This window comes from Pseudopipra pipra, chromosome 7 (assembly GCF_036250125.1).
Source record: "Pseudopipra pipra isolate bDixPip1 chromosome 7, bDixPip1.hap1, whole genome shotgun sequence".
NCBI classification, from domain to species: Eukaryota; Metazoa; Chordata; class Aves; order Passeriformes; family Pipridae; genus Pseudopipra; species Pseudopipra pipra.
In genome coordinates, this window is record NC_087555.1 from 6318200 (window position 1) to 7197531 (window position 879332).

The window sequence follows — 879332 nt, forward strand, 5'->3', positions numbered from 1 at the left end:
GAAAAACACCTTCAGTTCTTTACTTCATGTCCCCGAAATGTATGCATTGGGTTTTGCAGCCTCCTCATCCTGCTCAAGCCCTTGTGGATCTCATCAACACGAAGGAGCTCTCCTCCTGCCTTTCCAGCTAGTCTACACAATACTTCCTGGAGCGACTTCCCACTGATGCTGACAGCTTTCCCCGGCACCCTGGAGCAGATTAAGTGGAAGAGTGCAGCAGTGATTGTCTTTCCTTCAGCCAGCTCCAATGGAACAATTTTCCCATAGGAATTAAGCTCATAGGAGGAGTAACCCCAGCCCCTCCAGCCAGATTGCCTCCTTTCCAATGAAGCCAGAGTCTTGCTTGTCTTTAAAAAAAAATAAAAAAAAAATCTCCAAATCAAGACAGTATTTCAAGTCGGATTACGACTTTCTCCAAAGAGCTGAAAGTTTGAGCTGGAAAGAATTAGCTGGGCTCTGCAGAAAGGAGGCTGTAAAGGAGGAGGTTTTACTGCTCTCGGTGCTGCATCCCACTGCCCCATGACAGCTCTTTGTACATCAGCAGTGGCAAAGGGGCAATTCACCAGCAGGCAGAGCCAGGTGAAAGAAAAAGCAATGGGGAAACAGAGCCCTGATGTGCAGGGTCTTCAGCATCTTTCTTAGGGTTTTCCCTGAAAAGAAAAGGGTGAGGCCAACAGGAGGGGCCAGGAGCCAGCCTGTGTCCTTGCCAAGGGGATTAGCAACAATGCTAATCATCCCTGCTCATCACCCCCAGGAAAGAAGCATAATTCCTGCCTGTCGCAGAAATGGATCCAATGGGAGGCTGCGAGACGAAACTCACTCAAATATTGAACTAGAAAAATTTTGCTCTATCTGCCTCTCAGTAAACAGTGACTAATTGCTCTGGCTGGAGCTGCTGTACCTTCAAGATTGGAAGGTGCAGATGGAGCAACGATAGTGAAGGCTCCTTACCTAACGCTGGCTGTACATTAATCACAAATGTTTGCTATGCAAATCTTGTCATACAAAGCAATTATTGCTGTTCCCATACTGACCTCATGTTTATTTATTACATGAGCTCTTTATTTGAACCTTGTCTGGTCTCTCTTCCCATATAAGCGTATTAGCGTGAGGCTTCCAAAGGCACCCAGCTGAGAAATTGTAGATTTATTTGTGGCGTGGAGGGACAGCACACGACACGCTGACTGCAATGCAGAACCAAGAGGCTCAGCTCTTACACCGGTGGCTCTTCATGCAAAATATTCTCACCCCAAGGTCTCTTGGTGGGATGAAGGACGCTTTCTAACAGCACAGGGCCGTGACTCCGGGCTTGCTCTAACGCTGCAGTATTAACCGATGGTTAATGGAGACTGTCAGCCTGAGGAGCCGCGCAATAAAACTCCGGTTGGGCTCGCTTAGGGCCCGCCTAGTACAAGTAAAATTTTACACAGTCCTTTGTCCTTGGCTTTGCCACCTTTGCCTACCTCTGGGATGACAAGCTGCAAAAAGATTTAACTGTGCCACCAAATAAGTTGCAAGCACGTTGCTGAAAGGGGAGGTGTTTGGGTGGCTGGAGCAATGAGTGTCTTTAAGCATCAAATAATCTCTTGCCACAGGAGTTTTCTCCATGTGATTTAATGTTGAGCAACACTGGCATCCGGTGGGCAGAGAGTTTCCTCCCTGACAGCTCGTGGCACCTCACTCCCTTGGCTTCGTCCTAGGGCTTCTCAAGATCATCATTAAACGCAATTTCTAAGTTAATCTGGATTTAAGGCTATGGTTTTCCCTCTTCCTCCAGTTGGGCTTCACAGCAGGCAGAGCAATGTATTAACTTTTTACAGATTTCTTTTAAACACGCTAGATTATGCACTGCTATATAATCTAGGGGCTCCTGAAATCAGCTGCCCCTCCAAGCTCATCAGTTTTGTTGTACAGGAACCCTGCTTGCCTGATATCACAGGCAAGTCTCCCTCCCTCCCTTGAGGCTGGTGGGAAGGGTCCCCATGGTGTTTGCTTCAAACCAGACCCTCCTGTCTGACCTCTCATGGGCCCCCTCCACGTCCACAAACACTATCGGTGCTCTTTTACCAGGAGAAAACTGTGGGAAAGCCCCCAGAGTCTGAATCAAATCAAATCCCTCTATTACACCCCTCAGCCCTCCTCGCATCTCTCACTGCTCTTTCTTCTGCTCTCACCACTGCTTTCAGCTCTTCCCAACGTAGTTTCGTTTTCCAGTGCAATTAGCATAACACTTCCCACTGCTTCCAAATAATGAATAAAGTCAGTAATTAACAGCAGGCCTGATGATGAACCCAGCAATGCTACACTCTGTACTTTCTCCTGCCTGAATTGCTCCTTTCCAGTGTCACCCTTTCCTTAGGATCACAGCTGGCCTTCCATCCACCTGACAACTTGCATGCCCACATTGATTTGAAACATTCCTTCCCCCACCAAGCATTTATCTTTTATGGTGCAGCTGTAGTTTTTGCTAATTTTTCATTAAACGCCTTCTTTTTTTCCTGAAGTAATATTTTTCTTGAGAGGTTGAATTAAAAAGAGACCATAAATGACTAATTGTAACTAATAAAAATTAAGAAATAATTGGGCAATATCTTTAAACATATATGCCTGGAGTCAAAACTCCTAAATCCCTCTTTCAGTTAGAGCAGACTGGGGGTTTTATTCTCCCCTGAAGGAGCAGCAGTTCCCATGACTGTCAGGGAATGCTCTGAGTGATGGAATAACCCCCTGACAACCCCAGAAAGCTGAGGGCTGGGAGAATACAGCAGAACACAGCTTGCTGCTGCCCTCCTTCCCTCACTGACAGAAGGAGGAGCGGCCACACCAGGGCAAGTGGGGCTTTGGGGACCTGGTGGACAACTTGATCCTCTTGAAAAACAGCACCTTTAACCTGCGGAGAGCCCTACCACTTCCACGGGACTGTTAGAAAGGGATTAGACATTTAAGGCCAAGACAGTTACATTAAAAAAAAAAAGCAATAAAAGGCGTTTGTTGTTCAGAGCAAAAATCAGCCTTTTAACTGCTTCCCCTTGCAGGGACTGCAGCCGCGAACTCAGGGATTTTTATATCCAGTTGTAAAATATCTGGGGGAAAGCAGTGCCAGGGACTGGGCACAGGACCGTGTGCCTGAGTCAGCACTGCCCATCCAAGGATGCTGCAGCATCCCCGTGGTTTTGGGAGGAAGGCTGAGTGTGATGGTGCAGGACTGAGCATATGATTGTATGACTTGGATGTGCAGGGAGACGGTTTTGACAGCTGCAGCACCCCATTCCCCTCTCTTGATGATAATTTACCGTTGGTGTTCTTCCTTTGCCAGCGCAGACCAGCAGTAACTCGGATCCACTGCCCAGATCTAAACTCAAGCTCATTAAAAGGTCATGTTTTACAAAGTAGCGCAGCCACCCTAACCAAATGAGTGCCTGGCTAATTGCCTTCCAAGGAAAAACTGGGCTTGTGGTTTCTGTGGGATCAAGCCTAGTTTCCTCCTCTCCTCCCCCAACTCTTTGGTTGTGTTCCCAGTCACTGAAGAACCTTTGATTTGCAGAAAATACTGCATTTTGCAGCCACAAACATGCTTTCCAAACCCCTGGATTTGCTTATGCCCGACATGGTACAGAGGTAGGAGGGTTGGAGAAGCTACAATGGAGCAGAGCAAAAAATGCCACGCAGGGCTAAACCCCAGCAGGCAGTTTGAGAGCTGTCACACAGGGCAGGTTGGAATCTTACATGTAGGGCATTTGATCAGTGCATCACCTTGCCTCCACTGCTTTTCCTGTGTCAGATGGGACAGAGCTGGCTAGGCTGGCACACACATAACCAACTCCAGGTCCCTCTGGCTTGCTGGGCTAAAGAAGGATATATAAAGCACAGTAGTAAATTGTTTAGCTGAAAGTGTGGGAGAACTTGTGCCTTGCACAGCAGAATCTTATGTCATTTAACAAAGCAAGCATGTGTCAGCTGTGGTGACAGAGATGCTCCTTGTCAGCTGTGCTGAACAAGAAGCCTTGGTCCATTAGGCAACACGTGCCAGAGTGCATAAAGCTGGAAGCAGCCACCTCTGCACAGAGTGGGTCAGCAAAGAGTTGCAAGCAGCCCTGAAACAAGTACAAACACTTCGGGTGAGAGAAGTATTCACTTGGGTATCCTCTTGTCTACCAGCACAGCCTCACTTACGCATGATGAGCAGCCAAAAGCTCAAGCAAGAAGAAAGCTTGTGCAAGAAGAAGATGACTTCTCACCTCCAGACAGCGGGGACCCTGGGAAATGCCAACTAGCCCACCTCAAACTGATGTCAAGACAATTACGGAAGTTTCTTTATAAGTGTAGGATTTTCCCTTCACACATGGAAAAACAGGACAATAAATACAGGATCTCTACGGACACACCCAGGTGAGCAGTGCTTTGCCTTCGTGGATAACTGTGAAAAACATCTGTGGGGAGAAAAAGAGTGGCCCGGATGAATCCCCACCTCCTGCAGAGAAGATGCTCTGCCGCTTGGCCGAGATCCCCATCCCCACGTTTAGAGAAGTGGGACCCACAATGGGAGCAGTGTGGAGCTCAGCTGTGTTTGCAGGACCTCAGAGATGATATCATAACCCCAGAGGCAGAGCAGAGCAGAGCTCCAGGCGGGAGGAGAGATGTGAGCTCGGCCATTCACCGGGGACACTTAATCTGGCATCAACAGTGGGCCCATTGTGGGGTGATGCAATGCACTAGTTTGCCCTTTTTTTTGTGGGTTTGTTTTTTCAGAATTATTGTCTGGGGAGTAACAAAAATTCCCCTGGAGCACAAAGAGTACTCTGGGAACCTGAAAGAGGCCAGACAATTAGATCACAAAAAAAAAAATCTTATAAAGACAAAATTTCTGCAGTACCCAACACAACACAGACCTCATAACCATGTTTTCTGAAACTAAAGTCTGATCTCAAGAAAACATTTTAGACTGTACTCGTTTTTTAGCAAAAGGATTTAAGTACACTCTTGGTTTAAGAAGGCTTAAACCAGGTCTATGAGGTCCACTCTGAATTAGGACATCATATTGTTCCTTTTTTTTTCAGTCCTCCTGTATATATCAAGCTCCTTGGTAACCTGCTTTTCCAAGGGCCTCACATTTCATAGTATCACGGAACAATTTGGGTTGGATTTAAAGGTCCTTTCAACCCTCCTGCAATAAGCAGGGACATCTTCAATTAGATCAGATTGCTAAGAGCCCCATCCAACCTGACCTTGAACATTTCCAGGGATGGGACACCCACCACCTCTCTGGGCAACCTGTGCCAGTGCCTCACCACTCTCATTCATCCCAGTAGAAGCTGGGTTCATCCTTGTGCAAAATGTGGGCATGTTTTTTTTTCCTCCCAGTGGAGTCGTATATGATATCCAAATACAGCATACTCCTGCCTAGACCTCTCCCCCTACCTTCTTCATGATCCTGGTGGTGTGTCTCCCATCTGCAGCCAAACTGCTCTCAGCTCAATGATTTCCTGCCATATTTCACATCTTCCTTCCTTTTAAAAATAAAGGAGCTTCCTCCCAAGTGGCATTGAGCAGAGTGTAGTGAAGACGATAGAGTGTTCATCCAACTTGATACCAGAAGAGTTCCTGCTTCTTTCTTCTTGCAGTTGGTGGATCATAATTCAGTCTGGTCCTCGTACATCACTTCTCAAGCCCCACAAGCACATCAACATACTAATAATATTTGCATTTGCTTATGGGTGACTCAACTTTGCAAGATGACAGGTGATACAAGCCATGGTTCGATATTTTACAAACCCAGTGCTAAAGACTGACAATAATGGGGCTGAGATTTCTCCCCTGGGGTCAAAGTACCCAAGTGCTTTCAACACGTTCAGAGTTGCATCTGACAAACTTTAAGAGGGACTAAAGGATATGCACCCATTCCCCAAAGCACACTTGAAACTCCCAGTCACAATTATTTTCAAAGCAGTTTCTGAAGCCTCTTTTTACATAAAGTTTTCCTATGAAAAATTCATTTATACAGCACAAAATGTGTCTATAAATAATAGACCCTCCAGCTCACCTGCCTCCTTATATTTCTATAGGCAAAGCAAGGTCTACTTATAACAAAATAGAGAAAATTAATGCCGCTGCTTTATCAGCACACATCCCTGGTCTGGCACAATTTGCCAGATGGTCCCGTCTGCCTGATAATTCATTGTTTCTATAGCAATCCCAATGAGAAGAGTTTCCCATTGTGCTTGAGGAAAAGGGCACTCCCAGGACCACAGTAGCTTTATTAGCTCCAAATACCTTACAAATTGAGTCTGGTTATCAAAATCAGTTTCAGAAAGTCACTGTTATTCAAGCTTTGCAGTTAACGTGCCCAGGACAAGCTTGCAGGGGACCAGCCCGTTCGCTTATAAGCGTGTGCTGAGTTGATTTGTAGGAACAACTGCACAGTCAGATCCTTTCAGGTTGTTGTTCCTGTGTTAAATAGTTCTATTAATTCTTAATTTTCTGTGTAGCTGTAGGAGTCATGAAGCTGTGGATGTAAGCAGAAGCATTCGACTTAGCAAACTGCACCAAAGGGGATTTAGGTGTTGTTACAAATTTAGGGACTGAAATCCCTTGCCCTCATCCAAGCAGCAAAAGCGGAGGCAATGGGGCTGTGCCACTGGCACTGAGGTGGTACCTGGGGGTCCGGGCACTGCCTGGCAGGTGGCTCACATGTGGGTGGTTTCCCATGCAGGGCACCCCCACCTGCCTCCCCCTGGAGCCGGAGCCCACTGGGAACCGCAGCACAAAGACGAGCAGGATTTCAGGGTGCTGCTGCCAAGGCAAGGGCAAAGCTTCCGCTGGCAGGCCAGGAGCAGGCAGCAGGCCAGCTGCTTGCCTTGTCTGCGGGCAGCCATGTAAATCTCCGCCCAATTTTTCCCTTTTTTGCCCTTTTTTTTTTTCTCTTTTTTTCCTGGAATCCAGCCATTTGCGAGGTGAATGCTCTCTTCCTGCGCTACTTTTTCTTTGTTTTTATTTTTTTTAAGAGCATGCACTAGAAAAATAAATTTTCAGCAAGTACTAGTACTATATAAGTCTTGTTATTTAATTTTGAAATTGATTTTCATAATTATTTTTAACCCCTGTTACTGCTTTTCTGGATATTTTGCAGTCAGGAAAAAAAGAGTGCTACTTCAAATTATGACAAAGGTCTCACCACCCTGACAACACAGAACAAGAGAACAGATTTGGCATGAGCAGTCACAGGAATTCATTCTGCTGCTTCTTTGCCCTTATTCCATGTGCAGAGAGTCTGGCACATTCCTCAGAAAGATGCCACTTGATAGCTCTTATCAAGGAAAAAGGGGAAAGGAAGGTGTAGGAGAAATCACAGCACCTTCACATTTCTCCACAACTTCCCAGGTCAGAGAAGTGCTTGCAGAAGGAAACCTAAGGTTCTGTTTTATTTGATTTTTCCCCCCCCCATTTTTTTCTCTCTACCATCTCTAGTTTAGAAATTTATCTCAACTTCTACAGTATCTCAATAGACTAAAACTGATCCCAATTCAGAAATTGTCCCTTTTTCAGGTAAAAGTTACAACGCTGTTGTTGGAAGATCACCCAAAGGAAAAAAACAAATGATTCTCAAACAGCCCACCCTGATTTGGAATAACCCTCATAGGAAGGGAAAGCTCTTGTATTTCAACCCCCCGAGCCTTCCAGCCCTCCCATATCACTCTGTTAAATTCCTAATCGATGAATCACAGAACAAGTTGGGTTGGAAGGGACCTGAAAGACCATCTCATTCCAGTCCCCTGCCATGGGCAGGGACACCTTCTACTAGAGCAGGTTGTCCAAAGCCCCATTCAACCAGGCCAGGTTTGATCATGTAAGAGGTGACTCAAGTCCACATCCTGTCCCACTATCCATGACACAACCACTTGACCACTTACTGCCTTCAGCACAGTTTTTCTGAGCTTTCCTAATTTCAGTAGTTCCTCTCTTCTGCCATAAAAGCCTGCCACAAATTACATCTGTCCTTACAAGCAAGCCTCCCTCCTAAGGTTTGAATTACGACTTAATGAAGACTCAGAATTTAAGATTAAATGTTCAGCCCCTAGCTAATTAAGTTTGTAAGGTTCAATTTGCTTGACAAGCATCAGAGTTAGGAAAAAAAAAACAAAACAAGCCCCAAACAATACTTAGACGTTTGAGAGCACAGCAAATCCTTCCCTGAAATGGCATAAGAAATCATCATAGAGCTCTAGTACACTTTCAGCTGGCCTCCTTTTCCTGAAAAAAATTTTCTGAAAAAAACCAAAAACAAACAAAAAGCAAGTTCACGACCTTGTGATTTAAAAAACAGTGAAATATATCAAATATTTGTGCTTGTTTGTTTTGGCTGCTCAGTGTGTATTACAGTTACTTATGCATATAGCTATACTTCTATTCCACACCTCTGCATGGGTGAGGATCTGAAGTACAGATCCCCCTTTGCAGCTGTTATGCATCACTTTTCAAGAACTGGATTTAAAGAATCACATTAAGCTGCTGTTTACCTTCGACTTAGGTCTTTCGTTACAATTCCAGCCATTGGTTGGATCAAGTTTTCACTTTTATAATATTTTTTCCTCTCTGTAGCAACGCCTCATGAACAGCCTGCTCATGTATGACAATGAACGAGACGGAAAAGCTGGGAATATCTTGTGGTATTAAGAAAAAAATTGCTGTGTTTACTGCCTTATACAATGCACTTGACAAATCTGAATAATCTAAACTTTTATTGCAGCAGTCTTTAAAACAAAGAGCTCCAATTTCCTTTTTTTTTGTGAGTGTGTGTGTTTTAAATAATGCACCGAAATCTTAATAAACAATTTAGTCTGAACCACGGGGAGAAATGAAAGGCTGTTGTATGCAGTGACTCACCAAGTTATTGAAAACAACTATGTGGCTGCAACTGCTTTGACTTCCCAATATATCTTTTCCCTCTGTTTTTAATAATGGGATCACCGTTGTGCTTTGATGAAAAATGAAATTTCCTTCTTTCCCAATGGACAGAAATATTTAGGTGGTTTGGAGAACTGCATCTAAAATGACAAGACCTTTAACACAGCTAAAGTCTACCAGGCACAGATTTTTACATATATGAGTTGTAGAAATCTGTCTGCCCATCTTAATTCTTGCAATTTATCCTCTCATGTGCTTTTTCCCCTTTGTGGATTGGATGATCAATTCTTTGTTATGAATAAGCCTCCCTCAGAAATGAAACACAAGGCTTTACTATCTGGGGGAATCGTTTCCTCCAGTGCTTATAAAAGAGATGTGAATTGAAAGGGTGTTCTGCTGTGGGACATTAAGTAGATGATGCCTCCCACTATGCCAAAAAGTGCTGTTGAGAACATTAAACTGACTTGTTAATAGTCAGTTAGCATTTTTTTCTTTTCCTTTTCAAGTTAACCACAAGAAACAAACAAACAAACAAACAAACAATTAAACAACAAAACAGTGCCAAGAAGAGTTTCCCTCTTAATTGGTGGCCCCTCCCAGGTAGATGCTCTGAGCTTTTTGTCTCTCCATAGGTATGCAGAATCGTGGCTGTCTTAACCCATCTCCAATACCACTACTGACACTACAGGATGTTTAAATAAATGAATGATTTGCTGTGGGATTCAGAAGGAGACTGTGTGTTTTGGTAGTGCTTGACACGATGACAAGCAAGTGAAAAATGTTGCCCTGTAAACACAGATGTCTCTGTTGATAGAGAGATGTGTTAGGGAAAGGTATTAAGTCACTGTAAACCCCGTGATACCCAGAAAAGATGGATTTCAATAAAAACAGAGAGCCATTAAAATAGCCCATCCTCTCTTCACAGTCTCAGGGGTAAAGAGGAATGTTACATACACACTTCTGTTGATCTCTATGCTTAACACAGCCATGAGCACATGGAGCAAGTAGCATTTCTGATACAACTGCATTCCTTTTAACTACCCTGGAAAACCTACCCAGGGTTGAGCCCCTCTCCCACTGAAATACCAGTTTAGCATTACTGATGCAGATAGACAAGCAGAGATTCCCTGCACCATGTTTTGGGGTGGACCTTTTTTTTTTTTTTTTTTTTTTACTATACAGAACAGGTGAACCACTTTCTTCTTAAAGGTTTGCTAGACTTAATAAAGATCAAAGCAACCAAGCTACCAGGTAAAACAAACGGCACCTGCCAGCCAGTTGGACTGCTGGAAAACTCAGTGCTGGAAGGGGCTTTTTTTCACCACAGCTTCTTGATTTTCACAAAGTAGCATGTTAGTCTTCCTGATGACCTCCCAGCACTGAGCTTCCTCACAGGAGCAGAGCTGGGGGAGCCATCAAGGAAAGGTGATGGTACAAATGTCACTGCCTTTGCAGATGAATTATCTCCAACAACACAGGGCTGCTGCTGGTTGGTTTTCTGGTATCTCCTCCTGTTGAGGGTGCAAAGGGAGTGGGGCCTGCAGTGCATCAAATAGCTCAGAAGCAGGATTCAGTTCCAAAGATAATCATTATCCTCTCAAAACCTTAACCTAAAGGAACACAAGAGGGGGGAATAACCTTGTGTTGGTCATTCACTTTTCTTAGCCTGAAAAACATCACAGAAAGAATGCCCCTCAGCAGGCATGCTTTAGATAAGGAATAACTCCTGATCCAGACATTGCTGGGGCTGTTTAGTCCTTCAGATTTTTGACATATTGAGGAAAGCCCCCACAATACAGACAACTGCAGTGAAATAAGAGGTTGGTTTGAACGGTAAGGACCCGTTTAAGCTATTTGAGCACAGGAGATGATCATATTGTCTGCCTTGGCAAGACCTGGCCTCCCACCCTGCTTTGTAGATATCCCTTCAATAACTGCAAGGGGCAGAGCTGGTCCCTCCAAACTTTGTCCTTCCCTCCCACTCTTATTTTTGTCATAGAGAATAGGAATCAAAAATGAGCTCCTGGCTTTGCTACCATAGCACAAGAAAAATCATAATCTCCTTGTTGACCTGGTGAAAGAAAGGTGAAGTACCTGAACTTCTGGTTTCCCATCTCCAGATACCATTTATATTGATAGGTAAATTTTCACAGAAGAAAGATAATTACCTGCAAGTGCTCTGCTGTATCATGGATTCATTTGTCCAAGAGCAGCAGACAAAGGTGAAGGCAGCTCACCATCACATGTGCTCAGGTGCAATAGTTTGCACCTATAGAAAGCTTTGGGTTCCAGGAAATGAAAGGAAAACAAATAAGATAATTTGCAACCTCTTAATAATCGAAAATGATATAAACCAAAGCAGGGTAGGGAAAGGGGCAGCTTTGCACTGCACAAGACAAAACAACATGGCACATTTTCACCTGTTTCAGTTGCTGTGACCAATGTGGCATTTTATTCTCTTAAATGAGGGAAAACCTTCCGTGTAACCCTACTCTAGGGCTTGACAGCCAGAGGGTAACCTCATTGGGCATGCAGCAGAGGTGGCTGTGATGCTGAAGTTTGGCTGGTAAACAGCTCAGGAACACATGGGATGTGGTGGGGCATGAGGGATATCTTGGCTGGGCCACGTGTGAGCCACTGATTCTAGGGATGTTCAGCTGACAAAGAGTCACCCTCCAGCCCTCGGATGCTCCATAAACACTGCTGGAAGGTCTGGGCACTACCTCAAAAGAAAAGGAGAAATGAGGAGGGGGAAAAAAAAGAAGAAATAAGAAAAAAATAAAAAGAAAATAAAAAGGAGAAAGACAGGAGGGAAAAGAATGTCTATTACAACTAATCTCAGTCGCAAAGTACCAAGGCTTGACACTCCAAAACACAGTCAAGACGCTCCGGGAGTCCGCCGGGTCTCGGTGCTGCTCCCGCAGTACAACACTGCCCTCTCACGGCTCCTCTACTGCCCAAATCTAACGTTTACGGGCCACAAACGCAGCCTGAAAAACAGGTTACTCCTCTCAATAGCTCTGGCACCGCTGGGATGTGCACCCTGTTTTCTATGGGAGCAGAGCACTGCGGGGATCCAGCCCCTCGCGTCCCTCAGTCATCCCCCGGCTGGAGGCGGGATGGGTGGGTTTGATTCCTGCCCTGCAGCCACTCATCGCTGATACAGGCGGCCATGGAACCAAAGAGAGAGGCAATTACCCATCCCTGGCACGGTCCTACACTCTGCTTCCATGCCACCTTCACCCCAGGTTTACACTCACAAGAAAAACCCGGAGAGCCCATCACAACATTGAGTGCTGCTGACACACATTCTCCTTGCTTTGACTTTGTCATGTCAACTGAAAAGAGACTGTTTTCCTTCTCAACATGGAAAAATTTCCTTGGTAGCATAAAGTCAGCACTAAGCCCAAGTAAAACAGATGTTTGCTCAGAGGTGGTGTCCTTGATGGATAACAAGGTAGCAGGATTTGCTGCTGCAGATACTTGGGAAAGCTGAGCTGGGTGCTGCCCCAGGCCCCTGGAGAACAGCTCAGGGTGCATGGGCAGCAGACATAGCTGGGATGGAGGGAAATAAAGCAGTGCACAATATTACTAAAAATGGACCATACAGCCATTCCTGTTGCACAGCTCAGGTTCTTGAGCTGCAAATAAAACAGGCAGGTAAAAGTGCAAGCTACACTTGGATGCTGGCAGCCTAACTGACAAGAATGTTTCAGTCTCTCCACTCAGGATTTTTCCTGATCTGCAACTCAATGAACAACTTTGGCCCTCAACTTCTACCTTCCTCTTGCAGACTTGTGGCCTTCCAGCCCCATGTTCCTCTGCTCCTCAGCCGCTGTCGCTGCCCTGCTGCACAGTGGCTCTGACTGAACAGTGCTTAAACCACGGTCTCAACAGAGCATCACCAGTGAGCTGAGGACCAAGGCCTGCCAGAGCAGGAAAAATAACTGGTTTGCTGAGAGACTGAGATTTCCAGGACTTATCCCTGCTAAGTATATAAATGGCACGTGAAGAAGTCAGAAGGTGATGCTGCACCACACAGAGTTTTGTTCAGCACTGGCTGCAATGCTACTGCACAATGTGCTGGCAATGGCAGGTAAGTAGATTATGAACTAAACTATATACAACAGATAGTCCATTACTGAATAAATAGTTTTCAAATTAATCACTGACACAAGCTAATGACGTAGTCTCAAGCCAAGAGGCTTGAAATGGTTTTACAGAGGTAACCAATCTTGATCTCCGCTTCTTCATACTTCGCAGAGTCCTTCCACTCTTTTTTCTTCCAATAAAACCTATTTTCCAGGTGCAATTATTCAGTGGCTGGGCTTAACCCAATGCTCTGAAGGATGAAGGTAAGGTAATCAACTATATTCATCTTAGTATTTCTTTTGCATGCTCTGGGATTATAAATACAAGATAAAATACTGTTGCAGGAGGCCAATATTTAACAAGGTGTCTGCCAAGGGGACAGGATTTTAAACATATAGGGATGCTATGCTGAGAGTGGGACTCTTGGGGAGTCCCAGATAAGATGCTAGCTCAGGCATATCAAGGTTAGTAGTAGGTGATTTCATAATCTCTACCAAAATGTGCAACATCCCTGGCTATCAACGTCATTCCCAGCATCATAGGGTTTTCCCCTCACCTGGGGGCTGCTAATGAGAGGGCTCACAAGTCCAGTGGGAATATAGATAGTACCTGCAGGCTGGGATGCAGCTAACCTGGGATGAGCTTGTGCATCCTTACTGCAGGACTTCAGAGGATTTGTCTTCAGGCCCAAAATTCCCTTTTGTCATTGAGAATGGTGGTTTGAAGAGCAGCATCCCGAGGGATGGTTTGTCTCCTGGCCCCCAGTGACAAGCAGGCACTGCAGCCCCCTCAAATGAGCCCCCCTTTATTAGTCACACTGCCCCAAATCATCCCTCAGCCTGAATTCAGCTGCCTGCCCTGCTGCTTACCTTCTGTGTTTGATATTGCCCTTTGCCTCCTGCACAAACATGGCCAGGCAAGGTTTGTGTCTCGTGGCTCCCAGACTAATTACACAGTGACGAGGGGCTGCATCCCACGGGGTGGTTCAGGACACAGTGCTGGCCCTGAGCTCCGTGGGGACCAGCAGAACAAATGTCAGCACACAGACAGAAGGCTGGCATGGAAATCAAACATTCATAGGGGTGGGAGAAAGTCTACAGATGCAATATCTGCATTCATTGTAGGCATCATCTGTCCCTCTATGTAATGTTGAATCTGACCTGAAGAAAAAAAAGATAAAATTGCTCATTTTGGAGAAAACTGCTGATCTCCAAAACAGCTTTAGGTCAGAAAGGGAAGGTTCTGCAAACTGTAAGGATTTTCACCAAGCCTCACCTGAGGTGCCCTGGGAGCCAGGGCACCCATCCCCGGGGCAGCAGGGAAGCAGTCTGGGGGATAGATGGCAATGCTGGACTTTCCCACTAGCAGGGGAAATTTGCCACACCCCTGGGAGATCTCCCGTAGGGAAAGGAAGGGTTACAAATGCTTTAGAAGTACAAAAAGGGATTACAGTGTGCAATCCCTGCATTCAATGTAAGTACCTCTTCAATTTATACTCATTGCCCACTCTGTAAAATTCTTGTAAAATATCCAGTGTCTTCTTTTTCCTACAGCTCCATTCAAAACCCATAAAAAGCTTCAAGGCATTTCTAAAGCAAGAGATACCAGACCACGCTGCCTCACTGACACCAATCAAGTGCTATGCTCCAAAGTTTCCTCAGCAGCTTCTCTCCTGGCAGACAAATCTCAGTCTTCAGTCAACCCAGAGAAAGGTCAGCCAAGCCATCAAACGTTTCAAAGCACAATTAAGACCCCAAATGAGCAAAGTTCAAGTTTAATGCTGAAACTTCACTGCCAGTTGATGCTCACCAATTACATGGGTCACTTCAAACACCATCAGCAGAACCACTGCGTGTGTCAGAAACCTGTATCTGCTGATGGGCATTAGCAAATTTTTTGGCAAGGCAAACAACCTTGCTATAATATGACTGCTGCTTCTGAAAGAAAGAAAGAAAACATAAAAGTGATTCAGGGTGTAGCTGACAGAGAGAAGCTGCTTTGAGTCTGAAGAACCTGAAGTTGATGTGTTTGAATGCCCTTAAAACAATTCAGTTTTCATACTGGTGTGGTGGTCCAGAAGAGGTCATAAATTAACTTTCCATCCCAAGAATATAGCATTTAAGGACAAATCAAAGACCCAAAGGAAAAAAAAAGGCCATAAAATAGTCTTATTCAAAACCACCAAATAATGTCTAATAAAGCTGAAATTTCATACAGATAATCCTATTTCCCTATTTTATGAAGTCTTCAGTGCAACATCCTATACTTAAGGTTTAAACAAAAAGAAGCACAAAGTCAAAACTAAATTAAAGAGAGTTCAAGTGAAGCATTTCAACCGCAGAATTAACAGGTTAATAAAGATTTAATATATGACATTATTCTGCCCGCTGCTGATTACATCTGACATGTACATTACATCTACATCCCTTCATTGTGTTTTATTTGAAAAAAGCCCGTCTTTTCCAACAGCAAAACGTTTCATGGGAAACTCTTCACTGCCATCCTACCCACGTCTGGCCAGGCTTTATTCCAGAGGAATGACACTGAATATTGTGGTATGAGGAAGGGTGGAAAAGTAAAGGGTGAAGGGAGACTTTAAACAAGGGACTATCAGTTTGAGAACGGGACAAACCCAACTTCAGGCTTTTCGCCTCCTGTCTAAAGTAACAGAATGAGGAAAATCACCGGCAACCATGCCAAAAAAACTCTCTAAAAAACCAACAGTGAAGCCAAAAGGAAATCTGAGATTTATTAACACTGTTATTGATAGAAAATGGGTAAAACGCCATTGAAGACAACTGAGTTTTGCCCCTTTTTGGCAAGACAAAAATCTGGCCAACTTATTTCTTGTTCTTATATTTGTATTTAAAAATTATAATTCTCAGCTCAAATGCCACCTTGACACATTAGCTATCTGGTTTCATTATATTCATCTTCATTTTTGGTGTAGGTTATGAATGTATAATTTAAGTCATAACAAAGGTTTCTCTGTGGTAGTAAGAGGTAACATTATAAGACATTACATGGCAGTTTATAATGCCAGTGCAGTAATTTTACAGCAAGGGTTACAACGAAATTCTTGATAGAGAAAGATGTTATGGGAAGTAATTACTTTCCTCCCTCCACTAGCTATTAAACTTTAATAACTCAGATATTATTTCAGGTTTCCTAAAAGACAGGCTAGCATAGAAAGCTTCTGTAGTTCCTACTTTTAGTGGCCAGAAAAAAACAAAAGTATCCAGAAGATACTTACTCTTTAATTTAGACAAGAGATGCAAAACAAATACAAAATGGGTTATTCATGCCGGATTGAAGGAAATCCTTGCTCCTGAGTTTAGATCCCAGGTACCAAATCTCATCAGCCTGTCTGCTGGCTAATCCCATAAATATAGTTATTTAGACTAGAAACTGCAAATGACATATAACAGCAGAGATAGGAAGATAAATACAGGATCTACTTAATGGATTATATAAAAATGAGCGAGAAATGCCCTATAATTATTCCAGGCTGTTGAGCTGGTTTCCTAGCTGATTTAAAGGCTTAACTACCTCCTCTTGAGAAGTAAGTATAGCCAACTATTGGTGTATTATGTGATTTCATAGCCCACTCACTGTGGCTCCCAGCTCATGCTATGGGCTTGCTTTTCTGCTTCTGTCATCCCCTCAGCACAGTATAGCAGGAACAAGGTGAAGGATCCCTGGAACATTGCATCCATGAAGTCGGATAAACGATTTTTAGGAAAGCAGTCTACACAAAAGCAACTTGGCTTCATTCATTTTTCTACCTGGAACACCAGAGTCACCTGTAGAAATAACACACCAGTTAATATTTGCCTTGCTGGTTTCTGCAGATGGAAATTCCTGACAAATGATTTTTGTTTGGAATGTTTCCTTTGTTTTCAAGGACATTTAAGTTGGTACATTATCAGCCTGAAGATGAATTTCAGAAGCTTTTTTCATGATCTGGGGTCTTGCAGGGGCACAATAACATGTTTTTAAGCGGTCCAGACACTAAACCCTGAACTACAGAAAAAACTGCAAACCAGTTGCTGTTAGCTGTGCATGTCTGCACTACTCCTCTTGCAGAATGACTGAAAAAGAATCTCATTAAGCATACAAAAAAAGGGGGAAGGGGTAAGAGAATGAGGGGCAGCAGTAATAAAGCAAACAAGAGCTTTCTTCTGCCATTTTCACAACAGCTTTGAAATTACTGTTCAAAATAATAATAATTTTTAAATGCCAGTTAAAAACCAGTAGGCAGTCCTGGCTTAAGAAGAAAGTAATAATAAGAAGCACAAGAAACAGGAAAGTAAGGAGTTCTAACAATTCACTTGGCAAGAAAAGCATTTTAACAAGACTTTGCATAGGCTTCTTCATAATGGGAAAAAAAATGATCAAATCTAGGGGTAGAAACATAGTTTATGGGGTCTGTTTGTTTTGCTGTAGCTTTTGTGGGTTTTTTTGGTTGGGTTTTTGGTCGGTTGGTTGGTTTTTTTGTTTGCTTGTTTTTTGTATGTTGAAGGGCAGCTTAAAGAATGACGCTGGAGAGACAAGTCCTGCTGCCAGGATTGTTAATTCCTGAGAGTTTTGATCCCTGGCACTGTGGGTCTTTGAGATTCTTTGGAAGCATTTGCTAGAAGCCATCATTGAAATATATCATCATTTACAGAAGGAAATAAACAGTTCTAAGGACCTGTGTAATAATGAAGGCAAAAAAAGGTTAAGTAATATATTTTGCAGCTCTGCTGCAGGAGTCCATCAGCTGGAAACTGAGAATAGGAAACCTCTGATGGCTCATCAGGAGATCTCTAGGCTGCCTCTGGACCACCAGCATGAGACTGCTACAGAAAGAGAAAAGCAACTCCAAAAGAGATCAGGAGACCCTTTTTTGGAGGAGATGGCAAAGCATCTGGTGAGATAGGTCACTTAAAGGACTTGCTCCTGTCACCTGGTGTTTAGCAGGGTTTCTCCTTCTGTCTGGAAAAAGGCATGATTAGCAACGGCACAAGAGCATGTCACTCTAGATGGCCATAAATATGTCAAGTTTGAACTTGGAAACAGATTAGAGAGCCATCATTAGAATGGAATTCTGGAATTATGGAACAGCTCCCAAGAGGCAAAATTCAGGCCAGAAGACAGAGCCGCTTCTTATGTGGAGCTTGGCACAGCTAAACAGGATGGAGACCAACTGCAAGGTCCTCAGCTCAGAGGAGGAGTTGTGTCCTCCGAGGCTGATCAGTACCTTGTTTGCTTATTCAGAATCTAGCAGGACTCCAAGGGACGTGCTAATCTTTACAACAGACTCTTTGACAAACCCAGATTTTTTTCCCTTGTTATATTCTGTATTTAAATGTGTTTCATTACTATTTAATAACACAAGGAATTTCAAAGGTAATATATCTTTAAAAGCAATAAGACATAAGGCACAGGTTTGTTTTTGCTGGTGTTTGGCTCCCCTCACTCCAGCACCACAGTAGACAGAGACCTTCATCTCCCACTCTCTCTCCCCAGGCACCCTCCAGCTGCATGTTCTGATATCAAGTGCACAAAGCAATGGGCTTCCTTTTACTGATCCAGAGCTAAACATTAATATAATATCCATAATATATTCTGGTCCATAATACTAGTGGGCAGTTAGCACCCTGCCCAGCAGGCCCAAAGCTGGAGTCTCGGATCATGTTTGGATGCTTTGTTTTAGGCACTAGATGTCAGTGTTTTACCTACACTTGTAGAAATTTCCAGTCTCGGGGATGAAGAGTTATCAATAAATAAATAAATAGGAAATGTAAAAGTATCTTCAGTACCAAGGCCCCACTCAAACAAACAGAAATCTCTCCTTCTCTCAGGTGGCCAAAAGATTTCCAAAAAAAGTTGAACTTTCCCTTCTTCCCAGTTTGTTTATGCTCGGTAGTTTAAAGAAGAGCTGAGTCAAGTTTAAAGAAGAGCTGAGATGTACAATATCAAAAGTACCTGTCAATATTATCAACAGTAATGAAATATTCCTATGTTTGCTAAGAGCTGCTCAACAGACCTAGGCAAGAAGTTTTAATACAAGGAAAGGAACATACCCATTTCTTTGAAATCTTTTTTTCTACACTGCATAACATTCATCAAGGTTTTGACTTGGAAAAAGAAATTGGATCTTTTTTAACTATTAGAAAAAGTTTCATAATGTTGTCAGTAGCAACTTTACTGAGATCTTAAACTGGGTTTTAGTTCAAGTAACAAAACAGATTCAAACATATTGACAACATGAACTGAAGCTGGTATCTTAAACATTTGGATCATGAAACAGGGACAGCCACCTTCATTCCAGTTTGAACTAAAAAATCAAAAATTTCTCAAATCAAGCAATTAAAAAAAATTGCCTGCAGGGATATTGTATTCAATGGTCATCTCAGCCTCAGATTACCAATGTTACATGGTTTAAAATATAGTCCTACCCCTTCTCCTTGTGCACACACAATCTCTTTGTACAAAGGACTTCTAAACAAACTTGGATTTTAAAAATCTAGGGGAAAGGAAAATAGATCATAAATAAGCCTTTTGCTTCTGTCCAAACACATAAGAAAATGCTCTGAACCTTCACTGCTAACTCAAAAACTAATGACTTCTTACACTACTGTCTCCCAGGTACCCATCGTCCCATCTTCGCTTGGCCAAGGTGCCAGCCAAGATTTACAGCAATACCAACAGGAGAGGGACTGCATTAACCCTGCTGCCTGCCTGCCCAAAACCCTGGGGAAAGGACACATCTCCTCTAGTTTTCCAGAAGTTCAGGCAGGGTTCTGAAGCTGATGTGAACTTCTGTTCACAGATAAAGCAGTAGTCTGTGCGACTGTGAGCCATGCAGAGCTGGGATGTGGATCTACCCAGACTTTTTCCCACATGGTGAAGACCCCAGGGAGGCTTTCAGAGCCATGTGCTTTCTGAATGTGTTGCTGTTAGCCAGCTTCAGAAATGATACCTCAGGTCCCAAAAGCAGGATGCCTGCATACATTTGGATGATGGGGTTTTTTTAAGCCCAAAGTTGAAAAATCTTATTATAAGGAAACTGTTGTCTACTAATGCACAGGCAGTGTGGGGTTATTACTGAATTACAGCTTCCTGACAGATTATCCCATGGTGGCTGCCTTATACCAGTTAAATTTATATCTCCCTGAAATCAAGTTTTCCAACCCTTGAAGAGCAGCATTTCTGAAATAAAGGCTGTAGCAAATTGCCATGAGCACTACTGGTTTGACTGAGGCTGGACTGCAGCACAAATACAGTTTAAATTAACCCATGCAAATTCCTGAGATATCCTAATTCTGCAGTTATGGGTATCTTCTTGCCTTTCAGGTCGTCCTGTCTCTGATATATCACATTTCTGCTTCTCTCCCCAAGTCCCCTTTCCTCACAGTCTTTCCTCAACACAGGGCTGAAGGAGAGAGACCTCTCAACTCCCTCTTTGACCACCAAAGGTGCTCCACGCTTGACAACTGCAACAGATTCTTTTGCCATTCAGAGTACTCATATATTAGAAAAAGTGAAGTAACTATAACAACAAACAAAACAAACAAACAAAAAAAAAGAGTGAAAGAAAGATAAACACCATCTTCAATTTTTAAAGGTAGTTTCTCTGTTATCTTAATTCAGCAATAACCCCGCAGTGACTGTCCATTAATTTATGTATGCTCTATCTTACTTTGCATGTGTTCATTGCATGAGAAATTGGGCTCCACAAAACAAATAAATTCTCCCTTTTTTTTTTTTTTAACCAGGCTACCTATGCATTATGTTTAATATGGAATTTCAAGTATGAGGTGCTAGTTGTACTCAACAGCAGCCTACGGGCCTTGGGGGAGTGGTAGGGGGGGTACCTTTGCTACAGAAAGGTCAGTGCTAATCTTGTTATGTCACTGTTCATAAATGAAGTGTTGCAAAGGTTGTACAGATTCCAAGCAAGTATGGAAAACTGGAAAACTTCACTGAAAAGATGAGAACATACTCATATTTGAAATTAAATCCCAGGCTAAGCTGCCCTCTACAAAAATATATCAAGGACCACCTTTGGACTTCAGATAATAATACAGCCAAATACAATGCTACATTTAAGGCTTATTTTTTAGACAAAGCCTGAGAAAAATGAAAAAAAAAAAATCCAGTTTTCTGGTCTACTTTATGAAGAGTAAGGAAAAAACCAAACCAAAATGAAACTATCAGTGACTGTCTAAATGATCCATCCCATTCCAAATGCTGAAAATCCCTTAGTGTTCTCTCAGCCTGGAGAATCCCAGTATTGAATCAGTGTGGAATGAACAAGTCAAAACAAATTTAATTGCTATGGGCTACATTACATCCCAAGATGTGCTGAGGAAGATTGGCATCTGCTACTCATGCTTAGCAGAGAGGTTTTCAGGGAGGAAAGGGTATGTCAGGCTGACCCAGAACCAGCAGGATGGAGTGTAAGCAAGGAAAAAGGAATTTCTTCCCTTTTTAACATGGAGTGCGACTTTTTATTTAAAAACTTTTTGACACACTGAAGTGGTTTCTCCAAAGAAATAGATGGAGAGCATACTGGATCGTGGCTTTAAGAGTCCCTGCTCTCTCAGCAGGTGACCAGAGATCTCCCCCAGATGCCTTTTGTTCTGCTGCTTTAACAGAGGCTCAAAGGGTCACTATTAACAAAGGTTTGAAGGAAAGACAATATAAATTGATATTTCAGCTGTTGACTGGCTGGAAGTAATGAATCAAGCAATCAACCACAATTCAACTTTGTATCATATGACAAAATTTCAATTTGTTGTAGTGAAATCCAGTCTCTATTTAAAAGCCAAGTCAGCTAAGCAGGAACAAAAGCAGAGCCAGCAGACAGACACTGCAAGAGTTTAGCAATCCACAACAAGCTTATTTTTAAAGTGTGTCAGGAACCACTTGTCAGCACCTGGTGTGTGGTTTGCTACGGCCACAGCTCCCACCAGCATCAAATAACACCTGATCACAACAAAGTGTTGCTGAAGGAAAACTGTGGCTGTGTCAGCCTTTCCCTTTTGAAAGCTCTCCTGTCTCATGAATAAGCAACCAGCCATGAACCTTTGGTTTGCAGTCACTTCTACCAGGCTATGCAGAACGAATCCACGTGCTGCAGGCTACTCACTCCTCATAAGCTTTTCCTTATAATCAGGCTAGTTTGGACAAGACAAAACTAAGAGCCTTCAGCTATCCTACTATTGTCTAAAGACATCGGTCATAAAAAGGTCTCCTGGTTTGGAGACCACTAAAGCACAGAAGAAATATGAGCTGGCAAGGTCTCCTATCAGAGGCAGGAAGAAATCCAAACTGTCCTGCACAATTCAAGGTAGGCTTCCATAGAAACACATGTAGATCCACCCCATGTTTTATTCCCTCCTTTTAAAGTGTTGCTCATGATTCGGCTACAGTCTCCAGCAAAGGAGACTCCAACCAAGCATTGTTACCTGGTCTCCAGGAAATCAGTGAGAGAACAATCACAGTGAGACCTACAGGGCTGGTTAAGCAAGGGGTTCCCAATAATTTAATATATAAGGTCATTAACATCTGTAATTTCAGCCAATTGCCACAGATGTGCAAGTGGTTTATGTTTATATTTTAACTTCAAAGGTTTTTTCCCTTTCTATCACATTCAACAGTATCTCTCCTTATGGCAGTACTGCAGAAAAGGGCCACTTGCCACTGATCCACGTCCAATTAACACTGGATGAGCAGCCAGTTTTCCATCTGCACAATAGCAAAAGGAATAAATCCTCCTGTCATGAAACCTTTCTGCTGAAGCACCTCCCACCAATAGCACAGAGAAGACAACAGAGGTAAAGGCTGCTGAGTCAAAAATAGCAGTGTGGCCTTAAAATGGGGTGGGAATGGGGCAGTTTTCAAGGCTGAGATAGAAGTCAGTATTTGGAAGGATTTTTTTTTTACTTCATATTCAGTTAGAAATTGACTGCAAGGGTCTGAAACTTTCCTAGTGTTTGGATTGGGTGAGCTGGCAGGATTTCTGCTCACTCTTTTCTCACTCATCCAGCTATTGGACCTTTAGCCATTTGTTTTATAACTTACATTTTAAGACTTCTTGAACATAAATAATTTCACACTGAAGCAGTTCCATGTTTAGGCAAATTTTCAACTATTTGAATGGGACAAAATGAGGATGCAGACACAAAACCCTGTTCCACATGTGCAGCAATATCTTTGTTCCATTCTCACATCTGTATGCCCAAAGCAGCACACAACTCAGCCACCCAGCTTTTCTCCCTGGGAAGAATTAAATCAACTCCTTAGAGCATCATATCAATTTACTACCAACTATCATCTATCATCTCTAAGAGAGCCATGAAGTTTCTCATTTCCAATGTCATTGGCACTTTCAGAGAGGAAATTCAGTATTTTCTAGGTTCTCTATCTGGATCTATAACTCTTCTGTGGAGCAGGGAGCAGCCTTTGGTCCCTTTTGGTGTCAGGGGCAAATAATCTGCTAACAGTCTTCAGAGCTACACATCAGAGTCCTACAGTGAAGGCAATTGTTTTTGGGTTTCTTGTGTGGGCAACCCTGACAGGGTTTTGTCAGCCATAGTAGACTGTATTGTGAAGTACAATTAACTTTGAAGAAAACAGAATGGATAATTTCATGCCCCGTTAAACTTATAATTTCTTTCTGCATTGCTGAATTGGGCAACATTGTTCTCTTCCCCACTCAGCTTTCCACAGCCTCGTCCCCTTTACTGTAGGGCAGCATTAATTAAATAAACACATTCTCCTTGTCAAAGCGCTGACTAAGGTATGTCAAATCCTGTCTCCTCAGATGCCATAAAGGGACCAGTAAGTTACTTCCAGAAGGCATAGCAACGCAGCACAAAGCACAGCAGTATGAACAGGCACTCAAGGTGCTCCATCCAGAAGTTCCCAGGGCTGGTGGAAGCTTGGTACCTAGATAACATCTGATTTTGGCTTGCTCCCCCAAACAGAACCAAGTCACAATACGCTATTTCTGCCCACCTTTGAGGCTGACAAGAAGTAGAAGAGAAGCCTATATCTCTCTAGCTTAAGAAAGACTTTGTACCAGGTCAGATGATGTTTCCTCTTCCATAGCTGCTGAGCAGGCTGCTGGGAAAAACCAGGTCCACATCACCTCTGCTGAAGGTGCCCCTATGAGGGGGCAGAAATCTTTTAAGAGGTGAAGGACAGATATTTCAGAAGGTACCTCTTCAGAAGGTGAAGAGGTACATATCCTTCTGAAGATATGTATCCTTCTTTGAGGATCACATACAAAGAGACAGGAAGCCTTAGGTCACAGCCAAGAAAAGAGACACAGTCAGGTCCCCCACCTTAAAACTCATACAGGCAATCAAGAATAAACACCCCCACCTGCTCATTTTAGCCACACGTGATCTCTCCCATTATACAATTTTCAAATCACTTCCACTTGCAAGCAGCCCCCAGTCAGCAGTCCTGGCCTCTCCTCCTCTTCTCCTATCACAGGTGTCACATCATCTCAGAATCACAGGACCGTGTAGGTCAGAAGAGACCCTTGAGATCACTGAGTCCAAGTGTTAACACAGCACTGACAAGTCCACCACTAAACCATGTCCCCAAGTACTACATCTACACATCCTGTAGCATGGCAGGGCAGTAAGGACCATGTGAAGTTTCCTAAAGCCAGGGACACACCACTGAAGCTTCCATGGTCTTCTTGCTGCAACTTGGAGATAATGGCACTCCAGGAGATTTAATAGGGCAAAGAAAGTATCTCTGAGAGGGTAAGAAAAATGCTATTAAAAGAGAAGTTCAAAAGAAGAAATGCCTGAGAATGTCCTTCATTGAAATGGCAGAGTTGATTAACTGCAAATCCAGCTTCATCATCATGAGAAGTTTCAGTGCTCTAAGAAGCTCTCCAATAGTTTTTGTTGGCAGGAGGATTGTCCGGCTTTGCACTCAGCTCTCTTGGAAAACAGGAGTAAGGTATCTAAAGTGAGTTTACAGTTTCTCCCACAGTTGCCCCTTTCACTTTGTACAAACAGCTTAAAACATGTTTCTGAGCATCTTTATAAGAACAGACATCACACTTCCTGAGAGCAAAACCAGTTCCTAAGGTTTTCTGTTCAATAATGATGGCAGTAGCTCCCCTGCCAAAAGTCACTAGCCAGTTTTTTGCTACTTCATGCCAACCTTTATCTTCTTTTACCCCTCATGTAGTTGAGCATGTTTTTAAGTGCGTGTTTACACACTTGGGAAGCACATCATGGTGTTTCTCCTGTCATTCATAATTGAGTTAGTTTTCAGTTGAAAATAATCAAAAAATACTTCCTCACTACAGCCATGTATTTTCACAACTGAATAGCCAGCATCATGCCTGAAAGTTTTTTCAAGTCTACTTTTAATTTCCTAGAGTGACTAGAAATATTTCCCTTCTTAGAAGATTTTAAATGGAAATGTTTTTAAATGTTCCTGGTGTGATAGATAGGTCAGGTCAGTAGCCATGCCAGCAGAGCAGGGAGGAAGCACTGACTCTTTGCTCTCCTTGGCTTCCTCCAGCCACTGCATCCTGTTGGAATCTCCTTTCCCTTCTCCTGCTCCTCCAGTACAGCAACAGGTGGGGATAAGCCACCCTCATCTCCCCTCCACACCCCACCACAACACGCCAGCAGCTCTAATTTTCCTTGTTATAAGGCTTCTCTTTGTCCTTCCAGCCTGTATTTCCTGCCCTCCTGGAAGCTACAAATGTAAGCTTGCCTGTCTCATCTCCTTGGGTCCAACCAGAATTTCAAGTCTGAACAATGACAGTCAAATTTTTCCATCTGAATGTCCTCTTTCCATTCCCAAAATCAGTGTAGCCCTGCGAAACCTCACATGAGCAAAGCTGGCTTGTGCACAGTCCTGAAATGCTCCGGAAAGAGCTTCCAGAGGCAGAGGGAGCAACTCAGAATTCTTGTTTGAGAGCCTCTCCCTCCATGCAAAATGGATAACCTATCTTGCCAGAACTGGAGGACAAACATTTTCCCCCAAGAGCATGGACATTCATTGCTGGTAACAAATATATGAATCTTCTGGCAGGCAACTGTATAAATGACTACTGTAGCAGCATCCCATACATACCTTGTAATAGAGGCTCTCAAAAAGGCTTTGTTTTCTACATCATTTCACACCATCTGACATAAGAGACATTCCTGGTGCTATTTTTAGTAAACTAATCTGTGTTTGGAGGCAGTTCTTCTCCTCAAATATTTCTGGGTGTTTGATAACCAACACAGTCCCCACAAGCCAATCATTTGTCATCTTCACCAGAGAAGGTCATTTATGACCATTTTAGCACCTCCCAGTACTTACTGTCACGAAGAAGCGATGGTCCTTATAGAAGTTCAGCAAAGAAGTTGGAATTAAGTTTCCAAGACAAATTATTCCAGGCTATTAGTTTCATATCAGATCACAGGAAAGCTCCTGCTTGGATTTAGGAGCATGCTGATGTTCCAAGGTGGAGGATAAGCCTGCAGGAAACCAGTTTCTCCTGGATCCATGGCAGATAGAGCCATATAGTTCATCTGCTACAGTCTTTGTCAGACCACTAGGAATCATGCCTTGGAATATTCTCTATTTTCTGTGAGTACTACAGATAACAAAAACAGGAATGTAGGAATTCAGCAGTACCTGATTTACATCAAGGAAACAGGGCATGGCTGGGTTGGGTCCATGTTTGTCCTCTCATCCAAAGTGTCACACTCTTAGAGGAGAATTTCTTGCTTCACATCACTCACATTTGAAAAAGCGCTAGAAAAGTTCCCAAAAACATTGGCTGTGGCCTCTATAAACATCTGTCCCTCAGGAGCAGAGTTCCTCCATTAGGTCATTACGTGGCACTAACTCTCAGGAGTGTAAGGGTTTCTCTACATGCCAAGTCTTGCAGGGACCAGGAGGAGCTCCTCTCGGGGGAGATTTGGTACTCCGCGTGTTCAGGAGGTTTCCTGTGTTATAGGTTAAATGTGTGAGAAGGGCAAAGTCTTCCTGGAGTACAGAAGTAGCTGGTCACCAGAGGTCAATGTGTCCCCAAGAGGACTCTGGTAGAGAGCCTATTCTCTTCCACAGAAACCAGAGCCTATCACAATCCTGACTCTGGAGGTTTGTGTAAAAGCAAACACAATCGGGCAACATAGTGGAGGAAAATGCACTGATGTAGTTGGAGAGCAAGGGCAGCTCACTCGGGGTAAGATGTCTCTAGAGCTGGACAAATTTCACACTGCTACCGAGAGTCTTAGAGCTGCTTTGAGACATATCTAGTCCTGGAAAGACATAATGTAGATGGAGGATCTGGAAGTATCTGCAACAGAAGTGTATGACACAAAAGGTGCATCTGCTGAGGCGGATACCAATGGGTGTGGATCCAACACCTGCCCGGATGGACATTGCATACAGTAGGTGGCACGTTCCTGTCCACTGCATCAGCACAGCTCTGCAGTCACAGCTCTGCCATCTGATTTTAAAAAGCAATAATTTAAAGCTCTCTAAAGCTCATACCATTGTACTCCAGCCTGTCATGGTAACTGGAAAAAGCTCCTAAATTATAGCTCAGCTCCCTCAAAGTGATGGCATAGCCCACCTTGATTTACAGCCCTGGAGTGAACCTGAAAGGTTTGATATTCTTGCAGTCCTTCAAACACTCACCATTAGAGCCTCCATCCCATTTATCCTCTGAGTTTGTCTGGCAACTGGAAGAAATACTTGTACTATTTCTGAGCATTATTTCATGTGGTGCTAGAGATACTGGTCCCATAGTGATAATAAAATTACTTTTTCCCAAGCACCGTCTGTAAAACCCCTATGACGCTTATTATTGCTAAGAGTATTCCTAAGAGATGGCCATTTTACTTTTTATGCAGCATCCAAAAACACTGATCATTTTAAATCTCCACATTTAATTTTATACATATTTTTTCAGGATTTTAATAGGATTTCTCATCATCTGTAAAGCACCATGAAATATAGTATTTCCCCCAGAATGGAGTGTGAAATTTGTCTACCTTATCAGCAATTTCTGTAGAACTTGCTTCTTGGATTAAGTGTTTGCCTCATTGAATGCTTCCTTCCCACAGTCAACTGTATCGAATTGGCATGTTAGAAAGTACATGGTTCATCTTCTTTTTTCTTTTTCTAATGGTAGTTGTAGCCCCAGAAGTGATACATGGCATTTGATTGTACATGTAGATGTCTGTGCTTAATTGCTGGAGCTTAAGGAAGACCATTATGCCTAATTCCATGCCTGAGTGGATTTATGGCACTTGAGGCACAGGCACATGGCTACAATACTGAGGAGTCTGGAAACCCTGCTTATTGCTCAAGATCCTGAAGATATACAAACCCAGGGAAGAAATGGTCCCTGCTCAAGGACTTCATGAACAAAACAAAAAATAAAGCCAGTGACTGGCACAGAGTAGAAGTCCCTAAAAGAATAGTGTCAGTATTTGTGACCAGCAGCAATGTCAGAGCACCACTGACCTACAAATAAGATATTTTCCCCACCCAGAAGACCCCCAAATGCAAAATACTAGGTTATTTCTAGATTTGAGGCTTATTCTTCTTCTGAAACCTCCAGGGGAAAAAAAAAGTGTTCTGATGATTGCCCCAGACTATAATTTAGTCTTGTACCTGCAAGTTTCAGGTTTTGTTCAAGTACATAATGGTGCAGTGGAATGCTTCCCAGCAGTCCTTCAATACACGCTCCTTAATAACAGAGAGATCATTTATTGGAGAGAATGAGCAGATTCTTGCATAAGCCTCTTTTGTATGAGGAGTTTCAAGGATATGAAAGCAGCAATTATCCTCACCTTTGCTAATACAATTAAGAAATTCTGAAGTACTGAGAAAACTCTGGAGCAATTAGACTTTGAAAATCACCTAACTATGAATTGTCATTTGCCAGGGAGCTATAGTTAGATCAAATTAAATCGTTGATGAGGGGAATGATCTGAAAGCAATCAGAGGCATTAGGGTAGGATTTCCACTGCAGTTTGTTATGGAGCTGGATCTGAACCCTCTGTCTGCCATGACCATGAGTTATAGGCACTTGGGAGTTTTTAGGGGACTAATCAGGCATTTTTTCCTAACTTAGGCAGAAAAATTACATTCTTTTTGTGATAAATGCAGAACTAATTCTACCCCCAGTCCAAAGCAAAAATATCTTACGTAATAGGAAAAATGCTGCTTAACTTCAATCTCTCATGCTGACTCCAGCTTTTGTGAAAGAGGTAGGCTGGTCCTAACACATGGATAAAAATTTGAAAAATTTGCCCTTGATATGAGGTAGAAGAAGCTCTTGCAGGATTATTGCAGGTTAAATATCATCATTAAGAAGCAAAGCAGTCCTTGGATAAGCACTGCATTGACTTTAAGACAAAGACACAGACTGAAGAAGAGCACAGGCAGGAGCACATGTCCAGAAAATACAGTCCAGGAGAAAATAGTGGAAGATCAGGTCTGAAGAAGAGGATACAATATAATAATCACTGCTGTTAACAGGAAGGAAATGATTTCTTCAAGATGCTCATGAATGGTGGAAGTATGGAGAGGTTTAAACATACAATAAGGAGATGGATGATGATGAGAGTGAGAAACACCAGGTGGCTAGGGAGGGTGAGGAGCCATCATCAGATCCATTCCTGGTAGATGCTTTATTGGACTCATTTTGCCTCTGCAGAGAGGGAGTGGGTGACCCAGAAAAGGCTGTGATTTCAGCATCCCGTTTCTTCTCGGTGGGCATTTTAGCTGTGGATGAGGCTGTTACAGCAGCATTCATGCCACCAAAGAGGAGACATGCTAATATCAGCATCAAGCTCCAACTCTGACTAAGGTTTGCTTCAGCTTTATTCTTCTAAACTAGACTACGAGTCCCAAATTATTGCTTCTCCTTGGTATTTAACCTTTTTGCTTCCAAAAAAGTAAAGGTAATGGAAGGGCATAGGAAAAACTAATGCCACATTTCAACCTGATGCATCCACGAAGCTGATGCTTTCTGATACTACGTTAGTGCTTCTGAAAACAGATTTAAGCAATAGACACACCCCTTATTTGTCTGAACAGGTAGGCTGACAATAACTTTGTAAATAATTTTCTAAGCTGTGTGTCCATCAATATTATCTCTCAGAAGCAGGACATGCTACTAAAACTGAAGAGCATTGCATGGGTTTAGACTCAGTCCCTGAATCTTGCAGTCCTCTTGTGACCCTCGTCCCTTTTGCTTTCCCATAAAGTGGGGCAATATTTTTATCTCCCCACCTTTGAAAGTTTTTGCAAAAGGAAAAATGTACCTGACTTGTGTATCAACAGAAAGAAAGGCTCAGAGCCTGGAGTGCAGAATGGCTTTGCTCAGCATGCAGGAAAGCCCAGGAGTCTGGTTTAGTCATATGAATCTAAGGCTGGATGTAATGTCTGGGGCAGCAGCGTTCAGCAGGATGCACCGTGGAGGTTCACAGTGCCACAAACCCACATGTTCACCCACAACAATGGTGAACAAACCCCGTTTGTTAAATCAACCAGAGGATAAGAAACCCACTGAAATCCAGAGTTGAACTTCCAACAGCTCTTCAGCACCAGGTGACTAAATATCTCTTAAAACTGAGCCCTGAGACATGTACAAAGCAGTAAGATCTTATGGGATGTCAGGGATTTCCTCACTTTTGTAAATCCTGAGGGGTTGTTGCCAAACACCAGATCAGCACCCAAATGAACTATCTCTTCCCACAGGAAGGATAAGCTGCCTCCATAACGAACACCAGGGCAACAACTTTTATATTTCCAACCTTGTTCATAGTCTTGATAATCTACGAGCCACTCAATGCCTTTGGAAACATTTTAGTCCAAATATCTGCCTGGAGACAACCTTACACACCCACCAAGACATGAGACAAGCAGTTTATAAGCCAGATTGAAAGGAAAACACCAATTTTACCAACACTGCCCAAGAACTGGAAAAAGTATAATCTTAAATTATCTTTAATTATTCCTTATTATTAATTATTATACTAATTATAACTATATATAGACATACATATAACTAATCTATATATATTTTTATATATAGATATATAGATATGAATACTTAATTATCTTTAATTATACTTGAAGTATCTTTAATTAACAATAAGATCTTCAGGTTACATGGCTTTAAGAGAACATATAACATCAACTTTAAATCTAGTTTCTAGAGAGTAAGGTTCTGTTTCATTGTGGCGGGAAGTGCTGCCCTTAGAAAGGTTTCTGCATCCCTGGTCTAGTTGAAGGTGTTCGTACTAGATGGTCTTCAAAGTCCCCTTCCAACCCACAGTCTATGACAGCCAATTTGAATCATGGTAGGCCAGGAGAGCTGTGGCTGGAGGAATAAAACAAGAACCTCTTTCTTCCACAAACCCTGCTAGTTGCAGTCATCTTCTGTTATCTTTGTTAGGACCCTGTTAATACCTGACCAGTCAGAATCATAGAATAAAAGAATGATTTGGGTTGGAAGGGACATTAAAAATCATCTAGTTCCAAGCCCCTGCCTTAGGCAGGGACACCTTCCACTAGACCAGGTTGCTCAAAGCCCCATCCAACCTTCAGTGACTCCTGCAATTGGCACTGGACAATCCTGCACTCAGCAGTCTGAACAGCTCAACTCTTTCTCTTCTCAATAATAAGTTTGCCATCTCTTACCCCTCCTGTCTTACAGCCAAGCCTTCTCGGAGGATAAACCACAGGGACAAACTCTCACCACGCTTCAATCACTTTGAAAGAGAATTTATACCCACTGTGTAAAACAAACAGTATTTCAAACTCATTTTGAAAGACAACTCAGTGAAAAACTGGATGAATCCTGTGTTTCTGTTGGCTTTGTTATAACTGATTACATTTGCTATAGCATGCAAGTAATTTCATATTTCACCTGGGAGGTTAACAAACAAAAAGCTCACCTTGCAGGCTCACTTAGTGCAGTCCATCAAAGGACACCCTGTCCTGAGCTCCAGCTCTGCTGCTGGCAGAGCCCAGCCAGGGGATGCTCCTGCTGGCTCAGGATAGCTGTCTGTCCACCTCTTCCAAGGTTTGCCTGCATTGACAACTTGATCCCATACTAATCTTAATCTTCTTTTGAATGGAACCTTCCTTTTGTTCATGGAGAACTCATACTGGGGGATATCAGTGGGGGTATCACTTCATCCAGACCCCTCACAACGAGAGCAGCTGACACTGTGCTCCTTTCCCAGCTTCCCTGGGGTCTCTGTGGTAAAATCTTGTGAAGGACATTAATTCATCATTAGTAAGAGAGACCCAAGAGGTCTGCAAGTTTGTCCTGGATAATGTTCCTCATTATTAACAGCAGACTCAAGCAGGTATCGGTGATTCAAGTGTAGTTACAAGGGTAAACTGCTTAATTTACAACAAGGAATTTATCTGGGAAAGAAGGAAAATAATTTCATGCCTCTTTGTTTTTCTATGATCCCATTACATCAATGGATGACACTTCCTTTATAACAGTCAAATATGAAATAGGAACTGAGGATCAGAGAAGGGATTGCTTTGAACTCCTGTCCAGGGAAGGATGGAGGATCTGGCCCAAGCTTAGTTTCAGTGTTAAATATCTTCTTCCTTTCCCCAGAAATCTGATGATCTACAGGTTATAGTCACTGCACCTGACAAGCCTGTAGTGCCCAAGCAAAATAAGGGCCTCTCAAGCACCTCCTCAGTCCTGTATCACTGGAAGTGAGGGCTCCAGACGCATCCAGGGGGTCCACCTCCACCGTGGGAGAGATGTGCGTGGGTGAGTGGGCAGGACCTGAGCAGCACAGAAGACAAAGGAAAGGCACTTCAGTAGCCTGAGGACTACCCACCTGCTAAAGCATGAAAGGCACACTGCAGAGTGGAGGTGTGAGAGCTTTTCACAGGAGAAGTTGTCAAGATCTTTTCATAGGCAGCAGTCAGCACAGAGAGGGTTTGGGCGGGTTTTTCCTCCTGCTCAGTTATACAAATAGTTCTCTACAAATAGTTGAGAGGAAGAGTCAGTTCCATGAGCAGCAAAATGACTGAAGCCTCCTCTGGTTTGAATTTGTCGGAAACTAATAAAAGGTGTATGTGCACCAGGAGCCAGTTCCTCCCTGTGGGGAGAGCTGCTTCACACAACTTCCCATAAGGCCTGGAGAAGCCACGAGATGGGGCAGAAATCAGGCAAAGAGTTCAGGTCTGCCCAAGGAATGACCAAGTGGTTTCATATGGGCACAAGACTTCTTTTTGTTTTCACAATTCATAGAATCAGATGTTGCCCAAGCACCGTAGCTTAAGGGATGATCTCTCCTTGATGGTGGCTGACATATTTTATATTAATACAGCACCATTGGTGCAGCGATCAACAGCACGCAGGTATCTATTCTAAGAGATAAAAAATCCACCAGGGGTTTCACACTTCAGTTATCTTTGTAAGACGAACAATGCCACAACCTTAAAATACTTCACGAGCACTTTTTCCACTGCACCCAGATAGGCATCTCCTCAACAGTGTGCCAGGGTCAGCTAAGCCCTGTTTTGTTCCACGATGCCTTGTGCACTTTTTCACCGCTTTTCTTGTGGCTCTCCTGTTTTTATTCATTTATTTCTGCTGCCCTCACAGTCCCAAGGGCAAGCCTCAGCACCTGTGGACCTCTGAGCACTGTTCTGAGGTGGCCCTTTGTGTGAGCAACAACACCGCAGACACTTCACTCTGTAGGTGTAAGGGAAAAAGAAAAATCATTAAAATATAGAATCATAACTGTCACCCATCCTCAAACCCATCCACACAGGCATTGGAGACAACTAAGAACAATCCAACTGTCCTTCCCAATTTCAGTGAAAAGGTTTTAGTCTTCAGTGTGGGCACTGTTAAGACACAGTACCAGCTTCTTCTCAGTGCAAAGCTAAACTCCACTATGAATCACTGCTTCCTGATTTATCAGCAGCTGTATGCAGAGATTAAAAAGAGAAGGTGACACAACTAACCTTTGACATGCTGCATCCCCAGTATGATTTTACCTAGGCCACTTTCTGGAGTGAGCAAAGAATCACAACCCTTCGTTTCAAACCTGCCTGTGGAGCTATGTAGGCAGCTAAGGTTTTTGTTGAGGTTTTTCTGTGAAATTTCAGCAGAACTGAGACATGTTGTCACAATACTGCAAAGGGCCTGTGAGTACTGAGCATTCCCATCAGGTCCACAGGACAGGAACAACTGTGCCTTCTTTCTGGTGGGAGTCCAGCACCAAAGTCCAACACCACAACAAAATAGAGGGATCTGATAGCCCCACTGGCAAGGTGCTGTGCAAGCGTCCAGATGAAAACACCAGCCTCTGCCTATGATGTTTTGAGCTGTTTTTCAGACAAAACTAGCAACTTTTCTGCAAAATACTTTTATCACCCCTCACCTAGTACCTTCAGTCCTCTGTTGTTCCCTGCAGACCATGTTTTACCTGATTGACCTACAGACCAAGATCATTTAATCTGCCCCTGAAGCAAAACCTTGGCCAAGGCAGGCAATGAGCTGCTTCTGAGCAGAGGAGTTTGGAAAACCCAATGACAAAGATAAAACCTTGCAGCTGTTTCACTACCTGCAACTAATTTCAGAAGTTGCTCCAAAGTGAACTGATAGGTCAGATAGGAACTTGTCAGGTTTTTAACTCATTTATGGGGGGTACATCTTCCTGGTTATCTGTGAAGAACATGGGAAGGACTGATATTCCCCAAAAACCCCAGAAACTAAAGTCAGTGAGGAAACCCTCACAGGCACATAGCGGCATGATGGGTCTGTAGGCAGGTGGCCTTGTTACAATCCCTGCTGGCATTCTTTTTTCTCATCAGTCTGAGTGCAACAGGCACCTCAATTTCCATAGGAAAGAGAGGAGCTGGCATCACAAAACAGACAAAACCACAGCTGGTCTTGTTTTCCCTGCAGAGGTGCCTTGCCAGTATCACAGTTTCCCAGCTGGAGGTGACCTGGGTTATGATGACCACAGCTCAATCAACTGTATTTTTTTCCCCAAAAGCTTATGTTCAGTTCTTGTGGTGGAGGAGCACTGTCCGAGCTGTAGCAGGCAGACCTGTCCCTCCAGGATGGGGAATGGGACACTGAAGTTGAAGGCAGGAGCCGCTACTCCTGAGCCCTGCCAACCTTTCAATCCAGGCTGCATAGGCGGGATCCTAAAGAGGACAGGAACGTAATCCTGGGCTCTATCAACTAATACACCTAAGCCGTAGGAATTAACTATAATTTACAAGTCTTTAAAGAAACCCACAAGAGAACAAGCCTTTCAAAAGCACCTAAGGCTGTTCTGAACAAAGTTTCATCGACTTTCAGCAGCACTTCTGCTGGTACGTGCTGCAGGAGTCTCTAAAAATCCTACCCTGAGATGTAATGCAGCAAGGGTCAGACAGGAGCTGCTCTCTGCTCGTGATGGCCTAAAGCACAGCAGCCGAATGCTGCAGGACTTCATGCAAAGGCTTTCCTTGAATTCTGACACATCTCACAGCATGACCTCCATCTGACAAGCTCTTAAAGGAACCACTGGTGTGAACAAAGACTAAGCCTCGAAAAGAAACTCATCCACCAGCAAGTTCCAAAACATGCTGATTTGGCATTAGTTCAGTATAAAAGTGGTCATAATTCAACTAAGGGTCTCGAAGAACTGTCTACCTGGTGGGCGGGGCTGGCACTTTACAGAGGCTGCTCTTCAGCAGCTGGGCAGCAGTGAGGCACCAACCCAACCTGCTTTCAGACTTTGCTGCTGCCTTTTCACTAGAAATTTTGAATTTTGAATCCCAGAATGCAAGTCTGGAGTAATTTCGGTGCAATCAAAGCGGGAAGGAATGAGTACTACTGCGCTTGTTTCGGATACAGTGGAGGTCTGCATCTTCAAAGTGATCCTCGGCCACAGTGATCCCCAGACACAAGACATAAAATTTGCACTAACCTACTTCTTGAAAAAAAAAAAAAAAAGAAATGTTCCTTGTGTACCTGATATCTGTAGATATCTGCAATGGGTTAAGTGCAGGCTTCAACAGAGCACCTGGGAGACTCCACTGCTTTGCAGCAATGACATACTGAAAGAAAAATGGAAAAAGAGATTGCAGGACTCTCCTCTGTAGCCTTTTCACTCCCACCCCTGCTCTGCTGTTGCTAAAATCCTACTTTGGCTCTGGCTGGGGACAACACTCCTCCCTGTCTATCAGCTCCACCCTCCCTGCCCTTCCAGCAAGAAGACCACTGAGTGCTCCAGCTGGGCAGCCGGACAAGGGGCTTCCCAGCAGCAGGCACATGCAGCCATCACTGTGCATCACAAGATGTCGTTGCTGTGCTGCTTTTGTCCCTTCTGCCTACTGCTTCCCTCACAGGGAAACGCACTGCCTTTCCCACCCAAACCCCAACTCGTGCGCTCCAGGCATTCCCTCGGGAGCACCCCACACCTCTACTGACAGTTTGGGGCAGGTTTCCCACAGTACCCGCTTGTCTCTTGCTAAAACACCAGTCTGAGGGAGAGGTACCAACACTTTGCTCCAGCCACTCATCCCAGTGTGTGAGCAGGTGTACATGGGGCCTCCCATGCCATGGCCACAGTGTGGACATGCAGGACTTGCAGCAGCACCTTGAGACACAAGCTGGGCTGTGTGAGGACTTTGTCCTGCCTGGACCTTAAGAGCAGGGCTGCCCCACACAAAGACTGCTTGGATGGGACTGCCGGGATGCTGTTTTATAGGGAAAGAAGGGTTTAGGAATGAAAAAACACCTCTCTCATTGCTGTAGCTGGAAGCCCATGCTTGTGCAGCACCCATGGAGAAGGGAACATGAATGCTCTTCCCAACGCCACGCTGGGAATGGAGATTTTTAGAGCTGTGGCTAATTCTTCCCTTTATCAGCCACTGAACTTCACTGAGCCAGGAGGAAAAGCAGAAGAAGTGTCTGCAAAGCTCAGCAGCTGACCCAAACCCACAGAAGAGAAAATAGGATTGCTACATGGGCTTCAGCCTGTATCTGCCACAAGACCTTTTGCATCCTACCTCTGGATAAAATGTCCAGTCTTTTTCCACACTGTAAATTTAAGACATGGAAGTTGTGTTTGGCAATTCCTACTTTAGTGCAAGGTCTTTGGAGATGTAGTGCTGTGGTGTAAATCAAGACGGGTTCAGGCACCCCCAGTAACCAGACACAGTTTTCTTGCTTGTTTGGCAGTGACCATCCTTTCAAAATCTACTTGACTCTTGGAGCATTTTGCACACTCCAGAACAAAAATTGCCCTGCTAACACCACTGCAGATCTGACAATATTTGGGATATCTATTGCTCAGACTGATGTAATATCCATAACATTCAACGTTCAACTTCTTTGCAAGAAGCACCTGACCAATGGCATTATTTACTTTTAAAAGAACTTGTGCAGCAGGTACAGTAAAGCCCCAAAAGAATTTCCCCCAAAATGGATTTATTACAGAAACCCCATTTCCTTGTGAGGTCAGGGAAGTTTTCCTGCATGGATCTAATCCACAGCCCTTCAACTCCAGCCCAAGGAGCTCGTGTTGGACTTGCACTAAATTCACACCAAGAGCTTTAAAGAGTTTTTTAAAAACTAACTGCTACTCCTAGGATGGGGGTACAGAGCCTTCCCTGAAGGCTTTCATGGTGGACAAGCCCAAAGGGCCAATACAGGATTTGGTTTGTCTTTACATACTACCTTGAAAAATAAATTCAGCTATATTGGAGTTAGGCTAGTCCTTTGACTATATCAACTACTGTTTAGTGAACTCCCTTTCAAACTTTTAGTGGTGCCACAGATCACTTATTTGTAAATCTTGTTTACACCTGGTGAACTAAAGAGTGAAACTTTAGCACATTCACTTCTGAAAACCCAGAAATCCTTTACACAGCAGGAGGAAGATCCGTACCTTCCTCGTTCCTCTAAATCCCCACTCAAAGGAAATAAGCAGCAATTCATCATCCTTTTTAACAACCCACCAGAATCCCAGAGGCACTTTACATCCTTGGTCCAAACCCTTGGGCAAACAGCACGAAATAAAACAGCTCGTAATCCCAGCCATGGCCCAGCGTGACAAGAAAGCCAGAGTCCCTCGCAGGTTCAGTGCTGCACTGCTGGCAGCAGAACCATCTCTGAAAGCTTTTTTGGAAAGAAATGAGATTCCTTCACTTGCTTTGCCAGAAGCAAGAGGTTTGAGGCATCGAACAGCAGAAGCACCTCTGCAAAGCCACCTGAGTCTGCCCAGTGACACTCAGAGGATCCTGTGGCTGTCCTCAAGGGGTTTTTTCATTAAAATCTCACACAGAAATATGAAATCACCCAGTGCATGTGTTACCACCTCCAGACCAGAGGAGAGCATGTAACAAATACTGTCAGTGCCTATTAAGGGGTTTCACTTTACTGGATCTGGCAAACACAAATAAGCATTTGAGAGTTGAACTAGCTCGCAGAGGTTTAGCCTTTGGATTACTTACTAATGAACTCCCCACAGTCCAGACATTTAATTTCATTAAATTGCCAAGATGGTTCCAGTTAAAGGCCTGGGTCAAGTGACACACTGCTGCTTTGCAGAGACCTCATCGGGAAAAAGCACATTCCTCTGTTTAAATAGATACCATTTTATAAAAATCTGCATTGTGCAATTAACCTAAATTAACTGTTTTTCCCCAGTGTACCACTGGAAAACCCAGCAGGACTCACAAGCAAGGATCATGCTTTTGGCTTTTGGAATTTTCTGCTTCTTAGGCCAGAAGGTCCCCTCAGGGCCTGCTGACACAGCAGTACTCTCCCAGCCTCAGTTAACTGCTCACATTTTGCTCTCCCTTTCCCAGATTCCCAGGGACCTCAGCTCACAGATGTAGGCTATTGTAACTGGGATTTCCACCAGGTTCAAGGAGGGATGCTTCACCCTACAGCTGATCGCAGTCCCCTCCCCCTGCTTTCAACAAGATTCTTTGATCTCTTCAGTCCATTAGTTCAGTCCTTGGTGAGAGGTCTCACGCTGGGGTAGAGAAGGGAAGCGTGGTAGGCTCCAGGGAAATACTGCCTGTCCTGTCCTGCTCAAGTAGTGGGACAGCAGGATCGGTTCCTGCATCCCACAACATCCAGTGGTTTACAGGCTAACCTGCAGCCCTCCAGCAGCAGAGGAAGGCTCCCAGTTCCATCCCACCCCTTCTGCCCACAGCTGGAGACATGCGAGCTGAAACCCACCCCTGGAGCACCCAGCTCCCTCCCTGGGCTGCTGGAGCCTCTCTCGCTGATCTCACAGGTTTTGGACTCAGCCCACAATAATCTGTGAGATCAGAAATCCTTTGGCAAGTGAGCAGGGCCCTGAGCCGAGAACAACCGAGGGAGTGAAATTTAATTTCCAGAATGGATGGCTGTCGGTGCCTCATTCTCCCGGCTGCATCCGCGTGGGACTGCGGAACGCTGCGCTCCAGGCGAGAGGCTGCCACAGCGCCGGGAGGCCCCAGTCGGGCACGCAGCCCCAAATCCACTTACTCTTAATACTGCTGATTTGTCTCTTCTCAACTCCAGCTTTAGGACTTTTCCTTCAAAAGGATTAATTTCTTCCTGACCTACTTTGTCGACCACCATTGAATGGCACTGCCATTCAGAGAGGTGAGGAGGTAACAATTTGGCACAGCCAGTTTGTCCCTCAAATTCCCCCTTGGCCAGCAGGGACCTTTGCACCACACTGCCTAGAAGGTGCAAGCTCATCGTGCTTGGATGCTATTTTCCACTGGCAGCTCTCACTGCAGCAGCCAGCATGACTCCTAGAGACTGAATCCAGCAGGAATTGCCCTGATAAAAGGAGCATGGTTGATGTTGCCACTCTCCCTCTCATAGGGTTGAGACACTGTGGAGTATCACTACACATGGATAATACACAGCAGAGAAGCATTTATCCCCACACAGTAAGGGAACTGCTAAAAGACATGGTTTAATAAAAGAAAAAGTACAGGTGTGTTTCCCCAAGAGATTATTTTCACGCTGGGACCTGTAGATCTCATATCAGCCCCACCAGAGAGTCAAAGAGACTCAAAAGAGAGTCAAAGAGAGCAAAACCAACAACAGCCAGACCTAACTACTGATCCATTGAGTTAGACACCCGAGTTCTCTTGCTTCATTGGATTGGATTTTCATTCAGAACCAGGGCATCACTCTCAGAGAGCTCTTTGCTAATCATTCTCAGTGCAGTTATTCTTGTGCAGATTGCCCTGAATTGTGGAAATGCAGAGAAAATAAGGGGTGGTCAAGAACAGATGACAGCGAGATCCAGAGTGTCTTTCTCAAAGATATGCCCTAGTTCAGCCACAAGTTATTTGGCTCTGTGCAGGGATCACTGAGTAAGCCTTTATGTCCTTTATGCAGGGAGTGAAAGGACCTGGGCACGGGGTTTCCTTCTGCCCTGACAAGGTAGAGTCTCTGTACCAGCATGAGGCTGCTGCCAGCAGTGGGAGAAGCCCTGTACAGCCACTGTCAGGTGTCCCAGATGGAGATCTGTCCCTTTCAATTACAAATTTAGTGAAAAAGGAGAAATAAAATAAAATTTAAAAAAGAAAAATCACAGCTGTTGGAGACACCTCTTGAAAGTGAAAAATCAATATATGGCTTTAAAAAAACAAATAGAGGTGAGATAGAGAAGCTGCTGCTGTTGCATCCAGCTTCCAATCCCAGCTCCATTGTAGGGATACTCACTGCTGTGGAGAGCTGCCAGTGATTTCAGCAAAACTTCTTGAAAAGCATGGTTTTGGGCAAAGAGGACCAGACAAGTCCCAGCACAGGGAATAGCCTGGACTGATCATTCATTCAATATTTATCGTATAAGGGTGTTTGGGATGAAAGTATTTTTCAATCACACTGAGGTGTGTGTCTGCATTGCCTTCTTATTTACACCTTTCAAATATTCATCAGAAAAGTGCAAGTATTTGATGTCTGAAGATGACCTTCTATATGCATGTCATGTTTGCATAAAAAAAAATTATTGAAGCTCTTGTGCAAATTACACCAACACTCCATATAATAAGTTTTGGTCAGCAAAACTTGGAAGGAGAACAGTAGGAAAAGAAGTTTAGAGACTGCAAACAATAATTATTTGGAGAAGCAGAGACTTCCATACAGAGACATAGTAAGGATCTCTTTCAGTGCAGTTAGAGATTAATAGCCTCAGAAGGATATAATAAATGATCAATACACTGGAACTTGGCTACTTGGACCAAAGGAAAAAATACCTACTGTGCTTTTCTTTTCCTTCTTTCTCTCCATTTTCTCCCTTCAAACAAGGCAGCGTTTTAAGGAGGTGCATCCTGCGCTCTGTGCAGCATCCTGGGGTGCCTGTAGCCTAAGGATGAAGGGAAAAGCCTGTCTTTGCCACCCCAGATTAAAAGAGCTGTTTAACCAAGGACTAAAGAGATTTTCCTCTGACACATTCCTCTACAGCAGGCAACTCTTGTCCAGAGCTACAAAAGGTCCCCCGTCTATGGTTCACAAATCTGGGGCTGGATTTACTTCATTAAAAATAGTTCATGGAATGTTAATGGCACTTAATTGTATTCATTGCACTAATTTTGCCAAGATTTTTTTTCTCCCTTGATTCCCAAAGATGGAACAAAGTGCTAATGTATTGCAGGCTGCCGAAACTTATAACCTGTGGTCATGATTTTAAACACATGTAGAGGTGCTAATTGCATTCAGTTTACACAACTGTAGATGGGAAGAACATTTTTCACACCTTATCAGTGCTGGGGAGGCGATAACTGCATTTAGAAGACACCACTGCTGTTTAAAAGGTAATTTCTTGCACTTCATCGGAGCTTAACACATGCTCAGCAATGCAGCCAGCCAAAAATACCCCACCATTGGAGTTAATGAGGTGCTTGCACGTTTTTTAACAAATGGGAATTGTAAAAATTTCCCCTTTTCTTTTTAATAAAGAGTAACCAATTCCTGCAGGTGCTATGTTGCTGGAGTTGGTGGCTGCCTACCTCAATGGAATTTCTGAGCATGGTGCCTGTCCTCTCTGCTGGATGGATGCCAACCCTGACCGTGTGAGCTGTGTGCCCCTGAACAGCAAAGTCCCCTCCCAGAGCAGAGCAGGCAGCACAGCCCCTCTCTGGCTTCACAGCCTGTGAGGGCAGAGACCCCGAGGCATCAGAAAACACCTCGGGGCTTCCTTGAAAGCAGAGATTCAGCAAAACTACTTTGCTTACCTTGTGTAGTTCTCTGGATAATCCCTGAGGTCTGGGCCATCCAAGCAGTACATTTTGGCTAATGTTCTCCTGCAGCTCTCCTGCTTCCCTGCCACCACAACCATCAGGGTGCCAGGCAGCCAGCCTGGTGCTAAGACCAAGTAGAGCTCTGATGCTTTGCAGTCTGAGGAAGGGCAACCCAGTACCCTCTTGGCTTCACCTCGGTGTACCAAGAAAATGTGTGTGATGTTCAGAATCACCTCTATGACAGTAGTCCACTATGGCCTACTCTATGGCAATAGCCCACTCCTCATCTCTTCTTCTGCTGCTTTACTAGCTCTTGTCCATCTCCAGGAAGTGTTGCCTGTGAAAAAACTGAAGCCTTTTGCCGTGTAGCCAAAGATAGTTTTGCGATCAGATGTCACAATTTTGTGCAATTTCAGTGTATTTGACTACAATGTAAATGGTTCTCTTTCCCTCCTCCTGTGCTTTGAGGACCCTTTGACTCTTCCCTGAATCTGCCTGTGATCTTTGACAGAAAGTCCCCTTTACAAGGTGCAACATGCTAAGGATGTTAGTCTGTCCCAGGTACTTTGGACATGCAGCAGAAGTGAGACAGGGCTGGTCTGAGGCAAACATTCCTACTGAAAGGAGTTTCCCTTTTCTTTAAATAAAGAAATCTAGGATAAACCATTTTTCTGGGAATAAAACTGGTTGGTAGGGGACCATTACAAGGCTCCTCTGGCAAAGGCAAGCAACTAAATAGCTAAATAACTTTAAGAGAAACTATTTCAAAGCAAAGAAAAAACCCTGCATTTCTAATCCCCAGTATAACCACTCTGGATGCTTGTATTGAATGACATGCTGGTATGATGTTAAAAAGAAGCAGAGATTTTTAACTAATAGAAGCATGAATATTCCTCCACATTACCTCCAAAATCCTTGAGCTAATAAAGCTAATCCAGAGACACAAAGGTAGATTTGCAAAGCAAATTTGCCCCGGTAATACCCACATGACACTCCCGGGGAGATGTGGGCAATCACCCCAAGCAGACACTGCAGCTCAACAGCATTGAACTGGGAGAACAATCACAGCCTCCAACCTATGCCTTGTTGTTTTTTTTTTTTTATATGTCTTTTTATTTATTATTAAAGTAAGACTTTCTCTCTCTGCAGAGTTGATCAGCATGTGATCTCTCATTGCTTTCTATTTTCTTTCTTTTTTTCCCCCCCCATTTTTAAAAGCTCTTTTCTTTGCAGAAAGAATCATAGCTTTTTGTTAACATAATAAAATGAACATCACTGGTTGCACATTAAATACTGGCTGCCCAACAGGTTTTTATAGCTGCCCTACTGCAGCTACCCTAACTAGAGGGTTGAGCCCCAATTCACACTGACAGCAGTGGGAAATGGGATGACTTTCTTGCTCACAGTGGCAACTTCACGCCAGTTCCTTTCCCCAACAAAGTTCCCATTTGTCCTGAGTCCTCCCAAAAGACATCTTTGTGAAGCGCTGGTCCATTTCTCCAGCCAGTTTGGAGTAAGTTTTCCTCCAAACAGCAAAATAAGAAAGAATCAAAAAAAAAAAGCCCCTATTGTTCAAGCAGATTCCTTTTATCTTTATAGATGATGAGTTCCCAGCAGAGCAGGAGTAAGTAGATGACCCCAGCAATTTTGGTGTTTAGGAGAAGCTCACCCCCATACACCTTTTTTTGCTCTCCTGAGAGTCCCTGCACACCCTGGAACGTTGCAGCTTGCAGTAGCCAGAACATCTCTGCCATGCATCCTTCTTTGCTTTTCCATCTCCAGCATATTATTTGAATTGTATGTAATAGACAGCAAACAGTACAAAGATACAGATATTTGAATGTGGCCATGTTTTGCTTTTGTGGTGCATGAAGCAGATAGAAGTGATTTGCTCTGTAGCATAAATTAACATGATCTTAAGGCAGCATTTGTTTGCATTCAATGAAACACCTTCTTAGGGAAACACTTTTCATATTAAGCATGTTTTGGGTGGCAAAGCTTGACTAGCACTGCATTCATGACTCTCCAATTCAGATGCAGATGGAAAGATGCCATCATCCCAGGAAGGAGCCGGGAAACTCGTCACTGAGCCTACCCACAGTGAGACACGTCTTGCGGCTGCTCATTTATCAGCACGGTAGGAGAGATCACACTTATGTGGAACCTGTGAGCAAGTGGCTTCGATGGCTGGAGGGGTTTCCTCATCTTCCAAAATGAAAGGTCCTTTTTTGTTGGATAGCTTTCACCCCTGTCAGCCCAGAGCCTGGGAGGATCCCTCGCCTCTTCCCTTTGCTATGCTCATGTGTGACACTGCATTGGTCACCCAAGTGCAAAGAGCTTCCCTTCCCTGCCTGAGGGCTCTCTGCAGGTCACTGCCTTCCCCTGCAATAACCTTGGGAGAAAAGGTGTCTTCTGTGCCGGAGTTTGGGAATTACAAGTTTAACTCCCTCCTCTAACAGGACCTGGGCTCTGGTTTTGGGACATTTACACCATTTGAACTATGATTCTTTCCTCAGCTGTAAATGAGAAGAGATCTACTTCTTTCCTCTCTTATCTTTAACCACATCTTTATATCTATTCCTTATCTATTTACAGTTCAAACCAGAAAGCAGGATTGTTTCTAAAGCACCTGCAGGCTGTCTGGGCAGTCCAACCTCTTTAGGATAATTAACAAGGCCACTGCAGAGATGTCCATGTCGATGGCTTTACTCAGGATCTGCCAGAATTTCCTTGGCACCAGTAGGAACTAATAATGTGGGGGGAGCTGAGGACTTTTCCTCCAGGGGAAGAAGCATAACCCAGCTGACTGCAAGATGAAAATTTACTACAATATGAAGGGATCACCATGGAAACCTCTTTATTTTATTTCAGCCAATCTTTCTGCGCTGTCAGTAGCAATATCACCTTTCACTAGCCATAAAGAAAAGGTTCCTAGAGAGGTTTGTAATCCTTGCTGGCTGGCCAAGCCATCTGCCAGGAAGACATGTTTTCTCCAGGAAAACTGTTTTCTTGATGGTTCTTCTCACCATGTGTGACTCTACTGGTAAAGGATAAGGCACTGCTCTGGTCCTGCATTGGTCCTCCTGTGAGGATGCTAGATTTTAACTTTGAGAATAAGAACAGGTACAAGCAGGAAAACCTGCTATGTCACTGCCACCATTTTTGGCTGTTCCCATACCTCCATGTTTTGCCATGTGTCTGCCCTGGAGCATCAGCCCTTGAGGAACTGCATCGATCAGCCACACCCTAGTGCTGAACCAATGACCTTTGTGCAAGCAGGGAAGCAGGATAAAAACAGCAGCTTCTCTATGGAAAACCTTAAATGAGATCATTTGGAGAAGTCCTACCAAACGAAGCTCCACTTGAATCTTCTTTGCAGGAACATAATACTTGAAAAAAATAAAATATTCCATTTTGGCTTCCAGCTGTGGTGATAAAGGTGAGGAAGGGTACTGCTGTCTCTTTGAATAAACTACATTCCCTACAAATACTTCACAGAAAACAAGGTTTTTGCGTGGCAGACCCATCCTAGTCCTGTGGCTGTAGTAGTTTCAAACTCCACATGTCAGAGTGAGAAGAGCTTCAGTTTTGGAAGATCACCATGATTTAAACTGCAGAGGGAGCTAAAAAAGTCGGGCTTTTCAGACATTTAGTGCATTGCATCTGAGCTTTACTTAGACCTGATACAAAGAAAATCTCAATTCACATTTACACTCCTGAGTAAAAAGATTCAAAGCCACCACCTTGTTTATTCAGAGGTGTTTCTAAAATGCTGACTGGTTTGAGGAACGCTGGCATTGTCCGTGGGATATGTGACAGCCTCACGTAGTTCGGCTTCCCCTCTGCAGGAGCTGTTGTGAAAGTTCACCTCCCTTCAAGCAGAGCACAAACTCTGCTGGCAAAACCTCTCATTCTGGAGAAGATATTGCCCATTCCCTCTCCATGCCTGGATGAGCACAAGCATCTATTTGCAAATGAACACCCTGCCAGAGCAACTCCCATCTCCAAAATCTGCCAGGTGGGCAGGTAATGACCGCCTGCCCCTCTCAGGGTGCCAACATTTACCCACAGTGAGCACCGTCCTGACGAGCTGTCTCCTGTAGCTCCAGCTGATTGCATTAGCCACGAGGAAGCATGGGGGTCTTGGTGACCTGATTTGCCCCAGAAAACACAATTGCCTCCAGCAAGGAGGGGTTTGTCAGCAAGCACAGCACTGAGCAGGGAGAAGGCTGTGATTAGCGAGCACCCCCATGCCTTCCGCCGTAAAACTGCTTTGCCTCTAATCATGTCATGCCAAGAAATAGCCTCTGATATATACCAGGAAGCAGAATCCCAAAGAGAGTTTGCTGGATGACAAAGCCCTCAGATCAGTTCAAAGACCAGCAGCTGCTAAAGAAGCATCACCTTGTCTTTTAGGCAAGGAAATATTATTTGCAAACTCTACATAACCTCCAGTAAATAAATGGCAGGGACTCTACAGCTGTGATATCACCCAGGGCAAAAGAAACCAAAGCCCAGAGCAGTTGCATGGAGTAGCACATGCAGCTTGAAAAGAGCACTAAGAAGGAAATTAGAAACTTATCCCAGTGCTTTGGAAAATCTGCACATTTTCAGTTAATCAGGGTTTTTTTCTACACTGAATAAATAAATTGCAATAGACACATTTAAATAAAATGAACCTGCAAGCCAGTTTCCTCTCTGAGCTTCAGGGTAGATGACCTCCTAAAGGACCAGTCTCACTAGCAATGCCTATGAAGAGGTAACTAAAGCCATCACACAAGGTGGGCCAGCTAGACCCCCAGGCCTTGCAGAGAGGCATCATTTCAGATGTACAAGAGGTGTTTCAGCTGGTATTTGCTATATAGCAATATGATAGCCCAGCTCTTTATGATGGATCAGTCATCATGGTTTGCAAGACAGGAATGTCCACCCACTGACTGAATAAATTTAGTCATCCTCATTCCCTATCAGCTCATATTCAGCTAAGTTACAAGGTACAACCTGGGACATTTCTAGGGCTTCTTCCTTAATGAGCTCATTTCTCAGTACAACCACTGAAGCAAAGTAGGAATTTTCTGCCTCTTGTCACCAGGAGAACATCCCAGGCCCATCGCCAGCCAGAGAGGAAGGATGGAGAGGAGAGATGAATGAGCAGAAAATGGTGGATTCTCTGTAAAATGGCTCAGGTTTGCCACTTGTATTCCATCCCTTCCGTGTGGCAGTTTTAGGCTGCTCCATTTGTTGCCTTCTCTTTGCCTGTCTCGTTTCCCTCAAGTGTTAGTTCTTCAGAGCAAAGACCATCTCCCACTGTAACTTGGTACTCTCTGAGGCTCGAACAGTCTGTTCTCAGGCAAGGCCATTCAGTACTTCAGTAATATAAATAACAAGATCTCATGTCTATTTTTGACGTGATGTTTTTGTGAAGGAAGCCGAAGAATCATTTTTCCCCATGAACTGCAGTTAAATTCCTTTGAGAAAACGTTATAATATCACTCACAGTAAACATCTGGTGGAAGAGTTCCTGCCTTAAGAATTTGGCAGGCACAGGCTTGTTGTAAGATCAGGTGAATGACCTCCCCCAAAACCAATTTTTTCCAATAAAATAAACCTTTCGGGGATAAAAAACCTAACAAATCATTTTTTAACAAAGAAGCACAAACAAGCCTTTACAAATCTGACATTTTGCACAAACTGCAAATTTCCCTTTCTGTTTTGTTTCAGAAATTTGTGGAATTTTGCATTTTGGCACCCATGTATAAGTTAGACTTTACTGCCATGTCACGTAGGAACTTTTGCAGTGAAAAACACGGACCAATGTAACCTTTCAGGAGATTCTGACATAAATTTGGATCAATGTATCTTGGAAAACTTTAAAATAATATTTTGACTCCCCACTTTAATATGTGCTAAATGGTTTCCATATACATCAATCACTGTGCTACAGAGACTTCAGAAAGAGAAATCGGTAGAAAGAAATAGAACCATATTATTCATTTACTTACTACTGTGCTTACACCGTGGATTTATAGTGCTGTTACTATAAGCTTATTTTGCCACAGGTTTCTTTCTGCATTAGAGAGTGTATAAGTTCATTTGGAAACAACCTGAGGACAAAATCTACAATAAAGCAATCCATAATAATAATAAAATATTCAAAAGCATGCTTTAAAATCAGAAAAGATTGCATATATGCATGAGGCCTTCACACTTCTTTTTCTTAAGATGGAAAAATGGTGGAAATGTTATTTGTTAAATGTTTTATTTTAAAAATATTTGCTAAATTATGCCATCACAGTTAAACTATCATTAGCAATCTGGATGCTATAAATATTAATAATTATCCTTCAATAAGTGAATTAGTAATTCAATAATTAATGGGAACCTGAATATGTATTAATATTTTCATCATTTTTGCCCATTTTTCCATCTGTCTTGCTGTCCTGCACAAGCAGCTGAAGAAGAGCCTGAAGTGAATCATTTTGTGAGGGCAGGTGCAGAGCACATGGTCTCAAATCTACTCCAAGGTCCTAACACACTGAAGCATTCAACTGTGCTTTTGACTTTAAGAGCAGCAGAGCTGCCCGTGTGCTTTTGGAAGGACTCCTTCTGCTTTCTTAACAAGAAAAATTTGTCTGAAAAACCCTTTTTTTGAGTACAAGGGTCACAACCTTGTACAAGAGCTTGTTCAGAATTGTGGAGGGCAGTCACAATTTTAGTCCTGTCTTTGCTGTCTTCATCTCCCCCTTGCAGAGCCACTCCTGAGACAATGCAGCTGAAAGCTCTCCAAAGGGCTCTTGGGTGAAGTGCTTGCTAAAGGGACCTGTCACAGAAGGTGTTCCAATATTTGCCCACTTCTCCTTTTTCTGTCTCCTTGCACATTCCAAACACCACAGCGAAGATCAAAGCCTGCAGATGGGTTGCTTTCCCCCAGAAAGCAACCCCATCGATTTGGTTTCCTGGCTAAATTTATCTCAGGTAGTTATGAGGGGAGATGTGAACTACGGGGGGGGAAATTTGGCAGCCTTCTCAGAAAAGAAAAAAAAAATAGACAAGAAGATCACCAAGCAGCAGGAAGAATGTAAGAAAAGTAAACTCATTCTCACCATTTTTCCATCACTGTCCCTTCCCAGCCTCCAAACAGCTAAGCTTCATGAGGAGCAGGTGAAGCAGTCCAACATCTGCCAAGTGCATCTAGACATCATCTGGGAAACACTTGTAACATCTATTAATGGCAAAAAAACGTACAAAGTTGTCTGCACTACAGATTGCTGGTACCTCTCAGGAGACAGCCACCTCTCTCATATCACCAGTAAACCCTCTCCTGTACTTGTGGCCATCTCATTTTCTCTCAGCTAATCTAACTAGACATGGAGGAACAGCACTCAACTTGCATTTAAACATTGAAAGGGGCAGGTTTAATAACAAGCTGTTTCTGATCTGTGCTTATGTGACCTGAGGTATCTCTTTTTCCTCCTGAAAACAGGAGGTAGCCTGTTCAACACCATACTTGGTCCTTGCAGACCTCGTTTCACCCATATCTTTAAACCAGCACAGTCACAGCACTATCATGAAGACTCCTGCCTTGAAGTTAGAGAGGTGCCATTTCTAAAGCATCACCCCTCAGGCATCTCCATATACCATAGGGTATCCTAAATACCAGAATGGCCAAGTCACTGCTGAGACCTACCTTTGAAGGGCTTTGGAGCCACCTTGCACCGTGGTTCAACCTGTCTACAGCTCCCATCTATTCTTGCAGTTTGCCATGTCTTCTCTGGGAAGGGCCAAGAACACGTTTCCTGTCAAAGTCAGTCTTTTTTCCACAGAGACATGTGGACCAGAGAAAGGCAGCCAGACACAGAGCACTGGGGAAAGACAGACAGGAAAAAAAAAAAGAAAAATTATCAATGTGCAACTAGGCAGGAGACACTCAAAGGATATTAAAAACACTAGAGACGAGAGATGTCATCTCATCATATTCAGCCACACAAAAGCTGTCTGCCTGGTGAACACTGATCAGTCACAGACCACTGCAGAGTGCTGTCTACAGCCAAAGACAAGCAAGAAGCCTCCATAGGAGGAGAATCACAACATCTTAGGACAAGGTAGAGTAAATCATCCTTACTAGATGTCTCTGCATTGCCCACAGGAGCTGGAGGACTGTGCTTAACAACTTTGTGTATCTGCCATTCCTAACGCAAGAGGAAGCCCATCTGTTAGGGGTTTGGGTTAGATAAGAGTCCTCCAGCTCACATATGAAGGCAATATTGAGTTATTTGTAACTATTATCTCCCTCCTTATCCAAGGTTGATGTGCCAGACAGACAACCCAGGAGCTCTCTCCTTCTGGAAAGAGCTTACTGGCCCCTGCCACGGGTCAGCTGGAGTCACCAGAAGATGAGACAGACAACCAAATTTATTACCAGGTGCTTGCTTGGCACCAAGAGTGACTCATTTTTAAGTACCATAAACCATTCCACTTGCACCAGGCCAGGCTGAATCAACCCAACACAGATGTCAGCACAGCATTTCCCTCTGTGTCACCAGGTAAAGTATTTCTCTTTGAAACTCATCCCAAGCATTTAATTGCAAGATGAAAACTTGAAGCAAAGCTATGCCTTGCCCTACAAGAGACACACAGGTTAAAGGTGATGCAGCATTGCCCCAAGCAGTGAGAGGAGAGCAGCCACTCTGGGTGCAGTGAACACAGGGCAGGGGAAGGAGTAGAATGACCTGCAATGATCAGAACTTGGTTTCTTGCAAATCAGTAGGAGGTGGCCACTAAGCTCCCTGTAGAGCAAATTTTCTCCAGGCTTTAACCCTCTATTGCCAAAAACCATGTGAAGCCTGCACAGCTGAAGCTAGAGGACTGGAAATGCAAGAATTATGAGTCATCTGATAAATTCATTAAAGTGTACCCACCTCACTCACAATTTAATGAACAGATTATGCATTGGTTGGACATATAAATGGTAGCTGTGGAGAAACAGTCCCATCTCTCTCCAGAATAAACAACATTTCACAGTTTTAATTGTGCCCTGATGTTATAATGATCACAACTGAACTGGGTAATCATTCATTAAACATGAGCTAATTCCATGTCCTGCTATAATTATTATAGTTTCCTGAAAATACAACGTGTAGTAAAGTACAATAAGTGCAAACTGAAATATTGCTTTTGGAAGTTTATTTATTACTACCTTCAGCTGTAAACATTTATAACTGAAATTTATTGGTCCGTGGTCTCTTCATATAAATATTTTATGATAAGCCTCAGGGATCTGCATCTTCTCGTTTAAATGTCTCAGTCCTGGTGTCTGCACCAGCAAAATAATCTCAGGAGAGAAAGTTTGCTGTCCTGTATTATTTGGACATCCTGCTGTTAACATAAGGCAGCATCAGGAGTGCTACATGTTACCTGTCCAAAGGTGCATACAGAGGTGAGGTAGCAGCACACTTGTTGCATTACTCTGGCTTATAAATTTGTTCCTGTAGCACATGTAGTGTTCCTACATGCAACAGGCCAGCACAGTGTCAATGCTTCTTTTATTGTAATAGTTCTGCTAAGATTCTTCTATTGAGCTGAAGAAAATGTCTGAGGCAACTGGAAGAAAGTCTGTGAACATCAGTGAGGAGGGAGTGTTCACTGAGAACTCTGTTCTCTATTTCCATGCCAATACACAGCAAGAAGTGCCCAAAGGCAAAGAAGGAAGAGTTGTTTAGAAAATGGGTAACAAGTTTAAGACCTGGTTTTATATGTCAGACCCTACCATTCCTTCTGCCCGGGTGTCAGGGCTGGCCTGCTCTGTGCCATGCCCAGAGCTGATGGAGCTGTACAGATAGCAATAAAGAGGTGCTTGTTCAATCCCAACCACTGAATTATAATAAATCATTTAGGTTTCCATGGCATCCATCCAGAAAAGTTGAAGGAACTGAGAGTGAAGGAGTTGAACTGCTAACAAAAAAAATGTGTGCTTTTCAATGATAAATTACAATTTCTACAGTGGAGAGACTGGAAGAAGGCCAGGTTCATATCAATCCTTTCAAAATGAACTGATGGTTCTCCCAGGACTCCCAGTCCCTCCTCGCACTACCAGGAAAAATAGCAGCAAAGATCCTTAGGGAAAGCAGTAGAGCCTCTTGATGAATATAATATGCAAAGGGTGAGCCAGCATGAGTTTGCCAGGGAAAAAGCAACACTCTGTCCTAAATAATAAGGATTTACTGAAAGGAGAAACAAAGTAATGGCTGAGGGATAGGCAGGAGATATCATATGGATCTCAAAGGAACTTTTTGTTATGTGCCCCAGAAGACTATTAACCCTTGGAGCATGAAAGAGGAGTGTGCATTTGCAGCGCTCACTTTCAATTACCTGCACCGAGGGACTGCTGAGCCTGTTTGCCTCTGGATTCCCCATTTTCATAAATGGATAAACACACACGTGGGTGCCTCTCTCCCCGGCGTCTCTTCTCATCTCTGCCCGCTCACAAGCTTTCCATCTGATATTGTTTTCCCTGCAAGCCATATAAATCAGGAATAAAACTTGAGGAAAACCTGCCTGGAAGATTATCATCAGCCCCCAGCTCTGCAGGTAAATCCCCCGTGCACCAAAAGGGGACTAAGTCCCTAAAACCACTGTCTTTGATTTCTGAGCAGTCCTTTATGACAGAATTTTTAACAACCCTGCAGTACTTGGTGCTACATCACTTACAGTATGTAAGGGGTATTGATCTCTTCAAGTTTATTCTTTTAAATGGTTCCCATCAAGTGCCGGGAAGTCAACCAGTTTGAGCTGTGTAGCTCATCTGCAAAACTCAGGATGAGATGATTGAGTCTACTCAGAAAACGGGCGTTTATTTGTTTTCTTTCCCAGAGGGACCTCGAGTGTGTGTAATGCCGTTAACACACCGTGTTTGCCCTTAAAAATAATTTTATAGCCATGCTGAGTATCTCCAAACATAAAATATGCTTTATAAGTAGTTGACTAACTACCTGGGTGTGCTGTAAATGCAGTAGTAAATAAAATAGTAAGACACTAAATATCAGCTGTATTTCATAGTCAGGGGTACTTTTTCAGCCACAAAACAGTTCCCAGTGTTAAAACCCTTGATTTTTGCTTACATGCTATACTGTGACTAGAATTCCACCTAATCTCCTAAAGTCATGCTAAATACCTCTCACCTGGTAATCTGATTATCCTCCCACAAAGAGTGAACATGATTTATATTGAGCAGGTAGAAATATTTTCTGAGGCTGGAAATTTGCTTCCCAGGCTTCTAGATGCAGTAATATTGTTAAAGCTGATGCTACTTGGTTTATGTCCAGCTATCACCAAACTTTTCCTGCATGGAGACAATTTTCCTGGTAAACTCACCTCACCTGGCTGGAGAAATCTGTGCTTTGTAATCAGTATGAAGGGCATCTGCAAGAAGAAGAGAAACTGGTGAAATGCTAAGGGCAGCTGCTCAGATTAACCCTTCCTAAAAATTTCTGTTTGTGACACAGAGGTTGAAAACAGAGCCATGTCCTTCACTCCAAATCCACACCTCTGACATCTCTTGGCTTAAAACAAGTGTCCACAAGGAGTGGGAAGAAGAGAGGCAGTACAGAAAAGAGAATGAAAGAGAAAATCACCTATGAGATAGTGTTTTGGTTTTTTTTTTTAATTTTCTGTAAGTATTTCAGTATTTTCCTTTTTATTACCAAGGATGGGAGGGATAGGATGGGATGTTGGAAGAGGAAAGGCACATGCTTCAGGAGTGAAGGCTCTACTTCTGCCCAGCCTTACAGTGCCCATCCTGTGGAGCAGGACACCCAAATGGACCAAACTCATTAGCAGCAGGTACCAGGAGGAGCCTTTCTGCCTCCCCACACCCACCCTGAGTACTGTACCCCTTCTTCAGCCATCACAGAGACCTGGTAGTGACAGAACCCAGCCCTGCCCTGAAGGAATCCCAACCCAACTGAGCAAAACAACTCAAAATCCTGAAGTAACCTTGGCAATCCTTCTACAGACAATTTTCCTTTAAATTGTAGAATTGTTAAGGTTGGAAAGGACCTCTAAGATCATCAAGTCCAACTGTTAACCCGGCACTGTTCACCACTAACCCACATCCCCAAGTGCCACATCCACACCACACATCTTCCAAATCCCTCCAGGGATGGTGACTCCACCACTTCCCTGGGCAGCCTGTTACAATGCTCAATAACCCTCTGGGTGAAGAAATATTTCCTAATATCCAATATAAACCTCCCTTGGTGCAACTTGGGGCCATTTCCTCTTGTCTTGTTGCTTGTTACCTAGGAGAAGAGACCAAAACCCATCTCACTACAATCTCCTTTCAGGGAGCTGTAGAAGGATGTAGATCCCCCCCAACCCTCCTTTTTTCCTTGATGAACAATTGCAGCTGCTTCAGCTGCTTCTCATCAGACTTGTCCTCCAGACCCCTCCCCATCTATCAACTGGCTGTCAACTATTTCTGCATCTTCCAATATCAAATGCATTCTTGCCTTCCCAGCAATCCAGAATTTAGTTCATTTTACATTGCTGTGCAGACAAAAACGTTGCTCAGATGAACATTTACTGGAAGCCCGAGAGGGTGAGCTGGGGCAGGACAGCAGTAGATGACACCTGGCCATCAAAGCACTCGCTGAACATGACACAGGGCCGGCTCAGTCCATTAAAACATGCCGGCTCTGCTGTACGGGTGAGCTCTGTGCTCTCGGGATGGGCACTCGCACGGTGCTGCTGAGCTGCCCTGCCATGGAGCTCTGCTGTTGCTAAACCCAATCCATAAATCAAGATGGGAAGATATAAACCAGGACGGAGACATGACTGCAGAGATTTGAGATCAATATTCATTTTACAAACCTCTCCAGAAAAGTTCCTTAATTAATTGTTGGAATTAAAGTCAAAATTGACCCCTCAATTTGCTCCTGTGGCCTTTAGATCAATTTTCTTTTCTTTACAAATCATCATTTTTGGACTGGAGAATGCAATAACACTTTTTTTTATTTTATTTTTATTAAATATAAAAAACCAGTACTCACACTGAATATATTCTAAACAGGACTCACGGGGCATGAAGCCAGTGCCCCCCACTTCAAACTAAAAGGGGGGAAATATTTTCCCAATTAAGCCAATACAAAGACTTTACCCAGCTCAGCCTGCATCCCCACATGAACACAGCACTTGCCCTTCCTCCCCACCAGAAGAAAGCTGGTCCCCAAGGCCCCATTTCTCAGCCCATTTATTCAGTTGTGTCACCAGCACAGCAGGGAGCTCTGAGTGCAAGATGCACAAATGCCTGTGCACCACCACATCCACAGCTGTCTTTATTTTTCCTTTCTTTACCAAATCTTAAATGGCAGCAGAACCACATCACAGGTTACCAAGTGGAAAGAGTCTCTTGTTTTATGCAGCTGTGTACCTGCCATACCTTCACACTTTCACAGAATTTATCCTCACGCTGCGATCCGCAAGGTGAGGAAGAGAGAAAATAGGATTACAGAGATGAGAGGGTTTCCTTAATGTCACTGACCTCCCACTTTGTGCAGGCTACAATTTCCCAGGCTCTCAGTGCAAGTATCGTAATCCATCTGCTACCTTCTGCATATTGTCCTGGATTCCCTTACGTCCATTATTTTGCTTTCAAAGGATTGATAAAAATCCCAAATTAGATAAAGCTGGGTTGTTGTCCTTAGAGCTGACACACTGAGTGAACCTACCAGTATTTTAGAGCTTAGTCCTTACTTAACATGTTTCCTTGGGAGTGCAGGCAGCTCCCACCGACCAGCTGGGAATGCTTTCCCATTGACTATGCTCTATCTTGCAGACCCAAGACTAGATTAAACCCTGTTATTTCCTACCCACTGACCCCCAGCCAAGGGAATTACCTGATGAGCCCAACTCAGAGTGACCAGGATGGGTCTGTAGAGTGGTCCTGACAGCAAAAGGATCCTCCACTGGATCACAGATTGATGGATCACACATTGATGGCAACATGAGACTTCACTCCTGACCTTCAGAACCACGGCTAGGTGGATCACAGGCTGCCTCTTCATCCACAGAGCCAACACAGCCAAAAGCCCTCTAAAACCTAGGATGAAAGGTATATGAGCTCGACACAAAGCATTTTTCTCTGCAGGAGTGTCACAGCACAAAGATCATTGTAAATCAGTGTCTCTTGGATTTTAAAAATATTATTCAGAATACGCTTACTTAGTTGTACTTTCTTGCTATAATTAAGAGAATTAGTTAGTAAATAGACACATAACCCATGAGTCAAGTTTCCAAGGCTGCAGTGGAGATACTAAGTGGACTCTGAGGCATCTAGAGATGCTGGCAGGTGGAACCAAGTCACCTCGTACCTGCCCAGGCACCACAAAGATGGGCAGTGAAACTGGGCAGATATTTTGTCTGCATTTTAATGGCACGCTCCTGTGCAATTTTTTTAAATTGATAGCTTTGCACAGCATTCACAGATGAATACCATCTGGTGTGGTGATTTATTGCCCCTGAATTTCTCAAGTTACTTTTTTTCTTTTTTCCCTTTTCTCATCTTACCTTTTCCTTATATCTTCTCTCTACAAAAACATTTTCCATAGAAATGCAGTTGAGAGAGGCATTTCCCTAACATGCTATTTTATCATAAGATAAACAGCGGCCTGTCACTAGACAGACCAACAAACAACTGATGTATGGGGTCTATTTAATATCTCTGCAACTCCAGAGCCCTCCTGGTCATATATACTGCTCTTTTCCAATATTGTAAGAGATGCTTATAATAGGTCATATAGAAAAATATGATATATATGATACAATGATATTTTTATTAAAGAAAATGCAAATTTGTGTTTTAATGCACATACACAAGGAGAAAGAAAATAGGTTATGCATACAAGGTTCCTCCTAACTGTTAAATGACTGTCCTGGAAGAACACAGTAAATTTATTTTGTGACTTTGTTCATTGTGGCTTTTACTGTAATTTCAGTGTAACCTTCCTAACTTTGCTTTACACTTGATTTCCAGCTCACATCTTTCAGTGCACATGATGTCCATTCCTACAGCTGCCAAGTTCTCTGTAATCCTTAATACATCCAGCTTTTTAGCACTGGCTTTGCCCTCGGACCAGGACTGAGCAGTAGGAACACAGGCCGGGGGGGCCAAGATGCTGCCAAGAATTGGCAGGACCAGGAAGACAAGCCTGTATTTTGGAAAAGAAAAGGGTCTTCCAGGTGAGGTAGTGAAGCTTACTGCCCTCACAGAAAGGCTTTGGGAACTCAGGCATGTGGGGACCAAATGATTTCTTAATTTTTAAATTCTGAATTAAAAGACTTTTTTTTTTGTTTGTTTTTCCACCCTGAAATCATACGAAGAGCAAACTCTGAACTATCTGTGGGGTTTTTTTAAACATCTCTTTAAGCATATATTTAAACCCCATTAGACATCCAAATCACTCGCCAGGAGGAAAAGTTTCCCTTGTTGTTTAAATAAGTTTGATTGAATGGAAACCAGACTGCAGATTGTCTGTCCTTTTACTCCTATGAAAGTATAATTAAAAGTCATGTTAAAGTTAGGAGATCAAGAGGGTTTGTGATAGATAACAAGCTAGAAACTGTCAAAGCTGTCAGGCCATTAAGAAACGAAATAATTCACACCCCAGTAATTGCTTTTATGTGCATTTTCCTATAAAATCTGGGAGACATGAGTCACAGGGCCTTGTTTATCAGCCTCCAATACACTATATTGTGATCTTACTTTCAAGGAGTGTTTGACACAGGTATCGTCCTCTGGAGATTTAAAGACAGTGAATGCAGTGCTCGGTGTCACTGCAGTGTCCCCCTCACACCCCTGAGGCTGGGGATGGCCACAGGCACTGCTGGGCCCGGCTCTCCACGGGCATCTCACTGACAGCAACAGCACAGTTGGTCCCAGTCACCTGTATCATAGTTTTTCTTCCTCCCTATCACTATTCTGTGATTTCCTTGGTCTTTTTAAGCTGAGATATGGCTGAGCTAAATAAATCACTCAACCAAAAATTTTGGGGCAGTAGTAGGCTTCCTCCAAAGTGATGTTTGTGTCCAGGCTTCCTGGCAGTAGCTCCTCAGAGCACATGGAGGAGCCACAGCAACGTGTGCAGGGATGTCACTGCCATTAAGCCTTAGTGCCACACCTTCAGCTGAAGGAGGATTAAAGCCACCTGCAAAATTGTGCTTCTTACCCTAAACAGGTATTTTGGGAAGACCTGGGGGGGATAGCAAGAGGATACCTTTTACATCAGATAACTGGCAGTGTTAATGATCTCCAGGTGCTGATTGTAGGTCAGTAAGCTGCGTAAGGAGGAGAGGGCTGATATCAGAGGAGGGTAAGGGAATCCCTGTATGGCCCTGATCACTCCTGCAGCATTCAGCCACTAGATGCCCCTGCAAGCCACACAGTCTGCCGGGCACTGCCGCTGCCACAGGCAGGAGACACAAAGCTGAGGCAAAAGCCAGGGAAAAAACCAGCAAAAGCTGTTACCTCTGTAACGAGCCTTGTTATAACAAGGGACATGGGCTGGCCCAGAGAGGGATAGGTTACTCAGAGAGGTGGTGGATGCCTCATCCCTGAAAACATTCACGGTCAGATTGTGATTGGACGGGGCTCTGAGCAACCTGATCTAGTTGAAGATGGTGTTGGACTTTAAAGGTCCCTTCCAACCCAAACTATTCCAAGATTCTATGTGCGTGCAAAGGGACTTCAGAACCAACCCAAAACCTTAATGGCCTCTGTGCTGTTGAACAAGGGAAAGCACATCTCCTTTTCCAAGGCCTGCCAGCCTGACCTCAGTGCCTGGCAATGTTACGGAGCAGATCATCCTAAGTGCAACCACGCAGCACCTACAAGATGGACAAGGGATCAGACTCAGTCAGCCTGACCAACCTGATCTCCTTTTATGATCAGGTGACCCACCTGCTGGATGAGGGGACGGCTGTGGATGTGTCTACCTGGACTTCAGCAAAGCCTTTGACATTGTCTCCCACAGCAAACTCCTGGAAAAGCTGCAGCCCACAGCTTGGACAGGGGCACTCTGTGCTGGGTTAGGAACTGGCTGGAGGGCTGGGCCCAGAGGGTGGTGATGAATGGTGCTTCATCCAGCTGGTGTCTGGTCATCAGTGGTGTCCCCAGGGATTAGTGTTGGGCCCAGTCCTGTTTAACATCTCTTTTGACGATCTGGATGAGGGGATTGAGTGTACCATCAGCACATTTGCAGATGACACCAAGCTGGGCAGGAGTGTTGATCTGCTGGAAGGCAGGAGGGCTCTTCAGAAGGACCTGAACAAGCTGGAGAGATGGTCTGATTCCAACGGGATGAGGTTCAACACGGCCAAGTGCCAGGTCCTGCACTTTGGCCACAACAACCCCCAGAAGCACCACGGGCTGGGGACAGAGTGGCTGGAGAGCAGCCAGACAGAGAGGGACCTGGGAGTGTGGACTGACAGGAAGCTGAACAGGAGCCAGCAGTGTGCCCAGGTGGCCAAGAAGGCCAATGGCATCCTGGCCTGGATCAGGAACAGTGTGGCAGCAGGATCAGGGAAGTGATTCTTCCCCTGTACTCAGCACTGGTGAGGCCACACCTGGAGTACTGTGTCCAGTTCTGGGCCCCTCAGTTCAGGAAGGACATTGAGGTGCTGGAGCAGGTCCAGAGAAGAGCAACCAGGCTGGGGAAGGGACTGGAGCACAAGTCTTATGAGGAGAGGCTGAGGAAGCTGGGGTTGTTCAGCCTGGAGAAGAGGAGGCTCAGGGGAGATCTCATCACTCTACAACTCCCTGACAGGAGGTTGTAGCCAGGTGGGGGTTGGTCTCTTCTCCCAGGCAACCAGCAGTAGGACAAGAGGGTATGGTCTTAAGCTTTAACCAGGAGAGGTTTAAGTTGAATATTAGGAAAAAAATTTTTACAGAGAGAGTAATCAGCCATTGGAATGGGCTGCCCAGGGAGGTGGTGGATTCACCATCCCTGGAGGTTTTTAAGATGAGACTGGATGTGGCATCAGTGCCATGGTCTGGTAACCACAGCAGTGTTGGATCAAGGGTTGGACTTGATGATCTCAGAAGTCTTTTCCAACCCAGTTGATTCTATGATTCCACTGGCCAGCTTGCACAATGAGGAAGAGCAATAGAGGGAGATGTAAAAAGCCAACAAATGCCGCGAAAGGCTCCAGCTGTCATTTACTTACTGTAATGGACTATAGAACATCAACTCATTTCCACAGATGCTCTTGATGCTGCCTGTCCAGGGAGTGGGATGTTATCACTGAGGCTGATTATTGCTTCCAGCTCAATGCTTCTCAGGTCCCCATTTATTTTACACACTGGCAGGGTAACAAAGCTTCTTGAGCTTTCACATTCACCTTTCCTTCATAAGGAATGACTGGCTGCATGGCTGCAGAGGGAAAAGAAAGAAAAAGTAAGCTTACAGCTGTATGCACAGGCATTCATGGCCCTAGGTGCTGTCATCTTTAGAAGTGAGGCACCGAAGTTTGGTGCATCTGTGGCCATGACCAAGGGCAAATCAAAAGCAGGGACAGGACTCATTACTTGCCCAAATCTTGGTTTTGGGGCTTTGGGGTGGGGGTTTTATTAGTGGTGGTGTGTCCCTTTTCAATTCCTTTGAAGATCTCTATGTTCTTTGCAGAGATTGCCCAAACCTCATGTGCGCTGTGGGTGGGGTGAGCACAGGTTTCGATATGAATTTCAGTTCCAAAACTGGCTACACAGATCTGAGCCCTCAGATAAATGGAGCTCTGGGGGCTGGACCTGCAGCCCGATCTGTACCAACATGCACCTCCCGTGGATAGAGGGGCTGGGCAGGAAGTGCCTCATGATTCACTTTGGCTCCTGCTGGTCTGTCCAAGACACTGCTGGCAGGATCATCTCTCGCTGGTTGCTCAAGCTTTTCCCACAGTCCCACACTTGGAGTTGCTCTGTCCAAACTTGGTGGCACCATGCGTGCATTGTGTCCTTGTCCCTAGCGCCCAGGCCTCCTCCTCTGCTTCCCTCTGGAACCTGTGGAAGCACAGCCAGGTCACCCCAACACAGGAGGGCGACAGGGGACATATACTGCAGGGACCCCATGGCCACACTATAACCCCTGTCCCGTCCCTGCCAGGACTTTCTCCTCAGCGCGGGCCCCTGCCACCCGCCCTGGCTCACTGCCTCTTCTGCAAAGCAGCCTCTCGTAAATATTTGCCAAAAAAAGATCCTCGCTGATAAGAGAGCTGGAGGCTTCTCCGGGTGACCGCAGAGGGAGGATTAGGGCTGTCTGGGCAGGGATGGGCGCTACGGGAGGCTGTTTCCATGGGGAGCAGGAATCCAGCTTCGCTGGTGGCCGTCCTGCCTCACAGAGCCTGAGGGATCCTGCTCAAAGAGACACGTATTCACCTCTGTGATTCACCCCATCCCCGCTCCCAGGGTTTGGCCAGACCTGTAAGCAGAGCAGGAGCCTTGGCCCCCAGGATGCCACCTCCAAACACAGTCCTTCACGCTAAGTCAGTGCTTTCAGGGCAAGGGACAACCCCTGCCCATGTTCTTGCCCAGCACCTTCCACAACATCCCCTGAAAGAAGATTGCCAGGGTGTGTTTGGAAGAGATATTTCCCTTCCTGCTGCCCTGCACCAAGGATGGACACAGAAAACACCTTTGGAAGAAGAAAACATAACTATCATTCCTTCCCCCACCCTTTTTCCTTTGTTTTTGTTATTTATTCTTTTTTTAATCCCACTCCCTGGCAGGACCTACCCTTTCCCATCTTCACGACCCGCCTTGTCCCCGGGCTGGCGTTGATGGCTACAGGGAACAATGTGGCTTTGAGGCTCCTGGTGTGTGCAGGGGAGGGGACGGGATGCCGAGCTCTGAGGCGGCTGTAATCCCCCTTTAATTGCTGGATAAACACAACCAGTGATTTCCATGGATTGGCATAGCTGAACGCGTTGTTTTCTGACTCCAAGAAGAACTTTGTAATTGAAAAAAGCCCATTTTTTCCTCAGATGGGACTAGCATACACTCAGTTCTCAGTATGTCAGCAGAGTTGCTATAATTCACAAAATCAGTTAATACCAGAAAATCACTACTGTGGAGACAGCTAAATTTAAAAAAAAAAAAAATTAAAAAAGTTAAACTTAAAAAAAAAAAAAGGCACAAAAAAACCACTAAAGTACTATCCCTTCAGGGAAAACAAACATACCTCTGTAAAAAGTTTCAGCCACATCATACCGCTTTCCCTGTGTTGATAAAAGAAAGCAGCAGAAGCTGGGGTGCATGGAGGAGCCCCCAGTTTTGGTGACTGTACATGGGGCAAACTGAGCTCGAACCACCACGCAACACTCGCCCCACGCTGTAAATCACTGCAGCACCCCAGTCAGTGGAGTTGCACTGATTCCAGCCAGCTACACATCCGACACAGCGATTCTGCAGGCAAACTTTTCAGGTATCAAAATACTTCCCCAGCTTTCAGGACGCTGGACAAACGTTATGAAACTCAATACAGCTTTTCTATGAAACACTTTGAAGGTTTCTGATACATTTGGCTGGGTTGTTAAAATCCCACATAAGCCAACTACAGTGGAAACCTCTTTCTTTTTATAGGAATAGACTGGATGAAAATAGGAAGAAAAGGTATTTTCCTCCAGAAAGTGTTGATGTGCAATTCTGGTTTTATCAGAATTTTACACAGGAGAAAAATACTTTTCAGTGAAATGTCATGACTCAAATATGTGTCACTGGGCTTCAGTTTTTGTCCCTGAGGTTTTTATTTTTTCCAATTTTTATTTTGTAGCCTAAGTTTTTTCACCCAAATTCATAAGACCTCAAAAGTTAATGACTTTCCTAGCTTAGCACACCCACTCTTTCTGTCTGGGAAAGCTGGGAGCACATCCCGGGAGCTGCAGGTTGCAATAAAATTTGGTCCAGAAAGGAGAATGGAAGCAGAAGGTAGAGAAAACCACAGTTCCCATGGGACAAACTAATGTTATTTTGCACAAAAATTCTTTGGTTTTCAGCCAGAGCAGCTTGGTTGTCAGTAGTGTGATATATAAATACCAAGATTTGGGGTGGAAAGCAGATGTGCACATGAAAAGGTAATTTTTAGTGGAAAAACCCTACAACTTTGCACCAAAGGAAAAGAGGAAGCTGCACCATAAATCTGACAAGCTGTATTTCAGTTGCTTTCAAAGTTACTAAGATTTTCTGACTGATTACTGTGAGGGTTGGTAGTGGTCCAGGCTATGTACCTGCTGTAGCAGCTCAAGGATTTTCTCCAAGAGAACTTCATCTTGGTTACAAAATTAAGGCATTATAGGAAATGGCATAGAAAAGCTGAGTAAAACTCTCATCAGGTTTGCACAGGTAAAGAATTCAAAGGATAAAGATTTGAAGCCCAGGGATACACATCCCTCGCAATCCATTCTAAAACACAAAATGACCAAACACTGCTTCCCATAAAACTTAACCCTGTTTGAACAACTCCCCATGCAACTTTGTGCCCAGAATCTCTCTACGGTAGGACTAAAACTCTGGGTCTCCACCAGTGCTCTGGCAAGACCAGTAAAAGTACACAAGGCAAGGTATAAGGCGTTCCCATTCCATTTGAGTTATTCCAGTTAAGTGCTCCAAAAGAAATTGAGGGCACACCTATTTTCATGAGTCACTATGAGGAAAAGCCATTGCATGTATGGTCCGTATGGCACCGGCGTGAGCTGATCCAAGGTTTGGCCCTCAGACCGGGCAGCAGCATTGGCTTCTGAACAGTCAGGAAGGTGGATACAACGTACCAGAGATGGGACATTAGTTACCAAGAGGAAGTCTTACAGGATCTCTGGGAGATAAGTATGCAGCCAGCATGTTATCAAACGACAGATTTTGGCTACCTTGTAGAAAGTTAAAAAAAAAAGTTGTCCTAGTTTTCCTGTTGTTGCACTGAAGTTTCACTGAAACACTTATTCTGAAAGGCTGAAAGGCATTGCTGGTAAAAACCCTGATGATTTCCTATTTGTGTTTATGCATTTCATATGCACACAAAATCTGTCAGAATCTCCAATATCATTGGAGAAGCAGGTAATGACCTACTGGGGGCTCACACCTTGGCCTTGCCATGCCTTAGGAGACAGCTCTGGGGTCAGGCTTTGCCCTACAGGCTACAAACATACAGCTGCTGTACTGTAAAACTTACTGTGCTCAAAGCTGAAAGCAAAATGCATTTACTGTCATCCCTGCATTTCATGGAAAACCGTAAAAGTGAGAAGTATTAAATCATTATGTATCATTAAACAGTAATCAAACCAAAACCATTAAGCCATCAAATTTGGAGGGGTAAAGGCCTCCTCTCTCTGAAATACTTGGAGGACTGTACATGTAGGCACAGCCCTCGAGCACTGTGGCCATGGGAAGAACAGCATTGATCCCCATCGTGTGCTCCATGGAGCCGAGAGTGGGCAGAGGGAATCTGTGTAGGGAATAGCAGTGTGCCTTTTCCTGTCCTCCAGGAGATGTGCTGTTTTGAAACATGGGGCACGTGCTGCTCTCAAGGAACCAGACATGATGGGATCTGGACTGTCTGTATCTTCCACAGCCATTGAGGACTGTTCTGGTGGGCTTGCTCCCTTCCCTTTTCTCGGGAGACCAGGCTTTCAGGGAACAGCTGGAGGCTGCACTGATACAGGCTTCCTCTGTACATTTCCATCCATAAGCCACTAAGCTGGTAATTTCATAAGCCATAATTAGACACTTTCTGACACCTAATCTTCTCCTGTGTCTGTTTTAGTTCTCCCCATCGAACGTGCCGAGGTAGACAACAGCCCAACAATGCTCCCCTTATCCACTGCTCGCCAGCCTGGGCACAGAGGGCTCTGGAGGCTGTGATTGCAGGTTTCTGAGCTCAGGGAAGGGAGACACCAGAGCTCTGGGAAAAGAGATGAGCAATGGGTGTCACAAGCCCAGGGCTTGAGCCTTCCCTGCGCTCCCTGCACAGGCACACAGCCAGCCACCCCCAGCTTACTCCAGTCTAAGCAGGAACTGGAGAGAACTCTGCTGTACAGTGCAAATTGCTGGCCATGAGCAAGAAGCAAATGCTGGGGAAAACCAAACAAAGTGAGCATTTCTGGGCTGCACTGCTCTCATGGCACAGGAATGCAGGAACTCTGGAAACTTCTCCTTTCCAGCAGGTTCCTTCTTTTTTTCCTTTCCTCATTTTTTTTTCCAGCAAGCCCAAGCTTACAGTATGTGCCTTACTGAACTCAATCAGATTTTGTGGCATTTGCCTCTTGGAGGCTTTGCTCCTTAGCATTCCCACAGTCTCATTAAGCCCACGGACTCCCCTCTGTGTGCTGTGCTCCTAGTCCATCCCAGCAACCAGGGCACATCCTTAACCACAGAGGCATTGCCCCAGACACTGACAGCACATGTCCCAGCCTTGGGATGGTTCAGGACTGTGCAAGGTAAATAAATCTGACAGTGTAATTGATGTGGGTTTTCTCCAAGCAAGTCGAGAGAGTTTTGTTTGTCTGAGTTTGAATGTCAGATCTCTGCAGCTCATTTCATCGCTGCATTATCAAATTCCTTGCTTTCAGGTGAGAGGGTGCAACTAAATCAGGGCTAAGAGGATTAATGAAGATGTGTGGCACCAAGCCTGAATTAAGTTCAGGTGGGAGCAAACAAAATTCATAATCTAATGACCAGATATCCACAAAGGGCTCACTCTTTCCAGAAGAACAGCCAAAATGCAGTGTCAGATGCCACAAGCAGCCCATATGAATCATCCCTGTGGTGAAGATGTGGAACAAGATGCTGGTTTGCTATGTTCTTGCTTGATAAATCACAACCTTACAAATCCAGGGAAAACATCAAGATTTCTTAACACAAGGACTGGAGTCTGCCACATGGACCGTGTGTTTCTCAAAGATCCAAGTGGAAAGGATGGGTCTGTGAGTCCAGTCTCACCCGCAAACTATCACCTAACATGGAAAATTGACTTCTTTTAGCCTGTTCCTGCAAAAATGGAAGCAAATTCTCCAATATTTCAATGATTAATGCCTAATACTGACCACAGGGAGCCTTGGTACCATGGTGATGCATCTGTACAAAATACAGGATGGAAGAAAGATGCCAAATAAAGAGATGAAGGATTCATCCCAAAGAGAAACAGAGTTATGGAAAACATTGAGGGAGGTAATTGAAGAAGATGCAAAACTGTCAAGTAATCTAAGCCAGTGGCAATGAGGGTACTCTTGCTGGCTGCTAGGCAGGCACCTTGACCCATGGATTAGATAGCCATATGTGGAACCAGGAAAAGAGAAAACATCTGGATTTTAAGAGGGTGAGACCCTTGTTCCCATGAAGCACTACCTTTGCAAACAAGGAGGCAGATGGGCCAAAGGCACCTGGGATTGGCACTTGCATTTAGTGTGATCAGAAAGGCAGAGAGCTGTGGATGAGGAAGGAGATGTTAATTTACTCTGAGACTAGCTGGGACCCACCCACAAAGTATCAGGTTGGTTTTCTGAAGGGATTAAGGAGTCCTCACCCTTTTGGGAATTCTCTGCACTGTTTTTGTTGCTGTCATCCAACAAAGGTGCGGCATTGGAGAGGTCACAGGAGAGGTGAGCAACATGTTGAGTGCTCTGCTTCCCCCAGAATGGAGCAAGACATAGCAACCAGACCAGGTGAGTCAGAAGAAGGGTAAAATAATAGGAAAGACTGGGAATGTGCATCAGAGCTTCCCAATCAGAGATCAGTCCCTTATAATCCTTTATACTGATAATTGATGTTAATAACTTCTGAATTCTCTCTCTTCAATTTTGGTAGAATAAGCCACAGAAGAAAGGAAGTAAACCCTTCTTCAAAGAAACAGTTTTCCCTATGGACTTGGCATGGGTTGGACATTCCCACCCTTCCTGCAGGGCTTGGATCTGGTACAGCTCTTCCACAGCTGGGGAGGTCATGGCCACAAAAAACCCCTTTCTCCTCCAGTAGCAATGCCAAGGAGTACAAAGAATCATTCCTGAACACAAAAACAATAGAAAAGAAAAATTGGAATCACCTTCTAGAGGCTCCTGCCCCCAGGGTTTGGAGTTGTGAGTCCTGAGGTCTGTTCCCACCATCAATTCTATGAGACCCTGGGGTAATTGAGGAAAAAAGGAATAAAGCAGAAGTGGCATAAAAAGAATAATCCTTCCAATTTTGAAGTCTCTTGTTATTTTTGCAAGTCACCAAATAGGTATTTTCATGCAAATGAGGACACTGCCACACACCAGTGGGTAAGCAGAGCATGGGCTGCCAGTTCTCTTGCATCCCCCATCCCCTATTAGGAAGCAATGGGGGGCAACTCTTCCCCAGACCTTCCCAGCAGGCAGAGGGCTCTCCTTTGCCAAGTAGGTTGTGTTTTCTGGAGAACTGCTGGAAGAGACTGAGGGCTGAGCTGTACAGGTAGCCTATTTTCACTGCTGATGGGTCAGAGAATTGGGTGTTGTGATTCTCAGGTGGTATCCTTTTTTTGACAGCCTACAGGGAGCCTTTTAATGTGGCACTCACTGACAGAGGTCTCACCAGAAAACTGGGAACAAGTTGCTTAGAAGCACAAGATGACAACCTGGTTTCCACCACCCTGCTGCTCCCATGGTGATCCTCCAGATAACACCACTTTGTCATTTCTAAACATGCTCTTGTGTTGATGCCACCAAAAAGCCACACTGGAAGCCTCCACATGACAGGAAAAGAATGGTTTCGATATGAGAAAACTAATACATGCAGCAACTAGTGACTGGGCACACACTCAGCTGTTAGCAGCTCTGCGGATGCCACTGGAAATGACTGTGGGATTTTTTAAGGACACATCAAATTGACTTGGATCTGTTAAAACCTAACGCCTTGATCTCCATCTGTGTTTCGAGTGTCCCTGCTGGAGGAGCAGAGGGAAGAACAAACACAAGCAGAGAACAGGATTTTCCTTGCCTCATCCCCACCAAGTATGTTTGTTTAAACAAGATGGGTGGAACCGAAGCCATGCATGGGTGAAACTAAAAGGAGTCAATCTCTGTGCCTGAATACTTCATACCAGCCCATTTGCTCAAGTATATTTCCTTGCAATGCAAAAGCCAATGGAGTCCTCACAGCTCACCCAAGGCAACACCTTCTTCCCTCTGAAAAATTTTGCTTACCACCCAGGCCTTTAAATTTACCCTTTTTTCCCCTGCTGCTGGTTTACTTCTCTTTGCCTCTGGTATTCCAGGGAGCAGGTTTACCTTGCTCACATCACACACCACCTTTAAAAACAGATGGGATGGGGTGGGGATCATACTCTGTGTCAGCACTCACAGGTAACACCCCAACCCCAGCCTGATTTCCTAGCCCTTCCTTAGTGCTCTCTCCACAAAAGAGGACAAACAGGTCTGCAGCTCATCCCTTTCCAATCCATTATTCCACCACTTTCACAAATTCAGTCCAGTAAATGGGTTGGATGGGTAGAAACCTTTACACATCATTAGTGTACCTATTTTCAGCAGTAAAGTAATTCTGCAGGAATTCAGCCATGCACAAAAAATCCTTTCCATCCCTTTGTTGTCTATGAGCAGATCTCTGGACCACATTAGGCACCTGCTTCACTCATTCTGGACTGAAGTCTGGGAAACATGCCTAGTGCCCCTTGCAAAGAGCACCACAGACATGTTATTTACAATAAGGGAGAATGTCTTCAGTGTTGCTGGATTGCAGCACTGTTAGACACAAGTTATTTAAGATCTTTGAGGTCACTGAACCCAAGCCATGCCCATCAGACTTCAGGTAAAGGAGCTGCTACACTAAACCAAGGCAGACAGATGTACCTAGCCCGGAGCAAGTCCCCTGGAATAGTTTGCTAGTAAATGGGTGACACATGGCCATCAGGAGTCTGATAGCATTGCTCCAACATGACTCAAAAACACTCCAGCACTTGCATGTGCCTCCACAGTATGTCCTACCCCACTTCTGAGGAGCCTTGCTCCCACCAACAGCACCACGCAGAGCTTCACAGTGATACACAGTGACATCTCAGAAAAACCAGGACTAGCGTGGATGAAGAGTTTGGAAACATGTCCTTGGTGAGTAAACACTCTTTGCCTTAAAACAAAACCAAACCCAAAACAACAATAAAACAATTTATTCACACTCTTCAGAAGATGCTAATTAAAGTTTACTTTAAAATACTAGCAGACATGAGTGTGGGCTGTAACAGGAACATACTGTGAAGTGACAGGTCTGCAATAATCCCATCCCTCAGCCAAGTCTAATTCATTCTGATCACACACAGGTCCGAAATCCAGGGAGCTCTTGGAGCACAAGCATGTGCACTTGTGGGAGGTGCAAGAAGTGGCTCTGGAGCGCCGGAGGTGCGAGAACAAGAACAGGTGTGAGAGCAAGGGTTAATAAATGGGGGGTGCCAAAGAGCCCAGCTCTGTAGCAAGCACAAGCAAAGCTCTCCCTGCTTTACTACGGCAGTTTTGCAGAGCTATCCCTCACTCGCTGTCTCCTTCTTCCAAAGTTTGCTTTAGTCTAGAGCAAATTGGCCACAGAGAACTGGAAAAAGAGATAGAAAAGGCTGAATGTGGCTTGGTACGGGAGGATGAGATGCCACGACTGCTTTGCCTCTAAGAAGATGGGCACAGACCATCATTGCACCAATTGGAATAACTCCCTTAGCCTTTAAGAGCTGACAAACCACCTGCTCATCAGTGAATCCCAACACTGCCTCGAAACTCATGAACCAGGGAACAAAGTTTATTTGTCTTGTGCTTTATCAAGGTTTTACTCATGCCAAGTGATGATGCAGCCACCTGAGCAAGCTCAGGTTTTCCAACAGCAGCAGAAGTCCTCCATGCTCCATCAGTTATCTGAAGCGAGGTGTTAGGTGAAACACCAGGCACTGACAGAGCAGGAAAGAAACCTGTGAGGGCAATACTGAAATAGAAATTGGTTTGTTCTACTGATACATGCTACAACCAACACCCTATTGCAACACCTCAGCACATGGGACCAGATAGGTAAAGGGTGTTGAGGAAAAGGCTGATGGAGACAACTTTCATGTCCCCAAGTATGGCTCCACACCATGTGTTTCACTGCTCCTTTAAACTCATATAATGTCTTTCAGTTTGAGTAGGAAAAGCAACAGATTGGGATGCATACAATTTTCAAGTTGCTACTTCCTAACATACTTAAGTCTATTTCTAAAGGACTAAGGTGTTGCCTTAATTTTGAGGTTCTTCAGTAAAAGAGGTCAAGAAGACCAATACTGCAGCTCCTTGAGCAGACAGGTGACCTTGCCCTAAGCACAGGTAGTGATGTCAGCACAGCCTCCAGCAATAGATTTCAGTGGACATGACCTGATGCTACTCAGTGCCTGACAGCTGACCCAGGTTGCACAGTGTGCACCACAACTGCTGTCAGGTTTAAAGCTGGTCCCAATGGCATCCAGAGCTGCCTTCCCTCCTAAGGAAGGCACCTGGCTTTGCAATTCCCACACATGCCCCAAATGTGCACAGAGGGACATGCCCTCCCCATTCCTGCACGGGGAAGGATCAGCATCAACACATCTGACATCGGGGTGTGTTTTAACCTGCCGAATTCCAACATCAGGGTAAAGTGCCACAGAGATCTCCTCCATTGGCACAGGACTGACCAAGCTTACTGAGGTCACAAGGATATACCTGAAAGGCTATCAATGGCAGGGCAAGAGGCAAACAGCTACATGGGGCCTCTGTGGGGTAGAAGGATGGCAAAAACCCATTTCGTGTTTGCCAGCTCTGAGTGCGGCTTGGGCATCACCTCGTGAGTGCAGCACTGCCCCACTCTATTCACTGTGAAGGCAATGTGCAGAATTAAGCTCGGTGTATTAGGAAATCATTTCACCCATTTCCTGCAGCCAGTGTTATTTATTTTTATTCCATATTTCTTTCCCCTGGTCTGCACATGCCCTGGGAAGGCACTTCAGGTGTAGGATTTCACTGGGATCCCACCTGCACTTGCCGCAGCACTTTTCTCCCAGGCAGACTTTAATTAGAGGGAGCCAATAAACCATATGTCAGTTGGGTGATTTCACTTTTAATTACATTTTCCAAAAGGTATTAAATAGTTCCATTAAAGTGCACACAAACCACCAGGCACTCGCTCATCAAGCCTGGTGTCACCTCACCTCTCACAAGAAGCTGCACTTAGTGCCACACTGAATTTGGGAGCCCAGGTTGCTCCTCACAGCCCTGTGCCCAGCCAATCCCATCGGGACCTGGCTCACACCCCCCAGGTGGCTGTGGGCATGTGGCACTCTGATGTGGTGGGTGCTCCTGCTTTAACCCACTGGAAGCTTTACTGGGCACTGAAAAGGAAAAGTGGGAAACATATCCCTTTAAGTCATCATAGGATTTAAAGTGGAAATGATGAGTCTCTCAAATGCTTGGGAAAATCGTACCCTTTATCCAGGCTTAGGGCTTGCTCTCACTGGTTCCACCATCAGGTTCCTTTCTGCCTGTTGTCCTCTCAGCTGCTCCGGATGATCACAACCATATACGATGTCTTTAGGAAACTATTGTCACAGACACCAAAGGGAGAGGTCATCTCACCTCTCTTTCCTCACGCAGCCCTAAGGCTTTGATTTCTTTGCACATCAACCTGAGGTCCCACTTCACACATACCCCCCCATCCATGCTCTGGACACAGCAGTGACAGGTTACATGGTACAGCACCAAACCAGCATGAGCTGGCTCACTTCCCAGCAACCCCTTGACCTGTCACTGAGTCCGTGTCCCTCTGATACATGGAGGTGCTCTTAGACACTTCACTGATAAAGTTTCCTTCACATGTTTCCTCGCCTGTGAAATCCCCAGTGCTCCCTGAGAGATGAATACATATAGATCCTAAAAACTAACCAGACAGATGGGAAGCAATATAATGAAGGCGCCTTACTTCTTACAGAACCTCCAGCTTTCTCCTTGGGCCTCTGAAGAGTTGGAAAACAAGGTCAGTATAAATACTTCTACATCCCAAAGCTGTTTAATAAAAACATCCCTATGTTTACCAGACTGCTGCTTAGCTGTGTGCTCACTGACATCTCCCTAATTGGAGAGCAGGAACTTCAGGGTAGCTACTTCACTCTGATCAGAGTTTCTGGCCAGAAATCTGGGTCAGATCCAGTGTTGTATTCACTTTTTCCATATTAAGAGTCTCCTCTTTGAGCTTGATACATTGCATTTGAAAATAAATATTAGTAAGCAACATCAAGTGTGAACTGCAAGCCTCCAGGGGATTCTCCTTAAAAGTGTGGCTAGATCTGCATCGAAGAAACACTCCTGCACATGCCTTGTGGTCTTTGGGTAACAGGGACTGTCACAAACAAAACCCAAATGAGCCTAATTCATCTCTTCCATGAAATAGTGACACTCAGGGACAAACACTGTGGCCACTCAGTCCAGCACAGCCAGACCATACAGCACAGCCAGACCATACAGCCTGATTGTACTGATCTTGCAAAAAAGAAACAGCATTTGCACCATGATCCCTGAGCAATGTGAGTCAGACCTAAAAAGCTCGAGAAAAACTCAATCTTTGAGTTTAACAAACAGATGTAATGTCTAGAAACTGAACAAGAATGTCTGCATCCTATGAACAGATAGCAGAGAGAGCTGTGATCAGCATCCATGGATGCTTCCCACTAAAATACCTTTAAATAGCTTCTATTCAGTATCCTAGAGAAAAAAACAGAGCTAAAATATCTTAATATAAGGGGATTTTGTTTTGATGGAAACATCTTAATCTCAGATATAGCAGGAGGCAAGCTGTGTGTCAGATACCGCCCAGACAAAACCTGTCTTAGTTTAGAGTTGACAAAATGTGACTTTTAACCTCAGGAAAACCGAAATCTTCTCAGTTCCTGCCAATTTTCATCTTCAGGATCAACGGTAAGCACCTGAGAGGGTCCATGAAGGACCTGTGCTTGCACACCTGTAGCTAGGGGCTCAGAAGAGGATGCTGTGTCTACCTGGACTGTGTTTTTAAGGACGTTGATGGGTTAAAAGCGGGAAGAGATAACTGGACAGTCTGTGTGTCTCTCCCAGCAGAAGTTTTTCTGATATAAAATAACAAAATAAACAATGACTGTGTCTACGATGGCTTCCCCGGCTGCTTTCAGGCTGCCAGAGAGCAAGGGAACCATTCCCAGCCTCGGGAGAGATGGCTTGCACATACCCAGGAGTTATGTTTTCAGATCTGCTCTGGAGCCCTGTGGCACTCACTGTGCAGCAAGAACAGCATTTTTGTGACTCATTTATCATCTGTCCCCTCCTCCCTGCCAGCCAGCACAGTGGGGCGTCCTGGGGAGACTACAGGTTTGCCAGACAGCTGAATTTGACCCATGCTGTCTGGATGCCACAGGGGGCACGAGCTCACTCTCCCTCTGCCAATGTCGGTGCCACCTTCAGGTTCAGACTGGGACAAATCCACCACAGTGAAGGAGGGGAGGGAGAAAAGAGACTTACATGTCAAACCTGAACCCCCTTGGAAAGGTGTCGAGGAAGGAAAAGCAAGGGGCTGGGAAGTAACAGAGCTGCATGCCTAGTGTGGGGCAGGTGAGTGGAGCACAAGGAATTTTGGAGGGAAAGGAGCATGGGACTGAGGGATTTTGCTGTGGAGAAGGGAAGAAAACATCTCCATCCACACACTAAACACTGGCTGTAAAGTTACAGAAATTACTGGCCGAGGCAGGATAGTCTTGAAAGGGGGTCATTATCCCAACTTACACATCTTGTCCCCCTCCCTCTTTGCCCAGAGACAGAGTTGTCAGCAGCTGATGAACAAACCCATTACTCTTCTCCTTAAAAATGAAAACCAGCAACCCCCACACTCTGCACTGACTTTAAAAATTCACTCCAAAGCAGACACAAATCTTCAAATACCAGCAAAAGGCTTGGACCCCTGCTAGAGCTGGACACTACCCTGAGGCCATGGCAGCAGCACCCCGAGGACCCCCCAGCCTTAAACCCAGAGGGGACTTCTCTTCCACTTCCATTTTCCCCTCCAGCACATCTGTGTGTAACAGGGGAGACGTGTTCCTGAGCATGGACTCCTCCCTCTGCCCAAGCCCTCCTGAAACTTTTAATCATTTCCACCCTACTTTTAGAGTATCCAAGTAGTTTATAGCTACTTATAACTACATATAGCTTATAATTGCATAGCTTATGACTATAAGGACAGTTACTACATGCACCTTCAGGCACTTCTAGCAATGAGGAGGATTTCAAAGCAAGGCAAGTTTCCCTAAGCAATATTATTGCACTTCAGTGTGGAAATTTTGAGTCTTAGTGAAGAAACACATGAAGAAATGCCTTTGGGTACAGAAGTACTGAGTTACACACCTGCATAGATTTCTGAAAGACAGACATCACCATTCCAGGATTTTAAAGGCCACAGCATTCAGATCAAGATCAAATTCCTCAAGTGGGGCAAAAAGCCCTCATCCTCTCCTTTAAAACCATAGACTGAATGCTCAAAGTTTCAAAATAAGCCTTCACATAATGGTAGGGTCCTGGAAATTCACAGGACAGAGCAAAAGCTGCAGCTGAGAAAGTATTTGAACTGAACTGCTCCAAATTGTGTCTTTCTTCAGCATCTTTACCCTCAAGCAATGACCTGAAACTCCCTCCAATTTCATAACTATTAGTTACATATGTGACTAGCTTCAAATATACAACATTGTTCAAAATCCAATTGTTTTACATATTAGAAGAAAAAACCCCTTGTTTACAACTCAGATTATGCATGAAAACTCATAGCCAAAACTAATCTCTTAGCAGGTTTAAACAGCCTGATGGGGAAACAAGGAAAAAAGTAGACATTTTGACTAGGGGGTAAATATTTTTAGCCAACTTTCAACCATTTGTTTCCAGGTTTTGTTAAAAGACTGTGAAAGTGCCCAAATTCACAAAGTTTGTATTTTCCAGTTAGAATGCCATATTTTTCATTCTTGTTTTATACATCACCTTATCTTTCTGGTCATCCAAATAGCTAAGTGTCCTTTACCTCTCTGGCAAGGTGTTCCTCCCAGAACAAGAGGAAAAGCTCCATAAAAATCCAGTTGCATTGGTACAGCATACACACAAACCTCACCATAAACAGTTGCATTTTCAGTGCCAGAAAATCCTCAAAGCTCAGGTTCTGGGTTTATTTCAGACCACAGTCCTGTAGTCTAAGAGTACACATTTTCTAGCACTCACCCAGTCCACACGTACCAATTTCCCCAGCACAGGTTTTTCCTGCCAAGGTGTGGTGAAGGCTTACCTGGCCTCTCACTGTCTTCTTCAGGGAGAAGGGAAGAAAAGAGTTGGTCTGGTAATTCCACTTGCTGCAGTCAGGAGCAGGAGACAAGACTTCTTCAGTTACTTCAACAGCAGACCTTTTTCCTCAAAAATGCCTTCCTGACTATCATCTCTGATGTGTTGCTGATATCTGCTGGCATACTCTGAACCTTAGAGGCTGAACCTCTTTCCATCCCACGTGTCCTCCATGCTCAGTACCCAGCATTCCTTGTTGGAGATGCAGAGGATGGCAGAGGAGAGAGTTCACTTTCCAGGGCTCTCCATTATCCTACAAAGAAAGCACAGTCAATGCTTAGGAATAAAAACTGCTCTTGGAGGAACATTCTGTCCTCACTTCCATCAGAAAGGACTGAGTGAGCAGGGTTTGACAGAGCAAGAAGAAATTCAGGATCATCCGAGTTAGACAGGACTGTTGGCAGCTATTTTCTTCCTACTTTTGATGGCTCTCAGCTATTGTCATACCTGGAACCAAGTCAAAAGCATGCTTATCTTGCTGTGCAAAGCTATTTCTTTCAGCTTCTATAATAAATCAGGTTCATTAGCAAACTCTTACACAGGTCACAAAAAAGAACCATCCCATATTTAAAACGCACCAACTTCCAGCTGAGATCAATCGTGTTTCCCTTTAGCTTCCACTGCTTAATTTTAAGCCAGCTAAACTCTCCCCTTTTCCAAGATTTCTCATGCCAAATACTGAATTCCCCAATCACCTTCTGGCCTCAGCAGGATGGAGAGACCTCCATAAGCACCAAGCCCTCAGTGGAAACCACCTGAGCATCTGCTTTACAGGGAACTGGTCTCACTTGGGGGTCTTGATGCATGGCAGAGTTTTCACAGCAATGCCACAATGCTCCTCACCATAACACCAGAGAGAAATTTGGACAGGAGCAGCATGTAAAAGGTACAGGTAGCAAATCTTCCTGCCTGTTAATGGGGCCTCCGTGAAGTGCTGTGCTTCATTTTTATACATATTTGAAACAATATTTCAAACAAACTTCCAGCCAAAACAGCTGTTTATATGTGTTTATATCTCCCTACAAGTCATACATTCTGGAGGTAAAATAGTTCATCAGGTCTTTCATTTAGGACAGTTTGGAAATTTTGAGCAAAACCTTTGAGGAAGGCATGAGATTAACTAGTTCTGCACAAATTGAAACAAGTCAGAGGGAAAAAAACCCCCAACCAAAACAAACCTAAACAAACAAACAAAACCCCTGAAGTTTGTAATTTTTGTGATGGATGAAAACATTTCTTTGGTGATCTAACACCAGCTACAAACATTCAAGAAAATACCGAGGAATTCTGAAAAATGGTGGCGGATACACCTTTGACTGACGCTACAAGAGGATGATGAACACTTCAGGATGATGGCAACCACCCTATATTATTGCTCAGACCGGAGTATTTTAAGTGAGTAGAGGAATCTAATGCTAGAAATAAAATTAGACATGAATGGCTGGGGAGAGTTTTGACCTTTTTATGTCCGTTTTTCTGTGAAATTTGTAAACTTTACTGGAGGCCACTTCCTGCGTTCACAGAAAGCTACTTTTCTTTCTTAATACCCCAATAAGTCTGTAGAACAATGTCAGAGCCAGAGCTGCTAAAGAACCCACTTTTAACTGTTTCCTTTCAGATAAATGTCATCATCTGCTCAAAGGCAGTTATCAGAAATCAGCTGAAATCTTTTGCCATCTCTTTGAGGGCTTTTTCTCCCCCTGAGGAACAGTACGATGAACAGTCACGTAACCAACTGCTGACAGTACGAGATGAGAACTTTGAATAGATTGACTGTGTCATTCCAAGTCCTAGCTCCATAGCACTAACTTTAATTGCCAGATAATTTCCACCTGCTCCTCTAAAATTTTGTATGAATATACAGGAGATTTCCGCTATGAAGTAGCTTTCAACACCATATGGGAGACTAAGTTATTCCCATTTCAAAGATGAGTTTGTGAGACCAAGAAAAACAGCTTGTTGACACTTGAAAATTGACTAGAAGAGCTTTTCTGGATGCTCTTAAGCTAGAATAAGAAAATGTATTAAGTCCAGATAAAATAAAACAACTCTTATTCCAGAATGAGTGCTATTATAGTTTGCATTCAGTACATGAATCTTATGGATATGCTTCTAGATATATGTGAGTCCAAAGGCTCTCAGAGGTAGTGGTTACATCTTAATTTACTTTACTAGATCAAGCTCTTGGAAAGGGGTTGAAGGGCTGCAGCTTTGAGACTTGCCAGAGGCTGGTCCCCGTAGCAGAAACCTGTGGAGTGGATAGAGGTGTTCCCTGCACTGTGAACAGGCAGGAAGACCTGCACATCTCAAGACAAGATCCTTTCAAGCATCACAACAAGGGGCAGTTGCCCCAGCTCAACAAAAGGACTAGGAAACCTTCACTGAATGATGAGGATGGAGATGTCTTACCTCCCTATAACTCTGCAGTCCAGGGATTTCATCATGCTTAAGATTCACTCCTCAGTGCAGCACTTCGATCTTTCAGATTAAGAATTTGAGCATTGAAGGATTTCTCCATCTAAAAGGAAAAAAAAGAGAAGGAAAGAGCAAAAAGCTTTCATTCAGTATCTCATTGGTTAAAGTATATTTACCAAACATAAGACCTAATTTCAGCCTTTTGTCTGGAGATGCATCTTTTCTGCAGAGTGAAAAAGTGAAATTGTCACTTGAGACTACCTCATTGAGGAGGAAAGGCAACTTTTATTATGGAGCCATCATCCCTTGATGAGACTTACCTAATGACCTGATGAGAGTTACCTAATGACAGTAACTTGAACATAATCACTCCTCATCTAGACAAATGATGGTAATGTTTGCAGAAGGCTGAGAAGCCCAAAGCTGTCAGACAAAATGAGTGAGACTGGTGCCCAAGTTCCTCAGACACTCTTGTACATCCCTGCCACAGCTTCTCAGAGAAACACTCTGAAGATGCTGTAATGTAAATACCCTATGGATGCTGTAAGCACTGCCTAGCTTTTCTAGTATGAACACTCTCCGTTTTAACCAACTGCTGAACCATAATCTTTGAGGACAATCCTCTCCGGACCTCATTTTTGCTTTCTTTAACCACCCAGCAGAGTCTGTACTGATGGACTTGAGATCTTCCCCTTTCTATAAGAGAAAAATGCAATGGATTTTATCCCAAGAGACTTAAAGCCAGATGCTTCACATATGGCAGAATCCCAAATCACACCCACCAAGACCTATTAGCTTTTCTTTAGCTTTTTGGGGTTTGGGTTTTTTTTGTTTTGTTTTTTTTTTTTACCAGCATGACAAGTGGGGTTTTCTGCACATGCCTGGACTAAAGCTTGGCCTCTTTGGAATAGTCATGGCAGCTTCCCCGCCACATCCACATCCTCTGTCCCCAGCCCAATCCTCAGCACCCAAAACCTCAGTCAAGATTCCCCTCAGCTCTTCTCCTCCGAAGGGATCTTGGAGAAAGCTCTCCCTTGCTTCAAAGTGATGCACAGCGCCTCAAGCCCTCTCTCCACTGACATGGTACCCTGCTGCCAGCCCCTGTCCAGGCTCTTCTGTGTCATGTCCCCCAGCATCCCTTGGGAAGTCTCCAGCCTCATCAGAGAGCATCACACTACATTTTACCTTCAAAGCCAGACCCCAGCCTTGGCCACACACACACCTGCCATAACTGCTGTCACAAGACAAGACTTCTCTGAATCTTACCAAGCCTGAACAAGATGACAAACAAAAAGAAGAGACTGAGGGGAGACCTCACTGCAATTACAACTTCCTCATGAGGGGAAGAGGAGGGGGCAGGCACTGATCTCTTCTCTGTGGTGATCAGTGACAGGACCTGAGGGAATGACCTGAAGTTGTGTCAGGGGAGGTTTTGGTTGGATATTAGGAAGAGGTTCCTCACCCAGAGGGTGGTTGGGCAGTGGTCACAGCACCAAGCCTGCCAGAGTTCAAGAAGCTTTACGTGGTATATGGTGTGACTCTTGGGGATGGTCCTGTGCGGGGCTACGAGTTGGACTTGATCATCCCTGTGAGTCCCTTCCAGCTTGGCATATCCTGTGATTCTGTGTGACCCCAGTAAAACGCTAACATTAGAAACGAGTGACTCTGACTGGAGCCTGGCCTGATAACCACATAACACATTGGCTCCCTTGCAGTGTCTGTTCTGCATTTCACCCACCCAGTGCAGCTGACAAGGTGGTTTCATAGCTGTCAGAGCTGGGATCCGATGCCTTCAATAAGGCACATCCCCTGGGCATTGTCTCTGCGGACACCTCCGATCACAGCCGTTCCCATGCTTGCTGACAGATATGGGCCAGCTCAGCAGACACCCCACTTCACAGGTACAATTCTGGGGGGGGGGGGAACCTGTTCTGGGCACCTAAATTTTGTTTATCCCTGCGAATCAAACTTCGGAAGTGCTTCTCATCTTTTTCCCCAACTGAATCTTTTCTCTAAGCGCATGAGATGCAAACAAGTTGGGGAAATCCACATTGCCTCCAGTGCTATGCCAGATTTTCAGCCTTGGCTTGTCTCTCCTGCCTGGAGAGAGCAGTGAGTTATCAGCACCCTGATCTCCCTCTGACCTGTCAGTCTGGTGATATTTTCTCATAGTTTAGCACTACACCACCGCTGACATATTTCACATGACACTCTCTACAGTCAGATGCCTCAGTTTCCCATTTGCTGTCACACATAGATAATCCCCCGAATGCAAAAGAAGAAGATGGGGGAGAAATTAGCCAGCAAAGCCTGAAGAAAATGGAGTGGAGGATGCCTGGGAGGAGCAGCAGACAGCAGAGGGGACCATGGCTTGGAAAAATGGAGGAAACCCAGGTGGAGCAGGACTGCTGGGATGGCTCCATCACTATCCCTTGTACGGCAGCAGCCCACCCAGTCATCAGTGCCTTTTTGAGCAGGGAGAGGCCATTCCTAAAGCCATCCCAGCCCCCGGCACAAGCTCCCACAGCCAAGAGGAGCAGCAGGGGTGCCGCAGGTTAGGCGCCGCCCGCGCCTGCCAAATCAAGCTGGGGAAATTCATACAACAAGTGCCTTCCACTTTGCCTGGCTCCAGGCAGTGCTATTAGTCTCCCTGCTTAATGAGCATTAACCACCGGCACACAAACAAACACGCCAGGCGTTTCCATACGCCGGGAGTCTGATGGAGCAATAAACAGATGAGCTAAGCTGCTCTTTACATAAGGATACGTTTCACGCACCGGCGCAGGAGGGAATGCGATTTTTCTGCCACAAAGCATATTCTGTGAGAAATTACAGGTGTGTTTCTCATGCTCAGAGAGAATAATAACAATTTTAGAGTTCCTGAATTAGGCCCATCATTCATCCATGGGGGGGAGGGGGGAGCGGAAATTAAAAGAAAAAAAAAAAATCCTGCCTGACAAGCTGCCACCTGAAAACAGAGGCAGGTTCTTGACCTAAAACCAGCCCTTGTCAGAAAGGCATCTGAAGGAGGTAAAAGGAAGCTCTTTGTTTCTTGAAAGATGACTATTTTTTTAAAAAAGATAAATCACATGGATCTTTAAACCAGCTGTGTGATGGGTAGGGCAGCATTAAGTAAGGGGTTCCCATAGTACAGCCAGAAAATGATCATGTCTTTGCTATCTACACACACAGTTTCTGTCCCAGCGTGCTTGCAGGAGGGTTAGAGCATTATTTGGAAGCCTGAAACTGAAACATCTCAGGGTTGGATTTAAGTCTTACCTTTTCATCTCCAAACAGCAACATGTATTTGGAAACTCTGCATCACCAGAGTTTTCACTTCCTATTTTGCTTCTTCAGAGGCATCTCCAAAGGCAAGGAAAACACTAGGTAGCAAGCTACAAGGAGAAATAAAAGCATGGAAGGAAGCAAAGCAACAGCCATTGATTAGACTTTTGTTCGGATTTTTTTTTTCTTCCTTCTGTGGTGAATGGGAAAAAACCAAAACTCATATATCAACATTTTTAAAAAGTCCAGCCCTTTAAAACTGCTGCATGTTCCTGTATCTGCAAAATAAAGCACCAGTTCAAGCCAACCGCAAACTTTCTGATACAATCTGCACAATTATTTTTCTCCTTGTCTTGATGAGCGTTGACTAATTAGCAAAACAGCACCTGAAAGTACCTGTTCCTGTTATCCCAGTCCTTGTGCAGCCTGGCTCTAACACAGACCTCTCCTGGGGTCCAGGTGGGTGATTCCCCCCTCTTGCCCTGCAGCAGTGACCTTTGCTGGGGCACGAGGGGGGGAACACAAAGCAGGGGAGCAGAGCACCTGTCAGGGTTCTGGGGTGATGAACCACACAGTGACAGGGTTTACTGTCTCCACCTCTGAAGGTGGCCTGAGCCAGGTCAGGGCCTCAGCCCCTTTGCACGGTAAATCTCCCCTGCAGATGATCTGCATGAAGGCTTGAATAAATATTACTCTTATTTAATTTTTTTTTGTTGTGACAGTTAAACTTGTCTCTTTGTGGTGTTCTTAGACTGCTTGATCTTCTTACAGTCCACTTCAGCTCTATGTTTCTGTGCTTCTAACCTATGTTTGGAGCCAGATAAAAACTTGTGTGGGGAGTGAAGGTGGTGGAGTGACTTTTTTCACCTTTTTTTTTTGTCAGTCAAGTTTTAGAGCGACCTTGTACATGTCAAAAACTCCCCTAAGTTAACGTGGGTTCCTGGCTGGTGCCTGCATCTCTGTGCACGCAGCAGCACTTTCCAAATGCCATAGATGAGGTGATGCCTCTCCTCTCTGGGCACAGAGAAGGTTTTTCCCCTCATTCCTTGCTGTCCCCAACGCCTTTCATGACACATACCTATGCCATCACCTCTCCCAATCCCCCAGCGAGATTGCATGCATGGGTGAATCAGCAAACCCCACCCAGTCTGCCTGAGCAGCTCTCAGCTATTAATCACGCATGGCTGTTCCCTGAGCTGAAATTTGACTGCTTTCCTCCTCTCCTCAATTCTCTTTTTTGTGTCCTACATAGGGGATAAAACCAAGAACCCCCAAAGTCCCCACTGCTGCTGTGCAATTTGGCAGGGCTGCAAAACCCCACCAGCAAACCCAACATCTGGTGGCATGGGGAAGACCTGCTTGTAGCCTGCTGAGTGTCCTCATCAGAGAAGGAGATTCAGTCGTACCCAGTCACCTGCCCAGGGCCAGTCTGAGGCAGGGGATGTGAAGAGTTGTGCTCTCTCACTGCATCCTCTGAGACTTGGCACGTGTACCTTACTGGATGAGCTACAGCGACAGGACAGATGGACACGGCTGAACATCTATCCCCCTCCCCTTCTTCATCGGGTTTACCTGCAGGTAAAAGCAGAGTAATGATTCAGAGACACAAAAAACAAGCCTTCACAGTGGAAGGACACAGCAGATTGTACTGAGTGACAGGAATAATTACTTATTTCTTTATATTTGAGGTCACTTAATCAACTTTTGCTCATCCCTTAGAGCCTGAGACTCAATATTGCAAACCTTCTCAAGCTGTACAACGACAACAGAAGCTTCAAAACCCTTACAGTTTTTCACAAGAGCTTAAACAGGGTCTTTGTTTGTAGTCCTACTTGTCACTAGCAACTGGGTACCTGTTTGGTGCCAAAATAGGATGGTGAGACCCATTGCAGGCCTCAGAAAACAGGTGTCTGAGTTACACACGAGGTACAGTCCAGAGAAGGTGATCTTGGAGAGACGAGGCACTGACTACTTCCAGGCCATGTCCAAAGTGCAGTGGGAGCTAGAGGAATAGAGGATGCTTTATTGGTATTGGGTCACTTCAGCCTCAGATGCCTATCTATAACTATAAAAAGAAAGGTTCCCATTCCCCTGATAAAATAAGAAAAAAGTTTAATTATTTCTGAGTTTAACCAAATCCCAGCATATTTCAGCCAAAGCCCTGAGCACGCTGCCTGATGGGGAGGAGGAGGAGGAGGGCCACGTCCTGTAACAGGAATCACCACACGTTCTCCACTTCCTCCACTCTTCTCTGCTCACCAGATCTTTATCAGGAGAGATGGCTCATGCTGTGCTGTTTCGTCTTCTTGTTACAATCTCCTGCATAACAGGGACTTCCCAGAATTTTAATGCTTAATAAATGTATTTGACCTTTTCATTAGTCCAGCTTTTGGTTGGCTTTCACGTTAACTTCATCTTCTTTAGGTGGCACGCAATGCAAAGTGAGCAGAAACATGCACCAACACCAGTTCGTGTTAGAAAACACCTCAAAACCAGATGAACGTACTCTGCAATTAGGTTTCAAAGAACTCAGGAGTCATTACAGTACGGGTAACAATACAACCCTTTTCAAAACAGAAGTGGTTCCAGGTGTGCCAGAGATGACTAAGTTCTGAAGGAAAACAAGAGTAAGTTCTAATGTATTGGTAAAATTCACAAAATTAAATAAAATAGTATTATTTGGTACCGCTGGAGACTGAGCTCTTTCTCTCACTGCTGCAGCAGCACAGGGCAAACAGCAGCAATACAAATACTAATGGGTGTTGGGATTCAAACACCACCACTGCTCAAGTCACCCTTTTTGACATCTCCCAAGAAATCTGCACTAAGTTTCTTTGCTTTTACATCTCTGCTGCCTTTTTTCATTCTGTGATATAATACCCTTATCCAGGATAATCTGCATTTATCTGACAGCAGTATTTCATGCATTGGCGTATCAAAATACTTTCTGAGAGCCTTCTGAAAATAGATGTTAAACTAGAACAAAGTGCCATACATTTATTGATGCCATTTGTATTGATTCATACCAATTCAGGTGCTTATTTGGGAGTAAAGTGAATCAATTTCATTTGGAATTCTGCAGCTTTTTATACGATCTCATTCCACCCGTGGGGGATTTTCTGGCTTCCCTTCTTCCAGTTCTCCATAGAGATTAAACACTTGGTCCCTTATTCCAGTGAGGACAGCAGTGACAGCTGTCAATCACCTGACCACTCACTAGATCAACCCAACTTGCCACCTGAACAACCCCTCCTGAACCACACTTCGCCTCTTCTTGGCACCTTCCAACACCCACATTTTTCTGGAACTTCTCTGTAAGCATAATGCATCCTGGGAGCAGGGAGAGGTATTTTGGTACAAAGGTATTTGGCTTGAGGTCACATGTTAAATGAGCCCAACAAAGCCCTGGGCTCTGAGTGGGAATTCTTCTGTGCATTTTCACGGTTGTGTTTCCTCAAATTCTGCATCAAAACCTGCCATTTAGCATATCCCACTCTTCTGTGTGTGCATACAGACCCCCTACATATACATACATTAAAAAATAGGTGTATGTATACATTACATCAGGAAACAAAATTAGTGAGGTGAGTTGAGAAAGAGAAATGTCCCCATTCCTTCCCATCCTGAAATAAAGGGATTAAAATTCATTGCTGTTGCACTACTAAACAGGTACAAAGGGTGAGCTGGGTGCCTTTATCTTGTCATCACTGGTTTACAGCTACAAGGGCCTGTTATTCCCCCACGATGTTTCCTCTGGGGTGACAAAAATCTCTTTCAAAATGTTCCCAGCCGCGGTTTGAGGCTTCCTCGCTCAGGGCTGGTAGATAAGGCAGCTCCCCATCACTACACGTGCTGCGGGCCGGGAGCGGAGCCCAGCCACTGGCGCCAACCGAAAAGAGGAGCTCTGCCCTGATCTTATCCGCCCGGCACGCGCAACACTCCGCCTTGCTCCACGCGGGCATCCTGTTTCCCAACACCGCCGTCGTCTTTGCACAAGAAAAACATGTTTGCAGCCCTGAGGGGGGTCGAACACCACCATGGCTTGCTCAGGGAGGATGCAGCGACTCCATGCCTGGAGACACTCAGAACCCTGGGCAACCTGCTCTAGGCGGCCCTGCTCGAGGAGGGGGTTGGCCCAGGTGATCTTTTGAGGTCTCTGCCAACCTCAAATATTCCGTGACTCAGAGAACTCCAGCCTGACTCAGAGCACAGCTATAAAAAGGAGGGAGAGTGACTTTTTACAAGTGAGAGGACAAGGGGAATGGTTTTAAACAAAGAAAGATTTAGATTAGCTGTTAAGAAGAAATTAATCCCTGAGAGGGTGGTGAGAAGCTGTGGCTGTCCCATCCCTGGCAGTGTTCAAGGCCAGGTTGGACAGGGCTTGGAGCAACCTGGGATAGTGGCAGGTGTCCCTGCCCATGGCAACAGATTGGAATGAGATGATCTCTAAGGTCCCTTCCAACCCAAGCCAGTCTGTGATTCTACCAAAAGTGACTTTGGCAATGGCACAGAGAAGATGATCACTCTTCAATACACGTATGATTTGCATGGTGTTACTACCAAATTTCCCCAGTCAAACACCAAGAGCTGGGAGGGCTAGACCCCATCAAAATTCCAAAAGGAAAATTTGACTCCTTTCCTTTTTCTGCTCCCTTGCATAGACAAAACTGCACTACAATATCTGGAGAAGCAATGCTCTGACCAAAGAGCCTTATTCATACTGTTTAAATTAAATTTTGCATATGGGATATATTAATTCCATTGGTTCACAGCACAATTGTCAGGTTTTGTTTTTCCCTCTCTCCATTCTCCCCAAATGAAGGTGGTGCCTTGCAAGCAGAAGAATATGGGTATTGTCTGGGTGGAGTAAGTGATTAGCAATGAATTAATTTTGAAGTGACAGGGAATAGTGAGAACATGGGAGATGACAAGCAAAAGATCTGTGACACATGGCTGCAACTCAATATGCCAGCACAGTGAAATCATAGCTCCATGCTGGCTAAGCAACATAGGTTTCACTCTTCCTCTCCACCTATGAATGAATGCATGAAAAAAATAAAATAAAATCAAAGGTGATGTAGTGAAATTGTCCTTGGGAAGCAGTGGGTGACATTTCACAAGGTTAATGGAAGCAATGAAGGCAAATGCAAGAACATGAAAGGCTGTGTGCCATGTGAAAAGTTTCATTAACTGATTTGCTTGCTTGTTTTGCCATTTCCCAGAAGAACCCAGTGACAACCCTGAGGAGTTGATGTGCACATGGGTACACCCCTTTCTTCCTTTCCTTGGAGCTGAAACTATGAAGTCAACCGAGCGTCTGGTCAGCTGCACCTTGGCAGCCCCCTAACCAGTCCCTTGGACTGCTCTGGGGAGGAAGGGCAAACCCCTTATGTTAGTCCCACTTCCTAATCCAGTCCACAACTGCAATGTTCATGGCTTCCTCTCCAGAACTCTATCCTGGAAGGTCAGAGTCCCCCCACTTAACAATCTTACAACTGCCAGAATTTTTATCCTTCCTTGTTTCACCAGATCGTCCAGTGGCAATGAATGAACAGGATTGTTCACACCGTTGGATTTCTTCACACACAAATTCAGGGGGAAGAGCATTGCCTGAGCCATACTGTGCCACACTGCATAGAATAGAGGCAACCATAAAAATTAATATCCAGAAAGGAAGCCAGACTGAATTCTGCTTAACTGTACACCTGGTGGCTCTCCAAAAAACTACATGAATTAATACTAGTCAGTTCCAGCTGATAAAAACATTTTTAGAGATAATCATTCACTAGGAAATGGCTCAAAGTATCCACTTCATTCCAAATAAATTAACAAACAAGCTTGCCTTGGCTATACCTGCTGCTGGGTTGAAACTGAAATGTGAGAGACAACACATTCACTGCCTTGACTACATATATTCCGTCCTTATCTATTTTTGACACTCAAAAGGCAAGCACAAGTAGATTGCTATGCTCGCTAAAATATTGATTTCATAGAAAATACTTTGGATATGGAAAAGAGATAACACAGTTTTGGTTTGTTTTTTAAGCAGGCAAAGAAAACAAGGTGAGAAGTGTCAAATGATATCATTAAAATCCTTTGTCAGGAGATTCTTAAAAATGCTTAAAACCCAATAACTTATATGAAGCAAACCCACCTGAAATACATTCTTAAAGGTTTGCCTGTAGATATTATCAGCTGATTCAGAATCCAGATTTCTCTCCTAATTAGTTGAAGAGTATTTCATATTAAAAGAAAGCAAATATTACTCATTAACTGAGTCTCCCTGCCCCCACCCCAACTCTTCTGAAAGCACAAAGTTAAGTGGGTCAGGAGAAGGGTTACGAGGGATTCTGCAAGACCAAAGATAAGCCATCAGGCAGTTGGAGGGGAAAGCATTTTATCTAGAAGAACAGGCCTGACTTTCGTTCCATCGAGATAAGCACTCGAGCTTCTCAATGTGGGGAAACAGCCCAAAATAGCTGTTGTGGAATACTCCTGCCTAAATACCTCCCGAGACAGACTCACGGTGCCTTGCACTAAACCCTCTGTTTGGGGATAAGCCAAGTGGTGCAAAGGCTCTGAGAATAATGAATTAGAAGGTATCCTGTCAGGGCAGAAGTGGGAGGACTATTGTGCAGTAAAAATCGTCATTTGGCTTATTCTGCCATCTTTTTCCCCTAAAAAGAAACTTCAGGATGGGGGTTCTGGCTGTGTGTAAGCTTGGTAGTGGAATGGGGCAAATGACTAAAGACGTAACTACATTGAGGCCATCTGTGGCTTATTCAGCCTAGCTCAGATGTGCACAGATCAGCCTGCAATAACAGCAAAGGGTCTCCAAGAAGTCTTGGCAAGGCAGCAGTACATACCAGGAAATGAAGTGTGTGGGCAGTACTGCAGTGATCTGAACTTGGCAGGACAGGTGAGCCAGAGGTCACTGAAGTATCGGTGATTTCACGTGAAGCTGAATGAACCGGCTAGTGAGGCTATCTTCAAAACCTCTTCTTCCTTGAGAGCTTAAGATTTCCTTTATAACTGAGCCTATACCAAACCCAAAAAGTCCTTTACATTTCCTCTGTTACACAGAATTGACTTCTAAGAGCAGCTGAAGTGTCTTGTACAGGGTGCATCACACCGTCTCCAGCTCAAAAACTTCCTTTCCAACAGATATGACCAATGTAAAACTGTTATCCTATTGATACTGCTACCAGTTTGCCTCTCTCTGGAGAAAACAAACCACCCGTGCTCACAAATTAAAGGGATCACAGCCCACCTATGTCCCGGTTTTCAGTAGAAACTCCGAGTTGGACAACATCCAGCTGCAGTGTTTTGAGCAACGTAGATCTGGTTCAGACCCAGATAATTTAATATCTTATCAAAAGATCTAACAAAAAACCCCCAGAGAAGTGAACGGTAACGTTCGCAGATGAGGCAGATGTGTGGGACACGATACAGATCAGGATGTCGGTTATCCCAAGCCACCCGGATCTGTTGGGCAGCTGGACTGGTTTGACCAACACGTGTTTCAGGACATCTCAGCTCCAGATCAGGCATCCAAGGCCCAGTGATGCTGGTCCCATTTATAGGTGGGGGGTTGCATTCTGGCAGCAGTGATTCAGCCAAGGCTCAGAGCTGGCCCAGGGTAACGGGCAGGGTAACACTGCAGAGCACAGCTCGCTGCCCCACAAACACTGAACAGCCACTCAAGGGGACACAAAGAGAACTACCTCTGTATACCCACATGTAAGGACAGAGGGAATAGTCTCTAGAAGCAGCAAGATGTTAGAGGAACAGTTACTGGAATTCTGTCTCCAAGTCTGGTATCCAGGCTTGGACAAATAAAGGAGAGAAGCATTACAGAAAGATCTTTGGACTTTTAAAAATGAGAAGAAACTGGGTTTCTTTTTATAATTAGATGCTAAACTCATTAGTGTTAGCTAGGATTTGTTTTTGCTCAGTGCTAGGACACCACCTAGCTCTGAAGGTCTTCTAGGAACTAACATAATGCAAATAATCAATATCAACCTGTATTGATTTAAATCTTGCTGTGTTCTAATGTCTAGTGACAACTTCTTGTTTTCTTACTGGAAGAAAGGGGAGGAAAGTTGAAGGCAAATAAAGAGAACATTAATTTTTAAAAAGAACTCCCAGGAAAAAGCACTTTAAATGCCTCCTCACGGCCACACAGCAGCAGCATAGCACTCGGTATGTACTGCAGGCATCCCAACTATGCATTCACCGCTGAGGAAACGCAGCCGGTGCCCAAACACTACACATTTACACCACTCCGGGAAAAGGAGAAGCTTTTCAAGTCACTATGAGGTGGGTTGTTTTCAGGTCAGCCTTTGAAACACCTCTTTGATAGATAACAATATACAGAGGTATCCAAGGACAACTGTATTCCATGCTCTTCACAGTACACCGGCCAGAACGGGCAAGTGTGGCCATCAGTTCTGAGCACATAGCATGTGATGCCTAAACTTTAGTTTTCATGGAGACCAATGACTGTAACCAGCCAAAACTTCAGGCACAAGGATGCTACAGGCCTAAAGCTAACCATAAAAAATAAAAATTAAAAAAAAAAAAATCTGCAGTGACTGTGCTTCCAGATGTCTGGATTTATCCAAAAAGGAGGTACAGACAGAACTGACAACTAAAAAACAAGCTGCACTAACACAAGCAGATGCTATAACAATGGTTATGGTTATAATGGCTACCACCAGAACAGGTCCCTGGGAGAGGACAGGCACAGATGAGAGCATATCCCTAGGAGCACACACAACAGCCCAGAGAGCTCAGAGCAGCCCTCACATCTCAGTGATGCTCAGCTCCTGCCAGGCTGCTCAGGATGCACAGATTTGTACTGGTGAAGGATCTGGGCCCGTAGGTGATGTACCCCCTTGTGCCTTGTACAGCAGCTCAACCTTCTTAAGGTAGAACCTGTTTGGAAGAGGGTTTGGAGAGCAGGAGCATCTGCCAGGAGGACGCCAAAAGCCCTCTTCACAGCTCTGGGGAAAACAGAGCTGTGTTTCAGGCACATCTGCTACGGCTCGTGTGGAACTGAGAACAGCTTGACAACTTTTCTTGAGTCCAACAGCAACTGCAGAGCTCCCTGTTGTAGGTTAGTTGTGTTTCTCCACCATCCTGAATCACACTCAGAGGCAAACCTTTAAATTTGTTCTTTTGTAGTCAGTTCTCAAGAGACAGCCAGTGGCAGGTTATCACGGGAGATGGATTTGGAAAGAGAGGCTGGTCGGATTTTGCAACTAACTGATAAATCAACCACAGAAACAAATTCCTCAACTCATTTCAAAGAGGGGAGGGGAAAAAAGTTTCAAGGAAAATCTCTTTTTTCCCATCTTGGAAATTTCTGGGAGTGCTTTGAATGCTTTATTTTAGCAAGGAATAAATGTCCCTGCTCCTGACAGATTGCAGCCTTCTCCGCCCTGAAGACAGATCAATATTACAGATTGCAAATAAATAGTCAGAAGAATTGAAAACAGGATTTACAACTGAATAGCTACCACACCTACGTGAAAATAATAATTTACATTCCTCACCACACCCTATCAACTGCACACAGGCAGCCTGAAACAGGAAAAGTAACAAAAATAATGGGAAAGAGCAGCAAAGGGTGTCTTGACATTATTTGAACTGATATGAAAACAGGAGTTGAGGGCAGGGAAGTATTTCCTCTTTAAACCAAACAAAATAACCCAGAAACTTTCCAAGGGTTTAGAGTTTCAGGCTTTCTTATTGAGGAAAAAAATCCCCAAATCCTCCCAAATCTATGAAAAGCAGACACTTTCCATAGAGAATAGGTTCATTGAAAAGCAATTTTCTGTTAAAAATCAGTTTTGACAAGGTAGTTTCATCCAGGCTCGGATGTTGGATACCACAGGAGCATTTGCCAGGAATAAAAATAGGCATTTAGCTCTGAAGGGCTGGGTTGCTGGGTTTAAAGATAACTTCTTGCCTAGGGTAGAGGTGCCTCTGTCGCAGGGATGGCCAGTGACAGATCAGAAGGGATAGAGGTTCACGATTTGTGTGGGAGTCTTGAATAATCTGTTCCTATTTTAATGTGAACATGGGTGGTAACATGGAATTACAGCATGTGGAGGCGGGCTGGTGTGCACGGATTAATGAAAAATAATGAGATAATATTGAGCATTTATATAGTCTCATTAGAAGGGCTCAGTTTCTCCACTGACAGAAATCCCTGGAAAATGTCATACTCTGGGTCTCCATCTCTGTACCAGGTATTAACAGGAAACACAAAGGCTATTTCACAAGTATATTCCTTTGAAAAGAGCTTTCATTCCTTGTCTTAAATTTTAAGCAACTCTGTACTTACACAGTAATCCTTTCAACTCATATTTCTTTGAATCCAGAAGTCACTGTGTCTCCTGAGGTACTCTGCTGCGAAAAAAAAACAAACCAACAAACAACAAACACTTATAATTGCATGCTGGAAATTATGACATGTTTATACGATGCACCAAGAAGAGACAAAAATAAGCACTGAAGGGCAGAAGGGTAAAGCTGGGTTTATTGAGGGCTAACTACATTAGGATTGACTAAAAAGAAAAGAAAAAACAACCCAAGCATGTTCAAACTGCAATCCAAGCAAAATTTATTTTTAGTCCCTCGATTATTGCGAGTTTCATAATGGGATTTTGAGGCCCTGCCGTTGTCTCCCATTAGCACGGGCTCTGTTATATATTCTGCAGTGTCGTGGTGGGAAATGATTCATGGCAGGGCTGGGATCTGACATTCGAGCACAAAGATGGGGGAAAAAAAAATGTACTTTGATTCACCATGTTTCAAAACCAAAACTCACCCTCAGATGAAACTTAAGTTCTTGAAAGTACTGCATAAAAACAGAAGCCATAGAAGCCAAAGCCAGGGACCAACACTTAACTTTTATTAACTGGGAAAATTATATTGGTATTGGTAAAGCACCAGAAGGCCCTTGTCAGAATGCACTGCTCAAAATTCACCTGCGCTGCCCCTGCCTGTCTGTGACAAGGGGGATTGCAGCTCAAACGGTGCTGGACCGGCAGGTCAGAAATATGGCACTTACCTGGCTACGAGATTGATCCAGTCAACCAATGTGAAGGGTGATGCTGCAGCTGAAAGACCCACTGTAATTACATCACTTGATCCAGTAATAAAGACAATGATGAAATATTTTGAAACCAGTTGCCTCCCATAGACCAAAGAAAGACTCGGCGATGAGTGTTACGCAGACAATGGTCACTGGAGTAACTTTTAAGTGTCTGTTGCTATAAAGCAGGAAAAGGTTATTTTTCATACAGTAGGATTTCCCACCAAAAGCGCTGCAGAGGAGGGATCAGACACGATTCCCTGTTGCCCAGATAAGAGTTGAATGGGTAAAGTCAACCTGCCCTTTGCAGCTACTGACAGGGTGATTTAGAGGAAAAGGCAATGGCACCCCATGGTGTGACTCTTACTGAGACACAAGCACAACATGCTGGCCCTGAATCACGGCCAGGAGATTTTCAAGACTCGCTTCCTTAATAACATGAGGCCATGCACAGAGTCTCACCCCTGCAAATGGCTCAACAGCATTAAGGATTATCAAGTCATTCAGTTCCTGCCTATGAGCTCTGCCCTCAGCCTCTCAGACCTTATCTGAAGTCAACTGAAAGAGCGTCACCATCTCCAGTAAGTCTTGGGGCAAGACTGTCAAGCCAGTCATTTCTGTTCTACAACAGCACAGCATGATTTCTCACCCATGCACTAAAGATTGGACTGTCCCATGAGCTGATCTTGAGTCTGCTTGAAGAAAAACCAGTAATACAGCAATCCTGAGTGAGAGAAATCCAGGGAAATTCTGCTCCTTGAACAGAAGCATTCCTTGGAGACAACATACATAAAACATGACTTAAAGGAAGATTAACTTTTATTCAGATGATCTCTTAAGAAGTTTCCATTCTCATGTGAAGGATGAACACTTTTATTATGGGGAGAGGCTGGCTAATCTTTAACCAGGAATTTACAAGAGATTCTTAAAACAGACAACAAACAGTTTACGAAGCTTCATAAGATCTTTTTATTCTGAAGAGTTTGTACCGTGAATGCTACCAGATTGATAGCTGCATTATGAAAGAAAGAACAACTTAGGCGATGTGAAATGCCCAATAAATCCTGACTGGGAAGATCACCTCTGGCTACAAGAGAGGGAACTCAGCCAAAAACCCATGCTGAGGGAAGGGTTCAAAGGAATTGTGTATGCAGTCCAAGTGTTTTCCAGAAAAAGTTGGACCTTGGGCTAGTAACTGAGTTCAAAGCCATGACAAAGTGAGTGGCAGGTGACTGATGCCACCATTTTACATAGTCATACGTCTCTAGCTGATGCTGGAGCTGATGAAAAGAATGTCTTTAGCTTCAATGAATATTAAAAGCAGATCTGTGCCCAATTCACCAGTCTCATAACCCATACTCAGAAAACCCCAACTCAATCTCTCTAGTTAATTAACACGATTTGTTATCAGGTAGAAATGTGATTCCTGGGAGGTGCATAATCACCACATGTGTTTCCTGCTGCAAGAAAGAAAAGTGTATGCATACCCCAATGTCTCCAGAAAGCTTGAATGGAAAAACCCTTTCGTGTCAGAAGTTTATTTTTATTGGTAAAATATTAAATAATATACAGAATTAAAAACTGCACTTACACTTCTGAGAAGAAATAATTCTTGGACAAATTATATGCTTGTTCCTGAGATTCCCTACATTTATTCCAGTAGCTGTGCACTCAAGACAGTACAAACCTTTATAATATAATCCTTTTCACAAAGTATTACAAAGTTTCTGCAGCTTCTTTATTTATACACACATACAGACTCCCACTCTCACATGGCTGTACAACACTCACACAGGTACAGAGTACACACATACAGATGTGCAACCATATGTATGCATGTATACTAAGAGGAAAATAAAAATAACAACAAGTCCCATAGTTCAGTCTATAACGGCAAAACATTTTTAGCAGAGAGATACAGGTTTACATTAGGGTTGCTCACATGCACCACTGTCATAGGGATTGTTTCTGAACTCCTTTTATAAGAGCATGTTCCAATGAGCACATAAAGAAATGGGACGATTCCCAGCGTCTTCACTGCCTTTTGGAAAGAACTCTGATTTCATATTTTTAGTTGTTATTTTTTTTTAATTTAAAAGATTCCTCGATCTGAGCTCAGAACATCTATCACAGAACGAGAAAATCGTAACCTGGGAGAGAAGGGGTTATTTGCCAGATTACTCACCCGGCTTTCTTTAGGAAAACAGCACTAAAATGGGCAGTGTATGAGCCAGGGAAGATGCAAACAGATCAGACCCACAGCCTGAGCCTACGTTCCCTAAACGGTGCTGCCTTGCTCTGATCCCACTGCCCCAGTGTGGTCCCCGTTTGCAGGAGGACCCAAACCACCCCCAGAGGGGTTCTAGAATTTGGCCCAAGGACCATGACCCCGTGGGCACCACGGCAGTCACCCACCCAGTGCGTGTTTCTTCTTGACCTCAAACACAAGGGTCTGGGAGATTATTTTGGCAATCGATCAGAAGGGGATACAGTCTCTTCACCTTTGCTATTATTAAAAAGAAATCTCTTAAATACAAATTTAAAAGACAAAAGTGGCTACTGTGCATGCGCAGTAACTGCCTTTCGAAGAAATCTCAAGGGGATTTTATTATTTTTTTTTTATTATGTACCTAAATACATATTTACAGAACGGCGGCTTCGGTCTACTGGGGGGGGGGAAAAAGGCATTAAAAATACACTATATATAAATATGTATGATATGTAAAACAAGTCCCATCTAAACTTATATAAGACAAGGACAACTCTAAAGAAGCTTTTCTGGTCTCTCAGGTAGATAAAGGACATGAGTCCTGAAATTCTTACACAGGCAAATCTCTCCCATTACAGTAAATGGCAGTTTTGCCCTAGCTAAGAGATTAGGCCTAATCCAAAATCCATCATCAAAGTCAACAGAAGTCTCCACTGACTGGGTTTTGGATCAGACCAAAAGATCTTTTTATTTTTTTTTTGTTTTTAATAAACATCAATATTAAGTGCTTTTCTTAAAAAGAAAGCTGCAATTAGAAAAGAAGAGGAAGGAAGAGGCAAGAACAAGTATGTCCTTAATTCTGGATGTGGATGTGTTTCAATGCCAAATAAAAGCAGGAGGTAAGTTATGGGCTTTAGCCTAAATTTACAGTTCCTCATGTTTTGTCAGTCACGATATGAATTTACTCGAACCATACCTCTGAATGCATTTAAGACAGAGCATTTTGTTTCACTGATTTGTGTGGACTGAGGAAGGAACACAGAAACCACTGTACACTAATAAGATGTCAGGGAAAATATTGCACTTGAACAGAAAATTTGCCCAAAAAGGTGGTTTTCTTGGTGATTTTTGTTTTTAAAACTAATATAAGCAAATCATCCATGTCTGCAATGAGCACGTTTAGAAAGCAGGATCCAAGAATGAAGCATAAGAAGCAAATTTGGGGTTGGTAACCCCCACCCTGGAATACAACAGTAGTAAAACTTTTTTTAAAGCATTTTCTTCCAACAGGAAAAAAAAATTATGACCTTTTTTTTTTTTTACTTTACAGTTTTAAATTTTTCTAAACATTTGCATTAAAAGTTTCCAGTTTCTCATAAAAAGATACACATTTTAGGAAAAAAAAACAAACAGAAAATAAAACCAACTAAAAAGGAAGGCAAATATACAGTATTATAATTACATCACTGTGGAGTCATCTTGAAGGTACCCTAGGTCTTTAAAGTGTTACAAAGAGTATGTACCTTATTTTTTTTCTCAAATCAACTAGTTTTTTTTTCTTTTTCCTGTTTTTAATAAAAAACTACACTTGAGTACAAAAATATGTAAACAGACTGTACAGCCAATGAACAAAAAACCCCCCCAAAAAACAACCCCCCCAAGCCCCTAGACAGCCCAAAGCTACAGGAGATAAGAGCAGGCCCAGACTTAAAGCTCCAAGAAGGAAAAGGGGGAAAGAGAAAAGCATGGAAAGCCAGAGGAGACTGCTACATGGCGGAGGAAGTGAACGTGTTCAAGCTCTGAGGACACTTGACAATTCGTCAAATAATTGATCACAGTTTCAGAATCCAAACGACTACAAAAATAACCAAAGAAGTCCTTCCCTTGTTACAGTGTGTTCAGGAACGAACATCCATTTCCAGTAAGCAACGTCAAATCCCAGTAAGTGCATAGTAGGGATTCAGTGACCTCTACCCCTGCAAGAAGCTTTTCGTGTTCGATGTCACTTGAGGTAAAATTAAATGGCCCGATTTACTGCAAACTGGCTCCGCTGTGCCCATAACAGAGTCATGCTCCCCACCACGCCTTGTGGGAGGCATCCATATTTTATCCATGACTGGTAGTACAGACCAGAGACTGCCGGTACCCACGTACCGCCGAGTGCCAGGGATTAAGGCTGCTACACAAAAGTAAGGGAATGGGGAATGCACCTTCAACGCTGACAACAGAGACCTGCCCAGAGCTGCTGTGCTGCACCCACTGCCCTGATCTCACAAACCACGGTAATGGTTAAACACAGTTAACTGCAAGGCTCCTGTGCACTTCCAGATCTCACCGAGGGGATGGCAGGATCGTGCTCAAATGTTTTCCTGGGCGGCAGTGCAGTTGCCTAAATCAACATTGCCAGAGGAAGGAAGCATCAGGCCCAGCTTTGGGTCAGGCTGCTCCCTTTCTCCCACAGTGTCCACATGATACAAGCCCCTCTGAAGACATGATCTGATGAACTTCATTGTCATTCACTCTTGAAATACTTCACATACTGCCAGTAAATACATCACAGTATTTTTATTTTTTTTGCAACTGTAAATAATATTGGGTTTTACTACAGCTTTGTTAAAATGGTCATTTCTGTCCACTAATTACTTAGGTCCCAAGATTTGTATGAAAAGGAGAAGTTTTTACAGAAGGAGAGAGACAGCTGAGGATCCAAGTGAGCATAACGATAACCACCTTTCCAAAGGCTGGAAGTGAACAGCAACTGGGAATGCTTGCCTGCATGATCAACTTGGAAGCTAGGTGAACTAAACAGAGACCATATTTACTGTTTTCCTGGCCTGTTAAGTATGCAGCATGGCAAAGCCTTAGCACACCCCTCCTTCTGACTATCCTCTGGTCAATTCAGACCCTTGTGGAGAACACAAGCAGCCCCTTCAGGCGTGGTTGTAGGAGGTCAAATTAGAAACCCATGATGTTCTCCTTTGCTTATACCTCAGAACACATCAGTGGGATACAAGGGAATCTATTTACTATGAAGCAAGTCCTGCCTCCTTTCTAACTTATTCCTCCCCTCCCCTTCCCTGTGAGTGCCTCAGGCCCAGACCCCCCAGAGCAGTGCTAAGGAGCTGGCACTGGGCTGCCACCAGGCTCAGGCTCTCACCAAAAACATGCTGGCCCAGCCACCTTCCCCACGGCAGGCTCCACACCTCGGCTGTGCCAGCACTCAGACACTGCATCTATGCAGGGTGAATAATTAGACCTGAAACTAGGTCACCAACCTGCCGTGTACTGAAACACCGCGCTCGTCACTGCAGCGATGAATGAATCCAGCGGACGAACCCCTTAACAACTTCTACTGATGGGCTTCTCTCATCTCTACACCAATTACTGGGGTGGCAGCAGCCTGACAGGCAACCTTGCAAACCACTTCCAATGGGCTCACCGCATTTCTTTTTCCAGGTTGAAGCAAGTAGCAGGTGCTTATAAGTCTGCTCCTGTTCCTAAGTGGGAACTTTAAAGGAGAGAAAAGTCCATTTCCAAGTGTGCTTCATTTAAAGCTCTGAGGGGGAGAAAACAGGAGACGTTGCCCCGGCGCTCCACAGCACACGGTGCAGCCGGGGGCTCCCACGGCAGGTCTTGGCATCGCGCTGGGGATGCTGTGCCGGCTGGGACCAGCTCCCAGACCAGCTCTGGCTGGACAGCTGGAATGCAGTTAGCTAGAGTAGTTTTCAGCCCTTCCCTCTCCTAAAAGCCAGCTGACTCCAGGAAATCTCACAGCAAAGTACCAACTCCTCTCTCTGGGTCAAGCTGCCAAGGAGGGTGCAGAGCAGGAGAAGGGATGTTTCCTTTGGGTTGGTTTTTGCCGTGCATTCTGAAAGGGTATGGGAGGATATCATGAACAACATCATGATCTCCCAAAATGCATTTGGAAAAGGCACATATACAATAAAGCATATATCTAACTATACAATACCATATATATATATATATTTATATATTTATAAATATACTTTCTCAAGCTCTCCAGCTGCCCCAGACCATAGGCCATTCCTACCATCCATTTTTGTTTTTAAAAGCTTGTGAGCCAAGCTAAGACTTCTAGTGGCAAATTTCTAGTGGCAAAGCCAATTCCATCACACTTTTCCTGAAATCCCACTCTGACTTTAGGTGATTCTGGTATCAGTGCAGCTTCCTTTCTCCCTCCTCATTACATTATAATCACAGCAAGAGTTAAAGAAAGGAATTTATCCAGCAAAGGAACTGTATTATTGTAGCTCCTGTCCTTGGCTGAAATAAGCACCTTTGCCTCAATTATCTCCAAAGTTTCTTTCTGGAAGAAGGAGTGTCTGTTGTCTGGCTTCTTTCAAATCTGAGCAAGTGAGCTCAGGTCCTGGACAACAGCAATAATGTCCCATTAAAGGCCAGTTTTGAAGGGTTTGATTTAATTACTGACCTCCTGCCTGACAACACAAATTTAGGAATGCCCTTGTAAACAGAAGGAAATTTGGAAACTCTTACAATTGAGAATTTCTTCACCTTGTAGTAAACATACTTTAGGTCCACATAGATATTTTGTGAGCTGGGTCCTCGCATTGCAGAAACTCGCCCCATTAAAAACCAGGCCAATTAGCCAATTTAGATTCTTTCTCCCTAATACAGACTGATACAGGTTGATGCCTAGACACCTTCACATCACAGCATGGATGACAGCAATTTTTAAGGAGATTAAAATTGTTTTAATCTCACAAGTTACTGAGCAAAGAGCTGGCTTTACTGAAAAATGCTATATATTTTGATGTGCACTCCTAACCGATTGCAAAGAGAGGTGGCTGTAAAATTCATCGGCCATAACTGCAGATATATAGATAATGCCCTTTGCTCCAAGGATATGGATCACACTAGGAACAGAACAAGCAGTCACACTTCAATTATTAGGCTTGTAATCCTCTAAACTGAGGCAGAACCTTGCCATTTTTGATGTAAAAGAAGCAGAAGGGTTTACTGGCAGGGATGTGCACAGAAATGACCTTTTTTAATAATTATTTTTAATGAAAATGAGGAATGCTCACAGGAAGGCAAGTCTAGATTTGCAAATGCGTGTTTTTAACTGGAAACTTGATTCCAAGAATTTCAGAAGAGTCCGATAAAAACCAGTCAGGTTCGATTTCCAACACCAAATACTCAGAACAAATGGATGTGCAGGCCAAAGATTAGCTACTGAAATTCCGAGTACACTGTGAATGACTAACGAACTTGTCAAAAGTCAAGAGCTTTTCTTAGAAGTCTGCAGTGAGCAAGCAAGAGAAAAACCCAAAGAAATCTCTGCAACCCCATTCTGCACACTTCTGTGAAGGGACAAACTGTGTTACATAAAACTCTCCAATAATTTTCGGCAGGAATTAAATTCTTAAGTACATGTTAATCCAAAATTTTGTTCAAAATTTGAACTAGAATTCAAACTTTCTCCTTTCCCTAGCTCTAGGATGAAAATCTTTAATGAACATTCAGAAAAGGACACTGATAATAAAAATGAACATAAAATTCTCCAAAAAACGTAGGTTTTGGAAGATAACTCCCCAGTGCCTCCCCAGTTCACTATGCCCGTGACACCAGGACATACAGATCTCACTTGTTACCCTTAGAACAAGAAGCTGGGCTTAGCTGAACCAGCGAGCCTCCCCATCTGATCCCTTAAACATCTCCAGAATACATCCTACAGGAGGTATCAATGAGTCATCAATGAACCAAAGTGCACACTAACTGCAGATACAATTACAGCCAACTTCTTTGTGGATACACAAGAGATTTTCTGCCTTTCCCGTATTCCGGTGCTTTACCAAGCAAAGGCAGAAATTTTTAACACTTTTTCCCTAGCGCTAACTATTCCAAGAAACCATAGCCCATGTTTTTTCACTGACCACAGAGGGGAAAATGGAGTGTTGCCCCCAGAGAATGAAAGGAATTGCTGGCAACCCTTTTCTCTGGCTTGGGCATGTGTCCTTCTGGAGGCCCAGACAAGCCCAGCAACCTTGAGGCCCAGCACCTTCCTCTTTGCGCCTTGTTCTTAAAAGACCTTTCCTGTCTCAGCAAATCACAATCACTTTTTTCTTTCTTTTCAGAATTTCCAGGCAAATCCTGATGCAAAACACGGTCAGCCACCTCCTAAGCCAACCTTCCTAGCTGCAGAGAATCAGCCATACAGAATAAAAGTGATGCCCTCCAGCATTTCTCTGCTTTTCTCCTGCACAAACTCCTTTCACTACACCAGGCACAAGACAATGAGAATGGTCTGGAGGATGGCAGTGGTTCATTTGCCTGAGTTTCCTCTACATTAGGATGAAGAAGGAAGGAGGGGGAGGAACCCAACGACACTAAGAACAATGTTGGGAATAGATCTTTAAATCTGTCTCTCCAAAGCCTGTATATTCCCAGCCTTGATAGCTCTCACATTACACAAGATGACATTTCTCTCCATATTCTAATTAATAGGCTACTGCAAGACTTTACCAGCTAATACTTAATAGCATTGCAGTGCTGGGAAGCAGTCATCAGGTAATCTGGCCATGATCTACTGTATCCTTTCTAAACACAGGTTCTAGCTGCCAAGAATGTCACCATAAAAAGATTTCAATCAATACCACTCAGCTCCTACTTTCAAATGCTCCAGGTCTAGGAAGAAAAGAAGAAAAAAAACCTGGTACCCTCAAAACGAACAGCAAACTGGCATATGCATGGAGTGCACAGATTGAAGGGAGCAGATGGAAATTCATTATGGCCTGATCTTGCTCTCTCTTCTATACTTTAGTAACTTTATACTTTGGAAAAGGTCTCCCCAGGCGCATGGAGACCGTGTGCACAGAGGGGGTTAAACCCATGCAGATCTTTCCATTCTCAAGCTGTGCTCTTGTTGCCAAACAACAACATTTCAATTGTGATTGGTACAAACAGTTGGGTTTCAATGGCAATCTGTCCTGTAGGTTTAAGCCCAGCTTTTACTGATGCAACTTGCTGGGTGGTTGCTGGCTTTGTTATTTACAGGGAGAGAAAGAAAGGAAACAAAACAGATCGGTGGACTTTTTTTTCTTGTCCAGTCTGTGGGTCAAGGACTTGCTCTGGAGTGTGTTTCTCCATTTGTTTTCCCCACAGTGAAATTAATATATTAGGAATAAAAATGAAATCTGCAAATCCAAATCAACGCACGGCACCTGCATCTCCACTTATCACTTTCTGAAAAAGTAGGGAAGGTCATATGCATCCTGTTGATGTGAAAGGCTTCTGTGCTCTCCAGCAAAATCTGCTGACACTTGCACCCCTAAATTAAAGCACAGTTGATGACTTAGAAACAAAAGGAAATCACCGGTTCAGCAAATTAGCAAATGTCAAATGTCAAAAGGAGAAAAACTGGTCAAGGCTCAGATCCTGATGTAGCTGAAGGAGTTGGGGCAGTTCCATTGAATTCAATGGAGCTAAGAGGATTAATGCTGGCCAAGGATCTGGCTCCCATCACTTTCCCAGCTGCAAGTCTTAGTTTAGGCTGTTTCCAAGAGGTTAATACTGTGATAATAGAATGAGAAAGTATTTACATAATTATATATCTATATATACCTATATTTAAAGAACATGTTTTTACTAGTACTTTTGTCATTTTAATATCCATCATTTTAAACCGAAATTATTTCAGAAGAGCAGCAGAACCTCTTGAGTAAACTACAGACTCTCACCCACTCCTAGGCCACTTACTGTCCTAAAAGCAAGTTTAAATGTTATTCCTAAATGCTCTCTCTTAAAAGTTAGGTCTCTTAGAAGCCAGTGAGACAACACATAGGCATGGAGTAACAGAATACAAACAATCCTAAAAAAGGTGCTTCATAAGTTAAGGAAAATAATAATACAAAGCCTCAGACTCACCACAGAAGGCCCTCAGACTTATGAAACTAAACTGCTGTAATGTGGTACAGTGTTAAGACATACATTTCCTTTTTTTTTTCTTTTTTTTATAATTTATTTACATTCTAGAGGGGCAATACACACTGAACCCAGGAAAACAGCTCTCCCTTGAAAGTAACTTTGATTCATGCTCCTAACTCCCTAACAGTTTTGCTTTAAAAATAATTGTTCATTCCGCAGAATAAAGTTCCCCCCCTCTTCTCCAGCCACCAAGACCCCGCACAGTAACTACACCTTAGAAAAACACTCTCCTCTGAAATGTTTCTACCTATTCCTCTGAAATTGTAAATGAGTGGCATCTTGTTGGGACTTGAAAGCACCTAGAAGGGTTGAGTGATATCCCAAAATAGGACATGGTGTACAACTGACTGAGACAGACACGGACTGCCTTCCAATTCCCACAGAAAGCGACGCAGGTCACTCCCCAGAAAGTGATGGCAACAACAAACCCCTCTTTTATCCCTTCCCTTCCTTCTTTCTATTCTTAAGCTGGGCAGAGCAAATGAGGTTGGGTCCACAAAAAATAAGGTTAATAATAATAATTAAACAACAGCAACAACAACAACAGCAACAACAACAAAATAGGCGTTTCAATGTCCGAGGAAAAGTGGGATTGTAAGTGCAGTATTTCTTCATGTGCAGTTCTTCTACTTCACACGAGTCCCCTTTGGATGAGAAGGCCTAGCGGAATGTGTGCTCCCCTCGGACTATGTGCGACGAGAACTCATAGCGGTCCTGGCTCCGGTAGCCACAGATGTTGCACTCTAGAGGGTCCCGGTAGCCGTGGCAGCCCATGTGGATGGTGTACATGACATGGTCCAGGAAAAGGACCCGACAGTGCTCGCACTTGAAAGCCCTAATCTGCTCCCCTTCTCCGTTGATCACCTTGTAGATATCCTTTAAAGAGCCCTTAGAAGCTTTTGTGACATCCAAAGCCTTGGTGTCCTCCTTCATATAAGCCGGGCTTGGCTTTCTCTTGGGATTTAAGGCAGAGTTTCCTTGGTAGGACTGGCGGTCATCGTGGCTGCTCTCTGAGTCAGTAGAATCCAGGCAGCTATTGCTGGGGGAGCCCTCTCTATCCTGGGTTCGACTCTTTGGTCTGATGAGGGAGATCGGGCCATCCATGTTGTTGTCGTGACTGTCGGCTGTTTCCCTGCTGATGGGCCTTTCTATCCTGTTGGGATGATAGACCTGAGCGTAAGCTGAGCTGATGACCGGCGCCACCTCTGCAATTGTGCTTGGTGTGTGCTGCATCAGGGGGTGAAGTGCCTCAGCTCCAAGGTAGGTGATTGCATTGTTGATGGCTTGGTCCATCATGTGAGACTGCATCAGCTCAGCCTCCTTCTCATAGGTTAGGTTCATATCAAAGGGGATGTCTGGATAGCCAAATCTCATGAGCTTTTCACCTACGAGATAAGAGAAATGCATGAGGAAAATCAATGTAATCCCTCCAACACATCACTTAAAAGGGGTAGAGAGGGACAGAAAACCCCTGACCTGGGGTGAAATTATTCCAGAGTCTAAACTTAATCTTCTGCTTGTTTACTAACCTCCTGCAAAGCTCCTGTCCTGGGATGGGTAAAACAGCAACCTCACCAACAGCTTTTTTTTTGTTTTATTCCAGGTGATGCATGCAGCTGCAGTGACTTCCAGAGCAATTCCAAACCTTTCACTGTGCCTGACTGCGCTCGTGCTTTAAGTTGGGAAACACAAGTTTACTGGTAGATAATGGGACTGAAATACTGAGGTCAATAAGGTCTGACAGTTGATGCCATTAGACATACTCTCCCCAAAATTCAAGGGAGCAGTACCACACACCTCCTACAGTCCAAGGTGCATCATACCTACCGTACAACAGGGCTGCCTAGTGAGAAACCAAAACAACAGGTACAGGGGGCTGTTATGGTGCTTCCTTTAGACCCACAATATGTAAATCCTTTAGCCAGTGGAAAAAAATGTAAAATGACTGCAGGCAGCCAAGGACGGAGCAAGTTACAGGAGCACTGGAGGCTGATCTTTCTAGTTTCCCCCCCTTCAAATAAAGATTCTATCCTTTTTGGACTGAGCAAAACACACACACACACACAGAGACTTCCCTTCCCAGTGTCTATTTAGGCAAGAAAACAAATAGAGAAACCACATGTATAGCTTTTGGTAAAAGGCAAAAGCACCGTTCACTGACACAGGCTAAATAAGTACATAACGATGCTGAAGCTGGCTGATTCTTCACTGTGTGAATCCAAATTCACATCCTTGTAACCTTTTTACATCAATGGCATTACAGATGTGTGAAACCAGAACCACATGCTGGTACATTATGGCAGTCACAGGGCAGCATGTTACATCTCACAGCTCTCCTTGTAAGAAGCTCTCCACTACTTACATCAGGGCTCAGCACAATTGCTTTTCCAGTGATGGCTTTGGAGTGGCTGTACAAGGAAAGTTTCATGTAATAACTTCTTTTTAAATAGAAAAGGTTATATGTATGTGATACAAGATGTGCATGCTCATGGGTGTTCACACATACAAAGATTAGCTGGTTGTTCACAGTTAACTTTTAAAGGTGATTTTATGAAGTCTGATAAATTTTGGTTGGTTTCTATTGTCTTTGTTACTTCATTGCCTCGGTACATAGAACCAGATTCTTTTTCAATAGTGTAAGTTAATAAATTCAAGGAGTTGCTACTTACAACTGGTGTGGCTATCCAAGAATTAAATTACTCAAGAATATTCTATCACCTTTTGCCAAAATTGCTTGGAACGCAACGTGTATAAAACACCATAAGAAACAGAACTGTAATCCAAAATCTCTTCCAAACTGCATTAGTACATTTCGACATAGCTATCACTCCACATTTCATTTTTGACTGTAATAATTCAGTCCACTCAGTGTGACTTATTCTAAAGTGATGCATATAGAACAGCCATGTAATCCTTAGAGATGATGCATCACTTCTGCTTGGGAACTTAGCCCTGATTAGCAAGGTAATTAAATATAAGGCTAAAATGAAGCACATTAATATTCTTACTCTCTTCAGCAGTACTGTTCACATGCTTTCAAGTGGACCAACCGTTCCAATTGTGTACCTCAAAACATTTCCCTGCTACAACGATGGTCTAGGTAATCTAATGTGACCTGTGGATGATTCTTGCCATCACACCTCTTTTCATGTTTCTGCTGTGCTCTGGCAGTCTGTGATGGCTGTCCTGCTGCAGATGGGATGGGCAGCTCTGAAACAGGACAAGGCTCCAGCCTCCCAGGAAACAGTGCAGCTCCTTCCCAAGTGGGGCCAAAGTGGGACTGGAGGACAGCTCCAGGAGGCATTTGGTGTCTTTGTCACAGTGGAAGAAAGCAATGAAAATGGAAATGGTCCCTGTCACCTGCTGTGGCCATTCCCGTACTTGAATAAAGAAATGGATCTGCTGAGGGTCTGATTCAGCCAAGAAAGACACTGTCAGTTCTTTGTAGGCTGTAGAGATCAAGAAATATTATCTATCCTTTACTTGGATAAACGATGCAAACCTTATTTTGATTCCTTTTATCATCCATGTTTAGTTACTCCAGCACAGACAGCAGAGAAAGCTGTAAATTGCCAGTGACCTGAATTATTTATTCCTTTAATTATGATCCAGTTCCAAATATCTCAGAGCCTTAGAAATGGAGCATGACATAAAAAAGTAAAATAAATGATAACATTGGAAGGAACCAACAAATATGAGCTCAGAAGCTGGACAAACAGTCCAACAAACCACTACAGTGTGGTTTCCAAATTAAATTCCTCTTTAGCCAAATCTACACTTAAAAATAACTAATTGGACTAATTATTCTGAATTTTCATGTAAAACTATGTTCAAATTCTATTTATTCTTGCCCTACATTAGTGAAGTAGATGAAGAAACAGTCTCTCATGTCAGTCTCTCATATGACATTCAAATAACCCTCAAAGCAGGTATTTGAAGCCAGATCAAAGCACACAGACATAGCTGCCCTGTGATACCTGCAGTCCATCTCATCAAGTAGCTAAAGCCGCTGCAGCACTGGACACTTGGGAGAAAGCTGCAAAAAATCCTGGAGAAAGCCATTACAGAATTAACCCCTGGCTAAATTTCTCCCTGACTCCCATTAAGTGGAAGCTGACTGTAATTTTGATGTTGGTTGATCTTCATCTGTTCTGAGATACCTGTGTATTTTTAATTTTTACTCTAACAACCATAGTCTTATCGTAAGCCACATAAATGTCTTGTTTTGCATCCTGCCAGTTCTTAACCTCAGTGACTCTCTGTGAGAGCAAGCACCACATTCAAACTGAAAATACATGAATCTGCTCCACACGATCAGCCTGAAGATGTCTGCTTTTAATTTAACTGGTGTCTGCCTCTCCCTCATTGAATGAGAGGCAAAAAGAAGTACTCAGACTCCTGCACTTCATAAGTTATACTTTCTGCCTCCACGATTTCAACAGGTTTGGTAAGACTACTACCTCAACAGCAGATACATAACCACATCTCTCACACAGAAATTAATTCTATTTGCTGTATGCTGTTTCCTTTCCTCCTCAAAATTAGCCAGAGTAGAGACTGTGGTCCATAACCACGGTCCCTTGGAGATTGCTGATCAGAAAGAGCAGTAAAGTATTGATAGATGTAGCATGCAAAGATTTTAGCTTATGCTTACATGACCTTCTCATAAACACCATTAAGTTGTTTTGGACAAGTGCCATACTTGCAGTATGCACAGGAAAATTTCCTGCAAGCAAGAGAACCATTAACAAGTTCTTCCTGATGGAGTTGAACAATATTTCATTGGGGAGAAAAAGGGAAGAAAAGTGAGGTCATGGTGGAAAAAAAAAAAAAGGCAGCAAAGTGAAGACTGCTGTTATTCAACTCAAACACTGTGATGTCATTAAAGATCAGAAAAGGCAGAAAAATATGATCTAGTAAGTATGACAGAGGAAACTTTTTCTCCTACAACTAGATCTGGATAAAAAACTGAAACCTGGAATTCCTAGTTCCAGAAAAATGGAATACCAAAATAATCTGTTAGACCTATAGACAAAACATGTTTATCTAACAAGATAGTATAACCTGCTGAAGAGAATAATAATGTGCATCTCTCAGGCAAGGATTTCCCATCAGTAAATTTACCTCTGAAGACAACAACAACAGATGGTCAATGGTGCATGAGTGGACAAGCAAAATAACTTTTCTGGTCTGAAAAAAACCTACCATCTACAGCTTCCAAAAACTGATTCAATTTATACCATCCAAACAGTGGCTTGCCTCAGTTGTGAGGTATCCTGGTCATGAGCAAGCTGCACTGCTTATGGGAGCAGTGTATGCTGGGTATGCCAGGATTTTAGGGAGGGCAGTAAGATCTCTAGCCCTCCCGGATCCGGTCTCCAGCCCTGCACAGATAACCTCTGTGAGGCACTGCAAACACAGCTCTGCTCCGTGGACAAGCTGGGAGAAAAAAAGAGTGAGAGGTGTGAACTGCCCTTCTTCCTTTTGAGGCTGTAAGGTCTCCGAGGTTCAGAAGCACCAGCTGAAGTGTCAGCGTGTTTAACTCCTGCCCCTGGTGATCCCAGCCCGCAGGAACCCATAGAGCTTGCTGAGACACCACCAGGGAAACCTGCTGTGGTGGGGCCAAGTTTACCAGCTCATAAAGCTGTATGTGGCTTGTCAGTAGAGCAGTGCTCCCATTTCCACCCTCTTCAACCCCAGCTGTTGTCAGAGCAGTAAATTAAATGAGAGTATAAATCCTGCAGTTCTTATCAGCTATACAGCACTTCATTTCAGACCACTTTTAAAGACAACAGTCCAAGAAATAAGCTTTCCTCTCAGAAGAACTAACAACATAGGAAACACTGATGTCTCCCAGCATTCCTCATGTAGGTTGGATCATTCCTGACCTAACCTCAGCTCAGCACTGATATTTGGGCATGGTCAGCTGACCGAGAGCAGCCAGGTCAGTGTGTCAGCCCCGCAGGTGAGCTGCTGCATGCTGTTGGCCCCCTACTATTCCAAACCCTGTAGGTTAGTTACAACCACCATCAGTGGTGATTTAACAAATCCATCTGAATCTGCATTTAGCTGAGGGGCAAAAACTTCTCTAAATGGCTCTGTTAATTGCTTACATTCTCTGATCTTCTCTGTAAGTGCCTTCAGAATGAGGATGTGACACCCTGATGTTCTGTGTGACTGTCCTTCCAGGGAGTGAGCGTGGAAAACGCCTATTACATGACTTTAGAGTCTGGCAGCATACACTTACCCCAAATAATTCTCTGTTCCAGCTTCCCTCCTAAGAAGTTTAGCACTGCTTCAGTAGCAGTAAAAAGAAGCTTTAAGTTACAGCTCAAACCAAGTAAAATTCTCCACGCTGTCTCCTGTTACAAGCTGAGCAATTTTAATATGTCAAGACACAAAGCAAAATATGAATTCTGGGCCTATGATTCTAAATCTGATAACCAAAAGCCATCCAATGCTGTTTCATATTCATGCATTAGTAAGTTTATTGTGTGCAGAGTGCTGCACTTGGAGCAAGCACTTCTTCCAACACAAGGGATGCAATTTACTTCCTCATGCCAGTATTATCAGACCAGTTGTTGCCAACTCTTAGGAATTTAATACATCTTGAGATACTTGTTTGTTTTTTTAACACATATAGAGACAGATAATTATATGACAGTCTTAGCTTGCTGGGTTTTTTTGCTGGAGCAAGGAGAGGGAAGATGACAAGTTTAAATCTCAAAAGGGTCAGAGAAAAGTTTTTTTAAAAAAACAAAACAGCCTAAGATAAAAGCTCAAGGTCTTCTACAGCATTTGCATGATACCAGGGGCCTAATTTTTGAATTTTCTGGGTTGGTAAAATGACTTCAATGATTTTCAGGATTTCTTGCTGTCATTTAACCCTCTCCATTGTTATCTCACAACCAAGTTCCAAGAGCGCTACTACTTTCCCCTTGTTCTTTTGGCTATTACAAATAACAAGTTGCCTACACCTCCACACTAAAAATAATAAAAGGCATATTTCCAGCTTACCCACAAACTTCTGTGGGGTGGAGCTTTTACGCTTTCCCATGTTGCTTGTCAGCTTCTCTATAACAGCAGGTCTCTCAAAAGGCACCACAGAAATATTGTTGTCCATCACAGGCTCTTGTTCCTTACAATCTTCCATAGGAGGTACTACATAAAACCAAAAAATCATATCAGACAGGTCTGGTCCACACTTCACAGACAACACAAATCATTTGAGCTCTGCTGACTGTGCAACAAGTGCAACACAACATAAAGCAAGGTACAAGAACACACTGGGCATCAAGACAGCAATCACTTGTAAGCAGAACCACATTGACAAAACACCTCTCATTGGGACCATCTTATTTAGCAGAAGCCCAACTTTATTAAAAGACTTGTTTTGTTATGGACACTCAAGATCCCCAGAGAGGAGGGGACACTTCTGAAAACTCACTCTGTAGATGACATTTTGTGTTATTTCCCCTTCCATATGGTCACCTGTCGCCAATGTAAATGTTTAGTTATCATTCTTTGTGTATTCCATTAACTTCACACTTATCATACAGAATACCTACTCTTATTATTACTTTTTTACACTAATCTCAATGATTAAAAATCACACAAGGCATCAACAAGCTGTATTTCCTGGGCCTGTCTGTGTGTTCCCTAAGACAAGTCTTCTCAAATGAAGGATCAGTTTGCTAAAGCATGTTTCCTCTTTCTACATGTGAGAAGGTAAAATCAACACACACTGTACTGGAATTACGGGATTAACATCACATGGAAAGCCCCTTCAAAATCAGATGTAGAAACTATCAATTTTTGATTAATATTTTATCCCCTCAAACACAGATCTAGCAACCTGTGAATGGAGGTTTTCTGCATCTGTCTTACCACTTTTTTTGAATCTGCAGGGATCATTCCTGTGCTAACCACAGCGAGGGAGTGCTCACACATTGTCTTTGAGACAACAACAAGAAATCAATGACCCCTTCTGACTTTACTCATTTTCCTCTTCCTCACTTGTTGGGTTAGGGAATAAGGTGTTGAAGCAAAAGTATAGGAATTGCACAGGCTTCTGATCAGGGGAGTGACTCATACAGGGTTTTATGCCACTGGGGTCAGAGCTATTCCCCAAGTGCCGACAAAGTGCTCTGTTTTTGTTGAACATCCTCTTATAAACACCAAGAAGGGTCAGTGGTACCAGACTGGGGACCAGGCCCAGAGAGTCATAGAATCATAGAATCAGCTGGGTTGGAAGGGACCTCCAAGATCATCAAGTCCAACCCTTGATCCACTACCACGGTGGTTACAAGACCATGGCACTGAGTGCCAAGACACTTGCAATATATACCAAGTGTGATTCCACGTATAGCTCTGCTCTGCTGCTGTGAATGGGATACCTGGCCTAATTGTCCAGCAGTCATCTTCAGAAAGTGGCAAGAGAAACCTGACAAGTATCAGCCACTATTCCATGTGCTAATGGCTTGGCTGAGACACAACAAAATTATTTGAGGTGAAGAATGTATGGCAGAGAAATAGAAACTGCGATGATATGGCACAGAGTTCCTACAGTTTGTAAACTGAGAGTACCCCATTGCATTCCCTGTATTAGATCAACCTTCCAGTGAAGTCATGGGTACTGCAGAGGTAGTAGAGAAGGACTCACACCCATGTGTTCTGCCAGACCTCCTCCTGTCTCTCACCATAGCAGCCTTTTGTGTCACAGGCACCTTCTCCCAGAGACAGTGCCATAAATGAACACCACCAGCCTACTTCCCTCCCATGTAACTGTACCACCTTCAGGATCCTGACATGGAACAATCACTCCCCTGTTCTTAAACACTCAGCTGTTTGCTAGCACATAATATACAAGAAATGGGGTGTTAAAAGCCTTGTCTCTGCCTGCTTTCTAGTAAGGAAGAGCAAATACCAGGCAATTACAAAACATAATATCTGCTCAGGTGAACTTCTCAATTCAGACATTTGTAATAAGAAAACATGGCAATTTATTCATTTAATTCCATTTGTGCCTCTGCTGCTATGGAAAGCTGAGTACTTTGAGGCTTGGAATCTACCATACGCTATAAAACGATTTACTCTGCTGCTTTTTTACTCGTACAGGATGCTCCTCCTGAGAAACACAATGGTTTCTCATTTACAAGGCAGTCCTGCTGGCATCCCTGAAAGGGAGGAAAAAACCCCATAAATATGAAATGAATCTAATGTTGCAACAAAATGGGATGCAGTGTTCAAGTGACCTAATTAATACCCAATGCAGACTGGGACGTTTGGAATACTTTAATAGCTAAGGGTAAAGTTTTAAGGTTAATTAAATACTGTGCTTGCTCAGGAGCTATCTGCACTACTCAAGTATTTACGAAGGAGATTTGGGAAGAAAGGGAAGATTATGTGTGCTGATTTTCACTGGGAACTGGATCTGACTGTCCTTTGGCTTACCCAAACTCAGTGTATGCATGCACACGCACGCATGAAACCCTGGCTGCTCACTCACTGCCATGGGCCAGGTTCACCTGAGTGACACTTCAAAGATTTCCAGCCCTTGGAAAGGGACAGGACACAGGAGGCTGGTGGTGTGGTAGGGAGGTGCTCTAAATCCCTCCTAGGAACACAAGCTCAAAGCATGCTGGCTTTGCAGGAATGCACTTATCCACAAAACCACTCGAAACCTCCTGACTAGTTTCACTGCCACCTGAATAAGCCCCAAATGTAATGACATCTGTAGGGTCTCATAACAATTAAGTAATAATTAAATAATTCTACTGCTGGGCATATGTGTGTAAAATTTCCTGCACAGAATTTGAAACCTTTCTTCCATGAAAAATGAATAGTGCTAAAAAAGACATCTGCTCTTCTCTAAGTCAGGCAAAAATCCTACTCGGACTCCTTTTAAAAGTAAAATCATCATGAGTAAAAGCATTTTCTTTTCTACCTTTCATGCTGCAGGCACTTTTTCCCACCTCAGAACTCAAGTCTCTAATCCAGGGCATGGCTCTTTTGCAACAGAATCAATGAATCACACCAATATTTGTGTTACGATGGGAATAAGTTAGCAGAACGTGTTTTGTTATGCAGATTTCCTGGGAGAAGGGAGAGAGGGAAATGGTCTAGTTTCTGAAACCATTTAAATGACAGGCAAAACTGGACCAAACAGCTGAGATGTCACATTTTAGAAACCCAAAGCTTTAAGCTAAGGAGCACATTGTCAAATCTAGGTACATTAATTTTCATTTCAATTTTAGAGGGTATACAAATAAAGGAAAAATAGCTCCGCTTGCATCACTTTTGTTTTGTTTTGTTTTGAAGGAAAAAACAGAATAAAAAAGGGGAAAACCAAACCAATCAAACACAACCACCAGTTCTCACCAATCAGCTGCTCTGTGGTAGAAGCTCATGTGTACACATTTACTCAGCAGTAAATGCAATTCCTTTTTTGTTGTAGTTCATCGTACGTCATAGCGGGAGCAACCAAAGAACAGCTGGCAGGTCATAACTAGCTTAGAGCAACTCATTTTACACTGAGAACTTACAGTCTCAGCTCAGGAAGACTTTTTTTATTCTACAAATCAAGCTTCACGAAAAGCCCATGAAACATACTCCATGAGTATGTTTTTGTTCAGGGGTGCTCTTAATCCACTATCAGGGTGTGCTTCTGGATTGCCCATGAAAACATTCACTATCCCTAACACTGTAAATATTCTCAATAGCAGTTAACATGAAATGTTTCTAAGCCCAAACCTCTACAGTCTTCAGAACAAAGTCTTTCTTTTGTTGATGATACTGGTCTTTCAGTCATACAGCTCAAAGTGACTATCTTCGAGTTTTTCCTTCTTAATTTGTAAAAAACCACATGAACTTTTAAAAAAGTTTATGTCATTCCAGTGAGGAAAGAACAAGGGGGGGGAGGGGGGAAAGAAGTAAAAAAATTACCCAGCGTGTGTTTTGCTGATAAATACTTTTGTGTGCAAACACCAGACACTGGGCTAAGTCTCAGCTGGTATAAATTAGTATTACTCCATCAACCTCAATTTCCTTTCTGAAGCTCACAATATTGCTATTTAAAAGAAGTGTGTGTGTGCAGAGAAATGACAGGAAATATTCCCATGGACCCTGGTGTGAAGTCTCCTGTGGGACCAGCATTTTAACGATGTTTTAAGCAACCATGTAAGAGGGAAAGACACAAGGCCATTGTGTGTTTTCTGTGGAGCTGGCCTCTGAGCCTCGCACAGCCCAGGCCTGGGCTTCTTTCTCCCAAAAAGAGCATCCTTCTCCATCCCACTGGAAGAATTTCCCTGGACTTTTTTCTCTGTGGAGGTGGAGAAGAACGCATAACTGGGTGTAAACCATCGCTAGCCTTCAACATTTCTCCCTCTTCGTTCCTGCAAAGGTCATGTTCTTGGCATTCAGAGACTGTCCCTTTTGTCACCCCCAATACGCCGCTAGCCAGGAGACCGCAGACTAATTTCTCCCTCCAGGGCCAGCACTGCTCGGCTGAAAATTGCCAACAATCAAGTCATGGGAGCTCTCTTGCAGCATCTGTCCTGCTGAGCAGGGAACAGGACCACGAGGAGGGGCAGCTCAGCAAGCAACTGGCACCCCACAAGAGGATGGAGTGAGATGCAGAGACTTGCACATTCCTACCCACACAACAAAACTAGCCCTTCTGCCCCTCCTCTTGCTTCCCCTTGTGCCTTTAGTCAGGTGATATAGCCATCTGCAAGACAGAGATAATTGAAATTAAAGGACTGATCAGGCCACGGTGAAAGCACCCATGTCTGTAACATGCCTACAAACTAATCATCTTGAGCACAATGCTTGAAAAAAATCCAAACCAAGTATTTGGAAAGAGAGTCCGGAAAACTCAGCCCCCAATGGGATGCAAAATAAACCAGTGATCAAAATCTCCAAAGCATACTCTCAGTCATCCTCAAGAATATCATTTCAATGTGTGACATGGGAGAGAAGGAAATTAATACATTTTTTCAGGGTTATTCTAAGACTCAGCTTTAAGCTGAGTAATCATTTCTGTACTCTTCTCTGGTGCCTTTACAGTCCCAGGGGAAAGGACTTTGCTGCAGAGCTCTACAGGTTGGTGCTCGTGACTCTCATGCTGAGCTTCATGGGTGGGAGCAATGCTGGGATGAGAAGTGAGATTTACTACTGGTCCCAGTTGAATATGGAGCTCCCTGTCGCTGCCTGTCCTCACTGTGCCCTCGCTGAACAGCGAAATGAAGACAGCGGATCAAACATCCCCTTAAACATTCACCAGGGGAGGTACAGACATATTTGCCCGGAGGAGAAAGAGGCACTAGTTGAATTCAAAGTGCTGTTTTAAGCTAATTTTGTTGAGAAAAGTGAAGTGGCTGTGTGAACATTTCTATTTTAAGCCCAAGCAAAGTCAGTCAGGCTGTAAAGAAAAGAACTGTCCCGCATGGGGTTTGCACTGGTTTAACTTCAGTTGGTAGAAAAATCAATGCAAGGTCAGCCACTGCAGCTTCTTTGGGGAGACAAGGTGAAAGACTTGCCCCTCTTGTCATGGCATTAGGCAGCTCAGAAAAAGCTCTGGATTTTCTCAGAAATCTATCAACAAGAGTAAACCTAATTTTAACAAATAATTGAATAATAAACCCAGACGTTGAGTGGAATTTGGGAAGCTCCTCCACAACGTGGTCTCAAACCTCCTGGCAGTCATAGCTATATCAGCCTACTGTTATTCCCTAAGGAAAGGCTGCCTGAAGTCATCACCTCCCTGGTTAACTAGACAGGCACACCCTTGTAGCATGAAGAGTGTGTATTTTGTTGGAATGAACTCAGTGGTTCAACTCCTTCTAAGTGCTCCAAGAGACCAAGCCCACAACAGGTACCTTCAAACAGCAAAGCCCTGAAATCAGCCTGCCTACTGGCCAGCATAAAGCCACCTCAGGCAGATAATCACTGACTTCAACATCTTTGAAGTCACCTATGACATTTTAAATGTTGATTTTAGTCTCCAGGGTGTCTATGAAGAGAGCAATTACTTAATAGAGTTGTATGAATATTTTGGCAATGACTACTAAATATATTTAAAATACCATTATAGGAATAAATTGTTCATGGAAAAGTACTATTTAAAATATTTTGGAGATTTTTGTCGCCAAAATATAGCCTGTATTAGCAATGCTGAATAGATTTTATTTCAGCTTGGATTTTCAGGTTTTTAGAAAAGATCTTTCAGAACTTTTACAGAATTACTTTCCATATGAAGCCATATGACTCCACTCAACAATGAAAAGCAAAATGGAAAAAAGTGGAAGTGGTATTTTGCCTTTTCATTCACCCACAATCTAACTGGTTTGGGTATTCTTAGGTACACGATAATTTTTAATCAAAATGGAAAATGTACAATTTTAATATTTTCTGAATAGTATGAAATTTTAAACACTTCAAGTACCAAGCATCTAAAGACAACTTTTAAAAGTAAAGAGATTATCAGTTTCAGAAGAGTTTATGAAACACTAATTTTGAATTAAATTGTAACCATTTTTGGACAGCTACCATTTAGCATTTAGTGCTACAGATTAAGCCTTCAACCCTGCAATCTGAGGCATTATGCTCATTATCCATACTAATAGCTCCAGAAATTTCTGAAAACAAATTCACAGAGTTTGACATTTCTTGCTTTCAACAATCTTTTGGCAATCTTCAGTCCTTATGTATATTAACACATGCAGTGTTAGTTAACATATTAATACTAGCACATGTAAATGCATACAAACATTTTTTGGTTATAATTACTTTCAACAACTCTATCGAATTCCATTCTGCTCTAGCAATTTTTACATCTATCCCTCCCTTCTCTGGAGGGATAAGATAATATTACAGAAAGTAGAAATAATGACTTCTGAATACCTTCACCATCCTTATAATTATCACTCACTATCAGAAAGGAGTGGGAAGGGAATCACACATTTTGCACATGGCTTCGGCCCCCAGCATAAGAAGGATGTGCACCTGTTGGACTGAGTCATGAAGATGCACTGAGGGCTTGAGCACCTCTGATATAGAGACAGGCTGAGAGGGCTGGGGTTGCTCAGCCTGCAGAAGAGAAGGCCCCAGGAGGACTTCCAGTGTCTAAAGGGGCTGCAAGAGAGCTGGAGGAGGACTTGGGATGGGGCAGGGAGAGACAAGACAAGAGGGAATGGCTTTACACTGACAGAGGGCAGGGTTAGATGGGATATTGGGATGAAATTCTTCCCTATGAGGGGGGTGAGGCCCTGGCACAGGTTGCCCAGAGAACCTGTGGCTGCCCCACCCCTGGAAGTATTCAAGGCCTGGCTGGATGGGGCCTGGAGCAGCCTGGTCTAGTGGAAGGTGTCCCTGGCCATGGCAGGGGTTTGTAGCTATATGATCTCTAAGGTCTCTTTCATCCCAAACTATTCTATGATTCTATGACATGACTTTTAGGGTAATTTTGCTCAGGTGACTTTGCTTCATTTTCGTCTCTGTATATTTTTACATACTAAAAAGCTAAATACTGACAACACAAAATCAGCAAAAATGTTGCTGTTAAACTGGACAGAGTGAGGATTTTAGCCCATCTTTTCTCCTTCTGCCTATCTGAACATAAACAATCTCTAAATTGGAAACGATACAAAGATGAAAGGAAGGAAGAAAAACAAGACGGAAAAAAACCCACAAGAGATGCTCCAAGTCCAAGTGCCCTCAGCAGACGGTTTGCACCCACCATGGTGACTCATGACCTGCCCAGCAGCCTCCATACTGACATTCTGCAGATAGTTGTGGCAGCGTTCCTTGTGCTCCTCCAGCGAACTGCGCTGCTTGTAGCTCCGGCCACAGTAGTTGCACTTGTGAGGCTTCCCCACTGCGGAAAGAATGAGAGCATGGGGTCAAATCCACTGCAACCCGCTTCAGAAAAACTCTCACCTTTGCCACAAACAACTCTCTTGTGGTGGAAAGACACCTAAGAAAGGTTACTCGAGTCCCAGGCCTTTTCCCCAGCCCTGTTTTCCCACCGCACACACCTCCTCCCACCCGCCGGGTACTTTGCCCCATCCGTTTTTCACACTGAGGCGCTGTATCAGCAGAAGGAAAAGGAGGCGGACTTGGTTGCAAAGCAAATAAACAGATGCTGAGAGGGGAAAAAATACCAGCCAGCTGAATCACACCCCAGCACTGCCTGCGTGTCACCAAGTCTCGTGGGAAAGAAACTTCTGACATATTTTGCCCATGGCATGAATAAAAACGAGCTGCCCCAGTGGCCTAATTCTTCTCCCAATCATGGGGAAACCCATTACATGGCCCAGAGGAGTTCTTTCACTGAGAAAACTTTGCCAAAACTACTAAGGGAAGGTTAGAAAATAAACAGAAAGTGACTTTGGTAACTGCGCTGTTACATGTCACAACTGAGCAACCACCAGTAATTCAGAGACCAGATAATATTGAATATCTATAACATAAATCTATATACATCTAAACATATATACATAAAAATATAAAAGCCACGTACAATTAAAATCAAGCCAGATGAATGCAAGACATAACTGCAGTTTTAAATATTTTTTTTGTTTTGCTCAGCAGCATTATGCACAAATGGCAAATGCTTCTTAATACATGCAAAACCTGGCACCAAATTCTCATAAATTATATCCTTTTCATAGCATGTCATTAAGAAACCACAAGAATGGCCTAGCCCAAGGCCAGAAAGCTAGCCAGAAGGTATTTTGCCAAGCGGTGCTAATAAAGGCTTTTAATATAATTTAAACTTGTAGAACATGAACATTTATCCTTTAATAACTAAAGAGCTATTAAGTTAGTGCTACAAGTCTAGTAAAACACCATCGGCTGTGAATTTCAGAGCTGGCTGAGGGATGGGGAAGGTCAAACTTCTCCCAGAGTTTTGAAAATCTTCGGTAAGAATTTTAGTTTCTGGCCAAAGAAATTGAGAACATCCTCTGTTGGATAATATTCATGTTTCTATTGGGTTTGTCCCAATACTGAAAGCTTTTCACAGTCATTTACTTAATGAAATCTGAGCTGTACTAATTGCAGCCAAACTGCACCGTCACCCCTGGGAAGGGAAAATGCAGGGGAAGCCGTGGGGAGGACAGCTGCAGTCAAGAAGAAGTTGGGTAGAGGGTTCCTGGTGCTGAGGCTGGAGCCCCAAACATGGAAAACGTGGAGTTAGGGCAATTCTCTGGGCCCTCTGCAGGACCAGCACATGCCACATCACCCCGTGATGGAAGATGAAAAAGCCTGAGCCTGAGGAACCAGAGCTGGTCCAACAGTTTCACATGGTTTTATCTCAGAAAAAAAGGGATTTGATGAAATGAACATGCTTGCAGAAGGCTTCAGTTTTTCCCAAGGAGTTTGTGTGTGCAGTTCAGTGACACAACCAAGTCTTCCACCAGGGGAAAAAAAAAAGCTGTTTTTAATAAGTATCAAAACTGTGGATTTTTTTATTTGGAGATAAGGTTTATCCTCAAGAAAGTGTGTCTCAGACTAAAGAGTCGTTGTGGCCTTTATTTTACTTTGCTCACTTGCTTACACTGTTGCCATAACTGATGTTGGTAATGGAAACCTCAGTGGAGGCCCCAGCGTGAGGCTCATTATCATTCCCAGAATAAATGCCCTTGATGTGAATGATCTGGATCAAGCCCTAGCTCTTAAACATAAACCAGCCAGCTCATTCTGGAGGCACCTTTAGGAAAACTCACTGGAGGCTTCCTAGGATGGAAAGACTTTTCTAATCACCATTACAACACTTCATCATGCATCTAGATGGCATCAATGTCTGTCAGTCTGATGCCCTCATTAGAAGCTAATATGGTGTCTAATAAAAAAAAAAATCCAGTGCAATGGAAGGGATTATGTTAACTGAGCTGAACCAGTTTGGCCACACCAGGTTATCAAGCAATTTAGATAAACTGTAAGACACAAAGGAAAGGGATGATTGCTTGCAGCTATTCAAGGCAGACATAATTAATTAAATTATTATCATTTAACACAGAAATATTCTGCTACAAGCTCACATTACAGAAAAATAATTGATTCAACAATCAAAAAAGAGGTTCTATTAGACCTCTTCAAATGGTTGCTCCCTGCATTGCAACCATTTCAGTAACTATTCACACACAACATGGCAGAGCTTTTCCAGTAATATCTAGGATGGTCATCTACCTAAACTCCATCAAATTTCAAGGTTAATAGAGATGATAAAAGCTAATGATAAAGGCATGATTTTTACAGGCAATATGGGATTTGAGGAACATAATTCCCCAAGGAAAGAAATAGTCCCAGCACACACGCTCTCTCCTCTGGGAGAAGATAAGAGAATAAACAACGTGGCAAATGTTAGTCATGTTGCCTAATACACAACTGTGAAGAATGAAGTTTGTGAGCATGAGTTGAGTAGGATCGAGTACAACCCCCTCGGGTTCATTTCCAAATTCTGTCCCCCCTGGCTCTAGAGATGCAATCCCATCACAGCCCCACTGGTGTAAAATCTGATTTACGCTATAAAATTACAGAGTGACTGTGACTTGGGTTGGGGAGCAATTGATCAGGTCAGACCACAACGGAATCAGGTCTGATGGCAGGAGTTTGTGTCACCAGCAAATCTCACAGCCTGTTTGGTCAGAGGTGCAGCAAGTCGAGGCAGCAATTACAGTCTAGACTTTAGAAATCGTGTCATTGTGACAAATGTCAAGCCACCGAAATAGCTGCAAATATCCCCTTGTATTCTCAAAGTAGTCAATGACAATACATATATATATATATATATTTGTGGAAATGAATGTTGCCAGTGGGTGTACATTTCTATGTATTTCATATTACCCGACAGAAAGCTGTAACAGTGTATTAGAGAATTCAATTCCGGTGACGATCTCAGCCGCGTACTTTGTCCCACAGAACAGCCGACATGAAAACATATGACTGCCAAAGGAGATTTCAGCCTTGTCGAATACCTTAGGGTAGATCAATATTCAAAATTTGCCCCCAAAACACGTGGCTCGCACCACTGGGCACGAGCAGTCTTTGTCTACAGGCCATTGACTTGAAGGCAAAGAGTCCAACAGCACTACACCTACCAAACCCCCCTGCGAGCCCCCACTAAAAGCAGGTCTTTCCACTGCGGAGCCATTTCCACTGTGAAACCACTCAAAGTTTGGCTCAGTTCGGTTCACACGAAGCTGCCTTCTCCGAGATCCCCATGAAGACCACGGTACACGGACACCGCATTGGGCATTGTACGCACCCACCGCTGACAGTGGTAGCAGCACCCAAGCAAAGTCAGTACCTTTTCAGGACAAACAATCAGATAAAAAATTACCATAACCTATTCTCATAGACATGCCACATCACACTCAACACAAACAAGCCCCAAATCTTTGAGAAATCTTCGGTCTGTTGTTGAACTGGGAAAGACCAGGGCACTGGGTAAAACCCAGCGGCCACACCTATGAAACAGCTAACTTAAAGAACACTTAAAAACCACTTTATATTTCTTACTGAAATGTCAGAATTTCCACACATTTAAGCTCAGATTTGTACAGATGACAACATGGCACAGAAAACCCACGGTGGAATCTCAGCCTCAAATGGAAAATATTATGACAGTCACAGTGAAAAAGACATTTAAATTTGAAGTACAATTTTTACCCTGAAACAGGTGAACCACTTGTCAAAATTCACAGTGAAATGGAGTTTGCTTGTGAAATTAAAATGCTCATGTGGAGGGAGGAGGGGGAAGAGGAGGAGGACATAAAAGCAAGGTGTTTCTGAGTTAGGAATACTTTGAGTCCTGTGGGTGAACTTTGGTAGCTGAGAAGTCTGCGTGCAGCAACAATGAGATGGTGTAACTCTAAGGTCAATATTCAAGACAGAAAGCAGACTAGGGTCTAGACAAACTTCTCTAAAGTCATAAAAAAGGTCAGTAAAAGAGACCGTGAGGCACTTACGCAGCACTTTGCTCTCAAAAGAAATGGGAGTGCAGAGCAGAATATAAAGTAAGTCAAAGGGAAACAACAAGGCATCCCAGGTAACACCTTGCCATAAGCATATAAAGTGAGAAAGGCTTATGGAACAGGTTAAGAGCTACGACACACTTTGCTGAACTAAAATCCTGCCTCCCTCAAGATAAATGACAAAACACGCACTGGTTTCAGCAGTCAGGATTAACTACTCCCACATTTCCCTATTTTGGGTAGCACATTCTCCTCAAGCAATGCAGAGCAGAACCCCTTCCCATCCCTTTGCCTGTGTCCCAAGCCCTGGTGACAGCTCAACCACTACCACCACCTGCTCACACAGGAACGGGCATCACTGCGGCCGTGTGACTTAGGCCAGCCCAATCCATGGACCAGAGACTTTGCACTGGGCTTTGGATCACATTTCCATTACTTCTACACTATTGCCCCAGCCAGGTCATGGAAGCGAAGCCAGCCAGGATTTCTGCACTTCGTGGCCATCTGACACAGCTACTTTTGGTCTGAGGGAGACCCTCTGATGGCAGTGCACTGAGTGGGGCTTATTTCTGTAAAATCTGAGCTCTTAACTCAGCCCTGAGCTCCCATAGCTGAAGCAAACACCAGTACTCGCTGACTGAAGCTTTCTGAAGTAGCACTGAGGTTAAAATGTTCTTTTGGGCTGACACACCTATCAGTAAGGCTGTAGAATCCACTGTCACAATCATAACCCATATTAATTCACCAATTTTTTTCTTCCCTAAAACTGGAAGGTGCCTGGGTGAAGGGAACTGATCTACAGTTGCACAGTGGCTACCACAAAGTAGCCCTTTGCCTTCAATAGGACTTACCAGAGCACAATCAGCTTTAACACATAGGTAGAAAATATGATTAAGGTCCTGGGCTGGGACTAGGGAGTGCAGGGTTCAACTCTTGGTTACACTACAAATTTGTGACTGCAGGCAAGTTACTCTGATTTCCTGGGCTTCAATTATTCATACATATGATTAAGGTAATCATTCCTTTCTTTACAGCATGTAAATGAACTCATGCACTTTGCCAGATGCACAGAGGCGAATTTGGTGGAGCTCACACAAGTAGGGAGACACAGAAAAATAGGGCCTGTATCTCTACTGAGAAATTAGGGACTTAATAATACGCTGGGATTTTATTAGATATAGGAGTGAACATTAAAGAGCGGGAGGAGATACTTAGGGTGTCACAGAGCAGAGGATCAACCAGGAATAATAAGAAAACCAAATCAGAAAAAAAGCAACATGTGGCATGTGCAGCACAGTGTCCTTTCAGACCTGGAAACAGTCCGCCCAGGGAGATGTCAAATGCCCTGAGCTTGGAGACATTTCACACCACACAGAACAAAAAGGAGAGCATGTAATGGTCACAGAAAGGGGGATACAACAGTTGCTGCAGTCCTTCCCACCTCCATTTCCCATGCCAAGGACACAGTAGTGAGAGCCAGGGAGGGCCCAGGTTTCAGCAGGAGGGCTGAGGATGTGGAGACACAACACACGGTCCCTGCACTTCGCTACTGTAATTAAACAGTGTGCTTCATCTTTTCTACAGCTGCCCAGCTCAGAGCCTCACACACAAAAATATTTACATGAATAATAGACCCCTGAACGAACCAATCACACAAAAAAATTAAAGCAAGACCTAAGCCCATGCTGGCTCTGAGCAGCACGGAGCTTTGCAAAGGGAACTGCCTCCCACTCTGATGCTGCATCATGCTGCTGTGCCTAACGACTGTAAATGTGTTAATTGAAATTCATGGGGGCTCTTTGATGCATTGATTTTTTTTTTGTGCCTGTGAGAATACACACACACACTACAATCCGTATATACTGGAGTTCAGAAATAACATCCAGTCCCACAGCCAGCCCAAGATTGTCCAATACAACATGCATGCAGAAGTCACAACATGGAAACATCCAAAATAAGGCTCCAGGCTGGCAGTGCACACAAACACATGGATAGGAGACATGGGGTGTCAAATACACTCACTTTTGAGTGCCCAACCTGTGACATCTTAAAGCAGTCTGATTTTCAGAAAGAACAAAATCTCTAGTCACGTTAAAAAAATTCCACCTCAATCTTTTAATGTTGCAGTCCAAGCAGAGGCAGCAATACCCAGGGTATGCAGATACATTTCTGGATCTCATGGAGTGCTGATGTCTCCATTCTACAAGCACTTTTTAGATTAACATATTTTGGGCCAAGTCTTAGGGTTCATGAAGTCAAGTGGTAACCAACAGGGTCACCAGATCATGCAGTAGTGGAAACCATACAACTAGATCTGTGCTTAGAAAGGTTTCTGGACAACTCAAAAGGTTCAAAAACCAAAATGCAGCATTACAACAGGAGAAGCTACATACAGGTCTTGACTTGGAGCTCGAAATAGAGCACTTGACTGACTTCAAGACCTCATGGCCCAATGTCTCGTAGTCAGCATTATTATCAATTGCCTATTGATATATATATTGATATATATGTGGCTATTCAACAGCCACAACATTTTGTGAGCTTCCTAGCAAATGAATACCAGCTTGCCCTGACCTTTTGCACAGTGGCAGACAATGATAAGTTATTTCTGTTGACAGCTACCATGTACTGTTCTAGCAGCCCCGTGCAGGTAGCAGTGAAACACCGCGAGATGGTCACGGTACATCACCACGGAGTAAAACAGTGGCAAAACCTCCACCTCCAACCCCTCGGTTTCCTAGACACACCTGCCTCTCCTATAAATACCTCCAGGACACAAAACAGCAGCTTGACACCTGCATCTACCTGCTAGTTGTTTACAGCACTGTAAAATAAGCAGCAAACAGTAAAGTACTGTACCAGTGTTCAGTTCTCCCTCGATCTTCTGTGGCAAGCAGTGCTAAACACCAGATTATATATAAACCCTGAGGACTTCACTCATGCTACAGCTTGGCTAGAACAGACCCACAAAAACACAGGAACGTGGAGAACAAGTAAATGCACTAGTCAGGAGAAACTTCTCCTATCTATACCTTGTCTGTGTATAAGCACAGGGCCAGAATCTACCATAAATCAGTGCTCATGTACAGTATCTAAGGGCTTGGGTCCCTATTTGTACCTTCAGAATGTTCTGCCTAAAGCCTGTTACAACTTTAATAGTTTATTACAACTTATCTTGCAGCTACTGGTGGCTCTGTTATATAATCTGATTCATCAGATTGTATTAATTTATTAACTGATCTGCAGGATTTTACAAATAAAACAATGTTTCAATCTGCCATGAGGGTTATAAATAAGTAGGTGGCATTTTTGTGCCAGAAGTTTAACAAAACAAACAAACAAACTCCTGTTTCATTGGCACAGTCACAGAATTACTGAAATCTTCCAAACTGTCCAGATACTTTTAAGGTTCCTGCCACAGTCCTGCAGGACACATTAAATAATTCAAAACAGAAAAGCAAGGACCTTACACCCCATTTTCTTCCTTTGCAGCACAGAAGACAAACAGTTTGCTTTGCAGGTTTGTATGTTCTATCTGTGTACGTTTGACAAATGAAGGAAAATAGTCCTGTCTCTGTGAAACCATGCAAACAAATCACACATCAAATCAAGGAAAACACAGATAGGGATATTATTGTTGCATTTAGTTCTGAAAAAGATGAAATTCATGGTTACTTGCTCCAATTCTACATCTCAAGAAACATATATTGCCCCACACAGAAGCTCTCCTCAGGTATTTTTCTTGGCTTACCTGCATTGCCTTCGATATAGGAGCTTTGAAGCCAAAAGGCACCGGACAGTCATTTTTTAGTTTATATTAATGGCAATGAAGCTTTCAGATTCCCCCCTCCCCACATATATATTTGAAAATTTCAAGTGCAAATATTCTGCACCTACGCTTCAAGGCCACTGAACTGAGTGCACTGTCCAAGTCCCATGCCAACACATCCCAGAATGCCAGGCACCCCAGCACCGGTGGGGTTCCCAGGAGTTCTACATCAACCCTGAAATGGTTAAATACTATTAAAAGAAGACTGTTTAAATTGCACTCTGGTGCTGAGATAAACTAACACAAACCAGGAAGTCCACAAAATAACTGGTGTTTTATCACCTGTCTGGCTTCAAAATCACTTTAAAGCAGCCAGGTTTACCATCACTTACTTTTAAAGGGGGAGAGGCCCTCCAAGGAATACGAGAGGTGACTTTGGAAAGGAGCCTCCACCCTGCAATGTCTCCATGCTATCTGGATGTGGGAGGGAACCAGCTGAAGACAGAGGTTAAACCTTAACTCTACATACCGGCTCTGTACTTTCCACTCCACTTCAGACCTTTAACATTATATGAAGCTGATTTGATAAGCAGAGTGTTAATTACTTCACATGACAAACCTTCCCGAATGTGCTGTTGGCTTCTCTTCATTTTAACCCAGCAACAAAGTTGAGCAGGAAAAATTAAAACAAGTTTAGGTTGGTCTGTTGTTCTCCTTTGCCCTGTCCACTCCCTGTCAGTGCCACAGCTCAGCAGGAATGTAAGGAGGTGACTGGAGATCCACATGTCATTGCAAGCCGATCTCCAAGAGCAGGTGGGGAGGAACAGCTCACAGGGTCAGTGCAGGGTGTGGGTAGCTCGGTGCAGATCAGGAATGCTGCTGGACAAACACTCCCTTCACGAGTGCTTATGTTTGTTTGGGGGTTTTTGTTTCCTCTTTGGGTAAAACAAGTGTAGATGTTGGGTCAGATTCATCGGTACTGTCAACGGAAGCAATGCCCTGAAGCCAAACCACATCAGCAGTGTACAGTTTGTGTCTATTCCAAGTGCAGCCCCTTTGCATATCCTGCAGGAGCCCTTGAACATTACAAAGCCAACAGGATCTATGCATTATTTGGAGCAGGCAGTGCCAAACACAGTGCTACCAGGAATTTTATACTAGATAAACAATGGGAAACAGAAAATATGCAACGTTTAACTTTCACTACAGCATTCGATAGTTTTCTTCTGCATAAAACCACTGAACAAACCCTGAACTCTGGCTCATTTCTTTTTATCCCATGGCAATGAGTTCCACTGTTCCACCTATACCTTCCTGCACAAGAAAAAGCATTTCTTTTAGCACCTGACACCTTTCAGTTTTATGTCTCATATTAGCAGGAAGGAAGAACACGCTCCCTTTCCTGTACGTTTTCCCTTTTCTTGTCACTGTCAGAAACAAAAGTTTTGGAAACAGACTGTTAAGAGCGAGCTGTCAGGAAGATAACAGTAACTTAGTTAGAGTAATATTGACAGCTCTTCTTTTCCCTTCCACTGAAGTTGGGAGTTCTCACTTATTTTGATCGAGGCCAGTAGTGCAGGGAATCTTGCTTCCCAAAGCAGGTCAGGCTGTGAAACTAATGGGCTCCTTTGGGACACGAAAATTTTTATTCACACTTCCCTAACCGCCCAAGAATCAGTGTGGTCCATGCCTTCGTGCAACCCTTGTCAAGATCTGCTGTTCAAGCGTGTGGTTGTGTCATGTCTTGCACCAGTGTCAAACGAGGTCAATCAGGAAGAGGGCTGACTGCCTCCTTTCACCTCTGCAGCCTTCCCATCTCCCCCTGTTGCTCCCTGCCTCACAACACATATATTTACCACCAACGATGCAGAGGAACTCAAAATAAGGGTGGGACTTGTCTCAAGCAGATGGTGCTGAGCCAAGCTGTGCCGCTTACTTTGGGAAACCTCATATGCTAAAGTCTCCTGCAGGCTTCTCGGGCCAGCTCACTGTTCCCAAATGTTCTTCCCATCACCCAGAGCATTTATGCCAGCTTCATCAAGGCATATGAAAATGCTGCCACCAGGGATGGACAGATGCCTCATTTCCCCACCGTGCTCATCACCTACACTTTGTGGTCTTCACTGCTCCACGTTCAAAATTAACTATAATATTTGGCAGGAGGAAGTCAGGACCATTTTGTATGAAAACAATTCTTAGCACAACAAAAACTGACTATAAAGATACCTTTTAAAGGATGATGGGACCCTTTAACTCTGAGAGAGGATCTTAGGATACTGGACAGCTTCTATTCTAGCACAAATCTCTACATCAAGTGTGTATGTTTTGATATTGAAGCTACATTAATGTTTTCTAGGTATTAAAAGTCAGCAATCCTGTTAGTCTCAATATCTTTCCTAGCTGTATTTTTTTGTAATACAAAAAATAAATAACAACAGTTCCAGAGCACTTCTTATACCCAGGACTTTTCAGGTTTCCTCAGTGGAGAGAATTAGTAGGAAGGCATGGAGGAAGGCAAGATTTGGGGTTTTAGAATGTTTCCTTTTTGGTGCAATTAGTTTTGCACTACAAGCCCTGGATAGATTCAAAAACTGTAATCGTGACTGAAAGGGAGGTAGACAAAATGAAAGGAAATTAAATATGGGTGTGAAATTAAACTAAAAGGAAGAAAAAGAAAAGAAAGGAAGAAAAAGCAACTGCTTGGGCAGAAAGTAAAGGCAGAAAAGCTGGAGAACAGAAAACAGCTCTCTAAGCATCCAGAAGTACTTTTGAAAGGTTTCCTGTAGGAGCAGGGAATTTAGGAAACTCTGAACAGACTTAACTGAATTCCTTGATGGGAAAAAAAAATAAATTATACTGAAGGGTCCACCAGGCTCTTCAAAATAGGTGATTTCACCAAGAAGTCAGAATCAAGAGCAAAAGGATGTAAATTTTCTCATTTCTCAATGCCTGGGAGAAAAAAAATTATCTTTTTCTCATTTTCTTACATCTATTTTTTTCTTTATGTGGAGGGTTTTGTAACTGAGTCAGATGTGGATTTAGGACATCTGGGTTCATTCCCACCCGTGACACTGAGCACCTTTGTGAAGTCCCTTCGTCCCCTGCAAAAGGTGGCTGGGCCATAAACCTTCCTCTCTTCTTGTCCTGGGCTTCAAGTCTGAGAAATGACTGTATCTCACCATGACCCTTTCCCTTCTCTTCTCCAGAGGTGGGATCCTATCCCAGCGACTGTACACCAGTGCTCCATGCTGATCAAGGCAGAAATCTCATGCATCTCAACCAGAACTCTGCTTGCAGCCTCCTGAAGCTGGCTCAGCATTAGCCCCCGGGACAAACTCACTGCTTATGGAAGACCAGTGTATGAACATAATGGATATATTTTTCACAATACAGCTAATGTGGACATTTTACTGTGGCATGTAAAAGTCCAACAAAGCACTTTTCCTGGTGGATGACCTATTCTTTGCAGCTGGGCAGATTCATTCCAACACAAGATGCCAAAAATCAAGCCTTTGATGCGGCTTGAAGGAAATGTAGCTGGGGATATCGAGGTACACCCGATCCTACAGCGTTACCAAACTGGCACTTTCACCTCAAGGCAGACACGACACCGTGTTTTCCTCCAGCTCCCAGTTCCTGGAGTCAGCTGACCAAAGAGGAAAAGTTAGCTTGCATGTTTGGTCACCCACTCCCTTCCCCTCATGAAATAAGTATCATAAGGTAAATAAAAAGACTAATTTATCACCTTGGGCTCTCATTTGTAAGTATCTGTGATATCAGGGATCCAGACTCACGATGTTTTAATTCCCAGGGTTAGAAACTCATCAGCAGTGTAAGCTCTGAGGAGTTGTGCCAATAGCCATGGAGTTTCTTCAGATTAGTGAAACTACAATTGATATCAAAACCTCAGACAAAAAACCACTTTTGTGAACCACACATTTTCCTACTGGAAATTTTCCACTCTTATATTGTTTTAAAATTCAGTGGAGTTAAGATCGCTTTTTTCCCTAAATGTTCTCTAACTTATGCCTTAAATAATTTCCCTGTTCCATTCTGGCATTTTATAGGAAGAACACTAACATTATTTATGAAACACAGAGTAAATTGTCTCCTATAAAAGATATCACTCTATTAGAAATATACAGTGGCACATTAACTATGCATTTAATTTTCATTTACAGTAGGGGCTCCATAGCCAGTACACTGACTGTATCAGTTTTTGTTTTCATAACCTATTCCTGACACCTAACAAGAACTGGGAGTGCTGCTCCAGGATTTGGCAAGAAGGAACAGGTTGTGGATGAGCAGGTTTCTCTGACTCACCTACACGGATCAACAAGGAAAAATAAAAGGCAAAGGGTGGAGATTGCAAAGGGAAAAAAAAAGAGCGAGGGAGAGGAGTGACGTGTTCCTTTGGATGCAGTGTGTAATGGAGCTGGCAGGCTGCCTGCCCGCGGTGCCACAGAGTTCCAGACATGCCAGTCCAGCTGACTCAGCTCTTTGGAAGAAGGGAAGGGAAGGGAGAAATTTCTCAAGTGCTTCTGATACCCGAGGGATGGGGATTGCTGGGCTCTCCTCGAAGATCTTTGAACCCGTCTTTCCCACCAGGGACTTGAGTGGTGTCCCCAGAGAGGTATTAGAGAAAGATGCTCACCCGATAACTCTGTACAGAACTGATTATGCTCGTATCAAATCCTGCCTTTGTGGTTGTTGGAAAATTCATCAGCACAGCTTTATCCCACAACCCAGAAATGTCAGGCCTTTCCCTAGCCAAGGCTAACTGCTCTCAGACAAGACACTGTCTCCAAGGAGACGAGCAGAATGCAGGCACATGAAGGGTATCCAAGTGAGAGAGAGTCTACGGCCCATGTCACTCTTCTATATAAAAATTTCATCATCTGATTCTGAGCAGTGTATTTTTTGCATGTGATCTATTTTTTAGCGAGACCTTGAAGCCCTTAATTCACCTGGGCTCTGTCTGCCTGTGAGGCCAGCTCTACCCCATGATACAGCACCGTGCCATGGGCAGCTCTGGGACAGCCCCAGTCCTGTTCAGCTGAGGGGACACCCTGCACTGTCATCACAGAATGGTTTGGGTTGGAAGGACCTTAAAGATTTTCTGGTTCCAATCTCCTCCAGGTTGCTCAAAACCCCCGCTCAGCTTGGTCTTGACTTCCACTCCAAGATGAAAAGAGGCAGGAGGAAGAAAGTACCTATTTCTTGGCAAAAGGAACCAAAACACAGGCTAAAACCTAGGCTGCCAAAGCCCCTTATTCTCACTGAAATCAAGCAGACTTCACTGCTTTTAGAGATAAGAGCCACATGGAACTAGCCCCAAAATAAGCACTGGGATGAGCTTGTCTTAATTTTCCAGTCAGGATTCTCATCAGAAGCCCTCAACCATCTCAGACCACATGAGAATATTTATGCCTGTCTCGCTGGAGGAAAAGGAAAGGACACATGCTTGGGGAGCACATTCCCTCATCTTTAACACAGAGCCGCTGGCTATCCAGGCAGGAGGAGTCTCATAGCAGCCTCAGCATCCCAGGGAACACTGCTGGCTTACAGTGAAAATCCTACTCAATTACAGTCCTACGGATCACTTGCAGCACTTCCCACTCCTGCACCTTTAATACAAACAGCCCAAATGACCTTAGAGTACAGGCTTTCCAAACACAAGTGCACTGCAGCCTAGGGATAGCCGTGTGGCTGGGGAGCGTCCCAGCCAGGTCTCTTTGTCAAAATTTCAATAGTGGAGGCCTCACCAGCATTTCTCCAGCTCCAGGAATGAAGATAGAGATCTTGACTTGCTGTCGCAAGGCAGGGAGGGAACTTGGGGCACCCTGTCTGAAATCAACACAGCACAGTTATGCAAAACATGTGTGCAACTGGCATCTCTTGTGTAATCCTGGCTGCAATCAACCTCTCTAACCACTCCAGAAAGGAAGGAGGGGCAGAGGGTGGAGAGAGTTCACACTTAGATCAAATAAAAAATGGGAATATATCCAGAGAGCTTTAGTCAGGTAAAAACACAGTTCCCTCTCATGGGAAACCTCCAGGACAAGTTTCCTTGAACTTCACACAGGGTTATAAATAGGAGGAGAGTCACACAGAGTTCAGTACAGGTTCACTGCAAAAAAATCTAGACATTCTCATTTTCCTTCTGAAGTGATATCCATCAATATCTTAGCTGTAAGCCAATTCATAATTACAGGTTGCTGAGAGCTCAGGAGAATATATCAGTAGTAGCTTTCCACAATCCTGCTGTGCTGTGGGTTATGGGTTATTTTTGTCCCTCTTTAGTTTCTTCCTTTCCAGATGGCAAAAATACCTCTCTTACACCTTAAAACACTCTCATATTACCAAAAATGTCATGGTGGTTCTCCATTTCACACTGCCCTGTAACACAGCCTTGAGATATGAAAGAAGGCCTCACACCACCGTTTGATTCCAAGCTCAAACATTCTCAAGTTGAAAGGTTACACAAACTCCTTCAAAAACTGTCAAAGGCCAGTTCCAAATCCTGGGTTCTCCCTTCCTCAGAGGCAATAAGTAGAAGCTTTTTGCCTTTGAAAATAATTTTCTCAGGGGAAAAAAAGAAAACCAACACTTTTTTCCTCCTTACAGCTGCTGTGGTGTTTTGCTGCTCGGAGTACATGGAAGAAGTTATCTTGGTTTTGTTGAGACGTGGCTTTGTCAAGCCAAAACCATGCTTGCATCTCAAGTGCACAAAAAAGTTCTCTGTCACCTTTTGGATCTCAGTCTGCAAAAACCACCTCAGTGGGCTGACTGTGGAGCAGGAGGGCTCCTGATGGGTTGCAGTGTGTCCCTCAAGCTTATTCTAATGCAATGAAACACTCAGCTTCCCGACGTGGTATGGAGCCCAACCATGTAACACCTGCACCTTACAGTCGGGGTTTGTGCATACATGTGCCAACTCAAGCGTAAAGACAGTGCATTTCTGAAACAATCCCTGACAGCAAGGAAAACAAGGCCTCTCTAGATTGAGCTGAAAGGAGCAAAGGACCACAGATCTTTAAATACCAGAGTTACTAGACCCTCACCTGCCAGCCTGCCGTTGTAATTCTGGTGCAGAAGGACAAGTGATGCACACAAAGATACCTTGGTGTTTAGGTCCCTCAATTTGCAAATTGGGTCTCATGGGGGTTTTTCCTGTTTCATTTTCCCATCACTGAAAAACGGATAACAAGGAGGCAACAACACATACCCACTTCACACAGGCTTGGGGCTGAATAGATAGGGTTTATAAAAGGAACGACGCAGAAATTGCAGGCTAAGTAGTAAGTCCTTTAGTATTATTAATAATCACCTTACTATTGTGTCTGAGATAATCACGCTGGTATCAGGGTATAATACCTCAGTGGTTATGGTAACAATACAAAGTTATTATTCCTTCCACTTTGTAATTATCTCATTTCACTACTGCACAAAGGCTAAGTAAAACTAAGGAGATCATGTACAGCGCTGTGCAGCAGGGGCACCAGCAGCACTGAATACTCCATGATGTACCTACATGACCTTCACTGCAGCAATATGTGTGCACCTTGCAAGGACTCGAGCGTGCTGCCCTTTCACCATCTTAACTAGGTGCAGAAGTGCTCTTTATTTTGTTTTACTGACAGGCAACTGAGGCAGAGATAAGGTTAAGGGTTCTGCATCTATACTGGCCTGTGTTTCCAAAGTGTAAGATGACTTTGCAATTTAGGTCCCTCATAAATAAGTGAATAAGAGTAGCAAAAATTTCAAATTTGGTAATAAAAAAAGAGACGAGAGGATTGGAAGATAAACACAGACTAGAACAGAATCAATGCCAGACCTATGGCTACAGCCTGTCACAGTGTAAACTGAGCACGGGAATTACTCACAGTCACAGAAGCTAGTGTTAGGAAGAGCAATAATCTGCAACAAAAGAAAGGATAGCTAAGGTTAAATATCAGGATGAGAGTCATAGCTATAAAAAGCAGATGGGAAGTGGAATTGTCTCCCTAGGGAGGTGATAGAAACAGTGTCTCTGGATGTTTAAAAAACAGATTAGGCATGCTATTTAGAAGGACTGCTGTTCTATTGCAGAAGTCTTACCACATTCATGCTTTTTTGATGCCAGTGAAATCCCACATATAGCCCTGTGGCAGAATAAAAACCCAGAGGAAAAAGAAAGTCACTATCTCATTTGCTTCCAGAGCAGGATGTTTGGCCTAAGAACTGGCATCACCCAGCATTGGAGAGGTGTCTGCTCTCCAAAGTGCAGCCCAGCAGGGCAGGCCCAGGTGCTTTGTTCTGGTTGTATGTGGCCTGAGGGACACAAAGAGGGACACAATCTGGCTGATGACACCGGGATGTGAATTGCTAATGTGGAGGAGAGACAGAAGACAGGAAGAAAACTGATGTAAGCAGTTCCATCCCAAACACACACACTTTCATCTTGACACAGGAATTCCATGAGGAAGAAAGGAACTGGTCAAAATTAACAAGGGATGACCTCGTGTGAATCCTACACCATGATGATGCTTGTCTAAAGAAGGACCTTGTTATCTCCATGTACTGCAGTGCTGTCTGACCTCTGGATGAAGTGGGAGAGAAAGGGGAAAAGGACACCCTGTCTCCACCTTTTTGCTCTGCAGAACTGAAATCTGCCCTGGGAAATCTCCCCCCTCATGGTGAAGCTGCAGTGGTGGAGTATTAGCACTGTTCTCCATTTCAGGGTGCAGGATCTCCTGCTTTAAGAGAAAACTCTCCCTTGCCAAGGGTCCAGAGACTTAAACTGACACCAAATACCAGTTCTGGCCCCCCGTCTCATTAAGGAGAGAAAACTTGGATCAGGAAAAGAAGGAGACAATGCAACCTTCCTCCAAACCTGCTCTGTCCTTCTCTCTGCTGAAGAACGGAGGACTTGCTGGTAGACCTGGCAGAGACACAGCAAGGCCATGGTCCACTGAGAGACAGCAGGATCTGTCCCACAGACACCAAGACAAATCTTACACCTACTAATCTTGTTGTGAACTGATATTTAGAATGAGAATGCTCCCATGGTGCTGGTGTCTCATCTCCAGGAGAGTGAGTCTTTCCTTAACCAGCCCATTTATAGGCAGCCCTCAGGTACTAAAGGAACAGGCCACCTCCTGCTTACAGGGAGGCACCACAAGAAACAGGGAGCTGCAGGGCATCTGTTCCCCTTATCTCAATCACACATCCCAGAGGGAGGAGGGGTGGGAAAAGAAAAAAGCTGATACCCAGTCCTAAGAGAGGAAGGTGTTCACCAGGTCAATACAGAGTCCATCTACCTTTGCTTGCCAGGACCACTTCTGCTGCTTCTCCCTTTTATCTGCCAGAAACAGATCTCCTGGGCTGAACAGTCAAAGCCTGATCCATAACCACTGCAGATAAGAGGGAATCTTTGTGGAATTTCAAGACTTTCAAAAGTCCAAGAAGTAAAAAGAGAACGCTTCCTGTCTTTAGGTAGAACAATATTTTTCCACAAGTCCCTCCAAAAACAAAGCCCAAATGTACTTTTGTTGGGATGATCACGATCACACAGCATTTTTAAACAAAAAATTTCTTTGATTTAAGATTTCTCAGTGGTAATTATGCTCTGTAGAAAAGGCTTAGCATGGCCAAGCTTCTACACTGAGATAATTCTGAGCCCATAAAAGACAATCTTTTCATATACTTGATACCAATATTTATCACAGTAGTGCTCTAGTGGTGAAGAGGACCCCCCTAATTAAAGGATCAAGTTCAGATAGGGCTTAAGCAAAAGCATGGGATACAAGTTGTCTCTACAGAGCATTAAATTTTAAACAAGGATCCCCAGGGCATAAAGACCTGGCATAACAAACTCCTACCCTGGTACACATTTGGAGCTTACCTTGTAAAAATTCACACACAAATAAATGGGAAGCAGAATAGCAGAGATTTTAGACACTCTACAGCACAGAGTGAAGGCCTGTGGGTACTGGAAGCATTAATAAGAAAGCAGAGCTGCTGCAGTACTGTGCATATGCTAATAACAGTTTGGAACCCAGAGAATGATAAGAAAAACCCAAAATGATTTTGTGACGAGGTTAATTCCACCGAGTTTAACTGTAACATTACAAGAAAACCTGAGAGGAAGAGCAGCTCTCCCTGATTAAATAGAACTCTAAGTATCAGATCAACAGAATAAATACCCGCCGGCTCATCACAACCCAGGGAAGATGCTGTTTGCTAACCCATTGGGAGAGCTGGGATTTGTATGCAAAATATCCCCTCACCTGTGTTCACTTTTCAAATTTTTTTTCCCCCATTCACAATGTATTTCAGTCAGTCCAGTTCAGAGTGCAATGAGAATTTCAGGTCCCAAGATTCTTCTAATTATGACATTCTTACAGTGTAGATACTGGGCCTTTTGAGAGTGGAGATGTTAGTAATGGTAAAAGTCTCCTCAAGATAAAAAAAAAGCAGTTTAAAACATTGACTCTTCATTATTCTTAATAACCATCCTTGCCACTGTTTCAGTAACTCTCACTGGCTTTTTACAGCCAGGAATTCACACACAGCATTGTGTATTCTGACACTTGTTCATCCAATTTTTCAGCCAGGCTGAGCCACTCACAAGTGGGATGACTCTCCCAAACATGTATTGAGGCAGGCATGTCATCAGGGTTAGGAAACAGGTTCCTTCTAGCTCTGAGAACATCTGCACACACAGATACCACTCTCCTGTTCTGCCACACAACTGCAGGTGTGTGGGACACCTCGAATGGCTCATTGCCACCCAGGAAGGGCTGGGAGGAAAGTCCTTATGGACAAGAAGAGATAAGAAAGATGGACTTGCAAATCAAGAAACATGGAAAGAGTTTCCATGAACAGGGCATTCTCCTTCCTAATTAGACATGCCTTTTATCTTGCACGCTGTACATAGTTTGCTAAGATTGTGCTTTTGGGAGTTTTTGCCTGAGCTTTTCTTTTCAAAACAAATGCTTTCTGCTTTTCTTTTGCCAATAAAGTGGTACCACAGCTCAGTGCTGTTGAAGAACTGGGCAGTAGCAAACAACGTGCAGCAGCAATGCAGGATGAAGGGGGGAGGGAAAAAAGGGGGTAGGAAAAAGCATTTTCTAGGCAGGAAAGAAGTAGCTTGAAAGCAAATTTTAAAATGTATTGTGAGGAAAAGCTTCTGTGACAGGAAAAAATAATGATCTGGTTACCCATTTTTTTAGAAAGAAATAAACAGTAAAACTGCTTTGATATATGAATAACACTTACATACTCCCACAGTAATGAAACATGACTGAAGCTACCAAGGTCATAAAGGAAAATCAGGAAATTCCAGAATTAAGGTTCATGTGGCCATTTTGTGTGTACACATGACAAGACAGTCTTTTAATGACAAAACGATTTGCCCACAGGACCATCCTTGCTTAGTGCAATGGATGGATAGTTCTTGCTTAATCAAAACCTATTCTGTGGAGGTTTTTTCCCCTTACCAAGTGACCCCATCCTTCATTTACCACTTACTGCCCAAGCCCTGCTCTGAAAACTACTGCACTCATATTTGCTCTGCGCTCTTCCAGATTGCTCATTACTGCAGCCTTGACTTTTTCAAGTACTGTCAAAGCCTTGGTTATGTTTACAACAGCATTATGGGGGGAGAGCTGACTTGGCTTTGCTTTAGACACAAGAGAAATCCATGTCAAAACCTCACTGCTAATTTTATGTGCCCATTTGAGGATGCCTGGCTTTTTGGGGTAAAACAGCATCAGGCTGGACTTCATATCTCTCAAAGTATGGAGGTCTGTGTGGGTGCTTTAACATCAGATTGACCTGTCAGATCAACTGTCTCCCTTAAAACTTCTGGGGTATGCTCATTAATTGCCTACAGCAGAATTTGTCTCATCTAGTTTGTATCTGCCTTTGTCTTGTGTAATTCCAGCGAGGATGGAGAAGACGGGCACATCTCAGGGTGAGACAGCAGGTACTCTGTGACTGCCATCAGCAGATTGGATTTGCCCGGATGTTTTCCTCTTTAAAAACGGCAAAAGCCAGGCAAGGTGAAGCCAATCCCCGCTGGTTTTTCCAGTGCATCCTGTGGGAGGGGACTACCAACTTCTGCCCCAGCCCTCCACAGCCTGTCCTTACATTCCTGTCCTGGAAGCTCTCTCAGGCACCTCTCCTCTGTTATCTGTGTTGTGGAACTATGGAGTTAATTCTGAAAACAACATCTGAAAGTCCTGTAAGTACCTTGAGGTTCATGCCCACTCTTAGTGTAATTCTGTGCATGAATCTCTCCCCAGGCATTATCCTACTATGTCCTGAAGGCATCATTATACTCCTGAAATCAAAGCAGCTGCATGTGGGAGGAAAATACAGACACAAAGTTCATCAGAACTCCATATGTCTGTAAAAGGTAAATAATTGCAGGAGTAAATCACTGCAAGATAAGTCCTTAATTATTTAGGGTTAAACAGCAGCAGCATTACAGATGCAGAGCAATATTTTGTTAACCACTTGTCCTGGGAACACTTACTCAGTAAGATATTATTCTGCACGAGAAGGGGAGGCAAAATATAGATTGTGATGCTTAGAAACATTTTCAAATAAATAGGAATTAATATTAAAAAGCATGAACAAAACATTCACCCAAAGTAACAACAAAAAAAGCTATCTTTTTTTTTAAAGTTAACAGGTAGTATCAGCTATTTGAGATATCTCAGAGATGCTTCTGCTAATTTCTGTTTGCAATTACATTTCCTTATTTTTTCACCTTTCCTGTTGTACTATATGAAAACTCTGCATTAAGAAGAGGAAAAACTGACTACACTGGCAGTAGTGAGAGGGTGCCACTGACTTAAGTGGTGACACGAAATGTTCTAAAATCCACAAATCAAACTAGCTGAGAGAAAAAAAGAGGATCTAGCAAAATTCTTCAATTCCTTTCTTGCGCAATTTGCCTTCCACAGTAGTTTAAGACCTTCTTGGGAAGGAGAAAAGAGTTTTGCTTTGGTGAGGTTTTTGTTTGGTTTTTCAGGGAGTTGTTTTATTTTTTTTTTATTAAGAGCACTCTCCTATTTAAAGAGGAAAAGGACATACATACAACATAACAAAAAAGAAATTGGTCTTGCATTTATGATGATACATGCCAGATTCTCAACTGGTGCAAAACAGAAGTGCTTTCCTGCTTAGGGGATATAATTTCAGCCTATATCAGCTGAGGATCAGCTCTCCTCTTACAAATATAAAAATATATTCAGACACCTCAATTTAGACATTAAGAATGAGACCTGATTGAAGTCTCATATTTCAAAACAGTTTTTAACCTCTTCTTTCTATACTTTATCTAATATCTCCTTTTCTGATCAGAAGTAGCAGAAGATGTAAACATTGACAGAATCATAGAATTATTTGGGTTGGAAAAGACCTTGGATGCAGTTACTAGATCTGCTGTACCTTCCAGGCCTACTTACAGACCTTGATGTGTGCTTTATTAAAGCAGAGAGTGCTCTTATAGTATACTGATATGAAACTGTTTTAAGTCTCTAGGGAACACCTACCCATCTTTTCCATGATCCAGGCTCACACAGGTGTGCATAAGCCAACTCAGCTTGTCTACATGGCAGTGACAGAAGGGCACCATGCTCACATCCAGAGTGGCATTTCACTTTCATGTAGAATTTAGGTTTTAGGGTAATAATCCAAGTTTTAACTCTTCATCTGTGAGCCCTACTCTCGGAGAGTATTTTGGGAACACTTGTCTGTTCCGGCTGGCCTTCTGCTGAAAGCTGCTGTAGCTAAGTGCTTAGGGGGTGACACTTTCTCCACGGAAAACAAAGCATAAAATCACAAACTGAGCAGTGCTGAACACAGCTAAGTCAGTGAGCTAAGTCACTTAGGGAAGGAGCTCCAGCGGAACTCATGTGCTAAGCAGCTTAGGTGCCTTCGGAAAATCCCACACCTCTACATTTCATCCTCACGCAAAAAAGTAGAGCCATCAGCCATGTGCTTTTCATACAGGAAGAACAATGTCTATTAATGGCACTATCTAGGCAACAAAACCCATACTCATATGATGAAAAAAATCTTCAACTGCAATGTTTACTTTTTGTAATGTGGGATACTTCTTGTCACAACTCCATTTTAATTTTCATTGTGAACATTTTTATCGTGCTTTGGTTTTTATTAAATTTCAAGTTGAAACTACAATTATGGTCAGATGTGTGAAAATTGCACCTCACACTTCCACAGACATTTTCCCTTCTGACTTCCAGATCAAATCCTCTCAGCTGACAACTGAAGCAATTCTCTCCCACACCTGCACTCCCTTGGATGCTCATGCTTTCTGTAAGCACTTTCCACCAATACAGCCTCCTGCATACTCCCCAGTTTACCTGGAGAAGCTTACTAGCTTATCCTTTCCTATTCTTGGAAATGCCAAGGCAACTCTGTATCCTAAGTCCAACTTAATGCTCATAAAACAGAAACTTCTAATGAAGTGAGGTTGACCCCGCAGGAGAAATACACAGGAAGAGTCAGGAAGCTCATGCAGGATTTCTTCCTGCAGCTACACTTCAGCCACTGTGTTTCAGCAGTCACACCTTCGCTAACAACTCAAAGAAGTTCATCTGTAATGCTGCCACTTGTAACCAGTTCAATTATCTCTGCTCATTCAACAATGAAAAACACAGCCCCTTATAAATGGCCTGAACACACGAGTTGAGCATTCTAGGAGATAAAAAGCGCAGCAAGTTAAGATCTTACTCAGGAGTCCTACACAGATGAGTAAGTGGGCAGACTGCAGCCCCTTGGTGCACAGGGACTAAAACCACATCTGATCCTGATCATGGGAGCTCCAACGTGACTACCAGAGTGCAGTTATGTGGTGCATATTTCTCTGCAACATATCAAGCAACTGTATCAAGTAGACTTGATAGAGACAAGATACTATCACTGAACGAGGCAAGAGAAATCGAATCTCTCTCGACCACCTTCTGCTCTAGGGTGGCTGCTGCGGCTGCCACGAATTAGGACTCTACAGCAAGAAGTAACTGAATCAAAAATGCAGTTCAGACATTTTTGAAAGATGAACAAGTTTGACCTCCACCAGCATATGGCATTTATTAGATGAAGAAATGGGTATGAACTGCAAAGCAGGCTTCCAAGAGCCCACAGTTATCCTTTCTGATCCTTGGAATTTCACAGCCACTTTGGGGCCTAGAGCGTCAAAACAATCTGCCAGCAGAGCCTGGATACACCCAAGGAGACATTCAGAGGGAAATGTGATAGCATCAGCAGAGGAGCTCAGTTACACAAAAGGAGAGGTGTGGCTGAACCACAACTTTTCTGATTCACATCAAGGCTTTCCCAAAGTGGAGAGCTGCACTATCTGAGGAGGATGGTACAGACCCAGAGCCACCAGGAACACACGGTTATTTTCACTACCTGCTTCACTGGGACGGTAGTGACAAAGGAAGGAAGAACTGGGAAGAGAAGCCAAGGTGGGCTCACCAGAGTGCGTCCTGAGGTGTCCTGTGAGGGCGTCCCTCCGCCGGCAGGCGTAGCTGCAGAAGGGACATTTGAACGGTTTCTCCCCAGAGTGCAACTTGATGTGCCTCAGCAGGTTCCCCTTCTGGGTAAAAGAAGCTCCACATTGGTTACAGTGGAAGGGGCGTTCACCTGGAAGGGAAGGGGAAGGGAGAGAGCTGTCAAGACACATCAGAGGATGCACAGAGGCCATTATCCTGCTCTTTGTAGTAGTGCCTTCTTACATGGGTACAGTCCCCACTGCCACCATCACACGGCACTTGCTACAGTCAGAGGCCATTTCTTTTGCACAATGGGCAAAACCTCCAATAGGGATTTGAAGATCTTTACTTGAGGTGATCAGTGCAGGCTGATTTTCTTGAAAGTTCCTCACCTCAGAGGTTCTATCCTTTATAAAAGATGAGCTCTGCTGAAAATTTAGATCCGTAATTGTGATTTTGTAGTATTTATCTCTATGGGTTTGCACTTATTTTCAGTATAGGTCCAATCCATATGAGTATTTGGAACTGATCATAACAATTGGATCTTAGCGAAGGTGTTAAGGTCTTTACTTCAAAACAAAGCTCTTGCTTGCATTATACTTTAATTGAAAGTCCTTTCTAAAGGCTGTTTTGCACTGCTAGAGTGGCACGAAGGGAATCGATACAAGTGAGGATCAGGCCCTCAAGCTTCGGGCAGAAGCAAACATCGAGAAAAATCTTTCACCATTTAACTGTGAAACAAGCAAGTTTGCACTCTACATAAAACAAATTAAAAAGACTCAGTTGATGAAAAAATAACAGAAACTCTAGACCTTGCCCTCTCCCTTCACCCCATGTGTTTACACATGCGCACACACACACATCCAAAGCTTATTTTTATGTTAAATCTTCATGTTTGCTCTAGACAGTGGGGACTGGGCAGACAAAAAACACTTTTTTTTTTTTTTTTTGGTAATTATTTTTTAGAGGAAAACCCCTGACAAACCCACACAGGTTTTGTGAAATATTATTAAAATCGTACTCTATGTCAACATTTGTTGAGGACACTCAGACTGTTCCAGCATTCTTGGGCAGCTCTAATCATCTGTTTATGTCCTGTTGAGCAAATCAATTGAATACAAGCATATACTTGTGCTGCCACTTGCCCAAGTGCTTTACTGCAGCTGGGCTTCAGAACAGAATCACTGAGTGGTTTGGGTTGGAAAAGACCTCAAAGATCATCTCGTTCCAACCCCCTGCCATGGGCAGGAACACCTTCCTCTAGACCAGGTTGCTCTGAGCCCCATCCAAGCTGGTCTGGGACACTTCCAGGGATGGGGCAGCTGTAGCTTCTCTGAGCAACCTGTGCCAGGGGCTCACCACCATCACAGGGAATTCTCTTCCATTTAAAGCATCTAATTAAAGATCTATTCTCTTCCATTTAAAGCATGTTTACGCCAAGCAGGGCCCCATTTCAACAAGGTCTTGAACATCAGATTTCAGATGTAAGCAACCTTGTCCACTTTTTCAGTGCATCACCTATTACAGAGCCTTGGTTGAATCCCCGTGGGACTTCTGAGGTTGAATTTGATGGCCTGAAGCACAGATCTTGTGAAAAACAAACACATTCTGTGATCTTTCACATCTCTTCAAAGCCTTTCTCTATTGCTTTAAAATGATTACTCCCTTGCTGGACAAAATGCTTTCATCAAAGTAGTTCTTGTGTCTAATGTGAAGTCCAAAATATGTCTGGAGATTCAAATGGAAAGAGAGGAAGGAAAAGTGCTTTTACAGATGTCCACAAGCAATTCTTGCCTCAGTGGTTTAAATCACTGCCAAGTGGGCAGCAGAAGGTAGGTGTGACACATATGTGCCATACCTCTGCAACTTGACTTCACATGTGGGAGCTGGAAATCATATCTGAGACTACTGAAGAAGCACTCAAGAAGATACCAAGGTATCCTACAATCTCATCAAGAACATTACAGAGTAATGATTAAAAAAAATCACGGTATAAAGCTCTTCTTCCAATACATTGAACACAAACTCATTAGAATTGATAAAGAGTTTGTGGTTTCCCTTTCAAACTCCCACACTATACTTAAAGGATCTGATTAGCCATTATCTTCTTTTATATCACTTCAGAATGTCCATAACAGAGATATGTAAAGAGACTGCAGTAGAAAAATACATGGGTTTTTTCTTCTTTTCTGTTTTGCTTTCGCTGTCTGAGAAAATAGGCAAAGCCCTTTCCTTTGACACGTTTCTGAGTATTCTGGAATGATAGCTTTAGTTTCAGGATGACAACATGAAAGAAGGTAGCACGTTTCTTATCAAGTCTGAAGTCTTTTACTCCTGCTGTATGTAAAACTATGCAGTTACTGTGTTTTACCTGCTACATCACCCACTTCTCTCTGACATTTTGGAGGCCCCATATGAGCGCGTATTACTCCTCAATAAAGTGGCTGCTCAAGAGATGCTGAAAGCCTTCGGTCTGGAATTCAATAGTCACTGCAACACAGTTCAGTGGCCAAGATGACATGAAAACACTCACCACAAAATCACCCATAGTCTGCTCCTCTCTCACAAGAGACTCCAACAGCACATTTTACCTTAAATAACCTTTGTATCTATTTAAAGCCAGTATGAATTCATTTTTCCTACTGGCTTCATTCCGGGTAAATAGCTGCTTTGATCTGTTTGTTACACTTTTGTCCAATCATTCGATTCCAGCTCCTTGTTTAAGCTGTAGGCTTGTGGGATGCAATTTTGGTCACACCTTCGTGCTATTGATTAGCAGCTTTTACATTTAGCACAGCTAATCTGAGAGGCCATTATCCAATAGAAGAGTGCACAAAGAGAAGCAAAGACTGAATAGCAAGAAGATTTTGTTGGTTTTCCAAGAACTGTGCTGTCTGATGCCCACTCCAGACACTAACAAACAAGCCTTCTTTATCACTTCAATGCCTTGAGAAGACTGCCTTCCAATTATTTCTCCTGCTGCCTTTTCCTGGTAACTTTGTAAGCTGTTCTTCAGTATTATTACTTCCTAGTTACAAAATAACAACCCTGATGTCCTTACTCACCTCCCTTACTCTTCTGTGAAAACTAAAGGGTTTTATAAGCTAAAATCAGTCATACTTCAAATTAAACATCCACTCACAAAAAGTCTCTAAGCACATTTTTTCTCTATGTGACAGTCCCTGACTGCGTTTAAAATGCTTTCCTGTCTTTGAGGGTGATGGTAGCAGGGACATACTAGAAAATATAGACCTATTAAAGGTGGCACACACGACTACAAGAGGGTAACGACGATTATAAGCACAGTGCATTTCCCACCATTTATAGCTATGTATTTACTGCTTGACTCTATGTACTTACACAGATTTATTAAAATAAGAACTCCACTGAAAGGTGACTAAGCGAGTTTTTTGCTTTGCAGCACTAGAAACTATGTGAGTGCAACATAACTGCAAAATATTTTTAGCCTACTTTAAGTATTAAACATTTCTCTATTATTGAGCTAAACCAGGGCAGAAAAGCCTCCAACCTTAGTGATTAAAAAAAAAAAAAAAAAAAAAAAGACAAAAAGAGAGAGGGGGGCAGGAAAAAAGACTTTCAGGGTGGCGAGAGGGGGAGGAACAGTTAACCAAACAAAAAAGATGTTTCTTTTCAACTGCAGATTTAGAATCTAAAGCCGGACAAAACCAGGAATGCCTTAAAAGCCTTGCTCTCCAACACAGGGAATTTAATTATCTAAAGTTACTTCAGGAATGGGCTAGGCAAGGTAAACCAGAGCTGCCAAGTATTACCTTTCCTAAAGGCTTTGCAAGAGGGGTTTGTGCCAGGGAGTATTTACATTAATAAATAAATACATCCATGGGGTTTTATAATTTTACAATTAAACAAAATATTAATTAAAAGCTGTGATTTCAAACATTTACTTCTAAATTAAGTAAAACATTCCTGAAACTTCACAGTTCATTGTCTCCTCCAGGAAAAATAATAATGAATAATATTAATGAAATATTACTACTCTTGAGCTACACCAGTATCTAAAGTACATAGGTTAACTTGCTGTTGTGTAAACAAATTGTGAGATGAAAGGTGAATTGGACCCATGAAGTCAGGGCAAGCAAGACGTGGGCCTTTCATAGTATCTTAAATATATGGCATCTGGTGGGAGACTCCACAGCACAAGCTACGAGCCTGATAAGACCTGAAACCAGGCAAATGAACTGTTAAATTCCTACTAATTGATTTCACATATGTCAAATGTTATTTCAAAAAGCAAACCAACTCCTTTTTCTGCTTAATTGGAAGCTTCCCTGCACAATAACTCCTTTCCCGCCTCGGCGCGGAAGTGCTGCGCAGAAGTTTCGGTATGAGTTACCCTTCTTCGAATCTCAGACCAGTGCAAAACACTGATATTTTCGGTGCAAAGCAGCAATGTTTTCTGTACCAAAACAGAAATTTGACTGAGGACACAGAGCCCACAGACCTGGCAACCAAGGAGACTTAGATTTTCATAACCCTTGACTGGTAACTTTTGTCCCTTTGAAATTGAACGGAGAGACTCACAAATTACTGCACTAGTTCTCATTATCATCAAGGCCTAGTTATTCCTAAAGCAGCAGTCCTACATAAAAAACAGGTCCAGTGGGACTTCAGTATCTGTCCTGGCTAAACATATATCTGAGATCTGTCTTTTTTGTGCGGCACAGACTTTTGATATGCAAAGTGTAGCTTAGGTACTTCTCAAGCAGGATTTTTTCTTTCCAGTCTCTTAACATAAAATCACAGTGCCCGTGCTGCCATCAGAAAGTATTTGCTCTTACTAATAATATTGATTTTCACCTTTCTGTAGCATGCTTTTTGTTAATATTTCACTTAAAACGAAACATTTCTCCTGATCCATCAGATGCTGCAACTGCTCTGATTCTGCTCTGTCCCAGGAGCACAAATGAAATATCAGCTGTGCTCCCAACACACTGACAGCAGCAAGTTCCAACCTGCCTTTACCCAAGTGAGATACAGAGCAGCAGACTTTGCTCCATTCCTGTCCTGTATTTGTTATTCCAGGGACCATAGCTAGCCTGCATACCTGCATACACTGTTCTACCTGATTCACTTAACAGGCTGCACATCACTTTAAATCAGTGATTTTAGTAGGGTTTTTTTGTTGGGAAAAACCTGCTGCCAGATAAGGCAATTTATTATAAAAAAGTAGTGACAAAATCTCTCATGAAAAATTCCTGGGAAATCCTGGGTGATTTCCAAGTGTCCTCTGTGCAAATTTATGACCACATTCTTACAGCAGAAAAATCTTTTAAGTGAACTGGCAAAAATATCAGAAGAGTTTAGTTACTGAGTACTGCAAGCAAAGAGGGTCTTCTGCAGAGAGCGATTTCAAAAATCTCGGCTCCCCTTCCTTATGCTTAAGTAGAAAATGAGGCTTTTCAAAAGGTTAGATTTCAAAACCTAAGCAGAAAATATGACTTTCAGAAATTTAGCCCTACGATTTTTGATTCAGTGCCAAATCGATTCACGCTGCTACAGACAGGAAACCTGCACGAGGTGACAAATTAGAAATTAAACCAAATATAACCTTTCTGTGAACAAAATAAGAGAGGCAGACCAATGGAGTTCACTGCAATGTGTTAATATGGCCATTTGTTTAAATTTGTTCCTGGTTAGCTGCTTTAGGCATACAAGTCTGTACTACGGAACAACACAGCTGGGTTTTTCCTGATTTATTAATTGTGTCCCACAAACTTGAACTCTGCATGAAAAAACAAATTGCATTCAGACTTCCAGGGCTGCATATGTTCAGTTATAACACTGCGGACGCTACGACAGAACTTGAAGATTTCCCCCATGGGCACATAATGTAACTCATTTAGCTGACTTAGGCACTAAAGCAAAGATTTCAGACCCTCCTGCAGTTAACACCCCCAAAAAAAGCCTAAAAATAACCTACCAGCAGCCCAAGGTGAGGGTGGGGCAAGGCTGATGTCCCTGCTGGCTCTGTGACGTGCCAGGTATCCAGGGACCCGGCTCTACTCTGCCGCTTACCCGCTGCATCCACACAGGAAATGTTTCACTGCTGCGTGTTTTTCAAACAATGAGGATGAGAAGTTGTCTATGTCTCATCCCTGGAAATGTTCAAGGCCAGGCTGGATGGGGCTTGGAGCAACCTGGTCTAGTGGAAGGTGTCCCTGCCCATGGCAGGGGGTTGGAACGAGATGAGCTTAATGTCCTTCCAACCCAAACCATTCTGTGATTCTGTGATCCCAGCCCTCCCTTAAAAATAAAAAGTATTTCAAAATCCAGCAGTGGATTAGATAAAGGACTGAATACTACAGTGGGGAAAGAGAAGTATAAAGAAAGATCAAAATTCACAGAGCAGGGGAGAACACTGTGTGGACCTTGCAGATCACAGAGGCAGCAGCATAGCTGTACCAGCAAATGGCTTCTGCTTTACCAAAAATGAGGAGCAAGGAAATTTCAATTCTGGCCCACTAGCAGACAGCATAAAAAGGTGAGAAATCACTAAAATTCCTTTTTGTTACCTCAGAAAATTAGGATTATTGACCTTATCTTCTTCTGCCTTTCCATCTACATCCCTAAGCAAAAACCCTTGGAGTATCCAGTGGCAACATTATGTGACCAGCCACCTCCTGTAACATAAAACTCTGCTAAAGATGCTGCAACTTGGGGAATGTGCTGTGGAATATGAAATTTGGACCAAAAAGAACATAGCATGGGAAAGGAGGAAAATAAACCAAACCTGACACGTGCTATTTGTCTGATACAAGGACATGGCACATGAGGCAGGGGGTTACCCTGCTCACTAACACAGGGAGTGCATAATGCTTAATTCCCACACTGAGCATTTTATTTATTTTCTGTCAGTAATGACAAATAAATAGAGAGGTGTTCTCCTGATGCCCATGAAGATAATAAAAACTCTTCACCTCTGTTATCAGTTTTTCAGAGAAATGTTGTGTTTGGCAGAAGCAGATGAGCAGTGCCATGGGCTTCATGACAGAAGTGCCATGCACCATGTGCATGAGGCAGGATAAATGGGAAATTCCCAGCTGGGTCTATATCACAGGAAGGGGCAACAGCACATGATGATCAGAGATGGGACACTGAGCTCTTCTACTCTGGCCTCATCCATGGCACAGATTATTCTCCCCACCCCTATGTCTGTTTGACTGAACCACCATACTGTGGCAGGGAAGACAACTGCTCTTCAAGAACAGATGAGCACTGGCTAGAGGAAAGTGTGCCCCTTTATGTGCACAGTGCAGCCAGAGCCATATGGCACAGCTTCTTGCCAAGCCTGGATCCCTGGTGCAAGGAAAGCCACACTCATCCCAGCACACACACAAATTACAGCCTCCGCTATGGACCACAGGATTTTGGGTGATTTACATAGAATGCTGACAGGTTTTCGGGGAAGGGAAAAGGACTTCAGTTTTTGCCAATGCAAACAACTGGCCAGACCATGCTTTGATTGTGTGCAAATAAAGAGGAGAGTAAGGCAGGACTCGGCTCCCAAAACATACTTAACTTGGCTTTGAGAGGCAAGGATGTACATGCCAGTTGCATTAGCTGATGAAGAATGTCATCCGTTTCCACTCACTGGGGACAACCTCTCCTCCCTCCACCGTTCTCCCTTGGGCTGCAAAACCAGCCTTCCCACAGGTCAGGGCTCATTCCAGAGCCAGGGCCAGCCCAGCTGCCGAGGAAGTGGCAATATATTTTAAAATACTGCACTTTAAAAGATATATACCAGTGTGTTAAAAATACTCCTTAAAATCAAGGATGTGGAAATCCAAGAAAACTTCTCCCTCTGTTGTGGACAGTGAAGCAGCAGTATGCATTAAAAAACAAACAAAGTGGAGGGGAAAAAAATCCCCTGCAAAATTTGTCAACTGGTTTACCGAGAGCAGAGCACTGAGCTGCACATTAAAAGAAATGCCATTCCTATATGCTTGAAATCATCTGTATAGAACAGTACATCCCATTCTGATGGGAAAAGAGTCAGAGCTCTACAAGGAACCAGCAGTAGCCCCAAGGAAAAAGCTACCAGTTATGCAATTCCTGCCCATACACCCCCATACGGCCGTCTCGCCCTCACGCAGATGAGATTTTGTTCCATTCACTTGGAATTTACATGTCTTCTTTACCACAAAAAGGGCAGCTTGTCACTAGCTATTCAGTATTTCAAAAAATGCAGACCATTTAATTAGGTACCTAAATCTAAATTTGGCAGGGCTAGTTTGGCTGCTGCAGTTCAAATACGTGGACTCTGATGCACCTACAATACATGTGCTCCAATATGTGCAACCGCCAACAGAAACTTTTCGGGAGGTTGAAAGCTGGGGACTCAGCCTGTTACATTCTCGTTTCCCTTTCCATTTCCTAGCAATAGCATGTCAAATTGTTAATCAAGGTTTTGGTTCTCTGGCTAATGCTTTTCCCCTCTCGTAACTCCTGTCTAAAATCAGGACTCCATCATAAATGATATAGCCATGCTTTGCATTATACACTTATGTTAAGTTATTATCAATACAACTTATATACAGGGCATTAACTGTATAATATATATTTATTAATTCTCTGTACAGAAATTCTATTGATTTCTTGCACATCAAGAGCAGCCTTGACTGCAATCTACCAGGTTTACAAAGGAATTACTCAAAGTCTTTCTTTCTCTACCTTAACCCCCCACTTTTTATATCTTTGCAGATGTCTCAGTCAGTGTGAGTCTCTGACCCCATTAAATAATAGTAGACAAAGATAAAAAGCAAAGCATCTTTCAGTTTGTCCAAAGAATATGAAGAACAAACACCCACTGAGGCTCCACCACAAAAACCTGTGCTTAAACTTAATAAGATTTAAGTGTGTATCTTAAGTTAAGCTTATATTGAAGCAGTTCAGGTGACTTACATGTGCTTAAATCTCATAAAAGTTAAGCACAAGCTTAAGTGCTTTTTTGAATCCAAGGCACTATCAGAGAGCATTGTCTTCTGGCACCACCTGTACTTCTGTTGGAGGTGACTGTCATTCCCACCTGAGGTCACTCCTCAGCAGAGGGGAGAGACTACCAGCTTCTTGGGCATCCCATTTTATCATATTAGCCATAACTCCCAAAAATTCCCTGAAGCTCAAGGCTTCATCTTTCAAGCCATAAAGACCACTCAATCAGCACATTGCAAAGGTTCCATCCACCTCTTGAACTCATACCCCCAAGCCTGGTCAGCTGTTTTGGTCTCCAAACAGTAGTAATACTAATGGTAATAAAAATACAAATGCTGAAAGCTGCCCCCAGAATGGTATCTGGCTGGTGTGGGGGAGCCCAGGAGGGGTTCAGGTGAGGTTTCCCTGATGGAGCTGTCACACAATGAGCAGCAAGTCCACCCTGGCAACAGGACAGATGAGTAATGAGTGCCCCCGGTGGGCTTTGCTAATCCCAGGTCCAGCCACTTGCAAAGGAGGTGGGAGATCCCCAGGAAGCTGTTGGCCTTGTCCACCCGTGAGCACCTCCAAGGGAAGGCCATCTAAGACTCACCTTAAAGGCTCAAAAGTCTTGCACATGCACACACACATGCACACATACACACCCCTTCCATGCCACAGAATGACTCTCACCATCTTGCCCCCGGTAAAGAACGATAAGAAAAGCAATTTCCAGACTTTAGTGCTTGCTGCTTTTAAGAACAAAAGGCTGGAAATCAAAGTCAAGCAAGCACCATGCTTGCCAGAAACAGAACATCACCAGAATTTGGGGAGCAGGAAGAGAACAAAACCAATGAAGCCCATTTCCCACCCCCCAGCCTCCTGGAACCCCAAGAATGAAAAGGGAAGAAGAAGAGTTGTCAGGTAACATCAACATCAGACGCCACAGGCAGTCATCAGGTTTTCTTTCAGCTGCTTACCAGTGTGGCTCCTTTTATGTACCATTAGCACATTGGGCCCAATGCAAACCATGCCACAGACGTCACATTTCAGTTTACCATTCGGAAGCCGGATTCCTCCCTCGCTTGATAGCTCCTGGAGCTTTCTGTTATCCACCATCTCGTTATTGTCGATGAAGGGCTCTTCCAGGCTGCTTCCTTCATCGTGAGCTCTGATCTCATCTTCATGACTCAGGGGCTTCCTGTCATATTCGTCATCACTTTGCATTTCTAGCTTTACTGAATTTGCTGAAATAAAAAAAAAAATTAAAAACATGTTAAAATTAAAAACACTTTCTAAGTTTCCAGTCACTAATATCATACCAAACTTTTTTACTGCTATCAGCATTAAATGAAAGCCTTGAAACTCAAACCAACATGAGAGCCTTGTGGTGGTGACAGCATCACAAGTTACAGCTGTTTATTTATTCAAGCCCTCATTTTTGTTAAAAAATTCCTCATTTCTATCCCTATTTTACAGCTTAGAAACTCAGGCATGGCGTGATCCAGAGACCTACCAAAAGTTGCAGAGATGCAGCAGGCTTAAGAACTGACCTCCTGCTTCTCAGCTTGAAACACAGGAGTTCCCTTCCTCTCAAGGAAGCGAAGCCACAGGAGCAAAGGACATAGCCACAGCTGCTCCCTCCAGGTCACTCCTGCCCAGTGCCCCAAGAGGCAGGTTCCCAAAGGCACAAGGTGAGGAAACAAGGCAGGATTGTTCAAAATGCAGGGACCCAGCAAAGTCAGGCTTGTGGGCTGTGCCAGTAATCTCCAAATCACCCTGCCTGCATGGACAGGTTCCCTGACGGAGGGGAGACCAGGCTCTGGATGAGCCTCCAGTGCTTTTTGCTCCCACCTTCTGATTCACGTCAATGGGACACTGCCAAGGCAAACAGGGCTGCAGCGAGACCTACACTGCTGGATTATTTATATTTGCAAGTGAAATGCGTGCAGCTGAAGATCTCTCACATCTGCCTGGTAAGATTGACGGGCTCGCTGCTGATTTCTGTGATCCTCAGGTGACAGGATAAACCTCCTCTAACCACCAAGAGCTTGTGGGATCAGCAAGTCTTTAAAGGAAATGAACATACCAGGCTTTTTCACAGAGGGGTGTCAGTGCAGGGGTGTTTTAATCACCAGACACCCCCATTGTGACGCCTCAATGGCTGGTCGAACCTGCCAAAAGGTCCATCTCAGAGTCACAGCCTCCATCCACAGTGTCAGCCAGAAGGCAAGCCCACGTGTTTGCTTCCCTAAGCCTTGATCCTGCTGAGGGGTTTAACAAGGAGGTGATTCAGCCTTCATATCTAAGCAGTCTTTGACCTCTGTACTAAGGCCATTAGCACGAGTGCCAGTGACAGCAGTGGACCTGGAGCACAAATGAGTGCCCTGGGCCTGGCTGGTGTCTCCAAACCCTGTCCAGGTGTGCTCCACAGCAGCTGTCAGGGGGTTCTTGTCCAGGAACTCAATGTCAGAGTTATGATAAATGTGTCTAATCACTGTGAGGCATCACAGTTTCAAGCAGCCAGTCTGGAAATGTCAGAAGAAAAAACCCTACTACTTAGACTTCCTCCTTCATCCTCTCTCTTCCCCTTCCCAGAAAACACAAGGTTCAGAGACTGATGTTGATGTTGCAACTCTAAATCACTGTTGCTACTCCCTGGCAAAGCATAATGAACAGGGTAAAGGCACCAGAGACCAAGCAACGGTAAGATGCTGCTTTTTAATCATAAAAAATTGTTGAAACATCTTCCACTATTCATCAAGGCACTAATGGGAGCTAAGGAATGAAAGCACTATTACGGCAAAGCCCATCCACAGCAAGGACACTGCTGGATCACATCACAGCAGATTTGTGTCAGCACAGGCACCGCCATCCAAACAGTCTGCAACAATGAAATATTTGAGTGCATCGTTTATAGGAGATAATTAATATTTTTGTCACCACAAAGATGCATTTATTGTTTTTAAAAAAGGAAAAAGCAGCCTAGACTGAGAGAACAACCATGACCTGGCCCCATTTGGCGGCCAGAGGCAGAAAGAGGTCAAGAGGAGCCTGTTTCCATGGGGAGCACCAGGGGGCCTGTCCCACCATGGCAGCTGGAGAAGCGACAGGAAGCCATCCCATGCTGGTGGCGAGCCCAAGGTATGGTGGCTGGCACAGCAACAGCCTCCTGACCAGGAGGATCTACCTTTGGCGGAAGAGCTGAGCAGAAGGGAGGAAGAGCAGAGGGGAAGGAGCTCGGGCGGCTCTGTGGGCTGGCAGGGAGAAAGCTGAGGTCCTAGACCCACCTCCCCATGGAAAGCCCGCGCTGCTGATTTATGGAAAGCCCACTTTGAGAGCTAAGGAATGGCAGTTCTCTCCAATAATAGCAGCCTTTTGGGGTATTCAGCAAGTCTGAGAATGAAGCCCGGATAAATGGTTTGCTGGCTTCAGGAGCAGGACTTAATACACTCGGCCACACAAGTAGCTACAGCAGAGCCAGAAATAGTGCCCTGTGCTCCTCACCCAAAACCCCGGGTCACTGCCACAAGTTTGCACACTCTCCTGGCACAGGAATGCACAAAATAACCAAAACCCACATACCAGTTGTGTATATTTATATGTACTCACGGGAGAGAGAGAAAGTCTTGGATCTTATGTGTCTTTACGTATATAGATTTCTGTCTCTATTTCTCTGACTTGGAATAATTAACACTTGACTGCAGTTAGTGCTGAGCACCACGACTTCCCATTCACAGCTGTGGACCTCTGCCTGCTCGGCACACATGAGAACAAGGCTGCAAGAGCCTTCGAACGGGAAGACCACTTACTTTATCTTGCCCTAGCACTGAATGACAGCTTTCAAGCAACAGGATGAACAGCACGACCAAACGGTGCGAGCCGTTTGCTGAAGCACAGCCTCCCAAACACACAGCGCTCCGCAACTCCTGCAAACCGAGCTCACAAAGCCCAAGCAATTCCTGCTGCATCCTTCACAACATCCCAGCTGTTCTACGGGGCTGTGCTGGCTCTTTGCTCTTCCCACTTCCCTCACCTCCGGGCACACACGGAGCACCGCCACTGCCATTTTCAGAACGCCCCTGGCAGCTGCGGAAAGGTTTCCTTCGGCTGGGAGTAGTCGCAGGTCCCCAAGGAGGGAGCACTGGTGCAGCAAGGACCTCCTCAGCTCGTTGCAAGGGCTTTGCTAATCAGGTCATCTCCACTGCCTTACATCACACTGGTGTGTGTATTAGCCCGTGTGGTAGCTTGCATACAAACAGGCATTTAAATTGCATATAGTTTGTTTTCTCTTTTCTCAGCCAGCCTTTGAAACTGCGCTCATTTAGTAGTGGCACTGTCTTTGTTTTCACCTACAGCCCTCAGGGAGCACAATGAACTCTGCTGTGAAGAAAAAAGAAATATTCAAGGGATGTTGATGGCTACCCTTCCTTATACACAAGCCTCCACATAAAATTTCACCCTGTGTTCCCTTGCCTTTCTAGTTCACATGCTTGCTAAAAGTGGTAGGCTTTCTCATTCCTGTGCAAAGCATAAATAAGTAAATGGATTTTTTTAAAGTTTTTGGCACATTTCCTAAATAAAAAAAAAAATCACAGAGAAAGAGACAGCAGGGATAAACTGTAAACCGGTTCACTACAAAATAACGAAGTCAAACCATTTCCCTCCAGTTAATACAAGTTTCTTCCACTTTTTCCCAGTTAATGGCACATATTCACCAGTCCACAGAGCAATATTTCTTTCTTTTTCCTTTTTCTTCTTTTTTCAGAGTACCAACCAGCTGATCCTGAATCACACCTTATCCTGAGTGGCCAAATTGAATACAATTATTCTTAATCTCTCATAAGTGCTAATTAAACTGCAATTCCCTGTTAAACAGCTTTTTGGCAAGTTTTCAGTACCAAAATATTTCCTTCACCCACAAATTAGTGTGGCTACAAACCAGAAGCTGGAAGATCCACCTAAGAAAAGTATTCCTAGTATTTCATCTTCTGTCATGGAAATTTCCTTCCCTCAAAAGCGAGACCTGGGGGAAAAGAACCCCTTGGTCTTACTGAGAGATTTGATCCCCAGGTGGAGTGTAAATTAAAGCACTGGTCATCTTTTTCTTAAGCAAGCAAACAAGAGTGCAATTCCCACTACAGAACAAAATTTCTTCTGTTCAACACACCAGGGAGCAGGCAGCAGGACTGTGCCCCTCTGTCTCCTCCACTGTCTGCTGTCCTAGGTCATTGCTTATTTTATCTGTGGCCTTGGAAGACCAAGCTGGCCACTGCCACCAAGGGTTTGTGGTCTCGAGCTAGAGGTTAGCCTTTCCTGGCAGCAGCCATGCACCACCAGCCCCTTCCTGCTGCCCCCGGAGCAGCACATCAATCCTGACCCCTCAAGCCCTCCCACGCCTCCTTCCCCATTCCCTCTTTTCTCACCAGCAGGAAACAAAGCTTTGGCCCAGCTTCAGATACTCATCCTTGAGGAGGCAAAATTCAAACCTGCCGCCCCCAAGGAGCCTTGGATGACTCTGGGGGCGAACACGGCGAAGGACATTTGCAGTGACTGTGGACACAACGTGTTCCCTAACCAAACTTGTCTGATAGCGGCTGGCAGGTGGTGCACAAGCAATCCCAGGGTCTGCTGCAGGCTCCCTGCCCGGGGCACAATGCAATGCAATGTTCAAAGCCTGGATGATGTGTCTGTCTTTACACCAGGATGCAAAGAAACTAAGAAATTCTTACCTCCCCCTGGAAAATGAGACCGAGCTCCAACTACAGCAGCACAATGACAGGCAGCTACAGCACAGCCTTCTGCATATTGTCTTGTCAGTGGTCAGTGACACTGTCTATTTTAATCATGCACTTCTAGGCAGTGGATTAATGAACATTGCTAATTGGCAGCTAGAGACAAATAAAAAATGACCCAGCTTCTCACGGGTTTTGAACCCAGGTATCCAGTTCTTATACAGGACAAACCTCAGAGGTGGAGCATTCCTATACTATTAAACTCCCTGTTTCTATACTGTTCAAAGCACTCAGCAGTGTTAAGTGTAATACAGGTAATTTTAAGAGCTAGAATGGCAAACTGATGAGTATTTTGTAAAATGAAAATTTAAGGAGAGGGGGGAGAACCCTCCAGTCCTGATGGATTTTGAAAGTTCAAGGTAAGGAATGCCAAAAGCTGGAAACAATGAGCCCTGGCTCTTGTTCAGTCTAAGAGCACTCTGGTAGCAAAAAGGGTCCTTAAATAGGGTGTTTACATCACTCCAAAAGTGTAGAGAGACTTTAACACGTGTTCAAACATACTTTCCTCCTGGGATAATACAAAATGGTCCTAGCTGAAAGAAAACTTCATCTCTGAGTTTCTTGTTGCTGGTAGAATTTGGGTCTTATTTAACAAGGCTTTTCACGTTCTTTTCAGCTTAATTTTGAGCTATTAAATGTGTAAACAAGAGAGCACTAATGAACCTTCCCTTTTCAAAAAGGCACACACACAAGGGTTGAGAATGCCAGGCCAGCAGCGGCAGAACCAGGCACAGAATCAGCTCTGTCGTCACCTCAGAGCCATAAAGCAGTTAGTGAACAAGTTGACACTAGAAAACAAATTAGCTTTAGCAAATTCTATTTAGTTCCTGAGAAAGGAGCAGGCCTCCCCTTCTCCTCGAGCTGCACTGGTGTGAAGCAGGTACCGCTCCAAGGCTACACAGGTGTGGTGCCGAGGAAAAAGGAGAGTCAGGTCCGCTCAGGGCACCAGCAGGGTTGGTAACAGTGACCCTCAGCAGAAGAGAGGATGTCTCTTCAATGACACCTGTGGGCAACGCTGTTGTACCAACACTGAAATGGGAGATGTTTCAGTTGAGGGTTAGAAAGGTGTATTTCAAGGGAGTCGGTTTTGCTTTCACAGTAGATTGAGGCTTTCTGGAGGCTCAGACAGAAATGAAGCTGTATCTGGATGGAACAAATGAGGGTGAACGGAGAGGGGAATTACCCAACTCCTTTCTCAAGTCAAGTGCCAAAAGCCTAAGCAGGGCCTCTTCCATTACTCACGGACATCCCCAACGCTGGGTGTCAAATTTGTTCATTGCAAGCTGCCAAAGATTTAGCTTTTGGCCACTGAGCCGGTGCAAATCTTAGATGGTGACACTGCCTTGTCACAGTGACCTCTGCAGGGTTCTGTCCATTCATAACAGTTAAATCAAACCAAATATTTCACAACTAATAAAAAGGAGAAGGGAATGATTCAGAAGCTTTGTGCCGAGTCCTTTTCTGCATGCCACAAATGGGATTCTTCAAGCCCACATGGAGGTGGTTAATGCGCCAGAAATTCAGTGAGAACTGATCAGCTTATTTAGGGATCCTTAGAAATTTTTAGTTTTCACATTGAAGAATCTCAGTTTAAGCCTGTTACCTCTGAAGTCAATTTAAACTCTCACTAAATGCAACAGAAGACTTATTTCATGTCTTCTGGAGGTGGTGTGTGCAGTAAGTGTAGACTAACGGGTCTGTTACACCCAAGTTTAGTTTAAATTGGGATGTGGTTGCATAGCTAAGCCAAGCTTCAGTCAGGTTTTAGCTGACACAAACTGTGGTTGCCATCCTCCCTCGATCCCCGTCCCTTCCATCTTTTGTACCGGCACCAGTGCTCATGAAACTGGTGCTATACCAATCTGGCTAAAAACTGATCCTCCTGAGGAAAATCCACTATTTTCAGCTGGATCAGGCCCCTGACCAGGGATACTGAGCCATCACAACAACCAGCTTTGGCTGATGTGGAGCAGCACCCTGGATGTGACTGCATGCTTTCAGTAGCAATGGTTCTAAAATACCAGGCGGCTTCTCCCAGCCCAGCTGACCGGGGCCAGACACAAGGAATGAAGACTGCAGCAGTGAAACCTGTGGAACAACTTTTATGCTCAAATGGCCATAAAAGCTTATACAAACATGAACTGAAAAGACCACAGCTACAGCTGGAAGGGCTCTGATTTAAGCAGACAGCATCCCAGCAAGAGCAGCATTAAGACCTGAGATCTCTTTTCTGTCACAGGACAGATGATTTTTAAGTGACATTCAGTGAGAGCCCTGCTGAAGTCCAGAGGCTGGGACACCTTGTAAGGAGTACTTGGGTGTGAGGATGGCAGTATCCAGCCCAGAGTCTGCCCCAGATGCCCAGCCTTTAGGCATGACCATTTGCTCACCATAGGTCACCCATGCTGCATAGCTCCATCTGGCTAGAGCACGAACTCCTAATTGAATATATATGATTGCTCAGTGTCGCAAGATTCCTCTCCAGAAAGACCTCAGGCCAAATTTCACCCACAAATGCATCTACGCAACTTGTACTTACACAAGCGAGAGTCATGTATTCATATCCCAGGGTAGGAAAAGTACTCCTGGTGACCCAGGCTCCCCCTCCCTTTCTGCCTGTGCTTACAAAGCAATTATGGTGCAACAAATATTGTGCTTAACTTAATACGAGGTTTCTGCCAATGCCCTACAGACGCAAGGAGGAGCTTCCCTTTCCCATTCTCCCTATCCGTTTGCAGTGTCAGAACCTGATCCCTATGAAAGATGAATGAATACAATGGTACTCTGCTCCTAGATGCTGCCCCCTCCATGGAAGCTCGAGCTAAGCCAGTTATTAGGCTTTGTTGGACTCAGGGATTTTTCCCTAAGGTCAAATTAGGAGCAACTGCTGGGTATATCTTTTTTTATTCTGCTACATTTTTTTAGCTGTTTTGATGGGGTGAGAGGAATAGGATTTTGCTTTTTTCTCTCTCTTTTTCTGTTGCATGAAACATGCTTTCCTGGACAAATGTTATCTCTCAAACTCTGCCTTTACAGGACACCTGCCCAGCCCTTGTGCTCCCCTGCTCTCTCCTGTAGCCACTAGGACTTTCTGCCTTTGTTTCAATGACTTCAGGCTTGTTTCAGAGGGGCAGGTGATGCTGGGGGGCTGTGGTGCTCAGCAGGTGTTCTCCAGGGCCCCTTTTCTTTTTGTAAACTCTCATTTCACAGTGGGTGTGCAGCGCAGGAGGCAGGTTCAGTGCTGGGGGGGTCTCACACAGCCCTTTCCCTTGCCAACCTAAAGTAAGTCTCTTATTGTCTGCAACGTGTGCATTAAATACTGTCTGTCTCCTCTCCTAGCACAGCTCTGTTACACTTCAGAAGAGTTGCTTCTGATGCACACTGAAAAGCACAGGGAGGAGGAAAAATAAGAGCAGGCTCAGTCCTGTAGTGAAACAGTCTCTCAAAACATTAAACCATGAACACCTTTCTATCTGTTAAGACCAGTTCAGATTCTAATAAGAGAGAAGAACAAACACTCACTGAGCAATGACACAACATTCACCCCAAGTGGATTTGATAAAACAGTGCTGAGAGCTCTATATAGTACCAAAACTAGAAGTTTGTAATGGAAAGTGCTGACAAACTACAGCTATATATGGATCTTCCCTTATAAACAAAAATAAAGTGATTTATAACATCCATTTGAAGAGAGCAAAACCTCATTGCTCACTCACTGTCATCTCTGCTTCTTAAAAAGTGCAGGACTTCCTAAAATGCTTTCCAGCATACGCAAATAGTAATTGTAATAGTAATGACTATTTAATTTATAAGGAACTTACATTAGGGATCTGCATTTATATTTGGAAATACACCTGAAAAAATTGTTTGAAGCCAAGGGAATCACTTCTCTGGGTCTGGACCACGTACTTTGCTTCATTTTCTGGCATTTTTACCACTAGAGACATTATTTTAAATCAGTGAAAGGCTTTCATTACCAAGTTACACACCATCATTCACAGCTTTCAGGAAAAGTTTTATTTATTTCTCATTATATAAACTCTAAATCATCTTAATGCAACCTGACCTAGCCACGTCCTCCTCTAAAAGAGGCACCTCCCCGACTCATCAACCCATGGAAAATTATACGATAAGCACCTGCCATGAAAATATTTTCTGTCTTTGTCACTACATTGTAAAAAGGAGATTAACAACAAAACCTGTTTCATTTACTTGTTTGAGCCAAAGCCTTGCCTGCACCCTCGGAGGCAGGTGGCTGATACAAAGCCATGTGCAGATCCCCAGGTATGGGACCATTTGCAGCCCTGGATCACTGCAAATGTCTGAGCACAGGGACGTCTCCCCGTGCCCTTCACAGTCCTTGCTGTGCTGGACTCCCGTGTGACTAAGAGAAATAAAAGGGAAGGCAGCACTGCCCAACCACACTGTGACTGCGTAATGGGGAAGGAAAACTCTTAAAAGCCAGTGTCTCTTAAATGCTGAGTTCTGGTAGCACAGTATTGCTTTGAGACAAGTATTTTCAGTTGAGATGGCTAAAAAAGTGCATTTCCCTGAATTATTGGGGATTTTTTAATTGATTTCAGATGGCCGACAGGGGTGAGGATTTGGGGATCTGGAGTGACCCACTCACAGTTCAGGGACCCCAGCAGTTCTGAACTCAGCCCATGAAGGCAGGACTAAGAGCACAAAAATTCACCCACATCTCCACGTGCAAGTGAAAGGGTTACTCCAAGAGCCAGACACTGACAGTACACTGTGAGCACAGCAGAATCCGGTTTAGTCCCTTAACTTTTCCAATTGTAAAGGACAGAACAGTTTATAATCATTTTCCATTTTCAGAAGTCACTTCAAGAATCTAAATCTGTTTAAGCCCAAATTTTAATATACTAAAAATGGGGGGAGGGTATCTCTGGTGCCTCCTTCCCACAACTTAAAACACACCAGCTATTAAAGCAGCAAGACATTTAAATGACTATTCATTCTGATTTTTTTTTAAAGCAGTGCTAGGCTTTCACCTGTATCATTATTATGTAGGCAGTGACAGATGGCAATGGAAAAATATAAAATAACTCTTAGAGTATTAACTTTTTTCAGTACCGTATGTGTCAGATTCTTTAGCATAAATAAATGGCATTACACAGTCTCATTAAATCTATACATCTGTGTAGTAACTTGCAATTTATGGATATTTTCTGACACAATGTTCAAACCAACAGGTTTAGCTCACATGTTTCTTTTCTCACCATGCCATCTCCAAGTCACCAGAAAAGCAAACAAAAGCAACACTCTACACTAAATATTCCTGAAGAATTCTATGAGAAGATTTGCTATTCATCATCTACACATATTTAAGGGAATGAGAAAGGAAGAGGGTGGCGGGATCATGGAAGAAAGGGACTGGAGGGAGTTGGCAAGTAAAACACATAATTAGGTACTTAAAAATTTACATCTCTAATGAGTAAGGAATGTCTCCTCCAGTTAGATTAACAGAATAACAACAGGGACAAACACACACTTTTTTTTCTATCACCCACTGAAACACAAAAAGCACCCACCACATTTTCACCAGAGTACCCATGAGCACTGAGCAGATCCCCCCATGGACTGCTTCACCCCCACAGGCTGGGGACTGTAGGACTGAACCCCAAGCTGGCACAGCTCAGGCTGCTGAGGAGCTCCCATCAGCCCCCAACAAGCCGAAAGCTGTGGCAAGTGGCTTTGAGCATTATTCCAGAGGAGTCAGGAAGTTAGAGACATAACAGACACGTACACTGGAGCATCTGATACTTCCTCAGGAGAGACATGCAGCCTTTTCCCAAACATGCCCCATAAACTCAGCTACTCTGTGGAGACAAGTGTCCGACCACCACACAGAGCTGTGCACACGGGCTCTGATGGATGGCAGAATTAGTTCTGGCTTCTGCAGCCCAGGTGACAGGGGAGAGGGGGGACACTGCACCCCGTGGGACACGGGGCCCTGAGGGGATAGGAGGAGAGGCCTGGCTTGTACACACCAACCTACTTCTGGGAGCATTCCCAGGCCCACCTTGATTCATCCTTGAGCAGGAACTGGGCAGCTGTGGGGACCTCACAGCTGCTATAGTCTGTCCATGCTAAAAAGTCTCTTTTTAGTCAACAAGTTGTCTTGGGGAGCACTCCCTTTGACACAAGGGCCTGCTGGAACAGGATGCAGCACCTCTTGCTGTTACTAAACATTCATTAAAGATGTCAACAACAGATAAAAATCCATAAACACGGCCACAGTCCCAGAACAAGAGGAGCACAGCAGCCCCACAACATCAGCCCTGATAACTGTGTTTCAGCAGGTACCTCCTTTTTTAACTCCTGTGACAGTGCCTTTGGAGATGTTCTCCCAAGAGCTCCAGTGGCTCCGGAGAGCTGTCCATTGAGTATATCAAGAAACACCCCTGCTTGAACGTCAAGTCACATCTTTGACAAACCCAAACCCAGGTGTGTGACACATTCCCATTGGAAAGACGAAATTTGTCACTAGCAACAACTCCTGCACGTCACCCTTTTGTCTGCTTGGGTAAAGGATCTGTTGGAGCTATTTACAGACTGGCTCTTTTCCTCTAGGAGGAGCTGGTATTTCTGCCTAAAATTAAGATGGCTTGACACTTCCTACGATGAGGCCCTGTTTTTCACTTGCTTTTCACTTTGCCAGAAACAAGTTAGGCTGAAATGTATACGCAATATTTAATTTTTTAATTTTTTTGTGTGTGTGTGAAACTGCAAATCAAAACAGTTGAACTGACTTCAACAAAGAGGTCAGAGAAACCACCATCATTGGTTCTTAGTGTTCAGGTCAGGTGATCCACGACCAGACAAAATAACAAGGTCTGCTCTCCTATGGATTTGCACCCATAATCTCTTGCAAGCCTTCTTTCCTTGCAGGAATTCCAACTGGGGTACTTGCTGCCAAACAGAATGAGTAACATCCAAGTTCTACTCGCCTTTCCCCTCCCTAATGAAGGTCATCAATCCCAAGAGAATGCCTGACCATGCAATTTCATCTCATGGGTACACTTCTATTGCATCAGTTCAAGAAAAGTGAGACCTAGAGACACGAAACATCACTGACATACCTTAATTTGGTTTTGAGGGTGGGTCATGTGCATTTAAAAATCATTACTCACTGCAACGAAAAGAAAGAAAAAAAAAGAAAGGGAAAGGAATTGACATCCTAAGGGGCTCACTAAAGCTCTTTAAAGTGCATAATTCCATCACCATACTGTACACAGCACACGATCTCTGAGGGGTAATTATCCATGGATTGGAAGCCAGTGTGAATATACACACAGTCAGTCAATATGATGTTGTGCTTGCCGCTGCTACTGCTTCTCTTCCTTTTTTTTTTTTTTTTTAATCAATTTTAATTGTTGTGGATCTATTTCTGCTAATAAAAGAGAGTGAACTGATTCTGGTCGGATAGATTTCTGGATACGGAAAATGAGTGAGCAAAACATGTGAGAGTACTTACTGTATTACCAGAAATATTTATAAATGGCTCTTCCCTCCCTCAGCTGGCAGAATATCAAAGCAGTGAGGAAGCAGCACGGATGGCTTCTGAAGGGATGGAGAAAGCAAAGGTCCACCCCTCCATCATCAACCTGGGAAAGCAATGCCACAGAGCTCCGGCAGAAGCCCAGACTGGAACTGCTCTAACAGCAACACATCCCCTCTTTCAAAGGGCAAACACTACTCTGAGAGCAAACTGTATTAGAAAGGAACACAAATGAGTCGCTACAGGGAATATATAATGTATCTACTGGGTTGTGACAACATATGTACTGGATACCCAAGGTTTTTGTAACTCAAATGTGATTCCCAGGACTGTCAGTCACTCCAGCTGAGGACAGTCATATTCTCTGAAGACTTGATGTCTCCATATACCAAGACCAACCTAGACTCTTCGGGCTTGACAGTACTGAAACCTTCCCTGAGAAACACAGCACGACCACAATGCATTCATTACCTGCACTTATATCATAAAAACACGGAGACAAGCACATGTACAGGGGACATACAGAAAATCATCCCTACTCTTGCATGAGAACTTGGCTGAGAAAGGAAGAACGCTGCCACAGGAGCTCCTGCAGGCAGGGTTTCTGCAGAGGTACAACTACACACACAGTGTACTGGGACAGAGATTGCTCACACGGACATGTGCTTCTGCCTGTGTCACACCTGCACACAGACCAACCTTCTGGAAATGGATTAACCAAATACCCACACTGAACTCAGTCTAACACCACGACTTGTTTCCAGGTATCTCACTTGTGCAAATGCAAAGGCCCGCAGGTGAGCTGTGGGCTGCAGAATGACCTGGGGGCGGAGGAGTCCCCTCCTGGGCTGCTGCGCTCCCGGCTATCCCTGTCTGCAGCCGGGTGCCGGCGGGGCCGCGGGAGTGTCCCCTGCCTGCTCTCCATTCCCATCGGTGCAGAACTACAGAGAGGTGCACCAATTCCCAAGTTAGCCTGTGCATGTGAAAACGCCTGGGGGGTCCTGATTCAGTGCAATACTTAAGCAACCACTGATCTTTAACGTTAAAGTCAACAGGACCTCGGTACATACATAGGTAATTACACGAATTCATCACTGGGCTGAGCAAGCATGTTCCAGCTCACAAAAGCAACGAAAGGACAACGTGCAGGAAGAACGAAAAGCCTTCAGGAAAGGATTAGTAGTGTCACAAGTTAAACATCTCCTCCCTGATGACATACAGGATCGGGTCAACTGTGCAGACAAGCGAGAACGCCGTAGCATGAAGTCAGAAATAGTAAAAGCCTGCTCAAACTACTGCCTGTAGTAGCTCTGCAGGTAACAAATGCAGAATGCTAATGTCCAATAAGCAACAGTTTAATAGCTGTACTCTATAGAAGAGGTAGGCATTTTTCAGTGTTTAACTGCACATCATTGCTATTCCAGATCTCCTACTTGGCTGTTTTAACTTACCTAGCAGATTTAAGAGTAAGGAATAACAATAAATCTGTCTGTAATCAACCTATGAAACCCTGCAACTCCTGCTTTACAGTTCTAAAAACTATAACCTAGGAGGGCAATAACCTAATAGTGATATGCTGTCATTAACTGTCTACACTGAATTACAGAAATAATGTGGAAGGACCTGAGCGGCAACTCCACCCCACTATTTTAAAAATAGATTGTTACCTATTTGGTGACAATATGAACACATTTCAGTTACATAGTACTGAGCAACCTAACACTAGTTATGACCAATCTTGGGCTTTTAGAAAAAAAAGGCATTATTAAAAAAAAAAAATTATCTTAATCCACAGTAAATATACAAGTTTCTCAGATGATTATATCTTCTCATAAGTACAGGAGATATCAAGAATTTACAGTAGGTCATTTGAGTCCCCTCGCTTACAGCAGGCAGAAAGTAGTTCAGCACCTGCTGAAATAATTGCCGAGCAAGGAAAAGATAAAGATATAAAGCAAATTTATTGGCTGTCTGGCAGACTTTACATTCAATTTTCCCCTGTCACACTCTTATCAAGTGTATGTACCTGCACAATTCTAGTAGTGAAGGTTACAGTCAGAACCGTGTTAGATTCAACCACCCCCGTGCCCAGTTGGATCTGAGGGGTTCAGGAAGGCGCTGTGGGTACTCTCAGGGAGGACATATGATTTTAGATATCACATGCCACGCTTCCTTTACCTACTTTCATGTGCTCCGTGGATCCATTGACTTCCTTTAATGTTCTGGAACATTCACAACCACCATTATCTGTGCATATATGCTAAAGAGTCTTTGCAGACAGTGACTTGTTCATGCAGCAATGCCTCGTTTTCAACTCTGTTGCCAAGTTTCTGGCCTGGGGCTTTGGGATCCTTTGCTTCCTTAAAGATACCATCAACATGGGATTCTCACTCAAGGGCAAGAATAAAGCACCTACTATGAGGCAGAGCCTGAGATGCTTAAAGCTTGGGGATTTATTTTAGGCAGCTGCACCCCGCACACATGGAGGTGGAATATTCCAGTCTCCAACTTTCAGTTCTGGTGGGAGACATAAGGAAAACAGAGTTTCTGCAGTCACTACCGAAGACAAAAAGAAATAATCATATGGGTCAAACCAACAGAAATGTTCCTTTTGCTATGAAAATCATTTGAGTTGACTTGAGTTAAAAGAAAATAAAACATTTCTAAGTTGTATAACCTTCCCCTTTAAGTGTTGGCCCTTTTGAGCTGAAATACATGATTTTGAAACAAACATGGAAATGTTTTCTGCTTTCAAACATCAAAAGCCATTACAGTGTCACTGAAGTGTTTTCTGCCCCAACATTTTCATCTAACTTGACTCAAATTTCATTCTGGTCCTGCTTACAAGCTGCCTTTTTCAACAAATTTATTACTTGTCATTTCCACCTAGTGGTTTCCACAGCAAGCTTGTTCCCAGTAAACCAGTCTCAAGCCAGTCTTCTGAATCAGGAACTAAGGAAGCATTGAACTCATTTAAATCATGAATTTCTGAAACAGGTATTGTTTAAAACTAAAGGCACAACTTTTTAAAAATTGAAAAAATTAAAAAAGCAAACATTTGTAATCTCTATATGTGCTTAACTGTATGATGGCAGTTACATAATATTTTGGAGAGTGTTACAGCTAAACCTCCTGTGCCTTTCTTCAGCACAGACAGCTAATTCAGAATCCCTCCCTGCGTTCCTGGTTACACAGTCACAACGGGACAAAGGAACTCTGCAGTCATTACACCTTCCTGGGTCCTGGAGCTGTATCTCTGCTGCATCTGGAACTGATCCACCTGAAAATTAACCTAAGGTGGGAAGGGGGTTGCTGATGGAATTACAAGGGTAGGAATAAACAGAAAGGGGTAATAGCAGCTGCATGTGTCTGTGTGAGCAGTGCTGTCCCCAAATGCCAGGCACAGGCTCCACAAGGCCCCAGTTTTCCTCTCTCACGTGCTCTTTCTGCCCACCAGGTACAAGTCTGGGTTCAGCTCTAGCTCTGCTCCCAAACATGGGTGTGACCAGGGAAGTCAGCTTGACTTGTGCCTTGCTGAATTTATAAATCCCTCCACTTCTCTGGGCCCTAAACTTCCACTCAAGATCAGTTAAGGCACTTTCATAAATCTTACTTGGCATCTAGTTGCATCCTTAGGTGCCTAAACACATGTTTAAACAGGAATCTAAATCTCTTTGCAACTCAGTTCATCTACAAAATAGAGGATGTAATTCTTTACCTTATGGGGGTTCAGTGACAATAAATTGATTAATATTGGAGATTAATGTTCATGTGCTGAAGTCAATGGAAGCAGAAACAAATCCTAATTCAGCATGACATAGACTGCTTGCAGGAGTCCTGGCATTTGTAAAGCCAGTGCCTTCTCTATCAGGGACAAGATACATCTGCTTGCAAAGAAACTTGCACAATTTTCACTCCATATATTTTGGCTCAGGCTAGAAGTAGCAGTCTGCCTCTTTTATGAGCCCTTCACAAAAAATATCTCCGTACAGCCTTTGAATTACCTACTGTTGGGTTCAATGAATTTGATGCAGAAAAACTTGGAACATAAATTCAAGCGACAACTGATGTATAACACGGGCTGCGAGGAAGAGAAAGGCAGGGAGGTCTCGGTGTGAGTTCGCACAAAAGAGAAATTGTTCAAGCGAGTGGGAAGAAATTTCTAACGCTAATGTCTTATAACATGACCCCATGTCAGTTGAGATGTCTTTCACAAAGACCACATCACGTGTTGTTGATTCCATGATTCACTATTTCCCATGTTAAAAGTATGGCTGGATCCTATACTAAGAAAGAGAAATTATTTTGTTTCACTACACTAATTTTTTCTTTTATTGCAAACAGAATATGTTAATTAAAAAACACGGAATCTGGATGTGAATGTAAAGCAAAATCGGTAATGAATAGTAATTTGGAAAGTAAAAGTAACAACATCTGCTAAAACAGAATCTACTTGAAGAGACAGGGAACAAAATCTTATATAATATTGAATACATTTTACCCTCTCCCTCTATCAACACAGCCCAGGACTAGTGCTGGTTTTAAAGAGTGCTGGTTTTAAAGAGGGAAAACATCAAGGCTGACATTGTGAAAGTCATGAAGACGAAGCAGACCCTGATTCACGTGGAATGAAGAACCTCTACCTGCCTTTGGAGTCTGCCAGACACTTGGAGCACTTACTCAGGTTGACTGAGCCCAAGCTCTCTGTGGCACCGCTACAGCCTCTGCCTTCTAAGCTGGCAAAGGGTGTTGATCACGCATCTGTTTTCATCACAAATTCCATCTGGATTTCAGAATTCCCAATTTAGATCTCATCAAAACTCGCACACATCTGTGGAGAGCTTTGATTTCTAGACACCAAAGGCTTCCAGTGGGAAAAAAGCTGCTCTGAATAGTTTCCCACCCACACTCGCAGCAAGACTGATAACAGTGCATTTGTGCCAGTGCTTCTGGATAGAAGAGGTGCACACACACACACATATATAAATGTGCTTCTGTTGCTGAAGCAATGCTCTCTTCTTTGCTTGGGTTTGGATGTCCTTGATTGAAAAACATCCCAGCAGCCTGAACTCCTCAGAACGCTGGCCGCTCAGAGCCAGCAGCACAGGTTTTAGTGATGAAATGTCTATGCTGATGGCTTTTGTTTCTGTTGTATCTTTAACTGTGGGCTGGAGAATTTAAGTGCAGGAAAGAAAAGGGATGTCAGCTGGATATCAAACAACACTGGTGACTGGTCAGTGATCAAGCAAACAGCAGGACTAAATGGAACAGATTTGACTCAGAGGTTATCAATTTTTCAAAATACTTCACGTGACCATTCCTTAAACAGATTAAATGACACATTCCCAGCAAAACACAAAGCAGAAAATGGGATTGTTACCCTCCTATTTGTCCTCTTTTTGTAAAGAAGGGAGGGAAAACTTTCAAAACTTTCAACCTTCTTAAAAAGACAGCGAGCTTTCTGCATTCCTGACCTTTCCCTTGCAGAGGGAATGCTGATTTCTTGCTGAGCTACAGCTCTGCTCATCCTTGCCAAAGCTAAGATGTACACGAGCTGGCTTACCCTGTTTCCACTGGCTGCAGGAGCACTCCAGAGAGGCTGTGTGCCCTACTGCCTTCAGCACCCAGCCAAGCAACGTGATACTGTTCAGAACCTTATATAGCACTTTGAGAGCTGTATAGAGGAGCTCCAAACAGAATGACATAGAGGGCAGTGGTGCAGGGAAGTTGAGAAATGTCTTCTACTTTTGCTCTCAAGCGGATCAAATGGTCAGTTCCAAAGTGGGCCATGATCAACTCCCTAAATTTTTGGAGGCAGAAGTTAGCTGAAAGACTAGAATAACACAGAGTAGGAGGGGAAAGTGGATGTGCTCGCCCACAGACAAAAAAAGAAGGTTTATTCAAGCATTGCAGTATGACAATCATGCAATGCAAACGCCCCAGTGAAGTGAAAATGTGCAGCCAGTACTGGAGACCCGAGGTTTCAGCATTCCCAAGGCAGGGCAGACAACTGCAGCATTCGGGAGTGGCCTTTGGCCGTGTCATTTCTCCCAGTGAGCCCAACAGGAAACACTTATGCTGAACAACTACTTCTAAAAAACCAAGTTACTGCTTGAATATCAAAGCTTGTGCCTACAGATCCTAAACAGTGCCAGGGTCCCTTCCTGCAAGGTACTGTTTTAACCAGCGAGAGGAAAAGCTGAGACAGCAAAAAGTCAGGAGGTCTGTACCTGCAGTGCTCACTCATCTCTCCTGTTATGTACTGTACTGCTTAAAACACGTCAAGTCATAGCCACTACTTCTGAATAAACAAAAAGAGATCAGAGTTTCATTTTACAATCATTGCAGCGTAGATCTGGGGTGCTCCCTATCAATATCAGCACAGACAGACTGCATCTACAGGCCCAAGGAGAAGAGAATTTGGCCCAAGATGTTAAAGGGTTATTTTAAGGAATGCTTTTCTCTCTCTCTCTCACTCTCCATTTGTTTGTTTTGGAATTGATACCAGGAAAAAAAAAATGTAACTAGGAAACAGAATACATAACCGCCTGAGGTGATGTACAAGAAGTTTCTTCGCATTCTCTGACTTTTTCCTGGTTAAAACCAGTTTGCCTGGGGATGGGCCAGCTCAGTTTCGGCTTCTCCTGCTTTCCCAGCATTCCACAGAATAGCATGACCTTCATTAACTCAACACAGCAACTGGATCCAGCTAACAAAATCCAACACATGTAGGCACTTGTCCCCCTCGTCCTCAAGGGTTGAGAAACAAGGATACAGTTGTTCCAAAACTGGCCTTGCCATTTCCAATCCTTATCCTCACACAACAGATGCTATCAGGGCTGCTCGCTGCCGGTCAAAGGCTGCAGCAGCTTCTCTGCACCCTTTCTGCTCGCTGGGTTAACACCCAGCTGCTTTCTTAAGGAGCTGTGGATATTGTGATGGAGCTTCACAAAAAACAGTTTAAAAGAAATGACAAATAATTAGTCGCCAGGGCTCTATACTTGTGTTAGTGGGTGTCGGTGCATTTGTTCCTGAGAATATGGACTAGTCCCAATTCCAAAAAACCCCAAAACCCAACAAATGAAGCAACAACAGAAAACCTCAGAATTGTAGCAATCTGGACGTGGTTTGATGGGTTAGGGGGTGTGGGGGAAGGAAAGATCTAGTCAGCCTGCACAGATACATATCTGGAGATGCAACAGAGATAGTGGGAAAGGCACTGAAAATAACAGACTGGCTCCTTTTTTCGTTATTTATTCAAACTTTTCATGTTTTCGGTGGAAATTCCACTTCAAAAAAATCCAGTAGCTATGGGCAGCAGAGAGCAGGACACTATTATGAGCTAAAATAAAGCAAGCTCTCTATCATTCACACGCAGGACCAGCACTCACAAGCCCAGACTTGGCAGTGGCAGGTCTTACATATGGCTACATCCCACTACCTTCAGTCTTTCTGTATTGACAGGTTAGTGATCAAGAGAAGCTTCAGATGTAGTAACTCCAATATTTGACTCTGTACCTCATTGAAGACAGAGAACTGCAGTACACAGAGGCACTGCATCATTTTATTCACTATGCTGTTTGTCAGGCTGGGCTATCACTTGTGACAACCTCACAAACACTAAATTGGATGTTAATCCACAAAGATTCCTTCAGTGAAACCAGCCCTTTGCAAAGCAGCTGTGCTCTTTAGCTACAGATCCAGAGGCACACACTGAAGGCTCAAAGCCTAAAGCCACTGTGAAACAATTGAGCTGTAGATGAGTATCTGCTTTAATTAAGACAGAACCAAAGGCAGTGGGGTGTGATGCAGGTCCAGTCACTTCCTCGAGGAGATGAAAACTGGCACCCGTCCTACTCAGGGAGGTGTTCTTCCATGTAAGAACAAGGAAGACCCTTGACATATTTCTGACCATGATGTAACTCTATGTCCTTTCCAGACTGCAACCCTTTTCCCTATTCCTTAAAAATCTCAGAAAACTCCATAAATTCCAAAGACTAGGTAACCAGAATGGAGATGGGCAGTGGGAGATGAGGAGGAATAAGCCTGAGTGAAGTGTTGCGTAAGCACCGTTAGTGTTTCAGTGGGGTTGGTTAGTTTAGTTTGTCATATTGGCAAAGTAAGCAGAGGAAAGTGAAAGTGTTTCATGTTTATAAAGGTCCATAAACACTTCTGAGCACTTTGCTCCCCAGTAAGGACTCCAGGTACCACAGTAACACCAGAAGGAATAATGCATTATCAAGTCTGTACGCACAGCAGTTGCTGTATCATCTGAGCAAATGGAGAAGTCCATCATTTTTATCCCCAGTTTAGTCTCGGACACGATCATCTGGTGGTGTGTGTATTTAACCAAACTCCTCACTCTAGAGCACATGAGCTCCACTAGCAGACAGCACTCTGGATGCTGCTACAAAGATCATTACTGTTATGGGCATATAGTATATCAAAACAACCACTGCAATTAAAGTAACCAACAGGAGAGGTGTCCTCGCCATCCTCAAATTCCAGACTGGTTTTGTGCATGCATTCCCATCTGTCTTGGTCCTTTCTCCATGGAGAGTTTAACCATCACCTCACCATTTACTGCTGTGAGGGCAAATTTACGCCACCTAGTTTTACACATCTAACAGCTATTTATCCAAGTCCCTGCTAGCACTGTCTAGGTTCCCTGTGAAGTCAATCCAAATAAATAAGCATCTCCAGAGGGCAAATAATTTCAACCCACCTGTTCTGTGAGATGATGTTTTCTGGAGGAGCCTACAGAACAAGATGAAACAACTAGTTTGGACTAGATATCTCTCCTCTGCAAGGCTCACATTCCTCGAAATGAACTCCACGTGGATAGCACTGTTCAGTGCAGAACTTCAGAGGTCCTTACACAGAAGCTGGAAAATCTTTTACCAGTCACTTCAGCTGAAACCATTTACTACTAAAAGAACAGTCCTAAATCATTCTCAGAACAAATCATGCTCACTAGATATCAAGCAAAGCTGGACCACATTTGCTATTCCTTCCCAGCTTTGGGAGGGATGCTCAGACTACCACCACCTCCTGTCTATTTTCTTGCCTGTTTTGTCCCTTCAAAAATCCTAAAATTATATGGTTTGTCCATGGCTCCATTTCCATGTTTTACATATGGCGTTCAAGTCAAGTTCTTACAGCATTATAGGCCCTGTTTGGACTTGATAAAGTTTTAGTCAGAGTATTTTATGTCACTGGGATTTCTTATACCAAATTCCCTTTTACAGATTAATTTGTGGCAGAAAAAAATACTGTACTTATCTTAATTACTTTATTGATTCTTGGAAAAAGAAATACAGACTCAAACTGGGAAGAAGGAAAGATAACGTGCACTTGCCTTCTGCATACGGTCAAAATCCTTCCATTGATGATGGTTTTAATAATGCCCAAGATTTACTCTTCTGCTCTTCAGTGATAAAAAACAGACCCTTTTCTTTCCCCTATTCCCATGTGAGAAACAGCAGGAGGGAAAAAGACATGGAGAGACACACTGACCTATGGAAGCTTTCATACTCTACAACTTTACACTGAAGTTACAAACATTCACACAAAGCACTGCATGGCGAGACAGAACCTACTGTTAAGTCCCCATGAAATGACAAATGGAAAATGAAGGGAGTGGGATGGTTTGACAAGTCCAGAGAACAGCAGGATTCGGACACACTAAGATCAGAAGAGATTGTTACAATCTCCTGATCTGACCTCTCTACCCACAGAGCTTTTCCTCTCAATGCCTGCACAGAAGCCACAGCTTGTTGGCTGTTCCCTTTCCCCAAAGCACTGACGCTCTCCGCAAGGGCCAGAGACAGGGAGTTTAAGGCTTTCTGATCCACTTCTTTCCCTCCCTTGTAAACAACAGGCACATTAAGTACAACAGCTCTTCTGGGGACAGTCCTGAACCCTAACGCTGTGACCAATGTAATTAACTCAGGACTCACTACAGGCATGTCGTGATCTGCCCTGAAAATACCACGACACACAGCTGCACTGGGCCATCCATCAGGCAAAGTCTGCCTTCCCGTCAAGCTTCCAGCCAGGACACTGAGCAAGGCCGGGTTTAATCCCAGGTTCTGAGCATGCATGAAAGCACACTGCTGGAAAAGAGCGGATTAACAGAAGCTGGAGTTCCTCCTCACTCCACGAGTATTGCTAGGGCAGAAGTCCTGCAGGCTGACTCACACAGTTCCCCACCCTCCCTGAACAGAGCAATCTTGGTGAAGAGACCTATAAACTGAGACAGAAAAGAAACCCTATGGGTTTGCTGAGAGGGGAAAACCAAAATAAATAAAAAGAAAGAAAAAAGATCCTAAAGAAACACATTTGGATATTATCTAGGACCTTTTTTTTTTAAGTAATAGAGAAAAATCACTTATTTAAATTTAAAAGATTCTTATTAAGTAATTTTTATAAAAGCTAGTTAGAGAGCTGTACTGGCCATGTTCTAAACCAGATCAGCAAACTTGAAAATTAGAAAAATAAAAAGATCCTCTTGCAGAAAACGCTGTCTCTTGGCTTTTAAACTCTGGCTTTTCACAGCTCCAGGCTTTCTTCCAATTTTTGAAGTCCAGCCTGGTCCCACATAATTCAACCAAATGAAGAGGCAGTGCACAGCTGTGGTAGCAAGGATGTGAGAACATGCAGGCAAGGGATGAGGGTCCTGTCCTCTCCCTGCTGTCAGGAATGGAACAACAGCATGGCAATACCACATCAGCCTGGGTCCTGATCTGAGGGATGGAAAAAATAATCACTGCAAAGGATCAACAGATTTTCTGTGCTATTTAAGGGAATAATAAAATAAAAAAAAAAAGACTATTTGGCTTTTATTAAGAACGGCTGTGCTCAGGTTAGAGGTTATTCTAATAGGCATTATCACCAGTGGTTTGAGTTCTTTGGTTGCTGCCTGAGAAGAGCTGGAAAACAGATTTGTACTCCCTGCAATAAATTATTGACTGCTATGATTCTCAGGAAGGCCAAGGTGTGGTCCTTGCTGGCAGGTGAGAGGACGTTTGTTTGCCAGCCTTTCCCCCAACCGGAGGAAAGGTGCTCATAAAACAAAATTGCAGAAAGAAAGCCAAAAGCAAGAGCCAGGATTTCCCTAAGTGACTTTTTGGTGTTCAGTGGACATGCACATTTTGACCACACTGAACCACCAAAGATATATCAGAGCACAAAGGCACCCCACACACAAAACTGGGGTCATGTGGGTCTGTACTGAGATGCACAGAACAGCCGACCTTTGCTACATCTTGTTCTTCGGAGCCACAAGAAAACGCGACCGGGAACGCAAAAAGCACAGAGCACACACAGAGCACCACGCAGACCAACCCCAGCGAGGCAGGAAGGCCCCTGGGACGTGCACTAGCCCACTGCTAACAGCCACTAAAGGACATTCTCGGCCCGCATTCAGGGGGGATTTAATTAACTACCCACTCAACACCCGCCCTGGAGGCAGGCAGGGAAAGATGCTCACCCCTTCCTTGCCGAGGGAAGTCAAAAGAAACAGAAAGGTGAAGCGGCTCGCTCAAGCCTGTCCCAGGAGCCAGAACCAGACTTCACCACCTCCCTCCTCCCAACCCAGCTCTCATCCCTGCAGACCACACCACCTCTCAGGTCTGCTCTAGGTGGGCAGATAACTCACATGTGCTTCATACCACAGAGGAGGAAAAGTCACAGACAAAAGTGACTCAAGGATTCAAAGATTTGGTGCGATTTATAGCCAGCACCATGGGAATGGTGGAGGTTGATAATATTTGAAAGCAAGCAAGTAAAAGCATAAAATCAAGACTGAAGCTGAGGTGCTGTGCTAAACATGACAACCTGACTGCAATCAGCAACTCCTTTCACACTTCTCCAGTGCCCCCAGAAGCCTTCAGATACAAGGCAATTCAGATTTCATTCATGAATCCCTGGTACTATATCAGTTCACATCTCAGCACCCTTTTTACTTGTTTTTCCTCCTTGAAAAAGCCCAACTTTATCAATGGTATAATTCCTTAGGGCATTGCCAGTACAAAACCCCAGGGGATGTAATGCCTGGTGTCCTTAAATCTTGTAAAGTGTATTTTCTAGGTGTTTTGGTTGCTGAAAGCTTCAACAGACATCAGGCTGTTCAGAGTTATCCTTTGTGAGTGTTTTCATCATTGACCTCCTATTCTAAAACACAACTGCTAATTCCTCCTAGTTAGACACAGGAAATTCTAATAAACCTGACAGCTCTACCTCATGTCGTTATAAAGTAATGTCCCTTGCTAACTGCTGATTGTAAAAAGTTGGACTTGAAAATAAATTGTAGGCTCTGCAAACAGAAAGATACCATGCCCAGACTTACAGCAGTTAGTACAAAAATTCCCAGGTGAAGCGCTCTATGGGCAGAGGCTCTGAAAAAAGCAAACTCAAGAGCCCTGAAGTTACAGGCTAATTTCAGTATTTGGTGAATCTTAAAATAAAGCCTCCATGTAAGCCTTTTTAGGATTGTGGCCCTCATTTGTTTCTAACTGAAGAAATGAAAACTATCATTACATAGCTCTGGAAAAGGCTTATTCCCAAATAGATCCTATTTACAGGCCAAATTCTACCCTCTCATGTTTACACGCAACTCCCATAAAAAAAAATTAAATACCATCCCCTGAAGATCACGGGATCATGCCCACAGGTTCCCAAGCAAGCTCAGCTTGGCCAGAGCAACTCTGCAGCAGTTCCCAGTTCCTCTGAGCAGCATCTGTTGCTCTCCTGCCCTCGTGGGCACCGGGACACGGCTGCACTGCCCATGAGCTGCCTGGGCGGGGAGGGTCGATACCCAAAACCTGTGGTGTCGGGGTGCAGGGCTGGCCCTCCCTACCTCTGCACAGCAGCTAATTTAGAGCCAGCCCAGAAGCTGCATTCCCACCTCTGACTACACTGTAGGTGCACTGAAAGGAGCACAACAACCCCAAATTCTTCCGAAAAACTAGTGCTTGAAGTCTAATTTCAAAGACAAACTTTTTCCCCTACCACAGGCCTGACAAATTTACAGTTACAGAAGCATGAGTTTCCATGGATATAAGAAAGGTGCTGCACTTCAGCTCATTTAAAAGTTGAGGCTTTCAAGATCACTGGCATTTTCCCTGTCTCCTGGAAAGCACCACCTCAGCCATACCTTGGTGGGCCAACACAAGGGCACGTCAAATTTTTAAATCAAAATCACCACCTCTCAGGACCACGGAGTGCAACATTTCTGATGAAAATAATTTTCAGTTTCTTTTTATAAAAACCCTACTTTTTTGTTTGTTTGTTTGTTTTAATGCTCCCTGTGAGTAAATCTGCCTGGCAGCCCCCTCCCTCCCTCCCTCCCCACAATGCTGCTGAATTTTGATTGCGTGGGGAAGCCGGGATGGCTGTTAACCTCTGGATCGTCGGGTCAGCATCACAACAACATGCTCCTCCAGCAATCCTACACCTCCTGTCAGAGCATTCCTCTACCTCCGCTTGTTTTTCCAAGTTTAATTAAAATCTGCTGCATTTTTTCCCCGTCTGCTCTGAGGGGTTGAGCAGCTCACCCTTGTTTCTGCTTCTGGAAAGCAGCAGGAGCAGAGGGGTTAACACTCTGTATTCAGAACAAAAACCACAGCGCTGAGGCAGATCTGCACTCATCCAATCCATTCCCTGACAAAACTTGTTGCTAGTCCTGTCTGCACCATCCTAGATCTCCCAGGTTTCACTGGCCTCTAGCCAAAAGTGTCGTTTTACTCTCATAATGAAGGGGGCCAGAAGGATTTATCTTTCCCAACCTCTCCCTACATTATGTCCATCCCTGCAGAGCAATCTTCTTGTTTTTCCACATTTTCTTGCAGTCTGAAACCCTCCCAAGGGCATATCCCCAAGGATCTGCTGAGATGGAAGGCTTCTCAGCTTACAGCTTCTGCCTACAGTGCTGTATTTAGCCCATTAAAAATCCCAATAAGGTTACACATAAAAGCTCCTTCAAAGTTTTGGCCCTGACACTTTACTCCTCACCTTCTAAATCAAGTTATGCCCTATTTGAAAATCTTCAGAAATTGTTCGGAGGAGTGAATGACCTATTCTGAGGCTTTAAAATTAGATCAAAAGTATAAAGTTGCTTCCTCCCAAGCCACTGTATTACTAAACAAGGAAACGGTCACACAATAAAATTTCCACAAGAAGAATGGAGCCTGTAAAGTGAAGCTGTCACAGGTGAAGTAGGAAAAAAAAAAAAGGAAAAAAGAAAAAGTGAAGACTGATGCTGCAGTATTTATTAAGATCCTAAGAGCTAATTCAACAATATACATAATACGGTTCCCATCTTTCAACTTGCATCAGGAACTGTGTGTGTCCCCCCCCCCCAAAACAACCACCCCTTCAAAACACCAAATCTCCAGGGTCAAACATTTTCCCCAGGCACTAAGTGCAGGCTGAGAGACTCGGGTTAAGGGGGAGATGCCAATTTTGTCCTCACCTGCTCGAGCAGTCTGGTACTCTGCCGAAGTCAGGGCATTACAGACTAGTAAGTATAAAGACTGCCCAGTGGGTCCCTCCTTTCCCCTTCCAGTCTCTTTTCTCCCTACAACACATGACCAAGTTAGTCCCAATATTCCCACTGACTCATGAAAGCCCTCACAAAGCACAGAAAGCACACCTGAAAAGCAACCAAAAAAATCCAGCTCTGTGTAAAGACACGATAGGTTTCTCTGAAAAGATTTATTTTCCCGGGCCTGGAAGAACAATCCAAGGTTAAATTGCTCCTGGCCCATGAAGAAAACTCACCAATATAAGATCTGCAGCTGGAATTTAACAAATAATCCCACTGATGAGGCACAAATACCTGTTCTTTTAAGGTGGCTGTTATGACTCCCCTGGCTCAGTCACTATCACAGTTGGAGTAGAAATCTCCCTTAATTTTAGGTAAAGTGAGCAAACGCAAGTCTGAAAGCAGGGGGAAGGATCCTGAAGCCACAAAGCACGATTTTTACACACTAATTGCCGATAAAACCACACTTAAGAAAAGAATGAACTTTAGTAGCACATCCATTGTTCCCCATTGACATGGTCTACTGAAGGGAATCTCAACTAGATCAAGCCTGCCTTGAGTTTTACTTTGTGTTTTGATTCCAGCTTTGATAAGGTCACACCTTAGAAGAGCCATGCACAGTGTAACAGATGGGAATAAAGCTTTCAGCTACTCCCAGACTCCGCTAATAGCATTTCCAAGAGAAGAAAAATCAAATTTTTTTATATCTATATAAATAGGTACGGGTTTTCAAGTTACTTTGGCTCCCACCTCATCCCACCAACCCACACAGGGATGATTCTGCTGCAGTGGAGGCTGTGACAGCTGAGAGTGCTGGGGCAAATACCCACTCAGGCAGGAGGAGCACCTGCAACTGCCTCCCCAAGGACCACAGCCCTGCCGAGCCAGTCCTCAGGGAAGTGGCTCCAACCATGAGCTCTGAAAACCACCCAGGTCCCCAGACCCAACCTACTCCCAACAGTGTCAAAGACCAGGTTATGCTCAGACATTCCTTCCTGAATAAGCCAGCCATCCTCCACTGCTCTCCACTCCTAGCACCCATCTCACACTCTGAATTCACCTCTCTGAAGCCTCAGACCCTCCCTTCAGTCCCCTTCCTGCTGCCAGCTTGGGATCCAATCCTTCTTGGCTGTCACTGCTAAGACAGCAAAGGTGTCAACTACAGGGTATACTACAGAATTTTAAAAAATAAAATATAAAGAAAACATAAAATAGTGAGGTAATGGTGACCTAATTTCCTAGACTGGCTGTCTGCTAACCACAACTTTAAGGTTTCAGAGACTTTGGCTCACTATCAGCTTGCTCTAAAAATGCCTTCTCTGCAAACCAGAAATAAGCATATTATGTTGTTTTCAGATAATACCATACAAAAAAAAAAAAAAAAAGGCCACAAAATTGCATCCCCATAAATAACAAGCCAACAAACCTTTTTATTCATATTGAACTTCTTTTAAAAGAAATAGGAGCTTAACTCTAATCCATCACAAGAATGATGCTGTCACACAAATGACCCCACACCAAAATTTCTACAACACACTTAATTTTCAGTGAATTATTTTAGAAAGGCCTTTAGTTTAGTATTGTCTCACATCAGGTCAAGAGATGAGAGGCAACAGTATTAGCCATAATGCTGAAAATGAACTGTGGTGAGAAAGTTTTGGAAACTGCATGCCACAAGAATGAAACGCCTGGAAAATGTGGAAAGCAATGTGCTTAAGGCCGAGGCGGCTGGACCGAGGCACAAGAGGTCATGCTTAGCAAAGCCTCTGGAATTCTCAGGGATTGTACTGCAGTGACATGAAGGAATTTCGGGGGATGTTGTATACTCAGAGCGCTGAAAAGCATTTCACAAGATTCTGCACCAGACAGCAACAGCTAAGGTGAAGAATTCTGGAAGAAGATCTAAGTGGGGGCCTATACATTAAACAGAGATAAGGGCGGGAGCCAAAGAGTACCAAAAGTGAAAATATTTTAGATTGGAATAAAATCAAATGATCATTCCAGAGGTCAGTGTAAACCTCTCTTAAAAAATACATAGGTACTTATTTATTTATACAGGCTCTTCTTGCCTTTGTGTTTGACAAAAGTATAGTAAGTCCAAAATGTGGTTGTGGTTCACTCTCCCCTTCCATGTTTCAATGTATTACATTTGCACATCATTTTACAGTTGCTAAAGAGCAAAGTAATGACACTAAATTGAAAGAAGACTAGATCAGTGAAGGAACAGAGCCATCATGCTTCAAGTGATGTTTGATAGATGTGAGCCCGAAATAGCTTCATCAGTACACAGCATGTGTGCCTAAACTGCTCATACTTGGGGGTAAGTAAGCACGAGCACTCAAAACCACAACTCAGCACATCAGACAAGGGGAAAAAAACAACACATGAGGCTGCACTTACACGGGTCACAAAGACGTTTGCTCTGGAAACTAAAACAGTTACAGAAAAGCTGTGGAGGAGAGTGGGACAAAAGCCTAGCCAAGGTCAAGATGGAGCTTAGGGGAACGGAGCCACTGTTTCCTCCTCCACAGCTAAAGTCAGTGAGGCTCCTCCATTCTGAACTAGGGATCATGGCAGAAGTGTGGCTGAGAAATGCCAGTACCATACACGGGACCGGTGAAAAGCAAAGTACATGGTCATCCTTCCAGAAAGCTTCGTTGAACAAGGCTCTGAGGGGCACACTGAAGGCTGACACCAGACAAAGAGGCTTCAGAGTGTCTTCAGACCCCTGGGGAATAGGGAGAGGATTACTCAAGAGTAAACAAGCACACAAATGTTCGTAGAACCATTGGGTTGGAATGGAACTTTAAAGTTAACTCATTTCAACCCCCTGCCATGGACAGGGATATCTTCCACCAGACCAGGTTGATCCAAGCCCTGTCCAACCTGGCCTGGAACACTTCCAGGGACAGGGCAGCCACAGCTTCTCTGGGCACACTTCTCTGGTGCCAGGGCCTCACCACCCTCACAGGGAGGAATTTCTTCCTAATATCTAATCTCACCCTGCCACTTTCAGTTGAAGCCATTCCCCCTTGTCCTGTCACTCCAGGCCCTTGTAAACAGTCCCTCTCATCTTTCCTGTAGGCCCCCTGCAGGTCCTGGAAGGCCACAATTAGATCACCCTGAAACCTTCTCTTTTCCATTCTGAACCATCTCAGTGCTCCCAGCCTTTCCCCATAGGAGAGATGCTCCATCCCTCTGATCATCTTGATGCCTCCTCTGGCCTCACTCCAACAGCTCCATGTCCTTCCCAAGTGCTGGTTCCCCAGAGCTGGAGGCAGCTCTGCAAGGAGGGCCTCACCTGAGCAGGGCAGAGGGGCAGAATCCCTCCTTCCCCTGCTGCCAATGCTGCTTTTAGAGTGCTACCAAAATCAGATCCAAGACATTTGCTAAATACCCATATTGATTAACTTGTATAAATCCCAGTTCACTTTCTCAAGGACATATTATTACAATCTCAGAAACAGTCCAATGAAAAGCAGTCAGGGAAATGCCAAATACCAAATCCCAAACACTGTAAGAACTGCTGTAGGAGGCAGGTTGATTCCCAGTAGAAGAGATAATTTTGAGGAGACCTTTTTGAAATTTTTTATCAGTATGGGAGGGACAGACATCGTTCACACGCCAACTGTTTCACAGTGGTAAAAGGTCCAGCAACGAAGCAGCAGTGTAAAAAGAAGAACAGAAGTACACAGATCTGTTTCAATGCCTGGTTAACTCAGGCAAATGTAACTTGGAGAAGAAAACAAGTTTCTTACTGAGCTTAGAGCAGACTTACTAAATAGCAGTTCTGGATGAACCCATCTAAGCTCCTGGATCTACTGGTTTGTGCTGGACCAGACTCTGCTAAAAAGCCAGCCAAGAGCAAAATATTCAGCTCCAGGAGCTCAAAAAGAATAAAAGACAGTGAGTATAGGCCATCTGATACTTTTTTCAGGAAAGAAAAGTGAAAACCAAAATTATTCCAGACTTTCCCTAAAGTGCCCTCAATTTTCCTAGCTTCAACACCATCAAGCAGGCGAAAATATCAATTTTGCTCATTTGCACTGAGCTAAGAACCTCAAATGCTGCAGATCACAGAAAGGGTTTTAGAAAAAGAGGAAATTTACCATTCTTATCACACAGCATGCCCTACATCCAGCTCAATATTAGGAAAGCCTCTGGCCTCTCAAAAGACCCCATCCCCAAACAGCAATTGTAAGCTCCTCTAACATGTCACGGACGTTTGCCAAGTGATTACTCAGCAGAACTACCAAGAGAACAGAGGAAGACACTTCTCTGCTTCCTGGTTTTTAAATGCATCTTTTTCAACTCAACTGTTTTGCTTTTCTCCAGCTTTATTGCAGGGCACAGAAAAATCCTGTACCCATCAGGTCTTCCTAATATTGCTCCTGCAATATGTAAAAGATGTTGCAGTTACTCTGAGGTGTGTTGGTACACATGGATCCCAGGTGCCATTTTTCAGCTTGCCTCCAGGAAACAAATTCCTTGATTGAAAAAAAAAAAAAAAAAAAAAAAAGAGAGATAATGTATCACTCTTCCATTTCAAGGAAACAGGTAAAAAGTCAGCAATGGTTTTCAACCAAACTGTGTTTTTCCTTCCTCTTGCCAAGTAGCCCTTGCAGTGATAGTAACCCAGCAGAGGGAAGAGGTGTAGACACGGAAACAAATTTGCGAGAAATGATCCCCATTTGTCACGCTGTCCATGAGATAATGAATTATCACATTCCAGAACAAATCTCATGTACTAATCTGTGGCGAATCCTACCCCCTTCAAAACCACACCAAACCACCAAATTATATTCCATGCATATACATGAACAAGTTCTTATTGTTCAGGTTTGACAGACAAGATATCTTGAGGAGAGTGGTTAGAATGGCCTTTCTCATGAATAGCACTATAGATATGTGCCCCTACAGAAATGTTTCTCCAAGAAAAGCCAAGCTTTTCTAGGAGATGATATACCAAAAGAGGTAGTCACTTGTAGTACTTTCTTCCAGTATGTACTTTAGATATTATCAAAGCTGAGAGCATTGGCAAATTCCTACTCTTAGCATTTTAAGAAATCAGTAAATGTGCATCCAGAAAACTTCTGACACCTGAAGCTATGTTTTCAAAGCAGCTCATGGGAGGTACATGCATAAATCACATTATTTGTTAACAGGATTAGTGAACAGTGCTTTGAAAATATATCCCAGACTGCTTTCTCATTAACATGCACATTTACAGATTTCAAAGACACTATACGTTATTCCTTGTAAGCAAACACTGGCCTAGTAAGTATTGTCCAAAAATTCCAGTTAGCCAACTCCAATTAATTCCTTGTCTCATTTCCTACCTGGGCTACATACCTTGTCTGTCTGATAAAAGTGACATTACACCATCCTATGTCACAGGGGAGGAGGTTGATGGTAAAACTGAATTTTGATCACTGGAGTAAATTAATGATTTCAACCATATTACAGAAGAATGGCATTTGTCGTCTTCTTACAATAAATACACGTTGAAGGAAACGAAACCATGTTTTGTTATGGAGCTTTATATTAAATAAAAATGACTGCACATTTAAAAAAAAAAAAAAAACAAAACACAAAACCAATAGTAAGTAAACTAGAACATCAGATGCTCTCAATCAGAAGCCCTTATTAGATCTGTGCTTATGGCATTTTACACCAAATGAAAATTTGGCACTAGCTGAGGATTTTCATTCTGTCAAACACCTTCCATAAAAATCAAAGCCAATTTGCCAGAATATTTATACAAAACTTGCAGTAGGTTTTATAAAGAAGTGGTATGTGGTTCAGCCAAAATTTTCATAGTCACAAGAATTTCAGCTAGCAAAAGGACAGTTAAATCTCCAGTGGTCCAGACACAGGTCTGAGCCTTGATTTCTGCTGCTACTCATTCATCTAAAATGCAAATGTCCGAAGACTTTCGGTTCTGCATTGTCTTGCAGCACAGCAAATGAAAAAAGAAACAGGCTCTTAGTCCTCACTAACTCCAACCTGCCCCAACTCTAATATGGAACATCTCATCCAACTAAAGGGAGTTCAGAACCACGGCTCCACACATTCCAGGCCTTCCTTAGGCAACTGCTTCCTCGCCACAGTACAGGTCTTGCCAAGGAAAACCTTGGTTTTCCTACTACAGCTCATGACAACCAACAGGGTAAAAAACTCATGCTAGAGCTGCACAAAGTCACGAAAAGAACACAGAAAAGATGCTTCTGCTGCTGCACAACTGCACTGTGGCTCATGAACAGTGAGAGTTTGTGTATGTGCACAGACACTGGAGACCTTGGTTTGGACTTCAGAGCAGAAAGTGACTGCCACCAGCCTCGGAGTGAGGATTTGAGAAGATGAGGAAGGTGTTGCTTAAGGCTCAGACAGGCACACAATTGGTGACCCCTATGAAGCGAAAAGGTGCCTCGTTGCCCTACGTGACTGTGAGCCCTGCGCCGTCAGGCCATCGTGCCATACGATCCCATTGAGAAATGTGTCAGACTCCTGCCCACATTCTGGCAGAAGCAAAAGGGTAACTTTGCTTCATTCCTTGTCTGATGCTCCTCGTGACAATTTTGTAAGTTTAAATAGCCTAGGCCAGTATTTAGCCCTTCCTGTACTTCTCAGTGGGCCAAATCCCACAGCCTTTCAAAAGGTTTAATTTACCAGGTGGACTAGACATGGCAGAATACACCTTTATTTCTTGACAGAGAGATTCCCAAGACAGTTGGAAAAGGGAGTTCATGAAACAGAAGATGTCTGGTTGCTGGAGCACAGACCTCTGTGCAGGCTAAGCTGCCCTGGTTCTCAGCCTGGTGAAACAGCGTCAGCATTTCCCTTCCCCGCTGGAAACAATTTACCTGCAAGATCACATCATGGCACATGCCTTTTTCAAAACTTTATCATGTTGGTGCCCGAGAGACATTTTGCGTGACCTAAACCCAGCTTTTTCCTCCTCTGTCATTTTTAGGCATGGAGGTTACAAGAGAAGTTCTCGTTAGCCCCGCGTGTCCAGCCCTGCACCGCACACTATCACGTGTCATCTCATTTTCGGTGCTCCAGCCCAAGTGTGTCAACTCTTTCAGTACAATTTTCTGATTCTTTATCATGTTGATATTGTCTTTTCATTTGACTCAGAAGAGCCATCAGTGCCTGCTCATGTTTAATGGCAATTCCTTAACGAATATTTGAAACTAACTCATTTTGAGATCGGGGGAGCTTTGCCAGCTTCCTGCAGCCTGATAATTCCCATGTACTGTAGCCTGCCACGAGCTTCCATTCAGACATTTTCTCAGGCACTTGATAATACCTGTATCAATTTCTACCTTCTTAGTTTAACTAACAACTTGCTCAGTAAATCACACCAGCTGCTGTTCCAAAATGCAGACAGATTAGGTATACTCTGTTACTTGTTTCCAAGATAAATATATTTTATTAAAGAGAAAGACATAGTGAATCAATTAATAATCAAGTGATTTAATCATCTTTTAAAGCTTAGGCTTAATAAAGCAACCAGAAAACTTCAGCTGAAATACTGTAGCTTATCTTATCTTGTATTTGAACTTCTCAGCTATTTTCTAAGCAAAAACTATTAGCCACAGAGACCAGTGATTTTGCAAATAAATGGAAGCTTTATAGTAGATTAGGCACTTTTTATTACCTCAGGGGATATATTGTACACTTACTTAAAAAGCTTAACATTCATTTATTCACACATTTGTTTTACGTGCTAATATATTAAAGATAATTAACGACTTCATTTCCTAAATGATTTTTAAATTCATTATTTATGTCAACTTTATCCTGAATGCAAATTGGAATTGGCCTCAACCTCTCAAACCAGCTTTTATTCACCAGCTTGCAGACGAGAACAAACCTTTCTGCTTCTCCACCTACTAGCCGTCTTATCCCCCTTGACTGAACTCTAAATAAACTGAAGAAAAAATCCCTGTAACAAGAGGAAAAAAGCAACAACTACAGTAATAAAGCACTTCTAGCAACAAGCTCCGCTTTTAGGTGCCGATTTTCTGACATTCCCAATTTTAGCAGCTAGACACACTAACATTTCAGCAGCAAATATTTAAGCAGCACTTTTGCTGTTATTTAAGTGATTTTTCTGTTACAGTTGATTTATGTTTTAAAACAGACCCTCTCAGTTTCGAATTTGAGCGGGTTTTAAAAAGTTATTGAACCGAACCTGAAAATCCAATTGACATTTTAAAACTTCCTTTTTAAACTAATGGATATTTATGAACTCTGGCTCAGCTTGCTCAGCCTGCCTTTGGACAGCTTTGGTTGCACAGCTTCATGAAGGCACCTGAAGGCATTTCTCCCTCTCATCCCCCCTCTTTTCTTTCCTCAATTCTCTGTACTATTGAGGTCACACTAATCCAGCTATAGTTGCTCACATGACTTTTGTCCTGAGAGATGCCAGTGGCTACTGTGCCATCCCTGTGAATGGTATTTATTAAATTATGCTTCTGTAGACATTGATTTACTTAAAAAACAAAACAAAACAGGCTTGTGCAAAATAAGTGTTAGCTAAGAGGAAGTACACAGAGTTTAATAGACAGGGATGGGCATGTTTTGCTAACTAGCTAATCAGACTCAGAAAAGCATAAACCCATTTAAAACTTCCTGGTAAAACCTGGGGCTGTCACAACCAGCCAGTCACCGGAGTAGAGAGGAGTCACTGTCCATGCTGTCCTCGTCCCTTCGCTCGCTGCTCCGTGCTCCCTGTGGGTTCCTGCTTTGAGCAGGGCAGTATTTAAGGCAGCGTGAGCTGCACTCGGCTGGCCAGGTCAAACAGCTTCACAGGGACACGCAACGTCTACAGGCGCTATAGGATAATCCTGGAGCCCTGCCCAGCATTCCTGCTCTTGCTTTCATAATCACACATAAATTAGCTGGCACTAATGAAACGTTCATAACTGTGTGTGGAATACTGTTGCGTGGCTAATGCCTATCTTCAGGTGCGTAATTAATTGCTCTGAGAGGCATTTTGAGGCAGGGGGAATAAAAGCTCAGCATAAATGCTGATCCAACAGTCTGTAAAGCCAGTGGACTAAAACGGAGAGGCCTCCGAGATCAGTAGCTTTCAGCTAAAGGCTCCCACTATCGTTATGCAGAGGACTAATTAGGATATTATTTGTTACCATTTGGAGGAGCAGCTTCTCAGTTTGGTTAGAGGTGAACACTAATCAGCTGCTGAAATCTAAACTGATTATGTCTGAAGTGTCGACAGATGCAGAACTCCCTGAGTGAAGAACGAACATGTGTCAGCTTTTTGAGACAAGCTAAGGGAATACGTGTTTAACAGAAAAAAAAAGCACATTATTTAATACTGTGCAACAGTCATGCAAATAGAACGAATCATATGGATAACAGTGGGATAGAATGTACCAGTCTAACACATAAAAATAATTATGTCAAATATCCTTTTTCTTCTCAACATAACCAAACTCTTTTCCCACTGATGTTATTTTCTTAATAGAGTTGTCAGGGGTAAGAGAGGGCTAAAAAAAGGCAAACCCTCCCAGACTGTCGGCAAAGCCTCCTGGTTCACTGCTCTCTAGAATGTACATTAACACTGTTGTTTAAACAAGCATTATAAACAAGTTCTCCATTCCTCAAACACTAAGCTCAAATCCTTCTCCTGATCCCAAAATCATCTGTGCACATTTTCACATGGTAACCTACTGCCACTCAATATATCTGCACACAACAAATCTTTGCCCTAAGGAATTTGGAAGGGAATTTCATATGGGTAATACTCCCATCCTCATTCCAAGGAAGTTTAAAAGCACTAGAAAGGTCCTAGTTTTAACCAGGACAGATATATGGGCAGCCTAACTTGGCAGGCCCTAAAAATTTTTTAGATTTTGCCAGAGGGGCACTCCATCCTGTTTTCAAAACGTCATGGGACTGGAAGGGAATAAAACTCAACCAGTTTTCTTTGATCTTCTCCCCAGAGCAGCAGGGTCTCATTCGATGTACTTAGTAGAGTCTGGACCGAACAGTTCAACATCCAGCAGGAATAAACATCGACACTGCCCTGAACACGAGCTATGCAAACGCGCCAGTATTTAAAGGACTAAGGCTTCAAAGACAAGATTTGAGAAGTGAAAAGAACAGAGGGAAACAGCATCAAAAGTGGCACATTTCAGCATAATCACCTGCTCACACAATTACCAGATACAAGACAAAGCAGGCGCAGTCCATACCCTCACTGCATTAAGCGAGGCAACACTTACCAACAACTTGTTATTACCACCAGTTGTTACAATTTGCACACTTAGCCCTGGCTGCACTTGCACCACATGGCTAAAAATGTGCAACGGTTCAAACTGCTCTTTCATAAGGTATCTGACGAATTATAACCACGCTGCAAAAGCATCTAAACTACATAAGGTGCTGAGCATATATATGGAAAGAGACAGTCCATATCCCAAAAAGCTTTAATCCTCCTGAAAATTAAAATCCAAACAAACGTGTGGGTTTGAAATGTCATTGTTCAGCACCAGCCAATGAGATATTCCAGTCTGAGTTTCTGAACCATCTGGTAAAGCATCACAACAGCTTTAAGCATCCAAGGATCTGTCAGGGGCTTTAGTTTAGAAATACTAATAATCCCATCATGTGCAACTCCTGCTGAATGGAAGATATACCTACTCAATGATTTACTCCCTGCTCCTTTACCCAACCGAGTTAGGGAGAATCAGCCTGGACAAAATCCGTTAACATTTCTCCATTTGAATGCAGCGTTACTCAAATTATTTGAGAAATACTACCCACAGTCACACTCCTTCAGCTTACAAGTCACAGTGAGGACTCTTGGTGGGCCAAAAGGAAAGAACAATTTCCAGGAAAAGCATTCAGAAAGAGAAAGCATTTTGCTTTGAACTACTTAGTTCTATTGATTTTATGCTAGGGATTTCTTTCTTTCTTACACTTTACTGTGACTTTTAGAGGTGACATTTGGGTGGAGGGACAGAGAAAAAAAAAACACAACAAGACAAAACAGGGAGGGAGCTTCATTAAACACATTTAACACTTCTATACAACCCACAGAGCAAGAAACACTGGTCTGGTGTAGTGAACTCATAGCTGGAAGACAGGTGTTTCAGCGTGTTTGCGGCTCAGTCGCTGCCTCACTGCAGCAACCAAGTCATTCATATCAACTCTTCAAGTGTCCCACTGCATGTATCCCTGACCCATTCTGAAATGGCCTAGCAACCCTTGCCATCTCTAAAAGTCAGGCTTACAGTATCCCAAGGGAGGCATTTCAAAGACAGGTGGCTCTTGCTAAAAGAGACAACAAGCTCTTCTTCCACCTCCAGCCTCTGAAAATTCAGAGAATGCTGCTTGTTCATCATTAAAGGGGGCTTTGAAGGCTTTGGACTAAACATCCTCTCAGAACCTCATCCATAGCCCACTAGCACTAATCAAGGGGGTTTGGAGCTCTTTTTCCCTTTTAATTACAACGGACATCCACAAGCATGAAGTTGAACCAGCAGATTAGGACTGTTGGCCCCAACATGTGGCTTGTGGTCAACGTGTTGCACTTCAGGGACTTTGATAATGAACAGATAAAGCAACAGAAACAGAAAAATGAGGTGACACAGAGACCTGAATACAATACATTTGCAGCATTGTCGTTGCCCACAGGCAATGGTATGGGGTCTACAAATTAGAAAAAAAAATTTGAAAATAAGCACTTTTTAGAGGAAACCAGCCTTTGAAAGTAGCCTCACAGTCTAGCTTCACTAGAAAGGTACTCTAAGCTCAATATGCAGAATCTTCAGGGAAGTTGTTTCAAAATGCTGTATACACAGCCAATTAACTCTAACTTATTGATTGAGATGGCATCTCTTAATCGTTCAATTTGTTAAATATTTCTCTTTGAAGAATTTTCTTTCCAAAGAGCCACTTACACCAATTTCTGTAACTTGCCACTCGAGCTATCGGTGGACACGTAAGAGTTATATATATGGTGATGAGCTTTTAGTAGTTCGAAAAACAGCACCAACAACAATAAGAAAAAAAAATGGTTTGTCTTTGAAAACCACACTGGAAAATAACCACTTACAGGTAATTCTAAATAGAGACTTGTGAAGTAAAGACAAAAGCAACCGAGAGCTAATAAAGTCCTATCTGTTAAACTCAGCATCCTGTGAGCTGATATTGGGCTTTTAGCACTCACTGTTCTGCAAACCACTGGAAAAAAAAAGGTAATGGGTAAAACTCAAAAAAGATGTGATAAAGTCTTCCTATTTCGCTGAAAAGCCACATGTCATTTGCATGAACTCTTGAGCAAATCATTGCAGAAAAATCAGCTGTCAATCAGCTGCTGCTTCTATATATCACAAGTTGACCAGGGAGAGGGAGAAGGGGGAAAAATTATTTTCAAAATCAACATTTGTGGTGGTGTATAAAAGCCATTGATGAGCATGTAGGCCAAAGAAGTGATGCAAGTTACAAGGTATTGAATTAACAGGAGTCAAAGGCCACAAAGCATCAGCCCTTCCTAAACTAACGTGCTACCAACATCTGAGCAAGAGGGACAGTTTTAGGTAAATGAAGAACTCTTCTTTATTGATGGGAAAGCACCCACTATGGGGTGTGTGGCCTTAAAGAAGGAGAAGCAAATTCACTAGAAAAAAGTCAATGCTGAATGAAAAACTACTGAACACAATCGACAAGCTCTTTCTTTTGCTCATATCTGGGCCTTTTCCTATCAGTGTCCAACTTTGCACTTTTTAGTGTGAACCAGGGAAAGTCAAGCTGCCCTGCAGTCAAACCTTGTGGGAAAGCTCTCCCCACACAGGATCACAGTGAGGGAATTTACCACAGCAGCAGCCTTGAATTTTCCTAAAGAAACTACACAGAGGAGAACCAATGTTTGGCTTCAGTGTCCAGCTATGCTCATCACCAGCTCCTCCACACTCCCTGCCTGCGAACACTGAAATACACAGATAATTCTGCCCATGTGGGTATTCCCCTGGCCTGCTCTCATAAGTCAAGGTATCCACGTGCCAAACCACAACCAAAACTCACACTTTACACTTGTTAGACCTCTGGACATACCCCGAGATTCTCAATTCTCAAGAGGAGAATTGTGATGAACACTCTTTCTCTCCCTGTCAAAGCTGGAGAGGCTGGTGACCTCACTTCAGTGACAACGCTCTCAGAAGAGGAAAAGGCAGGTCTGAGTTACCACAGCCACTCCATCTGCTTTTTATTGGGGCAGATGAGAAAGAAGGACAAGAACTATGATGGATCTAAGACACAACTCTGTCAAAAAAGAATGCCTCATTTTTCAACCAACAGCAGGCTAAAAATAATAGTAATTTAAACGGAAATGGAAACAGGAGATATTTTTCATTAGAACTGATTTTTCAACCAACTCTAACAAAAACAAAATAGAGGAAGAACTAACATAAAAGACATGAAAATGTAATAGTAAAAGTATTCCACATTTAGTGCCTCTTGCTACAGTAATAGCACCTCCCTGCCCAATCCACAATTTTCCTGGCAAGATCAAAATCGGACTGACCCAGCACTTCACTCCATATAATCTTTCCATGAAGAAACATAAATAATGCTCTCACTCTCCCTCATGCAGCTACTATTTATCAGCTACAAACATCTTTACTCTGAGATAAAGTAGGTTTCCAGCTCTCTAGATGAGGGGATAACTTATAGCAGCATTTCAAAACCGTGTTTGCCCAGCTGGGGAGATTTCAGAGCAAAAAAAGGAAGTCCTGCAGGATGTGCTGGTGTCTGATAGTCAAACCTCTGAACTGTTACATGAAGAACCAAGTCTGAACGAGGAGGAGTGAGGAAAAGGAAATGTACACATAGCACGACTTCACACTTCTACAACACTTTGTCTCCACAGCTCTCTACAGAGGAACAAGGCATGAATCTTCATCATCCACATCTACCAGGGATGAAACCCTGGCAGAGGAGAGCGGGAATTTCCCCGAGATAAAAAGGGTAAAAGCAAAGTTCACACTAAAAAGTTTCACTGACTCTCAGGATCACACTAATATTACCACTCTTGTTTTTCCCACCAGAAAAGTCCTACCACGTAATTGCTTCTCCAACACAACAAAGAACATTGAACTTGGATTTCAGGGAAGCAGGAGGAGGGGGGGGGCAGAGAAGGGGAAACAGGCAGAGTTTCAAGTCTTTGGTGTGTATTTATAATGTTGTAGAGAAACTGCATTTCAGGATGGAATGATTATTGATTTCTTAATGGATTACTGCTGCACAAATTTACACTCCCCCCAAAAAACATCAATCTTAGGATAATAATTATAAACCTATCACAGTGTATAGAGCATTCTGACTGAGTAGAAACTTATCGCTATCTGCCGGGAAATGGCCAGTTTTCTAATTTCTCCCACTCCAACCACATTACAGCACGGGAAGGAGCTACTGAGAAATACGTGCTATTATAAAACAAAGTTTGTAATAGCCACAGGACATACCTCCAGTCAACTTGCATTAAACAGACTCTTTTAAACTACTGCCCTTAAGACAATGCTTGAGCCATTAGTGAACAAGCTAATTAGTTATTAGAATCCTTTCATGTTATTTTTATCATAGCAATGAAGCACCCAGCATTGAGTGAGACTCCTTAATGGGCAACACACATTCACAAACCCACACACCCTCACTTTTTCTGCTCATCAGCCTACAGTCAAATGTTGCTGCAGCTAAGTAATTTTTTAGCAAAGGCATCCATAGAACAGCTTTGCTACAAGCAGCATCATCTTGCAAAAATGACTGAAATATCTCTAAGACTCCCCTTGACTTCAGGAAGTGTCAGACCAAATCACTGGAGATGGGGCACTACAGAAACTTAAAAAATCATTCTAAACCAAAAAAACCTCAATACCCCAAAGTTTGTGTAAGGTGCAGGAATGTCTCTGTAGTGGCTCCCCCTCATACTACCACTCATCTTCCCTCTGCAAGAGAGGCAACCTCCCTTTTTCACTGGGGTCAGAGGCAGCAGAAAAGCCAACTGGCTGCCTTCTAGATGGCACAGTCAGTGCCAGGCATTAGCACAGCGCAGTGTACCTTTGCCTCCGCAGAAACACCAGCTCCAGGAGCTCCCAGCCCTGCTCAGACACCACCCTCTCACTGTGTGAGACTGAGCAGCAAACTGGATCAGTGAATCGATCCAAGCTAAAAATACCCCATTTTGTTGTTTAGTTTTATTTTATCAGAAAAACTGCTGGCATTGCTGCAGGGAACAAGGCACGCTGAACCCTGCTTTGAATGCTTGCCTTAGGAACAGTCATCTCTGCAAGAAGGGCATCTGGGGCACCTGCCAGGTACAACATCTTTGAATAGTCCTGACTGATGACAGCCCACACATTCGGTGCCGCTAAAACACGCGCAGGTTCAAGCCCAGCACACAACAGATTTTCAAGCTCCTGCAGCCCTGTTGGACCGCAGTTTGCTCCGGAGCAGAGCTGCAGTTACACCCTGCTCAACACCAACCCCACTGTTCCCAGCGCTAAGCCCCTCTGGAAGCAGTGGGGAAAGGAACAGCTCATACAAGCCAAGGGCTGGAGTTTAAATGGAAAGCTCGGGCACAGCTTGATTGTAATCTGGCTATTCCCTTCCATGTCTAAAACAAATTCATACACAAATGCAGCCAGTTGATGCACTCCCAGACTACGCTTGTCACTACCTACAAGGATAGGGGTCTGCTCCAAAAGTGTGTGGAATTACAAAGTGAATCTCCCACAAAGCGCAGGGAGCTTTGAATAGGTCCTAAATTACTCCAGAGGAAGCTCTCCAGCTACAGAGCACAGGATCAGCACCTTAACTCTCATTTCTCTAAGAGGCTACAGTTAAATTAGTGCAGCAACTTCTTCCCTTTCTCATAACCTATAATTCCTCCTCTATCCCAGGAACCAGTCATAGCTGCTGTAGGACTGCAAGAGCACCTCCAAAAAACCTCTACTCAAAAGGTAGTTAACAAAAAAAGACAACAGCCAAAGAAAGCAGCATTCTCCAAGGTACACAGGCCACAGAATAGAAAAGCAAAGGGCCCAAAATGCAACACTTGCCATCAGCTTCAATTAGCATAAAGTGGGGTTTGGGAAAACAAGGGCCTCTTCAGAGCTGCTATAGGGCAAAGATGAAATCCCAGAATTAAAAACAAAATCCCCACATGCACATTAATATTCAGAGGCAATTACCTTTCAGCTTAAAGTCAGCCAACATGTATCTTACTACTGCAGCTCTTAAAGAAATCTTGTTTACAACTGGAAATGGATTACATTATCTCAGCTCCACCTATCCACATAATGCAGAGCAAACTGTCAAACATAAAATTACAAAATGGTTATTGTAAGGTATCCCCTTCAGCATAAGAATTAATTTGACCTATTTTATTACTAAATTATTACTCCCACACAAATTTTCTATCATAGATATCTATCAGCAGTGACATTTATATTCCAGTGAGGCACTCTCAGATGCCTATTTTCTTCTTCTCCATCTCAAAGGTGTATTGAGCAGATTTGATGTAAACAGCCTCCTGCCAAGCTAGTTAAAATCTTTAAACTTTATACACACAATTAGATTGTGACAATAACCATTTGCTTAAAAACAGAGAGAGAGAGAGAAAGAGCGAGAGATCTACGCAGAGTTTCAGATTCTAAAACAAAGCGTTTCACAAGTTAAAGAAATGATTAATCTAAATTTAAGGAGGACCTACAGATATTTTTACTATGGCTCTGGCAGGTTGCTCTGATTGTCACCAAGAGACATGATTTGACACAATGGCCCTGATTAAGAATGTGCTTAAGTCCTATTAAAGCCAATGGAAGTTAATCACCTGTTTAAGAGCTTTGCTAAATCAGGACCAGAACAGGAGACATTTCCAAAAAATCTGGGCCTAAATTGAACACACACTAATTAGCTGCACACACCAATTACATGACTGTGGATGAAACACAGTTGTTTAGCATTTACAACAGCACACTTTCTGTGGAATCATTTAGAAATAAGGTCTAATTATCATTCCATAACAGGTCCCACAATGCATTATAACCCACATATACTGTGTTAATTTACTTGAAGGAATAGCTTAAAAAGGAGAAAGAAAAAGAAAAAAGCAGAAATTCTTCCAGTAATATTTGTCCAAATTCTCAAGTGGATCAAGATCTGACCCTTTTGGAACTTCACTGTGATCACAGGGAGAATGTCTGAGCACTCCAGCTGGGCTCTGTTTTCTTATTGCTACATTTTGCTTACAGCAAATATTCACTTCTGCATTTCAAAATGTAACACTCGAACTCCATGCTGCCTAATGACTTAAGCCCTGCACCTAGGAAACAAACAAATTGGCACTGATTTGCATATCCAGGATAACAGATATCTGCAAATTATTCCTAACAAATATTTGTCCATACAAACCAGAAGTTGTTTTAAGTTTAATTGGGAATGATCTCAAACGTTTGAACTACCTGACATTAGCCAGAACTGACAAGTCTCACTTTTATGTCCCTTAGCCCCATATTTACTGGTGTTTCTTAGCAGCAAGATTTTCAGGTAAGTGACTACAAAAGTCTCCACTTTTATTAAATTAAGAAAAAAAGGCATTCCCAACCCCAGGGATTGCTGAAAAGCCATGCTTCAGTGCAAAACACAGCTCAGGAATGAGGAGATACATCGAGAATCACATTTATTAAACAAACACACATTAAAAAAATCTCACGGCATGTAAGGCAATCTTGAGATTTAAAACTTGACTCATGATTGTGAAAGTTTGGAGTTGGCATGCCAACTTGGTGAGCCATCTGCTCGCCAACAATTTATAAACGAGACTGCTGCCAAAGCCACCTGATTACTCAGTTCTAATATTAGTGATGTAACTAAAACATGCTCAAAGGGTTTTTCTCCCCATGGACCAGGAAGCACAAGGAAAAAAAAAAAAAAACCTTTACAGAGGAAAAGTTAAAAATAAAATAGGTAAAATGTATGTATGTTCAATATTCCCTTCTAGTCTGATAAGTAGGAACATTCAAGATTAAGTCAAGGCTTCAGTTGTGTAATTCCCTCTAAACCAAGTCAGAAGGAAAAAAAAAAAATCACTAGAGTGATTAAAAATGATGGGACGAGGTGAATCATAAATTACAGAATGGTGTGGGTTGGAAGGGATCTTAAAGATCATCTCATTCCAACCCTCCTGATGGGCAGGGACACCTTCCACTATCCCAGGTTGCTCCGAGCCCCACCCAACCTGGCCTTGAACCCTTCCAGGGATGGAGCAGGCACAGCTTCCCTGGGCAACCTGTGCCAGGGCCTCCCCACCCTCACGGGAAGGATTTCTTCCTAATATCTCATCTAACCCTGCCTTCTTTCAGTATGAAGCCATTTCCCCTTGTCCTGTCACTACATGCTCTTGTAAATAGTGTTTCTCTATCTTTCTTGAAGGTTCCCTTCAGGTACTAGAAGGCCACAATTAGGTCATCTCCAAAGCCTCCTCTTTTCCAGGCTGAACAATCCCAATTCTCTCAGCCTTTCCTCACAGGAGAAGTGCTCCATCCTTTTGATGAACTCGGTGGTCCTCCTCAATCATATACTGTGTACAGTGAACCATATATTCTGTACCCAGTGCCCATTTCTTTGCTAATGATTCAAATGGTAGTTGGCTAAAATAAAACATACTACACTCACCTCATAATAGCATTTAATACATTTTGAAAACAGACTAAAAAAATAATTAAGAAATTGTGCATACAGCCTAGCAGGTACAACTGCTGATTTTACTTGTGATACCAATATTACCATTACAACCAGGCAATTTGGGATAAAAACATTATCCTACTTGAACAGTTCCTTTCTTATTAAAATTCTACATTACAAATAGAAGTGAAAAAATGCTGAAAGCTCCTCTACAGTAAATAATCCTTGGGGCAAAAGATACTGTAATGAAACTGCATGGAAAATTACTCACTCAATCATTTTTAAAACGTTGAGTCACAATTCAGTTTTGTTGGCCTGAAACTCCAGATCTATCTCCATGGCAAGTCAGTAGCAAATCCCAAAGCACAGCCACTATTCCCAGAGCTCAGCCACGAGGATGAGCTGCTGCAGGAATAAACCCAGGAGTGTGCAATGTCCTACATCACCACTTACAGCACCTTCTGCCCATTGAGGCAAAAAGCCAGTTTAACCACTGACTTCAGTGTGAGAAGAATCAGGACATTAGGGGACACTACTAAGGCTCAAAACACAAGCAGTCCTGGTGGCATTAATTAAGAGGACAGTGACAGTGACAAGCACCCTGCTTCATTTCAGAACACCTTGCTCTATCACTGCCAAAAGCAGTAGCTTCTTTGAAATTAAATGCATCATCATTACACAATTACTGTTCTAATTAGCCTCCCCAACAACAGATCGGCTTTATTTACAATTAATTTTGGTTAATGAGTTAGTTGTAGTTTTATCTGACAGATAATGGGAGAGAATTAATAATTGCTTAATCCACACAAAATTTTGCTGTTCACATAGCACACAAAATTTTGACAAATGCTTCTGAATCCCAGCCAATAACCACCAGCACATTTTCACCATTTGAAAGCAGCCAAAGCTCAGCAAATGTTACCATATTACATTATAGTAGGTTAAACTGTTTATATATATATATAATTAGAATTATTATTATAAACTACGGTCATAATTATAGATCGAAATTTCATTGCTAACTCGTAAGGATGTTTTCCTCATTCCAAAACACCTGGCCAGAGCAAGGAATTGAGGTCATCCCTTCGATGGTCTACCAAGATCTACTGCATGTACAAGAAAACAATACAGAGACCTGAACTCAGGGGTAGACTGCCTTGTGCACACTGGGTGTGCTATCCATCTCGCCCCTTTGTCCATACCCCTCCAGTGAAACCCAGACTGGCTTTGAAGCCAGTTTAAGGTCACAGTCTTAGATTTGCTTTATTAGGCATCGGTTTTAAATGGTTTTAAGCCATCATCTTCCATTGCCACATCACCACCTTCTCTCAAAAACCCTTCCTGAATGCAGGGCTGGTTTTGTCTCCACCCAGACCTGAATACTGACCTCCCCACAGGAGACACGTCAGCGATTCCCCAAAGGGACTCGTTCCATAAGGGCGTCCAGACGCCTCAGCAAAGGCGAGGAGGACATGACAAGCTGGGGCACTGAGCGACATTCCCGTGTTCGAGAAAACACAGTGGACAACAGTGAGCAGCCTCAGCACAGCAGAACCAACACCACAGGGCAATTCCCTGCTTCCAGCAGAGCTCCTGCTGGGGTGCTGCCCACCAGATACAACAGCAAACCTAAGGATCTCCCCATACACACAGTCGTGAAGGAATCTTGGATAATTATACCACAATCATGAATTATCATTCACATTTCTACACTGAAAACGCCACTTTATTTTACTAAGGCTCTGTTGTTCTAGGCTGTCAAAAAGAATGGCCAGGGTTACAGTGCACACATGGCTGCAGTTGGGACACAGATAAAACATCCTGACACAAAGATGAGGAAAAGTGTTACAGAGCAGCACTATAGATTGTTTCCTGGAATGCACTGCAGTTTGCTTTGGTTTTCAGTATATATGTGATATATATTTACTAGAGCAAAAATCTTACTACTATTGATTTTGCTGTTAATATTTAATGGTTACCAGTCAGAAGCTAAATTTAAGTAACAATAGCACTAATGACATTGAATAAATGAAGCACTTTAAAAGTGAGAGAAAAAAGCAAATAGTTCTTTACAGCATTTCAGCGCAAAAGCAGTAAGACAGTAACCTGAAACCATGTTACATGCTGATGGCCTGAGTCATGTCTGGTCTCACAGGCAGACCAGCAAGGTGATTTTGCACAAACATCTAACAAAAAAGTAGGTTCTGCAAGTGGCAGACTTAGTGGAGACTGGCTTCCAACAACTTTTTCCCATGCATTTGACATTTGCAAAGGGTGGCGCTTAATCGTTTTTCCTTCAGCTGAGGCACAGTTCACATACCTCTCCTCTTTCTGGCTTCCTAATTTCAGGAGAATTGCATGATTCTAATATTTTTCAAGCCTGTACTTCTCTGTCATCTGTGACCGAAACGCTCTCGGAGTGCCTTCCATTTGTTATTACATCGCACATGTACAGGCTTGTAGGAAACCAGGGCCGAACACATTCTCCTATTTTTTTCTTCAGCTACCAACATTCTCTACTTGATATTAGGTAATTTGGGGGTAGTTGACAGGTCATAGCATTTATACTCTGAGAACACTCTGGGATTCGCATGTAAGTACACAGGATTTTGGTAAAATAAATTGTGACATTCAGAGAACACAAATTTAAAAGAAGGCCAAGAATAAACTCACAGAGCTCTCATGGTCTGCTAACATCATATGCTACTTGACCCTTAAATACACAACTAGAACACCATTCTGAACTCTTGAGAGCTACCTATACTCTGATAATTCGAAGTCACATACACAAATGATGAAGATCACTGCCTCCCACCCATAGGAATTGAATTCCTACTAACACTGATTTCCCTACTTTTTCTCCACCTCTTCAGCCTATAATTTTATTCACTCATTTGTATTTCTTCAACTGGTATCCTTTGTGAAGCACCTTAAAATTTAAAAAGCATGATATAAAAGGAGACATTGTTACATTACCCTCTAGAAAAAGAGCTTATCCAAAGAATAATTCCCAACAGTGATGGAGAGAGAGGCCTGTGTATTTAAGCTAGAGGAAAAATTTCAAACAGGGGGTTTCAAGTAAAGCTGATACCCCAGATTGTTGCACACAGCTGCACAGAGATGTATTAAACTCACCCAGGAACCACCTGTGCCAGTAACAAGGTCAAAACAACTGGTAAGGTTGACCCAATTTTGGGAGATTAAACTGTAAAACTATTACTCACAACTATGTCTAGGACATGCCTAAATCTGAAAGGTGATGAGGATTAAGGCACTGAGTGAATTTAAGGCCCAGTGGTGTATTCTGATATATTTCTGCACTCAGGCAGACTCTCCAGAGGTGCAGGGAGAGAGGCCCCTCACCACGACAGTGCACATGCAATACAAAGCCTGTACCTAGGAACGGACAATTAAAAGCACAATATGAAACCGCTAATTAATAAGATTTATTCTCCTTCAGGGGCTGTTATCTGGACAAGGCAAACCCTGCAGGATATCAATTTCTCAAGAAATAAGATTAAAAACCAAATGTCATTTTCTTCTTTTGCCTGAGCCATCTCCCTGTATCACAGACCTGGCTGCCAACCAGAACAAGGTCTTCAGTCTACTGCAATGCTTTCCTGGAAACTTTTAAACCATCCACAACTTAAAGAGAACAGCCACTCATCTTCAAATGAATAGACCTCATACCTCTTCTGTGTAAATAGACTTGCTGTTTTCATACAGAAAGAAGCAACTTCTTTCATTTTCAAAAGAAGGGAATTCACACCATCCTGTTTGCTGCTCCTTAGACTAAAGTGGGTGTTTTATTCATGCTGCTGAAGTTTAAAAGATGCACAGATACAGTTACCAAAAATTCTCTCAGTTTGTGTTTCATGGCTATATCATCTTGAAAAGGCAACAATAAAATGTCTGAAAGCTGAGCTGAGGTCTAAGAAAGACTACGTGTGAATACTCACACAACTGCACACATGCATTCCCAAATCAAAGAGTAATTATGAGAAAAATTAACATGGACTTGAGCATATCACAGGCTTCTCCAGTCAGCTTTCTGTGCCACTCACCGACATAAAACTTTCATAGACTGAGGGAACACATGCCCCCTGAGAAAAACCAGGACATCATCACTTCCTTCTGATGGAATTAGGGGGTTTGGGAGGCAGAGGGGAATGCAAGGGAAACACCATTAAAAAGGAGCCAAGAATACTCCAGCCTACTGTTGAAGGTCACAGCACTGACATTTTCAGTCTAACACTTATTTTGTTCAAGTGCAGAAACAGAGGGGATAAACAAGAAAATCCCCCCTCATCGGGATGTCAAGCTTTGTCACGTATGCGGTTTAACCGCCAGCGGAGCATCTCTGCTGTTAGCCCTGCCCAGATCTTCCATTACCTGGAGAGGAAACACAGACCATCTTAACCCCTCACATAAGCAGAAGCTTCATGAGAAGCAGACAAGAGAGGCAGACAAGTTGAACAGATTTTTGGTACTTCAGCATGTCCTACCTTCTTCAAAAAATGCTTCAGACTTCCAATCCCCAGGACAAAGGGCCTGGAAACAGCAGCACCAAGATGTGGCTGGGTCTTCCATCCCCACTGCATTAAGCTTCAGGGTGGACAGTAGCTGAGTCCCACAAAGGCCTTCTCCAAGCCAGAAACAGGGAAAGGACTTTAATACCCCCACTAACCTTCCCCTTCTCTTTCCTACTGCAGTGACTACACCTGTGCCCAGAACAGCATCACAGGTGGTACCAACACCACACCAGAAAAAGGGGGTGGAGAAAACCAGTCTGTGCAGCTTCTCTGGGTAACATGAAACCATGTTGGGGAGAGCAGAGACAGGTCTGGAGTGAATCAGATTCCTTGGCTCATGCCTTCTGTAAAACCCACAGTCTTCTAAGAAGAGGGGCTCCTACCTGTGTAGGAGATGATGCACTTAAACTCTGCTGTCTTTTTTATTCAATACCAGCTGGCAGGTGCAGACATTCACATCCTCCACACATGGGCTGGGAGCATGCTTTGGCCCTAGGCTGACCTCCTCCCATCTCTGAGAGGACACAGGGTTCTGACCACCAACCTCAGCTTCACCAAAGGGAAGTGACCTCTCTGGACAGGACAAACACAGAGCAACCATGAGCTAAAGGAGCTGATACAATGCACACAGAGCCCACCACCTCTGTGGTGCTATGCCTTGGTCACACAGCATTACAAGAATAAACCCCAAAACTGAAAGCAAAAAAAAAGGTAGGGAGAAAGCAGAAGTCAGTTAAAAAAAAAAACAAACAACAAACAAAGAAGATATTCTAATTCACAGAAGTTGACATGACCTATCGGCACAGAAGTGAGGGGGATCAATCATCCCTGTGCTTTTCCAGGAACAGTGTCTGCTGTTTTACAGTACTCTCCACTGTAACACCTGTAACAGCACTTGCAGGTGACCCTGCCAGCCAGGGCTCTGCTCAGAGCAGGAGCTTCTGCCAGCATCTCTCCGCCTGGGAGGGATTACAGTCCTTCAAAGCCACAGGCAGACACAGCAGTGCCAGCTGAAGCCGGTAATGTGGACCTGGCTCCAGATCAAGGGCACATTTTGCTGGGCAATGTGAATAGGGGTTTGTCCACACACAGACCTGGTAACCCTCGGCCGAATGAGAAGAGTTAAAATCCTGTGGTTGCTCTGATGTAATCACACCAGAACAGGCTGCTTTAGGACCACTGCAGTTACTCCTGTGTGGGACAGGAAATAAGCTGCACTGATATTAAGGTACTTGTGAATGCATCTCACTGTGCAGCTGCAAAAATTAACTGTAAAATAACCCCTAAGCAAAGTAGATATTGCAAAAAAATTTCCTACTTTTGACAAAGGCTAACATGTACCATCCAAGCCTCCATCCTAAGTGATCTCTGGCCTCTGTGACTCAGAAACTAAAAGAGGGGGAAAAAAAGAGGCACAGAAACACCAAGGGACTCCCCCACAATGACAAGACTTGGGAGATGGACTGGGCCTCTGGTCACCTACTCCAGAGCCATACCTGTCATGGTCATTGCTTCTCAGAGATAGTCACAGCTCTGCTTCCCTCCATTGGGATGCAGCACTCAGCTGCCCGACTCCAAACAAGCATCCACTGCTTCAGGCAAGGGACAACATGCAGTCTCCTCACCTGGACTGGCAACAGGTCTGGTTACTACAGTGGCTCAGCCTTCTCTTAAATTTTCTATAGACCTGCCTCAAGGTGGATCCCCCAAGGAATTTCATTCACTGGGATTACTGAAAAAAAAGCAGGAGAAGGAGCTATGCCTTCTCTTCCCAGCTAGAATAGCATCACTTCAAGGTGTCCTCTTGGCACTGCGAAGAGGGTGAGTGCTGCTCACCCTCAGTACTGCACAAAGGTGGCACAGTCAGCTGCATCTCTACCTGTAAAACTTAGTCCTGCAAACCTGCAAACTGCCACTTAGCTGGAGGACTAGACAGAGCCTGTGGCCCACAGGAACTGGAGACAAGCCTTGATTTCCCAGGAGAAAATACCCACTGATTTCAACAGGACCTTCCCCCAGATCCAGAGATGGGAAAGAGGGAGAACTCTCCAATGGGTATCTTGTCCAGCTGCTATCAAAGTGTCATATTTCATGGAAGATGAGGATTGCTCTTTTCATTGGCATGTCTGAAAAGGAACTGAAATTCCAGAAGCAAACACTGAAAACTTGCTGACTACCGAGCTAGCAAGAACACTGAGTGTTGTAACAGGGTGTGTACCAGGGAAAGTTAACTGAACCTGACAGTCCAAGAGAATAACAGAAGCTCCCAAAGAAAGGTGTGTACTGCAACAAAGCCCTGGCAGATGACCTCTCATGAGACTTCCATCAGAATGAATAAAAACCTATTTAATGAGATTAACCGATCATTTCACTCCACCCTCATTATAACACTCACTGAGAGGGAGGAATGTTTTTGCAGCCGAGTATCTGACTCCATAGGGAATGCCAGGACTGTGACAGAAGAGAAATACGTAGGGGAGCCCTTCACCGATGCAGTGTGAGCTACATAGATAGTAGTTACTCAAACTTATCTACTAGTTTCAGTGACTACTCGGTGTTCATTTACACACAGTTTGTATCAGAGGAACTAGTTCATGATTTCAACCACACCAGTGTGAAAAATCAGAGGTACAACAATTCACGGTACATCCCAGGAGCATTTAATTTCCAGGTAACCCGTTTTTCTGTTTGGCTTTCTTTTTTTTTTTCTCCCCCTCAAGAAACAGTGTAACACTACTCTGCAGAGCTTTGGTTTCTTAGATGTAGACAAAAACCTCTGTTTCTGTTTAAAGCCCAATGATCACCTTTTCATTTTCATCCTTAAACTTCAAGAAAGCTAAATCCATTGGCTAAAACTTTGATGACTGTTATTGCCCTGGAAATTCTCAGGGAGTCTAAGATAAAAGACTGAAGCACAGACAGTGCTCTTGTGAGTGACAAAGGACCTCACTACTTACAGTTCCCTGCCAGACTTTATTGAGCTCATCCCTCATGTCTGAGCTCATCTTGGCAAAGTCCATCTTCACTGTCCTTCAACCTGCAAACCCACAGGTATGTCTGTATCGGGCATCATCGTGTGATTCCACAGCTGAGCTCCCCAAACAAACTGTCAAGGTTGCAAAGTCAGACACAGAAGACCAAAGGACATCTTAAGTGACTGTCAAAAGTCCACCTCTGCACTGAGGCAGGATCAAAGATACCCAGACCAATAGATGCTGCCTACCCTACTCCTTAACTGCTGAGGAGAGGAGATTCCTCAGCATCCTGAGGTAATCTGGTCTGAATTTTTAGCACCATATGCCATGTTTCACACTTTCCAAGATATTTGGAGGAACTGGAGACCTAAATCCCTAGTTCAGAGCACAGAAGTTTTGGAGACAGAATTCTTCATGCCCCAGTGCACATGTCAGGGGAGTGACTGCCTCAAAGCACCAATTCAGTCCCCCTCTGCAGCCCAATCCAACCAGCTTCAACCATCCTCCCTAAAGAAAAGCCTCCTGCAGAGGTTCAGCCTTCATCACCTCATCCTACTAAAAAAAACACAACACATACTGAGCCAAAAAGAATCCCAGTGTAAGGTCCATCCTCATGTGCCTGGGCAGGGCACTCTGGTGATGGTAAGGCTTGTTTGCCATGGAGGCATGGAACAATCTCTAATTTTACACAGTTTATTCCAAAAGGCAGGCTCCACAGTTACGTTTCTTTATCCCTACAGATGTGCTGATACAGCTATGGTACACATGACTTTCTCCTAGGGGCAACATAACTGTGACAAAACAGGGGTTGTATGACAATTCAGAGTTGAAAAATGAAAGTAATCGAGAAAGATTTGGGGCTCTGATGTTACAAAAAACCAGTGCAACTGATAGTCCACCCTGATCACTGGGAATATAGTATTGGTTACACTATAATAAAACCTTGCCCAAGTTCACTTTAAATATCGCTGCTGAAATCATTTACCCTTAATACTGTTGTCCCAATTAGCCATCTTGTCAGACAGAGTGATTGTTACCCACCACAAAGAAAATGCAGTCCCCTCATTATTTTCTGCAACAGAGTCAGCCGACATGGCTCATTTTCTTAATAAATTAATTCTCATAACTTAGTAACACTTCAAGCTACTATAAACACCTCTTGAAAGTGTACCACAATTTTAATCAGTTCAAAACATCAGATGTTGGGTTTGATATTTATGATTGTTCTGACTTTGTTTCATATGAGGGCTCCTTTTGTCCGTGAAAGGAAAGATAAGAAAGTTAACTGGGACACCCACTGTCAAGTCTCTAATTTAAGGGGAAATTGCCTCTGCCACTGACTGTCAGATGCTAATAGCTGCTGTTACTATTTTCCATATGATACCAGGCAAGTGATCTTAGAGAAGTATCCTTCATCCTATACAAAGAATTGATTGAGTCAACTAATTGAATGACTGTGCCCCTGCAGTCTCTAAAGCAGACATTCCTCTAGGTCCATTTTAACCTACAGGGAAAAAAAATATCTCTAATAACTGCAGTAAGAACTCAGTGTGGTATTATGAGGAGGTGACTGGGAATTATTTCTTTTTAAAGCCTCTTTTATAAGGATTCCCCATTAGCCTTTAATTAGCATGCCAGCTCCCATTCGGAGGTTTCTGATCACTTATAGCCCAGTTTAACACCCACTGAAGGCAACAAGACCGACTCCCTTGAACTCGGTGGGGTCTGCAGGAGGGCTTGGGGCCATGCAGAGAACCCTCTAGTACCAACACAAAGTTAATTGAGCAGGCCTTTGACGCCCAGCTCTGGGTGTCAGCCTTTGGAAGAGTTTTCCTGCAGAAGATCAGAAGAAAACCTGGACTTCCAGATTTGGGGCTATGTAAATATATCATCTATACTCAGCAGGTATAACACTAATTTGTCTTTCGCTGTAGAGAGAAGTGAGATGATCTATCAACCTATTAGATTTGACTATTTACATGTATTTGAAATCTTTGCTTACATAAAACTACAATAGAGTGTTTTAGAACAGAGCATCTGCCAACACACATGCAGTGTTCTGCTAAAGGCAGGTATCTGTAAGATCATCAGTTAGCTATGACAGGCGATTTAGCGTGATTCATCTTTCAGGATCACCTCATTCACAAGGAAAATTGAGTGTCAGCCCCATCCATAACCTACAAATATAATCTAGATACTTGAAAATGATAATAGGTTAAAGGATGCAGCAGCCAAAACATTTAACCCAAAACCTTTTTGAATCAAACCTGAAAACATCAGTAGCCAGACAGAAGTAGTAACACAGATTGCCAAGGGCTAATGAACTAAAAAACTCTTTACCCAGCACATAATTTTGCTGTTGCTGGGAGAGCACTACTCAGTCATTTCGGTGCAGATCCAAGAAATTTCCTTCTCATGGTGTTTCTCCTTTTGAGTCAGACACAAATTCAGACTAAATTAAGAGCTGTGGTTCAAAACAATTTAGTGGAATGCAAGAACAAAGGTGAAAACTTAGATCTCTACCTTGCAGGTGCACATCCAGAGCACACAGCCAAATAGGGGCATCCATTCCTGGGGATGACGAGCAACCAAACCAGGAGTGAAATGTTTGGAATTTGGGGTCTGCTCCCCATGTCAACTCCTCCATTAGGAAGCCCTACCCAGCCAGAATTATATGCTCTGGGCTTCACTATAACAGCAGCCAACATCACTGAGTCTCCAGTGACCCACTGGACATCAAACCATACAGAAATATAACACTGCTACTTCCTCCACTTAAAACTATGGATGATGGATCAATCCATTTGGAGCTACCGAATTCATAAAAAACATTTCAAACAGCTATTCCTCCTTACCAGCCCATCCCCACCACTCCTTAAAAAAAAAAAAAGAGGTCGCGGGTCCCTGGGTTACCAAACCTTTAAAAGGATTTCCCATGCCCCGCAAAACAGGTGGAAAGCTCTAAAGCACAGCCTGGAGATTTAGCCTACACATGCCAGATTCGAGATTTGGCCAAAAACCTTAAATGAACCAACATAACAGCTGCCACAAAAGCCGACAACCTCTGATCAATACCTCCCATGTTTAAGGCAGCACAAACCGCCTCTCTGAAAAACATTCTGTAAAGAGTAAATAAATTACAACAAATTTAAGAAGCTTGAGTTTTGCTTGGCTTGGGAAAGTCAGGCAGAGCCCTTAATTTTTCAACAGCGGCACATGCTTAACACAGAGCAGCAGTGGTGAAAGCATTTGAGACACCTATGAGAGACCAAAAAACACCTCTAAAACAACAAGATATTCACCGAGGCTGCAGATACATGTGTGTCACAAGAACTAACAAAGCTTAAAAACCACTGAAAATGTTAACACAATGAACATGAAAATACTGAATGTGTTACAGAGTTTTTGCATTGCTTCATCCCAGACCTTTTTATTCCCCAATTTGACTCTGATTTTTAGTCTAGATTATAAAGAAGATTTAAAACACGGAGATTTTTTCCCTTCCAATGAAGCCTTCCCATTAATAAAAAGGAAACAAAGAAAATGAAGAAAGTGAGTAGTAAAACTTTTACAACATAATAAAGTACATCAGACTCCCAGTGCCGTACAACTGGAATTGTCTAAAGATGCTGAATTATGGGCGGTTGTCATATAAAGTTCAGTCCACAGTATTACCAATCATATTCTCCAGCAACATGTATATAATTGGGAGATCTTTGTAATAACCCTCATTTTTAAAGGCTCATAAAACTGTGTTTTACTCATAATTTGCAGGAGGAAAGAATTCTTAAGGAAAGCAACATCTTTTTCTCAATCAGAAAAACTTTGAAGTCAATATACTGTTTATTTTCAAGCTAGCAACCCTAAAAGCTCTGGTTTTGGTTTTATTTTTTTTTCATACAGTTTTTTGGGGGGGTATTATACAAATACCCTGTTTAAAAAGATAGATATGTATCTATAGCACACACAAACCAGAAAGAAAATTAAGTATGTTGGAAGCAAAGCATATTACATGGTTTCTTGAATACAAGTAGAGAGGTTACATTAAGGTAAATATCTTGATGTAACACTGTAGCCACCAGTAAAACAACCTACAGCACTCACACACAGAAAAGAGAGAATGTTGCTTTTATGAAATTCGTGTAAACTATATTTATCCACCTCCAATAGACAGCATGAGAATAATTACAGAAATATTACCAGCACTTGACACTCTCAGTAGACTCCCAAAACTCTACATTTTCTGAGTTTCTCCCCGACATTCTAAACCAAAATCCTTTCACTTTGTTAGAGTCAATGACCAAGTGCCATAAACCCCCAATTATCCCAGCCACTTTTGGACTTGCAAAGGCAAAGCTGAAGTAATGAATAGGATGCTGAAGTTACTGTATGGAACAGTAAAATACAACCTGTCATCAAACCCAGATATTTTAACTTTATACTTTTGCCAGAGTGAAGCTTTTTTGTAAATAAAATGTGTTTGTTTTCAAATAAAGCTACTTCAAGCTGTTTTGGGAAGCACAGTAAGTAATAATAACACCAACTTCCATTTGGATTTCAAAACCTGAGGAAACAAAACCAGCATATGTCAAGCCTAGTGTTTTCCTACCTGGAACAGGTAAGGACCAGCTCTCAAATGCCACCTTAGGATAGTTCAGACTAGTAATCCCGTTCATGTTTAGATGAGACACCAGCATGAACAAGAAAGAAAAAAACCAACAAAACAAACCCCAACAAAATTCCCTTGTCCTCCTCTGCTATTAGCAATGCCTACAGCAGTGGTTAAGACCCGGTAAGCAAGCCGAGGACCCGGAGGACCAGACCAACCCAACCCTCTGCTAGAGAGAAACAGGCTTAAGAGGAGACTTACTGCTTGCCATGTGACAGGGGGAGGCGTGCTGGCCATTGGGAGTGCTGGAGGTGAGGTCAATGGCCATGCCGCAGTGCTCCCTCTCAGGAGAATAGTCATTGTCACCTGTGTGCACAAAACAAGTTCCCCGTGAGTTTCCATCCCCTTCTTCAGCAGAGTTGCACAAAGATCAAGAACCACAGCCCGCTTGCTCCCTTCACCCCTGCCCTTCCCTCCTTTACTGGTGGGGTCTTCCCAGAGCTTGTAAAATCTGGACTCCCACTGGGCACAAAAAGAAGTTTGACTGATTTTTAAGAGCCCCCTCATACCCACGGTCACCAGTCTTTTACACACACACCTGTGACAAACTTTGCCCCAGCTGCTTGGTTTCAAGTGAGTTAGGATTACTTTTCCATTAGCAGACACCGACAATCCAGGCTGGGCAGGGGAAGACTAGAACAGTACTTCACCATACAGACCTTCCCCCCAATGCTCAGGTTTAACTGACAGTCAAACAAAGCACTTACAGAAACCCCCACAAAGAAAACAAGAGAAATGCATAGGGAAAGGCATAAAAAGGTTTGGGCTGCAATTTGAATTTCTGAAGACAAACTTTCATTTGCTAAGTTCATTTACCCCCAGCAAACATTTAAACCTAGAGATACTCACCCATGCACCCATCCCCATGCACTTCTCAGTCGTACAGAGAGCTTATATTTAGATGCTATTAATTCAGTATCAATGCAAAGACCATACATAAGGAACCTAAAGTTTCAGGTGACTGCATTATAGAAAGGATAGTGGGAAAAGAAAAGTAATTCAGAATAATCAAATGAAATGACTACTTACATGTTATATATCCATCAGCAGCCTCTGCTTCCATAGTCAAAGTGCAGTGCTGCAAGGCAGAAAAGTACACCCTCAGAGACTCCTGTCAGTATCAACCATTAAATGATTAAACTTACTTAAAGCCCTAAGTAGTTGCCCATTTTACTGCTGTTGCAACCACTGCCTAGAGAAACACACAAGTGCATTGCATGTGCTCGTTTGCAAATCACTGAACTCTTCCTGTAAATTATGTGAGTAAAGAAATGCAGCTGCCTCTTGGGCAGGTGGCACTGGGATCATCCTGATCTGACCATCCCCCTCTCTCTGTGCCCCACTCACATTTTTGCCCGATTTGAGAGTTTTTTCTCTGACTTTCCACTTGTTTTGTTCAAGCTGGGATGGTAACGCTTTATCCGCTCCTGCAGCCAGAACAGACTTTGAGGAGATGGATACCTTTAACAATTGCTCTTTTCACACACACTACAAGAGACTCCATCCTGATCTAAACAAAATAAACCCTCCTGTGTCTGTTCCCCTTCCACAGAGCTGTTCCAGCTCTTTGTCTCACACCTCTGTGCACACACACACACACCTGTACACACACCTGTTCATTCCAATCCTATTTATCTACCACAGCACGGGGCCAAACATCACACTTAAAACTCCCAGATCATACATTTTGTGGTGTGAAGCAATCTTAAAGTTTCTGGAAGCACTTTGCTGACACAGAACAAGCTATTACTTTCCCGAAACCCAAGTAACTGTATAGAATGACACCCCCTAGCTATCATTTGATATATATTGGGGGGGGGGGGGGGGAATAAGAGAGGGATCAATAATCATAACTATGTTCTTTTAAGTGGAAAAGTTAAGAATCTGACATGACCAGAGGAGAATTTTATTTCCTCTCTCCCTCCACAGCCTCTTTTTTGCCTTTAGTTTCAAAACTCTCACTGCACCAGGCAGCTAAATTATTCACAATGAGCCATTTCTGTATTGATCGCCAAGTATATTTAGCCCTGGCTCCTGGAATTTCTCCATTACTTACTGGAAAACAGGCAGCTTCACTTCTTGTCTCCAAAACCACTTCCCTCCCCCTCCCTCAACCCTCTTTCCTTCCCCCCTGCTCCCCGCCTTTCCCCAACAAATAAATACTTTTCTCTGTGCTCTTCGTTGGTATAAAGCAGATCAAATTCCCAAGGCATTTAGCACATAACACTTAAATTTCAACCTGCCCAGCTGCTACCAAACTCTTCAATTACTGATTTTCATGACTCTTAAAAAGAAATCTCAAAAACCCCCAGAAGTTTTCAGAACAGGTAAGCCACTTCCTCAAGCCCTTCAAAATTACCTTATCTTCCCCCTAGTCCAGGTAGGCAGGCACACACTGAGAAAAAGAAAGAAACATCAGAAGCAACAGGGAAAGATCATCCCAGCCAATGAAGTGGAAGGAAAGAAAGGGGAGGAAGGGAGGAGGAAGAGAAAGGAAGACAAAAAGAAACACAGAAACATCCATAACCGAAGTTAAAACACGGCCTGATTTTAGTTTTTTTTTATTTCTTCAAGGGGGAGAGGAGAAGGAAAAGGAGGGGGGAAAGAAAAAGTTTGGTCACCATTTTTAGGCTGGTGATGGCAAATCCCAGCTGCTAAACCTCTCTCTCCACAACGAATGGAGGGAGAGTGTTTCGCTCGAGCTGAAGACACAGAAAGATGGAGAAAGTTTAGGAAAAATATTTTTTTTATAGGCGGGAGGAGTGGGGGGAGAGAGACAGACCGGGAGGGAGAGAAGGATAGGGGAGAGAAACCCGCCCCCGGCACTTACAGGTGAGGCATGCGGAGCCGGGGAGCCGGGAAGCCCCGGGATGAGCCGGCGGGGAAACTCGCTCAGGAATGGCACATACTTTTGAAGGAAGATGAAGAACAAAAAAAAAAAAAAAAAGAGAGAGAGAGAGAGAGGGAGAGGGAGGGAGGGAGGTCAGCCGCTGCTACAGCAATGCGATTAACCAGCGCGGAGAGAGGGAGAGAGAGGGGGAGAAAGAGAGAGAGAGAAAGAGAGAGAGGAAAACTTGATCCACCGGTTCCTTACGGATCGGCACGGGATCGGGGGGAGCGGAGGGGATGCGGGGCGGGATGGGGTGAGGGGATGCGGGGCGGGATGGGGCGAGGGGGGCCCGGCGGGCGCACTCACACCCCGCGCACCAGAGCCGGGCCAACTTCCCCGCTCCGGCCCTGGGCGACGCCGGGCTCCGCGCCTCATCTCTGCCGCTCCCCACCCCTGCCACAACCTGTCAAAGTCATGGAAGTCCTGCCTCGCTTGTCATTCCATTCCCTTTCCCCCTTCCCCCCGCCGCAGGCCGCAGCCCCCCGGGGCGCGCAGGTGGCGGCGGGTGCTGAGGGAAATGGCAGCGGGGCCGGGCTGGGTAACGGACCGGGGAGACCCGCCGAGGCTCCGGCCCCAGGCTCGTCTGGTCTCTGTGGTCTTTTTTTTTTTTTTAATTATTTTTTATTTTTTGGGCTACCAGCAACAAGTCATCGGCGCCCGCGGGGATGCTGCACAGCCGCGCTCGGCTCGGGGACCCTCCGCACACACAGACCCGCACGGACGGACCGAGCCCCGCGTACCCCCGGCACCGGACGGAGCTGTCCCTCCTCCCACGGGGAAAGGGGGACTGGGGAGGGAGAGGAGGGGAGGAGGGGAAAAAACAAAATAAATTAAAAAAAAAAAGAACAGAAAAAGAGAGAAATAATAAGAAGCCAGGCGCAGATTTACCTCAGCCGCGCAGGCAGTGAGTCAGTTCCATCCCCCTTTTGTTTGTGTGTTTATTAGTGTCGGCTCCCTCTGCCCAGTGGAGGTGTGTTTGTGCACGGCAGTTGGCTGTGGGGGGACTAAGGCGGCGGAGGAGCCGTAGCTAAGGGTAATCCTGTTTTTACTTCCTCCATCTTCAGAGAGCAGAGGGTTAGCCTGGGACAGCTGGTCAAACCCCGAGAAACCGATCCGGCGGCGGCGGCGGCGGCCGCGCTCCCTCCCTGCCTCCCTCCCTCGCACACACAGACACACACACGCTCATTCACTGCCTCCCTCACACACACACACGCTCATTCACTCCCTCCTTCACACACACGCGCGCACTCCCTCCCTCCCACAGACACACGCACACACACACCCTCCCTCACACGCTCCGTCTCACACACACACACACGCGCGCGCGCTCTTTCCCTCACACTCAGTCTCCCCCTCACACCTCCTCCCTCACACGCACACACACGGACACAGATTTACACACTCCCTCCCTCGCACGCTCACTCTCTCCCTCCCTCACACACGGACACAGATTCACACCCTTCCTCACGCTCGGTCCCTCACACCCCCGCGGTCCCACGCGCGGCCGCCCCACACACATTCCCGTCCCCGCCCCGGGGCTCCCGCAGCCCCGCGGGGCCGGCGCGGCGCGGCGGGGGGCGGGTGCCCGCAGCCGGCGAGAGGCCGCTCAGCGCGCTCGGCAATCGATTACAGGACAAGTGCGGCCGCCGCCGCCGCCGCCACAGAGCGCGCCCCGCGCCTCACGCGGGCGGGCGGGCGGGCACGCGCGCCCTCAGGGCACGGCCGCGGCCCCGCGGGGCGGCCCCTCGGCGGGCACCCCTCACACAGCCCGGGCACCGCGCTCCGCGCCCGCCGGGCGGGGGAAGGGGCCGGCGGAGTCATGATTCAGCACTTCTATTTATAATCGGCCGGGGGGCGGCCGGCGGGGAGGGGCGCGCCGCTGCCGGGCTTGTTACTTAATTAAACGTTCACGGTAAATACGAGCGGAGTTTGTGGTCCGCTTATGTTGAGACAACCTGGTTACAATCAAGATTCTACGTGCCATCCCCCCCTCTCCCGAGAAGTCGATGTGGTGGGGAAAGGGGAAAAAAATCACCATTACTGTCCTGAGGGAAACCCTGACGCTGCCCCACAGCCAAGGCTGAAGGAACAGCCCCGAGTGTTCCCCACAGTGAAGGGACATCCCCCACAGTGAGGGGATACCTCATAAATCAGGGATTACCCCCACAGTGAGGGGGCACTCCATAAGTGAGGGATTATCCCCACAGTGAGGGGACACCCCATAAGTGAGAGAACATCCCCACAGTGAAGGGGCATCCCCCTAAGTGAGGAATTACCCCCACAGACCCACTCAGAGGCCTGACCCAAACCCACCACAGCTGGCTGAGGGTGAATGTCTGATGTGCTTCCTTACAGTTTTCTCTGCTCTCCACAGGTCCTGGATCAGATGCAGGAGCATTGTCCTGGTTTCTTCTCTTTGAGCTGCCAGGTGCTGATGGCCGTGGCAATGCCATCATGAGACACCAGAATTTACTGTCCATTAAGGAGCTGAGGTTATGTATGTCATGCGCGATATACGCAGGTATTATTAAATTTAAATTTGCAAAGTTAAGCATGCAAACACTAGGAAGCATCATAATTCAGGCTGCCCATACACCCTTGAGCCTCTTCACCCAACAGAGCAACCCATGGGAATAATGGAGAGTTATCCTTGATTTTCATTGGTACTAAGGCGAGTAACACATGCACTTTACCACTGAGTTTCAGACATGCACTAAAGTATCTCCATCACTACATACCCGCATTCTTTGTGTATCAAAGGCTCTGAGTACCTGGAAATTTTGCTTTCAAGCAAAATCTTAACTGCAAAATCTTGAAGCAAAAGCCTTAACTCTTGGTCTAACTACACACAAGTGCAATACTGTTGTTAGACAACAAGGCAAACCCCAGGTTTTCTTAGCACTGTCACTTCACATCAAACGAGCCACCCAATCCTGAGAGTGACACAAACTCCACTTTGGAGAAAGACACCAAATTATTCACTCAGCCCAAGACACGAAGTTAATCAACAGCTCTCTCTCTCCCTAGCGCTACAAATTTTAGCCAATTAGTCATTACACCACACCTGTGAAGTGGGTTAATTTAACTCTTCTCATTTTGCATAGGAAGGAGGCAGAAAGGTTAGGGGACCGGCCCAAGGCCAAAGAGCTGAGCCTAGAAAGCACACTTCTTGTTTCCCACGCCTACGTTTCAACAACTAGACTTGGCTTGCCTACACCAGCAAATAGACTGGCATAGCTGGAGCTGGGTAATTATACCATAACAGTTTATGCCGAATAACTCTCCCTGTGGACACTCTCCTCCAGATGGGAAATGACTTCCCAAAAGCTGTCCAAATGAATTCCCCCAACAGCACACACTCTGAGTTTTGCTTCCCCCCTCCCGCCTTCATTTTGGGGGGTCAAAATTCCTGAGATGTGGGTCTCGGCAGCATTTTGAAGCCTTTGATCACTTTTACAGGCCATTAAAAAGCAGGGACAAATGCAAAACATGTCATTGAAATGCTACAAGTCTTGTTGTCAAGATTTTTATGGTGCTTTTCATCAAAATGTTGAAAACTGAAAGCTTCCAGCTGGCTCTCCTTACAGGTAATAATTTAATAGCTAACAGCTTTTCTCCCAAAGCTGTTAGAACCTGCTTGAGCCATGGAAGCTGATGGGAAAAGCCAGACCCATCCTCTACGGTAAATATTTCTGATTTTTTTAATCCTGCTGCTCCATCAGCTTTTGAAACCAAACAAAGCTGTGAAAACAAGAAGGAGTGACCTAAGGAAAAGCAAGGGGCAGGGAATAAGGTGACAGGGCTTGCCTTCAAAAACCAGCTTGTTAACTCCAAGGGCTGCAGAGATGAGCACGTCCTGGCTACAGCAGCACAGGGGTGAATCACTGGTTTCAGTGTAGAAGGCTTGGTGGATGCAGCAAGAGCTCCATAGTGATTTACATCAACAAACTCCGCAGAGCAGCTGCAAGGATCTTGAGGCTCAAGTGATGGCTTGGGGATCAAGAGACCAGGACTCAAATCCAAACACAGCCAGAGGTCCTCCGCGTAATTTCAGCCAAGTCATTATCTCCTGTTTCAGTTCTCCTTTTCTAAAATGGAGAAATTATTGCAATGAGAGTTTTTTTCCTGTCAAGCAGTGTCCCAGGAGTGATCCTCAGCTTTGTCAGGGAGTTCTGTCACATTACAGAGGTCGCTGTGGCACACCTCTGAAAGAGCCATTTCTGGAGCTCCTGTGAGCCCTGCCTCCCTTGGGCCAGCTGTCCCAGGGATCACAGCCTGTGCCGACAGCCACCTACCGGAGACCCATAATGTCCTCCCAGGCATGTGCTCAGTCTCCATGGGCCTCAATGCCCCTCCTGTGTGCTGGAGAGTTTAATTCCTCATCATTTAACAGCAAAGTGCTTTGGTCGGTTTGATGAGCTCAGCCTGTTCTCAGCCAAATATTTAAACACTTCACCCCTATATGCGCATGCGTGTGCACATGCATGTGAGTGAGAATTACTATTCAAAAGAACCACCATGCTTTTTATGTAAATTCTGGTTTAAATTTTCTAATTCTCTTCTTTTTATATGCCTATATAAGGTCAAGGTGTTCTGTGAGTTCATGCCCAAAAGCTCCTATTAGGTGCTCACATAAATAGTATCTCACCACAGCATAAGCTGCAGACTTATTTATACTTAGCAAATTAAAAAAGAGGCATCTGACACACTGTTGCCTCGGCCAGCAGCGAACACAGCCGAGCAGCAGACCCCTGCATCGCTTTCTGGCTGTTAGACTGAACCCTCTCTTCTCTACCCACAGAAGGGGCACTTTGAAGACAAACTGGATCCAGTCCCAATATACTTTGAAGAGGACAAACACAGACCTTTCTTTACTTAACTGTGCGTTGGGCAACCTAAAAACCATATAAACACTAATCTATCCGTTATTCCATCTCCTCCTCTCTGCTACAGTGAAGCACTGTTTTATGCTTATATGCATCAATAAAGAGACCTATAAAGAAAATAATGAACATCCTTGAATACCTTCAGAGCGTACTCTATTAATTTTAAAAGGGACACAACATACTGTACCCCGTGTATTTCACCAAGATAAAAGCCTATAGATTAATTCCTATTAAAACAGTTGGTATTTTCAGGACATGCAGATGTAATTTATGGAGAGGCATAATACTCATAATAGCTCAAAGGCCACAGAAACTGTAGATCTGTGTCTGTTACTGTAGTTGTACAGCCATTCATTGTACAGAGAGCAGTTGAAAAGGCAGAGTATGTAATCTGAATACTAAATTTGTGAATAGTTTCTCACTTAGGCTGGTTAGGCTTTTCAAGACCAGCGGGTGCTTTGTGGGGGGACTTTGTAAAACATTCTGCTAATATATCACATGGTTGCTGTATTTTCTTCTCTTATCTTTATCGTCAAAGCTTTATTCATGAAGACACAATATTTGATTTTTAAAGGGCCCCAGCTCCTGCTCTGTGCTCTCCACCTGAATTCTGTATGCTCCATATGAGACTATTTTCACAACAAGTACTTCTTCCTTTTTCTATAAAGTTGACAACTTTAGGTCTATATAACCTAGAAGTATACAAGAAACAAAGATCCTTTCCGTCACCCCCACATATTCCAATTGCTACATTCAAGTTACTCGGAAAGTAGTAATATATTTTCTTTTTTATCATCCACAATAAAAGTGTACAGGTTTTCTCTTTTATTATGGAGATATAAATGTATATGGATATTTCATTTACGAGGAAGGGAAATTCTAAAGTGTCCTAACAAAATTTAATTATGACACAAGCTACTAACAGAGCAGCCTTGAGCCTGGGATCATTTTTATTCTTTGCTTGTACAGCACCTAGCACAATGAGGATTTATGCATGACCTAGCTTCCCACTTAGTACTTCAACAAAAATAAGAATTAACTCTTGCTTTGCTTGTGTCTGAAAACCACAGTACCAACAGAATTTCATACATCCCATGCAGCATGGAGAATAACACAGAATTATGAAGCCCATGAAGCAGCCAATACAGAAGTGTGCTGGACCTATTTAAATTACTGGAGGCATTTAGGCAGATAAGCAGTTGTTAACTTGAGCTGAAATTTGGCAAAATTACAGGTGTCAATTATGTTGAGTATTGCAGAGTCCCAGGGAGCATTCAGTGACAAACGACCAGGCTCACAGCTTTGCAACAGCTGAAACTTTGGTGGGAACAGAGTTATTCCATTTCTCTATGACAGGGCTAACATGAAGATTGAATCTCAAAATGCCAAAAATTGCAATTTGGGTTTGCAGGGGCTTCTACAACACAGAAAACAAAATAGGCTGCAAACATCATGGGAGCAGGTCTTGTAAGGCTTCTTGACCTGCTGGGTTCTACCTGCTGTGCTATGGCTGCATTCAGTCCTCACACTGGGTGACATACAGACTAGATATGGCCACCCTGGGCATACATTTCTGAACCTGAAAGCTTTCCATTACAGCTCTTTAAAGCTTGGCAAAGAAATGAGGAATGAGGACATGCCCTCATTGAATTCAGCCTACCTGCAAGTGCACAGCATGAGCCAGAGGCTTCCTGTGGCCCAGGAGCCTCAGCAGCCAGGGTCTATCCCACAGCTGCCAGGCCAGAGATGACAGCCAGGTCCAACCAAGAACCCTGATCTTCAGGCAAGTCTGCAGTGATGAGGCAGGTCAGAGGTCAAGCCAAGAAGTCAGTCTGCAGGTCAGGCTCAGCAAGGTTCATGGCTAGGCAGGGGCACAAGCTATAGCCATGCAGGAGACCAGCACTCCCCAAACAAAGCCCAGAGCGTGGGGCTGAGCTGAAATGGGCTCCTGGCCCCTGGCAGGGTCATGGGGGGAGGCCCAGCTGAGTCATTAAGGTCTGTTAGTGCCTTCAGCGTCTTCGCAGGTCCAACCCAGCTTCAACTCTGAACAACTAAGGAACAACAAGGAAAGCTGACCTTACCATAAAGGTAGAGAGTCTCACTGACTGTGCACATACTTGGTCTGCAGAAGCTATCACAAAATCATAGAATCATTTAGGTTGGAAGAGACCTCTAAGATCATCGAGTCTAACTGTTAACCCAGCACTGCCAAACCCACCACTAACCCATGTCCCCAAGTGCCACATCCACAGTAGTCAGGCATTCCACTTCTCCTGTGCTGAAGAGCAGTGCTGCCAGGGGAGTAACTGGCACGTTTTAAGCTCACGTCTCACCTTACCGTGCAGGAGCTTGCAGATCTCCCTGCAAATTAAACAGGTTGTTTTCCCTGAATCTACTTGGGTGGTTGCAGGGCCTTTCTTCAAAACACCTGAAGGATGTCCTGTTTATTCATTTCACTCCTCACTCACCACATTTCCAAAAACAACACCACCCCTGTTCAGTGTGCATAGCTACAGAAAAAGCAGCATGGATCTATCGGAACGTACTTCACCCTCCTTAGTCCTTCTCCTTCTTCCTTTCCTGCTTTTGCAGCATTAAGCCGGTGCTTGTAGGGAGCCAGGAAGAGGGTGGGTTGAAAACTGGTTGCTGTGGATGTCAGGGAGTAAACAGGTAAAGCACCTTTCAGGCTGACAGCAGCTCCTGCAGGTGTGTGGCTCTGCAACATGACTCGATCCAGAGGGGACAGGCACGGCAGTCCCAGGCCAGGGATTAGTCAGTCCCATCCGTGCTGTTCAGCACAAATGCAAGGACTCAGAGGGAGCAGGTCAGTGCAAAGTATCACATCTGCAGTGAGTGCTGGGGGTTAAAAACTCATCCAAACCAGGCTTTTGACCCTTGCAGAAAAGGTATGTCATCAGTCTCATGGGTAATGAAGTCAGAACATAAAATAGTCTGAGAAAACAAAAACGCCCAGCCCTCCACAGCCAGAAGCGGCATCGCTCAGCCAAAGGCTGACAATGTCATCTCAGAGGTGAAGGACAGCCTGGGGTCTAAGCCCAAGTCTGGACTGTGGGTGACTGGCTTTCAATGCCTTGCTTTGGAGGAGGATATTCATTTCCCCCTCCATTTACAAGGAGTATTCTGCTATAGGCACCTTGCTTAGCCTTCTATTCCTTGTCTGCATCTGGAGTCCATGGAAAAGGCTAAAGTGTCCAGATTGCCACTCCAAGTACCAAAATTAGATTTCTGCTTGTAGTCACTCTCCAGAGGAGCATTTCTTTCGCCAGTGACCACAGAAGGAGGCTGGAGATACCAGCTGGCTACATCAGCTCCTTGCAGTGTGTGAATATCCCTGTTCATCCTTCCGTTCTCCACCTAGAAAATAAAGCTGATAATATTTCTTCTCCTCTGTCAACTGTGTTAAGGATCAGCAACACCTCAGGGAGAGGGGCAGGGACCTGTGATGGAAGCCATGCAAGTCGGCAAGAGAGACATTTAAAAAAAGGGGTTTAAATGCCTCCTTTGTGCCTTTAAGCAAAGTGTCATCATGGAAGTATCCTGAGGCTTCATTGTGAAAAGAGACTCCTCAAATTAACTGGCCACATAATCAGTTTTAAAGCAGAGCCAGGTTAACTTTGATTAACCGCAAATAACAATTTAGATCATAAAAATAAATCATTAGCATCTTTTTATGCTCTCCTTAGTGTTGCACGAAACAACGTTTGACCACAGCCTTTTAAAGCTACATGTTAAGTTTTATTGCAAAGCATTGCTGTGTCTCGCTCCAGCAGCAGAGCTGGCCCAGTGCTCCACAGCATGATTTTTAGGAGACTGATTCCTTTAGTGGTAGAAGATCTCTTCATTTTCCAAAGTTTTATTTATTATTCTTATTTTACTGCAGAAAAGGAATAACATTTCTCTACATCCAGACATTACCCAGACATAACTTTGCAAGCAAAGAAAACATAACTTCATTCTTGTGGTTTGAAAATGCCTCCTTTTTCCTGTTTATTTGTTTGTTTTTAAGAGGGAGACATTTCAACTTTTTAGTTCTCCTTTGGGGGTTTAAATCAATGAAGACATCATTTGGTCTCTATATTAAAGAGATAATCTTTTGCTCCTGGCTACATACATGGTCATTTTCTTCTGAGATCTGGAAGAAGAAATGTTACTTTCTGTTTATTAGCAACGTAAGGGATTCTTCTAAATAAGATTTTGGGTGGTAGAATGATGGCTAAAGAAGATGTCATGTTATCACGTAGCTTTTCTTCACTGCACAGGCCTGAGCTTATGCCACTAACATCAATAGGTCTCTCCTACTGAACTCAGCTGAGAAGACCCCATCTAAAATTTCTGAAAGTGAAAAATAAAAGATTCAAAATTTAGAGCATTATGAATGAGGACACGAATAGAAAAACTTTTTCAGATATTGTCATCACCTCTGTCTTAAAAATCATTCTCCTCATTGCTTTTATTGGCTTATTGTTCTCCTCAGGACAAAACTTCCTCAGGCCAAACCCTCCCAGAGCTGATTATGAAGCCCTATGGGAGCCCCAGGTCTCAGCTTACTCCTTGCATTAGAAAGGCAAATGCTTTTCCTAGTGTCTTGCTTCATGTTTGGCTTTGTTGGGCTGAGTTTTAATTCAACAAGTGTAAAATTTTATACTCAGCTCTGAATTTTGGTTAAAAACATCTGTTAAAAACAATCTTTAAAATCAAAAGATGTTTTCTATGGAAGTTGTATCCAAAGTAGCTACGAGTCCTTAATGTTGACTTGATCTTTAAGTGATTTCTGCACTATACTGAGCTGATTAAATTGGCTGATAACAAAATCACAACCTTCCAGTGAGGTTGTCCTAGATGGCTGATGCAAGACTTCTGCACATTCACAGATGATCCTTTGAAATAAAGCATTTGTCTGGCTTCTCCTTTTGTAACACAAAAGATTTCTGTTGAAAACCTTCATTTTGTTGTCATTGTCCTAAAATCAGAAACACTGAAAGATGAAAAACTAAGACAACAACTTCTCTGAGAATTACTGTCTGTGACTGCTCTTCAAGTAGTCAGAGCTATGAAAAAACCAGCATGCCAAGTGGTGGGACTGACCTTGTACTTCTCCATGGGAACGTTTTTGTCCACTGCCTCCTTTAAGAGGTGGTTTCTTACTTTAGATAAGGGAAGCTCCATCAGCTGCTTCATAGAGCAAAACTGACACCCACTGGCCACCCCTAGTACTTGAAACATTTTGAGCTGCAAGCAGTCCTGGCTTCAGGGCAGAGCAGGACAAAGGAGGGGTGGAGCAACCTTCCAGCTCATCTCAGCTCTTCTTCCTTACAGCTTTGTCAGTGGTAGCCCCACACCGCCACTGACACGTGAGGTAACACTCGGGCTCCCTTTCACTCCTCAGGGAATCTACCGTATAAACTCCTTTTACATGACAAATGTCAGGGCTCCAATCTCTTTCTGTATGAAGATGGACCAGCTTTACTGACCATTTTCCTCCTGAAATTCAAGTAGACATTTCATTTAAACAGTCTCAGACCTGCCATGCCCACAGTCCACCCCGTGTCCTTGCATCAGCTGTTTGCCAGTGACCATCCGTGTGCTGGTGGCCACTCAGCCAGGCTGGCTCAATTCTGTTCCAGCAGAGGTCTGTCTCTTCTGCATCTTAAATTTCTCTGCTATATCCTCTCTTCTCTTCACACTTTCACCTCCAGTCACTGGAGTGTTATTATCAAGACTCCCAAAGATAATCTTTCCTACCAAGTGCTGTCACCTGTGTGCTGTGTGGAGACGTGTCCCATCCCACCTCCCTGTCACAGCACAGGCCAGAATTACACTGGCATTTATACACTTATTTTTCATTTGCATTCCATACTCATGTCTGATTTGCTATCCGTTTAGGCACTTCCGATGGGATTACCTTGCAAGGAGCTCCTTCCTACCAAATATCTCTGTTTTAGATTATATTTGCCTTCTCATGGAGAACTTCAATTTTGCCTGAGATTCAATCTGATTCTCTTATTTCCTCCTTGTGTCATATATCATCATGTGCTGCTCTCTGCTATTATGCCTTGCTCCCATCTGGGCTTTGAAACTCTTCTTCACTCTCTTATATGTTACTGATTTCATATAGTACATTATATCCTATATGCAACATGTCACTTTGCTGAAGGATACGTTATTATATTTGATGTAACCAGCACATCTTTTATGCCTGCGTGTTTAGTTTGCACTTTAGCTTTTCTAAGCATCCCAGTAGAACATTCTTCAAAATTTAAAGCATGATATCTCTAAAGCACTGTCCTGTTTCTTATCACAGCTTCCAGGCAGCGCAGAGTAACTTATGCCATTAAACAAGGAAGAGGTTTTTAACACTGAGCAGCTTCATCCATGCACACTCTTCCTGCCTGTGCCTGAGTTGGATCAACCTCAAGGCAAAAAGGAAACTGGGGTAAACTGTGCTCTCCCTTTCTGAACACTGATCCATTCAGATCATCTCACAAGGGTTTTCAAGCTACTCTAGTATTTTAAATATATATATATTTAGATCCCTCACAGAAATGAATACTCTGATTTCATTTTACAGTTCTTCTTTTAGCTTTTAACTTCTCCATGTGAGCAAAACACTTCCATGCATTGCTTTAAAGGAATTTGATGAAGTTACAAGGTTATTTGATGATGTTTAATAGGGGGTTAATTAAAAAGTAGAAGGCAACATGTGACAGCAGCCTCTCTAAGAGGAACAGAGGCCACAGTGTTGCTCTGTATCTCCCTAGGGCTATATATATCCTCTTCAGCCTCAACAAATTCCTCTCACCTGGGGATCCTTAGGGGACACAAGCACAAATCCCCCTGACATGCCATCAGGGGGCACTGGCCAAAGATTTTAGGGACACTCATTGCCACAGCATCAATATCAGAAGGGAGGAAGATCCCACCCCCAACTTCCCAAGTTCTGAGTCTGAAGCATTAGACTGTCCCTGAGGGACACACAGAACAAAACTACTTGTCCCATGACTGTATGGTGTTATTTATGAGCATGCAGAGATGCCCTGCATGCCCAAGCATTTGGGAGTGGTGGGGAAGGAGTGGGAGGGACAGTCCCATCCAAACACAGGCATATGGGAGGGGTCACTGGCTTCAGCAGAGTTGTTACAGAAAGTACCAACCTGCCCCTCACAGTACAAGTATTCTTTATTGCATCGCACTTTGGTTTCTAGTCTTGCCTGAATTACAGTTTCTCCCAAACTACGACGTGCACCCTTACAGGCAGAGGATGAGGTGGTCACTTGGAGAGCAAGGAGCCCATTCATCCCCAGATGTCACCATGTCCCAGAGGTGGTGGCCACTGGTGGGACAGAAGGGACACCCTGCAGCCTCACTGGGGGGAACTGGGCTCCCTGAGCTCCATCTAGAGAGGGGTCACACTCAACACTGAGCTGCAGCAGCAGATACATCTGCCCTGCTTTCCTTCTGCACCAATAACACTATTAAAATAATACCAAGGTGCCGTATACCTGGCTGAGGACTACACATCATTGATTGATTTTCCTTGCTGAAAGCTTAGCCATGATTTCAGGCATGCAAAAATCCATTAAATCAGAATGATTTGTCTCTAAATTGCTTTGTATGTTAAAAAGGGAGGGGAAAAAAAAGATTTTCAATAAAGAGTCTTGGGATTTTCAGGCTATGCCTTAGGTAATCATGGGGTTGTGAGAATACAGGTAAGTTCCCACTCTGACTCATGCCCACACAAATGATACACTTTCTCTGCCGACTCCTCTGAATATTTTTTTCCTTATTCAGACTAGACTTGTCTCTATATAGTGGGATTCCTGGGGGAGTGAATTGTTTATATAGACAAATCTCGTGCTGTTTAACTTTCAGATTTCACTGCAATTCTCAAAAAGTGCCCACTCCATTACCCTCCTGAGTATTTGCTTATTCAAGGTCCGCAAAGAGGGATAATTTGCTCCAGCTCTCAGCATGGGGACACAAGAAGATGCTGTTATGTTTGCAGAGGCACAGGACCTGATTTGGTCATGTCATCTGTGGATATGTTTGCACACCGAGTCCCTGTGCTCTTTCATGCTACCAGGTCATCCTTCTGAAAGCCCAGCCCTGTTTGGATGTGAGTCATAGCGGGGTGTCTCTGCTTTGCAAATTCCCAAGTCCCTATGAAGCATATGGTGTTGACATACAAGCCTGGTCTTATTAACATTTGACTCTTGGAAACCAGAGATCACATCCATTGCACTGCAGCCCCGAGACCTCTTCACTGTGTCGTAAACGGGGAGGTTCATACCTTACTCTCTGTATTTCTGTCACATTAATCCCAAGCGATAAATCCGCAGCAACGGAAACGGTCACCTTTCCCACATAGCAACAGATGACTGGAGGACACTCCTGCAATGCACAGGGGAGCCCTCTGCAAACCCCCACTGGCACAGCTGGAGGTTGGGATGCTGAGAAGCCCGTCAGAGAGAGGCAACGTGGAGACCATTCAAAGTCCCCTGTGCCCGTAATTCACTGGGATCACACACGGATGGGAAGGTGCTGCTGGGTAAAGACAGCGCCGCAGCCCACGGGTCACGGTGGGTTTATATGTGCTCACCTCTCGGATCAGGGTTCAGTATAAAAAGAGAAGAACTTCCAGACACTTCTGAAGCCATGAAAAAGGTCAGGACTGTAAGCCCTGCTGACTTCCCTCATCTTGACTGCGATAGCTCAAAATCTACACAGAGATCCAGACATCCAGTGCTATCCAGGTAGTTTCTATAAACGATGTGAATTCAGGGAGGAAATCCCAAAGAGCCAGTTTTAACAGTGTTTTCAAAGCAGCCTTGTTTATAGACTCACAAACAGAATTACCATGATTTTACCAGCTATGTTTCTGTTGAGACAACGGCTTGGTTTATACTTTGATAACTAAGTACTGCAGATGTGGTTGGGTTTTTTTCCTGCTCTTTCAGGCTTCCTTTCGGCTGTGTAAAATACTTTCCCTTTTAATTTAAGACTTTTTCCTTTTAATTTTCATGTTTAGGTCTCAATTCAACAGAGCACTGTTGAATTCCTCATCTGAATTTAGCCCTTTCTTTTTCTTCAAGAAGTTGAATTAGATGAGCTCCATAAGTGTTTCTTCCAGTTTAAATTACCCTTCCCACACATATTAATAGTAACAGTGCTTAATATTTTCTGTAAGTCTCCCATGACCATCACAGAACAGAAGGGCTCAAAGTTGTTATAATCCACATACACAAGAAGCAAGGACAGAGAAGAAAGAGCAACATAAAGTGCAGAAAAGAGTTGGTTTCCAGTGGTCTAATAATTTCTTGCAGCATCATGGATATGAGGGAGAGGTTTCAAGGGAAACTGTGCACTCACCCCAATTTTTTGCCCTTCATGCATATTTAAAATCCATAGCCAATTTCCACTCTTGCAATGACTCTTCTGTTTTGGGTGGTTTAATATTATTTTAAAGGTTATTTGAAAGATAAATACAGAGATCAAAAGGTTTCTTGGAACTGCAGCCTGGGGTCTACCTTTTCATAAATAATGGAAGCCCAAGACTGAGGTGCAGCAAGGGAGTGGTTGGGCTATTTATTGCTTTCCTCTGGGCTGCCATTTATCTTACAACCACTACAGTTTACTTTCAGAAACATGTCTGATTGGAACACTTGCACAGGCATATTTGGAAAGCTGGCTCTGACAATTTATGCACTCATTCTTCCAGATCCAACATTGTTTTTAAAGCTTCCCATTTCACAATGATGTTCTCCATTTTCACTAAAAAAAAAGGAGATTAAAAAAACCCCACCTGTGAGACACCCAAAGGGAAACCTCTGTGGATGGAGAATAAAAGTTCACTCACATCACTCTCTATATCACATTAGTCCTTTTGGATCACAACCTACTCCATTAAGATAAAAAAAATCAGGAAAAGCTACAATTTAGGATAAATTGCTATAAATTTGTCATGATCATCAGACCAGAAGAGGAGAAACAAAAAAAGATCAACCAGCTATGCAAATTTACTGTACCTGAAGACATGTCCTTTACAATATACCTCAACAAATAGAAAAATGTGCAATTTGGTGGAATCTTTTCCATCAGAATCCTGAACTGCTGCGTATTTTTCCTCCATTTTCATTTCTGCCAGTCAAACTTGAAAAATGTCCACCCTGAACTTAAGTTTGCTACTTTTGGAAACATATTTCATGATTTGGAGTCTTCAGTATTCATAAGAAAAAAAATCCAATGAACAAATCCAGCATGGTGAATAGAAATTAGTTAACGGGGGGGGGATTATATTCATATTTTCTGTTTAAAAATTATTAAACATTTTCAGTTAATTTTAATCTTTATTCCTGCTATTAATCCACACCTGCAGGCATGGCAACAGATGGAAGAGAGGACAGAAACAAGAAGACCCCAGCAAAGCTCTGTGAAATGACAACACATGGAGAATAACTAAAGAATAAAATTATTTGCCTTATTCTGATAAAAGTTCCCAGTATTCAGTGATTTATTGCCACCCTATTTAACAAATGAAGCCAAGACCACAGTCACAAATACCAGGGTGTCCCAGATAATTTTTTCTCTGGATATTTTACCCCCCACACACACACAAACTAAGGTTCACATTGCCAAGCGTGAGCAGTTCCCAACAAACAGCCCCTGTACACAAGGAACTGGAATATGTCTGGCTAATTCCATGTTTGCCAGTAGGAAAACCAAATCACCTGCCCCTTCCTCTGCCTATTTGTTTTAGAGTGCTGTAAGCCAATTTTGGCACAGCAAAGGCTGCATTATCACATTTCAATAACAGGCCAGGTTATCAGAGTTTGTTCAATATCAGCTACTTCTCAGCAAGTGTTGCATAACATGTACACACAACCATTTACATACACATGGAAATGGGTAGGCTGGCTACCCTAAATGAATGGCAGATATATTTAGGTGTGTTTTTTTGAAGGACCACGAGCAGATGATGAACCATGGCACTGCAGAGGTTGCCTGTGCAGTCACACCCATTTGCAGAAGAACTGTTCGAACCCTCCCAGAGCAAAACACGCTTTGCATCTTTCCACTAACTCAGCTCCCAGATCCACCTGCCTATGGCATCCATCCTTTCCAACCTCTCCACCATCCTCACAACCCCCGTGCAAGAGAGAAGCAGGATCACAAGCTCCTCTCTCAAACCCAGAGGTGGGAGGGCACGGGCTGCCTGCCTTCTTCTCCAGCCCGGAAACTTTCCCCGGCAAAAGGTTAAAGAGCCAGAAGGTGAGGGGTAATTTACAAAACAACCCCCAGAACTTTCCACTACCCTTGAACTTTGTGTTCTCTGTGGTAAAAGGCAGACGAGTTTGATGTTTATTATCAGTTTTTCCCGTTGCCACTGCACAGAGCTGCTGTAACTGCCGCGGCACAGGGAGGTACAGCTGCTCCCGGAGAGCACCGGGGCGTGGCACTCGGGCAGCATTTGGGCTGGTCAGGGGGTCACAGGAATTAACATTCCCTTCGCCTTAGGTGCCTACTGAAACAATACAATAAAAGTTGCCACAGAACATCCAGAAAAGGGTTTAAATGGAAGGGGAAAAGAAAAAGAAAAAAAAAAAAATCCTAAAGATCAGGGCAGCATTTCAGCACCTCGCTTCAGGCGTGGTAAAGTTTATACCCAGGGGAAAATCCCACTGCTGAGAATGAAGCAAGAGGTGCCCGGGCAGCACACTGGCCCAGAGATGAGGATGGAGAAGCATCGTTCACTGAGGTTATGGAAAAGAGACACCTGAGCTACTTGGATTCCCTTTTGTTCTCCATTTGTCCACTCTAAATCCTGTTTCTCTCTCTTATTTTTATTCATACAGCATTCAATTTCATTAAATGTTTATGACCCTATTACAGGATACAGTTTTAGATTACTACAATAAAAGGGAATTGATAAAACTTCATTATCTGTGGTGGCAGAGGAAGAATAAAATCTTACACCTTCAAGTTTGTCCATAACATTGGTTGTAATAACTTTTTTAAAAGCCAAAGTGCACACACACAAAAACCCCTGACAAACCAAATTCACTGCTACTGGATTCAGTCTTGGACCATCACCACTGGAAAGTGGTACATCAAGCATGTCAGGGAAACTTTACTAAAGCCACAATTTCTTTGTCACTGCAATTATTACTTTGGGGCAACACCTTTTTGTTCCCTGTGTATGGTGGTTAAAGTACAGGAATATCAACTCAGCAAGGACAAATTTATACCCGAGTCGGGGTGTGGAGCTCAGAAATTCCTGTGGTCTTTTCCTTTAAAAGATAAATTGGTGGTACTTTAATCATTTATCAGAAGGAAGAGAGCGTTTGTTTCAAAGGCACAGAATGAGGGCTTTAAAATTAAACTCTGCTCGTCTTCATGCTTCTGAGGGAATGCAGGAGTAACTAGGATTTTAAGATGTGCAGAGATGTTTTAGTTCCTTTATGTTCTGCAGGTAAAAAAAACCCCAAATCTATTTTCCTCCCTCTTGCCAGGTATGCAAGAAAGGACATTTTGATAAAACCTAGTCCCCAGATTACAGTTTTATATAAAATATATTAAAAAAATACACCAATGCAAAAATGCTGTACTAACAGCTTCTGAAAAATACACTCCTCTTCCCCTCCTACCACATTTTAAGAGTCTCATTTTGTTCAGATGATGGATTTGGCTGGGCCATGCTTAATCACCTGCTGTTGGACCAAAATACAAGCTACCCCTGAGACGTCCTGCACATTGTGTGGGCAAGGCCATGGGGGTGGAGGTCCCAGTTGCACAGTCCAAAATTTATACAGGATTCGGGCTCCAAGACCCCCTGAGAGAGACTTTGAGTGCTGCAGCATCAAAGGGGCACAGCTGAGGGCAGGCAGGGAGGAGGAGGGGACTGAGCTCTCAGGGTTTGGGGAAGGTTTCTGCAGGGCAACCTGTTGTGCCACGTCCTGCAGAATGTTTGCCCAAGATCGATCTGGAAGAGACACAGCATGAAAAACAGCTCTCTGAAAGCAGAGGGCTGGGTGAGCCACCAGCTACTGACTGCAAAGGGCTGAACAGAAACAGGAGGTACTGGATGCCCCAGCTGCTCTGCTCCAGCTCCACCAACCCCCCTTCACCTTCTCTGAGCCTCTGTACTTCTTGTGGTTCTTTCATTTCTCCCCAGAAAAGTTTTCTCTGCAAGGAAGAGCTACCTCTACTGGAGCCAACTCCTTTTGCCAGCTGTGGGCTCCAGATGTGCCAGTGCAGAGCAGGCCCCCACCTGGGCACCTCCCGTTTCCCCACCTGCTCCCAGACATGAAAACTGAGGGTGCTGCTTGTTCTGACAGTGGTTAGCCCTCTGTCAAACACGACCTAAACACTGCCAGGGGCACCCAGGGGAGTGGGAGCTGGTAGAGAGAGGAAAAGGGAGCTGCCGTGTGGTTGGGGTGTCCCCTGGCCCCCAGCATGGTGTGCAGGCATCTTCCTGTGGGCTCAAGGAGGAAGCCAACCCACCAGAGAGAGGGGCAGGTGTGCAGGGGGAAGGGTGAGGAGGTGACACGGGGCAGGATGAGGCACTGGATGGGAAAGGCTGCATTGAAGGAACTGTTTTTGTACCCAAGACTTGCAGAAGGAGCACAGAGCCACTTCCTTAGTCACGGCACCACGGGCTGTGTGCAGGCATTGGGAGAGCCTCGGCCTTACAGTTTCCCAGGGGGATCAGGGATCTCTGCCCAACAGAGCTGTCCCAGATTTAATGCTGGTTTGATTGCACTGGGAGTAGCAGTGCTTTGTAGCACCAGGGCTGGGAGAGCTGGTTCTGCCTTCACCCACCTGAAAATCCATCCTCAGTTTGTGGCCCTGGTCCTTGCTACCCTTCCAGTCTGGGGTCTTGGCACACATGCAGGTTCCACACTTGGCCTTCCAGCTGGAAGCACAAGGGCTAGAAAAAGCTCTCCTTTAAAACCCCCTCCATATAAGTAGAAATGCTTGGTATTTGGGAAAATCAGGAACTTCCCAGCTGGCCCAGTTTTGTTTTAGAAGTTAAAAGGGAAACTTGGAACATTCCTGATCTTGACAACCCCAACAACCAACTTCCTGTACTAAAAAAAACCCACCCATTTCACACACAGGTCATGAATGTTCAAAGTTTAGACACAGGATCAGGTGTGTGCTAGAGCCAACAGCCCCATCCTGTAAAACCAGAGCAGGTCCAGGCTTCGGCTCTCCCAACCGGCACACGTGCAGGTGTCCCAGGGGGCACCTGGTGCTAGAAATACATCAAAGCAGCAAACAGACTTTTGTTCCTACCCCTGAAAAAGATCAGGAGGTGAAAAGAGGAGGTTGAGGGGAGAAGGGAGATGTCTGAATGGTCTTTGAGAAAAATCTATTTTCTGAAAGGAGAAACAACCATCTCGTGGTTGCTTCTTGATGGCTGCATGCAACCATCTCCTGCCCATAAGAAACTAACCTCGGGTAGACTTCATACATCAAAATAAAATTTCAGTTCAATGTCTTGGATGGAAACTGCTCGACATGAAAGAGGCAGTTTCATGTAGATGTCATTAGGATTCAGGGTTTCTGCCCACATGCAAGAGAGTGGAAAGGTGCTTTTAAGACGTTGGAGCAGCCCCGTTTGATACACCAGCTTGTGGGACAGACCGTGCCTCCCAGGGTTTAACTAAGGTATTAACTTAGCGTGACTTGAGCCCTGGGGGTGGCTCAGCGAGTATCTGCCAAGGCTCCTCAAAGGTAAAGTGAAGCTGGCGCCTATTAGTCAGAAACCACCACAAAGCTGCGGAGCCAGAGGATGCCGAAGCCCTGGGTGTGCTATTTAACACCTGCCAGCTTGCAGTGCAACTGTATCCTATGAGGCTGTTTCCACTTGCATTTGTGGTTAGCAAAACCAAACCCTAAACCTTCAGCAATTAACACTTTTACTATAAGGTTTCTGCTGCAAAGGACTGTCCTCGCACGTCCGAATCCCAGTGAGGGAAGATGAAGGCTTGAACAGGTTGAATGCTTGAACTGTATTTTTTATTTTGGAGGCTTTGCTTTCAGGAAAGCCAGATGTGGCTCAGTGATGGGGAGAAAGGGATCAGGGAGATGAAAAGATGGCATAAGAAAAGGAGACTGCTGAGAGCGCATGGCCTGTGCCGAGTAAAAATCTTTCTGGATACTCAAATTCCTTTGAAAATCGAAAGCCATAGGGATAAAGCAGCAAAGTGCCTTCTTTTTAGCTTCTCTTAAAATACCTTCCAGCCTGTGATCATTGAAAAAGGGGTTAAGGAGAGGGATTAATCCACACTCCCCTAAAGCAGCCTCCTGCCTGAAACCCTGTCTGCTACATCCTGTTTTGGCTCCTGTAGCCTGGCTCATACACAGGGAGAAAACCATAACCTGAGCTCTGTCCTTCAGCCTGCCCTTGCTGCGGCAGGACTGCCTGGAAATGCACTCTCAGTTCCAAGGATGCCATTTCACTGCTCCTCTGAGGATTTTCCTGCCCTGAGGATGGCATGGGGCTGCTCCCAGAGCAGAGGGTAGAGCCAGGAGCAAGCTGCTTGGGAAGGGGGAAAAACACCTTACAGGCCTTGGCTTGCTGCTCTGGCTCCTGCCAGGCCAGGGAAGGGGAGGAAATGGGTAACAACTTCTTGGAGAGAGGGGTGTCTCCTCTGCACCCTAACTCAGGGAACAGAGGACATGTAAAAGCTACTTCTGCACACACAGATCCCTTCAGGCCCCTCTTCTTGTCCCTCTCCCTCAGCAATATGGACTATAAAGGCTTTGGAAACAGAAATATTTTTAAACCAAGCATCCCATGGGTATTCCTTTTTAACAAGAGAAACTAGAGGAATCAGGCACTTGGGAGCAGAAGCAAATATTTATATATGAGCTGCATTTATTAACTTCTCTTTCATGGTTGACCTCCTTTATTTTTTTTTTCTCTTTTAAGGGGTTAAATAGCTTAAAAGCAAACCCACTTTGGATCAGTGTTTGAGGCTGCTCTAGACCAGGAGTCCCCAGTAATCCTGCTGTTTTAACTGTAAACACATTCCATTGCAGACCTGTTCCCCACCAAACACCTCAAACTTCCTGAGCAGGAAGCCCTGCTTTGCCTGGCGGTTAAATCAGCAGAATAAAAAGGGGGAAAAGAGATGACCCTACCCAGCTGTGCCAGCCTTGGTGCTGCCAGGACATTCAGGAATGGTACGGCCTTCCTGTGGCTGCTGTTGGACATTCTGGGGCCACAGGCCAATGGTTGCATAGCTGGTATCTATACATTATCAGTATATGTATATTTACACATATATCTCTCAGTAATGTATATTTACAGATATGGATTTATCAGTAATATATATTTACAGATATAGATTTATCAGTAATATATATTTACATAAGGCCTTCCTGCTGGAATGAACCATTGGGAGTAAGAAACCAAAAGACCGTATCAAAGCAGTGATGAACAAATTCAGATGCTTTAGGCCTGCTTTGACTTCTGAGAGCAATTGGTGGTCTCCAAAGTATTTTGATGGTGGCATCTGACCTGCAAAGCCACACCTCGCTGCCTGAGTAGGCTGGGGCTGACATACACATCCCTGTGGGCTCCTATGGAATAATGATTTGCTGTGATCCTGGATTGATCATATAATCCTAGAACGGTTTGGGTTGGAAGAGACCTTAAAGCTCATCTAGTTCCAACTCCCTGTCAAGGGCAAGGACACCTTCCACTAGAGTAGGTGGCTCAAAGCCCCGTTCAACCTGGCCCTGAACACTTCCCCATTTCCCTTGGGGTTTCCCCAGTGCCACTGGGGGTGGGTGACTCCAGTGCTGTACTGGGAATGCTTTTCCAGAAGGGCTCCCTGCTCTGCTTTCGCCATCCTGGCAGCGAGTGGGTGCCGTACTTGGACTTGACAGATGTGGACAAGAAATAAGCCCTGTAATATTCTTGCACAACTAACATTGTAAGTTAGACTGCATTCCTGTCTTTCAGTTGTCAGGAGAGTGTGGAAAGAAGATATTTATCGCATTAGCCCTGCATGATCAAGGAGAAGCCTGGCTGTTAAGGATGCTTTATTAATGAATGCTAGAGGACATCTACCCCTCCTAATGTACAAGTGGCTCGTTACTGAAAAATGCAGGGAGATAAACAGCCAAGTCCTCTGTCTTCTGTGGCTGTTCAGTAGGTGTGTTACACTTGACATGGGTTATTTATGAGTCTTAGATAGTGCCCAAGGCTAAACCTACCATTGCCATTAAAAAATAAAGGCACATGTAACAAACAGCAGTGTTCTGCTGCTGTTTTAATAACACCAATGTCTTTCACATGACTTAAAAGGCGCAATCCAAAGTGTATCAAAGTCGAGGATAATTTTTCTATTGACTTCAAAGGGTTTGGGATGAGCCTTCATAACGCAGCTGGTACCTCACCCCCTCCTCTCCCACCCTCCTCCCCGCCGTGTCTGCTCTGGCTGGAGGTGTATCAATACCTTAGGCAAAACCAGTGCTGTGTGTGACTGCTGCTGCTGCTGCCCTGCTCCATGCAAACCGCGCTGAACCGCTGCTGGAGTGCTCCCAAAGCACCCCGGCCTTCCTGCAAGGCACCACTGCCCCATGGGCACGATGCCTGGGGGAGCAGAGAGCCAGGGCAACCTTCTTCCCTGACTGACTCACTCCTAGCAGCGTATCAACAGCATGGGAAGCCTAGAGTGGGTCAGTTCTCCCACCTTTCCCAATCCCAGGCATTGGAAACGCACCTCTCTCCAAAATGTGAGCACAGAGTTATAGAACGGCCTGGCTTGGAAGGGACCTTAAAGGTCATCTTGTTGCACCCCCTGCCATGGGCAGGGATATCTTTCACTAGATCAGGTGGTTCCAGGCCTGATCCAACCTGCCCTTGGACACTTCCAGGGATGGGGCAAACACAGTGTCTCTGGGCAACCTGTGCTAGGGCCTCTCCACCCTCACAGGGAAGAATTTCTTCCTAATATCTAATCTATACCTATTCTCTTTTAAGTTTGAAGCAATTCCCCCTTGTCCTGTCACTCCAAGCCCTTGTAAATCATCTCTCTCCATCTTTCTTGCAAGCTTCCTTCAGGCGCTGGAAGGCCACAATTAGGTCACCCTGAAGCTTCTCTCTTCCAGGCTGAACAATCCCAATTCTCCCAGCCTTTCCCCATAAGAGAGGTGCTCCATTCCCCTGATCATCTCGGTGGCCTTCTCTGACCTCACTCCAACAGCTCCATGTCCTTCCTGTGCTGGGGCCCCCAGAGCTGGAGGCAGCACTGCAGGTGGGGTCTCACCTGAGCAGGGCAGAGGGGCAGAATGCCCCCCTCCCCTGCTGCCCACACTGTGGGATGAGCCCAGGACATGGTTGGTTTCTGGGCTGTGAGCACACATGGCTGGCTCATGTTTGGCTCTCACCCACCAGCCCCCCCAAGTCCTCGGCAGGGCTGCTCTTGATCTGCCATGATGAAGGGAAACCCTTCCCCAGGGCTTCACCCACCTGCTTTTCTCCCTCTCCCCCAAATCCTCACACACCTAATTAGTTCAACACACAAAACAGCAAGGGAAAAAAACCCGAAATAACTCAGTGGTAAATCACACTTTGTGTTAAACAAGAAGACATATTTACATCCATGGCATTCCCTATGGCTCGTTCAATCCTGCTAACAACCAAACAAAGGGTAAACTTGCCCTTGGAAGGGATATATCGACCCTATAGCCATGCTATGGCAACAAAGGGGAGCAGAGCAGGCAGGGTAGGTAAGTGATATATAGTTTCCATACCTTGCTATCATGTTGCTCGCTCCCTCTTGTGCCACAGGCCTGGATTTTTACCAGCCAACCCTAATTTCCACTGTAAACCACAGCATGGAGGCCCTGTAACTGCAGGGCTCTGCAAGCTGGATAGTTAAGGCTTCTAATTAAAACCGAAGGAGCTGATGGCTCCAAGTGTCTGGCCAACTGTGCTGGGAATGCTGCAGTGAGGAGCCAGGCACACCATCAGCCTCACTGGAGACTGCAGAACTAATAATGGCAGGGATGCACGTGAACACATGGCTGGAGTGGAGCCTTTTAAAACACAAAGTTAATGAAACTCCAGATCCCCACGGGCTGTTAGTGTTTTAACCTCCTCGGGGCACTGATGTGCACAGGGTTGTCCCCAAACTGGAGGGGCTGAGGTGTCAGTGGCAAAACGCCCTGGTGCCAGTGAGGGAGGAGAGCATGTCGAAGCACAGAGGATACCTGACGGCAGTGGCTTCGTCACAAAACTGCTTTAAAATGAAACAACTGAAAGAGCTTCCCCCTCCCTCCCCACACATGCTCACTGCTTGCTGCCAAGACATTGCAAGTGCTCTGGAAAATGCTGCTCACTTGCTCTGTGGTTGCTCATGACAGTTTGAATTGGATGAGAAGAGAGAATTAGAACAGTCTTCTGAAGAACATGACCAGCCTCTATCCAATGCTACCTGTTGGGCTTTTTTTTTAATTTTTCTTACTTTTCCTTCCAGAGCACCAGTACCCTTCCAAGGGCCAAGCCCCCAAGGCACTGTAAGCACTAGTGCATTTTCAAGGAGGCAGGGGCTGCTCCTCAGCTCCCTTTTTGTCGCACACATGACAACAAAACAAATTTATCCGAGTTCTACCAGCTCCAGACCCTGTGGGCACGTCACCCCCTCATGAACACCTTTATGTAGGAAGGATAATTTTGCCCTCAAGCAGAATGAGCATTGCAGCACCATGCTCAGGTGAACCATGCTGGATTTATCCCACTGCGCTGGGTTTATCCCAGTGTCAGGCACCAGCCCAAGGATGGGTTAAAACAAGCCTCCCCCCCTTAGAACAGGAGAGAGCTCCGCTCCTGGGAATGAAACTCCTCTGGCACACACAGACAGACACTCATTTTAATGACTACACTTTGTTGTAATGTTACCAGATATTTTAAAGAGCGTACCACTCTAGCAGAAGCCGCTGCCATCTGTGCTTCCCCAATTAGGAATGCAAGCAAATATGTATTTTACAGTAACATCAATAAAATGTAATGCGCAAGTGATGTATCTTTGGTTTTGTTTTTTTTTAAAGACACAAATTAGGGAACCAGTCAGTCTTGAAACTGCAGAATTCCCTTGCAGGAAGAATGGGGTTTTGTAACCAAAAGAACAATCCAAGCCGGGCCTCCATTGCATGGATTTTAGTTTACAAAGCAGAATAAATGGGCTTTAATATCTTCTTTTTTAAATGTATCATCACTATGAGAAGATGACCTACACTGCTATTTAAAAAGAAACCCTGCTTGCCAGGCTATTCATTAGTGAGCATCCCACAAGATATGTCTGAAACCTGCCTCCTGTCAGAAGACAGGTGCTCAGTGTTTTCCAAAATCTCCGCTCTTTTTTCCCCAGTGCCGACTCAGATCAGTCACCCACAAGCCGAGTGATTCAGGGAGGAAAACACTTTTATTTCCCCGTTTCTTGCAACAAGGGCATCTGGGTGCCCTGCAAATATTTTTGGTTATTTCCAGAAGGTCCTTTCCCTGACAGAGCTGGACCATTGACCTCTCCATCACCCCACAGCCCCAGCTCCCTGGGGAAAGAAAGAGAAGCTTTCAGAGGAAAACACCAGGGCAGAGAAAACAGCTTTGCAAAGGAGCAGAGAGGGCGGAGATCGCCGGGGCAGGGCTGCAGAGCCCGGCTCCTGGGGGAACGCCGAGATGCCTGGGGGGGATGCCGGGTACCACAGGGGGACGCCGAGTACCAGCGGCTCTCTCCCTGGCGATGCTTATCGGGCTGCAGAGCTGCACGGTGAGGGCTCTCCGCAGCCTGGGGAGGTGTTTGAAGTCGGAGGGAGCCGTTAGAAACCTCCAGCCTCCAAAACAGCGCTTTGCACTGCGGTCACTTGCGGCTGTCTGCCTTTCTTCTTTTTCTTTCTTTCTTTTTTTTTTTTTTTCCATCCAACTGTGTCTTAAACAGTTTCTCTAGAGCACGCAGCTCCCAAGAGGGGAGGGGGGATCAACCCAAACAAAGTAAAAAAGCAACATATTGTCCGCGGCTGCCAGCAAGGCATCCCCTCCCTATCTCGTGCTTAATGCGATAATGAATCTTCCCGTAGGAGCTTTTGTGGTTTAAGGCTTACTGAATAATAATGTAACACAGAATACACACAAAGCCACATTTCTCTCTCTCCTCCCTTTTTTTTTCTTCAAAATACAAGTCTGATCAAAAGCCAGGCTGCAATTAAAACATAGCATAGTTTGGCTTTGGTTTTTAGGTTTGTTTTTTTTCAATGCCACTAGAAGGTATTTCACCAGCAAACGAAAGCTAAGGCAGTGTAAATATTTTCTCCATAAGAGTAATGATAAAGGTTATACTTTATAACTCATTGTCCTTTAGCACTTCGCCCTTTTAAACATATTTTGAATTACATTACTGTGCAAATAATTAAAAATTGTGTGTCACATGGTGTTTTACCCACTTCACAACAAAGGGAGGTGAGTGCAGGACCTGCCTTGCTCTAAGTTTCCCATTCTGGCATTCCCTGACCCCATGTGTAATTGTGTTGCACTCACGTGTGCCTCCTCCACCAGCTTAACCATGAATAAATCTTGTCTGACAAAGACCTCAGAGCATCCCTGCACGATGCTGTGGGGACCAGAAATCATGGTAGGGAAAGTCATCCGGCTGCTGCTGTCTTTGTCCGGGTTTTTCAGCAACTTAATGGCAGTGAGAAGAACAGAATAAAGTCCTTCCATGGCCTCTGCTCCTCCCTACGCCAGCCTTTAAGAAAATATTTGTGGGATTAGAGCATTAATTCTGTTTTCAGTCTCTTGTTGTGTAAATCCAAGTATAAAACATTGTGCTCCTTGTTGATGAGCAGGGATGCCTTCATTCCATCCAGTGAAGAGGCACATTCTCAGGAGGAGCTTCTCTATTTCTATCAGCTGGAAAACTTTCAAACATGAAAGGAAAATAGGTCACCAAACCTTCACTCTCCACAGACCTTCCCATACACTAATAGTTATGGTCTTTCTCATGGGAGATGGATGCAGCATCTCAGCTGAAGCCCTGATAGAAGTCACTCATATGCACAATTAAAATTAATTATGTAGCTGTAGAGATGTCCCTGAGCCTTGCTAATAAAGACATAATTCACTTTGACTGTCATCTTCATTGCTGCCTTAACCACAGTAAGTAAGATTGGAAACACATGTGTTTCACTTCAGCTAATTACTCCAGGCACACACTAATCCACGTGCTACACAATTAATGACTCAGAGCTCAGTGAAGGTCACAGGGGCTCCACCACAGCCCTTTGGCCCTTGATTTTCCTGTGCCCATTTGGGAGCCCTTTCCAAGCAGAGGCAGGCTGGGGTTTTTTGGTGCTCTGGCAGCCATGGGCAGGTGACATCTGGCTGGTGGTGAGGTCAGGCAAGGAAACATGCCTGCTTTTCCCTCCTCAGCCATCTCTGATCCCAGCCAAAGATGAAATACCAGGCAAGAGGGAGCTCGGGTCTGGCCAAGTGCAGCTGCTCTTATCTCCTTGGGTAGAAGAAGAAAGCCTTGGCACCAGAGAGCAGCTGGAATTAAATCTTCTTAAGTGCCTCCAGAAAAACTTTTCCATGGGAGACAGCCCAGAAGAGCTGCAGCTCTAGAGAAATGCCTTTGCCATCACCTGCCCAGGCTGCCTCAGCTCCTGCCCCCCTGAAATGACCTTGCTTAGCCAGGACAGTTTCATATATGTGGAAAACAACATTTCCACAGTTTCCTTTGGCTATTTCTATTGTGTGCAGCCCATCAGACCTCCCTGGGGAGAACTGCCTCCTCTCTGGGCTTGCTTGCTGAACAAGGCAAGCAAGAGGTGTCAGCTGGAGTAAGGGAGGGTGAGGAGACTCATTAAGGGAAACCTGCTAAACAGCACAGGGACACAGTCATGGGAATAGATCCACTGCCCTTGGAAGCTGGGATGTCTCTGTTATTAGTGTTTACTAAGACCGCAGAAACTTCTCCTGAATGATCTAAGCAGCATCTGCAAGTCTCAGGACAGATCCAGGCATCTTCAGGAGACTCTTCTGGCCAAACTTGAAGCAATTCCCAGCATTCTTATACCTCATCAGCACCCAGACACTTCCCTACAGGGCCAAGAACCGATATAAGAGTTGATGACTCCTCCAGGAATTTATCTTACACGCTGATGAAATCTGAATTGAAATCGAGTCCCGTCGCAAAGACAATCAGGACATTACAATATCCATGGTGGAAACGTGTGGATCCCATTGAGAAGACGCTTGCTCTGCTGCATTATGTTTATTTTGAATTTAGAGGCTTGTGCTTAGCAACAGGTTGCCAGTGTCCATCTGTAGCTTGTTTTTTGTTTTCATCCGTGCTGCACATTTGTGTGACAAGACGTGGGCATGTTCAGTGTGGAACAAACCTGCTTGTTCTTCACCTCCAGTCTACCCACAGGGAAGGCTTGGCAGATCCCAAGCCGGTAGCGCTTTCCCTGAAGGCACCTGGAGAAGCTCAGCCTCCCCATCCACCGCCCCAAACACGCAGGGTCAAAGAGGAACAAGCTCTGCCCCACACAGCCTCATCTGGCCAGGAGTGGAAAATTCCCTAATTCCTGATGCTCTAGCAGAGTTGGGATGGCTTTTTCCAAATATTTCAGCTGGAAGAGACATTAGCCCACTACACTTCTAACCTCACCAATGGAGCAAAGCTTTTGCACTGTTAAATAACAGCTGGATCCATTGACTCCAGTACCCTCCCTGCAGGCCTGAAGCTGGGCATGTATTAATTATCTTGGTCAGTTAATTAAGCATATGAATCTTTTTTTTCCCCCCTGCTGAGGCCCTCTCTAGCATGTAGGAGAAACATTTAAATGTGATAATGGCCCATCCCCAAGTGCCCCCTCCCATTCAAAAAATTCAGGCTGCCACGAGCTGCCCACAGGGGAGAGATGGGGAGACCAGGCTGTCTCACAAGCAGATTTAAGGATTATCACAGCCCTCTGAACAAACTCAGAAGCACACACACATATGCGTAACCAACAAGTATGTCTGAGTGACAAAAGAGCCTCCTTCAGTTAAAAGAAAGAAAAAAAAAAAGTCGATGGTGATTTTTAAAGCAACTTCTTTAAGGGAGGAAGGGAAGAGCTGGATGTTATGCATTTGCAATGACAAATAAGGAGGGAGCTCTGCTTGGTCTCAAAAATAAAGAGGTAAAATGATGCCACTGAAAGCAAGCTGGCGTATGCACAGTACATCTTGCAGAAGGCTGGATTTTGGTTTTCCTTTTCCTGCTCTCTCCTCTCCAGAGAGGGGCTCCTCATTAGGGCCCAAGGGAAGAAGCTCCAGGAGGGATATCACACGTGAAGCCAGGGGTGCTGCATCCCTAGGGCAGGGCAGAGGCTTCACCATCACCCACTAAAAGCCGTGCCCGAGTTGCCCTTCTGAACGTGCCGAGCACCGCGCGAGGCGTGCGCTGCAGTCAGATGGCAACGTAGGAGAACCAGAAGTTGTGCCAAGGCTCTGGCTGGGGTGGGAAACCAAGAAAAAAAAGGCAAGAAAATAATATAATCACCCACGCGGAGCAGCCTTTCCTTGCAGGCTTGCCGGCAACAGAAAGCTTGTTGGTGTGCCCTGAAACAGCACCTGAGCGTCCTGAAAGCGGCAGAGAGGAGCCAAGCAGGCGGCTGCTTTGCCAGCTGCTGGCCTCAGTTCCATGGGTTTTCCTTCTGAAACGTGTACTTTTCAGGAAAACCTTAAAAGCAGCAGTCTGGATCCCTGAGCACAGAAGCTGACACTTCTGAGGTCCTTCCCTTACTAAATTTAAATTCTCACAATAATACAGCTACGGGAGAACAAAAACCCCTCAATGGCAGCAATTTGTGCAAGATGCTGGCAAAGCCCTTTCAGGCAGCACACCTGGAGGAGCTGAGCCTGTGCTCCCTGGGAAGGTGTGCAGGAGGGAGCAGGGGAAGCAGCAGCTGGCACAAAGGGAGGGTTTGGCAGGATAAGCCCAAATGTTGGAGCCGGCCTTCCCCACCTGCACAAACACTACAGCTTTGGTATTTCCAGGGGGGATCAGAGAATCACAAAACGGTTTGGCTGGGAAGGGACCTTAAAGACCACCTTGTTCCAATGCCCTGCCATGGGCAGGGACACCTCCCACCAGACCAGGTTGCTCCAAGCCCCTTCCAACCAGGCCTTGAACACTTCTAGGGATGGGGCAGCCACAGCTTCTCTGGGCAACCTAAGTGCCCTGGGGAATAGGAAAGTGAGCAAGAATAGGTGAGAAGAGAAATTGTGAATTATTTTTCAGGATGTTCCTCCCCTTCGATGGGCCACATGAGAGCAGAGAGCTCACTCCTGTTGCAGGAGCTACATGCAAGCTCTGCTGGGACAACAACCAGCAAGGCCCACATCCAGCCTTAGCTCAGCCCTGAGCTGTCACATAACCTGGAGCAATTCCCTTCCTCCCCACGTAACCTTGGCAAGCAGAAAGAGCCTCAAAGTAGATACTTTTTCTGTGTGAACAGCACCTGGGAGAACAGGGTCAGGGCAATATAATTCCAGATATGGTACTTTCCATAATAATAGTAGTGCCTGGCTGTCACCCACTCTGTCTTCCAACACAAGCCCTGACAGTTTGGCCAGAAATGCAATATGTTCATTGGCATCCTGATAGCTCCCACCTTTATCAGAGAGCTGCTCCCTTTGATCTACACACAGCGGGAGACTCCAGACATTTCAGAGGCTCCAAGTCAACTCCTCAAAAGGGCAATCACCCCAGCATAGGACTGGAGAAGGTTTATGATCTTATTAACACAAGTGAGGTTTTCCCACCAGGACTAGGACCAGGCTGAGATTGGGCCCAGCAAGTATTCTGCTGAGAAAGTTGAGCACATGGGGCAAGTTCATAGAAACATAATCATGATGTTATCTCTTTAGAAGCAATAGAGGGAAGAAAAAAAGCCAAATTACCACAAACAAGGATTATTACTGTCCTTATTTGCACACTGTTCACTCCTAGAGGACCAAGTTAGGACTCAGGCCACCTTGCAAGGGACAGACCCCACGTGCTATGGGCAGCAGCCACCAGCTATACCCAGGGCCAGGCTTGTAACACCATCCCAGGCACAGAGAACTAGATGGAAAACAGACCCCCAAATTCCCCAAAGGATAAGTGCAACAGGACTCACCAAGCAGCTTCACAACCACGCATAGCCAAGAGCTCAGACCTCTCCCTCCTTCACTGAGGGCACTCTGAAGTGGGTTGCAGGGGGCTCTTAAACCAAAACCACTCCTCTCTTAACAAGCCCCAGTCCTCAGGTTGTAGCTGATGGTAATTGAAAGCTGTGAATGCAACTGCCTTCAGCTGCAGCCAAATCCCAAAGCCACTCCACCACCAGACATTTTGTCAGTACCCCAAGTGATTTCAGAGCTTTTTCAGAGGTGAATGTGTAGCTCTTATGGTTATGGAAAACCCTGGTTCAGCAACACAGCAGGCTCCAAAAATCCAGAGGGAAAACGAACAACAGCTCAATAAAAAAATCCCAATTTGGGGTGCTTTTCTTTAAAACCACTGCCTTAGTTTCTGCAGGATTTGTCTCATAATTTTTGAATACATGGCAAAAGCAAAATACTGGGGATTGTGGAATCAGAACGAGGGCAAGACATTAGCAGCATCCCTCAACTGCTCCCCTAATCCTGCATCTCCTGTTGTCCCCCCCAAACTCTTTTAAGCTACAGCTGTGCTGCAAGGGTGCAGTTATCACTCCTCCATAAGAACAGGGATAGCCAGCAGGGCACAGACAGCCTTGCTACTCATGCCCCACATTCACTAGCAGACTCTTTTATGCATCTGTGATGGTTTTTGGGTCTTACTAATGAGGAGGGGGACAAAAGTAAGTTGGGTGGTGTTGTGATTGTTTTGCTTTGTCGCCAGTTCATTCAATGTATGATCATTGCTTGTGTTTGGGACTTCAGCCTCTGTCTCAGGACAGCATCTTGTTTCCTGGATGTCCCACTGAAGTTAGAAATCTCCTTTCTCATGAATAAAAGCTCATGGTAGTGGGGAGGTAGAATAAAAGTGGAAGCTGAGCACCTTCAGCTGGAAACAGCAGGAATGAGAGCCCTAAACACTGTAACACTGGCAAGAAGAGAGGTGGGGATTGTGATGGGCTGTCATGTCTTCTTGTTTTTAATCTCCTACTGCTTGCTCAGTTATAATTTGGCTTTGTTTGTTATGTTTTTAACATCTGGCCTGGATTGCTTTGCTGTTCTTCATAGGGGATGGGACAAAACTTGCTCCTTATTTTCCTTCTGTGCAAAGTCTGACACAGGCTATAGCCTGAACTGCTCAGCAAACAGCAGCCCTGCTGACATGATGTTTTAAGTACAAGCAGGCAGGATTCCACGCTTTGGTACTGATTTAGAAAGAACAGCCATCACTCATTTCCTCTCCTAATTTTTGTACAAGGAGTATCAAGTGCTTTGAGATTTGGGAAGCAGCACTCGGGAGGTGCAGTCTCAGTTCACAGCCTTGCTGTGACAAGGGAAAGCCTGAATTAATACCTAAAGGATGGGTTTGTGGGGTTTTTTTGCCTAAGGATGGTAGACTGAACTCTGAGTTAAGAGTTTCAAACATTATTAACCTTTATTCACAAATGGCATGAGCTTAGAGAGACTTGCTGCAGGCACTGAGTTTCCATTCCTGCACTCTCAGAGCTTTTCCTGCTAAATTTACAGTACAAGGAGAGATGGACTTTTAAAAAGCTTTCAGCATCCCCAAAAATCCACATTCAAATGTAATGAGCTGGCTATTTGAAGTAGTCAGACAGCCCAACAATAATGCTTGAAACATCTGCCCTTCTGCTCACAGGAGAAAGCCATGCAAGGATGCATCTCACTGACAGGCATCTCTGCTGTCCTGGGCATCTTTTTCAGTCCTAGCAGATAAAAATAAAACTCAGAGATTGTGCTTTAGGAACACCATGCTCAGGCTGTGGGCAGACAGCAGAGGTTGTGTGCCAGCAGGGTCCCTTCATGCTGATGAGCTGCAGCGGTGGCACCCCCAGGGTCCTTCACCAAGTACTGGGGTACATGTAAGATAACCAGGGATTTTATCTAACTTCCTGTGAAGTGCAGGATTGCTGAGCTCTGAAAACTTAGGGTGCTGTGCCCAGCCAAGCCCAGCTCACTTGCTGAAATGGGTTTTGTTCACTCCTGCTCATGAACACAGGGGAGTGAACACCAGCCCACAACAAATCCTCCTGCTCATCCAGCACCATCTGACAGCAACTGTGTCCTGACATCTTTCAATTCCAATTCACCCCCTAGAGTATCCAGTGGTTTGATTACTACTACAGTTTATTATTTGAAAAACCTGGCCAAGCTGAAGAGATGTGAACAAGTCTCCTGGTTAGCACTGATACAATAGCTTAGAAAGAAAATAATCCTGTCCCTCCTTTCACCCAACCCGTTCCACTTGTCAGGACACTCACCCATCTTGTCCCATGCCTAACCTGCTATTCTTCAGTCACACTTCAAAGGCAGCTCTTTCTGAGCCCACTCCCAACATTATACACTCTTTGAAGTACGTGGGCCTCATCTTCATCACCACTGAGGCGGTTATAAAGGGGCCCGAGGAGAGAAAACCCCTTTGTTGCTAATTCTGCCTCCAGAGGTGCTGCCCCCTCCTCATTTTCCTGCCACACCTTGTTAAATGCCTGCAGGAAATTGCCTGCTTCCCTAGGGCTCAGCTCTCCAGTGCCTCACACAAAGGCAGAACGAGGATTAGAAAGTGTTATTAGTCCAACCTGGCTGTGTTTTCCACCTCCCTGCTCCAGTACACGGGACTAGAGGTGGCGGAGGGACACACACTCCAGGTCCAGCTCTCTCTTTACATAGTTTCAATCAACAACAGGCAGCAATCTCTTAAAAGTAACCCTGGTTGAGGTCCAGAGCAAAACCTCACTGAAACAGGCACTAAGGCTTATTACTGACCTGCAACATTGGTCCTGGGGCAATGCTGAATGACAGAGCCATGTTTTATAGGCAGTAACTCTGCAAACATAGCTCCCTTTGCCCACAGAAGTAGCACATCATCCCTCATCCCCCAGCACCATATCCAATGGCTGGTGTAATTAAAACGAAGCCAGACTCAACTAATTTGACACTCAAGCAGTTCAGATTTAAAATACTCTCTTGAAGAAACTGCACTTTGCTGTTAAGAAGCAGCACATATGTTTATGTATGGATAATGAGCCTTGCTGGCAAGGACAATTAAATCTCCTGTAAGCATCTGTGGTCATTCTCCACCTGCATTTCAGAGGGAGGCTCTCTAAAATATTTGCCATTCTAAGGTTATCCTACCATCCCTTGTCCTTGGCTCTGGTGGCTGCTACGGTGATTCTATAGAATACTATTCCTTGCCATTTTCCTGATGTGCCTTCCCATCTCAAAGGAGGCTGGCATTCATCTCCTCCAGTTAAGTGCATTTTGTCTTTATCCTCCTTTTACATCATATTTCTGCCTTAGAACTAGTCTTGTGTTTAGCTGTAAAATAAGCACAACCTAAAAGACTGGATTGCCAAGCACAATGACAATATATCTTGAAGCAATTCCTTTCAGCCAGGTTTTTCCAGCCCTACCACATGTTCCAGCTGCCAGTGAAATAGCTCATGGGATTTTGTTGGTATGAAAATCCAGCAAGAGCTTGATGGGAGCTTTTTCCATGCCAGGTGGGTCAGGATGTGGCCAGCCCTGCTCAGGGACAAGAGGTCCAAACCAGACATCACCCATCTTCACTGCCAAAAATTACCACACTTCTGGGTATTTATGAGCTTTGTCAGCACCCTAGATGGGAAGCTGTTTTCCTTACCCCTGGAAAAGAGTGCTATTGCACTTGTTTCCAGCAGCCAGCTCACAAGCTGCCCAGTGGACTTGGGACAGGCAAGGGCAGGAATTCCCATGTACCTGCAGCCCTGCATCCACATGCAGCATTCAGAGCCAAGAAATGCAGCTCTGCAGCAAATTTCCCAGGGGAATGCAGCAGCTTTGTTTCCTTTGGCCCAGCAGGATACAGCAGTTGCTTTTGATTATTTGTCTTTAAACAAAACTTTCCCTTCAGCTAAATGGAGCCAGAGCAGTGTTACTGTGCCCTGGGCTTTGCTAATTTCTGACACCTTTCCTCACCCAGGAAATCTACTGAGCTCTTTGCCTTTCCAAGAATTCCCACATGCTCTAACCCTCGGGATGCCACAGGACTATAAACAAACAGCTCATGTTGCAAAGATGATGCACAGATCAGAAGTTTTATACCGGGTTGTGTTATCATGACAGGAGCCAGCCCTACCTTTGTAGGGCTGGTGATGCCCAGTTACCAACCTATACCCACACCTCACCTAATCACCTAAAGAACAGCTCAACACAGCAGTAACAAAGAGAGCCCTGTGCATGTCAGCTTTGCTGCTTATTAAAATTTATGTATCTGCACATGCCTTTGGGACAAAGAATAATCCAGCATGGTCCTAAGGAGTCCTTTTCTGAAAGTCTCTTCTCCACTTACAGCAGTACACTTGTGGTGTTAAATACAGGATTTTTTTTTTCCCCCAAGAAGAACACTTGGGAACAATCACATAGCTCTGAATCCACCCATCTACTTACACTGATCTCCACCCTTTTTCCCCTCTGTCATATTTTTGTCATCTCTAACATGTGTCAAAGTCTCACTAGAATAATAGTCCTGGATGAGGGGCTTGGGAACAGCAGGAAGAGCAAGTCATTAAAGGACCAACTCTGCAGCATTGCACAATGAGGATCTGCACTCATGGAGCAGGGCTGTTTGGGACATTAATACCAAGCAGTTCAGTTGTCCCTTTTTTTTTTAAAAAAAAAATCCTACTATTTTTCACATTCTCAAAGTTGACACTAGCCTAAGCTCAGGTGAAAGCAAAAGGCAGCACTGAAAGATCATTAAAAATGATAGAAGGTTCTAGGTCAAGTTGTCTCTTGCAGATAAAGCCACTATCATCTCCCATTAGTGACTGGGACCAAGAGCCAAGGGTTTTCATCACACACCAAGTAAGAAGTACTTTATAAATCACAATAACTCTTGACACGCAATAACAGCCAGTCTTATTAATATAAACTGCAGAGATTTTTTTTTAAAGTCTGCTGGCAATAAAACCACCCCTTCCATAAAATGTTGGCATTCACACATGCCCTGCAGCTTCTCACAGCACCTTTAAGCACTAAAGACGTTCATTACCTCATACACCGAAAAAGAGAGAGTGGGATTATATCATTGCTTCAAAATACTTTCCCCCAGCTCTCCTTAAGCTGGAAGGTGTCAGTTGTGGGCACCCCCAAAGCCGTACCTGAGTTAGAACAGCCAGCCCTGGTCTCAGCTCAGCTGATGCACTGCTGGTTTTAGTGCCCTGGCACACTGATAGGGCTGAATGCTCTGAGCCAGGGCACACGAACAGTGCACTCGTTTCTTCCTTCTTTCCTTTTAGAGACAGAGAGGTTTTATGTTGTTATCCTGTTGGAAAGCACTGCATTTCCCTCAAAACAGCTTTTCCACATAGGCCATAGCCTCCTCCAACTTAGGGGTTGGAATTGGTTCCTTCTGTGCTGCAGGGAAAGGGCTGGAGCTTCCTTGAAAGTGTTCAGACCCCTTCTATCCCCAGAGTGCTTCTTCAGTGACAAGCTCAGGTCCCCATTGCTGAGTGGTGGCAGGGGGTCTATCAGAGTCCTGTCCCCCACCTCGTTGCTTCATGCAGCTCTTCTTACTCCTCCTGCTTCCCACCTACATGGGAGCTGTTTCTGTGCTCAGTACACAGAGCACAAAGTTCCCCTCTCTACTGAGGGTCTACCAGTGTTTACTCAATAAAAACAAGCATCAACAGAGAAGACATCGCACTCCTGTGCAGGAGGAATGTGTGAGCTCCTGCAAGGAGACAATCAGAACCAACCACAAAGAGACAGCTGGGATAGTGGCAGCCCCATGACCTCACTCGTCTTGCTGCATCCATCCAACAAACAAACAGCTCTTTATGGTACATGTGTACAGCAAACACGTTGCAAGAGGCAGATGGTGTAGCAATATAAACACAAGGATAGAAAACAGCTTAGCTAGATACCACTTTTCTATCTTGCTTTTTCTGAGGATCCCCCATTCCTGATTCAAGGGAACACAACATTGCTGAAGCAGGGAGAAAAAACATTGCTCCTCTGGATTAACTAACACCAGAGGAAGCAGGAAATAGATTTGAGCCCAAATTGAGCAACAGCATACCACAGTCCCACCACTACCAACCTACCTAAGGAGTTTACCTTGAGAAATTCTTTCACCAGATAATTTCTGACCAGCCCAGCTACTCCCATCCTCCTAAGAGTCTCACCAGACCCATCACCCCTGCTTAAATACACCTTGTATTATAGTTAAAAATGCTCATCAGGTGTTGCATTTACAGAGTTTCGTGCCAATACACCACAGCTGAGCCTCCTGCATACCAGCTCAGAATATAGATAAGGATGCAGAGGAAAGACAAGCCTTAAGCTTTTTTTATTTTTGAAAGACTTTTGATGAGATATGTCAGAAATAGCAGGATCTTTTCCAAAGTCTGTCTTACTTTGCAAGAATAGCTGCTTGTTGTGCACAGTGTGTCGAGGAGATGCTAGCAGGAATGGTTGTAACACCACTTTATAAGTACATTAATTGCTTATAATTAGGACTGCTCCACTAAGGGCACCCTTTAGGATATAAGTTGGAATAACTCATCTTGCACTAAACTTTTACAACTTCCTGACGTGCAGTTGAAAGCCACTTTGCCCGCTTTGCTGTGTGTGGAAGTGGCGGCTGCTGCTTATTCTCCCTCAGGGATGCACAGCCATACACAATTTCTCTGCTTCTATTAATAGCCAGTGCCTCTCAATTCTGAGTTTGGTTTGCAGCTTCGTGGTTTATTCCTCCCCCCCTTGGTGGTTCCTGCAAGGTACAACACAAGGGGCACCTGGATGTCACTTCAGTGATTAGAGACGCAGTGTTCAAGCACCGCAGCAGAGGCACAAACACCATTACAAGCTTCATTTTTAATCCGTAGGGCTTTTTCTGGCAGTTCATTCTTTCTTGCTGCAGGAAATAAAACATGTTTTCTATCTGCACCACGATGAAAAAAAGCAAGATTTTTAGTACTAATTGGATGAAAGGAACAGTGTAAAATTTAATAGAGAAAATAAATCCAGCAAGGGGAGGGAATTAAGGCATAAAAGTCCCGTGGGTGTCCTAAAGAAATCAAATGTTTACCTGCACTGATAATATGTACTTTGAAGGTACCTTAGCCCAGTAACAAAACTGAGAGCAGGGCAATACACCCTTTTATAAATATTTGGACCTCAGCTCATTCATTCTCTGGGGTTGTAACATCATGGCACGGGTTCTGTTTCCTCAGATTATTGATATGTGTGCTTGTCCTCAGTCGGGCTCGGGATTTAATGGAGCTGCACCTGCGGGCAGGTGGTGCAGGCGGTTCGGGGCTGCCGACAGTAGATGTCAGCATTGCCATGTGCCTCCCCGCTGCTCTGGGGAGGAATTAATGAAACGCTCACATAGAGGAAGTATTAAACTAATAGGCAAGAGCATTTATTTTAGTCATTTTGCTAAAATTTTGCATATTTCTAGGCTTTAAAAAAAATATTCATGTTACCTAATGTCTTAGGATGGATAAAGAAGACAATGTTAAGTCTTTTTCCATCAGTTAAATGCTCTGCTGGATATGCTTTGAAGGTTTCTCTGTGATAATTTTTCACATCATATGACTGTGAGAAAGAGCACAGAAGTTACTAATTCTTCGTTTGACCACTCAGGAGCTGAGAAGGGAGAGTGGTCTCTCTTCTCCCTGCTCCCCATCAGCAAGGGTTGTGCCTCTGGCACTGTGCATCCCTTCTGCCAGCCTGGGGTGCCTTTCTGATCAACTCCTATGCCTTACGGGAGGGCTGATCACCTGATCACGCCCGGTCTTAAATCTCTGGATGTGAGAGGACAAAACACCCTCCAGGTCCGTGTCCCAGCTTGGTTCCCTGAGGGGCTCCGGGTGCCCACCGCAGGGCTATGCCGCAGGGACAGGGATGGGTACAGAGCTCTCTCCTCCTGCCTGGATTATTCTTTGCTTTGCATTAGGGTGGCAGCATTGGCCGTGCTATGGGGGACTTGCAGCAGCCCCGGCTGCGCTCACAGGAGCTCTGCATCCTGTGGGAGCTATAGGTGCTGAGCCACTGGGGCCGGGCAAGCAGGGAACCTCTCAGGGACAGCTCTGCCTGGGGACGCCTGAAATTAGAATTACCCTCTGACAACTCCGGACTATTTTATGGCATGAAGTGGCCCCAGGCAGCTCCCGTGTGGCCAGCCGGTGTTCACCGAGCTGAATCTGAGCGCGGTATTTGCTATGGCGAGGACACATGTGAGCAACCAGCCTTCTTCTCCCCGCTGCTCCCGCCTGCTTCCAGTGTTTTGGAAAGGGAATAGAGGGAGTTTACAGACAGACAGCTCCTGCTGGGCTGTGGGGCAGTGATGCTAATGAAAGGGACTTCATCCAGATAGCATTAGAGTGAGAGCAAAGGAAACCAGTCATCTGCCTGTGCTGCGTCCCTCCAACCCTTCCTGCACTTCCCCAGCCATGGAAGGAGAAAGGGGATGTCTGGCAGGAGAAGAGGAGCCAGGGAAATGGAGGAGAACGGAGAAAGGATGCAGTGGTGCACTTATTTATGTGGGAGGTTTTAAGATGATGATGGAGTGCAACTGCCAGTAAAGGTGAGAAGGGATCATTCATCTTGGAAGATTTCTCCTATCCCAACTACTGACACAGCCCCTCTCACAGCAAGCAAGTTTTCAGGAAAGCATCCCTCTGCTTGCGGGGTTCCAGGCTTTTGGATATCTAAAACTAATGCTTTTTTGGAGAGATCAAAGTCTTCCAGTCTTGCTCCATGAGAGCTCTTGGGATCCTAAAGTGGCATTGAACTATTTTGCCAGTCACACACTGCCATAACTTATAGTTTCATTCTAATTTGTGCAGCACCATTTATGAGCAGTGCTGTCTCCTCTCTCTTGCCCTACAGTGCTTCACTGGTGGGAAATACCATTTGAAGATTGCCATCATCACCTTAAAAATGTACTTGCTACAGTTTATGAAGTAGCTGACAATTTTGGGGGGGACTGCAGACTCATAGAAACCACAACCCTTTGAACATGTGAGTCCTCAGATGGTGTAAAAACCACAGAAGATCAGAATTTTCCATTATAATTACACACAGTTGTTCACTGATCACAGCATCCTTGGTTTCTGTGGTAATTACACCAGCCCTGAGAACCATGTACTGACATCCCAGTGTCTTCCTGATACTCAGTAAATGCTTCTGATCAATGCTGATGTGAATGAATTAAAGTTAATAATATTGCCTCCTATTAGGGCAATGGTTGCTGGGCTCTAATTCAATCCTGCCAGCTGAGAGCCAGCTGCTTTCACTTTGGATGTGAAAAGAGACATGATTTAAGGCCCTGGTAAGCAGGCTGAAATGTTTTTTTCTCCTGGGAAGGAGGGAGAAAAGGTAGGTAGAGGTTGTATGTTGGAGAAACACTTTAATAGATATGTTTTTAATGGATGTTATAGGCCTTTTTGTTAACAGGATAAATAGTAAAGAAGGGATTTTAAGATTAAAAGCTTCACTTGTTTTTGTGTTTCTACAACAGAAGAAAAATTCCTATTTTAATTTGTTTCTGTGTTATATAATGGCTCATCTTAGGTAGGTAGCTCTGTAATGAAAAATATACCTGTATAGTACAGGAAGTCAGCCCCAAACTGCTTTAAAACTCATGTTCATGTGTTTATATTACTCTTGAAGCTTGAGTTCGCCATTGTCTTGAACTTTGTTCATCTCATTTCAAAGCAGATGTAAAATCTAATTTGTCTTTGCTCTAGATGGTTGAAGTTAAAAGCAAAGGTACAGTGAAAATAACAGTACCAGACAGCTGGCAGTGGCTCCTGTTCCTCGCTAGTACCTTCTTCCTGGTTAGGTCCCCTTGCAAACTGACAAAAGAGATATCTGTGCAAATAATTTTCTAGCCTGCATGTGTGTTTAATTAGTCTCCAGTCTGCATGAGGAACTGCAAGGAGAGAGATAATTATGCAGGCTTCGTGCTGTTTTGAGCTCTTGCGCTTTGCATTTTCCTTTCCAGCGTTCAATTAAAAGTTAAGCACTTTTTGAGGCTATCCAAGTAGACAGATATTGATTCTTCATTCTGCAGCAGAAACCCTTCCTATAGTTTGTCAATTTGTGAAGTTGCAGCTTGGGAGAGAAACTGGGTAGCACAACATCCTTGGGGAAATACCACAATGAATTCCAGGTGTGAACTACAAGATGGCCTCACACTGAAGGGCCAAATATCTGAAAATTTAAAGTCGCCTTTTAATTTAGAAGTTTTCAAATGTTAAAAAAAAAAACCAAAAAACTTTTCCTTGCTGAATAAGAGGGCATTCTGTGATGCCTGGAGAAGTTTTGGAAAGGTTTGACTATGTGAGCCAGTGCACTGAAAGCTGAGGTAAGGAAAAGGGATTTTTAGGTCTGTCTGTGCTCAGATAATGAGCATAGACAGAGCATCCTCCTCATGAGAGGAGGAGGATCTGTGGGCTATTCAAGAAAGGTATTTGCCTATATAGACAAGGTGTTAGTAAAAAATGTTTTGTACAGTTGAACAGAAATCGCCCTGAGAGCTCCTGGGAACGGATGAGAAACCAGAGTAAAAGTGGTTCTTGGACTGCCTGGCATGGATCCTGGCTCTGTCCAGGAAAACTCTGGATGAGTTTTTTGGTAGGGGATAAAGTGCTGCAGGGAGAAGAGGGTGCTGTGTGCCTTAATGCACAATTTGTCTCCCATGTGTGTCTTCACTATGGTACTGCTTATCTGCTTTGGAGGGAAGAGACATTTTGTAAGAGGTTCACTGTCTCTCCTTCAGTTCTGGACAACATGCACGTGTTCTCAGAGCCAGAGTTCATCGCTGCCACAGGAGACAAGTTAATGTGACAACACCTGAGAAGATGGGAAGGAAGATACTGCAAATGTTTTGATTTTTTTGGTATTAACGGGTTGCCTCAATAACTCTTGGTCTGTGGAAATTTACTCCACTTTGTCAGCAGGAAAAAATGTTCATGGGGACCTAATCCAAAGACTATTGACATCCATGGGATCTCTTCCTTGATTTTAACAGATCTTGAATTTTCCCTCTAATAAAGGATCAGACAGTACACTATTAGAGGAATTGACACGGTTGGAGTATAAATTCCCTGTGCAGAAGTAAGGATATTTATGTGGTAATGACTAAGGAGAAAAGAGGACGGGTCAGACAAAGATTATAAATACTCCCATTAAGGGGCCCTTACTATCACTGATATAATTACAGAAAAGCAGGGAACTTTTATGGTCAAAGCTGACACTCCTCACAATAGGCTTTCAGCACTGAAAATGGCATATGGCTTAATGGTGACTAAGTCAAACGGTCCCTTCTGTAAGTGTTCAGATGTGGAAAACTTCTGTTCTACCAGGTTTTCATATCTGATTCACTGCACATCTTTGCAGCAGCTGGGTATGAGCTTTGGAGTTGAAAGCAGCTGAACCTGGTCCAAGTTTTGCTTAGTCTTTCCTTGTGGACAGCTTTAAGGAGGACACAGAAAACAGTGACTACGGCCAGGGAAGCAGGGAGGCTGCTCTGGAAAATCCTGTGTCTCACCCTCCTGTCCTGCGTAAAAGCTGCTTATATCATCAACATTTTAGAGCTACAATAGCATAGCTCACTCAGTCCTAATTAGCTGTGACCAGAGGAAACATCAAGCTGACACAGTACAGTGAAGGAAATATCACTGAATCTGTGCCTGGGAGGAAGGCTGTTGTACAAATACTGTAGTCGAAGATGTGTCTCTCTTTAATTAGCAGATTTATGGTCTGGTGGGTGCATGATGAATGGAGACAGTGTGGTTAACTGTGGTGAACAAAGCTGTATCCTAACAACCAGTGGCTCTATAAAATTATATTGGCAATGAAATGTCATCATGCTTGGTAATTCCAGAGTGGACTAAAGCTGCCAAACTGAGATCTAGATCTACATACACATGCAAGAATAAATGTTCAGGCATGGAGGCTTTGACTGACTTTGTAAAGTCAATCTGCGAAACCTGAACCTAGAGTTGGTTTCCAGCTTTTAGTGCCGGTTCCCACTGAATTTTCAGAATGAAGCTTTTGGTCTGTGTGTATCAGCACTGTTGTCATACCCAGATAGGGGGACCGTTTTCATCAATGTTTTCTCAATGCTGAGAATAATCACTACTTGTTAATATTAATTTACGCTGATGGGAGTGTTAATCGAAAGCTAATTAAGCATTGTGTTCTGTGGAACAATGAAACAGGCAGTGTTTAATGCTCACAATACTTTTCATGTACAGACTGCACTCTTGAGGTTATTGGGGAATAGCTCAAGTTGACTAGAGGGCACTCACCTTCCTTTCACAGCTGAATGAGAGCAGTGGCAGGGTTGTAGCTTGAGATGTCTGAAAGTCTTGTTCAGTTCAGGCACCATTGTGCTGTGAGCCCAATTTCATACAGGGAGTCTCGTGGTGAACTCTGGAAATTGAAACAAGTGAGACATCGAGTCTGAAAATGGCCAGTTAAACAGCTTAGAGTTATACAGAAAACCAATTCTCTGTTGTGCCTCTTGCCATAAAGCCAAAATCTATAGGTCTGTTTAATCTACTACATAATTTAGAGTGGAAAGTTTAGAGCTTATTCCTGCATTCCTCCTGAAGAACATTGCTATTCTTCAGACACAGTTTGGGAGGAATTATAATATTGTTGGACTGGCTGATGTAGCTAGGAAAAAATGGACTGGTGTTTGGTCTTACCCGACCTCCTTCAGATATAGGAGGATTTGGGCTGGATGTTACAATGACACTGTACTCACTGGCCATTCTCAGCATGGAAAAATACACTGGGGTTGGGAAGGTTACATTGTGACACTTTCTTCAGAATTGCTATTTGGCACAAATTATCTTTATCCTGTGTAACCTAATTACCAAAATTTCAGGTGTTTCATTTGAACAAAGTAAGGTAACCCATGAGGTATACAAATGGGGTATTATACAAATGAAGAAATAGGTTCTATTCACAATCTTAATAGTTTTATAATTGAGATTCATGCACAAATGAGGAGAAAACAGACTTAGCCATGGGTTTATGAAGTATGGCAAATCTCATTTAAAAAAGGAGGGATGAAGAAAACATTGCCGACAAAAACTTTACCTTCCTTAGCTTTAGATCTGCTGGGCCATATCATAGTGTAGCTATTGCTATTTTTATAAGCTTTATGCAAACCAGTGTTCCCTGAGGCTGGTGACAAGAAAATAACAAGCAGCTTCGAAAAACCCAGTCATTTTACTTGTGATGATGAGAGCCTGGGAATGATGAACTCTATGGGTTCAGTTGATTAGATTCAGTCCAGCTCCATCTTAAGTTGACAGGAAAACCTCATGTGATTTCACTGAGGGTTGGGCCAACAGGTTGCTGTTTGCCTTTAGCAGTCAGTAAAATCCTGGGGGGATGTCTGCATGCACAGTGCACACACTGATTTTCAAATTGTTAATTCTGTAGTCAAAATGTCTCGCTAGGTTCAGCAGGTGCTTGTTAGAGATGGAGCCTGGGGTTGGGAAAATGGACCATGGAGGTGATTATTTCTTCCTGAATTATTCATTGAAGAACCTTCTGCTTGTAAATGAGATAAATTTATTTGACACGTGACCTGACCACATGCCAATCTGAGTAATTGCTGGCTCACTGTGAAATCACCTGGCATGGGCTAAGGAGGGTGAAGGCTTGGCAAGATGCTCTGCTTTGCCAATTGGAGTGTAAAAGAAAGACTGTCCAGGCTCAGAAGTGCTCCAGCTGATGGTTCACCAGGGGTCTGACATCATGTGAAGTCTCCCAGGACAGCTGAAGACAGAGAGGCACTTTGCACTGTGCTGTATGTGCAGTGCTCCTTTCTGAACAGAGGGAGATGGAGAGAGGGAGGAGGAGTTTGGGTCTGGACACATCTGTACTCCTGAAACAATTCTGCCTCAGAACCCAAGTTTGTGTGTAAAGATGCTTTTGTCCACAAGGTTGTATTTTTTTGAAGCAAGCAATCTTGCCTTCTGCAAGAGTGGGAATTACAACTGTAGTCACTTGTCACATGTTCAAAACTAACTAGATGTGGAAGTGCACCCTGCTGAGCTGGTCACTTTTGAACCATCACTTTTCAACAGAACCATCTCAAGAGTGGTCAACCTTACACTGCGCTTGCAAGGGTTTGCAAGAGCAGGGTAGGCAAGGCAAGGGAGAGGTAGGCAAAGTATTTGTTTAAAAGTCTGGTTAATTTAAACAGATAAATTATGTATTCCTTAAATAGCTATATCATCTTAACATCCAGTGGGATAAACTGCCATTAAAAGTAAGGCTGCATTTCTCTGTTCTTTCCCAGTGGAGAGAATTCAGCAGCCATCAGACTGCCTTGTAAATGCCTGTTCTGGACAGCTTGCAGCCTTAGTAGGGTGGTACAGTAATCAACATACAGAGCCAGAAACTGCCTTCTCTGGTCACAACAGCACTGGAAAGAGTTGTATCTGCATGGCATCCTGCTTGAGGGCTTGGCTATCTCATCCCTGGCCTCAGGGAGTGGACTGGAGATGGGTTTGAGGCCCAGATGCAGCAAGTGTCTCGTCGACACAGGCAGTGCAGTTGCCTTTTACAGAAAGGGAACAAAGCTGGTAGAGCCAATTTTAAGGATTCAGAGTCAACAAAAGCCTTTTGGGTTCAGGTTCCTGGGTCCCTGTAGGCCTCTCTAGATTCTCCTTTCATCTTAGGGATTTTGGCTCTAAATTCCTGGGAACATATCTGAAGTATAATGTGGCATGAATTCAAGCAAGAATGCACAGTAAGCTGAGCTTCCAGTGTGCGAGCTGGTCCATTTTAAACCACTTTGAGCATCTTAAAGGCAACGCAGGGTGCCCAAGACCTAAGTCTAGTTTGAGAAGCTGAATTACCAATATTTCCTCACTCTATTCTGTACCTAAATGAGCAAATGGCTTGATAGCAAAAGTTATGGCTGTGCTATAAACAGTATGAAGGTAAAAGGAAAGAACTTAAACATAGCATTTCCAGATTTCAATTTTGTGGCACTTCGATATTTAAACAAAATATTACAAAAACCACAAAGCAGAGCTTTGACATTTAGGTATAGGGTGTCAATATTGTACTATTGCTTTCATCAGAAGTATGTGAAAATGAAAGCCAGGAAATGCTTCATTCACATCACAAATGGCAATCAGTATTGGATATAAAGACTTTTTTTTTTTTTAGCAATCTTTTATCCAAGATGTTGGATTTTTACAGAATTGGTGCCTGAAGTTCTATATTTTTGTTAATAATAACAAAGCAAAGAGACAGACATTGTGCAGTTCCCATTCTATATTAATCTACAGAAACTAGTGTATACTGCCACCCTTAGCTGAGTTAAGAAAGATTAGAGATGGATGATTTGAATTCAAATTATTCATATTTTTGCACTCTCCATGTGGAAAAATGACACTGCACTAACAACAAACAAAATAATAGAGGAAGTTAAAATTCCATGCTTAGTCTCTATCAATGCAACCACCTTTAAGCAGGCTAAAAACTCTGGTAGCAAATGTTGCTTTTGGCTACAAATCCCCTGAGAGTCTTTGCCCACTTTGCATCAAATTCTGTGACCTCTCAGAACTTTTATTTTTGGTATAATTTCCTGGTTTTCTTAGAACAAGAATACACGGTTTATTCTAGGCTTATCTCTGAAAGTATGTGTTGAATAAATAGCCAGGGGTTGTCAAACTTGCTAAAACACAAAATGGTTGGTCAGAATAGGGAAGACTAAAGCAAAAAGGAAGGAATGAGTCCAAGTAAGGAAAGCAGCAAAGAGCAAGCATGTTCTGGGGCAACAACAGGGAAAAAAAGTGAAGCAAACTGTGCTGTATCTTACTAAAATACAGATAAAGAGGAATGGGTGTAAGGAGAAAACTTGATTTTGTTGAAGCACGCAGTTATTTTGAATAATTTATGGGTTTACTACATGTATTCCTGTAAGTAAATTTTTAATCTGATTTTGGCAGAGAAAATTTTGTTATGTGATGTCTTAATGTGTGCACATACATACATGCTCTGGAAAAAATCAAGCAGGACACCAGCTAAAATTACTCAGGCATGTGCTAATCATTAGTATGAGACTCAGACTTCCAGTGGGAAGATGCATCACCTGGGTAACAAGTAGCAAAGTACTTGGAACCATGGTAAAATAAGCAAAAGGAATAATTTATGCTTGCTTTTGTGTTGCTTGTCCTTTAGCTCATGCATTTTCGGACATAGTGGCATCTCGATTCTTGCCTCTATCACTAAGCACAGATTAGGGCAATACAGCACTTTTCCTCAAGTCTTTTGTGTTAAGGATGCCTTTTCTTTTTACAATTGTCACATAAAGTTAGGGGTTTTGGTTTTTTTTAGCTTGTACTAGGAGTGTATAAGCTGCTTTGAGGTCCAAGTTGCATAAATTTGAAAAGCGTATTCACTAAACTTAATTTCAAAGGGGAGAAGAACATATTAACTGAAAAGTCTCTAATTACCAGGAACAGATGATCATTAGTCCCTATAAGCTGCATAAATAACTTTGTGTTCGTAAAACTGGAGTTTATACAGAGAACACTGGTTACTTTACACTTGCAAACCAAAGAGTTACTGTATGACACCTCTTTTAGCACAATTCATTCTATTGGTGATGCAGAAATGCCCTCAAATTTAGTACAAGGAGAGCCAATATGTACTGTCTGTCCAGGGCTCCTGGTAATTTTCAAGGGCAACAACAGCCAAAGATGTGGAGGCTGTAGTTCCTGGAAACAGCAAGGTCAGTGTGGATAAGATAACTCTTGCATTATACATTGCAGTGTACAGACTGGACTATATCCATCACTGTTGCAGTGTCTGCAGCGGGAAACCCGCGCTCCAGAGCTGTGCCCTGTGCTGTGTGATCCCCTTGTACTGATGTCTCGCTGCATTATTGACAAAATGCTGGACCATTCACTCCCAATTTTCTCTCTAAGCCCAGTCAAAACTCCTCATACTTCTGTTTGCGTTCATGTTGTTGGGTTTTGAGCACATCGTCGTCTCTTTCCTTCTTTCTTGTGAAAAAGCTGGGAGAAATTGAAGCCAGAGTGAATTTTAGAAACTTATCAAAGAAAACAATCTATTGCATTAGACAATTAAATAGTGTAGCTAGTATTCCAGCTGATGCTTGTTATGCTTCAATAAAATTCGTAGGAGAATGACCATCAGCAGAAGTGCTGATGCATTGGGAAACAGACATTTTTGCTTCCATCTAATCTCAACTCAAACCCTTTTTTATGACACCTAATATATCCTACATCTAATCTATAGAAATACCTGGGAATGTAGCAGAGGTTTATTTATTGAATGTTCTTCTTAGAGAGTAGAGACAAAATACATTTACTGACTTCAGCTTAACTCTGCCAAACCTCTGGCATTTTAGTGTTACTTTTCCTACATTTGAAAAAACCCACAAAACAGGCAACAAAACTAAACCCCCTCTTTTTTTTTTTTATTTCATGCAGATTATCTTTTTTTTTTCAGTTTAAATTATTTGAGAATCATGCGAGCACCAGCACAGGAGCAAGGAAAAAGGCAGGAGTGCACAGAAGGAGGTAGAGTAGAAAACTGATTGATTTAAGCTGTCATGGATCACATTTATTGAAAATCCTACTCCATTTTTTGAAGAACCCCATTCTGTTACATTTAAAGCTCAGCAAGGCTACTATGGCCCCTAAGCTTTGCAAATGTGACCTTTATAAAGATGAAAGCCTGGCATTACAGGTATTATTATAATGCTTCATACTGGAGTTAAACTGCATTTGGCAATCCTGGTGTTTTTAGCTGAACTTTATGTTTAAGTACCAGCTCTTTGAGACTGTGTTTGTACTAACAAATTCCTTAAATTTCCTTCTTTTATCAGAAGTACTTTTGGCATACAACATTACAGCTAGAAATAAAACAAAAAAAAAAAAGCATCTCTTTAACTTTGGAAAAGTAACTGTATTTCCACAGCATAGCAAAAATGCTGATGCTTCTCAACAGACGTTTTGCTGGCTACAATGTTTGTGTCCTTTGGAAACCTGCATGGGTGTCCCCTCCTTTCCCTTAGAAACTTTTATGGGAACTTTGTAAAATAAGCACATGCAAAACATAAGTATACTTAACTTCCCCACCCCCTGTTCCCCACCTGCAATACTCTGTGTGTGTAATGCCACCAGTTAAGGAAATTTTCCTTGTAAGCAATTTTCATTTCCAAGTCTGTTACAAGTATCCTTGATGTGATTCTTAGGATAACTGTCAGCCAAATCCTGCATGTTACTGCGTTGTTGTACAAGCAGCTGCCAGATGGTAATACAGAGAGAATACATTTAACGTCAGGCACCTCACTGGAAGCCAGATGGCACAGCAGAAGTTGGAACAAGATGTTTGCCAACTCACTCTGGCTTCCAGCTGTGGTCCCGTGCTCCACCATGACCGTGTGGACAATGGTCTCTTGACTGTAATGGTAATAGTGCTGTTATGGTGCTCCTGGCCATGCTTTGGGCTCGTTCAGAAAGCTGAATGGGTGACATTGCCTTGTCCTTTCTCCCCAAAAGCTGTGCTGAAGAACAATTAGAAATGGGTGTGTGAGAGTCAGTGGGGCAGATAATTCTTTGTTGGCTGCTTGTCTGTTGTGATGAAGTGCATATACTGGACTTTTTGGATGTGTTCCTGCAGAGGAGAGAAAGTCACTGAAAGTAGCTCACATGGGTGTCCTGGGTTTTTAACTCAGCTTGTTAGAATTGTAGTCAGTTTGTTTGTTGAATTCAGCAGGAGAAGATATTTTGCTCTGAATTCAAGGATAGTCTCTCAGCCTTTTACTTGGTGGTATAAAGGAAAGAGTACCTGGCCCTCAGGGCTTGGGAGCACAGGCAACACTTCTGGAGCCTTCTAGTTTATCCAGTTTTCATGAATGATCTTTCTCAAATAGTCTGACTCGTCTGGCTGATCTATCTGGCTGATAGATCTGGCTAAAGTACCTGGCTCAGCCTTTTCTCTGTAAGAGAAGCAAACAGCCTGTCTAATGAAATGCTCAAGCTACAGCAGATGCTGCTTCAGTGTCTTTCTCCCGAGAAGTTATGGGATACAGTAACAGCACTAGTTGCTGCCATTTGGGAGATGATAATCATTTATAACCCAGACTGTTACGAGGCTATAAAGCAGGGTGAATGGGGCGCTTGGAATTCAGCTTAGCAATAACCAAATACAATGTATTTATGGCAGGCGGCTCTGAACAAGGTAGAGAGAAACTAGTTGGCTTGTTATGCCTCTTGAAGGAAAATGATTGTATGATGAGGTCATTTATATAGTCACAATGGGATGACATAAATAGTTTAGAAGTTGCCAACCAAACACTGTTTCGAAACAAAGCTTTAAATCTTCAGGAAATAACACTCTGTGACCAATGACTCCTATTTAAAAGTAAACAAATAAACTCTATGGATCCTTTAGGATACTGGCAAACCTCCACAGAGAGCAGAATTGGTAATCCAACTTCAATCTTCTTTCATAAAGTACCCCTGCACTGATCATGTCTGACTGTTTTGCAAATGGGAGCCATAGGATTGTCCTGAAATAGCTGGTGTCTGAATGTGGAACATAACAGTTATAAAGAACTCTGTGACTGCTAAAATCCTCCTGGAATTATACTTGAAAATCAGTAAAATAGTTATTTGTTAAAAAAACTGCTCTTTGCTTTTAGTTGCAGTTTATTTTGAGTTAATTTTCAACATAGCTAGATATCATAGAATCACAGAAAGGTTTGGGTTTGAAGGGAGCTTAAAGATCATTTCTTTTCAGCCCCCTGTCATGGATAGGGGCACCTTCCACTATCCCAGGTTACTCCAAACCTTGTCCAACCTTGCCTTGAGCACTGCCAGGAATGGGGCAGCCACAGCTGCTCTGGGCAATTTGTGCCAGGGCCTCCCCACCCTCATAGTAAAGAATCTCTTCCTAATACCTAATCTAAAACTACTCTCTTGGTTCTACTTCTGCGTAGCATTTCTTAGCAAACCTATTACCCGTGCACTTTAATCAAGCTCTTTTAACTATTCTTTCAATAAACCAAGAAGACCAAGATCCTTTTGTCTTTCATTATTAATTATTTTCTAATCCTAATCTTCCCTCAAGCACCTCTCTGAGCCCTCTTTAAGCTTTCATCAGTGTTCTTCAGTTGTGGATACCATACATTTCCATATTTTAGTGGGATAGAGAAGTCATGCAAAAAATTTGTAGGGAGAAGTTAGGCCAGCAGAGATAGAGAACTCAGAGAAGAGAGAGAAGGATACTGCTTGGCATTTTTTTTGCTGTCAGCCTTTACACAAAGAATTGAACAAACACCTGTTGCTGAGAGAAGTGAGCAGTATTAACTTAGATTAATCAGCTGTGCTTGCCGGTATGATACAATTAAAGTTACACTCTGTGATTTGTGGTGGAATTGGGAACTTCCCTAAGAGAAAACAACTTCATTTGTAGCCATCCCAACTGCATTATCAGCTTTCAAATCTGCAGTTTGGAAGTACTGAGTCATTGATGTTGTACTTTATGATGCTACTTCTGTTTATTTTTTTTTTACATGCTCTGCTGGACTGCAGGACTAGTCTGTTGGGTTGGATAAGAGTGTTGCTCTAGTCATATCACTTTATTCTGAAGAGTATTAAAAAAGAAAACCCACCAACCATCAAGACCAAGAAAGGTATGTCAGCATTTGCCTTCCATGTCTTGAAACCAGATGAGTTTAAGCTGACATGTATCAAACTCAGTGTAGTGTTTGAGAGAATTTATCAGGGAATACAAAAGTTCTGCTCACCTTCGTACTGTTGTGACAATCTTGTGCCCAAACACTGCTCTTTTATTACAATTTGGAGAGTTTGACAGTGCCAAAGTACTCATCATTTCTCAAGAATATGTCTACCACGGGAGAGGAATGGCAATCCTGTGTGACCATCTCTGGAAAGTGCTTCAATAATAGTTCCACAGGCAGCAGGCCCTCTTGCACGATTGCATCTTGTCTTTTGGGTAATGACTGAGCTGAATTATACAACTCAGTTTCACCCACTTCCATTTTCTCTGATCTTCAGTTCATATTCCAATTTTTAGATTTTTTTTTTTTCCAAACTTGCAAGCAAAATTGGTGCCTCTCCTGTCAGCCCAGCTATTAGTATTTTTTTTTATTACTTCCCCCCCCAGATATTTTGGGCACTTATTTTCTGTTACATTATGTGAATTCAAGCCCTGATTCTGAGTTCCTATTGCATGTAAAGCCCCTTAGCTCAACTCATTGAAAATTTAGGACTGGGACCTCTAAGCTTATTTTAAAATAAGAAAAATGAACAGAATTTTTTTTTGTCGAATCCTGCAACTTTATTTCAAACTCCAGAGAGCCATAACGTGTGTTCTCCACAAATATAAGCCGCTTTCCCCAACTTTTGCCTGGGAAAACTCTTGCTCTTAAACTCGAATACAGAATTATAGAATAGTTTGAAAGAATTTAAGCAGTCAGCCCTACGGGACTGAGCTCAGGTGAAACACCTGTTCCAGCTACATAGATGCTCTCTCTAAATTTAGTCCCTTCTCAGGAGTTTGAAGCAGTTTTCCCCCATATTCCCTGTTTTCCTCCCTTTCAGGAAGGGCAGCGAGTGTTTACCAGAGGGGTCACAGGTGCCGGGCCCGAGGGAACGCCCTGGAAACCTCCAGAGACTCCCCGCCCTCGCACCGCGCCCCGCCCAAACTCGCGAGGAAGCCTCGCCCCGAGTTAAAACAGCTGATTTAACTTAAACTTAATTGAATCGAACTAAATTAAATTAACCCGGGGGGTCTGTTCCCGCCGCGGCGCGAGCGCCTCTCCTCGCGAGAGGTCGCCCCCGGCAACGCCGCGGCCATGGCGGAGGCGGCCGGCTCTGAGGCGGCGTTCTGCCTGCAGAGTATCCTTCTTCTTCCCCAGTCTCTCCCCCTTCCTCCTCACCCTCCTTCTCCTCGGCTGCGGGTGCCGGTTCCCCTCCTCACGGGGTCCGTCTCCTCAGCGCTCCACCCGCCTCAGGCGGGGCGGCCCCGGCGGCTGCTGGGGGGGGGGGGGGTGTCGGGCGGGGCGAGGGGAGTGTAAGAGCAAGGGTCGGGGGGAACCCGAAAATCCCACCGCCTTGTTGGTTCTTCTTGTGGGTTATTGTCCCTGGAAACTGAAAATGGGCCGTATGTGTCCAGAGAAAGGCAGTGGAGCTGGGGAAGGGGTTGGAGCACCGGGAGCGGCTGAGGGCGCTTGGGGGGCTCAGGGAGGACCCTCTCGCTCTGTCCAACTCCCCGACAGGAGGGAGGAGCCGGGGGAGGGTCGGGCTCTGGCCCAGGGAACAGGGAACAAGGGACAGGAGAGGGAACGGCCTGAAGTTGTGCCGGGGGGGGTTTAGTTCGGATATTAGGAAAAATGTCGTCATTGCAGTGGTTGTCGAGCCCTGGCACAGGCTGCCATCCCTGGAAATGTTAAAAAACCCGTGTGGAAGTGGCACATGAGGACATGGTTTAGGTGATGAATATGGGTGTGGTGGTAGGTCAGCAGTTGGACTGGATGGTCTTGGGGGACTTTTCCAACCTTAACGATTCAATGAATATGTGGGGTTTGGGGTTTTGACCCTGCAGAGGCAGTGGGGTCCTGCTCACTGTAACCCGGTGTTTGCTTTCCTGGCTGAAGCTCAGGGTCCCCGAGGGCCCTTTGGGAAAGCAGGGAATTGCATCCTCGGGGGGGCAGCCAGAGCAAGGGTTAAATTCCTGGCGTGAAAGGCTCTTACCCCCTCTTTAGTGTTAGCTGTTGATCAGTGAACGTGAAATACCTATGGAGGAGCAAAAGATTTGTTATTAAGACTGTCCCAATGTGCTCCTGGAAAAGGTGCTCTTTAATTTCCAAGTGCCTACCACAAAATAAGTGCCTGAATATTCATGTAGTTTGTACTGAGTATAACCAACTTATAAGGGCTGTGATTCAGTAACCTAGACACAACTTTGTTTGCTGTAGCTCTTAGAGCAAAAAAAACCCTGGTTCTTACCACATTTGAGTTATTGAGTAGGAAATTATCTTGGGAGTTTATGGCTTTCAAATGTGCAATTTTTTGGTCAGATGGCCCAAATTCTAGTTTTGCCAGATGAGCTTTATCTGTTCACTTTTCTAGCTGCGAGCTGCAAATCAAGAAGCTTTTTCAAGCTTTGTTTTAGAGGCTAAAGAATCCTGTTACACCCTGCTGTATGTTGTTTTTTCTTGCCTTGGTAAAATTAAGTTGTAAGCCAATATAAAGGTAACCTAAAAAAGTGGAGGAATGTCCTTTTCCAGCTTGTGCCTCAGTTTCTACTTTAGTGAAACAGCACGGCTGTGGTGTTCTTAAAAATACACTGCCTCGGGACATGTGTTTAAAAGTAAGATTTGATATTCTTTGTTGGGAAATACAGTAGTTTTTAAAAGTAACTGCTCTGTTTTATAGTGCACCTAACTATAATATTTGAAAAAAAAAGGTAAAAAACCCCAGGAGTTTTAAAGTAATATTTTAGTCTATGCACAGTGTTTGCAATGACATATTAGTTTAGACCATAGTGGATTGCAAGGACAGTCAAGTCACTAGAAAATTCAGGAAAAAACCCTCAGAATTTGAGAGTTTTTTACTTATCAAGGGATCATGACCTTCAGCTGTTCACCTTTGAGATGGATACAATTGAACTGATAGTTTCCTGATGCTGTGATCATGGGGTCTTCAATGCAGAGGATAATTTGACATATATTTTGTATCTTTACATATATATTGTAGTGGGAGAACTGCAGTGTGTGAGAACTACGGCAAAAGGCCATTTTTTTTAGGAGAATAATGCAGATTTAAGGAATTTCGTGCAAAGCTGGAAAATCATGTATTTTTTTCCTTTTTTTTTTCCTCTGTGTGTGAAGTACTGAATTGCCAGCTTTTCTTTTCTTTGGAAGTTAATTCCTGATTTATTTACATGGGTCACTTGTAGGCTAACTGATTTCCTAGGGAAACTGTTAACAAACAGCATCTTGCAAAAAATTTTATTGTACTTTCATGGGCTGTGAGGCTAGTGGGTGAAAAGATGTTTATTTGGGTTTCATTTTAGACTATTCGTAGTTATTTTTTATGAAAAGTTTAACTCTAAAGCATTTGAAGGAGCTGTAGATAATTTCCAAATGAATTTTTACATTTTGAAAGGTCCTTGTAGATGTGTTGTGATTATTAAGGCGTTTCTATCACCTCTGGTAAATGGTTCTTTAGTGTTTGGTCTCAAGTGTTCGTGTTTGAACTTGTATATCTGAATTTGCTAAAAAGGCTGTTCTCTGAGAGCATGAAGTTAGTTGTGCTGGGAAACATAAAGCCTGTGGCAGTCCCAGTGCAGCAAGACCCCTCTCAAAGTTGATGATTGGGTGAGAGCCTAATTTAGCTGCTGTTTTAATTTGGAACAGTGCTTGGCTTTGGACTTTGGGAGATCTGATGGGTCAAATTTTAATGACTTTCAAACCTGCTATAGGAACTTAAGCCTAAATTCTGTCTCTTTGCACACAGCTTTCACTGGAGCTGGGCTTGTTCACCTCAAGGCTGAAAGAAGCCCTGAAAGTTGAAAGTCTTGTGTCAAAAAGAACAAGGGTGAAGGTGGTGAGGACAGCTTTAGAGATGGTTGGTTATGATGGTTTTTTCTAAGTTGGAACTCATCACATGCATCAGCTGTTTCAGACTTAACAAAACCTGCAGAGGTTACCATAACAGATGACTCTAAAGATGATTATCAATGTGAAGAGGTAACTTATAAATTGATAATGTCCTGATATGTTTGGTATTCGTGTATCATTGTTTTGTTTTACTTCATCAGTCACGTAAACATCCTCAGAGAAATGACATGAATCTCCTTTCATTGTGTGGTGATGGTAGGCATGCACTCATTTTTCAAGGGAAGATTTAGTGTTGGTTGATTTGTTATGTGAAACTTTTATTTGAACATAAATTTTTTTTTAAGATTCAGGTATTTCTATTTAGATGCTTCAGATAATTTATAATGAATATTTCAGTAATATATATTCTATTTAAATGTGGCAAAGTGGTATTTTAACAAGAAGGGGATTATTTTCAGCGGTTGTCCTGGGAGTGGGAACAGTGGTACTGTGAAAGAAAGATGTATAAAATATGTTAGTACCAAACTTTACATAATTTCATTTAGGTTTCTGCAGATGATGAATTTAGTCTTCAGGAGGAGGATGAGGATCTGTCCAAGGCTTTACAGGCTATTCAAGAGCAGGCTGAAGATGCTGAAATTTCAGTAAGAACTTCCTAAACCTTTTTAGAGTCTGTAATTCAGTTTGCATTAGTGGCTTGAAATGTGCACATCATAATTTATATGAATTTTTAAATATTTGTTGGGAAAGACTGTCTCTTATTCGTTTATAAGTTTCTAGGAGTAAACATATGCCAGGGTGGAAAACACAAGTTTCCTGGGTTTCCTCTTCATTTAATTTCTGTTCATTTTATGTTCCATAAACAACCCGATATTGCAAATATATAGATGGGTTATTTAAAATATATTCATCTTATTATGGTGCATCAGCATTTTAGGGTTTGTTCTTTATCTGAGTAGACTGAATGACAGTGTCATCCCTGGCAAAACTGCATATGCTTAAGATCCACAAAAGGTGCTACTTGAATACTTTGCTAAAAGAGATTATTCATATATTAAAAATAAAGAATGGATTGTTGCACTTAAAGCAAAATATTAATTATCTGTCGTTTCACACCATTATTTTTCGACATTCCTTACATTTACAGTTTGATTTCAAAGCACTCATGTCACAGTTTAGAGCTACACAATGGGGTTTATATGTTGCATTTTTCAAAATATGATTTACCTGGATTTACTAGATTATAACAATCTAATGGAAAAGTGCTTTTCCCTGCTGTGTTTCTAATATCACCACTGTCTTGTAGCCTCATCAGAAAGGTACAGTCACAGTCTTTGTTTTGCAAAAGTAAATGATTAATAGAGAAAAGATCAAAGCATGTGAATGATTCTTAACATCAAAATGGAGGGGAAAACGTGCATTTTCTTCTGCACTAGTGCATATCAACAGATCAGTTTTGTATCTTAGATCAAAGTTGGAATGGAAACTGGCAGTACCAGAGTTTTATGTGCATTGAAACTGAATCTGCCTGAAAATGAATGGAAATATGGCAGAAGTGTTTGAGAGTGAATGTGCTTCATGTTAAGGAAGTAGGGGAAACTGAGGTTATGGTTGTTTCACTGTGTGAGTTAAAATAGAAAGTGAAAAGAAAGGAAGAATATTTTTAACCTACTGATCTTCTGACAGTGGTATATTTAAATCATCTTTTACCTCTTCATTGATTTGTTGAACCAGAGTGGGAAGAAGCAGTATGTTCATGTATATCCAATTTAATCAAACTGGAGAAACTGTTAACCTTTCCTCAAAACCTCTGAAGAATGTGTGTGCTCAGACCCAAATTCCCTTTGATTTTGAGTTTATGCTAATAGATGTCTGCATTTTTGCTGCTTGACTTGTTATTTGGAGGCCTCATTTTTTCCATAATCTTGAAACTGAAATAATATTTTCAGCCTTTGGAGAGAAAGACGTGAATAGAAAAATGTTCTAATACACTTGCTAGTTCCTTGACAGCTTTCATAATGATTTACTGTATATTTTGTGGGGCTCAGTGACTGGGTTGTTTGATATTAATTCACTGGAAAAACCAAATGCTGCAGCAAATGCTTTTGGTGACCTGAGTTAGAAGCACTGTCTTCTGTGAATGAATATTGAATCAACATCCAAACTCTGAGCTAAGAAGCACAGCAGGAGGCTGTCTTCTTCACAGCATAAATAATCATGGTACATTTTTTCAGTTATAAGCTTGTAATTTTGGCTAAAATAGGTGAGATTATTTAAGAACCATATCCTGGAATAGCTACTCTGATAGTTTTAAGTGATTGTGTATATTTGCTGTTCGTATTAACTTGTACGTGTGATCTCATATTACAGATTGCATTTCAATGCTAGATGCAAATCTTTGGTGAAGAAATTATATAGAGAAGGCACAGATCAAGTGACCATCAAAAAATATTTAATATTTGATATTTTCCAACTGCAGATGCTAAAAATATCCACAGTTTCTAAACCGAGTAACTACAGTTTCTTTTATGCTCTATAAAAAGGTCAAGTATAACAGGGAAAATCTGAGAAAAATGCTTATTTTCAAAGTTCCTTCTAAAGTAATCAGCACTACTTACTAAATGAAGAAGAGCAAACAAAGCAAATGAGAGATGGTGCTGTTCACCTTCAGCAAGAATAAAACTGGTGTCTAGGCATTAAAGCTGGTTTTCTGCAGGGGATATTGAAGCATGTTTTCTTTCCTTCTGGGTCTCTGCATGGGTGTGGGGAAACTACTGGTCTTTAAGGACTTTGGTGAGGCTCCCTTAGCAGCTGGTTCATGTTTTTGTTTGGATCCCAACAGGGAAATGAGGGTGATGGAGCTCTAATCTCTATCATTTCCCTCTAGTCTGGTGGTAAAATGGCAGCTGACTCAATATACAGCTGTGCTGGGCACCCCATGCATTGGAGAGCAGTGATTCTGCCTGCTCTGCCTGTTCTAGTCACCACTTGTCCTTCTTGAGCACAACTCATTAGGTTTTTTTCTGTTTTTCTTGTTCTGAGATGATTTAAGGTAATATACATTATTTTCAAACACAAGCAAAAAGTATTTTGCATATGGATTTGATGATCCTTGTGGGTCCCTTCCTACTCAGAATATTCTGTAACTCCTGACCTGACTTATATGAAAGAAAATATTCGGCTGATAGGGACCCTAGGAAAGGGATCCAGAATTTCTGTAAAGCCACACACAGAGAAGAAAGCTGGTTGGAAAGCTGTCTTCAGTAGTTAGACATCTATTCCAGAATCTTAATGTCTTAAATGATAATCTGAAGTAACATTGACATTTGTGTATGTTTGAAGGTGTTAAAATCCTTGAGTTCTTTTGAAATTTAGTTAGCTTTTCAAGAACACCTTATCTTGTTTTCCAGAGAAATGATTGATTTATTTGACATTCATATTTCTTCAGTGGTCAGAAATTCTTATGAGTATTGTGAAAGTTTCTAAAGTTAAGCTCTTAGCAATTAATTTATTTTACTGGCCATAGTTAGAGTCCTTAGGCCCAAAATGTTTTCAATACTTTAATTAAAACAAAGACATATTTAACAAATACTTCACAAAGCAAATATTTAGTTTATTTTGACTTCATGGTCAGAATCCTTTAATAGGGTGGTTTTGTCCATAGAGCTGCTATAGGATGTCTGTTTGCACTATATTAATGGATTGCATTTTCCTCATTTACAAATAGCTAAATATATACAAAAAATTACTTTTATTCCGTTCTATTGGTGGTCATCCATGGTTACAATTAAAATGAAGCAAGTGGTTGGCCCAGTATCACTCTCAAAGTCTGCAGAAGAGCCAGGAGTTTAGTTCTGGTTTCCAGAGGCCCTATTCTGATACTGTGCCTGTTACACTGAATTCATTTTCCCCTATATTGTTCCCCACTTGAGCTTTTGTTCCTGGGATGATTCTCAGTGCTGGTACCTTAGCTAATAAATTCTCTTCTGCATGGATGGAATGAATTCCTATCATATTTCCATTTATTAAGGGAATCGAGCTGTGTCACCTCTCCTGAAGACCAGCTTTATAGATGTGTTTGGAAAACTACAAGCAACATTTGCCTCACTTGGAATAAAGAAAGAGAAAAAGCAAGCCAAGGGATGCAGCTGCATGTCTGCCCATGAACTCTCTGGTTCTTTTATCACCACAATTAGAAAATAGACCTGTCTGATGTACTAGAGTTCTAGTAATGAAAATATGCTAAATATTACATTGCACTTGGCATATTGCATCAGTCATAATGCAGTGTTAATGGCCTCAGTTGTGCATGCACAGTCCTTCCTGTTTATATGAGGTAGGCTGCTTGGGTTGAAGGCAACATTTTGTGTGTTACACAAAATGCTTTGAGATCTTTGCAGTGTTTTTATTTTATCAAGAGAAATACCTTTATCTCCAGGTAATTTATGCAGTCATTGTGATAGAGCTCCCACTAAGGGCATGAATAAGCCATAAATGAATGGTCTTATCAGAAATCCCTGGCCTACAGATCCTTTTTTAAATGCATGGAGGAAATGATTTGCAGTCTCACCCCTTAGCATGTCTTGATAAATCTCTCACTGGAATTTTTTTCAGTTTTGTGGCATTTTTTATAGTCTCTCACTGAGAGGCACGTGCAGTGCAGTAGCTTGTCCCAGTAACTGCATTGCTGAGTAGATCCACTGTGGCTTTGTGCCCGTGTGGAGTCCCCAAATGCAGAGACCCTCATGTTGAGGTACGTCAAGTCACTGCAATCCATTTGACTTCAGAATGCAGGCCACCTCCTTGGCTGTTGAGCCATGGCAGTCTCTCTCATCTGGTTATCTTCAACACATTTTGTGGGCAGTAGTGTCAGACTGGGTTCCATTTTTCCTTTTTTCAGTACCTCCTTGGATCTTGCATTCTCTGGGAGAACTGCATATCAAGCTGTGTGCTGAGTGGGCTGAATGGAGTTGGGTGAAGGGAAGAGATTTGCATTGCCACAGAAAGCTGTGGAAGGGATAGGGTTTTTTCTCTCTGTAGTAGGATTGCTCTGTTTTGTTTTGATTCTGCTTTTGGCAACTGTGCCTGACCCAGGAGCTGACCTTATCTGCAGGGCTGTCTGTCTTGATGGCGCTGGAGGAGCTGCACGTGAAGCCTTGGAGCACCATCTGTGTTCTGCTAACACTTGTAGCAGTGTTGTCTGGCAGCTTCTTCAGTGTTCATAGGGATGTTGAGAGAAGAGAGTTGATCTTTGAGACTTATTGCTAAGAGATCTAGTGATGGAGATGCATTTTTTTTCTGTCTCTCCATTGCTTGCATCATTACAGGGAGAGTATAAGCCTTTTTACCGTCACTTTGGACTTCTCAATTTTCTGTTAGATGAGGACTGATTTTTTTCATCTGTAGTTGTGGAGGTTATTGAAGGGTGCAGGAGTATGAGAACTAACATTTTGTCTCTGGTGAGTGACAGATCATCCATCAGTAATAATACTTTCAAGTCTCTACCACATTGTGTCAGGTTCAGAATACTTGCTTAAACAAGGTGGGTTTTGAGTTTTCTTTCTAACCTTTCACAAACCTTGACATTGGAAGGATCAATAATTACACATCTGATCCATAAAGACAAGGGAAACATTTAGCTGTACTCCAGTAGATCTGTAACTTTAGTTGACTTCAGAAATAGAAATTATGATCATGACTTTTCTCTTGTAAGTTTAATAACAGTTATCAAAATTTAATTTCAGACTTCACAATCAGTTCTGACTTCGGAGAAATCAGTGTGTGAAGTACCTGAAGCAATGGATGATTTCTTCTGCAATTTCCTGGTCAGATTGGGAATGTCCAGAACCCTTGACTGCTTCCAAACTGAATGGTAAAATAATTTAAGTGACCATGCTATTTTGGGAATTAGATGCTCAGGATTCAAATGTTTTCAGTATTTCAGGATATATTTTCAGAAAACTCTCCTGAGTCCATCTTAAATATGTAGTGTTTTAACAAGTAAATATATTCATAGTGAGAATGAGGATGCAAATTCCTGTTTTAAGGACAGACTTTGAGGAAAACTGACTCCAGGGAGCTCCTAAACAGGTATCTTTGAAGGAATGTATGCATTTCACCAAAATCCAGATACTTAGAAGCCTGAAGTTGTCACCTTTTGTGAACAGGGAAGAGAAGTACTCCTTTTCAGGATACAACTCATCTGAGTTCCTTCTGAGCCATCTCCTTTAAGACAAAACAAAGTCAATTCTATTTTTTTGAGTATGTTATGCTCTCCACTGTCTACCAACAAAAACTAAAAGCGGACACAGTGCAGAAATTACCGTGGGATCAAACAAGTCCAGTGCGAAAGGACTGGTATTTCACTTCAGCACTGCCAAGAAATCACATGGTTTGTTATTTTTCTTGCTTTCCAGAACATGAGTGTCTGCTTAAGGATGAGTAGTTTGTAGTATGCTGGAGTATTTGCATCTTAGTTGAGTGGGTTTTTGCATTCATCACAGCTACCTTCTATTTTAAGTAATATAATCAAAATATTTGATGCTTGGTCATTTTTGGTACATCAGTCAATATAATAGGGTTGTGTTGGTTTCTTTTTTCTTTTTAATTCATACACTAATCAGGAGAGTAAACTCTTGAGCTGTTGCTGTCTTCTTTTTCCAAGCTTGTATAGATTTCAGAAGTTTTGTCATACTTTGTGCAAAGCTTAAACATGCAGGTTTGTCTGAGTACACCACTCTTCACTCTATTCATATACAGATTCCCACAGGATGTATATTTTTAATATTGATTAAAAATAATGTGCAAGGAATGCTGCAAAGCTTGAGAGGGGAGCTGAATTTTTTAGGAGCAAAAGATGACACTTCCCAAAGTTCTGTTGAAATACTCTCAATTACAAGGTTGCTTTGAATCTGCAGGTTACCTTGGACAAATTCTGAAATGTGGAAATACCTCTCTTTGAATTACCTTGTAGTCAGTCTTTAAACATGAGCAGTTCAGAGATTTTTTTTTTAATAAGGTCCTTTGAAACTGTATAATTTGAAAATTAGCGAAAGTTAGAAACATCTTATTTTTTCCTGCAAAACCCCTGAAGCTTTTAAATTTTCTTAGAAATGTTCTGTGATGGGGGAATCATTGCTGTCATTTGCAAGGCCGTGGTCTTACTTGTATAGAGCTCACCAGTCAGGCATTGCCTTTGGAATTAATGATGATCAGCTTTTTGATAGCATAACAATGGGCTTCAATGGTTCCTTGGAGAAGGAGCACTATAGTTCTGTATTCTTTTTCAACAAAAGAGCTTACATGAATAGCATTAAGTTTAAAGTTTAACAGTTTTTATGCTAAAAGATAATTAATACTAGACAGATATAAATAGTGACCTTTTTATGAAGCTATGACTTTCTTCGAAGCACTTAGTCTGAATTTATATCAATGGCAAAATTCAAATTGCTTTTTAACAGAGTAAGTGCAGGTCTTAGCAGGCCCTATCTTGTAAATCCTTAGCTATACATATATTTTTTCTCTATAAGTAATATTTTTAATTTCAGTAGTTTTACAAATGAGCTCAGCATGTCAGTATCTAATCTTGCTGTATTGAGCCTTTCTGCATTAATACCTTATTTCAAAATGTTTCATGTTGGTTTGAAATAGATAATTTACAATATTAATGAAAGTGAGAGCAGATTAGTGTACTTGGGTTCCTCATTATGTATTGGGACGACAGTCTTGCTCTCATGCTGTGGTGATCAAGTACTAATGGAATTTAAAATGAGAAATTAATTACTGTAGAGAAAATTTATCAAAAGGCTTGCTTTGAAATTATTGTCTGTCTGAGATCTAAAGGTCACTTAAATTGGACTAAATTATCTGTGTTTATTTCAGAGTTTGGGAAAACATTCTGTTATTCTATCCAGCTGTATAAAATGTGGTTTGATAATGTTTCATTTTAAACCAAATCCACTTTTTTCTATGAAGTAATGAATACTTTTATCACACTTGTAGTGATTGGGTTTTTTTGACTTATATAAGTTGTTTTGCATATGAACTTTTTTTCTTCCAGTTATACTTTAATGAACTTTAAACTTAAATTAATTTTTTAATATCTAATTTTCCATTAAGTAAATGCTTTATTTTTACTGTGCTCATATGTTAGCCATCTGTTGAAACTGTAGTTTTGTCATCTCTTTGGATTATAATTTTCAGTGAGAAGTTCTTGTAAAAGCTAAAAGTTGAGATTTTAATCCCTGAAAGCATCTCTAGGTGAGCTATCCCTTGGTAAAGGGATATTCTGAGTTAGGTATCAGTTAGTTTATCCCAGGGCCTCTCTGCTACAAGACTCCTTTGAATTCAAGTTTCTGGGAATTATAATGTAATGTTTATAGTAATAACATATTTTTAGTCAGTCTGCACTAGGCTTTGATCACAAAATCATAGGTAACCATCTGTTCTTTAGTTTCCAGATTATTTGTTAATTCTAAATAGCAATTCAAGAATAATAACTCAGTGGTTCTGAGAAGCTGAGTAAAATACCTGTGTGTGCAGAGAACTAATTTAATTTCCACGTGTAATGGGAAGAAGTGAGAACAAGAGCTCTTTGGCAGCTGGCTCGGTATGTAGGAGGTCTGTAAGTTTTACAGGACTAGGTTGATTAAAGATAATGAGATTTCACAGTGCAGTTTGTTGTGTGGTTTTCCATTTCTGCTACGTGCACAAAGCATTCATTTTTAGTAGTGTTCTTAGACAAGGGCGTAGTGAGTTTATTGCTATTAATTGTGTTTCAGGGAAATTGTCTTTCAGGGTTCTTAGCTCTGCTGGAGTCAAAGTTCATCAATTATCCATGTTTGAGTCTTCAGGCAGAAATTTGATGGTTTTCATAAAGTGTAGTTAAGGCATTCAGTGGCAAGCTAAGGAGCATTTAGAGTTGTTATTTTCTGCCATCAGAGGTGCACTTATGTGCAGTATTTCTGGTAGGAATTGTACCTGTGCATCAGTCAATGTTTATTTGAAAAAAACAAACAGCTAAGCTGCTTTCTTGGTATTAAAGCCTGTTCCTACTGTAATTTACTTAAGAAAATGAAGTGATGATAGAATGAATTTTGCTTTGGACATGTTCCGTTTAATTTTTCAAAAACCTTTCATCTAGTGGTGGTGAATGTGACAGCTTAATTCATAGGGATGAGCATTCCTGGGACTATCCACAGAATGCAGATAAGTAGATGACTGTAGGAAGTCATTTGGACAGAATTACTCATGTTACAAGTAAGTTTTTTGTGGGATGTTAAGTAAATGTTGCTTGTCAAGTAAGAATCCCTTGTTCTAGAAATGCTTTTTGTTTGTGCCACATGATTATGATGGAGGAATGCTGTGCTTACTGGCTTCGGGTTTCGGATCAGCTGCTATTGCCCAGGTGTGGGAGACAGCATTTAAAATACTTTGTATTTCTATTTACTGCTGTTCTTTTCATACTTCCTTATCACTTGGAAACCAAGTAATGCACAGATTGAATGTATTTTTCACCCGAGAAGGCAAATAATGTTCATACTGATCCTTCTAGTAAGTTCTCACCCGGAACATCTTCCCAGCAGGGAAGGTGCTTGTGGGGTTATAGTTTTTGTCTGATTTTGGTTAGTTATAACTCCATTCAACCTGCTATGAACTGATGTCATGGCTGGGGGCTCACTCTGTCTGTCCTGTGGGATTAGCCTTTGCTGACATACTGCCACAAGATGGATGGTCCTACAATATGATACTCAGTGAGTGGATTTTATTGCTGGGGCTGTTGAGGTTCCTGTGTTGTTACCCAGCATTACAGGCTGCTTCAGATTCTCTCTTACTTCTCAAAATCCAAGTTAGTCTGTACAAGTATTTAACTAAAGCAGACTTCAGGCTTCTACATCACGGAATCGTGTTTTCTCAGGGGCTGGTAAAATAGGTAAATATTGGTAAATATAATTAAACAGGGAGATGGAAAATAAGTAAACAGGAAGGAATGAAGAAATTTCCCTAGATGAGCTCTGTTTTCCAGGTTCAGGATAATGAGGATCACGGATTCCGAGCTATCTGCGGCTTATTTGACTCCTTCACAAAATAATCTTGCGTATATTTAAGCATCTGAGATAAAAAGGACAAATGTTATTTGAAAAAGAACATTTGTTTCTGTCTTTTATTTAAGCTATTTAAAAGAAAGGAAGGGAAGAATTGTTTAATTTTAAGTACTGTGTTATCTGTCATGAATATTATGAACAATACACATTTTAGAATGAAAAGCAGTAAAATAGAACAATGTGGTGGGATAATACTGTTGTGAATTGTTAATGATCATAGAAGGTACATGCCTTGAGGTGATAAATATCCTTGTGATTCTACTGTAGGTAAATGGTAGCTTGAGAAGGCAGACATCGGTGAAGTGAGAAAATGGAAATGTGGAATAGTATATCTTTTTTTTCTTTTCTCCTAGGTATGAACTCATAGAGAGGGGTGTGCTCACAGTCAAAGATGCTGGGTTGGTTCCAACTGTGTACACCCACAACCAGCAACTGCAGGCTGAGAATATGAGTTTGAAGAAAGATTTGGAAAACTACAAACTTGCTGCCAAGTATGTTATTTGGTCGTATTGAAGCTTTTCTGTATGGTAGTAAATGTCTAGATAAAGTAAACCCAAGTACTTAGTAAAAAATGATAAGTGCCTGTTTGTTATGCTGGCTGCACATATTTTTACTTCTGGGCGACATTTATAATTGAAGTTGAGGTTTCTCTGAGTCTGTTAGAAATGTAAATCTCTGTTTCTTTTGTTTGTATTTACTAGGCCAAAAATAAATTTTAATATCCAGTAATCACAACAAATTGCTATGGAGAATCATGAGAGTCTAATAGGTAGAAGTAAAAAATAAATTGTGTGTTTTGTATTACAGTACTATAAATTACAGCTACCACAAACCTTCAGCAGAGGAAAAAAAAATCACTGAACACTTCTTCTTTTAATTGCAGAAAATCTGTCACTCTGGCCCTAGTGGTAAGGGGGTATCAGTGTAAATTACCATCATTCATTATACTCGTGGGTACATTGTAGTAGTTGATTTTATAAGTCAGCTGTACTTCAGTCATTAGAGTTAAAATATTTATAGCCTATGGAATGGAGAGATGTGATAATGAACTCCATGTCACTTGGCCTTTTCTGGAGAATGGTTCATCTGCACATGAATGTACCCTCAGACCTAATGATGCACTCATTTCACTTTTGCCAGTTTTAAAATATGGAACTGTAAAAAAATAAATCTTTTTGGTTTTCCTCAAGATTGCTCAAGCTGTTAATTTTCATCTAGATTGTTCTTTTATATGAAAATAACTATTCAGTTCTTAAATAATCATTGCTGCTGCTGCTGATAATTAAATTATTTTCTGATTATAATGATTTATTACATTTTGAGCGAATAAATTAATTGGCCACAGTCAAATAGTTAAGTAAACAGCAGCAGATATTGTGTAGTTGCACTGGGAGACAGACCATATAGAAAATGTTTATTACTTTTATCTGCAGTTTATTTGGACAATGGGTATTTAAGGATTGTGTCTCATATGAGAGGGGGGGAGTAAGAAGCAGTAATGGAGGGCAAAAGAAGCAGTAATGGAGGGCAAAAGAAGCAGTAATGGAGGGCAAAAGAAGCAGTAATGCAGGGTAAAAAAAAGAAGCAGTAATGCAGGGCAAAAAAAAGAAGCAGTAATGCAGGGCAAAAAAAAGAAGCAGTAATGCAGGGCAAAAAAAAGAAGCAGTAATGCAGGGCAAAAAAAAGAAGCAGTAATGCAGGGCAAAAAAAAGAAGCAGTATTGCAGGGCAAAAAAAAGAAGCAGTAATGCAGGGCAAAAAAAAGAAGCAGTAATGCAGGGCAAAAAAAAGAAGCAGTAATGCAGGGCAAAAAAAAGAAGCAGTAATGCAGGGCAAAAAAAAGAAGCAGTAATGCAGGGCAAAAAAAAGAAGCAGTAATGCAGGGCAAAAAAAAGAAGCAGTAATGCAGGGCAAAAAAAAGAAGCAGTAATGCAGGGCAAAAAAAAGAAGCAGTAATGCAGGGCAAAAAAAAGAAGCAGTAATGCAGGGCAAAAAAAAGAAGCAGTAATGCAGGGCAAAAAAAAGAAGCAGTAATGCAGGGCAAAAAAAAGAAGCAGTAATGCAGGGCAAAAAAAAGAAGCAGTAATGCAGGGCAAAAAAAAGAAGCAGTAATGCAGGGCAAAAAAAAGAAGCAGTAATGCAGGGCAAAAAAAAGAAGCAGTAATGCAGGGCAAAAAAAAGAAGCAGTAATGCAGGGCAAAAAAAAGAAGCAGTAATGCAGGGCAAAAAAAAGAAGCAGTAATGCAGGGCAAAAAAAAGAAGCAGTAATGCAGGGCAAAAAAAAGAAGCAGTAATGCAGGGCAAAAAAAAGAAGCAGTAATGCAGGGCAAAAAAAAGAAGCAGTAATGCAGGGCAAAAAAAAGAAGCAGTAATGCAGGGCAAAAAAAAGAAGCAGTAATGCAGGGCAAAAAAAAGAAGCAGTAATGCAGGGCAAAAAAAAGAAGCAGTAATGCAGGGCAAAAAAAAGAAGCAGTAATGCAGGGCAAAAAAAAGAAGCAGTAATGCAGGGCAAAAAAAAGAAGCAGTAATGCAGGGCAAAAAAAAGAAGCAGTAATGCAGGGCAAAAAAAAGAAGCAGTAATGCAGGGCAAAAAAAAGAAGCAGTAATGCAGGGCAAAAAAAAGAAGCAGTAATGCAGGGCAAAAAAAAGAAGCAGTAATGCAGGGCAAAAAAAAGAAGCAGTAATGCAGGGCAAAAGAAGGACGTACAAAATGTGGTCCTCCTGAAATTTATTACTGTCAGTAGTAATTTCAACAAGTCTTTTTTTCCCACCTTTTTTGCTTTCTTCTTCCCCCTCCCTGCCCCCTGCCCCCTGTATGAAGCAGAACATGCTGTAACAAGATAATCTGAGTGGATTATGACTTGATAAGAGTTTTTCTGGGTTTGTTGCATTCCTACACGATTTTTTAAGAACATACAGCTCAAAAACATTTCACTGTGGTCTGAACGAGCTGTTTTTCTCCCATAAGAATATCTCTGTACTCCATGGGGTGCCAGAAAACCTTTTATAGCAGGTGTGTACTTAAAAGGCTGGAAGATGACATGATAAAGTGCAGTGGGAAGAAAGCAGGAGAGAGAAAAGACATGGCCCATGTGTTGGGTTCCTACAGCCTGTCTGTGAAATAAAAGACCCAACACTCAGGTTCAGTCCATGAAATGAAATTGTGCCCTGTTTTTTCACATTGTAGTGTTTGATGAAACCTAAAGTAGCAATGCTCTGGCTGCAAACAAATAGATCATGGCCCTGGCTTGTTATTCCAGAGAGGACACTGAGATACAGGCCAGTTCTGTGTGACACAAATTAGAAGTTTCCTTCGTTGGCATTTGCTGTTACACAGTGCACTTATTCTGCATGTACCTTGTTCAAAGAGCACTAAAACTAGTGCTCCTTTCTCCCCTCAGAGGAAGAGCTTTATTTTCACAGATTATTGGCTAAAACTAGAATGGAGTATATATAGGTGTGAAACTCGGTTTATGCTTATGGTCACTACATCACTTTTCACCCTTTTTATTTTGAATAACTTACAAAGTTCTCACTGATACTAATTTTAAAAGTTCAGCACTTGTGACATTCATTTCACTTCAGTTGTTTTGAGTCATATATGAATTAAACCAGTAGTGTTGCACTGTTGTTGAAATGTATGAAATGGAGCATTTTTGCTGTACATACCATGAGTCACAATGTTCCATTATGTCTTTTGGACAAACCCAGCTCATAATACTCTGTACTAAATCCATTTAGTGTAGTGACTGTTAACAGCATTTTTTTTTCTTGTTCATACATTCAATAACTTGAGTCAGTACCTTTGCTGTGGTAAAGATAATATTTCAGCAAGAGCCAAAATTACCTGGCGGACATTTTGAGTTTCTCTCTTTGACAGAGAATTACACAGAAAACAGAATGCTTAAGAGCACTAAGGAATTGCTGATTTGACTGGGTAGAAACCAAGGATTTGTGAGCAAAGAAAGTACCATATTTTCCTCTGTGGATTAGTCAGAAAACATTGATTGAGAGCTGCAGTGCTGTGAAGCTTTTAATTACATTTGATGTTTCTGAGCTTGGTACTCTTGACAACCATCTTGCAGAAAAGAGATGTTATTTGGGACTTAGGCAGTATGGGGGCCCAGGATAAATGACTGTAAACCAATTACCTCCTGCTTTAATGTTGTTTGGTAATTGATGGAAGAGATTTAGTGTCTAGAAACTAACTGTAATTGTATTTTGGGTATTTTAATACAGTATTTACATGATTGCATGCAAGCAGGTGGGCAGATAGAGTAGATTGCAGGCTGGTTACATTTCACTGTGGTGTTTCATTATTTAAAGAGAGAATTAGCTTCACTTCCTGTATACAGTGTGTATTTTTTATAGCTTGTCTGATGCCTGAAGGCATCTTGAGATGTCTCTGCATACATTAAAAGAAATAACTATCAGCATAATTCTTTTACTGCGTAGCTACCTCTAGTTATTACCTTAAGGTTTGGGTAAACTGTACGTTTTTATTTAAATTATTTCTAAAAGTGACCATTGTTTGGTGAAAGGAAGCAAAACTAATTTTATTTTGGTTTGCTGTGTGACACTAGTTTAAAGTACCTTAGGTGTGTTCCCTTTCTTTTATCCTGAAGGCTACAGTTGAGCCCTGGTTGATTGGTAAGGGGTGTTATCTGCTGCAGTATTTCCCCAGTGGAAGCATAGGTATTCTTTCCAATATGCCAGAAAAATTTGAAAATTACTCTGAAAATGGTTAACTCTTACACTAGACTAGTTAATTCTAATTCATTGTCTTCAGTGATGTCTTGTTCTTCAATATTCTAGTAAAATTTTTTGACAGTAGATTGCAATTTCATAGCAATGTTAGTCTGTTTTTGATGATTTAAAATAGTTTGAATAGCATGTGTTTTTGTTTTCCTATGGCCAGACTGTGTATTGCCTTATTTAGACATGTAGTTAGACAAATGTTGTATCATGTTAATTGTGTTAATCACAGGGACTGTGTGATATTTGTAAGCTCTTTAAATGTTTAGGGACTTATTAGGTAGATGGAATGAAAATTGTGTACAGCTTTTGCCTGAGGAGCTCACAACATCAGTCAGGAAGCATAAACATTCACAGGTACCTTTCTGTTCTGATTTTTGGGAGTACACTCACAAATATATACCCAGCTTATAGCCAAAGTAATGGTCAAAATATAAAGCAGTCCTGGAAGTCATATTTATTATTAGAGTTAGTGCCAACACCAGCAATAAAATCCTCAGCTGATCTCCTATTTCTATGCCAAAATCTGACTACTCCTGCACATATTTCTCCACTTACACAATGGAAAAAACAAAGTGCACACTTTTTGTGTTGAGCACCGTATTTAAATGCATCTGTTTCATTTTGTGGTGCATTCAGCATGTTTGCTACCAAGTGTGTCATGTAACCTAGAAAGAGTAAAAGCATGGGGGTTTGTTTTCTAAAACTATCTTTATTTCAATTAAAATTGTAGAGCTACAACTTGCAGCATCTTTGGAGCAGGGCATGTAACTCGCCTTGGAAAACCTGCTTGGATTTATTGGGCCCTGTCCTCTTCTGCTATTTTTATGGAAGTACTTGCTGGAGAGAAGTTTAGATGGAGAGAGCTGCAGGCTTTGACATATATCTTAACTAAAAGAAATGGATATTGTATTTGCTATGGCTGGTGCAGCATCTTTTACTCTTGGAACAAGCCACCTGTGAGCTCTGAAGGGGCAGGTTTTGTATTCAAGGTCTTTATGGCAGGTCAGGTTTTGAGCATGGTGTTGTGATGGAGCTGTTTCACAGAACTGTCCTGAGACCACTGATTCATTTACCTCTCAAATGTTTTGCTGCTCGTAGAAGCTTGAGCAGAATCATTAATTTGTGCCTTGTGTCCCATACCAATATCCTGAGTTCCTCTGTTTCACAATTCCTGGTGTTTGTGCCGGTGCACACACGACGTGATGTGTGTGCCCATGGCTCCTTTGAGCTTCTGTGCTTTGCTCTGCTCTTCAGGTCTCTGCTACAAGCAGCAATTCTCTTGTAAATGTACACATATAAAGATGCTAGTTTGTATAGGTAATAAATATAGCAAATGGATATACAGCAAATATAAATTACTTGTACAATTAAATATAATGCACTGGCAGTTATGGACATTCTTCCTGGCCTGTGATTTTGGCATACTCCCCTGGCATAGTGGTTTTGCTAATTCTTCAACTCCTGTTGCAGAGGAAGTGAGCTTTATTTTTGCAAGAAGCAAATATCTAATTTCTGTGCAAAGTAATTTCAAGCTTCCTTTGCAATTAAACAATTCATCTACTAATCTTTCCTGCCAAACCCATATCAGTGAAGGCAAGGAGAAAATGTACCGAATATATAGAGAGTATTTTCTTTTATGTTTATGGAGTGGAGCATCTCAGGGTGTCCCATGGCTGTGTGTAGAATGTGCTTAGAGAAGAACAGGTTATCAGTATGTTTACAATTAATTTTGAAATGGGTTCCTTTTGCTTCCCTCTGACCTACCCAGGGAACACTTGGGTACAGGTTACAAACATGACTGAAGAGAGCCTAAAACTTTTCTAGCCCAACTTTTTCCAGAAGACTCTCCAAATGTATTTGCAAGGCAACAATACAGTTACCCTTCTGTATGTGTCCTTTCAGCATGTACCAATGTTGGGCTCCAGATGTGATGTAGACATTAAGAAATCAGTATTTTCAGTATATTATCAGTATTATCAATACACTTTCATGTAGAATTTTAAACAAGAGTATTGTTTTCTTATCGCCTGTAACTCGAATATATACCTCCATGAAACTCCTTGTGCTTAAAGTTGACCTCAGCTCTGAGATTTATAATGCCAGAATCCTAATGGATTCTATCTAAAGGATCTGAGGGAAGGGGAAGAGCTCCCATGGCTTTGTACCTCAGCTGGCAGCAAGAATACCTCAGAAGTACATATTCTCCACCACAGGGTATACTAGCAAAAACCTCCAACTTGGATACAGTAGGCATGTGCATATCTGACAAATAATCCTATATTCAACATAGCTTGATGTAATTAATAGGACTTCTCTTGCATATTCTGTTTTTACACATAGTAAAACAAAAGAGGCTCTCCTAAAAATGCAGAAAGAACGAGACTTCCATCGAATGCACCACAGGCGAGTGGTCCAGGAGAAAAACAGGCTGATTTGTGATATGAAAAGGTAAAAAATAATTTTAATTGCTACACATGTAGCATTAAAGATAACGTCTTGAATTATTGCCTGGCAGTGAGATAACGTTGTGGAATTTGAAGTGCATTTAGTTAATGTCCTGGTAAATAGCAGTTTCATCTGACTATTCTGCCACATTGCTCAAAGAATTTAGAATTATTTTTTGGTGTATTTTCTATGTTGTGATGTGGCATTAATAAATTCATAGCATTTTTATAGTTGGAAATATAAATGAGATTTTCTTTTACCGAGATCTTTTGCCGTGAATATGTAATTTATTTATTTTTTTTTTGGAACCTTTGCCCATTTTAAGGGTAACTGGTATCACACAGAGTTCAGAACCTTTTTATTCATGATTCCCATAATTGGCATTTTCTGTTATCTTGAACTTCCAGTATGAAACTTGCTATCTTGCTTTGGTTGCAAAGAAATCCAAACCAGTCCACCGGTACTGAGTTATAGTAATTTCATTTTTAAAAATGAGCTGAATTTAGAATCTCTTCTTTGCACATGTTTATGCCAGCTCTTGCTTTAAAATAATGCTGAGGAGTGGCTTACATCTTCAGCTCCAATTAATTCACACAGTTTTGTTGGTACTGTTGTCAGTCAGTGCATGTAATGGCAGCTGTGTGTTCTGCATGTTCAACCTTGAAATGCCAACATGCTAATGCAAGAGAGCACTGATTTGTCCTCTGTGATTCAGCTTCTTGCAGAATGCAGTGGTTTTGGAGCTGTGTCACGTGTTTCTCTTGAGAGATTCTATATCTGAGTCTTCTGGTCTGAGGAATTAAAGTAGTTAAGTATTCTCAGTGTAATATGCAGTGAAGAAAGAAATACTGATCCTAGTCTGTTTTGTCTAGATGAGGATCTTATTCGGTAATCAGATAACAGCTGTAATTCTCTTTCTTCCAAAGAAATACCATCCATCTGCAAGAAAACAAATTAGCAGACATTATTGTGCAGTTTGTGTATGAAGGATTAAGAATAGGTCACAATTAGATGGGTTGTTTTAAGATACAACCAAACAAGCTGTGAACCCTCTTATCGATCTGAGGTTTTTTGCTGGTTTTTTTTCTCTTGTGATCTTGCAGTTGGGTGGTTACACACTCAATAGCTTTGCTGTCTCCTCAGTGTTGACCTTTTGGAACCTCTGCTCTTTGATTTGGGGAGGGGAGAAGTTATGCAGACACAAATCTCTGATTTCACTCATCTGTGAGCAATAATTTTTTCCTCCTCTCGTCCTCAGGCTGAAGGCACATTATGCATCCTATGAACCAGTGCTCAAGCAGCTGTCTGAAAAATATGAGACTATGCTGAAGCAGAAGATGTTAACTAGTTTGGAGAGAGACAAAGCAGTGGGGCAGGTAAAACTCTGGTGAACACCACTCACAGGGCTGTAAGGAATGCTTTTGCTTTTTACTGGGTAAATAGACAGGATATTTCTGATAAAACAATCCTCTTATGGAGTAGTTTGAAGCAGAATATTTTGTGGGTTTCATGGTATTTGGTGAAATGTTACCATTGAATGTATGTGAAACTTTAGTGCCACAGAGGAATTGTTCTCAGTCTGTACTTGCTCAGTGCTGCTCTCCCTGAGTCAGCCACGTGCAGACCCTGTTACACTTTTTGTGTGGAAGCTTAAGGAAGGGTGTGATGGTCACACAGATTCACATGCTGCCATCTGTGCCTTTGCAAATAGCTTATTTAAACTTTCTTTATTACTGTTTATCATTTCATTTTTTCCAAAATATATCCCAGAATGACCTACTGGCTTAGGAAAAAAATACATCAGGAGATCAGAGACAGTTTTTCTGTCTGGAGTGGAATAATAGAGTAATATTTTATTCCTATAATCTTATCTGATATATAGGTTGGTATTTGAGATATTCTGCCCCTAAGGCAGGAAGTAGTATAAGCACAGATAGGATAGATGAAAAACAGAAAATTATCTTGCGTGTGTTTAACTAATATGTTGTTTGTGCAAGAAAAGAAGGGGGGGAATAAAACCAAACATACCTTAAGCAAATGCACTTCAGCAGTACCATATGTGGGTAACATAAAAGGAATTTACCATGCTTGGACTTTCTTCTGATAGTCTTCATCTCTCATTTCCTCCTTTCCTCTGCCTCCAATTTTTCTCAGGTCACCTGAGGGCTTACTTTTAAAACACTGAGAATTATATGTTTGAAATTTCAATAAATAAAAGCAAATGCCCTATAGAAAATGGAAGTTTACTGTCCATATAGAGTTATGCTGAATCAGGAGTACAAAACATTGAAAGTTCCAATGCTATGAAATTTCAGGGACATATGTAAGACTTTTGCAGACATGAACTGTGCTCATTCCAGAGCGGTGACTGGTTGTAACACGTAACACCATATTTTGTGACATTTTGTTATGACAAAGCTGTTGGTCATAGTGTGCCATTAAATTAGAGATCAGTGCAGTGACAGCAGTGGCTAAAAGTTGCTGGTGCAGTCAGAGCCCTGGTATTCTGTATGACTGCTTTGTTTTAGTAGAGCTGTAAAAGTGAGAGATTCTGGGTGGTTGTATTTTACAGCATTGTTTTCCTGGGTCTTTCCAAAATCTTGAATTAGGAGTAATTTTCATAACTTAGAGACAATAATCTAAAGTAAAAAGTGATAGATGAAATTTATTAACTACACAGGCATAAATGGTGTGTGCTGTGAACAGATTCCTCAAAAGCAATGTTTTCACACTCCCTTCTCTTGTTCTTTCTCTTTTTAAAATTAGGTTACAGGTTTGCAGGCTGTGTTAGAAAATTTAGACTCCGGAGGTGTTAAGCAGATTTCTGAGGCAAAAGGTAAAATATTCCCATCACCAGACTCAGACTGGTCATGGATTTTGTGTTGTTGTACTGCATTTCAAAATCTGGTGTAACAGTAAATCAAAAATACTTGCATTGTAAACGTTTTATCAGCTGACCGGGTGTCGGAGCAGCAGCTTTGTCATTTCAGTGTTTTATTCTGAAATGTCTTCACTAAGGAGAGTGAGACTGCTGAAGGCAATATAGAGTTTGTAACTTGGAAAGGACTTTGCCCTAGGAAGCAATTTTGTGTCTGGTTTTGTTATTGCATCCACTAATATCCCTTTTTTTGGGGGGTGTATGTTGTTTCTTATCTCTCTCTTAAGATGGTGCATATGGGCGTCTGGAAGCATTTTGAAAATGCTGGTGTTATGAAATCCAGCCTCTTATTTTAGCATGTCTCATTTTTACAGAAGGTTGCTAAGGTGATATAATACCTACTGGAATAATATCTTTATCTGTATGTTACTGCACTGCTTCCCTGTGTAAATATTACATTACTTTTTCTAGCTCCATCAGAGAAACCTTAACACCTCTGTTTTCCTAAGTAAATGAAGGTCATGCTATCACATTCTTTGAGAGCATCACTCCCACCAATAATTTGGAACCTGTTTTCCCATTGCAGCTACATTTGCTAGTAAGATAAGTCTCAAAAAAAAAAAAAGATTTCTTAAATTCTCCTGAAAATAAATAAGATTATGAAAAGGGTAAATGGTGAGCTCCATCCTCTGACAACAAAGTCTTTATTTGCCTGCTGTAGTCAGGAGCAGGACTCCCATCAGAGATTGCTGTTTATTTGAAATGAGAGAACCCTAAAATTATTATACAACTTCCAGGTGAAGCATTTGTTCCAATTGGGCCAATTTAAATATCTGTTTGTTTTGTAGTTTGTTTCATTAGTTCCCATGTTCATGGAGGTAACTTCTTTTTGTGTAAAATTCTTCTAGAAAAGACAAAACTGAGAAAAAGAATAGTAGCCACATAAACATGTTTGGTTTCTTTTTGTGTTTTTCTGTTTGTGGTTGAGAGAAGAGGCTTAAAAAGCATTTCCTTGACTATTAAAATAGACTCTGACTTGAGGATATATAGTGTGGGTTCTTTCCCATGCTCGTGTCTTACAGTGTGGATGCCCCATCTGTCTCCTTTTTGTACTAAACATACTTTTATTTGTTGTTTGAGTGATTCTAAAAACTACTCTCTGGCTGTTCACTCTTGTTTATTCTCCAAAAATCTTAAGAGCACTTTATAACACCAAAAAGTGACAAGCAGGGGAGCCACTTGATAAATAATTGTATGAAAAGCCCCTTGTCACTCAGTCTCCAACAGAAATTAAGCTCATCAGCCACCCGCATGCTTGTACAAATCTTAATTTGCTTCATATCTTGGGTATCATAAATTAATCAGTATTTCAATTCATTTCTTTTCAGTGTTTTGTCCTCTAATAGTACATAATTTTTATTGCACTCTGTAGGTCATACTCATGTCTCAGTGGGTGATATTGTCTCTTATCCAAATACTTTCTGCTGCCTCTTGAAAGATGATCATGTTCTGTTGCCTCTTGATTTTTTTCTATTCCTAGACAGGATAAATGCAGCCTTGAGAAACAAGCAGTGCCTGGATACTGGAGAAATGTTGGCTTCACTTTCCTCTAAATTTGTTAGTTTGGCAGGAACTGGTGCTGTTGCAGCTGCAAATCTGTGCTGTAAGCTGACCTACAGCTGCATTTGTTCGTTGCTGACTCTTCTGCACTTGTGTGTTCTGGTTAGGAGACAGTGCCTGCTCAGTGCCAAGTGATCCTTGGCCAAGGTGAGGTGCCTTTGCTGGCCAAGTGTCTGCTTTCACTGCAGTGCAGAGCCTGCAGGACGGAGGGTGGCTCTGCCCAGCAGCAGGGATTGCCCTTCACTGCTCCTGCTGCTGCCTCTGTCCCACAGCCTGACGTGCCTGCGGAACACCTGGAATGCTGCCTTTGGCTCAAGGGCACTGAGTGGCTTTTGGTTGGTTTTAGGTTTGCTGAATTGGGAGGTTCTGCACATCCAGTCCAAGAAAGCTGGAGAAAGACTTTTAACAAGGGTGTGTAGTGACAGGACAAGGGGGAATGGCTTCAAACAGAGAGAGTAGGTTTAAATTAGCTGTTAGGAAGAAATTCTTTACTGTGAGGGTGGTGAGGCTCTGGCACAGGTTGCCCAGAGAAGCTGTGGCTGCCCCATCCCTGGAAGTGTTCAAGGCCAGGTTGGATGGGTCTTTGAGAAACCTGGGCTAGTGGAAGGTGTCCCTGCCCATGGCAGGGGATTGCAATGGATGGGCTTTAAGGTCCCTTCCAATGCAAACCATTCTGTGACCGTGGGTTTGTTTTTTTGTTTAGAGTTGCTTTTTTTGAGTGAGTCGTATAGTGCACAATAAAGAACAAAGGGAAGCTTCTTAATATTCACCATGAGTTTGCACTGTAAATTTGTGTCTGGCAGCTAGGTAGAAAAAAATTAACCATATTTAATGTTAAATTTAGGTCAACTATTCTGGACTTTATTACTCAGGCATTTGACGTAGGAGCTTTCAGCCTGGTGCATTTCAAGCAATTGAAGAGGATAGGAGAGAATCCACAATACAGAGCATGTAATTTATTTACTAGGAGTTTTTTGCTGTCTCATTGTCAAGCTGCTGTTTGGTTTTGTACACAAAACCTTCAAGAGAAAAACTCGTAATAATTTTTAAAACCCCTAAAGGAACCTGAGTTTTATTTCCTAATTCTTGCCTTGCTTGTTTCAAGCTGATATGAAGAAGATGTAGTAGTTGGAGAGGAACTAGTTAACAGTTCTGATGAGGACTTTGTCCTCTCGTGGACTGGTTTTCTCTCTCCTATGGTCACTCAGAAATCAGCTGTGAAAGAAAAATTGTATTTTGAGTTCAGATTACTTCTTAAAAAGTAATTTTTGATTTATTTTTTTTTAAGAAGATTTGCATTAAAACTATTTTTGTTTTAAATCTGGTCCTTCCTGATATGATAGCAAGATCATACATAGAGGAATCAAATTACCAGAGAGAGAGCTGATATTTTATTTAGGTTATTGGTGTATATTAACAGAGCTCTCACACTGTTACTTATGGATCAAAACACAGTGTTAAGTGGTGCTCTGAGAAAAGACCACCTTTTCCTGCAGGAATTAAGCATTGTTGATTCTGAGTTTCTTATAAACCAAAGTGAATGCTGCTGTAACAGCTGGTTCTATAAACATGTTATAAAACTGCTACTTGCTCAGTACTCTTCTTATATTTCCTAAAAACAACAGCTGCTTATTTATTATCCAATTATATTCAAAAGTTGAACTCGAGTTTCTTTACTCATGGTTGAATTAACTCATTGCTGAGACTGTTAACTGTGCTTTTCCTTTCTTTTGTCTGATGCAATTGCAGTTAGAAGGTCATGCAAAAAGAAATTTAAAATGCACCCGTTGAAGTGCTTGGGCCTGTTTGTCCCCATTCCCTGTACAACACCACCAGAATAGAAAGTGTGTAAACATGAGCTGTTGGCTTCTTAGTGCAACACATCTTTGGAAGTTGTTCCTTTTTTTTTTGTTTGTTTTGGTAATAGTTATTGACTTTTAAAGCTCTTCAACTGTCATAACTCTTAGTTTACATGTATTTCAGAAACACCAACAAACCAAAGATCTGTGAGCAACATGTTAGTAGATAGCAGTTACTAAGTGAGTAGCAAGTGTTTGATATATAAACCAATTTTGCTGTGTACCGTTCCTTAGAGAAAGTAATTATTCAGGGTATCTGTGACAGTGGCTGTAACTTTTAAAGCAGTGAGAATACAGATGTTTTGTTAATCCAGGCACAGTTCTTTCCATTAATTCTAGCTTTGCTCAGGTTGAGTATACAAGGAGGTTTTGTGTTTGCTTGATCTGCCTTTTTTGCCTCGAGAGTGGAGGGAGTGGGATTTTTTTTCCACCTTTTAAGTCAGCAAGTTTGCATTCATAAAACCATTTTACAAGAGCAAGCATTTAGAATTGGGTAGTGTGAAGTACATTTGTTTTAGTCTGGATTTTAGTTGTATAATGTGTTTTTTCAAGCAGAGATTTTTTTTTTCCCCAGGAACTGGAGGGATGTAACAGCGCCCAAACACTGTTGGAATTCAGTTTTACATTTTTTTTCTTATAGATCCATGTACATCTAACAGAGCATTGCAACAAGATACAGGGATCACAAAGGACTGTATTGGACATGTGTGAGCTGCCAATACAAGGACTGTCAGAGAACAGTGTCCTTTCTGCCAGCTCATGGCAGATGCATTGTATTGTACTCTACATGGGCTGTGCTCCTGCTCCTGTTCCTTTCAACCTCTTTGATTTACAGCTGTTACCTGGGTAGGATTTCTTTGAGTTACCAAATCATGAATAATTCCTTGTTGGAAAGGTGGGTTGGGAGACAGTGCAGGGAAGCGAAAGGAAATGTGGGCTGTAAATCAGAATAATGCATTGGTGATGGATATTGGGTAGGATGTGCAGGGAGCTGATATTTCTCCTGGTTCTATGGGACATGAAAGAATGCCCCCGTTTCACTGTGACTCTCTCTATACTGCAAGGCTGCTGCATTTTTGGGGCAAAGCCTAGGGTACCCTTTGGGTAAGCTAAATCAGATCAACCCAAAATAATTTGTGGAGCAGAGCTACACGTGGTCTTGGAATACTTTATATGGATGGCACAGTAACCTCAATATCTCTTTATTTAAAATGGTATTTCTTTGATAATTTCACATGTCTACCTAATATTAAGTAAAGAGATCTTCCAAAAGAGTAAGTAAAAAGCATTCTGATGATATTTTTATTGGTTTTACTTTGTAGTCCATGATTGTACAAGGAAGAAAGACTTTGAAGGTCCCACCCAGAAAGCTCTTCGGGAAGCCAGGCAGCAGAAAATCATTATTGCTGCAAGTTGTTCATCTGATCCAGTCAAAGATGCAGAGAAGAAGATGGACAAGAGCCATCTGAAGGTACATAGTGTTCTTTCCAGTTGCTCAGTATCTAATCCACTTTAAACTGGTACTGAGCTGTGGTGAAAGATGCCTGTCCAATGTGTTTAAAAGAAGCCAAACTTAGTAGAAGTAAATAGGAAAGGTAGGTAACAAGTTTATTTTCATTATGAGTTCTTATTGCAATTAATATTTCAGGGAATTATAGGAACTCTGAATAGTTGAAGCTAGCAAGATCCTTTTTGAGAATCTGATGTAATCACCCTGCAGAGGAAGAGCATTGGCTATAAATGCTTCTTGCTCTGTTGTGTTTCTTTTGTGACTTGAGAAATCCTGATCTGTTCTGTAGTATTTGAAACTTTTCAAGCATTTCAGACTGTCTGTTCCAGGTGGGTCTAAAAGGTACATCATCTGGGAGACTAAGGACAAAAAAATCAGTGATTTCTTAATGGTCAGAGCTTCTGAACTTGAGTATACCAGAGATGTGTTACTGTTTTGGTCTGGAAGTTGTGCAAAATCAGAATTAATTAATGATTGAATATTTTTTATTGTGGAAAGGAGTTGTTTGCTTTACTTATTTTATTCCAACGGGTTTATTTATTGAGGTTGCATTTTTTGACGATATAACAGTGGGGTTTATTTTTCCAGATCAAGGTAAACATTTGAATACCTAAAATTTCATAAGCCCTTGAACCTGTTTCATTGGTATATTTCTGTTTGAGAAGTACAGTTAGAGTTTAAACTGTGGGTTTTGGGAAGGAAAAAAATCTTGACTTGATGCTGATATAGTTGGAATTGGCTTCAGTCTTTGCTTGTCTCCACAAGAGTATGACCATGGTAATGTATTGTTGTTTCTATTTGGTTTGCAAGAGCATTTCTTCTATTGGCAGTGCACCTCTCCACTGACAAACATACAATTATATTTGTTTTCCTCCATTTTCTTTCTCCTGAACCCCGAAATTATCTCTCTGTCCATCTGTCTGTCTGTCTACCTACTGTTGCTTTCTGAACCACTTCTCCCCATATATAGTACTGTCTCCCCACCTGTTGGTATCTGAATATTACTGAGGCACCTGCCAGCCAGTCCATCTCCACTTTTCCCTGGTTTTCATCCAGTGGTTAAAAACTTCCATCTTAAACTCTTACAGGTATCTCCTCTCTTCATTTTGACTTGTGAACAGATAAAATTTCCTAACCCAAGAAATAATAATTTTTTTGTTCCTGTTTCTACTGAAGTCATCAGGATTTTTATAGTACATTTCAGTGAAGTTGTGCTTCACCCTCAGAATATAAACTCTGCACAGGCAGTGAGCCTGCCTGGCTCTTTCTTGTTCTTTGAAATTCATGAGCACTGTTAGTTGACTGGTTCTGGCAACCATCTGTGTTGCTGCAGATCTTATGTTTCCCAAATGAGTCCTACCAGAGGCCCTGATGTCTTTATTTAATCAATGGATTAGAAAACTGGAGTAGTTCCAGAAATAAGACATCAGAAAATATAGACATGTTTGAATGGACTAGATTTTCCCGTGACTAAGTGGTAATCTAAAACTTGAGGTGTGACATTAGCATCTCTTCCAGCAATGGAACAATATAGTTCTTTTTCACTTCACATTTCCTGGATCTATTATTTCTAAATATTTTCTTTCCTCTAGTAAAGGATACTGCCTTGGATAGTGTGTGTGAATTGTTGCTTAGGCTGTCAGAATAAATGGCAGAGGGAATGATGAGTTTGCAGAGTGCAAAGAGGTGAGATAAAATTGTGTTTCAAACAAAAGATACTCACGGAACTCTGTCCTGTAGTGTGCATTTATTGAACTATGGTTCTAATACAACTTATTTTATTAAAATAGTACATTCTTATTCAACAGTTTAGTTGTCTGAGTATTTGTTCCTGTCAAAAGGCTGAGGTATAAATGACTTCCTTAGATCAGTTGCTGTGGTATTTGGAATCAGACTTGTGTGGTGTCCCACCTCCTTTGACCTATGTCAAAAGATCTTTTAAATTCTGCTGTGTCTTGTGTGACTTAAAATCATTCAGCATGGGATTGTCTTCATTGAAAAGTGTGCCATTAAGTCTTATTTTCTTTACAGTGATGAAAATAACACTTTAAATGTTTTATTGGGGAGGGTAAAATTGATTTATATGTATTAAGATTGATTCATTTAAGTTCTCTTTATACTACATAGGAAGTGAGAGAGCATAAATTGGTCAGTTCATGGAATTCAGGTGAGGAATATACAGAAGAAATAAATACAATTAAAAAGTCCTATATTTACACAGTTCATTTATGACGAAATGGAGAAAACAGAAGATATGGGAAATCTAGGTAAAATTCACTGTTTAGTATTGTTTAGCTCTTTTCAGTAAATGTAGGTGAACATTTAGAGTTCAGAGGGAACCCTTAATCCAATTTTCAAATGTAGACATTTTGATTATATCATATTGAGTAAAAAGCCATTACATTGTCATGGGATTGTATCCTTGAGACAAAATTATAAATGTTTGCATTAACTGTACTGTTACATAGGAGTGAACTATGGTGATGGAAATGATTTAACCTCTCTTTTTGTCTTGTAGCTAAACAGTGATCTAACAAATGCTTGTGCTTTAAAGTAGATGCAGATATGACTCATAGCTGAGCAAGAACACTTGCTTCAAGGACAGATATATATATTGTGTTTTTGTAATATCCTGTAAAAGCTGACACATAATTTAAAACATAGGGTCCCTTTTGATGTGAAGTTTATCAGTGAAACAGTGAAAAAGCAACTGGATTTTTTTCTAAGGGAATGTATTATTATGATTTTATAATTGTTGTTACGAGACTCAATTAAATTGTACAGTAACAGGCAATTAGGCTAAACTATTTACATATCTGGTCCTTACTAAGCCAGTATCAATAGCAAAAATATTCTTAGATTAAGAATGTGTATAGAGTACTGCTTTAAACATTTAAATTAATTAAAATGCACTCGCAGGTCATTAAAATTGTAGAGAACTTTTTATAATGAGAATTTCATTATGCTGTGGAAATATACTTTCCCTATTTTTATATTTTCATTCTCTCAGGTTCCTCTCAGAGTATATTGTAAATTTGATTGTTTTTAGTAGTAATTAGCAGGACAATTGCAGGTTCTTTATATTCACTAAATTATATTTCTGCATATAATATATTACAACCCAGTTTAATTTTCTGCAGTTTTACTTGTGTAAAACTTTATCTAAAGGTGCACTAGCCATTTCTGGAGTTAAGTCATTGTCTGTTTCTGTGGAACAGATTTTGCAATCAGGGCCACTGTGTGTATTAAAAACACAGAAGTAAAATCAAGTGATCATACAAATACAGCTTCTGTAATTAATAATATTTTGGGTTGAAATACCACATGGATACATATATTAAACCCAAGCCTGTCCTCAGTTCTATGGAAGAAAGTATACAAAATTTACAAGACCTGCTGTTTCTGTGCTCTTAAGCAGAAGGGAAGCTGAAACCAAATGATTGCTTAATCAGATTATTGAATTGAATTATTTGAATATAAATTAGCACAGGCATAGTGGGGACAGAATTGGAAAGATGAGATCCCAAAATAGTTAGGAAGGGTTTTAAAGGAAATAATCATTTTGTGTTTGTAATAAGGTGGCTAAGAAAGCACTGGGTTGATATTCAGAGAAGATGACTGACAGATAGTACTGAGAATGCTTATTCCTGCAGTCCTTCCCTGGTATGAGAAAACTCCAGACACAGAGCTGAGAAAATTAATACCAGTGATGCAGATATAAGACTGCAGTCTAAAGAAGGGAAAAGGATAAAGTAAAAGCTAAGAAATAAAAGAGATAAAAAGTAAAAGTTAAGAAATTATAGATTGGACAGTATAACTTAAATTCCTAAGGAAGCTGGCAGTTAATAACTGAAATTGTACTGAACATCTGCAAGAAACCAGGAAAAGAAGTAACTGTGAAAATGGATTTGCAAGGAAAAAGTATTTCAATCCACTCTAAATTGCATCCATAGAAGGATAGGAGGTATGGATAAAAGAGAAGCAGTAAATGTAGAACCTTTATCTTATTCTTAAGATATAAGAGCTCTTATGTTTTTAGAAAGGCTGTGGGTACTGTCTCACAGATAGTTCCTGTGAGAAACTGTAGAAATTTGGCCTGACAGAAATTTTTCTAAATTAAGGAAAAATAGATTAGAAGTTTGCAGATGTATTGAATAGGAATTTTGCTGGAATATATTGTCATTAATGACCTGGAAAATTGGAGCAGAAAATAAACTGACAGAACTTACAGAGACCTGGGTTGGGTGGGGTTGGAATAGCAAGTGAAGCTGAGGATAGGAGTAAAATTCCAAAGCTGTCCTATTGGAGAATTGATCTGAATAAATAACATGCAGTGTAAGAAAAGGTACAGAACTCTGCCTTTAAAAAATGATCCAGTGCACAAATACAGGTCAAGAAGATAAGAAAGTGTTGATCAAATGGCTTTTAATTAGAGTAGGCTGTAGGGTATGTTGTGTAAAACAAGCTTAACATGACTTGAAAATGCCATAATATTGCTGAATAGCTGAAAGCTATATTGCAGTGTAAACCAGGAATATTGTATGGAGGCTGTGGAATATTCCTCTTGCTTTGTTCAGCTGACATGTGGCTTTGGCTGCAGTTTTGTGTTCAGTTTGATCACAGCTCCTCTGGAGACAAGGGGAGCATCTACACTAGAGCAGTAAGAATAATTAGAAATCTATGAAAGTGTTCAAAGGAAGGGTGAAAAGTGAAATTGTGTAGTCCACAGAAAAGAACCCTAAGGGGAGACAGGATGCATCCTTAAAATAGAATTCTGTTTAAAAAAAAAAGAAAAAGACCAAAAAAATACCAAATAACAAAACAACCTGTTAGCACAAGAAGTAATAAGGTGGAAACTCAATAAGAATGGTTCAGATGACAGATTAAACGATTTATGGTGGTAAATACAGTGAAGCACTGGACTAGATTGCCTGGGGACTTTGTGTTACTGGAACAGGACACACAGATTTTTCTGAGGAATAGCGTAGGTCCAGTGTCCCCTTGGGAAAGGGGGTGTACTGGCTGACCAGTGGAGGGTTTGTTTAGCTGCCTGGCTGTCATATTCCCCCAAAAACTGTCCTGAAGGGAAGCAGCTTTCAGCCTTGCTCTGAAATAGTGGGTGAATTTTGACTTTCTACTGAAGGACAGCAATATCAAAGAAATGATTTCTAATCCCCATTAGACTTGAGGGCTGGGGGAAGGGTCAAGACTGCCATTAGTGCCTGTAGACAGGGAAGCAGATGATGTGCCAACCAGCAAGTGTGGATTTGGGAAGTGCTGAGTGTGCCTGTGGCTCTGGAACGGGGATGGCACGTGCAGCTTTGTGTCCTGTGGCCTCAGGTGCACAGTGGGATTAAGCAGCACAGAATATATATCCTCAGAATGTGATGCCTCTTTCCTTCTACAGAAGGAATTAATGTTCTGTGACTCAAATGTTAAGAACGTGATCCAAGATTAACTGGATGTAACCTAAAATGTGTTCTTTAGTTGGTTTTGATGGAATTTAATTTAAAAGAGTTACATATTTTGTAATTAAACAATTCTGGCTTGAAAATGGTAAAAAGAAAAAACTTCTTTTTAGATGACATCCACGCTCTTGTTTTAATTTTTCTATGATATTCTGTAATGTAGTGGATAATGTGATCATAGCTTTAGTTTCAGGCTTTCCCAGATGTGTTCAAAGGTGACAGACAGGGAGAAAATAAGAAAATGCTTAAGAATTTTAACTACAAATAAAGCTATATAGGTAATACTCAGATAGCTGCAAGACCAAATTGTAGACAACTTATATATAATTTTTCATCCATCTTTGCAGCTTTGTTAAATCAAGACACCCATTGCATGCATTTCTAGAAATAGATTGATACTTGAAGCCACTGGTACTTGATAAAATTACTTCACAGATCATCCAAAGGGTTTCTTTGTGCTGAAGAACAAGGCTTATTTTGAGCCATTGCACGCTGCCAAGAATAATAAGGTAACAGCCCCCCAAGACTGAAAACCAGTACAGAAGGATGTTGGGAAGTAGGATGCATTTGATCCTAACTCTAATTGTACATATGCTCTGCATATTTATATATTTCTTTCTGTCTCTGAGTGTAAATAATGACGGATTTTAGAATAATAGTCTGTCTTCAGTGGCACTCTTGCTATAATCACTTGCAGAAACTACTGATAATAAAATTACTGATTTTTGGATGCAAATGCTTTGATTTCCTGGAAGAGGGACCTACTGAAATAATATTTAATTTAAAAAACTATCTTTGAGTGTTGCTGAGATGATATAAAAGACAGGAAAAAAATTACATAAATGTTAAGAGTTGAAAATGTTTGTTTTCCTTTACTTTTCTCAATAGCTGTTGCTGTCTTCCTCAGAACAGACAGCCCTGTTAAAGGGGGAGAGTTGGGAGTTGTGCTGTTGCTTAAGGGTTTCCTTTACCCCACAGGCATTCCTGCAATGCTTTCCCTCATTTGGGATCTCTGATAGGATTTGGCTGTGCAAGAGTTAAGAGGGAACTTGCCAAGAGCGCAGGAGGCTCCATGCAGAGCACCTGAAGCAGGTGGATTGGTGCTTGTACAGCTCTTGGTTATGTCAGCAGTGTTTGGCATTTGAGACCAGAATTGAGTAATTTCATTAACTTGGGACTAATGCTTTGGTTTCCCTTTAATTAAAGTGTCAAGACCTTCAAGTTTCTCTTGGAAATCATTTGGGAATTTTGTGGGGCCAAGGAGGAGAGTGGTTTTGTTGTGCTTGTTTCTTCCCTAACAGCTGTTTGGTACTTACAGCCACTGATGGTACAGGGTCTCTAACTGATCATTCCTATGATCTTTTGAATGTTAAACTTCTGCCAAGATCTCTATTACTTTAAAGGAAAGAGAGTCACTAACTGGCATTAGAATGCACTGCCCAAGATATGAGCAGTGTTGGGTACCTTGGTTACGACACTATTGATGCAAACTTCATTTCACTTGAAAAAAGTCAATGATTTTTAAAAGGGATTTTTCTTGTGTGAGAGGAAAAAATCTAAGTTCCACAGAAATCTGTTTCAATTATAATTTTTCTATTTTTTTAAGGTCTGTTTTATAATAAAAATTTAACAGTGCAAGATATGGGAAGAGTTATGTAATAATTTGGGAGCCTTATATACATAGTTTTAGTTTTCAGTTCAACAAAACAATGATCTACTTGGGTATTTTGGGGTATTGATAAAATACCTATAAAATTATCCTATAAAAGTCCTAATTGTAATTGATATACAATGGCAAGTCAAAATGTACAGAATGGTAAATGTCTTTGAACTGGGAAATAATCACCACTATTTTGAAAGAAATATTCTTCCAGAAGAAATATTTGCAGTCTAAAATTCACAGTTAACTTAGATGGATGTTCAGGGCAATGTGTGAACTTCTGCTTGATATACTTACACCAAAAAAGTAGATTAAACAAGGCTAAAGTTAATACTAATTGTTTGTTTTGGTTTTTTCCATTTTAATGTAGTTCAGCTTAAGTAATTCATGGATGAAACTAGATCCCTTTCAAATTACTGAATTGTGATTGAAATACGAAATAAGCACTCAGACTCCTAAAATCTGGAAGGAAAGGCTCAGGTGCTCACCGTGGTATTTATATTTTAAATTAACTATTCTGTACCAAGTTGTGGATTTTGGTGTTTCAATCTTTTCCCCCCAATATTTAAACAAAGCCTTTGCATATGTAAACATCACTTTAAGGAAAATGAAATTCGACATTGGCGTTTAGTTTTCATGGTAACAAATCTCTCACACCCCCTAAGTGCTCTGGCAGGAACACGCACTGCTCGTCACGGTCGGGGTTGTTTGTCTTGTGTATTCAAACAGCACTTCTGGGAGTAGAAAGTAGAGGCTTAATTGTTTCTGTTTGAATGCAGTGAAATGAAATAAAATACTCAGTCTTTATTCCAAACAGTTTATGAATTAATAATGGGGCAGTTTCCTCCAGAAAATGTAATACTGTTTCACTGCAGTGTCACATGCTATGAAGACAATGTTAATGGGTCACAGGCCTTTTCCTAATTGGATTGCCAGTTTGAATCTAGGCCTGACAGGGTTGATCATGATAAAAGCTAGTTGTTGCATAATCATGGATTAATTGGTCTTACATGCAGTAACCCAAGTGAAACCTCTGCCAGCAGGGAGTCTGAGGGGGGACAGATTTGTGCTGGAAACCAGCCTGTAATGGTGGATCTGCAGGTGGGGTTTATGCCAAGGGAACAGAAATAATTTCAGCATCATATTTAGACAATGAAGGTAAATCAAATCTGCTGCCACTAAATGCAACCACTTTGTAAAGCACAACTGCTAAACAATTTTATGGACTCATTGAGAATCTTTTCATATTGCAAATTTGTGTTTATTTAAGTGCAAGCTAATGTCTTAATGTGGGTGTGATCTGAGATTGGTTCTGGGGACAAAAAGCACAATATATTATTTGTACTGAAGTGGTTTCCTTTCAGTCATGCTCTCTTCCCTAGCAGCTCCCCTTCTCTTTTGTTCTTCTCCTGTTTTTGTAAATACTCTAAATAATTTCAACTAAGGTGCTGAATTACAAAGTTTGAAAACACAAGTTTGAAAGCCTAGTTGGAGAATTCTGTTACTCAAAACACAGGCCAAATAATGCTGAAGTAGTGTCGGATTACCAGATACTCAGTGGACAGTTTCAGTTTGCACATCTTTGTGTACTTTGCAACATATTTCTATATTTATGTTTACAAGTTTTTATCCTCTTTTGTGTATATAGCTCAGGTAACGTGCTGTACATTTCAAATTATCCAAAGCAGATCAGCCAGGCAGACACCTGAAACTGCTTCTGGTTTTGCAGGAATGCTTCACTCGTGGTAGAAAGCAAACCTCCCCAGTGTTTCTGTACCACCTGTAAAGAAATTGTTCTCTCGAAGCAGTACAGCAAAAACTGGGATTTGCTGTGATGTAAATCTGTCAAGAGTTGATTTCCACAAATAGCTTGAAAAATAAAGGAACAGATAAACAAAAAGACTATGCAAGATCACTATACACTAACAAAAAACAGTCATGTTCCAGTGGTACTTGTTAGTGTGAAAATGTTGCCCTATGTTTCCACACTTCTGGTGTACAATAACTATAATTAAAAAAAATTCTGTTTAAATTACTTGTGTAGATAATTTAGGAACAATGTATATAGCTGTGATGTCTCTCTGCATTTTGTATGTGTATTTTTCATGGGCACAGCTTAAGAAAACAACCTGAAAAGGATGCTAGTGATAGGAAAGAAATTCACAGGCCTCCTTCACGCTTCATGCAAAAATTGTTCTTGAATCCAGCAGATAAAATAATCAGAGAGAGCAGCACATACCCATGTGAAGGTAATAGGTGGGGAGAACACCCCAGCGATGTGTTTCAGAACCGATCACAGGGTTGGTGAACATCAACATATTGCCCTTGGTTTTGTTTTAGTAATAAAAATAGTGATGAGCATGTAGATGAAATAAGAGATATTTTTACTTAAAAAAATTGTATTAAGGGGGAGGGAATCCTCATTTTGAGTGTGTTATACTTGGATTATTGTATATACAGGCAGTTGCTGAGTGATTGGGTTTGTTCAAACATAATATTAATTGGAAAGAGATGTACTCATGAGTTCCAGGATAGGCTTTGGCAGCTGTTTCTTCTGCTGCTGTTCTGTTGTTGACTAAACTTTCCTTGTTCTGATCTTGTTCCTCCAGCTTCTCCTCTGTTTTCAGACTAATAGTTCATGACCAATTTTTGCCTGCCACCACAGCTTTGAAGAAGGGGGGAGGGGAGGGGCTTGCTTTGATCTCAAAAATCCACCCAGGCTAAAATAATTTTGGAAGTAACAATGAAGAGGAGCTGAAAGGGCTTTGTTGGCACAATTGTTTATTTATAGAGTTTTGTTTTCTTTTAATGTAAGACAGCCTATTATGTACTAATTAAGTGTTTTATATTTACACAGTTTATAAAAAGAATGAGGGGTAGGCTGACAATATTTGGAGCACATTTAAGGCTAATTGGATAGGTCCTGTGTTCTATTTGATAACTCCTGTATTGGTTCTAAAAACACAAACAAACAAGCTAATACATTCATATATTCTTAACCTTGGCACTAAGTTAACTGATTTTTTGGTCTAGGAGTCATAGCAAGGAGCTCTTTACTATTTGTGTGGTTTATTTCCATTTTTGTCAGGATACACACAGAGTAAGCTTCTAGCCACCATCTGGTGATGCGTGTGAGTAGACAGCCTCAGTGGCAGTAAAAGAGGCTGGATGTGCCAAAGCTGGGGCTGGGAGCTTAGTCAGAACATGCCAACACCTGTGCAGGGGACTGTCTCATCAGCTGTGTCAGCTACTCCACAGTGCTCGAGATTGGCTCCATTTTATACCTTTTGGAGTGGTCCTTCTCTGTTTCTTTGGAATAAGTTTGTTTTCTTAAATAATTTATGAATGTCAGGGAAGCTTTTAAATTGGAGATTTGGAGCTATAAATGTTGTTCCTAATAATACAAATCCTGTTTTTATTACTTTTAAAGGTCTTCTAACTAATTGAATTAATTCATCATGAATTTCCTGTCAGAAGTATGTTACTGTAATAAAGGTAATGGGAGGAAACAAGAAAAGGGTAACCTTTTTGTCTCTCTTTGCAGCCAGATGTATTTGATTGTCACTTTAGTATGTCATTGGATTGTTCCACTCAATAAATTAATGGCACAGCTGAGATTTGATTTTATTAGCACTCTTTTTGGTGAGTCTGCATGAGCTCTAATTTGACCATTATTTTTAGCGACACAAGTATGTGCCTGGATTTTAAAAATGAGAGGTTGATCTACTTGTAGTCTGTTTTGTCTTACTGTACTTTAGCTGCACACCCAATCCTTGAAAGCCATTTTTGAGCCTTTCAGTTTTTCTTCTCAAAACAGCAATGACTAGGATTTAAAGCTCTATAAAGGTGTCTGGGTTCCCTGCCATGGAAGTTAGTAGAAGTAGATCATGGAATCATGGAATGGTATGAGTTGGAAGGGACCTTAGATACCTAAATGCTTTTGAGAATTTAAGTCTTATATGCTGAGATCGGGCTGATGTTATTGTCTGAGCATGCTAGAGTTAAATAGGCAGCTTCTGTAGCAAGTCAGCTGTCATTATATAATGTTGTACTGCAAAGGTTCATTGTCTGGTAATTAGTGTCTTAATAATCACTGAAACAGATGTAATGCTTTGTTGCCAGTGACAGGGTTCCAATTTTCTGCCCCTGTTTTCCTTCTCCCTTCTCCTTTCATTCTTTGCATTTTTCTGGTGGTGCTCATTGGATCAGGTGCCCAGGATGGCCCTGGGTTCAAAGCCCCTCTGTGCAGTGCCAGGGAAGCTGGATGTGCATTGGGGGGTGTGGGGACATGGGATCTGCTCACTCTCTCTGTTACACGAAATCTTTTCCTGCTCTCTCAAGAGCAGGTGACAGTTCCTGGGGGGAATTTGAAGTTTGTGTTAAATGTCAGAGAATCTTCACAGCCTTTCTACGTCTGAATCCTGATGAAGTTGTATGGGAATGTGTAAGCTAATTGAATCATGGTGAGAATTTGTCTGCTTGTAAAGAGGACTTTTACCTCTACATTTCTTCTGCAATTACCCCTGAACTTTACATGTTTAAGGGTTTTTCTGCTCCTGTTTAGGTAACACAGTAAAGCATGGCATGTTTGGGGTTTTTTGGTTTGAGAAAGTTGTAATTCCACTGCTATGATAAAAGATTTACTGCTGTGTGAATCATTGCCTTCTACCTTTTTGTTGAAGTGTACAGACAAGCTACAATGCAGATATATAATACATATCAGTGCAAAAAATGTTGGTTATTTATTTAGGACCTTCCATTCAGTGTTTTTTCTGTAGAAATTTGAACTGCTGCTCTCAGCTGTTACACTGAATTTCTGCTCTTTGTGGTTGTTTCTTTGCCCCACCCCTCTGAGGAATATACAGGTAATTCTGTGCTCTTCCATCCCCGTGTCCTTTGTGCAGTATTATAACTTAAACGTTTTAATCCTTAAATTAAAAAAAAAAAATACAAACCTGAAATTTTAAAGTGATTCTCTTTTGAGTGTCTGTGATGATGGCAATACATCTTCTGCTCTGTTCTTTATATTCCCTTTAGATTTTGAGTTAGAAAAGGAAGTTTTTGGAGAGACTGCACCCATCAGTTTGGTAGAAGCCTCCAAAAATGTGACTAAGCAATATTGAGGTCACAGATAAACACAAATAACGTGAGTGTATTAGCAGTAATATCTTGGACGAAAAAATCCCAAACAGGTTAATTTAAATGTAGAAATATGGAGTTAGGATCCTGCTTCTCAAATGTGATTAAGTAATGTCTATTAATTATGCTCTTGCAACATATTTTTTTTTTTTTTTTAAATTTTGTCTTACTCAAAAAGTGAGGCCTCAAAAACCTTGGATTTTACTATGGGGTCCCCTCAGTGCAGTGAGTAACATGTCCAACTTCCAGCATGAGACTTGGCACCAACGAAAGGATGTGAAGTGTTTTAGACTTGCCAGTCTTTCTGGATGATGCATTGATAATTGAATATAGAATAATTGTTTGTGTAAGATGTTTCTTCATTTTAAAATGTGTTTTCTTTCACATATTTTTGTTCTGAACAAATAAGATAGTTTTAAGAAGCTAATGGTTGGAAGGTAATCCTGAGAGAACAGTCGGAGATACTGTAATTTCTTTTTTGAAATTCATCACCTGTATATATTTAATGTTTTTTCTGCTCCAGAAAAAGGATAAGTGTGCATTTAATTGTGGGAATGATAGAAATTGAGAGGAATGATGTCTAATATGTTTTACTGGGCATTACTTTGTTTTCTGTTTTCCTCCATATGCACAAAAAATAATATCTAATATCTAAGAATCTGACAGTGTGATTCCAGGAAATTTCTGGAGGCAGAGTATTGCTGAATTTTTCATCAGTGAGGGTCTGCAAGTTGGAGAGTTGGTTAGAATTTCCTTCAGGGCAATTACAAAGGGAGTCCAGAGATACAGTTTATGGCTTAAACATTACAGGCCTTGTATCGGATGTGCAGCAATAACTGTGATCACATAGAAGAGTTCTTTAAAAACATATTAAATGCTTTTAGTAACTGCAGTTCCTTTGAGTAAAAAACCATGTTGGTGGTTTTGCAGTTTAACTGTGAAAGCTCTTGCCAAATACTGCCTTCAGTGCCTGCAGAGGGAAGGTAGAAATACAACAACAAGAAATAATTTAAGGTGTTGATGTGACTACTGAGGGTAGAAATGAAAGATAAAAGAATGAACTGACAGGTGAAGAAGACAAGGCTGCTCTCTGAGTAAGATGATTTGGTCTTTGGGCACTTGGAAATAAAAGGGTGATTTGCAACATAATGCAGAAACTGATGTGAGCTTGAGGCACAGAGGAGAGCAGGGGATTGTGAACCTTGTGTTTTAGACCAAGTGGCTGCAGCAAGTCCATGGTTGCTTGAATACCAACAAGTGGAAGTTTGCAATCCTGCATTCTGGATCAGAAATGAGGAACTGAAGCAGACCTGTCAGCAGGAATAGAATTTATACCCAAATCCAAAGGCACTTTGCAGAAATGCTATTTTACTGAAACTATTCCTGTGCTTACATTGTCAGTTTTACTCTAAGAACACTTTGGAATACATGGCAGTGGGAGTTGGACTTAAAATGGGAAAGGTGGCAGTGCAGGTTTATCTCTTTCTGCATAATGAAATAATTATGTTCCACACAATTTTCCACATGTCATGTAAGTACCTAGGAATGCATGGAAGCTACAAAGGAAGTGAGTGAAAATTTGATAAGAAAATGTCAGATGACTGTAAACTACAAGTAAAGAAAGACTGAGACAATGGTACAGATTATAAATGATAAATAAGGAAAGAGAAGACTTTTATGATATAGAATTCTGGAGGATAAAAGTAGAGCAAAAAAGCTGCATTTAAATCTGCGTGTGGAAAGGTGTAGCTGCAATTTGTGTGTTGTGAAATCAAGAGAGAACGAGAGAGGACTTCTGATACAGGTAGAACATTGGCCAAAGGAAATTTAATTGGCCTATTCCTGTCCACTTGGGTTTGCTTTAAAGAGGAATGTGTTAAGGTAGCTTGTTATCCTCAAGCTTTTACTGAAGTCATAGAGAAAGATGCCAAGAATATGGGGTAAAAGATAAGGACATTTACTGAAACAAGTGAATTTATAATACAAGGGGAAATGAAGTTCAGATTTGTAGTTAATTACAGTTCTTTATGTTATTGTAGTAGACAGAGAAGAGTCACACCTGCTCTGTATATTCAAAGGGCAGCTGGGCATAACTGTATGGCTTGGGAATCAGGGCTCGGGGAGGGTTTGAACCTCTGTAGATATTCAGGAATTGGGAAAGTTACAAGGAAAAAAGAGGAGTAGATGGAGGAAACAAAGGCAATAGTTTAAGATATAAGAATAATTAAAATAGAGATATGCCCCGGTTGTACCAGGATTTTTTAAACTACTTTTGTATGCTGCAAGGTCCTGTGTGCTCTACTGCAGAATTCCTTGGAGTGTTCCCTTCTCAACCTGCTTTTTCTCACTAGTGTCTTACTCTTCTTACATCCAGATTGTGTTTTTAGTTTTCCTAAAGTAATTCTTAACCAGAGTTTCCCTCTGGTAACGTCCTGTGAATGAGAACAGGCTGGTACAGCCTGTGATCAGATAAATGGTGAATTTTTCTGGGTAGGTGGTGTTGCATTATCTCTCTCCCTGTTGTAGAGTTCTGGTGATGTCTCTTCAAGCATTGGGTTCCAAACTGCAGTCACTGAATCCAGTGGGGTTTTACCCACTTGTCTCATGACTGGCTGTACCATTACTCTGAGTGCACAGAGAAATATCCATATATGGCAGCCTTAACAATTAATAAAGCCCATGTTCTTCATACTCATCCTGTGCTGTAGCTACTGCTGGATGAAATTTGCCATCTCCAGTAGAAGCTTTGGAGCTGTTATGGCAGTGCCCAAGTGCCCCAGTATAGAATGAGATTGCAAGTTGTCTTCAGTCTTTCTGTCAATGAGCAGCTGGGGAGAATTGGTTTGGGATATCCCCTCTGATTTTGCCAGAGAGGATGGAACAGAAAACTGTGGCATGTGAACAGTTATTCTACAGTTTGTAGAGAGACTGGAAAAGACAAATAGCGTCTGGTTCCATCTCAAAATTGAGTGGTTTTTGAGGGGCTAATGGTAATAAAAAGCAATACAAACTGTTACTTACATTCTTACTAAGGATATATGATTTTGAATACAGAAAAAGAACAGATCCATTGGTTAAACAATTGCTGTTTTTCAGAGGAAAATTCATTTTAGGTCCCCATGCCATCTGTCCTAACCCACATGAACAAATTACCTTTCTACTGAGAGTACATGGACTAGGCTTCAAGAATTGAATAAAATCTTGCAGTTCTCCTATCCCACATGAAAGCTCAGTGTTTCAATTTTGTGACTCGGGAGTCAGGTGGTGATAAACTAATTCTATTTTTTCATCTCCTTCTGTTGTAAGAAATTGTCTCAGGGAGATTGTGCCAGCAATCTGCGGGTACTTTCAAAACTATATTTAAGATGTAAAAAGTGACTCAAGAAATGGAGGAATAGAGTGATAGAGAGAACTAAAAATTGTATATGATTAATACTAATATTAATGCAAATTATCCCAGATGTGGAAGATATGATTGTGGAATTGTGCCAAATCAATGTGAATAATGTTACTAATATGGTTGAGTCTGACATGCAACCTTAAATGGAGAATTATCAAATATTTCCAGAGATTTTTTTTTTTCTTCATAAGCTATTTAGCATTCTTATATATGACTTGGGAGAAAAAAAAGAACCTCAAATTTGATTAGAGTTTTGATTCAGAGCTACTGATCAAGTTATCAAATAACACACTGGAGAGGTCTTATTGCATGAAGAGACCAGGAGGGGAAGTCTGGATCAATTAGTAAACTGAATAGAAATAAAAGTGTACTTTACTACAGTGGCTTTTAAATTTCACTGAATCATAGAATAGTTTGTGTTTGAAGGGACCTTTAAAGGCCATATAGTCCAACCCCCCTACAATGAGCAGTGTTGTCTTCAGCCAGGTCGGGTTTAATTAGGAGGTTCTTCATCACTGACTATGACAAAGGAAACAAAATGCATATTTAGTAGCACTGTTTACTTAGCAGACAAATGTAAAATAGAATTTAGCAGATGAAAATTGAATCTAAGAACATTCTGGGTCAGACAGAGTGTCGATTTTGAACAGAGAATGTAGTTGGGTGTTTCACAAATGTACTGGCAGTTACAGCCAATTCTTCAGTCTTGAAAAAACTGGCAATTTATAAATAATGGGGTTATTTTTCAAGCTATGACTAGCTCAAGTAGAAATTTAATTCAAGGAAGTGCAAGGACTTGGGGTTTATGTGGTCCAAAATCAATGACCGACAGGTCTGGCTTCCTAATCTGTCTTCTGAATCCAGGACAGGCTGACTTCCTCACACCTTCAGGCAGTTTTTAGCAGTTTGGGTTTCCCTGCTGCCACGTTTGGGAAGTCAGTCTGGCAGTACCTCACTTTCATATTCTGCAGTATCCACTTCCTGCAGTGCTGAAAATATTCATGGTGGTTAACTGGGATAGATAATCAGCTTTAGCACGGCTTGATATAGTACTTACTGCTTGCAACTATGGTAATCAGTTAATTAGCTCTTTATTATAAAAAATCCATTTCTCTCCAGTATTGACAAGTGGAGTGCTTTGTACCTGCTTGTCAGAGTACTCTTACAGCTTTGTTTTCATTATTTCTCATTATGTGGAGCTTGATATAATGGTTGCTTGCTGTCCTGAAATGGAGTCAGTATGATTAAGTGCAAACAGGGGTAACATGGACAGCATCTGTAATGGGTAATTGCAAATAAATCAATAACTAATGGGCCCTGAATGTGTTTACCAGTTCATTGTAGTGATCTATGGACCTTTGTAAACCCTGTGTGCCTTATAACAGTTATTGAGATGATTACAGTGTGTACTTTAGTCATGTGAAAAATCAGTGTGTGCTGGCTACTGGGAACATCAACACAGTTTGATGTTCCTGTAAATGCCTTAGAAGCAGAATATTAATTTGAGGAAAAAATGAAACCTTTTTGTTAATAATTTCAACCTCTAGTGTTGGTATTTGGATATTACTTGTGGTAGGAGAATCTTTGGGAATAGATAGATTTCTCTTATTAGAAGCAGAAGATGACACTGTCAAACAAAATTATCAAAAAAAAGACTTTTCCCACACTCTTTTATCTTTTACAGTGCATGTTTTAGAAATAAAATCGAAATTACTTCAGATGAGCTGTACTCTGGAACATCTGTAGATGAATGTATAGTCTTGTATTTCTTGTACTGATGTTTTGTGGAAGAAAAAAATCACCCACGACATGTAATAATACTTAAAATATGGGAAACACTTGTTCTTTTAATGCTAAGTTCCCAAACAGTGGACAGCAAGTGAGCTGTTCCTGACTCTAACCATGGGGTCTTGAAATCAGTTCAAACTCTGCAATGGAAAGAATCTTACATGAGGCATGGATGTTATATAGGGTGTGATTTAATAAAAATGATACCATAGTATCTATGATACTATACCATAATCACTGTCTCTGATCTGCGAGGCTTTTTCTACATTTGGATCTGAACATGTCATGTTTGATAACTAATTTCTTGATTCAGGTGGCTGTTCCAAGAAAGCAAACACACAAACTTATTTGCAGAAAGCATCTAAATTATTTAGTTGATTCTACTTCTGGATTCTAGGATACTTCTGTAGTAGAGAAAATTCATATTGGTCGCTATGAACAGTTTTTAAAATATGTATTAAAAAAGACAATACTGCAACATACTTTGAAGGACATCAGAAACCTGAAGTAACTTGATGTCTGTCATTTAATCAGCATTGCCTCTAACATGACAAATTGTGGGGCGTATGCAGCGTGTGCTGCTGTAACTTACAATATAGCTGAAGTTTAATAGCTCCATAATCAAAATTTAAAACTGCAAAATAAAATTATAATTGGAAGAAGTTGCTATATTTTATTGCCCTGTTGTTTATTTTAACGTTGGTCATAAATTATAATAGCTTTTCAAGCATAAGCCTTTTAAAGGAAGGGATAGGGAATATCTTTGGGAATAGCACGTGGTTATTCGTGGCTTACAGAACTGCCATGAAAATCCAGGCAATTGCTTGTGTGCCTCAAATCATCATAATTTATTGCAGCATTTTCACTAATGGTATTTTTCTTCTCCTTGGCAAATGGGCAAACTGAGTTTTGTAACAGTTTGCGCTTGTTTATACAAGATTAAGTTCTGTATGTAGTTATGCTGTACATCTGTGTTGTATGAGTATATTGCTTTGTGACTTGTAAAAGGTTGATGATCTGTATGACTTAATATTATTTTTAAAAATGAACACGAGTGTGTTCTCTTATGATTTGGTGATAGGATGATCACAAGAACCGAGGCAACACTTTGGGAATCACTGCTAGTTAAATAGTACTGAATTTATTCTTTCACATGTGGTGATTTTATGTTCATAACTCCTGTTAATGGCAATCAGAAATAGAAATTTAAAATCCAGGCGTATCAGTATAGACTTTGTATCTTGGAGTTGTAATAATTTTAAATTAAGAAATTCAGTTCAATTACATGTATTAAGTTCGATTCCGTCCATGAGGGAGCGGTAAATTAAAAGTTGGATGATCATTATATCCCTTTATTGAGATGATAATATGAACTTAGCACTCAGACTTATTAGGACATTCACGTACTGGAATAATTTCACTGTGACTCCTCATTCACCTTATTAACTCAGCAGACTGCTGGGCATGCAATATGCTGTAACAGACAAGATTAGTCAAAAGAAGGGGTTAAAAATATATTTGATGAGGTAGCTGTGATGGTAGAAGTGTTGGAAGAAGCTGTGTGGGGTATTTCAGTACAGCACAGACATCCTTTCTAAGGCAGAACAGGTCCTCAGTGAATAGATTGTTTTTCAGGACTGTTCCTTCTCTGGAGAAATTCTGTCGATCTTTATGAAGTTTAAGGATTTGTCTGACATTCAGTGTGGCTGCAGAGCATCTGAAATCTCCTCGTTGTTCCATGGTCAGTCTGGAGCAAGGCTCAAGGAGCCGTTCTATGTTGCTCAGCTCTTGGTCACAGAATCCCAGAATAGTTGGCATTGGCTTGGAAGGGACCTTAAAGCTCTTCCAGTTCTCCCCCCCTGCCATGGGCAGGGACACCTTCCACTAGAGCAGGTTGCTCAGAGCTCCAGCTTTTTTGAACATTTTCAAGCTTATCCTACAACTCCGAGGTCTCAGTCCTCTGAGTGACTGTGCAGTCACTGGGAAGTTGCCTCTAGAGCACCAGTTACATTCCAGCCCCCACATTTGAAACGGTGTCAGCCACAGCCATGTTGCTTTAAACTGGGAAATGGGATTTACACAGGCGTTTGTGAACAAGTTTGAAAGTTTTAGCAGAAGCTAAAATATTGCAGTACTTTTATTCCTGTAGGGTTGGGCAATATGTTTGGCGTAGAGTAAGTTTGTTCATTTTTTACTGTTACTCTCTGAAATAGTGGTGATAAAGTTAAAGAAGCTGTAGTGCTGCAAATTGGAAGAAAGATATTGCATTTCAGTGATGGAGCTTTTTATAATTGTTAGCTTCCTCTGGTTTTTTCAAACCTCTCCAATTATTAATCATATAAACATATGGTTTTAATAGCCACAATAAAAGAAACAAAACTAGTGAAGTGCAGCAGCTTTAAGTTTATCCTTTTGATAGTAGAAAATAATTTCTGTGACTCTCTCAATGAGAGCTCCAGTCAAAAAGTGATTGAATGTCTGTGGTACAGTTAGACATTCATAGTAGTAGAGCTTTCTAGTTTCTTTATTGCATAGGCAATGGCCATAAGAAGACTAGATTTGGCAGAGCCTTAAAACTGAGATTGTCAGGAGCAATTTCAAGGGTAAATTTAGTGTTAGCACCAGTTCACAAACTGTCTGAAGAGCTGCACTAGCCCTGAACTTGAAGACACAACAGTTTTACTATTGCTTTCTTTTAATTAATCTGACTTTTATTACCTATTACATATTATCTTCATGATTTTTTTATTCAAAAAAGGAAAAATTGTCAGGGTTATAAAGTGAATAAGCAGGATTTATGTGGCCACAACCTTTGTAGCTGAGTTTTATGTTTTTTATTAGCAAGCCAAGCAAGATGTAGCACGCACTAAAAGTTTTACTACATTCTCCTGCTATTGCTTTCAACTTCCTTTCCTTACATTTCAGATGTTTAGAAAATTATTATGGTCATGATTAACATAGTAAAATACTGTGTAAATGTGTTGTATTACAGTTACTGTGGACACTGGAACATTTTGAAGTGGAGTTGTTTCAGTATTAATCATACAGTAGTGTCTATTGACTATTTGGCTGATGCATTACACTGAGTATCTTCATTTCTTTCATACTCTTCTAGAAAAGGATACTCCCTCAATTATAGAAAATATTTAAAAAAGATAAAATCATCCACAGCTACTATATTTTATGTCAATTTTCCATCACTCTTACAGCAAAGCATTTAATATTAATTTAATAGTTTCCTGCTTAGTATTTGGTATCTTCTGAAGCCACCTACCTCCAGTGCACCAAGCTCGAGTTACTCAGAACAGGGTTTTTGTCATCAGAAAGAAGGAAACAGGAACAGATTTGAATCTTTCTTAACTTACTTTGGAACTGGGGTTTGAAAATTCCATAATTTGCTTTTAAGTGTTTTCACATTTACTTTATTTTTGATAGTCTGAAGACAGACTATCAGTCTGTCAGACAGATTCGTTCAATGTGAGCGATTACAACCACGGTTATTTTCATTCTTACTTATATGTTTCTATTTTAAGAATGTCTTGTTTATTTTTACCCTTTGAACGTATGAGTTCTTAGTTACCTCTGAGTTGTTTTGAAAGCTGTGAAGGTTTGGACAAATTCTGAATGTAAAACTCAAGTCCTGTTGTGAAAACTATATGTTTAAGAAGGAGCTTCTGAGTAGATCTACTGACTTCCATGGGAATGCTTTGATATTTAAGAAATAAAATGTGGCAATTTCAATATATTTAAATGTGTTTAAAAAGAAAATATGCAAAACATATCCTCCATAATACAAACCTATCAGATTTTCCAGGAAAAAGAAGCAAACAGTTATTAAAATTCTCTTTAACTTTGTGTAAAAACAGCATTTCAGTGGTATGTCTGTAGCTATCAGTGATTAGTGCAGTAATTTTTCTAAGTACAGAAGAGCAGAGATAATACTGAGTCTTGGGTGAGAACTGAGGATAGAGTATTTTCTTGAAAATATTTAGTGGTAGAGTTAGGCTTGTGTGAGTCTTGGACATAGACAGTAGCTATGCCCTAAGAAGAATTTAATTGTCATTGTTTTCTTCTCATTTCTGAACAGAATATCTAGTATTTGCTTTTTAAATGGAATGTGTGGATACACTAGCTACCTGTGGCTGGCTGGGCACCTTGTGCATGTCTTAACTGCAGTCTTAGAATGACCTTCACCATTTTCAAATGGGAACTACTGATGATAGTCATCAATTTTGGCAAAAAAAAGATTGCTCCGTCTCCTCCCTCACACAGTTGCAGAGTGAAGCTACTTCTGTTTGCCTTCAATTTTTAACATCTGAGCGAGGAGAAACGTAGACTTTCGTGTAATAATGATATAGACAAGGTCAAGCTGTGATTTAGACGAACTGATTTGGATGTTTTCTGTTTTCTATTAAACTCCACTGCATTTTTCTCAGCTGTGAGATGATTTAGATCAGTTCCACTTATCTATTCATTGCCTTCTGTATGTTTTGACAAATGAGTCTCTTGTATCTTCCCCGAGGAAAAAGAAAGGTGTAGACTTGCTCTGAAGAGCCCTGCTATCAGAAAAGAAAAGGCAGTCTTACTGTAAAAATCAAAGATAGGACAGAAAAGAAAGATTTCCAAGAGCTTTAAGGGTGAATTGCTTTAATTGCATAACAGTTTCCATCAAGACAAGATTTGTTTCATTCGGAAAAATTAAGGAATGGTTTGAGACTCAGAGGATATGAGTTGAGTTTAGCAGCTGTGCCAGAGAATTTCAGCTTGGTCTGGGGTAAATTGTAAATCCTCATATTGTTCAGACTCCTAAATAAAAAGGAAAAAAAACATATACACACACCACAGACAAACTAAAAAGGGAAGGTATTTGTCTTCCTTCTGGTTTGGTTTTTGTTTTCAGATCTGTGAAGTGTTGGGGCATGAAATGCCTTTGAGTTCCTGCAATCCTGACTTTTGTAATTTACTGCCTTTTATTTTAGAGAGCTCTGGAAATACTGTGTGTAAATAGCCTAAGAGTCATGGCAGCTTTCTGTGGGTGGCTGATAGGCTGTTACACCTGTGACTTTAGATAAGGGGTAGTGTAGCTGTGAAGTGACAGTTTGGGCAGTGACAATGTACTGTCTGCTTTTACCGTTGCCAGTGACATTGTCAGAGGACATTGAGAATGGGTTTGGTTCACAGAGATTCTTCCTGAGATGCCTTTTTGAATGCAATGTTCCTTGCCTTTGATGATAAAGTAATGGGGTGTTTAATTTCACAGGCAGGAAGGGCATAGCTTTCTCTTTCATATGGATGTAAGGGAAGCTTAATAGGTTTTCATGTTTGTCATAGTACAAATGTCTAGTACATGGCAGATACAGGAGTGAACAAAACCGTGTTATATTGCTTTGACTCCTTAGCACTCGGTACATTTTCCTGAATTTTGGCATGCACATGACTCTTCCCAGTGCTGAAGTAGCATCAGACTTTGCAATCAGTGTTTGTAATAAATATGTTTCACAGAGCCTTGTTATGCAAGGTCTCAGCTTGTATAATAGATTCTCTGTTCCCCTAAGGATTTAGCAATTGGAAATAATAGAATAAAGATTAAATAATGACACTTCATTGCCCAAATTTGTTAGGGGAGAAGAGCTGTCTTTTTATTAGCATTCTTGAACATTTTTACTGTAGGAAGCTTTTAGGATAAAAATACCACATTTATTTTCTAGGGATAAATATTTGTATCTGGGGAAAAATAATCTATATTGACCTTTAATTTCGTAGGTAGCTTGTGTTCCTTTTGAGGAGCTCAGAACATACATACTGAGCAATGCCTCACATAAACTGAAGTTCTGATACCTTGTTAAATGAAGACAGTGATAATCTATCCTGGAAATACTGTGAGAGAACACCTTAGGCTGGTATTGCATCGAAACTCCTTGGTAGCTTTCTCAGGCAGGAAATCAACTCAGAGGAAGACTTGATAAATTCACCCTGTGACTGCCACCTGGTGTGTGCTGGAGAGCTCCTGAAATCAGCATTTCATGGGGCCAGGACGAGCAATACCACTGTTGATGCCACTCAGACCCAGCAGTAGGAACCACAGCTTTGAATTGTCTCAGCAGCTGAGGCCAAGTGCCTTGTTCTGGTAGGATACAGGATTATCACTGCCAAGAGGAAAAAACTATAGTTTCAGAAGTACTTCAGATAGTCAGGAATGGTAAAAATATTAATATTTTATATTATCCTCTTTTTATGATATTTTTGAATGTTACAGCAATCATTTCCAGCAGCAGTTCCTGAAGTAGTATCTGGGGATTGTTTTCTACTGGAAAATGCAAGACTTTCAGTCACTTCTATTCAGACTGCCTCATCTTTCCTAGATTTGTTTCACTCTGAAATGGCTGAGTCTGGTAGCATTTACTAATTGGTTTGGCTCCAGAAAGTGAATGAGAACAGTTTGCAAAAAGCATGTTTATAGTATGTCTTTTTTGCTTTATAATTTTAGTTGTTCAAATTTACAGTGCTTGAAAGGTGAAACTTTGTCAGATAAGGAGTACAGAAAGCAAGATTTGCATGAAGGCAGTGACACATACTGGGACTATACTCACTTCTAGTTAATCTCCTTACTCTGCTCTTTAGTCTGTATGTAATAAATACCACAGATTTATTTTAATCTTTCCTAACTTTGGAAAATCTGTGGATTTTTCTTGAAATGGATTTCAGAGATCTGTGAGAATAGTAAGGCTGAAACACAATCAGAACTTGGCATGCAATTCTATAAAAATCTGGAACTTTAGTCACAAACATATTATGATTCCTGCCTATATTAACAATGCCAGATTAAAGTAACCCTTATTTATTATCTTGTGATTGAAGCCACAGTCCACTGAAAATGTCTTCCAGGTCTTGGGTCTGTAATGGATGTGCTCACACTGATCATTAAGTCATTAGCTTAATTATCTTCATAATCATTTAAAGAGTTTGACTCTGGTTAATAGCATCCTTGTAGAACATGCAGCTTGGAAAGCTTCTGAAATGGGAGACAAAATTATATTCTTTTGATAGTTTGTAGTTCTGAAATTTGCTGTATGCTCATTCCTACAAATTAACGGGGTGGCTCCCACCAAGTTTAGTGCAAACAATTTTTTAAAAAGTTAGTGGTTATCCCTGCTGTGTGTGTGCATTTTCAGGTTAAAATACATTCATTTTATTCCCTTTTTAATCTTACTGGTTGATGGACATTTTAAAGAGTATGGCAATTTCAGTCTTTCCTTTAAAGCTTCTCACAGCAGAATTTCCTAAATGTTGCAAACACAAGCCATCAGCCAAGTCTTCAGCAAACTGTGGTGTCTTGGGAAGTGCTTTTGTAATGACTGGTGCAGTCCTTAAAATATATCGTGCACTGTTGCCCTCCTTACATTCTTTAATGACAATCTATTTTTAATAAAGCCATTTAGCTTGGTTAATTAGAGTTAGTAATAAATCTCCTAGTCTGCTGACTAATCTTAGACCGCACTCAAGGAAAATGAGGCTGCAAGATTAACTGCATGTATTTTGACTTTTTGTGAGTGTTACACTTGCAAGGAAGATCTTTTGAAGAATACAGTGGCTTTGCCTGTTAATGGAAGTCATAGAGCTAACCTCCATGGAAAATAGGGATAGAGAGCAAATGGAAAAATGGAAAATAGCACATGCCAGTAACCTTGCAGAGCGGGGCTGATATAAACCTTCATTCCCAGTTCTAGTTTGGTGTTTTGTCAGTAGAATGCCGGTTTTCTTAGCCAGTTTTTCCCATGAGGCTTCTTGCAGCTGCTGATGTTTCTTTCTCTACAATTCATGTGAGATGTTGTGATGCAGCTTCTCTTCCCTGCCTGGTGTGCCCGGAAGCTTTCTGGTCCTTGTCCTCAGCTTCTGAAGTCTCAGGTCAGAGCAGATCCCTGTTAATCCCACTGAACTGGCTCGTTGTACTGCACTGCACTAAGCCAATGGAATTCACTCTTGGTCTCCTCAGCTTTTCTGTGAGTGTCCCTGGGACAGACTAAAGCCTGTGCAGGCTCACAGATGTTCTCACCTAAATTCTATATGATCATACTTGTCTAATCTGCTTTTTGGGGCCTGTTAGCTGTGTATAGGTGAGGCCAAGTGGACTGTACAGTTGTGACCTCAGACTATGATCTGCTTCTGGTCAGACTGTACAGTGTCTTGCAGCAGGTCAGAGACTCACTGTGTACATAAATACATGCATTTAATTCTGGCAGTTTAGCTCTGTCACCCAGTCCCATAGTAACAGCTTTTTCTTTACTTGTGGTCATTTTAAAGCACGTGGTTTAACTATTTGTGATTTTCAAGCACATAGTTAACCATTACAAATAAATTGATGCTCAGATATAGAGTCCTGAAAAAGGACTTTGCTCCAGGTCTGTAACTGATTGTTCCAGAGGTGCAGATCCAAGGTAGATGCTGTCTCCCTGGTTTGCTGCTTTGGAGAGGCTGTCAAAGCTGCATATCCAGAGCTGCCTGTTACTGTAGTCCACGTACAAACTTTTTTTCATTTATAATCCTAGTAGGAAGTGTTTCATTTAGTTGATAATTCATTAATTACACCACAGGCTGGGCTGCACTGAGCTTGGTAGTACAACTCAGCTTTATTCTTATCATCTCCAGTAGGGGAGGAAAGCCTAGAGAAAATAAAGAGAAGAAGATAAAATACAATTTGGACAATGGGAGTAGTTCTTTAGGTCCAAACTGAAGGAGCCTTCCAGCAGCTCATTGATGAAATGGAAAGGTTTATAGAAGTTAACTTCTAATAGTAGGACAAGTCATTGTGTCTTAAATTGCTAGTTTTAAACTTGCTGTTCAACAACTTCAAAACATTGTGTTGCCGGTGTATTTTGGTGCTGAAAAAAATCTCCGGAGCAGTTAATTAGGGGTGAGATAAGAAAGGGTTTATTTGCCAAGGCAGTAGATGGTATACGACGCGCGCGCCGGCCGTGCCCGAAAGGTTACCTTTTATAACATTATCCATCCAATCCCAGATGTGTCCACCCTTTGGCCCTTCCTCTGGACCGCCCCTGGCCCTCCCCCTGAGAATTGGGTCTGGGGTCTTTTTGGGACCACTTACTTCATCATCTTCAACTTCATCAGAGCACAAAGGGCACATATTTACCTAATTCTTGACCTATTCTGTGGTTTAGGCCCAGATATGCTGTTCTGTCAACTGTCTAGGCCTTGCCTTGACAAAAGACTAAACAATTCTGCTGTATTCAGAAGCAGGATTGATATGGGGAGCACAGAATGGGGTAAGAGGGTTAGGGAATGTATAAACAAGGGTACTGGAGAAAGGGAAAGGGACAAGGGACAAAGAAGGAAGGGGTTTCTGCTTTTAAACCTACTTATAAAACTCATAAGTCTTACAAATATTAGAAAAATGAAAACCATTAGGGGCTTAAGGCATCAGTTCCCCCCTTAGAGACTGGACAAAACCCAAAGGTCTTTGTCCAATCTCTACTACTTACACCTACAGCAACTATATAATAAGCTATCCAGTTTTTACACTAGTATTCAGATTTAGCCTGGTAACCATGAAGTAAGTTTGTGAAAATAGACTTAATGAAACATCTTAAGAATTACCAATATGCAATTTAAACTTGTTGCTAAATTTCAGCCAAATCCGTAGTGCAAATTCAGCACTCACTTATAAAGAATGTTTGGTGCATTTTGCTAAAGCCAAATGTAAATTTAGGCTTTAAACTTAATTCATAGTTCCTGGCCATACTAAGCAATACAAACAAGAAAAGCAAACTTAAACACTATTTTAACAGTTCTTGTAACAGTCCTTGCTGTTCTACTCGTCTCAGGAACAGAGGTTTCTCTTCTTCTTGGATGAAATTCAGGGTCTTTGATGATAACTGTCCACGTTGGAGATGGTCTGCTGGACTTAAAAACACTTCTTTCCATTTGGTTTGCAGGAGTTTCAGTCTTTAGTGTAACATAAACTTAGTCCTTGGGCTGGAACAGATGAGCAGGAGTGTCTAGCTTCACAGGCTTAGGTGACATGATGTATTTTTGCAGTTCCTGCAAAGCAGATCTTAAAACATTAAACAATTCTACAGATAAACCTCTTTATGCAACTAGGGAGTCCATGAAGTGTGACTCTCTGATGACAATTTCACAGGAATTTTGGATCTTGGAATTCCTGCATTTCAATCTTCTGAGAGAGGAGCTTGTGCTTTTATCAAATAAAGCGATTAACTGCCAGTCACAGATATAATAGGCCAGTCAAGAGCTTACCTGAAGCAGACTGCGTCTGGATGCAGACAGCACCCTGGCAGTGCCAGTAGCCCACCGCAGAGAGCTTATACTCTCTGGACAAATTCTAGGCCTTACCGGGGGCAGGTTGTCCTGTTCCAACCTGTCCCAGACTGCAGTCAATCATCTTTACCTCATGGAGTAGTCTTACAGGGACTCCTTGCCTCCATGGATAAAAGCTGCTTCACCTGTTAAAATAGGTACATTTATAGATATGGGAATATCAACCAAGCAATAAAGTTAAGAAAGCATTTTTAGTACACTATTTAAGTAACTTAAACCTATTATTCCAACAACGATGTTACCGGATTGTCTCAAGGATTGTAAGCAATGGTGCAAGCCAGATTTTGGGTCTTATTGGAGGGTTCACAAAACCAGTGCTGTAATTCCTGGTTAGCAATCAGAAGCAGGATTCTCATGATGCAGCGTTGAACCTGCTAGAGTAGTACCGCTGCTTTACAGAAGCTGTGATGGCATCCAGGTAAAGGGTCACTTTGTGCTTTCTTGGCTCCGCTGCTTTTCACTACAGCATTGATGCCACTTTCTTATCCGTCCTCTGTTTCAGTGTAGGACTTTCTTTGCAAATTCAGGTTCACACACATTCCTAGATGACACTAGATAAAAAGCATCTTAAAAAGATAAACAGATTCCACAATCACATGCAAATTTTACGGACCCTTCATCAAACTGCTTTTAGGAGAAATTCTTCCACAAGCTGCAGAGAGACATAGATGTTTACAAATTTTTGTTGGAACAAGATAAGTGCAAGTACAAACATTGTAGGCTTCGAAGCAATTCATGTAACAAAAGCAAAAGCAATATAAGCCTTCAATTCTTAGCAATTAAGCTAACAAAAAGCGAAGCTTAAAACAATATAAAATAGTAAGTGACAAAGAAACACAATAATTACAGTATATGTATACGTTTCTGTACCACCTTTTAGTGCAAACTGATTTCAATTGTGTCAGAAGGCTTTTGCCTACTCACTCTTGGTCTGGTGTATTGCGTTTGCAGTTGAGACATGTGTCTACTCTTGCATAAAAGTTGTTCTCATGGCATCTCAGTTTGAATTTTAGTGGTACAGCTTCCAGGGTTGTTTGCTGGAACAAACTGTCTGTGAACATTTAACTTCTGACACATTGTTAGTTTACATTTAAAATAGATCAGTATTCCCCTTTTCTGAGTTAGGGTAGGAAATATTCTTTCACAGGTTATGAGCCTGCGGCAGTTTTAAAAGATAGAAGATGCAAGGGTTAGTAAATAGTTTCTTTTCCCTTAGATAGTTCTCACAGTTTTCAAAGCATCACCTTATTACCTTATGACATATATTGCACCAGCGGATTTTAGTTTTTGTGTTCGCCGGGAATTTATACTGCTTTTGTCTTCCCTTCCCCCCTTTCGGTCTGATGGGGGAGCGGAGGGTCCTGTGTTAGACTGGACTGGGACTCTAGCTACTGACACCGCTCTCTTGCTCACAGCCGCTAAGGTGTTATGAATTGCTCCACTCGTGTTGGCCACAGCCAGGAAATAATTTGCCTTTGCCCCTGCTACGGCCCCCGCTCTGTCTGCGGAGGCGGCAGCAGCTCCTGTACCAAATCTAGATTTTAACTGTCCCGCAGTTGGATTCATCTTTTCTGTGCGTGTGGTTAACGCTGCCCCGGCACTCGCATCTGCTGTCTCTGCCTGGACCACACTGGCAGGAACTAAAAGTTCTTCACTAGTTAGAGCAACAACTAGGACTAGCTTTTCTTGTCTTCGCTTTATCGTGCTCGCCACAGTTTTAAACTTTGGGATCGCTCCCTGCTCTAATTTCGCTTTCTCCGTCTCCAGATCTTTTCCTGTCACATACATTCCCACTGTATCACACACAGGTAACACTTTTTTCTTCACCGCGCCAGCCAGTTCCGTCGCTATGGTAACGGCCATTCCAGAAGCCTCCCCTGCTCTCTGAGCCGGGAGTTCTGTTGCCGCGGCAATGGCTGTTCTTATAATCGCCTCACCGCCCACCGTACTAACTTTCTGCTTTCTGTTCTGATATACTGCCCAAGCTATCTCTAATAATTTCTTCTTTATATCGTTTGTAGGCTGTCCCACAAATAGGTATACCAGCTGTTTCTTTCCCAAGTCTAATTCTAAATCAATATCAATATATTTTCTAACAACATCTTTCAATCTGTTCAAAAACTCTGTGGGCGACTCATTTGCCTTTTGCCTGGTTTCATACATTTTGGACCAGTTCATATCCCTTGCACTTGGGGCATGCAATTCCGTTCTAACAGTTCTTATATCGCTATCACCACCGATAAAACCAGCTGCCTGAGCACCCATCCTTGGTGCTGGGCTACTCGTTCTCAGAAACACTTCTACATTTGGGGCCGACGCCTTCTCTTCACTGCTACCGGTACAACTATCACCTTCAGTTATTACTAGTTTCTCTACTTTCGAGCTCACTTCTGCCGCTGTTATGACAACTTTATCTACCCTGGCAAAGCTGCCAGCTGCTGCAGAGCTACAGACTGCTTTCCTGCTCGGTGGAACAGACAGGGCAGACTCCGCAGCCATTGCCCCTGTGGGGCCAGGAGTTTCTCCTGCTGTTTCTCTTGTTGCAATCAAACTAGATGTTATTTCTGGGCTAGCCAGCCCCGCAGCGTCTGCATAACTTTCGCTCTGCTCTGCCGCGCTGAAAGCGGCTTCAACAAAAGTTGATTTCACCTGCACCTCTGTGCGTACTCCAACTAAACCGACAGGACTCACTTCCGTTGGACCTGAGCTAACTTCTCCAGAGGCTTTAATTTGCCTAATCCCTCCCGGTGCAGCCAAATCCACACCAGGGGGTCCGCCGATGGCTCCTGCCTGCTCAGCAGGGGCTGGTCCCCGGGCAGCTTCTCCTGCATCTCTAGCCTCTCCCGGGCTGTTTGTTCTCTCATTAGGTGACATTAACACATTTAAATCACCATTCCCCGTGTTTTTAAATAAAACTCGTGAGACAGGGGTAGTTTTAACTTGATCTTTTCCCTCTTTTTCTAACTCTATTTCCGATTTTTCTGCCCTTTCTGAGCTTTCGTTTCTCTTATCTTCCACCCCCAATCCAGGACGTGTTAATAGGAACAAAAACAACTCTGCGTATCGAATTTCTCGCCACCTCTGTTCTACATGAAGAAGCGAGATCAATCGAAGCACTGTATTGAGTTCAAACGGACCAAATTTCGGCCATGCTATCCCTCTCAGTTGTCCAAACAACGGCCAAATATTTAGAGACAACCTACACAGCTCTTCCTTCTTTAAAGGTGCCTCAGAACCAGCTAAAGTTTTCCAGTGTTTTAGAACCAAACTAAGGGGGGTTTCTTTAGGGATCTTAAATTTTGAATCCACACAACCCATGCTTGCAAAACAGAAGCAAACCAGTCAAACACACTGGGTCTCGAGATGACAACCTTTAGGTCACGAGGCTGTTAACGTAACCTCTCAGCTATTTACCGAGTCACACCGACTCCAGAGCCCCACCGGCTCTCCCACAGCGTCAGAGCACCGGAGGGCGTCCCCTCCAAAACCAGAACAGCCCCTAGGCTGAACTCCCGCCCTGACCTGGGTAATTGGCGAACCAACCCGTTCGCCTCCCCCTGAAAATTGACTCTCTAGACTGTTTCGAGGGCCCAAGTCAAAATTTTCAGGAATCCGTGCCCCCTATCCCGGGACACAAAACTTTCCCGCAGCTGCTAATTAACCAGATAGGTACCGTTTCCTTATCTCACCTCTATGCTCCGTGCTTGTTTTCGTGGGTTCCGTGGAGCTGGGCTTCTCAGACCGGCGGGAATTTCTCTCAGATAAAAGCCGGCTTGCTGAGGAATATTCCTGCTGATGAAAATTCCAGTCTGAAGAAGTCCCCGGTCCAGTTCTCCCCGTGCGGGTTCCACCACTGTTGCCGGTGTATTTTGGTGCTGAAAAAAATCTCCGGAGCAGTTAATTAGGGGTGAGATAAGAAAGGGTTTATTTGCCAAGGCAGTAGATGGTATACGACGCGCGCGCCGGCCGTGCCCGAAAGGTTACCTTTTATAACATTATCCATCCAATCCCAGATGTGTCCACCCTTTGGCCCTTCCTCTGGACCGCCCCTGGCCCTCCCCCTGAGAATTGGGTCTGGGGTCTTTTTGGGACCACTTACTTCATCATCTTCAACTTCATCAGAGCACAAAGGGCACATATTTACCTAATTCTTGACCTATTCTGTGGTTTAGGCCCAGATATGCTGTTCTGTCAACTGTCTAGGCCTTGCCTTGACAAAAGACTAAACAATTCTGCTGTATTCAGAAGCAGGATTGATATGGGGAGCACAGAATGGGGTAAGAGGGTTAGGGAATGTATAAACAAGGGTACTGGAGAAAGGGAAAGGGACAAGGGACAAAGAAGGAAGGGGTTTCTGCTTTTAAACCTACTTATAAAACTCATAAGTCTTACAAATATTAGAAAAATGAAAACCATTAGGGGCTTAAGGCATCATTGTTTGAGGAAAATTAATTAATTTACCTGAATTTTGACTTTAACTTTTGTTTGTCTTCCACAAAATAGTTACTAAAACAAGACATTTTCCTGAATTTAATGTAAGGGATTTTATACTAACAATTCAACAACCTCCTTTTTTGAGCATCATAACTTACTCCAGTAGCAGGTACATAAATGGCATGAACAATACAAGTATCAGGCTGAGGTTTTGTCACTTACACCCATATTGTTACATGAACTATTTCGTGAGTATAAATGACAGAAAAACTTTATTTGCCATTTTTTATTATCTCTCACTGCATCCACAGTGGTGAGTGTCTTCTTTCCCATTACTAGTGTGTTGAACCACCTAAGTGGTTTTTTTCTGTTTTGGAGGAAGAAGGGGTTTTGCTGGTATGAACAGTGAATTCATACTTAGTTACAGATAATGATTAGTACTGATGGTTGATCTCTTTCTAGAGCAGTTCATATAACTGCCCAGAAGTTAACTCATAGGAATATAATTTTTAAAGAACAAACTAAGTGTTCAGTTGTTTGCTATAGACTCCAGTCTTACAGTTATACCTGCAGTAAGCTTTAACAGTATGTATCAAAATTAATAAAATCAGGATAACAGTGATTTAAAAAATGATAAAAATTGAATAGAGGAGAAAAATAGAGGAAAAAATAAGGCAAAATTGTATTTTCAAAATAGTGGGTAGTACATTGTATGAAGTTATGTAGCGTTTCTGAGAATTAATAATTTTATGTTTTTCTCCAGGATTCAGAGTTCCCTGTTGATACTGAAGAGAACACATACCTTGAGCGTGCTAAAGAACATACTCAACCCCTGAAATCTGGAGAGTATCAACTGAGCAACATTCTAAAAGTGCACGACTTGGCAGTGAGCTGGTAGGAACCATTAACGGCACATTAATTTTATTATGTACGTGTTGAGTTTTATTTTTCAACAGGTCATTGAGAAGCATTTACTGTAAGTAAATTTCTGGAAAATTATTGGCAGTAGTCCAGGGGGACTTTGTCTCCTGAAAAATGTGAAAGGGGGAAAATGATCATGAAATGTGGTGGGAGTGTAAATACAGTAAAACTCCTGGGCAGAACTGTTTACGGATTGAGATTCATCTGTTGTGTAAGAAGGGTGGGATTTGTAGATATGAAAATGGAAACCAGAGATAACTGTAAACTCAGGTTCTAGGAAACTGAATTATAATGCTGAATATTTTTGCAATTTGTATTTGATTGCAGTTTATTCCCTTGGGTCAAAAAACCAGAAGAGTTTAAATGTAGATTAGCTTGAGCGTGCAAATAGCCTGTAAGCAATGACATTTCAGGGCTTGTTAGCTGCAGCTGAGGAAGAATGAACCTAAAAATGTTTTTTAAAAAGTTAGACCTTGTAGCTAAGTTCTGACAATTCTGGCATATTGTCTAGGTATGAATATATTTTTAAATTAATGTTAACATACTTTTGTCATTCGCATAAACTTTACGTAGGTTGATGCTGTTCTTGCTGTACTCAGAGTGCTGGTAGATCACTTCCGAAGGTATTTCCCTAAAGAAGAGCTGTATTCCTACACTTAATCAAAGAAACTTAATTTCTTGCTATATCCAAGAACCATAATCCAGTGTAGTTATGCTTTAAGAGTCAAAAACTTGGGCAGTATAAATCTCACCCAGATGAAGAATTTGACAGTTGACTGACTCGTTAAAAAAAATCAGTGTTGTGAAGACAGAGGGGGTACCATGTAAACAGGACACAGAGTCAGAGCCAAGGGAAGCAGTGGCACACATGGGTGGGTACATGATGATGTGGGCATAAGGTAAGTTGGCTGTGAAAATAGAAAAAAGATCTTTACCCATTTAATAATTACAATGCAAAGGTCACAGATACTTTCTCTAGGTGACTGCCCATATTTTGCAGTCAATAACCACCACACTGCTGGGAGCTTTGGCCTCACCAGGCAGGCTTCTGCTTAGTCTCAGCTTTGGTTTTCTGTCTGGTTTTGAATAATGTTCTCCCAAATAGTTTAGTCATATTTGTCCTAGCATGAAAGAGAGCTTGCAACTGGTGTCTGTGTGCTGCTCCTCCAAGGAGGTTGTAGGAAATCCACCCGAAATATTAGTGGGCTCTTTACCTGAAGAACACCAAGTTTAAGAAGAGTGTGTTTAAAAAATACAAACTGAAAAGCAAACCAGTCTGGAGGAGGAAGAGGAAGACACTTCCATACTTGGGAAGACTGGAAGATTTTCAGTGGATCAGGTAGAGTAACCATCAATCACACTGTTGTAACCTGCACAGGCTGCATCAGCACCAGCTGTACATCATGGCAGGCTGCAGATGGGCAAGGCTCAAGTCATCATTTCCTTCTTACTCTTTGCCTTGTTAAGTCTCCCTTTACCTGTAGAAGAAGCCAGATTTGAGTTGCAAATTACTCCTGAATGTTGTTGCAAACCACTCGTGAATCTTACAATAGATAATGTGTAATTGAAAGTATGGGAAGCTCATGGACTAGTCAAGAAAGGAAATTCTATCAAAGCTTTTCCATTATCTTGCAGCTGAACAACAGATAAATATCCTGCATGTTCATGTTAGACTATTCCTTGTTTTCATCTTTCTTGAATTGTATTTTTATATCTTTCTTAGTGAAAGCATTTTTGTAGATCCTTACATCCAGTGCTTCTACTTATTGCTGGAAGAGATACTTTCATATGCTGAGGAGTTCTAAGTATTTTTTGCAATTGATAACTGGATATCACACCTTAAGGATACAATGCCACTTGAGAAAGCAATTTACAAGAATAAAAATAAATTGGATGTCTTTAAACTTACTTGGAAACACTTTAGAATTTGGTTGGAGAAACAGCAACTACACTGAAAAAAAAACTTGACAGTGAGGATGTGTATTTAGTTTCATATACTGAAAATATGACATTGACTTTCATGTAAAGATAATACTTAAAAGAAAATGAGAGTCTGAGGTAGTGCTCTAAAATTAACTGAAATGCTTATTTAAAAAAATGTGATAATATCAAAGCAGGTGAAGAACAAAAGAATATCAAAATGTTCTTGAAAAAATGTAAACAATGTAATGGAACTTTTCATTTGCTAAAAAAAACCCTTGTGTATGTGGTGGGCCATAGTTTCTACATGGTTAACTATGTCTGAAAAAAAAAGCGCACTTAAAACTTATTTCAATTAACAAAGATTTTTCCTGGCTGAATACTACTGCTTAAAATCAGTCTTTTTAAGTCATGGGAAAATAAGACTCTCTTGTTTCTCTTGTTAATGCTAAAGGCTGTGTTGTAGGCTGGTTTGCCTTTTTCCGACCATGTTTCCTACAGTATTTTTTTAACACCCTGCTCAATTTCAGACAAATTTGGCAGAGGAATAAGAGAGTCAGAAGTCCTGAGGTTCCCCTGGGTTTCAAGAGAACAGATCTCTGCTTAAGGAAGGGTCACTTTTAGGACCCTGTAGGCTGCAGGTGGCTAAGAACTCCAAGAGGGAATAGAAGTTGCAAGTACTCTATTTTTTTGGGAAAAGCTTCAAATGGAGCTTGTCCCTTATTAGCTGCTATAGAATCCAATCTCCAGGCACACAGCTAATGCACATAGAGCTTGGCTTATCATTTTTTGTTTGACATAGCAGCTATTCAGTCCCAAATCTGGCTTTCCTTGGAAGTCCAAGAGGTTATTAAATGCATAAATCAAGATTTTTCAGAGAAGAATGACTTGGATTAAATTATCTGTGTAGGGAATTAAATAAAAATGGCCCATTTAAAGGAATTCTGAACTCTCACTAAATGTATTTCTGGTAATTATGATTGTCTGTTTGATTTTACAGACACAAGGGGGAAATCCATATCCACTAGATGAAAGTTAATTTTTTCTTGTAGATCATAGGATAGATGGAAAACATTCTGTTGACTTATGAGGCCAGGTTTGCTTTTTTATGACTTAGGTTTTGCTCATGAGAGTCAGTGTATCAGAAAGACAACAGAATCTGGTTTGTCTGTGGGTATTACTGGATTCCTTTACATTTCCTTAGAAATTGGAACACCTGCAAATCCAAATTCAAGTTTTTACCTGCCATAAAGCTGATGTAGATTATTCTTCAGACCTTCATCAGTATTCATTGAAACATGTATTGGCTGAGGGGGAGAACCAATCCCTTGGGAAACAATGTTTGCTTTCTGTGAAAGCTGAATGATTCCCACTTTTCAAATCATCAGGTGAGTGTTCCTTTCTGCATTAAGCTCACATTTCTGCAGTGTCCTTTTAAATATCCTGATAAATCTTATTCTGCCTACAAGAAGCACTGAAACAATATCTGTAATGGCTGAAGGATCTTCTCAAACTTACTTGTTCACTTCCTCCTCGCCTGCTTCCTGCATCTTTGCTGTAACCCCAAAGGGTTTCCAATGGAAGGCACTTCTGCATTGCTACATCTGTCATGGCTTATATTGTCTTCACTTGGGAAAAGAAAGATGCCCACAAAAACATGATTCATGTGTTTTTAATGGTTACCACAGCATTGGAAACTAGGACAATATCAGATATTATTTTGGAGAGATGATTACCTAAGAGGAAGCTGAAAAATAAGCATTTTTCCCCTTTTTTTCCCTTTTTTTTTTGCTATTTTTTAATATATCATGGTCTTGTCCTCCTTTTTTCCATTTCCATGCCTCAAACTGAAGTTACAGTCCTCCATTTAAATTTTATTTCATGTTTTTCTTGCATAGTCATTGCTTTGATGCAATTACTGGACTCACAATCAGAAGTAGCATAGAATTCATAAAGTATATGTCCTAATATGTGCACCAGGAGAGGTTTACATTAGATATTGGGAAAAATTTCTTCACTGAAACGGTGGTCAGGCATGGGAACAGGCTGCCCAGGGCAGTGGTGGAATCACCATCCCTGCAAGTGTTCGAAAGATCCGTGGATGTGGCATTTAGGGGACTCATCTCAGCAAGAAACCACAGTGGTGCTGGGTTAACAGGTGGACTTGCTGATCTTAGAGGTCTTTTCCAATCTTAATAAGTCTACGATGCTGTATTTTAAATGGATGTTTTACCTACTAGGCATACCTGCATAAATAGAAAATATATTGTATATTATTCTTGTTTACATGTAGCCTCATGTTCTCAAATCCTTTTTCCTTGTTTGATAGTTTGTCAAAGAAAAAGATAGAAAATTGCTAATGCTCTGCCTATGCTCAGTAAAAATATGAAGCTGGGAGATAATAGTAAAGAAAAGCAAATACAAAATGTTTGGTGATTATCTCGCCTTTCCTGATGGGCCCAGTGAAAGATAACTTTTCAATAGGGACTAATTCATCATTATATCTTATTATACTAGTTTCCCCTGTTTTTTATCAGTGGATTCCAGAGAAGATTTTAAAGAACTTGTCTCCTTAGAAACTGTGCAAATTGACTTGCAGCATAAAATTGTGTAATTGAAATTAGAGGTACGATCTCATAGTGCCTCGTGCCAAGTAATGGAGGTGAAGAAATATTGCAGAACCGTGCACTCTCTCCCTCTTTAGTTCCCATTTACTACTTTTTCCTCCTTAACTTATGAATACATATGACCTCACAGGTGCATGTGCACATCACACAGAGAAATCAGCTTTGCAGGAAAGAGAATTGACACGAGTGTTGACATGAGGAACTTCTTTGGAAAGAGATTATAACCTTAAGTTTGTGGTAAAATGAGGATATTGATGTGCATTGTCTCTTTTGAGTTCCAAATTTTCTTTTCATACAGTAAGGTCGTGGGGCAGACAGAATCTGGCAGTGTGTTAAGAACCCTGTGTTTTGTTTATGCCAGTCAGACCTTGATACCTTGCTGAACTCTGTTTTGGTCCTTTATAGACATAACTCCCACTTTTCTATTTTGTTCCCAAACTTTCACTTTCTTAGAGTCACCTGTGGGAAGAGCAGGACATTAAGATTGTGCTGTGTATAAATGAGGTAGCAGAAGTAGCACTGCTGATTTTTAAGCAAACATCTTGGCAGTTCTTTCAGTTGTCCCTCCCATTTGCCAGTAGCTCTGTATTAACATCTCAAAGCAGTTTTATCATGGTCTGTCTTGTCACTCCTTGATTTTCTTTGTGATGCCTGTAGAGTTCTGACAACAGTTACCCTGATGGTTTGCTGAGACTGCTGCCTGTCAAACTGACAAATGTTGTCTCCCTTTCTCCTGTGTTCTGCCCATTTTTTTCCATCTCTCTGTTGTCTTAGAGCTGGTGAAGTAATGTCATTTTATTCTATGTCTGAACGATGCCAAGCAAAATAGGGTCCATCTACCAAGAGGTGATCAGTCATATGAATCATACTGTGTCCTTGTGTAACACATGGTAGGAAAGAGGATTCAAAATCCAAAATTCATGTGGAAATTTCCTCTTGAAGAAGAATAATTTAGGGAGGTAAAAAAATCCTTACTAATTATTTCAGCTATCTCCTTGCTTCCTAGGGCATTAAAAAAGTTTTTTTTTTTATAAAATTACATTTTTCCATTAACAGTAAAACTTTTTAATTGTACTATCATGTGCTGATTTCTTGCATGAATAGCCGCAGTGAATTGGCAATTTGCATTAGCAACATGAGCTGCTGCTTAATTTTCCTACAGCTTTTAAAAGTGTGCATACAAGCATTTCTTCTGTGAGGAAAGGTGGGGAGAGCTGGGACTGTTCAGCCTGGAGAAAAGGCGGCTCAGGGACAGATCTCATCAATGTGTGCAGATATCAAAGGGAGGGTGCAAAAAGGTGAGGCCAGTCCCTTTTCAGTGGTGCCCAGTGACAGGGCCAGAGGCAATGCACACACACTGCAGGGTCCCCGTGGTTATCAGGAAATGCTTTTTCACTGTGAGGGCAGCCAAGAACTGGCATGCCTGTCCCAGAGAGGTTGTGGAGTCTCAATCCTTGGAAATGTTCAAAAACCATCTGGACGTGGTGCTGGGCAACTGGCTCTGTGTAGCCCTGCTTGAGCGAGGGGGTTGGACCAGATGACCTCCTGAGGTCCTTTCCAGCCTCAGCATTCTGTGATTTAATTATGTATAGGGCATAAACACATACATAAATATGTATAAGTAATATATCTAATAATACTTATTAAATTTCTGTGCTAAATAAGTGTAGAGAGTGCAGTTGCAGGATTTGATTTTTGTGTGTGCTGAAATATTCAAATACTCAATTTGGCCTCTTTTTTTAAATATTCAAATTCTCTCTCTTTTCAGAAGCAGGAGTGGAAGCTTGGGTTAATCCTTATTTCCTTGTACATATGGTAAAAATATCCCTATTTCTCTTATTTTATTTCCCTCTCTCCATTTTATCAGCCTTTGGATATGTTTGAAGGGGCTAATGTAAAAGATGGTTAAGTGTAGGGTTAACAAGTAACTTGGTGCATCTTCCTGACACAAGGGAGAAACAGGAGCTGCTCAGCCTGGGTCACTCTGACAGATCAGTCTGTGTGCTTGCAGTAGAGAGTTTTTTTTGTGGTGTTTTAAACTCTTAACTTTAGCAGATATATCCTGTCAAGCGTGGTGGGTACACTTAACATTACTTACAGAGGGATGGGAAGAATATACTGTGTGTGTGCTCAGAGGGCTCTGGATATCCTGCCAGCTGAGACCTTGTGCACATCCTTATCTCCCCAACGGTCTTGTGAGGCAGCTTTGTCCTCCTGTGAAATAATTCCTGCAAGATTACCTAAGTGAAAGATCCAGAAATTAAATTCATGTCTTCCAAGTCACAGTCCAGTGCTTTAACCTTCAGTTCCAGAGTATCACTGTTTCCTATACAAATTAAGCTCTTAATTTCTTCATTAAGGCCCACGTTGTAACCGAGAGATTATTTCATGACATCCGCTCTGTTTGTTACCATACGGGCTCTGCAGCAGCCTCAGCGCAGTTTGTGTGGAGGAAGAACTCAAGAGGAAAATGTCAAATGTATTTTAGCTCCCTGTAATGCAGTTTAATAGGGAGGAAAAGTGAGCTCTCTGTGAATAATCAGTGAGAAAGGGTGCGGATGACACTTGGGTAAGCTCTGTGAGGGCTCTCTGCTGTGGCAGTGTGCGTGCACAGCTCCTGCAGGCCACCCTTTCTCCCTCACCTGCAGCTTTTTCTAACACACCAATAATAAGGGAAGAAAATGGATCCCTCTTCCCACCCCTCACTTTTTCCTTGGTAAATGTTCCTTCCTGTTCATCTCTAAAGCTTTTGGCTGTCATAGTCTTAAGAAGCCTTTTTATTTCTCATTAGCTCCGTCTGTAGCTTTGGCCACAAGTGATGACTCCTGTGGGAAGGCCTTGGCCATGGCTGTAACGGGCAGTTTGAAACCATGGCAGCAATAATCTGAACTCATTGTGTTCTTTTATGGTGCACACATGAAACGAGCTGGGCACCTCTGTAATTTTGTTAGTGAACAAGCAGCTTTACCAGAAAAAAAGAAAATTTTCCAGCAGGGTCAATAGAGGGAAAGCACACAGTGTTTTATTTGTCTTTTACTAGTTGTCTTCTTGGTTATTGAAGCAGATTTTGCAGAAAAACCTGGAAGCACTTGTTTGCAAAACCATGATTGTAAAAAGATACTGTTGTACCTTTATTAAGGCTCTTGTGTATTCTCCACAGACTGAAAGTTATGAGACCTGGTAACTGTCAGCTCTACTAAATTTGTTGGTTTTTCTTGTTATTCCCAATAGTCTGTGGACAGAAAGAGGTTGAATAGATTGGGTGAGTAATTTTCTGCAAAGTGTTTAACTGAAAGCAATCAGCCTGTGGTGATCCAGCTACTCTGAACACCAAATACACTAAAAAACTAAATATTTAATTCAATTGAGCTTATGCTGAACAGATGTAATTTATGAAAAATGAAAGAAGTGGTTTTGACACTTGTCATATGGAATGAAATACTAACTTTTAAGACTGTTATTTTAAAAACAAGTTTGCTTATAAATGTATTTTACGAAGTGTGAACAAGATGTTGAGATTTTATTGGAATGAAATATATTTGTGAGCTTTAAAAAGATACTAATTTACATAAGGGAATTCATATTGTGGGAATTTTTTTTAAATGCTCAAATTTTTTTAGAAGGGTAAAATGCTAAACTTTTGAAAAGGTGAATTGTATCATGGTGCTTCATTGACTTGGATACAATTCTAAATAATTATCTGCAAAAAGATCCTCAATTAGGGTACAAGACTGAATTTTTCTTGTAAATTGAACAGCCATTTACCTTTCTGTTGTATATTTCACACTCATTCAGAACTGATATTTGTCCAGAAACAAATGGTTTCTTAAGGATGGTTGGAAGCTTTGTTTTGATTCTGGATGTCAGTTTTAAAGTTTTCTAGTATTTGGCAATGAATTTCTTCATGTAAAGAAATATATGTCTTTGGGAAAAGTAATTTTTTTAAGAAGTAAAGTTTTTAAGCAGTCTTTATAAAAGACTTTTTAAATATTGGAGTCAGCAATAGCTGTACAATTAGTTTATAGATAAGTGGTGTGTTTTCTGGGAAGGTAAGGAGCATTGTGGGGTGATGATTCTGAGAAGCAGAGTATTCAGTGCATAATATGTTGTGATAGAGAAGAAGGAAGAGGACCATAAATATATATGACTCTAGAAATGTTACATATTATAAATAGATAAAGTTACTTACATCAATACAAGAATAATGCCTAATGTACAAAAATAATCTGAAATAATATGTTAAGGTTGCACTTGTCATGTTTTAATGAGGAATTCAATTTGCCAAAGCATTTAATGCATTGCAATTAATACCGTAAAGCACTTTTCATTCATTGATTCTCTCCTGTAGAAATTGCAAATTGATTTAGTAATGCTTGTGATCTTTTCTCATTCTTAGAATGACCTATGATAAGCTGAGCGTGGATTAAAAGCCTCCTGTACTAATGATTCCTTTATGTTGGCTGAGGTAATAGGAACTGAAATCACCTGCATTTCATTTGCAGGCCAGTTCCATAACCCGAATATAAAACCTCTGAGGGTTTTGGGTACTTATGGTTGCAGTGATTTAGAGATGCAACACTAACACAGAGGTACATAAAAATGGCAGCTTCCATTTGCATAACTATATCTCCTAATCCCTATGGAAAACTCTCCTATCGGTGCTTTATCTTCATATCTGAAGTTTAAAATATTTTCAGTTGTTTGTTTTTTTTTACTATATAAACATTTTTAAATGTGATTTTCAGTTATTAAAATAAACATAGTACTTGAACTGTAGTAGCTTCAGTGTCTCTGAAGAAAAACAAGACAAATATAAGAAATTTAAAGAAGAAAGTAGGTGTATTTACTCTTGTTGGAATGAGTAACTGCATAGCTGGCCAAAAAAAAAGATTTATTGGATTGTGGGCAACCTTGCTGCATTGCTGAATGAAAGTTCATAAGTATAAAAGAACAGTAAGGAGAAATACCTGTGAAAACTGCAGGAGTGATACTGAGTCTTTCCTCGGGACATTCACATTGTTTGTGTTTCAGCATGGTTAAGATGATACTTCACTTTTAATATATGCTACAGAGTTTTGTGAGATACTGTCTTTTGTATCTGACGGAATAACCTTTGAACTGTCACAGAATGGTTGGGATTCTCCCACACAGACAAAAGAAAAAGCGTAGACATGGTTTTAGCCAGTTGTGGACACTGCACGTGAAGGTGACACAGGGCAAAGTTCTGTGTTCAAAATACTGAGGAATTGCCTTTCCTTTACTCTTCCAGGGTGTGCCTATAAAGTAAGGTAAGAGAGCACTCCCTTGTGGTTTCACTGTATGGAGTGATTGGAACTACCCAGAAAAAGCATCTCCAAGGTGACAGCTTCAGTATCTTGGGCTCTGCATTCTTGAACAGGTGCCATTTCTCTTGCACTTGAAAATACGCAGTGTTACAGAGCTGTACTTTCAAGACAGGATTATAACAGAATGAAATACAAGATCCCATATTTGTGAAATGTCTGGCATGACTGCTAAATGCTGACCTTTTGATTTCCTTACAAATCTGATTATGGAAATTACTTCACACTTGTGCTACTGTCCCATTGCAGGTGTGCCTGTGTATTTCCCCATTTCATATCTTACATATACAAAAACATACATATTGAAAGTATTCATAAAATATGCATACTGTTTCTTTTATTTTGCCTCTTCCTAGAGATGATTTTGTTTTTATTCCATTCTAATTTCAGTATTCATGGTAAGTTCTGAAAATACACACTTGGAGCTGTGCAACTGATAAAATTGACAGTAAAAGTAAGAGTTGAACTCAGTTTGAAAGGTGAAGTTGTAAATCTGTTGAGAAGCATGTTCAAGTCCCATGGGAGGAGAGTGGATTGCCCTGGGTTTATGACTTGTAATGCTGAAGCTGACTTTAAAAGGTTTGTTGGCCTGCCCTCACCACAGTTCCTTCCATGTTCCTCTACTTGTGATTCCCATTTTTAATCTTCCAGAACTATCTTCCTGGAGAATTTCCAGCATTAGAAAATGTCCAAATACAATCGATCAGGAAATCAAGCAACAGAGAATCCTGTATATTTGGAGTGCTTTGCTAAAGTCAGCCTTTATGGAGAAAAACCTTTCCAGTAGCTTCACCTCTGTATCTGATGTCCATTTTTCTAGCAGTATTTTAGGCTGGGCTACATATTTCTTGCTGTAGTTAACAGAGCTTGGAATAGCATACCACTGCCAGGAGTTCAGTGCTAGATTTTTAACACTTGGGTTTGAAGGAGATGCCATAAAAACAAGAGGCTGTGCACTGTCTGTAGCAGTGCCTTTGTTCCTCCTGACTGTGAGAAGGATGATGTGTCCTTGTGCTGAAACAGGTCCTTAGGAGCTGCTGGAAGATGCATGGCAGTGGTGAGTTATGGTTATGGGTTTATTTACTGGATAGACTTTAATTGCTGCTGTTATAATTAATTAGGACTGGCATAAAACTAGAAAATTTTGTGAGCATCATAATTAGATCACGTTGGTTTGTGGGTTTTGCCTCCACTAAGTTCTGTGCAGATCAGCTAAGGAGTAAGGGATCTTAACTAGGGATTTGGGAGCTATGAAATGCAGCAGATGTATGGCAGTAATAATCTTACTTGAATATTTTCACTAATGCAGAAAATTTTCATGGGTTGTGCTCGACTTCAGGGACAAACTTTCTATATCACATAAGTGCTCAAATTCTAATTCAGATTCAGCTTTCAGCAGCTACTCTGCAGGTGTATAAACAAACATCCATACTGCAGGAAAGAGCAATTCTCTTCTAGGGATTTGGACAACATGCCTAGATTTCCTTGGGGATGCTCAGCATATTCCGAAAATCTCATGTCAATTGTAGATGTTGCTAAAATTTGAAAAATCTGTGGAGATTTTAGTTCAGTCTTAAACTACATTGTTAAATTCATCTTAGGATTTTTCAGTCATCAAAGTGGGGCAAATGATGTAAGGAACAAACTGCTTCTTTCTAACCAGACAAAAGAACATCTTGATTTTGATTTTACAGTAATTGATACTAAATGCTAGAATAGTAATTGTCAGCTTTTCTTGGATCTCTTTCTTTTCTTGTTTCAAAACAATTAGGTTTACAACTCTAACTTGTGATCAAAACAAAACTGATGGAGATTTCAAATCCCAGGCCCTGGGATGTAGGTGTTTGCATTTGAAATAAAAATGTCACCCAGGTGAATGTTCATCTAAGGTGTGATCATCTTTGTTTCCTTCTGAGAGTTCACAGTCATGGAAGTTAATGGACTGCAACGCTGGAAACTGAAGTTTCTACATTTATCAGGACTATTTCCAGACAGAATGTTTGTTCTGTTGATATTTATTTCGTTTGGTTTGGGTTTTTTTTCCTTAAAAATAAAACCATCTGTGTGTGAAATGGCATGTTTCAGGCAGTGGCTGTCCAAAACTAAACAAGTGTATTTATTTAAATTTATGGTTTATAGTTGTCCATATAGCTGCAGACAGGACTTTTTATTTAACTTTATTTTTATATTTTGATTTTAAAATTCATTCAGAAATAGAGGTTATTTTCAATCTTTTACATTAATTTCTTGTATTGAAAAGAGCGAGCTCGTGATTTGCTATAAAGGGAAGACTCTTGGATAGGTCCCTGTCTGATACTCAAAAACATTTTCCTTTTAAAATAGTCTTTAAAGTGGCAGAGGTTTGAGAACAACAAAATGAATTAAAAAACCCAACACCACCTTATCATTTAGGACTGAATGACAGATTATTCCACATCCTAGCAACAGCAGTTAAGAAAGAAAGAGAGCCCTTCAGACAAGTGCTGGCCAAAGTCTTTTCAATGTTGTGTGACCATTAGACCTCTTAACTGGGCTGTGGAAGGAGGTAGGAGAGGAATTTGTTTACATATTTCACTTTTTTTTCAAATATATTCGAGTTTTTAAACTTTAAATCAGTGAAGTCCCTGTGCTAATGTTTGTTACATTTTTGGCTTTTCATATGTTTCAGACTGGGAAACCAAGCCTCATTCTGCTAACCAACTGTACAACAACTTTAAGACAACCTTTAAGATGTTCAGTAAGATTTTATGAGAATTTATGCTGCCAAATAGCCCAAGCATGGCTATTTTAATGTACTCTTCTTATACAAGTGTTTGTCTTAGTAAAATATGTGCATATTTGTATCACTGCTTTCAAAAGCAGAAGCACCATCAACCAGCAAATGAGAAGCACTACTTGTGTCACCCAGTTAGAAATTTTTCTGGTGAAATTTTTATGTAGTTTTTCAAACCAAATTCATAGAACCATGGAATGGTTTGGGTTGGAAGGACCTTAAAGCTCATCTCCTTCTAATCCCCTGCCATGGGCAGGGACACCTTCCACTAGACCAGGTTGCTCAGAGTTCCATCCAACATGGCTTTGAGCTAAGTAGCATCCTGTAGTTACTCCACAGTATTAACTGGCCTGTGGGGGAGGCAGGGAGGTGAGGAAAGTCTCAGTGTGCTTTGAACAGTGTTTAAATGGATCAGTCACCTCTCAGGAGACAGATAGTGGCAGGGGAAGGACAAACAAGACAACAGTAAATGAAGAAAGATTGATGGCCACTGAGATCAGTGAGAGTTTTCTGTCTAAAACTGACTTCCCTGGGTTTCTGAGCCTTCAGGCCAAAAATAGAAAAAACCAACAACATTGTTTTAATGCTGTATCCTGGTCTAGTGGTAAGTAAACATCCATGGAACTCAGTGTGCCTCAAAAAATGAAGGAGTAATGCTCGATTTAATAGTTTTTGGGAACTGATTTGAAATCTCTGGCTAAATAATGACATGGGTTAGCAGTGCTTATATGAAAATTGGTACCTTTGGTAATGAAATGTCCTTCACCCTCATTTTATGTTGCATGTTGTTATAAAGCAAAGGACTGAGGTGGATGGTTCAGGTATCTAAAGTATCCTGCATTGTACAGTGCAAGGCATGTCATTACTGACATAATGGAGCACTTCAACATGTGGGATATTCTGTGGGCTTTAAAGTTACTATGCAATGAAGTACTTCAATATGCTTTTCATGTGAATACCTGTGCCAAAATCTGCACTATTGCAGTTATTTGTGGTTCCATTATGCAACTTTAGGTGTGTGTATTTGTGCAAAGAACCAACCCCAAGACTTTTCAATCAAATGTAGACAAAGAGGTACTGTAAATACTGTTTCTTAAGAGACTAAAGTCATAACAGAATCCAAGAAGTAGAAAATTAAAAGTAAGGTTGTGCAGGTATTTAAGGTTTTGAAGTCTTCTTGGTTTTGTTTTTTTTTTTTTCTCTCTTTTTAGAAAGAAGACACGTTTTATCTTTGACAGATTGCAAAATAAAACTGCAAAATTCAGTTTGATGCCTGAGTTTTCTAATGAGGTTAGAGTTGTGTGACCTTGCAGTTGAGAACTCTGGACACAGGTGGAACTGGGTTGTGCACAGTCATGCTTGGGGGGGTGTGAAGAGGAGGAGGAGGAAGGAGAAGATGAAAGAAAATATATCAGCTGGTGTAGCTTAAATAGGACAAGGTTGGGATTGTGGTGGCATAACTTGGATAGTCATTGAAATTTTCTGAGTGCGTTTTGTGATGAGGTCTCAAGAGCTCTCTGAATTAAACAGTAGGTGCAAAGTATTTACAAATAACTTCTAATCCATGGGCATCCTCAACCTGGTTTTATGCTTAAACGATAGGCTTGGCAGCGTTTGCTTCCTCCTCTCTTTGGCGTTGGTTTTTATCATTCTTTAGTATCGCTTCTAGAGTTCTTTATTCTCTTTAGACTTTATATCAATCGTGGTGTAAGGTTGACTCTGTTTCTCCAGTAATTTAGACAGATTGAACCAAATGCTCCATAAAAAGCAAGGAGGGGAGTGCAAGCACAGAGTCCATATGGAAAGGACATACTGATGAAGTACTTTATCACATAGTAGCAGTTATAACTTACGTTAGAGCCACAGCTCTGAAAGGTTTATTATGTGTAATTGTGATAATAAATCACAGTAAATTTCTCTAGCATTTAAAACGATTTTTAAATACCATACTTGTGTAAGCTTTTTTGAAAGTCATGTGGGAATTATTTAATGTTAAACTGAGGATTTTGGTGTTTTTAATGAGCTGGGAGTACGTGCAGAGTGGTTTGGCTGTATTTCAGTTTTTGTAGATTACTTGGATCTGTTAATTAATACAGCCCTTTGAGACCTTTTTGTGAAAATTAATGGGTTCCCTGAAGAATAACATTCCAAATGCTGGAGATCTGCAAGACTTTTGAGACTGGTGCTATTTTAAATTATGCCAAAGTTTACTAGATTAAACGTTATCTGTTGATGTGAGAAGGACAGGAATTCACAAGAGGCGTGCTAAAGATAAACTACCCATTTTTACTCATTTTATTTTCCCTATCTACACAAAATATATAAATTAAAGAATTTTTCAATAATGTGAAGATTCAGAAATAACCAAGTGGGAGGGAAACATTTCAAAATAAAGCCTAAGAGGAACAATTTGCCCAAGGAGAGAAGCACTCCTTGCATCACTTGGAGGATTGTCCTCCCCCTGCCCATACATCTGGGAGTCTTCATAGTTTAGATACAGGAACTGAATCTGCACTAGTCTTGAGCAGTCTGACACTGGAGGCAGTGTGAGCAAGAAACTAAGCCCATGTTAACTTGGGAGAACTGGTTTTTTTACCCTCACTTTCAGGAAATTTAGTGGTCTAGACTTCTTTGCTCCTCACATTGAATCAGCATCGTTGCAGGAAGGTGACTCATTGAATCAGGCCTTGAGTTAGTTTTCTTTACCAGTCATAAATTAAGCAGTGCTGGGATGCATTAGGAAGAGCTTTGCCAGAAGGTTGAGGGAGGTGATCCTGCCCATCTGTTCAGCCCTAGTGAGGCACATCTTAAGTGCTGTGTCCAGTTCTGGGCTCCCCAGGACAAGAGAGACATGGAGGCCCTGGAGCAGATCCAGCAGAGAGCTATGGAGATAATTAAGGGACTGGAGCATCTCTTACAAGGAAAGGCTGAGGGAGCTGGGCCTGTTCAGCCTCGAGACAACTGAGAGGGGACCTCCTCAGTGTGTGTCAGTGTCTGCAGGGAGGTGCCAGGGGATGGACCAGCCTCTCCTCGGTGCTGCTGAGCAACAGGACAAGAGGTAACGGCAGGAACTGATGCACAGGAAGTTCCCCTGAACATGAGGGAGAACTTAGTTGTGTGGGTGACTGAACACTGGAACAGATTGCCCAGAGAGGTGTGGAGTCTCCCTCCCTGGAGATATTCTGGAACTGTCTGGACACAATCCTGTGCCATGTGCTTTGGGATGACCCTGCTGGAGCAGGGAGGTTGGACCAGATGACCCACAATGATCCCTTCCAACCTGACCCATTCTGGGATTATGTGGGTAAGTGGACTGTGAATTATTGATATGATCTTGAAAATCATCCCCATTACTGTAATTGTGCCTTGAATCTGTACACTCATCACTTCCAATTGGTCACTGCTGTTGTCTTTGGAAAAAACTGTGTGATAAAGTGTAAAGTCAGATTTTTGACATGCAGACAGTACCTGAACATGCCTTCGAGACAAATCTTACAAGTTTATATTCTTTACTTCTGATGGGTATTGTCAATCTGATATATCAGTACTCCTGCTCTTCTGCTTTATGTATCATTTTGAAGGTTTTAGCTAAATCTTTGTGTAGTCTGCAGAGGTGATTTGGTTTTAATTTTTGACTCCTGGAATATGTATCACACACTTCAGTCTACTCCAGTCTAAACTGGAATGAAGTTGAAGGTGCTAATCCCTCTTGGGTTTGCCTTTTGACCTGTTGATGATCTTTTGGTTGTGCAAAACCTCTTTCTATGGTCCTTTTTTGTTTGTTTGGGGGTTTTTGTGGCTTTTTTTTTTTTTTTAATTGGTTCTGCCCTGTTTGGGGGGAGCTACAGTTAAAGCAGATAGAGGAACTTGAATAGTTTCATTTACATGTCTTCGCCTCTCATTGAGGTCAGGCCAGTTCTGAGGCTGCGTTCGGCAGAGAAAAGAACAAGGAGCTGCTGCAGACGGCTGTAACAAGTACAAGCACCTTATTAAGAACAGAGTCAGGTCTCTGTGGGGATTTTGAGCACTTCAGCATTAATTTTACACTGGGAGCTGCTCTTTGCTGCCCTTTCTGCCTTTGAAGTTTTTGGGGGTTTTTTTGCTGTACTTTAGAGCACACATTGATGGATGCTTATCAGTCTGAAAGTTATCCTTTTCTGATGAAAGATAGGCCTGCTCAGCAAAGGCTGCATCTGCTGGAATGAAGTCACATGAGACTCTTCTTGAGTGCTGTCAGTAACACTCATTTAATTTAGAACCACGGTCTTTTATCACCAAATTTAGAATTTAATTTGCTTGTTAACTTTGATTTTGTGACCCGCTCGTACCATCGGCAGAACCTTTCAGTTGAGTGAAGGATTTCAAAGTAATGACCTCAGTCTTAAGCTTGATTTAAGATGTTAATTTGCCGTGAAATTCTCATGTTTCCAACCCTTTTGCAAGTCTTAAATACCTGCTGCTTCCTGAGTGATGTGCTCCTTTGCTGAGCTACTGACTGACAGTTCCTACCCTGAGTGAAAGGTGCAATCAGGGAATACTTTTTTCTGGGTCAAGAGGCAACAGCTTTAATACAGTTCTCATTCCATGCTGTTATAAGCCCCACAGAGTGTTTTAGACTTCATATTGCATTTGAAAGTAATAGAATAGTGTTAGTGGAAGGTGATTGGATGCTGAAAAATGGTAGCTCTTTCATTATAAAAATTGGATGTTCGAGGCATTTAGGAACATACATGAATTAAATGGCACAAAAGGTACCCGAGTTCAGAAATCTCAGCTTCTCATCCAGAGAAGATGGAAAAGCTTACAAAATTTAGGTGATAAAATACCAGTTAACAAGATGGCTTATGCTGTATAGACTTGAGTTTTTGCTTTCTGAAGATTTGTACAGACTTTGTAAGGAGTATCTTGCCTGTATAATAGGGGTGTTTGGAGAGGAAAATGTTTGATGAAGGCATTATAATACTTACTGATATGTAAGTTTGGTTAATTTAATTTCATTAAAATGTAAGTACACCAGAGTCTTGTACCTGGAGAGCTGCTCTTGCAGGTGCCTGTAGCTTTTGAGATGGTGACAGCAGCTTTAAGAAATGGAATAGTTTGTCCTGTCAGTCAGTAGCATGAGCAGGGAATACAGGGAAATGCAATTCCTCAAGCAATTGCCCTCCAACTTATAACCTATAAACTCTTTAAATACCAGAGATTATTTGCAGTAAGCCAGTTCCAGTGTTGCTGATTCTTGTAGTGCTATGACAAGTTTCATGGAATTAACTTGTTTTTTTTCCTTTTTACTGATTTAAGTGTTTTTTGTGTGACTGAATATGTGACCAAATACAGGAGAATCCTTTCCTCTACTAAAAAAAAATCACCAACAAATGCAACCAATAAAAGAAAGCTTCTGTGGAGAGCCACTCAAAACCAGGAGAATGTTGGTGGGGTTTTTTTCCATTTGCTTTTAAAAATCTATTATTTTAATACTGACTTCATGACTGTAGAACCAGACAGCACTTCTGCCAGCAATTCACTGTAGCTAAGGACTCTTCACTGTGTCTGAAATTCAAACCTGTATTTGCCAGTTTAGGAGTCTTTTGTCTCTAATGTGTTCTAGGTTGGAGGCTTTGGAGTTTTGTTAAGGTTGTGTTGGTGTATTGATAAAGGCTCCTGAATAGAACTCCCAGCAGTGTTCCTTGGCACTGCAGAAATCAGTGTAATTCCAGTTTGGGCTGGATTGCAACAACACTGGTGTGTTGTGAACATGATCCAGCCCCATGACTGGACTGTAGCAGTGTTACCTTAGGCCTCAGGTAATGAGTTTCATATGCTAATGAGCAAATTTGTGAAAACTTATTTATCTTTTGATTCTTTTTTTTACTCTGTTTTCATTCATACTGTTCTATAGAACATGGATAAAGCTCCTGTAGAGGTTGGCAGCGTGACCTTTTCCTTTGCTCATTGTTCCTTATAGAACTGATGTTTAAATCATGCAGTTGTACAAAATAATACAATGAAATTTAGGTTTTTACAGAGAAGTCACTTAATTTTTCATTTCTCGAGTAAAACCTCCACGCATTCCAGTTTTTGAACATGTTTGTAATAACCTGTTTAGACAGTTGTTGCTTGTTTAAGCAGTAAGAACTTGACTGTATGCATTTCGTAGTTAAGTAAATGAAATGGAATTTGAAATACTTCACTAATAGAAAAATCATCTAATTCTGGTTGAAAATCGAAGATGGATTTTCAGTAATACCATGCTTTCATTTAACAACTTAATGCCTTTCTGCTCACCCAAAAGGCAAAAACTCAATGACAAATGATGGCACTGCAGTCTCTTCTTACTTTATGTCATGCCATTATCAGTATTTTATTCAAACCCACTGACATTTCTTGCATGGTGCAGTAACCTCAGTCAGCAGGAAATGCACGAAATAAATAATTGCAACTTCTCCATCAGCATAACCCGGTTCAATATACTGCAAGCTGAATAAAATGAGAAGAATTAATGGAGTTACAGGCAAAAGCCCCAGAGCAATCACGATTCGGGGATATTAAATTAACAAGTAATTGCATTAAATTAAAGTCACAGTCCTGTCTTAATTCACAATACATTTCTTACAGCTGAACTGTGGGCTTCTGTGTGTCTGTTGCTCTTGGGGAATGGAGCTTGAACAGATCTCCCAGTCCTCTGCAGCGTGACCCTACTTTAGCAAGAGCTTGCTTCCCCCTCAAGCAAGCAGGGGAGGAAAGAAACTGGGAAGGAAGGTGAAGTCAGCTTGTGTCTGATGAGTAATACAATTCTGTTGACAGTATTCATAGTTATTACTTTTATTTCTTGAAGAAATAGGAATTTATGAAGTGACGTGTGTGACACTGTATGCATGTTTTGTTACTGCACTCACTTTATAAATCAGTGGCCACGTGAAAATGAGATTAGTAAGAAAAGAGATGATGCCAAGTGTACAAATGGGGAGAGATTGCCCTGTGATCCCACATTTATTGATGATGGAGTATCTGTGTGATTGATTTTTATTACTGTCAGAAACATTGGAGGGGACTGGAATCAATTCCCAGTCAGTGACAAAATGGATATTTGTAGGGAATGGGGCTTTGTGAATTCCTTTGCTTCTGCAGGTGCTTTTGTTTTCACATGTATTCTTTCAATAATGTATTTCAATAATGGTATATTTATTTTTCAAATAATGAAATTTTTACAAGCTTTCTTTCTGATGTAGAACTTGAAAGTAAAAAAAAGGAAACAGTTTACTAAAATTCAGCAAGTAAAGGTGACCTACCTTGAAGAACTTTTAGCAGTTTCTGCCCTGTACCTTTGAATGCTTCTATTGATGTGTTTTGATGAAAAGCATGTCATGTTGGCTTTTCAGATTTTTGGCAGAATGTGCCAGGGTGACCTGTTCGGGGTTATTTAAAAAAAATAAAAATCTGGTATTTCTGTTCCCTGTGCTGTGAAAAATTGTGTTGCTGTATTAGTGAAGTCCAGTAGTACTTCATGGAAGTTTAGTTTGTAAAATAATTTCCCTATGGCTCCCTTTAGTGACTCGTGTCTAGGATCAAGGACTAATCAGAGTTGCAGGCTCAAAATCTGCAAACCTTCTTCAGACCTTAGATCATTTCAACTATAAATGTGCAAACAAGGAATGAGACACTCTGCATGTTCAAGGGATTTAATTTCCAGTTACTTGAGGGACTGCAGCTGGAGTTTTCTAGAGCTTTTGACATCTCCTAAGTTTTGAAGTGGATGGTTTGGATTTGTGTGCATTCACTTACAGAAACAATGTGGTTTCCTTTCTATACCTGCATATTAGGTATAGAAAGTATATATATATTTTATGCAGTAAGTAAAAAATACAGGAACAATATATACTAAAAGTTATAAAGATATATTTGAAGGTTTTGGTGCTACAACATAAATAAATACAGTGTCTGTGGCACTAATGTTTTCTTGAAAATTGGATTCAGTTACCACGTGGGTTTTATCAGCTGCTAAATGTAATTATTTTCACCTGCCTTGAGGTAATTCAAACTACTTGATTTTGTTTTAAATAAATAACCAAATAAACAAAAAAGTCAAAAGCTGTTACATTTAACAATCTTTTGGTAGCAGTGAGCCAGGGGAGGAAAATTTGTACACTAAAACTACCTATGTATCAGAGGAAGCACATATGGTAGGTACTACAGCCCTGGTTCTTCCAGGAATCCTGTGTCGTGTTCGGTGGCATGGACTTTGTATATAAAAAACATTGAAAAGGCCTTTGTGGGATTAAAAGAGCAGCCTGTGACTTTAGCTGCTGCAAAGATGAGTGATGAAAATGAGTCTGAGTGTGCTTTATATTCAAAGGCATGAGAGAATAATGACCAAACCACATCTGCTAAGGTCACATAAAAGACGAAATTTCTGGTTTTGAACAATCCAAACTGTGGAAAGTTCATGGAATGTAATTACTTAAAAGTGGATGATAAAGCCATGTACAGCCACTCTGAAGGGCCAGAGATTAAATGTTCTGACCAAAAAGACACCAATTAAAGAGGGAAGAGAACATGAATGTTGCTTAGAAGGAGGCATATTAATGGGTAATAACTTGACAAAAGTCACTGCTCTTACTCCAGAGCCAGTTCTGTATCTGAGGCGTTCCAAGATCTCTGGGGAATAAAGGTGGCAAAATGAGGTGTGTGCTGTAGAATAATAAGCAGCTGGGTGAACACTGGTTAACAAAACACCATTAAGCAGATTTTGTGCTCAGACTGAAACTCGGTTTTCCAAGGAGGTGGGGGAACAAGCTTTATCTTGCCTCTTAACCCTTCAACTTTTGTATCACTGCTGATGTCCAAAAGGTGTTGTGGTGGATCTACATTTAGAGTTGCTTGCTCTGGAATTTTAAGGCAGCCTTTCTTTCTTGTTTACAAGAATATGTCCAGACTATCTAATCTTTCAGATATGGAAAGCTTTGGTGTCACTCTTTTTACATCTGTGCGATTCAGATGAGTTAGATCTAAATGTACAGCTGTGTTACAGTTCTACAGATCAGGGGACAAAATGGACAGACACAAAGGCACTTGTAAACCTGGCATTGTACACAGGTACTCCTGCAAGGCTAAAGGACAACTTCTGAAAAACTGATCCTTACTAAATGCAGTAAAACGTTCATTTATGCTTTAATGTTACTTAGATGTTTGTTTTAAAGTAGTTTTTCAAATATCACTTCAGAAGTTCTTCCACTCCTCAGGATTAAGCAAACCAGTGGACATCCGTATGCACAAGGTTTCAACAATTTTATTTCAACCTGACTTTTTTTCCTATTCCTCCTTTAAGAGATGAGAACCAGAGAGGTAAGATGTGTATGCTCTTCCAGCGTGGCCTAACTGAGATAACTTGGGAATCACTGGTGATCATGAGCCCAAGTTCTGAACACCAGTTGGGGAATTTGTAGTGCAAGCAAGTGGTGGTTTTGCTGAACTGATGTTACACTTGTCTGACTTTGGAGTTAAAAAGCCTGGGTACCTGCAAAGTTACTCCAAGGTATAGAATACCAGCTTGAAACAGTGACTTTCTTTGGTGGCCTGGAAGAACACAGCTTGAGGAATGTAACCTCCTGTCCCAGTGTGAAAGCATTTCCTTTCTTTAATGTTAAAAAACCATTGTCCGGAAGTTTTACGTGTAGACTTGTTGAGTCATTCCTGGAGTCCTAAAGTAGTATTGCTTAGTTTACTTTTGCTGTGGTTGTCTTTTTGTTGTTGTAGGCAAGATGGCCCAAAGAATTAGGTGCAATTTGACATTTTGTGTTTGGGCTGTTGGTATTTTAATACGAGACTGGGTTTGCAGACGCCCCGAGTCATCGTGTCACTGGGCAGGGTGCAGCACTGTATCAAGGACAAGCCAGAATTATTAATCTTTGTAACTGCCCTCAGTCAAGTCTCTTTCCTTATGTGAATGCTTGAACTGGAATTTTCAGCGGTGTTTGAGGTCAGCACTGACTTCTTGTAGGAAGAAAGGGTACATTGATACAATCAATGTATTCAGTATCTTGTGGGATTTCAACCGGAGGTGTTGGTGTGTGAGATGCATTGCCTGTTTCTGCTGTGCAGGGCTTGATGCTATGACCTCTTACAACTATTCTTAAGTAAAGGCTTTTTTTATTAGAGAACACTTGTTTAAAGGAAAAAAAAAAAGGCATGATGAGGGTTCAACCCTGAGTGTGCCAGTACACTGAACTGGAATTTATAACTGTGTGTGTGATAATTATGAACAAATTACCGTTTTTCAGAATCATTTTTGACAAAAGAATGATGACCTTATCTAAGGAAAGAACATTTAGGCTGTTCTCTGTTGACAGAAAATCAGTTAGAATATCTAATTATTTTCGTGCAGCTTCTGAATGGTGATGTGTGCAACAAAGCTCACTTGTGCAGGAGAAGTCAGGGGGTGTGTATTCATGGACAGCAGTAGGTACTCTGCTCTTACCCTTTTGGGCCTTGAAAAGTGAAAATACAGCTTGGCTGGGCTAAGATGACTCGTTCTGTTCTGAGAGTAACAACTGGTCTAAGAACAGCAGTGCTTATAACTCTGTTAGCACCACACAGATCTACTTCAGAGGCTTCAACAGCTGATTTATGTAAATTATGGTGTAAAACTTTATTGTTAAAAATTGGTTTTGTTGGTTATTATTCTCCATGGGGATTTTGTGGCTTTCTCACAGAAGAAAAACGGGAGTTTAGAGCAGAGTTTCTCCTTAAAAACTAGACTCAAAGATACTTTTCTTCTTTGCAGTAGTGTAACTGCACGGTTTTTTTTCTTATCCCTGTTTCTCCATCATGAGTGTTTTTCTGACCTTAGAGCTGGGTCCAGGGAGGTAATTTTCTAAAATGGCAAAGCTTATTTCAAATTCAGGCATGTTACTCTGTGCTGTCACTGGTGATAGTGCCCCACAGACAGTTACGGTTTAAAAATTGCATCTCTGTCCTGCTTTAATTGCTATCTATGTCTGCTGTATCTTCTCCTCTGGGTGAAATGACCTCATATGAATGGGATTCCCTTGAATTCCGGAATGGTGGTATCACATTTTCAATTTTCTTCTTGTTTCATTCAGCCAGGCCAGTTCCTTTTTTATTTTCATTGTTGTTCCATCTGATAAGCAAATTATAGCGGGCAGAGTCCTTGATTTCCAAGTACAGCCCTGTAACCAATGTACCCAGCACAGCAAAGCCTGCACCTGTGGGGGAGCAGTGCCTGCTCACAGGTTGGATTGCAAAATCTGCATTGTTTATTCATCAGCTCTACCTCCTGACTGAGTGGCAGGTGAGTTTATAATAGTTTCCTGCTAAGAAAAGGGTTTACATACTGGTCCTGTAGTTTCACTTCTAGCAGCATCTGTCTTGTCTACCTTCCCCTCCTTTTTTTTTTTTAATAAATTTTCATTAGTGCCAGCAAAATTTTCCTGCTCATAATGAGGTTTCAAGACTTTACTTCTGTCACCGTTGAAATCTGTGGTCCAAGCCTAAGAGTAGCAGGAGGTGAAATGCTGGGGAGGGGGAGACAAGGCAGGGCAGACATAAGTTGGTTTGTACAAGATGCATTTTTTTACCATATTTTAGGGGAGCTTTTGAATTTGCAGTGGTGTCCTAGGCATGAATTTTTGTGCTGCTGTAACTTACCCAGTTGTCAGCATCAGTTCTTTCAGTTCAGAAGTTTATCAGTGTTCAGTGCACCCACGCTTTGGGATCATTAGAGTGGAGTAACTGAAAATATTTGGTCTTTTTGCTTCCTCTTAAATTTTACAATAAAATTATTTCCTCTTAGTCTTTGCACAAGTGTCTGAGTTGAGAACAGAAAGAACTACAAAGGCTGAGAAACTCTGGAGCTGAATACCAGGTGTTTCTAGTGGCCATGACTTATGGGTTTAATTTGGCAGGCTATGGATAAATGAGCTGCAAAATGTCACTTCAGTCAATTCTCAGAAGTTAATTAGTCTATGGTTTGGTGTGTATTTTTGTTTTAATTTTCTTTGAATCCATGTCTGTTATGTTTTCTGCTAAATAGCAAGAATTTGGTGTATGCAAAGGCTCGGGATTTTATATATATTTATGTAAAAAGGTATAAATAATTTCACACTCTTGAAATAATTTTAACATTACAATGAATGCTGGCGTTGTGCATTTGACTTGTATTAGTCACACCTGTTATAAATCTTTTTGCTGTGGCAGAAAACATTTGATTTCAATTATAGAAGCACTTTCAGAGTTTCAGATGTAAAAAAAAAATCATGAAAATGAGATGCATTTACCTAAGTAACTAATGTGTAGCTATTAGTAAGATGTAGTTATTTAACCAAGTCAGTATTGGATACTTGTTAATCATTTTGTGGCAATTTAGTAGTGAAGGGTAGACAATAAAAGGGCACAAACATTTATCTGTTTGAGCTGGAATTCTGTTTTCACCATGGGAGCTCATTTGCCATTAGTCTTGAATCTGTTACTGAATCCTGAACTGTAAATTAAATAGGTTCTCTATTTTCTCCTGTTTTATAATGGCTAACTTCAATATTTCTTTCAAAAAACCTCATATTTTCTATGGAAAACACAATAAATTAAGAGGTAAAGAAAATTTTGAGAGCATAAAAGTATATTGTAAAATACAGTTGTTCTTTTTTTCATGTGATATTTTGGGCTCCAGAAGCAACTAAGGAAAACCTAATGGAAGTAGAGGAATGGCAATAATAATAATTCATCTGCTTATATGAGTTTGAGGGTAGTAAAAGAAATAGAAAACTCTATTGAGGAATTGAATAATCATAATTCTTTGCTGGGTCAAAGGCTGAGGTTTTTCCCTGCTCCATCTCCCAGAGCTGGATTTTCCCTCTGTCTCTCCCAATAGGTGTTTATGGATATTCTATTTCTTTTTTTGTATGGGTTTCCTGATGAATGGAATGTGCAGGTTGACTGATGGGATACCAATGTGGAGCTGTTATATTCTAAACTGTAACACATTTCAAGAATGTGTGACTAAAGAGTGGGAAGTAAGCTTAGAAGCTGCTTCTCCAGGTTCCCCTTGGAATTGCATCTGAAAGGGCTCTTATAGCCTAGCACCTTTTCAGTCTCTTAAGTAACTACTTTAGTGCAGATACTTTTAATCCAGTTACTTTCTTTAAAAGTGTATTTCGAAGTTTTATGGAGGGTTAATGTGTAAGTTTATTGGTAGAGAGCACTGTGGCCACCTTTGAAAAGGATGGTGTTCTGATTATAATTCTATTGAATCTGAAACACTGGAATCATAGTCTAAGTGAAGTAAAACATTCTTTTACAGCTTAATAAATTAGTTTTTTAAGTATTCTCACATAAGTTTGATTTCCACTAATCACCAGCTCAAGTGCTGTGTTGGCAGCAAAGAGATACTTATTGCTGTCTTTTCTGAAAATGGAACTCCACAGAGCAAGATGGAAAGGCTGATTTTCACAAACTGATACCTACATATGTGTGCAGTTGTAAGAAGATTAACAAATCACCTCTAGAATATACAATATTTCTTCATGAGTACTCTTTCAGTAAATCTGTGCTCAGTAACATTTGTGGACCTTAGGGATCACTTAGGGTTTTTATTAAGTGCCAACTTTAAAATCCATCCATTCAGTCCTGCAATCATTAAAACTGTTAAGGAAAGTGTATTTGTGATTGTGAATAGAAATTTCACTAATGAAGTAATTTAATGTAAAGGATATGCAAAGGTAGCAAGTTTCAGATAACATGTCCTTTTATGATCCCACAGCTTTGCTGCTTTTAATCATGAAATGGGTCAGAGGAAAAGGAGCAAATCAGTCTCTTAGGAAATTTGTTCTAAATCACGCACTTCGTGTACTTTATGAAATAAAGAATTTAAAATAAGTAGCACATCAAATGCATCAAAATGGCACACGAGTGATTTAAAAGACCTTCAGTTATTCATTTCCTCTTCTTATCCTTTAATAGACTGTTGATGTGTCTTCCACCACTTATTATCAAAAGGGTGGCTTCCTCCCAGTAATATAATGCTTGTTTAATAAGAAATTCAGTGTAACCTACCAAAATGTATTAACTGTGCTGTTTGAACAGTTTGAAAGCTTTTAATGTCATTTTTGCAGCCGTGTGCTGTCCTCATCCAACATTCATGAAGACTTGATATAATCAAATCTGGAAGTGTGAGAAGATGATATTGTGGTAATGCTTTCTGTTTTTCCTACATTCCATTGGAACAGTTCAGCACTCAGAATCACTCCTCACAAAGCTGGTTATCAAAGCCACTGTTATTCTGCATGGAGAGCTAGTGATATAAATATATATGTAATATTTAAAATTCATATTTCCTAAAACTAATGAAATTTGAGGACCACATGTGCTACCATATTTAAGTGTTCCACATATTAGAGCTTTGTTAAAAAGAGTCAAGTTTATAATTTCATGTGTGTCTGAATTTTAAAGTGCAATTACTGTGGATTGTGGCTTGGAAAGATTTTGGTTTTCTCAATTACTAGAATGAAATATTTTATTTCAAGTTGCTTTTATTGTTGTTTTTAGTCCATTAAGTAGATAGCCTGTTTTAAGAAAGCACAGAGAAACAATAAAGAGCAGATGTGCATGCAATAAAATTAATACAGCTTACCTGTGTAAGAAAATAACCATGTTTATAATGTCTCATTTCACCCAGTTTATGTAACAGACACAATTATTGCTGTCCAAAGGCCCTCTGTTGTGGCCATGGTGTTATTGAGTCACAGAATAATTTAGACCAGAAAGGACTGAAAGAGGTGTTCAGTCCAACCTGTTCTAGAAAATCTAGTTTTGAAGTTAGATGAGATTACTCAGGCTCCTTCTTCAAAAAATGCCTATAAATGGCCTTAAAAATTAACTCTGACATAACAAAGTCACTTCCAGTGAGGAAACTGGAAACTTCCCTGATTATTGAAAGGTTTCTATTCCATTGCTTATTAAATACAAATTTGATGTCTGATGCCTGCACTGGCTGTAGTGATGGACCTGGCTGGGTGTGCTCCAGTATGGAATGGAAATAGGTTTGTGATCAGGAAGTGTAAATACGGTAGTTTTTAATGTTAGTAAATATGAAAAGTCTGCCCAAACGATTGCTTGTTCCTTTTCCAGTATTGGCTTTTTCAACTTGAAGGTGCTCAGAAAGAAGTGTGTTGGTGAAAACTGTCCAAAATTACATCTGTGGGAAATCCCAAGGTTGCAAAACTGAGTGAGGAAACCAGCATGGAACCACAAGTTAAAAATATTGATTAAAAAAAAATGAAAAATAACATTTTTTGCCTTGGCATTTCTCGTAAATGTTACTGCCTTGCCATGGGGATGCTGCAATTTACTGGGTGTTTTGGGTTTGTTGGTGGTGGTTTGGGGTTTTTTGGTGGTGGTGGTTTTTTAATGAAAAATTTAAGTAAGAATGGAAACTCTGGAAATTCTAACTCTGGGATCTCTTGGGGAATGAGTGCAGAAGCCCGTCGTGGAACATGTCAGTAATTTCACTATTTCCAGCAGGGTTTGCAGTGAATAATAAAGTTAGTAAGAGAGGAGAGTGGTCCCTGTTAGGTGCCTTGGCTTTTGTGCTTTCTGTCTGACTGGTGTAGCCTTTCTGGCATAAATGACAGAGTCAAGAGACAATTAGGAAAACACTGTATTAAAAAAAAAAAAGGAGAGCTGCTCCTGTGACCTGTGTGGGTGTGTGTTTCTCAGGGTCTCAAAGCAGAGAAATAAATCAAAATTTGAAAGCTGTTGACTGTCAGACATGCAGGGATACTTGTGTTTATACTTTATCCACAGTTTAAGTATTTTAGTGCATTTCTAAGGCATTTTAAAAAAAACATTTTCTGAAGAACTCTCGAAGGCTTCAGTCTGGAAACTCTTGTCCTTAATGCAGAACCCACCTGCTGCTGACTGCTAGTTTGAGTTGCCAGTTTGAGTATTATCCACTGAAACATTTAGTTGATGGGTTTTTTTTTTTGCAAAGTTAACAAAAGCTAATTGAACTTAGCAATGTATACCCAAGGTACAGTAATTAGTACAACTGCATAACTGAATATGGTGGCAAAAACTTGTACAGAACTCTGTACAGGTCTCTGTACAGCACTTGGCTGTTCCTGGAAATAGATAAATCAATTAAAATGAAGGCTGCAGAGGAGAGAACAGTAAATGAGTTAAGTGGCAGACCCAAGAGACAGCAGAGTTTTACATTTGAAGAAAGTCATAACACTTTTTCATACTATTTCAGCAAGACCATCATGAAACATTAGAAGGGAGAAAAGGCCTTCTCCAAGTGGGATGAATGTTAGAAGGTACAGAGAGAGAAAGCCAGAATTTGTGACTTGCTCACACAAGTTGTTTGGGACAGAAGCTGTAGCTCTGTCAATAAATTGTTCTGGGCCTGAAACAGTCAAAGGTAACACCAATGTAAAAACCATGTAACAGTACAACACAGAGGATGGTCTGAGGTCATGGCAAGATCCTGAGGCATGAGATCATACTGGCAGAAAAAGCAAAATTCAGCTGGAGTTTTGTGAATTAGCAAAAACCTACAAGTGAGGTGAAGTGAAGGAAGGAATAGGGCTCTTAGAAGCAACTCAATCTTCCCTGCTTTGCTGTACTTGAGAGACTATTGGGTTTAATGTTGGCAGGAATAGGATAGAAAAACTGAAGCACTTATTACAAGAAACACCTTGAGTTTCTTCAGCCTTTACCTAAATTTGGGCTGAAAGAGAGCAAGATATTGGATGTCAGGAACTGGTATAAAAAGGCATGTCACTGTTGTGTTGGGCAAAGCTGTGGTTTCTCTTGGGGATCTGTTGCTAAATCTCAAAGCTGGGACAGAAGGCCAGGTGGTTAAAGTGCAGTTGTGTTTGGATGTGTCAGTAATGAAGTCTCTAATGAAGTGCAACAATTCATTCCATTTACATGCCTCTATGAATTGCAAAGGTAGATGTTCACAGGGAGCACAAAGCTCAGTGTATGGAAAGCATTCATAGGGAGATATCCTGGGTGAGAAAGAGGACTTAAAGTGTGAATTATTAATAGTTTAGGAACAGCTCAGTCAAACAGGAGAGGTTGTTGCAGTTTCAGATGAAGAGAAAGTGGTCAGAAAGCCAGGAGGGAGTCAATTCCTTGAGAGTCCTTGGAGACATTTAACCCAACTGCACAGGCTGGTTCTGCAGTTCTGGGGGTAGGAGGGACAGCAGCCTGGAAACAGCAGGGCAGGAGAAGGGTGCCTAAGCAGGGGGTTGTGATGGCATCGCTGTTTCTGTGTTCTGTTCAGAAATGCTTTGTGTAAAATTAAATCTGTTAACCAAACACAGTATCGTTGAAGACAGGATATAAACCTTCATTGTATCAGAAGCTGTCTGAAAAGGCAAATACAGATGTGTAATTTAATATAGGTTGTGCTTAGTAGAAAACACACAGCTAATCTAAAAGGGGATTTTCTTAAGCAATATTTTATTTACAACTGAGGAGGAAAACGATGGATGGAGCACCTCACAGCAAAAAGTTAAAAATACCTCCTTCCCCCCCCCAACCTTCTTTCTGTGGGCAGTCTTTTTAGGCATAGCAGCCATGCAATTAATTGAAGTTGGCTAGGAGCCTGTAATGAACAGTCTAACATGGTGTAGCTTCTTTCATTAATAATATCATTGTCTTTTGTCAACTTTAATAGCAGTTGGGATTATCCAGCTGGAAAAAGTTAGACAAAGACAGATAGACAGGCAAGTCATAGAATCATAGAATCAGCCGGGTTGGAAAGGGCCTCTGAGATCATCAAGTCCAACCTTTTTTTTTTTTTTTTCCATTCCGTACTCTGGGAAAATCCTGTCTGGGTTTTCCCCCATCCGAGACTCCGGGAAAAATCCCACCCGTATTTTCCCCCATTCCGTTTTCCAGTGGAAATCCAGTCCGGGTTTGCCCCCACCCCCTAAAGCGGCCCCGGGACGCCCCGACAGAGGCACCGCAAGGTGTGAACCCCCCAAGGTTGACACCAGAACAGTGTTTTATTTACTGTAACAAACACAGAGGATCACAATGCAATGAATTTCTTCCCAAACCCTTGTACCTCCGCACGCACACAAGGAGTAAATGCAGTGCAGTACCGAGCACGGGGCACTGGTGTCCATCCCAGATGGGTGTGAAGCAGCCACGTCACTGTATCAGTTCCGTACATTTAGCTGTGCTGCTGGGTTTATATTGTGGGCGTTTACTGTCAACTGGCTTAAAAAGAAATGCAGCTTTTCTTTTTAAATATATCAAACCTGACATTTTATTCACTTTTTGGGTTCACTTTTTGAACTCTCTATGTGGATGCTGTCAGAAGTTTGGCTAATGGAATGAAAAGGATGTAGTTGTGGAGGACGATGGGTGGGACTTCATGGGAGCTACTTTTTTGCCATAAAGGTAAATATCTTGGCAACCTAAAAAGAGATGGAAATTAAAGGGAAATTTGAGATCGCAATTAATATCTGGCAAAAAGTTTAAGCATGCACTGTAGTTTTTTCTTGGATTAATGATTCTGTGAAACCGATATCTCCAACAGGACTTTGAACTCCCTACTGTTAATTAGGCTGTTAATATGGTTTTTATTTCCTAACTGTGAAGTGCTAAATAATGTCAGTATACATGTCAGTGCATCCCTTGACAATCAGAACTTCCCAGGGAAGCGTGTCTGAGAGTTCCTGGTGGATGAGGAGTGCTGGTTAAGTGCTGATCACGGGAGCAAAACCAATCCATTATGCCCCAAGCAGGCATTGTGTTATTGAAAGTCCTCGTTACCTTTGTTTCCCCATGCTGAAATTGTTCTGTGAGTCATCTTAACGTTAATTATTCAATAATGATACTGAAAACTACTCTGCAATCACCCGTGTGTGTTCCATCATTGTGGTTTTGTGCTTCATTAAATAGTAATTGGCTGGAAGCAAACGATCATCAGGTGTCAATCTCCACACAGATGCACTGGTTTGCTCCTCACTGCCAGATTAGTAAATGATTGGAAATTATTTCCATCATTTCTTCATTCTTTTGGCTTACAGCAGACTGATTTAGTTAAATGACAGCCGTTTAATAGCAGTGTTTGGTTCTAATCTGGAAAGTAGCAAGGGAATGATTGCTTTGATGCAGTGTGGTGACAACAGTTCCGTCTCCTAATGTTCAATAATTTATGTGTGTTTTGTGTGTGGCACAGAGGTAACACGTGCTGTGTTCCTCTCACATGGCAGCAGTGGTGGCGAGCAGTTGCAGCTCTTCAAAGGGACAGAAGGTTCCTGAAAGAAGCCTTTTTTTAAGAGGGTTTAGTTATTCAGCTGGTACTTGCTCGGTGCAGTTTCTCAGCAGCAGTTGTGGGCACAAAGGAGAGGCAAATACCAGTGATCTGAGTGTGTTTGGTGAAAATTATTGCTGATGTTTGTAACAATGCACTAAGGGACCCAAATTATTTTGAGATAAAGCAGTGCAATGAGTATTAAGGGAAACATGAGCTACAATCATAGAATCACAAAGTGGCCTTTCAGCGTGCAGATTAAAGACTAATTAATGACTTGATGATTGCTCCATGTCCATCCTGAAGAATCAAGCTGTTCTGTTCTTGAAAGCTGCTGTAATATACGTAAAACTTGGAAGGGGATTGTGGACACATTTGGATGCTGAATTTTGCCTCTTTCATTTCAATTCAAAGTTGTTTCGAGTTCAGTTTTTGCTTTTCTTTGCACTGTGGAATATGAATCTTATTCCACTCCTCGATTTCACTACACAATGACAAGATGTTAGAAAGTGGGAGTTAAAAACTAGCACCTGTATTCCTGTAGCTGTGCCTAAGGTGTGTGTTTCCAAAATTCCCTGATAGTATCCAGGCAGCAGTGTCCCAGGGTTCAGGATGACTGTGGTGGGTATAAATCTACACTTACAGGGATACCAGAACACCCTTTCAAGCAAAAATACCTATGCACTGCATGGCCAAACTGATTTAGTGCTGAATGTTCCTGCATAACGTACTTCCAGATTATTTAAAGAGTAGAGTGACTGGGCCAGAGGAGCACTGAGCTGCTCCAAGTAGTTGCTGTCATTGTAGCTACTGATCTATGGCACTTATTGATGTACTTAGCTGATTTTTCCTTCTCATATCAGTGACCCTGAGTGATGCATCAACTACCTGAATTCAGTGCTGGCCACTAAAAATGATTGTGTTTTTCTGTGGAAGAGGTTGGAAAAAAGAACTTCTGTAGCAAAAGTAGAAAGAGCTTATGCTGTGTTTCACTTCTGATTAAGCACTTTATTTTTACAATGTACTTTTTAGCTATGTACATTTTAGCTAGATCTTTACACAACCCATGTAATAATAAACAAGTGAAAATTCTGCTAGTATTTTCCTACACACATTAAGAAATGTTCAAGGAAGGTGATTATTGCACTTGTATTGATAATCTATAGTCTGAACTCATCAGTACTTCACGTTTTTATGTTTCTGACACCTTAAAGACTGAGAATTTCAGTAAAATCAATACAGACTGAAATACCAAATCTCTGCTAATAATAAAGCAAGTTTATCACACCAGTACAGTTCTTTCACCAATACCTCTTGGTAACATTTTGCTCTTCTCAAATCAAGGGAGGGAGACTGGAAAAAAAATAATATTTCTCTTTCAGAAAGATTTTTTTAAAGGTTGTTCCTGTCATTCCCTGAAATGCCTTTTAAATAAAAAGCATCCATATCTAATATAATCAGGTACTTAATGTGCTCAAAGAACTATCCAGAAAGCTGGGATGGTGAGCTCATAGCAGCAATAATGATAAAATACAAGCCACTTAAATGCAACTTTTTGATGCTTTTAGTACTTTCCTTTTTTTTTTTTGTTGAAATACTCAAAAATATTTTCATCATGGTTTAAAGCAAAAAGGCTTGAGTGGGTGTAGGCTTTTTGAGATACCTGGGGAGAGAATACTAAGTGCTACATTAGACTTTTTTTTGTAGAATTACAGCAGGTCTTTGTTTTCTACAGTTGCACACTAAGCCTCTACCATCTATTGTTTTCCACTTAAAAAAGCAGAATGAAACCCTCAGTGTAAATTCCCACTCCCAGCGGTCTCCTCCTTTTCCAGATCATTAGGAAAAAGCGTGGGTGAGATGAGAGCTCTTTAGCCTTTGGAAACAAGGCTTGGGGGCCGTCACGCCTGGTGAGTGCTGTCTGTCCTCCTCCTCTTCCCACAGACGCTGGATCTGCTGGGCAGTTCCAGCTGGATTTGGAAGGCAAACTGGAATTTCTGTCAGTGGTTCCCCTCCTGAGGGCCCAGGCCACGTGGTTCCCAAATCACACAGTTTGCTTCTTGGCAGCCCTGCTGTCTCCTGCTGAGGACAGGATGTGAAGGGAAGTTAAAATCCTGATGGGACTAGAGATGGTAAAGGAGCAAAGATTAGATATCTGGAAGATTAGATATTAGTGGAAGATCAGCTGCTCAGAAGAAATTCTTCCCTGTGAGGGTGATGAGGCCCTGGCACAGGCTGCCCAGGGAAGCTGTGGCTGTCCCATCCCTGGAAGTGTTTAAGGCCAGGCTGGACGGAACTTGGAGCAACCTGGTGTAGTAGAAGGTGTCCCTGCCCATGGCAGGGGGGTGGAATGGGATGGATAATCTTTAAGGTCCCTTCCAACCCAAACCACTCTGTGATTCTTTGTCAAGGACAAAAGGGATGAATGTACTTGTTTTCAGGTTACCTTTGTGTCAGGTTTTCCCATTTTGCAATTATTTTTTTCAGCAAAGAAGAAATGGTTGTGATAAAAGAAAAGCAAAGCTAGTAGGATATTTGCTGTCAATTATTCAGCTTGTTTTTAATTTAACATTTAAAGTCCACTTGAGCTTTTATAATGGATTTTCTTAAGGAAGATTGTGTCAGACTTAGCTCCATGTTTTGGATTGTAGCTTAGGAATCCAGTACTTCAAGAATGCTTTTCAAAAATGGCAATAACATGCTAATTATTGTGTAGAGAAGTATGAAAGACACAAGTAATTCAAGTGTTGTTGATCAGTAGGGATTATTGTGGATCTAGTGCATTTATATTTTGGCTGTATGTAAATAGAAGGCAAAACATATTTGTGTATTCAACTTTTTCATGTCTATTAAGTTGTTAAATGGAGCATTATTGAAAAAAACAAAAGCTTAAATCACCAACAAAGTACCACAACAAATCTTTGAGCATCAAGATTTATATTTCAAATACATGATATAGTTTATCTGCACAAAAAAAATTGCTTTTTAACTTTCTGTAACTCTTGGTCTTAAGTGAACTGTTGGTTTTAAGATAGAGCCTTACACAGATAAGCTGTTCTTAAACCCAAACAATTTGGCTATCTTGATGTACATCAATTGTGTGCTCCATTAGGTGTCACTTTTTGTAGGAAAGGCTACATAAATCAGGAGTGTCTTCCCCAGAAGAAATTAAACTATGAAATTTTATTGCTTTTTTATTACTGAGCACATCACAGTATTATATTGTTTAATGAAATGTGACAGGCTTAGCTGGAAGAAAGATGGTGAATACAACAGCTTTTTTGCATTTAACAAGATAAGGTGCCAGTGTTTTATTTTCAGAATATGAAATGATTGTTTAGATTGGAGACAGATACAGAAATTCATCATGATGTGTGTGTATATATGTATGTATATATGTATTTGCAGTCATCTGGTAACTTTATCATGATCTATCATTGATCTTCAGAATGATAGTTTACGAATTTTTTTTTTAAAAGAAAAATATTTCCCAATTAGAGAAAGATCCATTTTAAAGTTTGTATGTACATTAGGAATAAAACTGACTTGGTTTTATTGTCTGCACTCACTCTCCCCAGGAAAGTACTTGTAGTGTCCTAGACCACAAAACATTGCCAAATAACATTTTCTTTTCTCAGACTTTTAAAATCTTTATTCAAGATGCATTAATAATTAGTAAGATTCACATATCATCAGGAATCAATGCTGTATACTTTATATACAGATAGTGTTTAGTCATTTATTTTTAACAACCTTAATTAGTTTTTTGGGAGGGGTATGTTTTTGTTGTTTTTTTTTTATTTGAATAATATATTCTGTTCATCCAGTATTTTTGCCAACCCCTTGTCCAAAGCTGATCTTTGTACTTAATTCCTTGGTCACTTTTTAACTGCAGATGCTCGTGCTGGGGCACATTTGAAATAGAGAACTTAAACAATACTGTGCAGTACCAAAGGGATGTTGAGAATCCCATAATTTTTGGAACATATAGAGCCAAGTGGAATAGCCATAGTGCTGTAACTGCTCTCCAACAAATATTCCAGTCATACTACATGGCTGGAATGGTATTTAAAATACAAAATTCCTGTTCTTAATGCTTTTGACTGGGCAATCTGTGCCAGGCCCTCACCCCCCTCAGAGGGAAGAGTTTCTTCCCAGTACCCAGTCTAAACCTGTCAGTGTGAAGCCATTCCCTCTTGCCCTGTCGCTGTATATATACACTTTGTGTATAATTATATATATACTTATATATAAAAAATATATCCAAATATAGCTTAGGTTGTGCTCGATCTTATTTCTTTGAAATATTGACCATATTGTCTCCCACTGTGGGAACTGTAGTATGTTTGCAAACAGCTTGCTTTTTCCACAGGGTGTTTTTATTGCTTTATGAGATTGCTGATGTTCTACAGTCAATTACATTCTTTAAATAAGAAAGAAAATGCCAATGTGCTTACAGCAGGAGGAGGATCTCTAAAACGGAAGCATAAAGAAAATCTTTCACCTTTTTCTTTTTTAGTCTCTGTCTACTCAGGATGACAAACTTTAGTGTCTTTGGGTACGAAAACAAAGGGAGGAAAACCCCACCCCAAAAGGCTCAGTGATGAGAACAGTGCTCTTTCAACTTTGTATAGCTGTGACTTCAGAACTGAACAGTCTTTCTTGGGATTGTCTGGGAGCTGTTCCACCCTCTGGCCGTTTTTCCAGGCTGTGCTCAGGCAAGTGCAGGCACAGCACGAGCAGCACCATCCCCTTTGCTGTGATCCACTGAAAGGGTGGCAGGGAATGGATGTTTTCATTAAGTACCTCTGAGCACCGAGGCTCACCTTTATCGATGGTTTATAGTGGTACTCTGTGGTTCCCCTGATTAAATCCCAACCCCCTCAAGTATGAAGGTTATTTAAATAATTGGAGGTTATTTCCTCACCTGTTTCTGAGCATCTTTGCTAATGGGAATGCACTTGCTCGTGTATGTGTGATGTTAGTGATGGTGGCAGTGATTTAAAAATACGATCACTTCCTACAGTATTTTACATTTTATTTAGTTTTCTATCTGTTCTTTAGCCTTCTGTGTAGTAAGAATGAAGAATATGTAGTATTTCAGGCTTTGTTGTGACATCTTGTATGGCTGCAGTGGCAGTGCTTCTCAGCAGCCGAAGTTCATCAGTTTGCAAAGTAATCAACGTGTGCAAGACAAATATAACTGTCCTTACTTTATAACTGAGCCTCTCAAACACTGTTCTGTTTCAATTACTGTCTGCAGGGAATAATTGTCACAGAGGGAGAGGCCTTATTTCTCAGCAAATTTACAAAAGAAGTGAAGTGTTGGCTGGAAAGCCTCTAGGCCAGGAGAGACCATTATTGTTGACTGTGTTCATCTATTGGATGTACAAGGTCTCAGGCTGGTACCTTGATCACTCCTCACTTGTTTTGTTGTGATTTTGTTGTGCTTTTTTGAAGTCTGAATGGTCATAGTGATTTGAAATTTCCTTTACATTTAACACAGAATGCTGAAGGAGTTGATAAAATGAATTTTAGATGGCAGAACCAGAAGAATTGCCACAGGACTTTGCAATTTTTATTACATTCCTTGCTTCATTTGCTCCTCTCCTTCATGTAATGCCCAATGCCTGCTGGGTAGGAAAGAATGCAGAACGGGAAACTTCTTCCATGTCTTCACATCTTAGTATTTTACCTTTCTTCATCTGTAATTTTATAACAGCACATTTGGTTGAGAGGTATGAGGTAAGAGTTAAGGAAGTGGTTGGGTTGCTTTGCTTTAATGCCAAGTATTTGCTACAACACAGTTGTCAGGATCTGTAAAACACGGTTCCCTTTCCTTTTGAAATTTGCAGACGCTGTTCTGTGAGACACTTGGGTAATTGTAGTCCCTGTAATAGTTTGGGGGTTTTTAAATTCTGCATAAAGGTCTAATGTTTCCGCTTCATTAATTGAGACATACTTTCTAATAAAATTAACTTAATCTAAATGTAGTCATCACTGTCTTGAAATAAGAAGGTTTATGCTTAAGTCTGTATTTAAATCCAAATTTAATTAAAACCTTTTAATGAAAGAGCCACAAGCCACTAATTTGCTATTATAAGAAAAGTTGCTTTATCTTTTTCTGAAGCTGGTGGGATTGATTCCTGCAGGGTAATGTGTAATCAGTAAAAAATATTGTGATCTGAATGCCGGTATCAAATATTGAATATTCTGTGAGTCAGTAGCTGTGTGTTTTGGTGTGTGGCCATATGGAAGCTTTGCAATACAGTTGCATAAAAGTAATATTGATTTTAAGCTGTTTAATTTACTTGCTTACAGATCAAACTAGTCACCCTGCCTTCTATATTGGCTGTCATCCTTTTCTCTGCCAGGGGTGGTTGGGATTTGGGTGTTTTGGTGTAGGGTTTTAGTGGTACTCAGATTTCTTTTTTTTGTGTGTGTGAAATAGTATTATCATGATGATATTTGCCCAAAGCATTCTTAATTGCAGCTGGAATACAATATCTTTTGCTTTCCTTTGCATGTGGCTGTATAATAAAAGCAGTTCTCTCCAGAAAGAGTCACAAATCCTTTTTATTATTGAGATATAATATAGATCTCTTTACAGGATGTGTGAGCAAACAAAATGGAGAGGCTGAACTGCTCTCTGCACAAATAAACACTAAGGGAGACTTTGCAGGGCTCTTGCTTCATTTGCTTATGAAAGGTTGAAGGCATTCACCTGCCAGGAAAAAAGACTCACACTGAGGAGTTTGACAGAGCCAGGACTGGTGCCTTTGTAATCCAAATACATTTATTTTTAATGTTGACTGCAGGATGTCTAGGGAGAAGTACATAGCTAACAGGAGAGATTTAAAAAGAAGATTATCAGCTTTCTAATGTGTCCATACTTTCGAGCTTTCAACATCTGACCTAAGTATGCTGTGAATCAAATGGAAATCAAATTATAGCGCTGTACCTATTGTCTCCCATCCTGATGTATTGCAAGGAAACAAAGTAAGGGAGATATAAAATCTCTTTTTATTGCAGGAAAGTCAGCACTTGAAGGACAGTGCTTCTGTTGAATGCAAGGAGCGAAGACTGGAAGAATATTTCTGTAGACAAATTCAATATGTTGAGACATTTAAGTGTAATGAAATTGGAGATAAAATTCTGTGATTTTTATTGATGGAATACTTAGCTTGGTACAGGAATACAGGATTACTGTGGAATGTTTGTGCTGCTTTACAAAATATTCTGAATATTTGAAAGTATGATTTATAAGAAAAAGGGTTTTGTTTGACAGATTGGCTTTTTTAATATGCAGTGAAAGCATATTACAAATTAGACTTTAAACTTCTTTATTAGTTACTGCATTGGAACTGTATTCACCAAGTTATCATCTGGATTTTCATGAAAATTAGAGCTTCTTGTCCAATTCCTTATGCTTTATAGTGACTATCAAAATATTCTGTGTGAACTGCACAACTTGATGTCCCGAAGGGAAACTTATAAGAACATTTAATAGTGAACCAAGAGACTTCATTTTGGCAGTTCAGAACTGAAAGAGGACTTGTGTTTGATCCAGATGGGGGTAACAGGTACAGCAAAATCTTGAGGTGATTAATTTTTAAAAGATGATTCATAAATAAGTTCCCAGAAAGTTTTGACTTGGTCTCTAATGCACTGATCTGAGAGAGAGGCAGAAAATCTTTAAGCACTTTGAGTAGCCATTTTAGCTGACTAGGGTTTAGATAGAGACTGCATTAATAGGAGTGGGTACTGTTTATATTTTGTGTATATAAGTTCATGTATCCTTTGCTTCATTTGCACTGTGAAGGTGCAAAAGAAAGGTCTCTAGGGTTTGTAACAGGGAGGAGGGGAAAATGGCAGCTCAGAAGGTCAATAGGCATTTTAAAATCTTTGTTTGGTTGTTGGCTACACTGAAATATGGGCTCTGACAGTGCTCATGATTACAGTGTGAAATCTTCTTGTTAATTAACTGGTGTTTCCAAGTTATGGAAGTTTCTAGACTATCACTGATGATAAATACCATGAGTCTGAGTCTGAATACATATATAAGATTTACCAATATGAGCCCAAAATACTTTAGTTTCACAGGTACTGTAGAAGAAACTTTGGCCAAATTTAACTTTTTGCATTGAAAATCAGCTATAGGACATGAAACAAGTTGTGCAGAAATTTTTGAAAAAGGCATATTCCCAATTGGGAACCTTGGAACAAACCTTTTCATGTTGAGGTGGTCAAGCACTGGGGCAGTTTGCCCAAAGAGGCTGCAGAGTTCCCCTGGACTGTGGAGATATGCAGCATGTGACTGGCAATGGTCCTGAGCATCCCGTTCTGTATGACCCTGCTGTGAGCAGAGGCTTGGGCTGGATCATCTCCAGAGTGCCCTTCTGACCTCAGTTATGGTGTCATTCTGTGAACCAAAGATCCCCCTGAACTTGACCATAAAATAAGAAATTATTACTTATCAGTCCAGGAAGCCTCCTGCGAGATCTTTATTCAAATTTCAAAGTGAGCTTGAGGCTGTATTTGAAAACTACATGAGTTCAGTTCAGGCCTTTGATAGTTTTCCATCAAAATGCATTAATGCATCAGATTACATTAATATATTAATAAAGATGTTGTTAATTCTCATATACTGTAATTGGTACTGACTGCAAGTCTTAAACATACTAATTTGACACTGTGTTTTTGCTGTGGAACATGCTCATGTTTTAAATCCTCAAACCAAGCGGAAAACCTAATTAATACATGGGAAGTACGTGAGCTTAATGAACTTGGTAATCTTCCTGAGTTCTCAGACTTGTGAAATAAATAAACTAAGAAATCTTTCAGTGTCTAGAAATAGGATTCACAAAATACTTTAAAGGGAAGTGTTCTCCCTAAAATTCCTAAACTGCAATTCTCTTTTGGAAGAAGAGAAAATGAGGGATGTTCATCTTATTTTTTTGCTTTGTAAGTACTGTGTGGATGAAGCCCTTAGGGTATCTGCAAGAACATCTTTAAGTTAAGTAGAAGTTATCCTGCAAGTGGAAATAAATGAGCAAATATTTTATTAGGATTCAGCCTCTGATTCTTTCAGTTAGTTTGAAAAAGATAAACCTTTGACAATCCTCAAGTTTGTTGCTATGATTTAATAAGGAGAAAAATGGGTATTTAACTTCAGCAGGATGAGGGGGCATCTGGTTAGCTCTGCATTTTGGATACAAAGTACTATATTAAATATTCCATCTCTGGTTTAATGATGGGTTATTATAATGAAAAAGAAATTTGTCAGCTAACTGGCTCCACAGATGGTGTTCCCAGGTGATAGTTTTGCTTCAGATTCAGAAAAATGATGTTTTTTGCAGTTGTGTATTGAGTCCCACAGAATTAGCCACTCCTGACTAAGGTTTTGAAAAAGATTACTGGAAGTGGAGGTCTTACTGCAGAGGTCAGTCAGTGTCCATTCTGTGGCACTTTCAGCAAGTTCACACATGGACAAAGAGATAAGCTTTTACAGCTTACCAAAAATGATACAAGAAAAATCGATCAGGAATTTAAATGGATCCAAAGAACTATTTAATATTTCCATGAAGGCATGTTTTCAGTAACTGGGAATGAGGTATCCAGCCATTCTTTGTGGAATGGAAAATGCTCGTTTCTTGTCAAGCTGCCACAGTTTGAGAAAAGTTTCACTTGAATGATGTGTAATCATTATTATTTTTAGCTTTGGGAGGAGGAGGTGTCTGAGATGGAAATTTTGTGTTGACCAGTTTATCACATCATCCATAAATTCTGTGATAGATCCACTTTTACCTTCCAAAAGGATTCCAGTTGTGTTTCAGCAGGCAGATCCACATGCTGTGTGTTGAACCTAACCTCCCTCGGGGTGTTGCCAAAAGGATGGAGTCAGGTTTTCTTGAAGTTCTTGTGAGACAGGACTTCCTGTTTCATACAGATGATGAGGCAGGGAGGTGAAACCCAGCTGTGCAAAACTGCATCCTCAGCCAGGCACTGCTTCAGCTGCTGAGTGTCCCAGCCCTGAGAGACTCAGGATTAAACAGGGCTCACGTGATGCATCAGTTCTGCTTGCCCAGCCTGGGAACTCCATTTTCTGGCTGCTGTCCTTGATGAGAGTGCTCTTATGAATGCCTTGGCTGTGTTGTTAAAAGCGTCTTGAGGATTTGTGGAAATTTGGTTCAAATCTCTACCCCCCCCCACAAATTTAATGTGTGAACACTGCTATTTCACTCTCCTTTTATGATGAAAGGAACCACAAAAGAAGTTTGCAAGTGAGTGCTAAATTTCTTGATTTGTTGGCTCCTACTTTTATTAAAAAAGGAAGGGGATTTGCAAGCTAAATGAAAATTGAGGAGTTTCCCTTGGAAAAATAATCTTGTTACTGCGTATCATATAATGCTTCAATGTCTTCTAAAGAGTTAGTTGGGTATACACTTGTGAAGAGTGAGCTCTCTAGTATTGCTCAGCGATTGCTGAAGGCTTGACTTACAAAAATAATAAATTTCTTTGTATTCAGTGATAGTGTATAAAATGAACTTGGATTCAGTGTTACTTGTGTAAATATTTTTTTATTTAGAAAATTTTAGGACATGCTATGGAGTTACTTCCATGTCTGCTAGTTAAGGTTTTTTTGGAGATGATATTGGTGAATCTTCAATGTTTCTACATTCCTACTTCTCTCTCCTAAACCTTATGGCTTCAACCAAAAATGCCAACAATGTACGGGCCTACCTTACTGATGGAAAAGTTTTATATTTGTATATCTCTGTTCACCAAAGAATTTAACATGTTTTATAGCACACCAGGTCTGCAGTTCTACTGCAGAATACACCCATTTACAGAAGAAGTTCACAACCTGGAAGAAAATCCAACTCTTTATGAAAAGAACCTTCTTCAGAGCTCCACATTTTCCCTTGCTGCTTTTCCTGCAACTGCTGTTATCTTGAGAGAAGGTGAACGTGTTGGAGGGAAGCCTGGGCTCCAGTCCCTGTTCTTCTTGGTAATTGGATGCTGAGTTTTGTGGAAGGGGTATCTGATCTCACCTGCCCAGAGTGCACAGAGAACACGTTCAGCAAGGAGAGGAAGAGCAATGGATCTCACTGAGTGTTTCCCTGAAGGTTTGCAGGCATTCAGGACTGCAGCCTTCACTGTGGAATGGTAATCACATTCCAAATGCTCTGATATGGTGAGTAAAAGTGCAGGGAGAGAAAGGAAATAAAACAAAAAAAAAAAGCAGGAAGAGAGGGGGGAAACTTCCCTAAACTGTTGAGGTCATGAGCAGGTTGTTCAGATCTTTGTCTATAGAGAACAAATAGATAGTAGGAACTTTTATAATATATTCTGCAAATTTTACCAGTCCCTGGAAAGTGTCTGTTGCAAAGATCTGTGAGTTAGCTCATGTTCTCTTTGAAATTTTATAAATTTTGTACAGCCTTGCACTTGTTTTATTAGCAGAGTGTGCTGTGAGTTAAGGAACGCAGAAGAGGTGTTCATGTTGGGTTCCAGTATCAGTACAGGCCACAGGGTTTGATACCTTTATGTTGCATCTGAGCAATTAATTTCTTTCTAAAAACAGGGGTTTGTGTTTTTAATTTTTAATCAAAGTGATTTGTAAAAACCTTTCATGCCCATTATTGACTAATCTTTCAGATTTCAGGTTTAATTGTGAGAGATACCTATTATTTTTTACTGTGTTGCTGTCTTGCTTTTATAATTTAATCTAAATAATGCTGTAAGCATTCATGTTTCCTATAGTCTTTGATTTATCAAGCTAAATAAGTCAGTCTCCTCTTGTAACTTCAGCTATCCATTTCATAGTGCATTTTACCGTTTTTTTTTCTTTGCACTTTGTCCAGTTTGGGTTCCTCCTTCTCAAACTTATTTAATTAGTATTTTATATACCCTTTAAGAGATTTTGATGCCATATAAGGGATACTTTCCCCTCTCATGTGATCCATTTCCAGGCTTTATTTTCCAGGTGACATGAGACAATTTAGTAACTCTCTGCTGCTGAGAGAGGCAGGTCCTACTTCTCTCCCTCTGCTTACCTTCCACTGATCCTGTTTGTGTGGGACTGTTTGACATGAGAGAGAAACACATAAGGAAATTTTTTTTCATTGTGAGTGTGACCAGTGCTTAGTTGCCCATGGAGGTTGGGTAGTCTCCATCCTTAGGGATTTTTCAAAAGTCACCTGGAGATATCCTGGGCAGCTGGCCCTGCTGGAGCAGGGGGGTTGGTCAGATGACCTCCAGAAGTTCCTGTCCAGCCTCCAGCGGTCTGGGATTCTGTGGCATGTTACCAAAAAAACCGGAAAAAGCCACTGCACCAGTGAGTTGAATTGAGTCATAGCTGGACCTGAGACACCTGTGGGGAGGGGAGAGGCAGGAATGTGTGTCCTGGAGCTGGTGAGGGAAAAATGGGGGTCGTGAAAGTTGAAAACGGGTAAAGACAAACCTTGGCTTTGCTTAAGCTGTTCATGAAAGTGTGGCCACAGACTGGGGCAGCCTTTCCCATGGCCGCATGAAGCAGTTGTCTTCATGCAAAATGTTACTCACTGCCAGCTGTTTGCATCTCCAGAACTTAGCAGTTGCGTAATCTCTTGACTTTTGGTGTTGAACCACATCCTATTTCTCTTGCTTTGATCCCTGGTGAGATCCAGCTCGTTACTCCAGTTTGCCAGTGCACTGACAGGGCCCTCTCATGTCCTTAGGACCTTCAACCAGACACCAGTGTTTGAAGGCTGCCTATGGAAGTGCTGGATACTGCCTGTCCCCTCAGCTGATCTTTGATCTTAAACTAAAACTTTGCCTTCAGTGCTGCCTACCTTGCTGAACTAGTTCAGAACAGGATGCTCAGTAAAATTGGTGGGGTTTCTTCAAACGCTTCTGTATTTTGATTATTGTTTCCTGCAGAAGTTATTTTCAAGCTTTGTATGCTTTAAAGATCACATCAAGTTTTAACAAGGCCCAGCTCCTTTCCCTGCCTTAACTGCCATGGCAGGTATTATTTGTACTACTATTTGGAGTTGCTGTTTTCCAGTCAGACAGGACCAAGGTTAGTGCTGTTTAAAGTTGTAGTTAATAGACTTGCTTTTTCTTTTCCAGCTCTTGCATTATTCTAGAGTGAACACAGATCTGTTAAACAGATTTTTCCTTCAGCCTTGTTTCTTTTAATGGGCCATACTCCACTCTGAATGAGAATTTATAGAGCTGGGGCTCAAGGAAGGAAGAAAAAATCATTCTTAGGATGATCTCTTTTTGTTTTACAAGATGAATTAGTTGTACAACCCAGTATTGGTCTTCTCTCATCCAGTTTCTCTGAAATTTCTCTGACTAGCAGATGCTGAGTTTTATATATATAAAACCCTCAAAATATATGAAATTATGTATAAGTTTCTTATATAGAGTGCATGGAAAAGCAGTGTATTTGATAAAATGCCTTCACACACGAAGGGCCTAAGGAACTGCATAATGTGAGGGGATTTGTTTTTTAACTTGGTATTTTTTGCTGCACAGTTGTGGGTTTTTGCTCACTTCAGAAGTACAAGTGGCCTATTGTATTCCTAAGTAATAGTATTAGAAAAAGACTAGGAGTGTAGGAGCATATAAGGATTTAAGACATTGATGCCAGATTTGTACTAATATTGTGCCAGTATGAAGTGTTTTGAACCCAGAAAAAAATTGCATTATTATAACTCTTTTAAAAATGGGATACTCATTTCGAAGATCAAATTACAGCTATTTGTCTGTGTCTCTGTAAAAGTGAAAAAGTAATGTATTGTTTTACCCAGATTTTTCTTGTACTTTGTCTAATTTCCACACACAAACTCTTCATCACATTTGTTGCATGCTTTTTAGTAGAGAGACCTGACTGAAAAAGAGACAAAGGTAGAAGAGAAATTTATTGCTGAAATGCAGTTAAAGAAGATGAAATTCTTGGTGAGTTCTGCATCTCAATGCTTACAGTAGTAAAAAGTTGTACAAAGTATATTTAGGTGGAGCATGAACTCATCTCATGCTCATGCTTCACACCTCACCTGTTGTTTCAGGAGAGTCCAAAGGCTCATCTTTTGCAGGACTGTACTGGAACCTCTACAAGTGCAAAGTCCCAGGTTTGGTGCTGTAAATTCCCCACTGTAAAACTTCATTTCAATATGCAGCTTTTTTCCTCCTTTGTTCATAAGGTAAATATTGTAACATGAGAAACATGAATTACAGTCTTCAGCTTTTTAGAAAGTAGTTTCAAAGTTAGTTGAGCATATGTGTATAAAAGCCCTGTGTTAAACATATATGTACAGAGAAGTGCCACAGTAGATTTGACAGTATGTCACACTGGGTGGCTGTGGCCTGGGCAGAGCTGAGCTCAGTTTTACTGGGGCTGCATGACTATGTTGGAATCATGCATTCAGTTTGTGTTTGTAGCTTTCATGATTCTGGTATTGTCTTTTTCTTTTTTTTTTTTTTTTTTACCTGAAGGTTGTTTGAATACATTTGTCTTTGGCACAGGAGAGAAAATGAATGTACCTCTCTTTTTAAATCTCTTTTGCCAAGTAAGACAGTGCAGTTGAAAACTGAAAAAAATGAAGATAAAATGAACCAAGGGAGGAACTCGTAGAATGTAACTTTGTGCCTAATGCATTTGTTACAAACATGAATAGTCAGAAAGCTTTATTTATTGAGACTTACAGGTAGTAGAAGACAAACCCCCTCCCACTGCTGATCACAGCTTGCAGTCTGAGGTGCACTGGAGCCAGCTCAGCTCAACAGTTCTGCCCTCTGCCCTTCCCTTTCTGGCGCTTGCAGAGCTGCAGTTTCAGTTTTCAAATGTAATGACATGTCACTATTACAGGATTAGTTTTATTTATTTTGTATCTTGCTAAACTGCACCTCCAGGTGTCCGCCGGGACAGCTTAAAAAAACATGTACTCACTGTGGTCCTTGTAGCTGGAGAGGGGAGAAGGGCTGTGTATAATTGAAAAAATAGTTGTATCACTCAGATTATGTTAATGGTAAAATGATTATGTGCACTTTAGCTGAATAGTTGTCTGATTCTTCCAGCTGTGCCTTGACAAATTACCATAGAAATAACCATTAATTATCTGATCTATAAAGGGAGCAATCATTTGATCTTTTTCCAATTATTACTGAGTAATTAAATGATAAATTACCCACATGTAAACCAATCTGCATTTAACAAAACAGTACTGAAGATTGCAAGGCTCTTGTAACAGGGTACAGGAGAAGTTAAGTGGGGACTGGTGTTACAGAACTCTCAAGGAACAGCAAAAAATGTGGAGTATGGACTCTACTGGGAAAGTGAGGGGGACTTAGGGATTTATTTTTGCTGTATGTAATTCTCAACTAGATTTGCAGTTCCTATGAAAAAATATGCTTGACTTACAGGTTTTTCTTAATAACTTTCATCTTATTAGCTACCTGTTACAGAACTGTAAGGACATAAATCAGGTAATGGTTTGGGCTGGAAGGAACCCCAAAGACCACCCCCAAGTTCCACCCCCTGCCACGAGCAGGGACACCTCCCACTATCTCAGGCTGCTCCAAGCCCTGTCCATCCTGTCCTTGGACACTTCCAGGGATGGGGCAGCCACAGCTTCTGTGGGCAACCTGTGCCAGGGCCTCCCCACTCTCCCAGCCAACAATTTCTTAGCACTGTCCCACCTAACCCTGCCCTCTGGCAATGTGAAGCCATTCCCCCTTGTCCAAAATCCCTCTCCAGCTCTCTTGGACCCTCTTTAGGCACTGGAAGGGACTCTAAGGTCTCCACAGAGCCTTCTCTTCTCCAAGCTGAACACCCCCAGCTCTCCCAGCCTGTTTCCAGAGCAGAGGGGCTCCAGACCTTGGAGCATCTCCCTGGCCTCCTCTGGACTCACTCCAGCAGCTCCAGATCCTTCTGATGTTGGTGCCCTGGAGCTGGAGGCAGCACTGCAGGTGGGGCCTCACGAGAGTGGAGTAGAGGAGGAGAATCCCCTCTGTCAACCTGTTGTCCACACTACTTTTGATGCATCTGTTTCTGTAAGAACATAATACTCTAGATGAGGGAATTGTTACTATCCTGCAAGCAACAAGCAGTGCTTTGAGCCTGCTTCCTTTATTTCAGTAAAGCAAAGAACAACATTCTCCTTGAATGGATCACAGGTAAGGGGAAAAGTCTCTTTTTTGGTCTTTTACAAATAAGAGAAACACAAATTGAATTTGGAGGTTTCTTTTGAGAGACCTCGTGTGAAGAGGTGGTGCAGATTTAGAAGTATTGCCAACACAAAAGCCGAGCTGAGTTTAGTTTAGTTCAGTTCTAATTCTGTTTATCTGGCAGTCAGCTTCCCCTGTAACTAGCTTTACTTACACATGTAGATCCTTGACTGGTATCACCACCTGATTCTCCTCTGAATAGGATTTTGCAAATTTTCTATTCAGTTTTGTGGTTGAAATAAAGTCCAGAAAAACTTGTTTTGGTTGTCCATAATCAATATTGCCATGTTCTTCAGATAAGGAAGAAAGAGGGGGGAAAAAGTGGCTTTAAGTAAATAAATGTTTTATTTGAAACCAGACTACATAGTTCATCTTGGTTTGCTGCTTTTGAACTTTTTATTATTGCATTTAGAAGTATTTCTGTGGCAAACATTCAAACATTTCCTACAGAGTGTGTCAAAGCTGACCTTTCTGACTTGGGAAAAAATCCAGCCTAAGGTGAGCATAGAAGTTCAGCACAAATGGAGTGTTTCAAAATGAACCATTTGGCTGGAGTGGGGGCACCTCTTCCAAATCAGCCAGGTCTTTTCCTGACTCCAGGAGGTCTGTGCAGCCTAGAACTTAAGTCTTTTTTGCATGGGGAGTTATTGGAGGTGAGGCAATAGCAAGTGTAGACACTGCAACCAGGGCAGAATTCTGAGGGACACACCGAGCCCTGTGAGTCCAACAGTGAAATACTCCATTGACCATGGGCAGGTAAAGAACCAAATGGCTGCTCTTGTTGTCTTGTGCTAAATTAAGTTAATATCTTACAAAATTGCTGCATTAGCAGAAGAGAAGGAGAAGTAAAGCATTCCTCCTCCTTTTCCCCTTTTTTGGTCTTTTATCAGGAAAGAACATTTGAAAGAAAGCAATTGATGAATGATTCTTCAATTAAAAATGTGGAAGAATCAGAAGATGAGTTTGCAGATCTATTTCCAATCTAGGAATTATAATGATATTTTTGCTTTATCTACTATTTAACTACAGAAGAAGGAATACTGGATAAACAAGTAAAGATGATCCTTATCTGGCAGACAGAATGGAACAGGGAATGGAGGAGAGAGAGGGCTGATAATTATGGTTGTTTAGACAGCAGCATGTTTTAGGGAAACAGCCTTATGCTGCCCTCTTAAGAGGGCTATTCTTCTGTTTTAGAGGAAGCTTCTAGGCAGAAACATTTGGTACACTTGGAAAAATGCATCTTTGGGCTTTAACATCCTTGTCTGAAGTATTCTGGAGCATCCTCCTTGCTGGTTGTCTGTGTCTTCAGAACTTTTGCAGGAGAATGTGATGCTCCCTAAAGTTTGAAAACAACAAATCCACTTACAATTAGCTAAATGAAGTGAGATGGTGCAGGGTTTTAGGATTGTCATTGAATATTGAAGCCCAAAAGTTATTCTTCCCAAGTAATTGGTCATATTCATGCAATCATAATTTTTTCTGAAGGTGCTAACTCATTTTCAGCTTAACTGCCTGAGAAATGTTAGTGACCCAGTAGATAGAATAAATCCTATAATCATGATTTGGGTGGGAAGGGACCTTAAAGACCATCTTTTTCCACCCCCATGCCAAGGGCAGGGACACCTCCCACTAGCCCAGGTTGCTCCAAGCCCTGTCCAGCCTGGCCTTGAACACTTCCAGGGGTGGGGCAGCCACAGCTTCTGTGGGCAACCTGTGCCAGGGCCTCCCCACCCTCACAGGGAAGAATTCCATTCTGTTATCCAATATAACCCTGCCCTCTGTCAGTGTATTCCCTTTTGTCCTGTCACTCCAGGCCCTTGTAAACAGACTCTCTCCACCTTCCTTGTAAAAGTTCCCTTTAGGTGCTGGAAGGCCCCAGTTAGGTCATCCCAAAGGCTCCTCTTTTCCAGGCTGACCAATCCCAATCCTCTCAGCCTTTCCTCATAGGGAAGGTGCTCAATCCCTCTGATAATCTTGGTGGCCTCCTCTGGACTGGAGACACTGAATATATTACAGAGTTCCTGTGTTCCATATGAGATGTTTTGCAACTGCAATGTGTAAAGTCAATGTTGTTTCATATTCTTTAAGTCTTTTTACGTTTTAACAACTAGGGTTTTAAATACAGATATTTGTTTGTCTTTAATGTGGGAATAAATCTAGGAGTAACCTGTACTTCATGATTTCTAAAACTGGGATTCAGAGAGTTAAATATCCAAGCTCCCTAAAGAACCTCTAAAGGACAGTAAAAGTGTGATGGATAAGTCTTAAATCTGTTATTAGACAGACCCAGGGAATAAGAAGTGCTTTCAGAGAGCAGCAGTAACCAGGGAAGGTCTGACACATGCAGCAAGGTGCTGGAGTCACAGCTCAGCACACGCTGAGCGCGTTGACATAACCAAGGCTAGGAGAGGAGGCAGAACAATGCAGATGTCAGCGACTGAAACCTTTGGCTTATTCTGCCAGATCTGTGAGCCTGCCTGCATATCTTACACTCCACATTCCTGACAGCCTTCTAAAAAACATCATCTTTGGTATCAGAGTGGAGTGTTCCTTTGAAAGCCAGAGGGAATGCAGGAAAGAAAGACAGTCTTGTACTTGCTTTGTTTTTATCCTGCATCCCCTGGCAGCCAGCTCTGGTCATGTCTGCTGCTCCTGAGCCTTTGAAGCCTCTGAATTCCTTGTCTGGGGCTGAGCTGGGAGACCTTCACTCACACAGTTTACATCTTTGTTCTTCCCCAGGTGTATAAATATATATATACTACTTGATGTATAATTGACTTACTGCTATATCTATATGTGTATAATGATAGCAGTCTATTACATATACTACTGAGGGGTTTTGTACTATAATTCTTGCTAGCTTTCCTTGAAAATAGTAATAATGTGACTAATGGCTGTTTAATCACCTACTCCTCTTGGCATCTCTTTCAACAGAAGACTTAAAGGCATAAAGTATTCCTGAAATTATTCCTGTAAGATCCTGTCACCCTCACTTTGCAGGTGCTAAAGAAGCTGATGTCATATTTTACCAGCAGCACCAACTGGCATGCAGTTGTCTCAGCTTGTAAGTGGGTAAAGCTCCTCAGAAATTGAAAAAATTATGTATTTCAAAGCATAAAGAGTGGCTCAAAGGACTTGGGCCTCTCATATGAATAGTATTTGCAAAAGTGGAGTTTAGACACTTTGGTAGCTAAATTAGAAAAGGTTGGTGATAGTGATGTTCCCAAGGGGCTTAGTAAAAACAGTTAGATTTAAGTTCTGTTAAAATTCTGTCTTCAGGGTTGCTTTTTTTTGTCACAGTAGCTTCTATCTCTACTTTTCTTTTCCTGCTGATGGAAGGTGGCTTTTTTATTAATATCTATAACCTGTGGGGAACTAATACACGTGCTAAGTTCTATTAAAAGTAATTCCAGGGTTCACCCACCCATGCAGTAATTATGATTGTGAGCATTCAAGAAAACTGAGTGTATAATATCTTAATTAAAGCACGGTAATAGAATTTAGTTACTGATCAGATAACTCTAAGACTTTAGAATGTTAAATTTCCTTTTTATTTTCATGTTATTAATATTGGTATAGCTATTTTGATAGTATATTGCCTTGTTAATGTGAGTTTTGTTTGGGCAGGAAAATGTACAAAATCTGAAAGTCTAATCAATTAGAAAAATTCTGTTTGTTTTGGTAGTCTGTGTTTACTTGAAAGTCAGATAGTTATTTGCCCAAGAAAAATATTTGCATGCATGAGAGTGAAGAAAATAGTTTCTGTAGTACACTCTCTAACCTTGGTTCTGTCCTTCTCATTATCTTCAGAGGTAAACTGAAGTTTGTTGTCTGAATCTCTAGTTTGTTTTTTTATGGTAAATTCGAGCTCCTGTACGTACTAACATTATCTTGAAGTTGGCCTCTGTTCTGAATCTTAATGACACTGAAGGGTTTTTGCAGTTAAATACCTGAGGTGCACTGGCTGGAGTTCTCCCAGTTCTGTTCAGCCATGGGTGTGTTCATTGTAGAGCAATTCTGTGGTGAGCAGCGACAGGACCTGAGGGAATGGTCTCAAGTTGTGTCAGGGGAGGTTTAGGTTGGATATTAGAACAAGGTTCTTCCCCCAGAGGGTGGTTGGGCACTGAACAGGCTCCCCAGGGCAGTGGGCACAGCCCCAAGCCTGACAGAGCTCAAGAAGTGTTTGGATGATGCTCTCAGGCACATGGTGTGACTCTTGGGGTTGTCCTGTGCAGGGCCAGGAGTTGGACTCTGATCCTTGTGGGTCCCTTCTAACTCATCATATTCTGTGATTCTGTGTAATTCTTGTGTGTTTTGATGAATAGTTTAAAATAACCATGCTTTCACCAGTTAAATGTATGGCTACAACTCACAGACAACTAAAAATAGGTCTACTCCACCCCTAGTGATTGCTATATTGGATACACTTAAGGAAAGCTGTGTGAGAGAGGGTATCTTGAATACTGGCAGCATTAACCAATCTCAGGATAAGTGTTTGATTGTTGCCCATTTTCTCAGGTAACCTACTGTGAATCTCTCCACATTGCAGCTGTTCTCATCCCTAAACTGCCAAAGCGAAATTACTGGTTGGACAATCAAGTTTAAAATTGGCCCCAGCATTTTCATGTAGCGCTGCCAATCTTTTCCCAGGCTCCTGGCTCCTGACTACTGCCCAGCATTGCCCAGTATCAGGCAGAACTATCATTTCTAGTCTGCTGGATCATTATCTGGATGCTGTTGATGTTTGCCTGAATTTCAGTGTAGTGGGATTTAATCATAGTCCACAGAAGGGAACCCTCTCATCATTTTTAGGAGAGCAGCAGTCAGGGCTCTGTTAAGGCAGGGCAGGCACAGACTCACCTGTGTGTGCTGCCTCCATCCCCTGGCACGGGCACCTCCGCGGGCTGCCCTCCTGCTACCTCGAGTTTCCACCTCCATGTGTTCATCTTGCTTCTGGCCCTCCTGGCCCTGAACACTTGTGATGCTTTCAGCTCCTGTTTTGTCCTCTCCAGACTGGGCTAATCAGCATTTCCTTGGGGAATTAGCAGCTGTTGTTTCCTTTCCTGGGCAGAGGTCAGGTCCATCTTTAGCTGTTAGAAGGTTTGGCATAGAAGTGGCTCTAAAGCAGCCCCTCCAGCTGGAGGCCCCAGCTCTTTACCATCCCAAGATGTGTGCAAGTGGTCAGTTTATTTTTCAGAACCCATCATCTGTCCTGAGTCGGGGGAGGCAGCTGCCCTTTGGGTTGAATTGGAGGGTTTTCAGAAGTACCTGCATGGTGATGCCTCCAAAGGAATCCCATTGGACTTCTGGGCAGGTTGGCAGAGGTGTAAGGACTTTTTTGCACTGGAATGTCCCGTCCCAGCCAGAAACCGTCGTGCCTTTGAGGACATGCCACTGTACCTGTTTTAGAAATCTTGATACCAAGACTTTTAAGCTGACAGCATTTAGGCCACAGTAAATCCAGGTGTGTTAGGAACCCTAATTTTGTGAATAACACACACAGCTCTGGCTGTCACAGTTATCTGTTTAAGGGAGATTTCTGCCAGTCTCCCAAGCCCTTGCATCCTGTGTCCACAAGTGTTTAATTTCCATATATAATTACCAGAACTCTAGATGTATAAAAGGTATTAATCAGGAAAATGCAGGTATTGGATTTTGTTGAATTGAGGTAATCTGTTAATTGATTGAAGATGATTCACTGCAGGTTGTGGTACTGAACTCTAGATATACTTTACAATACTTCACTGTTATAATGATTTATGGACTTGTCATTTTATCTTATATGAGGAATTGGGTAAAGTGACCTTGGAAGGATATTTTCATGATTGTTTTTAATACATAAAGGGGAAAAAAAGGCAGAAAAAAAAATTACCCAAAGTACTGCTACACTATATAAATAATTTAGAACTTCAATAATGTTGTCAAATGTCTGTGCTGTAAACAGGATTTAGACAGATATACTCTGCATAAGGAGATTCTGGCTTTTTACTTCTTTGAACATTAATAAAACCTCTCTGAGTCCATTCCCCAATTTAAATAATGAATGAGCTATTTTCTTAGCTCTCTCTCCAATATATACCCTCAAGTAATGTGTCTTATGCACTAAATAAAAGCTGGGAGCATTTTTTGGTTTATTTCTTAGTGTCATAAGAGTTATATTTTTATGTGCCTGTATCCATAGTCCCAAGGGCATATATTAATACTTGGAGAATGTCTAGGAGAGGTAGGCTGCTGCACAGAAAATGGCAATGCCATGTCCTTTGTTATTTCTTTGAATGTGATAGTGGTTCCAAATATAGCAGCAACAGAAATATCCTTTGCTTCCCTTCCCAGAACTGCCTTGAAAAGACAATTTCTGTATTCTGCACAGAACTGCAGCTCTGGGATAAAGCTGTGATGCCAGCCTGCATTTTAGATTCCCAAAGCCATATGTCCATGCTGGCCTTAGGTCTAAATGATTCTTTACAGTCTGCATAGTCTATATGCAGGAAAATGGTAGGACTTAAGAAATCAAGTTAAATGCCTTTTAGACCCAGATGACTTTGCTTACTCATCTGCCTCCTTGCTTAATCAATATGTGCCTCCCATTCTGAACCCGAGGATTGTTTGATGTTTAGAAAAATTGTGTGTTATTAATACAGTATTTAAAATACCTTGTGCTTTACAGATCTAGCAAAGGATGCTTGCTACATGCAGAAGGGTTTCCAACATTATTTTAGGCCTGAAATAATGAGTTAGGAGAAACAAACAATATCAAGAGAACAGAGTCAGGAAGAACTGAAAGTTATGAGCAGTATGAGCTGATGTATCTTCTTGGTATAGCTGGGATGTTTTAAACTATTATTGTTTGGGGAAATAAAAGCCTGAGTCTATATCAAAGTAGATGTATTGCATACTAAATTTTAAGAAGCAGAATCTGATTTTCTCTCTCTCTCTGTTTTTTATTTTGTATAAAAAAGAGGAAAAGCAGGCCTTAACTGAGACTACAGGTTCCAAGGTGCTTCCAGCAGAAGGTCTGGTTTCCACATCTGTATGGATCTGTCCTGAGTCTCTAGAGAAATGGATCCTTCTGCACAGCTGTGGTTATTCAGGCTGCATGAATTTGGTGCCACTCCCCTCCTGTGGAGCTGAGTGTCACTGGGGACGTGACCTTATAAAGGTCACAAACACCTCTAGGGCTTTGTGATACCACCTCCACTTTTTCCCTTCTCAAACCCTGAACCTCTCCATCCTTTTGTCATTTGCCCTGCACCATATTGGGAGGGAGGAGTCATTAGTGATGTTAAAAGCTACAGGGAAAAGAATTTTTAATTTTGAATTATCAATTACTATTCTACCATGTGTAGTTAGGGAGCAGAGTTACTAAAAAGGAGGAAGGTCTGTGGGAGGAAGGTCTGTGGCCCACTTTACTGCCAGGCATTCATTTTCAGTGCCGAGTTAGTCTGTGCTGGCTGAGGTTTCCAGTTCAGTTTTCAGGCAGGGTATGTGACTTATGAAGGCTTTGTACTCCTAAATCAAGGTCTGTTGTGTTGGCCTGGATTAAGAACAAAGAAACAATTCCAGACACTGGATATTTAGTGCTGTGTTAAGATCTAGTGAGCAGAAGGGATTGGTATAATAAGGAGGATGTGAATTCTCTGCTGCAGCCTTACTATGGTAGTAGAATATATCCAGATCTCCCTGGAACTGAAATTGTATGGTTGCCACACCCCACAGGATGCAAAACACTTGTCTTTCTCTGCAGTCTAGAATAGAAGGGTGGGTTTTAGTATCCTTTTTTGAAAACAAAAATCTTTTGCTCTACCCTTTCCATGGAGTTATACCCATGGCACCATCTTAGGATCCGATTTAACCAGGGCACTGGGTTAAGAGAGGAAGATTATCTGCCTTCTGATGAAAGCTGTGAGATACTGGACTTCCTTAGGGTTGGCAAGACGTTGCACTGGCATTATGGAACTGCAGCCAAGCAATGTGGGAAATGCAATTGCAGGAGCAAGAAAGGGAACTGCCAACCCACCCACCTGCTGTGTCCTGTGGGAGGTCACTGAGCAGGTGATAAACCTGAAACTATGCCAGTTCACTGGTTTAATTTCTTCCTAAATCTCTCCTGTGGAGAGAAGGCCTCTGTCTTCTACATTCTCTTTCCTAGGCTATGGGAAAAGGGGAATTTTTTCCTCTTCACCAACTTCCACAGGAAATTCTGTATGGCTTCCAAGTTTTAGTAATTAAAACAGTGCCAGCAAAACCTCTCTCTGCAGATCACGTAAGAACATAATGGGATCAACTTCCTGGATCTCAGAGCCCCATTGAACTTGGTGTTACAGGTGGAAGTTTTTTCTCAACAAAATTCCATGTTTGAGGCCAAGTTGGTTTAACTGAGATCAAGTAGTGTTTTCCATTTAGCTCAGCTTGTGTGATCATTCACACACTGCAAAGGAATTGGTATCCCTTGAACTTTTGTATTAATTCTCTTCACAAGTAATACTAGGGTTGGCTCTTTTATATTAATCCAGTAGCAATGTTTAAATTAAAGTTTTAGTAGTGAATCATCATAATCAAGCTACAAAATAGAAAGAAGTAGGAAATGGTTCATCTAAAAGAAATATTTATTAAACAGCTACCATTTTCTTCCCAGTAGTTGTCCATGGTTAGCTCAAATTACTTTCTGTGTAAAAGAGCTGTCCTGCTATTTTCTTGAGAGCTATTTTACTTTGGGAACCTGTCAATTGTTTTTACATAAGGGAATTTGTGATATGAAGGAAGGTGACAGTTGGTGTTTTAGATGGTTCTGCTTTGTTTTCAGTATGTGTTTTGGAAGAAGTAGCAGAATAATTTTAAAAGCTTAATAATTTCTCTAAGGAATATTCAATAATTTTCAAATAATAATGTAAGTTATTTCAATGTTACTTAAGTTCCTTAACATGGTGAAAAAATGTATATAGGTTTTTGCAAGTGGTGAGTTGTGACAAATGCTAGGAAATCCTGCTTTCAGCTAAAACATGCCAGTGTGTCTTAGGTCTCTGTGCTCTAGGAGGCTACTGTATCTCATTTGGAAGTTTCCATTATATTTAGCAATTGTTTTTGAAGGCTTGCTCCTCCCCCCAATGAAATACAGAATCATAGAGCTGTAGAATTTAGGTTGGAAAAGACCTTTAAGTTGAAGTCCAGCCATTAATATAACCCTGCCAACCCCAGCACTAAACTGTCTCCCCAAGTGCCACGTCTACACACCTTTTAGATCCCTCCAAATATATTCTTTTGGTGTTTACTGTGGTCTTGTTTAACCTCCTTACTACACATAGTATTTTCTGTTCTCTATTTTCCTTCTCTCCCAAGGCCACATTCTCACTAGATGCTTCAAGTGATATGTTGGAATACATTTGTCCTAGTGGTAGGGATTGGTATTGGAACAGCACAAACTGCAGTTCATGAGTTAATATCCCACCTCATTCCTGGATGGGGAATCCTCCCAGGAAGGGTGTGTCACACACAGCTATGTGCCATTGAAATGACTTTGTGTCTTTGGTTTTGTTTTCAGTTGAAATCCTGTAAGATTCAAATATAAGCTGAAGTGAGAAGATGACAAACAATAATAAAGCTGGATTTTTTTTGTTAGGACTTAGCTCCTAATTTTGTTCATGCAGGGCTCTGAACTCTGGGAATGTGTTCTGAAATGTTCAGCTGGAGGGATGTGACCTGAAGAGGTCATTCACTGACTCCCTGGAATGGGATAATTCCACATTTTTATGCAGTGCTGCGTCTCATCTACCTGTAAATGATATTTCTCATCCAGCCCTGTTCCCCACCTGAGTCCACCAGAGGCTGAAGTGCTGGCTCTTCCAGGAAGGATAGCTGACTCTTTTTTGTCTGCTCTTACAATCCTCATCCAGAGAGCAGGTCTGACAGTTCAGGCTGCTTTTGTGAGCAACACAAATCTGTTTATTTTATAAGATTTAGCAAACAAAATGAGGATTGTGAGATTTAACTCTGACATGTAAATGTCTCGACTGATGCCTGCAAGTTGGGGAACTGTTTATCTTATTTTTAAATGGATTCCTGAAGCTGTGGTGTGTAATTTAGTGTGGATGCAGCAACACTGCATTAAAGGTTGCTGAGAGATGCAGTATTTGTTTCTCATCCAAACCCAGGAGAAGGTCACGTGTGAGTGCTAATAACATACCCTCTGTGTTGTATCAGGACTTGGTAGAAAAATCACCAAATTTGTAAAAGAAGCTGTCAGAAAACTCTTATTTTAATGCCTGATTGTTCAGGACCATAAATAAACAACCTGTGGATTTTTTCCTCTCTGTTAGTAGGATTTTTTTTTTTTTTTTTTTAGTTCTTGCATTTTCTGTGTTCCTTGAATGATCTTATGTCACATGAAACAAAGCACCCAGGGGTCCTGCTGTGCTTGCTTTGACTACAAACTTTCGGGTTTGGGATTTAAATTTTTTGGTTTAGTGTGGAAATTATGTGATTTTCCAATCCAAACTTGATTATGGTTTTTGATTTCATCTGAACTTTTGAGAGGGCTGAATTCTGCTGTCAGCATAACAAGTGCCTTGGGCAGTTCTTCAACAAATTCTTCATGATTTGCATTGTGAAGTCCTTGAGTCACATATATTTTTCTTCATGCTCAGAGCCAAGTAGGCCATCAAGATTTAACAAATAAAGCGAGTAATGTTTATTAATAATCCTAATTCCTTGTAGATTTTTTTCATGGAGAAATTGGGAAGATTAATTAGGTACATGTTTGTACAGTGCTTTCGAGGTGTAAAGTAGGATGTAAGTGCCAAGTATTATTATTACTTAAAATCTCTTAGGAAAAAGTAGATATTTATCAGGAGCTGTAGCAACGTGATGATGAGACATCACAGAGAGTTTTTGGAATCGGGCATGTTACCTTTTATACCAGCTAACTAGCCACACAGGAGAGATGGGCAAGGGCAGTTGTTTAACTGAAATGTGAAACAGCAAATCGTGAGAGCTTTGAAACGTGCACAGGTAAAATTCTCATGGTGGTGTTGGTTGCTCAGAGGTATATTCTGGGTTAAGGAAATAGGGCTTCAGGAAAAAAGCTGGTCTCACTAAATGTGTGGGAATAAGCTTTGTGAAACCACCACTGCTGCCGGGGCTGGAACAGAGGGAAGCATCTCCTACCAGAGATTGATCAGGAGCCATCCTGTGGGCAACTCGGTGGGTTAGGCTGGGGTAAGAAGGGCAGAGGAAAGAGGTGGATAATGCAGCCTCTCAAGGCCTTCTGCTGCCTGCACAGGGGGTTTCATCCTCGTTAGTGCCATGAGCAGGTCTGAGAGGTGGCATCTGCTGGGGCTGTCACAGCAGTTGTACTTCCTTTAGGCTGGAAGTAGGTCTTTTTCTATATTGATGAAGAACAGAAAAAAGAGTGGGTTTGTTAAATTAGGATGCAGACCTACTTAGGAGGACCTACTGTCCTACTGCAGTGAAGGAAAAGTGTGCTTGGGAAAGGGCTTCTAAATCAGAACTAAGCCTGCTACACTAGAGGGATGCTTGTTCTTCAGCTTCCTGCCCTTTGCCTTTACATGAGGGGAAAGGAGGCACTGGCATCCTCCTGATGTACTGAGCTCAAAATTAAAAGGATATCCTGCAACAATATACAAAAAATTCTTGCAAGTTAGTACTGAATTGAAAAGTTGCAGCCTGGTTAAATCATGTCTGTAGATGCAGGGGTAGTTCTGCAACATTTAGAGAGGGCTTTACCTGTATGGCAGGAGGAGGCTGTCTAAAGAGCCCAGAGCTCTGAGCTGGGGGTAAGATGTGCCTGCAGCACTCGGGTTGTTCTTTACTATTAGCCAGTGGAGGTGTTTCTAGATAACTTGACATTTTTGTTGTCTACATATGTGTACTTTGCTGAGCTCAGTCTGTATTTTCTAAAAGCACCTTATGTTAGAAATCATGGGTTTTCTTTTTGGCATAATGTCTTTGCCCTTAGCTTTTAAGTGCAAACCACACTTAAGGTAAGAGTTTGTCAGGCAGCTTTACTGTGCTCCATAATTCCTGGCATGGCAGACTGTTTTTTCCCTTTGCATGGATGATGTATTTTTCTTTTCAAGGCCTCTTCTGTGATTCACCTCAGATGACATGCAGAGTGAGCCTCAGACATTGTACCTGATCTCTTTCCTTTCTTATTCAAGGGCATCTTCCACGCGTGGAATATTACAGAAAATATCTTTGTACTGGAAGGCAATTATTGGTGTCTCGGTGCAGAACTATTCTCTGGGGGGAAAAAAAAATTCAGTTCTGAATTTTGACAGGTGGATTTACTGGCAAGTTGCTTTCTAAGCAGCAGCTTTCTGTAGGATCTCCCTTAAAAATAGAAAGTGTTGTATTTCCTTCTCTGTACTGATGAATTTAAGTTATGTTTTAAGACCCATAATATGGCTTGGTACACACTCTCTACTGGAAGGATTGTGAAGACATTTGTTTGAAGGTGGTTTACTTGTGATAATTTGGGAGCATAGCAATGACTGTACAGATTCTGCTTTGTAGCAGGAAAAAGTCACATCCACCTCTTAGGGAAAATGAATCATTACTGTCCTAGAGAGGATCCGTTTGTGGTGGTGGGTAAGGCCAAGACATCTGGAGATTGGTGTGCCCCCTTCCAGCTTTCAGGCCCCTTTCTGAATTTCCCTCCTGCAAAAAACCAAGAAGCTGTAAGAGACCTAGCTGTCTTGTGGCAGCAGACCTGTGAAAACGGTGCTGCTAGAAGATAGTACAAAAGCTGTGGAGGGAGGCAATTTTCAGAGAACAGATTGTGCAGCAATAATCTATTTACCTTTCTGTGTTGTTGTGATGGAACAAGATCAGATACAGTGGTTCAGTGTTGGATTGAGTCTTCAGTGTCTGGGTTTTTCCTGCCCCTCACTCTCAGGTCCCACAGAGATAAGCTGTTTTCTCAGTGCTTTTAGTCACTTCTTATTTCTGGAAGACAACATCTGAAGAGTATTGCTCTTATGAAACATGTACATCAAATTTGCTACTTGAGGTAATTTTAGAATTATTAGTGTTGTAAGAAATCTTCTGAGAGCCTGTTCTCTGTCCAAATTCTCCTCCCTGTGAGAATGAGCATCTGAAAGCAAGCAGGTGGGGTGACTTAGATGGCCTCAATCTCAATATTGCAGTGTTAGACTGCTGATGCTGCCAAAAGCAGCAAACCTCTTATTTTTTACTCAGTCCCTTTTCCACCCTCTTCACTGCCCTCACACCTGTAGCAGCAGTTTCATGTGGCTGCTCTGGGAACTGGGTCTGAAGGGTGATAGAAATTAAAATCAGCCCAGTAAAATGAAGTTCAGTTTTAACACAGATATGTTCCCTGACCTTGGTTCATTGTATAGGTCTCACTCCAGTGGAGTCTTATACACAAGGAAGGAGTTGTGGTGGAAAAGCAAAGAATGGGGCTGTGGTGTTTTTGCAAAGTGTTGATTCATTGTGGCATGAGGTGTGTCTAGAAACGGTTTGAGGACATCCTAAAAGCCAGGGATTACTCACAAACTGTGGATTCATCATCTGTATATCTGTATTACATTTGGTGGGTTTGCTGTTTTCATAAGTATTTTAATATGTCAAGGAGAATTCCTCTTTATCAAGTATTTTCACCAGCTGTTTTTGAGGTGCATTGTGGAACATGGAATACTCAGAATAATCTGTCTGCATGTACACAGTACACATGACTTACACATAAGCAGAGTTTACTCAATGTGGCTGTAGGAGTTATAGGTATTTTGAAAACAATTTTACCTTTCAGTACTTGAGACACTTGTGCATACAGTGCAGAAACTCTACCTTTAAAAATAATTTCTTAGCCAAAATTCTATTAGAGTAGATATATCTTAGGCTGTGTGTGAACGAAAGCTAAGGATCCAGGATGTAGTCTGTGGAAGGTTTTCATATCCTTTCTCAGGCAGGAAAACATGGCAGATATAAAATATATTAATCTGTGCCTGTTATTTGGCCTGGGGCCACAGAGGGCTGTCAGCATAAGTAGGAGCAAATTACTGTGGCAGTTCCCACACTGGAGTCCTGCTGTGTTAATCCAGGGCTTCAAACAAGATAATGGGAAACCTGGATGGGGAGTGTGATACTGAGGGCTCTGCTGTGGAGGGTTCAGCAGGATCATACAAGCCCTGCCTGGGACTCCTGGCTGGCCAGGCTGCCCTGATTTACGTGCTTGATTTCTAATGAAATGCAGACCCAGCCATGCACATTAGTTAGGGCAGTGAGACTGGCACAGAGTAAATCATAGGATGCTTTGGGTTGGAAGGGACCTTAAGGTTCATCTTGTTCCACCCCCTGCCATGGGCAGGGACACCTTCCACTAGCCCAGGTTGTTCCAAGCCCCATCCAACCTGGCCTAATGACCAGCTGAGGAGAAAGGAGCCACTTGAGGAACAGAGTGGGCTTAGTGGTTGTGCTTGATGGGGAGCAGGGCTGGAGAGTAGTGGGTTCACCAGCACTAACATGTTTGCAAAAGCAAGGACACAGGCCCATGTGGGCTGAAGATGTAAAATAGTGGTAAGGATCTGTTGCTACGTGCCGTAGTCTGTCTCACATACTGTTATTCTTTTATTTTCACTTTATTTCCTATTCTTTAGCAGCTTTTGAAACTGTGTCTGCTGGTGTTTAGCCTGTATGCAGTATTTAATAAATAATTGGTGTGTTGATGGGTTATGTTTCTCTGATTTGAAAGGATGGGCATGGTTTTTAGTGGTTTAATCAAGATGCTAATGCCATGGCAGTGTTGATTTAGTAAGGGAATAATCTTTGTGCTATAAAGCCTGATAAGACCCTACTTTGTTCTCTTGCCTCATTAAAGTGGGCATTCTGCACAAGCAGGGAAACATCTGCCCTTTGCAAACCTTACAATGAGAGCCCAAAATTAGTGCTGGCCTGAACTTTGCATATAAACCAGGCTTGCTGATGTCATTACACCCATGTGGCTGTACCTGGATGCAGACATTAATTCTCTTGTAAGCTAAGTATAAATTAAGTACGATGCTGACACCCACAGACATTTGTAGAAGATCTCTCTGGGCATTGTTGTACTGCCAGTGCAGAGATTTATGCTTTCATGCCTAGATCTCCCACTTTATTTTTAAGCTTTCCAGGCTGTTTTTAGGATGTTGCTGTCTGTGGAATTACTTCTTCAGTCCCACCCTCTTTTGCTTATTGCTTAAGCCAAAAAGGGCTGGTAAAGTACAGCTAAGGAGAGTAGACAATGGCAACAGGTGGTGCAGACGTGAAGGACAACTGAAAGAACATAAATTCAAAATGTTAAATTTTCATAGATTTTTGCTTCTAATTCCCCTGCTAATACAGTGTAAAATTTTTAAATAAAAAAATCTCATTCAGTGTTGTTGTGACACCAGGATGTTCCAGAGGCTCATGTCCAGAATAAGGATTAGTGGATCTGATTTCTCTTTCTGATACCCTGGGCCAACCTGCTGTCTGTCAGCTGGCAAGTCCTGTAACCTGTCTGTACCTTGACTCCACGGTCATAATTTGCTCTGACATAACTGTGCCTGTGCCACCATACTTTTTCAGGTCCGTTTCTTTGCAGGTTTCCATGCCCAGAATAATGTATGGTACATGCAGGTACATTTCTCACAGTGTTTGGGTTCCTTTTAATAGTCGTTTTAACATAACTCACAGAGATAATGGTATGCTGAATAAATACATTAACAGTATTCATCATTGACATAATCTTGCAAGCTAATTGATTTCAGAGGTGTTGCAAAACCAAGTTCTTGCTCATTTTTTAATCACTTAAAATATACACACTTTGCTTAGACTTTAAGGGATGATTAATGAGTTTCATGATCATTTGCATGATCATTGAGAGGTGTCTCAGTTTTGTATTGACATTACCTTACTGTGATCTTCCAGTGGAATATGGAAATGTGATTTAACGCTTGTCAAGCTTTCTAGCAGGCACAGAGACTTCAGTGGCTAAAGCTCCAAGCTCTTTGGAGCAGCATCTCCAGATCCACTGTGCTTTACTGAGTTGAGTCCCATTTCAGAAACCTCCTATGATATTAGAATGTTGGGTTTAGAATGTATTGGTCATTGTATTTCTTTCAAAACCATACATACTTCCAGTGTACAGAATCACAGAATGGTTTGGGTTGGAAGGAACCTTAAAGAACATCATTCCAACCCCTCTGCCAGGGACAGGGACACCTTTCTCTAGGCCAGGCTGCTCCAAGCCCCATCCAACCATCTTATATTTACAATGTCATAATCCCAACTATCAAATACCAATATTTCAGCTGATTGCTGGGTGTCTGATAACCACTCTGAGTATGTACAGTCTTAGTGTGCTCTCCTGTGTCGAATTTAATTGAAATTTTAGGACACCTGTTTGGTGTTCCTATGTCAGATTTTGGACAGAGCTGCTCTGCAATAGCTGGATGTAGCAGATAATGTGCCAGGAGCTGTGGCCTCCTCCCAGTTATCCTGGATATCTGACACCTCATTAGTAGTGCCTGAGTTCAGGTGAGCATTGTTACCCAGATGGTAACGATTCCAGTTTCCACCCAGCAGAAAGTAACCATGGTCTATTTGCAGGGAGCTGAAGCATTTCTCAGGAAACTTTCTATGGTTTGCTAAAGAAGCATTAAAATACAGCTGGTATGGTTGAAGGGATGGTAACTCACTGTATTACATTGCAGTTTGTAAACTGTCTATTTGTCTGCAGTCACTACTACTTAGTCCAGGATAAATCTCCCAGTCAAGAAAATGCTTTAAGCTGGAGTTCTGATATCTCTAGGCTATAATTTTTAACATCAACAACCCTTCATGTGAGAAAGAAACCACAGGCTTCTTCTCTCAGAAGTTAGCACGTTTTTAAATGATCCTAACTGACTTGCACTTTTCATATCTGTGTAGTTGTTCACACAACTGCAGGAGTGAAAGCAAGTCACCCAAATGTGAGATACACATCAGAGCTCTTCTAATTATTCTAGACAGCTAAAGTGCAACGTGAAGATGTTATCCTATGAACAGTTGGCCCTCATGTAGTGTTTCCTCCCTTGTGTGAAGCATCTTACAGAGCTGGCACTTGTGCAGAGTGTGAACTTGATCTTAATGAGAGGAGAAGCAGTGACACTTTAAATGAAGGGCTCATATCAGTCATGACAATGAAATGTGCAGATGCTCTTTATTAAGAGCAGAGTAATTACATTGTTTTTCTTGTACTGAGTACAAGTGCTGTAGTTTAAGCCTTTTTAATACCATGTTATCAATGGCTGAAGTCAGTTATTTTGCTATATGGGCTATTTAGCAGGTGGTTTATTATGATATATGTTTCCCTAAAGATATTTTTGACATGTTTGTGAACTACACAGGAAACCTTGTTGACAGACCAGTCATCTATTGCACCTGTATTAATAGTTCAGGAGAAATATCTTGCAGCTCAGGATTTAAATAAATGATGCTTGATGTTCAAGGCCAGGCTGGATGAGGCTTGGAGCAACCTGGTCTAGTGGTCCCTGCCCATGGCAGGGGGGTAGAATGGGATTATCTTTAAGGTCCCTGCCAATCCCAGCTATTCCAGTGAGGAAAATGGAGCACAGCTGCACCTTGGGAGTGTGGCAGTATTTTTTTCCATATGCAATATTAATACAGTTTTATTTCACTGTAGCTTTGGTAGTGATCTATTCAGTTAGTTGTCTGCCTCACTTGGAAATACCAGATTGGTTTTTGAACTGCCAACAGCACAAAATCCTCTTTCTTTTCTCTCCCCTCGGTGCCACTTCACTGCCCATCTGCATGGCCTGGGAGTCCTTGCAGCACTTCCCACCCCTGGGGCTGTTCTAGGCAGAGCTCAGGTTCTCCCTGGAGGTTCCTTTCCTCCCTCCCTGCTGATACATTTTTGTGAGGAACACATGATAATCCAGAAGTGCAGCTTTATTTCAAGAGCAGAGCTGCCTCAAGGGGGAGACTATTCTACGTACCAAGATCTACATTCAAAGTCAGCTGGGAATGTTATGAATTTGGGCTGGGCACATTGATAAATGAATTTGGAAAGCAACAGTTTGACTTGGGTTAATGGAGTTATACGAACAAGTATTTATTATATAAATCATTTTAATCTTAGAATGGATGTTATGTTATTAGAAAAAATCTCTATAATTTTGTAAACCTTTTTTTTAACGCTGGAAAAGAGAGCCCAGCACTGTTTGGATCTTTGCTGAAGTTAAACCATTTGGATGATTTGCAATACAGGAATTTAAATTCAACGCTTCTCCCTGTTTCTCAAGTGAAACTGTGGTACTTATGATTTATGTGGTGACACCATTAACATGCATTTTGGAGTTAAGAAATAAAAGGAAGTTAGGATTTGTGAAGGATGTCAACATTTCAGGATTGTAGGTCAACTCTTCCTGAGAAGAAAACTTTTCCAAGGTTATGGAATTCACTGTGAAAGAAAAAACAGTCTGAGCTGCTGTGGAAGTGCATGTCTTGCAGACTGACTCCAGAGTGGTTTGTTGGGTGGGCAGGATAGGAAGAAACAACTGAAAATCCACAAAGGATTTTTCCTGTCTTTCATCACAACTTTGCTAAATTCATATTGCTTCCATGGTGTATTTCCACTTGGAGAAGCTGGGATACAATCAAAAAAGTACAGTTTTCTCAGCAAATGTGAGAATTTCTTTTTGAAGGAGAGGCTTTTTCTTTTCTTTCAGTGCTTAGCTCTTGGCATGTGTGGAGTAGCTCGTTGTCATTCCTCTCCATAGCTGTGTTGGTAGCACTGGGGGAATTGCTTATTATGCACATGATGTTCATCTTGCTGCTGCCTCTTCCTTCTCTCTGCACAAAGTTCTTTGTGGCTTTTCATAACCTGAAGGTGGGAGCTCTCGAGGTACATGCTTTTTCCCTTGTTTCCACAGCCCCTTGCAAACGGCTAACTGGTGTAGCTGGGCCATTCACAGCCTGACAGAGAGAAAAAAGCTGATGTGGCAGCTTGAGAGAGTTTTTCTTCATCTTTAAGCAGAACTTAATTACAAATACCTTCTTGAGTGTGGGTAGTAGCCTTTTTCCTTTTGTGCTTGGTCCATGTAGGCAATGTTTAAGTAATATGTAATTTTAAAGTAATAAATAGCTGTTTCACAGTGTCATATCAAGGCAAACTGCAGAGGCTCTGCATGAATCAGAGCTGTTTGGTTAGTCTGACATACTGTATCCTTGAACTGGCAAACATAAAGAAATCTTTCCAGCCAGAATATTTAATAAGTAATGGTTTGGATAATGTGAATCTATGTATTAGCATCTGGTGCAGCACTGAAATTTATGTGCAGTTTTAGCTTTGTGAGCCAATGGTTCTGGAAACTTAGGATTGTCATTCTTCCTAATAGCTACCAGTAATGCTGTGTTCCAAAATCCAACCCTGAGAGCTGCAGGGCATGCCTGGGGGAAAACTGCAGTTACCTCTCAGGAAAGATTTCAGTGTTTGAGAGTTGGTACCAACTGGGGAGAGCTGGTCCTGTGTCTTAAGGAGTCACTGAACTCGACTGATCAAAATGTGCCTGTCATGAAGACTTCCCTGGAATCTGGAGATCAGGCACAACAAGCAGGGCTAGGGTATGGCATGCCCTGCAAGGTAATTTTTGGATTTGTAGGAGGGATGAGCCTAGATAATAACCCTGACTTCAGCTGAGGCAAAGGAACGTATTTGGAGCAGAGCTTGTGGCTTTGCTGTCTTCTCTATTAGAAAGGGCGTATGGAAACAGGATTTCTGACTTTCAGCAGTACATGTCTGCATTTGTGCATTGTGCCTATTTCCATAACCTATCAGGGAAATCTTTTCTGTGCTTTGGTGGTGAAAATCTCATCTCCATTTAACAAGTTCCCCTGCTGATTCCTGTTGGTCCTGAAATCAGGTGGCAAGTTGGGTGAAAGCTGAATGTTGTTACTTAAAAAGAAAGTATTGTAAAGGAAGAAGAAAATTCCCCATATTTTAAAAAAGCAGGTTACCTTCTCTTTGGTTGTGTGTAGTAACTAGTCGAGTGCTGTCTGAAAGAATTCCCATAATAAGTCATTCCAAGCTGATCTCCTTCCTGCTCCTGTGGTGTTCCATCACCAAAGGGGGTAAGTAATTAAAGGAATGGGCAGCCTCAGAAGAACCTTCTTATTTGTTTCTGGGATCATGATTCAGTCAATATAACGTGTACAGACTTGTGCTTGCAAAATATTTCCCTGCTACACCTTTTCTTACTGTTTTTAACTATTATCTGTTTTAACTGATCCCTGTTAGAATATGCTAATGGATTTTCTATTAATTTAATCCTTTTGGATGGAAGAAGGAAGGAGTAAGGCTGCGTTATTAAGGGAACCTGGCGTGTTTCATATCAGTACTGCTTGAGAAAACAACCCCTCCAAAGAGAGAATCCAAATCAAACTGTAGTTCCACTTCCAATCTCTGAGGCTTTGGGGAAAGGAACAAGACTGAGTGTTTACCTTGAGTGCTGTAACCATTCCCGTGGAAAATCTGAGGTTGTCCTGCCTCAGAAATGGCACAGCAGAGTTCAGTGCCTCTGCTGAAGGTCAGTGTCTGTCTCTTCATACTTACTCCTAAATTGCCATTCACTACTGTGAAAGGTCTTGTGAGGGTATAAATGCAATTTCTAATTTTCTACTGTGTGTTCATGGTCACAGGTTGAGGATCCAGTTAAAGTATTTGCCATAACAAAATTAGTTCCACCTTTCCCTGGAGATGGCTGACTAGCAAAGGAATTTGTGTGTGAACCCTCAACGCCTGCAGCCTGCAGTTCTTTGGAAACTGCTGAAAATAGGGTGATGTAGAAGGGTATAAGGGTTGTGTTTGGTTAAATGACGTGTTCTGCAGCAAGGCTAAATAACACAAATTTATCTCTTAGCACACACTGGTGTGTGGCCTTCACCAGGGTATCCCTACACTTAATGCATCAGCCAGTGTCTCATGGAAAGTGTTAGTAACTGATGTATGTGGTGTTTTCTCAGTGAAAAGTGGATTGACTTTTTGGTCTCCTCATTTGGGTTTTTTTTTTTCTCTCTCTCTCACATTTATTTTTTTTTTGTTAATAGAGAATAAAAATCTAGTTTGCCAGCAAGTTATTTCAGGAAAGTTATAAATAAAAGAGAATACATTGCAGTTAAAGATCTTCCTGGCTAGAGACATGCATGGATATTTTCAAGCATGGGTATTTGCACTGATTTCCCAAAGACTAGAGTAAGCACCAACATTAGGCATTCTTTAATGACCTGTAAAATTTCATTTATCTATTTCTCTTCCCTTAGGAATAACAAATCTTTTCCTTAAATGTGATTACCTTATTTACAGTTTTCTACTGATCCATAGTTCCCTTCTGTACTAAAGCTAGGGCAGAAAGAATGCATTTTTCACGTTTGCATTATTTTCTTCTCTAATTCACTAGAAACCAAGACACACAGACACAAAATCATAGCTTTCAAAGAACTTGATTAATGTATTTATTTCTGTACATATGCCCCTAATGTTGATAATTTCATCTCCAGTTTTGAAGACTGTGAATGATGTGTTGGATACAGCTGCTAGCATTGAGAATTACTTTTTTTAAGCTTCAGGTCAAATTTAAAGCTTTTAGAACCAAGAGCATGTAGTATCATAGTCACTGAAATCAGGCTGGTGACCATCAGTGAAGAAAAGGGATAGTTCTCTGAGACTTAATGCTGTGGTTTGTACAAGCAAATAGACTTGTAGTTTCAAGTGACTTTGTACACAAAGACCAAAACAAAGCAATGCTGTTTCCATTCCTGATTTGAAAAATGAGGATACTGTGGCTGGTGTGTTTATTCCATGTGCAGTGGTTGCTGTGCTGAACTGGGCTGAAGGGCTCAGCAGTACAGAGATGAAGCACAGCGCTCATAATTTAAGGTTACAGCAGGCAGCAGTGAAAGCAACACCTGCTCAGTGACTTACAGGACCTTTCTTCCATCTCTTACTTCTCTCCCTGTTGTACCTGACCTTGTGTCTGCTCCGGCAGAACACTTCTCTTTCAAACACTTCTAAAAGTGTTCTTTGGTATTTGCTCATGTGGCATCAAATAATCTGCTAATTCTCCGAGACAACTGCATGTTTAGTTGTGTGCAGTTTAAAATTAGCAGTCCTGAGTTCAAGACACACTTTATAATAGTGAGCAACATTTTGTTTAAAGAGGACTTTAGTCCCAGAAATAGGATTAGTGAAGGTCTACAACTGTGAGGGCTTTCTAGAGACCGTTTGCTTGGGGCTCTGTACTGTTCACTTAATAGCGAGTGAGGACAAGGGGTTACGGTAATCAGGAAAAAAAAAAAGGAGAGAAATATCCTGCTTGGGACTGAACTGTAATGGGTGAAGAAGCATATAGAATCACAGAATGATTTGGGTTGGAAGGGACCTTAAAGACCATCTCATTCCACCTTCTTACCATGAGCAGGGACACCCTCCACTAGAGCAGGTTGCTCCAACCCCATCTAACCTGGCCTTGAACACTTTCAGGGATGGGGCAGCCAAAACTTCTCTGGGCAACCTGTGCCAGGGCCTCACCACCCTCCCAGGGAGGAATTTCTTGCCAATATCCCGCCTAACCCTGCCCTCTGTGGGTGTGAAGCCATTCCCTCTGATCCTGTCACTCCGTGCCCTTGTAAATAGTCCCTTTCCACTTTTCTTGCAGGCTACCTTCAGGCACTGAAAGGCCACAGCTAGGTCACCCTGAAATCTTCTCTTCTTCAGGCTGAACAATCCTAATTCTCTCAGCCTTTCCTCTCTCTCAGCTGTATGAAAGTGAAGAGCTGCTCCTGTGTGAATAGTCACTGCTGGTGCTGGGATAATTCTTTGGTGATTAGTTTAACTCTTTGACCACTGGTTGATGGTCCTCACTTGGAAGTTTCTTTGTATTCATGCTTTCCTGCTCTCACTCTAACTGGGTTTGTAGTACTAAGTCCCATCACAGTGTTTACTTTCCTGCATCTGCCAAACACTTGTATTTTTTCCTGCTGGGAAGAGAGCGTGGGTGGAATTTGCTAATCTGAACAAGTAGTTATGCGTTTCAGTTTATTTAAGCTATTCTTTAATGTGTGATGACATGATTTTGTTTTGACAGATGAATGTTGTTTCTGTAGATCTGCAGTGACAGTGCTCCATTTTGACTTTGTGCTGTCAGCTTGGTACATTTATCCTGACACTGTTGTACTTCATCCTGATACCATATTCTTGATTTGACATTGCAATGCCACCTCCATAAATTTGTATTGACGTTCATAACTCATTTTCTTTATATTTTTTTTTCAAAGTGAATGAAAACCTGACACAGTTAGAATTGGGAGCAATACAAAGGCAGAATTGTGGAGATGTGTCACAGAGGAATGAAAAGGGCAGAGACGAGGCTCAGTGGGGAGAATCCAGGTGTGCAAGATTCATGGATGGTGCTTAGGGGGAGTGACGTGACATTCTGGGAGGGGGCCACCTTAGAGGAATAAATGTGTTCTCCTGGCACATTGTCAGCACAGCCTGAACTTTCTCAGCTCCTTTGCAAAGCCTCCAAATGAAATTTGGATATTTGTGCCCCAGAACGTGCTCTGCTCTCACCCTCCAGGATCACATAATCACGGGCTGAGCACCGCATGATCGCTGTTATGGGAGCAATCGTTTCCCCTTGATATCATTATTGACTCAGAGCTGCACATCAATAGCCAGGATTCAGCATGTGGGAGCTGCACAGCCAGGCAATACCATCCTTTCCTCTTTTGGGTTTCTTATTCCTTAGCTACTCTCTGCACTACATGTGTTTAATGTAAAAGTTGTTCCAACTTTCCTGTGAAGTAGAAGAAATAACACATCCAGGATACAGAAACATTATGTACCTTAAAATTGTTTAGTTTAAAATCCATCTTCTTTTTTTTTTCTTAAATAAAAAAAAAGATTAGTAATTTAATGCCTAGAATTTTTTTAAATCAAATATGTTGCAAAGTTCTTTTTTTTCTCCATACTTGAGCATGCTTCATCAAAAGCACATGAAAATGGAGCCAAAGTTAATGACACACTTGTATCTCCATTTTGCCATCATCATAAAATCCTGAATCCTACTCCAGATGATTAGTAAATAAGATGAAGTAATTCAGCTGAGAGAATTGACTAACTACAGTGCATGAACTGTAATTGTGATATTAATGTCAAATAGAGTTAATAATTTCCAGTTCTATTCTGCTCTGGAGCATGAAGTAGTTTTCCCTCTGAAACCCCTATGCAAGTAACTGGAACCTGGGTCATGAGGTCCTAACCAACCAAATATATTCTGGCCAGAGAACTGGGAACACAACATTCATGTGCTTTTCTATTGCAGGATTCCATAATGCAGATCATGAAGAACATCTTTGTTGTTGGAGGTGAGACTGGATATAAGGAGAGACTTTTTTCTCTGTTAAGATGGCCCAGCACTGGGACAGGTTGTGTAGAGAACCTGTTAGTCTCTATCCCTGGAAGTTTTCAAGTTTTTTAGGATTAAGTCTTGAGTGATTTGAGTGCAGATGTGGCAGTGTCATAGGTCAAAGGCATTATACCTTTGAGATCCTTTTCCATTTTCAGTTGTATAAGGTGGTAAAAGTCCTGTCCCTGGCTCCATGCTGATCCCCTCAACCCAACAGACTCATCATGGAGGCTCTCCACGTGCACAGTGGTCAGCAATTCCAGGCTGGAGAAAATAGACAAGGAACTTCAAAAGTGTCAGTGTGTTCTGTGCAGTTTCTGTGCTAGAAGGTTGGTCACGTGCCATGGGAAACAAGGGGTTAAATAGAGCACGAGGTACCAGTGAGAATGGACTTACCTGTTCCAGTCATTCTTGATTTCTCTCCATTATTACACTTTGGAAAGCTGTGGTTTCACCTTGACATCTAGATAATAATTTTTATCGTATGTGTACTTAAAATTAAACCACTTCACATTTTTTAAAGCAATTGGAAAAGAGGAAAAAAAAGATCAGTGTGTTTTTCATAAGAACTTTCTTGTCAAGAGTACAGAACTCACTGAAATGGCAATGGAGAAGTTGGGGGAGGAGAGAGGAGAATTATTATTATGCTGTATGTCACAATCTCTGCAATTAATGTGATGTATTTGTTATGTCTGCCAGACCCTGGAGATCCCCACGGAATAACAGTGAAGACTGGCAAAAGGCTTCTTTAGTTTCATATGTCCACTTTAATATTTAGCATGAGTATTACAGTTTAGATTTTAAACTTTGCTGAAATGATTTTTCAGTAGTTTATTGCTGGTCTTCAGCAACTTGGAGGAGAGTGGGCAAAATTATAACCTGAGAGTAATGGTGACTTTTTATTTAAATTTTTTTTTCATTTGCAGACCTAAAATTACTCAGCAATTTCTGCTTGGTATTCCAATGTACCTACAACAACTTTTAATTATGGGCTTTTCTCCTTTCCACCTCCACCTCTCTTCTTTTAGGGAGATGAGTTGGTTAATTGTGCAACATCTTTGACTCATCTCTTCATAATTCTTACTTAGTTACCAGGAAACATATGCTGGTGTTACACCTAATGATTATATTTTGAAAGTGAAATCTTTACAGCTATCAAGTGATAGTCTAGCCCACAAAATTCTGATTTATCACCTCCATGTGGGACTGTGATTTTCATTTGGTAAGTAGTGCTTTACCAGCATCACAACCTCAAAGACCCCAGTTTTATTAAAGCCTCTGGATTAGCCTCTCAATTACCTTGAGCTCCAGTTTCAATTAGACAAAACTTGGAAGAAATTACTGGCCTGGAAAGGTCTCTGGAACAAAAGAAAATGAGAAATCACTTCTTTTCCAGCAGGCATTGAAACAAATTGCACTTGGAATTTCAAGTGGTCTGGGCTAAGCTGGGCTGCAGCCAGGCTGGGTTCACTCTGCTCCTGACACTGCTTCGTGGAAGAGCAGCATGGCAAATAGCCCAAAACTGCAAGTCAAGTGCCCCACAGAGGGTTTTGGTAATCCTTGTTTAGTGCAGAACTGAGAGAGCTCGGTACGGAAGGTATTAGTTTGGGAAAAGCCCATCAGGTCAGATCTATGGGGATCCATATGGATACTGCCATTGGAGGTCTGCCAAGTGTGTCCATAGATGCATCTAAATACATTTTTTTTTTTTATTTTTGCTATAGGGTTGCAATTGAAAATCTCCAGAAGTAGCCCAGCTGTTGCACATCTGATACATGGCTGGGCCCGGAGCACGCTGCTCATATGGGTCACTAAGCCCAAAAGCTTTAAACTTCCCAGAATTTCCATTTATACACTAGTGTGTATTTAAAAGTCATTTTTCTTTTTTTTTACTGTTTGCTATAAGATAGCGTCTGAAATTGCCTGGCTTTATGCTGTGCTTAAACCACAAGACATCTGTAGTAACTGTTTGGTAATGCTTATAAAATTTTGACTACAAAGCTGCATAGAATATGTGAAGAATAAAGCCATGAATTTTAAAAAAAAGAGAGGTAGAGAGGAAAAAGGAAAGAAAAAATGTACAATTAAAGATCAATTAACAGACAAATTTATTAAAATATAAATATGAACGTCCATTATCAACCAGGAGAAATGTACTATTTTATTGAAAATGGCAGGTAGTGATGTAGACCCTAATTCTGTAATCACATTTATGAGAACACTCCTTCCTTTGGAAGCCATTAGGATGCAGTGTTTGTCTTTACACAGCAGTGTGCCAGTAGCTGAGTCTCAGGACTGTATTATAGCATCAATTTTGAGCAGAACTGTCCATTAATCAATAATAAAACCTGCTTTAAAAAATCCCTAGCTGCTTCCCAAATAAGCTAGTGATTCATTGTTAAATGGAGCATTGGTATTTTAACAAAACAATTCCCAAATCATTGAAATTAGGAAAACCCAAAGTTTGTTTTTTATGTGTGATAGCTTTCAACAGGGTTAATTGTAGTATGTCATTTGGTTTATTAGCTTTGCAGCTTCCCTCTGAATTCACTATTTCTTTGCAGAGCTGTGATGTGCGTTCGGGCAGGGGGGAGGGAAAGGATCAGCAGTCTATCCAGCATTTTGTAAGAGATGGAAGTAATTTGATCTGAACATGCTTGATCACTTAATACCCCAAGTATTATGGAATGATTCCCTTTTCATAGTCATACATTTTCATTTTCTTCTCATATAGTTTAAACGTGATGGGAATTTCTTTGCCACCTATAAAAGGAAAACTGAGTTTGTAAAAATGCAATATCTAGATAAGTCTTATGACTCCTGTTCTTACAGAAATAAGAAAAAAACCTTTGCATGGTTATGTGTATGCATGTCCTTTGCTCTGGCACTACACTGAGTAGGTCTTTGCCTGTCTATACTGACCAGAAAACACCAGTACAGTCATGGAAGGGACCATACAGGGACCTGCCATGGGCAGGGACACCTTCCACTAGCCCAGGTTGCTCCAAGCCCCATCCAACCTGGCCTTGAACACTTCCAGGGATGGGGCAGCCACAGCTTCTCTGGGCAACCTGTGCCAGGGCCTCACCCTCACAGGGAAGAATTTCTTCCTTATATCCAATTTAGCCCTGTCTTCTGTCAGTTTGAAGCCATTCCCCCTTGTCCTGTCACTCCAGGCCCTTGTAAATAGTCCTGCTCCAGCTATCTTGGAGTCCCTTTAAACACTGGAAGGGGCTCTAAGGTCTTCCCAGAGCCTTCTCTTCTCCAGTCTGAACAGCCCCAGCCCTCCCAGCCCATCTCCATAGGAGAGCAAACACGACATAACTAGTGCTGATTGCTGCAATGGGATTCAAAGAGAGAGAGGGAGGGAGAGTGGTAGCACTCAATGCCCTCTTCCCATATGTTCTTGGAGCCAACTGCTTTACCCAGTGAATTTAATAGTAATCTCAGAGGAAAACCCTGCTGCTGAAGCAAAGGCAGGCAACACTTAAATGATTTTAAATATAAAGTACCACTGCTGTAATTAAAAAAAAAGAAAACCAGAATGTCCGTTTTTTTATTTTGTGATCAGAGCGCAGGTAGTGGAGAAAAACAGGATGCTGGAGAGAAAGCAGGCTTGACTTAAAGTCAAGTGAAACCTTTTGAAGTTGGAAACAAACAGCCAGGAGCTGCTGAGCTTGGTGTGCATGTCACTTTACTAATCCTCACACATTTTAATTACACCCAGCAAATGTGCCGTTCTCCTCCCGCTGCTTCACCAGCAGGATGTTGTAACAAGGGCTCGTGTCCCAGTTGACTTTAATGACTCGATGGAGCATTCTATATTACAATCACTACAGAGTTATGTTAAAGCACAAATGTTGTGAAACAAATTACAGCGGTCAAAATAAAGAAGGAATGAATGAGGCAGATTAGCTGGCATGCACTGGTTGTTTTGTACTGCTCTAGTCATGCAGAGCAGCTGTAAATACAGTGTAAACAGCCACAAAGGCCTCAATTATTCTCCTACTTGTTCATGTAGATTAGTATGATCTTGCTCTATAGCCAAGTAATTTAAACAACAATTCTGGGAACGACTGATGAGGTTCATTTACACCAATGTAAATCTATAGCTGCTGGTTTCTGATTAAAGTTTTATGTATTGAGCTGTTCATCACTCCTTTTAAACATTGCTGTTTGTTGAACTCAGAGATGATCTTTATCTATTTAGTGAAATGGGAGTAAAATCTGAGGGGTTTTTTTAGGTGCTTATTCTTGTAGCATATCAAACTGGTGTATCAGCTTACAGCAAATCTTCCAAGAGACTAATCTTATATACTTTTTAAAAGATAATGGTAAGAGAAATTGTCTACTACCAAGTAAGCAAAGTGAGATAGAAAGGTTATATCTTTCAATACCAATGTGAATTTGAATTCATTGTAGAATCAATAATAGAAAGTTTTCACTGAATTGTTCCACAAGAGCTATGATTAACTTGATGGCTTTCAGGTTGGAATTAAAAGTAATCAAGTATTTGAAAACATGTTTGTTCTTAAACTTTATTGGGCATCCCATTGGTGGGAGGGGATTGTGGTAGTGCACTAAGACAAGTATTGCCATACTATTTGGCTCATTTCAGGCTGAATGGCACTTTACTTCATAACCAGGATTATTGATTTTTATGGGGCTGTTCCTTAAGAAAACTTGTAGGTAACTTGGTAAGGATGCACCATGGCCTGATGTGGTTTGGAGTTCCGACTAATAAGTCACAAAAGGCATTCAAGAGAATGGCTGAAGGTTCTCGAGCTTTCTTATTTGCAACACTATATTTCTTTTTGTAGGACTTGTTAGTGAAGGGCTCCTGTAATAAATCTTGCTTAGGTAATGAGAAAATGCATTGACTGCAGGGACTGTATTGACAGGACAGGGGGTGATGGCTTCAAACTGACAGAGGGCAGGGTTACATGAGATATTAGGAGGGAATTCTTGGTTGTGAGGGTGGAGAGGTCCTGGCACAGGTTGGCCAGAGAAGCTGTGGCTGCCCCATCCCTGGAAGTGTCCAAGGCCAGGTTGGATGGGGCTGGTGGAAGGTGTCCCTGCCCATGGCAGGGTTTTGGAATGAGATGGCTTTAAAGTCCCTTCCAACCCTAACTATCTGTAATTAGAAAACACCTGTAAATTATGGGTTCATTATTACTGGCAAAATGTGTTTGACAAACATTAGATTTCGTGCTGAAGAAGGAAGAAGGCTGTGCAGTCTGGGAGAGGAAACGTGATTTGAGCAGGAAGGTAAATGACTGAATGACAGGACAAGTAGTTACAAGACAAATGACTGGATATTATCTCATGTAAACTGCACAGCTTTCCTAATTTCAGCCGATCTGCCATGACTGGCAGACACGAGTTCTTGCATATTCCTAGTGACAAATAAGACTCTTTAATGAATTACATTGATCCTGTCATCCTGCCTCTTGTAGTCTGGTGAAGTGAGAGCTATGCTGACTTTGGGCTGTTCTTGGGCTCTCCCCATCCCTGAAGTAGCAACACATCCCCATGGGCCTTTGGTACAAATCTTGATGTACATCTCCAGAGGGCACCTGTGATATTCTGAGAGCCCACACAGTTTTTGGCTTCAAGATGAGTCCTTAATCTCTCATCTTCATTTCAGTGTAGCCCTTTGCTCCAGCCTGCCTTGTTTGACATTGTAATTTGGATTTCTTACATGCACTAGATTCTCTCTTGGTTTCCCCTGCTTGCACTAATAAGTGCAGATTTTTTCAGAATTATTCCTCTCCCTAATTTATAATGCATGGAGTATCTTTTAGTGACCCACTAATCTTTTTTCATTTCAGGGCATCTCTTAGTTCCAGCTGCCTCACCTTCCCTGGTACTATTAGTAATTTTGTGCTCAATACTGTTAACTCTGGTTTCTCCTGCTTCCCTCCTGTGTAATCCTTCTCCTGCAGACTCCTGACTGGCACTGTACAGCTGTTGTTTCAGCACCACTGTTTTCCTTGTGCAGGTGAGTTTGTATTTCTAACATACAGACTCCCTAATCCCTTCATTTCCATTTTTGTTATTCTTCCTTCACAGTCAAGTACTTCATTTATGGTTTATGTATTTCCATCAGCCTGCCAAGCCTGCCTGAGTGCTGGTGTCTCCCTCTGCATCTATTTTCTTTTACAGCCCACTGGAGGAGATTTCTTTCTCCTGTCTCTTCTCAGGAACAGCTACTGCTGCTGCTTTTCTTTAGTTTAGCCACTCACTGCTCAGATCCATCTCTTCATCCTATACAGCTACCTTCTTTTCTCACTGTCACTTACTCTTAGTCCATATTTCTCCTCTTTTTTGACCTCCCCTGCATACTAATATGGTCTAAAAACATGTTGTGTTCCTCAGATTTACTCCAGAGTACACCCTAGTCTGATTTCCATCTGTTTTTAACAATGGAAGCTGTTTCAGCAAGCCTGAAATAATGATTTCTTGATCAAAGATGCCAGCCTTTGCCGCGTGCTCTCTCAGAGATAAAGCCGATCACTTCTTGATCCTTCTACCGTCGTTTCTGTTCCTTTGTTATTGTACAGTTCTTTTCTCCACCGTTACTGCCCCCGCTCCTTGCACCATCATTTTTGTAGATGTTTTCCTTGTTCCTTCCTGTAGTTTGTAGGAATGCTGTGTTGCTTTTGACTGTGTTCTCTCTGTGAATCTTATCACGGGATGACCTCCTCTCCTCAGACTGGTCAGGCGCTATTTTTATGCAGATGAATTGCAAATCTGTTTGTCAGCCCAGGGTTTGTTTGCCTCTGTTCAGGCGTGCATTTCATCTCACATCTTCAGCGTTTCTGGCTTGACAGTTTGCTGATAACAAAGGCAAAGCAGAGCTCTGTATCTCCCCTTGCAAAACTCTCTCCTGTCCCTCCCTTTTTATCCCCCCTTCATCACGTTACCGTCTGCAGTCAGCTGCTGTTTGTTATCTGGACACGTTCAGTTATGAATTCTTCTGCTCCAGCTTCAACATCACCATAATCTCTTCCACCATCTCAAATGTGTCCCCAGTGTCATTTTTCCCCCTCTTCAACATTCTGTTTAGTTTCTTACTAGCTCTTACTGTCTTCAGCTGTGGACAAAAAGGCATCCTAGCTTATCAGATTTACTCCTTTATTTTTAATTGCCTTCCTTCTGATCACTAGTAAGTGACTACTCCACTCCAGCCACTCCTGCTGGGATCGTGTATCTAACTCAGTTCGACTCACTGGAGGAGAATTTCTGCATTTGCTCCAAGTTATCAGTGAGTGGTTTCATGCTCTTTTCATCTATAAAGCTGTTGAGACAGCTTTATGTACCTAGGAGTCTGCCTTAATTTCCTCTAATTCTCTGCAATGTTTTTCTAACTGTTCTGTTCCCAGTATTTCTTTCTTTGTGCTTTCATGATTTCTCAAATACCCCTGCTCTCTCCCTTCAAATTTAATTTCTTAATCTTGTGGCTTTGAGACTTTTTCACGTATCCTTGCAGAAATATCTCTTTAGTTGTTTCATCTGTGCAGCGTTTGTCTAATCTTTTTAATAAGATAAGGCCAAGAACTTAGTTTTTACTCTGTCCTCTTTTATTGTGATTTTTAATACTATTAAGCCACTGTAGATATTAAAACCATTATCAGTAATACCTCGTAGGTTTTCTTTTCTCCACAAATACACTTTAATGGGTTTTAGGCGTAATTGTTAAGATGAAGATGATAATATACTAGAAATAAAATACACTTGCCACGATTAAATTGCAGAGAGATCTGTGAGTTTGCCTTTGCAAAACCCCTGTATGTGTAGCCAGGCAGTGCCCATGGCTTTGGTAAACTGGCAAGATCACTTCAGATAAAGAAAGCTGGTACTGTATGTGATATATAGGTAAGCAGGCAAGGAACATAAGGCCATAGCAAAGAATTGTAGAATCACAGAATGGTTTGGGTTGGAACCTTAAAGTTCATCTCATTCCATGCCCCTCCCATGGGCAGGGACACTTTCCCCTAGACCAGGTTGATCCAAGCCCTGTCCAACCTTGAACACTTAAGGGATGGGGCAGCCAAAGCTTTTCTGGGCAACCTGTGCCAGGGCCTCCCCACCCTCATAGGGAAGAATTTCTTCCTAATATAAGAATAATTTCTTCATAATTAAAGAGTCTGAAGTAATTATTTTTACCTGTGCCCATGTGGTTCTCACATGGGAATCCTTCCTTGGGAATGATTTAGCAGAATATCCATCTCACATCTAAGTGTCTCTTAGGAGATTATGAGATTTGGGTGTATGGAATAAATGCATGAAAGGAATAGTAATGAGTTACCAAGATCAGATCCTATTGACTCTCTTTTGATCACCAAGATCAGTTCCTGTTGGTTCTTATAGTTCCTATAAGAACTGGAGCCAAAACAGCTTAACTGCTTATTGTGATTCCTAATACCTTCCTTAATATTTCCTTAGTACTTGAGAACTTAAAGCAGGAAATATGAGCTCTGAGCTGACCATTACTGCTCAGAGTGCATGTTTTGGAGATGGTGATAAGTGGCTGTGTGAGAACATCAGCTCAACACCTTGTGGTGATTGGAAATGTAAGTCAAACATTAAGAATTCTTACGAAAGGAGTAGAGAACGAAGCAGGGACATCACTGGATACATCCATAGTTTGTCAGCTGCTGGAATTAGTTTGTGTAGTTCTGGTCCCCACACCTCCAGGACAATCCAGCAGATCGATAAGCTGTCCAGAGGAGAGCAACAGGGCTGTTTAAGCTGTATATGGAACAACCAAGTAAGCCAGGATCCTTCAGCCTGGAATGCGGGTGGCTATAAAGTCATGAATGGCTCGGGAAGAGTGACAAAGGGCTGGTGACTCCTTCACTGGTGTTTTCATTTTGATGAGCACTTGGTTTAGTTTAGTTTTGGGGTGAGGGGTGTCTCTTCTGACACAAAAACTAGAAGACAGGAAATTAAACCAACAAGAGGCATGTTGAGAGCAAACATAAAAGAGTGGTCATTCTTGTGTTGTGGATATTTGCAGAGGCTCAACAGGAGATTAGACAAAGCTCATGGAACAGAGATTTCAGGAGTTCACAGAACATGTATCTGGCTCAGGAACTCTCTGAGCTGCCAGTGACTGACAGCTGGGGGGTGACAGCTTCCAGTTCTTCCCTAGACATCCACTTTTGGCAAGTGTCAGAAATAGGGTTATGTGTGTCTTTGGTCAGAGCAGTTGTACTAATTTGCCAGTACCTTTAGACATTATGAGCAATAGTATTTTATTAAGACTACAATTAAAGAATGCGCTTGATTATCATCAGTAATGAATTTTAATGTTTAAAAATTACCATTCTCTTCTTTGGATACTGCACGGGTGGCACGCTTACATTTGTACATCCAAGGCACTGTGGTGAATATGGGGAAGGTGTTTCTGTGAGAGTGGAATGGTGGGATCATTTTTCACGGAGAGAGGTTTTCTTTAAAGCAGAAACAGTCAACTTGCTATATTTTTCATAAATCTATTCCAGTCTGTGTGGCTGCTTCACATTTCTTTTAAATAACAAGGTCTTAATAATCAAATTAATGTTGATCATCTTACTTTCTTTGTCTGACATAATCTGCCTGTCCTAGCAAGTGATCTGAGGCTTTCTTAATGAGGAACTTGAGTTGAAAGTTCACCACTTTTGCTTAATTATCTCCATAACCCACTGACTAAAAGATGTATGTTCCCTGTGCTATAACAGACCTCGGGGTTTTCCAGCAGGGTGTTTAATTCAGATGGTGCCTCTTCTATTTGTAAGAAGAAAGGAGAGCTCAGGAATTTGCAGTGTTGCATTATAGTTACATTTTTTTAAAAAGCAAACAAGCCCAAAACAGTTTGGCATTGTAGTACAGAAGCTTACACTCATTTGTCACAAATCAAATGAGAATAAGTAAATTTACATTACTTTTAATGCCTGAACTAGCAGCACAGCTACTTTAAATTCAGCAGAAGACAGACAAAGCAGATATTCATATCTAAGCATCAGAGTAAGAACATTTCCAGGTGGAAAGTGAAAATTAATGGAGCTGTGACAATTCACAGCAGCTCTTATATTTGTGTTTATAGTTTGTTTTCCTGCACCACTCAGTTAAAGGAGTTAGGGTTGTATTTTGTCTCTCCTCTTCAGCTGGATAACACTTCTACTTAACTTTTGTAAATGTGATTTCAGAGAATCTATTACTATTAGCCTAAAAGTAGCTTTTTGCTTTCATTTCTGGGATTGTTATATTTTAGACTTAGTTTTCCTCCTCTAGTATGTGTAAGTAATACTCTGTTTGTTTGGAAGTAAAATAAATTGATAACTCCTGAATGAATTGAGGCCATGAAAATGTGTCTATGACATAGTACCCCTGAAAGATGTAATATATTCCAGAAACTTGCCAGGATGATTTATTTGAAAGACAAAACTAGAGAAACAGTCTGCTGAGAATATTGAAAATGATCATTTTTGTAATTTTTCATATTACAAAGTCCTTGCCTGTAGCAATTCTGGGGAAACTGTTTCTATTTAAAGACTGCTGGCTGGAGGTGGTAGATAAACTAACCTTTTTTCCTAGTTAGTAATCCCAAAAGTCTGAATTTATACCAGTTTTCACTTTTAGGCTTGCACTTAACAGTGACCCCGTGATGAGGTTCTTTCCCCTAAGAATCAAAATGCTTTTTATCAGTTTTTTAGCTACTAGAAGAAAACAACCTGTAGCATTAAATCTGAGTTTACTTGCAAAAGTCAATGAAGTAGCTGCTGTCTCTGTTTTATACAAGTGAACGAAGAAACTAATCTATGATCAAAAAGTACCATTGCTCATTTTCTTTTATTAAGTTTGTGCTTGTTTTGTTACTAATGGAAAGAGAAAAATGAGGTTGCACAAGAAGAACCTGTTATCCTGGTTACTCTGTTAGTTTTTTGAAAACCAGAGCATTTGAGTAAGAACTTGACTAAATTAGAGGTGGCTTTAGAAAGGACCCAATTACTGAGTAATTAGCTATAAAGAATTAAGTAAGTTTTATTGCAAGTCCTAAGTAAAAGTTGAAATTTGAAGAGATAGGGGAGAGATGCAGAAAGCTTTTATATATCATATTAGCTACCTCCTCTTTGTTTTGCTTTTCCAGAGAGGCTAATAAGACTGTCAGATTGATGTAAAACTTGTTGCCAGTTAAATTACAGCATGTAGACTTACATTAGTACAAGGAGTTGAAAATGAGAAATAGCCCATTGCAGAGCAGATGAAATTTGTTTTATTTTTACAGCTGTTTTTTCCACAAACTTTGTTAGAAGTTTTCTTCACTGTTTGGAGACAAAGAAATATGTGCTGTGTGAAAAATGAGAGGTTTTAAAACAAAGGCACAGAGAACATTTTTACCTTCCCCATTATAGTATCTAAGAATATAGAAATTACTCTCAGGAAAAATGTATTACTGTAAAGATCAAGCTTAGTCTCTCAGGTTTTGTTTTTAAGTAAACCTGGAACGTGAAAGAATTCTGAAAAATGAGAACAAGTTGCCTTTTTTATATAGGAAAACAAAATATTTCCTGTTCCTGCAATTACGTACTTATATGAGTAAAGGGTAGAGGAATAATTAATAATACAACCTTTTTTCAACAAGATTAAGTAATTTCATTTTAAGATTTGTTTAAGTCTTTTTCCTTTTGTTAACTTTGTAAATAGTTATTAGATAATCTATAAGCTAATTTGCTAAGTACTAGAATCATAGCAAAATGCCTCCCAGACAGGAGGTTGACAGTTGAACTTGATGATCTTAAAACTCTTTTCCAACCTCAACAATTCTTTGGTTCTAACTAGAAAAATTCTTAAAGTTTCCTCAGGAAAATTCCATCTGAAAACATGCATTTCACTCTGAATAAATAATTTTAGAACTTCCACTTAGGTGAAAAACAGTTTTTTTGAGGTGAATACCCGAAATGTTTGCTGGTGAGATATTTGAATTATGCAAGAGGTGTGAAACAGAACATGCCCAACCAGGCATCTGGGTTGAGTTTTTTTTTAAAAAGACCCTTCAGAGACTGCTTTTAAAATTATGTGTTCTTTACAAATTAAAAACTGAGATTAATGTCACCTCTTTGTGTTTATCCCTCAGGGTGCAGTTGTATAACTCTGCTTTCAGTTTTCCCAAACTGTCTAATTGTAAGACACCTCCTAAAGCTGCGAGCTGGGCAACCGTGGCCGTGCAGCACCTCATTACATTGGCTGGGCTGCACTTCCCAAGGCTGTTCCAAAGGAGTCAAAGTCCTTGGGATGTGTTTGGAGCAGCTGCTGTAGGCTTGAGAGTGCAGGTGAATAGGTACAAGGGGGTTTGTGGTTGTAGCTTTCAAGGATTTCTGTGGGGTTTGTGTGTTGAATGGTCACTTGGTTTGGGGTGACTTCGTGCTCCCTCTCATCATTTTTTGGAGTGGTTTTTTTCTTTCTTTGATTTGACAGGTTGCAGTTGTTATAACTGTTCTGTTCTTAAGTTTCCCGGGAGTCAACAATGGTTTTTTGTTTTTACAAAGCCACGTTGGATGAACCAAATAAACTGATACTGTGTCTCTGTGTGGCTTATGGTCCCACTCAGAAGGAAACAGGCACGTGTCACCCGTGTGCCATGTGCTCATGGCCAGAGGATACTGCCAATTTTCATAGCCTCAGGGGATCTCTCCAGGCACCAGGTTGCCTTGGGATAGAAGAATGTGAAGTTGCTGGTGTAGTGAATTCAGAGGACACAGCGTCTTAAGGTTTGGCTGCATGTGCGTATGGGAAGTGGTGGATTGGGAAATGGTTAATAAGAATTAGCACTTTAAAACCAGAAGGGCAGTAAGAGTCTTCTGAACAACACTAATCCACAAAACTTCTTTGATCTTGCAGTGCAGCATTTATTGCTTTAAATGTTAGGAAATGCAATTTTTAAATTTCAAGACTTCTAACATCAAAAATGAATTACAGTAATGTAGATTAAAGAATTTAAAACAATGAATTCTAAAGCTCCTTTGCTATAAAGACTCCTTAAAACTTTCAACCCACGAGGGATCTCCTGTGGATTTATGTCTATATGGATTGCTGAATAGCACATGAATTACTTTTTCTTGTGACTTTATATATAAAGGCTCCTTAGAACTGGACCATTGCTTCTCTTGGCTTCCCCGACCACTTGAAAAAATAACTTGTGTAAAAATGTAGCAGCACATGATTCTGATGCTGTTCTTTTAGTCTGTAGGGCTAAAATTAGTGTATCTGCTAAGTTTGAACTAGAATCATAGGCTAGAAAAGACCTTAAAGATTATCACTCCAACCCTTAACACAGCACTGCCAAGGCCACCACTAAATAATATCCCCAAGTGCCACATCCACCAGGCTTTTAAATAACTATGTGAAATAAACTGCAACAGCAGTGGTAGAAAAGGTGGTTTATTCTCTACAGAAACACAGAGATCCAAAAGACTACATTAAATAGAGGAGGAAAAACATGTATTACAGGGTAACTTCCACGGGCAACATGTTTTTCTTTTTTTCACACGAAGGGCCCTGTGGTTTTTCTGAGCACAGGTGGCTTTCAAGGTGTGCCACCCAATAACTAGGGACTGCTGGGAAGAGGAATCCTTGTCCAGGCGATAACATAATTGAAGGTCCTTCAGTGAAATGAGGTATCTTTGAAGTGACTGTCTTGTTAACTTCTCACTTAGCACATCAAAGTACGGGAAGGGTGCCTTTATTTCTTGAAAATGCAAATTGTGGCTCTCAGTTGTGTGAAGTCCTGCTTCAAAACCTTGCAGATGTCCCCGTTGATTTTGATGGTGAATGTTTTGTCTTTGGTTATACAGGACTAGCTTTCAGGTTTTAATGGAAGTGTTGGACTCTGGTAATCTCACTGCAGCAAATTGCATAAGCAAATGGATTTCTCACTGGATTTTCTGTTGATGATGTTTGTGTTCTCACCCTGAAAAGTGCTAAGCAAAAACTTAAGTGTTTTCCTACTTTATTGTAGCACCAAGATCGCAGAATAGATGTTGCAGACAGTTTAATGTTCAAAATGTCTGGTTTTCTGTTGGTTTACTGTAAGATGTTATTAAATTTTCCCAGTGATGCTTAAAATACTTGTGGAATAAATTGAGGTATCTTAGTTAAATGGTATTTCTAGACTCTCTGGGCATTTTAGTTGCTTTTCCTGCTCTCCGTGTTGCATCTGGTACACGTTGATCTGTTTTCTTACCGTGATCTGGTTTTAGCCCTACAACTGTTGCCATGGCTGGGTGAAAGGCAAAGCACAGGGCATGTTCTGCTACTCTTATTGGAATAACTAAATTACAGCATCACACACGGACACACACAATATTCCTCCTGAGGGGATGGTACAAACCTCCTCATCGAGTTTTCTGAAAATGTAAGGGCAGGCTTGGCTTTTGGGAAAGCAGTGTTACCTGCCTGCCAGTGATGGGTGGCTTGGCAGGGGGAGCAGAGCAGGGAAGCTGGAATGGTGCCTGGCTGGTGTGAAGGATGGCCTCGTTCAGGAGCCCCGTGGTCCATTCTGCAGGACAGATGGCTCAGTAACTGCACCATAAGCCTTTTCTTTGTCAGAATTGAATGAGCCTCCAGACTTCTGCTCTCTGATATAAAGTGGCATAATGCATCCCAATGAATCTTTATGGGCAGGAGGAATTATAGGAACCTTTGATCCTTTTGCTTTAGAACCCTCTCATCTTGGGAGGGATTGTGGTAATTGGAAGCAGCTTTCTCAGCACTGCAGATGTCAGGGCCTGTTTTGAAAGTGTGGCTTGTTACAGGAGAACTGATGCACAGGAAGCTCCACCTGTATATGAGGAAGAACTTCTTTCATGTGAGGATGACTGTGCACTAGAACAGATTGCCCAGAGAGGGTGTGGAGTTTTCCTCACTGGAGATATTCCAGAACTGTCTGGACACAATCCTGTGCCATGTGCTCTGGGATGACCCTGCTTGAGCTGGGAGGTTGGACCAGATGACCCGCTGTGGTCCCTTCCAACTTCATCCATTCTGGGATTCTGTGATAAGTGTTTTCTGTACAGTCTAGGGAGGGAAGGTAGTATACATTTCCTAAAACTGCAGAAAGAAGAAGTGCTAAAGAAACTGGGGAAAAGCAAACAAACAAAACCTACAACATGTAATAACTGTGAGAGGATAATTAGTCTTATTACCTGACTGGCAAAGGCTCATCAGTGGAGGGCACTCCAGATGCAGCAAGCAGTGTCTCCATTTAAACACTCCACAGTGTTCTCCATTGAAATCATGCTGCTTTTGCAGGTGCTTATATAGGTACCAGTGTATCTTTGAAATCTTAAAACTCTGGAATGTCAGAAGGACTTCATGCAGGTCCCCTGGGGAACATGGAATGCACCATGATGGGTCACAGCCTGTTTGCTTATGGCTGAGCTGTGCTATTCCAGACAGAGCTCCTTGTGACTCCAAAGGCCATTAATACATTGCAGTGGGATACTGGAACCTACACAGCATCAAATGGCTCCAGTTCCTTATCTCAGAGTGATAAGTTATGTGCTAAAGGTGAACTGAAACTTGAATGCAAAATCTGCTTCCCCCCCCCCATGTTTCAGGACATATTTCTCACATATCTGCCTTGCTTAGTGAAGATGATCACTGCTCTAGTGCCTTACCAATATTCATTACCTGTCTCTTGAGCTCAGACTTAATACTACTTCATCCAGGTACTGTGACGGAAATTCAGCTAGCTGGAAGAATTTATTTCTTCCATGCCAAGAACATGAACCTCTCAGCAAGTTGCAAAGCATCTATGAAATTACAAAGTAAAATCTATGCTCAGGCCAGAGAATGATGGCTTCAGTCTCGTAGGCTTCGTGGTGTTTATTGGACTATTAATAACCAGTGGAGTAGGAAATCTGGAACTCTTTTTTTTTATTTTGTTTCTATTTTGTTATTATCCCGTCTTTAGATTTCTGCCTTGTTGTCCTAAATACTCTTCTAGCTACCCTTTTTTTTTTTTTTTGAGTTTTCAGGAAGACATGCTTTTAATCAGTTAAAATAGTGACAAGATAAACTATTTTATATTCCATATACTTCGAGTAGAGCTCGGGGTCATGGGAAGAATATGCAGTAGTGGTAATCAATAAAAAACATTCACTGGCCCATCAGTCAGTGTTTCAGTGCTGGCTTGGGCAGGTAGAGCAAGTTCCTGAAGTGCTCAGTGACAGTTTCCAGGTAACTTGTATGATGAATATACACCAACCCTCACTTTTGTGTAGTCAGGTATCCCAGTATCAGAGACACTTAAAGCTACAGACTAATTCCTTGCCTGGCTCGATGCATTTTCATCATCCATCTGGATGTGCAAACTTACTTAGCTGTGGATTTGCAGTTGAAGCTCTTGAAAATAATGCATGGGGGATGGTGTGGGACAGGGGAGCTGCACACCTGCACAGCTTTTAAAGGCTTCCAGGGATGGCGATTCCACCACTTCCCTGGGCAGCCTCTTCCAATGCCTGACCACCCTTTCAGTGAAGAAATTTTTCCTAATATAGGAAAGAGGCTGTTTCATCTCATCATTTGTTAGTTGGGAGAAGGGACTGACCAACACCCCTCCGGCTCCATCCTCCTGTCAGGGAGTTGTAGAGAGCAAGAAGGTCCCCCCTGAGCCTCCTTTTCTCCAGCCCCCCCAGCTCCCTTAGCTGCTCCTGGTGCTCCAGACATTTCCCCAGCTCCACTCCCTGCTCCAGCACCTCCATGTCCTTCTTGAATTGAGGGGCCCAGAACTGACTCCAGGATTTGAGGTGCCTCAGCAGTCCCAGCACAGGGGGACAGTCACTGCCTGGTCCTGCTGCCACACTGTTGCTGGTACAAGGTGTATTTCTGAAACCTTTCTGTGATCCTAAGGAAAAAAAAAAAAAGCACAATTTATTTTATTACTTAGCAACTGATCAAATTTAACAAAGTGTATATAAAGACAAATCTCAGTAAGAGCATCAGCAGAAAAACAAGGCAAAGAACATCTTTCCTCTGTGTATACAGCTCACAACTGAAGCTTTGCAAATTGCTGGTAACTGTATCAGCATATGATTCCTTCATTTGCATTTATACTTCAATTAATTTTGTAATTTAATTTGTGCAGTTCTGAATATTTCAGTGTATCTCAGTGAAGGCAAAATCTTCTTCAAAGAGCACAGCTGTTGGGGCTTCAGTAAATTTCTCCAAATGCAAGTGCTGTCAGTATTTCTGCTTTCAGAATTATTTCTCTGTAGATGGGTTTGAAGTAGCACCATCACTGAGATCTTTCACTGGCTGCACCATCAGATTTGGGATGTTGTAGTCCAAGCCAAGAGTCCCACTAGTAAGGAGCTAGTACTTTCTGGTGTAATTTCTTGAGCTGTGCTTGTTAATACTACTCCTTATTTTGTATGTCTGTACCTGTTTTTTGCTTCACACCTTGCTTTGTTTTATTGTTTAGTTAAATTAACTGAAGATGCTTTTTCTGTTGAATTCATACAATGTACTCAACAGCTTTTTGGGTAATGCTGGGGAAGGAAAGAAGCACTGAAGATATTTTAGTTTTACTATCACTTTCATTCTAAGGCTGAAAGGGAAGTACTTGCTAGATGAGGGATGTAAACAGTGTTTCACATGTTCATAGAGTTGTGTGTTGTTTATAAACCATCCCAGAGTTTGTACTGGCTTGTCCTACGCCAAAATGCAACTGGCTGCCTGAATGACTTGAAACTTGTACATCTTCAGAGGGTGTGGTCTTTCTTTGACAGCTTGAGTCTTCTGAGGCAGTAAAGAAGTGAAGGCAGAGCTTTGCCCATTGTTGGGAATTTTTACACGTGACGAGGAAGTTGCTGCGGTGTTGGAACAGTCTAATCAGTAGAGTGCTTTGCCTAGTTGTAAGTTTATTAAGAGAACATTGAGACAAAACATCACTAGCTTATTTTTTAGTATAAAAATCATTAGGGTGCAGGTTCTTATAGGCAAACATGCTGTAAATACAAACTCAAGCCCATAGTACATGCACTTGTTCTTATGTGCCATATGTGCTTGCATGTTATTTCTGCCTGAGGCCTTAGCTCTGGGGACTCAACTGCGTCAACTGCTCTTTAATTAGTAAATTCCAATTTATGTCATTCTGTCTTGTTGCCTGGGTTATGCACCAAATCCTTCGCTCAGTTCAGCCTCCTCAATCATAGACCTTTTAGGAAAAAAAACCTCTTTCCTTGGTATTTAACTTCTCTGCTGCCTGATAAATAACTGCCCCTCGGTGGCTGGAGCGCTGTCTGAAGCACTGTGTGTCACAAATGCAAATGGGTTTTGTGCTGCTCTGTCCTTTCTGCTTTCTTTTTACCAGTCTGGAGCTTGCTTGCTGTTCGTGACTGATGTGACCTGATGAGATGTGCCATTTTTTATGTGAAAAAGATAAGCTGTAGTGCAGATGAGGATACTCTTCACGGCAAGAAAGCCAAGCCAGTGGATCCAGCTCCGTTTCAGTGCCTGTGTCTGTATTAGCAAGTTTTGTGGGTCAGTAGGAATGAATCTGGAACACTGTTGGTGTTGGTAAATCAAGTAGTGGCTGTTGTGCCAGGACACTTTCTTTCTTTTGCTTGTTTGCAATAAGACAAATACCAAATATTAATACTCCCTGCTGCTTTGTTTGTTTGAGTTTGCCTCCATAATGTGCTCCTGCCTCCTGTTGTCCATCCCTGACTGTGTGTTCCCTTCAGACTCTCACTTCTATTTGAGGATTCTGTTTGGGCTAGTACCCCTGTTAATACATATCAGAAATTTAATTTCAACTTTTTAAATGCTTTTAGTATAATCACAGTTTCCAGTGTGGGTCAGAATTAAAAAAGTTTCAAAAGTCAAGGGTGAAAAGCTGTGTTTTCTCTAAAGCTGAGGATGCTAAAATGTGACTTTGAAACCAATGATTAGATATTGGTTTCAAATTGCCAACTGTGTTCCTTGCTGCTCTGCAAGATTCTTGCAAGGACAGATGGGTATGGCTAACAAGGAGATTAAAGGAGTTAAAGGGATCTTCTGTTCTAAATTAAGAAAATGGATGTAGCAAATAACAACCTTTAAAAGACAGAAACTCAAATGTTCATTTAAATTAACAACCCTTGGAGAAATACTGCCTTCCAAAAGTAATGAGAAGGGTTCTTTTAACACTTAATCAGAAAAGGTTGTTGACCTGTAAAAGAAACCATGGCAGCTGTGACCATTTGGAGATTTCAAAAGGATATCAGTGAAGGTCAGCACTTAACAGGCTTCCTCTTGGCTTGGCTAAAGAAATTTTTCACTGAGAGTTTTAGATTACTTTTGGTATAATTAAAAATATGTGTAGTTTACACTCATATTGTTCCCCTAAAAATGTCAGAATTTGAAATGTATCTTTCGAAACTTAATGAAAAAGCCAAATGGACTTTTTGCTTTCCTAACTATGTGTAAAAGGTATCTACACCCACAAGTGTTCTTTGGCATGAATGGTGGGACCCAGAGGAGTTGGTGGCAACTGAGCCATCACAGTAAGCAAGAAGGGACTGGGCTTTTAAGCAGTAATATTTTCCTTTTCAAGTAAAGCAAGGGACAAAATAGAAGACTTTACTGGCACCTCTCAATGTGAGAAGAGGTCAAATGTAAGTTTACATTTACAAACATAAATTTTGTTTACTCTGCTAGTGCTGTTGTGGGCTGTACACTGGGGAAAGATCCACACTAGGTAATGTGTATGGTCCTTTCTGGAGAGACAGAATAATAAGAATAATACCCCTAGAAATAATAAAAATAATAACACTCCATAAAAGAAAAAAAAACATCATTGAGAAGGACAGTGTGTTTTCTTTAAAAAAAAAAGGTGTGGGGGAGGTTTAGGGAGTTAAGACTGAAATTTCAGAGGGGAGAAAGAGGTGTCACAGAAGATCCAAGGGTCATAGGTGTGCATTCTGAAAATGCACAGAAATACTGTGATGAGCACCACGTAAAGCTCTGCTCACCTGAGTGACCACATTAAAGATGATGTCTGCTGAAGGCTTTCATCAAAGCTAAATTTTTCCATTCTGTTCTGGAGTGTTTCTTGCAGTGGCAGGGTTTGAACAAGGTCCATTTGCTGCAGCGTGTAGCAATTTGTATGCCTCAGAGCATCTGATGGAGCGTTCCCTCAGCAGCATGAAAGCAGAAAAAACACCTTTCAGAGCTGCAGAGTGGTATTGGTGTTTTTATAATTCAATCAAGGAGATCCAACTTTTGTCCGTACGCGAGCCAAGGACTTACTCCAAGAATGGAGTTGCTCCTCCTGGAATAATTTTGTTATTACTTGCAATTAGCGATTCAGGAGAAATATTATAATAGCAATACTATCACTGTATTACTGCTATACTAGCAATAGTTGTAACTATTGCTTATAGTAGATAAGCAAATCATTAGTTGATTTGATTGAGGACTGATTTTGGCATGATGAGGCCCTGGCACAGGTTGCCCAGAGAAGCTGTGGCTGCCCCATCCGTGGAAGTGTTCAAGGCCAGGTTGGATGGGGCTTGGAGCAACCTGGAAGGGGGTTGTAATTAGATGGTCTTTAAAGTCTCTTCCAACCCAAACTGTTCTGTGATTCCCTTCATTTGTATCCAAAAGGATGAAAGCAAATGTCTTTCATCTCCACAAGCTCACCCTAGTTGTTAAGTGCTGTTCTATGCTCATTTGCAAACCAGGCTATCGAGCTGGTCAATTGGTGGCTGCAAAGTGACAGTGAAATTATTGCCCTTTCCATCTCCTTCAGTTTTGATATTCTGCTGTGGCAAAAGTAATGCAGTGGAATTAGGTCTCGATTTAAAATTTATACACACACAGGAACAGGCTGGGAGATAAGAAATTGCAAACTGGGAGTGTTAATTTATCTTACGATCTGCACAAAGTCAATGATACAGGGACCAGAGTGGGATTCTTGATATGATAATTAACATGTCATTATTAGGATGGATTTCCAACACTATCTTTGCTTTTTTAATGAGAAGGGCAGGTGAGGGGAGAAGTGAAGGTAGGTTTCATATTAATTTAAGTATATGCTGCTGTATGGAAGGTACAAAGATTTTCTATTCAGCAATAAATTATTGTAATTATTGTTATTTAAAACCTAAAGGAGCAAAATTCAAATTGCTAGTTTTTCTTTGTGTTTTTTTTCTCCTGTGGAAATATATAGTGAAATGCTGTTTTTCCTGAAAGTTCAGTGCAGTTTGTCTAACTAAAATTTGTCAGCCATTATCCCTGAGAAATCTAGAATGTTTTCTCAGCAACAAAAAGCCTGATCCTCACCCTGTGTATTGAAATGTGAGTGGAATGATTGTTACCTGTGAGTTTTTTTGTTTGACATCCTTTCAAAATTGAGCATCTTGTCTCTCCTAAGTAAGACTGAGAGCTGAGTGGAATAATTTAGAATATTTCCATGTTGTCTAACTATTTATTATGTATCTGTTTTTTTGCAGGAATGCATTCCTTCTTTGGGGAAATAGTGGGGGATGACATTAGTTTCAATTTTCATAGTTTCAATTTTCATATTTGCTTGCCTCCTGCAGTCTCTTACAGCGCTGCCTGGAAGGAGGTGTTAAGATAAATAGATCATGTTCAGTTTTTCTTTGCATCTCTGTGAAAGCCCAAGGAACTTTTCTCCACCATCTCCCCAGGTATTTCCTTTAAACCAAAAGAATTTTCTTTCTCTCCTGTCATCATTCCTGCTTGACACGAGACTTCCTTGTGCTGTTCCTCTCTGTTTTCTAGTGGTGTCATCTCTCTGTAAAACCAGACAAAAACCAGCTTATCCAGACAGAAAGGGATTTGCTCTGGCAAAGTTCAGGAGGAGAACTTGTCTATAAAACAGAGATGTGTATTTGAGCTGCTTTGATCAAAAACTTGGAGAAGCTCAAGGCCTGTTTCATATGAATATTTGATTGTGGTTGCCATGAGTGGCTGAGGAACTGGAAGCCTGTCTTATATAAAATTGACCTTTTAGACTTGGAGTGATGGGTACGTTGAAATTGTAACGCATAGGCAGTGATATTTGGGTGTTACAGCAGGTGTTTCTTCTCTGTTTAATTACATGGCTTTCAGCATTGTTAATATTATCTTATTGACAGATGAATAGTGTCAACTATGGTAAAGTTAATCAGGCCAGTGTTAAAAGTTATTAATAAATTGTGCTGGGTTTAAAGGACTCCTTTTGCATTAATCATTTAGACATTTAAAAAGTCCTCAGAGGAAAGGGAGATTGGACCTGGACTTTTTGGTAGGCACTTTTTTGGCTTCTTGCTGACTCCATTCATCTAAATCCTGAGTAAAAGAAATGTGTTTCAGAGTCCTAATAAGAGCTGTGGAGCCAGGTTTATCAAGAGGAGATTTATTAACTGTGTAAGCACAAAGCATATTCAGATTGTTGCAGACTTAGGCAAAGCCATGTTTACAGTGGCAGATTCTGAGGCTTAGTACAAATATTAACCTAAGTATTATTAAGCTAATAGCATGACATTCCTGCTTAGGCTTTGCTTGAAAGGTGGATGGGTTTTAAGAAAAATAAATCAGGAAGTTCTCTGCTACTGTTGACACTCTGCTATGAATTTCCTTATTAATTATTTACAAAAAGCTCCTTTGTTTAGATGAATGTCATGCTTTCTTTTTAAAGCTGGTGATTAATATCAGGTTTGAGGTAGTGACATCTGGGAGAGGATTTCAGAGTTGTGATTTTGCAAATTAAACCATTGAAGGTATTTCAGGATGGGCCCTTCAGAAATGTCACCCTTCAACACCAGTCACCTTCAAAATGTGCATTTCAGAAAGTAAATATTGCTGAAAGCACTGGAGAGATAACGAAGTAATGATTCTGTAAGGAGTTGATGGTAATTATTTTATAAAGAGTTGATGATGATTTTTATGAAAAGCATAAATCTACTCCAGCTCTTCAAAGAACAATACAGAGTTGGGAACAGACTCAGGCCTGTGACATTCTGTGTTTGAGGGAGCAGTAACAGATTGCAGGCTCTCAGTGAAAATTGGTGTCTTACACGCTGATTAAATCGCCTGTACGTCCCTGCATCGGGATTACTTGGAGCAGTAAATAGTAAGATTTTTTCCAGGCCCTCTAATATTGATATCTGTTTACTGGTGAAATTGTTATTAGTAGCAGCATTGAGGTACTGCGACGCTCTAATTAAATCCAGGCAGTTCAGGTGCAAAATGTAAGATTGATTCAGCATCTCCTGGTGAGATGATGGTACTCCTTTGTTATTCCTTGGGATGGAACATGCTGTAATTCTGTCCCCAAATGGTTATGTGTTAGGATGAACTATTTTATGACAGTTTGGCTCTAAGCAAAACTATAACTCTGCCTATGTTGTGAAAGGAGATTGCATTCAGAAGTCCTTCCTTCCTCAATCAACACGTAACTTTATAAATGCTCGAGCCTCCAAGCCGTGTGCATCCCAGTGTGTGGCTGTTGTTGCATCGTGATGAATGTAATGTTGTTTCTTCAGGCATTTTTATCACTAGTTTCTATTATAGAAAAAATATTTTTAAATAAATTTTTTCTCATTAGCTTATTAGCAGTCAGAATATGTAAAATCTTAATAAACCTCCTTCGGAGGTTTTGCTTTGAGATTATCTCTTGTGCCCTTTGGATACACGAGGAAGAATTGTCAAATTTTGTACTTGCCAGGTCAGTTTGGAATAACAAGATTCCAACAATAACTTTGCACTCTAAAGGAGGCCATATAACCACTGTAGGATTTAATATACGTGTAAACATTTTTCAGGATAACATAGTTGAGTCCTAGATCTCGCTGAACTTCCTTGGCCTCCAGTACAGAGCTCCTGGAGCTTTAAAAAAGCAGAGACAGTTCTGATAACCATTTCCCAAGTGGAGAAACTGGAGCTCTCAGTTCAGCAGTCACACTGTGGAAGCTGCATGTCCTGGTACTCACTCTGTGCCCCTGTTTAATTAACCCTGGGTGTCTCGGGGCAGATGAGCAGCTCATACTTTGCATTTTTAAGCAGCCAGTTCCCATTTCTCCCCATCCTGCTGTTGCCTTAAGATCAGGAGCAAAAACAACCTGCAGTTACAATGGATTTAGTAGTGATAAGATAGAGAGCAGTCCTTTAACGAAGGCCTTCTGGCACAAGGAGTGCAAAGGTGTGTGCACCCATGTCCAGGGCTTCCACAATTTATGGTATTATCCATCCAGTCCCAGAACCACCCACCCCCCAGATCCTCCCCCCGGCATGCCTCTTCAGAATTTGAGTTGGGGGGGTCCCAAGACTCCTGTCCTTCCTCATCTTCCTCTTCTTCCCAGCACATACTGTCATTGGAGTTTCTCCAAGGTTCAGGGCTTGAAGGCTGCTTTGGCTATGATGGTATCTTGGTGTTCAGGCCTGGGTGCAAATGTTCTTAAAGAGAATGAAGGCCTTTCTTGAAAGAAGTGTCTAAACAATCCTAAAGGAATTAAGAAAATTCAATGTGAAATGGGGAAATAGGGCTTAGTGAGTGTAAACTACTGTTCTAAAGTGTGACAGGCTATATGGCTACATTAAAATCTATATTTACTACACAGTTACTTCTAAAATCTACAAAAAACTAGAAATCCAGGTGAGTCCTGCTGCCAGCAGGGAGTAGGTGTAGAATTGATCCAGCCATCCACATGATCAGCATCTGATCATCCAGAGGGCTCAGACTTGTATGTGATGGTGCTTGTACATAGTACAATAAAATAGATGGCATTTTTCATTTTAAGAAGAATTAAGTCTGTCGTCCACTTCAGCTGCTGTTATTAACTACCTGATAACTGCATCTAACAAGATGCTGAGGAGTCACTGAGGAGAAAAACAAGACTCCAATTTTAACCTGATTGAACAGAACACTTAAACATTCACTGAAAATTCTTACTTTCTTTGTTGTCTTCAATCTGTATTAGAGACTAGGATTTAAATGTAGATGTCTCTACTGTAGCATTTAGTTGCCTTTTGGTAATTTTCACATTTTCCTTGAAGTGTGTTGAACTCCAGTGTACAAACTAGTATTTTAAATGTTTAACAAAATAATCAAATAGTCTGAATCTTATTGAGCCCATCCCTTTTTATTTACTTATTTTGTTTTTTTTTATTACTGAGATGTCTTCTGAATTATTATCCATAGGACACAATTAACTTAAAAAATCCATGTTCGTCCATGTATGTCTTTTTGATACCTGCCTAGTAGGAATGCAGGACCTTGGAACAGGATTCCTTTACATTTTTTCCTTGTGCTTCATCATACACATTGCCAGAACCTAAGCAGTGCTTCAAGGTTTTAATAACCATGCTGGAAAATAGAGAAATTAGAGGTATATGACATTATATGCCTTTGCTCATACCAGGTCAAGATTTGTCCTTGTGGTACTGACATAGTGATGTGAATTGTTTTAGCATTCACAAAAAGAGGCGAAGAGCCTGTAGCTATCAGCAAATGATCAGGTTTTTTTGTTATATTAAGTATAAACTTGGTTTGGGCTTTTTTTTAGTAAATCTTGCATTACTCTTCCACGTTTATTCCCAACCTTGGTATCTTGTGTTCTGTATTCTGTTCCATTTAGGAATTATCCTCTTTCTTCTTTCCTGCCTAAGGGTTGCTGATGGTTTTCAGTGTTTAGGGGTCTTCATTACTCAGACATGCACAGAGTTAAAGCACTGCCATCCTGGTTTCCCTTCATCTTGTTCATACCCTCCCAGTTTGTTGTCTAAGGAAATCACTGCTGTCAGAGGTGCCCTTTTCTCCTGCTCTTGGGGCCGTGTCATCTATTCTCTGAGGTTTTCAGGCACTTTAGACTTTTTTGTTTGCTCCAAGCCCTGCACTGTTTCCATTGTGTCTGCTGGTACCTGTGACCGTCTTCTTTTCCTCTGGAAAAACCTCAGCACAACATAATATTTATTTCTGGCTTTGAACCTGATGGGATTATCCGTGTGAGCAGGAAGATTTGTGCTAATAAATATTTCTGAGAACAAAATCATCACCTGTATGGATCAGGTTCTTAAAGGATTAGGTTTTAATTCAAAGTTTTAAAAAATGCAAACTACCCAGTCCCTAACCAGATGTAGTTGGAGGGAAATTCTGAGTGCAGTGAAGTCAGTGGGAGCTGTTGCCATGTTTGCCAGCTGGGGTAGAATTTCAAAGCCTGGATTTCTTTATAGTCATTTGAGAAGACTCACAGATTTCCACCCAAAGATTTTTATTTAGATTATCCCAGGCTCAGCCACAGTATTTTGTAAGGATGGGGGCTGAAAGCAATGCAGTGTCTTTTTACACCGAGTGGCATCTCTGCCCATGGCAGGGGCTTGGGAGTGGGTGATCTTTGCAGTCCCTTCAAACCCAAACCATTCCATGACTCCTTGTCTTTTTAAGGCCATTCCTCACTGATGTGCACCTTTTCATAGAAGCCTGTTAGTTCCTTGTTTGCCCAGAACTGTTTCACACCGTATGCAACAGGTACATTTCTGTCTGTTCCTCTTTTCCTGGAATCTGTCCTTTATGATTATGTATTGCAAGTTATCTCCATTATGATGGGACATGATGACCTTTTAATAATTTTATTTACCATTTTGAGTATACCTCAGAAAGTCTGTAGAATTTAGCTGAACTTCAATATTAATAAAACAGACCTTAGCATTTGTAATCCATAATTTTATTTTAAGAAGTTAGCATAAGAAATTCTAGTGTTTGTAGATGTGAAATCTCCCAATGCATGGCTTTCTTTTCAGCCATACAAAAGGGAAGTGTCTTAATTTAGTTGCACTGTTTTAGATTGAACCCCCCCCATGTCATTTGTGTGTCAGTATTATGAAAGACAGAAAATATCCCAGCATAAAGGGAAGGAAATTTAACTATAAATAAACCAGTAGTTTTCTCATGCTGAATCGATGGTTGCTTTAAAATGTGGCATACTGAGTGCTTTTTCAATAGTTTAATTGGCTTTTTAAGCTACGTTAATTCATTCTGTCTTAAAGTACCTTTCTGTTCCATGGATTCTCTTTACAGACCACACAGAAAGGAAATACAAATTAAAGTAGTTTTGTTTTCTGCATCAGTAAAAATGATTTTGTGTGACCATCAATTTACTTGTGTCTTTTTTCTTTGAAATGGAAACAAGGTTCCAGACCCATCTCTTTGAACTGTATAATGTGTTTTGCCTGCATTACATTCACTGTTGAAATGTGAGTGCCTGGAGGGGAAACCAGAATATCAGAACTGAGATTCCCTGAGAATAAAGCTCCAGGGAGAATTCTGCTTTCTGCTTCTAGTTTGGTTTTGTTGTTGTATACAGGAGCAACCCTGGTTTTGAAAACAGTGGATGTGTCTGTGCAGGCATCAGTGAATAGATACACCCACAGCCTTGAGCAGTTTTGCACCTTGTGCCTCTCTGTGCAGTGCTGACCCTCCCTCAGTGAAGGCTGGGGGACCAAGGTCCTTCTATTCTTGAGTAAAACTGGGAGCAGGAGGGACGTAATTTCTTTACTTTCTTCTGCTTTAAGACAAACCATCCACCAAGCAGCGATGAGCCCAGATGAAATCCATGTTTTAGAGTAACAAGGTGGTTTCTAAGTGAGACAGAAATACCATTTTAACACAGGCTGTGGTTCCCTGGCCCAAGTCGTTGGCAGTATGCTGACTGACATGATGTCAGAGAAATGAAGAGCTGTAATAACAGTGTCCTGCCTATATGTTGTTTTAAGTTAGTTTGAGGAAATGCTCTGAATCATCTCCTAAGGGGGACTGCAGTTTGGCTATCAAGAAAGCACTGGAGTCATCATCATACTGTATGCCCTGAGAAAGTTAGAAGTTTCATATTTTGGGAAGGTCACAGTTCCTGAATTGATGGAGCTTTTCTTTTATGAGTACTAATCTGGCATCAGAATACTTCTAAGTTCAGTGAAGTTGCTTTTGCTTTGCAATGAAATGAGAATTGGATCTCAGAATTCTCGTTTTAATTAGCAGAAAACTTAAAAAATGTTGTGATTTATTCTTAGTATAAGGTGTTAATCATACCATTACCTTTCCTAAATGATACTAAGTTGATTACAATTCTTAGATAGCTTGCAAAGAAAGCGGGATTGCTGAGTTGAGGTGAGTATTCAACTGATAAAAGGGTTTTTAAGGGTCTCACTGAATACACTGCAGCCTCTCAGTGTGTTGTGTGCTCCACTAAGCTTCCAGTCACATTGGCAGCCCTCCACTGGCTTCACTCCAGTTTACCAGTGTCCAAAACTGGACACAGCAGCCCAGCTGTGTTCTCACAAGGGCTGGGCAGTGTGGAATTGTCACTGTCTCAGCCTATTGGCTTCATCCTTGCTGCTGATACAGCACGGGATGTGTTTGGCCTCTTTACTACAAGGACAAGCTTTTGCCTCGTGTTCAACTTGTGTCCACCATGACCTTCCCCTCCCACTGCCTTCATCCCAGTCCTTCTCTGCAAAGCTGCTCACTAGTCAGTCCAACACCTCTCCTGTGGTGATTTATAGAGAATGTGCATCCTAAGTGCAAGAATTTGCATGTGGTCTGTTTAAGTTTTATGAGATTTCTGTCAGCACATATTTCCAGTCTGCCAAGCTCCCCCTGACCAGCAGCACACTGACTGCTCACCCCAGTGTGGCTGTGGCCCATTGTCCTGGCCAGGAATAAAGACAGTAAATGGCCTCAGCCCCATCACTAACCCTGAGGAGGGCCACTTCTGACTTGATGCCAGCTGGACTTTACACTGCTGATCACAGCCTTTGCACTTGGGTGAAACCCTTGGACCATGCAATTTTTCATCCTGCTTTACAGACCACTTCTGTCTCACTTCTGGCTGTACAAATACATGAGGTTTGCCCTGACCTACAGAGGCTGAGATGGAATAAATGATTGTCCCTTACTGTAAAAGCCTGGATTGACACTGAATTTATAAAGCAACTCCTCCCTGTTTGAGTGTTAAAATATGTGGAGCTTCTCAAACCTTACTTTGTCTATAGGAACCATAATTGCAGCTTTCTAGGAGTTGCCTGACACTTGAAGACTCAGAATGGAAGGTATCTGTGATCTCTGTAAAACATGAGTCTCACTGGATTCAGGGTTGCACTTTTGTGGAGCTGTGCTGCCCCTTAGGGATCCTTACAGGAAATTCTTCCTCTTGGAGTACTATGGGAAAAGTGGAGGCTGCTGCAAACAGGTGCCATTCACAACAAATTCCATATGTTCATTGGAGACTTGACCAGTTAGCAGGAGACTCCTCATACTGGCCACAGGAGGTGCTGCTGGATCCTCTGCCATTGATCCATGCAGGGAAGCATCCTTCTGCCAGCCTGAAATCACAGTGTTGACTGGGGCATTGCATCTACAGCTTTGGCCTTGCCCAGTGACTTGGGTGAATGGGTTGCCATCGCTCTGCTGCTGCCTGTCCTGGGGGAACCAGCACTGGAAATGGGGAGCTTTTGCTTTTTGGAGGGAGTGTCAGAAAGGAACCCAATGTACCTTTGAAAATACTTGCTTTACTATTCAATTTAAGCTATCTGTTAGAAATTGTCATTGGGGGTGGATATGACAAAGCAGAAAAAATTTAAAATGCCTAACGGTATTCTCACAACACACAACTAATTTGGAAAGGTGGAGCATTAACTCAGGAGTGTTTATCCTAATGCTTGGAAGAACAGAAGTAGATCCTGTGTAAGTGTAATGTGCAGTCATGCTCTGTTACACCTTTTTCATACTGAGACTATCTGAGTTTCTTGACTTGCTGTCACTGATGTTCTCTGCCTACTCTGCTATAGATGAACCACCCCAAACCTTATTTCTCTTGTCTTCCTGACTTGATTCCTGCACCTGTTACCACTTGTTCCTCTCCTCTGAACCTGCATCCCCACCCATTTCTGCCCTAACACTGCAAGACACCATCTAATGCTTTCATTACTCCAAGGATTCTTTTAAGGACAGGACAAGCTGTTGCACCAAGCCTGCCAGACCTTTCAGATAGCTTAAGAATGTGTTTTGGGGTTTTTTTCCTCATGCTTTCAATCCATCCTGTGCTTACAACAGAACAAATTGTCCATTGACTCGCCCTACTTATGTATTTTTGTAACATTTAAACATTTACAGGTGCAAGTACATAAGAGAGACACTGTAGGGAAATTCCATTAACATTTTCTGAAATGTAATTTGTTTCCTATTAACCTAGGGGAAGAAATTAATGAAAATTTGCTGTGTTAAGCTGAGAAATAAGTTTTCTGGAAATTAAGCATTTGAGTTTTTTATATATTTATTGAATATTTAAAACACCAGCCCACAGCTTTAGGCACTGGGGAATAGTTTGAAAACACAAATTTCTATAAGTCAAACATTTCCTGTCCAATGTGCAATTGAATTTATTTTTTTTTTAGTTTACAAATTAACAAGGAATTGATAATACTGTGTATCTGTTCTCTCCTGCCATAGCCAATTGCATGAAGCCTGACACTCTAAAACCCCAAGCACTGGCCAGAAGAGACTGAGTCTAATTGGTGTGAAATATGAAGGTGCTCTCTGTTGAGACCTCTCTAGTGCCCCAGGTTTGGTGTGACTTAGCAGGTTCTGCTGCCACTGTGCTGTGTGTTTACAAAGCCTTCTGCATCCCACAAGAGTTAGGCCATCACCTTCCTCATCTCCAGCCTGCAGGGAATGCTCTCCCTGCATGGCACGGGTAGTCAGGCTCTTTCCTGCAAGTGGCGTTGAGTGAGTTTGTGTGTCAGGATCTCCGTGATACCTTTGTCAAGCAGTGGCATAAGTATGTCAGTGATCAGGTATCAATAAATGATGGGGAAAAAAAGCCACAGAGACCTTTTAAGGTAGGAAACAACCCATATGTGTGTATGCACCTTGCTGGAAAAAACATTCCTTGCTGAATCTGAAACTTCACATTTCTTTCTCTATTTCTCTGACAGAAACATGCCAATATTAAGTGTTCATGTGTTTAAAATGGTGAGACTCTAACAAGCTGCACTATATATTATATGCAAAACTAATATTTTTTATTTATTTTCCCTGTAGGACATGTAAGATCAAGTGTAGAGCTAAGACAAAAGGAGGACTGGTCTCTGGGGCTGCTTAGGCTGGTGTTGGTGGGTTAAACTGAACTGTGTTGCTGGGTTTTGCCTCAATTCACGCAAAGCTTGCTAGAACACAGATTGTTTCTTGTGTGTATACGATGTGTATGTATGCATATACATAACATACCATTTAATCAGAGTTATTAGCTGTTCCAGCAGTGTCAGAGTACAGGAGAGTGAGCTCTGGTACATCTCTCATTCTGAGGTTTTTCCCTCCTGCTCATTTATCGCCCGTGTCAATTGATGTGAGACACAATTCCATCTTTCCAGTGTTATTCTGTTATAGGCCTACCTTTTCCTCACATCTTTCTTACAAAAAAAAAATCTAAAAAAAAGCTGTCACAGTTTTGTTTATTTGAAAAAATGCCCTTTTCACATCCCTTATCTCAGAGACTTTCTGCTCGAGCCTCTGTCAGTGTGTCCTTTGTGCATTGATTGCACACAGATTTCATTCTGGATTTGAAATGTGCTTTGTCTTCTCTACTCCGACGTGGATGTTGTAGCTGCTACTTCTGCATCAGAGAGTCATTGGAAAAACAGTGTTATACAACTTTATTCTCACCCTTTGGGGTAAGTTACAAAAAACTCTCTAAATGTGTATCCAGCATTTCTTCCAGGCTTAGCCATTAGGACATGGAAAAAATGTGCAATCCATACAGTAAAATGGCAGAGGGAAACAGCAGCATTTTTTATTCATAGGATTCTTTATGCTGAGCCTTTTCACTTCAAAGGGAATTGTAAACCAACCAACCAGCCCTCTCATCATTTGATCATTTATCATTTGATAATTTGAAGGCAGACAGCAGAAAAGACCTGACTTGCAAAACTGCATTAGGAGGTTTTTCAGAATCTCTGGCAACCAATCCAAGGTGAAAATGTAAAGTATTTCACTACCTATATCCTTGCATATCTGAGAAGGAAAAAATAAAGAGTTTGGAAGTTGGAATGTGTTACATATTTCTGCTTCACTCTTTCCATGGAAGCGTGATCTAGAAGCCTTCAGGGAGAAGAAAAATGAACATCAATAGAAAAAAGTTACTTTGCTAGAGGTATGTTAACAGGAATCTGTAGTACAGCCTGCATTTAGATTGGCATAGCACTGCTGCATCTCTAATTCATTCCTTTCTGGCTTCCTTTCTGTCCTTCACTAGTAACTGTGGTAGGTGAGCAACCTGTGTGTTTATCTGCTCCCTTGCTGCTTTTGGAAGGTGTGGGAGTAGTTCTCAGTTTAGTAGGCAAATCCTGCCATCTGGTGATTGCTCATGTACCTGTGGGGTTACTACTTGGGCAGAATTGGGCCCTTTGAAAGGGAATTTTTTCCTACTGTCACTTTACCTTTTGCAGCAACAGGACCTTTTTGTATATTATCCTGCATTTCATGATTTGCTTTTGGAAACAAACTTCAGAGAGTCAGCGGAGCCACCTCACACTTTACAGCAGTCTCAACACCTGCTAAGACAAGAGAAGTGCCTTGGGAGAGCCTTGCCAGCTCCTTACAAACTCATCCTTTGCTCCCAGTGTGTGTTTCTGATGTCAGTGTACTGCAGTCCTGTGGCTCACAGCCTTGTGGCTTCATTATAGCTACAACTTGCCACCTCCACCTTGTCCTTTCCCTCCCTGGTTCCTCTTTCTTTCTGCACATGTAGATGATTTCTTACTCCTGGAGCTTCATGCTCCCATTGCTCCTGCACCAGTATTCCTTGTCCTCCTTGTGTCTCCCTGTCCTCTCCGTAGCAGTAGCTGTGTGCCATGGAGAGCTGTGAAAGTCAGGGTTCAGCCCAGAGTGATAATGCAGCGTTGGCTGATGTCTCCAGAGCCCTGGACGTGCTCGGTGCACTCAGCTGTGCTCATTTGTTTTGTTTGGTTGTGGGCAAAGCCGCAAGCAGGAGGAAGCTCAGACGAGCCAAAATCACTTTCCTCTAACCCCAGGACAGAGAAACAGCTGCTTAATTAAGCGTCAAGGGCAGTGGAACAAAATGGCAAAAATGATCCTGTCTTTCCCCCGGGGGATGTACCAAACCAGGTGCCTGTGCTTGGAAAATGCCTTGAGTCCCAAATTTACCTGCATGTGTCACGGGCCACAGCTCCAGGGCTCTGCTGTGGTGGATGGAAGGCGAAGGAAGGCATTTCAGGCAAGATGCTCAAGCAATCCTGTACCTGTACATTTAGAGATTTTAATGGCTGTTGCAGATAAATGTTTCTTGAGGGGAAGAGTTTTACGACTTGTCATCTTCCTAGTATAAATAAGTTTTGGGAGAATATTTGGCTAAATCACATTTAAAGACCAGCTGGCTGAATCAACAGAAACATTTTTGCCTTCCTCCTCTCAATGGAGTGTTTATGCCATTGCTTATTTTAATGAACTGAATTTTTGCTTTTTTTTTTTTTTTTTGTTAAGTACAGCTGACTGGAGATCTCCTGGACCTGAGCTTAAGGTCCCTTGCAACCAAATTAGACTGTGATTCTGGTTTACCAAAAAAACCCTCTTTAACCCTGTTTACCGTAACCTACAGCAGTGCTTTACAGACAGTGTTCTTCCTCAAAGCCCTCTTCATTTAAAAATAAATATATAAAAATATGGCTCCTTTGCTTAGTGACCAGCACACTGCTAATCCTCAAGGGATGGTTGCAGGTATAAAAGGAAAAGAAAGATATGTCCAGTGTGTCTTCTGACTCAAGACATAAAATTTTTGAAGAGCTAAAAACCTTATAAAAATTTTAAGAAATATTTTATTAAGAGTTGGAAGTTTAGTTTAAAAGAAAGCTATATCAAAATTATGGGGGGAGTGAGACAACCAACTCGCACACATGTTGTTTGAAACCTGTAGGATGAGCTGTGGAGCTACAGCACTATGTGACAGGGAAGTTTGGTGAGTTGATCATACTCTGATCCAGTGGGGAAAGTTGCACTGTTTCTCATGAACTGGCTTCTCAATTTTCCTTGAGATTCAATTTTTTATTTGCTGCTAACAGACACAGAAAGAGGAAGATGGTTCTTTTTGGAAACAAAAGTAAGAAAATGACATTTACAATTGTAATGCCCCTAAGGGAAAAGATATCTGTGCTGTATTGTTCAGAGGGATGTGTCTCAGCATGGTATCCAGTTTTCAGTTGTAAAATAATTCTCCTGAGGATCTCATGGCCTCTAAACAAGGTCTTCCATAGTCTGGGGGAAAACTGGACACATGGTCTTTTATTGCTGTCTCTGGCTATAACTCTTTATGAAAAATACATGTATAAAGTATGAGTGCAGTGTAGATATGAACGAAGATATTTGAATTCTCGGGTAGTGTGTCTCTGAGAAATGCTAGGCAAATTCCCTGCCACAAGGAATGTGGAAAACTTATATTGTGGGGAGAAACATGTACCAGAAGAAATGGAGAAATGGGATTCAGTAAGTTGATGTTTTCAGAAATATATACTGATATCTGTAAGTGCAGAGCAGGAAAGCAGTCATCTGGGAGAGACAAATAAAACCTTTACAAGTCTCAGTGGAGTGAACTGTCTGTATTTACACCTGGGATCAGTGGAACATCATAGCACGTGTGTCACTGGTGCTGTGTCTGTGCCGGTCTTGCTTCTCCTGGTGTGGTTTTCCCTTAACCTTCCACCAGACTTGTTCCCTTGCATTGCTGCAGCCATGGTGTGATGGAAGGAGAAGCCCAACACTCTGAAACAGCCTTTCAGGGAGATGGTTGTAGGGTGTTTCTGCAGAAAACTATCACAGGGCCCTCATAAAAATGTTAAAGGCATGGTTTAAACCTTTCTCACTTCCCTTTGAAAAGAAATAGTTGGATCTCAGAAACAAGTCAGAGTAGGAAGAAAGATGGGAGCTGTAGCAGTAGTTAAGCCCAGCACAGCTGGGTTGGTGGGTTGCTCCCATGGGTGCTCTCTGAGCTACAGCCTCTGGAATTCATGTACTTCCAGTGGTTTTCCGTGTGGTTAAGTAATTAATAATTTGTGTTAGTTATGGTGAGGGAATCTATGGAGAAGGGAGTTAATACTTAGTTTATATTAAAGAATGACATGATTGATGTGCTAATTACACAGATGCTTGTTCTCAATATTCTACTTTATTATATAGAGATATGAAGGCCAACTGCAAGAGCAAGCTCTCTTAATATATAAACACACACAATAACAAGGGCAAGATGAATTATTTTCCAGGTTCATAAAACATCTTTTTTTAGTTCACTGTGTACAACTCGGACAAGACCTGGAATATCTTCTCAGTGGCTCTGAGGGAGCTGGGAATAGGGGCTCCTGAGCGCATAGTGCGGTGTTGATATCAACTCCTCTTCTGCACAAGTGACATAAGTACACAGGGCAGTAGTTAAGTTGAAGGATGTAATTAATCCTACTGACACCAAAATAAATTGGTGTAATTTAATGTTCAGCTCTGCTTTGTGGGGCTAATTGTGTGCATTATGCATTCATTGTATGCATGAGTTCTGCGTATAACTTCTTTACAGTCAGAACTTAAAGCACAATTCAGAGTCGTATTTTAAAATAGCATAGTGACACTCCATTTCTGTATCCTGTCAATTAGCTGTGTTCTGTATTTGCTCTTATTTGGAACACTTGAATTTGTAGAAAGAGCCCCAAATCCTCTATTCAGCTTGTTATGTGTGCAGGATTAGGTATTAAATATAGCATTATAAAGCTCTGCTGTTATATACTCATGTACATGCATAACATCTGCTTTATTTATTCTTTTTAAGAGAGATTTTTAGGTGTGGTTTAAGACTGACATATTTTGGTACAGCTGCCTTCTGCATTTTCTTACTTGTAAAGTCGTAATGGCCGGAGTGCATTCATTTGTACAGGTTTGCAGGGCTAAAATAAACCAGACCAGATTTATTTCAGAAGCTTTAGAAACAGTTTAGAGTAGATGTTTCTATAAATCCCTATTTTATTACTGTAAGTGCAGTTATTTCATGCAATGGGACATGGGGTATTGTTTCCTTTTGCACTGCTGGAAGACACACAGAGCTGATCAGTGGCATTTACGGAGGGAGAATCGAGCACATTAAGCAGCTGTTTGCACAGTGCTGTATGCTGAGATACTAAGTCAGTCCAAATTCCCATGAACTTTAGTGGTATTTCTTTTTCTTCTAAGCAATTCTCTGTACAAGTCCCATTAAATGAAGAAAGGATTTCCCTTGGTTACGTTAACTTTAACACCAGGCTGCAGGGATTCGAGCACGGACACCGCGAAACTCTGTCCCTGTCGCACGCAAAGGAAAATAATCGGCTGGTGTGTGAAGAAAGCTCTTGCTGTTAAAGAAATTCCTGTGGCTGTAGCCCCACACTCCGTGTCTCTTGCTTAGGAGCTGTACTCATGGAGTCATGGAATGGTTAGGGTGGGAAGGACCTACCCCAGTAGCTCATGTAGTGACTGGCACTCTACTTCAGCTCCATGGAGTTATTGCCAGAGATGTTTGCCTGTAGAGTTGCCATTTTAAGACGGAGAGTTTAAGCTGCTCATGCTGAGATTGCTTCCTTTTTAACTCTACAGGAGCAGATAAGGCTCATCTTAGGTGACTACAGCTTTATATAGAGAGGGGGGACTCCCCTAAATTCCTAATAGTGGATATTATTATTTGTGGTGGAGTTTTTTTCAAGGTAGATTTTTTAAAAATTAGAAAATGGAACAAAATTCATATTAAAATTGAAGTTAATAATATGTGAAATATTCTGCCAAAGTGAAGTAATTAATTGTAATAAAAATAGTCCATGTCATTTCTGATTTAATGGTGATTTAAACTCTTATGTTTCTGCATCTGTAACATTAGAGTGGAATCTTGTGTATGTTTTTTACTTTAAGCAATTTACTTTAAAGTACTTACAGAGGAAGTATTATTTAGTACTTTTAGGATTACACTAAACTAATCTGAGCTGTGCCCCATTAGTTTTCCTACTCAGTGGAATAAAAAAATTGCCAGCATTGGTCTTTAAACTACATTTTGCACTTCTACAATTACCATGTTGATTACTTTTTTCTATGACAAATAGGCTATAGAGTTCTGTTGCACTCTCTACTTCCCAGCAGTTCTTAAATTTACAGTAATAGTGAGCTTTGAATAGGCATGATGGGGGGGTTCAGTCTGCAGGGTATATTGGTCAGATGTAAATGGTATTATACAGATGCTAAATTTAGAATGTGTGAGAGAGCTATGTACAACTACACTTGATTAGCTATTTTTGTAAAGATGATTAAGAATTGGCTTTTGGGTTGCTGGGTTTTAGTTAGTACAAAGGGGTTATTTTTAGTGGTACAAAATATTCTGATATTTTGAGTTTGTACTGAAAGGAAAAAAACCACAACAAACCCCAACTTGTATGGTATTTCTGGAGGTGTTATACAGCTGTCACACATACAGGTACTGCTGAAAAGTTTGTCAGTGACTGTACAGGTAATCAGTGAGTTTCCTAACGTTTCACCCAGAAGGACTCTCTGCAGCAGCTGTTGGCAGTGCTTCATCTGTAACATGCCAGATCCTGCTCACTAAGTAGCCACTGTCTTGGTAAAGATATGCAGCAATGCACATGTGCTTACCCTCAAAAGCAAACTCTTACTGAGGTTGTTCTTCATACCTTTGCTTCATCACAAGCAAATTTTGCAGCTATTTATATGAGGTTTTTCTGAATGACTTGTGCAAGCTGCAGTGCCCTAGTTCATCCATCTTTTTTCAAAGACATCATTAGCTTTTTGCAGAATAGATGGCATAATAATGTTTCCTGTAAGTCTAGTCTCTCTCAAATATAGTCTCTCTCAAAAATAAGCAAGCACCTCTCTCCTCATTCATAGTTCTCTGGCACCTTAATGATACACTTACATTTAAATGTGTCAAAACAGAATTACTTGACAAAAGTTACTGTATGTTTTTTGGTAGTATTTGGTCAGATTCCCAGAGGTCCTTAGCTCTCTGCAGGAGAGTATTTGTCTGCAAAGCAAAGTACAGGAATGTGGGCTTTTTCTCTTTCATAAACATGTATGTGATCCACACGCAGCAGGACACAAACTGAAACGAAACTGAGACGTTTTCAGCTTCTTTAAGTCTCAGACATAGGATACTAAACACTGAGAAAACCACACAGCTTTCTGTAAACGGGTTCTATGTTTCTTTTCATTGGAGTGATGTCTTGGGGTCTCACAGCACTACAACAGACAACTTTCTCCCTTTTTCCTGCTCCGAAAGCAGGACTGTGTAGTGTGTTTTAAAAGTATATATTCTTTACTTCTCATTAATGAGCACAGTTTCCATAAGCATTGTCTTTGCAGGAGTTTGGCTTTTGGATGGTTAGCACAGACACCACTACCTAACAAAAGGGTGATGGAGAGACTTGGAAAGTTGTCTTGGTGCTGTATGATACTGTGTTCAAGGAGCTTTATGAAGCTGTGTCAGGGGAGGTTTGGGCTGGATATCAGGAAAAGGTTCTTCCCCCAGAGGGTGGTGGGGCACTGAACAGGCTCCCCAGGATAGTGGGCACAGCCCCAAGGCTGCCAGAGCTCAAGGAGCATTTAGACAACACTCTGAGGCACATGGTAGGATTGTTGAGGTGTCCTGTGCAGGGCCAGGAGTTGGACTTGATAGTCCTTGTGAGTCCCCTCCATCTCAGGATACTCCGTGATTCTAGGTTAATATCAGCCAGCTAGTTAATAGGCTAAATCCATAGCACAGCTGAAGATTTAGGTTGTTGGGACCGTCCTAAGATTTAGAACCACTTTGGAACATAAAGCTGGGGTCTGTAAATGGCAGCAGATGGTGTCAATGGCAGCAGATGGTGAGAATGCTAACAAATGTGAAAAATTGAAATCTGGAACCCCATCACTTTCATTCGGATTTGACTTGGGAAAAGGTATTTTATTCTGAATATGCTTTGAATTGAAAATTTGTAACTCGTGTGACTTTGAGTCTTCAGGGATTAGTTTTGTAGATATCAGCAAGTCATGAAAAACATCACATTTTGAACAGTATGAAAGCACCTTTCAGGTAACTCCTTTCAGATAACTCCTGCAATTTGACTGTAAGGCTCCCATAGGTTTTAGAGACACTCGTGCTTACCAGAAGTCATTATTAATGTGTATGTGTTTTTATTATTTCAGACTCTTCTGTCAGTCTTATTTAATGCATCTTTATAAAGGCTAGAACCACCATTCTTAAGCATTTACAGGGTCTGATATGTTATAATATTTGGGACTAGGAGGATGTAAAAAAGTGTGTGGTAATTGGCAGCCTCAGCCATGAAGATTATTGTTCTGTGTGCAGTCTGTTCATTGCAAGAAATGTTTTCAGGGCTTTGTCAAAATGTAAATGTCGCATTCATTACTGCAATTTTAGGATGGTAATGATGTAAATGGAATTTGTCTCAGAGAAAGAAAGCAGCCATACACCTTCCCACGCCAGGACGGGCAGTGTGGCACGCCCAGACATCACAATGGACTTGATCACAGTTGCCTTTTGTGGATTATATTTCAATATCAAAATGTTAATTAAATTCTGGCCACTCAAATGCAACGTGTGTGCCCTGTTCCATTTTTGCAGGAATGTGTAACACTGAAGGACTGTGGGTATTTAAGCAATCAGATAGTGACTTGATCCATTGGCAGTGTTTTACAGGGCTTGGAATATGTCTCTAGCTTTCTTTTCTTTTTTTTTCTTTTTTTCTTCTCCTCTCTCTCTGTGTCCCAGAATAAGTAAGTCTCATATTTCTTCTATCCCAGCTTCTTTTCCGCTGCACATGCTGGAAGTTGAAGGGAATCCTGAGACCTATTTCTATTTCTCATAAAGAAATGTGGATCTGGGTCTCTCTACGGTTGTTTTCCAGTATTGGAGAGCTTTGCTTTCTGCTTTCTTCCCTGTAATGCCTGTGGACAGCAAATGGTGGTGAGGGGGGAAAGATGGGAAGAGAATTTGCCAAATATGCCAGATATTGCATAGCAAACATTTTAGAAATTATATGTCTCAAAGGGCTTGGCTTTGCCCAGTAGGGTAATATTTTTCTGTGAGTGATTGTACTTAATTCCATAGCAGAGCAAACAAAAAATAGTACTTGATTCTCCTAAAACAGCGTTATTTTGTTCCAGTCTCACCATACATTTCAGAAATCATTAACGTCTTGCTGTCTGTGAAGATTAATGCATAGGAGTTTTAAGGAATGATATGGTGGAAGCAGTCAGTCTGTAATTCTCTAAGTCAGTCTTTTCTATGTATTTTCTCTGATATAGTAACCAGAGTGTAATATGCAGCTGGGGAGTGAAGCTGGCCTGATTCTAAAGTTCTGCAAAAATAAAAATAGGATAATTAACCATCAGAACAATTCAGCAGAGCAAATGGTGGCTTTTCTTGTATTTAAGGTTTTTAAATGTATTGTGGGCCTTTCTAAAGGGTAAGTTTTAGTACAAACCAATGCAGTGGCTTGGGCCAGGAACCTCTGGGTTGAACTCCACAGCCTGCATTTCAGTTTGAGAATTTGCTTAGGAAATCAGTTCGGTTCAGTGTGTTCATTAGCAGCGAGGAGGATGGAATACAGAGTAGCTTATAAAATATGCAGATGACACCAAGCTGTGAGGATTTGCAAATACCTTTCTGTATCAGATCAGAATTCAAAATAAACTTGGCAAATTGGAGAGGTGGTCTGAAACCAGCAAGACGAACTTCACTGAAGCGCAATATGATATATTTAGGAAAAAGAATTCAGATACACAAATACAAGGTAGGGAATATGTGTGAAGAGGAAAAACAGGTAATAAAGTCTACAATGCATTGCTCTTGCAAACTAAGGAAATGTAGTTCTGGGATGTGGGAAGACAGATGTGGTGTCTATAACATTGAGTAATTACTCCAAATTATGGTTGGTGAGGTCTGAGTTGATATACTGTGTTTGGTCATGACTTCTAAAAAGCTTTAGAAAACTACATCAGTTAGATAATTGAGGTTGCCTAATTTAAGACATTGTTAGTAACAACCATCTGACATAAAAAGATTTTAAGACAAAATGTAAAGAGAAATTGTTCTCCATATTTCTGAGAGAATAATTAAGAGGAATCTTTGTAATTTGTACTCAGCGTGATGAAGGTTGTGTTTTAGAAAATGCTTTTTGAAGCATGAACCATGGAAAAAACCACCTAGAGGTGTTGTGGAGTCTACTTTGCAAGGAGAAGTTAAAAATAAATCTATACTGGGTGAGTCTGCACAATCCTTCCTCATCCCAAGGGGGAGAGTAGATGATGCCTTTCAGTGTATGTGTCTGTAATTCTGTGCAGGAGATGAGAGCAGAGCAAACAGCTTGAAAAACTTTTCTCTTGAATTGTCATGGAAAAGTGGAATGTCTGCCTTTGGTGGGAAAAATTGCCCAGCCATTGGGGCAGACAAGCTGCTCAGCAGGGCTTTGCAGGCCCCCAGGGGCTGCAGCTACAGCTTGGAGATCATGAGACCGGGGAATTACTGTGATCCTTTCTGAACCCAGAACCCATTTCTCCCTCATACATATATGCCTGGTTAGGAAGATCATCAGAGGAAGAACGTGATTCATAGCTATTGACTTTGCCTCTTAGTCCTAACTGTGAAGAAACTATTTATTTATGTAACTTTCTTCCCACAAGAGTTTCCATTAATTCTGTAGATGGAAGCATTTTTCAGCATTACCATAGTGAAATAAAGCACAGAGCATTTATACCCACCCTTCCGTGCCTTCAGAAGGGAGAAAAAAAACACTGGCAGGAAACTGACCTTGAAAATTAATGCTTTGGTTTCTTATTAATTTAGAATTGTGAGTTGACTGTTTGATGCACTAATTGCAAATTATATTTTTAAATATTTTCCTTTATCAACCCTCATAATTTAACAGAATTTACCAAGTGGCAAGTTTCAAGTACTTTTTCTTCCAAACTCTTCTATACCACAACACTGCTCCTAATCGTCTGTGAAAAAGCTGCCATGCAACAGAAGTCTGGGAATTGCTAACAGTAATGATGATAACTAATTCAAACCAGGCCACAGGTAGAAGCTTTTGTGAAAGCAATCTGCATCTTTTCAAGCTGGTCAAGCTAGAATAGCCTTTTAGAAAAGCAGTTTGTCTTCCATTACAAAGGAAGACAAGCTATTATCTCCATACCCAACAAGTACCTAATACACAGGTCAAAAAAACAGCCAACAGTGATGTATTGAGTAGCACGGTTTTATGCACATTTTCCTGGATTGTCTTTCCCTTTGTTTCTCTGCCTGTGAAGTGGTTCCCAGCCAGGGGTGCTGTGTGAAATCCGTTGCTGAGGTTTGCGCACGATCTGACCCTGGTTTTCTCTGCCGCTTCCCTGCTGCTCTGGAGAGTCGTCCCGTGAGCTGCAATCTCTTTCAGAATTGGCTTCAAGATGCTGCAGATCTAAGCTAATCCTGTTACAGTGCTATTTTGGATGCTGTAATTTAATACTTGCATGGGGCTGCCTTTCCCTAAAAGAAAGTGATGTAGCATATTTCATAAAGGAAGGGAGCAGAAGATGAGTACACGGTGCCGGGCAGTGTGAATCACGGTATAAATCATTCCAGGCGTGGCAGTACAGCTTTCACTCCAGAGGGGAGATATTAGGAAAGGATGTCAATGTTTGAACTTTTTAATTGCATCTACTTGTTTGTTGCTACTTTCATTCTTTTTCTTTTTGGTTTAATTACTTCTCCCTAAAGTATGCTGGGCGCCTATTAAGTTGACTAAGCTTGAAAAATTGATTCAAATACATATTAAATAAGAGCTTGTGAGCTGCAGTCACAGGGAGCAACTCCTGAGTTAGTTGGTTTCTTTAATAGCACTCTCAGTCTTACCAAAAATACCCCAACTATTTGATCTGTTGTTCTATGCACAGCTTTGTCAGCATCTAAACTGTATGACAGTTTAAATAAATTTAAAAATCAAGCCACCTTCCCCCCCTGGATTCTGCAGACTGAAGATAAAGTGTGGTCTTCTCTGTGGAGGAGGGTGATGTGTTCCTTGCCTGCTGCTTTGGTTTAAGGCAGGTTAGAAACTTGCTGGTTCTGTAACGTGTAACAGCTGACATTGTAGGCTAAGTGATTTTTTTTCTTTGTCCATTAGTAATTATCAACAACCTTATAAGCAAAAGGAAGGAAGGAAGGAATAAGTAAAGATTCTCTAAGAAGTGATTTAGATTCGTGCCCATTGTTATTTACAGGCACCCTAGATCAAAGGCTTAACCTTAGGTTGAAGAGGTTCACAGTACACGAAGCTACAACGACATAAACAATTTATTATATAGGTTCTAGAAAAATCCTCTTGCTCTCATCTGATTAAGGACTCTATCTAGAACAGGATTATGTATGTTTTTAAGTTAATATGCTGTGAAATCGGCAGGACTCCTGGCACTGCATAATTCAGGAATATGCATATATCTTCAAAGGACTGAGACCTCAGAAAGCATGTGCAGATCGACAGGATAGTTTTTAATTTTTCTCCAGTTTGATCCAGGGCCAAATTTTGTTGTTAAGAAGAAAACGATTTTATACTGGCACAGCATGTGCACAGTCAGTTCTAATGCAGTAAAACCTAGGCAGGTTACAACATTCAGTTAATACAAATTAATGCATTTTGATAATTGCAGATGGAGTGGATAAAGAGAAAGTGATCAGAGAGCATCACAAAATGGATGTTCTTAATTTATCACAACTGTGTCTGTATCAATGACTTATAGTGATGTGTTTAGTACACTTATTTGTTGTATGGAACATTCACTTCTCGAAGTTGTTTTTTGTTGAGAAGAAAGTTGGGTTTACCAAGTTAGAAAATGTGTGAATTTATTCCACTTCACAGGAATAAATATGTTTGCTGCTGCTATACAACTGAGAGTGAAGATTTTGTGTGCATGGTGACTAGAGTAAGTACATAAGCTCTCACTGTGAATTAGGAAGTTGCTCAGCCTTTAGAAATATGGGTTTAAGTTTCTGGAAGACTGTTTTCTAATTATTTTCTAAGGTGTACCAAGATCTGCTGGGCGGTCTAGAAGGTTAACTTTAGGTATGTTGAGATCCAAGAAAGTTTTCTCCCTCCCAAATCCTGAGTCATAGGAGCTTGGGAAGCAGCCAGGAATTTCACTAGACAGGATAGAGATTTTTTAAGCATTGCTGTGAGATCTATCACTGACTTCCAGACAGGCATTTACATAAATGAAACAAAAGATATTAGCTTTGTGCTCTGAGTACTTCCCCCTACTTATGTTCTTTTTGTGGTTTTTTTTTTGCTTTATCCTTTTTTTGTTTGTTTTAGCTCTTACTTTCTCTTTTGAAAGCATTTTTTCCCTCTTCCATTTTGTCATGAAAAGATAAATTTTAAGACCTTAAACAGGAATGCAATCCTTTTCAGTTATGCTACCATTGCATAATAAAACCCTGAATTAAATGTCAGGGTTATAATTATTGCTAAAGAATGCTGGCAGGTACAGAGACTGGGTAACTCAAGCCAAGATATAAAAGGTGGTAGAAATGACTATATTAGAGAGTTGATGTTACAAGAAGGCATGTTAGGATAAATTGTAGCAGGCAAAATAATTGATTAGGCTGTTGTGATGTCTTTAGTTTTAATTTATTGGTGGGTTAATGGTGGCTGAGGGCCATGTGCCCACCCAGCTGCTTGCTTGCTCCCATTCCTCAACAGGGCAGGAGGAGAAAACAGGCTGGGAAGGTTCACAGTTTGAGATAAAGGCCAATTACTGTTGTGGGCAAAACAGACTCAGCTTGGGGAAAACTAATTTCATTTATTGCCAATTAAAATGGATTTGGGAAGTGAGCAGTGGACGTGAAAGCAGCAGCTTTCCTTCCCCCAGCTCCGCTCCTGCGCTGCTGCCCCTTCGCCCTCCCTGAGGGCCATGGCCAGTGCACAGCAGCTTCTCTCTGCTGCTCCTTCCTCCTCACACTTCAACCCTGCCCCACAATGGCCTCTCCCCACAGCCACAGTCCCTCAGGAAAAGCCTGCTCCTCCATAGGCTCTCCATGGGCCACAATTCCCGTCAGGAAAACCCGCTCCGCTGCGCGCTGGCTGCAGGCAGTGCAGGAGCCCCATAGTGCTGAAGCAGGTTTGCCCTTCCCTTGGGGTTTCTCCTTTTTGCCCATTTTTGTCCTTTTTTTAGTGTGTTTACCCTCAGTGTTGCTGAGTGGCTCTGCCATATCCCTGTGGGGCTGAGGGGGCACTGGCTGGGCGCAGCTGAGCCCCCTCCTGTCACTGCCCTCAGAATGCTGCTGTTTGCCTTGGTTTTCCTTGTTCTCATCCACCACTTCTTAGGCAAGGAGGGACATAAGAGTTATTGCCCAAAAGTGTTGCAGACAGAGGGGTTGACTGTGTGTTTTCTGTTGTTTGCTTTCTGCTCTTGAAGAGAGGGGATTTTTGTGACTGCCAGCTGCCATCTCAGTCCATTGTGAGGTAAAAATCAGCCTTTCTTTGATCTGATTTATTTTGTGTGGTTTTTACCTCTTTGTCTGTCATAACTTTAGAGCTTGACCCTGGTTATGATTAGATCATGAAGCCTGGAGGTGGGGAAGCAGTGCCAGTCCCCTCAGGCAGCAGCCATTCCTGGGACCAAGCTGGGATGGCAGCAGGTGTGTGGCAGCTCAGAGGTGTTGGGAACACCTTTGTGGCAACTCAGAGATGTTCTCAAAGGTGGAAATTGTTGTTAGGTCGTGCAGTCCAGCCATCCCTTGTCACAGAAACTGTTCCTAACACCTTGGTTATGGTGTCCTTTGTCTCAGCACAACTGGCTGGTGTCCAGCAAAATCAGGGCTGGAATCATATTTTGGCTTTTAGAAATTCTTTATATTTTTAGGGCACAGTCCAGCAATATAACTAAGTATATGCTTGTGAACAATATCACTGATTTCAGTAGGGCTGTTGATGCCCTTGTATTTAGGCACGTATTTGTTCTTGTCTGAGGCTGTAACCATCCTCTACAGTTCAGTGCATGTTATATGCTTGCCATTAAAACCTGCTCTGCTCTGCCATTCCAACACACCCAGAGAACCTGATGGCAGAGAAAGAAATATCAGTGATTTCCCAACAGTTTCCACTATAAAACTGAGATTTTCAGACATTTATAACTTCACCCAAATGTAACTGCTCAGTCCAAAATTTCTTGTGCTAGGTATGGTGAGCAAGGCTGAGTGTTTGTTTAAGAAAATGTTAGCTAAAATGTTTCTGTCACTAGGAAAAATGTGTTTGGGGTTTTTTTTTCAATCTTGGAGGAGCTCTGCTGCTCTCACATTTTGGAGCAAGAAATGCAGCAGAAGAGCTTTCTGGGCTGAAAGCAGCTACTGGCATTAACAACAGTCCTCTTTGCCAGTATCTGGAAATGCAAATAAATTTGATCAGATCATGAAGTTCTAAAAATTGTGTATCACAAGCAATATTCAGTACAATGCTGTATTAGAATTTGGCAGCTAAATGCTGTCTATATTGAGAACATACTTCTCTGTGTAACTCCTATATGTGAAACCACAGAAAACTGGATTTTGTCCTTGTTTCTGCCACAGAGCAGTTGGTGAGGTTTGGATAAGTCACTTAGGAGTACTAAGTTGGTCATTAATTTTGCATTTTTCATTCTAAGAGTGCCTAATTTTGAGACTCTTCCGGTTAGTTTTTCATTTCTGGCCTCCTCCTGTTCCTGCAGTCTTCTGAGATCTGTAGGAAGGTAGTAAAAAAAGGCTGAATATGATTCTGTGAGACATTTTAGCCAGTAAAATAGTTTTTAAATTGGGAGGGGGTTGCCTTACTGTTCTGCTTCTGTGCAATGGGGTTTGGCTGCTGTTATACCTTAGGTTGAGGCGACGCTTTTATTGTTTTATAATTGTCCTTCACATACAAGCACTGTTAGTTTTGTGCATTGGATTAACCAGACTCAGTAGGAACATTGCTGTCTTAGGCCCTGAAGGGACATCAAGGCACCACCCAGCCCGTTTCTCATAACCATGATGGAAGTCATCTACCTGGATAATCTGTGGCAGGTGCGTGAGAGCTTCCAGAATGGGCTAATGATGGCACATGGCTGTTGGTTCCAGTGTTTCAGAAATCTTATTGCAGGAGGCTTTCCTCGACACAGATGTGAGCTCTCCCCTGCCTCAGTGCAGTGTAGTACTTGTATTAAACACACAGCTGGGGTTACCCAGGTGGCTTTGGGTTTAACACTTTTTGACCTGAAGGTTGATTTTATGTGTGTGAAATGGTCAAGTGTGGTATGTGCTGAGATTGAAAGTATTATGCATCTGAAGATACCGTATTTTTATTTATGGCTCAGTCAAAATAAATTAAAATAATCGATGATTGTTTTGAAAGCAAATTACTGGGAGTACTATATATCTACCATGGGAAGTACTGAAGAGGTGAGAATATCTTATAATGCCAGAATGAGTTGTGTAAACATGGGTATTTATATACTCAACAGCAGCAAATCTCTGAGAGGGTTTTTTGTTGGGTTTGTTTTTTTCTTGGCTGAGTCTCCACTGATCCCACTTTATCCCAAAGGAGAAGGAGGAGAAAACTAATGTTCCTATCACACATGTTCCATTATTGATTTCCGTTCCAATCTACCCGAAGTCTTCTGTGCTGGAAATAATTAGACCCTGTGAACAGAGATGAAGCAAAAATCTATACAATGCTGGATTGCCAGAAATGAAGACAAGGGTGCCTAATTAATGTTGCATATAGAATGCCTTTTGGATGAATGGGCTTCCCTTTCTCAGAAGCAGCTCAACAGCAGTCATGTCACAAATTTGCTGTTAATTAAATGGTGTTCACTGTGTGCCTGTAAAAATGGCATGGAGGAAAAAAAAAACATTGGACGGCAGCAGCATTTTACAAGAGCTCTCCAATTAAAAGAAAAGCCTGTGGAAAACAAATTTGCAGGCTTCATGCTGACGGCAAGATATTTTCACCCATATGAAATTCACTTCATGGATTGTTCAAAGCTCTTTAGGAATGTGTAGTCACTGAAGAAGTTTGAACTTCAAAAGTTGGACTGAAAGCGTGTTGGGAGGGTTAAGGATAGGGAAAATGTTCCTGGGAGCTGAGGCAGGATGGATGACAGCACAGCTCCCATCCTTAGGCAGCTGCAGCCTGGCCAGTGGGTAAGGACTGTTCACAAGGTGAGTCAGGGGCTGGAGGAAGCCACTAGGTTAACTTTTCTTTGCACGAGAGGTGAACTGAAGGTGATCTGAGTTAGATGGTATAGTGCACTTTGGGAACTGAGAAGGCAGATGTTTAGGAAGAATTTAAGACAGCTGATGGAAAGTCTTCACAACACAGATGCACTTCACTAAAAGCAGAAATACCTGGGGGAAAAACTGGAAGGTACCTGAAGCAGATTAAGAGAAGAATGTAGAAGAAGCTGGATCCATATGACTCTGTTCACTTGTCTGCTTTCTCCAAATAACACAAATTTAAAGTTAATCCCAAACTGGGAAAGTCCAGCCTTGCAACTGCATCACAGACAGGCCTGAGTCATCGACTGAGCTTCCTTCAGAGGCACGTGCTGTCAGTGGTTTTGCAGTGGCATCCTTTTCTCCCTCCCTGGTCTTCCTGAATCCACTCGTGCTTCTTTTCCCCTTCCCATTGCCTTGCTACACCCAGAGGAGCTGCCAGCAAGAAAGAGGGACTCCTGCACTGGTCTTGCTTCTGGACAGTGCATGGCAGGTGAGGAAGGACCTTAGTTCCAGGGGCTGAGGAAGGAGAGTGTGTGGAGCAGCCCTGGGGGATTGTTGTTTATAGTTATTACTCTGCTCATCTTCTTGTGAAGTTGGTCTCCTTTTAGTGGTGGCCAGGGTAGCAATGCCACGTGCCTGTGCTTGCTGCAGAAAGCAGCAGTGGGATGGTGGGGGCTTCAGAGGTTTCCAGTAGCACAGGGATTGTGGGACAGCTATTCTCCTGTAGTTTGCAGGCCACTGGTGCCTTCTTGCAGCCTTTAATTCTCTCCTTTTATCTTTATTCCCTCTTTGCTCTTCTAGATATCTGTTGTGGCCCATCTGAGTGATACAACTGCTTTCTGTGCGTCTCTGGAGAATTTAAATAGCATCATTCCCTCCTTCCTTTTTCCCCCTATAAATGCAAAGGGAGTTTATCCTCTTTGGGCAAAGATAGAAAACATTGCTTTTTCTCTCTGAGAAACTAGAGAATGAGTAAAACCCAGGCTCCTCAGTCAAGAATATAAATTCATCTGATGAATCTGTAAGAATCTTCCTAGACTAGACCTTAAACTACAAGAATAGATGTCTTTTCTGATGAAAATCTAGTTCACATAAAATGTGTTTTTAGCATGGATTTGAGAGAGGTAATTATTTTTTCCCAGTATAGTAGAAGCTGTGGTTCTGGTTTAGGAATTTTATGAAATAATTTGAGTGCAGGAGAAAGGTACTAGTAAGAAAGAGATTTTTATAATAGCGTACCTTCTAAGTCCTCTCTTTTCTTCCCATTTGGGTGCTTAGCATCATCTCTCTCTACTCTTATTCTGTTTTAAGAAGCATTTTTCTGTCCAAGCTGTCGGCTCTGATGCACAACTAAAATAGGTGCACATGCAGGTTATGATTCCTCTTCCCATTGTTGCATTTTGATTCCAAACTCCGGATTTAATCTATTTAAATAATCTGCTCATGGGACTAGAGTCAACTACTAGAACTTTTTGATGTTCAACAAATATTAAGGCTTTACAATGATTTGAATCAAATAACCAAATCCATATGAAATACACTACTTTTTATCTTTCCAACAGATTGATTTTCTTCCCTGGATCCATTTTAAGCTGCACTGCAGTTGCTAAATCAAAAATAAACTGAGTTTTTAGTACAGGGGTGTGTTAAGTGTCTGATTTCCACTATATCGCAGCGTGCTACATATTAAAAAGTGAAAATATGTAACACATTTTGACTACAGAATTGAAATGGATTTTCAGACCTAGTCCCAGTGAATAGGTGCAGAAGTGATGGCAATGACTGTAGCTCCTGGACTGTAATTATCATTTGAGTTATTTCCCAGTGGTAGGAGACTTTACAGCTGTGGACACAGTGGTGGGGGGGTGGAGGAAGAAAAGGCAGCAGGCTGACATGGCAATGCTTTTTGAAGTTATTTTGGGTGTAGGAAGTGATTAGTGTTGGTACAGCTTGCTCCTGTGTTACCCTTGTTGCACATTTGTAAGAACATATCCTCACAAGGTATTTTAAAGCCTTTTTGAGCGTTTTAATTAATTGGAACTGCAAAAAAGTGTGAAAACAATTCTGGTTTCACAGAAGTCAGTCCTGTTTTGTTGTTTTCTTCAGTAGCAGTAGAAGCTCATGTCCAGAGCATGTATTTTAAATTCTTAGGAGCATAGAAAGCATCACTGCTTGTTCAGTCCGTCTGGAATCCGAGTTCTCGCTGGCTGTTGCCCTGAGCTGATGGATCTCACTGCTGTGTATTTCCCATCAAATGAAATGGAGTCAGGCCATAACCTGCTTTTCTCTTCTCCTGCAGCTTGGCTTTACATCCCCGAAAAGACATCGTGGTGACTGGCAGCGATGACCACCTCTGGAAAATGTGGGCTCTGCCTGGCGGGAACCTCCTCATGACAGGCGACGGTCACACTGACTGGCTCTCGGGCTGCTGCTTCCGTCCAAGGTTAGTGCAGGCAGTGCCCTGAAGCAGCACTAATCCCTCCTGGGGAGTCCTTGTTTGCTCTCTCTCTGCTCACTGGCCTGCTCTGACGCCTTTCTGCTCTCAGGGTAGCCCAGCACTCCCTGCTGAATTTCCAAACATGTAGATAAATGTTCCTCTGGCTTTTGGTGTGTTGACTTAAGATTGATTGCTTTTAGTATTTTGTACATCTTAAACTCTGTCCACGTGCCAGTGCATGTTACAAGGAGTAGTAAGCTTTTTAGCTCTTGCTGTATTCATTTTCTCCATATTCATGCACTATGGCAAACACAGTTCTGCTATTAATAATACAGAAAAGTTATGTTTTGTACTAGGCATTATTTGTCATATGACTAAGAGTATTCGAGTTTACCTAGAAAATAAGAATATGAGCTTTCCTGCTCTTTCATCATATGGATCTGAAGCTGAATTAATAAATGAAAGTGAACACTGAAAATAAAAATTAAATATTTAAGTTACAATGGAAATAGGGCAAACATGAAGTCCATTTTTTTGGTCTTTTCTGTTGAAAAATAGAACTCCATTTTACTGTCAAAACAAAAGTCCATTTGATAAGACTGAGCTTCTACATATTGAAATTATTTTGCATGAGATTTGTGAGGCTGCAGTTAAAATAGAGTTCTTTGCTGTTAAAATAATAACGGTCTACCAGGCTATTCACCTGAGGTTCAGTTGTAAAAGGAGCATTATAAGCTTTCAACCTTGTGTTTTCATGGTGTTTATTTTATGAAGCAATATTAGCTCTTTCCTTCATGAGGAGGAAATATATCGTATTTAATTTCATGGTTCCTCCTGATTTCTGAGTTTGTAATAAGATAGCAAAGGCACACAAATCTTCTACACACAAGAAAATCCCCTCCCTCTTTTCAAAACCTCAAGAACATGGAGTCATGCTTTCTGGAATAAATTAAAAATGCACTTACTCCTATGAAACATAGGCTTTTTCTTAAGATGCTTGTGTTTTTTCACAGTGTTCTCTTTTTCATGTATATATCTTTATAAGTAATTATATATATTTAAAAGAAGAGAATAATATTTAACTTAAATAACTGCACAGAATACAGGAGGAGAGAAGTAGAAGGCTCAGCTTCTTATTTTAACGTGGTAGGAAAATTTTTCTATTAGTGAATGACAGATTTCACAGAGTTTGTGAGCATGCTGGACATCCTAAGTTTAAACTTGAAGATAAACAGAATGCTGCCTTACCTCTTACCTGTTATGAATATAAAACTTATCACAGGGAAAGAAAGGGAAATACAATTAGAAGAGCATGTTATCATTTATAAAGCTGCTGGGCATGCTAATCAGATTTCGATAATGCATTGTTACCATGACACCCGCTGACTCACAGACTCAAAACTATTTTCTCATTAGTCTTTGACCAGAATACAGTCCTTTCAATAGGCCTTCCTATTTCTCATTCAATTATTGAAATTAAAATGAGTTGAGGTACATCATTATTCTCTTGCAGTATGAATTGACTCCTGCTGAATGCTCTGGAGTGATTCAGAATTATTGCTGTTAAAATATTGTCTTCTGTTACTGCATAAAATATATATAATGCGACAAAATACATTTAATCTTTTTTTTTTTTTAATAGGGGACTTCTATATATCAGTATTTTCTGGAAGTAAAACCAATTAAGTTAAAATTAAAAGTTCTAATAGATTTTTTTTTTCCTGGAATCAAATGTAATTAACCTCCAGTTTTGTTACCGTTTTACAGATTTAAAATTACTTTTCATCCAAAAGTGGAAAAGAAAAACATTTTTGAGCCACTGGGCTATTACATCATGATCTAGGTAGAACTCCCACACTTGTGCAGTCTTTCCTTTTTGTCCTCTGTTAGATCATTACTCCTCTCTCTCTGTAAGATCAGGTTTAGAACAGTCTCCATCTCTGGTCTGAGAAGTATTCAGCGTGCAGCCCCGAGTCTGCTTTGATTCATCTTTGTACAGCATCACGAGACTCCACACACTGGCACCCAGTCACTAATGACTTGAGGAGAAACAAATCTAGAGCTATGATGGGAATTTAACTGGTGCTTCTGCACATACAAATTACTTAAATCCTGGGAATCTGGGTTTTATATGCTCACAGTGTATTATTACTTGAGCAAGGGTCTTTCCTGTGGATGTCTGTGTAGCACCACTGTGTACATAGGAGTAAAGCTGCAAGTCTCCCTGGTAGCTGTGAAGATAGATAAAGTTGAAGCTTAAGTGGTGTTGGGTTTATGTATCCTCAGCATCTCCGAGAGCCATGAGAGTCCCTTCCAACTCAGCATATTCTGTGGTCAAAGAATGGTGGTAGCAGAAACCAGCAATGACAAGGTAAAGGGATGTTTTAGGCCCTGGACCTTTCCCGTTGATTGGTACATTATAGTGATGAGGATTGACATTGGTTGGATGGAGGAGTCTCTTTTTCCTCCCCACCCTCCTGATACTGTTCTTCATTGCACAGTTATTTATTCTGAACAGCACCTCTTCTTCTCTACTGCTGAGGGCAGGGTGAGGTGAGGGTGCTTGCTTTGCTGCAGCTCCAGAGGCTGGCACTGTGTCCTGTCTTCCAACACATCCAGCGCTCCCGGCTAGGTGCAGAGGGGCTCAGTTCCCCCCAGGACAAGAGATGAAGGGCAGCAGGCTGGCTTTGTGCATGTGAGGAGAGCAGAACAGTGGTGTTGTGATGCTCTCTGCACATCTGAGAGTAGGATTTTGCCTTAAGCTTTTAAAATAAAAGTAAAACTTCAAAGAGGTCCCGTCATCTACAGCGTGTGGCAGCTGGGAGGAGGGAGGAGAACAGGGCTCCCTTCTTTGAAGCTCAGGTGACAACTGGTCAGACTTCAAAAACAAACAATGTCTCTGCTCCAGTCAGGCTGAATAGTGCTTTGCAGATGAATTAGCCCTTCCAAGTTCCTGTCACTGTTGGAAAATTCAATATTTTCCAGCTTACCTTTAATATATATGAAGGAGTGAAGGAGTCACGATGACTCCTGCCACAGTCGTACACAGAGGCTTTGTGTTAGGAATCTAGAGGGCTGGAGAAGAGCAGTGTAGTGCACCTGTGGATGCCAGGTGACTCAAGTATTTGAAATAGCAGACAAAAAAAATCTGCATCTTCTGCCAGTTTCTAGAATAAGCTGAGGATGTTAATGCTGCACCTTTAAGAACCACACTCTACACTGATGTCTCATGGCATGTACTAGATTTATTTATCTGTATTACTGACCTTCCTGGGTGGCTAAAGTATCAAGCTCTGCAACATAGCAGAGGTGTGTGTTAATGACTGATAAATCCCAGTGAGCAGTAAAATACTGTATTCTTGCCCTGCATGTGGGCTGGTACAATATGTAATGTCCTTAATATATTCATAAATATTAATCAAGTCAACTCTTCTAAAATGTTTGTACCCCTTTTCATGCAGACATTGTTTGGGTCAGTGGAATACAATGAATTTCTGAACTGAAAAGAAGTACAAACTGTAGGTTCTTAAAGCTATTTAAAACTTGCACTGAAAGTTGTCAAATTGTGAACTCCTTGTTATGTCCCGTTGACTTAAGACCATACTTGCTGTTGCTATTGCAATTCTCACAGTTACTGAGGAAAGAAATCAAGACAGCTATCAATTTGTTTAATGTTATATAAAAATTACCACAGCAGTTACCTTCAGTGGATTTTCCATACATTCTGTTGCTATTGGAAAACTGAAGGTCCATGTTGTTTCCTCAGTAATTTGTAAAATAAAAAAGATGGTAAGTGCATTAATGCATCAAACATCAAAATAAAGGTAGGTAATGTTCGATGTCCTAGAAAAAGGTTCCAATGAGGAGATGCAAGAGAAAGATGAGGTGCTGGGCTGAAAGAACAACCCCTTTGTGTCATAACAGAGGCAGCTCTGGGTCATATTTCTCAAAGGTGAAGAAGGTGATGTTACTCAGATGAAAATCTGTGCATGGGTAGAGGAGAAAGACCTTGTAGAGAGAGAGTGCAGAAGGAATTAGCAGAATATATTGAGGATGGATGTGACAAATGGGAGGGGCTTGAATGAACTGAGGAGAGAACAGCAACTCCGGGTGGGTTTAAATTGACACAAGAAGCTTTTCGGGGGATTCTGTAGCACATGGAGCAGACTGTGGAGGGGCAGGGAATTCTGTAGCACATGGAGCAGGCTGGGGTGGGGTGGTGATGTTGGTGCTTCCTGAGTGAGACTGGGGTTTATGAGTAGTGAGCAATGCAACATTTATGAACGTTTGGTGTGCAGAAAGCTCTGAGCAACTGCCTCTAAAACCAAGGTCTCTTTGAGCACTGCTGAACTTATATCAGCCAGCACTTCGGCAGCCCTGAGTGCTGAAGTTTGCTCTTGACTTCACCCTGTGTTTCTAGTGGAAATTTAAGGCTTGAGATAGGGAACACAGGATACAATCTGGAAAATGCAGCTGGGTGCTCAGAACCTCATCCCTGATTGAAATCTGCAGTGCTGTGGGTGACTGAGCACTGAGGTGGCCTCTCAAAACTAAGCGTTGCTGGCAATCCAGAGAAGGGGGCCAGGGTAATAATGTTTGCTCAAAGTTTTTAAGAGCAGTGACTGATAAATAGGAAAATGTGTAACATTCTATCAGAGTGCAAATGATTTTCTCATTCTGTAATAACTTGTAAAAAAAGTCTTTATAAAATCTTTTTAAAAAGCAAATTCCTGAGCAGAACTGAAGTCAGAATAAACTTTGAAATGGAAATGAATTCTTGCTTAGGTAAGTCCCTGATTTTGGTTTTTTACATGATTTTAATTTTGTTTATCTTATCATCATTTGTTAAACTATCCAAAGATGAATTTCAGAGTGAAAAAAGGATAGACTGCAAAGCCAGACAGAACAGTAACTGAGGAGGGGAGGGAGAGTGTGGAGAAACCTCTGAGGAGTGATGGGAGCGAGGGGCAAAATTAAGAAGGGAGAGGCAGGCTGGGTTTCCATGATCAGATGTGGAGAGGTAACAGGCACAATCTGACACTGCTCCTTGCTCACTGCATCTCAGAGGATTTTATGCTTGGAGGAGAGAAACACTGAGGAGCAAAAATCAGACTTGACAGCTTGGCAGGTACAAGTACAGTTTCAGAATTTCACAGTGGACACACTTTTGTAGTTTGAGAGCCCGGAGTGCTTTGATTATCAAGGTGAATTACAAGAAGGGAGTGTGCCTCTCTGTTCTTCCATCATCTCTACAGCTCTTGGCTCCCTACAGACTGCACTGGTGAGGAGGGTCCCATCACTGGTGGGTGTTTATGCATCTTCTTGACAGTCATAATGTTCTCAGATACCAGTGTGTGGTGAGAAACATCTGCAGGGTATGAAGAGAGTCAAACAGGAAACCTGATACTAAAGATAAAAGACTGCTTTCTTCTTAGTTGCATATTGCAAATAGTATTTTTTAAATAACTAAAGTGGTACATGGCCCATGAAGCCTGGGCAAATGAAAAGCACTTCATGACGTATTGAGAAGAGTAGGTTCTTTAGTCACAGTAACGGGATAATTTAAAGAATTCTACTGACTTCAAATATATTCCCCTCGTACTTTAATAATTCCTAGTGCCAGGCTTAGATTCATTTTTATTTCGATGAGAAGAAGCAGGAATTATCTATTATACCATTTTGTTTAATGTACTGACTTCCAAGTTTTGATGCTGTACTTATTTGGTGAAACTAGGGAGACTTCCAGAACAAACAGTTACTGCTTAAGTTATGATTCCAGGATCTACAAAATGTTGCTACAATCTAATGTTTGTTTGCTTTAGTTAAATGCAGCAACATTTATCTGTATGGAAGTGTAATTTAACATTAAGCCGTGGGATTTGACTATGCTACTGCAGGAGCTTTCTTGTTAGAGACTTCACGTACGCTTTGGGGCTCTGCAAAAAATCTGTCAGTGGGAAGAAGTGAAGGCTTGGAGTCAGTGATTTTAAGGTGTTGTGTTTTGTTGCCACCCATCCCTTAGAGCCCCTGCCCAGGCTGGGTTAGCAGTCACACCAGCTGCTGTGCACACCTGGGAGCCAAGGGAGGAGGAGGGAAACATGAGCCTTCACCCTCCTGTCTGACCACTGAGCCAACCAGACTTGTGGCCCTCTCAGTGAAAGGATCATGAAGATTCCCGTGAATAAAAGGTCCATGGACACTGAGCTTCAGAACACTTTTTCTGCTGGTTTTTGAGTGATAAATGGTGAATTTCACATTATACATTAAACAAGGCTGAAACTTGAAAACCACTACACTCTAAGCATTAACATAAGGAACAGTTGTAAAACTCATGTTAATCACAAAGGTCTCCATGGGCTATCAGTGGAACAGAATTATTTTGATTTATGCCTTGAAATAGAGACTTGAAAACCTAATTCAGGGCTCGCTGCAGAAACAGGTGGGTTTTATACTATTGATAGTTATTAAAGAAATGTGAAATAGTCTGTACATTTTACTTAGGACTTTTGAGCACCTATTTAATGAAAAGGCATAATGATTTAATTTTTTAGAGACTCTTGAATTCTTTTCTAGTTCAACAAAGTCTTTAGTTACCAGATCACATATTAAATTTGCCAGTGGTTAGAAATGTCTTTTGAGTGGCATGATTAATTTTCAGTCACCTAACTGGCTTTATGTAACACATCCTATTTAGCAGATGAGACATTTTTTAAGGTATTTTGTCAAACTGAGCCAACACAGGAATCCAAAGAAAAAAAAAAGTTGTATTCATTTGTTCTGCAAAGAAAAAACTATTTCAGAAGTCTTTCAGGCAGTTCCCCAGTGCAGGGTATTCACCGGGTCATTGATGTTTTCAAGTACAGCAAAATTTTAATTTCAAAAGTAGCTTTGTTTGTTTCAAAATCTTTGATAAGCCTCATACTTTTTATACAAGGAAACAGTGTTCTCATAACATCATTCTCTCTCTAGCCTACAAAGCCTACTATTTTTACCTCAAAAACATGTTTGGGTGGGCATTAGATTTCCTTTGGGATTCTCAATCTCATTATTTTTATCAATAAAAAGCCTCTGCTGGACAAAGGAATAAATCACATATAAATGAAATATGAGAGATTACATGGGAAGCTCAGCTTTTGCTTAGTCTAATCCAATATCTTTGGCCAAATGTCTCAATGTCAAAGGCTTTATAAAGTATTCTGCAGGATCAGTCTGGCAAAGAGAAATCAATAACCAGGTAATGGATTCGATTAAAATTTTTCCCCTTCCACCCACACCCACAAGCCAAATGTTTCTACCCATACTAATCTCTTCTGGCTCGTGTAACTCCTGGTTACTCTCTGTGGGGTTTTGAGATGTATATATGTACATAAAGTATGTTATATATAATTTAAGAGAGCTGTGTAACTATTGGTGAGTATCTATTTCAAGAAAAAGCAGTGTTTGTACCTCATTTTCATTTTCTGTAGAGAGCTCAGTTCTGCAATGTGCTTTTGGAAAATATGGGCTGATAATTACAGCTTTACTCCATATTTAGATCCTGATTTGCTCTTCAGAAATTGCCTTTTTTCTGCCACTCCTGCCATGCCGAGGAGCATTTCCTTACACAGGTCAGGCTGATGTCCAAACTTGTGGAGATATTCTTTGTTGCCAAATCATCAGGTGTCTCCTTTACCCCAGTCCTTCTCATCTTCTGACTTTGAGGTGGTTGTATTGGCAGCCCAGCTGCCACCTGGAAGGTTTGACTTCAGAAACATTAATAGACCATTAGTGGATCTTACCTCTCCTTTACAGAAGTAGGTTTCCAAATCAATAGAAAGACCAAAATAATGTTACCATTTTATGGATTTTGAAGTTGAGTCACAGGTGCTTTAATTACCAAAATGTATTTTGACTTTGCATCGCTTTTTCTGTTTTTAAATATATCCTTCAATTACCAGAACTGTCCTTGAAATCCATTCAAAACTGGAAATACTCTTCAGGACAAAACGCACGTTCTCTTATGTCAGGAACCTTAAGAGTCTATCATTATATTGATTTTAAAAAGCAAACAGTCTGCAGTTCCATAGTGTGGTTACTGAATAGGCTCCACTTTTCATCCAGAATGACCAGGCTTTAATGAAAAACTACCTTTGGCTTCTGTTTCTTAGTTGGTGGCAATACCGACCACTCCGAGTCAGTGATTCACTAATAATATCTCCATTACAATAATTCAGAGAGCGGCAGGACAGAGAAGTGCTGAGGGCACTTGTGGAGAGGAGAGGGAGGAAACGGGCTGGCAGAAGCAGCACCGCTCCTATTGAGCGATTCAAATGTATATTTGAAATAATTACAGGGAAAATACACATTGTAATAAAATGCTGCCCTTTGATGAAGCTGCACTGTGGTTTCACAGGTGGCTTTACACACTTGTTGAATTTCAGAAAGACCTCAGTCTTCACACCCACAGTGTGCGACCTTGGATACATTGGAACTCCAAGTGGGAATAAAAAGTTAGCTAGTCTTTGTATAGTACTATTTAATTTATTATTTAACTACCTTATCTTCATGATTTATCGTTTTGATTTTATGCTTGTCCACAAAGTAAATAGTTTTCAAATGTACTGAATGCTTTGCTTACCTAGAAATTATCTTATTTTTCTTAAGTGTTTGTTTTGTGTGCTGCATTCTGATCATTTGAATTTTAGACCTGACAACAGCCATGTTTAATACTGGGATCTTTGAACCAATCTATTATTAGTTGAAAAGATACTGTGATTATCAGTTTCACAAAACAGGTGTCAAGTTAATCTTTCTCTTGATGACAAAACTTTATTCAATTATTCAAATTCAGTAATATTTTGTTGTGATTGTTTTGACTTAGAAATTAGGAGGAAACTTTCTGATCAGCTGTGTGGGTAATTAGATCTGGTGTTTACGTGAGAGAAAGTAATTTCTCTGTGACAACCACTTTGATAGAGAAAGGGAGGAGGAATATGCAGTTGAAATCTCTTTATAGAGTACCAATAAAATGGGATACTTCTAAACCTATTAGTTCAGCTTCAGTGAAGCCATGAATATGTTCTGTGAAAGTTTTGCAGAAATCTGCCTGCTCTACAAGGAGTTCTTGGTTCCTTTTCCTGCACATCTCCCTGATTTTGCATTTCTGCAGCTCCCGCTGCAGCTCCTGCCTGGGAGTCACCAGAAGCAATTCAGTTTTGCTGATTATTTCTTTAGGTTATGAGAAAAAAAATATTTTTCACTGTGGTGGGTTCAGATTTTGAGTAGTTTAGGTTTTCTTCTGGCTTCATCAGCACACTGGTTTGAGGCTGGGGAGCTGGAATTGCAGAGAGCTGTCTGCCTCCCTGGGCTGGTGAGTCTCAGTTCCACTGCTCTGATCCTGAACGTGTTGCTGTCATTCTGCTCAGAGTCGTTATACACGTCAAAACATCTCTCCTAATAGAATCTCTCATGTTATGTCTCTCTGAGTGCAATTATAATCTTGATGCCTTTAACATCCTTGGTTCATTATTGCTTTCCTCTGTGCAATAAAGGCAATTGTATTTTCCCTCAAGTCTACTGCAAGGGTTCTAGTGGAGTGGCTAAGGAGATATCCATGTTTGTTATATTGTTAAAATGAGTCCTTCCTAAAGTGCAGCTGTTAAAATAACAAACATTAGTGTTAGAGTTGACTAGAGAATGGCAATTCAATTGAGGCAATATCTAAGATATTTGAATTGGAAATAAACCCCAAATATTTAGAGTGCTTACAAAATTTTGTCTTGAGTGCAAGCTCCAGATATGAATTGCACAGCCATTTATATGTTGTATTTCTGTGTTTCCCCTCAAGCTGTGTGGTTGCAGTAATTTGGATAAATTTGGGTACAAGACAGTTGCAGTAGCACAAGTAACGGGGGAAGTTGCCTGACTGAGCATCAGGACCTGTTTGACTGTTGAAGGAGGCAGGTGTGGAACCAAGTTCTTAGCTTGTGGTAGTTGTTTTCTGTGCATTTGAGGAGTGTGTGTATAAAACAAATGGGTAAGACAGAGAGAAGGCCACAGTTTAGATCAGCCTTGAGAACTGTCAGGTTTGAGGCTTTCAGGATTCCTGGTTTTCCCCCCTCTCTTGAGCAGTCGGGTGTTGGGCTGCATGGCCGTGTGAATCAACATTGAGTTTTCATGCAAAGCTGTTCACAGAAAGGGTGAAAGATGATATTCATTTTGGTATCCTGATTTTTTTTGTACCGACCCAGGACTGCTCATGTTCAGCATTTCCATTCCTCCTCCACTCTGGGACTTGTTATCGATCACTGTTTCCATTAACTAATTCCCTGCTTTTGAGTTATGTTCCTGTATCCCCAGGGCATGGCTCTGTAAGACCATCATTTGCCCCAAATGATGATCTTACAAACACTAGGCTGTGTGTTTTCTTGGGCTACACTGTCAAGATCATTACACAGTGTGAGTTAAATATTCTTCCAAGTGCCTGGGAAATGTTCAAATCCCAGTGCAGAACTTTCCAGAGGCTGTGAAATCTCTGTGCACTCACTGAACTCTCTCTGCATATGAATATGCAGCTTAAAAATGATGCTTTGTACAAACATGCAGATGGGATTAATGACTGTGGTTCATTACTGGCTATTGGTTGCAATTAGGCATCACTGGACCACCATTCGGGGATGATAATGGATTTGAAATGACTTATCCACCACTTTGCATTTCAGAGGAACTGTGACACTGGATTATTGTTGTTAATATAGGTCATAAATCTGTTCTGTACATGGAATTCATGTGTCTGAACTCCTTCCAAACTACATTTTTCCCTACTTCAACAACCCTTCATTAAAATTTGAGGGTTTGGAGTCATTCCAGTGGAGGAAAAATGACCTGTGCTGGATGGGATGGGTGTTGAGATGAAGTATCACACAGTAATAGCACACTGTTTAATGTATGTTATGGGTATTGATTGGTAGTGTGCATGGCTTTATGTGGGCTAAATACATTATTTTAAAAATATAATAGTGTACAGGAAGACTTTAACTTACATTGGCATTGTTTGAGGGAGAGTATTGGAATGGTGCAGAATAGATGCCATTTCCAGAAAATATGGTAGTTTTGCAATGTTTTCTCATTATATTTGATTTCAGGTAAAAAATTATTTCTCATGAAGTTAATGGAGGACAATTTACTTGGCAGTGTCATACAGGATGGTGGCACAACTGGACCCAGAAACACATTCAGCATAAGCAGCTTTCATAATTGTTGGAGGTATCACTGGCCAGGCTCCCGTGAGCTCCCTGCTTCAAACTGGATGCCAGGATGCTCCTAGCCCAGGCTAAATGGGTGTATAATTTTGTCATGGGATGCTGGACATGCACTGGCAGAAAGCTTTTAGAAAAGGCATCATATTTTTTTAATTAAAAAAATTTTTAAAAAGGTAATAATTCATTGCTCTCTCAATCTTATCTGTAGTGCCTGCTGTCCTGCTGACATGCATTTTGCTACATCTAATCTCCAAGTATTGTAACTAGTTTATCTTTTTCTTTTAATTTTTATTCCTTACCTGGTACACTTCCAAAACCTCCTAAAAGGCAATTTTACATGTACTAAAAACTACCTTCTACCAGGTGCCTAAATGATTTTAGAATCTCATTTAACTACTTCTAATTACATTACATGATGGCAGCTAACCCATTTTTTATACATTCAAGAGACTGGCCTGCAGTGACTGGTAACACACTGTTTTTGGGGGGAGTACCAAGCTAATCTTAGAAGGGTGTTGGGTTTGAATGGGACAGGCCTGACTGTGCTCAGTATGGTTTGTAACCTCCATTGGGGCCATCCTTGTGCAAATAAAAGATCATTATGATGATCCTGAATGTAGAACTACAAGCTGTGTTTAGAGTGGGCCAAAACCTTGGAAAAAAATGGATATTTGTGCGCTGGGACAGAGATGAGCAGGTAAGAGAAGTGGGAGGGGCAGCAGGTGACGTGGGATTTGTGTACGGTTGGGTACGGCAGCTTCTGTTGCCAGTACTCAGATCAGAAAGGGAAAACTGTTTAAAATGTGGAGGACTTTTTAAGTTGAAACTTGTTTATGAATTACTTGAGTTTGTTGTCTGAAAATTCATGTATGCCATACTGTCACACTTTTTGGTAGTAGGAGCATGTTATATTTAAATTTTTGCAGGTGCGAAACAGTCACTCTAGAAGTGCAAAGTAGCCTTAAGGAAGTTTTAATCAAGAAGGTGAAGTTCATTAAAACAAAAGATTACTTCTTTTATGATGCCTAGTCCTGGTGTCTGTCTATCCAGAAGCAGTGACAAGTGGTGCTGTGCCAAAAACCTGCCTTATTGTTTTTCCCTGGCTGTCACAGCCAGGCAGCACCGCAGGGGGGAAACAGTTATCCTGGCATGGGTCAATGTGTGAGCATGAAATATGATAAAAAGATCTAGCAATTAGGTAATGTAGAATGAAAAATTACCTGGAGTTTTGCACTTGGCATACTACACATTGACAGTGCTGAAGATTTGCAGCCAACAGCCTTATGTCACAGGTTTTTGCAGGATGGTTGCATTTTTCTTCTCCGACAAAAAGCCATGTACCCATGTGCCACCCACCATCTGCTGGTTGCTGTTGTGCTTCCTGGCTTTGGAACTTCTTCCTTGGTTTGTAGAATGTTAGTTTACAATTGATGTTGCATTTTTGAAATTAATTTTTTTTTTTTTTTTTTTTTTTTGCTCAGCTTTGATGATAAATGAGAAAAGAAAAAGTATTTTTTGTATTTTTACTACTGGGTGTTCCAGCATTCACCTTCTGTATAAATGACATTTTATGTCTATTAATAAAATGAGTAAAATTGGGTTTAAGATTATCCTGGAGGATGAAACATATTACAATGACTGCATAAAATGGGTCTTAGACACATAGACCATGAGGATAATTACAACAAGGCCCAAAAGAACAGACACCAAAAGAACTATGGGTTTTTAATAAGAAGTGTCACTGTAAATAATTAATGAGTCTCAGAACTCCAGCAACAAAATAGTGAACTATATCTCAGGTCTGTTCCAAGGTTACAAAATCTATTAGAAACAAAATCTTTGCTGCTGAGTGTTTTGTTCAAATACAGACTCAGAACATAAGGGTGGCTCCATATGCCAAATTTTTCTGGACCATTGTCCTGTCCCCAGCAGTGAGTACCAGGGGATGCCTGGGAATGGCTAAGAATAGGAAAGGCATTTCTGAGGTTTTGTCTTAGTACCCTCCTGGACTCTACCTTTTATTTCCAAACATCTTGAGCCAGATGCAGTTTCCATGTAATCCTTGGTGTATTCCTCTTGCAGAACTTTGTCCCATCTTTCTTTGTACCCACAGAGACTTGATCCACATCATCCTTTATAGAGGAACTGTGCCAGTCTCCTGCCTGGTGTGGAAAAAAATACCTGTTGTCTTTTCAACAGTTTTAATGGGAACTTTTTTAATAATGTGCTGACCCCAGCAGTTTTTAAATTCAGCCCAATTTTCACCTTGTCTGGTGAGAGGAAAATGAGGGGCTGTGACAAATATGCACCGTGGCAAAGCAGGAGAATAAAGCAGAGTTACAATGACTGCAGAGCTGAACTGATGTTTGGTAATTCCATCCCTTGCATTGTTTTCAGTACCAAAGGAAAAAGGGAGTGTTTAAATACAGCTCTCATAACCACAGGTGGGACTCCGTTGGTAAGTGTATGCTTTCCTAAGTGTTTTTAATCTTGTTTTCAAGAAAAATGAAGCTTACAAGGATGTATTTCCACCCCCCCACCCCCATTTCATGTTCCTTATCCCTCTTCCATGCTCTCTAATGACTTTTAACTTGCAGGCTAATTCTGGCAGAATGAAGAGAGAAGTCTAAAGGATCAATCAATTCCTGGTATATTTATTTAGTCAACAGCTAAGATGATATGAAACAAGGAGGCAAAAGATGCTTCTGTAAGCATTCAGTCTTCATTAGTTCTGTTTTTTGTGGAATAGTTCAGTTTTTCCAGGCATTTCCTTCCTATATCTTTCCTCTTTGACTAAGCATAAAATTTCAGCAAAATTTAAGTAATCTTTAACAGTATTTGCAGTTCTTGCCTTGTACTTTGCTATGTTTAGGTTTTACCTCTGCTGATACTGCAAATAATATGGAAGCTTTTAGGATTTTGCTTTAGAATAATTGCATGAATAGAAGTAAATAAGAGACCTCATTTTTCCAATTAAGCAATTGGAATATTGATTTTTAAAGTGTTTTTCAAGTGCCATGGCAAAAGACCATTAATCCTGTAATGTTGGACTGTATGTTTAAAATTTGTTGTTGTGTTGCTGATGCTTGTGTTGTTTGAGTTCCAGTCAGATGCCGCCTGTTGCTGCAGCTTTTTAGGATACAAAACTTGAACACAAGCTGTGTTTGATTTAGTGTGTTGCTGTGAGAACAGTTATTTACCAGCACTGTGTGTAAGGCTTTGCTCACCACCTCTTGGTTTAGACTGAAGTTGTCTGAGGAAAGGAGCTGTGTCTCAGTTTATGTACAGAACACTGGCCATGTCCACAGCCCTATATAACTAATATGAATATATAATATATAGTACTATACATATATATAATATATAGTTTACATATCACAGAATATGCTGAGGGAATATCCCCACTGGAAGGGACCCACCCAAGGTGGGTGCCAAGAGGATGGTGCCAGACTCTTTTCAGTGGTGCCCAACAACAGGACAAGGAGCAATGGCCATAAACTGAAACCCAACAAGCTCCACCTCAACATGAGGAAGAGCTTCTGCACGTTGGGGGTGGCAGAGCACTGGGACAGGCTGCCCAGGGAGGTCATGGAATCTCCCTCTCTGGAGGTTATAATGGATCTACTGACCCAGATGGCTGTATCATTTGTTTTGGCTAAGGCAAAATGACAATCTTTGTAAATTTTGAAGGATGGGACTCTTCTGTGAAGCAGAAGAGCTTTCTAGCTCAGTGTTCCTCAGCAGCTTCACAAGGAACCTGAGCACTCCCCTGGAGCAGCTCGAGGTTCAGATCCAAGTCCATCATCCAGAAATATTTGAGCTAGGTGCAATATTTGAAGCTGCCTTGACTGTTGGTGTTGCAATTGATATATTTGCAGAGGAGCACTACAGGGGTAGCTGTTGCCTTCATTGGAGTGGTATTCCAGAAAGGTGATCAGTCACCTGAAATGTTGTAAAATGACTCTGTGCCAAAGGCTCATGTTGTTGCTGAATATGAGTTTGAATTATTGATATGTCTACAACTTGGGAAGTGTTAATGGAGAGGCATCTTGTAGTGAGAACAATGAAGTTGGAAGAAGCAGGAATGTATGAAGAAAGGAAATATATGTGTGTGTGTGTGTGTGTGTGTGTGTGTGTTTTGAATATGAGGGAGGGAGTATTTAAGGCTTGAGAAGTTGATGTTCCATCCCCTTTTCTGGAATGCAGAATTCATGTTTCCAAAGTTTTTCCTGCTCTAATTGTCTCTGGAAGGGCAGTTCACAGCATCAGTTAGGAATACCTGAAGTCAGCTGAAAGGTAGAACTTTATGTGTACTTAGTGTTTTAACAAATAGTCTATCCCTGTTTCATCCCTTCTAGTGCTTTGGTCTGCTAGAAAGTGTAAACAAAAAACCCCCCAAGCAGACCAAGCAAGACAGTACAAACCAAACTGCTGGAGTCCACAGAGCACTGCACACAAAAGTGCTGTTACTTGCTTTACAAAAGTACCAAATTTCTAAAAGATGGCAAAGTTATTTGCATGTATGTGAATGTGTTTCAAGTTACAGAAGAAGGTAGGATTTACCTTTGTCTTGTCTCCTAATATGTTGTCTGGTTCGTTGATTTGTTTGTTAAAGAACAATTAAAGTGTTTTATTTTGCTCTGAGTTAGATATACACACTGCACAGGATTAGCTGGAGCTTTCCCTGTTAGTGATCAATCTTAAATTCAAATGGAGATTATATATGTAGCTGCTGGTATATATGAGCTTCTGATGTCATGTGTTTTTAATCTAAAAATCAGTATGCATTTTGTTTGAAAATCAGTCATGAAATAGAGGACTGTGTGGGTACCACAGACTGTTAAACCGACAGCCTAAATCATTAAAAACCGCTGCTTTTCCTGATATATTTGTTTTTCTCCCCGACATGATCTTATACAGAACAATAATACAGTAAAAAAACGTTGGAACTATGGGGAACAAAACATTAGCTCAAAATATGGAGTGTTTCTTTTATCTCCCAGGACCAAAAAAGGCCTCAAATCAGAAAAAGTATGTAATTATTGATCAGCTCTTAAGTAGATAGGATTTTTTTCTAATAGCAGAATTTTGATTTAGATGTCTGACTTGGCTTGACACAGCACTTTTTTGTTCATTATGTGGTTTGAAAACTACTGTGTGGCGAGGATTTCCTCACTGCTAAACAGCCTCAGTGCTAAAACAGCTCTGACAGCCATCATTCCCATGAGTACCATTGGTGCTTCCCAGAAAAGCTGGCATTAATTCCTACATGCTTAACTGCAGAGCCTCAGCAGATGCAGCTCCCCTTCCTTTGGTGAAGTGATGCTTTCTCATGCTCAGGGAATGTTGGGGAGCTTCTGTTGCAGGGCTTGGGGCATCTGGGCCTGCTCTTCCCGAGTATTTTTCACCTTCCTCCCACTATCAGTCTGTCCCTCAAAACTTTTTCCTGTACAAGCTGTGCTTTTGTTTTCAATCCCCCCTTTTTTCTCCTTTGATCTGTAAGGAGTGCTAAACCTCATTTGTTACTCCTTCCCCTATTGCAGATTGCCAAATTGAATCCATTTGAACTACCTTCCTGCTCATATCTGTTCTCTGAAAGATTTTCATCACTGCCTGGATGGCATATTCTTGAAATTCAGCCCAAGGAACCAGTGCTTCATGTAGCATTTTGGGGATTATATATTAAAAAATGTATAAGCCATAAATCTCTCCTTGTGATTCACAACAGTGGCAGTACATGTTTCCCTCTGAATCAATTGCAGATTTCATCAGTCCCACTTTATACCTGCCTCCGAATTTGTTTTAAGCTCTTATTTCATAAATGTATAAGGGGTATGATAATTTGTCATTTCTCTAATTTTATCTGTCTCCAGAAGTGAGATCTAGCTTGAGTTATTAAAAGTGCAAGTGTTTCATTAACAAAAGCACATTTATTCCAAGCAGCTTTACAAAATTAGGGTCTCCCCCAAACCCCTACTCAGGCTTCACACCTTTATGCTCTGGGATACGTGACAAAAGCTTCAGAATTACTCCTGTGCAATATTAAAATTTTTGAGAGATTAATCTCTCAAAGCTTTGTCTTAGGCATGGGGGTGTAACTGCTTTAATGAAGATTATAATGATATTTTCATAAAAATTAGCAGTCTAAACCATAAGTGTTAAAAATAGTCAAAAACTTAGGTAGGTGATCTTTCATAATGTCGAGTTCCCCCCTAAGATCTATCAGGTAAATGATGCACATATTTCAAGCTGTCATAGTAGCTACTTTACCAAGCAATTTGGTGGACATCTACTGGAGAAGGAGGAGAGGAAGAATATAAAAAAGAAGGTTTGACACCACAGGTCCCAGACCCTTGTTTCCCTTCTTCCCCCCCCCCCCCACCTCTTTTTTTCTTATGAACTGCAGCAGTGAACTGAATATCTCAGAGTATATTCTTGCTTGAAGTTTTACGGTAGCGCTTAGAATCAACCCTTGAGCTGTTTTCACTTCCCACACTTTTATATCCAGGGATGTGGGAGAAGGGTTTCTACTGCCTGTGATAGCACCTTTGCCATTATTCAAATAAAACCAGAATTTATGGGATCCTAAAGGCAAGGTCATCTTACTGATGTTGCTGAGATAACAGCAGAAATTAGTCTGAAAACCTAAATACTTTTGACCTGTATTTTTGTGTATTATCTGCACACTTTTGTCCTGTTTTTTGTTTTTGTTTATTAAACACGATTGAAAACCTGCAATATACCTGGGAGGGCTGCATTAACTTTTTTTCCAGTATTTTAAAGGAATTTGGGATGAAGGCACTCCAGATGGATTGATCTAACTTTTATATTGGGAAGGCTGATAGAAATGATATTAAGAAGCAAAATGACAGGATACCTGGATACATTTATTGCAGTGCAGCCCGGGGAGGTATCAGCATGGCTTTGGAAATTAAGCCTCAGAAATCAGCTGGGGGTTCTCCAAAGGGCTTGCTGAGCATTTGATCAAGGGAGATTCATGAATTTCATACACTTGGATTTGCAGTAAATTCTTCTGGAGGTCGTTTTACAAAAACTCCCCAGGAATCAAAACTGTCCTGGATAAACCGGAAATTTATCTTGTGAATTGAAAAAGTGGTGAAAGGACAGGAATAAAATGTCGCTTTCAGAATGGAGAGATGAATTCTTGAGTCCCGTGGGGATCTGTGCTGGGATCTAAGTTAAGACCATCTTGGAAGTTGGGGAAAAGAATGAGGTTGATGAGTTTGCTAATTAGCCAGGACAGGAAAAAGGAGCAAGTGAAGAATTACAGGAAAAGATTCCAGTCTCAACAGGTGACTTGATGGCGAAGTGGCAGATGAAAGTCAATGCAGATGAACACAAAGTAAAGCACATAAGAAAAAATGGCCCTAATTGTCCATAGATAAGAATGGGTCTAAACTACTTCTCAATACTGAGGAAAGCAATCCTGGAGCCGCTGTGGTCGGCTTCTTTGTGGGGGGGCCAAAAATGCTGACTGAATGACAAGAGTACAGAATAAACCAGGAAACATTGCTGTGCTGCTGTATCGCTTCCTTGGGTACCTGTTTCTTCAGCTGCAACTGCAAAGGTGCAGAGAGAGATGGTAAATGTGCCCCAAGAGCTGGAATGATGTCTGCGTGAGGAATGAGTCGATGGAGCAGGAATCTTCAGCTTTGCAGTAAAATATAACAGGGCCCTGAAACGCCACAGGTGATGCCACATTGAGAGATGGTGGATGTGTAGTAGATGTTTACTTTTAATCACAGTATTAGAATTAGAAGCATCAAGTGAAATGGAGTAAGGTATTTAAGACCCCAAAATAGCTTTTCACACAATGCGTAATTAAATTCTGGAATTCATTGACATAAGAGATTGTGGGTGCCAAAAGTTTGCATATGTTCAAAAATCAATTACTCGTGGGGAAAAAAACTCCATGGATGTGCTTGTTAAGCACAGAGAAATCCTGCCACAGGCTGGGGCTGGGAGAGTTTAATAAGGGTATCACTCCACATACTTGTTTTTATTATTTTCTTTTAATTAAGAATCCTCTACTAGTTGTTATAGAACATGTTGCAGGTGAACTTTTAGTCTGAAGCCATATGTTCATGCTTAAAGGAAACAGAATTACACTTATCTGAAGATTTTGTCAAAAAATCTGAGTTAAACTCTGTATTTTTCATTCATGTAATATATCAATGACCCCAAGAGATAGTGAATGTGTTAAAGTGTTTATGCTGAGTTAGAAGAGACAAAATTGGGATGCTTTTAATAATAATTTACATGTAGAAAGGTATGAATTTGGGAAATAAGAAAATATTCTTCCCTGAATCTGTCTTATTCTGTTTTGAAAGCAGTTCTCTGGGCTCACTTATTTTATTGATAAACTCTAGTGATAAACAGACTACAAAAGGTAGGAAAGTAATTTTTGGAAGCTGTGTTCACTTTTCTGTGGGAGATAGCTCCTTCCTATCTCCTTTCCTTGTCTTTTGATAGTATATTTAATAAGCGACCGCTTCATCTGTGACGTGTCAGAAAACCGTGTCAAGTAAAACCAAGAATGTTTTCAAACACGATTTTTGTTTGGATGTATTTTAACATCACATCAATTGCTAGTTAAGCTGTCTTTCTAAACAGAGGTAAATTATTTTGCTGTGTCCCTTGAGAACATCTTCACCTCTACCCTTGCTGACAGCTGTTTTTATCCCCAGTGGCACCCAGCTGGTGACGTCGAGCGGGGACACCACGGTGCGGATCTGGGACCTCTCGAGGCGCGGGTGCATCCTGACCCTGAGGGGACACGCCCGCGCTGTCCACGGCTGCTCCTGGCATTCCCGGGGGGACTTCGTGGCCTCTGCCTCCATGGACAGCACGAGCAAAATCTGGGATGTTAACAGGTAGGGAGCTCCTGGAGAGGCTGTGTTAGGTAATTGATAACTTCGCTTAATAACCACGGGTTTGTGTTTTAGCTCGATTTAGCATCGATTGGTGGAGTTCACTTGGAGAACACAGATAAATTAAAGAGAGGGCTGGAAAAAACAGACTTTGATGTGGTTTACCAGATAAAGGCTTTACTAAACAGGGAGATGGAAAGGATTTCAGATAGTGCCAAAATACAAATATTTGCTTTTACTTGGCATCTGTTGTTCTGCGGTGTTGGTTTTTTTTTTTTAAGGTAAGAGCTTTGTGGAACTTAAATATATAATTTAAATAAGTAACTGACTAAAACTTTGAGTAAGTTTTCTATGTAGTATTTCTAGCTCCTAAGCATGCAACACACTTTAAGGTTGGCCAAGTGGAAATATAAAGTCACTATATGTGTTTCAGCAAGGTCACTCCTGATTAATAAATCAATGTATACCTTTTTATTATCCAGGCAAATGCATTTTTATGAAGGTGCTTGTAGAATATTAGTATATTCCTGCTTACCAGTTAATCATTAGTTCCTGAACTTTCTTCAATTATATTCAATTTTCGTTAACTTACAACTTAAAGAAATGGAATGGAATTTTTTTTTTTCCAAACTGCATCTTCTCAACTCCTGAATTACTTGGGAGTGGTATAACTGGCACCACTGTACTGTACTAGGTCTGATTTTTAACAACTGAATGTCACCAGTCCACAGAGAATTTTCCAGTCTTACAGGTCTTTTCCCTGGTTCTTTATTATCCAGCCCTAATGTTTTTTTCCATTTGCTATTGGTCTTTTTTTTCTTTTGCATTTGCACGAGATGAAATAGTCCTTCAAGCTTGTTGGCCACTGCAGGGAAAGAAACTTCACAGAAAAAGCAAGGAAGAATTTCTTCTTTTGTTCCTTTTCCTAAATCCCTCTTAGTCTGCTGGAATTGCAGGGAGCCTTGAGTTGAGATTTTCCAAACTGTTGTAATTCACCCAGACTTTTTGGAGAGCTGATTAAAACTCTGTCAGGATCAGATTTCCAGTCTCGCTTTAAGATTGTGAATTGAGGAAGCATTAAATACTGTTCAAAACTTTTTTTTCAAAATGGAATAACAAACTACCCTTTCGTGAATTATTCCAAGTTATTTTGGCTGAGAGCAGTTACTTAAAATGAAAGCTTGAAGCACATATTCAACTTCTATAAAACACAGACAAACCAGTTAAAGTTTGGCAAAGTTCAAGACAGCTGAGAAGTGGGTTTTATAACAGAAATTGTCAGCCAGTTCTGATAACAGATGATGCCTCCACCATTTACTATCAGTAATAAGAATTAATGGTCAGTGTTTTCCTTAGAAATGGAAACACCAGAAATCTAATGTATTGTTGTCTCTTAACCTGTTGCAGTAATTTAATGCCTTGATCATCTTTTATGGCATATTCATGACCTTTAAGAAATAATGGCAAGAATTGCTTTAATTTTATGTCAGAATGGTTTTGAATTTGCATAGACAGAGGTTTTGTTTAGACATTTTAAAATATCTTCTCTAGCAAGGAGGCTTTTGTAGTCAGAGGAATCAAAGCAAACCTTCACCGCCAACCCATGCCTCCCCCTCACAGTCATCAGCAACTCTCATTTTCTACCTCCAGTCTATCTGATCTGCATTTTGCATTTGAATTAAGAGAGTAAGGACACAGCCATGATGTGAAAGGCTAGTTATAGGCACAGAATTATTGCAGCCTGAAGTCAGGCAGAAATCTCGGTGGCTAAAGGCAGCAGGAGGTGACAAAAAATGTGGCACAGCCTGATTAAAATAGGAGTATTCAGAGTACGGAACAAAAAAGCCTCACTGGGAGTCCTCACTGGTGGGCTTTCAGTCTGCTCCCAGTAAAAACTCGTGTTGGGTTATGTTCCATTACCTCAGTCCAAAAGCCAGTTGAGTTCTGTTTAGCTGATCTGTTGAGATGAATCTGTAGGATGTGCTGTAGGAGTGTACATGGTATATGCACTTAGTACAGAACAAGTACGGTGGGAACATGAGAGACTCTTGAAGGGCTTCTGTAAAAGGGATTTGATGACAAGATGTGGTTGTTTCAGGCTTAAGACATGCTGCCTGGAGACCTGACTCCAGAACAGTCAGCTGCAACTGGGCCTTATGCCCATGTTGGCTAATTCAAGTGAAAATCAGCCCGTGCAGAATATATGGCCTGATTTGGAAGTAAGGGAAAATTACTGAGATTAATGACGCTCAGATCCTCCACTGGATTGTTAATTTACTGGTGCTTACATATGGAGATGCTCTACAAAAGAACCTGCAGTGAATTTTGACGTGGCAGTACTAATTGGCTGAGTTTGGCAGCACTGATCCCAGCTGATTCCCGGGGTGTCTCCTGTGAATCCGTTCTGTGCCTGGAGTTCTGCGATCCAGATGAGGCCAGCTGTGCTGGGTACCAGGAAATGTGCATCTCCTCCAGACTCCTGCAGACTGGGGGTGTACAGCAGCTCAGGGGGGTGGAGCAAGCTTTCCACAGGGGTTTATGATGCCTAGGAAGTTATTTTTCCTCTCATCCCCACAGAATATGTGCTTATCCAGTTGTCATCTGCAGTGTTCTCCCTCTCCAGGTGTCTGCCAGCTGACACGAGCTCTGAACAGGGGACAGAGCACAGGATAACATATTTGTAGGAGGATAATAATCAGTGATCACAGTTAATCTAGTAATTTTACTCTTTCCACTGACAAGGAATTAAGATTTTATAAATGAGAGCTGTTTCTCTTTCTTAATATTACATATTTGGATGGATGCCTGCTTTCAAATTGGATAGTCCTGGAAAGCAGAAGGTTTTAGGGGGGGAGAAAGCAAGATGAATATCAAAGCTATCACTGCCACCTTTCTGAAAGAGCTATGTTGTAAATAAATGCTACAAATAAAAGTGCATCCATTTCTGTAATGGGTGGCAGTTGTCTTTTTATTTCCAGGCTTTGAAAAAAGCCCCTTTTATACATTAGAAACATACTTTTCTATCTATAAATGTTGCTTTTGAAAAATATATAGCATTCTCTGTAGTTGTAAATTTGGTATCAAGAAATTGGGGAGGCTGTTTGCTATCTTTTAGCACCAAAACCCAAAGTGCAACTTTCACAATCATCACAAGATGCAACATCTCTTAAATTGGAAAAGGTTGCCAACAGTTTCAATAAATTACATAATTCTTTGGCAATGATAAGAAAATTCTGCCTACTAAATATTTGAATTTTGTTTTCTTAGAAGGTGAAACTACATCTGGTCTTTTTATTATTTTCTTTTGCTATGGGTAATATTCACAAATGTTTTTCTTCTGTGTGTCAATCACACATCAAGGCACAGGTGACATTCCTGACAGGATGATAACATCAGGTAGCTTTGTAGTTAACCTCGTTGTTCTCCTGGACAACTTATGTGCCTTCTGTTTAAAGAGACAATCTGAGTTTAACAAACAAAACAGAAAACAAACAACCATCCAAGCACCTTCCTTCTTCCTGGAAGAGACAGGCACAGGCTGAGACACAACCATGATCCAGGTTACTGAAGGATTTGAGGGAGTCTGAGTTCTGGTGTTGGAATGTCTTGATGCTTTCTGCTGGGAGAGTTGGCCACTGCTAGAGGACATTGAAAGCAAATGGCACAACACTGGGGAGGCGAGGGCAGGGAAGGAAGATAACTAAGAAGATAACTAATGTACCTGCTATAGTTAGAAAAACTATAAAAAACACAAAACAAACCAGCAAAACAGAGACATATCTGCTCTTCTTGAAGTTAGCCCAACTGCTTAATGATTATGGGAATCAACCTGAAGCTGGGGAAGAAAGGAAGAGGCTTCTAATTTGGGAGAGGATTTTATCCAGGAGCACAGGTCAGGTTGCAGACACAGAGCCAGCTGTGTTCATAGCTCAGCAGGCAGCTCCAGGGCTGTTTTCTCAGGCTGTAAATTCAGGACTGTCAAAGTCATTTTGGCAGGATTAATTTCAATTATCCAACGGTAAATATCATCAGAGATTTACAGCCTGATCTCTGATATGCAAATCAAGCTGAGCATCATGTATCTCGTGTAAACACAGGCGGTTGTTTAGTTTTGCAAACATATGCTGTACACTGTATGTTAAATGCAAACATTGTTATTTATGCTTTGAGCTTAAGAAATCATTTGCAGCAAAGTCAGAACATTTAGAATTTTTTTTCCTCCAGTTGATCCATTATACAGTCATTAGACCAGTTCTTCATTTTTGCCTCCTTTCTTTCAATAGTGCAAAATACAGGAAATTAGGCCACAGAGAAATGCAATTGTGCTATCCTGTAACAGACCTCAGGGTGAAGAAATGTTTGTGAATTGGAGCTGTTGCTGCTTTCTGTTTGCTGTTTTATACTCCATCACTTATTTGTTTTCCTTTTCATTCAACATGACAATTTTTGTGTGGTTCCTGGAAGTTTCTCCCGTAATCAAATTATATTTTAAAATTCTAAAATATGGATTTACATCAATCTTCAGTCATTACTAGTATCCGTTAGTGGATTTGTTCAGGTGCAAATTTTAAAAGTAACTAATCTGTCATGATTACTGTTAATTATCCTGCACAACCCCTAAGATAGTATCTTGTTAGTAAGGCATTAATATAGTCTCTTATTTATGTACACAAAAATAATTGTTGACACCTTTTGCTTTTCTACAACAAGACTTGGAATATTCACTTCTTTACCAAAATGTCATATATATATGACATTAATTCCTAGTTTATTTGAATAATTCCTTCTTTTCTCTTAAACCTCCACTAAAATTCTGTCATAACTTCTCTCCATTTGGTAACTGCTGTTTATAGTTTTGTTTCTTCTCACAAGAAGCATTTTAATTTTGGGAAATTTAGGGTTAGTGCTTACTTTGAAGACATCAAGGAGGGATGGAATTTGTTTCATGAGAAGCCCCTCCTCAGCTCTAGCTTTCCTTGGAATGATACCATCAATGATGGTACTGCATGTTTACTTTAATACACATCTTGGTCGTGTGTAGTGCAAAACATGCTGAAGTTTATTTTAAGCTGCTGTTGTAGTTTGGAGTGGATTTTTTTTTCTTTAGTCTCAATGAAGTAATTATTTAATGTTGCTTGAGTTGCCAAGTTGACTAGTCAAGCCATTTGCCTTGTACCATCAGAGCAGTGTGAAAAGGCTGGAGTTCAGCCTGGCTTCTCCTGGCATCCTTGACACTCATACTCTGATTCTTTTTCTTCCTTTTCCCTTATGCAATGGACAGCTTTTAAATGAAATATTTACTATCAGATGTGTAGTCATTTTTCACCATGCCAAAGGCATCCATACCAGGATCCTGTAACATCTCCTTGGGAGAAACTCATAAATATTGTCAAAGTCAAAAATGGAGCTATGCTTTCACATTTGGAATTGGAATGAGGGTGTGTAACCAGCCCTTGTCCAAATACCCCTTTTCAGGTGACACTTGTCTGACTCACTTCTCAGTGGGACAGAAGCCACAAGCTCTTCTGGCCACATACCATGTTTAATTGATTCCAGTAAAAGTGAAGCTAATCTATTTTCAGAAAAGACAAATGTCCTCCAGGAAATTAGAAGGCAAGTAGAAGAACTCAGAGGAAATGTGGCAGGACCATCTTTGGGTAGTTTGTAATGTGTCTCCTGACAGCACAGCAGGAAATGCTTGCCATTTTGATAAAGGAGAATTCCCTTTGGAATCCTCTGAGGAGTGCTGGAGAGACAAGCTGCTATTAATCCCTCAAATCCAAACGAGGCCCATGCCCAAGTCTCCACATTTATAAGTATGCTACGGTTCCATAACACATTTTTCAGGACCGAGAAAATCTAAAACCTGGTCGTTGTAATTCCCAGAGAGCCAATTGTAAAAATCAATTTGAAGATGTGAATTATCAGGGAAAAAAATGCTATCCAAAGCATAGGTATTCAGTTAAGGGGAAAATAGAGCTAAATACTGAAAAAGAGGAATCTTAAAGTACAGAACTTTACAGGAAGTGTAGCTTGAATGCTGTGTTGTAAACTTGAAATTTAGTCGTGTTAGAGTTCGTATGAGACAACAGGGGTCAGTAATGAGAAATATTTAATATGGTCACAGATTTATAGTCAAAAAAGCCAGAGAAATCTTACCTAATTCCCATGGAATGCCTGAACTGGGCAAGTCATACCATTGTCTACTTTTGGTGAAACTAAACAAAGAGGTGAAGGGTTTTACTGGGGCCCATAGGGTGAGTTACAGCTGAAGCCATCAGTAAAACTTTCTATTCTTTGGTAACATTAAAAAATGTCAAAATTAGTTGTCTTCAAATGTTCCTACTGGGTGAGAATTTTCAGTAGTAGGATTTTCAGTAGTAATGTAGATTCATGAGAAACAGATGTTTCTGTGATTATTAATCACATTGTTAAATGTGACAGGAGCTGTGTAGCTTCTGCTGAAATGTTTGTACTGGTGGCCCTTGGCTGCAGGTCTGGATAAATCCATGTTCTCTGTGGCTTTTGCAAGAACTGTCCATGGCAATTTAGCCTGTACATAACAAGCATATTTGAATTTCTTAGTGGTTAGAGGGATTTTTTTTTTTTTAATCCTAAGAATATTATGACTTTTTTTCCAAAAGCATTGAATAGACAGAAATATAAGTGGTTTGCTTTCTGGTTTCTGCTACTGGTCTTGAACTGCACAGCACAGTTTTTGATTAATGGAGAGGGAAGAAAAAAAAATCGAGTTACTACTTTATTTTTTTAAAACTAAAGTGATGAATGGAGCTACTTTCTAAAATGTCTGAGTCCTGTAGGTATTTCTAGTAGGCTTACCTGAACTCTACAGTTGTTATCTACATAGGATTTCCATCTTCTTTTATGGAAAGATAGTGGAGAAAGTTGCACTTGATTGACATGAAAGGATGTATCCCTTTCTTATCTCAGAAATTTCCTTGTTTGATAATTTTAACATCTAATATGGCTTGGAAAAACATATTAGATGCAATTGGGGATTTTATGTTCTAGTTGTCCTCTGTCAGCCCAGGGCTGCACAGATTTCCTAAATTATGTCTAGTTGGCTGAGAGATTCCCCTTGGACAGCAGTTGCTTTATTTAAGTGCTGAGGTAGTGTGACCTGGAAGTTGGACAGTTTTCTCCTTGGTTTACCTCACTTATCAAAGTGCCTCCTAGGTTCCCTGACAGCTAATTCGGGAGCAGGAGGAATGATGAAGGTAATGCTTAGGCTTCCTTCCATCAAATCCCAACCAGAGCAGCTGGCAGGTGCAGAAAGCTCAGTCCACTCGGATCATGTGTGATGTAGGAGTCTCAGGTCTTGGATTTTTCCCTCTTTGACAAGGTGCAAGTTGAATTCCTTGTCTTATTTGCAAGTGTGCAGGTACTGTAACTATGGCTCCTGCAGAATGTTATTGAGATCTTGACAGGGTGTTTCCACTGCCCTACATTCGGTATTCAAATGCAGAGGATCAGCACTGTAGACATGCAGCACAATTCAAGTCATAGTATAGTTTTTCACTCCAAATCCAGGCTCATTATCTTCTCTTCCCTTCATGCTACAGTCACTCATTACTGGCAGGCTTTTCTTTACCTCACCTGCTCTCCTAGAAATAGTCTTACAGTATCTCAACCAAACCAAAACCGAATTGTACCACCAGAGTAATTCGTACAGCAGTGAGAGCTGTCAAATATTATTACAGAATTCAGGGAAGACAACAGTTCATTAAAATGATGTATTTCTGTCATCACAACCATATCCTGTCAGTACCAGTTAGTGCAGCTATTACACACACAGTCTGTGATCCGTGTTAAAGTGCAGCACTGTTACCCAAAATCACAGTGTGCTGCAGCACAAGTGATTGCAGGTTGTTCCCCTGTTTGTGTCCCCAGTGAATTAACCAGAACAGGAATACATCTTACTACTCACAAGCAGCACTACTCTGACAGGCATACGGTGAATGGTGAACTGTTTGTAGCTGCTGATGTCTTCTGGTTTGAAATCAAATTAATTGGTCATTTGGTTTCAAAAGTCTGCTGTAATGGATGCCTTGATATATGTAAATTCCTGTTGCTTGAATTCTTGTCCCCTGGCTCCAGGCAGTCTTCAGGGATGTGTGTGTGTGAGATGCTTTTGGCATTTCTTTTTTTTTTTCTTCCTTTTTTATAAAAAGAATTTTTTAAAGGGTTCAGATGTTACACAAAACCTTGTATTGAGAGATTCTTCCCTCTCCCCAAATGCTGTAACTCTGGTTGTCTGGCATGTGTATCCTGTTAAAGCAAACTACACTCATCTTTGATTAGCCTCATCTGGAAAATGAACACAAATCCTTGAACAGTTCTTGCATATAGAAGATGTGCCCTGGGTCTTTTATTGAAGATGGAAGACATTGAATTGTGTTTGTACCTCCTTAAAATGTGAACAAATACTGTTTCCAGCCCAGTAGTGGTTTTCTCTGTGACAGTTTTCAAAAACTTGGGGCTCATTTCTGTCCTAAATCTTAAATTTCCCTAAATGGTTGGACCACATACATATGATACAATTATTTTGGTACCCTGTGTGGATTGAGACAGACCTCAGACTCTTCAGAATAGGCTTTGAGAGCTATAAAGCCCATATCCACATGAGACAAGTGGTTAAGTCTGTGAACTATTTACACTTCCAGGCTGAATCCTCTCATGAAAATAAGGGAGGGTTGCCTTAGTGGAGGTGAAGATCAAGATGAAGAAAACAAAAATGTTGGCACTTTCCCTTCTGCACTTCAATATTCAGCACAGGTTTTCTGATGTGAATTGAGACACATCACACAAAACCCTTGTTCTAGGATGACCAATATCTTTCCCAGCTAGGAATCAATTCACCATCTGCAAGACAATTTTTATGCATCTATTTACTGAACTCAGAGCCTGCAAAGGCCTGTGTGTCTGTGGGAAACCTATTAAATATGTATTGGAATTATCCACTTGATGCAAAACCAATGAATTTCTTTACATTTTAGTGTCTCTTTCAAACCCATTTCTGTCACCCAAACAAACATTCTAGATAATGGAATCTTAATATTGAGACTGCAGTAAAATGTCAACAAAATTTGTGAATTATTTAATACAGAGCAGACGGTCCTGGGGCGTTTGTGTTGCATAAAGGGCATGTGAGTTGGCTGCATGCTGTGAGCATGGCTGAAGTTCTACTGGTATCCCTCCTCTGAAATTCAAAGAAAGAAGTAAAAATACTGTATGTGATCTACTGCAGTTACGTTCTGCCATTTTAAAAGCCCTTTTGGTAGCTTTTTATTTTAATGTCAGAGTTCGTTTCACTGTAATATAGATCTGAGCTAAGTGTGTTTGGCAGGTTAAGATGAAGATAAGGGTTTGAGGACAGAATAAGCAATGCTAGGTGGGAAGTAGCAGCTGGCTCTGCAGGTAGAAAAAACCTTAATTCTAAGTGTGTCAGCCTTTTAAGTGATCCATATCAGGTTATCAGTCATGGCTAGACAATACTTTGATTACATATTCAGCACCTTCAGCAATAGTGTAAACCAAGCTTTGCTATGTGCAACTGAAGATTTTAGTAGACTTGCTTGATATATATGTATCAACAAGATAAGGTGATGTCACAACTTTTAGAATTGCAATGCTGGAATTAAAATCCTGTCAAGTACTGATATGTTGGTTATCAAATACACCAGTCAGGCTTTTGGGACTAGAATTTGAAATCCTGATTACTGAGGTTCTCTTCAACAGGCTGTGGAAGAGTTCAGGTGCCTATGTGTGTAAGGTGAACAGCTTTTGCATTTGCAAGTTTGGGAAGAAAATGAGGATAAGATCATCCCACCTCAAAGGTAGACATCCTTCCTTCTCCTACTCTGAAGTGTCCACTCCTCAGAGAAATTGCTGCATTTTCCAGTCCCCCTGTATTGAAAACTTGCCCATTGTTAGGAATGGATTAGATGTCCCAAACTGGTCTGATTTTCTATCAGACTGAGGGCAGATTCATTTTCAAAGAATCAAGGTGCACACTTCTCAAATTCATTTTAAGTCTATTTATATTGCAAATGATTGGATATTGTTTCCATTAATGCTCAAGATTGAGTAATTTGCTGATGAAATTAAAGTCTTTTTAAATTAATTACTAAATAAAGCAAAGGACTCTCTCCCCTTGAGATACATATTGAGATCTATAAAAGGAGGGAACTAAACCAGTACTCTCATAGTTTCTGCATGTGTTTCAAGTTAATCTTTCCCTCCAGCAGTTGGCAAAGGGAAATCCAGCCCTTTCCCAGCTCTGTCTGGGGGGAGTGGGGATGGTGTAGAATGTAAAAATGGACTTGTAAGAAAATAGCAGATCAAAGTGGTGGGAGGTATCCTTGGGAATTTAGCTCTCCATATTCTTTGTTTGAGTGGTTTTCCTGCTGAAAACACGTTTCCAATCCCATGGTTTGCTGCACTGATCTCAACAAACATGCACCTGTAGCTTCAGTCAGTAGGCCAGGCTTTTTATTCTTCACTCCAGCAGCTGCTTGTTAGAAAACCTCGAATGATATTGTTTTTGTTGTGGCTCCGTGTTTAAGAGCACAGCAAATCCATTATTCATAATACCTTCCCAAGTTCACAAAGCCATTGAATAGCGCTGCATAACTCCTTAAAGCTGCCACCCACTCAAATCCATTTTATTTGGACAAATAAAGAAACTCTGCAGTGAAGAAAACCAATTTGAAAACACACTGAAATTCATTTTCCTCACTTAAATATTAAAGTGCTTGTATTTATTGCGTTTCAGCCTTGTTGTACTGTTTTCAGAAAGGATTTGCTCATTTAATAGGCCTGAAGAAGTTTCAGTAAATTTAGAAAGTGGAAGAAAATAAACTAACATACGACAAGGGTAACAGTGCATTTTATGCAGTGAATCTGCATGCTGGAGATTAAACCCATCCATTAATATCCTGTGTAATTGCATGATGCTAATTCACAATACACAGCCCTGGCCCAGGCTCTCGTGGTTCTCTGCACTGTTGCAACTGACTGTTCATTCAAACAAAAAATATTTTTATTTCAAAAATAACAAGGTTTGCAATACAGTAATAAATAACTGGTTTGCAATACAGTAATAAATAAGGAGAGGTCTCTAACATTCACTTGCCATTCCATTTTTGAGTCTGAGACCATAGGTTTTTCTTCATCTGACTTCCTTGATAAAGGCATTTTCTCTTCTGTATCAGAAAACATTAAGACAGCTTCTGATAGGACCATTCATGGTGTGTAGATAGTTTTGGGGCCCAGTGCATGTGTATGGGATGCTCAGGGAGCAGAGCTGGCAGAACTCCCTTTACATGTGCAGTGGACAGTGTGAGCTACCCATGCTGTTTACAGGAGCCTTCCTCCAGATGGGTTGGGATTAAAGATAGAAAAGAAATATATCAAAAATAATTTTTTTAAAAAAATTCATTAAAAATAAATTAAGAAGGTGGTGAAATTAGATTATGAAGATCTGGTACTGCTTTTACTATCCTGTGTAGGATGTTATCACTTTAAAGCTAGAGTAGCAAATGGATTCTGAGGTAAACTAATGATGGAGTTCTTGTTCGGAGTTTTAGGGGGTAAAGGAGATTTGTTGGGTTTGGTTTGAGTTTTTTTTGGTTGGTTTTTTTTTTGTTGTTTTTTTTTTTTGGTGGTGGTGGTTTCTTTTTTTTTTGAGGGCTAATAGCTGATTTAAGTCAACTTTGTAAAAACTGTGTGGATGTAGTTGAGTTCTCTACATTTATTCTGCCGGTCTCCTATATAGTTCTTGTTCAGTTTTTCCCTGTTGTCAATAGTTTTCCAACAGTTGATTTTTTTTTTTTGAAGGAAGGTGAGGGGTTTGCATTAGAAACAGCGCAGACCTAGGGCATCCATCATGTGGTTTAATGTGACTCTGGGCAGACAGAAGCCTGAGAGAGCCATGGCTTGTTCTTCCCCTTATCATCTGCTGCCTGAGCCTGGTAAAGTCACGGAACAAAGTTCTCACCTCAGCAGGTGTTTGGGGTTCTCTGCATTTCACACACACCGAGAGCTGGATCTTTAAAAGTGCCCCAAGGGTCGACTGAAAATATGTTGGAGTGGGCACACTGTCACTTTTGAAAATCCCATTGTTTAGGCACCCAAAAATCATATGAATCTCAGACTCTGCGTTGTCAGGGAAGTTTGGAAATCCTGTCCTAAATATGCAGATTTCTGGAGAATATGGTATGATAGATCCCTGTGGGATGAACTTAGGCTTTGGCAAGGTATTTTGGGCTTTAGTGTTACAGGAGTGGTGTTTTTGAAAAAAATGTGCTGTAATATACTGTTACAGACTTAAAATCCTATAAAGAGCAATTATTTATGACATTGTCAGTGAGTTTTCAGAAGAAATAGATCAGATCAGCCTCACAGTGAGATACCAAGATTCAAGAGAAAATGTGCATTCCAATACAGGACAGTAAGTTTATCTGGTCTTCTGGTGTAAAGGTATTTCACATTTTATTTTTCATTGTCACATTTCTCATTTTCCACGTTATGTCTCACCAGTCAGTAGTTGTGCATATAATGCTGTATTCTTTATTATGTGATCATGATGAAAAGGAAGAGAATGAAAGAAATTACAAAGAAATTCTTCAGGATGGTTGGAATGCACTGTAAAGGGCATCTGAATGATGAGTTTAGATGGCAATATTTTTTTTCATGACAACGTTTTATCTGAACAGCAAAAGCCTAAAACTGTACAATAAGCTGTTTGGTTAGAACTAGTTCTAACATAGGCATTAATATACACACACACAAAATTAAGCCACTTGGCAGTGATCCATCACAATATATATATATTGTTAGCTTTCAAAATCAGCAGCAGTATGTCCTTGGAGGAATTGAGACATCTGGATTGAGCCGTTCAGGGTCAGCCCGAAAAGGCAATAGTTTTACAGGTAAAGTTTTTGTCATAAAAAATAAAATAAAAAATAAAATAAATAATTAAAAAAAAGACAAAATAATAAGATGATGACAGCTCCATATTGCCTGTGAAAACAGGACATGAGTTCAGTGCTGATGTCAGCTGATATGATAATTGAGGATAACCCACTGTCACCAGGGAGCGAGACTTTGCTTATTTGGCTGCAGAACTGCTGAGCAGAAAACGCGCTTGTACTCGCTCTGCAGTGTTTAATGTCAGCTTAAATGGTTTAGATCTATTTTATTATTACTGAGATTGCACTGATCTGATTATCTCGTACCCATATGCCTTGAGGGGGTAGGAGATAATTGTTTAATAAAATAAGGCTGTGGTTTTCAATAAATGATTTCTGGTGCTCCTGTCTTCACTGTCCCACAGAAAAATCCCTTATGGAAACTTGATTTGCAGAAACTGCTGAGCAAGGGTTACAGTCAAAAAATAATGTAAGCCTCACCTTTCTGATCTCAGTGCACCACGTCCCTCAACCGAGGTTAGTAATTCTGGGATAGATGGTTCTGCTTTCTGTGTGTTGCAAGGGAGACACAGACAGATGAAGAGCAGATCATGTTCTAGTTCCTGTCCAAAGGACTGAAATGGCATTTTATCCAATAACTGTGAAATACAGGAGCTGACCTTGGAGGGGGACTGCTTCAGATCTTGTCTCTCTGAGTGCCAGGACCATTGGTCTGCACAAAGCTTTTTCTTCAGCTGATGGAATTTATTTTGTGCCTGTGGACAGACTCGATGAAAAAGTTAGGAAGTCATAGCCATGAACAGATGGTTTAACACGTGGGTGTTGACTTCCCTGAGGCAGAGGGAAGAACTAAGTCTAGATTTTGAAATATGGTCGAGGAATGTAGGGGTTGTGCTCCTGCATCATGCTTGGAGTGGGTACCAGTGCAGCTTCTGTGGGGTCCAAATCCCATTAGGGTACATTAGAGATGTTCTGGGAATGCCCACTAAATTGAGTTCCTTAGAGCAGTGTTAACAAATCTGTTGTTTCTGGGAGAGCTATCTATTGCTCTGAGAGAGCATTACTCAGTAAGTCAGAGTAAAAGGACTTTGGATCATGCCTAGGCATTGTTCTTTTACACAGATTTACAAGCAAGGCCTTGTCATTGCCTTGGTCTGTATTTGACCAAAATGGTCCTCGGAAAGGACTCTCAAGAGCCCTTTTGAGGCTCAAGAGGCCCATTTTGAGTACAGATGCCTGAATCTTCTTCCGGCTCCATGACTTTCAAAGTCATTTTTGATGACCTAATTCTAACCCTGGGTATCTTTTTCAAATGAAAAATAATCCAAATTTGAAGCATATAAAAATGCGTCTCACTTCTGAAAAATCTGGACTGTAAGTAACAGGCTTCTGTTCAAACTAAAGTAGCTGAAATAAATTACCAAAATTGATTTAGAGCCCAATTTCAAAGGAAAGTGAGCTTTTGCAGCAGCTGTTGCCATGAGCTGAAAAATGCCCTGTGCTGCCAACAATTAGGTGTTGACTAGTGAGATTCTAAAGATACCTTGACAAGACACAAGGTTCAACCAAGCCTACACAGTAACAGGGAATGAAGAACATATTGCAGTCTGGTGTGAAAATGTATGTGCTCTATAGCAAAACTCCAGAACATGTTTGTTGCAATTCAGGACAATCACGTGGTGTCTCTGAGACAGCTATGGGAGTGCTAATTTCTGTTGTGTTTTTAGGCTAATTTTGGCAAAGTGATGTATCTTCTGGTCCTGGTTCAGCTGAACATTTAAGAAAATCCTTACATTTAAAGATGTGCTCCATTCCAGCCACATCTTTAAAGGATTCTACAGTGTCACTATATTAATGTAGAAATCTGTCTGATCCGGTAATTATGGATACTGTTCTTCTCATCCAATGACACTTATTTTGAGTGTGCACTGTGATTAGATTGGTGTAATTATATTGATCTAAAATCATAATGCTAACAGGGGAAGTTAGAGCAAAAAGACCATAAGCCATTCTTAAGCAGAGATTTTATGTCTTACTGTTTTATCTTTCCTTTTTAAAAAATTAGCTTCACACCAAACCCCCTTTTTCTGGAAGCAAGAAATAATAAAAATAATAATACTTCTTACACAACCCTTTGTTCAAAGAAATGTAAGATGTTAATAGGCTGAATCTTCAGTGTAATAGAAGTAGATTCATTATTCATTATTCATGTTTCAAGCCAATAAAAAGAGAGAGATTATCGACAAACAGTTTTCACACCTTCTAATGAAAGACTAAGTACAATATTATTATTTTAGTAATTTGCACTTTTCACTCATAAAAAACATAAAGCTATTGTCAATCATATTTATTATTCTCAGTGGTTTTCAAAATTGATCCTGGGTTTGAGTGGTATTCGAATCATTCAAACAACAAAGGGGAATTGATTATATTTCTTTTTTGTCTCTTTGTGCCAGGGAGTTCTAACCAAACATGGCACCGGGGAGAGTCTTTTGTTCTGTAAAACCCAACCCACAACTATCTGTGTGCACTTCATGCTGTGACACGTTCAATAACTGTTGGTAGCAAATACAGGTTCTTGTTATTTTCCAGGCTGGCGTCAGGCAGTCAGCACGTCTGTGTTCACCACCACAGCAACCAGTGTGCCCTTAAAACCTTGCCTGGCTGCTTTTCTGTCCAAGAGGTTTCTTTCCTCAGTGCTGTGTCCTCGTGCACTGCTCAGTATCTCACTGGTGGGGGAAGTTTCCACATGCTCAATAAATGCACAGCTGCTACTTAAACACGCCCAGTAGAGCTCTGCCAGAAAAATAAACACGGTGTTATAATTGGCTGCTTTTCCACTAATACATATTCTGTTACATAAATTACAAGGAACTGAGGCAAATAAGCATTTTAATCCCAGTGGTGAGGCATGAAGTTTTGCAACCTCTTTCTCCTGCGTTCACAGAATGCTCTTTCAAGGACTGTGATTATTTGGCTGTTATCTAATTTCACCACAGAATAGAAGTCTGACTGGAGCATTGCTTTCTGCTGGTTAATTATAAATTTATTAGGGGAATTTTGTCCAAATGTCCCTCACTATTAGACTTCGCTGAATCTGAAGTTCAAGCTATCAGACTTCATTTAATGTAATGCATTGCCCTCTTTTTCTGTTCTGCATGTGCTTTTTTTGTATTTTTTTGTTCTCAGGTACATTCAATTTTCCCTTTCTGTGTATTATTTGCCAAAGAGGCTGTTTCAAGTTATAGAAATAGGACAAAGTAATTTTTAGAACAGCAAAATATGTAAGGAGGCAAGGTCCCTGGAGATGAAATACATTTCCAACACAAGAAAATAGCTTTCCTGTTCTGTTTGGGTGTTGCTGTTGACAGAGCAGCTCGTTAGCAGCACACAAATGCGTCGGTGGGAGTGAGGCTGTGCCACCACTGTGGAGGGGATGCCAGGGAATGGGAGAGTTTGGAGTGCAAGGAGGGGTTAACACGAGCCTGTGGGCACACTGATGGACTTGCTTTTGGCCCACCTCCCTGCTGTAGGCAGATTGGAACACTTCTGTGGTGCCTGCAAGAGTGAACCCCAAAACATGTGGGACTAGACTGGCTGGGGGAGGGCTCAGTGTGCTCAGACCTCAGCAAATGAGATCCACAGTTCCGGGCCACTCGTGCTCAGGTGCTGCCTTTCAGCTTTCTCTTAGGGTTTCGCTGGAAGTGGGAGCTTGCAATGTGTTAGACAAATTTGGATCAGACAGGGGGGTCACCTGAAGGAGTAGAGGCATCCTGTGTGAGCACAAAGCTTGGCTTGCATTGCAAGGTGCTCCTTATACCAGCAGAGCCAGGACAGGATTTGGGCTGCAGTTCCCTCTGGCAGCAGGGTGGAATCTGTTCACCTACCGAATCTCTGTAGTCTTTATTCCTGGTTTCAGCAGGAGCTGAAGCAGGGCTGGTGATGGAGTTGAGTCTAATAAATTGGTGTTAAAGGAAAGCTGCCATGCTCAGTTCAGCCCCCAAAAGTAAGGGAAAAAGAACATTCTAGATCTCAGAGGAGAAATCTGAACTCTGAAAAATAAACTGCTGCAGCCTCTCAAAACTTACCAAGTAAGACAAAAAATGTAACTACTGACGTTCACTTAGGTTGGTTTAATGAAAAGACACAGTTTGATCCATTTCAGAACCTCTGTGTTCAAACAGTAGGACTCCTAAGTTCTCCTTTTTTAAAATGAGGTCTAAGAAAAGACTGTAACAGGATTTTATTGCAAATTTACAGACTTGCTGAGTCAGACGAGTAATGTGTGTTTATATGTCTAGAAAATATTAATAAAACATTTCTATCATGTTTGGGGTTCTTTCTTCCTTGGCTAAGCCTTCCTAGTTGGGAAGCCTTTGCTTGTCTTTTGGCAGAAGGAAGAAGAAAAGGACAGAGGAAGGGGAAGAACTGCACCCTTGAACTTACCAGTTAAGTCTGTACCACTTCAGAGCTCAGTTTCCTTTTACATGCTCAATTTACTGTGCACCAGACCAAAAGTGTGAGCTGTCAGGCTCCTGTGGAGATAAACCTGGATCTAATCCTGCTCCTACTGCCATCAGTGGCAAACCCTGTGCTGCTTTCAGTGGGAGTGGGCCGTGCACCCCACGCCTGTGTGATTCAGCCAGCCCTGCACGGCCCAGCTCAAAGCAGCCTCTGATGTGAGTGATGGCAGGAGAGTTTAATGCTTAATCCTGCTTCTGCTCACTGGGAATTTAAAAAGTGTAACCATTACAATTGCCTGAAACCAACAGTGTAAAGCAATTTCACCTGTGTGAAGCACTCAGGAGTAACTGCAAACTGACCCTTGCTAGAGAAACCCTGACTTACAGCTTCTCTTTAATTGGGGGCCTGCTCCTTGTTTTGTGGAGCACCCAGATTGCAGAGATTAAAATGTTCCACCAGTGCTGAGTATGAAGATAAATAACACAAAGAAGGATTACTTTTGTATTTTCTTTCTAAACATTTCTAAATACTGGAGAAGAAATGTTTACAATGCCATAAAAACAGTGGTGACATCTCCTTTAGCGCTGCATTTTCCGAGTGTCAAACACTGGTTTGAGAGAGGGCACAAACAAATGTTCACAATTTGAAGAGAGCCCCGTTTTATTGAAGATAAGTAATAGTTGAACAAAGTGTTTGGTATTGACAGACTCATACCATCGTGTCTCTTTTCAGAGACAAATGTACTTTATGGAGGAAGTGTCCTCACATGTCAATGTCTTAGAAAATGTGTTACATTTAGTGAAATAATGGGTCAAGGAAAAAAAAAAATCACTGTCGTAAATGATGGTAGGCACTTTTTACTGAAATACTGGTGGTTTTACGTTCTTGACATGAATAATTGGATGTGTCATATGTGAAGCTACCTAGAAATAAAATAGAGGTCATAAAGTGTAAAGACATGATAGGATGCATTTATAACAGCATAAACCAAACTGGCATTTTAATGTCTTAAGCCAGCCCATTTGCTATACTTGGCCATTGATCTTGGCTGGGAAAGTTCTATGCCTAATTTAAACACATTTTGGAGATAAAGCCATATAATGGGAAAGTGATAGTATTTGGTTTTGTTAAAAATACTCTCCTTTTAACTGTTACAATTATATCACAGGGTTGGAGACAGGTTGTGGTGTGTCCTTACAAAACTTCCTCAGAAATGTTGTGTCCACCTTCCTCACAGGTGACTCTGGTGTAATTTACCCTGGCAATTCCCCTGCTGGTGATTGCAGCTCACACAGAAGAATGTTATTGAACAGACATGAGAGAGAGAGAGTTTAGTTCAGTCTTTGTTCTGTGGGATGATTTGAAAAGCAATTGTTGGGGAAGATAGTACAGTTTGGGAGTACCTGTGCATTTAATGAATCCCTCTGGAAGGCATGTGAAAAGATGGTTGATAGAGGCACTGACTCCAAAGAACATGCTTAAAATCTCATTAATTTCAATTGGCTGTATAGGTGCTTTTAATTACTATACTTGAACTGAGATTTAATATGGCACAGCAATAAAAGAAGTAATTATGACTACCCAACTAATCACTAAAATGGCATCACCCTCCACTCCCCCAATTTTTCCAACAAAGCTGAACATAGAAACCACACGCTTTAAGAAAAAAAAAAAAAGAAAAAAAATGAGGAAAGGAGGCAGAGCTTGTCCTGATTTCATAGGAGCACCAGCATGTGTGTGTTGGATATTGGGTGTTTTAAAAAAACACTTCTAAATAGCAAAAGAATAGGCAACGTGTGATCTGTGATTTCCTGAGCTTGTGGCTCAGGAAATGAGTGCTGACCTGTGCAGGCTGGGCACTGTGGGGCCTTGAGCCATGAATATGTACCAGGCAATTGTGGAATGTTCCCATCAGGGTGTGCCAGCTTGGTCTCCTTCCTGAGTTTTAACTCCTCTGTGCAGCTAGGAAAGGATGCAGGGGAAGAGGAATCTACCCACTATCTGTATTTTCTTTTCAATTACTGTGCAGTTGATGGAATATCTAACTGGTGCATTTTTTGGCTACTGTTGTACATTAGAGGAGAGATGGCAGCCTGGTAATATTCAGCGGAGTCTCATGTGAGTGGAAATGTTTCATATCTGCTGTTTTCAATGCAGTTTTACTGAAAGCCCTTTGGAATTTGAATGAACCATTCTGGGATGTGATTTTCAAAACAGAAGTCTCTAAAAACTGAGCAAGTAAAATTTTCTCGTCACTGCTGAGCTAGTGATATTGGTAATGGTTCAATTAAAGTGAAGTGCCAACATTCATGGAATAGGTGTGCTTCTTTATAAGTATCCAGCCATGTTTGAAAAGACAAATCAAAACCTGGTGAGCTAGAATGAAGGCTGATTTACTGATGGACATAATTGCCTTACCTGGATTTAAGGGAAGGGAATTTACTCTGTAGAGAAAAAGAGAACATTGAAGATAATTAGTCATGAGCCAAGAAAATGTGGTGTTAGCTGATGTTTTATGTTGAAAAAGTAGTAGTAACACAGCATGAGTGTTGGAATTGGCATCTGAGGTGAGATTCAGAATAAAATCTGCAAAATACTGAACTACTGAACAGTATTTCTACTGTGGCACCATTTATTCAGGATCTCTTTCTCTGTCACTGGATATAGGCAACAAGAGTTATGCAAATGCCTAAGCTGCTATTCATAGATGATCCCCTCTGTCTTCTGAGCTGGAATGTTCAGAGATGGTGAGGTTTATATCCATGAGGCTGTGTGTTCACAGTGGGGAAAAAAAAACCTTAGTGAATGTTGCTGCAGATTTACTTTAATGTAGATAAACTTGAACCACTAGATAGAATCATGAGCTCCCATGAAAAACAGGGTGATGCTCTGCCCTTCCCATCAACTTCTTTTTTATGGAAAAAGAACATGTAAATAAACTGTTGGCCTTTCTGACCAGAAGATAGCTGGTATACAAACCAGTCTTGCTGAAATTATATCTCAGCTGGAAGGAAAGGTGAGTTTATTTTATGTAGCAGTTGGAGGAAAGTTCTTAGAAATATTCAGTCAGTCAGTTACCAGAGTGGTAAATTAAATCTCGAGAGCCAGAGCTCGCTCATCAGCACGCAGTGATATGGAAGTGCAGGCAGCTGCATCAGGTCTGGGGGTTTATGTTCCTGATGGAAAAGTGCAAATCATTTCCTTCTCTTCTGCTGCTGTCATGGTCCATCACTTTAGTCCATTTTCACCTTGCTAAGGGATTCTGAATGGGCCTTCCTGCTTTGCCATCTAATTAATCTCTCACAAGCCTGTTCTTGCAGCCTGGCTGCCTGGGATGGTCCATATCTTACATCAGTGCCTCACAAACAAAATATTCTGCTTTCCTTCCCCCTCCTTCCTTTTCCTGTGCTCTTTCACCCTGAGCCCTGTCAAGCATGTTGAAGATGCTGTTCTCCCCCAGTCTTTGAAGAGGACAGACATACATGCTTTTATTGCAGGAAGATATCCCCTTTGGTTCTAATGGAACACTGTCACACTCTGGTATGTAAAGTTGTTTTCAAAACTAGTAAGTGCCCAAAAAATACACAGCAGGATTTTCCTTGTCAGAAACTGTTCAGCAACTCAAAGTCTTTACAGTGTAACAGGAAAGCAGGAAATCATTGGGCACCTTTGAAAAATGGCATACCTATAGACAAATAAAGGTGTAAGATCTGAGATGAAAAAGGCATATTCTCTGGTGTAAAACATTGCCATGAGTCTGTGAAACAAAAAAATTACTTTATTGAAGTTACTTTATTGTCATAGATCAAGTGATCGTGAATATCAGATACCTTGTGCACTGAGCACTAACAGCCACAATACTTTATGACTACTTTAAAATGAGTCCTTGTGATAACACATGTAGGCTATATAGCAGATAACACTGGATAGTATAATGTATTGGCTATAATAGAAAAACATAGATTCTGTGAAATGATACCAGTGGAATCTAATATTTCTTTGAAATCTATATCCTGGGTAATATTTCTACTCAGAAGCTACTTATCTCCCTCCTGGCCTCCCTTCTGTGGGGACAGGCTTGGTGTTCAGCTCAGCACAGCAGATGGTTCCAGTCTGGGAAGTAGAAAAGCATTAAAATAGGTCTGAGAAGTCTCTGTGTTAGACCAGTGATCAGGGTGATGTCCATCCAAACCTTGCAGCTCTCCTGGCCTGCACCTGATCTCTAGAAACTCATCTTCTGTGCTGTTGATACAAAACCCGCAAGAGCTCCGAGAGTCTTCTGGTGACATACAGGCAGGAAAAAAAAAAAAAAAGGGAAAAAAAATCACATCTTTAATTCCTCCCTTCTGACAGCTTCCTTAATAAATTTGGTAAGAAATTTCTCTGTTAAGAGCCACCCAGTAATCCAATTTGCAAGCCCCAATGATATATTCAGCAGCCAGCTCAGGGGAGGTGTGTTTCTACTGTCAGAATCACAGGAGCAGGGAATAAAATTCTGAGCTCTCACTGAAAGCTGCAATAATTTACGATGAGTTGTTGGCTTTAATTTTTTCATACTATTTTTGACTCAGCTGAACAAAGAGGATAGAACTGCTACTGACTTTACATTGATTAGATTTTTCCACAGTATGCTCACCTACCTGTATGTTTTCACAGGATATAATAATACAGACACTGCACATTTATTTTTATGTGTATCCAAAGAAATCATGGAGTGAGACCTGAATCAGTGTGGGCAACTCTTGTGTACAGCCATAATGACTGATAAATACCAGTTCATTTCAACTGTCTCCCCTCTTGACCTGCTTCTCTAGGAGTTAAGCCTTTGCCGTTCTGTTCAGTTTAAAGAATCCCAGATTTGTTTGTTACCTTCTGTGTTGTCCTGGCGGGGCGTCCTTGGGCTCTTCCTTCTCTTCTCTGGGACTCCAGTTTAAGGAACGTTCTGATCTGGTGTGTACACAGAAAACAAAGCAAAACCTAAAAAGTTTTCACGGGATCATGGGCCGTTTTGTGAGTGAATAGATTCTCTACAGCGGTGTCATCGTGGCTGTGTGTCTGTTCCTTACGATGGGAGAAGCTTCCCATCTGTATCAGGTTCATACTCTCAGTGAGAAGGATCAATAGTGTTGTCTCAGAAATAAAGTCATTAAAAGAAAACAAAACAAAAAGGTAAGAAAGCAAACAAACAAACAAAACAAAAAGCTCTAGGGTATTGCTTCATAGCTGATGGACTGGGAGAAGGTGCAGAAGTTGGGTGTCTTCAACCTTGAAAGAACTTTCAGAACCATTTCACAAAGTAATTCCTTTTGAGCTGTTGTCAGTTCATGCTAAGTACCTTGATTCTTGGGGTACACCTCTGTTCCCTCACATCTGCTTTACAAACAGAGAGCTTATAATGGCTACTGGTGTGCTTGATCCATGGTAAGAGACCTCTTGTTCAGGGACAAGGGATCTTGGGTGTCCACAGTGACAAGACTTTACCCTCCCAGGCATCACTGAGTTTCTAGAAACCTTTCTGAAGACCTTGAGAGAAAAGTAGGATTTCCAGCACTCTCTAGCTTTCTTCAAGGTGCATGTTGACACGGTCTAGTAGGTTTTTCAGACCCTTTGTAAGCAAGAAGGAATATATCTTTGAAAGAAATGGTACTGTCCCTATCCTACCTTTTCATCCATATTCCCTTTAAACTCTACATCAGTGAGGTTTCTGGGGATGCACCCAGGAAACATCAAGTGGTGCTTTCATTGTGGCTCCTTAGGATTGAATCTTTTAAAACCTGCTTCTTCATTTCTTTTTGCCTTTCACTATAGCCTTCATTGCTGGGAAGCAAACACCAGCTGATGGGGTTTTATTGTTGCCCCTGTGGTGTAGTGCTTGGGTGATGAATAGCTGTCAATGTTCAGTTGTTCTGGACAGTAGCTGGGGAAGAGACAAGAAATGTGTCAGTCATTTATCTAAACTTGTCTGCTGTTTTTATTCCCCTGAATGGCAAATGCTGTATTTCTGTTATTTTCTTTTTCAGTGAGAGATGCAGATACACGTTGCGTGGCCATAAAGATTCTGTGAACAGCATTGAGTTCCTTCCCTTCTCCAGCACCGTTCTCACGAGCTCTGCTGACAAGACTTTGTCCCTCTGGGACTCCCGAACGGTAAGCGGGCTTTTCCTCCGTCTCTCCTGAATTCAGGCAAAGCGGGGATGTGGATGGTGTAAGGAAAATGAAAGCCAGGGTAAAATCAAAATAGAAAGTAAGGGGTGATGTGGCCATAGAATGTTCACTGACACAACTATTGTCTTCTGACTAAAAAAATCACCATAATCCCTTCCTTGGCATCTGAAAAGATGGAGTCATCCCAGTGCAACAAATGGACATGGGTTGAGATCACCCAACACACAGGTAGCTGAATTAGGTGGTAGTAGTTTTAGCAGCTGATGGTCTGGGTCTGCAAGACTGCAGTGCTGCACACTGTGCTTTGTCAGTTCAACAAACAGAGAGCTCAGGGTCAGATTTGTTGAGCTTCTCTCAGCTTCTTTTGTCAGCTTGCTTACAAAAGTCCTGGCGTGTACTTTGAGTCACATACAAAGGAAATGGGGGGGAAAGTGCCTTAGGAGAAGCACAAGAAGAGAGAAATACAAGAAACCATATAGAAGTGTAATATATTTATTCCTCTTCTAGGAGGGATCTGCCTCCCTGCCCCCAGAACTCCCTGCTGATTCCTCATGGAATATGTATTACTGTCTCCATAACATACCCCTGTAGGTAGTGACAGAAACTCTGCATCTCTTCCTTTATTCTTCTCTACCTTCATTCTGTGGTATAGGTACTCATGGATTGAGTGCATTGCAGAGTGTATTTGTCCCTGCTGCTTTGCAAACCAAATATGCAAATCCTGTTCAAGTAGAATATGAGAACAAGACAAGAGGAAGATTTTCCTGTTTCAGCGGAAAATGTAATAATTACTGCTGCAGTTGTGGTATTTCTCATGGAGCAACTTTTGAAGTTCTCAAATTGTTCCTTCAGTTGGTATTATGGCCACTTTGCACTTCTCAAACATTGTAAAGATACAAGATTGCAGCCCAGAATAGAGAAGGTTGTTTTAATGGAAGGGGTTTGAGAGGAAGTAGGCAAAGACCTACTGCTCTGTATTAATAGGTGTTGTCATCAGATCTATACAAACGTAGGATAAGAAAAACTGCCATGAAAATGACAGATGAATACTTGAGATGCTCATTAGGCAAATTCTATTTATGGATCTTAGAAACAGACTGAATAGAAGGTCCTCTAATAATAATAATAATAATAATCCTGGGCATAAAGCACTATGAGTTAAAATGAAGCTATTCAAGACTCATTATTCTTACACACATTGGTTTGTAAGAATATATGATATCCAAATATGAATAATTCAAAAAGAGGGAAAAAAATCATTGAAATACAAACAAAAGCAAAATACTTAGTGGAAAAATAGATTTCTGCTTTGTTTTGTTTTCAGTAAATTCTGCAGTGAACTTTATCTTGCAAATGTCTCAGTAATCTCCTGCTCATAGCAAATTAAGAGTCATCAAAGAGTTTTCCTTTGATAAACTCAGGGAGAAACCCTGCTCTATATTTGCTCACCAGCATTGTTTTTCAGCTTTGGGTAATTTTGCAAAGATAGGAAGGACCTTTTGTGAAAAGAAAACATTATATATGGCATTTGGGTGTATGTTTATTCTGTTGAATTTTTCCCTTGTTCAGTGGGAAATCTTGCAGATTTGAGATATGTGCCCACACTGAAACACCACTTGAAGTGGTGAAATCACTGTGAAGATGCCACCTCCTTCTAAATGCTGAATGATATTAAATGTTCCCTCCAGAAAGAAGATGAATTATTTTCTCCCATTAATTCAGAACAGAGTATTTTCTCACCTCTGTGAGATCAATTAACATTAAGGAGTACATTTAAGATAATTTTAATGAAACATGAAAATCATACTCTGGTTTGTTTTCTCATAAATTAGATTCCTATTACTAATCATATCTTGCTCTTCAATCATTAAGTTTAGTCAGCTCTTTATTATTAAAGATAATGGATACAGAGAACTGTAAGTCAAAGCAGTGTAAGTTGAATGGACAATGAGCTCTGGATTTGGGGCAGAATGGAACATAAATCTTTGTAATTACTAAGCTGAAGCTATAATGCAGCCTGCAGACTTTGGAAACGCAGGGAGTTACTTTTTCCTCCTTTTTTTTTTTTTCCTGGCTAACATATAGCAAGATCTAGTGGTTAAAAATACCTGCAGCACATTGGCTATAATTTTAAACCTGAGATATATGTTGCCTATAGGGAAATGAACACACAGAAAGATGAATAGTACTTGGATGATTATGGCTCTTTCCAAACATTCCGGGAGAGTTACGGGTACGGTGTTGGGTTTGGATGGGAACCATCCTCCTGCTGTGCCAGCCAGGCAGTAGATGAGATGGAGGAGGCCGAGGCTGCAATTCATGGTAGGAATCTCTTGCCAGTAGAGCTGAAGGCTCTGGTGCCAAGATAAGCTGCGGAATTTATTCCTCTCTCTGCCAGTTTCATAGAAAGACAAGCGCGTTCTGGCTTTTCACCAGAGGATTTTCTCGCTGACACATCAGAATAAGCATCTCCACTCATGAATTGCAAAGTGTGTCCAGTGATAAATGTGAGAGGGGCGGGGGGGACGTGACCCCCAGAGCACAGGTTCACCTGCCCGAGTTAATTCTCCTCGTGATAAGCGCCCTGCCACTCGTCTGCATCTCCCACAGGCTGGGCAGCAACCTCTTGGGGCTACTCAGAGTTCTCTGCATAACATTTGAGCCAAGCTGCATCTTTCTGAGACAGATAAAATACCAAATATTTATACACTTAAATAATTAAATAGAGGGGGAAAAAAGTACTCACATTTTTCATTCTACACATTTGAAACTTATTGATTTAGTAACTATCTCATCCGCTTTCTGATTTTTGAAATGTCAGGTTCTGTAACTGGATATTTCATTTCTGAAATGTGGAGAGACTGTCATTTTAAAGGCAGCATTCTGCAGTAATGCCCCAAGGAATGTGTCTGACAAGGATTTGGGAAGACGTGTGTGTGCTTAACCAAACAGTCCCATTCACAGCAGTGACACTGTTCTCCTGAACCATCTTCAGCACATGCACAGCTCTGTAAAAAGTTAGCCATGCAATGCTCTTTTTCTGTTTGATTTTGTGAAATACTAAGCATTTGATATATTGTTTGATAATTCTTGTCCATCTTGGTCTCTACTGGTCACTGATATTCAAGTTTATTGTTTTAATTATCCGGGAGATATTTCTAACTTCATGCAGTGTAGCCCAGTGATTTTTAAGATGAGCCCCATTTTTCTGCAATCCTCTTGCAGAAGATTGCTGTGTAACACAAATGAAAAGATCCCATTTCCACCCCACTATCAAACTCATATCCCTGACATCCAGACAGGAAGGCATCAAGGATGTCAGCTTTTTACTATTTGGGTCAAAGATGACTCGAATTGGGGTAAGACAGTGCAGCAGAACAGTGACCAGAGCTGAGTTCTGGCTCTGAGCAACAGATTTTGTCCTTGACAGTAATTTGTGGTCTGAACAGCCAAATCAGGAGCTGGAAGCTCCAAGGTAGTGTAGTTCCTGATGAATAATGCAGGCACCAATTTCAGAGGAAAAAGGAAAAAACAGAATGAAATTGTCCAAAATCCTGCCTGAACAGCAGCAAATAGCTCCCAGTAATAACTCATTGTCAGTGAGCCAGAACCTGGCTGTGGCCATCAGGCTCCTCAAAGACTGCTGAAAAGTCTCCTCCTGCCCCAAAGCAAGGAAGGAAAGTGGAGGCAGAGCCTCCTTTCAGGCTCCTGCAGAGGTGTGTAAGCCCCTGGAAATGGTTCATGAGTGTGGTGCAGCCACACTTTATACAGCAGGGCTGGATGGACCCTTAGAGCTACGTTACACTCAGAGAAAGACATTAGGAAGAAGTAGTGAAAAGAGAGAGAGGCAGCTGGGTGCTTCTTTAGGGCAGAGTTTTGTCTTCAGATGTGACATTGGATTAAAAAGGTTCTTACATACAGCCCTTTTAAAAGCATCGTTTCCTAATAAACTGAGGCTTCTCTACTCACAATGTGCTTATCATTTTTTTTGCTAGTGGCTCTTGAGCATTAGCTGAGGGTTGACAGAGTTTCCATGCAGTTAGGTGCCTGGGCAACAGCAGGGAACCTAAAAGAATGCCCTACCTGGTAGGAGAAGAGGCCGTGGGTGCACAGTCCTGCTGCCAGGCACCGCCCTTCCCTCAGCAACCCCCCACCGGTGTTCCCCAGAGTGTCACAGGTGAGATACTGCTTGGGGCTTTTCTTGCTTTGCTTTTCATGATCTACCCCACAGGCTCACAGAGCCTGGAACAATCTCTCCGTGCTTTCAAGGCACAGCACAGTAAATCCCCAGGAATTCAGGGCGCTGCAATTTGCATTTTTGCGGTTTGTCAAAGGGCTGCGGCTGAAGGCACCGAGATCATTTGAGGACAGTGGCCATTTCAAAGGGCTTGCACACTGTGTCCTACCAGAGAGTCAATAAATACGTGGGCATGGCAGTTTTGGAGCTGTCAGCTGAGGTTGCCAGCTGTGGTGCAGCATTTTAATGATGAGGACTTGGCTGCCCCTGTGCTTCATATGGATGTAGAATAATTGCAACAATGCTGATCTAAAAGCTGCAGTCTTGCAATTTTTCCCTTCACAATACAGCCCATCTTCTCCCACCTTGCTGTGGTTCCTGTTGCAACTGGGCAGAGCCTGAAAATTAGTTAACTCTTGATTCAATTCAGTGGAGTTTTTCCAAACTAGTGATTTCCATAGATAACCTTTTTTAAATTTTATTCTAATGAAGTTATCTTTTAGACCACTTGTTTTTTAGTGTTGATTTTGTCTCTATTTAGTAGTTTTTAAGTTAGTAATTCCCTGAAATATCCTGTTCTATTTTTGTTTCTTCCAGTGAAATATAAATTATCTTTTAGACTACTTGTTTTTCAGCATTGATTTTGGCACAACTTTTTTGTCAGTGGATTTAAAGCATATGGGAACACCCAGATGTTTGCAGGGATGCTGCCTGTCTATGGTGGGGGTTTTTATGCCTGTGTTCCTTTGGAGGGGGCATTCATGAGGCAAATCCAGGAAAAATGTCAGAGTATTTAAGGATCAGGTGTATGAGACAAGCACTGATCAGCCAAAAGGAGTTATTTTGAAAAGCAGTCTGGTTGAACTTAAATTTTTTGGCCTAGTCCAGTTGATTTATCTCCAAGTAAACACCTTAGACACAAAATTATCAGTCAGAATATCCTCAGGGTATTGGATTTGTCAGTTTTATTTGAACCCTTTTGAACTTCTGAGGAATGAATTCAAGAGCAGAGTGGATAGACAGGATAGGTCATTTAAAAAATCTTTGACAGGCAGTTTATGGTCCAAATCAATCCTCTTCAAAAGTAGGTCAAAGATTGAAGTTGTCAGTATTGGAGACAAAGAGTTCTTCCATGCAAACTCCAAATCTCTTAGTAATGTAATGGAATTATTTTGCTGTAAATAAAGGACATGCAAGGATAAGTTCAATTCCTGGCATGAAGTGTAACAAATTCTGTATTCCTGATTCTGTTGTACATATTTGTAAATAATGGGTTCATATTTTAAAACTCCCTGTCTTAACATGAAAAGGAATTTGAGTCACAGAAAAATATGAAATCAAGAACAAATAGTTATGAATAAAGATTATGTTTTCTCTCAGAAGTAATATCATGAAAGACAAAAGTAAAACTTGAAGGGGTTTATATTAAATCTGTTTGGGATGCTTTCCTAGAGACTTAGTGCCAGTTTTGTCAAAACCAGAAGTATGGATGAGGAAAAATGTGTCGACTTCTTTCTAATCTTGAACAGTAACTGGAAAAAAAGCTTGATTTGGTCACCATAGTTTTTGAAAATGCTACCTTCTGGCTTTCTTCCAAACCTTCTGTGAAAAAGGCAGACTGAAATAAAATATTTCAAATAATGAACATGTAACTGCAACTTGGATCAGCTGACCCAGATGCAAGTGAGCAAATATTCTATGTTCTTGTTTTGCTGGGGGTTTTTTTTCTTCCTGAGAGGCAGGAAAAGCACTGCCCCTCAAACTGTGTGTGGCTGCTGTCCCCAGAATAACCCTCAGACCGGAGACATGTTTTTCCTTTGGCCTGCCATTGCTGACTTATTCCTCCTTTGTCTTGTCTTCCTGACTTGGCTCCCAAATCAAACCATTAAATCCATAGTTTAACAAACTGTATAATCAGTTGATCTCACAGGTTTGGGGGTTTTTCCCTGTTAGACTGGGTTTAAATTAGACTAAACTTTTTAGATCAGACGAGTTGTTCTGTGAAGTTTAACAGTTGGACTTGATGATCTTAAGGGTCTTTTCCAACCTAAATGATTCCATGATTCTATAACTCTCAAGTTTTATGTGAATTAGTGGCTCTTAAAAGGTTCATTGACAGGCCTGGGCCTATGCACTGGATGTCATAGTCCTGTTGCCAGTGGGAATTCAGCCCCTGTTAACAAGTTGCCTTGCTCTGCCTTGTCTCCACAATGTGGAAAAGCTACATCCTTAATTTCAAGGAGGAGTCTTTGAGAAGACAAGATAGTTCTGTGTGTTAAAGCTTAATATCCTGCTTGACTCCTAATTCATGTGAAATGTATAAATGGATTTATTTTGGCAGTGATGTAGTTAGTTAGTTAAAGCAACATCTTTTTCATCACGATGTTCACAGTTATTTAAGCTGCTATTAGAGAAGAGAGCAACAGGTCCTCTGGAGCCTGGTGCTTCCCTTCCTGTTGTGGTTTCCCTGAGGACTTTGCTTAATTTTCCTCCTTAGGGCCAGAAGTTTGCTGCCTTCAGGCCAGGCTTCTTGCAGTGCTGCCCAGCCTGGTTTTAACTTACTTGTGAGCAACTCTTGGCTCCTTTCTTTTATCTTTGCCTCTCCTGGGGTTGGAGCAGCCCTGTGATCCTTGCCTAGCAAGCTGTAGGCGTTCCTGTCCTTGAATCCCCATTTGCTGCCAAGCTCCCCGAACTCCCAGCACTCCCCATGGCCTCCATCCCTCCCGGCAGGTCGCTGCAGCCACCGGGCTGCAGGGGTTAGTGCCCTTCACCAAAGCTTCTCTTCTAGTTTAAGGCTCCCTTTCATCCCGGCGCTGTTTCCCTCGGGTTCCCCAGGATGCTCCCCTGTGCTAAGGGTGGGTGATGGGGAGTTGTTTCCAGCCCTCAGCCCGAGGGCTGCTCCCGGGGAGGCACTGTGGAGCGATGGAGTCAGGTGGAACACATGCCTGCAGTTACAAATGAGGGACATCCGTATTCCAGGCAGCAGGCAGGGCAATTCCCACTGCACTGACGGCTCCCTGGGATGGATCACGGACACTGACAGGTTGCAAACTTGCAAGGGCAGGCAGAGAGGCAGCGGTGCAGGGAAGGGGGGTGTTAATTCACCACTGATTGAAGCAGATTTCATCTGCTGGAAAATTACAGTGCGTTGGTTTTCACTTGCTGCTGGTTATCTTAGAATATTAGTAGTAATTAGAGTGCTATAAATAGACAAATTTAAAATATTTGAAGGTGTAGCCGGGGGAGAAGTCTGGCCGTAGATTCCAGTAAACACTTAGCACAGCTCCTGGTGTCGCAGTGCACGGTGTGCCGGCGCTTGGCCGTGTCCCTGATTATTTAGAAATGGAGTGAGGGCAGCAGGCTGTGTTCCTGTCTGGGCAGAGAATAGATTGACCTGAGTCTGAACTTCTTACCAGCTGCCCGTGTACGTCTATAATGTGTGGGCATGATGTATTGCAGCAAGTAGGAGTTTAATTTTTATGTCGCCAATGTCACTTTGAAACAAAATGGGAGTAAAGTTCTTTCAAAGGCTTTGGGAAAGGCCTGGCTGCAGAATAACATTTGCATTGACTTCTTGGTCCTAAAACTCTAATTAAATTATTGATTATGAAGCTGGCTGCTTTCTTAATAGTTCCTAATGTAACAATTAAACCAAAGTAAGTAATTAAAAATGAAAAGATTGCTCCACAAGTACAATCTTCAGAAGGTCATTTTCAACTTAATCGCTTTTTTGAAACAGGCAAGAATAAAACAAATGAGTCATTAGCCAAAAAGCAATTTGGTGTGTGTATGCGTGTAATAATGTTTCTACCAGATGACCACTGACCACACAATACCTAAATTAATTTAAAATAATGGCTAAATTTACTTAGTTGGTACTATATTAACATGTCTCTTCCCAGCCCAGGCCTACAGTATGTGCAGTGCAGTAGAAGGTACGTGGCTGTAGTGTGCTTCTGCTCTGGATGGCTAAGGAGCCAAGGCAGGAACCAGAAACTTCAGCCAATGAGCACAAAATTTGACTGAAACTGTTATGTTGTTGTTGAACATCATAAACAAATGCTTTGTACTACGCTGACCAATTTTTTAAAATTTTTTTTTTTTAACTAGCTATGAGAAGGGTAAATTTTTAGAGGCCAGTCAGGTTGGTCCATGGATGTTTGTAGGTGTGAAAGGTTGAAAGGAGGAGAGCATGAAGGTGTTTGCCAGAATAACTTCGAAATACCACCTAACACTGTTGCTTTTGACAGAGCAGAAGTGAGAGGTGATACTGGAGGATTTAAGAACTGATAGAAAATTTGGAATCTACTAGAAAAAATAGCCACATAGCTGCAATTGGATTCTGCTTGAACGTATTTGCTCAGAACAAAATCCTATTTTTGATGGGGCAGTGAGGAGGGAAAAAGTACTGTGCAGTTTGGGTTATATGAGAAATAGATAAATCTATTAGTTTCTTAAGTTAAAGATGTTGCATCTTAAATGCTTTCCTCACATATTAATTGAGGAAGAGCAGATTACAGACATGAACTCCTTATGAAGGGTCCTCTTAGTGGATCGGCACGTCCGTGTCTCCACCAGCACACCTACAGTGTTCTACCGTGTCGTGCTGAAGAAAAGGAGGGGTGGTTTATCTTTCCTTTTATCTGAATTCCCCACAAGCTGTTTTTATGTGGTTTTGTGTACAGAGCTGCTGTTCTGTCAGGTTGAAGTAAGGCTTCTGGACACACTTGTCTGCACAGGATAGGCTGTGATGAGTTGAGGTTACACTAGACTCTCCAGGCCAAGCATGAGCTGTTATATATCAAACCAGGTATCCCTCTGCCCTTTCCCACATGTAGCCATAAAAACTGAAGTTTTAGAAGTGTGATGCTATGGTGACTGTGGCTACACATTCTGAAAAAAGATCTACTAAAACCCAAACAAATCCCAAACCTTACAAATCAATTTCTTTTCTACTCACAATAACGTTGTGAGGTAATGTGTTTTCAGTAAATAGGTTTGGTAAACACTGAATCAAAATATTGGGGGTGAATGGTGTTTCTTTGTATAGATTACTCCCTCCTAACTGCTTGTGGATCCGTAATTCCCATTCTGCTTCCCCACAGCCTCAGTGGGTGGCTGCTCTGGGCTTCCTGCTCATGTACTTTTCATAAGAGCAAAGGAGAAATGGCTTGCACAGAGAGGCAGGCAGACCTTTGGGATGACTTCAGCCGTGTCTTCCAAAAACTGGAATTTCAGACCTTGCAAGATACTTGCGTAAAAATATTTTCTTGTTGCTTCAAGAAAGGTTAAATAGTCAATTTTATCATCTGCAAAACAATTGAGGGTCCTAGTTTTGAAGGGACAGCTGCCAGATTGATTTTGAGTAGGATGCCTCATGCAGCACTGATTGATAGTGAGGGTTTGCAGTGGGAATTCATACCTCAAACATTGCCCATAGGATCAAATCTGGGTAGTGCATGTTTAATGCACAGGGAACTGCCAGGCAGATGCAGGTTTAAAACAGTTTTATGCTCTGGCACCCTCAAGGCAACAACCTGGTGAGGTGGTGTTCACATGTTATGGTCCAGGGCCAATCTGTATATATTCTGATTATAATTGAATTCAGCTTCCACATTTATAAGCATGCTAAATAGTTGAGGACATTTTATGTTAAGAGGCACCAGGATGAGGATTGCAACCAGAGCTGTCAATTGCTGTGTCATTGCAGTTAACAGCCAAATTTTCTTTCATGGTTTTCTTTCTTTCATCTGCCCAAGATCTTCACCTGAAGGCAAACTTCTCTGAGTGCCCTGGGATCACTTACAGAATTTCCTCTGCGTGTTTTCTCCTCCTGTGTTTAATGGTATCTCCTTTATTTTCTTGGAACAATTAGCCATACCTCAAAGATGCACATTTATCAAAGCAGTCAGCATGCAGTTCCTCATCCCTGCCGTAAATCCCAGTCACACACACTGTCCCGTGCCAAGTCCAATTGTGAGTGCACTAATCCTCTCACAAATGTTATGTTTGGATGTTTTGTGTCCTGCTTTCCTGGATGGTTGAAGTCCATGAGCTTCTTTTCAGGAGAGCAGTCCCAGAGCCCCTCTTGATTGCGAGGTGATTTCAGGCCTAGAGCAGAAAAATAAGCTTTAGCTGTGGCATCGTTGTCTCTCAAGTTCAGATTTCTGGCAGTAGTTTGTTGCAGCACTACTAAAATTAATTGTTTCAGGACTCAAAGTGTCCTGGCACCAACACAGGAGGAATGAGATGCTGCCAGAAAGGTACCACCAGTTGATCCCCTGAGAACTGGCTGTTCCTGCTTTGCCCAGCATGGTTTTCAGGACAGAAAGGATTTACCGGTAAAGACTGGTTTTACAGTTTATTTAGCTTCTCATTTTCTCTAAAAATAAATATGTGATTATTGCATTCCTGTTTTCCCTCTTTTGTGGCTCAAGCCCAGCTTCTCTGCCTCCAAGTGGGTTTCAGGCCAGTATTTTGCAAATGATAGTATTTTATGTGCCAGTCCCTTACTCAGCTGATTGTTTCTTTTCCCTCAAAAAAATGTTTCATAGAGAAGCAATAATCTTACAAAAATGAGACATCACACTCTGATTGGAAGCACTGGAACAAAACTGATAGGCCAGAAGCAGAATTTAGCAATGTGACAAAGCCTTTGTACTTGATCTTCCCCTGTTGGTGACTCTGGTCCGGTATCAATGGTCCAGTTTTCCACTGCAATCAAACCATAGGAAAAGAGGTACTTGGTGATCTGTGTTGACATGACTGTGCTATAGACCTACTTCTTATTTAAATCTCTTGTTTTGTATTAGATTTGTGCAAAAGCAACAAAGACATGCTTGAGCAAAAGGTTATGCAAGGAGGGGTCAGGACTAGAGTAAGGCCAGGTGGGACCTTCTGTGCACTGCACCCCACAATCTGCCCCAACCTGCTGCCAAACCTGTCCCCCTTTCCAGCTCCATCTAGTAATGGCATGCAACTGGTTTTGCTAGTTGAGACAGAACCCTTGGAAGTTGAGTCTGGATCTCGACTGTGGTTCTCCTGCAGTGCCACCATCTCACAGATGGGATATGGGATAAGTTACAATTAGACCTTTAGATGTAAGAAACATGGGGCCTAAGTAGTTTATTTGACACAGCTTAAGTGCAAATAAGTGTCAGTCGTAGTTTAGGAGTACAATTTGAGTTTTAAAAAAGTCAAGTTCATAGGAAATATGTAATGCAAGCTGCTTTGAGGGAAAAAAAGTGAAGCAGTTTTATTCTGGGAAAAAATCTGTAACATATTTGAAGAAATTTGGTTTAGGGGCAATTTTATTTTTGTGCATTTGGGTCCCTCTAAGACCTTTCCTTTCCAAATCTGGAAAATGGAGTTTGCAAGATCTGCTGTGTATTTCCAGCGTATTCCCCTTTTTAGTTCCCTTTTAATCACGTTATTAATAGTTAGCCCTTGGTCTGTTCCTCTCTGAATAATGCAGAGCCTCACGTCTCCAATTCCCCCCTCACCACCGGCAGCACACGTGTCCCGTGGTGCTGCAGCTCTTGGGTGTGGGCAGGGAGAGGGATGACGTGTCCCCAAGGGGACTGCCCTGTCAGAGCTGGCAGAGGACACCCCACAGCCTTGGGGGCACCTGTGCCCTCCTCTCCTCCCCTGTACAGTCTTTGGGACCTGACACCAGGGCACTGCTTTGGAGCTTGAGAGTGTTCTTTTAGAAGAATAATTGCCTGACTTCATTAGAGCAGCTTTGCTGCTCTCAGTGGCCAAGACTTTTTTTTTATGACATTCTGTTGTTACTACTTTTTTTTTTTAAATCTAGAAAGTACTCTTTCTCTGGAGGAAAAATGCACATATTCATATCAAGACTGTACTTTGAGTTTGGATCCTTGTGTATCCAGTGGAGTGTGACTTGCCATAAAGGAGAGTTAAATAAATCTTGAACACCCACCTGCAAGTTTAAAAAGTGTGTGTGTACAAGTATGGGGCTGCACACCTTTTTCTAGGTATATTTTGCTCTCGTAGTCAAGTGTCAGTAGCTGTATTAAATCTAAAACAATAAAGACATTATTTGACACTGATAATAACTAAAAAGACAGTAAATAGTGTCTACTAATAAGTGTAATGTTAAAAAATGGGTTGGTTTTTGGTGGCAGCCCCTAACTGTCTTCTATTTGACTTAGCACTTTTGAAAGTTTGATTGCTAAACAAATTAATGAAGCAACTTACATTACTTACTCACTCAACATTAGGGAGTGGATTGCATTTCCTAATTAGCATGTAAGAAAGTGGATAGTAAAGCTTTTCCCTAAAAATATTCAATATTTTCTCATTTTTTAACCTGCCAAAATGAAATAAATGTCTGCTGGGGGTATGAAAAAAGTAATTCTTTCTCCTTTAACTTCCTCTTAATTAACTTTTAATGGATGCTGTTACTCAGGGGTCATTCCTTAATACTAAATGTGTCTAAAACAGAAAAGACAGATTCAAATAATTTAGATAAACATCTGCTGAACATAGAGACATAAAATTACAGATTCAGAAAACTAGTGGCTTTCTGCCAGCATTCACAGACAAAAACCCCACAAAAAATTGGTTTCCATTTTGATAAATCTTCTTCCCTTGTGTATATGAGCTTAGAGGTAACGATCAGTTCTTCAGGTGCAGGTAACATGGATTGCAAATGGGACCTAATAATATAAATTTTCTAAATAACACCAAATTGCTCTCTGAGCATCACCCAATTAGCAGAGATTTTGAAGGAGGACATGTTCTCTCTGGCATAAAATTCAATGTTTTGACTTGTTCTAGAGTAGCCTTTTTTTCCCCTAATTTAAGACAAGGAAAGGAAAAGAGTTCCATAGTTTCTGCCTATCTGATTATATAAAGCTAATCCATTCTGGTATTAAGTAACTCTGGTTAGATAAATTGGTTCTGTCTTTATCAATTTAGAACAACCTTCATAAGTAACGTGCAGTAAGAGGGTGTTGAACAATCACCTGCTATTTATTTTCAGCAATATTCAACTGTCAGAAATGGCATAATAAAAAGAAATATTTTGTGGAAATCCCAAGATTTCCAATAGTTGAGTCAATAGAGAAAACACAATTATTGTTGTATATAGTTTTCCAAATGATTAGAGAGGCTAAGGATGTCTTACAGACCTAAACACAAAATCACTCTTAACACGGTTTGAAAATTATCTGAAGGAAGAGAATTTAACGATAAAAACCTGATTAATCCAAATATTTCTGTGGAAACATCTTTATTTTACAGGGTTCTCTCACAGGTTAGGCAGCATCCCAGTGAAAATTCTCTTCATCTCCTGGGGGAGCGGGGAGGGTTCAGTCCCAAAAAGGACTGTTGGGGTGGGCAGAGCACAGCCCTTGGACTCGGCAGTGCCTGGCGCTGCTGAAGGCCTGGGGAGCCCAAGGATGTCTGACCAAAACTGCTCCTGTCACAAAATTGATGAGAGAACAGAAACAGAACTTGGGATCTAATACAAATGTCTTGTGTTAGCTGTGCAAAACGGGTCACACAGGCTCTTTTTAAATTTTTTTCATTTTTATTTTTTATCTTTTCACGTGTTGATTTCAGCAGAATTCTGTCCAACTAGAGATACACCAGAACAGAACAAACTTGAGGAAAACCCACATCCTCCAGCACCTCACTGTGTTTCTCGAGGGTTTGAATGAGGTGTGAAGGGACACAGTGTTGATTTTTTTTGCAAGATGCATCAAATGTCAGCTTCCCTCTTTGCTGTGTGAGCTGTGCTCTTTTCATGGCACTCACACCCCACTGCAGAGTGTTTCCCTGCAGCCTTCAGCCCACTGCTTTGTTGCCCTGGGGTTATTGGGAAAGTGCTGCTCTCTGGCTCTGGTCATCCATCTGGCTGTGGAGGGTGGCTGACATGAGCTGTGTCCTGCACTCAGAGAGATTAGGATGAAAACTCAATACTCTTAAAACTTTCTGTGTATCAGTACGTGGATAAAATCTCTATTCTGCAAAACCAAACTGTAATGTCTACAGAATTTTAGATATTCCCCTGTGACAATTTTGATCTATTTTTCAGTTTCTAAAAATATACTGAAGTGTAAATTTACTGATATTTTAGAATAGAAAGTTGTTTTGATTCAGTAAGCCAAATATTTTTAGAAGCTGGTTTTTGACACTGCTGATATTTATTTTACCACATTTATGTCAGTTGATTTATTTAACCTGACCTGTTCCATGATCGGGCTTATTATTCAAAAAGGTCTGTTTCCCCCCAAAAAACCCTATGTTGTCAATACCTACCTCACTTGTTCTAGTTGACAGCACTTCTGTTAATAACAGGACGTGAATTAAAACATGAAAGAAAGCATGAGTGTGAGTGAAATCAGAGCTGTGTGCTGGGTGTTCAGGACTGGTCTCATGGAATAACAGAATGTTCTGATTCCTTCTGGCAGCACCCACAACATCCCTTACAAAATTAATGCCCCGATGGGAAGTGTCACACATTCCATCCCCAGCAGTGTGGGTGTTTCCTGATGGATGGGGAGCTTTCTCTGGAGGTTTTATACTGTGGCTGAGGGACTAAAATCAACCTTTGCCAGGCTCTCTGCTACCCTTTTTCCTTATTCCGTGGATCCTGTTCTGCTAAACCTATGGTCATAATGAACCTTTGGTCATAATGCAAAAGCAGGCAGAATGATCTAAGTAATGGCTTCAAGAAAACATAAATTAGTGAGACCTTGCTCCATTCTCTGTCAGTGTTACTGTCCCATTTTCGAGAGGAGGGATCTGGGAGTGAACAAGAGGTAAGATGACAGCATAGAGTGCATAGGTCGTGTTTTACTTCCATATCAGGTAACTATGGGTGGTGTGGGCTAGGAGTGAGAAAGATGATAGAATGATAAAATCAAGTATAAATGAAAACTTAGAAGTAAGAAAGATGGAAGCGAAAGCAGGAAAAGAAAAGAAAGTGGTGTCAGGAGGAAAACAGGGCATAAAAGGGCTAAAGGAAAGGAAACAGCAAACAAAGAGTCAGGACGTATTATATATTTTTGGTATTTGTTTTGTGCTCGGAAGCTTCTACCGAATAAAAGGCTCTATAATAGTGATTGATTTGTAATCTCTGGTGTCATTGCCCTCACTTCCCCCAAAGCCTTCTGGAGGCTGTCTGTAGACAGCCTATTGAAAAGTATGAATTGCAGCAAAGAAATTCTGCCTGGCAGAAAGAGGGATTGGTAATCAATTCCCTTCCTGCCAGGCAAGGCTGCTCCGCTCCCTTCGCGTTTGCTGTCTGGTATCCTGTCTGCAAAACGCCGTCAGAGATGGTGCCCAGGGAGGACACAATGATACCAGGGATTACAAATCAATCACTCCCATTGTTGCCGGAGCTGCCGTTGAACGCTGAAGAGGAACGGCCCGTCTGGCGTTCGATAATTCAGTTGTTTCTAAGGAGGAACGAAAAATTGGGTGGCTTTTCAAGATGCAATTGCTGGCTTTGGGCCAGTGGTGCCCTGGGGGGGCCCATGTCCAGCAGAAGAGTGCCTTGGCAGCAGGAATGCAGCCTGGCTGCTCGGGGGGAGCCATGGGATGGGTGGGCTCCTGTGCGACTGCAGAACTCACTCGTTTCACAGCCTGAGCCATCCCAGGTTTTTTGTCCTCTTCGTGTGTCCAAGGAACTGGACAGACAGCATTTTGAGGAGAAGGGTGTCCTGTTTGCTCAGAAGTAGAGGCTGGGACCTGTTGGTACTGAGGAAGGGCAGTACTGGAGGGGGTTTTGCAGCAGTTTTATCTTCAGTCAGCAGAGCAAGGTTGTGGGAGGAGGAGAACCCAGACTGAAAACCCAAAGGGGAACAGCTGTGGGGCAAAGGGCCAGAGCACTTGTAGCAAAGAGGCAGTTCCCAGGTGTGAGCTCCTCCCTCCCCTTTTGAGGCCAAGGTACAAGGCAAGGACCTTCAGCAACAGCTGAGGAAGAGGAGGTGAAGGCAGCAGGTAGGAGGGCTGTCCTTGCACCCTGCTGTGATGCTCTGAGGTGGGACACAGGTATTCAGAAGCTTCCACGTAGTGTGGCCATAGTGTAGGAAGGCTGCAGGTGCCAGGTTGAGCCCATCCCACTCCCACACACCTTGGGCAAGATCCTCTCAGTCCTCCTGCAAGGGATACAGAAGGAATAAATAAAAACATAAAAGAGGAATTACTAAAACTGTCCCTTGATAACTAAATGGTTGATCATAAATTGGAGTGTCTATGCAAATGAAGTAAATAATTAAAAACTCCAAGAACAGCACTGACTAGGTGGTTGATGGCTGGCAATTATAAAAGCTGAATTTTTAATATGCATACATCTAAGGAGCCAGTAAAAATTAGCTCCTAGACTAATGGACTTGCCTTTCTTCCAAGGCAGAATTTTAATGAGAGCATTATTTATAGCAGAGACTGAGAACGAGCATTTTCTTGCTTAGTCTCATTTCTTCTTTGCTGGCACTTTATTCATTAACCTCTGAACTTCTCTAGAGAAGAATAATACTCTACACAGAGGAGGGCAAAGATCACCTTGACCCCCTGAAATTAGTCATGGGTCATATATTGTCAAGAGAGTTACGTCTTCTAACAAATAATATTTATAAAACCCTGTTGGTGATATGTCCTCATTTCCTGCTGATTTCTGGGTCATTTATTTGCAGTTCAGTTCACTGAAGAGAAAATGAACATAACGTGGTATCTCATAGTGCAGTACCTCTTGTGCCATCTTGTCATGTACCGAGGGTAGATGTACATCCTGAGGAGACCCAAGGGGCTCCTCTGGCCATATATTCCTAACTGTGGATAAGATTTTCTCCACATGTGGCTTGAAGACATGTGAGGGCATGAATTTATTTTGGAGCTTGGCCCCCAGCTCTGCCATGTCGTTGCAGTGACCCCGCTGTAAAACAGCACAGCTGGTGCAGAGGGCAGGGCCCGGCCACGCCAGGGACCCCACAGCCAGCCCAGCCTCAGCTCCTCCTGCAGGGCTGCCCAGGGCATCCTGAGAATTCCCTGCACCTTGGGATTTTAGAGTTTTATTTGAAAATTTGCAGGGCTGGAATACAAGTTATAGGTCAGCTGCATTTAAAGTGGTTTATGCGTTTTCCTTTTGAGCTTCTTTTTGTTAAATGTTTTTGTTACGTTAAATTTTTTCTAGCTTTAAAAAAAGTATCTTTACTTGTCCGCCTTTCAATAATCAGAAAAGATCTGGCTTCAACTGAAAAATTACAAAGCCAGTAAAATTAATTAAAGAGCTTTGCTTCCCAGATCAAGAAATAACTGTGCATGCTGACCCTAGTGATGAGGGAGACAAAAAAGGAGAATGAGCAAAAATGAAAATAGTATGTTGGGGATTTATAATGAAAGCCATAAGAAAGAATTTTATCAAAGAAGGCACTTATCATTTGAAAAAATACATAATTTTTTGTCTTCTGAAAAGACACAGCTTAAGTTGTATTTCATTCTTTACTAATCAAAATCATGCGTTGAAAATTTTCACCTGCAAAACACACGTAATAGTCCAATAGTTGTGCTGAGTGCTCAGTGTATCTGAGGAATGGAATGAAATTTGGGGTTGCCCTGCTCTGCTTAAACAGAGTGTTGGGGTTCCTCCAACAGCTTTCAGCTACATACACCAACAGACTTCCCTTTCTCCACACTGTAAAATGGGCACTAATTCCATTGTTGTTGGAGAGTAAGAATTCAAGAGGTGCTTAACCTGTTCCAGGCTGTAAATGCTGTTTAAGTAGTACTTTTTATTTATGACAGTTCTTGTACCAGTGTTCTTGAACTGGGATGTTCAAGTGATTGAACCCAGGGAAGATCTCTACATAAGAAGCAGCATTTAATTCGGAAGATGCCTGAACATTGTTATGGAGCAGAGTTGTTGATGTGCATGTCTAATGCAGACAGTTTTTTTCTGAATTAATTTTTAAAACTCTCTGGTTTTTGACAGTAATATCTACTGTGAGTTATATCTATGTATCGTGTGAAGTTATCAGATCTGTGTCTGACTCAGGTGCTGTTTCATCTTGCTGAGACAGAAGGGAGTTGGAGAATTTTTTACCTTTCCATCACCTTTAGCAGGATACAAAAGTGAATGGTCATTTGTCTGCATACAATGAGACCATAAAACATGTCAAAATATATTCCATGTCTTTTTGATATGAATAGCAGTTTATACTTGAGAACAGGAACTAATACTTATGGACAGCATAGCTACCTGTTCCATAAGAGAACTTTCCTCAGAAGTAGCTGGTTTTGTATGGAAATGGATTGGAAAACCAGAGCAGGTGTCCCAGGGCACAGCACTTCCCATGGTCTGGGAAGTTTCCTCTGGAACAGTGTCTCTTACCTAGTGTTACTGAGTATCATGGAGGTGACCAGGAAAATTACTGTGAACCCTCAGCTGTGAATTATCCCACCAGTTACTGTTGTGTGAAGTGCAGCTGGGCTGTTGACTTCCCATTTTAGGGAAACATCCCCTGAGAAAAACCAGCCAAGGCAGCATTGCAGCGCTGCAGCAAATGTTGGCATGACCTGAACTTGTGAAGTACTGCTCCTTTCTTCCCTTCCCTGTCCTAGTCCTGATGGAACAGCTCTGTGGTGTGTCTGAGCACAAAACCTCTCCACTAAGCCTAGTAGATGTGCCCAAGTTTGCATTTGATTTCCAGTCTTTCTCCCCTGCTCTTGGATTTGCAGGTATTTCCTCGATGTATACTTGTTTCACTCATTATGCAAAGTTCCACTGAAATTCCAGCCTCCACAGGCTCTGTGAAAATCCTGGCCATTTTATCTAGTGAAGGATAAGTAAGAAAGTGTCAACATCTTTCATAAAAGTTACTAGAGATCTTTAGGAAGATTAAACTTTTCAGTGCTGACTTCCATACAGAAAATCACACAGAATATGTGGAGTTGGAAAGCACCCACAGGGATCATCGAGCCCAACTCCTGGCCCTGCACAAGATCATCCCCGAGAGTCACACCATGTGCCTGAGAGCATCATCCAAACACTCCTTGAGCTCTGTCAGCCTTGGGGCTGTGCCCACTGCCCTGGGGAGCCTGTTCAGTGCCCAGCCACCCTCTGGGGGAAGAACCTTTTTCTAAGATTCAATCTAAACATCCCCAATACAACTTCAGGCCATTCCCTCATGACTCAGTTCAAATTCCTGTGGTTTCCTCAGGTTCAGATATTCACCATCATTTTTGTCCCTCAGCCTATCTCACCTGCCATGTGGACGTGCTGTGTCAGCAATGGCAGGCCCAGATCTTATTGAACGTGCCCCATTCTCCAAGGCTGCCTCCAGAGAGCACCTTCGAAAAAGGAGCTGGGAAGTGACTGCCTGACAGATCTCTACCCAGCCGTGGCTGTACCCAGTGCAGTTCCTGGGTGAAGTCTGTTCATCCACAAGTCAGTCGAGACTGATGAAAGCCACTCTGCTCCCATTTGAACTGGGGGCTTTTCAAGTTACTTCTTGTATTTTATTCCTCCTCTGATTTTTAGTTTTATTCATTCTGTCTTGAAAGACTCATGGCCTACAGTAACTGCATGTCCTTTTTTTCTTTCTGTGAGGACTTCTTCTCCTTAGAAATACTGAATATATTACAGAAGGAGTAAAAGCAGAAAGTTTTCCTTTTGCCCTCAACCAGCTGAGGGCTTGGCAGCTACAGGCTCCGAAGTGTTGGGAATGTGAGGAAAGAAAACTTAATGGCAAAGAAAAACAAAGAAGTGACCTTCCATATTATAAAATGTTGCAAACAGGAACATTTCGTATTTCCCCCACTGTCAGTGTGTAAAGCATTCAGTGACAAATCAATAGTGCCCAGCAGTGAGTGGTTCTCTTCCTTCATTTTAATCTGTGTGGCTCATCCTGGTGGCAGGAGAGCAGCAGTGTCAGGAAAAGGGAATTATTTTTACCGGGATTGTTTTGCAGCTGCCCCACCCTCTTTCCCAAAACAAATTCACTGGGGCTTCGAGGCTTTAATTTGCTTTTTCAGGAAACAAACAGATGTTTGTTTTCTCCCTTGCTGCTCTGTATTCCTCCCTGCCTGCTCCTCCCATCACGTTGCTGAAGGCTGTGCTGTTCTCCTGGTTTTTTTACACTGGAATTTCCAGGGGCTTTGCCATAATGCTGTGGCTTCCCACCATTGGAGGGTTACCACTGCCAGGGAAGAGGAGTGAGGAAGGAAAAAAGTCCCAATATCAGCTTCTGAGTGCCAATGGCCTGTGTTAGAAACCCACCCATTCAATCACTGCATTGAACAGGGGCAGATTTTCATCAGAAGGAGCTCCCGGAGGGGTTGGGTGCTTTGAAGGAAATACATTAATTAAAGCACTCTACAAAATAGTGGGTGAAGAAATGCATAATATTTCCACTAGATTTTCTGCTACACTGAGCACTTTTTGACCTTCATCTCCAAACAGGAAATGGAAACTCGGGTTTGAAAGCCTTTGTGCACACTGGAAGCACAACTTGATCATTTCCTCTGCAGTTCTTCTGAGGAAAAAAAAAGGCAGCAGAAATATGATCATGTTACCATATTTGCAGCCGAAGCTGTTTAGAACCCAGGCAGACTAACATTAACAAATGATGATAATTAGGCTTGATTTGCATATTAAAATTGTCTTAATTAAACACTGATTCTGTAAACGTTTAAAGGCTGTAATCGATCTTTTGCAGGCACTCTTGGTTATTTATATGATCTAATAAAGGCTGGAGGCTTTGTTAATGAGCCCTCTATTTCCTAACTTGTATGTGTCAATGAGATTAGTTCGGCGACAATTACAGAGCAGGCTGCTGTTAATAACTCACCAGCCCCAAGGCTGGCAGTGCTTTGTCTGAGGCTGCACACATGATCCAGCTCCTTCAGTGGGACCCTGCTGTTTACAGTTCCTTGCTGCTCAGACAATGGCCCAAGCCACAACCCTTACTGGGGAAAATCCTGGGAAGGAGATTTCACAGGGAGTTTTTGTCGCTGTAAAATCAAGCTCGTGGTGTCCTGCGAGTTGTTTGAATAATGGATCTAATATTTATACAGCGTTGAGCTTAGTCACAATACATTTGGTCCCAGATCTAATTCTTGCAGCTCTGACAGGCTGAACTTCGTCAGAAACTTTTTTTAATTTAAGAGGTAACGTAATCATGCTGCAATTTTATAAGAGGTCTCTGAAAAGGCTGCCAGGAGTTTTGCTTCTCTTCAGTATCTCTGCAGTCTTGTGCCATGATGTGAGCACCTTGGGAAAATGGTGCTAAAACAGATTAAGAGCTCTTGCTTCTCACTTGCTAAATGTTTTTATCACCCCTGACAAAGACATTCTGGGAGAAGTGTTCTTCTTGCTTTGGAATAATTTTTTTCAATTTGTTTTATTTGACTTATCTTCTTGCATGTGAAGGTCTATGTATTTATGTATTTATAACTTTTTATGACATTTGTTTTGTTGTGGAATGTTCCCAGTAAAGATTTTCTGGTTTCAGCCCCCTACATGTGCTGCTTTGAAGGTGACATAAATAGTTCTGTACTCTCTGGTCTTTTAAGTCCAGTCACCAGTTACAGAGCCAGTATTGATGGATTAAAAAATATATTTATTCCTGTGTCATTTCAGCCATTAAGTTTATTGGGAAATATTATTAAGCTTAGCAAAGCTAAACCACTAGAGTGTATTTTAATGATTAAAATAATTATTCTGTGGAATGATCAATAAACTCTATAAAGCAGGTAGGAATTTCAAAATTGGTGGTTTACCTAATTCCATTTCTCCCAAGTCTGAAGACAGCTTTTTACTGGCAGCAGTGCTATGATGAAAGAGTACCACTGGTAACCCTCAGACTGAGATTCAGCAAGGTACTTCCAGTGGGAATGCTTTGTATGGCCAAAGTCAGAAGGGTGTATTTACACAGCTTTGTTCTGAGCACGAGCATATTTATTGGCAAAGGTAAATTCATAGGCTTGACATCAGGTGGCAGTTTTTTCTTGCCAAGGCATTACCCAGTGTCCTCATTCCAGGAGTGAAACTGGGAATAATGTTGTCTTTAGCTTCAGTAAGGCCCAGATCTGTTTCATTTTGTGATCCCTCCTTGTGGAAGGCAGTGACATAAAGGATGATGCCTTTTCACACTGAATCTGTATTTTAGCAAGATCCCAAAAAACGTGTAAGGCCCATAATATACGAAGCATGCAAGTCTATGAGACAAATTTTGCCTGTTCCTAAATGTAAAGGAAGCTAACTGTCATATTAATGAGATACTCAGACAGCTTGGAAAAGACTTGGAAAGCTGAATAGAACTTAGATGTCCAGCAGACTTTCTAAAGATGGAACTATTTCCATAGCTTGCAGACCTTCCTGCTTTACTTTCTCTTTTCTCTAGAAAATCTCATTTCCAGAAATATTGATGTACGTTTGATGTAGAGTCATTACAGAATTCTGAATTTAAAATTACAGAACATTAGCATTATTTTTGATAGGCACCTGCAATCTTTTTCTTCTCATTTCACTTGGAATATGTAGATGGTGTAAGCAGGATTTGCTGTAGAGAATCTGTAGACAGTGTGTTTGTAAAAGCTGATTGCAACGTTTTCTCCTCAGACACTGGTGATTTATTATTTTTTCAATTTTGACTTTTTAAAAGTTCGTTTTTTCCTTATTTCAGTGACTTCTTTTTCCAATGAATAACTTCTTCAGTGCTTCTAGCTAAACAGTCTGGATTCTCTTCTCTGATCCTGGTTATTCAGGTCAACAATCCTGTTATTCCCATAGCAGCAGTAGTTGGGAAAAACAGATCATGGTGAGCAAGTGGTGTGCCCTCCCTTTCCGTTCACATCCTGGTTTCTTTGCCAAGCCCCCCACATTGGGAACTAGTCATTCCCTTCCGTTTGGTCAGTGAGGAAGTAGAAATCAAAGAAGAACCTGACTTCAAGAGAGCTGTTCAGCAGTTGCAGGTTGGTGGCAGAGAACTGCAGCCACCTTCGGTGAGGTTTGCCCTTTTTTGCTGTTCTCCTTGTGGTATTTTCACTGTGCATCTGCCATTCGAAATTTGGCTGAGGTGCATTTGATGCACAGTGACTGCCAGAACAAAATTCACACTGTGAATGCAGCAGGCTTACAAATTCCTTTATACCAAGAGAAGTAAACACTCTCCCAATGGCTGTCAGACAAGTGATAACTTTGATCTTATTGGCTTACTCTTGATTTATGCTGACTCTTTGAAGGGAAGAAATTCTTCAATTTCTTCTTTTTCCTTTCTGTTTTTGAAACTTTTGGGCCACCTCATTTGTCTTATTTAGTAATCACAGTTGTGTATGTAGCTGCTTTTCTCTCTATACTGTCTTTTTCAGTTAAAGCCTCTTAGTTTTTCCTTTCTCCTGCTAGGAAAAAAAAAAAAAAAACCAACATTGTTCTGGTATGAATTCACAGTAAGCAATAGTTTGGTATTTGGCCAAAATTGAGCCTTAGGTTTTAAGAGCACCAAAGTCCTTCAGAGTGATAATCAACTTGTCATAGTCAGATAAGAAGAAAGGATTTCCCACATGTAGTCCTCTCACTTTTTCTTATATATAATTAAATTATGTATTCATTGTTTTATTCTGGCTTCATATAATTTAGTTTTCAAAGCCAGCAGAAATTATTGTATATTTTTCCTATACTTGCACTGCACTCATAACTTTTCCAGTTATATTCCACCAGCAACTTCCGCTCATTTATAATTCATATTTTTGATCTTTTCTACTTTAAAGCAATAGAGCTCATGATGTTTAGTGTTAGGCAGCCCTACCAGGTTTCTGTCACTCAGGCATCGCTCTCCTGCAAATTGCTGGTATGTTTTGCAAAGCACTGGAACACTAAGTTAATTTAAACTGCAAAGTCTGCAGTTAACAGGCTTCGGCACACAAAATTTCCCTGGCCAGCCCTGCTGCTGCTGACCCTTCCCTTGCTGGAACATTTAAACTCTGGGAGTTACACTGGATAGGAGAAATGCAGTTCCCAGATGTTGCTTTTTTGGTGCAGGCAGGGTGATGTTTGTTCACCTGCCTTTCAAATGTTTAGTAAGACACGGTGGCGTCTGTTAATGAAGCCGCCTGCCAATCTCAACCAGGGGAGTGACGTACAGCTCTGCTGTTACTGACACAATTCCAATATCCCCGAGGGACTTTTTCTTCTATTTATTTTCTTTGAAAGGAATGATGGGTCCAGAAAAGAAATTCCTCCCTCCCCTTCCCTGGCTGGTCTGTCATGGCCATGCAGGTGGGACTGTGCTCCTGTGTGATCTCTTCAACTAGAGATGACATTTCTTTCTCTTCACAGAAGCAGGTACAGGGAGGTGTCTGCTTGCCATAAAACCTTTCTTGCTCCTTATATAGTTGGGAGTTTGATGTCTCTTACAGGAGTTGAGTGAGGAGAGAATCCCACACGGTCATGTCTGTTTAAATACTGCCTGTGGTTACAGCTTTCTGCAGACTGCAGTACAAAAATCCAAGTGTCACTAGAAGACAAAAAGATAATTCACTTTCATCTTGAGAACAAAGCTGAACAGAGGAGCTTTTTTTCAACTTTTTTAATTCATGAAACATTTATCTTAGAGTCAGGTTATATTATGCTGGCAGGAATATAATCTGTCAGCATTTCTGCTATAAACTCCTGTTTTTAGTGTTTTTTGGGAGAGCCTTAGAGGTTCACTTTGAACAGAGTTAGCATACAAGGTCTTGGCCTAGAAACATACTTTTCCTCCCAATTAAAAAATAATGCTATGACTTTGTGATCAGTGCAAAAGACATATTAATGCTGTCTTTAGGTGAAAGTTCAGACCTACAGAACTGAGATAATTCAGGGGTGCTCCAGAGCAAGGTAATTAAGTTTTTTCCCTATGTTTAATAGCAGGTGTTACTAACTGAAGTGAAAGGAAGGCTGGTTTGTGGTGAACAGTGGGGTGTTGGGCTTAGCTGGCAGGCAGAGCTCCCTTCCTCATTTTTATTACCTACCAGCTTTAGAAAAATGCTGTTTCTCAAGCTTGTAATGTTTCATGGTATGAAAGTTGTTACATAAGTTCATGCATTTTAAAGAGATCAGAAATTCTTTTCTGTTTCTTTAGGAAGATGTAGTGAATAAAGTGGGTTTCTTTTAAAAAAGGGCCCTACAGCTGATGCACTTCAGTTTTGCTGCACATTCCTGCCTCTCTGTGAATCCTCGTGTAATAAGGCCCACAGAGGTGGTCCCAGGTTAATTTTATTCCCCAAAGACAGGATTACAGAACATCTGAGTAATGCCCTGGCCTTACCCTTGCTCTGACATCAAGAAACAGCCTCCTCCACATGATTTCTGCCCCCCCAGGATATAATCCAAGAGAGGAGAACAGAAGCAAAGTTCGTGCTGAAGGTTCTGTGCTCGAGCTTATGGAGTAAAACCTGCGGTGACAGATGGTAGAATTGTTTTCCAAATGTGTTCAGTGCTCACTGTACAGATCCTGTCCCTCACGTGCCCGTCAGAGCCCCCGGGGCTGGCTGGGAGATGGATGCCTTTCTGCTTTGCTGGGAGTGCTGCCCTCTGGACGAGACGGGCTGGGGCAGATGGAGAGAGAGCGGCTCTCGCTGAGAGCAGCTGGGCTGGCCTTGCAAGGGGCACACACAGACCTCAGGAAACTGCTGAAGTGAGTTGGCATGGGCTGCAAAAGAAAGGAGCTGTCTTGCAAAGGTAGAAGGGGTAGGTGCTTTTGGGCTCTTTCCTCCAGTTTTTGTGTTCACCTGTCATATCACATGAAAATGAGTTTACTCCCTCTTGAAAATTGCCTTGTTATAGCTTGTGCTCTCATGAAGAGATCCAAATTCCTTTTGATGTTCCCAGTGTACCTCCTTCAAGGGAGCAATGCAGGCAATTCCCCTCAGTGCCGAGGGACTGCAGAGCCGGAGTTCTGCTGGATGTGCCGCACATTCCCTTTGGAGCTCCCCGGGGCCCTGCCATGCCAAGCACAGGTGGGCCAGGCTGACAGACCATGCTGTGAATAAGGCAGGGAACTGAGCAGGGCTCATGCTTTTAATTTTGAACTTTGCTGTGAAAATGGAAGCCCTTGGCCAGATTCATCAGGTTAGACCTTCCAAGTGAGGCAGCAGCCAGTAATCCCAGTACACTGACCATGATGCTTCAAGTCTAGCAAAGGGAGCTTCCTAAGCATCACATTGTTTGACTTGCTGAGCAAATCTTACTCAGAAGTTTCATTTCCCCCCAAATACAATTAAACCTTTTATGAAAAACTGTTGGGAGGCTTTGTTTGTTTTTAATAAAGAGAATGAGGTGAACATTTCCACAGTTGAGCGCTTCATGGTTTGAACACTTTTCTTAATATAGTCCTTCTGAATGAACATTATTTCTTTGAGTTAATTTCTAAATGAACCAAGAAATTACAAATAAATCTCCTATCTGAACACTGTTTAGATAAATCTCACACTCAGATGTTGTTATCTAAAAGCTCCTATCAGACTAATAATTACCTATTGTACCCAGTATATTAGACCCAGCTTGACCTAATGGATTTGTTATCTTGATTTTTGAACTTGCAAATTAAGTTTGTTCATGTCAGATGCAAAGCATTCAAAATACAGGAAAAAAAACCAAAACAGCAGAATTTAAAAAACATGACTAGTTTTAAAATGATGCTCAGCTGTTTTTGGCTGTGCATTTTCTCCAGAGGTGCTTGCAGTATGGGTATGGCTTGTTAAGTTAGGGAGTTTTATTTTGTTGCTGCTGAAATGGTAATTAAAATAAGTATGGGAAGATTCAGCTGCTGTTTTACATACTTAATGGTTGAATTTAATAATTCCAGTGCAAAGAAGCATTAATTATGTTTGTCTTCATCCTGTCTTGTCTTGTATTCATGTATCTATATGGATACACAGTAGGGAGGATTTACAGCAGAATTTCACTATCAATTCCAGAATCTTGGGCTTTTATCCTGTGGAAGTAAGAACAAAAAAATAATTTGAATTTAGAAACCTTGTTTAACTACTTTTCCAGCAGGATGACTTTGCAGATCCGTAGCTCCAAAGATCAGGCTGCTCCTCTACAGTAACAGATTTCATTTTAGAAAATGAATGTTTTCTGTCTCTGAAGTCTCTTAGGTAGCTCCAGTCCAAGGCAGGCAATTAATGCCTGTGTTCAGTGGCAGCTGAGAGGTTGATAGGCTCCATAACATAATGCTGGGGTGTTTCTAACTGCTGGTTCTAATGTTAATTTCTGGGTTTCAAACTGGAAAATTATATGTGTGTGTGCATGTGGGAATAATGATTTTTTTAAAAAGACCTCAACAATTCAGAGCGCTCCATATTTTGTTTTCCTTGAATGTTGCTATTATCTGTGTGTTTCCTGCAGAGGAAGAATGTATGGTTATTAATGTAATTGGGCAGTAGCTCAAGAAGGGAATGGAACTCAGAATTCCTCCATTAATATTTCAGTCAAGACCTGATGACTCAGTTGACAACAATAATAATGTATTCTCCATAATTTATACTGCTAGAGTGTCATATGCAAGGAGACTGGATAGACCCCATGGGTTAAATGTGGGGGAAATGGGCCTTTTTACAGCTGCAGAATCCTGCTCTGGTGTTCTGCTGTTTCTCCCATTCTCAGTTTGTGATAGTTACCTCTGTCAGTGGGGTAATAGGGAGAGAGACCTCCAGGGTAGCAGCAAAGGACCATAATTTTCCCTAAGAACTCCCCTAACATCAAGCTCCTTGTTTCTCCCCTGCTCTCTTCCTTGTGATACAAGTCCCAGGTGTTTGCCCCTGCTCATCCTGAACCTTAAAGAAGTTCAGTGAAATGGCAGATGCTGGTTGTGGACACTGTTCAGTTCCACACTGCATGAAGGAGAGCAGGGGTCCTGGTGGTGTTAGGGTAGATTATTTTATGATTAAGGACTGAAAAGCAGAATGTATGTGCAAAAGGGAGTGTCATTAACTGACTGCTGAGCTCTTGCTGCTGGAAGCTCACTGCTGTCTTGATATAAATTCTCAGAATATTTATTACTGTTTGGTTTTTCTCTGGGACATTAGAGCTAAATAGTAAGCTTTCCAGTTTTGTTTTTATGGCATGTACGTCTGCCAAGCTCAGATTTCCTGGTGTTGATAAAGAAAACACGAGCTGTGGATTGAATAAAAATAAAGTGGCACTTTGGAAATTAAGTTTCAGCGATAGTATTGAGAAACACTTTACAGAACCATTGCCTTTGTCTCGCTTTTATTATCATTATTATTACTTTTATTAAAATCCTTTTCAGAGGGTTTATACTGAATTGACTTCCAGAAGGGAAATCAGAAAGTTAACATTCGTTCTCTGGCGCAGCATCCATGGGGTTTTCTCTTTTTTATTGGTTTGTGACAGCATGCTTTTTCTGTATTTGTGGAAAGGTTACTGTGTGTATATTGGTATTTGAGAGTGTCTGAGGGTAAATACTACATCCTGCTGAGCAGCAGCAGTTATTTTACAAGGGCTACTTTTTACATGCAAAGCATGCAGCGACACTTGGTTTGTTACCATGGGCTGGGTACAATCGATATTGCTGCTGGGCCACAAGGTAGATGTTGTGTCCTTGACATTTTTTCTTGCTAGACTGCCTATATGCGTTTGGTTATCTTTGTCTCCTGTCCTGTTACCTTTGTCACATTCCATTTGTCTGTCAGTCTCAGGGAATATTGTGTAATCATGTTTCTATTCCAGCGGTGAATTTATAATTAGATAATAATTATCTAAGTTTTATTTTTATCAGCATTTATTGGCTCATATTTTATTACTTAGAAAACACAGAATATCCTCAGTTGGAAGGGACCCACAAGGATGAGGTTCAGCTCCTGGCCCTGCACAGACACCCCAACAATCCCACCCTGAGGGCATTGTCCAAATGCTCCTTGAGCTCTGGCAGCTTGGGGCCGTGCCCACTGCCCTGGGGAGCCTGTTCAGTGCCCAGCACCCTCTGGGGAAGAACCTTTCCCTGATATCCAACCTATCTTTAATATATAAATTGCAAATATACCAAGTCTTTGAGTGAGGTATTTTTAGAACTCTGTCCCCTTGTAACTCTGTTGACAACTGTGGAGGACTCAAGAACTGTGCCGTGGCAACCTTTTTATGCTTAAAGTGGATGGTATGCTTGCTCTTTAAATATAGTGCTTTTAATAGTCCACAGCCTTGTCCTCTTGTTGCCTTGCAATCTTTCCATGGGTTTAATACTAATTTCCTAGTTTGACTGCAGTAGCATCTGTGGCCTCGGAGCAGAAACTACTTCAAGACAGAAAGGTAAATGAAAAATACAATAAGGTACAAATTGGTGCTTGCCAAGGTAGCCTGCTGCCTTATTTTGGTGACTTCTTTTAAACAAAAGAAATTCTGTGAAGCATTAAATGCTGGGCTTTATGAGAGATTTGTGTTCTAATGCCATATGAGCAAAATTGGAAAGAGCCTCCTTGGTCTGCAAGTTCAGGCAAAAGATCACATATAGGAGAAAGTCATTTATTTCCAGGCTTTTCAAGCAGCTTCTTACAACTGTTTTATCCCCAGTACTTGGGGCAAAGTAAGTTTTTGTATCTCAGTGTTTGAGAACTGTCTTCTAATTTCCAACTGAAATTTATCTGCAGATAATGAATCCCCACATGTTCCTGCGCCAACACTGCTCTTCAGCCTCAATAGCTCTTTTCCCTCCTTGCTCTTAACCCCTGAGATATTTACAGTAGCAATCTAATCCCCTTTAACTGCTGTTTTGTGGGACTGGTCTAAGTGGTTCAGAGATGTGATATGAACCACAGGGCGTTATCGAGGAGTGTCCATCCAGAATTACTCCATGGTCGAACCTCAGTAACAACTTTCTGAAAGGGATTGTTGCAAACAGAGAGAATCTACTGCTGAATGTGCTGATGATAAAATGTAGGAGGTTTTGTCAGTGAAAAAGAGAATTCAAATGTCTTATGTCAGAGCAGGAGTGATTTCAGTTTTTTTGGATTGGGAAAATAAAAATAGAATTAAGCTGATGATATAAACTCTAAAAGCAAGACAGAGGTATGATTAACCTATGTTTCTCCCACTCCTCAGAGACTGATTCAAGCTGGAATAAGTGCAAGGAAGTACTAGTAGGATGAATGGTAGAATTTCAGATCTTGGGTTTGGGGTTTTTTATCTCTCCAGAAAAATGCAGCAAACTGCCTTTCAATTCCAGTGTCAGTCAAATGTTTTCTTTCAGTGAAAACTTGTTCTTCAGCATATGATTACACTGTTCAAAGCTGGGGTTCACTTTTAATAGGAAGGATTTTGTTCTGTTACCCAGGAAGCCAGTGACTTCTATGAAAACAGAGAAAGGCATCTCTTTTTACTACCCCTGTCTTCTCATCTTGAAGACTTCAGGTTTTATAGCAGGAGATACTGTGGTTGGATGGCTCCTGTACTGGGAGAACAAGCCAGAGATCAGTGATGACATCTGACATATGTTACTGCACTATGTAGGTCACTTATGGCCTAATGTGCAAGATGACAAAAGATAATTAATTTTGATTTTGTGCCTGTAATTCCTTGAGGAAGACTTGAATGGTGTGTGTGGAATATCAAGAGGCATTGCCTGAGAGCAAGAGCTCAGTCTTTTGGAAGGAGAGATTACACCTTCTAATTCAAACCCTCCAGCAAGGGAGGCTTTTCTTTTGTGGTATTTGAATGCACCTTTTCTGCTGGCTATTATGTGAAGGAAGGAGATATATCCTTACTAATTGTGAGAAATGTGTTCCTCTTCCAGCAACCAGGAGCTGGTTTTTTAGCACATGACGTGTCTTGATTTGCACACAGCCATAAAATCAAGGTCTTTCTGTTTACAACAAGGGTATAGAATAATTTATATCACTATAACTTATATAAATGCTCTCTTTTTGTTTCATTCCTAGGGTCTCCGGGTTTACACATTCCATGGTCACCTGCATCCCTGCAATCATGCTACATTCAACATGAAGGTAAGTTCTGCACACCAATTTCCTTTTTTTATTATTCTTTAATCATCATGTTCCTTGCTCTGGTACATACTGTGATGTCCTTGGTGAAACAGATCCCTCTGTGACTGAATTCAGTATTAGTAATGATTTCTAGGGTGGTTCAGTGTTTGATCAGTGTGTGGTATCTAAGCCATTCTCCCTTGTCATGGTCATTTATTTACTTTCTTTAATGACATATGCTGTTGGGGTTTTTTCCTGGATGGTTAATTTTGCAGTTGTTGTCTAAAAAGAACCATTTTGGTTGGGATTGGTGACACACTGCCATCTGAATGCCCGTTAACTTTGGAAGGGAAGGAATTTCTCCCAAATGGTTCTTTGAGGAGATATGAAATTTTCTGAAATGAACAAAACATTTGTGATGTATGATTCCTCTGGCTCTCTGGGTCACAGTGCTCTTTAAAACTGGTGTAGAAGTGGCGAGGCATGTGCTGCTTTCTGCTACCACTCAGCCTTTTCTCTCAGAGACCATCTCTCCTGGAAAATATTTTAGTGGTGTTCCTGCTCTCTGTGCTCCCACTGACACTTTCATTACAAGCAGAGCAGGGTACTATTTTTTCCTGTAGGAGATCCTGAATATTCTCCTCTTGTTCACTATCAGCTGCTGCTTTACCAACTGCTATGCTAACCCTATGTGTTTAGAGGGCAAAACCCAGGGGCTGGCAGAGCAGAAGGAGTGGGATAAGCTGATGTCAAGGAGGGAATAGGAATTCCCAAGGCATCCTAATTCTTTCTTGGCCATGTGAATATATATCTACATTTGACAGGCACAACCTGCCTCTCAGTATTTTGAAACACTGTAGTGTAGAACAGTAGCAAGAATTGTGAGGGAAATATTACAGTGATACTGTAGCACTGTCTTTAAATGAGTATTAATTTACAAAGGGCCTCGTGCTCTCATGTGACCTGTAATGATTAACAGGAAGCTGAAAGACTGTGTGCTGATAATCTCCCAGATAAACATGTGATTTTGGTAAAGGATATTACAGTTGGCATTAAACTCTAGACTAAAATAATTGCTTGACATTCTCAATGGTTGAATTAGTAAAAATGGAAACATTTGATCAGCTTTGATCAGACTGAGTGAGGAATATAATTTCAGAAGTTGTGATTGCAGTTATATAAGTTAACTGCATGTACTGGAAAACCATTGAAAAATAAGGTAGTGGTCCTGAGTTGTACAAGTAACAGTTGTCCCACTGTCAGGCTGGCGAAGCAATTGCTATATTGCAGCCAAATATAGCACTAGAGAACTGTTTTCTTACCCTCTAGTGCTTGCCCACCAAAAAATTAAAATATTCCACCATAAGCAAGCTAATTAGGGTTCTAATTCTGAGAGACATTTTTGTTAAAAGATGCATGCTTTATGAGGAAAGACATCTTTTTATAGAAACATTCACATTTTCCAGAATACTTACATGGAAAATATTTTGGACACTGATCATGGGCTGTTTGGACACAGGTGTCCAACCTAGTGGTTATACCTGGCCAAAGAAGTCTGAAAAGGCAAAACAGAAGAGTGATTGCTGACAAAATCCTACCTAGAGGGTTTTTTTTCGCTTTTTTTTAATATCCTAATGCCACAGATCTGCAGATCCCGTGCTTTATCAGAAGTCCTGCCTTTAGGGTTGGGCTCTGTGGGTGCAGAGCTGTAATGGTGAAAGATCCCAAGGGATTCACTCCTTTTTCTGCAGGGATATAGGTCAGTTAAAGTGGGCTCCTCAGTCACTTCAGTGGGCTTGTGGCAATCGTGTCTCGGGCTGCTTGGTGCCCAGAGGAGTTCTGAAAGAACATGAAATTCTAATTACACAAGAACAAGGAACAAATTTTCAGAATTTCTGAATTTTCAGATCAGAAAGCCATGGAAGCAGTGTGTCCAAATATTAAGGGATATTTTAGGGAAAGAGTATTGTACAAGGAAGAAGCTAAAAAAGAATAATGCATTTACACAAACTGAATAAATCCTCATTAAACTCTGTGAAACTGATTAAATCTGAGTTATTTACTGTACCATGCTTATGGAACTGTAGTTAATAGTTTTTTGTTAAGTGGGCAACATTTGCAGCCAGGACTCTTATTAGTGCTGAGATTCCCTAATTAGGCATTTCTCTATGGAACACAGCTGCCAGCTTGGCATCTGAAATGTGCCCATTTGCTGGAGCCTGCCCTGCTGGGACATGGGCTCTCCAGAGTCCCCTTGCCCTGAGAGAAACTTCTGCAGTTGTTGTTATGTCAGGACTTCACAAATAACACTTCCAGCACTGTATAAATTCTGCAGTGTTCAAGGTTGGTCCTCCGCCTGTGGAATGCTTGAGAAAACGTGAGCAAAACCCACATAGCTTTTGAATTCAGGACACAGAAAAATGCACTTTTCCTCCTAAAAGTTAATGTTACTAAAATTACCTAAAAGTTAATAAATGCCTTCTTCTCCCATGTCTCCATAACACAATAACTTTGTGGAGAAAAATGTTGCAGATATGTCCTTTGCACTGAGGTATGGCCTAAATACATCTCAAGCTCTGTACATCCTATGCAAAGGTAAACCCCTATGCCAATGAAGTATAAAGACAATAGATGCTTGGTTGAATCATTTTTGCTCCCTTATGTGTGTGTATATGTGTTTGTGTTCAGAGTATAATTATCATCCACCTGTATCTGCCATGCTGTGTTTGTATGATGTCTGCAGGTTTAGGAGCCATTACAGAGATTACCAAGTTTCTTTAAAACAAAAGAAGTATTTTTGAAATTACAGATTATCTTGGGAAAACCTAAAAGACTATAAAAAAAAGATGCTTGATAGCAATGGCCCGATTTTACCTCCCCAAGCCAAAATGCAAACAGCATTTAGGTCGTTCTTCCATTGATTTACTGAAGGGCAAATAATGTCAGACAGTTTTTAAACAAAAACAAAATTTCAATTTTGTTTACCTCTTCAGCAGTCCGGTTGGATGTCAGCTACCATTTAGCTGGGCCAATAATATTGATATTTGATGTCAGTTCTTATTCATTACTGCACCCAAATGATGCAAAAGTCAGATCTTTCAGATGTTTCTATGGATAGCCAGATAAAGCCAGGGATGTCTGACTCCATCTAACAGACACAAACAAGAAAAGAACAGAATACAAAATCAAAAACCTATCTGCTCTGATTGTTATTTATGCATGCAAGGTGTTCACCTCTTTGCATAAACTCAAAGCCAGTTGCTTACAAAGGTTACCAAGTAATATCAAACGTGTTCAATTATACATGCAAAAGAGCTAATAGGTTCTTCCTCTAGTTTATTTCTGTCTCCATGCATAAGAAATATAATTATAGAACTGAATTACATTTTAAATACAGATTTTATTATCATTATTTAACCACTTTCAGGCCATTGAACATTGTTAGAAGTAAAAAAAATAAATCTATTCCTTCTCTCTGTCATGGCAAAGAACAAAATCTGTGTCAAAATGCCCTCATTTCACTTGTTGGCAAAAAGCTCTTTCTGATAATAGTGAAACACTCAGAAAACTATGCTTGAATCCCCTTCCACATCCATTCTCTGAAATAGTCATGTTATTCCCTACCTTTGGAAGCAAGTTTCCTGGAATACTCCCTTCCCTTGGCCAGGCATCCTGTTAAATCACTTCCCGTCCCCTCTGATGCCAGTGTTACTCATGGAGCCCTACAGTCTGTGCCTGCTTTACACATTATGTGTAGACCAGATACCATGTTCTCAAATCACTCTAGAAGAAACTGGTAGATCCATCTTTATTCTGATCACTTTAAATATTTTTGCTCTCCAACTCTGATATCAGTCTTAATGTAGAAGGCTGGATAAATAAGAATGTGTTTAGAAGTAAAAATATTCCTCCATCTCTTTCTTTGAGGAAGCTCCAAAATGTCGGGACTCATCTGACTGTTCAGAAGGCCCAGGAAATCCATGATGCATTGGTTTGTAAGGGCTGGCTCTCCCAGGGTGCTGTATCCCCATGTCCTTGAGAAAAGAGACAGTCTCGCAGCAAAGGTCCTTCGATGGAACTGAAAAAAAAAACCCAAGCCTGATTTTTAAATGTCACACCTTGTTTGTATCATTCAGTTTCCCATCACCATTTCAGGTTTCTTATCAGAGATCATTTGCAAAGAAAAACTTGGTAATAGGTGTCACACACCTTGATAAGTCAGTGTCAGAGAAAAATCCCGTGCAGCAGATGATGGTGACTGAGAAACCTTTGGTGTCAGTAAATGCGGTAACTGCTGCTGGAGTTTACCTCTGCACTTCGAAATTAGGCAAAATGCAGTTCCTTCACTGTCTGTTTGTTTTGTCTTCCCGGGTTATTTTTGGATCAAATTCCCAGTTACAGTTTCTTCTGGGGAAAAATCATTAAAAAATCTGTTAGTCTTGCAGTTTGCTTAATCAAGGCCCAAGCTGCCTTTGAAAACATGGAATTAACCAGTCTTTCTATTCTCTGTCAAGTATATTAATGTATAATGTATAAATATAAATCTCTTCAGATACTTTAAACCCGATCCTATCAAGTTTACTGACTCTGAAAATAACCACAACTCAAGAAAATCCACCTTTTTTTGTTTTATGCGTTCAACTCTCTGCATTATGAGATGTGAGATCAGTTCATTCTGCCACAGCAGCTCTCTCCTCCAGCCTCAGGGTTTATATCTTTCTTTCATTTACCACAGGTTGATTTTTAATTTTTTTTTAAACCCAGGGAATCCCATCTGGTGCTTCTTCTTGTCACCATGCAGGTAATTTCAGTAAATCACAAAGTATCTTGTAACATTCACCCAAACAAATGCGGGGAAGCTTAGATTTTAGAAGACCTTCTTCTGGTTTTCTTCCTACTCATGGGTCCTAGGAAACTATTTCAAATCCATCAAGAAATTAATTCAGTACCCATCAAGAAATTCAGTACCTGAAGGGAACTGACAAGAAACATGAAGGAAGACCATTTACAAGAGCTGTAGTGACAGGCTTCAAACTGAAAGAGAGTAGGTTTAGATTGGATAGAATGAAAAAATTCTTCCCTGTGAGGGCAGTGAGGCCCTGGCACAGTTGCTCAGAGAGGCTGTGGCTGCCCCATCCCTGGAAGTGTTCAAGGTCAGGTTGGATGGGGCTTGGAGCAACGTGATCTAGTGGAAGGTGTCCCTGCCCATGGCAAGGGGTTGGAACTGGATGAGCTTTAAAGTCCCTTCCAACCCAAACCAGTCTGTGATTCTATGAAAAGGAGTGTGGTTTCTCCCCGTAATGATATTTGTAAAGACATGACTTCTCTGGCATTCCAAGATGGATATCTGCCTGTCTGCAGATAAGGTGTTACCTAAGGCCTCATGTTCTATAAGAGGCAGCACATTCCCACCTGGTCAGTGCTTTTGGTCCCCTCTTTGCAGGACACACCTTTTGCTGGATCCCAGTAGTTCTACCTGGTCTCAGTGCTGTGAATGCAGGACAATCCCCAGGTTAATGTGGTGCCTGCTCGCACCTGGACTCTATAATAAAGTGAAATAACCAAGGGATAGATGCTTTTCCTTGGGAGTATAATAGCTGAAAGTCCCTAGTCATGATCACTGAGACTTGTGAGCCTCAGCAGTGAACCACATGATGATGGTGTAGATGAGCAATGTGGGGTAGGAAGCAGGGCAGGTGTCTGCCATCATGCTGTCCCATTCATTTGTTTTGAACCAGCAGTAAATGAAATATTTAACTTTTCTAATTGAAGCTTTTAATCAGATTTTGCTCTTGTTTAAATATTTGCGTATGATGAAGCTTTGTCTCAGCTCTTCATGATAAAATTTTGAGGTAATGAACATACATTTGGATCTCAAACAACTCTGTGAAGCCCAAGAAGAGAAAATGCATCATTTTTAACTAGCTTTGCTGTAATGTGGGTTTCGGTAACTTTAAAAAACCTGTACGTTTTAGGTCAGATTGGCTCTTGAAAGATCTTCAACAGAACCTGATAATAACTGACCGTACAGTATTTTCTTTTCTGTTTTCAGAATTTATATTTACAAATAGAGACATATTGTAATGTCCATTTGCTCCAAACTGAAAGAAAAAGAGATTATCTCCTTTAATGTGATTTTGTTTGCTTAATTCTGTGTTCTGCAGTGAATGTGACCCTTTGTGTATACAGTACATGAAGCAAGCACTGTTTAGCATGCACAGCTGCTAGTACTGTGGAAAACTTTGTCCTTCTTTCTTAGAGGAGAATTAATTTGTGTATCCTAAGGAATAAGGATTTTTTTTAAATTGCATCTCCTGGCCCCGCACGCCAGCCTTTGCTGTGGCAGATGTACACTGTGGGTCCAGGCCCCTGCATAATTCATTTTTTATTTTAACAGCTGTTTTTTCAACTCATCTTTTTGCAAAACAAACAAAATCAGAATACAAAGATCCAACTAGATTCTTTAAAATTCAACTTCCCTCATGCAGTACAGTCAAACCTGCCTCTATTTGTGATATTTCATGGGCATTGTGTCCTAAAACACATGAGAAATCAGCATAGCATGCCCACCCTCTACCCTGTGACTCTCTCATGTGATGGTCATTTTTTGTGACTAATTGTGAGGCTTTTGCCTGCACTACCATTGTCATCACTGCCAGGAATGGAAACCATTGCAGACCCTTGGCCCTGAGGTGTGGGGCCAGGGCTTCAGACGTTGGCTGCTCATGCTGACTCTGCTCACCTCCGGCTCGCCCAGCACTCCCAGTTTGCTGTGGTCAGGTGTTGGTGGGGGCTCCTCAGCCAGGTCACCTGTTAAAATAGATGCTATCAGTGTGGGTTTGCATTTGTTAGGAACAGACTGAACAGCTCTTCCAACACACAGCGTATCTGTGCAAAGTTGACTCTTCAAAAGGGCTTAAACTAAATTTGGGCTAGAGAAATGGGTTTAGTAAACTAAACCAGTGATTTGAGTTTGCTAAGAGGACTCTTGAACATCTACTGCTTATCAAATCATGTCCAAAGGGAAGCAGGGTGCTTGAAACAATGCTGTATCCACGGTTGTGCAGTACATGGCTTTATAGAATACCAAGTCGGATTTAAAATGAATTTATGCAAGTGTGAAAGTAGGGCCAACTTTGGAAAGCCCTCTCTGTTATGAAAATGCAATTAATCTGTAGTTGAATAAATATCACTGTTAGAAGGTATTTGAATATCAGATTGATTTAGTCTGAAAATAATTGAGAATGCACAGCTAAAGTCCATTAGAGATGGGAATGCAGATTATATTGGTTTGGGTTTGAGTGGCAAGGTTTGCCATGCGGTTGGTCCACCATTTTGGGACAGCCCATGCAGTCACTTTGCAATTCTGAGGCAGGACATGCGGTCACTCCGCCATTTTGGGTCAGGACATGCTGTCCCTCCACGATTTTGGGTCAGGACATGTGGTCACTCTGCCATTTTGGGGCCGGACATTCGATCACTCTGCCATTTTGGGTCAGGACATGCAGTCACTCCATGCTTTTGGGTCAGGACATGCTGTCACTGCCATTTTGGGTCAGGACATTCGGTCGCTCTGCCATTTGGGGCAGGACGTGCGGTCACTCCGCCATTTTGAGTCAGGACATTCGGTCGCTCCACCATTTTAGGTGAGGACATGCAGTCACTCTGCCATTTTGGGTCTGGACATGCTGTCACTCCACCCTTTTGGGTCAGGATATGCTGTCACTGCCATTTTGGGTCAGGACATTCTCTTGCTCTGCCATTTTGGGGCAGGACATGCTGTCACTGCCATTTTGGGTCAGGACGTTTGGTCGCTCCGCCATTTTGGGGCAGGATGTGCAGTCACTCCGCCATTTTGGGTCAGGACATGCTGTCACTGCCATTTTGGGTCAGGACATTCTCTCGCTCCGCCATTTTGGGTCAGGACGTTTAGTCGCTCCGCCATTTTGGGTTCAGGACATGCTGTCACTGTCATTTTGGGTCAGGACATTCTCTCGCTCTGCCATTTTGGGTCAGGACGTTCGGTCGCTCCGCCATTTTGGGTCAGGACATGCTGTCACTGCCATTTTGGGTCAGGACATTCTCTCGCTCCACCATTTTGGGGCAGGACGTGCAGTCACTCTGCCATTTTGGGCCAGGATATGCTGTTACTCTGCCATTTTGGGAGAGGACATGTGGTTACTCTGCCATTTTGGGTCAGGACATGTGGTTACTCTGCCATTTTGGGTCAGGACATGTGGTCTCTCTGCCATTTTGGGTCAGGACATGTGGTCTCTCTGCCATTTTGGGTGGGGACATGCAGTCACTCTGCTATTTTGGGTCAGGACATGCATTCAGCTGCTGCCATTTCAGTATGGCCCAGAGGCTGACTAAGGCTCAAGGGGTAGGTGATGGAGCAGTGGCTGTCCCACCTATGCAGAGCTTGCCCTGTTTCTCCCCCTACCCCACTTCCCACGTGGTTGTATTGAGCCTGTCAACCATTCCTCTGATCTTCTCGGGAGGGCTCTGGGCTCTGTCAGGGCTCTGGGCTGTGTGAGTGTTATGGTCACTGTGATGTCTCTGAGAGCTGTGAGGGATGTAAGGGATGTGAGGGCTTATGGGGCCTGTGAGGGCTCTAGGGGGTAGGGAGTGGAGCAGTGGCTGTCCCATGTACACAGAGCTCACCCTGTTTGCCCCCACTGCCCACTTCCCACCTGGTTGTTTTGAGCCTGTAAACCTTTCTTCTGGTTTCCTACACAAATTAAATGTATTTTTTTCCCCTAGTCTGCTTTACCTGTGACAGTGGTTGGTGAGTGATCTCTCCCTGTCCTTATCTTGACCCATAAGTCTTTTGTTGTATTTTTCTCTGCCCTGTCTAGCTGCGGAAGGGAATCATAGGGTGGTTTTGGGGGATACCTGGCACCCAGCCAGGGTCAACCCACCACAGATATTTAGCTGGCTTTTTGTGAAGTAGTTCTTGAAATATTGAGATGAGATTTGTTGAACTGATCATTCTTTCACCTGGAATACATTAAAACTGTGAGAAAGATTCATACACTTATTGGAGTTCAGAATTGGGCAAGCTTCTGTGAATACATTTTATATATTGTTGATATTTCTTCTTTATGCATTTAGTTTCCCTTAATAAACACCCAAAGACAAGATAAAGAGCCAAATATCAGGTTGGACTCGATGATCTTAGAGGACTGTTTCAACCTTAATGATTCCATGATTTCACCATGTTCCTTTGGTAGCTTCTCGTTAAAAAAAGCACATGTACTTTACTGACACTCATTTTCTTTCAGTGACTTAGATGTTCTGCTTTTTAAAATGAACAGTTTTACGTTTCAGCAATAGATCTCTTGCCACTAATTCTAATTTATGAATTTACGAAAGCATATATTACATCTGTATTTTAACATTACTGCGGTGAATACTATCCAGTTTTTCCAAATGTACTTATTTAGACTGTAAGGAACTGAATGATGATAAAATCCCTGTGCACGAATGTGGCATAGCCCAGGAATTTGTTATGCTTATTGCTCTCAGGAGTGTCTAATCAGGTAATGATGGCACCTAACTTTACTTTAGTCATGGCATCTCTCAAAAATACAGAGAAAAGCCAGGAATGGCAATTATCATTCATCTCCTCTCACTGCACCGCTCCCAGAATTCAAAGACACTTCTTTGATGGTTAGAAAGGAGAAAACAAAATTGATTATTTTAAACCTCTCTGCAAAAGCTATTGCTCCCTTTGCAGCCCTGTTTCAAGTGCAATGTCAACTACGGGGAGCAGTAACTCTGCAGGGAGCGCGGTGGTTTCATATGTAAATTTATGCAATGGTTTCTGCAAACCTGGCATGTGTTGTGCTCCTCAAACACACCACCGGCACTTCCTGCTACTTGATGTGACAAAGGGAAGAGAGATTCCCTCCGTTTTTACACAGCAAGAGGAAAACCTGCAGAGAGCATGTACACAAACAAGAGACCCATGATCCACAATTATTTTTGAAAGTTAGTAAAGCTGGAAATTCTCCTGCAACAAAGTTTTGCTATTTCTATGGATTACTTGTGATGGAGCTTCTCCATCAACACACAAGGGTGTTTTTTTTTGAGTCTCCATGTGATCCGAAAGGATAAAATTAATAATCTTGAAATAATATTGTTTTAGGATACTCTTCATCTTGATCAAAATGACCACTGAGAAAATAAGGATAAGACATAAAAAAATTCTGTCTTGATATCTTAAAATTTTTGGGTATGTGAAGGCCCCCATACCTGTTTATTTATCAGCATAGGCATCTCATCCACACGTTTTCCACTTCCCAATGTATCTGCTTCTCCTCACTTTCTAATAGAAATAGACTTTTGGTCACTGATCATGATAAAGAGGCATCTCAGTGCCTCTACTCTCCTGACATAAATTTCTCTTCTGCTTGAAACCTCTCCTGGGGTCTGTCTGGTTGATCCCTGTGCTCTGTTTGGTTGTTTGCATTAACAGCACTCGCCCCTCAGTCAGCACTTCCCCGTGTGTGTCTCCCTCCTTTGTGTTTCCCACCAGGACTTGCTGCACGCTTCCAAGGACCTGCAGGCAGTCCTCGTGTTACAGCTGACCCTGGTCAGGACCCAGCGTGTGCAGCAGTAATTGATAAGTGTTTAATCTGAGACCATCATTTAGAGTGGCTAATTGGGATAAACAGTACCTTTTTACAGCACTTCTGGTGGTCTCACGTTCTTTCACCTTCATTACAGTGGGTGATTCATCTGTCTGTGTTCTTTGCAGCAGCACCGAGTGAAAGAGGAAAGTGTTGACACAATCCTCCAGTATCTTTGTAAAGGCTGTTTTGACTTACCATGTTCATTATGAACTGCAGCTGCTGGGGTGCCTGAAGGAAAAAGAGCCAGCGAGATTTGGAGCTGGGATAAGAATGATCCCTGCTTCCCCCAGGCATAAAACATGCATTATCCCAAGGTGTCTCCTTTGAGCTAGTGGGGCAAGTGCTGATACTGCTGTGTAAATGGGATTAAGAGAGAGCTTGGAACAGATTCTTCTTGTTTTGAATCTGCAATGTTTTTTCATAAGAGATACTGTTCTGCCTGTTTGTACAAATGCTCACAGAGCTGGATGGGAGGAGGAGGATGCTTTTGCCCAGAGCATACACAGTCAGTACACTGTCAAAACCTGTGCACTGAACCAGAATATCAGGGGATTGCAACAGATTAGTCATCACAATGTTAGTCACTGTTGTACAGCAACAGTAGCCACCGTTTTAGGGCAAGTTGTACCAGTTCTACTGAGTGCAAAATCAGGAGCTGTTCATTGACAACTGCTAATACAGTTGGAGGACTCTTCTGTAGGAACCACCAGTGAACCTCTGACATGATTCTTTCTGCATCAATATCTTGGATTCTCTTTGGCCCCAGAAGAGCTGGTGTCTCACCAGTTTGCTTCTGTTCAGAACTGCAAAAAAAATGCCCCTGGGAGTGAGGACCAGATCCCAGTTGCTTGAGCTCTGGGAGTTCAGTTGCTTTGAAACATAAATGGTTCTTTGCAACTTTGATCACACTGCAAAAGTCCAAACTATAAAAGGACAAAGCTAGGAAGAAAACAGATGGGAAAACACTGGCCTTGCCTGTTAATTACCCTTAATCACCCCTTTCCCCCACTCTTGATGAAAATAATTATTAAAAATAGACCACTGCACTTTCAAAGTGGTTATCAGTGTAGCTCTGTATTTTTGCCAGGCTAAGTAATTCCATGGCTTTCTAAGAAGATGCTATTTTCATTTGAAGCTGGGATGATTTAAGCATGATATTTCAAAAATGGGTGGTGATTGATTAGTCATTAGTCTAATAATGGACTGCATCTGCATTTTTCCTCCATCTTTATCATATTTTGCATAATTCATTTGGCTTAATTGGACATTAAAATCTTTTTCCATGTAACCACCACAGCACATTCACCCGCCTCTGCTTGGATTGTCATGGGATCCCTCTGCCCTTGTTCACTGCTGCTCAGAAAGCCCAATTCTGCCCTGTGGGATGGGGTGGCATAGGAATGGGACTCTGTCTGCCTTGCCTGTGTGCCCCCTGGTATTTTCTCTGAGTGTTATTTGGTTTTTGCATTACAACAAGGCCTGAAGTAATAACTCTTTCCAGGTTTCTGATGTGCTTCAGGCTGTAAATGTGGGAGGTAGTGACTCCTCTTAAAAATACTCCCTATAACACATATAAAATGGGGATACAGTTAAGTGTTATAGGATGTGTCCCACAGGGAGCACCTTAGAAATTCAGATTATTGGAGTCTCTCAGTTTGAGGCAGCTGAAGCTGTTCCTCATGTGGCCAGTTTGTCTGCTGGCACTTAATGGTGAGGAGGTTCCACCAGCTTTGTGTACACAGAACAAACTCCTTTTACTGGGAACAAGACTGGTGAGACCAGTAACAAGCTCATCAGCCAGAGGTCAACCAGATTCCCAAGAGTAATGGAAAGGGGAAATAATTATCAAGCTTCTTTCTAGCTGGCAAGGGGCCTAGAACTTGGATCTTTTGCTGCTGGGGTTGATGAAAATGTCAGTGTAGTCATCAAAAAAGTCCCTTAAAATACACTTCATATGGCTGCAGCTGTTTTGAAAACAAAGGACTCGCAAATCAGAACTTGTCATAGTGAAAATTAGTTGCTGGTCACTCACTATTTTGCCTTTTTAAAAATATTTGCACAAGGTAATGAAACAACTACTGACCTGCCTTCAGAAATAAACTTTGAAGAGGATACTCCTGGGAGGAGTTTACTGCAGTCCAAATTAGATAAAGCAAATTGATGTGGTTCATGTATTATTGATCTTTCAGCAATAAATCCAGAGGGGTGTTTATAAGCAAGGGACATAATTATCCAGATTTTTATCCTTCTTGCTGGTCTGAAACAGCAGTTTTCAGGGAATACATACCTAAAGCATACCTGATGATTAGTCCCACTATTCATCATTATTAATATTCAGAAGAAAAAATGTATATTTAAAAAAAAAAGGGAAGAAGGAAAGGAATTTTTAAAACTTCCCAGAAATTATATAAATCTGTTAATACCCCAGGTTACAATTACTTGTTTTGTTTGCAAGTGCCAGTTAAGACTGGGATTGTGATGTATATGGATCTGAGCATGCCCATTTTAATGGGAGATCTTCTGGAGTATGAAGATGTTCATTAAGTTGGCAGGAAGGTAAAGAGTGGAGGGTGGAACTGTGAAGGCAATTAAAGGACTTGCAAAGTCCTTTAAGTAGAGCCTGGAACAGAGCCAGCAGTGAATGCAAACTAATTGAATCCTTGTATAAATTCTTTAATTACTTCAGTGTGCACACACAAAACAGTACCGAGTTGATTCTATAGACTAGGCAGCAAGTCTGACCAGTTTTATGGAATCAGTCTACAAGGTCTGTGATTAGAGGAGGTAATGGAGCCGGGCTGCAGCTGCAGCAAATGTGGTATAAATGGAAATCAGTACAACAGGAATCTGCTTCTGCACATACTCTCCTTGCAGCTCATTGTCTCCTCCTTTTGCATGTAGGAAATCAGTCAAGCCCTCATGGTCCACCCTGCTGTTCAGTAAAATATGGCATCAAAAAGACATCATAAAAAAGAGTGCAGCAAGAAACAAGAACAAGAAAACCATGACCAAGGCAGAGGGCTCTTCCATGAATAACTAGAAGAATAACTAACAGGGTTGAAAAAGCCAAAAGCTCATAGGAGAATTCAAAGTGATTCTGCCTTAAAGCTTTTGAAAATGGCCCATGGCCAGATGGAAATGAGTTCATTTAACATATGACTTATCCTTTTCATTTTCTTTGAATGGCATGTGGCTCCAAATAATCTTTCAGCTTGGTTACATTCCTGGTTTTTTTCTTCCTTTTGAGAAGTTGTTATCCCACATCTCCAGCTCACTTGACTTAGAAAAATATGGAATAGAGCTGGCATTAAGCAAAGAAGTGGTGAAGTGTAATAGCCAGCTCACTAACAAAATCATTATGGGATGTTTTTAGTGTAGCAGCTGCCTTGGGATCAGTAATAATTAAGCCTGTGGACAGAGTATGTTGAGGCTCATCAAATACCTGTCTGCACATGTTGAGATGTTGCCACCAGAACCCTGTTTCCTTACATCTGTTGGCATGTGAGGTGTGCTGTCTTTTCACAGAAATCAGGCAAACTGTGCTGCTGGGTGTTGCATTTTACGCAGTTTGTTTATACCAGGCATCCCAGAGGAAATTGTTAAAAAGCCTGCAGACTTTTGACAGCAAGAGCTGATTAATCTGTGCCACTAAGATAGTGTGTGAGCCCTTTGGAGCAGGACCATCTTCTCTAGCTTGTTTACACAGTACCTGTCACACTGGGATGGTGCTCCCAGGCCCGGGTTCTCCAGCACTGCATCTGTTCAAACAGTACCTGCAAGGGCCTTTCTGGTGAGGCCACAAATCCCCTTGTGAAAGAGAGCCTAAATTATCAGTTAGGATGGTCCAGTGTACCTGGAACCTACAAATGACTGGATTGTGGAAAATCCTGTAGGAGGGGAGGTTTGTTTACCTTAGGGATGTGTAGTAAAAATGGGAGAAAATAAATATGGCAGACAATAGGATGGCAGGATTGAAAGAGCGTGGGGTATGGGGATTCTCTTGTGGTGTGCCAGCTACTGCAGCAAGATTAATTAATAGAAGGAAGGCCCTGTAATAAAAGTAAATCAGATTGTTTCCCTCATAATTATGCCACTAGTAACGATCCCCAGTTGGAGTGAGAAGGTCAGAGCCAGTGCTGCAGTTGCAGTCACTTTGGAGCAGGGACTGTCTCTGATCAATGTTTGCATAATATCTGTTCCAGGGAAGATTCTCAGGGCTGTTATGATCTATTAGCTGGACTGTGCTGTTACTTAAGAGAGAAATGTCATATTGAAAATCCATGGGCACAACTGTTGGTGACAAAAGGAGGAGTCACAGAGCACCCACTGGAGTGTCTTCTGTAACTACCCTGAGTAGATTATGTGCAGTCTTACCCGGGTGGGCTCTCCATTGATCTAGGTCAAAATTGCTGAGCTACCAACACTGTAATTAAGCAGCATTTATTGAACTGAAGTGCAGTGGATACATACAAAACAGGTTTGAAGACACATACAAGACAAGTTTGAAATCAAACCAAAACACACACCATCCCCCACGAAGGTATTTGTTAAAATGCCTCTATGGATAGAAAAAAATCAGGAGTAAATGCAAGAGTATGCCCAAGTCACATTAGACCATATGAAATAATGGGTGTAAGGGTTACTGGTGATTTCCTTAGTGGACCGTTGATGGTGACAGACATAATCTTTGCAGAAGAAAGTGAAAAGAGAAGATGGGGAGGTGTGGAGAGTTGGTCCAGAAACAAGGTATTTACTCTGGGGAATGGAGGGATCTTTCTGCACACACACTCTTCTCTTTACTGGCAGGATAGGTCATGACCTAAGGAAAAGAGAGATCTCACTGGATCGTGCGTGTCCCAAGCTCCCAGTTTGGAATTACTGCTGTGTGCCATCTCTACTGACACCTCTGTGCAGCTGAGATGGGCATCTTTAACCTCTCTGAAAGTCAGACAATTCCAAAATTCCAAAATTGGTGATCAGGTTTGCAGGAGTCGCGTTATAAACATCAGCAATGGGTACATGCATAGTTAATCCAGACTCCATGCTATCTGGAAAGGGTGGGGAAGAGAGAAGGAAGAGCTTCAGGTGTTTAGCCCAGAAAACAGTATCCAAGGGGGATGTGAATGACACACTAATTGTAATGCATCAGGGACAGGGAAGAAGGGAGGAGTTTTTCTGCAAAAACCCACTTGTATTTAACCAAAAGGATATAGATTGCATGTGAACAAGTACTTTTATACCCATTTTATATTTATGGGCTGAAAGCTTTATAAATGCAAGGACAGGCAGGTTCTAGATCAGTGGCACAAGGTGGATGGGGGAACTGCTGCTAATGTGGAATTTACTACATTTATCACAGCAAGGGTATGAAAATATTGCTAGTAAGAGTAAGGGACTGTGAGTAGTCTCTGGAAGCATTGCTTGTAAGAGGAAGGCAGTTGATTTGACAACTCTTCCAGTTGCATATCCATGATGGTGCTTTTTTTTTCTCTTGTTAAAAGTTTGCTCTCTTGAGATCCAGTTCAAGCCATGCAAAAATTTGGAGTGTAGTTGTTGTATTTTGGGGTTTTTTGTTGTTTGTTTCCCCAAGGGCATTCTTGACCTCATCCTTTGTATAGGCTGAACTTAGTGGAAGCAGGCAGGTGAAAGGAGGGGGAATGAGATGGCTACAGCTGGTGAGATAGTTAAACAGAGCTGTGATGCTCAGCACCACTACCTTGGCGTGGGGTGTAATTATAGTTACTGAGCTTTTTTTGCAAAACAGCAAGTGCTGAGAGCACACCTTGCAGGCTGCTGAATTCTCCAAGCAATTACTTTGTTTCTCAGTGTTACCTCTGAATTAGTCTGTAACAAGCCAGAATGGAGTTTTGATATTTACATCTCCTCCAAATGAACCTAAAGATTTCATTATACTTGCACCAGGATAGTGTTTTGCAGACCATTACTTTCTACTTGAGAAGTTGATGGATATTTTAAGATCTTAAATCCTCTGTTTGCTAGAAAACTCCACACATTTCTTGCAGGTATTATTTATGTAAAAGATGTAAAAAATAGCTGAATAAAAAAAAATAAATCACGGATGTGGTAACTGTCCCATATTTCATCTGATTCTCAGTTCCATAATGTTGTGATTCTCTTTCCAAACAATATCCTTTAATCTAATCTTACACTCTTGCAAAAATTGGAAAAGACATTGACTTTGATAACTGTGAGTGCACACCAGCTGAGCTGCTTTGGGGATGTTGAATCTTTATTTAGGAGGTTAAAATGAAAAATGTTTCTAAGTGGCTAGCTGGGCGTTCTTTCTGTTATGGTGGCAGGAATTAGCTAGACAAAGTTATGTTTGGGCATCCTTTACCCTACCTTCTTTGACTTTTGCATTTGTTCATATGCTACATATTCAAAATACATCTTTAAGAGGTTTTGGATGGTTGGTTTTTGTTTTAATTAATATTGAACAGAGACATGGGGAACATGGTCCTGCTGTCTTTCCTTGCGTAGTCCTTGTGTGCTTCTGGCTCCCTGGACTGACTGACCTGCCCTTAGTGTGGCTGTGGAACATACAGCAGGGAAGGGCTGTCTGTTCTGCTCCCATCTTGTGCTTCACATGGAAAACACGAGGACACTAATTTAAAAGCAGGCCTAAAGGGCCATTCCTGGGAGAAGAAAGGGAATCATAAGACAAGTTCTTAGGGGACACTGGTATCAGAATTCAAGATGACCTCTTTTCTCTTTTTTTACTTATAGTTTCTCCTGAACTGGTCTCTTCAGGAGTCATGTTGTGGTTGTTGCTATTCAAGGCAATGGAGCTGAAAAGCGGCTGTGATAACCTTCTATATAATAACTTGCAGTACTTACAGCTGATGTGTCTGGCACCAGTGGGTGTCCAGCCCTGTGTTGTAGGCTTTCTTCTTGGCAGAAGTACAAAAGCAATGCCTTGGTTTTGTTTCCATCGTTGACAGGGGGATACAGTGGCTTCCTGTGACTCCTCCGGTGTGCTGAAGCTCTGGGACATGCGGAAGTTGGTCCCTATTTTATCCATCGACGCGGGCCCACATCCTGCCAACCAGGTCGCCTTCGATCAGTCTGGTAGGATTCTAAAACAACCTGTTCTACCTAAGGGTTTATTTTGAAATCTCTCTCCTCCCTTTCTGGTTCTGAAGCCAGATAGCATGTGTGAAGCAGCGGAGATGTGTTAATTTTAAGGAAGAATTGCCCAATTGTGCCAATGATCAATACATTTGTTTTCTGTGGACTAAGCAGCCAAATCAGACTCCATTCATATAAAATGAAAATGTGCAATAACAAAAAGTACAATTAATTACAAAAATATTACCTGAAATACAGAACTGACCAACCGGGGTAAAAAGCTCAGCGAGATTACCTGTGTTCTAGTGATATTTATTGTCCATTACTGTTTGTTCTTTTATTTGCTAATTCTGTAGTTGCATTTCATAACCAATCTTACTAAGTCCTCTAACAATTGCCTCAGAACTTCATTGTGTTGACAGGACTGCTTACTAGGCACAAAGAACTGAATTAACCAGTTATTTTTCATCATCAACCGTGTATTACCATGTCAGCAATATTGTGAGTGAGCATGCTTTTTCATTTGAAGAGGGGCTGTTCTAAAAACATTTTGTTTTAAAACCAGTATTAATCTTCCCTTCCAAAGGACAGACAAGCATTCATGTTGCAGCACAGAATTAGATCTTAGCTTAGGAAATCGTTTTGCTCAAAGGTAGTACAACATGATATGATATACTATAATAATATATAATGTAAAATATGTAGGTATATTGAAAAAGTATACATTTGCATTGTTATGTTCATAAAATATAAAGCTTTGAGAGATAATTAAGGAATCATTAAAGAAAAATAATAGTATGATATTTTGTCATAATGACCCACATACTGTGGAACACATAATGTCAATATATTGAGTCACTTGGCAGAAAACTTTGCCATCAAATTCTAGATTATTTGTATAGTGATTTCACAGATCTCTCTGCTGTATCATTAAATAAGGTATTTTCATTTCCAAGGGAGTGAAAATGCATTGACATTTAAACTGTCCATTTTTGGACAGTTTCCCAAAGACAAGTTTAACCACTCTTGTATTTATGTGTGTAATTTGGAATGAGAGCTCATTTCTTGTTCAGGAGGATGTGAAGAAGTTTTACAGTTTTGTTTCTGGAGTCTAATGTTGGCTCATTCGCAAAGGAACCGCATCTCTGAAAAACACATTTGCAATATTTCTGGCCAGATGGGAACTTTCCAATAGAAAGGTTATCAGCTTCAGGTAATCTGAATATGCACTTTTTTCATCATTTGGATAATATCCAAAATTTTCTCTGCAGGACTAAGCACACAACAGAGATATGAGATCGGGGTGGATGATGACAGAGGCAGAATGCAACAGGATGCAATCCCAGCTATAAAGATAGGAAAATACCTGGCTAAGGCTCTTGCCATAAGAGGGATAGTCCCTGTGTCACCTGAGCAGGGACAGAGGGTCAGCGACCCATACCAGGCACTGTCCTACACACAGACTGCTTTTTTTGGCTAACACTGGAGTTGCCAAGCCAACTAAATCAAAGTGAGCCTAAATCCTAAAATGGCCTTTGGTGCATCAATTAGAGGTCGAATGATGCTTGTCTTCGACAGCAAAGTGCTGGGTGAAATGATCCAGCAGGTTCCTGCAGTGTTTGTCTAAAATCATTCATGGATTTGGTCAATCTAAACTCTTCTGTCAGTCATTTGGGTGGAGTTAACGAAAAAGCATGTCAAAATAAGTCAAACAGCCAGAATACCCCAGAAGTAAATGGTGATGGGAGAATATATCCCGTGTCTAACAGTCAGGGAGTGGGACATCTGCCTCATTCAGGACCTCTGTCTGTGGAACAGCTTGGGTGGATTTTCCTTATCAAAGCATGGCTGAATTTCCAGCTGTATCCCTCGGTCTCTCCAGGTGGTGTTACACCACCAGTGTAAAATACTTGAGTGCATTAATAGTCACAGACACAAATTGTTCAGCATCTTACAGGTGGATTTAATTACCAGATTAGAGAGCCATGGTTGAGCAGGCTTTTTCTTCTGCCCAATAATTATTTAAATGAGAGCTAATAATGATAGACGGGGTTTATGAAAAGTTGGGTGGTATCAGCAAATGAGACTGAGGTTGGAGATAGTAAGGCCCCAACTAATGGAAGAATTTTGTTTGGTTTTCCTTTGTGTTGTTTTCAAGTCATTATCGTTGCAAATGCAGTGTAGACAAGCACATCTTACCTTTTGTTTTAACTGGTATTATCTTTGTCAGTATGACATGCACGGGGTGGGAGGTGCTTCACAAGGAGCCAGTACCAAGGAGGAGTTTGTAAGTTCCTGGGATTCTCCTGATGGCATTATTGGGGATGGTACTTGCTGCCTTGACTGATCTGAGTGCTATTCATGGCACAGATGCCTGACCATAAAGCCATTTTCTTTCTTCTGAGTCATTTCACACTCAGAACTGAAATAAGTTAGTCAAAAAAGTTGTGTATAAATCTTTCTGCTTCGCTTGCACTCTGCCTTAGCTTTTCTTTAGCTCAGCTTAGAGGTGGACTTTTCCACATCCCATACTTGTGAATGAGGAGAAATGAACTACATAATTAATTACCACTGCACTTCATGTGGATTTTCTGCTTTGCCTCAGTCTTTCTGAAACAAGCTGGTGGTATTTCAGTGAGAGGTGGTGATGGAGCTGCCTGGGACTCAGCCCACTGGGGTAATGCTTTTCACTACAGTGCTTAATAACAGAAATTATTCTGATATTATATACAAAGCACATGTCCTTTGAATTCTGTGTGCTGTGAATGGTCTCAGAGAGAGGACTGACAGTGGTTACTGTGCAAGATGAGCCACAATGTAGCTAATTTTTAAACTGAATTCACTTTTGTTTTTTCATATGCAGTTTAACCAGTATCTCCATGTGCATATATTCTCGTGTAGCATTCATGAATCCCTTAAATGCCATCTTGTAATCACCTTTTGTTTCCAGTTGCTGTTTTGAAAATGTAAATATGATTAATCACGACACAGCATTGCATATGTGAGACAAGCTGTAGAAGGTTCCATTTTATATGCTGTGATATATTTATTTATTATCATAGCACATTAAAACAAACCAACCAAACAAACCCCACTTCACAGCAACAATCCAAAAAGCAAGAGAGGCCAAGGGAAACCAAATAATATTTGGAAAAAGGTACTGCTTTAAATAAATAAATAAAATCTATTTATTTTAAGATCTAGAGGTACAGGGAGGTGTTATCATTTAACCTGCTTCCATCCAGGCTGGGCCATGTTGCTCTCAGCAGGAGTAAATAGCCTTACCATGCCTCTGACCATCTCCAAGGGCTATAGGTAACTGTTTTATTCCAAGGAAGAGGATATTAAAAGAAAAATAAAAGTTGTAAATGAGTGTGAAAGTTGAGAAATGGCAGGATCAAGATTATTTTGTGATAAAAGTTGTTTATTTTAGGAGACGAATTCTGGGGATGCAGGAGACACATTGACAGTGAACAGATGGTAGCACTGTCAACCATGCTGGGGTCAGGGCAACTGTTCAGTGTTGCTATCTAAAAGGAAGCTTAATTTGCTTTGATGTCACGTGACATCACAGAGGGCCGTCACCACAAGACAGCCATCACTCCAATGGGTGGCAGTTGTTTGCTGTTCCTCTGGAGCTGCTTTGGGTGCTAAATAGCGCTCTAAAGAATTTGTTTCTCCGAATTACCCACCCTTTACTGAATACAGAATTATTGACAGGATTTTCTGGGATGCCATTGCTGAAGCATTTCCAATATCTGCACTTGCTATTACTGATAATATCAAAGCCACAAGTGATCCACACAGATGTCAGGAGGGACAGGGACATGGAGATTAAACCTCAAATGATCAGAATTCCTGCTGATACTGAGTCAGCAGGTAAAGTTCCAAAATCCCAGTTTTCAGATTCCTTATCTGGCAACAATTTGTGTGCTCACAACAGAACTGGCAATTTTAGTCCTTGCAAATTGATCATGCAGTGCCCACTCCATTTTCTCTTTGATGTCCTCGGTTTTTGTTGGTATACTGGCTGCAAAAACAAGATGATGTTGAGGTGACAGAGCCAGGTGTCTGTCTGTTCTTCTTCTTCCCTTCACATTTTTGGTTAATTCACAGAATCATAGAATCAGCTGGGTTGGAAGGGACCTCCAAGATCGTCAAGTCCAACCCTTTATCCAACACCGCCGTGGTTCCCAGACCACGGCACTAAGTGCCACATCCAGTCTCATCTTAAAAACCTCCAGAGATGGAGAATCCACCACTTCCCTGGGCAGCCCATTCCAATGGCTGATTACCCTTTCTGTAAAGAATTTTGTCCTAATATCTAACCTAAACCTCCCCTGGCACAGCTTAAGACCATAAAATTTTCTGATTTCAACTTCTTTCCTCCTGCCTCAGTTTACAGGATAGCTTAAGTTGATATGAAGAATGATCAAAAGAGAATTTAAAACAAAACCTCCACCACTAAATAATGGTGCCTATTCAGGAATAGGCAGGAATATTTTCCAGTATCATTCACAAGGATGTGAAAACACCACATGGTGTTTTGTCCCCAGTATTGACCTCTTGGGTGCTCCATTAGTGACTGTCCCAAGTGAACTTGTGAATACTGCAAAATATTGAAGCACAGAAACCAGTTCCTGATATGGAACCCCTGGCAAGACTTACAAGACCTGTCATGAGAATTGTTTGCTTTGTTCCCAGTGAGGGTAGATTGTGATATTTGCTGACAGACAACTGTGCTGAATTGCCCTAAATCAAGAAAAAATCCTTCAACTTGACTAGTCAAAGAGATCCCAAAGGAATACTAAGTAAGTTTGCCGGTGCCCCTAAACTGGGAGGAGCTGTCGACTCCCTGGAGGGCAGAGAGCCCCGCAGGCACTGAAGTGTTACACAGCATCCAGAGGAGGGACACAAGGACGGGGAAGGGGCTGCAGGGGAAGCCGCGTGAGGAGCAGCTGAGGGGACTTGGTCTGTTCAGCCTGGAGGACTCAGGGGAGACCTCACAGGGATCTTCGACATCCCTGTTGCCAAATCCTCTGAAATTGTTGGGATAAATAAAACTCTCTAACGCCGTGTTTTTAGTGTTAGAAAGCAAGGTATTGCTTTTATTCAGAGCGCTGGGGTGTGTATGTGGCCGACCAAAATCCTGCCCCCATACAGACACCACTTTTTCACCTATTTATACATTTTTGACAGACAAAAGGCGTTAATGTTCATTGGTCCTTAATTACATCATTCTCTTTCATTAGTTAGTATCCTACCTCTTATTGGTTATTAATTTCTTGCTTTCTGTGCTAATTAAGTCCACACTAAAAAAGATACTTTTTTAGTATCTTTTTCCCCGGTAGGGACTTTGCAGCATGTATACTGAATTCTTTGTTAATTCTTTTCTTTGTGACATAAAAAAAAGGCCTCCTTCCTTCCTTCCTTCCTTCCTCCTTTCTTTTCCTTCCTTCCTTCCTTCCTCCTTCCTTCCTTATCTTTTCCTTCCTTCCTTCCTTCCTCCTTCCTTCCTTTCTTTTTCTCTCTCTTCTTCTCTCTTTCTTCTTTCTTCAGACTCCCCCCCGGGGCATCGCGGGCTGCTTTTATAGTGGATCCGGGCGGGGCCCCCTTTGTGACGCTAGAGCTCTCTGAGCCGCCGTCACCAGCGAGGTCACAGTGGCCGCACCCGATGCATCACAAAGGGGGCCCTGACGCGGGCCTGGCTGTGCCAAAAGCACAGCGAACTCGGGAGTCAGTGGTCCCTGGTGTCCCTGTGCGCCGGCAGCGACTCGCTCAGGGTGTGCCCGGGCCCTCGTCTCTGCTCGCCCGGGCTTTCCCTGGCTCAGGAGAGCCCCCTGGATCCCGCTCGGGAGTGCTCCGCTGGGGATCGGGCTTCTCACAACAGGGGCCCGATGCCGGGAGTGCATCCCTTGGGACCCAGACGGCTCCAAAGCTTTGTCCTTGCTTCACCTGTGCCAAGAGTGACACACGGGACACGTTTCTGCCAGTTCAGCGTGTGCAGAGCTGAACTTCCAGTGCCCTTTCTGTTCAAAGCCTTCTGGAGCTAAAAAGGGGGCTGGGGTGAGGAGGAATGTCAGTAAGTGGGAGCTTAAGTACTCAAGAAAAGAAAGGACCAGAAAAAGGCAGCTTCAAATATGAGATAAGTAACAACAACAACACAAGGCGTTACCATTCTGGAACTTTTTCAGTGAAAGCACAGAACACTAACATATAATCTCATAGGAAATAGCCTTAAGTTTTAAATAAACAAGCAACTGTTCAATAGTAACATATATAATATTAGAGGAACTAATCTTCCATTTTAAATAAATCTGCAGTCAAACCTGTCAGTAGGCAACAAAAGGAGCACGTGCTCAAAGGCTCCCTCTGGGACATGGCTCACACTGCTGTGCTTTCCCAGACAGCTCAAACAGGTGGAGTCTGAGACGTGAACAACTTTTTTGGCAGGGATTTGCAAAAGTCAGAGCCTGCCGACAAAGGGTCAGAATATCAGGTTTTTAACAGCCCTTTCTGCTAAAACCGTGGCTGGGATCAGCCCCATTGCAAATGGCTGGTGCTGGGGGCATTCTGAGAGGACACTGATTTTCTGTAAGGACGACCCAGCATTTCACATTACAAGCCAGAAACATCTGTTTGTCCTACTTCTTTCCTTAGAGGGAAGAGAGACCTTCATTTCCCTGAAGTTTTCTGAAACGGCTCTTGTCCCTCCCCTACAGCTTGAACTTACCTAGAAAGTATTATCTCCAAACTTCTCTCTATGTCACTGTAGCCAGGCCAGTCTTTCTGAATGTCTTTAAAGAAATGTTCCTTCAGACTAGAGGAATTATCCTTTGGATTCAGGTTGGCTACCTACAGGCAAACCTTTTTTTGATACCTTAAATTGACACCATTTAAGTGGCACTGAGGAGATAAAGCCCCATCTTGGTAGGGTGGGGAGTTTCCTAGGATGGAAGAAGCTCTCCATTGCTGGGAAGCTGTACAGGGGGTTTTGAAATTAGTGGCTGAATTGGCAGGGAACACACCTGCACCTTTCAGATCCCAGGAGGTGACTGTGTACACATATAAAGAGAACTGGAATAAGACAAGATCTTTACTCTTTCCCACTTGTTTTGCAGTTTCTGAAGCTTGCTTTTTGTATTTGTCTCCCTCTTGATTACAGATAAAGTCATGCATGATGGGAGAAAAATCCTCTAGTACAGAATTTACCAGTAATCTTTTTAGAGGCATCTGATTTTGCCCATATAGAGCAATTATGTGCTGACATTAATGTGTGTGTTTTCTTTGTGACCCCCATTTCTGACTAAAAAGCTTTTTTCATTACAACACTTTATTGCTCTGTGTTCTTTAATCTCCAAGGCAGATTACTTGATAACATCAATTGATTCCTTAGGGTGCTTTTCCCCTTGTGGTTCAGTGCCTGAGTCCCTGCCTCAATTCTGACTATGTATGTGCTGTCACAGACAATACAGTCTCAACTTGGGTAATTTTCACTTGATTGAAGTTATTGCCAATTAACACAAACTTCTGATCACTGATTCTGGGGTTTGACAAAAGAGAAAACACGAAGAATTAAACAACTGTTTAAGTAAATGCTTTTTTCCCCCTTTCCCATTCTCTGCATAAGCCGAACCTCTCTTCTCCCCCCTTCCTAGTCTCTGCCTGCCCTGTTTTTGCTGCAGGCTGCACCCCATTGTCCCCATTCCTTTGGGGCAGTACCGGGTGATGCGGGAGGTTGGGGTTGTGTGTGCAGGGCCTTCTGTGGGACACTCCTCCTGCTCCCTCCCACTCGTCCCCCCTGCTCCAGGCTCTCACTGCTTCCCTGAGGGTCGCCCCCAGGCCACAGGTTTCTATCAGTGGGTGGACATTAATTGGGGACTCTGTGTAAATTAATTGGGTGTCAGTGGATGAGCTGATGGGGCAGCCATGCATGAACTGGGGGCATTCATGCACAAGGGAATTGGGTGCTCAGGTATGAACCAACTGGATGCACTGGTTGGGCACTTGTGTGTAGCTGTAGTAAACTCTGCAAACTGATGCTCAATATGCAAAGAGAACTTCATATATACATAGACTGAAATAGATGTAATTCTTTGGATTTGTCCTGGTACTTGTTTTTTTACACAGACCTCAGAAAACTCCCAGTTCTGGTTATTAGTCAGCTTAGACTTGCTACAGTGCTGTGACTCCTCCTAGCAGGGTGGCAAGGTGATCCAGCTGTGGATTTGGAACACATCTTTCCAATTCCTTTGAAGCATTTGCTCTTTACACTGAGAATTGAGACTTATTTTGCTGTCTGCTTTGCTTCTCATTCAGGCTTTTCTCAAGTCTATTCATAAAGCCTAAGCCACAATCTTGTACATCACTTGTTCCTCTCTTTTCTCCCATCAGGAATTGCTTAATGTCTGTCCCATCAGAACCCTTTGGTTTGCTATGGGTTCAGCACTCTTAAGACCTGTGTGTTTTCACTGCATGCTTACACAACTTCTCCATCTAAACTAAGGATTCACATGGTCTGTTCTTTTAAATATAATTGATCCACATTCTCAGAGATTTTGCTTAACGAGCACAAATGCAGCCACCTGCATATCTTAGTTTGCTATTTATTATTTGATGGTCAGCACTTTCAGTTTGTCTTCACTTTCTTCTTGGCTTCAGCTCATCTCCAAGTGCTGTGTCAGTGCTGTGCATGTGAGCTGTGTGTGCCTCCTCTGTCCCTGCAGATACTGGCCAAGCACCAGTCAGGAAAAAACCCTCTTCTTCCTTCTTTCCAAAATGTGGTAGGGCAAAATATCAAAATTAGGCCTTTTGCTTTATACTGGCAAACTGAAAGCAGTCATGAGTCTCCATTTCTCTTTTGTCTTGTCCATCTGTCTCTCTCTCTTTCTCTTTAATCCAAACTTGAGTATCCCTTATAAAACTGTTCTTTAAAGTCCATGATATGTGTTTGGTCCATGTCTGAATGTGCATCCCTACTTTAAACTGACCTGGGGGAGATAAACTTTCAGGTCCACCATTTGTTGACCTTTTTTTTTTTTTTAATACAAGCAAAAGATTTTCAAACCTGATACCTTGGGTAGAGGAAATAGAGGGCTGGTTCACCTCAGCCACACTGGCAAAAAGGTTTTGTCCTTTGCGCCTCAGAGCTGAAATCACTGCTTTGGCAGAGCTTTGCAATAAGCAAATGCTGTTGCCCCAACTGTATGCTCTTCAACACTGCACCAGTATTGATGTTTTGTCCCCAGGGAGCCTGCCCAGCCTGTGTGTTTGAACTGATGAATCCATTAGTGGACTCCCTGGAGAGACTCAGGTGCGCTCTGAGTTGCTTTACACAACCCATGCCCCATTTTCCAGTCCTGATCACGCTGCTTAGCTTGGAAGTGAGATTGACAACACGGCCCTGTCGGCCCCCTTTCTCTGAGGAGTGCTTACAACATCTGTTGACCATCCTTAATTGCTCCTATGGTCAGCATGGGACTACAAGGATGTGCTGGAAGACTGCATTGCTCAACAGTAATTCCTTCTCTCGTAATTCTGCCTCCTTCCCTCGCTGCTGTTCTATGTAATTTTTTTCTCATTCTCAACATTTGTTTTCCTGACCATAAAAATTCTCTAATCTGGAGGCAGTGGGTAGATTGGAACGTACACGAATATGAGCTGATTGACAGATCATTTTGTCTGCTTGTTTCACGGGGACATGAAACTATCACACTCCTTATTTCTGACCGTGTCAGTTTGCCGAAGGGAAAAAGCTGGTAATGAATTTTCCCCCTTTGTTGATCAGGAGAAGAAGCTGTGCTGTGCAGTGTTTCTGGTGTGTCATGACCATTTTTCAATACAAGGAAGCACCACAATATTTAAATACGCTAGAAGGGAAAGAAAAGGGATTCTGAAAATATGACTTTATTTTCAGTACACACATAATTTAAAATGTATGAAATATTTGTCATTTGGAAAGGAAAGGGAGGTGGCTTGGAACCCCCTTCTTTTACATTTTTTGCCCTAGTTGCAGATAGTTTTGTCTCTGGCTGTGTTTGCTGAGCTAATGAGGGTGGGGACTGTGTACTACTGCAGGCAATTGCTTTGAGCGCTGAGCACTTTGAAGAGATTAGCCCCATTGATATTCCCTTCATCTTCGTTAGAGAGGAATGCTTCCTTCCCTGGAGTGCAAGGAGATGGACAGCTATTTAATAGAGCCAGCCTTTTTCAAGTAGATACTGTAGTCCTAAATATTCCCATCTCACTTGCCTGCACACACCCGGTATAAAAACAATGTTCTGGAGGCCAGGGTTGTAGCTCATTAGAGCAATATATTGACCTGGTCGGGGTTTTTTTGAGGACCCCAGGTTGATTGGATTATTATCTGACTGGTTAAATGTTATTCTTCAAGGAGAAGCAACAGTTTCAGCTGTTCAGGCAGTCAGCCAAAACATGGTGATGAGCAAATTGTTTGTTCCAAGAGTAAATGAAGGGAATGTCCACATGATTTTTGCCATCCTTGTATTAAACTAACAGAAGCTGAAAATTGGAGCTTTATGCATCCCAAGTGGGGCATAACTGATCAAAATTTTGATTCTCCGGCAGCTATCCACAAACTGAATTAAAATGGTTTGCAAGAAGTTGGCCTTTTTTCTAATATCATTTCAACTAGGCACAAGTCTTAAAATAATAATGTATTCAACATCTCATCTCTAGCATTTACTGCTTTTGTAACTTTACCAGGTCCATGGGTTCTATTTTATATTTATTGTTTATATTAATTCCAGCTCACAGAATGCTGCAATTAGCAAATTCCAGCTTTGAATGTATTTATAGGGATAGAATGAGAACTCCTTTCTTTCACTCAGACTGCACAGCCCCATCCCAAGCCTGGCTTAGATACAAGAGCTTCATCTCCTGATTAACTTGTTCCTGCAGACAGTCAGAGAGTAAGGACCTCTGAAGGTCACCACAGCCTTTCTTCCGTGAAAGCTCCTCTTAAATATCGACAGCTCTCCGGGTCTTGTGTTCTGAGTACAGCATCTGTATTGTATGTGCAGAATGGATCAATACTGCATTCATCACCCATATCCTGAAATAAAAGAAAGGGATTTTTGAAATAAGTTATGCTGCTGATCTAGGATCTGTGTGTGCTTTGTGTGTGTTAAACGTGCGAGATGGAGTGACCGTGGCATTCTCTGCCAAGGGCTGGATAGGGCCGGGAACCTGCACGGGACAGCGATTTGCATCTGTCACTGCTGAAATGAGATGGATGGCCATCAGTAATCAGGAGTCATTAGCTAGCTTGCAGCTTGGTGGAATGATCCAGACTTGAGTTGGGAGTGTAGAAAATATGCTTATGAAAGAAGAAATTGGGTGGTTTTGTTTAAGGGAAGCTGATACTTAGAGAGGAGACAGAGTCCATAAGGGACTGGATGCTTTGGAGTGACTGCCTAAGTATCTCAAGTACGTTGTTTCAAACTTAAGGATCATTTAGATAATTTGGACAGTTTACCCACTGCTCTTTTCCCTTTCAAGAAGCAAAGTTCATATTTTGAATTGAAAGTAGGAAATGAAGTGTCAGACAGTTTCATATAACCCCCCCCAATCTTTAAAACTATCCATAACCAGTATTTAGCTTTCCCCTTTTTGGAGGTAAAAACTGTGCCAGTCTATGTTGAATTTGAGTAACCCACTTTCAGTAACTCAAAACTTATATTTTTGGCAAACTTGCTATTTTTCCAATATTCGTTTTTTAAAGTAACTAAAGTCTAAAAGAAAATTATTCACCTCCAGATTACCTGTTTTGTGATTACCGAGAAAGTTTTGATTCTTTGAACAGCTCTTCCACTTGGTAAATGAAATATATTCATGAGCTAGTTCTTTTCAGAGCTTGGAAGGTGGCATCTCTTCTCAAGAAAGAGATCATCTTTGAATTAAAATTATGCTGTCCTTAGCCCTTTTTTATTTTTATTTTATTGACAAATTGTCACAGGAGCTAAAATGCATAATCATCAATAACAAGTGATCCATGGGGCTATGCAAAATATATTGATTAACAATATAATCTCCATACAGATGTCCTAGGAGTGCTTATTATTTTTTATGGACCAATCTAGGACTCCTGCTTGCATTTCAAGGGCCGGGGGAAGAAGGTGAGAGAGACAAAGTTCAGGACATCTCTGCAGTTCCCCCCTGCTGCTGCCAGTCAGGACTGGCTGCACTGGTGGGTCATGTCCACGGAGAGGCAGCGTGTTGGCTGAGAGGGAAAAATACTGCCAGCTGCTCCTGCCATGGGCTGTGCCAGCCCCTCTTTGTCAGGCCTGCATGGGCACAAAACAAACCCGTTGGTTTGAAGTGAACTGGGAGCCTGAGACAAAATCCCCATTGTCGTGAAAGCCTGATTTTAATTTGTTTTTAGGGCTGCTCCACCACCAAGAAAATCTTGATTTAGATGCCTCTGAGGCATTGAACTTATGCAGAACTATTCCTCAGAGAAAATTGGATGCAATGTTAGGATTAGGTAAGTGACCTAGGAGAGAGAAAGAGAGTGCAAAACTTGCATATCCACTTTGTCCAGATGGATATTCACTAGGAAACCTTCAAACTGCTCATAAATATTGCCTGTCCTTTTGTAAAGGCTCCCACCAGCAAGCCCATGGTCATTTCCTGGGCAGAAAGACATTTTTTGTACTGATGCTTTCGGGCAACTAAATAAAGTGTTTGAATTCCCTTTCTATTTCTGTGGCAAAATACTATACATGATGATGAATGGGAAAATAAGCAAGGAAAGAAATTCTGTAAACAGCCTCTGAAGCCTGACTTGGATATTTGAGCTGTTTGTTTGCTTTTGGGTTTTTTCCTTGTGGAATGAACTTTCTTTACTTCTTTGCCTGTCCTTTAATTTGTGAATATCTTTTATGTAGAGCTGTTACCTCTCTGAGTGTCCCATGCTCTTGGGGAGTAGGGTAAAATCTACTTATTTTTAGAGTCTGCTTTTAGTCTTTCCTCTCTAAACTGAGTGAAAAAAAAAGAAATATCCTCTTTTTTTCCTCTTCTAGAATAAAGCCAAAGAGGGTGGCGATGACAGAGAGTTCTTTAATGTTGGGTCATGTCAAGCATCATTCCCCCTTCAGCATTTTATATCATAAATGAATATGTGTGCAGTACCTCAGGAACCTGCCAGGAAACACAGCAGAGCAGAACTGCAGTGCTTTGGGTCATAGCAAAGGTCTCTTGTGCCAGACCCACCCTGGCACTGGGCAGGAGGTGATGCTTAGGGAAAACACTGGTTTCCCTGCTGCTCTCCTGCAGTGCCCTGTGGACTGGGGGCTCCCAGAGCTGGGGACCTCCTGCACTTTGGTGTTCATGGATCTGTTAAACTTCCCTCATCTTTCGGTTTGAAACTTCTTTATATTTCCAACAGATCCCATAGCTGTGATGAAGTACTTCCCTGCCTTTGCTTTAAATCTCTTAGTGATACATTCTGATTCTCACACTGTGGGAATTAGTGAATAATTGTTCCTTGTTCAGCCTCTCCATGCTGGCACATCTTCCCCTGCTCTCTTTCCACAGCTGAAGTGTCTGTGTCTGTTCAATCTCCTGGATAAATAAGCCATTCCTCACCTTTCTTCATTTGTTACCTAAGTCTTATTTTGGCTGCCTGCTTTTGCAGAGAAGAGGGACAAGTCCTCTATGATGTATTTAATATGTGCTTAAATCATGGTTTTAAAAGGAGGCCTAATGAAGTTTCCTGATTTTCTTCTCTGTCTTCCTCTCCCCCCCCCAATAAATCTTAAATCTTGACATTATACCAAGCTGATATTTCCAAAAAAAACAGAGTGGCTGTGAGATCTCTCTCCTGAATGACAAAGGCTAGTTTACTGTTCATCATTGGATTTGTATAATTAAGGATACTTTTGTTCATTCAAACCATTTCATGTCTCACAGAATTCAGTTTCATCTGCCACTAAATCCAGTAGCATCTTGAGATTCTTCAGTGGGTCTGTGAAATGTGCTGTTGTCTTGAAAAACATGAATAATTTTATACTATCAGTGCTCACCTTCACATCCTGTAAAAAAAATTATATGTTGACAAGCACAGGTCCCAGAATAAATGTCACATTCTTCTGGTAGTCTGTTCCTGTATTTTCCTGACTGTGTCCTATTGGAAAGGTTCCATTTTCCCCCTCCCGACTTTGATCATCAAAACTTCTGGCAGTTCAACTATCTCATGTCAGTCACAACCCTTCCTCCTGTGCTTCCCAGCACCATCAAAGACCTGGAGCAGATTTCTGATCTGTGGTTTCCTGCTGTAAAAGCTCTAGTAACTCTTCCCTATGGTGTTACATTTCTCTGTGCATCAGCTAAATCTGTTTATTACACAACTGAGTTTATTACACGTGTAAAAAAATCAGAGGTACCAGCTGGCAGTTTCTCAGACTGTTTTCAGAAGTTGCTGTAACATTTGCCACCTTCCATTCCTGTGCCCCTTGGACCACGTTAAGCAGTAGGTCTTGTACTTCAGTAATTATTTCAGTTAATTTCATATTTAATGTTTTCTAAAACTCCTGTTTGAATACTCTCTGAATCTGGCAAGTATTTAATCACCTTAGTCCAAGATTTTGGACTTCTATTCCCTTTTAAGAAACCAATGCAGCCTGTCCAGGGCATGTTTGGGGAGTTACAAAAGCTCAGCTCTCTGCTGACACCCAGTTCTGGTGGCTCGTGGGATTGCAGCTGCTCGGGTACGGTGGGAATAACGCGCAGGTGGCTTTGGAATCCATCACAGAGAAGAGGGATTTAGGCTATTGGTGTATGGGGCACCTGGCTTTCTTTGAGAGACCTCATCTTTAAAAGAATAGATGGCTCTTCCTAGTAAAGGAATGAGTCAGCAGTTCCTTCAACCGAAGACGTACATCTACTTAATAGAAGGTATTTTGTTGCTCAGCTAGATGTGCATCTGAAGTTGGATGGTAACATTAAAGTTGGATGGTAAGATCAGGATTTAAATTGTTAAAGCTGTCCTTGGAGTGCAAGGTTCACTGAATTTGAGAATTTCATTGTGCATTCCATAAAAAAAGTGGAACTTAAAGCATAGTCTGTTAAATTCATTGCCTTCCCTGGCTTCCTTGCCAGAACTGTAGTAGTAGTAGTTGGTAACAGCCTTTTATTCAGGTTCATTCCTTTCTGTGTTCCAGACTGCAGCCACAGCTGTCTGCTTAAAACTCTAATATACAATTATGTGTATGTGGCTAAACAGGTCTTTTCTTACATCATTGGAATTAGCCTTCTCCACTGGGGTCCAGTATTTGAGGAGGTTTTATTTTCTATTGTGTATTATTTTTCCTTCAGTTCCATACAGTAGCCAGTCAGCCTGAATGGCATTGGGAGTATCTCTGATAGTATAATTGGCTTTTATAACAGTGACTGTAATTAATGATTAGTATTTTAGCTGTGCTTGCAAGCTAAGTTTAGGTACTGGCAAAATAAGTTTAGGTACTGGCAAAATGGACCAGCAAAATAATGGGCTCCATTTAGGCAGCTGAACCCTGTGAGTCAGAGCCCAGGGAGGGCAGGTCTGTGCCTGGGCTGGCTTCGCTCAGCGCTGTGGCTGAGAGGGTCCTCCACCTTCTTCCCTGAGCAGCTGCAATTGCCAGGAACGAGGGAACAACCTGCCTTTGGAATCTCATGGCCTTCCCCTTACAGCTCCTGCTTCTGAGTGTTTGAATGTGGGACTGCTGAGCCTCATGATGCAGGTATTGTGATTGATGGTGATTTTATTTATTAATTAACACATTTGTTATAGGACATGTTTGTGTAAGTTAGTAGACAACTCTGATGCTCGATAGGGTATTGCAGGCATAGTAAACACAAAATTGGGGAAAATGAGGTTACTGAGTACAATGAACACTTCTTCCCTGGCATCAGAGCAAAGCATAGGGAAAGGAAACAGGAAAGGAAATCAAGAAGAAGAACCAGCCCCACAGAAATTATTAAACATCACCTCATTCAGAACCCCTCAGCTAAAGAAAAAAAGATGCTCTCCTGAAATGCCACCCAAAGTCTTACCTGGTAGATATAGATCTGATGTTTGGAGAGAAGACTGACATTGTTTGCTGGGCAGTGTTGAGCATCCCCATGGTGTCATGTACCTTGTGCAGCAGGTTCTCTGTGGCAAGCTAGGACTTAGTGGGCCAGGGTAGGGGATATCTTGAGTCTTGGTGTTGGCCCTTTCAAAAGAAGAGAAGTCTGAGCCTCCAATGTCTGAAGATGTTTCTTCTTGGCTTTTGTCTTACTTGATACCACATGCTCTGGGTGGCTGTTCCTGTAATCCCCCTGAGCCAGCCTCTGTCTAGCAGGCACCATACATTCTGTGCAGGGCATTTTGTGTGACATCATAGGGGACCCAGCTGAGCAGGTATGTCCTGAATGCTGCAGCAGGCTGCTCTGGCTGTTAGTGGTTCATTAGGTCAGACATCCCAGCTCTGGGATGGTTTTCAAACACAGCTTCACTGAGAGTCCTAGTTTCACTCTCAGCTGCATGTGCTGCTGGCCTGAGGGCTCCTGGGGCTGCCCATTCAAACTCTTACACTAACCAGGCACTCTGGTACATATTTTATAACAATTCCTTGTCATTCCTTTCTCATTTGTTTTCTGGTGTTCCTTTCCTTTCGCTCCTATAAAAGCTCTTCTGTTCTTACATTTGATGTTCGCTTCTGTGATTTGTCCTGATGTTCTCTGCAATTATTGTTTGAGTAGTACTGAGGGGAATGTCTGAATAATTTGGTGGAATGGATCCAAAATGACACAGACTGGGTTACTCAAGAGATGAGAGCACAATCACACCCATTAGCATAGATCTGACCTTCACCTTATGTACAAATACGTGCAGATTGCAGTCCTTTGGCTCTTCTGCAGTTTTGCTCTTAACATGCATATTCACGGTCTGTTTGGGCTTTTTGGAAGCATATGCTAAAGGCTGGATGAGGAGACTTAACTTCCAGGAATTACCCCATTAGATGTGAAGCTGTTTTTTGTGTAAAGGTGTGGCAGAGTGACCATTAGGATCCTGCTGTTGTGAAATGGTAGATGCTGTGATCCTGGTCACATTACTAGTGTGGCTCTGTCACTTGTGTGATGAGCATCATGTGTGCCTGAATTTGAAGTGGCTTGCACTGGACCTCTCTGTAGTGTTACCTCACTTGTTCTTCTCTTATAATTCATGGAGGAGAGGTGAGAACTGCACCCCAGTACAGTGTGGCCATCTTCATGGAAACACAATGCCTGTTGGTACATCCTCTCCAGAACAGACACACCTAAAATCACAGAATCACAGAATGGTTTGGGTTGGAAGGAAACTTAAAGAGCATCTCGTTCAAAACCCCTGCCATGGGCAGGGACACCTTCCACTAGCCCAGCTTGCTCCAAGCCCCATCCAACCTGGCCTTGAGCACTTCCAGGGATGGGGCAGCTGCAGGTCCTCTGAGCAACCTGTGCCAGGGCCTCCCCACCCTCACAGGGAAGAATTTCTTCCTAATACCTCATCTAAACCTACAACCTTTCAGTTTGTACCCATTGCTCCTTATCCTATCAGTACAGTTCCTGATGAAGAGTCTGTTTCCAGCTTCCACATAGTTCTCTTTAGGTGCTGGAAGGCTGCTGTTAGACCTCCATGCAGCCTTCTCTTTCCCAGGCTGAACAGCCTCAGCTCTCTCAGCCTGTCCCCATAGGGGAGGTGCTCTAGTCTAGAATTCAAGCATTTCATGTCTTCAGTTGTCCTAGCCCAACAAAAGTAAAAACCCCTTTATATGCTCAGTGATTTAAAAGCAGCAAACACACCTCAGCCCATCTTCTGCCACATACATAATCAATTTGGATATTTCCAAGCAAAACAAATACTTCCAAAGGAGCTATTGTGAACAGATGGACTAACATTCATAAAATAGGCAGTTCCCTCTTTAAGTGATTTGTTGGAATAAAAGGTATCGTTTCCATTGAGATTTAAACAACAGTTTGCTTAAATTATTTTTATATTTGCCCATTATATTGTGAGCATATGAAATGGGCAAAATGTTAAGAATAATTAAGCAGAGTGGTCCTGAATACCCTGGTGAGTCTGAAAAATCATATATAACAGTAAGCAGCTATCTGTGGAGCTGCCAATTCTACTTATATAAGCCCATCTGTTTACATCTACACCTGTTCCCTAAAGAAGAATACATCTTATGTGAAGAATTCCCACCAGATCCCTCAGACATTTTATCATTCAGGAATGTTCTTCCTGTTTGTTCTCTCTCTTTCCTTTATAAGAAACTATACAATTAATGTTTTCAGTGTGGTCTCTTAGAACATTTGCAAGACAAATGCTGGACTTAGCATATAAAATTAAATTAGTTTGTTCTCTTCTGATTCTGTAATGAATACAAATTGTTGCAAGCCATTTGCATATACCTTTGACTCACAGTGGCTCATAGTCTTGTCTCCTGTTTCTCTCTCCCCTCCTACATCCTCATTTGGAATCCCTCAGACCATCTCTTGTTAAACCTAAGGTATAGGTTATTTTATGTCTAACTGATCATGTGGAAAGGATGTTTGCTGTTTACAGTATGTCAACTTCTTTTATTATAAAGCTTATTTTTAAAAGAGAGAAAGAGATTCAGGAGCTACAAACTTTGTGTTTCCCTGTGTCCTCCAGTCCTAGGAGTTCTGCAAATGTACAGCTAATGTTTTACTGCTGAGAAACAGCAGATATACATTCCCTAGTGTAGGTTCCATCCTCAGAACTGCTTCAACAACAAAATTACCTGAATAACATCAGATACAAGCATATGGACTTTTTTGATCTTTTTATTAAATCCTAGTATCAAAGTAGATTTATCCACTCTCAAAGATAAGATGGGGGGAGGCCAGCTTTTGAAGATCATTTGCATATCTTTCATTTGGTGGCCTAATCTTCTTCCTACTCTATTGAACTTCTGTAAATTGTTTTAGAATTATTAGAACAAAAAAATATCTCTAAAGAGTTCTAACTTCTAATTTTCAAAGTGTAAATTCTTTACATAAACTTTAGTGGCACAGCAAATACAAAATAAAATGAGGTCAATTCAAAAAAGGAACAAATTAAATTAGCCCCTTCAAAGAAATATGAACTTGATTTCAGGTTTTGAATTACAGATTTAGAATATGGGTGGATTTTTTTTTTTTCTTGTCAGCTTCTGCAGAACTGAAATACATGAATTCATGATATGTATCTCATTCAGAGAGTGCAGCAGCCTTTCCCAGCACAAACACATCATACTCCCCATTATACTTCCATTACATTATACTGGCCTAGCAGAGACTTGCCATGAACTTCCATCCATCATTGCTTTTACCTTCTCTTTGCTGTAAACAGTGGCTACCTGGGGTTTAGGTAAGTAAATCATTCCATGGTAACCTATTGGTGGCCTTAGATGCCAAGTGACAGGAATAGGAAGGGAAGTGCCCTCTTGCCAGGGAGTGGGTAAAGGCAGGTTCCAGATCCATCTCTTTGGAAGTGCTGGGGTAGGACAGAGTGTGCCAAGGATTATAGGTTATAGGCATTCATCTCTGTACTCAGGGGCTGTATTAGGGGCTCTTGCCTGCAGTGGGGACAGCAGACCCTGGCCAATGTGGATTAATGTTTGATTTCCTTACACTGCCAGCAGCACACTGAAGGGGTTTTGTTGGTGCTTGGTTCTCCTGCCTGCACTGGTGCACCTTTTCATGGAGACCTTCTTGGTTACACATCAAGTGGGCTGTGTTATTATTGCTGTTGCATATGGAAGGGGTAGCTGGGAGTGTGCAGGTGCCCTCTGAATCACAGGGAGAAGTAGATTTAGAAAAATGAGTAGCATACAGCCTACCCTGGGCTTTTGTCCTCAGTAACCCCCGAGAACTGATTTCCATCTGCCTGTGCTGGAGTTAGCCCAGTGAAAGGAGCTGCTCTTGGAGCTGTTCTTGGGCTAATATTTTCTTACTGTGTTACCTTTTCCTTTAGTGTCTCTCATAAACAGCACTCACCTCTTTGCATTTTTTTTATTGCAACAGTGTATTTTCTCTAGGTAGATCTTGAACATCAAGATTAGTTTGGACATCAGGAAAAATTCTTCACTGAAAGGGTGGTCAGGCATTGGAATGTGCTGCCTAGGGAGGAGGTGGAGTGCCCATCCCTGAAGGTGTTCAGGAAATGATTGGATGTGGCACTTAGTGCTCTGGTCTAGTTGACAGGGTGGTAGTTGGTCAGAAGTTGGAGTCGGTGATCTTGGAGGTCTTTTCCGACCTTGATGATTGTGTGATTCTGTGATTTTAAGTAGATTTCTCTGTCTCCCTTCAGTAATCTGGCTATAGTATTCTTCAGCTGTTTATCTGTACCAAAATACTTTCCCCAACCCATCCAGTGATTCCAGCAGTCCAAAGTGGGGATTAAAGGAGAGGTTTATATTTAAGAATAGATCACAGCTAAAGAAATTTAGAGTATTATGGGATTCTCTGTCAAGGCCTTTGAAGATATTGTCTAAAACACTTTTTAACTGCTTGGCTCTATCAGCTCTGGGGGAGTTATTGTCTCTATTTCCAAACAGTTAGCAGATAAAGCCTTAAAGGCTTGGAGCAATCCCAGTTGTGCGGTGAGTCAATTTATGGGGAAAATATCTCTTGAATCAGTAGTTAAAGCTTTATTACAGATGGCTCAGATATTGGGCTTGATTTATTCTTTATATCTTCTGTAGTGACATGAGTGAATTGTCTTCAGAAAGGCCACATCATACTTATTACAGAGTAAAGGGCAAATTGGAAAGGTAGTTGCTTCTTTATGGGCCCAATTGCAGCAGAGCAGAGAATGCAGAAATAAACCAAGATTCTTTTTAGATTGTTGCAGCAAGTTATCAACATACTTGTTTATCATTAGGATATGCTTGAAGACAGTTTACATAAATGTCTTTATACATACCAAAGGAAGTTGTTTCACCTGATGATAGTATTTGATTTTATTTGATGCCTCCCTAAAACTATCAAGCATTAATTTAAATCGAACATTCATTTAAATCATGCAAGGCAAGGAGAAGGAAGATCTTAAGGATTTTGATTTGGTTATATCTTACCAAATTTGCTTACAACTGAAAATTCTTTTTGAAACAGAAAGCCTTTCTTTTACTTTGAGACAATGAATATTTGCACTAGATATATACCTCAAGGAAAAAAAATATTTTCAAAAATTTCTTAAAATCACATATAAAGAAATTCCTGCAGCCATCGTCATTTTTTCACACTTCTATGAGGAGAATGCATGGCAGTCGATGCAGAATTCTTCTGAAAACACATACTTTATTTTAAATTAAAATTAATAATGCACTGGGATTACAAGTGGGCTGCAGAGTTTTATTTCTGATTTTATTTTCATGGTCCATGTAACGCAGGCAATAATTTAGAATTGTATTTTTGAAGGACAGTCTTGATTTCAAAGTTTTAGGTAACAGTGTAACATGCATGAAAGAACCCATAACTGAGGAAATTTTCATTGTTCATGGTTTACTTGTTTGAAATTAGATGAAATTTGTGAAATATCATTGAACTAGAACTGGTTAAAATATTTCTCTTGTGCATACATGGCATAAATGAGAAGTATTGCAGAAATGATTTGTCCAGGTCTTTTCCAGTTTCTTTTGACATTTGATAGAGTTCTCTTGACGTTTGGATTGCTAAGCTGGGGATCCCTGGATCAAACCCTTTCTCTATCTTGACCTTTTAAAAATATCTGTGCTTTTAAGTTGGTAATATCAGATGTTGCAAAGGAAGGTACTAAAAAAGCCCACTGGATGATTATGGCAGGATCTACCAAGAAGATGAACCCATCTTCTTGGATTGACTCATGAGCTGGCTCATGAAGGTATGTAAGTGATGGAATTTTTTAACCTGTTGTATTTTTAGAAAGAAATAAAATGTTTGAATGGCATAATGCAAGATTAATGCCCATATCAGTTAATAGAATAAATGCCATGCTGTTATTCATGGTTTGTTAAGGATAAAAATCATTGACAGTGTAAGCATAAAATAGACACGAATAATGGCAGAAACTGTTAGGCTCTAACTTTGAAAATATCCAGCCATTATGCAACTTAAATTAGCAATCTCAACTTACCCATATATTTACATATTAATGGTCCTAAGTGGTAATTGTAATTGTCTCTCATCATTGCTTCCTTTGACCCTCATTTTTCAAATAAGAAATATGAAATTCCATTAAGTAACATTAATAGTAGAAAATTAATTTAAGGCAATATATCATCAATTAGCAAGCTCTTAACACATCTCACTGTTTTCACCTGATGCTTACTTGAAGAAAAAAAAAGTTAATTACTTTATGTATGTCTGAATCCAAGGATATCATTTCATGCACGTATGATGGAGATGAGGAATAAAGTGTATTAGATTTCTGGCCTTGATTTAGTAAAGCATCCAAATTCATGTTGACTTCTCTAGACTATTCACGTGTGGCTGATCAGGGGCACAGAGCCCCTCAACACACACAGTCAAGGCCAGTGCCAGCATCTTTGGGCTGGGAAAGGCTACACTTCTGACAGTTAGCTTTATGCCTGGGGTAGTTTGGGTTTTTTTAATGCAACTAAACGTTCTCACAAGTAAGCCAGAACTCCTTTCAGGTAATTAATGCATCTAGTTTATCTGTGCACCTTACCTTAAAGAAGGACTCTCCTGATTCATCCTCCTTCGTGGGGAATGACACACCCACGGCTGTTGTGCGTGATAGATCAAGATTAGGAAGCAGCATTTGCATCTGGCCAATAGGTCTTTAGTCATCAAACTGACAAATGAAGCTAATGTAGAATAATAATGTGTGAAGTCGCTTCCAAGTACTGAAGACTAAAATACATTTACACAGAATGGTGCTCCCATAAGGAAAAAAAATTACAAAAGCCATTAAAAACCAAATGCCTCGTATTTGTCATGTCAGCGAGGCAATCATCATCAGTTACAGGACGTTTATGATTTTTGGACTGCAAATGTTACTGTTGTCCATAAAAGCGAGAATTATTTTTGTTATTTCTGTAAAGGCCAGCCATGCAAATAATGTCTTTTATCTCTTTTTCAAAGGCCATGAATATTAGTGTCCTTTGAAAAGCATTTCTGTTGTAAGAATTGTCTACTCATAGAAATCCAGAGTGGTTTGGGTTGGAAGGGACTTTAAAGACCATCCAGTTCCAACCCCCTGCCATGGGCAGGGACACCTTCCACTAGCCCAGGTTGCTCCAAGCCTCATCCAACCTGGCCTTGAAAACTTCCAGGGATGGGGAATCCACAGCTTCTCTGGGCAACCTGTGCCAGGGCCTCACCACTGTCACAGGGAAGAATTACTTCCTGATATCCAATCTAAACCTGCTCATCATGTTGCCAAGTATGGAACATATCGTAAGGACAGTTTAAAGAAAACAGGTATTATTTTCCTCCCTTTTTATATGAATTTCCCCTGGTTATCTGTGTAAATGTCAGACTGGGGGTTGGTTTGGTTCTGTGAGGTGTGTGGTTGATAGACTAGTAAGTGTAACCTGGAAATATTTTTGACAGGAGCTTCAAATCTTCATGTTTGCACATTTTAAAGATGAGTTACTCATGAGAACAGTTTGAGGGCTGGTGTCAGTAACAGGCTAACTTGGTAGAGTTTCAAGGTGTAATTAATAAATTTCTGTGTGAGAATGAGCTTCTCCTCAGCCTGAGTGCTGTCTGAGAGCTGAGGAGGCCACGCTCTCCTGCACTGCAGTGTGTGAAAGCCCATCTGCCGCTCCATAAACATTGTCCTTGTGGGCTAGGAAGTTTCTCAGTTCTGTTTGTGGGAGGATTTTGGTTTTCCTCTGCTGGGTGAGAATTAATTCAGATTCCATTGTCCTTTGAAAGATTGCAGACTCCTGTTTATCGGTAAGATTTAAACTGGCCGTAATCAACAGATTGATTGGCGAAAAGAATGTCAGGTGGCAAGATTAGTTCAACATAATGAGCTGGCGTACGGCTGCTACCACCGTGAGTGATGGCAGCGTGCAGGGAATGGGTGAAAGGGAGCAAAGACTCCGTGATTTTGGAGCATGTAACATCTACAAAACTACTGGATAGAAAGTTGATGAAGACTGGAGGCGGACTAAGGACATTTGCTACCAGCTTTTATCTTTCCATGCAGATCTAGCAGCCAAAATGAATTACAGTTAGCCACTGGAATAGCTCTGGGATACATGAGTAGCAGAAGAATGGTGTGACTGTCAGAACAAGGCTCTGCAACATTATTCATAGCAACTTAGAGGCAATTAACCTGACTTCACTCAGCTGAGTTTTCAGGAAGGAAGTAAATAGCACAACTGCAGAATGAGAGTTTCTGATTGTTTTTCATATATTCCATATTCACTGTAGAAAGTATTTGCACAACAAAGATAGCTGTAAAACATTAAATTAGGCAAATAGGCCTTACACATGGGGGGAAATGAAAAGTAAATTTAGTCTACCGAGTACATTTGGAATTTATTTTCATAATTTAAAGTGGTTTAATGGTTAGGATCAATAGTTAAATTTTTTGTAGGTTAGCTAGCTCAGTCCTTATAACTAACATGGACTTGATTCTTTCAAAGTACAGAACTTCTCTTCATTCAGGTGTGAAGTGTGCTCTGAGCAGGACAAAGCTGAGGACTGTGAGCCAGCTCTGGGGGTGTAAAGCTGAGAGAGGCTTCCTCATTATCCACACTCCAGCTGACTGCTTTTGCCAATGGTCCTGGCTCCAGTGGCCAGGCTGGCACAAGTGCAGGTTAAGGGTTAGTGACACGAGCCTTCAGGAATCAATTCCCCACAGCGCCGTCCTTTCCCGCCGAGATGTGTCCGTGTGTCCGAGATGTGTCCGTGTGTCCGTGTGCAGCCGTGGCCAGGGCAGCACAGGGAGTCTGAACACACAGTGACATGGTTTGGCAGGAGAGAGGTGGGGAGTGGGTCACGTGCCTGTGCAAAATTGCCACTGCTTGAGACACTGCCAGGCAGAAGTGTTCAGACAAGGTGGGGTGGGACCTGACTGGCTCAGGGGATGTGTGTACTCTGGTGATGAACTGGTTCATCCACATACAGCCCAGTGAAGAATCTCATTTAACAGTGGTATATCCATGCAGTGCTTTTGTCCCCTGTCCTCTGCAGTGTGTTGCTCATTCGTGTCCTTGGCAGGTGCTCCTGGTCACGGTCCCTTATGTGGATCCTGTTGAATGCTGCCTTGGGGGGATGCTGTTTCTTTAGTAAAGGAGCAGCAGGTGCCTCTGTGTCAGACAGGTGAGAAACAGGTAGAGCTGCTGCTCTTTCTCTACATGGAGTGAGCAAAAGCAGGATCTGGGAAAAAGGGGAGGGAGGAAGCTGAAGATTTTGGAAAGCAAATAGGGACCAGCATGGAATCGACAGAATCAGTAAAAAGAATTGGGCAAAGACATTTCTGTGGGGGGACGTGGCAGTATGTATTGACTTACAGGGAAGCAAAGTAATATAGGGTCTGAAATGGATTGTTTTAGGAAAGGGAACATATTGATTGTGGGGGAGTAGATAATTGATGCTGGAAGCGGGGAATTTGCATGTACAGCCATAGCATGCCAAAATAAAGTGTGTTCGTGGGCAAGAGCAGACATTTTGAATATGCAAATGTGAGTTTGCATATACATGTGCAAGTGCTGTGCATGCAGTAACTCTCTGAGTAAATTTTGCAGGTTCATTTTGTGTCTCTGCTAATACAAAACTATGTTGAGCTGAGCTTGGCTGAGGAGAGAGCAGTGAGGGGGATCCTTATGGGTCTGAAAACGAGGAACACACTGTAATTATGGTAAAGCCAAGCATTACAAGCAGGAAATACAAAGATATGTTTACTATTAAAAGAGACCCAGGCATGTTAAGTTATGGAAATTAGCAGTTTAAGGCATCTAAAAAAGTATGTACTGACATAAAATTCTGCTATAAAATTAGGATTAAGACATTTCCCTGTTTGTGGCTCCAAAGTAGTTGAATTTTTAAAGGTGTTTTTTCTCCATGTGATGCCACTTCAGTGAAGGAAACAGGATGCCTTTGGAGCATCACAGGAGTGGCACAGGAGAGGGGTTGGGTGGGAAACTTGGTCTCTGTGTTCTTAATGGCTTACTTTGCTCATGATTTGAGAGCTAACCATTCTTTATGCTATTTCTATCTTTTAACCTTTGTCTTTCATTATTTTATCAATGTTTGATTGCAAAACACTCAATACAATATATTTAAGAATATGAATTAAGAGATCCAGAACTGAGAACAGAACTGTTGGAGCTGAACTCCCTCACTGTTTTCTCCTTTCATTTGCTTAAGAAGAATAATTCCAGTTTTCAGTTGAAATACTTAGTTTTGGATTGGGTAAATCCTCAATCCTCTACATAGTTTTTCATGTCTTTACTTTGGGGGGAAAAGCAATTTCACAATGAACCCTTTGTTGAAGTTACTAGTGTTAAGGCCACAAGGTGTGCGTTAAGTGCTCTTCAACTTCCCCTGACAGTTCTTCCAGGAAATACAACAAAAGTGGTAATTTTTTTCTTTTTTATCCATTAAAGAAGAAACAAAGACACATTTTTGCTCTTGCTTCTCTTTGTGACATAGTTGTCATAATTTCAGCTGGAAAAATGACTTGTTCTGCATTAGTGGTAATAAAAACATGGCACTTGAACCTTTCTCTACAAGGTACTGTCTGAAGGAGCTGAAAAGGAAACTGAAATCTTGCTTGTAGAAAGACTTAAAAATAGATAATCATTTATCATGCTATAAATAGGGAAATATTCCTGTTGGAATAAGTAATAGAAAATTAATAAGTATAAAACATTCGGTGTATCTTTTCGATATTAATTTATGTTTTAAACGGGTGCTTCAAATGTAGAGTTGCATCTCTAACCATACCTGACTGGAGCATAATTCTAATTCATCAGCAGTGGAACTTCATTTCTAAGCTCTTCCAGAGCCTGCATGTGTATTGTGGTGTGTGCTGGAAACAAAGTTAGAAGGCTGCCTTTCCTTTCCCACTCTTGGTGTGTGCTGGAAACAAAGTTAGAAGGCTGCCTTTCCTTTCCCACTCTGGAAGGGTTGGCTTTCAGCTCTCGGATCACAGCTGCAGCTCCATGAGCAGCTCTGGCCTAAGTTCACTGTGCTGCTCGCAGGGACGGACACTTCTCTCACCGTCCCTTTTCCTGGCGTGGCTGGTCTGTACCTGCTTTGGGAGCCAGACCAGGGAACCACTTCAGATTTGTTTCTCACTTCAGCTCACGGCACAGTCACAAGGATGTTTGTGCTGGCAAAAAGGAGAGAGAGGAGTAGAGATGCATTCCAGGGAGCGGGCAGGAGAGCAGAACCAGCACTTGCGTTGGCAGTGCGCTTGCTGCTGGGATAAATAAACTAGAAATTATACCATCAGAGGTGGGGGAAGCCTTAATCCTGTGCAGCCAGAGGCAGCACATGGTCTGTCAAGAAAGTGAACCCCTTTTAATGGCCAGTGGTAACTGTGGGATGCAATTCTGCCCTTCTGCTTCCTCTGCTCTATTTGTCCCCTGCCGTATTCTCCCTCTGCCACCTTGAACTGACTCTGCTCTTACATGGCATCTCAGTCATGTTCAAGGAGCTAAATTACCAAAAACTAACCCTACAAACAGAAAAGGATATGTGGGGGTGCTTATATTCCTTTAGGATGAACGTGGTGTAAGAGAAGTGGCAATGACAGTGGGATGTAAGGTGGACTGGGCACTGCCTTGTTAGATGAGCTTAAAGATGGTGTTAGCCCTATCACCTGACAGCAGTCATAGCCAGGGGAGACAGTTTGAATTAAACATGTGAAATGGGAAACTAGATGATGTTAAATTCAGAAAGCAGAGTAAGGCAGGGATTTCCTTAGGATGTTTCATGATAAGCCTTCCACTGAAATTCAGGCAAGTTCTGGCATCTACTTCCCATAGGCTGTTTTGGAAAGTTGAGATTAAATTCTTTAACTCTTTTATTATAACTGTTAAAAGCTTAATAATATATTGTGTGTTTTGCATGAAACTCTGGCCTTGCCAAGAACTTCTCCAAGGCCAGCACTTACTGTGCTGGCTTTGATGACTCCATGGGATATAATCCATGCTATGATGCTCGGATGTGCTTCAGAAGAAAACTCCACAACTTTCCTTAGAGCAAACTGAATATGTTTAGCACTCTTCATGAAATCAGAATCACACTTTTGAAATAACAAATGCAGGATGTCAATTGGTTTAATGGACAATAAGAGGTTACACTTGCAATTGTGAGACTTTAGAAATCCAATTATTTCTATTAATATGCCTGCATTAAAGAGCCATATTTCAGTGCTGTCCCATGCCTTGCTTGTCTCACTGCCTGTTATCGAACTGAAGCCTTTAAAATCTCCTGTTTGCATTTTAATTGGCTTTGGGAATAAGTAGGAAGAGAATAATGGAAATAAGTGGCAAAATTAAAGTAGTGCTTTTGAGAATCTGGAAGCATATAACAGGCATGTAACAGGCTCCTTCTCACTGATATAAGCCCCTGCTTCTGATACACTTGTGTCTGAGACATCTGAATCCTTTTTGTCTCATCATTTAAGAGAGGGGGAAGCAGGCTTTTTAATTCTGAATGTGCTCTGTGTGTGTTTCAGTGTTAATGTCACAGTTGGAGTCTGGAATTACAGTCACTAAGCCCTGCCTGTATTTCAAGCCAGCGTGCTAAAGTGGAGAATTTAATTACTATAAACAGAGAGAGGGAGGCGGCAGCAGAGGGAAGGCAGCCGGCCGAGGTGAGGCAATCAGTGCTAAACAGATTTCCCTGGCTCCCAGGACACTGTTCCTTCACCATGAGGATAAACCCTCCAGGGTTGGGCAGGTTGAGCCTCCACAGTTGTTGCTGTGCTCCCCTGTAATAAAACACAGCTGTTTGCAACCTTTGAGCCTCAGCTCTTAGGGAATCTACCTGGCAACATATGGTTTAGCAATACATGGATCAAGTTTTCTACAGTTAATGCAGTGTACAGGAAACTTTTTTCTTTCTTTTGCTTTACTTCTTTTTCCTTTCACCTCCTGTATATCCTGATTGCACTTCAACGACATAGAGGTGAACTCTGTAGTTCCATAACTGTTGGATCCTCGCATGGACTTGGTTGAATTTCCTGAAATGCAGAATTTCCTCTCATGGTGATCCTGAGACTCCTGCATTGCCTGACATGAGCATCATGATCGTAGGTCTTCCTAAAAGGCCGACAGAAGGGTCTCAGTGCAGAGGCTGTGAGTGTAACCTGGCAATATAAGAAGTCCTGAGTCGAATGGTAGCCCTGGGAGCTTGCACTGAGCTGTAGGAGGCATGGCTGTGATCCTTCTCTGGGCTCCCCTTTCCCTATGGATAGAAAATCTCAGCGAGTCAACACAACAACTTAAACCCAAACTCCTAAACTGAAGTTATGCTGACTGAGCTGCAGCTGCTATTCCAAAGTCCCTGTTACTCCAGACCTTTGAGATGGGTTAGATATTTGGCACTGAGCCTCAGAGGCCTCCCAGCAATTTAAGTGTGGGTATGAATGGTTTTTGTTTTATTCAGAAGTTACCACTCATGTGGCCTACAGTATGACTAGGCTAAATTATTAATTTCTGGATATTCTAATGGAAAGAGGGGAAGGGAATATTATTCAAAGAACTCATTTGGAAACCAAAATGCCATTAGGGTGTGTAGGTTTTCAATTTGGACTGAGCAAAGTATAATACATCAGCTCTTTTCTTCCCTCCCTGTCATATTCTGTTCTCAAAGCATGGGTGGGATGCTCTCCAATTCCAGGTGGAGGGAATAGATTTATTTTATGCTGAAAATAATGAGCTTGTCTGGGTTTGTGTTTGGTTGAATGGGAGACTTTCGCATCAAATGGCCGTTTATATTCACAGACCTCTGCTGAAAGGGAGAGTTATAGATGAACTGACAAATGGTCATCAAATACAATGCACTTTTCTTGGGTTGTCAGAGTCTGGGGAGTAGAAGTGACTGGAGCAAAATAACATGATTATGCTTAGAAAAAGGAAAGCCTAGTTTTATTCAGGCAAGGAAGGTCAAGTTGGATCATTGAAGACTCAGTGAATAGGGAGCATGGGGAGCTGCTGCCTTCTCCACCTCCTGTGGTGGGGGTTTCTATTAAGTCCCTGATGGAGAGGGGGTCCATCTGTCTTTGCTTTGACAAACAGAGAGGGCATGGAATCCACACAGTGGTTGGTAAGTCAGCAAAGGGAACAACTTTGCTATGATATAGGTTGGATATTAGGAAAAATTTCTTCCCTGAAAGGGTGCTCAAGCAGTGGGACAGGCTGCCCAGGGAACCATCCCTGGAAGGGTTCAAAACATGTGTAGATGTGGAAGTGGTTTAGTGATGGGCTTGGCAGTGTTAGGTAAATAGTTGGACTCAGTGATCTGAAAGGACTTTTTCAACCTAAATGATTCTACAATTCTATATATTAATGCAACAGCTCATGGAAGTAAATATAGATGCAGGCAGTGGTTCCTGATTGCTTTACATCATTTGATATGTAACTTTTGCTTTGCTTCAAAAAAAAATCAACAAATCCACCCCACTTTTAAAGTAGAATTCAGGATGACTTCAGAATATTGCTGTTTAAGTGAATTCCAAAGAAAGAATGTGCTTTATTTTATTTATTCTATAGCTGCTGCATTACTATTAGAGAGCAATAATGCTTGAAATCATCTAAACAATTTTCTGTTTAGCACTTGAATCTATCAGGAAAAAAGTGTCTATCTTAAATGAGCACTAAATTCATTAATGTATTTTCCTATGGGAGCCAGAATCTAAATTTTATAAGAATTGCTTTAAAAGTTTAAATACACAACCAAAGAGATATTTCAGAATACCAGATGGCTTAATAAGCATTGTTTAATTTTATTTCTAAAATGTGTGGGGTCTTATGGTAATTGAAATTCAGCAAGAATAATTGAACTGATATGTTCTATTTAGCCAACATATATCTATATAGCTATAAATTGGGTTTGATTTGCTTTTAAATTTTAAGTGCCTCTTACTAGATGAAATTACACCCTTTCTTGCTACAAATCCCAAGCCGTTATCTTTTTCTTTTGGTTCACTCTATTATTTGCTTAGTTTTCCTCCTCTGCAGTAGGAATAGATGAAAACAGGTAGCAAACCAGAGAAATACTAGTCGAAAAAGCATGAAAAAGAGACCAAAAAAAAAAAAAAAGAAATGCACTCTTACTGGTAACTGAATAACAACTACAAAGGGAAACCTTTCAGGTAACACCCCTGTGTCCTGTGCCGGGCTGGGCTAAGGGTCACCCCGTTTCCTTGGCCCACAGGTTCCCCCCAAGCCCCTGACAGTAAAATAAGGAGATTACTACCTCTGGGGAAAATACAGCCTGTTCCCTCCAGGAGTTCAGATACACCAGCAGTCATTGTAACTCACAATTAGATTGATTCAGCACCATGCTGGGCTTTTCTCTTACTTTCCACCAATTACGGAGGCTGACAGAAAGGAGAAGAAGAAGTATGCTGCAATAAATGGGAAAGAAAGGGAGGAAAATATTGACATTTCCTAAGATTTAGGACACCGTCACAGTAAATCCACAGACTTAATAGGAGCCTCACTTTAATATAGGAAAAACACCAGAATCAGTCTCCAAAGGCAAGTAATTTCTGTGACTTCTCCTTTCTAACAGAAATGCTGGCTCGTCGTGTAAATTATCTGGAGATATCGGTGAATCCTAATCTGTGCAATATGACAAAAGCATGGTTCTCTAAGGCTCTGTTAACCATTTTTCTGTATTTAAGCTGGAATATATTTTGAATTCCCACAATATTCTTTCATAACCATAATTTTATACACAGCAAATGTGTACCTTAATAGGAAGAAAAGTGGAAAATCATCTCAAGAACTGTGAGTGAGACTTTGCATCCTCAAGTTTGTGTAACAGGCCTGAAGGCAGATTTCTGTTCAGGTATTAATACAGATAGATTCTGTTCTGCCAGCAGACTTCCCCTTTCCACACTCAGCTGGTATTACAGATCTCTGTACTGAGTGCAGAAGACTACGGGGTTTTATATGTTAAGATTTTTTCTTCTTTGCCAGCACTTTTCTAGGTTAGATTTCTTAGAGACACTGTTCAGACGCAGATTATGGGCCACATCAGGGGTGGAAACCCCCCAGCTGTGACACTGTGGTTTCTGTCTTTCCACTGTTTTAAATTCTGTTTGTTCTCCCTAAAACCTGACTTAATCACAGCCCTTCACTCTCTGTCTTCCCAGAGTGGAGTACCCTTCCTGCAGCTTGATGTATCCCACAAAAAGCTATTTCTCCAAACAGCCTGTCTTCCTACCTCAGGCTCACAGGGATGGGCACACTGATCTCTTAAACTTCCACTTATTTTGAAATCTCTGTGCCTGAACCCAAGATTTCCTCTTGGTGAAGGCCCTTTCTGTATGTAGGGCAAAGCATAAGCTCTCATGAATTTTGGAGACTTTTGAAGTGAGGGAGAAGACGAAGTTTTGATGTGGGGATTGCAGCCATCAGCTTGCAGTAATTAGAGGATCCAGCCACAGCATCAGTTCGTGGCTGCAGGAGCAGTTCCATCGATTGAATCTGTAGCTGGGCCTGTTTGATGTCAGGGTCTCTGGTGGTTTGTGTTACTGGTGTTTTGTACAAAATGGGAGTTCTGCCTTAACACTGGAGATGCCTCTGTTTGAAGGGATCTCTCCAAGTGTTTGTTTCTTTCTTGAATCTGAAGTCTTGTTTCAATCCAGTGTTTTCCCTGCTCTCAAAGACAACCATAAGAGAATCACAAATTGTCTCCACATCAGGGAATACAGAGAATTACAAAAAAACCCCTCTGTGTACTGGCCAAGTTTCTCTGTGCTGCTTAATTCTCTGAATTAAACATGAACTACCTCCTCCTACAATTGAATTCCTTGGGGACAGTATAGGTTCTCTCAAATTAAGGATTTGGGGGCAGTATCTGCACCATCAGAAGGGTACATGCCTGTCTGAACAGGGATTGACTATAAACCCACTTTAAAATCCATGAAGTTTTCTTTTTTCATTTCATCCTGCTCAGGAAGGGATTAGAGTCTCACTGGAACAGCTCTTGGGATACAATGTTTTGTAGCTTGTTGTTTTCTGTTTAGCTCTTCTGAGAGAGAACTCAACACTGCAAGACCAACACCAGGGAATGTTTGCTCTTTTACCTGATGCTCAGAGATCTAAAGTTTCACATCCACCTCCTTCTGTGTCTTCAGTGACAGCCCCTGTTTCTATGTGTATCAGGTGTTTGCTTTGGGAAAGCAATTTTGCCATCCTTTTTTCCCCGATTAAACTGTGGATTGTTCTACTTTTGCAGTAAACAATGTCTAGAATTCTACATGTGAAAGTGCATAAGGGTCACCTTGAAGAATGACAGGGAAAGATTTCTCATCAGTCTCTCTACTTCTCTGCTAGCTTATATGGTTGCTTTCCCATTTTTCTCAGAATTCCCTTGCCTTAAGCATTGTGAGGAAAGTAACATGATAAAGCAGATCAGGTTGGAAGGAACTGCAGGAGGTCTAATCACCTTCCTGCCCAAGGCAGGGGCAGATATGACATCAGACCATTAAGGGCTTTATCCAGCCTGCTCTTGGAAACCTCCAAGGATGGAGACTGTCCAGCCCCTAAGGGCTTCTTGAGTGTCCTCATTGTGGAGAAGTTTCCTGTTAGCCAATGTGAATCTCTTTTGTTTCAGTTTATGCCCATTGTCTCTCCATCTCCCACCATCAGTCAAGTGCTCCAGCCCTTGGACATCTTGGTGACCCTCCACTGAACTCACTGCAGTTTATCAACACCTTTTATTTCAAATATCTGCTTTAATTCCTGCATTTACTGCTCATTTTGATTTGTTTTTTTATATATGTCTAATATGTATAAAAAACAGAGGATACAGGCTTTGATTTTTTTTTTCTCCTGAAAATCCTTAAGGAATCAGGTGAGCAATGAAAACATACATCTGGGTACTTTCTCCTTTATTGCATGTAATAGAAATGTTACCTGAGGCATCTAAGTGCTTAAAAAGACATGAGCCTTTCAATCCCTATAGAACTGATACTATGCCATGTAATAATTTGAAATCTTACAGCGCTTTTCCTCCTGATCTCACCAAGATTTTAAAACATAGTGCAAAATGTTGCTGCAGTTTTATCCTTGTTCTTCCTGAGAGCTAAAGTTGTAACCTCTCTTTCTGTTTCAAGGCTTCTTTTAAAATGCAGAATTGTGCTTTTATTATTTATTACTGGTTTTTGTCAGTACTTTGGTGCACAGTTTATCAGTTAATATGGTGAATTTGGTTTATTTTTGTAAGAAGGAGTGGGGAGGGGCATTTTAAAAACGCACTTGTTTACACTTGAGAAAGCACTTGCCAAATGGGGCATGTTATTCATTGGCCTCTATTCAGGGATGGGATGAGGACACCTCAGCAGTGCTAGGCTAGGGCAGATTCCATCTTCTGAGGCCAGAAGGAGCCACTATAGAAATACAGAATTCATAAGAAATATTACCATTTTTAAGCAGATCCTGAGGTGTGAGGAGGTAGATCGTCCTGTACCCAGGCTCTGAGCATCTGACCAGAGCAGTGTATTACACACACAACTTTTTCCCTATAGTTCTTCTGCAAAGCATCTAAAAAATTCAGGTGGTGCAGCACCACTTTCAGTAACCACCTCAGCATTTGGGAACACACTGCTGTGAGATTGCAGGTTTTATGGGGACAAGTTTCTCCAGCTTCCAGAGGATGGGATTGATGATGCCTTTATCTAATAAGGCTGACGAGTAATCGGTCCATTAGGCTGCTGTGTGTCAGCTCCCACCTGCAGTAAGGCCACCTTTCAGCCTTCATTTTCATAAGGAAAAATTACATTTAGTGAATCTGAGTGTGTTTGCAGCTGGCCAGTCCCTGGTCCAAGTTGGAGCACACTTTTAACCGTCCTAACTCCCCCTTGATCCCCTTGCTCTGGACATGGCCACATGGGGCTGCTGAAACTTAGGAAAGCCAAGTTGTCCAGAGCCCACTGCCTGCTGGGTGGCAAACACTGGGGGAGGTTTCTGTTGTCAAAATGACTCATGTTTCCATACTTTTCTGTATGAAATTTACAGTTGAAGTCAACTTGTAATTGTTATGGATACGATTTTATGTGGTAGTTTTGTGACGTGGATTCTCAATCTGCTTTTCCTTGTGTTTGAATTCTTATCCTGACTTTTGTGAATATATAAAAGAAGTGAATTCTATTGTTAGCTCCCCCAGGGCCCCGTGGTTGTTGTTCACATTGTAGAACAGAAGAGCTCAGAGCTGAGCAGTCATGATTGATAGTTTTTGTATCAGTAGTGAGGTATGGCAGGTAAGATCAAAGCTGGGCTGTGCATGGTGTAAGAGATAGTACCTGACCTGGAGGACTTCAGAATGTGTCCACAGAGGCATTAGGTGCCCAAGTACCTTTAGGAATCTAAACTGCATAATCTAAGTAGACAATACAAAGGAAGGTGGTCAGAGAAACATGTAGAGGTGACTTGGCCAAGGTAATACAACAGCACCTGTAACAGAACTAATGGACAAGCTGGATGTCCCTCCTCGGCTGTCAGGGGTCTCCAGGTATGAGATCACAGCTTCCCTTTCCCCATGCAAGTTACCTTTTCAGGTAAGACTGAAAAATGAAAAATTTGGAGATGAATTTTGGTTGCTGACTTTCTCCTCTTCCCCCCTCCCTGTTCCAGAGTGCCCTATTTTTAGAAGTCACGCATAGTGCCGGCTCACGTTGCAGCAGCTGGGCTCTCTGAGCCTTCATGGAGTAACTCCTTATAGGTTGTTCACACTCAGCCAGTGGAGGGAAATGTTTTCCTGCATTATGTATTCCTGCAGATCTTTTCCACAACAATAGGGCAAGTAATTGTAATGTAAATTATACCAGTCTGCATTGTAACCCTCTGCAACACAAAAAAAGTGTTTCCAGTGATTCTCATGTTAGATATTGATTTGACTTTATCAGAGAAAGATCTTCTTGCTTTTTAAGAGTTTAAGAAGCAGAGAGCCCATGAATTAAAGACTCACTTGGGTCTTTTTACCATAGGAAAGACTAGGATTTATAGCTGTGTCAGGGTAGTAATGGCCCTCAAACATATCAAGCTCAAGTTCCCCTCATCAACCTTGTCTGCAGTATTTGTTTTGCCCTGAATTAAATACCTGTTCTTTTCCTAAGGTGCACCTTTTCGAGGTGCAAACTTCTTCATGTCAGTGAATTTCTAAGCAGAGTTGCTTAACTGTTGCTGAAAAAACAGTACTGAGAAGAGCTGTGGGAGGAAGCCCAGTGTTTTACAGCTCCAAGTACAAAGATCTGTCACAAAGAGTTGTGGCAAAGCTGAGCTTGCCTTTAGGTGGCAGAAGGAGTGATGACCTCTTAAGCACCCCCCAGCCCTGCATTCTGAGGTTCTGAAATGCCTGCTGGCTTTCCTGGAGCTGTAGAAAGACATCTTGAGTGGCTAAATCACAACAGCTTCCAGACCTCTGGCTGGAGGCCTTGTGTTAGTGCTGACTGCATCTGCATCCCATGGAAGCTCGTAATCCACGGCAGCACATGGAATGTGCTGTGTTAGTTCTCTTGTTGCTGAAGAGATGGCAAATGAGGCCACTGAGGTGAGGAGTTTGTGTTCATGTCATCTTCCCCAAAGTTACAGAAAAGCAAAGTGCTTGGGGTGGAAGTGTGACTGCACAGCAGGGTGATGCTGCTTTCCCTGCAGTGGATGGGGGAGGCTAGCCCATTAGTCCAGCACTCACAGGCCAGCACTTCTGGAAAGCTGAGCATTGAAGGTGGTGCTGCAGAGGAACCTCTGAGCTCCTAGAGCTCCTAGAGCTGCTGCTCTCTGAGCTGTGCTGCCAGACACAACTGGGTCTTACTCTGGGTACACCCAGGTTTCTGTGGGTCCTGCAGTTGCAGCACTTGAGGGGAGGAAGAACAGAAAAATCTGAAAGAAGGAGCTGCCAAAAGCAGAGGCTTGGCTGCCATGTTCACATCAGTGAGCAGTTGCAATGGTGTGTTTGGTCCAAGCCTTTTGCAGTCCATTTTCTTGAGTGTGATAACAGAACCACCCCAGGCACTCCAGCGAGAGGTGAACCCTGGCAGTCCCACAGTGCATTTGGCCATTCCCCATCAGGAGGGGTCAGGGCTCAAACTCTGCTCCCATTCAGTACGTGATGCTGGGGCCACTGGCACTGCCATCCCCTCCTTTCCCTTGCAGGGGCAAGAGAGTTTAGATTTGGGTTCCTTGTGAGATGAGGAGGGACTAGATGATTCTGCACATGCCAGTTCAAATGAATAAATACTTATTGGCAAGTATCCGGTGAGATTTATGCAATGGCTCGCTCTTAGCCTATATACAGCTTTCTGCCTTTTCTCCTTGCTGCTGCTGCTTTATTTTTTTAAGCAATATGTGAACTTGATCATTGTGTTGTGTCAAGGCTGTGGGAAGTACTGTGCAGAACAGCACCTCCCTTGCAGCAGGAGAGTCCTTGAGACTTGTCAGCCCCATTAAAATCTGGAGACTGCACAGGAGCATAACCTGTCAGGCTCCCTTTTTTTCAGTCACCCCGTAATTGCTGTATGTGGCACAGAAAATGTGCTAGAGTAAAAAGCTAATATTTTGACAGAGTAAAAGATCGATGGAGCAAAGGCATTACTCAGCATTTTGAAGATTTGTCTTGTCTTAATACTGCCTTGCTCTCTAGGGCTTCTGATATATGAAAGAATTTGTAGTATTTTAGTGTAATCTTAGGGAATATCCTTGCATAAGTAGGGAAATAAAATGGCTCGGGACAATTTTAATAATTCTGTCACCATAACAGATCAGTGAATGCTCGTTGCCTAATGGCAAATAAAATAAAAATTCCTGCTAATAAATCGAGAGAAAAGCAAAAATTATAGGGTTTAATTATTATTATTCTTAAACACTACTTCATGTCTTTCATTTTGGTTATGAACAGCAACAATTGTCAAGGCTGAATAATGAAAACTAAGCTTTCCAAAAGAGTTTCTAATAGAGAGAGGCTAAAACTAGACCACTTAAAATTCATGGCTACATCACCAAAATATATATTTGAAGCACTCTGCATCTGAAATCTTTGTTGAAAGTCATACATTAAAACTACTGCTGGATTCCAGTCACTAAACCATCAGTGAACCTGTGGAGTTGGAAAGGTCTCAGAGGCTGTCGTGTAACATTTTCTGGTGACATGGGTAACCCTCTCTGCAGCCCGGAATGTAGAGCAGCTCTGTGAGAACAGCATGTGCTGAGTGAGGGCTCACTTTTCAAAGTCATACAAAAAAATCCACTCTTGTACACTAATATACTGCAAAGCAAGACACAGCTTTGCTGGATTTATATGTGTGGCAGCATGTGCAGTATTTCCGATTCAATCAGAAGAAAAATAGGCACTTTAAAAATTACATTAATACATAATTATATGACATAATGTCAGGTCGTAAATGTAGTCGTATCTCGTAATGCACGCTTGGATTTTATGAAGGTTTCAAAAAACCTTCCCTCAAATAATGCAGGAAATCACATGAAAACAACTAAACAGAAAATGTTTGCCTTATTTCAGCCAGTTTCTGAGAGGTTGCAGAGGTCTCCCAGGAGAGTTATATCCACAGTGCTCCCGGAGATGAAATAGAGCACAGTAGGATGGGGCATGGACTGCATTTCTATTTTGTCACTGACTGTCTTGGTCTCAGAGATCTGTAAGTTCAGATCAAGGCTTGGCAGGAGAAATGAAGCTCCATCTGTCTTACTGAGCTGGTTTTGGCCATTAGGCACAGAGAATGGAGAAGGAAAAGGCGGCTCTCCTGGGTGAGCATGTTTACTGCTCTGAAACTGCAGGCAAACGTGTCAGATAATCCTTTTTTATGAAATTGGCCTTAAAAATTATTGACTTTTAAAAGACTCTTTCAGAACGTTACTCTCCAGAGCGTTAAAAACTTTATTCTGAGTTCCAACCCAAAGTACCTTTTCTTCTCCTGCGTGCATTGGCCCTTGTCTCCTCCATGGTATTTAACATTCAGCAGAATTCCACTGAGCAGCCAAACCCTCTGCTGGCTTTGCTTTGTGGGGGTGGATAACTAGGGTGTTAAATCCCTCTCATAAGATCATCTCTGCAGTTTCCTGATGACCTTCACACTAATATAACCCATCTTCCACCTCACTGTTGTATCTCCTTGGGGTGCATCACACTGGTGGGTATGGCTGCATCACCCTGAGGGGCATCATCCTTCCATGACCAGCCAAAACACCTCTGTGCCCTCAGTTTACACCAGAAATTTGTGGTAATCTCCAGAGCAAGACCTTGCACTTCTTACTATCATAATTTATTTCATTTTTGTTTCTCCAGTCCTTGGTGTCATCCAGCTCTTCTCATATTTGATTGTGATCCTTATTAGTATGGTCACTGCCATCTAACTTTGTGCCATTAATGTTTAATTAGTTTGATTCTTCTATTTTGTGCCAAGATAACTGATGAAAATACTAAATGAAATGAGTCTCAGAACCAGTCCTGAAGGTTTCGCATTAATAACCTTCTCCCCATTTGATCCTTTCTCTTTTACCACATCTTATTTCATCCCCTTCAGCAGATTTTTCTTTTTTTAAGTTTGTTTTGATGCTAATTCCAGTATATTTAAGCTTAATAATTTCCCAGTGTAGCAGTTAATATGACACTTCACAGGAATAAAGTTTATTTATTTTTCTTTTAGTAAAAAAAAGGCAGTTGTCTTTTCACGAGAGGATGGAGTCTCTGTTGCTGTGGTGGTAAACCCACCCCATACAGTGATCACCTTTTCAGGGCTTTTTTGAGCTCATACAATGTGTCATGAGAGGCTGATTCACCACTGTTCCATTTTATTTTAGGTAATGTCAACTATATGGGTGAAAATGTTATTTCTAAGGTCTGTGCTTTTCAAAACAAAACAACAGATCACTAATTTAAAATATTTTCTTCACTATGGTTCCTGCAGCATTATGGCAGAGCCCTCGTTAGGTGATACACTGACCTTATGACAAACTGTTTCTGTTCCAAATACACTTTCAAAGGTGTTTACCAGCTTCTATCACGTGTTTAATCCAGATACATTCCAGTTCCCTTAAGATGTATCACAGCTCTTTATGATAAACCTTCAATTGTATAATACTAATACTACTACTACTAATAATAATACAGCCTGACTTTAAATAGTGTAAAGCAGTTTCAGCAGCTACTGCTTTAACTTATATTTCTGTTTATCATCAGAAAAACATTATAGCTATGGGTTAGTGCCCCATTCTAGAGGAAATCTTTCATTCATTCTTTCTCTGCTTTCGATCACTTACAACTCCTGCATACGTACCCCTCAGTGTGCACAGATTGTGCATTGGTGTCGTTTTTGCTCCTCCACAGTCTTTTTTTTCTCCAGGTATTGGTTCTGTAATTTGACCTGGATTTGGTCTTTGGGGCCAGGTTGCTGTTGTCTTATCTCTGAGCTTCCCAGCACAGAGGAATACATGCAGGCCTTAAGGGAAGCTCTAGAGCTGCCTTAGATCCCAGCCTGACCTTGACTTACCTTTTAGGAGCGCCATAAGCCCTCTGGGAGTGCACAGAGGGACCAGTGGCTCTCCTTGATTTCAGATGGATGTATCAGATAAAGGAAAAGCAGGGGTATCTTTTGGTTTCCTCCCTACAAAAAGGTGCTTACTTCAGATTTTATTTTGATAGGACTTTAAGCATGCGAGTTTTCACTGAATCATAGCCTAAAACTCTATTGTGAAGGTTTGATTGGGTTTTCTGAAAATTACAGGTGTTCTTCTGGATAAGAGAACTGCAAATAACAGTGGCTCTTCAAACTAGAATAAAATAATAGGTGTGCAGCATTAATTAATGCATTTCCATTAGTAACCCTGCTAAAAGGTGCTGATTAAGAGTTATTTGCATTTAATCAGAAAATTTAATGTAATACATTTTTCTTTTTGTTAAACTAATGTAAGCTTTATTACTGCTGCTAAAGTGAATTCTGCTCAGGGTAAATTAAATAGGTGTTTCATAGAATATGTTGCATATATGTTCTGTACTGCTCGTGTCTGTGCAGCTGACCTTCTCGTTTGTTACTCTCAGTGCCAGCTACTGCTTTTTCTATTCCAATGAACACTGTTTTTTAACAGGAAATACCACTATGTTTTCACTTTGGCAAGAGAATGTCAGTGTCTGCGCAGTAAGAGCTGTTCAGGGCACTTGCTGGCAATCCAGGTATTAATCATTATTATGCTTTGCTGCTTACTATAAAAACCTCTCTTTAAAAACATATCTTTGTAGTAAGATTGAGCATGTGGGTTCAAAAGATTCACATTGTGCCTCTGAGAACTTGTACTTCGGGTCCATGAAATCCGCAGAATTAGCTGATATTCCTGTGCTCAGGAGGCTGCCGCCTGTCCTAGAGGGGGGAGGCTGCTCCCTTTTCTTTGAGAGATAAAAACCACAGCAACTTGTTCCCTATCTTTGTTTGTAGGCTGAGCTCCTGGAAATGCCAAGCTGTGTAATTCCTGCAGGGTAACAGCACCCCCTGCGCTGCCTTGGGAAATGCCTTAATCCAGGATCCCCAGGGACACCTCGCAGAGTCTGAACACACCTGCCCTGCACAGCAGCCTCTCTAGAGCTCATGGCTCCCCCCAGTAGCACAGAGTTTCCCTCCTTGTGGGGAAGCAGTGCTGCTGTGCCTTAGGCAGTCAGGGTGGGTTTGGGTTGGGCACACAGTCAATTGTGTCTCACCATTAGCACATAGAAAAAACTTCTGTGAAGTGTTTTGGGTGTTAAAGCTTGGGGGTGATTGACAATACTGTTTTGAACATTTTGTTTCACTCTTCAGTCCTGTGTTAGACTGAATCAAGTGGTTTTTTCAGGAAGAACATCATGAAATCATTATAAGGTCCTCCTAAGTAATTAACTGTTCAGAGTTGCATTAGTTAAACCAATGAAAAACTGATTCCCATTTTTTGCCTTCACATATGTGATTATGATTTTTTTCACAGTGTGCTTTACATAAGATATTGTTCTATATTATCTAATATGTGATGTTATGTATTATTTACAGTATTTCTGTGTTACGTTTCTGTGTTGGTCACTACTTATTTTGACCTATTCATAGTTCAGTAACATATCTAATATATTTCTCTGCCATCCGTCTTTCTCACTTCTTTATTCAGGAAGCTCCCTTTTAACACAGAGTCACAACTAGAAGGCAAATTTTCATTATTTCTGTTGAAAAATCCTCATTTCTTGACTCATTCCTTGTCTTTGTATATTGATTAATGTTCACATCTTTACCCAAAGTCTTATTTTTCAGGTCAGGTAATTCACTTCATGTTCTGTTTATGTCCTCTGAAGTTACTTGGTATAGGTGTTCTGCTCATTTGAGAAAACAGATGAAACCATATTATACTTTAAATATGTTTAAGGTCAAACATTAAAAATTCCGACTGTCTACTCACCTGAGATACTTGGAGCATTTCTTTGTTCTGCTTTATACAGTCTTGTAAATCTCTGTGAAGGGCACTGTTATAAATCGGTAAATAAACCACCAAATTTGAAAGCTATCTGCTGGCACAACCAGTTGCAGAGCTGAGCTGCAAAGCCTCACCTGTGGTTCCCTCCTGATCTCTCAGAGTCTGAGCAGACATTTTGTAGGTGACAACTCTCTTCTAGGGCAAGAGGTTGCCATTTCTCTGCTGAGCCTCCCCTTCCTTTCTCATCAGGAAACTGTCTTAGATGGAAAATGTCAGCCCTGTCAGATGTGTTCCCTTCTCTTCTGGGAACTGGCTGGTTTGGAAAAGTGGCAGGTTGGATGGAGATGCAAAGGTGCCTCCTGTCTTTGACAGGAATGGCAAGAGAAGGACCTTGCTGTCCCCAGAAGCTGCTTTCAGTCTCTGAGCATTAAAGCAACCCCTTGGCATGACAGAGTTCCCTCCAGTGCCTCCCACTCTCGGGGACTGAGGGTGTGTGCAAACCAGAGAGGTGGCACTACAAATGGAAAAACATCATGTCTCTGGCTGAGCTTTTCTCCCCTATGATTCCTACAAATGGCCATGGCCATGATTTAGAGACATGTCTTTCAGTTCTCTGTGCAGGTTCTGTGCACTTACTACTTCACTGTTCCTACGTGGCAGCCATCAGCATCCTGCTGGGGAGCTGCTGTCCCCAGCATGAAAACTTATAATGTGCAGTTCTGAACTTGTGTCCTCTGAGGATTCGAGCTGCTTTTGAACTTGCTTTCACTTTACCTTCAACTGTTTTTTTAAGGATTCTCAGCTGCATCTTGTACTGGTGGTACTTTCTGTCTGTATAAAATGCACAGTAATGCCAGGAGGCTTCATTACTGCATTTTAAAATATACCCTAAAATCTAGCTTTCACCGGCAGTCTCCATAACTTGAGAGCCTGCTCACATTTCTCTGACTTTCAAAACCCTTGGATCAGAAGAAGGAATTACCAGTAATGCTGTTTTTCCCTCAGACTGGCAGAAATGATACAATATTGTGCTACTTGAAATTTGTCCATCTTCAGAAGATTTATATAGGAATTAAGTGGTACATTGACCCTGTGTGTTCATGGAAGCAAGTTTCAACCAGCAAGAAATTTCTTCTCTGTGAATAAATCAGAAATTACTTGCTGTGCTTGAAAAAAGAACATAATAGTGCCTAAGCAGTGTCCTGTAACATGACGTGTTCCTTACACCAGGGCAAACTGGGTGTAAAATATCATCACTCTGCTTTGACAGCTCTGTGTTTCCCTTTGCAGCAGCACTTGAGAATCTGACAACAGAGAATCAGGACCTCTTAATTTTAATGAAAAACTGACCCACGTTTTTACTCACAAAGTTATTCATTGTGGTAATTTATCAGTCACATTCCACCCACTCAGAAAACTAGGATATCTGATAGAGCAAGAAAAACTGACTTCAAATCCTCAAGTACTTCAGAGAACTTATAGTGATAAATGGGTTTTAATTAATTTAAATATAGTTAGAGGATCAGATGAAGCATTGTTTCAAAGTGGTACTGGAAGAAGCTACAGAGATTTGTGATCTCTACTTGTCATGTCTTCTGATATGCTAACATGCAGTGGAGCATTCAGAAGGGATCTGGTCATCACAAACCCACTTCAGACCCATTTTATTTCAGAATAACTAGTAATTTAATGGTTCTTGTGTAGTTCCAGCTTTTGTTCCATCGGTCACCATTAAAGTTACATGGACAATTATATCACAGAGCTGCCTGGTGACTCAGAACCGTGTGGTATGTATAGACACTCCCTCCAGACATCCTTCTGGGTGTCATCCTCTGGAAAAAGAGTGGAATTTTAAGCAAATGTAATGTTTCCATAAACTCTGTAGCACAGATTGCTCAGTGTAAGCTGGCAGAGCTGTATTAGTGAAGAGTAATTTTACAGGCTCAGCTGTACAATTACAGTTGTATTTTACAGCTGACCTCAACCATTCTTTGAAATAGCTGTTATCAAAAAGGATTGATTATGTTCTATTTCTAGTGGCTCCTTGTTCTTCCCACTGACTTCTGAAATCATGATGGGCTCCTGAACAAGCAATCTGCAATCTTGAATCGGATGTTGAGCTCACTGGAGGTTTCATGTCTCTTTGAACTCCAGGGAATCAGCGGCCCCAGAGGTCCAGCGAGTCAGATTTGGGCTGTTGACTCTTGGTTCGGTCAGGATGCACGAGGAGGCTGATGCAGACAGAGTCACTGCAGGCAGAGCTGTACTGTTGGATCTGAAGGATTGCAGTCCTTCCTTCTGTGCTGCTGGCACACAAGAATTAACTGTGTAGACTTTGGCCCTGTGCTTGAGGAAGTAATTGAGCTGCTTTGCGAGCATTTGGTTTGAGTCTCTATAGGCCAGGCACTGCTCCAGGGGGCAATACAACACAAAGTCAAGAAAGTACCTTTCACCATTCACTATAGTCTTACCAGGCCCCGACTTTGGATTCTCCCTTTTTCCAGGAGACAATTCCTGCATGGTCCTTGCTTTTCTTGGGCAAAGGAAAGCTGTCTTAGGAAATGGCACATTTAGCTTGGCCCTGCTGCAGTATTTCCTCTTGCAAAGGGGATTCACCATGTGCTCCTTCGTGGGATGTCTCAGGGACCTGTGGCTGGGTGGCACCTCAACCTCAGGCTGGACCTGGAAATGTTACCTAGCCCACAGCATATGTAGAAGCAAACTGATGAAGGAACTAGCTAATTCTCTGTGAAAAAGATGGTGACAGAAAGCTTTGGGAACACATGGTCTATCAGTTAATTAGCTGGAAAGCCTGACAAATAATTATGACCCTTTTTTATTTTTCCTGAGCTGTTCTTCAATTTTTTCTACTCCTGCATGTCAGTTTGAATTCGTTTTTACCACATAAATGTTTTAATATGACAAACAAAAAAATCTGTCATAGATACACCTATTATCTGATGCGTAGTTGGTTTCATTTGGCTTCCTTTTATCACATCTGGTAGCCTGGTAGGTGGAAAGGAGTGAGTGCCCTGAGCGGGAGCAGACAAGGGTGAAGTCAATTAAGAGCTTGAAGGAGTTATTTTTCCAGTTTTTGACAACATTTCTAGCAATGCTAGTGCAGTGTAGACAGCTACTACAAATATGAAGAGGGAGAAAGTGTTTCTTGAAAATATCTGGTAAAATATCCATGAAAGATGCCTTTCAGTGCCACCGTGAAATGAAGCACAAAAGCCATTTCAGTAGCTTCCTTTGTTAGATGAAAATAATTTGTCAAAAAGTTCTTCTGAAACGCCAGCCATGAGATAAATTTAACGTATGGGTGAAAAATATGCATGGAATTCAGAATGTTAATTTACTATTAATTAGCTTCCAAACACAAGTAAGTAGATTTAATTGGCACCGTGGCGAGAGTTTACTTGCAAAAGTGTCACTAATGAACAGAACAACCGTGATCAGAGGCAGCATATACAGCTTCTCAAATGTTTCATTTTGGACCCCCAAAAAAGTGAGGGGGGTGGCCATGCATCTGATTTCTAGTTTATTCTCTCTGTTTGTGAAAGAATGTAATTTAGTTATTTAAATGGTAAGTACTGAAAGGAGTTTGTGCCCAAAGGAAGAAAGTTTATAAGATGAAATAACATAACTGTTACTTTCCTGATTTGTGCAACTAACTCTGGAATGTTGCAGTATTTGTCTCTATTCACAGCAAGGGAAAGGTTATTTTATGGGAAAATATTAGTTTGTTCTGTCTCAAGGCACCAAGTCACTGCACAGACAGTGGTGAGGCAACTACTGTCACTTTTCTACCTGGATGTAGCAACCCTTGGAGAAATTTATTGGGGTTTTTTACTGCTGCTGTTCAGAGAAAGGAGAAGAAATAGTTCCAGTTTTGTTTTCCACTCCCAGTGCTATGCAGATCAAGTTAATGGAATGGCTCTTGATGTAGGGTGAGGAAGGAGCCACTGCCTGAGAAAGTCCTTGGAAGTCAATGAAAAGCCCCCCGGCATGTTTGGCTATCATTAAATTCAGACTATGTTTCGAGGAGAGATCAAAGAGACAGAAATTAAGGAAGTCTGAATAGTGGTGCAAAGGGGAAAATGCTGAGTGGAGCTGCCTGAGATCTGTCTAATGTTCATGATTGCACGTCCAGTTGAAAAATTACTCATGGCTTTTGTTAGGATAAATATTCCCATAGCCTTTTGTATACATGCCTTAATCACCATTCCATAATTATCCTAAGGGAAAAATCACAGAGACTTGAAATTAGTGTAGAACAGGCATTAAATCTATGACACAATGTACAGAATCCATCATGATATCAGCAAAACCAAAATTCAGGCTTCAGAGGAGATAAGAAATACAGAAGTAACTGCATGGCTTGGTGAATTTGGACATTCCTAATTGCAATATGGACTCACAATGTCACTTTGGGATTAATCTAACCTTTATCCTCTTTTGGTAGGAAATGGAGATTTTTAAAATAACAGACAATCACATAGCATAGCTGTGTATATTACTTGTTATATTACTTGGAAGGCAATAGAAAAAGAGCAAAATTATGCTTTTTCATTTAGGGTACCCCTTTCTGAATCTACACTGATATTGATGTGCTAATTCATAGTTTTATATAGTACTTCTTCATAAAATAAAGGATTTTTTTAACATTCTGTGGAAAACATAATGGTTAATGTGCATATTTGAAATAATTGGATTGCTTTATGTTCATATGCAAGTGAGTGAAAACCTGTGGTTTGAATAAGTGGGAACAAATGAATGAGGGAGGATTCCCAGACCTGTGAAATTGTCAGTGTGGATTGCCTACAATTTTGGCACATTGCAATTTTCAAAGATTTGGTGGAGCTTGAAAGGCAGTAAAATGAAACATGTACAAGCAATGCAAATTAGGAAGCAAGAATTGGGTCAGTGGCATTTGCAGTGATTCCCTCCCAAAGCACAGGGAATCACTGCAAATACTGCAGGTAAGGTAAGCACTCTGATGTTGGAATTGTCAGTGATTTGGTTGGTTGTGCCCATGTACTTGGACCAGTTGGACATCAGTTGTTCATTGAGTGGCTTTAGAGCCTGTATGTCAGTGGTTCCTGCAGGTGTAGGGCAGGTCTGTTGCATGTGGCAGACGTGTGCTTGGATTTCTCTGAGAATCATTGTCCCAGGGCATTAATACCCTTTCCTCCTTTCAAAGGCAAGTTGTGAAAATAAAAACTAAATTCAAGGTTCGTGGATACTCTGCTGGTGGTCATGTGAGGTAGGTGATGGTTATTTTGGAACCTGTGGCACTATCTAAGTCCCAGGAGTAGCAGCCTCAGCATCAATCCTGCTATTTTCAGTAGACCTGCCCTGGAGTTAAAGGACTTGTGAAGAAGGACGTCAGAATTTGTCTTCAGATAAGCAGAAAACATTTCCAAACGCAGGTATCTAGGGCATTTTTTTTTATTTAGCTTTTAAGCATTTATTTTTAGATAGCATGGCTCCACTTGATAGCAGAGTGTGAATTTGAATGTTGTGAAGCAATATAAATGGCCATTAAGTTAGGAAGCACAGTATGACCTTTTTGAAATATTATGCCAAACATTGTGTTTGCTTTGTGAGCTGAGTGGAACTTCTGGCAGGCTGGTGCTGATGAAAGGCACTGGCTTGGTCTCCGGGGAGAGAGCACATTATTGCAAGATGAATCTGGGGATTTGACAAAAATAACAAAACAAAGCTGTAAGACAGGGTTAGATTTTAACAGGAAGAAGTTTGGATTAACTGTGGTGACTTTCCTATGCCTTATTTTTCCAGAACACAACAATGCCTTTTATTTTTAACTTAACTTTCGAGCTTGAAAAGTATTCTACCAAATCCTGAAAGATGCTGTGAAGGGGGACTGTGGGAGAGCATTTGGGCAAGCCTGCCAAATATTTATGCACCTTCATTAGTAATATCCTGGTATTATTAAATATTAGAGCAGCAATGCTCCAATGCTCAAACTCTGCTGATGTCCCAGTGTCCTATGCAGTGCCTGGAAAGGCTTAAGGAGGGGCAGGCAGGAAGGGGCAGTGGAGGTGGAGATGAGGTTCAAAGGGAGGTGTGGAGGGCTGTGACACAGTGGGCACAGAGCCCAGCCAGCATTAGAACTGGGACAGAGCCTCTTGTGCTGGGGGCAAGAGGAGCTGTGCTGAGTTGGCATATTTTATATAACATACTCCCTGAAAACAGCTTTTGTTTCTTCAGACTGACTCTCAAAACTTGTCTCTACACGAGCAAATAGAGGACTCAAATTCTTTCTCTTGGTGCAGAAGTGATTGATCTTCTTTGTGTCTTTGTAAGAGGCATCAGCCACAAAACCCAAGCAGTGATGAGGAGTGGGTGCTGGTTAATCTGAGACAGGAAGCCTTCAAAGTCTTGAATTACAGGCTCCCCAGGGCAGTGGTCATGGCCACAAGCCTGGCAGAGTTCAGGTGTTTGGACAGCACTCTCAGGCACATGGTGGGATTCTTGGGGCTGTCCTGTGCAGGGCCAGAGGTTGGACTTTGCTGATCCTTGTGGGTCTCTTCCAACTCAGGACATTCTATGATTCTATGAAAGTAAAACTGCAACCTAATTCCAGTCACTGTGTTTACAGTCCCTTCTGTATCTCTAGTTTAGGCTTCATCTTAGTCAGCAGGTTTGTTCTTGAAGGGGATTAAAGTACCCCAACAGTAACAGTGACTCCCAGTAGCGTCCCATTTTTATCTATATCACAGGTAAATAAGTAGTGTGTAAATCAACACAAAACTGGCTTTGAATCCTGGCTTTGCTTGATGCATCCCAGTTAAATGAAGCAGTTTATGTACTTCCATTGTGGCCAACTTAGATAAGATTTACGAACACAGGGCAAGTATTTGTCATTTGCTCCAAAAAGCTGTGTAAGGTGCTGTCCTGGAACAGGTAAATCAAGGATATACCCATTCTCCATCTGCAAGAATATGTGGTTTAAGCCATTGATTCTCAGCTGGAGAGATGCATCTCCCTTGGGAGGCATCCCAGCTATAAAGGTGAGGCACATACTGTACTGCAAAGTGCTGAATGAACAGTTTCAGTGTTTGATTTGAAGGATGCTTGTAACACCTTTTCAGAGAAGATGGGAAAAGTTACATTTTTCAAGTACGTCTGGATTCGAAATTAGCTTTTACCCTTCAGCTGGCTCAGCGTTGTCACGTGTCTTGGTGAGTTTTTCAGTTCATGCATACAGAATATGTGCCCTACAAATATAACACAGGCTTACTTGCATCTGTTCTTGTGGCATGGAACTCGCAGACCAGAGGTAGGGTTTTAAGTATTTTTGTTATTTTTTCCGAAAAAATCTTTTTGCCCTACCTGGGTATAAAAGAAGTTGAAATATAAAAGAAGTTTAAAGAGGTTGAACTATGTTCAAAGCTTTACCTTTGTGTAACAAAGGATGCTTCCTAACCCTGTTTTTTTTTTAATAAAATCTTGAAAGAGGATCATCACATATCTATTGCAGAAGACGTTGCTTCTTCTTCTCTTAAATTTTTTTTAGAAACATGATAATTTTTCTGTCTGAGCTTGTAGACAAAGCACTGCCAGACAAGTAGACAGCTAACAAGCTTTTCACATTAGCAGGCACTAGTGGCATCGAGTAACCTTGTTGTATTACACAATCAGCCATCTCATTGTTTACATAAAACTGATACCAGGTTATATGAACATCTGTCCTGCATGTGGGACAAGCATGTTAAAGAGAGGTAACAACTTACTTAGAGCTGTTCCAAAGCACAAGCAGCTTTCCTGAAACTTCAGTTTTAAAGAGTTTATAGGAAAAATATGTGTTCTCTAAGAAAATACCACCTTTTCTAATAGCCTTAGCTTAATTACTTTTTGTGCAAAGTGGGATGGAGGCAGGCTTGCTTTTCACATAATTAATGTTTCTGCTGAAGCTTATACACACTCCTCATTGTTCCTAAATGAGGCTCCCTCTCTGTATGGTATCAGTCAGGCTGCTTTCTGAAATGCATCTTCACACAGGAGTTTTCAATCATCTGAATACCATATCATATTTTTTAATCATACAAAGCCAGTGGCTGTGCCAAACCAACATCCGTGCAAAGAAAGGTGTCCCAGAACCCTGAACTGACACAAATTCATCTTCTAAAACCAGCACTGTGGAACAGAATAACTGTGACTGTGAGGTCCCAGAAGAGGAATGAAGCCCATGACACCTCAGCACAGCCACACTGCCCCTTCCCAGGGATGCTCCCCTCTCCCAGCCCACCCCAGCAGTGACTCTTCTCTGCTGGGCTACCCCAGAGCTGCCACCAGACAGATGTTAACAGTGGAATATTGAGCTGAGGTGCTGCTGTTGGGTGTCTGCAGTGAGGAGGGACGGTGTGCAGGGCTCTGCACTGCTCTGCTACTGGTAGTAGCAGCTGAGTGGTGCTGGGTACCCTGCCCTTGCAGCACAGGCACAGCTCCTCCAGTGCCTCTCTCCTGTGTCAACAGGAGCTTTGTGATTTGCAAGCTAATAATGTTTTTGGCGCAGTTTTAGCTATGGAACAAATCCTTGTTAGTGATGATTTCTGAAGCACAATTTTAATAATGACATTCTTCACTTACATGATGTAGCACTTTTCAAAGCACTTAGGAATTATTACTGAAGTCTCAAAATACATCCTTAGGGTAAGTTTAGTTCCAGCAATTATTCAAGTTGAGAAACAGAAGCACAGGGGTTTAAATAACTTATCAGAAGTTGTAGGAGAAGTTTCTAGTAACACTGGATTCTTGGATCCCTGCTGTCTTCGCAGGATAACACAGCTTTCTATCACCCTTGACGTACTATCTTTTGTTATTGTACTTTCTTTAATTTTTAAATGAAACCAATCTGCTAAAGACTGGATTTTACTTCTTTTCTCTTTCATACTTATCTGTTAAAATAACCACTTTTTTTCCTGATACCATTTAAGTTGTAAAAAGCCTTTGTTTCATAACAAAATTTTTTAATTGTACCTTTCCAGTCAAGGCTGCTACTACCTTTGGTAATGCAAAGAACATCACTCAGCTGTGAAACCGTGGCAGAATTCTGAATTATAAAACACATTATATATAAGCAAGAGGCTGCAAGGACTTATTTGGGAAAATAAAAAGAATAATTATATGCATTGCCTTAAACAGTTGAACCTGGGTCCTCAGGTGGTCTAAATCACCATAGCAACATCGAATTCGTTGAATCTCACTTTGCACAAAGGAGATCTATTCTATTCTTCAATTTTTCTTCATCCCTTGAAGACTTCAACAGTTATTTACAGCTTCTCTGTCCTTTACCTCATCCTCCAACTCCTTGTGCTCCCTTCATTACTTCCTGCATCACTTTCCCAGCAAACTCTTTCTCCCAGGGTGCTCCTGTCATTACAGAGCATCTTTACAGCTCCAGGTAACACTGTTCTTTCAAAACCAGCTGCCTTTTCTGACATGTAACTCCAGACCCCTTCCAGTGACATCACCACTTTCTATTGCTCATTCCCTTCCCTTTCAGCTCCCTTACAGCAGTCTCTGTCCTCTCATATTCCCTTGCTCCCTCACCCCTTCAGCCACCTACTCACGCATGATTCGTGTTCCCCGTGGTTTGTCCTCTTTTCAGCCTGGATGCCTAAGGAAATAAGGTTTATATAATTAATCCATCTGTCAGGCCCTCTGTGTATCTGTCAATCCTCCTTTAATAACTTGGAATCTGTTTGCTAAACCAGCGCGAGGGGCAGCATGGCATGAGAGGGCAAAATCCTTAAGGTTTCATGAGAACAACTGTCTGGGGAGAGGACAGAGAGCATTAGTAGTGAATTGAGGAATATGTAGCAGAGATCAGCCTTCACACATTACATCTTGCACAAAATGGCACATCCATTCTGTGCCTTGGTGCTGTTTCTCATCTGTGCTCACCCAATGAAATAGGTGAGCAATTGTGGCAAAGAGGGCAGGGCAAGGCAACAGAACATGCAAATCTACCCCAAATTGGACAACAGTAATACCATGGATCATAGAATAATGTTTTCTCTTTTTCAAGTTCCTTGTTCTGTTTCATTTTTCTCCGTACATTTTCCTCTTTCTTTTCCCCTCTTGTCTCTGAAGTTTTCCTCTTTCCTTCTTCTTTCTATCTTTTACCTCTGTGTCCTCATCTTCATCCTCTAAGTTCCTTTTCTCCAAAGGAATGCCTCAACAGTAATTTCAGTCTTGCCTTTCATCCTGCACTCCCCCACATACTCTCTTGTTACTGCTAATTGTGCTCCCTTCCTGGACTGACACTGCTTCCCGAGAGGAAGGAGAACTGCCGTAATGATTGGTGGCAGCAATGTCTTAACCATCTTCTTTAGAGCACAAACACTGTCACAGTGTTTGAAAAGCTACATTAATTGAACATAGATTTGTTCAAGCTGCTCATTGAATGGATTTCCCTTGTGCCTGGCTTGTGTTACAGCTTATTTTAGCTATAGACTGAATCCAAACAATAGTTATTACTCCTGCCAGCGGCTGCCTCCCCCAGATGCTGAACCCTCCTTGATCTGAGGACCTGGCGTTGCACAGAACAGAGACTCCAGCAGTCAGGAGCAGCAGCAACTAGATGCTAAGTGCAGCCCTGGCTTATCGAACCGTGACCTTGGAATGGAAAGAAAATACTTCTCACGGCTTAGATTTTACTTCAGATAACTTCTGCAAGGAAGTTCATCTACTCCCTGTGCAGCAGTTTGGGGAGTCACAGAATCACAGAATATGCTGAGTTGGAAGGGACCCACAAGGATCATTGAGTCTGACTCTTAGCCCTGCACAGGGACTCCCCAAGAGTCACACCATGTGCTGAGAGTATCATCCACATACTCCTTGAGCTCTGTCAGGCTTGGGGCTGTGACCACTGCCCTGGGGAGCCTGTTCAATGCCCAACCACCCTCCTGGGTGAAGAACCTTTTTCTAATATGCAATCAAAACCTCCCCTGACACAACTTCAGGTCATTCCTTCAGTCACCAGAGAGCAGAGATCAGTGCCTGCCCCTCCTCTTCCCCTCATGAGGAAGTTATAACTGCAGTGAGGTCTCCCCTCAGTCTCCTCCAGCTGAACAGATCAAGTGCCCTCAGCTGCTCCTCACACGGTTTCCCCTCAAGGCCCATCACCATCTTCACTGCCCTCCTTTGGACACTCTAATAGCTTAGCATCTTTCCTATATTGTGGTGCCCAAAACTGCCACAATATTCAAGATGACTGCACCAAGAGCCTGTGTGAGATTCCTGTGTGTTGTGCACTGTATAGACCTTCAAGAATGCTCCTTCCCACCTGTACTGTACTGGGGGTTGGACTAGATGATCTCCAGAGCTCCCTTCCAACCCTAACTTCTGTGATTCTGTGATTCCTTTTGGCTTGTAAGTCATCACCCCTCTGTTTCAGCCTGCTGCTGAAGCCCCTATAGAGGTGGCATTGCATTGCCAGGAGAGGTATCTCACCAAAGCCCAACCCCTTTTGCACAGCTGAGACCACTCCACGAGGATTTGTTGGAAGCTGAATACTTTGGTAGAGAAGTAGCTTGGCACATGGAGGTTTTCTAACCCATGGGCAGTGGGGACATTTTGGTCCATGCCCATCCATGAATGCCCCCCTGAGCTGTGCAATGTCCAGGTACTGAAATGGGGCTCCTGCTAATGCTAACTGAGCTGCAGCCAGGCTCTTCTTACAGTGCTGGGGATTCCCTGTGCTAACAACCGTCGCCCTGCAGAGCGACACAGGAGCAGGACACGTGGAGACGGTGGGATACTCTCTGGGAGAAGGACTCGCAGCATCTGGCTGCCACTTCTGGCTGCCACTTCCAGCTGCCTCAGGTCTATAGCTGGAAGCAGAACTGGTGCAATGGGTGCTCTCTTGGTGGGTTTGTATTATAAATGCAGTGTGGGTGGTGTTCAGAGGTGCCAGGCAAACACAGCTCCAGATAACAGCCGTGGACACAGCGTGGCCAGGATTTCACTGCCGTGCTGTGCTCTGCATCCTCAGGGTCCGTGTGTTGGCCTGGGCTTGCTGATTTAGAGCTTCAGCCTGGGCACAGGTGCAGTGCCCTGTACGTGTAAGCAGGAGAGATTTGCATTTCATCTCTCTGAATCAGCGCAATTCCCCTAAATACCCTCTTCAGTAAATTCCTAATTGCCAGCAATTTATGTCTTTACCTATTTATTGCAGCTTGCAAAGTTTGCAGTAAATTTGGCTTGTGATTTTGTATTTGTAGCAGTTAAATCACTTATGTTCTGAGAACTTTAAAGAAACATATGCCTTAAAATCAGCAAAGCATTTACTACTTTTGCATACATGGTAAAGTCTATTTTGTTTTACTGCGTTACATTACTAAATAACCTTGGTTGTTATTCTTCAAGGTCTCAGTGTGTTGAGCCATTAACAACTATGGAATGTATCTAAACTGCATTAGAACTGCATAACTACAAGCTAAGGGGTAATCAAAGATCTGTCAGGCTTAACGTAAGCATATGGACAGCTCTCCACTACTAATATAGGAAAAAAACCCACTTAATTAGGAATTTTTAGGCATAAGTCCCTAAGGATGCTTTTACCTAAATGATCTTCAACTTCTACAGAGCAAGTGGAAACACCAGTGCAGGAGAATAAGGAACTAAGAGTTATGATCCTCTGAAAGGGAGAAGGAGCACATGAATATTTAACCTGTGTATATATATAAAATTAGTACAGAGGTAAACAGTTTGATGAGTAATGATGCATATATTTAATTTATAGTTTTATGCATTTTTAAAGAAAATAAATGTAAGTAGGTAGACACTTGAGTTTAATCAAAATAGCAAAAGAAGCATTTGGGCTAGTTTATTCTCTGCTAAACATTGAAACACATGTGACAACTTCTGAAAATTGCAGTTCCTGAAGGGGAGGAAGCAGAAGAATCTGTGAGGTTTAACAGCGGTTCTGGCTACGCTGCAGACAGTAGGCTTTTCACAAAGTCTGCAGGATTTGTGGAAATACAATATATTGAACCTTTCAGGTGTTACCACTAGACAGGCCCTTCGTCATCTGAGTAACATCGGTGCCAAGGCTGTGGAAGTTGTCAGGTGTTCTGACACTACTTTTTCTATTATTAAGATCAAGAAGTGATTAATAAAACGAGAAATGTTGCACTGTGTGGTGGAAACTACATTTTTCTTCTTAGGGCCACTCTCAAACAGTTTTTCAGGAAGAATGACACAGTTTAAGAAATCTGAATCTCGAATTCATATTGACTCAGAGGGGATCCAACAGGAGAAAGCCGAGGTTTTGATTTCCATCCTGGCTGCATGCTGATCCAAAACAGTGGGCAAAGTCCAGGGTGGGATCTGAAAATGTCTTCCAAAGGACAGCAAATTGCTTTGTCCCTTCTCCAGGTACAGCCACTCAGCTGCTCAGGTGGTGTTCATGTTCCACAGCATCTCCTCCGGGCTGCCATCAGCATTGCCATGGCACTGTGCTGCTGTTCTCCTTCCTCCCGACAACTTGTGTAAGCCCGGGGTTTTATATCAGCATGTACAAGAGACATATGAAGTAAGGGAGTGGAAGAAGTGCAGTCTAATATATACCACTGGGATACAGTAGAGTAAGAGGCAATATATGTATATATCTCCATATATAGTTCTTACTCAGTGCAAGAACTACTAGAAGTTAGTTTGCTGGAATCCAGAGAGATCTTCGCCATAATGTGTTTAGCAGTGACTTTTGTATTGTGATTTATTGAGAAGCTGTGTTACTGCTTTTAATTTTGAAAAGCCATCTATAACCTGTTCACAGGAATGAAACTCAAGAAAACCATATGTTCAGGATATTGTTGCTAGTATGTTATGTTTTATGGTTCTTCGAGATGCCTTAAATGATTTCTCCATCAACGGGTCTGTATTTTGTGGCTACTGCAGGTAGCTCTACACTCCAAGTGAATTAAATCCTGTTGTGTTCCTGCTGCTTCTTCAGAAAAACAGCTGTTTAATGTCTGTCTATATGGAAAAAAATCATGCAAATATTTCATTTTTCTCCCTGATGTTGTAAACGTTATTATTAATCATTTTCTTATAATAATTTTGGATTAGATAGGTCTAGGAGAAGGATGAAAAAGACGAGATGGTGTTTAACAAAGTAGTTGAGGAAGGCTGTGCTACGAGTACAGCCTGCAAGGAAAGAGGAACAAAGATGTTTGTGTGAGGAGCTGATAAGCTCCCATGTTGTTATAGAGGACACTTGCAAATTCAGGCTGGTCAAGGCAACCTTCTGTCTGCTCTGTCACAGCTAAATTGTGCCACTGTACAGGCTGTCTGCAATATCAAACCCCCCTCAGAAGCGTCACCTTTTCTTCCCTTCACTGACATGCATTGAACATCCGTGTCATGTTTGGGTTTTTTCTGTTTGGTTGGACAGCTGCCCCATCACTGACAGCGAGCAGTGAAGTTCCGGGGTTTGGCTCACGTGTCATTTATTGAGGTGTTGTAGAGTCCTTCAGAAGTTCCCCCTCTGCATTACAAAGAGTGTGTCTGCTGAACAAACCAAAAAAGACTCTGTCAAGGTAATACTCTCAGTGGTGTGACTCTGAGTGCTGTTCCCATGTTGCAGCCTTGCAGGTTCATGTGTGATGCACAGTAAATCTGGAAATATGGGTATGTAGACTAATTGTTGTTCTGCCAGCACTAACAGCCTGTGCTTGGGGTGTAAACACTGTGCAGTGGGCCTGGTGCTGTGCAGCATTGGAGCTGGTGGGAGCAGGTGCTGGGACCAAGCATTCATGGATAAATACAGACATCACTTTGGTTAGCTTAACAGTCTATCAATATACACTTTCCTAGAGGAAATGTTAAATGTATAGCTACTGCTTGACTGTCAACCAGTTGCACATGTGGCGAGTCCTTCCAGATCAGATACACAATAACAATTACTTCTTGGAGGGGAAAAAAAAAACAAACAACCAAAACAGTGTGTTTACTCAGACATACTTGCTGACCTAAGAGATGTTTAGGTAGGTAGTTAAAGCTAGTTAAAAGGGACAGGTGAATGCAAGTTATCCCAGATGCCTTCCTGCTAGTCTCCAGGAAGATCACAGGATCATGATGTTAAATCCTCTGTGGAAAGGGATAAAAGGCTCCGTGCAACTCTTGCTGGAATTGAGGAGCCACACTCTTGTCAGAGCAGTGATTTGGCCTCTGAAGTACAGCACGAAATTTTTGTGCACCTCTGCTTCTGTGGGGAGGAACCAGATTTAGGAAAGGTGAGGTTTGTCCTAGAACCAGGTCTCAGCGGGTGGACTGTGTCTGTCTCTACTAGACATGTGCATGCAAATGAAGGAGACAAACACCTTGCCATGCCTGCATATAAATGTGCAGTTTAAAAGTTTTAATATTTTTATGCCTGAACTTCTCAGGTTCAAATTTTAAAAGTCATTGTGTTTGTGGGGGTTTTTTTCCCTCTCCTAAATTAGCATATCTCTGGTTGTTAGGGAATGTACACAGTGCCTTGTCGATTGAAGCATTAATTGCCTTAGGCCTTCACGCTGTAACAATCTGAATTATTCTTTCATATTCCCCTTCAGTTCTCTGCTTTCTGAGTGCCTTAGAAGCAGTGAAAGCTGGACTCGGTCAATGTGCAGGAGAGTAAGGAGAGTTCCTAAGCCCTGGGTTTTATTCCATGAATTAACACGGCTGCTGGGATAAGGGGACTATATCTTTCCACTCCTCTGAAGTGCTCAGCTCACTATTTGTGGGCCATAAAAAAAGCAGCAATAACAATAATCCTTGTCTGACCATTGAGAGGAGTGAATCCACCGTGCCTTCCAGCAGCTCACAGCCAGTAAAATGGGATCATATAGTGCATATCATCTGCATTTACTGTGACTGCCTGCTACTGAGAATATTGATTATCTTCCATGCTGCCGTTCTGGTTTGTATCTTCATTTCTTTCCTATCAGATAACCACTCTTTTAGCCCAATGTGTGCCTCAAGAAAGAGAAACCTGGGAAAGGGGCAGGTTTGAACCAAGTGTCACAGTGCTCAGGGACATTCACCCTTGTGTACCTCATGGATCAACACAAACAGCTATTTCTGGCAGGAATACCCCTGGACTTCTGGCTTTTGTGGGCTTTGCACTGCTTTGCATATATGCTGCCATAAGAACTCAAATAATGTGGCCATTCCTAGATAACAAACAACATTTTTTTCACCAAAATGAATTCTGAAAAGCTCTTCAGAGACATTAAAAGTCTTGGGTTATTTGTTCTACCTCTGGATTACTGGATATTGTTCATGTTGCATAAGAACTTAAGAGTTTTTCTGTTGTTACACAGGAGACGTTCCTGAGCTATTTTAAGAACTTAAATTTAGTTCCAGAGAAAGGTAGAGAGGAGATGCCAGCTTTTGAGAGAGAAATGAAGGACCGAGGCTGGTTTTCTGCCTTTCATCTTGATATATTGTGTGACACCAATTGGACAGAGAAACATTCTCTCTAATGGAGGGAGGAAGCTTTCCTTCAGGCTGATGGGCTCCTGTGTGTGCAGAATGGCTGAAAACTCCTAATGGGTGATGGGGTGAGCCTGTGGCAGCCTTGGGATGCTGGCTAAAGGCCAGTGCCACTGTGTGTTTGTAGGTGCAGATGGAACTATCCCAAACAGGGTAATATGTTATCAGATATGATTTGCTGTTGTTGTGATCCAGTTACTGCCTTGGAGTTCCCTTGAGTTTGGATGGTGATGTTTCTCTTCACTCTTTGCCTACTAAATGGCAGGATTTTTTTCCCCCAGCAAACACAGGTAAATTTGTTTTGTTGGTACTTTTTTAAATTATTCACATGCAGCCCAGCCACTTGAGATCAAATGGACTAAAAAACTGTATTCCAAAGCAACGATGCATTAGAAGAATGTCAGCAGCACTTTATGTAGATATTGCTCCAACACTTTGTGTTTGAGGAGGAATATGCTCTCAGTGCACACACACCACTGGGGCACAAAGGGTGAAGATACTTGAGTAGACTCTGTTCACATTTGTGATCATTCCAATCCTATCCTTTTTGTTTAAGCAGCAATTTAAATTAACATGAAGAAAAATGTTATATCTTGAGGTTTTGGTGAAGCAGGCACACACACGAATTATGAGAGGAAAGAGAGGAAATTTGTTAAAATTAATATTAAGATTAGCTGGAGTTTACTAAGATGCAGATTCATTAAACCCAATTGTTAATACAAACACTTCCTCTTGATTTAGGAGCTCTAGAGTTCACCATTTGACCTTGGAGCTCATCTAACTTCTCGAGACAAGTGGCAAACATGGTGTCACTCTGCTTTGCAGGACTAAAGACACATAACTCAAGGGGTGCTGTAGCTGCTACTGAAGAAATCAGGTACATACAGACTTGATCTTTCAAGGTGAAAAGACATTTAAACCAAGAAACAAGAACCTCAGCTGAGATCCTTTGACTTTGAGATGTGAATTTTAACTTTCTCATGCTGAACAGCCATGCCCTGTTTTTCTGTGCCATTTTCCTCCCTGGAGAGTTGACATTTGTGTAACTCTAAAGTGTGTCTACTGTTGTGTAACAGCTGGAGATCTGGTCCGTGAGTTTTTGAGCATAACAAGGAAGAAACCTTTATTCAGCTTGCAGGTGCTGCTCTGTGCAGACAGAATGTGACCTGCAGCTGCTGTGTGGAGTTAATTCCTGTGCTGAGGTGGAGGTTAAGTCCCAGCTGTGGCTCTGGCACTGTACATGTGGAAAGCAGAGGTTTTTCTACTGGGAAATAATTTGTGGAAAAAGTAAAATTTAAATAAAGTCCAGTAACACTGACATTGTGGATGATGGGAAGGAAACCGTACCTTTTTCTCCCTTTCTATTCTGCTCATTTTTGCAGTGGAGTGAAATGAGGACTACACAAGATTAAAAATGATGAATAGGTGAAAAAAATGAAGGGCAGCTTCTTCATACAAGTGTGTCCTCAGTGGGAAGACAAAGAATCCCCTTCCAGGTTATACTGTGAATCTGACTTCTGTTTCTTACTCTCGTATACTTTTGTTCTTTTTTATTAAAGATTTATCTTGTCTCCTTTTAGTTTGCAGGAAAGACACCTGCCCAAGAGAACAGTTTTAATGAATCCTCAGTAATTTCATATCAAAGCAATACTTTCAGTGATAAATTCTAATGGACTTGTTTGCCTTTGTAAAAGCAGTTCTGGCTGGGTTGACTAATATATTGACTGAAAAAAATATTTTGAAGATATGCCTGTTGTTCATGCAGAGTTCTCTTTTGCAGAGGGAATAACCCCATTTTCCAGGCAGTCCTCCACCAACTTCTTTTGTCTTTGAAAATTTTCCCCTTCTCCTCTTGATTGTTATTCAGTGTGATCTCACTTGCCTTTTCTCCCTGGGAGCTGCACAAAGGCAAGTTCTGCCCATAAACTCAGGAGAAGCTTTCTTCATATTAAATGAGTTTCATTTAATGCATCTTAGGGGGAAGCATTTAAACTGTAGGATTGCTCATCTTTACCTTTCTCGGTTTCTTTGTTAGAATGACCTGTCATTCCTTTCTTTTGATATTCAGTAAGTAATTTCCCAGTGTATTTCTAACCCTTAAGTTTGGCTCCATCCAGTTTGTGCAGGATGGGTTTTTTTGAGTCCTCACTAATCCCTCCATTAGTAAATGTTGTTTTAACTTAGCACCACGTAACCAAAAGCATATCTGTGTGCCTGCCTGTGGTTTTGCTCCTCTTTTCCCCCTTTTAACTCATGCAGCTGGTTTTGCTCTCTCCAAGTCCAAAAATCTAGAATCAGAGCCTTACCTATATGGTAACCTGTAGAGTAATAAATCACTGATCTCTCTTTCCTGAGTCAGAAAAGGAAATTTGGAATTGAAATTACAGATAGGCAAAGATGCTGCTGGCTATTGCAGCCTGTGCATTCAGATACAAAGCATTTAAACTTTTCGAGGTGGAAATGTTTTTCACAGTAATCAGACTGAACACTGAAATGAAAGAAAATAAAAGCTCAACCTTTTTATCTCACTCCTGTGAAATAAGTTGTGATCATATCCGTGCCTCTGGAAGGGAAATGAGTGTGATTAATGAAGCAAATCATACATTTTAACGTGTCTGATAAAACAGTTATTCCAAAGAGAAAACAATATCTTTAGCAATTCAAAATATTGTTATTTGCATCTCTTTTTAATCTGCTTTTTCTTTTCATTGCCTTCAAATTCAGGTAGGCTGCCATTTATTGCCAAGATATTACTGTTTCACGTCTTTCCCTTCTTATTTGCCTTTCCATCTCCTTGGCATATAATGTCTGTGTCCATTCCCCCCTCCCTCTCAAGTGCAAACACTTTTGGTATTGCATGTTTTTTTAAATCTTTCTACAGATAAATTAACCACATGAGGGAACTTTGCAGCAACTTGCCCGTTGCCACTCTGTGGAAGTTAATAGGAAGGTACAAAGGGTAAAATATGTCTGTAAATGTTAGATCCATTAACTTACTGACCTTTCAAAAGGTTGGATGGCAAGTGAATCTTGGCATGCCTGGCAATTTCCAGTCACTGAAAACTAACTAAACATGTGTGTAAGTGAAAAACTTAACGCCATACTGAGGGTGCCTGTGTAAGCTGTGTTTAATACTCCACTGAAAGTCCTGGGAAAGCACTGCTTTCAGCCAGCCTGTGAAAGAGGTCGGTGTGCTTCTTACCCTTCTTGGAACAGCCTGACCTCTCCTGAGGTCCATCATTCTATACTCTTCAGAGGTTTCTAGAGTGGACTGGACTCCCACTGAAAAACAATTTATGTCCAAAATCAGCAGATATTGTGGTGTCATTCCTAGTGTAGCAATCACAGATGGTTTTATTCCTCAAACGTAGTTTCATGCTCTTTATAAAAATAATTAAAGCTTTTTTTTTTTTTTTTTTTGCTCCCCATTATTTCTACTGGAAGGCTGTTTGAACTGCACCTTTCTAATGGTTTCCCTTTCTAGGTTACATTTATTCATAATTGGTCAATTCATACCAAATTACCTTCCTGTGTGTTTTTCTTTCACTTAAAATATCACATTTACTACTGTAGCCTGTATTAGCACATCAGAGTCCTCCTCACTCAGACCCCATTTTGGATCTCCTGCATTACATTTTCTAGGCTCCATGTTTCCTAGATCTTGCTCTTGGACTTGCTAGCTAGTCCACTTTGGACTAAGTGGTTAAACTACCATTTGGAGATGAAGTTGCATGAAGAACTTTGAAAAGGGCACTGATGCTCCTTCATTTATGTTGGGTATCCCCATCTGAGGGCAGTGAGGCCCTGGCACAGGTTGCCCAGAGAAGCCATGGCTGCCCCATCCCTGGAAGTGTCCAAGGCCAGGTTGGACGGGGCTTGGAGCAACCTGGGCTAGTGGAAGGTGTCCCTGCCCATGGCAGAGGGGTTGGAACAAAATGCTCTTTTAAGTTTCCTTCCAACCCAGACCATCCTGTGACTTAGCCTGTGATCAAAGGCATCTTTCTCAGGCCTGACGTGTTGGAAGCAGGAGAGGCAGAGTCATGATCAGAGAACCCTCTCTGTGATCAGTGCAGTGGGTTGCTGTGGAATCACTGATGAGCCCTATGCCAGTCTGTAGACCTTCCCCAGCTTCTACAAAGAATTTCTTCTGTGTTTAAGGTTGTGTCCCCAAAACTGAGGAGAAGAGCAGATCCTTTCAAACATGTTCCCTAGTAGGGAATTGTAAGGGTCAGTGCAAAATACTCTGAAGCTGATATATAGGGTTCTCAGAAAGTTGAAATGTTGTTGTCAGGTACGTGCTAGACTGCTGGAGGAGAAGGTGTTCCCAGGAAAAAGGCAGTCTGGGTGGCTGGAAGGAGTTGTTCCTTGCCCTGCCATGGTCACAGGTAGAGCTCTGTCTGTCTGTGACTGCAGTGCCCATGAAACAGGAGCCCTGCAGTCCTGCCCCTGGGAGTGCTGCCCAGTGGGCTCACATCATGCTCCTCTCATCCAGTGGTAATTTTTCCATGGGAACACCCTCTCTCCTGTCTGTGCCCATTGTTTTGCCTTTCCTTGAAGCATCTTTGCTTTCTAGTATGACCTTTTCAAAGTGAGAGTGACCACACCTCAGTGTGTCTTTTAGGACCATGAAATGCCCACATTTAACAGGAATTTCCTGTAGGAGCTCCTGTGGCACAGAGCCTGCACTCTGGTTTGCTGCTGGGAGTGTTGCTGGGTGAGTTACTGAGGTGTCTGCTCTGAGATCTTTTCTTAAGAGATTGTAACTTGTCCAGAAGTCATCTATGTTTGTGTCAGTTTGATTGGCATAAATATGTGGTAAATCTTTGTGTTAAAAGTCATCAAGGCATCTTAATGTTTAACCCAAGCAAAAAATGTTTTCTTTTTTAATTACTTAGATTTGATGAGAAAGCTAATTCTGCTTGGGCATGTTGTGGGAATCTCTCATTCACCTGTGTCCATCATCTGCATCTGTAATCCAGCCAATAATCAATATTAGGATGACAAGTGCTCAGTGCTGTGCCCTGCAGACAGCAGGGTTATCTTTACCAGATGTCTGTGATGTGTTTATATCAGCTCACGAGGAACACTGGGTGTGATGTTGTTCCTTCAAGAGCAGACTCATTGATTTCAGAGGGACTTTTTGTAAAGGAAGACTGTTAATTCAATCTGAGTAAAGTAACAATTCAGCATGTTCCTGTTGATTAGCTGTAGCTGGAGTTGCTTTGAATCTGTAAGTTACATCTTTTCAGGCCCAGAATATGCAACATGAATCCCAATTTTCACAGTCCTCATATCTGTTCGGATTTGATTTTTGAATTGGAATTTTCTTATTCTTGCTCTATATTGTGTGCTCACTTGAATTGTATAAAAACCTTCTCTAGTGTATATCCTGGATGAAGCAGAAATATTTTGGTCTTTCCAGAGACAGAGCAAAACCTGTGCAGTTAATCCAAATTCAGAATGTCACTGCAGACTTCTCCAGGCCTATCTGATGAATGAATATTTCTGAATTGTGTTCACCACACTCTTTTATCAAAGCTCTATGGCTTATTTTATATTGTTGGATGTCTTTTATATTTTCATGTCAGCTGTAACTACATTTCCTCAATTTTTTTCTCTGCCAGGTTTGGATGTTACATTGAATGTGAACAGATTATTTTGTGATATGAACAAGATCAGTCATTTAAGACTGAATTGGTTACTGATTACAAAAGAAATTCTTTGTGTGAATCATGCATCTTGTGAAAAAGAATGGTATTAAAGGTGTGTCTTTATGTTTAGAAACAATTCCAAGTTATATCTGACTTCTCCAAAATTTACCAAATTGACACGAGTGCTTCAAAGTAAAATAGAAATTGCCTGTCTAACTACATTCTGTTGTTTAACTATGTTTAAACAATTCAGTAGTTTGTAAATAATAGATAATTACCGTGTTTCAGTTGAGAATCAGGCAAAATATCCCATTGAATCTTCCTAGTCTGTACAATTTGTTCCTCTGTCTGTGAAAGATTCCGTTTCGATTGACTCTAATCATGTGGAAGTTGCTTCCTGTGTGGTCTCTGGAAAGATAAAGAACTGTTTTCTAATAATGATTCATCTCATCCCAAAATGGTTTTAAAAAGAAGCAAAACCTGGACATATAACCTGTAGATAGCTCAAGTGGGCTGAGATGTACCTCACCTTTGAGATGTGAGGCTGTAGGTGTTTTCATATGTGTTCACAAAGATTAAAGATATGTTTAAAATTACATGTAACACAGACCAAGACCACTTGCATGTTCTGAAGTGGTCCCTGTCTGTCTTTCATGTTTGTGCAGTTTAATCCTGAACTTTTTACCTTCCATGGCAAATCAATATGGTGGGAAGAGCCTGGAATAAAAAGTCAGGGTGTCTTGTTACTTCTTGAAGGACCCTTTCACCTTGTCCTGCTTCACCCTGGCCGTGCTGCTTCCTGGGCACTGGGAATTGTGCATCAATAAACACTTCAGTGATAGTCCTCCTCTTAACACAGCACTTGTTCTTGCAAGGTTCCCACTGCAACGAGGGCAAAGGCTGGAGGTCGTGTTTGGAGATGAGGTCAGTTGTTGAGCAGGAGGGAAATCAAGTTTAATCCACTATAAGGGAACAAAGAGGAGCTGAGGCTGGTAAATGATGAGCAGGAGGGAAATGAGACAGCTAGTACTTAACAAAAGGAGTGATTGAGAGCTCTTTGGAGTGCCAAGGCACTGGGAGGAAGAGAGGTTTGGAGAGTGGGGTTTGGAGAACAAGTTCTCATCTCATTGTGTTCTCAGGAGCACTTTCCATTAGGATGTGTGTCCTCTGTAATCCCTTTCAGCACGTGGAATTTCTGTTGGGGGAGCAAACTGCTTTTATCCTTTTCACTCTGAGGCTGGTGCTATAGCCAGTCCTGTACCTGGAATTAGCCAGTCTGCCTGCATTCATAAAATATAACAGGATTCCTGAGCTGACTCAGATTCATATCTAGGCAGTTTATTTTTGGATCCCAAGGCTGCTTTAAAATGTATCTTAATACAAACCTCTGCTAGTGGTTAACTGGGTGAACCTGATTTTGATTCAATATCCCCATGATCTCCATCCCAATAGCTTTATTCTCTCTCGTCTTGTTTTTAAAGTGTACCTTCCCTAATAAATACGCAGTCAAAAGAAAATGTGCTAATGCTCTGAACAAAGCGAGCTTTGATTTCATGCTTTAGGAAATCAGTCACATTTTATCACTGTCGCCAGTTGGTGCTTCCACAAACACAACCTGTAGCAGCTTTTTTTTTTTTTTTTTGCCTTTGGAGAGCTTTGGAAAGCTTAACTCCATGAAAAAATACCAAATTCCCATTGATCAAAGGAAGAAAAAGGCAAATCCATTTGTATCAATGACAAATGGATTTAAGATACTGTATTTGGGTCCTTTTAAAGTCAATAATCTCTATAAAAGATCTCTCTGACTGGATTTCCAATAGGATTTTTTCCTGTGTCGTAGAAGTCTCAAAAAGTCAAAGTACTATAGATAAATACTTACATATCCCACAAAACTAACAGTGGGTTTGTGAGTATCTGTGATCTGCAGGGAAAATATTAACAGGACCAGCTCTCATCTGATTTCAGGTATAGCTGAAACCCTAATTAGGTGGCACTAACACACAGTGTTAATTACTCCACTCATAATGTCATGCTACTTCAGAAGTATTCCTCCCTGAAAGTTGGGAATAACGATTGGGACTTTGCAAAATTGGCTCTTTCTATCCCATGTTGCCAGGAGATAGATAACAGGGGGAAGTGGGCCCATGTGGCACTAAATATGTGTGATCACACATACTTGCATTACCATGGTAGTACAGTATCTTTAAAATTATTGATTTGCTAAATTGCCTTAACTAAAAATAGTAAGGTGGCAGCTTAAAATAAATTAATTATTAATATTTTCCCTCTTTCTAGTAGCCAGAAAAAAGATAATAAATAAATAAATTTGAGAACTAGAATAAAAATATGTGGTCCAAGGTCAGTCAGAGTCAACTGAAAAATAGATACAAGCATCAGTGGAATTTGGACTTTGGAGGATCTGAGAAAGGGAGAATGGTCAAAATTAGAACCTCAAAAAGCCAATTATTTCTCCCCGAATCTGCTCCATCCCCTTTCAAGTGCAGACTTTTTCCCAAAAGTACATTTAAAGAGCGTGGAGGGCCAGGCAGGGAGGGGAGAGAGCTCACAATAGAAAGCTTTCTCCTAAATGCAGTGTGTACCCAGAGGCTATTAGAAGACTTTTGAGTAAACTGTATGATTGTACCCTGGCTGAAAAACACAGGAGCCTGTAATTATGCTGTGCTGTATTTATTCACTGGTGAATTCTTTTAGCTTTTTTTTCCCCCATAGGATATTCTTTATGTACAGGTTGTGTGTTTTGGGTGCACATCATTTTTAATACCGTTCATAATTTAGCTTTGGAACCACGATATTTATTAGAACAATATAGCATATAAAAGCCACCTTTTTGCCTTTGTGCAGCTAAAATAAATAACATATATAATACATATCCATCTCAGTGCTGAATATATTAAGGCACATTCACAATACTGTACTTTCAACATCCAACTCTATGATTTAACTCTGCTCTGTAGTATTTTTTTATTAAATCAGACAGATTGGTGATCTCTTTTGCAGTGCATGGAATGTAAGCAGTCCCTGGTACTCTTCATTCTCTGCACACCCTCTGTTCTTTAAGATATTTATTGAAATGGTTGGTGAGGTGCAACAAGCCAGATATAATATTCCCCTTGCCTTTTGTGCGACTGCACTGTAATGAAGAATTAATAACAGATTCCTGAAGAATATTAATCATACTTTCACAAGCCAGTAGGGAACAATTTAAGTGCAGGAAAAGTAACGTAGCGGTCCAACTCATAAGCCCATGCAGAAAGTTGGGAAGAAATGGGCCCTGGCAAAGGACTTTCCCTCCTCTCTGACGCGGTGAAGCATCGGCACAGCTCATCACATGGACCACGGGGCTGCTCCATCCTCAGCACATCCCAGCCCTCTGAAGTGTCTGGCTGTGTTGGCAGGAGGACACACAGGAGGACACTCAGGAGGAGTGCTGACAACATACCTTTATACACAGGTACTCCCTGAAAAGCCCTTTCTTCACAGGATGGAGGACAGACCAAAGGGGGAACAATCCATCCCTTCCTATAAGGATACCATAGAATCACAGAATGGTTTAGGTTGGAAGGGATCCCAAAGACCATCTCATTCCACCCCCTGCCATAGGCAGGGACACCTTCCACTAGACCAGGTTGCTCCAAGCCCGTCCAGCCTGGCTTGAACACTTCAAGGTATTCCCACTTGGAATAAAGTGTGATCTTACAGTCTTCATGCATTAGCAGAGAGGGGGGAAAATATCATGTGGCCAGTGAAAATATTTACTTCTGATATTTTCAAAATATTTCTTTTTGATACCTTCAAAATACAATCTTTATGCTTTTTCATTTTATATTTCACCTTTTTGGAAACAGACATTAAATAAAATTTCAAAATAAAAAGCAGTTTTATGCAAACCTCCCTTTGAGATTTCTCATCCTGAAGGCATCAAAGTGACCATTCTGGTTGTTCCTAAATTTTTTTCCAACATTCTTCCAGGTCTGGAGAATCACCTTAAACCTCTTCGTTTGGGGGAGCTGCTTCAATTTTGATGAATCAGTGTTTCTAGAGGAAAAAAAATCATTGTGTCAGAGGCAGTTTGAGTAGCCAGAGGGCAAAGCTCCCCCTGAGGCTTTGCAATGCCGTGTTTTCCTGACGTGATACATCTGTGATAACTCTGCAGTAGTTAATGCCTTCCATTTTTGCAGAATGCAGGGTCAGAAGTTGACCCCACAAAACATCTTTAATGAAAAATTATAACACTCTGAGTATAACCTGTAAAAGAATTAATTTTTCAGAATCTCTTAAAATATTACACAAAGGGCAATCATGTTAAAAGAACCCTATTAATTAGACATTGTGTTAAAATGAAAAAGGCTTTATGAAGGAGACTACAGTGTTGCACTGCAGTCTGTTCGTTAATTAGGATAAACATATTACATCAGGAAGAGCTATATTTATATTTTTGGTAAGCTCACTGTTAAGGAACTTTACTAAATCAAGAGTAAAACTTGGTCCCACAGCACAGCACAGAAATGACTGACTAGTGGGAAGAGAGGGGCAGGGGCTGCTCATGAGTGTGGTGATTATTGTGGGGAAAAACCTCTCAGTTCTAGCCCAGTTAGGGGCTTATTGCTGTTTTCACAGATATGTTTGGATAGAAGAGGCTCCAGTGATGCAGCCATGAAAACTTGTCAGAGACATCCAAAGCAGTCTTTTGTTATTCCTGATGGTATTTTCTCTCCTCTCCAATGTGAAGTGTGTTCTGTGTGTGCACTGCCCCTGGCCAACTGCTCACTGGGGTACCTGCCCACTCTGCTGTGGGCCACAACACTTTGCCTTCGCTGGCTCCTGCTCATCCTTCAGGAAGCTGGGATGCTCCAAGCAGCAGGTCATAGTGGCAGCTGCTCGTGGCAAGTTTACAGGCATTGGACTCGGCCTTTCTCCCACTTCATCCTGCATTCTTCCTGCTGTCCTGTCCTATTAAATGTCAAGGATAACTACCCTGACTTTGCACTTGGTCGTGGGCTGCAGTTCAGTGTGAGGAATTTAACCTTTCTGACACACTGGAAGTGCTCATAAATCTGAACTGAGCCATGGGGTTTGCTCAGAGCACTGTGTGGAGACCTGAGTTAAGCCAGGTGGACCTGGCAAGGTTTTTTCCCTCACCTTTTGGCAGGAGGGGCTGCCATCCTGAATTCTCTGACAATGTTATCTCAATACCTGGACCCAGGTCATTCTTCATCCCTAGTCAGCCAGCAAAAAGGGACCCCTTGCCCACTGAGTAATGAAGGTGGCAGATAATGGTGTGTGTCCTTGGGAAAAGCTCACAAATAATACAGTTTCCAGAGATTCCAAGACCTTTAGGATTGCCCTGACTCTTGCTTAAATGTAGAGATTAGCACATGAGGGTGTTACACTCTCTTGTCTTCTTCCTCAATTCACTTCTCTAGGTGCACATGATGCTGCTCTGCAGTTTAAATGTCCAGAGATCACACAGGTGGAAAAGGCTGGTCTGGTCTTTTTGCCCTTGCTTTAGGGCAGGAGCATCGATGGTCCCAAGTGTGGAAATATCTCTTCTGAATCTGCCTGCTGGGTATGGATTTTAGATCTTCCAGGCAAAGGCGCGGTGACTTTGCACGTTGACAGTGGTAATGAAAACGCAGGGTGGCTGAACTGGAGCTCTGATGTGGAAACCACACACAGCCCCAATCAGCTCCAAGCAGGATTTCATAAGGGCACGAAAGGAGCACCCTGATTAAAACACTAGTCTACTGGGCTTACTTTCTAACTGCTCCTTATTGTATTAATTCAAAGTTTTTCTCTTATTGGAAAATTAAGTAGCAGGTGTAGTTGAAATGAACTGTAGCAGACTGGGTTTAGTGGTGTGGTAAATAGATTGTGATATTCATTTCCAATTAAAGTTCTTTTGCAAAGATCAGTGAAGCACATTCTCATAAATTGAATCACAGTAAACTAATAAACAAATTTCTTTCAGCCTGCTGATGGCAAATTCTTATTTCCTTAATATGTAAGATCACATCATGGTATTAATTATATGATGCACAAGCAACAAAGAAGCAATCATTTATTTAGCATTAATTTTATATTTATTTTTACCTTGGAATTAGCTTTATAGGTTATTCTATACCTACAGACAAGGAACACTAAGCAATAGAAAAAGGAAATTTCAAGTGAATATTTTTAATGCTTGACTTCTGCCTATCATCCAAAAAGATTTTTAAAATCCTGTTAATGAGTGTGTGGCATTATTTGTTTTGCTGATTAATGGGGCCACTACATCTGCAAGGGAGCACTGTAACCTTTAAACTCAATTAGTATATGAGACACATCAGTAGCAACAGTGTTCATCAATAATTAGAGCAGAGGCTCAATTCTGCATCTGTAAACACACTGCTATAGTAGTTTTAAAAAAATTAAGATATTATTAAACCAATCTTAAATGTCAGCAGGATGTTCTTAGCACATAGAAATGGTGTGACAGTTTATTGAGATCCTACTTTCACTATATAAAAATACATTTTGGTGCTGAATAGAATCTGATCATTGACAGAGGTCCCTGAGGGGGTACCTGCACTTAGACTAGGCTAATAAAAACCAATAAAATAAAGCTCTCACTGTATAATAATGTAATTTCTTGAGATCCTGTCATTATTGCAGGCATGTGAGATGCCTATCAGAATGGATTAAGCATCCCCAGCAGGAGCTTTTATAGGCTTCCACTCCGTAAGGTTACGTAAGTTAATCTGGGTTTGGAAGGCCAGACTGTCTTCGATCCCTTTTTAGGCTGGCGGAGGGAGCTGGGTTTTGCTGGAGGCCATTCAAAGCCCCAAAGTCAGATTTCTGTGGTGTGTTCTCTGGAGAGGCCCAACTCTCACCTTCAGTGAGGGAGAGAAGGATGAAGCTCATTTTGTGAGTATCTTCTCTGTAAGTAATACTAATTTGTAAATCTTTTTCTGGACAGACAGTTTTAAGTCTGGACAGACTCATTTCTGCTGTCAGGGCATTCGTGCATCCACAACATCTTTTCCTTCCACTTCAGAGAGAAGCTACTGCTTTATTGCATTTTGGAATCTTTATTCTGATTTTTCCATCTGCTGTTTATCTCTGGTTAAGTTTACTGCAGATGACTGACTGCTTCTAGTTAATATTATTGAAATGCTTCCTGTGAGGACTCCCTAAGTTCTGCAGAGCTGTCTTGGAGTTTGCACGTAGAAAGCTGTCCCTTCCTGCCTTGGGTGGGCACCATGGAGAATTGTGCTTCTGAAAAGCTGAAAACCTTTGGCTGCCTTTGTCTTCTTTTTAATGCAAAACATGTCTTGAAATTTTGCAGTCAGACAAAAATCTTTTTCAGGCTTAAATATAGTCATTGTGCAAGTGCAGGCTATCCGGAAATCCAGCATTTATTTTCCTTATGAGACCAGAGCAAGAGATATAAAAGGGAAAGATTTAGGTCAGGTAAAAGGGAAAATAAAGTGGCTGGTGACTTTGTGTCGCTCACTGGTGTGTCTGCTTTCTGTGCTGCCCGTGTCCTTGGGTTCCTTGTGTTCCTCCTGTTTGTCTAAGGTGAACTGTAAGGTACAATCACAGTCATTTCCTTGTTCCTCCGGCAGAAAGCTGCAATTCTCTGGTGATAACAGAGCTTCTGTTCTTCTGAGTGATCTTTCTACAAAAGCCTTCATAAAAGTAATTATTCTGTTTCAGCCATAACATGAGGTTGGTGGTGGGGGAAGGGGAAGGCAATCACAGAACTCTGCCTGTAATCACAATGCAGGGGGTTTGCAGGAAAGGGCAGTTTCCAGAGTGGAGCTGAGGTCTTCATCTGCATGTGCCAAAGTCTTCCTGAGGACACAGAGTGGAGGCGGTCACTTGACAAGTGTGGCGCCAGATAGCCCTTGGAAGAGGGAAAATACCTCCCCACCTCACACCAAGCAGAGTCTGCCTTAGTTCCCAGGTCTGCCTTAGGTCCTGGGTCTGCCTTAGGTCTTTTTCAAGTCTTTTACAGAAGACTTGAGGTTATGATTCCTCCAAACAAGCAAAACTCCGTGTTATCTCCAGGCTGTGATACCTTTGCTCAGCAGGTAAATGCCTGGTCCGTCTGGCTCTGTGTGGCACCAGAGGTGGCTCCAGGCAGGTCCTCCGAAAGGTTCTCTGTTCAGCTATTTGTTGTAACTCAGTATCACCCAGCAAGTTCATGAAGGAATATGAATTAGCTGTGACCAGGAGAGGTGCTAGTGTTAATCAAATCCTGGCCAAAGATACTCCAACCACTGGGAAGCACCTTTCTGTCTCATGGATTTTAGCTACCCTGTTGAGCCAGTAAGTTTGGTAACAGAAGGCAAGAAACCATTGCAATTATTGTAATGGGTTTGAGATGGGAGGGAAATTAATCTGCAGCTTAACAGACTGAGAAACACTTACTGTAGTGCAAAATAAGGTTTGCAACATGATGAATGACTTGTGTTGTGTGGAACGGGACATGTGATGAGAGAAAGTTTAAACAGGATTTTCCTGAGCGAGCAGTTTCACTCTTTTTTTGGTATCACCATCCAGCATTGCTCCTTCACAGAGAACACGAGCACACATAGCATTTGTGTCCCTGTTGACTGGATGAATTAGAAGGCATTTAGATATGTGGCTGACTGGATTGTATGTTTTCTTCCATTAAAGCTTGTAGAAAGTCCATATATACATAAAGCTAAATAGTTATGGGATTTGCATAAAGCATACACTTGTTTGTGTGCTTAGTGACAACAGATTTATATGTGAGGAGGAATTTGCTGGTTTTGTTCACAGACCTGGCCAGATTTCCCACCAGTTTCACTCTGACACTTCACTAGTGGCAGACACCTTGGCTGCACTGCAGTCAGTGATGGCATTCCCACCAACTCAGGAGGACTAGGACATCTGCCTAGATCCTTAGGAGACAGGATAAAACAGATAAAAAGAATATTAACATATTCTTTTCTCAAATACTGAAAATAAAGATCAGAGCTATAAATAAAAATAAAAATATTAACTGGTATGGGAAACACTACTTTATTTTTGCCTGTGAAATAATTATTTTTTATTCATAAAAGGTCAGAATAATTAGCACAGAACACCAGCCTTCACAACACAAGAGCTGTTGTGTTGGTAGGAGAAGAGCACATGCAGTTTCTCTGAAAGTAGGACACCTCTTGGTAAATCTGTCTATGATCTGTATCAACAGAACAGCAAGTTTCCTTATTTGCTCCCAGCCCTCCCCAAACCTTTCTTCTTAATTACAGTCCTGTATTTCAAAGTTAAGCGTTTCAGCTGTGGCCTGAATTAGCAATGGCATCCAAGCCACTCGTGGCTAGAGCAGAGATGGAGATATTGCATGTGCTAAAAGCTTCTGTAGGTTCAAATCAGCTGGGTGGAATCACAGAAGTGGGCTGTTAAATAGAACCAGCTGCCCTGGCTCAGGATGCTGCTGATGGTCAGGATGCTCCTCTGAGGATCACTGGGTTCCTGTTCTTACACTCCTTCCCAGGTAGGGAGGATTTAAGTTAAAAGGACCTTTTCCCCCATCTGTATGGATTTTCTTATATTCTTAGGTTTTTATCTACTTTACTCTTCAGATCCCTGCTTAAAATCCCCTTCTTCCTGAGATTTTTTTTCTTCCTTCTTTTCATGTTCTTCTCATCTTACACAGCCTTTGCAAGGATAGTGTCATCTTTTATGACCCTATAGCCTGATGTAAAACTAAGATGTGAAAGTATTTTTAATTCAAGGCACTTGACAAACTGGGGAATAGTTGTTGAAATGGAAATGACCTGTGGAGATTTTTATAAATTTAGGCTTCTCTATTCTCTTGGGTGATTTGAGTGATTTCAGCTTACACAGAGTTTGAGGACTTCGATCACCAGGTAATGATGTGGTTAACAGAAGATTGGATTTCCTGCAAGAAGCAATTACCTTGATTGATAAGAAAATTTGAGGAAATTCATTCAAGACTTATGAGATTGACAAGGTCATGGTTGAGCCAGGCATGCACCTTGAATAGATAAGGTTCTGTGTTTAGAAGAAGTAATCCAAAGACAATAAGCTCCTCAAAAAATGGATCATTTTTATCTACGCTGAGATGATGAATGAAAACATTAGACTTGTGCCTGTGACAGAGAGGCTGGAGTGTGAAGATCAGGAGAGATTCTTCACAAAGTCATTTTATAGCACTAGTATTGCTAGTGTCCCTTTTTTTTTACCATTAAAAAGAATATAAAAATGACTTTCAGAATCTTTGTGGCCTCAAAAATCATCCCAGGCCTTTATCTTACAAGTCTGTGAGGTGTTTTGTCTGTCAAGAAAACTGGAGGTCATAAAAGAGGGGGATATCACTCCTCGCTGCGTGCTCATCTGCCACCCACAGCGGGGCCCTTAGGCCTGTCAGCAAAGCCAAAACCACTTTTTCAATTCATGAATCCCAACTCTTCTTAGCCTGGGTTAAAAAAACCCAAAACCCTCTTGCTAAGATAACTAAGACAGACATTAAATGGAGATAGAAATAGGTGAAAAGGGAGATTTATCACTTCAAACATTTTAGGAGTAATTTCTGGGAAAATACATTTGCACATATGTAATTTCTACCTTGAAGTGGAGCAGTGGATTTTGTTATTTTGTTTTCTGTTGCAAGTGGTAAGAAATGGACATAGTCTTTCGTGTGCTTTAAATATAAATGACACCACATGAAAAGTAAAACCTGTGCTTTAGTCCTCATCCCAAATCTAACTATATGGTGCTTTTCTGCTTATTTTTTCTTGATGGGTCATAACTCTTGGAACCAACTAATTTAAAATCTTCTACCTATATCTCATTTTAACTCCTGTCTCATTGTCACTATTTTTAATGTTTACTTGTGCATAGTGATTCCAGCCTTTTAAATGCACGTGGCTTCACCTGTGGGGTTAGTCTGGCTCTGGAACACCTTAAAGGGCAGAAAAAGTTGTTCTGCTTTAATTACTTATGCAAACAGCACACCTTACAAACAGCACACCAAACAAAGGCACTTCAGACTTACTTTGCAAGAGTTGTACCCTTCTATTTCAGAAGAGTGTGTTCCCAAGAGCTTCTATTTCCTTATGTAGTATTTTTAAAGAGTGTGTGTGTGTAGAGGGGATAAACAGGTGCAAGGGAAAGGAACTGAAAGCGGAGCAGGAGCCGGTTGGATCTGTGCAGTGTGAGGCTTTGTTGGGCTGTGAGCACTTCCCCGAGGGCTTCGTTCACTTGTCATTGATCGGCTCGGGATGAATCCAGGGAAGGCAGGCACACCTTTGGTTTTCTGTGCAGTTTGTAAACCTGATCCACAGCAGGCAGACTAATCCTGCTTGCACTGAGCCAGTGCCAGCTATCTGCCCCTTAGTGCTCTATTCATTTTGCTGTTTTTACAAGTACACAGAGCAAAAGTATTCTCTGCTCAGTATTCTACTGCAGGATTTCTGAATCATTTCTACAGAACCCCCGTCATGCTTTTACAGAACACTTAATTTCATCTCTAATAAATTCTGCAGAATTCTCCTAAAATGCCTAAACTGTACCTTTGGTGAGGCAGTGGTTCTGTTTTCAGGCTTCAGTAAATAATGCACTGAAACTACTCATACTTTATAGAATTTGTTTATATTGTTATCAGTCACCCTGCATGAAAACACACTTGAAATGCTAATAGATCATGCTACCCTTAGTTTGCAAGGATCCTACTGCACTCTTAATGTTATTAGGAAGATTAAATTATGAGTGGTTTTGCAGTCAATGGACAGGATTTTAACCTAATTTAATGGCTTCAATTCCAGGACATAAGACATAATGCAGACAGAAAATTTAAAATTATGTGGAATTACTTCTTGTGATGTAAATAACCCTCATTTGACATTTGACTGTTGGTTTTGCATTCCTAATGGAAATGTTTTTTCAGCAGTAAGAGTGAAGGGATGTCTACAGTGACAGTTAAGTTACTTCAGCAGGAGGATATTCTGAGCAGAGATTCACATGAGAGGAATTACTGAATGGGTGTGAAGGCCCCATGCTCACGGAGCAGTTGGCTCCAGGCTCCTGATGTGTGCTGAAACTTCTCTCTTGCCCCTCTGGCCACGTGATTGCTCCTTTAGTTCCAGTCATGACCATTGACATCACTTCCCTTCCTTGCCAGTTTGTGGAAATTGTGCTCCCTTCTCTTACCCCCACTGCTCTTCTGGTCAGCTTGGTCACAAAATCCAGCAAATCTCTGTTTCTCCTGTATGAAAACCTTTTACAACAAACAGTTACAAATTGTTACAGACACAGAAACCTTCACTGCTGTAGCTGTGTTTCCTCTATGACAAGCGTGGGACTTAACTGTGGATGTATTACAGGATCTTAAAGCTTCATGTCATGAGATTTCCAACATATTCCTAGTGGAGCTTAAAATATTGGGATTTCCTGGAGTTTCCTTTCTTGAATTACCGAGATGGTGTTGATAATTATGTCTTTTGCCTCTTGCCTCTTGCTGGATGTCTGCAAGAAGAGTGGAGTGCTTAACTCTCCCATGTATCACATTGTTTCCTGTCCCAAATCAAATACACTCAAAAGTTTAGTTTTGAACCTGAAACCTTACTGAGACATCATGTATGAACACTTTCATTCCTTAGGATTTGATTTTCCAGCATTAGCCAGCTTAAACAAAATGTTTCTTACAGTTCCCAGCTGGAAAGAAGGGCATGGAAGTCTTCTGAGAAGTATTTCTATGATGTTGGCTCTTGTTTTGTGGCTGTGGGTTCTGGTTATTTATTCTGTTGTTAGACTTGGACGCTGAAGGTGCCCAGAGCTTTACATAAGCAACTTCAGCAAACTGGGTCATGCAGAACCACCCAGCACGTTCTTGTCCAAAACTGAGGTATATTGCAGAGGTCATTCCATTTTGTGCAGTGATACATTCATCAGGGAGAGCATCTGGGGGGAAAGATTCAGACAAGAGCAAGTCAATTTGTCTTTCTTTATTGATGGCAAAACCATGAATCTCCTTGGGCTGGAGATCTGCCTTGGACTGGTGCCATGTTGAACCTCAGCTCTCTGAGAAAAGCTTCATTCCTTTCTCAGTGTTGAAAAGCAGTAATTCTGTGAGGTTCCCCTTGTTGTATGGCCTTTTCTCTGCAGAAGAGGAAAACGGTTAAACCGATGATGGATGTGAAGTCATCAGATCTCCAGAACTTTGTCACTCAGTCATTCAGCTTCATGTGATGCAAATTTAGAGGTGCCATAAATCAAGAGATAGGTTGTATGCCAGTGAGTGGCTGCATTGATAAAAGAGACAGAGAGAGTGGCAGCCTGTCAGGGAAGTAATTAATAAAAGAACCAGAGAAATAATAAGTCTGTCTCAGTACAGTGAGGCACATGCTTAACTTTTCACACATGGGTAGCTTCTTGGAAGCCATTCCTTCACTGGGAGCTGATAAAAGTATTAACATACTGAAAATTTTTACACCTTTACTTATATTATAGTGAAATATTTCTTCCTCTCTCTATATATGTCCTGTGTGCCTTTCTGAGCCTGTGGATCACACTGAAAATTTTTATACCTTTACTTATGTTATAGTGAAATGTTTCTTCCTCTCTCTATATATGTCCTGTGTGCCTTTTGGAACCTGTGGATCTTTATCCCTGCTGTCTGTGAATTCACACCTACACAGAAAAGATCATTTGTGTTTTTTGCTTTGTGAAGAAGGGGAGAGCTTGTAATACTGTAATGAAAACACCGGTACAGAAGGACATTCCCCCTTCCTAAAGAGAAATCAATTTAATTAGCATAAGTCCTCCCTCTTCTGGAGGGAAGAGAGATATATCTCCCAGGTTTTGCAGAGGAAGAAAGTACTCAGGAGATCTGTAAATGACCCTCGCCAGCATGTTGTAAAACAAAGTATTTTGATAAAGTAGGAGGAGGAAATTGATTTGCTTTGGGAATTGTTCATTCTGACGGGTCAGACCAGCAAAGAGGAACAAGACATTTTCCTTATGTTCATGTATGCTAAAGTGTTCTCCAATGAGAACTTTTCCTTCTCCCTCTCTCTTTTATGAAGTTACTGATGCCAGGAGTTTAGGACGAATTAAATCTTCTAAGACATCATTTTCAAGTTTGATAGAGTTCCTGCTTAGTTTGTCTTCCTCCTCCTCCTTCAATGTTTCCACCAACTGTCAGCTATCGAGTTAAATTTGGCCTCCAGCTAGTTTAACTTGTACAGTTGGTTTGAGGTTTGGAAAGGGGAAGAAAAGAGTTAATCAGATTGTGTTTGTACTGCTTGTTTAACCTTTAAAATCAGAACATTATAGGCTGTGGGGGGTTTGAAATGAAACTTCCAATCAGATTATGGTGACAGCTTCAACTTGACTTTGCTTTACAAGGATTTAAAATCAAAAGAGTTTTCACTTTTTCAGAAATCATTGAGTGCCCTTTTTTAGCTTAAACCCCAGGGGTAACTTTTCATTGTTCTTGCAAGAAACTCTTTTGGTACTGTCATCCTTGTTAAATTGCCATTTGTTCAGGCTTTCTACCTGATGTTTTCTTTACTATCAGAGACTGTTGCAATCCAGGTTCACCTTTTAGAGGGTTTGTCACAGTGCACTAAACAGGCATTGGATTAGTCTCCTGCATCCGGTGTGATGGGTGGGAATTAACTGGGAATACCTATTGAACTGCGTGGTATAATATGATTCTGGTTAAAATAATTTCTAGGGAAAGCCCCTGACACTATATTTTAATTATCACAGTGGCAAAATACTCTGGGCAGGTTTCTATCCTGTCTTTTTTCCACTGAGCATTTCTACAGGCTATTTTTGTAAAGTGAACCATTTAGCTGAAATGAAAATTGAGCTTAATCTGGACATTTGTAGGAACAGAGAAATTGTCATAACACATCAGAGCAACGGTTCAGCTGGAGCTGCAAAGGTGCCTTGCCTTTGACAGGAGCCAAGTCCAGATGCTTCAGAAAATGGTTTAAAACCCCTATAATGGACAATTCTGCAGTACCATGCAGGCAGGGGGAGCGTGGCTCTGGCCAGGCTGGAGCAGGTAACAACTGCCTTATGGCCTGAAGCACGGGGTTGAAATCCCTTAAACACTGTAACAACAGCCTACCACGACTGCTCCTACAGGCTTACTGGGTCATTTAAATGTCACATTTCTCATTTCAGTGAGCACACAGATTGCTGCTGCTTTCTCTAACGCTTCATTTTCTCAGCACTGTACTTTCTTAATTATTTACCCTGTCCAGCTCTTCCCAGCCCATGTTTTTCTCTCTGTCTCAATGTGGAGTTGATGCCCATTTGAATAAGAAACAATGCTCTGCTTTGCAGCTTCCTGCAGGTGCTTTTGAGCACCTGGCAAGTCTCTGTGATGCCCCAGCAGAAAGGCCCTCTCCTTCATCCCCAGTGCTGTAGATCCCATCAGCAGCCACAGCAGCTGCTGCCAGGACACTACACAGCATAAATCCATTGGTAATGAAGCTCTTCCACTGCCTCTCTGATCTGCGCCTGTCACAGCCCCAGCTTTGGACAACAGCCATGCTTCCCTTTAATATTGGAATGGCTGGCTGGATCAGAGAATCACAGAATGCTTTGGATTGGAAGGGACCTTAGAGATCATCTACTTCCATCCCCTACCTACCTGGAAGTAGTAGTTCAAAATTGCCTGGAAAACATCCCTCTCTCCCTGTGTGGACACAAAATTTCAAATACCATCTTTAAAAGATAATTTGGATTTCATTTGTGAAGTGCCTTACAGAGAAGTCACCCAGTGACTGACTGGGTTTTATTCTGGCATCTCAATGAGTATACATTGAAGATGCCAGGCAAATTTGTGTAGAATCCTGTCTGTTTCAAATGCACAAGTTAATGGGAATTTTGCATGCAAAAGGACCATGAGATGAGAACTGTGAACAAATCTGCCTTGCAGTGATTTTTCCCCAGTATTCCGCAGCTGGCTTTCTGCTCAAAGTTACTTAATGTAAATGAATGAGAATATTCACCAGCTTGATCCTCCCTTTCCTTATCTCCTCTGCTACTTCTGGCGTTGGAAGGAGGCTCTAATGGAAAAGCACTAGGTGTGCAGCAGCAATTCACCCTTCTTTCCTCAGGAGGAAACCCTCGCCTTTCTGATTTATGTCTGTGAGGCTCCAGATGAGAGCTGAGACACACATGAGAGAGAGGGATCAGGGCCTGGTTCTCCCCCGTAATTGCTCTGGTGTCACACTGGTGCGACACTGCTGGCAGTCAGAAGTGTGCCGAGGGATGAACCGGCTGTCCCTGCCTATGGACATGGGATGGGGTGGCATCTCTTCAGCACCGGGTCCCCGGGACAAGGTTCCAAGCTCAGGGATCCTTCTGGTACAACCTGAGACATCTTGGGTGGGGCTCTGACCAACCTGCTCTAGTGGAAGGTGTCCCTGCCCATGGCAGGGGGTGGAACAAGACAGTCTTTAAGGTCCTCCCAACCCAAACCTTTCTATGATTCTATGACTAGATCCTGAAATCAAAGATCCACCTCCCCTCCAAGATGGGCACTGTTAAATTACTATGCCACTGAAAATATTAAATACAAATATTGACCTTTTTTTTTCCCCTACTATTATATTAATCCAGTAGGTAATTGCCTAAATAAAAGCTGGCTTGTTGCATTAAATTATGTTTTATGCTGGCAATATTAAAATTAAAAGAATGACCCTCTTAAATCTGGTCCTAATAGACATCCCCTGATGGTTCTACTGATTTCTTTATTACAGTTCTTATCCTGCCATGAGTTGCTTTGTTTCTCAGTAATTACTGAGATTAATTAATTACATGATTAAAATAACATGGTATGCAAATGCTGTGGTAGAGCCATAGACTGAGCTTGTTTCAGGCAACATTTAGAGCTGTGCTGCCTTTCCTCCCCCACACTCACCTTGTTTTCTGTGCTTTCCAGGGTCAGAGTGTATTTCAGTACACAAACTGTTTACAGCTTAGAGGGGTTTATTCATAGCAAGTGTTAACACCCTAATTTTTTTTTGAAAAATGAATAGCATAATGGAATTCAAGAAAAGGTCCATCATTTGAGTGCTGGCTGCTGCAACTGATGGCAGGATTTCCTGCAACGTCAGCAGTTCATTTCTGTGTCCTGTGCTTGACCCTAAAGTGATGTTTTTATCCTTCCATCATAAACAGAGAAGAGTATTTCTATTTTCATCGTTTGCTTGAGAAGGGGAAAAAATGGCCAACTTTCTTCATCTTCACTTTCAAACAATCCCTTTCTTTTATTTAATTTTGACATTCATCTATTTCTATTCCAGAGCAAGTTTCTTTAATGCTTGTTCTGAGAACAGCCAAATCAGATGCAAATCCAGTCGTCAGCTTGCAATGCTGCACCTGAAGATTTCTATAAAGACACAATTTTTAGCATGATTAGAACCTCATTATGACCATTATAAAGCTTTATGCATGTTGTGTATTTAGTGGACTGTATAACAGAGGATTGAGAATTTTTTTCTATTCAGAAATAGATTATCATTTCAGTTTAGAATGAAAAGAGAATATATGCTTGTTGTGTTGGAAAAACTGAAGATCTGACTTGCCTGCTGGCAAAGCCACCTTCTCTGGCTCTTGACCAGTCTGTGAAATTCAGTCCTGTGCCTGCTTTTCTCTCCCATTGCGCTTGCAGAAATGCTCAGAGCAATCATAAAGCACTAAGTCAATTGGGTTCTGCTGATATATTTTAAAAAACCCAAAAAACAAGCCATTTTGCATCTTGATGCAAGATGATTCTTTGAAATTTTTGAACAGCTGATGCAAGAAATCTGGGACTGTCATCTTAGCCTCAGCTTGGTTGACTAACATATCCTTCTAGGAAAAAAATGAAGAGCACACTAAAATTGCAGAAGAACAGAAAATTAATGAAAACTTTCAACCCCAGCAGTGCCCCCCATAACTGCAGTTACAGCAAAGTGAACAGGGACTGGATCCCATCGCAAACTGACACAGCATCACCTCAGAGCTGGGCTCTGCAGGTTGCCAACCCCCTAGGTCTGCTCTGCTGTCCTCAGAGCAAAGGCAATTCCTGCCAGATTTGGTTACAATGAAAAAACATTCATAAGTGCAAACTATATCTTTACTTCTTGGATTAGTGGCTCTTCCCTGTGAAATTACCCCATTTTACAAAGCAGATGACTCATATCAAGAGCTTTCTCAAAGGCCACCGAGAAACAGATCTGTGCTTCTAAAAACTCTGCCTTTTCATTAAGTGGTAGTTCAGGAAGCTAATCATTGCCTGCTACTATCGTTTGCCCATCACAGATGGCAGGAGGCACATTTGGGACCATTAATAGCAGAAGCTGTCAGCAATTCCTTTAATGATATAACCACGCTGCCTCCTCTAAACAGAAAATAACATGATTTGTGTAGCAAAAACTACTGCTCAGTGATAGGGACATCATCATCTGTCATCTCTGTTTGTTTTATGTCTGAGGGAGCTAATCAGGAGACTGGCAGAGCTGTAAACTACTGCCGAGCACCAGTCGCCTCCTCAGCTGCAAACAGGATGCAAAGCCAGCGGTTGTTTTCCTCGGGACTGGCCAGTTCTTCTGAAAGACGGAGAAGCTTCACCTCTCTGTTCAGTCAGTGGGATTTTAAAGGTGCTGCTGTTGTCTTGTGTTGGCTCTGGGACATTGTAAGCTCAGCTTTGAGTTATTTATTTTAACACCATTCTAGACCTTCCCATTTAACTTGCAAGACTCACAACTTGAGTTCAGCTCTTTCATGGCGTGTCCCAGCTATAATCTGGACTCAAATATTGTTTATGGATTTCTTAACTCATTTCTCATTCTCCATCACGTGCCTGATGGTAATAAGGGAACTAGTTTGCTATGTAGAGTCTTAATATTTCCCTGACCACAGGCAGGTCAGTGACACAAACATCTAAAGGCTTTGAATATGTTCCCTTTTTATTGACATGAATCATTGTCAAGGACACCTGTTTTCAGCTTGCTCTGTACCTTGAACTTCTACTGAGGTCCTCAGAAGTACCAGAAAGTAAAGCTTCCCACCTGCAGCGAGTCAGGAAGTTATATACTTTTATCCCTGAACTCCTGTTTGTCTTCTTTCCCACTGACGGGCAATACTTTAAATAGAGCTCTCTGCACACACCTAGAAAAGTGTATAAGAGATACTGGCAGGGAGGAGAACATCAATAATGAGATTGATTTTTATTTTATAGTTGAATCTGCTGGGTTTGTTTCACATTGTTTCCTCTTATCTCCATTTATTTTTCTAGCACGTTTGCTTTTCCTGTTGACATATTTTCTTGATTCATATTCATTAATCCTTTGTCGTTTCCCTCTTACATTCATCTCCATTTTCTCTCTGTTTGTTCTCCTCTCTTTCCCCCTCTTATTATGTTGCTTTAGTTAAATCCTGTGTTTCCTATCCTTGGTGAGGGCCCAGCCACTCTTTGCTGTGACCAAACTCCTCGCCGGCACTTCCCGCGGCGCTGAGGAGGGACCCCCGTGTGTGCCTCTCCCTCCTCAGCAGTGCCGGCACTCGCAGCGGTGACAAAAGCCAGCTCAGCGGTGGGGAAACACAAACACTTCTGGCAGGGAGGAGAGGGGCTGCCATTCTGATTGATCTGCTGGTGGGATCCAAGGGGAGGGATGGAGCCGTCCAAGTGTTAAGAGTCTTCACTTGCAGCACAGATGACAGACTTAAGACAAGCCCTAAGGAGTGTGTCTTTGAAATTTAATAACATAAGAAGGAAAATATTCCACACTTCACTAGCAAACCTAATGCTAAACAGTGAAAGCATTATGAAGCACTTCTTTTTATATTTTGTTTTGGTTTTTTTAAGCAAAAGGAAGAGAGCTGGTTTATGAAAGTTGATTAAGAATGTGGTTTCCACACTGCTTCATTTTAGAAAATCATGCTGATGGCTGATGTATGTTTTCCGGCACATTATAACTTTTGAAGTGTATTAATTTTCCCTGCTGGGGAAAATGTCGTTCAAGAAGATTGGGGGAGGAGGGAGGGGGCCTGACATCCTTATTATGCTGTCACATAAAGACTACTTCTTCAGACTCTTCAAGGTCTGTGTCTCTGGAAGAGTGACAGCCTAATAGGTTCTATTCTTAAATTCTAAGTATCCTTGATAGTGCACCAAGCAATTTATCTTTAAAATAAAAAGTGAAAAAAGTTCTGCTGATACATAGTTGCCAACAGTCACTGGGAAATAGCTGAATAAAATTGAATTCCTCCTATCTTGCAAAAATATAAACACAGAGTATTGACGTGCTTGTCTCTGAGCACCTGTATCTTCACAGTATAGGACCAGATGTAATTACCAACTTACTATGAATTTCATTCCCATCACAGGATCTGGAGTTGGGAATATCATATGCTCCCAAGCCTGCAAGCAACTCTGCAGTGTTTCCAATGGGAATTATGACTTGATGACATGATCCATTGTGGCATGAAATAAGTTCACAGTGTTGCTTGTACCTGGGTGAAGCACAACAAGATTTAATAACACAGAAATAAATCAAATACAAAACATGTATTTATTCTCCTTCAGGTCTCTAAGATCAGAAATCTGGAGCTTAACAGTAGTGGAAACAGAGAGAGATGACTTTCAGGACTCGATGATCCTGGTATTTTGCCTCTGATAATTTTTGAATCCAGCCAGAGGTGAGAATGCAGTGAAGGATTCTAGGTGTGCATTTCAAAGAGTGACAGATAAGCTGCATAAGCGTATAAGAAGCAAAAGCTTTGATAGTGCAGGGAATTTGTCTGAACAGTTCAGCCAGTCAGTGAATTACCTGTTCCTGCTAAATGAGTAACTCTTACTTAAAAACATCCAGGTTGGCCCCAGACTGTGCAAACTGGGCAGTGGAAATGCAGCTCATCAAGTTCAGCCACGTACAAACAGGATGAGAAAACCTTTGTTCTGTAAGCAAGCTGGGTGTGCTCACAACATTGTCTTAGCTTTGTTTTGTCTTGAAATCACAGAGTAGACGGGAGGGAAATGGGAATGCTGAATCGTGATGGTAAGAACATATGACAAACCATTCATGGTTCATCTCAGGGTATTGTTGTGCTTACATGGGAAGCCTTTTTTCCTAACTCTCTTCTAATTCTGCTTAGCTACTTTTCTAATGCCTAGTATCTATCCGCAGAAATGCAGTTTCTCATTCCACTCCAGAAATCTCAGGCAGTGGGAATTATCCATCATCTCTGGAGGATTTCCAGCCCCCCACCCCCGTGGGTGATTCCGGATGACTGTCATTTTGGGTCTTTCTTCTGTCTTTCTCCTTTCTTTCCCTGTGACATTCCAGCTGTGTGAAGAGCTAGCACTTGTTCACCTTTGCTGCTGGAATCAAAACCTCTGCACTAGCCAGGTAATAGCTTTGAATTCTGGCAGAACCAGCAGTTTCTGGGCACACTTGTACACAGATGTCTTCTGGAATGATCTTCCTCACGTTGCCTTTCTCCTACATCCAGCTGGCCACTCCTGTTGGCTGCACCCCCTCTGCAGTACTCTGTGCCTCACAGCTGCCTCTAAGTGCTGTCCCATCTCATCTTAACCCCTATCAAATGCTTATTATAGACTTGTCTTTTTTTTTTTTTTTTGTATATTTGCTTAATTCTTCTTTACATTGTTTGGTACCAACAGTTTCCATAGCCACAGTGTTGTGGGACATCCCCCAAGATGCCCCTGGTTTTATCCAGTGTGGGATTTCCCCCATCCCATCCTGGCCACTCTAGTTGCTGTTAGCAGCCTAGCTTCTGTGTAGCCTCGAATGACTTAACCAAGGTTTATCTTATTTTTTTACTATGCTCCGTATATTTTTCTTTCACAAGTGAAAGAACAAGTCCAGATAAAACCAGGTTAATTTGAAATGATTTCAGGTTTCTATGCTTGCCTTTGCTATGAAATCACAGTGAGCTCAAGTTTAAGGAACAATCATTAATACACATGAACAAATCTCTACTCAGACTGAATTTCTTTTAACTATTGTCATATTTCAAACTTAGGCCAGGCTTTTAAACAATGAAAAATCAGCTCTCCGGATAAATCTGACTTTGAAATAGGGAAGCTTCTCTCTTTCCATAGGGTGGATTAGCAAGATACAGCTAATATCAATAAATAATATAAAACCACTGGGGCTATAATCTGTTTTCAGACCACCTAAAGCTTGCAGCTTGAAGATAGCAAAAAGGGGACATTGTTTTACCTGAGATACAGGTGCAGAACTTCAGTTGAGCACATGTTGATTCATAATACACTTGGAGAGGCAGTGAGTACAATACCTCAACAAGGGAATTATACTTCTTCTTTGGCAAGCTTTTCATCTCTGCCATATAAAATTATATTCATTTTCATTTAATAATTAATCCAAACACAGTACAAGTTACTAATGAAATTAAGATTGGAATACAGTTGTGCAGAAGACAAACAGGTATATGAATTGCATATACAGGCAGTGGAGGATGCTACTAATTTGTGATATACCCGGGCCTTTCAGTGGAATTAAAGTCTTTCTGCACACATCCTATTGAGGCAGCTGGAGTGATGGGAACTGATCCATGCAGCACGAAGAGAATTTCAAAAGGAGATGTTCTGGGAAACAGAGTCAGGTTCTAATCCTGAATGTGCCATTGACTTCTGTTCGTGCAGAGCCAATACTCCACCATTTTCGCTGACTTAAGTATTTAAATTATTGATATTCAATATTAAGGGAAATGTGATTTTAATTTTTAAGTAGAATCTCTCTTTAGCATCCAAAACAACGAAGTTCTATCTGTGTGGGCTTCTCTTTTCTTTCTTCCTGATTTCTTTAATTTGGAGAGGATTCTACAATTTTGTCTAAAACTTTAGACTTAAGGATTCCGGATTTCCCTAAAAGTATCAGTGTATCTCATACAGGCCAGAGATGCCTGTGGCAGCTTTGTGGTGCTGTGCTTGATTACAGATGCTGTTTCTTCCTCACGCATCTCAGTTTCTAAATTCCACAAAAAAGGTTCCTGGAAAGCCCTTCTCAGTATTGCTGCTGCACACAACCAGCTCAGCACCCCAGACTGCAAACGAAGGGAGGAGTATGGGCAGGACAGCGAGTGCTGTGGTGGGTGTGCGTGAGCCAGCGTGTTCCCAGGATCCAACAACTTCCTGAATTTCATTAGCAAATTAAATCCTGTTGCATTAAATAATTAAGGGGATTAACTGATGCCCTCCCCAATTGTTCAATCACCTCCACATGAGTGTGTTCTAATAGAGTCCTGGAACTGTTGTATCTCTGGGATGTGCAATGGATTCATAGTTAATGCACTCTTGCCATAATTGCTTTTTAATACAGTGGATTAGAAGATTATCTTTAAATTAAACTGTATTTCGAACAATAAAAAGAATAACATGAATTATATGTTAATCAGTAGATTCTAAGAGTTAAAAGATTTTCTCATACTAGTTATTACTAGTCATGTCTTTAAGACTCAGATTTAATCAGTAATTTACCCATGATTTATTGTGAGCCAAAACCAGATTTGTAAGAAACAAAATATTCCACCAGCAGTGATAGAGAAACAGATAATATCAAATTATTTCTAGTCATTATCATCTGTCTGCTGGAATTCTCATCCTTATTGTCCCAGACATACTAGCTCAGGAACAGCTGCAGTAAATACAGAAACTTTCTGAGAAAGCATCGCTTGTGCAATGGCATTGGGGCAGTTCTTAGTGCACCAGGGGTGTTATCCAGAAACAGAACTGAGGGCTGGATGCCACTTCACAGTTTGCTTTCAGCAGAACCTGAGACTTTGGTGCCTTAAGTCATTGTGAAAGCCTGAGTTGTATTCGTATAATGAGGATGTAGTGAAGGTAAAAGGGGTGGGACAGGTGCTGCCTATAGAGGTGTGGTCTTGATTTTGGGGAGAAACAAGAATGAACAGGTTGATACAATATGAGGCATTTTTCTCTTCTCTCTTGCCTTCTTGGCTTATTGCTGACACATTTCTGTGTTCTACTTGTTAAGTCATCTGCCCTGTCTGGGCCTCTTCAGGTTTCTGAATTTGCTGTAAGTCCCATGAAAGGCTGTTTTCCCAACAGCCAGTACCAAAAGCATGAAGAACGTTAAAAAGCAAAGTGCCTTTGCTGAAGCAGAAGGAACTCTGCTGAACAGCTTTCTGATGGAGGAAATTTGACACCAGTGGTTTCGATTGGTCTTGTTCGAGTCTTCTGTGTTTTTGAAGAAAGTGTCAAAAAGTTATTTGAGTTGGGGAACTGTTGGTGCAAAACCTGCTGGCTGACTCAGGGAAATGAGACACTGAAAGCTAAACAGGTGGAATGAAGGGGGGAAAACAACTAAAGGAATGAGATGGCTTTGGAGAAAGAAGTTTGAATTGTTGCAGTTGGGGACGGGAGGCCATCGAGAGGGGTACAGGGAGAAGTTAAGAGCAATTCACTAGAGATGTTGGGGAAGAAGTGATGACATTGTGTGTATCTGGCATGTTTGGATGGAAGGAACTGAAGCTGAAACTGAAGCTCTTGACCTGTTTATTGCTCATAAAGAATAAGGGAGTCTGGAGAAGGCTTCATTACAAGCTCCTTGGATTATAAGATTGAGGCAGACCATAAGCCTCGGCTGGAGAGAGTTTTCATTATGAGTTTTCCCAAAGAGTATTTCATCTGAGCTCTGCTTTTATCACATTCCTTGATTTTACAAGCAAAAATGAGAACAAAGACACAAACCCTTTAAAATTGAGCTCATCAGCCCACATTTCAGCGTTAGCAGTATTTGCATCTGCTACTGCATTTATATCTGAAGTTAAAATCTTGGCCCTTAGCCTGTGAGCAGCAGTTTATGACCATCCTGGATACAGTTCAGAGCTATGCTAAGTGGTTCCATTTGAAAGACGTTTTTCAATTACAGAAAAACAATTTTGGGAAGAGGTTCTGTTCAGAAGTACTTGTTGAGATTCCATTTATGCAGCCTGGTGTGGTTGCTTTGGTGATGCTGCTAAAGCTCTTGTGAAACCAAACCAACTTCCTGGCAAATGTATCAGTACTGCATAAGGAAATCAGGAGCTGAATCTGAATCAAACATATATATACATATATATATATATAAAAATGTAAATTCACAAACCCCACAAATAAATGTAAATAATACAAATAAATATACAAATATAAAACTATACATATTCATATGGGACTTGGAGAGAGTTTGGATATGAAAGTAGAACCTAGTTTTTCCTTTCAGTAGTGCTGCAAACAGAACCTCAATCCTGAGCATCTCCAACTTTTGAGAAAATCTAGAACCAGATGTGAGCCTCATTTAAAACAAATGTAATTTAATGGAGCTACATCAGTTTGCAGCTTTTACTCGAAGGCTTCAAAAGTTTTCCCAATGTGGAGGAACACAACCTAACCCACAGCTTCCTTCTACATAAAATAGGATCCTGGGATTCTGCCCTAAGATCATCCCTCGTTGTTTACCTGAAAAGAATGTTTGGAGGCTTTGTGCACAGACAAAGGCTGAGGTTTCTCTGGTGAGAGGTGGCTGATAACCCTGTATAGCCAGAGCTTTTCTTGGGCAGGTGCTGGGTCTGTGCTGGCCCAAAACACGTGACACTGCAAGAGTAGGACTTGTGTTCTAACAGTGAAAATTGTGCATTGTAATAGCTCAGGTTAGTTCCCATAATTTCTCATACGACTATGTCAGTACAGTATTAATAAGCCACTTCCTAATTAAGAATAATACAGAAAGCATTTAAAATTTGCATGGAGGAATGGAATTTGTAAGTGGTTCTCTGTACCGTCATTTTTTGTCCTCTCAGAATAGTCATTTAGGTGATTTAGTAACCCATGAGTTACAGGAGCCTGGTTGCATTGATATGCTGGTTAGAAAGCTAAATGACAAAGGTTTCATTTAGAAATGATCAGAAGAATATGTAACTCACAAACCAAAAAAAAATGCAAACCAATGGTTCAAGTTGGAAATGTGACAGGAAAGGAGCAGGTTTTGTGTGGGGCTGGGTCCCTGAAGGATGGGGGGTACCTGGAAACCGTGGCTTGCAAAGGGACCACTTTAGGCATAGGTGACAAAACGAAGAATAAGGAGTTTGGAGTAAAGAACTGGACTGATGTAGAAGAGGATGTAGAAGAACCAGAATAAGCTGAGAACAAATCTGCAGGTAGATGTAGAGCTTCAGTACAAGAAGAAGGAAAATTATTGCTGGAGAAGGAAAACAACTATTAGGGAACATCGTACATTTCCAAAGAAAGCAAGAACACTGAGGTGTTCATGAGCTTTTTTTGAGTAAACCGGGAGGAGACAGGAAGGTTGCAGAAAATTACATATTTAGATATGAAAGATATGCATTGGGATTTGCATTCAGTTCTTCTCAGATCTTACAAGCTAGAATTACCTCCTATCACCGTGAGTTTGCCAAAATATAAAAGCAATGAGAAAAGATAATACAGTGGTGGAGGAGACTGCAGTCTTCCCTCTTTAGGGGACCATGACAGCCTAAATATTAGCTGAAGTCATCCAGCAAATGAAAGGTGGATGCCTCTATTTGACAGGGTTGCTCTGGAAACCTGGATTTAAATGAAAATAATTTAAACTACCCATGCTTATGCAGTCCTAGGAAAGGGATGGATTGGAGTTACAAAGCCCTGTCTCCATAATTTTTGTGTGTAACTGGCTCTATGAGCACAGAAAAGAGCAACCAACATCTCTAAGCAATCAGTAGTATTGCAAATGGCAAGTTCAAGGAAATGGAACACAGTTCAGGGGACATTTTATATCTTAATCTGATATATGAGAAACTACTTGGGTCTAGAAGGGCATTTTAATTTTGGAAGCTGTTACTCGTTGTGGACTTAGGCTTGAAAGAGCAGCTGGTCTGCAGGGTCTGAAACAAACTCAGTCAGACCTGACCTATGCTGGCTTCTCAGGCGAGGGATGAATAATCCATAAAGAATTAAAAGTATTTTCTGGCTGTGAATAAAAGCAGCAATGTACCAGTCAGTCCAGGACAGCGAGTGAAAAACAATTCATATCTTTCAGACACTGAAAGCACGGGAGTCAAGAGCGTTAACCCTGCTGAAAACCTTGGCAGGGAGCTCTGCAACGAGCTGCCTTCAAGGTACCATAAATCTGCAGAGCCTCTAATGTATCCCACAATTACCTCTGTTGTTTATTTAACTATCACTTAGCTGTAGTATTACAAGATATTTCATGTATACCTGGAACCATCAGAGCTATATTAACTCAGGATTCCTTTTAAACGCTCTGCAGCTACGTCCCATTACCTCCCCATAGATTTTTATTGGATGCTATCCAGAGGTTCAGTGTCGTAAGTGCCGTTGTGACAGACGCAGCATTCCTTGCAGGGAGCACTGGCAGCCAGGCCACGTTCCCTGACCGTGTTCAGCCTTCCCCTGAGGAGAGGGGAGAGCACTTTGGCAGCGGCAGGTGTGGGGCAGCCCCAGGGGGTGGACACTGAGGTACCTCCCTGGTTCAGTTGATGTGCACACAGAGCCAGATCTGCTGATGACTTCCAGCAGGAACTAGGTGATCTTTAAGGTCCTCCCAGCCCAAACCATTCCATGATGATTTATGATTTTTTAATAATGCCCAGAGGCTCCACTGGACAAGCTGTAAGAGTTCCCACCCAGTTGGCCTAAGGAGATTTGCTGGACAAAGCAGTGATGTGGGTTTCTGTTGCAGTGGGGAGCTGAGACCCGGGGAAATGAACGGAACTGTGCTGGCAGGGAGCAAGGCTGTTATTGGAACTGATCTCCAAACTCATCCTACCTCTGCCTCAGCCACAACTCTGTTGATTCTCTGCTAATGCACTTGTGGGGTGTTCATGGATTCGTGCATATAAAAGTTATTAGGTTCCTGCAGCAAATGTTCTTTGGCAATTAAAGCACTAAAGACCTAAATTTCTGTTCTCTTCTCTGTGAACAGAAACTCTTGGAACATCAATACAGTCACTTAAACCTACATAAACATCCACCTATGGTGGCTTACCTGACTCACACCACCTGGAAGTATGTGCTTTGCTTATCACACTCTTTGTTCTTGGAAAGGGGTTTCCTAAAGCCATAGACGTGTGGCTTCTGTGGCACCGTGTCACACTGTGTGATCCATTTGACTGTTAGTAGTAGCAGAGACTGCTGTATCTCAGGGCAGCACCCTGATCTGGGGGCTATAAAATCTCTTCTAACAGCTTTGAATTTATTTTTTTTTTTAATCCGAGTGTAATGCTAGAACAGGAGAGATTAAAAAATGCCAATTCCAGGATAACCGTTGGTCCAGGAACTAGTTTGTTCACTCTCAGTGGGGGACAACAGCAAAGCAGGAGCAGGATTACAGATGCTCTCCTCCCTGTGAGAACATGAGCATTTAAAGGCCAGGGACTGTTCTCGTCTGATTTACTCTTGTTCTTCTTCTCTCAGTTTCATTTTAATAGTGAATCAAAGTTTTGTATTAAAGAAAACTTACTGCCCACTGAGCTCATCTGCTCCATGAGTACACCTAGAGACAAAAGGGTCCTGGCATAGAGAGGTTTATTTTAAGCAGCTGAGTTTCACCTACGCCTGTCACTGAGTAATTGTTACACCTACTACAGCTCCTCTTTCCAAAAAAAAAAAAAAATAAAAAAAAAGAAGTCACAGAAGTTTAAAAAACACTATATAAGCTTTGTAAAACATAAAGGCTTCATTTTACAAATAGCACTCCATGGGTAAGTGAGCCAGCTAACCTCTTCGATAGATTTATGCCAGCAGCATCTTCTAGCATGGGACTCCAAGGACACAGAAGTCAGGATTTCACAGTAGTATGAGGCTAATGATTAAAGTATGTGTGATGGTAGGCACAGTAACAGCCCTGAACGGGGAAGCACCCGCCTTTCTCTTAGGTGTTCTGACAGCCTGATATTAAAGACCTGCAAGTGTCAGAAGATGTAGGAAATCAACTGGCCTCTTTGACAGATTTTACAGCACAGTGTTTGTGCTGTCAAGGCAGTGAATATGACAACCCAAGGAATGACAGTAATAGGAATGCTTAGTTAAGGGAACAAGCTGAACAGAGATGCCACTGTTGACAATAACATGCTCATGTTAAAGGCAGCCTCTTTGAGCTTTTACTTTGAGAAGATTTTATTAAGCCCAGTTTTCTGCTTGTTTTGTTTTGTTTTCAGAGTCTTCCTGTGTGTGTGTCTGTCTGTTTTTACTACCATGGTAAAATACTATTTAGTTGTAATGTGGAAGAAAGATAAAAGTCATTCTGCAATGCTCTGTTTCACTTATATTATTGCCATAGCGTAGAAAACATCTGAAAGCTGCATTGATTACAATTAAAAACCTCTGATTTTTTTATCCTGGGAAGTTTATAAACAGATAAAAATAAGAAAACCTTAAGAGTTGTTAGAGCTGGTGTTTGAGATTTGGCTACTTAAAATGAGATAATTTGTTCAAGGGAGTCATGGAATGAAAGGAAAGTGGGGACCTGCAAGGCATATTTTATCCCACTCATCTCTTTCCAGTCACCACAGAAAATGCCCTAACAGCTGCAATAGATGGGGCACAGCAAAGTCAGGAGGGTAACCCTGGGCTAAGCTGGAGGCACACACAGCACAAGCCACCTTTCCCAGCTTTCCCAGCCACCTCAGCAGGGCTTTAACCAGCCCCACATCAGCCTCCCTCTCCAGGAAGCGTTGGGTAGTGAAGGACTTGACAAAAACCAGAATCCACGTTACATTAGATCAGCCTCTAAGCTTGAAATAATAATGATAACAACAACAGATCTTTAAGGACAAAACAGAAGTGTTTCCTGATCTTATTTGCTAGGAAAGACAGATGAGTGCAAAAAGCATTTGGAATCCGTGGTGTTTACCCAGAGGTTCTGCTCTGGGCTCATAAGGGCACCAAACCTCTCTTTCAGAGGTAAACCTCTCATGTTCAGAGGTAAAACACTTAAGCAGAACATTTTGAGGTAAAGCAAAATAAATGTTACTTTTCCTCAGAAGTGCTTTTTCTCTGAAGTAGTACTTTTTATGATTCCTGCTTGAACTCTGGAAGTAAACTGAAGTTTGGCTTCCAGGTCTGTGTAGGCAAACCCTTTGTCTGTGTCCACCTCCATCTCTGGCTTTGATCACCGGCAGTGGTTATTAGCTGTGGTGTAAGAACTGGCTCTGAGGGTCAAGAGATTTGTATAAGAAAAGAAAGTGCTAATTACAGTCCATTTCAATAAGCTTAGAAATATAGCAGAGACAAGTCCATTATCTCAGAGTTAATAGGGTTACAAAATGTTGACGATGCACACGATCTGCTTTGCTATCAAATACTGCTGAAATTATGGATTGTTGCCACAGCACGAGAGTTGCACCAAATGATTAACACTTGGGTTTAATAGAGGTCATTGCCTATGTAAGTCTGACTTTTGGTGGTATTTAAGCACCTGGAGATGGATGCAGGTGCCTAGTTATGTTTTCAGAAGCTCTGGTTTACACATCTGCCAGCAGTGCAAATGAGGGAATTGCCTTTGAAAATTTCTTTGAGGTGCCTGTTTGCGAGTTTTGGGGGGGATTTTTTCTCCCCCTGCCTCAGCCGACTGAGAATGAGCTGTGCAGGGTCCGAGCCCCTCTCCTGGGATCACTGTCTCAGAGACGCAGGTGAGTTCCCCTGGAAAGGGAGTTTTTCTCACTTGGAGCTGCAGAAGGAGCCTGTGTGAACTCCCTGCTCAGCTCGGTTTCTGCTGTGGGATGGCAAGGTTAGATGAGATGAATCCCACTCCCCGTCAGAAAGCGATTACACATCTGGTCATTCCTTTGGAGTTAATGGAAAGGATGATGCATATGCTGTCCAAGGGAAAAATAAATCACTGTTCACATCCTGGTCTCATCTTCTGTAACACAAGCATATCCATCTTATCGTTTGAGAGAGGAAGGAGGATCAGGGAGGCTTTAACTGAATGACTGCAGGCATCTGAAAGTAGGGAGTGAGGAAAGGAGAAGGAACAGTGTTCATACAAAGGTTATCTTCTATTCTCTGAATGCTTTTAAAACAGTGTTTCCATTAGTCAGAGATATGTTCCTGCATACCTGGAATTTTTCTTTTTTTTATACACTGCTCAACTTCACTGAATTCTTAAAAGTGAGACATCCTGATGCCTAAAATACATACAGCTGCAGTCAAGGAGGAAGTTCAGAGGAAAGCACCCAAATCTGTATTCAGGGACCTCACTTGTAGCAAAAACTAGAATAATTTTCAATTTGTGGTGACAGCAGTTTTGCTGTGACTTAATTTTTCTAAGTTATCCCATCAGTAAGTTTTATTTTTCTTAATGAAAATTTTTATTTAACATAAGCGTAGCTGTTGAAACACCCAAGAAAACAGCTAATGTGTTATGGAGATAATATTACATGTACTACTGCACTTGATATGCTACTTCCAATATGTAAGTTTAACAGAAGAGAAGAACTTGTTCTTCAGAACAAGATTTTAATGTGAACCTTAACCATGCTCTGGAGCATTTGCCATCACATAAAAAGTCATTCAGAAAGTTTCCTTGCAAGCAGAGCTTCAGCTTGGCAACCTCTGCAGATAATTTTATGGTGATTTATTCCTTTTTGAAGAGCATCAGGTGATACTGATCTTTACTCTTTTACTCCATTGCTTTCTTAAAATGTGACATTTTTGTCATGTTGTTGCCCTGGGCAGCACAAGCACAACTACAGCAACACCATTACTGGTGTCACCTCGGGAGTTTCTCAGCCAGCAAGTTATTGCTCTGGCGGGCTCCAGGCAGCTCCCCAGTGACACAGTGGCACTCACACCTTCCCTGCTAGTGGGCACACAAAAACCAAATGCTGCCTTTTGGGATGTTTGATTTCGGAACAGCGCAGTGGGACTGAGGTCCCACGCGTTGTAGCAATCCAGGGATTTCTGCCAGAATGTCTTGGTCCTCATCTGTCTTTTAATTCAAGGTAGATTGACTTGGAAACATAGACCTACATGTGTGCCCACACACAGATATTCTAAGTAACTCTGAAAGCTAGACAAATGCCTTCCTATTATATGCAGAAAATATTCTTCTTTGGTAGCAATTTTCATAAAAAATTCCAGTCCTTGACAGAAGTTTCCCTTTTATTCCCAATATATTATTTTTAATATATTCTGAATATATATTTAAACATGTGTTATTAAGACATTCAGAAAGGTTTTGACATCTTGAAGCCTCTGCTCCAAAAGTTTCTGCTTTAATACTTTCTGCTTTGTTTTGAAACTACTTTAAAAATCCAAAATGCTACCAAAAGACCAACTAAAATGGAATATAAACAAGCTCAAGTCCAGCTGAAAGGGAGCTTCACACTAATGGTCTGGGTCTAGAAATCCTTATAAAAAGGGCTTTAAGTTTTTTTATATAAAGGATTTTCTTCTATCAGATAAATGCTTTCTTTGCTCTGAGTAACTTTCTGGTGATTTCTTGCTTGAAAAAGGATTTGTTGAGTTCTGAGATCTGTTTAAGCTCCAGGAATAATGCCCCTTCATCTAGGTCACATTTTCCACACAGTAAGAACTTAAGGGAAGTGCTCTTTTTCCATTGCTCAAACATTACTCCACACCTTTACCCTTTTGAGGGAAATGTGTAAGGCCACATCCTGCTGCACACTCATTTATCATCCAGGCCAAATCTCTCCATGCAGATTTTTAAAGATGCAAATTGAATTTCTGTTAACACATTGCCTGGGTAATTCGAGATTTTCTGTGTTCCAGGGGAATCACTTTCCACCTTTGTAAATGTCTATTGAACAGTTTGTCTAAGAAACTTCTCTGCACTTACTTTCCCGTTATTACCTTCTTCTAGTACTTGGGTCTAGGAAACCTGCACTCAATGTTCCTACTCAGCCTAAAAAGCTGCCTTTCTCTTTAAGAGGTCTGCCTGTTAGTGTACTGCTAAAAGACAAGCAAAAGGGAATTTGCTCATTTTAAGACCTGGTGCTGTAACTCATTAGTGCAATAATGGATGTGTTTGTGATCCTGCCGTCATCTAAGCACATGACTGCACTGAATTGAGTGACTTCACACACAGAAGCTGAGTCACAAGTGAGATGAGCTAATTTTCCCTAATACACTTCACCAAATCTATGTCTATTTAAATACTTCTAAAGTCACTAGAGAGAATGACAAAAGGATTTTATTTTGGTACCAGTATATTAAACACCTGTATCAGCAGATTCTTGGACTGCTGCTGTCTTTCCCAGCTTGCCTTTTGGTCTCCATTACTGAGCATATTTAGTGAACTGCTGCAAGTAAATTACAACCTGCTCAAGATTATTCTTCTACACCCTTTCCCATGGAAGATCTAAATAAACATAGTGTGAAGGCAAAGGGAGGAGGTGTCAAAAAAGTGCATTCCTAAGCAAAAGGTAGTGTATGAGAAATAGTCATTATATCAGTAAAGCAACTCAGTGCTTTCCTTCCATGTGCCAGGTGAGGATCCAAGCCCACCCAGTTTGCATTTCTCCCCAGCACAGGCAGTGCCGACTCAGGAGCTGGAGGTCCCACAGCCCCACGCTGTGTCCAGGCTGGGGCTGCACCAGGACAGTCATGCTGCTCTTGGTGTGCTCTGTGCACCTCAAGAGCCTTGGGATGGGGGGGTCCTGGCACCTCTACGTGGTGCAGTGCATGGGCAAAACTCCAAATCCAAGTCCACTCCTGCTGCCTTAACACAGCAGGCAGTGTGATCATGGCTATTTAAGTTTATAATTGTCTGTAGCCTTGTCCAGTCTGATCTATCTGCTGTATTCCTTGTTGTGGTTGGTTGTTTTTTCATTATACTGCAGGTTATTCAAGGCAGGAACTGGGTTTTTTTGCCTTTTACACCTCCCCTGAGAGGTGCCCCGTTCCTAGGAGACTCGAGGTTGAGTGATCATCGTGATGATGCAAATGGTTGTAGCTCCAATAATGAGAAAAGATCTTAATTCAGAGGGAATGGAATCCATTAGGGCTGTGCAATTTTTAACCTTATCAGAGGAAGAGGCATTATTGTTTAAAAGGGAACACAAAAGAAAATATGTGTGATACAAGATGTTGTGTAATGAATTAGTCCCCTTTGGTAAGTAAGGTTCAAAAAATACCCGTCTCTTAAAATAAATTCCATTGACTAACAGTTATGGGCCAAAACTAAGCTAAATTACATTCTAACTATTCTTGAACAGAGTTTAAAAGTTCTGAGTAATGACATTGGTTGAACCATTAATGTAAATCCTTAAAATATAAGTAGTTTCTTGATACTTTCCACTTTGGGGCATCTTCGGGAAAAAAACCCTACACAACAAAACCAGATGCTGCTCTACATTCATAGGAGAAATCAATGGATGGGATCAATATTCCCTCCACAGGTAATAAATGCTGAGAAGCATTTCTGTCTATCTAAATTGATCCTAGAGAATTCTTTAAATTGGTTCTGATGTGTATAAAAACCATTTCCCTATTGATCAAAGCTTTTCTTGCTTTCTTTCTTTGATATGTTATTTCATCTCTGCCATCAAGAATGGTCTCAAGCTTCTCTATGCAGTTATGATAAACAGAGTCTCTTAAATCCACACAAGGTTATATTTTTAATGAAACAAGAAGTAACTGGGTTTGTCTGTGAAGATGAATGCCTTGGTTACAGTTAGGCAGTGCAAGTATTTTTTAAACTGGGAAAGTTCCCACGTCTGAATTATTTGAAAGGAAGTCTAAAGCAGCCACTGTACTTTTATTAGAAGGAACTGTCCAATCCCTGCACCTCGACTGATCCATTTGCTCTGGGAGTAAGAGCTGCTGGGACAGAGAGGAGAGTTTTCGATCTGTCACTGTCCTTGTTCTGCTCTGTGTGTGAGCAGAAGAGCTCACATTGTTTGCTGAGACTTTGGAAAAAAATTAGTTGGAGCTGGCAAACAGTGCTAGTTATCAGTATGAATGTCTCAGCTACAGACAGCTGTGGAGTTTGTGACTTTTGTTACAATACTATTTTATTAACATTTGAGATGCTAGACTATTTTAGAAACATTAAGTACTTGTCTGCTAAAACAGGAACGTTCAGAATATTAGATAATGGAATGTTACATAATTTGTAAATTAATTTGCCTGAAGAATAGTTTAGTGCTTCAATGTGTCTATAAAGCACTTGCCAGTGAGGAGGAGTGGTGGTGATCTGTTCCAGAGATGACACTGTTTCCAGCTGTTTGAACATGTAAAGCAGTGCTTAGTGCGGTCTTGGCAAGGTCTCACTCAAAATTCATTGTACAAAAAAGACAATAATCATGGCTGTAATTTCTGTTAGGCTCTTACGAAATATAAATTGTCAAACTGTCTTTTGACAGGTACAGGTTTTGTTCCCTCTACCCCAAGTAATTTGGAGCCATCAACCCAGCAAATTAATCTTGTCTAGTTCTGTCTTCTGAAGAAATGCAGTAACAAATTAGATTGCTTCAACACACCAGCACTATTTTAAATTTATTCACCGGTTCATATTAGGAGGTGGATTTCATACTGTATTCACAGGAGTGGCTTTGGTTCATTAGGATTTGCACAGCAGCACAGGTATGCAAAGTTCCTTGCAGATGAGGAAAAGCATGTTGCTTACTTATATCTAACACAACTGAGCTTCACTGAATGCAGTAACTTTGCTTTTAAGCTCACGTTTAGGTCAGTGTGGAGACTCCAGTAAAATTACTTCTTTTTTTTCTTTTTTTTTGCCAGACTCCTGCTTTTGACACTTCATGGTTATGGCCTTGCTCAAGCCCATAACGTTATGTGTCTTTGGAAAATTTACAGGGATGGATTTCCATAAAAAGATAATTCATTTTAATTACCCCATTCTCCAAAGTTGGATACCTGTCTTAAAAGTAAAAACAAACAAACAAACACAACCAACCAAACAAAAAAACCACACTAAAATGTTAGTATCTCTTCTGAGGTACTAAATGATTTTTAGGGTTCAGTTCTGGTCTGAAAACAACGTAGGGGTATGGTTTAAGTAGCAGGAATCGTTCATCTAGAAGGAAGTTAGTGATTTTTATTGTTTTAAGTACAAATGTATTTCAGCCCAAACAACAGCACTGCATTTGTAATTAATCAATGCCAAAACCCAAGAGTGTTGCCAGTCTGAAATGGCAGCCTGGTGAGGCAGCACATGAGACCAGGAACAGAGCTCTTCCCTGTAGGACACTGGGAAACCTCCAGCAGCAGCTTAGTCCAGTTCTGGGGAGAGACAGGGAGCAGAAGGGCACTGATTCCTCAGAGACAAGTCAGTCCAAGGAGAAAGGTGGAGGGTTCAGAGACTCCATGTCCCCCTCAGTGCTGCTCCTGACAGCTCCTGTGGCTGCCTCCCAGCTCCCACGTCAGACAGGATTCAGAGGAGCATTTTCACAAAAACCCTGTTTCACCATCACCTGGGGGTAAGTTGGGACCTGCCTCAGCTCCAGGTTTCTCTGTGGGTCCCCAGGGAGTGAAACAGCAGCGGTATCACGGGCTCACTGTGAAGCCTGAGGCTCGCCCATGGAGAAAGCACCATCAGCCAAGTACATTTTAGTGCACAAATAGGGTTTTTTCTGGGCTAAGCTGTCATCCCTCTTAATGATTCCTTGCACGGAAGTTGTTTGTACTCTTAATTGCCTTTGCTACCTTTCTTTACCTTTTCTAACTCAGTGCATCCTTTCTGAAGCAAGTGGCCAGATGGTCAGAGCTTATGTTATTCTAAGGACATAGTAGGGGTACATCAGAAAAATTAGTACCTGTGTTCTAGCAACGGGCAACAGCAAATCAGCTGTAATTGGCACAAAGGCTGCTACTGTAGGCTCTCTCTGTCGTGGCAATGTGCTTTGTCATCACTCCTGTCTCCCAGGTTGAGGAAGGCTGAGTTTAGGGCTGGCCAGAGCAAAGTGTGGGTTTAGCTCCCCGTGTTGCCCATGTGGGAGGTGCATCAGCAGATCCAGAGCAGCTTCTTCATGAGCTGGAGACCTGCAGGCTGTGAGATCTACAGGTCAGAAGCTTTGGAGGCTTTGTAGCTTCTAAGCAGAAACTGTCCATCTCAATTCAAATCAGCCTAACTGCTGAGTTCAGTGAGTTTGCACAAACCAGCCCCACCTGACAGCTGGGTCAAAGGTATGAGGAAAAATTTATCTTCAGGCTTTTATATTCCTGTGAGTGTTATATCAAAGTGCCTTTGTTAGTGACAAGTAAGTATCCTTCATTAAAAAAGAGCTCTGCATGACAATTATGTAGTAGTTTTTGTTTGCTTTCCTAATTGGAGAACATTTTGAAAGAGCAATAAAACACAATTTGTTCCCTCTTTCCAAAGCAAAACATCTCCTTTTGGAAGGAAGGAGGGAGTAAATTTACATTATAATGAGCAAATTGTTATGAGCCTGTAGATCAGGGTTGACATAAAGGGTGACGGAAATGAGATGTTCTCATTTTGTGCATTCCCCTCCCCTTTTGCTTGCATTTGCCTGTGGATCCTGCTGCTACTGAGCAAGGAAGTAGCTGTACTCGTGGTCAACGGTAGCAACAAATCACAACTGAGGGAACAAAAATTCACATGAAAAAAGTCATTCTCCACCAGGGCTGCCTTGTGCATCTCAATCCTTTCCCCAGCGAGTACTCGCGTTGGAGGTAGGTGCGGGTTACTACTGCACCTTCTAACCAGTTGTTTTTTACTGTCTCTGTTTTCCCATTGGTTTTGTCCATTCCCAGTACTGTCAGAATACTGGTGGGATGAGAGTGCTATTGTTTGGCTTCAGGCATATGATTTATCTAGAAAGAATTCAGAAAAATGCAGAGTTGGGGTCTGCTCCTGCCCTGCTGCCAACTCGGGGGGTGACTGAGAAGCCTAAGCTGTTGTCTTAGTTGTCACTCTGTCCTGCCCTTACTTTCTGGAAGGGAAGTGCAGCTGCCCAAATCTTTTCTCCTTCCTGTCCCTCTCTTTTTGTGACAAGTGGGTTCGTAACTTGTTTGAGCAGCTGAGAGTGACATTAACCCCCTGCCCAGCTGTTGTGGTGTCAGGGCTCCAGGAGAAATGGCATTTGTTTGGCTCCTAGAGAAGTCATCCAGCGACTGCCTGGAGAGTCTGGCTGCAAGTGAAATCCATATGCAATGCTTCTGTCAGCAAAGACTTGCTGGAGGAGAGTTTATAATAAATATTCACATCTGCTGCTTTGGACACTCTAATCCATCCTACAGATCTTTGCTGTGTCAGGCTTTGTTCTAGCTGAAGAAGTCGGGTAGTTACAAAGGTTTGCAAATAGGGCATATTTATCATGGTTAGCTCTACTTCCTAGTTCCTGTTCTTGCACACATATCCATGACCACACCAAGCATAACTTGTGGTTAAATAATCTCGGTGCATTTTTAAGGTGTTTCAGGCTACGTGTTTCCTTTGATAAATGGAGAAATGAAGCCATCAGATCTTCATGGGCAGAGCAGAGAACATCATTGTTATGACTTAGTTTGAATGGAGGGACAGGATATTCCCTGGATAAACTGTTCATCACACAGGCACACCCAAGGCCCTATGGTTCCCATATTGTTAAAACTGGGAGAGATTCCTCCATGCTCACTTCTGTTGGGCAGTATGTTCCCATTGGCCACTTGGTGAATAACTTGGATGGCTGAAAATAGCAAAATATCTCCTGTTTTTCATAATCTTCCCCAAAATGATGACCTTGGTGCCAGACTGACTTTGTCAGTGTCCGTATTAATTATTCTTCTGCTGGTGCTGTCTGCTTTCAGAGAGCAAATCTTGATACATAAAAAGCTGTAATCATTTGGAGGGTATATTGAACTTGCTCCTAATAGAAAAAGGTGTTTGACCAAGATCATGGCTGGCAGTAGAGTGATCCTGTTGTTGGTAGGGCCACATCAGCTTTAAAATGAGTGTATTGATCTCCCTTTTTTTTTTTTTTTTTTTTTTTTGGTACGTGAAACTCATGATTATTATAGTTCATTTTTAAAGGAGAGAATCTTTATCTGGGGGCCAGGTAAGTAAGAGGTGCTTCAAACATATCACCAGCTGTTACCTCTGCTTTTATTTAAGGATGAAGATAATAAACTTATAAACAAATTCTGCTTCTTTAAGACTGATGAAAACTGAGTTTGGTTCGTAAATAAACACATGGAAACTGGGAACTCCTTAGAACCTTTTTTAGGTTTTCTTTTATTTTTTTCCTACGGTTAGACCCAATTTGATACTAACAATGTAATTATCGTCGGGTTTTTCCATAAGGATATAAGGGAGCAAGACCCTTAGTTCAGTTAGAGCCTGACCTGGAAATTCAGCGGAAAACTCGCATCTTCATGTCTAACAGTGGTACAAGAAAAGCAGCACTAAAAGCATGTCTGATGTTGATACCTCCAGGTATCAGAAGAGCATCTACTTCTCTGGTGCTCAGTCTGTGTGTCAGAATCTGGGCTTGAATAACTGTGTCCAAATATAAGTAAAACAGCCGTGCTCCTAATGAGGAGAACACCGGGGTCTCCAGATTCGCTTCATCGCTGCAAAATCCAATCTCACTGTTATTGATCCGTCCAACAGGAGTACACGTTGGGGGGGGGGGTGTCTTTAAAACCACGACCTCAGAACTTGAGCGCCGCTCTCTTGCGCGGCCTTTGCCAACCTCGATGCCTTTGCTCTGCCTTGCAGGTGGCGTGGTGGCCCTGGGCAGCAGCGACGGCTCGGTGCGGGTGCTGCGGCGGGACGCGGGGCAGCTCTCGGCGCTGCGGGGCCCGGGCGGCGCCGTGCGCTGCCTGCGCTTCCACGGCCCGCGGCTCCTGCTGTCCGCGGGCGCCGACGGCAGGCTCTGCCTCTGGACGTGAGCGCTCCCTCGCTCGGCGCTGCGGGAGAAGGCCGGGGCAGCACCGCGCTGCGGGCTCGCAGGCTCGTCGTTAATGTCTGCGCCCAAACGGAGCGTTATTCGGCGTTTTATCCAAATAAACCCCCCCGGTTTCTCCCTCTTTCTGTTGGCCCCGCGTTTTTCCCCAACGCCAAGAGTCTCTCCTTTGGTGGTTTCTGGAGAAACAGCTTTACAATGACGCCTAATGACAGCGCAGCCGAATTGCAAGGAGATTGATTTTTAATGTAGCACAGCACGAGACACGGGAGCCGAGGCGCCCCTTCCCCAGCGCAGCCGCCTGTGGGAAGATGAGGCGAAGTTTCCATAATGCGGCCATTGGGGATGTTTTCCCGGACACCGCCGGGGCAGCGGCATGAGCCGGAGCTGGGGATCGCGGAGGGGCTGAGGGGAGCCCGCCTGAGGGGAGCCGGGCTGAGGGGAGTCCCAGCCGGCGGATCTGAGGGGAGTCGGTGGATCTGAGGGGAGCCGACGGGCCTGGGGGAACCCGCCTGAAGGGAGCCCCAGCCGGCGGCGGTGAGGGGGGAGCCGGTGGATCCTGGGGGCTCCGGGCTAAGGGGAGCCCGGCTGAGGGGAGCCCGAGCGGCGGATCTGAAGGGAGCCACTGGATCTGAGGGGGGAGCCGGCGGCTCTGAAGGGAGCCGAGAGCCGTCGCCCCAGCTGGCGGCGGGCGGGGCAGCGGCCGGGGCGGGGGCGCCCCGCCCCTGTATTATTTTGGGGGGTTTTTTGTTCCCTGCTCTTCCCTCTTTCTTTTCCCCCCTCCCCCCAAAAGAAAAAATTAATTGTAATAAGAGCGGGCAGGGAGGTGCGCGGCGCGGGCATGGCCGGCCCCCGGCCTGGGGAGTCCCCGGAGGGGAGCGGGGGCTGCCCGCCCGCCGGGCGCGGGGCTCCTCCGCCCGCCCTCCCCCGCCTGCCTCCCGCCTAACCCGCGCTCGCTCCCCCCCTTCCCCCGCCGTGGCAAAGCTGGAGCCGCAGGAGATCCGCCGGGCACAGGGAGGGGACAGAGATGGGTTGTTTTCTCACACCCCCCCCGCCCCGAGACCTGAGGAGATGCAGCCCAAGTTCGCCGCGATGACTCTGCTGCTGGCACCGGGGATTCTCCGCGGCATCCCAGCCTCCGGACCGCCTGAATCCTGCTCCCTCTGAATCCTCGGCGCCGGGTTAAAGCTTAATTCTCATGTTGTGGTTGCTGGGCTGCCGCGCTCCCCTGTCTTGCGATGGGAGGTGGAGGAAAAGGGATTGTCCGTGAGTCAACACCGAAAACGTGATTAGGAGGAACTGCTTTCACTAATCTGTTTCTAACCTTTCAGTCCTTGTTGGCCTGTGACCCCTCTCAGCTTTCAGATCGAGCCTGATTAGGTAAGTGTGAATTATTCACTTGGGGTGAGGGAAGGCGGAAGGAAATGTTTTACTCAGATTTACCCACGATTATGACCTCTCTAATGAGGAGAAATGATGAGAAAGTTCAAGCTGTAAACTAATTCTGAGCTGAGCAGCATTTGTTTACTTGTTGAAATCTGTCCGTGCAAGACGTCTGCAGTCTGTCTGATTTCCAAGATCGCTTGTGAGTTGCTATGGGACATCTCGGCTGCTGTAGCAAAATACAGTGCTCTTATTTATGATCTGTGGAGAACTTTTACATATATATATATATATGTTTTGGAGAGCTTCTTCATCAAACTCGAACAAATTCTCTTGATTGTTTCACATTTCCTCAGATATGAATTACTTCATTTGCTTGATTTTTTTTTCCCCCTTAAAATGCCCACAGATCTGCAATGTTGCAACCTACCTGTAGCATTTAGGTGGGGAGATTCTCTGCTCTGTAGATATGTAAAGCAGCCGTATCTGCAGGAATCACTTGATTTCCAAACAGCATGTTACAATAGATATTGCTGATAGGAGTAACAACGGGGCGCATAGTCCTTGTGATGGAAACGCAGCTAGTACTTCAATTAAGAAGATATCTTTTCGAATTTGATAAAGCTTGTGTAATATCCGGTGTCTCCCTCTGTTGTGGCTTTGGAAAAACTGCTTTGTCAACAGGATCTCTTAGCTGCTTCTCTAGGATTAAAGCTTTCTTCTCCTGCTGCTGCTTTTTTGCATCAATTAAGGGAGAATTAATTGCTGAACATCTGCAGTCCACCAAAAATCCCAGTACATAGGGAATATCTCTCAGAGGGGTGGGAGGGAGTCTGTGTTTGCCTGTGTGTGCAGGTTAATGCATGTTTGTGGATACTGTGTGTGGCTGTGTGTGCATGCTCTGGGAACGGAGGAGGAGAAGGGATGACACGCACGTCCCAACAGTTCTTCTTTTGGTTTGTGCCAGGATCTACCTCCGTAGTTCCTCAATCCAGATAAAGCTAATATTTCATTTCATTTAAAAGTTTCCTGTAAGACTTTGCCCAGTTCTCTTAAGAGAGGTCAGAAACCAGTTTGCTGCCGGGGTTGCACTGCCCGTGGGCTGGTGTGGAGGCAGGTTAGTGGCAGGGATTCGGACAGTGCGTTGGTGGCAGTGATGTGGCACTGTAGGAAGCCAGAAGTGCTCCCAAGACACCGGCACGGAGCCTTCGCCTGGCGCCGGCGCTCCCGGGGGTCAGTGCAAAGCTCCTCTCCCTCCCTGGGTCGATCCTTCGCTCGACCGCCTCAGCAGAGCTCGCCGAAGGTCGGGCCGTGCTGCGTCGCTCCCAAAGTTTGAGAAGGGCTCGGCTTAATCACGCAAACACACTTCAGCTGCTCTATGCCTTATGAAGGCATTTAACGTCCTGTCTCCGCGTTTCTCTCTGGGAATTACTGAAATGCTGAATAATGGAGGAGGTGAACTGTTTTTGCTTCTGTTGGGATTATAGGTACCTGCTGCAGGCTGGGCTGTGTTGATAGCCCAGGTAGTCCCTCTTCAGAAATGCTGTATATAAAATTCTATACTCTCTGTACTCTCCCACCTCTCACAGCCCAAGTATAACCCAGCACCGTATTTCTTATCGGATGCAGATCTGACAGCAGATCATGCTTAACTCCTTTTTCAGCTCAGGTTTCCCACCCAGTTTAATGAAGTGGGCTGTTCACCCTGTGTAGCACCAAGGGACAGTGGCCATGGCAGGAGGTTTAGACTGTGCTTAAACTTGGGTTCAAAACCCTCCAAGCTGCCCATCACCATGTGATTTCAGGCAGCTGATTTAATTTCTGGTGCATCTGGAAACTCAACTGCACAAATGAGGAAAGTAAAAATTAGATGATTCTGTGAGCCACCATTTCTTCAGAGATACTTTGTGGGCATATGCTTCCAGGCATGAGTGTCCAAGTTATGTATGTCACATGCTTTGTTCTCTGTAACAATAACTGAGAAGAGGCTTAATTCAAATGAAACAGTAATATTTATCTATGCAGTTTGAGAACTCTGATTTATTCTTAGGTGATGGTTGAACCTATGACCTTCATAAGCCAATATTCCTTGAACTTTGGATTTGTTCTCACTTAAAAATACTTGTTTTCAGACCACAACACTGGTGTCCCTATGGAAGCCACTGTTTGTATCTGGCATTGAGATCCCATGGAGAAGCTGAGGAGGGGGATGGCTCTTCATATCCATGAAGCCTGGATACTTCTGTTCGTAATCCCTGGTTTGGTCACTCCAGCTGCCATCAATCATGAAGACTATCCTGCTGATGAAGGGGACCAGACCTCCAGTAATGACAATCTGATCTTTGATGACTACCGGGGGAAGGGCTGTGTGGATGACAGTGGCTTTGTGTACAAACTGGGAGAACGTTTTTTCCCGGGACATTCCAACTGTCCCTGTGTCTGTACTGAGGATGGACCTGTTTGTGATCAACCAGAATGCCCTAAAATCCACCCAAAGTGTACAAAAGTGGAACACAATGGATGCTGTCCGGAATGCAAAGAAGTGAAAAACTTTTGTGAATATCATGGGAAAAATTACAAAATCTTGGAGGAATTTAAGGTATGAAATCCTTTCTTCAGTATTTAATATTAGTATGCTTTAGAAATTGTATTTTTGCTGGGAACTCTCAAAGGCACTCAGTATTTGCTTACTGCTGTTGATGGATGCTGAAGCTGAAGTAATTTTTAGCTGTGGTGCAGGTCTGGCTCATGTAAAAGCTGCAAAAGCTCCCCCTTACCAGCATTCACTGAGGGCCAGTGGTCAGTCAAAAGCCCCCCTTGTAAATGCCAGCCCTCTGGATCTGCCTCCTTTGCTCATATCATGGATCATGTTGGACCACCAGTGGTGTGTAAACCAATGCTGAGTGCTTTTTAAGAACCCCTTTTCCAATTTGGATAGCAAAAAATTGATGGTGCAGTACTGAGAGTTGTTACTCATAACTCTATGAGAATGCAAACAAGTAGATGGTAAACTATATTTAATATTTTTATTTGAACTGTGATAAGGCTGTCTAGAATGGAGAAGATAAATTCCTAGGCAGATGACCATCTCAAGTAATAAGAAGTATGGGGTTTCCTTGTAATGGTTGAGTTCCTGTTAGGAATGTTGTAAAGAAATCCTTCTAAAATACATCTTAAAAATAAGACCAGATTCTAAAAAAACATTATCCTTTTACACAACCTGCCTCTCTCATTCTTTGAGTTTGATCCCATGTTTTCAGTTCTGCTAAGGAGAATAGCATTTCACAATGAAGAACGGTGTTTGGAAAAGCTGTAGGTACACAAGTTTGTTCTCCCAGGTCACGTGGCTTTAAGAGTTGTACCTCCATAATTAATGACAGCCTATAGCTCTTCATGGCTGTGTGCCCAATCTCATTATGCACTTGGGCAGTTTATTTGCTTTCCTGCTATGAAAATAATTTCATATTGGTCTGCACTTCACAAGTTCTCCATAACATAGATGACAATTTCCTTTTTTCCAGAAGCTGTCGTTTTCAGTGAAGGTAGTAGTTAGTTCCTCTCTTCTCTCACATGTTGTTTATGTTCTTTTTCTGTCCATCTGTAACTGCAGTCCCTCAGTCTTGGCAGGATAGTTTGATATCACAGGCACGGGGCAAAGGAAGGGTATGAGGAACATCTCCTTGAGGGCCATCCTGATCAACCTGTTCCCTGCTTTCCTTCACTGAGGAATGTGAAGTTGCTGATCTTGTGAACTGCTTAAATAAAGCAGTAAACTTGTGCAAAATCTTGTGAACTGCTCTTCTTGCCCTAGGAAGGCTTAGACCAGCTTCATTGTGCTCCAGTGGTCCCATCTTGACTGCTATGTTGTCATCAGGTGGTGGGGTGTCCCACCTAGGTGGTTGGATTCTGATGTGAGAGTTACAAGGACTATTTTGGAGAGATTTTAGGAAGCAGAAAGTTACAAGGACTCTTTCTGAAGAGATTTCAATGGGAGAATAATGAGACGGATCTTGTCATTAAAGTATTTTTGCGTGTGAATTAAGTGCAAAAGCAATAATCACTTTTCCTGAAAGAAGTCATTGCACCCTGATAACAGATTAAACTCTACAGAAATACAGAATATAGGCAGAAAGGCTATTAGAGTTAGGAGCTATCTGATTCATTGCTTGTTGTGTTCAGGTACTGTGGGGTGCTGTGTGAAAAGCAAGGTGCCAGTATCCTCTGAGAAACACAAAGTTGATGGTGTCACAGCACTCTCACTCGCAGTAACCTGTCCAGATGCTTCAGACTTAATTTAGCTGACAGTCAAGCTTGTGACCTGGACCTGTGTTTTGCTGAAAGCTCGATACCTTGTGGAGCAGGGCAGAAAAACCAATGTTTTGGAAATCTATGTGTTTACCTAGAATAAACAGTGGATTTGTTTCCCTCTTAAGTAGTGTAGGAGAGTCAGGCAATGGAAGATCACTTCCAGTGGTGTTTGGGGGGGAAAAGGAGAACCTGTGAACTATGACTTTATAAATGTTATAGGAAAGACAGAACTTCAGGAAACTGCTGCTGTGAAGTCTTGACTTTATGAGGCACCCAAGCAGAGATGAAATTCAGAGCAGTTCATAGGTTTTGCAGGCTCTGAGCTCTGCTCTTCCCTCATCCTATTGAATTTCTAAGGTCTGCAAACTTTGTCACGTCCGTTCCACACACACTGAAGTCAAAGAGGAGAGGCTTTCTCCAGTGACTGACTCAAACCCAGGCTGCTTTCAGTGGAAACAGAGGCACTGTTTTATGTGGTCTCAGAACCCTTTCACCCACTTGATTTACTTTTGCTCATATGTAGGTTCCAAATCGTCATCTATAGAAGGGCTTGTCAGTGCTTAGTTTCAGCTGAAATTAGCCTCTATTTAAAAATCTTCTGCAAGTGTGTGTCTGTGTGTGTGTGCCAGGACTGACTCATCTTGTAGAGATTTCAGCTGCCTGATCTTTCACAAATTAGGATTAATTTTTTTCTCTAGGAACTTTTTTTTTTTCTCAAGGGTATCAAAATCTGTGAGAAGTTCCCATTTGGAAGAATTTTTCTGTGTTGTTGCTAGATTTTTGCTTAGGTTTGGGGTGATAAATCCAAAAGTAATTTAATCTTTTTTCTTACCACTGGCAGTAACTCTGATGCTCTCAGGGTAAAGGAGTTGTTACAAAGGCCCATTTCTTGAATATTTGGCTTTCTTCTAGTGAACAGATCTTGCACATCTGATTTTTTGAGTCACAGCAGTCATAAGCACAAAATACAAACATGACAACAAGCCATCTAGCTTAGACAGCTGTCCAAATGTTTATGTGTGTGCCCCTCAGTCAGTAACACGTACAACTGAAATGCTAAACCGAAGTTCAACTGTAAATCTAAACCCATTAGGAGTTTTTCTTGTATCCTTTTGTAAAACCTTGTGTCCTTGGCAGATGGTTTAGTGATGCCATGTAGCATCTTCACAGCTTTGTTGTGGATCTTGGGAGATCTTGGTGAGTTTGGGGCCCAAGGTCAAGGATTTTGATACCTGTGGAGCAGGAGAGAGTGTAGGTATGGTGGGTTTTACTAGGATCCATCTCTCTCTTTCCCATCTTGTTTTCCACTTCTCTGTCAGCCTCATGCCTGCTCTCTCGGGTCTCCTCTGGCCCCTCTCAGAGGGAGCACAGGCAGTGTGGTGGCTGCAGGGAAGGTGTGAAGGATGCTGCAAGTCTCAGGCAACCTCTGTTTTCTCAGAGAGATCTATCAGGGACTCTTGGGGTCACTTGGCAGCTTGTTTTTATTCCCACACACCATCCTTGTTTTAATTTCAGTCCTGGAGGTTAAGGTCTGAGTCCCAAGTGCTCTGTGCTCACCTGCAGGAGCAGAGATCTTTCAGGGAGGTTGTTGACACTCCCCTTTCTTCCCAGAGAGAGAAAACAAGCAAATAACAACTCAGAGAGTGGTCTAGGTTATTGTAAGTCCACATGGTTGTGTTTCAAATGAATGTTCCCAGACAGCAGCTGATGTAAACTTCAGGAGACAGTGTTCTGCCAGCGTGATGGATGTTCATTGGCAGCTGATGGAGCAATCGTGCAAATGTCACTGAGACAACAGTTTCCCAAAGTGCTGATTAGTTTTGTCTCTCTTGCATAACTTACTGAGAGAAAAGCACACACCTGCCCAACTGGAGAAATGGAATTATGATGTGATTAAGGTGTATTCATGACCACAGTCAGGAGTTGTTGGAAGAGGATTAGGTTGTCAGTTTGGGAAGTCCATAATCAGTTCTGAACTTCCTAGATCTCTCACCACCCAAGAGGCATATCCAGAATAACCTTCTGTGGACCTCTATGGATATGTGGCAAAATACCAGTGCTGGGAAATGAATGGTCAGTTCACAAGAGATTGTCAAGCTGACATCTTGAAACATTCTCTTCATTTTAGACTGGAAAACAGGAACTGCTCCCTGTCCCTGCAGGAGGGTGAGTCCCAGTGACCTGGGTTTGGTATCATGGTGCCATCTTCCAAGGCAGTGGCAGGAATGTCCTAAGCACAGACATTAAAATACTTGGGTATGCCTGGCAGGACATTGGGTGAATTATCCTTTGGGTGGGGACACAAGAGGTTCTGGTGTCACAACTTGGCCTTCCTGATAATATTCAGGTCAGAGGAGCAGCTTCAACCTCCAGTTGTGAGCTGGCGCTTGGAAAACACTCTGAACATCAAGGACAGTTTTTGGGTGCTCTTCAGTGGCTGCCCTGCTTTCTGCCAAGAGCTGCAATTTCTTCCAGCCATTGGCTCTGCCAAGGCTTAACCTCTGCTGCCTGTCCTTCCCAATGACTTCTCTACATCCTTGTTCTCTTCCCTTCCACCTTCACTGCTCCCAAACCTATCCTCAATCAAAAAGTGCCTAGGTGGTACCCAGATGTTTGTCCCTTGCCTCAAGCACAAGTGTGGAAGGATGGGAGAATATCCCTTGTCCATGGGCAGGCCTTCACACTGCAGGAAAAAAAAAACACAAAAAAAAAAACAGGAAAGGGGCAATTTTTGCTTCTAAGGCAAAATCTTCACTGACCTGAAAAGAGCCAGGATTCAGTGCTGGAGTTGTACTTTATTTTTCTTTCCCCTGTTTCCTGCCAGTATATCTTAAGTTCATTGCTTTGTTTTGTCCACAAATCACCTGTAATCCTTCAGTGAGGGTTTCTGTATCTTGCTGACTTTATGGCACAGTAGGGATCACAGCTCTAGCAGGGATCTTCAGGGTGTAATCAGAATCCCAAATAAATGAGGGACTGTGTAAGCATAGCATTATCATATACTAATTCTCAGCTCATTATGGAAACCTTTACTTCAGAATAGTGGCACCTCCTTCTCCTTTGTTAATGCTCTTTAAAAATGTTTTATTAATGCAATTATCTGAATATAACTTAACAAAGTAAGGCCTCTCCTCAAAAGGCACATGCAAGCGTGCAGCAGCTGTCCCAGCACCTCAGAGCCCTGAAATGCAGCGTGTCCATCCTGACACTGGAGAAGGGGAGGCAGTGAAACCAAACAGTGATTCCCCATCCCCAGAACCATGCCAGAAATAGAAATTAAGTGGTGCCAGTTACAGCCTGGCTCAGACTGCCAGTTACCCAGCCTGAGAGTGCAACCTCATCCGATCTGAATGGAACACTTGGGGCATTCTGGAGCATTCCCGATGGGGTGATGCTGTTAGGTGACAAACAAGAGTGTGATGCAGCCCTGGGTTGAAAGGGAAGGTGAGGGGAGAAGTGTGTAACCATGCAGTGCCTGGGGTGGTGCAGTGGTGTAACCATCCCGTGCTCCCAAGGTCTCTCTGCTCTCCCCAGCTGTGCTGGACTGTCCAGCTGCAGGTTGGGACTGTGGATGCTCTGGTTTGTGTCAGTGTGAGAGTACAGAGTCACAACACCTTAAACCTGAGGAGCTTCCTTAGGCCACTGGGGAGGAAAGGGATGTTGGAAAGTACTCAAGTCATGGCAAGAACAAGCATTATTGAAGGATGTTGGTAGTGTACTAAGCCAGTCCTCCAAATCACTACTAGCTCTTAGATCTTTGCTCATGAATTCCAAGAAGCTGATTACTAACCCAAGCTAGCATGAGGCCCCGATTTTAATATTGGCATTTTCCTCTCCAAGGAAGGAAGTTGCGTGCTGCAGGGTTTGGTTTTTTCTACTATGACTCAAACAAATGGGGCTTTTTCTATTTTTTTTCCTTCTTCTTCTTGTGTGTTCTGCAATGTCATGTACGGCTAGAAAATGATAATACAAAAGAAATTTCAATAACATGCCTGTGCTTTAATAAAAGGAGCCATGAACAATGCCAGCTCTGAAGATAGCATACAGCCTTTGAAATCAGACAGGGGAAACAGAACATCAGTCAGATGGAAAAGTATGATTTATTATCTCCCTCCTGGCAAAATTACAGTGACAATGTCTATGCAAAGGAATCTAAAATTACTGACTTACTGTATTTCTGTCATAATTTGTATCAAGAAAACATACTAAAATAGATAGGCCTGTCACATATTGATCTATAGTGATACCTTTTTTAAAAAATTATGTTATGTACTTAGCTACTGATTCTGTAACATATATATTACATTATGCACAAATATATTATTAGAAAAGGTGAAAGAAGATGGTCTTTACTCAGAATTTGGCTAAAAAAAAAAAATCCATGTCTTCCAGTTGTCTTCCCCAGTTTGTAGTAATACATGGAGGCCCTAAAAGCTCAGAGCTCAGTGGCACAGGCTGTGCTACACACAGACTGTCTCAGAGCTTCCCATTGAAATGGATGAGACCCAAACCTCGAGCAGGATTCAAACCCCCCAGGAATTGAGCACAAGCCCCCGTTTTAATCCCAGTGCACTGCCCAGCGTGGCAGCGCAGTGCAGAGTTGGGCCTGTACTCGCAAGCCCAAGGGATTGGTATTTTTCCAGTAAATATGACACAGGAATTAAAGTGTGCCCAACATTTGTACTGCCAGAGCTGTGGCCAGGCTTTCAGTTATTCACTCCAGGAAATAGCCTGTTGGCTCTGCTTGCTTCCAGAGAGCTGCTGAAAGAGAGGGGATATCTCTGCACAGCCAGAGGAGAAGCTCTGGCGCTTCCCCTCCCCTCCCTCCATTGCTGCTGGAGCTGTACTGTTGAGAAAATGGAATGTGTGGTACACGCAGCCACTACCAGCTCCTTCCAGGAGTGGGAAAGTCAAGTCCGAGGCTTTATTTCATGCCAGACAATGCTCAGTGGGGCCAAGGAAAGAAGGGCTTATCCCTTGGCTCTCCCAGGCTGTGTTCGTCTCTGTCACACGAGGTGTTTCTGTAGGGCTGGTGAGTGTGAGGTCCTCAGGTCATCAGCTTATGAAGAAGGATGTCATCCTTAGAAACATTCCCAGTTCATTAGTGAGAAGGTTTTCTAGGAAACTGTTTCCTACCAGAGTGAGGGAAAGTGCAGGTGTGTGTTTGTTGCCACTGGAATGTGTTTTATGTTGCATTCATTAAAAATAATGCTCAATTAGCCAATTATTCTAGATATTGTTTTAAAGACTATAATTAGGTAAGTCATGTAGTGACAATGCTCAGTCTAGTTACAAGATAAAAATACATGTAGCATTAGGCTTCCTTACTCTGTTCTGTGGTACAGTTCACAGGGAATTCTTTGGGAATTACAGTAACATCAGTGTGCTAGGAGGAACATTAGCTTTGAAGCAGCTCCTCAAAGCAGGGAATCTCTAAATCTGTTAACTGTGGTCATCCCAGTCAGCAAAACCTTTCTGACCGAGGGTTAGCCCAGTGTGCTCCCTGTGCTAGCAGATCCCAGTGTATTCTCTTATCACAGGTAACCCATTCAAACCCATTTTCATTTCACATTCTCCCCAATTTGTGCTCATAACCAAGTGTGATAACGTCCTCTGAGAGACAGAAACTTCCTGGACCCTGCTGGCTTCTTTCCTGGGGGTTAGGCACTGACAGCTGGGTACAAGGGGCAGAAAGGAGAATTTGGAAAATGCCTTCTCCACAGTGCCAGCTGGTAAAGAGCTGCAGGTTGTCTGCGGCTATGAACTGCTGTGGCTCCATGGATCAGGAGTGGCCCACTGGGATGTTACACTGGTGTTCAGTGCCAGGCAGGTAGTCCTCTCTGGAGTTTGCATGATGCTCACCTGGGATAAGGGCTTGTCCAGGGAGCTCCCACAAAGCCCAATCTGCCCTGCCAGAAAGTGAAGAGTAAGGCCAGGCTATCAAAAAAGGGACAGAGAGTGGAGAATGAGAGAGAAAAGTATTTGCCCCCTCACTCCTCTCAATGCAGTGGTAATGGGGTCGCTGTCAAAGCCCAGGAGCAAAGGGAACCACAACCACAGCAAACCCCAGCAGACGTGATCTCAGCCCACACCCACTGCTTGGCAGGACAGGGCTTTGGAGCAGGGCCTGGAGACAGTGAAGAAGAAGGGTATGTGTGTGTAGGTGCACTACACCCTGCACTGAGCACCCTTGGGCTCCTCTGCCCTCAGCAGCGTAAAGGAAAAAAGCAAGTCAGCTCCTAACAGCTCCTTGGACATAGACTCAGGGTCAGCCAACATGTCTTTCCTTGGGAGGAGAAAAAGGTGACGGCATGTGTTGGTGGAGAACAGTAATGGGCTCTTGTCTCCAGCTCCAGTGCTGGAGTGAACCCTGAGCTCAGCAGCAGTGAGCAAGGGCAAAGCATTCAGGAAGGAGCTGCTCCTTTGAGGGGAAGGAGGGAGCTTGTTGGGGTGGTGATGGGATGCAGGAGCTCTGGGGGGTGAGACCGGCTTCCCTTAGGGCACAGGAGGTGCAAAACTCTGTGAAATGCCAAGTCTGAGGGTGACAGAGCACCAAAGTCTGCAGTGGGACAGGAAGAGCTCCCACCTGCCTGTGATGGCTGCAGCTCAGCCAGGAGTCACCACCAGTCCATCACTGTGATGCTTTCCAGCCTGAGCTGTGTGGGGACATGGAGTTTGTCTTCAGACAAAGCAGACTGGCTCAAAGATTGCATTCAGTTCAGTGAACAGCCATCATCTGGCTGTCCTGTGGGTAAAGGAGTCCAAATTCATCCCTGGTGTAGATCTGCCTGGCCAGTACTGTGACTGTGCATCTGATGATCCAGACAGGAAACGGCAGGAGAAGGAATGGGACCAAGGTCCAAACCTCCTCCAAGGTGATATAGCTGGTTATATTATACCTACCTTCTTAATACAAATTCACTGTTTTATCAGTGCACAGAGCTGATCTTGCCACCTTCTCCCATTTTTCAGCATCAACAAAGGAAGAAGCAGCAGATTTGGGTATAGGGAAAACACGTGTGAAAGGGATCACCTTTCTGACCAGGTTCTTGCTTCCTTTTCCCCTGCTCCAAGAAGCTTTCTCCTAGACATGACTCCTTCATTGCAAGAGCCGACTGGGAGGGAATGGAGAGCAGGACACTGCCAGCTGGACTCACATTCCCTGTTGACATTAAAAGGGACTTAACAAATGTGAAGCACACAGAGACGTTTGTCTGTGTCCAAACAGGGCTGTGCATCGCGCTTTGGAGCCACAGTCCCATCTGTCATATCTGTAACCTTTCAGAAGGAGTCCCTTCCCTGTGCACTGGGCATGTCTGAACTGAAAAACTATTGTAATAAAGTCATAAAAATTATCACCAAAGTAATAGAGAACTCCAGTCCCCTCAGCCCCAGGGTAGGTGAGGTGCAACTATTGTAAGGAATAAAATGAGACATATATCAAAGCAAAGGGAGCGTTCTTATGGAAGAAGTGCAAAGTCATGTTTTTACAGAAAGCTTCACTGCTGCTCTTGGGAGAGAAAAGCAGCCACGAGACTGCAGATACACAGCTCCCGTGGAAAAAGGGCCAGGACTCGGCTTAAGGTTGTCTCTCTCTCATCAGCTAATGGAGGAGTCACTCTTCAGATCCAGATGTGGTTCCAGGAGCCTTTTAAACTCATCAAATTGTGTGGCACAGATCAAGCCTGAGTACAAAGCTCCTAATGCCGTCACAGCCCTGAACCATCGGATGTGGGCCCAGGACAGCCCTGGTGAGGCACATCTTCTGTGCTTCTCTCCCTCATCTGGCTCACTGATCTGTGTAGCTCCCCAGGAAGTTTTAGAAAAAGATGGCCAGGATGATATTGTTTCCAGGTATGGATGATATTGTTTTCTCTCTTTCCCCTGAGGGAATGAGAGGAATACATGACTTCTGAGGTGGATTACAGTATCCTTATGCCTTTCCATCTCCAGAATCCAAGCCTGGTCACCAGAATGCTGGAAAGCCTCAGAGATGTGAACAGACAAGCAGCAGTTACAGGGGTAACTCAAGTGGAGCTTTGGTTGGAGGGCTGCTGTAGGCTAAGAAAATAGGCAAAGTCATGTTCAACCTCCTTGTGATGGGGCTACTTTGAGTACAGGATGGAGTCACCATTTACAGAAAATGTTTTCAGGAATGTATTTGAGTGTCTCTTGTCCTTTCCATTGAGGAAATTTGTATTTCATTTCAGTCTTACCTAGTAATGTTTGTGTGTGTGTGTGTGTTGGGGGCTCCCTTAGAAAAACAGGATCTCAGCATCTGCTTCTGCTGCTTCTTGGAAGCCAGCTCCTTGGTTCAGCCAATCTGCAGTATGGTGCAAGCATTTTTCAATTTTTGGATGGCTCAGTTCATTTGTATTGCTAGTGCTCCATGTAAGTAGGATCCAGCTCCAGTTTTTTCACTGCAGATAAATTATCTAATGACTTAGTAGTTTTTTTCCTGTTGCAAAGTCATTTGCAACCTGATGGTGTTTTCCATGATTGTACTCATCTATAATCACTGAAGAGGTTGTTTATTTGAGCAACTTTCCACCTTTGGAAAATCCAAGGGGTTACAGTTTCTGTAGTGTAATTTATACTGTAGCTCCACTGGCTGGGTGAGTGATTTTTATTTTATTAAGTACGTGACAAAAATGAGTGACATTTTTGCTGCTAACAGTAAAAGCAAAGCAAGCAGCCCAAAAGAGAAGTGAGGAGATTTCAGTCTCACCTTCAGGTGGGACTCAGTCACCAGCTCCTTCTCCACCAGTTTAGCACCTGCAAAATTTCTCGACTGAAAGCTTTCTCTGAATTTTCCTGCAGCCTCCTGCTAATCTGCCTGAGATCACAGGCAATTTCAATAACAATGAAAATTATTCTAATTTCGACTCCAGGAGTATCTCTGATGAACGCTATCCCAGTTCCTTTCTTATTCCTCTCCCCTGGTTTATGACTTCCCACCTCAGCCATAATGCAGAAGCCATTTTTGCCTCCGAATTGATTCATCAGGTCCTTTTAAACTTTCTTCCCTTTCTTGCTTCCTGCCAGTAAATTCACCACCTGAAACCGTAGCTACAGAAATAATTTCCATCAGAATTGCCATTGTCCTGAGCATCATTAAAAGTCACAGCTGCTCTTAAGATATAAGTGCCCAATTTGACAGAGTTCACTTTCCATTGCCCTGCTTTTCCTGCTGTTCCGTCTGGATCAAGCAGGACGCCACCAGTCCAGGCTGTCTGAGGAGAGAGGCTGAATGGCATTGTCCTGAAAGATGGAGAGATTGACAGCAGCGATGGTTTTTGGTTTTCCTTCCCTTGGAGTCCAGGGGATGGGACACATCCAGATGTGTAGGCAGGAGGTGCATGTGGATACAGCTTGTGGATCTGAATCTATGGCAAGGTCTGCAGAAGTGCCAGGTTAGATCCAGTACATTCCAAACCACTTTGACGTTAGTAGAAATGGAGAGGATGTAATTTCCTGTTTAAGGGGTTGGCATTTCTTTTTCTAACATGTTCTCAGGGGAGAAAGCATTGCAATTCCATACTCAGTGAAATTACTATGAAAAGCCTTTTTTCTTTTTGCAACATCACCTAGAAAAGGCCTATCCTTACACACCATGTCCCTTTTGGTGTTTAAACGTGTCTGATTAAGGTTCCCAGTGATACCAAGAGTTCTGGCATCTCCTCGGCATTTGTTCTGATGTGATGGATCTTTGGGTTTCCCCAGGGCTCAGAAAGAAAAGCTCACTGCCTTCATTTCTTGGTTATACACCACTTCAAATTCCAATTGACCAAGCAGATTTCTCCAGTCATTCTGGCCATGTTGTAAATTCACCTGTTTGATGTGGAAGGCATCACAGGCCCCCATAACAGATGTATTCAATTCCATGGAAATACTTAGACTGTATTCTACTAACTTGAACAGCCCCTGTATGATGATCAGTAGGTCTATTGTAACATGATTAGATGGTTATAAACACTTACATGTAGCTTTTCTATTTCATTTCCCCGAAGAAATGTCAAGTATTCCTGCTACAATACTCATGAAGTTTGTATTGCTCTGTAGCTGTCTGGCAGTAGCTGTGTATAACTGATGAAGGGCTGTTGTGTGTCAGACAGCACAAGGACACGGTCCCTGTGTGATCACTTCATGGCACCTTCTCAATGAGATGAAGGCTTCCAGGATGGGATTATGGGACATTCTTGTACAAAAATCCTCTTCAGGCTCAGCTGGAGAGTGTAGGAAGGAGGAGGAAGAGAGCAGCCCAGCAAATCCTGAGAACTGGATCTCAGAACAGATGACTGGAGGGCAGTTGCAAGAATTTGCCATAGCTTTGAGCAGCCTCGGTGCTGGCTCCAGCACAGATGTAAGCCTTCCTCCACAAGGCTGGAAACCCAGGTGCAAAGAAAACACCACACAGCTGAAAGTCTTTTCTTGAAAAGTGAGGGGAGGTCCAGAGCATTGGGAAGTAAGTGGCTGTGCTCAACATGTCTGGAGGAGCTGGCATCCAAATTCATAGAGTGGGCAGTCACAAGGAGCAAGGTCTCTGTCCAGTCTGTGTTAATGGTACAGGATCCACTGGCTCTTGAAGTACTTAGGTGCCAAATGACACTTCAGTCTTGGAAGGCTGTTGGAAAATGAGCAGCATTTTCCCAGCTCCTGCAGGGGTATGAGCCTCACACCCTGAGTCTGAGTGAAGCCAGCTGGAAGAATCACAGCTCATCACAGGAGACTGCAGCCTTGAAACCTGGTCTGAGATCTCTTGTGGGCTGGGTGACAGCCCATGAGCAGGACTGACATGAGTGCACTTGGAAACCACAGTTATCCTGGTGAGTGTGGCAGGGGAGCCAGAAGTGATGTCGAGGAAAATTGCTTCTGATTGACAGAACAAACAGGTGAAGAAAAAGTATCAGTCACATGTCACCTTCAGAGTTTTTAGTTTGTCTTGGGTAAATCACTCCCTTCCCACCTCTCTAGAGATATTTGTGTAGAAGCAGCTAAGAGTGATTGACAAGCAGACGTGTGACAGAGAAATCCTCATTGCAAGCAGGGAAGAGGAGGAATGCACAATAATGTTTCACACACACACACATATATATGTATATATGTATGTGTGCTTCCTCTGTCCACTCTAGGGCAACACTTACTACTCAGTGAGGAGCTTCTGCAGGGCAATGTACATGTGATGGAAAAGGCTTTCATGTGTTTGGGGCAGCAGAGGGGTGGCTTGGGGTGGTGTACTTGTGGACAAGGGAGAAATACAGGTGAGGTTCAGTAAGTATTTGAGACAAGAGAATTCCTATGACTAAATGAGATGACTGAGGTAAAGTTTAAGTCTTTCAGAAGTTTCTTGCAAGACCTTGACTAAAAACTCGAAGTTTTGTGTGTCGGTTATTGGTGTGATTGTACCCACTGCCTTGGTCTAAAAAATGTTTGATCCAGATCTCTTCAGCTGTAAAAAAGCATTAACAAGTAGAATTAAACATTAAGTTTTGAGTTCAGATTTCTGTTTTCTCCATCTCTCCCTTAAGTTTGTGAATGGTCACGTTTTTAGGCTGTTTTCCTCAAGAATTGTTTGATCATGTGATCTCTCTGTCTGTCCACCAGTCTTTCTGGAGGACCTGAGGGCTTGCTGGAGCCCTCACAGACATCTCAGAGGGGCGACATTTCTGTGGGTTTATGAAACCTCGTAGCTGACTAAAGAACCACTTGGTGCCCAGCCCTGTAAGACAGGGAGACCTGTATCACTGAGAGGAGTAGCTGGATGCTGTTAGCAATCATAATTCCTACATATCCTGGCATTTGCTTCCAAAGAGAGGATGAAAGTGGTGGGAACTGGTATGAAGGGGTGCAGGAGTGAAGATTAGGAGATGTGGTGTCCACATCCTGTTTGGCTTCCCGATTTCCCCTGCTCAGGGTGTATCTTGTTTTTCATTCTGTTCCTTTTACTGCCTTTTTCATTTGTTTGTTTATATCATCTATCAAGTTTGTCATTATGTGCTCATGCACATAAAATCTTTATTAGCCATGTGTATTCTTTATTCTCTGTTTTAATTTTCCTTCCTTCTTCCTTCGTTAACAAACTCTGCTGATTCCAGATGTTTCCCATTTGACAGCACCTGAGATTTAAGGTTTTCCAGCCACACAACAGAACAAGTGCTGACTCCTTCCTCTGGCCACCCTGGTGTGTGTGATGGAGCCCTTTCCTTTTGGGCAGTGGTGAGGAGAATGTTTCTTCACCAGTGTCTCTTGAAATCCTTCCTAAAAGTCTTCTAAGAGATTATTCTGCCTTGGGCAGCTGGAGTAAATAAGTGATCACCTTTGTGATCCTTTAATCTTAACAATGTGTCCAGAATCAGTTTAAGGGACAGCAGTAAAGCATTTGCACTGTCCATGTGGGACAGTGTCCTCTCTCTTTCCTACTCCAGAAACCCTCTGTATTTTTTCAACCTCCTTTTCCAGTAGGGATGAGTTTCTTTTCTGGAACTGGTGTTTCAACTTCAGTGGCTACAGAAGTGTAAACCACCCCTCTTCCATGGGGTCAGGAATCAGGAAACAAAGTTTTGGGATGTATTTCACTGGTTCCCCATTTGTCATTTTGCTGCTGGGTCTACCTACTGCCTGTATCCATAGAGAGAGGACTTTTTTGGCCAATTGTTCCCCAAGGAGGATAGCTCCAGGGAAAGCATTAGCTTGGCTGCAGAGCTTGCAGACAACAGTTTAAAGATGCTCAATCAGTGTGCTTGGGGAAAAGTCCTTTCTGAAAGGGCAGGGTTTTGCAAATCGGATCCCAAAGCACATCCCATGGGAGAAAGTGCCAAGACATTCATAAACTAAGTGGACAGGAGGGCTGGAGTCACCCATGGATGTGAGGGGCTGGGGAAGAGCCACGGTAAGGGGCACTGGCAATTGAGAAAAATGGTCACACAGAGGAAGATCCTGGTGGCAAGACCAAGGAGCTTGACTTTGATACAGTGGGGAAGAGGAGGTGGCAGAGAAAAGTCTGATTGATGCCAAAGCAGCCTTTGCTTTTGCTGGCTGCTCATTCCTTGTTCCCGCCGATGTGCTCTCCTGCTTTAATTGTGCACAGTTCTCCCCTCTTGGAGAGCTGTTCTCCGTGCCAGGGAACATCATGGTTTATTGCAGTGTCACTGTCAGGTTACACTGACAACGCTGAAGTAAAAGATGTGCGTGTCGTGTCTCATTTGCTCAGAGCAGAGTTGTTCAGGGGCACCTTCTGCTTGTGCTGATCATCTTTAAGCCATGGATTGGGCTGCAGTCCTGGAAACCCATCCCATATTTCTTAGCATTGCAGCCAGCGTAGTAGTGAGGATGGGTACAAGTCCTGGAGGATAAGGCAGTGAAAGGCTCCACAAATCACAAGATCTACTTCTGCTGCTCCGTATAATTAGCGATTAAAATGAGTAAAAACAAAGCAGCAATTTTCTTATTGATCCCCCAGCAAATAGTTCTGTCTATTTTCTGCTGTATTGTTTCTTCTTATTAAATAGCCTTGAATAAGAAATGTCAGTCAAATGAATTTAGATTCCTGATGCTTCAGACGGAAATCAAAGCAGGATTGAATGAGGAATGATAATTAGAGAGAGGAATTCCACCTCCACATGCTTCTTCCCTTGCTCAAGGAGTGCTGATTTTATCTAAATTGCCAAAGCCGTGAGCAAATGAAAGGTGATGGGAATTATAGACTGCAGACGCTGAGACAAAGCAAGGGAAGCTTTAATTAGTGCGTTTTAAGGTAGAAATGAATTTCCTGGGAATAAATTATTAGACTCAAGACATATGGAGCTTCTTAGAGGTGAACTGAAAAGCTTTTTACCTGCCAGAACCAGGGCTCATCTGTCTTGTAGAAATGAGTGACCCATCACTGCGATCTGCAACACATCAGGATTAATCCTTCTTTCTTTACATCTCACTTTTTCTTTTTTTTTTTTTTTTTTTTTTTGTTTTTTAATATTGGGGAATTCCCATTGCTGCAGACTCCCATCAATGCAACATAAAGCAGAATTTTTTTCCAATACCCACATTCAATCATTCAAGTGTAGGTGATGGATCTACCATTGCTGAGAAAATGGGAGGTACATATTGAACCTACTGGTACTGAAAGGGAGTTATTTTCCTTTCATTTCTTCTCTTGTTCTCCTTTCTTAGCTCTGTTGTCACACTTCCATCACACTTCCACACACATAAGTCACTGGGAACCTTAAACCACTGACCTTTCTGTTTTTCAACAGATTTTCGCAGCTTTTCAAAGGGTGAGGCTGTTACAACTCTGTGCTATTCAGGGGTGGATAGAGATTCCTGCTTGGATTCATGGAGCTGAAACGAATCCATTTAGCTGTGTACTTTAATCCAAAATTCCCTGACTCAGCTGAATTACTCAGTCTCTTAATTATTTACATATTTTGTGTGAGTCTGTTGCTCACAGACCTTGTTGAAGCAAGCAGGAGAGGGGCCAGGACCAGAACTAATGGTAATGTTTTGGGAGTGCTCACAGACTCCAGATGCAGATGCAGCACAAACGCAGAATAAAATGGTTTTGCCCCTCCAAAAGCAACACTGTTCTCCTCTGCCCTGAAAAGTGGGAATGAAAGCTGAGAGGCTGCCAGATGGACAGGCCACCCCAGCAACACCTTTCCAACAGCTTGGGGTGTGCTGGCAGTGGTGGTCTACAAGGCAGAGCAGTATGTCCTGGAAAATCACCCTGTCCTCCCTTCCTGGGATGAACCAACACTCTTCACCTTCCCAAAATCCTGCTCTTCTTCTGGCACCAGATGTGTCAGATAACACACATGGGGAGGTACAACTTAGTGGTTTCAGCTCAGTTTTTTTGGCAAAGGGACCTAAAGACTCATGAAGGCTAAAGAACCCCACCCCCCCTCTGGGAAAACAAGGCTCCTACGCCGTTTTTTCCGATGTTGTGGTGCCTATTTCAGATGTTGCTCTTTTGTCCCGGAGGTTGATTTGTATTCCCCATGATGAATGATGCAGTCAAGGGGTATTGAACGCTGATGTGTTTATCTTATGGCAAGATGGAAATGTTGCAAACTTGTGAGCTGCGGGAGGCACTGGGCTAACCTGAGATTTGTTCCTAGCCCTCGCCATGCGAATGGTGTCGCTGCGAGCCCAGCAATGAAGTTCACTGTGTTGTAGCAGACTGCGCAGTTCCCGAGTGTGTCAACCCAGTCTATGAACCAGAACAGTGTTGTCCTGTCTGCAAAAATGGTAAGAAAGCACTGTGTTGAATTAACAAAGAGATGTAAAGGAAACATTTTATTCCAATGTTGTTACTGATGCATCCGGAGGAGGGTTGCTGCCATTGGCACAGGCTGGCGGTGGGGAGGCTACTTCTCCTTGTGAGTGGCCTTCAGTTATGGGGTGGCAACTGGGAAAATTAAAGGCACCCTTCCTGGCCTGTGTCTTCTCCTGGAAGCAGATGGAATGACTGACTTGACTGAGGCTTTATAGGACTGAGTCCTGATATTGGTGATTGTTGTTTCACGTCTTTGCTTTTTTCTCATAATTAGTCTAACACAGAACCAAGTCTATGAGAAAAGAGAGAGTCTTTGTCCCTAAATTAAGAAACCAATGCCTATTACCCAAGACCAAGGGAAAACTCACCAAATTCAATGGCAAACTTCTCCTGTGGCCAGTAAGACACTCACCAAGCCCAGAACATGATTAGTTTGTGCTGGAAGTTGTGTGTGTAGTGTTGGCCCTCCCTGTCCTCTGAAGTGATTTCATGAATTGGAGTGTGATTCATCAATACTTTCAAGAAAGGTTTTGGAATGACTGAAAGTACCTCTTTGGAAAAGAAATCTGTTTCCAAGAAGGTCTCCCCAGTCTTGTACCGCAGCCTGTACACATGTATGTCTCTGAAAAAGCACCTTTCTCCTAATGCAGATGTGAAGACAGATTAAAAGGTAAGGTAGCTGCACAGAAACCTCTTCACAGCTTTCTAAACATGTAAAAAATAGCTACTTGGATTCATCTTCTCGTGTTTAGAATTCACGGTCTGTATATTTTCTCGTACATACATCACCACTGCTGGATAAGAGTAATGATTGCTTTTGGATCTAAATGAAAATGTTTGCAAAGAAATAACATTTTCAACACATTTTCTGCTCTTTAAGACAGAGAAAAAGCGAAGAGTTGGAAATGCAAAATATTTTTACTAAAGGAACTGGCAAAATTAAAAAAATTTCTGGAAAATTGTTCCAAAAATACTAATTAAAATCCTAAGGTTTCTATTAAACCGTGATTTTTGCTCCAAAGTATATTTCATATTTTCACTTAGTTTTGTGTTGCTGTTGAAAAGCAGAAAATGTTCATAGGATATTTCATTGGTTTGTTGTTGTTGATGATGAACTGCAGAGAAAAGGTTTGTTCCCCAGTTCTGTCCACCACCTTTGCTGTGCTTGAGTGTGAGGTTTCCCAGCGCACTCAACAAGACTGATGTCTTGGGGTGGTGACCTGGGGGTACCACTGGCCATGGCCGTGCCCATCACCCACAGCTCAGACTCATTTACACCCAGGAAATGCCGCTCGTGTGTGTTTGGCCTCTGTTCCCATCCTGTGTAGGGTCCCATCCTGAACCCCCCCTCATTTACACTGGCTCCACATCCCATCCGGTTTGCGTCCCATGAATCCAACCTGTGAGCATCCCTCAGGCTTCCCAGGAGTGCCTTCACACAGGTCCAGGAGCTTCTGGATTTCCCTACTGACCCTTCACCATTGTGACCATTTCCCCAGTAACCAGACTCTCCCTCTTTGGGGGTGGGTGGCTTCCTCTGTCACAGTCACCGACACCCCTGGTGACCAGGAATGACCAGCATCTTCCTTTCCAAAACAATCAGAGTGCCCAAATAACCAGGGAAAGGGAAAGAAGCAGCTCCTGCTGGTGCGACCAAGGACAGGAGGACAAGAAGGAAAATCAGCCACATGCTGAAGGGACTCTGGGCTCTGGGGCACAGACTGGAACCCTCAAGTAGAAGCCAAGTAGAACCCATGGTTTTACCAAATGGTTTCACTCCTCTCTTGGCTCATCTTTGGGGGATACAGATACAAAGCTGTACAGCTGAAACCTGTTTTAGGCAGGGATGTGTTTCTCACCATCCTCTCTAAAGCAGCCTTGGGAATCCTGGTCTCTGATGCCAGAGAGAACGGGGCTTAGAGCAGAGCTCAGCCAGCGGTGGGTCATGGCTGTTCCTTGGGACTGAGGAGCCCTGCAGGGGAGCTGAACCCCTCCTTGTGTCCCAGCCTGGCCGTAGGGATGGGATGTGAGACCACCCAGCTGGGCTTTCTGCTCCTCCTGCTGCAGCTGGAGCTGACTGGCTAATGGTTGGCCAAAGCTTGGAGTTCTGTCTGTATCCATCACAAACGTCATGAAATAATTGACACAGTGATAAAAATTAGTAGGCAACAAGATAGTCTCATTTGTCACAGGGAATATGGATGAGCATTTTGTTACTGCTCTTGGATGTGGCTGAGTGTGGCACACTCCCTTACAGTCTGGGAGACTTGGGAGAAAGTAGCAGCCATTGCTGTGTCTCTTCTTCCCATCTGAATCCCTCTGACACATCCTAATGAATGAGGAGCACAACGCTTTCAGCTGTCTGTTCATCTTGAGACCAAAATTTTGTCTTTCAGCTCCCCCCTGCAGCCAGTCAATTAAAGCTCAGTTTCACAAATGCGTGAAGGTAACGCAAGCTGACAGACCCACTTAAATGACTGAACCCCCCCTTTTTAATTTTTTTTGTTTTTTTCCTTCCATCCAATACCTTTTGCTTTCTGCCAAAGTGGTCAAGACAGTTTCAGTGCCATGTTTCAGCGTGATGAAAAGATTTTACCTTAATCTCAGTCCCTGTGGTCATCATTTTAGACTGGCAAACAGACGAGCTCAAGGAATGCAGTTGTTAGAGGGGAAGAAAAGTCAATCTCCCGAAGGACATGAATTGCAAATCATCATTTCAAAAGCTACTCTTTAAAATTTTGGAAAATCCTCGTTTTTGGTAAAAACACAGCCCTGCATCATTTGCTGCACTCTGACAGCAGCATGGCTTGCCTGCTTGTTTAGCTGTTGCTGCCCTTACCAGGAGAATAATTTCCTCTCAAGACGTTCAGATTCATGTCTGTCTTAACTCTGTCTTGCCAAGGGCAGAATTGCTGTGCAGCAGTGAGCACTGGAACAGGCTGCCCAGAGAAGCTGTGGCTGCCCCATCCCTGGAAGTGTTCAAGGCCTGCTTGGACCAGGCTTGGAGCAACCTGGCCTAGTGGAATGTGTTGCTGCCCATGGCAGGGGTGGAATGAGATGATTCTTAAGGTCCCTTCCAACCCAAACTGTTCAGTGATTCTGTGATAATGCAAAAATGTGTTGATTCTAACAAGCCTGACCTGAAGATTCATAGAAAGCCAATATCAATTTCCCTGCCATCATTTAGAAGCAGTGTGAACAGGTGGCTTTATTCCTTACTGTCAAAAGAAATGAAGTTGTTGTCTCGTGCTTTGCTAAACACTGCAGCTCCCGCAAAACTGGCTTTGCTTGGCAAGGGATTCCACGATACACGTGGAGCAGGAGGAGTTCACCAGGAGGCTGAAATTTGGGGATGAGGGAGGGAGAGGACATTTTCACCTTCATGTCCTATCATCCAATTTGTCAGGGTGGATTTTAAGGGCAATGGCTCCAGGTGCTGTGCAGCATTTCTGTCGTGGAGATGAAAGGTCACTAGATTTCACGTTTCCTGGTAGTGACAGACCGCGGAATTATGGCCCCGAGTTGTTATTTCTAGTCATTGTGACTTCTCCAGACAAAAGTGTGTCAGCTGTTGTTAACTCTCTCCTCTACAGCATCTAAAACTTGCCTGTCACTGTTAAAATCAAGCCCGTGGCTGCCACCATCCACGCTGTCCCCCCTGCCCCCAGGCTTTCCTGCAGTTCAAAAAGGAAATCCATCCACTCTGCCTGTGCCAAAGCCTTTCCACACAAAAATCCCAGTGAGCTCTCCATCCTCCTGTAGTCAGGGCTGTGGACATGCCCATGTGGTGTTGCTCATACCTCCTCTGGGCCTTCTCACCTGACCTTGAACTCTTCATTTCCCAACCTCTGCTTGTCCCTCCCCATAAATCCATCCAGTGCTGCGGATTGAGCCCCATTGTTGGTGGGATGTGTGTGTTTTTAACACCTTTCTTATGCATCGCTTGGAGGTTGCTGTTTCCATTTCCTTCTCCCCCTTGGATGTGGTCTGGCAAGGCTGCAGGGTGCAGGGATGGGGGGGATCCCCAGTGTATCATCCCTCACATCTCTTAATCTGGTTTAATCTGTGATACAGATTAAATCGGTTCCTCCTTTTTGCCAGCTCCAAGCAACTCTCCCCTCCTGCTGTGCACAGAGGGAGAAATTCTCTGTGTTCCACCTTCCCCCCTGTGCTGTTTGCCAGAGCTGAAACCACCCGCTCCCAACATGCCCTTTCCTGGGGGTGTGAGTAGATGTGCTCCAGCAGGGAGACCCCATGGGGCCTCGGAGGTCCTTCCAAGGACTGATCCTTGTCCACTGCTCTCAGGGGGCTCAGCCTCACGCCACTTGTGCATCCATCCACCATCTGCCACTCCGTGGAAGGAAAACCAGATGCAATTCCCAGCTGGCAGCCTCGCAGCTGCCCCGGGAAAGGCGGGAGCTGAGCGGAGGCGAGGAGAGGGCAGTGCAGGGCACCTGGCACCCCGTGTTCTCCTGACTTTACAAAGGGCTCCTTCAGAATTGTATCCAAAAGTAATCTTGACATTAGCAAAAACTCATCATCCCGGGGTTTTTATGGCACAGCTATGTCAGGAAAATTAATTTTAAAATTCTCATAAGTGCCACAACAGAATTGTTAGCTTCTTGTCCTCTCTAAAGTGTGAAATGCTCTGCAGAATGTTTCAAAGGCACTTTCCCCATTTACACATGCATTAACACAGCTGCAAAAATAGTCTTTGCTGTGGTGCTTTCATTTTCTTGAGGGATGAACAGAATAAGTATTATAAATTTCTGATTTGGGGTCTTGTTTTGCCTTTAATTCAATGTTTGTTGCCACCAATCCTCAACAAAAGAATTTGTTACCCAACAAGCCAGATAACAGCTAACATGTCCACAGTGAAATATTTCCTGGCAAGTGTGCTTACTCAGCCTGGGCTTCTGGAGATATTCCTGATGGAATACTGGGCAGCAGGAAGACGTTTTGTAGATAATCTGTCACTGGGTCTTTAATTAAAGTTTTAAATTATCACAGTTGATACAGATTTCCAAGTAAAGAGCCTGATTCTGCCCTCCACATACAAATAAAAGATCCCTTTGACCTTCAACAGATTTTACACTGGTAAAATAGCATGTCTTCAGGCAAAGCTCTTGTGGGTATTTATTATAATATGCTATAAATATTAATAATTCCCTACAAATCTCTCCATATTTGAGGGCATGAGCACAAAAGTGAGTAAATAATAATTTATTTCCGTGCATATAAACCCACATTTTACCTAAGCTTCTCTCTTGATTCACTGAGAATATAAACTTGCTGCTCATTATTTCTCTGTTGAAGTTAATTTGAAATAAGCATTCTGCACCCCAGCCTGATCCTGCTGTAACACAGCACATCTTGCTCAAGAAACCCCTAAGGATTTTCCCAGCCCATGGAAGCCAAGGGAACCTTTCCTTTAGCGAACAAATACATTTTCCACATGTCCCTAAGGGAATTTTGCACATCTCATTTAACACCCAGGGTCAGACCCTCGAGGCTTCAAGGATATGGGAGGACAAAAGGCTAAATGTAAAATCCTTTTAGGTGAAGGTAATGGATTAACAGTGCATGTCGTTAACCACTATTGACAAAAAGAACTTCCCCACCATGGTCTCTGTTGTTCCAAATTATCAGCTATCTTGAAAAGTGCCAAGATTTTAATATCAAATAATCCAGTGCATGGATATTAAACTACTTGTGCTTTATTGCATAAATATAGCTTGTTATTTATCTGCAAGATATGGATCGCTGAAGCTCCAGGTCATTGTTTTGGAAAGCTTCTGCTTCTAACCTGATCAGTGACAAAAAAAAATCAAGAAAATGTGGGAAAAAAATTACTAAAAGTTTGAGGGGAAAAAAAAGGAAGGATTTGGGGAGAGGATGTTTTGTCTGCCATTTGATTTTATACAACTGTTGGAGGATAAAGGTGACACCGAAAATGTGGCAAGAGGATGAGAGAAGACTTCATATTCATTTACTTTATGGAAAACAGTGATTTGGAGCCATGGGCAGATTCCTTTAGGAAAAAAAAAAACAAACCAACAACTAAATAAAATTCCTCTTCTAATTTATTTCAGAAATTCCTGAAATGGCCAGATTTTAAGGTTGCACTTAACCCCCCTTCAGTCAAAGTCTATGCAATTTGCTGATTGGTTGTGCAGATGCAAGTTGATTGTGACCATCCAAGAGAAGACGTGTTCCCCACGCCGGACTGTGCTGGACTCCACCGTCCTCTCCTGGGTCCCGGAGCTGAAGGCAGTAGTGTAGTGTAGCCACAGCACCCTTCATTCCTGGTGGATGAAGCACTGATGGCACCCAGTCACCAGCCAGCCTTGTGGGCACTCGGTCACCCCACGGCCACCACCTCACTGACAGGTCAGGCTGAGGGGGCACAGGAAGGACCGGCTCATGTTCTTTGGGATTACCAGCAGGGATGGGAACTGTGGTGCCCTATTAGCTCAAGTACAGTGATTTGATTACCAACAGAGAAAGAAAGGATTGATTTAAAAGCTGGTAGAAGATCTAGACTGAAAACAAAGCAGTGTGTTTGGGCCAGGCAAACACCAGCCTGACAGAATACTGCACTTTGAGAGAAGTCATTTCCCCGAAATTGCCTTTCAGTGGAGCCCGTTCATCCCCATCACTTTGGGCCCAGTGGTTAAAGGCGTGTAGGTGCCAGACTTGCTGGTGGAAATTCGACACGTAAGCACCTGTGAAGAGCCAGACCCTCCATCGCTTTTGGGAATCTCCAGCAGTTGGATTATCCAGATGCTGAAATGCCCTGCTGACTCAAGACTGCCCTGCTCCCTCTGGGCACAGCTGTTGGAAGAGGCATCTGATAACAGTGAAAAGCTTTGGAAAGGTACACAGAGGTTAAACCTTCCAAAATTAGCCATCTCGGTGCTGGATAGCATCAGGGAGGGCTGAGTTGGAGCTTCCACCTCCTGAAGTTTCAAAGAAAATGAGACTAAAAGAGGCAAGAGAGAGGAAAAGCCTTTAGAGAACAAAAAAGCCATGAACTGAGCAGCGCTTAATGTGATTAACTCTATCACACAGCTCAGTGCTCACACGAAGCAGGAGCTGCTGGACTGTGCAGTGCCAGAGTGACAGGGATGCTGCTGGGAAAAGCTCCATTCAGAGGGAGCTGCCGCGGGAGCCAGCGGGACAGCAGCCCCTGCGACCCGACGTGTTCACCCGCACGCTCACGGGTCACCTGATGCTGCCCAAGCCTTTGTGGGCTCTTCCTGTGCCCACCAAGCAAGAAAAGGATAATTCACAAATTAAACACAGCAGGAAAAGGCTCTGCCTGACAGCCAAAGGCCAGGCAGGAGCTGAAAGCTGCTATCCTCGATTTGTACCCCAAGTCCTAACCGTGCTTCCGTGCTTCCACCGCTGCAGAGTTCAAAATGCACCCTAAGGAGAAGGGCTGGGGAGGATTATGAGGAGCCATTTGTCAGATGGGACTGGCTCCAAAGCTGTCTTTTAGTGGACACAGCTCTCAGAGATGTGGGAAATGCGTTACATGGTCTGCATTGCTCTTTAAACTCAGAAATATTTGTGAGGAAGCTTCTGCTCATCAGTGATTGTTTCCCCTTGGGAAAATGTTGCTGAAATTTGTGTGCACCAACCTATAGCAGTGGTAGTTCAAGATTCACTATCATCATGATAGTATGGGGGTAGGTGTTATAGAGAGTAGGGGGGTAGGTTTGGGATTTTTTTTGTGGGGAGGAAGTTCCTAGATTCAGATTGGGAGGCCAAGTTCCCTTTGCAGAACACAAGCAGCCAAAGCAGTATTGAAATGAAAGCAGGCATGGTGTCGCTGTTCAGGTGTGGTGTTGCCTGATCAGATTCTTGGTGTGACTTAAAAGACCAAAAATGACATTATTACCCAGTTACATTGCTGTAAACCATTTTGCTGCAAGAGAAGCCTAAAGCCGAATCCCGAGTCTGTGTCCTTTGGTGTAATGTCTCTGGTTTACTCTGATTTATTCCAGCTGAGGATCTGACCTGCTGATATGCCTGGGTTACTCAGAGGCACATTGCAGGAGGCTGGGGTGTTCTGCATGGTCAGGGTTTCTAAAAGAATTAGAGATGGGTTTGCTTTTGCTGCTCTGGAAGGTTGGGATTGCTAAGCATATCTGTATGAGAAGAGTAGCAGACTCTGTCTTCATGTATTTCTAATTTGATGAATGTTTAATGCTTCTTTTATTGGAGCCTACATATATGTAGAGTAGAGGACTTTACCAAGGGGTTGACTTATGTCAAATAATTGATGTTTGATCTGCTCCTTTTACACGAAATGCAGACTTTACAGAGCAAAGAGACTGTAATGAAAATATGAATTAAAGATTAGAGCTAAGCAAGTCTGAGAACACTTTGACGTAAGAAAAGCACATGGAAGTTTTCTCCTCCTGTTTCCTTTCCTTCCCTCCACCTTTACTACATCTCCATCCTCTCTCCTTTGGTAGGGTCCTGCATTTCAGCTGCAGCCTTTTGTCTCTCCTACACCTATGCCCCTCTGAGAGGGGAAGGCTGTGGATGTGGTCTATCTAGACTTCAGCAAGGCCTTTGACACTGTCTCCCATAATATACTCCTGGAAAAGCTGGTAGCCCATGGCTTGGACAAGTGTATCCTCTCCTGGATTAGGAGCTGGCTGGAGGGTCGGGCCCAGAGAGTGCTGGTGAATGGAGCTGCATCCAGCTGGCGGCCGGTCACCAGTGGTGTTCCCCAGGGATCAGTGTTGGGCCCAGTCCTGTTTAACATCTTTATTGATGATTTAGATGAGGGGATTGAGTGTATCATCAGCAAATTTGCTGATGACACTAAATTGGGAGGGAGTGTCGACCTGCTGGAAGGCAGGAGGGCTCTGCAGAGGGATCTGGATAGACTTGAGAGATGGGCTGATTCCAATGGGATGAAGTTCAATAAAGCCAAGTGCCGGGTCCTGCACTTTGGCCACAACAACCCCATGCAGCGCTACAGGCTGGGCACAGAGTGGCTGAAGAGCAGCCAGGCAGAAAGGGACCTGGGGGTACTAATTGACAGGAAGCTGAACATGAGCCAACAGTGTGCCCAGGTGGCCAAGAAGGCCAATGGGATCTTGTCCTGTATCAAAAATAGTGTGGCCAGCAGGAGCAGGGAAGTGATCCTTCCCCTGTACTCTGCGTTGGTGAGGCCACACCTTGAGTATTGTGTTCAGTTCTGGGCCCCTCAGTTCAGAAAGGATATTGAGGTGCTGGAGCGGGTCCAGAGAAGAGCAACAAGGCTGGTGAAGGGACTGGAGCATAAGTCCTATGGGGAGAGGCTGAGGGAGCTGGGGTTGTTTAGCCTGGAGAAGAGGAGGCTCAGAGGTGACCTCATCACCGTCTATAACTACCTAAAGGGAAGTTCTGGCCAGGTGGGGGTTGGTCTCTTCTCTCAGGCACTCAGCAATAGGACAAGGGGACACGGGCTTAAGCTGCGCCAGGGGAAATTTAAGTTGGATATCAGGAGAAAATTCTTTACAGAGAGAGTGATCAGGCATTGGAATGGGCTGCCCAGAGAGGTGGTGGATTCACCATCCCTGGAGATTTTTAAACGCAGATTGGACGTGGCACTGAGTGCCATGATCTAGTAAATGGACTGGATTTGGACCAAGGGTTGGACTCGATGATCTCGGAGGTCTTTTCCAACCCAATCGATTCTATGATTCTATGATTCTATTCTATGAAAGCAGTGCAGTGTTCTCCTGCTGGGGGTATTACTGCATGTCTGCACATCCCAGCCTTGCCAGTCACCCATCAGTTTGGGTGGAGAGACTAAGAAGTGTTTTTAAGGTGTGTTGTTCTTTATCTCTGCCCCTGATTTACTGATGCAGTGCATCAGCTGGGCAGAAGGAACAGGAGTGCAGGCTTGGTGGGACCATTTGCCAGAGGGACCCACACTTTGGTACAGCATGTTCTGGTGAAGGTACAAGGACGTTGTGTTGGTGGCAGCGGGGCTGCTGTGTGACAGTGGCAGAGCTGAGCTGCTGCAGAAGGATGGCGGGAGGCAGTTCCAACTCTGCCATCAGAGAATTGCCAGTTCCTGTTGTCCAGAGATGCTCTTGTGCCCACAGACATCAGCATCCATTTCCTTCCACCCCCTTGGCCCACCCCTCTCCCTCTCAGTGAGCTGTCTGTGTGCTCTGGCTGTCCAGGGGTGCTTCCAGCTCTCCGTGCAGGTCTGTGGGCACAGCACCAGGGCATCACTCCTGAAGCATGAGGCTTCTTGTGCCTCCATTCCTGCAGCACAGGTTTGGCTGGTTGCAGTGGGATCTGCCTTACTGCCCAAGACTGAAGAGCTTAGGCTTGGTTATGAGCCAGTGAAAGCCCAGTGGGAAAGAGGAGAGGATGATGCTTTCTTTGCTTTGGCTGGCTGGGTCGGTGTGGGTCAGTTCCTTGTGCCTCTGGCCGTGTTGATGCAGCTCAATGAAAGAGGGCTGGGCAGAGAAGTCATGCACGGGTGACAGTCCAGGGAGTGTCAGCACTTTGTAATGGGAGGTGGACTCCAGAATGTCCATATTCCATTTCTGAAATCCAAATTGCAACAAGGAATTCAGTGAGCAGTTTTAAGAAAAAAAATAGATATGGACCAGTCCCACAATTGATGCAAACTGGTGTAACTCATTTCACATCAACTAAGCCATGTTTTTGACCCAGTTACAAAAGTTTCATGCCCAGTAGTGCTGGTAGGGAATCAGTTTGTTAGAATAAATGGAGCAGGAGTCAATGTACCAAAAAAAGAAGCGCTGATGTCCTGCACAGGGGTCTGTTGAGAGGAGTGGGTCTGTGTGAAGATGAGCACACAAAGTTCTCCCCAACCTTTCAAAGCTCAGACTCTTTTCACTGCAGTCGCTTGAGAGCATTTGAAGAAAATGGGAATATGTTGGTCAGAAAATGCTGACTCACCGAAACCTCCCTGGGAAAAAGGCCAATTATAGCAAACTCTCTGTTTGTACGTTGAAAAGGGTCAGGGAAAAACCTTGAAGTGATCAGATGCCCCATTTAATGCTTTCAGAACGAACTGACTCAAATCTGAAGGGTGGAGGGGGTGACATGGTCTTTTAGATGTAGATCTTTATTTGATAATTTGGAACATTTCAAACAGGGAAGACAGAAATGAAGGGGCTTTTTGCCTTATGAATTATTTCAGACAGCCTGCTCTGATTTTTACTAGAAGCTAAAGGTGTTTGTGCCTTTGTCTTTCCCTCCCTATTTGAGTGGGAGAGGAACAGGAGAAATAGGTTTGACTGTGATGGGAAACATCCTTCCCACTCAGCTCTTCCCCTTGCCTGAGTAAGTAGCCAGGTCCAAGATTGAAGGGAGCCTGCAAGAAAGATGGAGAGGGACATTTTACAAGAGCCTGTTGTGACTGGACAAGGGGCAGTGGCTGCAAACTGATGGAGAAGGTTTTGATTAGATGTTTGAAAACAATTCTTCCCTGTGAGGAGGGGGAGGCCCTGGCACAGGTGCCTGGAGAAGCTGTGGCTGCCCCATCCCTGGAAGTGTCCAGGGCCAGGTTGGACAGGGCTTGGAGCAACCTGGGCTCGTGGAAGGTGTCCCTGCCCATGGCAGGGGGTGGAATGAGATGATCTTTAAGGTCTCTACCAATCCAAACCATTCTGTGGGATTAAAATACTCCTCTGGGGTTAGGTGCCCTTGGGACCACCATTTCTTTCCACACCTGGCAGGAGAAGGCTGTCAGCAGCCAGTGCTTTTGGGAAACCCTGCAAAGCCTGCAGGATCAGGGCCTGCAGGCTTTGCTGTTTGCAGAACAGCACCTGGAATTGCGCTTTCTGGCCTGATTGAAATGCATGAGAAATTTCAGGAGGCGTGGGTGGAAGAGCCCTCGTTCGATATTGCGTTGGTATCGCGGAGTCTCATTAGCTCAGGTCAGTGCCTTTGAGTGGTTTGTGGCTTGTGAGCCGAAACAGCGGCGCGTTTTGGTGCCGTCAGCTCTCTCCGCGCCCAGGCAGGGCTGCAGACCCCGGAGCGACCCTCGGCCGGGGGACGCGCTGCCGCCGACACGGCTCCTGCCGAGCCCGCCGCGTTGGTGTGCGAGTGAAAGGCGCTGGTTCGGTGAGGGCCGTGCCCCCGCTGGGTGTTCTTTCCAGAAAAGCCTCGCTCTCTGATCTCTGACTCATCGCAGCCAGCGCTGACGTCCGAGGGGCTCCTTCTGCGGGAGGATTATTCACGGGAGCGGGGCCGCGGCAGCATCCGATGCGTCATCCCCGGTGTGCGCGGGCGGGGCCCTTCCCCGCGGCACCGCTGCCCCCGGGTCACCCACCGGGGCGGTGCTGCCAGCCGGGATGGATGGATTCAGCTGCTCCGCTTCCATTGGTGCGCGCAAGGCTCGGGTACCCTCGCGGTGCTACAAGGAAAGCGGCGAGAGGGAATTTCTGGTGACTTTTCAAGCTGTGTCAAACAAAAATGAAATGTATTACAGGGAACGTCAAACTGTAATTATTAAGAACTTGGAAAACTGTGATTAGAAATGAAAACCTGCCTACGGTAGTAACAATTAGGTATATGTGCTATGTTTTGCACACAAACCCACGTTTTTCTCTTGGCTAAATTCGTGTCCCCCTAGAGAGCAAATACACTGTGATCCAGTTCCTGATGCTGGTGTAAACTGGCCTGGCTGCCGTGCTCCCAGGGAGACATCGTGCTTTGGCAGCAGCCGAGGATTTGTCCCCCTCTCCCATTTGTCCGAACAGCTCGACAATGAAGTTTTTACATGCAGAAAAGAACCAGGGCCAGTTCCTGTGCCCGTATAAGCCCCTTCTTGAAGAGTTTCACATGGATTTGACACCTCTCTCCAAATGGTCGTTTGGGTTTCCCAGTTGGATCAGCCCATGAAATAAAGGTGATTACTCTTCTTACAGATTTAGCCCAACTTGTATCTGTGGATCTAAAGGCTCAAGGAGTGCTGATGGAAGGGGAATGGCCTCCAAAGAAGGAATTACAAGCCCCCAGCAAGAAACCAGGACTCTTCTTACTCCTGTTGGTGGTTTTTGCAGTTGGCACTGCCCCTTCCCTCTGCCTGTTTGCTCTGTCTCAGGGAAGCGCTGCCTGGGCCCTCTCTCCTTGGCTTCACGTATGATCAAGCAAGAAGCTCCTCTCCTGTCTGTGGGTTAAAGTGCTGCCTCTGTCCTGTAGCCAGGGAGGAGATAAGAGGATTTCACCAGCTAACTGGGAGCGGTGGCAGTGTCCACACTTGTCAGGCTCACGTGGGATGCTGATGGGCATCACCACACAACTGGGACAACCTGTGCCACACAGGCTGGGCTTTCCCAGCTCCATCGAGGCATTGGGGTTCCAAAGCCATGTGTGAATCCTTGCTGGAACAGAATTTGTCAGATGTGAAGGTGATGCTCAAGGTGCATAAAGGAAATGGGTGTGTTTTGTCCTGCTGACTGAGGTTTCGGCTTTCTAGGTATGACCTGCTCTGGGACAGGAAATGTTGGCACAGGGAAGTCTGCAGTAACCCAGGGATTGCATGGGGGTATTTGAATATCAGCTCCCAGGAGGGGATCTCCAGGGCAGAGCAACCCCCCACATTTGGACATCAGCACCCACAAGTCATCATAGAACCACAGAGTGGTTTGGGTTGGAAGGGATCTTGAAGTTCATCTCATTCCAAGCTCCTGCTGTGGGCAGGGATGCCCATGCCACAGTTGCTACTTCCACTTCTTTAAGGCAGAGAGGAAGCCCATGTTAAGGGTGACGTTTTCCTTCTTTTTGTGTCTCCATTTCAATCAGTGTCTGTCATCCTGCCCCTAAGGTTTCACAAGACCCATACTAATTTTTTTTCCCAAAATTTTCCAGCTAAGAAATATCTTAGATACAAGAGTTCACTGGGTGTGGCAATCACGTCATGACTGCCCAGAGAGGAAGGATGCAAAGGGGATAAATAGATGCTGTTTGCTCTTGAAAGCACCCATGGGAGGTTTACCCAGCCCTGGCCTGGGCACTCCAGAAGGATTAGTCTGGCTTGAGAGAGCTCACTTGTGCTATAGTGCTGAATGGCCCCATTCTCACCCCTGTGCTCAGCCCTATGTGTGGGGCAAAAGGGACTTGGGTTGGGCTGCCCTGCAGCAAAGGCAGATCCCTGCCAGCAAGTGGGCTGACTGCTGGCACTGAAAAGCCCCCGGGCTCTAAAGGCACCATAATCAGTAGGTTTGCATTGATGCAGAGGTGCAGAGGGCAGCAGGGATGCAGGAAGAATGGGCTGTGGTATCAGTAGGATGCTGGGGGAGAAAGGGAAGGCACTCACAGCGAGGTGCTGGCATGGTGTGACAGCACAAATCAGCTTTATTTAGACATCAGTGTCCCTCCTTCCCCCCGAGCCAAAAATAAACCTCCCTGGTCCCTGCTGCAGGATCTTGGCCGTGGTAGGGAAGGGATCTGTCTGGAACACTGTCTTCAAAACAGTGTTTTGAAGTGGCTTGCTTCTGGGATTAAAACTCTTTCTGAGACAGCAGCCCTGGTTACTGCAGCCCTCTGGATGCTGACTTCACACTGCCATCGCTGTGGAGGAGTAAAGAGGAGAAGAAGGGGCAAAAAAAAAGCAAGAGGAAGGAATGCAAAGCCAAACTTATGGAGTAACTTCTGCCGCTGGCAAATTGTCATCTTCCAAGGTCAGCCATGATTACATTTGGAGAGCACTTTGCTCTTTTTAGCAGTTTTGGCTATTGCTGCCATATGTACAAAGGACCATCTGGAAATCTGTTCCCAACTTTAGCAGGTGTTAACACTGAGCTGCCCTGGGCCCCTGTTTGCTCACTGGCTGCAGTGGCTCCACACTGGGCTTCTGCTCGTGTCCCAGCCAGGCAGGGACTGGTACAACCCCGTCAGGGTGTGCTCCCCAGGAATTCCCACCCTCTTTTAGTCATGGAGTTTGGAGTGGTCTGATTTTGGGGTGCTTATTTTCCCATCTTTTTTTTTTAACTCCGTGTGGCTGTTGAGCTCAGCTGGTGTTATATGTGTTCAGGAGTGTGTTTCATTTTCCAGATTAGAAAATGCTCAGAGGTATAATCAGGTCCTTCCACAGTATTTAATTATCCATAATTAAAGGCATCTACACAAAGCAGATTTTCAAAGACCATTCTTGTGTTACATTGCTAATGAATTAAGTAATTAATTGGCATTGAAAAAATACAATAGGAAACATCAATCTTTTGAAGTAAAGCATTTTTTAGGTGTTTTATAAAATCATTAGCTTGTATCAGGTCAGTAGCTGTTCGCATGTCTAAATCCCCCTTCTGGCTTTAAAAAAAATCCTGAAGGACAAAATGAATGCAGGAAAAGCAAGGCAGGGAATACTTGCTGAAGAGTGTGGAAGCACTCAGAAATGGGGAATTTCATTTGGAAGTCAATGTCCATCACTTTGCCACTCTGTCCCACAGTTCCCTCCCCCTGCCAGGAAGGTCTGAACCAATTCCCATCACACTTGAGAACACAGTTTGCAGCTTCAGACTTTCATGTTCCTGCAGGTTTTGTTAAAAATAGTTGTCTGCTGGGTTTGTCTTTAGTAATGCCCATTCTCCTCAAGCAGGGCACCGTGTCCATGCCTCAGTTTCCCCTGTGCACTCCCCTGTCCCACTGAAATGCTGTGAGGAAAACAGGCTCCTGTTCTGAGCTGTTTGGGTACCACAGTGCCACTGAGACCAGAGGGCAAATAATAGTTTTATCCAGTAATGAAATAATAAAAACAGACTGAGGCAGAATGAGGGGTAACAAAGCTTTCTGAGAGTTATGGGGGGAGGGCTGCAGAGCCACCTGCATCCCAGCTTTTCATCACTGCTGGCTGCTGCCTTACAGTGCAGAGGAACTGTCCTGTCCCCACGCAGCACCGTAGTATCACATGGCATCTGCTGGAGTACAAAAGCCCACGTATATCGTGGTTATGCCTTTTGTGGTGACACCCAGAATTGTTGGCAAAGGAAAGGACAGTCCTCTTCCATTGGATGATTTCGTTAAATACAACTATTCACATGCAAAACCAGCACGGCTCATTTTATTTCTGCTAGCAACCCCACTCTTTGCCTTCTCATCAGGAAGCACCGTGGAAATGCCATGGATACCATTAAATGCAGGTAGCGTAATGGGAAGAGCAAAATCTGGGGACAAAACACGGATTAAAGCCGCTTTTGCAGCTGCTGGAGAAATCAGGACAGGTCCCAGCAGAAGGGCTTAGGAGCCTGTTTATTCCAGAAGCACCAAGCTCTGCTTGTCTCATCTGTCCGTCAGACCAAGGTGTGCCTGTCCTTGCAGTGCTTTGTTCTCCCCATGTGTGCCCTCAAGATCCATCCATCCATCCTACCCTGCCCCTTCCACCCCCTCCTCCTGTTTCCTCAGGAGCTGCAGATTTTGGCACAGCACTGCCATGTCTGTCTCTCTAACACCAGGCTTATTAATTGCTTGGGGTGGGGGTTGGAGGGGAGATGTTTTCCTGATTTTCGTTTTCCATGCTACAGGCAGGTAATTAAATTCCCCAGGGGTAATGTTTCTGCCATTGTGGTTATTCCCTTTCTATGGGTAATCAATCATTTGTAAGGATTTGCATAAAGTGGTAGCTCTGCCACTGGAGCCCAACCTGAATGTATAGGGATGAAAACTAGGCAAATCCAAAGGCTGATGCCACTGGGCTCTGTTAAATGCACTCCAGAAGATCCATACTTTGACTGGAAGGTGAACCTTTGGTGATTGACAGGCTTTTAGTTGTTATACATCTACATGTTCATTAAATTCACCTTTTACTTGGGTCTTACCCCCCATGGCCATGTCATCATGGAGGCCAGGGGACTGGGAGTGGTGGTGAAGACAACAGATGTCAAACACGAGCTGAGAGTAGAAAGAAATGGTTTCCACAGCAGCTCTTTCCTTACATGGAAACTTTTATCTTTGCTTTGAAGTCCCATTTCTAACACAATCCCACATTCAAAACCTTCATCAGAAAAATCTGTCCCCAGGTGGAAAACAGAAGCAGGCCCATGCTGATGCCCTCAAAGTGTCACGTTTATCCTGCAGTGATCCCAGGGTGATCTGGATTGCAATGGAGCCATTTTTCAGACAGGAGCTGGAGGTTCATCCTGATCAGTGATTTCCCACAGCTCAGGAAACCCTTGTTCCCCTGGGCAGGGGGGTTGTGCAGAGGCTGCCTCGTGGCACAGGCCACTGCTGGTGCAGCTTCGTCATCCAGCGCTGGGCTGGGTTTGCAGGGGACTCCACATCGACGTGAACAACTCAGATAAATGTGTAGCAATCCTGGTTCTCCCACACATTTTTTTCCTCCTGTTTTACACAAAACGAGCACGGTCACAATTTCCACTTCATTTATGACTGATCTGAAAAAAAACCCCACTCCATAAAACATCGTGCACAGCTGTAGTGACCAAGTTAGATTCAATTCTGGCTTTATATGAGTTGATGTGCAGCCAGCTCTCTCTTCCATACATCATCTGTGATTGCAGTTAAGCGTGAAATACTGTTTTAATTCTTACACCAAATGTGGGATTTTTTTCCTGAAGAAAAAAAGACATAAAAATGTTAAAATGGGCCATAAAAATCATTATATTTTCACATGGAGCTCAACCAAGAGGCGAATAAGTTGGCTAAAAGCTCAAAAGACCCAGAGAAAAAGTCCTGGTTGTTATTCTTTTGTTGTTAACCTTCGCCTCTGAATGGAGATGCCCAGGCAGGGAGCAAAGACCTGCACTTTGGCAGCCAGGGGCTGTTTTGGTACTTGCTTCCCTAGATAAGGGTTTCCTCCCACAGCTGCATGGACAGAGACCTGTGGCTGCTGCTGGAGCTGCTGCTCCCTGACAGTGCCTTGGAAGCTGCCCCAAAACTGTTGCAGTGGGCAGGACGAACATCCAGACAGGTCCCCGGCCAAGTTTCTGCTCCACATCCCAATTCCTTTCTGGGGTGACTTGGGAAATCCTGGCTCTGAGGGCACAGTCACCTGGACTGAGCCTGTCCCATGGACCAAGCCTTGTTGTTCCATGGCTGCTCTGGGGAGCTGGTGAGGTGAAGGCAACAGAGCCACAACAGCACGTTTTATATACATAAAATACATTCTCTTCACTCTAAGGTTTAGTCTCTGGGAGGTCCAGCCTTTCTTCCCTTTGGCTGTTGATTCTACTGGTAACATTGCTTGACGATGCAGTAGCTTAGTGGTAGTTTTCTTAATTGATTTCTTTTAGATTAATCTGATACAAGCTCCCCCCCCCCCCAAAAGCAAACAAACAAACCCAGCTCACCTTATTTGCTGTGTTTGAACCATTAAAAAAATTAATGTACCTTCAGCACAGTTGGAGTTCATTTTGGGAAATATCTACTTAGACAACTTTTTAAAAGGCTATTACTTACCTGAGAGGTTACAATGACCTCAGAGTAGCTTTCACTGCCCACAATTACAACCTACCTGTATTTTTAAAAAAATCTATGGCATTGTCCCGAAGCTTTATGCTGCCTCCAAAGAAATTTTTAAGAGCTAAATCCTGTGTGTTTGCTCAGGTAAATGTTGAAATGCATTTCTCCCTTAATAGATGGTTACTGCTGGCTTCTTCAGCCCTGAGTGTGCACAGCAAAAATCTGATTCCAAAAAACTGTTTTGGAGGCACAGTTCCTGCCTGTGCAATGCTGAGCCCATTGCCCATGCAGGTTTTTTTACCATGAGCTAAACTTTTCCATGCTGATCAAGGTATTTGCACACACAGATCCTTTTAAAATGAAGAGGAATTTGGTGTGCAAATCCCATAGGAGACCTTGAAAATGCCAACCTGCATTTTATATTACAAGAAGCAGGGAAAGCCCTTTATTTACAGCTGGGTCTGGAGCCTTGGGAGTTGTTTTGCTGCTGTCTGGGAGCTGGTCCTGCATTGGCTCCTCTGTGGCTTTGGTGGCAGTGGGTCCAGTTCAAGTCTGCAGAAGTGTCCCAGGCCAGGTCGGACGGGGCTTGGAGCAACCTGGGCTAGTGGAAGGTGTCCCTGCCCACGGCAGGGAAGCGGAAGGAGATGAGCTTTAAGGTCCCTTCCAACCCAAACCTGCTCAGCCTTGGGCTTGGTCCTGTTGTCCTGCTCATCCCACAAGCCCAGGGGATGAAGAGTGCAGCAGGGCTGTAATTTCCAGCTGGTGCTTTGGAGCTGTGGAAGGGCTGCTCTTTGTTCCCTGGGTGAGTGATGGCCTCCAGCCTGTCCACACAGCTCAGATGTGTATCGGTGCTGGTGGACGTCACCGCTCCCCGACAGACTGCCTTTAAATTGCACCCATAGATCTTCCCTGCACCAAAACATTCCTGCTCCAGTAGTTAGTGATGCCTGAAGTTATGTCTCCACATCAAATTAAGTAACTGTGCTATCAATAAGGAGGAGTAATGTGGTGTATTCCCTTCTGGATGTCTCCCTGTCCCTCATTTGTTTGCTGCTCCTGATTAAGATGGATAACAAGCCATCAGTAATTTTCTAACTGTGGTGCAGAGCAGTGAGGATTAAATCAGTCTGTGTCACTGGGTGCCAGGCCATAATTTAGGGAGCTCCAGTGGGTCCCCTGCATTCATTAGACTCCAAGGCAGTGGATGCTTGGGATTGTCTGAGCAAAGCCTGGAAGATGTGAACATTTCTGCACAGGGAGAACCAGGAGGGGATGTGGGGCCACCAGGAGATCCTTGTCCCACTGGACTGGCTGGGAGCTGCTGGGATGTTTAATCTTTGTTGTGCTGGCTGCATCGCTGGCTAAATCAGTGGAATGCTCCCTTTGCCCTGAACTGAGCTTTTCACCTCCCTCTGGCCTTTTTTAATGCATTCCTTCTAATGATGTAGGGCTTGCTTAGAGTGAGCAACTTGGAAACAATTTGGACAAGGATACTGCAGATATATATATATATATTTAATGCAGAGATTAAATAACTTTTAGGCATCTTCAGGCACCCAGTAATGTGAATTACGGCTGGAAAAATCTCTCCTGTAAATAGGCAGTACTCAGAAGAGCTGTTAGCATCATCTTGTGAGCAGTGAAATATGCAGGAATGATGGAAAAGAGCTGCAGATAAGCTTCAGAGGAGATTAATTCTTTGGGGCAACGGTCCACAGGATTGAAAGCTTCTGGGTGTCTAGAAGGTACCACCAGAAGACTCCAGGAGCTTTTAGCCAGACTCAGTGGGATTTGCCACAGGTAAAAAAAACTAAAAGGACCTCATTTTGCAACATTTTAGAGAACAGAGTGAAATTGGGGGCATTCATTGCAGGTTGGATGGTTGGGTGACGATGGATTTAGGAGGCCAGGGGGTATTTTCACCTGGTGTTTGTGTTGGGAATGTGCAGGGTGAATAGGTGTCCTTTAGTCTGCAAAGAGCTGTGTGTGCCATGGCCTGGAGGACATGGACATCACCTGCAGGAGCAGGGAGGAGGCAGAGCCACAGTGCACTGCCTGCCCTCCTGCCACCTCCAAGAAATGATCAGCCACAGACAGGATCAGAGCTGGGCATGGCCGGGTGTGAACTCACCCCCCACGTGCCGTGGCCGTGGCAGCCCCATTCTGATACAACCTCAGGCTTCAGTCTGAGCCAGGATCTTCAGCTTCGGCCTCTCTCTAACACAGTAAAGCTCCAGGGTTGTTATTTTCAGGTGGGGTTTTCAGCTCCCCCTGCAGAGCATCGTCAGGTTTAATTTGCAGCAAGGCAAAGCTCAGCATCACCAGCTGATTTCTTTATGTCTCACCTCCAGCTTTGCCTGCTGCCTTCTTCCACCAGGAAGAGGAGGGCTGGCATTCCCCATACCAGGCAGTGAAAACAAGACTTATTCCCTCCCTGACTCATTAATTGAAGCCACAAATTGAGCTCTTTTCTTGCAATCTGAAGTGATCACATAGATAGGGTGATAGAGCTAAATGAACATATGAGAAGATCCTGCAGGATCAGCAGGGAGGAGCCGTGTTAACCTCCAGAAATGAGGGCCATCATTAAAAACCAGGTGCTGGTTTTTCTGCCCTCCTGAGCACAGACTTCAGCCTGGACATGGAAGAAGTCCCAAGGTGCAGGCAGTGAGCCATTTCTTGCCTCTGTGACAGAGCCTGGGGATCACCTGTATTTCTGCTGTGGTTTTCCCCTTTTCCTGTTGGGGATCCATGAGCATCCTCGTGCAGGTTCTGGGTGTAATCCTCACTTTGTGAGGGGTTGTTTCAGCTGAGTGATGCTGGGAGCAGTGGACACCAGTGCTGGAGACCACATGGCTTGTGGTGTGGGGTGGTCATGGTGAAGACTGTGAGATGCCTGTTTTGTGGAGAGATGGAGAGAAAAATCCACTTTCCCCCTGGGAAGACACTTGGCCATGCTCCCTAGAAACATCTCACCCAGTTCAACTGCATTTGTGGTAAAGCTCCAACAGCAAAGTCATTGAGCTGAGTGAGCATCCACGGGGATGTTTTCAGGCTGTATCCATTCCTAGATACTGTGGATACACCACTGTTTTCTGCTTATCCCTTGCAATTTTAATTGTGGGGCACACCACGTGGGAGCCTGAGGGATGGCTGGCTAAATACAGCTCTATAAACCAGGCAGATAAGCATAGCCATCAACACCTCTCTCCTTGATGTTATCCATTGACTGAATCAGCTGAATTCTCTTGGAGTCAGCTTTAGTATCTCCTGAAGGGATGGGGAAGCTCTCAAAAGAGTGGCAGGAGACATAGAGTTATCACTGGAAAATATTTAACTGAGAGGAAACTACCACTGCTGCTGAAATCAGAGGTTGCACCATGAGAAGTTCTGGGGGAGGTGATGAGCTTTGTGTGGGACAGACACTCCCCAGGGCAAATCTGAATATCACAGTTGGCCTGAAGTGAGTTGTGCTTGCTGTTTGATTAACATTTGATTTCCTTTTACTGCTTCTTTGTGCACACAAAGCTGAATTCAGAACTGCTGAAAGCCAGAGGCAGAGACACTGAGTTCAGTAAAACCCATCTGGGAGCTGGGGGGGGCACTGGTGTTCAGCACCAAGCAACTCCCTGGCATCAGCAGGACACCATGAGCTCCTGGTGTTGGAGAGAGTGTGACCCCTGGATCCCCTCCATAACAGGGGTGCAGGTCAGCAGCACAACACGGGTCATCACCCAAGTAACTGGGCTTAGCCATATGGTTGTGATATTGGCCATCACTCCCCCAGACAACAAACCCTATATGATTTTTTTCACATCTCTCCCATTAAACCAGCATCTGAATGTCCCTAATATATCTCCATAAAAATCTTCACAGCTGTTCTAGCAAACAGCCTGGAGTGCTGTGGGCTTTTATGAGTATTAACTATGTTAAGCAAAGCAAATCTCACAATTACATTGTCTGTGGGAGCAGCAAACTTCTCCCATCAGTCTCCCTGAGCGAGGAAAAAGGGTGATTAGTGTCCTGTTATCATCACAGTCGTGGTTTAAGATGCTTTTACCAGGAGCAGGACGACAGCCCTTGCCCAAAGCAGCTTCTTGTTCCTGCTGCTATCATCATAAGTAACCTGATGTGCTTGACATGTCGTCAAATGTTGCTGAGCAGCATCTTCCTTTGAATAATAATTTAAAAAAAAAAAAAAACATGTTGCTGATCTGTCTCATCCTTTGTGGTTTTTTTTTTTTTGGCATGGATTTGGCAGACCTTGGTCTCATCCTGTTCCTCCAAGCAGCCACAGTGGGAAAAGCTCAGGACAGTCGTGAGCAGCACTGGGCTGGGGCTCTGAGCTTTTGAAATATTGGGAGGGGAAAAGGATATTAAAGAATTTAGGGGAGTCTGTTGAGCTCTTGCAGAGCAAAGAAAGGACTTGGTTTCTTGCTGTGGGGTCTGGTTGTGGCTTTAGGGGCTGCACATGGCAAAGCCACATAGATCCCCAGGTGCTGGATATTCTCTCCACCAAGAGCTCCCAGCTGTATAAACCGGAAAACTCCCTGGTGACTTGTGCCATGGCCCAGAAAATGCCACTTGGTTGGGGCATACTTGCACCTAAATCTCAGCTGTGCAGTATCTCTCCAAGAGCCTCTCTCTTGTGCCTCTGCCACGGGTGTGGTGATGCTGCTGCATCCCAGTGTGGGCAAACAGGGCCCACTGCTCCAGTGTGAAGGTGTGAGAAGTTTCAATGGGGGGAAAAAAAAGGCAGGGAGGGGCTGGCTGATAGTGGTTGTGCTGGAAAATTGGATTTCAGGCAGTGGGAATTTAAGTTGAATTGTCACAAATGGAGTGTGGAGATTTTGCCTCCTGTTAGAAACCCGTGTTTCTGTAGGGATAGGGATAGTAGAGTGGGGGAGAGGGTGCAAAAAATCTCCACTCAGCTCGCTGTGGTGTGCAAAAGAAACTTTTTCACTCTGGCAAAGCAGAGGGGGAGGAGTGTCTTGAGAGAGTGCTGGGGAAAAAAACAGTCCAGAGCAGTGGCAGTATTGGCCTAAATTACAGTATCAAGGTCTGACAGGAGAGAGGCTGTCCCAAAATGGCAGGAAGACATCCCATAGGAGGGCAATGTCTGTAGAGCCCCTAGCCAGGTTTTCATCCATTTTGCTAAAAGCCAACAAAAAGGAAAACAAGCCCAATTGCTATGGTTTTTCCCTCACTTCAGCCTCTGAGTACAGCTCCTTCCTTAGGTGTGCTGAGGTGATCCTGGCCAGCCCAGAGATGATGGGTGCTGCTTCAACAAGGGCTCCTTTGGCCAACCCCCAGTGTTCCTCCCAGCCTTCAGTCCCTAGGACTTATCCAAAATAGCTGTAATTTTCCCTCTTTCCCTTGCCCAGCCCCTCTGGAGGGGTGTGGCAGCAGAATCCCAAGGATTTTCTCTTAGACGCAAAGGTGCTTGCCAGGTCCTTCCCTGCTCCTTAGATGCCAGAGGTCAGCAGGGCAGATTACTAGTGTTTAATTATTAATTTACAGAGCTGCCCTCTGTCCTTGGCCAGGGCAGGGAGTCCTGTGCTGCTGGCACCAGGATAAGTGATCCCAGAATAAGGGACCTCACAGGCACAGGTGATGCTTTTAGTACCTCCCCCTCATCCATCTCCTCTTTCCATCACCGTGTCCACTTTCTGCTCCTCCCTATCCTGGGATAGGGATCCTAATGACAGGTGTTTGGTGATTACTTTTTTCCCACATGGCCTCCCTGGGGAAGCTCAAGAGGGAGAAGAGACCTGGGGCTGCTGGTAGGAGGAAGGGCAGCTGTGGCCATGATGGAGCAGCCATGGAATGAATGGGCAGATGAGCAGGATGCAAGGAAAAATAGGCTTTTGCCCAGCTGGCAGCACCCCATCAGCCAGTCCCACTTGGATCACCCTTGGCTGAGTGACCCCTGCACCAGTTCAGTGCAGGGATGCAGCCAAAACCCCATGGGAGGGGTGTGGGGTCCCCAGAGCCTGGCTGGGAGGCAAAGTTGGCTCTCCTGAGAGTGAGGAAACCTGCTTGTTCCTGTCACTGCCGGCCTCCCTCCTGTTCCCAGCAATGGAAACAGGCTGGCCCTGCTATAAATCTGGAGAAGGCTGTGTCTGGAGACAGGTGTGGGTGTCCTGGCTTCTCAAATGAGGTGATTAACAGGCAGCCACAGGGCAACAAGAGAGAAAATAATCTTCCCCTTTCCTTGCCACCCTCATCTCCAGAGGAAGCCTTTTGTTTAAATTACAATGAAAAGGGGTATTTTTTTGCTCTGGGAGACCAGAGCAGGCTGTTGCATGGAGGCTGCCCGTGCTGGGCATCTCTGACACTGGCAGGCACTCAGAGCATCCCATTAGAGAGGGACAGGTACTTATTTCATCTTCAAGTGCAGCTGGATACAATATTGGCATTTTCATTGTGTTTGAACCCTGGACATTTAATGGCAGCAAATGAGCCGACCTGGCCCCTGCTGGGAGCCACAACACACCACCTCCCACTGGGCTCCAGGAGGCAGAGAATTAAATCTGAGATGGAGAGCACAGGGACCCAAAAGCTGTGGGAAAGTATGACAACCTCAGTGGGTTGCCAGAAACATACCACAGTTGGGATTACAGCCTTTCCAACCAGGACCGTGTCTTCAGGAGAGACGTCGGCTGGGGAGATCTTCAGCTCCTGACCAGAATGGGCCATGACTTTTATAACCACAGGCCTGCAAAGGAAAACACAGATCCCATGTGTGCACATGTAGAGTTGGGCTGTTCTGTGTCACTGTGTGTCCTTGGCTGGTAACTCCTGGCTTTGAAGTTCTTTGCAGTGTGGAATGACTGAAGTTGGAGGGGCCCTTTGGAGCTTGTCCAGCCCAAAGCCCAGCTCAAGCAGACTTAAAACACCCCCACTCCAGAGCACTGCTCCTCCACTGCCAGCAGAGCTGTCACCTGAACCCTGGCTCAACATGTGGAGTTGGATCTGTGTCCAGAGCAAAAGCCTGCTTCTTCCTGGCATCCTGATGGATTCACATGCTGGCTAGGCAAAGGAGGAGGCACCATGGAGCACACGGACCTTCCCAGTGCCACAGCCTGCCTTCCCAGGTCCTGCCATGGAGGACCCATGCAGGCCCCATGTTCCCCAGCAGGCCTGGGGAACACCCTGTCACCCCAGATTCTGGTTCAGGAGCCATCAGAGGTGTCTTTCTCCAAGCCCTTCTGTTGTGGCTTCCTGAAGATGGATATGAAATGTTGCAGTAGGAACTGATCTGCATTTGAAGAAGTCTTTAATAAAGTCGGGAGGTTGCTTAAACACAAATAACACTCTGGTTAAGTCTGGTTAAGTCTGGTTAAGCCCAGCCCTGTCAAACCCGTGGCCTGTTGAACAAAGGGTCCTGAGGAGCATCTTAATAAATAAAGTGAGGGCACTAATAAATGAAGTGAATACATCTCTGAGACTGTTAAACATGAGACCCCAGCACTGGGTTGGTTACAGCTCAGCCCGTTTCCAGCCACACAGAGACCCTTTCAAACAGCCTTAAGCCCAAGACTTAAGCAAGAACTTGCCCATCAATTCATGTCTACACACTCTCATCTTTGGAATGCACCTCGTGCACTGGAGGCACAATTAGAACCGGTGGCAGCCGAGGGGGGACATTTCAGAGCACCACTTGAGCCACAAGACTTGTCAAATGTCTTTGTGCTTCCCCAGTGCTGTGAATGCGACTGCCTCGAATTGTGTGTGTGCTGCTGGCTGTGACAGTAATTCCTGGCACCAAATGATGCAGGAGGGAGAGGGGAGGAATGGAGGGCTTGCAGGGGGTCAGCTGGCAGTGGGTATTTGTGGGGCTTTTACAAGGGGGAGGAAAGGGTCCCTTCCAACCCCAACTGTTCTGTGACTGGGAAATAAGATTCTTGCTGACCTGCTGCTCAGCTTTGATATACTGTGTAATAAGGAAGCCAAAAAAACCCCCCAAAACAATAATGAGCAGATTAAAGGAATTACCCTTGAGAAAAAAAAATAGATTTCATTAGAAAGCTTATTTGAGAGGTGAATTATTTTGCTAATTTGATGCTACAGCTCATTCATGGTTAATAGCCCCAACTGGTGGGGGGGGGTCCCTGGGGTTCCCTGGTGTTGCAGCACGGCTGCTGTGGGGGACGAATTGGCTCTGGTCCCTGCAGCTCAGTGCAAGCTCACCAGGCTGGAGCAGCGAAGGCTGGGCTGTGTCCTGATGCTTGTCCTCATGGTCTTGTCCAACAGGCAGAATTAAGGAGAAAAATTAGAGGGCAACTAAAGTAGAAACAAGCTGAGTGCATTGATGGGGCATCCGATGCCATTTGTTGTAGGGGTTGGGTACAGAAACAGAGAAGGAAAGTTCCGAGGCCTTTTTTTTTTTTTCCTTTAGTTTCTGAAGGCATCCAAAAAAGTGAGACAAGTGATGGGTGTGGGGCAAAGGGCACTGAGCAGCTGGAAGGAGCATTGCTGGGATTTCGGCAGTGCTGTGGCCAGAGCAGTGAGGGGTGGGGGCTGAGCACCTCACTGCTCCCAGGGGCTGGGGCAGAGCTGCTGCACCCCGTTCCGAACCAAAGCCGTATTTATCTCTGTTGCCCCCGTCTGTTTTTGCAGGTCCGAACTGCTTTGCGGGAACCACGATAATTCCCGCCGGCATCGAGGTGAAGGTGGACGACTGCAATATCTGCCACTGCCACAACGGGGACTGGTGGAAGCCGGCGCAGTGCTCCAAGCGGGAATGCCAGGGCAAGCAGGCTCTGTAGTGGGACCGACCCCCCGCCAGCGCCAAACAACCCGCTGGGGACGATGAGGAAGGAACGGCCTCGATGCTGCCCCCGCGTCCGACCTCCCGCCACTGCAGCAGGGTCACCAGCAACACCTGCGAGCGTCCCGCACAAGCAGAGATTTGTACCCGCGGGGAAGGGTCTCCCTGTGCCCCCTCCTGCTCTTCTCTGGCTTTGCACACTGTGTATCTGGTGTCTAGGTATCTCCTCTGCTTTTGTAATTACCAGTGCTTGGGAGGGATGCAGTGGTCAGGTTTGGGGAGGAAAAAGAACGGCCCACGCAAGTCCTCGGACTGGTGATGCCTTGGAGCCGACGATCGATTCACCGCTCTCACTTTCTGCGATGTGGATCGTGGGGTTTTTCACATTTATTTATTTAAAGGTTTTTTGCTATTGTGATTTTTTTTTTTTTAAAGCCTCTTCCTAAGCTGAGATCATTGGGACAATACAGCTGTGAGTGAAGCGATGGATGGAGCATTTTTATTGTGTCTATAAGTGGGAGTGGCACTAAGGACTAAGGAGGGAGGTAGAAATTAAAAGGGGAGCAAGGTGTTAAAAAAAACCCCAACTGGAATGTAACCTGCAGCAGGACTGAGGTAGATGCACAGGTATGGGCCAGACAGCCAAGACACAAAGCTGTATCTGTGTTACACTTTCTCCACTGAGTGGGGACAATAAAGTTGAAGACACTTAAACAGTCACCGTGACCTTGATGGGAGCAGGAGCCCACCCTGGCTGCTTGGGCAGGGCAGGGCAGGACAGGCAAACAGGCAGGAGGGGCTGGAAAGGCACCAAGAAAGCAGCGTCTCACCTGGATGGTCTCTGTGTGAGGCCTGGCTGGGTGCTGTGGTGAAGGATGAGGGTCCCATCTGTTCCTGGTTCTCGGGCTGAGTGTGTACCCACCTGCGTTGTCCCATCCCTTGGTGCCAAGGCTGCCCTTGCTGGAGCCAAGGGCAGCGTTTCATTGCCTTCAGCAACAGCAGGTCACACCTACCTGATCCCCACACACAGGGAGGTTTCCAGGAATGTCCCATAGCACTAACCTGGCTCAGCTGGCAGACAGACCCTTTGCTGCAGCAGGAGGGAGCTGCCCTGGCTCTCCCTGGGAGCATCCATGCTGCTGGGGATAAAGCAAGCCACGGTGCACAGGGAGATGGGGCTGGGCTGGCCACATCCATGGGAATTGCCTCTTGGTGAGGGGTGTCTCTAGGAGCAGCTCTGTGCCTGCCTCCCAGGAGGAGAGGTCCCCATGGTCCCCACCTGCAGCCGAGGGATCCCGTCAGGCTTTTCGGCACTGGCACCTCCTGCTTTCTCAGGCTGCAGCTTCCAAGTGATCCTGTGAAAGAAAAGCCACCAACGTCACCTCCCTGCTCTGCCTGCCCAGGTGAGCACAGGAGCCTTTCCCATCACTGTCCACGCTTGGTTCCCTGCTTTTTTTGGTCGTGGCCATGAGGGTGATGGTGCTTGTTTTGTTGAGAGTTCAGACTTCAGTGCAGCACCTGCCCTCGGCAGCGGCGGCCGCAGATCCCCCCCAGAGCATCTTCCGCCAGCGGATCAGCACATGGGGCTCGGTTCATACACACTGCTGCCTTCACATTTTTATTTCCTCCCCATTTTGGTGTTTTATGGAGGGCAGGGGTGGGATGAGCATGAGCACAGCAACTGCTGTAGTGCAGCTGAGCACTGGCTTCCTGCAGGCTGAGCATCAGAGGTGCTGTTGCCACATTCCTGTGTGAGCTGTTGCCTGTCAATGACTATCCGGTTTCAAAACTTTCAAACAATAGTGTGCCTGAAACTAGTGAGGAAAAAAACAATCTGTAAAAATGGGGGGGGGGGAGGGGGGTCGAGGTGTCCTAGAAACAATATTTGATGTGTAAAAGACTATATTATTAAAAAATTATTTTGTTAAATATAAAGTGTGTGAACCAGCAAAAAAACCCCAAAATTATATACTTGTGGTGTATTTTACTCTGCTGATCATCAGCCCCTCAAGCTCCCAATTCCCCATCTCATCCCTTGCTCCAGCCCCTGGCTCTCCACAGTGCTGAGCGTTGCTGGAGTGGGAGGAGTGGGCTTGGAGCCTGGAAATAGCCACAAGAGTCCCATGGACAGGATGTGTTGCCCAGGGAGCATCTCAGCCATAACTCATTAAAGCAGATTTGCTTTGCCAAACAGGGATTCCCTTTTTGGGAGCTGCCATGGACTGACACGGCTCCCAGGCTCTCGCTTTAACCTCCATCTGGTTTTGCCTTTTTCTGGTGCCATTTTTGTATTTGATGCCATTTCCTGAACATGGAAATTTGCTTTCAGTTCACAAACTCCATTTGGTACCTCCAGATGCATCATTATTTACACTGATTAGTAGTTACTCCAATTAATTACAGCTTAATTACTGTAGTTAATGTTTGTACTGTGCTTGGAACAAGTACAGCTCTATACGTGCCACATATTATTATTTTCTTCGTTATTAATTAAGCACCATCTCCATTCCATGCTGTGCTACTTCATTATTTCCCAAGGAGTCACTGTAGCGCCCTTATTCCCACCCAGGAGTACTCTTCTCCCAGCTGCCACCAGGATGCTGCGGTGCTGGACCAGCATGGGACGAGCAGTGGGATTGCTAAGCAACATGGGAATGCTTGTTTTTTTCCCTTCACCCTTTCAGGGCACTGTGTCTGAAACAAATGGAAAATAAAAAGCTGCTGGCAGGGGACATGCCATGGACCACGCACAGGGAGCTGGAGTGTGCGGGTGGGTGACATGAGGGAAAGCCCTGCAGCTCCCATCACAGAGATGCCTGCAAGGTCTCCATGAGATGCTTGCTGGGACCACAGAAGGGATCTGATTCCCCCAAATCCAGTGGTGTCAGACACACAGTCCTGCTGAGGGATCCCACAGCTCTCCCCGTGCACCACGGCGTCAGCGGGGCAAGGTCTGGGGTCACAGGGAGAAGCAATAGGCACAGATCAGATTTTCTGGGAAAACTTCCACTCTTCATGTGGAAGAGTTGCCAATCATAGGTGGGCAGTGTTTCCACAGCACTGGTGTGCTTGGAGCAGTAGCCCCAAAAATCACTGCCACTGGCTCTGCTTCCTCTCAGCCCATGTCAGGCCAGGGCAGATCCAGAACTGAAATCCTATCAGGTGCTCTCCAGATACACCACAGAGTTTTATCCTCATCCCAGTATCCTTCCTTTCTGCCTTTTTTTTTTTTTAACGTTGTAGTTCATTTCTGCCTTTAATTAATCACAGCTCTGGGCCAGCCAGACCCATTAACTACTCTTCTCATTTAGACCTTTCAGAGATGCAGTTGCAGATGCAATTTAATTTGTTGACCTGTGATCGATAGCAATTAATACCATCTCTTTAATCTTGTTGAAAGGTTCATCTTGGGCTTCCCAAGGCTACCAGCTGAAGGGAAAGGTGCCTGATACATATGTTATTAGATAGGGGGGCACAACCTCCTCCGTGGGCACCGTCCTTCCCGTCCCCCGGGCTGATGCTCTTCAGAATACAACAGGTGTTTGTGAGAGATGGAGAAAAGAAGGTGGATGAAGGTGAGGGAAGATGCTGAGAGGTAGAGAAGAGCAGGGGGCTTGGTAGGGCAGAAAGTAGGGTAAGGTAGAGTTGATGGGTTGGAAAAATGAGGGATAGAGAGGGGAGATGAGGGGAGACAGAAATGATACAGCCTAGGAGATGTGGCTAGAAAAGAGAGCCAAAAGGACTTGAATTGGAGCAGAAGAGCAGGTCAGAGAGTGGAGAGCTTGGAGGCAACACCTTCAGCAGGAGTAGCAGCGAATTTTGCAGAAGAAACACACCCAGAGCTAGAAAAATGCTCCTTCCTCCTGGGGTTCCTTACGCCCAAGCTTCACTCCTTTGATGAGATGATTTTTTGCCCCCCCAAGTGCCGCAGTTCTGTACAGCTCCCTCCTCCTCCTAGCAGTGGGAAAGCCCATCCTGAGAGCATCACCTTTCCCTGTCCTCATTAATATGCCATTATTCAAGATTGTTTTATAATTAGTGGAATGTTTCCTGCACACCCCGGGGGGGGGCTGATTCAGCTCTGGATCACCTGCAGAGCATCAGCGGGATGATGTCGTTCTCCCCCAGGAGCCTGCAAGGCACACTTAAAACCAGGCTAAGGCTGGGAAAATCCTGGCCTTTGGGTACTCTCCATCCTCCCAGTGCTCCTTGAGTCAGCAGCATGGAATGGCTTCAGTGGCACATCATGAGCTGAGTCCCCTGGGGACCATCCCCTGGCTCAGATGGTGGATCTGCTGCAGCAGCCCCCATCCAGCCACAGCTCTGCTAAAGGCAAAGAGCAAATCCTCAGATTCCAACACAGCAGGAGCCATGAAGTGTTTGTCTTTGGTGGCTGTTAAAGGGGAAAGAGGGCCCATCCACCTTCCTTGTAGTGTGGAAGCTCAGCTTTTAAAACACAGAAGATAGAATGTATGGAGAGAAAGTAAGTGACTGTATTTATATATTTAGGCCCATGGAATGGTTTGGGTTGGAAGGGACCTTTTAAGGTCAATTTTATATACCATATTGTATTTATTTGTATTTGCAGATATACTTCCTACATTTTCAGAGGGATTTTTTTTTTAGGGAATGTACCTTTTCACCATGACTAACCTCAGTACCTAAAAGAGGTCTGCTCTCAGAAGATGCCAGTTCATGCCCCCACTCAGCCACACACAGACAAAGGGATAATTATGCACTAGGAAATAGGAAGGAAAGACAAAGCACAGCAGGAAAGCTAAGTCAGGCTGGCACAGAACTAGATGGTGCCCCCACCAGCACTCCTGGTCTCCTGTGTGCCGAGGCTGAGGGACAGGTGATGGTTGGACCCACCTGCAGAGGTGGCCTCACCTTCTGGGCAGCGATGGCTGTTCAACGTGAGACAGACAAAGCCTCTCCTTTCTCGGAGTTCATGTCCTCTGCCACGCTGGCTCCCTTGGGGGAATAGAATCACAGAATAGTTTGGGTTGAAGGGATCTCAGAGACCATCTTGTTTCACCCCCTGCCATGTGCCCTTCTCTGGGCACCTTCCATTATCCCAGGTTGCTCCAAGCCCTGTCCAACCTGGCCTTGAATGCTTCCAGGGATGGGGCAGCCACAGCTTCTCTGGGCAACCTGTGCCAGGGCCTCCCCACCCTCACAGGGAAGAGTTACCTGCATTTAATTTATTAAGTATTTTAATTCGTTATCTGCATCCCTGGGAGCTGTCAATTGATACTTTCTTGGCACGGGGCTTCCCATAGAAGAAGGCAAGAGGGTGGGTATAGTACATATATATAGCACCAGGGGACATTATCTGACAGTTTCAGGGCATCCTTCCCAACTCAGCCTCTCTGATCCTCGGCTCCTGCAGCATCTCTGCTGTGGGTACATGTCCCTGACCCTTTCTGCACTTTGCCCCATTTCAGTGGCCCAACCAGTCAGGTGAAAGGAGCCTTTGCCATGTGACTTTCTGATGTTGGTGTCAGATACAGGAGATGGGGATCTGGGGAAAGGAGGCAGAGAGAGAAAGAGCAAGAGCTATTTAGACTTGTTTCAGTGGGGCAAAGCAGGATTTCAATAATAATTAATGCCACCATTAAAGATCCTCATTTAGATTCTAAGGCATCTGGCACTGGAAAGGACACAGTGAAGGTACTTGTGGCCATTAAACACAGACAATGTTCCATGTGCTGTTCTCCTGGTAGTGATAACCCAGGAAAGCTTGAAAAGAAACCACCAGCCTGCTCTCCCACCCTATTATGCACAGGGATTATCCCGTTACCCATATGGATTTTCTCTGCAGGTATTGCAGCACTGGCTTGGCTCTGTGTTTGGAGAAATAGCCAAATCCATGCCTAGGGAGTTTTGGAAAAATCCTATGAATCTCAAAGGCAAAACTCCAAGAAAGCAGGTGAAAAAATGGGGCTCAACAGGCTTTACATTGTCCTTACAAATTATGTATGATGAGCATAGAATGATAAAATAGTTTGGGTTGGAAGGGACCTTTAAAGTCCTTCTCATTCCACCCTCCTGCCATGGGCAGGGACACTTTCCACTACCCCAGGTTGCTCCAAGTCCTGTCCAACCTGGCCTTGGACACTTCCAGGGATGGGGCAGCCACAGCTTCTCTGGGCACCTCTGCCAGGGCCTCCCCACTCTGCCCACCAAGTACTTGGTTAATAAACATCATTTTGGTTCAGCAGACAGGGACCAGTGGTCTTTGCTGTCTTTGCTGTTTCAAGGCATCCTCTGCCTTGCTCAAACAGGTTTCTGGACTTCCTAGGCCCTGCTCTGTTCCATTAATTTGGCTGTCGCTCCATTTCTCTTTTTTTTCAAAGGACAAAAGCTTTGAGAAAGGGAAGAGATAAAAATGTGAGGAACTTGCTCTGCTGCAAATAATCCACTCCCATACACGCTGAAAGGCTCGTTTTGCAGTCCATTAAGCTCAAGTTAATGCAGGTAGAGCATGTCTGGCATCGAGAGGATGGTAAAGGTTTCGGGCTTTAATTTTACTCAGATGGAAAATCCTCCACGTTCCTGGCTGGTGTCGGCACTTCTGCAGCAAAGACAACAGGCCCCGCAGGAAGCATGAGGCCAAGGTTAAAGCACTTCTAAGTCAAGATGCAATGATACCCAAAGAAGCAATTTCCCATTGTATTGCGGATCCTCTGGCACTTTACTGGCATGAATAGAAACTGCGAGTGAAAGGGGTGCGTGGGGACCCATTGGAGCTGCAGATGGCTTTAAATTCCCCCTAACTTTCCCTGGATTCAAGGTTATCCTCCTGGCTTGCCGCAGGCCTGCGCACTTGGGCTAATTGCATTCCCAAACAAGCGGTGGCAGTGCCCCTCCTCGCCCCGCCAGCGGGAAGGGAAAGCAAAGGGAGACGTGCCTGGGTAATAGAGCCTGTTTGTTATCATGCTGTGAAGCTCCATGGGATGTTTTAGCCCTCGTGGTTTTACTTTAAACATCCTAAATCCCACTGCTTTTGTCAGCAGAGTGGAAAACAAGAAATGGGAGGAGGCACAGGAGCCTTGGGCAAGGGAACAGGGAGACGTAGGGAAAGACAACCCTTAAAATTTCCATGATGGTGAAAGAGTCTCCCTGTGGGAGGGGACAGCGTGAGAAAAGTGGAGATACCATAAGACTTGTGAGGTGGAGATACCACAGGTGCCATGAGACGATGGGGTTTCCCTGCCTGCTCCTCTTGGAGCTTCTCAGAAAATCCAAGGCTGGTCTCCAGCTGGAGCCTGGGGACTGATGCATCATTTGCAGTCCCACTTCTCACCAAAACAGTGGCAACCTGGGCTCCTCCCTCCTGGATTTGAGAAAGTGGATGGCAAACCAAAGCCATCATTTCCTAGGCCAAAATCCCCCAATGTTTGTGTGCTACCAGTGGCTGTGATGCCTTGTAGCAGAAATACAGGAAATTTCTTCTGTGAAACCATGTCAAGAGCAGAAATAAGAAGTTGATGAATGGGAAACAAGATCTCGAGGGTCAGTGTAGAAATAGAAATTTATGTGGATGCATGCCTGAATTCCTGACCAGGGAAGCACACACACACCCTTAGAAGGAGTTACCACAGCAAGGGGACTGTCACTGGCCAGGCTGGGCCTGTTGCACCTCTAACCCTCAGCAGGGTGGAGAGGTTTTGAGAAACCCACAGACTTGTTCTGTCATTTTGTCAGATACACTCTTCAACCAGCATTACCCAGCCAGGGGCATTTGGCCTTAATTTTTGAGACTGAAGACACTGTTTGGGTAATAAAAACACCTGTAGGAACATAACACATCATAGCAAAGATTTTGCTGCCTCCATGTGCAGGAGCCAGCAGTGGGCAACGGTGCTGGAGCCTTGTCCAAGGGAAGCCTTGAGGTGTCCCAGCCTTTCCCTTACCTTTGAAGAGAAAAGAGGGACCGAGCAGATTAGAAAACATGAAAAGAAGGAAACGTGAAAACAGTTGAGCCACATTCCCTTCAAACAAACAGAAATTTGGACCAGAGAAGATGCAGGGGTAAAACTTGGCCTCATGAGAGGATGCTGCATCCAGCACCAGCAACACCAGGAGTCTCTCCCCACTCCCAGTGGATCTTAAATGCTCCATTCCCCACAGGAAATTATTCCCATAGGTATGAGCAAGAGGCCCCTCCACCTGTTTTTCTCATATCTATTTGGTGATAAATGTATGTTAATCTGCACCACCTCTCTGACCCTGGGAACTTGTGCTTTTCACAGGTAAAAGTGAACTTGGTACTTTTCCAGATATTATTTGGATGCACCAGATAATACTGCAGTGCCAGTGGCTAGAAATGCAATACCAGGAGGACAGATCACACCCAAACCAGGACCAGTTTAGTGATATTAAATTAGCGCAGAGCCTCTAATTCCTGAAGAGGAGCTGCTGTAAAAGTGATGTAACTGTCGATGCGACACCTCGTGAGTTTTGTTCTTACTATTTTTTACCAACAAATGTTTCATCCCTGCCCTGCTGTGGAAATGCTGCACAGTAAAGGGTGAGGGCTCACCTACCTGCAAAACAAGGGCTTTAGTGCCTGCTCTGAAATAGGTCATTTACAACGACTACAAGTGGTACTAATACAGTTGGGGGCCAGCAAACCTCAGGGAGCTGTGCTTCACACCACTGTGAGGGAGAGTTAACTTTGGGAAGGAAAATGAAAAGTTAACCAAAAAGCCATTTCCAAGAGAAATAGTCCCACTGTACATCATCAAACTAATAAAAGTTACATGCAGTCATGTAACAGAAGGAAATTCTTCCTTCTCCTGGTCACAAATCATTTTAACCCCATTTGCTCTTGTTCTCAGGCTCAGAACACAATTGCAGGCTTCTATCAGTCTTGTTGGTGGATTTATGCAGCTCTTTAACTGCTCACCTACTTCTCATCTCGGTCTTTTTGATTAGTGAATTACGGAAGCATTAATTAACTTTTAAGAGGCAGATAGCAGGTTTGTTTTTTCTTCTGTGGATCACTTAATCAAAGGTGGGCCTGAGCTGTTCAGTTATAAGTGGAAATCTAGAAATGGAGAACAGCCACATTTTCAGGTTGTGCTTTACATACCCAGCAGGAAACATTTTAATATAAGATTTTAAAGGAAAAGAAGGGATCTAAAGAAGCATCAGTTTCTAGAAGAAGCCCAGCCTTTGCCAACTCTCCTGCTTTACAAGTTAATTTTCTGTGGAAAAATAAAACCCACTGCAGTGATGAAAAAGGAACAGAATTCCTGGGAAAACTTGGCATCGGGTCATTGTTGGTCTTGGCAGAAAATGGAAAGGGAAGTCTGGAGTCAGGGGCTGATCTTTGGCCTTGGTGATTGAGGAGTGAAGAGCTCTCAGGTGGACTCTTGCACAGTTTTGGGCTGTGGGAAATCATAGAGTGGTTTGGATTGGAAGGGACCTCAAAACCCATTTTGTTGCACCCCCTGCCATGGGCAGGGACACCTTCCACTAGACCAGGTTGGTCCAAGCCCTGTTCAACCTGGCCTTGAACACTTCCAGGGATGGGGCAGCCACAGCTTCTCAGGGCAACCTGTGCCTCACCAGGGCAGAACTTCTTTCTAACATCTAATTGAAACCTGCCCTCTGTAGTTTGAAGCCATCACCCTTGTCCTATCACCTCATGCCACTAAATGGCTTGTGCAGAAGTACCTTGAATGTTCACGGTGAACAGATGGATTTTATGGGTTCATATAAAATTTCCATTCATTATCATTGAAACAATAAACACTGTGGGCTCAGCACTTCTGAAAAGCCAAGTTTGTGGGGTTTTCAAGACTGACATCCTGAACTGAGATGGGGGAAACCAAAGTACCCAAAGTACTTTGATCTGATTAACTCCAAGTTTCTGGCACAAGCAGAGGTTGGAGCCTGTGTGAGTCAGGATCCAGCCCTCGATGGCAGCCACCAGGATGAGAGAAGATGCAAAATAGTAACAGAATCACAGGATTATTCAGGTTGGAAAAGACCTCTGAGATCATCGAGTCCAACCTGTGACCCATCACCATAATTTCAACTAGACCAGAGCACTGAGTGCCACATCCAGTCTTTCCTTAAACACCTCCAGGGATGGGGACAGCTAAGACTAAAACCAGTGAAGGAGGGCTCCTTCAAGGTAGAACAGACCTCTCTCTGCCTTCTCCTCAGCCAAACCCTTTGATGGACCCTCCTAAGGCACAAATCACTCTGTGTGTGTCATCTTTCTCAATGAAATGTTACTACAATAACAGATCTCAAGTGTCCCCTGAAGGCGCGCTGCTCGATATTTATAATCACTTAATAAACACATGAGAAATGGCACAGTACAGCCCTACATAATCTATGTGCAATGATCCTTGGTGACAAAGTGTAAGTGACCAAATCCCTTTCCAGGTCTAATGATATTTTGCTCCAGTAAGCCAGTGATATATCTCATATGGCAAAAATAAAGCACTCATGCATAAAATTAATACAGTAAGCTCTGAAGTCATAAAGCTTTCAGTCTGTGATATATTAGATGGGAAAATGACCAACCTGTAATTCAAGTTCTTCCAGTACCTTATTCCCGATAGGTTGTAGGGTCACCTGGGCATTGCATGATCAATCCAGGCTGTTCCAGGGAGGAATGAATTACTCACCAGCCAGTTCGGGGGCCCATTAGGGTCACGTGCATGGAAAGCCCTGAGAGGACACAGATAGCAGCTTCTCCTCATAGAGGTCAAATGTTTCTGTTCTTTCAAAACCTGCATGAGAAAACTTACAGCAAATTGCTTCCATCCATTTTCTTCCCCTTATTCCTTCTAGAAGGGCTCATGATGCGACCAAAGGCATTTGGTCCAAGTGTACTGACTGAAGTATCTGGGCCTCTTTCTAGGCAAGGTGCTCTGCTATCTAACAGCAGAAATACAATTCCCACGTAGGCCTCCAATGTAATTAGAAACAATTTGTTAAAAGTCCTCAGAAAGCACCACAGCAACATGCCCAAGCAGCCTATGCCAGACACTGCTCCCAGAAACACCACTTTATTGTTCACCACTGTGAGCCTGTGCCACCCCTCACACACACCAGCCATCCCAGCACAGTGGCAGGTTGGCTACTGGCTGTCTCTGGGGGGCTGGGCCACGGCTGGCCCTTGGTTCTGGGCTCGTGTGCTCTGGCAGACTCACCCACCACACACTGCACAGCCCTCCAGGAGCCCCTGTAATGCCCTAGTCTTCTCTACCAGTGTGAGCTGCTGCCCAGGAAAATTTCTCCAGTCACCTTGAAAACGTGAGGAACCGTCCAGAAAGTGAGAGCAGGGGCAGTGAATCAACCAGCAGTGCCACGAACCTGCAGGAAACCTGCTCCATGCAGCACCCTGCTGGGGCCCAGCTGAGGCAGGACATAGGGGTGCAAACACAACCCCCTCCATAAAGATATCACAGAATCATCACAAAATGGTTTGGGTTGGGAGGGACCTTAAAGATCATCTCATTCCACTCCCTGCCACGGGCAGGGACACCTTCCACTAGACCAGGTCGCTCCAAGCCCCGTCCAGCCTGGCCTGGGACACTGCCAGGAATGGGGAATCCACAGCTACTCTGGGCAACATAATTACACTCCGTAGTGTCAGACACTGACATCACCTCTGCAGGTGTGCTGCATACCTGCTCATTGCTGATTGCAGGAACCCGGGGATCAGAAATCCAACCCAAGGACGATTTTTCAAGGTCCTTCTCCAACAGCACGGACACTGCTTGCTCAACTGGATGCAGCAGGGATCACACGCAAGAAGACCCTGTAGACTCCATCGTTCTGCAATCCATCCCTTGTTTCAACCAGAGAAATAATTATCCTTTGCATGTGAAATGATCAAAGTGCTTAAAAAAAAGAAATCAAACTCCAGCTCCTCAATCAGGAAGGCTGCCAAGCTATCGAATCAATAGGTTGTTAGATACTTGAAGTATGGGAACATGTGAAAGCTATCAAATGATTTCTTTGTTAATAAACTGCTACAGTAATTACCATTAGAATAGAAATGGAAAGATATGGATCAGAAATGGAACGCTGTGAATGGTTTCTCATTAAGTGAAATTAAAGCCCACGGGATTTTTTTTTTCTTTTCTTTTCCCCACGACTCTGCAAGGTTTTAAGCTGCTCATGCACCCAGCTTTGTCTACCCCCATTTCACCTTAATATCTTCAAATCAGTGAGCCTCCAGTACAGAGATTTTTTCTCTACCTCCTCTCCCCCAGTGGCAGAGGGGACAGGGAATGGGGGCTGCAGTAAGTTCATCACAGGTTGTCTCTGCTGCTCCTTGCTACAGGACATGGGGGAAGCTCCTAGCAGCTTCTCCTGCTACCAAAACCTTGCTGTGCAAAGCCCCCACACGCAGAGACAGCCAGCATGAGAGTACCATGACCCAAATTACTAACTTGCAAAAGTCTGCTGTGCTAAAACATAAGGTTTCACTTAAAGAATGTGGCAAGCTCCTCAACTCATAAACACATCAGGAGGCAAAACAAACAGCCAGGCCCCCTCCACCCCTCCCGCTCACCACTTGTGATCATTAGAGTAATAGATTTTTTGCAGTGAAAAAGCTTGACCTTGTCTGAAGTGCAGGTCAGAGACTGCAACGAGATACTCCCAGGGTTCAGCTTCGCTCCAATTAGCGGGACAGGAATTGTCGTGCTGGCTTCAGGGGGAGGAGGGACAAAAGCACTTGCTGTAGGTGGAGGAACAGTCTGGCTGTCCAAGCTCCCTCAGCTGCCCACACAACAGTCCCAAGTACCCTGACATTGCTCCTCCTTTACCCTGCCTGCAGCTGAGAGCACACAGCTTCCTTCAGGGTGTAGGAGGTGCCAAGTGAGTGACCCGATCGATGGAAGGAGCAGGTCTCCAAAACCCCAACTCTTCTTATGAGGAAAAGAAAGGTTGTGGAGGCTGGAAAACACCTTAAAGGTATCATTGAACATCTGCAAATCCCACTTTACCCACAGTGCTTAGACAGGACAACATTAATAGCCCCACAGCTCTGCACATACAGAATTTCAAGTGATTCCAGACCCTTTTCCAGACCTAATGCATTTAATGAAATTGGTTGTCTTCTACTAGCACTGAAGAAGGGGGGAAAGAACTAATGGATGTACATTAACCTTTTGGTACTAGATTTCCCGATACCAGCTACTAATGCAAAATCCATTAGAGGGAAATGTCTGGGAACTGGAGTGTGTAACTGCTGGAATGCTGTGAGAAGCCTGAAATTCTGAAGTGGACACGGCAGGGACAGAGACACTGGTTGCAAGTGCAAGAAGATTAAAGAGAGCTCTCTGATCTATTTGGGCAGAGAAACCCTGCAAAAAATCAGCAAGAGGCGAAGATTTGGAAACTGAGCTTTGCAGCTGCCCCTTCAGCAGGAGAATTTTGTTGCTCACCCCAAGGGCAGAGCTTTGAAGCCCCTGCATAAAAGCTCTTCCCTTGCCACACAAGTGCTGATGGGCAGTGCAACACCACTCCCCATGCATGAGTTCCTTCCCAAGTCCTCGTGCTGGCCTGGGCAGCACCGAAACAGTGATCTCCATCCTCCAGCAGGTAGAAAATGATCTTTTCTCAGATCATCTTCTTGAAGATGAAAGAAATAACAGGAGCAGCCCGGACACTGTGAAGCAGGAACAGAAGAGGTGAGGATGCCCATGGCATTGAAGAGACAAAACTGCCTCAAATGAAAGATTTCTTCACTTGCTGGGTGCTCTTGCTTTGAAATTGCAAGATTTAAGTGCTTTTTTTTCGGGGGTGTGAAGAGCAAGGGGAAAGAATGAGAGCAGAAGTGACTATTATCATTTAATAAGCAAAGACAGTTTAAGTAGTTACTTTAATGTGCACTAATTATGTGTGGGACTAAGCAGCACATCCCAAGGCCTCTGTCCCTGCTGCATTCAGGCATGTTCACCTGCCATGGTCCAATATTATTGCTCATGCCTGTAGTGCAAGTGCCATCTCCAGTGTAACAGATCATTGTGGAGATTGATCCAGAGCCAGGACTTCAGTAGGAACTGTGGTTCCTTCTGACTGGTAGATCTTATGTCTGTGAGGGGCCTGTGCCACAACCAGGAGCTGCTGCATCTTACCACTTATTATTTAGGTGTGAATCTGGGAGTTCAGTTGAAAGCCTGGATCTCCATTTTGCATTCACAATCTCTCTTTGCAGTGCAAATCCTGTTAAAAGTACCTGACTCAGGTTCTCTCTGTCCAAGCCTGGCCCCAGTGGATAGCTGACTACAGCTGGGCTCACTGTGCCCATCCTTTCTGCACCCAGACTCCCTGCACGCTATCAAGGCTTCCTGCTGAAACACATGGGCCCTGGAAGGAAAAAGTAAAAGCAAGGTTATGAGCTTTTCCTTGGATTTGACAAATGTAGATGGAGTGCAACAAGACCAAATCAAATCCTGGTCCTTCTTCTCACCCCACTTTCTCTGCCTGCCGGGAGCATTCTCAGTGGCCACAGAGACTGGTTGTGTCCCACGCTGGCCCAGGGTGCAGGAGAGGCCCAAACACCCACCCAGCTCCTTGGGCAAGTCTGGTGTCCTGCCACGGGTGGGACAGCAAGCCTGTGCCTCACAAGCCTCGAGGTACAAGGGCTAGCCCCCTTCCAAGCCCCAGGTACAAGGTGCTGCACACAGCACAGGAACTGCTGATTCCATGGAGGCAGTTTGTCGTTCTCCCATTATGGAGCCAAGGTTGATTGCACCAAGCACTCTTGAAAGAGGCCACAAAAAGCCATCACTGGAAAAGAACAAATGCTTGTTCCCGGATGTTTTCACCACAGCTTGTGCAGCAGGTACACAGCAAGCAAGGAGCCAGAGACCAGGAATGTTGTGCTGTGAGGGGACTGAGCTGGAAGGAACATCTGCCTCCAATTTTTCAATTAAACAAAACTGTGACTTTTAATTTAATAAAAACCTTCTGCCTAAAACCACAGATAAAATCATTCAAGCTTGGCTGAGTTTAAAACCAGAACCTGGCACCTCTTCAGAAGCACGTTAGTGAGCTTAGGGTAGAAAATCTCCCCATTCTGACAGACACAGCTGCTGGGACCCAACTGCTGAGCAGGAACGAAGGACCAGGCCCGGGCTCCAGACTCAAAGCACAAGGGGGTCATGGGCAATATTTACATTAATAACAACATTGCTTGTGTGAGGGCTTTAGAAATGACACATGCCACTAAGAGCAGCTGGTTTGAACCCAGGGTGCATCAGCCACACAGGTGACCCTGACTTTATACAGCCAAGCTGAGGGCAGGGGAAGGGGTTGAACCCAGAGCACAGCCCGGCTCCTCTACCCTCTCCCAATCCTATCATCTCCTGCTCTTGCAGAACGAGCCTGGGGGACACAGCCAGGCAGAGCATATGGCATTACATTGCTGCACAGCATAAAACAAACACAGGGGAAGAAAAAGATCCAGCACTGCAGACTTATTGAATTAAACATTATTGTGGCTAACGCAATCAATAAAGCATTGATTGCATTATCCATATTAATATTTAATTCAATTAAAAGGCCCACATTTTTTTAAAATGTTCCTTCAGATCTTTTATGCTGCAGAATTAAATTTTGCTGGACCATGCATTCCAGGTAGACCCAAACTATAGATGATTTGGGTTTGCTCTGGCACCAGCTGTTCAAAATTGACCCCTTCCAGCAGAGCAGCAGAAAACCACTTCCCTGGTCAGGCTGTGTCTGGCACCCAGTACAAACCCTGCAGAGAGACCAGGACCCCCCTCAGGGGAATGTGGAGTGCACAGGTGTGTATGGCAATTGGAACACCTTCCTATCCAAACTGAGACCCCAGAAGAGGCAGCCCCACACCTGCTCCCCCCACCAAACAGTTTGGCTCTTCTGAGAATTAGTAGTTTCCTAAACTAGCAGGAAATTACTCCAACCCCACAAGAGCTGAAGAAATAAGTAAATTTTTATCAGTTCAGCAAGCTGAGCAAGACAGACAGCTTTGCTGCTCCTTCACACTCCACTTTGTAATAGCTGTTTTGACCTGTTCTCAGGGTGTATGTCTAGCTGAGGGGCCTGTGAGGGTAAGCCCTGCTCTGCAGCACTGTCACTGAACAGGCACAGCCCCAGGCTGAGCTCAGGCCTGGGGAGGGGCTGCTGTGCTTTACAGATGTGCCCATGGGGGGGAACCTGTGCTTCTGGAGCACTGTTGACATCCAGGGCAGGTGTCATAAGGCAGCCACCAGTGGTGCTGCACAGGGAACTCCTCCCAGCTGCAGTGCAGAGAACTTCCAGCACCCACTGGAGCAGGACATGCCAGCCCCTGCTGGAAAACAAGCCCCGGGGACCAGCCACTCCAGTGCCTGTCACTGCCCCAGCCCCTCGGAACAGGGAGTGACAGCAGGGCCTCCAACACACAGTGGGAGCTGATGGCTCTCTGCTACTTCATCAGACCAGGCCTCCTGCCAGCACTTAAATTGAAGCACACAAAATGCATCTTCTCCATAGGAAATAAAAAAAATAAATAAAGGTGGGAATCTTCCTCCCCTTCTCTCCTCTGATTACACACAAAATGTTCTTCTGCTTTTAAGGGCAATTTAACACTAGTTAAACTACCATTAATTTAAATCAAACAAGTCTAGAAAGATAGAACATGCTGCACTGTTATTAAAAACAGCTGAATCTTCATTTGTTCCATCCAGACACTGCTGCCCATTTCCAAGCCAATACTATCTGGCTGTCCAAAGACCTCTTGCTGTAGTTTTTGAGCTGGTATTTAAGCCTGCTTTGTTGGCTTTTGCAACACAATGCAGCCCACTTAGTTATCAGAGAGAGAGAGATTCAAACCTTCCCATCAAACTGCTTTTTCTTGCACAGTGTGAGAGAAAGGCAAAAAAACAGGACATGGGGCCAAACTGATTAATAGCAATCAATGTGACATCACATTTCCAGGTGATCCTCCAGCACTGAAGTACAAAATAGCTCGAGCAGGAAAAAAGAAAAGCTTTGTTCTGCTGTTTCATGGACCTGTCCTCAACAAGATGCCAAGATGCTGCTACCCAGACTTTGCTGGCAGTGCAGCTGATCCACAGGACAGGCCAGAACAGCTCCTGCCCAGCAGCTCTGTCGGCACTGCAGGGCTGGCAGCTGTAAATGGACTTTCCCCCTTCCCCCTCCCACCCTGGCAGCAAAGCCAGCCCACAGGAACTGGAAGCAGCACAGCAAGCACAGGCAGGGGGACCAGATGATCCCTGTGTTTATACATTTTCCCCAAATAACCCACACCAATATGAAGTTTTACAACAGGCTGTGGCTTCGATGCAGACAGCTTTGTCCTGAGCAGAATGTTTGCAGGAGCTTCATTAGCCAAAATGCGAATCTGCTGGAAGACTGCAGCAAAAAATAACTGCTCCAGAGTAAGTCTGGTCTTAAGGCAGTACACACAGCTTCAATCCCCCACCTAGGATTATTCCTTCCCTTGAATTAATTCCCTTCAGTCATTCACTCCTTCCGTGAGCCCTGCCCAGGCTGATCAGGGATAACCATGTTGGGTCCCACAGAGCCTGTCAGGTCCAACCTCCCTCAGAGCCTGGGATGGAGCAGAAGAGAGGGGCTTTAGTTCAAGCCCCACAAAGGCTGGGTAGGTGCCAGCTGGTGAAGCACTTGCTGACATCTTAGTTACTAGAAAGATGCACGTCTTTGGACCCTCCCATGCTTGCTATCATGCAGAAGAGGACTGCAAGACAACAGAGCCACAGCACCTCCCAGGGACACCAATTTTGATCTGAGAGCAAAACCAGCCACTGTTTTATACTACTTGGTTGCCTGTTGTTCCCCTAAAACACTTACAGAAATATTGCAACATCACTTAAAAAGATTAAAAATATCATCTTCTATTAACTATTAGTTAGTTGTTAAACTGATTAGTTGTTAAACTGATGTCACTGAGCCCCAGGCATTGCTATTCAAGGTGTTATCAAGTGTCCCAGATGAACTAGGTCATTATGAGAAACAGGTAATTTTCAAGGGAAGATGCCTGAAAATCATTAGGCTGAGGAAGGAATTCTCTCCTGTGAGGGCAGTGAGGCCCTGGCACAGGTTGCTCAGAAAAGCTGTGGCTGCCCCATCCCTGAAAGTGTTCAAGGCCAGACTGGTCCTTGGCTTGGAGCAACCTGGTCTAAGGGAAGATGTGCCTGTCCACAGGGCTTGGAACAAGCTGGACTTTGGGGTCCCCTCCGGCCCAAACCATTCAGTGATTCACAGTATTTCTGATCAATAAAAATACCCATAATCCAGAATGCAAGTCCTGTACTTACTATCTCTTCACATGAGGTAATGATCACTGGATGACCTTTAAGGTCCCTTCCAGCCCAAACCATTCTATGTTTCCATGAGATGCCCCAATCATCAGTGCACATTAAGTACATGCAGGCTAGCAGGAGAATGCTAGTATAAATTCATGTTACAGCTAAGGTTCTTTATTAACCTTTAACAGATTGTCTTTGATGAACTCATCCACTCCCTGCCTCAGACTATGTCAGGCTACTGTGGCCATCACTGCTTCAAGTCTCTCACACTGCCTGAAATACCTTGTTATTTTGAGCTTGCCTCCTACTACCTTCCTTTAATGCACCCTTGCTTTTGGGCTAGAAGAGACAGAAAAGAAACGATCCACACACCTCATGATTTTATAACCTTGCTTTCAGGAGCCAAAATCCATTCAGTGGATTAAGGGGCTTGATGTATCCTTACTGTAAGCCCTTTTTAGACAGGGTGCTATCCCTCTGCTTCCAACAATTAGCAGGAGCAAATTAAGCAGGGTCTGTGTCACTGACCTCTTACTTTTGTGTACTTACACATTGCTTCAGTGATGACTGGCACCTGCTGTAACTCTGGCATCAAACCTACTGTGAGGCTCTTCAAGTCTGTATCTGCATAAACTGATCACACTCTGAATCCCTGCAGAGACCTGAAGGAGGTGGGCCAGAGTTAATCTTGGGTAAGGATCTCCCCTCAGTATGATATGGAGGGATTCTTAATGTGATTTGATAGAAACTCTGCTTGATAACACAACTTGATTCAAAGGAACATTGAAGAGGTTCAGAGCGGGGCTTAAAAAAAAAAACATTAACGGCAATTTTTTAACAGAGTTTCTTTTCATCTGCCAAGGAAAAATAGCTCTTAAAATCTGTAAATGTGCTGCCTCTCCTTTAGGACAGAGAATAGGATTACTGATGGGCCAAATTTCTTCCTGGTACAGAGCAGAAAAGCTCCATTCTTCAGAATTTTTGCAGAGATTCGCTGCTACTTTTGCAAAGAACACTGCATTAGGTATATTGATGTGCTATGAAAAGTTAAAATGTGCTACAATTGTTAAAACAAATGACCGAATTCACATGGTATCGACTCGGCCCCTCATTTGCTGCCAGTGTTTATCTGCTCAAAAACCCACAGCACACTTATCCCATGGGCTGCTCCATCTGTTAATGAGCCCTGCATCCAGTGAAGAGCAATGGCTCGGTCTGGCATAAGGGATAGATCAAGATACTCCAGCTACTCAAGGTGAAAACTGTACCTGTCCTACCTGGAGAGTACTAGGAGCTGTACAGAGCATACTGAGACCTGGCACAGGCTCCCCAGGGACAGTGGTTACAGAACACAGCTCTCTTCATCTGCAAAAGCAGCTCTTCAGTGTGATAAGTGATCTTCACAGCTGCCCAAGCTCACAGAAAAGTATTTTCCTTTACCTGTTGAGATATGTATGGGACATGTACTTATTCTGCAGCCAAGCTCATGCAATAAGACACTCCAAACTTACTGCACACAAAAAGTTTCATTATCAGGAGCAAAACAAAAGCAAACACAAAAAACTCTGGTTTATCCCACGACTATCATATTATTACAAGACACCATTTTTCAATTATGAATTCACAAAAGATACAAGACATTAGGTGAGAGCACAGAGTGAGGGCTGAAGATTCTGACAATAACTTATGGCCAATTACATGAAATATTGTAACAAATAAGAAAGAATCAAATATTGCTCCAGCATAGCCAGCTGCTTAGGTACAACTGTGCCAAGTGAGACATGATTCTTTTGCAATCATTAAAGTTTTTTCCTCAAAGTAACCATGATAATAACCATCCATACTTACAGAAATATTTATTATAATAATTTAATAAGGAACCCAATGCTTCAAAACCTCAGGAAAATAGAATGAAATTCAAGTTACACATTTACAAGTATGAATGAGGACAGAAGTGAGAAAAGCATTTATCTTTCTACAAAATAAGGAAATTCTAAATCAAGATTTTTAAATATAGCGTTCTCAAAAATTGTCTGCTTCCAGATGAATTCAAGTCATTAGTTCAACTCTGATTTCTACAAGACTTATCCCATGCCAAGAATTTCCAGCAAAATTCAGTTGTAAGAAGTTGTAATAAACATCACGCGTCACCTGACACGAGATGTCCACGCAGGTTCAAATGCATAGAGTCCTCTCTTTTAAAGAATACAAATTCTGGCCTGGGAAATCTTGGCACATACAGTAGATCCTTGTCAATGGATATGAAACACAACACAAATGGGGTCTATCGCCTACAAATCAAGAAAGCAAAAGGTTTCATTTTGCAAAATCTTAGTTACAAAATGTCAGTGATTACTCATTAAGCGTTTATTAAGTTCAATGCAAATATAAAGCATACTAAATAAGGCAAGGCACATTTTTCAATTCTCTCCTCCACTTATTCCAGCCTATCAGCAATCCCAGTAACTCACTTAAACGCCCAAAGCTCTCCTGAATCCAACACACAAGTCACAGCTTCAGACCAGTTTACCAGGTCAAGATTGCCCACATTCTAAAGCCCCGCTCCCGAGACGCTGATACTCATTCGACGGGCAGGAGCTGAAATGACATCGCACAGTCTATGAGCCAGCTGGAGGGGGCCATCCACACCTTGCCCTGCCGGGTTTTCTCCGGCCTGAAATTGGAGGCCCGGTCGTAGATGACGTACTGAGTGCAGAACCTCTGGTCGGAGCAGGGCTGCGCGTGGTACGACACCGTGTTGATCGTCTGCGTCACGTCGCTGTCCGGCTTCGGCTGCCTCACCAGGATCTGTCCTCCCGCTGCTCTGACCAGCTCCGCCAGATCACTCTTCTGGTGGCGTTTGAAAGAGCCCAAAAAATAGAAGTAGCATCCATCGAACAACTTAGGAAGCTAAGTGGAGGGGGGGGGACAAAAAAAAAAAAAAAGTATAAATACAGGACCTTGCAACTGAGCAGAGAGGAAAAAAGTGGAAAGGAAAAATCAGTGCATTAAAAAAAAACCCCAAAGATTTAAAATAACCAAGACTGGAAACTAGAGCAGCAACTTAACATGCAAGGTTCTCACTGTAAGAATGCAATCAAGAAAAGCTTGCTTACGTGGTAAATTCTTGCTTCTGTTTACTTTCCAGCACAACAAACAGGGTTTGAACTATGAGTTAGGAATATTTACAGCTACTGTTACAATGCAGTTAATGAATTCTCCTGTGTAATCCAGCAAGTAACCAGAAATGAACCCAGTTAAATATAAAAGTGGCCCTAAATAGAAACAAATAGTAATAAAAACATTTTTCTTTCAAATTCCAGAACTAGGTTCTAAAGCTGAGCAGAGAAGGCCAAAGCAGCATCACTCCCTGTCCCATCAGCTTCTTCCACGGGTGTAATACAGTGTTCCCCTGACAAGGTTACAGCAACATCCCCCCTAACACAGAAAACTGACAGCTTTATGGGTGTTCACAGTTCCTTGGATCACCTTGCACTTAATCAAATTCCTGTACAAGACCACATTAAAATTTTACATCTTCTGCACTTTCGCACGTGGCAAAGGGCAGAACTGCACGAACCAAAGGTCATTAATATGGGCTGGCTGGAGCAATAAAACCCACCAGCTGCTCTCTGTTGAGCCGCCCTCTTTGGGGGCCACCTTGGATTTCATACTTCTCTTCTTGTTCTCGAGCTGAGGTTTGCAGACAGGCTCGGACCCCTAGGAAAAAAAAAAACAATAAAGAAGGCAAAAATTAGAGAGCTCAGGTTTTAAGACAGGCTTGCACGTCATTTTAGGGACTAAGTGGTTGTGCTAACATAAAATAATCACCCACAATGCATCACATTCCATCCACACAAGCATCAAAGCCTGTGTGCTTTAGCAATTTGCTTTTAAACTCGAAAAAATTTACAGCAGCGGCTGAAGATGCAAGTGAGATGGAGAGAAGTAATATCACACTAAAATCAGTGCTATAAACACTAGGAATTATTAGCTCTTCCTCTTACCCACTAAAGGTCAACCACTTAATGTCAAATGTCAAATTGCTGATCATTTGGAAGCTTGAAGCCAGCGTGTAGAACCCACGCTGCAGTTATGGAATGGAAGCAATTGTCTGATAAAGACCAATTACAAAGCCAGCACAAAGCTGCCTCAAATAACAAATCAGATGGGATTTCAAGGTCTCCAAGATCAGCACGAACCAGAGATTTATGCTGGGGTTTAACAGTAGCATTCATTCCTGTTACCACTGCTGCATAATGAGATTGTCTTTCAGAGTCAACATGTTTTTAGCTTGTTTTAAGGCCAGTTATTTTTTCCAATAATGGGCTGATGCTAATGTATCTCTAACGTCCCTTAGACGCACTACCTGACCTCACTCCAGAGGCAGGAATTGCAGTGGCCACCCACTCAAGGGTGGAACATTTTGCCTGAATGTACATTGCACTCATTAATAAAAATTACCCAAGAAAAAGTTTGCAAAGCTGATTTTGGAAACGGTTCCGTGAGGATTTACAGTGTGGTCAAGGCTGTAACTTTTATAGCACCTCACTCCTTGCACAGCATTTCTAATTCAGGCAACTTATCTGCACTGGGCAAATATGAAACCCATGGTACCTAAAAACCATAAACTGAACAAAATCAGAAGTGGAGTGTGGGGGGTTGATCCTAAAAAGGAAGAAGGCCCAAGGCTACGAGAGAAGTCTCACTGACAAAGGTACTTGGATGCCATGGCAGTAAGAGGCCAGCAGACAGGAGTATCTAATCCAGAGAGATATTGCAAGAAAACTCTGAGTAATTTGCTGCAACTCACAAAATGCAATGGGAATCACATTTCAGCAGAAGTCCTCCAATGTACTTGCATCAAAAAATATAAACCCCTACAGAAAACCACAACTGGCTGAATCCTACAGCAAATACCTCCCTCCATGTACAAGTATCAGACTGATTATTTGCACTTGTTCGTTCCTTCAAGGAAAATTACCATGAACTAGAAGGGCAAACCTAGTCATGTATTTTCTGGAAAAGCAACTTCCATATTCATTATTGATAACAGCAATGAATACTGATAACTTAATTTCAAGTACTCGTAGCTCAAAAATAAATCTAAAAGCTATTTCACATTTTATTTATTTATTTTAAATCACCACAATTCAACGAGACTTCCTCTGTCAATGTGCCTCTAACTTACACTGTTATTCTTTTCTTCCAAGAAAATACAGGTATTAATGGGTGCCAGTCACAGTAAAGGAAAAACAGTCTCATCTAGTCTTAAGAACAGAACTGTCCATTCATTAAGAACATGTTTTATTTCAATCTGCCATCAAAAGCTCGATTTCAAGGACTTTCACTACAGAGATGAGGTTTTTACACAATAAGTACATCACAAATTGAGCATCCAGTACCAGCATCAGTAAATGAAGCAAATGTGATACAAAAGTAATAAAAGACTGAGTGAATACAAAAGACTGCAATGTCTTTTTGTACTGCTACTTGCCTGAAAAAAACTAAATTGTCAGGGAAGTGAGTAGTGTTAGGGGAATGCCTGCGTTGGAGAATGCAAAACCAGTGATATCTGTTTTGCACACACACGTCAGTCCACTTCACACTGCCAGGCCCTCCAAGGAACCTGAATCCTCAAAGTTCCTTGTCACACATAAAGACAATCCTCCAAGAGAGCAAGAAAGACTCATCTACCTGTGGCCTGTTCTCACTGTGTCTACGAGAACCACCAGGCTGGTGTGTATTCCCCTAAAAAACTGGGAACATGTCAACAGCCCATTCCTAGCCAGTGTCTGCATGATCAGCATCCTCATGAATTTTAACTTGCTTTTACCAGCTAGAAACAGGTCAGATCTGTGTCTTAACAGATCTGTGGCACAAAAGCTATGTATTCCAGATAGGATAAAAAGCCACGGAACCTAAGTTTTCAATGCCCAGGTGTTTTCCTTTACCATAAATGTTAAAGGCAACGCTGCTAGGCATACACACCCACCCCTTTGTGGAGCAACAGGCTCCAGATGTTTTTTTTGCTGATGGAAATTTTCAATTACTGAACATATTTTTCATGCAAGATGTAAAACTTGTTCTGACACATGGATCTTGTCACATTTGATGGGTAAGAACAGTTGCCTTTCGGAACTGTTGCGATCAGAGGCATTTCAAGCCATCTCCTCTAACACTTTGTCTACACACAGGTGAGAAAAAAGAAAGTCAATGGAATCCTTAAGCTCAGAAGAGCTGGTGTTTCAGGCTTCAACACCCTTCATGGCAATCCTACCATCAACAGCACAGCCATCTGAACCAAGAAAATCCCTTGGAAAGAGCCCACACGAACATGGCAACAGGAAAGGAGGGCCTTTGGGGCACAAGGAAATGAGGCAAATGCCACATTGTGGCATCAGAACCACATCTACCTGTATGCTCAGAACACTGATGCAGTAGCAAACAGTGTTTAAGGAAGGTGTTTACACCAGTGAAGGAATATCCATCCATGGAGGAAGGATTCCTAACTAGAAGGAGGAAAGCAAAATGATTTCAGTGATAGAGACCAGCATATGTCCTTTAACTGCAAATGTTGTTCAGACTGATTTCTTCCCAAGTGGCTCATTTCCCTTCAGGGACTCCTACATACCACAGATTTTGTATTAAATAATTAAAGGAGTTCTATATCATAAGACAAAAAGAAATAAAAGAGAAATATGCCCCTGCTCTCTTATTTGAGATAAAACAACATAGGGCTCAAGTTGTGTTTCTACCTAATTCATTATGCATTTGTCTAAACAAAAGGTTCTTATTCTCCTGTTCTTTTCCCCCCTTTCCACACAAAATTTGTCAAGTCATTGCTTCTAAATCACTGATTCTGCATTACCATTTTCAGATGCAGTGACTCCAACTGGATGCAACAGCCCAAGTGAGGTTCTCAAAGAGGGCACAACCAGCTTTGGTTGTGTTATGGTGTCATCTGGAATCACCAGGAATGTATCAGCTTTATCATTCTTCCAAGAGATGGCAGAGCCACCACAAGGTGATCTTGTGCTAACAACAATAACATCTCAATTTCACACTTAGGAGTAGGGATACAAACAGGAGATTAGAGCATGCTGCAGGCCATTCCAACATTTATTTTTCTTTACAGTTAGGGATTTTATTTTCTGTGAAAACTGAGTGCTAAGCTGAGTCCATTCAATATAGTCCAGGTCTTGGAGTAGGCATTATTAATTTTAAAGCTGCTAATGTGTATAAGTGGCTGGATAACATGACAGTTCCCTTTTAATAGTCTCTTCACCCGACTGAGTATCATCCTGATTAAAGGGACATATAAAAGGAAATAAAATTCCACGCTTTACTCACAGCTATATCATTCTGCTACCTTTACAGGGACATTTCCAGAAGCTCTTTTGACCTTACACACAAAGTACAGTGCCCTTTGACTTCAAACAGGAGCCATGTTAAACTGATTCCCAAAACTCCAGAGATTATCCTCTCATTTGTTCAGCACTGTATTGAGAAGCCAACAGTGAGAATCTGATACCAAGACACTGGTCAAATGAATGGACTGAAAAAAAAAAAAGAATTGCTAGCATCCTAATTAAAAAGTGGTCAGGACACCCCCAATACCATGCCACCTCCCTTCTGAAATTGAGATGGACATTTAAGCAGTTACACAAAACAATTTTCAGAACAGGACTAAACTTTGGAAGTACAAGGGCAGCCTTAAAAAAGGCCTCTGAAAATGAAGGGGAACACAAACTTACGTTTGAGAAGACACCTGTAATTTTAGGAGGGAGTAGAGACCACAGTTCCATTGTTTTCCTCCACAGATTTACAGTCTGTGCATTCTTTACTGGCAAGCCTGACTAAAAAGCTAGTCTGTTCTGTTACAAAATAAAATAAGACCATTCAGCTTGCCCAGGGTCTCAGCCAATTCTGATTTATTCCTTGATACTACTGGCAGCAAGAGCTGTGGACTTTCTAAGTTTGAGGTTGATCAAGTTTATTAATTTACCATGTTCTCTCCCCTAAAGAAAAGAGGGTGATTATTGCAACTACGTGTTAATGGCCCTGTAGTTTAATCGGTAGTTGGGGCAATCACCCGCAAAAGGGCAAGACTTGTATCCAGGCAAGTGGCATTTCAAACAGGGAGCAGGGCTGTGTGCAGTGCCCAGCTCCAGTGTGCAAGCACTCATGGATAAAGCTTGCCTGACAGAAGGCCGGTCTGGGGCAAGATCAAATGTGCAGAGGGGTCATGCAGAGTTCTTCCCCAGAAATACAGAGCATCACAAGTTTAAAAGCCCCTTAAACAGCTGATTTCACACTTGCAATTTTTAGAGATAAACACCAAATCCTAGCAAAGCCCAAGCCTTCATTAAAGCCCCTAAAAAGCACTGCAGGAAGATGCTGTAGCTCAGTCCATCCGTGTTCAGATTGATGCCACCACACCTGGCAAGGAGAGCACTGCTCATTTTTTCCCCCCTCATTAGGAAGATCAGTAAAGCATCACTGCTTACACTGATCCTTATTACCTCACTGAGCAGCTGCCCCTACCTTCTCACCTCTGAGTATCTAAGGAGCAAGCAGGTTAACAGGGTGTCCACTCTAATGGTATCATTAATTGACCTTTGATACAACTATAGCCACTGGTACTAGAAATAAAAGAAATCATTATTTGCAAAATTTAAGATCAGAGCCCTGTAATCCGTATTCATGTAAGTCTTATTGGTTTATAATGAAACTAACTGCATCAGCAAAAACAATTTAAAGAGAATGAAGTACAAAAAAACCTGGTTGCCAAGAACAAGTTCTAATAACCCACAGATACCCAGGGGTAGCTCTCAGTAACTCAATTAGCCTTAGTGGAGTTTTGCTGGATTTGCATTAATAAAGCAAAGAGCAGAGGTTAGTCCCAAAAATCTCTTAGAAAGGCTAGAAGTAATTTAGAAATACACGACAGCAACAAAGCAGATAAAATACTACACATCCAAGATCTAGTAGAGACTGCAACTGGAACATCCTTAGCTCAGTCTGCACTGGGTTTTAAAACCCACATGCAGATTGAGCAAAACTTGGTGGGGTTTTTTTCTTAGAAAAGGAAGAATTCTGGACTGAGAGAAAGCCTTAGGGGAATTTGGCATGGCTAGCTTCAATTTGCTTTCATAAACAGCATTACTGGCCTCTGCTACAGCACAGAAAAGAATGTTTATATTGTCTCTTCTATGCCTATGAAGTAACTTTAGACTCACAGATTTTCATGGAGGTATAGAACAAGAAACAAGAGCAGTCTGTTTTCTCATCACATGGAAATGACAAGATGCTGCAGAGACTGAAGTGAATCTGCTTAAGAGTAGTAGTTAACAAGTTAATCCAGATGGTATTCATTAAACCTGATGGAGCAGATGCTTAGGGAGTCCTGAAACATCAATTCCCAGAAGCTAGGAGCATGTGATATGAAAATCATTCTCTCACCTGAAGCCCCAAGTGTCCCACCTGCTTTGGAAAAAACACTGTTTGCCACAGCTGTCTTCCAGACTGATCAAAGTGACTGGAGGTAGCCATTCCTAAGGTCAGGGTAAATTCCAAGGGGAGTGCTCATCCTCTGGAACTCATCACATGCTTTTAAATGAACGAGCATGAAACTCCAGTGATCAGAAGTTTTGAGCTGTTTTAAGGAGGGAGGGCTTTGCTGAGGATCAGCCTGGTATCTAAAAGATGTTTATGCATGGAAGGGAGACAGTCAGGCCTGAGAAGGAGTCAGCTGAGACAGCTTTGGACTTCTCTGGTCTAGGAGCCTAAACAAGGATGGGCATATTGCTCCAAGAAATTCAGAAAGATGTTTTCACCTTGAAATGTCAGTCATGCAGTCCTCAGCCCTTCCAGTCAACTCCCTGTTGTTCAAGTCCTTATAGGAAAAGCAGGGTTTTTTGCATTCTTATAATGATCAGAGCTGAATCATTGCTGCTGCTCCAGGTAAGCAAAGCAGAGGAAGGAATGAGCAATCAGATGCTTAGAATTCTGCCAGACACTTGGCTGCAAAGACTGACACAAGCTTGTTTCAATGCATATCGTTACTGAGATCATTTTTCATTCCCTGCTTTAACAGATGACAATAAGTTTAAGGAAAAAACAAGCTGAAAAGCTATTAAAGACTTCTGCTGGTTTTAATTACGCTCTTCTGCGTTCTCCATAAAGCACAGAGGAAATACAGTGATACTTGAATCTTTGTCTCAGCCTACTTGCAGAAGGATAATGATATGCCACTTCGTGCCCTATTACCATCCCAGAAATAATGAAGGCAATAAAATAATGAAACCAGTGAAAGATATGGCCAAGGGCAAGGAGCACAGTGACAACACTGTCTCAATTGAATTCTGTGCTGCTTGGCAGTGGATATACTGCTGACAGCGTATTAGATATGGAAAGGATGGAACTGCAACTGGTAAGGGGAAATTCTTCTTCTGTGAAGATCTAATATTGCTCAGTGGTGACATCCTTTGATCCTAATCTTCCACCTGAAGGCAAAAGGGAATCCCAAAACTGAAGATATGTACTTAAATCCTGGCTCTTTAACAGTTAGAGGCCTTACACTTGGCACAAACTCTGCTGGAAAATTCCACATTTCCTCTCTGCCAACAGAAATGGATGCTGTGTCTGTGGGTAGGGACACGTGTAAACAGAAGCACCAGAGAATCATTCAAGAGAAGGATGTTGCTTTTTATTAGAGAAACAGAGTTTAGCCTCCTCTAACAGAAGAGTTAACAGAAGAGACTCTCAAATGAAATACCGTTTTTGCAATACTCTTTTGTGATTTTTTTGTAGAAAGTGGTATAATGTTTAGGCTATAAATATAACTTTAGAAATAAAAGTCAAGTGCAGCTTACCTTGTGCTAAAAAAAATTTCGAATACTCACTTATGCATAGTCAGCACTTCATTAAGTGCCTCACTGAGCTTTGTTTTTTCAAATATTTTAGTGAAGTTTTTCAACATGAGTTCACTTTAGAACAGTGAACCATAACAGCTTCTTGAATTTATTACATAACCAGAATATGCACATACTTTTGGAAGTTTATTTGCATCACATTTAAGGAAACTTATCCAAAGAGAAGTCAAAAAAGCCACAATAAATTAGGAGAGAAATCATGGAAGAGAAAGGCAAAGACCTCTTTCTCCTAGACAAATGTTCCATCAGCAGGAGTCCCATTATTTGTTATAACAATCTTTAACTTGTAATGACTCTGAAGAAGACTGATAACAGACTGGTGGGAACAGATGGAGTGGTGCTGTTAATTATAGGCACTTAGCTGCATCAGACCCCATGAGTTATTACTAACATTCCCCACTAGGGAGGAGAATCACTCGCTTTTAAGTAGTATGTTGCTTACTAAGCTGGGAGCATTAGCAGTCAGGATTGTACTAATCAGTACTAACAACATCAAATAAAACTCAGCTGCAAACAAAAAAACATAAAAATATTCCCTGAATAACCCTCAGACTATTTCACTTATTTTTTCTTTTCAAATCACTTTTAAGTGTAAAAGTTCTTCCACAAAGACTCGAAGTGAGGTCTCACTAATTAAATCTTCCTCTACCACTCAATTTTTCTAAGCATCTGACTAGCAAGCCAATAAAATGAAATAAAGGAAAGCCACTCTAGCATATATGATAGAATGTGTGCAGGCCTTCTGAACTGAGTGAAGCCAAGAACCTGCAAAGTGACCCACCACAAAAACAGGTTATTCAGTCTTAGTTAAACAGGTTATTTATTGTTCCAGAGCACCTGAACACGCCCTTTCCAATCACACGACCCAAACGCCACTTCTAGGCTTTCCAAGCTTCCTGCTGCATCCCTACATCCAAAGAGGAAACCACCTCCCTTCAGCTTAACAACAAAATGTCTGGAGGTTATGAAATCCATCTGCTTGCTGGAACATAAACAGTGTTTCTCTGTTACACATTCAACAAGAAGCTACTCCGAGTTGTAAGAACACAGAGGCAACACGGTGTTTCCCTTCTGCAAATGCCTGTAAGGCCACAAAAGCCACCATAGGAGTTACAGAAAGCATTTAAAGGGACACTAATTCAACAGATCCTTTAAAAAAAAAAAAAAGCATGGAACAAAGTATCTGGAAGCCAAATGAACACTCTGAGTCCAGTGTTCAAGCTGATGATGTGCTTTAGTTCAAACACTAGTATGCAGCTTCTGGGGCTTTGAACAGTGCCTTCATAAACATTAGTGGCTGGAAAATTTAGACCATTAAGGAGTCCTCATATTCTGATGTTTAGTCACACAGTAGAAAACTGGAATGAAATTTGCCTGTGAGTTTTCCATGGATAATTAACTCATTTGTAGTGTACTTATTAGCTAAAGGGACTTAGCCATAAAGGTCAAGGGGAAGAAGATGGCTTTTGCAACTACTGTGAGAGCAGATACTAAGAAATACATCAGAGAGAACGAATAAAAAGCAGAATTGGGGCCTAAGTCCACAGAACAGCTGTATAAAAAAGTAGCATGCACTGTATAAAAACTAGCTACAGATTGCATGAAAGATGACATCAGAACGACCTGCAACTTGGGTTAGAAGTTAAAACTTTCAACAGTCTCAGCTTATATGTAAATATAAGCTTTATTCCAACAGCCCTTGAGCTGTACCCCAAGCAAGCTAAAGTTTCCTATCAATTCTAATGGCAACTGCTGACAAGAAATCCTAGAATTCAATAAAATCCTCCCCTCTCTCCCAGGATATTTTCCATAATCTTCAAATCCGTTTTAATACAGCAGTGAAGAAATTCCCTCCCCACTGACAGTCAGGCCATGACCTACCCAACACATCTAACAACGAAATGTGCTCATTTTACAAGAAAGCAGTAGTTATACTAATTAAATTCCTTGTCATTCAGGAGATTTAAAAAAAAAAACCCCAAACCACAACCCTCACACTTTATGTTAAGATAGTATTGACATTAGAGCAGTTGTTGAGAAAATTTTTTTTCTGGAATCCCATTTAAAATTTCTGGTTAAAAACCCCCAAATAATCCCACCTATTTAATACTTACATTCAAACTTGAGGACCCAACATCCAGTCAGAACAGCCATCATGCATTTGACAGTACTTGGCATTGGAACATCAGGGATAACAAGATGAGTTACTAGGAGAAAAATTACATCAGTAGAACTAAAAGCACATAAAAATCAGAACCATGCCTGGTTGAAAAGCAATCAATCACCATTTAAAGAATAAACAGACTATAATAATTTATCAACCACTCTTTCCAGCACAAGTATGTGATTTTTGAGACTATGATAAGAGTTAGTAGAAGAGCTATTAGAAATTTTGTGGGTTTCAACTTATACTGGCTGTGAAAAAGGGAAGTCATGGTTTTATAGTTCCAAGCTAACACTTAAATCTTCAGATGAGGTTTATAGGACAGTATTTTTTCTCAATCCTTTTAAAGTTATATTTAACTCTGACAGGAATCTTACTATGAGATCTCACTGCTTTAATGCAAAGCTAACAGAACTCAACTCAAAATTTTGGAGTAGCAATCTGAATGTGAAAGATGGTAAGGGAAAATTGCCTTAGCTTTTTGTTCACAAGCAGCACTCCAAAGAAAAATCTAATAGGAGGGTTTAAGGCAATGTTCCTCTCCTCATAGGGGGAGAAAAAAAAACCCCCAAGGCCCATAATTTGGCTCCATCAATCTTAATGAGGCACAAAACCTGAAGCAATGTCAGAAGACATGTGCCAACTCTTGGGCAATGACACGCTCTTTCTAAAGGCACCATCTGCCCAAGACTCGCTGGAAGGCACAAACTTTATGGGATGTCTCATATGGGCAGAGACCTTAAAGCTGGTAAAAGAAGTGTAAAGGGAAGAGGTCTCTGAGGAGACTTAGGGATTTTCAATAACAGACAACATGCTGCCAAACTGTGGCTCCCCTCGAAGCCTCCTGCCTCAGTAACCAGAGAGGCTTTATTTGTGTTTACATGCATTGTTGTACCACAGCTACAATCCAGGGATTTCAGAAGCTCCCCTTACTAGGAACAATAAAAAACCCCACTGTAGGTTATTGAAGGATAAGGTGCAGAACTGTAGTTACTTATATCTGGACAGAAACATTTACATACCTTCACTGTTAAATTCAGTACATCTTCGAGCCTTCAGAACTGCTGCTAATTTGTTCAGCAACTTCTGCTGCTCTGCACTAAGACTGCTCCCCAGTAAACCAAGTGGGCCATTTCTAGGCTGGCTGGGGCTCAGTGCCTGCAGGAAACAGAAAATGTTTGGGAACATAAAGCAACTAACTTACTAGACAGCTTTATTTAAAAAGAATAGGCATTCTGAAACACAATTCATGGCAAGCCTAGTGAACAGGGTATTACCAACAGATACACTGTTGAGTAATCTATATAATTAACATCTGCATTTACTTCTAGTAAAAGTCCCTAATACTTTGCCCTGTAAGCAATGAATGCTTAAGTGGTTTTTTTATGTGGATACTACTAATGCAAATAAGAGGCACTGCTTGCTCGAGTTTTATGCTGACAAGGATGTGACACTTCAGCTCCTGGATTTTTATAAATACTCCCAAATTCCATGGCACAGACACACCTCTGAGATGCTGTTACCCTACAGCCCCAGGCCTCAGATCAAATCATCCACGTGAGCTCAGAGCCATCCATGGGTGCACACTCATCCCACAGCGAATGCAAACACCAAGGGGTTGGTTTGCAACAGAAGAGCTGCATCTTACATTTGCTACCTGGGGAAGGAACAGCCAAATCCTTGCTCATTCAACTGCAACAGTTTACTTTTGGCCAATGGGGACCTTGTAGCCTCAATGAGGAGGGATCAGACCAAGCTGTATATCCTGCAGTAAACTAGGACTGCTTCTATCAGCCAGGTCAGTTTAATCCTCAGTCATCAGGAAGCCCAAAGCATTTCATAATGCTGGAACTTGTTAGGTCTGAATAGCCTGATTTTGGTTAAAAGTCCTGAGAAGTCTTTGACAAAAAGAGGGGGGAAAAAAACCAAACCCCACAAAAGCTCCAAAAGCTGTTTTCAACTGCTGATATCTTCACTGTTGGACAAAGGATTATACTGAAGCAGACTTTTAAATGCACACAAAAAGCACCTGGAGCAAAAACTGCTGCTGCTTTCAGACAGTTTAGTAAGTAGAACAAATTTAAATATGAAGAAAAAAACCATCAACAGCCAAGTTCAAGCAACAATACTTGAGGAGTAACACAGCGTTCATTCTCCTGTAATAAATCCACATTACAAGAATTATCCTTTGTTTTCCCAGATAAAGCTGTAACACAGAATTTCATGGCTTGTATGTGTTCCACATACATTCTAGAAATACTGTCCAGGTTAGTTTCCCAGTTTTAAAATCTCTCTGTAAAGCATGTGACGTACTGTAATTATGTCCAAGTCTTCAATATTTACAGGTTAAACTTACAGGGGTTTTTTGAAAAAGCAAAACAACAACAACAAAACCCCCCACAGACATTTACCTCGGAGGGTTGGTTAAGCGAAAGTGATTCATTCTTCACTGGCAACATTAGCACAGACTTCATCTTTTCACTTTCTGCATAGTCCACAGGCCGCAGACCAAATATATTACTGGCAAAACAAGCACAGATGGGTTTAAGTAAATAAAATGTGACTTGATTCTTAACTAACTGGGCGCATTAGCTGGGTAGCTTTCCCTCCCACTTTCTTATTAATATGTAATTTCAGCTAAAAGCACAAAGCTTCAAGTAAGAATTGCATCCAAGACAGATGGATACTGAATTACAAGCTGTTGCATTCAGCTGAGGAGTAAGGGATGTTCAGAGCAGAACGTTCGGTTAAATAAACCACAGTCCTTGTTAAACTGTTTCAAGATGCACTTTGGTATCATTTGCAAGACCCAGAAAATTCAGCTTTAATCTTTCATTGCAGTCATATAACCAAGGAATGCACTTTTGGCTTATCCACTTGCCATAAACGACATGTCAGAAGATTCCACGCGCTGTACTAAACCTCGGAGTTGATGTGGCTGTGCTTTTATGGGAAAAGCTCTCTGCTTCCTGACTGGGAACCGTGGCTCCCTCGCACTTCCAGGATTTGAGCATGCATCTCATTTTCCCCCAGTGTGCTGTTCCACAGAACACATTGCAGCCAATTCATTCTGATTTTAGTGGGTTTGCCAATTTTGCTGAGAACTATTGATCGTATGTGGCACCTCACAGTTATTAGATGTGCTTCAAGAGCCATTTCCTCTTTGAGCGTTCCTCAGACAGATGTGATTTGCTATAAACACCCCAAGCACAGCCATGGCTTCCCTCTCCTCTTCACACAACTTTTCAGCTGCAGGACAGCAGAGGGGGGAGGGAAAGCTTGAAACTGCAGAACAGGTATAATTGCCATTAGCAAACAGGATCCTCTGCCAGCACTCTGGGGAAATACTCTGCTTGCTTTGCCCTTTGTGGGAATAATGGCTATTCCAGCTGATCCTCTTCTCCCCACCTCACATAGCTCTGCTCTCAAAAGGCATAATAAGAGCTCGTTATGAAGGGGAAGCTTGTCACTGAGAACAAAGCCCTGACTCAGTGTCTGAAACCCGGCAAGCTTAGTCATCAGACAATGAAACATTTAAAGGGGTCAAAAAACCACTGCAGCTTTGAAGAGCTCCTCTCAGCCACACATTCCTGTGCAGAGCAGAAATCTAGGAAGCATTATAGGGAATTCCACATAAGGCCACAACCCAATCCAGCCCAAAGAGAAGCTCAAGTCATTAAGTCTTCACTCTGACTTAACTAGGGGGCTTTGGCCAGCACAAAGCTGACAGATGTGTCCGACCTCAGCACCTTCCCGTGCTCCTGACAGAGCAGTGCTCACTAACACAGCCCCTTGGGAAAACAACAGTCCACAAGAATCCCCCACAGAAGGGTCTGGGATGGTATTCTACAACATTCCCAAGCTCTTCTGTGCCACTAATGAGCAGAGTGCAGGCATAATACCAGCTCTGCAGACTAAAAGATAATTGGTTAAATCTCTGCCCGGTCCCGGGAGTTGCAGCCCATTAAATATTGTCATGCTGTTCCTGCTTTGTCATGCATCATCAGGGTGGCTCTTGCCCTTTCCTTAAATAAGGGCCATATTCCACTCAAACTGCTGCAGGATAGAGTTCCTTTGAACAATGCATGCGGGGGGGGAATAGATATATCATCACATCCACTAAAAATCACCTTTAGACTAGATGACTGACCTTCCACTGGGAACTAAGAGGGAGGAAATCACTGTGTGTCAGTAGGAGAGGTTTGGGAGTGTTTTTCCCTCCAAAGGCACAGTAAGATCCTTGACTGTTGGGAAAAAGCTCATGAATGTTTACCATAGATAAATATACAGAGCATCACAGTTAACATAGAACATTTTTTGCCAATTAAACTGTACAATAAGAGGTCCAGCTCCTCCCTCTGTATTCACTTAAATTTTTTTCCTACACTTTTAAGCTCATCTCAGTTGCTTCTAAATGAATTTGTAATAGTGTTGTGAAATGCTATTCCATCATTATGCAGCATTGATGAATCAATGGCTATTTACAGGGTGGTAAGGTGGCATAGCTAAATTCTGACAAACTTGGGAGCTGAGGTCTGAAAAAGGAACACCAGCACAAGGGATTATTTAAGAGTTTTGAATATTTGCAACAAAGTAGATTGTTGAGCTTAAGGAAAGAGAGAAAATGTAGCTGAAACAGGAGAAAATAGGGTTTACAAAATAAAAACCAACACGAGGAGGACATCCTAACAACAGATTTCAAGGAGGTTACTGTTGTAATTTACTCATCCTTTTCAAAGAAAAAGGATGAAATCCCTATTTGTACTCACCATCCAAAAAGTCAGCGATCACCACGAGAAGGAGCCCATGCCCAGCCTCTGCCACACTTACCAGGGCAGGAGCTTGAGGAACTGCTTTTAATATATGAGGAATTTATACTATTTTTAACCCTATGATCAGGATCAAGGACCAGACCTATGCAAGCACAACACCACCAGCAAGGCACAGGAGTGGGCAACAAGCTTTTGACAAAAACGTGCTCACATCTGTCTTTATCCAGCCCAGCTGAACAAGGGAAATCGTCCACCCTGTTTAGAGTACAAAATTAATTCTGATCCAGTTTGCAAAGCAAAATTAGACATGCCCATTAGGTCCACCCTAACACACAGTGTTTTTAGAAATATCAGTAACTATGAGTGCTCCTACTGCAGACCTGGGCTCGTTGGGAATGGGCCCAGTGCACACGAGGAGTTCCACGCTCAGAGGGAAGACACAATTGTTTCTACAAGGGAGAAATAATTGCCTGTGGTGCTTAAGCTGGAATACAAGGTCTCCGAGGCACAATTCTTTCTACCAGAATGCAAGTGGGCTTTTTGAAAGTTGTTTTAAACATTCAAGAGTCAGATGTACCCTTTGATGCAAGCAGCCTCCTATTAGTCAGTCATCAAGGTACTGAGTAGTCAGTAGAGGGCTATCACAGCTCGAACAAATCCCAATCAAAGAGCAGGATGGCTGTGCTGAGAGCAGAGATGAGCCCAGTGAAGAGCAACTCCGAGTAATCTTCTGAGTATGACTTTACACGAGATGACAGATGATATCTTAAGGACTGACACATCAAAGAACTTCTTATAAAAAGCTTTAGAAATAGGATTCAGTTTATGGCACAACACTGCTGAAGTATTAGGTATGAAGACAACAGAGGTTACTGCTATAGCCAAAACAAAACTTTACAGCTACCTTCTAAATGTTTCATTAAACTTTCAGCAAAGAAGTCATCAGAGGAGAGAAGTATGGAGACATGCCTGTTAATGGTTTCCAAGCCCCAATCTTGCACAACTTCTGATGTAAGCAAACAATAACTACATAACACTTTGTAATCAGGAGTTTTAAGCTGCTCCATTTTGATACCAGAAGCTACCTCTGGTTCTGCAGCTGAGCTCGAGACAAGTTTTACTCCAGCCCCACAAAGGAGTTCAGTATTGAATGGAAGTCCAGCAACCAGGTCTCAGTGCAGTAACCACTAACTCCCATGTGGAAACAGGACTAGGTCAGGGCTCTCCAGGCAGCACCTGGATTGGAGAATATGGTAAATAGAAACCTTTTTTGAACCTGACAGAAGGAAGAAAACTTAATCTGTGCAGCCAGAAAAACCATATGAGATACCCAAACAGAGCCAGGGTTTTAATTAACCTGCTGTCAGCAGGAAGTTAAACATACTGTCTTGCACTGAGACAGCAAAGACCTGCACTCTCTTGTCTTAGAAAGAGCAGACAAAATGATGTCAGTGTCACAGGCCTCATGCCTGCTGAACTAACTGCAGGTTAGAAGAGGTTTTGTCCCTGTGCCATCCATTCATAATTGATGACCATGGTCTATCCCTAAGCATTTCTGGAGGTTTGTTCAGAATCAGACTCACAACTACTCAAAGACAGCCAACACCTAAAAAGAAATGGAGCACTGCTACAATTCTTACTAATGCTGAACTTATTGTGCATGAAGAGCTGGAAAGGCAGCCCATTTGAGGGAGAGCATTTAGGAAGTGCTGTGAAATTGCAAATGCACAGATCTAATTTTTCAAATCACTTGGCTTGCTGTGAAGCAAGGAAAAAAGGCAGAATTCAAGCACATTGAAAAAAGCCATAAAAATAAAAATTAGCTATGTGTAGGAGATTAACTTAAAAAAATTAACAAGACCAGTAGGACAATTAATAGGTCCAGTGGTCCACATAATATTTTTCATTTGTAGTTCATATCTTTCCCAGTCAGTGAAAATTTCAATGGCAAATGGAGTGCCACAACTATTAAATCTTAGAGATCTCAAAAGAAATTTTTTTGCCAAGGAATATGGAAATCCCAGGATTGCTTTCTGGCAGAAGAGGAAGCCCTCACCTGTACTCACTTGGCCCAAAAGGTGTGTGGCTGCTTCATATTATATACAGTTGATTCTTAAAGCACTATGTGTTAACACGTGAAGAGAAAAACAGCCTGAAAGGTGCTCAGAATGAGATGTGCTTGATGGGTCTGTGAACCTGATGAGCTAAATCTGGAACTGCAAAGCCTCAGCTCCCTGGAGAGGGTCATCCCTGCACACCCCACCAGTTAAGGTCCCTTAGGAAGTGGCTATATTTCCTTCCAGATATATCCTACATCCCTGCACAGACCAGTGGGTCCTACCTGCCTTTGGGCCTGCAGTCAGTAAATACTGCACATCTTTAAAAACATATTTCCTCTGGCACAGTTGAGTGTCATTCTAAATTTCAAAACTACTGCTCTGAGTAGGCTATTCAACACAAGCTCTGTTTTTATTCCAGTAGATTAACTCTCCAACACACAAGGGACATTAAGACACAAAACTGAGTTAATTCTACTGTCAAAACAGCAGCAAGACATCAGTCACTTTTGTGAGGTTTCACGCCATATATTTCATAGTGTCCCCAGTAACATTTGAACACATTTATCATGGTCACATTTTACTGAGCTTTGCTAAAGGGAAAGACTTTTAAAGCAACCAGAGTGAACTAATCAAACTTTCCTCCCCGCTCTCCTGTGAGGTAATGAAGAATCACTTTATCCCATCACATTAAGGAGGGCCCTTTCCTGGGCTGAAAGGTAGTCCATTGAGAGCCTGAAGAGCCCCCACAAAAGGACTAGAAGGAGTTTCATATTCTAAAAAAAAAAAAAAAAAAAAATAAGAAAAAAGTAAACTAAAATGAGACAAATTTTTTCATCTGGAAAAATTGGCTTGGCATAGTCTTAGCTCATGCACTGCACACCTCTAAAATTAAGGGACGCCTCGGGTATATTCCTCAAGAAAATAAACCCTTGAGAAGAGATGCAAGATCTACTCATTACTCCTCAATTTCTACTGTAAAGATGCTAAAATAACAATGGGAAGGTGAGCAGATCCTCCATTAGGTACCAAGAAGCCAACTATAACTAGTCATAATGAAAAGAACTATAATGGCACCATCTTGAGCGCTCAGCCTGGTTTTGCCTCCTGTTTTTAAAATTCTGCTCTGCAGGTTTCAGGGATCCAGGAAAGAAGTCACTGAAGAAAAACAAACTTCTTGTCAGATGTGACTTCATTCTAAGGGTACTTGTATCCACTAGGAAAAAAAAAAAAAAGAGTAAATTAAACCTTTTCTATTAAAGAAGGTTCAAATCCACTTACCCAGACAAATCCAACCACTGCTCATTTAGGAGTACAACTACCAGAGGCAGTGGCAGAAAAAACACACAGCAAGATTTGCACAGTCATGATCCAGGGAAAGATCACAGCACTTTTCATTGCTGAAAGCTAGTGGGGCACAGGAAGGAAGGGAGGCACGAGACATTCTTAGAAGTCTCAGAAACACTGTTCTTGTTTCTACTGTTTCTTGATAGTGTTTAGAAGAGGTCAGCAGAGTCTCACCATTCAAGCCTGAATGCTTTGCTTGTACATCCCTTACTGTGTGGCTCTAATGCTTTCTGTAAAAACAGGGAGGGGGAAAAGCCCAATCCCTTTCCAACATCAATGCAATAGCAACACACACAGTAGCATTTCAGCCAGAAAAGAAGTACTGGAAGCCTCAATTAATCCAGGAGGGACATACAAGACCGAATTTTTGTCAAAGAACCCAGGGCTGCTTTTGTCAGACAAATCACACAAAGATTAACAACAGCTAAATTTGTTCTCAAAAGGATTTTAACTGAACATCATCTACATTCAGTAAAAAGTTAAGGCAGAGTTAGAAGTTTACATACATCTCTCCTTCCCTGATTAAAAAGCTTCTGTTTCAACAGAAAGCCATGTTTGCTCATGTAGAATGAGCTGAAAGAGGTTCAGCTTCACCTCTGTTTGTGTGAACACATGCAGCAGAGACCAAGGCTAATGAGAGCCCTGCAGAGTCCACTGCTGGCATTTGGAGTCTCAGCTGTGCAAACCTCCCAGTGCTCAGGTCCTGTCAAACCTTCCATCAGAGCTGGTGGCTGTGCCAGGCTTTCAAATGCCAGACAGACAAGTGATAAGTGTGACACAACCAGTTCCTGACAGTCAAAAAGTGTCTTGAAAATGAGTTTCTGAAGCTGTCAATTTGTAATGTGCTAGTCCTTGTTGTTTAAGAACAAAGCAAAGATGAACAACTGATCCTTGTTTTACTTTTTCGTGCTTAAGTCTTGAGAGTTTGTTGCTTTGTTTTGGTTTTTTCTTGCTGTTTTTTTAAACTCTGATATCTTCAAGATTGGGACTTTATGAAAACCCTACGCTTTCCCACAGAGCACCTTAATTCTGTAGGCTTCAAGAGCAAATATTAAGAATTCAAGTGATTAAGCTGAACTTATTTATGCTTCTTTATGCAGCTGCCAAGGAAACCTGTGTCATGCAAGACTTCATCCTGCTGTGTTACTACATACACACACCTATTGACAACTTGCATTGGACTCAAATTTACACACAGGCCCTGGCACAACAACAATACACCACCTAAAATTACATTTAGTGTCTGAAATACTAATAGGCTGCAGGGTTATTCATAGACTAAAAGATTCTTTAACATCTCCTCTACACAAATGCCAAAATCTTCAGGAGGTGTAACTGTATAGAAGACTCAACTGAAAAAAACTCTAAGCTTTTTTTTTTTTTTTTTAATTAAAAAGTGTACCAAGGATTAGTGCTTTGATCCAGAACAAAAAAAAAAAAAAAAAAAAAAAGAAACACTTCTCAAATCTCAGCCTGTGTTTATGTCATTTGTGAAAATAGGGGAGACTGGACCAAAATGCCTTCTGCTACCAAGTAGTGTAGTAAAAGCAGAGAGACAAAAAACAGCTGTAGCAGTTCAAAATTCATCCAGCTCAGCATCTTCGAGCCGACAGTTGCTATAACAAGATGCCAACAGGAAAGTGTAAGATTAGGGTAAGCATATGTTGTTGCTTTCCTAGTACAGTCTCCAGTACTCCAGCTCTCTGTGACTCAGGAGTCCTCAGGAAAGCTTAGGACAAAGGAAAGTGGAAAGGAAACACCTACCTGGAAAAGGAGGCTTCAAGCATAGCAGAGAGTACATTTAACACCCACCCCCTCACTTCAAACAAATCACATTTATTACTGGCTTTGCTTCCCGTTTACTCAACGTGCACTCTGGAGGTTGTAGCCCTGGCTCTGGAGGTTGTAGCTGTGGCTGCTGCCGCAGTTCCCGCGACATTCCCGCGACATTCCCGCGTACTCACACTGCGTCCCGGGCGGCGCCGTGGGCGAGCAGCAGCTCCGCGATGTGCACGTGGCCATTCCTGGCGGCGTCGTGGAGCGGGGAGTCGTTCTGGTAGCCCGTGGTGTTCACCAGCGCCCGGTGCCGCAGCAGCAGCTCCACCACCGCCCCGTGGCCGTGGTTACACGCCTCGTGCTGGGGGCACAGCCAGGAGAGCGGACAGGTGACACAGGGCTCACGGCAAGGACTGCTGCCACACGGCTAATTCACTTTCCAACGTTCAGGAGAGGGTCGGGGGAGATGATGTGCCAGGATGGTGCATGATATTCCTGACAGGAACTAACCTGGGAACCCAGCACTGACAAAAACACTGAGAGGAGCTGAACAAGGGCCAGCTGTGTGCAAATTAGACTCCAGGGAACAAAGCCTTCCAGATTAGAGACTGTCAGGAGTGTTCTTCAGGAGAGGAAGAAGTCATGGTTGAAAAGAACTTTTTGTTTGTTTTCTGCAATTCCGAATGAGCAATTTTTTCATTCCACTACTTGACATGTTTCCAAAACACTGAGGGCATTAAGAACCCATAAAATATAAACATGGTTTGCAATTGATCGTTTTCTAGCTATTGTGGTTTTATCTTCTGCACTTGCAGAATGATTTCATGGCCTGCCCTACACCCCAGCAGAGGAGAGTGAGATTTGGGCAGGTCAGTAGTTGCTATGAATTCTTTTAACCTTGTTTATCATCACTTCTTCACTTTGCAAAATTCTCTGTGTAAAGGGAACTAAACTGTGGGCGAGGAAAGGAGGGATAAAGTGAAATCTGATTAGAAGACAGATGACAGAAAAAGAGGACTTCAGTACTCACCAGTGGTGTCCAGCCAGCATTATCTTTGACATTGGGGTCTGCCCCGTTTGCCAGCAGCTGTTCCACAGCTGCTAAGTCACCCTACATAGGGAAAAAAACACAGTTGTGAAAAACTAATGAAGAAGATACACAAAGGCAACAGAAATTTAAGAGATGCCAAACTCTAAATGTAGCTGCAATAAGAATACAATGATATAAGCCTTCCATGTAGATATTGTCAGGGGCAACAAAAGCTCAACTGGTTTGGAGATCACAGTTTATCGTTACTGTTCATTTGGAAGCACCACCACATTTAGCACAAATACATATTCTTAGATAAAAACAATGCATAGAACAGATTTAACTCCAAACCAAGGGAAAAGTTTGTGCTGATTGCAATCTGCCCACTAGAGTCAACTGCAAGGATTAAAGACAGGAACTTTTATTCAGAATTTCCTTATCCTTCAGACTGGATTTTTTTTTTTCAAGCTAATCTAAATAACTGGTTGAAAACATAGGTGAAATAAATTAATAAGCTTGACAAGCTTCTAGAAATTGTTTTTCCACAAGTCAAAAGGAAAAGAGTTTTATTTAACACTGCAATTACTACCCATGTTGAACCTCATCAATACTTTCTCTGACAGTTATTTTACCAAAATAGTTTAAATCTGCTTTTTGAAAGAAGCTGTATTCAGTTTTTACTATAAGCAAGGAGACGTGTGTTGGAAAGGGTGGATTATGGAGAGAGGCTAAGGCAAAGGAAGCAAAAGAGCAGAATTTGTGAATCAGAGGTTTTGACACTCTGAAAAGCAAAGTACAAGAGAGAAAGTTGGTAGTAAGATTGGAGCACATCCAGGTGCAGCTATAAAAAGGTAAGGAGGAGGCTCCTGTGGAAGCTGAGGCACAAAAATCTCTGCAGCACAGGCCATCTTAAGAGCAGGTGGAAAAAGCAAGCCAAAGAGACAGTGGTAGTGGAAAGTCAAGGAATTCCTGTTACTCACAGCATGCCTTAGAAAGAAAAGCTGAGAGAATATTAAATTAAGCTTTAAATACAACAAAAATAAACTTAATCCAATTTTTTTTTGTTACTGAGGAACACTTCAAAAAAACAAAATAGCCTTAATCTTTACTCTTTAGTTAGAGAGAATATTAAGATAGGCTGCTCAGGAGAAATAAATCCAGTAGGCAACGACTGTAAACTCAAAATTCACCAAAAAAACCGCTGACAATCTCTGGCTTTACAACCATCAAGCAAATTAACACATCAGAGATAAATTTCATGCATCTTATTCCCAACCTAGATGTCCCAGCAAAATGTTACCTTTCAAAGCAATTCAAGAATTCTAAGAGCAGCATATTCCTCATGGCTGCAAGGGAACAGACATGCATCAAATCTGAGGAGCTACTCAGAGGCAGCCAAGACACTGCTCAGCATTAAGATCTCTTCCAACAGAGAGAAGCTACAATTATCTATAATGAGCGAGATCTGAGCTTATCATTTAAAGTTCAGTTTGCAAACATGTACAGCAAGGGTTTGACATTTCAGGAGTACTCCTTTAGAGCAGGAAGCACAGCTAATAATCTGTGTGGGCATTAGGCAGCACCACAGTTTCCCAGATCAGTCCTGAACGTTGATTTGTGAGACAGCGCTGCAGTTTTACCAAAGGAAATGCTGCTGGGGTGGACACCAGTGCTGACAGCATCCAAAAGTAAAGAAAAAAGTGCATTTTTTTTTTAACATTGGCCAGTTCAGTTTTTTTGGAGGTTGTTCTGGGTTTTGTTTTTCTCCTCAGGGAAGGGGGTGGGGAGAGGTGTTTTGGTTTTGATTTTTTTTTTACACTGACCTCTTCTCTCACAGTTGATGTAATCACTAACATTCAAAAGTCAATAAATGCTTTTCTAAACTCTAAACAACAAAGAGTAAGGACCTGGTAGGTGCAAGTCTCAGCTCCAAATGTGTCTATCCCATATGTCTTTCCTCCACAAGAAAGCAGAAGAGACCACAGCTATTAGTATGGAATTACTGATTCCAAGATGCTTCATGAAACTGCACTTTGACTACGACTGGGATCAACTTAGTCGATTTACTTCCTTGAGATTACTCCACCCAGCAATGCCAGCAGGAAATCATGAGTCTCCAGTAGGGAGCCACAAGCAGAGGATGCAAGGAGGGACCCTGGGAGTGTGTCTGTGCAGTCTGTAGCACAGCAGAGTGGAAAGGTAAATGGAGACACTCCTCGTTTGGAAAGAGAGAACACGACAGACAGCAGGTAGAAAAATGCGAACGTTACCAATTCACTGGGAAGTGTTTATTTTGGAATCTCATTATCAATGAAGGATTACATCCAGCTCCTGAAGAGGCAGAGAACTACTGCAGAATGCAGAATTGTCCGTTCGGAAGGAACAAAGCAAAGGACGTTTTAAGCTCATAACAAAGCTCATGTGTAGTGACAACACAATAAAGCCACGGGTTTGCTCTCCCTCCCTGACAGAGTTTACCGGAGCTGGGAAAACCACACGAGCAGGAAAGGCACTGGGGCCATCTGTTGGCAGACCTGGAGCCGGCAGTAGCTTGCAGAGAAGGGTATTTGCACAGCTTTACTAACACTTCCTCCCAAGGAGAATTTAGTTCCTGCAGCCACAGATGGCATAAGCCCAGAAACACATCTTTACTTGGCTCACACGAGGTCGTTGGTTGTTTTTTTTTTCCCCTTTTCTCTCAAGTCAATTGTGTCCTGATTTTAACACAGGCATATGGTTAAAGAACTGCAAGTGTCCTTTCAGTCCTATTTTACAGGGGTTTTTTTTCCTGTTGTACCCTTTACAATCTCCATTAACTATAGATATTTTCCACCCAGAAGTGTTGTTTAAATTATTAAGTTAATAAAAACATTCTACCAGTTCAAAAGATCCAAAGAATTAGGACAGTACATGAAGATGAAGCTAAAAATTTGTACTACTTCTACCAAACATTTCTCCCTTTATTTCCAAATGTAACCAAGCGACTTCAATCTTTAGGTCAAACAAATAAACAGAAAAAAACCCCTTTCAAACCCAAAGACATTTGTTTGTTTAAGTTGGGAGGGAACTAGATTATTTACAACTCATAAATAGTCAAAAGAGGACAAATATGAATTACAGAGTGCTTACAGGAATTGCAAATGCTCCAATCAACTCTTTCCAGCAACCAGCAAATTTTTCCCCTCAAATTTCTCCAAATCAATCCCCTACCCAGCAGACCATTTAATAATAACAAACACACAAGCAGCTGTGCTTAACCTTTAAAGAGAATGCATGCAAGAAGTTCAATCTGCCTCAGAAACAGAAGTAACAACCAAGCATTATTGAAAAAGAAATGCTAATTTGTTTCCAAGCTTTCAAATCAGCACTTGGGAAGATGGATTGCTTTGACTCATGTCCAGTTTTCACATTGTTAACTTCTGCATTTGAAACCACAGTGCTATTTCATATTTGCCTTGGTCTCACTACTCCAGGGGGGTAGATGTTCTGTGACCCAACACTCAGCCATGGCACACACATATCTGGCACCAAAGGACCTGCTCAGCTGACTAGGCCAGACACCTGAAAACAGGATTTACAAGGTATTCTGATGTTGACCATGACTAAAAAACACAGGATCTTCTTTCAACATCCTCCTAATGTGTCATTAAGTGGTAACACAGCAACAAAAAGGCAGAGCAGTCTCACAGGCTGGGAAGGGATTATCTCCTAGTTATTAATGTTAGGTGTAATGATGTAAAGACCACCAAAAGTCCAGAACAGCAGGTCAGTCACAGGTGAAGCCTTTCCAAAGGCCCTCCAGGTCAGCTGTCAGAACTAAAGGGCCCCTGGAACAGGAGGTAACCAGAACTGGTCCCAGTACACCACCTCTCTCTCGTCAAACTAAGCAGGTGCTCTGCACAGATCCAATTTCTTCTTTCCTCAGAGCAGGGACAACTCTCTGATTCCTTCTGACTTGAAGCACAACGAGCCTTCTCCCAGCTCCTTCCCACCCTGGAAACAGTGTGCCTGTTGCTATTGGTCCTCAGCAGCCCTCTGGCACTGCAGTTCACTATCCCCCTTCCCAGAACCCACAGTGGCACAATTCCCCTGGGGACTGCCCCAGCATCTCCCTTGGCAATGCAGCAGGAACAGGCACAGCCAAGAGCTGAAATGCTGCACCAAGAAGCAGTGGGGTTTTTCTCTCCCCACACTAACTCAGCAAGCAGGGCTGTGCTGTGTTTTAACTGCCAGGTAAGAGCTGGGCCTGGGAACAATTTGTTATCCTACTGTAAAAAACTCCCTTGTGGTAGGGCTTTGGATTGGGCAATTTCTCACTAGTTTAGAACATTCTGAGTTGAAAAGGTCACATTTTGTATTTTAACTAATTGGAATTTTTACCTTTAATGACCATGAAGATAAACATGACTGCTGTTTGCTGCAGGAAGAGTCACCTTTATTTTCATTTATTAGTTTAGCTCAGCACTAAGTTCAGCCACACCAGAACCTTTCTTGAGAACCATTTTGATTTTTTTGTTTTCAGTAAGGTAATAACTAGTAGAAGTAAATGGGGACAATCCCTCAGAATCACTTGAAACAGCACAACACTCACTTTTCATGCGTGATAATGTTGTTTATGATCTCTTTTAAATAAGAAAAAAAGGGAGAATTCAATTAGCTTTAATTAAATTCTGGATATTAGACCCTAACAGCTAATGAAAATAATACAGATTTATTTTTATAATTAATGAAGTCCCAGAGAATTAGACTTTATTTCACTTTGGGGGGGAGGGTGGCAGCTACATGTCTGTTGCCCATTATACACATGGAAAAACATTACTGGCTGTAGAAAGAACAAGGAAAAAATTGCCTATAAAACAAAACTGGAAGAGAAACACTCCTTCCAGAAACAGAAAAAAATGACATTTTGGACAATGGAAATGGAAAATGACATTCTATTTTGGAAAAGAAAAAAAACAACCAACCAAACAAAAAAACCCACAATCCCCCACCCCAAACTCAACCCCTCAATGAGAATATACATACAGTATAAGGCCTGATGTTTTCAAGACCAATGCCTTTGAGGAAACACTTATCAGTTCCATAGCAGGGTTCTACAAGTTGGAAGAGTGATCTAGAAACATAAAGGTTACAAAAGATACTTGCATGCAAAAAAACCACGTTTTCTTGCAGTGGCATTCATCCATGGCAATCAATCCCTGCTATTTCTTGGTCACTGCTTCACAAAATAAGATGTTCTCAAACCCCTTCTTTAGAAAGAGCAAGTCCTCCCATCATGTTGGCTCCAGGAACTTCATCTACTCTGACAGGGACTAGTGACTGTGCCTACATTTCCTGGCTACCAGGGGATACAGCAGCTTCTTCAGAATGCCATAATAATCCCCTGATTATTAAGCCACATAACAAGAACCAAAAACACCACAAAAGAAAGGAGGTCACCTGTATAACCTCCTTTACAGATGAGGAACTGAGACAGCAAAACATCTTTCTCAGAGTTGCCTTGGAAGTTTAGTAACTGGAAACAAAGATACGTGCAAGGAAACTGTGACCATAACCAAGAGATAACTTCCCTGGCCTTATTTTAGTTCCATTTAAAAGACAGCAGTAACTTTGGGATCACCCTGAAGCCCTACCTAGCTAAACAAGCCTTTGCTAATGAGCACCTCAATGAATATGGAACTGATGGATAAAAAACCACAGCAGAACTAATGAGGAACAGAAGGCACTTCCCATTTTAGCTCAATAATTATAAACATTAGAAGGCAACACTGAAAGGAATTCACACTGAGGACTGAGAGAAGCCCACCCCACTGCCCACAGTCCAGCTGGAGATGAGCTTTCCAGCCCCCTGGGGCAGCCCTGTCCTTTCTCAGAGGGCTGTGCCAATGCCAACAAGCAGTGCCAGCGGCACCACTGAACCTGGATAATCAAAACGTGCTTATCCTCTGTCTACAGCATGAACTGTTCCATTTCTAGTCATTTCTCTTCAAAATGCTTTGCAATGAAAAAACACCTTACTGGAAACATCCCCAATATGTCAATACTCCAAGGATCACAATAAGCTGCAGAGGGGCTGTTTTCTTGGATTAAATACTCGTGTTCCAAAGAAGTGTCAGACACATTGCTGGAAACCACACCTGTGTGAAAACTAGTCAAGGTACATCAATTTTTTTTAGAGCCAGCCAGTCATGACGGTATTCATTACAAATTCCCAGTAAATCATGCAAGGGTAATTTGTAAACAGTGTTTTAATAAAGAGGAATATACAGGACTTACGAGGAGAGGTAACAAGAGATCTATCCTTCGAAGCTCTTGAGTCCTGTGAGGACAATGTTTCATTTTCTCCTCCCTAACTCCATATTAATGGCATCAAGTAGGAGATTTGAACTCAAACTCAGCTGCCACTTCTGTTTAAAAAGGTCTCGTGCAGCAGGAGTGGCTTATTAGAATGCCTTTGAAAGAGGGCACAGTTATTGCTCAAGAACAGCCTGTCTCACCACACAGAAGTGCTGTATAAATGTCAGGATGCTTACAGAGGAATCAATTCTTCCAGCAGAGGCAGTTTATTAACCACACAGTATTTGTGTATTATGATTTAGCACAAAGTACATTTAAATTGCCAGACTACAAACTCCTTGAAACAACCTCTCCGAAGGGAGCTGCCACGAGTGCATCGGATGAGTGGGACAAGTTTTACCCTCCCTGCAGTTCTACAAAGTAATGGGCAAGGACAGCCCTTGCAAAGAGCAAAGCCATGGAGTTCTACCACAGCAGGAACTGGCTAGGGTAATAACAGCACAATAACAGCTGTCATTCCAAGAATAACACTGATCCTACATAAAACTGAAGCCCACTGAGAACATCCCAACTCTGTCCCTTCCCTTCAGAGCACAGGGCTCAGCATGGGAATCACAGGGTGCAGCACCCCATTCCTCTTGAGCCAACACTTGCACCTGGTGGCAGACTTTAAAGATTATGGAATTAACCCCAATTAAGGTTCCATAGAGTTATCTTTATGCAGGTAATTCAGATCTTGTCCTGCTCAAGTTAAACTGATCAGGATCACTCACTGAGGTCTGAAAGACTTACTAAGCTCCTTATGACAAATCAGAGACAGCTTTCTGGCACACAAGGCCAAAACATCTAAATGCTTATCACTTCCTAGAACTCACGGGTATAACTGACTGTAACACACTGAGTTTCCAAGTACAACCATCTTTGATCATTCCAAAAGTCATTTCTTTATAAATCAGAGAACTGGGTTGGAAACTTCCCAATAAACCTAGAAGATAAAGATCACAAAATGAGATTTCCCCCCCACCGACACAGGATGTTCTGAAGTAACTGATTTACAGAATACTTTTAAAACAACATTATCTTTTTAAACCTCTGTTAAAAGTTAAACTAGAAGATGATGGTCCTACCTTGATGGAAGCAACGTGGAGCAAAGTCTCTCCTTTGTAATTTCTTCTGGAAATTGTGTTGCCACCAGGGGATTTCAACCCAGAAGGACTGAATGGTATCGATACTTGACTGCAAGTCTTAGGAGTAGATGGAGTAGAGGGAGATTTTGAAAGTGAAGGACTATCTGTTGCTTGAAGGACTGCAGAGCTTCTTGTCTTCCTTACAGTACCAGTGAGTTTTGATGCAGAGGAAGAAATCTGAACAGGTGTCTGGTGTTCAGTTGCTGGGGAGATGGGGGAGCCCTGAGGTAACTCCTCCAAGCAATCTGCCTGCCTGCCTGCCTTCCCAGCAATGCCCCTTTCAGATCTCCTCCTCAGTCTTTTAGGATGAGGAGTGACCTGAAGCCCGGGTTGCTCCCTCCCACGTTTTAACAGCGTGGTTTCATTTTCTGTTGACAGCGAGGTCTCTGGAGCACAATTGTTTTCTTTGCTCTCTTGTGCAGGGCACACAACCTCACTGTTATCGTTCTTCTCTGGGGATTCTACCTGTGCTGGCATTTCCACATTTCCTGTATTTTTGCTGGAGTCATCTTCCTTCACAGCCTCCTGCTGAGGTCTCTCTTCGGGGCTCTCCAGTTCCGGAGTGCACAGGATCACTGGCTGACTGCAGATGGTCACACACTTTTCCTTGGGAGTCTTCTCCTCAACTCCCTTCTGCCCAGGCTTCTCTAAGCTCCACACTTTGTTAATGTCTGCCAGATGTTTCTTCTTCATCTTCTTATTCTGCCTCTGGGTTGGTTTTTTTGTCAGCTCAGGGGGCTTTGGGTGAGGAGGGGAAGGAAAGAAATCATAAACTGAAGATGTGTCCTCACCAGGGTCACTTATTTTAGTCTCAGGCTGACTCTTGTTCAGGACACATCGGATCTTCCTGCTTCTTGGGCTGAACCACATTTTTATCTGTTCCTTCTTGTTGTTTTTGCCCAAGTCTGAGTCAGGTGGTGTGGATGCATCTTCTGCTGAATCTAAGTGCATCAGGGAAGAGGAGAAATAATTATAGAGTTACAAAGCTCTACAGAACATCATAGAGCAAACAAAGGTCATAAAAACAACTGCCATAACTGCTGAAGTGTTACTAAACACCATCTAAGAGTGCCTTCATTACTTCTAAGAAGACACTGGTAATGCTTTAAAACCCCTGGCAAGGTCACCTGCTGCTCTGGAGTTCAGGAATCCTAGTGCAGCTCAAGTGATCCACTGGGCAAGTGAGCATCCTGGTAGAGAAATTCCTTCAGCACATGCACAGAGGATTTCTGATCATCTCAGAAAAGGACAGAAGTTGGTTCTCTCCCTGAGTTTTCCTTGGAAATAGGTTTAACGAAGTAGTATGTGCATACACAAAAGAGCACAGAGGCAATTTTCTAAAAAGATAATATGGTTCATCTGAAGATGAAAAAGAATAGCTCTAGGCAAGCAAAAATAATATCCTTAGAAAAGTGTTGAACATTCCTGAGAAACATTGACTGATTCCACAGATAGAACAGATGAATCAGAGGAATACAAAGAAAATCTGTAAGTAATTGTGTCCTGTCATTTGATCCTTTACCCCTTGGTAGTAAGTAACTTCAAGGAAGCTAAACATTTTGATGACCTCAAACATTTCTCTAAAAATATGCAGTGGAGCAATTTTATAAATCACACTGTACAGCACATTACAAATCAATAACCAAGATGACAGAGGAATATCCTGTACTCCCAGCAAATAACAGCTGAGGACAAGAACTATAAATACTGTTCTCGATGGCTTAAGAATAAATTAAGGAGCAAAAAGTGACCTCTAAGTTAGACACTAATTTAATTAGACAACTTTTTTTGGTGCAAAAAAACTAGAACATATTTTTTACCAATTTCTTCATGGAAACCCAAGTTATTTTAGGCTACTTGGACAAGTCCTTCAAAGTAAATGCACAAGGCATTCTTCCTGTTGCCTCAAACCTCAGGGACAACAATGCACAAAAGTCGTGGTGATTTACAGCAAATCAAACCCAAAACCAACATGAACTTTGCCTAGTGAGGAAAGTTATTTCTATTTTTTTTTGAAACAGAACTAAGACCAAGATTATCGTGGGGGATTAAATGTTCTTGAAATAAAACTATACAAAGCCTCAATTATTAAAAGTGACAGACACTCACTGCAACAATCTATCACTTTCACTTGGTGCATTAACTTTCAATGGGTAATTTATTTTCTCCACACCTTCTCTTATTTCTGGTGTTAGTAACCATAGCCCATTTTCCACAGTAAGCTGTGATAAACTCACAGACAGCAAACAAACTAGTCCCAATCCCTTAGCCCTGAAAATGTATGTTTGAAATTTCACTTAAAAGAGAACTGCATTGCTAGTAATTGAACACTAAAACAGGCATTTGCAGTTTTCTTTTAAAGTAATATTTCAAAGTTAAATGTTTCCTCAGTCTTGATTTCAATTACCCTACTTACTCCTTGAATTAAAATATGTTACATATTAGATTTAGCCAGAGGAACATGTAAGCCATCAGACCAAAAGTCTTTAGGAATACAGCTTGAGGCTAGCTAATCAATCATTTAGGTATCTAAAGACAATCATCAAGTACAGAACTGCAGCTATTTGGTTTTCTGTAGGGGTTGGAGTTGGTGCAAACAGGAAGAAAGGGACCAAAATTGAGACTGAAATCTCAGAACTAGCTGTCTCTGAGATCGTATCCAATCGTGTTCTGACAATAACATCTAAAAAAAGGAAGAGCTTGATTGCAAACAGATGCAAAATATAAAACACAAGTAACTATTTACTTGTCGTGCCTTCACTGTTTACACAACTAGCAGATTTCCTTGCAAAATATTTACCTTGCTAGAACCATCAGTCTTCCCCAAGTAAAGAGACAGAATAAAATCAGCTTGCAGAAGTAATTTGTGCAACAATTTTGTGATGGCCAGAATTCTTTCTGATGTGTATAGCACAGCGAGGCTTTAAAGTCCAAGTGACAAATTCAATCAAAGGCACTGCCCTTCAGAAATAAGATCTAAAGCAGCATAACATGGTGAAGAATTTACTCTGGAAGCTCGGGACATACCACTTCTGGCAGCAAGAAAGCCTGGGAACAATCCACCACGAGGGTTCCCAAACCAATCTGTTCATTACTGGCTGCTCAGCAGGGCCTTGTTAGTCAGGTTATTAAAAACCTGCTGAAAATATAACAATACACCAGATAATCTCCCAGAATTATTTTTCCTCACATGCAGCTACTTCAGGTGCAAAAGAGCACACTGCATGTTGTAGAACAGGGGGGCACCTGAGAACACGATGAGATGACCACACCTGCTGTCAGAGAGATCCATCCCAGCACACCCGGGGCACCTCCACAGCCTGCTGGGGGAGAAGCTGCCCTTCTGCCAGGCTGGGGGGTGTCTCCCAGCCATTCCTCCATCCTCTGGAATACTCTGTAGCTAATGTCAACTGTACCTGAACAGTAGCATCTGCAAAAAATGGTAATTCTTAGACTCTGCTACCCTTTCCTCCGTTTCCAAAGAGGACAACAGAGGGAGCAGAAGTAATTTGGTCAAATGACCAATCTATCCTCCCTGAAAATTGAATCTTTTGATGGACCCAGAGCTGTGAGAGGGAGACAGAGAGAAGAGGCACAGTGCTAAGATGATGAAAGGAAGTTCTTATGGTTTAATATGTAAATGTTAATTTATATTAAGAGGGCATTATCCAGCAGCTAAGTGCATTCAGTTAAACTACCTTCAGAGAAAACTGCTCACAGAAAAATCGATCCCAATGAATTCTTTGCTGTCTCCAAGCTGGAAGCCAGAGCTTGCATCTCAACAGGAATGAAAAAAAATTACTATATATGATTTAGATTTAATTATCTTTTTAATACATAAGTGTCCTCCCAACATTTTTTAGAGATGCATTGAGACAAGGTAAATCAGTAGAGCATGCCTTACTAATCCCAGATTTTAAGCATCTGCAATACTGTAAAGAGCATGCACAATAACAGTATTAGAACCAGCCTTTAATAAATGCAGTAAATTTACTCTCCATTACCTATTAAACGTAACATTCATACACACAATACATTAACTGAATTCTTTCTAAATTAGACTTATTTGCACATAATAAGCACACGTTTCTTAATGCTGACATTTAATAGAGTTGAATTTCTTGAATGTTAAAAGAGTTGAGAGTAGAAAAAAATATGAGGAGATAGGCAGTGCCTTGCAACTAGAGCTCCATCTCCAAGTTCTGCTGCACTGCAATAACAGGCTAGAGCAGGGGAGAAAAAAGGAGCAATTAGAAAATGTGGTTTAGCTATCATTAATCTGCATCAAAGGAATATAATGATGCACATTGTGTGCCTTTCAAATTATTCTCTATTACGGGTTTCAGAACAGAAGTTGAGAAATCTCTTTGACAAGCTAGTCCCTTATTAAAAATCAAAGGGAAGAGCTTTGGTACCATCTGTGCAACATTAGTGCCTTCACTGAAGAATGATTATTTTGCAAGCTAAGTATTCAACACAGGGTGGGGAAAGGGAGAAATTCCAACTATTCAAAACCTCATCTTTAGCTATTATGAAAAATGTTACAGCACACATGAAATGCAATGTAATCTGTTACAACAGAAGTTCAACATCTTTCCCTCCACATCAGCAAACGCGAAACTAAGTCATGATACTATAAAGGCTGATAAAAAGTTGATCTCTCCCACTGTCCACCATCATCAGCATGAGCTTAGGAAGCTCTGACCAGCACCTGCAAGGTCCAGCTCTGTCTGAGAAGAGGGGAGGAAGGCTTAGTTTGACTGTGTTAGAGTGAAGCACATTATGTTACACAGAATAAGGTAAAATCATCTATAAACAATCCTTCTGAAAATCAACAACAATCTCTTCATTTTATAGAGCAAGACACAAAAAAATCTGCTGAAGTATTTAGGAATTCACTTTCAAAACCATCACTGTAAATCAGCTTCCTTCCTCTCTATTGTGTTATATACACTATGCCCACGATTCAACAAGTTCCTGTTGTTTCTCCCCCACAAAGCCCATCATCCCCCCAGAGCCAGTTCTCACAATGCCCTGGGTGCTGCAGGATCAGAGCCAAAGATTTTGAGGTGCAGACACCCACCTGTGAATCCTGCCAGCCACCCAGCTCCCCATTGCCCTTGTAAAGGTACAAACAGGGCAGTGAGAAGGTCACACAACTCTCCTCACCTCGCCATAGACTAAGAATGTAACATCTCTAACAAGTGAACTATTTTTGAGACCAGCATTTGCTACCTATAGTTTGAATTTTCTACCCCTAATTTGCATTTTCTATCCAGTTTCAGGTTTGTCATTTGTCAATCTTCCTTCAGTTGTCCCAGCAGTGTCATTTGTTGTGTTTCCCTTTAATTTAGAAGGGAAATATTAGCTGTTTTGTGCAGCCTTTCCTGAATTACCTGCTGCTGCTTCTTACAATGCACATGCTGCTTGGCAAAAGCTATTCTTATCCCAACGGAATACAAAGTGAGATCCCTCTCATATCTACTGTGGAACCTCAGGGTACAGGGATTTTTGTACTTGAAACATTCAATATGTGAGCTTAACCCTATCCTTTTCAGTCACAGCAGTTCTGGGGCTTTTTAAAGAAAAACACACAACTTGCTGCATTCACTAGCTCTGTCATAGACTAAAAAAAGGGTAGCAGGATGCACTTGCATTAGAAATTTCAGTGTCAACAAGGTTCTCAAAGAGAAGCCTTGATATGAGCCACAACAACAAAACAAGGCATATAAAGCAAATACACAAAAGAGACATAAAACAAATACATGGAAATATTCTTTGTTTCAACTGCTTCTCTTCCTTTCCTCCACTGAAAGATTGATTTTTCGGTCTATTTCCTTTACTGGAACATAAAAGTACAATTTCTGACCTTCTAACAAAAAAAAAAAAAGAGAAGAAAATATTGTTGACAGAAGTACAGTGCTGTAAGAGCATGAAAGCAAGCCCCCAACAGGAGAGGCCCTGATTCTCCAAACTCAGACATATTTCACTTTGGATACATTAAGTTCAAGGCATATATCTATGGGAGGCGACGGATTTGCCCAAGATGAGGGACAACACATCCCAAAGGATTTGCTCTCAAAATCTCTGAAGCTACATCCTGTGATTTTCAACAATATGGGTTTTTTTTACAGCACAGAATTGGTTGTTCTCAGAGGTGTGCTCATTTACTGATGCATCCAAGCCATTCCTGACAGTGAACTATCACCAGCTCCTGAGGTTTTTCTCTTAACCTTGGTATGAAACATCCAAAGGGCCACTGTACTAATCCTTAGCACACTGCAAAGATTACAAGTGGTAGAAAGTCCTCTCCCACACCAGTTCCTAACTTTAGCTCCAAATATAACGCTCTCGTAAACTCCAATTTCATGTCTGAAGTCAGAACAAGGGATGATAAAAAGAACCTCATTTCGTTCTGCTGTTCAGCCACACCATGCAGACTTTATTTTTAAGAACTATGGGACTAAATGTATTGCTCAATTCCTAGTACAGTTAAACATCATACCACTTCTAAGAGTTAATCCATCTGTAAGAGTCCTCCAAAGCATCTAAACAGTATCAATACTACCAATAATACCATGTTGTATTTTAAATGCTTTATTTACAGCATCACAAATAGATCCTCTCAGAGATTCTCTTCCAAGTGTGTTTTTCAAAGCCTTCATCACTTAAAATATTTCCCTGAAATCCTGTTTAAGCCATCATCTATGTTTTCTGTGCTCCAGAATATTTAATCACCATAGGATTTTATATTTATACAAAATGTATTCCTTTATAGTTGGACACAGGCTTCCAGCCTCCTCACTTAAATGCATTCTGATGTCAATAAAGAGCTACTCCATAAATGAATGAAGGTGCTGATGGGATTAGACATAAAAAAAGAATCTTTAATTTAGACAAACATATTAGGAAGCAACAATGAAGGAAGAAATACCTTTTCTATATCTGACAGCTAAATAAATGTTTTCTAAAACTTGATATTACATAAATGCTCCTTCTGAGCTTGCAAAAGAGACATACATTCACCTACGCTTATTTCACCTCATTTTTAACTCCTTTCACAAACAGCCTAAAATTTGATAAAGATGAATTCCCAGAGTACATTCTCTGCAATCTTCCAGCACAGTCAGCAGTGACAAAACTCCACTGCAGCAGATTGTTAGGGACCAGAAAATAAATGAGTTAAGACTTGCTTCCTTCCCCTTTTAGGCAAGGAATGTGCATAATTTTTGCCATGTGCAGAAACCCTAAACTGAAAATCACCGGGACAGCACACACGCCTCAGTGCACAGGAACACGAGGGGTGAGAGAACACATGCATTGATTCTTTAACAGGGCCCCCTCACACAGTGCAGAACATTACACACTGGGGCTCACCTAAGAGCACAGGATATGACAACTGGGGCCCCTGGTTTGTGCCACGTGACTTGGCAATCTCTCCCACTTCCATCTAATTTTGGAAGACAGGTTCTAATGAATTATGGACTAACCCGCTCATGCGGATTTCTTCGTAAAACAGATTCAAAGAATGAGCAATCCATACAGACAGTTCTCTTCAAATCAAATTTTCCAAACATGATTTGGAAGAGCCCTTCGGAATGCTAAGCAGGGCTGCACTGCTCGTTCCCCACACAGCCTGGGAGATGAGAGGGAGCGGCCGGGACCCTGCGGCCGTGCCGGGTGACCCTTACCGGGGCTGTCCGTGCCCAGCAGCTCCCGCAGTTTGCTGCACAGCTGGATCATGGAGTCCAGCTGCCGGTTGATCTGGGCATCCTGCAGCCAGGCTGGCACGTGGCACACGGGGCACTCCGTGCCAACACAGTCGCCCACGCAGGATCTGAAAGGCAAATGAAAAGTCCATTTTCCAGCACAAGTTACGAACTGTACTCGCTATCAACCGCCCCACAGCCAAGCACTCAGCGAGAAGCTCTTATTTTAGCCCTGACAGACCACTGTTGTAAACCCCACCAGGGAGTCACAAATGCAGGACAGCACATATTTATCTTGGCAAGTGACAAGCCAAACATAATTAAGCAAGCCAAGTCCAGAGCCTTGTCAGGACACTGTCATGAAAAATGTGGTGTCTTGTGACTTCCCCAATCAGAAGCTGACCCAAATTTTCAAGAAATGCTAAATCTCCACTGCTGTCTGCCTCCAGGTAACAATTAGGCTTGAACAGTTAAAACCACACGTCCTTTCACACCTGCTATTCTGCAGTCTTCCATTTTTAAACAAGTGCCAGAAAGCCACAGTAAACTATCATTTCTGCTTTTTCCCCACTTAAAATTTTCTTGATATTGTGAAGATTCACCTGTCTGAACACTTTTCTGTATGAAGTCCCACGAGGATCTGCAGGTGTTCAGAGTATTCTATCACTGCTCTCTCTTTCAGAGCACTTATGTCAGATGATCAAGGTGGGGTGGGTGGGGAAACATTTACTTGGTAATGGTCATTTAACACCTGTACCTCCTCAGCAGTACTACTCTCCCCGTATCAGCCTAAAATCTTCTATTCTTTTGATTAGGCCAGTGAGAAGCCCTTATGCTTTCCCATCTGAACTGCAACATTCGAGGGCCATTGTTACTTCTCATCTACAATCTATCCTATTAAATACAGCTCATGGTTTCAAATACCCAAGACTGAATTAATTTTCGAAGTCTCCCTTACTCACCCCTACGTAGCACACACAATTCTAGCCAAAGGCATACAAGTAAATGTGAGCAGATCATGTTAAACACTCAGAGGAACAGACAGCAAGCAATATCAAGGCAGTAATATCAAGAAAAAGAAGATCAGAACCTATTCATCTTGACTCTAAACATTCATACACCCCAAAGCCAGTAGCATATCAGTTAACCAAAACATACCAAAATTATAGCTACTGCCACTTCCTTTAAGGAGAAAGGTATTTTCAGATCTGTTCTCTGCACCAGCATCTCTCCCTCAAACACCACACACGAATCATGCGTTCAGCTAATCCCAAGGGAGGAAATTTGGTATGCAAAAATTGCTGCCAGGTGTGTTTTGTGCTCTGAGTAGGAAAAGGACCTCGTGGCTGAGACACTGCTGAGATCAGGAGACTGAAATACAGTTCCTGGCTCTGACATATTCCAGATGACACTGACAAACCACTTGGAGCAAAGGGAAGGACCAACCAGGTCTCATTCTCTGGGGAAGTCGGCCTCAGGTTTCCCATGCCTGTAAAAGGCACAGCAAAGGAAATGCAGAATGACTTTTATACTACAACATTGCTTAAGTAATTCTAGCTGTTGGGGCTTTATAGTTAGTGGATAATGACTGAGGCTAACCTGGTAGAGCTACACAGACAAAACTGCAGAAACTGATCTTAATAAATATCCCCGTCCATAATAAAACCCTGCTGAGGGAGAACCAGTTCTATTATGTGTGACCTGATTACTGCAGTTCATTAGTTTCACATATTTCACCTCATCTATCAGCAGCCAGCTCTGGCCATCCACCCCGCTCCTTCCCAGGTGTATTAATAAATGTTTGTCTTCGGCAGTGGATCAGAGTCACTTCATGTCAAAATACTGCAGAGTGGACCCGTGCCCTACATAATTTGCTTCAAACAAATTAATCTAAATTTCCTTAGGTTTATTTAAAAAAATAGCAGCTATCCAAGACTCGGTCATCAAAGGACACATCAAATTGCTGCTAAAAGGTCAGGCATACAAAAGAGAAAAGATTAGGTATAACAATAACTCAGATAACAGCAAATGGACTCCTTCATCTGGAGCAAAAAATAGCTGCTAATGAGTGCTTAAGACTCCTCTTAGCTATTCTTTCCAGCCTCACCAATACAAACTGCATTGTCTTCTGATCTTCCAAAATGAAACCACAAGGCCTTAGACAACCAACAACTAAACAATTACGTTTATTAAGCCACACAATCATGTTTATAAGTAACCTGTACAAGCTTCTGGGGGTTATTTTACCAAGTAACCTGTAGGCAGGTCATATAAAGAAAACAAATAAGAAAAAAATTCCTCCAGACAGCAGAGTCACAGAATGGCTTGGGTTGGAAGGGACCTTAAAAGACCAGCTGGTTCCACACCCTTGCCATGGCCTTGAACACTTCCAGGGGTGGGGCAGCGACAGCTCCTCTGGGCAACCTGTGTCTGGACCTCACCACCATCACAGGGAAGAATTTCTTCCTAATATCTACTTTTTGCCAATTTGAAGCCATTGCCCCTTGTCCTGTCACTACACGCCCTTGTAAAAAGTCCCTCTTCAAGAATCTTCTACAACAATTAATGGCCACAGCTGGGAAAGAGCACACATGTCTGGAGAGAAATAAATCATTGTGCATCTTTTAATACATCCATACTGGGGGAGGAGACACTGAGGGCATCTGTCCTATAATCAGTTATTCCTTAAAAAGCAAGTAAATATTTTACTTGCACTTCACCCTTCAGGCCTTCAGCACTGTAAGCTCCAATGAGAAAGGTGCAGCTGAACACAGGGAGTGGATACACATCCATCAGGGAGGAAGGGTTTTCCTCTGCTTTTACTGACATAGTGATTACAGTGCCAAGAGGCAGAGCTGAATATCTAGACTGGCTTACAAGCAGAGGTTAGAAGGTATTTATCCTCTCCACTGTAACAAACATATTTTATCAGGCTTCTCACACCTCTGCTGTGCAGAGAAACTGTTCAAGATATACCACTGACCTTTTAACTCCCCGTGTCTGCATTTGCATGCTGTGAAGAGCAGTGACATACAGGGCAGCCAAAAGGTTCCACCACCAAATGAGATTCTGGGGCACAAACATTTCCAACTCTGCCTGTACTGATGCAGTGAGTTGTCCTAAAAGAGGCCAAGTGACCACCACCTCCTCAGAAGCGCTTTGTATCAGAATGTTTCCAACATAACTCCGTTGTTTTTTTTTAAGCACTCGGATTATTTAACAAACTGTAAACAGAGGTAATCCTGCTATCCTGACGTGTTTGGACGGGCAGGAATACAGGAGGAGCTACAGCGGAGATCTGAAGGGGCGATGCCACAGCACAGCAGGAGGCCAGGGCAAGGACAAGCAGCACTCACTCCCCTCCGGCAGAGCAAAACCCCCTTGGAAACAGGGAGCATCTTTCCAGGCTGCTCCTTTTTTGTTTGTTATGAGGAGAGGAAGAGGAAGAAGTTAAGAGATTACGAGAACTGGAAGTTGTTTTGCACTTCTAATCCCGCTACAGGTGGGCAACCCCCTCCATCAGACCGAGGGCTCCTTTCACACCAGGCCAGCACCCTGAAGCCTAAACCAACACTCTGGCAGGGGACCCACAGGGGGACGGCAGCTCCCGCCTTCCTCTCCCCCTCAGCCCCCCGAGAGGGCCAGGAAGCCCCGCCGGTGCCACCTCCCCGCCCTGTGCCCACAGCACGGCGGGGCGGGCCCGCTACTTACAGGCAGAAGACGTGCTCGCACTGCCCCAGGGACACGGGCTGCCGCAGGACGCCGGCGCTGTGGGCACAGGAGGGAGAAACACGGCACTTTTAACACGCGCAGCCTCACGGCAAGAACCGCGGGGGAAGGAGGAGAAGGGAAAGGGGGTCGCCCATTACCAGCGGGAGCAGCTCAGCGCCCTCTCCAGCCGCCCCAGCGCGGCGCGGGTGCGGGACCAGGGCTGCCCGGGCGACGCCATGGGGGGGTCGACAGTGCGCAGGTGGCCGTCCGGGGCCGGCTGGTTGCCCGAGCGGCCGCGCAGCGCCTCCCTCATCGCTCTCCTGCTCCCAGCCCTTCCCTTCCCGCCGCGCTTCCCGCCGCCGCTCTGAATTCCCCGCCCGCCGCCACCGCGCAGGCGCGGCAGCCACGCGCGCGCGCGCGCTCACCGCCCCCGGCGCTTCCCGCGCTCCGCGAGCGGGGCGGGGCCGCCCTGAGGGGAGGGAAAGGGCGGGGTGGGGGAAACCCGGGATCCGGTCACGGAGTGACGGTCAGTTAGCTTGGAAAAGACTTCTGAGATCGTATGAGTCCAGCCTGTGACCCGGCACCACCATGGCAACTAGACCGTGGCACTGAGTGCCACATCCGGCATTTCCTTAAATACCTCCAGGGATGGTGCGTCCACCACTTGCCTGGGCAGCCCATTCCAATGTCTAATCTCCTTTTCTGTGAAGAAATGCTTCCTGATGTCCAGGCTGAACCTCCGCGGCCTGAACGGCTCCAGTCCATTTCCCCTTGTTCTGTCCCTTGATCCCTGGGAGCAGAGCCCGAACTCCCCCCGGCTCCTCCCTCCTGTCAGGGAGTTGCAGAGAGCGAGAAGGTCCCCCCTGAGCCTCCTTTTCTCCAGGCTGAGCCCCCCCAGCTCCCTCAGCTGCTCTTCACAGGACATGTGCTCCAGACCCTTCCCCAGCTCCATTGCCCTTCTCTGGACACGCTCCAGCCCCTCTGTGTCCTTCCTGAACGGAGGGGCTCAGAACTGAACACAGCACTCGAGGTGTGGCCTCGGCAGTGCCCAGCACAGGGCGACAGTCACTGCCCTGGCCCTGCTGGCCACGCTACAGGCCAGATGCCATTGGCTTTCTTGGCCACCTGGGCGTACACTGGCTTATATTTGGCTGCTGTTGACCAGAACCTCCCTTTGGGCTGCTTTCCAGCCCCCCTTCCCCCAGCCTGTTGCACTGCAGGGGGTTGTTGTGGCCAAACTATTGGACCTGGCATTGAATCCTGTTGAACCTCATGCCGTTGGTCTTGGCCCATCTAGATACCACAATAGCACCCAAATCAATCAAATACCCTATGTCTTTTCAGTGTTTGTGTATCTATAACACATCTAACACACTATAAATATCCCCTACCCAAAGGAGGCCTTAGACAGGTGGGCGGACACAGCATGCTGGGGCTGAGGGCATCCACCCCTCATGCCTGGCACCCAGACCAGGCAGGGCGCCTCCCCCTGTGCCGACACCTTTCCGCCTTGAATTTAAAAAATTCATTTTCTTCCCTCTCTTCTGCCCATTCCCCTGCTTCAGTCTAACAGAAATAACTCACCAGTCACTGTTGTTTCGGGTTGCCGGAGTGGTTTTTCCCTCAGCTTGTGTTTCCTGCAGCAGCTCAGGGTTCAGCCCCATCTCCCACTTTTTACAGGTTTCTGTTTTTTAGGCGGTACCTCCACACACACAGCCCCTACCATCCCTCTACAGCGTAATTACTGGAGCACATAAAGCAGTTATAGCAGGAATTTATCACTTTCAGGTAGGAATACTCCTGGCCAAGTAAAAGATAGAGCAGGAACGCCAGGAGCGATTTATAACGGGCTTACTGACATTTCACGTGGAGAAGCTCCGTCAGTGAATAAGCATCAAGCTATAAATCTCAGAGAAAACATGATTAAAGCAAGCAAGTTATTCTTTGAAGGAACTTCATCATAAAAGGATGTGGTGGTGTGGAGCCACAAAATTTGGTTGGTGACAGTCGTAGAAAACAACCGTCAGAGCAGCGGCCCAGATTTACCTTATCTAGAGAGAAGGACTTCTACTTAAATGAGTGTTAAATCAGGGCTGAAAGTATTTCTTAATAAACTATTAATGTCTTCCAAGAAGGAGGTTCTCCAGTTTTCGGGTGTCACACTCCTCTGCTTTGGTAGTTTGTTCCCTCTGTGGCTCCTGAACACTGGGAATGGTTTGAATTGGGATTTTTATTAATTTTTTTGCTTTATTTAGAGAAGGGTAAATCTTTGTTACTAATATTAGCCAGAGGTGCAAGGAGATGAGCACTATGCAGGATGCAGAATTGTGAAATCTCTCAGCTCCATTGATCTGAGAACATTTGTCATCTGGGGCAAGCTGACCCTTGACAGGGTGAAGCACCGTCACGCTGATTTGAATGATGGCATGCTCAGCCTTTATTAGCAATGTCATCGTATCTCCTAACCTGCTTAACCCCAGAAAACACTGTCTCGGCTTTCTCTGCATCCATGATAACTCCCAGTCCTTATCCATGAGAAGAGAAACCGTGGAGAGTCCTAAACAACAGCCTGTCCCTTGCAGTGATGCTGTCCTTGCAGAATCCGAGCCGGAGAGGGATGGATGCAGGCATCCCCATCCTCACACGTCTCGTTTCCCTGGCACGGAGAGGAGGGCTGTTTGTTGTCATCGACAGCACGGGAGCTGCATCAGTGCGCTTGGATCCAGCTGTGAAAAGTGCGGCTGTGTCTCTGTAATAGCCTGTTGTTTTCTGGTGCTCAGGGAACCCCCCGCTGCGTTAATAGCACGGCGCAGTGTCCCCCTTGCTGACGGCCCGTCATCCCCGGCCGTGCGGACCCGCGGGATCTCTGCCGCCGAGGGAAGCGGCTCTGCGGAAAGAACAACAGCGAGCGTGGAAGTACAGCAAAACCAAAGGAAAATCACACCTTGTGAGAGACACTTGTGGCTGCTAGATGCTCCCAGATCTGTTTCTGGCAGGATCTGACTGCAGTGAGCTGCTGCAGAGCACAGCCCCATCCTCGACTCTCCTGGAGGAGGGAAAGGGGCAGGCAGACATGCCCTGGGCCTGCTCTGCCCAAAGGGGAGCTTGCCCCCAAGCCCTGCAAGGTGGGGGAGTGGCACATTCCTGGTGCCTCTTCCCACCCTATGTGCATGCACCAAAACACCGGGATGCAGGAGAGGGATGACAGCAAGGGGCACAGCTGGACAGGGCACCCTCACTCCTTTCCTTGGGCTGCAGAGGATGAAACTGGGACAGGAACCTGCTCCCTCATATTGACAAAACCAGGATAAACTCACAAAATAAGCTAAATGAGTCATTTTTCCCTTAAAAATAAACAGTTACCAGATGCAACCTTTACATCCTACTACTCCCTCTTACTTGGCTGTTGTGTACTCATCCTGTGCTCCAAAATCCCAGCTCCCAGCATCTCCTAGGGCACTGGGGATACTGAAAGATGGCAAAAGGCCTCGCTGCCGAGATGAAACTTTAATGCAATTTGAAGCATTCAGAGCAGGTTACAAACAACACTTGATCCACAGATCTCTTGAGTCAACCTGGCATTTATGTTCACAAAATATGAGATGCCAATATATACTGTATAGGACAGTAAACCAGATAAGTGCCTCATCTTCCTTCCCTCCGGCTGAAATATGTTTAGTGTCTCTCCCAATAAATCCACGTGTGCACACACAGTCTCCATTGTGCTGAGACATTATGTGGGAATTTACAAACATTTACAACTAAGTTAAACTGAGCCAAAGCACTGCCCTGGGCAGCCTGAAGCTAACAAATACTTGTGTTTGAGAAAGATGTAAAAGTCACGAGTGATTCATTCTCCTTAATTTCATAAAGGTTAAGGAGTTGGCGCTCTCGGAAATCTAAGAAACATCTTCCTCTGCAGTGAATTACTGCTACCAATTGGACAGTCAGGAGCGAAAAAAATGATGCAGGGAACAGAGGGAAGCAAGAAATACATCTCTAAATTTGGTTTATGCAGTATTTAAAGTACAACTAAAGCCATTCCAGGCAGTATAAGGCCCACACACTTTAAAATAAATTTGTTGCATGACAGAAAGCCAGTAAAGCGGTTTCGGCAGTGGTGTGATATAGTGAGACAGCGGCGTTGGGTACGTGCATGAATCAGCTCCGTGCCCCGCTGAGGCAACGATCATCTCCACCGTGCTAAACTGTTAATGTGATTTTCAAACAATGCGGGGCTTCACAGCAAAACCCGCGCTGAAGGATGGGCTGGGCTCGGCGGCTGACGGGGAAGGTAAAACATCCTCGTCTACCTCGTGCTTCATTTCAAAGTGCTGCCCATCTGGTAAAGACCTTTTTATGTAAATACACCGGTACCTGATATTTTATTCATTTAGCGAAGTTCTCCAGCTGTTTTTCAACAAATATACAATTATTACGTGATTCATCATGTAATGGGAAGGGGCGAGAGCAGAGGGAGGCGGTTCCATCGAGTCTCACAAGTCAGCCGTTTTCCTGGGGATTAAAAGAGCCAAAGCACCTGAGAAGAGGGGGGTCTCTCTCCTCCCATCCACCTGAATGCAGAGCACATCCTGTGACTACCCCACCAGGAAAGGGTGCTCAGCTCTGACATGCTGAGCGGCCACCGCGAGTGACAGAATGGATCTGCTTCATCAGAAGACTGGAAAAAAAATGGGAAGAGGAACAGCCTCATGCTTTGAATTCCCTCTTTCCCTAAATGTCTGAATCAAAGCCTTTAACAGGCTTAGTTTGTTACTAGTGCCGCCCCTCTGAGGCCAATTTTGCTGTGCATCCGAGGCCCTGAGAGCTCACGGTGGTCGCAGAGGCATCATGGGCTGCAGCACTGACTTGAAAGACACGGCGCTGCTGAGACCATTTGGTGCAGTAATTGGCTAGAGCCATTAGACTAGCAAGTTGTAGGATTTCAAATATTGAGGGATTTGATCCCCAAAAGGAAATAATAATAATAATAATAATAAAAAAGTCTGTTACACTTTCAGACTAAGCAGTGCAGTCAGCATTGCATTACATAGCATTAAATTATTCGTTAAGCCTCAGTAGCAGGAACATCTGCTGGTGTTAGACATGGCATTTTTAATTAAAAGCAGCGGCAGAGAAGCCTGTGGTTCATTGGTTCTGCTTTCACCGTGCGAATTGCTAAATCCAAAGGGCACTTGTACAAAAGATTTGGCCAGAGCACAAGCTCTGGACCCAGTGCTGCAGAAGCGCGAGTGGAAAAGCAGCTGAGGTGACAGGTAATTTACACCTGCACCTGCTGGGGACCTCTGAGAATGGCCACATGGGGCAAAACTGCAGAGGATTTTACAAAATTGAGACTACCCTTCTGATTTTACCAGAAAAGGGGTTTCCTGTAGAAAGGCAAATAACAGAGAACAGCAAAGCAGGAAAAAAACCTGTGCCCAGCTGGGGACCACATTCACACCTTTGCTTCAGCAGCTGCTGGTGCTTCCCTGCACCAGTGCTGGGCTGTGTGGATGGATGGCGCAGACCCTCCATATCAAGCAGTGCCACCCAGGAGATTTACCTACCAAAGGAATAAAGGCTTGAACAAGGAATAATTTCCATCCCCCATCAGCTGCCCTCCCAGACCTCTCATCCTAAGCATGCCAAGGCAGACCGAAAATCAGACCTGGGCCAGGGATTTGAGCATGGCTGGAAAATGCCCAAGCCCCCGGCAGCATGGATACATCCAAGGCAGAGCCAACCACAAAAAAGCCTTCTCACCCTCTTCCACCTCCCACTGCCCCAAGGCAGCCCCACAAGCCTGGGTCATCGCTAGGCAGTCTGCTCTGACAGGGCTCAGCCTTCCTGTAGTAAAACCTGAATTAAAATGTATGCCAGCTGTCAGGTCTCAGCTCAGCTCGGCGGATGGGCAGAGCTGAGGAGCAGGGAGAGGTTCCTGTCCCAGGGTCCGGGTGCAGAAGCGTCAGCCCCACGGACACGCGCGGCTGCCTCCCCGCAGGCACAGAGGGGACGGGATTTCCCTCGACGAGCCCCGCAGATGGTGTTTGTTTGCTCAGCCACGGTAGAAAAGGAAAATATTTGGTGCAATCTGCTAGCAGACAGAGACAGACATATGGTCGGTGCGAGGCGAGCGTGGATGCTCAGGAAAATGCAGTCAGAGCTCTGCAGAGGCTTTTAGATGTTGGATTGCCCCTGAGTCGAGTGGGATACAAGTCCAGGGAAACCTCTGAAGAACCTGGGTGACTGTTTTGTACAGTGGCTGCTGTGGCTTGAACCCTCATATTAGCCCCACTCTAATTAGTCTTATTATACTATCCCTATTGTACTAGAGTTATTATAATTAACCCAATTTTAATTTATGCAAACCTCAGCTCTGGCTCAACACTTAGAGAAATTCTCCCTGGTTTGATGTCTGTTCATCTGGCACACACAAAACAGGTTAAAAACAACAGAGCCAATTAAAGGCAATTACTTCCACTTTTGGACCCAGTGGAGTCAGGATGCAGGTGCATCATTGCTTTTGTTCTTTACCTGGGACTTATGAGCCTGTTGTTAAATGTATCACTGCAGCTTCAAGCCTGTGGGAAATCTTTGGGCCGGCCCAAAAAATAACATTCTTTTTATTTCCCTTGCAGTTACATTTTAAAAATGCAAAACCCTGATTGTTCTGATCTCTGTTTCCCAGATATCAAGGTCTCTTTCTTAATCAGGACAAATCTCCACCTAAAGCAGCACTGGTGACCTCCATGGGGTCAGTCAGGGATCTCTGCATCCTGAGTCAAGGCTCAGCACCTCCAGCTTCATCAGGATAAAACAGATTCCCAGGACTGCAGGGAGAAATTTGCTGTGACTTCTTAACAGCAAACTTGCCTCATTTTAAAGAATTCAAGTCCTTTTGGGGGGTAGAATGGACCCCCTAACTACACCTGAGTGCTCAAGGGCAGAGACAGCTGCTGTGCCTGAGCACTGAGATGAGGATCCCTGTGGGGTGAAGTTCTGTTGTCACCACACTTAGAAATGATCTGTGGAGAGGGATGGGGGCACATTTCCAGCTCTGACATGAGCTCCACACCCAAAACACCTGGTATGGTCATACTGGTGCATCCACTGGTCTCGCTGTGGTGCATGAGGATGTCAGCCCCACATTTTAGCTTCAACAAACTCAAATTAATACATCAGCAAGGAGTACAGCTGGCATTCCTGGAGAATATGAAAAGTGTGGTTAATGCTCCCTTAATATAAATTAAAATGCTCCTTCCCTGCTAAGCCTTCCTTCCAAAGGCAGGAGCAGAGGGCTCCAGTATCCCACAAAACCCATGCCTCATGCTTCTTAAAAGTGAAAGCCAGAGCTGAGCTGCAAATAAAAGAAGTAAGGAAGTCTGTGAGGTTACTGCAGTGATACATGGATGCAGGGCAGTTTCTGGGAAGGGCCCTGCAGAGGGGCTGGAGGAAGGGCTGGGGGCGTTGCAGAGCCTCTGAAACATGTCCCAGAGCTCCTGGTCTTACTTCTCCCCTCGGTGCCAACTCACTGTGTCATCACAAGACAGATTTTTCTGGGCTGCAGCTTGACCTGAACCTTTGGAAATCTCTCATGTGCGGAGCTCCCAGAGCGTTTTCCTGACTTGCTTACTAACTGGAGGAAACTTAAGGAACAAAAACCACGGCACATCTATATATGTTTACAAGTAAAGGTATATATTTTGTAAATAGGTAAGGATACTCTCCTTTCCATACTAATCCATACTAAATCCAAATTAACATGATAGCAGCTCCGGGTGATTTATGTTATAATAAATAACAGCAACCGTGTGCCGCTTAGCTGATGATTAATGATCCTTATTTACAGTGTGTTCAGCTCAGGTCTGCAGGTTACACTTGCAAACATCAAAGGAGAGTTCAGCTTTCCTTTTCTTCTGCATTTTGAGGCCACGTCGTAAATCCCGGACGAGCTGCCTTGACGGCTGTGTTTTAATCCACAAATAGGATTGCTACAAACTGCCAAAGAAACACCATTCTGACCTGACAGCTACGGGGTGGTTTCCCTTTGGCCAGGGGCAGAGCTGGCTGCTCCAGCCTCTGCAGGGAAGGGTGCTGGAACTGGTGGCTGCCGATGTCATCACAGCCTCCCCTCCAAGTTATCAGGCTCTGTCACTCCAACGTACCATGGTGTAAGCACCAAACCCTGTGTTTGTCCTCTGATTTCCCTATAATCCCTCCGAGGGAAGAGTGGGATGCTTTGTGATACCAACAGCTCCCCTCCCAGAGCCAGTGCACAGCCCCAGCCCTGCACCCACGCTGCCCCATCCTGCTGAAGGGACCACCCAGCCCTGAGCTGCCCAAGCCCAACAGGCTCCTTTTTCCTGCCCCACTCTGCAAACAGGCCCATGGGGATGGCAAAGCCCAGTGGCACAGACCCTCCTGTTTTCATCAGATGCGTGCTGAGCACACATTCAGAGGAATGTCACAGCCTGGATGGATGGAAAAACAGCTTCCCATTTCCTAAGGTGATTTCAAGAACTTGTATAACCACCTGGGCTGGTGTGCTCCCTTACATAGCCCAAGCGAGCTCACCTTGTGATTTCTGCTTGAGCCAGAGCTCAGAAATGCCAGAGGGGGTGGGAGGGAAGTACAGCACAGCAGCTTTGATTTATCAGGCTGATGAGTAATAAGGAAACTTAGCCTCTCCCATTTACCTTGGCAGGAGAAGGGGTGCTATATTGTTCAGAGGGACACTGTATTAGTGTCATGTGTGAGCTGGTTTCAAGCCTTGAAATCACCCCTGTAGGATATTCACAGGGGAAAAATAACCCCTATAACATCTAGACTCTCCAAGGGAGCTGTGAAGGTTTCTTGCTCTCACAAGTCAGGTCTGAAGCCCCACTGACACCCAATAATTACATTTTTCTGTGTGGTGGCAGAATTATGTCATCCTGGCACATGGGATTTCTGGAATGGTTGCAATCTGAACTCGATGTGAAACTGCATGCCTTGGCTCTGCTGCTTCCATTGTCAGGAAAGGCAGGGCAGCAGGCATGGAGCAAACCATCCCATTCTTCCTCCAGCTGGCCACAGCTGAGCCTTCTCGAACATCTCTGTCCCTGCAGGTATCTGGGGGCCCAGCTCTGGCACATTAAGGACCTTTGGAGGTTGCACAGTCTTGGACCCTGCCTGGTTTTCAGCCCAAATCCTCCCAGTGAAGGTCCCCATTGCTTAAATGTCGTGGTATTCCCTAATCCTGCTCGATTTCACACATCCCAGTTTGTAATGCAACCCTGGGGAGCAGGAGGCTCCCTCAGACAGAGCATCAGGGTAGTTTGTAACGAACATACAAGCTTTGCCTTTGCTGCCATCCACCGATGCATGGCAAAGAGCTGATTATAGGGGAAAAAAGCCACTTATGAGTCTGTAATGAGGGTGGTCAAATGCTGAAGGTGCAGAAAGCAGGTTAAAGGAGAGGCCTCACTGCCCACGTGAGGGAGGAGACCCGTACAGCCACTCCAGTATGTTCACACAGAGGGTTATCGCAGCGTGAAGCACCAGCCCGTGAATAAACGCTCCCTTTGCGGCTCTGCCCTCCTTGGAGAGGCTTTGATAATTCCTAGGGAGGCTCTGAGGGCTCATAAAAAGAATGAATAAGGAAGTGAGCCTGAGCAATCGCTCTGTTCCTCTTTACAGCAAGCCTGGAGCTGCCCCTGCCTGGCTGCTCAGGTACGGCGTCGATTTCCCGGGTTCCTGGAGCAGAACGGATTCAGCAGCTCCACAGCCTGCTTTGCAGTGATGGATGGGAATGATTATCATTGTTAATCCCACTAAGCCTACGGTCTCAACTTTTGAGGGTGCTTAAAGGAACACTTGAGGAGGAGCACGTGAAGATGTGTGGAGCACCTGCTCTGTACCCCTGTCAGTATTGACCTGAGGGCACTGTCTGCTGCAAGGTGACATGATGATTTTGCATTAAAATGGGGTCCCAGGGATTATTGACACACACCAGCCCTCAGGCCTGGTGTTACAATGGGCAAAGGAGAGTCTCCTTCAGCTTTATTTTCTCTCTTTGACAGGATTTTAAACAGGAATAGTTCAGAGCAGCCAGACTGTAGGCTTTGACAGGGACTTGGACTAATGCTCCAAACGAGGACCACACTCCTGAGTCACACCCACTGGCTGCTTTGGAGGTGGTGTTATGCTCAAGGCTACAGGTGGGAAGGTATTTTTAGTTCTTCTACCTCACAAAACTCCCTGGAGATGGCTGAGGGACACCTAGAAGTGCTCTGGTGTTTCTGGCAATCCTTAATATTTGCATTGTTAGTGTTTTAATGAGTTTTCTTATCAAAGTCAACTCTGATGCTTCGGCTTCCACAGTTCCTCAGAGCAGGGTATGTTCAGACACTGCAAGAGGGAAACCTCATGTACAAAAAAACTGGGAAGAACTCTTACCTTTTAGAAGCACCTGGATATTAATTGCTTTCCAGAAACTGTCTGCTAGAGACAATTGCTCTTACAAAGCTGAAAATGGTTTCTGTATTTCTCCTCTGCCTTGCTCCTAGTCCAGGCTGGGCCAGCCCAGGGGCTTTTCCCCAGTGGGGGAGCAGGTCACCCATGTTGGTGGAAACCCAGGCATAACTCCTCTGGAGCCCTCATGGATGTGGGTCACCAGGCAGGCCTCATCTCCGTGCTGGTGGTCCTCTCGGCACGTGTCTGCACTGGTGTAAAGGTTCTCTACTAATTGGATGTGCAACCCTAAGGGAACTCCTTTAATTGCATTTCAATCTGGTTGGTATAATTTTAACTTAAATTCATTGCTGTCTTGCACAGGAATAACCCAGCTGGGTCTGGTTATGGAGAGGCAGATCATCCCGCTTCGTCCTCCCTGTCACACACTGGATGTGCCTCCATTTGTCTCTGGCTGTGAAACAGCAGCACACACTGAGGCAGAGGGCTGGGTAAAACCCCTTCAGCTGGCAGCTGGGACACAGAGAGGAGAGGGCTGGGAGCTCACCCTGACCCGCTAAGGGAAGCAAGATCCTCGATGATAACCCTGTCTTCACTTGGATTTTATCTCATGTGTGTTACCATAAATTCTGTCATGCCCTTCCTGTTTCTTTCTTTGGAGTCAGTGAAGACCTGAGCTCTTTCCAAGAGACACTTCATTTCCACCAACATGCTGATCTAGTGAAAGACTTGCTGCTTAATCTGGAGGCCGGGGTAGAGGGTGGGATTGTTGCTTTGAGCCTCCCAGCTTGTGGGAGCACTGCCATTTCCTGCTCTCGCCTCCCAGCACGGGGCCCTCACCACTGCTCTCCCTGGCAATGGCCTGTTTCCAGCGGTGTCTTCCAGCAGCAATCAGCACTGAACTGGGGGCTGCATGCCCAGGAACCAAGCACTGGGGAGCAGTGCCTGGTTTCAAGCGTTGCTCCGTGGGTTGCAAGCACAAGTATCTGTTTCCTCCATCCTGAGCTCCATGTGGCCGCTGTAACTCTCCCATTTTGGCACGTGCCAGCGTGCGGGTGCTGCAGGATTGTAACATGGCGTGGGTCAGGCTCCGGTCCCAAAATACTGATACCCCTTGGGGTGGTTTTGTGCAGCTTCCCCCCTGCCACAGATGTTTTGAGGAGCCTGGTCTGGCCCAAAATGGGCTGCAGTCCCTCTGCTGCTCCCCAGCACCATGAGGCTGATCGTCCTGCCTCACACCAGCACCATGGACACAAGTGGTGGGACGAACAGAGCCAACAGCACACGCTGGCTGTGCCCCTTACTAATGTTGTTCTTACTATTTTAGTGCCATCTTCCTTCTTTCCACCCTCTCCCTGAACAACTAAATTAATTAGAGTGGGTTTTTTTTATTTAAATACTGTCATGGAATAATAATCTTAGTGAATTCAATTTTTGTTTTGTCATTCCCCACTGCTTCTTTTCTCTGTTGTGCTCTCTTTTAATATGCTGCTGATACTTTGTTATAGCTATGCAAGATCACAGCTGTTGTCTGAAAAAAAAAGAGAGTAAAATCATGTTATGTGCTGTTGCCATCCAAACCCCATTTTTCTTCCTCCAGCAGCTCACAAAATAACCCTTCCCCTATTAAGTGCAGAGGCATACATTTTTCTTGGCTTGTAAAAAGCTAGAAAGTCTCATAGCAGATTCAGTGAAGCTGCAGCAGTGGAAGGAAGTCAAAGCTTCTACAACAGGCTGGGGCACATCCTGAGCCTATTATGAGCTTGGATTCTGCAAATTCTAGATCCGAGCAGTGACTCCACAGAGGCAGCAGGTCTGTGGGCACCACCAGCTCCTGTGCTTTACTAGCCACTGAGTTTTGTTTACCTGGATGTGTTAATTTGACCTGTAAACATGTTTTCTGAAAGGACCCAGTAACAAAACCACTCCTGCAGCTCTCCTGAAAGGACAAAAAAAATCCCATTAGACCCTGAATTTATATTTACAGTATTTTGCTTAACATTGGCCCTTCTGGACAGCTTTCCTCGGCCCTGCCAGGCCCTCTCTGACCCTTTGAAGTCAGCCCTCGGTGGTCACTGGCAGCGAGACCAAAGCTAAGCAAGGATCAAGCTGTAGAAGCACCTGCTCTCATCAACAGCACAAAGCCGTAAATGAGGGAGAGCCAGGATGGAGATTTGAGTTGTTGTCTCAAGTCCACAGTTCCAATTACAAAACTGACTTCAATCAGCCTCACAATGCACACAACCAGTCCTGAAATTCCTCCTTGACTCCCTGACCCTGTTCAGCACCTGCCCTGCCTACACCTCATGTCTGTAACGTGTCAGAGCAGTTCTAAATGAAGCTCGGTTGAGGCCCGTGCCGTTCCATTTAACACATGGGGGCTGTGTGACCGCTCTGGCAGGGCTTGCCCCAGCACTGCTGCCTCTAACAAGGGTTATGAGAGTGGCTGAGGTGAAATTGCATCAAAGGAGTGAGATGAAAAGCTTGTTTTCTCCCCGGACTGCAGCTCCTGGAGAGGAGCCGTGCCGTGGTGCACAGAGCGCTGCCGGGTCAGTGTGTTCAGCAGTCTTACCTCCCTGTCCAGGCCAGAGGGAGGAGGGAGCTCGTTGGCTGCTTGGGTTTTTTGGAAAGCAGAGTTATGTAAAGCAAAAATTTCTGAGGGGATCCAGAGAGGACTGACAAGGCACCTGCCATGACACCCACAGGGGAAGATGACAGTGAGCGCTAAAGACAGGGGAGTGACCCCGTCCTTCCCGGGCCGTGCACAGCCTGCTGACAACCCCTCAGACACATCCTCAGCAGCTGCCTTTTAGTCCAGGCTCCGCATTCCTGGCCACCCCTGGAACCACAATGGGCCCTGCTCAGGGAGACAAGAGGTGATGAGAAGCCTGCAGCTGGTGTGCAGAGGCAGGATAGTATCAGCTTGCATGTGTTTTGCCTCGGAATTGAGGCTGGAGCATGTCCCACACCTGAAAGGGACAGGATGAATGTGAGGCTCTGCAGGGAACAGGGATGTTTGTAATGTGGCACAAAAGGTAATTCAGCCCCTGGTGACGTGATATACAACCACCTTGCCAGATGCTTCAACCCCCCAAACAGTTGTAAGTGCTTCTCCATGGGCCTCAGTTAAATTCCCTCCAGGATGTAAACTCGGGCTTGTTTGGACCAATACCTACAGACTTGATTGCAACAGCAGATGGTTTATTTCTACCTGCAAGTGAAAACGGGGAGTGTATATCACGGCCCTGACACATTTCACATGGAGCAGATGTTTCTATTAATGCCAGAATTGGGTGGAAATTCAAAGGATGCTTTTTGCTTTTTTTTCCCTCCTCAAAACTATTTTACTCAATTAAATTGCAACTTGCTGAAGTATTCCAATGAATCACTTCCCTTTTTTTTTTTTTTTTTGTTTGATTAGTAGGCTCTAAAGGGACAAAAGAATAGCTTTGTATCAGTCTCCCTCAATTACATGTAAAGTACATCTGGACAGAGTCTGAAGATCCATCTTTCACTGGCAGTTGCAAAGCCATCGACATAATAAAATAATACTCTGATTGGTATTACAAGGCTGCATTTAAATCATTGGCATTCATGCTCCGAGTCCTTTGCAGGGAGCACAAGCCCTCCATTAGAGAAAAGCTTAATTTTATACTGTGATCTGTGTAAGATATGCAATGAAAATGAGAAAAAAGAGCCTTTGCAGAGCTGGAGACATAATAATAGAAGCTACAATGGATGTCTGGGCAGCTTTTTCAGTTACTTATAAACTGCAGGTGTCAAATTCATTCTGGAAAGAAGCTGAATCCCAGTTTTAATTACAGTCAGCAGGTTGAGGCATAATTCAAGGCTTGACAATACCTTCAATCCATAATAAAACTCCTCCTGCTATCAGTAAGAAGTTTATACCAAGACCAAGGAGAATTCATGACCTCCTTGCAGCAACTAAACCCTCAACATCAGTATCCCACTGTAAAATCTTGAACCCCTTGATACTGAAAGTACCTATTCCTGCAAAAGGCATCAATAGGAGCTGAACTAGTCAAACTGCTCTGATGATCAGAGTGAGAAAGATGTGCCATTGCAGCTTTCATCAAAGGTTCCTTTGGCTCAAATTAGTTTCAGGGGGAAAAAAAAAAAAGGAAAAAGAAACCACCTGGCTGGAATTGTGTGGGTGAACCCAGATAAGTTGTATGGGTCACCCCAGGACTCACAAGGTAAGGGTTTATCTGCAATCTCTTTCATGAGCAACAGCAAGTTTATTGAGCTCAGAGTTTAAGTTCATTATGTGCCTGAATAGCACCATGTACACCAATGCCCTGACCCAAACCCGAGTCTTTGAGGCCTTATGCTGATACATATAATAAAGAATCATATTCAACTACTCTATTAATGATTCTGAGGGGGAGGAAGCAGGATGTGTGTGCTGGTGTGCTGAACTCAGCTGCTGGGGGCTGCTGCTCATAGGGAGGCAGAGGACTCATTGAAAGCCAGCAGGCAGAGCCTTTGAAGCAGAAGCTAATGATGCCTTATTATGTGGGAAAACACAGCTCTGGAGTCATAGGGGCAGCCACCACGTGGGGTTGAGGAGGAAGGTCACTGGAGAGGACACAGAGAGGCAGAGCTGCTGGGAGATGGAGGTTTTCTGAGCAAGGGAAGTGCTCACTGCCTTTAGTGTGCTCAGGGAAACACAGTCTTGGAAAGCAAACTCCTTCATGTCAGAGGATTCCAACACACCTGCCCTGTGCCATTCCTCAGCTGTGGCAGAGCACCCCTGAACACCAGCCCAAAGGAGAAAAGGGCTTGTGGGGGAATGATCTTCCACTGGGTACCAAGAGCTAGGAACTGCCTGGCACCAGAGGAGTTACTTGAGGAGTTACACAGAGCTGGAATAAACTACGGGAACAAACCAAAACCACTGGAAGCACTAACTTTTAAAATAACTGTATTTGTGCTGACGTAACCCACACATACAGATAAGCTCTATGTCATTACCAAAGATGGCCCCCACCAATGGCATTTGCAGCTCTCAGTACACAACACCTGTGTCCTCACAGCTCCCCCGGCAGGCAGGGCAAGGCCACGAGCCCCTTCTCACCAGCAGGGAACCTGTCAAACCTGAGGGACTTTGGTATGGTCACCCTGGAAGTCTGTTGCTGAGCAAGGAGTGGAGTGTGGGCTTTCCTCTGCAGCCTGGGGCTGCTCTTTGGTCAAACACCCTGCACTGCCAACAGCTCCTCTGCTCCATCACAGCCACTTCTGCTGTAAGCAAACAGCCACGAGCAGCGGGTGATGTCATCTAAGTCCTCACAGGCATTACAGTGATCACAAAACAAGAACTGGGGGGAAAAGAACCTGTGGAAAGACCAATCTGATTTGTAACCAAGTGCCAGACTCAAATGCCTACCATGTTCCTAGTTACAAATTAAGTGCATAAAAAAAAGAAAGTACTTTAAGAAAATGGGACTGTTTCATCCCCACCATCCCAGAATCACAGAAAACAGGGTTGGAAGAACCCTGAGGGGCTGCCAGGTCTTTTCCCAGGTTCTATGATCCTGTGTGGTTGGGTCCCCTCAATAGATGGAGCTTATGGTGCTCGCTTGGCTACATGTGTCAGAGCTGTCCACTGTCACATCAGGACCCGTGTCTGCGCCGTCAGGATCCTCTTGATCTTTAGCAAAGTTGATGAAAACCTAGAATTTCAAAGGAAAACACTCAGTCCGTGACAGCATAAATAATTTATAATATGAATGAATATGAAAAAGGATTGGCTGTTCATTTGACTGTGAGCCTGGAGAGCGTGCTTCACGCTGGATTTGAGAATTGCAAATGTTGGTCTTCCATGGGCTAATGTAAATAAATGGATGCACATCCCTGTACTGCTGAATCGACACCCGGGATGCAAAGGCAGACATTCCTGCATGAAGCCTAATTGTCCTGCAGCTCAGGTTCCAGCAGTGCCAGCGAGGTAATACCCGTGTGGAGGCTCCTTTCGATCACACAGTAACACAGTCCCATCATTGCTTTATAAACCCATCTGTCTGTGTGTAATGGACATCTGTGCACACGCAACTGCAGAGTGCAGAGATTACAATCACTTCTACAGTCTTCCTTTGAACAGTATCGAATGCATACACGAAGTATTCTTACTAGAACACCTGCAATCACATTTGCATATTCACAAATCCAAGCTGCCATCCCACAAAACTTGGGGCTTCCTGCATTTTGTCCGCCCGTTTCTCTCGCAGCCACTGCCCTCTATTACACCAACACTGGGGAACCTGCCCCAGATCACTGTGCCACAGTCTGTAGGACTACAGGGATGCTTCTCTCTCTGAGATAAACCTAGTATTTCAGGTGCTGATGCTCAACAGGATAGTCCTTGTGGCATCCCTACAGCTGATGTGCTTCCTACAAGACTTTGGTGCCAGCAGGAATGTTCTTCCAAGGGAAAATGGAAAGGACTTAACCGCGAAGTTAAGTCTGGAGTAATGCTAAATTAACTTACAAACCAAAGAGTGAAACTAAGCAAATTTCCAGGACTGGTGGCAAGCCTAGCCCTGGACTCAGGAGTGATTCATAATCCTGCCCTTCATCCAAACCCACGAGGCTGCTGAAATCAGCAGTGATAGAGAGAAGAACAGATCCTTTATGCTACGGGCAGCTTTCCGTGTGCATTTTCCTCGCGCCAGCACAGGTACCTGGAGGCAGTAGTACTGATAAAGTACCCCCAGGAGGAATATAGATGGAAATCCCTTTCAAAATGTAGTCTATTGTGTGCAGCAGTCCATTATGTGTAACCATCAGTCTGCTCCCCTGTTGGCAGTTTTAAATGGATGGTCACACATTTTAATTCCTTACCTCCTCTAACGTTGTCTGGCTCACAGAGAAGTGCCTGATATTGAAGGCTGCTTTGCTGCCTTCCAGGAGATCAAATATATTTGCTACGCCTCCTGCAGAGACTGGAACGTGATACTCCACCATGTTGAAATGCCGATCCTGTGGGAACAGGAATGATGGGCTAACATGAAGAGGTTGCTCCCTTCAAAGAGCCAACAGATCTGATGGACCATGGGAGAATGAAGGGGCAGGGGGTATCTTCTGGTATTGACCAGTGTTTCCCCATTGGGAGTTTCTGTGGGTTCTGTGACTGGGAGAGGATAACTAAGCCCCAAAGCTGGAAGCTCCAGGGCGGCCATAGCTTTTTCCAGCTCCAAGTGAGCCATTTTGTTAGGGACAAGGGATGGGATTCGTGACTGAGTTAATCTGGTTCTACAGTTACTCAGTTACTGGAAGCACCTGACCATCTCATTAGCCACTGAACCTAAAGTGGGTCTCCACACAGGCCAGGCTTCTGTGGGACCATCCCTGGGGCAGCTGCCTTACAGGATCACTGCAGCTGTTTGGCTGATGTTATTTAAGCCACCAAGGAAGTGGAGTGCTCCAGCCCTTGGACCATGTAGCTGACAGCAGTGTCCATGTGCACCATATGTTACAAGGTGTCCATCTTCCAAGATCCTCTTAGTTAATTTGAAGGGATTTTGAAGGCCTCTCCAGAAAGCATTTGTCCTGGTTACCTTCAGGCACGTGTTTGGAAAGTGTGACTTCATGAACTCTGTCAGCATCTCAGTGCAAACGGTGTTGCTGTTTAAGTGCATCTTCACAGTGAATCCTCTTCCAAATCTAGAGGAAAAAGTAAATCACAATTAACAGTGTAGAAAAGAGAAACAGATAAAGAAAATCCTCTGAGAGCTCTTGCATGGCCTCTTTGGGGAAATCTAATCCAGGCAGAGTACAACTTGAATGGGGTCAGGGTTGTTAACCTGGAGTGAAACTTAATAAGAAGCCAAGCTATTGTTAGAACTAATAAAATAAAAGTTCAACCCTCATATGCATTTCACATTTGCAGCAGTGAACTGATTACTTTGGGGGACATATTTCTGGGAAGAAAGGTTGTGAGAAAAGAAAGTGCATTAGTTAACAAAGAATTTCAATGGTGCAGTAAGAAACATAAACCAGAAAATGTCATTATTTTGATGCCCTGTTAACATAGGTCTCATGTTCTGAGCCCTCAAAGCTGTAGGTCAGTAACTCCATACATGGTTCAGCAAAAGTGAAATAGGTCCATTTTACTGACCTGCTCTTGATGTGCTGCAAAGAGCCAATGCACTGGAAACTCCCATTCACCATGATAGCCAGCCTGGTACAGAGGGCTTCACACTCTTCCATGCTGGAAAACCAACCCAGAAACTCCAGTAAGTCATTGAGAAGGTATAAAAAAAATGGTTGTTTTAGTAATCAGAGAACATGACTGTTCTTCCCTAAAGGATTGTGAGTCTCTGTGGGCACCCACATTCAGCCACAACAAACCCCCAAACCTGTCACAGCTCTGGAATTGTGCAAGGACCAACAGGGATTGCGAGGGATGGGCCTCTCCATACCTCCTGCCAACCCCAAAATGGGGGCAGAGCCACCCCAGCCCTACCTGTGGGATGTGAGTATCACCGAACACTTGTTCTGCACTTCCTCACTGATGATTTTCCAAAGGTGGCGTTTAGCATTTGGATCCATTCCAGAGCTCGGTTCATCCTATTGGGAAAGACAGGACTGAATGTAAATTTGCACTCAAAATCTGACCTCCCCAACACTTGTGCTGTTTCCAGGTTCATCCTCAGTGTTATATTTGCTACAAGGATGCACTGGTACAGCGTTGGGACAAGGATTATCCTCGATTGCATTATGGATTTGACTGAGATACCCCACGCCCCCCTCAAGCAGGAGCAGGTCAGCTTGGCTGAGCTTCCCCTCCTTGCTGCCCTGTGGAGCTGCACAGCTCTCCTAACAACTGGAGAAACTTGCAGCCTCTGCTGGATGCAAGGAACTGATGGGCTGTGACAGCTCCACCTTAGACCAACCCCTCTGTGCTTTTTACACCACAGTGCTTGAAACGCCCAAAGCCCACAGCCACCACCCCAGGCAAGGAGCTAACAACAGGCACGTGCCTCTTTATCCTGCGCTGGTGAAGCACATGTTGCATTTCTCCACTTAGAGAGACAGCAAGTGAGAGATGACAGAGGATATACCATCTCCTGTCTTAGACACTGCTGATGAAATTGTCAGCCAGCTCCTGATTGACAAGCTGCTATTGTTGAGGACAACAGCTTACAAGAGGCAGAAATGAATCAGCTTGGGTTCAGGCAGCAGGCAGTACAGAGGGAATTTCCCCACTACCTATTTTTATTCAAATCTTTTATCTCACAAAAGCAGTAAGAGCACCAGTGTGTCATCAGAAGCAAAGGCAGCAGTGCTGGGCTCAATACAAGTTGAGCCGAGGGAGATTTATGTCCACCAGGTATCAGACTTAATGTCAGGAATCCTGCTCACAGAGCTCTGCACACATTCAATACACAACAAGAGGGACAACTGCACAAAAAGGTATGTTTTAGCAAGGGCATAGCTCATGGAAGAACTGGGAAGCTCAAAGACAAAAGGGGAAGCCAAACCTAGAAAAAAAGTTTTATGTTCTAATGCTGAGGGAAATTGCTCCTTTGCTCTCCTACAGGTTTGAATGTCACTTTTGTTGGAAGACTCTGCAGGTTAGTCAATAGGAAAAAAGAGCCTAATTGGCAAATATAAGACCTATTTCTGACCTCTGAAAGATGCTATCAGAGAAACTAGCAGAGTCACCACACTCTTATGCCCTCAAGGAATATCTGAGTGTTTGCTGGCACCTAAAGTTTCCTGTGATGCCTCTGTTGTCAGGCTAAGCATGGGCATGTTGGGAGTATCCCCTAAGCTGTGCCTCAGGGGGCTTTGCTACACTGTCACAGTGCCCCTGCCAGCCCAAAGACGTGCTCCTCCTGCCCCCAGCAAGGCCCCCATTCCTCACCAGCAGCAGGATCGATGGATTCCCAATGAGAGCCAGAGCAGTTGACAACTTTCTGTTGGTGCCATAACTGCACATGGAGGTGACTCTGTCCTTGTAGGCCATCAGATTCAGCCGGTGGAGAAGCTGGAGTACAACCTATGGAGCAAGAGTACTGCTTCCATAACATGTCCAGATGAATTACCACACACACTTCTACTGAAAGACTAATGTAAAGGCTCTCAATAATGACAAATGCTGCAAGTCAAGCCCCAGTGTTACTCACTCCCTTGATGTCCCTCTCTGGGATGCCATGCAGCCTGGCATAGTAATACATGTGCTCCTCCACCGTCAGCAAGTCATCCAAGGCATCTTCTTGAGGACAGTAGCCAAAGAGTGACCAGTGTGCCTCACTAATGTCATTCAAGGACCTGTGTAAGGAAGTTGGCAAGTCACTGTACGTGGACTGAACTGCCAATGCACTCCAGAATCAAACAGGAGTGAGAAAACCCCTTTCTCCAGCTTCCTACCCCCCCTTCCCAACCCTTGAAGGAAAATGCTATGAATCTGCAGACCTCCAGCTTTCAGGCCCTCAGTTCTAGTACGTAGCTCTCCAATTAGTGCAGCACCTCAGGTGGCACAGCTGCCACCTTACCTACGCCTGCTAAAGTGCACTTTGAGGTGAGTCCTACTGGCCTCCAGATCAGAAGTGGGAGCACACTCCGAGGATCTGAGCCTGATCCCATTTGCAACGGAATGAAGTGGAAGAAACACCTCTGAGAACAGCAGAGGCACGGCAGCAAAATGCAACTCCCTAAGAAGCAACCATACCACCTTCAAAGGATGAATTCCTTGCCTTATTTATTTTTGCTCTGTTTTGAATGTTTTCTTTTGTTTCAGACTTTCACATTTCCTTTCCTTTACCACCCAGCCTTAAAAGCTGCTCAGGTTGATTTGCTCGCGTGCCTTCCCCAGAAATCACATCTTCCATACCCAGAATGATCCTGGACCCGCAACCTGCCGCTGGATGCTCCGATATCACCCGTCAGCATCTTGAAGATCGTTGTCTTTCCAGCTCCGTTCACACCAAGCAAGCCAAAGCACTGGGTTGTGGGAAAGAGAAGCAGAAATGTAAGTGTGCTGTATTTCCAATGCAGAAATCCTGCTCCGAGAGGAGTGCTCAGTGCACCTTGTCTCCTCTTTCTCCAGCCCCCTGAGCAAGATGGATTGCGGGAGAGGCAGAGGAACTCAGGGCGTACCAATGTTATAATGGAGGTTGTTTATGGTGCAATATTCCGAGCCTTATATTAGGACCGTTTGTTTAATATGGTGAAGAAGCAGGGATGTGTCTCTAATAGACTCATTCCTTTTCCTGCAAGGTGCATTTCTGCAGGAGCAAATCCTGATTAACTCATTTGTGCAAAGCCTCCCCTTGACAGGAACAGAGCTGCTCACGGGAATGAGGCGAGTGAGGTTTGGGCTGTCACTGGTAAAACCTTAATGTGACACAAGATTTTTGTCAAATAATCTCAGTAATGCACTGCATTAATAAGATTAAGAACTGGCTCCCTGTAGTGCAGTTCCAGTATCTCATGGTAAAATTCATGTTTTATTACTAAGGTTGGGTAAATGCAGTTATGTGTTGCATAAGCCATCACCATTGTGCTGATAATTACTATTATTTTGATATCATTAGTACAAACCATCTGATGTGAAAGTTCTTATGTGCTGGGCCCACTGCAGATGCACAGCATCTACCCAAGGCTCTTCCCCACCTCGAGGTTTATGCAGAGACAGTATCTGTGCATGGTCTGTGGGCAGGGCCAGGGCTTCTGCTGACAGGTGGGGAATGGCACCCTAAATCCCACCAGCAGCAGGGTGAATTGTGCCAGAAGTCAGAGAACTTGTAGGAGAGTGGAGGAATGGCTGACTGGCTCCAAACAACCAGGTGGGAAGTGAGAGGGGAACAGGGTGAGCTGTGCAGAGGTGGGACAGGCACTGCTCTGGCACCCACCCCTTTTAGCCTCAGTGAGCCTTTGGCCCACACCGAAATGGTGACAGCACCACATTGGCTGCCCCAAAACACTGGACCATGGATGAGTTAAAAAGTTTGCTAAGTTAACGTTTGTGAAGTGCCTTACTTTGTCTGGATGTTGTTTTAAAATTTGCCAAGTACCTTATTCTACCTTTATGTCCTAAAGTTTGTAGTAAAAGTTTGTTATTGAACCTCCTGATAACTTTGTTGTTCCTCTGCTGCACCACAGAGTAAATCCAACTGCCTTCCCCCCAAACCCGCCAGGCGGGACGGGCCATTACAGACCTCGGTGCCAGTTGGGGCTTAGAAAAAGTCCTCTGCCAGAAAGACCAGAGCCTCAGTCTCCATGTGAGGCTGCTGTCTTGCCCAGTGCCCTACATCCTTTTATCTCGGTGGGATCCAGGCAATTAAAATAGATCAGGTACCAAGGGTTAATGCCAAGCTTCCCCTTGTCAGGTCAGCTGCACAGCATGAGGTAGAATCTGGTCTCCTCTTTCCTCTGGATGTCAGAGGTGCTCTCTGCGCTCCTATCTTTTCACTTGTCAGGAAAGTAACTGCACTGACATGATCAAAGAACCATTTTTTCTTTAGTTTTAAGTCCTGATTCATGAAAATGTGTGTTCAGCTGAAGTGATTTGTCTTCCCCGATGGGAAAACACGATGGTCTGACTCACAATCTCCCACGCAGTTCAGGTGAATAATTTCAGCTGGACACATTCTGCTGTCTTCATTTACCACCTGGTGACCCCCAGTGACCCCACAAGGTGTGCTGTGCCGGGTGCTGTGCAAACACAGTGTGCAGACATTTTGCTCCATCAATTCCCATCCACTTCCTCTCTTTCTAGGGCCTTCAAACTGTCACTTGGTGTCCCAAATCCACAAGGAGCCTTTCATCCCTACTGTAACCCCAAGAATAAGGCAAAGGAAGGAACAGGTCAGAGCAGGACAAACCATTACAGCTGTGCTGGGACAGCAGCAAGGGCTGGGAGAGAAGACAACAGTGACACTGGAAAGTGCCCACAGCCTTTTCCCCTTGCTCACCTCTCCAGCAGGAATCCCGAGGCTGATGTTTTTCACAGCCACGATGCGTTTGTGAGGAAGGTGGTAGATCTTTGTGAGGTTCTGGAGCTGCACCACGTCGAAGTCAGCCTTGCCAGCCTCCACCCGGCTTCTCTCCGCCTGGACGTCCCCGTCCTCCTCCGCAGGGGGCAGGAGTGATGCTTTGCCGTGCACTCTGTCAAACAGGAACCTACGGGGAGGGCAAAGGGACCTTTCCCTCAGCAAGCAGACAGCAGAGGCCTCTGTGCTTGGGAGAGATCCTAAGCAGCCCTCCTGTGAGGTCCAGGGCGTGCACGAAATACTCAGACAGACAGGTTCTGTTCTTTCCTGATATTTGCTCCATTTAGGGAATTAAAAAGCCCAGTGTTCTCTTTCTGCCTAATTTTTTTCCTCTTTTTCAGCAAATATTCTGAGCTGGAGAAAGTCCTGCCTTGTGGACACACTGCTATTGCAGGTGACAAGAATGTTCTCACTCCTCTTTGAGGAGAGGGGGAGATTCAAAGAGAGGTTGTCAATGGACTGGCTGCTCTTACCAACCACTCACCGAACTACTGAACATCCACCCACCAACCCCAGAGCCCTGCAGTCCCAGCCAGCACAGGATGCCAAGGGACTCTGGTAACCTGCACCTCTGTTAGTTAATATTCCACTTACTGGGACTGCTGCCAGAGGAAACTTACTCCATGTTTGCAAAGTGTCTTGGAAATTTATAGGCTTCATAATTGACAGTGATGGTGTGAGAGCCCAGAATGAAACCACTGAGCTCTGGCTTGGTCTGTTTTCATTGCGAGGCTCCAGATGTTACTTACTCCAGTATGTTGCTCCAGACTCTCTGAATCATCCTGTCGTGAACTGTAAGGCGAATGGCAAAAAACACAGTGCCCTGGATAAACATGGCAAACAGCTTGGATGTGGTCTTGTCCAGCTCAAAGGTTTTGTCAGGGTAATCCACTCCATAGGCTTTTAAGAAGCCCAGCAGTGCCTGATCCTGCGACAGTTCAATCAAGCCATAGCCAAAGCAAAATTGTGGGAACAGAAGGAACGCATGCCTTAAATTTTCAGCAAGATCACGCAAGCCCTGGTAAAAAACAAAGAGCAGCACAGTCAGTCACTGCTTTTATTCATGGAATAAATTCATAGGTTTTACTGTGGGACTGAAGTGTAACAATTACACTGGGATTTGCTTGTGTCTCAGAGCAGAGATAAATTGAGAGCAAAGAGCTCTGGAGACAGCTCGTTTCACAGGCACAAGGTCATAAAAGTCAACAGGCAGCTCTGAGGTTGTGATCACCCATAGTAAACAGCAGCCAGTTCCCAGTGTGGTCCCTCACTGCTGCTCCAGCCACCCGGAACCCACCCATGGGACAGAGCTGAACCCTGCCACTGAGCTGCACTGTGCCCCCCAAAACTGTATGGCACAGCTCCCCTGCAGCACTGTCTGATCCCTTGGAGCACTGTCCTATCTGTTTTCCTTGGACAAACATCTCCATAAAACAGATTTGTCTTTACTAGATCTAGAAGGGCTTTTCCAGCTAATTCATGGCAAAGCAGCCCAGTGCACAGTCTCACAGTAAAGGTTTGGTACATCTCTAGCAGAAGAAAGGATTAGTGCACACAGCAAAGTGGAGAGGCAGTAAATTAGCTTGGAAAGAGACTGACTCCCTGCCATTGGGGCACAGAGGGATGAAAGATGATCATAACTGCATGTCCCTAAAGTCCAGGGGGTTGCTGAATAAGCTCCATTCAGCTAGAGAGAAAAATCCAACCCAGCTATTGTTGTACAAAGTAATTGCCCTCCATAAAAAAGGAACCTAAGTGTAAGGTGTACATTTTATCCCAGGGATATCTCAGTTTAAGAGAAGGCTTTACTTTAGGGAGTCATCACCATCTCTAAGTCATTTTTCATTCTTGCAGGGAGAAGATGACTGCATTACAGATCTAGATGACAGAGAGCTGATGCTGGGCTTAATGCAGCACATCAGGCCCAGGGCAGTGACATTTAGTTGTTACTCCCCACAGTTTGTGCTGCAAGAACTCAGCAATGCTTTGAAGTGTCCATCAAACATCTCCACCCAGCTCCTGCCCTTCATTTTCCATCACCAGGATAGCTAGAAAAAGGGCCCCCAGTTTTCTGTCTCTCCTTTTGTGTTCTCCCCTCTGTCATCACCATTTTCTTCCCTGCTGGGGGTGCAGATTTACAGACAAGCAGGATCCGTACGTGACTTGTGTCCTGTCTGTAGGGAACCCCAAGTCCCGTGATTAATGTCCAGCTGCAAAGGACCCAATCAAAGCCACCAAACCCACAAGAAGCCTCCTGCTGTTTCACCAGGGGTTTAGTATCAGTAGGGCTTCTACCTGGTCCGTGGCCTTTTCCTGGGAGAGTAGAAATACAACCGAGTGCGTGATGATGGTATTGATGCCGAAGAACAAGTTGACACAGACATACACGATGAAGGCCATCCCTGTTTCCTTGAAGAACCCAGCCAGCAGGTACATCCATGAAAATGATGCATACCTAGAAATTACCAACAGTGCAGAGAACACCACAGTAACTCAAAAAGCTACTTTGAAAGCAAACAACTGAAGACATCAGACAATCATAGAAGGTTTGGGTTGGAAGGGACCATCCAGTCCCACCCCCCTCTCAGGGTCAGGGACACCTTCCACTAGCCCAGGTTGCTCCAAGCCCCATACAATTTGGCCTTGAACTCTTCCAGGGATGGAACAAAACATAACAGTTCTGTTTTGGCACGTGACTAGATTTCCACATTACAGAGCTTAAAGAAGGAAAACTGACTTTGTGTCTGTTAGAATTTGGAGAAAAAGTTTACAATACATACTTCGAACATGGAACCCCACCTGAAAACAAACAGACTGGGCCGGGAGGATTCAGAGGCAGGGAGACAGTTTGACTAAGTCTTCCTGAATTGTGCTGCTGTTTATTTTGCTCTCTGATATTGAAATGTCTCTATCTCTTGAACTTTGCCATAGTTCAGTAAGCATTTGCTTACAGCTTGGGCTGTCACTGGGACCTTGAATATTTCCATATCCTCACATAGGGTTTGCTTTGAATAAAGCAGGCAGCAATGGTTCACCTCCCTGCTCCTGCAAGGAGTAACTTGTCACTGTTTGTAAAGTGTGTGTCAAAGGAAAAAGCCCACATATTCCCCCCTTGGATTTCAAGCTGCAGCAGCCTGCAATATCCAGTTCCTCATTCTGCGCAGGGATACTTAAATAACTGAACTCCACACTTACCCAAACAGTAACAGCAGAAGAAATACTGCCAGTAAGTTACTGTTGTTGCAGAAAGCTGGGATCTGGAAGGCTGAAATAACTCCTACTGAGAGTCCAATAGGGAGCATAAAAAGTACCTGCAAAATGATATTAAAAAGATGTTACTGGGAAAACAGTTCTTAAACATTTCCCTAGAACAATGCAGAAGGAACAAAGCCAGGACTGAATTTGGTCCCACAAGTGCAGCTTGGGCATCCTAAGGGAAACCAAACACAGGTGGGTCTCAGTCCTCCCCAGGCTTGCAAGTGAATTCCTGCAAAGCCTCAACACTGAGGACCACAGGCAGAAAATACCTTAAAGAAAGGTTGTGAATAAAAAATACCCCTTTGGGTTTTCTGTTAGCCTTGCAGTCAGACCACTTCATTGTGCCCTGTAAATCTAGTCTTTATAATGTTGAGCCAAGCCAGAGAGCTTCCAAACATCTGCCTTGAGAGGTTCCTCTCTTCCCCAGCTTTGGGATTTAGCAGAATTTACTGGCAGGGATTCACTGAGAAATATCAAGTTGCCGAGAGTGCTGGATTAGTTTCAGCCCGCTGAATACTGATTGTGCAGGGACTCCAGGGATTTTTCCACAGGCTGATATACAAATATGCAGTGCTGGAGCGAGTGCCTGGATCAGGGAGGCAGGCACAGGCCTGCTCCATCCTCCCTGCTGTGCTGCCAAGGCAGGTGCAGCCATGCTGCCTTCGGACCCTTTTTCAGCCCCTCCTTGTGCTGCTGACTCCCACCCCAGCCCCTCCAGGCTGGCAGTTGTGATGCTTTGGTCACTGCCTGGTTGGTGTGTGTTGGTGTTACCAGAACACCCAGAAGCTTTGGCTGTGCTCTGCAGAAAGAGTCAAGGCTCCCATTCCCCATGGGATTTCAGCCCTTAGCCCTCCCTGCACCAAAGGGGGCTGGACACCCAAATGCCCTTGAAGATTCCCTATTTTCAGGAAGTGATGATATCACTGGGATTTTAGGCACTAGCAGAACTGCCTCAGTAGAAATTTGCTGGATACATGGAGTTGATCCCCATTACAGCACAGCTGGCAATGCCAAGGCTCATGAGCTGAGCTTGCCTGCGCTGGCTGTTCTCTGAGGGAGGGTCTGACCCCACACACAGGGAGCAACTTATAAGACATTCAGTCTCCAGACACTGTGCATATTCACCCTTTTAGCTCAGCAGTGCTTTCCAGCAGGGCTATTAACCCACTGTACCAGGAGGAAATTGAACTTCAGGGAGAACAAGGGCATGCCCACACCCTGGAATGCAGCACAGTTCTGGGCAGCTCAACAAGGAACAAACTGGCAAATCTACACAGCACCATGAAAAGGAACTTGCCCAGGTCCTGGAAGGCATATACCTGCATTTGGATTAAAAACCTTTATAATACATAATCTTAAAGAGATCATTCAACTCAGAAATGGATTTTTGCCCAAGAGAGTTGTGTTAGCTGTAGGATGTGTGCTAATGCCCCACCCTATACACCCAGAGTTCCCAAACACAGCTGTAGCCTTGAGCCCCAAAGCCTCACCCCAGATGTGTGGGGCCTGTGTGACAGCAGATCCAGCCCTGCAACTGGCAGAAGAGCAGCTGGCTGCTTCCATGTCAAATGGGAACCAAGCTCCAGCCTGTTCCATGCTGCTCTCTGACAAATGTGCAGTGCTTTGCACACGCTCCAGAGAGAAGGAATGCCTTCGCTTGGCAGAACCCAGTGTTGTGGTTCACACTTAATAGTCTTCAGAGCCCTGGAGAACAATCACTACGTAACACTCTGGGTAGAAATAATAATAAGTCTAGGCAAGGAACTTTAAATAAAGAACTTCCCCCCAGCACCCCCCCCTGTGCAGTGCTACTCTTGGTGCATTTAGGAATGTGAATTATTTACCAGATCATAAACGAAGTTAGTCACCCAGTAGGTTGTCATCCCAATGCCTGAAATATGCTGCAGTTGTTTGGCTTTGGTTTGATGCTCTTTGACCATGTAGAGCACAAAGCTGGCTGTCGTGATAGAGTAGCCAACCAGAACAGACATGGACACTATGATGTCGAGTAAACTGTTGAGCCTGGGGAGAAAGTGGAGAAGGATGTATGTGGTGAGTCAGAGTGGCACATTTCCCTCTCTGAAGAGGGTTGTTCAGAGCTCAGAAGCAACAAGGTCCTGTCTCTGGGCCAGCATCCTTTACAATCACGGAACAGTTTGGGTTGGAAAGGATCTCAAAGACATCCCATTCCACCCCCCTGCCATGGGCAGGGACACCTTCCACTAGACCAGGTTGCTCCAAGCCCTGTCCAACCTGGCCTTGGACACTTCTAGGGATGGGGCAGCCACAGCTTCTCTGGGCAACCTGTGCCAAAGCCTCACCACCCTCAAATTCCTTCCTTTCTTTCCTCTCTTTGCTGATGTTAATGAGGCCTAGAAAAAGGACTCACGGCAGAGTCACAATGGTGTACCACAGCATGTAGTGGAAGAGCCAAAAGGAAAATGATGGCAGCATTATTATTATTATTATTATTGTGCCAAAGCACATCTGGGATGCTGTAACTGTGGCCTCCAGATCTATATGGGATCCTGCAAAGAAACCCTCATGGGAATCAGCTCTAGTGGCAAGCAAGACACTATTCATGAATAGAGGGAACAAGAGAGAACAGTTTCATCATTTAGAGAAAGATATTCAGTAATTTAGGTTGGTTTATGGTTTCCAGGAAGCTGATTTGCTCCTTTTGAAGCTGAAGAATTCAGGCATCAGCCAAATGGATTCTCTTACATTACTTGCTCTTGACTCTGTCCTCCAGGATATGGGTGAGCTGATAAGAAAATACCTACCAAGAAAAAAGAAAACCACAATAAGAAAAGAAATTGAAAATGTGTCCAATTTAAAGTTTTCTTCATCAGCTCCTGATATTGACAGTAATATTGACAGTAATACAGAAAACTGTGAGTAGAGAAGAAAAGCAGATCAAAGGTGCTGCTCTGTCATCTCAATGTGATCTTGGGCAGAATCTTGAGCACTCGCATTTTTCCTATGACTTCCCTTTGCTGCACAGATCTGAAATTCAAACCCTAGGCCTTGTTTGTGCATCTGTCTGGGTGACAGCATCATTCCCTTCAGCACTCCCACACCTAAAATTAGGCACATGCTTGTTTCAGGTTAGATTTTCAACACTGACACATTCAAAACTGATGGATATGTTTTATTTTAAAGCTGCTGTTTGATGATCTCTCCTCATTCCATTTGTTCTTTTATCATCAGAAACAAATCTTTCCCTACTGCCTTTCTTCACAACTATTACCTTCCTGTGACATATGTCTTCCTCAATATGGGAACTGTGGAGATGTGAGCATAAACCCAAGTAAGGTACAGACACTTTTATCCCCAGTGCGGCAGTGAGTTAATTCTGAACTATTCTTTTCTTAAGAAAAACAAAAAAAAGAGCACTTTGTTCAAAGGAACTAGTAAAATCTAGTTACTGCATTGGTAAGTCCCTGGGATTTTTGTTTGTTTGTTTGTTTGTTTTTGTGGGGTTTTTTTGTTGGTTTTTTTGTTTGTTTGTTTTTTGTTTTTTGTTTTGTTTTGTTTTTTTTTTAAATCCTTTAAAATGGGTTTGTATCAGGCACAAACTGCAAGAGAGAAATTCTCTGCTGGTGTGCAGGTATCTTCAGATTTGGTGTAAGTACTTCTTTACCAAGGAGAACACTGAGCCCAAAATATACTAACATTGTTCATCACAGTGATTTTACTGTGTTTGGAGGCAACTTGTGCCTACAAAACCAAAAAGAAGAACACGGGAGGGCTCTGGTGGGCCAGTTCCATCCTCCAGTGCAGGTCTCTGCCGTGGTCCCACCAAGAGACAGCCCAGTCTCTAAGACTCCTGCACCTGAGAAAGGGTTTAGATGTTTGTGTGCCTAAAAATGAAGTTCTCAATTCATATTTAGGCACTTCAGTAAATGCTCTGGTTCTCAGGCAGAGCTGCTAGACAGATTTTCTAGAACATCCCACCTCTGGAGTTTAAGCTCCTTACAGCCAGGTGCCAGACGAGGAATTAGGTGACGAAGAATTATTCTGGGTTATTTTCCCTAGGAATGAGCACTCTGACATGGGGATCAAGGAAGGAGGAGCCCGTGGGTTTAGCTGACCAAATGCCATACTAAGCAAATGAATTTGAAAGGAGGATTTCATAAGAAATTAATTTTGGAGGAAAAAAAACTCCAAAAAACAAACCTCAGTCTTGTCATCAGGGACAGAGATGGAATTAAAATCTTGGACTGCTGATAAAGACTCACAGACAGGAAACGTTTCCCTTCTCCAAAAGGGAGAGAGAGAAAGAAAGATACTGTCTGTCTAATCTGTTAATACTCCACTATAAAGCCATTTTCCTTTACTGAAGCTTAGGCTAGAAGTCAAAATTTCCATTTCAATGCTTTCTCTTTTTTGTTGGTTGGGATTGAGAGAAGAGAAAGCACAATATACATAAGTCAAAAGCTATTATGACTTGCTTAGTGACAGGGTAAAAAGCTTTTCATACATTTTTTTAAAAAATATACACAATCTAAGTCAAACCTCCAAAGCAAGACTGGCACCTCTTTCCAGTTGCTGAAGTGACAACACACTTTTATCTGGCCATTTCAATGGTTCTTAAACCATCATTTATTTGTCACAACAACAAATAGATTGAGCTGCCAGGACCGTACCCCGCAGAACGTCTGTTCAATTGTATTTCAAACTGGATTTACTCTACCTCAGGGGAGCCATCCTCATCCATTCACTTTATTTCTCCCATTCTATGGCCTGGATGATTAGTGGGAAGCAGAGAATTATCTGTCTGGTCATTTACTACTAAGCATTTCTTTCCAAAAACACATAAGGAGCAGGACAGATGGAATAAAAACTGTTGCTATTCTTTCCCACTGAAAATCGTTACTTTGCTGGTATAAAACTTTCCCTGTGCAAACTTCCTGGCTGTTCACACGAGCTTCCTGCCTTTGCTCTTGCTACAGCCTGTGTTGGGAATACTGAGACAGAGCAAGAAGCTTCTCTGCTTAATAATTCAGCTGCTCTGGGATGATCCCACCACTGGGAGAGCCTGGCTTGGGTCTCCTCTCTTCACAGCCAGGCAGGGGCTGCAGCTCTGGGATATCTGACCGGGGGGGCTCACTGCAAACTGAGAGGGGTGTTTTGGGATGGTGAGAGGACTTGTGAGGGGACCCTCAGTGCATTGGTGTGTGAGGTGGGAAGCAGGACATGCTGGTTTGACTTGCAGTCAGCATCTGCTGTTTCTTTAATTCATGGTGTGACACTCAAAGCTTCAGACCCGTGCCTGTTCCATTCTAGCTCAATCCAGACACATCAGTGAGGAACAGTCCTGTGAGCCAGGAAACACTGTCACCTATCTGTGTGCCCCCTGGGATGGCAGGACACTGAGGTGAGGGGGGCTGGGCTTGACCAGGACACAGCTGGAAGGGCACCATTTGTCCAAGAAAGCCAATCAGGAAGGCATTTCTGCACACAAATGCTTCTCTTAGCAGAGCAGAGTCCAAAAATTCCTGCAGAAGATTTCTCAAATTGGCATCAGCATAAGTCTCTCTCTTGTCACTGCAGCCCCTTCATATCTGGAGGCAGGCATGCACACACAGACAGGCTTCTGCCCATGCTGGAAAGGGAAAGACAGGGTGCCCTGCTTTATCAGCAGGAATTTGGGTTGCTGCAGTACATTACCAAGCTATGAGAAGAGATAACCCCAAATGGGCTACTAATGCTCCTTGGGTCTGTGTATGTCATGTGTCAGAGGAAAAATACAGCCGAAAATTATATTTCTCACTTAATCTCAGTCTCCCCGCTCTCATTCAGACACAAGCACACACATACCCACACCCCCTGAGCTGCTCCCAGCAGAAGAGTGACATATTAAAATTTCCTAATCTAAACCACCCCCGGAGATGACCTGAAGTAGCTTTTCTATGCATAACTAATGGGCACGTATCAAGGACAGCTATTCCAGTGCCATGAGGGGAAGCAATAAATCAAAGAGCGACCACTGGCATTTCTTGGATGAAGTGTTTTATGTGGGAGCTGGGGTCCTCCCTGTCCAGCTCCCCTGAGTCTCTGACTAAGACAAATGAACTATGTGATCTATTCATGCTTTTCAATTCTGTTTTTAAAGGAATTGCAGAACTGTGAATAAAGAAATGGCCTCATTGAAGTCAAGGTAAATGTTGTCATTGATTTCAACAGAACCAGGATATCCCCCTCAAAGGGGAGAATTTATCTGCTCCTGTAAAGGAACACTTACCATATTTGGATGTCTCATTTTTTGGCAAGTTAGCTCGAAGAATGAAGTTGTTCAAGCTGTTGAGATAGGCTGGGAGGCTGTGATAACCTTCAGGATTGTACCACACCTGCACACAATCGAGAAATTGAAACCATTTGGGAGAGATGTTCCTGATAACATTTGGTTTGTTCTGCTTGCACACGTGAATGATTCCATGGTTGCTACCTAAAGTCATAAGCTCTGCAGGTTAAAGAGCAATGACTAAACCACGTCAAGGAATAAAATAAAAGCAGAACTCTTTCAGCACAAGGAGGCCCATCAGCTTCACCTGCCTTCTGGGAGAGAAGCAGCACCAGCTGGAGATGTGACAGAAATTTGGTTCCCTCTCTGTAATAAGTTGCTGAGACTTGATGAACATCAGCATGGGGATTTCCCCAAGGCAGCTGAGCAGCCCAGTGTCTAACACCCCTCAAAAACTAGGGGAAAAAACTGCTTTAGGGCAAAAAATAGCCAATTGTCACCTTCTCATTCAGCAACAGCCCTTCCCTTCCCAAGACAACTTTTCTCACCTATGATAAACCCTTTTGTTGGAGCCCTCTCTGCAAACAGCTCTGCTTCTGCAGGGACACTCTCCTGGCAGCTGGGTTTTGCAGTGAGGGCACAGGATATTGTCAGCTCTCTTGCATTTCCCTGCTACCTCAGATTTCAGCCTTGGTGCTTTACAACATTTTCATTGAGCAGAACCAGAGGAATGGGCATATCAGAATGCACCAGCCAGCCCTCGCTACAGTACATACATCCCCTCATGAGATAAAGGTGCTACTAATTGATCTTTTCACCTCTGTGTAATAAAATTATGACAGCAGAAAAATTGCCTCCTGCTAGCAAGAAGTCAGACCAATAAAGAAGAATGGGGAAAGAAAAGGAAATGAACTGCAAGTCATCTCTGTCATGCCAAGCTGCAGATTTCAGGAGGTTTCTCTTTCTTTTCTGCAATATCCATGAATTCAACATCGCTTCCCCTGGATCCCACGCTTCCCATGCCAGGAAGAGAGATGGAGATTAGTTACCTTGGTCAGTGTTCTGTTGGGGGGCACTGGCTTGATATCAAACTGGAGATCTGATGTCAAAGGCAGCCCAAAGCTCCAGCCACCATACCTGGGTGAAAACCAGAGGGAAATGCATTGCTACCCTTATCTAAACACTCTAATACCCTTGGCTGGTACATGCCAACACGCCACTGCCACCCCAGGGAATTCCAGCTTGACTTGAAAGAACTTATCCCAGTGTGGGGCCAAGCCACCAGTGCTGCAGGAGCCCTTTTTGGGGGAGGAAAAGAGAAACAAACTTGGCAACACAGTCACAAAACTGTGCTGAAAGCCTCCCTTTGAGAAAGATTCTGAAGCCGTGTGGACTCCTAACCTGCGTGCCTGCCACACTGGAGTAAGATGACTGCTTCTTACCCAGGAGGTGTACAGCTCAGTTTATCAGTGGCAGATGAACACACTCCTTGACAACCTTAGTGACAGGCTACTTTTGCCCCAAGCCCTGCTGTGCAGCTGTGTGGCAGAGTCCAGACACACTAACAGCTCCAACAGCCCCGTGGCACAAGGCAACATTCAGCCTCTGCTTTCACTGGCACAGCTGTGCCTGTTCAAGTGAGGCACACACCGAGGCTCTTCAGAGACTCAGACTTGGAGGAAAGTCTCTCCCCAGGGTTTACTTCGTGACAGGCTGAGTCAGATTTTCGTCTTTTTAAAGATTTCTGAGTCAGACAAAGCCTTGTCTGCACATCCAGCCCCAACATATCCAGTGACTGACACGTTATCCCTGGGCTATCTCTGCTATGATCAAGCAGAGCACTTGCCTTTAATTCCTTGATTGCAGGACACTTTTCCTCCCTTCACCAGATTCCCAGAGAGGCCCTTCTAACACCCACTGCACTGTCACCTCTCCAAGCACAGGGACATGACAGGTGTAAGAGGCTGCTCCCAGTGCAGTTCAGAGAGGGACTGGAGGTTTGTGCCGTACCGTTTCTGCAGGAAGTCTTTGGTGGTTGCCAGGATATAGGTCTCCACATTGTGCCCTGTAAGGTTGTAAAGTGTCCGTGTGGAGAAGGTCCTTCTGTGAGGGGGAGTGTAGTTCATCTGTGGACATGTCTGAGCAGAGACAAATGAAGAAAAATGTTAGTGTTTGCGTTTTAACTAAAAATTACCATATCAGGACAGGATTGAGAGCAGGCAATGGCAACATTCTAGTCCTGAGATTGATTCCTACAGAAGCTGATCCTTCAGAAAGCAGTGTGCACAGACACACAGCACACATCCCTGCATACTGTCCCCAGCATGTTTAGGGAAGTGCTTAAAAACAACCTTGGCTTAAATCTACACTTCAGTTCTACTGACATCAGTGAGACCTTGAAATGTACTTCATGCTATGCATGAAGATTTTGGCTGAATTAAAGCTGATCCTACTTAGCAGAGTGACTGCACAGACAACTGCAGAGGGCAAAACAACTCACAGAGCAGAAAACTGTGGTGGCCTCAAACTCTCATCTTCCATTTCCCAGCAGCTACACTGTACATTTCTGCTTTAATGTCAGTCACTGGGAATGTTTTCCTGGGCTTCAGAGAAACCTTGAATTAGATCTGAATATATAATTTAATATGGTGAGGGTCAAAGTCACATGGACTGTTTCATGAGGTTGAAGTGTCGTACCAGACAGCACGCTGGCTGCTTCCTTCAGCTCATCCATAACAAAAGCCCTGCACTCCCCCATTGTGCATGTGTTCATCAGAATACATAGAACAGTTTCCCCCATGCTGAGGAACACCTGCCTGTGCCCATTGGAGGTGAGAATCAGCTTTGAACATTATCCTGACTTACTGGAGAAATTATGCCAATACTTTTAATGATGTGAAATTAAGTGTACGTCCAGAAAACTGCAGAAAATAGCTGCATTTTAAAGAATGACTAAGAATGTTCAACTAAGTACATCCTTTATCTTACAAATAGCTTCACACTGTGCCACAAGTCTGATTTTCTACTAGAAAAAAGCTGAAGACAGGTGAACAGCACTGGAGGGAGGAGAGCTCAACCCCAAACTGAACTGTAAAACTGTAACACCCTTGGGGCAGAATCTGCCTCTTCCCCACTAAGCCCAGCAGTGCCCTTATCTGACTCTGTATGTAGCCTCATAATGCAAATAATTAATATTATTAATCATAATTTTTTATAACAAGGAGCAGATCAAGACTTTGCATAAAGTTAAATTCTGAAGAACAAGCAGCAATAATAGCTGTGCTTTTATATAATGACAGTGCTTGTATAAGATGAAATTTTCCTCTTGAATACACACTCACCTCTGCTAAATGGGACAATCAAATGACATTCAAAAACACCATTAAACCTTTTTCCACCATGGGGAGTGGGCCAGGTACATTAGAGTGTGAATCTTATGAGGATGCTGTTTCCTTTCCTGGCCCCAAGCTGGTGCAGACAGTGGTTATCCAGTGTACAAAATCAAAAAGGCCAAAGAGAGACAGGAGGATTCTGAACGCTGAGTCAGCCTTAGCGTCATGCCTGCCCATAAAACCACTCCCAACATACAAGGCCCCCCAAAAATCCCCCCAAGCCCCCTCACTTTTGGGTTTATCCAAATTACCTGGATGCCATTTGTGCAGTTGCAGGCAGAATACTTAGTTCCCTGGTCTCCACTGGTAATCCACTGGCCAAGCATGTCCTCTGTCAAACACTGCCTGAAAACGAACACATTTTCCTCTGAGGCTCTCCATGCTCAGGTGTGCAAACGAAGCTAATTGCTGTCATGTTTAATGACAGCAAGGCTGCCAGTTGAGCAGCTTCAGCAGAAAAGCAGACCTTCTTGTCAGCTCTGGGCACTTCAGGGAATAACCCTCCTCCTGCTGCTCCTGTGCCTCTCGGCAGAGAGCCCTCACTGCTCCCTGCGCCTGGATTCACTCAGTTGCTCAGAAAGAATCCAGACACCACTTTTCCTACAGTAGACAGTGCAAGGAGTTGGCAGACAAAGGCCAAAAGCATCTCAAAAGAGCCCAGAAATAAGGGCTGTTGTCCTGAATAGCTGGGCAGACCTCTATTGCCCAGGCTGTCACTGTAAATTCCCAGGATAAATATTTGCCAGCAGATACGTGGCACATACGAGCATGCATGTCTGCCCAGGATCTTACTACCAGTTCCTTGAGAATTTATCTGCAGAGCCCAAAACGAACCAGCCTTCATGGCACAGCTTTTAGATAGAGGTAACCAAAGCTCTGCTGAGAACTTGCTGTGTGGGCTCACAATATAACTGGTATTATTGGGACAGCTAGGACCACTTCCCAGAGATGAGCATTGCTTGATTCATCCTGGCATCCTGTACCAAAGCACCAAAGCTGCTTCCTCATTATTCATAGCAATAAAGGAGTCCACTTGTGGTGGTGAATACTTGAGGCAAGCAAAGAACACCAGTGTCAGGGTCCCGGGGCCATGTGGAACTCCTTAAAGCACAGTGTAGTTTCCTGCCTTTAAGAACATCTACAGTTCTTAAAGGCAGACTCAAGCCTTCACTCCAAGCTCTCAGCAGGGCTGAGGCCTGCTTTACACCAATCAGGTCTACATAGCTCCCTGCTCACAGCTCACTCACATCCCACCAGCCCCAGCCTGTGAGAGCACAAGCAAATGGCCAGTGAGCCCCTCCTTAGGAGCTGAAAGAGTCTGCAAGCCAAGCTGGAGACAGGCAGAGCCTTTTCTCTGCAGGTGGCACCAATGCATGAAAATTCTGAAGATGATCAAAGATGGTTATTAAGGTCTAATGGCTAATAAAGTCATGCCAATTACCTTGCAGATTTGGAGTTTGAGTGGGAAAAAACCCAACAACTACTTACGAATTGCTTTCGTTCATGCACGTGTTATCCGTTCCAGGGAAAGCGAGCATCGAAGCAACTAAAGCACTCGTGGTTTCATTAAAATTCCTAAGATTTTACAAAGAAAAAAGAAAACAGGAAAAGGTTCAAAGAACTTCCACTATTACTAAGCAGAGGAAAATTGCTTGAATGAAACAGGATTTATTTAAGGTGTTCAATAAATATTTGTGGAAACATCACTGAAGTACACGCAGTACATGAGGACGGTCACACTGGTTAAAAGGACTGCCCAACACCTGGAGCTACTCCAGTGCCTCTGGATCCAAGCAAGAATACTGATGAACTTTTGGACAATCAAGATTCTATTTCCAGGGAAAATGCAACTACTGCTATTTGCAGGCACTACTTCCAGCCTTGTCTCAATCAGCTCTCTCCTCTGTGACACCCATTTGGCTTTGGTCATTCAAGAAGCTCCTTGGTTCTGCCCCAGCTCTCTAGCAATGATCCATCCGGAGGAGCTGGGAACATTAGGAACAGAGGACTCGGACATGCAGCTCTGGCTCATTCCCTCATCTATCAGGATTGAAGTAGAAAGGCATGAGCAGTCCTGGGAAAGGACATCTAGAGCAGGCACACTTGCTTTAGAGCTAAATTTTATATTTCTGACTTAGAGCTGAGAACCACTGCAGAAAGAAAGAAGTTCAAAACATGAAAACAGGATGATACAAATTATAATCATTTTGGTAATAGGATTTTTAAGCACAATGAAGTAATTCAATGGAGACATCTTAATCACTCTGGAGAAGCACATGCTCTTCAAATTGCCTGTGTGGCTTGGACTAGCTGGGCCTATGCAGGAAAGCACGTTCTGTACTGACAGAGAGGAGGGTGATGCAGACAGCTCACAGGATGGATAGAATTTTAATCCCAGAGTTGTAATGTTAGCAACAACTGATGCAGGGACCTCCATTTCTCATTGGGGCAAGTGTGTGTATATATTAAGACAATCCCTATGGCTGTCAAAGGGCCAGAGGACTCCAATGGAAACACCAAGAATATTCTTCACACATTTCATAGCTAATTCCAACTAAGAGGTTGTTCTCCTGGAGCTTTTTAATTGCTGGTCTGAACCAAGCCACCTGCCCCAGAGATCCCGTAGGACAGGATTTCTACATAACTGCATAACATAACTACACTAACACTTCTCCACTGGCTGTGCTTAGAAATAATTCTGAAGGCAAATCTGGCTCGTTATAACCCAATGTGTTTAGGAGTCACCAAGACCACCACTCACCCAAAGAAGTCTGCCTGGTCAGATGTGCCATACAGAGAGGGGGACAGCAGGAGCTCGGGATATTCGGTCTCCTTGGTTCTCAGTGTCCCAAGTCCCATGGCAGCCATCACAAAGAGGACTGGGAGGATGACCTGAGCGATGAAGCCTCTGACATCCCGCCGGGTGTGGTGGAATCTCTTGATGAACAAAGCTGAAGTCTTCTTCAGCAGCAGTGGCAAACCCTGCAGGCTTTTGGATCTGATCAGGAGCTGGTCTGGGTACAAAGGAAGGCGTTTTGTCATGGATCAGTATTTGTGCAGTGCAGGGAACTGATGGTTATAGTACTCTGGGAGTACATTTCTCTTCCTGCACACCTTTAAAGATGAAAAATCAAAACTACTAAGCTGGAACATGCACAGGGTCAGGCTTGGGACAGGACTCAGATTCTGGCTTGAGTCTTAAGCTCATGTAACACCAGTCTTTTTATTTCATTTCAAATGTGTACATGTACTGATTTTCAGTTTGGGACCTTGCAAGAGAAACACAGGCTTCCAGATGCTCGAAGTTATCTACATCCTTCCTACCCAGCTACAACTTACAGGGGAAGCATATTATTCTTGGATTTACAAACTGAAATTTTTCATCATTTAAAAAACAAGTCCTCAGACAAATCTATAACAGAATTAATCCTGAAATAAGAAAATGAGCACAAACCACTTGACCTTGTGCATGGACAGATTTTGTGGTATACTGAAAGCAGAGCCAAATCCTGTGCAACCTATTCCTCTTCAAGAAATATTAACCTATATAATACAACATGAAGCAAATCTTTTTCAGTCTTCTGTTTAAGGGTGACACAAAACACTTCTCTACACATGTGAGTGACTGTTTACAGTAACATTTACACTGCAGGTCAGCTTTGAGAACTGAGTACAAAAATACCTCTGAGTTGACCTTTGGATGCCTCCCTAACTAAAAATGGTGTTAAGTAGAAAGAAAGCATTTCAACCAGGTATTTGGCCATTTTGGGGTTGTGCCACCTTTAGCAGCTCTCAAGCCCTCAGGGACAGTGGTGTAGCTTGATCCTCTTCTGAATGCTAATTTATTGCACTGTCTGGTCCTTTGGGCTCCTTTACTATACAGCAACATCTGGGACACAGCAAAAAGTAGCAAGGAGGAGCCAGCTCAGAGCTGTGCTGCTTTTCCAGCAGACTAAGGGGTTTCCACAAAGTTTCTTTCCAATTCTGCTACTTATGGAGAAATAATCCGCTACATCTATTACAGCAATTACTTTCAGAGGTACACATTTACTCTTTCACCCACATGCTGTATTTGATTAGCTTAAAACCTGGATCAATTTAAAGGAAGGCAGATGCAAACAAAACCCCTCTGTAATTTATCCTGTGATTCAGACTGCTCCAAACCAGGGGATCTAAAGAACTGATGAGTGCTGTATTTCCAGTGATTTATTGGTTTTCTGATTCCTGGCTGGATGAAATGTAGTTTTCAACAAAGAAAGAAGACAGGGAGCTCAAATCAGTCCATCTGTCACTGTTTGCATCTGTGATAGATCTGGAATAAAACCCGGAGGTAATTGAGTACCATCTCTGTCTGTGAAGGTGTCTGTGCTCACAGACATTCCATCACTGCCACTTTGACCACTGGCTCCAGGCAGCTGGTGGGGCAGTGCAGCATCTTCTTGCTGGTCCTTTACCAGCTCTTTTGTCAGATTGAGAAACACCTAGAGCAAGAAAATATGAAGGAAAATTTGTCCAAATGACTCCATTTACCAAAACAATAACCAGAATCCACTCTTCTGTTTCATAGCTGTAGTTGGTGCAGCGATTGTGCATTACAATCCTCTTTCTATTCCATTTGTGCTCTGTTTTTATCAGTGTAAAATTGTTGTTGTCCAGCTCCCTGTCACCTCCTGTCTCTCTTCTGCTGCAGCAGTGGAAACTCAAACCTTTACAGCTGCCCCCTGGACTCACCTTGTCCTAGAACCACCTGCTCTGTGGCCAGTGAGTAGGTGTGAACAAGGCTACACTTCATCTCAGGCCCTACACAACCCTACTCCCTCCACACCCACACAGTGAGCAGCACAGAGTTCTCTGCATGGCACCAGGGAAGAAACAGGGAGAGCTGTTTCCCTGGAATATTTTCCCCTCTAGCCTCTGACAGCCCCACTGCCTCCTGCCTGGGACTGTGCAGCCATGGCATCCAAACTGCACATGGTACATGATGTATAACTTATTCTTGCTACCTTGGGAAAACACCTTAAAAGCAAGAAACCATTTCTGAGTAGAAAGGCAACAATCTCCCTTCTTCCTTTCTGCAAGGCAAGGGTCATCGCTGCTCGTAATTTACTTTTTGTTTCTGATGCAATTAAATGTGTTTATTTGACCAAAGACTTCCCATGGGAAGAAAGGTGCCTGTGCTAAGATGCACCAGGTGACTCACTTGTACAACACAGCAATTTCAGCATTCATGCCCAAGTCCATCATTTAGATGGTTTGCTGACTCCTTCCCATCTCCAGAGGCATGGAGGCCAGGAGAATACTTCCAGGGGAAACACATCATTGCCCTCTCTCCTTAGTCTAACTCCAGTATCTCATTTTCTGAGTTGTTAGCAAGGTGAGACAGTGGCAAACTTTGTGCATTAGTATATGTATAGATTTATGGATACACCTACACACTCATGTGTTCCTAAGTGTAACTCGCTGTACAACCAAACCACTTCTTCCCTGCCTGAAACTCCCACATCCAAAACATGCCACCATCTAGCCCAGGAAGCACAGCTACAGCAGAGCTGTGAAATGAATCTCCATAACATTTCCTCACATCCAGTGGACCCTGAGCTCATACCTCTTCCACAGTCGTGTTTGAAATCCCATAGCAGCCAAGGTGCAGATCATTCAAGCTGCTGTCCAGGGCTCTGAGAAGTGCCTGATAGGCCCCTGAGACTGTGGACTTGAAGGGGGGAAGCACATACACGAGCTCTCCACCAATATCCTCCTTGAGATAAGCCTCTGGAAGATGGGACTGAATCAAAGAGGTCACTGCTGAGGTGTCACACTCCTCTATCATGTTCTGAAAAAGGAGGAGAACAATCTGTGGTTACTGAGAGAGCTATGAGGTCAAACTTCCTCCTGCAGGATGTAGCCCAAATCCTGTCCCAGAGCATAATCCAGAAGTGATCTCAGACAAGGTACTCAACACTCCAAGGTAAATAGCAAAAGCAGAGGAAAAGGGGTTTCTGTCCCTTGAAAAGGGATGTGTGGCACTGAGCCCATTTTGGTCCATCCAAAACCTTGCTGGGCTCCCTCTGCCTACAGGGATTGAGGCTGGGCTCAATCAACCACTCTGCACTGGCTCGAGGGTTTGTGGTACAACAGAGAAAAAGACTGGCCACCAGGGAGCTGCCACCTGAGCTTGGCTGCCAGCATACACACACTCTCTTTCCCAAGAAAAACAAGGCTTGCACATGGGTCTTTCTTCATTTTCTCTATCTCTACTGCCAGCAATTTGGAAGAGGGACTGGTATCCCATAGTATCTGCTCATTATTCTGTGTGCTGGGCCCACCAACAGCACTCTAGTGAACACTGTCAAGAGCAAAGTTCCTCACTCCTTGCAAGCAGAACACTTTGCCTCAGGCCAGACAGTGTGGATGGACTCTTTCCATCTGCTTTATTACTCCGAACTCCAGAGTTCAGAGTCTGCATCCAGCCTTGTCTTTAACACTCAAGGAGACCCCGTTCTTTTTCAATAAAGCAGAGCACTGACATTCCTGTTTCCAAGGGCCATGGAGGCTGTTCTGGTGGCCTTGCTGGAGAGCCTCCCTCTGCTTTGAGGAAAGCAGGGACATGTGTTCTGTGGGCATCTCTCACTGAGAAGCAGCATGCCCACATCCAGACCCTCAACAGCTCTTTGGTACTGCTATCCTTGGATCTGCCACTCAGCTCCTGTCAGTACAGCTCTAAGTGCCCACATCCCTCAACAAGCCTGGATGGCTCCCTCAGAGACAGAACTCCAGCTCTAAGACCAGCTCAGACACAAACCTTCTTTTTGGTGAGTGTCAGATGGTATCCATCACCAAAGGTTTCCTTGAGGTAGAAAGGTGAACCACAGCATTTAAGCCCTCCATGCTCCAGGAAGGCAATTCGGTCGCTCAGAACTTCGGCTTCATCCAAGTGATGTGTTGAGAGAATGATGGTTCTGCCTGGAAAACACAAAGCTGATGTCAGCCACCACAGAATGAACACACGTGGTTACCTGAGACAGGTGGAAGCCTTGATGAGTGAGGGGACACTGAGTATCAGGTGAAAATCAACTGCATTTTTTTGTAATTATTAGTCATATTGGATGAAAGGCAACAGCAGAGAGAAGCTAAAAGTTACTGTATTGTAAATTGTGTGTTATGGTAAAGTTACTTTTCAAATGACACTGAATTTACAGAAACCAATCAGGATGCACCCTCCAGACCTGCAAAATCCCAGTCTCCCACAGTTCTTTCTCTGTGCCCTCCAAAACCCACAGTTCAAAGCCATTGATCCCATATTTGCAGAAGTGACACAAAGTCCCCTCACCACTGGGCAGTGTCTCATTTAATCAAGGTACCTTTTTTATTCTTGGAGATAATTTCCCAAATACTCCTCCGGGAGCATGGATCAACCCCTGTGGTTGGTTCATCAAGTATCACCACCCTTGATCCCCCCAGGAGAGCAATGGCTATGGATAACTTCCTCTTCATCCCCCCGGACAGAGTGCCAGCCAGCTTGTGACGGTGGCTGTACAGCCCAGTCTCCTTCAAGGTCCTGGAAAACAAAGGAAAAACAACCCCAAAAGGTTGTCCTTCAGGCATCTTTTAAAAGCAGGGAATTTGAAAATACCCAAAAAACCCCCATAACTGCAAATGAAAAACTGCTCAAGTATAGTCTGCTCTACTGAGTGATCACAGAACAGGGAGACGAGTCACCCTGTAGCTCAGTCATAGGGATTTTAATTTAAAACATTTTTTAGGATGTTTTCAAAGTTTTCATCTGACAAGTCAAGGTTAAAGGCTCAACCCCATCAAATGAGACATCAAGATTCAAACTCCTTGGGATGTTCTGGCTGCTTCACTTCTCTGCAGAACCAATAAAGCCAACATCATCTTTCTGACTGGTTGATTAAATCTTTTTCAGAGGAAAACTGTAAAGCAGCAAGGACTAGACCCTTACCCCTATAAATTCATCTCCAAAGAATTACCACAGAAGCTTGTAAACCTCCTGGAGAGGAGACACTGTTTTCTTACAGCCACAGGTATCAATATATTCCTGTGGTCAGACCAAGGTATCATTTGAACCTTAAACTGGATCTGCAACTCTCCTCAAATCCATTAATTTGTGCTTTGCAGTGACACTGACACTACCACACAACAATTTCTCTCTCTTCTCCAATCCTGCTGTTTTTATACCTCTTCACTTCTTGGTAGAGCTCCTCTTTACTCCAGTGAGGGACTTTGATGTACCCGTAGAGCAGCAGGTGTTCCTTCGTGGTGAGGTAGTTAAAGAGCACGTTGTGCTGCATACACACCCCCATGTTCTTCCTGATGACCTCCTGGTCAGTCCTGATGTCTTTGCCACACACAAAGATAGTACCTGATGACGTAGGGAACAATCCAGTCAAAATAGATCTGAAGGAAAAACAAAGACAGAGGGGAGTTAGAAAAAGGAGAAAACCATAGGTAATTTTTTTCACGTGGTCCTGCACCTGTCATCACTTTCAAGGTTTCCTTGTATCACCATCCCACTCCTTCCAGCCAGAGGCCACTGCCCACTGTGTCTCCTGCTGCCTCATCATACTCTGGCAGAGTGGTAGCCCATTAACATCCATGGACATCCCTGTATCCTTCTGTGGGAATGTGAGGGCAAGCACCAAGCTCACCCACTGAACCCTGGCCACTTCTCACTTCTATCTTCTTCAGCCTTCCTCTCCCTACTCAGACCACTGCACATTCCATGCACCAACACTCACGAATGCCTTCGACTTCCAGTGTAATTACTGGGAATTGACACAATGCAGTTACACTCCATTCTTTGAGGTTTGCCTGCAGCACCCAGACAGCCTTATACTGTAACCACAACTGAGACTGAAACCCACCTCTTCATTTACTAACCACATCAGAGGTGGAAGACTGATTTCACTGCCATTACTAATGAGAAATGGGAGAGGACTTCCAGACAAGACACCTCACAGTGGGCAGCACTTTCATCTAGTTCAACCAAATAATTACCCACTGAGAAATGGCCAACAGACCTGAGTCAGACACCCTCTGCTCAGAATACCTACTTGCACATTACAGCTCATTTTTGGAGCTGTCCTGGAGGAACTACAGGGACGAGATGCATGTCAGACTGCCCTTCACCTTCCCAGAGCTTCTCTCTCTCCTGGGACTTTTAACCATCATTAAAAAGCAGTAACTTGTGACCTTACTCAGGATTTGAAGCCTGCACTAAGTTTCAAGAAGATTTTATACTTTTCTGCATGTCACCTTTGCCTACACTTTGCAAACAGAATATGACATGAATTGATAATAAGCTGAGATGAAGCACACATCTGTCTTACTGGTTTTGGCTCTTCTGAGGCTTCTATTTATCAGCTTAATGTTGCTTTCAGAGATATGCACATATATATCAGTGGAGAAATCAAGTTCTACAGGTCTGTTTCAGTGCTGTTATCTAACAAGTCAAATAATAATTTATAAACAGCAAGGCTGAAAGGCCAATGCATTAATCCCCTGCCATTCCAGCCCAGCCAACACATGAGCCTCTACAGCTGAAGTGTATCTTTATTAAGTTTTCTTGCTAGTATCACTTCAGCTTTGGTGTGTGCACAAGCTACCCACAGCATCCACAACAGCCTAACCCCAGGCACCAAAGTGCCATAGAACAAAACACCTGAGTAGTTGCTGTGCTGGGTATTACAGGTGTCTCACGAGATTAAAAAGCGTGTCCCTAAGGAACAAAGAATCTTTTAGAATCTGAAGAATTCAAACAGATACAGGAACTCCCGAGGTCATCCATGAGCCAGATAAAACTACATGAGTGATTTGGCCTAATACAGTAACTTTCTCAGTCTCCCATCACTGCCCAGCCCCACTTGCTCTCTCCTTCACCCACCCACATCCCATGGTATAAAAAAGAGCCGCTTTAAAGGGCACGCACATGGTTGTAGTTTTCCCAGCTCCATTGTGTCCCAGCAGGGAAGTGATATTCCCTTCATAGAAGTTGAGGCTGAGGTTGTCCACTGCAGCTTTGGATCCATAAACCTTGGTTATGCCATGGAGGGAGACTCCCAAGGGGAGATCAGTGGGCTCCGGTTCCACGTGAGGGTGGGGGGCACCTTTGACATCGAAGAGAAGGGGCAGAGGTCAGTTACTGCACTGCAGCAGCTCTTTGTGCTACTTTTCTCACCTCAGAGATAAGCAGGGCTTTTAAAACCAAAATACAGCCAAGGCAGGTGCCTTTCATCCAGGAACATTGAGAACATGTCACCGGATCTGTATCATTTTGAGCTCTCTGGGATTTCTCCTTTTTACTTCTGCAGCTTCTAATCACTCCTGACAATAGGCATTAATCACTTCTGAAAAGGTCTCATATCTAGGTGTTTCAGAGCACCTAACTTAATTTACACTAAGCAAGCACAGAAAATTAGAGGACATACAGCAAAACCGCTGAGGTATTTTCAGCTGGGTACAATCAGCAAGCTTTTCTGTGTGAGCTCACAATATTTTACAGGCTAAACGTTTAAAGAGATGAACAAAGAAGCACACGTCCCATTTGCCAAGTGGAAACCCATATTTGCTTGCACAAACAAAAGTGTATTTCCACACAGAGTGTTGTAGACAGAGATAAGCATGTAAGGTAACTGCTCAACTACAACATACACGAATATGCATGGGACAAGCAGTACTGGATCTCCACACCAAATAGGAAGAAAAAATTATAATTTAAAAGCCAAATCTCCATTCATGTAAGTACCAGCTTCCAATTCTTCCTGTGCTACAAAATAAGGATCAACAGATAAATGTGTTTTCTGAGTATGGTGCCCCCTTAGAAATTCAGCTCTGTTTACCTAAAATATAAGTTATTATTGCTACCCCATGTAGTATCCACTTACATATCTTATTGTTGAGGGTGACTTCTTTCCTTAACATCAGCTTGGAGAAGAGAAGGCCTCTCTGCTTCTCATTCCAGAAGGGGAGGTAACCGTTGTATTCAATCCAGTAAGATGGAAGCAATGGGAAATACCAGGGAGCAGCCATGCCATATCTACCTGCAGGAAGAGGAGTCTCATCCAGGTGTCTGTTCCCCAGGAAGTATCACTATTTGGGGTGCACTCAAAATAGCCAAAAGGAACTTCACAGAGATCTCTCCCCTCTTGATGTGCTCATGTGCTATTGAGACTTGGTAGAGAGTTTGCCTGATTGGCACAGCAGGAAGCACTCCCTATTTTGTTATTCTGAGTAACTCCATAGCTGGAGGGCAGGAGTACTATACGTTTTCCACTGGGTAGATTTCCTTATGCCAGTGGACTGCTTCATTAGGTGGGGAAGAAAAGCAGAAGACAAATGTACTGGCTCTTGCCCAAGGCAGGAATCACTTTTTGAAATCAAATGATGTAAGTAACACAACTCAAAATCACTCAGCTGACAAATGCAGGCCAATGTGCTCTGTTCCCATTCTCACCCACCAGACTGCAAACGCATCCTCCTGTGTCCTTGGCTTCAGCTTCTCAGGAGACCCACCTACCCATGTGATAAGCTGAGGAACCCTAATTCTCCCCTGCTCTGCTCTGCCTCGGTGTCATTAACAGCTCAGACATCCACTAAGTCGTGCTCTCTTTGATCTAGAACAGAGGTATCCTGTGTGTGCAGACTGTCTCACTGCCTGAACCACTGAATCAGCCATTGCTGTGTGTATTGTTTTCCAAAAGAGATGGTACAGCACCACCCTCAATGCTTTTTATCCTTACCTGGGAAAACATTCCTTATATACCACCCCAGGATGAAGTAAATGAAGGAGTCTATCAGAATGAGCCAGCACATCCAGCCAAAGGAAGTGTTGTCTCCAATCATGGGGGACTTATACATGTTGTCCCACTGCAGACCTGCAGAAAGGAATTGGGAAATACAGTCAGAATCCGTGTTAGCCAATGAAATGTCCCCACCAGGGGAGCCCAAGGTCTAGTTTTGTCTACAATAAGCATACCTATGCCCTGTGCCTCGTAGCGAGCAATGTATTGACTTGCATAACTGAAGGCGGTTGGGGACAACAGGCTCTGGGGAATAAACAAAATTGAAAACAAAGAACTTATGAATTACTCTCAAAGACAAGTCAAGTCAGGTAATCAATTAGGTCCCCCATTAGCCAGGAAAATGAGTAGAGTTTGTTTCCCAACAGTCGCAAAGAGCGCTGGACCAGCCTTATGACGAGAAGTACTACTGGTGACAGGCTGTAACATCTCCTTAGAGCCTGACTTTCTTTTGCTTCCACACTCAGGACCCAACTTCCTCCCTCATGCAGAGCTTTATTTTAGGCTTTTAAAATAGAGCACTGCTTGAGAATTACCTTCTGGTGCCATGTGGTTAATTATTCCACCATTTGCATTAATAGATGTCCTTTCCTGAATCTGGTGACTCAGAGAAAACAAGTCTAACTTCTGAAACCCAATACCTAGCTATACTGACCCTTCGTAAGAAACAAGGCTTTACATCTACTTCCATGGCTAGGAGTGTTATGGAAAAGCAGAACTTACCAGGAGGCTCTTCACAGAGAAGCTCAAGTGATTCTCGATGACGAGCAGCACGATGAAGGGGAAGAAGGTGAGGATGTACACGAGGCTGCCCACCAAGGCTGCTATGTTGGTGTTATTGAAGAAAACACTGATGAAGTAGCTCATGGCTATGATGGACAGGCTGTAGTCCATGAGGTACAGGAACAGGAGTGTTGTGTTTGTTTTGGGAAGGATGTCACCCACTTTTAGAACAATAATGAGGAAGGTGACAGTGATCAGAAGGAAGATGGCACACTCCACGAACCAGGCGATGAAATGGCTGCTGGCATTAACACCCATCATCTTCATGTACTACAGAGAGAAAGGTGGAAAAAACAACCACAAAAGACATTTGGGAGAAATGAAAATATCTTTCTGCTGACATTGAATGATTTGCTTTTTCAGCTCCTGGACAGGTCATGCAACCAGACCATGCTCTTTCCCACTGTGCCATCTTGTGTGTTTCTATCCAGGGAGAAACCACGCACTCACGTTCCTGGAATGCCCAAGGTTTGCAAAGCAGTCTATTGCAAAAGAACAGCACAGACAGGATCTGCAAGTATCAACTGTCACAGCTCACAAGCTCCAAAGCAGCTTCTGGTCTCAGATTTGTAACTTCTAAAGCATTTTGGTTATTTTTTTTTAATTATCCTAATTGGTCCAGTGGCTTGAGTGTAAAAGCTCTCACCAAACCATTTCTTACACAACCCCAATTCAACAAATAATAGCCAAATTACCATGGTTACAAGGAAGCAATACTAATTTATTAAATTAGCTGATGATCAAGTCTCCAAGACTTGCATAAAACTGCAAATTTGTATTGATAAATCTAAAAGAAAGTACAGGTGCTGGTATCTTCTTGTAGATTATTACACAGCTAAAAAGATGACTGACAACCTGGTCCTTAGAGACAGGGAAAATGGTTCCCTAAACTTGAGTAGGGGGCTGCCAGGGAGCCCCTGGGATTCACTCATTTTCCATCTCATCACAGGTCACAGAGTGCCCTTTTTTGGAAATGTTTTTGGTGAATCAGCATTTGTTTCCATGGTGTCAGATAAAACCCAAATCTGCTAGAGCTTTTGTTGCTTGCTGAAGCTTAGTTTTACTAAAGTTCTCTGCTGTTCATCTCTGTTGACAGTGATCACACTGAAAACCTGAGTTAATTTAATAAATTCCCTATGTCTCAATGTCAATTCTTTTCCAATAGGCAACCTGAAGAACTTCATTTCAGAGGAGCTGATGTCATATGTAGCACCTCCTGAAATATTAAGTATAATAACTTCAAGGATAGGAAGTAAGTCACTTTTCATGTCTTTGTCCCCAGTAGGTATGACTCAAAGTCAATTTTTAGAGAGCTTTAAATCTTCAGAAATCTTGTAATTTTGTGAGGTGCTCATGTTTCCACTGTTCAGAACTGCAAAGCAATATTCCCTCCACTTGAAGGGAGTTTCTGTGGCTTTGAGCTTGGTTACAATGTCAGAATTCAAACACTGCAGGTCAAACAACAGGTATTTGGACTATTTTCCTTAATGCTTGTTTTGCTCCATTTAATACTGAACATGAGACACAGTAGCCACTAATGAGAAAAATCTGTTTATAATTTTGCACGCCCCAGAAAGTTTCACTGTACCTCATAAAGCCTCAGATCTTTCTCTTGAACAAGTGTTTTAACAAAATCAGCTATAAACAGCACCCAGGCAGCCATCAGAGCAAATGGAAGAGAGTAGGTCACGCTGGTTAAGAACCTGTAAAAGGCAAATGCAGGCTTTAGCTGAATACCAAATGTTCTGGGGATTAAGGCTTTGTACAGAATATATTTTTCAGAACAATACTTTGGCACAGGAAAAGACATGCTTAGATTTCAAAACATGGAGTAAAATTAATAATTACCAAAAAAAAGACTCTTTTGCCATTGCACTGGATTTTCTATTCATGAAACCCCTGACTGCTCAAAATCTTTTTTCTTTCCTTTTTTTTTTTTTTTTTTTGAATTACAGAGGGATTTCCTGATGCAGTCTGGAAGTTTAGCTCAGCAGCACCACTGGCAGGAGCAGAAAGTGCCATGGGCAGTGGCATCTCCTAGCTCTCTGATGGGCTGTATCCCATCTGGAAAGATCACAGCAACCAGCCCCATCTTCCAGTTCTGTACACAGATATAATGGCCAAATGTTGTTGTCAGGCCATATTTCCTGATATAGATCCTTCCCTTCCAAGTGTCTGTTCTACTATCCCAAAGAACAGGTTTTGAGGATCCAGGTCACATTTCTTGGCTCCTCACTTCAATGAAAACCTTTTTCCAGTGCCAAATGTGTGCAGAAAAAAAAGACAACAATGGCCAACAATAAATTTGTCCTTTTGTGATGGAAAGCAAGTTTTTAGAGCAGGAGATTCCCTTCATTGCATCTGCAGGGCCTTTGCTTTCCTCCTTAATTTCTAAACTTGGCTTAAAAAAACACAATCAGTGTCATTCCTGGAAAAAGCTTAATGTACAATAACAGTATAAAATTAACACTACATTGGTTTTTAATTTTTTTTTTACCTGTGAAGCTGAAAATTTCCTATGAACCAGTGCTTCCAGAAATGCTTCCATGCAAATGAAGCCTTATTTTTAAAGAACCATGAAAAGGCACTTCAGTAGCTCTACTGGCTCTTTGTTGTTTGGGTTTCTTTTTTTGCTACCACCTTCTGCATAATCTCTAGTTATTAAAAATTCAGCATTTCCCAACACCTTCTGTGTACTGGTATATTTATATTTCCTCCTTTTCCCTACAGGATGGTAACTGTGCAATAACAATTGATAAGCAGGCATTTTATGATGACTTCTACTGGATGCAAATCCAAAGCCTTTAGGTATTTTAATAATTGAGCAAACTCATGTCCCTCTGAACCTGGGGTGGGGAGGGAAACCTGAAGGCAAGAGGTTTTCCCAGCAGGCCAAGAACAAGGAAAAGGAGCAGACAGCACTGTAGTAAGTGCTTCCAGTAGCCAGTTAATCATTGTACAAAACTCTCTCTCAGCAATAATTCAGGTATTTGCTGCAAAACTTGGTTTGGATGCTCCCTGCCTGCCCTTGTGGGCACTTTGCTTGTAACTACCCTGAGAAGAGGTTATAAGCCTCCAGCTCTCCTAAGTGACAGCTGGGACAGAATATTCATGGCTCTGCTATAGCTCCTAAATGGCACCTTATAGCTCTCAAACAATCTTTTGGCTCATGCAGCTGACATGGAGGCTTTTCAGTACACACTGCTCGTAGGTCCAATCTGTACTTTTGGTCCAAGCACAGGGCACAGCAACCACCCAACCTTCTGATACAGCTTGCTGAACATCCTTCAGTGCTCTCTGACAGACACTGAAATCCCTTCCCTGAGTGTTTTCCACCCAGTTTGGCCACCAGCTGTGGTCAGGGTAATAACTCTGAGGCAGTGCCATGTTGCCAGCTTTCCCACACAGACCAGAACTGCCTTGCCAGAGGGGCAGCTCCTCAGCTGTGAGAGATTCGCTTCTCTCTACTGCATTTGGCAGAGCTGCTGTTCATACTGGCTGCAGATCTGGTTCAAGTTGAAGGAAAAGGAAGATGATCCAAAACTTTTTGATCTGCTTCACCATCCAAAACTTATTCTGGTCCTTACACTGCTCTGTTAACAGGCTGTTAACCCAGCAACTCAGTGCAGCAAAAGCCTCTCTGTCCTCCCTCATTACTGCAGAGATGAATGGTACAATCTTATCTTCCCTCTTATCCTCCTTAAAGCATCTGAGCGCCACCTGATTGAGAGTTACTCAGTATATGCTAAACATTATCCAGAATCACTGGAATGAATAACAAATACCACAGCTGGACAGCAAGCTCTAGGAACAAAGCTTACAAACCTAGGGATGCTTTTTTCCCCAAAAAATCCATTTTCTAAGTTCTGCTGCATTATCTGCATGTAAACACCTGCAGAACAAGCCAGTGTTCATATTTAACCCAAGTCCTGTCAACTCTCAGTTCCACCATGGGTAGTAAAACAGGAACAGGGAGTGTTACCTCCTGTAAAACCTACAGTTACCATGACAATCCAGGTACATACAGAGCACTGATAACAAAAGACTAGGTAAATCAAACATAGACCATTTATACTAGAGACCAAAATTCCCTCTTTTGTTCAAAACTCTGAGGAAAAAAAAAGCCCCACCAACCAAAAAACAAAACCAAAAATCATTTTTATAGGTCAGACAAGATGAGCTTACACGAAGCATGAAGACAAAAGCCACCCAAACTTACATATCCTTGTTGTAGCAGGGGTAAGGCATGGCCTGGACTTGAACAGCTATTTCCTCTGGTTTCTTGCCAGTCTGTAATTCAATCATGGCCCTTTCAATGCTGTCCTGGATGTAAATAAAGGCCCGGCTGTAGATCTGGCTCTGGGAGGTGGAATTGTGTGGGCCCACGGTCCAGATGCGCTCCCGTATCCTGTTGGTGGTCTGTGTGATCCTGCTGCTCATTCGGATCGTGTAGTTGAGCACAGGAGGGAGGGTCAAGGCCCCAGAAACTGAGGATCCAGGGCTGCTATGGCTTGAAGGCAGCTTGAAAATGATACCTTGAAAGAAAAAGGGAAAAAGCTTTCCTTTGGACTTGACAGCACGGGAGCAGTACACACAGCTACGTAGGAATTCCTCATTTTTGTAAGCCTCTTCTACATTTCACTTCTTTGCTGCACAAATAATGCTCAGATGGGCTGGCACCTGTCATGACCATGCCCAAAGGTGCTCCCTATCAATACAGCTCATGTCTCGATGCTGTAACATAAAAGCTTAGGAACCCAGTGCCAACAATTGCTGATGACCTACACACATATTTTTGGGCCCACACAAATTCCTGCAAAGCTGAGAGGTCTCAGACTATAAAATCTTTGCACATTCCTGTTTGGAAATTGCATTTATGTACAGCTTGACAGACAGGAAGTTTTTTGCCTTTAAAAGGTCTGTTTGAGTAGAGCCAACAGCACAGAAGTTTTTCTCTCCACAATACCTTTCCTGATTATTCCATACATAAAACATATGATGGAATGGAATGGATGACAAACGGGGAAGAAAACTGCTTTTATGGGAACAGACAAATATTATCAGGGTTTGAAGTTTCAAGAAAAGAAAATTTCTATCTACTCCTCAGTTATGAAGTATAAAAGCAAATAGGTCACAGGAATTATAAGTAAATCCTAATCGAGGAGATATTGGCCATTGTTTAAAAATTAAGATATATTTATATTATTCAAATTAATGTAAGTTCCTATTCCCTGTTCCCTCCACTGCTCTCTGCAGTCTGCTCTGAAGCTGAAATCCAATCCAACAAATGTGAAGTGTGACTGAGAAGACCCAATATAACATTATGGTGCTTGGCTGGAATACCTCAAGAACTTTATGACTTCCTAATAAATTGAACTGTCTCATATTTGGACTTGATGATCTTAAAGGTCTTTTCCAATCTCAATGATTCTATGATATCTTTCTCAATTAAAGCATCTTTTTCCAGGGAACCTTGAAATAAATTAGTTTCATGAAGATCTCCTTAGGGCAGTGGAATTTTGTTCGAACTTGGAATTAGCAAAGAGAAGTCACCAGTTGACCAAGCAGAGGTGTAAGAGGAGTTATAAAAAGGAGAGTGTAAAACACTCCATAAGAAGGTCTCAGGGTGCAGGCCCCCCACACAGGCTGGCTCAAAATCAATTGCTGTGCAGTGGGAGCTGTGACCATAACAGTTTGTGGTGAAAAGTCAGATTTCTTACGCTGCACTCCCACCCTCCATCAGGCTGAATTTAATTTACAGGGGGATTTGAGACTGTCACATACTTGCAAATAGCTCGTTCTTCAGAAAGAGCTCCTTGGCCACCCTTTCCATTTCCTCTAAGTCCTTGACTGCCTGCACACGATTAAACGAGACGCAGGAGGACACGTTTACAGCAAGGGTAGCAAGAGTGTTCAGCTGATCAACAATGTCAGTGTTGTTCTGTAATTCCAGCCGAATATCATCTGGAAAAAAACCCCACAGACAAAACCATCAGCATCACTACAATAGCAAAAAATCCATAACATCATTCCACCCTTTACACTAACAATGACACCAGAAAGGAAAATAAACTCCCCATCATAGTAAACATTAAGTGTAAAATACATTTCTTCACTCAGCAATGCAATGAAGGCATGTTGTTGACCCAGTTTTTATGTTAATCATTTGTAATATGCTCGTGAGTTTGACTTTGGGAGGATGCCAGCAGTGGGATGTGACAGCCATCCCAAATCACAAGTCCCTCCTAAGCTGCTGGGGTTTTAGACTCGCACACGATGCTCCCCGTTCCTTCCACACCTTATGGCTCTGGCTGTAATCACCTCATCTGTTGAGCTGCTCTGTCTCAGGGGAGCACAAGCCCATCAAGGCAGAGCTGTGTGTGCTGTGCTGATGTGTGGACTGAGCCTGATAATGCAGTTAATGAAGACACTGCCGTTTGCTGGCAGGTTCCAAAGGTGACTGTGTAATGCAGGGAACTAATAGGGAACAGCTGCTGCCGGCACCACGGCTTTTGGGGAGCTAAGACAGGAATTGTTACTCATGGAGTAACGCAGGGGTCATCAGGAACAGGATGTAAATGCCCTTCTGACTGCAAGAGACCACAACCACTCTTGGCTGCTGCTGGCTTCGCTGGCATAGCCCAGATTTCTGTTGAGACATACGGCCACCCATTGAAAGAGCAGGTAGGGACAGCAGGACAGGGAGAAAGGGATTGGTATCCCCCTGCTGTGCACTCTCAGGAGGTGATGCATCCACCACCACTGTTAGCTGGTGAGTCTCACAGTGCACATCAGCAACTCCCACCTTGAAGGACCATGCAAGACCACATGAGAACAGCAAATTCCAGCACAGCTTCTCCTCTGGCTCCATCAGCCTGGGTACCTTTATCTGATCCCTTGCTGTTCTGCTCTGGAGAACTTTTAATTTCAACCTTGTTGCAATGCAAGTGAGCTGTCCTCAACATTTTCCAGCAGTCCCAGGGTAGCTCATTTGAAGTCCTAATTACGGCTAAACAGTGTCCTCCAGTGGCCACACACAGCGGCAGAGTCTCCCATCCCACTCTCCCTTCAACACCCAGGAGAAACATCTCTTCACAAAGCCCTGTGCTTTCTAAGAGTCTTTTCCCACAAACCACAAGATTCCAGGATCAGAGTTGAGATTGCCTTGCACTAGAGCATCCAACAGTGGCCAGAGAAGAACAGTACCATGGGATGGCTGCTGTTTGGTGCCTCTGGAGCTCCCAGACCTGAAGTAAAAGTAAGAAAGAGGGCAGCACATATGAACACACATTTACCCAGTTCGTTTATCTGACTCAGCAGTTCAGCTGCATCCAAATCCACCATCATCTTGATAAAAACCTGCACAAAGGGATTCTGCAGAGTGTTCTATCAACAAGGAAAAAAAAAAAGAAAAAGCATGAGTTTGACCAGAAGTCTCTTGAGCTTATTCAGTGTATTTCTAAAATGTAGCAGACTTCATTGAGCATTTGTACAACCCCCTCCTACTCCTTTCCTGACCTTCCATATTTCACTCAGTGTATCAGGATGGAGAAATGCCAGCAACAAAAATGTCATACAGAGCTCTTTGAGTTCAAGTTAGTGCTTCTTGGAGTCAAGAGAGGACACCTACTGAGTCTCCCCCAGGTACCAGAGCCCCGTGAAAAAAACTACGGATAATCTAAGAAGCGCAGTAAACATCCCTCGGGTTTGTTTTAAGTCCTGTGAACACAGCCAGAGCACAAAGGGTAGGCAACCAAAACTAAACTTGGAGATCAGCACAGATTTTCGTTTGGCTGAATATTTCATTATTCCACCAATGAGTGCAATCAGCAGAGGATATTTAATTTCACTTTTGCATATTCTACTCTGGATTTTTCTCTTGGTGCCATGGAAATTAGAACGAATTCCAGCCCCTGAAATTAACTTCTAATGCTTTAGGTTTCCGGGGTCTCATTTTCTTAGTTTGTAAGAAAAGGAGACAATTTTTACTAGAGAATGGGAAACAAGTGTGTGTAACATTACAGACTACTGCTTTCTGTATCCAAGTAAGGCTAGGCTCCTTAGGAGGGGAAAAAGAAATTTTATTTACATTCACTGAGGTACAAAACATCTTCCAGCTCTTATGTGTGTACCCAGAGCAACATGCTTATTATAGATACTGTTTCATTTTCTGAAAAAGTCATTTCTTGCCTGGTCTTGGCTGGCTGGATCACTCCATCAAGCAGAAAGTTAATTTACAAACTGAAGAGCATTCCCTGCTCATCTCAGCCCTCCAGCAGGCCCCAGCATGGCCAGTGTCAGGGAGCATATTACAAACAGATCAGTTGAGACAGAGGATGTGCATGGCAAGGTGAGTCAGGAGTGTTTCTGTTAAGGGAGCAGGCAGGCACAGGAACTGGGAAGTCCAGGACAGAAGCCTGAGAAGGGCCTCCCCACATGACTTCAGATGTCTATGGAACTGCAGTTCATTTCAGTGAGTAAATCCATCCTCCCAATTCCCTCCTGGCAAGAGAGATGGGGGAGGCAGGATCTCATACCTTGATCATTGGAACTGTCTGGTTTAACTTAGCCAGGGAATTAATGATGACAGGAGACTTGTCCAGCCACTCTTGGGACTTCAGGGCTAGATCAGCCATCTGCTCCAGGGTTGCATTAGACTACAAAAGAAGCCCACAACATAAAGGATTAATTTATTCATTATCTTACAGATTTTAATCAATAAATATATCAATTAAACAGCTGAGACCAAATTTGGTTTCCTCGGGATTTTTCTTAGCATCCTATCCCTGTTTGGCAAAATGCCCTTTAACACATTGAATTTGATGCAAGTACTTAAAATACGGCCCTATAAGTGCCATTTAGAACATGTCTTGGATATCAGCTTTCCTTCTACTGGTCTGCTTGTGAACAAGCACTGGTTAGAGTATTTGTCTTGGGACACATACCTCTCTTACTGGTTGAAAATATGGGGGTGAAACTTCCTAAACTGGAGGCCTTATAAAAATCATACTATAAATATTAGACCAACAGCAATTTTCTGGAGGTAAGATTCATTCAAAGACAAAAGATGACTCATATATCAGCAAGGAAACCAGAAAAAGAAAGTTGGATTAATACACCAAACAGTGAGAAAGCAGGCCTGTGCTTCTCAGAGAAACAAGCCCGTGCCAGATAAATTACAACCCTTTGGAGTGGGTGTACCCTGATGTCCTGGAACAGAGTCATACCTTCCTCATGATTGCTCGAGTTGCTGGGGTATCTGGTGTAAAAAGGATCTTCCCAAGCACCATTGGTTTTAAAAAAGACCAAATTAAAGCTCCAGTCGGGGTCTTGACCAGGTCCAGGTAAAAGGATAAGCAAAATGGTGCTGCAAGGGGAGAAAAGCAAACAAAATTGCACAGAGAACAAATAGACCAGACACAAGAAAGCTACCAGTGTATTTTTCCCCATCTACCCAGTTTGTTGCTGTGTCCAGAGAATGACTTCAGGGCCCTCTTCACTGACTGATCTAATGCATCTTGACAAAAGCAATACACCCCCAAGATCTCCTGTTGCTGAATTCAAGACAACAAGAGTCTCACTGTTTAAGCCAAGATTATCTGCTCGAAGGTTAAATGGAGTTTTGTGAACTCAAGGAGCTAATAATGTCAGTACAGTCAGAAAAACTACACATCAAGAAAAAGCAGTGACCTGTCGAGCCCTAAGACCAGATCATCAGCAAATGGGAGACAGTGCAGTGTCAAGCACTGCTCTGCTGCACAGGCAGTTTTCCTTTGAACATTTATGGAAATAAAGCTCCAATAATTAGGGCAGTGCAGATCTTCAGCTAGCATAAATAATGAGCGCTTGCAGCCCTCAGAGACACACAGGGGAACAGCTCAGCACTACATCTCTCTGGAAATAGCAGAGAAATGGTTTTGCCCTAGGGAAAAGCCAGACTTACTGGAGTCTTGAGGAATCCCGTATTTCCTCATCAGCTTTTGGACATAGACATCCTCCGCGTAAGAACTGTTGCTTGTGGGGTCTCCAAAATCTGGAAGCAAGGACTCAAAGAACAGGGGTGTGATCTCCTGATTGCAGAGAACTTTTGACAAGGACTTAAATGAGCCATGTGTTATCCTAAATGTGGCTGGTTTAAATAACGCCTGCAGAAAAGACAAAATGCAAATAAATCCTGCACGCTGAAAGGACCCCACTCTGAGAGAAAAGAGAAATAACAGAATGAGAAGGCAAGGATTGAACATGTTTACACTGCTTTCTTAGGAGAAGTTTGTTTCTACAAAAAAAGGAATTGTCCATGGAAATAATGCATTTTTTGGCTAACCTCTGCTATGACAGTGGTGGCAAATTCATTTCCAGGTGTGAGAGCCAATGTGGGAAGTGCCTACAATGTGTGCAGAGGAATTCCCTATTATTGACACAGACAGGCCCTGGGTTACAACACAGAATTTGTCACACAGATGTGCACATTCCCTAGCCCCACCTAGTCCATGAATGCACGTGGCTCTACAGCGTGCAGGCAAAGTGATGACCAGGAGTGATTCCTTGATCTGTGTTCTCACTGACTCTGGATCTGAGAGGGACTGGACATGGTGCTGGATGAAGGTAGTGCACGCTGAAGTTACTGCAGCTGCCAGAGCAGTAATGTGTTTGTACTGAATGTTTCGGGCAGGCTTGAGGCTTTGGGTGTGATCTAATGCACAGTAAAGCCAGAGCAATGTTTTGCTGTTAACTTACTGGATTTGCCTTTACTCGGCAGTTCCCCAGCTGTTTTCACCAGCTGAGCTTCCAGTATTTTGCTGGAAGTCCTCTCTCCTTCAAGACAGTTGTTCATCCCCTGTATTTTTGTTCCAAGTGTCCCTCCCACAGCACATGTCCCTTGTATCCCCCTGTCATGAGCACATGATGGTCCCACTGCTCCAAATCAAAGCTTTCCCAGGAAGGCAGCATGCCATCACAGAATGGTTTGGGTTTGAAGGGACCTTAAAGATCACCTAGTTCCACCCTTCTGCCATGGGCAGGGACACCTTCCGCTAGATCAGGTTGTTCAATACACCACCCCACCTGGCCTTGGACACTGCCAGGGATAATTGATAGAGATTTTTCTTGTTTTAATGTGGTTTAATGTGGCCTCCAGGGTAGGAAATTACTGTGGAAACTGTTCCAGTGGTGTTTTGCCTCCGAAGCCCATGCAGACTACACGTACCTTAGTCAGTGGCATTTTCCTAGACTGCCGGAGCTTTTTCAGGGAATGAATAGCTTGTAGCAATGGATCAACACCAGATTCAACCTGGTGTCTGAAGTATTTCATTTTTGTCAGAAGGCCTAACATCTTGTCCATGGGTTGCTGAAGTTCCTTAGGGAAAAACATCTACAAGAAGCAGAAGGAAATCAATTACGATTAGCAGGAATCTGTGTGCACGTGCATGTACACACCTATATTGTGTTAATTCAAAGATAAGGAGTGTGGGATTTTCAAAACTGTTAAGAGGCTTACAGGGTGGATGTCCCATGGGAAATGAATGGGATTTGTATTCCTAAATCCCCAAGTGCTTTTGCAAACCACTCCCCTGAATATTACATAATCTAAACAGTGCACATTTCCAAACACCCACAGTTGGGAAATTTGTGTCAGCTACTGGCTGGGATATAGTCAGGTCTCTAAGTGGTAGCATTTCACAAAGCATAGGTGTCAAACACTACGAGTAACTTTTGACCTGAGCCCAACTTCATTGGCATTCTCATTTAATAAGCATTTTTAAATGTGTACTCATTTCTCGGTGGATGTTCTCTTCCATGCTGTTTCTACAGCTGTGTCTGTGGGATATTTGAATCATTTAATAACTTCGTAGTTCCAAATAGATAGGAAAAAGATACTTTATGGGACTTTTTCCAGGGCTTTTCTTTTCAAGGAATAAAACTATTTAGCCTAGTGCCTTATTTTTGGGTCAGTTGGGAATGTTCAAGAGGTTGTGACAGCACATAAATGATACTAGCGGATAGGGAGGCATTTAGAGTAGGTCCAGTGCCTTTAAATGAGGTTTGCTGGTTTACACCAGCTGGGATTCTCATTTATATCCACACTGTCGCAGCATGGATATGCAATAAAAATTACTGCATGAGCAAAGCCTGATCTTTGGCTTGTGTAAATCCTCATCGCTTCTGGCCACTGCAATGATATTTTATGACCTTTCAGCCACTGCGTGCAGCAAAGACTACAGAAATCACTCTACAAAGCCAGCACTAACCTTGTACAAGAAATTGTAAACGTCTAAGTGTCGTAACAGCGTGACCCCCAGGATGTAGGTCCCACGAGTCCTCTCTGAGAGAGAGAGTTTGCACAACTCCTCTGCCACCGTTCGCAGCTGTGGGTCAGCGGGACCGACACTACAGGACTCCAGCTGCAGGAGCTGAGAAATGAGCTGTGTTTGCACAGAGGGAAAATGGATTTGTTAGGGGTGGACTGCATGCTCCACCATGCATGGATTAATCTTGCCATGCTGTTGTTCTTTCTACAGTGTCATATTTCAACCCCGAGAACCAGGAAATGCCTACCCATTACTCCCTCTCCCAGGGACAAATCCTAAGGACTGTGTTTTACCACCCAGCTTGCACAGTAGTAAAAGCTTTTGTGGCTTCAATTTCTCATTGACTGATGCATGTGAAACTTGGAAAAGAGCTCGTTCTTTGGGGCTCAGTCCAGACAAGATGGCTGTGAAGGAAAAAGCATCTGGAGCTCTGCTTGCACAGGAGGCTGAGGAAGGCAAGCTCATCTCTCATTCTGGGAGGCTATTTTTGGACCCCGAGTGCTCCCATGAGATGTGGTTACAAGCGTATTTTCCATCTGGACTGCGACAACTTCTGAGCACTGAGGACCCCACCGAAGGCCCTGCCCAGCCCTCATTAGTCTGTCCCAGTGAACCACATCCTGCCACGGATCAGAGCCATCCCTCCCCAGGCAGGGCCTGGCTGTGCACCAGCCACTGCTGACAGTCAGAGGGACCATATGGCTCCTGATCCCCAATGGAGGGACTGACATCAGTGACTGCTCCGGCCGCATTCCTGGTGGTGATTCCAATCCATAATGTGCTCTGCTGTCTATTCCTGCTGGATCACCCCCCCTCCGTGCTGTCACACATGCAGTGATCTGCTCAGCTGCATTCACTAACTAATTCTGGTGTTAATGGCCTGAGAAGTAGAAAGCAACAAGATCTCCCAACAGGATGACAGCAAACTTACCTGACTGCTGTTTTCCGGGAGAGGTGTTTCCAGAAGAGCATCAATACTGGCTGCAGACATTCCTGTTGCGTTTTTGAGATCCTCCTTGAGCTGGTCCACATTTTTAAACACATCTCTTAACTTTTCTGTAAAGAACAATCAAAGAACAATCGACGTAACACCTTTCTCCAGACACATAGCAATCTAAAGCATACAGAGAGGACTTCAGGTGAAGTATGGAAGTGTGGTACCCCAGATAAAGGATCCCAAGGGGCATGGGACAGGGGGCATGGTTATTTCATTAATATCACTTCTTCCTGGCAGCTAGGCAATTCTTGGGACTTATAGCAGAAAGTATGGTACCAGTGATGGTGTACCAACACTGTAAACACAGAAAAGTACCTTGCTTGCTAGAGTTTGTTAAACTCTCAGTGATGTTAAACATGGAATTCAAAGTTGCCATATATTGAGGAATCTCTTGAAAGAAAGCAATTTCTGGTACATTTTCTTGAAGCCTACATTGGAAAAAACAAAACAACAAACAAAACTGAGAACATGAAAAGAAGGCAAGAAGTCGTTTCCTAAACAGAATACTAAAGCAGTCTAACTCTGGGAAGAGCCTCACCAATTCAGCTGTGTCTGGATGTTCGTGGCATCCCCAATGAGTACATTCTGAAGCTCTTGGGAGATTCTCCTGTGATTCAGGACATCGGTCACCACGTGACTGCTCAGCTCCACAGCGCGGAGGAGCTGCTCGTGGGATTGGCCTCGCTCACACAGCTCTCCAAAGCCAACCTCGGGGAGGTGGCAGAGCTGCTGGACTGACTTAAAGCTCTCATAGTCACACAGAAGGGCTGTCAGATCCCGCAGGCGAGAGATCTTCAAAGGAGGTTTTGACGAAAGAAGACAAATGCACAAACACCAGTTAAATGACAGAATTGTAAAAGGCAAGTTTTAAAGAGTCCAGCTGTCCCTTTCTGTTTCTCCTTAGGAGTAAGATTTTAATATATATATTTTTAGGTTCATTCAAAAGGTCTTCAATAGGAGAGTTCATAACAATCGTTCCTACGTGAGTTTGTAGCAGACCTGGCTGGATCTAATGAACCTTGCAAGCCCTAACATATCATTTCCCCCACCCAACACACACGCATAACAATACTCCATTTGGACTTACCCATTTACCAGTTAATCTTCCCAGAGACCAAATAAATCTACCTTGCCCAACAGGTTCAGTCTTTCGGGTACCACCTGGTCATCTATTACAGCACAGCAAAGAGACCTGGCCACAGGTCAGGACTTCCACATCTGCCAACCCATGTAAAATTATAATCCTTTGCCTACTCTGCTATTATGGGCTTCCCTCTTGTCTGACATCATTATTTACATTATCAGGCTCTTATGGGAAGAATTATTTTCAGGTTTATGCCTCTGAGTACCTGTCACACTGAGGCTCATCATATTATTATAACAGATATATTGCACAGCAACAGCATTGTATACTGTTATATTTTTTAAAAGGACTCTTTAATGCTATTTCTCATATGGAGCAATAGACTAAAGTGCATGAATGCTATTAGTGCAATCATGTGTGCATGGGGTAACAAGTGTTTTATTCAAATGAGGCATTGCCAAACCCAAAGCTGGTGAGGGAACTCCATCAGTAAATACTTGTGCTTAATCTCAGAACCCATTCTGGTGTTGTGAGACATGTAGGGCTAAGGGAGCATGTGGGGACTTGACTCCAGCCATGCTGGTGTTGGCACAGCTCCTTAGGCACAGTGGTAACCAAGTTAGTCATGCTTATAACTGTCAATTAGGGATGCACAATTCCCTGATCTTCAGCAGGGCAGAGATGTCTAATCCCTACTTGTACCTTCGAGAACTCCTCCCTACCCACTTCTCAGCTGAAGCAGAGGCATCCCAGAATGATCTCAGCTCTGCAAGGTGCTTCGCTAAGTCTTAATGAACTTTAAAACCAATGGTGCACTGAGCAATATGCTGCCACTGGCAATCTCTGCAGTGCCCACCCTTTTGGGATGGCTGGTAGAAAACAGAGCCATTCTATCCAACAGGTTAGGAGGACAGGAACACCTCTACCTTCTCTGAAAAACAGGTATACACTCGGTAACAACTGATACGAGAACAAGTTCCTCAACCCAGTTTACTGGTGACCTTCAAATATAGGCAGAACACAGAGTTTCTGTCCTAGTTTTTATCAGCTGTTCTTTTCAGAAACTTTTTTCCATGTGCTGTTTTTCTAAACCACCACTGCACATTCATGTATCACTGCGGGATGTCCTTCAAGTCAGCATTTTAAGCAGACTCACTTTTAGCTTCAGGAGCTCTGGTATGGATGAATGTTTCTCAGAGGTATTATTTTGCATAAAAGAGTTCTTTTTCAGATGAGTTTGCTTCAAAAGCAGGGTGATGTTTTCTGTGCAGAGAAAAAAACAATAGTTACTCCAGACAAAAATGCCAGACTTGCAGAAACTTCACAGGTAGGAACATCAGCACTTTTGTTCAGAGGCCTACTGAGCATTGCTATTTTCCACCAAATTCACATGGCCAAGAACCTGTGAAATCCCAGAGGAAGGTTTAGGTGGTAATCTGAATTATAATGGATCCAGTCCCAGTAGGTGCTCTGTTCCTAGGGAAATCCATCCCCCCCTGGTAACAGGATTCTGGCAGTGCCCTTCAGAGTACATGTGGTATCCCCACTCTGTGAGCAGGTAAAGCCTCAGGTGTTACAATAACCTCATATGATCAGTATCTATGTGAAATACCAGCTTAACTCTCAAAAATAACTGCTGTCATCCAGGTACAAAGAGCTGTGAAGGGAAATGGGTTTCTATTTGTAAGATTTCTTTATCTGAGTGTCAGCAACCTGTCATCACATAGTGAAGAGTAGATGTGCCTTCTGGATAGAGTGGGATAGAAACTTATAATCGCAATGTGACATAACTCAAACATAAAAAGGAGTCTGGCTTCCCGAGGTCTCACAGCCCCAGTTAATTACCAGCAGATGAAAACATGCAGCACCATTCCTTCCTACCACTAGACAAAACACTTTGAAAAGACAGGCATGACACATTCCAGCCGAGGTCCCACAGCATTAATGAAATCATGATCACCTGCCAATTCTCTGTCCTCAGCTTCAGCAGCATTTATTAAACACTTCAGGTAAGGGTTACAGCTGTTATTCATTGTCACCTGCAAGAGCGTGTTTTCAAATTCCAAAAACAGAAATCTGAAAAATAAGATAGGAATTTAAATCAGCTTCTCTTTCAGAAACAAGATACTTCAGGAAGCAACCTGTCAGCTGTGTAGATGCTGTTCCTTGACAGTGTAAATAAGAATTCCAGATAAAAGCCATCTCTCCTAAGTGGGTACCCTCCCAGTTTTATTTCATCAATTCTTTTTGCTGTTATCCCCCAAAGCTGTCATTCACTCTCAAACCGTATGTATAAGAAAATACACTTGAAATGTTCACTGTGGATGCACGATATAGATGGAAAGGCACACCCAGGGGAGACAGGATCAAACCACAAAAAAGTGGTTTCCAAAGAGCCTACCACTGGTGGCAAGACTCCTTAAGGACTCTGCTTCCACTGTGAGCTGATACGTGCCAACAGAAGATTTTTGGAAGTCTGACTTTTAGCTGTATGTTCAACTCAAGGAGAAGTTTTCTTTTTTTCAATTTAACCCACATTACACCTCATGTCCTAAATTATGGTGATTGCAGGCTTAGGTTGCTCCATGGAAGAAAATTACATACTTCTCATGCAGAATGAGAATGGTGGTCACTACCCATAAATGCAATTACAATACCCAAAACCCAAACTCACCGTGTGATCAAACTGGTTGGTGACAGAGTGTGGTCACTCTGAGACCAAGGCAGGGTCTTGTTGTAGAGGGTTTCTGCCACGACTATGAAGTGATGAGAGATGATATCAATCACACTGTCAAAACTAGTTTTGTTGGAGTGAAAAGCTGAGCTGGAACTTATATTGAATTCATTTAGCAGATCAGAGAAGTTCAGCCCCTTGAGAATGTAGAGGCTGGCTTCTGCAATTTCCTGAGCTGACATCTCGTTGGCAGAGTTGTTTGCCACTGCTCTCAACAACTTTCCAAAGGCAGCTCCTTCAGTTAGATTCCGTTTGGTGTTGAGGAACCTGTCAACCACATCCCAGACACTTGTGTAATAACTCCATTTGGGGAGGCTGAAGGCGCCGTGCAGTCTCTGCAGCAGGTTGTTCATGTGGAGCTCATCCTGTGCCACACTGAAGAGCATGGACAGGTTATTCCAGCTTGCTACAGTGTCAGGGAAATTTAGGGAGTCCAGCACTGTTTCATTCAGCATGGCAGGAATCAGCAGGCTCAAAAGCTGAGATGAGAGCACATCTTGGACTGGGATGGGGCAGGAGACGTTACTCTGCAGCAGCCCCTCCGTGACAGCAGTCAGAGCTCTCGCCTTCTCCTGCACCCAAGAATTTTCCAGCTCAGACACAAGGTTTAATTTGGAAAGGAAACTCAGAGAAAAATGCAGAGATTGGGTGATGCACGACAGCTCCTTGGAGAAGCGTTCGCTGCTGTTCTTGTAGAGAGCAGCGAACTCTGGAGACACTTTCAGGTTTCTTATGGCAAGCTGGAACACTTTGGCAAAGCTGTCATTGTGCACTGTTCCACCCTCCATGCCCATGGAATCAAAGAGAGCCTTGCAGGGGCTCCTGGCTAAGGACTCCCTTAGAGTGGCATTTTCAAACAGCATCTCAAGTGCTATGTGGAGCACGTCTTCAAAAGAGCAATGCTGGAGGGTCTCATCACCATTGTTGCTGTTCTCAAGGAAAGGACTCAAGGCTGAATGCAAGAACTCCCAAATTTTTGCCTCTAGAGAAGCATTGGGCTGTAAGGAAGACTGGCTGAACTCCTGCAGCAGCAAGTGTGAGAAATCATAGACTATGTCCATTTTTTCTGCAAATGTTTTGTTTGAGTTGGTGTCATGCAGAACTTTCATCCCTTCTCTCCCTATTTCAATCAGTCTCTGGGTATAGTTACTGTAAGTATCAAATAATAGGATGATAATTTCAAGCTCACTGATATTATACCTTTTCTGCAAACCTTTTAAAATTGAGATACTCCTTCGCATGGCCTGCAAGTACATGGAGATGTTGGTTCCTCTGGACTGCTCTTCCCCATACAGCTCAAGCATGGAGGATGCAAAGTTTAGCAGCTGCTTCAGTTCCTCACCAAAGGGAAGACTGGAGTACTTTTCCACAGTATTGAACTGATTTTGCAGCATGTCCAGAAGTGACTGGGGAGTGAGACTGTCTGTACTATTCCAGTTGACAGACTGGAGACCTTCAGCAATTTGCCAGAATGCCCGCAGTTCATTTCTCTGCCTTAAATGAGGGAAATCCAGGAGTTTCTGCATTAGCTTAGACAAAGAAGAGATCAGCAGATAATGATCACTGGTATTCACCTCTGCCACAACACCAAGAAGTTGCTCAAGGGACAAGAGGTGTTCTGCAAAATTTTCAGACATTCCAGGGGCCAACAAGAAGTCAGAAAATAATGATGACACGTTTTCATCTGTGCTGAGATAATTTTCAATGTCTTCAAGCGAGATTGCATCAAGTGCAATCATTTTGATAACCTCCCATGCATCCTCTGTATTAAAATGAGTCCTGTTTGAAATTATCTCATTCCAAATCACTGCAGCCATAGTCAGAACATCCTGATTTTCTTTTCCATAGGGATTAGAGTAGAAGAATTCTTCACCACCACCTTCATACAGAGGAAGTATTTCCTGAAATATTCTTTCAAAGTCCAGCGTGCTATCCGTGGAAGAAGTTGAATTGAAAAAGAGTTTTGATGAACCATACAAATCATTCAGATCTGAGGATTTCATTCCTCCACTGGAATGATGAAATACCTGACGTACTAATGTTCTTCCAGGAGCTACCCCAAAGTCCACAAGGATTAGAGCTTTCTTCATAACTTCCAGGAGTTTCACATATTCACCCACTTCTGTTAGGTTCCATTTGGAGGTCAGCACGTTGCCAGTGGCGTGCCACAGCCGTGAGAAATGTCCCCACTCGGACTGCATGGAGGCATCTCTGCCCACCCGGAGCAGTTCATACATGCTGCTGTTCCTCATGGAAGCAGCAGGTAACAGGTGGGAGAACACAGGCAGCCTATGCCAGCCTGCTGAGCTGTCAGAGAAATTTAGGGAGTCCAGCACTGTTTCATTCAGCATGGCAGGAATCAGCAGGCTCAAAAGCTGAGATGAGAGCATATCTTGGACTGGGATGGGGCAGGAGACGTTACTCTGCAGCAGCCCCTCCGTGACAGCAGTCAGAGCTCTCGCCTTCTGCACCCAAGAGTTTTCCAGCTCAGACACAAGGTTTAATTTGGAAAGGAAACTCAGGGAAAAATGCAGAGATTGGGTGATGCACGACAGCTCCTTGGAGAAGCGTTCGCTGCTGTTCTTGTAGAGAGCAGCGAACTCCGGAGACACTTTCAGGTTTCTTATGGCAAGCTGGAACACTTTGGCAAAGCTGTCATTGTGCACTGTTCCACCCTCCATGCCCATGGAATCAAAGAGGGCCTCGCAGGGGCTCCTGGCTAAGGACTCCCTTAGAGTGGCATTTTCAAACAGCATCTCAAGTGCTATGTGGAGCACATCTTTAAAAGAGCAATGCTGGAGGGTCTCATCACCATTGTTGCTGTTCTCAAGGAAAGGACTCAAGGCTGAATGCAAGAACTCCCAAATTTTTGCCTCTAGGGAAGTATTGGGCTGTAGGGAAGACTGGCTGAACTCCTGCAGTAGAAGACGTGTTAAGTTATAGACAGGGTTAATTATTTCTTCCCTGGAAGCTTCACTGTCACTTGTATAATGAAGGATTTTCATTCCTGTCCTCAGAAGTTCAGATAAGCTCTTGAAGGTTTTATTGTCAAAATTAAAGAAAAGATCTATAGATTTTAATTTAGTGACATTATAATTCAGCTGTAAGTCTTTTAATATGTACAAGGTCTTTTGGATGGCTTGGGTGACTAGTGAGATATTGGCTACTCCAGAGCTTTCCCCAAACTCTTTAAACACGGCTGTTATAAATTCTGACAGCTGATCCAACTGTTCACTGAAGACACCACTTGAATTATTATTCAGCTTTTGTAAGTGGCTGTTTAATACCTCTAAGAACTGCCCGTAGGCGATGATGCCTGTGTTGTTCCACTTCATCGACCTCAGTTTCTCCCCGAGGCGCCAGTAGACATTGAGCTCATCCCACCAGGCTTCCCCCACGGAGCGCTCCACTTCCCGCATCACCTCAAACACAGGCAGCAGTAGGTACTGATAACCCACGTTCGTGCCTGTCATTACAAAAAACATCCTCTGCAGAGCTTGGAGCTGCTCTGGAAAGTTCCTGTAGGACACAGGCTTCAGCAGATCATCCGAAAACAAAGATGGTATTTCTTGCATTCCATTTAAACGGTCTCTGAAGTCTTCTAGGAGTGATGACATGCTCGTGGAGAGCAACATTTTGAGAGCATCCTTAGTTTGTAATGTACTAAAATTAGAATTCTTTAACAAAACTGGATTCCAAATAATTGTAGCTAATTTTAAAGCGCTCTGAATTTCTTTCCACTGGGTTATTATATCAAAGATGGAAGTCCCATTAAAGTCACTCAGTAATTGCAATGATGTGAAGTTATAGATTTCATCAATTATTTCCTTATTATATGGTTCCTTTAATTTATAATCATGATGTGGATTCATTCCCAGTTCAAGAAATGCATACAATTTCTGTAATGTTTCATTCTTCAAATTTCTGAATAGATTTAAGGTTTTTAATTCACTTCTATTCATTTTTTCCTCAAAGCCTTTTAAACGATGTAGATGCTTTTGTATGGCTTCTAAATCATCTGAATTAATGGACCTCTTGGAGTCCTTTCTACCAATCTCTGGTGACTTTATTTTTCTGGAGGGGAACAAAGAAGTGTTTTAGTGAATATGAAATCAATGCAAGTGGAAATGTAAGGTGATTTAGAGCAAAGATCATAGATTTGAATTACACTGTTAGTAATATCCCTTTAGCTAATGTCTTACCTTAGAACTTCCTCCAATTCAGACACTAAAGTCTGCTTGTCTTTCCAGTTAACAAAGGAATTACAAATGTATCTGGTCACCAAACTTTTTTCTTTATCTACAACAAAAATGTAAAGAGTATATTAGTAAAGATCACATAATTCTGGAACCTGGAAAGAGCTATACAGCAAATCTGTCAAGGGTAACATGCATATGTGAAATTAGGCTCCTACCACAAGACACAACATCCTGGTTAGAAATTTGAGTGCTCTTTTGGGATGTAACTCTTCCTGGCTCTCTGAAGGAAGTGAAGGCACTACCTGGCATCATAGAAATGATTTCCCATCTCAGGAATAATTCCATGCCCCTGTGATGTAGGTGCTAACAGAGCTCTCCTCCTGCTTTAGGAGCACTTTGCTATCAGTAATGCAGGATAAGGTGGCCAAGTACAGTTTCTTTCCCTTCATTTAGGGATGCTTTTAAACTCCTCACACATAAGCTTTGTCTGCAGCATCATTTATGTCCCCCATAGCCATTTACACTCATCTTGATATCCTCATGTGTCCAGCCCTCTCACTAACCCCATCTCCATGTTTTCCCTACTTGCACTGCATTAATCTTTCTTCTTACCCATCTCAACTTCCACAATCTCCATGAAACAAGTAGAGAATGGACAGTATTTCCTGATCTGCCTCTTGTAGCATTTAGATGCTGGACCTTTCCCTTGCCTGCTCACACACCCTCAGCCAGAGGGGGATGTCCAGGACTGCCTCTGGGCAGGGATTTAGAGCAATGGCTAATCTGGATGTCAACAGCTTATTGTGCAGCCCAGCCCCAGCCCCTGCCTCAATACAGAGGTGATTTTGACAGAATCCACAGCTAGAGGCAGAGTTTGACATCACACCTCAAAAAAGAAAATCAAAGTAAAAAATTACAGCTCTCTGCTTCCGCTGAGACTGCAAACTCATGCTAATTCATTGTCTCCTGACAAAACCAAGCTTTTTTACTTCCCTGTTTGAAATGAGGTATTTTATTAGCACTTGCAAAAAGCTGAAAGAAGACTCCAATGTGCTGAGCCCTGAACAGTGTGCAATCTGTGTGGTTACTTATTAGCCTGCAGTTTGCTTCTCCTCAGCACCACAGGTTTTCAGCAGAGATATGACTCTGTGGAGGAGCCTTACCTTGCTCCAAGCAGTTCACTGAATATGGAAGATCTGTAACCCCATTCTGAACAGTTTTGGATCTATCATCAGTCAAAAGCGATGCAGAGACATTCTGAGCTGCCAGCACAACACTAAAGGGGAAAAAAACCAGGAAAATAAATTGTAGTTACAGGTTTATGAGAAGAAATAAAACAAGTGTTCAAATAGGAAACAGCTGGAGTACAGCCTATCACTCTTAAAATGTCTGACAGACATTGCCCCTACTTCTAATTATTTGTTTGATCGTGCACAAAATACAAATACCAAGGGCTTTGATGGGAAAGCCAGAGAAGTGTATTAGCACAAACATATGTGTGGCACTCATTAGGTGTACTTATTTAGAGAGTTATGTAAAATCTATAGACCACTTAAATCCTCCCAGCAGGTCTCAGGAAACACCCAGGTGATGTGCCAGCCAGGTGATTCACTGCTGTGGGGGAATTTCCTCCTAAAAGACACCAAGAAACAAGGCTCAAGGGAGAGCAAGGATTCCCAGGGGACAACATCTGTGGAAGGAAGAAGCAATCACAAATAACTACTACCATTTCCAATTCTCCTCCTTTCCTCTTTTGCACTTAAATAGCCAGGCTGCCAGGGAAGCAGGGAATATTTTTCAGTCTTAGGAAAGAACAAGTTGATAATCAGGCACACTGTGTCACAGAGGAAGTCATTTAAGGGACTGTCTGTTCAGGTGTGTGGGTAACTGAAAACTTCACAGTGATTATTAGTCCCTTTTGCTTCTCCTGCACGGTGAGCAGCTCTTCACTGCAGGTGTAGGGTCACCGTGAAATGCACAATCTCTTGCCTGCCTCAAGTTCTGCAGGTGATACACAGAGAACCTGGCTGAGCTGATTTCAGTGCCATGAATAAATACATCCTGATCGTTGGGAACAGACTGCTGGTGAGAACAGAGCACCAGGGATCTCTTTTCTCCTCATTTAACATAACATCTCCATGCAGGTTTCGTGAACTTGGTGCTCATCATTTTTGTTCTGCAGATGTGCTTGTTAGTGAGAGTCTTAGAAGGGGAAGAAACTCAGTTATAAATGACATATTTAGTTGAGCAATGGCAGACAAGAGGAGGAGGCAGGCACAGGCTTGCCAAAAGCAGATGCACGTCACGTAGATCAGAAGGCAGCAAACATGGAAAGAAGTGTTGTTGTTGTTGCCCTTTTATTTTAGTCTTGCAGGGTTTGTGCAGACTTTGTATTTGGAAAAAAAGTTCAGCTTACACGCTTAGCTGAAAAACTATCTTAAAGCAACAAACAGGAGCACTTGTGAATTCAGTCTGCAAAACAGGTTTTTGTAGATAATAAAATCTGCTCCTAAACTTTGTATAGAATTCATGACTTGGAAGTTACTGTTTCATGGTGGTGGCGTTTATCATGTGGTTAATACAGATGCCACAATGAGCAAAAGTTCTTTTCTTCTATACCTTCATCTCCATACAGCAAAAAAATTCCCTGTACAGCACATCTTTAGAGGAGGTCAGTACTGCCTGAGTAAGAGACATGGCCAGGCTCGCTGAGATGTGCTTTTGTAAGCATTATTAAAAACACTATTTGTGCAATCTCTTTGCAATAACTCTTTACTCACACACTAACAGTGCCAGATGCCAGGCATAAAAGCACTGCACAGTTCTGGTGATGAAATTCAATGTATCTCTTTGTCATGCCTATGATAACTTTGCCCAGCTCTGCAGCTGTAGAGCAAAGCAGAGCAGCACAGTAAATATTAATTCTCCCTGGGCACTCAAACAGGGCTGGTTCTCAGGCTTCATTCTGCAACCCAGTAAAGGCAAATGCAATAATCCTGTGACTGAAACAGCAGCATGAACAAAACATTTCTGAATAAAATTAAAATTCTTGCCACACTGCTACTGACTCCTTTAAGGATAAGGACATTACAACTTACAAATAGGTCTCACAATGCAGCATGGCAAATTACCTAGATATTAAATGTGCAGGGTTTTAAGTGCCTTGGCAACACACCAGCCATGAAAAGTGAGTCCCTCTAAGCCTGGGTGTAATCGAAGTGGCAAAGCTTCTACAACCTCTTTTGGCATCTTTACCCAGCTGTTCATGTATGCAAGATAAAACCAAAAATCTGCCTGAAGACACTCAGTTTCTTGCTGTCCTCCATGTGCTGTAACAACTGGACTATTCAGAATATTTTATAGCAGGGTCTGTCACATATCCAGCAGATGATTTGGAACAGAGTCCCCTAATCTCTTGAGTAACTTGAGTCTTCCACAGATCAGTGAGAGGTTAGCCCAACTACAGACCAGGAAAGGGATTTCAAGGCTAAGACCATTTTAGAAGAGTTTTTATTGTCCTGCATCAAATATTTAATCACAGTTCATTCCTGCAGTTAAGTCAGGTCTTTTTTTCATACAACCATTGAGCAAGTACATAACTGGAGCTTTCTTCTTGAAGTCAAACAAGCTCAAAGCCCTATATGCTAAAAAAACAGGCTCCCTCTCTTCTCTGCTTTCTTGGAACCAGTTTGGAAAGATTAAACCAGCAGTAAATCAGGAAATCCATTTAAAAAAATAAAATTATGTCTCCCCTACAAGAGCTTGAGGTGTTCCAAAGCGACTTGAATTTGGCTCCATGCTTTTCTGGAAAGAAGCAGCCAGCTGCTTTCCTTATCCAGCCAGGAGGACTTTTCTTCAGCCAAAGGCAGTGGCTGAGGCTCACCAGCTTTTCTCTCTGCACAAGGGCATGACAGTGCCTCTGAGCAGGCTGGAAGAAAACTCAGAGTTTTCATTTCAGCTTCTATTTAAAAAGTGACACAAGAGTCACTGAGAATCAGCACAATGTTCACAGTCCACAAAGATGCATTAGTGTGGAGCCACATCATTTCCCAAACAAATCATGCTTATGCTTTTAAACTAATACCCTCTTTTCAAGATGAGAGGTGATGTCCTTAGAGGCCAATACATAAACCCACCAACTTTCAGTGCCTCTCCTGGCACTTTCTCTATTTTACCTGCTTGGATTCTGAAGGAAATCAATTATGTCTTGCAGTTGCATGTTGTCCTGTAACACATCTGGGGCCAGCAAAAGGAGATGCCACAGGGAGGTGTCATTCTGCACTTGGGAGATGAGTGTCAGAAACGAGACCATTTCACTGACAAATGTCTCCTGGTACTGTGGGTTGTGTTGCACCTTAACAAATAACAATGCAAGAAATTATTTAAGAACAAGAACCCTTGCTGCTGGTGGGTCCTTTTATGTTTTTCAGCTTGCACTGCACTTGCATGCAAGTCTACAAACAATACATCCAAAGGACTCCAGTGACAGGCAATAACTGAGAGAGTGACTGTGCTTTACCTTCACACTCCAGATTGTACAATAAATTCTCTGTTCAGACAAGCCTTACAATTCACAATGTCCTAAAGAGCCTAAAGACTGGGAATTCAAGAAAAATTAATATCAATCCTTACCTTGGGGAAAAAAAAAAAAGAAAGAAGGCATTACCTTTACAGGATTCATTTGCTTTAATTATATTGCTTTCCCAAAGACAAGTACTGCTTCAATCATGGATTGTTGGATCAGATGCAGGAGTTACTGGATGAAGTTATACAGCTGAGGTAATACACAATTAAATTTATTGCCCTCCCTAGCTTTAAATATTCTTATTTACACCTCATCCTCAGGCTGTTCTATCTACCTGTCAGTGCAGCAGGGCAAATGAAGAGGAGAAACAAGGCCCAGGCATGGTGAGAACCCTCAGCAGGTGGATGATCCTTGGCTTTCCAAGCTGTGCACTCAACTTGGAGGTCTTTGGGCTAATCCTATCCCCAAGAATTAGCTCAGTCTCATCATGCACTGTGTGCACACTGGTATGGAGATGAGCTCCTAGCCAGGAGGGGCCCTGTTCTAGCTCCCAAACACTGCACAACGTGTGTGAAGCACCACAGCTCCCAGCTGCATCACCAGGACAGGTCCCAGGCACTCACCTGAGAGAGCTGACTCCTGAACTCCTGGGCAAACGACTCCAAAAGTGACGAGTCGGTGAAGCAGAAGGTGTGGTGGATGTTGGCCGCCATCCTCTCTCCAGTGACACCGGGATGTGCCACATACCGTGACAAGACCTCACACAGCAGGACTTTGAGAGTGGCTGCACTTGAATGTTGGGTCTGGCTCTGAGAGAAAGGCAAAATGTTCAAGGCAGCTGTAAAGCAACATTCTATTTGGGATGGTTTTAAATGCAGTGGGGAGACTTTTTTAAAGAAATAGTAGTGCCATCTGAAAAGCATTGTCATTACAAGCACTTACACACAGACAGGATTCCAGCAGCTGAACAGTGTCACTAAAGTCCCTCAAACTCCTCATGTGGTATAAAGAGAAATGTGTGTGTTTGTATGCCTTAACACAAGAACATAAGCATAGCAGTGTCCATTACGTTGTACCAAGTTTCCCTTACAAAGGAGTTGTTCCTATATATGATTTATACCTACAGAATGAACACACAGTTCCTCTGATGCCACAGAAAGAACTCATGGGCAAATAAATAATTGAATGGAAAAGCCTGTGACACGGTATCTTTAATTTCCCCTGAAAAAAACCCACACTCTAAACACCTTAACTCAGACAAGTTATGAACAAAACATCTCAGGGGATTGTGTGTGTCCATATTTGATATTTCATGGCATTATGTCTCAAAGGTGTATGGTCTACCTGGCTTCTGCTTAGAGGATAATAAACTTACCACAAAGTTTAAAATTCCACCCACAATCACTGCCTTCCCAAAATAAAGCACATTCACATAATAGGGGAGATCCAGAAGTAATAAAAGCTCTATGTTGGTACTTTGAGCTTCTAATTCTTTAAACACAACGATACACAAAGGTTCACACTCAGCTATTATGCAAACACAAACTTACCCTCCCAAAATTGAGGATTTTGTTGAACGTGTTGATGCTGGAAGTCAAGTTGGATGGTGATGAAATATTCCCAAAGGCTTTTTCTCCATGAGATCCCAAATCCCCAAATGCTGCAACAACAGTTTGAAACACTGTATTTTACTTAATGCCTTTTAACCTCTTTGCTACATCAAAGCAGGACACGGGACAGCTGCCTGCAGCTTTGGGCACCTCTGCATTGTTAATGCGTTTTCAAAGGTACAGCCAATGACACCCTATAAGTGTTTAAGGGTTTTTTTCTGATGTGATTAAATCCTGGATGACATTGTTTCCTTCTGTAACATGTAACATGGGGCCTGACCTATGATTTTTATTTTTTATTTTTTTTTAATAAGAGGTAGAGCCGAGTTCCTCCTTGACCACCACCATGAGTCAACAGTTCCCCGAACTGTTCACTGATTTGCTTTTTCCCCCACACCTCTGTGTTTGGTCCCTTCTGCATTCTGCCTTGTTCTGTCTGTGCACCACAGAGTGTGGGCATTGGCAGGAATGCTAATTGGAACAGTGAAGGGCTGGAGCAGAAGAGGCAAATGCAAATCTGTAATCATTCATTTCATCGTGAGCTCCCTGGAGAAAGGACTATCCATCACGATGGCCTGTGGACTGTACTAGCCATTATCATCAATAAATAATAATTGTAACGATTTTATGGAAAATTTCAGTCCGAAAGTTCCTTCAGGAAAGAGAATCACATCAGAGGAGAACATCACCAACAATAAATATGCACTGTGGCACAGAAGACAACTTATTTGCTGGATAACTGTGAATAAAAACACATTTGAAAAAAATCATAAGCTGTTTATGGCGAATTTGTGGGCAGTAAAAGGGCAATATTCCATAAATAGCCAGGTCTTTAATTAATGTCCAATCAATCTGTGATCTTGCATTGCTCCTGTGAAGTGCAACCATTTAATCCTGGTTTCTTGGCCAAGTTCCAAAAGTCTTTTCTACAGACAGTTACTTGCACTTATTCCCAAGAATTTGCACTAATGTCATGGCCACGGTCACGTGCCTGTATAGAACACATAAATCATTTTAGCAGTGCTGTAAGAATTGCATCTCTGTCCAGAGAGCTTCAAAAGGTCAGCCTTCAAAGAGCAGAACTTTGTGGAGCAGTGAATAACCTACCCAGCGAAGCGTTCCTGCTTTTAGGAACCTCTGCACTCCATGCTGATGGATGGCTGTCCTTGGATACACTGGATGAGCTCCTCCTCTTACTGGGGAAAGAAAGAACAAAAGAAAGAAAAAAAGCCACCTGTCACAGCTCACAGTTTCTTATAATTAAGCTCACACTTTACTGCATTGCCTCAGAATGTGTCTATAGCTGGATTTCATGGCAGTTGTGGTAAAATCTGGGTTGTGCAGAAGCCTGGTTCCTTCTAGAGGCCTGGCATGTATTTTGGGGAAGCAAAAGTGCAGAACTCCATTGCACTATAATCTGCATGCCCTTACCAAGAAATTCTTCCAGACAATCGGATCTTAATTCATCCTTCCCAAACATTTCACTACAGGAGTAAAGAAAGGGTGGAAGAAGTTGGTGTTGAGCTTGGCTTTTGGACTTAGTTCCACTTTAGTAAGGGAAACCTCAAGCAACCATGTCTTGCACACCTTAGCAAATGGCTCTAAGGAACAGAAGCAAAGAGGAGAAGCTTGCCCATCTTCTCTGCTGACCACTGGTACAAAACAGTTTTAGGGCAAGTTTAATAAGAGCTTCTGTGAGTTGCACAATGGGAGAGGAGAAAAACAGCCTGGATTAGCTGAATATTACAAACTCTAGAATGTTACACAATAATATAACCAGACAGTGAAGGGCCACAGCTGAAACACTTTGCCTTTGTGACAAACTCACCCAAGGTGATTCTGCTCCCAAGGCAGAGCTGCACCTATTCATCGGGAGCTTTCCCTTTCCCAGGTGACCTTTTCCCGAGGTTTTAGACTCTGCTGTATCCACTAGTTTTGCTGTGGCTACTTCAGTTAGTATTGTTTCTTGTAGAATACAATATATTTCTAAGGCTGACATGACCTCTCAAGGGTGGCTGTGGCCACATAGCTGCAGTGATACTGCACACAGCCAACTTTGAGCATCAACAGTGGTCAAGATGTTTATTAACGACTCATCTGACTTGATCTATAGTTTGGCCAAATCTTTTGATTTTCAGTTGGCATGGGAAACCAGTTATCTCCTAAACAGCTTTTCAGAAACCAAAAACAGAAAGCAAGGAGGATTTGTAGCTATTGAAACCCATGGAAGACCTCCAGCTTTGGCTCTGGAAGCTCCCATTTCTTCATTTCAATACCCCAAATTAACCATTGTTTAGCATGCCCAGGGAAAAACAATGACACTGAGGGAAGAAGAGCTGTGAATCCAGGCATCCAGTCTCAGTGTGGCTTTGCCTTCCCCCTTTTCTTCTGCTGCATGACCTTGAATTTGATTAGGATTCACCTTGTGTAGCTTCAGTCGCCACATCCTTAGTCATCCTTCTACCCAAAGAGAGATCCTGACCACTGACTTGGCCGGGAAAACGATGGCCCCTCTGCTCTAAGGAGGACCCACCAACCCCAGGATCTCCCATCTTGCCTGATGGGCTCTCTGGTGGAAGGCATGGGGCCCACCTTAGCTCTTCAGGCTCCCAAGCTCTGGCCAAGGGGGATTTTGAGGCTCTGACATAGCCACTACAGAGCAGCCTCTCACCAGAAAGCAAAGATGAGCAACCAGGGACGCTGTGAGATGCCCAGATTTTCAGCTCTCCATGAACCAGCCAGGCCTCAGAGTGGCATGTTCCCCAGGGGTGTGTCAGAACCAGGCAGCCAAGATGTAGAAACAACCCTGGCTGGCAAGGCTCAAAGCAAATGCTACTTGGCTTCAAGTGGAACATCAATAGATTGAAATGCTTCCGCTGAACATTTCAATTTCAGCAAAATGATGTTCCAACAAAACATGCCCAGCCAGCTCCACACTGCAAATGTACATTGTGGGCAAAAATTGTGTCTTCATTTTCATCTGTTTCCCAACACATTTGATGGCCTGCAGAGAGGACACCCATTCTGACTGACACCTGGAGGATCTGCTGGAAGAGCAGTCACTCCAGAACAAATGTATCTCAGACTAGAGCTGCTGGGGAACATTTGCCACTTCCAGCCAAAGCGCCCTGAACCGATCACTAGGGTGGCAGATCAGTCTTACCCACTGACCTGACCCACAGTCATGCACAAAAGTTTCTTTGCTCTGATCTGGGCGAGCAGAAGCATTTTTCTCAAGGAGTAAAATTCTCTTCAAGTATCAAGTGTGAATCGATGGACACATTAATGAGAGCTGTCCCTACTATGAACATTTTTGAAGTGCTCATGTTGCAGTTCATATTCTCATTTCTAAATGTCAGATATCTGTTATAACAGGTATTTGAGGTACATCCATTGTGGACAAACTTGCACACACAGACATGCATGGCTGCTCCCTCCACCTCAAAGCAAGTCTTGCTTTACAGCTTCTAACACCCAGAAATATTCAGATTCTCTTACAGTCTGAGAGATGAGATGTCACTAAGTCTTGGCAGCAAATCTTCTGGTGTGTATGGTGTGCCTTTACACCTGGCATCTGAATCACACAGCACGGTTTGCAAGAATGGGAAGAAGCCTGCACTAGGAAGGTTTCGGGGTGCAAGATAACCTGGAGGAAGGAGAAAGAAAATGCCATTATTATAATGTGGACATGCATTTTTTGCCATATGTTTCTATCAGGATGTGCTGTTTTCCCTTCCTACACCACAGGACAGATTCTCAGCTTCACTGAGGCTCTTTCACTCCACCTTGGCAGCCCCATCTGCCAAATCCCACTTGAAGTGCATCCACAACACTGACAAAGCCATCATGAGCTATTTAATCACAGAATCATAAAATGGTTTGGGTTGGAAGAAACCCTAAAGATCACCTTGTTCCAAACCCCTTGCCATGGGCAGGGACACCTTCCACTAGACCCACTTGCTCTGGGTCACAGTTAATAGGAAAGAGTCAAACTATTTATTTATAAGACATATGTCAGTCCTGAAGCAATTGCAGTATTTCCCACCTCCACTTCAAAATCCAAGAAACAGGCAAGAAATTAAAAAAAAAAAAAAAAGCAGCCTAGGTTTAAGATATCCTAATTCTGCTTTTAAAGAATAAAATAAAATAGAAGCAGGCAGATGGTCAGAGTAACCTGAAGCACCCACAGGAGCCTGTTCTCCAGGGCTTGGTTGGAACAGTTTCTATGCAATGCCACAATCTTCATTTCCAAGCCAGGTTGTTAAAACAAGGCTCTGTCTCAGCCTTCACCACAGGAAGGGGTAATGGATCCAGGCCCAACAAACCTCCCTTGCCTTTTGTTCAGACCTGCCCCGGGAAGGGAGAGGAGCAATCTATCACCACCACCCCCTGTGTCTCCTCCTGCCTCAGAGCAGCTCCAGCACCATCTGCACCACCTGGGATGCTGGGATGCTGGCAGCCAGCACTCAGGGACGAGATGTATGTCCCTGTCTCCTGTTTCTCCAAACCCAGAGTGGACCTGAGCAATGAGAGACTTGAGTATTTGATGTGCCTCTTGCCCCGAGCTGCTCACTGCCAACCCGCAGAGTTCACCGCCTGCTTTTCCCCACAGTGACAAACGCCCTAATAAATCTCCAAACTCTTTTGCTGGATCACAGCAACATATTATTTAAAATAATCATTTGGAAAATTACCTGGCAAAGGACACTGCTATTATTTCTGCCCTGGAAAGCAGCCAGATTTACTGAAGGCCTGCAGGCAGGCCTGTGGTAATTGATTACTTGCTCTTTAGACTTCAAAGATGACCTGTGACTCTCACCCAAGCACGGTTTTATCTCTCACCCCTCCAACAAGGACACATGCAGCACATATATTTGTACTAAATTTATTCATGATCGCACTGGGCAAACCCCAGATGTTCCCACAGGGATGGCAGTGCTAGGTGGACTCCATGGCTGTTGATCTCCTTGATGAAGACTGGGCTTCCCTGAGCTTTCCTCAGCACAGCTGGTCACAGCCCATGAGTGTGCACTCCATTTCTGGGGGCAAAATGCAAAGGCATGGGTTAAGCACAGGAGCTCCCACTACTTTGGCAAGACAGCAACTGGCACAGAGGACTGCTGAGAACTGAGAGGTAAAGCACCCACTTGGATGGTGTCATGATTTTCTTGTACACCTCAGCAGAGAGCCGGCCTAGAAAATTAGACGACATAGATCCCCAGCCAGAGGAGAAGGGTACCTGTCTGAGAAGCTCCCCAGCACTCACTGTACCTCTCAAGCCAGCTCAGGAGTTACATCCCAGGCTGAACCAGCTCCCAGTAATCACAGAACACCAAGGAGAGTAAAAGATCTCTCTTATCCCTACAGGCAGACCTTCTGGTGTTGGGGCCACAGGACCAAGCATCCACCACTCTAAAGGTTTTGAAGCATAATTAATCTGCTGCCCATGAGGGAAACTTTAGAGTAGGACACTTTAATCTGGGAAACTTTAGAGTAAGACACTTTAATCTGGGAGCATCCTTGTGTGAAGATCCCTGCTGTGTCTGTGATGTTTGCCCTTGGGATCACCAATTACAACCCTGCAGAATGGCATTTTGCACACACGGGCAGTTTTCTCTCATCTTACTTCTGATCTCCCACACCCTCATTCCATGCAGGGAACTGGCTCGCACACCAGTCCAAAAATGCACACCACAGACCTCACTTTATCAGTGTCCCAACCAAAATGAAGCTTCAAAGACGTGGGAAGCCATGAGGTTCAGGATGGAGAGTGTGCCCACAATGATCTAAGACAAGTAGGAGCTGGGAGGGAAGCAGCTGCACCTTTTTCACATGCCCCACCAACAACCAGGGCCAGAACGAAGCTCATGTCTCTTAGCAGACCTGGAGCAGCTGAAGCTGTGTAACTCCTGGGGAATAGCAGAGTAGGGACACAGGGATGGGTCTGGGAGCTTGGTCTTCTCCAGAGCCATGTGAGCTGTTTACAGGGATGATTATACAAGAGGTCCTGATGAATCCAGAGCAGAGGAAGACACTTCCTTGGGGTACAAGTAGCAATAACAAATGCTAAAATTGGATTGAAAGGTGGCACACTTTGAACTAAGTGGACAATTAAACAATCATCTGCTCTATCACAAGCAAGGTGTTCAGTGTAAGAACACAGTGATGATATCAGCTCTTTCTTGTCTTTTGAAACAGCAGCCTGGAATATAAACAGACAGGAATTCGTGACCTGAAGTTTGGAAGAGCTGCTGCTTGTGGTGGTGGCACAATGTCTGTGAAGACATCGTCAACCCCTGTGACTGAGGTACTCAGTGAGGCTCTGCCAAACTGCAGCAGATGCTGAGCAGTTTGCTGGCAGCTGGATCCAGCCAAGGGGCCTGATCCACCCCTGAGTCACTGCAGGCCTGAACCAGGGTAACCACACCATGCTCTTGGCACAAAGGCAGTGGCAATGCCAGAGAACTCTTCTGGAAGAGTCTTCTGGGCTTGGACAGCAGTTAGAGAATTAAGGAAGTTTTTCACAGAAAAATCTGAAATGCCTGTGCCAGAGTTCCACTTGGTGTAAATCAGACCTGTTCTGGTTCTCAGCCCTGAGTATCCAACCGTGCTCCTCAAGCACACAAACAGCACACAGGCTCACCCAGCGGGATGAAATGAATGGCTGTGTTGGCTCTGCTGCCTGCACTGATGAGACCTCCACTGACTCCAAAGAGAGTTTACAGACCCAGTTTGGATGCAGCATCCCTTCCACAGACACATACCACTGGGAGATGGATCTCACCCTTCCTTCCTCACAGGGCAGCCGCTGCTGAAGGACCCACACCATGCACACTGCCTTCTTTATGCACTGATCGAGGCAGGGATAGGGTGGCCAGGCTGGTCTGTCACTCCCAGATAACAAGCTGTCAACCTCACCACCACCACAACCACCAAGCCCCTCTGTTCACACTGCCTTGAAGATCATGTCCTTCAGGGGCCACAGAGGCCAACAGCTTAGTTTAACATAAGCTGAGAATTGCCATGGGAAGTTCAGCTTCTGCCTGTGCTGTCTCTGGCCCATGTGCCTGAGATCAGAGCAGGGCCAGAGTGTAAGGCACCATGGCAGGAAATGTGCCTGATTTGGGAGCCCAAGCCCTAGACAAACATGGCATAGCCCCAGAGCTCTTTCCTGTAACTCCCTTTCGTCCTGCAAATGAAAGAATTTACTGATGAGAAGATGAGTCAAGAGATTAAAGTGCTCCCTGCTCCATCCTCCCACTCTCCATCTCCCCTTCCTCGTGGTGAGGAGACGTGACTCCAGGGAGCCACGTGGACTCTCCTGCCCACACATCGAGGTTCATTGTTGGCCCTGTAACCACAGCAAGGATGGCCTGGGATGCAGATTGCTCCTGACTCCCTCCAGTGCTCCAGGAGACAGGTGTACGTAACAACCTGTCCCTGCCTTGGAGACATTGCTCCACCCCACCAGTGACACCAGTACTCAACGTAAGCACCGGCCACGGGACGTTACAGAAGGAAAGTTGTAAACACTCTGCACGTTTTAGAGGACAGTCTTTGGATGACTAGTGACAATTTTTCTCACTCTCCCCAATGTCTTTAGTTTTAAACCTATTAATTTCCTAAAACTACAATTTGGAGGGTTCCACTGCACTGCCTATGAGTCAAGAGGGAGAGATCACTGCACTCACTGCAGCCCCACGTTGAGCTGAGAGGTCACATTTCTGGTCAAATTGACTTGTCTGCAACCAAAATTCAAGTCCAGATCTGTATCCTGCCAGTAAAGTCTGACTTCTGGGTCTGCCAGCAGCAGAATCTCAAGCATAGAGCCTTCTGCTGTCCCCTCTGACTGAGAGCTTTGATTTTCTATCCCCACTGAAAGAAGGGCCCCAAAACCGAAGCAAAGACAGGCATCCCAAAGGGCAGACAAGGCCAAGGGCTCAGGGCTGCATGGGGCTGGCTGGTTCTCCCTGTCCAGTAGCATCTAAGCAGGCCAGTCCCATCTCCAAGAGCTGGAAAGAAATAAGGCATGAAGAGCAGTAATAATAAACAGAAGAAACCCTTAATATATGCATGCCCCTGGAAATCCTGGCATTTCCCCATTTGCTCTCATTCAGAGTAAAACGAAGCAAATTAATTTCTCCTCCCTTCCTGAACGCTGTAAATTCCAGCACACTTCCCTTCAACACGAGCAATTTTGTTTTCTCCAGGTAAAGGCGCTTGGTATAACAACAATGAAAAATGTCAGGGTAGCAATAAATGTCACACAAGAAGGATGGAAATGACTACTGCACTCTGATCTCTGAGATTAATTGAAATGGGCCAAAATGCTTAAATCTGAATGGACCATGTTTCACATTGCCACATTGATTTTCTTGCTCTCAATGCACTGAGGTTTCAGGAATTTGCATCAGCTGAGCCCAAGCATTTGCTGATCCAAACAAGAACTGGGCATTTCAGTGGATTGCAGGCACAGCACCATGAACATGCAGCCCCCAGCTGAGGTTTTCTGTTCTCTATCCACCCATAGTTTAGTGTTGTGTCACTACCACTCCTTGGGCATGAAAAAACTCCCTTGGCTTCAGAATTCACATACTCTGACACTGCACATACCTTATGTTCTAAGTCCTTTCATATTCCTTCCATAGTTCATAAAAAATCCATACAAATCTCAACTCAAAATTAGAGGCATTAACGAGCAAATGGCTTCATTAGAAAGTATTGTGTTTAATTGAAAATTAATTCAATCATTGCCAAATCATACAAGGAGATGTAATAACTGGGACTTTTCAGCTAAGAAAAAGAAGGCCACAAAGTGGTTTGATGAAGAAATAAAATCATGATCAGTGATGAAAAGGGTGAGAGAATGATCATCCCTTGCAACACAGGGACAGAGAAACATTTTGACATCATGAGGTATCAGGCAAGAAGGGACTGAAAATACCTTTTTTAACAAATATCAAAACGTTATGGAACTCACTGCCACAGGGTAAGAGGAGAAAGGTACATGTTCATTTAAAAAGAATTAGACAAATTCGCAACAACAGATTTGTCAGCAGCTACTCAACATGATCACTTGGATTCAACCCCTTCAGCTTCTGGCTGAAGAAACCTTAAACCTTTCAGCATTTCTGTAGTGGAGGGAACACGCTGTGCTATGTGTTCCTACACACTCTCTCTACCACCCCTGAGCAGTGGGGGTCTAACCCAGAGCAGCAAAAACCCCAAACCAACTGTTTATCAGCTGTGATCCATATTTATCTAACAAATCCCAAAAACACCTAATGAAAATATGTCCTGCTATGGGGACCTCCTCCCAGCTTTCTAATGTTTAAGATATATTTGTGTACACACAACCTTCTCCCTTCCTTTCTAGTCTTTCCCATTGTCAAGCAGCATTACTTTAAACTCTATTCCTATGCCTTTTTAAACAATCAAAAAGACAAACTTGCCTCTTTCATGACACGACGATACTGTTTCTCTTCAGCCACAGAACTGCCCATTTCCAGCTTTGTTCACATCTATTTATCAATAAGTGCCTATTTTTTTGGAACAGCTTTATGATACTGCTAGGATTTTTGATCTCTCTCCAAAATCTAAACCAAACCATCAAATCTATGGAATAAGATTAATTTTGAAGCAGGGTATTTTTTACACATACAGAGAATGGTTCAAACAGCCAGCTGGGCTATCCCTTACCTATTAAAGGAGACTATTTAATTGCCATGGCTCTTGTGTTTCTGTGACATCCATGCACTCAAACTCACATCTGACCTTGAAGCTGGAAAAAGGGACCTGCATGTCCCTAGTTACCTGGGAATGAGGACTTTATTGGGGGCAACACCAGGGCACAAACACCAGCTGAGACTTTACGTTTTTCACATCTCCAAGATCAGTGCCCACAGCAATCCCATACTCGTAAAAACTGGGGAGAGGACAGTCAGTGTCACAGTTCCTGGCAGTACAGCCCAAACCTCGTTCAGTGTGTCCAAACACAGCACAGCAGTGATCAGCCCTGCTGATTTTAATGAGATTACTCACACTGCAGATCAAACACATATTTAAGAGCTGTGCTGGATCAGAGCTAATGGTTTGGGATTGCACTCCCCATGGCACTGCCCCTACACTGCTCCATTCCATATCACAGACTCCATTTTTAAAGCCATTCTGGAGCTACCAGGTGATTCCCCGTTCACCCTATTTTTGGCCATCCATCAGAAATGCCATTTACCTTCATAATTTCACCTGTTGAGCAGCCCTGAAAGAAGAGATTCCCTGAGCTTATCCCCAGGTTGCAAGACACTCAACAGCCTCAGTATTTACCTTGTCAGTGACAGTGAATCCACCACCTCCCTGGGCAACTTATTCCAATGCCCAACCACTCTTTCAGTGAACATTTTTTTTCTAATATCTAACGTGAACCTCCCCTGACACAAGTTAAGGCCGTTCCCTCTCATCCTTTCACTTGAGACAATGCAGAACAGGCCAACACTCAATTCACTACAACCTGCTTTCCCAGCTCCTGTTTTTTGACATGAAAGCACAGCAGGACCCCAGATAACTGCACTCAACCCCTCCAGACATCCAGTGTGGCTGGGTGAGAGTCACAACGTTGCACTTTTCATCTTTACAGCAACAGCATCCTTGTTGTCTCCAATGTCTCAGTAACATCATCTCCTCAGCTGTCTGCCTACGATAGTGTGATCAAAGCAGCAAACTCACAGCAAGACTACCTCCTCCTTTGGTGGCCTCAACAGAGGAAGCACTTCATTCCATTGCCTAATTCTGCCCTCAAGCACTTCAGGCTCTGCAAATAGGACCAGCCCAGAGCAGACAGTATCTACTTCCATGCTTATTAAGACCAGGCAAGCTAGTTTTGCTCGCCCACAGACCTTCAGCTTCCACCCCCTTATTTAATAAATTAAAAATCAGCACTTGGATCCAATTGCATTTGGTTCATGCACTGATGAGGGAGATCATAAGGACCGGAGAGAATAAAAATCACAAAGGAGAGGAAAAAGCAGCAGGTGTAAAGGGAGGAGAAGGCACCCCTGAACTAAAGGCAAAGAACAAAGGAGGGAGGTGGAACCTTCTAAAAGGTATTGGAAAATCAGGTCAAGGTGGGGAAATGCCAGAGCTGAGGAGGAGGGACACCAGAGGGTGTGGAAGGATGCTCCACTGCCTGAAGCACAAGCACAGCAGGAGAGAGCAGGAACTGTACACAAGGCCTTTTCCTACAGGGCTTTTTTTAAGCAATATTTAATGCAGCCAAGGCTAACCTGGTGTTGTAAGGCAGCCAACTTGCTCTTGTCTGTATGAGCAGCAGGGCATTGCACAAACAGGATCTGAGAAGAGAGTCAGAACATTTCCCAGCAAGAAGCTGGGACCTAAAAGCTTAAATCCATATCTAGACTCTTGAAAAAACATCCTGCACAAAAGCTGTGTTTACCCAAACAACATCTTTCAATGCTGAGTGCCTCCAGAGTCCAGGTTTAGATTCTTTAAACAAGTGACCTCCTTTCCAGAAACACAGACATCAACAACTGCCGACTTCAGTTCAAGCCAAACTGCTCAACACCTTTGGAAAAATACTTCTGCCTTTTCAGAGCCCAGCATCTGGATTGAGATGCTTCAGGAAGTCTATTAGAATTAAGTGACTGCCCCAAGGTCCAGCTGTAATTCAGTGGGGATGGAAAAAACATAGTGGTTACTCCAGAGTTCCCAACTCCAGCTCTGAAAATCCCTAAGTCACACCCCACAAGGCAAAGAGCCTGTGGAAAAAAATGGAGGTGTGGAGATTTATGGAAAGGGAGGCATTATAAACATCACAGTGTCTGTTTAGGTGATGGGTCTCCACACTAAGTAGAGGCTTGGACAAAATGCAGTGATCTGTATGGCTGGGCACTGCTTGTGTATGTAAGGAGACCTGATGGGACTATTTTGCAAATGACTGCAGATGAGCACAGACAAAAACCTGATGTAGGAGTGTCTAGAAAAGGGGAGAAAACTGACAGAAAAGCAGGGGAGGAAAATGAAGCAATGTAATGGAAAACAAACAGTGGGGCTGCTCTACCACAGGCGACTGGTGAAGGAGAGCTGGAAGTCTGGTGTGTGCTTGTCTGTGTACAGAGTAGGCTGAACCCTTGGGGTGGGTTATGCCTTGCATAAACACCCATGACTTATCCAAATGAATGGAGTGGCCCCAGCAGCTGAGCCACCATCCCAACTCTCTGTAATTAGCATGGGAACCTATTAATTTTTCCACTCTACTGGGAAAATAGATGAGTTCGGGTCCCTCCAACTATGAGGCAAATTCCTGTATAAAGTGCAGCATATTTTCCGAGTTTTCTCAGCTCCAAGATGGGATCTCAGAGGAAGGGCAGTGCTGTGGCCCACCTTGCTCCATGTCACCTGCCCTCACATGTGTCCTGGCAGCCACAGTGATCACTCACATTGAGAACTAACCCAGCTCAGGGTCTTTCTCTGTTAACCATGGAACAAAATTAGTATAACGACTTCTGCATTTGCCTGGGATTGAGGCAGGGAACTGTCAGAGCTAAAAGTGGTTTAAGTCCTTATTTACACAACCCACAGGGCAGGAGCCCCCTGAACTCATCTACCAGCACACTGCTGCAACAGCCAGAGGGGCAGAGACTCACATGGGTGACAAGGACAGGGGTGACAGGGACTGCCTGTCATGTGCTTGCCAGAACAGACCCATCACACACAGCTGCCTTGCCTGCTTTCTCAGTCATATGGGAAAGGGGAAACTCTGCATGTACCCTTTTAAGAAAGACTTTTCATTTGCTTTTTCTGACACTGCCCTGACCAGGGTAAGTCATGCCTCACTTAACTCTAATATGGCAACAGTGTTCAGCACAGAAGTCACAGGGAAGGTGTGTCTGCACATACAAACCACAGCCTCTCTCCTAAGGCATCTCAGATCACTGCTCAGTGGCTCATATTGATTTTTCCAGACAATTCTGGCTCCATTCAAATCCTAGCTACCGACCACAATAAGACTGAATGGGATGTAGCTCAAAGACTCTCCTATCCTGGGCCTTCTTTCTGGAGTACTGGAGCCAGGAATGAGAGCAGAGTATGAGTATCTGCTCCTACATAGCGTTGTGCCACACAGCTCTGTCTCTAAACTGGACCTAACAGCTCTGCTGGCACTGGCCAACAGACTGGTGATCAGTTACCATGATACTCCCCCAGAACATTGGCTGCAAAGAGCAGGAGGACTCTGCTCCTGAGTCTATGACAAATATCTGAGTGAATGCAATACACCCTGCAGACACCTCCACAACGGTGGTGAAACCTGGGTGGAAATTCTGGGCAGAGGTGAAGGGCAAGATGTGCCTCACTGAGAAGAGTTTGGGCAATGAATTCCCTGGCAGAATTTGGTGGATTTCAGACCAGACCCAAGAGCACAGCTCCCTTCCATGAAGAAGGAAAAATACATGTGAATGAGGCATGGCTTTCACAGCACGGGAGAGCAAGGCTTCTCCCACACCTTCCCCGTGGAAGAGCAGGGTTTCTGAGTGAGTGTTGGACTAACCACACCCAGGAGAGCTTCCACAGGGAATACTGATGAGACTGAACTGACAGGAGGGGAGAGCAGGCCAGCAGGAAAGGAAGAAAGCGGGCGGGGAGGGTGTGATGGGTGTGACAGGCTCGTTAGAGCAGGAGTGTAATTGGGCTCCTCGGCAGACTGAGTGGGTTGAGCCCCGAGGGACAGATTGTATCTCACACACAATTCCCATACCTTGCAAAAACCTGCAGGATGGAAAGGAACTTCTGTCCCTGCTCTAGAAAACAAGTGATACAGGCACAAAAGTCTGGACAATACCACCAGAGTTCACTGGCTTTCACCTGCAGGCTTCCAGTACAGAGCTACCTATGCCACAAAACACATTCCAATACCTTCTAGCAAAGACAAAGGCTGAAATAAAAAGGTCAAAAGCCCCAGCTGTGATATGTATAGTAAGCTGGATGGGAATTTTGTTTGGTTAGACTCTCAGAACATCACAGGAGCTGGGTATGCACAGAGAGTGAAATATCTTTTTCATTTCTCCTGACAACAATCTCTGCTGACCTGGAAACACATCATCAAACAGGTGTCCAGAATAAAGAAGAGAGATTTTTTTTTATTTTTTTTTTTTTACCTCCTAGATACAAGATGCTTTAGTTGTGAATAAAACTACATATTGGATAGATTTCAGCTCCTTGTTTTCCTCAGTTCTTAGTTAGCCCATGAGCATCCTCTTCCCTAGTGACATTTATTTGGCATGTCCTTTCCCTCTGAAGCTCAGCCTGGCACAAGCTCCCATGGCATTAGGTGCTACACATTATAATTCAACACAAGCAGGAAGCTCTTGACACTTGTTCATTCTCGACTGATATTTGCCAGGTAATTTCTCTACACAATCCTCCATCTATTGAATGTGTATCAGATGTCCTTCAGAATAACTTCTTGTCTCAAATTTGAGCTGTTTTAATTGAAAAAGTAATAGATTTCATGATATTTCTGTGAGAATACCTGAGATAAGGTTACAGACTGAGATTTCCTCTGGGGTTATCTCTAAGGCTCCAAACCTCAGCATCTGGGTACCTTATTCTATCTCTGTGCCATTGATTCTGTGCTTCCTGGCTTTTGTCTACCCACAATAATCCCTTGACAGCAGAACTAGAAACAGCTTCTTGTCACTACTCAACGATTCTGTCTTAAGGCAGGCACTGGAACTCAGCAGAAGGTGGATTTTATTCCTGTTGAAAACAAACAAACCCCTCTCCTGTAATAGTTTTCCTAGATGTGTCCACCCCCACCTGCCTTTCTTTTCTAGCAGAAAAGGAAGTTCCCAAGTGATTTATCTTTTGCTTTTCAAGCAAAAAGTTGATACATTCTTTCCAGCTGTCAAAAAAAGAGTAATTGTCAAGCAACTATTCTTATTTAACTAGAAAAGCAGTGGAAAGTGGCTGTTTGATGTCCTGGTAACATTCTCCTCTATCCCCTCAGGATTCTTAGATGATTTCTGAACATCTGGATCACAAGAATTACACCAAAACCATTATTTTCCAGCATAAACCCTCTCTTGCAATAGAGAGTTCCTATCATCCACTTCTAAGACAGACAGACACCTACTCACATACTTAGTGAGACTTGTACCAAAATAAAATTGATCTACAGAGGAAAAGGGAACTAATCCAAAGATACTGCCTAGTCCTTCCCTTTCCTGCAAAGCACAACTGATGGAGCTACTTGCTATTCCTAAGATTATTCCTGCTAATCCATTAATGTAGAGAAGTGACCATGCAGACCAAAAATGCTCCAAATAAATATATATTCAAACTAATAACCATGTCAAATAAAGGAATAAATATTTCCCCATCCAGCTGGTTCTCTTGACATCCATCTTATCAGGTTTATCAGGGGCAGGAAGTACAACTTGGAGCAGTGTGGGAGGACTGCCATCTCCACACTTGGCAAAATCTGGGGTTTTCACAAAGTAGAGCATGTCCCAACTTGCCCACTCCAACTGGTTCAAGGGAATTTGGGAGAACCTGAAACGTGTAACAGGTCTAAAGAGTCTTTTGCTGACAGCAGATGGGCTTGGGGTTAAAAAAATGACTCTAACACATCAAGAATGGCCTTCTCCATTAAAGAATTCCTATGATACCTTCAGAAGGTCACTTGCTCTGGCTTTCCATCCCGGTCTACAAAAGGAGGGACACAAACCTGCACCCAGATTAGGCTGCAAGTTCTCTGGGACAAGGGCTATCCTAGTTGTATGCCTAACATTTGTCACAATGTGGTCTTTTCTCACACACCACACAGACTTTTTAAGCAGAGAACACCACCTGTCACTGACCAGGTCAAACATTTCCCATGTGCACACATGACATCAGGAGCAGATCCCTCAGGACCACATTGTACACATCTGAGAGCTGTAAACCTTGGAAGCCAACTGCTTGTCCTCCCTGCTGCCAGACTCTGCCTCCTCTCCTCTCTGCCCCAAACACAGAAACCCAACATTGCCCATGCTGTGCTCTTGTGCAGTCCATGATGCCCTGATGTGGGTCATTCATGGTTGTGTCTCTGCTGTCAACCAGGTGTTGCAAATCTTTTACTATAGCAATTTTTGAGATCCTGTGCTGGGCAACTACGGCTCCCTTCCAACCCAAACCATTCTGTGACATTTGATCCAACTCAAAATTAACACTGTGGAAGGGAAAAAAGGCTTCCAACTGGACAAACTCCTTGCCCTGCTTTACTTCAGAACAAACATGCCCTGGGCTGGGACACACCAGTCCTGATGGCAATAAGGCCTCACTAACCAGTGGAAGTGTTTCAGAGCAGATTCAAGTGCATCCCTGCCCCAAGATGCACACAGGTTCTCCTGACACAAGAAGCAAAGCTGTGAGAACCAGCTTGTGCCAACATTTCACCCATGTGACCCCAAACAACTACACATCCACCCAAAGAGCTGCTATTTTTATTAGAAAGGGCTCACATACACCACAAGCTCCCAGTCTCCAGCTGAGCTTTGCAGCAAGATGCTTAATTATGCACATTTTGCCTGTAGCACACACAAAGTAAAACCTTTCATGTTGACCAATCTCATGTTTGTTACCCCACCTCCATAATCATACATGAAGCCTCTGACCTCACTCAATTTACTGCCCTCTTCTCCCTCAATTTCTCCTGTAAGTTTATATTGCTGTCTACAACAGCAGTATCTGAGTAAATCTCAATGAGACAGTTCTTTAAAGTTGTTTTCTAATTATCAAGCTAATTTGAAACAAACATGAGCAGAAACAACCTCAGAGGAACACACACATTTTATTTACAGCATTCTGCATCCCAGGAAATCTCCACTGGAAACTATAAGGAACCAAATTTGTAAAAGTAACAAAACACATCAAATGAACACATCAGTCACTGAAATGAGAACTAAACCCCACAGACATAAAAACAAACCAGTTACTTACAGTTTTGCTGTGGTTCTGGAGGGAATTTGAGACGGATAATGGCCAAGATTATGAAAACAACCACAGGCCAGGAAATTAAAACAAACGACCATACCTATAAAACAGCAATGAAAATATATGGGTTACGTTTGTCGTGCTGATGTGTCCCAGAGCCCGTCTGGAATGCACAAGTAGTGCCCTAAATGAGTTATAGTTGCATTGTAAATCACACCTGTCTCAGTATGCATACAATTAAAGCCCAAGCATTATCTATGCAGGAAGAAAAACTACCTCAGATTTTGAGAGCAAATAACAAGGCTGAAAACAACACAAGGCTTCCTGTCTTTCAGTTTGGCTGATAATTATGGGGGACAGTGTTTATCCAGCTTGGAGACACTGCTATGGAATAGTAAAGGCACTCTGGGAAATATAGGGCTTTTGGACAGGCCAGTGGTGACACAGAAGACCTGAGGTGTGAAAGGCTGGTTTCACTTTCCGTGAAAGATGCTGCTCTAATCATGGGTAAATATGACTGATTTAGTTTTATCCCAGAGTTTGAGTGTTTGACAAGTCTACAACATTTCTTCCCAAAAAATTTCAGTGTTCTTCACAAATAGTTGAGCCTCGTGGTTGAGCTGAAGAAAGGATTTGGTCATTTACAAGATGTAGAGCCCGAGAACAGTGAAGGAAGGGGTTTATGGAGCTGTGCAACCAGTCAGCCACAGAAGTCACATTTGAACAGCAATCACCAAGATCCCTCATATGAGCTTCTGACCCCAGCAACGCAAATCCCTGGCCCCTCTCCACTTCCAGATCGTAGCAGTCCATATACATGAGCTGAGATGAATCATGGAAAGGTTTGGGCTGGAGGGGACCTTAAAGCCCATCTCGTTCCACCCCCTGCCATGGGCAGGGACACCTTCCACTAGACCAGGCTGCTCCAAGCCCTGTCCAACCTGGCCTTGGACACTTCCAGGGATGGGGCAGCTACAGCTTCTCTGGACAACCTGTGCCAGGGCCTCCCCACCCTCACAGGGAAGAACGTATTCCATATATCTAACATAAGATGGACGAGAAATTATGTAGAATTGGCCTAATACATTGAAAACACATGAACATCTATAGAACTCTTGTGTTTAACATGAGGGTTGACAGTTTCAATGGATAAGAATTAAGAAAATACAGTCTGGTAATCATCTACTGTAGTAAACCAATCTAGGTAGGAGGCCCAAAATCTTAAAACTACAAGCCTTGGAGTTTAGTGAGCCAGGAAAATGCAATTATTCAAATAATCAACAGCTTCTGCACTAGTTGGCTACCTTGCTCCCATGCTCACTAGATTAGAGCTTTCCATCCATCAGTAGCTAAGCTCAAGCTACTCTGTGCTGCAAAATTGCTATGCCATCTTCATGCCAATTTTTGTAACTGCAAAGATGTCTTTCTTCAAAATAATCCCATTTTTCATCGTTGTGCTACTATTTTTTTCAGATCAGCACACATTACCCACAACTCTTTTTCCAAAGTAATTCCAAGCCCATAACCATGTTTTCATTTCCTGTAACACTTACTGGAACATAAAACCAAACAGACAGACAAACAAATCCTGCAGAGCAATTCAGCTTGAAGATGGTTGTTTTACAGCAAAGTCCATCCCTATCAGCCCTGATGAGGTTACAGAGGCTTGAAAGCAGGAGTCAATTCATGCCCCAAAATAGGCAACCAACAGACACCAAATCACAAGGCCCCTCCCCACACACCCCTTCACAGAGGGCACTCCTCTAATTTCAGCATTCAGCAGTATTTTAGCTTTTACAGATAGTTCCTGCCTTTCACATACACACTGCCAACTTGTAACAGGATCCATCGCTGAAACTACCATCTATTTATAATTTTTTCTATCAGATGCTTTCCCTATAATCAGTCCCCAAACACGCAGTTTAACTGTGATTAATTCCTGTGCAAACAGTATCATTAACGCAGCCTCCTCGTTTAGAACCACACAGGCTAAAGGAAAATTATGGGGTAAGAGCACAGAAACTGATATTAGTCAGAAGCTGCCTGAAGGAAGGGCCAGACATCTGTCACATTCTTGGGACAATGAATGAATACTGATAGTTTCTACTCAGGGAAATTGTGGTACGTCCCCATTTTGAGCTATAATGGTGCTTATACTCCCCACTTTCCACACAGCTCTTCCCTCAGTATCTCTGTCCTTTGATTTAATTGGATTTAATAGTAGCTGGGCACATCAGTTGCAACATCACAGCATTCCCTCTGTCCCAGGCATTTCTAGCCAAAGACAACCACCCTGGCCAACAGCTTGCAGGTGGAACGTGTTGACTCGAATGGAACCATAAACAACCTCAATTTGGCTCTCAGGACATTAAGAACTGTGATGTCATTCCACAATCCCTTGGTTGGTGGATTATTTCACTGCTAAAAGTTGATTTAATCGCTCAGACCTTAGTATCTCTGAGTACAGGTACATAGAAATACAGTGTGGAGCAAAAGGTAGAAGTAAAATATGTTTTCCAGCCCTGGAGAGGCTGATGAACAGAGCAGGAGAGCATTCGAGTCTGCAGGGGTGGGACAGGGCTGCGTGGTGTCAGACCATCCCATGGCATTCCAGTCATTCCCAGAGAGGGCAGCCAACACCACTGCAGCAGCAGGAACCACCTTCACTCCTTATCAGAAATTGAAAAGCACAACAGAACACTTCCCTCTCTCCCTCCCAAAGCTCTCCAACAGCCTGGTCTGTAAGTGAAGGCAGATTACACAGGTAAAAAACATGCAAGGAGGAGGACAGAAATCAGGATGTGCTTGGGAGCAGAGATCTGGCCTTACCTCCTCACACCCTCTGCAGTCTGAGCAAGCTCCCTAATTTGGAGCAAGAGAGGGAAATGAAGGAGGGTTGCAGGGAATGGCTGCCATAAAATAGTCTGTAGTGGCCAGATTTTTATTTTAATTGACATTTCAATTCTACAGAATTGATATTTCAACTCCACAGGAAACCAGAATTAAAGCAAGTGAGACTGGTCAAAGCACAAGTAAGGCTTAGGTTGGCATTTACTCTGAGTACACAAGAGCTCAGAGACCCAGACCTTCTGCTTTTAATGAGGCTGTTACAATTTCTCTTGAGAAATTAGAAGTAATTTATTGGGATTCTTCTGCATCTCAGAAAAGGTATATTTTGCAGCAGTGAAGAATATTCAGGTATGCAGCACATCCATAGGAGTCAGAGGAACTCAGCACCTCTCCAAATTAGGCTCCACAACTGAGAGGGAGAACACAGTAGGCAAGAACTGACCTTGCAGAAGCACGTGGTGATACTGGGCCTTTCACTCCATCCTCATATCACACCCTCCATGGCCACTTCTCTTCTGTCAGCATTTTCTGCACCTGCCAAGGCTTCCAGTCCACCAAGGCAAGTTTAAAACCCATCTTGTTTGGATTACTAGCAAGAGGACAGGTGGTGGTACAGGCCCATGAACCTCAGGATGATGTATTTACTGTGCAGCTGCACCGAAACCAGACTGGGACAAAACTGGGCAGCCTTTGCCTGGCCACACAAGGCCACCCAAAGGAACATGCACCTCCCTGATGCTGCTGCAGGTCAGATCACTCTCTGGACACTGGTGGCAATGTTTTGTCTTTTGGGAAGAAAGACCATTGGGGTGTTTGATTTGCAGCACACTGGACTGCACTGGAAATCTGTCCTACCTGAATCTCTCAGAGCTGCTTTTTCCTTTGTCCATCCTTTACAAATGGGTGTGTGTAAGGGCAGCCCCCACAACCCCCAAATCCCAGGGACTCCTTGGAGGCTGTACACCAACCAAGGGGTCTGCTCCAGAGGAGCAGGTACAGAACTGCAGCTGAACTCAGGCCTGCCTGTGAGTTTGTGCAAGGTTTTGTTTGCACAGAGGGAACAAGAGTGGCATCCACAGTACTCCATCTGGACTCCTGAGCCCTCATGCACGAGCTCCAATGCAAGACCCAATTATTTTGGCCTAAAATGACCCACCTTCACTTCCATACCATTCCCTTCCTTCCCTGTGCCTCTATCACCATGACCTTCCTCTCCTGCAGTGTCCCCCTTGCTCATCAGCTCCCACCATTCCCAGGTTCCCACTCCTCTGTTCCCACACTCACCGGCTGCCTCTTGACACTCAGCCAGTTCTTCCAGAGCAGGATCCTCAGGTGCTGAGAGAGCGCAGCCATCCTGGGCTGAGCCAACCACGAGCGAACAGCTGCGTATTCTTCCTTCCCGGCTTAGGAGGCAAAAGTGGAGGCTCTAACCCACAGGGGCATCCACTGTCCAATATCCAAGCCTCTGCCTCTTCCCCACAGCATAGCTCTGGAGCAGCTACCTCATGCACCGCTGGCTGCTGCAGTCCCAGTGAGCGTAGCTCTCGTCCTCCCAGCAATAGCTCCAAGCAAATTCAACAGGTTCTTCCTCTGGCGGCAGCGGGCGGGCGCAGCAGCCTGCCTCCACTTGTGGGGATTACAACAGCCAGCCTCTCCTGGATGCTCCCTGCTCCAGCCCTCACCGATAAAATGGACAGCATTCCAAAAAGATGCTTCTGCTCAAACAAAAGGTGATGCATGCCTCCTCCTCCCTGTGATGAAACCACCTGTCTGCCCACACACCGCTCCTGCTGGAGAGGTGTCAGCAGCAGCAGAGTTCGGCTGCTCGCCAGGCCAGTCTGACTTCCCCAGGTTCTCAGGGAATGCCTGGGAAGAAAGTATCCACACCGTGTATCTTCCTGGCATTGCTGATTTGGAATTAGTTGTTTGCCTTTTTTTTTTAATTAAATCTACCCATCCAAGGAAATTAAATGAAAGCGCTGAAAAACATATATAAATTAAAATCTCAGGGACTGATCTAATTGCTCAGTTTCCTGTATGTTCCCTTTCCTCCAGGAGACCAGTCCTGTGGCTCTCAGTGACTGAATTCAAGGTAGCATACCCAATCCACTGGGAATGGATCACACCCCACAAAGATTTCAAGCACTAGTGTGGCTTGAACACTTGTTATTGAACTGATCATTGAGTTTTCCAAGCTAGTGAAATCTAAAAACAACAGCCAGACATGAAACAGAAAAGGCAGGTACAGAGGGAAGCAATGACAGCACAGGGACAGCTCATTGTACCAAATCTAAAATCCAGACTTGACTGATGGGCTCTGGTCATCCAGAAGAGCTGTGGTCCCTCTCAGAGAGGAGCACATACACTCAAGTATCCTGCTTGGTAACACTGAGATCCTCCACAGAGCACCTTGGCAAGCCAGGGGAGACATCACTGCTCTCAGCATATTCCAGGAAAGATGAAAGACTGTTCTTGTACATGGTATTTCTTCCAACCACAAACTAACTTTATGCCTCAAAAATGAGTCCTTGCCAAACTCCACCCAGGGACAGAAGTAGAGGTGGCAGCAGAGGAGTTTTGATCTAAGGGTTGTTAAAAGCACCGAGTGAGAGGAAAAGAGAGAGAGGGGAAGAGAGAGATGTGGTACTCAGTGAAGAGAAACAGCTCCTCCAGATTGGTGAGGAAGTACTTTAAAGCTGGGAATAGCAACAGATCTGGAGCAGTCCCTGTCCCACATACCTTCAGTCTAAATAGATCAGACATTCCAATGGTGGGAGTGAAGCTGGGGCTAAAATTAACCTAAAAGGCTTCCCTGGTATAGTTTTGATAGCAATGGGAAGAAACACAAATGTCTAACCTCCCAGCTTACATTCCTTTTTTTTTTTCCTACCAAATGTCCTCAGGAGAGAGAGAGGGATCTGGTTTGGGTTTGTGGATCAAGAACAAGCACTGCTCCTTGGGACACTGTTCTAGTTCAGCTCCATGTAAGAGGCACAGCCAGATTAACTGCATTTGGTCCAATCCATTTGCAAACTTTATTCACTTCCTCTCTGGGGCTGAAAAAAGAAATCCAAATATAGATAATTCTGCTCTGAGGGGGTAAGAGAGAAGAAATTTATAATTTCACCATTCACTGCCTTGCCAAGGTCTTTTAAGACAAGTGTCTGATTGCTTCTTTTTCGTATTCAGTCAAACAACTGTTTCAAAAGAACACTATGATTTCAATAATAATTTTCCCAAGCAAATGCACATCCTTACTTCCTTTGTGAACTGAGTCAACAAACATTCCCCTTGGGAAGTACCCAAAGGATAATTTGTTCGAGTTCACCACTGTAAAATCAGAATAACTCAATGTCAGTTGGCTCTCAGAACACCTGCATTCAACTCCCTGAACACCACAGTGTTCCGGTTCCAGAACACAAGATGAGAACTTTATTAAGCCATTGTACCTTTTTGCTTTTTAATTCCTTTACTGAATAATTCCTGCAGATGGCACAGGAGGCTGGGGACAAAGTGACCAGAGCAGACAGATGTCCCAGTGTGCCAATGTACGTATAGCCAGAGGAGGAGAGGAAGGAAAGGCCAAATTCCTCATTCTCCTAAAAAGTCCTCAGTTGGTTTATTCCTCTGGTTAGAGAACTAGGGCTCTTCTGGGCTGAAGGGCAAACTGGTGGTTCAGATCACTGAGAAGAAGAGCAGCATCTGTTTCTGTGGCCACGAAGCAGGGGAAACTCTCAGGGGAGCTCTGAGCTGTGATTTCATGCAATGCAGGCCCCTAGAGCCATGATCCGTCCCCTGTGCTGCAGCAGTGACTACAGCTCATAACACCATGCAGGGGCTGCAGCTTCCAGGGCAGAAAGAATCTCACATGCACCAAGAACTCACAACCTCTGAGGCCTTTCCTTGGGATGCTCTTTCAAGGAGAGTTTTTACTTCAGTTACAAGGAATGCACTCGTGCTTCCCAAGTATGCCAGTTACCTCTATGAGAAATGAAAACTTAGGGAAGTGATGCAAGACAAAACTGGTAAGAGAAGAGGATAAAGTCCCTCTGAGTGAATGATCTGCTTGCAGGACACATCCCTATGGGTCCTGACATGTCAGGGCTGGTAGCTGTGAGTGCCACAGGCAGCAGCAAGGGAGGGATGCAGGAACAGAGAACACTGCTGTGAAAGAGCTGCAGCACAGGGTCAGCCAGGGGTGTGGGGGGCTCTCTCCAGCCCTAACACACTGAGAGGATGAGAAGAAATGGCCAGGCTTTACAGTTACTATTTCACTAGTTGCTTGGCCAAAACAGCAGGTCCACACAGCACAAAGCCAACAGCACCATAAAATGCAAACAACTGTCTGCTCATTAATGCTCCTGGCTTAGCTTTGAAACACAAGGGGAGCTGGAGCAAACATGAGAGGGCAAAATATTTACCCCCTTGAAGTGCCAGACAAGAACGAAAAAACCTCTTCAGCTGGCTACCAGTAAAAAAACCCAAACCACAACACTAATCTTGCAGTAACTCAATGCTACAACTAACCCTCAGCAGAGGCTTCAAAGGCAGGCAGGCAAAAGGTGGCTGTGTGCCCCCCAGGGGCCTGGGGGAAGAGAGATCACACCAGGAGCGAGCAGAGATGCTCAGCCAGATGAACTGCCAGGCCAGAGAAACACAGGCAGGGCAGAACGAACCGAGGGAGATGCACAAGGGAGCAATGGGGTAACACAGTGACTCATCAAGAGGCAGGACTCTGAACTGGGTGCTTTCCCCTTGCAGAGCTTGCAGCGTCTTTAGTTACTGAACAGAGTTCAGGAGCAAGTCCAGACTGTGCAAGATGGGCTTTCCTCATGGCTTGTGTAAGCCAGTATTGACCAAATGTTTGACACACTCTCTTTAGGGATTGCAGAGATGCCTATGCATAGGCTTTAGCTGTGATCCCTTATTCACACTCCAAGCCAGGCCAAGGACTGCTGAGCAAGCAGCCTGCAGCCCCACACTGCTCTCTGCAAAGTGCAGGACACTCAGACCATGGCAGAGCAGACCTGCCTGCTCAAAGGTAAGTGCACACTTACACAGCCTGTTAGGTGGCACTTTGCCAGTGTCACATGCAAAGAAGGCCCTACAGAATACCAGTTGTCACCATTTCTAACAGAACTCTGCAAGAAAAGCCTTCATGCAATGGGTACAACTCATTTTCATGGCATAGCCCCATGAAAGGACAGGCCATCAAACCAAGCCCAACTTTAGGATGTTCCACAACTAGAATGTGTAGAAATCAGAGAAACCTTTCACAAGAAAGGTTGTCAAGCATTGGAACAGGCTGCCTAGGGAAGTGGTGGAGTCATTACCCCTGGAAGTGTTCAAAAACACGTGGATGTGGTACTTGAAGACATGGTTCTGTGGTGAACAAGGTGGTGCTGGGTTCACATTGGACTTGATCTTACAGACCTTTTCCAACACTAACAATTCCATCATTCTAACATCATATGCCCTTGCAGCACTGAGGAGTTCCCCAGCACATACTCTCTGGTTTGCTCCTAATTCCTTCCAAAGGCATGGCAGGAGCCTGGAAATGTAAATTCCTACGCATCTCCTGGGTGCCTAATTTCAGGCACCTGAACAAGACACCGTTTTGGGAGAGATGCTCACTCAGCATTTAAAAGAAAAAAAAAAAATCAGAGCCCTCAGAAAAACTAAAATGGGCAGCAATATTTTTAGTCACTACAGAAACTGCTGGTGTTGTGGCATCACCACAGTGCCACTCTGCCACCAAACACATTTCCACAATTTATTGGTGATTCCACCCCCCACCCTTTAAAATGCATTTGCTCAACAGCCCCTCCTGGAATCGGTTTTCCCTTCAGTGATCCATTACTGCCATGAATACAAGGATTTTGTCACACAGGGCCCACTCCGAAGAGTTCAAGGAGAACTGATTTTTGGCTCAAAGTCCTTGGATATTAACTTCTTTATTTCTACAGAGCAGCCTTGTTTCCAGGAACAAGCCCCCAAACCAAGTGGAGTTTTGGGATACTCTAATATTAGAGCAGTAAAGCACCAAAACTGAAATGTCTGAGCTTCTTGCAAATGAATTTAGAGGCACCACAGGCTGAAACACTTGGGACAGGATTCTCAGATGTCAAAAACCTTCTGCAGAAGCAGATTTAGGGAAGGGCAAGGAAATGCAACTTTTGGTTCTAAAGCCACAGTGCCTCTGTTACCAGCCAGCCCTCCTCCCTTGCTCCCAAGGTCACCTTCAGCTACATCTGATCCCAGCAAACCTCCAGGTCCATGAGTCATTTCCCACCACACCCAGCAGTGAGGGCTTTATTTGAGAGGCTCCAACACACACCTACCTTGCCACAGGTTGTTTTCAGGCTTCACAATCCCCCTTTTCCATTGATTACAAACTCCTGTGATACTATCCACACACAGCGCTGGATCAGGATTACAAGTTAGTCAGAAAGGAGTTGTGGGCACAACATGGGCAGTGAAAGGCAGCTCCTACTGACAGACCCCAACCTGGGCAGCCACCAACAAGCCCAGGTTAGCCTCCCCCTGCTACAGCAGAACTTCACTAGTAGAGCCACACACTCCCTCTATTCCACCCTCTTGCTCATCAAATAAGCACAGCAACACAGAGTTCTTCAGTTAATTGAAGCCACTGATTTGGGGTCTGTTGTGCTCAGACAGCATAGTGCCTCCATAATTAAAACCCTTTCTCAAAAGCCTTATTCTTGGGGCCAGGGCCCAACTTTCAATCTACACAAACCCACTGAATCCCAAGGCTGGCAAGTGGCCATTCCCTTGTCCATGTCCTCATGTCCATACAGGCTTTGCTCAAGAGCCTGGCTGTGTAAGAGCAAGCAGATCATATAACAGAAGTTTCATTAGTAGAGCTTTTAACCCTTCCTTGAGATTATTAACAATGTTAAGTCCAGGTCTAATGCCAAGGCTTGCAACAAGAGATGAGACAGCTCCAAGGGTGCAAATCCTGACATTTCTCATTTATCATTCTTTGTGCACTCAGCTGGTTTCCAATCCACATGGCAACGCTGATGTCCCACCAATGAACCTGGAGAGCTGACAGATGGACTAATTAGGGATCACACCACTTATGGCAAGACTGATAACAAGGTCAAAGCAAGGTCATTGTGAAAAATCAATTTGACTTTGGGAAGAACAATGTGTATTTCCAAGGCTGGGGACAACTGTGCTTTCCAAATCAACCTGTCAGCAAAACTGCCCAAAAAATTTCCAAGAAACCCGTTTCCAAATTCAGAGGCCCAAGGATAGACTGTGAGGATAAGGAAACAGAAAAGGCAGGATGCACTTGTGACAAGAGCTGTATCATAAGTGGGCTGTTCTGTATGCAGTGGAAACACAATATCTACTGAAAGATTAAAATTGTATTAACTTAAAAATTTACTACAGTTGCACATGATAGGAAGATAAATCCACAGTTATGTGAATTTAGTAAAGATTTTTTCCTGTGTTTCATAATCAATGCAAGCTTGGCTTCATAGCAGGGTGACTTGAAAAAGTAGAAGGAAATAACACCGAGAAGGTATACCCTGAAAGACACCACAGAACATGAAGCCAGTATGAACAGAGCAGTGATCATCAGTACTGAAAAAGAACACTCATCTTGCTTCTTCCTTATAAAATTTGCACCACAGGTAAAGCAAGAGTTCCGCTTCTACAGAGGGTTCCACTTGACTGTATTAATCTACTCAAAAGACAACCAACTAGACCAAAAACTTGCTCAGTGTTATAAAGACAACCAAGAAAAGCTTGGTTTAGCTCCTTGGCCCTTGGCCAAGCACATACCTCGAGAGCAGAGCATTTCAAAGCCCCAGCAGCTTCAGCAAAGACCACAGACTTGGCTGACATACACTGAGGCCCACAGAAGCCTAACAAAATGGAAAACATCTCTAAGTTGTTACAATAAAAGAACTCAGAAGTAGCAACAGGAAAAAAAGATAAACTAAGATTATCATGGGATAATAAAACATCTACTTGTGATCTAGTTTGCTCATATTTAGTAACTGAGTTGGGAGCAGTGTTTTACCCCCCATAGCTGGGGTGCATTCATACATGCTCCTTCCCACATGGATTTTCTGTTACCTAAGCAAGCACAGGGTTCTCAATCCAGGCACTTATCATATTCTTTCTCTTCAACCTGTCTGCACATTTCAATGAAATATCTACAGGTCCAATCATTTCTGTGGGATTCATCCACTAACAGGTTTGGATGCTATGGGGAAGGGTGGACAACCAAACCCACAGACCTCACTTCTAGAAGCAAACAGCAATCTGAGAGCACAGGCTAAGGCTGTGGAGCCACTACACTCCTATTTAATAGGTTTCTAGGGTGACTATCCATCACCAAGTCACCTGGGTGTTATTACAGAATCAGCTAATTAAAACCACACCCTGAGATCTAAATGAGCATAGGGAGTGCTGATGAGTAATGACAAGTTGCACAAGGCCTGTCAGCCTCCTAGAGCTGGGAACCTGCTTGCTGTAGAGAAAATAGGTGTTGTAATAATCTCCTACAAGCACTACAGTGGTGGAGGAGCACAGACAGGAGCAGAGAAGGGCTTGCTTGCCTACAGAGTAATTCTGAAAGCTCCTTCATTTATAGCAAAGGAAAGGTTAAAGGACTCTTTTCCCTCTTCAGGTCATTGATAAAAGGCAGATGCTACAAAAGAGGGTTTGATTCTCTGACTCACACAATGGAGATGGGCAATCTTTATGGGATGGGTGAGGGAGGATGGCTCAGCAATGAGCCTGGGAGAGAGTGCTCACTCCTCCTTTCCCCAGTGATCAGCACTAGGCACCATTCCCAGGAGGAACCAGCCTGCTCCTTCAGGAAGGCCTCTGAGCGGATTCACCGAGCTGAGGCAGTGCAGTGCCCAGGAGAAAGGCTCATGATAAGGCTTGCCCTGAGTTTATGGGCTCTATTTCAAAACCTGTGTGAGCCTGAGCACGAGGCACACAGGGTGATCCTTGGAGAGCTGGGGAGCAGGCATGGGACACGTGCTGGGGAAGGGCTCCCTGGGAGGAGGTGTAAGATGTGCTGCATCCACCTGGGCCTCCCTGCACATGTCGAGTGTGCAATTACACAGATCCTGCCACCTGCATGCCCTCAGTGGTGCTTCCAGAGTGTGCCCTTATCCTGGAAGGTGTCTGATACACACTGAGCTCTTCAGCTGGGAGAGGCCCATTCCTGGGTGACCAAAACAGCAGACCCCACTCTTGATTTACATCTCAGAGAGTTGTCACTGCTGGACTTATCCTTTCATTTCTCAAACAGAAATTACAGCAATATGAAGTCTAGAGTTGATATTGTGACTTTGGCATCACATGGAAGTTGTCTTGAGTATGAAACAGAGAAAGAGGGGAATTAATCACAAGTACTGTTGGATTGCACTTGCAGAGCAAGTCCAGCACATTCTGGGTAGCCACAGATAGTCAATCACAGCCAAACCAAACTGTGCTTGGTGGGCATATAGTGATCCACCATGCAGGACCTCCCCAGCAGGCCAGACAGGTCCTGCCTGTACTGGTCCTATTACATGTGCACTGTAAAGCTGAACAGCAAGTTTTCTAGAGCCACGACTCCAGGACCTCTGGATTCTGGCAGGCCTGGCAGAGCCCCCTGGCTGTTAGCAAGGCTGTTTGGTGACTTTATTCTGGGCTCCTTGGTCTGAAGTCCAAGACATCCTAAATGTCTTGCTGGGTTTTGCAGCTACCAAGTTGCACAACTGGCCAGAATTCTCCTCACCTTCAGTCTGGATGTCTGGAAATCTCCAACAAGTGACTTTGTTTGATACTTCTTGAGGTTTTTTTCCCTTGCCCAAAGAAAATTTCTGTCTGGAAAAACTTTTAAATTATAAAATACTCCCCAGACCCTTGGGTGTGTGTCCTTTTGGATGCCATTACAACTGCCACATCAGAAATATATTCTGTGAGACATTTATAGCTGTGAAACACAGCTGGAGCAGTGGTAAGAGAGGAGCACAGGACAGACACTGTGCCTGTGCATGAAGATTAATACCTTTGGGCAGGAAGTTACAGTCTGTCTACAAAGGCCCCTGAAGAGCTTTATTATTTATGGATAGTATCATTATTTAGAGTCCAAAGGTTTGCCCTTTTTCTCAGCTTGTTTCAACAGACATCAAAGGAGGACTCATCAGTGTCTTCCTCTTCACTGCCAGAAGGTAGTAGAAAGAATTGTAATTGGGACTCTTTACAGTCAAAATGTTTATAAAAACCCTTCCCTAATTATTTAATAATGAGGCATTTGATGATGCACTGGAAGCAACATTCATTTTCATCCAAGAAAACAGAAGTAGCATCAGATGTCTGCTTGAGGAAAAAATGCCATGGAAGAGTACACTCTGTAGACACTAATCCATGTAATCCCTTGGAAGGATGATGCCTTGTTTTCCAAAACTAGTTTCAAGACAGACTATGAGATAGATATATATATATAGATATAGATATATATAGATATATATAGATATAGATATATATATAGATAGATATATATACATGTATCTCACTAGAAATGGGTGAACAAGCCTCAGTTTGTGCCATCCTGATAACTCAAAGACAGCAGGAAGGACTACTGAGGGCAAATGGGACTGTGTGTTTATCTGGGTTGTAGCTTCTGCCTAGAAGTGAAACCAGAGGATAAATGTGGAGATAACATCCAGTGTCAGTCAGATGACACAGCAAGGCATTAACCTTCTCACCAGTGCAGGCTGTTTGACTTGTATGAAGAAACCTGGAGTGCACAAATAACATATCATATAATAGCAGAAATCATCAAGCAGCAGATCAATTGTCTCCCATCAGGAAAATTTCTCCTCTCATCCCAAGAGGAGCAATACTGGGGACTCCATGGTACCTAAACAGTGGCTTGACTTTACTCCAGCTATTGCAGAACCAACAGTTTATCTCCTGCATATGCATGAAGTGAGTTAGGCATAGATTGATTTGGGAAAAGGTTAGGCTAGCAATGGAATAAAATACTGCCAGCAGTTCTCTGCTGCAGGACTATTTTCAGATCGCTTTGGGCACAAAGGTTGCCCAAGAGTTCATCATTTTGAGGCAGGCAAGAGCCTTGGGGCTCCATTAATGTAAAACACAGGGTTTCTAAGCAATGGGTATTTACAGAGACTCGCCCAGTCCTGTATATTGATGCCACTTGGATACAATCTCCTACAAGTGTTCCAAATGGGTGTTTTGTGACTGTGAAGTTATCTTAAATTTCATGGGAAATTTAAAACATCCTTATCTAGCATCTGTTAAACAATGGGTTTGGGAAGGGAGGTAGATTTTGGAAAAAAACCTCATGTGCATGTAAGAAGGTGGAATTATTCACATATACACACATACTCTGGTGTGAGAGCACAGGTAGTTTCAGCAGCAGGAATAATGCTGATGCAGCCATGGTGAGGGGCATGGTGTGTCAGGTAACCAGGGACACATTTCCACAGCTCATGTTTTCCTTGGAGCATGAGCAGGGCAAATCCAAACCTGCCTGCAAAATCCCCAGAAGAAACCATCTTAATATTTATAGCCCTTACATAACCCTAAGCCCCACTTGTACAATCATTTATACACATACTTAACTCCATAAACAACTGCCAAGTGGAACAGCTACCCACAAACAGGAAGGAAAGCCTGTGACAGCATCCCTGCAGGATTGGGGCACCAGCCTGTGGGAGCCAGAGGCCTCTCCTGGATGGCAGGAAGGCCCTTGGCATGCTGTGGGTGCAATGCAAAGCTCTGCAGCAGTCAAACCTGAATAGAAACATGGGTTAAAATTATTTCATTATTCAAATATCTGAAAGCTGTGGAGTCAAACATGTCATTTTTACAGGAGAAAATGTGAAAACCCCATACTGCCTGTTTCCTGGACTGGAAGCTGGGCACTTCAAAAAAGTCTCTGTAGCACACATTGCCTTTGAGACATTTTTTTCTCATTTTCATAAAATCACAGAATCATGGAATGACCTGGACTGGAAAGGACCTTAGAGATCATCTACTTCCAACCCCCTGCCCTGAGCTCCGAGGACGAACAACCAGCATCACTTGCAGTTATTTTTTTCCACAGACAACAATCAACAGCTCTAAACCCAACTCCCAGTGCAGCTTGGGTCAAGTTTCAAAAGCCTTCATGTTCTCTGTGTGTGTGTGTGCACACTTTAATTTACTGTGGCTACAGAACTGCATTTGTAGGACTAGGTTTAAATTTTTTCTTTTCTAATCTCCCAGGCAGTTCTCTGTGACAGTGAGTGTATCACAGCACAAAATCCCTGGCAGTGATTGCACAAGTTAGGCTCCAGCCTCTTGCCTTAGCAAGCTGGGTGACCCAGGGATCTTCTGCACAACACTCCTCATGTTTTATTGCCGCCTGCAAAGATCTGGTTTGAGTCTCTTCCAGTGTCAGAGGTTTTTATTGCTAAATAGCCCTGGCTGTTGAGTAATACATGAATTTAATGTGCTCATCCTGCAATGCCTGCTTAGAAGGTCGTGGAAATTCAACTTAAAACTGCAATCAGCTCTTTCTTCCCCCTCTTCTTCATTCTGTCTCTGAGTTTTCTCTTTGCTGTTTCCTATGCTGTAGCAGCCTCTAATGAAGCAGGCTGTCACCTCAATGCTCAGGCACATGAAAGAGATGATCTGGAGGAGGGAGGGGCAGTGGCAAGTCTCATAAAAGCAGCATCCAGCTTGTGCTGCTTTGACAAGACGTGAAATAGTTCCATTCATCCTGACCACCTTATTAATAATCAAAATCCAGGCACAGAAGAAAGCATTGCTGGTAACACTTCATCTGCCTGTTTGGCAAGAGGCATGTGGGGAGAACATGGAAGAATCTTCTGAAGAAGAGCACCAATGCCCATGCAGGACTATTTCATATCTGGAAGAGGTCAAGGAAAGTTTCTGGGAGCCAGGCTTTGGAGAGGAAGCAGAAATCATGCTTTTGAACATTCTGTATCAAAGCTCTCTCGAACATGCCACTGTTGCCTCTGGTACTTTTTGCTAAGGAAACAAAAAACTTCTGTGACAGCTCCCAGCAGTTACAAAAGCGGAGCTACCTTATTACTGGGGAAAAAGTTCTAAGTATGTAAATGTGTCTCTAAATTTTTAAGCAAGTCTGGTGCCTCTCACAGAGCTTTTCAGCAGGCACTCTACACTTCCAGCAGGAGCCCCAGCAGTTTACTGGGAGCAAATCAAGGGTTGTATTCTGAAAGAACATTTGCAGGTTGATCCCCTCAGATATTTCATTTTTTTGCCTGATGTTCCCAGTGCTGGGATCTGTGGTATGAGCGGGAGTACCCTCTTTACTTGAAGCAGAAGATTCATTTTCAGCTCTCACAACTGAAAAGAAATGCTGAAAACCATAAACTCAAAAAAGATGTGGACATCTAAACAGCCACCAAAAGGTTTGAGTGGTTTGGGGCAGTGAAACTGAACTTGTGGTTGTCCCTCTGCCTGTTGCACATGAGAAATCTGATTCTAAGAGTTATGCTCCCATGGTCAGTGAAGAGAAGCACACTAAGTACTTACCTATGCAGTTAATTCTCCAAATTTGATCATCAAATACTGCAATAAACTCCTCTCAAACAAGTTCCAGATTCAGTACTATTTGCAGAAATAGTAACAACCAGCATTTGGCAGCCACTGAGAAACCTGTTATTTTCTAATGGGCTGTTCATGATGACCCCAAATAGACAAAATTAACCTAATAAGGTGTTCATTATGTATAATTTACCAGCTTGTGCAAGTGTCAGTCCAGAACACAGGACCACGCCTGACCTTTTAATAGACACGTTTTTCTAACAACTACTTTCCAGCAGGCTGTGTTGTAAAGCAGCTCAGCTTTTATCCTGGTGACTGATCAAAGTATCCCTCCTCCCCTCTGGCACTGAGCATCCCGCTCCATTAATGCTCCACACTCTTATCACACCTCTTCAGTCCTGTTCCTGTGATGAAGGGCAGGAGCTGCACTGTGTCTTCTGGGCACTCTCAGAACATCTCTATTGCAGGTACAGGCCACTAGAAAAGGAAAATAAAAGGCATCAAGCACAGAAGCAGAGGGGCGATGACAGGAGGTGGTGTGTCTGGCAGGTCAGCGTGTGTTGGGATGGGATGTTATCCAGGTGAGCCTGCTCTACGTCAGAGTCCGTGGATCGATGTGAAACATCCCCAGGTCAGGGCCCTGACTCTCACACTGATGCAAACAGCCACAGCTGCTAAAATGTCACAGCCTGTCCTGCCCCTGCACCCCATGTGACCATCCCCAGCAGGCACAGCAGCAGTCTCTGGCACCCACCTCTGCTGGCAGCACACACACACCAGCCAGCCTGCAGATCAGGAGCCAGGAACACCGGGATGTGTTCCCCGCTGCAAGGCTGGTCACCTTTGGTGGCTGCTCTGTCAGCAGCTGGGACACCCCCACTCTGATCTGCCGGGGCTTCTGTGGTGCAGTGAGTTCAAGATTCACCCCTTCACCTCCAACCCATTAAAGCCAATCTCAGGAGCAAAAGGGGTTTGCAAAGGGACAGTGGCAAAACAGCTGCCTATGAAAGGAATCATCATACTGCATTGAACACTGGCTCCTGAGGCAGAGCACCAAAGCATGAAGCTATAACCAAAGTCTGCAACTACTCAGCAGCCCTGAAAATCTCAGGGCCTGTTCTCAGCTCCAGTGAGTGCTTTGGGAAGTTCCTCTTCTATGGCTTTGATGTGGGGCTCAAAGCACCTTCCCCACGGTGAGGAAGAGGCAGCTGTCTGCTCCAATGTGGTGAGACCTCACCTGCAGTGCTGCTTCCAGCTCTGGGATCCTCAGCACAGGAAGAATGTCATCTCATTGGAGCAAGTCCAGAGGAGGCCACCAAGTTGATCAGAGGGATGGAGCACCTCTCCCATAAGGAAAGGCTGACAGAATTGGGGTTGTTCAGCCTGGAGAAGTTCTGCAGTGACCTAATTGCAGCCTCCCAGTCCCTGAAGGAGCCTACAGGAAGGATGGAGAAACACTATTTACAAGGGCCTGGAATGACACAATGAAGGGGAATGGCTTCACACTGAAAGAGATTAGGTTTAGATTGGATATTAAGAAAAAATTCTTCCCTGTGAGAGTGGTGAGGCCCTGGCACAGGTTGCCCAGAGAAGCTGTGGCTACCCCATCCCTGGAGGTGTTCAAGGTTGGATGGGGCTTGGAGCAACCTGGGCTAGTGGAAGGTGTCCCTGCCCATGGCAGGGGGTGGAACAAGATGAGCTTTAAGGTCCCTTCCAACCCAAAGCATTCTGTGATTCTGTCTCAAATCCAAAGGAAAACCACAGCCCCCATCTGAAGTGATGCCATGTGGTGCTCCCACTACCTGTCTGGAACCCCACGGGCTCCTGCATCCCTTTCCAGGGTGTCCCCTGTCCCTGTGTGCCTGCCTTTACCTCTTTTGGTCTGTGAGGTGAGGAGGACCCAGTCAGCTAACTCCTAAGTCCTTCTAACCAACACAGGTGCAGAACAGTAGCCAAATCTATCTACATTAAAGACCAGCCTACATAGGCTGGGGGATTTTTAATATGGAAGGTCCTTTCCTTTGGGGTACAGTTTCCTCTCACTTGAATCAATGATCATTTGTTACATTAATTCAGAGACAGAAATCAGCTACACAGCATTCATGCTCTTTAATTGTCCAGCCTGAAAAATCAATGCTTTTATTGAATTAGCCAGTTGCCACAGCAAGTTTCCTCTGATTTCTATGGCTCCCATGAATCAATAGGAGTCTGTTATTGCCTCTAAGCAGAGCAAAGTCAGACCCCAAGTCACACTGCTGGATGAAAACACAAATCTTCCTGCAGAATTCTGTGCATCAGGTGGGTATGGGACCACCTGGCAATTTGCCAAAAAAGTATCTCCAAAGTCTTCCTGCCTTGCCTCACCAACTGCTCTCAGCTCATAACTCCAGCCCTGCTTAACAATTCTTGTCTCCCACGCTCAGTATCTTCTGTTTTCCTGCTTCCTTATCAGGTTTTCCTCTGCCATAGGCAAGACCTTCAGCTGCTGCCTCCAGACTGTCTTAGGTGCAGGTGTCTGTGCCAGAAACACCTTTCCCTGCACAGGCCTGCATCTGAGAATCCTAAATGCCTCTCCAGGACTCCCTTCCCTGTACTGGTGGCAATAAGTCATCTTTAACTGCTGGTCCAAATATTTAGGTGTTTGGGTTTTTGGTTTTGTTTTTTTTCTTTTTTTCCCCACAAAGGTAATTTTGTTGTTGTTCTTTTCCAGCCTTCCCATAAAAGTAGCCATTTTTTATCAGCACAGCTGGCTGGGAAGCGTGACTCATACATAAATTACCACTTTTACTGCACTCCTGCCCTTTGTCAGCTCTTCTGCTGTCAGCTAGGTGGGACAGCACCATTATTCTTCAGTGTTTAGCAAACACTCTCCACATAATGGGCGGTGCTGTAAATAAATGAAAATAAGACCTGAAATGAAACGCAAGCTGACTGACAGGGCTTTTGTGAAGCCATCTGAGCTTTGCAGGGGTTTAATCAGCTGTGCTGCACTGTTACATGGCACTTACAATGGCTCTGCCTCACTGCCATAGTGTCAGACAGGATCCCAAGGGGATGGCCATGGAAATCAGGTCTTTAGCTCTTTTACCCATGGCACACTTGGGTTGATTAAGAACGATCTGTGCCTTACGGGCTGAGAAGCACCGTGTGACTTGTGCCTGGCATGAAATGATGGATAGCCCAGCACTCATTGCCTAATCAGAATTTCTTCCAGGAAAATCGGGGGAAGTGGTAGAAATTAATGCTTAGCAATGGCAGGGCTGCAGGAAATGTCAGAACTGATGGGGGGAACTTCCAAAGAGAAATTGGCCCTTCGTTAGTGAGGGCAGAAGCTCATAAAAATCCTGTGCAAACACATTTTGGTCATGTTGTAGAGAAGAGAACACAGGGGAAAGGCAAGGATTGCAAAGATGACAGTGCTAATGTGAGCATGAGTGAAAATCAGGGAGAAACCACAAAGCAAGCTCAGGAGGGCTGCAGGATTTCAGCTGCCAGGTGGAAATAAAAGAAATTAGTGCATTGCATGACACAGCTCAAACTGGGGCATCAAAGTGGTATGAATAGTATTCCATGATGTTCTTTGTAGGAGGAATAGCAGTGTTTTCACAGTGCCAACAACAAGAGGCTTCTGAATGCACAGTGCTGGAAGTGGATATTATTTGTGTAGTACTGCCTACCCTAAACACCCAAAACTTTCAAGTTAGGCTTGGGAACTGTGAAAGCAGCTTGAAAATTGACAGGTGTATTAAAACACTCCATATATTCTCAATGTTTGCCTTCTAGTTTTCAACCTTCATGCAACTTTCAGTCACAGCTTTCAGTTTTCTGAAGTAAATGAATTAGAGCTTCATTCTCTGAATGAAAAAGCAAACAAACAAACAATGAAACCAAACCTCAAACCACCAAAGTCTCATCTCCTCAGAAAAAAACACCCAAACCACTAATTATTCCAAGATCTGCAGTGAAATTATGCAATCAGCTACAAAGCAGGTAGCAATGAGGCTTTAGGCAGAGGAGAACACAAATACTGATGGCAGGGAAAAGGTGAAATCAGAAGGTGGGAAAGGACTGGAAGGAATCAATCTAGTCCTGCTCACACCAGCCACACCCAGCAGGAGCAGGCACAGCCTCTGACCTGGCCCCGTGTTAAGCCAAGCCTGGCCCAGCCAGCAATGTCATATACTTTGGTTAATAATGTGGGGCTTAATCTACTCCCTGCTATAGCTCTGCCTTATTTCTGCTGTGCTAGGGTAGGATTTGCTCCAGTTGTCACACTGGAGGTCTGCAACAGAGCTGGAGAGCAGACTTCAAACACCAGACTTGCCACAGCCTTGGCAGTTATCCCTGCTTCTTGGGAAGACAAGGAACTCCATGAAATTCAGCATTCAGGGTCTTCCCAAGAGGATCTCTTTAGCCTAAAATGTCTCTGAAGAAAAGAGCCACCCTTTTTCCAGGTGGGGTGATGCTGATGACTCAGTAAAATTCCAATCAGTGGGCCAGTAAAGGACTTTGGCAAAGAAACATCAGAACTGAATAAAAATACAGGATGTGAAGAATTAACATCTTTTCCCCAAACTATAACATTAGGCCTGAGTCTCCAACATTAATCCAGGAGTCAAAAACATTTCACAAGGTTCAGTAAAATGTATTCTTCACTCCAAGTCTCAGTGTGCTCCTTGCCATGGCCAATGGCATCAGTGGGATTTGATGCTGCCTAACACTGGGATTTTGGTCCCTTGCAGTGGTCAGTCTATGCAGGAAGAACTCCCCATGTTCTATATGAAGGATTTCTATCTGACCCATTGGATTAAGCTGCCTCTTGCCTGGAGAAATCATTCTTCTCCCCATTGTGTGTTATGATGCTGATGTGTGCTTGTGACATGGGTTAAATGGACACAAACAGACCCAAGAGAGACTTTATCCAGGCGCGACAAGGTGTGTATTTATGTGAAAAACAGTGTAAATAAAAACAAAACAAAACAAAAGAGTCCTGCTTTCCAGCTCTTCAGAAATAGCTAAATATTGCATATTGTCAGCAAAATTTTATGTTTTGGGAATTCTGTCCCCAGCATGTTTTGCTCCTTTTCAACTGGTCAATAAAACACAGCAAAATAAACTGAAGTGTTACCCTGTCCTTATTTGTCACCCAAATCTTAATAGAGAATGGGATGAGGTCATAATTATGTGATTGATGATATTACAGGGCTGGAGAAAACATTAGAGAAAACATTAGTCAGGTAAATTGAAGAACCCTCCTGAAAGTGTGTAGCTGTGTTTTGCAGGAAGTCCCAATAAATTCCCTCTGGCCCTGCTGCCTTGGCCTGAGTCCCAGGCTCAGTTCTTCCTACTGAACTCCTACAGGGCCAAAATTGTCCCCCCCACGTGGCTGTTAATTTAGCCCAGAAAAACAGCTCCACACAATTAAAGCAGGACTGAGAGCTCCAGGGATTCCAGAACAAGAGCCACGGAGCACAGATGGGCACAGGGACACAGTTTCCATGCCTGAAACGTATGGAGACAGCCAGAAGCTAATGTGGGGAAAGGTACACCACGCAAATCCAGTGCTGATCCTGCCCCAAAAGGGTCAGGACTCAACAAGCAAGTCAAGACCCAGCTTGAATACTGGCAGGAGCCATGAGCAGCACCACTGCAGCTCCAGGTAATTAGTACCTGCCTCAGCTCTGCCTGGGGAGGGGTGGTGTTTGTCATCCCCATCCTGAAGGCTCCCTGCCTCTTCCAGGTGGATGTGCCACAGGAACACAGGCAGTCTGTGCCCAGGATTGATGGAACTCAGTCCTGCCCAGGGCTTTTCACCAATAGATTTCAACTGCACTGAAAATACAGACATGCTGTTGCCCCCATTTCATGCAGGGAAGTGCCAGTACCCCTCCCTGAATTCCCACAGGGTTACTGTAACCTTGCATTTCCCAAATCTGGACTGCGTTTACCTGGGGACCCTGGTTAATGGAATAGTAGCTACCTGATTAAATCCTAATTTTCTGGAAAGTACTATCTGGAAAATGACAGTGTTTATTCTAGAATCTGGAAATGTTCATTTTATGGCCTTCTGAACAATTTCAAATACTTGGTTTTTAATGAAAAGCTGAGAAACTTGGCTTTGACTGAGGTGAAAAATTAAAGGTTTGTTTTAATAATGTTTTCTGTGTAAAAAAAAAAAAATCAACAACAAAAAAACAACGCTTCCTTTTCTAGTCATTCCTACCCACAAAGCTTCTGCGAGATGATTCTGAAAAGCCAGAATTTGCTCTGTTGCAACTGGAGACTCTGAGCAAGGAAGGTCAGAAGAGAAGGAAAGAGCCACAACTGATTAGGAATGCAGGGCATACAGGATAACAGCATTTCAGAAAGCACAAGAAACTCCTGGGGAATCCAAAGCCATCGAGTTTTGAACACAGAAAAGAGACAACATTTATTTTCTTTTTGTTTTCCTCCACAATTTTTTATTAAAATGTTATCCATGTTTCTAAGGCCAAAATGGAGTGATCTAGTCCAGTTACTTAGGAGGAAAAAAAGGAAAAGAATAAGAAATTTATGAAAAAATGTTTCTCTCTTTCATTCTGTTATTAAAATTAGCCTGTGTAAAATCAGCAAAATCTGAAAATGGTTGATTTGCTGCAACTAAACTCATCTTCCATGAGGATAAACTCATCTGCCAGGCAGAGGCTGCTCCAAGCCTCGCTGGCTGTGGCCCTGGCTGCTGTGTGATCTGGCCACATCTGCTCACACAGCCCTGTGTCCCTTTCCCTCCTCCTGTTTAGCCATGATTTCTATTCCGCTCACAGGGGCTTGCGGCAAGCCCTGTTTTTATCCTGTATCCCGGCTCCTGGGGGGCCGGATCACAGAGACCTCCAGTGTAACACACAACCACCCACCTATGGCTGTCCTTCCAGGAGAGCCTCCCTGGGCCCCCTTTGGCAAGCTGCTGTTTTTTCAGGCATGCTGGAAAATGGCAGCTCTGCCTGCACTGGCTGTCAGGTCTCCTGTGAGCCTGTTAGCAATGGGACAGGTTTCCTGGGTCCCCCAGAGAGCTGGAAATGAATATAGGCTCACAGCATCCCCTTCCCTGTTAGCCAGCTCCTGGATGTTAGAAGGGTGAGTTTCATGGTGGGATGGGGTTTGTGACTAAAGCCTTCAGAGCCAATGTGGGCTAGACTTCCACTCAGGGAAGTCACTGTTTCCTCCCTGTCTCTTCCCTAGAAAAGTGTTTCAGGAAGTGTGACCCAAAGATGACTGGGGCTGGACTGCTGTACAGAATGCCTGCATTCCTTAATCTGTTGCAAGTTCTCTTGCCAGGCTTCACCGATTTCCAGATGCTTCTCGGCCACCAGAGCTGTCACTCTGTTTGCACTGTGTTCTAATAAAAACTCCTCAATGATGATTTTTGCTCTGATTTTTGCTGTAGATCCCCCAACAGATGATGCCTTGGTGGACAGCAAAACTATGTCACCTATTGCTCCAGGCCCTCACTGGGACACAGGAGAACACCCTGCCCATGGAGCATTTCATGAGCTCCCAGATCCTGTCGGAGCAAATTCCACCTATCTGGGGAACCACAATGAATTAACATGCAAATTGAATCCTGAGCCAAGATTCATGTCACTGTCATCTTTATGTATTAGACTGTAGATCATGAAAGGAATTATGCTCCAGCTGGCTAATTAAGTAAACATGAAGCAAACGAGGGTGGCAGATGGGGGTCTGAGAGCCGGGGTTGAGGCAGAAAATCCTCGTGTGACGATGGGCAAGTTTGTGAGGGGCAGCTTTGAAATGCACTAATGACAATGGGAGACCATTCATGGGACCTTGAGGTGGACTCCTGTCCATGTCCATGCACAATTTCCACTTCCTCTGCCACAGAGAGCAGCAAACAAAGGGACTGTGGGATGAGACAGGGCTTGAGAACAAAGCTTCTCTCTGCCCTCTGTGTACAGACTGGGGTCTTCCCAAAGGTCTTTGCCAGCACTTGACTCAGCCCAAACCTCAGTGCTCCCAGGCAGCTACAGCTGGCTTTGCAGCACCCTTCTGCCTCATCCAGGGAAACTGCAGCCAACTGATGGGGAACCCCGCCAGATTCCCAGTGTAAAGACAGAAGTGCCCTTTCTTGCATAGGCATCTTTGATGGTTCCACCCCGACGCCAGAAGAAAATCATCCCCATTTTAGCTGTCATAGCGCGCTCTAGTGGGAGCCGGTTCCCTGCACGGCTCGGCAGCGTCCTGGATGGACTGCTCTCCCAGCAGCATCCCGGCAGCACTGCTCTCCCGGATGCATCCCAGCAGGACTGCTATCCCTGCTGCAGCCCTCTCACCCAGGGACACAAATGAGTGTCCAAAGAGCTGAGGGCAAAGGGAGACAGCTATAAAACCAGCTCCTCTGGGAAAGAATCAGCGATTTGAATTGCCCAGAGAAGCTGTGGCTGCCCCATCCCCAGAAGTGTTCAAGGCCAGGTTGGATGGAGCTTGGAGCAACCTGGTTTAGTGGAAGGTGCCCCTGCCCAGGGCAGGGGGTGGAATGAGATGAGCTTTCAGGTCCCTTCCAACCCAAACCATTCCATGATTCTATGGTGCTATGAGAAGGTAAAGCAGCCTGTTACTTGCAGATAATGCTGTTTCTCTGCAACTACGTCAAAAAAACCCCCAAACAAAATATTTCCCCCTCTTTTCTTTTTCCTGGGAATCCTTCCTTTCACACAAATAGCTCGAGAAGGCACACGAAGAACCTCAGCGTGGGTGAGATTACTTTTTTTACTGCAAACCCCATATTTACAATCACAGAGCTGTTCAGTCACACCCTTCAAGCATCATCTTCCCCCACGCTGCCTGTTGGTAACATTCCAGCACCACCGCGTCCCTCCTGCTCAGCTGAGGCAGCTCTGAGGCCACATGGCCTTTCTGTAAAACACCTCTTTGCCCTTTGCCTGCACCTCCCAGGCTGCTTCCTCCCCCACCAACACAGGGCTTCCTGCTCTCTGATTCATTCTGCATGTGGGTTTCAGACCATAGAGCGGGCACCAAGTCGCCAAGAGAAGACACTATTTCTTACCTTTTTGTTATTATTATTCTTTCCATGCTTGGATAGGAGCAAGCCTCTGTGAGGAAGGGAATGGGAGCATTCAGAAAATAAATCGTTGTTCACTTTATGCACCTTTGGGTCTCATTCATAACCCAGAGCATTAGGAGAATAACTCAGGTTGAAATCTGCAATATTTATTCCATTACAAGGGAATTGTTTCTTCTGCAGAAAAAGCACCAGACATTGATATCGAAGGTGTGGGAAGACTGACCACTTGTGTTGGTGAGTGAAGAGGGGATGAGACCTTCACACCCCAGGTCAAATTGTCCAGGCAAAGCTCTTTGGTGCCCCTGAACTTTAGTTAAGAGGCTCATTGTCATCTCTGCAGCTACGGGGGACCCTGAGCAGCGATTTACAAGGACAGGCTGGCACACGGCGTGCCATGGATGTGATTTAGCTGGGACCTCTGAGGAACACAGTAAAACAAAAGCTGCTCCAAGCTGATAAGGGTTGAAAAAGAAACTCAAAATGCATCAGGGCTCTGAAGCCTCTCTGTTATTGTGGCATTCTCCAGGATAACCTGTTTGTCAGCTCCGTGCTGAACCTACCCCAGAGGTGTGGCAACTGTGGCAAGTGGCACAGGCAGCGCGAGGCAGGTTTTGAACAAGGTTCAACAGAGCAATACTTAGCACCAAAAAGATTTTACCTGCAGTTCTCATGAACCCTGAAAGGAAAAGGCAGATAACCCAAAAGCCTGGATTTGGCACCAACCATCGAGAAACAGCCTGGATTCAATTCCACTCCCACCTCTACTGTTGTGCAACATTTGAGACAGGCCACTTGAAGCCTCTTGAGCATGCACCTTCATGAGAACTCAGCTTTGCAGTAAGCAATCCCATAATACTGGGGATTGTAGGAGGGTGGTCTCTGTGAGACTGGAGAAACTGAGGCCCAGTGCCTGACAAATGGCATCCTGAAGGAAGAGACCAGACACCAGACCAATGCAGACAAGGCAGTGTCCCCTGTGAATGTAACATCTTCCTCATCTATACTTCCTTGCTTCCCATTTCAATAACTGCCAGTGAAGAAAACAGAAAACAGGAGCTGGTGTAGGACAGAGATGTATTTCTCTTACACCTTGCTGAATACCATCATGCTGAGACATCACAACCTTTGCTTGAAGGCAGCTCAGAAAGAGTATAAAGCAGTCAAGGGGTTGTTTGTGTATGATTAGGGAGATATTTAAATGAAAGCAGAGCCCGGTAAAGGAAAATAAACCTGATATGATGCAGCATTTCAAAGCTGAAGATTGTTTTCATACAGGCAGAGATGCCCCCAATACCATGCTCAGCCTCATGGCTATGAGACACCTCACTGGGGTAGGGCAGATCCAGGTCAGACACTGGTGTAATGCTCATCACTGACGACACTTCATCTCTGAAGCCCCAAACCAGATGAACTTCAGACTTCCACTTCAGATGGAAGTCCTACATTTTGGCTGGGTCTTCTTCTTAGTCCACTGCCAAGCCCAGCCCACCCCTCTGCCAGCCTGCAGGCAGCTGCAGGATCCCAACTTGTTCGCTTCCTACCCAAACAAATTAATAGACAGCCAGATTAATCTCGTGCTCTACACTCCTCTTGGTCTGATACATGAAAAAAAAACCACAGTAGAAAACAGACTTACAATAGGGGCTCAGAGCCAGGCTAAAAATCATTGCTTGCTCCCTACAATCTCAAAAGAAGGGAATCTAGGGTACTGCCAAACAACAGCCAAACCAGGAACATCATCCCTTTTGTATGCCTCTATTCAGCCTCATCCTCTTTTTACTTCTCCTTATTAACACAGCAGAGCACAGCGCTAATTAAGCCTGATTTTTCTTTCTTGGATGTAGGCCCTAATATGATTTAAAAATAACCTTAATGTGGTATTTGTAATTCTAGCATTTACCTCTCCCCATGATTTCCAATATGATGTGACTGCATTCTTGGCTCAAGAAAAGCTTCTGTAACGCTTTAAAACACCAGGAAAAAGCTCCAGTGAGACCTCATTCCTATTGAATAAATGATGGGACATGAACAGAGCATAGGATATTTGAATATCCTTTAAACATCACCAAAACCAGTTAATTAGTTAAGCTCTACAAAGCAAAACTGAACCTCTGGGGAGGCAGACTGCTTTCCCTGCATGGCCATCCCCAAATCAGGACAGATCTATCACCACCAAATGCTGACACCCCTCTAGCACACAGCCAGAATGTCCCTTCTTGGATGTCAATCATGGAGTCATGGAATGGTTTGCGTTGGAAGAGACCTTAAAGGTCACCTCAATCCACCCTCCTGCCATGGGCAGGGACACCCTCCACTAGACCAGGTTGCTCCAAGCCCCATTCAACCTGGCCTTGAACACTTCCAGGGATGGGGCAGCCACAGCTTCTCTGAGCAACCTGTGCCAGGGCCTCACCACCCTCACAGGGAAGAATTTCTTCCTAACATGCAATCCAACCCTGCCCTCTGTCAGTGTGAAGACATTCCCCCTTTTCCTGCCACTCCAGGCCTAAATAGTCTCTCTCCCTCTTTCCTGTAGACTCCCTTCAGGTCCTGGAAGGCTGCAATTAGGTCACACCAGAGCCCTCTCTTCTCCAGGCTGAACAATCGCAGTTCCCTCAGCCTTTCCTCATTGGAGAGCTGCTCCATCCCTCTGATCATCTCGGTGGCCTTCTCTCAACTCACTCCAACAGGTCCGTGTCCTTCCTGTCCTGGGACAGGGGGAAAGCCCAAACCACCCCCTGCCACACCAGGCCCTGCACAAACAAAACCCCAACTCACGCACCAAGGGACAACGAACTGCTGGAGCTGCAGCAGAGCCAATGCCACTATTGACAGTGATAATGTCCCTCTGACTGTTTGTCCCAAGGCAGAAGCGTCCCTGTCCTCATGGACACAGGCTGACAGGGCCAGCAGCTGGAAAACACAACTGCTCTCCAGCCTGGATAAACATGCAGAGCTCCCTCGGATTGTTCATTTGCACAGACATTAATCACCACCAGAGCCCACCTCAGCTGCACTCCTTGTGCAACTTTTATTCTCTCAAAGGTGTGCATTTTCATAATGATGGTGCTCATGTACCACTTAACAGTATATTTCCATTTGGCCCCAGCCACCTTCCTGAGCAGTAATTTATTACTGCTTGTCACTGGCTGCTACTGAGAGTAAGGCACAAACTAGGTTTATTTGGTCTGCTTGGTATTTCTTGCTTGACTCTTTCTTGCACAGACAATACTGCCGAAGGCCAGAGAGTCACAAATCAAAACAGCCAAGTTTCTGGGCCTTCCAGTTGCACTTGTGTTGTACTTCCCAACTTTTTGTCTGCAAGAGCTAAAAAATTTCATTTATTTCTTCTTTTTTAATGGAAGGAGGGACTGCTTTTTAATGGTAGTCTGACTGCTCTAGGAGCTGCAAGTGTACAGTGAACACCTGTGTGGACATGAAAATGTGAGACAAGTACTCAGGGCCTGCCTATGCTGATTTTATTGCTTAAGGACCTGATTCAATATACCAGATATGGCCAGGGATTGTGCTGCAAATTAACTGCAGAGCTCTCTACCTGCAAAGCAGCATGGGGCTGCTGCTGTCCCAGTGCTGCACCTTAACCCTGCTGGGGTGTACAGGGGCACAGTTCAGATTTTAAGCAGCCAAAACCAACAGTCAGAAGCTGGAATAAAAACAAGAAAAGCTCTTTTGCAGGGAGTATCGGGAAATTTGGAGGCCCACAGAGAAAAAAAGCTCCCGCCTGTTAGTTTCCCTTACAGAGAAAAATAAAAACTAAATAAAGGAAGAAAAGCATGATTTTACTGTTAGCAAACAATTTTTTACCTCAGACTTGGTAAACAAGTGTTTTGTCTCTGCCCCTGTGTAAGCTCCGTGAGAGGATTTTCCACAGATGAAATTCCAGTGAGTATTCCTGTGAAAAATTAATTGTCCTTATTGCACCACCTTTCACTGCAATGAGGCATTGCCTCACCTACACCTCATTTTTCACCGGTGTACTAAGCTGGGTATCCTATCACTCCTATCACTGAGGAGGCCCCACAAAACCTTTTACCCTGGCCTGAAGGTGCTTGGCCTGAACACATCAGGCTAGTGGCCACCTTCCCTGTCCCCACGGGGACCTGGGGAGCAGGGTCACCACCAGCTACAGCCCAGGTGGGGCACAGGGGGGCTGTGCCCCCTGCTCACCCCAGCACTGCTGCCCTTTGCCTGCCTGTCCCCCATGCCCGCAGGCTGTGCACCCACACACACATGTACATACATATGGATGTGTATATGTACATATGGATGTGTATACATATGTATATGTGTCCAGCTCTGGGCTCATCAGCACAAGAAAGACAAGGAGCTACTGCAGAAGGTCCAGCGGAGGCTGCAAAGATGATGAAGGGTCTGGAGCATCTCTCCTATGAGGAGAGACTGTGGGAGCTGGGCCTGGTTAGTCTGGAGAAGACTGAGAGGGGATCTCATGAATACATATAAAATTTCCAAGGTGAGTGTAAAGAGGAGAGTGCCAGACTCTTTTCAGTAGTGCCCAGTGACAGGATAAGGAACAATGGCCATAAACTAAACCACAGCAAGTTCCACTGCAACATGAGGAAGAAGTTGCTTCCATGGAGGGTGGCAGAGCACTAGAACAGGCTGTCCAGGGTGGTCCTGGAGTCTCCCTCTCCGGAGATATTTCAAGCCCACCTGGACATGTTCCTGTGTCACCTGCTCCAGGTGACCCTGCCTGGGTAGGGGAGTTTGA

General features: G+C 42.7%; 5 protein-coding genes, 7 long non-coding RNA genes and 1 other non-coding gene across 28 annotated transcripts; 5 read left to right on the forward strand and 8 right to left on the reverse strand.

The window, feature by feature from the left end:
* Positions 1-48695: 48695 nt before the first annotated feature.
* LOC135417597 (uncharacterized) lies at positions 48696-75852 on the reverse strand. Its single transcript, XR_010432125.1, has 7 exons — positions 75551-75852; positions 60442-60647; positions 56118-56320; positions 53596-53643; positions 52594-52735; positions 49913-50087; positions 48696-49447 (listed from the first exon to the last, which is right to left on the reverse strand). It is a non-coding gene; the product is annotated as an uncharacterized LOC135417597 (long non-coding RNA).
* A 17500-nt stretch (positions 75853-93352) lies between these two features.
* Positions 93353-212649, reverse strand: IKZF2 (IKAROS family zinc finger 2). Of its 9 annotated transcripts, XM_064660342.1 has the most exons (9): positions 212328-212611; positions 210909-210944; positions 209579-209627; positions 208751-208855; positions 150772-151038; positions 140826-140993; positions 117271-117456; positions 109599-109742; positions 93353-103966 (listed from the first exon to the last, which is right to left on the reverse strand). In XM_064660342.1, exons 3-9 carry the CDS (start codon positions 209610-209612, stop codon positions 103242-103244), a joined length of 1629 nt encoding a protein of 542 aa, XP_064516412.1. In that variant the 5' UTR covers positions 209613-209627; positions 210909-210944; positions 212328-212611; the 3' UTR covers positions 93353-103241. The 9 variants fall into 9 exon arrangements, with proteins under 9 accessions (XP_064516412.1, XP_064516415.1, XP_064516411.1 ...); XM_064660345.1 differs by lacking the exon at positions 210909-210944 and having other exon boundaries at positions 150850-151038; positions 212328-212649; XM_064660341.1 differs by lacking the exon at positions 210909-210944 and having other exon boundaries at positions 212328-212606.
* A 370-nt stretch (positions 212650-213019) lies between these two features.
* LOC135416955 (uncharacterized) lies at positions 213020-216463 on the forward strand. Its single transcript, XR_010431827.1, has 2 exons — positions 213020-213960; positions 216241-216463. It is a non-coding gene; the product is annotated as an uncharacterized LOC135416955 (long non-coding RNA).
* Positions 216464-259178: 42715 nt separating this feature from the next.
* LOC135416960 (uncharacterized) lies at positions 259179-264899 on the reverse strand. Of its 2 annotated transcripts, XR_010431831.1 has the most exons (3): positions 264538-264888; positions 260973-261135; positions 259179-259618 (listed from the first exon to the last, which is right to left on the reverse strand). It is a non-coding gene; the product is annotated as an uncharacterized LOC135416960 (long non-coding RNA). The 2 variants fall into 2 exon arrangements; XR_010431830.1 differs by lacking the exon at positions 260973-261135 and having other exon boundaries at positions 264538-264899.
* On the forward strand, positions 264373-649851 carry SPAG16 (sperm associated antigen 16). 4 transcript variants are annotated; one of them, XM_064660354.1, is made up of 16 exons: positions 264373-264496; positions 267305-267351; positions 267768-267866; positions 272967-273094; positions 277679-277816; positions 284423-284530; positions 285786-285903; positions 287294-287363; positions 292207-292355; positions 325400-325530; positions 448794-448937; positions 468880-469065; positions 492500-492626; positions 523786-523851; positions 541430-541556; positions 649740-649851. In XM_064660354.1, exons 1-16 carry the CDS (start codon positions 264454-264456, stop codon positions 649787-649789), a joined length of 1731 nt encoding a protein of 576 aa, XP_064516424.1. In that variant the 5' UTR covers positions 264373-264453; the 3' UTR covers positions 649790-649851. The 4 variants fall into 4 exon arrangements, with proteins under 4 accessions (XP_064516424.1, XP_064516425.1, XP_064516426.1 ...); XM_064660355.1 differs by lacking the exon at positions 649740-649851 and adding an exon at positions 621679-621772; XM_064660356.1 differs by lacking the exon at positions 649740-649851 and adding an exon at positions 583171-583702.
* LOC135417658 (small nucleolar RNA SNORD78) lies at positions 379630-379692 on the forward strand. Its single transcript, XR_010432176.1, has one exon. It is a non-coding gene; the product is annotated as a small nucleolar RNA SNORD78 (small nucleolar RNA).
* Positions 552286-557959, reverse strand: LOC135416956 (uncharacterized). The gene is made up of 2 exons (XR_010431828.1): positions 557610-557959; positions 552286-552630 (listed from the first exon to the last, which is right to left on the reverse strand). It is a non-coding gene; the product is annotated as an uncharacterized LOC135416956 (long non-coding RNA).
* VWC2L (von Willebrand factor C domain containing 2 like) lies at positions 649796-695081 on the forward strand. 3 transcript variants are annotated; one of them, XR_010431829.1, is made up of 4 exons: positions 649796-650206; positions 667026-667155; positions 673276-674060; positions 694217-694297. XR_010431829.1 is itself a non-coding variant. In XM_064660357.1 (3 exons), exons 1-3 carry the CDS (start codon positions 649796-649798, stop codon positions 694363-694365), a joined length of 690 nt encoding a protein of 229 aa, XP_064516427.1. In that variant the 3' UTR covers positions 694366-695081. The 3 variants fall into 3 exon arrangements, 2 of the variants coding, with proteins under 2 accessions (XP_064516427.1, XP_064516428.1); XM_064660357.1 differs by lacking the exon at positions 673276-674060 and having other exon boundaries at positions 694217-695081; XM_064660358.1 differs by lacking the exons at positions 667026-667155; positions 673276-674060 and having other exon boundaries at positions 694217-694365.
* A 5555-nt stretch (positions 695082-700636) lies between these two features.
* On the reverse strand, positions 700637-714117 carry LOC135416970 (uncharacterized). The gene is made up of 3 exons (XR_010431838.1): positions 713947-714117; positions 708589-708719; positions 700637-706240 (listed from the first exon to the last, which is right to left on the reverse strand). It is a non-coding gene; the product is annotated as an uncharacterized LOC135416970 (long non-coding RNA).
* A 116-nt stretch (positions 714118-714233) lies between these two features.
* Positions 714234-756032, reverse strand: BARD1 (BRCA1 associated RING domain 1). Of its 2 annotated transcripts, none has more exons than XM_064660369.1 (11): positions 755815-756032; positions 755657-755713; positions 751928-752073; positions 744177-745177; positions 736753-736833; positions 735911-736083; positions 728182-728290; positions 726793-726928; positions 725721-725813; positions 716292-716389; positions 714234-715519 (listed from the first exon to the last, which is right to left on the reverse strand). In XM_064660369.1, exons 1-11 carry the CDS (start codon positions 755967-755969, stop codon positions 715250-715252), a joined length of 2319 nt encoding a protein of 772 aa, XP_064516439.1. In that variant the 5' UTR covers positions 755970-756032; the 3' UTR covers positions 714234-715249. The 2 variants fall into 2 exon arrangements, with proteins under 2 accessions (XP_064516439.1, XP_064516438.1); XM_064660368.1 differs by having other exon boundaries at positions 714234-715579; positions 755815-756031.
* A 7319-nt stretch (positions 756033-763351) lies between these two features.
* On the forward strand, positions 763352-769674 carry LOC135416968 (uncharacterized). The gene is made up of 3 exons (XR_010431836.1): positions 763352-765597; positions 765721-765866; positions 766475-769674. It is a non-coding gene; the product is annotated as an uncharacterized LOC135416968 (long non-coding RNA).
* Positions 769675-771039: 1365 nt separating this feature from the next.
* ABCA12 (ATP binding cassette subfamily A member 12) lies at positions 771040-854188 on the reverse strand. Its single transcript, XM_064660359.1, has 54 exons — positions 853204-854188; positions 849076-849169; positions 835582-835729; positions 833191-833279; positions 832024-832133; positions 831097-831282; positions 830124-830302; positions 827112-827224; positions 825952-826048; positions 821690-825823; positions 820976-821091; positions 820172-820278; positions 818470-818723; positions 818247-818359; positions 817866-817990; positions 816875-817048; positions 815833-815997; positions 814570-814771; positions 813854-813993; positions 813164-813283; positions 811922-812012; positions 810411-810590; positions 808846-809161; positions 806215-806329; positions 804567-804896; positions 804020-804089; positions 803784-803918; positions 802929-803084; positions 801974-802151; positions 800224-800442; positions 799386-799582; positions 798827-798987; positions 797633-797857; positions 796370-796508; positions 794789-795041; positions 793516-793602; positions 792279-792372; positions 790646-790773; positions 789685-789772; positions 788636-788741; positions 785113-785167; positions 784233-784410; positions 782326-782441; positions 781426-781585; positions 779880-780148; positions 779053-779260; positions 776970-777079; positions 776263-776407; positions 776001-776135; positions 774597-774700; positions 774249-774341; positions 773689-773794; positions 772973-773110; positions 771040-771804 (listed from the first exon to the last, which is right to left on the reverse strand). Exons 1-54 carry the CDS (start codon positions 853270-853272, stop codon positions 771685-771687), a joined length of 11940 nt encoding a protein of 3979 aa, XP_064516429.1. The 5' UTR covers positions 853273-854188; the 3' UTR covers positions 771040-771684.
* An 11364-nt stretch (positions 854189-865552) lies between these two features.
* LOC135416967 (uncharacterized) lies at positions 865553-878496 on the reverse strand. The gene is made up of 3 exons (XR_010431835.1): positions 878408-878496; positions 866741-866938; positions 865553-865980 (listed from the first exon to the last, which is right to left on the reverse strand). It is a non-coding gene; the product is annotated as an uncharacterized LOC135416967 (long non-coding RNA).
* Positions 878497-879332: the final 836 nt, after the last annotated feature.

Coding starts and splice junctions, on each gene's coding strand:
- IKZF2 (XM_064660342.1), bottom strand. CDS start 209,612: ATGGAAGCAGAGGCTGCTGATGGATATATAACAT. Junction 208,856..209,578: donor TGCTGATGGATATATAACAT/GTAAGTAGTCAT, acceptor TTGTGCACACAG/GTGACAATGACTATTCTCCT. Junction 103,967..109,598: donor CACCCCACAGAAGTTTGTGG/GTAAGCTGGAAA, acceptor CTTATCTCGTAG/GTGAAAAGCTCATGAGATTT.
- SPAG16 (XM_064660353.1), top strand. CDS start 264,454: ATGGCGGAGGCGGCCGGCTCTGAGGCGGCGTTCTGCCTGCAGA. Junction 277,817..284,422: donor AACTACAAACTTGCTGCCAA/GTATGTTATTTG, acceptor TTTTACACATAG/TAAAACAAAAGAGGCTCTCC. Junction 287,364..292,206: donor GCAGATTTCTGAGGCAAAAG/GTAAAATATTCC, acceptor TTTACTTTGTAG/TCCATGATTGTACAAGGAAG.
- VWC2L (XM_064660357.1), top strand. CDS start 649,796: ATGGAGAAGCTGAGGAGGGGGATGGCTCTTCATATCCATGAAGCCTGG. Junction 650,207..667,025: donor AAATCTTGGAGGAATTTAAG/GTATGAAATCCT, acceptor ATTTGTTCCTAG/CCCTCGCCATGCGAATGGTG. Junction 667,156..694,216: donor TTGTCCTGTCTGCAAAAATG/GTAAGAAAGCAC, acceptor CTGTTTTTGCAG/GTCCGAACTGCTTTGCGGGA.
- BARD1 (XM_064660368.1), bottom strand. CDS start 755,969: ATGAGGGAGGCGCTGCGCGGCCGCTCGGGCAACCAGCCGGCCCCGGAC. Junction 755,714..755,814: donor GCGCTGAGCTGCTCCCGCTG/GTAATGGGCGAC, acceptor CTGTGCCCACAG/CGCCGGCGTCCTGCGGCAGC. Junction 745,178..751,927: donor GCTGGGCACGGACAGCCCCG/GTAAGGGTCACC, acceptor TGATGCACTTAG/ATTCAGCAGAAGATGCATCC.
- ABCA12 (XM_064660359.1), bottom strand. CDS start 853,272: ATGGCTGCGCTCTCTCAGCACCTGAGGATCCTGCTCTGGAAGAACTGG. Junction 795,042..796,369: donor CACCTTCACAGACAGAGATG/GTACTCAATTAC, acceptor CTTTGTACCCAG/ACCAGCTCCTGATCAGATCC. Junction 779,261..779,879: donor GTCTGGAGCAACATACTGGA/GTAAGTAACATC, acceptor CCCTCCCCGTAG/GTTCCTGTTTGACAGAGTGC.